The sequence below is a fragment of the Canis lupus genome, chromosome 35, assembly GCF_048164855.1.
Source record: "Canis lupus baileyi chromosome 35, mCanLup2.hap1, whole genome shotgun sequence".
Lineage (NCBI taxonomy): Eukaryota > Metazoa > Chordata > Mammalia > Carnivora > Canidae > Canis > Canis lupus.
In genome coordinates, this window is record NC_132872.1 from 9365234 (window position 1) to 10518666 (window position 1153433).

The window sequence follows — 1153433 nt, forward strand, 5'->3', positions numbered from 1 at the left end:
AAGAAGTTTTTTTTATGTCATGATGAATAGTTTGAATATTATATTGTAGATGTTTTAAGGAGTGGGTAAATAGTTTAGTTGGGTGGTAGTGTTCGATATGGATCTGAAGAGAAAAGGGATAGAAGTCAGTAGAGGCAAGTGTTCAATACTTATGTTAGAGCAATGAGAGCAAAGATGGAGGTGCTAAGAGGGCGCCTGGGTGGTGCAGTTGGTTAAGCATCCAACTCTTGGTTTCACTCAGGTCTTGATCTCAGGGTCCTGAGATCACATAAGGCTCTGTGCTCAGTGCAGAGTCTGCTTAAGAGTCTTTCTCCTCCTCCTTCTGTCCTTCCCTGCTATGCTCCATATACACATGCTCACTCTCTCTCTCTCTCTTTAAAAATTGAATGAATAAAACTTAAAAAAAAAAAAGATGGAAATGGTAGGAGTTGGATTGGTGTATTGTTTAGACGATGAAATCTGTATAATTTAATGACTAAGTTTTGTGAACCAAGGGAGGGGTTATCAAAAGTGAACTACATGTGGGAGTGACTAATACTGTATATTATAAGGAGGGAAGAGATAACTTCCTTTCAGATCCTTGGAAGGAATGTCATTTTTGTCACCTATTGAGATTCAGTTCCTTTTTTTTTTTTTTTTTTTTTTTTTAATGGAGAAAAGTTAACAACTGTCCTTTTTTAAAATATGTTTTCAGTGGTTGTTTTTGGAGTCTGCACAGGGCAAAATTGTGTGCTTGATATATTGGCCAGTATTTAACATGGAATACATCAATATTTTCAATCACAATAAATATGCTATAAAGACAAGTTCAATGCTTATCTTAATTGGCTAACAGATAATCAGACTCATGGTGCTGTTTAATCCATTAGCATTAACAAGGTAGAGGTAGGTTTTATCAATACTGGCACTTGTTCAGATCCCTAGGCCCAGGAAATTAAGAATTTACAATCACAACTAACACTTCTTCACTAACCGTGTTAACCCTTGTTCTTTGCAACTTAGATTTTGTTGTAGCATACTGTAAAACACTTCACTATGTTAGTAGTCTATGGCTCCACTAGTCACAGTGGTCTGTGGACAGTAGCATCTGTATCAACTGGAAGCTTGTTAAAAATCTAGAATACCAGGTCCCAGTGCAGAGCTACTAAATTAGAACCTGCATTTTAGCATGATTTCCAGATGATTTGTCTGGACATTGAAATTTGAGAAGCGCTTACTGAGGATGTTGGTTTGTCTAAAGGTAAAAATTAGGTGGGATACTTCCAGCTTCTGGTAAGGATGGCGGAGGATCTTAAATCAGAATAACCCTCCCACTGAAAACAATGGTAAACTTTGGAAAAGCTATTTTAAGACATTGGAGAGCAATCACTGAGAGATCTTGGGGCAGTTATGCTCCACCCAGAGCAAGATCTGCCCTGATAGAACTTGGCTTTGAAGCTGCTACCTGGTCAATGCAGTGTGCTGGCAGATCCAAGTCAAACAAAACCAGAATCCTGTTGACCTAAGGAGTCAGAGGTCAAAGTTCAGGGGTGCCATTATGGCCAAAAACTGAGAAAAAATACCACATAATAGGGAACCACAGAAGGAGAACCCCAAATCTTAATATAAACAATCCTCAAATCCTTGGCTGATTTCAAAAATGCACCCATAGCTGTTGAAATTTCAGTTAGCCAGAGGGAAAATAAATAAAAGGCTACAGAACTTGATAGAGATTTTTAAGCTGCAGACACAGCCAGGAAAACAGAATTTATTAGTAGTTCCTATTGGTTTTCATTTTCTTAATTTCCCTTATCTTTCTTATTGCCCTCCTTCTACTTACTTTGGTATTACTTTGCTCTACCTTTTTTTTTTTTTTTTTAAGACTTTATTTATTCATGAGACACAAAGAGAGAGAGAAGCAGAGACACAGGCAGAGGGAGAAGCAGGCTCCATGCAGGGAGCCCAACATGGGACTCAATCCTGAGTCTCCAGGATCACACCCTGGGCTGAAGGCGGCCCCAAACCGTGAGCCACCCAGGCTGCCCATACTTCGCTCTACTTTTGTAGCTTCTCAAGTAGGTCACTGATTTGCTACCCTTCTTCTTTTCTAATACAATCATGAAAGGTCAATAAATTCCCTGTAAGATGTCCTTTATCTGCATCCCAATAAGTTTTGGTGTGTTATAATCTCTTTATATTTAGTTTGGGCTATTTTCTAATTTGGCTGTGATTTATTCTTTGGGCCATAGATTATTCAGTTGGGTGTCATTCAATATCTGATAGTATTTCCCTATACAGAATCTTATTGCTATTGATTCCTAATTTAATATTGTCGTGGTAGTAGGCATACTCTATATGATATTGGCTCATTTAAATTTATAGAGACTTGTGCTGTGGCCCAGGATATGATCCATCTTGATAAATGTACCATGTCTACTTAAAAAGAATGTATATTTTGAAGTTGTTAATTATATTGTTGTATAAATATAAATTCAATCAAAATAATTGACAGCGTTTCCTCAATCTTCTATGTATTTATTGATATTTGTATGGTATCCCATCAGTTAATGAGAAAAGGACATTAAAATCTCCACTTATGATTGTGGAATTAACTAGTCTCCTTTTAATTCTGTCAAATTTTGATTCATGTAATTTGAAGCTGTTATTTTTTATCTCGTTTTAATTTATATTCTAGTTAGTTAACATATATGCTAAAATTGATTTCAGGTATAAAACTTAGTGATTCATCTCTTAACAATAATTTGAAGCTGTTATAAGATACATCTATATTTCTGATTATTATGTCTCCCTGATGAATTAGTTCTTTAACAGTTTTTCTTTTCTATCTCTGATAATACTATTTATCTTAAAGTCTATTTTATCTTATATAAATATAGTTACTCCAGCCTTCTTATAATTACTGTTTGTATACAGTATATATTTTTTATCCATTTTCTTTCAACCTGTCTGTGCATTATTTTTAAGTTTATCTAAAAATAGGTTTGTTTCTTGTCAATTATGTTCATTTCTGCTTTCTGATTAGAGTGAATTGTCCACTAACACTTAATATAATTAATGATTATTTTTAGGTATAGTTTTTTTTTTTTTTTAATTTCATCATGATGAGTGTGTTCTTTAATTCCCATCCCCTGTTTCACCCATCCCCCAACCCATTGGATACTAACCCTTTATCAGATTGGCATTTGCAAATATCTTTGCCCTGTGATTTTTATGCTGTTACCATTTTATTATTTGTCTCTGTTCATCTCTTTTTTTAAAATCATCCCTTTCTACATTCTTTTGGATCATTTCAACATATTTTAGAATTTCATTTTAATTTATCTATTAGCTTTTTAGCTATACTTCTGAATATTTTCTAGCATTTGCTCTGTGGGTTAAATATACATTAATTTTTTGTAGTCTATTTTATATAATACTCCATGTAAAATGTAGATACCCTGGGACTGTAGAGGTCTATTTATACCATCCCATCAAACTTTCTGCCTGTCATATGTATTATATCAATGTACTTTATAAAGTGCACACAAAATCATAATTTTTGCTTCAGTCATATATATTTTAAACAAATTAAGAGGAAAGAATATTTAATGTTTTTATATATTTACCATTTCCAGTGTTCTTCATTTCTTCTTGAACATCTGAGTTTTTATTTGGAATCATTCTCATTCAGTTTGAACAATTTCACTAAGCATTTTTTGTAATGCATGTTTGACAAATTCTCTTATTTTTTCTATTACTTGAAATTGTGGTACATTGATCTTTTTTCCAGCACTTTTAAAGATGTAATCCCATTGTCTCTAGCCTCTGTAATTTCTGATAAGTTAAGTTATGTAAATTGTTCGCCTTCTGAATAAAATGTGCCATATTCCCCTGCTGTTTTCAAGATGTTCTCTTTATCTTTGGTCTCAACAGGTTAACTATATGCTTAAGTATGGTTTTATTCGTTTTTATCTGACTTGAGGTTTCTAAACCGTCTTCAAACTATAAATTTATATCTTTTATCAAACTGGGAACATTTTGGCATTATTCTCAAATACTTTTTCTGCCTTGTTCTCCATTTCCTTTGACAATGTAATCTATTTACTTCAATTTATTGATCTATTTTCAACTTCACTGACTTTTTCCTCTTAATTTTTAGCCTGTTCTTAAGTCTATCCAGTGACTTTTTCATTCAGAAATTATATTTTTTAGTTCTGGAACTACTTTTTTCCCTTTTTCATGTTTTCTATTTCTCTGTTGGATGGTCTCTTTTTTCATTCATTGTGAACATATTCTCTAATCTCCCATTGAGTATAGTTATGAGAGCTGCTTTGAAGTCCTTGATTACTATCTCTAACATTTGGTTATCTTAACATTACCTGTTAGTAATTATTTTTTCCATTTTAAAATGGGTTGCATTTTGTTGCTTGTTAAATATCAAGTAATTTTGGATTATATCCTGGACATTGTGAATGTCATGTTATGGTGACCTGGATTCTGTTATATAACTAAAAAGGGTATGCATATTTTTGTTTTAGCAGACAGTTAACTTGATTGGACTCAAACTGAGAACTTTGACTTTTAGATAGAAAGTCATTAGAAACGACAAATACCCACCGTTTGTTTTGATGTGGATGGAACTTGAGGGTATTATGCTGAATGAAATAAGTCAATCGGAGAAGGACAAATATTATATGGTCTCATTCATTTGGGGATTATAAAAATTAATGAAAGGGAATTAAGGGAAAGGAGAGAAAATGAGTGAAAATATCAGTGAGGGTGGCAAAACATGAGAGACACCTAACTCTGGGAAATGAACAAGGGGTAATGGAAGGGGAGGTGGGTGGGGGGACAGGGTGACTGGGTGATGGGCACTGAGGGGGCACTTGGCGGGATGAGCACTGGGTGTCATGCTATATGTTGGCAAATTTTTTTACTCCAGTAAAAAAATAAAATAAAATAAAATCTAAATTAAATTATTTGATTTTTTTTATTGTTGTTGTTATTGCTGTTGTTGTTTTCTCCATTAGCTGGGTTGCTTACAGCCTGCAGTGTGTCCTGTACATGTATAATTCAGCACTCAGCCAGAGGTTTGCTCAGAGTCTGTACACAAAATATGACCCCAGGGCTCTCTGTTATTTTGTGGCTCCTACCTCCCCCCACATACCTCATGTTCTAGCAGCTGGTGTTGCCCCAAACTCTGTTCTCTCTTTTCAGGCCAGAAATGTTGTGGCTTAGACATTCTATAGCTGTCCTTCGTGGGGATGTGAGTGTCATCTGCACTGAGGCTAAAAGCCAAAATAAATAAAACTAACCCTGTGGTGATCCCTTCTGCCAAGTTTTAATTCCTCTCCAGAATCTGCCTCCTAATTTTTTTACTCTCCAAATGATTAGATAACTGTTTTTGTGTTTTGTCTCATGTTTATAATTGTTTTCTTTGGGATAGTTGATATTGTTAGGAGCTTACTGGCCCTACCAGATATAGTAGAGGAAACTGTGTTTAGGGTTAAATTCCTAAAATTCAGGCTCAACTGATGAACAATTAAATTGTCATTTTTGTCTAAGTATAACTCCTCCAATCAGTTGCATTTGTGCTGGTTGTCAATTTATTGCCTTTTTAGATAAAAATTCACCTTCAACAATATGTAATAATGAAGATTGATCTTCTTAGCATATCTCCTATACAGAGAGCAAGACATTAAGCTTTGAGAGTAGAAGGTGCTGGAGGGACACGGTGGAAGAAAGGATATTGTTTTTCTCATTCCAATGTACTTCTGTTTTTGTTTCTTCTTGTTCCTACTGCATTACTCCCAAGTTGTATGTAGGGGACATCCAGTGCCACTCTGCCCCTGTCATGTGCCCAGAACGCACAATGCCTTAAAGTATTGGCATTGGCCCAGGCATCTCACTGTGGCACTCCTGAAAATGACACTGTATTTCTAAAGCCTCTTACTACTATGCTTGCAAGGGAGTTCCCAGACTGATTCCTGCTGAGCATCTCTTCACCAGCTTTAGCCTCTGTGCACCCCAGAAGAGTGTTTCCTACTTGCCTGGAAATGGAAGACCAGTTTTGGTGGAGATAACTGAAGAAACTTCTCTACAATACAGTCAAATGCAATTTCAAATTTCAGTGACCACATATGAATCCTAGCCTTGGGAAGGAGACCTGGTTTCCAAGTTTCCCTTTTGAACACTGTTGCCTTGAACACAGGCTATTCTGTACAGCTGTCTTTATACTCATAATTAGTTTCTGTTATGGTTAATTCTTTATATTTACTATGGACTTTCATACTTTCAGATCACTTGCTCTGGAGAAAGCACATATTTTGTATTATATAATGTATTCTTATAATAAAGTAAGCTATACAAAAGAAAATGTTATTAAGAAAACCTTAAAGAAAGAGAAAATACATTTTTAATAGTATGCTGTATTTATAAAAAAAAAATCCAGGTATAAGTAAACCTATGCCTTTCAAACCCATGTTGTTCAAGTGCCAACTATAGTCCCTTTAAATCCTTTTTTTCTTTAAGTTTCTATTTAAATTCCATTTAGTTAACATATAGTGTAATATTTCAGATGTACAATCTAGTGATTCAACATTTCCACATAACAGTGCTCATCATAAAGAGTGCCCTCCTGAATCCCTATCTAACCCATCCCCCGCCCACCTCCCCTCTGGTAACCATCAGTTTGTTCTCTATAGTTAAGAGTCTGTTGTTTGATTTCTCTCTCTCTCTCTCTCTCTCTTCCCCTTTGCTCATTTAGTTTCTTAAATTCCACATATGAGTGAAATCATGTGGTATTTGTCTTTCCCTGACTTATTTGGCTTTGTATAACACTTTCTAGTTCCACCCATGTTACTGCAGATGGCAAGGTTTTATTCTTTTTATGGCTGAGTAATATTCCATTGTGTGTGTGTGTGTGCATATATACACACACACCTTTATTTATTCACCAGTCAATGGATACTTATGCTATTTCCATGTCCTTTTAATTTTGATAATGTTGGTAGTTTTTTCTACTACTTTATTCTTGATTTTTTGTAATTAGAATATTCTTTTTTTTTTTTCCCGAAATCCTGTCCTATTTGGAGTTTGCAGAACATTTTAAATGTATAAATTTTTTCAGCAAGTTCTGGACATTTTTAGATATTATTTTTTCAAATAATATTTCTGCCCCCTTTTCATCTCTGAAACACTCATGATGCACTTATTAGTACATGTTGATTGTATCTGAGAGGTACTATTCATTTTTCTTATTTATTTATTTTTTTTGCTCTGTATTCTAGACCTATCAATTGTTCTCTCTTCAAGTTTGCTGATAATTTCTTCTGCCAATTCACATCTATTCTAAATGCCTTCTAGTAAATTTTTCATTTAGTTATTGTATTTTTCAATTCCAGAACTTCTATTTGGTTCTTTTTTTATAAATTCTATTTCTTTGTTGATGTTATCTCTTATCAATAATGACAATCATTGCCACATCCTTTATATTTTTTATTTATTTTTATTTTTTTAATTAATTAATTAATTTATGATAGTCACAGAGAGAGAGAGAGAGGCAGAGGGAGAAGCAGGCTCCATGCACCGGGAGCCTGATGTGGGATTCGATCCCGGGTCTCCAGGATCGCGCCCTGGGCCAAAGGCAGGCGCTAAACCACTGCGCCACCCAGGGATCCCTGCCACATCCTTTATAAAGGGGCTCTGTATGTGGGTTAGAACATATGCAACCCTGCCTTATCCTTCACTTCCTATTTGTATAGTTTTTCAAGTTGGGCCACATCTGAAAGATTGAGGCCCTCTAAGTTCTTTTTTGAGCATGTGTATAGCCTTGTACATACATGCAGATTTCTATACCTACAAAAGTATGTCAGATTTCAAAGCTTCCTCTGGACATTTTGTTCTTCAAATCTCCCTTGTAACTCTTTTACAGGGGCTTATTTGCCTCAGTTGGTGTTGCGGACTTAAGAGGCTGCAATAATAAACAATAAACAAAAATAAACAATTTTTTTCCACAAAGGCCATGAGGTTAGAGACTTTATAACACAGTGAGCTCTGAGTCAGGTTAAATAATGACAATGTCTGATAAATCAGACTTTTTTAGATAGGTATAATAGAAATCTAATAGTGACAATACTGTGGAGAAGAAAATTTTTGGAGAACTGAAATCCTTATCTGCTCTTTCTGGTTGTTCTTTGTCTCCTGATTTGTGGTTGTGAGGCTACTTGTTTTCAAAGCTATTATAAAGCCTTTATATTAGATTTATAATGAATATCTGTGGAAAGGGGGATGGGAATATCCCAAACCAAAAGACCAAAACCCTACTTTTCTTGCAAAGGTACAGCAGTTGGGGGCACCTGGGTGACTCAGTAATTGAGCATCTGCCTTTGGCTCGGGTCATGATCCTCAAGTCCCGAGATTGAGTCCTGCATTGGGCTCCCCATGGGGAGTCTGCTTCTCCCTCTGCATGTTTCTTCCTCTCTCTCTGTGTCTCTCATGAATAAATAAATAGAATCTTTAAAAAACACACACACACACAAAACATAGGTACAGCAGTTGTTTGTTTTTGCTTTAGCAAACACTCCTCTCCTTGTCACAAAGCTGTGGTTAATTTTGAATCCTGAGAAAGTTGATTTTGACAACTTTTTTCTAGAATTTTCATTGATTTTATGTAGGAAAAGATTCACAGAGTATCTTAATGTATCTTTTGAGAAGCTCTGTTTCTCCATCTAAATTTTAAAAAAATAGAAATTAAAAATTGATTCTGAATTTCATTTACAAATGGAAAGAAATTAAGAAAGAACAAAACTGGAGGATTAACGATACCCGATTGCAAAACTTATAATAAAACAATAGTGATGAAGTCTTTGTGGAATTGGCATCAAAATAGACACATAGATTAATGAAACAGAATGGAAAATTAAGAAATAAGCCCACACACATATGGATAACTGACTTTTGGCAAAGTTGCAAAGGCAGTTCAGTACAGAAAGGATAGTTTTTCAATATTGGCTATTCGTGTGCAATTCAGACAAACAACTTTAATCCATACCTCACCCATGTTAAAAATATATTTTTAAAAAAGCTAACACAAAAAAGATCTTGAAACTAATTGTGAAACCTAAAACTTCTAAGAAAAATATCTGGGAAAACTTTTGTAATTTGGGTTTAGGGAAAGATTATTTTTATGTAATGATACCAAAAGCAAATCTATAAGAGATTGGAAAATTGAACTTCATTAACAATTAGAATCTTTTGTTGTTGAAACGTACTGTTAAAATAATAAAAAAAAGTAAGCTATATCTTATATAGCTATAAGATAAGCTATAACATATATATACATATATAAACTTTAATATACATAAACTTTGTATGTGTACTTATATATGTGTATATATATATATATATATATATCTGTACAAATGCATGTATGTACGTACTTATATCCAGAATATATAAAGAATTCTCAAAACTAATTTTTAACTCAGTAAAAATTTTTATTTGAACAGATATTTATTTCACTATTAGAAATGAAAATAAAAAGTATAATGAAATACTACATTATTAGACTTACTTTAAAGAAAAAAGACCAACTATACACTTTATTGGGAAATGTTTGAGGAAATGAAGAAACTAGAACTGTCATGCACTGCTGGTCAGAATGTACAAGAGTACAACTACTTTGGAAAATATTTAGCAGATTTTTTTTAAGTTAAATATATATCTATCATATGATCTAGTAGTCATTTCATTCCAAGGTATTTACTCAAGAGTAATGAAAGAATATGTCTTTATGTGGACTTGAACATGAATATTCATAGTAGCTTTATTTGTAATAGCCTAAAATTGGAAACAATTAAGCTTCCATCAACAGATGAAATGGATATAATATAATAGCATTCAGGAGTAAAAGGAAACTATTGTTATATGATACAAGATGTATGACTATCAAAGCAATTACATTTAAGAAAAATGCTAGACCAAAAAAGATTACATACTATATGGTTCTATTATTAAATTCTAGAAAATACAAGCTAATACATGGAAGGAAATAAGATCATTGCTTCCGTAGGATGGTGTGGAGGAAAAGTCAGTGAGAGAGGCAGGATGATGGATTATAAAGGACATGAGAAATATTTGGGGAGTGATGTATAGTTTCATTATCTTAACTTTGGTGATTGTTTCATAGGAGTACATGTCAACACTTATCAATTTGTACATTCTAAATTTGTACAATTTGTTATTTGTCAATTATCCTCCCAGTAAAGTTGTTAAAAAATAATTTCAGTCATTTTGATAAATGAAATATATATATATGTAACTAAAAAAATAATATCCTTATATTGTAAACAAGTGGACAGTATCATTAGCCATCATGGAAATGATATTTTAAGCCATGCTTCTAGGTGGGCAAATCCTGAACTCCTGGAATTGCAGCTTAGAAGTTCTATGGACACTCTCCCTAGTGAAACTGGGGAGAAATTATGGTGAAAGAATAACTGGAAAATTGCTTTTGAAAATAATTTAAAGCCTCTAGGAATTGTTCTAAAGACACAGAACAAATTTATTTAAGAAAATCTGCTAAATATCTGTAAGAAGAGCAAAAGTCTGTAGCACTTAGATACAAACTGCTTTCCCTCTCCTTCAGCTAAGTACTATGAGAGTTCCACTTTTGCAGGTTTGACCAGGTAGTTTGAGCTCTCTTTTTCTCCAGCTCCCAGTCAAGGGTCTTGGTATCTCCCTAGGAGGGGAAGATCGTCAGCATTCTCATCTATACCAGCTCTGTGTTGCAGAAGCTAAATTGTAGGCAAAGGTAACCTAGAAAGCACTCATCCTCCATTAGTAGGATAAGAGATTCTACACCAGGACACTGGACCTCAACCTGGCCTTTGACCAAGCTTTCTTCTGAGGTGGAGATTTCATGACCAGAGAGGTAAGCCATAAAGACCAGAGACCCTTGCCTTCTCCCAACACTGCATTTGTAAAATGGAAGTGTTACTCAGAGAAATGGGTCATCTGCACATCCCTGCTCTAAGCAGTAGCCCAGAGGTTTTATGTAGGGGGAGAGATCTTTCATGAGAGATCTCTGCAACTCCTCCAATGAAATGTCTTTATGTGGAACCAGAGTACACGATATCTAAGCGTAAGATACTCTCAAGAACCATGAAGATTTTTTTTAGTAAACAATTTAGAGAGACCAGTACTCCATGAGAGCCATAACAAACTGTACAATAGCTGGCTTACTAGAAAGAATCATGGAAAGAGACAGCCAAGAATATCCCTTCCAGGGTCAGAACTAACCTCAAAGAATGGCCTCAAAAATTATCCCAGTAAAGGAGTTCAAATTTAATTGGGTAAGACGGAGGAGCTTTTTTAGCCCCAGGGTGTTATTGAAAACAATAGAGCAGTCAGCTGAAAGCAGTGGAAACTAACAGCTGGGTATGACTAACCAGCAGAAGCAAATAGTTTAACCAAAATCAGGAAAAAGATAGTCAAAGAGAACTTTGTCCAAACCACTGTCATCCCAGGTTGACTGTGCATATGTCCAAGGCTGCTTCCTCTGAAGAGGAATAGATGAGAATGCTGATGATCTTTCCCTCCTAGGGAGATACCAAGGGGCTTCGTAGTACAGGAGAAACAGACTTAAATCTAGCCAAGTCACTAAACATAAAAAAAAAAAAAAAAATCAAACAGCAATAAGCCATGGGATTTTGTTGTATGCAGAGTTGCTATCACATATTATTTAAAGTGTATAATTTCAACAAGAAATTCTAAGATATGGGAATCAACAAGAAAAGACGATAAGCAGGAAAATAAAAGTAGCTAAGAAAACTGCCTATGAAAGAGCTCCGATTTGACTTCAGAGACAGAAACTTTAAAGCAGCCATTGTAAATATGTTTAAAGACCTAAGGAAATTGTGTTCAAAGAAGTGAATAAATGTATAATGACATTGTCTCACTAATAGGGGGTATCAATAAAGAGATAGAAATTATACACGAAATACTACTACGAATGAAAATTCTGGAGTTGAAAAGCATAGTAACTGATAAAAGGAAATCATCAGTGGGGATCCAAAGATTTAAAATGGCAGAATAAAAAGCAGGAAAATTTGAAGATAGATCAATAGAAATTACATAATTCAAAAACAGAAAAATAATGAACAAAAGTTAACAGAGCCTCAGAGAAATGTGGGACCCCATTAAGCACACAGACATATGTGCAATGAAGAGTATCAGGAGAAAAGAAAGAGAAAAGAGCAGAAAAAATACGTGAAGAAATAATGTCTGAAAACTTCCTGATTTTGATGATAAATATTAATTTCCACAGCCATCAGGCTCAATGAACTCCGAGTAGGATATAGATGAAAAAGATCCACATGGAGATACTTTATGGTAAAAATGTTGAAAGACTAAGACAAAGAGAAAATCCCGAAAGAGACAACTTGTGATATACACAAACCTCTAACAAGATGAACAGATTTCTTATCTGAAGTGATGGAGAAAGGAGCAGGATGACATATTCAAATACTAAAAGTGAAACAACAATGACAATAGCATCAGTGAACCCTATCAACCAAAAATATTTATATCCAGCAAAATTCTATTTCAAAAATAAAACTGAAATTAAGACATTATTAGATAAAGAAAAACAGAATTTATTTCTAACAGATTCAGATACAAGAAATACTAAAGGAATTTCTTCAAGCTGAAAGCAAGTAACCCCAGACTTTCATTTGAATCTGCACAAAAAACAAAGAACATCAATAAAGACAATTTATATAATGTGTAATTTTCTCCTTTCTTAATTCATTAAAAAGCAATTGTGTAAGACTATATATATATATATATATATATATATATAATATAAATGATTAACAATTTCACACACTATAATTTTGAGCTTATAACATTTAGAAATGATATATGTATTTTACCATAATAAAACAAAGGAGGTGAAAGGAGGGTGGGAGCCAAGCTGTAATGGAGTAAGGAAATGACACCAGATGGTAACTTGAATCTGTAGGAACAAATAAAGCAAATCAGAAAAGGCAAATAAAGTTTAATATAATAAACACTATAAATATATACTTGCTTTTCTTCCTTCTCTCAGCTTCTTTAAGAGTCATAAAATTATATAAAGTAATAATTATAACAATGTGATGTTGTGTTAGTAACTTATATTGATGTAATATGTGTAACAGTAATAGCACCAAAAAAAGGGAGAATGGAGCTATGTAGCATTATTCTTATTACTGTAATAAAGTTCATATTTGAAACTTAGTAGAGAGAATTAGCTTCAAGTATTAAATTATTTCATATACAAATACAGCCAAATCCTTAATTAGCTATTACTAAAGGAATTACATAAGAGAAGAAGAAATATGTGCTAGTTCTCTTCTTGGATGGAGGGCACCAAACCATAATACTTTTTGTGTAAGGAGAAACATTTTATACTTTCCTTTGGTAGGTGATGTTGGATTCCAAAGGTGGAGAGATAGACCATGTTTCTTTCTTTTTTTTCTTTTTGCAGTTTATTTATTCTACCAACTGACCGAAAGGATGAAGCATAAGGAAAATGTTTCACACCAGGAGCAAAGCTGAAGACACATTTACCCTGAGCTTGGCTGAAACAGGGATGGTTTAAAGCAAATTGCTGAAGGTGCTTTATTTTATTTTTTATTAAAGATTTATTTGTTTATTCATGAAAGACACACACACAGAGAGGCAGAGACACAGACAGAGGGAGAAGCAGGCTCCTCACAGGGAGCCCAATGTGGGACTCCATCCCGGATCCTGGGATCACAACCAGAGCCAAAGGCAGGTGCCTAACTGCTGAGCCACCCACGTGTCCCACTGAAGGTGCTTTAGACTCAAAGTCAAATAGGTAAGTAAATGAGTCCTTGGATTTCAGTTTGAAGGAAAATATATGACTTCCTTAAAAAGGAAGAATGAGTATAGGTCAATACATAAGGATTAGTTTACTAAAACACATATGATTTTTTCTTTAAAAATGTTTTTTATTTTGGTAAGAACACTTAACATGAGCTCTACCCCCTTAACAAACTTTTGAGTGTATAATGCACTTAAACAATAATAGTATTTTTAACTGTAGGCACAATGTTGTACAGCAGATCTCTTGAATTTATTCATCTTGCATAACCAGAACTATACACCCATTGAACAACAACTCCTTATTTTTTGGTTTGCTCTAAAATACTTCTCCAAAAGTGTCGTCTGCCTTGTTTGTTAGACATCAGTTAAGCTTCACTATTTTAACAGAGGAATCTATATTCACACCTTAAAGTAATTGGCAATCCATGACCATTAATACTTGAGGATTTGCACAATACCTTGAGAGAAGCTATATTCTAGAGAAAAACTATAGAATGTGGAGGTGCTACTACTTAGTACCATAACATGAAAATAATAAGTATGTTTTTAGAAAGTCAAATCACCACACTGACCCTGAATTTATGAAACAACAGGCCTAGACAGCAGGCATTTCTTTTCTAGACTTCGTGATAAGTTATCTTTTTTTTTTTTCATTTGTCTCCACAATTTGGTATTAGTGTTTATCTAATATTTTTTTAAGGAGAGCTACACTTTCCAATGTCATGGTTTTTCAAGCTTATAGTATTTAGATTTTCTGTATCTGGAGCAACACCTTCATCCAGGTGAGAGTGGTGATGAACTGCACCAGAATGGTGATAATAGAAAGTCGGAGAAATTTGACCTTTACATCACACAATACCCTGGTTATTCTCTTCTTTTTTGTTTCAGAGTTTCAGTGATGGGAATTTATATTCTTGCTATGCATTAAGAATTTTAATCTAATATTCATTTAATTAATAATATAAAGGAATGAAACTAAATGATTTGAACAGATTTGTTCAGTATCCCTTTATGGTTACTAGGATTGCATAAACTTTAGAGACTGATTTTACCTTTGGACATTAGAAAATTAGCTGACATTAACAGTCTTAGAAATATAGAGTCATAAAGTTTTCAAGAAGGTGTTGTCCAGTTGGGTTGACTGAAATACTTGGATTTCTGTCATTAATATCTTATTTTCAGCTTGTGTGTTGACTGGCAGCAGTGTTTGTAAGTAAATCCAGTCTACATATAAAGAGTAACCATTGCAAATCTGATTTACACACTTGGAAACATTTTATTTTAAATCATGATAGGTTTTCTCTCTTAATGCTAAAGGGCATTGAAGCTGGTATACTTCTCTCATTCTTGGCAGACAGGAGAACATCTTTCCTCAGGAAAGCATACATTTCACTCAAGTTCTTAAGTAGAAGTGGAATTGCAACATAATGTTATAGTGTGATATCATGCAGGGAGGTTTGGATTTGGGACTAGATAGTCCTTTAAAAAAGGAAAGTAACTATAGGTACAAAAATAGCTGGGTTTGATTCTTGACTGTATTATTTATGAATTGAGTTTGAGCACATTTCTTAGCATTTTAAGCCTGTTTACTCGTCTGTTAAAGTGGGTAACATTTATCTCATAGGGTCATTTTGAGGAATAAATAATATAGATATATATGAAAATTTGGCCACATGTTTAACTCTTGTATGCTAATAATGTACTCTTTTTTTAAAAAATGTGCAACTTGTTAGCATTTATTACCTTGAGAAATTATATTAACATGTCAGATACACAGTTTACTTATATGCAAAATTGTGGTAGTATTATTAAGCCTTTCTGAAAACTTTTAATTAGATAATATTTTTGTAAATGAAAAAAACAACTAGTTTTTATGAAGGAAAGAAAAGAATAATGTACAATGTGAGTAGGAGCAATAGAAAAGAATGACTAAATCATAATGGAAGAAAGAGAAAAGCTAAGCCAAAAAGAAAAAAGCTAAACCATATTGGAACAGCAGATAATTGTAATGAAATACCTTACTGACTTGTGATCTAGTTGAAAAGACAAGATGAAAACATGAAATAATTGAAGACAATATAAAATCATATTAAATATGATAGATATGGTTTTGTATATGGAGGGAAAGGGAACAAGTTAATTTTTTTAAATTTCATTTTTAAGGCTCTAAAAGGAAAGTTGCTGTTGTACAAAAAGCTCCCCCTGCCAAAAAAAAAAAAAAAAAAAAAAAAAAAGATTTAAGACACTGTTTGTTCCTCACTGAAAATGAAGGTATGAGTAATTGGAGGAGAGGGTCAAAATGACTGGTGTTTCCTTGGATATACCCAAATTTATCCTAGTGACAAAATGCTCTAACATGCAGAAGATTAAAGAAATCAAGTATTTTTAATGTAGTGTTAAAGGATAATATACTAATAATAAGCCTCTTTCTCTGAAGACTCTTTGGAAAAGATGAAAGAGGAGGACAATCTAATCCTTCCTCTTCCTCTCATCTCACCTCTATGCCATTTTTTCGTTCATATTTTAGATGCCAAATCAAATGCATACCAGTATCATATCTGAGCATATCTATAGCAGTATTTTCAATTTGAGATCTACATACCATCATCATAAACATGATGTAGAGTGCTTATTAAAAATGAAATTCTTTTTCCAGATGGCCAACAAGTACATGAAAAGGTGCTCAACAACATTAATCACCAGGGAAATGCAGATCAAAACCACAATGAGATAATACCTCACACCTCTTAGAAAGCCTATCATCAAATGACAAGAAATAACAAGTGTTGGAGAGGATGTAGGGAAAAAAGAACACTTGTGCACATTGGTGGGGTAGTAAATTGGTGCCATCAGTATGGAAATCAATATGGAGGAGATTCAAAAAATGAAATAGAACCACCACAGGATTTAGCAACCCCACTTCTAGATATGTATCCAATGAAAATGAAATCAATCAAATCATTTTTTTTCATTCAAAAAATGAAATAGAACCACCATAGGGTCTAACAACACCACTTCTAGATATGTATCCAAAGAAAATGAAAATACCAATATCTCCTCAGAATCCTGAAGAGATATTGGTATTGCCATATTCATTGCAGCATTATTCCCCATAGTCAAGTTACAGAAACAACCGAAGTGTCTATCTACAGATGAATTGATAAAATTTGGTATGTATGTATGTATAGTGTATATGTGTATATACATGCATACACACACACACACTACAATATTATTTAGATCTGAGAAAGAAGAAAATTTTACCATTTGTGACAACATGGATTGATTTTGAGGGCATTATGCTAAGTGAAATAAGTCAGAGTTAGACAAATACTGTACAATCTCACTCTTACATGAAATTACACACAACCCCCACCCCCCGAACTCACAGAAATAAAGAGTAGAATGGTGGTTTCCAGGGGCTTGAAGAATGGGGTAAATGGAGAAATATTGGTTGACAGGTACAAATTTCCAGTTATAAATAAGTTCTGGAAATCTGATATTCAGCTTGCACTTGACAATATTTTATGCTATACCTGAAAGTTGCCAAGAGAGTAGGTCTTAAATGTTCTCACCACAATAAAGGTAATTATGTGAGGTGATAAAGGTATTAACTAACTACCACAGTAATCATTTCACAATATAGAAAGGAATCAAATCATCCTATTGTGCATCTTAAACTTACACAATGTTGTATGTTAATTAAATCTCACTAAAGCTAAGAAATAAAAAGTGTGGTTTCCTGTTCACACTGCCAGGTCTCTTGAGTCACCTTAATTTCTGATAGTGAAATGTAAGAATAAATATCTTAATCACCTGAGATTCCTATTAGTAATAAATTTAAGAACTCTACTCTAGGCTTATGTAGAAGTCAAATCCCTAAAATTTTCTTTAAATAAATCAGCTGAGATATACTTACCGATAGCTATATAGGGGTTAGTTGAACTATGGCCAAAGACTAGAGGAAAGAAAAGATTTAATTTATTCAGTTTCACTCCAAAACAGCAGCTGTTATGGGGGTAAAGGACAAGGAACACAACAGGACTCTTGGCACTTTTCGTGGATGAAATGGTTCACAAGATTATGGACATTCACAAGATTTGGACTGAGTCATGAGCATCTATAGGTCTGTAAGTGGCAGCGTTTCTCCAATTCTTAACTCTGTGGTATAGGCAGCCTGTTAAGCTTCCCTCAGTTTCTTGATTTTGTGAAAGCATCCCTGCCCTGAACTATACACTAAGTTGGCTGAAATCAAGACACTATCTCTCAATTAATTCTTAGAGTATGCATGTCACCTCCTTAGGAACCACGCAGAATTCCCCTATAATTAGATACGTGATCATAAAAGTACTTGAAAAATATAGACAGTAACAGGAACATATATTGGATGCTAACTATGTGTTAGGTGTCATTCCAGGTGCATAGTCCTGTCCTCGTGGCTACCTTGTGGGGCTAATGTTATACCCATTATGCAGGTGGGGAAAGCGAGGCTAGAGAGGATAGGCACTTGTTCAAAGTCACTTAACTGGTTAGTGGCCACACAGATATAAAAATCCAAGTAGTCTAGTTCCTCAGCCAGCCCTTTGAATCAACATCCCAGACTGCCTCTTCAATAAAGTATAAATAAGTATTGTTAAAAAATTACATAAAATTGCAATGAGGAAGGGCTTTCTCTATGTGGCACCAAAGGAGGAACAATAGAAGAATACATACATAGTGTGGAAATAAATGAAGACCAACCAAATGAGAAAAACAAAGGCAATTTATTCTGAGCTGGTTATAGCAAAGGGGTCAGCAGCCACTGTCACTTGTGTTTTGCCAGAGGCTCAAAGGCAGGCAGAGAAGTGGGAAAGCTTTATGGAGAAGAAAAGAGAAGCTGAAGGTGTGTCCTCCTTGGAGGCTGTTGGCCTGGGGAAGCTGTAAGCAGGCCATGTGGAAATGGGGCATCCTATATGATTGAGTAGTAGTGCATATTTGGCTTACTCTGGTTGGTGCTAAGTTGGAAGTGGGGACAGAAATTAGAGAAGTTGTCCATTAGTCAAATCCTAACCATTTGTAGCCAATTGATACAGAGTCATTGTTTAGTTTCCTGGATTTCCACTAGAGATAGCAATGTGGCTTCCTGGAAGTCTGGCTTATAGCAAACTGACTTCCTGATTGTTTATTGTAGGTAAGGGCTGGTTTCCTGGTCAAGCTCCTGCAGGCTTTGGATGAAAAGTTTTATTTTTATAGGTGATCTGGCCGTTGTCTATCTTTATATTCGGTCTCTCAACTGATTTGAGAACATAATGCAAAAACTTCCCTATCTTTGGGGAAAAAAGAATAAACAAACTTGAGAGGAACACTAAGCTAGAAAAGATAACTACAGAATACATGGAAAAATGTATTAATATGTGTTAATATGCCTATACAAAGAGTTTTAACAAATTATGAAGAAATTGTTCAACATCTCAATGGAAAAAATAAGGTGGGCAATAACAGGTAATTCACAAAAGAAGAAAATACATTTAACTTCAAAGAACTGCAAAAAAAGAGATTTAATTTTTAGCCTATTACATTGACAAATATTAAAATGACTGACAAAATTGAGTGACAGCATGGGTCGGAATAAACAGACATTCTGATACACTGCTAATGGTAGTCTAAATTGGTCCAACTTTCCTGAAAGGCAATTTGGCAACTGTATCAAATGTCTTAAACATATGCCTTCCCTTTGGGCCAGCAGTGTTCTTCTAGGAATTCATCCTAAGAAACGAGACAAATACACAAATTTGAAGGGAAAAGGATGAATTCAAAACAACCTGTGATTCCAAAAGTAATGGATTCATTAAATAAATTATGATACATTACGTGTAGTCCTCAAAAAAAGTGATGCAGAAATATATTAGGTAATGTGGAAAGTTCTGTATTAGTTGCTAAATTTGTATAATCGATTTGAGAACACTCTGGAAGATAGCCAATAGTTGTTGTCTTTGAATGGTCATGGGTTTTGAAAATGTTTTAGTATCATAGTTTTTGTTTATCACTAATTTCTAACTTCCAACAATAAATATGAGTGTTGCTGAGGAATAGCATTAGAGCTGTTAGTGTACAGACTAAAAAAAATATATATACAGTTTATAATCTCTCTACCTGAAAAATAACGATTGACATTTAAAAAAACTAATCCATGCACATTTTTAGAATATTCAAATAATTGTTCAAAAAGTTTATAATGAGAAGCAGGTCTTTCCTCTCTGTTCCCCTCTCCCTCCCCCCAAAATTATTATTTTTAACAAAATTCTTATGGATCATTTGATTACACTTTTACAGAGGGTGAAACGTCCAAACACCAAACAAGAGAGAAAAATTAACTAATGATTCTAGCCTGGTGTTAGTTGGCTCAGGAAATAAATCCCACCTTCTGTCTCCCTTTAGCTCTTATCTGAATCCCTAAATTTCTAAATCATTGGCTTCATATGACGATGACCTAAATTATGCCTTATAATCCATTTTAGAATTTATAGCTTTTTATAAGTCTTTGAGTTCAAATACCCATCTTTCCCTTCCACTCAAAGGTGCATTTAAAAAGGCTCAGCATTTCCTATATGTTCATTTTGTTGTAGTCTTGATGCACAGTTGTATCGTTCCACAGATTATCCACGATGCTAAAAATTCTTCCCACACTTGCATTTGACACAGGAATTGAAATAGAAAACTGAACCCATTTAAACAAATTTAGAGCTGCAGTTTCAGTGCTAAAAACACGTTTTGATTTTTTTAGTGTTGTTTCCTCAAGAGAAATGATCATCTCATGTCCAAAGCACAGAGTTTCTCATAAAGAGAATTTGGAGTGGGCTCTTATTTTCATGATGAAAACATTCAGATGAGAATTACTTCATCAAAGAAGGAGATGGCTCATGTTCAGACAAACACAAAGCACCCAGAACAGTACATGGTAGATTTTCAGAAAGAAATTACTTCTCTCTATATGTGAGAGTTCTTGTATTCATATTTGATTCGTCATAGGTAAACTTGATGACTACACAAACTGATAAATAGTTACTTTGCAATGTGCATAAAGCTCCTGCTGAAAAACTTAATATTGATGTTTTTCTCCTGTTTTGGAACTAAATTAAAAAAAATTTAACTGATGGAAGATTTGGTTTAATAAAATCCCCAAATGCTCTTTACCTTAAAAGGGTGTTGCAAATATCAAAGCTAAACAGGATCCAAGAACTTCACATTTATATGAGAAAAGTTCTGTGTTCTTGCTACACAGTTGTATATGGCCTCAGGGCATGGATTCAGACTGGGGGCTTGGCCTCTTATGCTGCATTGTAAAGGGGCACCATTTCATTGACCAAATGCTCAGAGACTCATGGCGAATCCATTCAATTGTACAAAGTGCCCTGGACTTTGACTAGAAAATCTGAACTTCAGCTCTATAAAACTTTGGAACTCTTGCCATATCCTGCCATGTCTGTCATTCTGGTACCCTGGATTCTGGATACATATGCTGTCAAGAGTAAGGGAGTACTTCCCCTAGCTTACAAAGGACAGACACCTTGCACAATATACAGATAACACATTGAAGGAGGACTTATTAAGAACTGTTCCTTCTACTCCTGGGACTCCAGTTTCATAGAAATAGCCCCTTTTAGGGTTTTTTCAGGCTCAAATATGTCACCCTTATGATTGTTCCTGGTTCTGATGGTCTTCTGAGGTAGATCTGGGGTCCTGGCTTATGGAAGTCAGTCTTTTGAAGCCTATAGCCTCCTGATTATCCAGAAGATACTCCATCCACCACCACCTTTTCCTCAACAGACTACTAAGTCACCATGGTCTGGTACCAGCTTATGTCTTGATTTAGCAGCACTGCATAAGTCCTTTGCAATTGCTATGCTCGTTCTATTATTCTTTTATTGATGGGGTAGCTATTTATCCAAAGCTGGAAGCCTACTTCTCCTATACTTCCTACTAATGAAGCATCTCTCCATAATTTAGATCAGTTATAATCTTTTACTGTCTTCTCCTTGAGAATTGGCCTTTTCAAAATAGTCATGGCTGCTTTTACCATTATAAGAGCTGAGTTGCATGGAGAATAGGCTGAGCAATCCAGGGGACACCATTTGAATGGTAATATGAGTGTCACTCCTGGGGTTGAGCAATATGGTTCTCTCATTGAACACTAAGGACTGCCTCATGTAACCAAGACGTTGGTGGTCAGAGAAGGTATCCCAGAAGTAATGTAAAAGGATCCTTGTGAGAAGTCACAGTTCTGCTTAGATGTCTATCCTATCTCTGTGGTATAATTGGTTGTTTTACTTCTTTGCCTCCTCAACTATGCCATGAGGTTCAAGAAGGTAGAGATTACTCACATTCTATCATCAAGTGGATAGCGAAGCATCTAGCATATTTTAAGACTGTTGAAAAAATAGACTCAAGGACATTTAATGGTATTTAGAATAGAAAGAGAGAAAACTCTGGGGTGGGTGGGCAAATAGTAGGCATCATATAATTCTTGCCCCATCAAGTCATGTGCTAATGTCAGTATCTATAGATCTATATCTTAGAATTGCTAAAGATGAAAAAGGCCATCAAACCTCAAAGTTTCAAGTCCAGCCACCCCCTCCATGTGCATTCACCACATTTTACATAGCTCTTTCAGATGCTTAGCAACCTGTCATTCTATCTTTTAGCCATCCATCCACTCCAAAGAACCAGAAGTAGAATAATACACCATGAAAATCAATGAGAGGCACTAGTAACACTTGCCTAGTATTAGTTTAGATCTGCCAGATGGGTAGGTATATGGCAAAGGATCATGCATATGAACTTGATTTTCACATAGAAATGCACCCAGGACTGAAGAGACCTTTGCTGGGGAAATCTAGAGACACTCTACTATTGCCCTAAGAAGTGTTATTATACTCTAAGGAAGATGAAGGAGGAAGCAGTAATACACACATATTAGTAAAGTCCAACTTAAGCAAAGGAAAAATTTATACTCAAGCTATACTTTAATTCTTCAGGACCAATTTCACCTACAGCTTTAAGAATATTAAAAGAACAATACACAATGAAATTAGCTGCATATTAGTCAGCTTCAGAAATTAACCCAAACCTTGACCATTCAAATCTCTTCTTTCCCTTGGTCATGTTTTGTTTTGTTTTAAATGGTGAGAATCAAACAATCAGCCCTGAATTATCAGATCACCAATATTTTGTCTATTTTTAATAGCTTCCACTAGGATGTAAATACCACAAGTGCCAGGACTATGCTTATTAATTTTTTCATTCTCTTATTAATTCATGCAAATCTATATTGTTTAGCTTCCATATTCCAAGTATTATAGTAGACTTAAATATCCACCGCAAAATGGGCATAGTTTTCAACCACATAGAATTTATGGCCCAGTAACCCAGTAGAGAATACAGATATTGAACAAATAAATATATAGTTACAAATTTCAAGTGCTACGAAGAAAAATAATGTAGTGTCATGGATAACTACATGATTAGACTTCTATATTCAACAAAATGTCAATTCAAAAAGTAAAGACATGTTCACTAAAATAAATATGGGAAAAAATTAATCACCAGAAGACTGTCAGTTATTGAAAATTCTAGAAAATAATCTTCAGGTCCAAGGAAAGTGATCTCTAATTGAAGTGAGCATCAGAGAAAATGGTAGATGAGTGAGCAATATAAGTATGAGCACTGAGTCTATAAATTAAAAGTAATAATGTCTGTTGTAGTAAACATATAAAAAGAAAAATGACTAAAATTTCAGATAAAAAAGTCAGAACCATAATTTATAAGTAGGAATGAGCAATATTAATGGGTGTAAAAGTTCTGATATCCTAAGATTTTCAAAGAAGAGAGTAATTGAATAATTACAAACTTTAATAAGTTAACTATTCGTGTTATTTCTAATATTACCACAAGAGTGGAAACAGAGGGTTTAAATTTTATACTAAAAGTGGATGAAGATGTTATTTAAAATGTTCACTAATCCAAAATAATGAAGAGAAAAGATAAAAACAAACTACAAATTATAAAATAGTATGGTAGAAATAAATCCAAATATATTATTAATTATGCTGGGAACAAATGGACTCAATGCTCTAATTAAAAAAAAAAAAAAAAGATAAACTCAGAACAAAAAGTTCCTTATCCTGTTTATAAGGAATATACCTAAAATAAATGACTATAGAAAATGTTGAAAGCTATTGGATGGAAAAAAATATACCCTTAAGTCCTAATAAAAAAAACGTTGATATAATTATATTAATAACCAACAAAAATAGACAAGGCAAATACAATTAGTAGAATTAAAAAGAATTACTTCAAAATGATTGAAGACTCAATGAGCAGAATGATCTAGCAATTTAAAAATTATATGCATATATTAACAAAGCCTCAAATTATTCAAAGCAAAATTTGACAGAAATACAATGAGAAATTGATAGATCACCTAAGTCAGAAAGTTCAACACTTCCCTCATAGAAAAGCATTTAAAAATATGAGGATATAAAAAAAAATTGAAAAACATAATTAACAAAGTTGACTCATCAGCTGCAGAATGTACATTAATTTCAATCATGCACAGATCATTTATAAATATTTAACACATACCAGGCCATAAAACATGTCTAAACACAAATCCTTCCAGATAATTAAAGAGACTATTTCCCAAACATTTTATAAGACCAGCATTATCCAGATAGCAAAACTAGACCAACATGTTGCAAGACAAGAAAACAACAGAACAATACCTTTCATAAACATACATGTAAATATTTTCAACAAAATTTTTAGCAAATATCTAATGTTCATAAAAAAGATAATATATCATGACCAATTTGGAATAATCTCAAGAATGCAAACGTGGTGTAACGTTTAAAGATCCATGTAATTCACCTTATTAACATACTACACACACAAACACGCACAATGACCGCAACAGTGAAACACATAGATCAATAGATATAGGGAAAAAGCATTTGTCAAAACCCAACATCCATTGCTAATAGAAGTTTCCCAGAAAACAAGGAATTGAAGAGATGTACCTAATCTGATAAATGTGGTCTATGAAAAGCTTCCAGCTAACATCATTCTTAATGGTGAAAAGAAAATGAATGTTGTCTCTTAAGATTATGAACAAAGTAAGGATATCCACTCCCACCACTTCTATTTAACATTGTACTGGAGATTCCAGTCAGTCCACTAAGGTAAGAAAAAGATTAAATGACAACATTATTGGAAAAGAAGTAGTAGAATCATCTTTGTTTATAAGAACCAGAATGATTTCTGTAAAGTATCTTCTGGAATCTAAAACAAATAAGCAAATAAATCTAACATGTGAAGTTAGCAATATTGTAGGATATAAGATGAATATACAAAATCAATGGGATTTCTGTGTACTAGCAATCAGTAATTGAAATACTGAAGATACCATTTACCCTAGCATCAAAAACGTTACTTAGAGATAAATCTGAGAAAAGATATACAAGTCCTTTACACTGAAAAATAGATAATGCTGAGAGAAATTAAAGATACCCTAAGAAGATAGAGATGCCATATTTGTAGATTAGATGACTCGATGTTGTTAACTTATCATTTCTCTCTAAATTGATTTGTAGATTTAATGTAGTATCAATTAAAATCCCAGGAATTTTTTGTAGGTTTATATTTGAACAGACTTATAGTAAAATTTGTGTTGAAATGTAAAGTATCCAGGGGGGCCCCCTGGGTGGTGCAGTTGGTGAAGCATCTGACTCTTGGTTTCTGCTCAAGTCATTGTCTCAACTTCATGAGATTGAGCTCCTGCCTCAGGCTCTGAGCTCAGTGAGGAGTCTGCTGGAGTTTCTCTCTCTCTCTCCCTATGCTTGCTCTCTCTCTGTCTCTCTCTTCTCAAATAAAGAAATAAATCTTTTTTTTTTTTTTAAAGCAAAGTATCCAGAATAGACAAAGCAACATTGAAAATAAAAGAATAAAATTGGAGGACTTTATAGTACTTTTCATTAAGAACATAAATAAGCATGGGTGGCCCTGTCAGTTAAGCATCTGACTCTTGATCTCAGCTCAGGTCTTGATCTCAATGTTGTGAGTTCAAGCTCCACATTGGGCTTCACTCTAGGTGAAGCTTATATATATATACACACACACACACACATTTATATATATTTATATATATATATATATATACATTTTGAAAATTGGTATATATTATGTAGTGATGGTATAGTTGAGGAAGAAAACTAGTAAACTTGAAAAAACATACATATCCTGTGACTGAGTCTTTCCATTTCTAAGAATATTCCCTATAAATCTGCATGTTTCTATGCAACAAGCAACAAAATGAAAGAATGTTCAAAGCAGCATTTTTCACATTTTCCAAAAACTGGAAAGAGCCCTTTAATAGTAAAATGGATGAATGAATTGTCATATCAATAAACCATAGAATGTTACACAGCAATGAAAATTAATGAACTAGTTCTATGTGCAACAATATGGCTGAAACTTACAATCTTAATAGTGAATGGAAAAGAGCAAGTTATAGAAAATGTATGCAGCATAATTGCATTTATATAGTATTCTAAACAGGCAAAACTCAAGTATTTTGCTTGGGAATGCATACCCAAGAACTAAAACTAAAGAAAAAGAAGGAATTGCTTATAATCAGTGTCAAGATAATGATCACCCCAAAGGCCAGGGAATGGTGGGAGGAGCCGCATGTGGGAGTTCTGGAATGTTGATAGTATTCTTTCACCTGACTGATGTAATATTTCGAGGAGTGGTGCTTATAGCTGTTTCTGAAACTGAGAACACACTTTTTACACACTTTACTGGATGCACATGTATATTCTGTTTTATAATTGAAGAGTTTACAAAACCAACACCACAAGTCTTTGTAAAACCAAGTGAGAGGTGTTAGGGTTCCTTTCCTGGCCTGGGCCAGACCTTGTGATTTTTTGTATTAGTCTCTTATGAGGTGTCAGATGGCCAGCAGCAAAAGGGTTGGGTTGGGGGATGGCGTAGGCATTGTTAAGCACTACTCCAGCACTACTCATGTGTCGAAAGTTAGCTCTCAGAAAATCTCTGTTCCTACTGCTTGCACTCAACTATACCTGCAGCCTAAAACCTAAGGTCTCGAGACTGTGACTTGCAAGCGTTAAGAGGAAATGTAGTGCTACTTGGAGCTGGAGGTAAAGACTCATAACTTGAGTGTAACCAGTCATGATGGAACACTTCACCTACTCAGTGGAGCCTGCAGATTGTCCCTTCATCTGAGTTGACAGCACTCAGAGCACCGGGTTGGCTCAGCAGTGAAGCAGAGAAAACGGTGTCGAAGTGAAAATAATCTGATACACAAAAATTCTCTAAGTCGTTATAATGGTAGAGAAATGTTATGGTTGGTGCAAAAGTAAGTCATTACCGGAGGCAAATGACTGAACTAAAGAAATTTGATTTCCCCTGGATTTTAACTTCATGGGTGGCTGCCTGCAAGAAAACTCAATATATCTCTAAGACTTCTGCCTCTTTGCCAATTTGACTGAAATCAGCCAATAAAAGCCAAATGATTTCATTCCACAAGAAACTAGGAAAATATTGGAAGGGTCTGTTTTTAATAAAAATTCAGAATTCCTTGAAGACTATGGTTTCTTTATCAAACCTGTTCATGGGATCATAAATATTTCAGTTTCTTGTGTATACAAGGGGGAACCTTTGATCGCCAGCTGAAAGAGGTCAGTTTGAGGTACAGCTTACACAGTAAACATCACCAGATGGTGACCTACAAGAGAACTATGTCTGGTCACTTGAAAAGTGTTAAGTGTCTACAATGGCCAAACTATGGAAAGAGCCAAGCTGTCCATTGACAGATGAATGGACAGAAGATGTGGTATATATGTAATGGAATATTACTCAGCCATTGGGAAGGATGAAATCTTACCATTTACATTGACATGGATGGAACTGGAGGGTATTATGCGGAGCAAAATAAGTCAATCAAAGAAAGACACTTATCACATGATTTCACTCATGTGGAATGTGCACAGGATCATAGGGGAAGGGAGGGAAAATGGAAAGAAATCAGAGAGGGAGACAAACAATGAGAGACTCTTAACTGAGGGTTGCTGGAGGGGAGGTGGGTGGGGGATGGGTTAACTGGGTGATGGGCATTAAGGAGGGCACGTGACGTGATGAGCACTGGATGTTATATGCAATGGATGCATTACTGAACTCTGCATCTGTAGCTCATGATGCTCTATATGTTGGCCAATTGCATTTAAAGAAGAAAAGAAAAGAAAAGTGCTAGTTTCTGTGATTAGAAAAAGTGGTATTCAGGGGAAAAACTAAGAGAAGATTCCAATACCCACCCTGGCTTAAATTTCAGTTCCGGGCTGGCAAAGTCATGGGTTTGTTGGATATAGGGGAAAGGTTACATGGATCATTGGTGTCTCTGTTGGTGTGCTCTGGCTCAATATTCTAAAGACAGAGTCAATAGGCTATTAGGGAAGATCTAGACAGGACTCCCTGAGCTTTCTTCCAGTGGGCAAACAGTCCACAATTACACATTGGAAGTGAAAAGCAGGGAGAACAGCTCAATTAAAGGGTAAACTACTTGTGGCCATGGACCAGGCCTTTCTTTGATTCCTCTATTTCCCAACCCAACTTCCACTTCCTAATACACTCCCTGTGAATCATCCACTCAACAGTTATCAATTTGCTGACAAATAGTTAACTCGCTTACTGTGGGAGAAAGCAACAGTATGAGATATAAGTACTTTTTTCTTGCAGTCATTTCATCAGTCGATTCTATTTAGATCCGAGGAGATAGCATTTCCATTTCAAACCACAAAAAAAGATGTCTTGCTTACATTAGGATTTACCTTCATCTAGGAAGGTGATCATGAGGAATTATTACCATGACTGCTTCAGTTCCCCGTAAATACTGAATGGTTTTCACATCTTCCTAGAACCACTTGACCCAGGTTTAAAAGAAGCAAGAAGAAAAACAGCCTGTTGGGGGGTAAATGTGTTCTAATACTTTAGGAACATCTTGACTCAATTGAATTAAATACAAAGACCCTTACTGATTTTGCTAACTTCAATCTCAGAAGTAGGATCAGCTTGAGGAGGACCATCGGCTGGTGACTCTGCCTGTTTCTTTGCAATTTCCTGGCTGTGTCCCCTTCTAAATAATGATTATGTCTTTCTGCTGCTTCTCTTATGGAAAAAAAAAAATGCCTGTAGTGGCTTCACATCCACATGCCACAGTGTCCTGAGGAAGAATGAAACTGTGCTTATCAAAGTCTTCTAAGAGAGTGTCCCAAGATCCATCCTGACTAGGTTGTCTATATTACTTGTTCATCTCCGGGCCAGTACTTATGGATGGAGGAATGAAGTGGGTTAATAAAACAAGCTGAGAGTGCTCAGCCTTGAAGCCGGGCAGAGTCAGTTTTGCTCACAATTTCCTAAATGAGTGAGAGCAAAAGCCTGAATCAAAATTTAGATGTTTAGGAAAGAGTAACATTATTCTAGGCACACGACAGAGAGAGAGAATAAGAAAGAAAAATAGCAATAGTTCTCTACTTTGGCTGCACATTAGAATCATCTGGGGGCATTTGTAAATCCTCATGTCCAGACCAAAACCCTGGGCCAAATAATTCAGAATCTCTGGAGAGAAGGGAGAGGGCAGTAGTTCTTAAGCCTCCATGGTCGATTCCAACGTGACTCCAATAAGACCATTACATTCCATGGAAAGAGTTTATTACAGGAAGACAGAACTAGTATCTGTCAGCTTCTCTCCTCACGTGGGGATTTTGAAGAGAGATGAGTTGGTTTTATTCCCCAAGCTCTGGCAGCTTAAAGCCACCTGAGCTGACAGTTGTATTTCCCCTTACAAAGGGGCTTACACATAGTGGAATTATACTTTTCTAGCCTCACAATGAACAACACAAAGGTTACAACAGTGGCTAAATCCCACGTGGGAAGCACAGAGAAGGCCATTGTAAGCACTGCTTTTCCAGAGTGAGAGAAAATAGAGGGGAATTACAGATGGGTTTAAAATACCATTTCCTTCCCGCCACCATTAACGGTGTTTGTAGAGTGTGCAACGCTACATCCCCGGGTCCAGCATGGTCAGCTGTGGTGTGGCTTTGTTTTGTTCCCTTGTTCTCATCACTGTCTGTTCATCCATTCACAACTCATTTTCTCACTCTGTTTGCTGCTCTGGATTCTATGGCTTCCCTCCTGAGAATTTACCAGAGGAATCCGGCCGAGTTACAACAGAGAGAAACCAAAACACTCCTCAGACTCTCCTGTCTTTCTTTCTTCTTCTTTTGGGAAGGGAGGAGTTGTAAGAGGAATAAAAAAAAAAAAATAGAAAACAGATTTTGCTTGCTTGTTCGACTTCTAAAACTGCTTGAGTTTCTTTGTGGAAAGTCTTACCTTCTCTTTCAATTTTTTTCTTTAAGATTTTATTTATTTATTCATGAGAGACACAGAGAGAGGCAGAGAGAGAAGCAGGCTCCCCAATTAGAGCCTGATGCAGGACTCGATCCCAGGACCCTGGAATCATGACCTGAGCCACCCAGGTGCCCCTCTTTCAATTTGGTTTTAAAGAGAGATGACAACAAGCAAAACTTCATGAGAGAAGAAGCAATTTTCCAGAGTCACTCAAACAGTAATTTTTAAAAACCCATACTAGGACACATTGTCATGAAATTATTAGAGCCCTGGGAAAAGAGAAGACCCTCAAAACTTCCACAGAGGTAAAATATTAAGTCTCAAGCAAAAGAGAGGGAATCATTGTGGCAGTCTGAACAGCAACTTTGATAGCAAAAAGATAGTGTTCTTCCAAATACTGAATTTTTCAAAATTAGTAAATATGAGGTGTATTGTAAGCAGGTATGGGAACAAGAATATAGAAAAAGTCAAATAATTAGAAAGCAGAAAGAACACATTCAGTAGAGCCACCTTAATGGGTAAGGGAACCAGATCCTGGGGCTCCAGAAATCTTCAAAAGTAGTTTAAGGGTCTTTAATCTAGTGTTTCGCCATTAACCAAAATCAGCTGCTTCCTGGTTTTTGCTATATTCTCTCTCCTCCTCTGACTATCCATTTTCCTTTTCACCCCTTCCTTTATACTTGTTGGTTTTTCAATTTCTTTTTCTTATATGAATTGCTGGTCTTTTAAACATGCAGTGGTTCAAAATTTTGAGAGGTGAAACTTGATTTCTTCTGCTTGTCTTTTCATGCCAAGGCACATTATAGGTCGCTGAATAGCCTGCGGATTAATCAGGTTCTGACCCCTAATTATCAGCTGAAGATGGTGGGAGGTTGTAATACATTTAAAAACGTGGCAAATTTGTCTTGTGTGGCCAGGGCTATGAACAGGGCATTTCTATTTTTTGCAGTGGTTCTTTATCAGTATCATCTGGGAGCTTATTAGACATGCAGATTTGGGGGGCTTGACCCGAGATCTACTCATTCGGAAACTGCGAGGGTGGGGCACCTGGGTGGCTCAGTGGCTGTGCATCTGCCTTTGGCTCAGGTCATGATTCCAGGGTCCTGGGATCCAGTCCTGCATCAGGCTCCCCGCAGGGAGCCTGCTACTCCCTCTGCCTATATCTCTGCCTCTCTCTGTGTCTCTCATGAATCAATCAATAAATAAAATATTTTAAAAAAAGAAGAAAAACTCTGAGGGTGAGTGTCAGGCTTTTCTGTGTTTCAGCAAACCCTATGAATGATTCTGGTACATACTAACATTTGAAAACCAGAGCTATAGCATGAATATTTAGTTTACATAATCTCTCTGGATCTAAAATTTTCCAGTGTAAGAGGCAACAGTACTTCTCTTTCATTTTTCTTCTCTGAAAATGTAATGGAATTTTGTATATTATCTTTTCTTAGCTATGAGTTGTGCGTGGATGGAAGGCAGGTGTATGATTAGATGAATGCACATTCTCCAATATGACAATACTAATATACACAAAGCTTCTAGCACATTCTATAAATTCTCTAGGTAGCAATAAAGTTTCTTTGAGTATTTTCAGCCATGGGAAACTCATTGCTTTTGGTTTAATTTGACCAACTCCCCCAGTCATAGAGCCATACTCTTCCCACTAGAGCAATGCAAAATGAATTTAGATTTGACTCTCGCTACTGAGAGTCTAGTATATGTCTTGTTATCTCTTTTGGATCTCCCAATTACTCTGTGTATTAGGCATTTTTACACCCTTACTGTGTGTTAGTCCTTGGAATATTTGTAGAGACTCTTATGTATCTCTTTCCAAGGAAAACAATCCCAGCTCTGTCAGTTGCTTTTTAATATTATATGGTTTTAAAACCTTTCAAAATTCTGGTTGGTTTCCTCCGATGCTCAGTTCCTCATATTTCAATATTTAAATATTACACATGTAAGCAATGGTCTGACACATGTAGCATATTACCTCCTTTATTCTGGATGCAGTATTTCTATTAGAGAAACCTAAAATTAACCTCAATTCCCAGCCATATAACTGTGGTTCATGTAAACTGATGTCATCACAGGTCTCCCCTGACACGATTTTTTTTTAACTGAAGTATATTTTACATCTGTTCCTATTAAATATCATTTTAGTAGTTTTAGTCATCATTCCAATCTGTCATGATTTCTTTGAACTTTGATTCTATCTTCCTTTCTTTTTATTAGCTATTCCACCCATATGTCTATCATCTGCAAAGCTTATAATCATGCTTTTATGTCTTTGTTCAAGTTGTTGATAAAAATGTTGGGTGGAACAGATTTCCTTAATAATGCACATAATACTAATATTTTATATTTGCATGGTGATAAAGCAGTCATAAAACATATTCATATATATGATCTCATTTGATACTATAATCCTGGATGGTAGGAAGGGCAACCTTATTTGCTTTTCCTCTCATTATGGATAAAGAAAGGGTGCTAAGAGAACATGAGTCACACTGCTGCTTGTAGAGAGTTAGTAATATAACTTAAGTGTTTTAAAGAGGCTTTTGTTTAAGGAGGCAGTAGTAACCCAAACTTGAAGGAAAGGCTCAGGGAATCGTGGACAACTAGCAGCCAAAATGAAAGCAAAGATGCTAAACCAGAACTCAGACAACTATGTCTGTGAAATCAAGCTGAACTTACAAACAGTTCTAAGAAACTATGATCTGACTTTGCATCCTTTTGAGGTCCCACAAGAATACTTAAGAGCTTTAAATGCACCAAACTGGAACATATATTTGCAAAACCATTCCTTGCTTCCCTGGATGGTCACCAAGATGCTTGGCAAAGCATCCAAAGAGTGGGGCTGCTGCCCTTTGTGGGGTAAGCAATGAAGAGGTTAAAATTTGGAACTTGACTAAATGAAATGTATCTGTACAAGATATGAGGATTTTGTACAAATAATATGTACTCCCTTTTGTGGGACTTCTTTTTCTACTGTCGGTGATGCCAAAACTGGAAAGCAGTGGAAAAATGGACGGACCAGGCTATGGAGAAGAGGAGGAAACATTGCATACAATATTAGGAAAGACAATGTTTGCAAGAAATTGATCATCACTGGAGAGAAACTATTTTTGCCTCATGTGGACAGCAAGTAGACATTTGGGATGAACAAAGAACAAGTCCTATATATTCAATGACCTGGCGATTCAACAGTATAAATAATGTTAAATTTAACACAATTGAGACATTTTCTTGGAAAGCTGTGCTTCTGACAGGAATATAGTACTAGATGATATGAAGCACACTAGTCCTATAAAAAAGGTCATCTTAGATATGAGAACAAATGCAATTTATTGAAACCCTGTGAAAGCTTTCATTTTTACTGCAGCAAATGAAGATTAGAATGTACGTAGTTTTGATATGCGTGTACTAGACATTCCCCTAATGGTACATATGGATCATGCATCTGTGGTGCTTGATGTGGATTACTTTCCCACTGGGAAAGAGTTTGTGTCTGCTAGTTTTGATAAATCTATTTGAATCTTTTCTGTGGACAAAAGTAGAAGCAGGGAAGTCTATCACACAGAATATAACATGTTAACTGTGTAAAATGGTTTTCTGACAGCAAATGTATTATGTGTGGGTCTGATGAAATGAACATTTGTCTATGGAAAGCTAATGCTTCTGAAAAATTGGGTGTGCTTACATCATGAGAAAAAAAAAAAAAACAGCCAAAGATTATAACCGGAGGTTGAAGAAGAAATTTCAACATCATCCTCATATAAAACATGTTGCCCATCACCGACATCTACCAAAATATGCCTACAGCCAGATTTAGGAAAGAATCTCATCAATGAAAGGAATTGAATTGTCTCAAACATAGCAACCCTGGAACTGTGTTGATGGTGTCAGAGAAAACGAAAAAGGCATTTATGAAGAATACTTGGTATTCCTACCAATTCTGGTATATAATTATTTGTTACATTTAAAAAAAAGGTTTGTTTATTTATTTAAGAGAGGGAAAGAGAGAGAGAGCAGAGGGAGTATTGGGAGAAAGTTGAGCAGACTCCACATTGAGTAGAGAGCCGATGCAGGGCTTGATCCCACCACCCCAAGATCATGACCTGAGCTGAAATGAAGAGCTGCAAGCTTAATTGGCTGAGCCACCCAGGTGCCCCTTTTGTCACATTTTGATTTGCAAACTCTGCAAGTAAAAGTGCTGGGTTTAGAATAATAACAAATAGTTCAGTTACGTATGTAGAGCACTACCCTGAGAAACTACCTTGAAAGGTGGCCTGGTTGATCAAACTCTCCATTTTATCCTTGATCTTCTTTCTTTTTTTCATTGAATGATACAGTATTTGCAAACTAACATACTTTTTACTGTTAGAAATTGCAGATATACTTTGATCTATTATTGTAGATATACTATACATTTGAATTTACATTTAAGACCAGATGTCTCTTTTGTTACCTTTGATATTACTTTGGTAATTATTACAATGATTCTTTTTATGATTACACATAACATGTGGAACAATTATGTCAGAACTTTTTTCAATTCAATTAATTTTCTGTGTCCTACCTTTATTTGGCTTTTCGAGATTTTAAAGATGATCAGCCTGTGTTTATATAACTTTTATAAATAATTATAATTTATGGCCAAGTCAATATAGTAAAACATCCTTTTACTCATAAAAAAGAGAGGTTTTTGTTTATGGTTCTAATTAGTTGTAAATTTGTGTCCCTCTAATTCTATTACCATTAAATCCGTATTCATGTATCTGTAGTTAGTTTCATGAAGCAGGAAGGACTAATTCATTTTTCTGGAAGTAGTAGAGTTAAAACAGGTAAGACAGACTGAAGAAGAAAGGCCAGAAGTGATGTGGGAGGCAAATGGAAGCCAGATAGTGTCTATTTCTCCAGATGCACCATGAGCAAGATGGGCCTGGGGATGGGACATCGGGAAAGCTGATGAGGAATCTGCTTTGAGGTGGGCACAGAAACATGTGGGGGTATCTCCTCCAGTGAAATATAAGATGCCACCTATTCTTATTTTGAAGCCTACTCTGGGGACCTAAGAACGTATTTGATGAGTAATCTTGCTGATTGAAGAAGTCAACAATGTCTATAAGCATACAAGACCAGAATTGGGCAACATTTGCCCTTTGATGGCAGCTCTGACTTATCCCATTCCCACTCCTCTGAGGCATCATTCCCCAAAGAAGCACAATAGTGAGGAGCACCTATGCTTTAGTTACACACAGCATTGCAACCTGCTCTCAGAAAATAGGAAGGGGGGCAAAAAAGGGCCTAGTGTTGAAGCATAATGCCATCTTTACCAGGTTATAATCATGATGATAATCAAGGCACTGGGGAGAGTAGATCTATATTAGGTTAAATACTAGAACATTATGAATATTTGGCTCTTTCAGACCTATGACAATTTCATATGATTCAGCCAATAACTTCTAGTTATATTTTGAAAGGTTTTAAAAAGACCTGGCTGAGGAAATGTATCTGAAGTGTTCACTATCCTTTCTTCCTCTTAAAAGTCTTTTGAAAAAGAAACAGTTGTAGTGGGATTTTATTATTTCAGGTGAACAATGTATTTGTTCACAGACAGGTTACCAGATCTATCAGATCACTAATTAGTGGGAAAATATCCAACTAAATCCAAACAAACAAGTATATATTGAAGATTTTCTATGTGCTGGCATTAAAGCAGGTACTAGAGATAAAGAGGTAAGATAAAATGCCTAATTTCAGGAGTTCCTAACCAAATTGAGGCATCAGACAAAATAAATTATAGTAAAATTTTTTCAAGATAAAAATATAGAAATATATATATATATATATATATATATATATTTTTTTTTTTTCTGAGAGAACACTTATTTTGAGCCAGTAAGGGTAATGGAGAAAAGATGACAGAAGATCTGAGTTTTCTAGGATGAGCACGAGTTAGCCAGGTAGACATGAGATATAAAAGGCATTCTGGGCCAGCAGAGTAATTGTACTATGACCACAGGTATGGGGATGAGGGGAGTGTTGGAAGATGATGGAAAATTAGACAGAGACACACAATTTGGAAATGTTTTCTTTTAATGATGATATCATCCTACTTGTAATGTTAATTAACCATGTCCTAATGAAAATCTTAAATATCTTTAATTTTTTTAAGAGAAAACATTGACACTTCAATTATTTCCTTTTGACTTTTTTTTTTTTTTTGCATTTAATTTCTCTGTGTTTTAGAGTTAAGAAACTAAGATGTTAAGGGGAAAAAAGGAAAGTTGTGCCTTGATTGAGTTACCTAACTTTATTTGCATAGCTATGTACATTTTAAAATAGAGTACAATATCAAAACAATAATATCCGTGCCATGTTATGCAGAGGTATGATTACACAATTTAAAGCTCAATTTTATTGTGCATACATGAAGACTGGTTTTTGATTGCTCAGTTTTTTTTCCCCCCAAACTCATAACAATTTCATTCTTCATCTTAAAGTTCTAAGGTTCAACTATATTTGAATTATCCATAAAAGAAATCATAAGTATTTTCTCTGTATGAAAATTTCCCCCATACTTCATAACCTGAAAATGACTAAAGCAATTTATGCACTGAAAATGGGGGGAGGACTTCTTTGTTCTCAGACAAGGGCAAGGGAGTTTGAGAATCAAAGGATAATTTCTTGAAAGAAAAGGTTGAACAGGTCAAAACAGAAGGTGATACTGGATGTTGTTTTGAAATACTAACAATAGCATCCCTTCCTACTTGCCTCTGGTTACATGGTCTGAAATAAAACTGTCAGAGGCTAGCATCCCAGGGTCTCTCTGCAGACCCTCTTTAAGAGCCATAAAGACCCAGTGTTCTCCATCGACTTGCTTCTACTTTAGAGTGAGAGAAACATACACGATGAAAGGAAGGTTAAAATCTAAGGCAGACAACAAGGAAGCAGCTGAAAGGGCTTGTTCACCCTGCAGTGTAATGAAAGATGTTGGTTCTGAGGTGGAAGTTGTACTTTATTGGAGACTTCTGGTTGCCTAGAAGTTTGCAATCAAAGAGGAGCCGGAGTCTGATGTGCTGGCGAGGAAGTGGTGGTACCCGTGTTGCATCACTCCCCTGTGGTACAAGGGCTGTACCAGGCGTATGTATTGAATTGGGAACCTCTGGGAAGTCCCCCAACAGAAGGCTTCCAGTTGGGTTCTGCCAAAGCAGTCAACTCCAAAGGGACGTAGCATTCCTACTCTAGAGACGGTGTGACTGAGACTCATGGCCTTTTCCTGCCACTTCTGTTGTGTCCTTTGCCAGACAGCACCTGGCCAGCCATGTCAGTGTACACAGAAGGTTTTGCCACACTTTGAGGCAACCTCAAAGCCTAAACTGTCTATGAAGTGGATTTGGTTAAGGGTCTACAGCTCTCCTAATCATAATATATGAAACGGTCTCATCTGGAAAAGGAGCCTGCATCTAAATGGGACCTCACCTAGGTATTCATAACTGTGTAGGTGTTGAAAACCACTAACACATCCCAAAAGAAGAATGTGTGGTAAGGAAATACAGTATTAGGAAGATATGGACGCACTCCACATTAGATTTTATGCACTGAAACAGTCATAGACTCAAATCAGGTGATAAAGGGTATCATATAGCAAAGCTGAAAATAAGGACAGAAGAAAACCTGATGAAGAATCGGAGCTCATACAGTTGCTGGTTCAAGGCTTGGCATCACTTAGAATTGCTGTAGGTTCGGCATACATACAGGATCTGAGGAAATGAAATGGTACTTGAAGAAAGGAGCTTATCTTTTTATAAATTTGATGATTTATTGCTAGTAAGCTGACTGAACTGGGTTATAGTGGAGCAGCTTTCCTTAAAGTGAGAAATTTCTCTATCTCATCACCCTTTGCTTGCATGTTGACTTGAGACACTATAGGAAGAAAGCTAACATTTGTAGATGAGGTCATGGTATTGAGAAAAACTGAATAGTGACTCGATGTCCGTCAGGATCCTCTATGCAAGAATAAGAATAGTCAAACACCAAAGGGACACCAAAATATACCCTTTACCTAGATTCCCCTTTTGTTAACATTTTGCTGAATTTGGTTTATCTCTGAAAGTATGTTGAGTAGAAGAAAATTCAGATGTTACTGGATGCTTCAATGACTTTCCTGAAAATCTAAAAGAGCTGCTGCTCTACCCATTTCCATTTCTTGACTTCCTTACTTTATTCTCAAACCTGGGGAAGTCTTAACTCTCTTTGCTGCACTGGTAGGTTCTTTCCTCTGTGACCATCTAATGGAAACCACTCTCCCAGAAGCCCTCAGCATCCCACCTTTATCCAAGGTTATTTCCTAAGTTTGTCTCCCTCTTTTTCTTCTTCTTTTTTTTTTTAAGATTCTATATATTTATTCATGAGAGACACAGAGAGAGAGGTAGAGACATAGGCAGAGGGGGAAACAGGCTTCCTGTGGCAAGCCTGAGTGGGACTTGATCCCAGGACTCCAGGATCATGACCTGAGCCAAAGGCAGCTGCTCAACCACTGAGTTATCCAGGTGCCCCTTGTCTTCCTCTTTACAAGCCCAAGGCATCATTATTGAGATCTCTGCAATCTGAGTCCTGCTTCCACATTTTCTCCTTCTTTAGAGCCTTATTCTCTCCCTCATGTCTCCATATGCTTGCTCAGTTTTCACCCCCAGCCCCCACAAATCTCTCTCTACCGGCTGCCCCTCCCATCTGGAAGCAGTCCTCCCCCAGATATATTAGTATTAAAGAATATCCTCATTCAGTCCACACTTCTGTACTGCCTCATGCTCTCTCCCACTGGAAGCTGCACATTTGCATTTTATCACATCCACCCCAGCCCTGATGGGGTCACCGTTCAATCCTCAATATTTTTAGAGAAAGGGAGGATTTTGTTACAGTTCTCAATCTGATATTCATGGCTTTTCAGCTGAAAATTTGGCTTTCTGTTTTCAAGGAAAAGAAGTATTGCTCAAGATTCTAGAAGTCTATAGCCTCCTCTTTCCTTCTCTGTGTTGAAATCTTAGGTGGAGTGTGAATTTTGATGAACATGGATGAAAGGAAGTAGTTGCACCAAGAGGAAATCAGATGCAGTTTTGGCTAGACTGTAACAAATGCTACTAGCATCTTCACCACTTAAAATTCTTGGGGGACAATTGTTGGTCTCAGAGTATAAATGAATTTCTTTGACAGGATCCTTTCAAGGGGTTACTTTTTCCTTTCATCGTAAATACTTAAATGATACACTGAGAATATGGAGTGTCGTGATATGCCAGTTGAGTTGTCTGTTCATATCCTTGGAGAGCTGTTTAAATTTAGGAACTGCTGGCCATCGGTTTGCTTGCCTATGAAATGGGGACATTAGATTTGATTATTTCATAGGTCTAATTCATTCATAAATATATGCATAACCCTTCTGAGGCATGTTGGAGGGTAGGAGTTAGGAACTTTTTCCTCGGAAACTGTCAAAATGAGACTAGCAGTACTTAACCCCCCTTGTTTTTACCTGGGATTGTCCCACTGTAACAGAGAAGGCAAGTTATTATATAACACCCAAAATGACTACAGGTGCATCTGCCTTCTAAAGGAAATGGGATAAAATAATTTCTGCGTGCTGTTCCTTTCCTCTCAGGGAGAGTGGTAGAGATGATAGAAAGAAAGGAAATAAAGTTTCTTCCAGCTCATTGTGTTCTTTTGGTGGAAGTCCAAGTCTGTTGCTTGTCACTGTCCCCTAGTGAATTCTTTGGGCATGCGATAGCAGGATCTGAGCTGGATAGGCTTCTGTCCATAATAAAGTGAATGAAGGTGTCCTCTCTGGGAGGCTATAGGAAAAATCCCCAGAAAATAGTGAAGCACAGAATTCCTAGACAGCTAGGCAGTAGACCGAAGTGAACACCTGTCACATCAACACTTTAGAAAGTCTGCTCCATGCAAATGCCTTAAGTGAAGAAGGTTTGAGTAAAAAGAAAAAACCAGCTAGAGAAAGTGAGACCTGAACAAGATCGTAGTTCACTGGAAGATAGGACTCAAAACTACAGGGAATTATTTGCAAACATTTTTGACATGAGTTTTGGAAATTTGGGATAATGAGATCAAGACACATAAAGAACATGTCCTATTTACCTAATTGTCTCTAGTTTCTAAAGAAAATTACTGCCCATGGGGCACACCTTTCCCATACCTTGTGTTCTTGTGCCTCAAAGTTGTAGGAAGCCCCACATATGTGAACAAGTTTGCCTTTTAAATGAGGCATAATCAGCTGCAAGGGCTTCATGCTCCAGTTTGTAAGCTATGAGGACTAATTGGATATAATCCATTTAATACAGCATATTACAAAGGAAGACATTTAAATGTCATAACTTTTATCTACAATGTAGACTTAATCCCATTTTACCATATTACTTTTTCCCAGCTATAGTGCTGGACTCACTATAAATGTTCTTTTTTGTTTGTTTGTTTGTTTTTGTTTTGTTTTGTTTTGTTTTTCACTATAAATGTTCTAATTTATCAACACACCCTCAAACATTTTTCATTCCTTTAGAAACATGGGAGTTGTTGCAGGTGATAATCAATACCAGACAGGTATTGAATTACTTGGTATCATTAACTTTTGAAAAACATTAAATTTTATTGAAATATTCACAGTGCTTTAGTAGAGTACCTAGTATATAGTAATTGTGCAATAAGTATTAGGTATTGCCAATATTATTATTTTTGCAGTTATTATTGGACAACCAAGTATGATCCTTTTTACAACTATCATCTCACTAAAACTAAACAGTACTATAAGGTGAATATCATTATTCTAGTTTCATAGAAAAGAAGACTGAGGTTCAAATAACCTAAGTATTACTTACTTTCCTATATTTTAATAAATAGAAAATGGCAAAGTGACTATTCAAACCCAAAGCACATGTTCCTTCCATGATATACAGTTTTCAAAATTCAGGCTGCCTTCATTGGAGATGAAGTGATTATAGGTGGAACACAGAAAAACATTAAAAATATTTAATAGGCTTAGTCAATTTTAATATACATAAGAAAATATTTATGACCAAGTAGTTAGAATTTGAGGCTATAGCAGTGAGTACAAAAGCATTCTTAAGATATTGTCATTCTAAAAATGCACATTACACTTAAAAATATGTATTCATACAATTCTAGAAAAAGTCACAAAAGAGGAATTTACTGGCTGAAATGTATGTATGTACGTATGTATGTATGTATTTATTTGAGTGGCTGAAATTTCACTAACATTGCCGTGAATCACACTCCCTGGACTTCTCTCTTCAGGAAATAACTGATGGCTTGGGGACTAGAAAAATCTACCCACACACATACACAGAGCATCTTATCTTAAAATATCACTAAAAATTTTGTCTACTAAATTGTTACTGTAAAGGAAATATCCTTCTAAAAGTAAAGCTTCTTATATGCTTTAACATCACCTTTCCCTCTTTCCCCCACTAGCTATTTCCTTACACTCTTCTCTAAGCCACTGTGTCACTGGGATGACTCCAAACTGGTGAGAAAGGTGGTTGTCTGAGAACCTGAGGGGCTTGGTCCACTTTGAAATGTTAAATTTTATTTAGGCCATCTCTCTCTAGGAGGTACGTCCTGCCACAGCAGCATGGGTAAATGCCTGCCCTGCCCTTGTTTCCCTGTCTGTAGCAGGCACCCAGAGATCTCCCAGCTCCTGATACTCATGCCTCCCCTTCGGTGTAGGCTGGACCTGGTGATTTGTATCTACTGGATAAAATCTGTCAAAAGTGATAGGATGTCACTTCCACGGAATTAAATTACGAAAGACTGCGACTTCCATCTTGATGGACTCTCTCCCCTTTGACTTCTCCATTTGTACTTTGATGAAGCAAGCTGCCATGTTGGAGAGGCCCACCTGGTAAGCGATTGAGGGCAGCCTCTAGCCAAAAGCCTTCAAGGAACTGAGGCTGTCAGTCCAAAACTGAATGGTGTCCTGCCAGTAATCATAAGAGTGATCTTGGGGTGGATTCTTCTCCAGTTGAGACTTGGATTCAGTAGACACAGCCTGTACCTGGACTGCAGCCCACTGGAGGCCCTGAAGGGAAAGACCTAGCTGAACTGTGCCTAGAGTCCTGACCTACAGAAACTGAGAAAATAAATGTAGTTGTTTCAAGCTACTGGGCTTGAGAGTAGCAATAGATAACTAATATACTGCCGTACTAAATTAGATTTTAAAAAGGTCACATTGTGGACCTTCTCTGTACCCATGGCTGTATTTTACTCACTTAGGGAGAATTTGTCATCAGATACATTTTACTGACCTTTAACTTCCTACAAGATATTCCTCACTTCTAATCCCACCCACCTCACCTCCATTTATTTCTGGTAGATACCCAGGATGTTTTTTCTCTCACATTTCCTTGTGAATAAATCCTACCAGCTACAGTGAGGTTTCTGTCTTTCCTCCCTATCAGTCCGTAGCCATCTGCTGCTGAGCCCTCTGTTACCTAGAAGGCTGGGGAAGAATTTGTCAGCGCTGCCTCCAGTAGGGAACAATTCAGCTGTCCCACTCCAGGAATTTCTACCCTCTCTGGGCACTGACCTGTAGGTCCTAGAACCTTCCAGTATGTCAGGGCAATATGGGAAAGGCTCTAGAGTCCTTGATAAGTTGAAACTGTTCCAATTCCTGGGCCGAAGAGGGATGAGAGCTTATTTTCTTCTTGCTTCTCCTTTAAGCTTGCCTTCTTTTATTATATGAATATTTAAAGCTATAAGTACTCTTTTAAACCCAGCCTTAAAGACATATCACAGATTTTGAGGAGATTTTTTCTTCTCTTTTTACCTTCAGTCTCTTTTATCTTTGTGATTCAGTTTGGATAGTTTCGACTGCTATGTCTTCAAGTTCACTGTTAGTTTTTCGTCTGTCTTGTCTAATTTCAGTGAATTTTTAATTTCAGCTATGGTGTTGTTTTAGCTTTGGGAAATTATTGTTTTTCACATACCTTCTATTTTTCTCCTCATTACACTCATGTTTCCTTTCAAAGCCTTGAACATATTTATAATAGCTTTTAAAGTCATTGGCTACAAATTCCAACACTTCTGATTTTTTCTGACTCTATCTCCACTGACTGATTTCCCTCTGATTATGGGTCCATTTTCTTGCTTCTTTCATCCTAGTAATTTTTGAACGGCTACTACATAATATGGAAATCAAATTGCAGAGTTTCTGGATTCTGTTGGCTTCTTTTAAAGAGTATTGATATTTGTTTAAGCAGGCAGTTAAAATGACTTGCAAATCAACGTGTTCATTTTAAAGCTTGCTCTAAGCTTACATCTTGTTTTTTAGCCTCGACCTAGACAGAGTCGCTCTAAGGTTTATCTGCCTCTACTATGAAAGCAGGACATTGTGCTTTCAGACCTCCTATGTGTACGTTAGGATCTCTATGGAATGCTCCAATGACAACTCTCTGCCCTGCTTACTTGGAAATCAAATGCGTCCAAAGCCTGTGTGATCTTTGGCAATTGTTTAGATTACAACTCTTTACTAGCTGTTCTTTTTTCTGGTGGTTATTCTTTGCCTAGTCTAATGAAGACCTATCTATACAGGTTTAGCTTATATTCAACCAATGCCTCAAGGAATCCCTGTGCAGTTTCTGGCTAGCACCCTCCTCTCTGGTTCTCTCTCCTGCAAAGTCCAACCACCTCAGTCCCCTCAACTCTGATCACTTCAGCTCTGCAAAATCACTGTGATCTTCTTGGATTTCTGTTTTCTGTGCTTGGCTTGGCTGTCATACGGCACCCATCATTTGTTTACCTTTTCTCAAGTGTTAAAACCTAGTCTATTGTATAACGTTTGAATATAGTTGGGTTTTTTTTGTACAGTTTTATATTTTATACAATTTTTTTTAGTTGTTTTCGCAGGAGGGTAAGATTAAGGAACCATGCTGGTTCCTTAAACAGAGCTTTTCTGTGTCCTAATATCTTAGAAGAAATGAACAACAACTGCTTTGACAGTTTTCATTTCTCTTCTCCTTCAAATAAGACGTAAGTTCATTGGGATTTAGCTGGAAGACAACTCCAGATAACAGGCACAATGTTATATTCAGAATTACTTCTTTGACAACAATGCTTTACTATTAGCTCAAGCATTTTGTCTATTTTTTCCTTCCTTTAAGATGGGCCTCCACTCAGAAGTCTTTGGTATTCATGCAAATAGACACTCATCAGGCCAGGGCCACAGACTGCCAGATTAGCCCAAATATGCCTGCATCTAAGCATGGGGTATAGCTCAGGTTTAGGAGTTCCAGCCCCACTCCTGAATCTTTATCAACTTATAAGACTCTCTTTGTTTTGATCAGATGTATAAAACACTCTGGCTCCTCCTTCCTCCCTTTACATATTTGAGATAGGCAAAAGAACTTGTTTTCAATTCTTTTCTTTAGAAATTTGCCTGTAACATATGGCCAGTTTTGGTATTCACCTCCTATGTGTATGTTAGGGAAAATAGCCTTCCTATAGGAATGGTTCTGAAGAGTAACATGAGCAGTTGTCAAAGATGTATATGGGAAGTCTTTATTTTTCTAATATCAAATAAAATCTGACACCAAATCCGTCTATTTCCTAAGGCCAATGAGAAATTTATTTTCTGTCATTAATTCAGATTCTTCCCTTCAGGGTATGAAATGATTCTAAGGGTCTTACTTAGAGTGTAACTTTGGAGATAGTTCTGGTTTGGGAAACACATATATTGTTTTTAATTTTCTAAACCTGGACATGGTACCTGAAGGGAAGTGGCCCTGTGGTTTTTGCATCACACTTGGACAGAGGATCTCTGTTGCGCCTGAAAGCTGCATTCATGTGGTTTAACTTCTGGAAGAGTGACATACAAGCAGTCCACTTCCAAGATTTTCCATCTTCCCTTGGCTCTGTCAAGGAGTAGTTCAATCACTCCTGTTTTTTTCAGGGCCCTTCTCCTCTCTGGGTCTAGAAGCATGTCTTCTGTCTCTATTCTGTCTTTTTCTTCACCAAGAACTTGCCTTGCTCCCCAAAGGCATTGCATTATTTCACATCTTCCTCAGAAACAGGTATTGAAGTGGTGGTGGCAGTCCCCCTACTGCCATTAGTCCTGAGGTAAGAGGGCAGTAACATCTATTTCCTAAAAAGAAAATCGAGAATTACGAAAAGATACACACACACACACACACACACACACACACACATAGACATTCACACACACATTCACATTTGCTGAACGTCTCAGTAATTTACTACATTCTTTTTTGGTCTAAATTCAGTTAGCTTCTGGTGGTCTCATACATGGTTACTGTGCTATATTTTCTAAATAACTTTATGTATAATATCTAATATCTATTGTTTTGGAATCCATATTTGAATTTTTATAATATGTACGTTTATAGCTTCTTGAGAAAATGAATTCCATTTTCTCTCTCTTTTTTTTTAATTCCATTTTCTCAATGGGGATAGAGCTTAAAGGGGAAAGACAGACAGGGTAATTTTGTAAGAAATTGAAATGTATCCCTCTGATGATTTTGGCAAAAGAGCCAAAAGATCTCCTAATATGGCAAGTATTTTATTTCAGCAAATGTGAATTTGCAACTGCTGTGGATACAATATATAACACACTGTTTTCAGTATTAGAGACAGATTCAAAGATGGTCTCTACTTTTCAGGTGCTTGTGTTCCGACAGACCAGCATACTGCATAATGCTTGTCTCCTAGGCTTCAATTTTCATTCTTTCTCCTACTTCTCTTTCTCTGTCCCTGTCTCTCTTTCCCTCCTCTTCTGTCTATACTCTGTCCCTCCCTACTTGGGTCATCTCCTGATATCTCTGCTTCATTCTTCCTGTATGTCAAATTTTCTCTTTGTCTCATCTTAATCAGAGGGATTTTTTCCTCCTTATGACTTGCCCATAACTAGCATGATGGCCACCTAACCCTTTACTTAAAAAAAAAAAAAAAAATCGGGCTACTTTTCACTTTTTTTTTAAAGATTTTATTTATTTATTCATGATAGACACACACAGAGAGAGAAAGGCAGAGACACAGGCAGAGAGAGAGAAGCAGGCTCCATGCAGGGAGCCCGATGTGGGACTCGATCCCAGGACTCCAGGATCACGCCCTGAGTCAAAGGCAGGCCCTGAACCACTGAGCCACCCAGGGATTCCCTACTTTTCACTTTAATTCTCATTCCTAACTGCTTCCATCATTCAGATTTATAAAGTGTAACTCACTTCAGAGTACATGAACTCACGTGTTCTTCACAATGGTGTTCTGCAGCAGGCAAGACAGCTGTTATTATTTACATGGTATAGTTACATGTATTAAGGCACAAAAAGATAATGTTACAACCATAATTTAGTAGGAGAAATTGAAGAATAGAATGAAGACCTTCCAACTTTGTTCTCTGCAATGTACCACAAAGTCCTTCAAGTGTCTTATGCTCATAGTGTAGCCCTTGACCACATGCAAGGTTACGTTGTTTGGTGCCACTCAGATTGTTTAAAACACTCACCATCTTGAAGTGGGGGGGACTATGTCTTACCTCTCCTTTGCCAGGGGAGCACATTCTGAAGACTTTTAATTTTTTTGTTTTGTTTTGTTTTTTTATTTATGATAGTCACAGAGAGAGAGAGAGAGGCAGAGACACAGGCAGAGGGAGAAGCAGGCTCCATGCACCGGGAGCCCGACGTGGGATTCGATCCCGGGTCTCTAGGATCGCGCCCTGGGCCAAAGGCAGGCGCCAAACCGCTGCGCCACCCAGGGATCCCAACATTCTGAAGACTTATTAGCTGTTTGATAAACAGTTGAGGATATGATCCTAAATATACCCTGGCAAAAAGTAGTGTACTGGGGTTGGGCAAAGCAGGGAGAGCTGAGTGGGAAGGTGGCACAATGAAGGGAGATGTTTTCTTGAAGGTCTTGTCCATTGGGTTTGCATATTTTGTACACCTCTATACTGATGAAATGTGATGGATGTTGGAAATGGTAAGCCAGTATTGAATCCCTCTTTTACTTGCATGGAATTTTAGGTTGTCAGCTTCATTCAATGAAGATGGAAGTGGAGTTTCAACTGTGGGAGGGAAAATTACCATTTCCCCCCTGAAAAAGATTGATTTGACCTTTAACACTGATGTTAAAAAAAAAACACGGAGTTTCCTCCCCATCATACATAGATGCCCTGTGATTCTGGGAAGGTTATCACTTTTTCTTCAGTGACACTCCCTTGCCACTCTGCTTTATTTATGTTGCTCTTGGTGGTGTGCTACAGGGAATTTGGCTTAAAGGGAATGCTGTGCCTCATTATGTAGATCATGTAGCCATAGGCTTTATGCCTACGAGATGGTTCTTAGTTTGTCTATGCTGCTTTTTCACTTCAGAAGGAGTTCATGTATCACAGTCTCCTTGTGCAGCTTCATGACATTAACACCTGCCTTCTTGCTGCAAAGAGATGCATTGAAGATTTATGTTTATAAGAAGGATTGAACTCCTTTGAGCTAGTTGGCACCAATGGAAATGTTATTATGTCCAACTTATGCATGGAGTAAGGAGCGCAGATTGATTGTCTGATTTGTTTAGGGCTGTACATTTAACAAATACAGTTATCGAAACAAGGGATGAGTGTGTAGAAACTGTCTCCCAAGCAAACAGCAGTTTTTCATTGTTCAAGATAAGTCCAAAAAAAAAAAAAAAAGAGAAGAAAAGAAAAGAAAAAGGCTGTGTTGTGGGGAGAGTTTCCAGTTTTGTTTGGTTGGTTTAAGATTAGCAGCACCCCTGGAACATTCTCCTTTCTGTCTGTCATTGCACATAATTTTACTTTCTTTTTTAAAAAAATTTTTTTAAAGGTTTTATTTATTTATTCATGAGAGACACAGAGCGAAGACAGAGACATAGGCAGAGGGAGAAGCAGGCTCCATGCAGGGAGCCCGATGTGAGACTCGATCCCGGGACTCTAGGATCACACCGTGGGCCAACGCAGGCACTGAACCGCTGAGCTACCCAGGGATCCCCTAATTTTACTTTCCATAAAGTCCTATTCCAAACTCACCTTCCAAACTTCCCAGATGAATCTCACCTCTTCAGGTGCTAAAGAGAGAATGTCCTGGAAGAAAGAACAAGGGTGCAGAGACCCACTGTAGCCACAGTAATGACAAACTAGGAGTCCTTCTTCATCAGCAGGATAGGGATAATACAAAGTTAGTTCTTTACTTGAAAGAGCTGTAGCTAATCAGATAAGGCAAGAGAAGTATTTGTAAATTAGAAAAGACTATATAATTCTAGTTAGTATTTTTATTATCCTTCCTTTGCATTATAGATTCTGCTTGGCTTCATTATAATACTCTGTACTTTATTAATGTGTCTATTTAAAAATTACTTTCTAAGTCTTCCCAACCCCTTTTTGTGACTTACAAATTCCCCAAGAACAGAACTGTCTCTTCTGTTTCTTTAATAGCCAGTGTCTCCTGCTTTCACATTGGTGCATTGTCAACTGATATCATTTTGAACATAAAGTTCCCTGAGAAGCAAGTGATGGAAAATAACTTTGGGTCACCCACAGACTATGACACCAGCAATCTAGACCGTGTGCTACCATCAGAAGAATGAGAGAAGGAACTGGACACTGAAGTTGTGAACGACAGCAGCCTGGACATGAAGCACAGAGCAAACAGCTATTAGCATTAGCAACAGACCTTAGAGGGCAAAAGGTAGAGAAGTGAAAAAAAAAAAAAAATTACTGCCTATGGATAAAAGCAGTGTTTGCTTATTAAGTCAAAGTCAAAGCATGCAAACTTTGGGGCGGCTAAGCAAGTGGAGAGCTGAGGCCCCATTGCGAGCCCCCATCTCTCTTCTCAATGAGGTTCATCTTTCTCTGGGGCACCTCACCAGAAATCCATTGCCACTGGCTCTTCCCTAAGGGCTCTGCTCTCTCCCTTAAAATCTCAGGTCGAAATGCAGACAGATTCCCTTCAGTACAGTTAAAAACAGTAGGAAATGTCAACAAGTTTCCTAAAAGCAACAAAAGGCAAATGAAAAGAGATGCAAGACATCTCAAACCAGTGCATTTTACAAGGCATAGGTTCACATGCCCCTTTTTTTAAGGTTCGCAACTCGGTCCAGTTCTGAACAGATGTCTTTACTTTTTCCACCAAGAGTTGCTACACCTTTAAAGGCATCTTGCCTGTTTTCCTGCTCTTAGAATACCTGGCTCACTGAATATGGAGTTGCCATCATACCTCCCTCTTTGTCTCTGCTACTTGGTTACAAACTATGGGATTAAGACTAATGGAGAACCTTCTGCCTCTCCACTTACCCCCCTCCCAGGACCCTATTACTAAGTTTTTCATTTTATGAGAGCAAACTTCTCCTGTGGTCATTACCATAGCTTGTGCCTGAGATTCCACACATTTTACAAATAAGAAGTGCCTGGCTCTTTTGCATAAGGGCACCTCATCTTTTGCAATAAAACTTACATCCATACCACATGAATTATGCACATGAAAAATAAGAGCTACTATCTTCACACTGGAGAAAACTGATTTTTGGCTTCTGAAGATTCCTACAATAATTTTTAGGAAAATTCATGGATTTGAGAGTTTGGGTGTCATGTTTTCAATTTCAATTCTTACAGCCCACAATAAGGTAACTACTAGTTATTGCTTGATGGTTACTTTTGCTGAGACCTGCGGCCATTGATGGCATAGTAAATGAGTAATCATTTGCTTTCTTCCTGTAGTCTATCAGAAGTTTTTATGTATAAAAAAGTGAGTTCCTAATTGAAACTGTGATATATCTAAAGACTGAAAAAAAAAAAAAAACTGAGTCAAAAGAAGGCTTATGGAAAAACCTGGGATAGTAGTCTCTCAATGACTAGTACTTTCAAAATTATAATAATATCACAACCATGATATATAAGATTTCCCCAATTTTACTTGGACTCATGTAGATGTGCATGCATGTACTTTGTGTGTGTGTGTTTAAGTACTGTACACTTTTGCCATCTACAACAACTTGTGTCCATACCAACACAGTCAAGTTGTTGAGCTATACCACAAGGATCTCTTGTATTATCCTTTTGTAATCACACCAATCTCCCTCCTATACCCCCTCTTGCCTCTAAACCCTGGTAACCATTGATCTGTTCTCCATTTCTAAAATTTTGTTTCAAAAATGTTATAAAATGGCATCATAAAATCTGTATCTTTTTGAGATGGGTTTTTTCCACTGGGCATAATTTCCTAGAGATCCTATCTAACCTGTTGCTTTAAATAATTCATTCCTTTTTATCAATGAGTAGCATTCTATGATATATATATATATATATATATATATATATATATATATCTCCATCTCCCACAGATTGTTTAAACATTCACTTGTTGGAGAATATATGGGCTGGTTCCAGTTATTGGCTATTTGAAATAAAGCTGTTATGAGTATTTCTTTTTGTGTGATTCTTTTTGCATGAAAAGAAACTTTTCATTTATCTGGGATAGATGCCCAACAGTACAATTTCTGGGTCATATGGTAATTTCACATTTAGCTTTGTAAGAAACTGTCAGACTATTTTCCAGAGTATCATTTTAAATTCCCATAGTAAAGTGGAATGATTCAGTTTGTCGAAGAGCCTCACCACCATTTGGAGTTGTCAGTACTTTTTAGCATAACCACCCTGAGAGGTGTGTAGCAGTATCTCATTGTGGCTTTGTGTTTCTATGATGGCGAATCATATAGAATACTTTTTCATGTGTTTATTTGCCATCTGTATACCTGCTTCAGAGAAATGTCTGTTCTTGTCTTTTGCCCATTTCTAGTTGGTTCGTATAATTTCTATTTATTTGTTTACATTGTTCAATATTGAGAGTTGTTTATGTATTTTAGATAGAAGTTGTATTCAGATATGTATTTTGTGAATATTTTCTCTACAACTTGAAGAAAAACAAGTCTACAACTTGTCTTTTCATTCTTGTCACATGGGCTTCCACAGAGCATGTTTTAAATTTTGATGAAGTCCTATTTATAAATTTTCTCTTTTATGGATCCTGTTTTTGTGTCAAGTATAACAACCTTTGATTAGCTCTATATTACAAAGAATTTTATCCTATTTTTTTCTTAAATTTGTGTTTTATATTTTACATATAAGTCACTGTTTCATTTTAATTCATTATTGTACTAAGATTTTGGTAGAAGTTCTTTTTCTTTTCTTTCTTTCTTTCTCTTTCTTTCTTTCTTTCTTTCTTTCTTTCTTTCTTTCTTTCTTTCTTTCTTTCTTTCTTTTTTTTCCTATGGATATTCCATTGCTTTAACACCTTTAATTGAAAAAGCTACCCTTCTTCCACTGAATTATTTTCACCTTAAAAAATGATTTGAGGGGCAGCCCAGGTGGCTCAGAGGTTTGGTGCTGCCTTCAGCCCAGGGCCTGATCCTGGAGACCTGGAATTGAGTCCCACATCGGGCTCCCTGCATGGAGCCTGCTTCTCTCTCTGTCTTTGCCTGCTCCCCCACCCCCCGTGTCTCTCATGAATAAATAAATAAAAAATATTTTTAAAAAAATGATTTGAGCATATTTCTATGGACCTATTTCTGGGCTTGTGTGTTCGCTTGACCTACATGTCTATTTCTCCACCTATATCATACTGTCTTGAATACTGTAGCTATACAGTAAGACTTAAATTGGGTAAGGTGATTTCTATTCCTAATTTTTCTTTTACAAGCTTGTTTTAGCTATATCCTATGACTTGTACCTTAAAGCAAGATTGTTTATGTCTATAAAAATAGCTTGTTGGGATTTTGAAAGGAATTACATTTAATTTATAACTCAATTTGTGGAGAATTAACATTTTCACCAAGTAGAGACTCCTGATCCACGAACAAGGCATATCTCTCCATTTATTTAAGTCTCCTTTGTTCCTCCCATCAACATTTCATAAATTTTAACACACAAATCCTTTGCATATTTTGTTAAGTGTATCCCTAAGTATTTAATTTTCTTCAGACCAGTTATAATTGGTATTATGTTTCTATTTAGTTCCTAATGTGTTGAACTTATATCTATGACCTTGCTAAACTCATTGTTAGTTCTAATAGTTTTTGTAAACTCTGGGATTTTCTACATAGATAGTCATATCATCTGCAAATAGAGATAGTTTTATTCCTTCCTTTCTAACCTGTATGCCTCGTTAGAATTTCCAGTTCTATGTTGACTAAGACTGGTGAGAATGGATAGTGGACCTAACTAATATGTTTTAAAAGCACACTGAAAAAAATAGGGTATATTCAGAAGAACAGAACTTGTCTTGGTTCAGCTCATTGAAAGAGCCTGGATTGTTTCATGTGTATAACCATAACAAATATTAAAACCTACCTCCTAATATTTGTAAATTTAATTTAGGGGAAAAAAGTGTAACAGTTTTATGTTGCAACATGACACTGACCAAGACTTGGAAAAACCTCCAAAAAGAAAGAGTTGGGCTTATAAGAAGAAAGAATATTATAGGAGAAATACTCTCTGATATCCATGAAAGGATATATCATGAAGGTTTAGTTCTCATTTCTAGAGGTATTCAAACAGAGAAAATATTATCTTCTGTGAAGAAGGACTATGTAGAAAGTGCTTCCCCTTGAGTCCCAAGTCTACTAGGAGTTTATGATTGTTCTCCCTCTAAAAACACATTCAGTTAGTTTCATTTTTCTTTTATGTGGTTACCGAACCATACTTTTTTATTCAGGCATGACTTTGGGCACATAAAAAGTTCTCAGCTCATAAAGCTAATTAATAATGAACGGTCATGGTGGTGATAACACAAGAATCACATAGCATGGAGAAAACATAACTCTAAATAGGCTTGATGGGTAATAAGTACAGTAAGTCAGCCTCAACCACTTTTTGAATAAACTGCTTTTTTTTTCTTTTAACCACATACCTGCTATTTTTCTCTATTTGGTCTTTGCATTTTCTCCCCAGAGCAATGTGACTGATCTTTTGCACTGTGCACACAGAATGGACACTGCCTTGGACTTGGATCTCATAATTTTAATTGCCTGCCTTGTATGATTTCGGTATGGAATTAACCAAAGTGGAATAAAAAGGAGAAGAAATAGAGAAAAAGTGTGAAATCAGAACCTTTTCTTACTAGGGTAAGAAAAAGAGACACTGTGGGGTACAAATGTAAGAAGGCCATGACTCTTGAGCTCATGCAAGTGTTGCATCAGCATGCAAGATTGAGTGCCCCTTAAACATTGTGCCCTGGATACCTTGCTTATCGCACCCAGGTCCAGGCCACAGACCTCTAATTTATCTGTAAGCAGCATAGGCAGACAGATATCAGCTCAGCAGGGAATATCCCATCAATAGTTGATAGAGCATTTTATTTCTAGTTTTATCAAAATGCATGGCACTTAAAGAAAAGGATTAATTTGTAAAACATGATGTTCATATGGCTTTATTTCTTCACAGGCATTCCTTATACTGTACTTTGTCTTCTTTCATGACTTTCAACTTACTGTATTAAAGGATATAAAAATCATAACTTTTGTGGTTGAAAAAATTGAATACAGGCTATTTCATGTGGTTGGTTCAACCTGTTAATACATGGTGTAATGGAAAGTACATGAGCTAGAGATTTACATCTGTCTTCAAATTCTAGGTATGTCATTTAGCAGCAATAGCTGCTGGAAAATTATTCATCTTTTTGGTTTTTTATCTGTAAAATCATAATTACCTTTTAGTATTGTTTTGATTATTAAATGAGAAAATGCACTATACTACTGCTCTTATCTACTACACCTGATTACTGAAGAAACTCCAGGGGCAAAGTCTAAAATAGAGTTGAACAAGTATTAAGAGAGAAGTATGATGAATATTCTATGATGCTCAAGATTTGAGGTTTCAAATTTTGTCTAAGTATCAGATTCTGACAGTCTATGGTGGAGCTTGATTAACTGCATTTTTTTATTAACTGTATTTTTAATGAGTTCCACTGATGATTGAGATGTGCAGTCACATTTAAGAGGGTTCCCTAGTTAGCAACGGAGTTCCCTTCTGATTTTGTCTTATAATTGTTTATCAGACTCTGTTTTAAGAATTTTTTTTCTTTTCTGATATACACTCATGATTCCTTTACTCTGTAATTTCTTCCCAGGAAAGGCCCCAGGCTAACTTGATGTATGCCTTCCTTGTGTGCACAAGGGAAGCCTTTTGTTCTAGAATAGTTCTATGAATCTGCCAGTTTTGCTGCGCGTTTCTAGGAGAACAATTTTTTAATTAAAAAAAAGTCAAACAAGATTACTTAGTTTTCTTCTTTAAAAGGCATCATTGTCAGATTGTATTAAATCCTTTTTTCCTTTGCCTCTCTTTCTTTAAGATATTTGAGTTCAGCCACATCCTCTGTGTCAACTTCTGGATAAAAAAGATGTTTCTCAGCCTGCTTCTATTGTCCGTGACTGCCATCGTAAAACAATCCATGCCAATAGCCCAGCCTGCTGGGCTGCCACTGATAAGACCCCCCTTTCCTTGGTCTGGCATCTTGTTCAGATACTATAGCGAAAGCTCTATTACTCTCTGGGGGGCAGCTTGAGTGTCATCTTGGTGGCTTGCAGCCAGCACTCTGCCCTGTGGAAGGGGATCCTTGGGCACAATCCAGAATGTACTTAGTACAGTATTGTCTAGAGGAGCTTTCCCTGTATAGTTAAAACCTTATTTTTGACCTTCAGTTCTGACAGCCTGAGTTTTATTCCAGCAGATATAACCATCTAGATTGAATGTAGCTCATTCTAGAAGAGGAAGCTTTCAAGGAAACTGTTGGTACTTTAAGACTAAACATTAAAGATGATTTGGAGCTTCCCCGTGGGGTATAGCAGAAATATAATTTTCAAATAATTGAGGTTGTTATTTTATTCCTATAATTTTGTCATTCAAACAATAGACGCTCAGTGGCAGGGACATAGTGGAGACTTGGAAGTCATTCTAACGCCCATCTCATTCGGAATCTTTTGCTAAAACTTCCTGATAGATTGTCATCAAAGCCTCTGATTGGAAACTGATTGATTGGACTCTCATTGTATTTGAAGGTCAGCCATTCAGCTTTGAAATTTCCTATTTTTTACAAAATATTTCTAAATATCAAGCAGTCTCTCTAGTATACAACTGTTTGTTTTATTTACTCCCTAGAAAAGCACACAGAATAAATTTAATTTTTCTTCTTTATGGAATCTCTTTAAATATTTGGTGACAGTTATATCTGCTGATGTCTTCCTTTCTCCAATTAAAATAACCCTAATTTTCTACCTTTTATGTGTAATAGCATTAAAATCCATAGAATTCTGGTCACTTTCTCTATAACTTGTTTGGCTCTTTTAAGTGCTCAAATGCATGAATGGGTCTGATGAGAGCCGACAACACTGGTGTTGCAATCTTTCTCATATTAGATACTAAACCTCATTAATATAGCCTCTTATCATAGTATTTTTTTATCCCAGTTATCCTTTTGAATCATAATAAATTTTCAATTATAATAAATTTATGTGAATCACAATAAATAAAATCTCTTATGGTTTTTCACAGAAGATGATATTAATTCAAGAATTAAAAAGGTATGAAGGGAAAGGAGATTAAACTGGGTTATACTTCACTCCCAACTTTGTTACTACTTTATTTTGTGATCTTAGGCAAGTAACTGGTTCCGTTTCTTCAACTGTAAAATGGAAAGTTAGGGTTAAATTATTTTTAGGATCTCTACTAGCTCCAATATTGTATGATTCTAGGAAATTCTGTGTTTCTCATACAATTGGTCAGTTTTTTTTTTTTTTTAAAGAGAAGACACTTATGTGTTAATTAGGATTGAATCAGAGCTGCCTAATTAGGGAAGCATACACTATTCTGAGTGAATTTAAAAAAGGGGTAAGAATGGACATGATTGTGGGTATTTGTGAAGATGTTTATGGAAGGCTATTTGTAGAAGGGCTGTACATCTGGTTATGGCCCTATCATCTCTATATTTCAGTAGGACTAGCTGGCAAAAACAAAAATAAAAAAAAACGGGCAGCCCAGGTGGCTCAGCAGTTTAGTGCCTGCCTTCAGCCCAGGGCATGATCCTGGAGACCTGGGATCGAGTCCCACGTCGGGCTCCCTGCGTGGAGCCTGCTTCTCTCTGTCTCTGCCTATGTCCCTGCCTCTCTTTCTCTGTCTCTCATGAATAAATAAATAAAATCTTAAAAAAAAAAACTGAACATAAAGTGGGAAAGAATAAAGAAAGACTAGAATTTGTGAAGACAGATTGGAACCCATGTGGACAAACTGGAATCCACATCTGTTTATCAACTCCTCTAACCTTGACAATATGGGTGACCACAGAAGGAACTGGAGACCTCTCTGAGGAATCAAACATGCAACTGGCCCAGCCATTGGAGAGACTGAGGGTGAGATATGATGGGAGCTAGAAGAACTGGAGGGCAAATGCTACCCCACACCAATGAGGGAACTAGCATATTAGTAACAAATCAGCACGTGCTCTGGTGGTGACTGAGCACTACCCAGTGTACACATCACCGCCTTCCAAATCTTATGCAAGTTTCTCTGTGATCAGGCCCAACCTAGAACCACACAAGGAATTCCGAGAAATGTACTCCCAGATTAGCCATGTTAACACAGTACAAAAATGTAGCAATGATATAATTTTCTGACTACTTTACAATATTTGAAGATCTAGAAGGAGAAAATACACTCAGGCAACCCATAAAGCAAATGTGAAAACCAAAAGCACTGGTATCAATTGCTTTGATTACATAATGAAAGGTAATAATGTAATAGCTGAAAAGTATAATATAACATTTTTACTATCAAAGTACATAAGGAAACATACTCTCTGTTCAGTATAACAAAATGCATCAACAAATATAAAGAACTATATTTTAGGGGCTCCTGGGTGGCTCAGTCAGTTGAGCATCTGACTTTTGATTTTGGGTCAGGTTATGATCTCGGGATCCTGAGATGGAGCCTTGCATCCTGCTCCAAGCTCAGCAGGGAGCCTGCTTAACTTAATACTCCCTCTCTTTCTGAGAGAGAGAGAGAGAGAGAGAGAGAGAGAGAGAGAAAGAGAGAACTACATTTTAGGATAAGTGTGACCCATGCACTCAGTACATTTGAAGAGTGTGTGTGTGTGTGTTTGTGTGTGTGTGTGTGTGTGTGGGTGGGTGGGTAGGTAGGTGTGGGATTTGACTGTCTGATGATGTCTCATTCCTGTGTCAGGAATTAACTTTATGTTAGGAAGGGTCCTAGCTGTCTTCCTTCTTCTGAAGTTTCTCTGTTGATCCTTCCCTTCTTTCTCTAAATGACTCTCTTTTCTCACTTCCAGCTCTTAAACACTTTCCGATTAGTGTCCATCCCATCAAACCTCTTGATTTGTAGTTCACAATTTATTTGGTAAATGGCATTATTTTAATTTGCATTCAATATGATTTTTTATGATAGAAAGTAGCATTTGGTCTGCCATAGTCTATCATTGTGGTTTCAAACACAGAGGTATACAATTATAAGGCACCTTCATCTCGAACAGATATAATTATATGTAATGTTAAAAACAACACTGTATTTTGAATACTCAAAGTGCATTCTGGGGTCCATGAATGGTTCCAAGTGCTTTTGATTATGCCTCTAAAAACACAGAAGCTCAAGATATTCTGTTTTCTTAAAGGTCAAGGTGGGATTTAAGATAGTTTGTTCTAAACTTGGTGTTTTCCAATCATAGTAGTTCTTCACTTGCCTTCAAACAGTCCAATCAGCCAAAAGAAAAGAATTCTCTTACACACCACAAAATCATCTGGGGATAATGTGGAAGAAAGAATGGTTAGTGACTTCTTATTTGATCTACTAATGACAAAGCACATCTTTTCACATCTAAGAAACTAACATTTGTGTCCAGTATATACCCTGAAATCTTACTTTGATGCCTTATCATCTCCAGTTTATTGCTAAGTTTTTCCCTGATTATATCACACATCACTCCTGGAATACTAATTGTGATTAGTTCTGATGATTCCAAGACACCCCAGTATTTTTTGTGTATAGTAGGACAAGATATTGAGCAAGAGAATTGTTCATTGCTTTTATCTTGGATAAGAACAGTTAAAAGGGGATTAAAAAAGTTTAGGAGGCTATTAAGAGAAATGTGGTTTTGGTGGACGGTGGTAAATGAGATTTAGATGCTGGTGACTTATTTAAGGCTCAAGGAGGAACTCTTTGAGCACACTTATTTAAATGTCAGAAAATATTGGCATGTACATATTCATCATCTGTTTAGAGTAGTAGGCTTGTTTGTGCTTTGAAATACTTAACAAAACAACAACAACAAAATCAAATCATTTCTGACAGCCAAATATAAAGCATTTTGACTTTCTTTTTTTATTAATAATAAATTTATTTTTTATTGGTGTTCAATTTGCCAACATACAGAATAACACCCAGTGCTCATTCCCTCAAGTGCCCCCTTCAGTGCCCGTCACCCATTCACCCCCACCCCCGCCCTCCTCCCCTTCCACCACCCCTAGTTCGTTTCCCAGAGTTAGGAGTCTTTATGTTCTGTCTCCCTTTCTGATATTTCCTACCCATTTCTTCTCCCTTCCCTTCTATTCCCTTTCACTATTATTTATATTTGCCAAATGAATGAGGCCATATAATGTTTGTCCTTCTCCAACTGGCTTACTTCACTCAGCATAATACCCTCCAGTTCCATCCACGTTGAAGCAAATGGTGGGTCTTTGTCATTTCTAATGGCTGAATAATATTCCACTGTATACATAAACCACATCTTCTTTATCCATTCATCTTTCGATGGACACCGAGGCTCCTTCCACAGTTTGCTTATTGTGGACATTGCTGCTATAAATATTGGGGTGCAGGTGTCCCGGCGTTTCATTGCATCTGTATCTTTGGGGTAAATCCCCAGAAGTGCAATTGCTGGGTCATAGGGCAGGTCTATTTTTAACTCTTTGAGGAACCTCCACACAGTTTTCCAGAGTGGCTGCACCAGTTCCCATTCCCACCAACAGTGTAAGAGGGTTCCCTTTTCTCCACATCCTCTCCAACATTTGTGGTTTCCTGCCTTGTTAATTTTCCCCATTCTCACTGGTGTGAGGTGGTATCTCATTGTGGTTTTGATTTGTATTTCCCTGATGGCAAGTGATGCAGAGCATTTTCTCATGTGCATGTTGGCCATGTCTATGTCTTCCTCTGTGAGATTTCTGTTCATGTCTTTTGTCCATTTCATGATTGGATTGTTTGTTTCTTTGGTGTTGAGTTTAATAAGTTCTTTATAGATCTTGGAAACTAGCCCTTTATCTGATATGTCATTTGCAAATATCTTCTCCCATTCTGTAGGTTGTCTTTTAGTTTTGTTGACTGTATCCTTTGCTGTGCAAAAGCTTCTTATCTTGATGAAGTCCCAATAGTTCATTTTTGCTTTTGTTTCTTTTGCCTTCGTGGATGTATCTTGCAAGAAGTTACTATGGCCGAGTTCAAAAAGGGTGTTGCCTGTGTTCTTCTCTAGGATTTTGATGGACTCTTGTCTCACATTTAGATCTTTCATCCATTTTGAGTTTATCTTTGTGTATGGTGAAAGAGAGTGGTCTAGTTTCATTCTTCTGCATGTGGATGTCCAATTTTCCCAGCACCATTTATTGAAGAGACTGTCTTTCTTCCAATGGATAGTCTTTCCTCCTTTATCGAATATTAGTTAACCATGAAGTTCAGGGTCCACTTCTGGGTTCTCTATTCTGTTCCATTGATCTATGTGTCTGTTTTTGTGCCAGTACCACACTGTCTTGATGACCACAGGTTTGTAGTACAACCTGAAATCTGGCATTGTGATGCCCCCAGCTATGGTTTTCTTTTTTAAAATCCCCCTGGCTATTCGGGGTCTTTTCTGATTCCACACAAATCTTAAAATAATTTGAGGCCAGCATCACCTTAATTCCAAAACCTGACTTTCTTTTAAACCTCTGTGCTCTGAATAAACTTTTAGAGAAAAAAAAAAATCTCTACCCAATTAAGACCACTTAAATTTCTCCTATTAATTAAACATTAAAGTTTCCCTATAGTACAGCTAATTAATCCTTGAAATATGAAAATCACCATGAAGAAGACAGTTTGTAGTAATAATTTACATAAATTCAAGCCTATGCTATGGTGATCAAGATAAGAGATACATGAAAATCAAATACCAGTAAGAGGAGAGCTAGAATGTGTATTTTCATATATCCTTAGCACAAAATGATGGATGATCTACTGATTTTATTTTTTCTCTTAATCATTAAAATCCTTAACTTGTATGTGTCAATTTGTCAATTTAAATTTAGAACTGTGTAGTTCTATAAATATAATGATAGAATTCTTCTTAAAGGAAATCATGCTCAATATGAAGTCAAGCAGTATAGGTTTTCAAAATGTTAAACACTTTACTAAGAATAATCACACATTAACTTAACTTTTACAAAGTTCCCTTATCACTGTTTTTCAAATAAAAAGGAAAGGAAGTTAAGAAACTGATCAGACTCCACTTAGTGGTTTTCTTCATTAATGCTTGAGCCCAAAACTTGAAATGAATGCTGAAGTAGGTTGCCAAAGTGCTACTCATCAAGAGCCTTTTAGGACAGATAAATCATACTTTGTGCATTTCTCTATTTTAAGTACTGGTATTGTATGGGGGGAGCAGCCAAACACATATATTTTGTGGGTAGTATTCAAGGGGCAAATAATTTATAAAGATTGAGTGGAAGATGGATATTAATTATATTCATTTTTTAAATATATCTCTCTTTGTTCACCTGTCAAGACAGGTTCTTGAAAGTTGGTGACGGGACTTCTTGTCTGAGGTAACCACATGAAAGATAATTTCTGGCTGTTGTGAAGTCTAGGAACTGGTGGCATTGCTGTTGTTGGCTCATGTGATTTATCATCAGCAAGCTGACTGTAGAGTTGAGGCAGAATGTTAATCTGAAATCTGCTCTGTTAGAGCTAGAAACCTAATTGTAGAAAACAACACTGATGAGATTAGTATGGAAAGCAACATAAATTATATCTCACCCTCAAATCTACCCCAGCCAGCGAGAGTATCACTTGTGATATTCTACTAAGGATGGGGTGAAGATGTCAAAAAAATACCAGATGTGCCTGAAGATTTCCTGTGAATTTTTAGCCATGGCTAGGTGTTCGTACCATTTTGAGATATTACCTGCCTGCCAGCTTGTGAAACAGACCAGAATTAGAATTAGTCTTTATTGTTTATATATAATTGGTTCATGAGAAATGTGGGCCTGTTTTGTCTTTAATATAGGCTCAGGAAAAATGCTAAATCCATCACTTCCCTGTCTCAAAGTGTTCTTATAATCAGAGGGAATGCAGGGGCCAAGTAGGCATATAAGAGAGGATACCAAGAGGGAAGAGCAAAGGTGATAGTTGGGCTCAGAGAATCCCTGAAGGAACCAGAGCGAGAAAGGTGGAGATGTGAAAAGTGAGGTCTGGGAATCATGTGGGAAGAGTTTAAATAGAGCCTTGCCTTTGGTCTGGAACAATGAAGGCAGAGAGGAGATAGGACAAAAGCTCAGTAACTGAGAATGTGAATAACTCTTGGAGGCCTCAGTTGAGGTCTAAAGAGGTAAATTTAGGATAAGAACCATGCTGTGTCAGTCCGGGGCATTTGTCCTGTCTCAAAGATAGAAGGCGTCTGGAAAAAATAGGTAGAATAAGAAATAATACGTTCTCAAGGTGCTACATTGTTAATAATGCTATCTTACATCTGTGTAATTCTTAATGGCTTTCAAAGTACTTTTATATAAATTAAGTTATATGATTTTACAACCCCTATGGGATATGTAGATTGGGTATCATTTTACTGACCTTATAGGTAAGGAAATTGAAATGAGGTTTAGAAATCCTAATTATCTTATCTGTCATCACCTCAACCTGTGAAGAGTTGAACTAGTACTCAGACCCCAGCTTTCTGATTAGACCAGACCTATTATTAGTAAATATATAAACACACATATACACACATACACAAACTAAAAATTCGGGATAGCTAGCTACGTTTGACAATATATTTAAAATTTCAAAATGATATAACAGATGACAATTATGTTTGATTATTATTCTGTGAGAGGCAGAATCTTAGTCTAGAGAAAATGTGGGTCCACAGAATGTGATTTTGGGTTTTCCCACCAAGAGGCTAAAAGGGAAATAAAAGGTTAAATAGGTCAACCTGGGAAACCAGTGAAAGAAGATCACAGTCAAGCAGGAGAGCACAAATGGTGAGAGAAGTAACCTTTTGCCTTGGAGCTTTCAATCTTTTGAAACCACATCCCAGCATGATTTTGGTTCTTCAAAATCCCTGAACTCTTGGAAATGGAAATCTCAGAATTGAATAAGCTTGTTCTGAGGAATAAAGCTTTGGGGTATCTGTAGGACTTCTGAACGCAATTCAGAACTGAGACTCTGTGACGTTTTCTAACCATGGCCAAAGGCAATGTAAGCTAGTAGGTGAACATAGCAGGCTAGCACGTAGATCTAGTTTTAATATTTACTCCATGGCACTTAATCTTGTAAATACTGAAGTTTACCTGTCCATATAAAGGCAATGGTGCCATCTGCTCCATGGTGCATTTGGAAGACAAAATTATTCCCTGTTAGTAAATGTATTTTGCAAGCATCAGTTAGAAATATCCCCTATTGAGAAAAGACACCCCCCCCCTTTGAAGCATTTCTCCTTAAAGACATCTGAAGTTATTCTTACACTTTCTAGAACTTCATCACATTGAGACAAGGACAGAAACTTTAGAAAAATTTTGCGTATAACACTATTGGCTCTTTATTTTTTCCTTTTCTGTAGGCCTGCTGGATAGATTTTCTGGGCTGGACAAGATGACAGCCACGAGTGGGGAAAGGGAGGTGGAAGCAGCAGCTGCTCTTGCAGCTGCAGAAAGTTGCTGACACAAGACTCAGTTGGGAAAGCACTGAATGGAGTGCGGTAATTTGGTGGAGAAAGGCAAAGAGAAGGCTGAGCAGCACACAGTGAGGAATGACTCAGAGAGTTTTCCCTACCCAGAACTTTATTCTGCTGGAGTTCTCTTCAGCGTTTTTGTCATTGTAAATTGGAGGCTTGGAATCAGCAAGAGACAGAAAAGAGTCCCTGATGAACCTCCAGATGAAGGCGCTTTGTTCTAAAAAGTGTAGAAATAGAAAGAGAGGTGTACTAGCATATGGAAAAGAGGCAAGAGTGGATGGGCATCTGTAGACAAAAGAGGTTGTTAAGTGACTGCAGAGGAAGTAGTACCACTTAGTAGCCCTCTGGGTGATCTTAAGAAATGGTTAAGAAAAAAGGGGAAAAAAAGTAAAGACACATAAGGCAACTTTTGGAGATAATGGATGTCTTTATTATAATAGATATTTTTACCTGGATTGTGATGATGGTATCATGGATATATGCTTATGTTCAAATTCAGCAAATTGTATACATTAAATATGTGCAGTTCCTTTGTACAATAATAAAGCTGGGAGGGAGAGAGAGAGAGAGGGAGGGAGAGAGACAGAGAGAGAAGGGAATGCAAAAGGGAGAGAGAAAGAAAATAACTTTTGTTCTTATTCATATCTTTTGAGAAAGAGGCTAGAACATAGTCCTAAACACTATAAAAGACAAGAAAAATAACTTCATATCCAACATCTAAGCTTATTTCTATCCCAATAAATTCAGAGAAACAATATGAAGCTGGCTTACAAACAGTACCTGCCATATTATTGATGGGTGACAGTTCAAAGAACATATTTAAAGAATTTATACTAAAAATATTCATATTGTTCTAAACAGCTTTATTGAGATATAATTTCCATACCATAAAATTTACCAAACTAAACTGTACAGATTTATGAGTTAATCAAATGTGTACAATCATGTAAGGACCATTATAGTGACAAAACAGAACATCATGACATACTAGTTCCCATACAACCCTTTGCAGCCAATCCCTCCTTGTTCCTGGCCCCCGAATAATAATGATGGTTTATTTCTGTCACTAGAGTTTGTCCTTTTTAAGAATTTGACATAAAGGGTAGCACACAATTTATAGTCTTTTATTTTGAGATTTATCCATCATGTGTCCTGTGTTGGTTTCTTTTTATTGCTGAGTAATAGTTTTTGTATGGATATACCACATTTATCCCTTCACCAGATGAGGGACATTTGTGTTGTTTCCACTCTGGCTACTATGAGTAATTCTCCTTTGAACACTCATGTACAAGTTTTAGTAGGGATTTGTGTCTTCATTCCTCTTAGGTCAGTATTCAGAAAGGGGATTATTAAGTCTTAGGGAAGTGTATGTTTATAAGAAATTACAATTGCTTTTCAAAGTGGATATGCTGTCTTGGATTCCCACCAGCAATGTGTGAACGTTCAAGTTCAATTTCTTGACAACATTTGGAATTCTCAGTCCTTCCAGTTTGAGCCATTATAGTGGCTATACAGTAGTCCCTCATTATGGCAGTTATTTGCATATATTCAATGAGGAATGATGAGGAATATTGCCATTTATGTATCATATTTGACAAAGTAGATGTTCAAACCTTTGGCCCACTCTTTGATTTTTTGTCTCTATGATTGAATTGTAAGATGCTTTATATATTCTAGGCAAAAACATTTAATGAGATACAAGTTTTGCAAATACTTTCCCAAAAGTTTGTGTGCCTTTTTATTTTCTTAGCAGTATCTTTTGAAAACCAGAAGTTTTTAAACTTAATGAAGTACACTTTAATTTTATCATTCATCCTTTTTCTATCCTATCTAGGAAATCTTTGCCTATCCCAAAGTCACAAAGACTTTCTCTTATGTTTTCTTCCATAAGATTTATAGTTTTTAGCTCTCACACTTAGGTTTATGATTAATTTCAAATTACTTTCTAAATATGGTGTGAAGTTAAGAACAAGGTCTATGTATTTATTCAATTATTTGGCATATAGGTATTCAGTTGTACCAGCATTATTTATTGAAAAGATCAAATTCTTCGCAATATATGGTCAGTTGCTGAAAACCAACTGACCATATATGTGTATGTCTATTTCTGGACTCTGTTTTCTCTGCTGTTCACCTATATGCCACTCAACTATTATGCAGATACAATACTGCCTTGATTACCATTCTTCACCGTAATCTTGACATCAGGTGTCATGTGTTCTCCAGTTTTGTTCTTTTCAAAATTAGTTTGATTGCTCTAGGTCCTATGCATTTCCATATAAATTTCAAAATCAGCTAGTGAGTTTATTAAATGACCTACTGGGCAGCCCCAGTGGCTCAGTGGTTTAGTGCTGCCTTCAGCCTGGGGTGTGATCCTGGAGACCGGGGATTGAGTCCCACATTGGGCTCCCTGCATGGAGCCTGCTTCTCCCTCTGCCTGTGTCTCTGCCTCTCTCTCTCTCTCTGTCTCTCTCATGAATAAATAAATAAAATATAAAAAAAAATAAATGACCTACTGAAATTTTGTTTGAGATTATTTTGTATGTATAAATTCAGTATAATATTGAATTCATGAACATGATGTATCTCTCTCCCTAGTTAGATCTTCTTTAATTTATTTCAGCAATTATTGTAGCTTTATGCACACAGATTTTTGCACATATCTTGTTAATTTCATCACCAAAGATTTCATATTTTTGATACTATTGTAAATGATGTAAATATTTTAAAATCAAGTTATAATTGTTATTAGTGTGTACAAATTTGATTTTAATAGATTGACTTTACACATGTAAATTTAATTTATTGGTTTATTAATTTCTATAGGTTGTTGAATTTTTTGAAGACTTTGGGGAAGGACTGTTTACATTTGTCTGGGCATAGATAGTTTTACTTCTTTCTTTCCAAACTCCACTTACTTTAGTTTTATTTCTTGCCTTTTTACACTGGATTAGACCTGCAATACCATGTTGAATACAAGTTGCTTTGTTACTGATCATAGGGGGAAAGCATTCACCTTTGTACCATTAAGAATGGTGTTAGTTGTAGGTGTTTTATAGATATCCTTTATGAAATTGCTGTTCCTAATATGCTGAGAGCTACTATTTTTTTTCTGCTGAGAGCTATTTTCATGAATAGTTGTACATCTATTGAGATGATCATGTAACTTTTTCTCCTTTATTCTTTAGTATATTGAGGACACACTTGTATTTTTAAATATTTTTTAATATTAAAGCAACCTGGCATATATAAGACAGACTCCACTTGGTCATGGTGTATTATCCTTTTTATATATTACTGAATTTGATTTGCTTAAGATAGATTTTTCTATCTTTGATTAAGAAAGATATCAATTTGTAGGTTTTTTTGTAACTTCGCTTGGTACTAGGATGATGCTAGACTCTTAAATGAATTGAGAAGTATTTTATTTTCTAGAAGCATGTGTATAAAATTGGTATTATGTCTATCTTCAAAGTTTTGTAAAATTATCAGCAAAGCCATCTGAGCCTAGACTTTTCTTTGTGGCAAGGTATTGAACTAACTAGATACTCAATTTCTTTCAATATTATCAGACTTCTTGTTATTCTTTTAAATATTTTATTTAAACTAAAAAAATAGTTCATCCATTTTTCCATGCACTACTGCATGCCTTTGAAAACTGTTCTCTGTCTTTATGAGCTTGTTTTCATTTTTTATTTTCTTTTTAGATTTTATACATAAGTGAGATCATATAGTATTTGTCTTTCTCTGTCTGACTCATTTCATTTAGCATGATGTCCTCAAGGTTCATTCATGTTGTCAAACAGCAAGGGATTCCATTCTTTTTTATGCTTGAGTAAAATTCCTCTGTGTGTGTGTGTGTGTGTGTGGTTATGTGTCTGCGCGCACCATAGTTTCTTATGTATTCATCCATTGGTGGACATGTAGGTTGTTTCTATGTTTTGGTTATTGTAAATAATGCTGCAGTAAACATGCGGGTACTTATATGTTTTCAAGTTACTGTGTTTATTTTCTTTCAATAAATATCCAGAGGTAGAATTGTTGGATTATATGGTAATTCTATTTTTAATTTTTGGAGGAAAGTCCATATTGTTTTCTATAGTGACTGAACCAATTATGTTCCCACCAACACTGCACAAGTTTTCTCCACATTCTCACCAACCCTTGTTATTTCTTATCTTTTTGATAATAGCCATTCTAACAGATGTGAGGTAATATCTTACTGTGGCTTTGATTTGCATTTTTCTAATGATTAGTGATGTTGAGCATTTTTTCATGTACCTATTGGCTACCTGTATGTCTTCTTTGGGAAAATGTTCTATTTTTAGATTCTTCTGAATTTTTAGTAGGATTCTTTGAGTGTTTTGTTTTTTTTTTTTTTTTTTTTTTTTGCTGTTGACTTCTATGAGTCCTTTAAATATTCTGGATATTACCCCTTACCAAGTATATGGTTTACAAATATTTTCTCCCATTCAGTAGACTGTCCTTTTGTTGATTGTTCCTTATGCTGTCCAAGACTTTTAGTTTGATATAATTCCATTTGTTTATTTTTGCTTTTGTTGGTGTCAGATTACAAATGTCATTGCCAAGACCTATCTATGTCAAGGATCTTACTGCCTATGTTTTTTTCTAGGAGTTTTATGGTCTCAGGTCTTACAATCAAATCTTTAATCCATTTTGAGTTATTTTTGTGTATACTTTAAGATAGTGGTCCAGTTTCATCCTTTTATATGTGACTGTCCAATTTTCTCTATACTGTTTATTGAAGAGACGATCCTTTCCCCATTATATTCTTGGTCTTTTGTCATAAATTAATTGACCATATATGTGCAGGTTTATTTTGGGGATCTCTGTTCTGTTTCACTCATCCACGTGTCTGTTTTTTATGACAATACCATCTTTTTAAATTATTATCAATTTTTAATATAACTTAAAATTAGCATGATACCTTCAACTTTGTTCTTCTTTCTCAATATTGCTTTGGTTATTGTCTTTTGTGTTTTCATACAAATTTTAGGAGTGTCTGTTCTATATGTGTAAAATGTCATTTGAATTCTGATAGGAATTGTATTGAATCTGTATATTCCTTTGAGTAGCATGGACATTTCAACAGTATTTATTCTTATAGTCCATGGATATGGAATGTCTTTCCATTTATTTGTGTTTCCTATAATTTCTTTCATTAATGTGTTATAGATTTTAATACACGGGTATATGCATGTCTTTCACCTTCTGGGTTAAATTTATTCCTGGGTATTTTGTGTTTTTTTTACGCAATTGTAAATGAGATTCTCTTAAATTATTAAGAATTTTTAATTTCATTTTTTAATAGTTTCTTATTACTGTATAGAAATACAACAGATTTTGGGGTTAGACTTTGTTTTCTTCAACTTTGCTGAATTTGTTTATTAGTTTGAGCAGGTGTTTTTTTTTTTTTTTTTTTTTTTTAGTTTGAGCAGTTTTTTGATGGAGTCTAGGTTTTTCTATATATATCGTGTCAACTGAAAATAGTGATAGTTTTACTTCTTCTTTTCTAATTTGGATGCCTTTTATTCCTTTTTCTTGATGAATTGTTCTGGCTAAGACTGCCAATACTATGTTGAATAAAAGTGGTAAGAGTGAACATCCTTGTTCCTGATCTTAGAGGAAAAGTTTTCAGCTTATCACCAGAATATGTGCTGTGGACTTGTCATATATGACCTTTTTTGTGTTGAGATAAGTTCCCTCTATATTAGCTTTGTTGAGAATTTGTATCATAAATGCATGTTGAATTTGTCAAATGCTTCTTCTGTATCTGTTGAGATGATGATATGATTTTATCTTTCATTTTGTTAATGTACTGTATCACATTGACTGAGCAATAGATGTTGAGCCATCCTTGCATCTGCTGAATAAATTCCAATTGATCATGGTGTATGATCCTCTTCATGTATTGTTGAATTTGGTTTGCTAATATTTTTTTTTTTAAGATTTCATTTATTTATTCATGAGAGACACAAAAGAGAGAGGCAGAGATTTAGGCAGAGGGAGAAAGAGGCTCCATGCATGGAGCCTGAGGTGGAATTCAATCCCAGGACCCAGTAATCATGACCTGAGCCAAAGGCAGACACTCAATAACTGAGCCACCCAAGTGCCTCAGTTTGCTAATATTTTGTTGAGGATTTTTACACTATGTTCATCAGGAATACTGGCCTGTGATTTTCTTTTCTTGAGGCATCCTTGTTTAGTATCAGGGTAATGCTTGCCCATAAAATGAGTTTGGAGAAGTTTCCTTTTCTACTACTTTTTGGAAGGGTTTGAGAGGATTGGTATTTGTTCTTTGAAAGTTTGGTGGAATTCACCAGTGAAACCTGATCCTAGACTTCTGTTTGTTTGGAGTTTTTGATTGCTAATTAAATCTTCTTACTGATAATCAGTCTGTTCAGATTTTCTATTTTATTATGATTCAGTCTTGGCAGGTTTTATGATTTTCTATATATTTTTTCTATTTCATTAACTTTTGTCATCTTTATGATTTCTTTCTTTATATTTACTTTGTATCTACATTGCTCCCCTAGTTTTGAAAGTAGAAGCATATGTCGTCATTCATTTGAGACCACGCTTCTTTTTCCATCATAAATCTTTAATCCCAGAGGATTTTCTGACTTCCCTTGTGATTTCTTCCCTTTTCTTATGTCATTAGAGGCATGTTATTGCATCCCAAATATCTAAATGTTTGGGAATTTTCTAGATCTCTGAGTTATGAATTTCTTTTTTTAAAAGATTTATTTATTTATTCATGATAGATATATATATATAGAGAGAGAGGCAAAGACACAGGCAGAGGGAGAAGTAGGCTCCATGCTGGGAGCCCTACTTGGGACTGGATCCCAGGACTCCAGGATTGTGCCCTGGGCCAAAGGCAGGCGGCAAACCCCTGAACCACCCAAGGATCCCCATGAATTTCTAATTTCATTCTAAAGAGAGAATACACTTCAGATTACTTCAGTTCTGTTAAATATATTGACTTGTTTTATATTAGTGAATTTTCCATGTGTACTTGAAAAATAGTGTATTTTGCTATGAGTGTAACATTCTTTGAATGTTAGATAAATTGGTTGATAGTAGGGTTCAAAGCTTCTATATGCCTATTATTTTTTACCTACTTTATTAAATGTTGAAAAAGGAGTGTTGAAATTCCAACTATAATTGTGAATTTGTTTCTCCTTCCAGCTTTATCATTTCTGTGTGTCTTTTCTTCAGGTATTTTGAAGCTGTATTATAAGCTAAGCACATATAATAGAATATAATGACTTTTTGATGAATTGGTCCTTTTATCATTACAACATATTACTCTTTATCTCTGGTAATATCTATTGTTTTTAATTTACTTTTTCTAATATTAATACATAATTCCAGTTTTATTATATCCTAATTTAGGCTTATAGACATATAATTTACATATAATAAAATTTAAACTTTAATTTACAGTTCATGAGTTTTGAAAAATGTAGACCTTTGTGTAATCAGCAGCATAATCAAGATAAATATTGCCATCATCACAAAAAGTTCCCTCAGGCTCCTTTGAAGTCAATCTTCTCCCTCCATCTTTTGTCCTTGCAAACCATTCTCTACTTTATATTTCCACATGTTTGCATCCAGAGTGCAATATAATTGAAATCAAACACTATAATCTTTTGTGCCAGTAATATTAGAAATTTGCTTCTTTTTATTGCTTAGTAATATTCCATCACATTGATGTACTATTTTTTGTTTATTCATTTTGTAGTTGATGGATACTTGGGTTTTTCTGATTTAGAGCTACTTAAAATAAGCTATTAAAATAATGCTTAATATAAGCATTCAAATAGAGGTCTTTCAGTACACATATTTTCATAAAGTTCTAGGCTTTAGGATGTATGAAACAGAAATCTTCACAAAGCTCACAACAATAACAAATTGAGATGGCCAGAGAATTGAAACATGGTATAAGTAAGCTGAAGACCTCCTCAGTGAATCATAACCTAGAATAAGTTTTACCTTCTGTGAACACAATTATTGGATTATGGCTGATTGAACTAAAAAAATAGCTTAGTAAAACCATGTGAGACAGCTACCAGAATTTTAGGAGGGCTGCATAAAGAGGTACCGGATGAGTTTCTGGAGATAATAATTCACCAAACAAGCTAAAGAATGAGAATAGTATAAAATGCTGAGTTTGGGGATCCCTGGGTGGCTCAGTGGTTTAGCACCTGCCTTCAGCCCAGGGCCTGATACTGGAGACCCGGGATTGAGTCCCACATTGGGCTCCCTGCATAGAGCCTGCTTCTCCCTCTGCCTGTGTCTGCCCGTCTCTCTCTCTCTCTCTCTCTCTCTGTCTCATGAATAAATAAATATTTTTTTTAAATGCTGAGTTCTGTTACCTCATGAAGTTCTTATGACATTGCTGCCATAATCACACTTTTATTCCAGGAACTCTACCTTACAAATATTTCCAGACTCAAAGTCAGATATATCTGCCACATTTGCAAGCAAAATGAATTCCCCACGATGAACCTACACTACTCTACCTGCCCAAGTGTTTACTTTCTGAAGCTGTTCATTTCTGTCTTAAGGTTAATCTTGATGAGTAGAGCCCAGATCACCTGCCTGTGCTTTGACTTCAAAAGAGACAGGTGAGATAAGTTCTTCAGGTCCTATTTTGGAGAGGAATAATTTGAAATATTAGTTCTTCAAATTTATTAATATTTTATTAAATATTCTGATCAACTTGAAATTATGGCAAATATCTATTGTATTCTCTTTGATATTTCTTGATTAATTAAGAGGTGGGTTCAAGGTAGCATTCATGCTAATAGAGAAAGAAATAGGAAAAATTGCAGAGGATGGTAACCACAGATCTGGTCCTAACAAATTTGGAGCGATGGGCAGAAAAGGGCATAAACCAGAGGAAAACAGACCATAAACCCTTTGAAGACAGGAATTATAATTTGCTTTGTTTTGTTTTTGTATATATTACTTTTTTCCCTGGTGTCAGACCTATTTCATGGTCTTAACTATCTTCCAACATACTCCTTCTCCCCTTCGTCTTTATAGGCATTCTGTTTCCTTCAATAAATCTCTTGCTTGCTTCATACCCCTTGGTGTCCTGTCTTCTATGCCCAAAACATGAAATGACACAGTTACATTAATAAGGAATCCATTTTTTAAATTAAAAAAATAAAACAATACCAGTGGACTATTTTTTGGGTTAAAGTTTTGACACAACCATACCTAACATTAAACCTACCAAGGCCAGAAATGATATAACAGTGTCTTACTGGGCTTATCATAAATCTTAGCATCATAAATAGGAGGAAATAACCAACAGAAGGAGGTCTCATTAGCCCTGCAAGCTCATAAATAGAGTCAAATAACATATACCATTCCAGCAGTAAAAAGGTAAATGATTTATTTTATGAAAATTAGGGCCTTGCTTATTATGGGAAGTTCCTGTGAGATGTTTATGTGAGCTAGATTTCTTTTAAGAGAACAGAGTAAGGAGTGATAAGAATGGCTTGAGTCAGGGGAAACAGTCTGGAAGCTGGAGGGCTAAATTGGGCCGGAAGATCTGAATGGGTACATAGGAACTCCCTACACTTTCTGCTCAGTTTTTCTATAAAACTAAAACTTCTTTTTTTTTTTTTAAGTCCATTTTAAAAAGCTAATTATTATGAATGTCCTTAAAAAGAGCAAGCACACTTGATGGGATGAGCACTGGGTGTTATTCTATATGTTGGCAAGTTGAACACCAATAAAAAATAAATTTAAAAAAAGGAAATAATTGAATAACAGAGGTTATGGTATCAGTACACACCTTAGTCCATAGTAAGTCACCTATATTTAGGTATTAAAGAAAAAAAAAAAAGAGCAAGCACAGTTAAATTTACAGAAGCCATGCCATCTATCCATGTTACTTTACCTAAGTTTCTTCACATATTTATCAACTGGCTCTCAAGACTCAAGATATTATAATACAAAAATGAAGCAGATTGGCTGGAGCAGAAGCTTTTGGAGGAAGATGGTTACTTCAAGGCTGGATGAACTCGTTATGTAGAAATTTTGGAAGACCGTGAAAGCTAGACCAAAGAGGAAAGTTGCCATTGTGGTTGTGATTGTCTTGGTTAACAGTAGGAAGCCAAATGTTTTGAGCAGGAGGATGATATTTAAGTGCCAACAACAAACACACGCAGAAGAATAAAATATTACTAGAATTAAAAGCAAAGTTGTAAAGCAATTTTAAAATGGCCTTTAGATTTGTTATATTAAAAAAATTAGGAAAAATCATACCCCTGTAAAAGATGGATTTTACAGCATGTTTGGTGTGTCTGGGTCATAATATTCTTTAAATTCATGACCATTGGATGAACAAAGAAACAATGGAGTCATTCAAATGAAAAAAGAATTAGGCTGGTTTGTCTTAAGTTGTCTAGAAACTACTAGACATCTAGAAACATCTTCCCTCTACTGAAAACTTCCTGTTTAAAGACAAATATGTGAGCATTCCGAAGATTTCACTTTTCAATTCTGTGGTCAGTCTTCTATCTTCCAGTGTTGGAACCCATCATTAAACATTTGCTCTGGTGACTATGAAGTAAGGGGGGCTGTTCTGAGACTGTCAGGAGAGGCAGTGCGGGGATGACTTTGAGACAGACACGTATTATCTTGCCCCCAGCCACACAGACTGACATTAAATCGCTCAAGTGATGATCCAGAGGATAGCATTGTTCACTGTAGCTCCAGGTCCTACTTCTCGCTCTGTTCCTTTAAAGGTGACTAAAGATAGAGAGGGATGAAAAATCCACCAAATGAAAAAGAAGAGGAGAAAAGCAATGTGAAATATGAGGAAAGGGCAGATAGGAGATCCTCTCAAAGATGAATTTGTTATGAGATTCAGATTTATGGTTGAAGTCAGTAAAAGCCCACAAGGGGAATATGCAGTAAGAACATTGATAATAAACTCATTAGAAATGTCTCCAAAGAATGTCTGAGTAGTGATTCTAATTCTAAGGATGCAGAGGTATCATATTAGCTTCAGATGTGGGGCAATATGTAGGGCATTTGGGGAGTTACCAAGGGAAATTAGATGACAGCTACTGGAAGGAAATTGCTATAGTAAACCAAGGATTGAGAATATGCACATGCAGATCTGAGATTAAAAGTTAGCACTGCAATCTATTGTATCTGGTATGATATAGTCTCTGTAAAATAATTTCCTTTATCCTAACACCTACAGCAAGTTTCTTATCTATGAGACTGATAACCCTGTGTTGGTCACAAGTGTTTGTAGAATAGCTCGAGATTTCATGTATCCACACTAACATTTCTTTCTATGATGAGAGAGTTAATTGCATAGAGGAGTGCGAAGCTGGAAGAAAACAAGCCTATTAACTATTAACAGGGTATGATTACCATTTTTTCTAGTCTATTTAATGGACAAGACCATAATAGAAAAAGAATTCTTCAGCTATAGAGAAAAATCTCAATCCTAACTTTTATAAATTCTCTTAAGTGTCTGCCTAGGTTTAACCTCATGATTGACTTTGATTTCTCATCATTTTTTTTTTTTAGTCTTTGTTCCAATTTTTAAATCTGTCTTAAATCTTTCATGGTGTTTATATTCCACCCCACCATCAAGCATTCTTATCTCTCTACCCTGACTCTTTTTTCTTACTGCAACTTCCCTTCCAAACAAGGAATGTTTATTTATTTGGGAATACTAGTAAAAATGACTAAAAAAGGAATAGTGAAAATGCAGTTCCAGGACCACATAGTTTCCCCACTGTAATTTGCTTCACTTAATACTCTTCTGTTTTTACTAGGATCTTAGCTGCACCTGCTCTAAAATATGGTAACAGCTCTCAGAACATTTCCTTTAAACCAAGCTGCTCAAGGCAACTTGCCAAAACTCACCTTAAACTATTTGGATAATGAATGTGGAACTAACTCCCTGCCTGTTTTCACTTTCATGCCCACCACAAGGCAGTTTATGTGTGTTAGTAATCACAAGTGCTGTTTATATTGTGTCTTCGCTCCACTGAGCCAAGTACTTTGAGTGGTAGACAGAGTTCTAAAGATAGACCTCCAAGAATCCCACCCCCTAGTTATTTAAAAAATACGAATTGAGATGCTGTCGTAAAGGGGCTTTAAAGATGGAATTAAGGTTACCCATCAGCTGACCTTAAAAATAGGAAGATTATTCTGCTGAGTACCATGCAATCACATGGGCCTCAAAAGCAGACAAAACAGGCAGAGAGCTGTGGCAGGATATGAAAACAAAGGAGATAGGAGGCAAAAGGAGAAATCAGAATCAAAGCATGAGGAATATTCTACTAACTGTTGCTGGCTTTGAAGATAGAGAAAGAAGGATATGAGCTAACAACTATAGGCAGCCTCTAGAAGCTATAAATGAGCCCTGGCCAAAAGATAGCAAGTATAGGGAACCTCTGTGAACAAACACATGGGATGGAATGCAGCCAACAATTTGAATGGGTTGTAAGGGGATCCATCTCCAGAATTCCCAGAAAGAAACACTTTCATTTTGGCCTTTTGCAACTCAGAGCAACCATATTGTGCTTGGACTTCTGACCTATAGAAACTGTGAAATAATAAATTTGTGTTGTTCTAATTAAGTGTGGGGTAATTTGTTATAACAGCAAGACAAAATAAGATGAGTTAGGCAAGTAGAACATTATCACTAAATTTCTATTATATCCAAGCATTTGTGCTAGCTGCAAGGGACAGTAAAACAAAGGATGAAGATAGTCTTTGCCCTTTCTGGGCTTTTATTCTAGTGGGTGGGACTATGTATGTATCTACATATGCATGCACACCTATATTTGTATATATCATTAGCCCGTCATGTTTGGTGAGTGTTGAGGAAGAGAAAAGCTAGGAAACAGAAAAACCTGAGTGGTTGTCCTGCATCTATAGCTAGTGCAGGCCCTTCCGTGTTGCTTCCACTTTTGCCTGAGAAACATAGTACTTCTGTTTAATTTATTGGATTATGTCTAAAATGTCTTAATTAACATTGTAAATATATGCACAGAGTTTTAAATTTTTATCATAGATCAGAAAAAGGAAAGCTCTTTTTTTATTTCCTAAAGATCAGCCACACTAAGGTCTCCTGGTTAAGCAGTGCTAAAATGCTGAGTGTTTCTCTGATCAAGGTATTCACAGAAGCACTAAATTTTAGTTTATAGTTGAACTATTAGGTTCAAATTATGTTCAGTTGGTGGCACCTTCTCCTGCAATTTCTGGAATAAACCGATCTATTTTTCTTATAGATAAAAGTTTTATATATATTCATATAAATGCAAGAATACTTTCTAAAAATATATAAATTATTATAGTCATTTTCATATAGTCATTTAGTTTAGTCACTTATATGTAGTCATTATATATCGTCATTTAATTTTAATACTTCTGAAATGTAAATTTTCTGTTGAAAATTTGTTCTTCATACAGACAAAAAGATAATTTCTATTCTTTTCCCAACTCTTTTTTGGCATATATATGTATATAGTATATGGGTATATATATGACACTTATATGCACAAGCCTATGTATGTGTAAGTGCATATATATATATATATATAAATATATAGTGAGCCGTATATTATATATATATAATGCCTTTTGGGAGGACAATCATTAGTTGAAATGTATGTTAGTAATCACAAGTGCTGTTTATATTGTGTTAGTAGTCACAAGTGCTGTTTATATTGGGCCTTAAATGGGCCTCTTAAAAGGGCCTCTAATTTCAAATGTGATGATATCTTATCTAAAATATCTTTATCTAACCTTTCTGGTTTGAAGTAATGTATACTTTCTTCCTATTTTTTCCCTGAAATTGGCTCCTACTGGCAGGTTCTTATGTTCTAGATCTACTCGCCACTGGTGCCTTTGCTAGTAACATGTTCAACAACTGCAGTATTATGTGCCTTGGGGTAAAGTTAGAGATGTTGTTGATTAAAATTCAAATATTATAGAGTGAGGATAAACTTAACTGACTAAAAGCAATGATTCATTACCTGTAGTTAATATATAAGCTTGCTAATGAAATTTGGAACAGGTAAGTTTTCAAAAAAATTAATTCAACTATAATTACAAAAGCTGCACAAATCGTAAATGTAGAGGTTGACCAATCATTACATTCATATGCATCCATGTAACCAATAAAGTACAGAACCCTACCAGCATCCCAGGAAACTCCCTTATGTCCCCTTCCAGTCAGAATCCTCTAAGTCAACCACTCACCTGGTTTCAATCACAAAAATTAGTTTTGCCTCTGAATAAGTTTGAATTGAAATTGGGAGGAAGTTAATAAGAAAAATGAGGAGGACAGACTTGGGCAGAGGTTCCTAGGTACCCTGGTATGAATCTCAGGTGAAGAAAGAAAGAATAAAAAACAATTATTGCCTCTTTCTTTGCTCCAGAGTGCCATGGGAAGGCTCAAATAACAGAGGTGGAAACATTTCGCAAAGATCACATAAAAATATGTGAAAGATATAAAACATTGAAAGATATAAAACCTACATCTCCAACTAACAAATAAGTTATATCCCAAAAGCTCATTTATAAATTCATCACTGGGAACTTGGAACCTACTTTCCCATAGAAGCAATGTCATAAATGTCATAAATGATGATTGGGATCCCAGGTTACTCATATAAGCCTATATTAAGCATAATGTGTCTGAAACATTGTACATTTAAAATGAAAAATAGGTTCAAATCCACAACACACATAATTAAGCAAAACAGAAAAAATGAATAATTATTCCTATTTATCTTGATGTTGGTACTTTAGAAAATCCAGGTTTAATTAGAGGAGATATGTGACAGTAATTTATTTAGGTTTTGAAAAGATTTCAGGGGCATTTTCAAATACTTTAGATGATGTTTTTCTTTATTTTATTTTTCTATTTTTACTCTGAAAATATCACTTCTTGTTACCCTGATACAGGTGACTCTCTAACCTTAGGCCTATAGTCATCTACCATTTATGATCAATAGCAGGTGGCTTAGGCTTTCACTTTAGTAAAAGGAGAATGATATCAACATTTTGTTCCTCCTTTTCAAAATCTCTTTCCTCTCCAGAAAAAAATTTGGAAGATGTGATTGGGAATTATGCCTCAAAGATCCTCCAACTCTACAGGGCCTCATTGGTCAAAGGCCCCAATGTTGTGCTCAGGAATATACCAGTGTATTTTATTTTTTTTAAGATTCTACTTGTTTATTCATGAGAGACACACAAAGAGAGAGGCAGAGACATAGAGGGAGAAGCAGGCTCCCCATGGGGAGCCCGAAACAGGACTAGATTCCAAGATCTGGCATCATGACATGAGCCAAAGGCAGTCACTCAACCATTGAGCCACCCAGGCATCCTATACCAATGTATTTGTGTTGAGGCCATGGCCTCCACACATTACTCCCAGCTTATGACTATGCACAATTAAGGCACTTATGATTCTGGAAGAAAAATAATAGCTCTGCTCTGATGGCTGCTTTTGCTGGAGGACTCCCTAATGGCATTGGTAAACCTGCTTTTAACTGCAGAACAGAAGAGGGCCTTCTACCCATAATTCCCTCCCTCTCTCCTTCACTCAGGCTTAGAATTGCATTGTACTCTGACAACACTTTCTCATTTTTCTTTACTGTGTTTTCCCTATTTTTTTTTAATTATATCTTAACATCTGCTTCTCAGAAGACTTCCCAGACTAACATAGACATGCTCTCTATTTAAGAGTTGCACTAAGCCTGAGTTGGGGGGAAGGATGTTAAGAGAAAACAAGTTGGAAGAAGAATAATAGAAAAAAAAAATATATGTTCACTAAGGCCTTAAGAATAAAAAGTGTAAGGCAAACCATAAGATAGACTCTTACCTATAGAGAACAAAGTGACGGTTGCTGGTGCATAGGCGGGCAGGAATGGGCAAAAGGGTGATGGGTATTAAGGAGGACATTTGTGATGAACACTAAGTGTTATATGTAAGTGATGAATCACTAAATTCTACTCCCAAAACTAATATTACACTATATGTTAAGCAACTATAATTTAAATAAAAACTTGAAACAACAGCAACAGAAATAAATTGCAGATAATCTTCTCCAAAAGAAAAAGAATAAAAGATGTAAGGGATCCTGGGGTGCCTGGTGGCTCAGTTGGTTAAGCTTCCAACTCTTAATTTTGGCTCAGGTCATGATCTCAAGGTTCTGAGGTCAAGCCCTTTTTGAGCTCATGCTGGGTATGGCTTAAGATTTTCTCTCTTCCTCTCCCTCTTCCCCTTCCTCTCCCTGCTTTTTATGTTCTCTCTCTCTTAATAAAAGGATGTAGGCAGTAGAAAAAGCAAACAGAAATTAAGAGTATAAAGTTGATGGTTATATGCCCCATTGTATTATCCACCAGGAAATTAAGAAAGGCACTCCATTTTATAATTCACATTGAGTGCTACCCCTAAGTCAGTGAAAGTCAAAACATTCCTTCTTAAATATTATATTTTTCTTTAGCTTTAAATTCCAAGATTTGGGATAAAGTTCTCAGCTATGATGGGAGTATGTATGTCTCTAGACACCATGGTCTCTTTTTATTGCCACTGTAAGAACTTACCATTATAAAACAACAACAACAACAACAACAACCAAGAGATATAGCTAATAAGTCAGTAATGGAAATAAAAATAAATCCTAAAAACACCTATCAAATCTAAAGGCAATCAAGAAAAAAAGAAAAAAAAGAACAAAGAACAAATACGATAAAAAGAAAGCAAATGTCAAGAGAGTAAAATTAAACCCAACCATTTCAGTTACGTTAAATATAAATAGTCTGAATATTGCAATCAAAAGCAGAAATTGTTGAAATAAGTAAAAATCAAGATGTAATTGCAATTTAATAATCAAAACATGGGTACTTTGTAGTCAAAATATGAAAAAAATATATATACCATAGAGAACAGTCCTAAGAAAACTGGAGTGGCTCCATAGATATTAGACAAAGTTGACTTTAGGATGAAGAATATCAATAGAGATGAGAAATCTGATAAAAGGATGAATTAATCAAGAGGATTTAATAATTGAAAATGTTTATGCACCTAATTAAAGAGTTTTAAAACAAAATAGACCAAATCTGAGAAGTCTAAAAGGAAAATAAACAAACCTACAGTTAAAATTAGACATTTTTAAATTCCTCTCTTTATAGATACACTAACAGAACTAATAGAAGTACACTGAACGTCATTAAGGATATAGAAAATTTGAACAACTGCATCAAAGAAATTTAACTAGTTGACATTTTTAGAGTGTTAGTAAAAAATTCCCAAAAAACTTAAAAAGCAAAATATAAGGAATACAATGATATAATCTCAATGTAATGGGAAGATTATAGCTATATTTGTGGTGAACATAGCATAATGTATAAACTTACTATATCACAAAGTTGTACTCCTGAAACTAATATAACAATGTGTGTTGAATATACTCAAATAAAAAGAATTTAAGAATTTTTAAGAGTAAAATATTTTATGTGCTCTACTATAATGACATTAAATTACAATTTAATAAAAATAAATTATCTAGAAAATCCACCAATATTTGAAAAATCAGCAGTATACTTAAAAAATGTCAGGTGGGTCAAAAATTTAAAAGTGAAAATGAGAAAAGTTTTCTAATTGACTGATAATGAAAATGTACTATATCAAATTTGTGAGATATAGCTACTGTAGTGTTTAGAAGGAAAGTCAAAGCTTTAAATGCTAGGGTATTTTAGACATATGGGAGGTACAAAATCACTAATCTGTAATTTTCTGTAATTTTGCCTTAGAAAGTTAAAATAAAAGAGTAAACAAAAAAAGGAGGTGGAAGGGAGGAACTGATATTTAAGAAAGAAGCCAATTAAACAAAGAACAGAAAAATAGTTAATATATATATATATATATATATATATGAAACCAAAAACTTGTGTTTTGAAGAGATCAACAAAGTTAATAAAGCTTGAGTTAGCCTGATCAAGAAAAAAAGCAGGAATATACCAATTTTCAAAATTATAAATGAAAGTATATCACTAGAGACATTGCAGACATTAAATGATAATAAAGAACCATTATGAACATCCTTATTCTACAAATATTGATAATCTAGATGAGATTAAAATTTATTTAAGGACCCATTAAATTTATGAATCTGGCCCAAGAAAATGTAGAAAAATCTGAATAGTCCTACATGTATTTAAAAAACTGAATTCATAATTCAAAGTCACAAGAAAACTTCGGATAGAGATTGCTTTAATGATGAATTCTACAGACATTTAAGGAAGCAACAGTAACAATCACACATAAACTCTTGCGGAAAGTAGAGGGAGAGGCATTATTTTCCAATTCGTATCCAAAGGCCAGAGTATGCTAACACCAAATCCAAAAATCTCACAACAAAAGAATACTACGACATATCTCCCTCCATGGACTTAAAGTGTGAAAATCCATACAAAATTTTAGGAAATTATATCCAATAATATATGAAATGGAGAGCATACCTGACTGAATAGGTTTTTCCTAAAGAATGCAAGGTTGATTTAACTTCCAAAAAATCAGTCATTTTAATTTAGTACATTAATAGAATAAAGTAGTAAAAGTATATGATAATTTCAATAAATGCAGAAATCGCATTTCCAAAATTCAATACTCATTCATTTAAAAAAATTTCTAAATGTTCAACAAACAAGAATAGAAGGAAACCTTTTTAACCTGACTATGGGCATCTCTAAAGAACTTATAGCTAACATTATATTCAACAATGAAAGGCTCAATGATTTCCATTTAAGATAAGGAACCAGGAAAGGTTTTAGTCAACATTGTAGTATCGTTTCTATCCAGTGAAATTTGATAATACAAAGAAACAAAAAATCCTAAAAATGGAAAAGGAAGGAATAGAACTCTCTGAAGAGGACACGATTGTGTTCATAGAAAAATGTAATAAACTACTAATATGCTGCTTAAGGTGTTAAGTGAATATATCAAGATTGGATATGCAAAATCTGTGTATATTTTATATATTTGCTATGAATAATTAGCAAAAGAAATATAAAAAATCAACTCCAGTAAAAAAGGCACTAAAAATATTACTGAAGAATAAATTTAGAAAAATTTTATATGACCTGTATACTGACAGCTACAAAACAGTGACAAAGGGTAGAGCACTTGGGTGGCTCAGTAGGTTAAACACCTGCCTTTGGCTCAGGTCATGATCCGGGGTACTTGGATCGAGCCCTGCATTGGGCTCTCTGCTTGGTGGCAAGTATGCTTCTCCCTCTCCCTCTACCTCTGTGATTTCTCTGGCTCTCACTCTCTAAAATAAATAAAGAAAATCTTAAAAAAAAAACACAACAAAGGAAATAAAAGACATGTTTCTCAAATGCTATGCAAAAAGCATGAAATATAAAAGAAAATATGGACATGATAAAAATTTTTAAAACTTTCACTATTTGAGACTTTTTGAAGATTATTTATGTTAGGGAGAGCACAAGTGGGAGGGGCATAATTTAGAGGGAGAGAGAATCTGAAGCAGAATCTATTCTGAGTGCAGAACTCCATGCAGGGTTTGATTTTATAGCCCTGAGATAGTGACCTCAGCCAAAACCAAGAATCATATCTTTAACCAACTGCACCACCCAGGCACCCCAACTTTTGCTATTTTGAAGGCAATTAAGAAAACAAAAAATCAAGCTATATTGAATGAGAGCAAGTATTCACAAAACCTATACCTGACAATGGGCTTAAATCTAGGATATCTAAATAGTATATATTCCAACTCAATAGTAAGTTTAAAAATACCATTTAAAATGAGGAAATGGTCTAAGAAGATACTTCACAAAAGACAAATGGGCAATAAGCACATAAAAAGATGTTCAAGTCCTTAGTCGTTATAGATATGCAATTTCGATGAAAATAAGACACCAATATTTATCTATTAGGCTAAAATCAAACAGACTGACAATATCAAGTGTTATCAAGGATGTGGAACAAGTCTTTTATATCCTACTGGTGGGCATCCCAAAACAATAGTGCTGCTGTGGAAAACAACAGGACAGCATCGTATGAAGTGAAATATATGAACTACGGATGCATGCAACAATACGGGTGAATCTGAAAAATACTATGTCGAGAAGAAAAAAGCCAGAAACAAAACAATACACATGTATCCTATTTATACAAGTTCAAGAATCGGCAAAATCAACATTTGATGATGAAACTCAGAATAGCAGGGGATCCCTGGGTGGCTCAGCGGTTGAGCACCTGCCTTCAGCCCAGGGCGTGATCCTGGAGTCCCAGGATCGAGTCCCACGTTGGGCTTTTTGTATGGAGCCTGCTGCTCCCTCTGCCTGTGTCTCTGCCTCTTTCTCTCTTTGTGTTTCTTATGAATAAATAAATAAAATCTTAAAAAAAAAGAAACTCAGAATAGCATATACCTATGAAGGGTAGGGATTAACAGTAAGGGGTTGAAGGAATTTCTTGGTGTGATGAAAGTATTCTGTATCTTAATTGCGGTGATGGTTAGATCGGTGCATGCATTTGTCAAAACTCATCAAATGGTGCACTTAAATCTGGGTATTTCACTACATGTAAACTTGAACTCATTGTAAGAATCTAAACGTAGTGATGATAACAGGCACAGAAGAGATGCTCACCATCACTAATCATTAGGAAATGCAAATCGAAATCATAATAAATATCACCTTATACGTGTCAGAGTTGCTAGTTTCAAAAAGATAAGAAATAACAAGTTTTGGTGAGAATGTAGAGAAAAAGGAAGACTTAAGCCCTAATGGCGGGATTGTAAATTGGTGAAACCACTGTTGAAAACGGTATAGGGTTTCCTCAAAAAATTAAAAATAGATATACCGTATGATCTAGTAATTTCACCCCTGTGTATTTATCCAAAGAAAATGAGAATATTAATTTAAAAAGATATATGCATCTCTATGTTTATTGTAGAATTATTTACAGTAGCCAAGATATGGAAGCAACCCAAGCGTCCATTGACAGATGATGGACAAAGAAGGTGCTCCATACGTACAGTGAAATATTATTCAGCCATTAAAAATGATGAGATATTGCCATTTGTGACATAAGTAGACCTACAGGATATAGTGATATATGAAATAAGTCAGACAGAGAAAGATAAATGCCGTGTAATTTCTCTTACATCTGGAATCTAAAAAACAAAACAAAGCAGAAACAGACCCGCAAATACAGAGAACTAATTGGTGGTTGCCAGATGGGCGGGGGGGAGGAGGGGGGACTGGGGGAATGGATGAAGGGTCATGGCAGGTACAGGCTTCCAGTTATAAAGTGAATAAGTCACGTGAATGAAAGTTACATCATAGGGAATATAATCAGTGGTATTTAATAGCATTGTATGGTGACAGATGGTAGCTACACTTGTGAAGACACCATAACATAGAGAGTTGTTGAGTTGCCAAATCACTATGTTGTGTATCTGAAACTAATGTAACTTTGTGTGCCAACTATGCTTCAATTTTTTTAAAAAGACGATTGATGTCCATTTGTATTATATATGGTTCTCCGCCCCCTTTCTTTCAATATGGAGGTGTCCTTGGGTCTCAATGAGTTTTCCAGACAGCATATCAATGGGTCTTGTTTTTTTTTGTTTTTTGATTTTTGTTTTTTTGTTGTTTTTTTTTTTTTGTAATCTAACCTGATACCCTGTGTCTTTTGACTGCAGCATTTAGTCCATTCTCATTCAGAATAATTATTGAAAGATACAAATTTAGTGCCATTGTATTACCTATAAAGTCCCTGTTTCTGTAGATCATCTCTGTTCCTTTCTGGCCTTTGTTGCTTTGGGGCTCTCTCTTTGCTCAATGGATTCCCTTTAATATTTCTTGCAAGGCTGGTTTATTCTTCATGAATTCCTTTAGTTTTTGTTTGTCCGGGAAACTCTTTATCTCTCCTTTTTATTATGAATGACAGCTCTGCTGGATAAAGTATTCCTGCTTGCATATTTTTCCCAGTTAGCACATTGAATATATCGTGCCGGTACTTTCTGGCCTGCCAGGTCTCTGTGGACAGGTCTGCTACCACCTTATGTTTTACCTTGTAGGTTAAAGACCTCTTGTCCTGAGCTGTTTTCAGGATTTTCCCTTTATCTCTGAAATTTGCAAGTTTTTCTACTATATGTTGAGGTGTTGATCTATTTTTATTGATTTGGGGGGCTTCTCTGTGCTGCCTGGACTTGAATGCATCTTTCCTTTCCTATATTAGGGGAGTTCTCAGCTATAATTTGTTCAAATAAAACTTCTGCCCCTACCCTCTCTCTCCTTATCTTCTGGGACCCTTATTTTTCGAATATTATTTTGCTTTATGGTATCGCTGATTTCTTGAAGTCTCTCTCGTGATCTAGTAGTTGTATTTTCTCTTTTTCTCAGTTTCCTTACTTTCCATCATTTTGTTTTCTATATCACTGGCTCTCTCTTTGGCCTTATTTATCCTAGCAGTCAGAGCCTCCATTTTTTACTGCATCTCGTAATAGCATTTTTAATTTCAGCCTGATTAGATTTAGTTCTTTTATTTCTACACTGAGGGGTTCTCTGGTGTCATCTATGCTTTTTTTAAGCCCAGCTAGTATCTTTATAATCATTGTGTTGAATTCTAGTTTCAACATCTTACTTATTCCATATTGGTTAAATCCATGGCAGAGAGTACTACATCTTGTGCTTTCTTTTGCAGTGAATTTCTCCTTCTAGTTATTGTGTCCATAAAAGAAAAGATAAAAGAAAGAAAAAAAAAACAGCAATAACATTAGCAACAATAAAAACTTCAGGAAGTGTTTTTGGTGTATGCTGTGTGCACTCTGCTGCTGTGTTTTGGCTGCTCTCTCCCACTGGTTTGTCCTCTACAGAGCTCCTCCTTATTTGGAGTAGGGAGTGTTTTGACCTCTAAGTAAGTATGCTTTGATTTATTTGTGAAGTTAAGCCTGTAAAGGAAAAAAGAAAAGAAGAAAAAAGAAAAAGAAAAAAGCCTGATCCAAGATGAGAGAAAAGGAAATGGAAAAAAAATGGATACAAACAGACAAATAATAAACCTTAATCCTGATTCCAAAAAATAAGAAACAAGGAAGGAAAGAAGAGTAGGGAAAGAAGAACAGTAAAAAAAAAAAATAAGAAGAAGCCTGATCAGAAAAATAAGAGAAGGAAACAAATGAACCAACCAATGAACAAAAGATTATAAGCTGATACCAAAAGAGAGAGAGAGAGAGAGAGAGAAGAAAAACATATATATAAATACATACATATATATATATAAAATAAATGATAAAAATAAAAAATAAATAGAAAAATTAAAAAGTAAAAAAAAAATTAAATTAATAAAAGAGGAAAAAAAGACATTTGGATATCCAGGAAAGAAATAAGAGATGAAAAGGATATAGTTAAGATGTTTTTAATAACAAGCTATGGATAATTTACATGGATAAATTTGCTACTTTAGATCAATATTTTTAAATGTAGATCAGTGTGTGTGTATGACATGCATAAAATATCACTAAATCTGAATCTGTTTTCAAAGTAAATAAAAAATAAAAGTAGTGTAATAATGATAATAATGTTACAATAGCAGCAGCTAACATTTGCGTCCTCTCAGTGACTTTCATTATGTTTTAAGTACTTTTTATGAGTTAACTAATTTAATTCTAACTTTGACCCCATGAAATTATATTACTATTGCTACTTATTATTATTACTATGTTATAGGTTCAAAAATTGAGGATCCAAGAGATTAAATAATTTGCTCAAGGCCAAATGACTAGTAAATGATGAAATCAGAAATTGAACCCAGATGGTCTAGGTCTACAGTGTAAATTCTGAATCTGATGCTCTACTGCCTTTTGAAAGTAGTACACAATCATGGAAAAATTAAAATCAAATAGTAGAAAATCATAAAATGAAGCCTCACCTTCCTATTCATCCTACTTATTAACTACTATTAATGTTTTTTTCAGCTTTCTTAGAAATATTTTTACATATACAGATTTGTATCATATCAGATTACATTGGGCCACATAATATTATAGAAAATATTGTAGGTCACATATACTTTTACAAACATAATTTTACAAATAAAGGCCTATAACTTGCATTTCTATACTTAATATACTTGGATATTTTTTCTAATCAGTACAGGTAGACATACCGCTTTTGAGGTATTTGAAAGAATATCTGAAAGACTATAATATTGAAATGTGTGTTGGTTTCAACCCTCAGCAGCTTCCTAGTGAATTCTGAAACTGGTCTCCATACACAGAGGGCTGCGAGAGACTGAAGTAAGAGGCAGATCACTCTAGACTGGTAGGTGGTAGGTCTAATAAGCAAGGGAATTCAAATACCAGGTTTATCTTAGGAAGCCACAAGATGAGTAGATTTCTGCACCAGCCTTCCAGAATCTTAAGTTTATCTAGTGGCCTTAACCGGGTTCTATCGTGTTTACCATCCAGATCGTCTCAACAACACGTTATTTTCTCAAGTCTGCATCTTTGAAAATGGCTTCCACTGTGGGAACAGTGGGCATAATGTAGATTCCAAGGGCAGGGAGTGAATGAGAAGCCTCCAATGGCCCACATCCAGCCCTTGGGTCAACTGGTAGTTGTGCCTTCTCAGTTACCTTTAACACTCCACCCTTCATGACCAGCTCTTAGAATCTTCCACGCCCTTCTCTTCCATAATGTGCTCTCAGTGGTCAGCAAGGTATTTCATCAATAAGAAGACGACGGCTCATTCGGTGTCTGTCTGACTGCAATGGAGGCAGATATCACAACAACAATATAAGTACAAGCAAGAGAAAACTAAGATAATTATTTCCCAAACTAAGTATCATTTTTCCCCCCACCAAAAACCCCATGATCCAAACCACTGATTTACTAAGTCCCATAGGCTAGTGGTTTGATCACTCTGGGCCTTCACTTGTGTCTTCATGTGATTTCATAAGGATGATGCATTAGGAGACTGATCAGGGTATGAACAATAACACTCTGGATAATGGCACAGGTGCCTCCTTGTGAGGCAGTAATAATGTCCAAGCCCTTTCTGTTTTGGAGGACAGCTTTTCTTATTAGAGACGTTTTCGGTATTTGGTAAAGATAGCCTTTGCCAGAGGTCTCTTGTTGGGTGAATTTAGTAAGGGCTTCTATGTGTGCCACAACATCCTCCAGGCCAATGGAGGAGACAAAGACAGCATCCAAGTGATCAAACCGGTAGAAAACAGAATATGCTCCTTTGGCCTTGAAGCAAGAGAGGTTGGCGATTTTTGTTACTCTGGGGCAAATTCTCTCCTATGCCTGGAGAAAACCCATAGTGTAGTGGTTCAGCCATCCAGTGGAAGTTGCGGCCAAATATTTGTGGCACACAACTTTTGGTTCCCATCCAGGGCTATCCAATAAACATCTAGGAAGCAGAACCAGTTTGTGCCAAACCAGTCACTATCCTTTAATGCGACAGAATGACTACACAGTTCCAGTCTTGTCTATCCCATATTCCTAGTACAACTGGGAGTTTTAGGGATGGCTGGGTGCTCAAATGTCCATAACCACAGGGTAAGTCACACAAACCTATTCCAAATCTGAGTATAGCCACCAATAGCTCTATTTTGAAGACCCTTCTGATCAGCAGTCTGATGGGCTGCTTATGTAGTTTGATTGACAGAAAAAGATGCCCAGGGTTATTGGCAATATGTACCACAGGCCAGGCTCAGTATTGGTAATACCAGATGAATTAAGGGTACTAATCCTGGCTTGTTCCTTTATAATGCATTACTTTAAGCCTTTCTAATCCCCGCTCTGGAGCGATGATACCCATCATGGCAATCCTGATGAGCTAGAGAGGGACAGTTTCCCACATACCCAACAGTTGGATTGATTCCTTTGTTGGGTATATGAGTAGGCCCACTGAAGAAAGGTATTTGATGCCCATCCTGTAACCAGACACCACAGGAGCAGCAGAAGTCTAAGGTCAAAAACATATTTAGTAGGAACTTAAATGGGAAGGTCTTCCTCTTCTATAAGACTTATATTTATGGCCTGATTCTTAGCTATTAATATGGCTACAGCTTTGGAATTTGACCTTGTTGTATATACCGTATATGCTGGTTGGGGTAAACAGTACTGTCAGATGGACTAGGGGAGATGGACTAGGGGTGGCATATGTCAGACCAGGACCCCTACATTCTCCCTTCTTTCAATGGTACATGTTCCATTCCAGGTATGGTACATTTCCATTGGTCCAGCTTGCAGCAGGACAACAGGATCTCAGTGGGGTTTGCACTGGGGAGCAAAGTAACACCCATCCTGGTGGGATGTCCCCTGGCAAGCTCCAGTACATATGCCTTTCCCAGGTATGATGGGACTGGATGTTCTCAACACCATAGCATGTAGATCCATGGTGAGAATCAGGGCAATGTCTATCTCCTAAGATTTCCATACCTTTACAGAGTTAATTATCTTGGGAGGTGTCCCCAGGCTGGCATATGAGGTGACAGGCCCTAGTGGATGATCATTCACATGTGTTAAAGCCTGGAATGATACTTCAGTCTACCTGGCCAAGGTGGTTCTACTTGTTAGTAATTTAATAGCCTAATAGTTCATCCCTCCTTTTTAGCAAGCGTGCTACTTGCATGTTATAGGGGAGATGAAGCACTCATTTAATATCACATTCTTTTGTCCAATCTTGCACATCCATAACCTCTAAAATATAACCCTTGATCACTGTTTATTTGACCACAGTATCCATATACAGTACTCAGTTTCTTTAACCCCTGATGGTGGCAGCCTGCTTTGCACGGCAAAAGGGAAGCTTGGGTTAAGCCATATGCAGTGTCTACACAAACCAAGGCATATTTAGGACCATCTCTCAGAGGGAGGAGTCAATATAATCAATTTGTCAATTTTTCACCAGTTGGGATCTCCAGTGAATATCCCCAGACTCCTTTGATGGTGGTCTTGGATATTGTTTAGAACACACAGGACATGCTGTTACTGCATTAACCATCTTTCTTGGCAATCTGCCATCCCACTTGAGTACTACGGTGGCCACTCCTCCCATGCACCAAGTCTGCTGTATCTACTGAAGGGCCAGTTGCTAGGGCTCATACCTGGGCATCAGCTTCCTGGTTAGCGGGGAATGTCAGTACCTCACATATTGGGATTTGGAAGGCAGTAAAGGCTCCCTGAGGCCCTTGGAGGTGAACCTAAATGTCATTCCATATATATTTCCATGACTCCACAGGGCATAATGAGCTACCCAGGGGCTTAATGTGCATCTAATATTTTGCCTTCTCAAAGGCGGCTTGCTGCTCTGATCCTGTGTTGTACATGTGCCCCTTCTTTATGAGATGGTATAAAGGACAGAAACTCTGTGCCAGGTCGGGGATAAAAGTCCTCCAAACCTCCAAAACTCTACAAAAGTTTACACCTCTTCCTTTTTCACCTTCTTAGGGGTTGGATAGGCTTGCAACTTATCAATCACAGCTTCTGGAAAAAAATGCATCTTACACCCACACACATGCACAGCCAACATATATGCAGGTAGTGCCAGAGGGCAGAGTGTGTGGTAATATTGCTCATTTTTTCTGTCTCCTGTCTGGACAGACATCACCTCTATGTCCTACAGCCACACTAACCACGCCTGGCCTTTTGCTAGGACTTGGCAGCTGTATCAATAAGCTCAGCAGAAAGTATATTCAGTGACATTTACCATCTAGAGAGCTTCAGCAACACCTTGCTCCCTCAAGACTGCATCCTTGCAAATGGCAGGTACAATGGACAGAATGTACACTCCAAGGACAGGAGAGAAGAGCTTCTAATTACCCAAGACCAGCCACTGGCCACCTCCCCACAATGACCTTCTCCAATAATGCATGGCATCGTATACTTAGCCAGTTTTTTATAAATAAACATTGAAGTTGTTTTTCTTTTGTCATTTTTTTCACACTTGTAAACAATGCAATAATGAGCATTCTTGTGTTGATTTCCTAGGGCACTTTTGCTAGTAAATCTATAGAGAACTTTGTTCTTAGAAACGGAAATGCCGAGCTAAGGTATATATGTGCATTTGGAATTTTGATAGACATTACTAAATATCCTTCCAAAAAGGTGCTAATTAGCACTCTCCCCAATAGTGTAGGAGAATATTTCTAGCACAGACTTTTGCCAACATGATTATAATTTTTAATCATTTCAAATTTCAATCTAATAAAATAATGACTTTAAAATGGTTTATTTAAATATGAATAAGACTGTTTTTTCAAATGTGTACATTTCTATAAACTACCTCTTTGTGCTCTCTGCACATTTTTATTGTTGATTCATTTTTTCTTTTTGATATTTAATTTTTTTTTCTATTTTAAGAAAAGTTTGCCTTGGTCATAAGTACCACAAATAATTTTGCCATATTATTTCTTTCCTACAGAGATTTGTAATCTTAATGAAGTCATGTTCAGAATTTTCCCCCCACTTTTTTTTTAAGATTGTATTTATTTATTCATGAGAGACACAGAGAGAGACAAGCAGAGACATAGGCAGAGGGAGAAGCAGGCTCCATGCAGGGAGCCCAATGTGGGACTCGATCCCATGACTCCGGGATCACACCTGAGAAGAAGGAAGACACTCAACAACTGAGCCACCCAGGCGTCCCTTCCCCCCACTTGATATTAAAAAACATGGTCTCTCATGTTCTATTTCAATACTTTTATTTTATTTTTGTATTTAAATTTATTTTAGTGCAAGTACTGAACCAAGAATACCTCTGACGCCACATTACTAGTACCAATGCTAGCCAACAGTATGAAGAGAAAGTTAATAATATATATATTTTCTACCACCGTTTTGGAATACATTTCAATGTATACTAAATTTCTATATTTTAAATTTATATCTGCAGATGATAGTGTATCCTCTTGATTTGCTTAGCCCCATCCCAGTAAGAAACAGATTTTGCTAATCTTGACTTACTTCCAATTTTACTAACTTTAAATTAGCAAATGCTCTCATTTTTCCTTTTTAGAAAAATTTCTTGGGGCGCCTGGGTAGCTCAGTGGTTGAGCCTCTGCCGTTGGCTCAGGGCATGATCCTGAGGACCCGGGATTGAGTCCTGCATGGGGCTCCCTGCATGGAGCCTGCTTCTCCCTCTACCAGTACCTCTGCCTCTCTGTGTCTCTCGTTAATAAATAAATAAAAATCTAAAAACAAAAGAAAAGAAAAATTTCTTAATTATCATTCCATCCATTAAAATTTAGACTAAATTTGGTATGCCTGGGTGGCTCAGTGGTTGAGCGTCTGCCTTTGGCCTAGGACATGATCCTGAAGACCTGGGATCAAGTCCCATGTCCGGCTCCCTGCATGGAGCCTGCTTCTGTCTCTGCCTATACCTCTGCCTCTCTCTCTCTCTGGGTTTCTTATGAATAAATAAATAAAATATTTTTAAAAAAATTAGACTAAATTTAGTATCAACATTTTTCAAGGTCTAAAAACAAATATTGTTAGTGTTTTTATTGAGACAACATTGAATTTCCAGGTAAATATTTAGAAGGATGGATAGTTTTACAAATTGAGCTTTTCTATTTTTTCCTCCACAAATACAGTATATTTTTACATTTATTTAAGTCTTCCTTTATGTCCTTGAGTCATTTATTGTTTTTTCTATATCATCATTACAACTACCATGCAAGTTTATTCCTAGTTGTATGTTTTTGTGGCTAAAACTTAATGGAGTCATTCCTTACATCACATTCTGTAACAAAGAGGCCGTTGGTATTTTTACATTAATTTTGTGGCCAAGTCACCTTACTAAACTAATATTTTTCATATAGATTTTTTCAGTGACTTCTCTTCATTTTCCCAGTTGCAAAATCATGTTTATAGGAAATAATAAGGCAAAAATTTTCCTATTCATTATTTGTATTTAATTCCCCAGCATATATGTGCAGACTAATACTTCCAAAGGATTGTTAAGTAACAATATTAAGTGTAGGTATTCATATAGCTTTCCTTACTTTAAAAATGATCTTTCTGGTGTTCCACAATTTGACATAATGATGGTTGTTTACAATTTTAATTACATTTATTATGTCAAGGGATTATCTGTTTGATAATGTTTTCATCAGAAAGAAATGCTTAATTTTGTTAAATGTCCTTGCGTAAGGTAGTAAGATGGTACTTGAATTTTTTTAAAATTTTAATCTGTTAATATTGGAATCAAAATAATTCCCTTGTTTTAAAACATTCTTGCTCTTTAAACAGTGTAGGTTACAATTAGTTATTTTAATATGTGGTACACTTCTTTGTGCTAATATTTAAGAGTTCTACATACATATTTTTGAGCAAAATTGAGTTTTCTTTTTAAATGTGTTGCTTTTGTTAGGTTTGGAAGATTTACTGATATACAGGTTTTATAAAATCTACTTGAAATCTTCCCTTTTTTGGTATATGAAGATGTTCCTCCAAGCATGTTACACATGCACCATCAGTATTGCAAATGCCTAATGGTGGTTTATTATTTGTTTATTTGCTTTGTTTTTAATTATGGTGGCTATTGGTTATCTATTTTCATTTGTCCTTCAAAATATTAGCCCTTAGATTTTTTTCTTTTTTGCCTATTCTGTTTTCTATATTTAATTTGTCAATGTCCAACTTCTGTTGCTCTCTTTTTGCATTGCTAGTTTGTGATTTTTACCTCCTTGAATTGGGTACTTAATTTCTTTTCATTGTTATTTATTGATGTCATATATAAAGATGAAAATCTTCTCATGGGCACAAATTGATTTTAACCCATGAGTTTTGATATACAGTATTTTTATTACTGTTCTTGTCTAGACGTCCCATTATCTCAGTCTTGAATTCCTCTCCAAACTGGGAACGAGTAGTTAAAACTTTCATCTTTTAATAGGTGGTAATTTTGTTTTTGTTGCTATTTTTCTAATTGTATTAAAAACTCATCAGGAAATGTTATCTGCACTGTTTCAGCATTTTAGATTTGAATATGTGTTGGTATTCATAGGTTAATTATAGTAAACTTTTGTAAATGTTCTTAGAAAATATGCTGTATCACAGATTTTATATATGTAATATATTAATATAGTATCATTCAGATTAAAACATATTTTTATTATGAACTGAAAATACTGTGTTAAAATGTTCTATTACAGTTCACTGTGTTTCATTTCTCCTTGTATTTCCTGCAGTCTTGGCTTTGTGTTTTAATATTATGGTAATTTGTAGCTTAAAGAATGATGACGGCAATATGCTAGCTGTTAATTATATTCTTTATTATTGAAAATGCTCTTCTTTGTTACATCTAATACATTGATTCCTTGATTCAAACTTGTTTGAGATGGTTATGAAGATGTCAGCTTTCCTTGCATTGGTATTTGCCTAGTTTGTCTTTGTCATCTTTTTACTTTAATATTTTGACTCATTTATCTTAGAATATTTGTTGTATATGGCCTATAGTTTTGCCTTTGGTTTTGGCAAATAGAAAATGAGTATACATTTTTATAGGAGAGTTTATTTCGTTACATTTACCAATGCTATACCTTAATTGGTAATTATTTTGTGCTTTTAAGTTTTATTTTTAACATACCCTACTGTCTCTATTTTTTCTACATTCTGCTATATGACCTGTTTCCTTCCTGCCACTACCATTCCCTCTCTCAAGTTGAAAATCATATAGTATATTTTTATCACTTCTTTTGATAATTATATTTATAATATAAGTAATATACTAATGTCTTTATTTCACACATTCCAATTTAAAAGTGAAGCATTATATATTAAATTTCTCCTCGAAAAGATGAGAACTTTAGTTTATACTTCCATCTCTTCTCTATTCCCACCTTTGACTTTTATTGCAGTGCTGGAATTTTGGTCTAATTCTTATTATATAACATGATATAATTCATATTATAGTATTTAATATTCATATTATAATATTATCTAATTAATATTATGTTATTATAGTGTTATTTGTTATTATTCATCATATTATGTTGTTATTTTCATATGGTATATATTTTCTCTTAGTGTCTGTCATTTCCTTTCTTTTTTTAAAAATTTTTTTTAATTGGAGTTCAATTTGCCAACATATAGCATAATAGTGCTCATCCTGCTAAGTGCCCTCCTCAGTGCCCATTACCCAGTCACCCCAACCCCCCGCCCACCTCCCTTCCACCCCTTGTTCATTTCCCAGAGTTAGGTATCTCTCATGTTTTGTCACCCTCACTGATAATTTCACTCATTTTCTCTCCTTTCCCTTTATTCCCTTTCACTAATTTTTATATTCCCCATGTCATTTCTTTTTTTGTCTTTAAACATAACTCACACATTTGTTTTGCCCTGAGTAATTCCATAACTCATGATTATCAGTTTTTAATTCCAATCTTTCATGTTATGAGTATCTTCATTCCCAGGTTCTTCACTTAATTCAATCTTTGTTTGATTAGATCCCTCTACCAAATTGTTTCTTAAGGATTTATGTTTGCTATATTTTCTAAGTTGTTTAAGAAGGTCTATCTCTACCTTTATATGCTCTAAGTGATTTGAATGACTATAAAATCTTGATTTGTAATTTTTTCTGTTTATCCACTCAGAATTTGGAACTTATGGATAACGTTTTTTATGGCTACTTGGTAGTAAATGCTCATGCCCAAAAGTCTGAGAAAATGTTTTTACTTTTGATAAGTGAACTGATTTCTTGTTGTTTTTCCTATAAAAGTGCCATAGGAGGTTTTTTTAAAATTGAAGTCTAATGCATTAATCAGGAAATTTTCAATGAAAATGACAGAAATGAACTTCGAGCTGGCATGAACAAAAAGAGAGGGATTTGAAAGCTCACACAGACAGAAAGGGAGGAACATCATTACCATTAAGGATGATTGGAAAAAATACTCGAGTGCTGTCAGGTTTTTCTTATTTCTTTGTATTCTGTGCTTTGTGCCATGTGCTGACTTGAGTATTTCCAACTAAATACTTATGTAGTCAAGAGAGGTCTTTAGGAATATTAGGAATATGAATATAAGCAGTTCCAGAAACATTCTTAAAGCTTAGCAATAAAAAAGGAAAAGCTATTCTCTCCTAGCTCCACTTTGAAAAATATTGCAAGGTCTCTGTTGGGTCATCATCTTCCATATGATTTTGTGAGTGTAGTTAGGTTCCATGCTCTAAGTGAACTAGCTCTGTGATCTTTACTGAGCACTGAGGATGCTATGATGGAGGATCTCCAGTATAATCAATTTAGCAAAGTATATTTCAGAAGTTTGAGTGTTATTTTAATCAGGAGAAGAAATCATTTCATCCAGTAAATTCGCCAGGATATCACTTATTTGATATTCTGATTCATTTTTTAAATTAGAAAACAGTATAGCTTTGTAGCCTGCAGATATAGATATTATTTTATTTCAGGATAGCTTTCTTTTGTTATATGCCTCCACTTTTGCTTAGACTCCTGGTCTCCCTTGTGAATATATATAATTTTCTATATCAATAAACTCAACCATTTCTTCATTTATGCTCCTGTAAGACAATACAGTAGGTACTCTCTTCATTCCCAAATTTTATCAAACCTTTGTTAAGGGAGAATGCATGATTTAAATATCACCATAATAATGTTGTATTAAAAAACCCTCAAAAGTTAGTTGCATGCATTGGGGACCCCTGGGTGGCTCAGCGGTTTAGCACCTGCCTTCAGCCTAGGGCGTGATCCTGAAGTCCCAGGATCAAGTCCCACATTGGGCTCCCTGCATGGAGCCTGTGTCTCCCTCTGCCTGTGTCTCTGCCCCCTTTCTCTCTTTCTCTCTCTCTCTGTGTCTCTCATGAATAAATAAATACAATCTTTAAAAAAAACAGTTGCATACAGAAATAGATATTTTCTGCTCATGAATCTGAAGTTCAGCTGGCCTTGGTTAGGCTTGGATGGGCTTGGTTGTGCAGAAGTTCCAACTTCAGTTGGGTTCAAATAATCTCCAAGTGTCTGTCATCATTCCTGGACCCTAAACCTACCAAAGGCATACTCTTCACATGTGAAAGGCCAGGGTGCAAGAGTATAAGTGTAACAAAATTTTGTAAGCCTTTGCTGATGTCATATCCACTAACATCTTATGGTCAAAGCAAGTCATGTAATCAAGCCGAGGCAAGAATTGGTTAGTCCTGTCCTTCCATCATGACAGGAGGGCAGATGCATAATATTACTTCAGGAGGGTTAGGAATTGAGAATAATGGCTCAATCTTTCACAATTTCTTTGTTGTTCACAATTACTCACATGTAAAATATACTCACCTCTGTGCAGATATACCAAAAGTTCTACTCAATCATGGTAGCAGACTCCATCAGTGTCAGAGGATCTGCATTATATCCAGATATAGTTTCTTGTAATCAAGAAACCTATGAACCAATTAAAAGTTTACCAGAATCCAAAGTACAATGGAATAACGAGGATGGGAAAAAACACATTTTCATTCAAAGAGAGTAATAATGGAATGCACATATCAGTCAATGGTCCATAGAAGTTTCATACTTCTGCTAGACAAATATTGCCAAATCCACTTCCACTAGGGGCAGACAGTGCTATTTGATTGGCCTGTGTCTGTTCTCTGAGAATATGCTCTTCACAGCTCCTTTTCTGTCATTCAGGAGGTCTTTCCTTTTCCAAAAAATCCCTTTGGCCACTTTTGAAGAGCACATGGGAAAATATGCTTTTCTTCAGAGCAGAGGAGGTTTTTAAATCTGTTAATCTGCATGGAGAAAGTAAAAGGCTCAAAGGTCTTTTCACATCTTGAACATGTTCAGGACTCCTTTATTCCAGATTACAGAAGATTTTGCCAATACAACTCTCTGAAAAACTATAAAATTTCTATGTATTTGATTCTAGTCAATTTCATATTCTAAAAGATATGACCACAATTATTTCTGAGGCATGCCCTTCATTTTATTTGCAATTATAGTTGGCCTGGGTATATCAGATGTCTGGGAGGGGAGCATACCCTTAAGATTTCTAGGAGTCCCAACCCCTTTTGGCAGAAGAAGAGGTCTACTAGGTGTTCATTAAATTCTTTCAGACGTTTTAAGGATGATATTATAGCCACACATTGTTTTTGTCATACTCCGAGGCTGTATCATATTGGAAGTACCAAGGAATTATTCTTTCCCCTGAGGCTATATATTAATAACCATTTATTTAATATGGTGAAAACCAGTTTAACTTTCCAGTTTTGCAATGCTAGCATTTCTAGATTCTTCACATTTCCTCCCAATTCTATTTTTACCCTTGCCAGTTTGTTCCTGTCTAAGAGAACTTTATCAAATGCAGGCTGCAGCGGCCACCCCGGGATTTCAGCAGTCTCCCTCAAAAGCTCCTCAATCAATATGACGGGTTCATTACATATATTTTCTGTCCTCCCCATTATCATGAGTGACAGTTTTATCAAATATTTAGCCACTACATGCCACAGGTTGACATTTTTCCCACTTTTTATAACTCTCCTCACAATTTTTCTAGCCTCATATTACAGTGTGCTTGCCACCTGCTGCCCAGTTCCCAAACCACTGCCAACCAATTGTAGATGTTTGTTATAGCATCTCTCCTTAGTAGCAATTGTCAGAATGCTGCTACATAACCAACCACCCTAAAACTTAGTGGCTTACAACAATCAGCTTATTTCCTTATCCATGTCACAATAGGTTATCTATAATTCTATTGCTCTAGACTGGGTTAGGCTCCAAGTTTCAGATTAGATCTAGGTCTGCACAATGTGACTCTCATTCTGCATGGACCAGCTACCATCTGAGGCATGATTTTCTTATGAATAAAAACAAGAGTTCAAAAAAGCAAACTCAAGTATGTAAATACATTTCAAGCATTGGTTTATGTCACATATGCTAACATCTGATTTCCAAACAAGTCAATTGGCTAAGCTCAAAGAAAAGAAGCAAATAATTATACTCTCTCAACCACAGAAATATGACAATGATATGGATGTATATCAATATTAAAGGTACATGAGTAATTTAGAGCTGAAATTCAATTTACACAGAAAAATATTTTGTGGTTAAGAGGAATTCAATAGACAAATTCTAAAATCATATTTACTCTCTGATGCATATTAAACAGGGCTTACTTATATTCAAAATTCTTGAAAATAGAAACTTGTAAGAGTATTTTTGAATTTTTATGTTAATACTGTAGATATTTCCATTTTTCAATCTTCTCATATATTTTTCTGACTTGCCATCTCTATGACTCTGGCTTTCTTGTTTCCAATGAGGGCTAGTCAGAACCAGTTTGAGAGAAATTGTTGGGTTCCAGTATTTTATAGGATGATAACAACATTATAATTCAGGATTTCCACACATCCTCAAAAAAATCCATAGAGATCAAAAAGAACAAATTAAATCACCAGTGACTCATACCTATAGCCTAAGACATAAAGAACACCACAAACACTCTTTATCTACCAGTGGACAAGTTCTATCCAACATGACTTAAATATCCTTAAGTCATGAATAAGTAGGGCAATAAACACCCAAATGACATAGCTACAGCTCCTGAATCCATACCTGTGAAGGTAGATAAAGTTAGAAAGAAGACATGAGAACAAAGGGACCAACAGCATGGAACACAGATAAAATTACCCTCCAAAAATGAATCCTACATTTAGTTAGAAAATATTGAAGATGTGTTTGTTACCAGTAATTCAGAGGCTGGTTATTGAAGAACTGAAAGTGATTTGGTATGCAGGACTCAAGATGACAGCTCAGGAAAACACTACTCCTGGTGAAAAAGGGAAAACTTGGAAAGGGGAGCCATCAATTTTGAGACTCAGTAGTGAGAATGAAAAAAGACACAAGAGATAAATATTATAAAAGTATTATTAAGAAACTCAAGAAACGAAGTATACAAAGGAATGTGAATCCAGCAAAGCTTTTTTTAAAAATCAAACATATATAAAAACAGCTTTAGTCTACAGAAACAAACCAACAGAATCACATTAGAAAATATAATGGCCCCCTTCTAAAAGACTGTATTTCACTGTATTAAGAGAAAAGAACAAACTCAACTGCAAAATGCATTAGATATCTTAAGTCCTCCAGCAATGCCTACATACCTGCTAGTCAGAAGACATCAGAGAATGAACAAATGGTCATCCATGTCCTTGCAAAGAAAGCTACACAACAAAACAAAATAACAATAAAAAATTTGAGCTCATGAAAATTGTCCCAAAATAACTTTTCTGAAGCAGAAAGAAACCGTAACACATAATGTGCCAACCTAAATTAAATGTTGTTACATAATCATTGGCAGGTATGTAAAAACAGCTTAGATCAGAAATTCAGAAACTCAGAAAAATTGTAAAAAAAAAAATCAGAAAGCTGTGAAATAGCCCTATCATCAGAAATCAAATTGAAAAAAAGATAGAAATCAATAATAAATGTAGACAGAATAGAGAGTGCTCCAAAGAGAATAGATTAAGTTGATAATATAAAAAAGAATATTGAAAAAGGCAAGAAAATAGCCAAGATATCATAAAGACAATACAGAAAGTGATATAAAAATCGGAGTAAAAGTGATTGATAAGACAGGAAAATGAAGTTACATATAATTGGAGTCCCTAAAAGATAAAAAACAATAACAATGACATAGAGTTTTTTTAAAGTATTTTTCAGAAAAGTTTCTAGGTACAAAAGACCTAAACTTACTTATTGGAAATGCCTAGTATGTCTGGAAAAACTTGGCTTGAAAAGACAACTACAAAACATATAATAATACAATTCTTAGAAATTAATATTAAAGAGAAATCAAACAAAACTTCAGGGCTCTAGACAAAAAGACCAAGTTATATACTAATTGAAGAACATTAATATTGGCATTATTTTTTTAGCAACAATATTTAAAACAAAACAGTGGCATTTATCAGAAACTCTAGGAAAGAAAATGTGAACCAAAAGATTTTATATGCAGTCAAGATGTTATGAAATATTGAAGTGATAATAAATGTGACTTAACCTGCAAGAACTAGGGGGTAACTATTTTTAAAATCCCTTCCTGAGGAGTCAACCAGTGAACAAGTTCTATCCAAACCAAGTGATTTTTGGGGAAACTGGCAAAAAACTAATCATGATCACCATAAGACTGTGATATGAATGATGTGTTTGGTTTCAATTCTGTCCATCATTTTATGTACAGTTACAATGTAACATAGAGTGTTTCCCCATGTGTATTTTTACTTTTTTTAAAAAAAATATTTATTTATTCACAAGACACAGAGAGAGAGAGAGGCAGAGGGAGAAGCAGGCTCCATGCAGGGAGCCGGATTGGGACTCGAACCCAGGACCCAGGGATCATGACCCGAGCCTAAGGCAGACGCTCAACCACTGAGCCACCCAAGTGCCCTTGTATTTTTCCTTTAAAAGCAGAGTGACAAGAAGGAAAGTAATACAAATAGTACATATTCTGTCAATGCAGTCTTTTTATGACTTTTTGCCTGGACATAGGCCACAATCATGTTCATGCTGTATTGGGTTGTGCAAGCTTGACTAGAAGCCTAACGTGTTACTGGGCTGATAAATCAGAGGGCAGGCTCTGGGCTATCACCACAACAGAAAAGGAAAAGGAAAATTTGAAAAGGAGAGAACCTCCGATAGGAGGATCCAATGTCTGTTTATAAACTGCCCAAATCTCTGGCTAATGTATGAACTCTGAATGCACAGGGCACACTCCAAAAAGACTAAGACTGAAAGAACTGGATAGAAATTGTAGCTTCCACTTGTCATAGAGGGGTCGGGAGCTTGAATTCAGCCTAGTTAATTGCTAAAACAAAGAAAAGTTGGCATTCATCAGAAGATGATAACAATCCAGTTTCTATAATGCATCAATCACAGTATCCAGTCAATGTAATGTTTAAAATTATGAGATTTAAGAAACAGAAAAAATATGACCCACACTTAAGAGAAAAGGAGATCAATAGAAACTAAATCTGTGATGACTAAGACATTGGAGTTAACGGACAAGAATTTTAAAGCAGTCATTGTAATTATGCTCAGGGACATAAAGAATGTGTGCTCATTATGATAGAAGAAGTAGAGAAGCTCAGCAGAGGAATAAAATACGCAAAACACAAACAAACAAAAAGCTCCTGGAACTGAAAAATAGAATAACTGACACAAAAATTCAGTGAATTGACTTAACCATACAATGAAGATGACAGAAGAAAAAAAATCAGGGAATTTGGAAAAGATAAATGGAAATTATCTAATCTGAAGAATAGAAAGAAAACAATTGCAAAATAAAGAGAGCCCCAGTAATGTGGGTGAAATCAAGATTTTAACATGCATATATTCGGTGTCTGAGTAGCATAAACAAGAAAGATTGAGGCGGACACATATTTGAAAAAATGACTTAGATTTCTCCAAATGTATTGAAAGACATAAATGTAAAGAAAGAAGAAACACAGCAAATCCCAACAAGATAAATACAAAAGAAAAAGTCCTGGGTGAATGATCATCAAACCATTGAAAAGTGAAAAGAACAACACCAAAAAAATTCTTAAAAGAAGCTAGAGTGGAAAAAACCCAAAACATTAATACATGGGCACACGGTACAAATGATGCCTGACATCTTATTACAAAAAGTGGAGGGAGGATGGGGGACAGGAAGACAGTGGAAAATTATTTTTAAAGTACTAAAAGAAAAAAATCCAGTTTTTTTTAAAATGCATATGACTGTTTCCTCCCATTTTTTTCTTGTGGTGAAATGAAATTAATATTTAACATCTTAACTTTTTAAAAAAAATTGACATAAAAGCAAGGTATAATATATTAATTTCAGGTGTATAACATAATGATTTAATATTTTCACATGCGAATTTTAGCCATTTTTAAGTGTACAGTTTAGAGGTATTAAATCCATTAATAATATTGTGCAGTTGTTATCATCCATATCCACAGCTGTTTTCATCTTGTAAAACTGAAATTCTATACCATTTAAAGAATAACCTCTCCCCCAGCTCTTTGTGGCTACCATCCTACTTTCCATATCTATGATTTTGACTACTCTAGTATCTCATATAACTAGAAGACATACAGGATTTGTCCTTTTGTGACTGGCTTATTTTATTTAAACTCAACTATGTCCTCAAGTTTTATCCATGTCGCAGCATATGTCAGAATTTACTTCCATTTTTTTTACTTCCATTTTTAAGGTAAAATAATGTTCCATTTTATGTATCTACCATATTTTGCTCATCTTTTTATCTATTGATGGACACTTGGATTGCTTTCATGTTTTAGCTACTGTGAATAAAGCTGCTATGAACACAGGTATACAAGTATCTCCATGAGGGGCTGCCTCCAATTCTTTTGGGTATATGCCCAGAAGTGAAACTGCTGAATCATATGATAAGTTTATTTTTAATTTTTTGAGAAACTACCATACTGTTTCCCACAACAGTTGTATCATTTTACATTCCCACCAACAATTTACAAGGGTTCTAATTTCTCTACATCTTCCCCAGCACTTAGTATTTTCTGCACTTCTTTTTGTTCTTGCGTAGTTTCCAAGGAGCAGACATAATTCTCTTTGTTTCTCTATACGTAAGGTATTTTTCTCCTCTAGCTTCTTTGAGAATATTTTTTCTGTCTTTTATTTACTGTAATTTGAAAATAATATGCTATGGCTTCATTTTCTTGCCATTTATCCTGCTTCATGTTTTCTAAGCTTCTTGGATCTTTGGTTTGGTGTCTGATAGTAATTTGGGCAAATTCTCAGGCGTTATTGCTTCAAATATTTTTTTTTCCTTTCCTTTCTTTCTTCTCTTTCTGGTATTCCTCTTGTGTGTATATTGCAACTTTTGTAGTTATCCCGTGATCCTTGGATATTCTTTTTGGGTTTTGGGTTTTTTTTTTTTTTTTCAGTCTTTATTCTCCTGCTTTTCAGTTTTCCAGGATACTATTGATACATCCTCCAGCTTAGAGGTTTTTTTTTTTTTTTTCTCAAAGACATTCTTCATTTCTATGTTTTCATTTCTAGTACTTTTTGGTTCTTTCTTAGAGTTTCTATCTCCGTATATTGCCCTCTGTTCTTGCATGTTCTCTACTTCATCCATTAGAGTCCTTAGCATCTTAATTATTGTTGTTTCAAAATCCTAGTCCAATCATGTTTCTAACAATGTACCACGTCTCTGGTTGCTCTGTTTCTTCAAATTGTGTTGTCTTTTGTTCTGCCTTGTAATTTTTCTTGATAGCTAAGTACTGAGGAAAAGGGACTGATATAAATAACCTTTTAGTAATATGGTGATAAGGTTTGGGGGAGGGGAGACATTTTATAGACCTATGATTAGATCTCAATCTTTTAGGGAGCACATAACTCTGGCCTTTGAACTTCACAAGTGCTTCTTGGTTTTCTTCCCCACTCAGGTGGAACAGGTTGACTGGAGTGGGCTGGAGTTGGGTATTTCCTTTCCCCAGGTCAGTAGGCTCTGGTTAATTAGTTTCTCCTAAGGGCAGCCCTTGTCAGGGAGAACAGTGTCCTGGAGTATTTTAAAGTGGATCTTTACTTCCTTGCCCTACCCCAAACTGGAGGGGATATTTCTGCACTATGTATCTCTTGAAAACCCATTCTCATATATTTTGAAAATATTTTCTCTTAGTTTGTGACTTGCCTGTTTGTTTTCTTAATGATGACATTTGAAAGTAAACATTTTACATTTTTATGTCTACCTATATTTTATTGTATAATCTCTGTGTCACAGGTATTTTTTATAAAATAAAATACATAGCCAACCTATGACACAACAATGGCACTGCTAGGTATTTGTCCAAGAGAAATAAAAACATGTATACACAAAAATGTTCAAAGCTGCTCTTTCATAATAGCCAAAATTTGGAAACAATCCAAATATATATCAACAGGAGAACAGATAAACAAACTGTGGTATATTTATATAGTGGGGACAATTAGGTGCCATTAAAAAAAAGAATACTGATGCAGTTAAAAACTTTGAGGAATCTTAAATTTATGTTGAGCAAAAGAAGCTTTACACATTAGGGCATGTACTGTATAATTCTATCTAAATTTTTTTTATTATAGGCAAAAATTATAATGAAAAAATATTAACTGTCTTCCTCAGAAGTGTTGGGAATGGAAACTGACTGTAAAGATATATGAGGGATTTTTTGGGGTGATGGAAATGCTTTGTGGTTTCATAGGTGTTTGGATAGGCGTTTGGATATGCATTTGTCTAAACTCCTTGATGGTTCATATCACTGAAGGTTAATTTACTTCAAATAAAGCAAAAATAACTACCAACAAATATTGAATCCTAGTTAATGATATAAATTCTGAACTGTTTAGTGTTGGTGTATCCTGATATCTCAAACTTACTTTGAAACACTTCAAAAAGATGAATTTATGGATGAGTAGGTAAATTCATAAAGAGAGCAGTTGATAAATTGAATTTTTGGATGAGAAGATAAATGGATAGATTTGTGGTAAAGCTTATACAGAAAAATGTTGAGAATAATAAAATTTCAATGGTGGGTATATGGTTGTCTATACAATTGTTCCCATTTTTCTGTACATATAATAATGATAATAAAATGTTGGAGAAAACCAAAAAGGATCTTCTCAATGCAAATCATGAAAAATAAAGTGAAAACCACTGTTCAACATTTTTAGACAAAAGGGGAAATGAAAAGCATAAATGCAAGCAAAATATTTTAAAAATTGGTAGTGCAATTCTTAATATCAGAATCTATTCCTTGTATTTATAGCACTTTCCAGAAGAATATTCAAAACTTAAATATCTGTACCAATAAGAGTTGGTACTTAAAAACAAGTTTCTTAATTTCCCAACTTAAAACCAAAAATGTAGAAAAATCTTTAAAAAAATAACTATAGAATGACTTAAGAAAATAAAAACAAAAATTGATGAGGCAGAAATAAACATTCAAAAGTAATATTAAGTCCAAATATTGATTCTTTTTAAAAAATTAGCAAAAGTAGACATATTAGCATTTAGTCTAATAAAATGATCAGAAATATTAAAATAATTAACTACAAGAAAAAAGCTATTGTGACAGAGAAATAATAAAAATCATCCTAACAATTTGTGTAACAATGCAGATACATTGTAAACTTAGATGCTAGGTAAATTTTCCTAGGTAAGTGCAATGAAATAAAAATAATCCTGTTGCACACAGAGGTAAAATAGACTAATTTCATAGGAAAATAGTGAAAGTTTAAAAAATTCCACCCCCCAAAAAAGCACCAGACCTAGGTGGTTCCAAAGGGACATTGTATTAAATGGTTAACATCTAGATGTTCCTAATGCTACATAAATTGTTCCAGAGCTTCAAAAGTTTAGGAAACCTTCCAATTTAGTTCTTATGAGACAAACAGCACTAATTGCTGAATCTACTGGTAACAGAAAACAAAAGAGAAACAAATATTACTTTTGAGCACTGCAGCAAATAGCTTAAATAAAACATTAGCAAATGGAATTCAACAGTCTCTCAGGAAAATAATACATCATGACAAAGTGAGGTTTATTCTCGAAAGGTAAGGATGTTCAGTATTTGGAAATCTTTTAACATATTTTCATATTAATGAAGAAAATTCATTCACATTAACTGCTGAGGAGAAAAATCATAGTTTACTCAGAAGGCCTGTGACACAACTGATACTCATCTTCTCTGATAACATTTAATGGAATAAGAATGCACACACACACGCACAGAATAGAAGCATTTCTACTGAGATCAAGAACAAGGCAAAGATACTTACTTCCCCACTACTGCTTAACATCATATAGGACTATGGACCAAATTGGAAAAGAAGGAAAACTATATCTATTTGCAAGTGATTTGACAATATTCTGAGAATGCAAGAGAATAGGTTATAAAACATACTCATATAATAAACATCTTATAATGCAATAGGATGTAAAAATTAACGTAGAGAAAGCAATGGCCTTCAACTGCACAATAAATAAAAAATATAAGAAAAAAAGTCCCATTTAAACTGCAAAAAGATACATACAATTCTTAGGGAAAACACTCCTGAAAGACACAAAAATAGATTTAGACAAAAGTAAAGACAATTCTTGTTTTGGGACTCAATATCATATGCATGTCTTTTTCTTTAAATTGATATATGAAATAATGCAGTTCCAATAAAAATTTAGAATTTTAATTTGTAGCTATACAAGCTAATATGGAAAAATAGTGTGCTAGAATAAACATGTAAGAATAATGATAAAATTGTGAAGAAGAGCCATGGAGTGGGAGGACAGTGGATACTTATCAGATCCTAAAACATATTATGAAGCTTCTGTAACTGAGACAGTTACGACTGGCATATGAATGGATAGAAAGAGTGGTAGAATGGAGTAGAAAGTTCTGAAAAACATTCCATATATGTATAGAAATTTAGTATAGGATAAAAACAATAACTTAGTCATTGTAGGCTTATTAATAAATGCAATTGGCCAATTGCATAGCCATTTGGGAAAAAAGAGTATTGAATTTTTATTACTCATAGATTACATAGAAATGAACTTCAAAAAATTAAAAAATATAAATGTAAAAAAACAAAAACAGAAACAAAACAAACGAAACCAAACACATACACAAAAGAAAAATGATGAACTCTCTTCCAATCTAGAAATAGGCAAAAGCTTTCTACTTTCAAAATCCTGATATAATTAAAGATAGGACTCTTAAACTCAGGAATATAAAAAAGCAATATTTTGCAAAAAAAAAAAAATTAAAGAAATAAATTACAAACTGGAAGGAAATATTTGTTTAACATTTATTCTAAAAGTTAAATTCTGAAAAAATATAAAAATTCATAAGAAATAAATAACGAGACCTTAAAAAATAAAGGAAAGAAATCAGGAAAAATGACGTAGGAGCATAAGATATAAGAAAATGGTCTTTAAACTCTAGAAAAGACATTTATCTTCATCCATACTACAAAAATGAGATTATAACTACATTGAATTAAACAAATCTAACCTATTAGATTGGCAAAAAATTTGCCAGTTCCATAATATACTTTGCTGTTGCTCAGGCTGTGGAGAAACAGATACTCTGTTTCCATCCATACTGATGCTGGAATCGTAAAATGGGATAAACCCTGTGGAGGAAAATTTAGTGATACAGTATATAGCAAAACCACATACCCTTTAATCTAGCAATCTTAGTCCTAGAAGTTTACTTTAAAGATACACCTTTAGTAACACACTCATACAAAATGCATAATTTAGTCATTGCAATATTATTTATAAAAACAAATTATTGGAAATTTACCTATATGCCCAATAATTGGTGATTAGGCTTATTGACAATAATCTGCTCACAGAAATAATAAATAAATATTAAAAGAATTTAAAAATCTTTATAAATGATATGATTTAGGTAGAGTTATGATATACATTTTCTGTAAGAGAAAAGGGAAAGTAAAAATGGTTGTATATGTTTGTGTTCATGGAGATGCGTATTCCGGCTTACTTTTGTAAAAGAATTGCAGGAAAGATAGATTAGTGAATGATTAATTTTTACCTTCAGAAGATATGCGGAAAAAGATTAGAAAAGATAAGAGAGGAATAAGACGTTGCTGAGAATTTTTATATAGATTTGACTTTTGAACCATGTTCTTATTTTTATATTTGAGAAGTACTAATTCAACAAAGAATTATAAAAAAACTAAAATTGACCAAAATGTGAGAAAAAACCTAATTGTCTATCAAACTGATGATTACAAACACAGAAAAGAAAAGAATTAATGTAAGTAATTTTTGTATAAAATACTTTGACTTTATTTCTGGAGAGATACATCCCAGGGACAAAGGGAAATTTAAACTTTTATTTATAACATTTGTGAGTGCTGGAGTATGTGTATAGTACGTCTGAAACTTGTATGTTGTATGACTGAACAAATAAGGCCATACATGCAATTGTATCCCACTGTGGAAAAAGGGAGTTACGAGTATAGAATGAGAAGAAAGAAAGAATACTCCAGGGTTGTATTTGTTTTTGTTATTTTATTTACTTTCCAGTATAATTAATATGCAATATTATGTTAGTCTCAGGTGTACAATAGTGATTCAACACATAAACTATTTAATGCTTATCAAGATAAGTGTACTCTATTTTCTTAAGTTTTTATTTAAATTTTAGCTAACATGCAGTGTAACATTAGTTTCAGGTGTACAATTTAATAATTCAACACTTCCATACAACACCTTGCTCACCGCAAATGCCCTCCTTAATCCCAGTCACCTATTTCACCCATCCCCCACCTCCCTTTTAGTAACTATCAGTTTGTTCTCTATAGTTAAGAGTCTGTGTCTTGGTATTTGAATTGGAGTTATCAATAGGATCTAATGATTTTCAAAATACATATTTCCTAGCTCTGTTCGTGGATAAAGCTAGTAGCTTTAGTACATCAATAGCACTGAGAGTGCTTAGCACCTAGACCTTGATTTTTAAAATACAGTTCTCTAAAAGGAGTCAGAGCCCCTTGGATGACTGGCTTTGGGTGTGTGGCAGGAAAACAAGGTGAGTATCGGATATTTTGTTATGTCAGAAAGTAAGAAGTTCTCAAAAATTGGTAGGAATACATCAAGAGGACAGAAAAGCATGTTTGGAAAGGCTCCCATCAGCCAAATTTGGGAATATTTTAAGCCTTAAAAAGAAATAATGATAGAAATGGTTTATAACACATTGAATAAGAAATAAATCCATGAACCATAGTAATACTAATTTTCAAAGGGCCCAGGAGGAAGAGAATGAAGGGAAATCTCTCTCTCTCTCTCTCTCTCTTTTTTTTTTTTTTACAAAAAGCACCAATAATAAATATAGGAGGAGTAATAAAATTATAAAATCATCATCTTGCAGCCAACATTTTAGTAATTAGTTCAGGAATAAATCAGCGACAAATGCTAAAATCATTGGGTTAAAGATCACTGGGGAAGAGGATAATCACACAGTCTCAACATATGACCTCCGCAGATTAATTATTGATTAGAAAGGGGAAGAGATAATACTGTAGTATTATCTATACTGTAGTATGGAATTTTGGTGAACACTACCTTTACCAGATGATTGAACTTCATATCACCAGTAGGACAAATCAATATCATCCTTCTCCTGATATGAAGTACTGAGAATGACACAAAATTATCTATGTAATATTCTTGTTAGAAAGGTTTAACCTGAATCTAATCTTGAAGAAACAATCAAATCCACTGAGAGACATTCTGCAAACAAATGGCTCACATTTCCCAGAAAACATCAGTGCCCATGAAAGAGAAAAAAATATATTAAAAACAATGAACTATTCTGATTACATTAGACTAGAGAGTGATAGCTATTAATTTTGTTGATTGAGTCCTGGAGAGGGGGGAAAAGACTTATGGAACATACTTGGATTATATGAAAAATTAGAGAATGGGCAATATATGATAATAACAGATCAATATTAAACTATTTTAATGTAAACATTGTATTATGGTCATGTAAAAGAATATCTCAAGTCTTTGGACTTAAATGCTTTTTTATTTAGAGGTGGTAACATGTTAAAACTTAGTGAATGTAAATGACAGATACAGGGTTTTGTGGGGTTTTTTTTTTTTTTTTGGTTCCTTTTAGTAACTTTTCTAAAATAAAAAGTTGGCAGAAGAGAACAATATAGAGGCCACAGAAATTCCTAGATTGAACAATATTTGTTTGTTTTGAAAGTCAGGCAATTTATTAATCTGCCTTTGAAATTTAGAAAAAAAAATGGACTGTTTTTCTATAATATGCTGGTCCTTCAATATTAGTAAGAATCAGGATAAAGTTAAAAAGTAGATAATATGTTTATAGTTCGAAACAAAGCACTGGTGCTTTGAACTAACATTCTCTCAGACACTTGGAATATAGTTTTGAGGTGAGCTTTCCCTATTTTCAGAAGTAAACCCTCTTCCTTAAAGAAGATAGACGCCCATACATCAAGAATCAAGCAAGATCATCAAGATTAGAATGCGCTTCTATGGTGATCAGCAGTGGCAGACTTGGTGAGAGGAATGAAATGATACGAATATCCTCCCTCTGGTTTCAGTTGTTTTTCCTGCCACTGGATTAGTAAAATAGATATATCCTTCCATTCCAGAGATGCCCTCAGTTCTGGAGAACTAAGTAAAATATCAAGGCAGGAGCATTAAGTCTAGACCGTTAGAGAAAATGGTAAGGTGAGTGTGGCAGACACTGTAGGCTGGTCCAGTCAACATCCTGTTAGGCTTGGCTGTGTGACAGGCTTCTGGCTAATGAGATGCAAGTGGACATCTGCTAGTTGTGCTTTTTCCTACTTTATTTTTCTTGGCTGGATATGATATAATGTCAATAGCCTCTGAACCACCTTGCAACTATGATGGGAAGGCTGAGAGAGGTCATCCCTGACTGCTGAGTAACTAAATGTATCCTGCAATCAACTTCTGGACTTCTTACATAAGAAAAATAAGCTTATTCGTTAAGCCACTATATTGGTTTATGATATAGTCCATCTCACTGGGGTAAGACCAGGAATCTGGCAAATACCTAACATAGAACATGAAGAATTTAATTCTGCTTAAATGTCCCCTGTATCATCTCCTTCAGAAACCTACGTGACCAAATTTACTATATGGCCAGTAGAGATAAATCATTCCTTTTATAGATGTAAAATAAAAACTGCCCAAGGTAGAATTAATTGAGCTACATCAAGTGAAAAGAAGAAGCACATTAAAGACTCTGAGGAGGGAGAAAGGAAATAGTGTGGGATTTAAGTTGGAGTAGAGCTTCCTTGATGAATCATCTGGAATCTTTAAAGGTCAAGAGGGATGGGGTAAAGCAGAGTGATAACGAAGAAGTGGCCACTTATGAGTAAGGCTGAAAAGTGGTTACATAGCATAGTCAGGTATTCAGGAGGGGTGTTGTCAAGTAATTATCCCAAAATGATGCTGTTGTAGTTGAGAATTTGAAGGAAGTGAGCTTTCTTCAGACCAGTTAATAAAATATTTAGAAGTTATTATATGATAACTTGAAAAAAATAATAAATTCTGATGAGGACAGTTGATCCTGAGACCTAGCCAATATTAAAGTTCTTGCCAAAGCAGCCCTGGCATTTGGCTTCATCACAAAGGCAATCCCGTAGATGCAGAAGCATCTGCTCTCCTACTTACTGCTTATGTTAAAATGAAAGCTATTCAATAAAATATTTATAAGTATTGCTTCCACTGGTGGCTGGATGGAAATAAAATGGCGAGAAACCAAATTTCTGATAAATATATGAATAGCCACTCAGTTGACCACTTTCTGACATGAATGTCATTCATAATTCCTGATTCTTTTTCAATATGTGCTTTCTTGTCACAAAATTGAAATAAAACTGTTCTAGATCTCTTAAGTGAGCAAAATGAATGGATTTTGTCAACATAGACAATAGCAATCAATTGTTTTTTTTCTCTTTAAAAATTAGATTAATTTAATCTTTCATTAGTTAATCCATTAAACATATATTTTGTGCCAGTATTGTCGTAGATTCTCTGGACAGATAAACAAACTCGACCCTCCTAAAGCTTGCCTGTAGGTGATAAGGGGATAAAGAGGGGATTAAAAAAGAAAAAATAAACTATGGTTATTTCTTTGTCACATGCATAATGTCAGCCTACTAGGATCTTTCCTTGAAGCCAGTCTCAGCAGAGACTCATTAAAAAAAAAAAAAAAATCAAAAACAGGGGCACCTGGGTGGCTCAGTCTGTTAAAAGTCTGCCTTTGGCTTAGGTTGATCCTGGTCCTGGTATAAGCCCAGCATCTGGCCCCTGCTCAGTGGGGAGCCTGCTTCTCCCTCTCCCTCTGCTCTTCCCCTCTCCTTTTGCAGGAGAGCTCTCTTTGTCTCTCAAATAAATAAATAAACAAATACTAAAAAAAAAATTGACTATTTTAAAAAATATTTTATTTATTTATTTATTTATTTATTTATTTATTTATTTATTTATTTGAGAGAGGGTGAGTGAGAGAGCACAAGCAGGGGAGCGGCAGAGAGAGGGGGAGAAAAAGGCTCCCCCCCCAGCAGGGAGCCTGATGTGGGAGCTCCCAGGACCCTGGGATCATGACTTGAGCCGAAGGCAGCCACTTAACAGACTGAGCTACCCAGGTGCCCACAGTTTGGTGATTTAATACAGTCTCTTTCAAAAATATCAGTAGACATATCTCACTCAATTAGAACATATCACAAAATTTCTAAATTTTGCTTTCTTTGGTTCTCTATGTCAAAACCTTCCAAGAGTATTTTCTTTCACTCTGTAACTCTTAAAAAATAAACCCTCCCTTCACCCTATATATAGAGGTTCCAAATTTCTTTTTTCTTCCTCACTGCCTCAGTTCTTTGTGTCATGGATAATCTTAACCACTCTGGCTTCCTCATTTATTAGGTGGTGGATCAAACAGTGAGGTATTACACATATTTTTGTCAGCATGTCATAGGCCTCTGCAAAGAGAGACAAGGTATGTATTTATAATATTTTTACTCTTTACTGATTTCTTTAATTTTGCTTCTTAATTGAGTGACATTCATGGAGAATGATTCTACGAGTCTTTCCAAATTCAGCTTTACATTGCCCACCCAAGTCCCATCTAGAAATTCTATGAACTTAGAAAATTTAAATTTCTCACAGGAGCAAGGTTGGGGGGAAGTGTAGTGGGGCTTAGAGGTTACTTGCTCCTACTTTGATTATGGCTGCAGGAGAGAATTACAGTTAAACAAACAAAAAGCTAGGATTCAGCAACAGAAGTTTATTCGAAAGCAGTTTGAATTTTGACTAAAAATTTTATCCAAGAGTACTGAGAAGAGCACTTGATGGGATGAGCACTGGGTGTTGTACTGTATGTTGGAAAATTGAATTTGAATAAAATAATAATAATAAAATTTTTAAAAATAAAATTATTGAATTGCACACACACACACAAAAAAACTTTCCAAGAATTTTATGAAGGACATTGTAGTTACAATGCTTCCCAAAGTTCTAGAAAGCCTGTTTTCCAATGGCTTGCTTATTATTTCACTTGTTTGGCAACTGTTCACTCCCTGTGGCTTCCAAGTGTCATCTCCTCATCTCCGAGCCTGGCAAATGTCCCCTTCTTCTCAAGCCTCCATAAACTCCTTCAGGTTACCCTCATCCTCCTGTACTTTGGCATTTATTATGTAGATGATATTAGTCTTTTTGTTAATATTTTTCCTCACTTTACTCATTACTTAGATTCTTCCCAATAAAAGAAGGCCTGACCTGGCATAAAGAGGGCACTAGGAGGAGGATAGATAGATAACCCTTTTAACTTACTAACATTTCTTTCTTCCCTGTCAAGGTTGAGAAAATTATGGTAAGGGTGAGAGAAGGGGAAGTAACATTTCTGAATACCTACTGTGTATTAAAAAACATATTAGATGGTGTTTATAAATCATGTTATATAGTGGAAATTTGGCCTTTAGAAATGTTAACTGCACTGATCTCCATATTTATGGGCCAAAGTTTTTGAGAGGGCGGTAGATTTATGTTAAGGAGTCCTCATATCAATGTTCACACTAATCATGAAGTCAAGGAATCACTACTTTGAAGGAAGGTTTTCAACCTTTTATTTATTTGTTATTATTATTTTTTAGAGAGTGGGGGGAGGGGCAGAAGCAGAGGGAGAGAGAGAATCTTAAGCAGGCTCCATGCCTAGCAAGGAAGCCTGATGCAGGGGCTCGATTTCAAACCCTGAGATCATGACCTGAGCCAAAATCGAGTCAGATGCTCAACCAAATGAGCCAACCAGGTGCCCTATTTTTATTTTTCTCATCAAGATACACTTGGTGGATGATTATATGACCATCCTAAGCACTGGACATTTTACTGGTAAAGAGAAGCAGAGTAGTAATTGAGATCCTTTTTTCAGTGTGCTTTCATTAATCCCACCCTTTTCTCTTCTACTCTATAAAGTATATAAATATGTGAAGGAGATGCAGATACAAGAAAGTTTCGTAAATCTCGTCATATGTATACAAAATAAATTAAGCATTAAATGTCACACTGTTAGTGATAAATTACTTTCATCACAATTCAAAACAAATTTACTGGTTCAAAGTATGGGAGTAGCAAATGGCCAGTACAAACGCTTCTAAAATGGCCTGTGCCACATCAGAAGAAACAGCACACTTATAATGCCATTTCACAAATACTAATTGAGCAGGTGGTAAGCACTGAGAGGTTTTGTCAGTGGACCAACAGGAAAAGTATGTGCCCTTGTGGAGCAGGAAGATGTAGGTATATGATATAACATCATGTAGTAAAAAGTTGGAGAAAAAAAGCAGAGAAATAGAAAAGTGAGGGTGGGGATTGCTGCAAGATGTTATTCATAGGATGTGACCTGAGTGGACCCAAGAGCTGGACCTGAGTAATCAGAGGCTCCTCATCCCCTCCCCTGTCCCTAGAATGTATATTTTTCCCACCAGTCCCACAGTGAGAGCCATTTTGAAAGATGCAGCCTTGAGAGGGCAATTTATTGTTGGGACCATCTGGATGGTGTATATGACAAAAGCCAGTTAAGACCTCTGCATAAACTTTTAAGTTTCTGGCAGTTGGGCACAGAGATCTACTCACTTCATAGCCCCTCAAAGACAGGTCTCATATGTAAATTCCCTTGCTTGTCAAACCTGCCAGTTATCCATCTGAAATGGCCTGCCTCCCTCTTATGCCTCTCCTAGCCCTCTACGTGGGGGGTTAGCTTACAAACCAATAAGGTTATTGCTGTTTTAGAGAAGGTTTCAAGGAGGACCTCTCTGATAAAGTAGTAGTTGTGCATAGACTAGAAAGAGTTGAAGGAGTAAGCCATTGGGAAAACATTTCAGAGAGAGGAGCCCTATCAGGGAAGGCCCTGAGGCAAGCATGTTCAGAGAGAGAGGGATGAGTCTCTATCAAATGAGGTCAGAGAGATAAAGAGGGACAAGATCAGGTAAAGGGCTTTGATTTTACACTGAAGTGATGGGAAGTCATTATAGTGCTTGCAGTAAGGGTGTAGCACGATCAGATTAATGTTTTCAAAGGATCACTCTTGCTACTGTGCAGAGAATAGCTGTTGGGGACAGGAGTACAGGAGTTCAGGAAGCTATTGCCATAATCCACAAGAGAGATGTTGTGACTATAATGTCTTGGAAGTGACTTTATAAAAGTATATTCTAAGCTGCAGCTGTGAAAAAAATAAGAACCTCCTGATTTCAGGAAGGGATCCACTGGAATTAGGTGGACAGTAAACCGTAAACTGATCCTTGATATATTTGAGAATAGCTGACCACTGTGGAATGGTCTTCTGAGAGTGAGGGTGGTCATATGGTCAAATGTTCCTTAATGAAACTGTAAATTATTACATATTTAGGGAAATGTATAACTTTACTGGACTAAGCACAAATTCATCATAGAGGTCAGTAGCTATAGCAGAGAGGAAGGGTAAATAGAAGGAAGCCCCATAAAAACAATTTTGTGTATTTTCCATACTTGTTTCTAGAATCCTTCTATTCTTTTGTCTATTGTGGACATGTTCTCTTGCTTATTGTGGCCTAAACTTTCACAGTTGAGCCTTAATATTTGTCCTATAGCTCCCTAAAAACATTGGGGTTCAGAAAACTCAAGTTTACTATTATAGCACTCTTTGAAAGCAGACAGATATATAGAAAGATATGCTGGGAGACAGAGATTTAAGTGTTTGGCCAATAGTTGCAGAGAAAAGCCAAAATTCTTTAGGAAATGTTATAGGTGTAGCCCCCTTGTCCCCGTGAGTCTGAGCATTTCAGAAGTGTAAGGACTTCTACACAAGAACTCCTCCAAATGTAATTACTATTTTAAGTCACATGATTTCACATGCAAGAAGTGTTGACACTTGGTATGCCACTGAGGTTGTCAGAACCTCATTATTAGATGAAGTAAAATATAGTATCAGATGCATTGGCAAACTGGGTTCATGTCTTGAATCCAGAACCATCTTCTGAGGTGATCATGCTCAAACACAAATCACTTGATCTTTCTAAACTTCAAGTCCTTTATCTAAAAAATATTTTAAAAATATTTTCTTCCCCAGCTTTCTGTCTTTTGATTGAATACAATCTTGTGGTAGGCTTAAATCTCAAACAGTGTTTTTTCCTCTGTATTTCTACCTTCTTCTTCTACTCTAGCAGGCATTTTTTTTTTCTATCTTAGCTTCCACTAGAGTTGAAGCAAAGAGCTGCAAGAAGTTTCCAGATAGGTGTTACCTCCAAAATTCAGGTAAGACTGAATGCGATGGTGTATATGTTTGTGTGATCCCAACATTCACATATTTAAATCCTAATTCCCAACGTGATAGAATTAGAAAGTGGGGCTTTTGGGAGGTGTGTAGGTCATGAGGGTATAGAGCGCTCATAAATGAGATTGATGCCCAATATAAAGGAGGCTTTGCTTCTTCCACCTCATGAGGACAGGAGAAGTCAGTAGTCTTTCTGGAAGATATTCCTCACCTGACCATGTTGCTCCCTGATCTCAGAATTCCAGCCTCCAGAACCATGAGAAAGAATTTTCTTTTGTTTTTAAGCTACGCAGTGTGCAGTATTTTGTTTTAGCAGTCCAGTTGGGCCAAGAAACTGAGTTTGGGTGAAGAAAAAGAGGAAAAGAGAGTTATATATTGCATGGGAGAAGATATGATGGGAGGGATGGAAGGAAGCCAACTTGGGTTGGCTAACACAAACAAGAAGGTTTTGTGTTAGGCAGCAAGAGTGGAGTGGTAGAGATTCTAAATTTGAAATGTCTTCTGATATGGACTACTGCTTCTTCCACTGAGTTCATCCATCTGCTTTAGACGGTCTGCCATTCAAGCATTCTGAAAACATGCAATTCTCCCCTCTGACCTGGCCTTGAACAGCTTGAGTGAAGAGAGGAGCTGGGGGAGAACACTGTCTCCTCACCAAGGTGACACTGAACAGAATAGTTGGGAATTTCTGTCTGGTCCAGGCAGCAGAGGATACAATGTATGTTGCAATCTCTTTGTTGTTGGAAGAGAAATAGACCAGAAAGACCAGGAAAAGAACAACTTGATATAAGATATTCACATCAGTCACAAATAATTTGAAGGTTATCTTCAAAGATAGAGTAAATTGGTGGCACGGGGCTGCTTTGAAAATGGTGTGAGTCTAAGTTAACCACTCAATAATTGTATGACCTTTGCAAGTAACTTCTCTTCTTTGGACTTTCCTCTTTTATAAACACAGCATTTGTAATTAACAGTCTCTGGGATCCCTTTTGTCTGTAACAACCTCTGTTGGTATCAGTGGAATCTGGCAAGATATAGTCTATTAAGATGGGGGATGATTTAAATGTATTGCACCTGGACTCAATTCTTTCTTTTGGGTATTTTCTTCTCTCTCTCTTCTGTTTTGAAGATTTATTTACTTGAGAGAGAGTGAGAACAAGTGAGCAGGGGAGGGGCAGAGGGAGAAGGAGGAAATCTCAAGCAGACTCCCCACTGAGTGGGGAGCTCACAACCACTCCAAATGGCTGGATCCCAGGGGCCTGAGAGTCAGGCTCCTGAGCCACTCTGCAGGCACTTTTTTTTCCTCTAAGTTGAATTAAAGATGAATTCAATCCTCAGTAATGTAAAATGCTGTTACTTAAATATACTCAGTGGGTTAAAAGAAAGAGAGATAGATAATACACCAAAATGGCATACAGGTTGAATTTTGGAGTTGGGCCTATGAGATAATCTTTTTCATTTTTTTCTATTTCTTAGGACTTCCCATTTTTATTTTTATTCAACTTTTAATCCTTAAAAAAATATTTTTAACAAAAAACATCTACAACAGAAAGTTACTGATATTCTGTTTGTGTTTGTGTGTGTGTGTCTAGTATAATGAAGAATAGCTGAAATATTTTCTACAACAACGCAGCTTTTACATTTAGAGGTCAGGGACCCTACCATGAAGTTTCAGTATCTCTTTCAGACTTAGCCTTGAGCTTAATGATGTTCATGTTGAATTTTCTTGCTTCCGAAGTAGAGAAACACATTCTGTAATTTTTTATATCGTTGGTCCTAGATGAATTTTTTTTTAAATCTGATAATAGATTAGCCTTCATTTTGATCTGCTCATAGTTTATTTCTGGGAAGAAAGTAAGTGACTGGAATACAGATTTCACAAGACTCCTTTTTGCAATAGCAGAGTACTTAATGCTTATGTGGATGCATTTACCTGTACAATGACTTCCTTTTTAGATCACAGTATGCCAAAAAGTCTGCCCTCGCAATTAGCACCTTCCCTTTGGCGAGACTAAATACTGTTGGGCAGCTTTCTGTAATTCTCTGCCTTACTTTCTTGCTTTAGGCGGTCATTCTGGGTGCCAAGACCTCTAGAAGGTGTGATGTAAACTCAGGCAATGTTGTTTCCATGGCAGCATGACTCTCTAGTGCACTCATACCAACAATTGCAGCCACTCCTGCCAACTTAAACCTGATACCTTCAGAGGAGAACAGATGGCTAAGTAGTCTACTTCAACTATCAGAATGAGTCAGTCAAATCATCTTTCTTGTCTCCTTCAAAACTATCCTTGAATTCCAACTCTACTACGGCATTTTTGATTAAGTGGGAATGAGATGTGTTTAAATAACTGGTCCTTACACAACCATACAAATACCTGTCTGACCCTTATCCTTGCCGGAGATGAAAATAAACACTAGAAAATGAATGAGACAGAAAGAGATGTGGCATTAACAAACACTTTAAAAACAGACTGACTTGCTTCCTCTCTTCTAATACGGCTGTCACCTCCTTGAGAGGAAGACTCAACCAGTAATGTCTAATATATGGAAGTGTCTAGAAAATGCTAAATTAAATAAGCTGTTTTCAGGTCAAGTTACTTGTGTGCTTTGTATTGGAAACTATCGGGGCAAATCAGATGTCAAAATTTGGATCACTAAGACCACCAACTTTTTACATTTTTGGCCTGCTTGGCGGGGGGGGGAACGTTCAATTCATATTTATTCATTATTATGACCAACTGCTTTTCTTTAGCCAGGGACCCCTCCAAAGGCCCAGGCCTGAATGTCACCAGTGTAGAAATAAATCATAAATTTCTTGTACTATTATGTTAAGTTGGCCCATGATGTGTATGTGGCTTATTAAAAGATTTTGCTTTTACCTAGCAAAAGGTGCAGATTTTCTGACCAAAGAAACCCAAAAAAACTATTTACAATTTTAAAATAAATTTTTCTCAATTAGTGATACAGCTTTCTTCAATTCCTCTTTAGTGATTTTTGGAATTTTACTGGAGTTGACTCAAAGTCAAATATGTATTATCCCAGAACTGATTTCTATCAAAAAGACAAAGAGTCAGCCTCCCTGGATTTGAAGGAAGATTTTATACAGGGGATGGTCACAGTTCCTAAACCTTAAATGACATGCTGGCGAATTTCCAAGAAATATAAGAATGAGTCTAGTTGATATTAAGGGTAATTTGTAATAGTTGGGGAATAGCTTTTTTTTTTTTTAATGGTTTTGCTATTTTATATGCTTCTCTGTGTGTTAGTCTAAAAGCAGTTCAGTGATGACGGTCTAACGATCAGTTTGTAATTTTGCAATAAGAGAGTAAGAAAGAGGACCTCTCAACAACATATTACAGGAAAGTGAAATAGGATGGAGTATTTACGGTTCTTTCTTGCCTCTCTGGTTATCTATTTAGCATTTTGTAAATTGTTCCTGAAAAGAAAAATTCAAAGCCAGTGTTAATTGGCAGAGTGGCTGGAAACTGGTCTCTTGGGCAAGCAATTTGGTTTATTATTATTAGTTTACTAAAAATAATACAATAATAATGATACCTTTATATTTCTATAGAACACATATTTCCAGTCCAAGTTCCTAGACCCACCAGCAACTCATGGAGTTAGTAATTATGAAAATGTATTTATTTGATTAACAAAAGTAAGGATATATGTTAGTTATTAATAAATATATACAGTTTGATTTGGTAAAGAAACGTTTCAAACAATGAAAGTGAGTAATAGTTTTAAAAGGCATTTTTGGAGGAGCAAAAGTCATTAGAATTTTTTATAGTTAAATAATTCATTTGATTCTCATGCCACTCTGTGAAGTTAGCAGATGGATATAGTTAGCTCCATTTATTAAACCAGGGAACTGACATTTGTTACTCCTATATGTATTATCTGTCTTTTCAGGTTTCACATACTATAGATCTCTCTTTTATGGTTTCTCCATTACAAAAGTACTTTATTAAAGTCAGAACTTGTTAATGAATAACATAGTGCCAAGTCACTATAAGATTATTATACATGATGCTCTATTTTTGGTTATCATGGAACTTATAGTCTAGGTAGTAATAAAAGGTAATCCCATGAAAAGTCACAAAAAAAAAAGAAGAGGGGGAAATTCTGACTTGCTTGTTTCTCTCTTTAGAGTTTCTATGATATGAGATCGATAACTTAAAAGATCCTACTCAAATGAAAAAAATGAAAAGAATATATTATAACAAAAGGACAGTAAAAGGCAATATATGATTATGTGACTAATGAATGATGCAGACAATATGAGTTGGCAGGGGCACACCTGGGTGGTTCAGTTGGTTAAAGCGTCTGCCTTCTGCTCAGGTCATGATCTCTGGGTCCTGGGATCAAGCCGGGAGTCTGGCTTCCTGCTCAGTGGGGAGCCTACTTCCCCCTCTCCTCCTGCCCGCCTCCTCCCCGTATGCTCTCTCTTGCTCTTTCTCTTTCAAACAAATAAATAAAATCTTTAAAAAAATAATATGAATTGGCAGAAACTACCCTTACCACTATAAGAGTAGTTAGTGTTAAGGAAAGAATGTTATGCACGTTAAGTTTGGCCTGGAATGATTGGTCTTCAGTGAGGCAAAAGGAATAGAGAAAAAAAAAAATCGTATAAGGCAGGATATCTACTCTGTCACGTGCACATCCTTTCCCTGTAAGATGCTACAATTCAGTATGTTCTAATGTCATATTTTTGGTATTTAAAAATCTTTTTTAAAAAGAATGCAAAGAAAAAATTAAACTGGAAAGAAATAAGTAAATGTTCTTTAAAAGGACACATTTTATTTTACTATTTTTTTAAAGACTTTCTTTATTTATTCACAAGACACACAAAGAGAGAGAGGCAGAGACACAGGCAGAGGGAGAAGCAGGCTCCATGCAGGGAGCCCGACATGGGACTCAATCCCAGGACCCCGGGATCATGACCGGAGCCGAAGGCACATGCTTAACCACTGAGCCACCCAGGCGCCCCTAAAAGGACACATTTTAAACAGATATAGAAGGATTAAATCTTACTGTCATGACCTCTACCCTTATGCTACCAAAGGAGAGTGAAGGCAGAACTGGACCATCCACATCGCACATGTTAAACTGAAACTGGGTTTGCATCCTTAGACATCACACTCCTGTCCCCACTAGAAAGAGCAGAGACAATGAGCACCAGACAGACCTGTTAAACACGGGATAGTGAAGAACATGAGAAAGGGGCAGAGGAGACAGAAATCTAGTGAAGTGGACCATAAAAAAAAAAAAAAATAGTGGCCCTGATGCAAAATTTGGAAGAAAAAGTCCACTATGCAAAGGTCAAAAGCCAAAATTGGGATGGGATCTGCCAGTCACCAGGTAACAGGCGAATAAGGAATCTAAATCCAGTTTGCTCAGTCTATCAGCCTGGCCAGGTGTGCGAACATTCATCAAGCTTTGATAGACTACGGCACCCATCCATGAGAAATCTCATTTCTGGACATTCGGCAGTCCTTGACCTTGAAAGCAGTTCCGGACTGATAGTCAGTCTAACTTGATAAATGATGATTTCTCAAAGAGAAATGCAATTCCCCCACTCCACTATGGCTGCAAACACACATACACACAGGGCATAAAAATGTATAGCCACATCCATGGAAGGACCCGTGAATGTGTGACATACTCCTTCCACCAGCAAATCAGTGATAACAGTCATGCATTTGATGCAGTCAACATAATTACAGATACCAATGCCTGTGCCCACCCTGCTCTAAAAGCTCCCGGAGAAATCTTGGCTGTCTGACAACAAGGTGTACAAGGGAGTCCTTGCCAAGTGTAAGAATACAAACATTTATTATAAACAATACCTGGGGTACGGTTGTGTTGTATGCAGAACCACAGTGGCCTGACCAGAACATCTGGCCAAGGAATACTGAGAAGTACTGTGATTTTATTTAAATGTGTATTTTTAAAAATCTAAACAAGTATGGTAATGATACTTTCGGTATCCTCTTTTTACATTACTCTTATTGATTTATCGTCTTCTTATTCCTCCTGCTAAATTGTAAAGCTCTGTGAGGACAGTCGTCATGTGTCACCTATCTGTTTTTGTGCATCTATCACAATTCTCATTCTCTCTCTCTCTCTCTCTCTCTGAATGACATATGATCAATGACTGCTTGTGTCTTGATTTGTCTAGTCTTCATTCATTCCTGAAATAATAAGAGTAAAATGTATACGTATGACATTTCATGTTGGTAGAAGCTAACTCTTTGTACAACCAATAGTAAGCTTCGGTATATTTTATAGGTGGGCAAATATAAGCACCTGCTTGTTAACAAAATATCAAATTTCTGAATACATTTGAGGCCTGTATGTATGTGGATTCTTTTTTGTTGTTGTAATCATTCCTTGTTCCTCTATATCAAGATTCTTTGTGCATTTTGATCAAGATTCTTTGTGCATTTTGATACTATGGATATATCTAGATTTCTTTGTGTTACAGAAAAAGATCTCTTACCCAAATGGACTCATCCGCTTTACCAATGACCTATCACTCTGTTCCTCTATTCTGACTGAGGCCCACTGATCAGTAGACCTCTTTAGCATACCATACCCTTCTCCCATTAGCTAAATTATATGTCTACCAAGTGTCAAGTCTTTTTTTCCAAACATATTTATGGTAGCTTTAAATGCTATTGTAGTTACATTAGTTAATTGATTACTATTTAAAATAAGCAAATACTGGGAGCAAAAAGAAAAACTTGGTGCTTTAATGAAAACTATGTTGAATGCTTTAGACATGTTTGTTAAAGGTAAGCTGAAAAAAAATGCTGTCTAATTAGGTTGGGGGTGAGACAACTGTAAAAGTCTCAGGGGAAATTGTGAAAATCTGGGAGAAATTTCATACTCAGATTTTTCACAGGTTTCATAAGTTTTTTGGAAGAAAGATAATGGGCCTATTCAAAAGAAAGGTCTTGGGCTTACACTAAAATTGTGGTAAATAAATGTACATTTCTAAGCTTTAAGTTAAAGTGCTGAAGTTATGTACATATTTTTAGAAAAATAATGATCCTCCTTAATAGACTTTTAAAATTTGACTTATTCTAAGATGGCTCTTTATTGGCTCTTGAATTGGCTCAATTTCAAATAGTACTCATTTCTTGTTACATAGTTCGAGGTTCTCCCCAAACTTCAACTTTAATGTATTCATTCATTTATTCACTTGCTCATTTTATCATGACTACACACTTAAAACAATACTCAGGGGGACTGTGGCTGCATTCAGTGGCACGGTCTTTGCCCTTGGTAGGCTTGCCATTGGATAGGGACAGGATGCTACCTACACATATAACTATAGACAGTTACTTACAATTTGCACTAAGCAAAACAGGGGCTCACCTCCTGAAGAATAGATGAAAGACTCATTTCTTTATTCAGCAGATGTTTTTAGACATACCTCTTAAGTACCAGAACTATGCTTAGTTCCAAGGACACGATGGTGAAGAAGACAGACAATTTCTTGCCTCATGGTTGTAACTGAGAAGATGCCCCGTGAATGGAAGGTAGGATTCTCCTAAGTCGACACAGGGCTTGAAGAAAATAAATAATCAGGTAGGTGGGTAGCTTGAGCAAAAGCAGGAAAAAGCTCGATAATGTGGCTAACGGATGAGGTATCCGTGGAAGTACCAGTGAGAGATAAGGATGAAAATGTATGCAATCTCCTCTTTTCATGTAAGGACAATTTGAAAATCATCACTGTGCCTCTCTGAGTCTGTTTCCTCGTCAATGAAGTACAGGCAGTGGTCAGGCTCCATGATCATCAAGGTCTTTGGAACACAGTCAACAGCCAAAAACCTTCCTTGGAAGCTTGATTTATTCTTAGGCGCTCATCTTGGTCTGGAATTGACACTGGGACTGAGGATGAAAACATGGAATTTCTAACTACATCACTTAGTGCAGGTTGTTAGGTGCTTCTGTGGCACTCCCTTAATTGCTAAAAGTACAATATAATGGGAAGGAGCAAGAGAGAAGCAACAAGAAGCCTTTCTAACTCCATTTGGTTCCTATAATTCCTTGTTCTTAAGAGTGTGTTTTGCCCCCCTGAGTCTTACATGCAAAAGTGTCATCTAGATTTGGAATTTATAGCTTCTTCTCCTTTTATGTTATTTGCTTTTATAGTTTAAGCTTTACAAATTCTAAGACTATGTCTATATAATGCCCAGAAAGATTTATTGGGCAACAAATTTGCTTGGCCATTTGCATCCTAATGGCAAAAGCAATTTCTTCAGCCAGAATAGTTTATTTTCTTTTCAGTTGCAAATGGGGATATTTTAAGGGAAAAGAAGTTATTTTGGTTCAAAGGGGGATATTATAGCTCCTTATTTCTGACAACTGTCAACCTCCCACCTCAGCAAAAGTCCTTTATTGGTCAGGAATTAATTTCTCAACTCGAATAACCCCAGGCCGTATTATCTAGTCCTTATCTAAGATAAAATAAACTTTGGGGCTTTTCTCTAGGTTTATGAAAATGGTTTTAAAATTATACCATCTAAAGGAGAGAAAGCGCTATTTTCTGGAAGACGGTTGGTGAGGAACCTTACTTTTTTGTCATGTATTAATATAGAGTAGTATATTAGGAATCACAATGACTACATTCTACACTTTTTGTTTAGCTGTGTGACTTTGGACACATTGCTTGAGTTTGGGTAGCCTTAGTCTTTCTTGAACAATGGGAGGTAGGGGGGATGGGCTTAGGGAAAGACAGAGAGTGGGTGGTATGGTATTTGAGGCAGTGTCATGGATCAACCTCCACTGAGCACTTAATGTGTCAGGAACTTTATATATCCTATTTCAATAGATACAATTTCCTTAAGAAAAGAACGAACTAGAGCTCAAAGAAATTAGGCTATTTACCCAGGTATTGGAGAAGGTCATCAAAAGGACATGACCGCTGACTGACCCAAGAGCTGGACCCTAAGCAATTGAAACCTCCTCACTACTCCCCCTACCCCTCCCGCCCCGTCCTTGGAATGTACATTCTGTCACTGTTCACACAGTAAAAGCTATTTTTAAAGGATGCAGGCTGGAGAGAGCAAGGCATCATTGAGACCGTCTGGATCGAGTATGTGACTGAACCCTAGCGTAGGCCTTTATATGAACTTCTTAGGTTGTAGCAGGTGGGTACAGAGGGTCTACTGTCTCGTGGCTGCTCATGACAGGCCTCAGAGGTAAATTCCCTTGCTCCTTAAACCTCCCGCCCACCAACCTGGAGTGTCCTGCCCTTTCTTTTGTTTCACCTTGCCCTCTATGTGTGGGGGCCAGTTTGTGAACCCACACCAGGGGCACAGCCATTGAGTGGAGAACCCCAGGTATGTTTGGGGTCCTAGCTAGAGTTTTGTTTTACATCACACCACATTGCCTTACCTAAGTTCCCCTCAAGTCCTGAAGTTCTTTGTCTTGAAGCTCTACTCTTTGGTTTCTTGACACATCCAATTCCAGCTTTTCCTTCTCTGGTTGGATACTTTCAGGGTAAAATAAGTCAAAGGCAAGAAGACAAACTCCCACCCTCTGAAATTTTCTTCACTGTACTGTACTAACAAGCTCATGCACATGAAGTAGCTCCATGGCCATACGGTAGTATTGTAAGATGAGCGCAATTACCACTCTGGGTTTTCTGGTCTGAAGGTGGACTTGTTTCATTTCAGATGCCCACAGAAACCTGCGTTTTTGTTCTTCATTTTCTGACTCCATGTAAATTATGTAGTCATTTCCAAAATCTGTGAAAACCACTCTGGCAGGCATTGGGACAGTCAAAAGAAACCCACAGGCCAGATTGCAAAGTCTATTATAGAAGATAGTGTGCATATCACCTTCTCTTGCCTAAAGTCAAGTAGTGGGAGTATAATGCAGGCAGGCATGATGGCAGTTGTATCCTGCTACAGGATGATAGCTATCTTGTTTAAAGAGGGGAAAAACAGCTCTAGTGTAGGAAAGGTAAAATTAGGCAATCCATCTGTTAAAAAACCCAAGAAACAAAAAAAAAAAAAAAAAAGAAATCTTTCCTTTTTTGGCTCATTGTCTCAGTATAGCATCCTAAGGAGTCTCTGGACAAAATGCACTTCTACATGCATAAGCCTAATTATACTTGCAATGAAAGGTGTTTTTTGTTTGTTTGTTTTTGTTTTTTGAGGAGTTGCTAACACTTCATAGAAACCTTTGAAAAGTATTCCATTTAGAGATAGTTTTGCTGACTCAGTATGTCATGCATTTGGTATTCCTTTCTTCTATTGATTTTATTTTGGGGACATTAGTATAAAAGCTGTTTTAAAAATCTTTCTTATGATTATTCTTACAGTTTTGAAGGAATACTCCATCGTAACAGTTTAGACACAGATCGTCTAACCTAAATATTCTTACGCTCATAGGGGAAGGTAGTTGGTGCCTATTGAAACAAAATATGAAAAGCCAGCTCATGCATCTCTGCCATTCTTTTGAGAGGGAGAGGACTCTTTCTTTTCTGGTAAGGGAATTGGGGTCTGAATGACAGGAGGAGAATTGACAAAGGCATCCAGTGCTACTACCTTTTCTTGTTTTCTTTTTTTTTTCTTTTTTTTTTCCTACCCAGAAGGAGGGAACCCAGCTGAAAGCCACGGTGGAGCAAGAGAGATGGTGGGGGGTGGGGGTGGGGAACCAACTTCTAGGAATTCCTGGTTCCATGTAGAAGACAATTTTTTTTTTTATGGAATGCGAATGAATTAACAGTAATACCAGGAAGCTTCTCAGAGCAAATTACAATCCCATCACTGAGAATTAGCAATGAAAGTTGACAGGCTTTATAAACTTGGAGATTTTGTCGTAGTGGAAGGCAGCCGCAGGGAATAAGATGCCCTTAGGTAAAAAGTTTGGAAGGGCTTCTATGCTTATGATTAATTTTCGTTACGCTGTGTGTGGCTTTCATAGCCAAAATTAGCTTCTTAGAACCGTAGTGATGATGCAGAGTCATATTATTTCCACCTATTTATACAAATATGCCCATATGTGTAGGTGTGTCTTTCACCATGATATTAAGAAGGACGTTATCCACACGGTTGCATAAGTTGAGTTTCAAAGAATGTAGGTCAATTTTTGCATGCAGAAATTCCAAAAAAAAAAACCACACACATATACAAGTCTTCGAGTTCAGTGTTCAGTTCCTAGTATTTTGTGGTTCTGAGCTAATGTTTCTTAATTATTAGAAAGCACAAGTCACCTAGAGAAATCAGTTTAACAGATTACTAGACCCCAACATCCAACTATATTAATACAGTAGGTTTGGTATGTGACTGAAGCAATCTGGATTTTTAGCATATGCCCTAAGTGATTCTGTTGCATATGAGTCCTCAGATTATACTTCGACAAAGCTTTACTAAGATATACGTTGGCATTGGCGAAATCTTGGTCGATTCTTGAAAAATGATACTGTTGACATTTTAAAATTAAGTTGGTCATGAGTCATGCTCACAACCACACTTGGAGACTCATACAAGGTTTCGGTTTGCCAGAATCAAGGTAGGACTGGAATCCGCTTAGTTCTAGCTCCAAAGTCCATACTCTGGCCACTCTGCAAATTCCTCCTCCTGAGAGTAGTGCAGTCTCCCCAAGACAAATGAGCTGCAGCACAAGGCTAAAAGAAGATTGGGTAGTCTGGAAGAGAGTGTTTCCACTGGTTATAGAAAAGGAGAATGTGAATCGTTAAAGGTAAGATGAGAGTTTCAAAGGACCTTGAATTAGAAAATGAGGAATCTAAATTCAATCTGTTAGGCCAGTGTTTCACAGCACGATTTACAGATTAGAATCACCCGGGATTTTTTTTTTTTTTTTTTTTTAAATACTGATGCCTGGGCCCCACCCCAGAGATTCTGATCTAATTGGTCTGGGGTGGGGTCATGCATCAGTAGGTTTTAAGAGCTCCAGGGATTCCAGTCTATACCCAGAAGACCATAGAGAGCCACACTATAATTCATAGACAGGTGAGAGTCTTATATTTTAAAGAGGATTAAGCTGGTGGCAATGGATAGCCTAGATTAGAGCATGAGGAATGGAGGAAGGGGATCAGCTGGGAGGCTATTGAAGGAACCTGGGTGTGTCACCTAAATAAAGACCTAGACTAAGGAGACGCATTGGAAACTGCAGTGAAGAGACGCCTCCCTCAGCCCTGCTGACACTATTGTCACTGACCTGTTGTGTGCCATAGAAAAAGTCATTTAACTTTTGTCTGCGTTTCTTACTAACACAAAAGAGCTAACACCGTCCCTGAAGATACTACAGCCTTGTTATGAGATTCAAATTAGATAATTCAAAATTGGCTAATTTTGGAAAGTACAGTGCACAATACATGTCCAATATATTAGGAAAATGGTGGCAGTGGAGCTGGAAAAAGATAGAGGCATCTTAGATGTGCTCACATCGGTGAGACTGATGACCAACTGAAGTTCCAGAAGGGATGAAGGATATTCTAAAGGTATAAGCCTGTGGAATTGGAATCTAACAGAAATGGGGAAGCTGGGAATGAGGAATGATTCCTGAAGGACAACAGCAGTAGGTAGGGATCAGAGGTTCTCAGCTGCAGTTCTGTTCCTTAGAAGGCATTCGGCATTGCCTGGAGACTTCCTGGTTGTTGTGATTTGTGTGTGTGATGGGGGGGGGGGGCGGTGTGTGCTACTGTCACCCAGTAGGTAGAAACCAACGATGCTTCTAAAAATCAAACAGTGCACAAGACAGCCTTCCACAGCAAAGAATTATCTGATGCAACATGTCCATAGTGCCAAAGTTGAGAAACCCGATACAGGCACTACAGATGGAGTTGGAAAGCGCCAAAGACATCATGATCATGTAATTCAATTTTTCAACTTCACCAAAGAGTACAACAAAGTTCAGAGATTAAATGACTGGGTTAAGGCCCTCTGTGAGTGGGGGCCACTATGACAGGACTGAAATCCAGTTCTCCTGGCTGTCAGCCAGTGCTTTTTCGTAAGGACCTATGTGGCCTCGCACCCAATTGATACCTGGCTCGGGGGCCTTCAATGAGAATGCCTGGTACCCACCCACCTGGAACGTCTGAGGTGAGGGCTAAGTGGCCGTTCCGGGTGGAGAGCTCCACCTTGGAGTAATCAGTACAGCTGTGTTCGATTTTCAAATAACTTAAACATGGGGAAGAAACGAATGAAATAATTGCAGGGAACCCAGGGGTCTCTTGGAAGGGGAAGGTCAGAAGCACCAGGAGAACTGTTCTGACTCAGTGGCTTTGAATTCAAGTAAAAAGGAACGGGCCACCCTGAAACGCGGCATTGCGCCGTGTAGAATGCGGCCTTAAACACTCATTAGACTTCGGAGGTGCAGGTCAAGGTGACATCTGGAAGGGCAGCTCCATTGAGGGGTGGGGGTGGGGGTGGGGGTGGGGGGGAGAAAGGGGATCTCAAAGAGGGAGAAGGAGCAACGGGATGATGAAGCGATGTGAGTGGCACCTGCCGGGCGTTTCCTCGTGCAGAAGGGATGAGCGGGACCTCCGGGCTGCGGCAAGGTCACGTCAAGGACTCGGGGGGGCAGGGGCCTCACCTGGGCTCGCGGGGAGCCGGGGCACTTGGCGGCCTCGGGGGACGCGGCGCACCTCGCGGGCGCACGGGAGCCGCGGCGATCCCGGGATGTGCGCACTAGATGGCAGCAGCGGGGCCCTTTCGGCGGGGTTCGCGGTCCTATAAGACGCTGCTTGTTTAAGTACAGGCGCATTTAGTTGGAGCTGCAGGGGAGTGAGCGAGCGGGGCAGGAGGAGGCGGCGGCGAGCTCGCGGGAGCAGGGGGCTCGCGGCGTCTGCACCGGGCCCGGGCTCGCGCTCCTGCCGACCGGGGCGCAGCGGTGCGGGGCGCCGGGGCCGGGCGAGCCCCGCGGGGAACCCCAGGGAGGCGAGCCGCGCGCTTAGGGGAGCGAGAGGCAGAGAAGGAGGAGGAGGAGGCGGCGAGAGCGGGACGCGCGGCGGAGCCATGAGGACCTACTGGCTGCACAGCGTCTGGGTGCTGGGCTTTTTCCTGTCCCTCTTCTCGCTGCAAGGTAAGGGGGTGATGGGGGTGCGGGGGGGCTGCCCTGGAATCCTCGCCTCCTCGCCTCCTCGCCTCCGCCGGGGCTCGGAGTGAGGAGCGCTCGGAATGTGCACGGAACGCGGATTCCTGCAAGTCGTGCAGTGCGCTCCCTGCCCTCCCGGCTCTGCGCCCCGGGTCCCGAGGCAGCGTGCAGGAGCGCGTGCAGGCGGACTTGCTGCATTACCGCCGCTGGAGCCGGCGTGTGCGTGTGAGTGTGTGTGAGTGTGAGCGCGTGTGCGCCCGCGTGTGCTGGCGGGTGGGGGCTGGGGCTGCCCTCCAAGTCGGAGCGAGCGCCGCCGCGGGGTTCGCTGTCCGCGGGGCCCCGGTGCTGATACCACCGCATCCCCTCCCTTTAGAGCAGGGAATTGGCATTAAGTTTAGAGGGAGGCTGGGCATCCGCCGTGCACCTGGCACTTGGGTCTCTATGCACGATGATGCCGCTTACGGGTGATGCCCGAGGTGGGGGAGGGAAGCGGGCAGAGGGGAAGGTCCGGGGTGGGGGGTGGGGGTGGAAATGAGAGGGAGCATATGCATTTACGGGCTGAGAGCTGTGCTGCCTCGGAATGGTCAACACGTTTCTTGCTTGGAGGACTGCATGGCTGGTGCTGGGTGTTTACTTTCGGGAGGGTTTAGGTCTCTCCGTTTGGGGAGGGCTGGGAAATGAATTGGTGAAGGTTAAAGATGCAAACACACAGTGTGCATGTCCCTCGCTGGCACCCAGAGCTCACATGTAGGTTGAATGTACCTACACTACGTCAAGTAATTCTGATGTGAAAACACCTTCCTTCGAATCCACCTGCCTCACGCTCTGCCACGAGAGGAGCCTTGCTCGGTGAGCCGCGGAGTCCGGGCTGTGTTGCTTTACCACGGATGGTTCTACTACACCTTCATGTTTGGGGCGTTCTGCTGTCATTAAGACCAGCACCCGCTGGCATTTCTCATGCTCCTGCATATGTGAGTCTGTTCCTTGACACACACGTGTGCATGCACACACACACACATACACACACATACACACACACGCACGCAGACCCTCTCATGAACACACTGGCTTGAAATGACCAGGCTGACAATCCCACTCCTGGTTTCCTTCTGACAGCTGGTTGCTAATGTTACATGTGTGGGTTTCATTTTTCATTGCTGGGGGATGTTTTGTGTAGCTGTAGAACCTTCTTGCCAAATGAAAAGAGAATAGACTCCCTGCCTGTTTACTAGTTGAAGCATTGCAAGTGAAAAAAAAAAACAAAAAAAAAACAAAACACTGTGTTGAAGTTAAATTTTGGAATAAGCTTAGAGGAGCAGCTGGAACTCACCCCTAACACAATTACAAGTTACAGGTCCTAGGAACTTCTTCGTCTTAGAACTCACTGACCCATTCCTCCACTATCTAAATTGTGGGGTTTCGTAATACATGATTCCTCTCCTAAACATGCCTATATGAAAAAATAGAATCCCAGGCCAGCTCTGGCTTTTAGCATTTTATTCCTCCATATTATTTTTTTTCCTCCAAAGCTCTCCGGACTTTCTCTGTGATTTTGGATATTACTGCAATTCAGCTTTTTCATACAGAGACATTAGCATCGTGACTGTACTGTGCCAGCAGCAGAGGTTAATCCCTTCCTATTCCATTTAACTCCAGGAACTTAGCTCTTCAGATAAAATGCTAAGAATGAAGTCACTAATACAGGCTCCTGTTAGGTTTGAATAAAACTAGAAAATTCATAACACAATCATAGGGGTCACAGGAGTGAAGGGCACATCACAGTGCTGGGCTGATGTCAGATGGCACTTCTAAAGGATGGGGACAGTCTAATGAAGCACCACAGCAGATCGTTAGACTTCAGAAGATCTTCCACCTAAAAACAAAGCTCTACAGTCATCTTTAGAAGCACCAAAGTTAACTATAATGGCAACTCTTTGAAGTAGAGTAGCTGGTATTATTTGGGCAAAGGGAGTGGTTTTTCTTTCTAGAGAATATCCTTCTTTCCAAAGAGGAGTTTTTAAGAGCTTACTCAATAGAATTCAATGAATCATGGGAAGTGGCCCCAATTCTTAAGCTTTGGGGTCTCCTGATGTTTGTCATAGACAAGGAAACTGTTACTTTGACTAATAGGGTTAGAAGAGGAGGCAGTGTGGTCTGATGAAGCTAGGAAGCAGGGCCTCATTCACAGACAGTTGCCATATCCTACTCTTCTGTCTTCATCATGGCAGGTTGGACTGGCTGCCTCACAACGTGCTTCCTGTCTCTTACGCAGGTTATTCAATGTCAGAGCTGATGGCTCTTTTGATTCAGCTGCTATTCTTGACCGTGGTCTCCCTCCTGCAGCATAGTTACTTCTGTTGTTTTTCATGGCTATGTACATGGATCCACAGATGATGCTATTCTTGGTGTTCATATTTAATTAGACTCAATTTGTTCAGAAATTTCCAATGTATCTGGAGCTGTGTGGATGGATATTTAGTCCATCACTTGGGCTGGCCTTGTGAGACAGGTGCTGTCTAAGCCCTTACCCTACGGCCATGGGCAAGTCAAACATATGTTGGTGTGTTCTTGGTGGCAATTGTGTTCTGTTTCTCCGTAATGATGTAAGGCTCGTTACCATTTGGAAACAGATGATATGTTAAGACCTATTTACATATGAATAAAGTCCTATAATTTTTCTTGTACTTTTACTCCAAATAATCCTAGAGTAGTTTGCTGTAGTTTATATTCCTTCATGCCGCGTCTTTCTGATACTGGTCTGTACAATTTATAATTTTGGACCAATGAGAAAATGGTGAAAAGTTTGCATAGTTAGTGGCCTTAGCTGGGTTTTATCCTTGATACGCAGGTAAATGTACTTTATGTTAATCCTAACTCTTTAGAGAAATGCTATAGGTTCTCAGAAGAAGGTTTTCTAGTTCCTGACTACACCATAATCACATTTCCTTGTGACCCTGAGCAAGTAGAGAGAAAAGAGTTCAATTGGAATTTTTTAAAGGTAAAGGGAAGCCAGCAAACAGGAACAAAAACTCCTCAGAACTCTCCATTTTGTGCTTAATTTGAGGCCCCTGTTCCACTGGCTCAGATCTGGCTGGGTCTCCTTGTCATGTGGCATCTGTCCCTTCTCTCTCAAGCTCCAGAGCCAGGGATCAGACACTGCTTTTCACTGAGGTTGGCTCTATTCTCTCCCTTGGCATCTGGAATGGCAGTAGCTGTGTGCCCTTTGGGGATTGCGGAAGAGATGAACTCCACTTGGCCCACCCCGCCCCCATCTCTGGCTCATCAGGGCATGAAGGTCGCCTTGGCTTCTGCCTGCAGCCAGATTTGGGGCTGCTGAGTGGCCAGGAGAAGAGAGTAGCCACCCTGCATCAGAGGCAGCATGGCCAACCCCAGAGGGGAGCCTTGCAGCAGCTGCTCAGTGAGGGAGCAGCTGAAATGCCTAGGAGGTGAGCAGTCTATCCCATTGTTAGGAGGCTCCCTTTAAAGAACTTGTTTTGTGAGCTGGGCCTACATTGCTCCCAGGGACACTCTCCACCCCCTCCCCCCAACAGTTCTAATGGCAAAAACTTCAGTGGTATGTCACAGCTCCCTTTGACAAGGCCTCAAAACAAGACCCTTCAAGAAATGACTTTGAGTCCAAGTTACATGTTGTTTTAATACTAGGTAGTAGCAAGTAGTTAGGAAGTGAACATGTAAAGCTTCTAATTTCACCCAAATAACTTAAAAAGATTTAAAGCATGATGTATCAGTTCAGAGTTTCTGCTAGATGGGAATGCTGATGACAGCTACATCATTGCCACCATCAGTATCCTAGCCTAGATTCCTGGACCATGGACCTACTCTGAGGTCCCTATGAGATACAGGAGAAAGTTTTGTTTTTTGTTTTTTCCTAAAACACTTGCATTCCAAAGAAATGTCTGACTTCACATCAGGTAGGTTAAAAAAACAAAAACAAAAAACTAATACAAACACTGACATTCTGAGGAACTTCAACTCTACTCTTTTATGGAACGTTGCCTTTAGATTTGGTAGGTAGTTGGACAGACCCTGTCAAAGCTTTCAGTGATGATTATTAATTATAATACAAATCCCCTGGCTTAAATTATCATGATGACTGATGAAAAATGTATACAGTATCTTTTTTTGTAGGAGTTCCTCACAAGTAGTTGATTAATCTAGAAGAGTCTAGAAGTAAAGCAATTGACCAGAAAGTCTCAGGATTTCTTTTCTTATTTCATTTGATAACTGTCCACAGGTCAACTCCAGAAGAGGAATTCATTTTACAGGATTGTGGTCAGATCCTGAGTCCGAACATGTCTTTGAACACATAACAGTGTTTGTACCGTGAAGATCTTGTTTATCATATTTTCCTACGTAGCACATTTTCTTCATTGTGTACCTTTCTACCCTGCCTGATAAATTTGAAAGGACTAAAAATACATATATTTTTTCCTTACATGATGCTTCTCTTCATACCATGACCCCTCCACCACCCATGGATTCCTTTTATTCTCTTTCATTCTTTATTATTTAAAGACATCCGTGTTGCCAACATGAGCAGGGCTAATCTGGACATTATCAGTAGGGAAGATGGTCGAGCGAAGAGAACACTGAGATACACATTAGAAAATCTAGATTCTGATTTTGAATCCACTACTAATTTCCTGATAAAATGTAGATCATCAGCTGATCTAAGTCTCCGTTTCCTCATTTATTGAATTGGGAAAATGGTGCCCAGGGGATGACATTTGCATGCTTTGAAAGTTATAAAGCTTTAAGCAAATGCATTATTTGTTTCTGCCAGAGAAGATAAAGAGTTAAATTAAAAGGAATGATCTGGCTGCTTGCCACCAACTGAACAGAATTTGCCAGTGTTCATAGCTATCTCTTTCTCCCTGCCTCCATCCTTTCTTTCTCTGGACTTGGGTGAGAGCCATATTGAGCTCCCAGTGCTAATTTAATGCTGAGGGGAGATACCAGTATTGATAGAGGGTTGCATAAGCTGCTTCTGCCCTCTTCTCACTTTGCTCGAAGGGCTTAAGCCAAAAACACAAAGCAAAACAAAAATTGAAGGAAAACATGTGTCCACTTCTAATTCCATGCTAACCACCCTTTGTTTGTTTCCCATTTTCATAAGCCTACAACAGTCCCACTTAATATTTCAGCTTGCCATACTGAGGAATTGCTGAAGGAAGGAAGAAATGTTAGGGGATCTAGATTCCAATTAACTTTGCTACTGTGGCTGTGTAACTCTGTGTGAATCACTGTTGTTTAGTAAATGAGAGTGAGAATCTCCAAGATTAATGATCTTGCTGAGGGTGTCAGCAGACCAGAACTCTGCTGCTCAAATAACCTCCATCCCTTCTCTTTTTCTATGGTCCTCCTTTCCTAATTCAGTGTGGGGGGGGGGGGAAAGTCAGAGAAAAGGAAGTTCTGCAGGGAAATACGCTGGCATTGTTGATGTATATATTACGATTTGTCTTTCACTGAAATATCAATGATATTAAGAGATCGTCTATACGCACCATTTATAGGGCTGTTTTTATAGCTGTATTTCAAGTGCAGGGTTAGGTACACTTAAATCAACAATACAACTTAGTTTAAATGGAATGAATGCCAAATGTTTTATGAGGAAGCAAGAAGAATTTATATAAATGTCTTCCCTGATTCAGGAACCTGCCCCCTTTTCTCTCCTTGAGAAGGCAATTGTGTACTCCCAGAGGTGGCAGGGAGAGCAGGTTTACCTCTCCCCACCCCACCCCTGTGGTCCTGTCTCCTTCCTCCAGCCCAGCAGCCCCAGAAGCAGCATCCTACTCCCAGGAGAGGAGAGACGTGATTCTGTCTCTAAAGGAGAGGCAGCAAGATGCTGGGAGGAAACCCAGATTTGCTGCCCCTAACAAATTCTCAGAGGAGTTCTGGCTGGGTCAGGCTGGTCCAGGCAGCTGATGACCAGGCTTGCTTTCCACTGGGGACCCTCTGTCTAAACAGAAAAGGAGAGAAACTGATTTCTGCCTCTTGTAGCAAGAGGTAAGATGAATTCCCCTGACCTGATCCAAACCTGCGCCAGCATATCAGATGCAGGCTTGAAACTGCTCTTGGTAACAACTATGGTTTTGTTACTGAAATTTTAATTTCCTATCTTTCCCATTAGGTAATAATGTGGTTTGAGCTGAGGAGGAAGGAGGAGAGTGGGCATTCTGTGGGTTTAAAGTTATTTTTGTTTGTATGATATGTGCAGCATGAAGGATGGGTAGGCATGTCTGCCAGTTTGGGTATAAACAGAGTATAAGAAGGTGAGCAGATATGCAAGAAACAACTAATATCCCTTCTCTCTCTCTCTCTCTCTCTCTCTCTCTCCTTCCCATAAGTATTTATTAAGCCTAAGCAAACGCTCTTATAAACCTTATAGTAAAGGAGGCAGATGCTTAAAAGATAACAAATTAATTACCATTGTAAGAATCACCGAAGGAGAATTTAGGGTACCATGAGAATCTGTGGGAGACTTTTCCTTACTCTGGGGAGCAAGGAAAGCTTTCCTGAAGGAATTGACATGTAATTGGATTTGAATGACAAGTAGGAGAGCGGGGTAGAGAGAGCTCTCACGGTGAGGAGGAGTCTTGCTATGGTTTGAGTTATGAAGGAGAAGAACACCTTCCAGGAAACGAAGGAATGGGGGGGGGTGTGCAGAGACTGGAGAGGAAATTTAGCAGAGGGTAAACCTGTGTGGGGGAACTAAGCCTGCCCCGGGGGGCGGGGGGGTTGCTTAAGGAGAATTGCAAGGATATGGGATTGCGTCTAAGGATATGGGATTGCCTTCCCTACGTAAAAGTGAGGGAAGGCAATGAAGGGTTTTAAGGAAAGTGCCACGTGAGGTGTGAGTTGTTCATGGACCACTCCAGCCGCAGGACAGCGAGAGGAAGAGGATGCTGGGGAGATGCCAGTTCAGAAGCTTCTATGAGCTAAGACGAGAGCAAATGGTTTGGTCTAAGGGGTGGCCTTGGAGAGTGCACGCACAAAGAGAGGCATAATCCTCAGGGCTTGGTTGAGTCAGATTCTCTGGCACACAACAGTGTAAACGGTTTATGCAGTTTAGGCTGAGGACACACAGTGGACAATTGAAAATGGCCATGCTTATATCTTATTGTCACCTATTACCAACAACCCTGGGAGGTCGTACATGATTATTTCCACGCTACCCTGGAGGAGAGAGGCCGAAACCAAGTAGAACCGGGCTTGACTTGGAAGCCTGGGCTTCTGTCACCAAATCTAGGTTCTTTCCCTTAGGCTGCATTACTCCAAGTAGTATGGGAGTAACTTAGATAATTAAAAATTGTATTGACTAACCATCTATGTGACCTTGGGCAACTTACTCTCTGATTCTGGAAGTAATCTCAAGGCTCTCTTTGAGCTCAAAAAATAAGACAAGGCTGATTTTATTCAGACTGGGGAGAAGTATACTCTTGGCAAGATAGCTGAATAAAACATAATTTTTTAAATAATGCAGTTTTATTTCATATACATAGAAAAAACAAAAACAACCACAAAACCAAAACTAGTTTCTAATAGAATCTTTTCACGGAGCGGGTCTTGCTGACCTAATTTTAAGGCTAGGTTTTTAAAAAAAGAACCAAATTGTTTTGTAATTGGTGGTAGCACCATTTATTTATAGGTAAGTCACTCAAGTCATAATCCTGGCTCTTTTTTTTTTGGGGGGGGCACCTATAAGCCTTTATACCGATAGATATTTGAGCGTAATTCAAGATCTATTTATTGGAAGTCTAGTATTCTTAAATACTTTCCTAAAGAGGAATACCCAAAGTAAGCTAAGGTGTAAAACGGAGAGATTGAGAAAATCAAGGAAACCAGAGGATGGGAATGAGGCCATGTCAATGACCTGCCCTTATTCAGGTGCAGGGTATACTGAAGGATAGGAGGATTTATTAGGGGCAAGGGAAAAGATGGGGGAAACTTTCTCCGGGGCAAAGAATACAAGCAAAGGCATAGAGGGAAGGGATATTTTTTCTGTATTTGGATTATAGTGTGGACTTCAGGCTGAGCGGAGTTAAGGGTTCATGTTGGAAAGTATTGACAAAGAAGCCTGAAGACTCGGGGTGAACCTTGCATGCCAGGCTGAGCCATTTGTACTTAATCCTGAAAGAAATAAAGGGCCATTGATTGGTTCAGGAAGGAAGTGACATAAGGGAAATGTTGCTTCTGGAAGACTAATCTGATGCCAAGATGCCATTTGCATACATAACACAGAGTCAAATTCAAGCCTGGCTTTTGCTTGCTGCAACTTCCAAGCTATTTAGTTTTTCTTGTGTTAAATGTACAAATATGCGAGGCAAGGATTTGACTTTTAAAGTCAGGGGGGTCATGTGAGTGTGGAGATCTCTCACGTCCTTTTGTGAAGACCTACACAGATAGATGTGTGTGTGTCCTGTAGGATGACTTTGCCATATGGGGTCTATGTGGGACTTGGGCATATATGTTATTGACAAGGCAACAGGGACCTGTGTGTGTAATATATAGTGTGTAATATATGATGAGTAGGTAGTGAGGATCGCTTTTCCTAGATTGCTGGGTTTCCGATGTAGACCATCTGTTTAGTTCTGTTCTTGTATAATATATGGTGAGAAAATATTGTTAAATAAACCTTGGCAACACTGAAGGAACATTGAAGTACTTCCCATTGCATTCCAAAGCAAAGCTTGCTTATATATATATATATATATATATATATATATATATATATATATATTCTTAGAATGAGTGAAGCTACAGTTTTCCCTGATACAGCTTAAAGAATCATTTGCGTTTTTAGAAGTTTCTCATTATGAATTAAGGGGCTTATTGCAGAAAAATGAGAAAACCAAGAAAAGCACAGGAAGAAAATGAAAGATTAATCATATGCTCGATCCTAGAGAACCTTTATTAGCTCTAATTTTTGTATACCATTACAGACTCCCTCCCACCCCAGGCATATATATTCAAGTTACAAAATTAGGATCATGGTTTACAGATACCTGGTGATTTACTCTTTTCTTTTAATAGCATATCATGAAATGTTATTCTCTATTAAATATTCACCTACAACATCTTCGTTAATGGTTGCATAGTGTCCCATACCATTATTTATTCATCAGTGCCCTATCGAATATACTTTTTGGTGAGTGCTTTTATTTTTAAAATAGGAGGATATTACACGATGCCATCCACAATTAATTTGTTCTTACTTCACGAACATAGGAGTTTTTAGCAACCTTAGGTAATGCACTAGCAATTTAATCCAGTGTATTTCATTTTTTTTTCAGAAACTGTTTTATCTTCTCCAATATTTTCTCTTTGGTTGCTCGTTCAGTGATACATGCTTGTTACTAGATCTCTTCATAGGTACCTAAATGCTCACAATGATTACACCTGATATTTTTTTTTTTTTCCCACCTATGTGAACTTAACTGGGCCCCAAGAATACTCTGTGGGGAAGAAAGCAAGAATAGCACCTGCAGTGGGAGGATCGCAGGTAAAACATCCAGCCCAGTGCCTGGCACTGTAGTGAAAGCTTGAGAAATACTAGTTGCTGATGTTATTTGACAGTCGTGGTCATGTTAGCTCCGCGAAAATAACCCTATTTTATTTTTTGGTTAGGGACTATTATACTTTTAAGGATGAAGAAACTGAGATCTTAGAAGGTTCAGTAATTTGAGATCAAATGCTAGTCAACAGGAGAGCAAGCTATGATCTTCTCTCTCCTGGCCTGCACTCGCTCTTCTCCCCTGCGCCTTCTCTGACAGGGACAGAGCCTCCGTTGTTTGATACTTTTCCCTGGGATTCACTTTATTCTGAAAGGGAGTTCCCCCTGTCTCCTCCTGATGACTGGTTGTGGGGAAAATCTTTCGACCAATCTCAAATTGTCTAGAATGTGGCAGTTTAAAAGCCTATCTACATTGATCTACGATCTCAAGTTTCCACCTTTTGAATTACTTTTAGAATGTATACATGGATGCCATCCAGCAAGGATGACTCATCTACATCTGCTTTCTCGATTTGTTATCAAAGGTCACGTAAACCTGGCATCGTCCTTTGATCTGATTGTCCCTTTAAAAGGTGAAACAGGTAACACCCTTGAGATAGACTGAGGCAGAAGGTCTAGTTTCCTGGCTTTTGCCTTATTACCCTGGGTCTACTTTCTCATTCCTGTGGTCAGGTGGTTTGCATAATACCCCACTGGATCCCTTCCCTTTGCTACACTTGAAAACTTACATCGGTTCTATAGACAGCCATTCATGCTATTCTTTAGTTTCTTTCTTTGGACTCCCATAATTCCTAAGTTATACCTGAAGTACCACATTTTGCAGCCTTTTTTTTTTTCTTAAATCTATTTATATTTCATATATATTTATGTTCCTCTGCCTTTTAATATCCCTGGTAGTAAAGGACTTTTTCAAGCTCTTTTTTTTTTTTTTTTTAATTTTTTTATTCCCTTGGACCTAGGCCAAGTTTACTTGTAAACTAGGCCTAGTTTACTCTAGGCTTTATAATGTTTCTAAACTGCTTTTAAGACATCTTGTGGATTATTTTTGTTTGTAGTTTTTCTTTACTAATGATGTCATTCTGCCCCTGTTTCCCTTTCTAAAATTGTGTGATTTTCCTTGGGATTTCCCTCTACCACTAGGACATGGGGTCGAGTTTTGTTATAGGTGGCTTAGCTTCAGCTGATTCCTGAAGCTGCTTTGTATAAGGAGCCCTGTTTCCTCCCACCCCTACCACCCCCTTCCTTCCTAATCATTCTAGAACTACCTGTCCTAGGGAGCAGTTATGTGGACTATCAAAAACATCCACCCACACTCATTTTTTTAAATCCTGTGCTTTTCCTTATACTCTGCATAAATGATAAAAAAAAACAAAAACAAAAACAAAAAAACACCACTTACTGTTAATGGCTGCTTGGGTTTTGTTTTCTAAATTAATTTCATTGTCATAATAAGGTGGATTATTGTATCTCCCAGTTGCAAAGTTTTAATTACTTAGGTTTAGAATTCTCAGCTACAAATATCTAATAAGGTCAATAAGTTGAAGTTTTTTAACCCTAGAATACTTCATCTGGTTTCTTTTTTCACATGCGGTGTCTTCTGTTCATTACTTCTCCTTCAAGCACCAATATTTTTAGAATGTCTAATTCTCTATGTTCTCATAGTCACTACTCCTACGTAACTACTACTCTTTCCTGTTCTAAGGGATTGCTGCAGAACCCTACCTGGGCTGCTAGCAGTTGATTCCCTACCTATGGTCAGAGTGACCCCTAAGGTCCTTTAACTAACTCACAGGTCAGTATGGCCTTAAGAAGAAACTGAATATCGAGCTTCCAGCTTCTGCTCTGCAACACGTGTTACTTAGGAAAGCCAGTTAACATCACCGGGACTCCGTTTCATCCAATGGGAAGGGATTGGAGGAGACTTTAACCAGTTTTATCCAGTGCTGTGGTTTGTTGTGTTTTAGTGCATTTCAAATACAGCTAGATTTTATCTGTTATTTCTATAATGTTTACGTATATTGAAAGCCAGATGAAGTTTTAAATTTACAATATATAGTAATTTCAAAGAACTGACTGGTTGCTATGATGGACTTAATGATATCCCTGAAGAGTGGCGTTTAAATCCTATGAGGCCAATACAGTTATCTACAGGAAAACCTAGTCCCATTGCCACTGACTCCTGTAGTGATTTCAGGGAAGCATCCTTCAGTGTGTATGGCTGTTCACAAAAGGCATGAGCAGATGAAAATATGAATGTCTTACAAAATCTATGACCCCTTTATGACTTTTTCAAGAGGTAGTCAGAATAGTAGTAAACATTATTTTTTTTCTGGTCCTATCCAGAGTGGTCATTCCAACCCAAGGAGAACTCTACTCTTAAGGATTTCAGGCTTGCTTTGAACTCGGCCCAAGTTGTGATGGGCTCGTGGACTCGACCCGAGTTCTATGATGGGCTCATGAACACGGTGGGAGGAGGTTACACAGCCTGTTCCGTATCTGCTGTCTGTTAGAGTCTCACTACCCTTTGTTCTCCTGTGCTTAGTTCCTGTCCATGGTCTCCAGTTTACTCCTGTTGAGGCCTCTATGGTTCCATCTAATTCATGTTTGACCCAAATGTGTTCCAGTAATTTATGACCTTGATGAAATAAGCAAAAAACCTTCTACTCCCATTTGAGCCATGTTTTGTGATTAGACCAGATGCTGCTGTGGCCTTTCAATATTCTCTGTTCAAACTTTCAAAAATGCTCACTCCTTTTATTAAAGAGCTCCCTTTCCATGTGAGAAGTTGTTTTTCAGTAGGTATAGATTTCCAGTTAAGTAAGATGAGTAAGTTCTAGAGATCTCCTAGACAACATAGTGCCTGTAGTTAACAATACTATATTGTGTTTCTAAAAAAGTATTGAGAGGGTTCTAGGCTATTTTGTGTTCAGTGTCTTACCACAAAACAAAGAGACCTAAAGAGGCACAAGAAGACTTTTGGGGGTGATGGCTATGTTTATTTTCTTGATTATACTGCTGCAGAGGTGTAATGCATATGTCCAGGCTCACCACATTATATACATTAAACATGTGCAATTTTTATGCACATCAGTTATACTTCAATGAAGCATTTAAAAACAAAACAAAACAAAAATACACCTTCTCCAAACTTCCACCAACATCTCCAGTATGAGTTTAGGGAGCTGGCTTGAATAGGATTACATTCATCATCAAAATCATAGCTCCCCCACCCCCAATAGGGCTGCCCATCCCCCCCAAATCCTCATTCTTATATTTCAGTTAATCCAATTTTTGCAGTCTGAATCCTCTCTTAGTGGTAAATTTCTTGTTCTATAACTTTTCGGTTACACATGCAAATAGGCCCCTCTGGAAGTCCCATTACAGAGTGTCAAGCCTCCCTTCTCGAACATAGTAATAGAGTGTGGGATATTTCAAAAATGATGTCTGACACAAAATGAGAGCTCAGAATTTGTCTTTTCATAGATGAAAGGAGATAGTGCCATTTAAAAAAATATCATCTTTGATTTCTATTTAGAAATTCACTCTTCATCCTCATGTGAGAAAAGGGTTAGGAATGGTCTCATGGCAGTGGCCTCTTAAAATCACAGAATTCTAATAGCACAGGACCAGTTTACTTGGAATACAGTTCCTGGAATGGAATAATAGATTGTGGACAGAGGGTCTGATATCTGAAAGTCACTAAAGGCTCTGCAAACAGGGGCTGCATTATTTTGTAGTAGTAGTAGTAAATAGTGGTTTAAACCTAACTCACTTAATCTTTTAAAAAATATTTGAGAGTGAGTGCACAAGCAGGGGGAGAAGCAGGCAGAGGGAGTGGGAGGAGCAGGCCTGATGTGGAGCGGGATCCCAGGACCCTTGGATCATGACCTGAGCAGAAGGGAAATGTTTAATCAACTGAATCGCCCAGGTGCCCCTAACTCATTTATTTCTAATAAAAATATTTGCATATTATACGTGAAGAAAGTGAGCAATAGAGAAGTGTAAGTTGCCTAATGTCACACAGCTCAAAAGTAGCAGAGATGGGTTTTGAACTTGTATTGACTCTGGAGCCAGACTACCTGCTTAACCATTATGGTACAGTGCTGTGGGATAAAGCATGGCATTCATGTGGGAATAATCTTGTAAAGAAATAAGGATTACCTGTTAATCTTTTCAAGAATTCCCAGTCACGTAATCATCATCTACTAATAAGGGTTCCAAAGGGTCTTCAGATTTTCTAGATTTTCATTCATGGCTTTTGTATGTTGGGTTATTCAACATACCTGTGCCAGTGGTGACTCTGGCTTAAATGAGCTTCATTAGATGTAGAGAGATTTGCAGGGATGAGTGTGCCAGACCCAGGGTGGTGAGCTTCATTAGATGTAGAGAGATTTGCAGGGATGAGTGTGCCAGACCCAGGTGATGGTGGTGGTCATGATACCGCAGAGGCTGGTGCGGTGTAGTTGTACAGCCCCTGTGAGGCAATGCAGGCAATATTTACAGAGCAAAGCTCTGAAGAGGTAGCTTTTTAATTCAAGGACTCAGCTTTTAATACCAACTGCTATAGCAGAGAGAGTGTTTGACGTTGTGAGAGAGAGAGAGGGAGGGGAATGTTTTTGAGTAAATAGGGTCAGTCTTCCAGGTAACATTCAGCCCAGCTGATGTTCTTTCTTCTGATAGAGCCCTGGAATTGTCTGAAATTTTCCATCTCAACTAAGAAAGGACTTCAGATGATCTTGTGTGTGGAGGGGGGGCGGAGGAAGCATTCCCCCCCTTTTATATGCCGTATTAAAGAGGGCGATAGCAAAATCCACTTTCTTGGACAGTGCATAATTGAGATTAGAGCATTTGGATTAGGATGTAAAGATTTTAGAAGTGGAAAGGAGTGAAGTTGGAAACTTTGGATATCAATGCCAGAGTTTTCTCATATGCAAAAGAGGGCAAATACTGCCTGTCTCACGGGGTTGTTGTGAATATTAAATATCATTTGAAAAAACCGTGGAGCACCATATAAATTTAGGCTCTTAGCATTAAGCACAGCATTCCAGTACAGCATCCATTTAGCAGTATTCTTTTTAAATTTACAATTTGTGATTCTTTGAGGATCATTGCTGACAAGACTTCCTCTCCATTAATTGAGCTAAAGAAATTGATGTGTAACCTTTCCTTGCTTTCCCAAATAAAGACGTGCCTGGTTGTTTAGAGCCCTGTCAAAGCAGATACAACTCTGCTTCTCAGCGTCCGTGTCTCCCCAAGCCTCTGCTTTAAAAGGCTTCCCTTTCCTAGATCCTTGTAAACAAGACTTCCCAGCCTGTCGGTCTGTTTTCCCCAGCAACCCACAGCTCTGCCACCGTGTTTGAAGTTTGGCTTCAGTGGATCGTTGAAGGCCGACTTCCTCCTCTTGGCTTGCGTGGATCCCGCTCCACCTCTCAGCATAGCTGCTGCTCAGGTGTCTCGCTGTCATTCTCTGCACATGCTCTGCCTCGTACAGACGTGTGGCTGGGAGCATCTCTTCCAGACTTTACTACTGCCTTGCAGACCAGGTATCAACAAATGGGAGCAGTCTGAAAGTTGCTGCCATGGGGAGTAAGTGAGCTTTGATTTTGGAAGGTGAAGTTGTGCTTGATAGTAGAGAGATGCCTTTCACTTCTGGCTGAGGTTCTTTTTTTTTTTTTTTTTTTTTTTTTTTTTTTTTTTTTAAACAACTTTTGATGGATTCTCTGCTGGGGAATTGGCTGGCCACTTCCTCTCATGCTAGGGTGAGATTCTATTTATCCCTCCAGTAAATCTTTAATAATGATGCCTTGTTCTTCAGCATCCTAGACTGTGCTTTACAAATATTTTTTCCCATTTATTTATTTTTAAAGATTTATTTATTTATGATAGAGGCAGAGACACAGGAGGAGGGAGAAGCAGGCTCCATGCTGGGAGCCGGACGTGGGACTCGATCCCGGGTCTCTAGGATCTCACCCTGGGCCAAAGGCAGGCGCTAAACCACTAAGCCACCCGGGGATCCCTTTTTTTTCCCTTTTAATAACTCTTCTCATCTTCAAATGAATTTCCACCTTACCGTTCATTCCACAAAGAGGACTTCGTATACCTGTAAGCTAATTTTCCTCCCTCAGGATAGACTATTGGCACACAAATGCTATTTTCAACAATTTTGACAGTGAGAAGCATCCTGTTGTTAGCTAAGCAGCTGCTTTGAGATCCTGTTGTCTTCACTTCAGTATATCATCAGACATATTGCTAAGCAGGTTGTACAACTTCTAGAGGTGCTAATTGGTTATATATGACCAGCGTGTGAAAAAGTAAAGGGTAAAAATAGATCTAGGACTACCCTAGAAGCCTATGGCTATGGTTCTCACCTGGGAACCTGTTACAAATTTCTAGGCTCTACCTAAGATCTAATAAAATGAAAAACTCTCGATGAAAGACACAGTAGTCCCACTTACTTGGTTTCATAAGCCTTCAAGGTGACTTAGGTGTACTAAGGTTTGAGACCACTGCCCCATGGCATGCGGCACAATGAGGCCTTAACTAGCTCATGGTGGCAATGCTTAATGAAGACTGTCTTAGGTATGGACGCATGTATATATCTGGGGAAGAAAGTGAAAGAAAGTGTCCATCTTTCTTCTGAAGATTCCAGATGTTAGAAGTTTTCTAGCTAACAGGAATGAAGTGTTTTCCTCCATCACAGAAATTTGAGATAAAAGTAATGCTAGCTGCTGTAACAAAGGGCCGCCCTGCCCCCGGGTATTCCTGGAGGTTGAGAACAATAAGAGTCCCTGTGACATAGCCCAAGGGCCTTTCAGGTCAACCAGCAGCCTCTGATCTGCAGTTATTCAGGACTAACACTGCTGAGATTTCTGACAGCCTCAATACAGGACTTAGAAGTTGGCCCTGGAGGTTGTACGTGTTCATAACAAATAAGACTGGGTCAGCAAGGAATTATTTTATAGAGAATCTTGGAAGCACTCTATCACTTCTAGCCAGGTAGACCTAGCCCCATGGTCGTACCTCAGTGCACCTTTCAGAGGGTGCTGATTGGTTACCTATGACCAGTGTGAAAGTGAAGGGTAAAATGGTCTAGGAATAATCTAGAAGCTGGGAAATGAACACTGGGTAATGTGATGCATTCTGTAGGAACACTGAGGAAACTACTTCTGGTAAATAGCAGTCCCTGCCACAGGCACCTGTTTATTTTCCGTGTATCATCTTTGTTTTCATTCAAAGGAAAACCTTATTTTTAAGTTGTAATATTATATGAGAGGTGTGTGAAAAATAGCTCTCATTCTGTTATCTCCATAATTTTGCGAGTGACTTAGAAGCTATGGTCTTCTACAGAAACACAATGGTGATTATCAAAAGCAGCACATTTGCCGCTGAATTGGTGGTCAACTCTCTTTATACTTCTGTACTTTGGATTGCTGATACCTAAACATGAGATTGAGTTGAGATAGATATAGAGAGGTAGATGTAGACACAGATAGGTAGATCGATCGATCTATCTCACATACTGAAACTTATTTCTAGACATCAGGGACAAAATACTCAGAAACTGAAAAATGTGTAAACCCATAAGGATTGCAATCTGAGTCAGAAGACCCAGGGAGCTTTGTGCTCATCAGAAAGCACCTGACTTCTCTGAGCAGGAACTCCTTTCTCTGTAGAATAGTGGAATTAGACTAGATAATTCTGATCGCCTCCTCCAGTTCTAAAATATAGTGGGAGCTACTTCATTTCCTGTGTCTGAAATTATTTGTCAACAAACACTAAGTACCAAGTGTACCCAAGACATTGTACTGAAAGCTAGGCAAAACATTGAAACCTCTGCCCTCAAGGACCTCATGCTCTGTTGGTGAGGGAGACAAATACATTAGATAATTATTAAGCAATGTGATATCGAAGTTAATTTGTACATTTTAATACACTGATTCAATAAAATTCAGAATGCAGAAGAAATTGATGATGTCTATTACTGATAACCTCAAAATTAATTTTGTTCTTGTCCATTTTGTTCTTGTCCAAGCCTTTAAGGATTTCAAATATCCTTAAATGATTCACTCACGTAAGTTACTAGTGTGAGAACATAATCCAATGGTCTTATTTTAAAACAAAACAAAAAAACCCCCAAAAAACCCAGTATATTAATTCTTGAAGAAATTCTGCAATACCAGTTTAAAAAACAGCAATCCTAAGTTAAATGAAGCTCAGCTACTCCATTTGGGTTAATCTTAACTGGCTACAGGAGAAAAAGTTTGGAAGACACCCAAATAGGATTTATAGAGATTCCTATTGTAAGATTTTTCTGCTTTATATGGATGTTGATAAGTTCTCAGAAGAAATTTATAACCGCAATAGAAAACTGAATGAATATTGATTATTTTTTAGCTACCCAAACTAATTGACATCTAAAGCTTTGTAAATCCTTTTAGATGAGGGTGGGTATAAATTAAAAACTAATTAAAGCAGAGGCTTATAAAGACACTCTTCAATTCAGTATGTTATACATTTTTTGTGTGTATAAGAAGATACCCTTCGTCTTTCCACTCAAACTCATGCAAAACAAACCCAGACATAAAAATAATTTCAGCTGTTAAAAACTAGTTTATATATGTTGTCTTTTTTTTTTTCCCTCAAAAGTAAGTACAATTTTCTTTTAACCAAATAGGATGAAAATAAATTAACTCAAAAGTGCCATGCAGAGACAATAGGACTGATCAGCCTGCTATCTGGGACCTCCATACTTCCTGCTAACAAGCCTTCTATCTTTGAAGACACTGAACATCTGGGATCTGAGCATTGACACCTATTAGTTACAGTGGTTTCCTTTTACCTTTCTAAACAAAATGATAGATAAGCCTCCAGGAATCCCACAAAACTGGGCCCTTAATTGACCAAATGAATGACTGTCTCTCATTTTTCAATTTAAATTGCAAAGCGTGCCTCTCTGAAATGAGACCATGTATAGTAGGAAAGATCTTCCAACTGCAGCTCCACTGGTGACCATCAGTATGATCTTATAAGCTCTCCCTGATTCATTCCCTCCACAGCTACCCAAGTGATTTTTCTCAAATTTACATCTGCTTCACTCTTCCCCAATAGATGGGGTGGGGGGGGGAGGGGGGCAAAATCAATACTCTCAGGTCTGTCACAAAGGGCCCCTTCTCTTTTAGCTTCTCTCCCCACCCCCTTCTTTCTTACACCCCTTACATTATGGCAGTCAGGAAGATCTCCCATTCCAATGTGACCACCTACTTCATCATTTCAGTCCTGAGGTCCTTATGGCCCCAGCTTGTTTTGGTGAAATATTAGTCTTCAAGGCTACCTCAGTAGTACAACTGGCCTCCATGTAGCCTTTAAGTCCAACCAATCACATCATGTGTTAATTTAGCAAGCATTCGTTGAGCTGTTGCCACATGCCAGAACATGTTCTTCTCATTGGGTAGAGAAAGAGACTCTAGTTTTCTTTGTATAGCTCACCCTAAAATGTTGGGAGATCGATAACACACAAATTAACAAATGAGTAACAATTTCAGATTCTCTTCATTTTGTCTAACAGTGAGAAGTATTCCCATAGGACTTTGCCTATAAATTTGCTAGACTCCCTACATTGCACTCATCTAGAATACGACAGTCATGTGCTCTTCATCTTAGCCTTCACACCCTCCCTGCCCTAATATCAACATGGTATCCAATACATTAGCTACTCTGAATATATCTGGATAAATGAATGGTTAATACCTTTAACTATTTAGGCTTCTATTTCTTCATCCAAAAAATGAGCACTAAGAGCTTAGAACTTGAGAATTTTCAAATAAGCCACCTATACAATCACATTGATAACATTTTAAGAGGTAATTCTTTGGTATTTTAATTTTTGTTTTTAAGTATGTATCAATTTAATCTCTCAGTGAATTTTGATAATTATAATTTCTTAAGAAACTCATCCAATTTCAGATTCCAAGTGTATCCTAATGGGCTTTACAAAGTTTTTAATCTTATCAGTAGTCGTAGCTCCAATAACATTCATAATGTTAAATATTTTGTTTTCTATTTTTAATTAAAAATTCTAGACATTTGTCTATTATGTTTTTTATCCAAAGATTTTCTATATTATTTGTTTTCAGTTAATTAATTTCTGCTGTTATTTTATTATCTCTTTCCTTCTGTTTTTCACTTTGTATTCAAAATGTATAAAATATTTTAATGAAAGAATATGATTTAATGCATTTTTACAAAAGTGACATTACCCAGTTATTTCATTTTAATTGAATTTGGTTTTAAAATGAATATAAATCATTTTAATTTAAAATATGTTAAGGTTCCAATATTGCCATTATATATGAATTGCAACTTCTAGCTCATTTAGTATTTGAAAAAATAGTCCTAGAGCATTCAAAATGTTACATAAATAGTTTTTAGAAGACTGTAGGCTCCACCAGTGAATCTAGGGAAGAAATTCAGTAAAATTACAGAAAATAAAGTCTTCTGATACTTATGTGGCATCTTCTTTGAAAAAGTTATGTTTAAGATCATGTAAACTTTAGTTGTGACTTAGGACTCTGTGTAATAAATGTGAAAATAACCAGATCCTTTGAATAGTAATGAAATGGCAGATAACGTACATTTAAAATCCCAGAGGATGATTTTCTTAGGAAAGTGTAATTATCAAAGCTCAAGGATTAAATTTATGAATATTGAAAATAAAAACTTGAAAATTCAAAAAATTTTTTGAAATATCAAAAAATTATCTCTTAAAAGGTCCTTGCACTACATGGTTTTATAGGTAGTTTATTTTTTTAATTTATTTTTTATTGGTGTTCAATTTACCAACATACAGAATAACCCCCAGTGCCCGTCACCCATTCACTCCCATTCCCCGCCCTCCTCCCCTTCTACCACCCCTAGTTTGTTTCCCAGAGTTAGCAGTCTTTACGTTCTGTCTCCCTTTCTGATATTTCCCACACATTTCTTCTCCCTTCCCTTATATTCCCTTTCACTATTATTTATATTCCCCACATGAATGAGAACATATAATTTATTTGAAAATACTAAAGTAGAGTTATTTCTCATATTAACTTTTTAAAAGACCAGAAAAATTATGGGAAAAACAAATGCCTGTCTCGTGTTGCAGAGTTACATAATCATGGTACCCAAACTTGAGAAAACAGCAACAAAACTCTATAAAGATGGAAATTCAGAATAAAATAATAATAAAATCATCAGTATATATAAATAGAATATATAAAGGCAAGTTTATTCTAGGGATGCATAATTTAATTTAGAAATTTGTTTCTTGAAACCATTGTTCACCTCACTAGATCTCAAAATGATATATGATGTTATTCAAAACATCTTGTTAAACTTTAAATTTTCTTGCAAGTTAAGGAAAATCAATGAATAATGTCACTCATAACAATGAAAACCTAGAAGCATTTTTATTAAATCAGAAACGAGGTAAAGATGTTTGCTGTGAGAAATACTGTTTGCTGTATTCCAGGAAATCTTAGATAACAGGATATGAAAGAGCTACTGGATAAGGGGAGACCGAGTGATCTCTATTAAAATAAAAGATGGCAACATAGAAAATTCAAGAGAAAACGATTACCAGAAACAAACAAAAAAATCAGTTACAACTAGTAAGAAAAGTTTTTATTTGGCTACTTATATAAAATGAATATTTAAAAATCGGCACTTTTTCTACATAGCAAAAAAAGAGGTAAAAATTATAAAGAAAATATATTTTTGAGTCTGGCAACAGTCTTTAATGGAGATTAGCATTATTTACATAAAAGAATTAAAAATTGTATAAGACTTAAGTCTCTCTCTTCATAACTGGAGATATGCCCATTCCATGAATATTGTAAACATTAGTTCTTTCCAACTTAGTTTGTAAATCCTATGCCTTTCCAACAAAACTCACAAATATCTCAAACTTTCTAGTTATTCTAAAGTTAAATAGGTGGTTGAGAATAATAAATGCTAGTGAAAGCTAACACTCATAGATTGCTTAAAGTATTTTCCAAGTTTTATATATGTTAACACATTTGCTCTCAGAAATGGAAAGACTTGCACTAATCCCCTTTTGAAGTTGAAGTATTCTGTGATTTACCCAAGATTATAAAACTGGCATTACAAATCAATGGAGAAAGGAAAAAAACATCGTTCAATTTGGGGTGACCATTTGAAAACAAAACAAAACAAAACAAAACCGTTAATCTCCCATTTTATAGCAGATACTTTTCAAATGAAGCAGAGACTTAGTTAAAAAAAAATTGGGAAAAAACTTGGCTTTCATGATATGGAAAGATTTTCAAAGTGTTAAAAATCGGAAGAAAAGATTAAAGTTGAAAATAATTTATTATGATAATAAAATATTAAATCATTCAGAATTAAAAAAGAATAAAATATTTGAATATTACATATATTTAAATCTTGTAATAAGCTAAAAAAGATGAATAGATTTAAAAAACAAGAAATATAGAATAATAGCAGTCTTAAAAAATTTAAATTTTGCTATTAAAGAAAAATAAACGGACTTACCAAATCGGTAAGGATTAAAGTTAATGTTTAATTTAGTGCTCATAGCATAGTGTAGTAGTATAGCAGTTCAAGCATGGATTTTGGAGCCATCTGCCACCAATTTATTCACTTGGTAAACTTAGACAAATTCCTTGAACTTGGTTTCATTGTCCTATGGTGAACAGTATAAAATCAAAACTGTCTCTACTCCACTTCTCAGTGCTGCCACACACCCCTATCGAGACACAGCATCTAATTTGCTTTAATTTGAGGTGTAGGAGAGACATACTATTAATTGGAAGACCTGACCATAAATCCTAGTCTTTTGTTTACCGGTTGGATAGTTGGATAGAATCTCTTAACTGTGGATTAGATTAGATCAATGCTTTTCAGACACATTTTGGAAGATCTAAGGTGTTTTATTGGTGATGGCTTGGTGACTAAGAGGTTGGATCTGGGCACAAGGAAGAGGCCTGGAAAAGGTGTTCCAGGCTAATCTGCTGGTGATGCATGCCCACAGGAATTGTCCTTATCACCAATGCTGTCATGTGGAAGCATGGTATGGTGGGAGGACAGTTGACCTCAAAGAACTTGTCCTTTGATAAACTATTCTCCAGATATAGTATCTTGCACCAAATTACTTAAATCCTAAAATCCACGGTTGCTAAGAAGGCCCTTTCCCACAGCACCTTGGTCCAGTGTTGGCAGTGTGGCTGAAGGCATGTAAAAGTAGCAGCAGAGAAGAGTAGATGGAAATCTCTTCATTTGGCCCTGCTTCATTTTTCTTTCATGTCCTACATCCTGCCTTTGCTAAATATATAAGCAAAAAGCCCCCCAGAATTCACTGTTTCTAAAGGAGTGAATCTTTACTTTTCTTTCCTAAGAGCCATGTTACTCAGCTTCGTTCTTGCTTTGCATATTTTCCATCTTCTCCTAACTGATGTTTGCTCCTCCTGCCACATAGACACAAAGACCATGGAGCAATTGCCTGCAGGTTTCCCTCTGCCTTTGTTCAGATGCTGAGCTGAAGTTCAGGAATAAGAGCTTTGATGCTTTTGGAATTTCTATGCTGGGAACTCATTAATATTAATCTTAATTCTTTGAGAAACAGTGCCGACAAATAATGTTCCAGAAGCAAGATGTGCTCTACTTCTCATGGAGTTAGAGTAGCATCATTAGGGGGGTAAATTGTAAATAGTTGCTCTGCTCCATATGTGTTACATAATAGTGCACAATGCCTTGTTGCATCCTTTTAAAAAGTTTGCATACTTTGTCTTTCTAATAGCATGCTAACTGTCCTTTAGACTTTGCAGCTGAATTCAGGATTGTTTGCAATACCTGCCCCTGACAAAGTTTTTCTTTTGCTAGTTTTCGTACAGACCTCAGTGCCTCTAGGCTGAATGTCAGTGCAGATGATCTTGCAGGCTGAGCTGAGGCCCATGATCTCCTGCATATCTTAATAGTGTGGTTGCTCCTGGAGCAGAATGATTGGCAGACAGCAATTCCTGAATGACTACAACAAGGACCTTCGAACGCATTTACCATCTGTTGAACAGGGATAGTATTTCAGGACATCAGAATGTATTTAATAACTTCTTCAAGGTTCTTTCTTGATTTCCCAGGATGATCACTGAAAATATTGAATAAAATTGGTCCCTAGGTAGGGCTCCATCAATTCCATGACAACAAGCCATGTTATTCTTAGAAACTAGAGGCGGACATTCTATTAAAGCCTATGGTACTTACTTAAGAATTGATAAATCTGGTTTTAATAGTTATTTTTCTTGTTTCTATGGTAAAATAATCACAGGTGCTTTGTTTTCCCAGAAGGGGTTAACCGATTATTTTTTACATTTTCTTATTAAAAATGTAGTAGCCACGATTTCATGTATGTCAGTTTTAGTAAGGCACTCAGACATTTTATTTTTCTCTCCTCCTTTCAAAAACATTAAATACTGAAGAAGAAACATGTTGGAATGCTAATATTAGCAGGTGCTACATTTTCTTGTCCAAGCATCCCAGAAGATAAAGCAGTTTCACTCTTTTGACTCTGATCTCAATAGTAATTTCTGCAAATTAGGTGGTGCGGGGCAAGATTTTTACTTAAAACCCTATCTCCTCCTTGTCCAGATGCCAGAAAGTTAATCCCTGTGAGAGGGATATTTAAGCATCATTAATGTCTTTCCTAAGTTTCAAATCGGTCTGAAGATTATAAAAATATGTCAATCTATAGCACATTTGTGGGCTTTGTATTAAAATTGAGTATAGTGTGACCAAAGAGGTGGTACTTTGATAGATTTCTTTAGTAAACATTAACACTGGGTTTTGACATACTTGTTTTCAGAAATATATTGTAGAGGCATTTTTTATGACCTTTTGGAAAATTTTAAGCAGCTGGTTTTCAATTTTATTTAGCCGTAAGGATATCCTTACATGGTAGGCAACTCAGATATAACTGCCTCGAGCTAGTGCAGAAAGTTCCCAGGATCATCAAACGGAGAACAAGGTAGAGAAATGAGAATTAACAGAACCTCTCAAAGATTGTTGTCAGTTGTATCGATGGGCCTTGGATGTGGGGGTCCACTTTGAATTTTTAGATTAACCAGGTGTTTGTACAAATGCATGATCATGAGTATGTGGCTACTGAAACATAACCTGAAAATATGTTGAAACAGAGATCTACATTGATTTTTGTCAGTGTTAACGAGGAGGCTTCTAATCTGAAGCCTGAAATGGGATGGCCAAGTGAATCTGCATTTTATAGAGCATTTAATTTTAACCTTTATTGGGGTGATGATCCTCCCCTAAGAATGTGAATATTATTAGGACTCTAGAATAATGTGCATTTGCAATGGGAGAGACCCAGACTTCTGCAGGTTCATGGGACAGCAGATATGAAACATTTGGCCTCTTACTTATTATTATGGTGGCTAATAAGGTTTTACTTGTAACCAATTCATATGTGGCAAAGGATACAGGAGGAGGCAAAGCAGATAGAAGCTTCATTTTCTGCTGCATTCCTCTCAAGGTAATGCTCTAGGTCAACGATTAGGAGACCAGCATGGGTGGGAAGTCCTGTTACCATGAAGCATGAATTCTCTTCACTCTTGGCTTTTATTCATTATCAATTTATGAAACACATAATCTGCATCTGAATCCCCAGATGAGCATTCTATCATCCAAGTCACCTGGTATGATATCTGGAACCTAATGTAGAATTTCCAACTAAGAATCTAGGGACAGTGCAACCTAACACTTAAAAAATAGTATCAAGGTTCTGCATGGATCATAGAAGCTTTCCAGTCCAGAGGCTTTCTAAGCAGCTGTAGGCTGACCCTGGCCTATCACACATAGAATCATACACCTATTTTTACATTCAATCGAAGGAAGATCATGGAACCTCTTTAAATTTAGTGTAACTAATCCCTCCCTCTCCACCTACAGATGCCTGTGTGCTGTTTTATTGCTAGGACTGGATCCTACATTGAGACTATAGACTAGAACTTTGGGATTTATACTTTCATTTCACAAATATTAAATACAAGGTAACATTGTTTCTGAAAATACCTATATCTACCCATCTTAGAAGAGATTCGATTGAAACAGAAGGATTTTAGTTTTTCTTCTTGCTTTCAAAAACACATTCATGACCTGGAATTTCAGTCAAGTTAAAGGTTTTCCAAGACCTATATTATATAGAACCCCAAACCTCCCCCCACCACCCAAAGTCAATCATGAAACTTTTTTCTCTCAGTTGAAAAGCATGATAGCAATTCCATGTCTCGTAGGATTAATTTTTACAGCAAAGCTTTTTAGCCTTTCCAAAGTAATAGGTCTGGGTCCTAATTGTTTTCTGATCCACTAGGAGAAAAGGGATACGATCAACTGGCTGATGAAGAGAGGGAGTAGAGGCAGCAACGGCTGTGAAGGGTGGGTGAATGAGAAATAGCCTCCCCACCTACACCCCAATTAGCCTATGTGTCAGATGTGTCCTAGCTAGTCACACCTTTTCCTAAAGATTCTTTCTCACCCAGGCTCAGATAAGGATGGATTTCCTTCTGGTTCTTTTTAAAAGAAAAGTAGAAAATAAGCAGAGGATAGTGGGAGGAGGGAAGCTATCAGAAGGGAGACCATGAGTGTTTGCCCTCCCCCCAGTTTTTCCAAATCACTGCATGGTTAGCAAGGAGACTCACAGCTAAGATTTCATTTAACTGTACTTTGCCCATGCTTCTACCCAAGTGGGTGCAAGATTGCAAAAGGGGGCGATAGCTGGCTTCAAAAAGTCGATGGTTTCCTTTTATGTACACACTTCTTAGAAAGAAAGCTTGTGGTGTGTGATTGGAATCATCTACTGTATATTTGTAGTTTATCAGACAAATCCTCTTCAGTGAATTTTCTCCGCTGTATTGCATTACGAGAGAGGGAATTAGCTTCGTTCTCAACACCGGAGTGTCCCCACAATGGTAGTTATGAAAACAGTACTACTTAATATTTTCTTTGATTGAGTGATCCAAAGGGAGCCCTGGGTGCGTATTGCTTGGCTTTGTTATTTTCAGACCCTTAGGCAAGAAGCCATTTGCTTCAATGTTTGGGCAATACCATGCTAAATGTGGAGTAGAGAGTGGAAATCCCAATTTGTCAATTCAGATGGCATTCACCCAGAGAAAATATTGGAATACTTTAATCTATCTCAAGGCATTTAAGCAGGGTACGTATACTCTGGTGACACGTTATGTTTTTTTCGTTCTCTGGAAAAATTTGGGGTCCATTAAATAGATTCTGAGCAGAGATCTGAATCCCTTTTAAAGGAAAATGTACTTAGCAAGGTGGAAGTATTATACACAGAGATGGAGGGTATGCAAAAGCTGTCCCTTCCTATATGTGACTGTCCTGATCCTTCACCCTGGTTTAACTCCCTTCTTCTCCTCTTCATTGTAGTTATATGAACCTGTACATGCTCTGCCCTCTGCTTCCTGTGTACCCCCTCTCCGTTTGATAACTTCTAGACATCTTGTGGGTCTTTCTTTTTGCTTAAGTGTTCCCTGACCCTGTTCCATTCAGATGATGTTATCTGCTGTTCCCTTTCAATTCATGGTCTTTTTGTCTTTGTTTTGTTTTTGTTTTTGTTTTTTTTTTTCCTTTGTAGCACTTAGGACTGTTTGTGATTTTACCTATGTGCTTATTGGCTTAACACTTGTTTTTTAAACCAGACTGTTTGGCATTATGAATACAAGAATCCTCCCTCTATCACTATTACCATTGTATAGCACAGGCCCACCTCCTTTTTAATATTCAATATTATTTATAAGAATATACAATAATATGTATAACAAATATGTGGTATTGATAACAACTAATAGGTAATATCCCTTTATTATCCTGAGCTGAAATTAATACATAATATAACCTACCTGCACACATAATTCTTAAATAGTCATGTAATAAGCTATAATAGCGGATATAAAGGAAAAGTAATTATGGTAAAATGCCATAGATTTCAATATATAAATGCTTAGGCATGACTTTCTGAGAAAATATAATAAAGTGAGCAGATGCATACTTGTATTCATGGCATCACTTGGCCATGACTGTGGCACACACAGCACATTGTTGACTCAAGTGCCGTGGCATAGCCATTGATGATGTGATTTTCCAAAATTCTGACTACGTATTGGTAAATTCTCATCCAAATAGCGTAAAATAGATTTGTGGTTAGTATGATATTTGCACTTAGAATTCAGTATCTGTTAAAACTGTAAATCATTCTTTGTACAATGAATATAAGATGGAGATAGGTTCTAATGTCAAAGAATTACAAAACAACTTCTCACCTGTATGAACTTGCAATGGAATGTTTGAAAGTCATGCAGGGTTGGGACAGTTATTGTTTGATCAGACTGTCCTGACTCTTGCGATGTGTCAGGCGTTTCTGGATACTGATCAGTTAGTACTAGGAGCTCTGCTAGTTATTGTGACAACCAAAAACTACCGTAGCTAAATTCCGAAGTTCTCCAGGGTACCCCCAAAGCATCACCACTTATAAGAACTTCTGGCCATGTCTATTGTAGATGATTCAGATATACTGAATGAATGAACATATTCTCATGGCTTTTTGCTTTTATTTAACTTTTTTTTTCTTTTGGGACGCCTCAGTGGCTTAGTGGTTGAGCATCTGCCTTTGGCTCAGGGCATGATCCCGGAGTCCCGAGACTGAGTCCCACATCAGACTCCCTGCATGGAGCCTGCTTCTCCTCCCTCTGTCTATGTGTCTGTCTCTCTTTCTGTCTCTTGTGAATAAATAGTCTTTAAATATTTTTTGCTTTATTATTTGTCTTTTTTGAGGACTTCTGTCTCCTAGTATATACCTTGATTATGGAAAAATGCTCAACTATATATTTAATTGAACAAAAGAAGTGAGTAATGAAGGTTTCCAAGTGCTAAGGATAATTGTCAGAGTCCCTGTTTTCCCTTCCTTCCACAAAACTATACTTTTCTGCTTTCAGAACATTCTGATTTTTAATTCCCTTGACTTCCAGCAGGGGAACCAGTGAGGAGAAATGTTACCAAATTTTTGTCTGACCCACTGCTGCTGTTCTTATTCTAATCTGCCATATGCTGATGATCACCACTTTCATTAACGAACTATAGGACGAATTTTGATGAAGTATACCTGTGAGGTTTCAGACCTCCTTCATTTTTGTGTTCATCCTATAAATGACCCCCCCACCCCATATTTGACATTATTCTTTTCTATGTAATGATTTTCCTGTCAGCAGATCGAGACCCACAGTAAAAGACCTTGCCAGGCCTGAGAAAGATTGTGAATGATAGCAACAACAAAGGCAGAACCACATAAGAGAGGATTTCGTGGATTTTATTACTTATTAGGATAGTGTGTCAGGGAGTATTTGAAAGCAAAATTTTAAAAGGAATGCAGGTAGGTTTTGCTTGTGTCAAGTCTGTGGGTTGCAGTGAGAAAGGCTTTGCTTGATACTGATTCTAGGAACTGCGCTATCTCAAACCAGACAGTTAACCTATTCCTTGCAAATTATCTTTCTCTTGTGAGGTTAAATTAATGCTTGTAAACAGTGCTGAGAATGAGCTATTTCAATAGAAGATGTTTCAGAAATGCAAAGTGTTATTGTTACAATTTGTGCTTATGGAGATGCATCTTTACTTTCGGCGCTGGGCCATGATTGTTCAGGGATGGCTAAACCTCAGACTGAAAGTTTAGATAATGAGACCAGGTATTTTCACAGTTTCTTGCATTTGAGAATCTCACAATATTGAGCCCCAATGCAAATACAAATTGGGTTCATAGAAATTCAAATCAGGCAGTGTGTGTGTGTATGTCTATATACATAAATGCAAGCACGTGCGTGTGTATGTATGTGCACACACAGTCTCTTGATTTGCAGCAGGTGTCACCAGGTAGCATGTTCTATTCTCTATCAGGCCACCTGGTGAGAAGTCCCAATTCTGTAAAACTTTAAACAAGCAAAATCAAAATGACAAGTTAAATCCACTTAAATCAGGTTGATTTTATAATTTAGGTGTTTTATATCCATGAAAATAGTGAAGCTTGATTTCTTTTCTCTAATCCTCTTATAGCACCTGCTATCTTTATCTCCTGTCATTTATCACGACACTTAATCATATCTCCCTTGTGGTGTTATCCATTGTATGGATACATATTTTGTTTTTCTAATTAGATTATGAACTCCCATGAGATAATAATCATTTCCTTAAAAAAATCTTACCTTTTTAGCCTATAGTAGAAAATCCATGTGTAATTATTATGTAATACAAAGTCTAAAATAAAAATCTTATGTTGAACAGTGTTATATAGTTAAGTAAATTTTAGTGTGGAAAACCAGCATAATCATTTGAGTAGTATCTCCATATATATTCTCTTCCATTACCGTACCTTTCTCTGCAAAATATCAGATGAAATGTAGCCTTCAGAGAATAGTTGAAATCATACCCAATCACTTCAGATTATGTTAAAGTTTCCATCTTGGTGTTCTTAATTCGTTTGAGAGGTTGTTAGATTTCAGGAAAAGCATGTTGTTGGAGAAATTATTTCTCACCACCCTCCTCTTCGACATTGGACTCTGAAACACCAAAGCTGTATGTTCTATTCTCTCATCAACAGAATGCCTAGCAGAGAGAAGGTTCTCGAAGATATTTGAACTAATATAGTGTTGACTGTTTTCTAGGCCTCTAAATTGTTTGTGTTTGTATGTAACTATATATGTATGCTAATACTTTCCCCAAGTAACATAGTAAAATCAATAGAGTGTAAAAATCTAGGGCTGGGAAAAAAAACGTTTCAAAACCAGTCTCTCTCCCTTTTTGTTGCATGTGAGCCATCTATCTCAGCTTAATTATCCTTCTGACTGTGGACAGACGGAATGGACAGCAGAATATGTTTCACATTACTCTGCTTTTATAGGTATCACTATAATTATATGGCCACCACACTGTACACCAGACATCAGCAATTTCTGAAGTGTGTTTCAAACAACACTCTTTGTGTAGGAGTTTAATAGGTATTACTAGGAGAACAGCTTTGATGGTCAAAGACATTTGGAACAGTTCTGTGCTTTGGGCTAAGCTAAATGTTATTCTTAGAGGTGAAGATTCTTAAAGCCTATAATAATATTAATGTATTACTTAAAGTCCCAATAGGACCATGTATTATACAGTATTTCCCAAACTTATTAAACCATAAGAAAATTTTCCAAACCATCCTGAGGGACTGATGTTTCTTAGAACACATTTTAAGAAATATTCCAATGAATTCATTGCTTATTTTTTTTCCAATTACATTTTGCTAAATCTAACCAAATAAGTAAATACTATAAACATGGTTCTTAATTGCAAAGCAACCAGAAAACACATACTTTCATTTTAAATGGAATCGAACTGCCAACTTTAAATGACTATAGACTTTGTCCTTTTGCAGTGTGAATGATCATCTCTCTCCCTTTTAAAGAAAAAAAAAAAAACAATCCATGTTGTCATCCTTAAATGAATCTTAGTTAACATTTTTTTTTCTTATGGAGTTCTTCATAGTGAAGAGTTAGCCTTTGCTGCTGAATTTTTTTTCTTACATTTCCTGCTTTGGTAAGTACAAGAGAGTAAACCTCGTTGAATCTTTAGGCCAGAATCTTGTGGTATCTCATAGCCCATGGTGAGCATTGGTTTTCACTTTATGGGGTTGTTGCTCTAGAATGTTTGAATCTGTGTTGTCCCCTCCCCATACCGCTACCTTGAAATACATAGTTTAGATTTAAAAAGTCCTATATCAGCTCATTTTCTTGTATCTTCCTCTTTGTCATAAAAAAAAAAAAAAAACCGTGAAGAATGTAAAATGGTATAGTCTCCTGGGAAGTTGACCAAAGATGCTTTTTCCACAGATATTATCAATTTTGAAAGAAAGAAGAGAACCAACATATATTGATTACCTACTGTGTGATCATTACACATAATCTTCAGAACAAGCTTATAAGACTTCTATGATTATATTTAAGTGATACATGAGGAAGCCAATTCCCTCTGCCCCAGAATCAGAAATGAAATGTTAATTGAAGTGTGTCAGATTCCAAAGTTCAGTCTCTTTTCTTTTGATCATAATGCTTTCCAACCAAAGACTATAAACAATCATCTGAATGATAATCTACCTCCCTCACTCCAACCTTTTTTTTTTTTTTGAGTTCATTGGAATTCAACTTTAAAAATACTTTCACTGTATCTACATTTTTTTTTTGTATCTACATTGTTAATATATGTATGGTTAGGGATGTCTTCAGCTTCAAGCACAAAATAATACAGAAGCTAAAGCAAATAGGAACTGTATATTTTTAAGTTACTTAGCAAGAGTCCTGTGCTGGAAAATATTGAGGCTTACATCTCTACAGTTCTCCTAGCCTTGTCTTCATGCTATTTGTCTTCAGGTTTCCAAAAATGGCTCTGGTGTTTTCAGGCATCATCTTTGGATTCAAAGCAGATGAAAATGGTGGTGGAGGGAGGGAGTATGGTGTAACATGTCAGTGCAAATGGTTCCTATCCTTTTTACCAGCAGAAGCCTTTTTGGAGTCCACAGCAGGTACGTTTCCTTCTCTGTGTCTAGCATGATGTCATATGGTCACACGAGGGAGTTGGAAAGGAGATCTCATTTTGGCAGGCAAATAGCTGCCCTGAGTATAATCAAGGTTTTGTTAGGAGGAAAGGGAATAGACACTGGCTAGGTTACTAATAGTCTCTGTTACCATTTGCCATACTCTATCTTATCAGCTTCAATCCACATTTATGTTTCACTTTTATTAAATTTATTGATTGATTGTGATGGATCAGCTTCTAACACTTAAAAGTTGGTAGAGATGACTTGCATCTTGTCTTTTTTTTTTTTTAAAGACTTATTTGAAGAAAAAGTGTGACTTTTCTGACTTATTTGAGAGACAAAGTGTGAGTGGGGGAAGGGGGGGAGGGAGAGAGAGAATACTCAAGCAGACTCCCCACTGAGCACAGATTCCCAAGGTAAGGTGAGGCAAGAGGATGCGTGATCCCAGGATGCGAAATCATCACCTGAGCCAAAATTAAGAGTTGGACACTTAACCAACTGAGCCACCCAGGCATCCCAAGCTGGGTTCTTTCTAAATATCCTAGGAGGGTGGATTTTTTTTTTCTTTAATATTTACTGCAAACAGAATTTTAGATACAACATTTGAATTATATTTCCTGTTTTAAGAAGCTAAAATGTCCTAGATGTATTTTCAGGGTGTGTCAAAACTTTCTTATAAAATAATGTGGGAAATAGCATTTCTTATTTGTAGAGTACTTTGTTATGATTGACACCTGTGAGGTAATGGGAAATAGGGATAGAGCTTCAGAAGTTTTAAAAGACAATTTGAAAATATCTAATGAAACTTAAAATGCAAGTTTCTGTCTTAAAAAATTAAAAAAAAAACAGGATTTTATTACAACCTTAGAACATAGCTCTACAGATGAAGAGTTTATAAGGATACTGGTACTTGTATACAGGATAACCAAAAAATTGGAGGTGATTTGGATTTATCTGAATTAAATTGGAATGTGTAGATCACCTTTATCCAGTATCTCCAAACTGGACAGCAGTATTGTCCAACAGCATTTACTATATCTGCATTAGATGTTGACCACATTTTTTTCCTATAATAAGACCCTTTTTAAACTTTGGAGCAAATGGCTCTACCTCTTGAAACAAAGGCAGATGGCATCTAGGGTCCTCATGCTGTGCCACAATAAAAAATCCTGTGCCAGAAGTGAGATTTTTTTTTTTTTTTTGCCACACCAAAATCTGTTTTTAACCCCTGAAATCTTGATAAGAGTCCATTTTCATTCCACATCTTCTCCCCTTTATTTTGCCTTTCCATTGCTCTCTGCACTGCCTCACCGCAACTCCTTCCAGCTTGTCTGCTTAGGCAGAAAACCTTGTGTTTTTGTAAACAATATCCTGTGGGGTCAACCTTTTAACAGAATGTTTCTATACCTGAGTCTCCATGCTTGAATCTAGGCACTCCTTTGAGTGCCAAACTTGCCCTGTTCCCCTTACCTAAGAGTCCATAAACCATGGGTGGGGTGGGATGGATGATCTTCTGGCTCAGGTGGCAATCTCCATCCTCCTGTTTGAGGTCTTCCTTTGGGGTTCTTTTCGTTTGTCAGTGTTGCTTTGTGCCCTCTTCAGTGCTGCCATCCATGACTCTCCTAAAGCCCGCCCCCCACCACCACTTTTGAAGATGTTAGGACCAACTCACTATTTTCCTTCTCTACCTCCATTGAGGAGATAAATGCATTTTTGGACAGTCTTTATAATGAACTGATTTACCAGACCTTGATTTCTTGACTCCTACATCCTTGACTTCAGCCTCAATACAGCCGCCACTCTTAGATCTCTTTCTCAGAAATCTTGATATCCAGTATTTCCCTCTAATCATAATCTCCTTCTATCTCTTTTACTCTATTTTTTTCTCAAATTTCATCTTATAGACAAAGTTCCTCGCTATGTTCACTTTCTCATTATGTCAGCTGCCTCCTGACATTTTTAGTTCCACTTTCCAGCTCGTGCCCTTGGAATATCTGAATTACATTACCTCTAAAAGTGCTGGTACCCTTGCACCTTCTGTATACATCCAGAAAATCTCCCTTCTTTATGAATACTATAATCCACTTCTCTTTTTTTTTTTTAAGATTTTATTTATTTATTCAAAAGATACACAGAGAGAGAAGGCAGGGACATAGGCAGAGGGAGAAGCAGACTCCTTGCAGGGGCCCAATGTGGGACTCGATCCCAGAACTCCAGGATCATGCCCTGAGCCAAAGTCAGATGCTGAACCACTGAGCCACCCAGGCATCCCTATAATCCACTTCAAATACATTATATCACTTCATCCTCTTCATCACAACGTATGCAAGAGAGAGACAAATTAGAGCTTATTTTCCTTGTTTTACAGTTTAGGAACCAGAGTATCAGTAAGGTTAGGTTACTCATCTAAGAATACAGTGGTGGCACATAGCAGAGTACAAGACAAAGTACAAATCTTGGGATCCTGACTCTATTGCTTTTTCTCTGGACTAGTGATATTTTTAAGGCTCTAGTTTTTTTTTTTCTTTTTACAGATTTTTCTTTTTGTTCACAAATCGATGTCTTGCTCTATAAAGTAGATCAAAACAAAGATTTATTTATTTTTTGCAAGTAGAGTCCAAAGGGTCCAGAGTGTCCTATCTGTTCTGCTTCCTCTTTACTATTCAAGTTAGCTGTCTCCTAAGGGTTTTATGGAAAAAAAACACATTTTGGATAATTTTGTATCCCCAGGCCTCAAGTAGCTTTATTACTCATAAGAAACACATGCATGTATCAATATATAGTGATTATACAAAGCTTATTTTAACAAGGGGAAAGAAAAACATAATCTAGAGATAAATGAGAGCTCTTCCGAGTGGAGAAGCAAAAAACAGTTTGGTTTCTTAGGGATTGGCCCTGGAACCTGTCTTATTTAACATTTTCATAAATGATTTGGAAGAGGGAATGCATGGTGAATTATCCAAGTTTGCAGATGACACTAAGCTCTTCCAGGTAGTGAAATGCCAAGCAGATGGAGATAAACTACAGGGAAAACTTGCCAGCCTGCATGAGTGGGCAGAAAAGTGGTAGATGATATTCAATGTGGGCAATGAAAGGTAATTCACTTAGGAAAAAAATAATAAAATCCATGCTTATAGAAAAATAAATCTAGTTATCCATTAGTCTCATAAAAGATACATTTTTGTAGACCACTGTTTGATGTAACCCTTGAGTATATTGGCAGATCAAGAAGGGAATTGAAAATAAAAACACAGAAACATTAGTCTTAAATTAAGTGATGTATCAGAATGTGGGATATTTAGTTCATTTGTCAAACAATTCTAATTATGCGCCTAGTATGTATCAAGCTCGCTTCTGGGTATTGAAGTCTGGCTATTGCATCTCAAAACAAGATAGAGGAAAAAAAATCTATAAAATATTTAAAGAGGCCAATGATGATAGACTACAAATTAGGTAACAACTATCAAAGTTGTGTTTATAAAATTTTTTGAATATTCTAAGAATTTTCCCTTAACTCATTTGGTATTACGATTATGTATGAGGTAGAAGTGTAGGATTTTTTTTTTCTAATATGTTTACAGATGAAGACCCTGAGGACAAGGTAATTTGAATGGCTTTCCTGAGTTCATGAAATAGTGGAAGGTCAAGATTCAAGCATGGATTTTTTGACCCCCAAGTTCTAGTCTTTTTCTATAGCACCACAGACCTTTAGTTACAATAAATGAATTGAAGAAACTTGTTCCATCCAAGAGTAGAAAGATGGGAAATGTAAATAGGTTCTGAGTGGGTGGATAATGGGCTCTTATGTAAACCATGGATTAGTCTAATGAAGATACACATACCCAAAGTATTTTTTCCCATGACTGTCTTGTCTTGTGTTTTTTTCTTTTTTTCCTTTTCTTTCTGTAGTATGTGACTTTGGAAAATCATGGGTATCTAGGTATCCTCTAGGCTGTCACCAACAATATCTAGGTCAAATAGTACTTTAGGACTACATTATAATGGCAGAAACAAGAAGCACATAGCTCAGGGTGCCCCCAAATGGTGGAACACCTATCTATTCCCCGGCTAGCATGTGCATGGCTGTTGCATGGCGGAACTCTTGAAGCTCTGCATTTTGGCCATAAATGGGTGAAGGGTCTGCGAATCAGAAAAGAATGACAACAGAAAATCTCAGCAGATAAGGCAGATGGTGGTTAAGAATCTGGAGTTCAAAGGCAAATTTGGAGGAGAACCGAGAGAGACTGTGGGATCAGAAGGGTGAAGGAGTAAAAATTAATGTAAAACAAAGTAGGACTGAGGTTGTCCATCATAGTCCTCTTATTTTTTCTGCTACTGAATTCTGGGTACTTCTATCCTTAAGCTTGGGAAACTGTTACCCTGGAATAATTGAATTCTTACTGTATAACATAAATTTGTACTCAGAATTTGTTTTCTAGGGAGTAAAGAAAGAAATATAGGACATGTATATATGTTTGTCATGATCTCTGACCTTTTTCTCCATTTGAGCTTGTTTCTATTAACATTGGCTACTTGTAATACAACCTCCTCACCTATTTCTATTCCTGCCTATGGCCCCAGCTCTGGTGAACTCATGGACTACACTCCTCTGTTAGCTCTCGTTCATTAGACCCCACCCTTCCTTTGACACTGAACCCAGTCACCATAATCTGTTCATTAGCTCATTTGTCCAATTGATAGTTATTTAGTAAAAATCTGGTACATTCATGGAATTGTGCTTATCTATTCCTATATACCTATTAGAGTATGTATAGTTCATATAATTTTGCATTGGATTATTTGTGCATTGACTTGCCACAGTAAAAGTTTGTTGAGTATATTGTAAATTCCTGGAGTGGAGGGAAGGGACCATGATTTTTAATTTTCTCTACCTGTCTTGTCCATAGTGCTGAAATGTAGTAAAACCTTTTGCTTGGTTGATTGCCTCATAGATTGAAGTTGTCACTTGATAGAGAACATATATATATTATCTGCTTTGAAGTAGAGAATAACGATGCATTTTGTTTCTCTAAAGAGTCATCTCTTTTACTTTGCCAATGAAATTTCACAAATTCAAAGGACAATCCGCTCTCAAAAAAAAAAAAAAAAAGTCTTCAAATAGCCCAATGATGCTGTTTACAATTCTAAAGGAGATTTGTACCTGTTAACACCGTTTAAATATTTTTTTCCCACTTAACTATCTTTCAATTGTAGCTGTTTTTCTAGCTGTCATGCAACTCTTCCTTCTTAGGTACTCACTTTGCCATTTCATTCATTTCTTATATTCAGAACTTCCATTGGTCATTTACGAATAAGCTTGGACTCTTCGCTGGAAAAATTCTATTGTGACAAGTGGATGTAACAAAACGTGGTGTTGGTTGTTTATAATATATAACCAAGAAACCTCGATAACTGTCATTATTCTTTTACCGAGGATCATAACATTATTACAGATGATAAAAATAACAACAGTGGAGTGCGGTGCAAAGATGGCAAGCAAAGGAGCACTTAGGGAGGTTTGTGTAAAGCAAAGAGCAGGGAAAGAACAGTAGGTGTAACCTGAGATGTGATCCTACCCATCTAGCAAAAAAAAAAAAAAAAAAAAAAAAAAAAGGAAAGCTTCACTAGGCTTTGACTATATAAAAGCCATTTGAGGAAGTGTCAGTCATCTGTAGCAAATACCTTGAATGTGGAGAGGAATTTAATCCACTCTCTCAGGGGCCTGTGCTAAGTGTGAGCACATGACTTTGTCCAGCTGTTTAATGCTCAGGGGCCCATACGTCTGTGGTACAGAGCTGTGCATCCTCCACAATGCCTGACATGGTGTAGTCATTACACAGAAAAATGTTGAATTAACCTATTAACCTTCATGGCTCAGTTTAACAGCATACCTAGGTATTATTATAGCAGAAAACGGAGGTCTGGGAGAAGCAGCAGCCTGGAGGGGGAAGTTAGCTTTGGTAGCCCTGTCAGCTGGGTCGTCTAAAAAGCACTGGTTGGGACACCTGGGTGGCTCAGTGGTTGAGCATCTGCCTTTGGCTCAGGTCATGGTCCTGTGGTTCTGGGATCAAGTCCCTGCAAGGAGCCTGCTTCTCCCTCTGCCTATGTCTCTGCCTCTCTCTTTGTGGGTCTCTCATGAATAAATAAATAAGATCTTTAAATATAAATAAAGAAAAAGCACTGGTCAGCATGTTGGATCAGGAGAGGGTAGTAGATGAAGGATGAGCATGGAGAGCTGTTGTCAGGGGTCCTAGAAACCATTTTGAGTGACTTATTACACATAGGGCCAGCACTCACCGCTATTTCTTTGGGAGACTAGCTCAGTAATGCCGTTTCAAAAATGTTACCACATTCTGATTTCTCTAAGTCTTCAAATTTCACTTTCAAAAATCTATCCCAATTCCCCCTCATTTGTCCCATTGTACTATATTCAATGATTCAAGCAGGGGACTCCTTATTTGTATATGTTCGGTTCCAAGTGTTTGCGTCCCAGCCTTTCATCAATAGCTATTTTAGTTGTGTCTTCACTACTTCCTAATTGTCCACTGTTCTTCGGTTTACTGCTAAGAAATGGATTCACTGTTTTAGCCATTGTTGAGTGGTCCTTGATTTCATGTCTGCCCCATTTGTTTAAAGAATCTATTTTCTCCTAGTCTTTTTGATTCAAAATTTTACATATAGTTTTTCTTATTTTTAATCCCTTTGGCTAGTACTAATGCTTCTATTTTTTGTGGCCATTATCTGCTTTCAGCTGTGAGAAACTGATTCATACTCTACAATAAACAATGGTTTCTCATTAAATGCTAAATAATAATGCATAATGATGGTAGTGCGAGAAAAATAGAAGATGGTTTCCTGCCCCTGTAGTGGTCACAGTCTAAAAGAGGAAGGAGAGGACAAATTCACATATCTAAAATATGTCTGTCATCAATTAACTACCCAGGAAACACTAAGTATTCAAGGATCTGGAGAGGAAGGGTTGGCAGCTATCTTAGTAGGGTGATTTTTGGTGAGGAGAGGCAGGAAGGTTTACTTGGGAGTACCTTCAGCAAACAAGTGGGTCTTGATGAAAGCAACCTTCATGAAGGTAGGACAGAGGATTAGGATGATTACCTTTGCATGTTTGAAAGGGTGTAAGTACCTGGATCCTAAAGTTATCACCTAGATACTTGATCTCAGAAAGTAAGAGAAAAGGAAGTAGAGATTTGAGCCCAGAAACTCAGGACACCTCTTACTTTGGTTATTCAAAGAAATGAAAGCCATCTTCTGAAATCTTTTAATCATAAATTGATGCACAGGTTGGCCACATATATTTTGTTCACTGTAGCTGTTTTTTAGGACTGAAAGTAACGCAAAGCTGGCTATTTTTCCTATCTAGTGCCTTTGCTTATGTCAGCATGATCTCAGATTGCATCGTAGAAAACCTTGAGTAGAATGGAGATGGCAGATGTTGAATTAAGCTCTAATATGATATTATATATTATATCAAGACTAAACATTCCTACCTAAATTTTCTAAACTGGAATATAGCTGCACTAGGTCTATTCAACTATGTTTTTTATTTCCTTTTGAAGTAAGCCTGCTTTTTAGCCACTTTTCCCTGCACATACATTCATTTCCACCATTAGACTTTTCCTCTCCATCTTTGGGAGCCCTCTGCATCCTTTAGGCCTGTGTTCAAATCTTTATTCTTCAATAGCCCTTTTCTCAATATTCCGTTTCTCTGAAATTACTTGTAAGAGCTGCAACCACGTAGTTTTTACACTTAGGTATTATGTGGTTGTTCTGGTCTTCAATCATCAACTACAATATGAACTGTTTAAAGTCAAGTGCCATAGATGCTTGTACATTCCATAGTGATAAGCGGGGGTCTAAGATGTAATTGATTTCTAATAAAAGTTTGCGGATTGAACAATTGAAGAAAAGAATTCCTACATATCGTGGAGGTGAAAAGTGTCAGTGCAGAGGCAGGAGTCTCTCATTGCCTGATGGATTCTGTAGATATGGATTTTACTTACTAGCTAAATACTAAACCAAAGCCACAGTATTGCCATGGAGTCTGGACAATCAACTGTGTCTTGGTGAACATAAAATGCTACTCACTTCTAAAATCCTCTCCCCACAGTGAGGTTCTTTTGACCCTCCTGAAGGCTTATAGCATTGCTTTTTATTGATTTCCATCTGCAACGACCCAATGCTGTTCGCTTGGTATTAAATAATAGCAATGACAGCAGCAGATAACAAAGTGATCCATTCCTTTTAATGTCAGAATACTCTGAAGGGAGTTCAGTCATTTGTCTGATGGCTTACTGGTAGAGTTGACCATATCATTTATCGTTCAAGCTCAGGCACTTCTGAGAATGAAAGGGAACTTTATCAATAATTACACTGGGCCATAGATACAAACCAGAATCATCCAAGGCAAACTAAGATCATCTTATGTATCAGAATGTATTAGAATCTCAGAATTTGCTTCTAGAGTAATAAGGAAGGTGATTAGAGTGGAGTGGAGTCCATTTTGCCATTTAATTCCTTTCCCTCCTACCTCCTATTCTATCCCCTACTGGCCTTGTGATTGTTGTTAGAATTTCCAGACTTAGGAATTCCACCCAGCAGAATGGCAGCACAGGTGTATTTATTCCATTTCCCCCCACAGTGTTTTAAAAATAGAGCTTTCTAATAATTATGTACAGGACTGCTTTCTTCTTTTTCATTATAAACTTATACACAACACATTTTTATTAAACTTCCCAATGAGGAAAGTCTGACTCTTCATAACTCAGGATGTTAATGTATTGTTTATGTGTTTACCTGGTGTTGATGCCCATGAGATCTTGCACCCAGGGGTTACCTGGGCCTATGGGGCAATGACAGTTTTTATGGACCTGTGAGTATCCCCCAGGTTATTAGAATTAAGGTTACAGCCATAAATGTGTTTAAACCAGAATAATTTGTCTGAATGAAGCATTATCTAACACATTGGACTTTTTGAAGAAGTCCTATTTAGAAGTCTATTTTGAAGCCATATGTAGAAGGTATGATTTTTGTGAATCACAGGGCTTAACACCCGATAATTACAGTGGTTTAAGTCTGTCCCTTCAGCATTATTAGAATTATAATAAATCCAGTGGTTTGTATAATAACGGTGGTTTAACTATATCCCCGCATATTATAGAAAATCCATCAGAGCTGTGAATTTACAAACAAGAAGCATTATTTCAAAAGCTTCCAGAATTAGCAAATTTTATCATTTGAAATGAAATCATATTGTCTGGGTATAATTTTACAGAAACTTTTTAAAGGGATATATGAGGAATGCTCTAATTTGGAGTCTTGTCCTTGTTAAATATGCAAGGGCTTCATGGAGCCATGAATTAAATGAAAGACGGTTTCCCAGGAGTGAGGCAGAGTTTTCTGAAGTCAAGTTTAGTGTCAAGCGAGCATGGACTTTGAGAAGCCACTCTGCAGCTACATGGAGACCTTGAGACACTTTCATTCTCCTTGGTGTGTCACACGATAGGCAATACTGTACTTAGTGCATGGTGAGCACCGCATTAGACTCTCTTGACTCTGAAAGACCTTCCTTCCTCTGTGGTCCGAAGAAGGGGTGTAAGTCCTTTGCCCTGAAGACAGTCCCTCATCTTGTGAACTAGGTCACTAGCCCCAAATCTGGGGCCTTGCTAGCACCTGCTTATCTACATCCCTTTTCCCACTGTACTCCTCCCCACCTCAGCTCTTTTCTCAAATAAACCGTTATGTGGAATTATATAGTTTTCATGAACATATACATCATATTCAAAAACTCATTGTCGTCACCTAGTTTGCTTAATTAAGTAATTTGTTGACATAAACAGGATCTTTGGCCCAGCAGAAGCTGTAACAGATGGCATCTAAAACCAAAAATAATCATTAACCTGTCCTGTGGAAGGTGTGAAACAGCATGTTTAGAAACAAGCTCGACTGTAAGATGGCTCTTTACAAATGTCTGAGAAATGCATCCATCAGACATTTATAGAATAAGGAGATAGAAGGGATAAAGAGTGGGACAAAATAGGGTAATCACACCTTTTAGTATGAGTGAAGTGTTGTGATTCAAAAGTTATTTAAATTTACTTAAAATATTACAGGTCACCAGTAGATTTTAATATCATCAACATAGAACATATATTCAACATAAAGATGTTGCTTCTAGTGAATGTGATGACATATTCTAAGTTTTATAACATTTAGTAAAGTATATAAAATACTAATGTAAGTGTACAAACACAAGTGTATTTGTAAGCGTAAGTACAGCCAACGCATAACAGTGGTTGTCTTTGCCAATTCTTTCCTCTCTCAGCTTTTTCACTACTCTATTTTGTTTCTTACTTTGATGTATAAAAGTCTTTCTTTGATCCTCCTCTACCTTTACAGATTCTGTAAAAGGTAATCACATTTGTCTAATCTTAGGCTAATATTTGTATAAACAAGAAAGAAATGAAGAAAAACATGAACTCTAGGTCAAACTTTATTATGGCAACTAAACATTGTGTTATTATACGTTATTTTTGCATTTGATTTTGTAGTTTCGTACCAATGCTAAACTGTTCAAGTAGCATTTTGCTCTCTTAGCTGTTAAATATACATAATTTATTAATCCCTCTCCCCCCAAAACAATCTTCCAGGCAAGAGGCTGCTAAACATCCCTTTTAAAGGTAGCATATGGATATTGATAAGTGGTTCGGATACCTTCCAAGCAGTAAACATCCTGGCTCCTCATGGAGGCACCTGGATCCACCAAGGTTAGCATGCTTTTTTGGGCTGCTTTGTCAGTTTCTGAGAGCCTGGTGTTAGGGTGCGAAGGCAAACTTTCACTTTTAAAAACAGGCTTCCCTAAATGAACACAATTTAAGCAATAAATACAAATCGATACTGTGAAGCTCTCAGGTCAAGCTTTACAATATAGAATAGAAATAAATAGAACTGCATGTCTGTGTTGTATGCCTTCAATATTGTAGGGACTTTTCCTATTTATTTCCCATGTGGCATAACAAAATAAGCATGATTATTCTCCGTGTTACTTCAGATGAAGAAATTCAGTTTAGGTAAGTTATGGGACTTGCCCAACATTACCCAATCCCTAAGTGGTAGTAGAGCCAGGATTTAAGTTTTGGTGTGTCTGATTTCACAGCCTATTCTGCTTTGGAAAGGAGGAAAACTCGGCTCTTCCCCCACGTACACTGATGTTAAGCACGATCATTTTTATGCCAGTGGTCCCTGCATGAAAGACTTCTCACAACTGTTTAAAAACTGTTGCATCATTTGTTTAAATTTTGTGCCTAAGTGGGTTGTGTGGAACTTTGGATTTTGTTTCGCCAAGACCTACCTTTTCTTAGTGGTGGTAAAGTGATGATTTACCTGATGATGAGGCCTGGTGTTGGGATAGGATACCTCAAATTATCAAGATTGGACTGAGTGTAGTGAAACGTCTGGACCCATATGTGGGTGCTGCCAACAGCCTGCTGCCTAAGTCCATCCCTCCTTCTCTCCGATCCTCCCCTGCAACAATATGAACCTGAGGCCTTCATAGGTCCTGGATTTAATTGACCTTCTTGAACTTTCTTCTTGAATGTCATTTGACTTCCAGGAATTATTTGATTTTGATGCTATTCAAAAGGGATATCATAAGTGCTCAGCTACACATGTGGAAAATAATACCCCCACACTAGCTGTTGCCATCTTGTCTGTGTTTAGGCAGAGGGCATCCTACAATGGCTTGCTGATGACATTTGCTTAATTATTAGGCATCTATAATATTTGGTAAGCTTTTCCTAAAAAATGTGTTGATCTGCCCAGTTCCCCTGCAGTGATGTCTTTCTAGTATTTGTACATGAGAAATTGGGCTCAGAAATAATGAGTACTAATCTCTGCTAACTACAAATGGTAGAAGACCAAGTTGGCATTTAAATCCCTGGTTCCAAGAGCACCGCACCATAGTGCCTTCCACCGTGCCACCATGATTTTAGTAGACAATACTGGAATCTCCTCTATGTGAATATCGGAGACTTGCTGTGAGCATTCCCAGCACATCACGGAACATACCTTTATAATGATACCCGTAAATCTAGGTGTGACCTGGGTAACCAGAAAAAGAGCGCAGACAGAGGCAGGAACTTTTATCTCCATGCTTAAGGACTTAGGTGACAGTAATCCTGCTTTGGAATTGGGCTCAGCAATTTTTTATTTTATTAAAGGTCCAAAAGTGATAAATCAGTAATCACTGGGAATAAGAGAAGGAATGAAGAGAAGCTGCTTCTGCTTTCCATTTATCTATCCAGCAATTATTTTTATAATGAGCTTTATTTGTCAGGCATTTTTCTAAGTGCCTTGGCTAAAGCCCTGAATAAACAGTGCTAATATAATAAATTACAATTATGATAAGTGCAATGAAGGAAATGTGGTGAACATTTTCAAATATCAAAGTATGGAAAGTGAAGCTGGGTGAACATCAGAATAGGTGACCATTGAATAGTTCTAGTTGTTGTTTTGCCCTAGCCACAGCATTAAAATGGGACATTTCCTAGGCCTCAGGAAGGTAAATTTGAATATAGCTATGCAATTCTAGACTACTCTAGTGCCAGATAATCTTTTATTCATCTCAAAGGCAGAAAGTTGACTTCACTATACCTTCTTGTCTAAGCCAGAGTCAAGGTTTCATGATGCTGGGGGGTGGAAAACCTGTTCAAGTGTAAGCCAAGTTGCAAAAAGAGGACTCTCTTCTCTGGGACTATACTCAGAGCACATTGTTTAACCTAGAAGATCTGGAGGAAAGTATCCTCCCAAAGTCCCTGTCAAAAAAATTGCCCCTCTCCTAGTTTTCATTGGATGTTCTCAGGGTATGTCTAGGAATGAGGGTAGACTTGCATATCTGCTTGAGCACTGTGGTCTCTTTAAGAGGCAGTACTTTGAGAATGTAGGTTATGGGTAGTGGCCTGGGAAACCACCAAGATAAAATAATAACCCTTCTATTTAGCTTTGAGATGGTCTCTTTACCTTGTTGAGCTGATTCATATTGAGTTGAAAGTTGCTATGTTTGATTCCTTTATTCAACTTACTGCTTTCTTTGCCTTGCCAGTGAGATAGAGATTCCCTAATGACCAAAATTATTTTGAATTACATATATCAACTCTGATTAAGAAAGTCTTTAGATTTATATTATTATTTATTATTTGTCAAGTTCCTTGACAATAATCTTATTTGTGGGTTTTCTTGGAAAAAAGGTGCTCATTTCACAAGAGCCTATCTTCCCAGGGAACAGTTTCTATTTTTTTAATAAAGATATTTTTGTTAAGTAATTGCTACACCCACATGGGGCTCAAACTCAAAACCCTGAGATCAAGAGTTGGATACCCCACTGACTAAGGCAGCCAGGCACCCTGACAGTTCCTTTTAAATTACCTTTTATAGGAGAGGTTTTCCAAGCATTGTTAAGGTTTGTAGGGAGTTGCGTGGATCAGATAAGGTACATACTCTACTTCTCTGAGGAAGCAAGTAAAAAGTACACTGAAATCTAAACATTTTTGCTGACTGTACCTAGCCTTTTTCTGTTGGTGCTCCTTTTGTTGATGTTGGTCTGAAGGAATGGCTGAGGTAGAAAATGAAAAGATAGAATTGTTCTAAGAATCTTTTTTGAACAAATGAGCTGAGCATACATTTAGAAAGGGAGCCCTCGTGGCCAGCTGGTTGTAGTGTTAAGGTCACACTCATCATTTGTTCTTTGCCCAGTTGACTAGCTGTGGTAGTGGGTCCCTGTTCTCTGGACTGTAGAATCAGCCCAGCTGTGGAAGACTGTGGCTCAGATGCTATACTTGTATCATAAATTCTTTGAATTTTCTACACTTGGAATTTTTTTTTAACTTTAGATTTCTTTGGACACTTTGGTAAAGCTCTGAAATTGCCTTATCCAATTCTGATTCCCAGTATAACATATCTTTTAATCCATTTCTGGCACATCCTGTCCTCTCCTATCACAGGGATAGCAAATAGCAAGGGGTGAAGAAGTGAGGGAAGTAAAATCCTCAGACCTCGAGCAATTCACGAAGAGAAGGCAAGAAGTCAAAGTATCAGGGATTCTTTCTCTCAGGGAAGCTTTCAGACTTTGTCCTTGTTCCCCCAGTCCTTTGTGCCCTGATGTTTGCCAACTCCTATATCTAGAACAGAAGGGAACTACTTGACTCATGACTACTCATGAGTCAAGCTTCCTGGGGGCAGCAACGTAGTTAAGAGTAATGGATAAATTTCCAACAAATACAGGAAAAACCGCAGCATGGCCATTCCTCGATTATTTCTGCCTATGAACATTGTTTAGTCTCAGGTCATGTCCAACATCTATTTGAGACAGAAGCCTGGTTATCCAGAAGACTCACATAGCTTGAATCAACCTTCTGCACTGTCTGAGAAAGAGTATGCCTCTGGGGATGATGAACAGGATATAAATAAGGCTTTCTTTGCCCCAAATTGTCCCCTCTTCCACCTTACCCTGCAAGCTGATACTTATGTTATTCATCAATTTAACAGACCAATATTAATGGAGTGCTTGCTATGTGCTACTATACTAGGTACTTAGTTCATAGCGGTGAACAAAGCAGCATCTTTTGTACCTCCTGCTCCCCATTTCTTGGAACTCATGTCCTGATCAAAGAGAACATAACGAACACCGAAAAAAAATGCTATGCAGTACACTAGAAGTTAACTGTATTGAAGAAAATTAGGTAGGATATGCTGGGGTGGGGTGAGAAGGGGAAGTTTCATTCTTTTAAAGGAAGATAAGGGAAGGTGACATTTAGGCAGAGTCTTAAAGGAGGTGTGGGAAAACCATGGATCTCTCTGAAGGAAGAGTGGTCCAGGGGGGAAGGGGAAGCTATTATAAAGACACTGAGGCCAGGGCATGCCTAGAGTATCCAGGGCACAACAAGAAGCCAGGGTTGGAGGGTGCAGAATGAGCAAGGGAGTGAAGAGAAGATGAAGTTAGAGAAATGGATTGTGTAGGGTCTCGTAGCTCTTGTCAGGGCTTAAGTTTTCTAGTGGGAGGCAGAGACTTTGGAAGATTTTAAGCAGAAAAGTGGCATATTCATTTTTGGGGGCTTTAACGGATTAATTTTGCCTGTGGTGGTGAGAACCGGGGGCGAGGTGAGGATGAGAGTGGCAAAAGTAGAAGTACTGACACCCTTGGAAGACGCAGTGAGGAAGCTGTTGCAGTGACAGAGGAATGGAAGTAATGTTGAAGTGATCAGATTCTGGATGTCCGCCGAAGGTGGAGCTGATAGTGTTTCATGATGGATTAGATGTGGCGTAAAGGCAAGAAAGGCGTCAAATAGAAGTCCAAAGGTTTTGGTGTGAACAGTTCAAAGAAGGGAGCTGCTATTAACTGATTTAGGACACACCTATAGGTAGAAAGTGTTTTGGGGGAGGGGAGGCCAGAGAGGGGGGAAAGATCAGAAGATACCACCCTAAAAATCCCATGTTGTGCAAATACATGAATGAGGCTTATTCTTTCTCAGTTTTCATAAGCACTAAGGGATTTTTTTTTAAATGGGGAGAGGGAGGGATGGCAAATTAGGGACATGGTTTTAGAACCCACAAATGTATTTTTTAGCTTAGGAGGTTTGGCCTGTGAAAAGCACACCCTGTGCCCATGAGATGCTGAGGCTGCTCATGACCTTGGACAACTCACTCATTCTAAGTTTCATTGTTTTTTTTTTTTAAACTGAAAAATGAAAACTCTTAATGTGTATGATGCATTCCTCTGACATTTTCATGCCAGGAGCCCCTGTAGAGAAGTGAGCAATAGAAGCTAAAACAAACTATTTCACAATTTTGCCCTCATTTACATGCTACTGTTCCAGGATTTTACAATTTGGGGCCATTGTCTAGTTAACTAAATCAAGGCAGACAACCAAAGTGAGTAATTCAATTTTTAAAATCTACTTTGGCATCTCCATATCAAGTTTGGCCATCTGTCTTGATGAGATTAAAGCGATGACTACATCTCTTCCCTTTTTGGTGTTGAGTACATACAACTAGTGGCGCTTTTCATGTATGCGCACGCCTGAAAAAGTATCACTGGGTTTAAAGAAATGGAGCCTCTTTACATTTTGAAAAATACATTTTGTGATGTGTTGTAATTGACTTTTGAGGTTTTGTAGGATGTGGGGCAATATTTTGGGGCCAGAAGTCAGAGGAGGCATCCCATCCCCCGGTGGCACTCCCCTCCTGCGGTGCTAAGCACCTAGAATGCCGCACTGTCCCCTCCTGTGATAGGACACAGGAGATATGCTAATCGGAAGACAGGACTCCCGGCCTCCAGCCACAGTGTGCTCTGGACCTAGGAGTGTACTTGTGGTCGCTGCTGTTGTGTTTTGGAAGGTCCCGCTGTATCGTGTCTTTTGGGCTGAGGACTTTGCTTGGAAACTACTTGTTGAGCTGTAGGGCTTTCCGGAGGCACATGGGGAATCATTGTGATGCTGCAGTTGCTCTTAAACTCAACATTGCTCTGATGCTGGCATTCCAAGCACACAAGCAGTTATGCAAGAATTGATTTTTGCCATGGATGGGGTGGGGGGTCTGAGCAAGCACCTTGGTCAACAACCAGCTCTGGAGGGGATGTGAAACCCATTATTGATCCAGGGCTGAGAAATCAGTGACTGTTGTATTATATAATTATTGATGGAGCCAGAAAATGCCACGGGCGAAGCACAACTTACTATTTGTTATGCTGGATTGTCTCTCTCGCCTGTGTCAGGCCGTTGTGTTCCGCTCTCATGTTCCCATACCATGTTTATTTATACTATGTGCAGTTAGATTTTTATATTTCTCTTGTGATTCCATCTTGGAAAATGAATACTGGTTTTGTTTGGGGGCCTGTAAGAGAAATAAATTTTTTGAGACACTTCAATGGGCCCGAGCTAAATACCAAAATCCAGACAGAAGGAAGATGGGGCTCAAGAAGGTTAGTCAGAAGAGTGTGGAGAAGAAGGGCCTGTCTTGTGTGCCCCGCATGTCCCCCTTCGTTCTTCCCCCCGTATCCCCCAAGTGAGAAGGACACAGATGGTTGGTGTGACCCAGTAGTGGTGAATATTGGTACCTACTCTCTGTAAGGTCATGCAGTAGGCCCCTAAGGAGGGGTAAGAGAAGTTTGATAATGAAAGATAACACCGTTGTAGCCCAGGTTCTTGGATGAATTGCTTCTGTGTAGTACTCCATAATCCTTTGTTCGGTTTTACCCACTGCTAGCTCCCCATCTTTCTTCTTTCCCTTCTTCTCTGGGGTGCCGTTCTTTTCTTTGTACTTATCAGCAGACTTACAGCTCCTAGATAAAACACTGGCTTCCTTGATGATGAATGTGTGTCTTTGATTCCACAGCTATACATCAAGTTCATGAACACAGAACAAATGTCTGCTCCAGACAGGGGGCCTATGAAGAAATCTTGACCACTGTCTGGCTGTTTCAATTGATAGATCTCTGGGCTACAGGGATATGGGGAGGCTATGGACAGTGAAAGGCTAGCAGCACTTGTAAATGTTATATAGTTAGTTCATGGTCCCCAACTGGCTTCTGTTTGCAAGTAGTTAGGGAAAATGTTGAATTGCATTTAGGGTCTTAACCAAATGGTTCACTTAACTGAATGCTGCCAGTGAAATTAGGGAGCCTTAGTATGTTAAAAGAATCTTTTAAAAAATTAAAAAGAGACAACTTTGAGGTGAAAGGTAATTACTGAATTATCAAACAGGCTACGCTCAAAGAAAGGAAGTCAAAATGAGATATAGGGGAAATGTTTTCTGTTACTCGGATGATAGTGCTGGAATCATAATAAAAATGTGCCTTTATGGGTCTGAGCATTAAAAACCTTCACTCATAGCTGCACACGTAGAGATTCAAATTCTGTATTCAAATTCCGTAAGCTATCTGTAATAGCTTACTTGAAATTTCTTGGAAGTAAGACTTGGTGTGGATTCCTTAGTGCCAAGTTCAGCTGTTAAAATGAGTTCTATGGGATGAAAACAAGTTACCACTGCTGCCCATGTTGCTTACATATGGATACTACTATCGTGTGATTCCTGAAAAAAATCTTCATTAAAGTGTGAACGCTGCACACGTCTCTGGATGCTTCCTGGTTTTTATGGGAACTCTTTCACTTCAGAAACCATGGAGATATCTTTAATTTTTATGATGTGCATTTAACTATTTGCAAGAATTAATCTTTAGTTCTTTGGTTTGTTTTCATTTTGCTGTCCTGAATTATCATGGGAATGTTGCTTTTAAAAATACCAAGATTAATTTTGTTCCTCGAAAGTAATCTAATTTTTTTACTGTGTTATCAGAAGTATACAGTAAAATGTTAAGTCATTAAAACCTGTGTCCAAATGAATCAAAGTGGTTTTTTTCCCCCTTTCTCCTTGTAAATTGTCTGTAATAAGCGAGGCAGAGATAAAGGAAGAAGCAAATCAAATGGAATAATGACAAATTCAAGAAATTTGCTGGAGAAAACTTTTCTTAATATAGCAAACACAAATGTTTAGAACCAAAAATTCAGGCAAAATATTCCATTGTGCTTCGACTCAAAATTCAAACTCCTACCCAAAGGCACAAGTTGTTCTATTTCTAAGCCCCCTCTCCTCTCTGATGATAATCTCAATCACCAAAATATTAAATACATGAAAGCTGAATTCAATCGAGCAGTTTATTTTTTCCATTTTCTGAGCATTCCATAACCTGTGTGTGTGTATTTTAATTTGGGTATGATGCAGCATCTATCTAGACTCAAAGATGAATTTACTGCAAATGTTTAAAACATCCACAGTTGACTCATTATTAAAACTAACCTAACACTATTACAAGAAAGACATTTTTGCCCAATTTCTAAGCTTTGTCAAATGCAAAAGGAAAAAATAATCAACATCTTGCAAAAGCAATTGGTCAAAGTTATTAATGAGGCAGTTCTCTTTGCATAAGGCATCACAGAAAAACTAATGAGAGAAAATGTGACAATAAATTGCAGGCTACTTTAGATTGTGTGACATTCTTATTAATAAAAGAGTCAACTTCGGTGGAAGAGATCAACTTTCTATGCATTGCAAGTACCAATTTAATACTTTATGCATTGTATACCACCCTGTTCTTTTATCTTGAACCAGGCCAGAGTCAGTATTTGTGGACCGTGAAGCCTTTATAATTTCAGGGTCTTTCCCTAAAAAATACAAAAAAAAAAAAAATTCCTTCGAAACATTTATAAAAACTGTGAGCATGTTGTTAGGGCCTCCTGTAGGATCTTGGGTGCTGTGCTAGTGAAGGGCCCTGAAGTTCAAGCCTTATTGGCTTTTTGATTAATCTGATTCTGTCACCATTCCTTTACTTAAATAATCAGAAATCTATTTTTAATATCTGCTACTGGCCTTTAGCTGTTAGCCAGTTAATGAATTAAATTATGTGTTCACTGTATTAGTTAGGGTGATTCTATCCAATGTAGCAAACAGACACTCATCTGTCAGTGGCTTAGCACAATAAAAGTTATCGAGGGTGTTCTTGAGAGTATAGTACCTGGATGGACAGCCGTTCCCTAAAGGACATCTCTGTACCATGAAAGGGTAAACACAAATATCATGATCACTGAGAAGCTCTTTCCTATTCATCATTTTCCCCCCTTTAGAACCTCTTATGTAACAGACACTGCACTTGATACTGGGGGAAAATACTATATCTGATGTGCGTTCTATCCTCAGGGAGCCTAACGGTCTAATAAGTTGAGATACTCTGTTCACAAATGGCTGTAATGCAGGGTAGAAGAATTCGTATATTCAGAATAAAAATAATGCATTCGAAGGAGCATGATTGAAAACTTCAGTTTATTAATATTTAAGGAAATAGATTTATGTAGTCCACATATTTGGAAGTTTCTCAATTCATTGAAGAGTTTATGCTACAGGGATTTATAATTTATAATCCAAACCTACAGCTTTCTTCTAATATGAACAGATAGAATTGACAGCCAGCAATAGGAGATCTTTTCCTATTTTTTTGATTTATTTTTGCTATATCTACTTTAAAGACCTAGGAAAGAGAGTGAGGCTGGTGGGAAGAAAGGAGGAGAGAGACACCCCACAGCTCTTCCACAATTTCTAGCATCTCCTTTGCATCCTTCCTGTGGAATGTTAGAAGCATTTATGATGAGCTGTAGCAAATTATACCAAGTTATAAAGGAAACATCCTAGAATGAAGTATTGAAATACGCTTTGTAGAGGAAACATGCAAATTTTTTAAGCAAAGATTTTTCATATCCCATTTCAGTTTAGCCAGAGAAAACAGACCCTTTGACAAATAACAGAGCACTTATATAAAATCACAATCTGTTAAAGGTCCAAACTCAGCAGTTCTGCATTTCCCTTGATTCCCAATTCTCTCTCCAGTCAGACGCATTCAGCAGGCTGGCCTACAGTCCCACAGAAGTCTGGGTTTGGAGTGGTTGCCTGCCCTTACCAAGTGTGCAGAAGCTCTTTCGCCAAGGCATCCACACCTCCTGGCTTACTGAGCTCATGAACCTAGTCTCTTAGCATACCTGGCTCCGACAGATCAATCTAGAACTTGATCAGACACTAGAGAGAGACTTGCTGGGGAAGTGAGCAGTTTTAGCCACAGGGGGTAGGAAGTGAAGACAATGAAGTGTCTGCCCATTGGGTCTTATGCTCTCTAAGTCCTTAATGTGCATGCAAAATTTAAATCTTAGGTGGGTGATATTCACATAGGTGCTGCCATCTGACCTTGAAATCTGATGGACAGGGAGGCCCTGCCAGCGACTCATCCATGTAGATGGCATCTCTGCACTTTTGAGCATTTTCCTAATTATGGCCAGATTCCCTCTAAGGACTGAGATGTTATCTGTCCCATGGTTTGTTTTGGGCATGGGAGAGATGATAAATAGCGGAACTAAGTAGACTATATAGACTCAACTGAATCAACTGAGATGCAAGTAGGAGGCTGAGTCAGATGTCCAGCCCTAGTTTCCAGGCCAAAGCAAGTGGCAGGCAAAGAGTAGTGAGGCTAGAGCCTTAGAATATAGCCTTTTAGATCTTATGAATGCAAATGATTCCTGAATGGTGAGACCGAGGTGCACCATACCCCTATCCCCAGTTAGCATTACAGCCCAGAAACTAGAGTAAACCTTGGCAGACCGAAGAAATCATCAGTGGAAGATGTGGATTTGAAGAAAGAATGTAGACTGGATTCAGACACGCCTGGACTCAAATGCCTATTGTGTCACTTAATACAACTGTGTGGCAACCGACAAGTCCTTTAACTTGTTCAACATTTAGCTTCCTTTATCGTGGAATGGAATGAATGATTCTAACTTTGACAAAGATATTTTGAAGATGAAATGAACTATTATGTTTGTCCCTGATTACTAGTGATGGCTCAAAAGACAGCAACAGGTATTCTCTAATAGGGCTGTGTACAGTTCTAAGCAAGCTGAATATGGTTTAAAGGGAGACATTTTTGGTGCCATTTAATATTTTAGAATTGAGGTTCAGAGGGCTTATGCAACTAATTTCATACCATGAGAAAATGACAGAACCGATAGTCTAAATCAAAAGTGTTTGGCCTCAAACACCACTTTTATTCCACGTTATCATGTTGGCTTTGAGAGCACCAGCAATGGGGCATGTTTTAAGGCTGATGCAGGTCTTACTGAATTTCTTTAAAAAAAAAATTCTGCAAGTAACAATTTAGTGGATATTGATACCACTACTTGGATATTGATACCAACTACTGGAATTTTCCAGGTGAAGCATTTCCAAGGTCTTAGTATGTTGACAAGTAGAAAGATTGTTGAGGAAGCAAATTCTAAAATGGCTCTGTTCATGAATAGCCAGCAGAGTCCTTGGATGGCAGAGAAGCGTAGCATTCAGATGAGGCTACGCCGGAGGCCTGTCTTGCTGTGGTTCTGAGGGGCCTTTACATTAATAGTGAGGTTTCGTAAGAACTAATATTGGATAATAAGGAGCATATCTGAGTTTCCTTCCCTTGTGTCACTTGAATTTTCAGGCATGGGGGTAATTTAAAAGTCTGAGGCAATCCTATACCTACTAATTTGGATATAGATTTTTAGCTTCAACATAAATTGTGCTTCTCAAGAAAATGAAAGTTACATGAGCTACCTCGCTCCTGTCTTGGATACTCCCTCACTCTCCCTCTCTTTTATAGACATTGAACAACTTTTCTCTTCTAGTATCACTCTCTTGACTCACTATTCTTTCTGGGATGGAGAAGGGCTTCTTCTTGACCCTGAAACTGGGGAACAGCCAGTTTTGAACAGCCTTCCATCACCTTCACCAGCCCTATCGATGATTAGCGAAGCCTCCAGACAGTGTCCTATTAATTGCCATCACTTATTATTGAAGTTACAATGAAGGACCAGAGCACAAATGGCCAGAATGGTTGAAAAAGGATGAAGAAAGATCATCTCCTAAGACCTGTTACTCAGCGTGGCTTTGGGCAGAAGAAGAATGAAAATCTGTGAAATCTCTGAGTGCCCTATGAAATTGGTATAATCCACTAAAATTTGGACTTTGGTTTAGCAGTGATATCAAGGTGTTCTCTTTTGTCAGAAATGCTGTCAATGGTTTAGAGCAGAGGTCAGCCAACTTTTTATGTAGAGAGCTAGAGAGTCAGTGTTTTAGGCTTTGTGGGCACCTTGGGTTGCAAGAATCCAGCTCTGCTTTTGTAGCATGAAACCTGCCATAGACAATATGTGACTGAGTGTAGCCGTGTTCCGACTAAACTTTATTTACAAAAGCAGGTGGTGGAATGCATTTTGCCTATCACCCTTGGTTTGCTGATCCCTGGCTTACAGTCAAAGAGATGTAGAATGGGAAATTCATCCCGTCAACTTTCTCATTTTAGAGATAAGGGAACTGAAGTCCAGAGAGCAGGTAAATCACCTCATCCAGCTGGTTCATGCCAAATAGGGAATCGGAAGCCAGTTTAGTGATTCCTCTTACAACAGGGTCTTCATTATTCCACACTCTGTCTTTTTGATTTCTCTTTCCCCAGGCCTATCATCTCAGCCGCTAATCATGACGCACCGTCATTTGTGATCCTGATATCGGCACAAAACATTCTGAATCTAATTTTTAAAATCAGAGAGAAACATCTTGTTTTTGAAATATACTTTTCTTGTTGAAACTGCACAGACAAACCACTCTAAATTTGAGTGGCAGAGTCCTTACTTTAAAACATGAAATCTTGCAGGAAAATTTCAGCAGGGATTGCTCGAAAGCGCCTTTCCTCGGATGCTTTCCATTCTTTACCACACTTCCTAAATCTGATGTTTATCTTAGATTTACAACTGAGATCTACATAATTTTTAGAATGAAGTCAAGAATGACCTAGATTTGCTGAGGCTTCTGGTATGAGGGCTTTGTCATCTTTTCATCTTACAACTTGGGCCTAATTATAGTTGATTCATTTGGAGGAATAATAGGTTTGATGAAACAAAGGACCTGGACACAGGCAACATGATTACTTTCTTCAGAGAAATTCTATAATGCGTATGTGTTTAGTTCATAGAGCATTTTCATTTCACTTAACCAATAAATAAGAGATTTGGGATAACTTTCAAATCTGTTTCATTGATGGAAGATTCATCCATTTAGATTTGTACTTTATAGTTTTCTCAGTGGTGTGGGTGTTCCTATTAATCACAAAGACACAATGAAATGCTTCTTAGGCTCTGGGTGTACAACACAATGTAGAGTGCAGTTTTGGCCATTATCCAGTTTATTTGGTCAATGTAGACAGTCAATCTAGGTAATTGAGGACCTAAATTGGATTTTCTGGGCATAATTATCCCTGTTTGTCCATACACATCCATCAAATTTATCAGTTAATTGCCATATAGCTTTATTTTGTGCAGTCCTAACTCAGGTTGGTTAAAAAGGAAAGAGAATTGGCCTGAGAATGAGGAGCCGTAGGTCGGGTTTTGATTTTGTCACTAGTGTTTGTGTGACCTTTGGGCAAAGTGCTTATCATCTCTGGATTTCTTTTTATTGCTGGATCTGGACCTGTAAGGGTCCTATCTGAGGCAGCCTTCAATTTGAATGCTCTAGGACTGGATTAGGCCTCGGTTGCTATAACTGTTTGGCTTTATTTTATACATACATGCATAGATACATATTTATAATTGACACACTTAAAATAGTTACAATGGTGAGCTGTATGTCCCTTTTTCTTTTTCCTATTTTTTTTTTTTAATTAGGGAATCACAGAATCTACCCATCACTTCCATAATGATCTGATTTTTTGACCTTAGTGACTAAAAGAACTAAATGCCTCTTGTTTTGGTCCTTGAGATAACCAGATGAGATTGCCTATTGGGTATCTGCTCTATCGCTTATCACAGGACTATAGTATTTTGACAGAGGGCTAAGCAGAGCCAGCCCTGATGGCCTGGGCTCCTCCCATGTTATCCAGGATGTGCGGAGGAAGAGACCTCACCATTAAGATCCTTCACTTTTGCAACTCATAATCTGGTCCAAAACAAACCAATGTGGCTTTCCCTCCAGGCCAAAAGTTGTGAGCTGACATCTTCTATTTGCTTCTTGGAGAGGAGGAAGAGAAGTGATCGAATCAAAATGAGTTACTTCCAGATAAACACCATTCTTCTAAAAGTCAAGGGTATGAAGTAGCCCAGCGCTTCATACCAGGGAGTACCGTGAGTCATAAAGCTTAGTACAAAAATTCAAGTTCATTAAGTTACCAGCATCTTGTAAATGACCTAAACTTAGAATCTCGAGGACAAAACTTAAAATGGGATTTAAAGGAAGTGGCTTAGTTTTCTCCCTTCCTAGTCAGTGTGTGTTCTTCCCATTTTTCATTTCCCTTGGCTCCTAACCTCATCAACCCTGACTACCTTGTTATTGCTTGCCTATTTCTCTATATTCTTCACTCCCAAATCTGACTAGCTTGTCCCTGATTGTCTCATCGTGGCTCTTTACCAGCTGTCAGCTTCTGAATGAACCCTTTTCATCCTGCACTTTTCACTTGTGCAATTTTCTGCTCCAGCACTGTGAAATTCAGGATACAGTTATCTATGACTTGGAAATCATTCATTCTCTGAGAGGGTGGGACTTCTTTTTATGCCCCAGTGGTTATTCATTTGGCCAAGGGCAATTAGAAGAGAAAGATGGGAGGGAACGTCAAAGTGTCAGGAGGCCTCTACACCAGTTTTCAGCAGCTCGGAAGAATTAAAACCCCCAAGAGAAGTGAGAATATTATTCTGCTTTGTGGTTCTTCACCTTAACTCCACTGGAGACTTATAAAAACAATGACCCCCTATTTCATTATCAAGTCACACCAGACCCTCAATATTCCTGGATAGTTAATCTGGTACTCCAAAATCTTGACATGATCTTTTTTTATTCTGTTCTTTGATACAAAACTGGATAGATATGTAAAAATAAAGATATGCAGGCTTTGGCTTAGCTACATAGAAACATTAAAGCTCAGGCCTTACATGTTTGCTATTTAAAATATTTTGTTACCATTGTGACCACAATTAAACCATTGACTCCAAATTGGCTGCTCTTCTAAGAATTAATATCAATAAAATTTGTAAAAATTGTAGTAAAGAAAAGAACTACAGTATTTTAATCAACAGATACAAACAAAGACTAGAACATTATAGTTAGCTTAATTTTCCAAAGAACCTTGGGTTAAATTGAGTGCTGTGTACAAATAGCGTGGGATAAATATGCCTCTGAGTAGAATTTAGGGACATAATTTCCTCCATGATGCCCCTCATTCCAGCACAGTTTGCTAGGCTCCACCCCCAGTGTGTTGGGTTAAATAAGTGTGAGGTTGAGTCCAAGAATTTTCATTTCTAACAAGGCCCCAGGTGATGCTGATGCTGTTGGCTTGAGGACCGCACTCAGAGAACCACTGTTCTAAGGAAGTTATACTGGTATTTTCTTCTAGTAGGTGTTATTTTAATATAACAATAGACTTATAGAGCTATTTACAGATCTTTATAGTAATTTACTTAGAGGATCATGTCTTTTCCTAATACTGATCTCTGTTAAGCTAACATGCACTCTCGGGTGGCTAAGATTTCATTAAATTTAGGGAGTAAAGGTAAAGTCTAACTATTAGTTAAATTTGACCAATCATGATTAAATTTACAGGTTGACTCTGGTGATGAATAAAGTTTTCAAAGGGAACTTAACTTGCACAGAGATCATCTGACTAGCTTCTGCATCCCAGATTGCTCTGTTTTCTGCCTCTTCAATTTGATTTGTGCCTGTTTTCATCACTCCTGTTGCCTGGGTACCAGTTAAGCAGGAATTCTGTGTGCTCAGATAGTCCCTCATATTGAGAATAAAGGCACTACGGAACACAAATAAGCTGATTAGAAATAACTTTTGTGGACCGAATTAGATTGGAAATATGTACAGGGCCTGAAATGACTTATGAGAAATAGGACACTGACCTGAACTGTATTTCCCAGAAACAGCAAAAAACATAAGTGACTACAAAAATACACTCTGTGGTCATTCCTTGCTTGGACAGGCTTCTACAAATAATTTACATTAACAAACAGTATTTATTGTCATGTTGTGCTGGCAACATATCAGTTTTTGATTAAGTTAGCTCTGGTGTAATACAATAAGAACAGATGCTTCAGTAAACTTGAGATCATGGGCTTTCTGGATCCTCTGGGACATGTGATGGTTTGGAAAGGCTGCTTGCATGTTAGAGAGGCTTGAGGTGAAGGCTCAGACTTCTGGGCATGACCCAGAGATGCCTCTTATACTCCCAACATCTGTGCATGTCACTACACAGCCACCTGTTACCCTGGCAAACTTCTGAAAGGTCCACACTATCTAGATTGCTTTCTAGTAAAAATCAACCTAGATACTGTGGCTAAGACGATCTAATTTCATAAATTATTTTTCCTCATAGGATGTTATTCCTACAAGCCTGTTAGGACGAGGATAATGAACCGTGAGGGTTATCGACAATAACTTTGCCCATAGGAATAGGGGGTATGATGTGACAAACAGGCTTATTTAACATAGAAATGAAATTGATCAAGTTAATCAAATGAAAAATTCAGAAGTTTTTGCTATTCAGGCTCCTATTCATAGACTAGAATGGAAAGATGAGAGTTTCCTGTTTTCTCAATTCCCAACTCATTACCCCTTAACTTAAAATGCATTAATGAAAGAAAAAGCAACTTTCTATACCTACTGAAGATGGTATTGCAATTCAAAACCATATCAGCACTTCAGTAGTCTCTTACAAATCTATTTGCTTAAGACACTTCCATCAGTTTACTGATGTAATTTCTTTAAAATCTCATCAGCAAACACATGTTTCTTGAATGGTTCATATCATAGCCTTAAAATGTATTAGACTTTTCAGTTTTGGAGGAGAAATTGCTTTGCGTTTGTAATAAAACCAAGTCCTGGGTTGCAGTAGAGGATTGACCTAGTTATTAAAAATGATGACAAGAGATTGAGCTAATGATGTGCAGCATTACTGTCTCCCAACAACTCTCAGCAGAAAGTTGCAGAGTCCAAACTCCAAGCTAGTCTTCTGTCTTCAAATCCTGGGTGTTTTATATTTTGTCATGTGGGTGCTTTATTGCTGCCTGTAGGGATCTTACACAACAAAGGGGACAGAGAGGAAAACGCAAGTTAAAAATCAAAAGAATGATGCTAGAGAGCCACTACAGTATAAATAATATACGTATGTATGTATACATATGATGAATGTTTGTTGTGTGCGTATATGACACACCAAGGGACTTTTTTTGTTTTGTTTTTGATTGGAGTTCTTTATTTTTGTTCTTGATAAAAAATATATATATGTTCCTTCCCTTTTAAAGTTTATTGGGTACATTTTATTTCCTGGAAATCTAACATTCTTGGCCCCATTTCCGAGATCCTTGGCCTTCCTACAGTCCTCAAGAACTTGACTCTGGCCATTCAGCCTGCAGATAAACACCAATCAACAACAGATAACCAAAGTGTTTAGTAAGTTATTAGTATGTGCTAAGCCACTTTGCACAAAATTGATGGTGGGAATTAATATTTATTATTTACACATGCGAAAAGATATACATATTTATTTCCCTTTAATCCTATCACTGTTTTATAAATATTGTACTTAATCCATCAATAATAAAACATGCTTTCATTAATACCAAGAAATAATTAGAAAACATTTATGATAATGATAATATTACTTTGTACAAATATACAAACCCATTAAAGCCTTAGGGAAAATCACAGCTGGTAAGAATGTCAGATGCCCTGTCTGCTCTGAAATAGATAGTAGGCCGCTGATTTGACATTTAATGGAAAATTAAGCTAACTAAACAATGCTGTAAAAATAGACACAAATGCCTTGACCTTGTATCTTAGAACAGATTGTCTCTAATGTTGATCCTCTAAATATACACCTTATAAATTGTCTATGTTGTCCTGATTCTATAACACGTAAAAGTTTCAAATCCTTTTAAAAGTTGTGTTCTGACATTTAGATGTTGGCAGTGGTTTTCAATGATGGGTCAAGGTTTTCACTGAGCCTTTGCCTCTTGCCTTCACTGTTGGTTCATGGATCCTACCATACTAAACTACCTGACCTGATATGTATGAGAAAAGTAGTGACCCTGATTATGTCACACTGTGCTTATTGCATGTTTGCAAGTAATCAGTGTTGACCATGCAGCTACCTGTATGGATGAGCATAATGCTGACAGTTTAAAGGTTTTCACATCAATCCGCTCAAAGATGTATACTTCTACATGCCTGTTTATGTAATGTGACCTATCCTACATAATTACAGGGAGTAATGTTTAGAACCACCAACAGGATCCCTGATTTTCTATTGTGAATATGGTCTTCACCTCATGCTATACCATCGACAATGACAACTAGAGGAAGTTACCTGTTGTCAGTTTAAATATCTGGAAAAATAATACCCCATACAGAAGTTGAGAATTTGTTAAAGAGATAACTTATATGGAAGCATTTCGTACCCTGATGGTAACAGACCAGTTCCTCTATAGGCCTTAGGTGTTTTCCCTTCCATCTATCCATCCTTCCTTTTATCAGCCTGAAATCTTTCATTCTCTTTGCTTATATCTTATTTAAAGCACCGTGGCTCTATTGGTATTACGGTTACTATGTATGTATCTCTCTACCTCTTGAGGGCAAGGAACTTGGCTTGTACTGCGTTGCGGCTAACACGGTGCTTTTCAGGAAAACCTGCATGATGATTTGTTTTAATTAAACTGAATTTTTGATTGTGTCGAATTAGCATTTCAGAATTTCAGAATTTCTTTCCCAGGGAAGGCATTCTGTCCTTTTAGATTACCCAGTTAATCTTTGTAATCTTACCCCAGGTGTGCGTGTGTGTGTGCGCGTGTGTGTGTATGTAGGTGACAGAGACCACACACACCCACACATGACACAAGGGAGGTCGGAGAGAAACTGCATCGAGGCCTGTCACTGTAACAGGTGAGGAGCATGATTGGAGAATTCTTTCTACCGTGGAAGGAAACTTTTCTGAAACAGTTGGGGGAGAAATATCAATATGGGAAAGGTGGAGTAAAAGCTAGCAACTGAGATGAACCACAATACGGAGAAACAGCAGGTGCAGGTAGAAGAATGGAGAAACCTGTGAGCATATTGATCCTCGGAGGGGAGGCACTCCTGGTCTGGGATTAGGCAAAGGTTCCCATGGTGAGGGCACAAGGAGAAGGCTGCATTGACCTCAATGCTCGAAAGGAGATGGGGGTAGGACTCTGAGCCTGCGGCAGCCCTGCCCAGCGCTTCAGAGTCTTCCCTTTATTACTTCCTAACCGAGTATCTTCATACCAGGTTCTGTGTTTGTAGTGGGCTTAACAATCATGGTTTATTAATTAATCCTTACAGCTTTACTCTGGGCTACATCAGTATTATTAGCCTCATTTCATAGACAAGAAGGCTGATGACGCACAGAGGTGTTCAGTATCCATATACAGGCAGGTAGTTAAAGGCCCCAGTCAAAGCAACGGAAGCCCCCTGTACTTTGGCACGTTAAAAAAATGCAGCTGATTTAGGCTACCCTGCCTTCCCCCTTCTCAAAATACGTTTCATTTTTTTTTTTTTTTTTGTCAACTTGACTACCTCTTCAGACCCAGCATGCTAAGAATGGGTAATCCCATTTTTATTACAGTGAAAGAAAAAAAGAAGAAACGTGCTGCAAAACTGTCATGAGAATCCCATTAATCATCCAAGCAATCAAATTGTGGGACACTGAAATCAGTATTAGCGACTGATGTCCGAAACTATCCACTTAGGCCTGTCATGGATGACATCTCAGCCATCCTTTCTGTCACCCTGGGAACATCCAGGCAGTTCTTTCCAAAGTGGTGGAGGTGGAGTGGGAGGGAGGAGTCTGTGACAGCTCTGCCTGGATGCTCTGGTGGAGAGGGCTATGTAATCAGTCTAATCTCAAGGGAAGAGTGGTGAGATTTTTAAAAATTGAAAACAACAACAACAAACAAACCCACCAAATTTAAAATTCTACCCAATTTTGTGAATGGCTGCAAACATGTTTGGATTTTCTTCACTAAAATCAACCCACCTGAAATGCCTTTTGCCTCATCACTGCTCAGTATATGCTTATCTGTTCCTGAAAGACCAGCTCAGTGCCATAAAAACTTCAAGGTGTTTGTCTCCATGAATGGCCAGCCACACTGTCAACTGTGTGTGTGTGTGTGTGTGTGTGTGTGTGTGTGTGTAGCACTTTCATAAGTTGATATTGAAATCTTGCATCACTATTTTTGTAAATGTTTCTGTTTTGTCTTCCTACTTAAAAATATCCCCATTGAGGTATTATGTATTTATTTATATTGTCATTCACATGTAGCTGGTCTTGTATAACCTTAAGGCTAGCTATGAGGGTTAGAAAAGAAACCTTAATACCCTTTCTCCCTGAGTCTTTGAATTCCAGATATGAGAAAAAGGCCCCTTTCCCCCATCCTCTTGTGAGTTTTTAATCAAGGCTTATAGTGATGGGTAAACAGATTGGGAAAGGGGGAGTAAGGGTTTGAACCTGTAGAGGGAACACTATACAATATTTAATCCTTTCATTTCTTTGACAAAGGAGAGAATTTTGGACTGATAAAAGTTAAATAGACATCAGTGTCACAAAAGCGTGCCCTCCTGGTTTGTTTTTGGAACCCCTACCATTTCCTTCCATGTACACACAGGATGCAATCTAGAAGCCTGTCAGAGCCTCTCCGGAGTGACGTTTGTCACACCTGAGAAAGGAAGAACTGCTGAGCTGACCAGAAGATGTAGTAGTGGTCAGACAGCTGTCAGCCTGCCCGCCCTTGGGCCTTGGCATCAGTGCAGGTTGATGAAGATGCACACAGGAATTGAAAGAGGACCTTAAAGCTCAGCTGCTCTTTGCTATACTTTACCCTAGTCCTCTCCCCTGTCCCAACAGGGGACTGGTCAGTGGTTCATAGCCAGCCTCCCACAGTATTTTAAGTGAGACTTTATTTTTTTTCCCCTTGTGTTAGAGATTTGCCAGATTTCTGAGCTAATTAAAAGGAGTATAGACAGGTCTTGCATTTTTTCCTACTTAGTGAATTATTGGCAGGATTTCTAGTCTTTTAGGTCAGAGTTTGTAGAAACAAGTCAGAAAACACTCTGACTGACTGGCAGTTTGGATCACTACTCTGGCAGTGAGAAAGCCACAGGGTGAACTCTAACGGAGCTGCCGTTACTCAGGTGACACTGCCTCCCACCGCACGGGGGACAGGCCACTTGCTTCTGGCTTTACAATACTACATGAGGAGATCCTCTGCATTTTAGAGGTGGAGATTGTGACCTGCTTATTACTCTATCCCCTTTGCCTGACATAGGGTTTGTCCTAGAGTAAATACTTCAAAGTGCTTGAATTGAGTTGATTTTTGCTTTATGCAGAACAGATAAATTGCATCAGGAGCATCTAAGTTAACACTGCAAAATGGAAATAAGATGGACGCCTGAAATTTACTTTCCACCTTGATCTCAGTACTGCTGTATGCTATTTGATTTTACTAGGCTGGTTTCCCTTTTGGTCTTTTTCTCTTCCTGTGCTTGGTTATTGGTAATATTCCAGGCCATCTGTCTGGCTAGGCTAGTCATGTATAGTGGTGTCAGAGATTTTCCTGTGCATAGAGGTCATAGTTGCAGAATGAATAAGGTCAGCTGTTGTGGGACAAGCTCTGAGGAACTAGGGGAAACAGATCAGTATAGAATATTTTCTAGAATATAGGTACTGGGAGTGGCAAAATGGACATCGAAATTGAGCAAAAAGGAGATGAAGACATACAGTTCTACATAGATCAAAAAGGAATCTGAGTGTTTCTGTTATAGAGATGGGCAGACACCACTTTCTTAGACTCTTCTCAAGCTCTGTGCATAAGTATCTGTTGGTTTCTTTTTTCCTGGAGTTTTATTTATTTTCCTGGAGTTTTATTTTAATGAAAAGTTCCTCTGCATCAATACTTCCAATTTTTAGCCAGAATTGTATAGACTAGTATGATTTTAGGCTGCTTTTGTAAGGAAACTCTCTTTCTTTCTTTCTTTCTTTCTTTCTTTCTTTCTTTCTTTCTTTCTTTCTTTCTTTCTTTCTTTCTTTCTTTCTTTCTTTCTCTTTCTTTCTTTCTTTCTCTTTCTTTCTTTCTTTCTCTTTCTTTCTTTCTTTCTCTTTCTTTCTTTCTTTCTTTCTTTCTTTCTTTCTTTTACTTTCTTTTTCTTTTTCTTTCTTTTCTCTTTCTTTTCTCTTTCTTTCTTTCTACCTTCCTACCTTCCTACCTTCCTACCTTCCTACCTTCCTACCTTCCTACCTTCCTACCTTCCAAAACTCATTTCAAAAATGTTTTTACGAAAATTACCATCCCTCTATCACCATTTTGTTGTAGCCCTAATTTTTAGAACGGGATCCCTTTTGACACTAAACAAAGCTTTCAGTATTATTTAGTTGCATTAAGGTGTGAGTGACCTGAAGTGATACTCCCCTTAGGCATATTTTCATCTAGTAAGATGAAATACATCAGTGATTAAACCAAAGATCTAGGCTGCTAGTGGCAAAATTAATGTGTCAACTATTGATCAATGGGGTGATATTTTTATAGCCTGGGTCCCTTCATAATACTCATCAACTCTCACTACTTGAGTTTGTTTTACTAACATATGAATATGACTCAGCCTGTACATAAACCAAAAGATACAAGCACAACCAGAACAAATAATTCTAAGGTTTGGAACCATAAAAGATCCTGAGTAGACAAAGAAATATTGAGAAAGAACAAAGCTGGAGGTGGCACATGCTTCATTTCAAATTATAAAGCTGTAGTGATCAAAACAGTATGGTACTGGCACAAAAACAGACATATAGATCGGTGGAACTGACTGGAGACCCCAGAAATAAACCCATGCTTATGTATTCAGTTAATCTCTGATAAAGGGAGCACCCAACATGCAATGGGGGAAAAGAAGCACTCTTCAAAAAAGAGTTGGGAAAACTGGATAGTTACATGCCAAAAAATGAAAATGAACCATTTTCTTATACCACATACAAACATAAACTCAAAATGGATTGCAGATTTAAATGTAAGACCTGAAACCATGAAAACTTCTAGAAGAAAACATAGGCAGTAAGCTCTTAGACATTGGTCTTAGCAATGTGTTTTCTTTTTTTGTTTGTTTTTTGTTTTTTGGATCTATCTATCTATTTACTTATTTAGGTGTTTTTTTGGACCAGACCCCTCAGGCAAGGGCAATGAAAGCAAAAATAAACAAATTGATTACATCAAACTAAAAATCTTTTGCACAGTGAAGGAAACCATCAATAAAATGAAAAGGTAACCTTCTGAATGGGAGAAGATACTTGCAAATGATATATCCGGTAAGGGATTGACACCTAAAATATATAAAGAATTCTTACAATTCAATAACAAAACCTATTAAAAATGAGTACAGTATCTGAGTAGACATTTTTTCCAAAGAAGACTTACAGATGGTCAACAGGGACATGAAAACATGTTGAACATCACTTATCATCAGGGAAATGCAAATCCAAACCACAGTGAGATCTCATCTTCTACCTGTCAGAATGGGTAGGGCCAAAAAGACAAGAAATAACAAGGATTGGCAAGGATGTGGAGAAAATGGAACCCTCATGCAGTGTTGGTGGGAATGCAAATTTGTGCAGGCACTATGGAAAATGGTGTTGAAGTTTCCTCAAAAAATGTAAAAAGGAATTACCATAGAGTCTAGTAATTTTACTTCTGGGTTTTTAATTCAAAGAAAACAAAAATACTAATTCAGAAAGATAGATACAGCCCTACATTTATTGCAGTGTTATTTACAACAGTCTCGACGTAGAAACAACTGAAGTATCCATTGACAGAGGAGTTGATAAAGATGTTGTGGTACGTATATGCAATGGAATATCACTAACCCCTAAAGAAAGAAATCTTGCTGTTTGTGACAACATGGATGGACCTAGTAGGTATTATGCCAAGTGAAAGAACTCAGAGAAAGACAAAAGCTATATAATTTCATTTAACATGTAGACTCTAAAAAAACAAAGCAAAACTGAAACAGACTCATAAATAGAATAAACGGGTGGTTTACTAGGGGGAGGGTGGTGAGTTGACAGGCGAAACAGGTGAAGGGCTTTAGGAGGTGGATACTCCCCATTGTAGCTAAGTCACTGGATTTACTATACAGCATAGGGAATATAGGCCACAATTTTGTGGTAACTGTATAGTGATAGATGGTAACGGACTTACTGGTGATCATTTTGTAACATATAAAATATACTGAGTTACTACGTTGTACATCTGAAACTAATATATGTCAATTGTAATTTAATTAAAAAATTGTTTCATCTTAAACCCAGAACAACAAAAATAGAAGTACACAGATTTATGCTGAAGTGGATGGGACATGATTCTTTAAATAGTGAAAAATCAGTTCAATATGTTAATTCAAATATCAGATGAATATTCTTCCTAGTTTTATTTTCTCTCTGTCTTAACTTTCCCACCTCTGTGATAACTCTCCATAGGTAGAGCGTTGGCATAAGTTCTATTTGCAGAGCTCTATTAACTCATTTAAGTTATACCGCACCTGTACTATGTGATCTACCTTTTCTCCAGTCATAGGAAAGTGGTATATTCTACATTACTATGTTTTCCAGGTAATTAACATGGAATTTTTAAATAAAACCTATTAATTTTTAACAGCTCTTAATATGTTTTCACAAACTGCACTGTGTACGCTTAGAGCACATCAATTGCCATTCATCTTTTTAATGATCAAGGTACTCAGACCATCATTAGATGGGAACTGTACTCCCAGATGCCGTGCTAACGCCTTCAGATATTAGGTTCCTGAAGCCTGATTGTCTCCCTCCTAAATGCTTCATAAGTTATCACATCATTTTGGTTGTTTTTCTGCCTCTTTCCTCAATGTTCCTACTATTTCTTGCCATTTTCATTGTAAGTTAAGTGCGTGGACTTTGGTGCTTAGGATTTATAACCATTGTTTTGGACATTCTTAGACATTTATGTAGCTTAATTTTCAAATATTGGCAGAACTTGAACAGGTCGTGCTTTCAGCTGGGTTTCTGTTGACGACTTGAAATAAGATTAGATTGCAGGCCATTTGTTTTGTAGATAATTTCAGGAAAAAGGGGGTAATGGAGTATGGAAATATGACCAGGATGGAAGGAAGCCAGTGAAAGGTATTTATATATCACTAGGGCATAGCCCCTCTGGGAAACATTGGGGCATTGTGAGGAGCGGGTCTCAGTCTTTCCACCTAAAGGCAAGGAGAGTATTTGTTCTCCAACTACCACCTATTATTAGCTGTTCATGGATGTTAAATCCCCAGTACATCTAGCCTGTCACATGAAGGCCTTAAGTAGAGAGTCACAAAAGCTTGCAGCAGGACATGGTGGGCATTTTCTGAAATGGTATGCCCCAAGGTGAACTTGGGCAGTTCACTAACAGCATCTGCTATCAGCATGTGACATTAAGGGATATTTGACTGCATGACGGACAACTGTTTTTAATACTTCTTTTTAAAATTTTAGCACTTTCTAGGATTAGGTATTTTAAATAATTTTAATTTTAGAGAATGTGCGCAAGCGTGGAGCAGGGGGAGAGCAGAGGCAAAGCGAGAGACAGAGAATCTCAAGAAGACTCCACACTAATTGCAGAGCCTGATGTGGGGCTCGATCTCCCAACCTCAAGATCACGACCTGAGTCAAAACCAAGAGTCAGTCGCTTAACCGACTGAGCCACTCAAGCTCCCCTAATTAGATATTAACTGTCAGAAAAAGCTCTGAGGCTGACCTACATATGCTACAGCTATGTATAATCACTTTATTAATCACATTTCAGTTTGAATTTTCTTCTATCTTAATTCTGATTTACCAGGATGTTAACCCAATACATCCACACTTTCTTTCCAGTTCCAGTTTCAGTGTGCATGTATTGGGTTAATACCCTGGCAAATCAGATTTGTTCCTTTAAAGTATTAATTTGAGTCTTTTCTCTCTTCTTTTTAATAAGGCTGGCTAATGGTTTATCTATCTTATTAATTCTTTCAAAGAACCAACTCCTGGTTTTGTTGATCTGTTCCACAGTTCTTCTGATCTCGATTTTGTTGAGTTCTCGAATCTTCATTAACTCTCTTCTTCTTCTGCGTGTAGGATCTATTTGCTGTTTTTTCTCTATCTCCTTTGGGTGCAAGGTTAGCTTTTGTATTTGAGTTCTTTCCAGTTTTTGGATGGATGTTTGTATTGCGATGTATTTCCCCTCTCAGGACTGCTTTTGCTGCATCCCAAAGATTTTGAATGGCTGTATCTTCATTCTCATTAGTTTGTTCCTTTAAAGTATTCAGCTGGGTTAGCCAGTTCTCAACATGGTGCCACATTTGAGGAAGGTCTCGTTTACATCCTACAGGTGAATTGCACATGCTCTGTAAGATTCTCACAGCAACATTCAGGCTGTCATTTTGCATAGTCTCTACTGGAGAAATGTCCTATGACTTTTTGTTTGTACTCTGCCCCATTACGATTATACGTGGTAACTTTCCACTAAGCCTCTTTGCCCTCTACCCTCCAAGTATGTATTATGTGTCTTATGCAGACAAACTATCTTTTCTCGTACACAGGCAGCAGATGTGATTAGAGGGAAATCTAATTTATCTGGAGTACTCCAGAAATGGAAGGAAATTACTTCACAGCAATATTTGCAAATGCATTCATCACACACACACACCCAGACATTCCAACACCAGCAGATGATGGCTTTGTGATCTCTATGTGGTCTGTTTCAAACTGCTTTCTAATGGTCTATATAAATTCATTCCTTTTTATGCTTCTACATGGTGTTTAGAGTATAAGACAAATGTGTTGGACAAGGAGAGGCTGGTGTAGTGTGAACAGATTTCTGTTCTTTGTATCTCTAATTGTCCTCCTCATCTATGAAGTGGAGACCTCTGGACTATTTGTCTAAGTAGATTGTGTGTGTAGTAGGTTGTGTAGCAGTAGATTGTATTCCGGATAGGATATAGAATTTGATGTTTTTAGATCTCATGTTCCCTTAAATTTGTTAATTTGCACATTTATTCAAAATTCAAGACCATTTTGATTGCCTGCTCTATTTGGCATGAGGTGTCTGTTCTCTAGACATTGTTCCCTCAGTCTCCTCATGTTTGCTATATATATGTTAAGCAGGAAGAAACAAGGAGGGTGCGTGATGGCATAAGGAGGCGGCTGACAGGGTCTTAGGAAGTCTTGAAGGTGTCTTCTAGGGATAGGAAGAGGAGAAAATAGGAGATGAATTTAGATTTTAAATGCAACATAAGAGCATGTAACCAGACCTCATAAGAACTTCTTTTGGAAGGAGTAGCTGCTTTCTGGTCCAGATGCTCTGAGTTGGCAGCATGAACATGACCTTGGCCTGTTAGTTGGGATGCAGATGTGCCTCTCCTTCTAAGATGTGAGGCAAATTGCCTCTGAACCACAGTTTCCTCATCTGTGAAAGGAAATGTATACATTAGTCTTTTCCAGTTCTGCACTAACATGAGGTTACCTACTTTTTAAATAGAAATGTATTTACATTTTGCTTTCCTTCAATGAATAGTCTCCTTTTCTTCATCTCCTCTCCCTCTCCTCTGCAATAGGACAGTTCAGTCATTTTGTTAGAGTCTCATTTTTCTTAGCTGTACCTAGTTAATAGGAAATCATATAAACAAATACAATATACCAAAAAGAAGAAACATACCCATGTTCCAGGAAAAATATAATTAAACACGAAAAAAATCAGAGGACAAAGGAGAACATATTACCATTTATGAACATTGAGAGACAGGAAATAAATGTCACTGATGGAGATCTGTCTATACACATCAGAATATAACTTGGCACTATGTATTTTACTTTTGCATTTTTCCCTTTCATAGAGAAGTTTCCCAGAATGTTGTGGAAATTGGAAATAAATGAATGCCCATAAAAATAATATCTCCAGGCAATTGCAATATCTGATGTAAAGAGTATCTACAGGTTGTGAATTTTAACCACAGTTGGCTTTTTCTGAAAATGCTTATAACAAAACCCAGAGGCACTTAAATCTGATATATTCAATGGTTTGGGGACCAAGTGGATAGATGCTCTCAACTTATATTTAATTAATACATAATAGATTTAGTTGTAGTCAATTTTATTTTGGATAAGATGGAGCAAATCCAATTTTGCAATGTCTTCTTAACACTTTGGCAAACTGGCTTTGGGGAAAGAGTCAGAGAAACAAAAGATGAGAATACTAAGTGGACATGAAGAATTCTGGTGACCTTAGGTTTCTTTCCTAGTTATCGACAGACCATATTCGTGTGCTTCCTCGTCCTTTGTATCTGTTTTTTTTAAGTACGTTTTTAAACAAGAGAAGGCAGGTATCTCTACTTTGAAAACAAAATTGGGATGTGAATGGAAGAAATAATTCATGTGAAGAAACACAAAAAGGAAGGAGCTGTTTAAGGAAATGTTATTTTTTTACCAAAGAATTTCTTACACTTTTGCTTTCAGGGTACTGGATATTGAATCCGGCTAAACTAATAGAAAATGCAGACACTAGGAAATCTGTTAAATATTTATTTACTAAAAACATAATTTTTCAGGGGGCAGTCAGAGAAGACAAAGCCGTGTGTTAAATATGAGCTCCCTGTCCAAAAGAGAATATACACCGGCTCCGTTTAGCAGGGCTCCCCGGGCTGCAGATGAGGAGCTGGGACCTTACCCACATGCAATTATTAACACCCCCAATAAATCCTCAGGATCCTGATCCCGCTGATATATGTCATGGCAGAAATAGCTTAGTACACGACGCGACAAGAAATGCTGTTCCTGTCAGTGGTAGAGATACTGCCGTCCACATTAAATCAGGGGCAGATGGAGACACTGAGAGCTGTGAGTTCATAATGCCCGGGCTCCGTGTCTGCCACTGGACCAACTCTATCTTAGACACTTGTTTCCTAGCGAGGCTTTGGCAGAGGACACTGCATCTGAAACCAGGGTTGCCAAGTGATCCTATGCCACCCTGTGCACCACCCAGAAACTTGCTCTGTTCTGTTCTTGATGTAAACATTCAGCCTACTTCCATGACCTTGACCAAACCATTCCAACTGCCTTCTGTGCAGGTGTATCACTGGGGAGACGAAGAAGAGAGTGTGTGTGATATGTGAGCGTTAGGAGAATTATACAACCACGTTCTTCCCCAGTCACTAGGGAATGGAAATTTGTTTGTCAGAGGAAAAATAATCACCTTCAACATGGCTATTCTTGCACTAGGCTTATTTCTCGCCTACACATAGAATCGCTGAGCTCTTGAGAGAGGATTCTGAACAAGACCTTTGAGGACCCATTCTCTGTTATCTGTAGGAAGTGATACCTTAAGAGAAGAAGGAAAGTTGTAGGGGCTCATGAACATCCAAAGGAAGTGAGATGCTCATCTCTGGTCACCAGTGGGATGGTGACCCTCACCTAATTTTGTCTCCAGGAATGAGTGGTGCATTCAATTAGTAGACAATATTCTTTCTCTTGCCTCCTTAAATGTCCAGCCAAGGTGAAAGCCACCACTCAGCTGGTGCATATTCCCCCAAGAATAGAGTGTGGTGGCTGAAGGGGAAGAGGATGAGGGGAAGCTGTGGGAAGGCAACACATCACGTAGTTTGGTTAGCTTTCCCCGGCCAAGGGAGGGAGGCCGCAACTGGGGGATTATCGGCCACGCTCTGAGTGCTGAGCAGAATATATGATGTGCAATCAAAATCAGACCTATCAGGCAACATGCTGTTTTCAAATGTCCGAGGCAGGGTTTGCGTTATTTTATTGAAGCTAAATCTGTAAATGTCATGGAAAAAGACAGGCTTGCTTTATGAGAACCACGGGACTTCCCACTTGAGACTGTGCAAAAAAAAAAAAAAAAAAAAAAAAGAAAGCCAGGATGAAAATGACCTTTGTATGCTAGCCTGGGCCTGGCCCTTCTGGTCTTTGCGGGGCTGCAAACAGGCACACACTTCTGAAGGCAGAAAAAGAAAAAAAAAAAAATCAAGAGATGAAGATGAGGAGGATGAGCATTTTCCAAAGCAAGCGTCAGGGTATGTGGAACCGCTGGGGGTGGACCAGAGAGCAGGCTGAACAAAGGGATGAGACGGACAAAAGGGGAGAAGCAAAAGGCCGTGGCCTGGAGAAGGGCAGCCAGGCAGGTGCAGCACCGCTGTGGATGCTGTTGTGCCCGGACGGCACACGCGAGCGGCCAGGAAGCACAACCGTGATCACACTCCAGCCGTGTGCACCCCTCCGTTAGGGAGGATGCCGTTTTCATTCTTCATCACTACCCTTTTTTTTTTATTTTTTATTTCAATTTTTTTGCCAGTCAGGTATGAAAGCCCAAGGTGCTTTGGTACTAACTTAAGTGCTTTTGATTTATTGTCTGAAGCCAGGTTTTCAAGTTCCAGAGGCCCTCGCTCTCTCCCAGCCATTTACTATTTGGAATAGTAAGCTTGCTGTTGTGTGGAACTTTTTCTTTTTTTTTTTTTCCTAGTTCCAGATGAATGACTTTGACCTCTTCTCTACATTGCCAGAGAATTGGAAAATATAACCCAAAATGAAATGGGAAGAAAAAAAAGAAAAAAAGCACAGGGTATTTGGAATAATAGCTGATGAGAGGGAAATCTCTACAAGGACAGGACGCTATCGCAAGCTTGGGGCAGATGGAAGGTAGGGACAGGCTGTGGCCAAGGACACAAGACGGTCGGGCGGTCCCCTGTCCAGCCAGTTGGGGAGTCGTATCCTCGAGCTGGCACTTGAGACTCGTTGAAAAGTAATGTTGCTATTTTGAAACCGTTGAGGTTTATCATTACAAGCATTATAAGGGATTTGTTGGTGCTGCTGCTGTATTAGGAACTACCGCCTTGATGAGGACCCATGAGGGTAAATTCTCTGAGTCCTCCAAGTGTTGGAGATGAAGCTTATTTTAATCTTCTGGGTGATGTAGAACTTGAAACTGAGGACATTCTCCCATTTGCTTGGGCTTCTGGGTTATTTCAGAGCCAATGTACTGCCTAATTCACACAAAGATAGCAATATACGGCCTACTACCTTGTGTTTTCCTTTTCCTACTCCTTTTTTTGTCATCTGTTTTCTTTTGTCTAGGCATATATAAAAGAAACTTAAATTTTGGAATGAGGCTGATATAAGTAACTTGAAATTATGTCACAGGATATGAGAGGTATATGTCTAGGGTGAGAAGGGTACTCATGAGGAGGTGAGTGAGTAAGTAGACTGACCTCCCGTATAGTAAATATTTTCAGTACTCGGTCATATTAGCAGATGATCTTCCTTGAGTTCAGTCTGTGAAAGATGCCGCATTAAGCACTCTGTGGCTAAGTACTTTATTTTTATAATTTCATTTGTACTTTATTATAACCCCGTGTGTTGTAATAACAACTAGAGTACACGAAAGTACAAAGGCTGCATGTGTGAGAGCATGCATATAAAAAAAAAAATGGTCTTTGTGAGAACCGATTTCCAGCAAAAGAGACAAACAGCAATTTTCAGCACATCTGACAAAACCGACTGGGAGGTTTGCCTTTTTAATTCGAGGCCCAAAACCTAGTAAGTGGGGAACCCAAGTTCCCAGCCAGGGCAAGTCTGACTCCACAACACATTCTCTTAACTTTGGGTATAACAGGTCTGAGTTCAAATTAGTGTTCCATCATTTACTAATGATAAGACCCTGGGCCAACGACTTAATCATTCATATCTTCCCTTTCTCCAGTCCCTAAAATGGGAATAAAGATGATACTTAAATAATATCCAAAATGCTTAGAACAGTGTTTGGCGTTTAGAAACTGCTCAATAAATCAATAAATATTAGCTATTGTTACCATATTTAAAGAGTATGTCTATAGTATACATAATTAAAATTCTTTTCCCACCAGCAGAGACATTTCTTCAATATTCAATTAATCACGTCGTACAACTCTCTGCACATATGCCCGGGCAGTGACTGTTCCCAGGAGAGCCAGTGTAGGAATGCACATGTCGACGTTTCAAATGTAAGGTACTGCAAGGTCAGTGTGTCCCAGGAGAAGGCCAGCTGCCAAGAGACCTTGCAGGGTAGCATTTCCAGGGTGAATTCATCACAGCTGGCGTCCGGACCTCAGCATCGCAGGTCCCAGCATTTGGTCTGGTTAATTCCCAGAGCTGATTATTCAGAGGGGATGACTTGTAACCAACTCACAAAAGACTGAAGCATACAAATTGGAAAGCCACTGTATTAATTTACAGTGAAAAATATTACTGTTAACTGGACCAGACATTTGCATCAGTCTGACCAGTGAATTCCTGCCCTGTAGGCAAGCTACACAGGGAGCCACGTTAACAGAAGGTTGCTTGGTGAGCAGGATGCTTGTTTCAAATGCTTAGTCTCATCAGACTCTAATGGCAACATGCATCCATCTCCATCTACCTGCCAGAAAGAACAGACATTCCAAGCAGCTTGACGATGCTGAGATGTCCCTTCCCTGGACCAGAGCAGAATGTGCTTCTGTGACTTGCCTTTTCCTGTGGTGCCACGGCCGACCAGTCTCTGTTTCAGATTGTTTTTTAATGTCTTGAGGTCTGCAAATACCCACAGGAAGGTTGCTGAGGTTCAGAAACCATCTTACCTCTTACTGGTAGTCTTGGCTTATTTAATAGTTTAACTCTCAGAGGGCATCTTCATTGCTGCTGGCCATTCCCAATTCTCCTGGGTATTTCGCATGCCACGTACACAGTGTCACCACAGCCTCCTCTGCCTCAAGCTCTCTGTGGTTTTCTCATCATCTTTATAAATTCCTACTCAGTGAACCACCTACTGTCTCCTAAAACCTACCCAGAGCCTGTACTTGAGCTGCCATAACTGCTGATGTTACCAAGAAAGAGCCCCATAGCTTGTTACTAGCCTCCTTAAATATAACAAAATGGGTTTTGATTAATTAATGGGTATTATAAAGACTTGATCCTTGAACAATAATAACAACTTTTTGCAATGATTCAAGTTACTTGTACTTCACTAATGACCACAATAAGATCCCACCACAGGGACGCCTGAGTGGCTCAGTGGTTGAGCATCGGCCTTTGGCTCAGGGTGTTATCTCAGGGTCCTGGGATTGAGTCTGTCATTGGGCCCCCCACAGCCTGCTTCTCCCTCTGCCTATGTCTCTGCCTCTCTCTGTGTCTTTCATGAATAAATAAATAAAACCTTAAAAAAAATAAGATCCTATCACCGTTTTTGATCTTCCCCTTGCTTTCTGTGACATCTAGAAGAGAATTAAAAGTCGTGGAATGGCCAAGAAGAAGCTCGGTGATCTTGTCCTTGACTGCCTCTTGGAATTAACTTCCTCCCACTCATCTTCGTCTTGCTCAGCTCTGCAGGCTCCTTGATGGTTTGGGACTGTGCCAAACCTACAGCCGCATCAGTTCTTTTGCCCTTGCTGGTCCTCCGTCTGCAGTGCTCCCCCACTAAACATTTGCATCTGGTTGGCTCTTCCTTTCCTTCAGTCATGTCCACAAGTGACCTCTGCTTGAAGCCTTCTGACCACCCCATCTAGCACCCACTCACACTCTCTTCTCACCTTGCTTTCCTTTTCTCCTTTGCGGTCATCGCTTCCTAATAGAGAATTTGCATTATTTGTGTTTTTGAACAGGATACATTTCATGAGGTATGTTTCTTCGTCTTAGTCACTACTATATTGGAGCCTAAATTAATACCTGGAACAAGATGGGTGCTTAGAATAGCATTTTTTGAATGGAGGAATGAACTTGGTATTGATATCTCGCTGATTATTAGATTTTGTTATCCTTCGTGTTGCCCCCAGCAGCTCAACTAGAATGCTATCTAGGTGCTGACTTTGCCATTTTGGGGATGTTTTATTGTGGCCATATCAAAGGAAGCCAGAGTAATAGTCAGATATGCCCAGAAGCTCACCCAAGGGGAGGCATCCAAATCTTTCTCCAAATCAAGTAGTTTCCATGAATTTTTATTTAATTCCATCTCTTCTGCACCTCACTTGTCTTTATACTTCTGTGCCTCTACTCCATCCTTTAGTTGTCATCAGTTCTTCTCTGCTTTTGTCCCCGTGAATGGTGAGATGGTGAGGAGGCACTTCAGTCAATGACCACTTCCTGTAGACCTCTCCTCATCCTCAGTAGCTAGAACCCTAGTCTTCCCTTGAGGCCTTCCTGCCACCACCTCTCTTCTCACAACCCTCACCAGGTTAATTCTGTGAGTGAGATACTGCAGCATATGCTTTCATTTGACTTTGGGGGGACTTGTTATAATGTCCCATTAAGTGTTACAGTGTACATTGGTGGGACCATGAGATAATAATGTTTTTACAAAGCCATTCTCATTTTTGTATTGTTTTCTATGTTGTCCCCACCTTCCTCTCAGGAATGTTAATGTGGAGATAGTGAAATTGGAAGCCTGAAACTCTAAGTTTCATTTATCTTTACTTTCCAGGACAACTTAAGAATTTTGAAAACTATTGAAATATACAAGGTATATTTTTTTATGCTGGGAGAATCCATTTGAATTTGGTTATTGTGCAGAAAATTCTTTTTTTTTTTTTTAAGGTTTTGTTTATTTGAAAGCTCATGAGCAGGGGGAGGGTCAGAAAGAGAAGGAGGAAAAAAGGAGGGTCCCCACTGAGCAGGGAGTCCGACTTGGGGCTCTATCCCAGGACCCTAGGGTCATGACTTGAGCCAAAGGCAGATAACTGGCTGACCCACCACCCAGATGTTCCCAGAAAATTATTTCTAAGGGTACCTTTGAACACCTTTTTTTTTTTTTTTTTTTTTCTTGTGGAGGGGTGGATTTGTTGGCCTATGAAAACTTCAGTGGAACAACTCAAAGGTTCTTAACTCAGGACAATTTTATTCTCTAGATCTCTCTGTTACTGAGTGGCGTGACATTTTGCTAGACAGCAGGCACTAAAAGATATACTCATCCTTCAGATTCACTCATCCCTGGAATACCCAAGGTATGCCACTGGGATGTCTTTGAGCAGGTTCACGGATGCTGCTTAGGATAGTACACTGCATTAAATGCAAAAGGAAATGTTGAAAAGCCTTAAAAATGCCATGAACTGGGAGAGAAATGTGAACTCTGTTTTAAAGAATCATGTTTATAAATGCACTGGGACCTAAGAGGCAAAAAAGGAATTCCAAGTTTATTCTGCAGCTCTTTGTATTTAAAAAAAAAATGTCAGTTGGATGTGAGTGTGTTCCTTAGTATTTATAACTCAGCCAAGAAAGATGGGCTTGTGACTTTGTTGTTCTATGATACATGAGTAGGCTGTTCTGTGCTTTGTGACTGTAGCTCCTATATGGACGGTCTTTACTTTTACTGTTTGGTCTCTTTGCTTGGGTTTCAGACTGTACTTCTAGAAAAAGACACGTTCTCTCTGGGATTGATTTAAACCAACCCATTCTGTATGTTGCTGCTGCGGCTTCCCAACATTTCATGGTGATGTGACATTATTGAAGTTGAGTTTTAATATGTCACTATACCGTTTCCTTCCTCTGACCCTGTCTCTACTCAATCTGCCATACAGCTGCCATCCATTCTCTGTGCTTGTCCAGATGAGTGGAGCTCGGTTGTAGCACGAATTACTTCATCCTGGAAGACTTTCTACGACTTCACTGCTGATGATCCTTTCTTGCCTTTCTACATGATGTCTGGGACAATCTAAGTTGGCCTTTTTAGATGAGAGAAGGTGATTACGTGTATGGCATGATTTGAAAGATGACAGGAAAGCTTTTCTCTCCCTAAATCATTTCTGTCCAAGTATCAATGCACCTGAGATTGCATTTTCAGATGCATTTGTTCTCATGTAAAACTTGCCCAATTTTACCCTCAGAAAAAATTGAACATTTAATGCACTAATACGTTAGAGTGAGTGATGCTGCTAGCATCATTTGGAAAGATCTGCGCCTCAGTTCTGGAATCCAAAGAGGACATTTAACTATGGGGAACCATTTTCCTCCTACAGATTTTAGGTAGCAAGAGATGTTCCTCATTATGCCACAATTATTAAATCAGGTCAGAATCCCCGGAAGATGGCAGTGACATTTTAACACAATTCACCATGTTATTTTTTCCCATTTGAGTAGATGAGTTCATGTGAAGGACAGAACACTAGTTGTCATGAGCCAATAACCTAAATCAGTTTTGCACATATTGAAGAGATCATGCTACTGTTCCAAATCTTATCTGTTGATGTTTTCAGACATGCTGGGGAAGCATAGAAGTCTTCCAGTCTGTGTATGTTGCCTCAATATGTGAATCCCAAGGCAATAAGGGAAGTTAGAGCATGCCCCTATTCTCCTTGTCATCACGAAGGAAAGTAAATACAATGACCATGAGTTACTCAATATTTTCCAGCATCAGCAGTATCTCAGCCAGAGTCCACTGTAGGTACCCAGATAATCAAAATAAGCACTAGCGTTTACTGAGCAATCACTTTATGCCAACAGACTTGTGATGTATATTATTTCATGATATTACCAACGGCCTTAGGGAATCAATAATGCTATTATTCAAACCTTACTCAGTTCAGTGAAATTAAGTAATTTGCCCAAAGTTTTATACTTGATGGCTGGCAGACCAGGGACTTGAAGTTTGTCTAATTTCAAAACGTATGTTTTCAAAGATGATGATAAACTATATTCTTCATCCTGTTTGGACTGAGAAATAGAGACCAATGTAACGCATTGGTCATTACAAACAATGTGGCCTACAAATACCACACAATTAGTTACCGTCAGAAGATTTAAAACAAAACCAACAATGAAACGTAGGGAGATCCAGAGCTATTTATAGGCAAAACAAATGTACAGAATATAGATATATTATCTATATTTATCTATTATCTATTATTTATATTTATAGATATATAGATAAATATAGAAACAAATATATAAATAAGCTGACACCAAGTTTTCATATTAGTTTCCTAACTTCCCATAAAAGATCTAAGAAGTTTAAAAAAATTGAGTATAGTTGACCTACAAGGTTATTATTTTCAGGTGTATAACAGTGATTCAACTTTTCTCTAGGTTATGCTATACTCGCCACCAGCTTCTATCTGTCCTCATACATGATATTACAATATCCTCTTGCTGTACCTACTATTGCTGTGACTTATTCTGCAACTGGAATCATGTATCTCCCCTTCCTCTTCACTCATTTTGCCCATTCCCACTTCCCTCTGGCAACTATCGGTTTGTTCTGTGTACTTATAGGTCTGATTCTGCTTTTTGTTTATTCATTTCTTTTGTTTTTAAAGTTCTACATGTGCGTGAAGCCATACATAGTATTTGTCTAAGTTTAACTTATTTCACTGACCATAATACCTTCTAGGTCCATCTATGTTGTCATTAGTAGCAAAATCTCCCTGTTTTTATGCTTGCATAATATTGTGTGGGTGGATGTACACACACGTGCACACACACACCACAGCATCTTTATCTATTCATCTATTTATGGATACTTGGTTGTATCTGTATCTTGGCTATTCTAAAAAATGCTGCAACAACCATAGTAGTGCATACATCTTTTCAAATTAGTGTTTCGATCTTCTTTGGATGAATATCCAGTGGCAGAATAATTGGATCATATAGTATTTCTATTCTTATTTTTTGAGGAACTACCATACTGTTTTTCTCAAGGACTGTACCAATTTACACTCCTGCCAACAGTACACAAAGTTCCTTTTCCTCTACATCCTCTCCAACACTTATTTCTTAACTTCTGAATTTTAGCCTTTTTGACAGGTATAAAATGATATCTCATTGTGTTTTGATTTACATTTCCCTGATGATTATATTAGTGTTGAGCCATCTTTTCATGTGTCTGTTTTGCCATCTGTAGATCTTTTATGGAAAAACGTCTTTTCAGGCCCTTTGCCCATTATTTAATCAGATTGCTTTCTTGGTGTTGAGTTGTGTAAATTCTTTATATAATTTAGATATTATTTTCTTTGGGTATATTATTTGCAAAGATCTAAGAAGTAAAATTTTGAGTATGTCCCTCTGAACTCAATACTTGGATTAAAGAATTAACTAGATTAAAAGGATGGCTGGAGAATTTTGTGAGTAATGAGCATTTGGCCTCATGATTCTTAGGCTTGATATTCTGGGCTTAACATTATGACCTTTGATTGAAGTCACCGTGAGGGGCAGTCAATGGTCATTTAACTCTTCATTGTACCTTCCATTCAGTACCTAAAAATCTTACTTTTTTAAAGCCACGTCGTATTACCGAGTGCAGTACACTCACTTAGAATACTCCCTCCCGCCACACATAAACATCACATGGTATCTTGTTTGTACCTTTCGTTTAAAATATTTTCCCCAAAATGGAATTAGCACTTATTCATTACAGACAAATTGGGAAAGTAGGACTTTGTGATAAGGAAAATGAAAGCCTAGTACAAAGTTAATCACTGCTAACACATCAGTGTATGACTTTCTAGTATTTAAATGTATGTTTTAACTCGCTGAAATCATGTTGAAATACAATTTTGTTTTCTGACTTTCTTCCATGTTAACACGATAACAAAAGCATTTCCCATCGTTTTAAATCCCTTTACAAATAGCATTTTGATGGCTGCATGGCGGTATGTCTAGAAATAGTATCATTTTCTAATACTTTCTCTATTGTTGAACATTGGTGAGGAGACATAAGATATAAATATTCAGTGTTCAGCTACCAATTACTGTTGGTTCTGTAAGCCTGTGTGTTGTGCAAGTTGTTAGTAGGAGGTTTGGGCTGAAGGCAGATATGCTTTATCTCAACCCTACCTCAATTTGGATAGGATTTAAGTTAATCCCTGGCATATTTCCTGACTCCAACAGCGACACGAGGCTAGGGGTAGGGTGGGATGGGGAAAATGGAGCTGAGAAGTAGAGATTGAGGAGGGAAAGAAAGAGAGGGAGAGAAAGGGAGAGAGAGAGATGAAGAAGGGAAGAGAGGAGGCACTAGAGAGAACGACCTAGAAGGAATGGGAAGGAGGGGAAGAGGATGTGGAGTAGGATGAAGTAATCTGCCAGTTACATGTGTATGCCTTGTCAAGACAGCTGGGATGGAGTTAACCTTTCAGGATACCATGTGTTAACTAGTCATCCCCTCACCTTCACTGAAGCCCAAATCAGTTTTTTGGTACCAGCATGTGAATTTATGTGACATAGTCCACCTTCAGATATGAGCAATTGCAGCATTTCAGAAGCCAGCTTTGTTTCCAGGAATCTGTATTATGTTACAAAACTCTAAAGTTAGATTTCCTGCTGCCCTTGTACCTTCTCAACTGCCTGGTATTAGTACAGTTGTCTTTGTGATGGAAGCCCTGAGTCCTTGGCCTCAAACCGGTCCTGCTCCCCTGGGGCTCACACAGCAGTGTTCTGAAATTCCTACTTACTAGCTCCTTCAACAAGACGGATGCTGAAAGGGCTTTGCTTCTGCTTTCAGCATTCATCACATTCCTTATAAATGAAACATGAATGTAATTCATATTTCTTCTAGGGAGAGAAGTTTTAGAGGCTTCATTTATTCATTCAACAAATATTTATCGGGTCCCTTCTGCACTTAAAATACCATGGCAGACACTATGAGGGATACAGAGAAACACAAGCAGGGTGACTAGGAGTCTAGTCGACCAAGTCAGGTTAACTTTACCTCTTCAGTATCTCCTACATCTATCCATTCAGTCCATCCTAACTACCATAGCCTTAATTCGAGCAGCCATTATCTTCTTCCTATCCTCTTTTAAAAATTTGATCAAATTATATCTGTACTTAAAGCATTAATTGTCAGATTAATGCTCTAAATCCTTACCATGGCTTATAAGTTCCCAGAGGATCTGGAACGATTCAACCCTCAGATAATATCTTTTGATACCCCCCCCCATAATTTAAGCCATCTTGAATTTCTTTTAGTTCTTTTTGTATTGGTATATTTTACTACTGTGATTTTGTGTATACTGTTTCTTTTGCTTGCCCAATTCTTCCCACTTTATTTTCCTCCTCCCCTTTCCTATTTAGCTCCCATTTGCTATTCATTAGTTAGGTCTTAAATTATGTTGCTTTAACCAAGAAGATTGCCCTGTCTACTCATCCTTCTCTCCCATTTCTAGACCATAATTTATTCCTCCTCTTTGTGCTCTATGGGACCTTGTACTATTCATAGAACTCATTGTACTTCTTTATCACTTACATGTACCTCCAGTATGCTAAAGATTCTGTAAGGTCAGTATCATGTCTAGCTTATTTTCTATTGTGTTCCCATCTTATGATATAGTGCCTATTACATTTTTAAATGTGAAAATTTGTAATTGAATTATCGCGTTAAGAAACCTGTATTTTTGTTCAAGCACCCTTATATATACTAAAAATACTTCACACACCATACACATTAATACACTCCATATAGGGTAAGACTGTATATGATTAAGTGGTAGGTTTGTGGGTGATGTGATAGGTGTTAGAGATACAACAGACCACAATTAAGAACTTAAAGCATCAGAACTTGAATTTCTGTCCTTTTCTATTCCTTGCCTCTTTCCAAACTACCTGCCCACTCTGCCAATTCAAAATTATATATTTAATGGGCCACCAAAGGTAAGTTGAGAAATATTATTTCAGGTAATAATGAAAGAATTTAGCACTTGGAAATCTCTGCCTTCTAGGAATGTTCACCCAGGAATTCCACAACCAGCCCTACACAGATGATTGCCAAATGAACAGCTCAACATCCGAATTTTGGTCATCATTCACTCTTTTACTTTTCAATCCCCTCTGAAATTTTTATCAAGATACACACCAGGCTGTGATATATTATGTATCTCTGGGAGGGGACAAGCTAAGGTGACTGGTGGACAAAATCTTGGAGTAAATCTGGATGATTTCAGCTTCTGTGACATTTGTACTAGTATGTCAAGATATAGGTGGTTTTTAAATGACTTTTGCATATTAAATTTGAACAGAGCATGTTTTGCAAGGTGATCACAGACTATAGAGATAGGATTAAGAGGTGAGAGCAATAGAATATGTATGGATCTAAATGATTTAAGTAAAAGCTAATATTTACTGAGTTTCTGTCACTTTGCCAGATTTTAAACATATATTTTTAATTTTTGCAATAATATAGCAGCATACTACTCCCTGTATCAATGAGAAAATCAAAGCAGAAGTGTAATAACTTGTACAAGTTTCCACATACAGGATATGAAAAGGATGAGGTGCAATGGAGGGTGTGTGATTGCAGGATCTGAAACCTTTAGAACTCCATTGAACAGAGAGATTAAACAAGTGGTAGAGGAAGTGGAAGAGGGGCAAGAATGAAAATAGAGGTAAATGTGAACTGACAAGTATTCAGAATTGAAAGGAAGTAAGCTAGAAAGATCTGGACAGTGCAGATGAGAGATGATTACATGTAGTCATCAAGTTCCATGTTCTTAGAGAATATATTCCCCACTTGCCAGATGCCTTGAAAGCTCACAGTTCACTCCTGGGAAGCATTGCCTGGCAAATGGATGGGAGGACTTTCCATTTTGGTATGGGAAACTCAGTGCTGCCTTGTGTCAGGTGTTCACAGGGGGCTTTTTAGCTTTTTAATTTTCTCTAATATATGAGGAAGTGAAAATATGTAGACAAATGAAATGGTATCTGTAAAGCTGTGAAATTCTGTGTAAAAAGGTTATCACAGCAGAAATATTGGCAGCTGTCATTGCTGCAACTGGAATAAGAGTACCCTGAAAGTACAGTTGATAATTTCCTCAGGTCTGGTGCTTCGTTTAGTCCCTTGCTGAAACTGTGTAAGTGTCTGCCACAGAGAGAACTACACAAGGGGGAGGAGCAGCTTTCTTGGCGCCCATTGACCTAATAACATGAAAAGTGAATTCAACCCATGGTCGGTAAATCTCCCTGGCTAAAGGGAGTACCAAATGAATTTCTTGCTTGACAGAAGCACACAGCAGAAACCTTTAATATGTGTGGGGCCATTTCTGAGTAATTCCCACCTTCCTTGACATGCCACTATTGGATGCTGGTGATCCATGTTGTCGCCACACTGCATAAAGGCTGGCCTAGACTGGTTTTTAATTAAATCCCTCTAAAGGATGGTCAAATCGACCTGTCTTTGCTGAAAGAGTAGTTGTGATCCAGTGTCCTGAGAGTACATACTACCCCCTGTCCATCCCCAGAGGCTGTCTCATTGCATTTCTGATCAATGTCTTTCTCCCTGGTTTTTGAGCAAAGCGTGACGAAAACAGAGAATGAAAACACAGTGCAGTTTCCATAGCAACATTTTTAGAATGAAAGGAATGAAAGGGGGGGGGAAAGAAGTGGAACTCTACCATGATTTTGGTTCTGAACACCAGTCAATGGGTTGTCTGTTCTAAGCAGTCAGTGCTAGGGTTTATTTATGTAAAAGCAGTAGAGGTAGTATCAGAATCCTTTCAATTCCAGATTCTTCCAGCAGGGGATGGAAACAGGAATAGCACGATGTACTTTCTTGCTCTGATAGTGGTCACACTATTAAATAATATGATCAATGAATATTTATTCTGATAACCTGATACCTTTACTAAGTTTGCGGAAGATAGCATATAAAATGTTTGTTACCTGCTTCAAAGAGCTTAACATACAGAACAAACAGATACTGAATAAATTTTCCCAAGCAAAGCGATGTATAACACGCCAATAAAACACAAACTGAAAACAAATACTTTGAGTGCATCTAGATGGAGGAACTCAGCATTGAGTAGTATTCATTTGGAAGCTTTTATGGAAAGGGCACATGATCTTGTAAAAGGGGAGAAAAATGAACTGATGGTAAACAACAGTCTTGTTTATGGTTTCCTGGGTGGGGTGAAGTAGAATGAAGAAATCCTAAATTTGTAGGTGAAGAGGGTAAAGTATGTCTGGGATGGTGGGGTTAACTTGGCTTTCCCACAGTATATTATCTAGGAAAGATTAGAAAGGGGTTTAGTGAGGTAAGTGTTTAGTGAAGAGCAGAAAAATTTAAATTTAGTTTGAAAGGCCATGGGAAGTTTTCAGATGTTCTTGAGTCACTTAGGGATTTTTTTTTTAAAGACTTTATTTATTTATTCATGAGAGACAGAGAGAGGGGCAGAGACATAGGCAGAGAGAAGGGCAGGCTCCATGCAGGGAGTCCAATGTGGGACTTGATCCCGGGTATCCAGGACCCATGCCCTGGGCCCAAGGCAGGCACTACACCACTGAGCCATCCAGGGATCCCCTCACTTAGGGATCTTAAGTAGTAAGTGCTTGTTTAAAACGATATGTAGTGGTATAAAGAATAAATTACTTCCCTGGACGATAGAGACAGAATAACCCAAAGTGAATTGTACATGCATAGGCCTTTTGTATGGAAGGTGAGTCTAGTCATTTTCAGAATGGCAAGATAGGAAATAATTGAATATCTATTCTTGGGTGGATTTCGCATTTAATAATAATGGTTGCTACCCTTTCAGAGCTCATGATACAGCAGAAAAGGCAATCAGTGTATTTCATGTGTTATCATATTTGTAATCTTCAAAATAACCCACCAAGATTTTATTATGATGCCACTTTTCTAATTGGGAAACTGGGAATCTGGTAGGTTAAATGCCTACCTGAGGCTGACATTTCAACCGGACTTCGAAGCTCATGACATTTCTGTTGGAGCACATTGTGATCCGTGCAATAGGCTGTGAGAGATGACACTAAGAGACTGCCATGGCTTAACATCGAATGGGAGAAAGGTGAAGGAGAAAACCCCAAAGAAAGAGGGCCATGTCAGTGTTATCAGCAGTGATGGAGATATTTGGAAGACAGGACTCTAGTATGTCATTTTCAGTTTGGGGAGAAGTTGTCCCTGGAGTTTGCATTGATTACATTTTAATTGATAGCAGCAGGGGTAGTTCTGTGCACCTTTTGATAAGCTTTCTATAGTTTGAGAATTTCAGATATTGCATGGTGATGGGAGCACCCGAGTTAATGCACTTTCTGGACATGCTAATGTACCCCTAGGAGGTAGCAGAAGGTCAGCCTGAAAAGAGAACCACCAGCAGCTGCGGTTAGAATTGTTCTTTCTACCAGCCTTCAGCAAAATGTCCTTTTAACTTTCTCTAGCCCTCATCTTGTGAAGTTGAAGGCTTTTGGTTTAAGTTTTAATAGAACTTGAGCTAAATGTTCAATCCTAAAATCTTAATATACGTGTCTGAAATTCATCCAAGTCCTTATATAAAGGCATGTGAAAAAGAACGCATTTCATGTTCTTTTGCATATTTTCCTCAATTCTTTTCCAGAATGATAACCCTAGGGTCTAATAGTATGACTTCTGCTTCTCTACCTAATTTGCATGGTGAATACGTTATAGTATAAAATATCCATTGATAGGCAAGAAAAGAAAAAAAAAAGATAGTGACTGTTTCATGTCAACAACAGGAGGATATGGGTTTAGGTGTAGTTTAATTCTGAGCAGTGATAAGGGGGATTAACACTAAGATGCCACAGTGCTGAAGTCTATTAGCATGGTGCTGAGACTGTGGGGAGTCTAGATGCAGAGACCTAAATTCGAGTCCTAGCTTCCCTCCTATCTAGTTATGGGACTTGGGCAGCTGCTTCATGTACTTCAGCTTTTGTTTCCTGGTCCGAAAACTAGAAATAATGTCTACATCAGTTCATTAGGATAAGTAATATTGCATATCAAAAGTGTTTACAACAGAGCCTGCTTCATTATGTGATTGGAGACTGCTGGGAAGAGCAAAGATGGCTAGATGGGCAGTGAACCTAATATAGCAGGACAGTAAAAATACTCTACAACATTTCAGAGCCACAGTGAGGACCCCAAAATGGACATAGGAGATGGGGCTAGAAGAAAGCTGGAAAATGGATTTTCTCAGATACACAGGGAATGCACACAGTAGGTCATGGGAGCTGTGGGGAGCTACAGGGTATAGCAGGCAGAGAAGGGGTGTGATGGCGTATTTGTGGGGAGAGGGGTGCACACACAGATACATATTCTCCCCTCACTCCCCGATGCTGACACACGTTTGCAGGAAGAGGTTTCTTCTCTTTCCTCCTTTTTCTCAGTCTTGAATATCATTGAGAAGCAAAATAGCAGAAGGCAGGGGAGTAGTTTTTAAACATCTTCACATCCACAAAGCAAGATTTCCCAATCAAAACCCAAACTGACAACAGCAGCTATTGTTAGAATAATGGCCCCATTTACTTATAAGGGATAATGTCATCCCAGCGTGGATCCGCTTTATCATTTGGTATGATGGTTACTCTGGCAGGTTTATAGAATCTAACTCTGACAATTTCTCTAATTACTCTGGTTGTTCCTGTGAAACCACACCCAGGTTAGACTTGTTTAAATAGTACAACATCTGTGCAGAATGCAACTGCCCTTTTGTCTAGACACAAAGACTGGAAGGTGCCCTGTTTTGGAGGTAAGCAGTGGGCCACTCTAGACCCTTGCAAACATCTCAAAATCCGGTTGTCAGTGACTTCAGGCTATGCAAGTATCTAAAATTGCATCTAACTTCCAATCTGTAACCATTTCTCTCTTACGTATTTTTATTTCTGTATCTATAAACTTGGAATTAGAGTATCTCTATGGTATATCATGCTTCGGTTTTTCAAGCTAATAACTTCCTATCAAGTTTGAATCCATCCTTCACATAGGGTGAGGGGTTGATATGCTATACAATATGTTCCTTTCAGTAGCTTCTGAATAAATAATTAAATGCTAATATTGCTTTTTTTTTCTCAACAGTTGTTCTTAAGTGTTAAATCAATTGCAGATTAATTGAAACTTTCTCACCATTTCCCCTTTTCTCTCCATAAATTAGCTTTTACTTTCATTTTCTTTCATGGACCTTTCCCTCCTTCTCTTCAGGCATTCTCAGAGGGCATCTAAAGTTCTTTGGCTCTGTAGTTTTGAAGTGTGCAATTTGGAAGGAATGTGAGTCTGGAGGGAATTAAATTAACTAGAAGCTCTCTGATTTTTTATTAAATTGCCTCTTTCAAAGATATTATAGCACATTCCAGGTATTCATTTTTAAATTTTCTTCAAAAAAAAAAAAAAAAGGTAAAGGCATTAAAGTTCAGAAAATTTTGGTTCCTTTCTTGCTTCACTTTTAAGGTTTGTACTCAAAATACCTCTATCACATTTTTAGCACAAAGGCTCAAATATAAAGAAAATATATTTATTGAATTTAATTTGGTAAAGATGGAAGACAGGAAATGAAGGATGCAAAACATCCTGAAAATGAAGAGACTGTAAGAAGCACAATAGTAAGGCATGGAGAAACTATATCCTCAAGCAAAGGGTGAAGATTCCAAATGATAATGTAGGCAGTGGTCAGAAACTGGTACAATAATGTGCAGAAAGAACAAAAGGCATAACACTGCAGAGGAAATTCTGAGTATCAGACAGTAAGACAGTTTTGTGCAGCTTGAATAGAAAATTCTATAGGGGCGATAGTGGATAACAAGCAGGCCACCGGTCAGCGTACATCCCCCATCCGGACTGCTGCAAAGTAAATGTGTGATTGTGAGAAATGAATAAGAACTGCACTTTGGAAATAATCAACATGACCCAGGCCTTGACTGGGCTAATGTATCCTGTCTTGGGATTCTTACTGGAGGCGATGCCTCACAAAACACCTCAAGAGAAATGGAAAAATAGAATTAGCTGAAGACTGGTCATTGAACATCCGCACGTCGGATTGTAGTAAAAGCATGTTGTCTGGATAACTAGTTTAAGTTTTTTAGCTATTCTCTTCACTTTTAGTTTGCTTGCTTCATGTAGGCAGCCAAAGAAAGTAGGGTATCTTCAGAGAATTCGAATGATGGTTTCAGTTTAGGAAATGCCAGTCTGTTTGCTGAAACAAAACTAATCCTGCCATTGTTTTCTTAAAATACTTTAGTGCATTCTACTTGCATTAGTATGAAACCTAAATTCCTTAGGATGGCTGGAAAACTCCTCCTTCGGGGGCCTAACTACCTGGAGGGCTAGTTGTATTTACTATTTGTTCACACCATTTTCTTCCAATCATTACTGAACAATTCAAATTTTCTTGATAAACACAATATGTTCCCCCTCTGCCAGAAAGCTGTACTCCAACCATGCTCTCTGGTCCCTTCTACTTCTTTTGTCCCTTCTACTTTTAATTCAAGATTTGTCTCAGATATTAGGGCATTCAGACAAGAAGGTTCTTCTCTGGTCTTAGTACTTCCCACACAATAGTTTGAATGCTTCTTTGTTCATTTTCCCCAGTAGACTGTAAGTAGCTTTAAGGAGATGCCCTATGGTATAATCAATTTTTGCTCCCTATTACCTAGCAAAGTGCCTGTCAACTGAATCTGCTCATTATTTATTAGTTAAGTGAAGTGTCAAAGGAATTGGGATAATCTTATTAGAAGGATGAAGAGATAAATAACACTCAGGAGAATGAGGGACATAGAGAGGATTCACAAGTTACATATCTAATCACTTGATCTATAGACCTTTTTACTATTCCATGAGATGAAAAATAGCTTTCCTAGAAAGGGTAAACTACCCCACATCACTTTTATCATGCTTCTATATTATGACTTCTGAGTTGTCTTGTATAGTTAAAGTTTTATTTTTACCTCATCGTAGGCTATGGGGTGTGTGTGATTTTTCTCTGTCAGAGACTTACACTACTTCTCCCCACCCCCCCTTTTTTTTAATATCTCCCAATGTGTCTCTCAAATGGCCTGACACAATATCATGTGCTATTAGGCATTTTACAGTCTAGTGAATCAGTTTTTGGATGAAATAACTATGGAGGATAGGCTTTGTGAAACTTTTAGAATTTAATACCAAATGATGTCAAATCTATACTCTGTTCTTTCTACACACTGGTCATAATATTTCTTTAACATAGAAAAGAAACTGACATCATAGAGAACAAGGCTATTTCCCATATTTTCTTTTATCTGTCAGTGGAATTAAATATTCAATAGAAATCCATATTGTAGAGTAGACCATATCCTGTTGGGGGTATCCATACCAATGAAGTGAAATAGTTTTATAAATATGAATGTTTGATCTCAGAGATCTCAGAGAGGTCAACTCATGTTTGTTGTCTAATCCCAGATTTTAGGGATATTATTTCTTTAAATGAAGAGAGAAGATTTAGTTATAGAACCCAGGAGAAGATTGTTCTAAAAATCTGAACATAATTGAATAGACCAGTAATTTGCAAACTATAATTCTTGAACCAGAACCATAGATGTTGCCTGGGAACTCCTTAGAAATGCAAATTAGCAGGCCACTTGGTAGACTTACCAAGTCAGAAAATCTCGTGGTTGGGCAGCAATCTGTGCTTTAATAAGCCCGCCAGATGATTCTGATGCACAGTCAATCTTGGAACCCATTGGAATAAACTTTGCAGAGCACCAACTAGGAAGTGTAGATGTTGCTATGGCGGTACTGGAGAACCTCAGGATTTTCTAGCCTTGAGCATCCTCTAACTGCCAGTGCATTTCCAGGCCCCCTTTAAGTGCTGACCCCTGGTCCGTCATGTGTAGCAAAAGGCCAAAACCTACCTGACTCCATTGACTTAGTAAGTATTAGAATAAGTAAGAATATAAAACTTGTACAATAGAGTTTTCCTAAAGTTGGGGATGATTAAAAAAAGTGCATTTGCTGTTCTTCCATGCTATGTGACTACATATGCAATAATAAAACACGTTGATAACTGGCAAATTTACATGCTTGGTCATATATCAACACGTATCAACCAGACCATGGGATGAATTCTTCAGTGCCTCTGAGAGACAGTGGACACCTGTCTTTTTTTTTTTTTTTAATGTTGTGTCAACACAATTGTGTTCTTTTACTATATGATTTTCACCCTTATACTGTTTTGTTAAACTGTTTTCTTCCTGTCTTCACATCTCTCCTGATTGTCTCTTCTATTGTAAGGGAAGTTTATAGATGTCCTATATCTCCTGCATACTCTCAAAAGTGAGATGAGAGGTCTACTCATATCTTCTGCATACTCTACAATGTTGACTTGCTCACTCTTCTATTGTGGTCTCAGTATTAGCTTCAGAGTCTTATAATACTGCTTGCTGTTAGACTCCTCTGTTTGGAGTGATCAATGACAAAAGTCATTAACAAAACAACCACGGTATTTGTGGAGAATTTTATTTTGGTGGATGATCTTTGTGGTTTCTTTGCTTTTTATTTTAATGTCTGGAAGAATACAGTTTTTAAGAATACATGGAAAATAATTTCAACTCTTCAGATCAAAGAGCAGAAGCAAAAAAAAATTAAGTGCTTACGCATATTCTTATACACATCACACATGATAGAAAATGAAAAGTTATAGCTCTATTTTCTTGAATCTCTAGGAGGCTATAAAAGCACACATGTGACTCAGGTCATCTCATAAAGAAAAAATAATATGCAACATATAAAATACAGAGATGCTTAATAGGATTATAAAATCTGGACTACCTACTTATTTTGTAGTAGCAAACTTATTCATTATTGTCGCTATTAATAATAGTAATATCATTATGAATCTGTGCATATATTAAAAAAACCACTATTTGCATTATCCACAAAAGAAAATTTTCCCTATGGGATTTAACTGTGGCTTTAGAAAAAGAGAAGTGAAATCATTATGAAATGCTGAGATAGTTATACCTTTCTGCTCATGGGCCGAACACTCATTAATATTTACGTGAGGATTTTATTTTGTGGGAGAAAGGAGGGGATCAAATAGAAGATTCTGTATTGAGTTACAAGGTATGAGAACATGGCATACAGTGCAGTACTCTGACACCTGGATCAGTAGCCACTTGGTGAAGAGTAAAAAAAAAAAAAAAAAAAGTTCTTCCTTGGGCAAGAAAATAAAATACCTCCTAGGTGTGTGTGTGTGTGTGTGTGTGTGTGTGTGTGTTCTCATAAGTGAGGAATCTAATAGAAGCCCATCTCTCTCTGAAACTCAGGAGGCCCCTGGTAAACTATCTGAAGAGAGATTTGGAGATTGAGGATAACAGTGGCAAAATAGCGGGTTTCTTCTTCATCCGTTATTTGTGAATATGCTTGTTTATTGGCACAGGGTGCATCTTAGTCTTGGACTACTGGGGCATTCTCTTCTGCTTGGTTTCTGTCAGCTTAGCAGAAACTGCTGAGGACACCACAGCAGACAAACCCTTTTGAAGCGAACCACTTTAAGCTCCTTGATCTCTTTCACTGGTGCACATATCCACATGACATTGTGAGGATTTCATACTATCAAAGGTGTTTTTGTTAGCAGGTGCAGTCTAGTTATTAACAGGTGGATGGACTGGGTCAAAGGAGACATAGCCCTTAATTTCTACAGAGAACATAAGCTGCATCAAATTTCAGATTGTGTGTGTGTGTGTGTGTGTGTGTTTAATAATTGAAGACTCCCATTGTGTCACTTAAGAGATCTCATGAACTAATTTGATGAAGAATTGTCAAGACTGGGCCAAGAGATGATAAAGAGAACTGGATAGAGCTGTCTTTCATAAAAGTTGGGCACTGAGGTCCTGACATAGCATCTTGGATACTTTTCTGAGTCAGTACTGAACCATTACCTTGTTCCAGTAATAACATGGGGATAAAATAAAACATCCTCCAAGGAGGCATTTAGTGGTGAGCTAAGGCTGAGAGCCTTCAAGGACATTTATCTCCATAGTAGCAACGTTTGACTCTTTGTGGTTTCCACAAATCTTTGTAAAAGGCATTGATCGCCACTGTCAGTATGATTAGAGGAAGCACTGATGCATAGCATGTTTATGATTAAAAAAAAAAAAACACAAACAATTCATGCACTTAACACATGTCATGAGGAGGACATTACTCTCCTGGGAAAAGATGAATTTTTACCTTGTAAAGAGATGGTTTTTGTTTTTCTTTTTTTTTTCTTCTATAGCTTTGGCTTTAAGATATAACCCAGTCTGGGGACCAAGCAAGTCATACTTTCTGTGTGACCTTAAACAATTCACCTGACTTCTCTAGCTCTTATTATCCATGGCTTCAAGGGGAAATCATTGTTTCTCCACCATGTTATCCACCTCCAAAATTTATAGAATTCTATAATAGTCATCGTTCCACATAACTATTCGAATAAACGTTTCAGGATCTGCCCTAAAGAGTCAGGCATTAGAGCAATCATCAAATATTTAGCCTTTCCCCCAATACTTGTTGGAGGCCTATTATGTCTTGAGGAAAGAGATAGAGAATACAAAATGGTGTAAGACCTAGTGTTTGACCTCTGGGAATATTTGACATGTTATGTAATGCAAGAAAGTGTTATTTTTTATAAGGAGTTTGCAAAGACTATTATATACACCAAGGTTTCTCAACCTTTCACTGTTGACATTTTGAAACAGATGGATAATTCTTTGTTGTGGGGGGTTTTCCCCATGTATTTTGGTATGATTGACAACATCCGTAGTCCATTAGATGCCAGTAGCATACTTCTAGTTGTGATGACCAAAAACGTCTCTAAAGATTGCCCATTGTTTCCCGAGGCTCGTACTCAGTCTGGTTCATAACTATTACATGAGAGGAGAGCAATCACATCTGAGAAGTTTTCAGAGAAGACTCATTTAGAGAGATTTGATTTGATCTGAGTTTCAAATTATAAAGGATAGGTAAGGCTACAAATACAGATTGCAATCATATTTTGCAGGATCTTGATACTCTTGCCATTGGGAAGTACTACAAGTTTTGAGATAATGGGTAGGGAGTTATTACAAATAAGGATAGTGGTTCAGCGTGGTTATTGGAATAGGACAAAACTGGATTCAAGCCCGAATCCAAAACATTAGTAGCCATGTGACATTGGTCAGGTAATGTAATAGTTTCTGCTTGTGATGATTATTAAATGTATTGTATAAGGTCTTTAGCACTGTGTCTGTCCTCAGAGGCATGTACCATGAGTATCATGGTGACTCATGCATCAACCACAGGGTCTTGACACTCTAAAATCTGCTCATGAGTTGTGGATTTTGTTGTATCTTGCTATTCATAATGAAATACTACAGGGATATTATTTAATTTTATACTCATTAGATTTAACAATATTTCCGGTAAGGATGCTCTAACTCACTGATACTTTCTTGAGTATTAGAGGGAAAAGTGGAGTTAAAGCCAGCATATGAAAATGAGTTTAATCCTGGATGTGTTTATGAAAAGTTATCACTGACAAATGTCATTTTTTTAAAGATTTTATTTATTTATTCATGAGAGACACAGAGAGAGAGAGACATACACACATAGGCAGAGGGAGAAACAGGCTTCCATGCAGGGAGCCTGACATGGGACCCGATCCTGAATCTCCAGGATCACACCCTGGGCTGAGGGCAGCGCTAAACTGCTGGGTTACTGGGACTGCCCGACAAATGTCATTCTTAATGTACATCAGGTTTGAGATGCTACCTCTTAAGCAAGTACTCAGGCTGGGATTTATAACTGTACTTGCCCACCTGACCAAGTCTGAGAATTTTCAGTGCCATAGTGATGTTGGGAAATGGAAGTCAGCCCTTACTCTTTGGTCTTCACGCTGCTGGACGTGGAAGCTTGGAACATTCAGGTGTCTGGTTCTATGTCTTTGCTTGGGCCCTACCCACTGAAGAAGGGTAGGACTTGGAATTGGAATCTTGAATACAGTATATAAATATAAACTGATTGAGATCTAGCTGTTAATTTTTTTTCAATAAACTTGAGTTAGCTGTTCAAGTCATTTTGTCAGCACTGTCTTGATTCAAGTAATTGTAGAGATTAAAACCTATGTTTTCCAGTTTTGAAAAGTCTACTCCTTCAACTTCAGTTTCTTCAGGTCTTGAAATATATGGTCAGCTTAGAGCTAAATTAAGGAAAATTTATATCATGCTTAAAACTGACAGCAATCAGTTCCCTAAGGTCAGCATCTCTTCCAAGCATTGAATGTTTTATTCCAGTGGGGAAATATTTTGCTCCATGACCTGTTAAATTTGGGCCTTTGTGCAAGGCTGACTTTATGGCACTGCTGCTTCAAGTTGGGTGTCATAGTGGTACCAAGCCCTGCAACACGCATGTGTGACTTTTGCTAATAGGTGGCAGTTCCAGCAGTGCCTACTTAAACATCCCTGGGAGAGGCTTACCTGAGGAGAAATGTGATAAAAGTCACAATAGGAGATTAATTGCATATGTTCTGTGTGACATGACATCCCACGGGAGTTAGGAATATGTTTGTGGTTTTATAAAGCATACTGTAAATATCAGGTTCGGCTTTGGCTGTGACCCTGCCAAACACGGGGCTAATATCGTTTGTCATATTCAGACATTGCCTTTTATAAAAAACATCCTTGTTCAGGCTGCTACCAAGGTATGATGTGTTTGGCTCTGAGGAAATTGTTGTCCTTATGATAGGGGGATAGAAAGACAGCAGGAGCGGGGGAGATGGAGTGGGATATGGGCTAGAGCAAAAACATCTCACTCGAGGGAATGGAGAAATGTTGTTCTTATTAATGTGATTAATGAAAGTTGCTAGACAGATTTTCTTACATCTTCCAAGATTCTCCTCTGTTGACCTATGTTTAATGGAAAAATCTGTGAGAGCAGAGAACCCCAGAACTTCCCAGGGAGGGGGGGGTAGGTACCTCCAGTGCTTAACCATAGTGAAATATTTTGGATTTCTCATTGCAAGAGAGAAGAACAAAGTAGAGAAAAAGGGGTATATAGTGAGAAGGATTAACAGGACCATTTCACTGTTGTCCAGTTATTAGCATATTAAAGACTTCACAACCGTCTACCGTTTGGCTTAAGATTTGATCCAAGAGAGTGTATTTGAGTTAAAATTCTACCTTATATCTGTCTCGGGAGTGATCTGTTCCTAAACCCAATGCCCCTTGCTACAAAGCCTAAATCATCAGTTTGTCTTAATGACTTTCTAGCTTTGGTTAGAGCTCTTTTCAGACTGAATGGAATCAGAACATATTTTTGCTTGTAGCAGACAGAGGTTCAGAACATGAAACCCCACCCAAAAGAGGGACTGTTAGGCATTTCTATCCATCTGGCCATTGCAGTGACCAGCAGTGGCTGTAGTCCATTAAATAATTATCTTTATTTTGGATAATATTCCTTCTACCAGAGACCCTGGAGGCTTAATTCCATTAATGCCTTTGCCTGTTTCTCTCTCTGTATTTTAACACAATGTGCAGCTTCTGATGACTGATAGTTTAAATCCTTTGTTGCAATAGGGAAGGTGTGATGTTATGAAAATACTTGCAAGGGGAAATGAGGCTTATTGTCCTGTTGCTTGAGTAATTGCAGTAGCATTTATCTTAAGCTGAAGGTGAGTATGAGGATCCAATGCATGGGACTAAATTATGACATCACTGTATGAAGCTGACTCCTCAGATCTAGAAGGTAAAAATAGGTGAAAGTGTTCCATGTGATATTCTTTGTTTCTCTACCCCTTTTCTGTTTTACATGGCTTTCCCCCTAATTCTGTGTTTCCTTCTGTATTTCTTTGTTCCCAGCATCAGCTTCTTTTCTATTTTCTTGTTTTCAAGTTTACTTTCAAGTTTTGAAGGTGAGAATTATTCTGTCACTGGAAGGACAAAAATGCTTCTTAGATTCAGCCACATTGTAGGCAAAATTGTTTGCTTTTCTGTGATTGTCTTTGTTAGAAATGAGTTATCCATTCCATTAATTTTCTCATTCATTTATTCATTCTCAATGATTCTCTCTTGAACATTTACTGAGTATCAGATATTGAGCCAGGATGAGAAAGAACAGCCCTTAAGGCACTTACAAATAATTACAAGGCATTGTAGTATTATGAAGGGAATATTTGCCAAGTGCTAAGAGAATCCAGTGTAAGGAATTACTAACAGGTGGGGAGGGGAGATACTGAAGACAGTACCATACAGTGGCGATGTTTGAGATAAAACCTGATGAATTGGTAGGTGGGTAGAACCACTGCAGTCAGAGGCATGTACAGAGGCATAGAACTATAAAAGAGCCTTGCACAGTGCATCGAGTGAGGAAAGTAATTTAATTTGATCTGACTTGAACAGAAGATGAGAATGGACTGATTAGCGATGGGGCTAGATAGGCAGTTTGGCTGGGGCTTTCTATTAACTTTCTTTTAGAAAATTAGCATCAGTAGGAATGTGTCATTTGGATTCAAAGGAGGGAGAAATTCAAGGCATGGAGATGCATGTGGAAGCAATTGCAGTAATCAAGGCATAAATAGAAAATTATAGTCTGTGGAAATAATAAATATAGGTAGACAGTAATATGAAAACATTTGGACATTAGCCTTGTGCTAGAAGGTTAGAAAATATTTTTTGGATGATGAGATGCTGAGCAGGGATGTGAAGGATGGTAGGCTGAGATTAAGAAGAAAGAGAGTTTTCTAGATAAGATAGGACAGAGGTAGGATCTAGTTATCTAGATAGATAGGATTGGACAGGGTGACAGACTGAAAGCACAATTTAATTAGTCTTACCTGAATATAACATGAGATGTAGGAGAGGTGAGGCTAAAAATCATAGGTGAGACATAATCACAGTAGATCTTGTCTTCCATGGTCAAAAGCTTGGGCTTGCCTTGTAGGTGATGGGACACAATGAAAAGTGTCAGTCAAGGAAGTGAACACAGAAATATCTGTTTTTTACTCTTCCTTCAATACAGAGGATAGATCTGAAGTAGACAGAATTAGAAGGAGAGACGTGTAGAGGAGGCCTTTGGAATAGTCAAAGCAAGAGATGCAGAAAGTGTAAACCAGGATAGAAATAGTGCAGATAGGGTCTAGTCATAGTTGTCAACTCAAATCAAGTATTTGATTATGTGGTCAGATAAGATTTGATGTGTTGGTTTAGGTTTGTTTAAAATTAGAACCTGAAATAGGAATGGAAGTGGAAATAGTACAGTTGGGAGAGGGAGTAAAAGCCAACAGGGAAATGGTTAAACAGGGAAGGAAATTGGGCCAATAAAGGACACATTTTCAAATCACTGAAATTATCACTGCGGGTAACTGTGTTTCATCCTGTTGAAGAACTCTGGAAAGTTTTATGGAAGATACACGGTAAAGTTATCCACCCAAGTGAGACTCCAGACCAAGATGGGAGTAGGAGGCTCCTGAATTTCCCTTCTCTCATGGATACATTGAATATATACAGCTGTACATGAGCCAGTTTGCTCTGAGAGAAATCCCCTCTGAGACATACTCTAGACATAAACCCCACCCCTGGCACAGTGCCAAGTAATTGAGAGGGAACCTCCAACTCCCAGGAGGAGCAAAGGGTTTATACCATATATCTAGTGCCCCAACTTTGAAGGCTACCATCTGAGGGATGGGCCCTCAAATCATCTAGCTCTGTAAGCCAATGGGGCTTCCATCCCTAAGTCCCATAGGATTACAGCCAATAAGGCAGATTTTAAATGGGTGCAATAGTACCCCTCACAGCTATACACTTGGGCTCAGTGCAGAGGGAACAGGCCAAACTGCCATATCCCAGTTTCTCTCTGGAAGGGGTTTACCTTTATAAAGTCCCAGCTTCTGCTTGAGGGTCCAGCTTCTCATTAGCCTGCATCTAGATGTTGAATATGATCTTCCCAGGATCCTCAAAGTGCCAGTGGGCAGTTTCTGTATATCCTCACCACTATCTACTCCAATAGTAAAACCAAATTGTGAGCTTCTTCTTGGAAGGAACTTGTCCATACTCTAGGGCCCTAACTTTTACAGCAGGCATCTAAGGAATGGCCCTTCAAATCACCTACCTCTCTGATAGCCAACAGGATTTGTCATTCTTGAGCTCCACAGTATCTTATGCTGAACAACAACAACAAAGAAGCAGTTTTCAAATAGATGTGCAAGCGCTTCCCACAACTACCCACCCTGGGTTTCATGTAGAGGGAACAAGCAAAAACTGCATTTTCCGGTTTCTTCTTGAAATGGGTTTGACTATATACTTACCCAGCTGCTGTCTAAGTTTTCAGCTTTGAATCAGCCTACATGTGAGAGACTGGGATCCTCTTGGGAGCCTGAGAGACCTGATGGTTGTACCCGCTGTTTCCCCCTGGCTCACTTCAATAGTGAAAACAGGTCTCTAGCTTCTCCCTAGAAGGAGCTTGTTAACACATCTGTCACCCTGTTACGGCTCCCAACCAAGGAATTGGCTTCCAAATAACCTCACTCTATAATATGATGGAACTCAGCATTCAATTCTTAGGACCATATGAAACAAAATGGTGGTTTTGTTTGGGCACAGAAGCTCTCCCAGGGACTGTTCCCTTTGGCTTAGCACAGAGTGAGGAAGCAAAAATGTCCAGCTTCATATTTCTCTCTGATAGGTACTAGACTGCATATCTAATGTTCCAGTTTTCCCAGCTACTTGCCTGAAGATTGGGTTTCCAATTAGCCTGCATTGGGAAACTGAAAGAGCTAGTAATTAGTAATCCTCATGGAGAATGAACAAGTAGATAAGTATTTCATATGCCTTTGGGACAGTGATGGGTCTTGGCATGGCCCAACTACTGGGAGCCACTAAAAACAAATACAGTGGCTTAGACAATGAAAGGGGTTTGGGAAGCAACAAGGAGCTTGGGCCAGACTGACCAGGTTCATCTCATGCCTGAGATCAGTCTGTCAAGACTGAGAGAGATGACTGTTTTATCTAATGCATAGAAACCAACACAGAGTGAAGGAAAATGAAGAAACAGTATGTTCTAACAAAACGGCAAGAGAAATCTCCAGAAACTGATCTTGTTGAAGTGGAAATAAGTGACTTGCCTAGTAGGGAGTTAAAAATAATGGTGATAAAGAGGTTTATCTAGGTTAGGAGAGCAATGCAGAAATACAGTGAGGTTTCAACAAAGTGTTAGAAATATAAAGTAGTATCTTAGAGCTGCAGAATATAATACCTAAACAGAAAAATTCAGTAGCAGAAGGGTTCAATGAAAGACTTGATCAAATGGAAGAGAGGATCAATGAGCTTGAAGATAGGGTAGTGGAACTCATCCAATTAGATTAGCAAAAAGAGTGAAGAAAAAGTGAAGATAGCTTAAAGAGACTTATTATTTTAAAGATTTTATTTATTCATGAGAGACACACAGAGGCAGAGACATAGGCAGAAGGAGAATCAGGCTCCCTGTGTGGAGCCTGATATGGAACTTGATCCCAGAACCCTGGGATCATGACCTGGGCCAAAGGCAGATGCTCAACCACTGAGCCACTTAAGAGACTTATAAGGCACCATTAGATGGACCAATATACATTGTATAGAGGTCTCAGAAAGAGAAAAAGGGGCAGAAAGCTTATTTAAAAAATAATGACTGAAAACTTTCCTAACTGGCTTCCATATCTGGGAAGACCAGAACACATATAAGATGTATCAAAAAACACTCTTACTGAGACATGTTACAATTAAATCTTCAAAAATTAAAGACAAAGAGAGATTCATAAAAGCAGCAAATGAAAATCAACATGTTACATACAAGGGAACCCCTGTAAGACTTTCAGCAGATTTTTCAGCAGAAACCTTATAGGCTAGAAGGAAGCTGGATAATTTGATCAAAGTACTGAAAGGATAACTACCAACCAAGAATATCTTACCCAGCAAAATTATCCACCAGCATTGGAAGGAGAGATTTGCAGTAGCAAATCAGGCATTTCTGAAATTGTAAAGCTTTAATGAGTAAAAGCAGGGTATTATGTTCTCTGTTAACCTCTATTAAAAATTTGGATTCACTTCCAGATTTTTGGGTTGGGTCAATGGATAGATGGTAATTCCATTAACTTAGTGTAAAAAGGGAATGGGTTTAGGAAGCAAAAATTGGATTGTGTTAGACGTATTGTTTTGGAGGTGTGTACAGGATGTGCAAGTGACAGACAATATCTCCTGTTCCTGGGGGAACAGGAGGTTTAGAGTTTATCATCATATAGGTAATGTCGAAATCATGGGGACACATGAAATTGAGGGAGATTGTGCAGAGTGAGAAGAACTATAGGCTAAGGAGAGAACCTTAGAGACCATCAGCATTTCAAGCATGTCAGGAGGAAATGATACCTATGTCAGAAAAAGAGAGAAAACGGATTTGTTGTATGTGAAGAACAAGATAGTGTAGAGTCATAGGTACCAGTAGACGAGAGAGATTCAAGAAGGAAGAATTCAGTTTTAACAGCAATCAATGAGATAGAGGTTTAACAATGCACATCATTTGGTCTTTAGTGATCCTAGTAAGAATAGCTTGCAGTAGAATGGTAGATGTAAAATTGTAGGGATTTAGGAGCCTGCCTACTTTTTTTGTGAATAAGAGGGAGATTAGATGATGGATAGGGGGAGATTTAATTTCAATCCAGGGTTTATGACCTATATATAGACAAAAGTGGAAGGAATCAGAATAACACGTTGAATGCAGTGGGAGGAGAAGGAGGAAAAGTAGTGTAGGGAAGAGTAGTGTGGAAAGATTCTTCCAGAAAAGTCAGTACTAAATGGTGTAGGTGAAGTGAATGCTCAATCAGAAATAAGAATACCTCATCATAGAAGACTGAATGAAAGAAGATAAGGTTGATCATGGGTGAATTTAAGTTTGTAGAAGGTGGCAAGTGGGAATATACAGAAGAGTGTGTTTTGTAGCCTTAGTAGCCTTGACGATTCAAGAGGCCAGGTCCTCTGCTGAGACTCCATGGAGTCTAAAAGAGAATGGTTAAGGTTTGGAAAAATTGTGGAAATAGGAGAGGGAATTTTTTGAGTTCAGATAAAAGGATTGCTAGACCCTACTGATGTTTCAGATTGATGTGTAGCAGTGTGACTACCTGATTTTTTCCTAGCAGTGCTCGGCGACATGAATATGGAAACAGAAATGATTGAGTTGTAGCATTGATCTCTGTTTGAAGTTTTATAAGACAAGCAATGTCCTTAAAGCAGGGGTGCAAAGAAACCTTAGTTTAGCCTTAGAAAACAAAGGCTTCTCTGCACTCATGATATGTGTCCATTGTGATTTGGAGGATGGGGCACTCTGCACATGGTGAAAACTTCAGAATCCCGGCTGATGGAGGATCCATTTCATGATCTTCACAATCTCTACAGTCACTATGGCAGGAGGAAGGATTTTGGTAAGTCCCATACTGCTTCTTGAAGCTTCCACCCAGAAGTGATGCACATTAAAGCTGTTGACATATGTTGAACGTGTGAGATCACCTCTGATCACTCCTAATTTTGGAGTGGGAGGGAGGTACAATAAATATTATCTTATGCTCAAAAGAAGAGTCAGAATATTTGTGAACTGTTCAAATGATTACTTTTACTTGGGTTTCCATGGTAATGTACTCTACCATTCACATTGTTTTACTATATTTCTGTTCCTCCAGCCTAGCCTGTTTTCACATACTCAAATGTGGGTCTTCGCCAGTTGCTTTGCAGTTGTTTTCCTGACTACTCTCTTGTCTTGAGTGATTTCCAGATTCATGATCCAACTCTGGACCTCAATGCTTTCTCTGGTTTCATACTGTTAAAATTATCCTAAATATTTCTGCTTGCATGCGTTGTTTTCACATTAATTGGAGGATCCAAAGCAGTAGTCCCAAACTAACCTCCACTTTCCTTTTCCTATTTTTGTTGACGGTTCTTTTGGAGGTCCTGTCTCACAGCTTCAGAATCCTGTTGACATCCTTTCTTTCCCTTGAGTTCAAGTGTCTGTTTTTACTGCATTACTCATGGATATATATACAGTAAGTATTAAAAAAAATATTGGCTGAAGATCTTATTCTTCACTTTTTTTTCCTTTGTTTCAAAGAATAATACTAGAACCACTTTCTAATGAAATAGCTTTCCGCTGTACATATTTTTCACTAAGGTCAGAGTGTAATCTTTTCCTTCTCCTCGTCCTCATTATTAGTTTAAGTAAATTTTTGATGTAGAAAATAAAAACAAAAAGGTCCTAAATTATAAGTGTACACCTGTGTAGTTTCAACAAGATCAAGAAATCGAGGACTACCATTCCTCAGAGGCTATCCCATGCTCCGGCCTAGACACTAAAGCATCTCTCTGCCCTCAAGGGTAAGCATTGTCTAGCACTATAGATTTGCTTTGCCTGCTTGTGAAATTTATATGGATGGGGTCACATGCTAAGCACTTTATCTTTGGATTCTTTTGTTCAGTGTTTTGTTTGTAAAATTCATCTATATAGTTGCATGTACCATTGCTTTATAATATTATTTAAATATATCCTATTTGTTCTCTAGTGGATGTAATTTTGCATTGTTTCCAGTTTTACATTATCACTAGAGTTATGAACATTCTAGGATACGTATTCTATCGAATCTCTATATGCGTTCCCATTGGAAACTGGGATTTCTGAGCCATTGTGAACTTATATGGTGAAATTTGCTGCAAACAGCTTTTCAAAGAGATTATATTAATATTTACTCCTCCTACTACATATAAGAGTATCAACTGACCCATGTCCTTGCCAACATTTGAAGTATCTATTATTTTAGTCATTTTGGTGGATGTTTTATGGTCACCTTGTGGTTTTCATTTACATCTCTCTGATAAGAGAATTTGAGCACTTTTTCTTGTGTTATTAATGTTTGGATATCCTCCTTTGTAAAGTGATTGTTGAAGTTTCATGACTATCTTTTAACTGAGTCATCTGGCCTTATAGCTTTCCAGGAATCATTTACATGTTACAGATATGAATTCTGTGTCAGGTATACTTCACATCATATATACAAAACTCAGTTCTAGATGGATTGTAGATCTGTGTGAGGACAGAAAACTAATAGAATATCTTTAAGGCAAATGATCCTTAGGTAGAACACTAAAAGTACTAATCATAAAGACATAATTGAAAAATTGAACTGTATTAGAATGGAGAACTTCTATTCCAGTAGTCTATATTTATTTTCACTTAGGTGACTTGACATGTGTTTTGCTCTTCCCCAAAGGTTTTTATTTGCCTTGCATCTGTGGATAGATGCCTCAGTGTATCCAGAAAACAAACAGACATGCAGTTATAAAGCTTTTATTTTATTTTTAGTTTTCTTTAGGCTCACACTTGGAGAGGTTTCAATCTTATGAAAATTAGGTGGTAAGGTAAAAAATAACCTTTGGACAGTCACTAAACTTCTAACTAAACCATTTTCTAATTTAAGTACGAAAATGACAATTTTGGAATGGTTTTTATCTTTCAATGTATATATTTTGTTTAAAGAATTTCCGTTTCAGTATTGGAGTTATACAGACTCTAGAAGACAGGAACATGTTAGGTTCACATTCAATTTTCATGTTAGGTTGTTCTTGGGCATGGTTAAATCAGCAAACCTGTGTCATGCGTTTTGTTTGTTTGTTTCTTGTGGGTGTGTTTTTTTTTTTGTTTTTTTTAAGCATGCATATTGGTGGAATGAAACTCCTTTCACCCCTCCTAAATTTCCGAAATGGGATTCCATCTGATAACTTTTGAAGAAGGTAGAAAGCTAAGAGTTAACATCAGGCTTAGGGTCAATTCATCCTGTCCAGATCACAGAGTCCTAGACTGCAATTAAAAAGCCCTGAAACAGGATTCAAGAGGATCTGTTTGAAGATTTGCTCAATCACTTAAAAACTAGGTGATTTTAGACTGGGTTTGTCTTTTTTTTTTTTTTTTTGGTCTGAGCTTCCTTTTCTTATAATGAGATGATTCTACTCAGAATCAGTCTCTGAATTTTAGGTATTTTATTATGGTGAAGTAGAGTTTTAAACTTCAACAGTAAAGAGTAGGGGATCCCTGGGTGGCGCAGAGGTTTAGTGCCTGCCTTTGGCTCAGGGCGCGATCCTGGAGACCCAGGATCGAATCCCACGTCAGGCTCCCGGTGCATGGAGCCTGCTTCTCCCTCTGCCTATGTCTCTGCCTCTCTCTAGCTCTCTCTCTGTGTAACTATCGTAAATAAATAAAAATTAAAAAAAAAAACAGTAAAGAGTAAAAAAGCTGTTTGGGGGCAACCTTTCCTCTCCACTGGTAAGTCTGTTACTTTAGGTCCCAGGGCACCTGTAAAAGGGGATGGGAAAGCAGGAGCCTACTTTAATTCCCATTCAGGCTACTTTGTGAGGGCTGTATGTTCAGGGAGGGATATTCGGTCTTCAGAGGCAAAAGACAGAGGCAGTGACTGACTAGAGGAGCCTGAGAGTGGAGAGGAACTCTGTTTAAAACAGTACTCTCAATTCATAGGTGCCTCTGCCAGGAAAAGGAATTAGAGGTAAGAGTTCCTTATGGACAGAATTACAAAAAAAAAAAAAAAAAAAGAAAAAGAAAAAAAAATGAAAAAAAAATAAAGAAAAGGTTTTTTTTTTGTTTTAACTTAAGGGAGAACATTACTTAAAAACAAAACAAAAACATGCAAGAATGCAAAAAATGACAAGAGGATTTATGTATCTTTGAAGATTTTCACCTAGATAAAATAAAAAGTATTATCTATACAGGTGGGTTCCAAGGAAGGCGAAATGGAATAAATGATTACAAATGTGTAAGCATGAGGAACTGGCAAAGAAAAGGAAGATAGCCCAAAGGTGAATACAAATAAAGGAGTATCATCTTAGAGACTGTGATTTAAAGCTTAACATGAGGTGAAGATGGAGCAAATTGGAAGGAGAAAAGTGAAAGACAGTGGATTTATGAGTCACTCACCATGAACAGAGCAAATTCCTATCTCTAGGTGAGTAATGATGGAAAACTAGTGGAGAACTGGCATTGCTTATATGTTAATTTTCTTTAAAACTGTCAGGAGGAGCTTTTCTTGTTGGGATCATTTCAAAGACCCCAGGGCCACTGCAGGAAGGGAAAGGACAAGGAAACTTTAATATAGTAGGAGCGAGGAGTGAGGATTAGGAGTGGAGAAGAGCATGGGGGAGGGGGGCTGTAAATAGAGTCTCATTAGCACAGTCAAGCTTGGTGCCTGATTAATTATGGAGTACTTGATAAATAACGTCCTGAAGTCCTGGAAATCAGGAGAAAAGGTACAGATAATTGAATGGAATTGAAGAACTGGCAGTGTTGAGAGCATCATTAACATATTTTTGCTGTTGTTGTTCTTGGCATCTGCCCTTGTCACAATCGACTCTGGGCTTCAGCAGCTGCATAATGTTGGTGGAAGGGAAGGGGGAGATAGGGAAAGAGAATGGCAAGTGGAGGCTGATGTCTTTTAAGAAAAGCCCACTGGTACACTGGGGGTTAGTAACCAGTCCTGTCCCCTGTAGGAATCGGTACCTTTATCTTTTTCCCTTCTGCAGAGTTAACGTTTTCCTCCAGGACGTTCCTCCATAGAAGCCAGCCTTGGTGTGTGACAGTGGTTCTCAACATGGGTCATTTTGGATTGTGTCTAGAAACCTAACACAGAGGGCACCTGGGTGGCTCAGTGGTTGAGCGTCTGCCTTTGGCTCAGGTCATGATCCCAGGGTTCTGGGATGGAGTCCCTCATAGGGCTCCCTGCAGGGAGCCTGCTTCTCCATCTGCCTATGCCTCTGCCTCTCTCTGTGTCTCTCATGAATAAATAAATAAATCTTTAAAATAAAAGAAACCTAATATAGATCATAAGTCTTCTATGAAGATATTCTTGCTGGTGGTCATTTGCCTGCTGTGCTGGATCAGACGATGCAAGTTTCCGTTTTAGACAATGTCATAAAACTGCACAGGTTCTGAATAGCTCTTGGCTTGGCATCATACACATGTCTTTAAAAATGTGATTTTTTTTTAGTTTTAAAATGTTTCTCCTTGTAGATATATGCATTTTTTTAGGGATTTCTGTGGTTTTTAAAAATAATACACTGGTGATAAAATTTTGAGAGAAAATTTGCAATACAAATACTTTCAGATTGGTCTAGGAGCAAATTTGATGAAACAAACCAGGAAGTGATAGTAATTTCACATCTCTCCCTGGAGGAGGAAAGTGGGTCTCTACCCAGGGACTGTGTTTCACTTGTGCTTGGAGATTGAGCTGCCTCCTGAGACCAGACTATGTTCCAGATCACTGAGCTATTGACAGGCTCGGTTCTGCCTGTGGCCTGCAGCAGGGTATGTGGAGATGGGAGGCAAAAACAGAGAGTTCCAGGGTCTGAGAAGCAGCAACTGCCTTTGCTGGTTTTTTGGTGCAGATAATAAAATAGCTTGGAGAGAGTATCAGGAGAGAGAGAGAGAACTGTTCTATAGAAAATGCCAACACTTGGGATACTGCCAAGCTTTATCTATCCCGAGTGGTTTTCTACTCAGTTATTTTTTTTTCTTTTTTCTTTTTGTTAAAGAAATAGAACTAGTCCAGATTGAATAAAAATTGACCTAAACGCTCATTAGAACACAAGCTTAGTCTGTCGTAAGACTTAGTTTATTTACACAGAAACCACAATAAAACCTTCCCTCTACAAGAGCCCCAGGACATGGATACCCTTCTGGGCTGGACTCCAGAGAGTGCTCACGGGCAAATGGATAGAGACCAGAGCATGAGTTAGGAGTGTTTCTCTACAGTTTAGGGTCCTTTTCCTCAAAGTCTTTATTGCTGCATTTGTTTTGCCTCACCCAGGAACTTTCCCTTTTTTTTTTTTTTTTTTTTTACATATATTTGTTTCCTCCTCTTAGTAGTAAGTTTATTCAAAGATGATTTTTATAAAAGGCACTGTAATATTTTCCTTGGTGTTGTAATGTCTCATGATGTTTTCCCAGGCGAGTCGCATGGTTCTTCCATAGTGTAACTAGCGGACCAGCTCGAGGCTCAAGAATGATTTGTGCATGAAAATTAGTCAGGTCATGTCAAACAGCTACTAGGAGCAGGGCAACATGCTATGTTCTAAGAGATCTAATGTGACCAGATCTTGACAAAATGAGTGTGTAAAACCTCACAAATACTCAGTAACCTAGAATATTTTAGATTAGCAAACTTTTAGTACAGAAAATTGAGGCAGAGGTCTTGGGATTCACCCTCAATTATTTAGCTAATGAGACAACTTCACTGTTTTTGTTTTTGTTTTTTTGATTATTTTTATCTGGGTCTGGATGTCAGGCGTACAACAGCAATGACTACTTGCATTTTTTTGGCTGCTGTTCCTGTATTATTCAGTTCCAACCTTTCACAGCTTACCAGGATGCACAACTCAACAAAATGAAACTTTTAGATTAGTTTGATTTGTTCTTTGTTGAGCGTCACACTTGCTCCACTCATTTGGCCATGGAGCCAAATGGATATTTTTAAGATAATGCAAACTGAACTCACCACCACTTTGAAGTACTAGGGGGAAAATAAAAAACACATGAGAAATGTGCTTCCAGACCTGAGCAACATAATATTTTTTTGTAAAACTGCTTTTTCAGAAATTCTTCATGACACCAAAATTAACAAACTGGAATTTCAATGGATTACATGAAGTCATGGGAATCAAGAGGAAAAGTTCTCATTCTGTTCCCCCCCTTCTTCTTTTTTTTTTTTTTTTCCAGGAATTGTGATGAAAAATAACATTAGAATCTAAACAGTGACATTTTGGGAATATGTAGTTTTTCTTTTAATAGCTTTTTTGTCTATTGAAAGTCTTATGTATAGAAATTTTTTTCCACAGGAAAACATTTATTCACCAGTGATTTGTCAATTCATTACTAGTAGTAAAAATCCTACATCTCAGTATGCTTCTCTTTCTTACATAGATCAACAACAATGATCTCAAATCATAGATCATCATGCTTTTGTATAACTTGATATGGGAAAGACCACAATCAGACACTTGCTATAATTAAAATGTAACAGATACTGAAGGGGGTTGAGTGATTTCTTCTCACTTTCTATTTATTGTACATTACAGTGTCATTTTTATTTATAAACAATATCCCATTGTGTATATTAATTCAACTTGTGGTTACTTGTCCATTTTTGAACTTCTCTTTGACTTTAACAAACTCATTAAATAAAATTTTATTTTAAGCTCTTGTGCCTAATTCCCTCTTCTGTGGAAGAACGTAGTGTAGTAGTTTAGAGATTTAATGAGCGTACTTTGTAATTTAAGAATGTAAATGAAATTGTTGCTAGAATTGACATCTCTGAGCCAGCCACAACTCATGGATGTCTTACTAAAGTAAACATCCAGAAGAGAAGAGGAAAAGACAGACATTTAGATATTTTGTCAACATGTTGTTAAGTGTCCAGATGTTATAGAAACATCTGGTATTTGACAATTTTGTTCAATCCCATGGTTGTTTACTGTTACCTAGAAATGTCCCCTTTTTTTCAGAGATCTCAATAATCTTTTAGAACAGTGAGTTTCATATAGCATACTAGAACTTACAGTAAGAAATGTATTTTATATCATGACCTCCTGTATATGTACATATTCATGCTTACATCTACATCTCTGCCACACAGAAATGTATAAATAAAACAACAGTTTCATAAAGTAATGCATAGCCTTACTACATGTAATGACTTATTATGTATTCTGTTCCATTTTATTAAGTAATGTCTCATTTTATTATTTAATTATATAATCTACTACCTATAGAATTGGTGGATTACAACTCCCATTTCTAAAACTTCTATTATAAAGTGCCTCCGACCTGGGCTGTCCCCCTTATAGGATAGTGTAGACATTGCATAATGATATGTAACCTTCCAAAAATGTTTAGGAAATGAATGCAAATTTTATTCTTGAAAAGTATGCTGTATGTGTTTATGGTGTTATTTCTTCTGTGGCGTTCTCAGCAAGGAGAGAAAGTAAGTTTGGAGTTAGGGGACAACTTTCTTGTGTTTGATTGCTTTTCAACAGTTTTAATTGGCAACCTTAGTAAAGATTCCCTGAAGAGAAAATTAGCTGTCAGTAGTAGTAGGCATGATGCTGGTTCACTCAGGAGCTATGTGTAGCAACCATTTCCCATCCTTTATTTAAGAAGGGTGTAGGAGCCTCAGTTGTACCACATTTTGCTCTGCAGATGGGGAATGACTTACTGCCCTATCGTCAGAAGGTTCTTAAATCTTCACTTGTATGAATGCCCAGCACCTACAAATCACCTGCTTGCACTGAGCACATCACCTCCTTTATGTCTTAGTGATCTAAAGGTGAAAGTGTCAAAAGACATCTTGTTTACCTGCTAGCCCCCTATCTAAAGTATTTACAGGGCTTCTTATTCAGCTTTTGACCAGTCTTCTGACCACACTACTAGATAGACCTCAGTCAAATCTCTCCAGGACCCTCATTACCGCCAGAGATTCAGAAACACCGCAATCTTGAAGCAAGATAGTACTTATCAATTCCAGAGAAATGAAAATCTCTATTGTCTTTAATGATATTTGTGGAAGAAGAATACACTTCAGGATTCCCTAATGTACAACAATATTTTTTTCTGGAAGGTAATGGTTGTATCTCTCTTAAATCATTCTTGCTTAAATTTGAACATATTTTCTCATTTTCTCTATGGAAATGGAAAACAATTGCTCCTCACCACTTTCGTAAAAACTCAGAATTAAAAGCCTCAGGTATTTATGTATTTAACTGAAGGATGAATAAACTTAGTCTCGAGTTTTTTTTTCCTCAAATATTTTCAAAAGGTTTTATTATTATTCTTGTATCTCTGGTTTCCTAAATTATTTTAATGTCCTCACCTTCTGTCCCTCATTATGGAGACCAGAAATATAGTCATTATACTAGTCTGGCTGTGGAAGACTGAGAGTGTCAGTGTTCCTAAAATTCAGCTTTCTAATCATGCATCCCAGCTTTGTCTATATGAACTATTTATATTGACTATCCGTGTTATACTATACGTCAAGTATGTATTTCTCCAATAGATACATTTAAGTACATGGCTATTTTTTTTTTTTTTGTACATGGCTATTTGGCTAATAAATTTTGACTTTTGGATTTGTACATTTGTGTTTCTTCCCATTCTTTGTTTTATCCTTGCAACTAGTTAGTCATTTTTATTCCTAGAGCTTCCTATTTGTGCTAAGTTACTTCTCCAATTTCTTCAGGTAACTTTGAATTCTGGTGTATTTTTTTTCTATTACTCCTAAGGTTTGTGTAATCCAAAGAATTAGAAATCAACTCTCTAATCCCTTTATCCAAATAACCAGTGAAATGGTCTTACATCCACAACTGACTCATCTTGAACACCAGTTATTAAGTGTATCCAAGACAGTACCAACTGATGAATCTCTGATATATTCCTATAGTCAGCTGTGTCTGTTTGACATAAGAAACTGGTGGTTCTGTGATTCTAATACTTCTCGGTGTATGGGATTCCCGTGGCAGCTGCTCATCTACCAAAATTCATTGAAATATGTTAGGAATTACAAAAAGCTATGGCCATATGGAAAATGCATTGGCTGCCAGTTTGTTTTCAGATGGTCTGCTGTAGTCAGAATTGAATTTAAGTTGTTTCTTGTTCTTTTTATAGAATATCACATTTGGTCAGATTTAGCTCATTTAAATGTTATTGTGAAATGATCTAACACACTCCAGGTACTAACTGTACATACTAACTGAACTCTTGGATAGAAATGTTGGTTGGGAGGAATATGTTTCATGATTATGTTGGAGTCTGGGTGATGGAGACATCTGGTAATGAAAGAAGACCAGGAAGAAAATATTCTCCATGTTTTAGAGTGTTATTTAAGACTTTCACCTGCTTACAAGATGTAAGTTGAAATGTTCTAGTCAAATACAGTTTTCTACTATGTAGGAAGTCAAATATACTGTCATACTATAGAAGGCCAGGAGAGAGAGTTAATGGCCCCTGGACTGGAATGAACAGTGGAAAGAAAGGCATTTGGATACAACAGTGCTTTTTGAGTTCAAGATCTGGAGAAGTAGTGAACTCCAGAAATGACTGTGTAAATAATTCCCATAAATAGGATGGAGAATTGCATTAATTACATCTCAAACACTTCTCCAAATTTCTTAAGAATCTTGACTATTTATAATTTTTATTGATCTATGTCTTGTTTCAACATACATCTTGCACATAGGTATTTTTTTTCTTCTCTAGGAGTGATTCATTTCCAAATGTGTTATTAGCAGGAATCCATAGACTCGCTGACAATAAAGAAATAACGTAGGGATTCACTGAAATGGAACCAAATGGGGAAATACTTGGAGTTGTGTTCATCCTGTTAATATGTTTTTTTTTCTCCTTAAATCACTAAGTATCTATTGACTTTACATACTGTGTACAACTGGTAATGGAGAGGATGAAAAAGAAATATAAAATACCCAACCTGCCTTTTATAAGTTCACAGGTTATATAAGAATACAAGTCCTATTCATATGAATCACTGCATAATGATGAGAGGTGGTATGTACTTCAGGACAAAGTTAGCAATAGAGCAATATGTACTTTTGTGAGCTGGTGGAGATTAAGTCATAAAGGCCTAGAATTACCTGTCTCAAACTTCAAGCTTACCCTAGGCCAGATTTTGGGACAGTTCTCCCTCAAGGAGGGAAAATCCATGAAACCTCACTCATCTAGATGACTCAGAATCACATCAGCTTGGCTCCTGCTCTAGTTATACCCTGTGATCCACTGTCAGGGCTTGAGTCCTGTGTTTTACCTGGGAGAAAACTATAGTCATATACTCTGCTGCCAATTATTTAATCTTGTTCTCCTGTGCTTTTGTGCCTTTGATATTCAAACAAGGAATGCATAATAGAATTGCCAGGCAAAGAAATGAATCATAGTTTATATTAAGTCAGCATTCTTGTGCAGACTTTACCATCAACATTTGGGATATAACAGTTCTATGAGGGTAATACAGGGTAGCGGATGAGCAGATGGGTATCTTGAAAGGCTACGGGCCTTTGTTTGCTATTGTTTATTTCTGAAATGTTTGACTGTAGATAGAGTTAAGCCAAATAAGGCAGACTTCTACCAATGGGTTGGTAGAATAATGAGGGTTAAGAAACTGGAGGAGGAGGAAATAAGGCAGACTTATACCAATGGGTTGGTAGAATAATGAGGGTTAAGAAACTGGAGGAGGAGGATGAAAATAGCATTTTATGAGAAGGGAAAGGAGGAAGATGGAAGAATGGAAATGGAGCCCCATAGGGCAGAGGCTGTGATGTATTTTTCATTGTGCCCTGTGTAACACAGTATGTGGAACGCAACAGATAGAAAACAAAATCTGCTGAGTGACTGAGAGTATCAGATTTGAGATTTTAGATGGGGAGTAATTTCAAATAATGATAAAAGATAAGGGACGGTGCCACTTCTAATGCCAAGGTTGAAGAAATATCACATGAGAGCATCTCCTAGGCATTGAGGAATTTGAGCCAGGGTATTGCCCAGGGACAACAGGAGAAAGGAAGCCTCAAAAATAGTAAACTAGAAAGTGGGTTTTGAAGGCTGTTAGGGAGCAAAGAATGAGCAGATCTCTTAGCTCTCTGAGTTGGTGGAGATAGTAAGGTGCAGGGGAGGGATAGGTAACAAAGAAGACTAGGTAGCACGTGGTAATTTTGGTCAACGTATTTAGCAAGGGGAAGAAGTGGTCTTAATAAAAAATGTGACAGAATTTGTTCAAAACAGAATACAGATTCTAAATAAATAGGCACAGACAGAGCCAGCCTTGGAAGGAGAGCCTAGGAAGAATCAGCTGATCTAAATACGGATGAGAACACAAGAATAAGAATGAAAAGTACCAATAATAATAGGAGTTAAGATAAATGGTTATGTGAAGGGGATTGGAAAAATAAAATTTTAAATCTTAAATATAATAATTTTGCTACGGTTATTGAGTATCCAAGTGGAAATATCTAGTGAGAAGATGAATGTATTTGGATGCAATTATTTAAAATATTTTACAATGGTTTTTTATTTTCTTTTACTTTTTAATATTTTGAAAGGGAAATGGGCACTATTATAGAATATGAATAATCAATGCCAGGGAGGAGTTTAAGGTCATAAAGTAGCACTTAGTGAGCGCTTGCTATGTGTGACACATGGTTGAGAGAGCTTTAAAGCCTTCGATACATGTAATCCCCAAAAAACTCCTGTGAGGTAAATACCAGTATTGTCCCAAAGCCATGGAGTAGAAAAAAGGTTAAAAAAAAATGAGCTTGGATTTATGCACAAATTCAGTATTGGAACTGGGATGGAACCCTAAGCAAAGTTTTAAGCCACTATACTATTTTCCTTCCCAGTATCAAAATGGTTAATACTAAACCTTTTTGACAACCATCAACATTTATCCATTATCATGGTACCATCCTCTTAGCAGAGAGTATTTATTTTTCTACATTTATCAAGAACATGTAGAGAGGGTTAAACAGTAGAAGGAGTAAACATTGACAGAATAACAGAAGCCAATGTGCGAGCCTTACAGAGAGGGAGAGGATGGCATATCATAACTCAATGGGGCAATACAATGTGATGGATTTCCTAACCAGCCCATCTTTTACTGACAGGCTGGTGCCATTCTTTCTGATGCAGCTTGATTATACTGGCCTGCAAGATAGGGAATGACCATAGCCTTAGAAGCTACTGTAATGCACTATTGATCAATCACTAAAGGTGAGATGAACTGGGCTACAGATAATCCTTAACTTTCCCTAAAATTATCTGATTGGGTTGTCTCTGCTATCTTAAATTCACCCAGTATCTACAAAATCTCCTTGACTTTAAGGCCTGGGAAATGAGAGGAATATCCAGTGAGCAAGGGAGATTTGAATTCTGTAGACTGTAAGCTGCCTGAGAACTATATCAGAAACCATGCAGTCGGATCATTTTTTCTGAAGCCATGCCTAACAGATTCTCTATAAGTGTGTGTTGGATTGAATTAAATTCAATTAACAGAGCCAATAAGATATTTTATGTGATATATATAAAATTACAGACCCTTGATAGTATAAATTTAAAATGAACTTAGATCTATATTTATTGACCTAGAGTGATGTTCACAGTGTACTGTTGGGTAAAAGAAGGAATGTTCCAAAATGTAATGCACATGAAGATTCCATTTATATTCTCTAAATAGAAAACAACCCGTGAAGAGCTCTTTTTAGTTGAGCAGTCCTGAGGCCATATAGCACAGTGGGTGAGCATGTGGGCTTTGGCATCAGATCAGAATATTAATTCTAGAATGCTCCTCCTATTGTGTAACTGTGAGTGAACTACTTAATTTTCATCCTCATTCTCCAGTTTCATAACCCTCATTCTACCAGTCCATTGGCATAATTTTGCCTTACTTGGCTGAGCGCGATCTATGGTCATAGTCCTTGTGAACATTAAAAGAGATCATACATATAAAATCTTTTAATGTTTGGCTTGTGAGAAGCATGATCCTTAGAATGAGATATATGTGCAATGAAGTTTGCCAACATGTTAAGTATCTTTTGGCCTTTTCTCCTATATTATTACTTTAGGCAGGGATAATATTTTACAATTAGATAACAATAAAGTGTTTTTTTTTAATTTGAGGAATAAAATAACATAGAATCTTTGTGCTGTAAGGGGATTTAGACAGTATTTGTCCAAACGGTCTACAAGTACAGGAACCCCAATTTACCTTGCTGAGCAGATGAACATTCAATGTCTGTAGAAACACCTCACACTACCACCAAACTAGACTATACATTTTCTGAGGGCAGACTCTATGTCTTCTGTTTTTGAGCACCCCGTGGGTAAATACTGCATAAATAATGTCAGTGTGGCATGTTTAGAGAACTAGAGTCTGTCATTTTCCTCCCAAGGTATAGCCGGTCTGTCATGGGATGTTTTTAGATCCTTAATAGGACTCTCATTCTCCCTTTATGGCTGAGAGAACTTCAGTAGCATGGCCTCCTGGGGACTAAGGGAAAACACCATCCCTTATCACTCTCCTGGGTCTTCTCACAAGAAGAGCTCACATAGAGAAGAGTTTAACTTGCCTTGGCATCATTAGCCTTAACAGCTGTCTCCCAAACAGCATCCTGAGTCCTTATAAAGCAGATTAATAAGATTGCCGCACAAGGATTACAGCACTAAGGTGTCCACGAGGGAATATCTATTGGGGTTTGCTCTTGTCAGCCCTCTCACAAGTTGCTCTCCACACTATATTTCACGTGGTAGTTCCAGGAATCAGTGAGGGATCTTGGGAGTGGGAGGAGGGAAAAGAAATGTGCATGTTAGAACGCATATTCTAGGTGAACTTTCAGACCTGGGGACTTAACCTGGGATTAATAGTCCCTGGAACTGCAACTTCCAACTTCTCCTGGTAACTTTGGTTACCTGTGGCCCTTGCCATGTCCCGGGCTTTGCTTTTTTTTTTTTTTTCCTTTCCTTTTTTTTTTTTTTTTTTCCCAAGGTACTCTATCTTTGGGTAGAATTGTGTGCTGGGAACATTGAGAAAGGGAGCAACAAAATATTTGTGGAAAGAATAGAGTTAATTAGAGATTCTATGCCATATAGCTCTCAACAAACTAGACACCATATACAGGACTTAAAAATACGCATACAGTGTAAAAGATGTGATATATTCCACTTCCACTCTGATAGACGTTAAAGAGACTGGGCTCGTTTTTGCCCCTTCATAGGCTTTGTACACTTGCCAGTATGAAGGAAGCCCTGATCTTATTCAGCACGTGTTCCCACAAAGCTGCCCACATACTGTGAGAGAATAGAGCAGACTGCCTCAACACAGGCCAACTACTCTATTCACTAACAACACACTCATTAACCCTCCTGTGCCTGCCTTCCTTTCTGTGACCTCCAGGATTCTTGGCTCTGTTGCCTACTTGGAGTTAAGGCAGTCTAAGTCTCTTCCTTTAGTTGGCCTCTCTTGGCTTGCCCAGTAAAAAGATACTGTTGCTTTGCTGGGACAGTAATAGAAAAAATGCCAATATTTGAAGAATGTGTCAAAGGCCTACAAAGATGGTGATGAAATATATTTCTAATCCTCTGAAAAATTCTATCAGAGAGATGAGAGATTTTTTGGATTCTGAGGAATGTTTGTTTGCTATGTTCATTCTGAGGTACTCTGAAGACAACATAGGCTTCATTGTGGCTTTCTTTGCATAGCCAGGGTGATATCATGACCTGATAGTAAACATCTGCTTGCAGCATGAATCCTTACGTATGACCAAAGACTGCCATTAGCAGTTGAAAGCTGTTGAAATCAGTGCTTGGTCCTGCATCTGCTACTTTCTAGATCTATATATACCTCAGATTCCTCATCTATAAAATGGGGCTAGGAATTGGTCTTTTAGTGAAGATTTTTTTTTTTGTATATTTTTATTGGAGTTAAATTTGCCAACATATAGCATACACCAGATGAGTCGTCAGTCAGGTTTAGCTACTTTTGCTATTTTCCTTTTCCTATTCATTAGCTTTTTTTGTTGTTGTTCTTCAGCCATATTCTTCCTTCCTACCTACCCCTCATAATCTAATTGTTTTTCTAGCTTTTTTTTTATTTTACTAAGCCTTGTGATTTTATGCCCCTCCCCTTTATCAATTTTTCAGAACTTAGTTTACCCCTTTCCTTATTTCACATTGATTGCTAATTATCAAAATCTTTTTCACTTAAGACCTACACAAGTCTCTTATTCTTGTTGGCGAGTAGAATACTCTTCAAAGACTTTTTAAAAAGTACAGAGTGCCATCTCTTGTTCCCTTCTGAAAACTAGATTTTTTAATAATTGTAACATTTTGCATTCAGTATATGGGAGTCTATAACAGATACTATCTTAAAAATGCATTTTCACAAATGGTGATACAAATATTTCCACTGTTGTGGATTCATTTGATTCACATTATTCTTAAAATCTTACAAGGGACAGTTTTAGTATTAAATTTATATGAAGCACAAGTTAGAATCAGTGCTAGAGATAATGTTAAAACATGACGAAACTCCTGAGGGTCAATGATTTAATATTGCTCTAGCTGGCAGTCATCTGTTTCTTAAAAGAACATGAATGAGCAAGCATAAATATATGAGACTATATTAGAAATTCTCTCTTTTGAGCAATTCCATACAGCATTAAAAAAAAAAAAAACCTGCACTGAAATATTTTGCATATTTTATTCTTCCGGGTTGTCTTCATGGTATGAACATAGGGAAGACAAACATATAATGGATATTTATTTTTCTTTGAGAGGGAGGGAGTGAGTGAGCGAGTGAGCGAGAGCAAGTGCAAGCAAAAGGATGGGGGAGGGGCTGAGGGAGAGGGAAAGAATCTTAAGCGGACTCTGTACTGAGTGTGAACCCCAACTTGGGTTGGCCTCTATCTCATGACCCTGAGATCATGACCGGAGCCAAAATCAAGAGTCAGTCACTCAATGGACTGAGCCACCCAGGTGCCCCTTTGGATATTTTTTGCACAGTCATAGTAAATTAGATGGAAATGTGTGTTTTTACCCTACTTATTCTAATGTACATTAATTTGAATGAAAGGGTTTTTTGTTATATTTAAGACTTGCTATATCTGGTGAGTAGATGTTTCTTTATATTTATTATATTTATACTTTTATATCTGTTGGAATGCTAATCATCTCCTTTGAAATAAAGTTAACTGGTGAGGATCATTTGTTTATTCAAGCAATTATTGAGTTGCCCGTGCATGCCAAGCCCTCACCCAAACCCTGGAGACACAAAACTAAGAAAGACCTATCTACGTCTTCAACGAGTTTTTAGTACACTGGAAGGCAGACCTATTAGCTAACAAATATATGTCAAGACATTTTTAAGTGCCTTGATGGAATTATATAGAGGACACAGTAGTGCTTTGAGGAAGAAGTTGTCAATTACACAGAGAAGTATTGTCAAAGATGTGATTCTTCTGTTTATCAAAGTCAAGATGGCCTAAGCAACTAGGAAAAGGGAGAAAAGCAGAAATCATGACAGCAGAAACAGTTTTAAAAGCTAGAAACAGATTGAGCTATGGAATATCAGGTATAGTAAGTGATGATAAGAGATAAGGCTACAAACAAGCAGCCTAAAATATGAGGCACCATTAAAGGCTCTGATTTTGAAGAATATGATCTGATGGTTGTATTTAAAGATCCAACTTAAGGAAGATGAGGGATAAATTGGGGGTGTTACAGAAATAGTCTCATGATATAACCCAGGAGAGAAATGTAGAAGGCAGCAACTAGGCAGAGTTACTGACAGAGGGATGGATTCAAGAATTTTATAATGGAGGAAGATTACAGAGGACTGGACCTTGACTGGAGATGATGTGAAAGGGGTAGGGGGGCAAGAGGATGAGTTGGTGACACCATCGGCTGTGTGGTTTAGATAACTTAGTGGATAGTATTGCCAATAACAGGGAATACATAAGGAGTGGGAGAAATATTCAAGAGGGTTTTATTTGACTACATAACAAGATATCCCCAAATTTAGCAGCTTAAAATAATAAGCATATATAGTCTCACATTTTCTTTGAGTAAGGAATGGTGGCACAGCTTAGATGAGTAGGTATGGCTCAGGATCTTTCATGAGCTTACTTTTAGGATGTTGCATAGAGTTGCAGCTATCTGAAGGTTTGAGGCTAGAGGATCTGTTTTTATTTTATTTTAAAGATTTTATTTATTTATTCATGAGAGACACAGAGAGAAAGAGAGGCAGAGACACAGGCAGAGGGAGAAGCAGGCTCCATGCAGGGAGCCTGATGTGAGACTGGATCCTGGGTCTCCAGGATCATGCCCTAGGCTGAAGGTAGGTGCTAAACCGCTTAGCCACCTGGGCTGCCCGAGGATCTGTTTTTAAAATGACTTATTCACATGGCTCTGGCAGGAGGCTAGTTTCTTATCACATTGACTGCTTCATTGATCATCTTCAGCATCCTCATGACATGGTAGTTGCTTTTTCCAGAGCAAGTGAGCCAAGAGAATCAAGGAAGAAGCCATAATGTCTTCTACGATGTAGCCTTATAAGTCACACATACCATTTTTCCAGTATCACAGTGGTTACGTAGGTCAGCACAGTTTAATGTGAGAGAGGATAGCGAAGGGTTATGAACACAAAGAGGTATGGATCATTAGGACCATCCTGGAAGCCGGCTGTTCTATAAGGCATGTTGAGTTCAAGTGTCAGGAAGTGGTTCATTGTGTACTAAGCAGTCAGATATCTGGGTCTAGAACACAAGAGAGTTCAATCTATTAAAAAATGTTTAGAGGGATAACAGGGGCAAAAACATAAAAATTCAGGAATATCTGCTTTCAAATTTGTCAGAGGAAAAGGCATATCAAGAAAAGCTGAGAAGGAGAGATCAGGGAGTGAGGAGGGCAATCAGAAGAAAATGGTAGCCCTAAAATTAAAAATGGTAAATTTCACATTGTACCCATAAAGATTAAAATACACTGGATTTGTTACAATGAGGGAATTTTGATCTTTAACAGCGATTTGGAGAGGAGCAAAAAAATTAATGTCCTGGAATATAAAAATAAATTGAAGAAGTGGAGACAGTGATAAGCAGTAATTTTACTTTCAGGCATTTGGCTAAGATAGAAGGAGAAAGAAGGGCCGTGTCAGAGGAATCGGGACGAGTCATATATGTTTTGGGAGGATTCTAGGATAGGGGAGAGGAAGACTAAACATTTAGAAAATAGGGTCACTGAAAGAGTAGGGTCTCAGAAGAGAAAGGAGTATTTTGATAGCAAGAATCCAAGTAGAAAGCTTTAAGTTTGGATAAAATCTTCCTTTTCTTCTCAGGTGAGTTACTACAAAAATATGAAATAGGTTATGGGAGTTATTAGGGGAAAGTTGAGATGGTTCATACTGGAGAGAATCAATTTTCTTTGAAAAGTATGAGTTCTTGTGATGCTGTGATTTAGGGCAGAGGTGAGGTAAAGGACCTGAGAAAACAAGTAGTTTAGAATGGATTATAGAGAGTGGAAGTAGGTGACCACACCAGGATGGCAGAGTGTTCTAGGGGTGCCACTGAGATTGAAGATCATAAATTGGTGATGGCACTAATGGTACTTTTGAACTTTAACATATGGAATCCAAAAAACTGGGTAAAAAGAAGCCATATTGTTTGGTGATGAAAGCAGCTGGAACTAGGTTGTCTAAGTTGAAATGTAGTTCTGCCACTTAAAGTTGTGTAATCAAAGGCAAATTGATATTTCTGAGGATGTTTCCTCTTCTGTAAAATGGAGGTAATAATAGTTTTCAATAAAAAAATAGCCATTATTGTGGGGGTTATTTTGTCTATCTGAAAGGGATTTACTTCTAAATTTTGGTGGTTTGTTTTGTTTTGTTTTAATAAACAGTATATTTTAGCTTCAAGCACTTTTAGAAACAAGTTTGAAATATAATAAATGAGTTCTCTTGGAAGATTTGTAACCCGATTTTATAGATCAAGGAGTTTTGTGTAAGTGCTGAAAGGAAATGCAGTGACTAATCAATAAGTCAACAACTAAACCCACCATGTGATACAGGATAGTATAGATAACCAATAAGAAATACCCTCTCTGCCTATTTATCTGTTCCTGCTTTTTTGTAATGCTTTGTCTAGAAAAAGTCCACACTCTCAAATCATTATGACTAATTACCCTGTACCCCCTCATTTTCCTAAAATCTGTTAAAGTTATTTTTAAATCTTCTTTATGGAGAACCTTCGATTAATTCCAGGGGGTTCCAGTTTTTTAAACTAAGCATCAATATGTTCATCGGTTTAATGCTCAGAAAAATTTCTTTTTACAGTTGTCTTTCAATCCACTAGAAATTTCTGGAAAAGCTAAATGGTGCTTAAGAATTAAGTGAACTAAAGCTAGGCTTTAGCATCTCATGTCCATGTTCATCTTCATGGTTGTGGTAAGAAGGAAATCTGTGTACACTTATTTATTTTAATTTTCATGAAGTGTAGCAGTTGGCACAGATGCAGTTTAGAACATTCTAGAATGATTAGTACACTTGCAGAATGGATCGTGATTGGTTTAGGAGATAAAACACCCAATATTGGTAGAACATGATTATATCTTCTGAGTGAAATAGATTATAATTATAGCACTGTACTTCATTTTGGACTGATCTGGACATTAGATTTTGCCTTGTTGATGAATTTCTTCTCAAGCATAGAAAATGAGGAAATTAACAACTCGATTTTGGGGAGCGATTTTGAAGATCCTCTAATCAAACCCACTTTTGCAAAATAAATCAGAAATACTGAAAAGAATCATTAGCATGTGAATGTAGTTTTTATATATGAAACAACTAGATTACGTAGATAATTTTATATGTCTATCAGGTAAAATTATAGAGGACTTTGGAGATCAGGCAAATCTTAAAATTGAAAGGGTAACTTCTGTGTGGGAAAGGAGTTAAAAAGATCAAACAGGTAATTGTTGACTCAATCCAGTTTTATTATAGCATGTACATTTATGCCAAAAAGCATGCAGACATTAGTGTTTTTATGAGTCCTTTAAAAACTAAAAAACTCTGTGCATAGCCCCCTGCTGTGGCAATGTGACTGTCCAGCCTGTCCCAGTATATTGGTACATGTCTGTATTTTTGGGTGAGCATTGTGGATTTACCTGCTTTCCCATCATGTGTTGTACCTGGGTGAAGCACTGTGCTTCTAATGGCTTGCATTGATCTCTTGATTCTGTGGTTAATTAAGATGTATTTTGCAGCAACAGCCCACAGGTTCCAAGGCTCAGAGGATTAGTCGATAGTTGTTTTGTGGCTCTGCTGTTAGCAGGGCAAACCGTCTTAAAGACATGGTCTGTTTCCCATATTGTGTGTGTTTTCTTATATTTGAAGAGATTTGATGCACAGCCATAAGCAGTCAGAGATGGAGATAGACAGCTGTGATAAGGTAGCAACCTAAGGGGACTGGCATTCTAATGCTGGATCAGAGCATTTCACGTGGAGAGAACTTGGACAGACTTATTAATCTGCTTGAACCTGTGCTTTATCTAATTTAAAAACGGCATCTCTTGCTACCCATGACATAGTAGTATTTTAAGCATCAGCTGGCTCTCAGAGAAAGTACCTTGAACTCTAGGATGCATTATACATGCGCCTGGGAATAGGCACAACTTGAAAGAAATCCAGATATTACCTTAAAATACAAAGAGGAAGAGAATGAGGCACCGAACAGGAAGAGGAAGGCAGAAATGAGAAGTCGAAGGCTTGGTAGGGGAAAGATGCAGGGGTGCGAGAAGGAGAAGAAATGTGGTTTCCAAGGAGAAGGAGAACCTATACAAAGAGTCAAGGTAGTGGAGGCATGGGGTGAAACAAGGGAAGGGTGTTTACTTTTTAATATGTTTAATCCATTTGGACTACTGCTCTGCCTAAGTTCTAGCTATTTCTGTGCCAAAGGACTACTGTTGTCTGTTGATGATGTAGGTTCACAAGGATGGTGTTGATGGTGAGGCAAAAGGAATAATCCCTTACTTTTCCAGAAGCTCTTGGCACAATACAACAGACTCAAGGCCACTATCTAAATGGTCCACATAGTTCTCATGGCCATAACTGCCTTGCAAGTAGCACAGGCTCCACCGGTGGTGTTACCACCACAAACCTTCAACAAATCTGGCAAATGGTGTTTACTCTTCCCGCTTTGGTCTAGTCTTGGATTTATATACCCCTGGAAGAAGGGGCCTTTATGGTCACCAGCAGATGAACCATTGAATATAGATTAAAGAGAAAGGGCTGTGGAGTTTGAATAATTTGGAAAGAAAATATTTGGTTCCTCAAGAGCTGGCCTATGCAAAGATATAGAAGTATTTTGTTTCTTTTCAAGATGTAGGTATGAAGGAAAGAAAAGAGTGATTCACTTAATTCATTGACCACCAGAGAATGTATTTCAGTGACTTAAGGGAAATGCATACGTAACTAGCTGTGTAGGTAGACCCAAGTGTAGAGGAGGATGGATTTTCTATGTTCTTTGACCAATATATATCATTGCTTCCTAGCAGAGCTAAATCACTTAGTGAAACTTGAAAGAAAGTGGATTCTAGATTTAGTTAACTGTTGGGTAAATTTGTCCACAGTTGCTTAAAATTACATAATTTTTTAAAGAATTTATTTATGAGAGACACAGAGAAAGGCAGAGACACAGGTAGAGGGAGAAGCAGGCTCCCCGTGGGGAACCCAATGTGGGACTCGATCCCAGGACCCAGGGATCACTACCTGAGCCAAAGGCCAGAAGCTCAACCACTGAGCCACCCAGGTGCCCCCACAATGATTTTTTAAATTCATGCAGCCCGCATTTGGAAAATACAAGTTTTTTCTTCTGCCTTGAGTTCTCAAGTAAATGAATGAATCAGGTGACTTCATGAAGATGCTAATTTCTTCACTACGATTTTTACACTCATGATGGGTACAAAAGAAGCATACGATCATGATGACATTACAGGTCAACACAGCCATTGGGATTACCATATTTGCTAATATAATCTAAATTAATGCTGTAGAATCACATATGGAAAATACCAAATGTCTGTCAGCACAGTGAATGCCGAGTGGTTTATCCCTCCCTCGGGAGTTATTTATCCTGTCCCCCAGATTATTTTTCCAAAAGGACATTAAGTCTTTGTTGCCTGAGTCCCAACAGAATGCAATTCAGGGATAAACTCTGGTTAGAGAAATAGAGAAAACTAATTTATAGTATTGCACATTTCTTCTGAAGTATGGTAGATATTTAGAACATGAAGACTTAATAGTCCATGTTTTAAAGATTTGTGGATAACCCAGATGACTATTTCAAGGAATAATTTATAACATTGTCAAGTCTAGGATTTGAAGCACATGCTAGAGCTAGGTGTATGAAAACCAATCACCCACCTGTCACCCAGAAACCCCACTTCAACACGAATCCATTTATTTCCACGGACTTCAAAATTCTCACTAAGGGTCATTTTACATTTTATGGTAAAAAAATATGATATCCATGAGTTTGGAAATTAGAGAAGGTCTTAGAGGTAACTTGTGAGAATATTAAGGGTGACTTTTTCTAAAGCATAATCACTTTATTATCCTTATCTCAACTTCTCCCTCGTCCCCAATTCCCAGAGATTTCTGCATAGAACTAAAGCTGGAGCACCAAATAGATGTCAAATATAAATTTATTTAGTAAGTAAGCAGACAAGCTGTAATTTAAATCCATATCTGACTTCCCATCCCTTGGATCCTGTTACACTGTGTGACTCAATTTTGGCATATCCAGTTTTGTGTGCTGCACTTAGGAGTTCAGTTCTCTCCCAGTTACAAATTCTAAGACCCTGCTTACTCCTCTCCATTCACAGCTAGAGAGGCCTTAAAGAGTATTTAGGTACTTTGAGTATAGACTCTTCTTTCTCCCTGATAACACAATGCCCTCTTCGGATGGGACTACCTGGTGGTAAAAGGGGCAGAAAGTCAGGGACTATGGGATTCTGTTCTACTTTTATTTCTCGAAGATTACACAGTTTTCTAAACATAAGCCTTTTTTTGCTCTTGGAGAGTTCAATGTTGGCTTTCTGGAGTATTCTGAATCTTGCTGTTGTGGAAGCAGAGCCCTGGGTCATTCTTAAAAACACACTTCCTAGAGAGAAGTTGTCTATCTCTGAAATCCCACAGGCATCTCTACACTTAGGCTGAGAAAGAAGCTGCTAATGGAGTTTAAAAGGTTATGTTCATTAACTAAAGATAAATTTGAAGTGAACGGCCTTCCTTCAAAGAAGGAACAGTCAGAATGGATAATGCTAAAATTGAAATGAAAGATAGTTTAGTCTTTATGATGTTTTCCAAGTGTATTCTCTTCTGTTCATAAATGCCGGCCATCTCAGAGTCTTCTCTGGAACCTGATTAGATGTCAGGGCCTTCATAATGTTTGAAGGTGAGCTCAGATCAATTTCCTGCATCTTTTCTGCCACGGTAAATCATTTATTGGGACGAATGTTTTACAAAGCCAGGCAAGAGAAAACTCATGAAAAATAAATAGGGTAAAATACACTATGCTTTCCTGAAGCAATCTTCAAGGCTTCATCACATTTAAACTTTCCCTGGCAGTTAGAACATTTCCCCTCATTTGGTCTCACTGTGGCCAGTTGAACTCAATTAATACGTAGTGCCACTGAGGCCAAAGCACGCATTTTATTTCCTCATTTATCTTGATTTGCTCTGTTCTGTGGCCACAGATTTCTTGATCTGATCCAGGAAGCAAAATGGAAGTTAGCCATCACAAAAAGGGAGTGAGCCAAACAAGGCTGATAGATCCAAGTTTACTCATTCCTTCTGATAACAAAGTAAACAGAGAAACAAAAACAAGGAAAATACCTTACCTGGTTGCCATTAAACCTTACCAGGTGGCCATTAAATCTTAATTTTAAGAATAAAGCATACATTATATAGATTCAAATTCAAGACTTCCTTAATTATTTTTAATCAGTAGGCAAAATTAATAAGAATTGCTTTCCTAGGGGCACCTGAGTGGCTCGGTCAGTTAGGCATCTAACTCTTGATTTAGGCTGTGGTTATGATTTCAGGGTCCTGGGGTGGAGCCCCATGTCAGGCTCCCCATTCAGGGAATCTGGGATTCACTCTTTCCATTTCCCTCTGCCCTTCCCCCCCTCTAGGATAAATAAATAAATCTTAAAAAAAAAAAAAGAATTGATTTTCTAATATTCTAGTTATAGCCCCTGTGTTGATAAAGTGGCATAATAACTATTCCAAGCAACCACAAGTAAAAACTCAACAATATAGCAACAGTGACAACTTTTGTTTTAAGTCTACCTACTTTTGTTCTTGCCTTTGTTAGAAACTCCCACATTCTGGAGTCAGAAGGTAAAATGAGGGATAGAGGAAGCAATACATGTGCCCCTATTATGTATCAGGTCCATTACATAATCTCTTTTAGTTTAATCCTCATGACTATCTGTCAAAATTGGTAGAATTTTCCCTATTTTACTAATGAAGAAACCAAGACTGCACAGCATGCTTGAGGTCATACAATTAGTAAAGAGTGAAAGTGAACCAGGCTTCCAATCGGGTCTGTCTGAAATCTGCAAACTAATTTAAATGAAGTTTTGTAGACATTCCAAGTCTAGACAGAGGAAAAGAAAAAAAAGTGGAAATGTATCTAAAGTAGAAATATGTCAATCAGGTTAGGAGGCAAACAGGCAGGATCAGAGACCATCAGAGTAACAGTACAGAATGAAAGTCTCCGATTCTCACTATACCAAAAGAATATAAATTAGGAGAAGAATCTGCTAGATTTCTCTTGTGGATGACACCCTCTCATGGTTGTACCATCTTGACTGGTTCTTGATTAAATCTCTCCAGAGTTCTCCTTTGGGGAATATGTGTGGATTCTCTGATGATGTCTTTTGTCAAGAAGAGGAACTCAGAATGTTTCTGATTGTCATTTCATTCCCAGAAGCATTTAGTAGATTGAATTAATAACTCTTTTCTATACCTCGCTCCTTCACTCCACCCAGTCCATCTGCTACACTGCCATATATTAATCCAAGGAGAATTTGGCATTCATCAAATCACTACTCGATTCAAGAATATCAATGGCTCATCCATAATTTCCAGGCATTAGTTGTCCGGTCACATTTCCAACCCTTCTCCCAGCACACATAACCTTGGCTGCAGTCACATTCTCCTCGTTTTCATGAGGCACATCCCCACCTACCTAGCTTTGCTAACGTGCTTCCATTGTCTTGGAATTTTGTTCCAACTGACTATTTGGGTCAAGTTGTTTAAAAAAAAAAATTAATACAAAGAAATCATAGGGAAGTATAAAGAATTATTAAAAATGATACACATAATCTCAAAACCTAGAAAACCACTACAAGCCATTTTATGTCTTTTTGTATATCTTCTTCAATTATGCACATACAATAATATAATGAAATGGTTTTGTGTCATCTTACTAGGCATCTTTCTAGATCATTGTTTTTAAGAACAGTGTTTGGATAATATACCATCACACCTAATTTATTAAAGTATTACCTTGTTATTTGGCAGCTTTACCCCTAATTTTCCCTATCTTAACAGTCTTGTCATAAATACAATTTTGCACAAATATTTGTATCTTTGATTCTGTCCTTAGGATGGAATCTTAGGTATAAAAATACTGTTTCTAATAGAATGAATATTTTTCGCTTTATATTCACGTCGAGTGAATATAATAATGTTATCTAAACTCACCTGAGTTTGGATGGCTCAGCAATTGAGCATCTGCCTTCGGCTCAGGTCCTGATCCTGGGAACTGGGATTGAGTTCCGCATCAGGCTCTTTGTGGGGAGTCTCCTTCTCCTTCTGCCTATGTCTCTGCCTCTCTCTCTGTCTCTGTTTCTGTGTCTCATGAATAAATAAATGAAAATCTTTAAAAAAATAATACAATAAGTAAATAAACTCACCCTAAACCTAAGCATTAGTTTTTTTTCATGTTGTCAATTTGATAAGCTTACTATGGTTTTACTTTTCATTTATTTGATATTTTGCAGGGTTAAACCTTTAAAAAGCATCAATTATCTCAATTTTTCTTCAGTGATTTAATTTTGTGGTCTCTGCCTATTTTCTTGCTCTTTTTTAAAAAGATATAAAAAGAGTAAAGAAAAAAATTCAAAAGTTTTGTTTTCCTAAATTTCCTAATTTTTTTGAAATCAGAAAAAAAGGTAAACTTAAAGTCACAATTTTAATCAGCCAGTACTCTAACTACTTTTAAAAAATGAGTTTGTGCCATACATAGGGGTGGGTTGCCCAGTTTTCTGTAAGAGAGCTTGGATCTCTGAACCAGGAAGTAGGAAGTAAAGGATTAAAATGTAAGTGTTTTTCTTTTTTCCCTTTCAGGTAAGAAGACTGGTGTCTTTTTGTTTTGGTTTCATTTTTTTTTTTTTTTAAGATTTTATTTATCCATTAATGAGAGAGAGAGGCAGAGACACAGGCAGAGGGAGAAGCAGGCTCCATGCAGGGAGCCTGACGTGGGACTCGATCCCAGGACTCCAGGATCACATCCTAGGTGGAAAGCAGGCATTAAACTGCTGAGCCACCCAGGGATCCCCGTTTTTGGTTTCATTTTTAAGGAGACTCCATGCCCAGCATGGAGTCCAATGTGGGGCTTGAACTTGTGACCCTGAGATCGAAACCTGATATCTTGGGTGCTTAACCCACTAAGCTACCCCGGTGCCCCAGAAAGACTGGATTTAATGCAGAACATGAATAGCCTTCCTTATTTTTCTTCATCTTGTTCCAGACCCTGGGGGAAAATGGTATTCTTTCAATTTTAGGTGTTACTAGGAATGTGGATCTGTTATTTCTTATTGGAAGTCCAACCAAGTGCTATTCTTCATTGAAATCATTCTCGACAAAACTGAAACAGGGATTATTTGTTCTTCATTTTAATGTTTGATTCCATCCAATTCAAGTAGCTATTTCTGTGTTTTGTTTTTAATACTGTCCCCCCCCTTTCATAAGAAATTATATAAATAATAAATTCCCTAAAGGTTTATAACTTAAAAGATTCTTGAGTATTGGTAGATAACATGTTCATGATTGAGAACATGGAGTCTCAACATCAGCTAAAGTAGTCCTTGGCTATTGGAATTGGGATTGTTTTAACATTTGAGAGCCACAGTTTTCTCAACTATAACCCTTATGATAGGATGACATTATGGACATTGAGCTTTCTTCAAATCTTTCCTTTATATGAAACCTGATTCTCGAAATCCTGATTCAAATACTTTTCCAGTTGTGTGAATGAGAAACTTCTGTTTTGAGCTCTTTCTTTCCTAGAAAGCATATCTCTTTGGAAACACAGACCTAAGTTGTGAGCTAGCTTGTCAAATATCTTGACTTCCAATGAGGAAATAAATTTTTTTATTTGTATGTCTAGCGCCGAATGTGAGTTTGATCTTAAAGAGATCTTGATTCAGGCTCTGAAAGATCTAGCTTAGTGCTACCCATACTTTAAGAGGCACCTTGTAAAGCTAATGCCTAGCCACTGCCATTCAGCCCACTATCATCATGCGTGATGTTGCAAGATACATTGCTAGAAATGAAGGCTTTGTAGCTGCTTGGGAAAACTTGTTCTGATTTAGAAATGGTGATAAACTTTCCAAGTCTTCCAATTTTCTTTCAGGAGATAATGTTCACTACGTTATATACAAACCCAACGTGAAAGGGGCAGCACTTTCCTGTTCCTGTTAATTTCAGGAACATTATTTCCCCCAAAGAATTCCTTCATCTGGTGAGATTGGCACTATTTACATTTATATTTATATTTATTTTAGACTTCATGTTGAGTTTCAGTATTTTATCCTTTAACACGCGCACACACATGCATTTGCCTGTGGTATGCTGTAAAACAGATCCTGGCAATATATAATTTTATTTTTCTACACTAACCAGATCTTGTGTGTGTAGCCAAGGCATGTTACTTGTTACAAGGCATGTGCAATTTTCGCTGTACACCTGCACTATTATTTCTGTTGCCTTTTGTCTTCGGCGTCCTAACTAACTGTACAGACCTGGAGTAGTAGTAGGCCAGTACCTGTAAAAACAATACGTTCAGTGATCATGACATTAAAACATTTTGTGGTCATTCATGCAATGAATTAGCTGCTCCATATATCATTTTCATATTAGATATAAAGCTTACTCACTTCCAAAATGGTTTCTTATTTTGTGTCAATGTTTTCACAGAATTTCATAATTAGAAATTCTGAAGAGGTGGTATCTTTCCAGTCAATTACCACAGGATTTGCACAAAATTTACTGCTGCCCATGGCATGTTCTCAGAGCTGGCTGGTTCCAAGTAAGTTAATTTACAACTGATACTTGTGAGGTTTCACAAACACTGAGTTCCTTTTGCTTTCCTGTAATTTAAATACTGAAAGAATGTTGAGAGCATTGACTAGGGTATAGAAGTTGAAAACTTGATTGATGACACAAACTAATTATCTTCCTTTCCTCTATTCCTATTAATGAGATGTTTACAGCAAATTTCTAGGAGTTTGTCTCAGAAAGGAAAACAAAATCTATTAATGAGGGGTTTTTATCAATGTTTCTCTTATCAATTGTTAGTAAATCATAGCAACTAAAAGCACAGACTTGCGCATCAGATTTTTGAACATGTAAATATGCACAGTGGTGCCTGAATGACTCTGAGAATCACCTTGGCCGTAACTTTTGTTTAGGCTAATTAGTTACATTGCTTTAAATGGTAATGTCATTAAAAAGATCTTATTTCTTGGCTTACGTTTGTCACATTATGTGTAAACAATGTAAACTGATATATATTATCTCAAATAAGAGGTTCCTTTAAATTGTTCTGTGACTGCTGAATAGGTAATGCTGTTATTAATCTTTAATAAAAACACCTTAGAATACCAAGATAAATTCTCGTAAGAACATATTTTTTTTCTTCAATGATATATTACTTCCAAGAATTTCATATTTATCTCATATAGGCTGGAGAATAAGCCAAAATTTCTAACTGTGTGGTTTGATGAATTTATACAAAACTCTGATGATATTAAAATTTCCTAACTAATATATGAAAGGTATAAAACATGTTTAAATAACTTACTAACTCTTTAAAATATTTTTACTCCTCCGTATGTTCTTTAAACCCTCGTGGTGATTAAAGGGGGATAGATATTGGCATTCCCTTAATAAAGATGAGAAAACCAAGGCGGAGATGGATTAATTAGTGTAATAGTAGTTAACATTTCTTGGCTCATAGACTCCTAAGAATTTGATTATAGCTGTGGCCTTCTACCCTAGAAAATGTGTATAGAAAAATATGTAAATATTTCTTGCATTGAACTTCAGGTTAACAACCTATAGCCTAGGTAGCATAGGTATTAGAACAGCCTGGACTAAAACACAATTAACCTAGCTTGCAAATCTGTTCTTTTTCATGCTCCATGTTCTTACTATTAACTATGGCAAAGATATGCCTTTCTTCTCTCTCTACTCTTGGGTTGGGGTTTAGTATCTTAAAAAAAACAAAAAAACAAAAACAAAACAAACAAACAAAAAAGCTATTGCATATTTCCCCTCTCTTTACAATATGCTATATAAAACTGTAAATTAATTCTGCTTATTTTTCCTTCTACACAATTTCTACCGAGGTTTCTTTTTACCATGTTGCTTTCCTAATTCCCAGGGGATGTGGAGACTGCATATGCTGATATTACAGTTTCAGACTGTACAACTTGTGCTTCACACGTCGGAGAATGGGGACTTAGTAAGCTATGCCTTATTTTTCTGTTCTGCCACTAAAAGACAATATATTAATTAGGTCTCTAAATATTATTCTTATGATGACAGTGTTAATTTGTGGAACAGAGGTTATATGAGTCATGGGAATTCATTTTGTGTTTCCCTCAATTGTTTTCAAGCTTTGGGGGAAAAAAAGCAGGAAGGAGTAGGAGCAGAATGAATGTGGTGCCTAACACTGTCTAAAACAAAAACATTACACAAAAACATGGCTGTCCTTTGTTACCTATTTGCTTTCTTTCTTGTTTCTATGCATTTTTAATTTTCTGTTTGTGGGTAGTATTCTCAAACATAGGAGAGCATCTTTTTCTATGTCTTTTTCCTCTAAAATAAAGCTTCATTAAAAAATTAATCTAAGGCTTTTATTTTTTATAGTTTACTCTTTATCATTTTTATCACCAGATTTAAATGAAGGAGATTCTCTGAATTAGAAAAGCTGCAAACCCCTTTATGTTGAGTACATAAACACAATCGTTATAATTAATTTCAATACAGAGGTTGAGTTTACCATTCCTCTTGGCAATTTTCATTGAGATATGTGTAATGCCGTAGATTTGAGTGCATGTTTGTTTTATTGCGTAGTTAATTCTCTTTTCTACTTTTCTGAGGAAGCCTAGGAATATCATAGCTCTCTACTACTCACAGCCCATCATCAAGACCCTGTTTCCTCATAGGCCAGGCTAGGTGAGCAGTTCCACGTATTTCCTGCCCAATAGCAGGATTTGACCTGTGCCAAATCTGTGGTCACTATTGCATCCTCTTGGGGAAGGAAACATGCCCTTAATTTCTATGTTTTGGTTGACAATTTTCTTTTTATACTTATTTACTGTATCATTGTTGCTTCCTGTTGGCATCCTGAGGGCTTATCTGTGGTATAAGCAGTCTGAAGTTCTGAATGGTCCCAGGCAGGAGGAAACTGGAAGGGAAGTGAAGAGTGTGAGGGCACAGGGTAGATGCTTCCCATTAGGAATCAGCAGAGGGGAGAATAGCCCAGGAATGGAGTCCATGATATTTGCCTTAATCACCCTTTTTTGCAGTACCTCCAGTTTGGAATTAAAGAGTTTAGGTTTAGAGTTTGCTTCCTTTTTATTTTTCTGATCAGTTTTTCATTTTGGCTTTTGTCTTGGAATCTCCTTCTTTTTTTCCCTTCTTTTTGTCTACTGATACTTACATTGAAAGAGTTTACCCCTAATTACTAATTTGCTATGATCCATGAAACTCTTCCATGGCTAATAATTTCTATGTCCTTCAGAAGAATGTCCAGGGAAAGATAGCACATGACCTTGTGGAGCTTTGAATAGTCAACAACAAGGGATCCCTGGGTGGCGCAGCGGTTTGGCGCCTGCCTTTGGCCCAGGGCACGATCCTGGAGACCCGGGATCGAATCCCATGTTGGGCTCCCGGTGCATGGAGCCTGCTTCTCCCTCTGCTTGTGTCTCTGCCTCTCTCTCTCTCTGTGAGACTATCATAAATAAATAAAAAATTTATAAAAAATAAAAAAATGAATAGTCAACAACAAGAGTTATCTCTTTTAGTGAAAATGTGTTAAAGTCCTCACTAAAAAAAAAAGGGGGGGGGAGAAGTCACCCAAAGTTACTCTGAGTGTGTAGCAACATATTTGCAATAATAACAAAATCTGAGTTAAAAGTCATAAAGAGAAGCTTATTTCTCTTACACATTGAGTGTGGTTAGTATCTGTTATTTGTTAGCAGCTCCATAATATCAGAGTCAGTAAGTGTTTATGCAATTCTCTTGGTCCCAACAGGGATGCCTCAGCTCTAAGCATGATGTTCAAATTCAAGATAGAAGGGAATAGGGAAGGGGAATGAAGACACGCCACCCATCTGTCCCTTTTATTAGGAAAACCAAAAGTCTTCCCAGAAGTCCTCAGCAGACTTCTGCTTGCATCTCACTACTCATATCATTGTTCAGTTCTGCATCTCATGCGTATCACCCCCAGCTACAAAGGATGATTAAAACATGATTGTTTAGATTTCCCACTCTCTGAAGTTGAGGTGACATGGGAGAAGGAGCTGGAGAACATGAGTGAGTTAACTGATGAACAGTGTCTGCCATACTTCTTTACTGGAAAGTAAGGACAAAATAATTGAAGATCCCTATTTTATACTGCTATTTTGTTTGTGTGTAACTCAGGAAGAAGCTATAGTGGTCCTGGACTCATGCTCAGTACTGTGCCCATGGTGACAGTTACCTGTATATCATGTTTCCTTTATGGTGTGCTTTGAAAATCTTTACTTCCCAGCTTCTGACTTGTGTGACTATAAGCAAAAGCTTAAGGGTAGAGAAAAGCAAGTGATGAATTTGAGAAGATGAAGATTCCCAGTCTCAGTCTCAATTACCATAAATTGTTTCTAGAGATTTTGGCTCTTCTCTGATTTCCCTGGTCAACCTACCCACAAATTTCTTTCAAATGAGTCTCATTGTCTTATTAAACTTTATCTTTCTACCACTGAAGGCCTCTTTTAGGCTTTCTTATTGGTAGAGAGTGAGGAATGTGTTAATATCCACATGCTGTTTTTCCCATTTTCCTGCTCTTATGAGCAGAACTTCTGACATATTCAAGAATTCTGGTGAAACCATGACTGATAATTGCCAGTCTGAAACATGCCAGATAACTCACATGAAAGACCCACTCGTGTGATGCCTTAAACAGTTAACAGGAAATCAGGGTAGGATTGAGGCAGTTCCATGGACCCCAAAATCCATTTGTTGTTATTGAGCTAGAGGAAGAAGACTGATGGGACATGTGTCTCCCTGAGAGTAATTGCTGAGTATTGGAGAAGCATCTAAAGAGAGTTTCCTGAATCCTTATGCCCTCACTTGTTTTAGTTTGTGCCTTTCTGATTCTGTAAGGAACAAATTGATGAATTATAGGTCTTCAGCAAAGGGTAATCATTTGTTGGCTTAAGTAAGGTGCCTTGCCTGATTGCAGTGTTCAGTATTGAGTACATTCACTGCACCTCAGATCCAGTCGTTGAAATGTAAATTATGTGAAATGTTTGTGAATTTATAAAAGTCAAATACACTATTGAAAGTCTTGGGTTGTGAAGTAAAGGTAGTGGGTGTCAGTTTTAAATGAACATTTTATTTGACTTGGCAGTAGAGAAGGGACACAGCATTTTCGGATGCCTACTATGTACCAAGCAAAGTAATCGTATAAGGTAGTTATTTTCCATATTCATATTAGTAAATGAGGCAATTAAAGCTCAAGGGGCCGAGTAATTTGCCTCAGTTTACACAAGTGAAAATATTCAATAGTTTTTTCATTTGTTCTTCATTTTATCCCACAATTTAAATCTGTTCAGGTTTGTTCTTTGATATATCTGGATTATATAATTTTATAATAGGAAATATCATGGAGCTTCTATATGTCTATAACAGATGTTTCCAGATATATACCAAGGCAGTATTTTATTTCTTCCAGGACCTGCTGAGATACTCTTTTTACTCCTAAAACAATTGTATACCAAACCCTACTTCCCCTGAAGCCATCCCCCAGACCGTGATGACACTTAAGTGAAATGCTATACAAGATTCCTCTTGACTTCATAACATACAGTCTATAAACACACTTACCTTTCACTGATTATGAATTAACTGATGCTGCAGCTTGCTGTCACAGCTGATGAGAACCTAAATTTATACTGCCAGGTGTGTATTAGTAGGCACAGAGGGTAGGTACATTCTGGAGCCCTTTCCATTTCCTGGCTGTACCTTATTGAGATTAGAAAATTGGCAGCCTTGGATGGTGTAGACCTATCAGGCAAGTCCCCACAGGCTAGAGAAAGTGGAGGCAGAGTAGGAACCTGTACATGTGCTGTGCTCGATTCAAAGGATTTGGGTTTCATGTTTCATCAGGTCAGTCTTTCTGGGAATCCATTGTCCTGCCTCTAGGGCTGACATTAGATAATTTTGGTTGGTGAGCCACCATAGCACTGAACCAACTCTTGAATGTGAAGGAAACATTGTCTGGCTTTGGAAGTTTCTCAAATGTGCAAAATTAGGAGATCCAGTTATATACAGTACATCATCTTCATAAGCTTTGTATAGGAGTCACAGGGTAGCAAGCCTTTCTTTATTTAGAGTTACCCTCATGTCCCAGCAAAGTGAAGGCATTATTCTTGTTCACCTCATTTGCCTCAGCCTTAACATACAGGATTAAGTGGATTTCTCAAGATCTGAAGAATAAGCGGAAGGAAATTCTATTAAAAATGAGATTGGATATGGTGCTTGTCCTCACTGACAATGATGTTCTTGCTTTGTTGGGGGAATGGGATTATTCTGGAATGCCTCCATGTCTATTTTTCCCTTCTTTGAAATGCCCAGGGAGACAAGTGAATATGTATTTACCTAAATTAAATAAATTGTTATTATTTCATCAACACAGTTGTTCCCCTTGACATTTTCAGAGTGCCTTTTAGTAGTTGTTATTAGATGCAATGCTTATAATTCCCTAGTAAATAAGAGATTTGTACATCCTCTTCACAGGTGAGATCTTTGAAGGTACTGGGTGATTAAATATGCATAGGTGGAATAATGAGGCACCTGTCTAATATCATCTATGTAAAGAGTTTAAAGGATTGAGTTACTTTTAACTTGAACATGCATTTATTGAATGTCTGAGATATACCAGTGTTTAGGTGTTATGGATTAAAAAGTAAGATACCCTGCCCTCGGGGACCTAAAAAATTAATAGCAAGAATAATGTAAACAATTAAGAGTGTGGTGCTCTAGATACTGTAATGAGTGTATAAGCCAGGTGATAACTCCTTGTAATGAATGTGCTTCAGGGTTAGTCTGTGAACTCCATAACATCCTATGCAAAACTTTGTGTATAAACTTTTTTTCTCTTGAGAAAAAACTCATGCTTTTCATTCAAATTGTATTTCAAAGGAATATAATAGCACAGAACAAGTTAAGAACTATTGGTATAAGATATTGAGAATCAAGGTAAAATAAGATCCTATAGGCAGGGGCCTCGAAATTTATAAATATTGACTTGTCCCGATTGCTCCTTTCACATGCAATTGCCATGAGAGCTCTACTTACAAGGGACAAGATTAGACTATGGGCCCTAATGTGGAATGCAGAGCTTTCTGTTAAAGCTGCCTGGACTGTTGACTTAGGGTCAAATCCAGGCTAGGACTCTTAAGGCCTAACCCTACCACTAGCCACGCTATGAATAACGTTGGCTGAATAATGCCTTAAATCTTTTAGATCAAATTTAGCTACTCCTCAAAAAAAATCCAAAATTAGTCACTCTTATCTTTCTGTGGGAGAGAAGATTGACCAGGGAGGTTGTAAGGGATAGAAGCTTTTTAAACTATTGTTGTTAGGTTATAGGTGGGAGAGGTTCTCAGGAAAGTTGTAAACAAACTGAAATTTAATCCATAAACAAGTTTTCACTGAAGGAACAGTGGCAAAGAATGGTTTTCAAGAAAGGCTGGTGGTAAGGATTTCTATACTCTCAAAATAATTTTTTTTAATTCTATTTATTCATGAGTGACCCAGAAAGAGAGAGGCAGAGACATAGGCAGAGGGAGAAGCAGGCTCCATGCAGGGAGCCCAATGTGGGACTGGATCCTGGTACTCCAGGATCGCACCCTGAGCTGAAGGCAGACGCTCAACAGCTGAGCCACCCAGGCATCCCAAAATAATTGTTCTTCAGGTGGTATCTAAAATATTAACTTTTACTTACCTTGATAATTACCTTGCAGTTGTAATGGGGAAACAAGATGAGATGGATAGAAGAGTTACTTTGCAAGTTAGTCCTTCCGTTTGAATCTAGATATTGGATGAGGAAACCAATCATCAAACTGGTTCTGAGATGACATAGACAAGATAGGTTGTAGAGAGGGGACAAGTGTCAGTGCTGGTGAGTCAGTGGAAGACACTGAAGAATGATTTAGAGGTCATCAATACAAAAATGAATGCTTTAAAGAAAAAAAAACCCAAAAAGCAAAAATAAGTGCTTTAGGCTGCAAACAAAAAACCCAGCTCTGGGTAATCAGCAGACACCCAGCCACAGCTAGGAATGAAGGCAGACTGGGGTAGTAGGCCCAGCTGTCATGCCATAAGAAGTCTGCCTAGAATCCTACCACTGATAACTCATCACTGGAAAGCATACACATCTTCGCCTATCCACAACGCGTACTGTGAGTTTTTGTTTTCCAAGATTCCCATGTCTTCGTGTCCCTACTTTTAGATTCAAAATCCTAGGAAAGGGCCTCTTGTTGATGGAGTAACCTGGTGGCCGGAGGGGAAGGGAAGGGTAAACATCAATCTTTTTAGACCTTGTAGCATGATGACTAAAATGTGTGCATCAAGGCATATCTTTGAGAAAAGGAAAATTCAGGTACTGGTTAATCAGGAAAACGCTATAAATGTCTAGTACAGTTGGAAAGTCTTGTTTTTTCCTAAGGAAATGTGTCCCTCTCTTGTATGTTGACCAAACTCAGTAACAGTTGAGGAATCTGATATTTGTTGTGGGAATAGACTAGACTCACTGAATCTCAAGGAACTTTTGAGAGGCTTAAAGTATGGGGCCAAGTGGCAATCTTAGCAACGGAAACTGTTGGATGAGGTTATATAGTGGGTAGGCCAGATCTGCTTCTGTGATGAAGCTATGATCTTAATAAATTCACTACATTTAAATTGGACTCAATATCTTCACCAACAAAATTAAGGAGGGATTTCTAACTGCCTAGGCAATATCTTCATATAATAAATCATTTATTAAATATTTATTCTGTATCTTCTCTATGCTAGCCCATAGTCTAGGCATTAGGTAACAGTAAAAAGCACGTGTAAAAAAGTCTCTGCTTTCCTGGAGCTTGTGTTAAACTGCATAGACATTCAACTTGGGGTGGTGGTGGGTGATCAGACAGGGAGAGTGAAAATCAATAATTCTAGTTCGGATATTCTGAATTTGAAATAATTATTAAGTAACCGCATAGAAATGCCTGGATTTTCAGGGGAAAAGAAAGGACCAAAAATAGAATTTTGAGCTTTTGAAGTCTATTGTGTGGTGTTTAAAGCCATAAAATGAATGAGGTCGTCTAAGCTATGAGCAGCAATTGAGAAGAGGGCTGAGGACTTAATCCTGAAGTATTCTAATATTTAGAGCACTATTATAAGAGGGACCATTGAAATAAATGAGACTAAATAAGTAGATGAGAGAATGAGACTCTCGTAGCATCAGAGGAAATATGGAGGGGATCCCGGGGTGGTTCAGCGGTTTGGTTCCTGTCTTTGGCCCAGGGCGTGATCTTGGAGTCCTGGGATCAAGTCCCGCATTGGGCTCCCTGCATGGAGCCTGCTTCTCCCTCTGCCTGTGTCTCTGCCTCTCTCTCTCTCTCTCTCTCTCATGAATAAATAAATAAAATATTTAAAAAAAAAAAAAAGGAAATCTAGGAAGGAAGTGATTCAAGAATTAAGGAGTGGCCCTCCTTGTCAAATGCTGATCTTTCAGTCGTTTATTGTTTTTGACAAGATGTGGGCCCCTGGGGAGCTTGATAAGTGCTCCCTGTCAAGTGATAATGACTAGAACCCAATTGAAGGGGATCCAGTAGAGAATCCCTTATGAGAATATGGAGGCACAGAGGGTGCATGACCCTTTTAGGAAGTATTGTGAAACCACTAGTGCTAGAGGCTATTACCACCAGCTCAGATCTCTTTTATCATTTGTCATTGTATGATAAGGTCACAATTTCTTATCTTAGAGAAAACAATATATTAGTCCAACCAAAATCCTATGTCCCTGCTCTGAATGAGGGACAGAGAAGGTAAATTTCTAAGATGGGAGGTGTAGTCCTTGTTGCTAATAATACTCACATAATGGGAGTTGCTCCAAATTAAAACAGGTTATCCAGGTGTGTATCTCAAAATATTAACAGATGTCTACTGTTCTCTGTATTATATATCTTGTATCTAGTTTGATCTCCCACTTCAGATACAACTAACATCATTCTGACCATTTTTATCTCACGTATTGTTTTTTTTTCCCTCTTCCTCTAGCCGGTATCTGTTATGCACCACAACTGTTCAATGAATTTTATGTACAACTCTGATGATCCATCTTTTCCAAAAGGTGATAATACATTCTCCTCATTGTAGAATCAATTTCAAACTCCATAGTCTAGAATCCAAGGAACTTAAATATTAAGTCACAGTCATTTCTTGCTAGTCTTATTTTCCAACATTTTTAAAGCACTTCCTGATCTGACAAGACAAATTGTTTAATGTGTATTTTTGCCGTGCATAATGTTATTCATTGTCCTTCTTGAGATAGTCTCCATACTCCTGTCTACTCTTCTGTTTAGCCTTACAGAATTCTCCTCTAGGTAGAAATAATGCATCATTTTTCATAATGTTTATAGTGTTATCTAGCAATTTGTTAAATGAGGTGTATACATTTGTGGGGAGGGCAAAGGCGTTGTTTTCTAAGTTTCATTTTAGTTTTTATCCAGAAAACAAGGTATCCTGGCTTAAAAACTTAGTTTGTCATCTAGCTTTGTAGAAAACTGAAGCTCTTCCCCATCTCCCAATATTCCTATGAATGTCTAGGTGGCTAATATTCCTTGGTCACTTCTGCCTCTGAAATTCTCAAGACTGTCTTTTCTAAACAACATGTAATCAAATGTGAAACTTGGACCTTTCTCATTTTCTATAATATCAATCAGTTAATCCATCAAAATAAAAATGAAAGTCAACAATGACAACAGCCCATTGAACATGTGGTACCTGCATTTAAAATTGTACCAACACACAGTCTCAATTTAAGAGAATGTGTTAGGCATTCCTATACTTAAATATTCTTAGGGCTCTCCTACAAATAAAGGTTCTCAACTAATCCCTCTAATCCACCCTTCCTCTATAATTTAGCAACTGCCATTCTGTTGCCTCTGAGGAAGCCCCTTGCTGTCCTTGTTTTACTTTTCAAAGGCAATTTAATGTTTTACTTAGTTACCAAGGCTTTTAAAGCACCTATGATTTGAGATTTATCCCCTATACAAAGTGACCTATCAAGGCACATTTTCAAAAATAACTCTCTTCTCGAAAGTAACTGTTAAGGGTTAGGTGTTGAGATTTTCCTTTTCATTTTATTTATTTTTTGTAACACTCTTCTCTCTCTCTAACTATGTAGCAAATTCCTCAAGAACATAGAGACTGAAAATCTTATGTGTTCCATGGGGTCAAGCACAGTGCCTGACACATAGCAGTCATTGCATATGTGTTGAATGAGGGAATGGTTGATACTGAATGTTTCTTTCAGGTACAAAATTCTGTTTTTTGCTTTTTCTCCAAATAGTTTATTCTGAACTCCTAAAAATGCTTATGAACATTCCTATTAATTTTTTTAATATGCCTATTAATTATTGATAAGTACTGGCATAGAATATTGAATAAATATTTAAAAGGAATGAATGATCTATCTTCTTGTGGGATTATCCCCTTTATGATTATATAATGTCCTTCTTTACCTCTTTTATAGTCTTTGTTTTAAAGTCTAGATTGTCTGGTATAAGTATTCCTATCCTGGCTTTCTTTTGACATCCATTTGTGTTATAAATATTTCTCTACCCCTCACTTTCTCTTTTTTTTTTTTCTTTTCCTTTAATATTTTATTTATTTGAGAGAGACACAGAGAACAGACCAGGAAGGAGCAGAGGGATAATCTCCATCACAGAGTCTGACCTGAGGCTTGATCCCAGGACCTTGGGGTTATAATCTAAACCAAAGGCAGATGTTTAACTGACTGAACCACCTCTCCTCCCCACCATCCCGTCACTTTCAATCTATAGGTATCTTTAGGTCTAAAATGAGTCTCTTGTAGGTGGCATATGAGTGGGTCTTGTGTTTTACTAGTTTATCTGTTCTGCCCCCCTGTGTCTTTTGATTGGAACGTTTAGTTCATTTACATTCAGAGTAATGTTCTGTTGTTGTTTCTAGAGATATTCTCTGATTTTTCTAACTTCCAGTCTCTCCTTTGCCCTCAGAGTTCCCTTTAATATTTTTTATTAGGGCTGGATTAGTGGTCATGAACTCCTCTAGTTTTTGCTTGGGAATGCTGTAGACTTTTCCCATTCAGCATTATGAATGCCACTCTCTTCTGGGTTGCCAGGTTTCTGTTGAGAAATATTCACTTAGCTTTATGGGCTTTCCCTTGTAAGTTAAGGACTTATTTTGTCTTGGTGCTTTTAAGATCTTTATCACTGTATTTTGCAAACTTAATTACAGTATGTCTTACTATTGGCCTGCTTTTGTTGATTTTCATGGGAGTCCTCTGTGCTTCCTGGATCTGGATGTCTGTTTCTTTCCCTAGATTAGGGAATTTTTTTTGCTATTATTTCTTAAAATAAATTTTCTGTCCCCTTTCCTCTCTCTCTCTTTCTAGGACTCCTATAATGAAATCACATTTCCCTAAGACTATTTTCTTGCTTCATAATTCTTTTCTCTTTTGTTTAGCTTTATTATTTTCCATTATTTTGTCTTCTAGGTCACTAATTCATTCCTTTGCTTCTTCCAGCCTGCTGTCCATTGCATCAAGCCTGTTTCTAATCTTGTTTGTTCCATTCTTCATCTTGAATGATTCCTTAAGTCTTATCTTTTTGGTAAGGGTCTCACTGATAACTTCTTTCTTTTCTCAAGTACAATGAGTATCCTTATGATTGTTGCTTTAAATTCTCCATCAGGCATGTTACTTATACCTGTTTCACTTAGATCTCTGGCTTTGGCCTTATCTTTTTTCAATTGAGATGCATTTTTCAGTCTTGGCATTTTGCCAAAGTCTCTGCCACTTTCTTTATGTTAGAAAAGCCATGTGTGGGATGCCTGGGTGGCTCAGTGGTTGAGCATCTGCCTTTGGCTTGGGTCATAATCTCTGGGGTCCTGGGATTGAGTCCCACATCAGGCTCCCTGCAGGGAGCCTGCTTCTCCCTCTGCCTGTGTCTCTGCCTTCTCTCTGTGTGTCTCTTGAATGAATAAATAAAATCTTTTTTTTTTTTCTTAAAAAGAAGAAAGAAAAGAAAAGGCATGTGTCTCTTTCTCCTAAAAGTAATGGCCTTATGAAGTAGAGGTTACCTAGTACCCAGGGCCTGGGGCTTTGAGGAGTGTCGCCAGTGTATTTTGTGTACTATGCCGTTGTAAATATTTTTGCATCCAACAAGGGAGGACCCAAAAACATTAAAAAATTAGTAACAAACATGAAGGGACTAATTGAAATTAATAGGGGATTTTAACACCCTACTTACATCAATAAACAGATCATATAAACAAAATAAACAAGGAACAAATGGCTTTGAATGACACACTGAGCCAGATGAACTTACCAGATATAGTCCATCCCATCAGCAGAATACACATTTTCAAGTGCACATGGAACATTTTCCAGAATAGATCACATACTGGGTTACAAGTCAGGCCTCAACAAATACAAAAAGATTAAAATCATACCATGTACCTTTTCTGAACACAATCCTATGAAACTAGAAGTCAACCACAAGAAAATGTGGAAAGACTACAAACACATGGTGGTTAAAGAATAAATGGGTCAACCAGTAAATTAAAGAAGAAATAAAACATGGAAACAAATGAAAATAAAAACACAATGGTTGAAAAAAACCTTTGGTATGTAGCAAAAGCAGTCTTAAAAGGGAAGTATATAGCAATATAAGCTTACCTCAAGGAGCAAGAATAAAACAACCTAACTTTATGCCTAAAGGAGCTAGAAAAAACAACAGCAAATGAATCCTAAAGCCAGCAGAAGGAAAGCAATAATAAAGATAAGAGCAGAAATAAATGACAAACTAAAAAACAACAACAAAAACCCAGTAGAACAATGAATTGAAACCAAGAGCTGATTCTTTGAAAAGATTAATGAAATTGATAAAACCCAGCCATACTTATCAAAAACAAAAGAGAAAGGACCCAAATAAATAAAATCACAAAGAGAAGAAATAAAACCTAACACCAGAGAAATACAGTTATAGAATATTATGAAGAACTATATGCCAATAAGTTGGACAACCTGGAAGAAATAAATTCCTAGAAACCCATAAGTGACCAGAATTGAAAAAGGAAGAAATAGGTAATTTCAACTGATTGATAACCAGCAAAGAAATTGAATCAATAAACAAAAGTCCAGGGCCAGTGGCTTCACAGGCAAATTCTACCAAACATTTATTTTTTTTTTTAATTTTTAATTTATTTCCTACCAAACATTTAAAGAAGTGCTAATACACATTCTTCTGAAACTATTCCAAAAATTAGAAATTGGAGGAAAACTTCCAAAATCACTTTATGAGGCCAGCATTACTTTGATACTAAAACCAGATAAAGGGGTTACTGGGTGGCTCAGTGGATGGGCGTCTGCCTTTGGCTCACGTCATGATCCCAGAGTCCTGGGATCTAGTCCCACATCAGGCCCCCTGTGGGGAGTCTGCTTCTCCCTCTGCATGTGTCTCTGCCTTTCTATCTGTGTCTCTCATGAATAAATAAAATACTTTAAAAATTTATCATATAAAGACTCAACTCCTAAAAAAGAGAACTCCACCGGCTAGTATCTCTGATAAACATGGATGGAAAAATTCTCAGTAAAATACTAGCAAACTGAATCCAACTATACATTAAAAGAATCACTTAACATTATCAAGTGGGATTTATTCCTGGCTTGCAAGGGTGATTCAGTATTCACAAATCAATCAACACGATACACCACATTAATAAAAGAAAGAAGAGCCTTATGATTTTCTCAATAGATGCAGAAAAAGGTTTTGACAAAGTACAACATCCATTCATGATAATAATCCTCAACAAAATAGGTTTACAGAGAATATACTGCAACACAATAAAGGCCATATATGAACAAAACACAGCTAATATCATACTAAATAAGAAAAAAAAAAACTGAGAGCTTTTCCTCTATAGTCAGCTACAAGATAGGGATGTCTATTCTCATCACTGTTAAACATAGTACTAGAAGTCTTAGCCACAGCAATCAGACAACAAAAATAAAAGGCATCCAAATGGGCAAGGAAGAAATAAAGCTTTCACTATTTACAGATGACCTAAAACTCAATATAGAAAACCTGAACGACTCCACCAAATAACTGCTAGAACTGATGCACAAATTCAGCAGTCACAGGTTACAAAATCAACACACAGAAATCTGCATATCTATATACCAATCATGAGCAGAAAGAGAGATTAAGGGATTAGTCCCATTTAAAATTGCACCAAAAACATTAAGATACCCAGGAATAAACCTAACCAAAGAGGCCAAAGACCTGTACTCGGCAAACTATAAGACACTAATGAAGGAAATTGAAAACGACACAAAGAAATGGAAAAACATTCCATGCTCATGGGGTGGAACAACAAATATCTTTAAAATGTCCGTGTTACCTAAAACAATCTATACATTTAATACAATCCGTATCGAAATACCACCAGCATTTTCACAGAGCTAGAACAAGAAATCCTAAAATTTGTATGGAACCACAAAAGACTCTGAAAAGCCAAATAAACCTTGAAAAAGAAAAGCAAAGTTGGAAGCATTGCAATTTTAGACTTCAAATTATATTACAAGGCTGTTGTTATCAAGACAGTATGGCATCGGCGCAAAAATAAAGGCATTGATCAATAGAACAGAGTAGAAAATTCAGAAATGAGCACATAACTGTATGGTCAGTTAGTCTTTGACAAAGGAAAGAATAGGCAGTAGGAAAAAGTCTAATAAGTGGTGTTGCCAAAACTGCACAACAACTTGCAAGAGAATGAAACTGGAATACTTATACCATACACAAAAACAAAAATCAAAGTGGATTAAAGACCTAAATGTGAGACAGGCAACCATCAAAATCCTAGAGGAGGACATAGGCGGTAGTCTCTTTGGCATCAGCTGTAGCAGCTTCCTTGTAGATAAGTCTCCTCAGAGAAAGGAAACAAAGGTAAAAATAAACTATTGGTACTTCATCACAAGAAAAAGCTTCTGGGCAGTGAGGGAAATGACCAACAATACTAGGAGGCAACCTAAGGAATGGAGAAAGGTATTGGCAAATGACATATCTGATAAAGTGTTAGTATCCAAAATCTGTAAAGAACTTCTACGACGCAACAGTCAAAAAGTGAGTAATCAAAACGATGAATAGAAGACATGAATAGACAGTTTTCCAAAGAAAACTAAACAAGTGAACAAGGAAAAAAACAGACATACCAGGTAACAGACTCTTAACTATAGAGAACAAACTGATAGTTGCCAAAGGGGGAGGCCATGGGGGGGATAGGTAACATAGGTAGTGGGGTTTAAGGAGTGCATGTGTCACGAGTACCAGGTATTGCATGGAAAAGTTGAATCACTATATTGTACACCTGTACTAATATTACACTAATATTTTTTTTAATATTACACTAATATTACACATTCAAATAATTGGAATTTGAATAAAAACCTAAAAAAAAAATAAATAAAAGGAATGAATGAAGGCTCCTGATCCTAGTGGATAGGACATCAGTTTGTAGTGAAATCAGAGTCTGGGACATTGATGCTTGGCACTAATGTGATGGCAGATTTTTGCAGTAATTTATATTTGCTATTACTATCACATTTAAGTGAAAGACCATCTAAAATAGGATTTAGAATAAATAGGTTTATAGTCCACTGGTTCCCCATAGCATTTATGCAGAACTTTCTTTCACTGGCTTTTTAAATTTTTTTTATTTTTTTTAATTTTACTCCCCCAGGGCGTTTCACGTCCTCCTCATAGGAGAGTATTGCCTCCTTTGGTCAAGCGCTGCCTATGTTCTGTTTATAGCTCCACAGCACTTAGATGTTCCATAGATTTTTGCTAAAGTGAATTGATTGGAATTGGGAAGTTTCTCTGAACCTCTTGGTACTGACTCTCATCTTTCTTTCATTCTAGAAATGTCTAAATCTTTTATGTTCTCCAGAGACCAAAACATATACCCAGTGTTTCAAAACAAAGGCTTGTTTTTCTACCTTCAATATTGAAAAAATAGAAACAAAACTAAATGAAAATGAACGAAATCTATAAAGATGAAATAGTGAAGTATCCCTTTTTAGATGAATCAACAAAAATAATACTCTAAAGACCAAGATATTTAATCAAATAAATAAATCAAATGCTAAGTTAAATTGAGAGCCATCAAAGGGAAGCGGTTTTTCAGATCTTTAGCAAGTATGAAAAATTGAACCATATGTCAAAAATAGGAATGTTTTATCTTTGTATAACATAACAATGTTCTCAAAATGTGGACAGCATAAGGAAGAATCCAGGGAGGGAGAGCTATTAGGCATGAAACAAGGGTGCTATTTAGAGAGCGCTGCCTGTGATGGAGCGGCATATACTTAAAAAGTGAATATGAATGTATTGTTTTGAAATGTATTGTTTGAAAGATCCACGATGATAGAAGCCCAAGTGATTTTTAAAATAGAATTTACTTTGCTTATATTAATAGATAATCCTCCAAAGAAATAAATGTGCTTAGGATAGCTGGCATATGGGGGAAGAAACTCATGTAATTTGTTGTCAAGCAACTGGATTTGAATCCGGGATTTGCTACTGATTACCTGAGTAACATGAGGCAAAGGGCCCATGCTATCCTGCTATCCTGAAATGTAACTTCCTAATTTATGAACTAAGGAGAAGGTTGTGTTCCTTGAAAGTTTGTTGTATTATATGACATAACATGGAGATCTAGGACAGGAGTAAATGTTTTCTGTAAAGGGCCAGGTAGTAAATAATTTAGGCTTTTTGGAACAGATACACTGTGTTCTCAACTCTGCCACTGTAGTGCAGAAGCAGTCACAGGCAATATGTACACAAAATGCTGTGGCCGTGTTTCAATAAAACCTTCTGTGCAAAATCAGGCGATCACTCAGATTTGTCCTGTGGGCCGTAGTTAGCCAAGCCATGATCTCAGGCGATGGCTGTTGTGTTGGCAGTGCTCATACATAAGCTTAATATTAAAAAACCTCCCAGCACACTTCCTGTCATGTAGAAAATCTTGAATAAATGCATTGGGTCAATCAATCAATAAATCAGGGAATGAATATAGCCTGGTGAGGATCATTACCATCCCCAATCTTATCCTTTAATATGTTACTGCTTCACATGACATTTTTGGCTGTTTTTATGAGATCATTTGACAGTTCCTACTGATGTCCCAGATATAAGAAAGTAACAGTACTGCAGTCAAAAATTTTCTGTAAATGATTTTCTTAAAACATTTTTGAAACAATTGGCTGAAGATAGGATGTTCGGAAAGCTCAGTACTTAAAATTGAAGGAAATCCCCTATAGCATTTTTTCCTAAACAGTGTTCTATGGATAAGTGTGTCCTAGGAAATATTAATAGGTTTCTTCAGTAAAATATTTTTGAGAAATGCTGTGTTAAACAAAATTAAATAGATTTCTTTATTACAGACATTCTCAGAGGCTTTGATGTTAAAGAGGGTGGAGGAGTACATTCGGCACATTTTCCCAGATATTTAATTTTTTTTTTTTTCGTAGACCTATTACCATTTTCCAGTATACAGTCTTTGGAGAATACTATTTGGGAAATACTACTCTGTAACATAAATAAAGTCTTCATACATTTGAAATAAATGGTGTGAGTGGACTGCTCAGACAAGGAACTGAGTGAACCAACGGGGGAAAAAAGTACTAACAGATAACTGTTAAAGCTCCTTCGTTTTTTCATTCCATTATTTCTTCAGCCATCATTCAGTGTTTATTCTGTTCAAGGTAGAACTATATCCCTATTCCTACTCAAAAATCAGGGTTAGCTTTGTGAATAGAAAGTTTAGATACTCTAAAATAAATGGCTAAAATCTCAAGCTCTTTGTTTCACATCTATAAAAATCTTTCTGAATTTCATGGGAAGATAAACTTTTATTTCCAAAAAAGAACTTCAAAGTTCTATAAAGATAAAAGAAGAGCTCCAGTGAGTGAACTAGAGTAATATTTGGCAATAACCTGCCGGAGAGCTCATCTGAATTAGAAAGAACCGTGATAACAGATCTCTTATAGTTTAGGTCCATAGAAGCTTGAAATAGGATTGAAGCAGCCTGGTTGAAACTAATACTCTTCCGTTAGAATCATTTACAAAATTTGATAATGAATTTCATTTAAGTAGAAATGAAGGAGATGAATCATTTCTGGACAACCTTCTGTGTATTTCAGGACAATACATTTTTTTTTTCCTAGTCTCAGGGAAGCACCAGAAAACGTGAAGGAACTGTTCCAACTAAACAATGGTTATACCGTCAACATTACCAGTCACTGATCTTTCTATCGCAGGGCTTCCTTGTGCTGTTGGTGGCAGAAAGGGATGCAAGGAACACAAAGTGTTTTATAAATGTGAGGCAAAAAGATAACTATCTTTTTTTTTTGTTGTTCCTCCTCATCCTCAACACATGCACACACACGCACGCATTAACTTTTCAGAATTTCTCATAAGGATTTATTTTTTTAATAATAAATGTATTTTTTATTGGTGTTCAATTTGCCAACATACAGAATAACACCCAGTGCTCATCCCGTCAAGTGCCCCCTTCAGTGCCCGCCACCCACTCACCCACACCCCCCGCCCTCCTCTCCTTCCACCACCCCTAGTTCGTTTCCCAGAGTTAGGAGTCTTCATGTTCTGTCTCCCTTTCTGATATTTCCTACCCATTTCTTCTCCCTTCCCCTCTATTCCCTTTCACTATTATTTATATTCCCCAAATGAATGAGAACATATAATGTTTGTCCTTCTCCGACTGGCTTACTTCACTCAGCATAATACCCTCCAGTTCCATCCACGTTGAAGCAAATGGTGGGTATTTGTCGTTTCTAATAGCTGAGTAATATTCCATTGTATACATAAACCACATCTTCTTTATCCATTCATCTTTCGATGGACACCGAGGCTCCTTCCACAGTTTGGCTATCGTGGCCATTGCTGCTATAAACATCGGGGTGCAGGTGTCCCGGCGTTTCATTGCATCTGTATCTTTGGGGTAAATCCCCAACAGTGCAATTGCTGGGTCGTAGGGCAGGTCTATTTTTAACTCTTTGAGGAACCTCCACACAGTTTTCCAGAGTGGCTGCACCAGTTCACATTCCCACCAACAGTGTAAGAGGGTTCCCTTTTCTCCGCATCCTCTCCAAGATTTGTGGTTTCCTGCCTTGTTAATTTTCCCCCATTGTCACTGGTGTGAGGTGGTATCTCATTGTGGTTTTGATTTGTATTTCCCTGATGGCAAGTGATGCAGAGCATTTTCTCATGTGCATGTTGGCCATGTCTATGTCTTCCTCTGTGAGATTTCTGTTCATGTCTTTTGCCCATTTCATGATTGGATTGTTTGTTTCTTTGGTGTTGAGTTTAATAAGTTCTTTATAGATCTTGGAAACTAGCCCTTTATCTGATAGGTCATTTGCAAATATCTTCTCCCATTCTGTAGGTTGTCTTTGAGTTTTGTTGACTGTATCCTTTGCTGTGCAAAAGCTTCTTATCTTGATGAAGTCCCAATAGTTCATTTTTGCTTTTGTTTCTTTTGCCTTCCTGGATGTATCTTGCAAGAAGTTACTGTGGCCAAGTTCAAAAAAGGTGTTGCCTGTCATAAGGATTTTATCTGCAACAATCTTGTTTCTTCTTGTTGAAGATCATCTTGAAACGATGTTTTCTATAGGTCTGGTGGGACAAGAATTGGTTCTATAAAGTCATCTGATAAATCATGTTTTTAGTGACTTGATTATATTGTTACATATTATGTGTTTAATTTGTGCTTCTAAAATACTTAGTGCTAAGTGTATACAAGGCATGGGATTAATGTCTACTTTTCTTTTTTAAAAATTTGATTTGAATGATAGAGAGCAAGCACACATGCACAAGTGGGAGGGGTGGAGAGAGAAGAGAGAATCTCAAGCCAAATTGATCTCACGATCCTGAGATCACGACCTGAGCTAAAATCAAGAGTTGGACACTTAACTCACTGTGCTACCCAGGCACCCCTCAATTAATGTCTAGTTTTCATTGTAAACTGGAATTGGTGATTAACAGGACCCAACCCAACTTAACAGTGTTTATCCATTCTTGGAAAATATGACTTATAGAAAAGCAATACAGAATAAGGATATACGCCAAGTACTTAAGGATGATCTGAGTTAATTAGATGGTTACAAGCTAAGCACGATGAATATATGTAATTGCCTAATGTTACATAATATAATTTCTCAGAGATTGAGAAATAGATAGACCTCTCTTCAAATCTTAGTGAGAAAATTCTAAATTCCCTTAGATACTTGACAGGAGCTGGGTGGAGAGTGAGACTTGACATTCATGTTTGAGATTGTGGGTTCTGCAGTGTGAACTTTGTACGGTGTGGGGAGATGCTTCTTCCCCAGTTCAGTGGGTATCTTGTAATTCAAGTGAACGGTTGCAACTGAGAGAACAACTGGCCAAATCCATACAGAGGCTATTTTTGCTCTTTCTCAATTTGGTAAACAATTGGTGCCATTTTAAAATTTATCATTATCAATATTAGTATCAGATGTTAAATGAAAATGTCCAAGTCAGATCATATAGTTCTCATTTTTTTTCAGCTCACAGACCTTGAAGACTAGATAGCCATTATGGATACATTTTTCTTTGTAGGATATGGAAAAAAAGGACCAAACATCAAGAAATATCCATGAAAGAACCTAAAATGAATTGATGGAATTAATGACAGAAATATAAAGTAAATTGTGAAAAAGAATGGTAACTTAATCTTAATAAACCCAGCAGAGCCAGTATAATTAAATAGCAACTATGGTATCATTTAATTATTTTTCCCAAACAGCACCACTGTTATATATGAGCAAGAAATAAGTTTTCTGTATTTATTTGGCAAAGCAGCAAAAAATGAATTGAAACTAACATTATCAATTGCAAAAATGACATTACAGTGGATTGGAAGTAATTTGAAATTACACCTAATAGAACAAAGCACACTCCAAATTAATGTATAGTGCTACTAGGAAATAAATGAATTCTTTACTCTTAAAGTCTTTTGTTTTAAGGAGAACCTTTAGCAATGAAAGCCGAATAATTGTCCTGAAGACCATGAAATGAATCAAAGGAGCCGTAAATGGCATTTGTGATTACAAGAAAAAGATTTTTTTCTCTTTGAGTCTCTCTCTTTTTATGCAGTGTGGGCGAAGTCCAATTGTATGACATAGAGCCTCTTAGGTTGTTTTCTTGCCATAACTTTGATAAAACTATTCTCCTTTGTCTGGTTTCATCTTTTATGCTGTACTCTTTTTTTTTTTTTTTTTTTCTTCACACCCACTTTCTCAGGCTGCTCCTTGCCTGCCTGCATCCCACTGTTTGTAAGTGTGTGTATGCTATGACTTGTAAACAAGGAACTGCTATTAGCCAATTCATTAATTAGGGGCCTGTCTGAAGTTCTCCTGTGAAGGATAATAATTTGTTAGCTTAACTAAGATCTTCTTCCTTCCTGAGAAATGTCATTCTGAGAAAATATTGATTGAGGGTGGACCCCTGCTAGGTAATAAATGTACAATTTATATACTTCAGGATACTCAAGTGCATTATCTCTTTTTTGATAGCCAGTAATGACTGTAATAAACTAAAAGCACCTCATTTTAAATAAACAGATATTTTTAGTTGACAATGGAGGCATAATTCACGAATATGCTAATAATTTTTTCTGAGGTAGAAGATTTTAGCCCAAATTGGAATAGACACCTGTGAAGACACTTTATACTCCATATTATTTTACTGTTCCAAAACAAAGTATCTTTGTCTGTGCAATTTCCTAAATAAGAAATACTATTATCTCTGCTTATTCAATTTGAAATAAAAATTCAAAATGATCGTAAGTTCTATCCTTTCATAGTCTGTCTAAAAGTTATAATAAATATGTATTTATTTATTATATCTTTGGTCAAGACGTGTATGTAAAATATCTATTTGTTTCTTCCTAGCCATATTTGATTTTAAAACTGTTGCTTTTGGATGGATGGATGGATGGATGGATGGATGGATGGATGGATAAGCATGGCTTAGTCTTTGGAACTGTAAGGTGCGACTGTTAGATGATCTTTCAGGGTACTTCAAACATCAGTCTTGGTGCTACGCTCCTTTTTGAATATGCTGCGTTCTTAATGTGTAAGTCTTAGTCTTGCTTATCTTAATCATCTGGCCTCTGCTTTTTACCTTTGCTTTTAATTTAGACCTTGATTATTATGTTGCTTTCCTATTGTTAAAGTTTTACTTTTTTAATCTAGGGTTATAACCTCAGCTATGTGAAGTCCACTACAGTCCTTGGAAGAGATGTGCCAGGCCTCTCCTCTTGGCTTCTGTCATGTGGTAGAGCAAAAGACAGCTGAATTTGGAGTTAGAAGATAAGGGTTTGAGGATCATTTTTTTTTTTTTTTGTTCCTACTATTTGTGCCATTGTAGGACATAATCTACCCATGTCTGTGTTATTTTCAAGCCTGTGACTCACCTCAATATCCTATGCATGGAATCCCATTGTAAATGCAGTTTGTTGAAAATAATAAGGTTGATGTGTTTTCCTGTCATTCTAGATGTATTTTACATCCTAGTACCAGAAATGCTGGATCTCACAAGTATAGCTGGTATAAGGGAATGAAGGATCTGAGACCATGTGGGGGCAGGGGAGAGGCCTGTATGGAATATAAGAATGTTTCCTAAGGTGAGGGTTAGGGTGCATGGATATTCGGCAGTGTAATATGTCAAGAATACAAAAAGGGATAATGAACTCAAGCCAGATGCTTTGAGCCAGTGTAAGGAAGGCCAATCTTGTTGGTAGGGCATGGGAACAACGTTGAAGGCATTGTAGTAACACTTGGAGTCACATTGGTGACAGCTTGATGGTGTGGTGGTTTTTAAGGGGATCAAATATGTCTTTAAGAAGGAACCTAGTTATAAGCTGACAGAGTAGGATTTGTCTAAGGGTGAGAGAGAGTCCTTTACGTCAGCTGAGCTCCAGCCATATCTTCATTCCATAGAATGCCAAAGCGGAAATCCAAGTGTATGGATTAGGCAAGTAGGAGAGGCATGATCCAATCTTCTGGCCAAATAAGTTCACTGCCTCATCTGCATATGTGGGCCAGAGCTTCTGGATCTGAATCAAATATAAATTCCCAGCGAAACTATTATGTGGCTTCCAAGTAAGTTAGTTTCTCCTCTGTGCTCTCTCAACACCGTGTTAAAATATCTAAAATGGAATTTAACATCATAATATTTTCATTTGTCATAAGTCTGTTTTCCCTTTAGATCATGAGCTCCTAAGGGTAGGCATAAGATTACTTTCAACTAGCTACCAGCAATGCTTAGGACAATGCCTAGTGTAGAAACATAAACAACAACAACAACAACAACAAAATTATTGAATAAATGCATGAATGAATTAATGAACTAACAAAGCTCTACTTAAGGGCCAAAACATATCTCTGAGTGGTATTTAAGAATCCTGAAAATATATGCCTTTATCACATATTTAACCAGATTCAAGGTAGGGATGTTTTGATGCCTGTGGTGAATATGAGGATGAGGGAGAAATCGGGGAATCTTCTCCACTTTCCTCAGTTTTCTTCTAAAACATTTGGTTTGGACCAAATCTTGATTTCAGCTAAGAACACAATACCACACACTGGAATGCCTCTGGTTCCTTCTAATGTGATACTAGGAAAGCGATTCCAAGCATATATCCTACCAATGGGGGTAGGGGGGCCATTGGTCATTCTGCTAAAGAAGTAGATCTAGGATTCATTGTGAATGTGAATTTCCCATTGCAGGACTCCATAAAACTGATGAAGAGGAGAAAGGACTTTAAATTCCTTTTCTCAACATCCCATTTTGCCATTGAGAACTTTAGTGAGGAAATACTATAGGAATTTGGTTTACAGTTATCCTGTCGGTTGTCTAAACACCCAGCAAGCATTTTGCTGAGGGAATTGTTAGTGTCTGCTTCAGTTTGGAGGCATTTTGGATCAATCAGCCAGTTGATATCCTGAACTGTTCAGGAGGCCCAGACTTCATTACCATATAAAGAGTACTTCTCCCCTCCCACCCCCCCCCCCCCCCCGCCCTGAACTTAACTTGTAACAAAGAATAAGTTTTATCAGACTTTTTAAAATCCAAAGTTAGATACTTTGCTCATGTAGGACTTTTTTTTTTCTTAATCTTCACACCCTCCTATTTCAGAGTGCTGAATTACCAAGTAAGCCAAGAGAAGATTATACTAAAAATGGGACTCTCAGAATTGTGAACTTATTCAGCAGAGATTTTACAGGAACCTCAGGGGATTTTATTCAAAATTGAACTTGAATAATTTTTAATAATACTTTCTGGTTTTGGAAAACTCCTTAAAGTTTCTTTTTTCTTCTTTAATGTGTATAAAGATGAGTATATAGTATATATAAAAAAAAAAACAGTTCAAAGAGAATCTTGGGTATCTAAATCCTTGATGAAAGCTGTTAGTTTGAGTTTATGAAAAGATTTATAACAGTTGTTTTTGGAAAAAGTATGTTCAGGCATAGGATTCTACAAATTCATTCAACAAAAACTTATTGAGTTCATGCCCTATGCCAGGCTTTGTCAGGGTTTCCAGACACCCTTGGTTATATCAGTAGGGCCAATCCGTTCATCTTTGTGATTTTTCTCAAGCAGAACTATCAAGCCCAGTTATAGAGAAAGGTAACTGTGGAATTAACCCAAGATTGACAAAGAGGTACAGGAGAGTGAGAAAGCAATGAAGTCCAGAATGGAGCGTGTATTAAATGGCAGTAGCTATTGCCTGTCCTTTGCTGGAATGCTCTTCCTCCAGACATTGGCATGAGACTTCTTCCCATCATCCACTCTCCCAGAGAAACTTACGTAGGCAAACTGATCTAAACCATTGCCACCCTCATATTCTCCATCCTCCTGTGCAACTTCTTTTTTTATGACTACTCAGCAATATATGAATAGTTATGTTTTTGTTTACCTTTTAGCACTAACGAGTGAGTAAAGCTTCTTAAAGGCGGGGTCTTGAACAGTTTTGTTATCTTTATATTTCATGTGCTTGGATCAGTGATTGGTCATCAGTAAGAGGACCCGGTAAATACTTGCTGAGTGGAAGTATTTATTCCAAGATGAGAGGTAAGTAGTTCCAAGATCCCGGCAGAGGAGTTGAATTCCAACTAAAGGAAACAGTGAGAAAAGGGCAAGTAACAGGAAGGGAGTGAGAGTGTTTGGAGGGTAGACATAGCTTTAAAGAGGGGAGGACCTGAAAACTAGATCCCGGAGGAGAACAAGGGAGAGATCTCGATGCCTAGGCTAAGGCTGCTTGAGGTAACAGGTCATGGGAATTAATGAAGTTCAGGAGGTGTGAGACCAAGATCACAGAGGAGAACTCAGCATGTACCTTTTAAGTTAGGTGGGATTCCTGTGGTGGGTGTTGGAGGAAGAGTGTTGAAGTAGATGAGTGACTCTGAAGAAGGAAGAGGGAATCAGAATTGCTGAGAGGCTCCCTCTGATGCAGTTATTATTCAGATTTTCAGGTGAGAAATCTCATCCTCAGAGGGCCATATGCCTAGAGTTACATGACTGATAAGGAGCACACACAGGATGAAAACACAGTTCTGTGTGGCTCCAGGTTCCATACTTATTCTGCAAGATCATGTTTCCTTCTCTCTCAGAGCCTCCACTCTTCCCTGTTTCCTCCCTTCTCTTAACTTACTTGCTTTGTGCTAAGCATGAGATGATTTAAAAGCTGAATAAAACCATTCCAAGTCATTTTTCTCCCTTTTCCCCTTATTTGGAGGGAAGATTGAAGAAAGCTAAAAAGGCATATAAGGTAAACTATTTTCCAAAATCAGCAGGATATTTCACTAGTATTTTCCATGCATAAGGGGGAAGAAAGCATCTGAGACCAAATCACAATAATAAAGAGAAAATGGTGTCAGAATTTGTTTGTAAAAAAAATAAATGTACTATAACTTAAATTTCTAGAATTTGGCCAAGGAAAATTACATCTCTATTAACTTAAAATACCTTGGTTCCTAAAGATTTAGCTACTGCCTGCAAAATACCCTGCGTGACATATTTAGGAGTTAAAGGGATAATAGTTGTTAAGAAAATCTGTCGGAGATTCCAAAGGATTGAAATGATTAAGGTGTAAAATAAAATTTTATTCAAGTTTGTAGCAATATTGTAATATGTATTAAAAATTTTTTTCAACTGCCTAGAGGACAAAATGAGATTATTTTCAAGGTACATGGGGCCTGTTGCTTAGAAAGGGAAAATGAAGCAGAATGTTCTATTCTGATGATCATAGGTTTGAAATGGTGACCTATATCAGCCGACATCTGGGGATTTATTAAAGATTATGGCGATGTGGTTTGTACCTAGGTATGCTTACAGATGCTGAACTGTTTTTAAGGTCTGTAGTTACGGTTATGTGTAATGGAGACATAGTCATGACTTTTTAATTAACCTGTATAATGCCCATTGATCTCATTTACTTTACTTTTGTAAAATAAAATTTATGTTTCTCTTTTTCATTTCTGGGCTTAGTTCTATAATAGCACAACGGGAGCTTTCAATTAGAGACTTTCAAATTATTAAGTTGGGTCTCCACAGGAAAGGGGAGTGGAACTATGAACAACTAGGTGAGAAAAATTCATCTACTCATTCAAAAACATTGATCAATCAACTCGTATATATGTGGTGCTCTTCTAGGCTCTCCGAGGATACAGAAATGAAAAATGACAAAAACAACCTTGCCCTCATGGCATGCAAATCTAATTGGTGGTGGAGGTGTACTACAGACACACATGTACACACAAATACACAATACAGTTTAGATTAGATAAAGGCAATAAAAAAGAATGGGCTAAGCGGTGAGAAGTGCCAGGGGAATGAAGAGTCAGGGGGATGCTAACTTAGGTAGTCAACTGTTTCTCAGTAAAGGTTAAGTAAATATTTTAAGATTAATTTCATCAGCTATTAGGAAGTGAAGGGAAAGATATAAATTATTGGGCATTTGTTTATACAGCAAGCATTTCAGGAAATTTTTCTTCATAGGATATTGGAAGCAATACTTATCATAACAGATCAATATAAGGATCATTGCACTCATTTTAAAGCTGAGGAGTCTGATATTTAGAAAGATTGACTAATTTCCCCAAGATCATACAATTTCTAAGTGAGTCTTGGTTAAAAAGATCTGTCTGGACTTGAGTGTCCTTTTCTTTTATATTGCACGCACTCTGTGGGAAGAGATGGGAGCTGTAACCTTGAAAGGGAAGAGAAAGGAGGGAGAGCCACACTAGCAGAGGTAATAATAGTCTGTGCCTTGAAAGAGCCAGAATCAAGAAGTTCTGGGGGGCGGGTAGGGTTGTATACCAACCCTTGGTTGGTATAACAAATTAAACACAAACTGGGTGTCTTAAACTATAGACATTTATTATTTCACACTTCTGGAGACCAGAAGTCTGAAACCAGTATCATTAGATTGAAATCAACTTGTGTGCAGGTCAGCACTCCCCCTGGAGGCTCAAGGAAGGAATCCCTTTCCTCGCTTCTTCCAGCCTCTGATGGCTCTGGCATTGCTTGGCTTAGAGCAGCTTCCCTTCAAGCTCTATTTCCCTCTTCACTGTATATATACAATTTTGCTCTGCCTCTCTAGGGATATATACAGTTGCACTTAGGGCCTACCTAGATAAACCAAAATAGTCTCATCTCCAGATCCTTTCATCTGCAAAGATCTTTATTCACTCTCCCATGTAAGGTAGCATTCAGGGCTTCCAGAAATTAGGATGTTTCTTGGATATCTGTTCCAGAGTCACTTTTTACCCAACATCAAGGGTTAAAGAAAATACCATATAGAGGAAAAGACAAAGCAGATGTTTGGAGGCCTTAAATCACCAACTATAAGATTCAAATCGAGGAACCGAGAGACATGAGAAAAGACATCGAATAATACTGGCTCTGCACTGCTTTTTGGAAATACTACTAACCATTCCATCATTCATTATTTATTTAGTTGATCATCATGCTAGAAACAACATAATGGTGGGACAATAGCCATGGTCCCTATCCTTGTGGAGCTTGCAATCTAGTGTGAGGATGAGCTATAGAAGAGTCAGATGTACTATGTGATCACACATGGTAAGGAATGCTATGAATATTAATGTAAGGTGCCTTAGGGATGGGCTTAACAAAAGTTATGGGGAAGTGGTGCAAAAGAAAGTTCCAACATGTTGCATATTGATACATATTCTATATAAAGAATGTTCTTGTTTTCCTTGAAATTTTTTTGCATGATACCTTGAGAATGTGATCATTGAGCTGAGCTCTCATGGATTTACGGTAGTTAAATAGTCAAAGGTAGAAGGAACCAGAGAAGAGTATTCTTGGCAGGCATGAAGACTCTAGGATGAGAATAGTACATTAAGGGGATGGAGCAAAGACCAGTGCAGCTAGTGTGCAGAGAGGAGGGGGCACGGGTGTGAGATAGCTCTGGAAACTAGACAGAAGCCTGATATTGAGGGCCTCTCTTGGCCATGCTCAGATATTCCTGCTGCTTATATAAGCATTAGGAAGTAAAGGAAGAGAAGGTGTGTGTGTGTGTGTGTGTGTGTGTTTTCCTGCTTTTTAAACTTCACCAACAGTAAAATTCACTTTTTAAGAAATGGTTTGAGAGATAAAGTGCACATGAGGAAGAAGAGGGATAAAGAGAGAGCGAGAAGCAGACTCCCAAGTGGAACATGACATGGGGCTTGATCCCAGGACCCTGAGATCATGACCTGAGCAGAAGACAGATGCTTAACCAACTGAGCCACCCAGGCACCCCTAAATTTTACTTTTTGTTATACACTTTGACAAATGCTTTCAGTCATGGTAACTACACTCAAGATCAAGATACAGGTCCGTTCCGGTAGCTCCCCATATTACCTCTTGCCACACCTTGTAGTCAACCCCTACTCTTTTTTTCTGGCCTCTGACAAATACTGGTCAGTGAGGTCTTAAAGCTCAGTCAAAGGGATAGGACTGAAATTCAAGCGAGAAAATGAGAGCCTAATATTGTGATAGTTTAAGAAGTGGGAGGGGGCATGTGTTCAAGAGATATTTAAGATTGAGAACCTTCGTGACATAATAAGTATTTTAATTTGGAGAGGGAGAAGGGAGCATTCAAGAGGTTCTCAGTTTTCTTGCTTGGGTAACTAGAAGGAAGTGGGGCCCTTCAAGAAATGAGAAGAGCAACTATCATTAAAAGTAGGCAAGGATTAAGTTCAGTTTATGGAACCAGTGAGACATCTAAGACCATTTGTGTAGTTGGAAGAATTTTGGGTCTTGGGCTCCTGAGAGAGATTTGAACTAAAGGTTTATACTTGAGAGACTGGAGATTTTCAAAATAATCTAGCCCTTCTCTTTTTTTCAATACATAATAAAATTTTGGGAAAAATAAAAATATTCACTGTGTGCAAACTATCTTCTAGAAATCAATCTGTGTGTGTATGTATTTAATTGTGGAATTTACGGAAAGTGAAAAACATTGATTTTACAGATGAGAAACTAAGACACAGAGCAATTAGGATATATGACCAAGGGGATATCCCCTCTACATGCTAGATGGGGTGCTACCCAATTCATGAATCGCTTAATAAAGCTAGTTAGATCTTTAAAGAAAAATATATATGATCCAAGTTTCACAACTAGGAAAACTCAGTTGGTAATTATATGAGAGCTGTGTCTTAAACTCAATTGCTAAAGACTTATTCAGATGTATTTTATTAAATGGTTAAGCTAGGGATACTAACTGTAGGAAATTAATCATAATTGTCTCTGAAGCTTTTAACAATATAAATGCAGTGTGTAATCATGACCCCTTTTACCTTACCTGCCTATCAAAGCAGGGGAGCAGGGCTTGGAAGATTCTTTGAATTGTTTCTAGCTGATTCTGATGTGTCCTCCTTTCTCTTCACCATCACAAACCATCACTCTCAAAGACATAGGAGTTGACACCCCTTGTGTTGGTGGTCAGACCTGAGATTATTGATGTCATGCAGATATTAATGGATCATGGAAATATGCTACTAGCAGATGTTGGCAAACAACTATATTGTGTGACTATGTACCTGAGCACTAATGACCATGAGATAAGGGGATTCTTGCATAAAGCTGCTTTCTGTACACTGTGTATTGGCACTGATGTCCTATCATGGAGTTTATAGGCATACTCGAATGAAGAGGTAAAATTGGGATTGTTTACGGTTTAGTCTCTAGGTCATATGGACAGAATTTCAGAAATCTATCTAGGCTATAGCAGGTTACATAGATTACATGTATATCCTGATTTTTCTCGTAGACATAGTCTTGAAATTCATACTGTACTTTTATTTTCTATATTTATACTTTACAATGAAGAATGGTGTTTAAAGAAATAGTGTCTTAAAAAAACATATACTTTGACAGAATGAATAGCATTTCTAAGCCATCTATTCTGTAAATATGCATGTTCATATAATGCATCTGGATATAGTGATAGTTCTTCTTCCACATTTATGTTTATGGGAATGAACCTTCAAATCTTAATTGGGAGAAAAGTCTGGTGATGTTTCTTCTCTCATCTTGTTATATAATTCAAACAGCAAAAGGTCTTTCCCATATATCTTAAAGAGACATGAGTGAAACTTAAATATTTATTTTGAATTGATTTTCGTCACCACCAAAAACAAAAATAAAACGAAAAGCAGACAACACCAATGACAGCAAAACATGTTGACAATGTTAGTTTCTGTTGCAAGACCTACACTAAATTTAAGATAAATATATTGTTTTAACCTAAGAAATTAACCTCTTTCTCAGCATTGAAATTACCTTTTTTGTTGTGCGGAAGAAACACGGGCCTTGTTGTATTGAACCTGTTTGTTTATTCGGTATTCATCTGTGATGAGAAGCACAGATTGAATTGGTAAATAGATCATTGGAGGTGACTTTTGCAATGCAGTACTAATATAAAAATGGATTTATAATCCTCTCATATTCCAAAGATTGAATAATGATTGGGTTATAACATTCTGACCTACTGTTCACATTTAAGGGGATGGCTCAGATATCCCCTGTGGTTGTCATAGAATGGATAATGTACCCCCTCCGAGAGAGAGCTAAATGCAGTATGTCAGAGATAGGACCTCAGGAATTTTCAGTTATGTTGTTCTTCCTTTTGGCTCATTCCCTTTTTTAGCTTTTTGAAGAGGAAGGTGAAGAAAAATAGATGGTCAGCCTAATGTGACATCTCGCATAAGAGTCAAGGCCTGTAGAATCATGGCCCAGCTCCCAGGGCCCTTACGGTGTAGGAAATATTTTTTCTTCAGTAATTTCCATTGTTGTAACTACTGCTTTGGGGGTGAGGGGAGAAACAACAGAGAATGACTGAAAAAAAAAATCAAGGTTCTTTTTTGAAGGGGGTAAAGCTTGGCTGTGATTTTAGACTGTTAAATCCTATAAAGAAATAAAATGGGAAATGCTTATGATGTAACGTAAAACAAGATTTAAATGTGTGCATATATTATCCTTTCAACTGTTTTTTCAAAAGTCCCAAATCATAGGACTAGAGAGGAAAAAAAAACTGGAAGGAAATAGACAAATGTGTTAACAGTTGTCATATTTTGGCAGAGGATATATATGTTTTTTCATATTTTTCCAAATGCTGCATTTTCTGAAATTTTAAATGAGTATGGCCAACTTGTATAATATAAAAAGATACAGATTAGTGACAATAGCAGAGATTTAATTGATGATCCATGAGTCTAGTCAGGGTTCAGGGTAAAAAACATGGAAGTGAGCAACAATTTAAGCATTATCTTCAGGATGCACTGTGTTCCTTCCATTAGTACTTTCCCGCACGGCCATCCTCATCACCACCACTGTCTCCCTTACCTAGTAGTTTATCCTCAAACCTCCAAGACCTCCTTCTGTGAAAACCTTCCTAATGTTTCCATCCTTATGAACATGCAAAGTCCTTCTGAAATCTCGACTGAGAAACAACACTTTCCGTCTTCACATAGCTGCTCTCACCAGGGCATCTGCAGCCGGTATGGGAAGCTGATTCCTGTGGGTGATATTGTCATGTGCCCTTTTATCATGGTGGGAGTTGGAGATTCTACAAGAGAACTCTGGGGAAATATTTTTTTTTTGATAAGTAGAGAATTTTAGACCTAAATTTGAATTAATGGAGATCTGGATCTAAATCCTACTTGTAGAGGCTCCTGGGTGGATTGTAGGTTAAACATCCGACTCTTGGTTTGGGCTCAGGTCATGATCTCAGGGTGATGAGATCAAGCCCCATGTCTGGTTCTGCACTGGGCATGGGGCCTGCTTAAACTTCTCTCCCTCTCACTCTGCCCCTCCCCCCCTGTTCCTCTCTAAAAATAAATTAAAAAAATAAATCCTACTTCTACCACTTCAAACTTGTCTAACTGTAGACAATCTGTCTTTTCTAAACCTCAGTCTTCTCATAACTACAAGGGAGAAAATAATACCTGTTTGTGGTAAGGATTAGTAGGCATAATTCATATGAACTAAAAGAACTATATTGACTATACCTGCTATTCCTCACAATAAAGTGATGAAACAGGTATTGGAGTAACAATGGTAAAGAATATTGCCTCATTACAACCCGGCCTTTGTTTCTCTGTCTCCCAAAATAGCAGAGACCTATTGGCCTCCTCCCTTCTCCAATTTAGGGTAAATTTAAATGAATTTAATACTTATAGAACATTTACTGTACACCAGGTTGTAGTCATATACGTTCACTTTTTGTAGATTATATTTTGCCTGGTGACCAGCCAATATCTGGAAGTCAGTATTTGCTTTAAATTTGATGTGCCGAAGTACAGAGTGGTGATGAGGTCATGCCATCCTTTAAAAAACATTTCAGACTATTCATACCACCACTTGTGTGACTTCTTGTCCCTTCCCAAAGTGTGCCTCACTGGCTATGGGGCAAAGATGTTGTTAAATCAGAATCTCATTCCATACTAGCAATCACTGGAAAGGTTAAGGTTTAGAAACAATGAGAGAAATAAAAAAAAAAAAAAAAAAAAAAGAAATTACTGTGAATCTTCACTGGCCCCTAAATGTACTCCCAGAGCTCTCTACAACTTCGAGTTTATAAAGAGATGAGAGGGGAGGGCAGATAAGTATTGGTTTTCATTTTTAAATGCGTTTTTCTGAGGATCAGAGGGTTTCTTATATCTATTTCACCTTCAAAATGGCATCGCTGAGTTCCCAGTAAAGGTTACTCATGAATCTGAGGATTTGCCTTTCTGACTCAGAGTTTACTGGCATTTGCTAAATGTTTGGCTTTGTATTCGTCTTTGTCTTTAACCATGATGAAAGTAGGCATTGTCTCATTTATTAGATGGCACTTGCTGTGCTGAATTAAGGTTGAATCATTTGACATTGGCCCTCACAGTGGCTTTGGCCTTCTGAAATGTTTTGTAGCCACAACCTGTTTGCATTAGATTTTATTTTTACCCGTCCTTTCTCTAGCCTCATAGAAATGTCTAAGGCCATATGTTAGCTATTGGTGAGTAATCTTTACTTCTTCCCAAACTCATCTTCCCCCGGTAGCCTGAGGCATTCCCTTAGTGCCAGGATTCCTGAAAGCACTGATTTGCACCGTGTATCCCTACTTCTTGGCTTTGTTTCTCTAATTACCACATTTGGGTTACACAGTAAGTGGAGCTGTTCCCCCAGTTATGAACGCTAAAATATTCCTTTCTGGGTCTTTGTGGAAAAGGTCAAGAAATTAATTTTAGATGAATATCTTCACCTTCTTAGCTAGTTGCTGTATTAATGATCTCATGACGGATTGCTCCTTAAACTGGCCCCAGCACAGGTCAGAGTAGAGTGAGAAAATGCTCTATTTAATGAGGCAGGAATCAGAACCCCTAATATTTTATCGCTGGCATATAGATGGAAGGAGTCATCAAGGAATAGAGAATAGCTAAAGAAGTCTAGTGCCTGCCTTATATGGGGCTGTGTGTTCTGCTGAGAAAAACACCTTTTGCACTGGGAAGGAAAAAAAAAAAAAATGAAAGGCCTCTGAGTCTAAACTTTTTTTTTTCCCCTCAAAGTTTTTAATCCATCTTAAGAAACTAACATATACTTATTTTCTTTTACTTTTTATTTTTAATTTTTTCCAAAATACAGAACTGATAGAACTGAATAATTACTGAAATTTAGTAATCCTGTCAGTATTTTTATTGCTTTTTTCAACTAATATCTAAGCAAGTTTCCTGTATTATTTTGTGACTTTTCATCTAAGAAGGACTTCCAACTTCTTTTTTTTTTAATTCCTGACACCCTTTTTAAAGAAAATAGATCAATTTTGTTTTGAGATCTACCATATTCTTCATTTGTCTATTCTGTTTTGTTTTGTTTTTACTTGTCCCTGTCTCCTCAGTATTTCCTGTAAACTGGATTTCCAACTCAAAGCTTAATCAAATTTAGGTAAAACTTTTCAGCAAGAATACTACATAAATGGTGCTGAGTACTTCATTTTACATCCGAGTAAGAGGTGGCTAATGTCAGGTTATCCCACTTTTAGTGATACTAAATTTGGTTGAGATGGCGACTACTGGATCTCTCACTTTGATATTATCAAACAAACTTTGGGGTGATACTTGAGTACTATCGAACTTTGACCTCGTTGCCTTCATAACCTATTGATTATCCTGACTTTCCGAATCAACTGTTTCATTCATGTTCCCTGGATGATGATTTTCTAGTGTAATCATTCTTTCTACATTTATTTTCTGACATTCTTCTATAATACTGTTTTTCTTTCAACATGAGGGGAACAAACTCTGGTTCTTCCTAGAAAGGAAGGATAAATGCTTAATTCCTTCCATTCAAATACCAATTTCCAGAGTACAAAATTGATGCAAGCATCACCTCTAATTGTAACATGTGCACGTATTTTATGTTCTCTCTTTAGTATCAAAATGAACATGTTTTTTATATAGTGTCCTATACTCAGTTGTGGCCATCATTCTTTTTGATGCCCAAATTGTTTGAAATTTGGACAGTGAGAGCCTCTTCAAACCCTCCTTTGTCTTTTTCATGTGCCCCTGTTGGTCTCTAAAAAGTCCCTTGCTTTCTAGCACAAGATTCTATGCTTGCTTTGCACTTTTTCTAGTCCAGATCAGGAATTAGTCATTTTTCCAAAGATCCCTAATTTCCTTTTATTGAAGAATGATATTTAGAAGCCAAGATTTGGATGTTAGGTGTGTTGACCTAACAAGCCATTGTTTCCATAAATGGTCAGTGAACAGAAATGGGGAAAAATATGTATATTTATATCTATTATATGTAATATATTTATATATTACATATTGTAAATTATATTATATCTATTTAAATCACAAATTCATATTTAATACTTCAGATATTTGCTAAAAGACTTTTGATATTTGCTCTGTGCTCTCTATCATATTTATCTTTCAGTAAGCTGAATTTTAAATCCCTATTCTTGCACTAAGTCTCGTACATTTCTTAGTTTATGCAAAGAATATAATGATCTGAGAAATACGTCTGTTCTGCTTCTAACTCCTCTTCAAGCAAGATCTACTCTTACCCAGATATTTGCCAAGTCTTTAAAATGCCAATATTTCTAAGTGAAAAGAAAAATAGTATTAAGGTTTATTTTTCATATTCATAATTACAAGTAACTATTTGATCAACTTTCTTGTTTTGTTTTAATAAAACTGGTCATTTTATGTTGAGAAAGCTCAGTGGAAGCCCACTACAATTCCCTTGGCTGTGGGAACTACTACTATTACTCACCTCCTCTGTGCTTCAGACTTGGCCTCTGAATTTTTCTCAACTCTTCCGGCACCCACCACATATTGGCATGCTAACTCAAACTATATACCATCCCTGATCTAGTTGGAGGGATTCTTGCCCAAGAAAATAATATAGTTCAGATCAGTGATTAGTTAGACATATCAGGCCTGCAGTTTGTAATGACAAATTGTGAAACAGGCCAAACTTGAAGAAGGGTAGTAGCAGAGGGATTGGATATAGTTAGGAAATATTTAAGCCATTCTGAAGATTAGGAACCCTAACACATTTTGAGAATGATTATCTACCAGAAGAGAAATGGACAGGAATCATCTCAAACTCTCACTTCTTGATTGTGCTTCAGTAAATTAGAAATTTTTAGAGTGAGACAGACTTGAAAAGAATTTATGATGAGTCAGTGTTCTACCTAATGAACTTCTAGGGAAAATCATACCCTTAAATATGCATAAGAAAAGACCAAGCTTTGAGTAAGAATAGTAGCTGAGGTTGTTTCTATCTGTGCCATGGACTTGCTATCCTTAGGTGCTATTTTCATTGTCCAAATTGTTTTGGGTATTGGCTAAGAGGACAGAGGTTCTTCTCTTTGAAAATAGGATTTTGTCATCTCTAACATACTTTCACACTTTTCATTCTAAATCCCCATTAGGTGCTTCTTAATCTGCATAACAGCAAGGCTGTGGGGTTCTTGTAGTGTGGTGCCATTGACTCTCACATATCACCATGGGTAAAATGATTCACAGGATGTATCATCGTTAAAAACATGTGTTTGCTGTGAAGAGGGAAACTATCATCAAAATTTGAAACAGTGAACCTGAACTTGACGTACTCTTTGAATGTAGAGCAGCTGCTGGGCTGCTCCATTGCCCAGCTCTAGGGGGAGCATCATTCAACAAGAACTTTATAAGACAGAGAAGAGAGTACAAAACCTCTCCCTTTCGTGCTCTGCCAGAAATATAGAGAAGATGTGGCAATTGGACACTGGCATTGCTGTTGGCCAATTGCTTTTCTGTCTTCATGGTCCTTTGAGGAGGCTCTTCTTTTTCCAAAGTGTCCATAGCTTTACTTGAAACCATTCTTACTGCATTTCCCTCCTCTCATCCTAAGTGGTTAAATATATAGATGGTTCTATTAGTAATGTGGGGAAATCATACCGAAGGATGCAGAAAGTGTTTCATTCAGTCACCTGGGTCATTTTTTAGTTTCAGTAGTGCAATTGCATGGGCGACCATAGGGAGTCAAAGTTAAATTAGCCAAGCTTGTAAAGATATGAGTTGACTGTAGATGGTACTTTGAGCTTGGTGTATTTAACCATTTGCTAACATCAGGTCAGTTGGATTTCAATGTAGTTCTGTTAAGAATGGACAATAGTCTTGTTAGTATTTAATTATGTACAGCATTGTGTCATCTTCTAGTTTTGTTAAATTATATTGTAAGCTTTGTCAGGACAGGAGCTATATTGTGTTATTTACTCTCCACAGAACATCATACAGTACAGAACACAGAAGAGGTATCCACTGACCCCTTAAGAAGCGTGTGTAAAGTTTATTCTACTATGTCTCAGTGAGAAAGAATGTGAGGCTTAAAAAAAATATTGAAATGGTTAACTGAATGATATAGGGAGAGTCAAGTATAAACATACTTTGTTTGGGATTTTAAACATTAAAAAAGTTATGAAACAGAGTATATGATAGCAGTGAGTAGAGGGAAAAATAAGGCATTTGAAGACCGTGCAGTTTCTAGGGAGGAGATATTCAACTAGGGAAATTGATAGAAAGACAGAACATAAGAGTATATCAGAGAATGAAAAGAATGAAAGATCAGTCATGTCCCTGACTGGTATTCAGGGAAAGGGAAAAATCCAAGAACATTAGGCTGTTCATACCTTGTTTGAGCAAAAATAGTTTAAGGAGGAGGAGTACTGCAGTTGATTTTCAGAGTAAACTGTGGCTAAACTATGGGGGAAATGTATTTTGGGACAGGATTTTAATAATATGCTTATGTACCCTGTATTGCATTTGACAAAATATCTTCTAAATGAAAGTTTATATAACCAAACAGACCTTTTTTTCTTGTGGACATAAGAAATGGGGAGTTACTTGAGGAGGAGGAGCACATTGTTTAAATGATGGGATGCTAGAACAGTGGGGATTTGGAGCACGGTAATAAGCACAGGGGATCTGGAAATGTCAGGCAGATAATACAGAAAGGCAAGGAGAAGGGGAGGGAGGCAGGGAAAGCACTGCTCTAGTCACTATTGTCCCAGGTCATGAAGAGCAGAAATACTGTCATTCAAAATAAGTCCAAAAGCTCTTTATTTGATCACTGAGGAAAGACAGGCACATCCACAGAAACATATGAGCTATCCTCTCATGTGGATGGGTGGTGCCATGTAAGTGGAAGAGCGGCAGGGAGAGGAGAGGGAGGCAGGGAGGGAGAAAGAAAGAGAAACACGCATTTGGCCAAAATCAAGTGTGGAGTCCTGCAGATACACCATTATGTAGAATGTTTAAATAGAACACTGAAAGATGTCATTCATGAGAACTTTGAAAACCATAAATAATGAGGAACATATAATTTTAACATGACTAAAAATAGAAAGGATAAACTCTATGAAATAACTCATTTGAATACACATAGAAGAAATCTGGACAAACCAGATGAATAATGGGCTAACCATAGTAAGGGGATGGTTGCTCCACAAATAAAGGCTCGGATGACACATCATCTGAAATGATGGGAGGAAGAACTAAGGCATATTCTATACTTGCAAGTCTCTAATTTGCAAATCCAGTTCACAGCACAAATTAATTTGGAAGGCAGTTTGAAATTTGGAATACATTTCCCCGTAGGAATAATATTCCATATTAAGTTCCCAGGCCTGTTCACAAAATCACTTTTATACAAATATGAATCTGAAGCATAGAACCAACAGCAATATCTTACTATTTAAATAATTTGATTCTAATTAACCACAACATGTAAGATTGTCTGATAAACTGGGCAGGCTGAGGAACTTCCAGAGCCCAAATGACTTGTTTCCATAGGCACTGAAGAACATTCTCTTTTCCAGCATAATGAGTCAGGACAATGTAGTTCTTGACTTCGCCTCTTATTTCCTTAATAGAAAGTATTGATTTTTATGGCATTGGGACACAGTATATCTCGGGGTGTCGTGAAAGACAGGAGTATGTATTCATCCTTGGATCTTCAAGTGAGTTGAGAAGAAGGCCATCTCCGCATATAAGAAGCCACGTAGGGTAGGACAAAAGGGAGATTCTTTTCATCTCCGTTGGCTAATACATGTTCTTATGTAAGTAGCAAACAATTAGAAGTACCTTGCTTCTTATGGATCCGTACAACTTGAAAATAGTGAATGGATTAAACAAATAATTTTGTAGTATATAGTTGGCTGCATTTGAATATACCCATCCAGTGAAAGAACATCTTATAAAAAAAATGAGAAAATCAGATAATATTATATGAATAGAGAATCCATAATAAATTCTACATAGGTAGAATTCAATTTTCGTAAATGTCATTTTAACATCTGGTTCTGTATAACAAGACTGTTTCCAAACCCCCCTGACAGCCCTTAAATATTCTATTTTGCTGATATGGATAAAAACAATCTTTCGAAAAGAAAACTACCATAAAACAGATGTAGTCAAAAGTTCCTAAACATGAAAGTAATAAACCTTGATGACAAACAAGTTTGGGAGGGGCAGGAGCAGGGCTGCAGAGAAGTTGTAAAGCAGAGTGATAGAGAATGGAAGAGCCAGAAAAGTTCTGGGAGGAGAACGTGGTGAGAGAGGGCAGGTGGCAAACCTGAGGATAATCCTGAGGGTGAGCGCTAGCTAGGGTTCTAGGCAAGGAGAGATGATGGACTCTCTCCTGTTGCAACGTAGTCTCAGTTGCAAAGCAAATGTGTCTTGTGGCTAATCAAGGATTTGACATTTGCTGTAGTTAACTAGAACCTGGAGATTGATCCATGTCTTTGTCTTGTCCTGATCTCTAAGTCTTTGAGTCCATTTTCAAGGGCAATTGGAGTAACTTAACTTTTGTTTTGTTTGGCTTCTGTTTTTCTTGGAATTGGTAATGTAGAGTTTGTGGCACTAGTTTTGTCTGACTTAGTATACAGAAACTCCTCAGGACCCCTGACCTAGCTTATTCTGTCTAGATGCCAAGAATGGTCGACTCTATAAAGGATTCCTGTGCTTGGACCTTGATTTTTTTTCTGTATCCTCTTTATGGATCCTCTGCATTTTTTTTCTGTCCTAAATCTTTACCTGGATCTAATGACTGAAACTTTCTTGTCATTTTGGTTTCAACTCAAATACCACCTTCCCAAAGAGACCTTCTCTAACCAACTAATCAAAGCGACCTTAACACTTTTTATCCTTATCATTCTGGCTTATTGTCTTCATAGAACTTAGCAGCATTTGACAGTATTGTGTTGTCTGATTCTTCCAAAAGGATCAAGGTCCTTAATATTCAGAGTCAGTGGTGAATCCCCACTTAGAAAAATGCTGAGCACATAGGAGATCCTCAATAATTAATAGATAAAGGGAAGAATGAAAGAATGTCAGTTTCTCTGTACTTTCCCCCCAAATCTATGTAGTTATTCTCCAGCTGTCTGAAGGAATGGTATATTCCAATGTCTTCATCTATTTTTCTCTGTATGTTTCCCCCTTCCTGTCCTGAAACCTACATTATTCCCTCATCCCCTAAAAAATTAATATTTTGGGGAGTAGGGTGGGTGAGACTCGGTCTTTCTTATGCAGTCATTGACAATTAGTAACTTAAAATATGGTTTGTAGGGACACCTGATTGGCTCAGTCAGTTAAAGCATCTGCCTTCAGCTCAGGTCATGATCTCAGGATCCAGGGATCAAATCCCACATTGGGTTCTGTGCTCGGTGGAGAGAGTCCGTTGCTCCCTCTCCTTCCGCCCTTCCCCCTACTGGGACTCTCTTTGTCTTCAAATAAATAAAATCTTAGAAAACTATGGTTTATAAATAAAATTAGGGGCCTCCTCCTCTTGCATAGTGTTCATAAAGAAAGCTATAGTTAGAAAGAGACCCCATGGAGGCCATTCAGGTGCCTAGAAGAGAGGATGTGGAAAAGGGACAAGACTCAGCTACAATTTGGGAGGTACAAGGGGTCTAACAAAATGGCTGTTTTCATGTACTTTAGGATTTCATGGTGTTGGGTCTTCTCTGTGAACCTCTTTCTCTGTTTTCTGTTTTGCCCTGGTTGCTTGGGAAGAGAGGAGGAACTGAGAGGTGTGAATATTTAATATGAGATGAGAGAATAGAGGAACCTAGGAAGAAGATAGGAAGGGGATTCTATCGTTATGAGAGGTCATAGGAGAGAATAGAGACAAGTCCTCAAAGAAACATTGTTATGCAGGAGAGAGCAAGAGGACAGAGAGAAGGCATCTGCTGACCCCACACACAGCCACTATACACTTTTCTTTTATTCATAGATTGGCCTTCAATTTATTGTCTAACACAGGGTACTCTTTAGAGTGCAACAAGATACTATTAATAATTAAGTATTAATACTTAACAGGTGTCAACCAGGATGCATGAGTACTTAGAGATTGTGTCATGATCTCTTTTATAAAAGTACAAGACTTTTAACTTGTTTTAAAGAAATTAAACTCTGAGAAAAAAAGCTGGATCTAGGATGAAAGAGATAAACGGTATTATTTTAAGCACCTGAAAAAAATGCCTTATCTGCCTTTCACCCTAAACTAACATTTTCAAAACCAGATTTAAAGATGCCTGGGAATTTTTCTTGCTAAAGTGAGTTAAGCTCATCAGCCATTCCCCTAAGTATAAGTGGATTTATCAAACCCTTTTATTTTTGATAGCAAATTTTAGTATAGTTGACATACAGTGTAACATTAGTTTCCGATATAAAATATAGTGATTCAACCTCTCTATACGTTATGCTATGCTCACAAGTCTAGCTACCATTTGTCAACATGCAACGCTATTACAATACAATTGAGTATATTCCCTGTGCTGTACCTTTCATCCCAATGACTTATTCATTTCATAACTGGGAGCCTGTATCTCCCACTCTCCTTCACCCATTTTGTCCATCTTTTCGCTCCTCTTCCCTCTGGCAACTTTGTATTTATAGGTCTGTCTAATTCTGCTACTTGTTTGTTTATTCATTTGTCAAAACCTTATCTTGAATTGTGTTTTGATTGAGACTCAAAGATTCAGAAAGCCTATAAATACAAGAAAGGAGTGTGTGTGTGTGTGTGTGTGTATGTGTGTGTGTGTGAGAGAAAGAGAGAAGAGTGCACATGTGCTAGGAGATGGGGCTTAAAGAAGTCATCAAGTAAAAGGCAAAAAAAGAAGATATAGGCTTTCTTACATTAGTCACCAGCATACCCTATAGGGACTGGCTCTGATTATATCAAGGGCCTTCTAATAACTTCTACTTTTTACTACTATGGAATTTTGCTACTTTAATTCTAGTGTTGCAATTAATTTAATGAAAAAAATAATTTTATGGTTGTTTTTAAATGTTTGAGTGACAAGAGAAAAGCGAAATAAAAAAGAACATACCTGAGAAGATGAAACAGTGACTGTTAAATCCTTTGGGTTCTGTGAAGAAAGAAAATACTAGACAAATTCAAATAATTCTCAAAGGTTTCCTCTGCTCATTCAAAGTGAAATGGAAAATTCATATGGTTACATTTTAGTCCTACCAAAAAGTAACATTTTAGAGAGTCTGGGCTCAGTCCTCGAGATATGTCAGACATATGTTTTTGCCTTAATATGTCCAGATGCTGTCTCATTCCTCCATTTCATTTTACATGTGTAGACTCAGCCATCATGTATTGCAAGTGAGCTCACCTCTCCCTAAGACGTGTTCTGAGCACCTGACTCAGAATTAAACTCTTAACATTTTGTAGGTCAACTTTAAATCATTGACGGAGCAGAAAAAAGAACAGAGGATCTATTGTACATTTCTCTATGGGGGAACATGAAAAAAAATGAATGGCTAGAGAAGCTATGGTAACTAAAGCTGCTCACAGAGAAATCTGACAGTCACGGAGTGTTCCTGAAGCATTGGGCTAAACGAACAGATTTCTGATTTATGCTTGAGAGTCTGGAGATTGTGAAAATCCATTTGAGAAAGTTTAATGTGAGGAAGGCAAACACTGAAAAATTAAGTTTATAGAAATCACACTGCATATAAAATGGTCATTTACACATGAATTATGTTTAATTACTTAATTGATTAGAAAATATAGATTCATATCTATTTGTATAGTCTATAAACAGTTTATTAATATGCCACATAAGTGATTCAAACCCATTACTTACCCAAAACTCTTAACATCCACACTTAAGAGAAACAAGATGGCCAGCTTTGGAGTTTCAATGGATGGGCAAAAATGTTGCCTGTACTGGCCACACCCATCCCACCCTAACTTCCTGCGGAAGAAGAAGGAGAAAACTATCCCTGGATGACCTTAGCAATACTGATATGCCCTTTGCTTTTTTTTTTTTTTTTTTTTTTTTTCCTTTTCACTCTTACAATAACAATGAGGGAAAGAAAAAATACACTCTGGGAATTTATCCAGGGGACAAAAGAGACTAAATAATATACTCAATGAACAAAGGTGGAGAACAAGACCTAGAAATAGAGTATAGTTAGGAAAGGATAGAGTGAGGAAAGAAAAAAAAAAAGTGCCAAAATAATTAAAAGAATCAGTGTAATGGTGAAGACTGGTTTTCATCTAGAAAAAAAAAATGAGAAGAAAAATATAATTGTAAATTCTAAGTTGAAAATTGACCACTATTTTAAGGGAATAATAAAAGCTCGAAAATAAATGTACAAATAGAAATATTCATTTGAATATATGATACTCATGCTTAAAATTTAGTGTATGACTGCTTTCTCTAAATGTCATGAAGTAGCTTGATGTTTCTGAATATAAGGTATTTCAAAATATTCACATGCTTAGAATTGAATAGGTAATACATTCAGATATTTAAATGGTTTGATAATCTTTCAGATATCTGAGAATAGTATAGACACAGTGTAAAGAAAAACTGAGAACATAAGGAAACGTATAAAGAAAAATAGTATAAAAAGCAAAATATGTGTGAATAGAAACTTTTTTCATATTTAAATTTGTGCATTAATAGTATTTTTCATAAAGGATCTGAATGTGACATATCCACTTTGTGATCCCAGCTCCACCTTCATTTCATGCTGGGGTTGCCGACAGATTTGCTCATTTACTTACCTCTCCTAGCAGAGCAAGCTGTGATACATCACTGGATAAATTACGTGTGCTTTTACCCTATTTTTTTTCAAGTATTCATGTATTTGGACTGTGGGAGAAAGCTGGAGAATTACAGTATAAGAAGTTCTTAATAGATGACAGGTCTACTAATAATGTTTCTTTTGTATTGGTTCTGTTTCTGTTCTAAACTTGATCCAAAGATTAATGAGAGTACATTAAATATTTCTAAACACATTCATGTCAGCTTAGTGACTTTCTTTTGCCGGTGTAATTTTCTGTTTTTTTCCAAAGAGATCTTTTCTGGATTTTCTGAAATAAGTTGCTGTGTCCTTGTGTGCCTGGTCTAAAATATCTAGCAAGCTTTGTGACATTGAATGAGTCTTGAAAAACCACTTTGTTGATTAAAAAAATTTACTGGACAAGAGGATTTGTTTTCCCTTTCTGACTTGGGTTCAATTTTCCCCTTCATTTGCTAAAAGGTTGGCTGTCTTAAAGCATGGAATGAATCTTTGCCCTTGGCCACGGTTGGACAAAACAGACATTGAGTGTCCATGCCTGACTTGGTGCTGTCCATATAGGCACCATGTAAACCTTAAGACATGGCTATATTGAACTTGAAGCTTCACACCAGTAACAAATGCGTCTCTATAAATAACCTAAAAAATGTAAAGATACCTTATTAAGTTTAGGATTACAGTTGTTACTGTGTTTCAAGTTCCCAAAGACCTGAGAGAAATAGAAAGTTGCTTCCCATGGGTAAATGAGAAGAAAAGACAATGGTAATAATTTATGTAATAAAACCATGCTAAACATTTTAAACATACATGCTTCCATTTATACTATAAAATCATCCTCTAGCAAGCAAGGTATGCATGAAGAAACTCAAAGTCAGGGTGGTTAAATAACTCTTCAAAATTATCCAGACAATAAGTGAAAGAAATGGGATTCAAGCTACTACTGAGAATAGGTGGAAGGGAAGGAAAAACAGATACATAATGCTGTTGTCCAGGATAATCTTGATTTAGAAAGTTATGTCCCATTGTCAAAATATATATTCAAATATATTTTAAAATATGTTCTATATAAAATTTGCATGTAAAGCCTGTATATCGTATCTCTTGGACATTCCCCCCAGCTTTATTATGATATAATTGACAACTAAAAATTGTATATATTTAAGGTGTGCTACTTGATGTTTTGATGTAGGTGCACATAGGAAAATAATCACCACATTCAAGCTAATTAACACATCCATCACCTCACATAATTAGTTTTTTGTAGGGGTGTGTGGTAAGAACACTTTACAATATACCTTCCTAGGAAATGTCTAGTAGACAGTACAGTAATATTAACTATAGTCCTGTCGCTCTACATCATATCTCCAGAAATTATTCATCAGGGGAGATTTTGGTCAAAGGGAAATGGAAAGATGTTGGCCCTTTTTAGTTGTAATAAAGAGATTCTGGTTAATTCAAACACTATAAAACCTGGAATAAAATATGCTGTTTGGAATTACATTCTGGTTTTAATATGATCACATCATCTGGCTTGGGCATACAGGCAATGTGATTATAGCATCTGTTACCATACTTATCACCCGGGTTGATTCAACCATTCTGGCTGCTGGCACTAGCTGACACTTAGTCTGTGACACTTAACCTTCAGACAATGATCCCAAGTGGATGGTGACATTCTCATGAATTAACTGAACCATTTGCCCTTTATCTCAATGCTTTTATACTCTGACAGAGCCTTGATTGCTCTGCATTTACCAGATTTACTGTGTTTCTTATATTTTGGGGCTTGACAGGTAGCGCACATCAACCCAATATTACCCTGAAAACAAGCCTTAATAGAAAGTAAGTTATTTGCTGATGAAATTGGGTAATTATGATCATCAGATGTCAGATGGTCAGATGATCATCTGAGATCCAGTCAATGTTGGTATTTGCTCTGTGTTTAAGTTAAATGCTATTAACTCAGATTCACCAAAATCTTATCAAAATGAGAAATCACAGCTTTGGAGACAGTGCAATGATATAAAATGTTAGACTGAAGACTTGGGTTCAAGTTTCAGCTCCACAGTTAGCTGGCTGCATGACCTTGAGCCAGTTATTTAACCATTTTGGAGCCTGCTTGTTTAACCTGCAAAATGATTGGGAGAGAAAGGTTGGGCAAGATCCCTACTAAGGTTCATCTATTGTAGCTGGAAGTTCTCTGAAATGTTTAAGATTTAAGATTCCTCAGGGGGCACCTGAATGGCTCAGTGGTTGAGCGTCTGCCTTTGGCTCAGGTTGTGATCCCGGGGTCCTGGGATCAAGTCCCATGTCGGGCTCTCCTCACAGGGAGCCTGCTCCTCCCTCTGCCTATGTCTCTGCCTCCCCTTCTCTTTGTCTTTCATGAATAAAGAAAACCTCAAAAAAAAAAAAAAAAGATTTAAGATTCCTCAACTCTGCTAACTATCAATCCAGAAATTTTAGGCAATATTTTCTTCATTGAAGAAGCATGTTCTTTATGCTGCTTAACCATTTTGGTATACATAATTATATTATTTATATAGTGCTGTATGATAAATTACCACACATATAGCTGCTTAAGACAACAGCTATTTATCATCTCACAGTTTCTGTGCCTTAGTTGGGTCCCCTGCTCCGGATTTCACAAATCATGACACCATGTAGATTGCTGTCTTCTAGAAGCTCACCTGGGAGAGCTTGTTTATGTGATTGGCAGCATTAATTTCCTTACAACTATATGATGGAGGACCCTGCCTTTTTGTTAACTATTGACTGGAGGTTCTCTTGGGTCCAGAGGCTAACTGTGGTTCCTAGCCACATGGACTTTCCTAGCATGACCACTTACTTCATCAAGCCCATGAGAAGGGTGTTTCGCACCTGTCTCAAAAAACGGGGTCTTACGTGTTGTAATCATGGAAGTGACCCCTCTCTCTCCATCTTTGCTATATAATGTAACTGAATCTCAGGAGTCACATATTATCACCTCTGCCATATTCTGTGTTTAAGTTAAATGCTATTAGCTCAGATTCAACAAAGTCTCACCAAAATGAGAAATCACAGCTTTGGAGACAGTGCAGTGATATGAAATGTTAAAAGTTAGTCACAAGTACTGCCCAAAATTAGGAGAAGAGGGTTACACAAGGTAACACCAGCAGGTGGGGATCACTGAGGTCACCTTTGGGTCTATTCACGACAATATTAGTAATGGGAAATATTTATGAACCTTCACTTTGTGACAGCCCTTTTAATTCTTGACAAACCTGTGTGATACTATTAATATCTTTATTTTGTATGTGTGAAAAATGAGCCTCAAAGATGATCAGAAACTTGTCCAAAGTTATAAAGAATGAGATTTTTTTTTTTATCTTTATGTGTTTGGGTTTTCTAAACCTGTCCTGTGGAAATTTCATATTCTTCTACCTATTTCATATACAATTAGGCAAGCTGTGACTAAGCAGCTGAATGTATTTTGTTTACAATTTCATTGTCCAAAGAGCTAAGCTTTCCTAGATATTAAATAGATGAGAAAATAGCATATATATATATATATATATATTTAAATCATCAGTATTTAAAAAAAAGATTTTATTTATTTGATAGAGCATGCACAGAAAGAGAACATGAGCTAGGGAGGGAGGAGCAGAGGGAGGGAGAGGGAGAAGCAGACTCCCTGCTGAGCGGGTAGCCTAGCGGTGGGCTTAGGGCTTGGTCCCAGGACCCCAGGATCACGTCCTGAGCCACAGGCAGATGCTTAATTGACTGAGCTGCCCAGGTGCCCCTGTGTGTATGTATTTATATTTATATATTTATATGTAATTATTTATATACACACACACACACACACACACACACAGACATAAGGGACAGAATGACACAGGGAAACCCAGGGGTGGGGCATGTGTGCTCAGGTGCTGGTCTGTGTAGATATTTCAATGGAGAATTCTAGTGCAGTGGCAGCAAAGTGTGAGGAGAAAAGGTGCAAACTTAGAGTATTATGTCAGGCCTACTTGCCCTTGCTACAGCGTGAACATTTGGACACTTTGCTTTTGACAACCTCGGGTACCATTTTAGATACTCCTTTTGAATGAGGATTTGCTCTCCATTTCCAGTTACTCTGGAACTCTACTCGTGAGACCAACATAAGAAATATTCTTAAGTGTGTAAACATTGACAAGTTACACTTGCTTTTCCTCTGGGACTTTTTAGGCTCAATCTTTTCAGCTCCTCACATTCATGGAGAAAAGTGCCTTCAACACAAACATGCTTGTAAGATAGCATTGCCTTGCGCTCAGGAACTAGCTGGACACAGAGGAGAACTCAGAGGAGGAAGTAACAGGATTTATTCTGCTCTTCCTACCAAAGCTATCCATGAGGCTGGAATCAAGTTCATTAATACCAATGTGAAATATTGAGTTTAGTCTATTTTTCAATTCACTTAGCTTTCTTTTAAAAAATTGAGAGGTTTGTCTTTGTCACATGGTATGTCATGATTAATCAGATATATTGGATGGGCAAATGACTTAATAGTTATTGCAATTTGTCACATCAGACACGGCTTATCATGCATTATTAATACCCAAATGTAAAATTACTTAAACTGGGTCTGGCTTCTGTTCAAGACCGTTGTGTGTCAGCAGTAGTAAGTTTTAAAAAAATCCACACAGGGATGATTTAACCAGTATCAACTTATCCTTTCCATTCCAGTATAAGTGCATCTTCAAAGGATAATTAAGTTGACAAAATCTTGATTTAGCAGGAGGGAAAACAGCCATCCCTATTGAGGGGAGGAGGCTTCAGGCTTTATTAACATGGATACTCAGGAGGTCCCACAATCTAGAAAGGTGATGTTCTTTTCCTTTTCTTTTCTTTTCTTTTCTTTTCTTTTCTTTTCTTTTCTTTTCTTTTCTTTTCTTTTCTTTTCTTTTCTTTTCTTTTCTTTTCTTTTCTTTTCTTTCTTTTCTTTTTTCTTTTCTTTCTTTTCTTTCTTTTCTTTTCTTCTTTTCTTTTCTTTTCTCTTTTCTTTTCTTTTTTTCCTTTCCTTTTTTCCTTTTCCTTTTCCTTTCCTTTTTCTTTTCTTTTTTCTTTCCAAAGAAAAATGGAAGTTCAGAAACATATTTTTAATGAGTTTTTTATTTGCACACTCTAAAATGTTTTTATTTTGGTACTTGTTTTTTTACTAAATTTGATGACTGTACAGTTGTATTAAAAGCTAGGGACTCCTGGGTGGCTCAGTGGTTGAGCTTCTGCCTTCAGGTCAGGTCCTGATCCTGGGATCCTGGAATTGAGTCCCGCATCAGGCTCCCTGCAGGGAGCCTGCTTCTCCCTCTGCCTATGTCTTTGCCTCACTCTCTGTGTCATAAATAAACAAACAAACAAACCATCCATCCATCCATCCATCCTAAACAAGAAAACGTTAGTACCTTGTTTGGAACTGTATATAATTACAAAAGGACAAGGAGTCATGTATCTACACAGGAGTGACAGTTCAGTTTGAGGAATGTGAGGGAATCAGATCTTTTTGTAAATTAGTCAGGAAAGGGCCTCTGTCTCATGTATCTATTATTAGCACCCACTTTGTTGGTTTTTCAGATGTCTTAACAACCCAAAAAGGGGCCTTTCTTTCATTACAGTGCAGTTTATCTAAGGTGATTGTTGCTGCCTCATATTTGTAAGTCTCTTCTGATTCCAACTGCCTTTATACATTCTAAGGAGATGACCATCTCTAGTTAGGAAAGGTCCCAGGGATCAGTAGCCCCAAAGATGACTCAGCCTGCCACGTCTTAAACTCCAGCCCCATTCCAAGCAAACCAGCTATATACTTTTTTTTTCTGTTTCTTTTTTAACTTTTATTTATTTATGATAGTCACACAGAGAGAGAGAGAGAGGCAGAGACATAGGCAGAAGGAGAAGCAGGCTCCATGCACCGGGAGCCCGACGTGGGATTCGATCCTGCGTCTCCAGGATCGCACCCTGGGCCAGAAGCAGGCGCTAAACCGCTGCGCCACCCAGGGATCCCCAGCTATATACTTTTAATACACAGAGAAGTAGAATTTTCAGGAAATGTTATCAAAAATAGATACATTCTCTTCTAATTGTTTGGGAAAATCAGTTTCCTGGAATATTCATCATTTTATGTTCAATGACCATCCCTTCCCCCTTCTGTCTATAATGAAATCTTAGTATAGGGTTAGGGCTATCAGATTCAGTGACCTATTTAGAGGAATTATACAATGTGAGCCCAGTCTGCAGAAGAGATCACAATCTACCTGGGTAGAAAAGATGAAAATATTCAAAGAGATGGAATATAATTTAAAGCAAGTTTGGTGCACATAGATCTGTGCCCTTTAGAAATTCAGAGGAAATCAGATACGGTTGGGGTTTTCAGCTAAACCTTTTTGGAAGAGTTTGAATTTGAGTTTGGACTAGAGCATGACTGGTGTTTTAGTTTGGTGAAAAGACAAGAAAGGGAATAGTAAGCAACAGGAACCATATGAAGAAAAGTTTTGTACTAAGTAATATGGTGTGTGCCACAGAAGATAAGATGATGAACCTGACTTATTTAAAGGTAGATAGGATAAGGTCAGATGATTGAAGACTTACAAAAAGCAGTTAAATGTAATGCCACTTGATCAGAACTCCTGAAAATTCCATCTGCCTTCAGAGTTGGCACAGAGAAAGTAGGGATTCACGCAGCAGCAGTATAAGTTATCAGTTCTCAGACAAATTCACTTTTGGATTTGACATGTCCATTGTAGGATTAAGAGCAGTGACTCCTCTAAAAGAACTCCTTTATATAGAAGGGAAATCAGCATAGTTAAGTGCATCTTCTGTAGAAGGGGACATAGCATCATGATAGGTTGGTACAGTAATGACAGATTAATGGTAAATTCATCACGAGTCTTAGAGGTTTCTAGACTGCTCATTCCAGCAGAAATACCATAAGAAGAGGACAACACAATATTTTTTTTACCAAAGCCTTTGAAATTCTAAAAGGCAATATAATTACGCCATCCCATCAATGAAGCCCAGAAAGACCTTGGCCAGGATACTTTGATAATGATCATTGTTGATTGGACTTGCCTCAGTTTTTGGCCTGTTGTAAACTTTATACATTTGCATAAGCAAAAGTAAAATATCTCTGGAAGTTATGTCATCAAAATACATTTGCTATTTAATATTGTAGGTGAGCTGTTTAATATAGTTGGTTACAAAGCAAGCAATTAGAATCTCTTCTCCATAATGGATTCTCAACGTACTATGCTTTGTTTGAAGTATGATAGAAAAAATATTAGTAGCAGATAAATTTGCATTTGCAATTTACCCTTTTGGAGCCTTCGGTATATGCACCCAACCTCTCTTTTATACTAGTAGGCAAACGCACATTCAACTGTCTTCATATGAAATTGTCATAGCTGGAATTCTTCCCCTAATTAACAATGGTACTTTTCCCAGTGAGATTTTGTTTTCTATATACGCAGATTCTTTCAGTAAGAGTTTTTTTTTTTTTTTTTTCTTATCCCATCAGAAACCTACATAATTTTGGATTAAGTTCCCAAGGAAAAAGAATCTAGTAAGCCTAGCCCAATATTCTTGGGCTTATTTTAATCCCATTGAAACATTTCAGGGATATTTAAAATTTACATCACCCAGTCACTAGTCAGCAGTTATTTCTCAATTCCAGAAGAATTCTTTAAGTTATGGGAGAATCACAGAATATTAGAAAAAGCTTGAGGCTGGATTTCTCCCAAGGTTTTCTAACAGGTGGCCAGTAGCTACAAGTTGTTTGCCTTGAATTTTATATAATTCTGTTAGAGCATGTCAGCGTATTTAGGTATGGCCCAGTTTACTGAGTCCTGAATCCCCTGCTACCTTTCACTCAGCTGCTTCCTACCTGATATTACCTACTGAAGGCATTTGCTTGTGTCTCTGTATAGATTCTCCTGTTTACTTGATTGAAAATATTAGAGTAGGTGAAAGATCTTCTCCAAATAATTTCTGAAATCCAAAAATACGGAGTCTCTCCTTGACTAAAAAAAGTAGCTAGGATGACACTCTAACATCCTCTTCACCATGCTGTGATTTATTTGATATTTTTCATGTGCATAATTCATTAGTATCCATTGCCAATTTATACATAAGGAAAACTTCAGAAAGTTGCATTTTATTAGCATTGCACCTGTGATCTAAATTTAAACAAGATCTTTGAAGGTGATGCAAAATATTTGAATGACTGATTTTCTTTTGTTAATTTTTAAAAATTACTCTTTTTCAGAATTTAATTCTACTTGGGATTAGAAAAAGAAAGTGAACAATTATATTTACCTGTAATCACACCCGGGTGTGCTGGATGGAATGTTTTGAGGGGCTCCTGAGATGTCAGATGTTTGGTTGGCTTGTGTGTTTGTTTGGACCTCATTCCTTGTTGCGAAGCTTCTGATACCTGAGACTCCTTGAAAGGTCCGAACCTTTCAGAGTGTGCCCAGGACTTGTTTTTCCTCTGAATTGCCTTCTTTTAAGAAACTCTACTCCTTTTTCAAGGAGCAACTTTGAAGGATTATTTTTTGTGGCTGGTTCACACTGAAAGCACGACATAGACTGGCAGAGAGAAACAGAACCAGTGTAAAGGCAAAGAGGCTACTTGTGAGCTTCGGGAAATTCTAGCTTTGAATCCTCCTCATGTGACGTCTTCACAGAAGTGGGCATGGACCTCCGGGGTTCTGCTACCACTCCTGCACTCTCACCATCTGATACTGCTCTCTCTCCCTTCCCAGGATCATAAATCCTCTGAATGCAAAAGCACAAAAATGCTCCTCAGTGCTGAGAAAAGTCTGATGGCAAGAAGACAATGAGGCGTTGGGAAAGACATTGGTTCCAGAAATTGGATTCTAGGCATGTAGTGCCAGGATGGAGGACTTTTATTTAATTTTATAGAAAAATGTTCGGGTTATTTTACACTGAGATGTGAAATCTCATTTGCAGCTAAGCCCCGGAGGGAGTGGAAGGAACTAGGAGAGCTCATAAAGACAAGCGTAATAGGATTAATAAGAAAAAGGCCGAAGACATAAGCCTTTATTGTAGGAACTCAGTGCTAAATTTTAGCATTGATGAAGGGTGAAATGTCGATACTTATCCAAACATTTGTGCCTTCAGGGCACAACAACTGAAGGATGGTGGCTTCATAGGTCAATGCTGCTTGGCTAGGTTGTCTGCTTTTCTCAGGAGAGAGGGCCACTGTGGTAGAACAGAAAAAGAAAATCCCTGTGTGGCAGCAATTCCTGAACCCTCATCAGAGAAATGATTCTCAAAATATATTTAATATAATCGGGGTAACGATTAGGGTTGCGTAATAATCCATGGAATAAAAAATTGGAAGTTTATTTGATAATCTAAGACCTGAATGTTAAATTACTTGTTTATATATGTAGGACTTGAATGTTAAAGAAAACAAACAGAATTCTCAATCTAAAGAGCCCATTTATAGGAGTTCCAGGTTACTCATGAACATGGATTAGAGGAGAAGGTGGTAACCAAATTGTTGTCTCTCTAGCTGGTTCTTTTTCTTCTTTTATAAAGGTCAATTGCCACAAAATAATTTGGGCAGAAAATGTGGCTGTTGAAGCAATTTAAATAACTGTACCAAAGAAAAGCGTCATATAATTCTTTCAACTGCATAGTCAGACCTATTGCCAGGCTAATATTTGCGGCTCCTATTTCCTAACTGGGTAAGGGTGATGATGTGGACCTGAGGCTAAGGGAGGGTCCAAGTGCTTATGATTTCAGTCCCCAAAGGGCTTCATTCATTTTTCTAATTTATGGCATTGAATTGATTTTTTCCAGTATTACTTTCATAATAAGATCAATGTATTTTTTAAAGTATTATTTAAAAAGAAATATTAATGCTGCCAAATTGACGGTCTAAGTGATCAGAAGTTTTATACTTATTAGAGGAACCAGTTTGAGCATTATATATACTATGATGATAATGCAACTTAAACTTCAGAGTGGTGCGAGGCATGGCGGGACACCTCCCACCCACTCTTGCCATCTTTGTCTAGCCTCAAATTTCATATTTATAATAGGTGTATACTAAGATTACAGAAATATGAACTATATTTAGATAAAAATTATGGAATATGGACATGTACATTTTAATTCGGTACAAGGCAAGAACATATACTTTTTTCTTGATTTAATTTTTTTGTAATATAAACTTCTAAAAATTTGGTCATATTGATAATCTGATAATAATATCAATGCCTCTATATGTAGTAGGAACATCTCTATATGGCTTTTGTGAGGTGGTGTCAATTAGGATGGCTAGATCTTTTTTCCATGTTTAATTACTGCATTTCTGACCATTGAACTTACGTGTAAATGAGAGAACACCTGCTTTTCATGTAGGAAGGCTACCTTCCAGTAGCAGCGCCTGGTCTTAGAGTATCTATTAAAAAGGTAATTTTGCAAAGGGATCACAGATTTTGGTGGTCAGGAGATCCTGTTTCTAAGGTTTAGGGGTAGGAACTAGAGTAAAGAAAGGGGGCCACTAAATTATTTAAATCCATTTGGAGGAGTTAACTGGGGGAAGAAAGGACCCTTATCTATCCCATTTTTCCAAGTCTGCCTTTATTGTGATTGTCACTATCATGGTGATTTTTGTTGTCATCACCATTATTATTTTCAGAAATATCACCATCCTCAGACCCTGGATATCCTGATTAGAAATGATCCCCATGTGCACAGTGAAAGTTATTAGGACCAAAATACCCCGTCTGGCTGTTTCTTGTGAGGTTATTTTGGCCTCCCATGCAGATGCTGGGTCCAATGTTTTGAGTATCCACCATGTGGCTTGGTTCTGAAGATGAATCCCAGCCAATGTGAAGCACTGAATGTTCTGGCCCCACCATATTTACATGGACCCAGCCATTGTCTTAATTTTACAGCTTTACTCACTGGCTCGTATTTACTGAAGATGGTAAATAAAAATGAGATATGACCAAAAATTTGTCCATTTCTGTTTAAGTGTATCATCAATGCAGCCATACAAATGACAAGGTCCTGTAAACACAAGCCACACTGGTGACTGGGCTGCCTTAATGAATCAGTTGGAATGACTATGTCCAATTCAAATGGGGGCACAGGGCTGAGGGCTAGACTCTTGCCAAATCACGCTATTCCCAGACCTCTAATTTTGCTGCATTTTTATTTGAACTTCCTTTTCAACATTCAACCCTAATTACTCAGTGCACTCCTCCTGGAAATGCTTTCTCTCTGTCCCTTTTATGAGTAAAACAATGAAAGCCTTTGATCTTTCCTTCCTTTCCTGCTTTTTTTTTTTTTTTTTTTCCTCAACACTTCAGGACACTTGCATCAACAGTCGATTTTAGGAGAAGATTCTACTCTTATTTGAATAAAGGACTCATGAGAAATGGAGGATGGACCTGATAACAAATGAGAGAAAATGCAGTTGGGTGCCTAAAGGAAGAAGCAAATATCTGCCCTCGTCTATCACTGCTGATTAGCTGCTGTGTGTGTGAGAGGGAGAGAGACAGAGACGGAGAGAGATTGGAAATAACAAATGGATTCAGGAGAGAGGCTGGGCTTCGCTGCCTGGTTTTTCTGGCTCATCAATCATCTCCATTGTGGCTGATAGGTGGTTATGTCACTCCCTCCTCCATCCCACCCACCAGAGAATCCATAACCCTGACAGGCGGTCCCTGGTCTGTAGTCCTTTCTGCAGCAATGGTTATTCAGCCCCTGCACAAAATGTCTGAGAGTCAGTGTCTTACTGTCTGATGTGTCTATTTCAGTTTACCTTAGGAAAGTGTGTTTACAAGATTCCCATCCCTGCTTTCAGGCTGTGGCCTTGCCAGTTCCTCCTCGGGGCGACTATTGACAGCATGCCCATCATGTTCATAGTGCCAACACAACTGATAGGCTGACATTACATAAAACATTGACAGGAGGTGGGGTAGGGCTTGGGAGGGTCCATAAAAATGTTGAAGCCATCCAAGTGTGAAATGGAAAGATGAAGAAAGTGTTTTCCCAAAGCCGTTTATATCTGTCATCTGTTCTGGGTCTCACTCTCTTAATCTGTTCAGTCCCTTCCTCCCACCTTCACTGCTGAGGCTCGGATCTTCCTCTGGGAAAGCACCTCTGGGGAGGCATACCTGTTAGGAGAGCAGCATCTCTGAATAAAACTAAAGCTTCAGTAGCAAGCTTGACATTGGTTGTTCTCCAAGTGGCTATGGCATAGCATTTAGGCAAATGCGATGGTCCTGTTTTGAAGGACCATCCTGTCACTTCGAAACACTTAAAGTGATGAAACCATATCATTTAAATTTAAAATGTGGAGCCAGTCTGTTAAAGATGCTATCCCTTGTCTTCATCCTGGATCCTTGGTTCCATTTCCTTTTTTCTCTAAATTAGAGACCATAAATACCTTAATCTTGAAGATTGATAAGCATTCTCAGCCTAGGCATGCTGTTTGCATATTTTGCACTTGTCTTTGTTCCTGGAAAATTTTCCCATTGGTGAGCTTCAGTGAGCAGTAAGGGGCAGTGCTCACTCATACTGTGTGGTTGCTATTAAAGAATGACTAATAGGATTTCTACATATTTTCTTTTGATCGTTACAATGTTTGTAAGTTGGACGTTATTAGTTTTATCTTACATGTATGTAAGTGACCCCTGGACATGGACTGTAGACATAGCAAATCCTTCCCATTTTGCCTCTCCAACTGACTCATGTTTATGCAGCAATGCCTTTATTGCCGCCATCCCCTTTGGCTCATCAAGCATTGTGTCCCTACCACATTAGTACTTTAGTCATTCCTTGGGAAGACTCTCAAGGGCCAATGTCTTTGGATTCAGAAACTTTAGGTTTAACTCTCAGCCTCTCCCCAGCACAGGTAATTAGAAGACAAGACTATAGAATAATGAGATTAAGGATTATACAGGTAAACTAGAGCATACATGTAGAAATGGCTCTTATAGATTTCCAAGTCATTATTCTAATAATGCTATCCTTGCTCATTGTATGGAAATTTTTTTTTTTTTTGAGAAGGAAGGAAATTTATGAAAAGTTGACTGGGTGACGGGCACTGAGGAGGACACTTGATGGGATGAGCACTGGGTGTTATACTATATGTTGGTAAATTGAACTCCAATAAAAAATATATATAATATGTGTATATATATGTGTGTGTGTGTATATATATATATATATATAAAATAAAAATTGTGTAGGAAATGGATTCTGATCATTTTATAACCACCCTTTATTCTTGACCCAAATGGTGTTATCCTGATTGGGCACTCATGGCTTATTCAAGGCCTGATTCAAGATTACTTTTCCTTAACCTAAGAACATTCTGGATATGGAAGTCAGAAAACTCTGGGATTAATATCTTGACTCCTCCACCTACCAGTTGGGTATTCTTGGATCAGTTGGTTATTATCTCTGATTCTCAGTATTTTTTAGCTATTAGATAGGAACAGTGATAATCACTAACATTTTTAAAGAATATATAAAAGTTTCTTTAAATCAGTATCAAAAGAGAAATGTGAAATTTTCATGTGACTTTTTTTTTAAAAAAGGATATAACACATGCATAACATAAATGGGTCTGATTTGATTAAGGAAATACCAACTTGGTTAAGAATTCAATTCTATTTATAGCTTACTAGACTCAAAACATATGCTGGTTGGGCAATAAAGAGGAGTGGTTCATTAATTTCATGGTCTGTAGGTATATTTAGAGTAGGATTGTCTGGAAAATTTAACAACATGTATGTAAAGAACATGAGGATGAAAAGAAAATCCTTTTTATTGGTTTGTACATTTTAATGATTTTATATAGTCAATGTTTCTATTTTTTAATTTTTAAAATTAAAGAAAATTTAGTCCAGTGTAGTGGACTATTGTGTCTATTTCTTTTTTTTTTTTTAAGATTGTATTTATTTATTCATGAGAGACAGAGAGAGGCAGAGGGAGAAGCAGGCTTCCTGCAGGAAGCCTGATGCAGAACTCAATTCTAGGACTTGAGCCAAAGACAGATGCTCAACCACTGAACCATCCAGGTGCCCCTCAGTGTATATATTTTTAAATAGAAGATGTTTCTAGGCAAGGACCATCTCTTTCTCTGGGTGGTGCCCAGTGTGGAAGTCACTCTTGGGTGTGTTTGAATACAACTTCTATTCTGACCATGGTTTCAGATGAAACCATGTTTGCCTATGGTTTGATGCCTGGTTATTTCCGTCCTTTCAACAGCCTTCCTGGATTAATGGACAAGTAATTAATCACCCTATATTTTGTTTATTTACAATCAATTCAAGTGATTGGGATAAATCCATCCTTTGCCTACATGTTCCTTAGAGGATTGACCTCAGTTTAAGAAAACCCAGTGTATGACATTTTCATTCACAAGTAAATCAGAGACCAATGTTTGTATTCTTTTTTTTTTTTTTTTTTAAGATTTTTTTGTTTATTCATGAGAGATGCAGAGAGAGAGGCAGAGACATAAGCAGAGGGAGAAGCAGGCTCCATGCAGGGAGTCCAATGTGGGACTTGATCCCTGGACTCTGGAATCATGCCCTGAGCCAAAGGCAGACAGATGCTCAACCACTGAGCCACCCAGGCGTCCCCCAATGTTTGTATCCTAAAAAGACCCATCATAGTGTATATGTCCATATGGTATTTAAAACACACACACACACACAGTGTTGGATTGAGAACGCTTGTGTTAATAAGTACATCATCATAACAATCATCCTTGCACATATTTGTGGCACTAACTTCTAATCCTCATGCTATATTTTTAAATATATATGTTATCTATATTTTCACTTCCCATAGCATAGTTTCTCATAGAAAATTTATTTCTTTGGAGGATTCAACTAAATTTTGGTAAGCTGGCAGAGAGATGCCTTCGTAGGTTTAGGCTAGGAAAGAGGAGGTGTGTCCCTCTGGATACAGTTGTTCCGCCTGGAGCCCTGCCAGGCCTGGAGTTGTGTGTGTGTCCATAGAAAAATGCAGCAGCCACAGGCCCCAAGGGCCCCTTACTCCATTGTGCCTACTTACTTGGGGCCATCAGGGAGTTTTCCTGAGGTATCCTAACTAGAGACATAGGCAAAGTCAGTCCTCAAATCTGCGTCAACCCAGGAACCAAAAAAAAAAAAAAAAAAGGCAGTAATTGCCTAAGGTTGTGTTGGAGGTGTGTATACACAGGACTTGTTTCTTCTTTCTTTTTTTTAAATTACGTATGTGACTCATTCCTTGGCTGCATTGTATTTCCTTTGGTCAGTGCTCTTCCAGAGGCCGACCAATCTAGGATCAAATACTGCATCTGCCATTTCCTAGTGAGTTTAGTCAAAACTTCGTAACAATTGAGAACTTCAGTTTCTTACACGTACCAAAAAAGAATGACAAAATCATGTTTTATAAAGCATCGTGAGAATTGACTGAAATAAAAGAAGAACCTAATATTTTTCTGGAGAAAAGCTATCTTCTCACATCCATCCTGTGTGTGTGTGAGAGAGAGAGAGACTTTTCAGGGATAGTCAGCATGCTACCTGTTTTGTTCAGTTTTGTTTTGTTTTTAAACCTGGTCTTTCAAAGCCTTCCTTCTAAGCACAGCTTTTTCAGTCAAAAGTTATATAATTTGGGGTAACTTACATTCTATTAAGGGGATCATAACACCTCCCTTCCAGGTTTGCTATATGAATTAGAAATGATCTTTGCGAAACACCAAGCACATTGCCTAAGACAACGTCAATTCTTAATAAATGGCATATACTGTCAACATTTATGTTCTCCTCCTCGCTAGTGTCATCATCACTGAACAGAACAGCTGGAAATCCCTGTGACTGCACATATTGCCAACTGGTTGTTGTTGTTTCATTTTGTTTTGGGTTTTTGGAGCCTCACTTTCAGGGAAGCAAGTTTATTTATTTTTTATTTTTTTTTAATTTATTTTTTTTTATTAGTGTTCAATTTGCCAACCTATAGGATAACACCCAGTGCTCATTCCGTCAAGTGCCCCCCTCAGTGCCCGTCACCCCCTCACCCACCTCCCCTTCCACCACCCCTCCTAACTCTGGGAAACGAACTAGGAGAAGCAAGTTTATTTTTGCACAGCCCTAATTTGGCTATGTGTGAACCAGATGATACCTTGGAGAGGTAAAAGGAAGAAGAGTTGCGTGGGCTGAGTAACAGGCACACAGCAGGCATCTCAGTCGAAGTTGCTTCCTAGGACTTCATGTATTTTTTTTTTTTTTTTGTCCATCATTTTTAGCAAAACTAATTTTCAGCCCTTCCATGCAGGTGTGCTACTACTCTGAATTATTCTTTTCTCTTTTTTCTTTTCTGTCTCCCCTCTTAAATCTCCTTAGCTATATCCCCACGCCTCCTATTTCTCAACCTGTCCCCTTTTCCTTTGTCTCTGTCAAGTTTTCTGCTCGGCACATGGAACAAATACATTTGCCTCTGGTCCTCCAGCTAGTCAATTAAGATATCATGTTTTAAGGCTGTGCGTGTGTGTGCGCGCGTGCACGCATGTGTGTTTCCTTTATGACTGGCTATTATTTTTCTTGACACTGCCTTGGCAACTATATTTATTTGGGGGAAAAAAGTGGTATAATTTGCTTTTCTAATTTTCAGAGAGAGCTCTCCTGGTTACATGGGGGTCGGATTTTCAATGTCTGGTGCCAGAAAGCTGAGACTGCACACAGAGCTCTGTGCTAGGCAAGGAAATACTTCATTAGAGTTGTATTCCACGAAGGCACTTTTGCTTCTTAACGCCTGTGATTTTAATTAAAACCTGGAAAGTAAAGAATCCTCTGGTTGTATTAATGCTTTCATTTCCATTAGGACGGTGGAGTTTATAAACACTATCCGGGTTTATAAATTAGTTCTCATGCGAATAATAAGTGCACAATGTCGCATAGAAAGCAAAACTCTGCCGACCCATCTGTTCCTCTCCTACTTTATTCTTCCATTTTTATTTTCCTTTTCAGAAACTCTTGCAAGAGTGATTCTTGATTTCTTTTATCTCTGAATCTTTATCACCCATATCTTTTAGCTATGTTTCATTGGACTGGGTATGCTAAAACCAGACTTTACTCTCGATTGATGGAAGGGGACATTAGTAGTTCATTTGGGTGCAAATCTAAAATAACTAAGTAAACTTTTATTAAACTCACATGGAAAACAAGATTTTTCTATTTCTATAAATCTGATTTCTTAGAACATTTAAGATGTTCATAATAAAAAATTGTGTGTGCATACACACATATTTATCTTTCCAAAGCAACAAGATCCCCAGACACATGTACTTGTTTATATGCAGCGTTTGATTAATGCATTATCATTTTTCTTCATGTATGTCAATAGATATAACCAGATAAACACAGGCTCATAGATAAGGTTGTGGCACAGTACATAGAATTAGTATCATAATAAGTGTCTATGTATACAGAAGTGAATAATAAATTATCAATTTTCATAAAAACTGTCAATCAGAAAAAATGATAGAGGGCTCAAAATGAATGAGGACCTGGACTTCAGTCTCTCAAATCCCTTTTGAATGTGGAGCGATATGCATGATGAATAAATGCAGATGCGTTTAAGGGAGCAAATGTCCTATGTGGAGGAATTCCAACCCTCTGTTGATTAGAGACTGTGATGGCTTCCATTCCATAAATGCTTCGGGAACATTGCTGCTTCCAGAGCTTTGAAGAGTTGATTTTCTGGTTGTAGATACTTTGTGCAGGTATTTTCTGAGAATTCAGCCACAGGTGGGCCGTGCAACTTTTTGACTGAGAGAATTTTCTGCTGCTGTCTCATTTGAAGTCACTGGGCAACACAGAGATGTGACCCCTCTGCTGGTGTCAAGACGTCCGGGCATCCACATAGAGGACCTGTTCTGCCCACAGGGGCAGAGCTTTCTCCTCTGAATAGGTGGTTGTGTGTCCAGCTCATTTTTTTGCAGGGAGTTAAGGTCCAGGCTCATTTTGTCTGTGTCTCCCAAACATGGGAGTATCTTATGTAGGAGGGCCGTTGGCACTCCCTGTGTATGCCTGGCACAAACAGACAGACAGAACGGAATACTGCTAATAGGCACATCTTTGGTGAAATGTGCCAAAAATGAACATGTTTCCTCATAACAAAATATGCATAGCACAACAAACATATGTATGGCAGTGTGATTGTAAAACTCTACAAATTACCATAATTACAAAGTACCACATTAGTATATACCTTTATTACCAGAAAAATCATGTGGATCGTTTACTCACCATGAATAAACCTTTCAGGGGAACTTGAAAGAAACATGATCTTGTTTCAACATTTTGCCATATTTTCCATTCGGTTTTGTTCCACCAATTCTTCAGTCTCTTCCAAATGTGAGCCATTTGAAAAAAAAAAAAAAAAAAGCAAAGGAATAATACCTTCCATATTGGTATTTGATAGCACCTTACTAGTTGCAGAGTCATTTCTTTCACTTACATTATCTGTTTATCTTTCTTGGTTAGTGAGTGAATAAGCATGTGCATTTGTGTAAACATATGTGAGATATGAGATTGGGTCACTGGATCTAATACCAAGTTTGCAAAGAGTCCCTGGGAGTCCATTAGAGTGTTGTGTGGTTTATATATCTCATTCTTTCATTTGCTTGTTTGAAAAGCACTGCTTTGCGTTTCCTTATTTTCATTTTTTGGAACACAGTGATCTTGGGATGGTTTTTCTACAGTTTCTCACCCAACTGCTTATTCCCGTGTTTGTGAGTTATGGTTTTCCTCACAATAGTACAGAATTTATCCCCAAAGAATGCAAAGCCTTTTATTTATTTATTTATTTATTTATTTATTTATTTATTTATTTATTTATTTATTTATTTTTATTTTTTTTGCAAAGCCTTTTAATTCACATGGTAACAAGACTGTCGGTAGTATAATTATCTGTCTCCAAGGAGCTTCTGGTCAATAGGATTTCTCTTCTCAGACTGGGTTCAGAGCAAGGTAAAAAGAAAAGGGAAAATGGATGCCAAAATGTCATCTTAGAACTGGAATGGCTCTGTTAGCGGTCGTGGCCTTGGACCTGTTTGCCAATATTGAGTCCCTGATTAAAAAGATGAATGTCTGCAGAGCATGGCAGGACTAGGCCCTGATGGCCTGCCCCATGCAGGGAGGCTTATTCATGACTTTCTGCAAAGAAAAGCCAAGGAGGCTTTGGTCTTACTGCATAGGCCTCTTCTCAAAAGGAGAAGAGTGAATTTAACCCAAATTTAACTGTCAAGTAGCCCAGGCCACCTATCCAGGAGCAAGAAGTGAGAGAAGTCAGATGTGTGTGTAGGGAAAATCTCTTGCCTGTGGAATGAGGAACAGAGAAAAGGCATTCCTCTCTCACAATCTATTTACCTAACTGACCAGATAATCACAAACTAATCTGCAAAATTGGGGCCAAGGAAATATGACATGGCCTCACTTAAAAGAAATCTTGGTAAATATTAAACCAGATGTGCTTTACAAAGGATATGTAGTATTTGGATTTTCAGAAGATTGGTTTGGACTGGAATGGAGATGGGCCAGAGATTGATTTTTTTTTTTTTTTTTGAGTGTGAATAGAATTTTTAGCCTTTATCAAGCCCTCCCTGTGATGAGTGGATGGGACCTAATCATTTAAATACATGATTATCAATGTCATCCAGGCCGTGGCTGGCAGCTATGTGTCCTCTTTGTTAACCTGGTCAGAACCTGAAGACAAGCTCTTCTTTTCTCCAGGGCCTCGATCCTCATAGCCTCCATGTGGTCCCCCAGGATTGAAGGCTGGATGCAGAGAAGAGGGCTGATGGATTCTCCTCCAGTCCTCTCCGCTCAGCAAAGGGATGTTATTGAGATATCCTTTCAAGTACTTTAAATAGAAGTGTCTGATGGTAAAATGAAAACAAATGGAGAAGCCGGTGAGACCCACACAGGGGGCTCGGTTTCCTGCTGCCTCCAGCCCCTGTGGGAGAGGCAAGCTGGCACTTCCATCCAGAGGAATGCGTCTCAGTCAGGGGCGGAAGCTGTCAGAATTAGCAGGGAGGAGGAGGTGTTGTTCCCTGATCATTTTCGAAGCTCCCTGGGATTCTCTGATCTTGCTGAATTTGTTTGAGGCCAATATTCAGGCATCTTGAGGAGATGGCTTTTTGACCCCCAAAGGATTTCAAACTCATCAATCAGTCTAATCGAGATATCTCCCTTAGAAGCACTTTTGAGACCCCCACGAACACACCAGCTTCATCCTCGTTGCTTCCTCCGACCGTTCACATTCAAGGAGAAGCTGAAGAGAACACACAGCCTGCTGGTTCCCTTCAGAGGCTGTGCAGTGGCTTGTCTTACATCCTGTAGTTCTTGGTGCCTTGCTCTGTGCAGCCCCACCATGGTTGTCCTCTTTCCCCTTCTTCTTTTCTGCTGCTTCCTCCACATCTCTCAGAAAAAGCGACACTAGAAATTGTCTGGGAGATTCCTTCTTAACATCTCAGATTGGAGAATGGTATCAGGCTCAGAACTTCCCTTCTGTGTTGACCCTCTGCTTACTGGCCCCTAAAAATGGGCTACACCTCTATCACCGAAGGAGATGGAGGTGAGGAGGCCTGTGTTGTATCCAGCCTGCAAAGTGGGAAGCAATGGGAGAAATTATTCTGGTGAGAGAGTGTGTGTGTGTGTGTGTGTGTGTGTGTGTGTGTGTGTGTGAGAGAGAGAGAGAGAGAGAGAGAGAGAGAGACTAAGTGAAAATTAATGATAGCACCTGTCTCACCAAAGGAACAAAAAATGAACCTTTTATCAGATGAGGCTCAATGATGGGCCAGGGGCGTGTAGGGGGAGGGGCAGATAGTTTTGACCATACACAACAGACACTACACGCTTGGATGCCAGGGTTCTTGTTTAGATGCCTAAAAGCTTAGGAGTGACATTAATAAAAGCAGAAAGGCCCTTATTTCCTGCAGTTTTACCTTTCTCAGTGACTAGTAAATTGCTTGCTATTAAATTGATTAGAAAGGTTAGGAGAATAGAACTCTGGTTTTAAAGATCAGAATGGCATGTCAAGCATGTCATGGTGCCCTGACTCACACATGCAAATCTCAGTCTTCCCTGTCCTCAAATGGTAAAAGAAGAAAATGGTTTGTAAGACAAAGGCTGTGATAAAGATAAAGTGTTACTTTTCCAACTTTTCCAGGGTACTTTTGGAAGCTAAGCAAAATTTTCCACCGTAAGTTCATGAAACTGGTAGAAAATGAAAGAAAAAAACTACTTAAAACTGTTCTTGGATAGTCTTCCCTGAAAAAAAAAAAAAAGATACTAGTTATAAAGTTCTTCTGCATACACTTATCTCATTAAATTTTCACAACCAACCATGTGAAATAAGAACTAATTTATTTTTTTATTTAAAAAAATAAAGATTTTATTTATCTATTCATGAGAGACAGAGAGAGAGAGAGAGAGAGAGAGAGACGCAGAGACACAGGCAGAGGGAGAAGCAGGCTCCATGCAGGGAGCCCGACTGGGGACTCAATCCTGGGACTCCAGGATCACGCCCTGGGCGGAAGGCAGATGCTCAACCGCTGAGCCACCCAGGGATCCCAGAACTAATTTATTTTTAACTTAATCCTTCTGTGCCCTTGCTTCCATATTTGTGAAAGGAGGATAATACTATTCATTTCATAGGCTTGTCCTGAAAATGAAGTGAGATCGTGTCACCTGCTGAATATGTGTTTTTGCGTGGTCGAGGAGCAGATACCAAGATCAGATGAGATGTGCCAGCAGTGTCCTGGGGGAACACATGTGAAGGATAGAAGAGGGAACGGAGCAGGTGAAAAGCAGCCTCAGAATGCATTTAAGGCCTGACACAAGGGGATGGATGGGAGGGTTGAGTGGGATGAGCTTCGAATGCACTGCAGTTCTGAGAAAGACTCGCTACAAGCAAGAAGTCACCATCCTAGAGGAGTCTTGCACTAGGGAGAAATAGCCAGATGCCAGGAACCCCGTGGAGTCATTGCTGGTGAAGCATGACCTCAGTGCAAACATCAGTGGATTCAAGAATGTGGCACCTGGAGCCTCTGGTCACCACGGCCTCCCTGCTGCATGTTTTTTTGAAGGGAGACCTTTGTGGCCTGTTGTATGTCCCTGACCCTCACGGCACAGATGTCTGGGATATAGTAAGCACTTGAAATGTCTTAGCTGGTTCTGCTCCCATTTTACAGGTAGGGAGGCTGCGTTCCCCATGGCAGCGTGTGACTGGGCCAGGATCGCATGCCACAGAGGCAAGACTTAAACCTCTGTTTCTGCCTCTGGGTCTTCTGCTCCGTCAAGCACATCACACAGCTGCTTTTTCACAGCATGTACTTAATGAACTTCCTTTTGTGATAAAGTAGATACTGATTCCATTGGGAACAACCAAAACCTACCCTAAGCCCCTTGGGTTGTGTAGCCTTGCTGCCTTTGAGAAGGCCTTGGTTTATTTACATGGCTTCTCACACACAACATCATGCCCTTAGCTTCTGAAGTGCCCAGTTCCCAGGACTTGAGCCAAGGCAAACTGAGGCTGCCTCCCAGCAACCAGGAAGGCCATGCCATTCCTGCCTTCACCTTCCGAAGGGAAGTGTGCGGAGCTGCTTTTTACCTCTCTGGAGAAGGGCGTGAGTCTCTCCTGATGCCTTGAGATGTTGGGTATCATTCATACAATTTTCACTTAAGTCTCCTAATGATGTGTTTGATTCTTTTAAGCAACCAAATAAAGTCACCCTCCATGGCCTTTAATCTGTTTGTCAGTGAACACTTTTTATTTTCTCCTTTTTATCTAAAAAAAAAAAAATCTTTTAAGATATGTGTGTTAACAAGTCTTTGTAAATGGCGAAAAAGAGGTTTACTGGGTGCATTTTTGTTCATTTTGAGAGAGGAGAATGCAACGCAGCCATTCGTTAGTCAGTATGTGCTTAGATTACAGCAGGCTAGTTTCTAATTGTCCTAGCAGACATCCAGCTGCAGGACTGATTCTTGGGCCAAAATCACAAACAGTAGAATTTTTGTGTGTTGTCATGTTTACATAATTACAATCTCTTACTTTTAAAAATAGAATTGAGCATCCCTGAATTGGGATTTGAGACGTGTGTCCATGTATACATGTGGAGACATATACGTGCATGCTGACCTTTTTGGGGAGGAAGTGTAAATGGGGGAGACAATCTTGAGAGAAATCTAATGCATATATAATTAAGCCTTCTGATGGAGAGTTGAAGTGCCCCCTCTTTTGGAATGGACTTTTCTAGAATTAAACTAGTAAAGACTGAAGGGTATGTCCTCTTCATTACTGTGGATAGTCCTACTACTAGTGTTCTCAATGGCCCCCAAAGCTGTTTAGAAACTTGGAGTCATACTTCTCTCCAAGATCCCTGGCAAGTAGGCAAGGTATTTTCCCTTGAGCCTATTACATCTATCTACCATTGGAGCAGGCTTTCTGAGAGGGGAAGGTTGGTTTATTTGTTCCCTGGCTGTTCAGAAAAGCATACAGGAGGAAGAGATCACACTGTTAACCTGGCCAGGGAGGCCTAATGAACAGATCACTAAGCTGTGGTTCAGGTGATAATGCATGGCTCCAGGAGAAGCCCCAAAGAACAAACTAGCCCATCTGGGAATTGCATTATTATACTACGGTGGGTAGATGTGCTTCTGTTTTGCTTCAACCTGAAGAAAGGCCTTAGAACTGAGACTTTGTGGTACTGGCCATTTTTAGACACTCTTGGCCAAAGAAACATTTTTGACAGAATTGTAATAGCCTACGAAGAACCCTGGGAAAACAACCCAAACTGAACAAGCAGCCATGGTTGCTATTGGAAGTAAGGTTGCCTCAAGGGATTTGAGGATAGTGAAGATTTAATTCAAAATAAGACTGCTGTGCCAGTGGCATCTTACTTGCACCAGCTGTGGCACATCTGTATTCAGTGAGCTATGCATATCTCTCCAGCTCAGCTTGAGGAGGCTCCTGTTTGATCCAGGAAAGTCATAGAACAGGCTGAGGGATTTCTCGTTAGCCCCTTGCTTTTTCCCCTGGCACAGCTACCTTTCTATCCACCCCCATACCAAAAAAACAACACTTAAAATATTTGACCTAAGACCACAGAATTCCAGTGGCAGCAGATAACAGTAACAATGCAACAAAAATCTATCTGTGCATTAGCCATGTGGCTAACATTAAAAAGCAATATTTAGTGATAATTAAAGAGGTAGAACTTCCTTGGAGTTAACTTATAAGTATTTAACCTATATAATTTATTCATGGGATTTGTGCTTACTAATAGATTTTTTTAATCACTCTGAATTCTAATGCCCTATTCTCTTCCCCCTACCATGTCCTTACAGTTAGTCATCAGTCTTGAAAATCATCAACAATTTATTTTCCCTTGGAAGTATTTTGAATGAAAAATAGTTCAACTACAGACCATGTGACCTCGTTTAAATTACCCATGATTACCTGGAAGGTTTTTAGAGGCACCTTTAAATCTTTTAGCTCCTTAACTTTATATGCTAAAGAATCTATATTGAGCCATTTGAAATTTTCAGCATATGTAACAAATGAGCCAACAAGACTTCTGCAAAGGTGGATTTTGCAAAGTGTAGAAATGATACTTCCCATTTCCCACAAGAGGAAGACAAAGCTCAGGGAGGTTAATTCACTATTTCATGTTTACCAGATAAAAACAGATCTTAACTCCAACATCTATCTGATACTTGTGTTCACTGTAACACTGGAGTGGGTTGTCTTTATGATTCTGCCTTTGTCCCCACTGTACTACATCCTCCCTGTAAATAGCCAGAAAGATACCTTTTTAAAAGTAAACCAGATAAGGTCATTCCCATCTCAAAAAACTTCTAAAGGTTTTCCCTCTGCATGCAGAATGAAATCCTTGCCGTGACCTCACCTTAACTATTAATCTGACCTCTTCGTTTACCACCCTCCTCCACTCAACCAACTCCAGCTTTGCTACCCTTCTTTCTGTTCCTTAAACACACCAAGTTTATTCTCACCCTTACAGACTTTCAGGTCTACCCCTCCATCTGCTGTGCCTGTCTGCTGTGAGATGTTTGCATTGCTTTCTCTTTGTCTTTCAGGTCTCAGTTCAAATGTCATACATTTTTAGAGGTACATTTGTCAAATCAAGTTTCTTTATGGTACACATTACGAGAAATGATCCTTTTATTTGCTTGTGTGTCTATTTTATGCTCCCTCTGAAGAAACACAAATATAAACTCAAGAAGAGTTGGGATTTTGTCTCTTGATGTGTGTGGCGTCTCCAACATCTAGGGCAGTGCCTGAGATTCCAATACATTGTAGATGGCTTCTTTGGGAAAGCAAAAGATAAAAGCTCATTCATTTCTGCACATGCTCATAAAAATCTTTATACTCAGGTGAGGAGGTAAATATTCATTTATGCAATAAGGCTTTTATGATATAATGCTAAATAATTGTATACAAATTTATGCCCAGTACAATTGGAAATAGATATGGCAAAAAAATGCAATAAAACCAAATACAGTAATAACACTCTCTTTTGTATCTTGTTACATATTTTCTCAATTGTCTACAGTGAGATAATTGGGATAAAATAACTTTCGAAGCACAAAAAAGAAACTGTAAAGGAGAAAAGCTACCTCTCGATACCGTAAAGATTGTTTTCTAAATTTACGCAGCTTCTCACAGGGCGCTAATTACCAGTCCTGCTCTGTTCTGCAGGTCACATGGCCTCAGTTTTCCTCTGTGTGTCTGGAGAGGGGGTTCCCAGTTCCTCCCTTAAGAATGTGTTCCAGTTTATTTATATCCCTGTGGCACCCAGGATCGTGCTGGATTCTCTTAATTCTCTAAGAATGATGTAAGTGATACGGAGTAAAGTGGAATTATCTTCATCCACTTTCTGGATAATTCCTAGATATTTATTGCTGCCTAAGTTTGCATCAGATATTTTTGGCAACTCGTATCCTGGAATTAGAAACCTATCCCATTTCCCCCAGCTACTATTCCTGCACTTCCTTACCTCATGCTTGTGTATGTAATTCTGTTTGTAATCACAAATGAGACCTAACATCATATCTAAAATATATTTCATTGATTTAGCTTCATCTCATTCTTAGAGTATTAAGTTAGTTTAATCTCTGATTCTGTCACCAAGATGATGTATTAATCCTCCTTCCATCTTCATCTTATTTACAAATGTCATTTTCACATAATGGAATTATTTTTTTAAATGTGGAGTGGGTTAGGGTCAAGAACAGAGCCTAATTACAAGCTTCTAGATAGTTCTAAGACAAGAGCCTAATTACAAGCTTCTAGATAGTTCTAAGACAAGACTGATCCATTCAAAAAAAAAAACAAAAACAAAAAACGATCCATTCATCACATATACCCTATGGTTGTCATTGACCAGCTACAAATCCAGCTAATATTACAATCCAGTCCTCATATCTTGATTCTTAATGGTAAGTAGATCATGAGGGTGGTGAGAAGCGCCTCACTAAAATGCAAATAAATCATACCTTTTACATTTCTCATGTGTATAAAATCTTAATAATTGTGTGCGTGTATGGGTGGGGAAGAGTTGCAAAAACTCTCAATTAGTCTCCTCTTAGTGAATCTTTGATAACTCTTAATAAGCATTGCATTATTTTCTAAGAATCAACATCAGAATTCTTCAGCTCACATAATGCACCTTTTCTTTTCTGCAAATCAAGTACTTTACCTATCTTTGGTCTTCATCACCCTTGCACTTCTCCATTATTTCTTTAAAAACACTCTAAGTAATTAATTTATTTCAATTGTGAGGTTTATCAGTACCCCAAGGTTGTAATTTGTCTCAGCAGGAAGACTCAACATCATTTAAAGCAATTGAATTTTTTTCCCCCAATTTCTTCACCCATCTTGAGCTAGCTATACTTCCCTGTGACTGATGTTTATTTTACTCTTCCATTCTCAAGAACATCATTCTCTTTAACAGAGAAGCCATTAAAAATCAAATTTAAATAGTTCTGTTTCTTTCTATCATTCTTCAGCATTATAATCCCTATGCTTTGTAGCAGAAGTCTCATTCCCTATCCCACTTCTCTTAGCACAGATCTTAACACTTTTTGCTCACCTTGCCTCTTGTTAATCAGGCTTGAGCATATCTGTTTATTGCTACATGTAATTCTGTCTTTGACTAAATAAACATATTTAATAGAGATTTTGCTCCAACCTAAATACTTTTCTGGGTAGTGTGGGGCATGTCAAGATTAATAAAACATGGCCTTGACTTTTAAGGAACTTACAAGATTTTCAAACTAGTATAGGTTAAGGTTTGATTTATAGTCTGGCTGGTTTTACTGAAAAGGATATTAATTACCCTTCAGCAATACTTCCACATCAGAGATGATGCTCATTGTAATGTTTGTAATCACTGCCCATGTTATAAAATGTATCTGTAGGCATTATCATATTTGATTCCTTTTATCATGGAGTCACAAGGAGACACCATCTACATAGTTAGTCTGCATAGATTTATTAACCTGTTGGCTATATGTCTTAGTGATAATTTAGGGCCAATTTTACAAACATTTCCTGTTCTTCCTCTTTTTATGCATTCATTGTTTTAGAAACAGCTGGACAGGGGTGAGAAATAAGAGTAACAACAAGCTTTACATTTAAAAGCTTACATTATACTTTTAACCTTCCCTTAAAAGTATCTGTCTGAACCTCCTCCATGTCATACCTTCTGGTGACAACTTCCACTAAAGTCTGTTGCTCAAGTAAATAGGAGAGTGAAGCCCACACCTAACACAGTGTCCTGTGAAAGGGAGTCGACAGTTGATAAGTGCTGAAAATCCCTTTTTGTTTCATGAGTTTATAATATATCTTCATCTTAAAGTAATGAGGCATGGAACACATGAGTGGCACCTGAGAGTCAGTTGAGTGTCCAACTCTTGATTTCGGCTCAGGTCATGGTCTCGGTGTTGAGAGAGATGATCAGTGTGGAGTCTACTTGAGATTCTCTGTCCTTCTTCTTCTACCCCTCCCCCAACTTGTGCATGCAAGCATGCTCTCTCTCTCCTTTCTCTGTCAATTGATCAATCAATAAATAAAATATTTTTTAAAGTAATCAAGCTTATGGACAATCTTCAGTATAAAGTATTGAAATACACCCTTTCTCTTCTTTCCCCTTAAGAAAGCATATTAGATCCAAATGACTGGAGGTAGCACTGTGACAACAATAACCCTGTTTGAGTCAATTGAAACTTCTGAACTTGATTGTATTAATAAGTTATTGCAGACTTAATAATAGTCCAGTAGTCCAGTGTTTTGAGAAGTAAACCCAAGTCTACTGAAATGGACTCTTGGATAGTTTGGGCAATGGTTCCAGGATGGGAAACGGAATTAATTTGTCTTCACCACAGTTCCACAAGATCAGTTCAACTGTCCAGCAAGTGGGGATGAAGGAGTGAATAAGTGTCAAGATGCAATGGTTACAAAATTAGGGATTTTTGCAAAAAAAAAAAAAAAGTGTAGCTTGAAGAGAAAAAAATGACAACTTGTACATAGAAGTCTAGATTAATTATTTTGGCCTATTGTCAACCATGTGCCTTGATTTTTAGTTTTGAAATTTTGATTAGAATGGCTAAATGATAATCAGAAAATTAATACAGTCGAGTTATTTTAAAATGTTGATTTGATAAAGCACATATGTATATATATGGCTATATAAATACATCTCCACAATTCTAGAAACCTACCAGGGTTGAAGAAACTTGAGAAATTCTTTCCTTCTGGCCCTGTAAACCTTTGAAGAGCCTACATTTTGGATCCCAAGCATGCATGCATCTGCAAATTTCCAGAACATAATGTTAAATGTAAGCAGAGTCATTCAGAAGTTTTTATTTCAACTTACAGTATCTAGAAAACAACTTCAATCTTTTAGAAATAAAATTGAAGCTTTTGGCAACATATTTTTCTCATTTTTTCTTGTTGCCTCTGGATAAAAACATCTCAACCATTTGGCAACATCTGAGACACTGGCGGCCCGCTGGTTGAGAGCCCTGAGCTGACCCACTGCTCATGACCTGTCACGCATCACACCAGGTTCCAAATAAAGTGTTCACAAATTGATAGTAAACTGAGTAAATTTTATGGATACCAATAAAATTGGAATATGTCCTCTGGTTTCTAAGATGATCAGATTTTCTTATCTTCTGAATTTTCCTGCCAGGTAGAGTTGAATTTCCCAGCTAGCTGACTGTATTTTCACCAAGGATATACAGACATTGGCATGAAAGAAATTAAGACGGGCAGTTTGAGTCTCTGGATGCTCAGGGACATCTACTCCAGGCAACACAGCATTACACGGTCATGAGACATATTAGAAAAATAACCATTGAGAAGAAGACAACATATTTTTCAAACTCTAGGCAAGCCCAGATGCTTTCTTGGGAAAAAATTCTAAAGCTCAGACAACTGCAAATGCTTCCTTTTTCAGACTATCATCTTCTTGACACTTAAAAATATAAATACACATTAAAGGCTTACTCAAAATGCAGCTGGCTGGTATAAATCAGATGTTTGGTGATGGGCAGTACGTTATGTGGAATATTTTCTCCCATTAGGAATAACCCGTTTTATACTTTCCAGGGTTCTGTGTGTTTCTTCCACTTAAGAAAATATTTATTACCCTCCTCCTTGTAATTTATTTTTTATGCATACATATACTATATCTGCAAAGGTTTTATTTATATTGATTTATTCACCCCATTCTGTATTCACCACACACTTATTCCAGTCTCTAAAGAACTTACTATAATAATCAATGCAGTAAACATTAAGTAGCTAATCCTCAGCAATTTCCCCTAAGGTGCCATTATTCCAATTTCACAGATGATGAAACTGAGGTAGAGAAAATAAGGAATTTATAACTTCAGGATAAATAAGATTATAGTGAAGGGAAATTTGAATGTTGTTTAATACCACAACATTGTTCTTCTCGTTGCATGTTTCTAGCCTAATTTTAAACTCGAATTTAATTCCATTCATTTTGGATTTCTTCCTTTTTTCCTTCTTTCCTCCCATCCATCCATCCACCCATCCATCTCAGGCTGTGTTTACATGCTGTCAGTTAACTGATGGCTTTTAAGACACACATTTCTTTAGAGTTCTTTTAGTCCATTACTTCACCACTGTTAAATGGGGTGTATATTTAATGTATTCTATTTTTTAGGTAGTTCAGATCACCAAGTCTCCAATTCTTTGAGCCAGTATGTTTATTCCTAGATTAATGTCTGTTTTTGTGACCTCAGAAATGTAGACATCTTAAACTGACTCTCTGGGCATTTTAAGTATTATTTAAACATAAAATTCAATATTGAGCTCATCTAGTCATTGATATGTTTACTGCTCTCCTTATCAGTGTCTTTATCAACACACATATCTAATACTCCAATGGCATGTACTTTTCAAAACTGAATTGGAATCCATATGTGGTATAGTGTTCCTTAGGGACTCCTGTCAGCTAAGGCCAGAGCCCGGAGGGAGCATATATACAGCTTGCTAACAGGTACCTGGTGATTGTTTCACCAGGCATTTCCAACCATGCAGTTTTAATGGGAAAGCCATATGCATCTCTGTCTCTAGGAGTTATTCAGTGGAACTGTAAGATTTCTTCCTATCATTCCTGTATGATATTTTCTCACTCATTTTTCCAGAATTCCCTTCAAGACCAATAAGACAGTGTTTTCTCAGAAAACTACCCCACCCCCCCAAAAAAGGAACATAGGGGAATCTTATCTTCAGTGGACTTATTTTAAGTACTAGTCTAAATGGATCCAAGCTGAGTATCATGGGGGACCTGCTATTGATTAGGATGATATTTCCCCTATCTAGTTTTGCAGCAATGAGCAGAAAGGAGGAGGAATAATACACATAGTCTGGATTGGTTTCCCAAGATTAAGATATCCTGAGATATGGAGGACTATTGTTTTTGCCCAGAGAGTTTCAGAAAATCGATCTGTTGTGAGGTTGTGCTGAAGGATTTGTTTCATTCTGGACCAGAATCATAACTGGATAATTCAGATATGCTTCAAATCCTCTCTGAGTCACCAAATCAACTTTGGAGAAGTCTTCTCCAGAGATAATGGGTTGGTTATAACCCTACATTGCTGATTGGAGGAAGGAACCTTCCATACGGTACCCTTGGAGGAAACCCCGCATCCCATGTTAAAGACCATATGCATAGCCATGGATCTTCATGAGGCAGGGAGAAAATTCAATTGTTTGAAGCACTAGGGTGTGAGATTATAGTGTCTGATGGACATAGTGTGTAACTGCAGTTTATATGCCCTGCCTAAAATTCTTTAAATTGAGCAACCAATGTAAACAATAAAAGGCTTGTACTAGCCAAACAAACCTCATAGACCAGCTAGATTTTGCCTTCAAGGTAACTAAACATCATGTCATTTTGTCTAATATATGGCCTGAAAGTGATAACTCACCGGATTTCTTTTTAGCATTTGCCAGTTATAAAGGCCCCTTTTTGTGATCTCAAGGACTGCGTCTATAATTTTGTCACAACTAATTTATAATATCTGATATTTACTGAGTTGCTTCCTGTGTGCCAAGCCAAGCATTAGGTACCATCATATATACTTTTTCTTTTTTAAAGATTTTATTTATCTGACAGAGAGAGAGAGGGAGCAAGCACACAAACAGGGGGAGCAGCAGAGGTAGCGGGAGAAGCAGGCGCTCCACTGAACAGCAAGCTCAATGTGATGCTCCATCCCAGGACCCTGGGATCATAACCTGAGCTGCGGGCAGACGCTTGCTTAACTGACTGAGCCATCCATGTGCCCCTCATGCATACTTCTTATTTCATAATTTTATAAGGTGAAGAAATTAGTGTTTTAAGGAAGCCGAATGAAGGCCAGCTTACCTTCCCAATTTTATACACACAATACATTACACACAGGTACATACACACGTTATATAATTGTATCTTAAATAGTCCATTAAAATTGAACATTTTGTTATCATCAGAACACTCTCTGTGTTCCTCAAACTTGAAAGGTTCAGGAGAGGCAAGAGAGAGACTTATAAGAAACCTAAGGGGAGGATGAGATGTAAATCTCAACAATCAAATGCCAAGTTTACAACTGTGTTACACTCCTCCCCTCCGCCTCCCCCAAATCTGACAAGTCTCTTATCACATCTACTTAAAACCCTTTAATGACTTGCAGTGCATTTAGAACAAAAGGCGCATTCCTTAGCCTGGGCTACAGAGTTCCTATAAGAGTATACCCTCCCCCCCCCCCCCCCCCCAGCTTCAACATCAGCTTACATCTCTCTCCTACTGCAGCAGGAGGAAACCACGGGGCTTGAAGTCAGTGCACATGCTGTTAATCTCCATAGAATGCCCTTCTTCTCACTCTTCACCTGACTCTTACGTGTCCCTCAGGTCTGATCTTAAATGGCATTACTCAAGAATTTATCTACCCTGAGTCCAGGGTTGATAAATCCAGCTCTCTCCACTCCAGCTCTAGGCCCCTTATGGTATTTTATCGTTTGTACTCATTATATGTTTGAAATTAGTATCTCTCTCCCTCGCTGAGGACAGACACACCTGTCCTGTCCACCGTTTTTACCTGGCTCAGGATAGTCACTTTGTGGATGAATTGAACAATGAACAATTGGTCTGAGCGCTCTCGCACAGTTGAGGATGTCAAGTCTTAGAGAGCTTATTACATAACTTGCTGAAAGTCATGCCCCAGCAAGTAACAGCACTGGGATTGAACCTAGGGCCATTCAACTCCAGGGTCTGTATTTTTCCTGATTCCTTAGAAACTACCCAAGACAAATGGTCTCTCTAAAGTGCTGCACTATGAGGAAGTCCAGATCATTCTAAGATGGGCAAAGCATTTGTTTGTTGCCACATGTATTAAATGGCTGGCTGATGGACAGATTTGGGCCATCAACATTCTGCAGAAACAAAGCTGGTCTAATTTCATAGGAGAGTGGAAAGTGGATCACTTGTAATTACGTTGAGGCTAGTTATTTTAAATTGGTGTTTTTATAATACCTTGTTTTGATGGTTTTTAAAAAGTACAGGAAGAGACCTTTTTATTCATAAACCACATTATGTACAGATTTTTACTTGTATTTATTAAAAGCCTTAAGGAAAGAAAAATTGCATGGAGGTAGAAAATTAGAAAATATGGGGTCTTGTACTGCCTAAATGTCTGTGACTATTTAAATATGAAAACTTGGTCAGCTCGGGTGGCGCAGCGGTTTAGCACCACCTTCAGCCCAGGGTGTGATCCTGGAGACCCCAGATGGAGTCCCATCTCAGGCTCCCTTCATGGAGCCTGCTTCTCCCTCTGCCTGTGTCTCTGTCTCTGTCTCTCTCTGTGTGTCTGTCATGAATGGATGAATGAATGAATGAATGAATGAATGAATGAATGAATGAATGAAATCAATAAGAAAACTTTCCATCTACCTGGAGAATGATTTCTAGCTACCTGAGCATGTGGGAGGCTGTGAACTGCTGTGGAAGAAACCCAGGTGTTTCAGCCAAACAAATCTGGCCTTGAATCTTGTCGCCACTTTTAATTTGTGTGTAGATGGGAAGATGAGTTTTTCAGTGTTCTTATCTGAAAATGAGAATAAAAATAAATATTGAGTGCACAGTCTTCCTGTAAGGATTTGATCAATCAGATCTTTCAGATTCTTAGAAAAAAAGGAGCTTTTCAACAAGTGCTTATTTTCTCTTCTAGAAAATGGTTGCACTACAGCTCGTGAAATGGGCAAGAGCTTCCTGTTGCGTCTCTTAATTTTATCTATGTTCTATTTTTATTTGCAGTTTTACTTAAAAAAAATAGCCAAATATAAATATTTTTTTTAAATCCTAAATGTTTTGTACTTATTATCTTGTTTAATCTTAAAAAGAATAAACAGGAATCTAAGGTTCTCAGACAGTAAAAAACAAAACAAACTTTTCTACGATACATAGTGAGTAGCCATAAATACTTGAACTAAAAGCTTGTCCTATACTTTGATGAAATACTTTTAAAGGCTGTAAAGACTGTTGCTTACATGGTAATTACTAGCTGTCATGACAGGTACTGCTGTTCCTACTTTACAAATAGTAAACTGAGGCTTAGAAAAATTGTTGAAAGCTTTGATAATCTATCTCAATGATGCTACCAATATACTGTTTAACCTCAGGCCCGGGCATTTGCATGCACTGTGCTTCCCCACACAGAATGGGAGAGGGAAATGCTCTTCCTCCTTGCCTTGCCTTTCTGAACATCGAGACCCATCTCCGGCACTACCTTCTCCATGGGCCTCCAATCTATAGCGCTCCCCTTTTCTGCTGAATATCTATATTTTATGTCTGATACTCAATTATGGGCCATTTTACTTAATAACAAGCCTTCCCAACCATGCTGGGGATTCTGGTGGGTCAGTGAACATAAATTGGTATACAAATTAAGAAGTATTTGGGATCCCTGGGTGGCGCAGCGGTTTAGCGCCTGCCTTTGGCCCAGGGCGCGATCCTGGAGACCCGGGATTGAATCCCATGTCAGGCTCCCGGTGCATGGAGCCTGCTTCTCCCTCTGCCTCTGTCTCTGCCTCTCTCTCTCTCTCTCTCTCTCTCTGTGTGACTATCATAAATAAATAAAAATTAAAAAAAACACATTAAGAAGTATTTATCGAGTACCTGTTGCGTGAAAAAGTCTATGCTTGTTGTTACCTTAGTGTATAAAGTTAGATAAGATGTTGTCCTAGCTCTTAAGAAGCTTACATCATCACCTACTGATCACGATGGGTTTTTTAAAATCTTAAGTACTTGGGATGAATAAATAGATGGATGAATAAATGCCATTAGGAAGGTAGTTTTTCTAGACACCAAGGAGACTTTGAAATAACAAAATATATATTCTCTTCCTTCTTATGATTTACAGTCAAGTTGAAGAGAGAATACAAACACTATGCAGTGGGTAGACCCAATTACTTTTCACCACCTTAATGGGAAAATGGTGACCCTTTGGGTTCAGCACAATCCTCTGAGTGAAACCACAATATGACCTTGGATAGAAATGAATTGGCATATTTGCTTCTGACTAAAAAGCAACCAGCTCTGGCATTTGTGGGAAGCTGATGTGTAGGAACCACTAAACAGCTTCCACTTTGCATTATCACCCATTTTATATAGCAGGAAGACTCTTAAATGTTAATTCTGTAATTTGAGCATTAATATTGTGGTTTCATATCCCGTAAATTAAAGCTGTATGATGACCAAGGATCTGGCACATGGAGCGTCTGACAGCTTGCATCAGGATGCAGACAGCGCAAGATGTAGATAGGCCAAGGACAAGTGGCCTGGCCATTCCAGGGATCAGAATTACTTCCTGGAATGAATAGCCACCCCCTTCTTCCCTTTAGTTCCTTTGCCTCGATCCTCACTTTGGCATTTTTTCCCCCAGCTTTTCAGTTTGTACTTGATTAATTTACACTGCCAATATGTTTGCATTGATTGAGCAGAAGCTAGCTGTTAATACAACTTCAGAGAACTAACATAGCCTCAAAATAGTACATGTATTGACTTATGTAGGAAAAGGAAAAAAGAAGTTTTCTCAAAACCCAGCTGACCTACTACTTGCTCTAATGATGGGGCCTATTTTGATACTTTGTTGGTCCCAACCACAGTAGGCATGGTTCAGGACTTTGGAATTTCAGGGAACTGCTCTAGTGGGTATGAAAGTAGTCATTTCCTTGAGGCAAGCATTCAGAACCATGGGTTCAACTTCTCAGCCATTTTCCAGGTGAATACGTACTAAGTTGCTTATGGATTAAATCAGTGGTAAGAAGATTTGACCTTAAAATTTTAGGAATGAGAAGTATGAGTAGATTTTAAGGGTCATCAAAGTGAGGACGACTCTGTCTCTTGTTTTCTTTCCATATTTTTATTCCCTAGAAGATGGTAAACATTTGCTAATTATTTATTCACTTAATGAAAAAGAAATACCAAAAAAAAAAATACCTGAGGGTTCTTGGTGTATTTTAAAGATGTTACTGGCAATTTATGATACAAAAGAGCATGATGGCCCTTCCTGTGTGTCTCCTCAAGGAAGGATGGATACATCTCCACAGACAGAGACAGCTCTGTAGGGTCATGTGGAGGGTGGAGAATGAGAGGTAGAATAAATAATACCTGCTAAAATTTTTGTTTCTCTAGACCCAGTGTTTTTTTTTTCTCTATTACTTAGAAAAGCAGTATATCTTAACAGACTCAAGAGTAGTAAGTCACGAGTACAAATTGAAAAGACCTTCAAAATACATCTCCTTCAGAAAATGACCAAGACTTTTTATGACAGAGGTTTCACTTGTAATTCCATTTTGTGTAATTCATGTTTCACTCTTGGGATCTTCATTAGTCACAGGACTATGGCCAATCTTCTGCCAACCCCTGAGGATGTCAGAAAAGATGCCTCCCTTTATTACTTCTTGATTCGGATATGAAAGGAGCAGATTTCCTTCAGAGAGTTGATGTTTAATTCTCAACAGGCCGAGGTCTCTTAGTCTTAGAGTTTCATGCCATGACTTTTTTTTTTCCTCCACACGTAAAGTTTCTCACTTTCTATTTCTCTGTGATAAATAGTGGAGGCTTCTCAAAGGCATGTGATCTCAGTCGTAAAATTCATGTGCCCCAATGTATGGAACTGCTATGTGAGGGCCACCATTTTCACAGGGTCTATAAACCTTCAAAGAGGAAAGGCATGAAAGAATGGAGAGTAAAAGGAATGTGAGGGAGAAGTGCATATGCTTTGGCTTAGACAAAGTAGTAGACAAGAAAAGAATTAGAACCTGTCTCAGATGACCCGTTAGTACAAAGCCTGCTGGGAACCGAAATGGGTTGTCTTAAGGACGAATGTAAGGCAACAACTTGGCTTTGTAATTTCCACCTTCTGGGCAACCTCTTTGTGTTTCAAAGTATACCAGACTTGGTACTATGGGGTACTGGAGGCTGCAATAGCTAACTAAAATGGGCAAGTTTATGGGACTGTGCTTTTTGCCCTAGGTTTGCAGTTGGGAGACAGCTCAGCATTGATGCCATAATTAATTCACTCATTTTTGTTGAACAAGGACGCCATTTCTAACATCCATTTGACACTCACTTTAGGATCAGCAAGATCAGAAGGAAGGGACTGGGAATATAATGTTCTGTTTTTGCATTTAGGCTTTTAACAGGCTCTTAAAGAGTGTAGGGCCTGCAACTTGATCAGAGCAGTAACTTGTAAGGATTCTCCTTAAAGACAGGTGCCTCTAAGCAACCCCTTCTCATAGGTCAACTTGGGAAGACACTGCACCCTGCTTTGCTTGAGACCAGCATGTCTTCTTGGTGGATGGAACAGGTGGCATTCAGTGTCATCACTCAGCGTAGAGGGACTGATGGAAATTTATTTTAAAGATACAATTTTGTAGCTAATAAAAATACATACTTCAGTATTTAAATTATCCCAACAATTTCGGTATTTAAATTATCCCAACAATTTCGGTATTTAAATTATTCCAATCAGTGTTTGCTTTCACATTTCAAATACAAATGCATTTATCCAGTAGTCATCTGAAATCACTCTTCTTAAGAAAGCAGCTTAGAAGAGCTTATCCTTCTGTAGTGGTTAGTGCGGGAGAAAGAATTTGAAGATGATGGCCTTGAAGGTTGACTCAAAGGAGATGGAAGTTAATCAATTGCTATGAGAAATTTGGACAAGACTTTAAATTTTTGAATTCTGTCCTTCAAAACTGGAAGCAGAATGCAGTTTCTGAACATATCTGCATTTAGAGTGGATTAATGGAAAGTGAGTATTTTTGTTTTAAATATTAATCAGTAAGAATTTCTGAAGTGGCTACTCTGTGTAGCATTGTATAAAGTTACGGGGAAAGTTTAAGACCCAACCTCTATCCTAACCGAGCATACAGCCCAGCTGTAGGAACAAGCTGAGACTACTTGAATCAATTAGAAAGAAATACAACAATCTGTGATTAAAGGATACATGGTGTATTATACTCTCAATTACAGAGATATTCAGCTGAGGGGGATTTAAAGAAAGATGGCGTAGTCAGGAAAGCACAGGAAAAGGTGATGGTAGAAATAGGAAAATGTTACTTAACGATTAAATCCTTGATTAATGTAATTGCCCTGGAGTAACAATTATAAAACCCTTTCACAACATATAAGTCTCTTCATTATCTCTGGTCCTTGTCATCCATACAACTTTAATGTGCCCATCCAGCCCCTTTGCCCCCCATACTCCAACCATATAAAAGTATTCCCTAAGGGCACCTGCACATCCCCGATTCTATCCTTGGCTCGTTTGAGTCCTTTAACTAGAATGGCTTGTCCTTTCCTCTGTCAGTCAGTTGAAAAATTCCTTCTCATCTCTCAAGGTCCGACATCTCTATGGTCTCTTTGTTCTCCATATTTTCTGTCTCTTATGCTACCCCTGAACTTTGTTGAAAATGGCCTCATATCACATTCAATGTCTTGACAGTATTTGTTGTGATGCCTCCTCCCTTACCACTTCTGTGACAGCCCTGAGAGTAGGAAACCTGTGGTGATGCTCCTCATTCCTGGCATATAATGCTGAGAAATGTTGGTTGGATAAATCAGTGTATGAATGTAAAAGAGGATTTTTGAAAGTCACATCACCTGGGTAATTAGGACTGCTAATTAGCTGAACATTAAATAAAGTTTCGTGTTCATTTTAACCCTTGAGATAAAAATATTTGCAATAAAGAATTTGTCTGTTTTCCTGCATGACACACAATACAGTGATTCATTTTTAAGCCTTCAAGATGTTGATTTGTTTCATTTTCGACATCAACCATCTCACTCTGAATTTTCATGGTGGAAATGCCAAAGGATTGAGTTGAATCTCTACCAATATAAGCCGTACCTGAAAGTTAATCTTTTGAATAAATCCCTGACACCAGCTTCTTTTACTATGATTTATCTGGTTTTATTTTTTTCCCTAAAAGCTGAACATGAGGAAAACTTCTGTTTAATGAAAAATTCAAATCAAAATGTGACTGTCACAGGGATGAAAACACAGTGAATAATAATTACATAGAGAAGGAGAAGGGATTCACTAAGTGCAGTAGACTTCTAATAGCAGGATTATCAGTCCTCTGTTGAAAGCACTATCAACCAGTTGCATTTGACCATTTATTTCTTATTTCGGGAATTCTGCAGAAAGTAAAGTCAAAGGTTAAGCCTGTACTCAACATTAACTGCAGGAACAAAACAAGGGAGGGCCCCTGCTATTTCTCACCAATTTGCCTTTCAGACCCCTGTGTGTATTCCTTAAACACATACTCACTTTTCTCTCCCAGTCTCAAGCATCCATTTCTGGTTCAGATGAATGGGAAGATACATGAAAAGTTCGAAGGTGTTTGGTTTTGTCACATGGTCTATTTCACTATGATCAAAGAACCAAATTAATACACGGTTGTAAAGTGTCATGCCCTGTTGATATGCAGATAGGTTCCAACATTCACCTGCCCCTGGACGTATTTCAATCAGGTGATGATGAACAATCATAAAAAGACCCTTTTATTTTCTAAAAATATCTACTGATTGTGCACAATGTGTTAGGACCTTTTCTGAGTATTAGGGCCAGGTCCTATTCATCATTGTCCTCATTTGTCCTCAGTAGAAGGCGCCTAAGTGATTTTCAGTAAAATTTGTTAAATATCTAATACAACTTTGTGCATACCCTTGAGAAACTTGCAGCCTTGTGGAAAAGCACACAGCACAGGCAACCTCAGAGCAGGTGGTCATTGGCTAGGATGGGAGCCGAATTTGATGGAGGGTCTAAGCCTTTTTGGAGGGTACAGGTATGCGTCAGGGGTTGATGCCTAAGCTGGCTACAGGGTCTTAGTAGAGAAGTGCAAATACGTGTCAGGCACACAGGCCTAGGAGCAGCATTCCAGGTAAAGGTACTGCCATGGATTGATGAAAACCACTCGAGAGCCTTCCAGTAGAGTCAAGGGCCACTGGCAAGGATAGCTGTGAAATTTGGACCTTAGTGGGACGTGGTGGATTTCTCTCCACATCCAGAGGGGAAAATGAGCTAATGGAGTAAACTGGCTGCCAGAAACCCCTCGACAGGCTGAGAGTACCTCTGATGTTTCCCTATAGACCTGGCCAAAGGCTGGCCCAGCCCAGCCCCCCTACTTTAACTTTCCTTCCATCCAAATCACAGAATGAAATGGAGTTTTCTTCAAAGTGACAGCTAAATCTCAGCCCCTTGCCAGCTGCTGTACCAGTGCCGCTTAATTCTGTAATCCTTTTGCCCTCCATTCCTCGTTGTGGTTAGCAAATGCCAGGAAATGTTGGAGTGACAAGTGAGTTCTCTGTGCCTGACACCTCTGCCGGAAGACTTGATAAACTGCAAATACCATCACAGTCATTTTTCAGGTGCAGGCTCAGAAACATGCCTAGGGAGGAACCAGCCCTGGGAGGTACAGTGCTCCCCCTCCTTCCTGGCTCCCTTCCCCTGTCTTACATTTCTATGAACCTGGCATGTTGCTCAGAGCTGTTTGCAAGGGAATCCTTCTGGGAACTATTTTCCTTGACTTCTTTAAAATTGAGTGACATAACATCACACGCTTCCTTGTCCTTGCGTAGATGATACCCTCCCCCTGCCTGAAGTGGGGAGGCTGAGTTCCCAAAATAGCTAGCAGTGTTGTACCACATCCTATGGCTCTTCGTGGTGCAGACGTACATCGTGAGTGGCTATGATTTCCCTCATAGTCTACACTCTCTGGTGCAAGAGCCACATGAGTTTTCTTTTTTTGGGGAAACTTAGACGCCCATGCTCACTTAACCCACTCTCATCTGGTCTTTCATTCTGTTGAAGTGGACATCCGAGTATGTCTCTCTCTTCTCCCTTCCTTTCTCCCTCTCTGTCTCTCTCTCTCTCTCTCTGGGGGAGAGTATTAATATTCCATGGTACACTCTTAAGCAAAACCTGAGAAAGGAATTAATCTGTCACTAGGAATGAATGTACTGGACAGTGATTTATGCAGATGCTGTGCTCAAAGTGATGGTGTTCATTTCATCTGTACTTCTTACAGGCCGTCGCAGAGGCAACACACAAACTTGCATTTAAAATAATGTTGCAGCTGGGTGACTGTCTGGGCGCTCCCTGGCGCTGGGCTGCCCAGCTTTGGCCACCAGACAAGCCCAGCAGAAGGGCAGGCAGGTGGCTCACGTGGCCGTGTAGGTTCTAGAATTTCCAAATCCATGACCCCCCCCCACACACACACACACACTCCCCTCCTCCACACACTCTATTGGTCTGATGAAGAAGCTGATCCACACATTCTCTGTGGATTCTCAGCCACCCTTCCTCCTCCGAAGCCTGGCCTCAGAAACACCCCAGAGCCCCATTGGCTGTGGCCCCTCTTTTCCACAGCTCTCAGTGCTTTGAGATTCTGGTCATAACCCGGGAAAGATTCATTAGGGCTGGCATTTCTTCTGGCTGGCTGGCTTCTGCACTGTTTTCTGGCAGCAAGGGTGGGAGCCTCCCTAGAGAGCTTATTTTCCTGCAACTCCCCCTGTAGTTTTACATACATAAGTGGGCTGGATGAGGTTGTGAGAAACAGCCTTGCTTTTGAACATTAATCCGAATCAAACTTCCAGATCCCTTGAAGTTCAAGCTATCAGGAGAAGAAACCCGAAGTAAACAAGCCTCTCTTGGCCCTCCTCCCCACCAGCTCGACCTGGCTCAGAACCGGGGCTCGTCCCCAGAGCCCGGAGGCCCTTGTGTTCTGCTTGTCCACCTGCCAACAGCTGGGTGGACCGAGGGGTCCTGCTCTTTCAGGAGGGCAGGTTTCTGCAGACGTTTCTTTACTCTTGTGCTCGCCAGCATTTTTCCCACTCCCTCTGCTGCCTGGAGATCCATCTGGGATTTATCTCCATAATGAGAAAAGGGAGATAGGGAAACGCTGGGGCATTTTTCTCTGACTTAGCTTATTTGTCATTTTGATATTCATTTTAAAAGATGCTTTTCAAATATTTAAATGTATGTGAGCTCACATCACAGTTCCTCGGGATGAATTGCAGATGACACCATCACTGCTTTCTCTCTCTCATGCGCTCGGCCTCTCTCCTGAACCAGTGACAACAGTGACTTGGCCAGGGAAAAGGGTAGGTGAGAAAGACTGTGAACTCTGGTCTCCTTGAATAGCAGTTTTTCTCTTATTCCTTCAAAGTTGCAAACTCCAGAGTATTGGTTGCCTTCCCTGTCATCTCTACGATGCTGTCTGAACATGCTGGAGCTGAGCGACCAGGGGACACATCTTAAACGTCATTGATCTAAATCTCTTCTGTGTTCCTCTCCCCCATGCGGACGCACATTTCACAAAACGGGACCAGCTCTCTAAGGTTCTCTTTCCACTTTTCCAAATTCTGGTTAAAGATATTACAAATATAAAAGAGAATAAGCCCCATTTATAAGCATACTCCCACTTTATTGATAGTGGATCAACGAGAACATGTGTAGGTTTAGCTATGCAGAGAGTGAACAGAATTTGAAATGCAGAATGTTAAAAGGTCCAAGACCAATTATTCTAAGATTGGTGCTTCTGTGTGGAAGAGCATAAGAGAAGATTAAGAATCCACATTACTAAAGCACATGGGCTGATTCGGGAGTGTGTAAGCACTGGAATCTTAAAAAGGCAGTTTCATAAAAAGGAATGCCATTTCTCTTTCCTACAAATGTTTGTTGAGTGCCTACGCCGTGCCTGCACTTGTGCTGGGTGTACTGTACTGTGGTTACAGGGGAAAGTGGGACTCCGGTGTGAACAGATTTTAACTGGAGTGGAAATAGGAGATATGAAATGAGGGGGTATAGCAGATCCTGGAGCTATACGTATTTCCAGGAGCGAAAATACGTGGGTCAGCGATGAAGGGAGCCACATCCTGGCCTCCCCTGGCAATGGGACCAAAGAGAGCAGAGCAGACAATGTCAGCTCCTTTTAAACTCTAACAAAAGAAAAAGATGCACTCTCTCTCACCAGTGCATGGTGGCTCCAGAAAGGACAACCCTGATTAATCCTTTGTCATGGTACTAAAAGGGGTCAATTTGGGGCAAGATAATGGAGGTCCTGCAACCTCCGTTATTAGGGAGCCAGACTTTGAGCAGAAAATTACAGATCTCTCCCATACAAATGACATATTTCCCAGAAGAAGTCTAGCTTTCTGGAAATCAAAGAAATACCAAGATCATAGAAATTCCATAGAAATACCAATTCTCCTGTCAATTAACTTCAATAACTATTCACTTAATGCCTACTTTGTGCAAGGTGCTATGCTGAATGCTAAGGCATTGTGGTGGCTGCAAGGACTTTCAAATATCAACTACATTAGCAGTCTTTGTGGGCAACTCATCAATCTGTATCTTCATCCCTAATTTCTCATATTTCTTCTCTTCAGGTCAACAGGCAAATGTGTCTGATCAGCTGCCTGCCCAGCTCTATGTATGTCTCTGTGGAAGCCACAAGAAATAGAGACAGTGTCGTTTCTGCACTCTTGGTGGCTACCATGTGTCTTAGGAGATGAGAGAATATTAAAGAATAAAACTGCAGCATTATCAAGACAGCATATAGCTAAGTTCTGGACTGTGTAGCATTGCCTACAGTTAATTGGATGCTCAGGACCTTAAAGGTTTTCAGAGATAGGAGCATTATGAACAGAGCCACAGAAGATGGCTGATGAGGATGAGGGCATATACAAGGTATGCTCCTAACTCAATTTTGTTTCTCCATTATTCTAAATCCGGCTCATTGGATTTTCAAAACCCAGTTCAAGACTATAAGCCTTTCCTAAAAATTTTGCCCATCATTTCTCCATAAGAGTCTGAATGCTTGGAGGACAGTTGGTCCCCGGCTTTATTTTTACATCCCCTACTGTCTATTGCATGAGACTTGGCAAGTGCAGCCGTTCAGTAAATACCTGATGGACGAGTGATTTGTGTTACTGTATATACCACAAAGCAGTTGAAGAATGATTGCCTAAGAAATGCTTTCCGAATTGAATTGAAAAATCACTGGGTTACTTCCCTGAATCATGAGTTTGGGAATAGTGAAAGGGTGAGTCTTGAGTGCAGGGCTTGGGAACAGAAGACAGTCCTGACAGATCTAAGAGGGACTAGCAGAAGGGTGGTGGAGAATAAGAGAGGCGCTGCACGCTTCCCCGGCAAGGCAGTGGAGGTCAAGAAAGACAGCTTGTACTTTAGGAGTGTATCTTAGGCGATGGCAGTGCTGCTTTGGGTTCTTTGCTCAGATGTGCCGGTGTTGGGATCCCTGGGTGGCTCAGCGGTTTAGTGCCTGCCTTTGGCCTGGGGCGTGATCCTGGAGACCTGGGATCGAGTCCCACATCAGGCTCCCTGCATGGAGCCTGCTTCTCCCTCTGCCAGTGTCTCTGCCTCTCTCTCTCTCTCATGAATCAATAAATAAAATCTTAAAAAAAAAGAAAAAAGATATGCTGGTGTTTTCATTTTCAGGGAGCTACCCCATTGGTAAGTCGAGGGTGACGAGGGTTGTCTTACATCATATATTGTATATCCTGGTACCTATGTGGTGTGATGTACCACATTATATATGGAAATATATATACCACCATATATGGTTATACTGTCTAACTTTGCTTTGGAGACAGCACCCTGATTTGACTTATTAGAATTTTCAGGTTAACAATGGGGGAATCTGTATGCTTTCAATAGTCCTTTGACTATTCAGGAGTTAAGTTGTCTTGTCTAGACTTCCTTTCTTCAACCACTTATAATACCCTTGGGTGCACCAAAGAGAACACTGTGCCTACTATTTTGTATTTTGCATTTTCCAAAAACTCTTAATCTCCACTCAAGAGGAAGACGAGTCCTGGGAGCACTGTCATACTTGAAGCTTGACACAAGCTTTTCTGTTTTCCCTTGTCTGAGCTGCTAGAGTGCATAGGAACTCGGAATACTCTCAGTGATTCTCAACATGGGGGATGCTTTTGGCATGTGTTGTGGGCCAATCTTTTGTGCAAGACTGCCCCCCTCCCCGCGTTGCAGGGCATCTGGCATTTCTTGTGATTAAATACCAGTAGAAGTCCTCCGTAACTGTGATAATAAAAAATGCCCCACACATTTCCAAAGACCCCCAGCGAGTGGTACTAATTCTTGTTTAAGACACTGGGGTGACTGGGAATATTGTTGGAATGACTGGACAATGCTTCCATTCTTTCCAGTTGCTCATATTGGTGAGAGAATTCCATCCCCTAGGATGCACCATATAGTGGCTTTGCATCTACAGGTACAAAGAGTAATAGGACATTTTCAGGCTCACTGTAGACCTTCTCAGACAATTCAGAGAGGCAGGGTGGGGAGCCATGCCAACAGACACAGATGGGGAGACACGCCAGCCTTGTCATACTGATTTACCAATTACACATTGTCTTCAGTGTACCCTTTACTATATTCAATCTGGTTTCCTAACCCTCTAAGCACAGTGTTTGTTTCCCTGCCACATCTTTATTATCCTGGATTTACTCTATTCCTGGAAATGTTAAAACCTCTAAACTCCTGTGGGAAGATGCAGAACCAGGGAGATTTGTACAATTAACTGAAACAGTTTAGAATGGTCCAAAAGGCTTGACAATATTACTGTTACTGTTACTACTGATATTTATTTTATCAGGAATGTGCATTAAAATAATTGCAGCAGCTTGATATTGTGAAAAGATTGAGGCTCAGGTGTCCCAAGTCTCTTGCTCCTGAGTTCTGGGTCCTACCACCAACTAATTGGGTGACCTTCTCTGGGCTTTAATTTTCTCATGTGAAAAACTATGGGGCTGGACTTTTGGAAATTTACGTATGTAAATTATCGTTGAAATCGAAGATACATAGCATTCTGATGGATTCTGTTAAAAAAAAACTTTAAAAAATAAATTTATAGCACTAATATTGTCAGGTATTTTGAATGAATCCTATGCCTCCAAAATAAATTGCCCATCGTTTTCTTCTTCCCTTCTTTACCTCCTTAAAACCCCAGCATAAGTATGATGTGCTGTGTTGCCTGAATCTAGAGCCAAGTTTTAGATGAATGCCCATGCAGAGATCGCAGTTGTGGCTGTGTGTTGCACACTGAGGATGGCCATACTCCTAGTTCAGTCACGTCATTGGCCCTGAGGTTATTAGGAAAAAAAATCCTGTTTTGTACATTTAACATTTGTTCAATCTATTGTGTATTAGGCATCATGGATCAAAACATGATTAAGACAAAGGGATTAATAATAATCAGGGAGCTCACAGTGTGAAAAGGGGATGGGCGTGTAAAGAGAGAAGCAGGACTTGGTATGTACATTGTTGGAGCTGGATTTGAGTGTCATGGCAGCCCTGAGGAATGTGAGCCATCATCACTATGGATGGTGAAGTCCAGAAAAGCTACCCAGAAAGGGAATGTGGAAAAATGCTAGGGGTAGGGCTTTAACTGGCTTCTAACTTGGCTTCCATTTCCTTTTTGGGATTCTCTTTTTATTTGCTCACTCTTCCTCTGATAGGCCCCATGCTTGGTGACAGGATGTTAAGTGGGGGATAGCTCCTTTTCTTTCACTGCCATAAAGACGCCCTCATTAGCTTCTGTACAAAGGTGACACCAGCAGCAGCATACAGTGTGGATACAGCCAACGAGTTTTCTCGTTATAATTTGCATCAACCTGTTTAATAATTTCTTGTTATGATGCCCTTGGTCGATTTTACTGCTGCTTGTTCTTGAGTCGAAATCACTGGTTCTTTAGGTATGTTCCTATGTATGTGATTCCATAAGTATAATAATTGAAACAACTCAGTGTTTCAAAATACTTCTTGGTATCATATAGCCATATCTATCTAGCAATATCTGTCTGTCTGTCTATCTCATATAACAATATAGATAGATGTGCCATTCTTTAATAGGAAGAGGGAGGGCAAGACTCTCTGAAGATATCTATGTAGTTGGATATCCCCATTAATAAATGAACATATACATGTATACACATTCATCTCCCTATTTTGTGTTCAATTTTAGTTTCCCAAACTTCCTGAAGCTTTCCATGAATCTTAGCTTACTTGATTAAAGCCTTTAAGAAAAGAAGCTCTTGGAAGACATCTTTCCTAAGCTCATTAGAGAATGAAGTGTGTCCCTGTGGCCACCACGTTCTCTCTTCCCCCACACACCCTTGTCTCTGCCCTCAGGCAATCTGCTGCCCCTCAGCCCAGCCATCTGCTCTTAGCAATGAGAGAGCAGTGTGGTAGCCATAAATCCTGGCAGACGTTGCAGTCTGGCATTGTGAATGACAGCGTGCAGTATGGAGCCTTTGGCAAAGGTTGAAGCTGTGGCTACAAATCCAAACACTGTAAACCAGAAGATGGAGTAGAATGAAGTGCCTGGCCTTTTCTTTAACCAACGGGTGATATTTCCGGAAGCAACAATGTGTCTTTGTCAGTGACTATTGTGTGGTTATCTTCTTAGAAAAATAAGTGTAGTAGATCCTACTTCTTTCAATTTATTTTCAACATCTTATACCTCCTTCAAATTAGTTTATTATTTAACTTAAAAGGTGTTTATACAGCCCTGCAAAAATAGCTTTCCTCCTCCTTCTTCTCCTTTTTTTTGGCAAGAAAAGGAGACTCTTTTATGATCAAGTGCCCCCAAAATCATTTCAATCAACACATTCAATTCAGTGCTTTTGAATCCCAACTATATGCTCTTGAAGACTGAAAAAAAATAGCAGTTTTTTTTTAAATTTTTATTTATTTATGATAGTCACAGAGAGAGAGAGAGAGGCAGAGACACAGGCAGAGGGAGAAGCAGGCTCCATGCACCGGGAGCCCAACGTGGGATTCGATCCCGGGTCTCCAGGATCGCGCCCTGGGCCAAAGGCAGGCGCCAAACCGCTGCGCCACCCAGGGATCCCAAATAGCAGTTATTTTTAAATAACTCTTTTACTTATTTGCTTTTTCTTTTCTTTTGTTTTTTTTTTGTTGTTGTTTTGTTTTTGTTTTTGTTTTTTTTTTTTTGGTCCACTTGGTAACTAAATAAAACTGAGTAGCTGACAAACATGTGAAGCTGTTCCTGTTAGTAACATAGGTTTCTTTACTGCAGTGACTGTTTGGGTGCATCCACCCAAACAGTCACCAATAACAGAAGGTTATTGGTGAGTGACAAAGTCAAGGCTGAAGAGAAGGATGAGACTCAATCTTAAGTCGTGTTAAATACCATATATTTAAAGTATATCTTGAGGGCCACCAAGAATCAACAGTGGTCTAGTGGACACAGATTTGTCCTTAGGATAATATATACCTTATAACGAGTTTAAATTTTAATCAATACTTTAAAAGTCTTCCATGGCTCTCTGAAGAAAGATTCTATGTAAGTGCCAAACAATAACAAAAATTAGATGTTTAGGGATGCCTGAGTAACTCAGTGGTTGAGCGTCTGCCTTTGGCTCAGGGCGTGATCCCAGGGTCTGGGATGGAGTCCTACATCGGGCTCCCTGCATGGAGCCTGCTTCTCCCTCTGCCTATGTCTCTGCCTTTCTCTGTGTGTCTCTCAGGGATAAATAAAATCTTTTTTAAAAAAGAAATAAAAATTGAAGTTTACGGGCAAGCCTTAAGGTGTGGAGTAGCCAGCATGACATAGGGGCTATAGACAGCACATGATGTACATTTTATACTCCTAGAGGCCAGGCAAATTTTTGACATTTCACCAGGGGCTTTTTCTTCCTACCCTGGCCAAAGTGATTGCAGTTTTTGCCTAATCATATGTTAAATCAAGAAGCACATGGGTGGGAGTTTGCTTTATTTTCTATGTATAAAATATACTAGAGGCTGGATATAATATATATATATATATATATATATATATATATATATATATATCTGCTCTTAGCAATGAGAGAGAACAGTGTGGTAGCCATAAATCCTGTGTGTGTATAAATCCTATATGACAGGATTTATACACACACACACACACACACACAATTGAAATATCCAGATGAAAATTTGGAATATCCAAATTTGAAATGCAATTTGAAATATCCAGATGAAAATTTGAATATATAGTAAACCAGATGAATCATTACTAATATTTATGTAGTTTGTATTGCATAGGTAAATTATTTATAATATTTTCCAAATCTTTCACTTTCTAGTTGAATATTTTGCTGATATTAGAAAGATAGCATTTATCCTACTCCCAGCCAAAAAAATGTTTTAAATTCCAGAATATTTTATAACTGTGCTTAAATTTTAATTTTAGGTACATATTAGAGAATTTGCGTGCTTTAGATAAATTTAGGTTTTTTTTTTCCCCCTCCAAACTGTCTATTGAGATTTCTTCATACTTTTCTAATGGTAATAATATTATAAAGTAGTAGTTTCCTCATTAGAGTATGCTCTTTGCAAGAATCACATCTCAACTTTAATCATTCATAGTGTTTACTGAATATTTCAGGCATCGAATACACTGTTCTAGGAACTTTACAAGTATAGATTTATTTCAGGAGCAGTACGAAACACAGATACCAGCCACAGACATGGATAGCAATGAATTATGCACCATGAATCCTGGGACTCAAACCTTGGAACTGTTTCCAAACTGAGTGCTTCTAAACTTCATTTCCTAATCTGTAAAATGGAAAGATTTTGCTTTCTGTTGCTGTTGTTTCTTAAGGAACCAATAAGGTCCTATAATGAAAAACAGGATGGAAACTATTCAAGTCCTTTCTAAACTGAAGCAATATTTATATCTCATTATATATATTACTTAGAGTGTTATAATAGGGATCTGCACCGTAGTTACACATAGTTTAATAATACCTATGTAAAAGTCAAGTGAATACATGAGTTAATACCCTCCCATTTCCCTTTGATCTGCTTGCTTAACCAAGTGCTTTGAGTTTCAGTCAATATTTTAAAAGCAGTTCCCTAAAGGAGAGTTCATGTAAGTGCCAAATAATAATTATAATTAGATGCTCACACCAAGTTACTAGAATACCAGCACGTTAAAATACAGAATGGTCCCAGACATTAAAATTACTACACTGTTGACTTGTATTATTAATTGCAGGTGCTACGTTATATGCACTAAGGGAGCCAAGAGGCAAACAAGTTTTTCAGTGTTGAGGTGCAAGTTGATTTAACAAATTCCTAAGGGAAGTTGACATCTTAATGATGTGTCAGAGAGCCACAATAATAACATTGCCTTCCATCACAAACTACATTCTTCCATTTCTAGAGCACTTTGCACTTGTTTCTACACTGGTCGTGATGAAAATGTTTCCTGAAGGTATGTTTATTGTCCCCTCACGCACCCATTGGACCATAAGCACTTTGAGGGCTGTGACATTTGTAGAGTGGCTGGCACATGATAGGGGCGTGGTCAATTTACAAGCTTGTGTTTAGGCGACATTCTTTACCCTTGGCCATGTGCATTTTTGTATATGATCCCATTGCATTTTTTTTTCCCAACAACTTTGTGGGTAGCCATTTTCTCCTCAGTTAGGTGCCTTGCTCAGGGAATCTCTGTTGGTAACTGGTAACCATGACTTCTGTTTCTTAGCCCAGTGTATTGATTGCTGGTGAATCTCACCCCTGTGAATCTGCACTGTGTCAATGTTTGAGCTGTGACTGAAAGGTATTCCTGCCAGACGAGGACAGGCTCTTTTCTGTCTCCCTGTTCCTCATCAGTGTTGGGCCTCAGCCTCCACCCTTTCCTGCTCACCATGTTAGGGCCAGAATTGCTGAGATGTGAAATGAAATCTATGGCAATTTATTACTGTTTATGAGAGACCCCATGACATGGCTGAGTCGACTTGCCTTCTGCTATCCTGTGTAAGAGATCTGAGAGGATCGGCAGATAGATTAATTTAACGCAGCTTTTGCTGACACTGGTTACCTCTAAATGGATAATCATTTATCAGTAAATTACTTTTTTCTGAGCCAGGTAATTTCTGATCAACATGTTCATTCTTATTCTGTCTCCCTCCACTCCCCTCCCTCCTCACCACCCCCACACCTTTCTTTCTTTCATTCTCTTTCTCTCTCACACACACATGCACGCTCGCCAGTAATACCATGCCTTCCAAAGTAAGCCTTGGTTGAGATATCGATATATGAATCAATTTTTTTAATTTGCTAAGCCAAAGCCAAAATTGAATGTAAAAGGCATCAAAATAGGGAGAGGTTACAGTGCTGATTACAAGGAGGGGATGGGTACTAAGTAAAAATAAATTAGGCTCTGTGATATTACAGTAATGCAATAGGTTCAGGTAAACCTAAAATAGCTTTAGAACCATACTAGCACTGTAGTATTCTTGCAGACCATGAAAAATGGCTAAAACTGGATCTTGGATGTCCTCCTCAAATGGTATGCTTTATGAGTGCCTTGGTACCTACGTAATGATGAACAAGTCTGTTAAACTAACACCCCTCTAACACTCTGAGAGCTTGCCTCCTAAATGTAGGGTACAATATAGTGCGAACAGGTTTGATTTATTTACCATGAGCTCTGGGAAGGAAAAGATAGCAAAGATCCAGGGCTTTTGCAAGTCTGAAATGAAATGCTAAGCTCTGGGCTTAGAGAGGCAGGAGAAAGAAAGAAGATAAAAAATTTCGGTGGAAAAGTACATTATAGAAAGATTTAAGTGAAATTATAACTTTGGAATTTTGCTAACTCAGGGTTGCCAGAGACCAATGCCAACTTACACTTGAGGTTCTCAAAACTGAGATACCCAGTGATATGACTAGTCTCTCTAACCTTTTTGATGGATTTGTTCCCCAGGACAAGACGATCTTATTCCTGTACTGGGGCATCATAAGCATAATGTATCTCACTGTCATGAACTAATCGCCACAACTAGTGTTATTCTTTCTCCTTTTTGTTAGTTATCAAGATTGGAAAGCTCTCCCCTCAACTAAATCTTGATGTTTAGGGATGCCTGCCTTACCTGTGGATAAGTTCTAGGAGGAAGGAGGCAGGCACTCGCTGATTCACCAGGACCAGGCAGGGTAGGTGGGAAAGCTGTGCTAAGAATTGGGCAGTTCAGCTGTAGGATGGCTGAGATTTGAACAGGGAGAGGGAAAGAGCTGATAGTAGCTTTTATGCTCCTGCCTCGCACATTTGAAGTACACTTGTATTTGGGATGTGAGTAGGTATCTATTAAATGTTCATCCTGTCCCCAACATTTTACTACTCATTTAAGTCCTAGATGAAAGAAAATAAGAACACAGACCAATCATCTTCGTTCCTCCACATGTGTGAGCCTCTCATTATTATTAATGAGCGCAACATACTCTGTTACTAGACTGCAGATTCCTGGTGGGAAACGTCTGTGCACAGCCCTGGCCCCTGACCCGGTGCCTCCTACCCCCAGCAGGCCTGTTCCCCCCTGAGCCACCGAGTGGAGTGCCTGACTTCATGACGGAGGGCAGGTTCTATGCAAAGCAGCTGCGGTGCTCTTTTTAGTTCATGGGAACCCTGAAGAACGGAGTGATACACACACTCTGAGAACCAGATTGTCATTGGAAATAGACTGCGGGGATGGGGGGAAGCAAAGTGGGAATGGAATCGTAAATGAAAGCATCGCTGTGGAGGCCTGGCTTTGGAGACAGAGGGAGCTTTTGTTGATGTTCCCCATACAAGTGCATATGCTTCCAGGCAACCGGTAGTCACTCAATGTGTTTAGTGTTCAATTTTACATCCTCAGCCGTCCCCTCTTCCTCCACTGTAGGCATCTGTGCTGAGCATATTCCTTAACACCCTCCCCCCAGGCCTGCCTACTCTCTCTTTTTACCCATCAATATCTTTTCTAATACCCACTGTCAGAGCCACTAAAAACTGCGAGGTTTGTTTCTTGACAAATGTCCCATTTTCACAGGCAGTTGAACTGAACTGCAGCTTGTGCTCCGTTCAAACATGTCAATAAACATTATTGCAAAGACGTAGAAGCAATAATGGGAATGTATAAAACTCACCTTTATTGCTTCTTGCCATGAATTTACACGCTTCTCTAAGCAGCTTTCACTCCCTCAAGAAGAAGCTGCAGGGAATCTGTTTTGGGTTGTGGGGGCCAAGATGCGGATTCGGTTGCAGTCTTCCCTGGAGGTTGGAAGCAGAAGCTAGCAGTGTCCACCGACTCAAATGTATGCATGCTATTTCGTGCCAGTATGGTCTTGAATGAATAGTGCTCTTTGTCACAGGTGGGACCAGAGTCTTGCAATGGTCCCGGGACAGCAACACTCATGACAGTAAAGCACCCAAGCACCCCAAGCATGGTGATCTTCTACACCCGCTTTCCATGTGAAATCTGTAGTGAGAGTACAGTTGTATGAAGGCATAGAAATGTGGAGGAATGTAAAACAGAGTGGCCACGGCAGTGGGAGAGGGACTTCGTCCTGCTTACCCTACTCTAAAACTAGGGACTTAGGGCCTAACAGGTGTTTGGATCATTAAAGTATGTTTGAGGAAGGTACTAGACTGCGAAGTGTGTCTTTGTAGATAGTGTCGGGATGAGCATTGCTATATCTCTTGAGATGGGATGTGTCTAGGATTAGTATGTCTTGTACTAAAATGCCCCAGAAGGGTCTCCGAGTAGGGTTATAATCCTGTAGCAAAGGCTTCTACCTGGAAACAGGCCAGTCTATATTTGTAGAGATAGAAGACTGTAGTTGATAAAGTTAAGGCAAAGAGGCCCCTCAGGTCACTTGTTTTCCCTCCTCATCATGTGTGGGTTCCCTTATATGATGCTGCATGGTTTAGATGTCCTTTACTGCTTCACTGCAGGAGCTTTGAGATCATTTAAAACTAATGCCTACTCTAACGCTGCCAATTCTTTCTTCTCTCCAGTACCAATAATAGCACTTGGAATCATATTGATTTCACTTATCTGCTCTTAATATAGCAAATAATTTTTGGAATTTTGTAGTGACAGTCAAGAGGCATATGTTTTAATACGCCATGGTTGGCCACAGTTTGTTTTGAAGGGGCAAGTAATGCAGACCTTAAACAGAAAACATTTTAAAAAGAAAAGCATTATCAAAGTAATCTGTATTTCTTCTGATAAGGTTATAGTACCATTAAGGCAGAATGAATAATAGATGTAAAACTTGATTGATAATCAATACGTATCGTATATGTCTATATATCTTATATATCGATAAGGCTTACTTTCCATGTGGTATACATTTCATAGTCCCTTCAATCAACCAATATTTACTGACTTCCTGTTATGTGCAAGACCATGCCAGCTACTAGGCTGCTTTAGAAAATTAGTTAGAAGAGGGAATATTTTTTTTCCCTTCTCTCTAATTCATTATTTATTTTTAGTCTCAGTGAGCACACATTCCGAAATAAGAGGTAGAATTCAGTCACAAGGGCATTTTCAGTGATGTGCCTTTTGTTTTCTATTCATTTTTTAAAAATATTTTATTTATTTATTCATGAGAGAGAGAAAGAGAGAGAAGCAGGCTCCCTGTAAGGAGCCCGATGTGGGACTCGATCCCAGATCCTGGGATCACGCCCTGGGCCAAAGGCAGACGCTCAACCACTGAGCCACTCAGGTGTCCCTCTATTCAAAATAAGATTAAATTATAATCTGATTATTGCCTGCAGTAGCATCTTGGCACTTTGTACAGTTTATTTGGTTTCCAAAGTCCAAGCAATAGAGAACTCCTACCCAATCCTAGGAGGGATGGATTTCCAGAAGGAAATACTCAAAGAGAAGAAAAATGTGGTATATTTAAGAAACTGAATAGAGGTCGACATGGCCAGAGTACACATATGTAGAGGACCAGGCGTGGAGTGGCGGGTGATGTGAGAAGACTGTTAACTCTGGGAAGAAAGCTGGGTCTAGATCACAGAAGCCCGATCCGAGAAGCATTTTTAAAGTATGTCAATTTTTAGGGAGATGATGTCAAAGAATTTAAAGCATGCTGCTATATTAAAAATAAAATATATACATAAATGTATTAGAAAAAATTATTTTTTTCACAGTAGATATTCAGCTATGTGATTCATCACCTTCTAAGTTCTTACAGATTCTTCTTTATTCATTTTCCTTCATCCACATCAGCTATCTTTATCTCTTTCTCAGTAATCTCAACAGCCAAAGCTATGCCCACAATTGATTCTTATAAACCAGTGCAGATTGGATGGCAAGGCCGGGGATTTCCTGGTACCTCACCTCAATGCCTGTGCTGGACAAGGCCACCGGTCAAGCAACCGATGTCATTTTCATTTGCTATGATTCTGCGTAGACTGTGTAACACAGGTCCGGGATGGGTTTGACATTTGAAATAAAGTCAGCAGGGCCTGAGCCCTGCCAGGTCTTATAATATACAGAGAACCAGTTATAACAAGACTTTGGGAGATTAGATGGATAAGGTGGAAAATGATAGAATCTCTATTGATGCTATTAGTAGTGTAAAATATTTATATGGCTCTTGAAAGAAATGTTCTTGGAACTCAGGATCCTGGTTTGAAGTTCATTGTTACTATTACCATGAAGCAAACTGGACAGCAGTTGATGTTGTTCCTAAACTCTCAGAGATTTCAGAGGGGAACCGAAGAATGCAACCCTGAAGCCCTATCTCGTAAGTAATAGTTTTGTCCACTCACAAGAGATAAGTATTGTCGAGGGTAAAAGAAGAGAGAACATAGATAGAAAAGAGCCTTTAGTGCCCTAGACTGTAATCTTCTCAACTCCTCGAATATTCATTCCTGCAGTCAGGCTGGCACTTCTCTTCCTGGTCTGGACCTCTGAAGTTTGTCCATATGACTATGGTCATATCATAAAATATCTAAATTGTAGTTGGTCTGGTTCACAGCGGCTAATTTATCTAGTCACACCACACGAAGGGACTCCTGATAGATACTAGTCCAGTAATTTTGCATGGCATTAACATATTCCCCATTGGTTTGGATCAACGAAGTGTTAAGATTTCGTATACGATGATCCCACAAGGAGATCTGTTTGTAAACTTGGCCACTTTATCTTTCATATTGACTGTAGAATTTGCCAGTAATCCTCAGAGAATTGCTCTTACAAAGACCTGTACAGCCTCCAGCTCCAATGCTCTGGCTTTACGAAAGGGTGCAGCAGAAGGAACATAGATGCTGATACAAAAAGAAACTCTCCTTTTCCATCTGTAATCTTACACAAAGCATCACTCATGAGGTACATGAATAGAGTAGCTCTTATTTGGTAGGAGTGTGTGTGAGAGAGAGGAGAGAGGGAAAGGGAGAAGGTGGGAGGGAGGGAGGGAAGCTAAGTAGAGGGGAAAAGAAGGGAAGGGAGAAAAGGGAAGGGAAGCAGAAGAAAAATAAAGGGGAGGGGTGGGGAGAGGAGGAGGTTGCTTTTGGAGAATTAAAGGAGATGCTTTCCCTAATGATTGTAGAAGTGAGTTTGTTATCGTTCTGGAAAGTTCTTTCCTTTGGCTATCACATGTAACATTGTCAAGAGTAGTTTCATCTTTGTCATAGGATATACTAGAGACATCCGATTATCATGAGCAATTTTTTTTTTACATTATGAATTTAAAGGAAGAAGTAATCTGCCCTGACAGCATATAGTCTTAAAAAGGCAAATGAATATTTAAACTATAATATGCTCCAATAGTGAGAAATAATCTTACTTTTCCAACTGTGACTTTGCTATATTTGTTTTTAGTCTTGGGTTTCCTGATAGAATTTGGAGTGGAGGAGTTTGAAGTGCTGTGTCTTGTCCTCAAAGCACAGATAGCTTTATAGTAGTAAGTAGGTCAAATTGGAATAACCACAACCTGGAACTTGTGCTCGTAGAGGTTGATGTGAGTTCTGGAAAAGTGTACCCCAACTCTAGGTGATGGAGAGTAGTTCAGGCCATCAAATAAACTATGCAAGAGCATAGACTGAAAAGTGGAAGCAGGAACGTGTGTTAGGGAGAAAGGCAAAAACCAGCCTTGCCTTAGATGGTAAAGCAACCAGTGATCCCAGAGTAGGGTAATGGCATTGGGATGGGGGGACTGTCAGTGTTTGGGACACCCTACTCTCAGTTCAGGGCCAGAATACAGCTTAGAGAGGGAGATCTGAAGTTCCTACATGATAAGGAAGGAATGACAAGATAGAGGGATGCCTAGGTGGCTCAGTCGGTTAAACATGTGACTCTTGATTTCGGGTCAGGTCATGAACTCAGGGTTGTGGGACCAAGCCCCACATCAGGCTTGTGCTCAGTGTGGAGTCTGCTGGAGATTCTCTCCCTCTCTAGCCTTTTGCCCCTCCTCCTGCTCATGCTCTCTCTCTCTCTCTCTCTCTCTCTCTCTCTCTCTCTCGTGTGCTCACTGTCCCCCAACCCAAAATAAGTAAATAAAATCTTAAAAAGAAAAAGAGTTTCAGCATAAAGTCATAGAGCTGATGGCAGAGATAAAGTTCAAATCCTGACTTTCTGATTCCTTGTCCTATTCCGTTCCAGTCTTTCAGGCTGCGCTTGGCTCCTGGCAGCAGGACCCGTGGGCCCTATGGGCTTCCACTGTAGTAGCTTAGCTGTTCCCTCTGTGCGCCCTATGTGCCTGCTGCCATGATCCTTGCCCTACCGTGCTTGGCAGTCTGTATGCTGTTCTCACGCTGCCAGACGCCTCCTGGTTGGTAGCAAGCTGATGTATCCTCAGAGACCATTCTTCTCACTTGGCCCGGCTCAAATCATGTCTCTTGGCTATTGTGCACCACTCTCCTGTTTTGCTCAAATGCATTACCCTTGCCAGTTGGTGGGCTTTCATTAAACCAATACTGTGGATATCGCCCATCTCATGTTCCTCTGGATGTACTGATTCTGTCTTTGGCTCTGCTGTGACTACCCCATTGACTGGCTTGCCTTGCTGCCAATGGGCTGGCCTGACCTGATTTAGATGTTTTCTACCGAACCATACCCTGCTTGGCTGGCAATTCATCATCTGTGCCAGTGGGCAGGTTCCTTCCAAGGGGGCTACTGCCACCTTGGGCTCCATCTTCTACTTCCGCTGGCTTTTTCATTGCTGTTATCATCCTACTTGGCGAGACTTACCTCCAGCCTTCAGTTGTTTCCATATTGTGGCTGGCTTTCTCTCCCCCCACTGGCTGTCTCCTGGTAACTGCTGACTTGTCTGACCCTGCTGCCCACATCTCTCAGGTGTAATGTGTTCTTCAAAGCACATTAAGTTCAATTTTACTGACTCATGGCTGCTGAGAACATTTCACGCTATTATCTGGAATGTTCCTTATGTATGATGGTAATTGTAAAAAATTAGATTCTCACTATTATTCAAATATTATTCTCTTCAGCAATGCTATATTCATCTGTCTACTCTCAACCAGGAAATTAGTTAACTTCTATCAAGCACCTACTAATCTGCCAGGTTCTGATCTCTCCTTACTCTACAACTTGCTGGTTATGAGAGACTCTTGGAGACTCTTGGGTTGTTCAACTAAAGGAAAACATGAAAGAAAATTCCCCGTCTTGTTTACTTCACACGTGGCAACCCCACAATTATGCCAGACAAATGAGTATCTAATATCCAATGGCATTAGGATGAAGCTCTATGAAATTCATTCTGGTATTTAACAACCTTCTCTGTTAGGAATATGTCAAAACCAACGTAACGTCTTATGTTCTTTTTCACCCCTTATAGAGTCTGTTGCCTTTCAGCCATCAGTGGACGGAAATAACAGTCTGTAAAACATTTTTTTTAAATGACTCATTAAGGTAAAATAAACACTACATGTGGACCCAGACGTATTGTCTCTTATTTTATCGATACTTTATTGTTCAAATTCCTTTCTGTTTCCTCCATTAAGGATTTGATTGATTAGCTCACTAACTTGTAATTTAGAGACTGGCTTGGTTTAGGGGTGAGGGAGAAGCCCTCAACAGGCTCAGAGTGCTTAGGAAATAAAGCAAACAAAAAGCTACCAGCCAGCATAAATGTAGGGACCATCTACCTGGAAGTCTAATGTTACCATATTTGCAGTGGTTTGTGGGGGTCATGGTGCTTCTGCGGTTTCCCAGTGGATGTCCTCTGACCAAGTCATAGACACAGCCATGGAGTTCTGCAGCATGGGAATCCTGGCCCCCATCACTGGTCTCACTCTTTCCCTTCCACTCTGCTCCCATCTAACGGGCATGCTTTCAGGTCCTTGACTATCCTAAGAAATATCCCATTTTTGCCTCAAGTCTTTTGTATGCTGCTTCTTTACTTGGAACTCTATGTCCCTTCACAAAGCTGATTCTGTCTCATCTTTTAACTTTGTAGCTTGAATGCCATTTCCTCATAGGTGCCTACACGACTGGGACCCCACTTGTATTTTCTTTGTTGCGCTGCTCCCCCTACCCCTTAACTTGGTAGTTGACTTTTATTTTGTTTACATGTTAATGATGTCTTGACCCACTAGATCATGAGTTCCGTTAGGGCAGTGACCTTTATTACTAAGCCTAGTGTCTTGTACATAATAGCCATTTAATAAACAACTTACTGAGTGGATCTTAAATAGAATAATGAATTTATTGGCTGTGAAAAGAGGAGGCCCTGTGAGTTCCTGGCATTTCTATGGTATTGGAACAGTACTTTCTAAGAATCTGCTCCTACATTTGCTGCCTATCTTTCTCAGCCATGCAGAAAAGTAGAGAAGCTAGAAGCCAAGCCTGAGCTGCCAAGATTTGAAACAGCAAGCTTGTACTGGAGCTGATCGTCACTTCACATGCTTAAAACTGTAGTTAATTTAGTGCTAGTTAAGCTGACATCCTGTTTCCAGTACAAGTAAGAACAAGATAAAAAGATGCAAACAGAATAAGATAAAAGGGATAAAGGGAAAATGATAAAGAACTCAGCAATCGGTCACCTACCCTCATATATATACATATATATATGCATATGAAGGGGCTCATTCATTCATAAATCACCAAATACCTTCTTTCTGATGCTACACAAAACATCACTTCTAGTTCCATTTCTTTTTATTAACCACAGGTATAGGTCTTTAAATTCTTGCTGATTATTGCCATCTTGGCGTCCTTCTCTTGATGTAAATGTAACAGGTCTATAACCAAGTAATTTCGCTCATTTAATAATATACATTGAGGGGGTGCCTGGGTGGTGCAGCTGGTTAAGTGTCTGACTCATGATCATGTCCGGTCATGATCTCAGGGTCTTGAGATTGAGCTTCATGTTGGGCTCTATGCTCAGCAAAGAGTCTGCTTGAGATTCTCTCTCCCCTCCCCTGGCCCCTCTCACTTATGCCTGTGCTCTTGTGCTCTAAATATGAATAAACAAAAAGTAATATACTTTTTAAAGTAATACTTTAAAAAGTAATATACATTGAATCCTTCTAATGTGCTGACGTTACTTTGGGCGCTTGGGTTACAGTGATGAGCAAAAATCCATTCTAGCGTTGGGGGGGGGGATTGATAATGACCAAATGACCCTACAATAAACACGTTGTTATTAATGATCACAAATGCTTCCAAAATATAATGTGCTATGAGAAAGTGTGATAGGAAGTCCTAAACTAGTTTGGAAAGTTAGGGAATTCTTCTGTGGGGAGGTAAGATCTGAAGGATGAGTAAAAATAGACAAGAAAAGAAAGACAAAGAAAGATATGTTGGGCAGGAGGAAAGTATGTGTGAAGACCTAAAGGGGGAAAGGATGTTGTATTCAAAGAAATAAAAGAATGCTGTATGTTTGGATTGTGATCAGAGAGCAGTAAGTTGTGAGGTAGTGTCCCTTGCGTGTTTTACTTCCCATCCAAGACACCCAAATTCTCCTTGCCTGTGATTTGATCATCTACTTCATTCGCCATAGCCAGCCACCAAGCCTGCACAGATGCTCTTTGTGTCAGCAAGTCCATCACTTTTGCCAGTAAGTGCATAAATGCTGTGTACCTTATCTCTTTGAATCCAAAATATAGAACCTTTTCATTAATGGAATGCTGATTTTGAAAAAATACTAACAATTGACATTCACTGTAGGACAATACAGAAAATATAAATAAACAAAAAGGAAAAATTACCTCCCCTCTTTCAATGTGGATGTTCTTTTTGTGTCCTGGCTACCAGTCCTTTGTTGAATAAATGCCTTGTGAATACTTTCTCCCAGCCTATGGTTTGACTATTAATTTTTAAATCAAGTCTGTTCATGAACATTGTTCCCAGTGTTGATGAAACTTATCATCTTATTTTCTTTAGAAGTTATTGCCTTCTATATCCTGTTTAAAAAATCTTTGTCCATAGCCAAATATAGGACTTTATATTTACTCCTATTACATTTCTTCTTGTTGGTTTTCCAACTTGTCAAGATTATTTTGATTCTTGCTCCTGTCTTCTGCTGTATTAGATACTACTTTCAACTTTGTGTCACCTGCAAATTTGACAGCATATTGAATGTTGAATGGGAAAGAACCTTTTTCAAGTGCAGTGAAAATCATGGGTCACATTTCACCATCTTATTTTTCAAGATATCATAGGAGACAAAGTCAAATTCCCTGCTGAAATCAGTAGCACAGCAGACTGATAGTATCCTATTTTACTACCAAGATTCCTATTTCTAAGCTTCAACATTACTTTGAGTTACCTATTGACACCTGCTATTTACTGATTTCTTTTCTAATTTTTTTCTAAGCTGTCTCTCTTTAATATAAGCTCCATTAGAGTGAACATCTTGTTTCTTAGTTACCATCATGTACTTGGTAACATAGAGATATGTCAGTTAATATTTGTTGAATTCATTAACCAGCACATATCTAGAAATCTTCATTTAATTCTTTTCCCTAGAATTTTCTATTTTCTAAATTTTCTAAATTTCTATAATTTGGCCCTGAACTTAGGAAATTTACCACTTTACCTTCTTGACAGCTGGGACATTTGCCTGGCTGTAGTGTTTTGTTAACTACCTTTCTTGCTTTCTATAATCTTTATCCAGCTTTGTTGAGATATAATTGACAAATAAAATTGTAGGAATCAAAGTATACAGCTGGATGATTTAATATACATATATGTTATGAGAGGATTCTCCCCCATTGGGTTAATTAATACATCCATTGCCTCCTGCATTTACCTTTTTTTAATATTGAGAAGATGTAAGTTTTACTCTCACAAATTTTAGTTATATAATACAATATTATCAACCATAATCACCATATTATACATTAGATGCTCAGACCTTATCTATATTGTATCTGAAAATTTGTATCCTTTTACCAACTTCTACATATTTCTTCTCTGGCAACCTACTCTCCTTTTCCATGTTTCCTTCTCCCCCCAACCCTGCCCTACCCCTCGCCCAGATTCTACATATAATCGATGCCATGTGATATTTGTCTTTCTCTTTATGGCTCATTTCACTTAGCAGAATGTCTTCTGTTTATCCATGTTGTTGCAGATAATAGGATTTCCTTATTTTTTAAGGCTAAATGATAACCTCTGTGTGTGTGTGTGTGTGTGTTGTGTGTGTGTGTGTGTGTGTATGCTACATTTTCTTTATCCATTCATCCATTGATGGATACTTCAGTTGCTTCCAAACACTGGCTGTTAAAAATAATGCTGCTATGAACATGGGAATGTAGATATCTCTTAGAAATTCTTTATTTTGAATATATACCTGAAGTGGGATCATTGGATTATATAGATAGTTTCCCCCTATAATCTATTGTTATCAGTATACCGGTACTGTGTATTAAATCATCAAGTTGTACACTTTAAATCTTATAATTTTATTTGTCAACTACACTTCAGTAAAACTGTAAAAAAAATGATGAAAGCAAGAAATAAAGTTAACAGAACACCAGAACTAGGAAAATGTCCTAGTTGTCAAGAGAGTAAAGTGGTGAGTTTCCTAAATTCAGTACTGGTAATGAATACTAGATTATATAGGCAAGAATTTCTAGAGTTTGGTATGCAATTTGCCTCGATATGACAAATTGAATTTATTTGAGCGAGCTAGATTTATTGAGTCCAACCTGGATGGGTTCTGTACTAGGTGCTGGAGATACAGAGCAGAGGGTAGGGGAGAGTAGTCTCTGCACAATTAGATCACAGCTTAATAGTGTATGAGTCTATCTCTAATCATTGGACAGTTCCTGGTGTCCTTCCATACTAAGGAATACCACATGAGCAACTGAGAGCTGAGCTGGGACATCTCACTTATGTTTTCCCTGTCTATCTAGTTTATTCTCCATTCTTACAACTCTATATACAAGATGCATTTAAATGGACATGATCACTAAAAGCCCTATTTTTTTATTAAAAAATATTTTATAGCTAGTAATCTATGGGTAAACTGCTGGTTTCTCATTTAGAAGCCCAGTTCAAAATTAGGCACTATGGGTAATAAGAAACACGGAGACTCGTCTCCTCTTTTGAATGCAAAAGTTGCTGTAAGAATAGTATCTGCACAATGAACAACAAACTTAAAATTGTTAGCCCAGAGGAGTTAATTTTTTTTTTTTTTTAACAGAGAAGGCTGTCTGAATTGACGGAGACAAGGGAAGTTCATGACAGAGATTTGTTGGTTTAGAAGAAAGGATTTAGGGCATTCTAGGTGGGAGAAAGGGCTGAGTAAGGGCTCATAGGCAGGAATGAGCTTGGGAAATGACCCGACTAATGGGAGAAGAATTGATCTTCTCTGGAGGCCATGGGAGATATGAGTGCAAGACTCCAGTAGGGCATAAAGTACCAGCACAAGGACTTCATATTTGATCTGAAAAACAAACAAAAAAGATGAAGCACTATAATTTCTTATTGAGGAGAGTTACTAAATCAAAATGTTTAAAATATGTCAGTTTTGTTGATGGAGGTAACATGGAGGTGATACAGAGAAGGGGTAGCTATGGATAGTCATGAGTCACCAGCAAAAATTTAAATATAATGAGATCAGGTCATTGATATAAGACGTAAAGCATTAAAAGAAAATTTAGAGAAATAATAGCCTATTCAGATATTGGGATGCAATGGAAAATGAGACACTTAAGTTTCTCTTAAATTTTAACTCTAGTGACCTAGAAAAATTTCCCCATTGGCCAGAATGGGGTAATCTTGGGGGGCAGATTGAAGTAGTTATAAATATGAGCTTGAAATGATATTACATTCCCAAGGAAGAGCTATCCAGTGGGTTCGGGATCCTTGTGTGAGGCTGGTGCTAGACAGAAAAAAATTTAGAGGTCATTTGCCTTAGGATACAATATGAATAAAGAAAATATAAAAGCCCTTCCAGAAGAAGCAGTAAAGGGGTGTAGAGAGTCAGTGATTATACCCCAGAGAAAGTTCACAGGAGCGGTCAAGAAGAAGAACTGAAAAAAAAAAAAAAAAAAAGAAAAAAAAAGAAGAAGAACTGGAGTTCCTAAAGGGAGGAAAGAGTGATTCATGACCTCGGAGAACACCATCAGGGCAGCAACGCAAAAACCAGAGGTTGATACCATGTGACAAAACATTTAAGGAGGATGAGAAAAAGCCAGGGATGTGGTATGTAGATAATAGTGTTCTTTGTGTAAATAGGGAGACTGAAGCACCCAGACAAAGCTAAACTAACCCTTCTGCTGAGATCGTGTAAGAGTAGCATGTAGAGGAATGTTTCCAAATACAAGTTCAAGATGACATTTTCACTTGTCAATGGCAAAATAATAAAATATGAGGCCAGTGCAGTATATAGGGCAGTGTCAGATGAATTTTGTCGTGTATAAGTTCCTACAGTATCACCTGCAATCTATCATTATGAAATTATAGAAACTATCGATGATGACTAGTCTACATTTGGTTGGAAAATGAAATGCTAGCCACATGGTTTTTACTCTCCTTGTTTTTGTAAACATGAGGTCTGGTGATAGTGAGCTCATGTATCTGCTTTCCCTAGGTTTGTTCTCTAGGACCTGGAGTAGGGTATTTCTACTTGGGGACTTCCTTCTACGTTCACAAACCATTGGCAGTCAGAGGGCAAGATAAGTAATAATTTATTCCACTTGAGTTGTTGAAAGATGCTCAATACAAAAACACCAGATCCTGACAGTTTTAAAGCCCCACTGCAGGTTCAGAGCCCTGTCACTTATCTTAAGCTTCTATGGAAAATAAAGATCAAATATCTCTGAAGCAGTGTTTAGTGTCATAGCTATTTCTTCAAGAGACAGTTTTTTTTTCCACCCACTAAATCCCTTGCACTTTATTATCATCTGAGTCTCTGTCGTGTGATTTTCTTGAGGTTTTTGGATATATAAGTGCGGGCAGATTGGCGGTAGCGAAGAATAAATCTTTTTGGCTGGATCCTCAAGACATAGCTTCTAGTCATAGATTCCTTTACCTCTTCTGTGGAGTGACACTTTGCAAGTCATCTTCGGTGTCTGGGAAATAAGAATTTTCATAGTAATAATACATAAAAGAGGTAACATTCTCATTTTTTATCTCATGAAAGATTCTGTTCTAGTGTTTTACATAGATCAAATCCTTTTCTCTTATGATAACCTTATAAGTTGACTTCTATCCTATCTTTATTTAAAGATAAGTATAGGGGATGCCTGGGTGGCTCAGTGGTTTAGCACCTGCCTTGGGCCCAGGGCATGATCCTGGAGACCCGGGATCAAGTCCCACATCGGGCTCCCGGCATGGGGCCTGCTACTCCCTCTGCCTGTGTCTCTGCCCCCACCCCCACCCCGCCCCTCTCTGTGTGTCATGAATAAATAAATAAATAATCTTTTAAAAATACATAAAGATAAGTGTAATAAACCCCAGATAGGTTAAATAATTTGCTTGTCAGTAGGACTAACAAATTCCTATGGAAAGGTTTAAACTAAGAGTCCAGCTCCAAATGTGTTCTTCATTCTCAAAATGCACTGCTTCAAGGAGAAAGAACTATAAGAACCATGCATCTAGGAGCATGTGCCCTTATTCTGCTATAATATTCAAAACATCTCCAGAATTCTCTTTTTAGAATCTCCTCTAGGCACATTCATTTAAATATGTTCAGTGATGGTAAAACTCTGTTTGGGGGATAAAGTTAACATTTAGAAATGATCAATGTCAAAATCAAAGAGACTGTTAACTGGAGAGAGTCGGCTCTAACAAGGTACACTAAAAATGTGTTTGACTTTAGAAGATATTATTTGAAATGAAGGTATAATCTCATAAACCATCTTGAAAAGGGAACTGCTCACTGGATATTTTGTCCGTTGTTAGAAAATCAGTCACACTAGCTATTGGTCATGTGATGCTGGGTCCCTCCCTCCTGGTTATTAATGAAAATTCTTCTGTTCTCATGAATAGAGCCTCATGTGACCTCCAAATGGATAGGCCTTTCCTTGGTAGCAGTGCTTCTATGCAAGCAGGCTTAAAATTTCTGGCTGTACTCTAAGATGGCCTCACTAAGTAGCTGGGAAATCCAAATGGGTGCAAAAGTAATTTCTGTAAAGGAAGACTACATAGTAAGCACAATTTTCTCTAGTCTCTTTGCTAATGATGCATAAAGGTGGCTTGATAGAGCCACTCATTTTGATTACAGTAACTAGAGGTCTAGAGCAAGTGTGCCATTTAACATCTCAGTTCTTTTTCTATCAAACATTGGATGAGAAATAAGCTCTACATGATATTTCAGAGGAAATCATAATAGTTGGTGTGAATTGTCTCTTGTATGTGACAAAACAGAAACTCATCAATGAGGCAGATGAGTAACCAGTTCTTTCCATTCCGGCTACTGCAGCTCAGAGAGGTGAACTGACACTTTCAAAGACACACAGGAGATGAATGCCAGATCAGAAAATAGAAGTCAGCGCTTCAATTGTTATTCAGGCAGTGGATACAATTGAGCTCCTTTCAAATCAAAGGATGTAGGGTCACCACATTACTAGCATTTTCAGTAGACACTGTGTGAATCACCACATGCAAATATGGCCCCATCAGAAAATGTACATCACTTGTTGCTTGATGGTAGAAGATGAGAATCAATCATGTGTTTTCAGAAAAAGGGACTCCGGGAATAAGGTCCCAACCAGTTATTTTCAGGCTGATTTGAAATTACTGATGGGAAGTCGAAAGGACAGATAAATCTTCAATTCAGAGAGAGCAGGACCAACTTGTTTCTTGACCCAGATGACGAATCATTTTTCACCCTCACCTGTGACACAAACTACTCATTTACTAGCTGCTCATTTCCTCTCTCTGTATTCCATCTGCATAGTAGCACCAGCTGACATAGAAAAGAAAGGAAGAGAAAGAACAAGTTGGCAGGGAGTCAATATATTTCAGTGTTTTATTACTACAGACGCTAGTAGCATTTAGTTGGTGAGTCTGAGGAGAGAATGAGTATTTCTAAAGTGACTCAGTTATCAGTAGAAATGATTAAAGGCACAACAACAAAGAAATCTATGGATTAATTAGCAGGTCAATGGTGGTTGAGTAGCTATTACTAAATTACATGGTTTGCATGCAAGAGAAAGGATTAATCTTTGATGTTTTCCAGCTTGGGTGACTTGTGTGTTAGAATTCCATGTCAGTGAGAAGAGATTCCCATTGATTGGTTGATAGGTAATGAGATCAGAAAAGATAGTCCCTCGATTTCCTTCAATTCTACACATTCACGATTTAATCTTGTTTTCTGTCAGGGATACAACCTTCTTGCTATAGTTACTGACAGTGAGATTTGAAGACTTGATTAATAATAAATAAAGAAAACAGAGCTAACAATACTATAGGAGAGAAGAAAAATCAGGATTAGCAAAAGACAAGGATTTGGGTGCCAAGAGGGACATACGTGTTCTGGGAGAGGGAAGGGCCAGTAATAATTTATTCTTTGGAATGGATAGAATTTGATCGATTTGAAGTTTGAAGATAGAAGTAACAGAATCACCAAGAAACCCACTGTTTCATGAATTAATTTAACAAATATTTATGGAGATGTACATGTGCCCCTCCACATATATGTACCTTTTATATATTTATAATTTATATATACATTTACCTTCTATATTTATAATTTATATATACATTTACCTTCTATATGTGTGTGGGTATTTAGTCTGTTTGTAGGGAGGGCAGAAATAAAAAAAATAAATAAACTAATGGTTATAAGTGAAAAGTGCTAGGAATAAAACAAAAAGTGGAGCTAGCTAAGAGACTAAGAGTTCAAAGCAGTGGTTGGGGTCAGATGTCAGTATGAAAAGAGGCAGTCAGAGTACATATCCATGCAAGGCTTGAAGGGAATGACAGAATCTTGTCATACATATATCTAGGGAATACTGGTCCAATCAGAGGTAACAGCCAATCCAAATATCTTAAAGTGATATGTGGCTGGGGGTTAATGGCAGAGTAAGGAAGCCAGTGTGGCTGGAGTAGAATGGCCAATTTGGGGGGGGGGGTGGAAATAGAAAATGAATCAAAGGAGGTAAATTAGGTAGTTAAGGGTCCTGAATTGGCCTTTATAAGAAACTCAGTTTGGAGGACTGAGCCACAGTTGTAGGATTTTCTTCCCAATCCAGGAACAAAGAAGGAGCAAGACATTTATGATGGCTCCAATGAGAGATAATGTTGCAGTAACCTAATGTGTGGGATTAATCAGAAGGAAAAAAAAAAAAAAACTATCCTTGGGGCTTTTCACATAAATGCAATGAAAAGCAAACAACCAGGAGAGACATTTATGCAAACAGGGGAACTCTACTCTAGGAATTGGGAGCCAACTAGATTGCACTAATGTGCATAATAATCATAAACTGTCATAGTGCTTTTGCTTTAGGTCTGCATCTAGACAGGCAATGCCTAGAACGTTTTTATCTCATTTACAAATGACTTTTATGCCCATTAAAATCTTGTTTTCATTTCAATTAATAATTCAGCCAAAAATACATTTATGAAACAGAACTTTTGCTGATAGCTATTTCTAGAAGACAGTTGAAAGGCCCTAGGAGAAGAAAATGCAGGGAGGTTTTCCTGGCTAGAACTCAATGTAGTATAAGCAGATGTTTGAAGGTATCAATAATCAACTGTGTCACATAATCTCCTTCATTTCCATTTTGAATGAAAGGAAATAAGATTAGGGTATGAAGGGTTCGCATTAGAGCTGTTGTTTAGACTCCTTTTAGATCTAAATCTGGAGCAGTTGGCTAAACTGTCTTTGGGGCTTTGTTGGCCTCAAATTCATCCTCTTCTGGGGTGCCTGGCTGGTTCAGTTAGAAGAGCATGTGACTCTATCTGGGGTCATGAGTTTGAGCCCCACAATGGGTGTAGGGATTATGAAAAGAAATAAATAATATTTTTAAGAAATTAAAAAATAAATTCATCCTCTTGCACCAAACTTCCTTGCCCAGCAGGAGTTGAAACCGGCAACTAAAGCCGCTTCTTACTGTGAGGATCACATGTGTGTACTGGCAGTTTTATTTCATTTAAGCAGAATATTATTGAGGGGGATGTTTTGGTGCTGTATATGTCCATTCAAAAGATATATATGCAGCTTGGTTATACTCAGTTTTACCAAGAATGATTTTTTTTTTTTTTTTGTCTTGAATAGGTGTAGTTCCAGAAATATCTTGGAACCTCTACCATAGCTATGGTTTTGAATTGGTGCTCCACTTTTCACAGTGTAGATAATGTTGATTTCTTTGTAGGGGTCTTTTATGTTTACCAGCTTGCTATTCTTCTATGAACTCAGGCAGGATCTATAATGTACCATTTTGGACAAGAGAAAGGATAGTATTTCTCACTCAACCTCTTCACATGACTAATCAGCAATAATTACATGACCCTAAAAGCCTCTTCCTTGGGTCAACTGAATTTTTGCTGCTACAACCATAAGTATTTGCACACATGACCTGGCTGGTGAGATACTGCATTATAGGAAAGAGTTAAAGCTAGGTGAGGACATTTGCTCTTTTCTTTTTTCTCTTTTCTCCTATGCCTGGGTTCTTAAGTCTGCTATGACTTAAGAAAAGCTCCAGACTAAATTTAGGAAAAGGATCCTTTGCCTTGCTACCTGGGAACTATACTAATGCCAAAGAGATTATTAAACTACAATTGTTTCCCCACCATCTCAAGATTGAAAACTAGCTCTTTCAGCCTTGAAATCTTAGTTTTTTTCTCTTATTGCCAACCTGAAAAATATTAAAGGTATCAAATAAATGATAAGATGGAAGTGGCTACTTTTAGTCTACTGAGTCATGGAAGCTTCTCTGCAGAGCCATTTTAAATAATGTAGTCATTAGTTGTTCCTAGACCTGGGGTGCTGCCTTCATCCTCAAGAGCTGTACCTTCCCCAATGGAATATTCCTCAGCCATTAGAAACGACAAATACCCACCATTTGCTTCAACGTGGATGGAACTGCAGAGTATTATGCTGAGTGAAATAAGTCAATCAGAGAAGGACAAACATTATATAGTCTCATTCATTTGGGGAATATGAAAAATAGTGAAAGGGAATAAAGGGGAAAGGAGAAAAAATGGTGGGAAATATCAGAAAGGGAGACAGAATGAGAGACTCCTAACTCTGGGAAACGAACTAGGGGTGGTGGAAGGGGAGGTGGGCGGGGGGTGGGGTGACTGGGTGACGGGCATTGAGGGGGTCACTTGGTGGGATGAGCATTGGGTGTTAATCTATATGTTGGCAAATTAAACACCAATAAAAAATAAATTTATAAAAAAGAAAAGAGCTGTACCTTCCCTAAAGCCACCAGGGTAATTAAATGAATTAAATTAGGCATTTATCTCTTTAGATTGTAAGATTTGCTTATAAAATTGGAGGAGAGTGTGCTGGCTACCTGTACTGCCTACCAGTACCTCAAGAGAAGGTGGCACAGTAACAACCAGTCATAGTTCAATGAGATTTGCTTGTTTGTTTGTTTTGCAAAAGTTTCTAAAAGCTTAGCCTCCTTTCATATGGCAACACCCTTGCTCATACTTCTGGTTTATATTTTTTGGTAAACTGTATGTAGTTAAATATTTGCACTACTTGTCCAGTTCATAAATGGCATCTGATTTCCCATAGCCCAACACCATCAAGTTGCCATAACAACTCGTATATAATATTAAGCTGTAGGAGCAGGGCCATTCTCAGAAGACGTGGGGTAGATTAACCTGCATCAATTACAGTTTCCACCACTTTAATTGTGTTTGTTTCCAACTTTTTATCCAGAGAGTCTATGGATTTTTAATAAGCCTCGCAACGATGCACTCACCAGTCCACATTTGAAAGGCCTTTTCTGGGTCAGGACCACCTAAGTTTCTGGTGTGAAGAATATTGGTGAGCACCTCAGGGGTTCTTTATAAAAAAAAAAAAGTGAGGAATATTACCACTAAGTATCTAACTGTACTCCATTCATAAAAGCAGATTGTAATTTGTTCAAAGATCAGAGGAATTGTAGCATGTCATCAGGATAGAAAACACATTTTACAGAACAATGTGAAATGCAGGCCAAGCTAGATTTACCAGATACTCTGTCCTCACCAGTTTTGCTGCTGTTCTCTTTCCAAGCTTTTCCACACCACGTCCACATCAATGGTAGGACAGCCATCTTTTGTGTCTCCTACCCTATGGTTTTGGTTATGCCATCGCAGGAAACCAATGAACGATAAGGTGAAGGTTGGAACAAGACAAGGAGTCATATGAACTTCTCAGTTGTTTGAAATGAGTTAGGTGAGAGAGGGGGCAAGACTTTGCAATCACGCTGGGCTACAATGGAGGGAGTATGAACACCATCGATATGTCAAGTGAGAAGTAGAGTGGTTCCCCACCAATAATAATTAAATTAATAGTGATAATAACAACACCATTAATAACAACGTGGTTTTGCTGGCTCTAGTTTCCTCTGCACATTCCTCCCCCAAAGTCAGACTCATTAAGGATTTGCTTTGAGTTAAAAGAGGGGATTGGCAATAGATGCTGAAGAGAAACTTCCAAAAATAACACAATTGTGTGAATGTCTTCGAGGTTTTGTGTTAGGCATATTTTATGAATCAGTAACGCTAATAAGTCTGTTACTTCAAAGAAATTCATTTTTTTGGAATACGTTCAAAGCAACTTCTTTCTTTTCTTACTCCCCTCTGATAAATTACCTTTGTCGACTTAAGAGAAACGATGTTTTCCTGAAAAGTTGACAAAGTACCTTACCAACACTAACACTCTCTTAAAGTAATCACTACCAATACTATTAGGTTGAAAATAAATCATTTGTATAACCGAGTGCATTTCTAATGAAGTTCCTAAAATTCAACAATATTCTTGAGTGCCTCTTACATGCAAGGCATTTTGCTATGCCCTATGCAGAATTTCAAGAGAAGCAAGGTATGTCTCCCAAGTCTCAAGCAACATGTAATCAAGTAGGGGGAATCAGACAGTACACAAATAACAAATCATTTTAATGAAAAACAATAGTCTAATTGATCTCTGGCATCTAGAGACCGATGACATCACTAATTTCCTTTAAGTCACCAAACAGTGGCAGGTATAAGGTCGGTTGATTGATATTTATTTAAATGATATGCTGAAAAGTAATAAGCATGATGGTCTATTTAATTACCAATCTCTTGAGCAATTTTTCTTTTGCATTTTGGATTAATTTCCATTCTTGAATGAAAAATACCTCTCTACTCCAGTTTTTTTTTTTTTTTGAACGAATTTGTTGGGTACTTGAGCAAGTTTAATTCTACTCTAGGTTGGCTATTATGTGTGAACATATGTGCATGTGTTTGTGTGTTTATTAGAGCGCGTTCTAATGGAAACACCTCCTTGTTCTTGATTCCCTTATTGGATTGTCTGGCATTACTCAATGGTGCTACAAGCCAATCATGATACACTACTAGGAGCCATGCACTGAACTTTTTCAAAAGCAGGCCACTCGTTTTTCTAACCTTTTTTGAGAATTGTGTATGCATATATTGTGCGTATTCTGTATATGGGAAAATGCATTTTAGTAGCATTTACAGTTTACAAAGTGCTTTCACTATCATAGCTCGCTTGAATTGTACCACCTTGTGTTGATCAAGCTAGAAACATCATTATCTGCTTTATCAATAGCTCCTTTTTATACCTATATACAGCTTTTTTCCAGATTAAGTCGATTCCATCATAGAAACAATCTTCCCACTCTTCTCCATCGTCTTCGCTAACCTTCTGTAATGTCTTGCCTGGCTTAATGCCTCGACCTCTGATTGATCTGCCTACCTCTACCCCACATTCGCCCCATCAAATCCATTTCTCTCTAAGCATCTGGGATATGCCAATTTTGATTATTGATGCTCCTCTGTTTAAAACATATCCCTGCACCCCAGTTGCTCATAAAATAAATTCAAAATCCTGATCCTGGTCTGTTGAGTCCTATTTTATTTAAACCCTCCTTCTCTTTATGTTTATCTCTTCACTACAACATTCATACAGTTATGCAGGATTATTATTTCAAAACATATAAAAATGCCACTGCTGAACTATTAAAACCAAATATGTACAAACTAAAATGGGCCAGGTTTTTAATTTTTTTCTTTGCCTCCATATATACTCTTCCTTTCACCTGTATATATTTTTACTGTTTTTTACTTGGTTCACCTTCAGATTTGAGTCTGAATTTAAAATATACTTTGGGAAGGCTTATCTGATCACATCATCCTCTGTTCTGGCCTGAATTAGATATTCCTGGCTTTTAATTCTTATACAAATTAAGCTTAATGCATAACATTTTCATTCTCCCATCTTTCTATGTTCTCTTGTTGTACATAAAGTCCATGAAGGTGTGGGACTGGCTGCTTTTGATCGCAAATGTTATCTCGAGGGTTCAGTATAATATCTAGCATTTGGTAATACTTTAATAAATAAATGGTGAGGAAAGAATAATTAACCTAAAAAATACCACCAGTGTGATATTTATTTCCATCATCTCATTGATTCAACAAAGGAGGTTTCCTGATTTTGATACATACTGGAGTTGTATATGATGCCACCACTGGAGGAAGCTGGGAGAAGGCTCCAAGAGGCACAATGTACAGATTTGTATTTGGCTAGGTGCTTCTGATATTTTTTAAATAAAAAGTTAAAAATGTGATTTAGAAAGGCCAGATATGGTGACTCCCATTTACATTTGAGGAAAGCAAAGATTCCAGAGTCAGGTCATTTGAATGAAATCATTGTCAGCCACACGACATGGACACTTTTGAGTAGAGCCACTCTGATCTTCAAGCGAACCTAGCACCAAGCACCATGTTTGGTCCTTGAAAAAATTTAATGTTCTGGCCCAGAGCTTCTGTATCATTTGTGGTTTATTTCCTAACCTGAAAAGTTGAGCAAGAAGGAATAGGGCACCCCTTTAGGCCTCTCATTAAAAACCCAGATTTTGAAGTCACCCCAGGCTGTCAACTCCCTTATTTAGTTTTAAAAATTAAAAAAATATGTATTTTATTTTGCTCTGACTCAAGCTCCCTTCGCTTATTATTTATTGCATATCTTCATTCACTAGTATTTATGAAATGTTTCATATCCCAGATCATGCTCTGAAAAATGAAAAAGTGGAATATGATGCAGATTCTGTTCTCAAGGGAACTCAGATTCTAGCAAATGGCATTCAAATGAAAAGTTAACTGCAGGGCGGTGCCATAACTATTGTTCTAGCAATGAATGCATGAATGCGGGGTGCTGGGCACATGGAAGAAACACTTATTTTGACCTTGAAACATGTATAAGTGCTCGATAAAGGAGGTTATTACTAAACCCAAAGCACAAGATTGGACAGCCAGGATAGCAGGACTGAATGGCAGAAAGGGATACGGTAGCTGGGGTCTAATGAAGTGGCATCATGTAGAACGTCAAAGGCAAGGGGGAGCAAGACGAGGAGAGACCCTCAAGGTACACCTCTAACCCAAGTAGCACTGACACGTGCCTTTCCATTCTGAAAGGTATTTTCTTACTGAGACCCCTACAGACCAAGACCTAAAGGGGGTGAGGTAGGCCTTGGTATTGTCCATTGCCAAGGATAAGTGTCATGGTTCCGTTGTGTCCCCATGAACTTTGATACCAGTGCTGAGATGCTGATGACGTTCTTTCCTGAAGAGTAAAGAGAATATTAAAAGGAAGGAAAAGGGAAGCCAGGAACAAACAGGACTTTTAGATTCCAAAGAATTCTATTAAATTTCTCTCTGTCTCTTGCTTTCTTTTTCTTTCTAGGTAAGTGAAACTGATTTTTACAACAGAACTGTGATTGCCAGGCTGTGTCGGCACATGATTTTCTCCACCGAAATACCACCAGGGACATCTCAGTACTTCTCCACTTGATTTGTGAGTCTTTCCCCAGAAATGCCAAATAATAAACAATCTAGAATTAAGAAATATTTAAATGGTTGTATTCATATCTCCATATAATGTTTACTTGTACCTTTCTTGACGGTAAGTGTACCCTGTATGTGAATCATGATTGTCCGCAAGGAAGCCCTGAGGGGACTGTTATTCTCATTACAGTAATATCCGTAGTGAATTTTCATTAAGGAATATTCTTCCCTAATGTATTTTTCTTCATTTGATTTGCACGAAGTAACTTTTTGAGGGAGTCGTCAGGTAAGTGTCTTTTATTATTTGAGATACGGTTCTCTTTCTATATTGATACTTCCATTTTGTTCCTTTTTTCCCATGAAAGATTGTCTTGACGGTATGGAACTGGATGGATCTTTGGTGTGCTCAAGAGTCTAAAATATTAAACTGTGTGGCTTCTTTCCCAGTGTATTATCCAAATCTACTTGGAGGTTGGAGTTTTAGACTTGTAAAAAAGGAGCTCTTAGCACAACGTAGAGTAGGATCTACTTGGCAAGATGGGAGATAAAATAGTAAAAAGAGGGAAAAGAATACTTGGGAGTTATTAAATATTTGAACAGTGACTGCTCCTAGAAAATTGGCAGGGACTCTTCTTGGCCCCTGGCCTGGGCTTGGCCCTTCTCTTGGCTCTTCGCACTTACAATTCTTCACTTCCTTATCTGGCTTTCCAAATTTTCTGATTGGACAGCATCCGCCATGTTGTATTTGGCTATTTGCATTTACTGAGGGGCTCTTAGTTGTTCCAGTGGACTGACTTCTGTATGACTTGTGTGTAATTCAGTACGGGTACCTCTACACTCTACAGGGAGGTGACACACCTCCTTATTCATAATAATTATCCTAGCTGATGGAGCTCATCAAGCCAGCCCCTTGGCTCACTGGATGGGGACAGATTTTCTAAGGTGCTGCTGAATCTCTGTTGGAATCCTGTCATCAATATCCACGTGTGAAATTAATTACAAAGCACAATGGAATGGTCTTGCAGCAAAAAGACTGAACAGCTTCACTTGAAGGTCACTGTTGGAATTGGCCTTGTGTGAGACATTATTATAAACTAAACATTTCACTTTGTTTCATTGTTAATTGAGTGCCTCATTCAACAGTTTGCCTTTGTGTGTCAAAACGGGTCTTGCTATATATGGAAAATGTAGGATGAAAGTATCGCTGTGCATTATGCAGCTTTTAATTCCAGAAGTGGAAAGGCCTGAAACACCTCTATCTTAAGGGGGGGAAAAAAAAAGAATAATAGATTTCAATGGATATCATGGTGATGTTTTGGTGAGTTTTGATTTCATAGATAAAAATTGGTAGTTGATATTAAGATGATGATGATAGTGATTATGGTTATAGTAATGATGTTCTAGGCCTGAGCATATCAGTGTCATAGCTTCTTTTAGCCTTTGGTTTGCTGTGCCTTTACCATTTCCATGTAAATGTGGACGACAGCCTAACACATAATTTTCATTGCCAAACTCTTGATACTCCTTATAAAAACATCCAAAATAGCAAATGGTTGTATTAGTAGATATTAGTCGTAGATTCTCAGTAGAAAAGATTCAGTCCAGACCAAACTGGCTATGTCCTGATGAAGTAACTCCTGGGGTATGACCACCAGAATCTCACCTGGGCTCCTTGGTTGCCACCTTGGCAAGTAAATGAATGAATGGAAAAGGATGTGCCCAGAATGGAAGTGATGAGGCTCTTCCAGCATTCACTTCTTACCATTCTTCTACAGAGCTGTGACTTTCTTACCAAGGTTCATCTCCATATTTTCGCCATGTTCCTACCTCTTGGCAAGGATAGTAAGAACAATAATAGCTAACATTTATCTGGTGCCTTCTCTGTGTCAGGCACTGTTCTAAGTGAGTTCGAATGCATTAATTCATTTAATCTTCACAACAAATGCGTGAACTAGGTAGTAGAATTGATCTCAGTTTTTCTTCAGGAATCTAAGTCATAAAGAATTTGAGCAGTTTGTCCAAAATATTTGACTTCTCAATCTGTGCTATAAACCACTATGAAGACTTAGCACATGACTGAGTGATTTGAAATTTCCTTAGCTTTTGTTTGATTCATCTGCTTTGGAGATATAATTTTTATTATCAGTATTCTCATAATCACTATGACTTTTAACCTCCTCCTAAGCTTTATATTCCAGGTGACATATATACATTATCTTATTTAACTTCCACAACAAACAAAGACTGTATCTTTTTTCCCCCCATTTTATAGTTGAGGAAACCAACACTCACAGAAGTAACTCTACAAGTGTTGTGTGCACAGCTGGCCACATCTAGGTCCTAACCCTTATATACCATATCATACTAACTTCTACTCAACATTCCATAGAATATTCTTAGTGTATGCACTGACTACTCAGGTGGCATATGATGTTGGTGTGGGAACTTGTGTGTTTCAGAGATGTGTTCTTTGTGTGGTAGCCTAGTCTAAAGTGGTCCCTTTGGAGAATAGCTCTGTGACAGAGCCTAGATCCATGTATCCAGGGCAGTAATGAAAAGAAGGACTAGCTTTTGTGCGATTAATGACAAAACGATTATGCTGAATAAACTTCCATTTGGGTGATCATTAGCACTCTTCATTTCATTCTATATTTTAATGTCTTTGCTAAAGCCTGTATGTAATTTGCGGTCATCTTCAGCATCTCATTGCTTGCCTTCACCTATCTCTTCTCCACTGCAGTCCCAGATGGCATAGTAGCAAAGATGATTTGAAAAATATTCCCATTTTCAGTACCACCTTTATAAACCCTCACATCTCCTTTAAAATAATTTTTTTTCTACGTGTAAACCTTCAAGGAGTCCGAATTTGGATTCATAAGATATACTCTCACAAAATACTATTTTTCAGTTAATGTCTCTACCACTCTGAGCTGTATCCTGTGAATTCATAGCTTTGATACTCCAAAACCTGTGCTGGTACTTTACACATTTGTTGGAATGAGTTTTTAAAAGCATTTCTCAAAGTAGATTTTTGTCAGGTCATGGGAGGGGGTCCCGGGTGCCTGGGGAGTCAGGGGTTGTTCTACTGGAAGGAAAGGGAGAGAAGGGGACTGTATAATGAAATAGAAGGCATTTTGCCTACTACACAATTTCCCCTGAGGCCAACTCTGTATATGGTTTCTGTCATACTTTTTGTCTTTTTGAGTAAGGAGAAGGTTTCTGGTAATAATGGTCTGCTTTCAGAAAGTACATGTATGATGAAATTGTCTGCCTCGGGCTACCTGTATTGATTGTTTTCAGGAAAATATGTGATGAGCTAGGAATGCATCTTAACACACATTGTACTCTCTTTTTTTCCAAACTTATTTTTCTTTGTTTCTAAAAAGTCAGCAGACTTTTTAGAAGTCGAGGTTGGGGTGGAGATATAACAGAACACATAATAAAGTAGATGAGTATATGCATTTTCATAGTTTTAAGACAGAAAAACAAAAAGCTTCAACTAACACTATAATGTAAAACAGCTTTTAAAACCACATTGTAATATACACATATTGGTTATCTTGATGGGTTTTATCATTTCCTCTCATACTAGAGACTGAAGGAAGTCCATAGAAACCACACATACAATCATGTGGAAATACTCAACCTAAATCTGGAGTAGTTTGATGTGTGACACTCAAGGATTAAAAGAGAAAAATTCTCCAGTTGTCCTGTGTTCTTATGAAGTAGAACAATGAAAAAGCGATTGCGCATGGAAGTGTATTCTGTGAAACTATTTTATTGATCTGAACATATTCAGTTTATTTTTTGAAATACTCATTGTACATAAACACACACACACACACAAACATAAGTCTCCTCTAACATTGAAGTGATTGATACCTGAGACTTTGTTGAGGGATTGTATGTTTTATGTAATTTTCACTAATAAAATATGTCAGATATACTTCATTTAGTTGATACCCTTTAGGCTGAGCTCCAGAATCGAACCAAGTGCTCTGGACATTGTCTGGCCAGGGCAACTCAAATTTGTGAAGTGAGTAAATGACTACTTCAGGATTCAATAGCAGATTTTGTGTCTGTTCCTCAGATGAAGATATTTTAACTATACCTCAAGTTAGGTTATAGAAGATGGTGATCTAGGTTGATATGTAGATGTACATTATAGTTATATGGCCTCCATCCATATCTTGATCCTCCACTTACCAATTAGGTGACTTTGGGCAAAGCACCTCTTTATTGTGGGGTTTACGAAATTCATTCCTAGAAATCACTCAGAGTATTCTCTAGTCAATAGTAAGTGCTCAAGAAATATTAGTTCTTATAATGAGGCCTGAAGCAGGATTCTAAAAGAAATTCTCACATACTTTTCAGGGTCTTTCTTATCATCACTGTTAGCACTAATACCATCATCATTCTATAGGAAAAGTAGTTCCTCTGGGGCCTTTCTGCTTCTGACAGTGGAGATGACTCTATAGATTAATTATAGAGCTTTGCTTCTGCGAGGCACCACGTTTTTAACATTCATATTTCTTCCTGAAGGAAAAGAAATATTTTTGACTTGAGTTTTTAAACTATAATACCTAACTACTGGTTTGCACAATTAATCAAGCGTTTTCATAATCTGGTTACTGTCTTGGACTTGTAGAATTTCAGATTAGGAAGGCTAGAATTGTAAACTACTTTTGTATATCCGCAGTGGGCCATATATGTAAAGGGTAGTAAAAAATAAAGTAAATGGAATAACAGATTGCTGAAGGGAAAAAATCACACAATTCAAAATTTCTTTAATTATTTGGTTCCTTTGGGTTTAAGGTTTATTCTGAATGATTTGCCTTTGCAAATGTATATTATGCAAGGAAGAGTCTTAAACTTAAAAGATCTCAGGTCAGGGAACCTGGGTGACTCAGTTGGTTAAGCATCTGCTTTTGGTTCAGATCATGATCCAGGGGGCCCAGTGGAATCAAGCCCAGGGCTGGGCTCTATGCCCAGCAAGGGGCCTGCTTCACCACCTCTCTCTGCACTCCTTCTGCTCATGCTTGCTCATTCTCTCTCTCTCAAAATCTTAAAAAAAAAAAAAAAATCTCCAGTCATCTGAACCCAAACATAAGTGTTGTTGAACCTGCTGTGGTATCTTCATCTAGTGACCGTCCAGCCTATATTGGGACACCTTTCTCATTTCCAAATTTGTCTCTATTCCTTCTTTGGCTGAGTCCATTAGAAAATCCCTTCTTAGACAAATGTTCTCTCTTCTGGTAGTTTCCATTTTTAGTCCTTCACTTCCCATCAATCCTAGCTATAGAATTCTATCCTAAAACACTGAAGGTATTTCTCCCTTTCCTACTTTGAGGTGTTTCATGTTTACCAAATGATTTAGTGAATTTCACTGATCCTCAATATATGGTGTAATTAGTCCTGTTTTACTTGAGAATCCCAAACACCAGATAGCCCAATGCCTCTACCAGAAAAGGATGCAATCCTAGCATTTTCACAGGGACACAGGTAGACATGCTGTTTCAAGTCCCCTCGCAGCATTCTGATTCAATTTCGATAGGGCAAGGTTATCCCAAGACAAATAGATACAGATGTTGTCTTTTTCAGAAAAGTATCACAGGACTGCATTTCTTTTGAAATTAGTTTTATTTTTTGGCTTAAAGTAGTAACCTTTTTTTTCTCTTGAGAAACCTCTTCCCTGAAGAGCCTCTGGTTTGAACCTTGATTTCAAATTACAAAAACAAAAACAGAGAAAGAAAATAGAGCAAGTGAGTAAGGGAACAGAAGGAAAGAAAAAGGAGAAGGTGGCAAGGGGGAATAGGAAGGGGAAAAAGGTGAGACATATTTATGATATAGAACTGGCCTAAATCTATAACTCAGAGAGTAAAAAGATTTACACAAAGAACATCCTTGATTTATATTAATTTATACAAAGAACTTCCTTGATTTATTATTAGAATTTATAATAAAAAGGGTGAATACTATTCTAAGAGATATATTATTTATATACTACATGTGTATTACATATAATATACATTATAATAATCATACTGTATTATTCATAAACTTGCCTAGTCCTCCCTAAAACACTTTGAAGTAGGCTTATTTAATTTTTTTTTTTTTTTTAGATTTTATTTATTTGAGAGAGAGAGAGCACACATGAGTGGGGATGTGGGCAGAGGGAGAGGGATAAGTAGGCTCCCAGGACTCAAGGCTCAAGTCCAAGACCCTGGGATCATGACCTGAGCCTAAGGCAGATGTTTAACCAATGGAGCCTCCCAGGTGCTCCTGAGGTAAGTTTAATCATCCCATTTCTATTGAAATGGGAAATCTGTTGAGATACAGAGAGGTCAAGTAATTTGCTTAAAGTCACTCATCTGAGGGACACCTGGGTGGCTCAGCAGTTGAGCCTCTGCCTTCAGCCCAGGGCATGATCCTGGAATTCCCACACTGAGTCTCACATGGGGCTCCCGGCAGGGAGCCTGCTTGTCCCTCTGCCTGTGTCTCTGCCTCTCCTGTTGTCTCTGATGAATAGATAAATAAAAACTTAAAAAAAAAAAAAAGTCACTCAGCAATGTCCACAATAGCCAAACTGTGGAAGGAGCCTCGGTGTCCATCGAAAGATGAGTGGATAAAGAAGCTGTGGTCTATGTGTACAATGGGATATTCCTCAGCCATTAGAAATGACAAATACCCACCATTTGCTTCTACGTGGATGGACCCGGAGGGTATTATGCTGAGTGAAATAAGTCAATTGGAGGACAAACATTATATGGTCTCATTCATTTGGGGAATATAAAAATTAGTGAAAGGGAATAAAGGGAGAGGAGAGAAATGAGTGAAAATATCAGTGAGGGTGACAAACCATGAGAAACACCTAACTCCGGGAAATGAACAAGGGGTAGTGGAAGGGGAGGTGGGCGGGGGGTTGGGGTGACTGGGTGATGGGCACTGAGGGGGGCACTTGGCGGGATGAGCATTGGGTGTTATGCTATATGTTGGCAAATTGAACTCCAATTAAAAAAATTTTAATTAAAAAAAAGAAAAAGTCATTCATCTGAGAAATGATGGAGTTTGGAGTTGATCTCAGGAAATGCTTATTCTAGAGCCTACAGGTTTTAACAATCCCTGCCCCCCAACAACAGTGGCTAACATTTATTGATGACTTACTAAATATCAGCTACTCTTCTAAAGAACTATTTAATCTCACAAAACCTTCTGAAGAAGATCAACATATTATCCCCTCCAGAGGAAGAAACAGAGGCACAAATATCTTAAATCACTTCCTACACTCATAGGTCCAGTTAGTGGTAGCATTAGGATTTGAATGCAACTTTGGAGAGAAGAATGTCAGCCAGGCCCTTGAAGATGTGGTCTAGTGGATGGAAAGGGCACATATAGAAGTATTCAGCCTATATGGCACTCAGAAATAGATTAAGAATACTTAGCCATATGTCAGTGAGCAGAAATTATTGTAGTGCAATCTGATTGCACAAGTGCAGACAGAAGGCTGTATGGCTTATCTGATGAGGGGGGATGAGTATCTCTTAGTTTACATGGAAGACACGTGCAGCAGGCAATTGAAAAAAAAATAAGGAAGAGAAGTCTTCAAGAGCTATCATTTATCTCGTCAAGCTGCCTTAAGACGTTATGGAACTGAGGGAGTGCAGAAGTCCCAATTTCCGGTTGCACCTGAATCTGTGCAGAACCAGGACTCCTGACAGATTCTGCGCTAAGACATGCTCAGGGCACTCACCTCGGGTAATCACCTCCTTCCCCTTACATCTTCCTCTGCCCTGATATTTTGGGGGCCTTATCTCATCCCATTTAGATCTTGAGAAATGTGGTCAGAGATTCAGCAACAATGTAGGGATTTTAAATAACTGGTCTTGGGCACCTGGGTGGCTCAGTGGTTGAGCGTCTGCCTTTGGCTCAAGTCTTGATGCCGGGGTCCCGGGATCGAGTCCCACATCGGGCTCCCCGCAGGGAGCCTGCTTCTCCCTCTGCCTATGTCTCTGCCTCTTTCTATCTCTCATGAATGAATAAATAAAATCTTTAAAAAAAAAAAAAAGAAAAAAGAAAAATTAGTGACCAGTCTTTGCTGTGTGTGTCCCTCAACCCCTATTTTTCTTGACTGACGTGAGTTCCTGGTTGCCATGTGTTCACAGTCTCCCAGCATCCTGAAGGAAAGGAGGGAGCCTTTGCTATGTCTAGTCCTTACTTCATCCATTTTGCAGAGGTCCTGTTATTTATAATGTAACTTCTGCATCTAGTGCCCTTCTGCTGTTAGGCCCCTCCTGCCCCATATCTTTGAGCCAACTCTCCTCCTGAGGCCCACATGGGACCTCTCGCCCCTTGGACGTACTCTTCATTAGTTTACCTATGCCAGAAGTTTCCACACCTCTTTGGGGTTAGATTTCATGTAAGATAAAAGCGATGTGTTTTCCCTGAGTTACAATTTCTTATTTTTCCAAATATGTTCAGTAGAATGTTTCCATTTCTTATCACTATGATTTCAAGAACGTAAGACCATTTTCATTAAGAAAACATAGGAAAGACATAATCCCAAAATAAAGGGAAACCCTTTACATTGAAAAAACCTGACTTTGTGAAAATATTCAAGGTGATCTTTCGTTATCACCGTGGGCCAGAAGTAGGGAGAAGCTGAACTAATATTCCTGTAGGTGTGCTGAGATGTGCACGGCCTCCTATAACCCTTCTAACTTTCCCCATTAGCAAAAGCCATTTCTTAAGGATTTGTGGTTGTACGTGACTTTTTTGTTTTCACAGCTCAAAGCAGTGAGGTCACAGTCTTATACATCATTAGCGTGTTTGTGAGCCATTGAGATCATTAAGTCCTAGGCTCCTTTTCATATGACTTTTGGGCCATATAGTGTCTTATGTGGGTTACCTAATGGTAGTGATTTCTGAGTCTAGCTTTTATTTATTAAGTGTTTATCCCTACTCTTTGTCAGGGCCTGTGCTAGGCCTAAGGTTTACAAAGAAGTCTGAAGTGGCATCTTTGCCCTTGGATATTCACTAATTCACCTTCACACCTAGCTGTCTGCCCTTTGGATATTTTTGCTAACTGCATCTCATTGTCTCTCATAGCTGAGTTGAGACTTATTAGCAAGGTGAGACTCAGAGAACCCTTGAATCAGAAGAAAGGGTCATAAAAAAATTACTGAGCACCTGCTTAGGCTTTTTACATACCGTGTCAGTTTTTATTATCAAGCAAATCTTTTGAGTGGGCACGGAGTTCAACAATTTAGAGATGAGGCAGCTATCTAAGAGCGGCTCAGAGACTTGTCCAAGGTTTCTTTAAGGTGTCCTCAGGACTATTCCCAAGGTCTGCCTGTGTAGTTCCAAAGACCTTGATTTTTTTTTTTTTACTCCATCTGCATGCCTTCAAGGGAATGCAGAGATCGAAATTATAACACTAGTAAGGCTGAGCCAAGCTTTGTTCCCATTATGAATAATCTTTGTATTTGCATAATTATCCTTTCCCTTTACCTTCCAGATCTCTCACTTGCTACTCTGTCTACTAAAAAACTTTGCATAGCTATAAATGTTTTTTTTTGAATTACCATATATCTTTCAGCTCACATATTACTAGGGTGAAGCAGTCCCCGACCACCCTCCCTACAGTTACCTTCTTATTACACTATCCCCTTTCCATGCTGTAACATTTTAGTGCCCTCATTGCAATCTGAAATTAGGCATCTTAGATAATTGTTTATCTGTTTTCCCTCCCAAGGAATGTAAATTTTGAAAGCCGTGTACTCAATGGGTATAAACAATTATTTTCCTAAACTGTAGAATGGTATTTAACACCGAATATATCCTCAATAAAATTGTAGAGAAGTGAATGTATTTTTCAGATAACATTAGCATTTATTATTCACTCTTTATTAGAATACTACATCATCTTTGAAAATTCTAGATATCCTTATTCTAACAAAAGGTGTGTATTTCTAAAGAGTTGTGCAATTTTTCATAACTAAAAAAATAGTAATTTTCTATTATGTCAGATGTAATTATTTAGGAGACCTATAAACCTTAAGCAAAAAGAAAATCCCTATGTATAGCAAATCACCTTCTTTCAAGAATTCACCTTTACACATTCATCTTATCGTGATGTATCTCGCATATTTCAGAAATGGCATTTATTTAAGGTGGCTAGACTAATGAGGAAAATTATATATTCAGTTTCTAGTCAAGAGCAACCTGAGTGTAGTTCTCAGCTGCTGTCAGCAGGGGTCTCAAAAAGCTTTTTACCCACCAAAATGTCTATTTAAAAAAAAAATGTGGATATATATAATTTGCTTTATTGTTAACAGAATCGAACACACATACTTTTAAATTCATTAAATTAATTTTAAAGGTCTCTCTCTTAAAATGATGCATTGTGAAAAAAATAAATGATACATTGTGTGTTTTTTGTTTTTCGGAGTTTTTTTGCTTATAAGCATTGATAACTATTGTTTTAGTGTTTACCTAGCATGAAATCGGTAGGCATATCTTAAGCATCAGAAAACACGATGTAGAAAGAGCACTGATTTACTTGTGTTTCTAATTAGAGTTCACAAAATCACAGTTCTGAATGTAGTTCCTGTCTTTAAACAAGCTCAGAGAATTGCATGAAATGAACAGAAATGGTATAAATACAGCCTACAACTCTTCGGTCTGCCTCTTTCTAAATTTTTCAGTGACTTCGTGAGGGAAACAGCCGATTGCAGTCGTCTTTCAGAAGATGTTCTCCACTCAGCTGTACTCAGATGAGTCAGGCACCGTACCTGCCTCCCTCTGCCCATACAGCTCCCTGATTTCAGGAAGGGCAGCAGAGATTCCAGGAGCATTTTTACCTGTCCTCTGCTACCTCACACCACTGTTGGCATTGCCCATCTTATCTACATCCCCCAGCAAGTGCCAGAGCAGATCTCTTCAGCAGAGCACCTCTTTTCAAAGTTTTTTTCCCCTCCCAGTGCACCCACTGATGTTTGTTTGTTGTTCACACTACTCATTCTTCCCTAGGGCTGCTCTTTTTCTTTTTACTCCCATTACCAATAGGCATGCACAGTTGGAAACAATTCGTATAAAAGATAGCATCTCCAAAGCACATCTTTACATGTGCTCCCGTAAGATTTGTGATAAAGCATTCTCCCAAATTAAGTGTTGATTGCTGATGTCTTCCTGTTTCACTAGCTCTATCTAGATTGATGGATAGAAAAATGTGTAGATCGATGGATGGGTGAATGGACAGATAAATAAATCTCTAAAAATTGTGTGGATGTGGATGTGTGTGTGTATATATATATATATATATATGAATAAATATACACTACATGTGTACACAGATATGTATATATACTGTATGAGTGCACATATATGTATATATTTATGCATACTATATATTATGACTATATTTTTGTATTGATTTATCAATTTGTCCATCTAGATAGTAAAACCTGTAGATACTGTGAATTGAATTACCTTGAGAAACAACTTCTCCTTCACTGTTGACGTTGAACTGGGCAAAAAAGGTAAAACAAAAGTCAAAACAAAACAAAACAAACAAAAAAGCCTGCCTTCAAACCTGTATAATGGATGCAAGGTTATAAACCTCCGAACATGAAAACCTCAAGTACAAGTGTGACATGTACAAGCTAAATTCAGATATTCTATAAGGGGCACACAACACTGAAGGGAATGAAATCACACCATATAATTAAGGTGGGATCTAATGGAAGATATCTCCATGAAAGTGTTAGAAGCTCAAATTTTAATCCATGAGTCAATCACAGGTTGTCCTAGAAGGAGAACATCCATGTCCAGGAAGAAAGAGGATGCAGCAGGGCCTGCAGAGGGAGACAGGAAGAGAGAGTATGTGTGAGATTGCATGTAGCTTGGATTCTGAGCTTGGGTCTCCTAGACTTTCTCACCCTTGAGAGGTTAAGGGCTTAGACTAGTGACTTCCCACTTATAAAGAATGAATGAGTCAGAGAGCACTAATTGAGAAAGCATTGTCAAATCCCTTCATTCATTTATGTGTTCATTCACCCCCTCTCTCTTGCTCACTAACCTTCAGGCATACCTCAGCCTCTGATGCTGAAAACCCCTAGGGTTTTCTCACATGTTCTTCTTTCCATCTGAAATCTTTTCCCACATTTCTTCACATGATGGGTCCATTCTCCCTTTTCAAGTCTTAATTACTTTAATTCCTTAAAGTGACTTTTCTTGAGCAAATTTTGTCACAACAAACTGATGATTTCTTATAAGTTGCTTATTAATGAAGTTATCAACTTATTGTCTTTCCCAGGAGATATGAAAATCCGTGAGAGCTGAAATGATATTTGTTCCCTATACTACTATGTGCCCATGGCCCAGGATGGTTCCTGGCACATAGTAGATACTGAGTAAATATTGGTGTAGATGAATGTGTATGTGTGGTTGGCGAGGGCACAGTGAGTGTAAAGATGAAGAGATTCGAACTAAAAAAAGTCTTTTTTGCAGAATCCAAAATGAAAATCGAAGCTAGATTTAATTTAGCCATGACCTGAAGGAGAACAACAATTCCAAGTGCTTACATAGAAACCGGATTATGTCTTGAAAGCACATATGGTCTGTAGATAAATATTTAAAGTATAAAATGATACGAATATTTCCTGGGGCATGACTTCATATTTCCCAGAGGTAACAAATAACCAAAAAAAAAAAAAAAAAAAAAAAAAAAAAGATACCTGCTATAGTATTTAAAGCCTCCTGGGATATTGGAACTGATATCAGAATGTCTTTGTCTTATAAGATTAACATCGTCATCTTTAGAATACTTTCTTTCTAATGTACAAGATCTGTCATCATTGGCAGCAATATCAGCATCATGAATATTTATTAATTACTCTACAAGGAGTTGTGCAGTCTGGTTTAGAAGTAATCCCTGCCTGTATGGAAATTTGCAAGCTATAACAAATGACATTTGTATCGGTGACAAGGTGAATTTCTATGAACCAGCAAATGTCCATCAACAATTAACATATTAGTGGATTATGCCTGTGTTGACACTTCCAGTCTCAATAAATGGTTCGCCTCATTATCCAGTGGTTGTTATCGAGCCATTAGTGCTACCCTTGCATCAGAGCAATTGTTTATTGAGGCAAGTAAAGTTGTGAATTAAGTATGTGCTTCCTTTGTTCCCAAGAATAGTCTCTGTGTTCTACTATCTTCTCTTATGCGAAGGAGAACACAGGCTCCATCAGAGAAGGATATTCATCTGTCACACTCACAGCTACATCTCCATCTCCCAGCACGACTGGTTCACAATAAGTTACGAGCTCAGTAGGTGCATGTCGAACAATTGAAAAAGTTTAGATTTTTTTCCCTTAAATATTGAGTGCCTTAAATATTCCCTTAAATATTGAGTATGTCAGACACTAGGGTAGGCACTTTGCATATACAATCTCATTTAATCCCCACCACAAATCTACGATTTTGTGATTTTTATTATCCATACCTTACAAATAAGGAAACTGAGTTTTGGAAAGCTGCTCTTGCCGGTGAGTACGCATCCAGTCAGTGATGGAGAGAGAAAGGAGCCTCAGGATACTTTCTACCATCCTACTAATGCTGTTAGACCCAGAGGCAGTTGGAAATTGGTAAAACAGAATCCTGAATGACAGAGGGTTGGGTGGTTGAGGTCAGTAGGTGAAGGTAGATGTAATTCACTAATGTTCTCTGGAAATGTCCACAGAGACAAAATAAACCTTTTTATAAGTAAGTATTAGTAAAATTCTAGACTTCATGGATTATAGGTAAACACCATAAAATTTTAAATAAAACCTTATTTCAAGGAAAGAAGAACACTTTACAGGATATTAGCTGTATGATAAAAGACTGAATTGATTCCTAGTTCTCCTTTTTATAGCTTATAGCTGTGTAGCTTAATTTCTCTGTGTTTCAGTTTCCTCATCTGTAAAATGGAGATAATTGTGACAAGGAACATAGTGACTCTAATGTGTTTTCACAGAGGCTGACAAACACTCAATGATCAAAAAATGTCCGCTTACATACATGATTCATTCATTCTATTCCAGAAACAAGACATGGCACATGTTCTTCAACTCACATGGATAAAAGTCTATCTCCAACTATAAATAGTGTTTCTAGGGATGCTGTGTCCATTTCTATGTCTGTGCCTATGACTATGTAGATAATCTAGAGTTATAACAGACTTTCGGTGATGAATAATTCAGTTAGAACAATGCAATTCCTTCCTTTACTCGAGTGAAGTTACCCGATTATGTCCCTTTTGTAGGGAATATTGGGCTGGCAAAGAAAAATGTATTGCTTCGTAAACAGTACCCCAGATCAATATCTCAACCACTATACTACCACTTTTGGCTCTAAAGAGCCTAGCATCCAGCCCTCCTGTGTCATAAGTGACTCCAGCACATGAGGGGACAATGTTTTTGGCAAGGTTTTAATTAGAGTAAAATCTCCTCTAATGAAAACTCCATATCTATATTTCTCTCATCTAAACTATCACAGCAACATAAATTTTAAAATGCGGGAAAATCATCAGAATCCCATCATTCTGAGAAACAGACGCATCTTTTTCTATATTTTCCTCCAGAACTGATTATATTTATTTTTCCACTCTGAATTTTTGATTAACATTAAACCCTAAGCATCGGTCCATGTAGCTACTTATTCTTCTTAAATACTCTTTTAGTTGGTTATATGTTTGTAATTTGCTTAATCGGTCCCTCTTGATAGACATACAGATTGTTTCTTTCCCTTTTGATAAATAATATTACACAAATCTCTTCCATACGTATATATGTTTATCTTAATATGCTTTTTGTAGAATGAATTTCTGGATGTGGGATGGTCAGAGGCTTGGTCAAAGCCTTGATGAATTTTATGACACCTGTATTATAAAGTCAAATCTTCTCCCAAAGGGTTGTTACCAGTTCATCAGAAGTGATTCATGAGTGTCCCAGATTTATGATTGCCTTACTATAATTTAGTTTTTATCATCCTTTTTCATCCTTTTATTAGGATAGCCAATATCTCAGTTTAATATGGACTTCTGTGTGAGATGTCAGGTTCATCATTTCCAATAACTCAGCTGTGCTCCTTTGTGTAAATTTTTATTAGCTTTTATCCATTGAGCTATTGATACCTTGATTTTATTTATATGAATGGGACATTTATATAATAGAAACTTTAGTAATTTAATATTTCCTGTTCATTTTCCTGTCTTCCATTTTCATTGCAATTTTTCCTCCTCAGAAGTTTAATTTATGTAGAAAAATAGATGGACTTCTTCCTTTTGGTTTTGTGTCTTAGAAACTCCATAGTTCTTCCACAGATCTGATACATGTTGTAGGTTTCACTACATGTTTTTCTTTACCTAAATCAATTTATTTGGTTATATGGTATAAACTGAGTATCTCCTTTTTCAAGTGAAATGCTAAACCTTTTCCCTAGCATCATTTATTTAATTACATTTTCTCCAGGCATTGTTTCATGATGCTTGTTTTGTCATATATTATATCCTTATATGTAATTGGATCTCTTTATAGGCCTTTCAAAAACAGGATTTGACCTATATAAAGCAATGATGACTGGACATTGCTTTAGGATGTTGATTGAATGCTTCTACATGGCATCTTCTCCATGGCAGGTTGTTAACATTTGAATGTTTTATAGAAGTGAATTCTTAAAAAGATGTTGGTGAGTGCATTGGAAACCTTTTAAAATGGCTGTAATTAGCTACTCTGGGAGAGTGTTATAGGCTTTGATGGGCCCCTCAGTGGCAGTTCTAGTGGTCTATCCTATTGACTGACAAAAGATTGTAGGGGAATATTTAATGTTGTTTTAATTAACAACTCCTAAAAGAAAATGTCAATTATCTTCCATTAGCCTGAGGCCTTATCTTTCCAAAAATTTCCCTCACCCCCTTTAAAATGGTACATAGAAAATTATTTCTTTCATTCCCCCCATGGACATCCATCATCTTTTGGAAGTGAGATCAATGTTTAGTACATTCTGAGTGCAGGATGATTTTCAGTCTACAGAAAAAATATATATATACCACCTTCAAAATATCTTACTTGCCAATGATGGGGACTTAATTTTGGATATCTGTTTCTCAGTTGGTGAAACAGGAAGTTCTGGTAATCACAGAACATAATGAAACATGTACATTTGTTGCATGGAATTTAGAATGAAAACAGCCTTGGTGTCATACTTATCTCTTCACTTTGTGCGGCTTTCGACACATTTACCTTCAGTCAACAACAGAGTTAGAGGGGCTAAGCACAAGGCTCTCAACTCTGTCTATCACATGGCTCAGGGAGTGATGGCCATAGTTACCACTAGCTACATTAGATGGGCATTTTGAGGTACAGAGAGGCAGAGAAACTTAAAGGACATTTTAGGTAAAGCTGTTATTACCTCTTGCGCCGATAGCTCTGCTTGTATTGGAGGAGTAGGTAGGCATTGCAGAGAGTTAAAAAGAAAAGAGTTCCTAAATGAAGGAGTTTTAAATGTTAAGGCAGCGTTTATGAGCAGTTTTTTTCTTCTTAGGGTCATAGGAGAGAGGATGTCACTCGTTGAGAGAAAAATGCCAGCCTCCTAGTTCTCAGGCTCGCTGTTAAAACGAAATCATCCGGACTCTCTGATCACCTTGTGTTGGCCCTTGGCTCCACTCTGACAGTTTTCATACTCCCACTTAAACTTTTGTAACTCCAGGTACTTAGGAATTGGCAAACATTCCTCACTGTGGACAACAAATAATCTTTGACTTCAAAGGTCAAGAAGAAGTAGGTGCTTGGAGGCCCTAAGATGGGCATTTATGCTTTTGGCTTTTCACCCAAAGGAAGACAAGAGCTTTTCAGTTTTACCCTGGAAGTGAAAAATCACAGAATGTAAGGGACATTATTTGGTTCATTGTATAAAATGCAAATAAATTGCTTTCCTCTGTAATGATTGCTTGCACTCTACACACGTGCGATATGAGCATTTCCTATACCCCAGGTAGTGAGGGAAGAGCTTTAATAGCCCACTCTTATATTAGAACAAACCTAGATTTTTAACTCTTCTTTCTTGACAAGTTGTCTGATCGTGGTGGAATCTGAATTTGAACTCAGCAGATTGGCCCATAGTAGCTGATCTTAACCCATATTCTTCTTGTCTCTTTACATTGACTGAGGCTGAGCTCTTGAGGGAACAAAGAAAGGTTTTGGATCTAATGGGCCAAACTGATGATATTTAGGCTACCATTTTGCCCAAATTTCTCTAAACCTTTTTCTGGAATTGCTCAGCCCCTTCTGAAAGGCAGAGAAAGTCTGTTCTCTTCCACAATTAAAAAGTAGACACTATTGTCTATTCTTCAATTTCACATTTGCCCTTGTACCACCTCCCGTTACCCTTGGTCTTCCTGAACATTTCCTACCGTACACTCAAAAAAAAAAAAATTGCTGGAGGTAGTCTGATTACTGATTACTAAAATTTGAATTCCATGCTTCTTTATTCCTAGATGTTTAGGATCTGTCATCCCTGCCGTTGTAACCAGGGTCAGCTATATCGTCTACTCTGCTCATTCATTCATTTTTGTTCTCACTGCCCAGTGATCAGGTATTTATTCCAGATTAGCTGTCCACAATGAACATTGATTCATTTTTGGTGTCACAGGTAAACTGTGACCAGCATTTTGTGAGAGTCAGGAATTCCACACAGTGTGGCTGCTGTTGACTTCATCTTTAAGAAGGGTGTCAGCACAGGCTGTGAGAGAGACAAGAAAGGCCTATAGGCCAAGCTATAGGAGGAAGGAAGGAAGGGACTTGAGAAAGAGGAAGACATGCTGAAGGAGGCAATTGAGGGGCAGAGCATTATCAAATCTGCTCCTACAGATAACATGTTCCAGAGAGTTTTCACGCTGCAACATATAGTTAGATTGACTCATGAAAGTGAGAAATGTATAGAAAAGGTAAGTGTGATGAGCAATGAACATGTTGAATGAATGGTTTTTAAAAACTTCACATGATTTTATGCAAAAATCTTAAGTTACTTTGTGTTTTCCTTTCCTACATGAGGCCAATTTTGTAACAAGGCAAGATGAAAAGGTTAGTATTCTAGAAGTGTCTTTGAACTTTTCGCCCTCTAATATAGACTTAATGAGGTATTGGGTATAAAGGACTGACCCCAAAGCTTGAGTTTTATTATGTCCTATCTCATTCCAAGCCCTGACAGCTCACCTCTCTCTTCAAGCCTCAGGGAGGTGAGAGACACTGAGCTTTTTATACAGCTCCATGCTCAGGATTTTGTTAGGTTAAAGAATTTACTTCTAAGCCTTTTTGGTAAATACCTGGGGGAAACACATGCACACTCACACACACAAAAAACTGTTCTACAATACCATAGTACAGATTGCTTTTCAACTGACTACTTTCATCCTAACAGGCAGGTAAAGAATCATGGAGTGATAGAGAAATTGTTCTCCACCACTGTTAATCGGGTATTTTAGACTTTCAGGGACTAGTGGCACTGTAATTATGGATGTGTATGACGTAGTCTCCGACTGAGTTATAAACCATTACCAGACACATACCTATGTGATGATATAGGAAAAATATTATGAAGCGAAATGGTAGATATGATAATGATAAATATTGCAACACAATTGTGAAAGGAATATAAAGTAGTCATACCAGTAGTAGCTACCTTTTTTTTTTTTTTTTGAGAATCTTCCAAAAGTCAGTCCCAAGGGTAGGCATTTCTCTAATATTATTTGTTTAATTAAAACAAGGAAATTCAGAATCATAAAATTTGAGTTACTTGAGTAACTTCGCTCATTCTTTCCTTTCTTTAGCAAGCAAAGGTTTTATATCAGGTTATGTCTAGTACCAAAATCCATTTCTTCCCTCATCCCCTTCAGAGACTCTATATGGCCCACACAAAGACTCAGGAGCCTAGTGGAAGAGGATGACTCAGCTGACACTGAAACAGTACATGTCAGGTCACCTAGCTGGCTCAATCAGGAAAGCATGCAGCTCTTGATCTCAGCGTTGTGAGTTCAAGCCCCACTTTGTGTGTAGAGTTTACTTAAAAATAAAATAACCTTAAAAAATAAAGAGTGCATTCCATCAAATGTCTTAGCTACTCACTGGGTGAAATGTAATCATTCCTTGTCCAAAGATTTACAGACCTGAGAGAGCCCATCTTATTCTCTTGACTCTAGGTGCAGATCTAGGGTTAGGAAAGAACATATTCTGGGGGTGGTGCATATATGCATTTAGAAAATAGCATGGCCAGCAAACGTATTCCACAGCACATAAACCATAATGATTTCATTCTTAGAAAAAAACAACAAAAGACGAACTTGCCTCAGTTCTTTTAGTGTTATTTCTAGGCCTCAGCGGGAAAGTGTTTAGTTGAACATTGTAATAAAGAAATGTTTATCCTTCAGTGATTTCTGTTTCTCATCATTTTCCATAATGTTGAGGACAAGTGGAAGAAGCACTTACAAATAATAATGTAGCTTACTCCTTTACTGGTCTTTCCCAAATGGTAACAATGCGCCAATAATTATGTATTTTTGAAGATACCTCAGAGCTGATATTCTAACTAAGAATATTTTTGATATTTTATATAATTGTCAATATAAAGATTTGGAATGATTGTTTTACTTCCAGGAATTTCTCAGTAGTATTCAGGTAGCACAGCAGAAAATAAGTAAGTGCACTCTGTATAATTTTCATTACACTGTGTGTGTATGCATGTGTATCCTTTCCTTCCAAATCCCATCTGTAACTATATTAAAAACTAAGTTGAGGTTGATTATTTATAACTTTATATTGCTACCTTCAGTCTACCAGTGATGAGAACTTTCAGTGTACATTTACGCCACATAACAGGTTCCTAAAAAGAAAGGATAAGAGGAAAGCCTAGTTACAATCATGGCGCATTAGATCACCTTTACAAATACTTGCAAAAAAAAAAAATATATATATATACATATATATATATATGTATATATATATATAGCAACTATTAACTTGAAGAAGTGTTCTTAATTCTTAACAAAAAAGACATACTTCCTATGTGTATTTGTTAAAGGAGAATGAGAGCAGCAGATGCCCTTCTCTGGTCTACCTGGCAAGAAGGCATGGACGTGTGGGATACTGTGTTTCTTTGTGGCTGTGGCTCTCAGAAAGGGATTTTAAAATAAGAAATATGGGGGAATATTAGTGCAAATAATTTCCAGTAGAAAATGAACCTAAATCAGGAAGTGACTTAAAAGAATGCTGAGTAAAAATACAAATGGTTACATAACTTAAGGTATTGTCATTGCTTCTAATTCACTACTTATCTAATTACTTGGACTTGTATCAGTAATTCCTCTAGATTGAAAAAAAAATGGGAAATAAGTAATAAAATAATTCATAAAATATATAAATGACCTTTGTACATGAATCTGGTGATAGGGTTTTGTTATAGTGGTTGTGCACAACATAGTACTTATGTAAATTCAGGTAACAAGAAATCATTTTTATCCTGGGCACTATAAGAGGGTATTCAGTAGGACAAATATTAAGAATAGACTTTCCTGAAAAATTAATTAATTAGTTCACCAACTTGACTATGGTTGATTTTTGCCACTTGTAAGTTATAAAATACACATTGAACTGCAATCCTGATGCTCCCTTTTCCCAAAAAGAGAAAATTAGCTACAAAATATAATTTTGTAACAACCTAACGGACTCAGAGATTCTAGGAGTTCATCAATCAACTTCTAAAAATAAGGCAATTGATGGTTAAGACAGGAAGCCATATATCTTTAATCCTTTATACCCAGAGCCCAAATTATAGAGAGATTTATTTTAATTTTTTCCCCAAGAGTTGACGCATGGAAGAAGTGATCATTAACTCAGATGCTTGAGTGAATATGGAAAAACAAAGCTTTAACAATTTTCTAAATGGCTGATTTAAGAAAAAAAAAATTGTAAGTACCAGATTTTCCAATAGAGCATCAGTAATGTCATAGGAGGCGTGGTTCAAAGGCCAAGGGCAGTGCGTTTTGCAGCTACCTACTGGTGGGTGCTGCATCTGTATGGCCTAGAGGGAGAACTAGGCAAGCACATTTAGCACCGCTCTCTGGGACACCTGAACCCATGGTGCTGATGAAGAGTGATCTGGGGGTGAGTCTAGGGTTTTTTTGTTGTTGTTTGTTTCTGAGAAAGTGATGGTAAGATAAAGGCACTTAAATAAATATTTTAGCAACAGTATTCATGTAGCACTTTCTAGTCAATCCAAGACATTTAAAGATTTTAACTGTTTTCACATAGACTTGTTCAGTCTTCACAACACATTTATGATACAAATAGTGGTTTTTATCTCTTTTTAGCAGTTTAGGAACTTAAGCTCTTTGGAGACCAAGTAACTTGACAAGAGGACTTGTTAGGCACAGGTCATCAGACTCCAGCCTCAAACTTTTTCTGCTACATCACCCTGACTCTCATTATATTATTTCAGCCGTGTTGGTAAACCTGCTCCCCATCGGCAATTCACTGTGTTCCTCTTGGATCCAAAGCTGCTTATTCACATGGCAGTGATCCCAGTGGTTTGTTACTAACCCGTAACCCCATTGGGTGCATCAGCTTGTATAGGAGGATGCCCATGAGGCAGATGGGCATAGTGATTAAGAAGAAGAGAGATTAAGACTTGGGAGGCCAACTCCCTGGGGCCAGTACCCCAGTCCTACCACCTACTATGTGGCCTGGGGCATGTTTTCTTAAACTTTCTGTTTCTCAGTTTCCATGTAATACTAGAATTATAGTGGTATCCTATGATATTGTTGTAGGATTAAATGAGTTAATTAATGTAAAGTTTCTAATATCCTACCTGATAATCACTAAGGCTTGGCTATTATTTTTGTAAACCCCCTCTTCTTGGAAACATGCAGTGGGAAATGTCTCCCTCAAGTTTCTCTTCCCTTAGGTACTGCCTTTTAATTATTTTCAATGAAACCAAGAGAGTATATATTTATATTTATATTTACATATTAAATACAACTTAATAACCATGATAGTTACATGTCCATTTCTGAGGCTCAAAGTAAAACGCTACTGGTTCTGACTTTGGCTCACCCTAGGGAAGAAATTATTTTCTGATTCCATTTGCTTTTTATGCGGGGATTAAAAAAAAAAAAGTTACTGAGGAATGGCATCAAATTTACCATAACAGAAGTCTGTAGACTTTACCTTTTGCACTTATTAATTCAGATTAATACACTTGGGTGAGGAGACTCTTCTGCATTTGCACGCCACGCACGGTGGACAACTTTCTCGCCAACTTCCTCTCCACCCTCCGCAACTCACTGTTTCTGTTTTCCAATCCCGTGTTCCCAACTGAAAAACCACCTTCACTTACTGAATGAAGGGCTTGGAAGAGCGGATTCTAACTTTGGGTCTGGATAATGTGCTCTCAGCTACTAATTCATTTATATTTAGCCAATTAAGAAAGAACTTTTTTCCTCTCTGTCTAAATACTTGCATCCCCTGTGTGGCACAGAAACAACAGATTATATTTAAACCCCTTTCATTATGTCATGCCCTGGCTCACAGACTTTCAGTGGTTACTCATTACATTTGGGAGAAAGTGCAAACTCTTTAGTTCAGGGCGCTCACCGGAGTCTACCTAGGTACACTTAGTTAGTTCTAAGTAAACCAACGTCTAATTCACATTTGTGCCTTTAGCTTTCTCTTCTCACTTTGCAAATGTCCCTCTGCCTTCATCTCTGTCCTTGTAAGTTCTCTTCCATCATTAAAAGCAGCCTTATCCAGGAAGCTTTCTATGTCCATCTTAGACCGGAAGAGTCTAGTACACTGGAAGAGTTTTCTGTTGCACCACTTCCTTGTGGTGTAAGTATGGTAAGTTGCTTTAAACATCTCTGGGTCTTACCGTGTCGGAATATTGGAACGAATGTTATGTAACATTCATAGTTATGGTGAGGACTTAATGGAATAATATTGGTAAAAGTGATTGACGTAGTGCCAGAAACATAGTAGGCCAGTAACTTCAGCAACCAGTGTTACTTCCCATTTGTGCATCATGGAACTTGTTAATACTACTAATTTGATACATATCCCCCCCCCCCGGTTGTAGTTTTTATAGCTAATGTTTTATCCTTCCAAAGAGACCCAAGGTCTGTAATAGCTAGAACTATCTCTTATGCATCCTGGTATTCTCATCTTAGCAAAGGGCTTTACACATAACAGAGGCCAAGTAAATGGCTGTAGGATTAACCATAGAAACAGTTTTCCACTAGCTACTATGACCATGAAATCCACAGAACAGAAAATACCCTGTAGTCCCTGAGCAGTGTAAGGTTCAGGGACCTGAAACAGTGGTTTTTGTATGAGCCTATGTTTGGAAAAGAGAGAACACTCTTTAAGCCTTAGGAATTTTGGAGCCTATCCGGAACAGTGACTTCTTGTCCAGTGTCACCTTCATATAAGCTTGACTTGGCATTACAGTCACATTTTCCTACCTCATGAATAGATAGATCTATAAATTGCTCAAAAGCATCAAATTCTATTTGATCATACCTTCATTTGTACATTCATGTATTCATTTACTCAAATATTTCCCTCAAAACCGAGTATGTTCCAGATGTTGGGCTAGGTGTTGTGAATGCATTCATGAATCCTAGCTTTGAGGGGCTTAGATTCCGTGAGAAATATGCATATTTTCTGCATGATGACCATTTTCAGAAGAAATTATTAAAATTATAAATTGTCACTATAAGGAGAAAGTATTCTTTTATTCCGTTATTAAGAGCAAACACTGAGCAGGGATGGGGGCAGGGGGAGAGGGAGAAGCAGACTCCCTGCTGAGCGAGGAGCCTGGGACTGGGGTGGGGCTCCATCCCAGGACCCTGGGATCATGACCTGAGCCTGTGGCAGATGCTTAACCCTCTTAGCCACCCAGGCACCCCAGGGACAAGTATTCTAACATGTTAATAATGAACACAGTGCTGACCTTTTTGTAAAATTTCAGAAAATAGCAGCATTATTTTGTCTCCTTTACTGCTTGAAAGTTTGCACACGCACTATTCCTTTTGATTTTCAGGGACTTTTGAGAGTAACTGGTCTTGATGGTTCACTTTGCAGATGGGACCTCCCAGGGGAGGGAGGGACAGTCTTGGGTCATGAAGTTGGCAGGGGCAGAACGACAGTGGTCCTGACAGTGGTCCATGGCTTTTCCTTGTGATTATCTTGCCCAGTCCAGCATTTTTGGCCAGGGTCAGTCGGCTCCTCCCATTGCTCTGAAACACTGTTAGGATTTGACCTCCTGCAAACCAGCAGCTGCTTTCTCAGAGCAGCATTTGAACGCAACGCTGACCCCCAGGAGGAAATGGTTTCAGTGTGGTGTGAACTCTTCGATGCTCTCTCCACCCACACATATTTACATCTCCCACATTCTTGAAGGGAGTTACAGCCAAATGCTTCATTACAGAGGTTTAGCCAGGAGGACATGCCCTGGGGACTTGATTCACAGACAAATGTATAATTCACAAGCTTGATCTGATCATACAAAATTTGCACTATAACCATATGCCCTGAGGAAATTCCTTTCATAAGCCTAAATGATTGCATTTAAAAGAGTGGTGTGGAAGAAAAGAAAAGAAAGTCTGTGAGCTGGGAGGAGGTGGAACTATTGCTGGTGTGCAGTGGGGCAGCCCACGGAGGAACCAGTTCTGAGCCCCCTCCTCCCCTCTCCAGTCTCCAGGAAGACACTCTTCCCTCCTCTTTAAAGAGCCCTCTTTTGACAGCTTTGAAGGAGGGAATGATGAATTAAGTAGAGTTGGTGAATTATTTTAATGATGGTTTCTATGACGACGAGACAAATAACTTTCCACACACTTTGTGTTTTAAGCAAAGAAGCATTAGGCAAATAATTTTTCTGCAAAGTGGATGTGGTAAAACACACACACACAAACCTATAGATGTTTGGTTACCTTCAGGTGTGAAAGATTGGAACAAGACTGCTCCACCTGCAGATAGAAGTTGTTCTACTTGGAATGAGAGTCAACATTTTCATAGCTTAAAAGTCTCCAGCATTCCTTGACCTAAAGAATTTAACCTTAACGTGTATCTTTATATTCTTCAGACCCGGACCTTTTTTTTTTTTTTTTTTTTTTTATGTTGGTGAGGTCCAGAGTCCAAGAATTCTTGAGACGTCTTTGGTGCAAAAAGGTGATTTTATTAAAGCACAGAGGCAGGACTCCTGGGCAGAAAGTGCTGGGGTACTGGGGTTGTGAGAGGTGGCAGATTATATGCTTGGGAATTGGCGGTGGTTAAGGAAAAAGGGAGGTGTCTAGAACGACTTTCATATGCTAAAGGAGACACTAAGGATACTGGGGGCCTTGCTATTGTCAAGCTAAGGTGGTTTTTCCCTCTCACAGAGTATTAACATTAAGACAGGTGGGATTTGCCTGGAGGAATGTTATACTCCGTGTGCCTCAAGTATTCGTCAGGGGTTGTAAGGAAATTTTATTTTGTTTAAATTCCCTTCTGCCTTTGTTTCCCACATCACTACGGAGGTGAAGGCCATGTTAGGGCTCCAGGAAATGAAGTTCCTGGGTTTCTGAAAGTTAGGCTATTGATAAGAATGCTTTTTCCTTGTAAATCACTAAGTCATTTGTAAACTGATGGAGACTCCTCTTGCAGGACTGTGATCCCTATTAGTTACCTATTTGTTTTTACCTACCTTTAGTTTTAGGGCAGCCAGAGTGCCTGAGGAATGTCACATGCATCCCACCTGGGAGCGAGGGGAGAGGGGGGTGCCGGGTGTCAGCTGTGCTTCCTCCTCAGCTTGCCTTCTCCCTCATCACCAGGTTTCCCCCTGAAGTGGGTTATAGCCTTGCCCTTATAATATCTAAGGAAGATGCTTGGTTTCTCTTTTCTGGCCATTCTTACCTATGCAAGGTTCCCTGTGGTCATTCTGTAAGTCCTGCCCTGGCTCTAACTGACCAGTCTAAACTGACAGACCAGACCCACTGCATTAATGCAACATTTTTGCATTGAGGATTGGTCAGCAGAATGCTGTGCAATTGATACTTCTGCTACTTCCAACTCCAGCTCTGCAGAGAGAAACCTATCTATTATTAAAAACCCTATTAGTAGTGGTAAGATTGCACTGCTCTCTCTCACTATAGCTGCTGAGTGTTATCTAATTGGTTTTTATTACTTCGAAAACCCTGGGAGTGTGGAGCTCAAATGCACATTTGCTAACAGTTGTGTTCTTCCCTCTTGTACGCATTGGAAATGCTTTTAGATCATTTAGGTTTTGTCAACAGTGGAAAAAAAAAAGGAGGGGGGAGGAATAATAGTGTTTTGGAGAGTACCTGGAAAAGAACTACAGACCTCAGGATTAGGTCAGCTTTGACCACTCTAGGACTCAACGACATGAATGCTTGTCGCATGTGTGGCTTTTCCCATTATCTGAAGTGCAGAGAGTGTATTTGCCTTCAAAATTGTGGTATTATTTATGTCTCATGTGAATGCTATTATCTATTTTCTGTAGACTCGATCTTATTCACATTTTTAAATTGGTAACTCAGTTCTCTGTAACTACTGGTTGATTTGCTTAAATGGAACAATTCAACAATGAGTTTGTATGCTTATACTTGTCATGTCCTGGATGTCTTCTTCAGACTCATCTATGGGATATTGGAAAAGATGCATCCATTGCCTGGCCTCTGTGATTCCCATCTCCCTTGCATTTATTTTCCCTTGAGAGGTACTGTGGTTCTTGCTAGAAATTAGTAGTAGTGGTACTACTACAGCAGCAGCAGCTATAGCATTAGTATTTTCTCTGATTACATCACCCCCCCCACACACACACACACACACAGGGCTTTGCTGCCTTTCTTTAAACTCTTTGAACCAGTGTAAACATCCCAAACCATCCCCATTCTTGTGAATCCTGTCCTATGCTTCAAGGGCTTGATTTGTGAGTGCCCAGATATTTCATTTAGTTCACTATCTCCTTCCTTCTTAACTCCAGAAACCAGGCTTCCATTTTTACCCCTCACTAAAGTAAATGGCTTTCTCCAAGATCGCCTCCAGTACTTGTATTCAGTTTTCAGATTTTTTTTTTCCTTTTTCATTTCTACCTTACCTTTAATAGAATGGTCCTCAGTAAGTGATGATAACAGCAGAACTTTGTGAACACTTAATACATACCAAATGCTGTTGTAATCACTTTAAATGTATAGTCAAGTCATTGAAGTATTTTATGGACTCACTGAATTTTCACAGCACCCCACAAAGTGAAGAATATATTATACTTTCCAATTTACAGACCAGGACGTTGGGATAGAATAAAGTCACGTGTCCTAAATTTCCCAATCACTAGGGTTGCTGAGATTCCATTCCACGTGGTCTCAGAGGTCCAGGCTGCGCCGTTGGGTACCCTTCAGTGCTGTGTCTCAGAATTCCCTCTGGCTTATCATCAGTGATGTCCTTGCCTCTCACACCTCTCCTTCCCAATTCAACTGAACAAACATCGATTGAATGTCCGATAGGGACCAGCGCATGTTCTCCTTCACAGTCTCCTTTTGTCCCCTTGGCCATTTATTGTGTTCATTGGGGACAGATTAAGGCCACCATTGTGCTCTGGCTTCCAAGCTCCAAGAGCTCCTTTCCGGGTGGGGAGGACGGCTGTGTGGGGAGCCCTGAGGACCTGCACCAGTCCTGCCTCATCTCCTAATTATTAATGATTTCACTGTGATCCTCTCAATGCCCCAGTCTTATCCTCGTAAATTTATGCAATCGCTCCCTTTTCTTTGACCTCCAAATCTAATCAGTAACTAAATGTTACTGATCTTCCCCTTTAAAATTCATCTCCACAGCCATAACTCTACCCGAGGCTCTAATCGCTTTGCTTCGGAATTGCAGTAATGGTCTAAATGGCTTTTGTTCCCCCAGGTTCTGTCCATTCCAATCCAGTTACCCACATCATACGCACTGGCCCCCAAAGCACTTCCAGTTGTCTTCTGTGACCCAGATCAAATACTAACTCCTCTCTGAAGCCTTTCCAGATCACTCCACAGTTGGTCATTCCTGCATCTTTTGGGACTAGTCGAATAGCATCGTGAACCTGTTTAAATTCCTAGTAAGCTAGACTGTCTATTGTTTTTTTTTTTTTTTTTTTTTTTTGCATACAGCACACCCAGCTCTGTGTCTGGGATGCATTAACCCCTCAGCTAATGTATGAATGGATGTACAGTTGAATGTGGGAATGAATGACTGGACGAATAAATGAATGAAAGACAATGGAATGGCTGTAGAGATTTTCAGGTGTCTACCTTAGCGAGTCCAGATCTCTCAGTGTGGTCATCCAGGCCTAATGCCCTGCCTTCCTTCAACTAATCGTATCTCTAATACCTCATGGGTTGGCCCCGGTTCACTCCTCTCTTCATGTAACATTTTCTTCTCCTTATATTCAGAGCTCAAGGCATCTGCTTCTCTTGGACCATCCTTTCACACACTTCACCATTTTCCTTTTCTATAAAGTCAACCCCAGTCATCTCCAGGTCCACTCTTCATCATCCTTTTAGTCACATAAATCAGGATCACGATAGACTGATGAGGATCTGTTATTTTCATGATAGTTTATTAAAATGAAACTATCCACCAAGGAGTTGGTGCGATGTCACTTAACGTATTTAGCATCAGGTGTCTGATGACCAGGATTGCAGCCTTAAAGCTAGTATGGGACCACAATCAATGTATTCCCTGCTATGAGCCTCGGTTTACTATTTGGTAAATGGAAATAAAAACTACTAGCTACTTCACAAATTTGTTGTAGAGTGTTTTCCAACCCCAACCCCCAGTACTCTGATTCTGTAGACATCAACTGAGAGGTCCAACAATTCAATTCAGTTCTGATAGTATTTACCTGAGGTTGGCACCAGTTCCGACAAGTGAAAGGGTTCAGTCCCACAAGACTGTCCCCCCACTTCAGACAATAGTCGCAAGTCCTGGGCCTCCCATACTTCTGATCAGCTGGCTGTAATCAGGAATTCCTATGACTCCCTGCTACAGTTCAATGATTTGCTAAAACAAGTCACAAAACTCAGGCAATTTGCATACCTGTTTATTGTAAAGGATACAAATGAACAGTCAGATGAAGGAGGTTACATGGCATGAAGTCCAAAAGGTCCCAAGGTTTTTTTTTGTTTGTTTTGTTTTTTTTTTAAGATTTTATTTATTTACTCATGAGAGACACACACAGAGAGGCAGAGACACAGGCAGAGGGAGGGGCAGGCTCCATGCAGGGAGCCCAATGTGGGACCCAATCCCAGGACTCCAGGATCAGGCCCTGCGCTGAAGGCAGGTGCTAAACCGCTGAGGCACCCAGGGATCCCCAAAAGGTCCCAAGTTTAAGAGATTTTTGTCTCCAGTAGAGTTGAGGCACACCACCATTCTGACACATAGATGTGTTCACCAGTTCAGAAGCTCATCACATCTCCTTATTTTAAAGAACTTTATCTGTGGCCTCCTCCCCTTCCCAGAGGTCAGTGAATGGCTCTGAAAGTTCCAAGCCTTTAATCACTTGCTCTTGCCTGTGACCAGCCCTATCCTGAGGCTGTCTAGGGGTCCCACCCTAAGTCATATCATTTACCTAAACTCTGATGTGATCAAATGGGGCCTGTTATGAAAAACTGAAAACACTCCTATCACCCAGGAAATTCTAAGGGTTTTAGGAGCTCTGTGCCAGGAACCATTTGAGACAAAAACTGACTGTATTTCTTATTATATCACAAGATGATTAAGTGAAACTCTCTTTTCCAAATATCATTTAGTAAAATATTTTGAAAATGTTTTGCGTTGCAAGGTATAAATATATATAATAAGGTGTTATGTAACTGTGGTTGTAATACATGCTTAAAACCGCCTTTCTTCTCAAGACTCAAAAGCAAAAAGCAAAACAAAACCGCCCCTCTCATCATCACTGTATAACTATAGTTCCCATGTGTCTAAAAGGCTTTCTTTCAAAATACCCCAACTAAACTAATCTTCCCAACAAATAGCCCTTAGTGTGCTAACAAATATGCCAATTATAGAAAAACTTCATGATCGCTAAACCTTACAATGACCCTAGCTGGTCAAGAATATCATCCTCCAGGAACAGAAGAATAAACTGAGTCTCAGATCAACTCCCTTCCCCATGGGGACAAGGCTCCTAAGTCTGGAGCTGGGATTCAAAATTAAGGTCATCTCAAAGTGAAGTTCTGGCACCAGGATGGCTGTGACAGGGGGTCATTATTTTACATTATTATTTCACTGATGATCCTATTTTATATAGTAAATGCAGCATCCCCACAGTTGGCTCCTGTGATGTGAAAGGAGACAAAAGAACCACATGCCGATCTGGGTGTCTGTGCGGAGGACTGTCCTGTTGGGGTCAGCAGGTTGGCTTCTTGCCATCCAGGGATGATGCCTTTTATAATGAGGAAGTTAAAAAGATAATTATGGAAATTAATTCCCGAACTGCTGTGGCCTGTGAACTCTACCAAGCAGAACTTTGAATATGAAGGGCAGTGCTGCAATGCAGAGCAGAAGCAGAAAACTTGACCTTAGCGGTTGCTTAGGCGGTAGACTGCACTGGTTTCATACAACCCCCCACAGCCTTATTGAGCAAGCATGTGTGCACGTATGTGTGTGTGTGAGGGGGGCATGTTGTGGTATGAGCATTCCTGTCCCTGATGCATGCAGGTGTTCTATTAGCCAATTACCTCGTTGGCCTAAATAGGCTAAATCAAACTAACTGACATCGACTTGCTCTACAAGGATAGAAATACATTAGGATTAAGTGTATTCTAAATGCCAGTGAAAATGAATGGACAAAAAAGGAAAGAAGGAAAGAAAAGAGAAAGTAAAATCTAACCCATAATCTACTCATTTCTTCTCATTCCCAGAAACTGCCTAATCTACTTTTGCAGATAGATGAGAAAATATCCCGGCTTGCAAAAGCTTGTCAGCACCCCACCACATTGCACACTAAGCCGATGCCAAGCTCAAGGCATGAAGAAATTCAGGATCAATGCTGAGAAATGCATTTCCTAGGTTTTTAAATATTCTTTGGCCATAATCTGATTTCTTTTCAACCAGTCTAAACTCTTCCCAGCTCTGTGCTCCAGCTAATAGGAAGGGCAGTGAGCATACTCCAAATGTGGATTCTGAGAAGTCACTTCAGAAACCTTCTTCCTGGAATTCTGTATGGTTTAGAGGGAAATGTCCACAAGTAATATCCATGTATCACTAAAAATGGGAGAAGAAAGGGCCACATATTTCTATTTTCTGATACTGCCAAGGTGCACACCTCCTATAATTTCCAGAGACCCACACTATAATTCACTCTCTGTCCTGTGATCTGCCTCTTTTCTCTGTCTCATTAGATTTAATTCAGTAATCACACCCTTCGAGCCATTCAGGCAGAAACACCCTTGCTGATTGTAACTTTCGCCAGCCAGTCTATGAATATTGCTGTAACGTGTGTGTGTGTGTATATATGTATGTGTGTGTATCCGCATGCGAGAGAAAAGGGGGAACGTTGCCTCCATCAACAGCTGCCTTCTCTCTGTGTTGGTAATTTAGTCTTTTTACCTATTTCCCATTTCCCACTTGGTGTCCACGGGAATTGGAATGCCCTTGAGAATGCCAACACCAGTAAGAGGAGGATTTGTATGAATCCTCCTTCCTCACCAGTCACCTCTTAGTGTGAGGTTCCTTGTCCTTTCTTTTATGTATTTTTAATTACCTCACCCTTGTGGTATTCACAGGCCCTCACCCCTTCTGAAAGACTCTTGTGTCTGTGACCCTGTTACGCTTTTACAACTGAGATTGCTCCCTCAGCCTTTTCTTCTTCCACTGCCATGCGTGTGTAACGCCTGCTTTTTGTCCACATTGCTTTTTGAGTTTCTTGTTCACCCCCTAATTTGTTTCCTGTATGTGATTATCTCTTGCTTATCCCCAGGTGAACTTGCGAACATGGTTTCTTTTTGCTTCCCTTACCTCTTGTGTGGCATGACTATGTCAATTCCCACTTCCTCTGGGAGAGGTGTAAGGAGTAGCAGTTGCTGAATGGTGTGTGCGTTTTAGTTCAGAAGATGTATCTGTATCTTTCCACTGCCTTGTTTCATATCTTTATGCATGAGCAGCATCACTCAAGCCGAACTAAAGCTTAACAGCCTGCAACTGCACAATGCATATCCCATAAAAAAATGGTTCAGGTTCCCAAATGAATATGAAGCATTGATTTGTATGGTAGAGAAGTTAAAGGGTCTCAGGAAGCCAAGATTTTGTATTTTTAATATTTTTTCCTTTATGCAGGGGCCTAAAGAATCGTTGATTTACATTCTAAAGGATCAAGTAGAAGCCATAGCATTTTGTCGCTTCATATTGAGCAATGAGATTGAAGATTCTAAATGCACATTCTAAGGGAAGAGTAAGGCACCAATCTCAAAAATGGTCACATGGGGTAAAGGTAGGGCCACCCACATGACATCAATTTGCCTCATATTCCCCTGTCTAGCTCTTGCGTGTGGCCTCTGGCCATGGTCAGATCATTTCCCATTTCCTCTTTCCCAGCATTAAATGAATTTGTTCTCTTTCTGTCGTTAGATGTAATGAAAGCATGTTGAGAGATAAGAAGGAGAAACAGGACAGTAGATAATATATAGAAAACAGTTCTAGGATGTTCCAGTCTCACTTGTATATTTAATAAGATTTAATTTGCACAAATTTGGGTTAGCTGATAAGTTTACCTTGAATTTAGTGTGAATTTAGTATTTTAGTAAGGGAGGGACAAACAAAACGATACAAGAGTAAGTATATGGCCATAAATACAGATAAATCGTTTCTCCCAAAATAGAAAAATTAATTGCATAGTTAAAAAATGTGTACTATCACCCCTCAAGAATCTTAGAATGAAAAACTGTTTTATCACTTTATTAGAAGAGCTTTCTAAGAAATATAGGAAAATAGGGGATGGGGGGGAAAGGGAAATTAGTATTTACTAGCATCTACTGTGCATCTTCAAACATAAGGGAAACTCTTCATATGGAATAGCAAATCTAATTCTTTCAACAAGCCTAGAAATATATGGTGTTAGCCCTATTTTTGAAGATAAGAAAACTGGAACTTCTATAAATTAAATCATGTAACTAATCACACAAGTAAATGGTGAATAGCAGATTTGATTTCAGGTGACTTGATTTCAAAAGATATATTATTTCCTAGACTTATTTGGGGAAATTTTTTTCTAAGCATGATTAAATGTCTTGTCTCTTGATTAGGTTACTATCTGTGGCAAGAATGATTTGATGTATGATTTGTGATACTGTCTTCTCAAAGGAAATCTAATGTAAAATTCTACTCTTCCATACAATGTTTATAGAAAAGTAGAGATATCTTAGCTGAGCAGGTTTGTTGTTGTTGTTGTTGTTTTTTTTTTTTTTTTATTGTGGGCCCCACCCATTTAACTGAAGTAGATTAACAATCTTGTAAGTTTTCCCCTAGACCAGGGAAGAGGGACTCAATTCTGGGCTCCACACTTAAGTGATTTTGGTCGCTTTACAGCCACATCCCTCCTTATAGGGTGAAGAGGCAACAAACTGAAGGAATGCTTCCTGACACCCTCTAATACCCTGTGCACCTGGCATCCCAGAACTCCATGCCCAGAGAATCCCAGACCCATTTCCTAGATCTGCCTTGGCCTCTTCCTGCTTGTCCTTGAAAGGGCTGGCCCAGGGAAGTTTTCAGGGATTGTCAAAAGGCGTGATCATGAGGGAAAAGAGCCCTCTCAGAAGGATTTACTGTAGAACTGAAGACAGCACTGGATGATTAAGGAGGGGAATCCATAGGCAATAGCTGTTCCAGCTCTACCCTTCCTCAGACACAGACCATCAGGGATTTGAGGATTCTAAATTAAGATCTGGTCGTCTTGGAGAATATGATGGCCTTGCTTTGATAGGGAATGCATAGTCCTGTATTTGTATTATTGCCCTGGACCACATGTGTAATAGAAACAGCCCTGAATATCCACTACTCTGATTTATTTTAGGAGAAAAGGATCAACCTTGCTGTTCTCAACTTAAATTAGAATTTTAAACATAATTTCATATGACACTTCTTTCTCCAGCTCCCTCCAACCTTGGGAAACAGGGATAAACAAATATGATTTGGTTCTGATTTCCCAGAGGCAGACCTTCGTGAAGACCAGCATCCCCACACAGTTTCTTTCCTTGGCAGACATTCCAGGCAACTCAGAGCCTGCCCTTGGACTCTGTAAAAATGTGACTGCTTATGATTGGGAGTCTTAGCATTCTTCTTTTAATGCTGACCTTTTAGAATTGTGGTGAAAATTAAATAAATGTAAAGTGGTGCATAAAGTGTTTGGCGCAAAAATGCATGGGCTCACATAGTAGATACACAACAAGTGGTAATTTCCTTTCTGTCCCTTCCCTTCCACCAGGGCAGTCCATCCTTTCATAACAACTGGGAAACATGGGTAATTATTGTTGGTATTATTGGTTGGTATGGTATTATTGTTACCACCATAATGGTGGTCAATTGATCTTTCTCCCCCCAGGCTCTCTCCAAGCCCTGCCCCTAGCACATTTAGCATCCACCATGATGTATGAAATCAAAGATTCTAAAGAAGCCTTCCGTGCTTTTTATCAGATTCCTCACCAGTTAAACACCCAGCTCAACTCAAGAGATGCTGCTGTGTCCCATCCTGCATTTCCTGTCCTCATTCTTGGTTTCACTATTTAACCTCCTCCCTAGCCCCATGCACTCACATCTCCCAAGTGTGGTCACTCCATCTCTGTCATTGGGCTTTTAATCAGATGGATGTAAAGCACTTATCCAGGAGACCTGGCTTGAGCTGGTAAAAAAAAAAAAAAAAAAAAAAAAAAAGTCACAGACCATTTGCATAAAAAAGTAAAAGTCAAGTCATCTGCCCTGTTTATCTCTAGGTTTCCACAGAGAACAGCAGTTGCTGATGTTAATTGATTATGATATAGTGTTGCTTAGCCTAAAATCCACTACTTTTCTCACATGTGGATGCATAACTGAAACCCACCAGAGCTGTGCTGCCCATTGCTTAAAACAGAGGTGGATGGGCTTGTCTTGCCATAGATAGTTTTCCGTTTCTTGTTCTCTCCTTCTCATGCTCTCAGCATATCAAGAGGGACTTAGACTTGGGATTGAGGCTCTTCGTTTTTCAGCATTAAATCAGCATGCAGCGTGAGACATTTCAGTTTCAAATATGCAATGGCTTTGTACAGGACAATATGGGAAGGAAAGTATGCCCTGTACTACTGGTTATGTTTTGAAACAAAAAGTGATGAGAGGAGTGTGCAATCAGAGGCAAGTATTCTGAAGATACTATTATTAGGGGCATTTCTCTGTTGAGTTCTTAGCAGTCTTTGCGTTAACAAGAGTTTTAGTATTAGGGTAGCTTAATGAGGTGCTAATGAGCAAAGAAGAACTGAGCCCTATGTTAAGCCCCCCATCCTGCATTGTTTACAAGGGGTCAGATGCTCTCTGCATATTTCTACATGAGCAAAATAATTACAGTACTTCCTAATCTCATTTCAAATATTATCCAGCCAACCTGTTTTCAGCCCTTGTGCATGCGAGTGTGTGCGCGCACACACTCACACACACACATACACAATGGTTTTAGTTGGTACAGGGGAAGTGGACTAGAAGTGGATTAAAGAAAATGGAAGGAAGCTGATCCCTTCATCTCTATTCATTTCTCCTGGAGTTAACTGCTGACTTATTGACAATGAATTTGTGCCCAGCTTGAATCAGTCACATATTTCATTCAGCACCGACAGGTTACAATCTACCTATTGGCATCCCGCTGGTATCACATGTGACACACTTGTGAGAGCTGCTGCATACTGGACAGGTTTAAGATGAACGTCTTGGGAGATTTTTTTCCCAAAAACTATTAAACAGCTTTATATTAGGAAACAAGGCTTGCCTTAAGCCCAGGAGAAGGAAGAAGGTAGTGTGATTTTAGCAGCACGAAAGAGAGCCCTTTTGCACACTAGATAAAAAGACGACAACAAACAACAACAACAAAACATGGCAGTAATAGAAGAAGTTCCCAATCTACTTAATACAACTCATTTATTTAATAAAGGCCTACTGGTCCCTTGCGTAATTAGAAAGAAGACTTCATTATAAATATCACTGAAAGATACTTTGTTCAACCTAATCATTCAAATTATATTTGGGATAATTTAAATACAATTGAACAAAATATTTACTGACTGTCTACTATGTTTTATGAGAACCCATCTTTACAAGGATCTGTGTTATATGCTACTAAATATACTAAGGTTGAGCTAGGGAATTAAAAAATAAAACTATGATAATTCCTTGTGTTGGTATGGTTGGCAGTTTTCAAAATAACTGTCATAAGAGATGACACAAATATTTCAGTGGTTCAGAAGGAGCAATCACATCCAATTTGGAAATAGAGACTGTTATGAAGAAGTTGGCATTTAAACTTGGCCCAGAATGATAAAAGTCCATTCTTCAAGTGGACTCAGAAGCAGTGTTTCATAGGTAGCAAAAGTAACAGAAAAGCCATTGAGATTAAGAAAATTCTAGATCATTTTTGGGAAGGAGTCTTTAGTTCTATTAAGCTGGAATTTTGGTCATGCTGCTTCAATTCTGTGTCATGTAGGTTTTTAAGTGTCAGGTAAAGTAATTAGGATATAATTGAAAGTAGTGAGTAGCTAATGATGGTTTTTAAGCATAGGATAATAAGATGATAGCTGTATTCTAAGAAGATTAATCTGTCAGCAGTGTGTAGAAATAGGGAAGACCCAGTATTTCAGGTGAGGGACAACATGTTTCTCAATTACAGTGAGAGGAGTGTGGAAAGAAATCTGCTTCACAGATAAACTGCAGAGGCTATGGTGGCAGGATGAAGGTGGCAACACAGCGAAAGGAGGCATCTGAGGTGAGGAACTGTGTAGTTGAGAACCGATGCCTGAAATAGTGACAGCAAAATGAACAGCAAGAGATACTAAATGGAGGAAAGGAAGGAGTAAGTTAAACTTGAGGTGTTAGATGAATGGATTGTGTACCAGAGTGGTGATTTCTTTTTGCAAAAGGCATTAACCGCAGATGGAGGTGTGCAGATGAGTTGGGTTATAGTCAAAGATTTTATTCATGTGTTCCAATATGTGAGAGATAATATTTAAGTGGTGGAATTGATGAAATCACGACAGAAAAGGCTGCATGTCATGAAGAGTGGGGGCACATAGGGTATGTTGGGGGGCATATCCATTTAGGATGGAAGAAAGATACAGGCAGGTATAACCATGACAGGGGAGGAGAGTCTCAGAGGGGAATAAAAGAGCATCAGAGGCAAAGCAGGTAACAAAAGCTAAATAGAAGTTAGAATGAGAACCTCTCAAAGCAATTGCATTGGATGGTCAGAGGCTTCTTGGAGTCTTCTCAGAACACCAAGCTGGAAAATGTAGGCTTCAGACAGTAAAGTAGTAAGGAGTGAACAGTGGGAAAAGCTGAAGGAATTGTTTCTAGAATATAGCTTCCAGAGTGTGCGTTGGGGAATTGAAGGGACAGAGTGTCGTTGGGTTGTTTTGTCTGTTTGGGTCACTTCTTGGTTTGTTGTGATAAAGAACAATTGTGTCTGTGAGAAGTAGATAAGGCAAGTGGAGAAGAGAGAGGGATGAGGGAGAAGAAAGGGGGGAAAGGAATAAGGGAGGGAGGGGGAGGGAACAGGAGAGAGGCTTTGATGGATAAAGATTCCTGGAGAAACCAAAGGACTTAGATTTAAGATTCTTGGGGTATTATTTAGGTCTGAAAAGAAAATGGCCTGTTATTTTTCATGTGTGAGTACAGAGAGTGAAGGTTGTTGTAGGTAGAGAGGAATATTGAGATGGAGAGGAAATTTATTGGTCCTTTCTTCAGAAGAGTTTTTGATCTAGGAGAGAAACATGAGGACTAGTTCCCTGAAGAAAAAGGGAAAACTAGGGGAAAAACAGAGTAAGAGGAGACCTGAGCACCAAACATTTCTGACTTTTTGATTTTGCCTAGGGCCAATGAATGTGCAGAAAGCTTTAGACCATAAATAAATAAATAAATAAATTAATTAATTAATTAATAAAAATAAAGCTTTAGACCTAGTGCTCTTCCTAGCTCAACCAGGAAAATCAATGGACTATATCATATTGACAGCACTGAATATAGCAAGATTGTTTCTGCCCACGGAGGGATGTTCCTCTCACTCCAAATATGGAGAATATATTAACAAGTAAAATCAAACAAAATGTAGTATTTTATCTTTAAAATAAAACAGACTTACCCATTCTCTACAAATAAGAGCAAGGAACATAAACATTTATTCAGAAGAAGTCGGGGCGGGGAGACAAGGTTGAACTAGGAAGAAGGCCTGGAACAAAAGAGAGATAAAATGGAAACCATTTCTTTAATATTTAGGGAAAGTCTTTTTGGCAGCAAGGTCTCTAGCAAAGGCCAAAACGTTACCACTATTGTAAGTTCGTTCAAGTGGGAAACTTCTTCATGTCTACCTTAGGGAAAACTGGAAATTATATGGACGATAGGAATGTCTGTCTTAACCCTGAGATTTGAGTCACAAATGTGCTCATTGGGGCAAAGATGGTTTTGACATTTCTGGGGAAAACTGGGGAGAGAGTGATTTTGACTTACCAGAGCCAGAGTGGTTTGAAGAGGTGTGGTTTATGCAAGAACTCTGTAGTTTATGCAAGAACTTTTTTTTTTTTTTTTTTTTTTAAGATTTTATTCATTTGAGAGAGAGTGAGTGAACAGGAGGGAGAAGGGGAGAGAATCTGAAGCAGACTCCGTGCTGAGCACAGAGCCTGACTTGGGGCTTGATCCATTCTGGAGGGGATTTGATTCAACTTGTCTAACAAGTATAAGGGTGATATTGCCATGTAGCAGAAGAATAAGCAGCACCAAGGCAGTTGCTCTTTCAGAACTTTAAAGACTGGGCAACCCATTTCCCCCCCCTCAGTAATCCTTTCCCCCAAATGAGGAGTTTTTTGAAGAAACTGCATTCCAGGACTTCCTTACCTATCTAATAGCACTAGTTGCTATGTACCAGTAATGTAGAGCTGAATTTGTTGTTTCTATCAACTCCATGGGATAGACAGGAATCAGGAAATAAGCTCGTGGCTCCACTAACTCTCTACATTCTGGCTAAAATTCAAGCAACCTGGAGAGACCTGTTGGGATTGGTCTCTGTTTGTCTAGAGTCCACTTTCTGTATCTTTTATCCCAGTCAATTCTCAGGAATGGGGTTTTGTGTGTTAGCTATATTATGCACAAAAGCTTGAACCCTCTAACTGTTGAAGGCTGACAAAATGTTCTCATCTGGCATCACCACCTCCCACTCTCCTGCTCATCACTTTAAAACAACAACAACAACAACAACAACAACAACAACAACAACAATGGGCTTTAAGATGAAATGGAAGTTTCATGGGTAGGTCCATATTGGCCTTTTCTTGACAATATTATCCTATGAATCCACAAATTCACTCAAAATAACCACCTACTAATCTGGCGTAAAGGAGTCCTCTAAGCTGACTTGGGATCTCAAAATAAATTTTATGAATCAGTTGTGAGACCAAGAGACCACAACTCAAGAAGGATTGCCCCATGATCAACATTTCCATACCCTTCTGACTGGCCAAGTCCCAGGAAGGTCAAGCAAGCTCAGAGGAACATTCTATATATAGTTTAGGTCCAAGATAATATACATGTCTGGACAAAGAGAAAATGCCAAGTCAGAGGTGATAGAAGTCTTGGAAACTTCAACAGAATTTTGCCTCATTTTGGCTAAGTAGAAACAATTTATAAGCCAGGTGGGTTATGGTCAGCTGGCTGTGTCCTGTGATTTGATAGAGGGCCGGGCCAAGATTCTGCTTCGAAAGTAACTATGCCTGCCTTCTCACCATGGTGATGTCTCTCTGTTGGATTTTGGCTCATCTACTTAGGTTGAGAACACAGTTTCACAAGCCGAAGACGATCCACAGACTTAAAGTCCCCTGATGGTGGAAAACTTTATAACGGAAAATATGTGTTTGAAAGAAAGATTGCTGGTGGACTTTTAAGACCCTAAAACCATACATTGTATTTTATGAATATAATATCAAATATTGTATTTGGGTATGGGTTGCATAAAGCCCTGAACCTTCAGTGAGAACAGCATATTGTAGTTGAACATTTTAAGTATAAGTGGAGACAGATTATCATAAAAGGGCTCCACCTCTTCAAAAAAAATAGTTTTATCTAAACCAGTTGGCTGTTTATCGATAAAGCATGATGAAATATATTATATTTGTTCAATGGTATAGGAATGGAAGTATTATCTTTTTTAAGTTACTTTGCATAGAAAACATATTCGAATGCCCTAGCAAGGCCGGAAAAAAAAAATGTTTTCATTAAGGTTAGTGAGAATTAGGATTCCTTTTTTAGTTTATTAGCATAAACCTCATTTAAAAGAGAAAAAATCTTTAGTAAAATAACTAGGCCTAATGTAAGCTGGGATACCACTTAAAGAATTGAGTTTACATTTTGATTAACCAAAGAAAATAGAGTATATAATTCTTACTAAGTTGAGTTTTATCTTATTTCATTAAGAAGAAATGACCTTGAACGGCAATTTATTCATTTCTTGACTTCCATATAAGCTGTTATTAAAACCATGACATTATTTGACTGTTAAACATCTACATTATTTTCTCTCCCATGACAAATTTTGTAAAAGTTAATTAACAACATTTGTTAGGCTTTAAAACATATGGAGATTTAACTTTTATATTTTATTTTAATATCCTGAATCAAATTACGGTCAATATTTTTTGCAATGAAAAATTATTTTACATTGTAATATCACAAAATTTGGAATACAGAAATAATATTACATCTATGAAAAATACATGTTTTTTTTTCCCCCCACATAGGCAACTTAATTGTTTCATGAGACTACTCATTGGAAAGTTAAGGTCAAGAATTTTCGCAAGTATAAATAAAGACTAAGTTATATATTAATGTTCCTGCAAGTCATCTGTGAAAGAACATATAAGCTTAATAATTCTAAATATGCTTTTAAAATAAGAGTAGGTGCATCTCATTTACTTTTTAGCTCCATAGCTACCAACCGTTTGCTATGCAAAAACTATGTATTTCCAAACAAGAATTCAAAGACCTCAAGTAGGAGTGGAAATTGCATAATTGGCTTTCATGACCCTATCCATCTTTTTCCTAAGTAAAACTGCTGCACTACCTGGCCCAGGGTCTTGACTCCATAGCATTGTGGGAAGCAGGCATTAAACTACTAAATTCTAACACCATCTGTAAGACTTAAATCCTAAGAGATATATTGTCTCTGCTGCCAAGGCCAGAATCAACTTCAGTTGCCAAATGCTAGACTGAAAGAGGAATGTAAACAGCTTGATGGAGGGGTGGTTCCTGGTGCACCTGTGGTTTTGACAGCTTTTGCTACTGCTTGAGGAGGAAACAGGTTGCCTGTTTGTTCTTCAAGAGCACTTCTGGCATCCAGGTATTATGCAGGCATGCACTGCCAGCTGTGAAAGATGCTGCTTCCTTGTCACCTCGGAGATAGATGCTCCTACAGGAAGATCCCTCTTGCTATTTCATTCAGGGAAACTGAGAAAGGAAGACAAAAAGGATCAATTGCAAAGTGCAACTCACTACAGGGGCAGGGGCCTGAAGGAACTTGTGTCAAAGCCTTGCATTCAAATTCTACAGTGATACAGTAGTTAAGAATGACTTAACTGTAGTAATTTGTTAAAGTTGTGAGTCCATGAATGGATTAGCTAAAGAAGACAAGAGCAAGAAAATGCGTGTATATTTGATTTTGGCTGCCTGTATCTCTATGGATCCACTCTTCAATCTTAGTGAAGAGCAGTGTGTAGGACAACCTACCTATGTCAAGACATCACAAATGCAGAAAAATAAAATATGAAATCATTGCATTAGCTCCTGATTAAGAGGCTTAACCTGAAAGAATATGTTTCACACATACCCTAGCACTGTTACATGCATTTTTAACCTCATAACTGAATGAAACATACACCTTAAGACAGATTTCAAAAATTAAAAAAATCAAAATATACTTTTATCAATTAAAACCATTGTAGAACATCAGTACTTAAAACAATGAAGTTTAATTGATAAAATGAATCACTAGAACAGAGAGTCTAAGACTTGAGTATGAGAGAATGCCATGTATGATGGAAAAAGCTTTCCAAATCATTCTGAAAAAGGTAGATTATTTAATAAATCGTGTGGGGACAGCCAGCTAGCTATTAGGAGAAAAGGGAAGCTTGATCCCTTTCTTTCTTCTATCAGCCTAAAAACCTTATAGTAGACTAAAAGTAAACATAAATGAGTGAAATATAAAAATTAAATAGAGTTGCAAAAAATTTAGGAGAATATATAATAATTTTTAAATAAGAAAGTCCATTTTAGTAACATTATAAAATTAGAAACCATAAAGGAAAAGATTTATCTTATCATATCCACACATAAATCTAATGACAACAGAAAACCAACATAAGGTAAATTTGAAAAAGACAGTTGAAAATTAATGGAAAATATTTGCAATAGCTTCATGGATAAAACATTTATATCCTTAATATATAAAAGCTCTTAGCAATCGATAAGGGCAAAGAAAATGGTCATCTCAATGGAAAAACTGGCAAAGGATCTAAATAGGCAATAGACAAAAGATGAAATGTGAGAACCTAGTAGATATGAATGGATAGATAGATGGGTAGGGTGGAGGGTGGAATAAAGAGAGAGGAAAAGAGGGTTGGGGAGGGCAGTAGGAGAAGGGAGTGAAGCAGAGAGGCGGTGAGGGGAGAGGGCAAGAAAATACTATTGTTCACTTACCAAACCAGACAAAGACTGGGAGAGTGCGCACTCTTGTGCACTACTGTACAATATATTCCAGTGTTAATTATGCATTGGTTTGACCTAGCTGTCTCAATTCTAGAAAGTTACTGTAGCTAATATTATAGCTATAAAAATATTCACAGCAGAATGCTTTATAATAGGAATTATAATAAAGAAAACAACCTAAATATTCATCAAGTATTATTTAATTGAATGATGGCACACATTGTAATTGGATTTTATAGTTCCATTGAAATAATGATCTAGAGTTAATTTATTTGAGAAGATGTCCAGAACATATTGTTAAGTGGAGAAAAAGAGATTGCAGAACAGTATATAGGACGTTTTCTTAGTACCCTTATGTATTTATATTAACATATGTATATATGCATAAATATCTAAAAGAGTAATTATGAAATAACATCAGTGATGATAATTTCTATGTGGTGGCATTTGAGCCATCACTGTACATTTCTACATTTTGTATATTCTGTGACTTTTTCCATGAAAGTGTATCATTGTTACAACATAAATAAGTTATTTTAACAGATAAAAAGCATTTTACTAATTTTAATTTGATTTGCCTTTTTTGGATTGTGTTAATAACTTGTACTTTTTATCCTGAGTAAAATAAGATGACTGTCTATGCACTTCTCTTCTAACAACATTTTATCTGGAATTATGTTGCTTGAAGAATTAATCAAGAAGAGCTCTGTGTTCATATCTTTCTGTATTTACCGGTTGCTCACTCTTAGTGTATTTGACATTTTGTTTAATCTATAATTCAAATATACTCAGCATATCTCATAAGATTTCATGATCTAGTTTATAATTACTTTCATTGTTGTAAAATCTTAAAATTTGTTAGGTCAATAAATAGGGTTATAAATAAATGATTTTCAACCTTTTCTTTACAACAACTCCAAATGCCTCCATTTAGTTCTGAACACGTCTCAATATATCCACAAAAAGCCTCTAAACAAAATTAAGTTTAATTCACTTTAAAGGGAAGCACTTCTACAGACCATTTTAAGGAAGGGGGGAGCCAATTTAAATAAATTATCAGATACTCATTTTATACAGATGAGTGCTGCTAATTACAATCAGTCTCATCTATTCATTAAAACTAGTCCAGCAAGCTTGGATAAACTTTGTCAGCAGTTAGTCACTGCATTTATTTGAAAGCCTTAAAACAACATTTCTTCAAATATATTTTTTTAGAATTTTTACTTATTTAAGATCATTCTCAAAAAAAAAAAATCATTCTTCAGGCATCCCTAAATAGTGAGGTTTTATAATTATTCTAATTTGTGCCTGGTTCTTCTAACTCAAGATGTTTAATCTTATGAAATGTGTGGCATTTACAATACTCAATATTCTCCACGCTTTACCTTTAAACCTCCTGTTGTTTCAAGTTATCAAGCAGGTGTCTAGAACGAACTATGTTTCAGGAGAATCCTCCCATTGTTCTCATATGCAGTTCAATTTGGTGTAATTCATTTCTTATTTGATTCTCCAAGGGTGGCACCATCGAAGTTACCACATTCTCTAGTCAGTGGAATAGAGAACATGCTTGGCCCGTGATAGAAAAATCAAACAATATGTATTGGGCTTACCCACATAAAACTATACACTAGAGCATACCACTTATTTTTTTCCCCTAGGTTGATCATGGGAAATGTACTGGTTGGGTTTTGTTTTGTCTTATTGCCTGTTTTTCCTCTAAAAACTTAAAGTGTAAAGTATTGTAAGCTGAGCAAATGGTTTGCTTAAGCACGCTTCACACGCACACTTTGGGTTGACCATGTGACTTGCTGGATTGATACTTTCTTTATATAATCTGCTTGTTATTACAAGCCCACCAAGCCAGAAACCTGCTGAGGGGTTTCTAACCAGGGATCCATATGTCTTTGCCACCTTAGATAATAGCCTAACCCACACCCTCCTCCTTTTATAAATTTTGACAGCTATGTCTTGTTAGAAGATAAATGAATGTACGTGACTGTTCAATTCTTTCTTCAACTAAATATGTCAGAGGCCATTTCTGCCTGTTTACACTTCCTTCTCTGGTACCGAGCACAGTGTCTGGCACAAATATACCCAAATATCTGTTGACTGAATAGATTTATTTAATTAATTTTAATTACATTTGCCTCATTTTAATTAAATTTAATTAAGTTTTATTTATTAATTTACTAAAGATAGCCTGAAAGTGTGCGGTTATCATTCTCAGTCATGGTTTAAGTTGTAAGGACAACAACGAAGGCCAGACCTTTCCAGAGTTTTGGCTATCTGATGTTTACCAGCAGCAGCATTACAGGTTTTAAAATTTTTAGGGTTCTTTGAGAATTCTTTTATCAACTTAGCAATTAATTTAAATCTGTAATTAATTTCTGAGAAACCTGAAAAGGCTATTAGCTGGTATTTATAAACCGGCTGATACTAACTTGGGAGAGCTGGTTGGAATAAATCTGCCTATATCAGCTAGATACGATGTCCTGGCATCTGTCCAAATAGAAACAGACTATTTCCAAGTTTCAGAAAAGGTAATTAAATTCAGCTTAAAATGCATCTTAAAGTCATTGTCTGATGTACTGGCCCATGGAAATAAATAATTGCAAATTGTGTTGATAGAGTATCTACCAGGAGTTTAAGCACTATTTTAATAAACAGATATTCATAATATTCTTATGAACTACAACAGGAGGTGCATGTTTTCTATATATACTACTTACTGGGGAAAAAAAAAAATACTCCCTGGAAAGTCATTGGCAGAGCTCATGGGGTATCCATTCTCTTTTGGGTCATGATTCCATATTCTTCCCAACAGAACACACCACCCAACACCTTGTCATCAGTAAGGCAGCGACATTTTAGCTTGCTTCTTAAAAGGCAAATGGCTCCTTGCAAACAGATGGTACCACACTCCTTTCCAGCACTTTTATAACACTCCTGTTCTCAAAGGCTTAGCCTCTGATTGAGCTACAGCCATGATGTTGTCTAGCAAATCTCAGAGCTCTATTTCTTCTGAACTAAAAACACATGGCGCACACTTGCCTTCTTTCCTTCCCCCGCCCCGCCCTCCTTCATCCTCTGCTCTCTCCATCACCACACATACACCCAGGAGGGAACCTAACATGAATACACCGTTTCTGACTTTCGGATCCTTCCCTCCATCAGAGATTACAGTTTTTTTCTCCTTCTCCTTTTATGCTAACCTGCTTGTTACCTATTTGTTCTTCTGTTGCCCTTCAACAGAATAGGTCTTCAACAGAAGACCAACTTACAATCTACTTAACTACCCAGACTCATAATTACTTCTCCCTACATAAGCAAAATTTACTTGCTTCTTTGCTGCTGCTTTCCTAAATTCAAGGATATAATAGGAAGCTATACGTTTGGCTTCTCTGCCAATACCTGCTAGACAAAGAGCTCCTTGAGGGCTTTGAATCCTTAGCATAGGACGTCCTGGTCATTCTCTCTGTCTGCCTTGTCCTTTTGTCACCTGATCAAGAATGCTCTTTCTTAAAAGAGACTCTTATCTTCACTCTTAGGATTTGAAAACTTGTTACCTAAACTCCAGCATGACTCCCCAGTGGTGTAGGAACATTGTATGCCTCTGCAGCCACTCTCCGTTGCTATTATTCTCTTTTCGTAAGGAGACAGGATGCAGCTTGTTAGCAGCTGATGGAACGTAGTGAGTACAGAATTAGGTTCAAGAATACCCAACGCCTCAGGACGCCTGGGTGGCTCAGTGGTTGAGCATCTGCCTTTGGCTCAGAGTGTGATCCAGGAGTCCTGGGATCGAGTCCCACAACGGGCTCCCTGCATGGAGCCTGCTTCTCCTCCCTCTGCCTATTCTTTGGCTCTCTCTGTGTGTCTCTTATGAGTAAATAAATAAAATCTTTAAAAAAAGCCTTCTAAAATAAAAGAAAGAATACGCAATGCTTCAAAAAAAAATCACAACATATAGATCTCAGATAAAAGCAATTCGATGTCAAATGTTATATATATATCTTTTTATACCTGATCTTTCGGTGAAGTTGAAAACAGTATATCTTATATTGTAGGCAATATAATCCTAATTAGGAATCACAGCTTAAGAAAAAAACATTAAATGTAACGTTCACTTTTGTATGCCTTTTGACTTTTAACAATGTGCATGTACTACCTTTATAATAGTAAACTTGATTTTTAAAATACATAGTTGAAAATAGAAACAGAAGAAATTGAATAATTATTAAATAAGTATATTTGTCATTAGAGTTCTTTTATTTAAGCAAGTCAGATTATGAAACCATTCTTAATGTATCCATTTAATACTTGGCATGCATGAACTTCTCAGATAATTTCACCAAGGCCACAGGAAACCAAGAAAGAAGGTGATGACAAATTTGTATCAGCAAAATCTTCCATATCTAAGTGTTGGTGTGAAAATTCAGTGGTTATGTGTTTTTCTTCACCTTTCATTTTCAGAAGAGAAAAAAAAAGGAAATTTGTTTTGATGATATCAGTTTCGAATTGTGACAACCTAAAAGGTCCAGAATAAAGGAAAAGTCACTATGAATTCCAAGTGTTGCAATCAACGTGGAAAATGATGATTGGTTCTATTAATTAATTCAATTAAGACGAGACCAGCGAGGATCATCTTAGGAGAGCTTCTGAGCTCTTCACCTAAAAACTACAGTATAACCTCAGGGTTTTGCTGAAGTGGGTATTATAGGTACAGAAGATAATTTTCTGCAATTATCCTTTGCTAAATGGGCAGAACTGCAGTTCAGGTAGGAAATGTTTATGAATTCACAGTGTCTTAGAAAGAAGCCTTTTGGCCATTTGAGTGTTTTATGTAACTGTGATTCTTCTTGGAACTTGAAGAACTGATCTAAGCTGAGGAGCCATCCTAGAAAGAGAGCAGAATGTTTTGTATGCACCTTGCAATAGTCCTGACTTGTCTCTAACCTGGTTCTGGGTGTCTTCACTCTGCCTTTATGCACTTTATCCTAAAATATTTCCTTTATAAGAAGGAAGTATTAACATGTGCCAGGAACTATTCTAAAAGTTTTCATGTATTAACTCATTTAGTTTTCTTAGCAGTGAGACAAAAACATACTTACTGAGCCCGCTATGTTCTGCTATTTGTTTGTTTTAATCCAATCATAAAACTACAAACTGCTCACTGAGGACAGACAACAAATTGAATTTGATTAGCAATATATAATTCCATGGCATGCTCTCTTAAAATGGATATTATATAGTTCACTTTGGATTTTTTAAAAAACAAATTAGAAAGCAATTGTATTAGCTAGTGGAACCGCCAAGTTTAATTCTGCTAGAGAACAGATTTTGCCACTTGTTAACTATGCCAAGCTATTGATGTTGAGAGTAGGCATTTTTTACCCATCTTGGCCTATTTCATTTCTCTTAGCTTCTTTTTTTTTAAGATTTTATTTATTTATTCAGGAGAGAGAGTCAGAGACACAGACAGAGGGAGAAGCAGGCTCTATGCAGGGAGCCCGACGTGGGACTCGATCCCAGGTCTCCATCCCAGGACTCCAGGATCACACCCTGAGCTGAAGGCAGAGACTCAACCTCTGAGTGTCCCTCTCTCAGCTTCGAAATGAAAATTGGGTGTCTTGCTGAATCTTGCCCAACTAGCAATCTCCAGTCTTGGTGGCAACTCAGAATTTTTGTCTCCCCAAATATAATTCAAATGCAAGGTCAGATATCCTCTTTGAAAGCCAAGTTATGATTAACACTGGAAGCACCTGCTATGTTAAGAACACTGGGCTGGGAAGCATGGGGTCTGTGTTCTAGGCCTGGATCTATTTCCAATTAGTTATGGCAATGGAGTAATTTTCATTCACAGAATTTCAATTCCCCTGCATATGGAAAAAGGTTGGGATAAGTGGTCTAGAAGATTACTTCTAGCTCCAAGAGCCTAAGATCTAAAGAATTAATGAAAGAGTATAATGTACCTATGGTAAAAGGACAATGAGAACGTTTTCAGAGCTTTAATATTTAGATGAACAAGCACAAGAAGGATACCTTCATTTCTGATATTCTAAAACACTTTCCAGGACTTCCATACATTAAAAACAATTTTTTTAGATTTTTTATTTATTCATGAGAGACACACAGAGAGAGAGAGAGAGGCAGAGACATAGGCAGTGGGAGAAGCAGACTCCATGCAGGAAGCCCAATATGAGAATTAATCCCGGGACTCCAGGATCACGCCCTGAGCCAAAGACAGATGCTTAACCGCTGAGCCACCCAGACATCCCTAAAATGTTTTTTGAAAGCCCTTTCTTTAAAAATATCAAGAGAGGGAGAGAGAGAAGGAGAGAGAGAGAGAAAGAAGATCAAGTGTCCTTATTTATTAAGTTTCAAGAAACTAAACATTGCTTTTGGACACTCCAATAAAACAATTTTTTTTTTTTTGGCAAGAAAGTAGACATTTCTCAGCTTGTTTGTGGGAAAATATTGTAACCTCCCATGTCTCATGCAAGATTTGGGCTGTACCTGTTCATTGGAGATATGAGTATTGTTAGTGGCATCCAACAGTGGGAACGGGCTCTCTGAGCAATTGGAAAGCATTCCTGGAGTGTTCATTTTACTCACAGGTTTCAAGGAAACAGGTTGTCTCTTCTACATTAAAACAAATATAGATCACATCTATAAGAGAATAAAATCATATATGAGCATTGAGGAAACACATGAATTCACATAGATTACTGCCCCTACAGCAGATGCATTAGGTGACTACCTCCAGCCCCTAAGGTATGCATTTTCCCTCCTCTGCCTCTTCCCTCTAGGATACTTTGAGGGAAGAGTCTGAGAAGCAGTGTTCCTGAGTATGCATTTATTGACCTGGTTTGCAATAAAAGTTAAAGCTTGTGCTTTCTCATCAAATGCAATTTTGCATCGTGAGAGAGCATTATCTTTTTGGAGTCAAACAGAAGCAGAGCGGTCAGACAGGTCTGTCACTAGTTTTGCCGCCTGGGCACATTTCTTCCTGTTGTAGAAGCTCAGTTTTCTCATTTAGGAGAGAGTGATGGGGCACCTTGGTGGTTCAGTCAGTAGAGCATGCGACTCTTGATCTTGGGGTCATAAATTTGAGACTCACATTGGGTGTGGAGATTACTTAGAAGAAAGTGATGATAGCTTCATAAGGTTGTAATGAGAATTAAATTAGATAATTCAGGCAAGGTGCTTTGCTCAGCGCCTGTATAGTGTCAGTCTACAATAAACATCTTTTTTTTTTCCCTCTTTTTCCTTCTCACTTGGGACTTTAATAAGCCACTTTTAGATCCAAATTCTGACAAGTAAATGTCTTCAGAATTTATGCACTTATAAGTTTTCAAAGGAAAAATCTGAAATGTTGATTAACTGCAAAAGTGGTGTCAGAAACTTCCTGTTGAAGCAGTCATCTATTTTGGTGGATTGATTGCTTTTTGCCTACACAGCAATACTATTCATATACACCATACAAAATGCATATACCTATACCTCCCCTGCCATTCACAGCCATAAAATACAATTGCTGGAAGAAACTTAGAGATGATCAGACCCAACTATTTCAGAGTAGGTAGGTCTGTGATCCATAAAGTTTGTCCAACTTGCTTAATTATGAACTCAGATCGCCTCACCCTTTCTTACTATTGAGGTTGCTTTTCCCCCTTTCTTCCCTCCCCTTTCCTTCCACTTATTTCCTTACCAAATACTCATTAAGTACTTATTATTAGCCACCTACTCTGTTAATTACTAGAAATACAACTAGACTAGAAACCATTCTGGTCCTCAGAGATCTCATAGGTGATTGCAAAGATAAAGAGACAAACAAGAAATGATGCCACCTTAAAGTGCTAACAGAAGCATCAGTCATGGGACCACCAAGGAATAAATGGTCCCTCTCCATTCTCAAAATAAGGTCTTGATGTCCAGCCCCTTTTAGATATAAGCTATACTAGATTTTTCTCTGGTTCTAGAACTTTCTAAGTAGTTAACACCTCATTAATCTCCTGATGCCATTTATTCAAGAATCTCTTGAATTGAAAATGGTGCTGATCATTGCCATTAATGTAGAAAGCCCGTATGTGTGTGTGTGTGGAGGGGGTAGACATGCTCTATGAAGAACAGAAATTGAAGATACAGGTTGTTTGGATAAGAAAAGTTTGGGCATGCATGATTTAAAAATCAATATCAAAATAGAAGTCATTTCTCAAAAGACTGAAAGTAGAATAACCCATGGAGAGAAGAGATAAAGGAACATAATTTAACAGGGGAAGAAAACACGTTATCAGCTCTTTTATAAGAGAAAAATGCATTTTGAATAAAATCAGCAACATTGGATGAAGATTACAGATGAAAGATAATAGTTTTAATTTTGGCTTATTCAAATTGGAAACATTTGGAGCTTATGCAGTTTTTTAATCAATTTTGATTTTTATTTACTAATTAAGTGTGGTATTGCTGTTCACTTGGATTTGAGGCTCACAAAAAAGTCAGTGTCAAACCCAATCTTACTAGTTATTTTACTGGGCTTATCTACCATGCTATTTAGAATGTGTCTAAAAGTAGTGAATATTAAATATCCAGTGTGTCTGAGTGTATAAGGACTATGTAGTCATATGGTTGTGTATGTGCAAAGGCAATAATACCAAGGGGCCTTGGATCGATGACAGCTCTCACAATGACTCCTGGAGAGACTATTGTCACAGAAGAGGCTTGGTAATATCCTTGAGCAGTTTTTATGTGAACGCCAATGGGAAGCAGTTCTCATAGCAGTGATATAGGTAGAAAGTTACTCAGAAAGAAATCACACCCATTTTCACGATAATATGGTAATATGCCTTTCTTTCTTTTACCAGTTTCCAAAGATCCTCCATTAAGAGTACCCCAAAACAGTTCTAGAGTATCATCAGATCTCACACTTTGCTTTGGAAGCAATCATTCCCTTCCCCATAGACAGTACAACTGAGATATCGTCTTCTGTGACAGAAGTAAAATCTATCTTTCTTTGTACCTAGGTCTCAGCAGGAATGAGCAGGTGTTTGTTTTTGCTGCCAAGCATGGAGGGTCAGAAAGGGTACATGTTGTATTTTGAGCATTTGAAGAAGCATATTAGGATATATTTTCCCATTGAAATTTTATTAATGACTGTTGATTTATTGATTGTTCAAAATCCCATTACAGACAATTATAGTTTTAAAAATGTCATTTGTAATAGACCGACCTATGGATGTAGTTTATCTCATTTTTATATGGAAGAATTATTATTTTGCTTCTAATTCCTCTGACTTGGCTAAGTCTCTATTATGTGTGTTTTCAACATTCCTCATAATTTTTATAGTGCATACAATTTTTTAAGTTACATAGTGTTGTAAATATTTTATCGTGTTCTCATCAGATTACAAACTCCGTAAGGGCAGAGTACATGACTCTTTTACCCATCTTGTATCCTCAGCATCTGTCTCAGTGACTGGCATATAGGATACATGCTACAAATTCTAGAATATATGAAAGAACAATTGGAGGAATGGTTGCATACTATGAGTAAGGGGCTATACCAGATATTTAGGTTATATATTAAGATGAAGGCAGGGACATGTTCTGCCTTCAGAAAGGTTATAGTCTGCGTTAGGGAAAGAAAGAAGGGGAGCATAAATAAATAACTATAATATATGGCATAAATGATATGTGATAAATCACGAATAAAAATAAAGCAATATAGGAGAAGACATTGGTTATTTAAGATATAATTTACTTTTAATTTTTTTAATTGTTTATTTACTTGAGAGAGAGAGAGAGAGAGAGAGAATGAGTAGGGGAAGGAGCAGAGGGAGAGGGACAAGTAGACTCCACCCTGAGCACAGACCCTGATGCAGCGCTTGATCCCAGGACCCTGAGATCATGACCTGAGCCAAAATCAAGAGTTAACCATGTAACTGACTGAGCTACCCAGGTGCCCCTACAATGTATTTTTATGGAAAAATACACATCCCAGGTGTTAAACAAATGACTTACAAATTGAATTATATAATGTAAGTCAGGAAAAACTCATGGGTTACTTAAGTATAAACCCTGCTATATTGTTTCCTCTTTTTAAAAATCATGTTGGTACATAAAATATACTATTGAACAGAATTAGTTTAATCTCTAAATTAACATTGGAAATGAGTATTTCCATATTGCCTCAGAACAAGATAATTATTATATCTAGCCCAAGCTGAGACACAGTAAGATATTGAGTGTTGTCTTACTTTTAGGAAAAAGTTACATTGTGTTCAGTATAGGGTTAAGTGGAAATTATTCCTTTTGAATCCTTGTCGCATTGTGGAAAGGTCAATAGGTTTTGGAGCAGAATGGATTTGTGTTGGAACCCCACCTAGAGTTGTTTTGGGCAAGTTTCTAAACTCTTTTTCTTTATTTTCCTCACATAAATGGGAGCAAAGTCTTATTTTGTAGGATTGACATAGGATAAGATTTGAATATATAACAGTGCTTGCCCTAAGTGCTCAATAAATATTAGCCTTTATGATAATGATTATGATTATTTGTAAGCACCTACTATCTGCAGAGTTCTGAATTAGTCACTGTGGAGGTGTGCTAGAAAAGCACATCTGGTTTCCTGCTCTTAAAAGAGCTTATAGCCCATTTTGATAGTTTTAGAGTACTTGCAAGGAAGGGTGGGAGAGCAGTCGCAAAGTCGACATGAATATCAAAGCAATTTAATATAATGCAAAGTGTGTGATTGGAATACTTTGGAGATAATGATGGAAGATTCCATGAGGAAGGTGTTCCTTAAGCAGGATTATTCAAGGGAATGCAGAAGCCATCCCATTAATTGAAGAATGCCTAATTAGGAGAAAGATCTAAGAGTTCAGCAGAAGAATGAATCTGTTTCAGGTCTGAGAAGAATGAAGAGTGTTCTTTGCAGCCGAGGGTAGAGTTCGTTGTCTCTCCATTGTGTCTGCAAATGCCTTCTGGGAAACCACACATGGATGTTCCGTGAGTGGCTAACATGAATCTCATTTTCCTTCTCGTCCACCTCCCTACCATCTTTCTCCTCAAATAACCTCCATTTCAGTCAAGAGTGTCACCATATTCTTTAGTTTTAAACTTTAGTTTTCTTTTCCATTTCTCTCTTCTCCCTCCCCCCATATATCCTTACCTAGCTAATGTGCTCAGCTCTATTTTCTGCATTTCATATACATTCTCTGCTTTTCATTCCCATAGTTCCATTCTTGAAGAGGCCCTTACCACTCTGTCTAGGACCATTATAGCAGCTTTAAGTCCCTAGTCCTGCCACCCTCACCAGGCCCCGCTGGCCAAAATCCACGTGTGTTCATGCCAACTCCCTATTCAGACCAACTTTACAGATTTCATATAGTACACAGGAAAGGAAAATGAACCACATTTGTTTATATATTAAAGTTGTCCAAAGCTCAATTCTACTGAGTCTTCCCTTCATATTTTCCATTGCAAGGATTTATCTTCTTTCTTCTTCTTTTTGAAAATATTTTATTTACTGAGAGAGAGAGAGAGAGAGAGAGAGAGAACAAGCAGGGGGAGCAGAAGGGAGAGGGAGAAGCAGGCTCCCCGCATAGGAGGGAGCCTGATGTAGAGCTCAATCCCAGGACCCTGGGATCATGACCTGAGACAAAGGCAGATGCTTAACCCACTGAGTCACCCAGGTGTCCTTTCTTCTTTCATCTTTACTTTGCATCCTTGGATCTTAATTTTGAGTATGCCAGTTTATTCCCCAAACATACTCCACATCTCTTGCCTCTAGGCTTTGGTTTATCAAGACTGTCCAGCAGCTGTTACCTACATGTGGTATCACTGAAGGCCCCAGTTCAGAATTCACTTCTTAAGAGAAGTATTCATAGATCACCTACATCAAATGAACTAATTTAAGAGAGCTTTATTACTTGGTCATCTGCTGGGTTACCTAGAAGTTTGACTGCACATTCCTAATAGATAAGGTATGATTTTTATTCATCTGTGAACCTTTTTCAGAGCAGAGCTCAGCTAGCACATCATTGCCAGTACATAATCAAAACTGAATTGTCAGATCAAAAACTGAAAGTCTTAGTTCAATACATGATTTATGTGGTTCCTTGATTCATTATTGGACATATTTTCACATTTGGATAAGTCTGATTTTTTGTTTTCATTTAAATATTTAAAAGATGCATGTAGGGGGCTAATTTGCTTTAAGACTAATGAAACTTCATGTTTTCTCTTTCTCTCCTGTGCAGTGCCTATGCCAAAGCCCTGGGAGGGATCCTACCAATGGGTTTTCATAGTTGCATGATTCCATAAAGTTGCAGAAGCATAATCGCTAATCTGTAACAGGCTAAGACTTCTCTGTTTTTTATACCTAATTTTTAAATTTATATTTTAAAATAGGGCCTCTAAAATTGTAAAAGGAACTGTACTAGCTTCAGGCCCCACTGGAGCTAGATCTACATCCGTGTGTGTCTCATGAGGAGGCCATGGAGGCCACTGGAAGGTTCCTCACAGTAATAAGCTGCTTAGCTGGGACTGACTAGCTCTGGGCTGAATCAATCACCTCAATAGAAAGAAATCATGATGCTTTAGAGCTTGCACACACATTACTAACCCTTCATGAGCGCTCATCAACTCACTGTGTCCTCATGTTGGCAGGCCAAGAGGTTTAGATGTAGTTGAACTAGTGAGACTCCTAGTGAGTTTGTGGCTTTTCTATCTGTGGATTTGTCAGTATTTCTCAATAACCTGGCTGGGATTCATCTGAAGTTGGTAACCTGTGAGTTCACCATTTTAACTACTATGTTAGTATTATCAGATACAAAGGTACCAATTCCAGCACCTGGGCTTCCTGAGTATAATGAAGGGTGCCAAGAATGGAAGACATCATCAGGCCCTAACATGGAACTTGATCCTCATTATTCTGAATGAGCTGAAACCCTTGGAGCACCAGAATATTGCTGAAGATGAGTTGGAAGGCACTGGCATATCTTGAACAGCAAAAGCTCTAACATGGGCTATAAGAAGAAGCTTGAGGGAAACATGACTCTCACAGCCACTGGCTTTCAAAAGAAACTGGATGCTGACACAGCAAACAGCCTCTTAATGAGAGAGAAGATCCACAGTGCCTATGTGAAGCCACAGCTGATGACCTCATTGGAGTGAGGGAAGGAAACAGTATTTTCCTCCGTACCTCTAGACTAAATAAGATTGAACAGATCTTCGCTGAGGAGGTGGTTGGCATCTATAAAATGACTCCCTATTGAGCCATATCTGCCTGCACCACTGGAATCTTCAGCCTATTGGAGTGGATCTGAGACTAGTAAACATTTATACTAGTCCCAAAGGTCAGCTACCAAACTACATAGGTCTAGTAGTGTTCTCTCACTCAAGGCCACAGTGGAGGAAATCGTAATGAAGAGTCACCAGCACAAAAGGGAAAGCCCACACACTGTGGCCTCCCCACAGGACCAAGCCCCCTGCCCGAGGCTCTTCCTTGGCTTTGGTGGCTCTTAGCCTGGGATTTAGGGAAGAGAGATAAGGCCTAGTCACAACTTCTCTTGGTCACTCCTGGAACATCGAATCGCTTAAAAGACCTGTGCAGGTTTTTGTTAGGCCTGAAATTTATGCAATTGGGGTCTTTCATGTGACGATACAGTTGCTTCACGTAAATAAATAAATCGCCAAGTTTCCACTTAAAATATATTTATTCTAAGAGTTCTTTCCCTTCTCTCCCCTATTTCAACTTTTGAAGTCATGCAACATGAGCAACTCATGGAATGATCTTTTACTCTAAATGCATTTGAGAAATAATAACTTTCGACTGAAATAAACCAAAGAATGATGAGAATAAGTTTGAATGAAGAAACAGTATTGTGATATTCTGGTACTTAATATATTGAAGAGAGATCTGTATTTCACCACCTAATCATTGTAAGTTGTAAACAGTTCAGTCTCAGTGAGACAAAGAAAGTGTAGTGCTCCTGAGAGATTTGGTACACAATCTACCAAATGACCCATTTCACTGTCGCAGCCCAGGATGGGGGTAGTGCATGTGCAGGGCGTGAAGTCAGCATTTCTCCTGCTATGGGACAAAAGGGAAGCAAGATTAAGTACCCTCTTCTGCTGTTACTGCTCTGGTGGGGGATTGTAAGAGCTAACCACTTCTAACCTTATTACCCCAAAGAGGGTTTTGAGAGTAACAACCAACCATTCCATTCTGTAGTCCCACCAGGCTCTTTTTAACGATTGACCATTTCACTGGGCATAATTCAAGAGTTTATTGAATTAAGTTAAATATGTAGTTATTTTTCCCTACCTAGTGAAGAAAGTTCCCTTTGCAGAATTTGAGATCAAAGGTGCTTATTAGCTTAGAGGGTTAGCCCATGGTGTTAACAAAGTCAAAGTCATTATTACAACCTAATAATAGCTCACAATCATGTAATGCTTTGTAATTAAAAAAGCAATGCCACATTATCACACTTTTAGCCCTCATGAACATTCCAAGAAGTGGCTCTGTCAGGTAGTGGTAACTCCATTTTGTAGATTAAAAACAACAACAAAAAACTGAGGCTCAGAGAAATTTAGGAACTTGTCAGTTAATGATGACACAGTGGGAGAGTGGAGACGGAATTAGGACTTCTGACTTTTAACTAATTGGAAATTATTTCAAGACAGTCGGTGCCTTTTCATGTTTGTTTACTGATCACAAAGTAAACCCCCTTTTGGAAATGCTCGAGTGTGTCATGGCTGGATCAGAATCAACCCAACACCATTTCAGGATAAACGGTGACAAGCGTAGCTTACTAATAAGGACTAAAACAACTCTCTTCAGTCTATAACAGACTCAGGACAGATTAAAACCTAGTGGACTGTTCATTCTGATGGGGATAATCTCAGATGAATAAGAATAGTTGTGACTTTTTTTTTAGTGAGAAGGTAATACCGTCAGTAAAATATCAATTCACACCACGTTTAACCGTGGTGGTATCCCATAACTCTGTAGTACTTTAGCACTAGCTCCAGTGTCTGTTCCTGATTCTGTCAGCTTTTCTTGGAACCATGGCACTATATTTTGAGGTTATAAAAGACTCACAGACAGATGTCTTCCAGAACCCTCTGTGGACTTTAGTTAACGGCTCCAAGTCAACTCGCTTATAAAGCAAAAAAAGAATTACTCTTTGATTGAATAGGAGTATATACCATGCAGCACCAATCCGTAGACATCAGACTGGCCATTTCTTACCCTTGACTTAATGAGAGTGTTTAGAGCCCACAATATAGTGGAATATAGTTTTAAAATCATGTCTTGGGATTTCTAAACTGAACAAAATCTAGACCCTGCAGTCCACATAGACTCTACGGTACCTTTGGAAATTGTGGTTCGCTACTGAGAATAAATAGCTTGATTTTGTTTTTATTTTTTTTTATTTATTTTATTTGTTTTTAAAGATTTTATTTATTTATTCATGAGAGATACACACAGGGAGAGGTAGAGACACAGGCAGAGAGAAAAGCAGGCTCCACGCAGAAAGCCCAATGTGGGACTCGATCCCTGGACTCCAGGATCACAGCCTGAGGTGAAGGCAGACACTCAACCGCTGAGCCACCCAGACATCCCAAATAGTTTGATTTTAACATAAATGATCAAGCATTTTATTAATAACAATAGTCATCTTAAAATAGTGTTCTTATTTTTGCCATTTTAGAAAATGTTTTATTCCCCTGCCCTCCAGGAGAAGGTGTGTGTTCCAGCCACAGAGGGCTTGGAGTGGGCTCAGAGTTCTTATATGTTAAATAATGAGCAGAGGTGAGTAAGGGGGCCATCTGTCAAGGGAACAGATCAATTGGCCAATTGAAATGCCATTTCTCTACTCGCTGTAGGACATTGCCATGTCTCTTTGCTGTTTCTCTCTCTCTTTATTCTCTTGCATTGTGATTTAGATATAAAAGCTAAGACATAATTTAAACTGACAGCAGAATCAAACAGTGTGACCTTGCCACGATTGTTTTGGGCCTTCAACACAATCCACTGGGGGTAAAGCATGGACAGAGGGAGGGGTGAGTGAGAGCAAATGAGATAGCAGAGACCACAGATGGTCTCGCTGTGCACGTGTTCCTGGAGGGCTGGTCTCAGGTCCGGATGTTTCTAAACCTGTCTGACAGGAGCATAGGAGCTGGAATGAGAAGGGGAAGAGAAGGAAACAGAGGGCTGGGGTAAATGACAAAGACTGGAGCAGCAGAGTGGGGATGATAGTGTAAGGCCTTGGAGGTGGCTGTACAGAAGTTGAATGACTGGTATTTACTATTTCAGAGTTTAGTCTTGCTCACGCAGGGACAAAGAGCTACGTCTACTATGGTAATAACACAAACAGGTACTCTACTTTGCCAGATGACAAGTACTGAACGGATGGCTCGTAGGAGGGCACTTGGGGCCTTGTCTGATGGTGGGCCCCCAAAAGTTTTCTGAGCAATAGTTGCAATTTATTTATCTGGTGTGGGGAGGTGGGCACCTGAATAGGTGTGTTTGAGAGGACGACTGGAGTATAAGATTGTTTCTGGCTTCCTTTTTAAAAATAACTCAGAATGCCAATATTTTAAAATTTATTTATTTATGTGTGTAATCTCCACACCCAACATCGGGTTTGAACTCATGACCCTGAGATTAAGAGTCACATGCTCTTCTGACTGAGCCAGCCAGGAATGCCAGTATTTTAATGGGTAACATTGATAGCCTTTTCTTGTATCCAAAATACAAGTGTTGACTTCTAGGATGACTCTCTCCGGATGTCAGATAGCTTGGGAAGCCACATCAGCAGGTGGTTGGGCTGCAGGATCTTTACCCAGGCCAGGCACTGGGGAAGCGTGCATGAATCAACCTGCCCCACACTGGAGAGGACTTTCCTTGTGGCAATATTTCTTTGCCCTGGATGCTGACAGGAAAAAATCCAGCAAAGTTGCCTTTCAGAAGAAACTGATTTTCCAAAAACAAAGGAGAGTGGAAAAAGGCAGGATAGGGTGCTTATAATGAAATATTTCTCAACAGAAACAGCAGTGGAATCCATGGTGTGAGGAACGATGAAGAATGAATCTATGATTGGGGATAGGTCTAGGATGCATGTGGGCACAGACCAGATTTGTTGTTGGACACAAGAGTGAGAAAGATGGTAATAACACAAACTGTCAGAACAGCTACTCCTTAATGAGTGCTTGTTTTTTGCCTGGTGCTGTTTTCAGCACTCTGGGTGACATTTAGCCCCAGGGCACCTTCTAACTCCATGGTGCCAGCCTGCTATCATAAACCATTTGGACTGTGAATTTCCGGTCTCTCAGGACAGAGTTGTGGCCACTCCTCCCCCACCCCCATCCTTTTACTACCATCTTTCCCAAGTTGACCTCAGAATTAATCCTTCCCATTAGGTAGGTGCTCAGTCATCTCCATGAAGTCCTGTGACTTTGGAGGTGGAAGGAAATCATTAGTGCTCGGTTGACGCAGAAGATGGTTTTAATAGCTGCAGAGCACATCATCTCTAGTCTACCTCTAGAAAAAAAAAAAAAAATCACCCCTGTGAAGTTAGCATAATTTCTATGAGATGCAGCTTTAACATCCGAACGCTCAGCTTTTACAATGAAAGATAGATGTCAATAGAGCTGGCGTTCCATACGACAGAAATAAATCAGCCCTGCCTTTTTCACAGTCAGCTTGCAAGCCTGAGATGTAATATATGGCCTTCTCCTCCTCATACCTCCTGAAGGGGGAGTGGGAGGAGGCCTAGCGTTGAAAGGTGCTAGCTTCAGGCTTGTAAACATACCTTTCAGTCAAAAAGAGCTATCTGGTGTAGAGCACACTCCTCCCCAACTCTGGGTGAGTTGAGCCTCATCTTTCAGCTAACTGGAATTACCACATCATTTCACTCCACCAAGTTCCCTTGACTTGGCAGTTTTTCTGATTGTCTGGCGGTCATAGACCATCTGTCTTTTGCTGATACAGGGACCTGAGAAATGAGGGAATTGGAAATGCACAAGGCTGTTCTGGGGACCCCAGCACAGAGCTGTCCCTGAGCTGGGAGTTTCCGCTGTTGTTGCTAAAGCAGAGAAATAGAGTCATCTTCTCCCCAATCTTCCACTCAATCACTTACCTTTTGCTCTCTCCAGCTCCTCTGTTCTCTCCTTTTGAAACTTGGCAACTGTAGGCAATTGCATTGTGTGTTTGTGGGAAGTTGTCCACACATATCTTGGGCACCTCACCAAGTATGTGATGGGGCACCATCATTTCTTTCTTTTTTTTTTTTTAAGATTTTTATTTATTCATAATAGTCACACAGAGAGAGAGAGAGAGAGAGGCAGAGACACAGGCAGAGGGAGAAGCAGGCTCCATGCAGGGAGCCCGACGTGGGATTCGATCCTGGGTCTCCAGGATCGTGCCTTGGGCCAAAGGCTGGCGCTAAACCGCTGCGCCACCCAGGGATCCACCATCATTTTTTTTTGAAAACAAACACACACACACACACACACACATGCACACACAAACACAAAAACTTCTCTATGGTCAACTACAGCAGCTCAGGTCCAGAGCCTAGAGCCATTAAAAAACACGTTGACTCCATTTCAGTTCTTCAGAAACTTTTCCTAACTCCCCTTTGTCACCATAGGCTTGTCAGGGCCCAAAAGACCCTTCTTTTAACTGCAGTTTCCTGTTAAGAATTCTGGGAAGTAAAGAGAGAGTATCTAGTGAAGTCGCCTTGAAATACATAGCAACTGTTGCTACTGAAATCTCAACCCCTGCTGCGCTACTCTTGCATTGACAGTTATCCATCAATTGTTATAAAAGAAGAGAAGAGAAGGCATGCAACATTATTTTTAAAGATTTATTTATTTGAGGGAGAGAGAGAGGGAGCAAGAATGAGAGAGAACATGAGTGGAAAAGAGAGAGAATCTCACTCAGGCAGACTCCACACTGAGCATGGAGTCCTACATGGGGCTCAACCGCATGACCCTGAGATCATGACCTGAGCCAAAACTAGGAGTCAAATGCTTAACCAACTGTGCCACCCAGGTGCCCCAGGCAGGCAACATTTAAAAAACACTTTATAACTTTAAAGTTTTATTTTAGATCAGCTTTAGAGATACATAAAAACTACAAAGACAGTACAGCAACTTCTCCAGTTACCTGTTTTCTTCCGTTATTAACATCTCACGTTAGTATGGTACCTTCGTTACAGTTAATGAACCATAGTTGATACATTATTATTAACTGAAGTCTATCCTTTATCTAGATTTCTTTAGTTTTTACCTAATGTCCTTTTTCTGTTCTGAGATCCCATCTAGATATCTCATTACATTCATTCATGTCTTCTTAGGCTTCTCTAGATGGTGACAATTTCTCAGACATTCCTTGTTTCTAATGACTTTGCAGTCTTAAGGAGTACTATTCAGGTGTTTTGTAGAATGTCCCTCAATGGAAATTTCTTTCTTTCTTTTTTTTTTAATTAATTAATTTATTTATTTTTTGGAAATTTCTTTGATATTTTTCTCATAAACTGGGATTAATGGATTTTTGGGAAGAAGACCACAGAGGTAAAGTACCCTTTTCAACACATCATATCAAGAGTATATGCTATAAATATGACTTATCATCATTGATGTTGACCTTGATACTTGGCCGAGGGAGTGTTTCTCACATTTCTTCACTACAACATTGTTTTTCCCCCTTTTTGTGTTGTACTCTTTGGAAGAACGTCACTTTATAGAAGCCATACTTAAGCAGCGAGAAGTTATGTTCCATCTCCTTGAAGGTGAGGCATCTGTATCAATTATTTGCAATTTTTTAAAACATAAAATTTGTCTCTTCTCCCTCATTTATTAATACTTCAGTCACTTATATATAACAATATGAACTCATGGATGTTTATTTTATAGTTTGGATCATAATCCAATACTGCTTAATTTTGTTGCTTAAATTGTAGAGCTGTGGCTACTGAGAGGCCATTCAGTTGTCTTCTGTGCCTCTTTGATGTAACCCCATCATTGTGGGATTTGGGTTGCTTTGTTTGTGGGCATTTCCTTTCTTTCTGGAACTTTGAAATGTTCAGGTTTTTCTTGAATATTGCTTGCCTTCAGTCCTAGAATGAACCTTTTTCCCCTCCCAAAGGACCTAGGTTCCTTTGGTTAGAGAATAGTATTAGAAATCAAGATGTGGGTGCTAGGTGAGAAACATTTTTGAGCACCCAAACCTATCATTTGTGTCAGGGTCTATGAGGTGATGAATACAAATTTGATATAACCTTGTAAGATAAATGTTAGTCTTTTCTTTTTAAGATGAGAATGCTGTGTTAGAGAAGCTAAACAATCCAAGTTTACATAAGCAGTGGGTACCAGAGCAAGGATTTGAACTTTGGTTGTCCTGTTCCAGAACTATACCTCTTAATCACTTATTCCTTATTTTACACTGGTGACATCAGAAACAAGTGAAATATAAAGAATGGGTTCGCTAGATTCAAATGAACGTGGTTTTGAATATCATGTTTCTATGTCCGTGTATCTGTAAGAGGTTGATGGAGCAGAACATATGCAAAGCTTTTAGCACAATGCCTGGAATGTGGCAAATACTCGATAAATTTTAGCTTCTGCTATATCATCATCATCTTTATTGACTTCGTTATCTGCTGCCATAAGCTTGATTTCTATTTCCCATTTTTCAACTACCTATCGTGGGCATCCTGGAATGTCCCCTATCTTGATGTTATAGAAAGAATAAATTAATGAAGCAAATAATTCATCAGTGGGTCCCCAATGCCACTACACAAAATATTTGATATAGAAATGAATTCCTTTTAGCCGTGCAATTTCCTACTACCTGTTGTGGAGTAGTGAAAGGAAAGTTTGGAAAAGGCACAGGGAAGGAATATTGGAAGAAAAGAGCTGAGCCTACTTTTGATCAGTGTGACTAGATTAGTTGGCAAGCTGGCCAAAATCTCCTTTTCCTACAGCCTATTCACATTCCTTTCCCAGGAGTCTGTTCACCCCAGTCATCACAGTCTTCTGGTCCGTACCTGTAGGTGAGTGGAGTCATAGAGGAAATATATTGATGTGTGTGTGTGTGTATGTGTAAGGGGCATATATCCATCTGTATTGTACTTCCTCTCCTCTGGAAACAGAGAAAACTGCATGCTGGATGAGGAAGGGCATGCAAGGATTCATGGCAGAAACAGGGTCATGATGACTAGCAACCTTCATTAATTCTGGGGATATCCTCATTTCTTAAATATTAACCCTAGGTTATACACAACCATTATGCACAAAGCTACTTAAAATATAAATCTTCTATCATTTCTACTTTAGCTTAGCAGCATCCTGAAAGGCCTGTTCACAAGGTGTATGCTTTAAACAAGTAGATCCTGATGCTACATTGAAGGTGAGCAGGAAGGGAAAGGAAACACAATGCTTTGCTAATGAACGGAGATTAGGATTTCTTTTCTTTCAAATGTCATGTTTAGGGTTTAAGCACCTCTGATCTAGCCAAAATACCAGAAGATCTTTGAGAGAAAGAGGTTTCCTGAGGTCACCTGTTTCTACCTGAATACTTTTAATGCAGGGGAGATGATCAGGGGACAGTTGGCAGGCAATGCAGGTCTGGCTGACAGCTACATTGCTTTCCTGATAATTTGGAGATATCCTGTCCACAGTTTACCCCTGGCTAAAGTTACCTCGAGGTGGTGTCAGACAGATTACAGGGGCCCCTCAGGAATGTGAGAAGAGCTAGATTCCCATTGAGCAGGGATCCTCCCCACCACCACCCCATTTCAGTGTTAGTCCCACTCTGCCAGTGCCAAGCTCCTGGCTGCTGCTTCTGTATAACTTCTGATCTGCTTTGGCAACAAGATGTGCCTTATAGGATTTGTTTCCATAGAGCCGTGGTGAGCCCTTGACGGTGGTTGAGGCTGGCATTGAAAAGAGACAGAACAAAAGAAGAAATGAAGGAAAGAAGGGATAATGACAGATGAAAAAGGAGTGGTAAATTTTTATAATTGTTCCTGGTTAATTTCTGAATATATCAAAGGTAGGAAAAGATTGTAGGATTAAATCGATAGGTAAATCAATCTACCTGGTCGAGAGTATACTAGCTGTCCTTTCTTTTCTTTGATTCCTTCTTTACCAGAATTATAGAAATATGAAGAGCTAAAAATAATCCAGAAGATCATTCAAAACAATCTTTTTTTTTTTTTTAATAGATGAAAACTTGATTCCTGAGTAACTGAACTCAAGCCCGTATTTGTGGATTCCTACCGTACTGTCTGGGGATACCCTCCCCAGAGTCGGCTGTGTCCTTCCTTGTCTTTATCCTTCTCATTTTATCATCACTCCTAACCACATGCAGGGTTAGTCCTATATTTGTTGCTGCTTCTGCTATATTTGCAACTTAACTTACGGATGGAAACATGGAGCCTCACTGACTTCTGGCAGAGCCCTGCCTCATATGCTGATGAGCGCTCCCTGGCACTGGGCACCTGTCCAACAGCAGGTGCCTTACTCGGTGAATGGCTCTGTAGCTGTGTCTCAAAGGAAGCATGTTGAAGTCCAATACTGTCTTCCTGCTGCTTTGAGGTTATGATCTACCACCAGCATTTCTCTCATCTGGTGAAAGGAAGGGAGGTATCGTTGCCAAGGTTAGCAACACTAGACATAGGAGGTGGCCATAGGGAGCATCTGTGACAGCTTAAGGATTCTGAGCTTGATGGATGGGTAATAAAACAAGATGAGACAGTTGAGTTTGTTTACATAGAACTATTGTCCATGAACCTGAGTGAGTTGACCTTCAGGTCATGAAATGTCTATGTTTTCTCACATTGAGGGTGAACTACAAGGTGAGGCTCAGAGGACCTGAATTTACATCATTCTGGGGCTCTTTGAGAAAATTATTCTTGTTTAATAATACACATTTACTCTCTTTCATTACATACACTGTAGGGACATAGAGAACATTTGTGACAGTTTTAGAAGAGCAAATGGAAGGTAATGAAAGCAAGACTTAAAGTGTGTAAAAGGCATAATGCTTCAAAGTTAATAAAAGATTATAGGCACACAAAAGGAATGGTTGGATATACCATGAGGTAATAACATCCAAGCAGGAAAATGCAAGATGTGTGTAGAGGCAATGAAAAAAAAAATTGTTTTGGGAGAACCTAAGGATTTTGGTAGGAGTATAATAAAAAGAATGACATGCCTGGGTGAGGTTTGTTCTCCTAGATTGACAAGCAAAAGAAACTATTATTTATGAGGGCAGTGATGTGAGTAAAAATATTTAGGAATATTAATCTGGCTGTAAGCATGTAAATGATGCTTCCAAAAGACTAAAGGTGAACAGCAGTCTAATAGACAGCAGTTTCTATTAGAAAATTCTATCAATTGCACAAAGATAAGAAGTTTCAGGACCTAAATTAAGGTGGCGACATTGAGGAAGGAAAGGAAGGTTGGCTAGAAAGATGGTTGCAAGAAATACTGCACAGAAATAAAGAGGCAGAAATAAAGAGGATGAATTTACTTTGGGGAGCCACAAGGAAGGGGATGTGATGCACAAGTTAGATGTGACTGCAACATAATTCTCCCACTTGTGTCAAGGGGGGCAAGTGTGTGATATGATCAACTCAGAGGTTTTGGCCTTGGCTGATGAGGAAAATGGTGACATAATTGACAATATGAAGAAAAGCCAAAGAGTGGAGATTTATTACAGTACATGAGAGTGGATGAGCTGTAGGTAATGGGAGAATCTGAACTAGAAGCTATAGGAAATATAGGATGCGTGCTCAGAAAAGGTGGCAGATTGGAGCCAATGGCTTAAAACCATTTACATACAAGTGAAAGTCATATGGTGAGATATGAAAAGTCAAATGTGTGTTGGGTAAAAGCATAAGACCAAGAAATGAGCCTATGTTACATCTTTCTTCAAAAGTCAGGGAGGAAAAAAAAAAAGTCAGGGAGGAAAAAAAAAGAAGTTTTCAGAGACATAACAGTCTAAGATAGAGGAGGAAAATAAGAATCCCATTCTGCTAAGGATAGAATCAATAATAAAATGTTACAGAGAGAATGGGTGTAAAAATGGAGGCCACAATTGTAGGCTTATTTCAAGAGCAGAAAGCTAATTACATCCACAGTGATGCACATAAAACCTTCCTATTTGAGAATGAGACTTGGGCTGCCCTTTTATTTCATATCCTATCCCATGTTTACTTCACTTTTTCATTTGCATGCAACACTTTTTGTCTAAAATTTGACAGACAATCTGATTTGTATTATTCTGTATCCTAGGAAATAGATTGAGTGACTCCAGAGGGTCTCAGATAATTTTCTGCCTAGCAGATTTACTTCTCTGTCTGGCCCCGGGTGGCCTGATTCTTCTGGATCTTGTGAGCTAGGTCCTGCCTCTGAGCTGTGTTTGGTTTCACTGAGCTCCAGCTGCCATATGAAGCCTACCAGGCTCTCTTTTATTTTATTTTTTTTCCAGTGGGTCTTGTCTCTCTCACTGCGCATTATCTCCTGTACGTCTCCCCGGGTCTGCAAAATGGTCTCATACTTGCCTCCTTGTTCATCATTTAATAAACAAGGATATTAACATATCTCTTTTTAACATGGAAATAGTAATTCCTTGTATTTTAATAGCTTTTATAGTTTCTTAGTGCTGGTGTATGTTTATCTCATTTGGCTTTCAGGACAACCCAGATGTTGGGTCAGCCAAACAATGATGTCTGTTGCACGGATAAAGAAACTGAGGAAACTTCCTAGTGGAAGTTGTGTGATGAATGTGCATTAGAACCCAGGCTCACATTTTCACTTTCTGCCTTCTCACCTAGTGCTCTCATCTTGCACATACCTCTACCATGAAAAATCCCACTGGTCTCTCTGTCTCTAGGTCAAGTAGTCCTTAAGAGCATTGGTTCTAGAGGCACACAGACCAGGTCTGCTCTTTGGGTCTTCTTAAGGCTTCATGAGGCTTTATAAGCTCATTGAGTCTGTTTCATCACCTGTAAAATATTAGGAATAATAGTACCTTTTCATAGCGCTGCTGTAGAAATCAAAATCATGTTATACACACTAGACTGTATGGGGGCTACTCAACAACAATAAATTTATTTGTTTAGAATTTATATTGTTATTTGAGCATGAGCTACTCTTTACAAGTATTTCCCTGAAATGCATATAACCTGCCCTTGGATGCTCTTTTATGGTAAGGCGGATTTGCATTTGGAGGAGATAAATCACGTTTTCAGAGACAAGCAATTTCTGTACAGTTATTGGAACTGAAATAATAAATTCAGATAAATCAAGAAACAGTGGTACTATTGATTAAATAAGCCTTGGTTAAAACAAGTTTATTTTAGTCTAGAGGTTAGATTTTTCATTCTTGCTTTGCCTTTTTCCCTGTCATTATTCATCCTTTCATTCCTTTCAAGCCATGGCACCTTGTGGTATAGCTCTTGCCCCTCATGAGCAAAAGACTGTCGGGTCTCCCAAGCCAGCATGGACAATGGAGAGGGAGGGATGGAAATTTCACTCAAACACATATAGTTCCATTAAGTAAGAAAGGAAAATCAAAAATCACAGGAGACAAAGCAACTTGTGCTTTGAATGTTCTGTTTATTTCTCTACGATCATCACTTGACGTTCCTTTACTTCCAGGGGCAGGATGAATGGGGCAGGAGACTTAGTGGGGTTTGGCACCTTCAAGAGATACCAAACTCATAATGCTCCACTGGTTATGGGGTATAACCAGAATGTGCACCTACTCCTCATGTGTGCTCCTTCCTCAGAGAGACATGCAGATCAAAGGTTCTGGTAGAAGGGTCACTGGTAGAGACGGTCAGAAATGGCTGAGAATTTAGTCCTGAATTCTGATCAGAGAAGTACCATAATGAGTTATTTTTGCAATAAACTATGTCTTCTGAAATGAATCAGTGAGGCCTTCATTCATTCAGGGGAAAAAAAAAAAAACAACCTCTAACCTATATGAGCCACTGAATGTGTAAAGTATTAATTAATAGTGGTATCAATACTAGGAATTTTAGGTTTTTGTTTTTCATCATACCTGACATAAGCCAGCTCATGGCATATTTGTAAAGGTCTCATATCTGATAAAAAGTTTTGTTAACAATACTAGACAGATAAAAACCCCTAGGAGCTGCTGAAATCAACTCACTCTGGACTCTTACATTTCTTATTCTACATACAAATTAGCTCAAATTTTATGGATCTGACTTCCTGGGCTCCTAATGTGTCACCTACAAAGTTAGGTGCTAGCAGGACCACTTGGAAGTGCACTGAAAGGATGTGAAACAAGGCCTTAAGAGCACTGTTTAAGGAGCTTCTACAGAGCACTCAGGCACTGGCCTTTTTTTTTTTTTTTATGGAAAGGCAATCTTTATTAATCTCTTCAGGGAACTCATGTTTCCATTCAGTAGAAGATGGGAGATATGAAATATGTAGAGATGAGAGAATGAGAGAAAGTGGCCTTTAAAGTTGGCAGGAGAAAGAAAAAAGTCAGATCCCATACATGGCAAAGTGAAGTGATGTGGCTTTGTAGGTTGTTTGTGTCTTGCTCCCCTGTTCATTCACTTGGCAGCTCTGGGAGCATGGTACGCTGGGCCCTAATGGGAAATGAAAGGAACAAAGAGGGTAGCCGCCTTCGAAGAATTTTCCTGGTGCTTTTGTTGTAGAATCAAAGAGTGGTAGACCCAAAGGCAACCCGAGATAGCAGAGTTCAAACCTCTTCATTTCCCAGATGAGACTACTGAGGCACAAGAAGGTGAGATAATTTGCACCTTTTTTTTTTTTTTTTTTTTTTTTAAGCAGATCTGCTAGTTGCCAAATCAAGACTAAAATCCTGGCAGTCCTTATAATTCTGAGTTTATTGCTCTCTTTACTTACCAATCACTTCATATGTCTGAGGTATGGATAGGTTTTTCTGTTCTACCTTCCTTACAGAGTTACTTTTTTCTTCTCCCCAGGGAGGGAGCACAGCGAAAGTAAGAGCTTCTTTCTACCCAGACTTCACTACTACTAATTCAATACCTTTCATCACTTCTGTCCTACACACAAATTTTACAGTGCTTATGCTCTGGTGTTCATGGAAACTAATCTTAGAGTTGTACAGTCTGCTGGAGAAACCCTGGTGGTGGCTCTGCTTATTGGGAGGGAGCTTTAAGGATGATGTATATTTGGCTTTCCTGTTTGCTTCAGAGATCACTGCATTATCCAGGAGAGGTCCCTGACCTAGTGAATCCCCTTGGGAATCCATGTACACTTGCCGAATGCTCCTTCAGTGCCACCTAGAACATTTCTGAGGTGTATACACTCAGCATAACTCCTCCTCCTCTTTGGGACACCAGATGTGCAGGTCCTTGACCAAACATACTTTTAAGTCATAGTTTTTGTATCAGTTGAAGTTATTGCCGTTCTCCTTGTATATCCTTCCAATATTTTAGTCATTTATTAGAATTTGAATTGCTTAATTCTATTGGACATATACATTTTTCTCTTGTCAGTTATCTGTGGGACAACATATTGCAAATATACATGAGCACTCTTATATGCTACTTTGGCATTGATCCCTTAAAATTTCCAAAGCCATGATTTTGGATAGCCTTTGAAACTGGAGAGGCATGAGCTTTTATTCTTCATGAGTACACAGTGGGGTTATTTGGTAGTGATACAGTCAGTAGAGTGGTGACCGTCATTGCAACAATACATTTTTAAATTCTTTTTATCTGTTATAAATTCATTAGTCAATCTTGGACCCAGTCGGTTAAGTGTACAACAGTTTGCCATCAAAATGTTCCTAATAAACACATTCTGTAACATGATGAAATATGATTAATTCTCATTTCTGAAGTATGTTGGGAATTGAGGTATATATTCATATTCATTGTAAAGCATATTACAAAATAATAAAATAGGATATCATTTAATGTTTTCAGTCATTTTGTGATGGATCAAGAGATACAATTTTGAAGCTCAGGCATTCTTTTTTTTATTTTTATTTTTATTTTTATTTTTATTTTTTTTCCCAGGCATTCTTTATTCCCTTTCCCTGTGAGTAGCTTACTGAGATAAATCGGATATCAGATCCATGTTTGTTTGTTTGATTACCTGTGGCTTCTGGATACCCATACTATGTACTGCAATATATATGAGTTTGATGTTATTCCCTATGGTAAATATATCCAGGGTTGAGGGGCTCTACCACAGTGTTTCTATAAAGGAAAACCAATAAAAGTGGGCTGTATCCTAGGTCAAGCTTATAGAGATCATATAACAAGTTGTAGGTAAGTAAGTGGAAGACGAGAACATTGATTTAAGCCTGAGTACTGAGAAATGATCTTCTAAAGATGGTTAAACATTACTGTGTCTGGGGAAAATTTGCATAGCCTTAGACCTGGGCAAAGGCCCTTACGTGTTTTAATTGGTGCTATATTATTGCACATTGCTTATACAATTTGAGAATTTGAGAATAATCGATGGACCCTGTTTCCTTTATCTGCTTCATTTCTTGTCAACTTAGTAACAAGTGTTATGTGATTTTATGAAGTTCCACAATTATAACAGCTCATTTCAAAAGTGTGCTTCTAAGTGAATAAACATAAAAACAATAGGAGAAGGCAACCTAAACATGACCTCAAAGCTTGTTGAATGAGGGCATGAAGGGTGAGCATTTCTCATTCAGAGGATATTGTAAAAAAGCTCCAGAGCTCTTGGTGGTGGTCTTCAGACTCCAAACCCTTCTCAGGCCATTGCCTGGAACATTCGTTCCCTTCTCACACCACTCTGGTTTTAGATTTCTTGGAATGTGTCTTATATAAGTTGCTCAAAAGGAAGAGGAGGAGGAGGTACAATAGCAAGGGTAGAAGCAGGGAATGATGATAAAGGAAGTTCTGTTGAAGGAAGTCATGATGAAGGTGGTGATGAGAGGGATGATGCCAGAGAAGAAGATAAGAAGGAGGGGGAAGTAGAATATGTTCTAGGTCAAGTTGACTTAACTAGCAAGAAGAGGGGAATTATTTGTTACCATTACTGTAAAAATTCCTTTGTTCAAGTTACATGAATAAATGCAAGCACAGAGTTACAGAAGTCTGACTCATTCGGTTACCACTACGTATCCAGGCATATGCTCGTGTCTGACATCCAGGAAGTCTTGGGCTCAGAATATGGCTCTATTTTCCAGAGTAAGAGAGAAACAATATGAATTGATGTAGTTTGAAAAAAAAATGCATAGCTAAACTTTGGGAACATCTGGCAATTATTTATGTTACCAGTTTTGATAATTTACTAACTCAACAGATTCTTTTGGTACCACTTTGTGCTAGTTATTCTGTTTGTTCCCATTCTCAGTTTTTCTTTTTTTAAGATTTTATTTATTTACCCATGAGAGACACAGAGAGAGAGAGAGAGAGAGGCAGAGACACAGGCAGAGGGAGAAGCAGGCTCCATGCAGGGAGCCCGACGTAGGATTCGATCCCGGGTCTCAAGGATCACACCCTGGACCAAAGGTGGCGCTAAACCACTGAGCCACACAGGCTGCCCCCTCAGTTTTTTTTTAAAAAGGAAATATAACTATCTAAACTTCAGTAGGTGTTTCAAGAATTCTCATGTTGAAGGACACCTGGGTGGCTCAGTGGTTGAGCATCTGCCTTCGGCTCAGGTCGTTGTCCCAGGGTCCTGGAATCGAGTTCCACATCGGGCTTCCCCACAGGGAGCCTGCTTCTCCCTCTGCCTTGTGTCTCTGCCTCTCTCTCTATGTCTCTCCATGTTTAAGGTATTTTTTTAAAAAAGAATTATTTTGAAAAGAATTTCATCATTGATTCCCTATCTAAAAATAATATAAACATATAAAAGAGAAGTATAGGTGATATCACTGTGTTTATATGGGTACCCTTATTTACACTGTTGGTATTGTGAAAGAATAATAAAATATATTTTGGATAGATTTTATACTGGCTAGGTCTTGGTGCCTAGACCTATTTTTAAAATTATTATTATTATTATTATTAATTATTATTATTATTATTATATATTTTTTAATTACTAAACTTGTGGGAATGGGTTTCGGCCTAAAATAAAGCTAATTTTGGGAATAAGGTTTGACCTAAAAGTAAGCTAAATTCTGTCATTGTGAACCATATTATAGCAGAGCTCTGCAATTTGTATGAACACAAAGAGTTTAATTAAAGTTGAAGGCAGAGTGGAGTCTATCCATATATCCTCATCATCACTTAAGGCAATATGCCCTGGGCTGGCTGTTCTGGGCCAGCTGCTGTGTTCTCCTCTTAATCTTGTCCCTGGCTTCATACTAGAGTCTGAAATAAGAAAGATCAAGAGAGAGTTGGAAAAATACCTGAGAAAACTCTGGAGTTCTTACTCAGATCTCTCCTAGGCAAATACATTTCACTGTAAACTTAACAATGCCAGTTACGTTCTGTGCACTTTGGTTCCCTGTTAGCACCATGAGATGTTTCCAGTGAGTGATGTCCGTGGACCCATCCTGTGTGGGACCGCTAGCTGGTTTTCACAGTTAAAGCGACTGCTGCAAATCACTGTTGACAGCTTACAAAATACTGTGCAACTTTGTGAGACGTGAACCTCAATGGGCACTTTCTCACCATCTAAATTAGTGGATCCCATGTCTCTTGTTCACCATCACTCTCAATTACCCTCGGTAATTATGCTGGGCCTCACCTAGACTGTCACAACTTAGCAGATTCCCTGACCTTATGGTAAAGGGGCTGTCATCCAAGAACATATGCTGACCTTTATCTGCTACCTCATAGACAATATTTGTAAATAATTTTTATGTAGTTAATTTATCCACTGTCTTCGGGTGCTCTTTTACTCTGCCTTGAAATTTCTACATTGCCTTGCAGTCACTAGTAATTTTCTTGCATTCTAAAACCAATATTTAGCACAAGGAGGTTCTGCTTGGACAGCCAGCTGGATCGCTCTATGTTAGCTGATTTAGTGCAGTGATGATGGTTGGGTCAGGCCAGTAGTAGACATGAAGAAATAAACAAACAGAGGTACTAGGATGAGTGAGTTTGTTTAGCCTTAAAAATAAAATCTGTATTTCCCCCTTTCCTTGAAGACACTCAGGACACAGTGACTCACTTCCCAAGAATAGAATGTGGAGAGGGAAAATAGCAAATTTACCATAGAAAAATCTAGTGACTACTACCTTAATCAGATTAGTGGTAATTCTTGTTTATATCAGGTGGCTCTCATGTGATGTGATGAGGAGGGAGTTCAACCTGTCTGGTATTCTTCCCCCAAATCTACAATCCCAGCAGAATCCTGGGGGGTGGGGGGGGATTCAGGGATCCAATGTGAGGGTCTTCTACAAAATATCTGACCAGGACTCTTCTAAACTGTTAGAAGCATGCCAAAACAAGGAAAATCTTAAAAACAATCACAGAGATTAAGGAGACATGTGACAAGATGCAAAATTGGTAAAATCTGAGTAAAATCTGCATTTTCATCAATAATAATATACCACGTTAATTTCCTGGTTTTTGACTCATGTTGCTTTGCTGTGTAAGGTGTTAACATTATAAGAAGTTGAGGGGAAGTATACAGGAGCTGGTTATGACTTCCTAAGCTTGTGTCTGTTGTGGAAAGAATAAGTCACTTAGGCTTTATGTGCTTGTTTCGCTTTGCCAGGGCTGCCCCAACAAAGTACAACAAACTGAGTGGCTTAACCAGCAGAAATTTATTGTCTTATAGTTATGGAGGCCAGAATTCCAGGAGCAAGGTAGGGGGGGCACATTTGGTCCCTTCCCAGAGCTGGGAGAGAAGGGTCTATTGGAGGCTTCTCTCCTTGGCTCGTGGATGGCAGGCTTCTCCCCATGTCTGTACATCACCTTGTCTCTGGGCCTGTCTCTATCCAGTCAGTCCAGTAGGATTAGGGCCTAATAACCTCCTTTTAACTTGATTACTTCTGTGATGACCCTATCTCCAAATACAGTCACAATCTAAAATACTGTTAGTTAGGATTCCTACATAGCTCTTCTGGGAGGACACAGATCCCCCTGTAGCAGGGCTTCAGACTGCCTTTTCCATCCTGAAGGTACCTCCCTGTTTTGGGCCTCACATCCAATATGTAGCTGAACCACACCACTTTGACCCACCGACGTTGCTCACATCCATGTGTTTCTCTTCCTCTATGCTCTCCCCGTCCTAACTACTGCCCTAGTTCATCTGGGCTGGGGAGAAAACCTCTACACTTTGCTCCCAGATTCTATTTATGCTGCATTCCTGTCTGCTCTGCATGTTGCCAGTAGGGAAAAGTCTTTTTTTACAATGTGGATCACCTAGGCTTTACCAACCTTTTATGTCTCCCCATTATTGTAGAATAAAGACTAAAGTCTGTCTCAGGACCTCAGTTCCCTGTATGACCTACTAACCTCTGCGCCAAAGCATACACTGCTTTCTGCTTCTGTCTCTTTGCTCAGGTTGCACCAACCAACTAGCAAACGGACTTTTAATTCAGAGCATTTGTCACATTTTGGAATTTTGCATTTTTGTAGCTACTGTATTAAGAATCCATCTTCCCCACTGGATTGTAGGATGCATGCAGCAGGAGCCACATGTGTTTTCCTCTCTGTTTTATGTGTAGCACCTAGCAGAATGCTTGGCTTATGGCTGGCTCTCAAATTCTTAAATTAATTAATGTGCCTGTGGATTTATTTTCAATTGATATCACTCAGTTTGATGCTTTATTCCCTCTCCTGGTCTCTTACAGTGTTGCTATTTGATATATTTGCTAAGAATATTTAGTTCACATTATAGTTGATGCACTTAGGTCAAATCAATCATCCTTACTATGGAAAAAAAATTGAATAATCCTTTTTGTGCTTTCCAACTTAGTGATAACAGGAGAACACATTTGATTTGGTAGTCTAAATAGAAATTTAAACTTAGTAAATACCCATATTTTTAAATTAATATCTATAAAACTTATTAGAATTCCCAAAAATTTAGAGAAATAGGCCTAAAGCCGTATATCTAAGTACATTGAAAGTGTAGTTAGATTATATGTGACTAAGTACAAACTTTCTACTTATTACCAATTTTGAGTATGCTTATGAAAGATTCTTCTTCTAGCCTTTCCTTCACATCATGGAAGGAGCTGCAGGCATTTTTAGAATACTCACTAGTATTTGTAGCACCAACAAATCTCTTATGGCAAATGTGTCTGAGAGAAGTTTCCCATCCCAGGTGAAACTGGAACCAAGTATGGAGATGCTCTCCATTCAGTGGTTTATGAGTTGTGTCGCTCCAAAGATAACGGCTACTTCTCCAGACAGCTCAGAGGGCAAAAATGTTCATGAAATTTTAATTTCTATAGGACTCTAGGGTTTGATTACAGTGAGTGTTTATATTACAATACTGTGTACTTTGTGTACATACAAGATAGAGGGAAAGAGAAGCTTGGCTGCTCATGGGAGAAAAATTTACCCAAACTAAAATTCAATATGCCAGAAAGAGAATTTTACGTTAAATAAATATCCTTAGTATTTAATGTATTAATTTAATACATATGAAATGAACACAATATGCTGGTTCTGTGATTAATCAGAGGTATAAAACAATGCTTCAAGTGGACAAGTCTTCTGTTCTCATGGAGCTTATATGCTAAGGTGGCAACTCCATGTACATCAATCAAGTTTACCAGGAGTTATTTTTGGTTCAACAGTGGTTTTGGAGATATCAATGAAGTACTTTTCTCTTGCTTGAAGCTTGCATCTTTTGCTGTGTGCTTAAAATCACACCCCTACCCCCCCCACAATTGCAAGAAACTTACATGTCCAGTAGGAGACTGGCCATGTGTACTAAGGGCAGCCATGCCTATTTCGACTAGAGCGACTTGTCTTTGGGAATCTAAGCAAGAGAGGACCCTAGCAGTTGTGACTGCCTTGAGATGCTCTTACGGTGTTGCTCGCTCTTTGACAGGGTATATGGCCTTCTTTAATTGAAATGCTGTGGCATTACAGAAGCTACTCCCTTAAGGCCTCAATGAGACTATGTCCTGATGCTTGCATTGCCCACTTGTGGAGGAATTAGGGGAAAGTGGTAAACTAAACCCAAGCAAATGGCCACCTGGAAGACTGGGGAAGTGTTTGTGGGAAAAGACTGATGTTCTAACTCTCTTGCCTCTCAAATGATTATTTTTTATATACCACTTTTTTTTCTGTATAATTTTTAACCTTCCAATATGAAATGGGTTAGATGAGCTTCCTAACCTGAGGAATAACCACTTTGTAGTAAAAATAAGACTAGATGCAGAGCTTACTAGTCCTCTTTGGAGAAGGCTTATCCCCTTGCCTCCCCAACAATCGCCCACCCCTCAAGCCTCACATGAAGGCACACGGCCAGAGCTGACCTAACCCGGCATTCTCAGAGTTCTAGGCATCTGGGGTCTCCCTCACTTCTGCTCTACCCTGACCATGGCCTTCCCTCTGCACCAAATTCTACCCTCTGTTCCCATGTGTTCATGTAGTTAGGGAATCTCTTCAGGCACAACCAATCAAAGGAAATCATATGCGATGTCAAATATGCAAATATTTGTAAATCTTTTCCATCTTGTCAAAATACTCTCTTATATGTCATGCTTGATCTTTACACTTAAAAGCAGAAGACTATATTACATTCCCTGTGGTTTCTTGATACCTAGCATGGTCCTAGACATGTCACTGCTTCCACTCTTCTTGGAGGACTCCAGATGAGTATAAAGTATAACTTCTCTCAATGGTTAAAATCCAGTTGACCCCCTTATGTGTTAACCTCACGTTACAGGAGGAGTTGGTGGAAAAACTATAGATATGTTTAGAACCTACTATCCTCTTCACTCACCTCCCAAGCTTTGGCCTAAGTTTCTAAGTAGGAAACTGGAAGAACACACACAATAACCACATTTTGTTTGTCAGCCTGTGTGTTTTCTGTTTGCAAGAGGAACTTGCTGCAGAGCCCTGCATCCACCTTGACAAGCTGTAATACTTTTCGGTTGGCAGAGTATGACTAGGTGACTTCTAGAAGCAATGCTAAGTGGCAAGACACCCATTTTTGCAGAGATAAGGTAGAAAAAGAACCTTGCTTAATTTTTATTAGACACTATTTAGAGATTGCTATGTTTGCACAAGCTGTTTCTCAGGAATAATTTACTTTAACCCTAACCCTCTTCTTCAGGATGGCGTGCTCATGCATAACAGCCGAGGAATATAGGCCGTTGTCTTTGATTTCAATGACACTTAGCAGATTCCCTCCATCTGACACGTATAACAATGCTCCTCTGCTTCCTTCCTTTGACAGAAATGAATGCCGCCTAAAAAGTGGAACCGAAAATAGCAAAATAAAAATATTTTTAAAGTGGAGTGATTTCAAAACTGGGCACATGGATGAGAGATGAAAAATGAACACTGTTCAAATATGTTCTGACCTAAAACCTTTCAAATGACTTGTAGCTCTTTTCTTGGGAGGGAGGACATGATTTTTCTGGAATTTGATATAAGAGAAGGAGTTGGTAGGGAGAGGTAACCTGTTGGCCTTCAGGGCCTTGATGGATTTGCCTTGGCCGAAGCAGAGTGCTGACATCATACCCTTGAAGAGAAGGGGAATAAGCAGGGTGAGGAAAGAAAGCCCTGGCTCATTTGCAGTAAGGCCATCTCTGAGCTGCCCCACGCATTGTTAAGCTGAAAACCAAGGAACCAGTAACACAACTGACAATCATTCAGGTCTCCAGCAATCAAGGGAAAATATGAGCATTAGAACAGAGGGCAGTTTTTCCTCACCTTTGTAATCTCCAAGATGCAGATTATTTGCTGATGGGTTAGAAGAGCTAAAATCTAAGTTGCAAATGACCACTTGGGAGCCCCTGGGCACCATTTACTTCTCTGGAACTCGGTTCCCTAATCTACAAACTCTGCAGTCCTAGGGGTCAGGGAGTATAAATCAAGGTTGTGTTTCATTTGGTCCTTATTGTTTTATTTACTGAATTAAGTGCCAAGGCAAGAAAACACAATCAAATTTGTATTTAGCTTTCCTTGATGAAATCAATCACTGGTGACATCGTCTTCTGAGTGGCTGGTTGCTCTATGTTGGACCTGATGGAAAGCTGTGCTTTTCAGAATGTTTATCATTTGCCAGAGTCAACCTGCTAAGTTTTCTTCTGGCAGCTCACTTCGCTAAGTTAGATTATTACCTGCCCTTAATTGGCATTTGGGTTTTTAATACTTCATATGATTGCTAGTACCATTTCCAGCTACAACTGTTCCTTTTGATATTGATATATTTTTTCTCTGATGCAGTTACTTATAATCCCATTAATATATGTCCTCTGATATATGGTCTGTTCAGTTTGTAAACTTCTGGGTTGCAAGGACAGTGTAAATTTGTTTTGTGCAGCATGCATCATAACTCCTTCTATCAGTGCTTTTTCCATGATTTCCATGAATGTCTTTGTTTTCTTCTTGTCTTTTTTACAAGATCATCTTCAGCAGCTGTAGCAACCCTATCAGCAGCCATTTATCAGTGCTCCTCACAGGCTGTTCCCCACAGCTCAGGGTATCTAAAACCTCCTGGGGAGGAGGATTCTCAGAAATCACAATGAATACTTAGCCTAAATCTGCATGAGTGGTAGGATTTATTAAAATTTAAATTGACCAACTGATTTCATTTAATTCTACACCTTGGTTCATTTTAATCTATAGGCATATTCGCCTGTGCTAATTTGCATGGCCAATACACAGGTGCACATCCATACATATTTATTTTAAGCAATTTAGAATGTTAATTTTATAGATATGATAATGCAATTTTAAGTTTAGTAAAATCATGACATGGAAGTTTGGCAGGGTTGGGAGTCCGTAGTGTTCAGTGATGCCCATATACGATATTAACTGCTATCAAAAATCACTTTTCAATTATACAAAATATATTATTTATATTACTTTTATTATTTTAAATTATAGACTTTATTATTTCCCACATTATGATATTTCATTTAGTCTTCCCTGCAAATATAAGGAGGATGATACTTTCTAAAACTAGATAGGGGATAGTTTCAATGGGTATGTCTCTGACTTTCTTTTTTGATGTTGGACTGTGATATAGTATAAAACTGATAAAAGTATCACTTCCCCCGTGGAAGCAAAGCCTCAGCCCTTAGTATCAGGTGCTGGTCTCTTTCCCTCCTACCCACTCCAGGGGCCTAAGGCACTTCAGCAGAGTTCCAGAGCTCTTCAAAACTCAGTTTGAAACCACTTTATCAGACATTCCCTGGTGTTCCTTTAGGCCAGTACTCTGTAAATCTGGATGTCATTTGCATTTATCTAAGATTTATTTTGTGATGTACTTTAATATCAGTAAGTTTCTTTAAATATATATTAGCTGCATTTTTTTCTGATGACTAAACAAGAAGCATATTAAATTGTCATGAACTCAGGATACTTCTAAATGTTTGCTGCTACAATGAAATTTGCCATTGGTCTTTAGGTTTTTTTAGTATTATTGGGGGGGGGGCGGATAATGAAACATACAAACATGATAAATGATCCTGTATGTGCGCATGCTCCAGCTTAAGTACTGGAGTTCCTGAAGACTAGCTTTCCAAATTTGATCTGAAGGATATTATGTCTTACTTACCAGTTCTACTATTGCTTTTATACTGTCATAAAGACTTAATGATGTCCCATCAAGACACATTAACATTTCCCTTGGGCTGAGATGATATGAAACCTACCTAAATCTTTTCGCTTTTTACAATCGCTTCTCAATAACTAGTCTTATATTTTAGAGCAAGTGAGGAGACTGTTTGAAGGGTATGAATGAGCAATGTGAAGACCATACATTGACTGTACAATGCAGTATGAAAAGATGAGGGGAAAAGAGCCCTGAGGAAGGTTAGAGAAAGCACTTGGAGGATATCCAAACTAAAAATAATGACATCCCGTGTGTCTCCCTGAACCACAGTCAGATTGTCTACTGGCCCAGGGACCCATGGCATCTCTCTCCTGACTGAGTTGCAGATGCCCAAGCCATGGTGGCAGATAGGATAGAAAGCATGGAATCCACTGGAGCACACATGTATGAACACGGGTATCGATATAAGATGAAAAACATTCTAGCACACAGTCTTGTTTCTCTCTTTAAAATTGGGCATATTAATATTTTATTTTCCCCAAGCTGTGGAGAAGGTATATATTATTGATGAGATCATGTTTTGTAGAGTTTCCAAATCTCTGGCTTTTCCAGCTCTATTATTTTCCCAGTATTTTACAGTAAAGAGAGCTCAGGAGAGACCATCTTCCGTGATTCCAAGGTGCAGCAATAGTGGGAGAATGGATTGCAGCAATAGTTTTTATTGCCATCCTTCCCATCTCTGTCACCCTTTCGTCCTCGTCCTCTCTCCACCACATTTCTCCTCAGCAGCTTTTAAAGTTGGGCCAAGAGGCCAGGGAAAGGAAAAACTGCTCTGCAGAGATTTTTCAGACCTTTTGATAAAGGAGGTGCTGTGGAAGATAGCCACACTGAGAGCAGCCCTGTACCCCTCTTGGACATCCTCACCATCGTCTGAACGATGTGAAAAAAAAAAAAAAAAAAAAAAAAAAGAATGAAGAGATGAGTAGTGCTCTGATCAAGAAACAATCCCATGTCAATCTCTGTGATTTTGTCACTTATCTCTCTCATTTTTAAAAAGATTTTATTTATTTATTCATGAGAGACACACAGGCAGAGGGAGAAGGAAGCTCCTTGTGGGAGCCCAATGTGGGACTGGATCCCAGTACCCTGGGATCATGCCCTGAACCAAAGGCAGATGTGCAACTGCTGAGCCACCCAGGTGCCCCTTGTCACTTCTGTTTTGCTGAAGGAGTATGTCCTAGTGATTGCCTATCATGTATTGATAGTTTGGGGCATAACTGAAAACAAGCTCCAGGAGGTGATACTGAGTCTTAGGCACTCGGTTCATCGTGTAGCCACTTCAGTATCCTTCGTCAGTCCAACAAAGAATAAGGGAAAAGTTCCATGGCTTTCACTTTCCTTTGTGATTACATAACATAAGGTTCCAGTGCCATTTTAAGCCTATCTGTTGCACAAAATCATTTTCTCAAGGAATGTTTTCCAGCCATCATTCTGGTCCTCACTTTATTATTTCCTAGTTGCTTGGAGGTGGAATATTGGCTAGGAAGTAGAGGAATGTGACAGGTGGACTTCAAGTCGCCATCCCCCCCGCCCCCCAGTCTGGATGCCTGGTCAGACAGTGTTGGTCACAGGCGACAGGGTGACAGGCAGTTGTTGTTACCATACTCTCACCTGCATGGCGACTCCACTTCCCTTGGTCCACATGTGGTGGTCACCTTCACTCTGCAGCCATTGGAGGCTGAAGACGTTGTGGGAACCACTGCTCTGCTGACCGCATAGTTTGGGCCCCAGGTGCCCCTGTCATCAGCTGGTAGCCAGAATTGCTATAAGAAGATGGAGAACCGGGCACCTGGGTGGCTCAGTGGTTGAGGGTCTGCCTTTGGCTCGGGATGTGATCCCTGGGTCCTGGGATCAAATTCTGTATCAGGCAGGGAGCCTGTTTCTCCCTCTGCCTATGTCTCTGCCTCTCTGTGTCTCTCATGCATAAATAAAATCAATCAATGAATCAATCAATAAAAATAAGAAGAAGAAGATGAAAAACTTCTTCTCTGGAAGAAATTAGTAAGTGGGAATTTGTCATGTTTTCCTTTGGTTTCCTACCCTTAAATTGTAAGTCCCTTTGTTATCTAAATCCATGGGTTGTAGCTGTAGTCAAACATTGTGACCATATTTCCTCTGTATTGAGGGGAAGTGACAGCTTGCATCCTGAGTGTATCTTAAATTGCTCAATGTAAACAATTCCAGTGCCCAGGGTAGAGGAGTAGAGAATAATTATACATCCATCTAGTACTTTTCCACTTTCAGATTATTTTTTCTACTTGGACAAACCATCTCAACCACAGCTTACCAAATTATTAAAAATTACATAACACTGATGAGTGGTCGTCCAATCAAGTCAGGTGGTCCAAGTTTTAGGCCCCAAATATTTCCTTACTTAGATACTAACCTCACAGAGATGCGTGACTGTCCTTTTCATGACTCTGTCCTTGTTGTTAATTTAATTTACAAGGAATCCAAGATCAGCATTTGTATAAGTAAATAAATTAATTACTTAATATAATTTCTCAATCATAAATCTCACAGCCTCCACATTTTGAGATCAATAAACATTTCCCTTGAATAATACCCTCACTTTTAAAATTTGATAATTCTACAGCTGCCAGCAGTGTCCTCTTAGGGGCTTAAGGACATTAGTCAGCATGGCAGGCTTCATCCTGGCTGACACAGATTTCCCCCTCTACTTTAATCCACAGCCCCTTTTGTCCTTTTTCTCACTTTCCTCCTTATCTCTGCTACTGAAACTGTGCTAATTGCCACTAAGAGGGCTGATCCATAAAAGGGCCTTTTGGAGGTCCTGACAAACTTCTATCCCTGCAGAAAGAAACTATGGAATCATCTGGCTATGCAATAGTGGCTGACCTCTCTTCCCCCTGAAATTCATGTTCCTAGGTTAAGACTAACTCTACTGACCCACCACTGATTTTGAAGCTTAAGTTCCAGAGATGCTTATTTCCATTTGTGAATAAAGGTTTCAAAGTGAATGTTCGAATCTTGTTTTTCCCCAGTATTTTGAAGATGATAACTTCACTGAGTTATGATTTTTTTTTTTTAATTCTATTTGCTCAAGTAGAGTAGTTTAGTTTTTTGCCTCCTTCTCAAAAAATGTCATGGTGACTTCAACAAGATCCTGGATTGGGAAGCTGACCTTTTAGTCCAGTTTATAGCTTACATCATGGATAATACTGGAATTCAGGCATTGCCCACATCCATGCAGGTGGGAAGCAAATGTATTACTCATAGTCAGGAAGGGTATAGATTGGGACAGAAGCTGGCTGCTTAAGGGTAGGAGAATATGTAAGAGGTCAGAAACTTTGGTAGGCATTTGATGTCACCTTATAGGTAGGATAAAATGGGAGGGTTTAATATTAATAAAAACTGGTCAGTTGGTCAGCTCCAAAGACAGAATGGCTGTGGGCTACTACTCTATGAGAAAAGTCTAGGGAAGGGTTCTTTCGCTTCTTGTGTGCCACAAGCTACTTTGGCTGTCTGATACAGGCATCAGACCTATTTCCAGAATAGTCCTTTAGTACATAAATAAAAAAATATAATATAGGAATTCAGACTTTGGCTTTGGGAAAGATGAAGTAGATGTACTTTTCCTTCCTCCTCCACTAAGTACAACTAAACACTTTTGACATTATATATAAAAGAAACATAAATTAGTAAAGGGTGGAGGGAAGAGGGCAGACCACTCAGGCACCTTGAGATAAAAAGACCAGCATGATAGTAAGTTCCCTGGACCATAAAACAAATCTCAACAAATTTAAAGGAATTGAAATCACACAAAGTGTGCTCACTGACCACAGTGAAATCAAATTAGAAATCAATAACAGACCACAAGAAAAACTCCAAACAACTGGAGTCTAAACAGTGCACTTCTCAATAGTCTGTGGGTCGAAGAGGAAGTCCCAAGTGAAAGAAAATATGCATTAACTGAATGAAATGCATAGGCAACTTACCAAAAATTGTGGAACATAGCTAAAATAGTGCCAAGAAGGAAATTTATAGCAGTAAATGCTTATATTACAGAAGATAAAATTCTCAATAATCTGAGATCCTACCTGAAAGACATAGAAAAAGCAGAGCAAGATAAGCATAAAACAAATAGGAAGAAGGAAATCATAAAAACAAAATGAAAACAAAAACAGTAAAATTATGAAACAAAAAGCTTGTTCTCTGGCAAACATTTGCAAAACTTATCACTCCCTCATCGCTTCCCGACAAAAAAAAAAAAAGAGAGAGAGAGAGAGAGAGTGAGATTGAGAAGAGATGAATTACCAATATGAGATCAGGACTGAAACAGAGGATATCACTTCAGATGCTGCAGACATAAAGGATGGTAAGGGAAAACTATGAACAACTCTACAAACATAAATTTAACAGCTTAGATGAAATGGACCAATTTCTCAAAAAGTACAAACTACTACAATTTGCTCAATATGAAGTAGAAAATTTGATAGTCCTATAACTATTGAATTTTAATTTATAGTTTTAAAATTCTCCAACTTAAATCTCCACGATATGATGGTCTCGTGAAGTAATTCTTCCAAACATTTAGGGAAGAATTAATACCAATTTTACAAAATCTCCTTCAGAAAACGGAAGACATACTGATTGATTTTATGATTCCAGCATTTTCCAGATACCGAAACCAAACAAACAAAAAAAAATGGAATGCAATTTTTTCATTCTATAAAAACAGTAAATACATACAAATATCCCTTATGAATATAGATGCAAAATTCCTTAACAAAGTTTTTTACCAATAGAATTCAGAAACCTATAAAAAGAATTATACACTGTGATTAGGTGGAGTTTATTCCGTGGATAGAATATTAGCTCAGTATTTGAAAATCTGTCAATGTAATCTACCATGTTAAGCTAAAGAGGAAAACTCCTTGATCTTATTAATTGATATGGAAAAAGCATTTGGCCAGACTCAACACCTATTCATGATAAAAACTGGGATAACTAGGGATAGTGATGAACTTTCTCAACCTGAAAAAGAACATCTATAAAAACCCTGCAACTATTCTAGTTAATGGTAAAAGACAATACTTTTTCCCTAATAGAAGGCAAGTATATCTGTTCTTACTAATCTTATTCAGTGTAGTACTGGGAACTCTAGTTGGTATGGTAGCAAGAAAGGGAAATAAAACTATAGAGCTCTAAAGGAGAACTAGGGCTGTCTGTCTTAGAGACAGCATCATTATGTAGGTAGAAAATCATAATGATCATGTAGGAAAATTCCTAGAACTAATAAGTGAGTTAATAAAGGGCACAGGATAGAAGATAAATATTAAATCTGTATTTCTGTATACTGGCAAATATGCACCTAGTAATAAAATTAAAAATACAGTACTAATTACAGTTGTTCAAAAATTAAATCCTTAGATGCAAATTTAACTAAACCTATTCAGAATGTTTATGCTGAAAATTATAAAACTATGAAGAAAGAATTTAAAGAGTAGCCAAATAGAGAAATATGCCATGTTCATGGATGGGAAGACTCAGTATAGTAAATATGGCAACTTCTCCCAACTTGATAAACAGGTTCAATGCAATTCCTATCAAAATACCAGAAAGATTTTTAGTGGGTATAGACAAGATTATTCCAAAGTGTATATCGAGAGGCAAAGGGAAGAGAATCCTTAAAACAATTCTGAAAAAGAGAAAATATAAGAAATCTATCCACCTGTTTCCATGATCTGTTATATAGCTAAAGTAATCAAGCCTATATGGTATTGGCGGAGGGGTAGGCTCATAGAGCAATGCAACAGAATACATAACCCAGAAATATATGCATCCAAGTATGCTCAACTGAGTTTTACAAAAATGTAACAGCATTTAGGGAAGGATGGGCTTTTCCACAGATGGAACAACAATTGTACATAGACCAAAACAAACAAACAAACAAACAAAACAAAACAAAAAAAATGTTTCAATTATACTGTAACTTCAAAATAAGGGAAGGCATGGGTTATATTTTGAAAATCTACATCATCCAAAGTAATGTAACATGAAAATATCTGTTGAAGGCTGTTGAAGACAACATCACAGGTACTTTTAATACTGTCATAATTTGTTAGATATACTCATAATTGAAGGAAATGCTAAATTCAGTTATGGCCTGCTGAAAACAATGATGCAGGCTCTTTTTCTGTCCAAGTTCACAGATCCCCTGTTACAAAACCCTTGCGCAGAAGGAGTACTCAGGAGGCTGTGAAATTGCCTAGAACTGTTACTTCAGAAGTGCTATTTTCACTGTAATCTAAAGTGTTATCTTTAGAGATCTAATTCAGCTATCCCTGTCCTTCTCTAAAGTTTTGGTTGGTAAAGTGTGTGGCTGCTTTTGCCAGGTTTTATTTCCATGGAGCGAGAAATTAGCTTCACCTTAATGACTTCCTATTTTCCCAAGACCATCATCTGACACTACCTCACCCCTTCAATCTCTGACACTACAGTGAAAATTAGAGCACAATTTCTAGAATGATGATGGGTACCCCATATGTGATATTGGCATCTCCCCCTCAAGGACAGAGGCCTCTTGCAATTGGGCCTTGCTGGCAAGATCATTATGTTAGTAGATTCTAACTGTAAAAGAAGAGTTGGTGATATTGGGGGTACAGGAGAGTATTTTTTTTTGTTTATTAGTATTGTTTTTGTTGTTATTAATGAGAGAAGATTTAGGCGTATTTAAAATAAGTTGGAAGATCTAGGTAAAGGAAAGAGGTTGAATGTACATTCATAATTTAATGGGGAGATCACTGAACTCGGAAGGTAGGAGATGGGGTTCAAATCCCAGCTTCTCCACTCATATGAAGTGTGACTTTGGGCAAATTTATAACCTCCCTGCCCTCAATTTTCTCATAGGTAGAATAAGAGGATGGAGAATTTTCTGGTCTCCTTAGATCGAACTTTGTCTAATTCTACAGTTCATATTTTGGTACTAGAAATACTGCAGTTAATGGTTTTGATGCTTCACATCTGTAGCTAGTCTTTTCATCCTTTTAAGCACATAAACATTATGTCAAAAACTCCAATTTTCTTTCAGGATTTGGAGCTGGCTAATTTCTCTTTTAACACTTCAAGACTTTGGATTGTCTCCTTTCAAAAGGGTGTGACTCTACCTGTCACAGATTATACTAGTGTTCTGAGAAATAATGGCATCAATACCTTCTTTCAACACCATTATAATTGACTTATTTCCCCCACTACTCTTGTCCACATAGGGTTGGTAGATGCCTTCCCGGATGATCAGCTGGTGTTTGATCTTTGGCTATGACTTGCCTAAAGATAACTTCATGTGTGTGTGCCTTTTAAATTTTCGTTGCTATTGTTGGATTTTTTTTTTTTTTTGTGCCTTTAAATTTTTTTTTTTTTTATTGATCCATGGGGTAGGATGTGGCAGTGTTTATGTGTGGAGATTCTCTAGCATGGTTATAAGGAGAAGTGTTTTTGCATATTATTCCAGGTGTATCTCTTAGTACGCCATTTCCAAAGCATTTTCTAATTATATAAGAATTCACATGGGAATTGTCAAATTTTAGAAGTAGTAACAGATGGGAAAACCAAATCATAGAACTTCAGAAGCCAGAGGTGTCACTGCTGCCACACACGTTTTCAGCTGGATTAGCTATTTTGTCTCATTTTCAGCCTGTGTGTTCCACACTATTTGAGAGACTTTCGGTTTTGAGCAAATTCAGAGCAGTGGGAAACCCTCTTCTCAGCCAGAGCCTTGCCTGACACGGGCTTCCTTGTTTGTTCTTCTCCTATCTTATTAATGCAGCTGTGAGTACATTTTCAGCACTCTTCACCTGCCACAGTGACGAGGCATCAGGTGCCAGGTAGGGTAATCAATCTGGAGGGCTTTTAGCAGCACATCCTGCCACTGTTTGACAGCATGTCTCCGTCAAGGAGACTGTCTTCCTTAGATCGATAAATCAATCAGTTCTTTTTACATCTTATGAAGCACTCCTCACGCCCTGTGTCACTCATGCAGCACCACACACAAATGGAGAATTAGGGTTGAGGTCAACCCAAACCATCCCCATTCACATTCTATCCCATAATCGCATATCCTTCCCCAAAATCAATTCCTGGCACAGTGGTAATGGATCAAAGTCCAGTTCTTCATTCCTCTGAACTGACAAGTAAATCTGTCCAAAGTGCTGGATGTTGTAGTGTTTTTAAAACTAAATAAATCAGATCTGTAATTCAAAGGCGACTAATTGCAAGGTTTCTGATTAGAATTCTTCAAAGGAGACAGAGATAGTTTTATTAACAAAGAGTAGATTCCCTGATAGTACTCAAAGCAATCCTGGAGTTTCATTGGCTGTCAAAGTTGGGGAAGAGGCTTAGAGAAATCCTAAGGGTTCTCAGCCAGGTGTTTGTGCCTGCACACTGAGGAGACTCCTTGGAGGCATGGCATAAGATGAGAGGTGGCAGTGAATCCTGTGTCACCCAGAGAAAACCACTTATATCCATGTCCTGTATTGGGTACGGGCCAATGATGCCATTAAAAAAAAAAAAAAAAAAAAAGGATCCTACTGCTTTTGAGGGGAAAAATGAAAACCAATAATTTACATCATGTCTGGTGTCCTCACATCATATCTGTAAAGTCTGAAACCCATTTATGTTGTGTATCTTAGTCAAGATCATACAACTGGTAAGTGGAAGAGCTGGGTTGAGACAGATTCCCCCCCCCCCCCCCCACTTCCCACCAACATCCACTCATACTAAATCGCTTTAATAAAGTTGGTCGTTGGAAGTTTTCCTAAGCTGATTTGTTTACCTTTCAGAGTGTGACACAAGATGTCAGAGGCAGGTTGTTTGGGGTAGGGTAGGGTATGTGGGAGGAGAAATTTGGCTTCTATTTATTGTTATTCCACCCCTAGACATCCCATTTCTTCATTATTGGAAGGAAACTTGGCCTGATGCATGAGTTTTCAGGAATGAGAGGCATGAGTTTTGAAGCTAGACACAGATAGAAATGAAGCCTGTTCCTTCCTCTACCTCCTACGCAGAACTTCATGAGACAGGAAAGCTGAATGGTTACGCACTCCAGGGTCACACTATCAGAGCACAAGTTAGGCTCCATCGTGTTAACCTTGGCCGAGTGACATGTCTTTCTGGATATCTTTCTCCATCTCCCAGGCTATGAGGACTAGAAGAGCTAGTGTGCATAAAGGCAGCAGAGAGACATCCCTGGGGCAGACTCTGAAGAATGCTAGTTCTCATCCCCTCCTCCTTGTCGCCTGTGAGTGCGGTTGTACCCCAACACCTCCAGGTTGGTGTCTGATGCCAGGTTAGAGCTGAAGCTTTCACATCAGCTTCCCCTTGTCTTAAATACCCAAGTCATCAAGTTTCAAATTAGAAATTTTTTTTAAAAAAGTAAACCCTGTCATCTTTTTAATAATCTATAATTCAAGTGTGCCTTTCTCACAAAAAAAAAAAAAAAAAAAGGAGCTTACACCAAAAGTAGCAAGAAATAGCCAGTGAAGGGGAGGACTCTAGATAGGTTTTAATTAGGTACTGATCCACAATTCCGTCCTGGTTGCTGCTCTTTCCTTAATAGTTGTGAACCTCTCAAAGAGCTAAGGACAACTCAGCATTTTAGGGACTTAGAACTCATCACACCCTATTCCCTTTAAACGAAGCAATGGGAGTATTGCATGAAATAAATATATATATATATAGCGTTACTTGTTTAAAAATTTATTTGAAACCAATTTACTTTGGACAGTTTCCTTATACCTTTTGTAATAGATGGTGCTGTATCATAAAGATTAAAGAAAAGAGCTTCATGAGGGAGTTAGGACATGTAACTAGGTTCAAGAATCTGTCCTAGATAAAGGGCCAATTTATAGATAGAACATTTGAGGGGAAAAGGAAGAGGACATCCTATCCCTTTTAACTAAAGGAGAAAGCAGTAATAATTGGGTCTAAGATCCCAAAACAAGGCCAGGGATGATTTGGATGATAGTGTGGGCAAGATAGGGACAGAGTTCCTGTTGGGAAGAGCCAAAAGGGACTTTTCTACACAGGATGCTATCTAACCTTAAGCTAGAGGGGATTTTGGCGGAAGGGGTCATCAGAATCCTTCCCTTTCTCCCTGACCACCTTGTCCAAAGGGGAGAGACCCATGTTAGGTGTTCGAGGCAGAGTTGCAACAACTCCTGATTCTCAGCCAACAGCTCTTTTCAATGTGCTATATTACTTCTCCAAGCTGACATTTGTCCACATATCCATTAGGGTTATCCAAACCCATATTATGGTGACAGCCTGCTAAAATGAGCATCTAAACTGATAATGATAGTTCATTTCATATGGGCCATAAAGTAGCAATAACTGTCTTTAGCCTCTTGGTTGAAGCCAGACCTATAATCTCAAGATAAATGGCTTTGCGTGCTTTTACCAATCTCCCAAGCAAACCAGTCTCCCTTATTCCTCCACTCAGGAGCCAGCATATGCTTAATTTTCAGATTAATGAAATGACTTCAAGGAGCTAAATACATCTGATGTATTTAGTTGATTGTTATTAAGTGGATCCTTAAAATTCTGATGTTGTTACATATCTGCTTCTGTTTCCATTTCCTAATTACACATCCTCTTCGAAGCACGCGTGGTCAACATATTTGTATCGGGCTCCATTGTGTTCCCCCTTGAACACCATAACCACCAAACAAATCATTTCGTCAATCCTCCAAACACTTTTTAAAAAAGTAAATGATATACAAGTTTATGCACCCACTGCCTCTATAATTACAAGCCTAGAGATCACAGTCAATACTCGGAGTGCTTTGACAAATATGCTGTTGGATCTAATGTGAGACACATGTGCATGAAACAATTTTTCTCCAATTATATTACATGTAGGCTGAAGTGTTTTAGTTATAGTTTCTCCATTCGCTGTAATCTTCAGCCTAATTATTCTCTAGATCATGGTTTTTATAACTTTGTATTTTTCCTATCCCAGTGTAGTCTCAAAGAGTAACACGACGGTTCTGTATTTCTTTTTCTTTTCTTTTCTTTTTTTTTTTTTGTATTTCTTAAAGTAATGGCGATCTTCACCTTTCTGTATCTTGTTAAATATATTTTTGACATTTGACATCAAGTTTATGCTGATATTACATGTAGCATATTTTCCTATTGGTTATAAAAGCAGCTTGTGTTACAGCCACCCGGTTTTTAAAGTGCTTGCAGAGGGCAGGGTCTTGTTTTTAGCTGCCTCGATTAAAACCCAGTACATGCCTAGGATGAGTTATTTTTGAAGCCAATCAGCATGAGATACTCAAGGCTAGTGCAATCTCTGCAGTATTCCATTCTGTGAGTTCTGTGAACTGTGTGCGTGTACAAGGGGAAAATTTCAAACAAGGTCCGTGCCTTCAAAGAATTTATAATTGAATGAAAAAGACAAGTGCAACAAAAATAAAATTATTTTAAAATGTCGCAAGATAATATAGGTAAATGCTTGTAGGTGTAATACAGATAGGCCCTGCTGAAGAACATTACAAGGGTAAGTGAGAACTGAAATGGGAACATGTAATAGTGGGCTCTGAGCTGAGGGTTGCTAAATAAGCAAGGTTGGTATAAAGGAGTCGACTGGATTGTGGTTGGTAAATAGTCACTGCCCTTCCAGTCCCTGGAAGAGGATGGTTACTTGGCTCTGCTACCTGTGTGGCAATTGGCCATGTGACTTGCTCTGGCCATTGAAATGTGTGCCATTTTCTAGAGGAAACATGAAAGATCAGTGCATATTTTGTTACTATGTCCTTGCCTTTTGCTACACAAGTGAAATGTTCTAGATAAAGGCTTCCCATTGGAATAGGATCACAGCTATTTCCATATTGGACTCATAGCAAGAGAAGAAATCTACCTTTGTTGTTAGAAGACTTGGGGGTCATTTGTTACTGCAGTATAAACTATTCTAACTGCCACAGACAAGTAGAAGCAGTCTTTAAAGGCAGAGGGGAGAAATGAGAGTTGAGTAATTAGCATAGTATTTTTTGAGTCAAGTGAGAAGACCAGTCTAACTTGAGAGAGAGTGTTTCTGCAAAGTAATGATAAATAATATGTAATTGCTAGCATGGAACTAAAGATAGACGAATTTTGATCTTGAAATGAAGAGTTTATGTTGCTTAAAGACCAAGACTGTATCTTTTTATTCTTCACATTCTCATCCCCTAATTAAGGTAACTCATCACTAATTTCCAGTTGAATTTAGAGACTGAATTAAGATGACACAGTAAACTAGTGAAATTTTAGTTTCTAAAGGACTATGACAAAAAACAAAACAAAAAGATAAAACCGTGACCTAAAGAGAAGAGTGGTAACAATTTGTAGAAAGATGATTATCTTCAGGTTACAAATAGCAAGATTTTATAAGTGAATATGCTAGGATTACCATCTGGAAGACAATTTTAAGTATTACTATGGTACTTTGACCATAGACTGTAAAATGTCTACTGACAATAAAAAAAAAAAATGCTTCTTTCACTGCTAAGTGATTTATTATGTTATTAATGGAAAAATGGCACATGTAGGTATAATATAAGGATGTGTCTCTGTTATAGAATTTAAAGAGTTATCAAGGGTATTAAGAGATAATCCTAATCAAAATATGGCATGTACTTGAATGACGTTCGCCATCTGGCCAATCTGTCAGCCTTCAGTGCCAAGCCTATTGGCTCTCAGCTGTCATCTCCACTTCCTGTGGTTTATGGTCACTTCTGCTGGTTGTAAGCATGGACGGGAATCACTCGGCACCCCTCCTTCTACTCTGTTCAGATCTAATACTTCCAACTTACAGATGTAGTGAAAATTCTGCTTAATATTTGTACAACCCTAACTCTGTTTCTCTTCAATCTGTCATTTAACTTAATAAACTCTGAAGCTCTCATTCTGACCTGCATACGTTCTGAGCACACGCAAATACAATTTCCTTTATGTCCGCAGCAACATTCCTTATTATGAAGATATTAGACCCAGGGACTCATAATGTTACATTTAAATCAGCATCTGCTTCATCTCACACTGTGCCATACTGGCTGTGTCAAAAGTAAATTAATTCAATTCAGAACTCAATTCAGTAGCCAACAGCTAAGTTGCACTGAACTCCATAAGGGGCAGGAGGAAATGCCACTCCAGTGTCTCACACTGCTTCACCACAGAGCACTAATATCAAACAGCCGAACTGATTTCTTGTGTGTGCCTTTGTGCTCTTTTTGCTGTTGATTCCTTTCTTCCTTGCATTCGTTTTCCTTTCAGAGACGAGGAACAGCAAATGCCCAGAGTTCCTCAGTGAAGGATACTCTTATTAATATTGCATGTTATCCAGGTACTGATCTCAATGGAGACACGAGGGTGGAGAATAGAGAGTAAAAACTGGCCTTAGGCCCTGGAAGAGAAATGCGAGCAACCGCTTTCAGCCTGTACCTGCAGTAGTATCCGCAGGATGACTCCTGAGTGTCCCAGTAAGAAGGTCACGTGTCTGAAGAGTGGAAGCCCTGATGCTGATTGGCTGGGTAGTCCAGTGAGCTACAGAAATCGTGGCTTGGAACCCTCCTTTAGACTTGAGATATTGTGTCCTGTGCGTTCTCAGATAACTGGCAGCCAGCCATTTAATAGCAGCTAGCTAGTAGTAGTAGTAGTAGTAGTAGTAGTAGTAGTAGTAGTTGTTGTTGTTGTTTTTGCTTTCCTTTGTGCTGACCGGCTCAGAGAATGGAATGAGTATTCATAATATTCACGGAAGAGCATCTGAGACACCAGCAAGCTCTCCAGAGACTGTGGCAGTGCCCATAAACCATATTTGGGGTGTGTGCAGGACAAGAGTGGACACCTAAGAAGCTTCCCCTCTTCTCCTCTCGAACTCACATTCTGTCCCTCTTCTCTTCCTGTTCCAGCAAGTAAGATGTTCGGGGTACACTGAAAGACTGTGGGACAGTGATGAGAGAGAGGAGGAGGGGGAAATATATTTCAGACGTATGCACCCCATACCTGTTGATTGACTTCTCGGTTTCTTCACTCAGGGACTTCTTTGCTTATACGTAGAGCTTCATGTGTGGTGTCCAGGATAAAAGGAAAACAGCACAGCATTCTGTAGACCCTTGATCCTTTGAAAAGAGCAGTAGACTTCGATTCAGGCAAGCTAGGTTATAGTTTCTATTTAAGCATGCAATGGCAGTGTGACCTAGCATAATTTGTCTCTTTTGATAGCTTGATTGTGAAAATGTTATCTCTACATCTTAAAGAATTATTGTAAAGAGTATTGGCATGTTGTATAGGTCATATATGTTGCATAGATGCAATTGATGAGATGAGACCGTGGTCATTGTGGGAAGAGCAGGACCCAGTATAAACTGTCTCTTAGCACTGAAAGAGAAATGCAAGCTGCTGCGCCAGGAACATTGCAGATTGGATATTCATGTAAAACTATATGGAAGTTTCTGGATACACGATAGGTGCTCAAAGATACTAATTTTCTTCCTTCCTTTTTCTTTGCTTTTCTCTTAATCTCCCACCACAGCCTTTTTACTTCTTAAAAGCCATTTTGTTTAATCAACATTTTCCCTTCATTCACCCTAAGGAAAATAGAGGAAAAGTTCACAGTTTGGTATTTTCAAGCGAACAGTGTTGCTCCTTCATATTAAAAAGCTTCCTCCTTTAAAGAAAGCAATGGTGACTTTTAGTTTAATTTTAGATACCACAGACTGTGATTTTGACAAACGAACATGGAGCTAAAACATGCTGGTAAGTACAATACAAGATGGGATTTCATGAAGAGCATGACAAGTGAGTGGGCCGGAGAAAGGGGAGATGATGATAAAATTTAGTTGATAATTCCGTTTTTCAAAAAATTATTTTCAAAAAAAAATTTTTTTTTCTTTTCTAAGAAGTAGAAACTACAGTATTTTAATATGATTATTTTTAAAATTCCCTAGTGAGCATTTGATAATGTTTCCATATGACTTGAGAGGTGGTATGATGTAGAGAATTGGTTTTCAAAATGTGGTCCATAGGCTAGCAGCATGGGCGTCACCTGGGGATTTACACGTTCCCTGACTTCACACTAGATCACCTGAATCAGATATTCTGGGTGTAGGGCACAGAGATCTGTGTTTTAATATGTCTTTTAAATCCCTTTCAACTCTGCCACCCATCTCTTTACCTTGATTAATTTTGAGACAAGCAAGTCCTCCACGTTTTTCTCATGCAACACAGTTTAAGAACTTCTGATATAGTGAAATGTGGGTTTGGCTCTGACTTATCTTAGTTAAGTCATGTTGGGGATCTCTTTCCCCATCGGAAAATAAGCACTTTGGAGTAGTTGTTCAAACCATCATGTAGAACTCTGTGATTCTCCATGGTATGTAGATGGTTCCTGAGCAGTGAAGAGATTCCTCTGGGTTCTGAATGGTTCTTTTTTTTTTTTTAATTTTTATTTATTTATGATAGTCACACACACACACACACACAGAGAGAGAGAGAGAGAGAGAGGGAGGCAGAGACATAGGCAGAGGGAGAAGCAGGCTCCATGCAGGGAGCCCGATGTGGGATTCGATCCCGGGTCTCCAGGATCGCGCCCTGGGCCAAAGGCAGGCGCCAAACCGCTGCGCCACCCAGGGATAACCTGAATGGTTCTTTAAAACCAATGTCCACTCCTAGACAATGTCTAAAAGTTTAGAAACCATTGCAAAAAAAAAATATTCCATAGATTAAATCCTGAATATGGCAATAACGCCAACCTAAGTCCTTCCTACCAACTATACTTCTCCTTCCACCAGATGGCTTCCAAATAAAAACCTTTTCAACTACAAACGATTTAGGTACTATTTCTTTGTTTACAAGAGAGGACAATCATGCGTGTTTTTAGCTACCAGGAACACTAAAGGAAGATCGGCCAGAGACTTGATCCAGAGGCAATCACCATTGTGAGTCAGAAGCTTCTTTTAGTTCCTCCAGGGAAGCTCTAGAGAGTTGGTAGTAATTAGAAAGCTCTAGACTTCCTGGGGTTTATGGAAAATTTATGCAGATGTGACTCGAGTTTTTGGTTTCTGCACTTTTTTCTCTCTTCAGGGGAAAGTATTCTTGTGGGCAGTTTGGGTTGGTGTTAGAGGAGGAAGCAGGAGGAGTGATGGAGAGGGCTTGTTTGCTGGTAGTTGAAGTAACAATCAGGTTTAGAGAGGAAAGCACAGAGAGGAAAGGAGGTAGAAGAAAACCCAGAAAACAGGATGAGTAAAGGTGGGGAGGACTCACAGGGCAGGACCTAAGCTGAGGATAAGAAGAGTTGAGGAAGGGAATGTCAGGTGCTCTTGGCATTGCCCACATCTGAGTTCTCATATCAGCACGTGACTGGTCACTGCACGCATGAACGTTTGCAGAAGACAACTGTGCAGCCAAGATGCAATGCCCCCCCCCTTTTCTTTCTTTTTTCTTTTTTTTTTTTCTTTGTTTGAAAGATTTCTGGATTAACTACAGAATCACTCTATAGAAACTGGGTTTGTTGTAAAACCAGAGCCCTATTCTTAAACTGAAAAGTATCTATTAAAACACCTTTGGTTTGGTCCTTTCTTTGAGTCAATGGTGATGGTGAGGAAGAGGGGGAGGTGGATAGAGGAGGTATGATCAGGATGTTACTTGCAGCACCTATTTTCAGGATCAATTATGTGCCAGGCCTTGTGCCAAGAGTCTGGTAAAGTGGATAATATCTCATCCCGTCTACAGATAGAGAAACTAAGAATCAGGGACGTTAAGCATGGGCCAATGTCAAACAGCACCAGCGTCTGGCCAGAAAAAGCTACTACCAGGTTTCAAACCCAAGAACGGCGCAAGGTTTTGCTGGCACAGCATATTGTGTCGCTTGAAGAAAAGGTGCTTCCTGGATTAAAATGCCATAGTTTACACTCACTTTTGTCATTCTGGTTACAATAGAACATGAGAATAAAAGGAGACATAACAAGCACATGGGTTTCAGCTGAATGAATCGAACAGAAGTGCAGTAGTGCCATTAAGTAACATTTTTAGAAACTTTATTTCAATGAAAGAGCTCCTTAATTGAGGCAAATTCAAATCAGCATAGTCATTGTGATACAGTAGTTTGACTATATTAGTCTCTTACATGTAATTATTGTTTTTAGGGCCTTTGCCTCTCTTTCACTAAACAGACATTATTCAAGGCATCTGATCCCACACCAAGGATATTTATAGACTCCACCATCCTGGCTCCCCCACCCCTTTACGATTTATCCCAACCACCATGGGACTAGAGTAATCACTCCTGAACATACAGTTTAACCAACTCAATGTCGTAAACGCTGAGCATTTTTTTAAGTGCAAGAGACTGGTTCTACTTTTGTGACTTCCTAGTCTGCATATTTTCAGACATGGCATATATTTCCTCTTACATAGAAAGTTAAATCCTTCGCTTGGGTATCAAAATGCCCCGTACTTTCCACTGGGTCTGCTTTTCCACATTCTCAACGTGGATCCATCACTCTGGTCACACAGATTTTTAATCTGTACATGCATATAGCTCTGTCCTCTCTTTGCCTGAAAACCATCACCATACTGCACAGTGCGGTTATGCTTCTTCCCTGTAATTCTGGATGGATCTCCAGACACGGTTCCCGTTTTCCTCCACGATTTTTGGAGATCACTTTCTTGTCTAAATTCACATCATGCCATTTGTACTAACTCCTATCACTTGTTACTTCATGGTTTTCGTGTCAATATTATTTCCAAACTGGGATGTTAAGCTATCTGATGACAGTCTCCATATCTTAAAACAGAGTTCCCCAAACTTTAATGTGCCTAAGGATTGCTCTAAAAGTGCAGATTCTCATTCAGTAGGTTTGGGGTAGGGCCTGCGAATAGCCAGGTCTGCAAAGCTGCCAGGTGATACCAGGGCTGCTAAAAAGGTACGAGGGTGATACCACAGACCACGCTTTGAGTAAGAGGACACCACTTTGTATGCCTGACACAGCAAATACAAACTGTTTCATGAATAGTAGCTACTTAATAAATGATTATTGATTAAACACAAATAAGGGGTTTTATCTTAACAAATTATCCATAGATGAGAACTAGTATTTTAAGAACTAGTACTTTGAGTAATTAATGACAAGGAGCTCTAGAAATTTTCCTTTTAGAATGATTCTAGTCCCATTTGTCAATAACTGGCACAGTGACACTGAGCTGAAACAAAGTTAATAAACCTCGTGTTACTTCCCCCCTTCCAAAGACACTAAGAAGACACTTAAAAATTCACCATTGGGAAAAGCCTGCGGAAAAACTCTGAGCAACTCATGCTATTGAAATAGACCAAGTGAGAATGGATCAAGAATGTTTTCTTACTTTCTTCCTTCTGCTCCTTAGCACATCCTCTGCTATTGCTGCTTTTTTTGCTTCTTGTTTCCTGCCACTCAGCTAGCTGTGTGCTCCCTGGGACCTTTTTCAGCCCTAACTAGTCATTCTGTAAAAGAATGGGACATTTCCTCTCTCATTTTCCTCTCTCATCTTCCCAATTCTCATCTTTGAATTAGCACTAATGTTTCATGATTTTTGCCATATTCACTTGCCTTGTTCTAAGGCTAATATTTTCTTTAGGTACTATATTTTTAATGTATTTTTGTAAACATTTTATTACTACCACGAAGAGATAAAAAAAAAACAACATAAAAGGAAAATGTTAACAATAATAAGCTCAATGAAAAAATAACATTACTGGTTTTTAGCTAGATGCAATTGCCCTCGGAAGACTGAGCTTAAGAGCTGGTTTATTTGTTAAAAGAGGAGAATGGCAAGTGGAAATGGTGTTAAACACCCAATGAAACTTTCTCTTCGATTTGATCAAACAATTGAGACAATTGAAAACGGAACAGGGTACACACTGTATGATTCAATGACAGGGAAGGCTGTGAATTTGCACCCTCTCTGGTCATCTGTCTTGTACTTCTCACACTCTAGGAACCATACTTCCGAGATCACAAGAATTGGGTACTTTGTGGAATCTCTGGGAAATGCTGACTTCAAAAGAAAGAAAAGCTTGAAATTCACCAGTTAAATGGAGTTGAGACTTGTCTGTGTTTCACAGGCAAGCATGGGAAACGGTTTGGAATTTTTTTTTTGAGCCTCAGAATTATAAGTATTATGACGGAAACTTTTGTATACAGTTGAATAAACAACGAATATATTTCCTCAGAAGGTCTGATCTAGAAAAAAATCTCCTCTGGTAAACTCAGATTCAGCCAGGCTAATGGCTGATGTGGTCCAATAAAGCAATAGGTTCAACTATATTCTGTACGGTGATGCTCAGCATACCTTAGAAGTAACACATTATCAATACAGCTGTAAAATAAAAAAGATGACCCACGTCAGTTACTTGGGGAAATACAATTCAGTTGAAAAGGTAAAGCAAAAAGAATAGAAAACTGGTTCTGTAACAAGTTTTGCTTTGAAATCAGAGTCATAAACTAATATTTCCCCACAGAGAAAGGGATGCAGAGGAAAGGGAATAAATAGGATTTCAAGTTTCCTTTCTTCATCTTTCTGAAGAGGCACTCTCTCTATTCCATCCTTGCCCTGAGGAGATGTATCTATACCTATACCTGTACCTGTACCCATGGATATACGTACTCGAGGTCCCTCTTCTGCCTCTCTAGTTATCTGCATCCAGGACTTGATGAATGATTAAAACACTCAGGATTCTGCTTTTGTTTCAGTCTTGACCAACTACTTGCGGGTGACTTATTTAATGAGTCAGGCTTGTTTCCCTTTCTTCTCTTCTTTTTCCCCCTTGCAGGCATAGCCAGACAGGTTTTGAAGTACTAATGATGATTAGTTCATTTAAGTCAGCACAGACCAACAATGGATTTGAAATGTTAATCAGATGAAGGGCTTATTGCTAAACAGCCCACAGAATAGCAAATGAACCAGGAAAGGAAAGCAAGGAGAAAGAGTCTGAGTGGAGATTTGACACAAGCATTTTCAGCTGCTGGGCCTCTTTGATGTGTGAGTGGGACAGATGCGCTGCTCTTCTCCTGAGAGAACCCTCTCTGTATACAATAGTGCGCTGATTAATATCACTTCACTCTTCCCTTGAGAGGAGCAAGGCTGGCTCTTCGTCATTCTCTCATTGGGTATCATTGGACCCTCTTCTCCTTCCTGCTGGCAGGGAATTGCCATTCAGTCTCTCTTCTCTTTCTCTAAAAGCTGGGATTCACAGAAAACCCATCTTTCTCCTGTCACCACCATTCCAAGTGTGTACCTATGACGAGGTCATTTATATCCTATGTCCTTCTATATCTAAGGGATACAGTAGACAAAACCATTGATGCCATTGATACGCATGAGTATCATACTTTAGAGGCAGTGGAGAAGTGGAGAAACTGGTTACGTCAAGGCAACATCCTTCCTCCCCCTATATTACTGTTGTGTTCTAGAGCGGAGGTGTCCACCAGAACTTTCTGCAGTGATGGAAATGTTCTCTTTTGGTGCCGTCTGATACACCAGCCATTAGCCATATGTGCTAGTGAATACTTGAAATGTGGCTAGTGCTACAGAAGAAATGAAGCAGTATAATTTAATTTTAGTTCAATCCATTGTAAGTAGCTGCACGTCACTATTCGCAACCATACGGAAGGACGTACCTCAAGAAGGTCGAGAGTGCGGCCACTCATAGTGTGGCCTGAAGACCAGCAGCATTAAGATCACCTGAGATCCTGCTAGTAATGCAGAATCTTAGGCCCTGCCCTAGGCTGTCTATGTCAAATTCTGTCCTTAAGGATAATCCCTCTCAGGTGGCTTGTAAGCATATTAAATTTTGAGAAGCCTTGGTCTGGAACAGGTGTCGAAATCTGGATATACTACATCTGACAGGTTTTATGAAATGGCATAATAATGATTCCAAGCTGAATATTTGCCTCCATAAGTAAGTAAGTAAGTAAGTAAGTAAATAATAAAATAAATAAAATAAAATAAAATAAAATAAAATAAAATAAAATAAAATATAAAATAAAATAAATAATAAAATAAAATAAAATAAAATAAAATAAAATAAAATAAAATAACATAACATAACTAGCTAGGTAGCTAGCTAGCTTCCCCTAAAATATGATGGAGTTGTTCTTTGTTTCTGGGAAAACCTTGGATGGTAATTGGGGTCTGATGTCTAAGGAAGCAACTGTGTTGGCCCTCCAAATAAAACGGAAATCTGCTAGGGAAAGTATTAATGGATTTTTAGGCCCCCCTAAACCATATCACCAGCCAATTAGCATTTGTACAGTCTTTAACCATTACAAAACGCTTTCATACGTGTTATGCTACATGGATATTTTATCCCCCTTTGAGGTGTGAAAGAATGGTTTTGGAGGATTTATCACTTGAACATACTGACTGCACATAGTTATACAACTAGTGAGTGACATATTTATGGTTCAAATCCAGACTTTCTCCTTTTTGGGTCTTTTTACACAACAGTGAAATGAGGAGACCACATTTCTGTGAGAATCTTACGGTGACAGAATTTAGGAACTGGTTGGATGAGAGAATTTTAAGCATGAGTCTAAGCCATAAAAAAGAAAACAAGACTATCAAACCTTCTTTCTTCTCTCAAGCTAAAATGCCTTCTATGTTACGGCTGCTATAGACAGTTGGATTTCCTATCTCATTTGCATATAATCAATTACATGCTACTTTTCTCCCTCTTATGAGGACGGGGATGATATATTGTGAGTTTTATAAAACACGGTGGAAAATTATTTCAAAAGCCAATTGCATTTTATTCAACAGGTATTTCAAGTAGTTTCCAAATGAGAAAAACTTAAAAGGCTATAACTCGAGTTTACCAAGTTGTGAAGGGTCAGTGTTGCTGCATTCAATTTCAGGAAAATGAGAGCTGGGCAAATTTCTTAAGTCTGAAAGAGCAAATTTATAGGTCTATAAACAGAAGTACCTTTGCCAAAATTAATAAGGCTACAGAAGTTGTTACCTTAAGAGTTGGTGTAGACTGCTGTGATAGTAACAATTAAACATGTTTCACATAAACTTGTCAATAACGAGTCAGGATTTTATAAGTCTGGCGATATTTGGGTACTTGCCTCACATTGAAACGCTGATGTGACAGGGCAAGAATTCTTTTCTACAGATCATTCTGAATTTTCTCTTTCGAATTTAATTACTTGACTAAATATACCATGGATCTGACTTTGTGGTTCTTTCTTATGATCTCAGTAAAGATTGTAATGCAAATGGAGTATTTATTATTTTTTTTATATGCCAGAGAATTCTATTTATTAAGCCTGCAGAATAGTTTCTGGCTTTTATTCCTACCATCAAAACTCATATTGACAAACAGAGTTCCCAGTAATTTCCATACCCTTCAAGTCCCACGTCAGATTCAGACAGGCAGGTTGAAATTGATCAGATGTGTCATTTTTGGCTCTTCCTGGATCTCTTACCGACCTTGTGTTCTCTCCATATAACCCTGTGATTAACTTATCACTGACATTTGTAGGGGTTCCCTCACCCCAGTACAGAGAGGGTATTACCCACCAACACAGCAGGATTTCAGAGAAGCAGAATGAGACCTTAATTACAGATTTAATGAGGAGAAAGCCCGATCTTCATTTCTTGCTGATTTCCCAGCTGTAGGATGATGTCTGATTATTTCCAATACGCCAATGGTTTACTTTCCATCTGCTGCTGTCACCACCAGCACTTTTGCTGGGCAGCTCTCTGCTGGTTGTCCTGCTCCTCTTGGGCATACTGGCTCTGCGAAAGTGCAAATGTCAAGCATGGCTGTTCTTTCTACTTTTGCTAAAGAGAAATATCTTAAGAGAGATACGACTCTAGCCCCACTGAATAAGTGGGGTTAAAAATGAAATCGAATTTTGACTTTCTAAAATAACACCATGTGTATATTATTCATTTCTTTCAGAGTTTTAGCAAGAATTACGTTCTGCCTTTTTTATTATATGCCTCCGTTTTCATCTCACTGTCAGTTTTGGAAAGAGTGTCGAGGCAAAGACAATTATCATTGCCTTAATTTCTCTAGAATATAAAATTTTCAACCAAGAATTTGTTATTTAAGGTTTGAAACTGGGTTGTTTTTTTTTTTTTTTTTTTAAAGAAGCCTTATAGTTGTGCAATCCACGTGTTTACTTAACTTCTGTATGCCTCCGTTTTCTCACCTGTAAAGTGGAGACATAATATCTACCTTAATGGGTTGTTGGTAGAAATAAATACAGATAATACCTGAAAAGTGCTTAGCACAGTTCCTATCATAGAGCAAGTTGGCATTAATTTTTTTTATCATTTTAAGAGTATTGATAAATATTATTCTCTAATTACAAAGTGTTTAGTCAATGTTAGCATGAATTTTATGGCTGAGTATTCTTTGGCCACGTTTTGTTCAAAATAATCCCTAAATGACTGGAAAGAGAATCATAACTCAGCACATTCAGTTGGCGTATAATAAATCCTCGGAAACCATTTCTTACCAACTGGCTGGCTCAAGAGAAGAAGCCGAAGCTGCTCTTTCAGGCGGTATACATGGAAAATGCATTGACCTTCAAGCCAACAAATGACATTTTTTTTCCGAGATAATAATTTTATGCTAGTTATATTAGTAAATAAATAGATTAAAATGAAATAAAATCTAATATTGATTGGGGTTATTCAAGACATAAAAGTCTTAAACGAATGCTTTGGAAAGCCAATGTCTTTTGTTGTTTTTTAGTTTAATAAGGTGAGAAATATTGAATTGCCATGACTTTATATTTAATAGTCCAGGGTTTTCAAATGCTACACTTCTGAACTATTACCATTTTTGATATTCTATACACTTGAGGTCAGAGACTGAACTCTTTGTTATCTTTGCAGACAAGCCTCACGGAGCATTGAGCACACACAGACGATAGAGCACTGCGTATTGCACACATTAGGTGCTGAGTATCTATTGAATGTCAGAATGAACTTTTGCATTCATAATGTTTATTACTTAATCACCTTTCTTTCCTTATTATTGTTCATTCAGTAAACGTGTAGTTAGTCCCCTACCACATGCAATGCAGATGGCTAAGGCTTCTTTTTTTTTTTTTAATTTTTTCATTCTTCATGAAATATTACTAGAATAGATTGTACTCCACTACTGCCTCTAGTCTTGACCCTTTGTGAATCCGCCACTTTCAGCCCCCCTGGCAACTGTACCTCTGCCCACCCTTGTAGCCCATAGCATTGGTAAGAATGGAATCTGCGTGCTTTGCGACTTCTATATTCGCTCCTTTTCTCACTCCAGCACTGTCTCCTGCTAACTAAGACTTCTAGAACCAGTTCCCACAGACCACTCTGTCTTCCTCTGTTAGATTCACATCTTCAGTGAGGCCTTTCCTGGATCAATAACATACCTCCTGAGGGCCCAGGTAACTCTCGACTTCTGCTCTTTTTACAGAGCCTAATGCGTCCTGGGCACCCAACTGTTATGAACAGCAATAAAAGCGAAACTGCCAAAGCAAACAAAAATTCATCTCTTTACTTTTTGTGTAGTTCAGTTTTTCCACTTTATTTAATCGAATAATTTTACTCATCAGTTTCACTTTATTTTCAAAGAAACTTTTTATTTGGTTTTTTGTTCCCTAGTGCTATGTGGTATTATTTGCAGTCACAAAGCTAACAAAGCGGAAGAACCAATTGGTATTTAATTTAAAGATATGGAAATAGGAGGAATTTCATTATTAATGCATATGGTAAATTTTTTCAATTATTGAGCTGTTTATGAACTGGGTACTTAAAAAAAGTGTATGTTTCATTTAATTCTGATAATCCATGAACTATGTATTATTAATACTACTTTACAATTGAAGAACCCAAAGCTCATGGCAGGCATTGTTGTAGAGTTGGGATTTTAACCAAGATTTGGTTTCAAAGCTTGTCCCAGTGATCCTCAGGTTTAGACTTTGAATTTCCCAAAGTATATTTTAAGTATTTTAACTCCCAGACTCCACCCACAGGAGATGCTTATTCAAGGAGCCTAGAGTACAGTCTCAGGATTTTAATCTGAGAAACCCAAGATTTTTAGATTTTGAGTTTAAAGTTAAAACCCAAGAATTTTACTAAAGTAATTTGAGAATGCTTATCCTCTCACCTAATAATTCCTGTAGTATGTGATATTAAATATTAACTCCAAAAGCACCATGCTATTAACGGGAAAAATATGTGTTACTACCATTTTTTCCAGACTAGCAGAGGGAATCATTTTGCATGCAAGTTGCCTTAGCTCTACCCAGTTTTAAAAGAGCATTGTAAAAGTACATGCCTCTTGCCTCTACTGACTTAATTTAATATACACTGATAATGAAGGACATAGAATAACCTAGTGATGTAATATGGTAATATCAACTGCAGGCTTGGGTGAGTCCAAAGTAGCTAATTTAATATCAAGATAATTGCATAAGAGAAGAAGAGAGCTGAAAGAATGTGAGAGGTGGTAAAATCATGTTGGAAGAGGCATTTTCACCCTTAGAGAAGGAGGGACAAGAAAAGTATTTATTTACATGGGAGGCTAATGATGAATGAATGGTCCAGAGGAGAAGAAGACAAAAAGAACATGCTCTGTTAATCTGTGCCTCCCAAACTCCTAGGCGTGTGCCTCACTCATACTGAAAGCTCAGTAATGGTCAGTTGTATGAATGGATGGATGGATGGATGGATGGATGGATGGATGGATGGATCAATCATGGAAAATATTAAAATAAGAAAGAAGGCGAGAATATTAGGCAACTAAATGAAGAAGGAGCAAGAATCATGGAGAAGGTGAAGAGAATGAGTGGGAATAAAAAAAAGGAATGACCCTGAGAGCACAGTAAGCTAGAAGCCAAAGAAGTCCTGGCAGGAATGCTTCCTTTTGGGTTTGTCATGGACAGGAGGGGTTTCCATTCTACAGCGGTTCTTCATAACAGTGTTTTGCATATGAAAATCTAGTTAAACTAATGAGGTCCTTAATTAGGGCTTTTATTATCCTTTAATTCCTTGCTTAAAGGAAAATGATTACAAAGCTCATCTTTATGATTTAGGAAACTAATCTTTCATTTCTGAAGTGTTTCTTTCCTTCTCTCATCACAGATATTAGAAGAGGAACAAAACCCACAGAATGATGAAAAACTATGCAACAGTAATAAACAGGAGTAGCTAACTCTGTGTATTAGAATTGCCATGAACTACAGAAAAGTCTCCTGTATCAGACATGACCTCTTCTATGGTTCTAATTTAATAAGGATTATAGTGATTCTGTATAAAATACTACTAAAATTATCTCTGTAAACCTGGATTCTTTTGCGTTCATTCTTAAAATTTTAATTGCAGGGATGTCTATGTGCCTCTTCTCACCCTATTGAGGAGCACCCTTGTTCTCCTATACCTACGTTAGAGCGTCTGTTTTCATCCAATTGAGGATCAATCTCCATACATCCTTTGGGGCCATAAATCAGAACATAAACTCTCATGGCTCCCCTATCACCCAGCAGTATTTCTCAGATAAAAGCAAATTGAAATAAAGATCAAAGAGTGAACTATAAGGGGAAAATAATCCCGAAGCACAATAGTTAATTGATCTGAAAAAAATACAGTAACAATGGTTTGAGCATTGCTTATTAAAAAGAAGATGGACAGTTACAACCCTTTGGCTTCAGGTCAGTAGACACATAATGATCCTCTCCTAGGTATCAGTTATTCTACTAAAACTTTGTGGGCACAACTATGAGTCAAGTTTATCTGGGGGAAACAGACTATGAACAAAATATTCCCAAAGAGTATACAAATTGAACACTGTTAAGGCATTTTGGAGACTTTGAACCTTAGGGCTCAAGAAAGGTTTCTTGGGGAAGATGATACAGAAATAATAGTGCACAGGGTAGATTGGAGAGGAGTAAGACTAGAGAGGAGGAAGGCCAGGTAAGATGTCACAGTTTCCTCAGGAAGGACAGATAGGAGCCTGGAGGAAGGCTGTGACAACAAAGAGTGGAAAGAGGCTATGGTGTGAGGGACCCAGAGGTATCAGGGGCCTGAATTAGTGTGAATTGTATGCAGATATGGAGAGAGTGGAGCTCAGCAGAGATTTCAGGTATTCTGACTTGGAACACTGTATAGGCTGTAATGCAGAAGTACCCCCCCCTTTTTTTTGGGGGGGGGGTCTGGTTGTTGGTTACATGGAATTTGACACCTGCTGAAAATTTAAGTTGTGACGTTTCTGATTTGTATACTTTTCTTCATAGAAACTTAAATGAAAAAGGGGTGGGTCAGCATTCCAGGAAGAAGAGCTGTGATGATGTTAGAGGTGCCTGTGTGTGTATTGTGTGTTTTGATAGGGTTTTAGTGTTTGTGAACCTTAGATGCCTTGCCACTCCCTCCCTGAATTACTGTGCATGTATTGGTTAGTAGGGATGGGGGAAGATTGGACCTTCATTCACCACTTTTTACTGACTACTCTGAGTAGCATAATTATGTTTAATAGATTTTTTTCCTTCAAGGAACATTTGATATCGAATAAATGGTGACTCTGGAACTTGTCTAAGAGAGAGTGGACATGGATTACCAGATGGTTCTAGTTCAGCGAGATCTGCTTACAAAATCCAGTGGTGGTCCTCCATATCAGTAATAACCAGTTCAAAAGATAATCAATTAAAATGATCCATTCACAATAGAAACAAAAGCTGCAAAGCTACTAGAAAAAAATATTAAAAATCTGCACAACCTTTATGAAAAAAGTAACGAAAGTAACGTAAATATTGAAGGAGGGCATAGACCTCCTTTTTTTTTTTTATAGTGGTGTGATAAACATGTATAGAGAGGAAATCCAAATGTCTTTAAATTGTAGAAAGCTGATTTAAATTTTAAATTCAATGCAATTTTAATTGAAATCCCAAGAGGGTAGTTCTTGGACTCTGACAAATTGATTCTTAAATCTAATGATCAGGTTCTTAAAAACAAACAACAACAGAAAACAAGTGTTGATTATACTACTTGATACTTAACCACTTTTTCCTTTGTGAATAAAATATTGCATGTAAGTTGACTTGTAGTAGCAGTGTTACTGTGTAATTCCAGGAAAGTGACTTGGCTTCTTATGCTTCCATTTCGTGGTGTGTGAAATAGAGGTGAAACGGTATATCTCTCAGAATGTGGTTAAAAAGCCATGTGAGATTGTAGTTAGAACGAACTTAAAAAATAAAGCACTTAGGAAGTACTCATTAAACTGAAAAAAAAAAATAAAAGTATATTGACTCTTAAGCTTTGATTACTTAATAGAATGCAACTTCATGTTCTATTAATAATTTTGCAAAAAATATGGCAGTGAATGTGTCTTGAATCAAATCGCTAGCATCGGCTTCCACTTCATTCACAAAATCGGACATCCGTCCTATACCCCATTTCTCTTCAAGTCTTAAGTCTGGATAATTCTTTTCTTCCTTTATTATGAGCTCAATTGGCAGACTTCTGTTTTCTTAGCCCAAAGCATCTCAACTCATAATTTTCATTAGGCTCTTTGGGGATTTGGGCCATTTGCTTGGTTTCTGTCTTTGTTTAGGCTTTCGTTTTCCCATCCATGTGAAATTCCTAATGACCTGTAGGTCCCTGTCACAGATTTTCCTTAAGTAATTTCTGTTTCTTTTTACTTTCAAGTTCAGCCAGGCATTCTTTTTTTTTTAATAATAAATTTATTTTTTATTGGTGTTCAATTTGCCAACATACAGAATAACACCCAGTGCTCATCCCGTCAAGTGCCCCCCTCAGTGCCCGTCACCCATTCACCCCCACCCCCTGCCCTCCTCCCCTTCCACCACCCCTAGTTCGTTTCTCAGAGTTAGGAGTCTTTATGTTCTGTCTCCCTTTCTGATATTTCCTACCCATTTCTTCTCCCTTCCCTTCTATTCCCTTTCACTATTATTTATATTCCCCAAATGAATGAGAACATATAATATTTGTCCTTCTCCAATTGACTTATTTCACTCAGCATAATACCCTCCAGTTCCATCCACGTTGAAGCAAATGGTGGGTATTTATCATTTCTAATTCAGCCAGGCATTCTTACCTTTTGTTTTCTAGCTTGTTTATGAACTAATAATTCAAATTTGAAAGGTAAGTGCCATAGATGAGACCGTCTAGTTTTCTCCATCAGGTTTGTAATCATGCTGTGTAGGACAAGCAATGACCCGTGATTACAATGGGATTAATAAAAGTGATGCTAATGGTCCAACCACTTATATTTCACAAAACAAATATAGGTCTTACCTTAAAGTAAGAGACACTATATTTATGTCAAAATGAGATAAGTTAACAAAGCGTCCCTGTCCCTTATAGTTTGTGAGGCTCTTTCAGTTCACGCTATTACTTTTAAGGACACTTAGACAATTTTAAGTTCTGCTCAGCAATTATCAATTATCTCTTAACTTAATCAAACCCTTGGATTCCTTCCCAGGCCTAAATTACAATTTACTCTTATCTTTTTGTAGAAGCCGGGAGCCCCTGGACTAAGTCATTGACAGTGGGACATCCAAGCTAGTTCAGGTTTTCCTTGGAAAATCCCCACCAGCTGCTCTGCCTGATGTTGGGTTAATTGCCTTAATTAGCTTTTTTACAATAGCCTTCTTAATCAGTCCTGTGAAGAGATCTTAAACTCACATTGTGGTTCCTTTCTCACTATATTCTGACCTTTAAAAAATATCCACTCTGTCTTATTGCACAACTGCTCTTGAAATCTTAAAATGAAAGATATGAAAAGCAAGAGAAAAAAAAATCCCCCTGCTGTTTCTTTCTGTATTCTTCCTAAAACTGTGACCCTTAACGTCTAATCAAGACAGGTTATTCTGACTTTCCAAATTACTAACAGCTAGATATTGCTTCCTTTCTTCTCCCATGGCTCACTTAGCCTTCTTTTCTAATGAATGCTTAATTAACATTGATACACGTTCTTTCTGATGAAGCTTGCAGTTTTCACAATTTGCAGCCTGCTGCAAACTTCCTCATAAAGAGAATCAACTATTAGTTCTAAAACTTTAAAATTTGTAGGCTTTGTTGAATGCATAAAGACAATTTAAGATATTATTTCCCTTTATGGAATTTTATGCAGACCAAGAACTTGATTTTTATCAAGCAAGACCATCTCTGTCACTCCCCTACAATCTGTTATTAAGTTGTCATTCATGCAAAGTGATTAAATTGATCCCAAAAGACAAGATTTTCATAAACATGTCATTCTTGCTATTGGCCACTAATACTTTTTTGTCCTATGAGATGTGTATATTAATTGATATCTTAAAATTTATTCTAGATTTTTCTTATGCTTCAACAATATTTAAGTAATTGTGCATAAAATTAGTGCATGTGTTTTGAATATATTGTGTATGTGTTTGTGTGCAGCATTCTGAGTTTATTTTAGGTTGAACTGCAGTTTTTCAGCTTCTGGCATCATCAAATGAGTGTAAAGGAGAGAAAAAAAGAACTACATGACCTTGACAACTAACAGAGACAGACAGAGAGAGAGAGAGATCCTAGGGAACATGCACTGTTATTTTATGGGTAAATAATTATACTGGTATTAATTTCATGTGATACTTTGCTTTCATTGAAAAGTATCACTTTTGGGGGAGTCTGGGTGGCCCAGTTGGTTGACAGTCTGACTCTTGATCTTGGCTCAGGTCATGATCTCTGAATTGTGAGATCACGCCCCGTGTTGGCTCTCTGCTGGGCATGGAGCCTGCTTGAGATTCTTTCTCTTCTCTTTCTCTCCAGTGTGTGCACTCACAAAAAGGAAAAGAAAAGAAAAGCATCATTTTCACTTTTTTTTTTTTTTTGCTCATTTTGTCAGTCTCTATCACAGAACTACTCATCAATAGCCTGTCCTATTCAGCCATCCCCTACCTTTCCCCACCCCCAGTGATCTTTAAAGAAAAAGCTTAATTTGATACAGAGTGTTGCCATTCTGCACGTTCCCTAAGGCAGAGGAGCTTCCTGTACAGAGGTGTAGGAAAGATAAAGTGAGGGGATATCGTTTGCTGATAAGGTGGTGTTGAATAAATGTGATGTGCTGTGGGAAAGGAAGATTTAGATCCTTATACACATATAATGAATGATAATGAAGAAGGTAACAAGTTGAGTTTCATCCCTCTGAATGTTTCAGGGTACAGTAAGCCTTGAAAAGTGCTTACTTCATTGTAGTAGTACTGTTTCTTTATTCAGAGAATTGATTAAGATGATTATTTAAATGAAAAGATGATGATTTAAACTTTAAAGATTAAATCAGTAAGCCCTATCTGCATACTTCCTCTGAAAATTTCCTGGTATTTTAAAAATAAGAGCTTAATCATTGGTACATGTAAATAAAGGAAGAAATGAGACAAAGTCAGTGAGGAAATAGTTAAGTTAGATACTTCGCCTCATCACTATACTGCCTGTTATTTACTGTTTATTGTGTATCAGGTCAGCCCACTCTGAACTGCAAATTAAACTTCAAAAACAAGTCCTTGTACTTAGAGAGCAGAGGTTTGTTTTCATTTTGTTTTGTTTCTTCTATTTTTAAAATGTAGAGTAAGTAGTGTTGCTCTTATTCAAAAACATCCCTTCTTTCTAAAAGAAGCAAAAATAAAATCTCCCTAAGAAAAATTATGAATCGTTGCTCAGCAGTTTGGTGCCTGCCTTTGGCCCAGGGCGTGAACCTGGGGACCCGGGATCGAGTCCCACGTCAGGCTCCCTGCATGGAGCCTGCTTCTCCCTCTGCCTCTCTCTTTCTGTCTCTCTCATGAATAAATAAATAAAATCTTTAAAAAAAAGAAATTATGAATCGTGTGACTTAGTAGACTAATATGACATGCTATGTTACCTTGTGTAGACCCTATTTGGAGATCACATGCCCACACTCTTTGCGTGCCAGAATGGTTAACTGCCATTGTCTTAGGGTTCTCCTGGTTCAGTCATTGATATTAGTAGTATTATAATAATACTTGGTGACTTCAACTTAGAACTTGAAGAGACTCAATGCACCCTATGGATTGACGTTTCAGTATATTCTAATATCCTAGAAGCATAATGGAATGCAGTAGCAATATATAATGTGAAATAGGTTTCTGATATTGTCATTTCTTTTCACTCACTCTGATATGGCTACAGTGTACTGCATCCTAGTTTCCTTGTCTTTTCATCATGTTGGTTTTGTTAAGTCTTCCCCTCTGAGTGCCCCCAGGTTGAATGGGAGCCTTGTTATTAATGGCAGAGAAATCTAAACCTTGGCTTCAGCAATTATTCAGAGTTCAGATCCTTCTTTTTTTTAAAGTGTCCTTTCCAGCTATAGATGAAAAAGGGATACATTGTATCTCAGGCATGATTTCTCTTGATTTTTATGGAACCAGATATTTTCTGGCTGTTCTAGAATATTCTCTGATGCTGTGTGTTTGCAACTGCTGCCCAGAGTACGTTTTTCAGCACTGCTGCTTTCTGGTCTACCTGTGACACTCTTGCCTGTGGTTGGCCCATGAGAGAGAGAGAGAGAGATGGTATGGGATTAATCCAGTCTGCCTGTGGCGGAAAGAGCCAATTCCCAGTTGACTACAGGCTGAACAGGATTTCTCATGAGCAAAGATATTGTGTAATATCTAAAGAACAACACGGGATAGCCTTCTTATCTGTGCCTACAAGGATTCCCCCCACCAAGTTGTGTATGCTCCCCATGTACCAAATTTAGTGAATTTCCCCCTCAAATGCCCTTCAGAGCCTATTACTCTTACATGAGATGATTTGGTTAGACTTGCTTATCAGAGTTTTCAGTCCATGGCTTTTTCCTCACTGTCAGATTGCTTACTGTCAGAGCAGGAACAGGAGCTTACATTTCATCATGGTATTTGGGACCCATTTAGAGTAAGGCTAGCCATATTTACATACTGCTGAAGACCTGACTCTTACAAGGCTAGAGTCTGCAGAGCATTTCATTTCTGTGCAACACTATCTTCTCTGATGGTGTCAAGTAAGTGAGTTCCTTGAACTTAGTAATGTCTTTTACGTTATGTAGGAGTTTGCCAAGAGGATCCATTACTAAATGGATCCAGACCAGTTTTTGAAGATTCACACTAGCAATCTGAGTTGCCCATTGAGAGATACACTCCAGAAACTCCTTTGCTGGTTTTAATAGTCATCGTTTAAAGGGTGTCCCACAAGACTAGTTGTGATATTCCAGGTCAACAAAAAACTGGGACTAACATCTACCTGTCTCTATCCCCAGTCCTCCACGTATCTGATTTCCTTGGGCATATTTGCTCCTATTCATATAACTATGAAGTCTCTGTCATTCCAGGTGTCTGGAATGTCCAGGCTATTATCAAGGATCCACTCTGTTTAAGAACCTTAATGAAAGGGGATGTATGTGCCTCAGGGATTACAATAGGATCCTGTTTATGGAAACGAAGTCTAGTTATATGGGCTCAAATGTTAAAATAATGAAATTTCTATCCTTGGAGAAATAAGTAATCCCACACACCAGATAGCTCAATCAGGAGCTCTTTTAAGGAGAAGTTGTATATGAATTGTTGTATACCTCATTCAGTGTTGTCGCCTGGCGATCCCCAGTAATCCCAGGCATTGTTTCTGCTGTGACACATATGACAGATGACATTCATGTGTTCAACATACTCCCATGGGCATATCCAGAGTTTTGAGAAAACACCACAACATTTATAGTGAGGGCAGGCGCAGCAATAATTCACAGTCCACACAGTAATTAAAGTGGTGTCAGTATCCGTTGTTCCCTTTGGGCCCTTCAGAAAGTCTGGATGTTAAATATAAATAATTTCATACTAGCTGTACCTCCACCCACTTCTTATATCACTCGGGAAAGAGCATGAAATTCCAATGAGTAGGAATGATATAATCAAAGATACAATTTTAAACCATTTTAGATTGTATTTATTTTTATTTTTAGTTCACAGACTTTGATATTCTGTGATAACTACAAATTGCTTTTAACCACATATTTCACAAGTGTCAAGTCAAATTGCCATTGGTTTTGAATATTAAGTGGTGGGGCTAAGGATTCAGTTCTGGCATCTATCTACTCTGAGGGATGGCAAATTCTTAGAGGTCCGTGGCACATTTATTAAAATTGAAATAATGATCCTAGCTTTACTGAAGATTAAATGAGATACTTTATTTATTTATTTATTTATTTATTTATTTATTTATTTATTTAATACTTTAGTACCTTATCAAATACATTAATAAATATTTTTGCTACCTCATGATAGACACACACAAGTCTCCCCATTTGTTACTATTGGAACCTCTGAGATACATACACACAGTAGGTATTAATCTGATAGATAAGGAAACAAACTAAGACTATTGTACTTCATGTTAAATAATTTGCCTAACTTCCATTTCCTTCCCACTCCAGTTTGAATATGCCTGTCTTTAGCAGGATGCTTTTGTACACTAATATTCTTAAGAAATTTAAGAGAGTTTTTAGGCCATAAGAAGCTACTACTCTCTTCACATAATGAAAACTATTACAATGAATCACTATGGAGTTAGAAGAAATAGTTTGTAATAGGGAATTGGATTAGATGAAAGAAGAAGTAGGAAAAGAAAACAAGAAGTGGTAAAGGGATAGGAATATACATTTTCTGTAAGTAGAGAAAGGCTAATAATTAAGATTCACAGGAATTATTCATGGGGCCAGTTTTGACACTTTCATAAATGGTCTAGATGAAGGCTTTCACACTGAAATATCTACTAAAAGCAGACTCTGATAAATTATTGACCTGACTTGCTTGGTTGACAGTTTCATCTTTCTTAAGGTAGAAGATGTTATAGGGGGGAATTGCCACTTTAGGCTTAATTCTGATCTCAACGGAGAGCTGGCGGGAGGTGTGGTAGGGAAATCCACACACAAGCATATCTTGAATTATTTTATTTTTTAAAATTTTTATCATTATTTTCTTGTCAAGAGACCATTCTAGGGGACAAGATGAAGGTATAGGTTGGATGATAGTCAGGAAGGTATAATAATTGCTTGTTAAATCCAGTGTGTATTAATTTAAAAATTTCCATCAGCTGGTAAAAACATTCTAAAGGGCCAAACCTTAACAAGGCCTGGTCCCTAGTCCAGATTTTTATCAATGCTATTGGCTGTGTCATAGAAGTAACTTATCAGTTGTAGATGATAATGTGACAGGAGGTGAATATAAGTAATGCGTTAATGAAAGAATTAAGACCTAAAGCAATCCCGACAGCCTAAACTCAACATGGTCCAAAATCAACATGATAAAGATGTATGTCCTCAGTAATAGTATTTTTTTTTCTTAATAATATCTAGTGATGTTCAGGATGTTGCTGATGGAATTATAAATTAGTTTGATCTTTCTGGAGGGAAATGCAGACATATATAACTAAAGCTATGAAGTATTCATGACCTTTAAACTAAATATTCTACCCAGGAGAATCAGTCTAAGGAAATAATCAGGAAAATGTTTAATGGAAGAGAAGCAAAACTAACAAAAACACGAGTAGTCAATTGATCAAACATGGAGCGCTTGGGTGGCTCAGTCGGGTAAGCAGCTGCCTTCAGCTGAGGTCGTGATCCCAGGGTCCTGGGATGGAGCCCTGCATCAGGCTCCCTGCTCGGTGGGGAGTCTGCTTCTCTCTCCCCCTCTGTCCCCCGCTCTGCTCATTCGCACACATTCTCTCTCTTTTGCTCACTCTCTCTCACTCTCAAATGAATAAATAAAATCTTAAAAAACAAAAACAATTGGTCAAGCATAGCACGACCAGAATGAAATACTAAGCAGTCGTTAAAAATTATGTGGTAGACATTTACTTATTGACATGCGACTGTATTAATGATAAAGCAGATAATGATAAAGGCTATTACATACTTTATTTTTATAAAATAAAGTTTGTATACTTAGATATGCAAATATGTTAAAACCAAAAAATGTACAGAGGGATATCCAGCAATTTGTCAGTGGCTTTTGTGGTTGATAATTTTAATTATGGGATTTTCTTCCTAGGCTTATCTATGTCTTCCAGTTTTTTGTAAGATATATGTATTGATTGTGTGATAGAAACGTTATCCTAAAAAGATAAGATTAACTTGACAGCCATTTCAAGTGGAAATTTTTCTGGGTTATTTGGAGGACAAAAGTTACTACCTGTGTGATGTGACAGTTAATAAAAAAGTATAATTAGGTTGCATAAACAACAATAAATTTTAGTGGAGGGTTAGTGGGAGAGAGTTTCAAAGAGCTGTCAGCCTACATAGTTACATGATATTCCTTTAGAGAAACCACGTTTCAAAAAGAATCAGAACAATATGTGCAATTTAGTAATGGGAATTTGTCATATAAAAAGATTTGTGACTCAAAATGTTTAGCCCACGGAATGGGATAACTTGGGGATCTGAGTGGGACAAGCCAGGCTAATTGTGCTTAAATAATTGAAGAATGTCGGAAATAAAAGGCATGTTGATTATTCCTGTATACTTTTTTAAAAAAAGGACTTGAACAAATGGGCGGAAGACTCAGAGAAGAGGATTATTTAGAAGGATTTCCTAACATTTCGAAAACCATAGCAGGCTACAGTAGAAATAAATGCATTCCCCATCACGTGCCCATCATTTGGGATCCTCTCTGATGCAAATGATTGAAAACTCTGCTCAAAATGATTATAATCAAAAGGCAAATTTATTGGCTAACAAGTAGCTGGCTTTGTCTAGCCTTATTGGAGCAGAGGCCAGATGCATAAGTACTAATGATGCCCAGAGGACCCACTTCCTTGTCATTCCTGTGGTTTCTTTCTGAAAGGAGCTTGGTTTCATGATGGCAAGACGGCTACAGCCTTTTAGAACTCCCGCCCTCTGTTTTACATTTAGGGGAAAGAAATCTATCACTGGGGGTAGAATGAAAAAGTCCAGACCTGATTTTCTTTAGCAATAGCTGGCCCCTGTTCTCACCCTTGAACCAATTGCCGTAGCTGGATGGGGCTATCTAGATAGAACAGCGGTCTTCTTACAGAAACCAATCTGGGCCTCCCTTCCCCCCAGCGGAGGATGGGGTCAAACTCGGGCAAACCCCCTGGGCTGAGGATCTGGAGGTGTGGTTTCCGAAAAGTAATTCAGGCCCATCTTTTATCAGGAAAATGGATGACTAGACAATGGGCTGCAAAAATGACAGATGCCTATTAAAGCTAGGATGACAAGTGTAACTGGATGATTTCTTAGGTTCTTTCCAAAGCCAAGATTCTAGTAAGGCTGTGATTCAATTTGCAGTTGGCACCAAGATTTGCAGGGAGAGAAATATAAAAGGAAATACAAAAGGAATTGTTGATGAACTCCAGGAAGACATTACCAATCTGCAGGAGAATATAAGAAAGCAATGCTGTGGGCAGGCAAAGGTATTAAAGGGGGAAATAATTTAAAACATGGGAACTGCTTTACAGTTGTGAGCTTTTGAGTTAAAAAGAAATGAGATTCCATCAGTTAACATGTATCTCTCCCCCGAAGCATCCTCTGTCTCTAGTTAATCAAGCATGCATTTTGTGCTGCATTTTTCCTCTGTAATTTAATGCGCGTGTGCACACGTGCGTGCACACAAACACATGCAGGAGCCCACAAACACACGCTGCCTAGCAGAATGCAAAAAAGAGAGAGAAGCAGACACCTTTTCAAAACAGAAACCCCGACCCCATGCACTTATGCATATTACTGTGCTCCAAAAAAATGTGGTCAGTCGTAGATTATTTAGGTCTGAAAAATTCCTTTCAAAATTCATATGATCTCTAGAAGGGTTAAGATTCATTCACACTCAGAGTAAATTGCTTTAATCAGATAATCAGATCACCAGCTCCTTAGGGCTGCAGGCTCAGCAAAATTTCTCCTGCAAATCTGCACTTTTATTTGAGAGTGGGAGGAGAGTAGGGAGGACACGGGTTTGGGAGCAGATTGGCGATTTGGGACTACACCTTGGGTGGCCAGTAGACCACTTAAAGAAATGGAGAGGAAGGCAAAGGAAAGGGAAAGATGGAAACTGAGAAGTGCTAGGTTTAGGAAAGATGGTGACAAAGAATTTTGCCTAGAACTCTCTCACCTCTGTATGGACCAACTGGAGATAATGAACGTCTCTGCTTCCCAGAATCACACTGCAGCTCCTCTAATGTCCCCTTGCAAGGCCCCCACTCTTTTAACTCTTAAGATATAAGGAGGAAGGAAAGGATAAAGAGGCTGAGACTGGAAAGAGGAAGGTTTTATTCATGTGCCTATCTCCTCTCCCTTTGTGTTTTCCGTACTATTTCAGGTTGTAAAGCCTAGGATTTGCCTTTTTTAGGATAACTACATTGCATCCCCCAGGAACACCGAGGGCAATGCCCTCATACAAAACCTTAGATCATCTGCACTGTATGTGGTTCTGGTTGATGAACCTTAAAAGAGAGGAAATGGAGCTGGAAAAGGTCTGGAGGAGGGCAGATAAAATGATCAGAGGGATAAAAACGGGTGCTGGATGAGAGCAGATTAAAATGATCCCTTTTCTCCATGCCGCCCTCTACAAAACTATGAAGGGCACAGATAAGGTAAACACAGACGAGATGGCCAGACCCTCAGTGGCATGGCCGTGGGAAAGCCACAGGAGCTAGGGGAGAGCGAGAGGCGACTGCAAGACTAGCTCTGAACATAGCAGGGATACCTTTGTGCAACCCCTACCTGGCAGTAGTAGCATAAACTAAATATGTGTAGGTAGGGTTTGAGAAGATTGGAATTGAAAAACCCATAATGAGTTAATGAAACAAGCCCATGTGATGCTTATCAGTGTCTCTCTCTCTCTCTCTCCTTTTTTTTTTTTTTTGCTGTGGTTAAAATAGTGGTCTTCAAACCCAACTGATCATCAGACTCACCTATGGGTGCTTTTCACCTGCATGTAAATTTTTTAATTTAAAATGAGTGGGCACCTGGTTGGCTCAGTTGGTTAAGTGTCTTCTTTTGGCTCAGGTCATGATCCCAGGGTCCTGGGATCAAGCCCCTTATTGGGCTCCCTGCTCAGCAGGGAGCGTGCTTCTCCCTCTCCCTCTGCCTGCCTACTTGTCCTCACTCTCTCTCACACACACACATAAACGCATAAAAAATTAAATAAAAAAATAATAAAACATAAAGTACATGTAGATCCTATGGCCCTAGCTGAGACTTCAAAAATAAAAATCGTGGGAAATAAAACCCTCAACATTTATGGTTTAACAAGATTCCCAGCTGACTCTGATAATGATAGGAATTAGGATTACTGGCCTAAAGACTGACTGCCATCCCGGAAGATGATGAGGAGATCGCATGGCCTATGGGGTCAGCCAGACTGGGATTTAAATTCTGACCACTGCTTTTCAGGGTGTGAGTCAAAGTAGTTACCTGCCCTCTCTGAGCCTGAATCTGTCTTACAGGGTAGTATATAAAAGACCTGGTGCTGAATAAATGTTGGCCTATGCCTCCCCACCCCACCCTGCCTCCAGCCAGGCCCTGTGGATTGTCCAGCCTGGAATCCTGGGCTAGTGAGATTATGGATTCTGTAAACCCACTGATAGTTCTCATACATCCAAGTGTTTGTCCCCGAGAGGGAGAGCAGACGATGTTACAGAAAGACGTGCATGGGGACATACCATCGTTTCCTTTCTGCTCTCGCTCGTCTATATTGCCAGTTACAGGGAGAAATAATCATAGAAGGAACATATGTTTCTGATCTATCAAGTTCCACTTACTTGCAGTTCATGGTATTTTCAGATCATTTGTCAACATTTGGAGTTTTTGGTTCCTGTTGAGGTCCATACTTTTCAGCATCAGTTTATTGATACTTTTGCGAAGTTAAAACTAAAGGGAAACACAAATCAGTGGAGATCTTGGGCCGCTGGGCGCTGATGCAGCTGGTGAAGATTCTCCACAAGGTTGCAAAGATCTGGGGAAATGAACAGAGAGAAGAAAACCAAGGACTGGGAGGGAAGGAGTAAGAAGGGAGTTTCAAGAGGCAGGTTGCATGTCAGGTATGTTATGTGCAGGTGGTCCTGAGAAAAGAAAAGGAAAGCAGAATTCCAGGCTCCTGCTGAGCTACCGGACAGGAGGGCGAGGCCATCTAAGATCCTGCAGGGAGTTGGGCAATTACCCTGCTCTGGTGCCCAGCTGGTCACGGGGCCACTGCTGGGTGTGGGGACACACAGGTGTTTTCAAACCCCATTTCCTTGGATGGAAGCACAGACCTGCTGGGAGAGATCTGTGAGACCTGCCTCGTGGGGTCAGCAGGAAGGTATGTGGAGACAGTGAACCTGGGGCCCTGAGTCTTCCTAAATACCATCCCAGAGGTGGTGTGTCCATTTTCCTAACCCTCTCTCCTCATTATTGCACTTGGAGCGTCTCATGGATTCTGTTCATCAATCTCTTTGTATCTGTTTCTGTCCCAGGTCACTAGGTGGATTTGAGGAAGATTCATGCCTAACAGAATGGAAAACGAGGATTTTCCTGTTCCATTATAATTGGAGTCAGCACCCAAGGCTTAGGTCAAAGCTAACTACCTGTGTTCCAGATTCCAGGTGCCACCACCAGCAGGTGTGACTAGATACCTCCCCAAAGAACTTATGGAAGGGACCCTCTTGGAGACCATAGGTGAGGCCTGGCATTAGGAAATCCTGCACATGTTTGAAAAACAGTTTCTGATATGAACAGTAGGAACTGGGGTGAGAGAAAAGGCCTAAAGGAAAGAAGAGGGGTCCTTAAGTAGTTCACCCTTAATTTGGAAGAGAAGAATAGGATGTGCTGTCATCTGTCCTCTGTTTTGAGAAGAAGATTCCAGGCTTGTGTAGATGTGCTTTATTTTAGTTCTTTATTTTTTAAGATTTTATTTGTTTATTCATGAGAGACAAAGAGAGAGGCAGAGACATAGGCAGAGGGAGAAACAGACTCCTCGATGGGAGCCCAATGCAGGACTTGATCCCAGGACCCTGGGATCATGACCTGAGCAGAAGGCAGACACTCAACCACTGAGCCACCCAGGAGTCCCTCTTTTATTGCTTAATTGCATAAAAGATACATAGATATATTCTTAATTTAGAAATTAGAGTGTTAAAGACCAGCTACTTTTATTGGAGCCCTAGATTATATATGTATATATGTATAATTGTGTATATATGTATCTTGACTTGCAGAAATAATGTATGTATATATACAGAAATATGCATACACACATATACATATGCATGCATGTGTATAAAATAGCTAATAGATATCCATAAAGACTATGATGCGGTATGGTACTGTGTATTCCTCATGTGGCTTTTTAGTATTATTAAGTTTATCTTTTTTTATAGCAAATGATTTTTTAAATTTTTATTTATTTATTTATTTTTAAAATATTTATTTATTCATAGCGAGAAAGAGAGAGGCAGAGACACAGGCAGAGGGAGAAGCAGGCTTCATGCGGGGAGCCCGATGTGGGACTCGATCCCAGGTCTCCAGGATCATGCCCTGGGCTGAAGGTGACGCTAAACCGCTGCGCCACCAGGGCTGCCCTGTTTTTTTTTTTTTTTTTTTTTTTTTAATATCTATTAGGGGCACCTGGATGGCTCAGTTTTTTAAGTATCCAACTCCTGATTTTGGTTCCAGTCATGTTTTTTCAGGGTTGTGAGATCGAGTCCCCATTGGGCTCTGTGCTGGACATGGGGCCTGCTGAAGATTCTCACCCTCTCCTTCTGCCCACCACCCTAAAAAATATATATCTATGTAGCCCGAGATAGACCAGAGAAAGTAAACCATATTGTCAAGACCCTAGATTGTTGAGCCAAACTGCTTGGCTGTGTGACCTTACACAAGTTATTAAAGTTTCTGTTCCCCAGTTCTGTGTCTGTAAAATTGGGGCACAATAGGATATACCTCAGAAGTTTGTTGTGATAATTAAATGAGTTAATATATGTAAGCCACTTAGAATAGTGCCTGGCATGTTGTAGACACTATATCAGTATTACAAATAGATCGGGTTCATTCTTTAACAGCAAGTTCTAACATACGAATATACCATATTTTATTTAGCGATTCCCCTACTGATTGACATATTGGCTCTTTTCTAATTTTGTATTATTACAAACAATTCTGCAATAAATATTTAATCAATTTATAACATGTTTTTGGAACATGTGTTACAACTGATATGGCAAATGCTACTATTATAATGAACGCTTTTGAAGCCACATTGATGCTAAGGATTTGATGTAACTTCTTTCTGATTTACACACTTGAGATCATTTTTCCCATCTCTGAAATGACTTGAGAGAAGCTGTATCCCAAAGATTTAATGAGGTTATGTCCTTTTAACTGTCAAGAGCTCCCTATTCTTTCCACCGATATTCTTTTGAATTGTTGATAATTAATCAGGAACAGCAGTGGTGAAATGTCACATAGATATCACTCTAACCCTTCGATCTGTATCTTTAAAGGGAGGTTTTTCTCTCTGTCTGCTGGCCCTGTCATTGCCAGGCTTCTCTCTTATTAACCTTGAAGTCACATGGAACAGTCTCTCCTGTGATTTCATCATATCTCCCATCTGAAGAGATGCTATCACACTCCAAAAAAATAAATTAAAAGCACCACATTACCCCCACACAGAGGCAGGTCACAGGTTTAATTTTTTTTTCCCCCCTAGTGGAGTGTCTTGCCCCACCTGACTCAGACAAGCCTTTACAGATTCCATTGAGCCTTCTGTTGGTTTGCATAGAACATTTTAATATTTAAAATTGTTCATGAAATTCTCTTTCTTCCGATAAAGCCAATTTTCTCTGTGCTTTGTGGAAAATGAGTTATTTGCTTCTTTAAAATGTTTCAACTTCACAATGGCGATAACTTGATTAATAAAAAAAAGACAAATTTTTATGAAAGCTTTCCAATGTCTCTATAAACTAAACAAAATGGAAACGCATCTTTGTCAGGTGCATAAGAAGAGGATCCCATGTGCAGCTTCTCTTGGATTTAGCACAGTTTCCAGCTCACTCGAACAACCCTGGGCAAAGTGATGAAGGCTGGGAAGTTGGACTTTCAGCGTCCTGGCTTTCTGTTCAATATCCAAAAACCTCTTGGCTGCTTTGGGCTACAGATGTTGTTCTGTTTTCTTTTCTTTTTCTTTCTTTTTTCTTTTTTTTGTTTTTTGTTTTTTGTTGTTGTTGTTTTCAATAAACCTTTCCAGCCAAATGCCTCTGTTTTCTCCACTACTGGAGATAACAGACTAATGAGACAGTGTAAGGATTTCCAGACAAGAGCAATATTTAGGAAGACAGGAGAACGGGCCGGGGGGGCCGGGGTGGGGGATGCAAGGGCCGGAGCATGATCTCGACATGGGATAAAGGAGACTTGACTTGAATTGGTAAAGTGAAACAGTTGTCAGCCACAGTCCTTGGAGTCAATGCAGGGTACTGTTTTATTTCTGAAGTATCAGACATTGGGTTTGCACCGAGCTGAGGGTCAAAGCAGACTGAGAAACAGCCTGTAGGGTAAGTTTGCTGAAAATAAAAATTTAGAAGCTTCCAAGTTTGGGTTGGAATGGAGTATAGGGATCAAGCAAGCAGGTATTGAGCCCTCTAGGGGTAGAACTGTACAATATGTAAGGGTCTAGGCTCAGCCTAAAGACAAGGTGGATTGGTTTTGTCAAGTTGTGATGACAAATACTTTTTATTTTAGTTGGAAGGGGAAGGGGGCTTCCTCTTACTCAGTTTCATCAGATTCCTTGGTCTTAAAGGGTCCTAGAGAATTGGACACAAACCTCATCTTTTGAGCTTCCTGGTCACTGCCATGGCTAGTGAAGCTCCTTCTGCAATGCTGGCTTTCTCACCACCTCTGGCCCTATATGCAGACTGGACATTGGAAGCCTGGATACCCCTCAGAGGTGTCCTTTAGTCCTGCTGGACATACAGCCATCACTGCCCATCCTTCCAGTTCTGAAGATTCTAATTTTACCAGAACACTGACCTCTGTGCCACATGTCCATGCCTTCTTCGAGTAAAGTCGTCCGACTGTCGTATCACTGCCCTTCCCCAATCCGGGCAGCCCTCTGGGTCCCCCTCCCACTCTTGGATGACTTCTTGCATATCCCTGTCAGAGTTGAACTTTCCCAAACTAAGGTTTATACATTGACCTCCAAAGAGCTGTCAACACCACCGAGCTATGACAAAGGCTCCTGGAATTAGATCTTAGTCTTCGTGCTAAAGAGAAAACTCTTTTTCATTATTTTTGATTGCTCCACACCAGAAAGATCTCCATTAATCTGTCAAGACTTCCCTTTTATATACGTTTGCTTTTTTACTTTTTCTACTTGTGAGAGGAGATAATTCTCCCCTTTACCTGTGAAGGTTTGGAATCAAGGAGAAGATAGAAGAATTCCATCGGTTTTATTTATTTGTCTCTTTTCTGTTTGAAGTGACACCATACCTACTAGCCTAGCATGGAGAAGAAATCTGATTTAGTCATTAGGGTTCCCAGGAAAAAGTCAGGAATGAGGTTAAGTATTACACTTATTTAATATTCCTGGAGGTCCAGTCCTATGATTTGAGAGAGGAAGGGTCTTTTTCACCAGGCTTTCCAGTGTCTGTAGCCTTTTCCGCCCTATCGTGATCCTGTTCAGAAGGCCCTTCTGCCTTTTCCTGTCTTAGTTGTGTTTTATCACTCCCCTCCTTCCCCCATCCTCTTTCAACTTCCAGACGAACTGATCTTCCAACTCTCTCCCACACGTGCAGATATATATTTTGTATTTTCTAGTGGGTTTTTTTTGTATAATATTAATGAATTTTTAAATAATAGTCTGCCATCACTGACATCCAAGAACATTTGCTTTTTTTATTATTTCTGCCTTTATTTATGAAGCTCCTGACAAAAAGACAAATTAGAATTCATTTTCCACATTAATGAAGATGTCTAAACCAACTTTGATCCAAATTAAAATGAAAAGGGCTCGGGTTTCTTTGAAAACTAAAAAGGTAAGCTGTGAGGGCACCCTTGGTGAATTTAAAAATTGTGTATTAAAATATTTGTAGGATGGGTCTTGCAGGGTAGGGATCAGAAGCGGCATTTTGATCATCACCTCGGGTAATTTTGACATAGGTGGTACTTGGATCCCACTTTGGGAATCATCACGGTTTTCTATTCTCATACAGATATTATTGCCTAGATCTGCGAGTTATCTATGTTAATGTACTTCTTGGAAAGGCAGTGCAAAGGGAGTTGCAGTGTTATGCATCTCTGAGGCATAATATTCTAAAATATTCTTTTTGGTAAACTTCACAGAGGAGATTTTTGACACTATATTGAGCTAGATGTAGAAAGACACTAGACACTGGTGTCTGAAAGAACTGAGCTCTGACTTCCTGCCCTCCTAGTAATTTTGTGTGTTGCTTGGCAAGTCATTTAACTTCTTCCAGAGTCTATGTCTTCATCTGTAAAATGATGTGATAATAATAATACTTACCTTATAGAGTTGCTGAGAAGATGAAAAACATTAGTGTATGGAAATCACTTGGTATACTTTCTAACCCATGTGGGATTTTTGCAAATAGTATCTATAACTTCTATAGTATGACACAAATTTGGGTGCATATATGTAAACTTGCATGCACATACACACATACAGAAGGTTGGGGGGTTGGAGAAAGAGGGAGAGGATTGGCAGGAGGCTGGCAGGCAGACAGAAAGTCTTGCTTTTGGAAATTCTCTAGTCTCAAGAGTTATATGTCTTACCAGGCAAAAATCCTAGGTAACTATTTTAGGTCCATAAAGAATATAAATGTGTATGAGTCTAATTTGAGAGAGAAAAAAGCTAGAACTAGTTGTGAATTTCATCTCTGTAATGAACGTTTATATCTTTCAATTCACCCTCCCAGCAAGTCAAGCATTCCTTCCCATTACATCTTTTTTTTGGAGGGAGTCCTGCAACTGCCTGTACTCCATCACCAAGTTGCTCACATAGGCAGTGCAAAGCGCTTTTAAATTAAAAACAAAAAAAAAAAAAAAAAAACTAAACTAAATAACAACAACAAAAAAAATCCCAAAATCCACAAATGAGAAAATATTTTACACACCCCTAAGAATGGCACTTTGGGATTATCCAAGAATGCATTATATTTCTCTTCTTTTACTACTGGGGGAAATCTGTTTGCATCGATGCCCTTTGATGTTATTTGATCTGTAGGACTTGAGAAAGATTAAAATATAGGCGTGGAGTTGTGTTAGCAAATTTGAGGTATAAAGTGATCCTGAAAGGACCCCAGATATGCTTATGTATGTTCCTCTTTACGCTGTTTCATTTCATCAAATCGTCAAGGCAAATTTAGAAATCATGGAAGTCGGAGACTGTTGGAATCCACGTGAAAAAGAGGGCGGCGAACTGCAGAGGATCTGGGAGACTGGCCTGGGCAGACCTTTCTCCAACCCAGTGGAATTGACCGTCACCTCCTCATTAGTGACTATCATTTTCATCCTGGGGAAAAAGAAAGAAAGGAGGAGACTACCCGGCACAACCCACAATAGCTCAGAGGTGATGACACCCCAGACCTCAGAATTCAAGTTAGTGGAAAACTAACTACTGAGTTACAGTAGCCGATGACTTCTCTTGGCCTTTCTAAACAAAGATAGCTTTCCCTCATTTTCACCACCCCTCATTCTGTCCTCTTTGGTATTCTTTAATCAATTCAGGGGATTCCAGGGAGGATGCTAGACTGAAAATCCTAGGCTGCTACTTCGTTTATCTGTGGGACAGATAGAGCTGGAAAGGCCCCTGCTGTAGGCACTCTTCTCCCAGGGGCTTCAGCCTGGACCCAGGGAGGCTGAGCTATTAATGAGGAGTGTAAGTCTCCCTCGCTCCTTCAGCCCTTGTCTCTCTCCTGAGACTGCCAACCAGAGAAGCAATTAGGGCCACTTGTGGTGGTGGTTGGATGCCTTTTAAAATAGAAACCATCTCAAAATCCTTCTAAGAGCATACCTTTGCTTTCAGCTTCCTTACAGACTGCAGAGACTTTCGGTGACAGGGCTGAGTATTACCCAGATTATCCATGGAAGCCTGTAATAGTCCAATTACCAACACTTGTTTGCTGTCTTTTTGTGAACTTTCTCTGAAGTCGGGGAAGGATATGCTGCAATAGGGTTGGAGCTTGTGTGTGTGTGTGTGTGTGTGGTGGGGGAGGCTAGAGGAAACAGATCTGAGAATAAAATTGTTTTTATCAGTGACTCAAGACTTCCACAGATGGGCTGACTACCAGAGGTTCTGATGGGTTTTAATAACCTTTACCATTGTGGGAAAATGACTCTTCCATAGGCAGTGGACTATCAAGTCTGTGTTCGTTATATGTTTGCTCCATTGATTGAAGGGAAAATTGATGGGGTTTTGTCGTGTGTGGTTTTGTTTTGTTGTTTTTTGTTTTGTCTTTCAGATTCTATGTTTTCCCCTCATGAGTGAAATAATCGCAGACTTCTAGGAAACTCTAAACAAAAGCTAAAAACCAATGTGCTTATCACCTATTTTAACACTTCGAGTAGGATTTCCTTGCTTTGTTCGTAGAGGAATGATGACCCAATTCAGAATAAACTAGAAAATGAAGCAGCCCTTATTAAATTGTTTCCTGCTATTGTTAAAAGTTCCATCCTCCAGGGAAAGCAAAGAAACCAAAACTTATTTTCTCTGTGAGCAAGTTTTCCCTTGTCAATTCAAAAAAGGATTATATAGATATCTACTAAATGCTTAATTTCCATAATAAAGTAGTAAGTGATGCTTTGCCTTTTCTTCTTTTTTTGAGAAGAGCTATTAATATGCTGTTATTTGGAGTCTATGATCTTACTTACCTCTCGCTGTCTGATAATAAATCAGGAGCTATCATTCAGGGAGACAGGAGATGACTACATCACTCAGAATTCTTCTTCCCCTTTAGTTCTATCCTTCAGTTTCTGCAGTGATATAGGAACCATATGGGAGGATCTTTCCATTTTTTTCTTCTGCCAGACCCCTGTTTACATTCAAACTTCATCTTTTAAAACAATTTCTAAATATTTCTCTTTACGTATAGTCAGTATCTTTTAAATTACGGTATTAACATACATGCAGACCATCATAGCTGTATTTCTGGAGTACTGGAAATTGTGCAATTTATGTGCATAAACCATTTCCTCATCTCTTCCTTTTAAGAGCATCTGTGTTTCTCCATGACAGCTCATTTCTGTAGTTTATAATTTTCATTTTGGAGCATTCTGTACCCTAGACCATTCTACACTGGGCAATGGCAGCTGCATCTCCTCAGATAGGATTATATTGAAAATTCCTTGGTTCTGCTAGCAACTATCCTGGAAGGAAGGTATAGGGGTGTGTGTGTGTGTGTGTGTGTGTGTGTGTGTGTGTGTGTGATAGAGCAAGAGCACACGCACACGAGAGAGTGAGAGTGTACGGAGGTGTTTATGTGTTAATTAGGATATCAGCTTATATTTTTCTTAGTGTTCCCATTAGGTCTCTTGTAGTTTATTAGCTCTTCACAGGCTCAGGACCTTCTGGCCACCCTGTCACTTGCCTTTTACAGTAGAAAGACAACTGGTGGGCCTGGGTATAATTGCATTTGGATGTATTCATTGTTCAGGTAGGAGACCATTCTAGGGTTTTATAAGTTTTAGTATGCTGAACAATGACCACCCAAAGATATCAAGTTTACTCCCTGGAATTTGGAAATCTTACCTTATTTGGAAAAGGAGACTTTGCAGAAGTAATTAAGGATTGGAAATGACGGGATCACTCTGGATTATCCAGGTGGACCCTAAATGCCATCATAAGCTTCATAGCTACTTCCAAGTAACCTTATAAGATAGAGGCAAAGAACTATCTGCAGCAAAAACATGAGGAGGAAGCAATACAAAGATGGATGGAGACATTGAAGTGGTGCCACCACAAGCCCATGAGAACCATGGTAGCTGCCAGAAGCTGGAAGAGGCAAGGAAGGAAGCATTGCTTCCCTGGAGTCCCCAGAGAGGGTGGCCCTGCTGGATTTGACTTCTCCCATCCAGAGCTGTGAAAGTGTAACTATCTGTTGTGTTAAACCATGGACTCTCGAAATTTGTTACAGAATTCTCAGCAAACTATTGTGTAGGTGAGGGAAAATAACACAGGATATAATATTTCATAGATCTATGCTTTCTTGACTTATTATATTATTGGATTGTTTTAGGATTTTTTTTTTTTTTTTATCAGCACCACACTTGGGCATCATTACTCTTCTCCTCCCCCAACAGCTATGCTGTTTAGTACTGGAGCCACTAACCACATGTGGCTATTGAATAATTGAGATGTAGCTACTGGGACTAAGGAATTGAATTTTTAATTTTATTCAATTTTAATTAACTTAAATTTTTAAAACTTGCAGTTGATTCAGTTATTGGAAAGCTTTTCAGTGTGCTTGGAACAATTAGGTATGTGATTTACTTTTCAAATTTTATGAAATATAAATATACATCAAATATTCCAGTGAAAGTTCAGAATCCAAACTGAGATGTGCTTCTAGGTATAAAATATATATGATGCTTCAAAGACTTAATATGAAAAAAAATCAATATATTTTACTGCTATGTTTTATATTGATCGCATGTTGAAATGATAATATTTTGGATAGGCTAAATAAAATAAATTACTAAAATTATAATTATTTTACTAGACCTCTCAATAAATAGGCTTTCTTGTAGCTTATGGACCAAAATATTCACCCAGCTTGCCATTATCTTGGGAAGTGCCATGATGACAACATCTCCATTCTCATGGCCAGTCAATTCATTTGGCTTTTTTAAAATGAAAAGAATCAAAAAAAAAAAAAAAAAAAGGAAGAAAGAAAGAAAGAAGAAAGAAAGAAAGAAAGAAAGAAAGAAAGAAAGAAAGAAAGAAAGAGGAAAAGAAAAGAATCATATGTGGAACTAGAATTTAAAAATAAACATTTAGCACTGCCTTCACTCATACAGCAAATGAAAAAAAAATCAAGATTACGAGATGGTGTTATTGATGGTTGTGTTTTGAGGATATTTTTCAGGGTTTGGGAAGTACATACTCTGTCTTAAAGTAGGTAAGTTTCCTTTGGCAAAGGTAATCCAGTCCCATTTCCTGTAGCTCCTGATACAAAGTTCTAGGTGAAAGAGCGATATTTTTATTCTTGCTTCCTTTATTTGCCTCATGGCTCTCTTTCAAATAATTAAAAAATAACATCATTAGTTACCTATGTAAATAAATACATTTATTTTAATTAAATCGATTTAAAATGGTATTTCACTTGAGAAGCGCAATAATATTTCTTATTTCTCTACCATTACATTGGATATATTGTATGTTTTCAAGATGTACTGGTTTCAGGCAATTACCATAGTGAAAAATAACTCTGTAAAACCAGAATTGTAAGTAGAAAGATTTTTATCTACCAATCTATACTGGACTGATTGTGGAGCCTGAAACTATAAGCAATAAACAACCCTTGAGAGTAGAAAACCTCTTGTACTTGGTATTTGAGCAGTTCAATGTTGTTTTGCTTCTTTCCCTCCCTGACTCTTCAATTAATACATGTCTTCCCATGGGTCCCTCCCACATTACTGCCACACCTAACCCCAGATCCTGTTGACTCTAGAGGACATCTAAAAAGAAAATTGACAAGTGTATCATTTTCTTCCCAGAAACTACAGGAGTTAGAAAGAACTTAATGGTCCCCTCATTTCACAGATGAGGAATAGTTTAGAGTCAGCCAGGGCTAGAACAAAGGGTCTTCTGATATCAAATCTAATTATCTTTCTGCTAAATCATACTTTTCCACTACAAATGACCTGAAAATAGCCTGAATGTTATGCACTCTTACATGATATCCTAATTTCCAAAATAATCTGATCAAAAATGAAAGGCCAGACCTTTTTGAAAATTAGAAAGTGGTAGATGTTTGCTCAGACCCCAGTACAGCTGTGCATATCTGCTGAATTTGCAACGTGCTGTCGGTTCACCCACCCCTCATACTTCACCCAGAGTGTTTGGGGCTAAAATAAGGGTGAACACTCTAGACGTCAATAGTTCCTACAATTGTAGTAGCTGTGACCACTGGTATTTATGAAGTCCCATGCAAAGTTTTTAAGAGGAAACTAAATTCTTAGTCTTAATTATGCCAAGTGTTCTGGACTAGGAGATGAATATGTGTGTTCCAAGTTTTTAAAATCAAACTTATTATTTAATGTGTCATTCTAACCTTCAAAGCTTCATACTAGTTATTTGCTTTTATGCGTTCTGACATAATCACAATATGAAGGCAAATTAATACCTTAGTTCATACTGACACAGTTTAAAACACTTTTAAACTGCTACGTGTTTAATATCTAGGTTTGCTTTTCAATGTGCGAGCTCATAAACCTTAAACCTATATACTGCCCTTCTAAAAATGTTCCTTTCTTTGTATTTTATGTCTTCCTAGATTATACTTGATGTCTTATCTCTTCTAATGACCAGATTACTAGTCCACACTCAGAGATCCTCCCATAGTGGGTTTAGTAACTGGAGTCAGTAGGGTGTATGTGGTCATGGTGACGCAGTCAGGAAAAGCACACACAGCCAGAGGTAAATGTAATGGCTGTAAGCACTGATGTGCAAGATATTGCATCTACATTCTTGGATCCTTGTCTTCTATGAGCTTTATATTCCTCGTTTAGAAGACTAGAATCATTCCAGGAGTATCTGTCTCATGGAGTTGTGAGGATAATACTGAATAGTATATTCATGCACACTGTAAAATAAATGAACTGTGAAATACAAAATAACCTAATTGCATTAGGTATTCTATTCTCATAAGATACTGAAAGCAAAGGGTTGAAAAAAAAGAGGTAGGATGGAGGGAGAGAACAGTATGAACTAAAGAAATAAGTAATGGAGAAGACCATGGGCTTAGGATGAGTCAGGCTCCTAGGTGCAGTATTGATGTGTGTGTGTGTGTGTGGGGGGGGGGGGGGTGATATCCTATTTTTTCCTGAGAAACTTGGAGTTTTAGCTCACTGTGTGTGGCTGTAAAAAATATACAGAACTTTTTTACATACTCCACTAGAAGATTTTGATACATCGGACAATGGCATTAATTTTATCATTTGCATTACTTAAAAAGATTATGCATGAATGGACAGTGCTTTGAAAATTGTAAACCTGCAGTACGATTATATGAATTATCATTATTATTGTCAAATGATGTGTGTAGAAGTTTCCCTTGTTGAGCTCAGTTTGCATTCTTTGGAGAAGAGTTTTGTAGATTAAAATGGAGGGCTACCTTTGACAGTTGATTCTGGGAAGCTCCTGTTCCAATTTTTTATTTATGTTGGTGTTCCTTTAAAGTCTTTCGTTTTATGTCTAATATTATGGTAAGGGGTGGGGGAACTAGGAAGAAATAATTCCTGTAGTGAAAGAGTAGATGTCCTGTGATAAGCATTTGTAGGGATTTTTATATCTGCTTTTCTTTCTTTCTTTTTTTTCTTTTTGCATATGTGCTGCCAAAGCGAGCACTCTATCTGCTTTTTTTGAATCCATAACAGTGTAGGGGATTTTGCATGTATTTTTATATTTTTATATTTAACCATTTTTCTTCCCCCTCTTCTCTTTATAAAGTGCATATCCATTTATTCTCCATTGTAGTCAGTTCACTGTTCAGTCATTATTCTGGATGACCTCTGGAAATAGCCCTAAATGGACATGTAAACATGATATGTGAATAGAAGGAACTCTGTCTGATATTTCCTTCGTACACAAAGTTTTCTTCAAAGCAATAACTAAAGCTTTTTGCCCTTTTCAAACCCTCCAATCCTCAGGAGGTTATTTTCAGTGAAGTGGTGAGAAGGAAGAGTTCAAATAGGATTGATTTAATAGAGCTATGATGTGAAAAATCTTGCAACACGCTGTCTGCCTGAAATGGCCAATCATGGAAGCATTAAAATCAGAGTGAGGAAGGAAGCTGAGGCATCCCAAAGAGGCACCCGAATTAAAGAATGACAGCAGCTTGCCATCCCTGTGTGGAGAAATAAAAGTATTATAGGATGAGAAATAGCCAAAAGAACATTTGAAGGAGTTATCATCTTTGAGCTACAAACAGCTCAGCCATAAATTTAGTGCAAAGAAATGTCCCTCCTCTTCCCACTCCCCACCAATGACCCAAGAAATTAAAAGAAAACCTTTCTATTTCTTTTGCTCCTCTATCTACTTCATCCAAGGGAGCTATTCTCTCTTACTTACTGATAATTTATTCCTATCATCACAAAACTCTACTCTCTTTAATATTTTAATGGCGTACTTGGTTTCTTTTTCTTTTGCTATTAACTACTCTCAAACAGTATTGTTCATCTACACGTTCTTTAAAGCTGCCTATCATGGGATGACAAATCTAGCCTCAGGGCAGGGGCTTTCTAAGAGATTACTGCCTGAAAAGTATGGGAACGATGGCAGCAAGCATATGGGATTGCAGATTGCTGAAATAGGATGTGGGATAACTAGGTAAAATCTAAGAATGAGTCCTACTAGGATTGTTGGAGTGGGCAGTATTGAAATACTGAAACTTTGGGGGTGGCCTTGTCCCAAGGTCATTTAGCCTCGTAGGCAAATCTAGAAACTTGATCATCAGTGGCATGGCATGCTTTCACAGAATGTGCAGGAATTGCTTTGCAAATCAGAATTGCAGTTAAAACAATATACTTATGATTATGAATTTGTATAGGAGTGTGTGTACACATATGCAGAGAATGTCTTTAAGCATAAAGAAGATAGATACAATCCTATTACTTGGAGAGAACTACAGCTTTTATGAGGTCTAGCTTTCCAATCTATGTACACACACGTATACTTTAAAATGAGAAATCAAGTTCTTTTTCTGCCTCTGTTGAGAGGACCATATGGTTCTCGTCCTGTCTTTTATTTATGTAATATATCACATTGGTTGATTTGCGGGTGTTGAACCACCCTTGCAGCCCAGGAATAAATCCCATTTGGTTGTGATTGTGATGAATAATTCTTTTAATGTACTGTTGAATCCTATTGGCTAGTATTTTGGTGAGAATTTTTGCATCCATGTTCATCAGAGATATTGGTCTATAATTCTTTTTGGTGGGGTCTTTGTCTGTTTTGGGGATCAAGATAACGCTGGCCTCATAGAAAGAGTTTGGAAGTTTTCCTTCCATTTCTATTTCTTGAAATAGCTTCAGAAGAATAGGTGTTGAATATTTGGTGGAATTCCCCTGGGCAACCATCCAGCCCTGGACTCTTGTTTGTTGGGAGATTTCAATTTTGTAACTATTATGAATGACACTTCTATAAACATTGGTGTATAAAAAAATAAAACTTATATTCTCAGTGTCAAAAAAATTAAGTGAGGTATCACAATATGTACTTTGATTTATAACCTGCTTTGTCTACAGTACATTGAGAGGTGAAAGAAGGAGCTGGAGGAAGTATGTACACAGATCTTTTAAGAAGTTAATCTGAAAAAAAATAAATAAAAAAAAGAAGTTAATCTGCTGGGACACCTGGGTGGCTCAGCGGTTGAACACCTGCCTTTGGCCCAGGGCATGATTCTGGAGTCCTGGGATCGAGTCCCACATTGGGCTCCCTGCATGGAGCCTGCTTCTCTCTCTTCCTGTGTCTCTGCCTCTCTATCTCTGTGTCTCTCATGAATAAACAGATAAAAAATATTAAAAAAAAAAGTTCATCTGTTTTCCTTATGTTTGGAAACAAAGGGTTGCAGAAGGGGAGGTGAGTTGGGGGGGTTGGGGTAACTGAGTGAGGAGCGCTAAAGAGGGCACATGATATGATGAGTATTGGCAATTGAACTTAAAATTAAAAAAAGAAAAATGTTCATCTGTGACTGAAGCTGGGAAATCCATTGGTGGGTGGGGAAACAACTGAAGGATCTTTGAGATGGTGAGAATGAATAGAGCTACAGAAGCTGGTAACTGAGTTTGATAGAGTGGAGGCTTTGTGGTGCAGCTTTTGCAGGAATAGTTAGCTGTTTAGATGCAAGTACAGGCAAATTCAGAGACATTGAAGGTTGGGTTCCAAACCACTGCAGTAAAGCAAACATTGCAATAAAATGAGTTGAATGACTTCTTTGATTTCCCAGTTCATATAAGTTATATTTGTTTATACTATATTGTATTCCATTAAGTGTACACTAGCATTATTAAAACATAAAGTGCATATCTTAGTTAAAAAACCTTTATTACTAAAAAAAGGCTAACCATCATCTGAGCTTTCGGTGAGTCATACTCTTTTTGTTGATAGAGGGTCTTGCCTCCATGTTGATGGCTGCTGACTGATCAGGGTGGTGGTTGCTGAAGGCTGGTGGCTGTGGCAACTTCTTTTCTTCCCCCCCCCCTTTTTTTTTAAGAGTATTTATTTTAGAGAAAGCAAAAGAGAGTGCCTACGGGCCCTAGTGGGAGGAGAGAGAAAGAGAATCTGAAGTAGACTCCATGCTGAGCACGGAGCCCAGTTCAGGCTCAACCTCAGGACCCTGAGATTATGGCCTGAGCTGAAACCAACCATCAGTCATTTAACTGACTGTCCCACCCAGGCACCCCTGGCTGTGGCAATTTCTAAAATAAGACAAAATGATTCTAGAAACCAAACTTTTAAAACAGAACACTGAAAAATAAGAACAATAAAGATTGCCACATGGCCTGAGCTGAAACCAACCATCAGTCATTTAACTGACTGTCCCACCCAGGCATCCCTGGCTGTGGCAATTTCTAAAATAAGACAAAATGATTCTAGAAACCAAACTTTTAAAACAGAACCATGAAAAATAAGAACAATGAAGATTGCCACATCAGTTAACTCGTGAATGAAATCCTTGAACTACGTGCTGCTGTTTGATAACATTTTACCCACAGCAGAGGTATTTTCAAAATTAGGCTCAATCCTCTAAAACTCTGCTGCTGTTTTATCAACTAAGGTTATGTCATATTCTAAATGCATTGTTGTCATTTCGATAATCTTCACAGCATTTCCACCAAGAGTAGATTCCATCTCAAGAAACCACTTTCTTTGCTTATTCCTAAGAATAAAAGTTCTATCATGAGATTGCAGCAATTAGATGCCATCTTCAGGCACCACTTGTAATTCTTGTTTTCATGCTATTTCCCCCACACCTGCACTTACTTCCTCCTCTGAAGTCTTGAACTCTCAAAGTCTTCCATGAGAGTTGGAATCACCTTCTTCTAAACTCCTGCTAATGTTCCTATTTTGACCTCTTTCCATGAAGTATGACTGTTCTTAATGGGATCTAGAATGGTGAATCTTTCCAGAGGCTTTCAATATATTTTGCCCAGATTCATGAGCGGAATCACTATCCATGGCAGCTATGGTTTTATGAAATGTATTTCTTTAATAATAAGACTTGAAAATCCAAATGACCCCTTGATCCACGGGCTACAGAATGGATGTTGTGTTAGCAGGCACAAAACCAACACTGATTGTGTTATCCATCTCCACTAAAGCTCTTATGTCACCAGGCATATTGTCAATGAGGAGTGATATTTTGAAAGGAGTCTTTTTTTTTTTTTTTTTCCTAACCATAGCTCTCAGTAAACTATGTTGTGAACAGATGTCTTGTCATCCGGGCTTTGTTGTCCTATTTACAGAGACCAGGCAGGGTAGATTTAGCATAGTTCTTTTTTTTTTTTTTTTTTTTAATTTATTTTAGAGAGAGAGAGTACACCCACATGTGGTAGAGAAAGGAGTAGAGGGAGAGGGAAAGTGAAAATTTTAAGCAGGCTTTATACCCAGCATGGAGCCTGAAATAGGGATAAGTCTCACTACTGAGACCATGACCTGAGGTGAAATCAGGAGTCCCGCTTAACAGACTGAGCCATCTAGTGCCCCTAGCATAATTTTTAAGGGTGGTAAGATTTTCAAAATGATAAATGAGCACTGGCTTCAACTTCAAGTCACCAGGGATGCCTGGGAGGCTCAATGGTTGAGCATCTGGCTTTGGCTCAGGGCGTGATCCTGGAGACCTGGGATCAAGTCCCACATCAGGCTGCCTGCATGGAGCCTGCTTTTCCCTCTGCCTGGGTATCTGCCTCTCTCTCTGTATCTCTCGTGAATAAATAATCTTAAAAAAAAATCAACTTCAAGTCACCAGCCACATTTGTCCCAAATAAGAGGGTCAGCCTGTCCTTTGAAGCTGGGCATTGACTTCTCCTCTGTAGCTATAAAAGTCCTAAATGTCATCATCTTCCAATACAAGGCTCTATCATCTACAATGTAAATCTATTATTTAGTGTAGCCACCTTCATTAATTATCAGAGTTAAGTATTCTGGATAACTTGCTGCAGCTTTTACATCAGTATTTGCAGCTTCCCCTTATACTTTTATGTTACGACGATGGCTTCTTTCCTTAAGCCTCATGCAGCAACCTCTGCTAGCTTCCAATATTCCTTCTGTAGCTTCCTCACCTCTTTTAGCCTTCATAGGATTGAAGAGAATTAGGCCTTGCCCTGGACTAGGCTTTGCCTTAAGGGAATGTTGTGGCTGCCTTGATCTTCTATCTAGACCACTAAAATTTCCTCCAAAACAGCAATAAGGCTGTTTTGCTTTTTTTGTTTTTGTTTATCATTCATACATTCACTGGAATAGCACTTTCAATTTCCTTCAAGAACTTTCCTCTTCATTTACAGCTTGGCTGTTTGGTGCAAGAGGCCTTGCTGTTGGCCTGTCTCTGCTTTCAACATGCCTTCCTCACAAAGCCTAACAATCTCTAGCAACAATTTCTAGCTTTTAATTTTTAAATGAGAGACTCGTGACTCTTTACATGAATACTTAGAGGCCACTGTAGGGTTGGTAATTGGCCTAATTTATGTATATACAAACTTTTTGTTGTTGTTGTTTTTTTTTTTTTTTGTTGTTGTTGTTGTTTTTTTTGGTCTCTTTTTGTCTCAGAGAATAAGGGAGGCTCAGGGAGAAGAGGAGAGGTGAGGGAATGGCCAGTCAGCAGAGCAATCAGAACACATACAACATTTATCAATCCAGTTCACTATCCTATGTGGGATAGTTCATTGTGCCCCAAAATAGTTATAGTAGTAACATCAAAGACCACTAATCACCATAACAAATATAATTAAAGAGTTTGGATTATTATGAGAATCACCAAAATGTGATGCAGAGACATAAAGTGATCAAATGATGTTGGAAAATTAGTGCCAATAAATTTGCTTGACGCAGGGTTGCCACAAACCTTCACTTTGTAAAAAAAAAGAAAAAAAAATGCATTATCTGTGAAGTGGGATAAAGTGAAGCACAATAAAATGAGCTATGCCTGTACAGAAAAGGTTAATGGTATGATTCTCTCAGAGTTGGAGTTTTCCCAGGTGACTGTAATAGAGGAAGCTGAGCGCATTTGCAAGGGAGTGTAAATAATCACAGAAAAGCAAGAAAGTGGAGACAGGTGAGGATAAATGGGATGGTGTGGAAAGCAAAGAATTGTGGGAGTAGGAGTACCAGAGCAAATTAGCAGAGGGGTGATGGTAGCGGATATTAGGGAGTAGTATTCAAATGGAATGATTAAAACAGTTCCTGGTGAGCACGAGGTACACAGTGTGCCCTTGACCATGTACTTGAATTGACGGGAGGTCATGGGGGAAAATGAAGAAGGAAAAAGAGAAGCAAATTGAATGATTTATTAACGTGGATGTTGAATTCACTGTGAATAATAGCAACAGTTGTGGTAGAGAGGAGCTGTGTGGTAGTTTTTGAGGAAAGAAAGGAAGCAACAAGGAGATAAGGAGGTACAGGCAGTGAGTAGCGCAGACCGTGATTTATCAAGATGGTGTACATTTTAGAGGAGTAGTGGTTTTTGTAAGGGGAAGGGGTCTAATAGTCTGGAAGCCACAAGGGGAAGCAAGGAGGACACTAACCTCACTTTCTGGCTCTGAGGTAATAGGGTAGGTAAGACAACACAATCCTTACTTGAGAAAGTTACAGAGGAAATGTAGTTCTCAGAGAATTAGGTCTCAGCCAAGGTAAGGAGATGAAGGAAGTGTTCGGAGAAATTAATAATAGAAGGAAGCTTGGGGAGGTGAAGGGTGGGGATTAAGTCTGAATAGCAGATGAGCAGAGAAATGTGGACATGAGTCTAGGTTAAAATAAATGGCCAGAGAGATCTAGTTTTCTTTGGGAATTAAGGTGAGCAAGGAGGAACAGATGTTGGTGGGTAGTCATGATGGACCCAAAATGAGTGTTCATGGGACTGTGGCTGTCGAGGCCTTCAGGGTAATTGAACTTCTTAGGCCTTAACATCCTGAACGAAGGGAAAGGGCTGAGCCAATGCCACTTCACTTCATCTTTTTTATATATGGACTTCTTTTTTTTTTTTATATGGACTTCTTTATAAGGTTTTGTTTGAATGAAGTATTATATGGCTTTAAATTTTTTTTTAAAGATTTAATTTATTTAAAAAATTTATTTTTTATTTATTAAAAAATATTTTATTTATTTATTTACCAGAGAGTGCACATGGTAGAGGGAGGGGGAGAAACAGGTTCCCTGCTGAAAGGGGAGCCGGATGCGGGGCTCAATCCTACAACCCTGAGATCATGGCCTGAGCCAAAGGCAGACGCTTAACTGACTGAACCACCCAGGTGCCCCATGGCTTTAAAATTTTTTAAAGCTACTATTACAGGTTATCTCTCATGAAAACTAATTTAGACAAATCCCTGGGTAATCAGGGGACAGATGAGCCTTTTTTTCTTTCCATCTTCTCTTTCACTGAAATGGTACATTTGATCATAATTGGGTCTGTGGGTGAGAACTGGAACAAAGGAATCAAAAATTGTCAGGAGACAGGGCGTCATGTTGAATACGCAGAGAGCTCCAATTTTGTTTTTCTTGTCAGGCAAGATGTTGGATCTCTTGTCAGGGAATAGTATGGCAAACTGTGGACAATGCTATCCATTAGGGAAGACTTATATACATCACCTTCTATTCCGGGCTGAAAGGAGGGCTGAGAGCCAGCATAGACATGGCTTAATGGTACCGATTCACAAGTAAGTTGAAATATACCCTATTGTCCTCCCTCTCCACACTGTACAGCAGATGACAGCAGCTTCTACTAGCGAACATTTCATTCAGTGGACAAAGTTCAGGCAGTAAGACAGGGCACTTCTATTCTTCCCTAGACTAGTTATTTTCCATCGTAGAGACTGTGCTGTCAGTGATAACAGGTCTCTGAGCCACCCCCATCCTCCTCCTCCTCCTCCTCCTCCTTTTTCCCTTCAAATCTAAAGTAACAACATCTGGATAATTAGAATGATTAGCGTTCGTTTATAGCTGGAATTCTTGAACATTTATGTTGGCTGAGATAATAGAATTTACCCTCACATAATAATCCTATCTTTAGCGATGTTCAGAATTATAATTTTCATATTATGAAAACTCAGTTTTTCCTTTGGGGCAAAAATTCAAGCCATCTTAGAGCGTAGATGAAAAGCGGTGATTTCCTAAACCAACACCTGTTAGAGAAGTTTGTCCTTCAAAAGTTTTCTAAAAATCACTCTAATTATTATCACTATGCTTACTTGATCACACCATTTGCTTACCATACTATATCATATATATATTATATTTTTTTTCCTTTCTCCTTACCCTTCAATACTTTCTCAGGAAAGACTTCCATGATAACCTTTAGACCAGGTCGTGTGCTGTTATCACTTGCACCCAGAACAATCTTTTGACTTTCCCTGTTACATAGTTCCTTGTTATTGTTTATTTAGTTATTTGTATCTGTGCATATGAGGGAGGAGTGCATGTCATGTTCATTTTTACATTCCCAGTGTCTAGCATAGATCCTGTCTCAAATGTATATTTAATAAATATTGAATAAATAACATTGGCTTTTTGATTAGAAAATTCATATTTATAAGATTTCATCTTGAAATTCTTTATGAAGTTACTCAAAACTATACCATCTCACCTTCAACCAGTTAATTTATTTTATTTCCAAAGTCTAGGCTAATTTTAGTGCCAGATATTCTGATGGCACTCGGTGGTGGTTGATTGAACTGTAGGAGTTCATTGACAGTGGGCATCCAGAGTTGGGAAGGGTGAGTTCTGGAAAGGAAACCAGTGATACTGTCCTTTTGGAATTCTGCTTCTAATCCCTTGACCTCCATCCTCTTTCTTCCTCTCTTGTGTCAGCAGAAACTAGATTTTGCTCAAGAAAATGTATTTATTGTTTGTCCGCTTTCATGCAGTGCCTAGTGATTATTCCTGAGCAGATTGATTTTAATCAAGAAATGATACATTTATTTAGGAAGTGGACTTCTTTCCCAATTTCCATGAGTTATCCATTGAACTTCAAGTCAGAGTCTAGTACCCATGCTCAGGAAATGACATGTCATACCATTGTGCCAAAGAACGGATCAAAATGTGTATTCCTTACGGGTGCAAGCCAGTTGTTTTACCTACAGGACAGAGAGTGCCAGAGTGCCAGAAATGTAAGTTATGTGACAATCAAAGTTTTAAATAAAAGGACTGACGTAAAACCCAAGTAATCAGCATAAAATTAGAGTTATATGCAAATGACCCTGTGGGGATAGTATTATCAAGTAAGAAATAGGGATAGGTAAACAGATCATATTTTTATAAAGAAAAAAAGATACAAAAATCTTGCGGTCAACTGAAGGAGAGCCTTCACCTGCCTTCCTCTGCGAGATAAAGCCCATGGTTATGACCTAATCAAGTTTTGGGTAGCAATAAAGCTTGCCACACCCTGGCACTTACCATCTAATCTTTTGTCTTATAGAATCCATCCAGAGAATATACTGGATGTAATAATTCATTTAATGTGTAAGTCTAGAACAGATTTTGGTACTTCCAAAATATCACTGAGTATTTTAAATTTAATTAGGCCCATGAGTCTATATTTCAGATTTCATATCTTCTTGAGAGCTACATTACTCTTACTACTTACTGAGTATTGAGGTAGCGACTGGCTGTCATACCCTTGCACTCAAGCTTACATCCTAGTAGAATGAAAAGAGATATGTAGTCAGTAATTCAGTAATTCTTTATACACTATATAAAGAGAACATGGAGTTACAGCACTAATACCCAGTCTAGAGCCTCAGATTAGGCTGCTTGAGCATAGTACCTACCCTGACATTTTAGGAATGAGTATGGACTAGCCTTGTGTGGAAGAGGGGAAAGCTCTTCTAGGTGGAGAGAAGATTATGAACAGGTTGTGGAGGGGTGTGTGTTCATGGTGTGGGGGTGGGCGGAGGACAAAGGGGAATGTAGGTTGATTCAAAGCCTCTCCAAAGGCCATATAGAAAAGGAAATGGTGAGTTAATCAAGGCTTTAAGCATGAAAGGTCTTTTATGCTACATTAATAAATTTGGAATTTATCCTGAAACAGTGATTTAAGCATGAAGAATATGATGTCAAATCTTCATTCAGGAGACTCTGAGAAGTAGATATTTGAAGAAAACAAGACAATGCAGAATAGTAGTTTCATGAAACAATCTAGGTCACAGCTATACCTGAAGTAGAGCTTTAAAAGAGGAGGGAGGAGTATTTCTATCATCAATAATGCAATTATTCTGCCATTATTGCTCATGAGGCTTATTATAAGAGGTTTAAAAAAAAGAAAAAAAAGGAAAAAGTGTTGAAAATATTGAATGACAGATAAATGATAGGTTCTTAAAATAACTAAAGTATTTGAGGGATTAGCCATTGGGATAAAAATGAGAATCAGGCCAAGAATAAGTTGTAACCTGAACCGAGATAGATTGATTGCCTTGAATCTTTATACAAGGAAGTGGATGAAGTTGGAGTGGAGATTTTTTTTTCCCCTTTTCGTGAACTGAGTACTTTGAAGCTTCAGTTGACAGCTGTCTGCATATGAGCAGCAACAAAACAACTTCTAATATTCCTATGGTACCAGTTTATACCTATTCATGTGAGACTAACACTTCTAGCTTAGAGACTAGAATTCTAGAAGAAAGAAGTTTACTTTTTCTTTAGCACCTTAATGATGGTTTTTATATTCTCTTTCAGTATTTCTGTTAAAACTCCAGTTCTCATTCTTATAGTTGTTCGTTTGAATACAACGTGTCCTTTTTTACCCCTCTGGTAACTTTAAGTTTTTCCCTTTTTTCTTTGGTTTTTACTAGTGTTGCTATGTTCTAACCAGGTGTTATTTTCTTTGTATTTCTCCTTTTTGGAATTTGCATAGCTCCTTGAATCAGTGGCTTGATGTCTTTGATCTGATTTGAAACATTCTTTACCATTGTCTCTTCAAATATCGCTTGTTTTCATTATCTTTAGATTAAGTGTATGTTAGAGCTCCATTCTCCTGTAGTTAATCTGTTGTTAAACCATACATTGAGTTTATGATTTCATTTATTGCATTTTCTAGTCCTTGAATATCTATTTCCTCATTTCTTAAAAATTCTAGTTCACAGGTAAAACTTCACATCTTGTCATCTATTTTCTAAATAGATTAGTCATAGTTATTTTAAATCTTTGACCATTATTATTTGCTTCCATCTGTGGATCTGTTTCTATTATTTGCTTCCATCTGTGGATCTGTTTCCATTCCTTTTTTTTTTTTTTTATCCCCTTCTTGGTTTTGAACTCTTCTCACCACCTCCTGATAAATCTGGTAATTTTTAATTAAATATCAGACACTATACCTGGTAAGTTTTGGAGGTCTGGATGAAATAAGGAAAAAGTTATATCTTTCTCCAGAGAAAATTTAATTTTCCTCTGGAAGACTGTCAGATTAGCATTTCTTAACCTTTTAAAACTATTTCCTTACTAATGAGACATTTTATTTCTTAATCATCTACCCATGAAATTATAATAACACATATATACTGTGTATCTGTTTCTGAATGTCTGTATATCTGTGTTTTTTTACACAAAATGAGTTAACTATAAGGCTTTCTCTTTTTTATTCAGTCCAGGACTAAGAATGATGAAATAAAAATGTTAAGAGTTGAAATTAAAAAGTTATTAACATTTAACTATACAGATGTGTTTGCAACTTTTAATGTATTAAATTACAAATGCAAATTAGCAGTTTATATAAATATAATATTGGCAATACAATCACAGTTAAAAAATCATTTAGAACTAATATTTCCCCACTAAAACAATTGAAAACATTAAATTCTTAAAATTATTTTTAGTGAATTTAATTTTTAACCTTTTGCATGAAATGAGAAAATAACCTAAGTACCTGCCAGATATTTATTCAGATACTTTTGACATTTGTTCTTTTAAGCATTTGACATAATTAATGATGGTTGAATAACTTTTGTAGAATGAAATGAAATAGAAACAATTTTTATGTAATTTTCAAAGCTCATGTCACACACAAAAGCACTGAGGATCAAATATACACAACATGTGTAAGGTATTCATGTTTTAGGGTCCTGTAAGCCACTTTGTATAATGACTTCAGTATTGAACCATCAATCAAGAGAAAAATCCTCCAATTACAACCATCTATTCACCATAGTTTTGTAGCAGTAATTTTGCATACATTTTGTGTATCTTCTGTGAGCTCAATGTCAGTATTGCTCATAGGGTACCCAAGAAAACTAAATGACAGGATATAAATAAGGGATAAGATTTTGTTGGGTGGAGTTAACTTTTGGAGGGCAATGAGCTAACATCTAAGATTTTTTTTCTTACAACGTAAGGACCAATTTTTACTCCCTTGGAATTAATATTACCTCCACTGAGAATACATGGATTAGGGAATGATCATCCTGTTCCAATGAAGCATTGAAATGATAGGTTCGTTTTCAGTCACTGTGAGAGCCTGTCTTTGGGGAGACATGCTCATTCCTAGAGCTCCCAAAAGAAAGCCTGGGGCATTTACCACTGATCTCTCTTAACTGCCCCAGAACTAAAAGTTTTGTGTTCCCATTTTCTTGAGACTATGAAAAGCTCTGTCCAGCTTTGTAACTTCTTAGTTGCCGTTTTGTTTTTGGCTTCTGGATCGCTTGCCTAGTATAATTTAGGAATATTCCAATGTATTAGGGTAGAGGTTGCATATCAAGGATTCATTTCTCTGAAGTTCCCTTTTTTTCTTTAGTTTCAACCCCCTGATGCCCTGACTGCCTTTCTAATTCTGAACTTTATTTTCTATCTCCCTATTTTCTTGAGCCTGTCAAAAGTTTTGAGCTCCTACTTTCTGCTTTTACTCTTAATCCCGCACAGTTTACAAATTGGCAGGTACCTTGAGGGGAAAAGCAGTGGAGAAAGTTGGATTCACCTCAGTGTGTTTTCCTTCTCAAGATCTTAGATCGTTAAATTATGGCTGCATTGGTTGCCCTCTGATCCATTCATATACTTTTGTATTTTATCCAGCTTTCATAGCTGTTCACAGTGGGAGAGTTAGTCTCTTACAAGCTACTTTATCAGAGCTAGAAACAGAAGTCTCAATCCAATGGCATGGATTAGCTGAGGTTTGATTAGCTTCTGGAGGAAGAGATCAAGAGGAGCTCAAGGCTAGACAGACAGATGTATCAACAAAGGTTGAATGTCAAGGTGATGGTTATAATTTGTAAGTTTGCATTTCATCAAAAGATGAGCCTCAAGTATTTTTCATGAGGTTGTTCACATGCTGCGTTGTAATAGAGGTCGATGGGGAAGTGGAATTAATGTTAAAATGTTTCTTTATGCACACCCTTAAAAATATATTAAATATGAGAAATAAAAAAAATTTTTTTTTTCTTGGTCAGAGTGATCACTCTGTTTTCACACCTGACACTGTAAGGCTTTTCTTAAGTGGAATATTGAGAAATCGTGTGTTTTTATCTGATCTCTTTTTTCCGAATAATTGGGATTGGCTCCACACTAAAACCTTTCTAACTCTACCATTTATTAGTTGCTTTTTTCTTTTCCTTGGTGCCTCTGGTCTAGTTCTCTGTCAGCGGTCATAAATGGAAGGTTTCTCTTATTTTAGTTGTACCCACCTCTCTCCACAGCTGACATACAACCTTGAACTGCTCCTCAGGTTATTCCCAGATGCTATTATAAAGCTGTTCCATCTCTTTACTTCCTAATACTGTCTTCCTTCTTGCTTTTAAAAAAGAAGGTGATAGAATGTTTTCCTGGTCACTCATAAAGATTTAATGCTGTTGCCTCTCTTTGAGGCCTAGTTAATAGCACCAAATTCCACAGATAAAATGTGATAAAAATGTGTGTTGTTATCAAAGGCATTGAGAACAGCTTTTGCTGTTTTTTTTTTTTTGTTGTTGTTGTTGTTGTTGTTTGTAGTTTCCCACGAAAGAAGAATCCAACTTACTTTCTTCATCAATGCTTAAGTACTTTTAGTTAATGTCTATGTGTGTGTGTCTAATTAAAATGTCTTAATAGGTTTATTATTTAAATAAAGGTGGAGTTAATAGGGCTTTTCTTCAGGTCCTTTACTAAATAGATTTAGGGGTTTTTGTTGTTGTTCATCCATTCAGTGTTATAAATTAAATAGTTCCTCTGTTTTAATAGTTTCCTATCTAGTGGAGTAAACACAGTAAGAAAAGTGTTGCTCTTGAAGTTAAGGAACACTGAAGACTTATCTGGAGAAACTGGACAAAGCTACAAAAAGGAGGCAAGGTGTGTGCTACTTTGTCTTCCTTGATAAGAGACCCAGCTTAAGGAGAAATGTAGGCTGTCGAGGAATTTAACAAATGCCAAAGTGCTAGAGCCCTTTTAAAGACTTCTTTTCTCCTAGTTCTTGTAGAAAATGGAGCAGCTTCTATTCCCATCCCCTCTGCCTGCTTGGCCTCTCGGAGTATAGATTCCTGTGGGAAAATGATGAGGACTATGGACTGAAAATTTGAGTCCCCACAAAATTCAAATGTCGAAGCCCTGGTCCCCCATGTGATAGTACTTGGAGGCAAGCACTTTGGGAGGTATTGAGGTCATGAGGGTGATGCCCTCCTGAATTGGATCAGTACCCTAACAAGAAGAGAGACTTGAGAGAGATGACTTCTTTCTTGGCCACATGAGGAAATACCGAGAAGTCAGCCATTTGCAAACTAGGAATTAAATGCTCACCAGACACCAGATCTACCAGTACCTTGATCTTGGACTTCCCAGCCTCCAGAGCGCTGGGAAATGAATGTTGGTTTTTGAAGTCATCCATTCTGTGGTATTTGTTGTATTGGCCAGAGATGCCTGAGACAGTGAGCAACAGCAAAGGAGAGCCTCACAGATAGAGAAAGATCAAAGAAGACAAACAGTTGGCTCAAGGAGGTGGTTGTTACAGGATCCCTCTGAGGTTAATGGAGGTGAAATGGGCCGAAATCACCCCTCTTGTGAAATGTTCATTCCACTAAATCACAATCTTATTAAAAGGGTTTTTTGTTTGTTTGAGGAAGGTTAAGTGTGTATGCAGAGGAGATACTAGTGAAACTGGATCTAATTCTTTGTCTACAGAGACTTTACAGCTCTTATCATTGGCATTCTTTTGCTGTATCTATCTCAGCATCCACTCAGATGGTGAAATAGAAACACTGGGTTTCAACCTCAATGTTCATTTTTAGTATAGAATAGCAGCCATTTACAGAATTCTGTGACAATGTGAGAGAAGCATGGAAAAAACCCCACCCATTCCTGCTTTTTCTACTTTAATCATAACTAACAGATGATCTAAGTTTCCATATATGCAAAAAACCATCAAATTTTTTAAAAATACAAATAAGAGCCATTCAAATTAGCAGAGATGCACAAAATTTTGCTTCCTAGAGTATCAAGACACTGATAATTTCTTTTTTAAATTAATTAATTTATTTAAAAGATTTTATTTATTTATTCATGAGAGAGAGAGAGAGAGGCAGAGACTCAGGCAGAGGGAGAAGCATCCCTGTGGGGAGCCTGATGCAGGACTAGAGCCCAGGACCCTGGGATCATGACCTGAGCCACAGGCACATGCTCAACCACTGAGCTACCCAGGTGTCCTGACATTGATAGTTTCTAATTAGAATCAAGAATTTCTAACATGGAAAAAAAAAAAAAAGGGATTTCTAACATGGTGTAACTTGTGTTCTCCCTTTATTTAGATTACAAGTATCATCCACTGTCAGTGTTATCTTTGGTAGGATAATAGAAAGTGTCACAAACTTATCTTCAATTTACTTTTATTCAATGTATTTCTAAGATGGATCCCAATATTAGACCATAGAATTTATTCTAAATTAAAAAACAATTCTTTGAGAAACCTGAGTTTTGTTATTTGCTTCTTAATATCTAGCTCTCTGATATTGGCTGAAATTTCAAATACTAATAATTATTTATCAAACCGATAATTATTCATATTCATTAAGACAGAATATTTCTGAAAGACATCGGTCCTTTTAATAGCATTTTCCATTAACATATGTGAGACAAAAGCCTCCAAAAAATGTTTTTTTGTAACATTGTAGTCTCAAATAGAAGTGTTTTGTGCCACGTTTTTCTTGCCTTTCCCTAACTAAGTCTCCCCTTTATGGGAGAAATTATGCCTTCTCAAGTACCCCTCCGGTAATTTTGAAGGACTTTGATTGTAGAACCTTAACATTTATTTGTCCTTTCTTGTTTTGGAGTCTGTTTACCACTCTTGTCCCAGGTGTATGTTCTTGGCAGGCAGACAGAGACTGTGTTGCAATTTATTATGATGGTATCCAGTGGGTAGTGTGCTTGGGACTCAGTCAATCCCCTGTACATTTTCTTTCTTTTCTCCTCATTCAGAATCTTTCTTGAGCAGAGGTTTGAAGGAACCTGAACTACACAAATGGAAGTAAAATAATAACAACACATCTTTCCAGGTCAAAAGTCAATGAATAAACCATTTTTAAAAGCGGTGTTTTACATCATTCCTTTTTGATGCAGAGAAATGATGAGAATGTGAGAAGCACCACTTTGATCTTCCAGTTCTAGTAGCTTCCAATTTAGTGATCTCCACTGAGAAGCCATGCATGGCATCTCTGGGATGTTCGAAAAATGACAGAGTTTATATAAAAGACCGTGTGGTCAAGGTTTTGGGAGAGGGCTGTAGTGCCAAAAGATGTTACCTAAAAATGATAGATCCATGTAAAATGACTTCCTTAATTGATTGAGATGACTTTATTTCCTGCTTTGGAAGGAAAGCGTGATGCTCTTGGAAGGAAGTGAAATCTTGGAAGTAAGCGTAATGCTCAAGTCCCTGTTGAGCCTTCGTGACTGTTCCAGAGTTGCAGTCCCAAGCTCGACAGCTAGAGGATTTTTGTGTGGGGGAGACTTCCATTTCTCTACAAGATACTATTTGTACAACAGGAGTAATTAAAATGCTGTTCTAATTATGCAGAAATAATGAAGGACACGTTTCACGTAAGTAATCCACATGAAGCATTTCTACAGTCTTAGCAGACTGAGTAAATAAAAAGCGATATTATTTATTTATGCTAAGACATGTAAGTCTGCGCAAAGCATACAGTCTGGTGTTAAATGTAGGCCAACATCTGAACAGATCAGATCAATCTGAGACAAGGACTCTTAGGAGGAGAGTAGAAGCAGAATATTCCACGCTGACAGCACGGTCACTGGCTGTGCTTCACCCGGTTCTGAACAGGTTTCCTTCAGACCTTCCACTCTTTTCTCCTCCATTAACCATTTATTTTCCCTTCTTGCAATCGACTTCATTTTTATCAATTTTCGAATTATTCTCTGATTCCCTCGCCTCACACCTGGTTTCCTATTTCTTTATACTTGTTTCTCACTGCCTCTTCGTCTTTCTCCTTTATTCCTCTTCCCCAACCATTGAATGAATTCTGCTCTGTGGCTCCTCTGTAAGGTGGCAGATCTGAGGATTGCATCATAATCCTTGAGCACATAAAACCTCAGCGACTCCTTTTTCAGAAATCAGATAAGAAGCAGGACCCGGTGGAAAGAAATCTGGGGGGGCCCGATCCGGTGCCCTTGCTGCAGATCGCTATCCTGTGGTGGCGTGGCTCCTTCACCTCCCCGTGGAGTGTCCTCCGTTCCCAAAGTGGTGACTTAGAAAGAACGAGACTGAACTCCCTGCACATTTGCAGTGAAACTTTTTTAAAGCAGATGCAAGATATTCATCAGTGGCTTTTTCAGGACCTCTCAAACTGCATTCTGTTTCAGAATAGCTGCTTAAATATCAGCTTGGAAATGCCAGTCCTTTCCTAAGGACACAATGGTGAGAGACTCCAAAGCATAGCAAGATGGCAATACATCTTCAGTCAGGCTACTTTAAAAAAATAAATCACGCTTTATGAATCTAAACTTAGCCTTTCCACATACACGTGTCTGCTGATACTGGTGATTAATAGATGACACTGAAGCTTGGCACCACAGGGCCTGATTAATGGCAGTGACATCATGACTTTTAAATATGCTATTAATGCCGGGGCCTATGACACATGCAAATGTGACATGTGGATTTTCATGGCATTTGCATAGATGCAGAAAAAAAAAGTTGAAAAGCGACCTTTCCCCTTAGATTAATCACTGATTTGTAGGACAGCATCTGAGGACAGTGAACTCTACCTTTCCTTCCTTCTTTGGGGGAGATCTTAACCTGCTCCACCAGTGTTGGAGTGACTTTTTTTCTACACCCCTCGGCTGATTCCAATGGACAGATTTTCTGTAAGATTCCCAACCTTGGATGCTCTCCAAGAAGTTTCATATCCTAGGAATCTGAGTGCTTGTACTGAGGGAAATTAAGTCAAACTTACTAAGTATTAAGTGAAACTTACTAAGTATTTCCTTTCTTCCATACTGGCTTTCTCCAGAGAGGAACAGGGAAGTAGGGGCGATAATTATTACTTCCATATCACCAAGAGAAAAATGCTCCAACCTGTTATTCCTGAGGTTGGAGATGTAGATTCTTAATACTGTACAATTACTGGATATAAACTTAGCTTTTTTAAAAAAAAATTATTTATTTATTCATGAGAGACACACAGAGAGGGAGAGAGAGAGAGAGGCAGAGACACAGGCAGAGGGAGAAGCAGGCTCCATGCAGGGAGCCTGATGTGGGACTTGATCCTGGGTCTCCAGGATCAGGCCCTGGGCCAAACACAGGCACTAAACCACTGAGCCACCTGGGTTGCCCCCAAACTTAGCTTTTAATAGGAATGCTTACCAGGGAACCCAAGATTCCAGTTCAAGGGTTCCTTCCTCCATCAGATACATAATCATATGGGGCATCTGCAGAGTGCATGCATGTGGCTGCACACAGAAGTCACTGTCCTGCAGTTTCATTATTCCTCATTCTGGAATTGATAGGAGTCCACCCTACATAAAGTTCCAGGAAACGGCAGCAGTAAACAGTGGTAACACTTGCAAAGGGATGCTCAACAACTTTTAACTTCTCAGTGTGACCTATTAGAAGACACTATCATCAAGGAGTTTTGAGATTCCTCGCCTCAGGTTGAGGAAGATGTATTAAGCATTCAAGAAAGCTCAAGGAGGTTGGGGAACAGCTGTAGAAAACATTAGAAGTGGGACCAGATCAGAGGAGGGCTTTAAACATTACTACACGTGGAACATGATAAAGAGCACCACGTGTTAAAGTGCCCTCTGAGTACCACATGATTGACCCACATCAGCAATAAAGCCCACAGTTCCCTCCAGCTTGATACGATCATCCCCCTTTTACTTTGGACAATTTGGGATCCTGAAAGGTAGTCACATTTCCATAGGATCTAGACCTAAGAACTAGCAGAGCTGGGATTCATCTCTGGATTTGTCTGACTTTCCCAATAAGCCTTATTATTATTTTTTATTACATGCTTCCTTGCAGAATAAATGTAAGCTTTATTATTATTTTTATTACATACTTCCTTGCAGAATACATGTAAAATTGAATAACATTACTTAGGCATCTGAATTTCTGAGTCATCAGCTGGGGGTACGTCTTCTTTCCCAAGCCTCGGTCAGGGCCAAGGATATATTCCTGACACCATGATCTCTAAGATCTTGTTTAGCTCCGACGTTCTGTCGATATTCTGTAGTTCTGTGGCCATTCCTCTCAATGAATACTATATCTTGACCTTTCTCTTGCCCCATTGCCCTTGTCTTTCACCCCTGCTCAGTCTTCGACTGGCTTTCATTAGGAGAACAGCATTCTTCATTTTGACTACAGGACACACATTATTTTTAGGAAAAAATAATTGGCTTCTAACTGCAGGTGTAATAATTGGCATTCACTACAGACTTTAGCCAGTTGGGATAGTGGTGACATTATAAGCTAAAGAGGCTGACCTCTGATTCTAGAGAGGAACAAAAGAGCTGGCAAAGAGACTGTTTCTATACAAAAGTCTATGTTGTAGGGACAGAAACAGGAGATGCATTTATAAGGAAATATATGCAGCCTAAAATGCAAGGAATTGAATTTTGTCTCAAAGGATTTAGCCTTGCATATCAGATCTTCTTCCTTAAACTTCTTGAATATTAGCAGACCCCCAAGGGCACTCACCAGCACAAAATGCTAAAAATAAAAAGGACCTTAGAGGCAGTTTAATCCACCTGTGTCATTTTGGATGAACAAAACTGATGCCTAACAAAATTGCGACAAAAAAAAAAAAATCAGAGCTTTAATGACAACCATGTATTTCAGCTTTAAAGAAAATCACAAGTGAAACATAAATTTCCATATAATTTTAGCACTAAAAAGTAGTTGTGGTGAACTCATACTGCAATTCTAGTGAAATTTTATGTGTTTCTTTTCTGGCAATAATGAGTGAGAAACAATTATTTACTATTCTAATAAGACTATTGATTGAAAACACTGTCATCTCTTTCTCAGTGTCATTTTTAGGTGTTTTGTTCTAGAAGAATAGCTTGCCATCTAGACATCTGGTTCTGGGATCTCTCTTGCAGAGGCAAAATTGATGTTGTTCATCGCCAGAGAGTTTCCAAGGAACCACCTTTTCTAAATTTATTTTTTATTTTTTTATTATTATTTTTTAAGCAAGTATTAGCCAGAAAGAAATGGGCAACGTTAGGATTTCCTTTAAATATCTTCCACCTGGCTTTCATTTTTCTTCTCTTCACTTTCTGGGATATAAACAAAGATAGAAGAATGAAGAGATGAAGACGTGATCTGGGAGAAAGATTAGCAAGCCAGGTAAGACCTCTTTCCTAGAGGAAAGTGTGGCAGAAGAGTTCACAGAATTAAGAACTCAGGGGCAGTGATCAATTTGAAGGCATATAAAAACAAACCCCCAAAATGGGCTGAGAAACACGTGAATGAGTAATGCTGGGGTTTGGAGACCCGGTGTCATGACAGGGGTCATTCTGACTGCTCTTTCTTCCATACCCTGCTTTACAGTCTATTAGCAAAGGGACTTGGCTTCACCTTCCAAATACGTCATGAACCTGACTGTCTAATCACCTCTGCCACTGGCCATCTCTTGCTTTGATTTTTGCCATGCTTCGTACCGGCCTCTGCTTCTGTATTCCCCTCTATAGTCCAATCTAGGGGTTGGCAAACTTTCTGAGTAGAGCTAGAGGTTAAATATTTCAGTTTTGGTGCCATACCATCTTCATCACAGCTACTGTGTTATTGTAGCATGAAAGCAGCAATAAACAATCAGCAAATGAATGAGCATGGCTGCATTCCAAAAGAACTTCACCAAGATACTGAAATTTGAGTTTTATGTAATTTCCACATGTCACAAAATATTATTCTTCATTTGATTTTTTTTTAATTTTTATTTATTTATTTATTTATTTATTTATTTATTTATTTATTTATTATTTATTTTTGTCCACCACTTAGAAAGGTAGGAAACATTCTTGGCTTGAGGGTTGTACAAAAACAGGCAGCGGGCCAGAGGGATCTTGTTAAATAATGAAAGTTCATATTGTGCTTCGATTGAAAACAATTCCGTGGCTTCCTATCTCATTTAAAGACCAGAGTATTTATGATGGTCTGCAAGGGCGAATGTGATCTATTCCTATTAACTGTCTGACCTCATCTACCCTTCTCTTGTCCTGACCCTGCTCCAGCCAGACTGTCTCCCTGTTCTTTTCAAGCTCATCAGCCGTGCTCCCATTTAGACCTTCGTGTGCTCATTGTTGGCTCTGCTTGGAGTACTACTCCCCCAGAAATCCTCCTGGTTTGCTCCTTATCTCCTTCAAATTTTTCTCAGAAAGGCTTCTCCTAATCACCCTTATTTAGAGTTGCAAATGAAGTCTTTGAAGAGAAACATATCTAGTTCCCCTTTCTCTTTCACGTCAATCCCTTTCTAAGATATTCCAAATTTACTTGTTGCTGTATGCTTTCACCCAGAGGATTATAAGTTCAAAGGAGACAGGCATTTCCATCTACTTGCGTTTGTTTTGTTTACATATGTCTGAGTCTGGGACACGCAGAATGTGTTCAATAAATACCTGAGTAGTTGAATGGATTCTGGTAAGCGTGACCTGTTGATGAGTTCTGGATCGTGTATCTAAAGAACTTATTTATTTTTGCCTTGGGTGACAATTGCTCCTATAATTTGGTGTTGGGATGGGGAGTTCGGGTTGACTAGACATTAAGACGACCAGTATATGTAAAATAAAAGGAATGGAGATGCTGGAGTCTCAGATTTCACAGCCTGGTGTTTATAGGACTTAGACTACACACATAGTGCTTGCCCGATAGTCATTCACTGATTCATCTGAATAGGTTTAGTAGTACCCATTTGTTTGATTGCCACCTGTGCTGTATGGACATCATGTGCATAGCATACAGGAAGCTCTTCTAGTGCCAGTGAATGGGCAGATGTGCTCCCAGCCAGCCAGTCTTATGCCTCACTTATCAGGGCCCTGAGGCTCCGCAGGGTACCCCCGTTGACCTGATGTTGACGGGTGCTCATCATGTTACGGGCAAAGGGACTGGCAAACATGCATCCATCTTTGAAGGCTGATTTCAGAAATGAAGTGAATTTGATGTGGTCCATGCAGCTTCACCACATGCTATGATGTTTACCTTGTTTGTTAGTGAATATGGAAAGAAAGAACACCCCCCCACACACACACTATATGGGTCTATTTTCAAAATCTGTGAAGCATACAAACCCATACCATAAGGGTTGAGTAGGGTTTGAGACTTCCACTACCATTGATTTAATACTTTAAAAAAAAAAAATTAAGCAAAAGAAGTGTAACCTCCCATGTGATCTATTTTCTAGAAATTATTAGTACAAATGTAAAAAAATATATAGTAAAGGCTGTGGACATAGAGGTGGAAGATTTTGGTTTAAGCACCAGCTCTACTACATTTTGGCTTTATGACTTGAAAATGCTAGTTAATATTAATGGTGATGGTAATAATAAATAGTATTTATCAGAGCTGTATTATATGTCACGTTCTTGTTTTATGAATTCATCAACACTCTGAGTTCTGAACTGTTGTCCTTATTTTACAGATGAGGAAACAGTCTTAGGTTAATAAATTTGCCAAGATCACATAACTCTTAAGAGTCGGAGTATATATTCCCGCCCATGTTTACATGATGCCAGAGTTCACTCTCTTAATACTCCCCTATAGTGATACTTCAAGTATTTTTGACACTCCAAGCCATGTGCCAGGATCTATATTTAATCTTATTTATGTTAAAATTGAATTATAATCATTTATATTTGGTTATCGGCTTAATTAATATATTGAAGTGGATTTTGTTATTTGTGCACGTATGCATATATATAGGAAGTATTTATCACTTCCACTTTGTGGAGGCTGTGGACACTGATTCCATGCTACTAACCAGAGGAAAATACAAAACTCCCCTCTTCTCCATAGGGCTCTGAAACTTCCAGAATAATTTGGATTTAATAAGACCATGCTAGACAGCATAATTTTTTTTGTATTAAAAATTACCCTTCCTCACCAGGATAAAATAAACAGCAAAGGTTGGGTCTGGGGGAAAGAAAACCTTTTCCTTTATTTTTTTCAAAGCTTTTCTTTATAAAGTATTGATGCAGTACGATTTTTTTTTAAACTTTTTTATTTATTTATGATAGGCACGCAGTGAGAGACAGAGGCAGAGACACAGGCAGAGGGAGAAGCAGGCTCCATGCACCGGGAGCCCGACGTGGGATTCGATCCCGGGTCTCCAGGATCGCGCCCTGGGCCAAAGGCAGGCGCCAAACCGCTGCGCCACCCAGGGATCCCTTTTTTAAAAAAAAAAAAAAAAAAAAAAAAAAAAAAAACCTTATTTATTTATTTATTTTTTTTAACACTTCTTCTTACTTCCCAAGAGAGCCTGGGTATCTGTGTCACTTTTCAATGGGCTATTCAGTCTTAATTATTCTTAACTATATGTCATGTATCCTCAAATGACAAATGGAGGTTATATTTAGCTACCTTTTATATATATCTTGTGCAGCCCCCTCTTCAGCACACACACACACACTCAAGCATGGACACATTTATGTTCATTTTTAAACGAGAAGTACATGCAGAGAAAAATAATGTTGTAAAATGTTTTTTCTAGGAAAGCTAATTTTTAATAGCAGCAAAAGTGTGTTGTTAGTTTTAATTTGTACCCACCGCAGCCATCTTATCCATAGAATGTTTTTAAGTTTCTTTAGTTAGCTAGGGAAAAAAAAAATGTTGCCATGAACACAAGGCATAAGTCTTACCACCATGCTGTTTCTTCTACCTGTAGCTCCAATTATCCTGTCCATATTGCAGATAAGATGTCTTAAAAGTATGCCTAATAGATCATCTTTTACTAATAGGCTTATGGGGGGAGATACCAAGCAGAACCCTGATAGGCAAAATGAATCTTAGATACCATGTTCCTCTGTTGTCGTTTTGCCCAAAATCTTCTCAATTGTGACACTTTAGATTTTTTTTCTATATCACAATATAACTGTTTTCTTCCCATGTACTCAGGGTTTTACACTCTGCAGCTCTTGCTAGTTCAGTCTCCTTCATTAATCTTTTCTTCCAATATGACTGGCTAATTGAATACCTCTCAGAGAACAATGGCCTAAACTCCACCTAATATTTGTGTATTTGATGTGAGAGACCACTGAGGGTAATATCTTTGATCAGGCAAGACTTTGGGTTCTTCTCCATGAGGGGGACTGTTAATGGTCTCATCTAACTCGTATCCAGCATGGAGAAAGGGAGGGCTCATATTCTCTCTCCATTGATTAAACAGTTGTCATAATTATATGCAGAGCTCATAACGTACCAAGTTTCTTGTAAAATCCTTAGGTGGAATTTTTTATTTAATTCTCACAACCACCATTTTAGGAAGATACTCTTAGTATCATTGTCATGCAGGAAACTGAGGTTGTTGAGATTAAGAAACTTGACACAGCTGATGATGAATAAAGCCTGGGTTGATGTGAGAAGTAAATGTCTGACAAAACTGAAGTAATTGAAGCAGAAGAGCTTTTGCTTGAGTTACTGCCTTTGCCTAGAATTCTCTTCTCTCCCATACGATTCCCTTGTATCCACCTGCAAAGTTCTATCACGCATGGCCAGGTTTCTCTTCTCATTCTCCCTCCTACTAACCATATACTCATAGGACTCTATCCTTCACTATTTCAAAGTACTCACTCCCTGTGACCAGGGGATTATTTAGGCCTCCATGAGTAACAGGACTTGAGTTCCTTGTAAGGTAGAAATCAGCTTTGGCCATTTATATGCCCCCTTCACAACACCTGATATGTGGCGGATGATCTGTAAAACTGATAAGCGAAAGAAATTATACCAAAATGGATTTTTAAAAAATAGACAAAGACAATGGAATTGCCACTTATACCTAAGCCAACATGTCAGGATTAAAGGGGGTCAGATGTCATGCGACCGTTAGTGACTAGTAATGATTAGCAAAAGGCATTTTAGCAGAGAAAATGCTTTTCCTTTTATGATACATAGGATTGCAATTTCTTTTCTTCTGTGTCATTATTGATAAAATTTTATCACTCTTTATGGAAGCAATCAATCCCATTTCTATTGCTGCCCAGTTGGCTGCTGTATTTCTTAGGGTGACCTCTCACTCTTAAGGTTCTACTTTGCATTAGGACTTCTTCAGATAAACTTGCAGAGTGTCTGGTGATTAGATCAGGACACAGGTTTCAAGCATTCCATTTTTATCTCTTTTGCCTCCCTTATTGTGTCACCTTGGACAAAGCACTTAGTCCAGGTTTACATGTAAGATTTTTTACTTAAAAACTGTATCTCATGATAAATCCTCATCCAGACAGTAGAAAGCAATTTTCCTAAGTGCTTCACTTAAATGGTTTCCATCCACACATGAACCTCCAAGGCTGTACTTACATATCTCATCATGCAATATTGCCTCCATAATTCTCTGCCTTTCAGGAGGGTACATGTCTCTGGTAATTTGTTTGTGGCTGCTGAGTTCATTCACTGATGCTTATACTTTATTCTCTATACTCCATTCCTGTTAGGCAGACAGCACTGCATTGCTTATTAGGAATATGGGTTAGCCCTATAAAATAACAGTGGCAGTGTTATAAATGCTCAGTTATCTAAAATTAGTACCCAAATTTGAAACTCTGGCCAGTGGAATGCTCACTGCAGGTAGAAAACAAGATCCTTATTTGAAGTAGAAGGTGAAGGCCTTTAAAGTTGCAGACTGGGAAGATGACTTTGTTAGGGATATAGCCTCTTCCTTACTATGAGGCATAAGTGTTGATGGTGAAATATTCTCTATGGAAGGCAGAAACCTGGGAGAAAGAAATATGGAAGCAGCGGTGTGTTGTTTCTACTACCTATGTATGAGTTGATTAGTAATTTGGCTGAGTATGTCTAACGGGGTTAAGGATCTGAGGAGAGATACATCCTCAAAAATATCATAACCATAGGAAGTGAAGAGCTCTAATCTTTGTCAGTCCTATAGTTTTCCTGAAAGACTTGCCTTGCATATGAACCTTAAATTGTTTTTCCATTTGTTCAAAGAGGTTTCTTTGTATGTGTTTCCACCCAGCTGTGTAAATTCAGGGATACAGTCCATCGTCAAGGAACAGAATGAGAATGCAGATCCCTGACTTTGACTTCCTCTTCTCCAGCTCTCATAGTCAAGCGAAGGAAGTTTGTTGGCAAGGGCAGTGAATAGTAAGAGCTTTCGGAGGCAGATGGCAGAGACAGAGACATCTGGGTTGTCAGAGATATGATAGCTCATTTTGTTCATGTGGTTAGTAAATGTATGAATTCAAATAGAGCAAATAAAATGTTTATATTTCCTTTTGTTTATGAAACTATGAATTAAATGGAAATGGATGTTTTCGGGGATATTCTACTAAAATTCAGTTTGTTTCCAGAAGAGTTTAGAAAGGAGACTTTAAAAGCTCTTCAAATATGCCCCCAAAAAGAATATGGCCCAACTTTATGCTGCTATGTTTTAGTTCTCTTTTAGAAGGCAAGGGGCATTCTCACTAGATTTATAGCAATAGTAAAACTATATATACTGTTCTGTGCTTTGACATTCTTGAATGACCTTTAATATCACTTTTTTGAAAATGTTAAATATTTATCTTCTGCTCACCAGTTTTGCCTATTTAGGTCAACTAACCATATCACAAAGTATATTCTGGTTCTGAGTTCATCCTGCAACCTTCAGGGGAGCCTAATGGGGTTTTCCGGCCAGTTAGTTTGGTAGTCCCCTCGAGTGCATTGTGGTTGACTCCTTTGAAGTCCTCATTTCTGAAAGGTGATATTGGAAAGAGCTCATTGGCACTTGTCAAATGTTTGACCTTAGAGGCTGATTGATGAATCTATTCTCGTGACTAATGGAGTTATTTATTTCTGATATGTATTTAATCCTGTTCCTCTACCTGATGGATGGGCAGATACACTTATTTGAAAACTAAAGAAACTTGTGACTTTTCTGAGTTGGATAGGATAGAAATTACATTGTGCATGCTTCAAAAGGAGAGGTGATCTTGATAGCTAAAGCCAGTGAGTTATGAGTAGAATTGAACCTGTGGAATACCACTACTTAGCAGTCCTGAAATACATATGTTAATTAAATAAGTAGAACACAAATTTTGAAACTAAAATACCGTTATTAAACAAATAAAATATCTTTCTATAAAGAAATGTCTTATAAAACTTAACTTGGATGGGGTTTTAAAAGATGGTATCCCAATGTAATATACCTTTTAATTTTAACTTTTCAGTTAAACTATAAAGTATAAAAATAACGTTACTCCTATTTTACCTCAGAGGAAGTTAATTTCTACTTAAGCAAGAGTCAAACCACGTGTTCATCCTAAATTCATATAATGGTTACTGTAATAAGTGGTAATGTGGGTTATAATACTGAAGGAAGAAACAATACCTGCATTTAATGAAAAAAATAGTTTAATGAGTACACAGAAATTAGAATTGATGTGAGAAGTCATAAATGCTATGAGAGAGTCATTTTGAGGGATCAAAAGATTTATTCTGACACCTCAGGGGTGTCAAACACCTCAGGGGTGTTTTAAGAAAAGGTCGATTTTGAACTAGACCTTGGAAGAATATAATTTGAACCAGTAGATAGAAAAATAATCCAGAAGGATAGCTCAAATTGGATCTCAGAATATTCTTTAACAGACCAAAGGGTTTGAAATCTAGCTGGTAGACATTAACAAGTTGGTGGAGGTCTTTGAGAATAATATGACAAGAGCTCTGGTCAAGGAAATTTATCTGAAAGTCTTACATAGGTTGAATTAAAAACCAAGGAGATCTTGGAAGTAGAAGAGTAGTTATTGAATAATTAAAATAATCTACGTGACAGTTCATGAGGCCTGAATTTGGGGATAGACTTGACATGGTGAATTGCAAGGCACTACAGGTGGGTCGGAACATGACAACTGATGGAATCGGGGAAGCAAAGGGCAGAAGTCAAGGACAACCCCGTGTCTGTGATGCTGAGTAATGGGTGATTAGTAATAGCGAACTTCTCATAGCAAAGCTGCGAGAAGTAATTGGTTTTTACTTTGGTCTACCCTATGCAATTGGGCATCATAATCATTCAGGTGCTCCCAGAGACCTGATAGGTAGATATTATTTGAAGTGAAAATAATAATTCTTTAAAAACAAAACAAAACAAAACAAAACAAAAACAAAAAACTTCTGTAAAACCTGTGGCAGTTAGAACTTCTCTCCAATTTTTTTGAGATTATTTATTTATTTATTTATTTATTTATTTATTTATGAGAACATGAGAGAGAGAGAGAGAGAGAGAGAGACATAGAGAGAGGCAGAGACACAGGCAGAGGGAGAAGCAGGCTCCATGCAGGGAGCCCAAGGTGGGATTTGATCCAAGGTCTCCAGGATCACGCCCTGGGCTGAAGGCGGCTCTAAACTGCTGAGCCACCTGGTTGCCCCCTCTCTCCAAATTTAAACAAATAGCCTCTGATATAAAATCTTACAGAAGTGTTTTCCAAAGTCTGTTATATATTTTCCTTCTGAACAATTTACAACAATGTTTTTTAAGGTTTTTTTTTTTTTTTTCCTAAAGATAGGTTTAAGTAAGTTTCGTGATAGGAATATGTAGAGTTCTTAAAAGCCTGGAGGGAAAGTGAGAAATCACCTAATTTAAAGCTTCATTTTGAAGTTGTGGGAACTGAGGCCTAGAGAGTAAAAGAAAGTAAATGCCTACAATCACTCAGTGACAGAAACTGGCTGATGGCTCCTCACTTCAAGTCTTGTGCTCTTTCCACAGTACAGTGCATATACTGGATTTAACCACATACAATTGCAATTTTTATAGGTCACAAATTTTAGAATATCAGAAATTACAATCTAATAACAAAACACGTAATGCTGGGTAAAATATGTGACTACTTATACAACAGGTTAAAATTTCTGTAATAAGAACTCCTTCATCCATATATTTTCTTAGGGAGCAATTTCAGTGACAAGTGGCAGGCACAGATTAAACTCTTTATTAGAAATCTGCAAAAGCAAAAAAAAAAATCTGCAAAAGCAATAAATAACATTGATGGCACATTTATTTGGAGGACATTGAGCAAGAAGGTGTTACAAACACGTTGAAGTTTGAGAAAGCAGAAATTGTTTAGGCTCATAGACCCAAAAAAGTCAAATTGAAAAAAACAAAAAAAAACAATGCCTTTGGAAAACATAATGCAAAACATAGACTCTTTAGTCAGGAGACACAGGAAAATTATCTGTTCTAGAAAAAAAGCAAAACATACAGTGCTGTATAAATGTACTAAGACTGATACTCCATAGGCCATGGGGTGGGTACCCAAATCACTAAGGTGGTTAGAAATATCTTATTGGGGAGACTACTAAGCCAAAGAAATGGGAAGAATCAGTAGACTCTGACACCAAAACCAAAAGCAAGGGCCAAAGGCTGGAGAATAAAGGAGCCAAATAATTGTGGCTTGATAGTAAAGACTTGAGCAGTTTTATATTTCCCTAGTGAAATATTTATGCTCTTGACGAATGGAAGTAGTACTTGCCTCTGGATAGACATATGTTTCCATGGGTATACCTGAGAGAGAGAGAGAGAGGGGGGGGAGGGGGAGAGGAATTGATTGACAGAGTTTGAGAAAAACAATAAGAGAATATGATTTAGGATGAACATGTGAGAGAGAAGTTTGGCTTTCTTACATATGCCTATAAATACATATTAAAAAAGAAAACACCAGTGAATCTGTATCATGCACTTTGGTTGTACATTGTCATCTCATTTAATCCTGAATACAAATGAAACTGAACAAAACAAAAAATCGGAAAACTACGTAGCTGATATTATAGATCAGGAAAACAAACTCCAGAAAGGGGTAAGAAAAAGGTACAGTTTCGTAGGCCAGTCAGGGGCAGAGCCTTGCTTTCATAATTCCTTTTCACGGAGTCATGTCTCAAATGGAGTGCTCAGATTTTTCAAAGAGAATAGAATATGTTGCAGTCAAACCCTGTGTAATCCACTGAGGGAGTCATGGGGTGAAAGGAGCATAGCCTGGGGCTGGTTAAAGACAATAATCATGTAGGGATTATCACAAGGGCCTTCGAACAGTCCTTTCCTGATAGAACTTTGCATCTTAATAGCAAAGGAGAGCTCCCCTAAGCAGACAAGGAGATGGATGCTACTTTCATTCCTCCAGGAAGTAAGGATTTCTCTTATAACTGTACATGGTTCAGGAGCACAAGAGCTAACACTGGGTGGAGATAAGAAGACCAGGGTCTTAGTCCCGGCTCTACCATTAATCAGCTAGGCAACCCCGCATATATCTCTTTTACTTTTTGAGCCTTGGTTTCTTTAACAAGGAGATTGGACCGAAGAAGTGTTAAGGTCCCTGTTAAATCTAGCATGCTGAGTTCAGGAACAAGAATGCTCTTACTTGGTTAAGTCTTTTCAAATCTCAAGAAATTGTTGCTGACTGGATAAAAAGATGCTGGTAGTGAGCGCTTATCATCCTCTGTGACTGCCCAGTGTCTGCGCATCCATGTGTTATGTAGACAGATTTCCACCCCCTCCTAACACATCTCTGTGTCTCCATGAGGGGTAGACTACCTCCCCCTCCCACTTCCTTTTCTTTGGAAAGAAATCTAATGTAAGCTGGCTCTCCCAGCTGCTTCTGGGGCTGGGGTATAAGCCTAGGACATATACTTTGACTATCAAATGTCTTAGAGCCACTGGCTTTGCTTTTTTGGATTAGCCACTTCAGGAAGCAAGTGGTACAAGTTCTTTCTCTCTCTCTGGAGTTAGGTGTTTTTTGTGTGTATGTGTGTTTTTGTTGTTGTTTTGTTTGTTTGTTTGTTTGTTTTTAATCAGAACCAATTCTGAGATGTGGCTTGGGGCATTTTTTTCCGGGCAACCTTGAATCTTATTCTCCAGCCCTATTATCAATTCTTTTTTTTTTTTTTAATTTTTTAAAAATTTTTTATTTATTTATGATAGTCACACACAGAGAGAGAGAGAGAGGCAGAGACACAGGCAGAGGGAGAAGCAGGCTCCATGCACCGGGAGCCCGATGTGGGATTCGATCCCGGGCCTCCAGGATCGCGCCCTGGGCCAAAGGCAGGCGCTAAACCGCTGCGCCACCCAGGGATCCCCCTATTATCAATTCTTATGAGCTGCTGAGTATTTTTAATGAATCACCAGATCTTGTCCTTCTATCTTGTCCTTCAAGGCTTTCTTTAAGTTTTGTCACCTACTTACTTCTTTTAGATCACCTGAACATTTACATCCTTGGAATGCGTATAATCTCTCTCTCTCTCACTTTTTTTTTTGCCAATCATATTGCTAATATTTAATTTTATCCTTTTATTGTGATTTAAATATGGAATTAGACTTCTAGCTCTAGGATAAATCACTTCCAGTGGTATTTCTTACAATGATTTTTATTCATTTTTGCCTCAAATGTTAGAGAGCACTCGTATCACTTATTGATCAGAATAACGAAAATACATCTTCAATCAGGGAACGGAAGGCAACAGAGGTGAATTTCCTGAGTGTGCTTTTTGAACTTATGGATGTCTTTGTTGTAGGCTTTAAATTTTCCAAACTGCCCTCAGCTCTTGTTACCACATTTTGCTTTTTTTTGCCTTTAAATCTTAGCTGTTTCCTATGAAATAGGAAAGACTGGGCAATAAAACTAATTATGATGGTACTTGATAGAGAAAGCCCTCAAATAAATATCACCATGGGGGGTCTTGTGAAGAATTACAGATTTTTAAACATAAACTGTTGCAGATGAATTAATCAGAGAAAAAAGAAATCATGGAAAAATGGGAAAAAAGTTTTCCAGGGACCCTATTAAAGCAAATACATTTATATAAGTTGACCCATTAAGAAGGGTAGTTGGGTTAGATTTTCCAAATAGGTATAAACAGTTAAAATGCTCCAATGGAATAAAGTAATTATTTTACCCCGCACAAGAGGGCAGAGTTAGATTCTTAAAAAGAAGATAAAATGTCTTCAATGCAACAGCCAATGGATTAGGGTGGAATCTTTCCAGAACCTGAAAGAATAGGGGGAGAGAGTAGTGTGACACTATCTTTCTCTTAGGAACTGCCCCCATCGTCAGAATTCCTAGGACACCTCATAAAGAAATGGCCTCTGATCCTGATTTGTAGCAAGAGAGTCTGAGGCACATAGAGACTGTTATCAGACTAAATTTATCTCAGAGTAGATCCAAGATTTCCTCACCAAAGTTCACCGTTTATCCGCAAGAATTTCCCTTTCTCAGATGAGTATCTAGAGACAACGTATGGTGTAGCCATGATCCCTGCCCTAGAGGAGTTAGCAACCTAATGTGAAAGGCAAGACCAACATACAAAAATGTCTCTCTTATTCATACCAGGGAGACAGAGCTAAGCTGGCACACAAAGAAGAAACTCTAGGACCATTTTGACATCTGTGTCTCACATGTGCATGTTCATGTATTTAACACACTCATACAAATACCCCGACTAATGGGATTAGTCTGGACTGCTTTCAAAAAAGAAATTAACTTTGAACATAATTTTAGAAGATAGTGAGAGACACAGTGGGATCAGAACCAAATTCTGCTCCAGAAATGGAGGAGCAGAATAGTTTTGAGCTGGGCATTTCGTCCCACATCATTTTATCCCCCAGTCTCCCCATCACTTCTCTGGCAGAGCTGAGGGGGTAGGAAGCTTACCCACACCCCTGACTATGCCCTTGTGTTTACTAAGGAACATCATTCCATATCTCTGTTCCACCTCTCCCTGTTGTTTATGTGTGCCTGAATGTGATGATTTATTAATTTCAGATAGAGAGAAGACTGGATTCTTTGTGCCCCAACATACAGAGCTTTAGTGCTTGCATTCTAAGGAGGCCAGCAGCGACACTCCAATCCCTCGAAGCATGTCCACTGATAGATGATGCACTTTGTTATAAAATGTGGTTTCTGTGGACATTTTTCAAGCCCTGAAGACAACCTAAGAGCATCTACTGGGACATAGCAGCTAACTTGCTTTACTCCCTTTTGATGTGGGGTCGAGTTTAAATTGAGCTACAGACAGTAATGCTGGAATGCAACAGCATTTTATTGCAAAATGGATTGTTTGGGATGGTTCACAGTGCTTCACAGGAGCCATAGGAGAAAATGAAATGGATCGTGTCATCCATGAGAGACCGTGGGTCATTCTCCACCCACAGAGAGGTGCCCTAGGCCTCCTCCCAATCTAACTCTAATTCCTCCTCTCGTCCCCTCCTCTCCACACTCATCTACCCAAGGAGGCAGGCTTTAAGAACTTGAGGAGGAGTCAGTGCCTGTGTCCAACGGATCAAGTGGTCATTCCACAAAGTGCTGCCAAGTGTTGGGCCTTTGTGACTGAGAAGCACTGTGAGCATCAGCTGTATGAAAAATGGACAGAATTGCTGTACATGCTATGGAAGATCTTGGAAAATGAGGGAGGGAGAGGAAATGAGACTTTCCTGTTTTCTAGGATCAGCATTTTCCCAAATGGAACCCAAGATATGAATAAAATGACTCATGCATTTTAAAATCAGTGTTAGGATTTTGATGAGAGGCATGTGGGTGTAGTGGCATGCTAGTCTCGAAATGCAGTTCAGAATGAGGAGAGAAAGTTACGTGCACATTTTGTCAGCCGGTGGCAGAGAGCCAGCATGAACCGGAGTGAGGGGGCAAGGTGTGAAGTAGCTAATCTTTACTGAATTATCTCAGAATCATCCTAGATTTCATGCGTCTGTGATGACTCACTTTCTGCTCCAGTGCCAAGGGGCAGCTTTGAGAGATAAATTATAAATGTTGGGATTGTTCATAAAAGCCAAGACAATGGCACTCTGACGTTGGCGGAGGTGTAAGGGGAACAGTACAAACTAAAGTTGAGAGAGGAGCAAAGCATTCTTAAGAATCCTTGGTTGTATCAATATCAAAGCAATGAGTTAAAAAAGAAATAAAAAGGCAGGAGGCAGAGATCACTGTGTCCACAGGGAGTGAAAATAGAGAGTCGAGATGTACGTACTTTTGTTCTATCAAAACCTGACAAATTATAATGTCTTTGGAGATCGAAGCTTTGTCTGTCTTGTCAACTTTATATCCTCAACCCTCAGAGCAATCCCTTGTGTCCATTCAGGTCATTCTAGAAACAGATGCCAGGACGGATGGAACTGGAAGTGCAAGAGATTTAGGTGGGAACAGTCTGAGTGCCTAATGAGAAAGAAAAAAAAAGGAAGGAGAAGAAGAAAATAGTTTCAAGTCTGTACTGCTGAAAGGAGAGAGGACAGAAAGGATTTTGTAGGTGGAGCCCTAGACTACACAGTACAGTTCTGAGAAAGATCTCGGCCAGGCTGATAGAACAGCAAAGGCTGCCTGTTAGGGAAGTCCAACAGTAATGTTCCAGAATCAGTGCCACGGCTTTGTCCGTGCATCATCTAGGAACAGCCCGGGGGAAATGTGGCCTTAGCAAGAAGGAGGTGGTTGATCCAAAGGGGAGCAGCCAGGGCTGGCAGTCAATCCTGCTCTCCTAAAAAGTTCCCTAGAAGGGCATCTGAGTGACAGATTTCAATGACTCCCAAACAAGTGCTTCTTTTACTTTGGTTGAAAAAATAAAGCTATTTAAAGCCAATGTTCTTAGAAGAGACCTTTGACATACACACACTCCTCGTGTCATTTTACATCATCCATTCCTTTAAAATGCTGCTATCAGTTATGGGGTTTCAGTAACACACATTGGTAGTAGAAAGGTTGTGATTTAATTCAAGACTGGAACCTGCCCTTGAGGTGACCTTGTCGACTAGGAGAGGGCCTCATGTTCTCCTGACTTTCTAAGACGTTGGTTCAGGTTTTTTCTCACTTCTGCATAGAATTTTTTTTAGAAGTGGTTCTTTTTTTCTTCTTATAAATATACTCGGGTATTCTTTATATTGTTAAAAAAAAAAATCCCCCAGCCCATTGAGTTTCTATGTTGCATCAGTATTTTTTTCTCCCTTAAATTTTGGGGTTATCCTCAGATCAGTCTTGACACCCTTCTCTTCTCTGGTTATATGTTAATATATCTAAATTTTCTATCTCATGTCAGGAATTCTTTGCTGAACTTCAGGCCTTTATATCCAATTTCCAACTGAACAACTCCATTTTAATAGCTCACAGAAAGCAAAATCAAGATGGCTTAAATGGGATTCATCCCTCCATACACCAAACCTTCCCTTCTAATAAAAAATTAAACCTAGTTTTTTGGTCTTCCTCATATCTGTTCCATGGTCTTTGCTCCATTCCTCCTGATTCTGACTTGGTTCAGTCCCTCCTAATATCCACCAGGGTTATCCTGATCGGCTTCTCGCTTTCCTCCCTCATATGAGCAGTGTGTTTATTCTGCATGTAGCCACCAAAGTAACCTTTTTAAACAAAGTATGTTCATGTTACCCCCTTGCTAAAGTCATCTGAAAGCTCAGGATAAATTCTCATACCTTAACATGGCACACAGGTTGCTACCACCCTCCAGATACACTGTACTCCTATTTTGATGGAAATGTTTGAAATTCTATACATGATAGTATTTGGACACCTATCTTCTCTTATGAGCTCCCACCAGAGCTGCGTTATGTTGGATCATATCTCACACTTTGTCTTTAAAACTGTATCACTAATGAGATCAGTTCTCTAGATCAGGGCAGGGATGGCTACTTGAGGAGACTTAAGAAATATCAACTGGGAATGAGAAGTTGGTGGCTGGGTATGTGAGTTTGGTCAATCAAGATGTAGATTCATGGGATCCCTGGGTGGCTCAGCAGTTTAGTGTCTGCCTTAGGCCCAGGGCATGATCCTGGAGCTCTGGGATCGAGTCCCACATCAGGCTCCCTGCATGGAGCTTGCTTCTCCCTCTGCCTGTGTCTCTGCCTCTCTCTCTCTTTCTCTCTCATGAGTAAATAAATAAAATCTTTTAAAAAAAATGTAGATTCAAATATAGGAAACATTTATTAAAGTATTACTATTAGCCAGGTGAGAACTAAGCTATTTTATATATAGTGCTTTGTCCATATAATGAGAAACATTCTAACATAGATTCAAGTAAGAGTCTTAATATCAAAGCAGAAAGGAAAATCCTTCAGTTAACCAGAAGTAATTCAGGTTTTGCTCTCCTGTCTTCCATCACTAGGGATTTGAACTAACAGTTTCTTAAAGGTAGAGTGTTTTTTTTGTTTTTTTGTTTTTGTTTTTGTTTTAGTTTTCTTTAGGTAGAGTGGTTTGACTCATAAGGTATCTCATGTAGATTTTCCTTTCAGTTCTGGTTCAATGGTTCAATGGTTCTCAAACTTAAATGTACTAAAATTATTATTCAAGGTAGTATACATGAAAAAAAATGTATGCTACATTTTATGGTGGGAAATTGGGGTAGTTTGACACAATCTAAGATTTGACTCTAATGGATTTCCTCTGCACCATTCGTGCATATTCCCCTTCTCTGCCTAAATAACTTTTTTTTCCAAATGTCACTCTCTTTGGAAAATCTTACTTGACTATTCCTTCCCCTTCTCCTGCTAGCCAAAATGCATTAGCTGCCCACCCTTACCCTTTATTCTCATGGAGGAAATCCTGTGGCTATCTGTTAAATATTTTTGCCTGTCTATCTCATTGGTTGTAATCGTTAGTTTTCTTATTTTTTCTCCCCAAATGGGCTATGAATTCTTTGAGGGTTGAGATTATGAGTCTAGACTATTCCCCGGCATATAGGGTGTGGCTTGTCGTGTGGTAGTTCTCAGTTAAGATTTGTTGAGTGAATGCTAAATAAAAATCAATTTAAGAAGAATATTGTTTGCTGATAGTGAGGAATGAAGAAATTGATTGAAACAGAACAATCATTTCCCTGAGAGTAAATTCCATAGGTAACATAATTTATCTAAATGGCAAGGTTGAGTAATGCTGGCGGCAAATTATCATGCCTCACATTTTGCCTTGTAGTCTCCTAGGAAATAAGTTACCAGTAGAAAGTGGAAAAGATAGAAATCTGTTCCTATTTGGACAGAATATCACTTCGTTGAGAACCCTTTGCTTTTCTCATTTAATAAAGGAGATTATATGTAGTTGAGGAAACTATCAAAAATAAGAACCCTTGACATAGCTAAAAGTTATTAAGGCTCAAGGTTACTCATTAAGATCTGAAATAAAATGTGTGAAGGGGTCATAAACATTCACTGAGCATGAAAATCTGTATTCCTACAGTGAAAGGAGAGGTCACGTGGTTTTGTTAATTCATTGTCAGTATTTGTTTACACAAAGTACACTGAATTTGCAAATCAAAGTAATTCTGGAGGTGGGTTAGAACAAACAGGAGTATTTTCTTGAACTCAAAGAAGTGATACCCCGGAGAACAAATTGCCCTTCAGCGGTGACTGTATTTGATTATGATATAAGATATTCTTAATCAAGACAGATGTTTTTCTACATATTAAACAAGGTTTATTAGTTTGGTTTTTGTTGTTTTTAAGACTTTGAAGCATTCCAGGTTTGACTCTAGTACCAGGAACAAAGACTTGAGTTGGAATACATCCTTTTAATGAAATGACAGCACAGATGTGCAAATGAGAGGAAATTGGAGCTGGAGATGTGACCACTGGATGTACAGGAGAAAGTCACCGGATAGCATTTGACTAGTTGTAAAATCTTCTTTCAAGCCCCTTAGGCAAGGGGGAAGATGAGAGGAGAGGCAGCAAGCCCCTCTTACCACCAAAGTAATAAAGTTATATAATTTCCATCCTCCTCCCCTCCTCTTCTTCCCTCCCCCATTGGGACTTCCTGCTGTGTTTAGAGGTGATAGGGTCTAACTCAGAGAAAAGAATTTCACATCCTCTGGACCCTGGTGGTTCAGGGAATTAGACACTAAGGCCTGAGGCTAAAAGAATAGATAAGTGGTGGCTTTTTTGTTTGTTTAGTTTTCTTTATGTTTGGTGGTCTTGGGAGGCAGCTTAATGAAGACATCCTCATTCTCTCCATGGTGTGTGTGTGTGTGTGTGTGTGTGTGTCTTTTTTTTTTTTTTTTTTTTTTTGGTCTTTTGTCTCTTAACTCTTTCCTTATTGTTTATAAACAACCCTAACCTGATAAACAGAGAATGATGGTTAAGTGTGTGCAGAAGGGAAAGCCCAAGGAGTCTGGAGAAGGTTGTATTCTCTCTTAAGACTGAATATCATCTGTCTCTTTAATCTTTAGTGAGTAAAAGGAGCCCTTCACACTGAGTCCGTTGTCCTTTCTCCATATCAATCCAAAACTTTGCATTTGCCTAAGTATGAGATGTCTGAAGACTACTACACGCTTTCTGATAGGAACTGCTCCTGATCCTTTTTCTGGTTCTCAACCCTGGTTATACATTAGAATCGTTTGAGGAGCTTAAAAAAATTCTAATCTCCAAGCCACTCCTAAGATTAATTAAATCGGAAACTTTATGTATAGGGCCCAGGTATTAGATTTTTCAGTATCTCAAGTGATTCCAAGATGTACTTACAGTGGAGAACCACTGCTTAGGGTCAGAGTTTATGTTCAGCTCAAGAAACAGGCATATAATACCCTAAGGCAGGAATCAAATATATACCTTCCTTGCCCTATTTGCCTTCTTAGCAGTATAAAAATATGAAAAATATGTCACACTGTACTTTAAACACTTAGCATTGTATAGGTATGAATATGAAGATACAGTACATAAATACCAAAATGATATTAAACAGATTGATGCCTTATTGAACAAACACGAATAAAAATATTTTTAAACAAAGGGTTTAAATTATTTGTGTCCAGATGAATATAGTGTGGGCTGACATGGACCAATATGTTTTCATATTCAACTGAATACAAATTACTATTTATCAAATCAACTTCTGTTATGGCACTATGTATGGATATGAAAAATACTCTCATCTGGCATTTCTGCAGGGATCATGCTGAAAACCCCACCCACATAAGAAATAACTGAGACAGGAGGTGAGGTCTAAGTAGAGATATTTGGGGAATTACGTTGCCTTTTTTCTGACAAGTGATGAAAAGAATTTGATTTTTTAAACTAGTGGTTTGTTTCCAGTTTGGTATAACTCCACTCTATCAATAAACCTAGGACTCAGATGTCCCATGCTAATGACAGACTTATACTCTGTTATCTAAGTTTCCTCATTTACGTATTCTATATACATACTTACTTTCCTTGAGTTTATCACTGTCAATACAAATAGCTTAGAGCTTTTTCATCAGGCTTCTCACAATGTAAGTCATTGTTTCTCAAAATATGGTCAGAATTACTTGGGGACCTGTGGAGATGTTGATTCCCCTGACTCCATAGATAAATGTTTGGAGTAGAATCCAGGAATTTTCATCTTAAAGGAATCCTCCATGGAGTCAGCAGGAAGATACATAATATAAAAGATTTGGAAATGATGTAGGTGTTCATCCAATGTAGTACCTTCCAAGTTCTCTGTGGTGAGGAACCCATTTTTTCTTTTCTTTTTAAATTTCCAATGCATAATAGACTACATAAAATCTGATTAAAAAAAAAAAACTTCTAAGAATATAGGCAATGAAGGCAGAACAGAAGATATAATACCTAATCTTTATTATTAGATTCAACAGACAAATTATTCTGTCAAATTGGTGTGAAAAATTTTTTAAATGCCTACTCTCAATTTTTGTACTTACTTTGTCATAGACACTAAATAATTTGCACTGATCTTCAAACCAAATAGAGAGTAGCAGCATTTCCCATTTTTGTTCAGAATAGCACTAACTCTGCGTGATACTAATAGGATAGAAACCAAAGGAAAAGCGTCCATGGTCCATTAAGTTTGGGGAATAGTGGGAGAAATAAAATTTCCTTATGGTAAAACATGTCAAAATGTCTACTATACCAATGTGTTTCTGAATGTAAGAGAAGGAAATACCATGCACCTTTCCAAAAGTTACTCACCCATGACTTTCTTTTCGAGGGCATTGATTAACAACTCTAGTAAATTAGATTTTATTTGAACACAATTAAGGAAATGCTGATCTAAGTAAGTTTCCTCATTTTACAGTTGAGGAAACAGAAACCTAGAGATGTCAAGTGACTTGGCTTATAATCAGACAAATATTTCATTTACTACTTAACTTAATAATTAGTTAATTAATTAAACAAAAATTTAATGAGTGTTTACTATGTGTCAGGCAATCCACCAGGTATCTTCCAAATTGATAGAATCGTTTGGAGTTATGAAATGGCTAATCATCTACCTAGGGAAGCCTTGGTTCTTACCTCTCTATAGACACTTATGTCACTAATATCTCTGTGTTCTTTATTTTATGTTTCTATTCCTCTTCCTAAGGCTTTCTTGCTACTAATAACTGAGGACATTTTCCCGAATAGTGTTGACCCAATCTTGGCCGACTTTGTTAAAATTGAATAGTCATGCAGTCTGGTGAAAAGATTAATATAGAGAGGGATGCCTGAGTGGCTTATCGTCCCTCTCTTATTTCAGCTCTTGTCATGATCTTAGGGTCCAGGGATTGAACTCCACCTTCTGAGTCTGCTCTTGGCCAAGAGTCCGCTTGAGATTTTGTCTCCCTTCTTCTGTCCCTCCCCCCACTCCTGTGCATTCTCTTTCAAATAGATAGATAAATCTTTTTCTTTCTTTCTTTTTTTTTTTTTTAAAGAAAATTAGTACAGGGTATTTGTTTCATCATTCAGAGAGTGTCTTCATGGCAGTTATTGTGGGCCAAAGAATGATCTAAGCATTTTATATACTTTAATTGATTAAAGCCTTATATCAAGGGTTTGAGATCTGTATTTTTATGCCAATTTTAGAGATAAAGAAACTAAGGCATAGAAATGTTAAGTGCCCTGCCCAAGGTCACAGAACTTAGATGCAGTAGACCTAGCATTCAAACCTAAGCAGACTGGTTCCAGAGTCCATATTATACCAAGTAGAAGTTTATATCTATTTAATGAGAGTAACCATTATGCTGGTTTGAGGTAAGAGGAAATTACAAAAGTAAATGAGAATTATTCTGAAGAATTCAGGGTGGTGATTGAAAAGGATATTAGATGTTTAGAGAAATGGTTTTCTCCCCCATCACTCATCTGGGTGAGAGACTATTTTCCTCAAGGAGATTTGATAAAGGGGCTTTTCAAAGACAGTTAATAAAAGTTGAATAAACATTATTTTAGAGCAGGATGATCCTTAAAGATTACCATAATACAGTTCTTGATTGTGTTCTGAGAGTTGAACCAACTGTGGATTTTCTATAATAAAATAATGGTTTTATTAACGATAAGGCATGGGAGTGGGGGTGGGGTTAAGTCTAACAAATAGAATTAACCATTTAAAACTTTTCTCTTGTTTCCCCCACCCCCTTTCCTATGCCATATACCAAGAAAGGTGCTGTGGCTATAACATTGACTAAAACACATTCTCTCCCTATTCGTATCAAAGTCTACTGAGAGAGAAGGCTTTAGAACAAAAACAAATGTGCTGCGCATTACCATTTATCTACACTGTAATTTATCATGAGGCAGCATATGATGGCATATTCTTCAGCATAATAGTGTTTTGTGATATTCCCCCCAAAGCATCATGACTTCTAAGATTGACAGTCACCAGGTTGGTACTTGCCTTAATTTTATGGATTAGGGTAATGGATCCTCTGGAATTTATGACTCCTTGTCGTAAAGATGTAGTGAAATGAGGGGTGGGGGTGGGGACAGCCCTCATGTCAACAGGTTCAAAATCCATGGTTCTTTTTAGATTTCTGACGCAAGAAGTGATTTTTATTTCTTCTTTTTATTCATCCATACCTGACCTAACAGAAGATAGCTAGTACTGTCTTTTTATTTCATACAAAAAGAAAGAAGTTTTAATTTAAGGATGTTTATCACAGGTCAACTTTTAGTTTTTGGCATTCTACCCTCTATAATATAATAGATGGGCAATTTATTTTTTGCCTTTCAAATGTATCGAGATTCAGCATCTTTAAGATTAATTCTCGTGACTAAACTGTCTTTGAAAAAAAGAAATGAAAAAGCACAGATAAAAATAAAACATATCAAATATGTTTGACCTTCAGCTTCATTCCTGCTCCCCCTCTACCTTTCTAGATATAGCCACTGATTTCAGTTTGAGTCCTCACAATTTTCTCTATATTTATATGCCTCTATTGTAACTGTATGCTAGAAAATATACTGCAATTTTAAGATATATGGTTTGTATTGAAATTATCTTTCAGCTATTTGATTTTTTTAATTCAACAGTAGGGTGTTAATTTATCTATTAGACTTAGATCTACATTGTTCTTCCTAACTGTTGCGTAGTATTTCATAGTTTGGCTATAATGTGATTTATTTAGTTATTTAAACAATTCCCTCTTAAAAACAATGCCATAGTTAGTATCTTAATGGGACCTCTTTATGCCCTGGAGAAATTTCCCCAGATGTCAACCGTAAGCTTAATAGGAAGAAAGCAGTGGTCTTTCTAACAAGGAGTTAGTATCTAACCCCTGATTATCAAGGTAAAAATTACCTGCTACCTTTCATGGGTCAGCATGACAGAGGTAGTATGCAATGTTAGGATTATAGAATAAGAAAGGAGATAGTCATACATTGAATGAAAAAATATTGTAATTTAGTCAGTTAATCAATCAATCAATATTTATTGAGGACCTGCCTACCTGAGGCCAGGCCCTGTGTTATGTAGCAGGTGAAAGAGACACAGTTTCTTTTTTATTTTAAGATTGATTGATTGATTGATTGATTGATTGATTGATTGATTTAAGAGAGTTAGAGAGAAAGCATGAACGGGAGGGGCAGAGGGAGAGGGAGAGAGACTCTCAAGCGATTCCTGACTGAGCAGAGACCCATGTGGGACTCAATCCTGACTCTGAGATCACAACCTTGAGATCACCGCCTGAACCGAAATCAGGAGTTGGATGTCTAAAAGTGCCACCCAAGTGTCCCAAGAGACAGTTTCTTCTTTCAAGGAGCTCACAATTCTAAAGAATAGAGAAATAAACAATAATATCTATTTTGTCACCTAAGTCTTCTTGTAGGGATACACATAATAGAGCAGCGTGCAAACACATTGGGAGACCTACTAAAAGGGTGGGAATGTCTACTACAGATTTTCAAGGTGTGGCTTCTAACTAGAGATCTGAAGAAGTAGAAATTGTCACCATATTCTGGGGTTAGAATAGGAAAGGCATTCCAGGAAAAGAAAGTTGCATGTCCAAACACATAGAAGAAAGAACTTACTTATCAATGGGAGTAGAAGTAGCTTAGTGTTCCTAGAATGTGAATCTCTATGAAATATGAGAGACTACTAGTGAGAGACTACATATTTACTAGTGTGCAGTCTTTATTTTTAAGGCTATAATTATGATTGGCATCAAACAAAAAAAGACTTTTTTCTCTTTTTTAGTACTTTAGTACATAATGTTGCAAGTACAGCATTGCCACATTGGTCATTTGTTTAACATTCAACAAATATTTTTTGAGTCACAACCTAGTGCAATATAACTTCTTGAATGTTAAATTCACATTTCACTCAAGGGGGAAAATATTTCTTTTTTTTTAATTTTTGTTTATTTATGATAGTCACACACACACACAGAGAGGCAGAGACACAGGCAGAGGGAGAAGCAGGCTCCATGCACTGGGAGCCCGATGTGGGATTCGATCCTGGGTCTCCAGGATCGCGCCCTGGGCCAAAGGCAGGTGCTGAACTGCTGCGCCACCCAGGGATCCCTATATTTCTAATTAAGTATAATTTAACACAGTTTGAAATGGAGAGGAAGCAAGAAAAAGAAGATAATGCAGATGTAAAATCAGGGGCCAAATTCAAAAAGTCTTTTTCAGGATGAAAATTAAACATTTTAAGGTGATTTATAACATGTATGTTGGTAATATTTCAGAAGGAATATTATTATTAGCGAAAAAGATACTGCCACTAGTATTATAGACCAAAAAATTTAAATGGGAATATTATCTGCAGTGGAATTTTTAAAATACCATTAGTTCCTTCATATTATGTGACAACTCAAATCATAGGTATCAACTTATTCAAGCAACTTGAAAATATGCACTTTATCATATTTATTTCTTCCTCGACACCTTCCAATCCTTTAAGGCTATCTCATTATGTTATGTCTTAATGATTCTTTAATTTAAATTTGGTCAAATAAAATATGAAACAACTCTATCACAACAGCCACTTCAGTAATCAAGATGATAATGAAATAATGAAATGTTAAAATATTGTTTCATTTAAAATAAAAGTAATTTAAAATATCATGTCATCTACTCCAGATTGTTTCCAGACACCCAGTTGGACATATAATTGGAAAGCATCTCAGTGAATATTATGGAAAATATTAGGGGGAAAAAAAAAGGTTAGAACAGCAGGAGAAAAGCTTAGTGGATTTGAGCTTTCAGTTTGTTCATTAGTGTATTTGAAGTGGTATAGAATATACCTATAAATGTCGAGAGGGAATTCATTCATTCCACAAATATTTATTTAGTAAGTGACTACTTAATAAATGGTGGTACCTGCCACCATTCTAGGCACCTGTGATTATTCCTTCATTGACTGATTTAGTAGTAGTTGTAAGTTTCTTTTGCATTTGTGAATGATTGTCAGTAGACATTCCCTGGACATCTTTATTTTGTAGATTTTCTTGCCGTTGAGGGCAAACCTGTGATCTTGAGCTCAGTAGAAAGAAATGACATTTGACTGATTGACAATTATAATTTATACTTAATATTTCATATCCCCAAAGCTTAAATGCATTAAATTTTAACTGTAATGCTGCCAATCATACTTAAAGTTCTGCTTGGTTTGGGATATTTTGTTTTATTCATTTATTTTTTTATTTATATTTCTAACTTTTTACATGGATGAAAGTTGTATTGTGCGCAGAGATAATTTAGTTTCTGTTTTCCATGTTGGTTTATTTTACTAAAATTGCAAAAATTTTAATAGATATTGGATTTTAATCTTAAACTCTTCTCAGTGAAAGACTACAGTAGCTTACTACAATTTTGTGAGAAAGCTGAGCAGAATTTTAAGGCCTGACTTCCTACCACCTTCTCTCTATTTTTATTGGCGATATCATTTCTCTTCAAACTTCATATGATGGGGAAGAAAAAGAAAAAGAAAAAAAAAACCAAAGGGAGAAAGTGGATTAGTAGGAAGCTTAAGGAAAAGAAAGGTGTCAAGATCCTTCAGGCATAAAATCAAATTTGAAACACTTGACACTCGTAAGAGGGTATGAAGGTAGCTAGATAAGGTTGCATACAGAAAAGATATAATCCATAAGAAGTTGTAAATGGTAAGAAACATAATGGCATGAGTGGAGGAAAAATAAACTCTTGCCCATAATATGATCTAGTAGAAACTTAGTAGGGAATTATCTCTTTAAGAAGTTCTCTCTCTCTCTCTCTCTCTCATACACACACACACACACACACACACACACACACAGCCCACCCCACGAAGATGTTCAGTGGTAAGTGTGTTTGCTTAGTTATGTATTTCCCTCCTTCCATCCTTCTGTCCCTTTCTTCTATATTCTTCCTTTTCCTCCCCAAAATTTACTTATTTGAGAGAGAGAGAGAGAACACAAGTGGGGGAAGGGTAGAAGAAGAGAGAAGGACTTTCCAGCAGATTCCTTGCTGAGCCCAGAGCCAGATGTGAGCCTAGATCTCACAAACCTGAGACGACGACCTGAGCCTAAGTCAAGAGTTGGTCCCTTAACCACCTGAGCCATTCAGGCACCCCCTCCTACATCCTTTCTTGTAGTATTGTTATGGTGTCCTGGTGCACTTGCCCAATCCTAATTGCTTAATAATAAGCTACATTGGGATAAAAGCGAGGAAAAGACTGTGTCTATACATTCTCTATTCTTATGGAAATTAGTATGTTATCTTAAATGTGTATGGTAAACTGATGCAAAATATTTTTGTTGAACAAAGAAATGTGTGAATGGGTGACTGAGGTGTGTGAATGGATTAGTTAATTTTAAAAAATGAGTAAGGTATGATGTTTTGGAAACAATGCAGTTTAAACTCAGAATCTTGGAAACACTTTTGTAAGTCTAGTTTCCTAAGAAGCAGACTCTGAGACAAAGATCAAGGTTGATTAGATATGCTCTGCGAGATCAACACCTGTGGGGAGAGGAGGACACGTGCTTGGGCAGAAGGACGGATTGAACTGCAAGTCATTTGCAAGAGTAGCCTCAGCTGACCCCATTCCTGGCCAGGCCTCTATGGCCCTGCACAGACTAGTCATTGCACAAAGGCTGTCCTCAGAGAAAGGTCATGAATGCGGAGAGAGATTCAATTGATACTGCAGTGAGAAAGACTCAGTAGCAAGGGGATGACTGTTTTTATACTGGGGCTAGAGGATCTAGAAATGATCTACAAACAACATTAAAACAAATGATCTTTATTATTTCTTTAGAAGGCAAATCTAGGGCCAGTTAATAGAAGGGGGAAAGATTTCAGCTTGTCATAAGGAAATATATTTACATAATTTTCATAATTTTAAAAGTCCTCAGAATAGAAATATCCCAACAGAGCCTGGATAGTCTTTTGATTCTATTGCATAAGTATTAAACATCAGATGGCAAAGGGAAGAGGTTTATGGTAATTCCTGACTCAGGAAGTCTGATTTTACATATACATATATGTATGCATTTGTTATGTGTAGCTCACACTCACACTCAGTGAAATTTAGGAATTTTATACTATTATTTTTATCATAAGATTAATTCATCAGAATTCCAGGAAGAACCTATGAATATTACCAATTAGAATATTAGGATATGTAGAGGCATGTGTGAATAACATTCATATTCACAGGCATGTGTGAATATTTTTCCCAAAGGTAGTGACCATCTAAGGTGGGGATATAGGAGATTTAGAAGACTGGGAGAGATAATAGGGCATTGAACACTGAGTTTAATTCAGCTAAATTTTTCTATGAGATAGCAACTAGGTGCTCTCACATGAGGAAAGGAAATTAGGAATTGTGAAACCCAGGCTCAGTGCCAGGACCTGGGCTATATGCTTTATCTATATTATCAGTGTAAGAATAACAGGATGTTATAGAACATTAACAGGGTACCAGACACTCTTCGAAGCTCTCATGTATATTAACGCATGTATTGTAACAAAAACATTTGAGGTAGGTATGCTAATATTATTCTCATGTTATAGATAGGGAAACTGAGGCACAGAGAGTTTCAGTAACCGTCTAAGGTCATGGAACTAGGAGGTGGCAGAGCTGAGATTTGAACCCAGGGTAATATGAAATACTACCTCTCATCTTTTGTTTTTTAAATATTTTATTTTTTATTTATTTGAGAGAGAGACAGAGAGGGCACACAAGCTGGGGAAGAGGCAGGGGGAGAGAGAGCAGCAGACTGCCCGCTGAGCAGGGAGCCTGATGTGGAGCTCAATCCCAGGACCCAGGATCATGACCTGAGCCGAAGGCAGCCGTTTAACCGACTGAGCCACCCAGGTGCCCCTGAAATACTGCTTCTCATCTTATTTAGAAGATTGGTCTTCATTGTTGGCCGCAAAATGATGTGAAGTATATTGAATTGAGAAATAACTCGAAAGTACTGAGATAAGATTGCCAATCAAAATAAAAGTAGTTCAAAATGAAATGAAAAATTCCCCTTAACAAGGCTTTTCTGGAGGAAGTTTGACACATCTCCACTGTAATAAATCACTCCATGTGTTTTTTGAATATGCAGCTTGCATCCTGATAGATTGTGTGTATGAAACCTGCCCACTTAAGGATCCTCAGTGTGTAAACCACATTCTTCAGGGCTGAACAGGGGCTTCCGGTGTTTTCTGCTGTCTCCAATATAAGAAAAACGGTTAAAAAGTTAAAATGATGTGTTCTAAGATGAAGCGTTGTATAGTGGAGTCGGTAAGATGAGGTTTTACTTCAATTTTATCATCCACTATCTATGAAAATTTAGTTAAATTACTTAAACTTTCTAAGCCTAGTTTTTCTTGCCTGTTGAGGCAAGACAGATATCATGGATTATGATATCTATCTTCAAAAAAAAAAAAAGAGTCAAAAATGGCAAAATGGATGAAGGACTGGGAGATGCAGGCTTCCAGCTATGGAATGAATAAGTCACAGGGATAAAAGGCACAGCACAGGGAATATAGTCAATGATATTTTAATAGTCTTGAATGGTGACAGATGGTAGCTATACTTGTGAGCACAGCATAACATCTAGAGAAGTAGATTCACTCCTGCACACCTGAAACTAATGGAACATTGTGTGTCAACTACACTAAACATAGATTTAAAAAAAAAACTAAAAAATAATATAAAATGTCATAAAATAGTCAATGAGGTAGCATATCCAGAGCTCCTGGCACATTGCAGAGGCTGGATACACACTCTGGTAATTCTCCTTCATCTCCAGGTCCTGTGACTGCCCCGATCATTAATTCATAGAAGGCAACAGATAGATTCCTTCAAAATTCTAATTTAATAGTCTGAAATGTACTAACTCATCATTATTTCTCCAAACTGTAACCTATCTTCCTTACTGTATGTCTTGTTCATTTCAAAGAGTATTATTTTTTTTCTCCGAAGGCTACCCATGAAAGACAAGAGAAAAATGAAACTTAATCTGTTTTTTTTTCTTTTATTAATTTTTTTAGGTATATCCAAAGCTGCCATCATCAAAGACCAAAGTGGAAATTCTAAGAAAGTTACAACCATTAGCTAATGTAAAGCCTGGGCTTTTTCTGTAGATTTATTTATAGCATTTCTGCCCTCCCAACCACAATAAATAAGAAATGGTTGAGGTTATGTTCAGCAAGACAAGTAGATATATTTTTTGGGCAGCTTGATGATGGGCCAGGAAGACTTTGCATGGAAGTTCCACACTTTTATGGTTATTTAGTTATTTTTTGACAATAATAGGGAAAACTGATGAAGCCACTGCTTTCCTGTTAGTGAGCTATTCTAGGCTGCAGTGAGTTTATAATTAATCAGTTGACATTGGATGAATGATAACCTTTGTTTTTAACATTTGACTTTTAGGGCATATTTCCATGTCATCAAATTACCTATTCTGAATGTTATAATTTTTATTACAGACCTATGCATTTTTTTTTGTTAACCAGTAATTTATACATACAATCAACTCTCATATTTGCAGAAGCCAATTATTCAGTCTAATAATTACCCAGGCTCTCTGGTTCCAGCGTTCCCCCTTGCTTGCCCTCTATTGGCCATTCATCAACAGTTCTATGCCAGGGACCAGGGTGGAGGTAGGTTGCTTAGGTGAGTCTCATATGAGACGGTTGAACTTTGGGGCTTGAAAAGGTTGAATGGTAACGAAACGAAATACAGGCTAAAGCGAGATTGCATTTTCAGTGGAGCTTCCATCTCTTTTGGTGTCGAAAAATAATATGCAATCTCTTGCTTTTAGTATTCATTTTTTTTATTTATTTTTATTTTTTGCTTTTAGTATTTAAAGCCAAATTGGTAGTTACAACAAGAAAACCTGACAGACTGTGTGTTTGTGTGTGTGTGTTTATGTGAGAATCTATTTTGTCAGCACTTTGTCTCCTTCACTGAATCCCTCTAGCACTGAAGCTACATCATTCTAATGTCACTTATCAAAGATATGTTATTTGTAAACGTAGCTCATGTGTGCACCGTTGGCAGGGTCGTTGCATCTTCCTCATCTCTGCATCTCCATTGCCTAGAATGTGTCCTGTCATCTTTAGAACTAGTGTGGCTGCTCAATGAGTAAATGAATAAATGACAAGGGGATTTTTAAGGAACAAAACTGGAGCACAATTTAAATACCTCTCCCTATCTTATATGGGGGGCCATATTTCTGGTCAGTATTCCAAGCTGAGAAATGGAATCCATGGTATTGCTCCCACTAACCCTGGCAAACAAACCATGAGAGTAGCAACCCTCCGCAGAAGTGCTCTGTGTCATTCAACAATGCCTGCTCTCTGTTGACGACTGCCTGTGTGTTGGCTCCCGATGCAGAGTCCTGGCATCGTCAGGAAGCAGACAAAGAATCCATCAAAAGACTGGAGACAAGTTTGATATATGCAGTTCATTCCTCATCTTGCAAGATCACTGCCAGTCATGTCCTCGCAGCTGTGGGGGATTTTGTTCATTTTGTAGCACCTACAACCTTACTACATAAGCTTTCATAATCTGACTGTCAGAAATATCTCAGGGTGAGTATTGTACCTGGGAAAGATTGGCATAGCGTGGCCAGGGACACAGCAAGTGATGCATGAGAAACAACGGTCAGGCCTTTCTTGGGCATCGTTTTTTTTTGTTCTTCTTCCTCTGTATAATCGGGTCCAGGAAAATGTGTGTATGAGCCAGACTCAATTACTGATGCTGGCCCTTTATACTGTGATCTGATTCTGGCTCTACTTGCCCCATCAAGGCATTTAAAAACAAAGAAAAGGGTTTTTGTTTTGTTGTGTTGTGTTTTGTTGTGTTGTGTTTTGTTTTGTTTTGTTTTGTTTCCAAAGAAGGTGATGAAAAATAACTGGGAAAATTTGGGGATGCTAACCATCTTAACTATTTTCATGGTTGTATCTCGGAGCTTAGTCTTAGGGCAGGACAGGAACCCGAACACATATGCATATGCACACTTCACTTTATATTCATTCCTGTATGTTTATGGAATCCTGGTCTTCCATGAGCACAGGAGGGCGACACATGGACATGGAGGTGCTCCCCTGTAATATCCCTACTGAGAAAGCAGGTTGATGCTGATTCTGATTCTTTTACCCCAGGGGGGCTGGCTAGAGGGAGGGGCCCAGGATCTTCCCTGTGTTGAGATTCTGGACCTTTTCCATAGGCCTGTGGACGCTTGGCTGTAGAGCTGAGGTGGAGATGGGGTAAATGCCAGCATGCTGGGCACAGCCATCCTGTGTCCCCACCTAGGGCTCTGCTCCCCCTGAGTCACCACCGGATACTGGAGGGGCTTTGATACTAGGCCGGCATCGGCGCAATAACAAACCCTGCCTCATTCCACTATGATGAATGAAGAGTTTTAATGAAACTGGCCCAAACTGCTCTGGCAAGCTGCCTTATTTTTGTGTTTTAAATGGAAGTGATCCATCAGCCACACGCAGCGCCTCTGTCTCCACACCCCTCCCTGATGCACCTTGCCTGGCCTCCCCACCCGGTGCTCCCACCCCTCTGCTGCTCTTGCCCCCCCACCCCCAGTCTTCCTTGCCTGACCCTGCACCCACCGCCTCCACTGTAGAGCACTAACCACAGCTGATGCCCTGGGTGCACCGTCGCCCAGCCCCGTTCCTTCCTATCCCAGAACACAGCATGCTAATGTGGCACAGTGGCTGTCGGGTATTAATTATGCTTGCTGGCTGCTCCCTCATTAGAGTTGCCCATCTCCCCCGAGAGCCGTTGTAAATCAAACTATGATTCATGGCTTTTAAAAAATGGGAAAAAGTACACAAACACCAAAAGGAGAAAAAGTCTCCCAAAAATAATAAATATAAACAAAGAGGAGGGATGACACCTTGATCAAGCTAGCTGGTAGCAGGGAGCAGCTCAGCATTTCGCTAGCGTGGAAACAGGAGTTTTGTTAGATGGCTCTTTCTCCTTGTGATCTGTTTCATCATTAAAAAAAAAAAAAAAAAGGAAAGCACAGACTGATTTCTCTTTCTTTTGGGGGGTTGTTTAACACCGAGTATATGATGAAAAATGTTAAGTGCAATCTGCATAGTTGTGTGAGTGATCACGGTGAGGCTGGAATTTTCATCAACCAGGAGTTGAAATGAAGAGGGGGAAAATAAAGGAAGAACAGCCCCCCCCCCAAAAAAAAAAAACTTTGAAAGGTTTGCAAGTTCCTATCTGAGGAGAATTTTTTGTAAAATGCCATCTCTGGAGAACCATAGGCTGGAAATGCACTCTTGGAGCTTTTTTAGACTATCACTTCATCCCAAACCATTAGTGCTCATGTAAGAATATTCATCTCTCGGGGTTGCGGTGGGATTCCATGACATACAAATGAAAATATTGTGCATACTCTAAAGTCATTATTCACCTGCTAGTGTATGATTTGGGGGACAGAGCCATCCATCAAAATTATCAGAACTGTTCCTGTTATTTCAGGAAGTAAACCTGCATTGCTTATTGCTCAGCAGCATAGCATAAGCTGGGAAGTGTACCTTTGAAATGGGAAAGAATTTTAGCTGTCTTTATTAAGTTTTACTATTTAGGAGGAAAGTCCACTGAGGCTGAGTGATGCGTAGGGTCAACAAATCCCACCAGAATGCAGAGATTAATATGGATTGTTTTGGTTGGGAAAGGTTTTGTGTAAAAGGTGAGGCTGACTGCCCCTGGGGGATAAAGGTTACACAATGCACAAATCAAATGGAGAAAAGACTTTAGTGTGTTTGGGGAACAGCGTGGGCAGTCCTTTGGGTAGAAGGATCGTGTGAAGTAGAAGATGAGTGGAAAATTGCTGACCACTCTGTTGAGGATTGATGAAGGATAGTGTTCAAAGAAAGGCCAACCAGTATAGGTATTCCAGGTGACTTATCCATCATCTTTGTTTTGTTGTATTTTGTTTGCCTATTAGAATGACCATATCATGTTATTAGGGACGTAGGGAGTAGAAGGGGGAGATTCTGGGCTTCTCTACTTTTTTAAAAAAATATTTTATTTCTTTATTTAAGAAAGAGAGAGAGCGCTCAAGCATGAGCAGGGGAGGGGCAGAGGAAGAAGCAGACTTTCCACTGAGCAGGGAGCTGGATGCAGGGCTTGATCCCAGGATCCCAGGATCCCAGGACCATGATCTGAGTAGAAGGCAGATGCTTAACTGACTGAGCCACCCAAGAGCCCCTGGGCTCACTTACTAATTTACTATTAAATTTTGGTTCTATATCATAGCACTAGAGGTAATTATTGCTAGGCCATGGTTTTTTTTTTTTTTTTAATTTTTTATTTATTTATGACAGTCACAGAGAGAGAGAGAGAGAGGCAGAGACACAGGCAGAGGGAGAAGCGGGCTCCATGCACCGGGAGCCCGACGTGGGATTTGATCCCGGGTCTCCAGGATCGCGCCCTGGGCCAAAGGCAGGCGCTAAACCGCTGCGCCACCCAGGGATCCCTAGGCCATGGTTTTAAGAGCCACTTGGGACTTGGGAGATTGGCGATATTACCCAGTACTCAGTTTGTCATTAGCCTTCCATCTCTGTCTTCAATGTCTTGGAGGACAGATAGCCAAGGAACCCCGGGAAGGGTTAAACCATTCAAACTGGTCTGTACTCTGAAAGATTGTAAGGGGGCAGCCCAGGTGGCTCAGCGGTTTAGCGCCTGCCTTCAGCCCAGGGCCTGATCCTGGAGACCTGGGATCGAGTCCCACATTGGGCTCCCTGCATGGAGCCTGCTTCTCCCTCTGCTTCTCTCTCTCTCTCTCTCGCTCTGTCTCTCATGAATAAATAAATAAAATCTTAAGAAAAAAAATAAAAAGAAGAAAGATTGTAAGGGGAGAGGGGTTTAACAGTTGGGTTGATTACTTTGCTAGAGTTGCCATAACAGAATACCAAAACTGGTTTAAACAGTAGAAATTTATTATCTCACCATTCTGACAGCTTCAAGTCCAAATCAGGGTGTGGCAGGATTGGTTTCTTCTGGGGGCTGTGAGAGAGAATCTGTTTCATATTTCTCTCTTAACTTCTGATGGTTTGCTGGCAGCCTGTGGTATTCTTTGGCTTGGAGATGTATCCCTCCAATCTCTGTCTTCGTGGATACATGGCATTCACCTAATGTGTGTGTGTGTGTGTGTGTGTGTGTGTGTGTGTGTGTGCACGCGCGCGCGCGTGTGTATTTGGGCTTCTCCTTTTTGTAAAGACACCAGTCATACTGGATTAGAAGCCCACACTATTCCAATATCACCTCATCTTAAGTAATTACATCCACAATGACCCTATTGTCAAATAAGTTCATATTCTCATATACTCCACACTCACAGCAAAGGATAAGCAATAAGGAGAAGTCACTCTCCATTTACTCTAAAGATGATGCTTTTTTCCCTTTCTCTACAAAATGTATACTTGTAGATTCAATGATTAATTCGATTGGTTTTTCAGTAATTACTTAAGCAGGAGGCCAAGAAGATCTCACAACAAATGACTGTCTTATTAAGGCTCTATGGCAGGGACCTTTTTTTCTGGCAAGGGACATACCTTAATCTTGAAAATAACTGATATCCTCACCGTAGTCTGTTGTCTCACCCACTCAGGCTTTCCAGGAATTTTATTTGTACCAGCCGGAAAGAAAGAAGTCGGGGAGGGAGGAAGTTGGAGGGAGAGAAAGAGAGAGGGAAAGAGGGAGAAAGAGAAAGAAGTGAAGGAAGAAAAAGAAGCAAATAAAGAACTGAGGGAAGGGATGGAAGGGTCTCCCTCAACGCACTTGTGAGAATGCAATACCTTGGGCCCTTCCCCAATCCTCCTGCTCCATGGGGACTGCGCAACAGCATCTCCAACTGCTTCTCTGCAGCATCTAAGACAAGGGAGCATATTCTAAATATCGTGGTGATGATTAGAAAGAAGTAAAGGGATTTTTGAAAACATTAACTTTGGAAAAATGGCTCAGGGTGTGCTTTGTGTAAAAATAATATTTTCAAAACACATCTGCCTATTGAATTTAACAGTCAAAACACGTGGCAAACATTTTCACAATTTTCCACCAGGGGGTGCTCCCCCCAATAGAAAGAAACAAGAAAACTTGAAAACATTTGACTGTCTGAACAGCCCCAAAGAAAACATTGGTTTCTGCCCAAATCCTGGAAACAAACATTATTTTTCTTTGAGAAACAAGCATATTAGTTCATGAAATGAATTTTGGAAAAAAGAAGTTTCTGTAGCATACATTTTAAACTTGCCTCAAGGAAGATAAAACGCAGAGTTGGCTGATGATAGGTTTGATTATTTAGAAACGAAGAAATAGAGTTCCAGAGAGATTTCTCAGACCATTTCCAGGGTAAGAACTTTTAGAATGTTAAGTGCAAACAGGGAAAGAGAAACCAATTCTCCTGGCTCCTGTGAAGCTCTTAAAAATGTGCATTTCATATAACGTATACAGTCAAACCCCTTAGAAGCTATGTAGGAATTACTACGAACAAGCAAGCATTCTAGGATCTGATGCTACCCAGCGTTTCACAAGTGCCAGCTTGATATGTCATAGAGCTGAGACCCTACTCTTGAGGGGTTTTTATGCAGGTCACCAACATCCTACTTTAAGAACTTAGTCTTAAAATTTAAGATGAAGAATTTAGTCCTAGGGTATGGAGCTCAAGGAAGAATTTATCTGAAGCTCTAGTACTTTAGATTTTTTTTTCCTTTGAAATCAACGTAAAATTCACATTATGATTATGAGCCTATTTTTATAATAAGTTTTTTTTTTCCCCCCAAGGAATAAGTTAATATTTTCTGGGGAAAGTACTAGAGTCCACCTCCCCCAACCCTCCACCAAAGAAGAAAATAGGGTTCGTCAAGCTTAAATTAATTGCATGAAAGTCCCTGAAATATCTAAAGCAGATGTGGGAAGAAGAAAAGCTGATTCTCATAGGCCAGCACTCGGCCCCCACCCCCTCTCCACTGTGCAGGCACAGGCTGCCGTTCTTGCCTACTGCAGCAGCTCTGGGGAAGGAAGAGGAAGAAGGCCAGGAGGATGCTTCTATGGCTAGAGTTCAAGTTTCCTTCCCTCCTTATAGCAAACTATATTGATCATTCCCCCTCCCAATGCATAGAGCTGATGCATTTCATCCTACACCCCTTTGATTAAAGAAAAGTAAAGCCGTGCCTACTTTTGCAAAGGTTTACTTTACAATTTCCAGAAAATTCACAGCAGCCATAATGCCACAGCGAATCGCCTCAAGGAGCAAGGCCGATTTCTGTTTTTGGTACACTCTTCCGGGAAACAGCTCTGGGTTCTCACTAGCAAGGTAGCTTTCTTCCACAGAACCATTTATATCATTACGTGGGAAATTAGGACCCTAAAAAATTTCCCAAACCTGTTACTTTATTGGATTCTGCTTCCTAAAAATAAGGGCAAATAAATAGGTGCGCGAGAGAATTAGAGGAGGGAGAAGGTGAGGCTCTCTTCCATATCGCACGTGTGATGCTCTGCTTTTTATAGCTCCTGCTTAAATAGGCTTGAAAATAAAGCCATGGATCGATGGCCTGAGATGTATCATTACTGAGAATGTAACCCTGGGATTAACTTAACCAGTCATTTTCCCACTCAGCGCACAAAACTTGTCTTGGGGATCTCAGACATATGTTGTGGCTTGGGGTGGCCCTTTCATGCTGCTTGCACCTATCCCACCGACTTCATCACCACATGTTAGTAGAAAGGGGGGATGGCTGAAACCTCAGGAAAGTAGGGAGAAAAATAGGGACTAACGGTTTTAGATGGTGCTTCACAGTCAGCTAATTTTAATAACCAACAACTAATAAGTTACTAATTGACAACTAATACTTTGAATAATTCTCTTTGAGTGACTGCCATGTACCATACCTTGGTTTTTGGCCTTCACGTTATCTTTTTCAGCATTTACTCCATTTTCAGAAATGGAGAAAAAATAACGTCCGGCCTCAAAGAAGTTAAACATGTCCAGAAATCATACAGCTCATATGTGGCTGAATTTTCACTGGAGCCCGGTCCCCTCTGCCTTCCAAGCCCATTGTCTTTCTTCGATGTCAGATGCCTGCTATGTGACACCATCATGGAATTTTATATTCTTGAGCAAGGGCAGCATTTCATGAAGTGACTCAGTCACTTATTCTTTGTGTGACTCTGGGCAAGTCACTTAACCTCTCTTGATGTCTGATCCTTATTTGTAAAATGGGGATGATAACGCTACCTAGAGTCATGACAAGGGTTACTGGGTAGATAAACATACGTGAGGCAGTTTGGGGAGTGCGTTGGCTGCAAGAAGCAATATATAGAAGTTAGTTATTATGTTAATGCGGTGGTTGAATTTGAACATGAGTGGAAAGAGGTTTCCTGAGGATACTTCAGGAAGGAGTAATACCTCCGAATTAGAAGCTCTCAGAGGTGGGCCCTGTCCTTATATGGTGAAGAGAGTGCAAAGGACCTCAGTCTACACCATTTTGTTGAAAAGGGTAGTTAACTGGGGATCAAGGTAAAAAGAAATTTGGGGAATGAAACTGATCTTCCGGGCACTTGGCCTGTGTGCTCTGAGGTTTATTAAATATTCCACTAACATCACAGCTCCTGCCTTTGCTTCCGGCAGGATTTACCACATAGGCCAAATCTTTTATTTTGAACCTGGACAGCCAGAGGAGAGAAACAGCATGGCAGGAGGTGGAGGAGTCAGACTGAAGTCTCATGGTGAGCCACCAGGGAAGGAAGAAAAAACAAAAGCATTAGTACAATATCATTTATTTATAACAGAAGTTTTGAGAAACTTCACACAATTTGTGTTGGGAGACAAATTCTCTCACCCTCTGATTTTTCCTTCTTTGCTGCCATCCTGGCTCCCTGAACCCTGATTCTTTGTTTCCGCAGAAGACAGCCAGTTTGACCAGCTTTTCTGATGTTTTCTTTTGAAAATAATAAAAAAAAAAAAAAAGGAAAAGGCACGCTCCCACAGAGATGTAAAGATATGTCACTTACACACGTCTTCCTTTTTCTCTGCGGTTTGAATGGTGATGCTCATGAGGTGAGGGACTGTCTGTGGTGCCAGGAGGGAGCCTGCCCTCATGTCTCCTCCCCACTCCAGCCAGCCCTGCTCAGAAAGCCTCTCCCAGGAGCCTCCTCCCCACTCACAAGTCCTCACCTTTCCAGGACACACAGGTCATCCCTATTCTGCAGCAGCTGTAGCTTTCTGGAAACCTCACACTTGTCCCTGCAGTAGTTCTTGTTATGCCGTGAGGTGACCACACACAGGCCTGTGTCTCAGATGCTCTAAATCTTACCCAAACAATCCAGTCTTGATTCTATCCTGACAGGCCCATAGCCTTGCAAGCGCAGATTAAAAACATAGACTGTCACAACTGAAAGGATGTCTTGGTATCATCTTGTCTACGAGCTTTGATTTTCAGCAGAGGCAACGGATGCCCGCACCACTGTTAGAGGCCGACCCCAAACCAGGATCCAGACTTGCTGAAGCCCATGTACTATTTCCTCTTTGTGTCACATGACATGACTCCAGGTTAATACTAGGATTTGTTTGGATATTAATGGCACATGTTGCTGTCTGAAGTATCTCACTTTTTACTCCACATCACCACTGATTTTTTTTTTTTACATCCCTCTCTCATCTCAGTATACCTGTAAGTAGACATGATAGGTGGCAGTTTATATGGTATAATTAAAGAAATTCCTGTTGTATATATTATTATGGACTGGCTGGCTAATTCTTGGGACTCCAAAAAAAAAAAAAAAAAAAAGCAAAGGCAATTTCCCTAATTGGTAGTTTCTGTCTGTATAAAATATGGAACTTTTGAGGATTTACAGTCAGAAAAAATAGATTAAGTATTCAATAATTTTTATTTAAAAAAATTCTTTTGGTCAGCCCAGGTGGCTCAGCAGTTTAGTGCCGCCTTCAGTCCAGGGTGTGATCCTGGAGACCCAGGTTTGAGTCCCGCGACAGGCTCCCTGCCTGGGGCCTGCTTCTCCCTCTACCTGTGTCTCTGCCTTCTCTCTCTCTCTCTCTGTGTCTCTCATGAATAAATAAATAAAATCTTTAAAAAATAATTTAAAAAAATTTAAAAAGTATTTATTTTTTTATTAAAGAATTTTAAATGCATAAGTAATATCCCCTGTAAATTTTTAGATTTGCCAAGAAACTGTGACTGCAGTAATTTTGTTCAGGTTCACTGAGGAGGGAACAGAGACATGGGTGCTTCTGGGAGATGTATATCCGTTTCTTTGTCTCTAAATAGATAATAATATGGCCGTGTATCTTATACATAATGTATGCATTTTAAACAGAATAATTTTTTAAAAAGCACAATAGCTTCAAGAGGTGATTTTCATCATACATTTCATTCATAGGAATGGCTGTAAAGATGTTTACTTTGAGATTCCTTTTCCCTGGTCACAGCTGCTAAATCATTAGTGCTGGCGGTAGGGCCCTGAACTGTGCATTTTAAGTAACTATTACTGTTGATTCTGCTACATTAGAACCTCACTTTGATGAAATCTTATTTGAAGATTTGTTTTCCCAATGGCAAAGCTTTTCAAATAACACTATATTCATATATTTAACCAGACTTGCATAACTTATCAATAACTCTTGAAGATTTTTGCTTTTAAAAATGCTGAGAATACTATTTAAGTTCCTACTTAAAGGCCCTTCTAAAAATGTTGTTGGTCAAAAGGTATAGATTAAACATTGAAGAGTTGGGGCTCCCAGGATGACCATCCATTGCCACTGGAGTCTCAAATGTGGGCTGTGGAAGAAATGACGTGTCTAGGACAGTCTGGCAGAGGGGATTGAGAGACTTCCTTCCTTGGTCTCCTGTGCTCCCCTTAAGGTCTAGGCTCATGAATCTGCTAGCAAATGCCTATCTGCATATTTCCTCCCTCATCCTGCTGCTGCCCAGAGGTGCCAGAGCTGGGGGAAGGCAACAGAGAGGACTGTACTGTGCTCATCCTGTTACAGGTGAATTCCAGCAGTGCTAAAGCCTAAGTACTTCCATCCCAATGCTGGCCAGTTGGAGTATGATGGAGTTCACATATGCTATTTAAAATTTTTCTAGCAGTCATCTTTCTAAAAAGGAAGAAATAAATAGGTGAAATTAATTTTATGATATATTTTATTTGAATATTTATAGAAACAATTACCAACATACAATCAACACAAAAATAGTACTGAGATGTGTCACATTTTTTATAACAAGTCCTCAGAACCTCCTTTTACACTTATAGTTACAGTTTTACACCTATAAAATCCCATTTTACACTTACAGTACAACTTCGTTTGGTTTAGTCCTATTTCAAGTGCTAACTGGCCCCTTGTGACCAGTAGCTACTATATTGGATAGTAAAGTTCCCAAGGATTAGAAATTTTTAATGATTATTTTAGAAACATTGAATAAGTTGGTATCAAATGTCACTTTGGGGCATTGAGAAAGATAACCAGATAACTTATTAATCACCAATGTATAAAATACTTTGAGAAAATACTGAAATTATTGGTGGTGGTTCCCAATTTTGCTTTCATTTTATTGGCACAAATTGTGTAAAATATATGTTGGAGTGCCTGAGTGGCTCAGTTAAGCATTCAACTCTTTTTTTTTTTTTTTTTTTAAGATTTTATTTATTTACTCATGAGAGTCATGAGAGACACACAGAGAAAGAGGCAGAGACACAGGCAGAGGGAGAGGCAGGCTCCATGCAGGGAGCCCAATGTGGAACTCGATCCTGGGTCTCCAGGATCACACCCTATACTGAAGGCAGCGCTAAACGGCTGAGCCATCTAGGCTGCCCAAGCATCCAACTCTTGATGGATGATCATGATCAGGTCATGATCTCAGGGTTGTGAGATAGAGCCCTGCATCCAGCTCTGTACTTGGTGGGAAGTCTGCTTGAGATTCTTTCTCTCCCTCTGCCCCTTCTTCCATCTCCTCTAAAATAAATCAACCTTAAAAAAAATAAATAAATAAAAATAAATAAATAAATAATAAATAAATAAATAAATAAATAAAAAATGTATGTATGCTAACAGGCTAAGGAGGGAGAGAGGGATGAAGGAAAAGGGAAGAGAAATAATTTATAATAGCTTGTAAATGTCAAAAGGGAATTCTCACTTTGGGTGTGATAGCTAGAAAAGGCAAGAAGCCCCTATCAGGTTCAGTAGTTCTTTTTGAAAATCTTTGGTGCCTTTACTTATTCAAAGCCATCAGAAGAATCCCATGGGAAATGGTTGAAAAAAAATCACAGTGGAGTCTGAACAGAACAGCAAGATGCTGTTTCCAAGAAGAGGGTGCTGAGATAGGAAGGAAGGGCTATTTCTATAGATCAGATTGCTAGAGAGCTAATCAGACTTTCCACAGGCAGTGACAATGGGCAATTTATTGTGATGCTTCTCAGCTCCTGGGAACCAGCAGGGTGTGACAAGAATGGTTTGCCTCAGACATACACATCATGGTTTCCTTTAGGATTTTTAAAATAATAGTAATGTTTATTTTCACAGAAAAGGGCAAACTCAAATATTTTAGAACATTGACCTGGACACACACTACCACCAATTGGGTTCTCCCCTGGACTGGTCTTAAGAAAAAGCCAAGGAGTCACTTCAAATCTCCTTTTGGCTGTTGTTCTAACAAAGGTGGCATGCCAGGATTCGTTCTGCGGAGGAAAAATATGTTTGTTTGTTTTTTTTTAATTTTCTCTTTAAAATTGTAGGAAAAGAAGGGGCTGGAAATACAGTGAGTAAATACAATATTGAGACACTCCCAAGAGTGCTTTAGCTGTTCTCTTTGTTGCTTCACATCCTAGGGAGAAGTGGATCTCTAAGAAATCGGACTCTAAACCGTTAGCTGTCTTACAAATTAAAACCATCATGGTAATTGAGCCAATGAGAAGTTCATTACAGCCTAGAGAGTGCAGGGTGTTTCCTTGGGTCCATTACCTCTGATAAAATGTTATCGGCAGAACCCTCAATGGAAAAAGGACCCTAAAACTCTCTCCTTCATTTGCAAAGGTTTTGGCAGTAAAGAAATCCATCTCTTCCAGGAAGGTTTCCTATCATTCCCATCTCATTCAACTTGCCTTTTCTTGTTGTTCTATGATTCTTCAATGTTAATTCCACCCAAAATGGATTACTTTGTGATTGTTAGTGTCTAGCCTTTGAAGGAGCCTGAACCACACAAAACAACAATAAAATGAATACCACAGAGAACAAAACAATGTAATAGACCACGGATGTAGCAGATGTGGGAAGTAAATAAGCCTATTTATGAATAGCTTTAGTACATATTATATACCAGGCATGATGCTAAATACCTGAATTCAACACTGAATATGACAAGTAGGACATCTGCCCTCAAAAGGCTTACTGTCTAGAGGGAGAGACAAGCATTAAACAATATACTACAAACGTATTCATTTTAACTGTGAAAAACTACAAAGAAAATCATATCAAATTTGCAAATGAGGATTCCAATAGATAAGTAACTCCCCCCCCAAAAAATGTGATATGAAAAAATGCCTCAAGTCACCAGTAAACCAAATGGAAATTAAGCAATGAGATTAAATATCATTTTCACCTATTGGAAATAATTAAGTACTCTTGAGATTTGTCTATCATATATTTCCGGAGGCTTTGTCAACCTGTACCCCACTGGCAAGCAATTTCACAACGTGTGCAAAATACCATAAAGATGTTCAGCTTCTCTGACAACTCACTTCCAAGATTGTGTTCCAAAGGAATAAGTCTAACTATGGAAGAAAAAATATACACATGAAGTTGTTCACCAGTTTTATACTGGCTGGAGCTTAGAAATACTCTAAGTGTCAAAAAAGGATGAATTGCTGAGTAAATGTGGAAAATAGGAATTATAAGGGTACAAGGTAGATTCAGGTACAAGGTAGATTCAGATTAAATCTGAATTTAAAATTCAGATTGAATTTTTAAAATTTTAAATTTTAAATTTTAAAAAAATTAAAAAAAAAACGTTTCCTTACCAGGGCGCTTGGGTGGCTCAGTCAGTTAAGTATTAGACTCTTGGTTTCAGCTCAAGTCATGATCTTCAGGGTCCTGGGATCAGCCCTGTGTTGAGCTCCCCACTTAGTGGGAGTCTGTCTCCCCGTCGCCCTCTCTGCCCCATTCTTGCTCTCATTCTCTCTTTGAAATTAAAAAATTAAAAAGCTTTTTCTGTCTATGGAGATAATTTGTAAACTACTTATGAAAAAAGTGATACATTTAGAAAGTCACTTAGTAGGAAAAATGTGCCCTCCCTCCTCCCTCAAACTAAAATCTGTTCTTTCAGAGAAGCCATGAAGTACTGGATTTTACTTTCCCTTGGGACATCTAAAGCATAGAGGTCAGAGATCAGTATTTATCTTGAACCTGTATGTTTTCATTCCTGTTTTTAGTTTATTTTGTTCCATGCAAAGACGGTATTCTTAAATTTGTGTTAGCATAACCTATATACTGCACTAAATACAAATGGAAAATGTCACTCCTAATGAAAGCTTCCCCTAGCCTTTTCCACAGAGAGCAATGCATGCACTGACATTTAGGTGAGAGGTAGCTGAAATCTGAAATCATTGCAAATCATTTTCTTGTCTTTGGCCCTGTTTGGATGACCGTCATCATGGTGGAGCAAACACTGAAAGAGAACTTAGCACTTTATATACAAATTTGACTCTTCCATGCCTTCCTTGAAGTACTCTTTCATCCAGTATTTTGCATTCCTGGTTGCATATCAAGATGACTTGGGGAAATTTTTAAAGAAATGCCTCCATCCCTCCACCTGCCCCACTCCACCCACCCGCCACTTCAGCCTGCAGAGATTCTGATTTCATTGGCCTGGCATCCGATCTGGGCATTAGACTTTCTTTAAGGATTCCCTAAGGATTCTAACGCAACCACATGACAGAGGTACCTTTGCCCCAAGACTCATGAGTGAAGGGGCAGCAAAAGTTTTTTTCAGTAGTGAATGTTGGAAAAACTGTATGGCCCCTTTCCTCCTGTTGTTCCTAACCAAGGGAGTAAAAGACAGGCAATAATTAGCTTGTTTCTACATTTCTGCTCACCCAGGCTCTCTAGGCTCTCAAGATTCATGACAGACTTTTTTTTTTCTTTTTTGAAGTATCATGCATCATTTTTCTGTTTGTATCTCAGTGAGATGAATTCTGCAATCCATGACACACTTTCCCCATTCTTGTCAGATACTTTAGCCTGCAACATTTTCTTTTGTTCTTCTGTCTTCACAGGCATTTCGGCATTAGCTCATCATCTTCTGGAGGACATGAAAATGTTTTGAATTCTAATTCCCTCCCAGATATGAGATGCTGTCATTAAGTGCTGCAAACCATTTTCCAGAATTTATGACAATTTATCCACGCATTTTTTGCTTATTTGTAGATAAAAGATATTTGATGTTTCTAATATTTTGAGCATACTTTTTCAGCAATTTAGCACACTGATTAAACAAGCCAGTTATATCTGACTGGCTCTTAGGATATACTCTGCTGCTTTGTACAAAGAGGATTTTATTATCTTAGGACTAAACAGAGTGGAAAAAAAAGAAAATTTTTTTTTTTTTTCCAGGAGCAGAAAGTTTCTCCTCACTGAGAAAAGTCATTCAGTCAAATATCCATCCAGTGAAGGCTACAATGTGCTGAGTCCTGTTCTAGATGCTGTGGATACAGCTGGAAAAAAAGGATAGAAAAAACACCTATTTTTCATGATACTTAGGCTTTAGTGATTATTTCCTTAGGCCATATTCCTAGAAGAGATCACATAAAAATAATTGACTATAAATGGTTAAAACTATTTCCAGTAGATATATAGGTGATAAAGCAAATCTAATAAAAATTAATTTTAGAATGTAGGTTGTAGGTATCAATTGTTCATTATATAATTTTTTCAACTTTTCTGAAATTTAATAATACACTGTTCAAAAATATTTTCAAGAAAAGAATGTATCTATCAAAACAGAAATTAATATTTAAACAAAATTTAAAGGCAGTTATTGGTCTGGGAAAACTTGTCTAGCCAAGGTAGTAAGTAATTTCTTTTTAAAAATTTTTAATTGAAATTCGATTTAGTAGGGCAGCCTGGGTGGCTCAGTGGTTGAGTGTCTGCTTTCCGCTCAGGGCGTGATCCCAGGATCTGGGATCAAGTCCCACATCGGGCTTCTTGCAGGGAACCTACTTCTCCCTCTGCCTGTGTCTCTGCCTCTCTCTGTGTCTCTCATGAATAAATAAATAAAATCTTAAAAAAAATTCAATTTAGTTAACATAGAGTGTATTATTAGTTTCAGGTGTAGAGTTTAGTGACTCGTCAGTTGTATATAACACCCAGTGCTCATTACATCAAGATCCCCCCTTAATGCCCATCACCCAGTTACCCCATCTCCCCACCCACCTCCCCTCCAGCAACCGTCAGTTTGTTTCTTATATTTAAGAGTCTCTTACGATTTGCCTCCTATTCTGTTTTCATTTTATTTAATTTTTCCTTCTCTTCCCTTATGTTCATCTGTTTTGTTTCTTAAATCCCACGTATGAATAAACATAATGGTTTATTTTCAAAATATGCAGTGTGACTATAAGTCACTGGAAATAAATATTGGTGCAGCATTGGAAAAGGGAGCAAAAGCAATATACAGAAAAAATAAAATGGATGATGAGTACATGGAACAGAAGTAACCTTAATAGTAATAAAAAATATGCAAATGTAAAAGGAATTTCCTTAGCATTTGTTCTCTGGGCAAATATTTAATTAAATAATTATTAAGACTGGTGCTACATACTCTGAGATTCCTTCTTGGGTAGGAGGGAGGATGAAGTTGAAATGCACAATATTTCCTTTTTTTTTTTTTTTTTTTTTTATAAGATTTTACTTACATGAGAGAATGAGAGAGCACAAGCAGGAAAGGGGGCAGAGGGAGAGGGACAAGCTGACTTGAGTAGGGACTCCCCACAGTGGGCCCAATGCAGGTTTTGATCCCAGGTCTGCCAGATCATAATCTGACCCCAAGTCAGATGCTTAGCTGACTGACCCATCCAGGCGCCCCTAAATGAGCAACATTTCTGGAAAGCCGTTGGCAGAGATACATGTCATGAGATTTAAAAATCTTCCTTCCCTTTGACGCAGTAATCTCACTCCTAGAAACGGCTTCTAGCATAATAATTAAAGATGAAATCAGAAATCTATGTACAAAATATTCATTTAAAAACTTCTTGTAATAGCAAAATAAGAAACTAAATGTTCGATAATAAGGTACTCAAGTATTGGAACTGTTATAGTAAGACATATCATACAGTTATTAAACCATCATTTTTTAAAGAATATTTGAACAAATGTGAAAATGTGCATGATACATTAAATGAAAAATACTGTAAAATCATATTAAAAAAGAAAACAATGTGTATTTCTAGGAAAAACAGAAATACTTAAAATCAGTAACAATTACTTTCATTGGATGGTTTTAAATTTAGCTTTCCTAGCTTTTTTTTTTTTTTTTCTCAGTGAGCATTTGCTGTGGTTATTATCTTCAGCAGAGATAAAGGGTAGAAATCCCAGACCCTTAATTCAGACCCAGCCCACAGAAGTGACCCGGCAGCTTCCTGAGGAAGAGAGGTCTTCTCTCTGCCTGATGCAGGGAGGAACCATGATCTCAACAAGGGATCTTGCGTCCTACCCCATGCACCCTCTGTGCTTTCCTCATTTTGCTAGAACTCTGGAATCGTGGGTAAGTCATGCTCTGTGGCTCACCTTGCATTCTGCTCCGTATATTAACTTGCAAGTTAGGTTATTGTGAGCCTCCTTCCATTTTTTTAAAAAAGAGGAAGCTGATTCTTCTTGAGATTAAGTGACTTCCCCATGTCCACTAGTCCATAAATGCCAAAGGTAGGGCTGGCTACTACAAATTCCACTAGCTTTACACTGTGCCAGGTTAGCTACAGGGCTATTATCTCAGTCAGGGGGAAATAATTTAGAAAATGAATGTAGTATTCTTTGGTCTACATTTCTCCAACTATGAAGGTTTTAAATAATGGAAGTGATTATAATTAAAGCAAAATGTTGAGAAAATAATTATTGTATTACATTATTCTGTAAAAATGTGCCTTTATCTATTTAAGAAAGCACTGTTAATAGTTTAGAGGAAGTTTCACTGCCTTAAATTATGGTTAAAATTATCTGATGGGGCAAGGATAAGGATGAAAAAGGCTTATGAAAAATACCTAATCTCAGCCCACTGCTCCTGAGATCCCCCTTCCTTTGGAAGGTCTAACAGAGCTCTGGAATGTGTGATTTTTACAATGGCTTCAAATAATTCTTACACGTTGGCATCTTAGGGAAAATATGTCTCTAGGCCAACTGATTTCAATTGTAGTGTGCACCTGTATCTTCCGGTAGTTTAAAAAGCAAATCTGGTTTAGCAAGTCTGGGTGGGAGGGGTGGTCCAGGAATGTGCAGAGGAAGTATGTTCTTCAGGTAATTCCATTGTGGTTGCTACATAGAACCCTCTTTGACCTGTTTATTTTGATTTTCATCAAAAGTGTCTACTGTAGATGGTATCAGGGAACCATATATGTGTACCTTGTATATAGGAGGATATAGAGAATATAGGGGAGAGGAAATAAAAGAACAATAACATTTGTAAAAGTGAATAGAAAACAAAGCATGGAAATGGAATTTATGCAGGAAGAACCTGGGTAGTTGGAGACATCTCTAAAGAAGACACACCGTTAGTCTCTGGTTATTTAAGAACATATGTGGTTAAGGAGAGAGATACAAGGCTTCCAGACTGCGGAGATCAGGAAGATGAAAGGAAGTAGAAAAGAGCAAGGCACCAGAACTAGGGGAAAAATAAAAATATATATATATGGAGAGGGAACAAGGGCCCTGAGGATAATGTGGTCTCTGGGCTTCTCAGCTTAAAACCTTGAAGGGACAAGCAATGGGAGTCACTTGACAGGACATGATGGATGGCACCTTCCCATGATATATTGCAATATATACATTGACCTTTCAAAGGTTTAGAAACCTTTTAAATTAGGGTTGACATATACTAGATAGACTGGTTGTTGAGTATTTGTCCGCCCCAACTTCTAACCGCCTCAGTTGATGGATTAGAGCTTTGCCTTGCCTTTCCAAACTGCTGCCTTCAACATCAGGCTCTTAATCATCTATGAAGGAACAGAAGAGAAGCTACAGCTTACCGATTTCTTGGGGTATAGACTAAAATTCAGATTTTAGAACCCTACGCCAGACCTGTAGATTTTTCAGAAATCTTCAGATGACATCTGCAGACATATCTTGTATACCCTACAGATGAATATTGGCTCGTGGACTAAGGTTATTATGTTAACTTATGAACCTTTCTCCCAACGACACATGCACACATGTAGGCGAACACAGAAATTCATAGACATTATAAACCAGGCCTTGGGGTCATTACAATGAGGAACTCCTTCAAGGATCTCAGTTCTTCAGGATACTTTTCTGCTTCAGAATATTTCAGGTGTTTTGATAGAAAAATTCTCTAAGCCTTTGCATGCCCCCCCTGTCACACCCCTGAATTCATTTGCTAAACACTTTTTAAGATTGTGACACAGAAGGAACATTCACTAGACTGGACCAGTAGTCATTTACCCTCCGGCGATGGCCAGTGTTCCTGCTTATTGAAGGACAATAAGGTTTTATCCTGACCTGTGCTGAGAGGCTACAAAACTGATTATCTTTATGATGTTCACTATGTGTAATGGCCTTGCTCATATAAACAGATACAGATAATTAGCCATGACTGTATTAATTAATCTTTCAGAGAGAGATGAACTCAAGCACATACAACTGTGGATTAAAAAAATCTGTGTGTTGATTGTGGCTGAATGGGTCAAATAAGTATGTGTAAAGGGAAGAAACATTTCTGAGCAAAGGTCTTCTATAAGCTGAAGACTCACTTTTTACTTGGAGGCTCAAATATTGGTGTGTGTGTGTATGTGTGAGAGAGAGAGAGAGAGAGAAGGAGGGAGGGAGAAAAGGAGAGACAGATTAGACAACTGAAGACTTAGTTATAAGACTTTTTGTATATCAGATATTAATCATTATTCGCTACCTTATTGAGAGGTTTTGCTGAATAACTAATGAAAATGCAGAAGAATTTGTTAAAAATAAATCTAACATAAATGAAATGAAACTGCTAAATAACAAGGGCATCATAAATATTACTCTGGCACTAAGGAAAGTGAATCCTCAAATGAAAGGAGAGGAAGATTTGCTGGACCAAGTTTTTACCTTTATAATTTCAACCTGTAGACAGTTGTCATCAGGACTCCTATCTCTAATTCAAATGTGCTGGGAGATTGCAGTATAAATCTCTGCCACAACAAGCAGGAGGGGAGGACGAGAGGTCTGCATAACATTGCATTTTGTAAGATAGATGTATTCAGATTGGAATTGGAATGTTCAAGCAGACTAAATCAGCACACATTTATGCTTCCCTTTGAATCATTATCAGATAAATGGCAGGTGATGACCACAGAGAGAAAAGAGGAAAGTTGTTCAGAAAATGATGTTTATGAATTAAAATTTTCTTGGACAAGAATGTGAAACATCTCTTGAAATCTGTCCCTTACTGGTTTGGCATAAAAAATTACTTGTCTGGCAGTTAAGACAGTATATATGAAAATGTTGGGACCTGAAATGCCTCTAAAAGCTTTCCTGACTTGTGAGGATGTAATTTGTTGTCCAGAACCTATACAAAACAACAAAGCCTCATCCCGATGTAAGACCTGCTACATGTTCATAATGAACTATACAGGACCTGTGGGGCTTTTAGGCAATGCAAACACAACTGTTTGCAGTGCTTATTTCTGAACCACTATTTTTGTGTTTATTTACCCAGCACAGATGTTATGGCTCATTGAGAACCAAATGGTTTGTGTATGTGGCCATGTTTTCATGGTCAAAACAGCTCATGCAGAGATATGTGTGTTCGCTCTACTGATGCTCTCACCCTAGGAATAATAATACATAGGAACAGAGTTTAATTCAGCACATATTGAGTACCTATAATGAATAAGTGAGAGGTATTAGGAAAAGACGGATCCTGGTCTCATTTGAAGTGAGGAAACGGGTAGTGTAGTTGTTCAAATTGTCTAATGGTGGGGGGGGGGGGAGGATGTTCTCTCCAGCAAAATAGTGGTCTTGCTCCTTAGAGCCAGACCATTTCCTTATTGCTATAATCCATAGTCCTTTCTCAGGCTAGGCTGAAAGATATGATCAGGAATGGAACTCCCCTAGAACTTGCATATTTATAGAATTTATAGGCATGGGTAGCTAGAGGAAGTTTTGGCTTTCTAACTGTAGGCCGTAGTAGAAATTGATAACATTTTCATATTATTCCTGACTTAATAAGGGTTCCAACCACTTCTCGATTTTACTCAGACCCTTCAACAACTGGGAAGGATGTTGAACCTTGAAAGAAAGCAAAGGTCATGAGAAGAGCAGGAACCTTATGTCAACAGTTAGAACCTCCTGGTTGATCTCACGATTGATGCGAAAACCAAGATTTGAGAGGGAAGAAGAGGTGCATTTTCCACATGGCACCAAAATACGCTTCATGTCTTGATGAATCATCCAAGTAACCCTGGACGTGGATAATCAATAGGGCTTGCCACTGTAGTCCTATTTAAATTACTAAGGACATCTCTGGTGTTAGATTGTCTCTAGATGTCATAGGCCTCTATTATTTTTATGTATTTTATGTAATACAACTCAGTCGGTTGGGGCTGCTATTACAAAATAGCATAGACTGAGTAGCTTAGACAACATATATTTATTTCTCATAGTCTGGAGGCTGGGCAGTCCACGATCAAGGTGCTGGCAGATTTGGATCCTGAGAAGAGCCCTTTCCTGGCTTGCTGATGGCTACCTTTTCACTGTGTCCTCCTCTGATGTAGAAAGAAAGAGAGATGAAGCAAGCTCTCTGGTGTCTCTTTTTATAAGGACACTGATCCCACCATGAAGGCTTCACTCATGGCTTCATCTTAAACTTGATAGCTCTGAAAGGCCCCAGTCTCCAAATATCATCACACTGGAGGTTAGGGCTTCAGCCTATGAATTTGTGGGGGACACAATTCAGCCAGTAGCGGATGGTGGCTGAAACTGGGTCATCATTTCAGAAAGCACCATCACAGGTGTTTTGCTTGGTGTGAAGCCACAGGCTGAGGATCAAAGGAAGGATGTTCAGTTCTATCTCTTAAGGGTTTAGTCATTCCCAAACCTTCAGCTGTTCTACTAGCAGATTATCTCTTTCTTTGGTTTAGACCATGCGATGGGTATCAAGTTGTTTGTAGGATTTCTTCCTCAGCAGTGGTCAAGGAGACTTTTGGTGTAAGAAAGAGTATGAAATGGTAGAGTACTGCTCTGGGACTTGGACTGACTCTCTTCTGGATCGCCTACTGGCTGAAAGGGAAATGTTGGAAGTCTTAAACAGAGGTTATCTTCTATATCCGCTCCGCATTCTTGCTAGCAGTTTATATCTCTTAAACTAGGCACATCTTTCCTCAGAAGACTTTAATGATACCCACCAATTGTATACTCTTCTAGGGTTTTATAACTGTAATACATTTTCATCCTCGATCACTGTTGACAGTATAATTCCAACTTTTAAAAATTCTTTCACAGTACCCTTTTTTTTCTATTAAGAAGTGCTCTTTAGGTGGGTATCACATAGGCTATTTCACTGTGCGCATTAGGGTAGACACTCTAGTTTTATTTTATTTATTTATTTTTTTGATACTCTAGTTTTAGAACTGAGTTGAGGCCTCCTTGTTCAAGGTTGCTTCAGTAATAGCACAAAAGGTAAGTTAAGACAAATCTACCCTAGAAGCTCATAATTATCGAGGAAGCTATTTTTCCAGAAGCCCACATCCAAGCTTTGTAATACTTGTCTTGTTCAAAATTGGTTTTGTCCTTATCTCATTCTCTCTCTCTCTCTCTTCTTTTTTTTTTTTTTTAAAGAACTTACCTCACTGTAGAATCTATGATGCATTAGTCACTACCTTCACATCATTCTTGCAATGTCTAATTTATTTAGCAAATGGGATATTTCTCTGTCTGGAATGCTATTCCCAATTTCTCTTTATTGGAACCTTCATAATATTCAAATTTCTGCTTGCTGATTCCAACCTTCAGACAGGTCTTCCTCCACTGCCCTTGCAGTTCAGGTCTCTCCTCGTTGTTCTCTATTCCAGCACCCTCTTGTTATCCATCCTATATAACACTCATATGTGTTTTATTACTCATTTAAAAATTTTATTTTACATTTTTCTATGTATTCCTCTTGTCTGTTTCACTCCCCACTCCATGCCTGGCACAGAGTAGCTGCTTATATACTTTGTTTAGTGAAAAAAAAAAATGAATGAATGAACCAATTTGTGGACCTTTGTCTCTCTTTTACTGATCTCTAATCCTAACTAGCATTTTTAGCCTTGGAAGAATAGAATTTGAGGGATGGAAAATGGGTATTACTTATTCTGACCCCTTTGTGAGTTACAGTAAAAATAATCATGGGGATGAAGACCAACACTTATTAAGCATTTACTGTGTGCCTTTATGTACTACTTATTTCGTTCAGTCTCCATTATTATTATTATTATTATTATTTTTATATATATAGAAGTAACAGTTTTGAAGCCTAATCTTCATGGTCCTCACATGTACCACCTCTTTCCCAAGACCCAGGCTGAGGTCTAACTGTGTGTATTTTGTGTGTATCCTTTGGTCATAAAGAGACACCTTTCCCACAATTATATAAACCTCAGGCCCTATAATACCTAAATCTGTTCCAGAAACTTGGGGAGATACTTAGCATCCCTATTGTACAAATGAAGAAACTGAAGCATGATCCAAGGTAAAAAGAACTAAGCACAGATGGAACAGGCCCCTGAACTCTGGTAATGTAACTACAGAACTCGGCTTCCTAACCATGAGGTGGTGTAGAAGGCAGCAAGCAAGTAAACACACATGAGTCAAATATAGGGCCTGAGAATAGCATGTATTGCTATCGTGACTATTATTTTAAAATTAAAAGCTATTTGTTTTATGGTAGAGTGAATTTTTAATACCTGGAAGTGAGGATCTGTGTGCCTTCATTATGTCAGCCCTTCATTGGCCTCAATTTCCTTACGCCTCTTGCTCAGAACTTTGACTTGCAGTCTACATTTTGCCCTCATTTCATTTAACACCAAGTCAGCTCCTTGGTGATTTTCCTAAGCTTCTGAGAAGGGTACATATCCTTGCTTACTATTGCCTTATTCTTCAATTTCTTCAAAGCACTATAAATCAAGGTGGCAATATTGCATGCTGGAGTTCTGTTGTGTAACAGCCTTTATGAGTTGACTGTCAGACTGCATTGTAGGGAGAAACAAAAACAAACCAAAATCCAAAACAAACAGATAAAACTCATATCTCAAGCTGTCCTCCAAAGAATGTTTTATCTTTTTTGTTTTTTTTTGCCAGTAATAAAATGGGGCTAATAATATCCACCTCATTAGTTGTTTTTAGATAAACAACACAATAATTATAAAGGCATCCTGAAATTAGAAGTGTTATAGGAATGCAGGAATCATTGTATCACCAGTAAGTAGTTGAAAGCTATTTAGAAATATCAGCATCTTTCCCAAGACAATAGATGTTGGCTGCAGTGAATGAACTTAGCTGGGTATTCAAACTGATTTTGAAAAGGTATTAGCGAAAGTAAAAAACTAGATTTCAGTAAAGTCAGTTTAGGTTAATAAAGAGTCATGTTATATTTATCTTATGAAAATTTAATGTCTCCTAATAAAATATAGCAGCCCCCCAAAAAAAAACCCCTCTTAAATATGCTGATGGTGATCACAACAGTTGGCAAGAATTTGCATATGGTATGTTCACCCACCAAGCCTCCCTTCTGTCAAAATGACCCAGAGGCTCATTCTTTCATTTATTCAAGAATCATTTTTTTCATTTATTCAAGAATAAATGAATATTCAAGAATAAATTCAAGAATAAATGAACATTTTATTCAATAAATCATTTATTCAAGAAACATTATCCAAGAAACATTTTTTAGGAGCTAGAGTTATGTGCCGGACTTTCTCCTATGTCCCAGGTATATAAGTGAGCAAAGTGAGCCCGGCTCTCTTCCATAATGAAAATTATAGTCTAAGAGGAAAACAGACGTTAATCAAATAATCACATTAATGAATTCATTATTTCAAATTGAGTTAAGTGCTCTAAAGAAGAGGAATGTAGTACTGTAAGAATTGATAGCAAAGTATATTACTGAGGGGTCAGGAAAGGTTTGTCTAAGGAGACCATGATCCTGATGAGCAGCACTTGACTCAGAGAAGGAGGTTGGTGGGCACTGCCTAAGCAGCACAACGTGGCACGTTTCTGCACTAGAGGAGTGTCCAGCGTGCCTGATATGAGAGCCATAGAGGTGTGCAGGCTAAGATAAGAATGAAGGGGGAGGCAGAGACAGAAGGAGACTTCTAGGTTACTCCAAAGATTTCATTCTTTATCATAGGAGTCATGGGAAGCCATTGAGTGATTTAAAGGTGTGATGGTAAGGTGAGAGATTAATGATTTCATCTGTAATTGAAAATATCTCTCTGATTTAGTGTGAAAATGATGGGGTGGTGCTAGCGTGGATATAAGGAGACCAAATAGATGACTATTATAGCTACGAGATGACAGTAACTTGTACTTCAGGTGTTGGCAGACCATAGAGAAGTTGCTAGGTTGAAGGTTTACCTATGACTTGACACTGAATGAGGTATGGGAGATGAGGAGAGGCAAGGATTAGGATGTCTCCAAGACCTCAAACACCTGAAGTCCACTTGAGGCACTTACATAATAGTGTTGTACAAAGAGTAAACATTTCTTAACGTACCTGATTTCTTCACTATGCTTCTTTATTGATTTAATAAAAATGAGAGCGCTCTCTCTGCGCCAGTGTTTATGCCAGTTGAATAAATAAGATCCTAACCCTCAAAGAACTCAGTTTCATTGAAATCATCTTCAAAGTATCCACAGCTATGCCTTAGGGATGGTGGACCTAATTCTGTTTTGCATGCACAAGACAACCATTTCTTCCCCTGGTGGAGCATTTCATTTCAGAGCAAGCCTAGTATCAGTTGTGCTTTTTACCAAAAGAACTAAAAATGTTCTGATTTCGTAGAAAATTCAGCTACCATTATTGTCTTGAGAAAAGTGCTCAATTTTTGTGGTTTATTTCATGGAAAGGCATGGCCTGATTTAAGAAATGATTATAGAGGTGTAATGTACCTACTATTAAATTCCAGGCCCAAGCAGTAACAAGACACCCACAAAGCAGTAGGACTTCTTTATCACTAAACCTGACAAGGAAGCAAATTTCTATTTAGGTCTAAAAATTCAGGTTTCCCTTGCCTGGTTTTGATTATTTCAAGAAACATTCACAACTGTATTTACTGGGGTGTTTTCATGCTTTTCTGTTCTTTGCCAGTTATTTGTGCTGACAACTGAAGATATACAGTTGGGCATTTTTACTGAACAATTTCTTGTGAAGACTATCCATTGTGGATACCCAACATGAAGTTACTAAGTACAAACTAACCATAGACTCCAATAACAGTGAGCTAAACTGTCAGACAAGAGTGTATTTCATCTTTCCTTAGGAATTACAAGTACTTTTTTAAGGGAAAATAATGTTTTTATTTACATACCTGGGCATGTGTGATGATTATGGAAGACAGCTGTATGTGCCCCACAAAAATGCAGCTGAAATATGCTGAAATAAATGTCAAAAGACATTATTTTATTGCTCTTTAAGCACACATACATGTTTTTTTTTTTTTATTTGGCAAACCTAACCTTCCACTGTAAATGGAAGATGGTGTGATTCCAGACATTTGTTAGTTTCAATTCAACAAGAACTCAACATTATTTATAATGTTTTTCAGGGAAGGAAATTTAGAAAAGCAACTTAAAAGAAATTAGACTTCTGTCCTAAAGGACGTATAATCTTTTTTTTTTTTTAAAGAAACATGGAAGAATTTTTTTTTTTAATTTTTATTTATTTATGGTAGTCACACACAGAGAGAGAGAGAGAGAGAGGCAGAGACACAGGCAGAGGGAGAAGCAGGCTCCATGCACCGGGAGCCTGACGTGGGACTCGATCCCGGGTCTCCAGGATTGTGCCCTGGGCCAAAGGCAGGCGCCAAACCGCTGCGCCACCCAGGGTTCCCAAGGACATATAATCTAAGTGAAAACCAGTTAGGTAACGGGGAAATATTAAGGACAGACTTCACTTTTCTGGCTCTGAAAATGAAATATTATCAGAAATAACAATAGATAAACAACTCAAATTCCTGAGAAATACTTTATTTCCCTGTGAATCTTTTTTAAAAAATACTTTAGAATTAAATGTGTGTTTGCTATGGTCACAGTTAATCGAGCTAGTACAAACTCTCATTTTAAAGAGTATGCTTCAACAACTGATTCAATATCGCACTATCTAATACCCAAGGTAATTTATAGCATTTGGTGCTTGCTATTATTACCTATCAGAAATGGGTATAATAAAATCTTTTAGATTGAACCCATTTTATAACATATATCCATAAGTCACTATATGCTTAGCAATTATCTTTTATTTGAAGATCTGTACAATATTGAATATTCCCAATTAAATTTGACTTTTGCTTAATGTCATTTTGGTGACATTCTGATATTTTGCTTCATCTGTTTCTATCTATTGACATCCCCTTCCTAAAAGAAAAAAATCTATTTTTTTTAATCCTTATCAAAAGTTTTGATAAGATGGTCAGGACTGATCTTTAAATATTCACTCCTGTTAATGGAATATGTATTAATTTTCTTGCATAGCGTGATTTGATGCAGTCAGTTAAACATGCCAATGCATGAGTGGAATGAGTAATTGGCTACAAAACTAGAACAAAGTTTTTATCACCAAAAATAAATGGCCTAATAATGAAAATGTTTTATCGGTTCTGATAGTAGATGGTTAATAATGAAACATACTTCATCAGCATACCGCCAGTTAATAATAAAAAAAAAAAAAAATTTTCCAAATAGAAAATAAATCTTTAATTTAAATGGAAAACAGAAGAGCTGAATATGAGATAGTAAATGCTCTATTGAATCTGTTTTCTCTTGAGCTCAAAAAAGAAAAAAAATCCAGAAAGGGTACAGTGATTTTCTACTTTTTACACGATTAGAATTTCTTTCTGAATATTTCACAATATTTCCTTTCCTAGGATGCCTTCTACTTGTATTCAAATTAAAAATAATGTTTAATAATAAATTATTAGCATTGGCTCAGATAAGGAAATTATACAATTATCTTTGCCTTCAAGCAATTTATAAAACCATGGAGTAGATTTTTCTTGTCAACAGAATAAAAATGGTCATTTAATGTTTTGTTTGTCTAAGTTAGGAGACAGAAAATACCTTCTAATTCCCAACACACTTGAAAATCGAAGCAAAAGCCAAATAAAATGGTAATACCTATTTATCATTGAACAGAATTATGTGAGAAATAAGTCTGTATTTGCAAACAAGTTTATTGCTGAAAATCCCAATGATGTATTTTTATAAATTAAATATGACCTTAAATTTTAAGGGTGTTTTTTTGGTTGTTTGGCTTGGTTTGTCCCCATGAGACTCAACATGAAGTAGCTGAGATGCTTAGTTTTTATTTTTTGTTTGCTTTGTTTTTTTCCTGGTGTTTTTAACTTAGCAGTTGAAACTCTTAAATCTGACTCGTAAACTAAAAGGCCCTCATATGTGGACAAGGCTGACTCTGCCTTTTAATGTGGCCCTTCTAACTTCTCATGAAGCTGTTACTCTAACTGAATCTACCTGTATGCAAAGGATCCTAGTCTTCAACCTAACATGGATTACTCTTTATCCTTTCAGTTAATGCGCCCCCCCACCCCCACCCTGACAATCCTGTCGCATAATAAATGCATGGTGTCAAAAGAAACATTTTTGGCATTTGCAGTAGGTATTTACTGCATTGATCTGTTCCTTTTTTAAGGTTTACGAAGATATTTGTAACAGCTTGGGGCCCTTAACAAACTGTCTCGCATACATTACTGAAAAAGAAAATAAGCCAATCAACCAGGCAAACAAAAATCTCTCACTGACAAGAATCTGTGTTGAAGAGGGGAAAGAAGGAAAGACAGAACTATGGAAAAAGTGGTGCAAACAGAAAAACAGAATTAAAATCAAATCTCAGTGCCATCAGATGTCTTTAAATGAAGAGCTATTTTTAATCCCAGAAAAAAATACTATAGTCTACTTAGTGGAAACCTATTTTAACATGTTTAAGTGAAAATTATCAATACGAGGAAGTTTGTATCTGCTTTGCATTTTTAAAGATTTACCATATTACTGATGAGAAAAAAAAAAAAAAACTTTGTGCAGTAAGAAAAGAAATCATTGGTGGAAGTGTTTAAACAACAACAACAAAAAAAGGGAAATGATTCTTTTATTTATATTTATTTACTTAATTCCAGTATAATTAGCCTACAATGTTCTTTTAGCTTAGTCATTCACAATTCTGTATATCACTCAGTGTTCACAATAAGTGCACCTTTAATCCCCTTCACTGATTTTATTTATCTCCCCCCCCCCACCTCCCCTCTGGCAGCCACCAATTTGTTCTCTGTATTTAAGAGGGGTTCTTTTGGTCTCTTTCTTCTTTGTTCATTTGTTTTGTTTCATAAATTCCATATATGAGTGAAACAATTTTGTCTTCCTCTGACTTATTTCACTTAGCATTGTACCCCCTGTATCCATCTATGTTGAAAATGGCAAAATTTCATTCTTTTTATGGCTGAGTAATATGCCATGTATATATATAAAATCTTCTTTATCCATTCATCTATTGATGGATATTTGGGTTGCTTACATATCTTATATACTGTAAATAATGCTGCAATAAACATAAGGGCGCAGGTATTTTTTCAAATTACTGTTCTCATATTCTTTGGATAATACCCAGTTGTGGAGTTACTGGATCATATAGTATTTCTGTTTTTAATTTTTTTTTGAGGAACCTCCATACTGTTTTCCACAGTGGCTGCACCAGCATGCATTGCTACCAACAGTGCTCAAGGGTTCCTTTTTCTCCACATCCTCATCAGCGTTAGTTATTTCTTGGTAGCTCTTTGGGTTTCTGAATTGCATTGTCCTGAGATTAGTGATGCTGAACATCTTTTCGTGTGTTCATTGGTCATATGTATGTCTTCTTTAAAAAACTTTCCATTCAGGTTCTCTGCCCATTTTTAATTGGATGATTTGTGTGTTTTTTTGACATTGAGTTGTATAATTTCTTTATATATTTTGGATATTAACCTCTTATCAGATATGCCATTTGTATATATCTTTTCCCATTCCACAGGTTGCCTTTTTGTTTTCTTGATGGTTTCCTTTGTTGTATAAAAACTTTTAATATTAGTATTGTCCCAATAGTTTTTTTTTTTTCCCCACCAAAAAAAAGACATAATTAGAAAAATGCTGCTAAGGCTGATGTTGAATAAATGACTACCTTTGTTTTCTTCTACGAATTTTATGGCTTCAGGTCATGCATTTAGATCTTTAATCCATTTTGAGTTTATTTTTGTGGATTGTATAAGAAGGTGGTCCTGTTACACTCTTTTGCAAATAACTGTCTAGTTTTCCCAACATCATTTGTTGAAGAGACCTTTTCCCATAGCATATTCTTGCCCCCTTTGTCATTTATCAATTGACCACATAATTGTGGGTTTATTTCTGGGCTCTCTATTCTGTTCCATTGATCTATGTATATTTTGGTGCCAGTACCATACTATTTGGATTTCAATAGCTCTGTAGCAAATGTCAATTCTAGGATTGTGATACCTCTAGTTTTGTTCTTCTATTTCAAGATTGCTTTGGCTATTCAAGGTCTTTTGTAGTTCCATTCAAATTTTAGAATTATTTGTTCTAGTTCTGTGAAGTGCTGTTGGTATTTTGATAGTAATTGCATCAAATCTATAGATTGATTTGAGTAGTATAGACATTTAAACATTTGTTCTCCCAATCTACAAGCATGAAGTATATTTCCATTTGTTTGTGTCATCCTCAGTTGCTTTCATTACAGCTTTTTGCTGTCAGAATATAGCTCTTTCACCTCCTTGATTAAGCTGATTCCCAGGTATTTTATTATTTTTGGTTAATGGGATTGTTTTCTTAATTTCCCTTTTGGCTACTTCATTATTAGTGTATAGGAATGCAAATATTTATGTATATTGATTTTGTGTCCTGCTACTTTACTGACTTCACTTATCAGTTCTAGTAATTTTTTGGTGGAGTCTTCAAGGTTTTCTATATATAATATGTCATCTGCAAGTAGTGAAATTTCACCTCTTCCTTACAATTTGCGTGCCTTTTATAATCTTTTTCTTGTCTGATTACTGTGGCTAGGACTTCCATTACTAAGTTGAATGAAAGAGTGAGAATGGACATATTTGTCTTATTCCTGATCTTAGAGGGAATGCTACCAGTTTTTCTGCATTGAGTATGATGGTAGCTGTGGGTTTTTCATATATGACCTTTACTACGTGAAGCACGTTCTCTCTAAACCTTTGTTGAGAGTTTTTATCTCAATTGGATATTGTACTTTGCCAAATGCTTTTTCTGCATCCCTTAAGCAGATCATATGCTTTTTTATCCTTTCTCTTGTTGATGTGGTATATCACATTGATTGATTTGCAAATATTGAACCATCCTACAAATAAATCCCACCTGATTATGGTAAATGATATGGTTTTGGTTTGCTAATATTGAGGATTTTACATCTATGTTTGTCAGAGGTACTAGCCTGTAGTTTTCATTTTTTAGAGTGTCTCTCTGATTTTGGTGTCAGGATAATGCTGGCCTTATAGAATGGATTTGAAAGCATTTCTTCCTCTTAAAAGGGAAATTATTCCTTTATTTCCCTTCTGTTGTGCTTTTTGGTTTTTGATTTTCTCATTTCATGTATACACTTCTCTCACATGTTTTAGGAATAGCACCATCCCCAGCTGCAAAGGCTGTATGTATCTGCCCATAGCTTGCATTTAAGCCTCAAGAGACCTATCCTTGCAGAGCTGCCCTCTTCTCAGACATTCGGCCTAAACCACCCAACTTCTGCATGGTGTAGGATTTCACTTTTCAGCATCAGCCTACTTATCAAGTGCCTTGGCAGTGTTCTTAAACTCAGGAGGGTCTTCCATCAAGATGTATACATGTAACAAAATCAGAACTCATAACTCAACCTTCAAAATTGGTCTACTAGAAAGTAGCTATATTTAACAGATAACTTTCTCACCTGTTTATTGGAAATCAAACCTTTGATACATTCTCTTTCCCCAATAATGTGTTCAGGAGAAGGATGAAGTATGTGTATATTGAAGGAAAGTCCACTGTTAGGCAACTGTCCTAGAATAGCAAGTTCATTTATTCTTACCATTTATTTTAAAATTACCTAAATTTCCCCAAAGTAATAAAATTCTAACATCGTTATCCATCATTTGTTCTTGTCCCTTATAATTTGATCCACATATCCTTTTTCTTAGAAATAGATAATGTTTATATTAACCTTATGAACAAGCCCATTTTGCAAAACAGGTCTGGGTACCCATTCCCTGAGGCAGTTGAATTCAGTTTTCACCAGTTAAAGAACATATGTGCAGTTTGGGTTTGAAAATATTGAGGCTGAGTTGCTGATGTGGGCAAGTCACACAGTCAGCTCATACAGCCTTAATTAAATAAACATTGTGCTTTCTTAATTCTGGTATAGTAAAATCTACAGCATCCCTGAGGAACATTTAAAATACCCAACAGAGCCTTAGCACCTCATTTAGCAACCATTGACTTAGGCCAGTGATTTGGATGGATAGTGTTGGGATTCAATTACTTTGAAATAAGGGAACAAATAGAAGTCAAGTTAATTATCATATTGCCTTAGTTGGGATGCTTTCTTTAATTTAGAAAAAGTGGTGGGAGAACAACCTATGATCAACTCTATTCAGTAGGCTCTCAGATACCAGAGCTTTCATAGTAAACAATGCTTTTATTGCTGGTGTCGTCTGTGTTCCCTGGGAGCAATGGCCTCATCATTCCTAGCACCAGTGTCATTCCTCTAAAAGACTTCCCGGAGTGAAGACACTGCCATGGTTTTCATAGAAGCCTGTCCAGTAATAGCAGAGAGATTGAAGTACCTGTTGATGTAACAAGCTTTTGTAAATGAATTGATTGCCTTATTTACTAGTGTACTGGAATGCTTGATTGTGAGATCAAACAGACTAGTTCAAGTTCCAGCTCTACCCCTTCCTATTTATAAGCTGAAAAAATTACTGGATATCTATATCCTTCTGAGTTTCTTTCTGTAAATTGGGTTAGTCAGACCCTAAAGATATTTTTTATAATGATTAATATAATGAAAACAATCTTGGCAATATAGTTGGCATTCAATAAATCATAGCTTTTGAGGTTAGAAGAGTAAGGAGGAAGAGGGAGAGATTTTAAATCCTATTGTAACTTGCCAAACACATGCACACACACACACATTCAGCTGTGTACTCAGAGTTGATGAGATAAAGCAAGAAATGTGCTAATCATTTACACAGTTAACAACTTGGGAATCATGTGCCATAGGAGGCAAATTGGAGGTTAGTATTGCAAACAACCATCCTGATAAATAGGACATGGGGCTGAAATCAATAAAAAGGGATTCAATAAAAAAACAAATGTAAACTACACAAACAACTGTTCCATGGGGATGGAGATGTAGGCTATAATGAATGATAAACTGAGTATAAGTCAACAATATGATGGTGCCATATAAAATCCTAGACACTGCTTTGGGGTATATTAATAGGGAGAGCATGGATGAAATGAGAGGTAATTATTTTGCTCTACCAGCAGTCTTTAGGCCTCAATTGGATAACTGTGTTCAGTATTTGTTCCTTAGTTGAAAGAGAATCATAGATAAATTTGAATGAGTTCAGAAGAGAGCAACAAAAATGATAAAAGACTTGGAAAATGAGATCTGTATGGAAACATTAAGGGAACTGGGCATGTTCAGACTAGGAGAAAGATAACAGAGAAGCAGAGTAACTACTAACACACAGGAAAGATACTGTAAATGAGAGAAGGGATCACTTATTCCCATTCCCGCCAGTCACTCACAGTTAAGTAAGGGTTGGGCTGCAGTAGATAAAACTTAGTTTAAATATTACAGACAATTTTGTGAGTAAAGAGCAGTTTAGCGTGGAAACAAGGTGCCCTTAGTGACTATGAAACTTACTTATTAAATAATTTCAAAGTGTCAAACTTGGAATTATCCCTGGTAATTTTGATACAATGAAAAGAGCATGACTCAGCTTATCCCCAACCCTCTTTTATATCTACAAATATGCCCTATCGCATGATGCCTCTTGCTGACATAATTACAGATACAACCAATCTGATTTTTTATTTTATTATTTTTATTTGTATTTGTTTTTTTTTTCCAATCTGATTTTTTAAAGGGGTTCTTTATTATTCAAACATTTTACTTTGCTGGATGTAAAGTCTACACGTATGCCCTATCGCATGATGCCTCTTGCTGACATAATTACAGATACAACCAATCTGATTTTTTATTTTATTATTTTTATTTTTATTTATTTATTTTTTTTCCAATCTGATTTTTTAAAGGGGTTCTTTATTATTCAAACATTTTACTTTGCAGGATGTTTTTACTTAAGTTAGGTATTAGAAGTGATCTTTTTTTTTTTTTCCTTTAATATTTTCCCATTGCTTCCTCTTCTTCATACTCTTCCTTTTATTAGATTCAGTTTCTGATAAAACTGTGATGATACTTCAGGACGTGAGCAAATGTTCTGAGTCAGAAACTGTATGACGGGGCTTGCTTTATAACTTCCTGGCTGAGCAGGGTCAGTAAAGTAAGGTAAGTAAAGTACTCATTAGGGGCAGGTTGTGGGCTTCCAAATGCAAGACAATTAGGCCTTTTGTAGCAGCCTTAGATATACTTAGGATTAATGTAGGATTAATGTAGAATTAAATGAGATGAGCACCACCATATATGATGTGAACTTAGGATTTCAGCAAGTTGAGATTCAGTTGCCTTTTTTTTTGTAAAAGGAGAATTTAACGAGACTATTCAGAGTTCCTGGCATAGAGTAGGGATTTAGTAAACAACTATTCTTTCTACTTAGCCTTTAAAAACATTTTGAGAGTCACTTCTCTGTACACACTCAGTAGTGGCCTCTGCCTACCACGTAAATTTAAGTCTCATTGGAGCTGCTTTCAAGGCCTTCTGTAACCTGACTCTGCTTTTCCTTTCCAGTCTTTGTTTACTTGCTTCTTAGTTGAGTAGTTCTGTTGTCGATATAGAGGCCATATTTGAAACAGTCAAAACCTAGAACTGTCTGGAGAGCAGGTTATTGAAGAATGGCCAATAGGATAAAATAGAGTTAGGCAGACAGATGGTACATAGGAAGCTTAAACACAGGACTTAGGGGGCGTTTTCAGGTCTCTTGCTTATTTTTTCCCTCGCCCTCCTTATGCACATTACTCTTAAAGACATCAACTTCAACATCCCACTTAGCTCCTTCACTGGGTACAGCAAGCAGGAGCAGTGGGAAATGCCCATTTCTGATCTTAAGCTTTGTAAGATTTAAGTACCGACTCTGAAATTGGTGTTTGGACTTTCTTATATTCCAGTTTTGTTTTCCAGCAAATGTTGACTGGCTGCCTCAGTTGGCTCTTGGTTTCTCGTATTGTTTACAAAGGAAATTCCCCTTTCTTATTATGACCCTTAAGAATCATACCTGGCCTTTCGACACTCTGCTAACAGTATGTGGTTGGTCCTACTCACCCCAAAGGGTTGATTCAAACACCGGGAAGTTGAATAAGTTCTTTGAATGTTGAGGCTCAGTCTTCAAGAAAGGATAAGAATCTTTAAAGGAAGAGAGAGGGGAGGAGAGGGAAAGAGGAGAATTAGAAGCCAGGTGGAAAATACACCACTTGCTGGCTTGATTATTTGCAGTAACCTGGACTGTTTGCTGGTCACCCTGCTTACATTTTAGCCAACTATAGTCAGTTCTTTGTGAAACATCCAGAAAGATTAGTCTTTTCTTCTGTTTAAAAGATTAGTCTTGGGATCCCTGGGTGGCGCAGCAGTTTAGCGCCTGCCTTTGGCCCAGGGCGCGATCCTGGAGACCCGGGATCGAGTCCCACGTCGGGCTCCCGGTGCATGGAGCCTGCTTCTCCCTCTGCCTGTGTCTGCCTCTCTCTCTCTCTCTCTCTCTCTCTGTGTGTGACTATCATAAATAAATAAAAATTAAAAAAAAAAGATTTAAAAAAAAAAAAAGATTAGTCTTTTCTTCTGTTTAAAACCTTTCAGTAGCTTCCTTAAAAAGAAAACAGAACAACAACAACAATAAAAAAAAAACTTCCTCTTGAAAAAAAAAAAATCTGAATTCTTGACCATAGCATAAAATCCCTTCATCATTTGCATCTTATGTAGCCAAACTTAGGTAAAACCACTCTCCCCTTTGGTGCCAAAGGACTACACATATTGTCCAACCTTAAGTCCTTCAAACATAGGTAGCTCTTCCCTTCTTGGGGTCTGACATGTGCTTTCTTACTTTTTGTCTGAGATGCTCTCTTACGGCTTTTGTGTGCTCTCCTTTTATTCATTTAAGATTCAGATTAGAGATTTGTCTCTCAGAGTGTTCTTTTTTATCTCTAGCTTTGGATGTGTTTTTATTAATTTTTAACACAGCACAAAAATGTTCACTTTCATTTTAATACCTTTTAGTGAGTATGTTCAATATTTACTGATTGGATTACCTTTTTGTTATTTGCCTCTCCTACTAGTCTGAAACTCTATAGGGAAGAGGTCTCTCTCTCTCTTTCCATTGCAAATTGTATGCAGAGAGCCTTGAACAGTATCTGGTTATTAGTAAGAATATACAAAATATATGTCTTGATGACTGAAGAATTCTGAAACTTAGCCTCACAAACAGTCCTTCGTCTCTAGCCTATTCGGTGTACTTAAACCATTATTAATTGGCTGCTAAGGATTGTTTTATTCTTTGTTCACACTGGGCTTCTTCATTTCTGATTTCACTGGAGTCTTTCTCCAACAGAGTTGACTCAAACCAAGAGTAAGAAACTCTATGTCTTACCTTGTTTCAAAAATCCTTCACTCACTTATTAAGTTCTTATCTGTTTACTATAGAGCTTTTGACTTAGTTGTAAAGTGGAAGTGACTTACATAACCTAGATTCAGTAAATTATTTAACTCCTCCAAACTTTTTTTTTTTTTTTTTTAATTACAACTCATGTTACTAGCCTCATTAGTTGTTCAGGCTCTTTCTGATGGCTCATAATTCACAAATTGCAGTAAGTATAAGTGATGCAATTTCTTCTGTGATAAGACATTCTCACTAGAAACCCCCAAGTTTAGCTGCAGTTGTAAAACAGTTTAGTATCAATGCTAATAATAATATCAATGCCATAGGAACTTCTTTATCACTTCAGGAGAATTATAAAATTTAAAAGACAGAATTTGCAAGCCACCCCCCCCCCATTTTCCCATTTCATACATACTCTCTTCTTATGCTTATGTCATTCACTTTAAATAGAAAACTATAGCGTTGGGGTGCCTGGTTGGCTCAGTCAGTTAAGCATCTGCTTTTGGCTCAGGTCATGATCCCAGGGTCCTGGGTTCGAGCCCTGCAACCAGCTCTCTGCTCAGCAGGGAGCTGGCTTCTCCCTTTCACTCTGCAGCTCCCCCTGCATATGCTGTCTGTCAAATAAATAAATAAAATCTTAAAACACACATGAGCAAAAAAACTATAGTGTAAACGTAAAAGAAGACCACTAAAGTGCTCTGATAATTCCTGATATAAGAGGTGATGTGAAATAGGCAGTAGTGAATATAGGCATATTTGACTCTAACTCAGCTACTGAGAACTAAAATGCAGATAATGAAACTATTTGTTAAATAAATAAAGTGACATGTGATTTATGAAGGTCTAAATTTATGCATGTAGCAGAAATTTAACTTGTACTTTAGTAAATATCTGAATAATATTTGTTCTGTAGAATGTAATTGTGGATTTTAATGGAATTTTTATATGCTAAGATTTTAATATGGTTTTAGATCCAGCCTAAATTCCCCTAGCCTGGAGGAGTGTGTCCATTTAAATTATGGTTTTTTATCTTCTTATGAAGGATAATTATTTTATTGATCCCCTGCGATGTCCTATTCCACATTCAGTATGAAAGAATAAATATTATTTTTGTGATCAAAGTATTCCATTACTTTTAGAAAACCATGATTTCATTCTGTAATTCACTTCTGACATCAAAACCTGGCATATTAAATCAGTGCTTTTGTTTAAACATGATAAGAGCTTATTGGAATCCTTAACTCTAGTGTCTGTGTAGATAATTGTGCATTTTTTTAGCCTAGAGTTTAGTAAGCTTTTGATGAAAAGTACAGCATGTAATTCATCAAAACATTATATAGTGGTGATTTTCACCCCAAACAATAGTGATAGGAATATTAACTTGTATCTGTGTACATTATATATTTTACATATTAATTATACACACACATACACGCAAATGTCTTGACCTTGTTAAATATTCTCTGAGCTTGACAGATAGAGGAACAGAGTTCCTAAGTAATTCTCCCAATTTACACAGCAATATAGTAAAAGAGGTTACATTAGAATTTTTTCTTCCATGAACTATGGTCTCTTCTCTGGCATGAAGACAATTCGGTGCCTATTATTTAACAAACTTTCTTTGATACAAACTGTGTTACAAAAATTTGATGGTAAGTTGGCTATAAGACATAATACCTGATACATACTCTTTTCATACATCATAGTTTGCAGCTGAACTAGGACTGTGCTTTTTTTTAGGATAATAGGTTAAACTGTGTAGATTGTGCTCTCACGGAAGAGAACACAAATGCACTTGTCATATAGTAAGCCTACCTTATTCAAATGTAAAATAAAATAGAAAAACAGAACCAATTTATTAAAAAGGGATGATGCTCTCTCTATAAACTAGCTAATTGGACATGGAAAGTTATCATTTGTTTAGAAATGCTAGAAATAGGCTTACTTTCTATTCTCTTTTAGATTCATTGGATTCGGGGGAGGGGGCAGTTGTCAGCAAAACTAGCGTTTGTGTGAGAAAAAAAAAAACAACAGAAATTGATAATGCTGGCCAGTGACTACTGTCACTAGCAGTACTTTCATTTACCATTTTTGTAGCACTCTGAGCAAAATGCTTTACAGTTACAACTCCTTTTACCTATAAGAGATTATAAAAGTTTTGCAGTTCCAGCCTTAGTCTGTGAGGCAGTGGTAGTCATAGCTATGGCTAGTATCTGTTTGATAGGCCAATAGTTGAGGAAGAGGGTTAAAAAATAATAGGAAGAGGAGGAACTGGAAAAACAAAAATAAGACTTGTTTAAACATGAAAGCAGAACATTTGCAGAATAAAGCAACTCAAATGAGAACAAAATCCCATCAAAGATACATATCTAGTGAAGAAATGTAATAAACTTGTTGACATACAAAAAAAAAAAAACAATCCTGTGAAATATATTTGTAGAGTAAGTCACATGACACATAGTACTTTTAAAAGATCATTTATTTTAGAGAGAGTGTATGCAGGAGTTGGGAGAGGGGCAGAGGGAGACAATCTTCAAGCAGACTCCCCTTTGAGCATGAAGCCCATACTAGCTAACCTCCCAGCCCATGAGATAATGACCTGAGTCCAAACAAAGAGACGCTTAACCAACTGAGCCACCCACATGCCCCACGTAATATTTTAAAGTAGGACACCTGGGTGGCTCAGTGGTTGAAGAGTGCCTTTGGCTCAGGTCATGATCCTGGGGTCCTGGGATGGAGCCCCGTATTGGACTCCCCACGGGGAGCCTGCTTCTCCCTCTGCCTGTGTCTCTGCCTCTCTCTGTGTCTCTCATGAATAAATAAATAAAATCTTAAAAATATATTTTAAAGTAGATATCCTTCTAAGGATGGCTAAAAAGTTATTACTTATTTGAGTTTAAATTATCAGATATCTAATTATCATTAGAAGGATCAGGAGAATCATTTTTTTTAAGATTTTATTTATTTATTAGAGAGAGAGAGAGAGAGAGAGAGAGAGAACACAAGCATGAGCTGAGGGGAGGGCAGAAGGAGAGGGAGAAGCAAGCTCCCCACTATGCGGGGCTAGAATCCAGGACCCCGGGATCATGACCTGAACCAAAGGCAGACACTTAACCAACTGAGGCACCCAGGTACCCCTCACAGAGTTCTTGAGTGGATGGATCATGATCAGTTCACTCTCATGGTCATGGAGCTAACTTCGTCTCTGATCCCCGCGGGGCTGGAGTTCTCACTTCCTTCCTAGCTCTGTTACATGGCAGATGGCAGATGACAAGGGGAACTGCTCGGCGTGGATGCCCCACAGACCTTGTCCCTCTGGCCATCTCTCCCCAGCCTCCATGGTCACATTGCCAGTACCCTCCAACCCCTGGTGCCTCACCCCCCTTTCCCAGTAGAGAGAGTTTTCCCACCATGAATGTCCCAGCATTCCAACATGGTCCTTGTTACAGACTGAACTGTGTCCCTCCAAAATCTCTAGGCTGAAGTCCTAACCCTGAATGTGACCGTATTTGAAAACAGGGCTTCTAGGTTCTAATTTCAGTGAAATGAAGTCATAGGAGTGGGATTCTAATCTGTTAAGACTAGTGTCCCTGTAAGAAGAGGAAGTGACATCAGAACTCTCTTGTGAAGAGTCCCTTATTCCAACACAAGGTTTAAAAATTTTATAGTTATGTTTGACTTTTTGTTTTCTACATGGGGCCTCTGTTTTGAGACTTTACCTATTCTTGGGTAGTAATAAAGGTCTAAAAGTGCATGAAATTAACTGCTCCCATCATGAGTAAATAAAACAGGATCATCTGGGGGAAGTAAACAGGATTTGCATTGAGAACAGTTGGGTTGGGTTTCAGTTCTGTTTGAGTCACTTCTTATCTCCATGACCATCAGTAAGACTCACAACAGACCTTACACTCTTAGATCTCAGTTTGCCTATCTTTGAAGCAGATGGCCTCTAGGATTTTCCTTTTGCTCTGATAGGACTTTTTTCCAAACTCTCGTATACCACTGATAACCACTCTTGTGTTTAGTTATGAATAACCTCTTTGTCTCTCCAGTTTACATCCTGTACATTCAATACAATGAGTAAATGTTTTAAATACATGTACACGTGGACATGTAAAAGTTCAAATACTTGGTGTGCGTCTCAGTCCATTGGGGCTGCTGTAACAGAAATACCATAGACTGGGTGGCTTAAACAACAAACACTTCTCACAGTTCTGGGAGTTGTGCACGTTCAGAGCAGTGGCGGATTTGATGTCTGATGAGGGCCTGCTTCTTGATGCACAGATGGATCTTCTTCTTGTAGTGTCCTCACATGGTGGGAAGGATGAGGGAGCTCTCTCGGGTCTTTTTCATAAGGACATCAGTCTCATTCATGAGATTTGCACCTTCATGACCTAATCACCTTCCAAAGGCCCAAGCTTTTAATACCATTACACTGGCAATTAGGTTTCAACATATGGATTTTCAGGGGAAATTGCAATCTGTTGCAGTGGACTACTCCATCTTTTCCCCAAGTGGCCTGTGACAATGCTGTGACAGTAGCTCTGAACCATATGATGAAAGAGTTATTCTCTTTTCATGTCTCTTCAACTATTTGTTTTTGGGTTTTTTATTTTTTATTTTATTTATTTACTCATGAGAGACACAAAGAGAGAGGCAGAGACAGTGGTAGGGAGCCCAATGCAGGACTCAATCCCAGAACCCTGGGATCACGCCCTGAGCCAAAGGCTGATGCTCAATCAATGAGCCACCTGGGGGTCCCTTTTCATCTATTTGATTATTCTTGGTTTGGTGCTAAGAAGGCCTTAACATCATTATAAACACTTAGGAGATTTCTCTTTTAAAAATAAAAAGTAAAACAACAAATGCAACATAGGCCTTAAACTCAGAGCTTTCAACAGAAACTAAGCAGATGATGGGCAGCCCGGGTGGCTCAGTGGTTTAGCGCTGCCTTCAGCCCAGGGCCTGATCCTGGAGACCCGGGATTGAGTCCCATGTCGGGGTCCCTGCATGAAGCCTGCTTCTCCCTCTGCCTGTGTCTCTGCCTCTCTCTCTGTGTCTCTCGTGAATAAATGAATAAAATCTTAAAAAAAAAAAAAAAAAGAAAGAAAGAAACTAAGCAGATGATAATACCATTATTTTATTTTGTCTTTGGAGAATTTTAATTTTTGTTTGTGTTTAACAAGTGAAACTTATCTTCCATGCATAATAATAATATTTTCCAATTAAAATAAATACAGTTAAGTAAAAATATATGTATTTAAAAGAAAATATTAAATAATAGTCCAGATGGTATGTGGATATTGCAAGAATTGTGGAAAATGAGGACTAAATTTGAGAAAAACTGGGCTACTCTATATGTTCTCAAAATAGCCCGTTGTGTTACTCCTTGGCAAACATGTTGGACATTTTGAAATCCTGCTCGATAAATTTAACGAGGATATTCTTTCAGAATCTGAAGTGTTTTAACTCACTTTGGCTGTGAAATCATTGAGTCAGTGTTAAATAAGCTAAGTTTCTTGGAGCTCATGAAATTTGTAATCTTATTCTGATGACAACCATTTACATTCTGAAATCTATAACTGTATTTCAAACTGTGACAGCTTTACACCACACAATTTCGGCATACACTGTCTCTTCCTTATAATTTCAAAAGCCTTTACAGCCTAGAAAGTTGATGTCTGTAAATTATAATCAATGGGTTCTGGTAGACATGGGAGAAATAAGTAAATTAATAGACTAATAGTAAACTCCAAGGGCTTACGTATTTTTGCTTGTAGGAGTTAACTGTTTTTAGAAATGGACTTAAAAAAAAAAAAAGAAATGGACTTGCTTTAAATCTATATTTTACTTATCATATTTAAATGATACCTTAAGTCAACTTTTTCTTATTTTGGCCTCAAACTTTTCACTAGAAATTCTTACGGCCAAGGTGGGATTAAGCAAGACTGAAGTATTTATTCAACTATTAATTCGTTTAAAGACAGATTCTAGGATATAGGTGTGATCAATATGTGGTCCTTGTTGTCGTAAGGGCTTACTGTGAAGTTAAGGAGCCAGATAAAAGTGATAAAAATAGTGAAATAAATGCTTAGGAGCACATGATGGGGATACCCAAGTTTATCCATGAATAATGAGGTCCTGAAATACTTTTGATGTACTAAATATTTATGCTAGGTCAGGCTCAAGCTTGTAAAAACATAATGAACTGATAGACCCAGGCAAAATTTAGCTTTCTGAAGGATTCTGGTGAAGCCTGGTAGGACACTCTGCAGCATTTATCCTCTACCATTTGGGATAGGAAAGGAGATTATAGTATTATAGAATGTTACCTTGCTACATTACTTTTAGCTTCTTTAATATACTTGAGAGTTTATAACATGCTCCCATGTGTGTTATTCATTTCATCCTTGTAATGAATATATGGCTGAGTGAAAGAGATGTCACCCCCATTTCTGGTTTTACAAATGATGAAGCCAAAGGCAGCAAAGCTAGGTAACTTGACCACTATTCCATGCAAACTGACAACAGCTGCACTTGAATCTAGGGCTTTCCACTATGCTCATGTTGATTCTATTTCTGCAGAATTTCAAAACTTAGATTAGCCAGTGAATTTTCCCTTTATTTTATAAATGAGGAAAGTCATATCGAGAAAAGATGAGAGATTCATCCAAAGCCACCTTTCTGAGTATTGGAGAAGACACATGTATTTAAAAAAGGAAGACTTATCCTAAAATGTCCTGATATGTTATGATTAATGTGAGAGGAGTTACCTGAACTGCTAATTCAATAACTGAATAGAAAAATCACTGGATGGGATGTCAAAAGGCCTGAATTCTAGTCATGCCATATTGTAATAAACTATCTGTGGAAACTTTGGACACAATTATTGCTTTCACTTTTATAGGATCCCTAGGAATTCACTTGCTCGAAGAGAGGAAGGGATACCAAGTGGTGATAGGTAGCTTCCCCTGTAAGAGCAGGATTGCAGAGCTACCTTCCACAAGGTCCCACATACAGGGATGAAGGGTTATGGATGGTTCCATGACATCTAGTATCCAAAAGGAGACCACAGTGCAGGAATGAACAAATGGAGTGTATTCAGAAATTGCTGGAACATTTGTGCACCTCAGTAACTGTTAGTTTCCTTACCCAGGTCTTATTCTGAGTGGATATTGGCAGTGAAATAGTTAAGTATAAAAAGGAATTAATTTATATTTTGAAGACATTAAGAAGAAATGGAGCTTTCTGTACTTCTTAAGATTAACTTTGCCCTTTTCTTAACTTTTCCCAATTGAGTTGCCTTAATTTTCCTGGTAATGCACTGTGTTAGTTTTCTAGGGCTGCTGTGAGAAAGTACCATAAGCCAAGTGGCCAAGCAACAGAGTTTTTTGTCTCATAGCCCTAGAGGCTCGTGGTATAAGATCAAGGTATGTACAGGATTGCTTCCTTCAGAAAGCAGTGAAAGAATTTCTTCCATGCCTCTCACCAACCTTCTTGTGGTTTGCTGGCAATCTTGGGCATTCCTTGGCTTGCAAAACATCTCTCTGATCTCTGCCTTCTTCTTCACGTGGCATTCTCCTTGTGTGCATGTCTGTGTCCAAACTTCCCGTTTTTATAAGGACACCAGTTGTCTCAGATGAGGGCTTCATCTTAACAAAAATTATATTTGTAATGACCCTATTTCTGAATGAGGTCTCATTCTGAGGTATGGGGGTTAGGAGGTCAGTATATGAATTTGGGGGAGGGGTTATAATTCAACCTGAATTCAACCTGTATAAGCCCACTTAAGGGGCAAGTCATTGCACGTGTACTTGATAAGTCTAATAGGGTTATGGTAGAGAAACCAGAACCAGTAGGGTGTGTATGGGTGTATATGCACATGCACACACAGATCAAAGGGGAGGGGAAAGGTTGGCTGATTGGAAGGAATGGTAATAGAGTTATAAGAACTTTCTGTAAGTCTGAAATCCATGGGGCAGGCCATGGAGGGGGTGGGCAGTTTGGAAACCAATGCTGTAGTCTCTAGGGGATTGATTTGCCAGGAAAACCTCAATTGTGCTCTTCAGGCCTTCAACTGAGTGAGTCAGGCCCACCTGGATTATCCAAGATAATCTCCTCTGCGTACAGCCAACTGATTGTAGATATTGATGACTTCCACAAAATACTTGCACACAAAACATGGTTGACACAAAAACTGCCCATCAGAGTAAGTAACAGGGAGGGAGGCAAGAGGCAACTACTTTATTCCTCAGACCAAAATGATCTGGGGTTAATAATCTTGGATATGGTGTCCAATAATGGTGGACTGACTAGTCCCTGTTTGGGAGGTGGGGTGTACACAAGGTCTGTGTGCTATTTTGTCACAGTCTAGGACGGTTGGTGCATTTTTTCCTTTCTACCACAGCCTCAAAACAACCTCCTCTCTTCCAGTGTATATCATGAAGCTGTAGCTTCATTCTTCCAATTCAATCTTGTGTTCTCTGAAGAAAAAAATGCCCAAAGCAATTTTCACCCCATCACACACTGGTAATCATTTTATTTTTCTGATTATGTTTCCTTCTCTCTTTCAGCCCTTTGGTAAATTACGCAGGGACCCTTTATTCTCATTCTCTCTTTTTCTGTCTCTCTGTGTCTCTATGCTAAGTGCCAGCTGTCATTGCTTGGCAGATAATTACCATTTTACAAACAGTATTTAGGGAAATGACATCAGTTTCTGAATGTACGGCTGTCATGGCTTATTCACAGGGCTTTCCTCTGTTAACCACCTTCTCTGTGCACAGGCTGAGTGGAAGCAGTGGGGATTAAGGGGAGGGGGAAAGGGAAGACCCCTTGGCTCCAACCTTGTGGAGAACAATTGCATCCCATTTGTCACTGTTAGTCTGACAACACTCATTTCACTCCTCCCAAATTCCCCCTGCCATATTCTGCTTTTAGTGGATAAATAAATGATTGCTTATACAAGTTCAGTGGACTGGCTCCCCATTTGCAGTTTTTTTATAGTTTGAAGAAGCAGGTGGATTGAAAGGCAGAAAGTACCACCTCCTATTCTGGATGATAGTATCTGCTGAGCAATGCAGGTCTCTCTCTCTCATTTCATGTTCTTGATCATGCTGTTGGATGAAAAAAAAATCCTAAAATATTATGAAATGTAAAGTGTGTTTGTTTAAATCTCTTAAATTATTAGTTCAGTAATCTCCCTCCCAGCAATGTTGGTTTAAAGATTCTGTCAAGTGTATAACATTGAATAAGAGATAGACTAAGAAAATGAACAGCATTGATTAGCTTCGGTTTGGGGGTCAACTGGTGTCATGAAAAGAACACTATATTTCAAGTTAGGTAATCTGCATCCCATTCTGGACTCTTGGTTAAGAAAGGTAAGCCATTTGGTCTATACAGCCCTTGCTTTACCACTGTAAATAATAACAGTAGTGATAGCAAACTTTGTGTTCGGCACTATTCCAAGTACTTTATTTACTTTATTTATGTTTATTATTGAACCTCTTAATAACCTTATGGATATATTGCATTGTACGTATTCCCAAATGAGTAAATGGAGGCACAGAGTTGTTTCATTACTTGTTAACTGGATTTGAACGTGGTTCTAGAGATAGACTCCTGGCTACTGCAGGGGATGATGATCTCAGTGTTTTCAGCAAGTGTAGAGGTAGGAGAGGAGGTGGTGGCAGAGAGCTTGCATGCCAATTATTCGAAGACTTTCAAATTATGTAGTCCCCTATTTTTCCCACTGTCTACCTCTGTGATCAAGGTTGTGATATTCTTCTCAAAGAGCAATATTGCTAAAGGGGAGGGCTGCATAATTTGGAAAAGCTTACTCCCTCCAGGTGGATGACTATTGTAGCAGAGAGTTCCTAGTCCTTCCCAGGCCTGAGGGAAAGGATTGTAAGGTGGCAGCAAATTGGGCTGAATAGCTGACTCTTTGTAGATTTGAATTACAATTTTTATTGAGTCGGAATTGATCAGAATACACAAGTTTAGTGAGTTCAAGCCTATGGCAAATCATTTGGTGCCTTCTTACAGTAGGAAATAGAAGCAGTTTCCATTTCATGAATTGCCAATTTACCTATAAAGATCTCTTTAATAAGAACAGTTCCTAAGTTCCCAAGTCCCACTAGACTGGTTGCTTCCCATCAGAGCAGAGTATGTTCTCATTTTTGATTCTACTGCAGTTCCGCATTGGCTTTCCTCTCCACCACAGTTCTCCCCTTCCCACCTCCCTCTGTCCCTTCCTTCTCTGCGATGTAAGTGCAGCCAGAGTTGTACCAAAGGTAGATGTGTTTCTCTGCTTCACCTAGAATAGAAAAGGAGTTTAATATACAATAAATATCATAAAATTGGCTTTAGAGTTTCTGCTTCCATGAACATTGTAACTTAGCAATATGACAAGAGGGGGGCTAAATCAGATTCTGTGGGTAGAACTGCAACCCCAAGAAAGCCTCTGGTTCGATAGACAAGATATAAACTGGGGACCTAGGAAGATTCCTCTCAAATTCTGATCCTGCCAGTGTTCGGCCTTACAGCCTTGCAGAAGTCATTAAACATTAGCTTTTCTCATCTGTAACATGGAGATAATTTCCATGCAGTATTGTTATGACAAAAAGAGGTAATATGCCTTGTGTATGTTGGAACTCAGTGGAGATTAACCATTGTTATCAATCATGCTTTTATAAGGCTACTTCTATGGGGAACTATAGAGACACTTGCCAAGTAAACAATGTCCATCACGGTATTTATAAGAATTCTTTTACAAACTGGGGATCATTCATGCATTGTTGCAAAACATTCCCCTTTATTTAGTTTCCTTGTGCATCTGTGTGTGTGTGTGTGTGTGTGTGTGTGTGTGTTAAAGATAGATGAAGCAATAAATGACTCTGGTCCTAGCCACTGAGTGACAGGTCATGATTCTGAGTTCTTGTACATCCTACACAAAATTATTCACATTTGACATTGAGGTGGACGTTTGGTGAAATGACCACATGCACACACGCACGCACACACACACACTGTCACACAGACTCCCAAATGCTCCGATTTCTGACCTATCCTCATGTAACCTTTCCTTGTGGTTATCATTTAGCCTCACTTCTCTGTTAATGAAGAAAATGGCTCCATAACAAATAAACACTGTTGAAGTATCCTTTGGCCCCTAGGACCTAGAAAGACAGAGAGCCCAGAAATGGGCTTTTCTAGACTTTTTCCATTAACACCTAAACAGGTGTGAATTTATCAGATTAGGCCAGTTATATGGAGGTGTTGAAATGTGAAGCACAAGAAAAAAATGGGAATTGGGCGTTGGGAAAACTAGTGTTCACGCAGGAGACAAACCGCCTCTCAAACTTACATCTGCGGTGGTGAGACTGTGAGCCTCACCTAATGCTTTAGGCATTCGTTATCCACAGATTCAAATTTTCTGTTTCTAACATTTCATGTTATTAATATATGACTCAATGACAAAAGGTCATAAGGTGTTTTGGCTTAAAAAAATCCCTCTGATAAAACAGGTTGTTCTGATGAAATATTTCACTGGGTAGATAGTTTTTACATTAATGCTGTGACTATAGGGGGGAAATGAGATACAAAAATAAAGTTATTATTTATTTACGCTCCATCTTGTTTCAGGGAAGATTTAGAGTGGAAACTAAGGTAATTATCTGATTATGCAAGCAAAAACAGCAGAAAAGTAAACAATCCAGGTTTTAAGAAAAGAAGACATATGCGTGTTTATATAATGTGTGTTTGTATGTGTATATTATATCCTAGATTTAGATTTTACCTTTGTATTGCATATACTTAAGTATAGAGAAACAAAATTGGATGAATAAGAATTGCAAATGACATGGTAAATTGTCTTCTGCTGTGACGTGAAGTAGGTCATCTCGTGTAAAGTGAAGAGAAGACAAGGTTATGGTAGGGTGAGGAACTTTTAGGGAGGAAGAAAAGTTTATTCCTCTTTCCTCTTCCTCTGAAGATCCAGAGACCATATGTCCTCACATACTCCATCTGTGCTGCCCAATCCAGTAGCCACCTGCCACATGTGGCTACTAAGCACATGAAATACAGCTAGTCTAAGATGTGTGGTAACTTTAAAGCACTCCAGATTTCTAAGATTTCCTATGAAAATTTAAACTATCTCATTGATATTTTTGTATTCATTATATTTGAAATAATACTTTATATGTATTAGGTTAAATAAAATGGGCTGCTGAAAATTAACTGCTTATTTTTACTTTGACTGTTGTCACTACAGAATTTAAAATTATGTATCTGCCCCTCGTTTGTTAGTAGATACATATTTCTGTTTGAGAGTACTGGGCTAGACACAAAGTTCAAGCATAGAACCCCATGGAAAGTTGTAAGTAAGTGACGGTGTTAAAAAGTCAGAACATTTCTGTTGTGGATTTGGTGGGGGTCAGGCTTCCAGCTTGGCGGGAGAGGGCAAAGGAATTTCTTCACCATTATAACACAGTTCTAATTAGCCGAGATATACTTTGGCCAAGTTCAGAGCCCATGGGTATTAGCTGCGTCGAGGAGAATGGAGATGGGCAATGTGGAGCTTTGCACATTTTCTATTGCACAAGAATGTATCTGTGAGGTGAAAGGAAAATTAAGCAAATAATTTCAGTGTGGGATTTCTATTTCTTTCTCCAGACAGAATTCATTTTGTCTAAATATTAGTTTATTTGTTATTGTTGACTTTTCCATTCTAGATGGGGGTTGCCATTCTACTGGATCAGTATTCCTCAAAGAAATTGTGGCTGCAGAAAAGAAATGGTACTTCTTTTGCATTTGCAACACAACTGTTTCATTCGGTGGGGAAGCTGAGATCATTTATTTTGTGTCCCAGGTGTGCCCTCTCTTGATGGCTTAGTTACTTAACTTCCCTCAGCCTTGTTTCCTCATGTGTTCCAAACTCTAATATTTGATAATGCTGTGCAACACACTGGAACACCTTTGTGCCCATTTGTAATTCACCTCTGCCTTGTTCAGTAAAAAACAAAACAAAACAAAAACACATACATGCAAATCTGCTCACCCACCTATCTTCTGCTTGTTCTACATCTTAAAACCACAAAAAACAGTGGGAGCCTAATTCTCTCAGAGGTTTTATGGTTACGGAAAGCATGTCTCGGTGGTCTCTTATTCACCCCTCATCCCCATTCTCTAAATTGGGTCTGAACTGGTTACTATGGCAACACAAGCCCTAGAAACTTGATATGTCTTCTTTAATACATCCTACTTTGAGAAACCTATAAAAACAATATTTCTGTAGGGTGCCAGGGTCCAATTCATTTTAATTTAAGACTGATGCCAGTTAGAAAAGAAAGATCCCTCAAAATAAAATTTAAAATACATATGTAATACCTAACCCTTTAGGAAACTAGGCCCTCGGTACAGTAAGGAGTGAGAAAGGAACTGCTGCATTAGAAAGATACCCGCGGGGCTGTCAATCGACAAGTGTTTGGCAGTGGGAAATTTCCTTGGAAAAGAGAAAAATCTCTAAGAGATTTAAAGATCCTATTGAAATTCACACTGCGAATTGCCATTCCCCACAAAGGCCCTTTAAGCTGAGACAGTGAATGAACACAAGTCTCCCTAACTGGGCCAGTGCTGACAGCCTTGGCACCACTCTTCATATTCCAGCAGCCTCTCCTGTCAGCTGCAGAGCCTGTGGAACCATCAGAGGCCCAGGGAGAGGCAGGCAGAAGGTTTTCTCAGGGCCTTGTGAACTCCTGGCTGGGCTACAAGCTAAGATGTCTGTTCAATCAGATTCCCTCTGTGCTTAAAAAAAAAGAAAAGAAGAAAGAAAGAAGAAAGAGAAAGAAAGAAAGAAAGAAAGAAAGAAAGAAAGAAAGAAAGAAAGAAAGAAAGAAAGAAAGAAAAGAAAAATAGCTGATTTCAAATTCACTTTTGGATTTAAAATCTATTATGTCCTCCACTTGAGTTCTTTGCACACCTGAAACTCCCTTTAATCATCTTCTACTAGCATTCAAGTACCACTGGTGGATTGACCAGCTAGATTGTTCTTTATGGCTAATGCCACCTGAGAGCGTCTTGCTTTTATTGCTTTCCTCATCAAGTCTTTCTATTTTCAGTTCTCATCCAACTCCCTTCACACACACACACACCCCCTTTCAAGTTTCATCCCATTGGCCCTGGCGTATGTCTTTATACTCCTTATTTCGTCGTTCAAAATGTATGTCAAAGCATTAGATTGGGTGCCCAGAGATCTGAGTTCAGTTCTGGATTTTCTGCATTCTCTATCGATGACATGGAAAGGGAACACTTTGTTCTTCTTTTCTTCCGGCCAGGAACTGGTAAAAAATCATTGTGATTTAATTGATCACATGCGGGATGACAGTAAAATTGAGTAGGACTGAGCCCTTGCAGAGAGCACTCCGCTAGGGATTAGGAGATCTGATTACTCATGCTAGTCCCTGAACTGAACACAAATGTGAAGCAAAAAATGGAAGACACAGTAATAGTTGGGCTAATATGGGAATAAATAGGCAGATTTTACCCTCACAATCAAGATTAAATGTAAGGCAGACTTTTAAATTTAAAAAAAATATATTTATTTATTTTTATGTATGTAATTTGTGTAGGTTTCTACACATGCATGATCTCATTTTTAATGCTTTGACAATTATTGCTAGAAAGTCATTTTTTTTGAAAGTTTAGTCCCATTTCAAAGCCTCTCACCTGGCTGGCCAGAGTTCCTTCATTGAGGCTGCAGACTGGCAAGTATAATAATCCATGGTCCCAGGGAAAGGCAGATGTGGCAAGTATCAGGGCTCTGGAGATCATTAGCCACTTAGTGAGATATTCCATGCAAACCTCTAAACCAGTCTCCATTACAGATTTCTAAGCAGCGCTCCCCAGCTACATATTACGAATGACATCCCTAGGGACGAGCAGGTCTAATAGGGTATAGATATGTCAAGATGTCTGTAGCCCACCTAACAGTCGCTGCAGGGAGCGCCAGCCACCCTCCTGCATAAGAACAAATTACTAACACTCTGGAGGCTTTTTTTTTTTCTTTTTTCCTGTCATGCTTACTGGAGAGAAAGCAACATCCTCTTCAATACAAATGGCTCTGTGCAAAATCTCGCTCTTTTGAAGTCATTTTGGAAGTATAGAACTTAAGTTTGTGTGTATAGCAGACCTAATTATTTCCTTTTGCACTGTGATTGTTGAAGCATCTCATTTTTGGAATAGATATGACTCTAAACAGTTGTCTGTAAAGTGAGTTTTGCCAATTCTATATATGAAATATTATTTTCTCCATTATGTATCATTTAAATTAAGTTTAATTCAGCAAACATTTTCTGAGGGCCTATTACATGCCCAGCACTGTGCTGAATGTATGGGCTTCAGAGATGAATGAGATGCAGCTGTTGCCTTCAAGAAGCTAGCAATCTAGCTGGAGAATCAGACCTCTCAGAAATTAACTCTGGCAGAAGGCACCGTGTGCTAGAATGGCTGTATGCAAAAAATTACTATAGAAGTGAAAGGGAGGGAGTAATTAATTCCACCCAGATGGGTCAGGGAAACCTTCACGGAAATGAAAGTGGAGCTGGACTTCTAAGGATGTTTTAAGATTTTTCCAAGAGCAGGAGGAGGGCAGTCCAGGCAAAAAGACTGTGAGTGGAAGGCACAAAGACAAATTGCAGGAGCATTGATGCAATGGGGGACAAAAAAAAAAAAAAACTCAGAAAAGTGCTGTCACTGCAATGAATGGCAGAGGATTAACAGGGGATTCTGAGCTTTCTTCTCTGTGTCCCATCACGTGGCCGCCAATGAATCTCTTAAGACAGGGGACACCATATTAGATTGCTTTTATAAACATAACTCTGATGGCATATGGAGAAAACCAGACTGAGGGAAAGGACTGAAACCAGAGAAGTTAATCTGTAGAGATGTGGATCTGAAAGAAGGAAATGATAGTAAGGATGAAGACAGGAGGATAAAAGGTCAGAGACATTTGTGGAATCATGTGGAGAGACGTGGTCACTGAATGGATTGGTATGAAAGAGGCACGCCTGGGGTCACTTCTCCCAGATTTCCTGGCTGGGATACTTGGGTGCATGCAGATGTTTCTGACGGCAATTTAAGACACTTGAGGAAGGAATACTCACGTTTGGAGAGAAAAGATTTTTAATTTAGCTGTGGATATTTGTAGTTTGAGGTGTTTGTGAAATATCCAAGTAAGAGGTCCAGTAGGAAAGTGCAGAAGTCAGGAGAAAGGCAGGATCAGATGCACAAATGTTGGGAATCATCAGCTAATAGGTAGCAGTTGCAATTCTGGTAGAAAGTGGCATTACCAACAGTGACCTTCCCATGAGGTGAAAATTGCTAAGGACTCAGAACTCTGGTATATGCCAGTATTTGAGGGGCAAGAGGGGGAGGGGGAGGGGACTATGATGTCATACAAAAAATCAAACATAGAAGAAAAGCTCAGAAAGTAGGATGCTTGAAGCCAGTTAAGGAGAACATATTGCAAAACTAGAATATAAGGGAAGTGGGGTTTGCTTTTTGTTACATCAGCTTAGATAAGGGGGCAGTGTGGATTCAGAAGAGGGAACTGGCTCAGAAGCAGACCGACCTGGATTCTGTTTCTCACCTTACCACTTGTTCTCTGTAGGATCTTGGAAAATCATCTCCAAGCCTGTTACCTCATCTGCGAAGAAGAGTTTATCATGGGGATGACTTGAAAAAATGTGTATAAACCACCAGGGATAGGTGACATACCGAGTAGGCAATTGGTAATGGTGGTTCCTTCTAGCACCAGGTAGACAGCAGAGGTTGTGGTGAGAAGTAAGTGGGTCTGAACATTAAGATGAAGGGAGAACTGAAATAAGAATCTTGGTGAAGGAGACCTACGCCCTCAGGGCTTTAGGAAGAGGCCCAGTAAGCCAGAAGGGTCATTGCTTCTGCTTTTAGCTTCAGAGGGCACCTCTGTGGTCATTCTGTGTCTCACAGTCTAGGATAGTTGTTGACCATATGAGCCACAGTCCCTAGCCATGTCGGTACCCACAGAAAGTGTTCAAATATAATGAGTAATCAGGTATAACTGAAATGCTTCTTGAGGGCCCAGTACTGGGCTAGGCTCTAAAGGAACCAGAGATTTTAAGGTGGTTCCTGTCCTTGAACTTAGAAACTAGTGAGAGAAAAGATGGACCTATAGACAATATACTTAAGAAATTATACCAGGCGCAGGGGTTTGTATATAATAGTGAATTAGGAATGAGGGGGAAGAGGGGGGGACTGAAGGCTCCCTTAGACTTGAGGAAGTTAATTTCTAGAAGTTCAGAGAAGTTCATATGTGTCTCTAGGTCAGAGACATTAAAATGGTAGACTAAATAGGAGAGTCCAAAGTTCATATTCTAGCTCCAAGATCACAAATATGGTAAAGCCAAAAGTGAAGACTTAAAAGGACATCAAAACAGCAGCTCCAGTCTGCCAAAGGAGCTACCTGACATTGCCTTCCTTTGTCCTGATACTAAGGTCAAGCTGCTTATGCTCCTCCTCCCTACTCCCCTCCCATCTGTGTCCATCATTTCCGATTTTCTCTGCTTCTTTTAATGACAGTGCTTCCTTCTCAATTCAAAGAAACTTAAAACAAAAACAAAAACAAAAACAAAAGGAGGAACTAAAAAGGGGGGAAAAAGAACATCCAAAGCTCAAGGGAAGAGCCTGATGAGGAGCCATTTGCAGAAATACTGAGGCACCAAAGCCTCAGAGGCCGTGAGCTGCTTGTGACTCTGAAGTGAGACTGTGTGGGTGCAGCTGAGGGAAATTAGTGTCTCCTGATGCACTTCATAGCACTTTGAGAACAGGCAGGCTATTTACATAAAATGGGAAGATGCCCCTTATCCGGCATGGGGACTCAGGCACAAAGGAAGCAGAATATTCCTGAGGCTTGCTGTCTACAGAGTCTTGGGGCTACATGGGGGTAAATTTAACCCCCATGCCATGACACAAATATCTTAGGGGTGAATACCCAGAATTTATGAGCCTACGGGTGTAAGTTTATATAAATACCCCCCAGAGTTATATAAATACGGTGGTAGGACAAGCTCTGGTTAAATCCTTGCTTGCAGCCTACTAGCTCTGTTTAGAAAACATAGCCTCACCTTTCCAAGACCCCATTTTGTCATTTCTTATGCAAAGCTTTGTCACAGGGTTTGTTTGAGGATTCTGTGAGATAATATATTGGAAGGTGCCTAGCACGGAAATTGGCTTATAGTAGATGCTTGATAAATATTTATCAATAAAATACAAAATAACTCTTCTGAGATCTTTCATGCTGACATTTGCTGTCTGGCTCATGTGTCCCATCTAATGGCCAATGAATCCTAAATTACAATCCCCCATCTAGACTTCTTTCTGAAGTCTTTCTGAAGTCCAAATTTATGTATTTCACTACCTATGTAATATCCTGCTAGAATGTCTAATGAATACCTCGAAGTTAAAATACTCAAACCTGAACTACTCCTCTTCTTCTTAGACCTTCTCCTTCCATATGGCTCTGTATCTTAGGAGGTGGTAAATCCCTTCCAGTTGTATAACCCAATATTTAGGATCTCTTACCCTCCTCTCACACATGGGAGAGATACCACTATATCTTGTGGCTCTGTCTTCAAAGTATATCCAGAATGCGACCATCTTTCTTCCCTATTACTGCTGTCGTCTTTACGTGAGCTACTATCAATACTTGTCTATAGTATGCAAGGCCCTCCTAATGGAGTTCTCCGTTTTAACTCTGGACTCCCTACAGTTACTCTCAACAGAGCAGTCAGTGATCCAATTCAACACAGAAGAATATACATTAATCATTTTAGCTCCAAATGCAAGCTCATAATAGATATCTGCTTGACTTCCCCTCCCCCCTTTGGTTCGTTCTTTTGTGAAGGTCAAGAACGAGTGAACAGAGAGATATGCAGAAAACCAAGGTCCTAAAGATTTTCATGAGAAGATCTAAAGAAGGAGGCAACATAAATTCGATGGTGCCCCCCAAAATATATTAAGGAGTATGGAAGCTAAGGAAGGATCGTTGAATTTGGCTACTGTGGAAATACCAATAACTGAAAAATGCAGACTCAAGGGAGAAGTGAACAGACACAAGTTTACGAAGGTTTACAGATTACATGACAAAATTAAAAGAGAACTATCTGTAAGTTGTTTTTTCTTAAGTTTGGCAATAAAGCACGGCAGAAATGAAATGGCCGTTCAAATACACACTACCTACGTTTGGACCAGTAGTATCTTCAAAAAAAGAAATGTGTCTATGGAGACTTGCCAGCGGGTTCAGAATTCTCTGAGCTTCCCTTCCTACCCTAAGGTCCAGAGCGTTTTATCCTTTTTCATGCTGTCCTCTTTTCATGCTTTTATGCTTTAGTGGTGGTTCACTAGTCCCTTTTAGTGGTGGTTCACTAGTCCCTTTGTCCCCAGACATGGTTTTCCGCATGTGGTTCACTAATCCCTTTGTCCCCAGAATCACCTTGGCCCCATTCCGTACAGCCTGTGTACTACCCACCCACCATTCCCCATCCTGCTCCACCCTTCAGCACCCTTACAAGTTCAGGCACCCAAGACCTCAGCCCTGTCCACTGCCTTAGCCTCCTGCTTGTGGAAGATTTCAGCCAGCTGTGAGTTGAGGGGATAACTTGTATTATGTCTTTGGAGATGAGTGAATCCTGCAGGCAGAAGGAAGTAGCTGTCATAACCCCAGAGACTAACAATGCAAGAGGGAGAAAGTTACCGATAGAAGGTGACACAGTAAATGGGACATGGGATCAGGAATGCAGGTGGAAGCTGCGCATGACTCCCCGGCCAGAAATTCAGTGCATTTTATTATTTGTGAGTTTGAACTACAGGAGGGTAGGTAGCTATTTAAGACTCTTAACCAAATCTCCAGAGTCTCTCCAGACACCAGCTCCATCCCAAGGACCAATCATTCACTGCTTTGACCTCTCTCCTCTTTCGCTGCCTGTCCTCCTTCCTACTACCTGACTCAAGCTTAACTGGCTGGACTGGGGCTCAGCTTGTTCTTCTAATTAGAAGCAGGAGGTTAGCAAAGTCCCAGGTTCAGTAACACTGATGCTTTTTTCAGTTTCTGTTTGCCATGCCATTAGTGGCAGCTTCAAGCTGAGCTGAAGACATTCTAAAGAGTCATTGTTCTTCTCCTGGATATATTTTAAACGTGGGCAGAGGTGAGATGGTATCTTTTTTCCCCTGTCCCCAGACCAGCGTCTTTCCTTTTCACATAAGCTGAGCTTCTAAAAACTAAACAAAGAGCAATAACAGTTTCCCTTTGCTGCTACTTCTGGACCATTTTATGGCCAGGACATTACCTAAAAGCCTTCTGTGATTATGAAATACATTTCAAGTTGGATATCTTTTTTTTTTTTTCTTTTTTTTTCCATTTTCGAGTCCCTTCATTAGCTGATTGTTGCTGCCAATGCAATTTCATCCTGGACACAGTTTCACAGAAGACTCTTGAGCTTCCTTTTCCTCTCTTCTCAATGAGCACTTCCAGTAAATGCCATAATTAAAATGCACAAATTAGCTTCATCAGAAATCATCACATCTCAAGATTGAAGTTCAGAAGTGTCATGCTTTAGAATTAGAAATTGTTTCCCTACTGTTATACATTTTTCAATCATATTTTGGTAAGAACTACAATTTACACCAAAATATAAACCTCACCATTCTGTAAGCAACAGTGAATGAGGTTGACTTTTGGGCTGTTGTCTGTCCATGGTATTTTATATACAGTAAATTTCCAGGAATCGGATTGAAGTTTTCACCCACAGGAAATATTTACTTCTCTTTGAAATCCCCTCAAGTCATTAGCTGTCCCATTGATAAAACTGATTTTTTTGTACTACCCCCTTGAAGTCTAGTAACCCCAGGGATGTAACTATTTTATTCTTTCTCTGCACTGCTGTGCTTAATGGGTATGGAAGGCTTACTAATGTCATTGACAAAGGTACCCCATACGTCCAAGTTCTTCATTAGCTACATGAAGTTGGGCATTTTGTTGCTGTCTGTTGAGAGGCGATACCATTGGTGTGAAATCTCAATGCAGAATTGAATCAATATAAGCTTTCTGCATTTGCTGAATTTATAGTGTCAGTTGCGTGTTTGTGATAATAATGACACTCAGCTCTTGGAAATACTTTAGACTCTTGAATCTGTTCTAATAGTTGTGAGGTGGATGATTACTGGCATAGACTCATTTTTCATCTTCTCTGTGAAAATATAATAGGGGAAGGATGATTTTATGGAGATTTGCTATAGAATAAATGCAGGAAATATCAAAGGCAATTAAGGCAGCAGGATATATACAAAGTGTGGCAAGGTGAAGAGTAGGAAATGGAGGGAGATTCTACAGAAATAGTCACAGAAGTCTCAGTGGAGTCCAGACATTTATATAAGGTGAATCTGGGGGATCAAGAGGCTTTTTGTTTCATAAAATTCCCCAAACTTCATAAAGATACAGAGAAAACCTACAATGTTTGCTAAATGCATTTCTTACATTTCATTAATTCAGTTCTAGTTTGAAATTTGTGATCAAAGCATTTTTTTTAAAAAGATTTATTTAGAAAATACTGTAAACAAGATTATCATGGGACCTTATAAGTTTTTGAAGATAATAGTTTTTAAGAATTTTTAGCATATTCATAATATTCATAATATGGATATTCAATTCTTGGTTATACATGAGCTTGCCTTATATAATAAACTAAATTAAAGCAGCATCTCTGCTTAGAAATGCTTTGTTGGTCATTAAATTGAGTTATTATGACTTCTTATAGACCAAAGCTGCTTTTAATTTTTAAGGGCATATCTAATTTAGACACTAACTGATTCTGATGGGCTTCCTCTTCTGAGGTTGACATCATGATTCTTAACTATTTTTTTATTAGCACCAACAACTTAATTATCAATTAATATTTATCAATTTCACTAATATCCATGTCATTGCTCATTTATTTAGCAAAGAAAACTTGATATGGCTTATCACACTTAAAACTCATTTCATAATGTTTACAGATATTAATTAAAGTCTTTTAATTGGTGTTGAGTATTGAATCTTGTTGTTGGTTTTTGTTTTTTTTTTTTTTTTTTTAATGTGGTTTGATTGAAAGGAGTTGCATTTGTGGTTTCTCCCTAACCCTCTTGTGTTTAAAAATGGGATTTTAGTTTTTAAAACATTTGTGTATTTGCATTATATTCAGGCATTTAGGTCCCCTTCAAAAAGTCTGGGGCCCTTTTTGACAAATATGTAAATTTATGATGTATCTTTTAATAAATTGGGTTATATTTACACTATAGAATACTATGCAGCACTGAGGATGATCTAGAACTACATGTAATAATATGAATAAATTTTGCAGCATAATAGTGAACAAAAAACCCCCATATTCCATTTATTTTAATATATAAAAGACAAAATTAAATATGCTGTTTGAAATCAGAGGTGGAACATAATGACTAGAAGGAAACATGAGATACTAAGTAAGGGTGGTGTTTTTTCCAGATCTGATAGTATTTACATAGGTGTATCAAATTTATAAAAATGCAGGAGGCTGTACAACTATGATCTCTGGAGCATTTGTGTACAATATACTGTAATGAAAACTTTTAAAACATGATTTTAGTACAAATATAAAAATTTTTTACTTTATTCATGTCAGCTTTCTTAGAACTTTGTTCAGATGCCATTAGGCTTCAGGAACATAAGGAATAAAATGTCGTTTTTAAATGCCCTTTTTTTCATGTGTCTGGAGACTTGTTAGAGAAAATAGTTTATACATCTAACAGATACGGTGTAGCAAAAATAGAAATATATGCCACATGTCTCTTGCCATCAGAGCTTGATTATTTTGACCTCTCCTATCTGAAATGAGGTTATATCCCCCCAAATGTGCATTTTCCCTATTAAAATATATTCACCAAGTAATTATTGGATTTAATTAATATTACCTCATTGTTTTTGAAGAATTGAGACACTTAACTCTTTTGAAAAGAAAAAGGTACCTTACATAAATAAAATTAACATAGTGATGTATACATAGGTTTTTGACTTATAATCATGTTTCTTATATCTGTAACCTGTTATATATCAAACGTGCTGAATTCCAGTCTTGGTTTGGTATTTGTTTTTAATCCTGAGCATCATAAATTATTCTTTTATATGACCACATTTCTTGAGTGCTCTTTACTTAAGTGAAAAGGCTTGGTTGGACAGTTTGCAGACCAGAGTCTTGATTTAGAACCACATGAAGGACAACAGAGAAAATAGAAAAATTGCAAATGTCACATGTCTACCTCCACTCTTGCTGGATCATGTAAGAGTCTCATTGAAGAAAGGCCTACTTACGTTTGTTAGAAATAAGCTTTCCTCACAAGAGCAGAATTGGCAGTCGCTTCTGGTTGCTAACCTTTGAGTTTACTTTAAATCCCCAGTAGGACACAGAATACTGAAGTTGATTTTCTCCAGATACTCCATTCTCAGCCATGCTCATTCAGGGGGACTCTGGGCAGATAGCTTCCAGAGAAACTGTCTCCAGATTTGCCCCACGCTGTAGCCACAGGGTCTTTAAAAAAGGCTCTGGGCATATTTCCACCTATGCTTAAAGAGGATCAGTTATGAAATCAGCCAAATAATCTATAATCCATTTATAATTACTATATGCAGTACACAAATAATCTATAATCAATCTAGAATTACTACTTGCAATACACCTACACCTGTGATCGCTACAAGATTTGAAATGCCTTCTTTTCTAGAGTAGTGCGTTAATTTCGTTGGTTGGTTGGTTTTGTTTTGCATGAAGTCACCATCTCAACAAATGTCTAACAAATAAAATGATTATGTTTTAGTTAAATGGCAGTGAGTTGGAAAACTCGGAAACAAGTCTAAAATCTTGTAAACTCATGAGGATGTCTTCTTGGGGGGAAAAATTCTACAACTTTAAATATATTGATCTTGGTTTGTTGTTGTTGTTAAATGGTTTTAAATTTTAGCCATTCTCCTAATAGAAATAAATAAATGTACGTGAGACATTTGGCTTCCCAGCCCTATTTCATAAATTATAGAGGTTGAGTCTTGTCTTTTGTCCTAAACTTTCACTCATCAGCTATCTTGCATTTACAGCGGTCTGTAATTAGGCCCTGTCCAAGGCTGTGATAGAATGTAAGTCTTCTCTCTTATGCAAGTGAATCTTCATTACATGTTCACTGGTGTTGTTAATAATCTAAAAGAAAAGCAAAATGAAGACTAAGGGAGGAAAAGACAGCTGTTGATGAAATTATTTCTTACTTGTTAGTTTAGCATCTAGACCCATCTTGGAAAGGATTTTGAAGTAGACCTAGCCCCCTGTAGGTCCAATTCTTCTGTCATCACATGGCCTTCATTCTTGGGTCTAAGTTGGTCCTCCAGAACTCCCACTTAGGACTTAAACAGTATCCCAAAATTTTCCACATCTCCTACTTGAGAAAAGCATTATGCGGCATGAGACGTTAATAATGAAACATATTAGCTACGAAGGTGCTACCTCTTTAATAGTAGTCCCCCTTTACCCATGAGGGGATACATTACAACACCCCCAGCACATGCCTGAAATTATAGATGGTACTGAACCCTATATATATTATGTCTTTTCCTATGCATCCATGCCTATGATAAAGCTTAATTTATAAATTAGGCATAGAAAGAGATTAACAACCATAACTTACAATAAAATAAAACAATTATAAGAATATACTATAATAAATGTAATAATGTGTGATTATGTGAATGTGGTCTCTCTCTCTCTCTAATATCTTGTTGTACCATATTCACCCTTCTTGTGAAGATGTGAGATGATGAAATGCCTATGTAATGAGATGAGGTGAAGTGAATGACATAGGCATTATGATGTGGTGTTGGACCACTGTTGACCTTCTGGCGATATGTTAGAATGATCATCAGCTTCTGGGCCATGGTCGACTGTGGATAACTAAAACTGTGAAAAGCAAAACCGAGGACATGAGGGCTACTGTACAGTCTCCCTGATGGATATTTTAATGTGACTTTATGAAACTGATCCTTTAAAGCAATAACTCTAAGTAAAATTTTGGGTACGTTAGTATCTAATAGGAGAACATTTTTAACACAGGAACCTTTTCAGGCAAGTACATCACTGGGCTAAGCCTAGGCTAGAGCCAATCCAGTTTATTAAAAATTTAATCCTGATTTCATTCATCATCATTAACTCCAGCAATTGGCCAACATATTTAAATGAAGCAAATTTTGAAGATTTAGGAAGCAACTAGCAGTTCTTTCAGGACACCAAGAATAATATCCACAGTTTAAGGAAATTTGTGTCGACCCAATTTACAGGGAATAAAAATGTCATAAATCACATCACTTTGTGTAAAGCACTTTGTGTCATCCTCAACCCAAAGTCTGGTATCGCTTAATGGTAAAAAGGAATTAAGATTTATCATCAATAAATGAAAGCGTTTTCTCAATCACTTAAATGACTCCTTCACACAAATTGAGATTTCCACGAGACTCCATATTTAATAATAGAAAATACATCTTTAAAATACTCCCCTTTGGAATGTTTTTGACACGCATTCTGAGTACGCTGATTGCTGGAGTAATGTCTCCGTGCTTGTGTGTGAAGAACAGCATGTGTTTCACATGTTTATTTCTCCGAGATTTCCATTTTGACTCTATCGCTTATGCTCCAGTTAATGGGTACTTAAAATAAAGTGGTACCCATTTTGCTTTATTACTTTAATTTCTTTAAAAGTGAGTTCTTTTCCTCCTCTATTTCCAGTTCAAAGGCAGCATGGAGTCTTAATAAACTTCGAATGTACTTGGATAGCTGATAAATTTAATGATCTCATCAACTTAAAAAATACCAAGTAAAAAGTAAGTGATCTTGAGAATAATTAACAAGGCAATGATGGGAGAGGAGAGTATTAGACAAAATAAATGGAGGTGCCCTTATTTCTGCCATGAGTTCCATGGAGAGAATGTAGTCGTATTTTGCCTTTGTTATTTGTAACTTAAAACGTACTCTGCATATCAGTACATTGCATCGTAGCGGTGGAAAATAATACACAGAGACAACATTGCTGTATCTATCCTCTTTATGTCTTTGTAACCCAAGAAGTAGATGTTCGCACCTAGAGTTGGCAGTGAGAGAAACTAAAGCCAAAGATGAGTGTACAGCAGTTGAGGGATAGCTGGGGGATAACCCCTAGGAAAGGGATCGTGCATGTCTAAATGAGATCGATGCTGAAACTATTCTTTCTACGAATATCTATGGTTTTACACCCAAATGTGTTAATACGATAAATTAACAGGCATATGTATTTCCTTTGTCTAATTCATTTTAATTCTTAGCATATTCTTACCATAAGGCTTCAGTGTTGTACTGAGAGAAAGAGGTTGGAATCTTCTGCCCCTGAGACAGGAGTATCTTGGGGGCGGGGGGGTGCTTTGTTGAGTATTGCCAAGCACATGGTTAGAATGAAGAGGAGAATGACTTGTAGTTAAATTTATTAGGTTTTCCAGTTCCTTATATCTGTGAAGTTTATCTTACCTCCTTATTGCTTGCACTGGAGGAGCCCCCACCATGCTGTCCTCAGCCCGTCACTAACAAGGCGAACATTGCTTGAGGCACAGAATAAGCTTGTGAGAAAGTGACTTTTTTCCCTGTTTTACAGATGCCAACACTGAGGTGGAAAATGGTAATTTTTCACGACACCTCGTAACGTGTAGGTGGTGAAAACCAGCGTTCTGATGCCAGACTCCACTCTCTGTGCTACATTTATACTGTCCACGTAAGCGTATAAGGTGTTCACACTGAGTTGTAGCTATTTGATCATGGTCAGCTAGTGTGAGTCGTATTTTCCATTTTCCTTCTGAATTGATAGTATGCTAGAGCTGGACTCGATTGTCAAAGTGGAGGCAAATGACAAATCCTAGTACGTTAGTGTAAATTTGTACATTGGGTTTGGCTAATCTTTTGATCAGTCTGTCATATTTTTTAAATGCCATTCAATGAGATCCCTAACTCCTTTCTAGATCCCCAGCACAGTATAACTGTGGACTCCCTCACTCTTCGTTAGTATAGTTAGTGGGGTAGTTCGTATAATCAAATTCTTCTGTCAGGTGAGGTCAGATTGTCTTCAAGTTTGAAATTACCCAACAAATACTCAGTGTTACTGACAAGTAGGCATTTTATTGGGTAGAGAATTGCCATTCACTTGCAAGGGTTCTCAACTTGTCTTCTGAATCCGGCTTTAGGGCACATACAGGGGAAGCAAAATAGTTTGTTTGAGCTTATGGTATATAGTAATTACACAGGTGTATTCAACTCTAATCGGAGTCTTTTCATTACCTGTGCAGCTATTACTGCAACTGGAAGGACTATTGCTGAGGACATTTTGTGACAGGCTTAGTTTACTGAGCCATAAATCTGGTCCTGAGGCAATTGTCTTAGATTTGTGTGTAATATAAGAATAGCAGGAGTTTTAGAATTGTCATTTTCCACTACAAACTTGGTTTCCGCCAACTCATGTCTGTGCTACCATGTACCATTTTACATAATTTTGGCTGCTGTTTTTGCATTTGTGCCATCATTATCAACATCATTTCTATGTTCTTTAAATTTATTTCTAATTTTTCTTTATATTGCATGTCTTAAGATGTCTTGAAAATATTTTTATAAAGATTTTATTTATTTGAGAGAGAGAACACTAGTGGGGGTGGGAGCAGAGAGAAAGGGAGAAGCAGACTCCTTGCTGAGCAGGAAGCCTGAGGATGAGGCACTCGATCCCAGGACCCTTGGATCATGACAGACACTTAACCAACTGAGCCACCCAGGCACCCCTTGAAAATCTAAAATTAAGAATATATATGCTTTAAGTAAGTTGTGAATTCCTGGTTTAGTCGATTATATGAATACTTAAGTGTTAAAGTTAGGGATTGACATTCAAATAGATATTAATTCATGAATTTAGCATTTATCATACATTTCCTGTGATTCAGGTAATATATTAGGTGTTAGAAGTACAAAACCAAAAATAGAGTATTTTCACAGAGCTCGTGGAGAATAAAGTGGAGAGAGATCAGTAAACAGAAAATAAATGTGGCATGATAGATACTATAGTAGAGTCAAATAATGGATAGTTTCCTGGATACTAGGACATGAGTTGAAAATGGTATCCTGGGTTATCTTTTGATATTATAACCATGTGAGAAATAGAAAGGCCAACTCGGATTTATCCATTTGGTATGTTCTCATGTTCTCTTGCTACAAAGCCACCTACAGAGTCCTCATAGCCTTACCTCTAGCCAAGTCTAAAGCTTGAGTGAGCAGAAGAACTCATGTATTCTCTCTGAACTCCTGATGCACTGGAACCCATGCTTTCCATTGTTTAGAAGCTGAGCCCTGGGAGAGAGGTGGGCCAAAGTATGGTAGGGATGTAATGGGAAGGTTCGCCAAAGAGAGAGGAGGCAAGGGGATCTTCAAATGGTCTGGCCAGTATGTGGAAGAACAGATACTGTACAATATCACCAGTGTCTACACTCGTGTTTCCTTCCTTCTCTGTAGAAAGGGTAGATAGACTGTTGGCTTTAGCAACCTAGGAGTTGAATGAAAGCCTTTTTCTTCTATATGCGTAACACTCAGACAAGTATTCCTCTTTCTTTTTTTTTTTTTTCCCTAAATGATATCTGCTTCCTGCCTACAAGTAATACTTAAAATCATCTTTACCTGTGGGGCAGACACTATGCAACACTTGGAGCCAAAGGCCGTTGGACCATTAAGATGGCTGCCATCATTGCTTCCCTAAGCACTTTCTTCTGCTGACAATGTTTTTTTTTTTTTTTTTCCCTCTGAATTTTTATCTCATCAGCAGGACTTGTCTGGGATTGTTTATGACAAAGACTACTTGTATCGCATCCTTTCTACATCAATTTTGGCCCCTGGGGGCAAAAAGAGGCTACCTGAAATCTCTTTGTAAGTATTAGAATTCTGGTTAATCCTACAAATCTCAATAAGTTTTGTTTGTTTGTTTTTTATAGCTTGGATGTCCCAAAGTCTATTTTAGTTAGTGTACAGTCTGCTTTTTTTTTTTTTTTAAAGAACTTTAGTACTGAGATCATACCTTTTTTCAGATGTTGTGAGCACCTGCTCCTTCTATTTCTTTACCAGCGCTACAATAAAATAGGTAAGAAAAATGAGATTTCAGCTTGGTCCTTGATGGCAAACATAATCAGTTTCTAAAATGATCCAGATGTTCTAATGATGCTCCACTGTCCATTTCTGCTTGGATTATAAGCATAGATCAGGTTTTATACCTCAAACCTATGTTTTGTTACCTTACTTTAACTTAAATTTCTTGACATTTCATTATATGAAGTATTTTTTTTTTTGTCACCACAATTCCATTTCACAGTATTGGAATTCTAAACAACTAGGAGAAAAGAGATATATCACCATGACAGTAGGCCATAAATAGGTTTGTGTTCATGGTGAACTATTACAAAAAGCAATTGTATAGATGTATGACCAATATCGCTGGAGTCATAGTGTAACCAACCCTCCTAATCTTCAATTTGAAATGATTTTTTTCTTTCCCTAATCCCAAGTCTTGCTGATATCAAGCTTATATAATATCTTCTTCCCTAATGCTGAGTATTGATTGTCTTAAAATTTTAACTGGATACTAAGTCACTGTACCTTTGTAGCAGGTGGTAGGTATGCAACATACAAGCTTTGCATGTTTAATACCTGACGGATATTACCGCCTTGGACATGTAGCTATTTTAGAGAAGCAGCTGTGCACAGGTTGCCAGCAGAGGATGCCCTGTGAACAAACCAGGGATATCAGAGTAAGAAACCACACAGTGACTCCAGAAATATGGGTCACCTCAGAGCATGATGTGAATGTATTACAAAGTGAGATGAATTTCCTTTTTTCATTTTTCAGTCACTACAGAATATTGATTTCTTCCCCTGCAGTTCTTCCCCATATCCTCTAATTTCCCCACAGCTCCTAACAACCTCTGATATTTAAGGAGAGAAAAGGGGACATTTGTTTCTATATGTATGGATGAATGTACCTACACATATTACATAAAATATATATAGTTTTAATATTCATGGTTATACACACAGAGACATTTGCATATTCTTTGCTGAAGCCTCTGTTAAACATTCTGGCTTATTTCAAAATCCAGTTGATGTGGTTCAGTATTACTTATCATGCAGCAGGAATCTCAGCAGGTTGTTGGGAAATATTTGCTTAAAATGTTTTCCTTCTAGACGGGCTGACGTACTGTTCTTTAGGCCATTCCACACGATGCCGTTCTTTCAGATTCTCCCAGTAGTACCCATTGGGTCAGTGTAGACACACAGATGAGTGCTGGAAAATAATTGTAATTTTACCATCTTCTCCTAACAGAGTACACCCTCAGGCCAAGTGGTAAAATACCACCTCCGCCAGCCCCGACATCCATCACTGTAATGAGCTACAAAATCAATCTGTAATTGACAAAAGCATTTTTAATCAAAGTATGAGGCATTTAGAGTCTCCAGATACTGCCTTTTTGTCTTACGTCAGTATTTACTTTATAGCAGGATGGGCGATGTTTGATTTTGTTCAAGAGCGTGAGTTATTTCTGCAAAGGAACAAAAGATAGGCCTTTTAGAAACTCCCCTCACCCACCCCCACCCCAAAAAAGTAAAATGACATAATCCCTGAGGTCTGTCATAAAACATCAAGTCAGGAAGATCATGCTCTACTATTTTAGGAAGGGAAGGAGGAGAATTATTGTTGTAAATGATTGCTGTTGCTTTCTCTCACTTGCCTCTCCTCTATGAAATTACTGCCCTTTGCCTCAAACTACCACCATATATATGGAAACTAATCCAAAAGGCTATTTCCTTTTTTGCATCTACCTTCTAGTTACTTAGATCTGTTCTTAGGAGTTTGCAGGCATCACACAACAATCCTCTTATTAGTACTGTTCTTTCTTGATCAAGTTACACTCCCCAAAGTGTAATGGCAGGTGGACACATCAGCTGACTACCCATTAAAAGTTTTAATGTGTTTCCAAGTAGGGGGAGTTATAGCCAAAGACAAATATTTATTTATAGGTACCATCAATGACTTTCTGGGCCTGAGTTCTTATATTTTTATGGAATGTGCTGCAGATATTTAATATCAGCTCTTCAATTTGGAGGCCATCTTAGTATCATCTGTTGGAAAACAAGGTTTTTGCAGACTGATCATGCCCAGAGACTTTGGCCTTGGTGTTTATGTGTGCGAGAGAAGCTCTGTTACTGTCTGGCGCTGGGAGCAGAGTACTTTGAAAGGAAATTACCTAAAGGTTGCAAGAATAACTGAACACAGTCTACATAATATGATGTTCTCGTTTGTAGATTTCATAATTAGTTATTTTGTGCACGTGTGTGTCTATAGGTGCTTTAAAAACCTGAGCTGGTTTTGCATGTATCAACGTAAAACCTTGCAGTTCTTATCGAAATGATTTTAACATTTCCAGAACCTTAAGTTATTAACTACTTTGAACTTTTCTTCACTGCTCACTTGTTTAGAATATGTGATCTGTATGTAAATAAGCGAATATCACTGACAATGTAATATTTAAGGAGTACTTCAGATTAAATGCTACGCTAAGTACTTCATATATTTCATCACATATAATTTTCTCAATTCTGTGTGTTAGATCCTATCATTACTCCCACTTTATAGGTGTGGAAATGGAGGGTTGGTGGAGTGATGTAATCTGACCAAAGTCAAGTAGCTTATAAATATTGGAAATGTGATTGAACACAGTTCATCTAACTCCCAGGCCCAAACTCTTAATCCCTTAGGTTGATGAAGCACTAGTACACGTATCAACCTATGTTATTTATCATGTTACACTTTATTACTAGTTTCAAGCAAGCCCATTCTCAGTTATATATTTTCTTGACTTTTGCCCAAGAAAGCACTATTCATTTTATTTAAATTTGTTTTTTAGGACATCAATAAAGAAACCATATTACATCCTTGGTTTTAGTTGGGTTTTACAATCTAGCTGAGTAGATATTAATTATTAAAATTGAAACTATGTTGCCAGTGCAAGTAAGTATACTAATGGTGCTGCTTTGGGTCTCTTGATGCTTTTGCTAAGAAGAAGAAAAATCACGTTAATAAAAATTACATTAGCCTAAGAAAGCTTAACTTTTTTCTTAGAACAAAGCAGCTGTTAAAGGGGATAGATAGGATCCTAGAGTTGAAATAAATACCTTGCTTCTGATAGCTAGCCCTTAACTTGTCTGGGGCAGTTTGGTGAGTTTTTAAATGAAAAAGAAGAGTCAGAATTTCCTTGTCTATGAGATGATGTGCTTAATGGCAAAGCTAGCTGGGAGTTGTTTTAGAAAACCTTGTTCTCAAAAAGAAAGAAATGTACTAAGCAACCCAAATACTTATAAGTTCTTTTTTTTTTTAATTTTTATTTATTTATGATAGTCACACACACAGAGAGAGAGAGGCAGAGACATAGGCAGAGGGAGAAGCAGGCTCCATGCACCAGGAGCCTGACGTGGGATTCGATCCCGGGTCTCCAGGATCACGCCCTGGGCCAAAGGCAGGCGCTAAACCGCTGCGCCACCCAGGGATCCCTAAGTTCTAATTACTATTTTAAAGACTGAGTTTTTTAAAAAAAATAAATTGAAGTTGGGATTGTTTCTCCTCTTTATGAGTTTTTAATCGGCAGAGTGGATGACATCAAACTATAGATTGTTACCATTTGAACATATTTTAAAGGTCAGTAGTCCTTCCTCCTCCAGAAAATCTGCCTTGTGCTTCTTTCAGAAATATATAATTTAATGGCATCTTCTTATGTTATATTCCTAGTTATGTCATCTTAAAATATATTGGAATTATTACATATATTTTCTTTTATAAAGGCTTCTTGTTTATCTTAATGTTTTTCATTTTAAATTTCAGTGCACTTAATGTATAGTGTTATATTAGTTTCAGGTGTTGCTTATTTTTTTTTATTTTTTTTTGTTGCTTATTTTAATTTTGAAGATTCCATCAGAATGATATTCTCACCTTCTGACACTTAATCATTCTTTGATCGTCTAGTTCTGTAGATGCTGGTCAATTTTCAGACAGATATAAATGCGTAATAGAGTTACTGTATCTGAAAGTAGCAATAGTTTTTAAGGGCCATGAGTACAATTCCCTTAGCCTATATCCAGGTCCAAACTATTCCTCAGCCTTTCCTGACATGTATACCTACCTGCTGCACAAGTACATACATAGGATGACGCAGAAGATTAAAGGGAGGCGTCAAAATAATAAGGGAAATAATAAGGGAAAATAATAAGGGAAAAATCCATATTTTCATTCCAGTAGAGATAAGTAGTATGTGGTCCCTATCTGAAACCCTTATTGGAATTGACAGGAGTTAGAATTCATAGCCACCTATTGATGTGAACTAGACTCTCCTAGTGACATTCAGATCAGAATAACAATAAGAGTAAAGGGCACAGACCTCCTCAGTCAGTTCCAATGAAGCCAGCACTAACTGGGATATACATTACCCTTCTCTCTTAATATTCATCAGAGTTGATATGGCACATTATGGTTCCCAACACCTTTGGCTGCTAATGAATTAATCACAAGTCCTCTGGGAATTGGTGAGTGTTTCACAGGCAATTCTTAATTATTCAAGTTGATGGAGGAAAGCTATCAAAGCAAAGTACAGCATTTTGAAAATCCTTACATAGCTTTATAATTTTCTCATGTCTCCCATCTCTCTCTTCCTTCAACTATCCCGTCATTCCCAAGAACAGCTTGCAGTCAAACTGATTGATGATGAAACTGATTTCCAAAAAAACAAAATATAGATTGAGAATGAAGTTAGAGGAGTCCAGTGATCCAATCCCAGCCTCACTGCTGACAACATTGTTGGGCCTCTGCTTTAATAGTTGCCAAATGGGTAAAACCGCTTCCCCTGTGAGTATCAGTGGTATGTTGGAAAGTAAACAGCACATTAACCAAACTCTTTAGACATGTCAGGCACTTTGAAGACTTTGTTTCAAGGTAAAAATAAGTCAAATATATTATTTCATGTCTCTCATTATCATGCAGTTTTGATGAGTGTGATTCTCTAAAAATCAAAAAGAATTAGCTGAGATCATCTTAGGTTTTAGAAGATGGTCTCTGGATCTAAACTGTCCTGTTATACTCTGGGATGTATTTTTGAGATCTTATTTATTTATTCATGAGAGAAACAGAGAAAGGCAGAGACATAGGCAGAGGAAGAAGCAGGCTCCTGTGAGGAGCCTGATGGGGAACTCGATCCCAGGACCCTGGGATTATGACCTGAGCCAAAGGCAGACGCTCAACCACTGAGCCACCCAGGAGCCCCAACACTCTGGGGTCTTTTTGTGAAGTCTAGCTAGTATGGTGCTGTTGCAGAAAGAACATGGATTTGGCATTTATAAGATCTGAGTTCTTGGGATCCCGGTGGCTCAGCGGTTCAGCACCTTCCTTTGGCCCAGGGCGTGATCCTGGACTCCGGGATCGAGTCCCACATCGGGCTCCTTGCATGGAGCCTGCTTCTCCCTCAGCCTGTGTCTCTGCCTCTGTGTGTGTGTGTGTGTGTGTGTCTCATGAATAAATAAATAATCTAAAAAAAATTTAAAAAAAGATCTGGGTTCTTATGCCACATAAGTTACTAACTGGCCATATGATCTTTGACAGGTGTCTCTATTTATTTCAGTCTGCTTCTCTATTTATATAATTTGGCAATTTGATTAAATGGAGCTCTGGCATATTCAATCCAGTAACTTATTTTATTTATTCCCATGGACTTTATTTGGAAATATTTGGTTTATCAAATTGCAGTGAGTAATTCACTTTCCTACTTTTATTCATTGATGATTTTTTAATAGAATGTATATTGAAAACAGTAGGAAAAACCATACACAAAAAAGATAGGATGACTGCTATTTTGGTGATTCTATGGGGCATATGAAGATAAATGCTTAATTTCTACCAGCCTTTGAAATATTAGAAATAGGTCTGTGACTCTCTTTCCGACCTTAGTAGACCTTTGACTAGATATGGGTCAATGAAGGCTGTGTACCATCGGACTGGGACTATCTTTAAGGCCTCTTCTAGTTCACATTACCCGCGATCCTAAATGTCAAGCTTTAGGCATCCACCAGGTGTTTTAGTTCTGTGCTAGTTTTCTTCTGTCTTTTGAGTGACCAGAGGTGGATGTTTGGATATTCTAAACCCAGTTCCATAGCATCAGCAATCTTCCCATTTGGTGGCTGAGTGTTCCTGTGTATTTTAGAATCACAGACTCATTCATCCCACTGATAATAATGAAAAGATGCTGAGGTAGATGGTGAAATTTGCTAAATGATCGGGATGGAAATAAATACTAATCACAGCTCAAGGTACTTTCTATAGCCACTGTTACTGTCATTAGACAATGTTCCTGAAAAATAAAATTCTAGCAATAAATGTTTAAGCTGATGAAGTCTTCCTGGCAAGGCAGTAGGGGAAACCAGCATTCAGATGTTTTCACTTGCACTATCATGTAAACTGCCTTAGCTTTGGGTTGTCTAATTTAGAGAGTGGATTATCTTCCTGCACTTCCAGGTCCAAGAAATGTTAGGGTCTTATCCCATCAGATCTCGTCTCATATTTGCCTTTTATTCTTTCCACATTGGATTCTCAGACCAAACTAAATAGCCTCAAAAAGTACCAAGGACCTTCTTGCTCACACTATTGCCTAAACCTAGACATAACTCGTATCCAAATTCAACGCACTCTTCAAAATCCTGCCCTAAAAATTAGTTCCCCCGTAAGGCCTTACTTTTTCTCTCATAATATCATATTGCACCATGTAATACCACGTTCCAAATCCATAGCACTTTCTTGTAATTCTTCATTCATTCCAATTGACATTTCACTCTTATCCCCTGCATCTGTGAGGCTTTCTCTTTCTCTTTCCTACCAGGTTCCTATCTCCCCTCGTACAAAAGCTAAATCATATTCATCTTCATATTCTTATAATATCTAGTGCTGTGAGTCACACAATTAATATTTGGTGAATAACTAAATGAATGTCATTCAACCAGAAGGAGTTAACTGATTATGGTTAGAATTATTTAGAAAGGAATCACTCCAGAACTGTGTGTACACTCATTTTTTTCTCTGACGATAATTAAAGAAGACCCATCAATTCTCCTTCCTGTTAATCCTATTCCCCACTTGGGTAGTTTTGTTAACAAGAATTTGCCAACGAAGCAACAGAGCAAATTTGAGAGATTAAGAAAAAAACACATCAGACGTATAGCACTTGGAAAAAAGAAAAAGATGTTATCATTCATCCTCCAGTCTCTTGTTCTGCTTGCCAATTTGGTATAAGGACAAGTCTCTTCTATCCGTCCTATACTAACACACCATACTATTTTCTTTGTAAATGAAAGGAGAAAGGAGGGAAGGAGTTCACACTTAAAAGATAGTTTTAGAAATGCAGTGATATATTCACAGTTATAATATAATCCATAAAGATAATGCCAAGCACATAGCTGAAAGGCCATGCTGGGTAGTCTGTTCTGACATTTTTTTCTATCTGAACAATTTCCAATTTTTCTTTCTTTTTGTGATTAGAAAGTGTGACTGAAAATCATACATGCACAGCTTTAAAATCATCTTAATGAAGTAACTGAAGGCTACACAAACCTAATAACTCATTTAAGTAATAAAACCAATCCATCCATTTTTTGGATCACCAAGGTATATGGGGGTGGGGGGGAGGACCAAAAAATGTATTACATTATCAGTTGAGGAATGGCTTCTCTATAACTTCTGGGGGAGTGGTTTTCTCACCACACGTCTCTGTCAATCTTTGTGCTTAAACAAATACCCACCAATGATCAGAAAGGCAAAGAAAACAGTACTACCCACTGCTCTGCTCTTATTGTACTGCTCTCCCTTCAACCACTTTTATTCTCCTTCAGATAGACTTAGCGCAATCAGCACTGTTGCATACAGCATGGTAGTGGCTAAAAGCATGGACTCTAGAGTCAGACCGCCTGTGTTTGAGTCCCATTTCCACCACCTGTGGGTTGGTCACGATAGTTCTTCAACAACCTCTTTAAACCTTAGGGCTCCCCTCTGTAAAATGCAGCTAGTGCCAGCCTCTGCCTGGTAGGGGGATATTTGCGGACAAAATGAGATGATAGGTATATCCGCAGCATTGGCAAGTGCTCACCACCTCACTGAGCTGCAGTTCCTCATGCCAATCTTCCCCTTCACTGATCTCCCACTGCCTGAGTCTATATTTGTTAGTGTCCCTCACCAAGGTGACAAGCACCTTATTTGCCTCTCTCCCTGATTGGATTCATCAGATAACAGACATGGCAGCCCTCTGCATAGTCTAGTCCCCCCTTCTGATGCCACTCTTCCTGTCTATATTTTATTACATTATCTGTCTGGGGGTGATTCCTCCGTAACTTATCAAGGGAATGCTGCCCTTCTCACTTGTGCTTTTCTGTCTATCATTTGAGGTTGGCTTCACTAGTTGTTTCCCTATTACATTCTTAAGAGCCCATGCACCAAAATAAGTCTCAAGTTTCATCACACCTTATAGAGGGAAACTTGATTTGGCTGTCACCATCAAGGCCTTGACCAGTCCCATCCAGCTCAGCAGTCCCCAGACAACTCAGGACTGAGACCACAGTCATCTTCAGAAAGTTTCATCAGGAAAGGCCTAGCTGACTGGGAGTGGGTTACGCTTAGCACAGGGAACAAAGTGGCAATGAAGAGAGAGGGGAGAGATGGAGCAAGAAAGCACTGGTGAACTGGAGGGAGAGGAGGGTATAGGGGATCGAGAGATGGGACGATAAGAGGAAAGAGGCAGGCATTCTTAAGTAGAAATTTGGGGAGGTGTCACTTTCCAGGTAGTCATGTGGGGGCTACAGAGTGGTAAGATGTGAGAATGTTTTAGAAAGCCACTGATAGACAAATATGAGAGCTACAGAACACACTAAACAGAGGAAGACTAATGTGAAGAGAGGTGTAAGCGTAAAATGTATGAGAAAAGGGAAGGTAAGGAAGAGTCAGAAGTTTATAACTCATGATGTTTTGCTCCACCGGAGTTCTGTGAAATGCCTAGTTTGGAAAGCTCCCATGGGGACAAAAATCAGAGTGACATAGCTGTAAGAACACTAGTACCACAGGAATATCTTTTCATTTTTCAGAGTTTCTGCAGGCAAAAAAGCTTAGGACTCAATTAGCATATCAAGAAAGTATCAAGCAGATATCAAGGAAAACTGTATGGACTTTTGAAGGGACAATATAAGTGGGTAATTTGAAAACAGCAAATTCTTTTATCCTGAAGGAAATGGATTAGATATACTGAGGTGTTTCATGAGAAAACCAAAATACTATTGCAGTGGGCAGTAGACTCGCTCCCGAAGGGGATTGATATGATTAGTATTGTTGTTGTAACCTTTGCTGTTGTTTTTATTACTGTTATTGCTATTCTAGAAGTTATCTGGTACTTTGCCATTATTGTTTCAGGCTTTCTGAATGTAGATGTCTCTGTCTCCTGGAGTGGTATCCCAAATTATTCATGATCTCCTCAGTGTCAGTCGTTGAAATAAGGTGATAAAATATTTCCCTAAAATTGTGAGTCACTTATGTTTTCAAACCTAGCTTTGTGGGTTGACAGTGTGCTCAACTTCCAAGTTGTTGACACACAAGAGGTAGACATTCACATGGCGTGATAAGCATAGGATCACATTTGGGAATGCGTCCATATTCTGAAAACATGGTAAGAGACCCGAAGGAGAAAGCCACTTAGAATGAAATAATGCTTGGTGACACTTTATATGGGACTATAAGTGAGAAGCTAGATTTGGGCAGCTCTGTTGGGGACTTCTCAGTCCTCGATGCCTATTTAGCCTCATTCAGGTTTTTGATAAATATCATTTGAAAGAATCTTCAATTATTTGTTCTTTATTATTTCTAGGTAAGAGAGGGTACCTTGAATCTCTGCCTCCTTTATACCCTCATAACCTTCACTGTATAACCTACATAAAAAGGAATAAATTCCTTTTCTATGAAGCCAACTCTTAGTTTCCTTTTTGGGATCCCCCTGTGCCCTCAAACTCATTAGAGTTGAAAGGGACTTCTAAGAGCAAGCAATGCTAGGAAGAGATGCCCCCAAAGTCTCAGGAAGTTCCAAAGTTCCAAGTGCTAAATCTTCCTTGTGGGAGAAATTCAAAAAAAAAAAAAAAAAAAAAAGGTATACATACAAAGCCATAGTCCCTCAAAGTTTTGAAACCTTCCACACTTCCTACCAAAATTTATCACTTTTCCACAAAGCAGTCCACCCTAACAGTAAATGGGAGGAAATATTGTTCCTAGTTCTTGTCAGACCTTTTCTATCTATATTATTGGATTGTTTTCAATTTTTATGGCAACCTCTACTTTCTGTGACAAAAGTATGGTTGACTAACTTAGCTAGAAAGACCGTGAAATTTGTAATTTTTGGCTCAATATTTCAGTCCCTTTGTGTATTAGTTCCCATTGTTAACATCCCTCTGTCTTCTCTTGACCAATTGCCTCAAAATAAACTTTATGGATCACAGAGTACCAGAAAACATAATGTGCTTGAATTAATACACTTGTAATACATAACACACCTAGACAAAAATAACCCTTCTTATAACAGCGTTTGGAATGGTTACTCTTGTCTCATTTTGCATAGTATGAATAGCAAAATTTTGCCTCTGATAGAATATGACTAATCATTCCAGTTATTTGTATGTAGAAAATGCTAAGACAGATATTCATCTTGAAACTCCATGAAAATCTCAAAATAGTTTGTTGGGGGATGACTGTTCGAAGAATTTGAAACACTATTTACTCTGAAACTGTGTATACAACATCAGAGACAGAAAAGCCTTGGACTCTGACACTGTCTAGTTTTCCCTTTCAGAAAGAAGTGGAAAAGGACAACCAGATGAGACATGAGAATTTTCTCTCACTTGATCTAGATCCTTGTTGGTGTGCTTTTTGATCATATTCTTGTGTTCAAGTGCAGATTCTCAGGCAGTCCGTTGATGTACCATGATGCTTGTCTTCCCTTGAGGTTCCATATTAAGTTCAAACCTTTTATTATTCACTTTTTCAAAATTTGTCTTTAGTATTGGGCTATACAAGCTCATTCATACAGAAAAGCTATATAAAGCCATGTAAGGCTTTTTGGCCCATCCTCTCATCTGTGGGGTCCAAAGCCTTTCTTTTTGTTCTCACTGATAATTGCATTCTGTATTCAGATAATGATACTGAAAGGTTATTTTTCAAGCCTTTTTGGTGGAATGACTCTTCCCACTCAGATCTGAACTGAAAAATGGAGTCCCTGTTTTTTTAGTGCCTTGTCTCTTCCTAAGTAACACCATTAAATATTGCCCTGTTGGCAATAGCTGGGAATGCTTCCATTCAATCACTTCATATTGAATATAAAATAGATTAAACACATCTATGACTACTGCACTAAAGACAATTTAAAACATTGGTTCACCTTTTATCAGCAGTATTTTTGTATGAGAAGCATTATTATTAGGGCAAAATGGGCCGAATAAAACCACCCATAATCCCACCACCTAATGATATTCCAGCATTAATAATATTTTGTTTTATTTTTCAGTCTCTTTGATAAATATATAAACTTTTTTTACAGAAATGGAATCCTTCTACATATATATTTGGTAGCTTGCTTTTTATAAGGACCGATTCTATGAAGAACATTTTTCCAACTCATTATATATTCTGCAACACCCTTTTTAAAAACTTTTCATGTACTCTGACTTAAATACGGTTCTTCAAAAAAAAAGTAATAAGTAAAAGTCAAAATTGGAGGAGAAACTGAAGTCTACATACGTGAAAACTTTGTACATTGATTTAATGACCAGATTACCAGTTTAGGCAGGACATTACTTTACCTAATCCCAGGAGACTATTACAAATTGATTCCCCAATTAGGCCAACCAGTAGCTGAATAGAAAAGGCCACTTCTTCACCAATGTGTAAGGTGCTAGAAACAAAAGAGAAAGTGTTAAAAAGAATGGGTTAGTAATTTTAATCTGAATGTAGGATTTTTTACAAAGATTTTTCTTTATTTATTTGAGAGAGAGAGCTTGAGCCCATGTGAGCAGTGGGGAGAGAGAGAAGGAGAAGCAGACTCCCTGCTGAGCAGGGAGCCTGACCCCTCTGGAGGGAGGTGGGGTCCCAAGACCCCTGGATCTGGATCTTGACCTGAGCCAAAGGCAGACACTTAACTGACTGAGCCACCCAGGTACTCTGGAATGTAGGATTATATATATATATACATATATATATATATATATGTATATATATATATATATAATTTTGATCCAAATTCAGTTGCAGAGAATAGAATCCACTCTAGCTTTTTTAAACAGGAAGTACTTTATCATAGGAAAATAAAAATTTACAGAACCCATGGATGGGTTACAGATCTAGGTTTTAGACAAGATTAACATGACGAACCCCCCTCCCCCCCAAGACTTAATATTGAACCATCATCCCAAAGGAAGCAGTGCTACTTTTAGGCTCCAAAACTACTCACATTAAGGAAGTTTCCAGTACTGCTGACTGCTCCATGATAGTCTGACAGAAGAGTGTCTCAATGAGAGAATGTTCTTTACCCTGCTTCACGGCACCCATGACCTCTGCTAACACTGCTGCTAAGTAACCCAATGCCTTGAGCCTCCTTTCCTTTCCCTGACTGAAATGTTCCAGCTGGACAATATAAATAACATCTGAACATAGAGCTACAAAGAAGTCTGGGAAATACAGTTTTTGGCTTTTGCATCTTGGTGTTACAGGAAGGTATGCTACAAAGAACATAAAATACAATTTGAACATTAATTCATGATATTCACAAAAAATACTGTACTTTAGAAAGATTTTTTTCATTTGTCTTTTTTTTAGATTGCTCTTCAACTTGCTTGATAAGAAATTCATAGGCCAGTTTTATAAAATACTCCAAAAAATCAACACAGTGGTTTTAAGACAGTTGTGTAAGACTATCAGGATCCATAAACACTGTGTCTAATTCGTACCTAGTTGTTAAAAGGATATAATTCCAGTGACCTATTATTGATAATCCTTGTGGTGTTTGAGTTGTTTTTCTGTTATTGAGTAGTTGTAGATTCATTGATCTACCCACTCACCCTCACGTAGTCTCCCTTAAAAACTTCCAAGAGGCTGCAATTAGGTCTACATGTTTTGAGAGTAAGAGAGAATCAAGCTGACTCCCCTTGCAGCCTCATGAGCCAACTCCTTGGACACTAACCAGACAGTCACCCTAGGTAGAAGAAAACTAGCCTTGTCTTGCATTGCTGTGGGTCTGAGTATTGTGTAATGATCAAGGCTAAGTGAACATACTCTGAAGCTTGGCTGAAGGGAATGGGGGATTTCTAAAGGTTACATTTTAGGGTTTCTTCAGCCACTAAGAATCTTTTCACCTGTTCTCATCAAGAGATGCCTGAGATAACAATTTTGAGGCTTATATATTGAGTTACTTCAGAAGTACTACTGTGAGCATTTATTTGAGAATACTCTGGTTAGGTGTCTCTTAAAAAATATGATTGTTAATAACCATCGGGCCCCACTAACTTTAAATGTTGTATCTGAGGGTGGCTCAAAATAAAGGAAGAAAAGGGGAAATAAGAGAGTTTATTCTCCACTCCTTACAGAGCCTGGGAGAAGAGAAGCTCTTGAATTATTTCCTGCTTCCCTTTAACGGATACCCGCTCCCGTCTCACACGCAAATAGTTCAGTCCTTTGCTTCTTTCCCTATGCCATGTGTCTCCCTGTATGTCCATATGATAATTAAAACATCAGCCATGTGATTATGTGAAACAAAGTGCAAATATCTAGTGTCTTTTGTTACTTCAGCATTCTTTTAGAGATTAATTTTTTTGAAGAAAAGGAAAATAGTTAATCATTTAAAGATAGGGGGTAATGAAACAAAGTTCTTAGGTTGAAATATTCCACTTTTAAAATCGTAAGTTTAATTGAAATTTCAAAGATGATTAGTTCATAATATAGGTTAATTATGACTAGTAATGAGATTTGTCCCCCAAAGCTTGAATACTTGAACTTTAGAAGCATAATTCACAATACTATTTATTAAAATGTAGATTAACAGTTGGAATCATTTTTGACTTTCTAGGGTTCTTCTGTTCCTTTCTTATAAAACAACTTTCCAGGCTAACCTGGATATGAATTATTTGCAACCTAGAATCACATATGCACATGGACTAAAATGGGAGTATTCCGTTTAGTCCTTGGGGATATTGAGCAAAGCCAGGCTATTTTTCATTGTTTTTCCTTCATCAGCCAGAGTTTCAGATACTAATTTAGTGATGCTACCAACCTCTTTGCAAAGCACACCAGATCAAGAAATTTTGATTAGGAAGGTCAAAAGAAAATTCTTCCTGTTGATTACATTGCACACTGATGTGAGGGATTATGCTATTTGGGTTCTCCTCAGTGATGTGTTGTTGACCTTGAATTTTTCTTCTGTAACTCTCCTCTCATGGATTCATGATGATGCATCCTCCTTTCTCCTGTGGTCTCTTTGTCTCTCTCTTTAAATGATTTTTCATTTGCTAATTCCTCATTTTCTTTTTCTCCTTCCTCATAGATACACTTCTGGGGTACTATGAAATTCTCTTTTCCTACATGTTCTTCTTCTGTTGACCTTTCTTTATATCTTATTAAGGTTTCATTCTTATGCATATGGCCCATTAGAATTTTGACATTCAATGATCTTCTACAAGTCAAGATTTCTAATGTTAAACTCTAACTGAAATCCAATCAGACCTTCTCTATTTATTTAACAAATATTAAGTGTTCAGCACAGTGTGAGGTATTCAGAACACATCTGAATGCAAAAACAAATATCATTCCTTTCTTTTTTTTTTTTTCATAGATCTCAGCTTGACTAATGTTTCCTTTCTCTGCTCTTCCAGATAGTCTTATATGCAGCTCCTATAGCTGTTTGTCTTCAGAGGGAAATAAATAGGTATTTCTCCATAGGAAAGAGCATGGAGAGACCTATGAAGGAAAGAAAAAGAGTGATCCTGGAGGAAGGAGCAAAAGTGAAGAAAGAGAGTACATTGAAAAATGAGAAAGAAAAACAAAAGGGGCAGGGACTGTTTTGAACGGATTCAAGCAAATGCCAGGATGCATGGAGCTTTGGGAAGAGAGATGTGGGTAAGGAGGGATTTTAAGAAATCTTTGCTGTGTATGTTTTTGTCAGTATAATCTATTCTTTCTTGTTCCCTCAATAAAAATTTCAGTATAGAGATATAGTACTAGTCAGAGTTCTGGAAGCAGATTTGTGGATTGGTGTTTAGTTTGAATGTGTCCTGAGTTGATTCGGCATTTGGGATTGTGGGGTTACTGAGCCCTATTTTATTAAGGTTATTTCTATGATGAAAGTACACTTCTGTACTGCACACGTGTATCTCTTGTACCCGTGGTAAATTTATCATGTTGTGTTTTATATGGCTGACCTTTGGGAGTCGTAAACTAAGATTCAACCCCAACGTCAGAGGAGGGAGGCAGGTTAAATATCACTGAAGGGAATGTATATTCCCCAGCCCAATCATCTGCAGATGAAAATGGGCCTTAACCAGCCAGAGAAAGAGTTCCTTCTTACATCTCTCAAGTCTCTTTTTCTCTCCTGGGTTTGAGGCTTGAGGAATCTAGATATGTTGGAGGAGTTTCTCCATGGCAGTGCGAAATCATGTGTATTTATGGAGAAATTCAGTAGATTCTCAAAACTACCCAAAGAGGTTAACATATCATTGACCTAATTATATGTTGTATGCTTTGTGTTAATTTCCATTTTGTTGCTCTGAGCCTTTCGCCACTGGGGAATATACCAGCCTGATCTCAACTTTGAATTGGAAAATTAAGAGAAGGGAGAGGCTGAGGCAAGGATGTTAAAGCAAGGATGTGCCCCACTCCAAGCCAATGCAGTAGTGGCACTATTCACTTAAGATAAACCTCCAAGGGGGAGATGAATCACAGGAACAGGTGTCAAGGATGAGAGATTAACCATTTTCCACCCTCCAACCTATTATAGAGACTGACCACATTGCTTACCTTGAAGAATTCAGTTTTTATCTGATCTGGAAACCAGCAGTTTTCCTCGTATTGCTTGCTAGATATTTCCCCTTCTGAATCCATCACCACAAACTCAGTATGTTCAAAAGCAAGTTAATAGTCAACCCACCATGTCCCCATATAATATAGCACTGTGTCCCCCAGAGTTCTCTATTTCTCTGAATTTTCCAAATCATTTAGGCTCATAACAATTTTTGCTTTTTCTGCTTCGCCTCAGTATTTCCCACATTCTGGCCATTATTCACACGGTTACCTTTCTCCATCTACTCTTCTCGCTGATCTTTAACACCGTCACCCTTGAGCATCCAAGTAAGGGATTTCTCATTCAGGCAACAGCTCAAACCTCTACAGTACACCAAAATGGCTTGAAGGTTTGTGTTTTTTTCCTTCAACTGCTAGAAGTGTGTCTTATTTTCTAACGTGGAAGAATGGTGTTTATTTGCCAACATTTTAACGTTTCCAAATAAGCATCTGTAAAAGCAAACTAAACTAGATTAGCATGAGCAATTATAATTCTCTCAAAAAAAACATGAAAAAAATATATTCTTTTTTTTTAAAGATTTTTTATTTATTTATTCATGAGAGACAGAGAGAGAGAAAGAGAGGCAGAGACACAGGCAGAGGGAGCAGCAGGCTCCATGCAGAGAGCCCGACATGGACTCCATCCTGGGTCTCCAGAATCACACCCTGGGCCAAAGGCAGGCACTAAACCGCTGAGCCACCCGAGCTGCCCGATATATTCCTTTACAACAGGAGTTCGGCTTTTTGAAATGTTTCCTTCTAATGCTTATTTTTCTCATTTACCTTGAAGACTGCTCAAAAGTTTAAGAATTAGCACCTGTCCTTACACTGGAGTTTAGAAACCAACCCACTGACCTATACCATTCAATATGCATGAAGGCTAAGAGTTTATGCCCTGGAGTCAATCCCATTTGGGTGTCACATACTGGCCCTGAGACCTTTGTCAAGTTGCTTTTCCTTGCTAATCCTAATCTGTTTTGATATGAAATAGCATAATTTGAGAGTATGAGAAGTATTTGCCTTATAGAACTAAAGTTTAGATAACTGAGTTAATAAATGTTAATTACTTGGGATGCCTGGGTGGCTCAGTGGATGAGCATCTGCCCTTGGCTCAGGGTGTGATCCCGGTGTCCTGGGATTGAGTCCCACATCAGGCTCCCCTGCAGTGAGCCTGCTTCTTCCTCTACCTGTGTCTCTGCCTGTCTCTGTGTCTCTCATGAATAGATGAGTTAAAAAAATAAAATAAATGTAAATTACTCAGCAGAAGACTTGACACACAGTAACCTACCAATAAGTTGAAGATATAATAATTACTGTTACTGTTTTTAAGCTCATATTATTGAATTTTTTAGGAGTGCCAAGCTTTGTTTTGTTTTGTTTTTCCTGAACTATATGTGTTGATTATTTAAACAAAGCCAGCCTCTTGGAAACCTAGTTTATCTTGTGGGGGATCACTAGTTCATTAATTCTTCTATTGAGAAACTATTGCTATGTTTCATATATTTAGGGTGAGACACTCTTCCAGAAAAAAAATGTGGTTTTGTTGAATGTTACTATTCTTATGATTAGAATTTTAACTATGTGACTATTTTCAGAAAATTGACTTCAATTTGGCCTTGCTGTGACCAAAAATAAATGAGATTTTACTGTCTGATCCAGGTTTAACAAAATAACCTAAAAGAATCCCCTTTGGGCAAGACTGCAGATGGGTTTTCTGCACCACTGAATCCCACATTTCCTTATAATTAAAAGGGTGGGTAAAGCCCTCCTTACTTACATCTTAAACCCAAGAATGTTTATCTATGCACATCCAAAAGAATACCGCCTTCTTCCAACATAGAGAAATAGTGATTTATTAATAACATCCTTTAGAGTGATAAAAGATTATAAAAACAAAGACCCATTACAGCTGAAAACCTTTGGCTTTCACAGCAGATACTGAGACAGAATGGGTGAACAGTGTCTAACTGTTTTGGGGAAGCAAACACAGCTGAGTGAAGGGCTATGTAAATAGTAAAACCAAATGTATATGAAATAGTAAATTTACTCCTTGAAACTCATTGAATAAAAAAGGCTTATTTCATTAAAGGAGAATTATCCTGCTGCATACAAGCATAAATCTTTATTTAATTGGGGGTGTGAAAGGGAATAATTAGTGCTCCCTGTTGCATAATTAATTTTCTCATCGGGATAAAAAGAGAACATAGAAGGGATAATTATGTATGTCTTAACTCATACCACACATCTAGGCACAGAGGAGCTGAAATATTAGTGAGTTGGACAGTATCACGGGATGAGCAGAGATTGGAATGTTGAGTTTCAGGTCTGATTCGAGCCTTGAACTCAACCAGCTTTGACACATTTGAGCTTTAATTTCTTCATCTGTAAAAACAGATTAGGAATAGTATTTTTAAAGGATCTGGCATAAGGTGTTTCATCAGAATCGTAGCTATAATTAGTAGAACAGATCCTAAGTATAATGAAGTGAACTTTGTAAATGGAATCTAAATATCACACACCTGTGTGTCCATGCACACACATATAACTCCTTGAAGTACCCGTCAGGATGGAGCATTTGCATTGGAGCAGAGTGTATTCTAGGCACTGGTGGTAATATAATTTGGGACACTGAACTTATGGTGCTTTTGAGCTGTTGGCTAAAACTAGATCACTAGATGTGGTTTCTTAATATGCTTTATTACGTTAATTAATGTGTATATGAATCTATGTAAATTTTTTCACAGCACTTAAGCTAATGACTTAACTCGCATTTTCTTAACTGAGCGCTTTCACCTTTTCCAAAAGTTCAAGTCAGCAATGCAAGTTTCACACAGACCTAGGACAAAGCATGACTCCCCTGGGACTACACATAAGAGGTTAATGAAAGTAAATAAATCAGATTAGGGTATGTACCGTGTTCAAAAATATATGTGAGATCTAATTCATCTGTCTCTAGAAATAAGGCGATATTAAAACCATTCCATGAACATGATTATCTTTTTGCGAAGAAATATTTTCACCTGGAGTATTAATAAATCTCAAACTATAGTACATTCTATAACTATTCTGTACGGGCTCCAACTTGAGAAGCCACTGCATTTCTTCTTTCAATTAAAATAGGTAGTATGGGGGACAAGGAAACAGTGGCCTTGCCTTGTAAATCAGAATATGCCAAATTCTCATTATATTACTAAAGATAATATTAATATCTAGCATTTATTAAGCATATACATGAGTCAGGCACTGTGATAAGAGCTTCAGGAGGAGTAATTCGCTGGTTTCTATCCGTAACCTTACAAGGCAGGCAACAGCGTAAAGGTTTTGTCTGTATAAGGAAACTGAGGCTTAGCCAGTTTTAGTTGCCTGGTCTAGTCCCACAGCTTATAAATAGCTATGACCCAATTATGAGCCCAGGCCAGCTATCTTCAGAGCCTGCCCCTTTAACCACTACTCTTAAACTGCTTCTCATGAGTCTAAGGTCTTTGCTGGAAACCAAGGTATCTTTCATACCAGGTGTTCTTTAAACTTCACTGTATTTATTTCTACTTTTCTTATAACCTCTATAATCATCCACTTATTGAGTTGCAGCTCACAGTATGTGTGTGGGAGGTTGCAGATAACATACCAGCAGTTTGTGCTCTTACTCACGCTTGCCAGCTGTTCTGGAACAATATTTATTTGCTCCATAAATCCTAGACTGTTCATTTTTATAAAAAAATCTGTCAATTGACAGTTCATCTTATTTTTCTACTGAAAACACTAGAGCATGAGGTATCCTTGACTTCAGGTTCAGAGTCTCCAAATAAATGGAATTCTGGGCATAAAGCCTGACAGCATGGAAGTATGACACAGCAGTTTTTGGTCTACTCACAAAAATTCCATCAAGTCTAAAATCAAGGCCCCATCCCCACCCCCCCCCCAAATTGTAAATAACTCTTTACACCTTCATTAACATAGGTAGGGGCTAATGAAAGTCAAATTATTCTAATTTGGTTGTACACATGCCAACTCAGTGTTTGAGCTGTGTGACAGGTGTCAGGCATGTATACTTCATCCAAAAGGCCCACACAGTGGCTTCCCAGTCACTGGCATCATTTTGTATCAGCTAATGCCATATGGTAGAAAAGCCATTCACCTGATGGAAGAGACTAGAATTTCTTTCTTCCTTTTTCTGTCACTTTTCCTCTACTCGGGACAAGGCTGTGATAGAGTTGTTCTTGGGTTATTTGCGTGATGCGTGATAATGTGATAATCAGAATTACAGCTTTGTCCCTCAAAGTTTAGCCCTTGAAACACAGTGCTTTGAGTTTCTAGGAAAAACATTTTGATACATCCATTTTGCCTTGGAAGCCATTCTATCTTTCCCTTGATTTATGGAATGATTATGGCTCCCTTGTTAGTTCATTAACTTTTCTTTTCCATTAAGCGGTCTGTCTTTCTTGACATCACCTTCTGGCAACTCAAATGCTAAATGCAAAACAATTTGGGATTAAGGGGAGTCTTGTGCAGTAGTGAACAACTATAGCAAAGTGGACTTCTCTCTTTAGGACGGAATTTATTTAAAGATTTTATTTATTTACTCATGAGAGATACAGAGAGAGAGGCAGAGACATAGGCAGAGGGAGAAGCAGGCTCCGATGTGGGCCTCAATCCCAGGACCCCGGGATCACAACCTGAGCCAAAGGCAGATGCTCTACCACTGAGCCACCCAGGAGGCCCTAATTCGATCCTAAATGGAATATGTATGGTATTTCCATATTGTTCTTGCATTTCTGAGGAAGTTCCTCAAATATATCAGGGCTCATAATTCTCTAGAGATTATTCCAAGAATGGAACAGAGAAATAGTTGTTGTGGAGGAATAAGATATTGGTTACCCTTTTCCGGTAACTGAAATAACTAATGTTTCTGTTATTTATGTGCCTCTAAGCTTGCTCTCAGATTCTCTTGCATGTGCCAAACATTTTTATAGCCCTACCTTAGCCTCCAGGTATTTTTCATATGTTTATATAATAGGAAAACTGTTGAAAGTCGATATGATAGATGGAGGTATACCTGTACCCTATTTCCGTGTTGGGTGAATTTTATGTTCAACATTTTAAGGAGGCACGTAATATTTAGCGGAAAAAGGTTTTAATTATGTTCTGTTTTCAACACCTATTGGGCAAACATGAAAGTTTTTGAAATTGGATATTGCTTTACAGTATACATATATCAGCAAATTGAAGCCAAAAATATACACTGTTTTATTCTATTTTTGTAACTCTGTTCATGTACTAATGCCTAGGGGCACCATCATTTCTGACCATTTCCTTCTAAGCTGCAAATTGCAGATTCAATTGAGTGGCATTTTTAAGTTTAATGGATATTTACAGTAATCTTCATCTTTAGTGCGCTATGGAAACCTATTTCCTGTGGACACTATGGTAATACTGAGGCTTTCTTTTTTAATTTTAGGATTTCTGAGTATTTGGGAAAAATACTATATTATGTGTATAATTATATGTATTATGTGTATACCCACACACATATATATATGATTTTATTTATTTAAGAGAATGAGATCTCGAACACGTGTAAGGGGGCAGGGGCAGAAGAGAGAAGTTGACCCCTACCTCCACCCCGCTCAATAGGGACCCTGACATAGGGGCTCTATCCCAGGAACCTGGAGATCATGACCGGAGCTGAAGGCAGATGCTTAACTGACTGAGCCACCCAGGTGCCCCAATATATTTATATTTTTACAGTTACGTGAACCTGTATGAGTAAAGCTACTTGAACCTGGATATGTATATATATATATATATATCTCACACATCAAAGTATATATCCATAAAATGTACTATTGGGAATATTTCCTAACAGCATTTAAAATAATATGTTCTAAAAAAATAATAAAATAAAATTAAATTAAATTAAATAATGTGTTCTAAACATATTAATCTGATGGAAAGTTAGTAGCAGTCAGTTTCCATTTGTCACATTTAGAAGTTGTCATGGTCCCTTCAATCCTTACATATGTCCATTCCATTCTGGGACTTAAAGATCCTTGTGTTTCACCCTTTCCTAAAATATCGTGATGAAAACAAAAAATTAATACTGAAGCATTTCACACTGCTGGATAACATCTGAGTTAGTAACTTTAGCCATATCTTATTTTGATAGAAGCAATGACCCAGTGGAAGAGATATAAAGGAGGATGGACATTCTACAGAACACACTCAGAATAGTGGAACATGGAGACTATTTGAAAGCATTAAGAAAGGTTCAACTCAGAAGAGAAGATTAAGGAAAAGCACACAGAGGCACTGTGGCTGCCTTCATTTAATCAAAGAGCTGCCCAGTAAGACATTTGATTTGGTTCTGAACCAAGAAAACAGAATTGGTACAATGGCGTGGCAGTCATAAGAAAGATTGTCCTGCCTCAGCACAGAAAACTTTCTACAAAATGACCCACTTTTAGATGGGTCTGTTGCCTCGTGTTAGAGAGATGTCCCTTTCTGGCTCAATTCTATGAAACCCTATGGGATTCTGTAGAGGAAAATCTTACTTTGGGTTATGCTAGATAATATCTGTATTAATGTGCGAGGGCACCATAATAAGATGACAGATCTTGTGGCTTAATTACCCACAACTTAGTTTCTCACAATTCTGGAGACCAGAAGCCCAAAATCAGGGTATCAGCAAGTTTGGATTCTTCTAAGGCCTCTCTCCTTGGCTTGTGGCTGGATACCCTCTTCCTGTGTCCCCACGTGGTCATTCCAACATGCATGCGACCTTGGTATCTGTGTGTCCAAATTCCTTCTTTTAAAGAAACTAGTTTTGGGTCACAGCTCACTCCAATGACCTCTTTAAAGACTCTGTCTCCAATGACAGCTGTATTCTGAGGTATGGGAGGTAGGGCTTCAACATATGAATTTGGATACAGGGGGGGACAATAGATAGCAATATCTAAGTCCACTTCGCATCTCCTAGAGCTTTTCTTGAGAAAAGATGGAAAAATTCAGGCCACACAAACACCTGCTCCCTGGAAGAGGGAAAGTACCTCGACCAAATGAAGGATTGAGTAACTCTGTCAGTACCCTTCTCCCAATTAATTCTCACCACTACAGAAGTCTCTTGTCATCTCTCAGCAAATGCGGGTTTAGCCACAAACTGTGCTCTTTGGCTTCTGGTTGAATGTGGAGAAGATTAAATTAATTATAATATTAAATAGATCAGGTGGTGGAATTAGTTCTCAGCAGAGAGCGGCTGCTGGCTGCAGCGGTGCTATGACAGGCTCCGCCAATTACGCAATGCAAATATAATCCTCTGACTTCCACCAGGCCTTGACGAGCCCCCACCAGTTTGTTGCGCATTTTCTTCTCATCTGGTCCCATGTGTGTTAACTTGGCAGTGACTATCTTAGAGGCCAAAGCACGTCTTTGATGGTCATTCAAGACTAATGCTAGAACTAGAGAGCTTTGGACCTCGAGTGATTGAAAGAGAACTATCCAAGCACATGTGTTCATTTTGCTCTTATTAATACAGTTGATATTGATTTAGCCACTAGTGATGATGCCTACTTTTTACTTAGAGCAGCAAAATGAAGCTGGGGCACAGATACCTTAGCATCCACTCTATTATTAAGGAGGTATAATTTTGCTGACTTGGTGCATGTATGATTTTGTAACAATATATTGGTTGAAAGGACCGTGATGCAATTTATATGGCAGAAAGTACTGGGAAAATGACTCTTCGGTTTTGTTGGATTGGATAGATCTAGTTAGGTTGAAATTACTTAATTGGGAGCTAAAGTGAAGCCTGACCAAGTTGAGCGGATGAAAATGGAGCCTCACATAGAGTTTTGGACACGTTTAAATGTTAATGAGTATATGAGAGGAATTCTTTAATCTGGAGAGGAACGTTTAGATGCTCAATCTGCTTGTAAACTTGACCATTTAGGGAGACGAGGTACAAGACAGGAAGATTATGTTTACTGACATTACCAGTAAATGCAAGTAAAAGAATCTGTTATCCAAATTCCTTTGTCATTGAAAACCTAGGCTGCAGAATTACAGACTTTTGTAATGAGAGAAGGTTTCAGTGGAAAATGATCATAATATCAGGGCAAAGCAATGCCATTAGAGAACCTTTCTTCCTATATGAAAATGAGTTTGGTTATATGTGTGTGTGTGTGCGCGCACACGCACACCTCTATGTGCTTTCCCTGGGGTTAGATTTCTTCCAGGAAGGTTATCTTCTACTATCATATTGGTATCTCATGAGAGAATTAGAAAAATAAAAACAAAGACAGATGGTGTATGCAAAGTCTGAATCTCTGATTCAAAGCAGGTTTGGTAGGCAGCTTCAGAATTGGAAGGCAGCATTTTCTCTATTATCCTCATATTGAAAAGAATCTGCTATACTCTAACCACTTGATGAGTTAGCATTTTGATGAAGATGAAGGTGGTCTGCTCTAATGTATTAATGAGAAAAATGCATTGGTTCAATATTTACATTCTCCCAAGTAAAATATGTACATTTTGTAAAAGGCCTTCCGATGACACAGTTTTCTCCTTCCTCCAGTCCACTGTACATACACATTCTCAGTTGTTTCAAATGTGGAACGATTGTGATAGGCACTTCCAAGAGTGAAGAACAAGCTTGAGCTGGGTGTCTAGGTTTAGGATCCTTAGGGCTACCCCATGGAGGTGAATGTTCATTTGTGCTTGTAGGCTTCTGTACTGATGGATGTTTGATCATGAGCATTGCAGGTTGCATTCTAAAGCTTCCTTTGCAAACTTGTCATCTGGAATTTGAAATAAATTCCCGGGCAGCCCAGGTAGCTCAGCGGTTTAGTGCCACCTTCAGCCCAGGGCCTGATCCTGGAGACCCGGGATCGAGTCCCACATGGGGCTCCCTGCATGGAGCCTGCTTCTCCCTCTGCCTCTCTCTCTCTCTCTCTCTCTCTGTATCTCTCATGAATAAATAAATAAAATCTTTAAAAAAAAAAGAAATTCCCACATAAAGACTGTTTGGTTTTTTTTCTGTCGCCAGGAGTTTCATTTAACCTTAATAATACCAATTCAGAATTCATCCCTATCTTCATACTGAACCCACTTGAGCCCCACTGTTTTTGTTTTCTATTTGCCCCACTTACTGACAGTTGTGTTTCCTTCACAATGTATAGTAGTACTTATATGGGAGTTTCTTCTTGTTCATTCTTTGATTCATGCTAGAATGTATTTATTGAGCATCTCTTATATACCAGATACTTAAGGAGGGCCTAGGAATATAGAGATGAATGTGACTTGATTCCATTTTGAGGGGAGATCCAGGCAAACTGAAGCTTATGGTAGAATGTGACTTGTATTTTGATGGGGCATTTGCAGATTCTAGGGACCCAGAAAAGAGCATATATCCAGAGCATGGATGTTTCTGGGCACCAATCTGTCCATTTATTAGGAGTGGGACACATTTACAAATATGCTCTCTTTTGCTTAACAATTCCCAAAAGGTAAACCTGTTTTCCTTCTCTTTATAGAGGTCATCACCTTGCACAGCCACATCAGGGTTATGTAAACACCCTGTCCAAAAATCCCTATTTGTCACACCTGGCTTCAAAGTAGGATGAGTTGTCCTTAGCACAGCTTCCCTGGCTGATCCTTTGAAGGAATTCACTGCTAATAATCTATCAGAAAACAGATAAAATCCTGGAGGTGATAACAAGAGTCTCATAAATTCATGAAAGTTGTCAGAGGTGAATGGAGATAAAAGGACTCCAGGAAGGTGATGTCCTAGGCAGAAGAAAGAGAGAACAGACATGGAAGTGTAGTGATGAGAGAGAATTTAGTGTTTTGTCTGGACTATATGACCATCAAGAGCATAGAGTGCCCCCCTTCAATAAGAGGGCTGTGCTTCTGAGATTTCCGGTTTACCAACACATTTGCAAATATATGTTTCTCTTATTTAAAGATGTTCTGTTGATGTCCTGGAAATCAATTTAGAACTTGTCACTTTCCCCTCTCCCCTATAGACAAAATTGAAATAAGTAAAGTGATAATAATAACTCTTCCTAGACATTATCTCCTATGTAACTCCTACTCTCCCAACCCCCACCTTTCTCTCAAAGTCAGTCTTAAACACTCAATCTCAGAACTTTCAGGGAAAGATAATTGGGAACCAGAAGCCAATGGCATATTTTTACTAGCCCATGTTCAAGATGAATTTGACCTACATTTTAATGAAAGACCTAAGCTAAAGAATCTTTTAAAAACTTCATCCAAAGAACTAGGGTAAAGGGACAGGAGTTGAAAGGAGAGAAGGATATGGCCTAGGAAGAAACACAAAAATAGCCAAGAGGCTGGAGAGAGTTTGTCCATCAAGTTTTGGGGGTATAAGTTGATGGTTACTTGCCTTGTCACTTTCCTGTCTTCTATACCAGCCTTGTAGACATGATGCCCACAAAGGACTGGTCTTGGAGTGAGACCAAAAGCAGGAAAATATGGAAGTGATGGGACAGGCATCTTATTCAGACATTCAACTGGTGTTTGTTTACGGCCTATGCTGGGGAGGCATGGAGAAAATGTACCAATCTCTCTAAATGGCTTTATTACATTTCCATCTTTAATGAAATAAAAGCCATTGCAAATAAGCTTCTAAGACAATAGTATATGCAAATGGTGGGAAAGGACAGGCATTGGAGCAAATTAGATCCATAATTAGACCCCATCGATAAATTTGGCAGATTATTTAACATCTCTGAGTCTCAGACTTTGATGAATAAATGGTGCCAGTAGTACTTGCTTCATAGCAACAGTGTAGGATTAGCTACTGCTTGATAAAAAGAGGCATCCAAAATGGTACAGATCATTTTGTATAATAGAAAACATTGTGGCATAATAGGTATGATGATGAGGTATGATGTTATGACATGTGTTGTTATGACACATGTGCACACATGTGTAGTTTCTGCCCTTGGCAGTATCTCAGTTTCAATCTACTATGTCTACCTTCTGAGTATATTATTTTGCAATCCATGTACCATCTATCTTCATTCTTACTTAACAGACCTGAAGCCATTCAGGTCTGGTGGTGGGTTCTGGGGGTAAATGTGAATACACTGTGTGTATATATGTGTACATAGGTCATGATCTCAAACTCAAGAGATTGTCCTCTTATGACACAAGACGAATGGTGCTTTGTTGCACCATAAGCAACAAAGGTTTTATGACTATAAGGTTTTATGACTGTTTCAATGAAAGCTTCCCCTTTCATTAGGATTTATCTTGAAGAACTCCTAGATATTACATGATTTATCAAATCTGGGTGCATTTTATTATTTTCTTCATGGAGAACCACTATCAGGATTGAACAAACTCGTGATATGCAGCAGAACAAACATATAAAATTGCACCTTGTGAAAACCATAAGAAAAAAGATGGAGGCGGAGAAAAGACACAAAAAATTAGAACTCTGAATTGCCGGGGAAGAATATGACAGTGAAAACCAGAGATGCAATTTTATTGTTTTTTTTCCCCTTTTCCTTGACCCCTAGAGAATACACAAATAAAATCAATTAATGGGCCTTGAAGAAGAATCACTTTAAACTGTTCAATTAAACCCCGCAATGCAGAGAACAGAAGGGAGAAAAAAAAAAAACAATAAATACGTCTTAAAAAATGGACTTGTCAGAGGCGCCAGGGTCCCGACATGCACCATTACTGACGGATCGAATCGCACTTCCATTAACACCATAATCTTATAGACTCCACAGGCTGTAAAAAAGGGATTTACTTTAATCAGGTTTGGTTAGGACTGAATTTGAAAAGGGCTACAAGTGAAATAAAACATGACCTCCACCTCTTTGATTTTTCTCCAGCATTGGTTCCCCAGTATGTAATTTGCTGTCCACTGATGGGTCATTTTTAATGACCATGATCTGCTGGTACATTTCTCTCTCTTGTGGTGGAAATCATTAATACAAACCTGCAATATTCCTTCTTAACTATTTTGCTTCATCTAGTCATTGGATTTAACGATCGTTACCGAGTTTCAAATTCCAAAATAGTTCTCCTGGATGAGATCTTCTAGGTCACTGCCTGGCCTGTGCTTTCTGAAGCTTTCAGAGAACTATTCTCATTTTTGCCTAAAGTGAGAATGCCATGGACTTTGGTAAATGCTGAGTGGAACAAAACTGAGCAGCTTTCTGTCTGGTAGGACTTACCAGTGCTTGTACTGCACCAGTGGACTCTGCAGAGGTGTTAGGGTTTGTAGTGTTGACCACACTTACGGTCTATGGGACGTTTTTAGAGCTTCTCCTGAGACTTAAGTTCCAGAGAAAGCACTACGAGCAACACTGGCTTAGGCAGCTTTTATTTATCTCACTCAGTAAATTCCCTGCAATAATTTGATTTCTGCCTTCTAGGTAATAAGCACTCACCCAGCAGGTACCTAGAGTGCCTGTGGCAAGCCAGGTGAGATAGATGGCCATTAAGGAGCCTGGGAAATCTATAAATCCAAACGGTGTCAGAATAATCTTTTCTCACTGCTTTTCGCTTCATACTTGGGCCTTCCCAATTTATCAAAAGATACCAACTCAGTATCAAGTTGGATATCTCCTCCCTATCTTCCTAGACCAGAAGCTCTGAGAAGACATTCTGCACTAGTGTCATTTGTTACTCGAGTGTGTATGTTTTTCAATATTAAGATGAAATATGACTTATTCAGTATAAAGTTTTCATTCGGAACACTATAAAGGCCATGGAGCCACTCTGTTTTATTGGGCCACATAATGCTGCATGGATTTGCTTGACTTATTGTAACTGAGGACTAGTTACACAAGGGTGGGATGACAATTCTGGGTCACTTCTTCTTAATGTAAATCCTAACCTTCATTATAATGCTGTGTTTTATATGTTTATATTTACTATGTGTTCCTATTAAGATTTGATTACGACTGTTTACCAAATGAAGTCAAATTTCTTAGTTATCTTGATGTTCTTCTCTTATCAACTAAACTAAAAAGAGCCACAGGCATAAGAGAGGAGGAGGCTTGTGAGAAAGGGGTAGATGGCATTCAGTTGTGCCTTGGAAAATTTTGTCACAGGGGAAGGAAAGTGACTCCATCCCACCAACTGGAAAGTTCTGAATCATCTGCCTGGTTATCTAATTAGGATCATCTGTGTCCAAGTTACAAAAGACCAAAAGCTACTTTGAGGGGAGAGAACTAAAAGTGTATTTGATGAAGGAAAAAAGAAAAGGTAGGAAGGAAGGAAGGAAAAGAAACAAGAAATACTGGCAGAAAGATAAAGAGGTTAGAGCAAGAAATACTTAGAGTGTATAAAGCATTGAGAAAACAAGGTAAGAAAATATGACAATACTAGCATAACAAAGACCTAAATTAATGGATCTGATGGAAGATTTGGTCATAGGATTTCACGATTGATTCTAGAAGCACTTTTAAAAGCCCCAAAAAGCATAAAATTCACTTTTAAAAAGCTCCAATTTTAAAAGCTCCCTAGAGGCACTGTAATAGAAAAGGGCTTTTAAATGCTATTTCTATTTTTTCCCTGTTTTCCTTGGGGGCTGTCTCAGAGGGATGATTTATTGTCTATTATATTTAAAGTGACAGGGCCAATTTTGAAGGCCTGCTGCAGTGGTGCTAGCATCAAAGTACATGGGATTGCAGAATGTACCTCGTGCAACGGCCAATCAGTACCTGACTTCTGTTTGGTTTGGGGCAGCATGACTGACAGAAATGGAATGAGAAGCACATGGACCTCTCTTATTGTGAATAGAAGTATATCCTGTTGTTCACATGCACGTGAGGTAATTGGTAGAGAAAAATATATTTTTTTTCATCAAGGAAAGTTTTGACTGCGTTTTTTTTTTTTCCTGAAAAGGTAAATGCACACAGCTTTTTCATATAGGAGACCCGTAATCCTATATTTTCAAGCCAATATGAAAAGTCTCACTTAAAAAAAAAAGTCTCACTTATATTAGTTAACAAATACAGCACGGGCTCTGAATTCTGGAGCCAATTGCTTTGCAGAGAAGTAAATAATATTGCACTGTGGGGGAAAAAGAGAGAGTTGGGGTTAGGAGTAGAGAGGGAAAGAGAAATAGACATAGACAACAGACATGAGAAAACAGCGAATCTCCTGTCCCGTGATTTTCCTAAAGAGTTTCAGTGTGAAGGCAGGAGTTTGTGTGAGTTAGAGTCTAGATTCCACACGTGGCAGCTGTGAGCTTGAGTGAGTCATTAGAACTCTTTGAGTAAGTGAAGCATTAATACACAGCCTGCTTACCATGGACAGTGCCACAAGAATCAGTTCAACTCAAGACAATTTGTGCAACACGTTGAAAAGCTCCATAATGATTGTCGGATTTGCTGTCAGCTATTTTTTCTAAAATTTTTAGTGATTTGTGGAATTAGGGGTGTTCGGGTCAATATCAGAACTCAGGATCATCCTAAATACACTGATCTCAGCTTGTCATAAAGTGAAATAGTAAATTATTTTGCCTACACATATTCTCTAATAGAACTTTCTTAGTTGGAATAATATGAAAGTTAACTCATGTTTTCTCCCTTCACATTTTTCCCCCATATCTTTATTTTTTCCCCAAATAATGTGATATTCATTAGACGAAATTAGAAAGCACAGAACAATTAAAAGCAAAAGAAGGACCACTGGTAATCTTATTGCCAAGATTTAAGTAATCCTCAAATTACGGAGGTGCCTGGTTTAGCACAGTAGGGTAAGTGTCTGACTCTTGGTTCTGACTCAGGTTGTGATCTCAGGGTAGTGAGATCAAGCCCCAGTTGGGCTCTGCGCTCAGGGTGGAGTCTACTTGAATTTCTCTCTCCCTCTGCGCCTTGGTCTCCTCTCTTTCTCTCTCTCTAAAATAAATAGATAAATCTCTAAAAAAAAATTAACATCATCACATATTTTCTTCCAGGCTTTTAAAATATTATATCTGTATGTCTAAGTATGATTTTTCAGTATAATTTTAAGCAGAATTTATTTGTAGTTGCTTTTTCCACTCAGCATTATTCTTTTAAATGAAATAATTCCCGTAAATATATACAGGTTGGAACTCCATGAATTTCATTAGTTCATGATTTCCTTTGGTTGGAGATATTTCCATAAAATATTTTTACAATTTTAATGCTGCAGTGATTATATTTATATATTTTCTTAGACATAATAGCTTTCTACAAACAAAGTTTCTTATTTTAAATTAGTTTTACCTATTTAAGGCCATTTGTAAAGATTTGCCAAATCCTTTAATGGATTTTTTCACCATCATCAAGCCACTTCCAGACTGCTTTTCTTTCCACACCTATAACACCAGTGAGCATCCTTTGTTTATTATCTGTATACCAGTTTAAATAATTTCAATGTATATTTCACATAAAATATAAAATATGTTTTATTTTTGTGACATATAAATTATAGTCACATTGTAATTTTGAAAATAACCTGTTCTCTGGGTCACAATAAAAATAATTGAATTAGCTTTTAACATGATATTTATGCAATATTTATTTTTTCTAAAGATTTTATTTATTTATTCATGGAAGACACACACACACACAGAGAGAGAGAGAGAGAGAGGCAGAGACACAGGTAGAGAGAGAAGCAGGCTCCATGCAGGGAGCCCTATGTGGGACTCAATCCCGGGACTCCAGGACCACACCCTGGGCTGAAGGTAGACGCTCAACCCCTGGGCCACCCAGGTGTCCCGTATGCAATATTTATATTAGGAAAAAAGGTATTCAAAAAAGTATGGATAAAGATAAATAAACATAACCTGAGTTTTCCAGAAGCCAAAGCAAAACAAAACAAACCAAAAAAAGAAGTCTATTTTTTCATTAACTTATAGAAGAAAAAAAAAAAAATACTAGCTCTCCAAAAAAGACAAACATTTTGGGGGGTAATACATGCTAAAATACATTTATTTTATGGGATCTTGAAGAAAAGTTACTTAATATCATATTGGATAATGTCTTTAATCATGTTATAGCAAATCCCTAAAACATACTTTGTTGTGAAGTTTCTTATTTCTGTCCTCAGTAAATTATTAAATTATATACCATGAAGTTAGTTCTGTGGGAGACTATGCGATGTTTGTCCAAAATTAGTAACTTTTGAGTGACTGACCCATTTTGATATAAAGACAATTAAGAATACCTGTGTGGTTATGTTAACGCTCTTAAAGTCTACCTGTATTCTTCACAACACCTGATGAGGTATTTGCTAATGTCTCCATCTTACAGATAAGAATACTGAGACTTGGAGGAGATAAGAAATTTTCTCAAGGTCATACAGCTAGATTACATCTGAACTAGAACATTAACCAAAGGTCATATTCTCAGTGTCACCAGGCAATGCTACTTCCTAATTTCTAGAAGCAGAATTGTTTAGCGAAATATTATTAGCATTTCCATTAAAGACAGTGAAGAAAAAAAAAAAAAGAGGAGACATCAATGAGTGGCTTTTTTTTTTTTTTTTTTTTTAATCAAGCCTATGACAGAGTCTTTTCTGAAGGGCAAAAGAAAAATAAAAGCTTTGGTTCGTTGTCTAAAGAAAGATGCAGGATTTTTTCCTGTGGAATTTATTTAAGTGTGTCATCTTTTCTCATATCTCTTATTTGCTATTGACTGTGTTTCAGTTTGGACAGACAAAAAGAAAAGTGGACATCTTGGTTTTTTAAATCAAGAAAATATTTGTTAGAATTCCCATATTGTGGACAACTGTGAGATACTCTGCCAATTTCCATCATATTAACTAGTAATTTAATGAATTGATGCTGCATGTTTCATAATGTGCGTTGTTGATGTTGTTCGTTTAAATATTTTGACTTTTACAGCTTATTTTCATCTCATCAAATCACCCAGTTTGAATGTTGTTATTTTAAAAATACACTTATCCATTTTTAGTTAACCTGTAATTTATACATATAATCAACTCCCATTTATGCAGGAGTCAATTATACAATTTAATAATTAGATGAGCTGCCTTGTGACTTTCCATCTTTTGGCCATTCATTGACACCACTACCTTAGGGTACAGCAAGATAAAAAAGAGATGTGAATGAATTTTACTTCAAGTTGTTAGATTCCAGCTTTTGCAAAAATTAGATAATAGCTAAAATTAGTGTGGACTTAACTTTTCTGTGCTATATCTTCTTTCATCAGTAATGACAATGATAACAACAGGCCGAAAATGACGTTTTGGTGCATAGCCATTCTAGAAGGCTAATACCAAATACATAAATTCAATAGTGAAATCAAATATCGGTCTATGTTGTTTGTTTGTATAATGCACAGGAAATTTGAAAGCACATCCACCTTCGTTTGAATACTTCTGGGTTTTCTAAAAAAATTTTAAACAGTTGTTATACTAGCTGGCACTCCCATAGCCCTTACTGTGTTTCAGCAACTGCTCTAAAAGCTTTATATACATTAACTCATTTAATTATGCAGTAACCCTGTGAGGTGGGTATATTATTCTCATTTTACAGATAAAGAAGCTGTTGAGAAGTGGCATGCCCAAGGTTATATACATAGCAAATGACAGAGCCAGGATTTGAATGAGCACACCCAATCTGGAACTTATACTCTTTTTTTTTTTTTTTTTATTGGAGTTCGATTTGCCAACATATAGCATAACACCCAGTGCTCATCCCGCCAAGTGCCCCCCTCAAGTCCCGTCACCCAGTCACCCCATCCCCCTGCCCACCTCCCTTTCCACCACCCCTTGTTCGTTTCCCAGAGTTAGGAGTCTCTCACTGGAACTTATACTCTTAAACATCACTCTCTGTAACTGTATCACATAAAATATTTTCATAGCAGTCAGGATTTAATTCCTTCTTTAAAGAAAGACTCTACTATGGGCTATTCTTAAATTGTATTCATGCTACCATATACTCATCAAATCTATTCACATTGGACTCTATTCTATTTCCCATCAATATAGTTAACTGAGGGATTTATGTATCTCAAGACTTAGCATGTTTCCTCTAGATATGCAATAAATAGTCATAGAATTCTCCTATTGTGCTGGAATCAAGGAATTGTACAGTTGGACGTAATCTCATAAGTCATTTAGTCCAGATGCTTAATTGGCTCATGAATCTCTTTTACACTGTAGTTTCTTTTGAGCTCCTTCTGTCAGAAGACTTGGTAGTTATTAGGAAGTTTCTACTTGTTAAAAGATCTCTTCATTTGAGTCAAAGTTCATGTCTTTGAAATGTCTATCCATTGATTTTACCTGTGGACCCATTGAGAATAAGTCTAAATCTTTTCTCCACTAAGAAGCCTTTTCCCATACAAAAAGCCCCATTATCTCATCATTGTTGCCCTCAGACACATTCTCCTTTGAATCACATCACTTCCTTTAGTTTTTCTTTGACAGTGTTCCAACTCTTCCCTCCCATCCTAGGTGCTCTTCTCGTACCAAAAATTTGTCAACATTTTTAAGTGTGGTGGCCAGTTACAATGTGTACTTTCTCTATACAATGACAGTTGTGGAATACAGCAGACCTATGACCGTCCTTGCTCAAACCACTGTACTTATATTAAGCCTAAGAATGCATAGACATTGTTGGCAGCATCAACACATTGTGGAATCATGATGAGACATATAGTCTCAGTTACAGTGACTAAGGTGTGCAATTGTACTCACTGGTTGGTAGTTTGGATGAAGTGGCGAGCCCATGTAAAGAGGTTTTTACTTGTCCATGTAGGATTTTCTTTTGTTGACTGGTTCAGAGTAATCTAGACTTCATTTTGTACCTTTCTTCTATTATACCTTAGCTTTACTTCTTAAATTTGGGGAAATGGATGGATAATCTTGCCAAACACAAGACATACATAAAGATTTGTTTTAGCCAAGTCATAATAAATATGCTGAATAGGATAGCACCCACAGTGCAATCTTTGCTAGGTTGTCAGTCTTCCCCTCAGAGTGCTAGAAATCTCTGTATTAATACTCTTAAACAGTTATTCTATCAATTAAGAACATACCTAAGTAGTTTGGATTCAGCCTATGTTTTTTATTATTTTTAACGACCGAAACATTTGCTATGTTCCTCTTTCAATCATAAGCATTTGTTCTTCAAATATCAATTCTTACCCTCTCAAGGTTTAGGTAAATTACTGGGAACTAATGCTAAATCAGATCTTTTCAGAGTGGAAAACAGAAGGACTAATATTCTATGGCATTTTAAGTCTGTAACCACATCCTGGAAATCATAGCTGCTTTTTCACATAATGTCACTTTAAAATTAGTCTTGTTGCCTCCTATGATTATTATTATGCATTGATATAGATCTTTCTTTTCTAAGATGGTATACAATCATTTTTATTAGCTTTTCTCTTCAATAGTTATATGAGGGACTTCAGTATTCATAAAAAAATTTTGGCTGTCATCACTTGAGTCAAAACATTCTCTTGAGCTGTTAGGTCAAGTTTGATTTTGTATTTGTGAGACTACAAGGTGTCCCACCACCTCCCTCAGCATCCTTGAAAACGGGGAAGTGACAGGCAAGGAAAAAGGCATTTGGCAGCAAAGAAACCAACAAACCATTAGCAGAGGTAGGGCTAGAACTCAGAGTTCCTAAGTATTTTCTTTACTGCATAGTTATGAGTGTGCTATACGGTTTTTACGTTGTCTTCCTCTAGCTTGTATGTTTTCCTGTCCCATTTGTTTATTTTAAACAATCTCTTCAACTTATATAAATTGTACTCTCCGAGTTAAATACCACTTTATTTCCTGTTTTTAATTTTATGATGTTTCATCAAAAGTGGTTTATTAATTGAACAGTCTGGAAGGTAAGATGGGAATTGGATGATAGGGGACTTAATTTCGTGCCAGCTTTAGATCCCCTATGCAATTCTCCAGAACTTATTTCTAAATAATGGGAAGCTGCGTCTTACATCCAGTTTGCCTGATTAGTGCTCTGAGAGCTGAGGTTCAGCATCTCTCCCTTGACCATCCTGGCAGTACCGGGCACCACCTTTGTCTGCTTGGCTCCATTTAAGCCAAGCTCAGTGGGCTGCTTTGCGTGTTCTAAATGCTGTGTGATGCTTCCTCCTGTAATCAGGCCGAGCATCACTGCTTCCCCCAATCACCCTCTGCACTTAATTGACCAATAGATCTAGACATATGGAGGATAGAATCACAAACCCAAATCAGCAGTTGTCAGAAGAGATTAATTCAAACAGGAGGCAGCAACACACTTGTTTTTTTTTCCCCTTCTCACTCTGTGCTCATTTTCAGTGGTCTGATGAGAGAAATGATTATTAATATCTCCAGCTGTGCCCTCAGGCAGATGCCAGGAACTTCAGTGAACTGCTTTCCACTTCCCTAGATCCCTGAAGTCTTTCTTCTGGAGATGCTTTCTGGTCCTTTGGTTAACCAGGTGGCCCAGGGGTGAGTCTGGCAAGACAGGTTTACATCTATGCGTCAAGTTCAATCTGTACAATACTGTTGGGAGAGTCTCCCCTATGAGCCATGCTGAGAGCACTTTCCTTCCCTGGCTCCTACTCAGAGGCAGAACTGGAAAAAGATGAGCAGGGCATTCTTACTGTCTGATTTATCCTACGCATAATTCTCAACCTGTCAAGGTGTTCTGTCAATATCTGCTCAATATTTTTAAGTGGCTTCAGCCCTTTTCTAGGCACTATGAAAAATGGGGAAATGACATATAATTATTGCTCTTGAAAAATCATATAAGGAAAAATGAAAACTAATGTTGATTGAATACCTAATATGTGCAAGATATTGGGTTACACATTAGAAACTTAGAGCTTTGTCAGCTGCTGAGTTGCTCTCTCATTGCATTCTTATATTTTATGAAGTGATAGTAAAGAATTCAACCTGGCTCACAGTTGCAGGCACAGCTGAATCCAGACGATCGTCAGATGCAGGACCTCTCCATCTCTGGCTTACCACTTGAGGAGTCGAGATGGTTACAAAGTTCCAGTTGCATCCTATTCTTCCCGCAGCTTTTTTGGGGAAAAGAAAGAGCTACTTTCTCCTAGTAGTTTCTAGAAGAGTCCTGAACCAAACTCTTACTGGCCTAAAACTGTGGCTTTGGGGTCTGGAAGTTACTTCATTTCTCTATGTCTCTGTTTTATTACCTGTCAAGAGAGGGAGGGATCTAGTCACACCTGTACTGAGGATTTCATGGGTTAACTCATAGTAAATTCTAAGAATAATGTTTAGAGCTTTATTTGTTATTCTTTACATTCAGGATGTGTGACATCCAGTTGGAATTCTATTTTACATGGGAAATTGGACTAAATGACCTCAAATGCTATCCAACTAAACAACTGTATGGTTTCATTAATGGTATTAGAATAGGAAATTCTTAGATTTGGGGGGATAACCCAAACTTAAGCCAGAAAATATGCCACCAGCTGTTTCCATCAGACCCTTTTCTGGACCAGGAACTTCCTTCTCATCACCGAGAACGGTATGCAGTATACTTCATTTCTCACTGTGACGGCACACTGCCCTCCGTGGGAGAGGTGCTTACCCTGCTGGCTTGTACAGCAAAATGAAGACGGAATCTGATTGCAAAAATCCCCAGCCAGTGCCATAGCCTTGTCCTCCAGGAGAGTGATGGATATGAAAGGCAATCTTGAAAGAGATGCCCTGTTGGGCTTGGACAGTCAACATCTAGTCAGCATGACTCTATCAGTTGTGTGTTTCATGTGAGCTGGACAGGAAAAGGCAGCAGAAGGCACTAGAGCATAATATAGCAAACTATGAGGAAGGAGTAGTTGAGGCAAAGACATTATGTTGGTAGGAAGGACATAAAAGGGCATTGGTAGTAGAAGAACCCCAAAGAAGGGCATGACCACAGTGGGTGATGAGTTGGGTTTGTTGAATGAGTTGTTTCCCCCTTAGAATCCTCTCCTTTATATTTGATCCCCCCCCACCCCCCAGTGTTAGCCAACAAAGAGCCTTAAATGCTAGACGTGATTGGGAGAGGCTGTGTGTTCCCACAGCAACTAGTAGCTAGTGATGGTGATTCTGTTACCTGGTGCTCAGAATGAAGTTAGTACATGGACAGTGACTAAGGTATACCATTAGAAAAGTGGGATGCAGGGGCTCTGTGGAATATTTCTCTTCCTAAAAATTTGATCTATACCATCTATACGTATCACCACCAGCCAATTTGCAGTATTAGAGAAAAGGTAGTATTAGCAAAGAGAGATTTTATTAGTTACCACTGAGGAAATAATTTCTGACATCACTTTTATTTACCATATTCTTGTATAACTTACCTTCAAATTTTACCTTCAAATTTTAATGGTCAAAGGTTCTTATAGTGCAGACTTTTATTGCTTCCTCCCCATGCATGCTAAAAGTTGGGAAAGAGGCACAGGCTTATCCTCACTATTTATCACTGAAAAGACCCTTAAAGCAGGTGCATGGGCATCTTCTACCCTCGTGCTTCTCCCCTTTCTTTTCTGCCCTCGTATTAGCCTATTTATTGTCCATAAATATCTCCCCAGTCCTACCTGTGCATCATGTTTCATCTTAGGATACATATAAAGCAGTGTCTCTCAAAGCATGCTTCAGTGACCATCTCCATCAGAAGTATCCAGTTTTTTTGTTGAAAATGCAAATTTCTTTGGTGATTGAAATCAGAATTGCTGAGAGCCCAGGCATATGCATTTTTTTCCAGCTCCTTGGATGACATTTATAAACATAGTATAAGTGTATGCATAAGAACTACTAAGAACCATTGCTTCAGAGCAGGGCTGCTCAAAAGAAAGACAGTAGGAGTCACATAATACTTTTTAATCTTCTAGTAGACAAGTTAGAGGAAATAAAAAGAAATAAGTAAAATTAATTTCAATACTGTGCTTTATCCAATAGATCCAATATATCACAATTTCAACCTGTGATCAATATAAAATTATTACTAATATATTTTACATTCTTTCTTACATACTAAGTCTTCAAAAATTCAGCGTGTGTTTTATACTTATAATACATTTCAATTTTGAGCAGCTAAATTTCAGTTGTTCAGTAGACGTGTGTGGCTTAGGGCTACCATATTGAACAGTGCAGATCTAGACAGGAGGGACTATTTTTAACATAAACATCTGATATAGTCCGAGTTTTTTCATGCCACATGGCTTTTATTTATCATATAACATACAATTCTTCTGGTTTGCAAAATGACTAAAATGAATGGCCACAAAAATCTCACATTCTGTTAGCCATATAGCTATGAAATTCCAGCTAGTGGCTTTTGATTACATAACAAATGTGTTAATTGTTTGAAGTTTTATTTTTTTCTCATTTAGGAGGTACTTCACTTCCCTCTGTCACCAAGAAGATGATTTATTCTGAGAAAATATGTAGCAACAACAAATGTTCTTTCAATGACTATAGTAAAGCCCTGAGAAATGGGTTTTCTATGGCAGTAATAACAATGCCAGTGTTTATCAAGCACTTGATGCGTGCCAAGTATCTCATGATACTCTTCATGTATTGCATGTAATTTGTTTCTTATGACCTCACTAAATCCACATAATTATCCTCATTTAACAAACTAGGAAATGGAAATTCAGAAAAGTTAAATGACTTGCCAAAGGTCGCATGGTTATTAAGATTCTTTCTGTCATGCATCACATTAAAATTGTGCACTTTTCATGTAATCAGAGTTCCCAGAATTATTAAAGAACATTTTATTAAAAGGTACTAGATTTTATGTTCAGTGTTTTAGCTCTCCTACTAGCCACCTATCTTAATCAGAAAATGTTTCAACAAATGATTCCATCCATATGTAAACTGTGAAGTGTCTCCATGACTTTGTGAATTACTGTATTCATGTCTGACAGTTGTCAGCAAGGAAAGGCGGCAACTCTTCTCATTTTCTCCTTCCTGGTCTCCGAATCTCTTAGAACGTGGATTCTTCCGATTGACTCTCTGTCTCCAACATTCACCCTTTTGCATAGTTATGGTGAAGCTTGAGCAATCTGAATGGCATTATGCTTTTTATCTCTGCTGCCTTTAAGGGCCATGTAAATGGAGATAAATGAAATCCTAACAAAAGCACAGAACCAGTGAGAGAATCTGGCTGCATCCTCTAGGGAACGTGGGGAAGTGAGCACATGTGAGGGGAGGATTGAGAAAGGAGGTTGAGGAGATGGAAACAGCTGTCTGGCAAAGCCGCGCAGGTGTAGGGGGTACTCATTAGGTTCCCATAGGCTCTGTCATTAAGGCTGTGGCAGATGTTCTCGAATGTGACTGGCATAGTCACAGGGGAGACAGTAAACTCGGCTTAATGTTCAGAGCATTGGTGTGGCACCGCTGGGCAGAAGGTTGGCACGTTTCACCTCCTTGCCAGAGTGGCAGCTGCTCTTATCTCCTTAGCTGTGGAGTCTCTGTTGAATTTCTCTTTGACAGCCTTATCATATCTCACAGGCTCAACTCTGCTCCCTTATAACTGGACTTTAGTTATTAGGAAAAGAAAGTCCCACATAAACAGGGGCAACATAAACAAAATCCTTGATACTTAGAGGCTATAAGGTAGTCCTTGGTCCAGAATCCTGTGAGAGTGTACCTAATATCAACCCAGCTCTAGGAAGTCCTTAAAAAAAAAAAATTGAAGCAGGGAGAAAGTTTCATGGGCTGGAGCGTAAGGCCCAGAGCAATCTTAAAAATTGCATTTGAGGCCCTGACATTTTCTCAACTATACTACATAGGGGATGGTATATCAAAAGTCATTTGTTTTTCCTGAAAGTGGAAAAATGGCTATTTAATTCTAAATCTGCCATAGAAATACATCATTGTTTTTGTCTTCCTTTAAAAAAAAAAATACTTCTCAAATTTCTAGGAATAGAGATTGTTGCATTCTCTGTTCATTGACAGAAATAAGGGGAAATGTTAGTTACTGGACATGCAGCACTGTGGCCCTCTAACTGTGAAAGTGAGTACTAATTTAGCATATTGATGGGTTTATTTGAAGTAGGAATTTGGTATGGCTGAACTGAAAATCACCTACTCCTTTGTTTATTGTTTTGGGTACGTTCATTCAAGTCTTGGGCTCCAGGAGTTGCCAAAATCTTTAAGCACAGCAAATCTTAGTGAGTGATAAATCTTGTTCAAAAACAACCTTTCTGCTATTCTAACTATCTCTAAGATAAGCTATTCCTTTTTATTTTTCCCCCTCCTCTCCCATTGGGAAATTCCAAGCCACTTGGCATCTGGGAAAATCTTGGTTGTCAGTTACTGACATTTGAAAGAAGATAGAAGTTTTCAGGAGATGACTTTTTGGCGTTTGCCTAAAGACCTTATCATTAGTATACATTTAGTGAATTTATCAAGGTTCTGGGGCTAGCTTTCAGCCTCAATGGTCCAAATGCCAATCTTATCGGTGTCCAGATTTGATTGGATTTAGAGAGCTGACTAATAATATTAAAACTCACAAAACACTAAACTAGGAACCAACATGCCAAGTCATGAATTTAAAGTGATACAAGGATCAGAATAGTATCAGTCTGCATAGCACATCCCTACTCACAGGCCAATCCGTCAAGTTGCTCAGTACCTATGAACCTAAAACAGAGATAATTAGTTGTCTGAGTCACACATACATTGACATAAATCCTATATCCATTTCCAAGGTGATAATTATAAACATTTATTGAGGACTAACTACTGGCCAGGCACTGTCCCATATGCTTGACCTATATTAAGTCAGTTATTTTCACACCAACCCTGATGGTGGTTCCTATCATTATACTCATTTACAGAGGATAACACTGGGTTACAAAGGTGCAAATACGTTCCCCAAGGTTTAAAAAATGCTAATGAATCAGATCCCAGGTAATCTGGTGTCAGACTCCAGTGTTTAAACACTCTGCAATAATGTATGTAAGGGCCATGGAAATTGGGCAAGTTGCAGGCACGGGGACTAATTCTTAGGCAGGGTTAGATAGTCCAGCAACTTCTAGCCTTTCGGTTTCCCCTTTCTACAGCCCAAGCTAATCTTTCTCGCTTTGTTCAGCTTTTCTCTGGACAAGATGCCCAATAATTGCTTGGAGTCCAGCTTATTAAATTTCAATCAAACTGCTGCTTTGCTTTCCCTAGTTCACCTTGATGGAAGTTCTGTAGAAAGCTCAAACCTCTTTGTTCAGATGTTTATAAATATCATGACCTGTTTTCTTTTTCTTTCTTTCTTTTTTTTTTTTTTTTAATTTTTGCTAGAAGTGGCCACTGCACACACATTATCTCCGGATCCAACTAGTTTTGTTCTCAAAGGTCGACTTCCTAGTCTTCAGTGGATTCTGTACAATTTATACCTTGGAACCACCCACATGTGTGACATCGAAAATTCTTGGAATTTCTTCAAACTCTACTCCTGTTCAACTTGTTAAATAAAAACTTCTCCCATGACTGTTCAAACCCTAGGGTTAACTGCTATCCAGATATTTTTTTTTTTTTTTTTTTTTTTTTACTTTCCAGGGAGTTCCTGAAAAGGATCTAACTGAAGGAGTCTCTAGCCTGGGGTTCAGGAATGCAAAGTCAAATTTTTTGACCAGTGATTTTTTTTTTTTTTTTTTTTTTGGAAACAAAAAAGAGATGGTGAAGTCCTCACTGACGTCTTCTACGATATTCTGCTTCTAGCTGGGAATATCAAGGGAAGAGCAATTTCTTAGCTCAATTTGATTGGTTATACTGCAGTGCAAGTGTCCTTTTAAATGTCCTAGATTTAATTTCTAAAGCAGATAGTTTATCCTTGTCCATTCACCTCTATTCTGGGCATATCACAAATTGCTTATTGTACCTGGAGTGGGTTCTCCTTTTAAGTCAATAGAAATGTCATATAATCAAGGGCTTCTTGGAGTATGGAGGGAATCAGATGCAAACAAATTATTACTAAAAGGGCAGTTGTTTTGTTGTGTTTTCCTTTTGGCTAACAAATTTAATATATTTTTTCAGAGTTTTATGTTTATATTGTTTTTAAGATTAAATGAACCTGTAAGAAGCGTTGCATCACACAGATATCTCATGACCCACTTTACAAAAACATTCCCTGTTTTAACTTTTATATCAATACAAATGGAAAAACAGCACCATTTTCAAGGGAATAGCAGAATTTTCCTTTTAGTATCTTAAATCTGATCTGCAAGCATCAGCTGAAATCTGGAGCAAAAAAAAAAGCACTAATAAGAGTCAGTGAGGTCAGCAGTCTCTGTGGGAGAATTGGAAGAAAACTATTTGTCATCAGAAAGGTATAAAAACCAAAGCCCAAAGCTGGAAGTAAGTTTGTCCATAGTCTCAAAACTGATGTACCTTTTTTTTAAAGATTTTATTTATTTATTCAGGAGAGACACAGAGAGAGAGAGAGAGAGAAGCAGAGACACAGGCAGAGGGAGAAGCAGGCTCCATGCCGGGAGCCCAACGCGGGACTCGATTCTGGGTCTCCAGGATCAGGCCTTGGGCCGAAGGTGGCACTAAACCACTGAGCCACCCGGGCTGCCCTGATGTTCTTTTTATATACCGATTCTGTATTTGCCAGTTTCCATAGATTCTGGATCACTTTTTTGTATTTAGGATGCATGATTGACTAGGATAATGTAAATATCATAACAGATAATCAACATATTGCTTGCTGTAGATATGTGTAGTTCAGTATATTAATTATATTTTGTGATTGGGCATATGTGGCCATTTCCACTTAAATTTATATCAATTAACACCCAAAAATTCAGTCCCTTAGTCACACTAGCCACATTCCAAGTGCTTAATAGCCACATGCTAGAATCAGCATAGGTTGGGATGTTTTCTCTATTACCCAGTGCTGGAACCTTTTCCATAAGAGCTCTTACAGATCTTTTTTTCTGATACTTCTTGACTGTAGCCTGATGAGAAACATACTAGTCCCACTAGTCCGTAAGACAGCAATTCCTCAGTAGGATGCCTTAAAAAAAAAAAAAAAAAGTTCTCCCTTAAATAAAAGAAAAAAATGTAACCCCCTTTTAAGTAAGTTTTATCCATTAGCCCCAACTAAACAGAAAAGAGTCTGATGTAATCCACTGAGTCGAATTATTGGGCTGGTACTCAACCAGGACATTAATATTCCCTTACCCATGTGAACCTGTTTACAGAAGCAAAGGAGAAAATCAAGCATATTATGAGTCCTTTGACCCTTCATACGACTATTAAAATACAACCACAATTCTCTTTCGTGTGGCTCTCAGTTCATACTGATTTTGCAATCTGCAAAGAACCATTTTACTGCTGACATCTCTCATGCATGACTAGAAGGATGCATTTCACAAGCACCTGTGTCAGATTCCCTCATCTCTCCAAATAAGCAAATGGACTATGGAACATTTATGTACTCACACAATGCTGGATCCATAGCACAGCATGTTCCAAATAATGGGACATAAACCATCAACACATTGTGAACAGCATTATTTTTTAAGTAAAATAGAACATAACAGATAGGATAGCATAGAAAATCTAAGAATGCACTGAACATAGTACAACTGTTTTTTGGTTTATTTTGTGTAAGCAATGGGTCATGATATATTTCTTGCTGAGTGTCACAATCAAAGTTTGAGGGCTGCTATATGAATATGTCTCTTTGGGGTATTATCCATAGGGTACAACTTTGACTAGGCACATTTTGGTGATGATTTTGAGGGAGAAAACCTTAGAAATCTAATCTGAATTCATGTGCTTATTTCCCAGTTTACTCTTGGCCCTGAGTAGATTTGACACTATGTGAAAGTTAAATCCATTAGGTCATTTTATTTACTAGATAACAGATGGTCATAGCCCATCACATTGTAGTTTGGTCTGTGTTTGGAAAGATGTTCAAACGAGGGTAGTGATGGGATTTCCATTTCATCCTGGACATATTTATTCAGTACCTATAGGATATCCTGCTCTGTGTCAGTCTGTGTGGTTAGGAACTATGATGTGCAGGGTAGGGAGCAGTGTCACTAGTTGGATGGCACTTTTCATTGGTCTTAAAATGTGGCTAATTTTTTGACAGACCCAAACTCCATGTAGGGAAGGACACCAAGAACGGGAATGTATCTTCTGCTTTTCTTTTTTTTTTTTTTTTTTGGGGGGGGGGGAGGAAAAAGGTATTGAGGGGATGAACACCTAGATTTGTATGAGTTTGGAAACACTTAACATTATTTACTCCACATCTTAACCTCATGACTAGTGTTAATCTTTATTACTACAGAGATGTTAAGTGACTTGCCCAGGATCACACATTTAGTTAGTGGATCTAGAACATAGATTTTTTTTTTTTTTTTTTTTTTTTTTTTGCTATAAATGCCTTTCGCCAGGCATTCATGGGCATGTGAAAAAGGGCCTCGGACGAGGAAAACAAACAGATTAATATGTAAGTCTTAAAAATTATTTGCTAAAAATGAACTCTTTTATATCTCTTCCACAATTTTATCAGCTCCTGTAATTTTGCCAATTTATCCAAAATTTACTAAGAAATGTAGCATTTCATTCTTGTTATAGTCGCTATATTTTTTCCCCTTATTACAGAGAAACATTACTGCAGAGAGGCACGGCTTACTGAATTTCTCTTAGCCCTGCCATCTGATATGTTTTAGGCCTTGGGCATATGAGCTCATAGTAATTTGCATGGTAATTAAACTCATTTAGACAATACACTGCTTAATAGGGGATGGGACAGCTTCTCACCTAACACTTCATTAAGCTACCTGTGCTAAGGCCTTCCTAGATGACAGGGTCAAGTCCACATCGCAATATTAAATATGTTGTACATTTGTTAAAAAAAAATTAGTCAACTAGGTAACACTGATATTGGATTCAGAAATAAATGTTCTCTTCCAAACCTGCCTTCTCCTCTGCATACTTAAATATGTTTCCCTGGTTTTTCTCTTAGTATCCATTTTTCAAATTAATACACATGTATTAGAAACCAGTTATGTCCAGTTACTTTCACTGGGAGGACTAAAGAGATGAGTAAGACAGCCCTCGCCTTCATGAGCTCACAACTCAACGTGTATGACAGAGAAGAGAGGATGCAATTTGCAAAGAGCTGCAGACAGCAGAAGATATAGTGTTGTCAGGGAGTAACAGAGGTTAGATTAATTTGCTGGGGGATTTGCCAAAGAGGAAACAATTATAAGTTTATCAGAGAAGGCTTTCCGGACGTCTGTTTTCTTTTTGTTTTAGCTCATTTGTGTTAAATACTATTTAATTCTAATCAAGCATCAAATATTCCTCAAACCTGAATCATTACAATAATCCAATAAGGTCAGAATTCTCATTATTTTCATGTGACGTGTGGGGAAACGGAAACACAGGTGGTTAAATATCTCATCCAGCGTTACTCCACTTTAGGTGATGGAGCTGGGATTTGAACCCAGTCTGGCTTGGACCCCACATTCTGTGCAATGTAGTTCTGCTGACCTTGAAAGATCAAAAACTGTTTTGACAGGTGATGAATGAAGTTGAGGACAAGTGATGATGGAGAATCATGAAGAAGGGCACAGGCATGGAGATACATGTGTCTGTGTTGCTGCCAGCCACCTGGTTTATAATCGCTGGTGTGTAGGGCTGGTGGTAAGATGTTTGGGGAACGAACCTGCTAGAAGAGAGGCCTGGGGAGAAGTTGTGGCTTCCTGGGTAAGGATGCAAACAAGAAGGGGCTAAAGACGAAGCCCTGAGGATTGCTGACATTTACCAACCAGGTAGCAGATGGTGAAAGTGTTAGATAGAAAAATGCCTCTTCTATATCTTTCATAGGAAAGTAATGGGAAATAATTAAAGAAACAAATACGAACCACGAAGGACATGCCCATCAAATATTTATAGAAAAGCTTCCCTTGACCTAGTGCTCTGCTATCACTCTGCAGAATTCATTCACAGCAGATTGGTATAGTAGGAAGGTTAAAAATCCTCTGGTGAAGCATTCCAGTAGAGCATACGATACCTACTCAGCTTGGGCTTCCAAGATTATAACACATAATCCGCCCCCTCCCCCCAAAAAAATACTAGAAATCACTACCACAATGGTGTGTGCAAGTGGCAAGAAATGAAACAAGTAGTGCTCCTAAAGAACACTATCAGTATGCATTCACCCCAAAAGGAAAAAAAATCAAAATTAAACCAAGTAAGTAGCTCTTTAGTTATTGGAGAGAAGGAGATGGAGAGAGTTATTTTGTTTTCACTTACAAGACTTCCAAGTTTGTTTTTTTTTTTTTTTTTTTTTATGATAGTCACAGAGAGAGAGAGAGAGAGAGAGAGGCAGAGACACAGGCAGAGGGAGAAGCAGGCTCCATGCACCGGGAGCCCGACGTGGGATTCGATCCCAAGTCTCCAGGATCGCGCCCTGGGCCAAAGGCAGGCGCCAAACCACTGCGCCACCCAGGGATCCCCAAGACTTCCAAGTTTTTAATATGCCGATGGGCACAGTGACACACAAGGAAGGACGTGGGTTATGGTGCACTTCCCAGTGTAGTGGCCCCCAGGCAGGATCCTCTCTGATGGAGCATCTTGCAAGATCACTAATGGAACACACTCTGGGAAATGCAGCTCTGCCAACCCGTTTACTAAGTCTTGTGTCCCCTGTTTAGGGTCCATGTTTGTCCCATGAGAGCAACAGAGATAGATACCCATACCCGTAATCAAAGTCTACCCTTGAAAGTAGCATTTCCTAAATTGTTCCTCAGCTCAAATGTCATATTTCTTTCTTTCTTCTAAATTTCTGCACCACTTTGTACCAGTCTTGCAACTTTCATCTACTATTTTCTCCTGTTTTGCTAAAACCTCTTGATCACAAAGATTGCCTCTTCAGCTTTTGAGCAAATGTATTTGCTAAATGAAGTTAAAGCAACTCTTGGATATATGACAGCACTAAAATAGCATATGGGGAAGGAATGTTTCTGAGAAACCTACTTTAAAAAAAAAAGATTTTATTTATTTATTCATGAGAGACACAGAGAGAGGCAGAGACACAGGCAGAGGGAGAAGCAGACTCCCTGTGGGGAGTCCCCACGGGACTCAGTCCCAGGACCCCAGGATCACACCCTGAGTTAAAGGCAGACGCTCAACCGCTGAGCCACCCAGGTGGCCCAGGAAGCCTACTTTCTTGCCAATTGTTTTAACTATATGGAAGGAGGGGCGGGTAAAATCATAGAGTCCAAGAAAGGAGGCTCGGTACCACTGGGTATAAATTCATTTCATTTGTTCTTCAGTTACTATTACAAAATAAGAGGTGAGTCAGAGGGTCACGATGCTTACCTTGACATGTTAGCCTGCACCAGAGGAGGCTGAGGGCACCGTCACGGAGAAGGGGAGGTCTGGGTGCAGTGCGGGCAGCAGAAACTGTGGTTTCCTGCTAAAAGCTGAGAGACTCTGAAAGCTGCCTCTGGAGATTGATTAGATGATGCAGGAAACACTGTACCTTGTTCTCTGCCCAGCCACTAACCTAGGTGGAGCAATTGCTTTGGCAGCGGTCATCAGCAGCGGCAGGTGCCAACTGGACCACAGCTCCTGGGGAAGAAGGCCCATAGCACCTGGAGAGAGACGGTGGCAGTCTCTCAGAGGCACACATATTAAAAAACCTAACAAATTCATTGTAATTTTACTCTAAATTGCTATTTTGTTTTTAGAACCCTTTTGAGGTGTATGCTCATTTATATACATGCTCTTGTGTTGTTTCTTCGACTTCCTATTACTTAGGGAGGAGGTGTGTGTACTATGTGATCATCTCTGGAGCTACAAAGAGGAAGCTTAGCTGTTACATAGTGGGATTTAATTAGTCAACAGTGGCATGCAGAATCCTGACCCGCAAGACCCCGGTTGCCTTCATCGGGCTGTCAAGATTGCTTTGGCAGTTACAGTTATATAAAGTTGCCCAAGCCACACACTAGGATAATGCATGTTTTTTATGTTTTTTTTTTTTAAAACTTCCTATGTACCTGAGACAAAACCAGACCAAGGATGTCATGACAGAGAATGTCTCTAAGCTACCTATAGTGCTACCGGGTGTGGGTGATGGTGAGCAGAACCCTACTGGTCATTCAATTTGAACATCCGTTGCTGTCAGGCCACTCACAGAGATCTCCAGTTTGTACCTTTCCATTTAAACTTTTATCAAACCTCTTCTGGTTACCAAGGGATATGGGTGCCCGCTCTTGGTTCAGTACAGAAATTGCCTTTGAAAGCCATCCAACCTGGAGTGAGGAATACTTCATTGCATCCCACTCATGGAAATTCCTCAGTACAGGAAAATCATCCAAGACAGAGTTATTTCTGTCCCCCTCTCTGTTGTTTTTGATTTGCTCCAATTGGCAAGACTCTTTCGTTTTCATTTTCTCTACAAATCTTCTACTTTTGTATTTTCATTTGCTGTTTTATCTTCCTTTTCTGCTCAGAGCCATTATTTAAGGCTTGTTTTTCTTCTTCTGTGTCACTATATTCCCCATTTATATATATTTATTTTATTTATTTTTTTAAGGATTTTATTTTTTTATTCATTAGAGACACACACACACACAGAGACAGAGGCAGAGACATAGAAGGAGAAGCAGGCTTTCTGCAGGGAGACGGGTGTGGGACTTGATCCCAGGACCCTGGGATCACAACCTGAGCCAAAAGCAGATGCTCAACCACTGAGCCACCCAGGTGCTCCATATTCCCTGTTTAGGTAACAAACTTGGTTTTTCTTAGATGATTTTCCTTAATAAAAACACCAGAAAAATAATTACTATATCTTTAACTTTATTCTGCAACTTCATTAGTCCAGTTTCAACCATGTGGTAAGGACCCTACTTTGTAGAGAAGGTATCTCACAAATCACTTAGTGAGTCTGTACATGGCCAATCCATTAGATTTCTAGGAGAAATATCTCTGACCTGTTCCTATCTCCTGGGCTGGTGATATGCTAATTGTAATATGTAAAGTGTAACATTTTCCTTTAATTCAAGGTGACTCTGGGAAATAAATGTATTTTCTAAGTAATGGGAGAAGTGTGAGAAAAGAGGTTGTTGTAGGGAACATCGTATGGCTGAGTTGGGGAGGATTCTATTGGGCTCTAAGTAAAAAATAATCTGGTCGTCTGCCCTTTATCCAAATTAAATCAATTCTACCTCCTATTGAAGGAGAATATGAGGAGGAGTGTGGGGGAAGGTAGGAGAGAGAGAAGAGAACAGGAAGGAGAAAAAGAGGAGGAGAGGAAAAGAAAAGGGAGGGAGAGACTAACTTAAGGTACTGTGGGAAAATGAGAGTAAAAGAGGAAGACTAAGGAACCCTAAATAGTACTTCCTGCAGTTTCCCTGGACCCTGAAGATTTACCTTCACCTCCAGAGACTGTGTGTCTAGGGCCATGGTCCCAGCTCCAGTCACCATCAGCATCCTCGCTACTGTCTCATCTCATTCCATAGCAGCCCCCCCGGGGACCTCCCTTCAGAGAGTCCCGCAGAAGAGAAGGAAATGTAAAAAGCAGAAATGTAAAAAGTAGAGAAACTTCATGAGAGCTGCTATGGGAGAAAGGGAAGGCCCCGCTCTCTGTTGAGGGCCTCACGAGCCCCACACACTTCTGCAGTTTCTTTCTTTCTTTTCTTTCTTTCCTTTTCTTTATTTAAATTCAATTTGCCAACATATAGTATAACTCCCAGAGCTTGCTTATCCCATCAAGTGCCCTCCTCATTGCCCATCACCCAGTTGCCCCATCCCCCTCACCCACTTCCCCTTCTGTAACCCTTTGTTTCCCAGAGTTAGGAGTCTCTTGTGATTTGTCTCCCGCTCTAATGTTTCCAGTTTCTCTCTCGGTCCTGGGGCAGCTCACTCTTTAACCCAGGGTCACCATGTTTTGCTCCAACCTTGATGCCTTGCACCAAGACCTCAAGCTGAGAGGGAAAGGAAGCTATTTAGCGCCTGTTAGTTGCCAGATACTTCCTAATACATTGCTATTTAATTCTCACTACATTGTGGTGTAAATACTATTATCTGTAAATTACACTTGTAGAAAATAAGACTTGCAATTGCTGTAAGTTTTCCAAGTTCTCACAGGAGTAAGGGGCAGGTCAGGACTGGACCCAGGTCATTATGGCTTCAAAGCGCATGCTCTTAACAAGGTGTCAAATGTGCAGCCACGTTGTGCTTCAATGGGGGGTTGTTTTTGTTTTTGTTTTCATTCTGATTAGAACTGCTAAATGAAGGTAGACTTTTGCTGTGGGTATTTCCCTCTCCAGATACACAAAGCTTTATGGTTCTATAGGGCCAGGTACTTTAGCAGGGAGAAAGAAAATGTTACTTTTGTGGCTTCTTTCCAGACTAAATTCTAGAGAATTTTATTTTTAGCATTTGTTTATTTTTTATAAATAGTATGTACTTACTATAGAAATATTAGGAAATGTATGTGAACAAAAGAGGAACCAACAGAGTCTGATTCTACGACCCAGAGATAACTAGTATGAAAATTATGGTGTGTATTCTTGTATGTTTTGTGGTTATTCATAAATTATGATAAAATTATCATATGCATAATTCTATAAATGACATTTCCTATTTAATATTGTATCATCAACATAATTGCATGTGAATAGATATACTTCTATTGTCCTATTCTTAATGACTACCAAGAACCATGTTGTAAGGATTTCTATAACAATTTATTTCATAATTTCCCTATTGTTTGTTTTTTTTTAATTTTTATTTATTTATGATAGTCACAGAGAGAGAGAGAGAGAGAGGCAGAGACATAGGCAGAGGGAGAAGCAGGCTCCATGCACCGGGAGCCCGACGTGGGACTTGATCCCGGGTCTCCAGGATCGCGCCCTGGGCCAAAGGCAGTCGCTAAACCGCTGCACCACCCAGGGATCCCAAATTCCCTATTGTTTGACATTTAGGTTGGGGTTTTTCTCCTCACATTATAGACAAAATCCAAAGAGCACCTCTACAACTAGTTATTTGTGAATTAGTTGCTTCTTTTATTATTTATAATTAATTTAACTAATTATAAATTCTTGACAATATAGAAATTGCTCTTTCAAATCATCACACCTATTTTTAAAAATATTTTGTTAAATATTGCCACATTTGCCCCCAGAAAGTTTGTACCAGTTAAAAACTCCAGCAACACCCCCACCAACATTAGAAAAACCACTTGCTTTTATCTTCATTAATTTAATGGCAAAAATGGTCATTTTATTCTAATTTATATTTCTTGACAGTTAATTTGCGTTGGTAATATATATTTTTCTTAAAAATAGTCTGTTCATGCAACTGTTTTTTCAACTGTATTTTACTTTTATGAGAGCTTACATATTCTGTATTTAAATCTATTACTATTTCCCATTTTTCCTTCATGTTTTATGACCTTGGTGTGAGTCTCAGGAAATTCATTCTCATACTAAAATTATGCAAGTACATAACTCTGTATTCTTACTCGTAGATCCCCCCTGTAAAGACATCTTGGCCCGGTCAAGTTGTGAACTATAGACTCCAGATTGAGGCTCTGTGACTCTTTTAAATCAGAGAGGACATAGAAGAAACCATCCCATCACCCATTTAAAAAATATACAGAACATGGTATAGGGTACAAATTTGCCTTCCTCTGGTCATGGTTAGCTGAACAGCTTCATGGGAATAACAGATAACAGGAGGGAGGGGCTGTTGCTTTCCACCTAAGGAACTGGCCCCCAAAATGAAATTCTCTTTCAGCCCGTGGAACTTAGAGCTCTGGGCTTCCTTTTACATAGGCCTCTGTGCGGCTTGCACAAGCCATGACATCAAGCTTCTTCCATCAAGGTCCTGCCCAGCGTGGCCTCTAGTGGTACTGCAGGACCTAGCAATTGCAGTGAGTCTGGAGAAGGTCCTCTACCACAGCTTGGTGAAGCCAAAGGGAGCTTGAACTTACAGGAGGATGTCAGACAGGTTCTAGTAGAAGGGCAAATTTGCATTCATCCCTGCTTCTAGATAAGCTTCAATCACCTTCACGTGTGCACTAGGCTGAAAGAAAGTTCCCTTTAAAAACTCCCAATGCTCAATTTTCATATTTTATGAGGCCTGTTCAAATTGTTTATTTTCCTTCAGCAAGAACAACTTTTTGTTGCTCTTGACTGACTACTGCATACATCAGCAAATATTGAACCCCTAATGTTGACATAATGTTCTGCCTTAGGGGAAAAAAAACCCTCTGATGTAACACATCTCTGATGATAGTTCCCAAGTTCAGGCTAACTCAGTAGTCACAGTCACTACCTCATCATACCAGAGAAAATGTGAGTCAGCTAGGCAGTGCCTGGATTCTTCACACGTCTACCGAATATGATGAATGCCTAGCTTATTTTTTAGGATACCATAGAGTGGCTTCCAAGCCATGAAAATAGGAAAGAGAACAGATTTTGGAAATGGATGGAGATGAATCATAGCTAACAGATTTCCAAGATTAACCTCAACTTCCCCATTTGTAAAAATGGAAGCAATATCATTTCTGTCATATGGTCATTGTAAGGATTAAAGGATATAATGACATAAACGTGAGCACCTGGCATCACAGAGCCTCAACTATACTAGGAGATGTACAAGGACTTTAATTAATAATTTTTGTTTATTTCTGGAAGTCATGCTTGTCAGGTATCCTTTTCATGAAAAAGGTGTCTTAGTCAGAGACCACGTTTTTTCTCAACGCAGCTCCTCTGTACTCTCTTTCCCTTTGGTGTAGAACCCTCGGTATTTAATCCCTTCTAAACCCAATCCTCTTTAACCAAACTCTCTTTCTAAACTCCCAAAGCCCCTTAAGAAAAAAAAGAACTTTTTTTTTTCCCTAACTTGTTCCAGTCCTGCAATTTGTCAAACAGTTTTTCTCACTAGTCCCTACACCAGAACAGACAGAGCTTGGCAAAAGCAGGGGAAGGGTTGGGATATCTCAAAGAGGTATAGGATACTATGTTTTGTGTTTCTTTGTTTGCTTATTTTGATTTTATTTATTTTTTGCCTAAGGATTTGATTGGAAGGAACTGTCCCTGCCTTTTAAATGTGAATTGGATCACAACTTCTCTCATGGTTGTGTCCTTCACAAAACTCCTATTCTTAGATTAGGCATTGGACCCCCTAGAGCCCATTCCAAGAATTCAGTAAAGTTTTCTGAAATGTGAGCTCTTTGAAAGCAAGAAATTCTCTTGTCATCTTTTATCCCTAGTGATTAGCACAAGGCTGGGCATATTGGTCCCAGTATGCTGTCGAGTGTAGAATATAAATGGGGGTTGCCCCATTTATTTAAAGAAAATGAGCTCTTTGTGTGTGAACCAGGACATGGCAGAGAGGTAGTCTTGTTGTTGATGATTTTTTTTTTTTTTGAGAAACAACAGAAGAAAGCTATCTTATTCCCATAGTATACATGTGTATTAACTCCAAATGTTTTTCTGTAAATATCATATCCAAGGAGAAGGGAATGATTTTTAGACTCAAATCAAATAATAATATCATTGGCAGGAACATGTGGAAACCAATGATGAAGGAGCCCAGTGTGTAGACAAATACTGAAGAATTTCGAATTTTCAAGGACTCAAGCTACCTGACTCCATTTATACCAGTGACTACAGTATAAATGGAGTCAGGTAGTTTGAGTAAAGACTAGGGTAAGAATGCAATTCATTACAACAGGGTAGCTGTTAACCATTGATTGATCAAAAGCAGTATTAGGCAGTTAAGAATTAAGAAGAAGTGCGAGACAGCTCCTGCTTCCACTCTTATGAGAACATAAATGAAATTATTTTATATTATTATTTTTTTTAATTTATGAAAGCTACTTGCGTTTTTGTCAGGGATACCAGGCCTCTGGCCTAGTGGAGCAGCTGAGTCCTCTCCTCTCTTGCCTTTCATTCTCCTCTGCTCATCAATTGGCAGAAATCCTTATATAGGATCGGGGAAGTCTATGTAGACAAACCTTGTCTAGTACAGTAGTAAGACTACCCCACTGAGAAAGGTAGATCCTTAGACCTTTAGGTGATAAAGTATAAAAATGCATCTTAACTTGCTTTTTATTCCAGGAATTTCATAACTAATTAGGAACCGTGGCACTTAGCATTTTCTGATATCAATTACAATAGTTATCTCCATATATTTCTCATTAGAAAATAAGCACTTTATTACTATTCACTGTGCATTATTTGCTGGGTGATTTATTATTCCTTTTCTTCCGTATACTTTTGTCCTTGTATCTGTGGCCTGTAGATAGAAGTTGGCTTGAGGAGAGAGGGACGTAAAGGGAGAAACACATGGATATCATCCTACTTGTTAGCTTGTCTTATTGGAAAAATTTGTCAATAGCTCTCTTGAAAGAATGAATGGGTTTCTATACGTCCATCTTAAAAATGAAAACCGTCCTAGAGCTTGAACAAAGTGCTTCATTTTACCTCTAAATGAAAGCCAAGGAAAGCCAAGGGCCAGACTTTGCAGAAGTGATTTGACCAGGCAGAGAGAGCAAATGAGCAATTGGTTCCTTGAGCTAAGAGTCTCATCAACACATCTGGCTCTTAGGGACTCAGCACAACCACCCATGCCTCATATTTGGTACTGAAAGTCTCATCAGGAAAGGTGCTCACTTCATTCTCACGGTGGATGTAGACCTCTCTGCAAAGGATCACTTACTATGTAGTGATTCAAAATAAAGAATTCAAGCATATAAATATCATATATGTATGCTATATTTGAGATACTGTGCTAGGTTCTAGGACTGGCTTTTTGAAAAAGATATAATCTCTGCTGTCAAGGACCTGAAAAGGAGAGGAACAGATGGACGTTTATAGAGATCGCTATACCAAGAAGCAAATTGTGTTAATCAAGGATGGAGATATATATACATATAGACACACACACACACACACACACACACACATATAAAACCCAAATGGTTGTATAAAAGTAAAGATGATATCTGAAGAAATTCAGATATCATCAGTGCCTTTATCAAGCTTAAATGCCAATGGGGGAAAAGATACAAATCAACATATGGAAATATAGAAATACTTTGTCAATTAAAAAAAAAAAACATTAAATTGACCTCGATGGGCACACAGCTGTTTGCATGAGGGTGCACAAGACGTGTGTATATGTGTGTGTGTTATGGTATATTGAGGGTGTCTCAAAGCTAATCTGCATCTGTGGAAAAGTGAGGGCAGTAAAATAAGCTGTTACTTATACCTAAAGGTAGTTGAAACCCTTAGCAGATTTATTTTTTTTAATTTATTTTTTATTGGTGTTCAATTTACTAACATACAGAATAACCCCCAGTGCCCGTCACCCATTCACTCCCACCTCCCGCCCTCCTCCCCTTCTACCACCCCTAGTTCGTTTCCCAGAGTTAGCAGTCTTTACGTTCTGTCTCCCTTTCTGATATTTCCCACACATTTCTTCCCCTTAGCAGATTTATAAAGATATGGCCATTGCATTCCCTTTGCATTCCCTTTGATAATGGCAAGAAGAGGCTATGCTGTTTCCCATTTTATTCTATTACCCCAAATAAGAGGTTATTATGACAGCTTAATAGCTGTGAGCTGAAGCGATGCTATAGCAGCCTTCTGGGTGTCTAGGCTGCTCCTTCATCAATATGGAGCAGCTAGTTAGGGGAAAGGGGTATTATAGGTACACCATTCTCTCATGTAATCACTAGGTCATAAAGTTAGCTTTGTGATTAAAAAAAAACAACAACAACATTATTTTAAGTACCTTAAAGTTTTGTGTCGATAATGGGAAACATCCCTATATAAAAATAAGTCTGCATTAACAAACTGCCTCTCATGACAACAAACAGTTGTATTATCCAAGTTTAACAGCAAAGAAAACTAGACCAACATAAGTTAATGGATGTCTGGCCCAGGTTACCCAAAAAAAAAAAAAAAAATTATATACAAAGCTTTTCTTTGCCTCAGTTCTATGCCATATTCCCATCATTCTTAGAATAACTCCAAAAATGTCTTTTCCTTATGTGAATACTTAATATTCTTTGTACAGATTTTTTCCCTCTATGATCCTATTTATCCTGTCCAAGGAAATAGACATTTTTGTTAGTAAAAATTCTAGAGAAAGTTCATAGGATGTATGCTAAACGCAATGTCTCACTTTTACAGAAATGGACTAAAAGTAGTCATACAGAAATGTCTTCTTCTTGGTATTAAATCTACTGGTAAAGCCTGCTTAGTGAAACTGCATATCATCTAAGCACTCCCGGAACCTTAGGAGCAAACAAACCTTGTTCTGCTTGATTGTCCTTAATAACAGCTCTATTTGGGGTAGGGCCCAGCTCCTTTTGGGACAAGGCGAATTCATCAGTGTGCAGGCAGCATTTTATTTCCTTGCTGGGAGCCTTCTTAGATGGGACCTTGAGATGTGAATATCCAAAATCCTTGCTCTTTTTACCGTCAGAAATGAACTCCTGTGCCACAGGATCTCATTGTCCTTCAGATAGAGATGTATTTTAATTCATCATTTGTCTGTAACCTGATGTTGGCTCTGGCTCTGAAATGCAAATGCCCTTCCCCATGCTCCTGTAGCCTCCTCGGAGGTGACTTAGGTGACTTAAAGGAGCACAGAGACAATACCTTTGACAAGCTCTGCTTTCAAGAGATCTGAAAGGTGAGGGTTTTCCTAACGTATGCTTTCAATTCTGTTGCCATAGACCGCTCTGACTTTCACAAGACACATATAGGACAGGGTACATTAAATTTGATTAAAACTGTGGATTTTGTTTACACGTAGGAGAAAATTTTGAGCTCACTTAACAGATGCCTTCACAACTCTGATACCAATCAGTGGAAAGTGCAGGGTATGCTGCAAAAAATCAATACACCATTCGCTTTGGACATTTCAAAAGAAAGATAGAGTTTCTGAAGTTAGAAATATGTTTGTCCCCAAATAATTCATCTTAACTCTATTTCCAGAGCTCTCTTTCTAACTTTTTCCGTTTTTGTTTGTTTGTTAGTTTGTTTTTCCCACCACGTTGATTAAAGCAAGCATTAGCAAAATGAAATTCCTAGATACTGCACCAAGCCTGGAGCAGAATATTAAATGAATGAGAACACCATTTTTATCTTCTTCTGTGATATGGGTCATATAATCCAGCAGTGAAGAAAAACACTAATTGCGGGCATTTTTTCACCAACTACTACATTATTTCTATCTAGGAAAGTACATTTTTTTTTTTCAGTAACTGTGTCTTCTGATCCATATGCATAAAGATATTTCAGTTGTAAATGGTGTGATCACTGAAGTGTGGAAAGAAGTCTGATTCGGTATTGAGAACACAAATAAACAAAAAACGGTTAGGTAAAAAGCAATAAGATCAAAACAATTGAGTAATACAAGTAACACCTTTTTTGTTAGTGCAAGGTAAGTGCATTTTAATATTCAGTAACTCACTGCCGTCCCGTATATATGCCCATTTTTGTTGTTTGTTAGCTTTTGCTATCGTAAAAGCTTTGAAACACAATTGTTTTCACCTTTGGAAAGATTTTATCTTCCGGTTTATTGCAATACCTCCCAAACAGAACTGATTCTGGATTTTTTTCTAGGCAATATGAGTCAGAAATAAACTAAACTCTAAAAACATTTGTATTTAAAAACCACTTCTCAGGGGGCACCTGGGTGGCACACTTAGTTAAGCACCCACTCTTGGTTTTGGCTCAGTCGTGACCGAGGGGTCGTGGGATCAAGTCCCAGTAGAACTCTGTGCTCAGCGGAAGTTTGCTTGAGGTTCTCTCTCCCTCTGCCCCTCTCACTCGTGCTTTCTCTCTGTGCATCTCTAAAATCAATCAATCAATCAATCAATTAATCAGACAACAACAACAAAAAACACACTTCTCAGGAAAAGTTTATTCCATTGCTTTGAATTCTCCAGATCGGTGTATTAATCACTGCTGTTCCACAGTCAGCTCATGCACTACATCATCCTGTCCTTAAATAAGCAAGAGTACCATTTTTGTAAGAATTGAGTACCATTCTACGATAATTAAATATATACACAAAAAAGATATTGAGAATATATTTTAAATAGGATATATATACATATATACATATATACATACATATTTATGATACCATCTTATCTTTTCTAAAGATTTTATTTATTTATTCATGAGCAACACAGAGAGAGAGAGAGAGAGAGAGAGAGGCAGAGACGCAGGCAGAGGGAGAAGCAGGCTCCATGCAGGGAGCCCGACGTGGGACTCAATCCCAGGTCTCCAAGATCACGCCCTGGGCCGAAGGCAGCGCTAAACCGCTGAGCCACCCAGGCTGCCCCCTTTTCTTTTTGTATTTTTGTTTTTTTTCTTCCAATACTTTATAAGGAGTTTATTGTTTTCTTTTTTTAATTTATTTTTTATTGGTGTTCAATCTACTAACATACAGAATAACACCCAGTGCCCGTCACCCATTCACTCCCACCCCCCGCCCTCCTCCCCTTCTACCACCCCTAGTTCGTTTCCCAGAGTTAGCAGTCTTTACGTTCTGTCTCCCTTTCTGATATTTCCTACCCATTTCTTCTCCCTTCCCTTATTTTCCCTTTCACTATTATTTATATTCCCCAAATGAATGAGAACATATAATGTTTGTCCTTCTCCGACTGACTTACTTCACTCAGCATAATACCCTCCAGTTCCATCCACGTTGAAGCAAATGGTGGGTATTTGTCATTTCTAATAGCTGAGTAATATTCCATTGTATACATAAACCACAGCTTCTTTATCCATTCATCTTTCGTTGGACACCGAGGCTCCTTCCACAGTTTGGCTATCGTGGCCATTGCTGCTAGAAACATCGGGGTGCAGGTGTCCCGGCGTTTCATTGCACCTGTATCTTTGGGGTAAATCCCCAGCAGTGCAATTGCTGGGTCGTAGGGCAGGTCTATTTTTAACTGTTTGAGGAACCTCCACACAGTTTTCCAGAGTGGCTGCACCAGTTCACATTCCCACCAACAGTGTAAGAGGGTTCCCTTTTCTCCGCATCCTCTCCAACATTTGTTGTGTCCTGCCTTGTTAATTTTCCCCATTCTCACTGGTGTGAGGTGGTATCTCATTGTGGTTTTGATTTGTATTTCCCTGATGGCAAGTGATGCAGAGCATTTTCTCATGTGCATGTTGGCCATGTCTATGTCTTCCTCTGTGAGATTTCTGTTCATGTCTTTTGCCCATTTCATGATTGGATTGTTTGTTTCTTTGGTGTTGAGTTGAATAAGTTCTTTATAGATCTTGGAAACTAGCCCTTTATCTGATATGTCATTTGCAAATATCTTCTCCCATTCTGTAGGTTGTCTTTGAGTTTTGTTGACTGTATCCTTTGCTGTGCAAAAGCTTCTTATCTTGATGAAGTCCCAATAGTTCATTTTTGCTTTTGTTTCTTTTGCCTTCGTGGATGTATCTTGCAAGAAGTTACTGTGGCTGAGTTCAAACAGGGTGTTGCCTGTGTTCTCCTCTAGGATTTTGATGGAATCTTGTCTCACATTTAGATCTTTCATCCATTTTGAGTTTATCTTTGTGTATGGTGAAAGAGAGTGGTCTAGTTTCATTCTTCTGCATGTGGATGTCCAATTTTCCCAGCACCATTTATTGAAGAGACTGTCTTTCTTCCAATGGATAGTCTTTCCTCCTTTATCGAATATTAGTTGCCCATAAAGTTCAGGGTCCACTTCTGGATTCTCTATTCTGTTCCACTGATCTATGTGTCTGTTTTTGTGCCAGTACCACACTGTCTTGATGACCACAGCTTTGTAGTACAACCTGAAATCTGGCATTGTGATGCCCCCAGATAGGGTTTTCTTTTTCAAAATTCCCCTGGCTATTCGGGGTCTTTTCTGATTCCACACAAATCTTAAAATAATTTGTTCTAACTCTCTGAAGAAAGTCCATGGTATTTTGATAGAGATTGCATTAAACATGTACATTGCCCTGGGTAACATTGACATTTTCACAATATTAATTCTGCCAATCCATGAGCATGGAATATTTTTCCATCTCTTTGTGTCTTCCTCAATTTCTTTCAGAAGTGTTCTATAGTTTTGAGGGTATAGATCCTTTACATCTTTGGTTAGGTTTATTCCTAGGTATCTTATGCTTTTGGGTGCAATTGTAAATGGGATTGACTCCTTAATTTCTCTTTCTTCAGTCTCATTGTTAGTGTATAGAAATGCCATTGACTTCTGGGCATTGATTTTGTATCCTGCCACGCTACCGAATTGCTGTATGAGTTCTAGCAATCTTGGGGTGGAGACTTTTGGGTTTTCTATGTAAAGTATCATGTCATCGGCGAAGAGGGAGAGTTTGACTTCTTTTTGTTAAGAATGTTTGCGGAACCACTTTCAGAATAGAAGCAATTATTACAATGACCTTATCAGCAGTTAATTTGAATAGTAGGACAGCTGTGTGTCTTCAGATTCTTTCTTCCAGCCATATAGTATGTGAAATTGCTGATAATTTTAGGCAAAATAAAGACTCTTGTGCAAGAGGGAATTTTGGGGCCATAATATCCTGATGGGCTATTTGGTTTGATTTCACCATACATAATTTGTCAAATCTTCATTTATCTTGCTTGCTTATATAAATCCAAATGACACAGGTGCCTCCTAGTAGAAATAGGTGTGGATTAAAAAAAAAAAAAATTCCCAATCCTCTGGTTGATTAGACAGGGCAAATATTTTCAGTCTTAAATAGGCTTGCAGTGGAAATCCTACTCTGACATGAATCCCTCCTTACAGAAATTCCATTCAGCAAACACATCCTCTGTGTGTACAGCATGTTGCGTGCTCTGCATGAGACACCACACAAAGAAATCCAGGACATGAGCACTCTCATTAAATTTCTGAGAATTCAATGGCTGGTAAATATTTCAATTCCTATATTCTAGGTGGGAAAATATAATTTAACTTGTCAAAAATTTTATGTAGTTCAGCAGATGAAATTGCAAGGGAATGTGCCATAAGATCCAATCATGCTATTAAAAATAACATTTTGAGGTATCAGGCTTTTGATAAGTAAGCCCGATGAAAACCTTGTGCCAAGAAAAATGTTTTCTTGATGTTTCTCTCAGGACCTGTGAATGGGCTACCGTTCAGTTAGGTTTACCTAACTTTTAATTAATAAGTAAATAAATGTCTACATAAATAAAATAGTCTCCACTATGGATTTTATTATTGTCTCTATTTCCAAAAACTGACCTAGATATTATTGGGAGGGGTAGTTGGCAAATTAAATCTCCTTTTGCACATACTCTATAATAGTCAACATTGATCCTCGCTACTAGCAGCAAGAAAAGATAAATTTGATGACTTAGTTTTTCCTCCCACCTAATGGTTAACCTGCACTATGTCACTGCTGCTTTGCGGGTCTCCCTCAAACGTGTTCGTATTGCACATTTATAGAATAGACTCGATGAGACCTAGGTTATATGAGAAATATATATTTGAATAAATATATATACGAGTTAAAGAGAATCCATAATTCTCATACAAATGAGAATTAAATGCATATTGGAATAAATGAATAAATACATATTTGTGTTTCTGAGAGAGAGAATGGAAAAAGAAGGAAGATGTCCTTTTTTGCCTTTATTTTTCTAATGACAATTTACATCTAGAGGCAGGTAAATATAAATGATATCTTATAATTAGATTTTTTTTTTAATTAGACTGTTTTAACACTGACTTTTAATGTGCTGTAGATCGCAGTGGTGAAAAGAATGAGCTTTGGTATCACATAGGCTTGAGTTCAAATTCTATCCCTCCTTAACAATGCTTATCCCCTCAGTAATACCTAATACGGACAAATTCATTATTTTTTATTTTTTTATTATTATTTTTTAAAATACATTTATTTTTTATTGGTGTTCAACTTGCCAACATACAGAATAACACCCAGTGCTCATCCCGTCAAGTGTCCCCCTCAGTGCCCGTCACCCATTCACCCCCACCCCGCTCCCTCCTCCCCTTCCACCACCCCTAGTTCGTTTCCCAGAGGTAGGAGTCTTTGTGTTCTGTCCCCCTTTCTGATATTTCCCACACATTTCTTCTCCCTTCCCTTCTATTCCCTTTCACTAACTTCACTAACTCTCTGTGCCCTTATATGTAAAGTAGGCTAATGAAAGTATTTCATTACAGGTTTGTCGTATTAAGTAAATGAGGGTCGGCAAAGCATAGAAAACAGTCACCTCACAACAGTTTCCTTATTATCAGCAGTAGTACTGGGGAAAGTATTGCCAATGTTGACGGAAGTGAAGAATTTTATGTTTCCTTTACTAAGACCCCAATGAAATGCAATTGCTGAAGGGATTCAGAGTCACACAGAGGTGTTGGAAGAGGTGTGCCCCACCCTGACGACCTAGGCATCGTGCATCCCTGCACCAGGTTAAGTGAGTGTTAGTTGTGCATCTACTATGTGCCGGGCCAGGCTCATTGCTAGTACTAGGGATGAGAGTGGAAATGTGAGAAAAGATGATCCCTGACTTAAGGAGTTCACAGTTTAATTGGGAAGAGATGCATTTTCAATCAAGGGATAGATAAAATAATTAGAAGCATTGGTAAATACTGTGAAGAACAAACAATTCTGGGAGAGAATAGAGAAAAATGTCCTTTAGTCAGGGGAATCAGGGAAGGCCTCCCTGAGAAGGCGGCCTCAAAGCTGAGACCCAGTGGGAGAGAAAGAGCCCACCGTGCTCAGGGTGGAGGTGCTCAGACCATGCGCTAGGGCTCTGAAGGGGGGGGAATGCACGCGTTGTACTTCATCATCATTCCTAGTACTAGTAGCAAATTGTCCTGCTGCAAATCACGAGTTGTAATTTTGGGAAGTTCAGGTTTGTTTAGATTATTTTTGCTACCGAACTAATTGGCCTCTCAAGAAATTATAAGCAACAGTTTTGAAAACAGATGCCGTTGGTTTAATTAAAAACAAACAAGAAAACAAAACAAGAACAACAAAACTCTTTGGTTTCTTATTTTGCGAGTTAATGTGATAAAACCAAATGTGTATCCCACCCTGTGGTCATTACTCCTTGTAAAGGGAGAAGCGGGACCTAAAAATAATAAAACTATAAGTAGATACTAGGTTAGGAAACTGTGAATAGACATTATAGGCCCCACTGTAATATATTCTCTCCATTTTATATTATACCATATCTGGGTCATCATAAAATACCTAGAATAAAATTTTTGTCTTTGGAGAGCCACATTTAGGTCGGCCTCTTTCCGCTGGGATGCTAGATTGCTCCTGGGAGCAGATACACCACGGCAGGATAAAGACCAGAGTGCGTTTGGAAATAGAAGGCGACAAAAGAATTGGTCAGAGATAATACCCTCAGCCTAACTTAAAATATGAAAAGTTCAATAACTCCACAGAAATCTCCTCAAACCTAATAGCACTTCTAATAGCTCTTCTGAAATACCCTCCCTCCCCTCAGGACCTAGCAATCTTGCCAAAGTTATGTGAAATACGTTTTCAAAAAGCATTGTCTAGACCATTGCTTTTTCTACCTTTTCATTTCCGCACCACACCTGTAAAATTGTTTCAGTTTTATAGCCCGGGCCTCGTAAATACATTCAACTCTCAATTACCTTCACCAATGAAGGGGGGCGTTAGTGCAGATAATTGAAATTGGTGAATAATCTGCTCCATTGGGCTGTAACCAGCTCCTCCTACCCGTGCTAGAAAGTGTGTGTGTGTGTGTGTGTGTGTGCGTGTGTGTGTGTGTGTGAGTGATGGGAGGAGACAGGGCCAGTGCTCTGAGAAAGAGCCTCTACTGAAAAAGAATCTTGCCTCCCACCCCTGTGACTGGATTATGATCGGGTCTACAGACTTGTAAAGAAGGGCCACGTGTCCCTCTGCTGCAAACACCTTCATCTGGATTGGAAACTGGGCATTGCAGCATCTAAAACGTGTTGTCCAAGACCCCGAGAGGATGGCGCAAGTGAGCATCCCCTAGACACGCCCATGTCTACGTAGTGCTTAGTGGAGCCATGACTTAGTTGAACTTGCTCAGCGATGGGGACGCAGTCCCACATGCCTCCTCGGGCCTACTTGTCTTATTTCTCTACTGTGGGGTACCAAGGAGCAGCTGGCGGTATGTAGGCCATTTCTCTCCTTGGGGGATGTTAACAGAGACTGTCCAAGTTTCAATATATTCATTAAAAAATAATATCACAAAAGTGGTCAAGACAGAAGAGGCTCTTGTGTGAGCAGTTCTGGGTGGTGATGACTCCCTGGAGCCAACATAGCTGTGGGGGAGGGATCAGCTGGAGAATCAGGATTTGGCTACGTGACACCGCCAGCGGCCTAGTCGTGGAGACCAGAATTGAGCCCAATGCAAAGATCATCAGGACCTGAGGCTGAGCTCCTGCAGACTGTGATGATGGATCAGCGAGAGAGGGTCTCCTTCCCCCCACCTGCCCTGAGCCTCCCACTGGGCAGCCTCTCTCCTTTCCCATCTCCATCCAGCGTCACCTGGCTTTGCCACACCTTTCCTTGCTCCTCCTGAGAGTCCCCTCTGGTCACCTCCCTGATTTCTACTTCCTGTCCCTGCTTTTTCTTTTGGAAAAGTTCTCACCTCCTTAAGTCGCCTCCCAAATATTCTTAACACCTCCCTTAGCTCCCCACCCCAATATTTGCACTTTCCTCCCTCCCCTCCGGCCTAGCCTCCTGCATTCTGATTAGACGCCATACGTATAACAAGGTAGACAGATGCTTTGCTGTTAAACTAAAGGGCTTTTTAATCTACCAGAACCGAAACCACAAGCTTTCTTTTTGTTTGGGGACATCAGCAATTCATGGCAAAGGGTTTAGGAATACAAATGAGGATGTTTTCTTCAAGCCGCATGGAGTCTCAGCATGTCTCTCGTACTCTCTCCTTATTGTACTTGATCTGCAAAGGAAAAACCTGCACATGTGATGGATTCATAAATACCACTAATGACACGGAGATCTCTCTATGCACAGTGCTTTTCGCCAGTGGGGGCAGCTGGCATATGTCCGTGACTGTCAATGCAGTTTACCTATTTAGTTTTTCTACATTTTTTTTTTTTAAATCTATTACCATTGACAGCGTTTATTTTGCTGGGTTTCTCAAGTTACAATTACTCAGATCTTTATCCAAATTGAAAGCGTTTTTGTTTTGTTTCTGGCACTCTCTTTGTGATCGGGCATGTCTTTGGAGTAGACGGGGAAGCCACACAGACAGCCTGTCGGACCGCATCGCTAGGTAGGTCATGCCCACGGTGCCGTTTCTGACAGCCACTACCCTGTGGGGATCACCCAGTGCTAGCCTGGGTCCGAAAGAGAAAAACGCAAGGACAGGAGCCAGCAGTCTGGGGACAAGGCCACCCAGATAAAGAAGGCTGTGACCCCTGCGTGTGTCTGGAGCGGAGCCCTTGCAGCAAAAGTCAGCTTCCATCTCTCTCTGGGGTAGGATGGCTCATCTGCTCCAGCGATGGGGCCCTACTCTACTTGGCCAGTGGTTAATGGCATAGGGTGAAGGGTGAGGCTGCTATGGAGGCGGGGTGCTCACGCCACACCCCAAGCCCTTCACGGGAGTAGGGATCCCCACATCACAAGGAGCTATAAGGGGGATTCAACTAAGATAACATTTCAGAGGCTCTCACACCTTTTGTGTGTATGACTTCAGTGAAGATGCTTGAGGATTTCATCTTCTCTTATGATCCTTTTATGATCTTGCCCTAATGGCAAGTGTCTGGTAGGTCCATACCCCTCCCTTCCCTCTGCCACACTAGTGTACCTCTTTACTCTACTAACCTTACTCACTAGCAGTGCTGGAACATCAGCCTTCTCCACCCACTCTGGAGAAGAAGCTGGCGTCAAAGAACCGCATGGCCCGCCAGCACCCGAATGACCACAGTGGCCCCTCTTTGCAGATTCCTCTGCTCACTGTAAGGAAGGCAAGTGTCGGGATCCCTGGGTGGCGCAGCGGTTTGGCGCCTGCCTTTGGCCCAGGGCACGATCCTGGAGATCCGGGATCGAATCCCACATTGGGCTCCCGGTGCATGGAGCCTGCTTCTCCCTCTGCCTGTGTCTCTGTGCCTCTCTCTCTCTGTGACTATCATAAATAAATAAAAATAAAATAAAGATTTAAAAAAAAAAAAAAAAAAAAAAAAAAAAAAGGAAGGCAAGTGTCATCCCGGGGGTGACTCCCGAGTTTTTCCAACCCGTGCAAAATTGCCATCCCATCAGAAAACACAGTCCTACAATACTTGTGACTGCCCAGCGGGGCAGGTTCTCACCAGATAATCCACAGCCATGGGTTTCTTTAAACCTAGCCGCATGTTTCTCCCCTGTGCTTTAGTCCCTGCACACACTTTTCACTGGACTTTGCAACTTGGCACTTTACATTCACAGCGTGAATGTCTGGTTTGGGTTTTTGCGCCTGCATGGCTTGCCCTGAAAACCCCATGAAGGGAAATAAAAGAACTAGTCTCCATATTTTGGAAACTGAGGAATAGAGAACAGCAGAGACGTACAAAGAAATGATTACAATTGATCAGTCATAATACCTTTTTCTGGTCCTTCCAGGGAGAAAAAAAAAAAAAAAGTTTATCTTTTCTGCGTGGACCAGGAGCTGTGGGACCGAGCTGGCGAGGGCTTACCTGTTGCAGAGGTTACGGAGGTCGGGAGATCATTCTCCGCTGTTCAAACAAATAAGCTTCAACCCCACAGGTGATTTCTGTGGGTGTTTTGTGTTGGGAGCCCCCTGCTGTGCGGCCAGGCCTGTCACCCCATTTTAACTGAGCAGACCTGGCCTTTTTTTCCGCCTCTGCCTTTTTGGGCTTGTTCTCCCTACGGTGGCTAATTAACACTGTGATGTCAGTTAATGCCCCCCACGGAAGCCAAAGTCCCCTGGCGCCCAGGGGCTGTGCTTGAACTCCCAGGTGGGGAGCAACCCCGAGGCCCGAGGCCGGCCAGCGGCCTGCAGACTTAGCAGGCACCGTGGCCCTCCCGCAAGCCGGGGGACACGCCGCACACGGGGACGCATAGCTATGGGCCTCGTGCAAAGCATCATCTCTGGTCAGTGAGGAGGCCCAGGAAATTGCTCCCTCAGCTTTTTAGGAACCGGGGAGTATGTGACATGGAAATGCCTGGCCGTCTGGGCCTAGTCCTCCGTGCACCGCAAGGAGTCCTGTCAAGTCCCCGGGAGGACCCATCTGGGAGCCCAGGGAGACGCAGGCCCCCTCCCCCGGGAGCCAGCTGTCTCCCCACGCTGCAGAACCCCCAAGTCACAGGACCCGCCGCTCACGAAGCTATTCTGGTCACTTTGAGTTAGCCTCCTCTTCCCGGCCCTCTCTGAGGCAGCGTCTTCCACCCCCACGCTCCTCAGAACTTCTGTTCACTTTCAGGTTTCCTTTTTTTGTTCTTTTGTTAAGATCCTTTCTCTTCAAGCCATTCAAAGCTTCTTTGAGGATTCTCAGAGACGCAGAGCCTTTCTTTTGGATTATCTCGAGGAGGTGGCAGAGGAGGAGGTGGGCGCGTGTCTGGGCACAGGCCTGCGTCAGGGGCGCGGTGCAGCTGCTGGCCTGCAAGGGGACCGGGCTGGGCAGCCGCACCACTGATTGACGGAGGGCACAAAGCTTGTGGGGTCGAAGGGAAGGTAGGTTTGCATTCTTACGCTGCGCCTGTGTGTCCCCCTAACCTTGCAGTCGCTCTACCTCCAGTCTTCTCCGGGAGGTCAACACAGGGCATCCCTTACCTAGCTTCCCTGGTCCACAGGTAAATGGGATCCGTGGCTTATTATGCACATTCTGATATTGCCTGACGTGCAAATACACCATGTGTGCATACGGGGTGCTTGGACACACACTCCTTGGGACCCTTGGGATCCTCAGCACGCCCTCTTCAGTGTAGAAGTCTGCTCCTTAGGAAGACAGCAAGCGCGGTGCTCCAGAGCCTCATTTCTAGAATCCCAGTTCTACCGCTTCCTAGCTGTGCTCCCTGTTTCCTCTGATGAAATGGACGATATGGGACTGTTGGCTGCCTCGGGCCCGCAGGAGATTTAATGAGCAGATGTGGAAAGAGCCTTTCACACAGCGTCTGGCATCTTAGTGCAGCCTCGAAAAGTCGAGTAGCGATGTTCCTGCTCTTTAGACAACTGAGATGTAGCCTCACAGGGCTCTTCAGTTCTTCTCCCACACCAAGGACTTTGCTGCTTTAAGGTACCAAAGTCCTTTTACCTGCTGTTCCCTCACTCCCCAGCCCTGCTCCAAAAGCCACTGCCCGTTTGACTTTACCTCAGTTGCAAGCTCACCCACAAGAAGGCCTTTTGTGACCTTTGACTCTAAATGTCTTCTCTCCTGATGTGATCGATCTCAGTATCTCTTCTGTTGTTTATAGCGCTTATCAGGCTCTATAATTATTGCTTATTTATCTCCTGAAGTGCATGTGACCTCTCCCAGTAGATGGTGATATTCTTGTGGGTGATAACGATGCCCACCGTTGACCGTTGAATTCCGTCTCGCTTTATTCATCCAACTTGTATTCATCAAGGGTTTGCATCATGCCAAGCACTTTCCTGAACGCTCGAGATAGACCAGTGAAACAAACAAACAAATCCCTGCCTTCATGCAGCTTATAGTTTGGTTAGAAACCTAAAAAGTAAATAAATAAAATATATAGCGTGGGAGATATTGATAATTATTAAGGAAAATAATAAAGCGAGAAGAGGGGTCATGGGGGAAGGGTTGCAATCTTCCACAGGATGACCAGGTGGGGTGTCACTAGGGGATGGATGCAGGAAAAGTACCTATCTTGGGGCACATGAGGAGGAGACTAAGCGGAAATGAGTCCGAGAGTAAAAAAAACTTGTGCTTTTACTCTGAGTGGTCTGAGGAGCCTTGGAGGAGAAGAGGAGTGCATGACTTAGATTTTAAAAGGATCATTGTAAATGCTGAGTTCAGAATAGATTGAAGGAGAGCTAGAGCAGAAGCAGAGAGACCAATTAGGAGACTATTCCAAGAATCCAGGGATAATGGAAACTCAATAACTACTTGCAAATAAATGAATAAATAAAGATGTTTGCACACACTTTTGGAAGACTGAGCGTCTAGGTGGTTAGTTTCGGTGTTGGCACACTGAGGTTCTGAGATCGGGCTTCTTGTCCAGCCCTGTGTTTCTTTGTGTTCAGTTAATGATATCTTCCCCATCCCCATCCACCTTAAAGCTGCGGAAGACGAAATGTTGATGATGATGGATAAAGCCAGTGAGATTTATGATACAGACTCCTAGGCCAGTGTTGCTCTAAAGCAATGCCTTGCTTTTGATCTGTGAAGCAGGCATTTCTTTCTCCTTCATCACCTACCAGCAAAATGAGCATCATTTTTAATACAGAGGGGAAAATAGGAAGACAAAAAGAAATGGGCATTAGAGAACAAGAAAGTGCTGTCAGCATATGGAGTGTCAGCAAGTCCGTCAGTAGGGTTCTGACTCAGATGAACTTGTCTTTGTACTTTCTTATCCTTGAAACAAAGGAGAAACCTCTTAGGGTTTTCAGCCCTTATGAATGCCTTTGGTGTTTTGGCTTCATAATAATTTGCTTAATATTTAGCAGCCTAATGACAGTAGCTTCGAGAATAAATAGGTCTTTGAGATTTCTAGACCATAATCCATTAAAAAAAAATCAGTAATTGGAGAGAGGTTCCGTTTAGGTAAGAATATTTCTGATTATTTGATGTCACTAAAGTTCTTAACAGTTTCATAAAATCCAATCACTTGATAATTCAATTCAAAAGAACAATAATAATAAATGATGGGGGAAAGATAACTGAGTGCTATTTTTGAATTTATGACAACAGGTCTGTGGTTGCATTAATAAAACATGCTCAGATCATTGTATATAGACTTCCTCACCTCCCGTTTTTTTTTTTGTTTTTTTTTTGTTTGTTTGTTTTTTTTGTTTTTTTGTTTTTTTGTCCAGATTTAGGAGAAGAACATTCGAGGGAAGTATGTTGGGGAGGTGAGGAAAAAAGGAGCGGGTGTGCAAAGTAGCTTTCTGCATTGGTTGCCAAAGAGCAAGTTGAATCTAATCTTGGCTCCTGTTTTTCATAGCACAGAAATTTCGCCTTTGGTTTAGAGCGAATCTTTCAGGGTCGAGAATCATATTCCTTAAGTAAAGAATAAGATCTAAAACAGTGGTTCCTGCCAACAGTAGGAGAAAAAAAAAAATCAAAAAAGGCAAAGTTGAGCTTTTAAGACCTGCATATCAGAAAAGATTTCCTTCCCTCCAGTACGCTCACATAGTTACAGAATGAGCATTGCAAAGATGATGGTTTGGTGGCATATTGTGACACAAAAATAGCCGATCTTACCCCAATAATTTGACTATTTTTATTAATCCAGTCCTACACGGAAGACTTGGAAACATTTCCTAAAGTTTTCCTTTACCCATTTATTTTCCATCAGAGTCACTGCCCATTTTCTAGAGGACGCTGATAGGTTGTAAGAATGTTCTCTGTGGGGATGATTGAGCACTACTCCAAAGTTGATGATGTTTCTGCCAAACCCCCCATATGTCTTAAGTTTCCCAAATGGACATATAAAACATAATATATTGTTGTTTCTTTCAAAAGCCTGAACTTGCAGAATATTTCTGGTAGTAAGCATCACAGGCCAGTATTCAGTTACATCCTGACTACTCTAAGATATTTAAAGATCTGAAATAGCAGATAAGTGGAGGGATATAATGCTTCAGAGAAGGAAGCATAGCAAAGAAGAGAGGAGAATGAAATAGACGTGAATAAAATAGATGAGAATGAGCAGTCAGCGAGAAATGAGAGGAAAGTAATAGAGGGTTTTTTTTAATTTGCTTTTTCTTCACTCAGTATTTCTGAAAGCACTAGAATACTGTGCCCGTGTCTGAACTCCTTCTGCCAGAAATCAAAGAGGGAAAAAAAAATATCTATAAACTATAAAATAAAGGTGAAGAAAAGAAAAGCAGAGACAGGACAAAGTAGCAGTTTGTAAGGTAGTAAAATTGAAAGATGCAGGTGATTTAAGGGAGAGAGGGATATATGGTGAGAGGCTGGAAATCAAGGAAGGAGAAAGAGGGAGCTCCGAATGAAACAACCCTCAAAAGAATAAAAGAAGGACAGAGGTACTTAGGACGGTTGGGAGCAGCTTGGGAAAGGTCACAGATGCCTTCTGGGCTCCCAGCTATGGAAGAGCTGCGGCGGACTGTCCGGGCAGGTAAACAAGGGAGAGGGAGATTGAATAGGGTTTACAATTTGCTTGTCATCGGGGAAGGGAGCAGAGAGGAATTGCATGTCCTCTCAGGTTGTCAGGACTCAGAGGGGGACAGACCTTGGCCTCATTCACAAACAACAGGTAGGGAAGGACACTCCATATCCAGCCTTCCCCGAGACTGAGGCCCTCGCTGTGTTGGCTGCATTCTGGTGTGAGGGCCTTGCCTCCCCACAGCGGAGGAGCTTGACCATGGTTCTGGTCAACCATGAGTATGTGGCAGCAGCATCCTTTGAAAGTAGGGAGTTTGCGAGCTCAACTACTTGGTGCTTCGGATTATCAAAGACAAACACAATGTCATTTGACTGTGTGTGGACTTTCGGGGGGAGGTAACTCCCATCAAATGGATTCCTACGCTATGAAAATATAAAAGGCAGTGAGCAAGAGAACTTTGGTGATGGATTTTCCTCACCAGAAACTAGCACATTTGAATGAGGTCTTGGGTAAGGAAAGAACAACGCACAGATGCGTGGAAACGAACAACAGAGGGTGACATTCAACATAGCTCAGATACTCAGTGCCTTTCTGGTCCTCACACTTTGTAGAAAAACCATAATTCTCATCTTGGGAGGGAACCATGAATTTCCCAGATGGGAGGGCTGGGTGTGTCGGTGGGAATGCCTCTCCCAGCCTAGACTCTTCTTAAGAGAAATATAATTTAGCTCTGTACATTGCAAACTTGGTCACATCTCTGGCGGTATGCCTGGTGCCATAGCTTTAGTTCAGACCACCGATATTTGATGGGATATCCATATCCTGTTTAAAAGCCTGTGAAATACTGCCCATTGTCCTGAAAAGGGATAATGGACTGGCAAGAGACGTTAATTGTTTCTCAGAGCTAATGCTCTTGAATTTCTCAGAATCCGAGTAACAGAATGGCCATCCAAGTGTGAGGAGATACGATAAAATTCTTTTCCATGTTGGTTCTTTGCTTTGTGGAAGGTGGGAGTGGGAGGGGGCTGGAGGAGCTGATCTGACTGTGAGGCTTGGGATAGACATTAGGGGGAAATCTGGAGTCGTGTATCTTATTCCAGCAATGATCTGGAGGTTTCAGAACTCTCATGCTATCTAAATGACACCAAGAAGCAGGAAACTAGGTCCAGCAAGGCTGCCCTCTTCATCCCTTTGCCCTAGGGACATCCTAAGTGCCTGCTATTTCTGGTTGCACACCATCCAGACCTCCCTGTGGAGCAGTGGGGGTGCCGGGGCAGCCAGCATCATCAGTCTTGTGGAGCTCTAACATTACACTGGTGGTTCATCGTGGTCAACATTATCTCTGTGGGCTCTCAGGTCAGTGATAGCCCAGTATGTTGGACTCAGAAAAATCAAATCAGTCCCACTTTACCCTTTCTGAGCATGCCAGTATTTCACTAGTACTTCTGTGCTTGGAAAAAAGTGTAACTCTGCACATACAAACACACAGGTGGTGCCAGGATAGGTACCAGGGGATATGGGTGGGATGTAAAGATATTCTCTGTCGAGCATTTACGATGAGATTGAAGGAAAAAGCAAACAGCCCACTCCCTCCAAAATCATGTGAATCCTTTACTTGAGTGTTTACAGACCAGGAAACAAAAAAAAAAACAAAAAAACAAAACAAAACAACAACAACAACAAAAACCTGCAAGTTACACACAAGATAGTGCTTCTATCAACAGAGCATCTGACATCTTAAGGAAATTGGTTTAAAAAGAAATTTGAAAGTGACTCCATCACATGATCCAGGGGGTGAGCAATGCTCTAAATACACACTCATTGGATCTCCCATTAGCTTTCAGCTTTTATCAATGGTGTGTCATTCTTGGGACGTGTGTGTGATTCTATATGTAGGTGAAGCACAACTAAAATTGCCCCTTTTTTATTATTGCTAAGATGGTATTTGTTAATAGTCAAAAGGGGCTTCTGGGATCCTCTAATTTTCAGGACTGTGAATAAACTGGCTAGAGTTGTGATGATAAACCTGGAATGCCCACCTGTCGGCTGGGATGAGACAGACTGGCCGCCACACTTCATTTCATAGAGGGTGGGACCTGCCTAATTGCCTTTACCAGAGAGGTATCTAAGATCACTCCTCATGAGAACCCCTCGTTCAGTGTTCAACGCTCCCATTTAAATGATACGTGAACCAGCACAGCTTCCCTTAGAACCTTACGCTTTTTGAACGAGTTCCTTATAAGTCTGCAGAAATGGAGACACGGGCCCCACTGAGGCAAGCTTGAGTTTTGTTTTCCTGTGACTTTGAAACGTGCCAGTTTCATGTTCTTTTTGCTTTTCTAAAAACTTACAAGTTAGTGGAGAGATGGGCATGGGAAGGTAAGTGCAGAGAGCAAAAAAAAAAAAAAAAAAAAAAAAACTGTAGACAGGAGGGAAAGACAAGGGTTTGGTGACAAGAGGAGGCAGCAGCATAGAGAAAATGGGAAAAGAGCTACAGATGCAACAAGAAAGAAGAGGAGCGAACCAACGGGACTGCTGTAAAAATAGAAATGGATGGAGAGGGGCCCAAAGAAGGTGGGAAGACAATGGAGAAATAAAACACAAATTGAGGCAAGTGCATGAGCCCAGGAGAGACACAGATTGAGGGACAGTGGGGAGTGCAGGAGGCAAAAGCTGCTCTAAGCAATACCCCTGAAGAGGGGCCCAGGGAGTCTACAAATACATCAAAATAGCTGCCCATAAAGAGCCCCAGTGTAACAGAGGTGACCTCCTCTGTTCATCCCTACTCGATTCCATCTCCTAGTCTCTTCCAACATGTGGAAGACATCTTCTGATTTCTTCTTTCTTTGGTACATTAAAATTTCATTTTTTTGTGGAAAAGAAAGAAATAGCAATGTTTAGAAACATCCATCTACCATCGGGAAACACAATTTCAGCTTCTATTTAAAACATCACAAGTGTAAGCTCTCTTGACAGTTACTTAACCTATGATGACAGGTTACAAACTTCAAAAAAAGGAAACAACGGCTGCAGGTTTATTTATCCTACATGCCACATATTCTTCATAAATAAATAAGTATTTACGGAAACTCATTCCTTTGCTATTGTTTACCTGTCACTCAAGCTTGTCTTTCTGTAATAGGCTGTAATGTTAAAAAGCCATAGCTTTATTAATTTGATGCTACTTGATTTAGTGGAGGAAGGCTGGAAAGGGAGGAAGTTGTTATGTACAGCCTCGAACCTGGAAAGCCTATCCTTCTTATCCTGAGAAGCCTTTGGCTCCGCAGGCCGAACCCTGGCTTTTATGGGTGTCAGGAGTACACTCGCTAGTTTCTAGTCAGCACCAGATGAACACTCAGAGGTGACCAGCATCTTTGCTACTCTGGGGACTGGTAGTTCCAGCTCACTAGCCAGACTGAGACATCAGACAGGGAAGAGAGCCCAGCCCTGGATTACGAACTGTTGTATGGAATTGTGTCTTACTTCCATTGGTCCTCCAAGCCAGGGTGGCGGTAGCTGGGCTCTCTGGAGCTACTCCAATCTTTCTTTTTCCTTGGGGTGTAAATCACCACTGTCTCCATGAAACATTTTTATTTGTAACTAAGATATCTAAGAAAATATACAATAATCTGGTTCTGCTCAGAAATATATAGACAAAAGAGTTCTGTGTAATATTTTATCTACTATATTAGCCCACCCATCTCATCAAAATTTTGTTCTCTGCTAGGAGACTGTGGATGTGTATGAGTGCCAGAGGCATTCTGAAAAAGGCCAGGGCACTAGACCTATTTGTGAAACTTAGGCATAATAATCTGTTCAGAATGCCTCTGGCTGGTCCTTTCCCTGCTCCACTCCTACTCAAGCAACTCCCTCCCATTTAATGTTTTCAACTTGTCAATGATGGTAAAAGAAGAGCACAGGGACCCCAAAATAAGGCGTATAGACCCCCATACACTCTCATTGCATTTAAGCCTGACACACATCAAAGAAACAACCTTAGTCATGTGAGGCAAAAGAGGAGGAGAGAAATCATTGGCAGCATTCTTAAAATAGTGGGTTTTGTTGTTGTTGTTGTTTGTTTGTTTGTTTTTAGGAATACAGGAATGAGGGTCTATTACCAAATGAAACTTTTGAAGGACATTATGAAATGGAAGAACAAATGAATAAACAGTAGTGGGAGGGAAAAGGCTTAGATTGGCTGAGACAAAAAGAGGGAAGAAATTTCTAAAGATAGTCAAGAAAGGAAACTAAATCACAGAAGGCTATAAGGATGCCGCAGGCTTGGGTCAGGACTCCAGCCAAAATTTAATGCAAATACACAGGCAGTTCTTAATAGAATTGGATCCAAAATTTTCTTATAACTGAAATTTTATGTGTGTGCATATATACTGTGTACTAACTTTACAGATTAGAAGGTTGGTTTGAGAAGAATATTGATATATGATGTGTTGTCATGATGCAAGATGTCCCCCATCTATTCACTCAAAGTCACCCAGTGCTCATCCTGAAGGCCATCTTGAATGATCCCTAGGGGATTTGGGTACCAGTCTTGAGCTATTGTACCTGTTGTGTGACCTTGTGGAAATCTCAGTTTGTCTCAGCTTCCTCGCTGATAAGAGTGTGATTGATGGCAATGTCTGTCATCACGCAGTGATAACGTGTGAACTAAATGCATAATACAGTGGGCTAAATTTGAAGATGTGAAGTGATCATGCAAAGCATACAGAGCCTTCAGAGATAGACATCCTATAAACTTCACATAGGCACGGAAGCTTGTCTTCTCCCTTGTTCCTTGTAATTTATTCTTTACACTCTCCTATATTATAGAAGTCTATAAAGTGTTTGGAGGATATACAATTTGTATGAAAGAGGCCATAGAAAAGAAAGATGATTCATTCTAAACATATATAACCAGGAAACCCTTTCCCCCCCCAGTATGTTGCAAAGGAGGAACGTGTGCTTTACCTGATATACAGTATTGGACTTAAAAGTCAATGGAAATGGTTCATAGGGATCAGCAGTCAATTTATGTTTCATAGTTTGTGTATTAATTTGAAAAATATTTTCGGGTAGTTTATGGTGAGCAGTCTCAAATCAATTGCAATACCATTATTATTGGAAAAAACGAAAGACTTGAACTCTGTTTCTTGTGAAGGTTAAATTGTAAAGACACCTGCTTGTTTCCTTTTTAGCTGGGCCTTTTCTAAAATGTTAAAGGGTGAACCTAAAAGGCAAACAGAGGAGAGGAGGCAGTGAGCAAATCTCGCTTCCTCCCCAAGGTCACATTCCAGCATAATGACTCTTTTCCTTTAGGTTCCAGTATGGAGTGCTGGTGTGAAATGGTCTCAGTGTGGTCTGAACTTGGAACTCTCACTAATTAAATTTTGAAGTGTTTAGTGTGTTTTCATTTTGGTTTTCTAATTTGATAGGTCTCATTTGTGTCATTACTATGGATTTCTTAAACCCTTGCTTCGGTTATTAATTTCTCAATTGTCCCAGGCCAAGTCATTATGCTTTGATCTACACATAACAGGGAGGAGAACTGGAGAAAATATCCAGAGAATTGAGGTCCAACTAGCATGATTGTCTGAAAAAGCCTCCTTTTGAGATAAAATGTATGCTTAACATAAATTACTTGGGTGATGCAATGACCCTCCACTTCTCTGAAGACAGTCACACCCTTAAACTTTGGGGAATTGACTCTCATTCAATGAGGAGATTAAATCTCACGATTTAAGGGAAATCTGGGAGTAAGGGGTTTGTAGCTTCAAGATTGTGATTTCTTTCAGCATGAAAAAAATACACGTCATGTCAGGGAGGTCAGTCATATGTCTTGAGCAGTTCCCTAGATAAACCAAAAGAAACTGTCATTAGCCCAGTTCCCATTTAGTAATATCTCTCAGGATCCTACTTTGTGGGGGGAAAGGAGCAGATGAATTTCCCTGCTGATTTAAATCTTCAGAGGGCTCCTCTACATAACTTATGACAAATAGGATCCTAGATCCATGGGCCAGAAAATTGGACTGACTATTGCTTATGAATTTCTGTCTGATATGGTAGGTTTTAAATTCATTTGAATTAAATTTTCCAGAGAGTTCGAAAAGGTCAGTTGAACAGACATTATAGCAGAGTTTTCACAGAAACCTGGAAAACTGGTCCATTCCTTATCTCATGGTGTCTCTGGGTCAATGTGTTCTTGGTTTGAGTTGAAGGCACCAGGAACAGTGCTGACTGTAGAAGCCTTGATGAGGAAACGATATTCTATCTTTCTTATAGGAATTTGCTTATCGATCTGGGAGTGAGTCTCCCATCTCCACCAATCTGCCCTCCTCCCACGACCTCTTTGGTAGAACTGATGCTCTGTGAGTTGTTGGAAGAAGGACTAATAACAGGTCTAGGATAAAGAATAGTTTTCCTGATTGAGTTGTGTGTCTTAAGGTGGCTTGAGGAGCTAGGAAAGAGAACTCTCTGGAAATACATCTTAAAGTAGCCAGAGGCTGGGAACAGGGATAAGAACTTGGAGCTAACAATCAATGTATGCTTGTTATTTGGTAGTTATCACTGGAGAACATACAGACACGTTAAACTTCTTTGATAATGACAGACACATGTATATTAACTCAATAATGCTCAAGCTGTAGAAGAATCAAAAAATTGTTCATATATTATAAAGAAGAATTCTATAGGAAGAAATAGTAAACATATCTTTCAGGTTCACCCAGAAAGGTAGAAGAAAATGTCACATTAAGATATTTTGGGGTATTGATTTCAATAGTGAAGTTGTACTTCCTATACTTTATTAACTTACATAATTTTTTGAAAGGGGTCACACGTCCTTTATAGAATTTGTATGTTATATAATGTTAATACTTTAAATTGCTACGTTACCAACAATCCCCCTACCCTCAATGCAGCTGGCATGGGTCAAAAAACAATTAAGATTAGCTGATGGTAGGTTGGCAGGACCCGTAACGCTCCCTCTTGAGTACTAGAAAGTTAACTGGATAACACCACTGCATTTGTCAGAGGCTTTCAGCACAAAATACACAGCACATTTGCAAATGGGGAGCTTTCCTATTTCTCTTCCTCCAAATGGCTGTAGAAATTTGATCCAAAAAGTTGGATGCTAATAATAGGCAGTAGGTCCCTACAGTTGCCCCCAAGCACTACGCTGGATGTTGGGACTGTAAACAGGATGAAGACATGGGATCTACCTTTTGTAGAGAAGCAGTCATGAAAAACATCAGGGTATTAAGTAGTAAGTTCCATAGTAGAGGAGGGTTCAAGTTACAGTTGGAACCCGGTATGACGGTCTACTTCCAAACCTAACATGAGAGGTAGAAGAAGTAGAGGGAGAAGTGAGGGAAGTCTTCGTAAGAGGACACTTCTGAGAGATGAGTAACAGCTCAACCTATTGTCATGGGTGCAGTAGCAAATGGGAGGTGAAGAAGTGAAGATTGAACTAAAGGATATTCAAGTAGCTTTTCCATGAAAGGAGAAAGAGAAAGGACAGGAGAAGGTGGAAATGAGGGTGGATTCTTTTTCAAGATAGAAGATGTTGAACATATTTATAGCCTGAAAGGATGAAAACAACAGAGAGGGAGAGTCTGAAGGTAGAGGAAAGGGAGAAAAGAGGTGGTGCCAATAGACCTACGGGGTGTCAGACAGAGAGGAGTTGGAGTGTAGGAGGGAGGATTAGCTTTTGACATATCTGACAGCCCCAACTCCCAAGACCAAACAAGGAAAAAAGGGTTGCAGCCCTGTTCATACATATCCGCCAAACACTGTATAGACTGAAAATCCCTTTTATGATAGTGATTTCACACCACTGTTATTAATGTAACCTAGAAACCAGAGTCCGTAGGAAGGTACCTCCATTTGTTTCTTGCTCTACAACTGTGTCAAAATTATGTCACTATCTCTGCCAGAATAAAGAAAGTAATCACGGTTAAGCTATGGATTTAGATTTATTGATATTCTTGGATAATGTTCATGGTGACACGGCAGGCTGCAAGGTTCCACACTGAGGGCTTAAACATAGGTTAAGGGGGGAAATAAAGACTCCCATATGATACCCATTCCAGCAATCAGAAGCAATTACTGCAGGCACATATAGAACAAAAAGGAAGTTTAACAGGAGAAGAGACATGCACCTTTTAAGGAAGGATACTGTCACACTGTTCAGAATGTTGTGCCCTAGCTGTGAAATGTATTCTAGGGAAAAATATCTGAATTTATTCAAACTCGGAGTGCACAGCTTATTTTATAAAATGCCAGTTTGCTGGATGAAGAGAGTAGATATAATTTCCTTTAAAACAGCATGTACCATTTGGAAGCTAGATTATAAACTCTGTACTGAAAGCTGTCATTTTTAGGTTTGGAGAATTAACTCTGTGTGGGTCAGGCACAGTGTTAACTCTTGGAGATACAAGGACAGGCAAATGCTGAGTCCTCTAGAAACTTCCAACCTGGGGCAGGGTTTCTCAAAGTGCATTACATGCGATCGTGACACACTGCTCTGCTTTAAAATGTTGGCAGGCATTCAATCAGAAAAGATATGTTATGGTGCAGCACAATATTCCCTAAGAAATTTATTTTAATAAATTATTTCATTTGCTACAAGATTTCCCAAAGCCTTCATAATGAAAACTGGTCATGAGGAATCATCAAGAGGAGGATTTCCTTTATAGAGCACCTCTAAATTTATTAAACACAGAATTTTATCCTCAAAACTACAAGCGATATTTTATAAAACATACAGATCCTTGCCAATGTAATCCTGCCCCCTATTAGCTACTTCATCATAAAAGGGCACGGCCTAAAAAATTTTTGTTCTACGAATATGATAATATCTGGCTAAACCAAATAATTCACAAAATGGCCATTGTTCTTTCAACTAAAGGAAATCAATGTAGTAAAATGGAATACATCACTGGCTTAGTGAATTTTTCTAAAATAAATATCTAATTCAAACGATTCAGGCTATTGTTAAGAATTTTTTTTTTTTCCTCCATGACTGATTTTAAAGTGAATCATGCAAATTATAGTCCTAATTTTCACTTGACTCAGAAAGAGATGATATTTTTCCTTGCCTTTTTGATCAGGGACCACAGATAAAAGAGGAGTAGTGAAAGCAAATACAGCCAAAAGGAAGAGCAAACAAGTGGAATCTCAGGTTGTCAGCAACTGGTCTACCAGTGTTTGTTCATCCCTTCCTTGTACTGATGTCCTGAAGAGACTGCTGCCTAACAGAGTCTTGTTTTAATTCAGTTCCTTCCTGTTGCCCCAGTAAACCCACTTGATAATGTGGAAATCTGGCTTTAAGTGGGTAAGTGAAATGCTTTAAGGAAAATATTCAGGACCTGACCTTTTTTTTTTTTTTTTCTTCTTCTTCTTCTTTTTATATTCCTGAGCCTCAAGCTTTCATGTTTAGCAATCAAATTAAAAAATGAAATGGTAAATTCGACACACCAGATTAATCAGTTAAGTGCTGCTCAAAATATTAAAGTTTGTCTCCAGTAGTTTTCTTTATTTTTTCCTTTTTTTTCCTTCCAAGCAGCGTATGCCCATTAAAACTCAGGAACTGTTCTACCAAAACGAACCAATGGCCCACTCAGTCTAGAATCCACCTTCCGATAGCAGCTAATAGCCAATGCTTCAAAGGAAGATGGAAACATTTGATAATGATCTGTATCTAGTGGAAAAACCTCTCCCTCCTACAGAATCAGTACTTACAGATGGTATTGAAAAGTGGAATGAATCGGATTTAGGTTTTCTAACTAAAGACTGGTAGCCCCAAGTCTTTAGTTAATGCCCTATATTATTTCGAAATGTATTTTTGTTCAATTCAATACAGAACCAGTGGTGCAAACCTGATCCTAAAAAGAACCAAGCTATCAACCAAAAGTTAGATGTGAATTTACTGATTATTTTGCAGGAAATTTGTTTCCCTTTCGGACTTATGGCAACAGTTATTCAGTCTTGCTTGTCTTTGCATTTTTATCTCCTAACACAGTTAGGAGAACCAAGATGTATTTGTAGAATGATGTCAAAAACGATTTGCCCTTATAAATGGAACTACCCAGGGCAGCCCAGGTGGCTCAGTGGTTTAGCACCGCCTTCAGTCCAGGGCCTGATCCTGGAGACCTGGGATCGAGTCCCATGTTGGGCTCCCTGTGCGGAGCCTGCTTTTCTCTCTGCCTGTCTCTCTCTTTCTGTCTCTGTCTCTCATGAATAAATGAATAAAATCTTTAAAAAAAAAATGGAACTATCCATTGATAGAGGTTTTCATATCATGTCTGCATGTGTGAATGTGTGTATAGAAAGTCAATATATGTATGTAAACATCGAGATTGTATATATACATGTAAATGCATATACACATACATGCCCATAGTGTTTTAGTAGTTTCAACATCAACCTGAGGCTTAAACATAAATTTATTCGTGTCTTCTATGGCCTCGTGTGAGTCAAGAGGCTCGCAGATGGAGGAGAAGAAAAGGAAAAGTTGTTTCTATTCATAAGTGCAGCATATAGGACATTATAGTTCAAGGAAGTTGTGATATAGCTCTTTGATTTCGACCATGAAATGTGTTCACATTATTGTACATCTCTGGGACCAGACAGTCCAATTACTTCAAAACCCATGCATTGGGTCTGACAGACCCAATGGTCTTATTTGGGATAAATGTTGAAAATGCCAACTTCATAATATGGCAAAACCTGATTTCTCTCTATTAAAGGCGGCACAAACCATTTATTGATTTAAAAAAAAAAAAAAGAAAAGAAAAATAAGAATCATGTACCAATTGAATAGGAAGTCAGACAATCCAATTACAGTTATGAGACTGAAGCATTGGGGCTGACAGGACCACTGATTGCAAACGACTGCCAGAAAATGCAAGAGAATAGTTGCCCACCTGCACATACATATACCCAAGGATGTGTCTCCCAGAGCAATGAGGTAGCGAAAACGAATAGTCATAGAAGGCCAAAGGCCACAATTTTATTACCTATTTATGGTAGTCATATTGAACTGTATTATACATTTGAAAGTTCACCAATGGTCAGTGGCTGCCGAGGGAATTTTGTTTCGATTATGCTCTACTGTTGAATGATCTTGACCATCCGAAATCTGTACGTAAAATGAAATTATTATTTATTGTGCCGGATAAAAACTGACCTCTTTCAGCTTGGCAGCAGAGTCTTTACTCTGTGGCTTAAACTTTATCCATCATCATCCAATATTTATTGATTGTCCATTTGATTCATAACATTATATAAAGGTGCTGCCAGAAAAGCTTGTTGAAATAAATCACAGAAAGATTTGATCCCTAGACTCGGAGAGGGGTGGGGGCTTTGTTAGGCAGATAACCTAGAAGTGACCATATATGAGAGAAAACAGATTTTTTCTGAAATATGTATGTGACAAGATTTAACCATTCCCTTTAGCTCTCCCGCGTCCCGCTAACCAATGCCCTCCCCCCGCATTGTGATGGGAGGGCCATGAGACCCCTCACAAAGACTCCCTCTCTCTGGATGGTGGGAGAATTGAGGGTTGGCATCCTCTGAAGCCATCATTAGAGGTGAGCTTTGCTTTCTTAAAACAACCTGTTCCCTCCCCCTGTAAGATGTGTGAGTTGCTTGGGTAGGAGCAGAAGAACCTCCCTTAGATTGCTTACATTTAGGTTCTTTGGGCTTCATTTACAAAGTAAGAAGTCAAGCCTGTCTCATAGCTCTTGTCTCTCTGTGGTGGCAGGAAGTTTGTAAGGGCCTCTGATAAGAAATAAATAAACGGAAGTTCAGCTTCTAACCCCATCTGAGTTTAGGGCTCTGTTTTCCCATTAATACGGAGAAGCTGCTGCTGCCATGAGATATAGACAGGGAAGAGGACCTGTTCAGAGTTCAGCTGGGTCCTTTAGATCCAGGGCCCAATGTCTCTACATAAAATTAAATGCAATCCCCTGCCGCTCTTGGGGTCACTGCAATCATGGGCTATTTCTACACTCCCTATCTGTAGCGTCCAAGGAACTGTGAAGCATTAACTCTTTGACCCTAGTTCCTAACACTGCCTTGTAGACATCTCAGATACTCTGAGAACCTAGAAAGTAAAAACCATGCTTCCTCAATCTTGTAACCTGGGTTCAGAGATACATTATCCGATTATTCTAACCATAGCTTTTCTTTGACCCCTAGTGACCCACACCGCTGCCTAGCAGAATTTTACCTTTTGTAGATGCACTGCCCTAGTCACTAACTGTTAGCTCCATTCCTCCAGTGTCCAACGACGGAAGCCCAAGACACATTTTCTTCTAGAAAAGCTATAACCGATCAGCACCAGCGATTGTCTCCACTGTAAGGAATTCATTCAAAAAGACTTAGGTAAAAAAAAAAAAAAAAGACTTAGGTAATAGAACAGTACATCCACAATCTAGGTATCACTCAAAACATGAAATAATCAGAGATTAAATATATATATATATACCATAGAAGGTTTTTAATAATCCTTGTGATTGCCTGAAGATATGTGTGTGTTCTTCAACTCAAAATTGGGGGATAGGAGAAGGTATTGAGGAAGAGAGCTCATTCAAGTCCTTATTCTGGGAGAAATGGTTTCCATAACAACTGGCTTTATTTCTTTATTCATGTTCCCATGTTATCTTTTCTTGTCACTCTTACAACATTCTCTGCCATAACAACAAATAACATGCAAAAGGCAGCCAGATCTTGTTGGTAAGTCACAGCATCTTTTGCTTTGCAAGCAAATGTGTTATTCTTTCAAAAGATTAAAAAAAAAAAAAGGAATGACGTTTGGCTAGGTAACATTTCACTAAATATCTGTGGAGATATTCATTTCTTCATTTAAGATCAATATTTTAAATTGCTTCCTCAGAAATGGTAAGAGTAAATAGTAGTCCATAAAGTTAGAGATTCATCAGTGAGAAGAGCTCAGTTTATGGTTTTTATGGCTCAGTGCTGCATGGCAGCTTCTATTATGCTAATGATTGTTGACCCCACACAGCTCTATCAATCTGTCTCTCATCTTAGTTGAGGTGGGGAGAAAGGAAGCCAGCATGATGCTGGATGAGCTACAAAGTCTCCACTTCTTCAAAAATGTAATGATGTCGCCATTTTGCATGAGAAAATTAACATGCAGAAAGAGTAAGCCACAGCAAAATGCCATTAAAGGGAGAAATCAGATTTTGAATCGAATTGTTTAGGTTCCAAAGCCTGATTCTTTCTAGACCACCTCCCCAAAAGCCGTATAATTCTCCTTCTCTTGTAACTAACGCCCTCCCAGATGTATTGCTTTTTACCACTGGCTTAATTAAGTCATTAAAGTTTATGGTATTTTCACTTGTGAGCATTTGGAAGCTATAATTTCTAAGGTGAAAGTTGGTATACAAATATCTCTGTCATTAGTTTCTTTTCTTTGCCTCTGAGTCAGGAGAGCTGATGAATCAACAAACAAAGGTCAGAGTTACCCATGTAACGTGACCCCATTTAAGAATGTCACCACATAGGTGAAAAAGCTTAGGTTGTAGAAGTAAACACAAAGTGAAAAAAACATTCAGACATGAAATAGATTTCTGTTCAGATCATATGTAGTTTGAAGAACTGATCATATCAGTTTAACTTATTGGGTCATAAACTTCTAAAGGAAATATGGTATCAGAGTGAATTCCTTAAGCACCAGGACTATGCCTGCCTCTTAATCCGTCTTGCTTAGCATATCACAAAAGAGGACACAAAGAGATGGAAAACTTTACTCATAGTCATGGGCAATTCATGTACTTGTAAGGCATTTCTGGTTCTATTTAAACTATTTATTTAGTTAGCGGTCAATCATCCAGTCTGTTGGAACTGGGGAAAGGAAATGAAAAGATTTGTTCTTGATCCTCAAGGAGAATACCCTCTTGTGTGAAAACGTACAGACAACCACACTATGACCTCATATATACAAATTGCAGTAGATGCAAACATGCTTAGGTACTCACAAAAGAAATAATTCCTAAAAAAAAAAAGAAAGAAAAAAAAAGAAATAATTCCTGTATGTGGAAGATGCTTAGTACATGTGTGTAGAATGAATGACTATAAGAATATATGGTTTAATCCTTATTTTGTCTTCACACTAATTTACACGTAAGTAGAATTATCTGAAGATTATCGCTGCCGTGGGGACAGTAAGGCCCTGCATGATAATGGCCAGAATTCCAGATATAAGCATCATATCATGTTTTTGTTTAGGGGTTTGTTTTATTTTATAAGTCCGGCGTTCTCTTTAACTGTGGCAAATCTCAAAAGTGGAGTTGTTTTGGTTTTTTTTAGGTAGAAATTTTGATAGTATAAATCCTCTCTTTTCTTCATCAGACTGATTATGCTGTATATCTTCAGCTGAATATCCTGCAACGTTTTCACAACTCTCTCTGTTCATTGCTTAACTTTATTGCATTTTGTTATGAAATTTTAATTCTCTGCTGGCAAAAATTGCCTTGAATTCATGGGGAAAAGAAAAATTTTAATTTTTCTATTTTTTATTACTTGAAGATTTATTTTATCTTTAGGATACAGGCAATGATACTTATACTTTTGGCAAAACAATACTTATAGTTCAGACCAGATAACAGATAGTGACTAAATGGCCAAATCAGTCCTGATGTCAATTGGCTTATTGTTGGTCACTTTCAGAGACAAGTCAGAGATTGATTGAACTATAAAAAACAACAATAATAACAACTTCATATCTAGGGTAATTTCTCCTTACTTATATATCTAATGCAGAATTATACAATGGGATGTAAAGAGTTCAGATGATGCTGTAATAGGAAGGCACATGGATCCAAATTTCATCTTTGTTTTATTTTAAGCAATAGAATATTTTTTGTTTTAAAGATTTTGTTTATTTGACACACACACACAGAGAGAGAGAGAGAGAGAGAACACAAGTAGGGGGATCTGCAGAGAGGAAGGAGAAGCAGACTCACCACTGCTGAACAGGGAACAGGGAGCCCAACATGGAGCTTGATCCCAAAACCCCGGGACCATGACCCAAGCTGAAGTCAGACACTTAACAGAGCCACCAAGGCACCCCCAAGCAACAGGATATTTAGACTGTAGATAGCTGCTGAAGAGCATGATTTTAAAAAGGGAGTAGAAGTAGCAGGAGAAATGGTAAAAAGTGGAAAAGTTTCCGTGAGGAAGAGAAGCCTAGACAATGCCTAGTCCGCTTAAACAAAGAACAGCTATGAAGAGTATGCAGATCAATTGTACTATATGTCTGATGAGAACATAGTCTGTTAGGCCTATAGCCTCATTGATATAAAAGTGATTATAATAGCAGGCTACCAAGAGATATTTGAATCATAATCTTAAAACTTCTTAAAATAAGATGGAAACTGTGGTCAGCTTAGGCCTCCATATTTTTAATCACAAAAACAAAATTTTCTTTTTTTTTATTATGAAATATAATTGACATACAGTGTTACATTAGTTACAAATGTACAATATAATAATTAGACAAATATACACTATGCTATGCTCACCACAAAGGCAGCTCTCATCTGTCTCCATACAAGACTATGATAATACCATTGACTATATTCCCTATGCTGTGCCTTTTATCCCCATGACTTACTCATTCCATAACTGGAAGCCCGTATCTTCCACTCCCCTTCACCCATTTTGCCCATCTTCCTACCCATTTCCCTCTTGGCAACTATCAGTTTATTCTCTATATTTATAATGTATTTACATTGTATTTATTCTCTGTACTTAGTCTTATTTCTACTTTTTGTTTATTCATTTGTTTGGACTTTGAATTCCATATATCAGTAAAATCATATGGCATTTGTCTTTTTTGTCTGACTTATTTCACTTAGGGTAATACCTGTTAGGTCCATCCATGTTGTTGCAAAAGCCAAGATCTCATTTTTTATGGCTCAGTAATATTCCATTGTATGTATGGAATGTATGTATACACACCCCTTCTGTATCCAGTCATCTATTGATGGATACTAGGATCGCTTTCATATCTTGTCTTTGTGAATAATGCTGCATAAGACATATGAGTGCCAATATTTTTCAAATTAGTGTTTTTATTTTCCTTGGGTAATTCTCAGTAGTGGAATTGATCATATGGTCTTTCTATTTTTATTTTTTTTTCTATTTTTAATTTTTTGATGGGTCTTTCTATTTTTAATATTTTTTTCTATTTTTAATTTTTTGACGAACCTCCATACTGTTTTCCATAGTGGCTGCACTTGCTTTTATTCCCACCCACAGTACATTAGGGTTCCTTATCTTCCACATCTGGCTAACACTTGTTATTTCTTATCTTTTTTTATTCTAGCCATTCTGATAGGTGTATGGTGATAGCTCTTTGTGTCTTTGATTTGCATTTCCCTGAGATTAGTGATTTGAACATCTTTCCATATGTCTGTTGGCCATCCTTTAGGAAACTGTCTCTTCAGATTCTCTGCCCGTTTTTAATTGGATTATCTGCTTTTTGGCACTGAGTTATATCAATTCTTTATATTTTTTGAGTATTAACACCTAATTGGATATATAATTCGCAAATATCTTCTCCCATTCCTTAGGTTTCTGTTTTGTTGTTGGTTTCCTTTGTTGTGTAAAACTTTTTGGTATAGTCTCAATAGTTTATTTTTGCTTTTCTTTCTTCACAAAGAAGATGTATCTAGGAAAATGCTGCTAAGGTTGATGTCAGAGAAATTACTGCCTATGTTTCCTTCCAGGAATTCTATGGTTTCAGGTCTTACATTTAGATCTTTAATCCATTTTGAGTTTATTTTTGTGTATGGTGTAAGAACGTGGTCCAGTTTCATTTCTTTGCATTTAGCTATCCGGTTTTCCAGCACCATTTACTGAAGAGATTGTCTTTTCCCCATTGTATATTCTTGCCTCTGTGGCCATTGATTAATTCGCTGTAAAGTTGTGGGATTATTTCTGGGCTCTCTAATCTGTTCCATTGTCTAATGTGTCTATTTTTATTCTGGTACCACATTGTTTTGATTCCTACAGCTTTGTAGTATTAAACAGTGCTCTTTTAAACATTGAGATTTCTGGGTGTGTGGTTACCTTTTTTTCTCTGTAGCAAATATCCTAGAAGAAGTCAGAAAGTGCTGCCACTCCTGCATTTATGTCCCCAACCCTCCGAAATGCTAGCAATTTACCTTGAGCTGAAAAAATCGTGGCAACCAGTTTGAACATTACTAGTATATTCCCACCTATTACTTTCAGCTGTTATTAATCAATATATACCTGAGTACCTTGATGTCTCTCCCAGTTGTATATTTCTGCAATGCTGTAATAAAGAAGCATCTATTGTTTCTCCATTTGAGATAGAAGACCAACATGCTTTTTAAAGAAATTATTTCCATTTGTGGTAGATAATCATACAAACATGAGAGACAATAGGGATATATGAAGATAAATGGAATATAAGGAAAAAAATGAATTACAAGGTAAATATTTGAAACAGAACTCTGAAAAGAAAGAGTAGTTTAGAATTGCTTACAAAAGAAAAAAAATAGCTTTTTAGAAGATACATTCTGAATAACCTGCCACAAAATTGTCTTGTGTGTTCTACATAGACAGTATTAGAAAAATGGGCAGAGGTATGCTATAAATGTGTGAAGAAGTAATCGTGGTATGGGTAGATTAAGTTATGGTACAAAAATAACAGTTCTTCCTTCAAGATCCCTAAACCCCAAGTTCCTGAATCAGTTCAGAAATAGATTGATCTCTGGGAGGAGAGTAGATGATGTAACAATCTGGATTGAAGAATTCTGTTCCATATTGCTCCAAGGTGTGGTTCCAGAAGAAGGTAATTAACCTTGAGAGTGTACCCTGATCCCAGGGCTATAGTATACCCTAGTAATAGCTTGATGTGTATCATGGGAGTCAGCAGCCATAAGGAAGTAGAAAGAGTTTGTGATTTTTTTCAAGAAAGCATAAGTTCCTTTTGTGACATATTGAACTTTAATGTGACAGTGATAAATGTTTATAAATGACCAATTAGGAGACAATAAATTGTGCGTGTGTGTGTGTGTGTGTGTGTAAATTTAGATGGAGGGAAAGAGGAAAGAAAATTTAGAATGAGAGTAATAGAGAAAAAGAGGGGAAAAAACATATTGAAACTGGTCATTTGAATAGTTTTATGATTAACTTTTATATGAGATTTATTCCTTTGTCCTTTATGTAATGGTAAATGTAAGAGGAAAAGTAACTATTCAAAAAATGATGATTAAATCATAGCTGTTTGATTTGACACGTTAAATGAGAGAATTAAAAATGAGTCTACTTTTCCAGGAATAAAACCTTGAATACTTGAATTTATATTGGGCTTCATACATTTAATGCCCTTTTCATTTATCTCCAGAGCAACCCCACAAGATAAGATCCTTAGCACAGGACCTGACACCCTGTCTAAGCATCGATACTTCAGACGACAGCAATGATGGTGATGGGGAAGCCAGACTGGGAAGGGTCTCACCAATTAAAAAGCTTAAAAAAAAAAAGTGGTACTTTATAGACCCATGGGAGTCACGGATGCCTTTAAAATTAATATCATCAACCAGAAACCTAAATGTAGATTGTGGAGAAAAGCCAAGGGTAGGATTACTCAGGGATAGAGGAATGAGACCCTCTTACCTCGAGAAGCTGAGAATGGAAACTATTCTCTCCTAGCAGGAATACAGTTTTCATGGTTAGAACCTGCAGAGTGAAAAGGAGAGATTGATTAAATGTGTTGCTTCCCACCCCAGCCATCCACAATTTATCATTTTTAGCTACTGTGATTATTTTGCATTCAGCACAAAGATGGGAATCTGGCAGGTTTGTGAGCCTTGAGACTCCAACAGATTGAGGCTGAATTCTTGCTTGTTTGTCAAGGCAACAGAGCACGCTCCCGTCAGTCAATATGACTTTTCTTGCCTTGTCGAAACCATTTCTACTCTATGCCAGTGTCAGTTGCATTTCGCAGATATGGTTCCAAAATACCATTACAAAAGTTACTATTTAATTTGAAGTTGTTTTGGCAGGTGAGCTCTACTATTGTAAATTGTGATTCTAAATCAATAATTTGCAGAGGAACAAGGCCTTGTTGAAATGTGAATGCTATTTAACTTCTATAAAATGCAAAGAGCTCTTCAGTCGGTGCTTTAATAAGTCTAATGACATTATTTCTTGACTACCTAGACAATGAAACCATAACTGGTGCTTGGGGGAAAATACAGAAGAACCATTGTTGGTTCATCCCTCAAAGAAATTTCTCCATTTCGGAAAGCAGAATGTATCCAAATAATTAAGGACATTTTCAACGTTAACTGATTTTTGTAAGACAAGACAAGACAGTGAATACAAAATACCAGAATGTGGTTCACCCTTAAATAAAGATAGAGCTTGGTGAGTTAAGGCCAAGGACATTGTATAATGAGATGACAAGAGTTTCGGTATTAAGTTTCCATGTTATATGACACAACTTATGGGTTTCCCAAATACTAAGATTGAATGAGTGTGAATAAATACATCTTCCTCTTACAATTAAATAAAATGATACATATTCCAAGTAGTTACTCTCCTTAAGCACTTTGGATCAGTAAGCATGTGTCTGCCAGGATGCTTGGCTGAATGCACCGGTTGGCATAGTAAAAAAAGCAGAGATAGAAAGTTCCCAGCAAAGTAAAGATTTGCTTACTTTATGGTACAACAGTGAAGATGTGATAGTTTTCCACTGTGTTTCACATCCTTGTGGAACACTGACCACCAACGCTCTGAATGTAGGCAGAGTAGATAACAGAGACCATGTATAAATTGCTCCCATCAGCCTCAATTGTCCTATGATAGAGATTAGAGTTAGGATTCTAGAAGGCAGCCTATATCTGGCATGAGTATCTCAGAAATGAAGCTTTAGCGTTAGATAGGCATGAAGACAAGAGATACAGAAGAAAGAAAGAGGAAATGGCTGTGTTGTGGCCCCTCTCAGAGTATTGACTAATAATCTTGAAACCTTCGCATGAATCCTTCCAGTGTGGTAGATGTTCTTCAGGCCTGTTCACCATTCTTATTTGTTTTCCAAGAGCACCTTTCTCACCCTTGTCCACTTAGATCTTTTTTTCCTCTATGTGTCCTGCTTTTCAGTACAACTCTTCGGTCTTTCTTTTTATTTGATCATTCTCTGTGATGGAAAGACAGTGAGTTTTTTCAAGCTTTTGAGTCTTTTCTGAAGTCAGGATCTAAAATGGATAGTTACTGGGAGCAGGTTATCTCAAATATCAACTGGAACCAACAGATGAGGACTGTTGGCTGAGAGGGGGTGAATATCTGGGATTGCTCCCAACCCCAGAAAAATGGGTCTAACTTGGCCCTCTTTGAAATCACCAGGGCTTCGGAGGATGTTTGACTGTAATATGATTAGAAAAGTTAACCTGGTTTAAGAATTCTTCATTGAAGTTGGGACCATGAGAGGATGGTATGTATTTTAGTGCTGTCAAAATTCTAGTGGTTGTCTTCAGTATTTTCTTTTTGATACCATGTGATAGGTGATGTGTTGTCTTACATTAATATACATATTTCCATTTAGAAAATACCATCAGATACATAATCTGTTTATTTTAATTCCTATCACACCCCTACACGATACATAAGGTAAGCATTATTATCCTTATATTTTAGTACAGGGTACTAGCTTGAGAGAAATTGTCTAGGTGAGTTATATTCAGAATCATATTCAACTGTTATTTGCTGAGCATATAATAAGTATTAGGAAGTTTTGCTACGTGCCAGTACCTGTATTAGCTTCCTGTCATTGTTCATAACAATCCAGTGGAAGTGATGGCATCACTTGCATTGAGCTGGTAAGTTTGAGAGCATGTAAGCCACTCTTGAGAATCATACCACTTTTAAGGAATAGAGCTGAGATTTAAATTCAGGTATAGTGAATCCAAGTCCACTAAATTTTATACTTAGGTTAAATGTAGCACTCTAAGCTGTCATTGTGGTATAATATTTGGGTCACACTACCAGTCTTTCAAATTATGTCCTATTCATACTGATTTCCTTTTAGATCCATGTCCTAAAATTATTTTCTCATCATGCCAGCCAGGCAGCAGGAAGCACAGACATGGGCATGATAATTGTGTTAAGAACAAAAGCTGGCACTTACTGGACATCTACCAGGTGCACTATGCTAAATTCTTTATATGCTTCAATAGTCTGCCTGCATTTTTGATGTTTGATTGCCAACAGCTTTCAAGCCCTACCACTCCCCTGTACCCTCTGTCTCACATCTTGACAAGCTGTTATGAAAGCCTTGGGTGCTCCCTCCTTTGACACCAGCAGGATATTCAAACCATGCAAGGCTTAGCCTGTGCAAGGGAAGGGAACCCTCACTTCAGCCCCACTCCCTAACGTTCAGAAAACCCTCTGTTCTCTGAAACCACTTTGAACCTGCTTAGGAGCCTATTCTGTTCTCTCCAGAATGCCACATTAAGTGAAAAGTAAACCCTTTCATACTTCCTTGCTGTACGTGTGGCATCATCTGTCTTACCATCTAACCCAAATTTAGAGCGGGAAGTCCATCCTATTTGTTGGAGCTCCCAACACATACATTACTACTAATCCTGCAACCATATACTTTATTATTATCTACATTTTACAGATGATGAACTTGGAACACATATGGAGAACTCTGTGTGTTTTTGTGTGTACATATGTGTGCACGCGTGTGTGTGTGCGTGTGTGTCTATAGGGTGATAGAAGTTGGCTAGGTGGCTAGCAGAAGAAATTGGAAAGGAATTTGTTTTTATAAGTTTAATAAAATCATTAGCCTTCCCTGAGAAATGTTGACTTGAAAGATTGAATTACCAGATGACTGATAATTCAGTTAGATAATGTTTTATAAAGTTTTATGAGATCCTTGGTAGGTGTTTCAGAGACAGGTATAATGAAAATGGATACTCTACAAGTTCCTGCCTGTTCATAATCAAATTGCATCCTTCAGATATATAAAAGCTCACCCTCAGAAATAGTTTCTAGGTATATTCCCTGAAGAAATAGACTGGAAAATAAAATACTGGCCAAATGTTCTCCCTTTGTTGATTTGTAGAAAGCTTAATTAAAATGTGAGAGCTTCTAGAATCCCTCATTAGAGTTTCAGTGAAACTAGAATGGGCTTTTCAGAGCCTTCCTTCTGCTCGTCCTTTCTGGCCTTCCCCTACACCCAGACTTTATCAGAGCACTGGACTGAGCTCTTGCTCTCACTGATAACTCTGGTCCCATTGGTTATCTGGAAGAAGCATGCATAAATAGTGAGAACTCCAGGTCTAAGAAGGAGACATGAGTTCCACTTTTCGTCAAGATGAGGACATCCTCTGAGTTTTTTGGCCCTACCCAGTCAGAGGGATCTGCCATGGACAGCATGGGGGATGTCATTCATAACAGATTTATCAGAACTCAAGCCAGAGTTCATGATATGCTACTTACTCTTCAAATTTTTCCACAAAAAAAAAAAAAAAAAAGATTCCACAAGTATTTCATTAAAAGATCATGAAAACTTTTTTTGAGTGTAACTTATTCTACTTTATACTATATCAATTGGTACTCTTAAAACACAGCTTCATTTTCTAGATACCAATACTGTTTCAAAGTATTAAATTCCTTTAGTGGTGCACATTTCTTTGTAATTGTTTTCTTACACAAACATCGTTTGCTACAGTCATAGGTATTTTTTTTCTTGACCTTAACGATAAACAACTTATGTCCTCTAGTTTTTGCATTTGTCTGCACACTTTTATGCTACAAACTCATTTCCAGCCTTTTCTTTTCACATACTCCTAACATGTCAAGTACAAGGGAATCTCTCTTGGGCATTGGCCCTTTGTGATGAAAGAGAAGCTCTTTGTAGGGGGTTGCTATGATGTTAGGGGAGCTCAGAAAACATATCAGAGTGGTGTACAGTGGATGTTTGACTATTGCTGATAACAGACGATGGAAGGCAAATAGGGCCAGAAGAACTTCCAAGAAATTTGAAAATAATAGTTTCTGCTTCCAATGAAGTGAAAATGGAGATACCTATTAAAAGCTACATTGTGACATTAAATAATGCAAAGAAAACCATTGCACTGTACTTGTGGTTGCCTACCTGTAGTGTCTGCTGTGTTATTCAAGATTTCCATGCACTTCCAGCAGGAGAACAAGCATCGTGACCTGCCTGTACATGCAGTAAACTAAAGAGGACATTATGTAGGAAAGGGAATGCAAGAGGAGGTGAAATAAAGAGCATGGTCTTCTGACAATCTGGAAAGCATTTACTGAGAACTTCTTGGAGATCCCTGGAGATTTTAGAGAATCATAACTGATGCTCTTCTACTGATTTGAGAAAGTCTCCTTAAAAAGACCATGGAACATGGACTTGAGAACTTGAGAGCATTTTATGCTCTTTATATTAAAGCATTTTATGTTGTATTTTTTCTTTTGATCAAATACAGGTCAAATGATTTTCGTTATTCTGCTCTCCAGCTAATTTTGTGTTTGTGTGGATACGTGTTCATTTTCAGAGTTGAAATCAGGGTATTCGGGTTCATATTTGGTCTCTTTATTTAGTCTTTGAATAGTTAAGCAAGTTATTTAAAACTCCTCTGAATCACAATTTTCTCATCTTTAAAATGTATATATTATACCCTATCTTATAAAAGTACTATAAAAATTGAGTGAGATAATACTTGGAGATTATGACCTCTACACAAATTATAATTGTTATTTTTTTCCCACCACCCCCCTCCCGCCCCTGCTGTGCCCTGTGAGTGTAGACTATTAGAAATGGAACCAGCTTTCTATAACTTGGGTGTTCATTTTATTGCATGCAGCTTATTTGATTTGATGGTGAAGGTATTGGAAATGATGGTGTTTTAAAGCATGCTTCTTATGAAATTCAACTAAGCAACTAATTTCTCCTTTTCTCACTTTGCTCATATGTTGTGGACTAGAATGGATCACAGAGACAAATGTCATGGACTAGGAAAAACAAAACAGCCAAAAAAATAAATCCTAGGCTGCATGCTTTAACGTAAAACCAGAAGGCACCTTCTTTATAAAGTTGTGCCAGGATTAATTAAAACAAAACTTAATGAGCTGGAAAAGACTAGGTACCCTGTGGACATAAACACTGAACATCCCACCCCAAGCTATTAGTATTTAGAATTCCTCATGATTTCAAAATTATTATCGAAAATTTGTGGAATTCCAAATGTGCCGTAGAGGTATGTAGCTTTGCGAAATGAGGGCAGAGGGAATGGATTGGGTAAAAGAGCTTTCGTAACACAATAAAAACTGAAACACCTTACAAATCAATTTTTTTTTGACATTTGGAATCGAAGTGTTATAGATCCAAATCAGCTTTGCTTGGAAGGAACGAAACATCCAAAGCAGAATAATAAATTAATTGATCAATTAATTAAACTCAAGGGAGTTGGTATAAATTCATGGAGTATGCTATACTATATGCTATATTACTATAGAGAGGGGCAAAAAGCACACTTAGAAGTATTAGGTAAATATCTCTTTTTCCAGGTGAAGTTTGAAATATACGACTTCTAGGCCTCATTCCTTTATCTAATTTTGTCTGAGGCTTTTAGGGACACAGGGTATAATTATCACCCTGTGGATGAAGCAACACTGTATAGAGGTATAAAGTGGCTTTGCCACGGAGGCATACCAAGTTCTAGAACTAAGTTTCTGGAATTCAAGTTTTCCTACTCTGAGTAAAGTAATTCCTCTCCACATTGGCAGATTTTTAAGTAACAGAGACATAGCTGCTTTTATTGACTAATTTCAGTAATAGCCTTTTCAGAAAAATAGGGACATATCCTCTTGGGAGATTCAGGTTAATTTACCCCAGGGGATAATGAGACATTTGTCGGCTGATTTGCATCTGTGACCTGACCAGGAATAAATGCAGCTCTCTCAATGTGAAGGACTTGCCCTCTGCCTGGTGATTTGGCATCCATGAAATCCACCATGGAGTGTCAAGCCCTACTTTCAAAATGCCTGTGATTCAAGTCCCAGTGGATGACCTGCTAGGACTCCCAGCACTCCATGGGTAAACCAGAGGCACTTTCATGGGTTTATAATCTTTACATAATCTCATTCAGAAAAAAAAAAAAAAAATCAAGACATAATTTTAGTACTATTATTTCCATTGCTAAACAAATTATACATGCAATAGTTTTTTTGAATGAAAGCATTTTTAACCAGCCTCTGTAGATTTAACATTTTTTACTGCACCTCAGTGGATCCCAGACAGTATGTATATGTAGGCATTTATATTAGATTTTTTTCTCTATTAAAATATATTAGATTTATTTTTCTAATACCTTATTTTGAGAAACCAAATGGACCATTTGAAAAGTGTACTGGTTTCTTTATTTAAATATTAAAAAAATGAGTTATTACTAAAAATCCTATTATAAAGAAAAGTGAAAATCAACAAGAAAAATGACATATGCAATGTTATGAAAAACAGAAAGAATGTGTGATCTTTAACTAATTGATTGATCAAGCAAAAAGATAGAGCTCCATCCCATATTTGAATCCAGTAGTAGACTTCTGGATCAATTTTAGAAGTTCCAAGTTTTTATCTTCTCCTTTGCTCTTTTTCTTTTTCTTTTTTTCTTTCTTTTTTTTTTTTTTTTTTTTTTTTTTTTTTCAGTTTGTACTGACCTAGAGAAAGCCAGGGATGATGAATAAGACCAACTGCCCAGTTTGGGGTAAAAATATACCCTTCATACTTTTTCAAGAGGTTGTTACACAGGGTAAAGGAACCTAAAGACAACAACCACTAATAGTGTAGGCTTTATAGTACCCTGAATCTCTATCTTCTCTAATGAAGATAAATTTAGGGAGGGGTTATTATTATTTTTTTTTTTTTTTGTAATTCTAACATCCTGAGCCAATTCTGTGTGTTGGACACATTACACAACTAGAAGCCAATAGAAATAGACCTCAAGGCAGATGGGGTAAGTGGCATGATAGTATAGTAGAAAGACCAGCTTTGGAGCTTGAATGAGCTGTCAAACGGTGACTGTCCAGCTCTCTTGCTAAATGATCTTGTGCACATGTTACTTAACCTCTGAGAGGCTTAGTCTCCTTCTTTATAAACAGGGCCAATAATGTTATTTTTCTGAGTAATTACTATGGCTAAGTGATACTTGACTTATTCGTTCAGTACCCATTCACTATTACTATTCATGAGTCTGAGACTTGGTCTTCCTTTTAAAACTGTAGCATTGCAAATCAACTCCAACAGTGACCACAGGAAAGGAAAACACCCATCTATCACTCTTTTGGAATGTGAAAGGACGACTGACAGCTTCCACGAAGTTAGAATTTTTAGAGTATATTGTTCAAATCAAAGTGATGAAAACACTGGCATAGTTATTTTCTTTTTTCACATGAAAACAACACCACTCAGGTTTAATTTTTTCAAGCTGCCATTCTAAAATGGCAGGATTATTAATTCATATGCCCAGATAAGGCATGATCAAGAATTAGTTCACTCTTGATGTAGGTACTTGTGGCACATCGAGGCAAGTGCCACGATATCAAGTTTCAAACATCAAACCCTTATATTTTGAGTTCCCTCTCCAAACTGTCCTAAGAAACATAATCCCAAACCAAAAGGTCCTTTTCCCACTTGAAAATGGCCTGGACAAACCTTCTCTAATAGAAGTCAGACCCAAGGCTCCTGAGAAGGAACATACCAACTTTCTATCCTCCCTGGCTCCTTCCTGTCTCCCTCACTCCCACCTTCCTCACTCCCTCCTCCCTCACTCCCACCTTCCTCTCTCCATCACACAGGTACCTCACCGAAGCATCCTGCCACTTGGAATTCAGAGCAAAAGTGGTGGCTGTGCAAAGAGGGCAATAAACATAAATGATACCTGTGGGTAATAGGTTTGAAATTACTGTGTTCCTTGGTAACTGGATATAATTACAAGTACCCTAGATTCCACGGGGCTACGGTGCAATTAGCACTCTCATTTCCAGAATAAAAGGGAAGGATTACAACGGTGTTGCCACAATTCAGTAATGTGAGAAAAGGGAACTTACCAGAAAGATGTCAGTAGTTCTGCATATATTTCTCCGTGTTCATTTCACATTGGGAGCCTGCGTATTTGTAAGTCTAAAAAGCACACAAATCTATGTGATTAAGCCCATATAAGTTATAATACATCACCATTATAGTAAGGCTACTGCAGGGGTCCTTAGTAAGTTAAAAAAAAAAAAAAAAGGAAAGGGTGGGAAAGTAATGAGTGATGTGACTACACTGTAGGCAGTGGGCAGGTTACCATATATTTTGGAGGTAATTAAAGACGATTGAGTGATACTTCCCAGGCTAATGAGTGATTCCGCCACTGCCTCGCAGCGGGGAGGCCCCTGTGTGTTACTGCACATTTCCACAGTATTTACTGGGGTAATGAGTGTTATTGCTGTGGTGTAACAGCAGGGTGTACTGCTCACTGTGTTTCCCCGAGAGCTCTGCCATCATTACAAGGCAAAGTGTGATTGCTGTTTTGCTAGACACCACTCTTGATCTATTCCTATATTGTTCCATAGTAATTACCAAATGGGACACACCCTATTTACCAGGGTGTGTCCTTTAGACAATCAAGAAAGAGTTTGTTTGTCTGTCTGCTGCTGTGGCTTAACCACAGCGTTCCTGATTTGGTTATGGTATATATAATTGTGGGATTGTTACTGACTTGCAATCACTGGCTCATATACCACGTTTGCTCTTGCTTCTCCTGGGCCTTGGAAGGGAGGTTTCCACTGCCGTCTGGCGTTGTTCAAGCTACACCGTGCGAGCAGGAGGGAGGGTCTGGCAGAGAGGAGAGAGGAGGCCTTCACACTTTAACAGTTATATTTTGAATATTCTGCGTCTACATTCCCTTCTACGATTCTAAGAATAGTACCAGTATATCAATCAAGAGGACATATAGTCAGCAGAACAAAGACTCAAATCAGTCAATATTTTGATTTCACTTTACAGGATGTAGGTACGGAGAACTGTCTTCGCTTAGCATATTTTGACTTACTGGCCAATCATTGGCTAAAATATTCCATAGGTTCTTATGTTTTCACTTTGGAGTCTGTCACTGTCTCCCCTCCCTTAATTTTCATTTGGAAAAACGTCACCATGTGTGCGACTAGGAAAAGTGCTTTGGTAGCAGGATCAGAGTCCTCAATTCTCGTCTGACTCTACCCTTATGGAGACCTCACCTGGCCATCAAGAGTGATGGTAAAGGGAATGAGCCGTGGTGTTGGACTGCCTGAGGTCAAGTCTCAACTTTACCATGGGTAAATGTCCTAATGTCCCTGAGCCTCTTTCCTCGCTTGTGAAAGGGGGAAAAAATAGTACCTGCTCCTACATTTATTACAAATTTTAATGAAAGAATTAGGTCAGATGTTTCTTAAAATGCCTGTACCGAGTACATTGTTATTAAATGTTAGCTATGATTACTTAACTTGTCGAGTTGTAATAGGAAAGACTTATTATTTGCTCCCTAAGTTGCTTTCTATCTCCTGAAACTTGGATTCCCTGATGTTTTATATTTGTGGCTATGTCAAAAGAAAGCAGAGAACAGATGTACATGCACAATTAGGCCTACTTCATGACCTGAAATATCTTGTTGAGTCAGTTTCCAGTTTACACATGGGTTCGTCAATAAATCTGAATTCTAGCTACAGCAGAAATAAGAGGAAGGAGCCTCAGACTGATCAAATAGGAAGACAAATCCATCTACCATTAACGCTGGTATTTACAGCGCTCCATGAGGAATTAGAAATATCAGCCATAGAGACACCTGAGTGGCTCAGTGGTTGAGCATCTGCCTTTGGCTCAGGGTGTGATCACGGGGTCCTGGGATCGAGTCCCTTATTGGGCTCCCTGCATGGATCCTGCTTCTCCCTCAGCCTATGTCTCTGCCCCCCCCCCTTTCTCTTTCTCATGAATAGATAAATAAAAATCTTAAAAAAAATAAAAGAGAGAAGTATCAGCCAAATGAGGAAAGCTGTTGTGAGATAAAATCAGTGAGGTATACAGACTACTCTTCCTCGAAGTCTGTGTGAGGAGTGTCGAGATTTTAGGTCTTCTCTAATGAAAGACCTAAAAGACATCGCCCACCTATCCATTTTCACCCACGTGCTATTTAGTTTCCGTGTATGTTTCTTCAACCTGAAATTGCTTTATACCATCAGAGTTCCTGGGGCTAAAGGAATCTCTCCTGTCACAACATAACCCAGAGAGACTTGGACGTGAATCTCTCAATAGATAGACTAGAACTGTAGTCAGTTCCTGGGAATACAGTGCTGTAGTTAGTGTTGTGGGAAGTGAGAATAGGAGAGTGAACCTTCTGGGTTAGTGCTTCCATGCAATGCTAGACATTTGATGGAAACTTCACCCTTATATTAAACTAGAACACTTAAAGAATGCCTCGATTTTCCTGCAACTGGTGCTCAAGCTCCCTAAACATGGAAGCCCATGCTGACAGCAAATAGCATGGGAACTGAATGTCAAGGGATCCACCAAAGACATAAACTGGATAGATCAGAAAGTTAGTAGGACTCAGAGTATCCTCAAACCACAGCCACATATCTGTGGGTTTCTGCAACCCATACTGTAGAGTATCACAGTGTTACATATATAAGAGCGCATGTAGTAATTATTGAGTAAATCCGATGTGTTCATCATTCTAGCTAGTGGGTTCTTTCCTAGAGTGTGAGTTAACCCTTTTATTGTCTTCGTTAGGTCCTGGGTAGAAAAGTCAATGGAACAGATCAAGATGATAATTGCACACAAGATTTCTTACATGCCAAGATGCCAGGCTTGGTGGGTGGTACCCCTGTAGAACTGTTCCTCCACACATATTGTTTCTGGTCCAGGTCGGCTCCGCGGCACATGTGGCCCTGCAAATCTATTCCCTGCTAATGCTGTGTCCTCCATCATTTCGCCACGGCATGTCTGTCCATCTTTGTGAGCACAATTTTTTATTAATCAGCGGAACGTTTGGGCCTTTGAAATTGAAATGGATTTCAGTCTTCTTTATATATTAATTATTGATAAATGGAGCCTGGGAGACAAGGAAGAAGGCAGGCATGATTATAGACAGATAGTTTTTAATTTTATGTCTCTTGCAGTGACAGAGAAATTTAGTTTAATAGGAGTAATTTTTCAAAGGAGATGCAATCATGAGGGAGGGGGTGTAGAAAATGAGCTAAGCATACTAAAAAAGAAAGAACTTGTAGGAGACATAGCATGTTTCCATACCTAAAAATTTCCTAGAAGGCCTTATATCAAGAAGTAGAGATAGAAATCCTTCCAAAATTGTTTTTGTACTTTGCAGGTAGGAACTGCAACCCTGAAACCAGATACTATTACTTTCAAAAGGCCTACATTCCCAACTTAGACAATTTTGTGTCTTTTACATTATCTCAAACTCTCCTAAATTATAGAAAGTCTCAAACAGCCTTAATTATGTACTGCCCCAAACATCATGTAGAAAGGCCATGAGGTGTAGTAGGAATGGTGTTAGGCACACAGACTACTGAGTTCTAGCCCAGCTCCATCATTTTTTTAGCTTGCCATGAGGTCTTCACGTAGAGTCTTCTAGAGTCTTAGTTTCTCCATATGGAAAATGGTGATACTCTTCTTTCCACTAGGTCCATAGGTAGTATCTGAGGATAAATGAAGAAATTACCATGAATAAGTTTCTGAGGCCTTTCTTCTATCAAAAAATCTGAGATTTTCTGATAAAAGAAAAATAATTCTTTTTATGGGTCCATCAGTTACTAATTATTCCATGCAAGCATAGCTATTTTTTATTCTCCACGTCTATGACTAATCCAATTCGACACCACAAAAATATTTGAGCCCTATGATGCTTTTCCAGCATCTGTCCTGGGATCTGGAGATTAAAAAAGAAAAAAAAAAAAAAAGAAAAAGAAACCTAGGCTGCACCCCTAAGGATACCTCATTCCTCAGATCTCATTTCTTGTTGAAATATCTGCATTTTTTATGGGCTCCTATAAACTCGATAGGATCTCTCTGCCTTGCTGCCAGTTTAGCACAGTGAGCCATCCACTGTGATACTTAGAAGAAAGAGTCAATGAGGAAGGGGAAAGCGTTGCATTAGGACGGCTAACACAGGAAGAAGGAAGGAGAAAGAGCAACGATTTGTTTTCGTAGAGATGTGGGAGAAGAGCACTGGGCAGAGGCTCTGCTTTCACTCTATACACTTCAGACTTGACTGTCCGATGGATAGGGGAGAAAAAAAAAATCCCTGGACACCACCCTGCCTATTGTAGTGATTATTGCTTAACTGGCATTCCATATTAGTCTTCTAAAACCTTTTCATTTTATTCTTACCCCGCTCAGAGCCATCGATGGCTCTCACTGGCATGGCACTAAATCCATCTTTCTCCATTTCTTTCCTCCTTACAATCTCTTTCCCTCTTCAGTTCATTTTATGTTTGGATGTGGCTCCTATCAACTCATAATATTGCGGTCTTCTGTAGAATGAAGCCTGTTTTACACAGTTATCCCCCTGTGACCTTAGGTAGAGGAAGGAATGCCTCCATGTTTCTGGATGCTTATAACCCTGTAATTTAGCACTTGCTTTTGCAGTTTTATGTCCTATTCTAATTGTTTTCACAATGGATTATAATTGTTTTTAAATAATAATGTTGTCTTGAACTTTTTAGGACCCATCAGCATTAGATTTTGAAGAGGTCTTTGTTAATTGCTTGATACCAAGACGGAAGTTGTGTTGGCAAAAAAAAAAAAAAGCTGTTTTTTTTTGTTTTGTTTTGTTTTGTTTTGTTTTGTTTTCTAGTGAACTTTTCAGAAAGAATTGTCACAGGACATCCTTTCCCGGTCTGTCTACCCCTTCCTTTCCTCTAGTAGCTCAACCTGCGTGTGTACACACAAGAACACACAAACCTCTCAGGAATAATTACTGTCAAAGCTGCATTCTGCAGGAGGTGTTACAGCCCATTTGTCTGCTCTGGGCTCCAGAATCTCTACTGTGATTGATAGAGCTCCACCCAGCACACATATCTGTCTGTAACACCTCAAAGCCCATTTTAAGGGCTTTAGGACCCTACATATATAGGAGGTGAGAAAGACTGAACTTCTGTATGTGATGAGAAGTGCATACCATTTATCACAAATCACTTAAACATGCTACTAATTACAGACATTGCTTAACATGCATAAAAACGGGCAAAAGATTAATTGTCCTTGTGTCCATTCTCTATTCTTCTTTCTGTTATTTAGTTTCTGCACATTTTCTTTGGTGTAGTCCACTTCTTCTTTTCCCTTGCCATATGTGCTTGGATTGGTCAGGTCTTTGTATCGAGGTCTTATTACTATTTTCAGAAAATTCTAATTCTTTATCACAGTTTTACCAACGAGGCTTTGCTTCCCTCCAATGAGCTTTGTATAATGCTGGCTGCCAGCCTTACTTATTAGGCCAGAAATGACTGTGCTGTGCCCCCGCTCACCCTTTTTCTAATCTGAGGATTCTGGGTTCTGGCCAACAGCATCTAGGCTCTGCTTCTCTCTCTCTCTCTCTCTTTTTCTTTTTTTCTTTTTTCTTTTTTTTTTTTTTTCCTTAAATTAGGTTGGGGTTAGTTGAAATGTGAGCTGAAGACACATCTTACCACTACATAAATAGATACACACTTGCCCCATCAATGTGTTCAACAACCTCTGTGCCTCAACTGTGTGGTGGTAAGGGGGGGTGGGTATGAATGGGAGGATACTGTGTAATTATCGCTTGTGGTATTGGATGCACATGTATTGAAAATAAGTTCTCTGTGAATTACCAAGTTAAGTTGGTTTCCAAGGACTCTCAGACTTCGAATATAGACAAAGCACTTCTCATTACCCTGAATACCGCTCCTGAGGCTGAATAAAGAAACACAGACCTAAAAGACACTCAAATTTACAACGAGGAATGTAGGACATTTGGCTCATTGGTAGTCACAGGTTTAGTTTTAAAATGCAGATGAAAGATACCCCAGGTCCAAATGACACTTTGTAAGCTAAACCACAGTATAAATTGTGAGCTGTGTCATTTGCTAGCACATTAACCTATATATAATGCAACATTTGTATGGAGCCCAGTGAAAGATTGGATCTGACTCAGTAATTTCAAACACAATTGGCCTCTTTCATTCTTTAATTATCCTCACCAATTTCAAGAATTAACCTTAACTTTAAATTATGTAGGCTTCCTCCTTTGGATTTGTGTTACAATTGTAGGCTTATCTAAATGTTAGATGGTAGGAGTTTTTTGTTTTGCTTTGTTTTGTTTTTCTCTTTTTGCTGAATAGAGACATTTGTTCCCAGTTATTATCATCATAATGACCCTGCCAAAAAATAATAATATTAGAGGCCGAGAGGGTCTCCAGCCAGGCTATTGTGGGACCCCTGATGCCAGAGCTAGATTGCCTGGCTGAAAATCATATCTCAACATAATTGGCTGCAGTGACAAAAAGAGAGAGTGAGAAATAAAGAAAGAGAAAGTCAGCAGGTCTGATAGGAAGGTTGCAGGCATTTATATCTAAATGGTCTCCCAATGTAACATTTTGCTCCTAATGACACAGGATTAGGAAGGGAATATAATGAGGTTTTATCAAATGTTCAAATAAATAGCCTGACCCCCCCCCTTCTCAGTACCCCTCTTTCTCCCTTATATATGATTTAAGTGTAATAGAGTCTAAGGATTAAGAAAGGCAAATTTAGCAGAAGGCTGAACGTCTTTTTTTTTTTTTTTTTTTTTTAGCCTTTTTCTCCCACCTTCTCCACTCATATCATAATTAACCCTTTGTCTGCCTTGTGATGCTGGTTCCATTACTCTTCTTTTTCCCATTGCTTACTGTTCTGATGTCAGAGCTTGAGTGAGTATCTTACAAAGAATGAGAGATTTCTAGAAATTGTACGAATTTATCTGGGAATGTCAGTCTCCTTTTGAGGCAAGATAGCAATATTTGAGCGTAACAAAAAAGGACACATGAACATTTGCAAAAGGAGGTTCAAGGGCTAGTATTGAAAAGCAATGTTTTTCCCCTGCCTTTCTCTCCACCAGCCAGACTCTGCTCCTCCCCTTCCTCTCGTGTTCCTTCCAGCCAAATACTCCCTTTGCTCTTCTTCAACTTACCTTGTCTCTACTGCATCTGCATTTTCCTTTCTCCTCACCTCTCTGTCCATCTAGGTCTACACGGTTTTCCCACTCACAGAGCAACATGACCCGGGCTCACAAGCCCTTCAGGGGGCAAAACAGCAATTTCCAGGCATTTGTTTTAGCATTTGAAGTGAATTAACACTCAATGCCTAAACATATGATTCAGATTCCTTGGCAGTGCTAGGTCAAAGAGATAGTCTCTTCCTTCATTTTATATATACACTTTGCACGCACACACATACCCATTCCGTATGGCATATTCTGCTAGGTACCATGGGAATTCGTAAGATGAATTAGATGTGTTGCCTTTCCTCACAATTATGATTTAGTAGTTTCTTGCACCATCTGCATAAAAGTGATTGTTAGAGCCGTGAAGTGGATGATGTCCTAGTGGGAAAATAATATGGAAAAAGCAGAAGGCAGAGGTTGAAGCCACAGGGGTCAGTCCATGTTTAAAATGCAAAATAAGGGGGGAAAGCCAGTGAGAGAGACAGATAAAACCTGGCTGAAAGGACAGAAAGGAGATCACAATAATGTAGTGCCAGAAAGATCTGAGAAGAACTTTGCAAGAAGGAGGTAGACATAACAACATGTCAGAGAGTCCAAAGAAAATCACAGCCAAGCAAAGGCTGTTGCATTTGACGATTAGGATGACCTTCGAGGAAAGTGGTTTTTATAGATCGTGGGAATGCAGCTGAGTTGCATGGGGTTGAGGGCGTTTGGTGGGGAAATAGACCTGGCAAGTTGGTTGTTTTGAGAAGTTGGATGCTAGGGGAGAAAAAGAGGAGGAATTAATGAGAAAGTAAAGTAGAATGCATGCTTTGCTGTGTAGTGTGGTGTGGGTGGGCAGTGTGGTTGCAGTGTAAATATGGCCTGAAGGCACCAGTGTACTGTTCCTTTGTGTGAGTAAACAAGGGGGGGATGGAGCAGGGAGGGAAAGTAAGAAAGAGAGAGAATACAAAGGACCATGAAGTGATTGATGGAGCCAGATCCTGGCAGAAATTCAGGCATATATACCGAAGTGGGAGATTTTTATATATTTTGACTATTAGATTTGGAATGAAATGATTTTTTTTTTTTTTCATTGAGAAAGAAAAACTCAGGAAAGGACAGTGACATTTGGAGGGATGGCAAGGCAGCCAGGCAGTGCCTCGCTGTCCGGAACTCCTGGGCTGACAGGTTTGAATCACGTTCTGAGCGTCCACGGATGAGGAGTGCACACTGCATTTAAGAAGCCTGCAGTATGCATTGCAACAGGCAGTTGGCACGGAAGGGTCCTAGGTTAAGGGATGGCTGTAAGTATCTGCTCAAGTCCTAGAGTAAGAATTTTCAAAGGGTTCAGCACAGTGTCATACCTCTTTGCCTCAAAATACTAGGTGACCAGAAGTTGTGTGTATGCAGCCAGGGGATGAGCAAACCCAGAGTTCTTGAGTAGTATTTAATAAATAGGTATTCTCAGTACCTGTAATATATTCCAGACACTGCAGTGAGCTCTGTGATTTTCTTATGGCGGCCACAGTAGGTAACATTAATCCTGTTGGATCAATAGGAAATTTGACCTAGAGAGGTATGGTAACTTGCCTCAGATTATGCATCTGGTAGAGAACAGAGGCCAAATAGCATAAAATCTTAGACTTTGGAATCTAATTACCTAGGTTTGAATCCCAGTTCTGTTATGTAAATTCCTTAATCTCTCAGAATACCAGTTTCTGTATCTGTAGTATGGAACTAATAATATTACTTCATTTGCTCCAATGAGATTAAATGCATCAATATATGCCAATCACTTACAGCAGCACTTGGCTTATTTTAATATTAGCTATTAATAATTTAATATTAGGTATTACTATTGTCATAATTCTGATTTTCTAAAGTCAAAATTCAGTTTTGTTGTTTTTTACTTTATTGTAATTTCCCAAGCTGTGTCTACAAACCATAAATTAACTAAGATGTTATCAGGTAAAAGAGAACACCATAGCTACAAAAACTTGCAAAATAGATGTTAGATCAAATTTATCAACCTTCTTTACTACAAATGACTTAGAAACTCTAATAGGTTAATACATACTCGGGACTTCTAACCTGGAATATAACAAAACCACTAGTTACATAAAATCTATAGAGAACTTATTTTTCCTTTCAAAACACTTACCAACATTTTGAGAATTATTTTTCTATAGAACATGCTGCAAAAAAAAAAAAAAATTATTCTGCACTTTGGCCACTAAACAGAAACGTTTTGAAAAGACCGATCTCTTCTTGGCCTAAATTGGGTTTACAGGAAAAGCAAAATCAGAGAAGGACTGATGATCTTTTGAGTATTGTCACAATTTGGTAGATTTAGGTACAAAATGGGGGCAAGAAGTAGATTTGAGAGATGGTAAATAAAGAGTAGGAGAGGGATGTGAGAAGGTCGGTAAAGAGATAAAGGACAATGTCAAGACCTTAGAGGCAGACCCATTCTTTATAATGACAAGACCCCTGTGTGAATTTTTGTATGTCTCTCAATTTTAAAGGAGGTAAAAGTTGGAATTGAAAAGGCCGAGAAAGTATGAAATCAAAGCTCTAGATGGTTCATCATATGGATATTGATACATTATGTACAACTACTGTTTAATATTTTTATAAGAGAAAGCATGAGAGATATATATGGGAGAAAGGTGGAGAAGAGGGGGTTGGCTGTACAAATATAAAAAATAGTATTTGAATGTGATTGATTACTATAATGGAGATATAATAAAACATCTTCCTCTTATATTCAACTTTTTCTTTTCATTAATCAGTTGCTTTGTTTTTGATTCTAGAGTCTTTTTTTTTTTTTAATTGAAGAGCTGTGTTTAAAGCATCTTGTGTCAAGAACCAAAATAAATTATTTTGTTATTTGTATGACACTGTATGATACAAAACAAAGATATTGGTAGTTTTGTGGAGAGTTTGGAATGTAGATATTAAAAATAAACTATTCTTCATTATCTGAGATTATTTTAATAAATAGAGTAAGGGATGAAACTGAAAAGAGTTACCTTATTTTTAGGTAAATCTATTATTAATACAGGGAGGGTTTGAGAGCCAGAGACAACAGGACAACTTTATTACATTTTAATCATTGAAACTGCACTCACTCTAGAAACCTCAAGCAATGTTTCAGATGTTTGCATTGTTTTGGTGCATATTGACCAGTTTTGCTATTAACACATTTAGTAGGAAAGCAGATAATCTAGCATGAATGTAATCTTCAAAAGCTATAGAATTTAGAAATGACAGATATTTACTGAGGTATACCAAAGGTGAAAGTTCCACTAGCCACAATTACCCTTACTTTCCTTTCTTCCAATACTTTACTCATCTTATATCAACTTTGGGCCAAATCCTGGACTGGACACTGAAGATTGCAGGATGCATACGATAGAGCTCCTCCTCTTAAGGAACTCAAAATCTGATGGGGATTTAAGTCTGATTTAATTATCTCTATATTTATTGAATGCTCTCTATGTAGCAGGCATGTTCTAGGAATCTGAAATACTAGTCACTAGTACTGATTATAAAATATTGTAAAGGTTAAACTTGAGGTGTTAAAGACTAAGGGACGATAGAGAACAAATGGCTAAATTAACCTTGGAAAATCAAAAAGTTTTAGAGTTGCAAAAAGGATTTAAATAAGAATACAGAGAGATCAAAAAGCACGATATATTTAGGGAACTTCATGTAGTTATGTGAACCTGAACAAAGGCAGATATGATAGGAAGTGATAAGAGATGGTTGAACGGGTGGCTAACATCTATTGGGAACTGGCCAAAGCATGATATCTTTAGAGAAGAAGGATAAGTAAGAAGTGAATTGAAAATGAGTCAAAGGGATGTGGAAAGGCTAAAGAGAAAGGGAAGCACACTGAGAACCACTTGAAGAGAAGAGGCGCTACAGAAATAGGATGGTTCTCTAAGTGTGTAAATTAACCTGTGTGAAATGGGAGGTCTAGAGCAGAAACAGGAGAGATGGATGCATTTAAGGGTCATAGACAAGGGCAAAGACAGGCCTTGAAATCCAGAGTAGAGGTTTTGCATCGTGAAGTGGGTGGCAAGGAACCATTAGTGTCACAAGAAGACGTACAATGGCCCTGAAGTGGCGTACTCAATGAGCTACTAAGATTCTTTCTGTCCCATGAATACTTCATGGCAGCCCAAGTGTCAGGCGGACACCTAACTGGTGCCTAAGGAATTTGAATGATCAGATATAACTCAAATAATCTCTGGGATGAACCCAGATAAACCCCAGGGTCTTTAAGGATGCTATTCTTTAAATAACATTAAAATCGGTTTGTGTCAACTAGGGAATTAATGAGCAGTTAAGGTATCCACTCTGAAACAATTGGTCATTTATAATGATTAGTATGTTATGCACTGTAATGCACCAAAATATTGGATTTTCAGCACTAAAATATTCAGGACAGCAGTAGCCAATGAAATAAATCTTCCACCAAAAAAAAAAAAGAAAAAAAAATTACCTGGAATTATCCATTTCTCTAATGTTCTTAGCAAATGTTTTAACCCCGGCTTGAACATAAGCTTTTCCCCTACTGGCTTAAGATGAATAATTATTTATTTACCCCGATTGCATGGAAATAAACTCCTGATATTTTGTGCTTTTTTTGGGGGGGTTTTGTTTTGTTTTAAGGATTTATTTAAAGAAGGAGAACACATGCATGGGGGAAGGGGCAGAGGGAGAGGGAAAGAGAGAATCTCAAGCAGACTTCCTGCTAAGCATGGAACCCAATGCAGGGTTTGATCCCAGGACCCTGAAATCATAACTTGAGCCAAAAATCAAGAGTCAGACATTCAACCACCTGAGCCATGCAGGTGTCCCTCTGTGCTTTTTTAAATAATAGAAAAGAGAAGAATGATCCTCATCCTCCGCCCACCAAATAAATATGTGGGCCTCTCTATGTATAGACACAACATATACATACATATATATACGCATGCGTTCCAAGGCTAGGATAACATTCAAACAACCATTGCTTTTCAGCTTCAGGCTTATGTAGACACACAGTAAATAAAGTAATTTATTTCTGTGAACGAAAAAGGAAATAGCTACCCATGGTTCTGAGTTAGGCTTCTGCTTATGATCTAGCCATTTCTCAGCAGGTGAAGCCCTTGCTAACCAACAGAAAAACCACATGATATTGTCAGTAATACAATGGGCTTTCGGTATTTTAGATGAAAAAAGGAGTCATTGGTTAATGGTCTCATAGAGAGAGAATTATGGTAATAGAGGTAGTATAGTGCACCTCCCAGTTACTAACCTGAAGCACTGATACCTATCACTGTATAAGGACTATTTCATGAAACACAGATTTCTGTAGCCAGTCTTTAGAAGGTGGTAAGGGTCCCTGAAGGCATGCCCTACAGATTTACCGTAGAACAATGGTGACATGACTCACATGATTCACTTTGACTTAAAAAAAAAAAAGTATCTATTAAAATTTATGTAGTAGGAGCAAAATTAATGCCAAAATACTTCAGAACACATTCTTCAAAATTAACATCACAAAATAGATAGGATTAAAAGAAAGGTACTCATGTGCGTGTGTGTTCAATTATTATACAATTAGATATCCAAAGTCCTAGATGCTATCTTAGCCCTGCCACACATTCATTTACACAGTACATTTTGCTGTGTTTGAAGCTTTTATTAAAAATTAGTCATATATATCTTTCTTAAAATTGAAAAAAAAAAAAAACATGTTTGGGGATTTAGTCCTTATGTAGAACTCACTAGATGCTAGTTCAGGTTAAGAGGCTCCATGGGGGAGGGTGGAGGTGAGGAGTGGAATGTGTTAGTTATTTGCTTCCGTTACTATGTTAAATACAAAATGATTTGAGAGATGAGCATCTTTATGTGTCCTCGGTGCCTAGAAATTTAGGCCATTTTAAAGAATCAAGGAAAACGTAGCCTGTCTGCGTTACCATTCTGTCTGCTTTTCTGATTCTTCTCTTACCTCTTTGTCCAGTGTAAGAGGGAATTAAGGACAAGGCAAGTCTTTCTAGAAAGAGGGAATGGAAGAGAACATAGAAACTTACTATCTACCTGGTATTTTGCTAGGCTGCCTCAGTCTCCCTGCAAAAGATGAGACAAGTTAGCAACAACTGTCTCATTGGCTAGAAAATTGCACAAAAGCTTTTATTGGTAACACTTGCTTAAACTGGCCTTGTATCATATATCTCAAGAGAGAAAACTCAGTTCTTTGTTCTTTTTGCTTCCTCCCTCCACTCTGGAGAAATGGGATCTGCTCTGAGCAGGTTGCAGGTGCACACTTGTCTGGCCTGTTTCAGTGGTGGGAGACCAGACACACTTGATTTCAGATGCAATAAGAACTAGAATAACCACTGCAAGCTTTCAGAGAGCGGGTTTCTTTCACTGCCATCTGCATGTTGGCCGAGTTTTAAAAGCAATTGATAATATTCGTGGCTAATGCTAACGACATCAGTATTTTAAGGATTTAAGAACCTATGATGTTATTTACTCTTTTAGATTTCTCAGAGACTAAAGGGTAGCCTTGAAATAAAACTATGAACGTTACAAATTCCACGTTTGTTAAACCTGTTTCGTGCCCTCTGTGAAAATCAATAGAGGGGCAAAAACTATTTTAAATATCAACAAAATGAAAAGGTGTGACATGCTGAATCCCAATAAGGTCTTCTGAGGACCATATTGCCCAGGTCATTTGAACATAGAAAATTCTTTAAGGAAACAGAGTCTATTTAGGATTCTGTTCCTGAGTCCATTGAAGGTGCTTAGTTCCTGCATTTATTACTGTGAATTACATCTTCCTCTTAGAAAGGATATAAAGGCCCCATTTTCAGTTTCATGGAGGATTTTGCAAATATGGAGGGCTTTTACACATATTGCATAAAATAAACACCTCATTTCTTACGTTTTCTTCTTGCATTGGATAAAGACAAGAACAGCTAAAAGAAATTTATTTCCTCCCTCTCTTCTTTACTGACTTTTTGTCATCTTAGAATGTATTAAAAATGTCTTCACTATTACCCTCTCTTATTTATTGCTTTAATCTCTCTTTTTCTTTTTCTTTCCTCCAGGTAAGTCCTGCTGCTTTCTAAATCTTACCAGAATGTCCTTTAGAAAAATGGTAAGTACGTCTCTCCAGTAATATGGTTTCATTTTCCAGGGTACAAAGAGATTATCTTTTTTTTTTTTTTTTCCTTAAAGCTGCATTTGGTATCAGCCTATTTCTTGGCTTTTATCCATTAACACTAAAAAACACTTGGTCATGAGTGAGGCGGCAATTTTCTGTTTGATACATTGATGGACCCTTGTTACTTTGGGTTTTCAGAGTATTGTTCCTACGACTTCCTAGAAAATTGACAGTCTGCTAGTGCATGTTGTGCATTAGAGAGAGGCTGCCCAGCTTCTAGGAAACATTAAATGTTGGGTGGTCAGAGATTACAGATGGTCTGTGTTTGGTTCAGAGAATTAAAGGACTTGCATTTATGAGCATCAGATTTTAGAACCCAGCAGGTAAATATTGGTCCAGTGACGTTAAATGACAAAACCTTTTCATAAAACATTCCACGCCAAAGCTACCAAAGGAAATGTGACAGTGAAAATGAGAAGCAAAGGTTCACAAAACCTGGCTAATTGGTTTAGTGCTTCCAAAGGAAGAATATTGGCACTGCAGTCTTCATCTGCTGGAATTAGCTTCATGGTCCATTAAAAGAAATACAAATTTAGCTTTGTATATCGCAGTCCTTCATATTCAGAGATGATGCAAGTTGCAAGGAATTTTGATTCATATTTCCTTAAGATGAGAGTGTGGATAGTATAACAAACTGAAATTATGACTTCTTACTGTTGTTGGCTATTTTATTTTGTGTCCTTGGTTTCACCGTTGTATTATACGTAATTATACTTATACTAGAATCATATTCTGTGCTGTTCCAGGAGACCATTTCAAAACCTTTTTTCATAAGACTGAACGCTTGTTTGATAACACTAAAATGAAATAACAAGCACGTGAAAGGAGATTTAGTCAAGACCATGAGAAACAGAATAAGAGTTTCAATTTTCAAGCTTTTAGCTAGACTTGTCTTTAAAAAACAAATAATGAAAAAAAGAAAAAATCTTAACATTTAAGTGCTAGGACATGGTATTTATATTACATGTTATTCTGTTATCAAGTCACATATATTTTATAATAACTGCTTCTGGTAATTCAATTAAAGAAAAGTCACCAGACGGTGTGTGGACAACTCGGCATGCAACTCTCTAAAATAGCTTTGAATAGGAAACTCTAGAATTAACTGGAATATGTGCTCTGTTTTTTTCAGTCTCTTGAATTCTTAAGCAATCATCTTGCTTACACCCACCATAAGATCATCTCTTTCCCTTAAAATTTTCTTTCAGTATCATGTTGGCCTTTTTCTGTTGCAAGGAAAATTCAGTGCAACTGGTTCAAGCAAAAAGGAAATTTGTGAGATTATGTAACAACAACAACAACAACAACAACAAAAACCTAGAGATAGATCTTGCTGGGCACAGCCATTAACAAATGTTTAAAGAACCTCCCTAGGATCTGATTACTTTGTTTCACTATCTCAAATGCATTATTTCTGTTGGCTTCTTGGTTTTTATGAACTCAGTTTGAAATCCCATGGAGAAAACAGAGTAACTCTGTGGGTAGTCACAGCCGGAGACCCACTGCATCTCATTGACTCTGATTTTTGTCTTGAACATGTCTCTGATGGGAATGCAGTGAACAAACTGACTTAGGTCTAAGTTATGTGCTTCATCCCTCGCACTGGGGGTTAGGTGGAGCCTTATCTAAAATCAGGAACAAAATGAAAAACGGATGGATTTCCAAACTGCTGATATCTTCACTAAGGTGAATAGATGCTGAGAAGCCATGAAACAAATCAATAAATATCCATTTCATCTTCTTTATTACTATTTTTTTTTTCCTTCAGCAAATGATTCTCTTTCTCCTTTTTGAAATGGTAGAGTGAACTTGACTAGCCCTGCTCTATCAAAACTGCCCTGCAGCCTGGCCAGCAAACAAGTGTACATGGAGTCGTGAGATGAGGCTGTGGCAGCTTCCAGGATTTCTTCTGTTTGATGCAAAGTACCTGAGCCAACAAACCTGGGCCAAGAAATGCTAGATAAAAGCATTATATTTTAATCAAGTTTACCTCTCTCTTCCGCCCTTCTTTGTATGTTTTATTTGCACTAAGCACAGTGAAAACACAATGTTGAGACTTGGTTGTACTACTGATGTATTTCTGGTTTTAAAGATAAAGTCATTAGATACAAGAGCATTGCACATGGGGATAGAGCATCTAAAGGTAATTTATTTCACATATGAAAGCTCACTTAAAAGAATAGCTTTCTCTGTACAACAGTAGTTATTAACTCCTGAATTGTCTACTTTAACACACTTAGGTCATTATCACTTTCCTTTCCCTCCCTGCTTATATTAACAGTTTACAACCAGGAACTTTGGCTTGATGGAAATAGTTGTTGTTGCTGTTTCTTCAACGTAAAGGAGAAATCTAATATCTTAAATTTCTTTGGAATCTTATGGAGGATACAGATTGTGGTTAGTGCCCTCTAGAGTTGTACAGCACCAAAATCTTGGAGCCAATCAATGATCGGGATTGCAGATTTTAATCTCATAATGCCCAGGTTGCCACTAAGAAAAAAAGATTATTGTTTTGATAAAAATATATTCTATCGCTGCTTGGAGAATTTAAGTTGTGAACAAATTCCTGAAAATGTTATAAACCTTGATAGAGAACAGTCTGTCTAGATTTTGGGAGCCTAGTTGATGAAATTAGACACTTCTTAAAGTCTTTATTTATTTGAGAGAGACAAGGTGTGTGTGTGTGTGTGTGTGTGAGAGAGAGAGAGAGAGAGAGAGAGACAGCAAGAGTGGGGAAGGGGGAGGAGCAAGAGAGAGGGAGATGGAGAAGCAGACTCTCCACTGAGCAGGGGGCCTAATGCTGGACTCAATTCCAGGACCCTGGGATCATGACCTGAGCTGAAGGCAGATGCTTAACTGACTGAGCCACCCAAGTACCCCCAAATTAGATTTCTTTATATCATTTTTGAACATTTTTAATCTAAATGAAGCCAAACTATTCAGCACAAGCTTTAGTCAAGTACTTTCTGAAAGACAATTTACTTGCTTGCTTAGAAGTAGATTATTCAATTTCTGTTTAATTTTTGTTTTTCTTTTTTTTAAATTCAATGTTTATTTTGAATGTAGGAAAACAGTACCAAGAATAATAATGTAACTGTTATGATAATAGATAAAACTCATTTACTGCATTAGTATTTCTCCCACTTTAGGTACTAACAGTGTATTTTTCAAAAGAAAGATAAATTCGTAAAACCAAAGATACATGCTTTACAATTTCTTATTAGATATGAAATTATTAAAATATATCAGCAGTAATGATCCTACTTGAAAGCTATTTATCTTTCCATCCCCCAAAGCACCTTAAACCAAGCTTTACACATAGCAGATACTCTGTATTCTTAATTGATGAGTAAAGTAATAAAAAATGAATGAATAAATAAATGACTTTTTGCAAGACTTATTTTTCATACATAAATCTAATATAAAATGTAAGAAACCTTGAAAATATAAAATAAAATTATATGTATATGTGTGGCTTTCTCATCATAAAATAACATATATTCAAATGATAAGATTCAACAGCAGCTCTTCTTGAAATATACTAACTTAGAATATGAGAACAAAGTAATTAGAAAAACTATAAAAATAGCTGATAAAATGAAAAGCAGCTAAGAAAAATCAGAGATCTAAACCCTATTAAATGCATGTTTTCCACCTAGCATAGCATGTATTGGTCATAAGCGCCCACCATTCTCTGGTTTCAAGGGCCCCTTTTTTTCCCTTGCCTACTTCACATTCAATTTCTAAATACATTTGTAAGAGTTGGTAGGAGTGCCACAGTGTTTATAATATGCTTTAGAAAATAACAAAATTTCCTGAAACACAGACTAGAATTTTGCATGAATCTCACCTAGTAGCTTTTCAAGGTGACTGGCACATGTTTATTGTTATCTTTTTTCTTTAAGAATAAATGTTTAAATAAGGGGCTTATCAGTAGTCTGTAGAGTATATGAATTTACAGAAGTTTTAACATATATATCATGATTTTATTTGTCATTTGGGTTGTGAGTTCTTTTTCTGGGCATCTTTTGCTTGGCAGAAGCCCAGCATAACTCAAGTTCCTGGAGAGTTTGACAGTCCTTTTCTGCCAGTTTGCCAGTCTACATAAGGGTTTAGTGCTTAGATATCAGATTAAGTATTGATAATACTCAAAAGATCTGGGGATTATGTTACTAAGTTGATAAATTTAAATGTCATGAAATATTTAAATATAACATTTAAAAATGTTAAAAGAGGAAAGCCTGGGTGGCTCAGCGGTAAGCGTCTGCCTTTGGCTCAGGGTGTGATTCTGGGATCCAGGATCGAATCCTGAATGGGGCTCCCTGTGAGGAGCCTGCTTCTCCCTCTGCCTATGCCTTTGCCTTTCTCTGTGTGTCTCTCATGAATAAATAAATAAAATCTTTAAAAAAGAAAAGAAAAGAAAATGTTAGAAGAAAGAAAAAAAAAAAAAAAGGAACACCGACCTAGAATTCTACATTCAGTAAAAATATCCATTAAATGTGAAGAAGTATTTTTTTTTCAGACAAACAAAAACCGAGTGAACTCATCACCAATCGACCTTTTTGCAAGAACTGTTAAATAATTTTCTTTAGGTAGAAGGAAAATGATGCAGGTCAGAAACTTAGATCTATGTAGCAAAAGGTAGACTGTTAGAGAAGGAATAAATCAAAGTAAAATGAAATGTTTTCTTTTTCTTATTTTTAATTGATCTAAAAAATAACTATGTATTTAAAGTCATAATAGCAACAACACATTGAGTGATTAGCATATGTATAAGTAAAAAGTCTGATGGCAATGCCACAAAAGATAAGAGGGAGAAAATGGATGTGCAAGTGGAATAGTACTATTTGAAGGTATAGTTGGTCAAAAATATATGTGTAAAATATAGAGAAACCTTACTTTTAAGTATAATTCAAATTAAAACTAGAGAAGTTTAAGAGGCAGAGTAGAAAGAGGCTCTGACAATGAATAGAAAACAAAATCACAGTTGACATTAATCCAAATATATCAAAAATCACTTTAAATGTGGATGGTCTACATATAGCAATTAAATGATAAATATTTCCATATTGGATAAGTAAACAAGAGACAGCTACATGTTATCTGCAAGAAACTCACTATAAAAATAAAGATTCTTATAGGTTAAAAGCAAAGAAAGATACCATGCTACCACTGATTAAAAGAAAGCTGGACTGGTTACATTAATTTCAGACAAAGCAGGCTTCAAATCAAGGAAAACTATCAAGGGTAAAGAGAGGTATTAGTAATGATAAAGGGATCAATTCTCAAAGAAGGCATATTAACCTTAAATATGTATGCATCCCAAAATGACATTAAAGTATGAGACACGTAAACTGATAGAACTGAGAAGAGAAATAGACAAATCCACTCACTATACTATTTGGAGACTTCAGCATGTACCCGTCAGTAATTGCTAGATTAAGCAGTGAGTCAGTAAGAATATAATTGACCTGTAAGAATATAGTTGACCTCAACAGCATTATAATCAACTCTACCTAATTGACATTTATAGTATATTTTGTTCAACCATAATAGAATTCATATCCTCCTCATGCTTTCATCCTTATTCCAACCTTCCATGCAACATTCACCAAGATAGACCACATTCTGGGTCATAAAACATACCTTAACAAATTTTTTAAAAAATCACACAAAGTGTGTTCTCAGACCACAATGGATTAAACTAAAATTAATTGAATATCTCCAAATATGTGGAAATTGAACATTATCCATATAAATATTACATAGGCCAAATAAGAAATCTCAAGAGAAATTAAAATAGTTTTTTGAAATAAAGTTAAAATACGAATTGTAGAAAATTGTGAGATGCAGCAAGAGGGAAATTTAGAGCTTGAGATACATGTATTAGAAAAGAACAAAGACATGAAATCAATAGTCTAAACTTCTAACTTAGGAAAGTAGAAAAAGAAGAACAACTTAAGCCTATAGAAAGCAGAAGAAAACAAAAAACCAAAAACAAAAACAGAATTTAATCAATACATTGAAACAGGAAAATAATGGGACACCTGAGTGGCTTAGCAGTTGAGTGTCTGTCTTCAGCTCAGAGAGTGATCCTGGGTCCATGGATCGAGTCCCACATCAGGCTCCCTGTGAGGAGCCTGCTTCTCCCTCTGCCTGTATCCCTGCTTCTCTCTCTGCATCTCTCATGGATAAATAAATAAAATCTTAAAAAAAAGAAAATAGGAAAATAATAGAGAAAATAGAGGTTAAAGCTGTTTATATATTTATTTATTTATTTATTTATAGATTTTATTTATTCATGAGAGACACACAGAGAAAAATAGAAGCAGAGACATAGGCAGAGGGAGAAGCAGGGCCCCTGTGGGGAGCCCGATGCAGGACTCGATTCAGGACTTGATCCCAGGACCTCAGGATCATGCCCTGAGCCAACGGTAGATGCTCAACCTCTAACCCACCAAGATACCTCAAAAGCTAAATGTTAGAATCTTCTAACTAATCTAACCAAGAAAAAATATGTATTGGTAATACAAATTATTAATATCAGGATCCAGAGAGGAATCATCACTACTCATACTGTGGGCATCAAAAGGAATATAAAGCAATACTATGGGCAATTCTATGTCTAGGAATTTGGCTAAGTTAGATGAATGGGCCAATTACTGGGAACACATAAACTAACAAAAGTCACACAAGGAGAAATAAATAACCTGAATAGCCCTATTAAATAAATTAAATTAATAATTACTGACCTTCCAAAAATGAAATCCCCAAGTCCAGATGGTTTCACTAGTGAATTTTGCCAGACAATTAAGGAGGAAATTATACCAATTGTCTACAATCTCCTACAGAAAATAGAGGAGGGAACACTTCTGAACTCCTCTATGAGGCCAGCATTAGTTTAATACTTAAACCATATAAAGACATGGCAAGAAAGGTAAACTATAGATCAATATCTGTCACTAACAGAGACACAAAACCCTCAATGAAATATTAGCAAATTGAGTCCAACACTGTGTAAAAGGAATTATATAACCTAACTGAATTGGTTTCTTAAGGCTGCCATAATAAATTATCACACAGTGGGTGCCTTGAAACAACAAATAATGATTCTATTATAGTTCTGGAGTTTAGAAGCCCAAACCATGGTGTTGACAGGGCCATCAATCAATCAACAAATATAAAATATATAATTTACATGTAAAACTTATTATAAAAGACATATGGGGTAATATACAAATCACTTTGGATTGATGATAGTTCTTTTTTTAATATAACACTACTGATACAATCCTTGAAAGAAAAAAATGTGATAACTTTGAATTTATTAAAGTTAAAAAAAAAAAATACTTGGGCTCTGAGAAAGACCCTGTTAAGAGAATTAAAATACAAGCCACAGACCAAGATAAAATATTTATAAAACATGTTACCTGATAAAGAAATTGTATTCAAAATTATAAGAACATTCTTAGCATTTAATGTTAAAAAGACAGGCCAATTTTAAAAATGAGCCAGAGATCAGAACAGATACCTAACCAAATATGATGTGTAGATGGAAATAATATGAAAAGATGCTCAGTATCATTTGTCATAAGAGAATTGCAAATTAAAATGACAACGAGATACCACTCTATACCTATTAGAATGGCTAAAATCCAAAATATATAATACTGCCTGCTGTGAAGATGTGGAGCAACAGGAGCTCTTATTCATTGTTGGTAGAAATTCAAAATGGCGCAGCCACTTTGAAAGACAGTTTGGCAGTGTCTTATGAAATAGAAAGATGGTCTTATAATATGATGTGTTAAGTATTTATTTAATTGATTCAAAAACGTATGTTCATGCAAAACTTACACGTGAATATTTGTAGCAGCTTTATGCACAAATGCACAATAACCAAAAACTGAAAGCAACCAAAATGCTCTTCAAAGATGAATGGATAAAAAAAAAAAAAAAGAAAGAAAAGATGAATGGATAAACAAACTGATACATTCATAGGATGGAATATTATTGAGCTATTAACAGAAATGAGCTATCAAGCCACAAGTAGAATAGACAAATCTTAAATGCAAATTGCTAAGTAAAATAAGGCTCCATACTATATGATCTTGACTTTATGGCATTCTGGAAATGTCAAAATTATTTAGATGGTAAACAGATCAGTGGTTGTCAGGGGTTAGGGTAGTTGGGGAGAGGATGTTAAATAGGTGAAGCATAGGATTTTTTTAGAGTGAGTTATTCTATATGGTAGAAGAGAAGCATTTATCAAAACCTATACACCTTTACAGCCCAAAAAATGAACCTTATTTTTTTTTTAGGGCTTAATAAAATCGTTTAGGGGTTAGTAAATCCCAGAATGGAAGGTAGAATATGATAAAACAATCTAAATACATTATAATATATAAAAAACACCTAGTTGAAGGGGCTGAGAGAATAAGGGGAAGGAGGCTGTAATGATCCATGTAATAATGAATCAGAATTGGAGACAGTAGTATGAACTTATGTTTAGCTCAGTGTAGATACAGATGGTCTACAAGTAAATGAGCAGATGGATTTCAGGGTGGGCAAGAGCATGGCAAAGCAGTAATTTGAGAGAAAAAACAATCTGAGCTATTCTTCTATCATGGATCTTATCATTATGCAAAGCAAACAAATAATAACAGGAACAAACCCTGGTGGGTACCCACCCTATCTTTAACACAAATCCTCTTCAGCAAGAAATCCAACTGAGGAGAATTACATTTATAAATGAGCTTCATTCCGATGAACTTTATAGAAGGAAATGCTTCGAAGCTCAGTACTATTTGTTCTATAAAGATGAATATATTTGAACTGTATAAAATTTATTAATAATGCTAAGTTTGACATAGAGATATTTATCAAATTCCAGAGGCACACTATTCTTCATGTTTGAGAATAGAACGTTGGGGGTCTCAAAAAACACATGAAATTAATTAGTGGAAATTATAGTAGACAGATGCTCAAAATTCATTGAATGACAGACTTCCAACAGATTAAAGAGTGAAGTTATTTTGAGTGTTCTGTTGTGGAGAAAAATGGTGCTTAAAAAAATATTTATGTGAGAGGAAGAGAAGGAGAGAAGGAAAGAGAGGGACCACGCACATGTAGGGAGAAGGGCAGAGGGAGAGAAATCTCAAGCTCACTCCCTGCTGAGCAGTGGGCTCTTCACATGGGGCTCTATCTCACAACTCTGAGATTGTGACCTGAGCCAACATAAAGAGTCAGATGCTTAACCAACTGAGGCACCCAGGTGCCCCAATAGTGCTCTTTTTATTTTATTTTATTTTATTTTATTTTATTTTATTTTATTTTTATTTTTTTATTATTTTTTTTAATTTTTATTTATTTATGATAGTCACACAGAGAGAGAGAGAGAGAGAGAGAGAGAGGCAGAGACACAGGCAGAGGGAGAAAGCAGGCTCCATGCAGGAACCCGACGTGGGATTCCATCCCGGGTCTCCAGGATCGCGCCCTGGGCCAAAGGCAGGCGCCAAACCGCTGAGCCCCCCAGGGATCCCCTATTATTTATTATTTATTTATTTATTTATTTATTTATTTATTTATTTATTTATTTATTTATTTATTTTTCCCCAATAGTGCTCTTGTAGAAAATACCACTTGGCTCCCTTGGCAAAGATACGCATGACCTAGTAGAGAGTTCATTTCTCAACAGTTTATTACAGTTGGAGGCTACATCAGAGTAAAGCAGCTCATCAGCAAAGCTTTGTATAACCATCTGTGATAATATAGGTTCCAGGACACCCTTCCATTCTGTCTAGGACTGACTTCTCATGAGACTTAAGAAGGGATAGAAGAGGATGGTATAGAAAATGAGATAGCTCTGAGAACACCTAAGTTTTCAGAGGGAGAGATTGTTTTTTTGTTTGTTTTTTAAAGATTTTATTTATTTATTCAGGAGAGACACACAGAGAGAGTGAGGCAGAGACACAGGCAGAGGGAGAAGCAGGCTCCATATAGGGAGCCTGATGTGGGACTCGATCCCGGGTCTCCAGGATCACACCATGGGCCGAAGGCAGGTGCTAAATCGCTGAGACACCCAGGTGTCCCACTGTTCAAAGAGAAATAAAAACCTGAAATGCAACATTTTCTTGTAATTTCTTAGAAGAAAGGTATATAGAAACCTTTGTATCAAAAGTAATAGTGCCCTAACATAAACATATTTTTGTTTAGTTTTCTAGCAGTATTGATGGACATTTACTAACTTATGGGCACTATTACACTTGATTTTTGGGGATTAATCAGTCACGTTTATAGGTAGCTAACCATATAAAGTCCATAATGGAGTAGTTCACAGAAGGACTTATAACATGTGATCTTTGCCTCATTAGTGTGACATTTTAATCCTTTGTAATCTGTGCGAAACTTTGCACCTCTTTGTCATGCTTACAGCTAATGATCTGCACTTTAATACAATTCTTAAAAGTGGAGTTAGAGTTGTGTCAGTATCTTTAAGGATGTGTCTTTGAAATTTCAAACAGAAGTGGAACATACTTCCATTTTACTCTCAGACCAGTTGTGAATCTTACAGATCTTTTTATAGTGTAGTTTACTCCAAAAAGAGAGGATGAAAACTGTACTTTAAGCTGTTAAAAATAGAGGCTGAAATTTTAAAAGAGTGAGGTTAAGGAAATATGCAATTCACCTGCTAACTTTCTTACCGTGATTGGATAACGTACTTACCCTACGAGTCCTAGAAATAGAGATCGTAAAAGCCAATGCGATCAATGGATTATGAAGTTCATGTTATTAACAAAAGATAACAATGACAGCTCTTCAGGAGAAGCAATGGTTTCCTCTGGATTTGGAAAGACATTTTTCATGTTGGTTATTGGAAAACGCAGAAACTATTGCCTTTATCAGTGATTTTGTAGTGGAGTGGGAGTGATTTTGTAGTGGATTGGGGGAATTTGTAGTGGAGTGGGAGTGGGAGTGATTTTGTAGTGGAGTGGGGGAATGGCTATTTTATGCATTGACCCTTGATTGGACAAAGTCTTTAGGAGTAACTCACTGATGGTGTTCTGCATGGGTGTGAGCCACTGAGCTCAGGTCACGTTGCTTTATAAGGCCCTAACTTGTTACAGATTTGGAGATGATGGCTAGCATACCCTTTAAACCATCCTTCTGGCACAAGGTTTTATTAGACCTGAAGAGAGTTGGGTCAAGATGCCTCTCTGGTTAGCAGAAGGAGATGCCTCTCTGGTGACCTTTTTGTGATGCTGATTATTTTCCATAGCTTAAGGAATTGTTTAGAAAGCCTAGGAAAGGGCAGCCTGGGTGGCTCATCGGTTTAGTGTTGCCTTTGGCCCAGGGCGTGATCCTGGAGACCTGGCATCAAGTCCCATATCGGGCTCCCTTCATGGAGCCTGCTTCTCCCTCCGCCTGTGTCTCTGCCTCTCTCTCTCTCTCTCTCTCTCTCTCTCTCTCTCATGAATAAATAAATAAAATCTTAAAAGAAAAAAATAGAAAGAAAGCCTAGGAAGCGTAGAGTCCTCTCTCAGAATTAGAGACAAAGTCCTCTCATTGTGTTATGTTTTTTTTTTTAAACTTTTACAACATATTCATTTTAAACATAACACATATCTCAAAATTCCTGGGTTTTCTTTTGAGAAGGAAGGAATTGATGACAAAAAGAGTCGGTGAGTTTTTGCAAAGTTCATTTTTAGGGAATTGAGGAATGTGGTAAGGGTCATTTGACTGGCAGTTCATTAACTTTCAGATTCTTCTATGTTCCTGATGATGAGAATTAACGTGGAACAATGAGTAACACCTCTGACCTCAATTATCTTCACCTATGTGTTTCTCTGTTCCTGTATTATTTTTTCAGGAACCGATTTCTGTCTGAAATAAGTTTGAGGAAGAGGATTTCCCAATTCAAATGTAAAGTCATACGTCTTTTGACACAAAGGAGTTTTCGTGGGACTTTAAATAATGAAGAGCAGGAAATGGATTTAGTTGCGGCTCTTCTTGTGTCATATTCCACTCCATCCCAGACTCTCTCATTTCTCTTTTATAGCCCTAATGTCTTTTTGTTAAAATAATTATTTTTTTTCTCCATGCGAGTTTCTGTCATTAGATGAAAGGTCATGGTTATACTATGAATCCTGGATAATAAATACAGTGCAAAATGGATTGAAATGCATAGAACAAAAAAGACTTTCCAATTAAAAAACACTTTGCCAAGCCTGCACCAAATAACCATATAGACTCTGCTTTCTCTTCACTTATAATTAGCTGCCACTGAAAGTTAATTACTTTCAGGATCAAAGGAAACAAAACTAGAAATAAAATGGAAGGATTCCTTTTAGATTTAAAGTTTAAATAAATGTTTGCCTTAGGAGCAGACCATATGCTGAATCCATCCCAGAGGGAAAATGTTCTTAAGAATCTTCAATACATATAGACCGACTTTAAAGTTCATTGAAGGTGGGCAAAGAAATAAGTCAGATTTTATTTCCTTTGGGAGTATCAACTGGCAGATTTTACAAGGGAGTAGCAAAGACTCTTTACATATCCTCATTTTTGTTTCATCAGCAGAACAGAAAAATATTGTACCATTTGGAAGATTTATTCTCGAAATGCTTTCTTCTAAGAAGACTGCTAAAAACTCTGATTTGATTTCTGATTTCTCTGAATGACAAGGCTGCCTTATTAAAAAGGCTAATTGATTATGGCTCTAATCATGTGCTTACCTACTTAAAACCACTCTTCGTTCAGTCATGGCAGACATTTTTATGGCTTTACTTCCTAAACTTATTGCACCATTTCTCTTCCCCCAGAATGATTAAAAAAAGAAAGAAAGAAAAAAAAGAGGAAAGAAAGAAAAAGAAAGAAAGAAAGAAAGAAAGAAAGAAAGAAAGAAAGAAAGAAAGAAAGAAAGAAAGAAAGAAAGAAATTCAAATGTAGAACACCAGTGGGGAGTCTGTAATCATTCTTTTTTCCAGTTTGTTTCTAAAAACAGGCTATGATTTTTTGCAAAACTCATTTCAGAATAGAATGATCAGGTTCTGGGCTGTTTTTGTAAAAGTTAAGAGAATGTTCGCCTAAGGTAGTTCAGGATTGTGGATAGAAAAGTGTAGATGACTCAGGGGCAGTACGGCTTTGCTCTCTACTCTGGAGTCACCTTAAGGTGTTCATCCCAAGGTCTGGGCATGACAGTAATGTGGATATAACTGTTCCTCAAATATTCACCCACAAATCTCCACCAACAATGAGAGTTCTCAGGAAGCCACGAGTCTCATCCCCAATCCTGCAGTTAGACTTCCTGTTCTTGACCTGCTGGTCATACCATTATACTGCTACCAATGAATGGCCTAACACTGAGCTCAATATTTCACACTTATCTTAATGTTTCTTATGATAGTTATATAAGGTAGGAATAGTTATTATCCAGCTATTACCAAATAGGAAGTCTGCCTGAGAGATTAGGTCACTTGCTGAGCCCACATAGCTAGTATGAGACGACAGCCAACCATAAGCCCAGCTTAATTGGAATCCAAAGCCTGTGCTCATTACCAATATGTTAATGTTCCCTTCTTGTAACATTTTCTTTATTGTGGTAAAAAAATAATAAAATTTGCTATCTTAGTTATTTTTAAATATACTGTATGGTGGTGTTGACTATATGCGTATTGTGATGCAACTGATTTTAAGACCTGTTTCATCTCAAAAACTGAAAATCTATATCCATTGAACAACAGCATTTTCATTCTTCCTCCTCCTCAGCCTTGGTAACCTGACATCCTCTTCTCCGTTTCTAAATGTTTGACTACTTTAGATTCTTCCTCTAATTAGAATTGTGCAGTATTTGTATTAAAAAATATTTTAAAAAGTTAAGTATTAAAAAATAAATACTTTTAAAAATTAATACTTTTTAAAAAATTAAAAGTATTAAAAATGCCACACTTTTTTATCCATTCTTCCATCTATGAACATTAAGGTTATTTCCATCTCTTGGTTTTTGTGACTAATGCTGCAGTGAGTATGGGATCCAGATATCCCTTCGAGATCCTATGCTCAGTTCTTTTGGATCTATACCAAGAAGTGATATTCTTGAATCAAAGGATGAATCTAATTTGATTTTTTGAGAAAATTTTCATACAGTCCTTTGCCTATTGTTTAATTGGGTGTGTGTTTTTATCGTTGTGAAGTTGTAGGAATTCTTTATATACACTGGATATTAACCCCTTACCAGACATATGTTTTGCATATATTTTCGTCCATTTTGTAAATTGTCTTTTCACTCCTTTGATTGTTTCCTTTGGTATGCAGAAGTTTTTAATTTTTCTGTAATCCCATTTATGTGTACTTTGGTTGTTTGTGCTTTTACTGTCATATCCAAGAAATCCTTACCAAATCTATTATCTTAAAGCTTTTTCCCTATGTTTTCTTCCAGGAATTTTGTAGTTTCAGGTGTTGTGCTTAGGTGTTTAATCCATCTTGAGTTAATTTTTGTTTATTGTGTAAGGTAAGGATCCAGCTTCATTCTTTTGTATGTCATATCCTTTCCTTTTTTAAAATATTTTATGTATTTATTCATGAGAGACACAGAGAGAGGCAGAGACCTAGGCAGAGGGAGACACAGGCTCCATACAGGGAGCCCAATGCAGGACTTGATCCCAGGACTCCAGGATCATGCCCTGAGCCAAAGGCAGATGCTCAGCCACTGAGCCACCCAGGCGTTCCTGTCATATCCTTTTCAACATCATTTGTTGAAAAGACAATCCTCTCTCCATGTGTAGCCTTGGTGTCCTTGTTGATGATCATTTGACCATATACATGAGGGTTTATTTCTGGGCTCTCTGTCCTGTTCCATGGATCTATATGTCTGTCTTATGCTAAGTAAAATACCGTTTTGATCACTGTCTCTTTGTAATATGTTTTGGTATCAGGAATTGTAAGACCTCCACCTTTGTTTTTCTTTCTCACAGGGTTGTTTGGTCCTGTGTGATTTCATACAATTTTTAGAATTTTTTTTTCTGTTTTTATAAAAAACCTGATCAGAATTTTGGTAGAGATTGCATGGAATCTATAGATCACTTTGCATAGCATTGACATTTGAACAGTATTAACTCTTCCTATGTAGGAACACAGATTGTCTTTTCAATTATTGGTGTTCAGTTTATCAGTTTTATGATTTTGATTTATAAGTCTTTTGCTTCTGTGGGTAAGTGTATTCCTAAGTATCTTATTCTTTCTGATGCTATTGTGAATGAGAATGTTTCCTTGGTTTTCTTTTTAGGTAGTTCATTGTAGTTGTATAGAAACAGACTGATTTCATGTGATGGTTTTGCATGTTGCAGTTTTGCTGAATTCATCTATCTGTCCTGAGAGGGCTTATTTTTATATTTTTCAAGAATATTTCAAGTTTTCTGCATATAACGTCATGCTCTCTGCAAACATAATTTCACTCCCTCCTTTTGAATGTGGATGCCTTTTATTTATTTTTGTTTGATTTCCAGTACTATAATGAATAGAAGTGGTAAGGATAGTCATCCTTACCTGGTTGCTGGTCTTAATGGAGAAACTTCCAGTTTTTGCATTGAGTACAATATGATATTATCTATGGTCTTTCCATATATGTACTTTATTTTGTTGAGGTAGTTTTCTTCTATTCCTAATTTGTTGAGTGTTTTTATTGTTAAAGGGTGTTGAATTTTGGCAAATGCTTTTTTGGCATCAATTGAGATGATAATTTGATTTTTATGTTTTGTTATATTAATGTGATATATCATAATGATTTTTATATGTTGAACCATCCTTGAATTCTAGGGATAAATTACACATGATCATGCTACGTGATCCTTTCAATATGCTGTTGAATTTGGTTTGCTAGAATTTTATTGAGGATTTTGCATAAATATCAGAGACCTTGGTGTATAGTTTTCTCAGTTTTTTTGTCTGGCTTTTGTATCAGATAATATTGACTCCATAAAATAAGTTTGAAAGTGTTCTCTTTAATTTTTGGAAGTTTGTGAAGGATTGGTGTTAATTTCTTTAAAAAATATTTGGTAGAATATGTCTGTAAAGCCATCTGGTTCTGTTCTCCCTGTGGAGAGCCCAATGCAGGACTCAGTCCCAGAACCCCGGGATCACGCCCCAAGCCAAAGGCAGACATTCAATCACTGAGCCACCCAGGTGTCCCATAAATAAAATCTTAAATAAAAATAAAAAGCATCTCTTGTAGACAGCCTAGAACTGGTTTTCTTTTAATCCATTCAGCTAGTCTATGTCTTTAAGGGAGTTTAATCTTTTTTTTTTTTTTAATGATTCAAGGATTTATTAAGTCATACATGCAAAACATACTGCTAATTGCATTAGCAAAAGATCAATGTAAAAACACTCCACGATTCTGCAACTGTCGATTTAAAAAATGTTGTTCTATTTTATTGGTTGAGAGGTCCAACCTTGTATTCTTGCCAGTGGGTAAGTCGTACAGAACTTCGTTAGCACAAGCACGGGCTTACAGAATGTCACAGACCCAAGGGAACATGGTCAGGCAGCGCAACGGGAAGCGTGTGTCCGGGGGGTGAGGCAGAGGAGGGCCAGCGTTAGTCAGGGGACAGTATTGGTGATCTGGCAAGACAGTGATGTTAAGAAAGTTCATAGTTTAGGACTATCTAAAATATTTAGGAAGGAGTAATTTAAAGTAATTACTCATAGGGAAGAACTTATTATTGGCACTTGTTATTTGCTTTCTATATGTCTTCTAACTATCTTACTTGCTATCTTATTTTGGATTTCATTAATTTTTTTTCCCTACTGCCACGATTTGATTCCTTTCTCTTTTACTTTTGAGTATGTTTCATAGGTTTGTGTATGTGTGCACATGGTTAACATAAAGATTACATAAAACATCTAAACATCTTATAGGTAAAGCAATCTATGTTAAGTTGATAACAACTTAATTCCAATTTCATACAAAATCTTTGTTCTTTCACATCATCTCTTACTTTCTGTTCTTGATGTCACAAATTACATTTTTTGTACTGTTCATCTATGGACTTGCTTATATGGATAGAGTGATTTTTAATGCTTTTATCTTCAGTTCGAAATCAGAGTTAAACATGATTTACAAGCCACAATTTCAGTCCTTAGTATTTTGTGTTTATCTATATGTTTCCCTTTACCAGAGAGATATACAATTTGGTGTGTCTTCATGGTGCCATCTAGCATCCTTTTGTTTCAACTTGAAGGACTCCCTTTACCATTTCTTATAAGGCAGGTCTTGGTGGTAATAATTTCCTTCAGATTTTGTTCATCTTGGAAAGTCCTTATTTCTTATTTATTTATTGACATAAACAACATAAATTTATTTTCTCACAATTTTAGAAGCTAGAAATCCTAGATCAAGGTGTCAGCAGGGTTTGTTTCTTTTGAGGCTTCTCTCCTAGCATTGTAGATAGCCATGTTTTCCTTGTATCTTCACATGGTCTTCCTTCCCTGCATGTCTGTGTCCAGATGTCCTCCTTTTATTTATTTTTTTTTCATTTAAGTTCAATTAGCCAACATATAGTATATCATTTGTTTCAGATATAGAGTTCATCATTTGCATATAACACCCAGTGGTCATCACATCATGCGCCCTCCTTCCAATTACCCCATCCACCCCTCCAATAAGACTACTAGATATTTACCTCAAAGATGCAAATGTAATGATCTAAAGAGGCATATGCACACCAATGTCCAAAATAGCCAAACTATGAAAAAACCAAGATGTCTGTTGACAGATGAATGGATAAAAAAGATGTGATACATATATACAATGGAATATTACTCAGCCATTAGAAAACATAAATACCATTTCCACCAACATGGATGGAACTGGAAGGTATTATGCTAAGTGAAATAAATCAATCAGAGAAAAAAAATGACCATATGATTTCATTCATATGTGGGCTATAAGAATCAGTGCAGAGGATCATAGGGGAAGGGAGGGAAAAATGTAATGGAAAATAATCAGAGAGGGAGACAAACCATGACAGACTTTTAACAATAGGAATCACCTTCATTTTAGAAGGATTGTTTTCCAGATGGAATATTCTTGGTCAGCAAAGTTTTGTGCTTGTTTGTTTTTTGTTTTTTGTTTTTCATTTCTTTTAGCACTTTGACTATATCATCCCATCCCTTTCTGGCCTGTAAGATTCCTATTGTGAAATTTGTTATAATCCTATTGGAGGTCCCTTGTATATGATGAATTTCTTTTCTCTTGCTGTTACTAAGATTTCTCTTTGTTTTTGACTTTTGACAGATGGATTACTATATGTCTCAAAGTGGGCTTCCCTTGGTTTATTCCTGTTGGAATCTATTGAGTTTCTTGAATTCAGATGTTTGTTTCCTTCCTATAATTTGGAAAGTTTCCATCCATTAGTTCTTTTTTCTTTTATTTATTTTTTTAAGATTTTATTTTTAAGTAATCTCCACACCCAACATGGAGCCTGAAATTACAATCTCAAGATCAAGAGTCATGTGCCCTACTGACTAAGCTAGGCAGGCACCACTATTATTTCTTCAATTATGTACTCTTGGTTCTTTTTGTACTGTCATAATATGTATTTTGGTCCTCTTGATGGTTTCCCATAAATCCATTAGGTTTTCTTTTTCTCTAACAATCATTTCAGTGGTCTCCTTTTAAAATTGCTGATTCTTTTTTTTTTTCACCTGATCAAGTCTGTGTTTGAACCACTCAATTTTTTTTTTTTATTATTTAGTTATGGTATTCTTCAGGCTCCAGAATTTGATTCTTTCTTATGCTCTTTCTTTGTGGATATACTCATTCTGTTCATGTATTTCTTTTTCTTTTTAAGATTTTAATTTATTTATTCATGAGAGACAGAGAGAGAGAGGCAGAGACACAGGCAGAGGGAGAAGCAGGCTCTCTTCAGGGAGTCTGATGTGGGACTCGATCCTGGGACCCCAGGATCATGCCCTCAGCCAAAGGCAGACGCTCAACCAGGGAGCCATGGTCCCATGTTCATGTGTTTCTTTTATGATTTCATTTAATTACTTATGTACATTGTTTAAGATTATTTATTTTCAAGATAGTTATTTTCAAGTCTCCGTCAGGTAATTCATACATCTCTTTTTCTTTAAGGCTGATTTCTGGAAATTTATTTTCTTCTTTTGTGTGGGTCATGTTTTCTGGTTTCTTAACATACATTGCATTATTTTCCCCCTGCAACTTGGGCATTTGAAAAAAAGAGCCACCTCTATCAGTCTTTACAGACTGCCTTTGTATAGGGAAGACTGTCATCAATTAGCCTGCCTAGAGATTCTGTTGTTCTCTCAAACTTCTAATGGTGATGTATCTTCTGTAGGCTGTGCGGGCATAATTTCCCAATCAGAGAGATTTGCTAGTTTCTTTTTTTGGATACATGTAATCTCTTCCTCTCCCTGGCCTCAGTCTGTGGTACTGCAGGTTCCTTGGTGCTGCAGCAAGATGCTTAGCTTTCTTTTGTTCTCAGAGATGCTCAGACATCCACATATTCCAGGTGTGTCAGGACTCCCAGTGAGATGAGACAGAAACCAGTCCCTTGGACAGTCTTCCAAAAAGCAAGAATATTAAACACATTCTACCCTCTTCTCTTTGCCTTCCTGAAGGCGAAGCTTCAGTTTGGGTATTTTCTCCCAGTCATGCTGAACTGTGCCAACTTGGGGGAGGGCAATCACAGGTAGAATGAAATGCCCTTTCTTACCAGTTTCTATGTGACTGTTCTCAACTGTATGTGTACTTGGTGAACTTGCGACTTCTTCACTGGTTTCTGCAGTCCTTTAAAGGCATTTCAGTCTTTTATTATTTATTTTTTTAAGCTTTTATTGTAATTCTAGTTAGTTAACAGTGTTATGTTAGTTCCAGATATATAATATAATGATTGAACAATTCCTTACTTCAGCCATGCTCATCATGTACTCCTTAAATCCCGTCAAGTATTTAAGCTATCCCACCACCTACCTCCCCTCTGTAACAATCAGTTTGTTCTCTACAATTAAGAGTCTGTTTCTTGGTTTGTCTCTATCTTCCTCTTTTTCCCCCATTGCTCATTTGTTTTATTTCTTAAATTTTACATATAAGTGAAAACATACAGTATTTGTCTTTCTCTGACTGACTTATTTTGCTTAACATTATAGTCTCTGGCTCCATCCATGTTGCTGCAAATGGCAAAATTTCATTTTTTTATGATTGAATAATATTCCATTATATATATATGTATTATTCATATAATGGAATATATATATTGTATATAATGGAATCACATCTTCTTTATCCATTCATCAATTCACATCACATCTATCACATCTTCTTTATCCATTCATCAATTGATAGACACTTGGGCTGCTTCCATAGCTTGGCTTTTGTAAATAATGCTGCTAGAAACATAGGGGTGCCTGCATCCCTTTGAATTAGTGTTTTTTTATTCTTAGGGGAAATACCCAGTAGTGCAATTGCTAGGCAGTAGGTTAGTTCTATTTTTAACCTATGAGGAGCCTCCATACTGTTTTCAACATTGACTGTGCCTATTTGTATTCCCACCAACTGTGCAAGAAGATTCTTTTTTCTCCACATCCTCACCAACACCTGTTGCTTCCTGTGTTGTTAATTTTAGCCATTCTGACAGGTGTGAGGCCATAGCTCATTGTAGTTTTGATTTGCATTTCCCCAATGGTTTGTCATGATGAACATCTTTTCATGTGTCCATTGGCCATCTGTATGTCTTCTTTGGAGAAATGTCTTTTCATGTCTTCTTCCCATTTTTAATTGGATTATTTGGTTTTGAGGTGTTGAGTTATATCAGCTCTATATATTTTGGATACTAATCTTTTATTGAATATGCCATTTGCCAATACTTCTCCCATTCTGCAGGTTGCATTTTAGCTTCGTTGATTATTTCCTTCACTGTGTAAAAGGGACGTTTTGGTCTTTGTATTATTGTGGAGTTGGGTTTCCATGAAGGGAACTCTACCAAGGGTTTCCTAGTCTGCCTTCCTACTAACATTGCACTCCCCTCCCGTAATATTTTGGGTATCACAGCAGGATAGTCTTGTTTTGAAACACTAAATCAGTCTGATGTAAAAGTGGTCCTTCAGGCTCATGGATACATTAAACATGTTACTGAGGATTTGCCTTAAGCCCAGGAGTTTAAAGGCAAAGATAGAGAAGCTTGGATTTTTTTCAGTGACTAAGCAAAGACTTTGCAAAACAACAGGAGATCTTGATATAGTAAGCAATTAATGTTTTTAAATTACTTGATGTCATCAAGAAAAACCTAGCATGACTTAATAAGGAATTCATTACTGACAAATATTTAGGCCTGTGAGAGAACATAATGCTTTTGAAATTTTCCAGGTAACTCCTGAATGGCTTATAAGAGTGCTATGAGTTTTCTGAACATTTTTTATTAAATATAGTCTATTTCAGTCTTGTTCTAGTTTCAATTATTCATGAGGCTGGGGATGTATTAGAAAGATAGAAAATGCGTAGTAGATACAGATTCCAATTTAGCAGTAGTGGCAACAGCCACGAAGGGTCTGTTGACCAACACTGCTAAAACTAATGAGGTAACAGTGATAAGAGTAAGAAAGTTAGCACAGTGAAGAGAGTTCATAGCAGTAGTTGATATTTAAATTCTAGACTCAACATCATATTCCAGTTTGTCTTCCCTTTGTGTCTCTTCAACTCCTTGGGTATACCTTGACTTAGATAATATTTTTATCTCAGTTCATGAAAAATAAGCTTTGACTCCTCTTGCCCTGACTGTGGTGTAACCCAGGGTTATTCTGGATTTAAAGAATTATTTTCAATAGATTTAGCAGTTTCATCTGGGTCCCTTAGATACCCAGTCACCTTTTATATTCTGCTTATCCTTAATATGGTCTTTATTGTGTTTTAATCAGGAGCCGTCATGGGAATAATCTGAGACAAGGTTAGAATTTTATGTAAAATAATGAGAAAGGGCATGAGAGGAATAGAGACTGATGAAAATAAAGAATTGAAAAATAGTAAAATTCAATTTAATAACATTAAAATTAAAGCACCTGGATATTCATTCTCCTGAAAATCCACTGGCTTTTTCACACCCAGTCATGTGAGCCAAATGCTAGGTTAATGATAGTCTTACTAATCTGTCATCAGACTATTAAAAGACCGTATGGGGCAATGACCTTTGTAATTATGCTAATAGAAGATCTTTCTTTATATCAGAAAATACTTGAGGTCTGTGAGAAAAAGCCTCCTTCCTTAGATTGGCTCCATATAAACTCTTCATTTTAAATTAAATACATGCACAGGAAGATTTGGATTTCTTCCCACCCACTCCACCTCCCCCCCCCTAATATATTATCATTCTATAATATTTCTTTATGCCCACACAGCTATTTATCACTGCAAGGCAGGGAGAGGTCATTTTTACTACTATTGCAAAACTTAACACTTGACCCGACGGACACAAATATTAACATTCTTGCTAAAGGACCCCAGTGAACTGAGTAAATAATAACAAATGCTAAGAGTTTGGTAATCTTGGGATGTTTGGATTCTAGGCTTAATGCTGCTACTTATTGTCTATGTACCTTGAGGTAAATTATCTAAGATTACTGTGACTTTCTTTTTTAAGTAATCTCAGCATCCAATGGGGAGCTCAAACTCAAGACCCCAAGATCAAGTGTCACATGCTCTACCAACTGAGCCAGCCAGATACCCCAATTACTCTGACTTTCTATATCTAAAACATAGACAAAGTTTAATAGTAAAATAATTAATTTCACCATTGAAAAATGATAAACAAAAACAAATATATGTCATCGTAAATCCCTCCACCAAGGGGCAAGAACTATTAATAACACGGTGTATTTCCTTCTGCTTTTAGTATATACGTACACACACATGGGCCCAGACACATACACACAATAGAATTATGGCATATCTATATTTTTATGAGCAACTATTTTCTCTTACTATCAGATGGTGACTCTGATTCCATATACATAATCACCATCATTTAATGCATGTAAATCATTCCTTTTTAAAATTTGTTTTCAAAATTTATTTAGACAGTCTCCATTTATTGAATGTTTAGCTTATTAACTGTATTTTTCTCTTACAAATAGCTTTAATTAATGCCTTTAGGCATAGTTTAAAAATTTGTCTCCCTTTGGTGAGTTATTAGAATTGTTGTGCCAAAAGGTATTCACAATTTTTAGACATTTGCCATAAATTGCAAACAGTCAAAATGAAAACTGGGTAAAAATACATGAACCAGCACTTCAAAAAAGAGGAAACACTATGGACAATATATACGTAGAATAATTAATGATTGAAGAAAAGCAAATGAAGACACTGATGTTTACCACTTTATACCTATTTGGTTGGTGAACCTTTAAAAGTGTGATAATAGCAGGTACTTAATATGTTCCAATGGATCCTTTTAGATATTGCCATTGGGAGTTTAAAGTCATGTAATCACTTTGGAAAAAATTTCATATCCTAAGATTGAACATTTATCTATCTGATAATTCAGCAACTTCCCTCCCAAGTACCTAAGAGAATTCTTGTACATGTACAACAGGATACATACAAAAGAATGTTCATGATAATATAAATTTGGAAACATCTAAGTATCAATTATCTCGAGAGTTAATAAAGAAACTGTTACAGCCTCCCAGTGAAATATTATTATGTGGCAGTCATTATGAATGAACATTGTCAATGATCATTTTTTTTAAGATTTTATTTATTTATTCATTAAATACAGAGAGAGAGGCAGAGACGTAGGGAGAGGGAGAAGCAGTCTCCCCACTCCCAATGTGGAACTCAATCCTAGCACTCCAGGATCACATCCTGAGCTGAAGGCAGACACTCAATCGCCGAGCCACCCAGGCATCCCAATATCAATGATTATTAGCAATAAAACATTATATAATGCTCCACATATCTACAGAACAAAATAACAGAAATTAATGTGTCTTCTCTCTCTCTCTCTCATGTGTTGTGTGCATACTCTGCATATATGCATATATATGTACATGTATATATGTGTACATGTATGCATGTGTATACTTATATATGTGCACTTACATGATGTATAAATAGGTAATATTTTAAAAGAAAAAAGTGAATGATTAATATGGGATTCAGATGTGGGGAAATAGGAGGATGAACTGCAAAACAAACACACACACACACACACACACACACACCCCCCATATGAAGAAACAAAGAAACAAAAAGCAATCTATACCAAAAGAATCACACCAGCAATAATATTAAGAATACTTGTTTCACAAAGCTGTAGGACTCCATAGGGATTATAATTATTTTCCTCATATTTTCCAATCTGATAATTTCAAGGAAATAATTCGCTGGTATTTTTATTTGCCTTTGGTTATCACTAGCTACTTAGTTTGCACAGTTTTTCAAGTGTTCATTTGAGCAAGCCAGGAAGGCTGTTGACAAGACACTGAGCACTGATATGGGGCAAAAACTTCACTCATACTTTGTGTGTATTACTGTTCCAAAAATTGTAGGAATGGAGTTGTTCTCATTTTACAAATAATAAAACTCCGAGAGTGAAATCGCTAATAGAGCTGCACCAGGACTCTTTGTCACACTCCAGAATGTGAACACTAATAAGGGGCTGTGCTGCCTCGACATTTCTACGGTTTTATCTCACTTTTACTATGTAAGAGTAATGGAAATTATTGAATTTGAAATTATTATCATAGGGTTATCATGTCATGAAAGCCTTGGAGGCTAATAACAGTGTTTCATAAATAAAATAAAGGGAATTAAGGTAGTTAGGAGGGACAGGAGTGGCAGAGAGCAATTTAAGTTAGCATAATTTATTTCTAGTAGGCCATTATGCATTTTGAAGGATTTAATTGTGTGGAATCACAGGGAAATATAAAAGTATCTGAAAACACGCTTACAATAAGGAGGTAGTGACTTCTATAACAAATGAAAGCATCTGAAAAATGATTTGCAGACATAGAAAAAAAAAGACTTTTGGAAATAGCTGCCTGGTAAAATAGTTCAAAAGACACACTGACCTTCTGAGCCACAGCCTTATGGTGGTATTTTCCAAGTTGGGGGTTAGGACCCAATAATGACCCATGAATCTGAAGAGTTAGTGGTGCCTGCAAGATAAATTGTGGGTTTTATTGTGTGAAAGGAAGAACCAACAGAACCAGAAAGGGCCATGAGAATCTTGGACATGGTGAATGGGAAAAAAATCATGCTCTAACATGTCTCTCAGGGCCTCCATTTCTCCGTCTATAAAGAAAGGTAGGTTTCTGCACAGTCCCCTTCTGGACCTTGAATTCTGTGATCTGCATGCTTCCTTCTATCCTGCAGGAAATAACATTTTTTTTTGACATTTATAGAAGCATCCTCTAGCCATTAAAATAAATAAGCAATTGTCATAACCACAATTTCAAGTAGAAAACTAGGGTTACTTAAGTAGCTACAGCAAATATCTGAAGCTTTGCAGATGTTTTACCAAATGAACATCCTCTTTCACTGATGCGAATCTGCAGAGTGGCAGGCATTGTCACTTACCTGCAACCACCCTGGAATCCATAGCCCCAGAGCAATCACCCATGTCAGTCTTCATCACCCTCCTCTATTCCTGACCAACCTGCAATTTAAAGCAACTCAAAAAAGATTACAGATACGCAGGGAGAGATGAGCATCCATGGACTTTTTTTTTATGAACACTTTCAGAAGAAATAATCATGAAGGGGAAAATTCAGCAATTGAGGGAAAAAAAGAAAACATCAACAAGGATTAAAGTCTCTGTTTACCCTACTCTGGTTTCCCAAGTAGCAGGTTTGTGGTCAAGTCCAGTCTATAAATGGGCAATTTAAAGGACACTCCCTATTCTGAGAAGATAGTGTACATTTGAGGGGCAGAGAGAAAACGACAGGAACCAGGTACTGGTTGTTGGGAGTGGATGAGGTATATACTAACTCTGTAAGCTATCTTTGGACTTGAGTCTTAGAGTCTGAGGGAATGTAAGGGTGAAGATGTAATGAATCTCATGCCCCAAAAGGTCTTTAATGCCTTTCATTGGAAGAAGGGAGATCCCAGGTAGTTATATTCACCCTGATGACACTGAGGTCATTGGCTGCTTATCATTTAAGCAGTGTTTAGAGAGAGGGAGTTTGGCTGTTTGTGTTTGAGGATCTAGATTCTGGAACATATCGGATGATATCACTTACTTTTGTTTCAATTGGTGGAAATAACTCACAGAATAGAAGAGGGGAGTCCCTTAATCATTGTAGAGGGAAGTCTTTGTTTTTCTTCCCTTTGTCAAGCTGAATAGAACCTAGATTCTGTCAGGCATTCTTCTTCATATCACAGACTTGACAAGATCTGTCCATATCTGGATGGATGGCATGAGAGAAGCACTCCTTCTCTCAGTGCTAACCCTTTCCAGTTTGAATTCCTGCTCATACACCTGCCTTATTTCTCCCAACATTTATCCCAAGAAGACCCTTACTAATGATCCAGAGAATTATTGACTAGATCCCAGGAGAGATTTTTGTGTTAGCTGAAGGTCTAAGGATAGCATAGTGAGGTAATGGAAAATCTAATTCCTTGGAGGGAAAGCCTATGACTTCTGTGATGCCTCAGGTGGATCTTGTCATGTCTGGATTCATAGAAAAAGAAAAAAAAAATCAATAATAGAGATATGACTGAAGAATTTGTCAACAGATTATGAACAGATATATTCCATTCTTAGGCTACTATAATAGAGAGGATTGTAAGTTCCTAGACCATGGTGGAAAGCAGTACTATGGTGGTGTTGAGTATCCATTAGATATTGGTAGAACACATGGATGATACAGAAGAAAAGAAGGACTCCAAGTGGGTTCAACAGAAGAAAATTAAGTAAAAACTTAAGCAGTCACAAAATCCCATGCATGTTTGTGTTTTACCAAGGGAGGTTAAGAAGTGTTGAAGAGATAAAAATGGGGAGAAGCTGGAGAGGCAGACGGATTAAATAGGGCAAGATTCTCCTGTTGACCTGAACTTAAATCTGTTTAAAAACCTACAAGGGATAAGGATGAGCAAGTGCAGGAGCAGAGTGGTGGCAACAACCAAATCCTACAAAACAAAACAAAAAAAAAATAGACAATATTAATAATTTTGAGTGTTCTAGAGAAAATATGTTGAATTGTAATGGAAGATGCTTGACAAATAGTATGCATGCTGTTGAGGTTTTAAAAGCTGAGGTTGAGAGTTCTGGAGTTAATATGCAATAGGATATACAATCTGTTCTTATCTTTCTGATGAGGGCCTTGATAACATGGAGCTGAAGAAGCTTGCTCCAGAAGTTACTTATTTGAAGGAGAATGTGAGAATGTTATGGTAATATAAGGTGAGATCCAGGGAGAAAGTGAAAATCCAAAAATGTCTGCAAAAATTACTGAGTCAAGGAGCTACTCATAGGCTTTTGCCTATCAGAGCAGTTGATGGAAGTTTGTAATAATTTTGAATTTTTGTGGGTAATTTTTGGAGACTTATGTGTTATTACCTTACTCAGATCAATAAAGCAAAGAAGGGAGACCCAATAACCCTTAAACCACAATATGCAGTATGATAGGCAATGACATCATCTAAAATGATTTTCGTGAGTCTGGCTCCAATTCAGACATCTCAAATAGGAATGTAGGCTTTAAAGCTTTAACTTTCTAACGAAAGCTTTAAAAAACTGTCCCACTTGTCATTATATCCATAATACCTTTCCTATTTTCATTCTCCCTTTTTCTCTGCATTTCCAACAGTATATAATTCTAGATTGGTCTCGGTAAAATAAATAATAGAAAATGAAATTTATGATGACTTATTATTTTCATTTGTCTAGCTTTTATTTGTTTTATATATGATTCATGAGTATCAAAATTGAATTATATCCCAAGTTGGGTCTACTTAACTTTACTGAATTAATATCAATTATAATTTACTTGTCTGACAGACTGCAAAAGGAATGTAAAATGGGAGGCCTAACCTTAGGATAAGAATCTTCCCATCTCACTACAGAGTATTTTGTATGTTTATTTAATTTTGTTCAATTGTTATTATTTCTGTTTATTAAAACCAATTACTCAAAGATGAGTTTATGTCAGAGTATCCTAAAGAGTCAAACCTCACATACCACTAGTTCTTGTTTTGTTTTTGTTTTTTTTTTCAATGAGTTCTCTTAAAAATTACTCTTTTGAGCCAAAGTCTCTAGCTGCTTTTGTAAGGAAAAGAATGTCCATTTAAACCAACATGTACCAGAGTGTACTCTGCCATTTCTAAAATAGAAATAGCCTTCTTTGTGTTGGGCCTCATATTATGTATTTTAACTTGTGACTTATTATCTTAGTCATGTCAGAATGAAAAATGGATCTCTCTAGGGACTTCCATTATGTCAGATTGAAAAATCATCTCTCTTGACTGCTTGGGGCAACTTCATGTTCAAAGCCCTTTTGCCTCATTTCTCATAGTGCTCTGTGTGGCTATGCCATCTTCCTCTTTTCGGACCCATTTCCAGTGCTGATGATGAATCTCACACTCAGGAATCAGGCCAGTTCCACATGTACATGATAATCCCCAAATAATTTGCAGTGATTTATTCATAAGTTTGCTTTATTTAAAATATTTCCATTACATAAAGCTGTCTACTCCCTGAAATGTGATATATGTTTATATATGTACATGTAGATAGATAGATAGATAGATAGATAGATAGATAGATAAAAAGAATAGCAGTAGAGGTACAATTGTAGAGTAGAAGCTACATCTAGAAAATAATTTTACTTCACTGAAGTAGAAGCAGTGAAGTAAAATTAATTTCTAGACATAGATACACACACAGTGGATTGGGGCAAAAGTTATATAGGGAAAGAAAGGTGTTCTTAAAGAAAATATTGCCAATTTAAGGAAACACTGCCTGAGTTTTCTAATCTGTGCATTACTTATTCTTAGCCTTATGAGACTGTCGAACTATTCTTTGGAGGACTGTAAATGTTCTTCCTGGTTCTGTCCCTAGGGTCTAGGTCAGACCCTGCTGAACCCATCACCAAGATCTTATGAACTTGCCACCTGGTGATCTTACTTCCTCTGCCCCATCACCATCCCAACACTCTTATTCCTTTGACCACTCATGGTGGACATGAGAGGCAGAGGACAGGATGTATATGGGCATCTTTCTCATCTACCTTTTCCGTTTCTCCCTTTCATACCGTCTAAGGCACCATCAATGGTGTGTGCTTTAGGTGGCTGGGCCTACCTCCTGGTATCCCTTCCCTTCCACTGAGGCTCGCCTCACATTTTCCTCTTCTTTAACACCTTTCTGATCAGTCCAGCCAGAAGGGACCTCTTCGTCCTGGCCCTGTGATAGTACTACCTTTGCATCACTCATGTAGCCCTGGAACCATTCTATGTTGTAATGTGGCCATTTGCCTGCAGATCTTGTTGGTTTTTCTAAGCCATCACCTCTTTGAGAGCTTGTGCATCTACATACCCTGAATAATACCTACATTAGAGCTCTGTAGCCATTGCGGTTTGTTTTCACCTAGCTCTTCACTGAATGAATACATCAGGGGAGGTCGGGAAAGCAAAGATAAATTAATGAGACTCTTAAAGAGGAAAATTTAACTACAACATCCGGTGTGATGGAATGCTCATCAAAGTGTAATGATTCATTCTTGAATTTGAAATAAAGGAGGCGTATATATTGAAAGGGCATTTTAGCTGGTAAAAAGTCACTGAGGCATTAAACATTATTATAGTGACCATTATTACTGAAAATTGGCATTTCTGTTTAAATGGCACTCTATAAAATTAGATTTTTCAATAACATATTAGGTGAACACACTATTCTGTAAGTTAAATTTGATATTCTTTAGAAAGGAAAATAGTAGAACAAAGTATAAAATTCCAAACTAAAAATATAACAATTGATTTGACATTCAGTTTAATGACAAATGAGAAACTGAGTGCTATGAGCAAAGAAATAATAAAATAATTCTGTTTTCTTCTTGAGTTGCTCCTATAGATTTAATTTTATTTTTGATTAATACTTGAAGTTCATCTAATCTGAATATCTTATTTTATGTTTGGAAAAAATATTTGAGGCTAAGAGATGTTGAATGGCCAGGATGCTAAGATATGAGAGGCAGAAGAATGGGAAGATGTGTGGGAAGGAGGTTTTCTATGACATAAATAGGGAACAGAGGACACAAAACATAACTTTTTTCCACCTACACATTTTTAAAAGATTTTGTTTATTTGAGAGACAGAGAGAAAGAGAGGGGGTAAAGGGAATAGGCAGGGAGAGAAGCAGGCTTCCTGCTGAGCAGGGAGCCCCTCATAGGCCTTAATCTCAGGATCCCGAGATCAGGACCTGATCCAAAGTCAGATGCTTAGCCAACTGAGCCACCCAGGTGTCCCTCTACCTAGATTTTTGACTAAATAAATTTATATTGTGTTCTATATGACCATTATATGAGCAAAAGCAAACAAATAACTAGCAAAACAAAATAAAATTCCATTTCTAAGTACCCTTTTATTAGGGCACCTCATTTTTATTTTTTTTTTTTATTATTTATTTGTTTACTTACTCAGAGAGTGAGAGAATGAAAGCAGGGAGAGGTACAGAGAGAGAAAGAGAGAGAGAATCTCAAGCAGACTCTGTGCTGAGCATGGACCTGATGTGGGCCTCAATCCCATGACCATGAGATCATGACCTGAGCCAAAATCAAGAGCCAAGCACTCAACCAATTGAGCGAGCCACTGAAGCACCTACGACACCTCATTTTTAATATAAAACTATACTGGAGTTTCATTTCCATCAGAATTAGCTGGCCATATGCGGCGAAGCCACCTGTAGAACACAGTAGAGTTACAGAGCATCTGCTGAAGCATTGAAAATCCCCCAGGGGCTATCATGGTTAGTTAGTTTGCTTGGACACAGAAGATGTTTGTTGCTGAAGTTTATATTAGTAATTAGGAGATTTTTTTTTCTTAAGATTTTATTAATTTATTCATGAAAGACACAGAGAGAGGCAGAGGGAGAAGCAGACTCCCTGTGGGGATCTCGATGCAGGACTCAATCTCAGGATCCCAAGACCATGACCTGACCCAAAGGCAGGTGCTCAACCACTGAGCCACCCAGGTGCCCCAGTAATTAGGATAATTTTTTAAGGATGTCTTTATCTGTTTCATTTATTTATTTATTCCAAAAACCTTTTTTGAGTGGCATTGGCCAGAGTAGACAAAAATCCCTGTCTTATTAAGCTTGCATTCCTGGTGGAGAAGGCACAGGAAGCAAGAAACAATAAACAAAGGACAGGAAGTACAGCAACAGGATCAGGGTGTGCTATTTGAGAAAAAAGTGATCATGCAAGACCTACCTGATAAGATAAGGACCACAGTAGTATTCACAGGAATGTTCTACACCATTCTTGATTAGGAGATATCATTACCCTTTAGAAAGGAAGGCTCAAATGAAGTGGAAAATTGGGAAATGTAAACCACTAATGATTTGACCAAGAGACCCCAGAGGTAAAGGAGATAGGGCTTTGGGGTACATGCGTTCACTCCTGTCACCAAACCTGCCCCAGGACATCGTGCATAGGGTGTCAGATCTTGGAATGGGAGACAAGGTGCATTGGTAGAGTGATATCTCAGTAACCTGTGCAGGTACTTTCTAGCCAATTTTATCCTTTCCAAGATAAGAATAATCTTATCTATAAAAAGGAAGCAGATTCTAGAATGGTACACTGCCTAGAGTTTAAACCTTTTAAGATCTCAATTTAGAAACATATTTGAAATGGAAAACAAAGCACATGACCTTCACAAATCAGTGGCCTCAACATGTTTGTGCCATCAGTGGGTGAAAAAAAAAAACACCCCAAAGTTCCTCTTTCTCCTTCTTCTTTCTTCTACAGTATGTTCTTTTCTCATCCATGGCACAGAGTACGTTCCTATATAGTTTTTTCTTAATTTAATAAAACTCAGAGACAAGCTTTTATGCATATTCATGGACACTTGATTAATAATTGATGAGAAGGCCTGGGGCAGGTGGTTGAGAATAAAAAACATTTAGCAAGGAGCAGTGTGAAAGAGGGAGATCTCACACTAGCCTCAGTCCCCGAGGGGAAATAGAAGCAGGGAGAAAAAGGAGGAGGAGGTAGGGGCAGACCCAATGTGGAATGTCATCAGTGCAGTGTAATTTCCTTGATTTACATATTTAATTGCTTCCTGTCTTTAGCAGTTGGGCTCTAGGATTCTGACACACTTTCTGAGAAATTCATCTGAGGGCTGGATGTATTGTGTGGGAGGGAAAAGATGAGCCTAAGCCTTACTAGTTATCCTCACGAGCTGGAGAAGGGGCAGTGCCCCTTAGTTCTTGCAATATCAGGGCCTCTGTCAACCGACTTACTCCCAAGACATGGTTCTCACAGAAAAGCTGTTGTTGGGATATTAAAGGATAGGCCTGCATTTTAGAGACCATGAATTTCATAATTGACTAAAAAGATATTTACCCTAATGTCTTATTAAGTCATAATTCCTTGCATTTATATGGCCATTTATGGTTTACAAAACACTTTCACTTAATCCTCCTAACAAGTCTCTGATGTAGACATTATCATTTCTATTTCTCACATGAGGGAACTCAAATATAAAGAGGTTAAGTGCCCAAATCTGTAAGATACGAGACAAGTTTTGAGCCCAGTTTCTTTGGATTCCTGTCAAGGATTGTTTCTACCATATATAAGGCTCACAGTGTCAGGTTTCAGGCTACACTAAACACCTTCACCTCTGTTTGGAAATATCTAAAACTCTTGGCTTGAATTCCCAGTGACATCACATCATAATGTGAAGTATTGTGCTTTTATTAAATTAGGTGAAATATGAAACTTGAAAGTGCTATGTGAATATTCATAACTAATAGTAGTAGTTACATTATTTTAAAACCCCAAATCAAAACCTATGAACTCGGGATGCTTGGGTAGCTCAGTGGTTGAGCATCTGCCTTCAGCTCAGGGTGTAGTCCTGGGTCCAGGGATCACGTCCCACATCAGGGTCCCTGCGAGGAGCCTGCTTCTCCCTCTGCCTATGTCTCTGTCTCTCTCTCTCTCTCTGTGTTTCTCATAAATAAATAAATAAAATCTTAAAAAAAAAACAAAAACAATGAACTCTTACAGATTGAATTAACAATAAAGGGAAGATAAGCATCTTAGTTCTCGACACCATTAAAAAAATCCAGATTTTCACAAAGAAAATGCTCTTTCATTTTTTTTTATAAATTTATTTTTTATTGGTGTTCAATATGCCAACATACAGAATAACCCCCAGTGCTCATCCCGTCGAGTGCCCCGCTCAGTGCCCGTCACACAGTCACCCCCACCCCACCCCCGCCCTCCTCCCCTTCCACCACCCCTAGTTCCTTTCCCAGAGTTAGGAGTCTTTATGTTCTGTCTTCCTTTCTGATATTTCCTACCCATTTCTTCTCCCTTCTCTTCTATTCCCTTTCACTATTATTTATATTCCCCAAATGAATGAGACCATATAATGTTTGTCCTTCTCCGATTGACTCATTTTCAAAAATGTGTTTGACCAACTGCTAGCATGGTCAACTTATTGACTATACCACAGAAAGACAGAGGAGGTATAAACTGACCATGGTAAAATGTCTGTGCCTGAGAAGTGGCAGGAGAATTTGAGGGATCAGGGCATTTATTTTCATTTTTATGATCTTAGTCCCAGGGAATACATGCACTCTGTGTTTTTCCTAAATACAGAGGCTGATTTTTGAAGCTTAGTTCCTGTGGAGTGCACAAGTAGGCCAGGCCAATGTTAATTTATCATCATGATTTTTCCAACACAGAAGATAATTGTTTATTTATGATTTGGGCAGTCAAAATCAAAGTTATATTTAAAAAACAATGGCAATTCTGGCCACTTGGTCTCATTTTCTGTTATGGAGGCAATGATAAATAATAAACGAGCAGTTGATGCATATTTTAACAGGCATGAATCATTGCATAAATGTTAAGTACTTATTTATTAATACTTAACTACTGTATATAGTACTTAATGACAACGACTAAAACAAGTGATTTTTTTTCTTTCTTCCTTTGACGCGCTCAAAGAAGCAAAGAAAGTTCACCCATATTTCCCAGTTGTTACTACTCTACATGATTCTTTTGAGCATCATTTCATGACGCTTTTATTTGAATGTTTGCCATTGGGTAATTAGTTGAATATATTCTTATAATCTAAAGGATGTATATGGATGTCAGGGTAGCAAATTCCAGATTTTATGGAATCCCTTCTCATTACAAGTATCATTTTTTAAATGACTTCATCAAATCCATGGTTTTAGATTTGTTTGATACCCAGGTGTTAATAATTCATCTCAGTCCCGAGGAACTTTGTCCCATTTCAAATGTTCTTAAAATACATTTGTTTCTGTATTCCCCTAGTCCAACTGTCCAAGTATATTTTTTTTTCAGTAATGATTTCATTACTGATTTTCCATTTTCTCCTAATGGCTGTGGAACTTGCTGATTTTTGCCATTCTGGTTGGAGCTGGCTCTTCTACTAGTACTTTTTATTAGGATCTTCAAGTGGGGTTATTTCTTATTTTCCAATATATTATACTCACATAATGTGAATGGAGGCTTTGCTTTAAAATTGATAATTTTAGCAGTGAGGAAATTCCAGCAAGAATCGTCTTCCTTTGAGGACAGCATGTTTCAAGAAGAGTTGACTGGTCCCAGGGACCTGGTTTGGAGTTTTACTGTAAAGTGTTACTTTAAGCCCTTGGAAAGCATTTCTTCAAGCTTCTGTGGTCCAGTGGCTTGTGTTTTGATGACAGCAAAGCTCACCATAGCGGCCCTTCCTCCTTCATATGTGCTTACTTAGCTTTTCCAGAGATAACACATTAAGCTATAATCAGCTATTAAAATCTCCAGTTGGGATTTTAGTATCAATGAGTATCTCCTAACTTTGTTAGCATGCTCTTAATGTAAGTTGTAAGTTTTCATTGTAAGAAAAAATAAATATTTGCCCAGGATAATCTGAACACAATTTTTCTTTCTTCTTGGCCATACCTCTCTTTTCCTTAAACACCAGTTTTTCACAGGTAACTTCCACCTTCCTAGAGTTTTTGTCTTTCCCAATCCATCTGGGCTGCTGCTGTTCCTGGCTATAGATATCCGACAGACAAATCACAGAGTCACAAGAATTCTATGAACTAGAGTTTGCTAAATATGACTGTGCATTAAAGAATTACATTAAATGCCTTTTAAAAGGGAGATTGCTTATGAAGTCCCTCTGAATTTCAGATTCAGTGTATCTAAAACTGAGGTCTAAGTATGTCTAATTTTATATAGCTCTTAGGTGATTATGAGATATAAATAAATTTCAGAACCACTGTCCTAAATGGCTATTTTGTGCTTTCACACATAATGACTTAGATTCTATTACAAGTCTAATCCTTTGTGATTTAGTTTACAAAATATTCTCAATTCCCTCTAGTTTTTAATTTATCTGAAGATATTTCTTTTTTTACTTATTTTATGTTTGAACAGTGGATTTACAGGATTTGGGGCTAACAGAAATAAACACTATTGGACCTACCTATGCCTTCAGACCTATTCAGAATATTTATAATCACTGACAAGGAGGGGAATCTTTATATTTTAATTTAATTTAGTTAACAAATATAAGTGCCAGAACCAATATTATTGAAGCAGTGGAACAAAATGGGCCAGTGAAAAACTGAAAGGCTAGGAAGAACTAGAACTGGCTGTCCCTATAACACTGGCAGGAAACAAGTTTGGAAAGATAATGAAATGGCCAAAGACATTGGTATGAAAATCATCATCATGCCCTATCTGATAGACTTTCCTAAGTCAACAGAGGAAATTCTAAGATTTATTAGTGTTGGGCATGCATCTTCAGATGAACCAAAGACCTTCAACTTTCACTTCCACTACAACCATGCCTTCATTTTCGGGTATTAGAACAAAAAATGAGTTTCCATGCATACTACAGAAGTTGCTAATTATAAAGTAAAATGAAGAGTGCATGCATTTCATCAGGATCATCCTACAAAAAGAAGTTCAGCTTTCCACAATCAATACATGCTAACCAAAGTTTCTAAAGAGAGGTATTTTTGGTTTTGGTTTTGGTTTTAATCTCTGAGTAGGAATGAAAATAAGATCAGATGTAACTGTACTGAGCCTACAGAGAGAACAAATCAGGGGTACTTCTTTGGGGATAAGATACATGCAGTGAAGCTAAGTAACATACTAGCATTTCTGAAAATACTGGCTAAACTGTGAAAAAGGCCCCTCAAGCATGTAATCTAAGCAATCAGATGGCAACATCCATAGAACTGCATGGCACTATATATAGTAATTAAACTTAGGCGTCATTTGCATTTTGGTCTAACTAGTTGGACAGACAGTGTACACACTTTATCATCTGCACAGCAGTCCTAAGAATCCCATATAGCATATGCAAGCCAACAGAGTTCATAATAAATGCTTTCTTGAAATGTCTGTGTAGGGATCACTGAGGTTGGGATTAGAAGAGAGTAGCAAATGAAAATGCAATGCGGTGGGGCTAATCCAGGATTAGAGGGAGTGGACAGGTAACCTAGGAACAGTGGGATACTAGTTGCCTTGTGCTACTCATATTTTGCCCTGCTCTTCTTTGGTTTACCCTACATCTTTGCTGTCCTCTCACTTCACACTTCTGGTAGGGTGTCTACAAATCTCCTCCAGTATCCTGTGCTTTTACCATGATACCATCCCCATTTGTTTTATCTCACAAAAGTCTTATTATATAGTGAGATTGTCTTTTTTTGGCATCTCCATCTTTATAAGATGACAAAATGTGCCTTTAGTGTGTAAACGTAAACTAGATAGGTCCCCTTTCACACATTAATTTGTTAATCTAGTAGAGGTGATGCGTTTAACCAAGCTATCCATACTTCCTTGCTCCAATACTCTTTTTATTTATTTAACAAATGTATACATATGTATTTTGTATTTTCCAGGCTGTTGCCCTTGTGAGCAAGAGGCATATCCAATAACTAGTCTAGTGTGGTCACACACCTGTTTCAGAGGGGAACATCTGAGGACAGTATCACTTATATTCATAGGAAACAAATGAGTTCTCAGATATTTCAAACATGAGTGCAAAAGAAGATCTTTCTGTGGGAGCAGTGACAGGCAAAGGAGACATCTAGAATACCACAACTCATCCCAAAAGGCCAATGCCTATTCCACTTTAACAATGATCTAATGGTGGGATAATGAGCCAAGTACAGTTGAACTTATGTAACATATCGATTTCTATTTGTCTTAATTAGCACACTGTTCTAACTGAGCTAACTGAATTAGCCCGAATTATGAGGTCTATAATACAGCATCTCTAGAAACCCTAAACATTTTAATGGGTAATATGGTTCCAGAGTCCACTTCCCTGGGTCTACATCCTGTCTCCAACACCTGCTATATATGCGACCTTCCTGTAGAGAGGTCAGTTCCTGTCTATTTCCTCATAGATAAAATTGGAATAATAGCAGTACAGACATCATTAAGATTTTGTGAGAATTAAATTCAAGTAAAACATCTAGAACAGTGCATGTAAAATAGAGTCATCTTAAATCTGAACTCAGGGTTTGAACTAGACCACTTATTTCATATGAACAAGCAGCGTGTTTTACTTCTTCAGATTCCTCACAGGTGGCGGTTGCTTGGAAGATGTTTGAGAATTTAGCAGATCCCGGTTCATAGATTTGAAAGACACTGGGTTGTGCCTCCTTCTTTGAAAATCTGTCATATGGTTGAAGCTTTTCATTTCTAATATGACTTAGGACCTTTTCTTTCTGCTCTGCATGCTGTGTAACAAGGCCTATCAGAAGCTATGAGAAAATAAAGTGAAAAGCAAGCGTTGTGTGGGTCATGCATGCCACTTCCCCATTCTTTAATAATGAAGACAATAAATAATACTTGTTTGAAGTTAGGCTTGACAGAGTTCTCTAACTAGTTGTGTATTTGTAATATTATGTCAAATTAAATATATGAAAATGTGCCCATAGCAATGTGTGACATAAAAAGAGTTGTGACCTTTTATAGAAAAGGATAATGAAGTGAGATTAGCATTGGTGGAAGGTGCTAGTTTGACTGCCCTAGAGGCTGAAATTCTTTATCTGGAAAGTAAAAATAGTATGGCAGCCACAGCAGCTGCGGAAACTTTGCCAACAAATTGCCTCCCCGGCAGAGGGGAAAAGTGAGAGATAAATGAATTTTCTGAAAGTTGAAGATTCTGTTCAGATAAACACTCACATATTTCAGACGTATAAATGTTTGGTACGGATTAGATTTTAAGCGAATTTGACTTGACTGTGCCATTTTATGTTTTTAACAAATTACCTGTTATTTTATTATCATCGGACACATTAAGCGATACTGTTTATTGGATACTAATGTTGTCAGGGCAACATTTTAGGAATCACGGATCATTTTCCTCTCCCCATTCCAGGAATGTTTGAGCTAAAGGAAAGATTTATACATGTTTTATTCCATTTATACTGGTTGGGGAGGGGGTTTTATGTTTGTGTTTATGTGTACCTTTTATCACAGAGGAGTGTGATTTGTTGTGTGTTTGGGATGATAAGGAATCTACACTTTATTTCTTAACAAGGGAGGTTCAGGGGAGGAGGTACAATTGAGTACACACTTTGATGAAAAATAATAAAGGCTTAATAGGTTTGACATGTGATGGGAGATGGCCTCAAAAAGAAACATGCAAGGAGCAGATTTTTACTGCTAAGGGAAAAAAAAAATCAAATGATATAAATAGGCTTAAGATAGCAGGAGGCTAAGAGAAGGAGGAAGGAATCCACAAGTATTTTCTGATAGCTCCAAGTACAGCAGTATAAACTATAATTTCTACTCAAGAGACTTACAAGGGTAACATGCATGAGCTATGATAACTATACAGAGCAGCATGTGATAAGTGCATTAAAAATACAAATCTACAGTTCTTATTCAAGTAGCTACAGATAGGGGGTATGAGGTTGAATAAACCTATGGTAGATTAGGAGTGGACTTTCAAACTGGTTTTGATATCACACATTTAAATCATGTAATCTCAGAGTAAGAAAAGACCATCAGGGTCATGCACTGAAACTTCATCCTATTTGTGAAATATTATTCGTTCTCATAACGCGATCAGGAAGCGAGGAAAAGGGTAAAGTGGGAGGAATATGTGCCATGTTCTATGTATGCATAATCTGATAGAAAAGGGTGGAGGGGGAAGGAGAGGTATTAGGACTGTGAGGAAGGCTTAGTCATCTGTGTTCTCCAAACAAAATAGAATATAGGGATATAGATGTAGGGCATAATGATGGAGAAGAGGATAGAAAGGAGACCTGCAGTCTTGACTAGGGAAACTCTTCTGACCAGAAGAGAAAGAGAGGAGGGAAATATTCTCTACTGGAACTGAAGTAAATGCCCAAGAAATGAGGAAAAAAACTAAAAGGAAGAGATTCATAAGCCTCCATCAATTCCAGCATGATAGACCAAGTGAGACCTTAGGTTTAATTAATCCAACTGTATATTAAATGCTACACTCCGATACATCTTTAGCATCCTTGAAATGCCTTTTGTTCCAAATGATATTCTTAAATTGTGCTCAAAATCCTCTTTCCTTTAGCTTCTACATAACTTACTTGGAGCTTTGGGAACATGAAGTGTATCTATAAATGTTTAGATCTGGAAAAAACACTAGGAATTACTCTAAAATGTAGGACAGTAACAGCCCTTTACAACTATTCTTGAAAATCAGTAAAGATAAAAATTAAAGATAGAAAATGTCTTGATATTTAATAGGCTGCTTAAGTAATTCTAACTATACCTAAATAGCATTATAAATTATTTCGTTGGTTGAAAGCCAACTCACTGAAACACTGAAGATTATCAATATCTAGAGGTGACTCTTCAGTTAGAGAGACTGCTGGGAAAGAGAAGGTGAGGAAATGTTGGGAAGGAAACTATGGTAAAAATTTTGCAAAAACTGTCAGATTCAGGTATGTCAAGCCTAATATTCTGATTTCAATGTAATATAGAGGTATGATTTATGGTACACGACAATTACTCTTCTACAAATACTAGGTATTTACCAAGTCCTCCAGCTTAGTCTTTTAAACAACGTGGTTTATATCTATTATCTATATAGTCCATGTACTTATTTGAGACATTTATATACCTATTTTGTTTCTATCATCTTATGGAACCTTTGAGATAGAGAGAGGCAATGTGAAGTATTAGAAAATCACAGTACTAGGAATCAGAATATTTAAGTTCAAGTCACATCATGGCTACTCACAGCATTTTTGGGTTACCACATATCACTTTTATCTATAAATGAGAGCATGGGATTAGATAATATTTAAATTCTTTCTTAGGTCTATAAGGCTAGGATGTTTACATTTAGCACTTATTGGGTACATGATAGGGTTAAAAATATATTCTAAAGCAATACTTTTTATGATCCCTAAATCTAAGATATTGTATCTATTTCTGCATTTTTCTTAGTTATTATCCTTTTTTTTTCTTTTTTCTTTCTTTCTTTTTTTTTTTTTTTTTTTACAAATGGTCCCCTGTATAGGTACTTAAACACCACGGCGGTATGAGGGCCATATGCCTGCAATGGATCACTTCCAGTGATTGCCTAGGTGTTTTTGTCAAGGGTTGTCTTCTTACACTTAGATCTGTTCTTCAAGTGAAAGCTCTTTGCAGAGAGAGGATGACTGCTGTTGGTATGCAAGCCACACTACCTGTCCATGTTTGGGAACATTTATGTTATCTCATCTCCTGTCTGTTCATTTCCTTTGTCTGTTTTGTGTTACGGTAACCAAAGCTGGATAGCTCCACTGATAGAAAAACTAAAATGGATTTAATAGCAAGTACAAACAATGATTTTATTGAGTCTTCTTACTTTAGTCAGAATCACATTGGGCTGATGACTCTAGAAAATAATCTGCAATATTATTTGTGCCCTTTTCCTTGACTTTCAACCTGGATTTAGTCTATGCAGCTTGAGGGATCCCTGGGTGGCAAGCGGTTTGGCGCCTGCCTTTGGCCCAGGACGTGATCCTGGAGACCCGGGATCGAATCCCACGTCGGGCTCCCGGTGCATGGAGCCTGCTTCTCCCTCAGCCTGTGTCTCTGCCTCTCTCTCTCTCTCTGCGTGTGTGTGACTATCATAAATAAATAAAAATTAAAAAAAAAAACAAAGTATATAGTCTATGCAGCTTGAAATACTTTTTCTAAATGTGTTACTTACTATACATCCACCTGCACTAAAACCTGTTTGACACCACATTGTGAGTTCTTGCTACAGTTTGCTGATTTCCCTGTCCAAGGGGCATACTGATAGCAGATTGTGAATCAACTGTCAAGGCTTATGTATACATAGAAGTGATTGGAGACTCCTAGAAATGTTTTCAGTGAAGTCATTTATATAGAGTCAGATTGGAGACAGAGAATTCATCTCTCCCTAGGAAGAACTGGAGCTTCATTGTTGTTGCTGCTCTAGTTTTACATGGTCTTATTAGTGATTAATTGCCACCAACTACCAAGTTTTCTTTCTGTCAATTTCTCTTTTTAAAGAGAAATAGATTAACTCCATCAATTACCTTTCTCCATTAAACTACAGACAATGCTGTCTTTAAAAAGATCCTCAACTGAATATCAGTTTTTACTATTCCAATCCCTTATGAGAAGAGTAACGTTGATACTCTAGTGCACCAACGTGAGCTGTTCCTATAATATCAGTGGCTACTTGTGGAAGAGTATGTCCTACTTCCAAATTCTCTGTAGATATGCCCATCTTTACCATTGCAAAAGGAATATGTGCACTCTGTGCCCACTGAGAGCTATCCATTATTTGAATTTATTAGCAATTAATTTGTTTTTGTTCCCAATGCTATTGCATTTTTTTATGGATGAGGGTTAACTTGGAACTTTATGTAATTACATAATTTTGAATTATACTATGAACAACTCAGTATAGTTCAGCCATTCAACCGGAACTCTCCAGAAAACCCCAAATTCATTTCTCATACATTTTTTTTTCCAGGACAATTGTTTTTCTTACTCCTCCAATTTTATCCTTACCACATCATATGTCTCCTGGATATACTCTAAGCCTATAGCTGGAAGGAATCATTAGAGTATGTATTCATAGAGATTTCATAAATTGTGTTTTGATTTTCCATTGTTAGAATATTATGCCATCTAGATTTCTCTTTAAATTTCCAGTTTGAGCTTTCACAAAACCTCAGTGTAGCATTCAACTTATTTTCTAAGTTTTACTTGGTTTTTATATTAAACCTGAGACAAACTAATTTCCTTTGAAATTGTCAGAAACTTTTATTTTCCAGAAAGTTTTGTGACATTTGAAAGTATTCTACAAAAATGTCAGAGTTTGCCTGGTTACAGTTTTATCAGGAAATTCGGGTCTATTCTAATATAGCCTGACCCCAGGTAGAGAGAGTTTTATAAATGAGTTAGTGTAACGTGTAGCATACCACACAGAAATAAGCCTTGTTAAAATAGAATTTTGTAAAGGGAGCCACTTTTTTCTTATTGCCTATTCAGGACACTTGAACCGACCAGAACAGGGCACTCTCTACTCACCCAATAAGTCTGTGGGTGTGGGTGTGGGTTTGTGCCTGTGTGGGAAATACTCTGGAAAATGTATTAAGGTTTTATAAAGATAACAAATGGATCTGTTAAAAATTACTGAGTCCACACTCTTTTTTAAGAATGGTGCCTACTTTATAATATATATTTTACATGTTGAACTTCTAAAGAATCAGTGATAACTCTTACTTGTAGCTGAGTAGAGTTCTAGTCTTTGGTTCTGAGTTATTGGCTCCTCAGTTTTCTTTCATAAATATCTACAAATGTCTTTTCTTCTATATGTGTAGTATAGACACATACACATACACTATTTTATAAAGGGCAAGTGGTAAAATTTGCTCTTAGTTACTCTTAAACAACAGTGAAATTAAGCTATGCATATAATCCATGAGGCTCATAGATCCTCCTTTCTCTCCTCCCCATCCTGTTCATTATTGTCTCTCAATAGGAAAAAGAATTCGCTAACTTGGTTTTCTGGGTTTAAACTCCCAAGTTTGTGTAATGGTTTCCCGTTCTATTTTTGAAAGTCATTATTTGTTAAAAGAATAAGCATGAAAAGAAAAAGAAAAAAAGTGACATTCGATCCAAGACAATTCCTGGTCAAGTTAAACAAGATATAATTAGGATGATCTTGCCACATCTGGTTCTTCATTCAGAGCCTCATCTGTGCGTTTATGAACCTCTAGGGGAAAATGGAGACCAACTGATCTCTAATTGTGCTTTGTTAATGTCATCATTTAAATATTTCTTTTTCTAACACATTATTTTCAATAGCTATTATATCTTTTTATGATCTGGTATAACTTGTTCTTTTTTTTTTTTTTTTTTTCTTTCTGCCTTAGGAAGGGATGTTGAGATTTCAGCAAGGCAAATGTAAACGTATTGGTTTAAGGAAATTCTGAATAATGTGGCACATTGTCCACCAAACTTTAAACCACACATTTGACAGGGCCAGTGCTGGACATTTGGGTGGACCAGTAATGATGCTGAGACAGGAAGCCACCTCAGTGACACTGAATGCCAGTGCTTGTCTGGAGCTCTTAAGGGTTTAAAGGGGAGGCGGGTAAGAGAGAGATCAATTATGTCCATTGGGGCAGAGACACATTCCTGATGGAACTGGTTTTTCTTCCATTCATTTGGATTCAGAAGCATGGTCTAGACAGTTATCTTTGAGTAAATCAAAGGGACAAAATGTTTCTGCCTGAATATTCACTTATATTCTCCTCCTCTACCTCTCCTTCCTCCTCCACGCCTTTTTTCCTCCCCATATCCTCCCTTCCTGCCCATTTCCACCTTTCTTAGTCTTCTGTCTCCCCATGACTCCATTCTCTTTTTGCTCTCCTTTTCTCATCTTCTAGTAACTCTTTTTCTATATTTTATAGGGGGATGGGAGATACCACAGATGACAAAAAGATTTGTGACAGATTAACAAATTGGTTAGAGATCACCCTGGGCAGCTTACTTTTAAGCAACAGTAATGAAGTCTACCTTTGCCCATAGTAGTCATTATGGAATTTTCTCAGACACGGCAACTGAAAGAATGCTTCCTGTATATCCAGGTATTATACATCTATACATATAATACACTTGCTTCATTTTGATGGGCAGAAGAAACGAGGCACTTGTTGAGATGCTATCATCACTAATTGTAACAGCATTAATTATAATGTTTTTAGAAACAAGCTAGTTATCTCTAAAGGAGATAATAATTATCGAGGAGTAGATTGACCAGGAGTGGCTCTCCACTCCAGCTGTATATTAGAAAAACTTAGGGAGCTTTTTAAATACTGATGATTGCATCCCAACTCAGGCCAATTAAATTAGAATATATGATGGGGGCTGGCATTATATTTTTAGACAATTCTCAGGTGATTGTAATGTTTAACCAGGGTTTGAATCTCTGGTTTGGAGGAATTTCTTAAGTGAGAAAAGATAAATTTCGTTAATTACACAATTTTGAAGTAATCCAAATTCATACACCTTCTATTTCAGTAGGGATGGATTTTGTGTAAATATAATTAGAGGCTTTATCTGGTTCCTGCCATGTGCCCCACTCACCCCCACTGTTCCTTTTTGAGACTTTTGAATTTGGCTTCGAAACTACAGATTCAAATACAGTGAATGAGTAAGCATGTTCTTCATTTTTGGTTGCTTTTGCCTCCCGGATGGAAGCACACTGATGGAGTCTCAGCAGATTACTGTGCCAAATATAAGCAGATCCAGGCTGGCCAAAGAAAATCTGCAGAGATAATGACTGTAGCTCCTCAGTTTTGGGGAAAAAAATGTTAGGGCTTAAAATGAAGTGAAGAGGAGGCAGTGTTAGTGTTACCAGATAAAATGCTCAGTCAATTTCAATTCTAGTTGAACAGTGAGTAGTTTTTAGTGTAAGCATATCCCCTACATTATTTGGGGTATACTAAAAAATTTTTGTGTGTATCTGAAATTCAAAGTTAACTGGGTATCGTATTTTCATATTTGCTAGATATGACAATCCTGGGCAGAACCTTGGAAAAAAGAAAGAAAGACAACATGGTCTACAAATGCTCAGATCCTGACAGTAATAAAGAATACAAACTAAAAGATGGAATAAAAGCAAGGATTAGACAAGGCTGGAAAAGAGGGAATTATTCATTAGTTTAACTTCTTTCTTTGCTAACTCGATACCTGTATTTCCCTGATGGAAAGAGGGGCAGGCTTACATTTTATCTTCTTATTTCAGGGTTATACTGTATTCCCTGTCCCTTTCCTTTAGCAGCAGAAGGCCACAGAGAAAAGCTTCCAAGGAAGGCTCTTGTTTTGCCCAATTTTGGCCCATGAGATCCCTGCAAAGACAGGGGCTTTGTGTTCAACCTGCAGTCGGAGCCCACCGCGTCCCTCTCCTCCAAGTGCTCTGTGCCGGGGTCTGTGCTGATTCATAAAGCAGCTGCAGCAAGTAGGAAGAGTCTTTATCCACAGCAGATGCCCTACTATAGGATAACATCAACTATCTCATCACCCTTAGACCAGAGAAGTATGCAGTAATCAAAAACCAGTGTTGGATTTTTAAACAGGAAGATTGGCCTAGAATTGTGCCTTTTTATCAATTTCCCTGTGAGTAAGATTGAGCAGTTCCCAACATCTTGTTTATAAATTAGTTAACTAACTGTTTTAATCTATTTTCTGATACCCCCCAGTGATTTCTAGTCAAATACCATCCTTGGATGAAATCCATAGTGTCAATCACTTGAACATATTTAAGCAGAAATCTATATTATTGTGGTTGCTGCAAGAACCATGGTAAGGCCAGGACTCATACTAATAAGCACATTCAAGAAAACAATTCTCTGCTCCCTTTGTGGGATCCTGCTATACTGTTGTCCCTTCTAGAGTAATTATTTGATCAAAAGCCAAAGATATACCGTGACAATTTTATGTGGTTTTAGTGTTCTCTTCTCTAGAATGGACATATGACTGCAGACTAGGAAAAGTCAATGTATTAAAAGAATCGGCATTTCCCTTCCAACTCAGTGTCTCAGGCAATAAGTACTTGATACATATATTTGCTAACTTGTATTGATTGCTTTCAGCTAGCATTAGGGGTAAATGATCAAACATGTGGCCATCAGCCACAAGCTGTCTTGGGTAAATCATGCTTGAGGTAGATTCTAAGAGGAAGTTAGAGCTGGCTGGATGATCATGGGCAAATCCTCATCTGTGAAATGGGGATGAGAATGTTTCTTCCACTAACTCAGTGAGGAACCCACCTCTGAAAAATGATAAATGATAAATTCAAGTGGAGGTTCTTGGTGAATGATGAATTGCCTCCTAAATATAATATATTGCTATCACCTCAGTGGTGAAAGGAAGGAAAGGGAACAGGGGAATATGACATCCATACATACTAATGATGAGAAAGGCAAATGCCTAAGTGACATGTAGTTTTAGTTCAGGTCTCCAGTTAAATTCCTGATACAGCCAGATGATATATCTTCTCATATACTGCCAGCTGTGATTAATCAGGATTTATGGGTTGTTACGGTCTAACTTTTGAAAAAAAAAAAAAAAAAAAACTTATAGCCAATGTTCAATCCAGAAATTTTAACAAACAAAAGTATTTAGAAATTTAAAACAGGATGTTAATATTTTTCTACACATTCATTCTCACTCTTTTTATCCTATGCATATACAAACACATAAATATATGTATTTAGTTAATATTTATAGCATTCAATGTGTGTTTCCTTCATTTTTTAATGGGTGAATGTGTGTGTGTGTGTGTGTGTGTGTGTGTGTGTGTGTGTGTGTGTTTAGGTAACTTGTAGCCTGGGTTTTATTTCACATTATCAGGGAAGTTTTATTTTCAAGAAAAATATTTAATAACATGTTCTATTTCTTTGTTATTCTAATGATTTATGATTCCCACTACAATAGAGTTGATACCTTATTGAAACTTCAGAAAACAAATCTACAAACTTATTTTGAAGTTTCTCTATATTGATACAACACAGCATACAAAATGTGACAAGTATTTACTCAGATGTCCCTATTGGTGTCCTTGTGAAGCATAACTCTACGCTGACTTATTGAATGTTACTTTCACCATCTCAGATGTTACAGGATTAGTAATAAATAGGACTTCCTAATATTCTAAAAGAATATGAGGGACATATATCTGTGGGATGTATTGAGCTTCTACTATGCCTCCAGATCACCAGGCCAGAAGAGATCATCAAAGGGAAAAGACAGAATTTGAGTTTGTTATATTCAATGAGATGATTCGTTTTAAGTAGCTCCCTGGGAAGAGGCATTTGAAATAGGTTCAGAAAAAAAAAAGAAAAAGAAAAAGAAAAAGAAAAAGAAAAAGATGATGTTAAGAGAGGAAATAACCCTCATTTGATGGGAAGCAGTATCTCTGTCTCTATCTCTGTCTCTTTATGCTATCTAAATCAAAATGCTATCTGAATTTAAAGGAAAATTGTTAGATGGAATACTTTAATTATTTCTACTTTTTTACAATATAGATGGATAACATGAGATATATAGATGGATAACATGAGATATGTGAGAGCATAGGATTTTATAATTCAAAAAGGATGTGCATCGTGAAGTAAGGACAGGCCTGTCAAGCCACTCAAATGGTGATTGCCAATCTTAAAATACAGAAACAAAATATAAACTTATATAAATGTATATGTATATATATATATGTGTGTGTGTGTGTGTGTATACATATATAACCCAAACCTTAAATGATATATTTATTTTTAAACTACCTGCAATGTGAGCCAAAAGATACATTTTAAACTAATACCTGTGCTCTATTGTAACTGACATTTTAGCTATTCCATCTGACAACTTTCTCTAAATTTTTGGTCACTGAAAATAAACCAATATAGAATTTGATTCCCGAGACAGAAAGTAAAAAAGAATGAGTAATTCAGGGTGTAAAAAAAGCTGAGATTTAAATTCAAGTTGATGTTAGCTTAACACAGACACACATATATATACACACACGTACACACACACACACACCCTGGCCCATGGTTTCTTTATTTAAAATTTTTGTAGAAAGACTGACACTTTCAGTATCTACAGTGAAGAATAAAATTGACTTACAAGGAAGATAAAATTAGAAAGCAAGGATGAGGGTAAGATTCACCCACACAGTAATAACCAAGGTTGAGGTTTTCCTGTGTGCTAAGACAATAATGGACCTCGTTTAGGAGAGACTAGTCACAGCAGTCTCCCTGGAGCAGGTAACTTTATTGAGTCTCAGAGGATGAGAAGGATCAAAGTACTCTTCCATTCTTCTTTACTTGAGTTGCTTGTGTGTTTTCTTAATAGCATTTAACCACAGATTATGAATATTATGATTATTTGCCTCAGCATTTTTCCCCCCTCTCCCCACTTCAGAATGTAAACTCTTGGCAGATAGGCACTATTGACCTGAGTATGGGGAGGATAGTAAAGGTGCAGGTGATAGAGTGATCCGAGACAAGATCCCTGCTGTAGGGATTTAGGTGAGATCATGGTTTTCCAGACCAAGTAGACAGCACTGGGAACTGAGAGATGTAGGCCTTCAGTATGCTATTTTGGAGCTAAAAAACAAAAGAAATTATTGATAAATTGCATGTGACAGATAAGAGAGAAGGGAAGAGAAAAGGCATCTCTTTTTGTGTTTTTGTTTTGTTTTGTTTTTACCTTAACTAACTCAGTAGGTGAAGATGCCTCCTTCTGAGGTGAGTAAATTCAGAGTGAGGGACTGGTTTGGGGGTGTTATCAAGCATTCCATTTTGGGCACTTTAATTAAATATATCTATGAGTCAACCAAGTGAAGATGTCAAAAATGCAGTTGGATATGTTACCCTTGAGTGTCAAGTTAGACTTTACCTTGCAGTTCGTTTCCACAGATATTTATTAAGCACCTACCATGCTTCAAAAAACAATTAACTCACTTCCAACATTACGGAGCTTAACTATCAGAGGGACAAAGGAACATTAGAGACCTAAAGAAAAAGTAGAAGATACTGCATGGAACGGGATGTTCTGGGGTCCTGGGAATAGATTAGAGAGGGGGTGGGGTCTTTGGACGTAAATAAGAGGGGTATGTGCCTTTTGTGAACTGGAAAACTACTTTTACAGATATGATGTTGGAGTCAGGAGTCATTCCACTTCTGGGTGTCAGTGTAGGATTGGAAGAAAGGACACAGCATAGGAGGATTTTATACCGTGAGGCCCTGCCTGCTGGATGATTCCTGTTCTCATCTCGATTTAAAACTGGTCATGGTCTCTCCCTGACCTTCCCTCTGATTCTCCAGCCAAACGAAACATGCCCTTTCTGGGCTACCTCACATTTTGCAGGGCAGCTAGCACCAAGGTTCTTCCTGTACAGAGTGGAGGGCTCCAAAATAAGAGTAAAGCTGGTGATCCTTCTAGTCCTCTCTTTTTCTCTCTGCAACCAGAGAGCCATCTTGTGTTTATGGATATGAAGAGCTGGTGTAAACACGTTGCTCTGAGTGTGGGGTACTGGTTTTAGACAGATGCTCAGTGACTCCTCACCTTATCCTGTTTCTTTGAACCGGAGGAGGAAAGTTAATCAAACGACAAGGCAACAAATTTTGACTGGACGAAGCTCGTGCTCTTTTATGTGGGGAATAATTAACCTATGAAAATCACTGATGCTGGACAGTATTAAGAAGGTAATTTGGGAAGACTCTAAAAGGGGATTGAACATTTATATGCATATAATTAACAAAGGCAGTTTTAGAATCTAGAATAGCAGCCTGTACATTCCTTCGTCTTGATTTAGAGAATAAGCAGCTTAACTCCCAGAGGAGAGCCAATCCATGTTGCCCATACTCACTATAGAAGGTAAGCATCTTATATAATAAGCCCTTATATACGAAGCAACCTTTAGGAAGGGTGAGCAGAAATGGGATGTTCTGTTTATGAGAATATTCCTCTTAACCGGTGAATCAATATGACCATTTATTCACAAATTGCCCTCTCTCAAAAATGTGAAGTTGTTATCACATAAACATCTATTGGCCTTTAACAGGTTGATGAAGAAAAGACTTACTAAATTGGGGGATTACAAAATTCTAGAGTGATAAACATTATTATAACATGCATCATGTTCCTAGAGCTGATCACAAACTAGAATGCCCAGCATCCTGAATAAAATTTTTTTTTTTGTTTTGTTTTTTTTCTGGAAAGGCAGTTTAGGCGGTTATCTCCAAAAGAAACTAAAACTGTTACACAGGGATCTCATTAAAAACACAGATACATTGATGTGAAAAAAGGAAAAAAAAAAGGATTTAAGGGCCACAACATTTATTAAAAGCACATTCTCTTGGAATATATTTTGCTGTGTGGGGACAGGGCATATAGTTGTAGTCATTCGGCCTGACCATATTTAAGCTGAGTCATTAAAGATGCTATTGCCTCATCCAGCTGTTTTAGGACAATTAGCCATGTGACAGCCAGACGGGAGAGTAAGATGGCAACAGCCATTTCAGCGCAGACATATGTCTCTTCTTCGTTACAAAAAAGAAGGGGGAAGAAAAGGCCGAGTGAATAACACTGCTAGAATTTATTAAGTTGCCTCCTTTCAGAGTGGTTTGTCAGCTTGGCTGGAATCTGAATCCTCCTCCATCAGACAAGAGTGTGACAGGCCTTGACTGTTTTAATATTGTTTAAAGGTTGATTAATTGAGTGGCCCAGGTAATTTGAATTTAAATTTAGCAAAAGTAATGATCCTTAATTTCTAAAGTTCCTAATGAATCACAAACTCCTGTTAGCTTTAAAATTAGAGCTGAAGGTTAAAAGTATTTTAAAAACTGCTCAATAAATATCATTTCCTTAAAAAGGAAAGCTACCATTCAAATGTTGTATATCCGAAGACATCACGTGGACAGATGCACGTATTTGTAGTAGTTTCGTGTGGTGAAAGGTGCACAAAACAGACTCTGTGAAGAACAAGAATATGGTGGGTCCCTAACCCCTTGTCGTCGTTCCAGCTTGCGTCTCTCCACACTGGTCCTGCCTTAGGACTTCTTATCCTCTGACTTTTAGGGATTGTAGGCTACCAGAGCAGAAGCTCTCTGAAAGTTTTCTCTGTAGCCCCACGAGCACTTTATAATGGATGTGGAGAGGCAGCAGCCCATCTCACTAGACATCAACAAGGCAGTAAATAAATTTTCCACTCTGGGCCTCTGCCAAAAGCAGTCATCATTCTGCAGTCCCTGCTCTCCTGGCCAAGAAAGTCACACAGAGCATTAGTCTCAGTCTCCAGATTATTGTACAAGGAGGGTGAAGAAAGTTGAATACGAAGGGAGTAACCTTGAGCCTGGAAAGTCATCCCTGAAGGGTGTGGAAGGAAGGTTAGATAGAAAGATAGAAATGATTCTCTACCTCTAGCAACTGTGTGTGAGACTCTGCACTTCCAAATCCTCAAACTCAAGCCTTTCTAACTCTCTATCTTATTATTTGTCTTTATATGTTTCAGTTTACTCTGCATTGTAGATCTTACCCCGACTTCTGTATCTCACTTATAAATTGTTGCTCAAGGCTTCTGTGAAGATCTGATTTCCTCTTCCAGCCTGAACCTCCAATTTGTTTCTTTTTTCTTTCTTTCCGCCCCCCCCCCCCCCCCCCCCGGGTATTTCCCTCAATATGTAAATAATCCAGTCTTGCTTTCTGAGTCTGGGAGGAGCCAGCTTGTAAAACATTCAGTCTCAGTGTATGAAGCCAATGGCATTTTTATCCTCAATTCAAAGCAGCTTCAGTGATCCTGCAATATATAATATGGCTATAGCACTCCTAATGCATGGAGACATTAATGTCAGTGATGGCCTCATCAGGCACAGAACAGTCGAAATCCTCTGCCCTGGATGTTGCCTTGTATGCCATGGGTGAAGGGCTTCTCTTGCCTCTGCCAGAGCCAAGTTTTATAGAGGATGGATATGGATCATCAAATGAGATTTTTACAGTACAGTAAAGTGTGAATCTAATTGCAGCCAGAGCCCCCAAAAAAAATTGTAGCAGAGAGGCAGTTTGAAGCAAGAAATAAAAGAGCCAACCTGGGTCTGTTCATGTGAAGTGCAAGCCATGAGACCATGAGGATCAGGGAGCCGCAGGGGCATCACAGTTGTACAGAGACACTCAGGTGATGCCCAAGGGCATTTAATTACATTATTCTCATTTGTATTATTAATGGCAATATTAAAGCACAGGCAGACAGTTGGGTGGAAATTTTAGAAGAATCAAAGATGGCATAAATATTCATTTCCTCCCATCTTCTTATTTTACAAAAACACATAGAACCAGCCATTCACTCAGACATAGGCCCACATCCTAATCATCACTAAACACAGATAGAGCAATATGCCCTCAGGAACAGTGCTCCGTGGATATCTGCATTTTGGCATCACCACGTTCTTCCCTGTGGAGCAGTTACTCTGCCAAATTGAGAATATTGCCCCTGATGTTTAGTGTCTTTTAAAATCAAGCCTATCCATATAAGCGGGGTGAAGGATAAAGGAGAAGGGTACACCTGTGTTTTGCTCTATCTTCCTTAGTGCTTGGAGAGAATCTTGATATATACTAGAAAGAATACATTTTGAATAAATGCGTGGGTGAGTTATAAAGTCCTTTGTTGGAGGAATTTTTTTTTTTTTCTAACCACTTTACGTAATTCTCAGATGGATAAATATCAGCCAGGGTACTCACCAAAAGGTAGAGTTCAGTAGAGCTCTTCGTTTTCAACCAGAATGCCTGAATTGGATCATTGGTCATTACGCCGAAGGTCCAGAGAAACAGCGAGTCAAAAAATATATATAATAATAACTTCTGAGATGTGATTGTTCAGTCACATGTTTTTAATGAGATACAGATAGAGAGTCTGAAGTTAAAACAAGTATTTTATGCTTTCATTTAAAAAAAAAAAAAAGGGTATTTCTTGCAAAATTTGAACAGGGAGGAAAAAGGGTGGGAGATAAACCTGTGAGAGAAGGGAAAGAGTTCTCATCTCCCTGGCTGATTTCCATATAGAGACTGCTTCATGGCACCATGACTGGATAACTACCTCTGCTTTATTTGAGGATAGAAGACTTAACGTTTTTTAATGATCCTAATAAGAACTTAGTATTTATACTTTCCAAGAAAGAATGGCCATTACGAGATATCATGAAAATTAAATTCACTAAAGTAGTTGAGCTCATGCTTGATTTTCTGCCTACAAACAGGTTTTAAAGTGACAAAAGGAGGAAGAAAGGAGGAATATTAGAGAGTTAAAACAAGGGTGTGCAAAGAAGGGTAAAGTCGAAAGGGAAAATAGCAGAAGGATTAAGAGCAAATCGGAGGGATGGTCTGTTACTGCTGTTTAAAAGGGTAAGGCTGGAAAGGTATGGACGGGATAATGTGAAAGAGATAAGGCTACTTTTATTACAGAAACTGTAACAAGTGAAGATGAGTGAAAAAGAATAAGCAGATTAATGTGTGAGGGCAGACAGAAGGGAGAAAATAACAACAAAATGATCATTCTCTAATGCTTACGGTGGACCGGGTACCACAGTCTCCACGGATAGGTAACACTCAAAACAAGCCCATTCTAATGGTGACAGGTCTTAGGTGATAGATCATCCCAATTTTTTAGATAAGGAAGCCGAGATGAGCAAAGTTAACCAACTTGCCATCATCACAAATTGGAGGAAAGGCTAGGTTCCCAGCAGAGTCTGGTTTCAGAGCTTGTGACATGTACCACAAGGACTCACAAGATATGTAAGAAGGGGACCCAGAGAAAAGAACAAAACGAGGATAGTCTGAGGGACTTTATGGTGCTCAATGTTTGGTTTGGGTGGAAAAGTGTTTTAGGTGTGAAATGTGTGCCATCAGCCCTCAGCAGCCTTGCAGCAGAGAGCAGAGGCTGGGTCTGTTATGGGAGTGAGGGAAATGGATAAATAATTGATTAGGCACAGCACGCTTTGTGTGTGCAGATCTATAGGGAGGATTGCGGTCCAAGAGGCAGAGCCAGATGGCGAGCTGTAATGTGCCCATATTAATAGATGTCTTCATTAGATGACATACTCACAGGAGGCCAGGGCAAGTGCCTTTCAGCCATTGCCAGGGACAGACAAGGTCTGGAGATGAAGGTGACACTTACCTAGAAGGCACTGGAGTGGGGCAGTTTGGTTGCAAGTAGAGTTATAGAGGTTTCCTCCCTCCGTGTAAGAGAAATAACTCATGTTTCAAAAACAGTCATTACCGTCTTTGTGAGTCCATCTCCAAATATGTGAAATAACCAGGCTCTCCTATCCACCACTTCCATCTGCATCCCTGATACATCCCTTTCTTTACTGCATTGTTGTGAACACCACTTTCCACTGTTTTCCCCCAATTACAGCTTCTCCTTCATCCCTCCTCTCATTGATTTCCATCAAACGCCCTCACCAGGTCTCTTCCTGGACATTTACTCCCAGGCCACAACCTCTTGCACTTTCTTTGCTAATATTATTGCACTCTCTCACAACTGCCAGTAGACTGGTCCTGTATTAGTGGACAGTTAATGGTCAACTCAAAACTATTAAGCAAATGTTGAGGCTGAAACTTTTATATTATATGTGAATTAATATTGGTGACATTAAGCTTAAATACCCTTGAAATGTTGGCTGAGCAGATGTTGAATGTTTCAAGGACTTTGGCTGTCTGTACTTTTATATATGCAGAGACACACACACACATATTACTCCTCCAGAGATTAAATATTTTGTCATAATTGGAATTCTATATAGGCCAAACCAGAGCAAAATTTGAGTAGAATGATGTTTGATTTGTACAGCTATTATCAGTAACAAAGAATGATGTACTCAGCTACTGCTCTATATTACCCCACCCCACCCACCCAGAAAAAAAAAAAAAAAGTCCTTAGGAACACAGTGTCAAAGTTTTAGAGTATTGATGGTAGCACATAATTTACTGAGCACCTACAAAGTATGGTGTTGGTGCTGGGTGTCATGGAATTTAGAAAATTATGTCAAGGAGCCTAAGCTATAGAAGAAAATGTGCTGTGTCATAAAAACTAAATCATAAAAACTTTGGATCAGCAGCCTACGTCCAACATAGAGTGATATTTCCATCGCAGGGGAAGTGTAAAAATACTTGCCTAAACTTCAGTTAGTTTCTGATTCTTTTTCTAGCTCATCCAGAGTTCCCTAAACTCAAATTGCCAACATAGCCAGAGCTAAATATTCTGAGTTGGTGTGGAGGTGAGCAGGACCTATACATGGCTTCTTCATAGGGGAAGGCATTATGGTTTGGGTTCAGGATTGTTGGCTCCCTGACAAGGATAGTGCTTTCCTATCCTTCCCTATCCTATCCTTTTCCTATCCTTTCCTATCCTTTCCTATCCTAGCCCTAGCCTTTCCCTAAGGGCAGGGCTCATCACACTCTTGGGTTAGAGGGGAGAGACATTTATCAACAGAGGGAAGTTGAATTTTACTCAACCAAAGTTTTAAGTGTGTATGAGATTTTGCTTGATTTCTACTAATTATTCCAAACGTAGTTTGGTAAAATGCTTTGTCTTGATGACAATAGATCTCAAAATTCCCTAACAAGGTTGACCTAAATATAAGTAACTGGGAAGAGATTTATGTCTGTATTTTATACCTTGTTCAGCCTAAATTTTCAGTGAGTCTCGCTGTACTATTTTAATTTTGTTTGCAGAGTGATTTATAAAATATAGCTAGATAAGTTTTACAGCCATCAATAATTTTCTAAATGAGGGATGATTTTTGGCTATGCTTAAAATGTTCACTTCTGAATAACTGCTTTCAACATGTCATCTATAAACTGCATTTTCCCCTCAATTTCTCTTTTGAGCCCCCCAAACTATTTATATACAACCTGTGGCAGTTACCGCCGGGCTCTGCTATTTCTCTCTTCCCTTGAGGCTGTTCATTTCTACTTTTAGATTGAGATACAAGATGCATTCCTATTCAGAAACCAGTTCTGGCCTGAAAATAAAAATAAAAATAAAAAACTATAAAAAAAAAAAAAAAACAACAACAACAAACTTTCAAGACATTGGGTGGTAAATACCAAACTTCGTCTTTCTACAAATATTTTGTGCCTATTATCAGACCCTTTGTCCACATCCTGCCCTCCTCTTCCTTCATAGGCTAGATAGAAGTTGTGTGGTGGTCATGAAAGGAAGAAAACAGTGCTTGAGAGTGCTGGTTTTAGAGTTGAGAGTACCTAGGTTAAAATCTCAGCTCTGCTACTTTCTAGTTCTGGACTTAACTAACTTGTGTGAGCCCCAGTTTCCTATCTGTAAAGTAGGGTGAATAATACTACCTCTTCTTACAGGTAGGCACTGTGAGGGTTAAATGTAATAATGCATGTGAACTACTTGCCTGAACCGTTATGTTCTGACATCCATTGAACAAATGTTTCTTGAATACCTACTATGTGACTAGCCCACCACAAGCTCCGGACTGGTCTTCTTGATGTGGATATATTTTAATTTTGAATAACTTAAAAATAATAATTGCAATACTTTTATAGTTTCTGTTTGATAAAGTTTGGTGTAAAATTACTTTCTTCTCATTCCTGGAAGGTTTCACAGAAGACCTCAAGAGATACCAGGGCTAACACACTTAGACATTTATTCTGAGATGCTCTTCGCCAAGGTCATTGTCTTGATATTTTACAAAAGAACAAGATATTTAGACTAAAAGCTGGGTTCTTTCCTGTTTATTATAATTAAAAGAGAGTCAAAGAAGGGGCTAATCACTGGATGCTAATGTACCTTTAACTCACAGCAATGAACATAGCTCTGTAATTATGTTAAGTGAATAAGAAATGATTTCTGTAAACATGCTAATTGGCTGAAATTTTGAGGTCAGAGCCAACTCTGTAAGAAATTACTGAACTATGAAATCATTGTCGGGCAAATATTTTAGTGGCATATAAAAAATGCATCTCCAGTAAATATTTTATCAATATGCTATAGTTTGTGTGTGACAATATTATATACAAATATTTACCTGTCAAAATACCTGACAGATAAATATTAACATGTGTGAATATCTGTAAGCTAGCATTGACAAAAAGAGAGAGGGGGGAAGAAGAAGAAAAAAACACAAGGAACAGCTTTTAAAAATATCAACATGTAGAATTTTTAAAGAAGTTATCATGAGAAATGGGACAATAATGTAACCCACCTAATAAGTCATTTGGAGACTATGGGGAGTGCTTAAATTAAAAAATGGCAAGTAGGCAAAGGGAGCTATAATAATAAATCCAGGAGACTGGAGAATAAAAAGTATGATACCAATTATTAGTATCTGGTGAATAAATACTTCTATAGTCGACTCTAATATAAAGAAAGGGGTGATAAAACCATGTATACATTTCTTCTGGATGTGATGAAAATATCTTAATAAAGCAAAATTCAACTGAGTAAGTTTTAAAGCTCTCATTGGCTTATTCAACGATTTGTGAATCGGAGAGCATCCCATCTAGCATAGAAAAGTACTCCAAAGGGCTGTACAAAATGGAAGACTTTCACAGGCAGAAAAGGGCAGGACCAGGAAATTACTATCAAAGAGTGGACTGTTTGCGGCAAGGTCACCTTCCTTCAGCAGATGGAAGGGGTCTACAGGTAGACTACCTCACTAGTGCCAGCCATGTAATTCCAGGTTCACTTGCTAAAGATTCCACTCCTGGGAGAGATTAAAACTATAATTAAGTTAGGCAGTAAATCTCAGGTCTCAGTTTGGGGATGTGGACTTAACACAAGTGACTCCATTTGGGGCCCAATTTTATCCAACCGGTCTAAACATGTGGGATAATTTCTTTGTAAAGAAGTTCTTCTAGAAATCGATATAGGCAATATTATGCCTCTCTCTCATCTTAGAGTTAAAAAGGCTATGTCACAATCTTTAATTTTTAAATTAATTCATATTTGTTTAAATATTAAGATGGGGTTAGAAACCAATTGAGACAGAATGGACACAGTTTGAAACGAGGGCCTGGCAGTGTGACACAGGGTTCGTTGGCAGTGTCGTTAAGATGATTTATCTGTCGATGATTTATGTGATGCAGAACAAGCAATGCAAGACAGCACAATCCCTGATTTAGAGGTTTTCAATCTAGGTTGGAGAAAAACAACTGCAGCATAAAATTTATCAGCTGATAAGATGTCAACTCAGAAATGCAAAGCTCATTGGCATTTATGCCTCTGGGATTTGGGGGTAGCAGTGAAAAACTGGTGCATGAGAGAAGCCCTTGGGCAATGGGTCAAAGAAGCAAGGTGGTAAGGCGGAGGAGGTCGGAGAAGGTAGCAGGAAGAAGCGTGCAAGGTGCAAACAAGGTCAGCTCCCAGCACCAAAGCAGCACCTCTCCACCTCTTGTTCCCTGCTTTTCCTGGCTCTGGAGAAAGATGCTGAGAAATTCACACTCCGTAAACAAGGTAACTGATGGCCTGAAAACTGTAACACAAAGTCCGCTTGCCCTGGTGAATGATAGGTACACATTAATAAGCTTTATGAGAAAGACAATGAAAGAAGTTTGTTTACTTTTCAGGGGTGCCACTGTGATGTTGGCAAATCAACCTTAAAATAATCATGGAAAAGAGTCAACCTAGCATAGAACTAACAGAAGATATTTATGGAACATTTAATGCAGGCCAGACATGGAGTGAATTCCCTATCACACCTTGCATCCTTGCAACAAGGTCTGACAGAGACAAGATTTTTTTTTTTAAGATTTTGTTTATTTGAGAGAGAGAGAGAGCATGATCTGGGGGAGGGGCAGAGGGAGAGGGAGAAGCAGACTCCCCGCTGGGAGGGGAGCGGACATGGAGTTAGATCCCAGGACCCTAAGGTCATGACCTGAGCTGAAGGCAGATGCTTGACCCACTGAACCATCCAGGTGCCCCAGAGACAAGATTATTGTCACCACGTTGCACATGAAGAAACTGAGGCACAGAAAGGCTGAGTGATTTCCCCTTTTGTGCCGTATTTGAATCCTGGTGGTTCCAGGGCAAAGGTAAGATTCATAAAAATCAGGCTCTGATTTAAAAGTGTGCCAGGACCTGGATGAAGCTCCAAGTTTCTCCTCTTATAATATTTCTCTCTCTCTCTCTTTTTTTGTTTTTTCTGTCAAGCTGTCTTTCCAGTTTGAGACGTTTCTTATTCGATGAGAGTAAAATTTTAAACTTAAATGCAAAACAAAGCTGAAACATAAAATGGGCCAAATGAAGCAAAGCATCAGTGATAGGAACCGCATTCAATGCCCATTGGAATTTCTGGAGGTAGATTTTGTTTTTCCTGGGCATTCTGGAAACAGAGCTGTTTACCAAAGCCCACTGCATAGGAACGCTTTTCCAACCTAGCAAGGCTGACCCAGGATGTAGGCTGTACCACCTCCACCTGATGAAATGCTCCTACTCCTTGTCTGTAGGGCCCATTTGCTTGCTTTCAGTCACAGAGGCAAAGAAACATTAACTGAGTCACTCAGAGACATTCATTAAACTAGCATGGAAACAATACAGATAGAAATAAATGGTGCTTTTAGGGCATGAGCAAACTAAAGGAGGAATTGTACTCAGATGCCTACAAAGGAAGCAAGTGATATTCATATTACATTTGTGTGGCTTTCTCTCCTAAAGGAATTCTCTCTTCTTCATTGCTATATTCCCAGTGTTTAATACAGTGAGTGGCAGTGGAGGAATTTGATATATATATGAATATATACATCACACTAGACTGCAAAGGGTCAGAGAAAAAAGTTGTATACTTAGCAAAAGACATAAGCAGTGGAGAGACTATGAAATAGACGTGTTCTGCAGAAAGCTTCCTGGGGATTTTCCAGGGTGGATGTATACATATGTACAAGAAAAATCACAAATGGCCTAAGGAATATGGGGGAGGACAACTTTATCCTTCTTTTCTTCTGGTTTCTCTGGCTGGCATAATAATTAAATCGACATACGGCAACTTAATGTGAGAAAAACAAATTTAATTACATATGTACCGAAGCCCCCCAAAGACCTGAGAGTCTCCTCACCAGTCAGGTGATTGAGGCTTATCTGCCATCCTGAGCAAAAGGTTCCTTACTGCAAAGGGGAGGAAGACAGGAAGATGGGAAGAGCCAGTTGTTGGTAAGCAATATTTGCCATTTTAGAAGTCTTTATGTAAAAGAAAAAGAAAAAAAAAAAAAAAAAGAACATTAGCTTTGGTATGAGCTCTCTTCCTGTTACAGGCTCCCTATCTAAATTCTTTAAGGCAGTGAGGGCGGAGGCAGAAAGCTCCTCCTGAATCTGTTGGGCCTAGATCATCCTTAGCTTGAAATAATCCACAGGCCAAAGTGGCATGCTCTGTGGCTGCCTGCCCTGAACCCCATCAGGAATTATATAAAAGAAAACCAGATATAAAATTAAAGAGACAAATTAGGAATATTGATGAGGAAGGCTAAAAAGCAACCTCTCTTACGGATCTCTGAACTGATGAGGACTTATCTCAAGATCCTGGGGAGACATCTGGAGATATAAGGCTGAAAAAAAAAAAAAAAAAGGAAAAGATGGCACATTCTTAGTGTGATGTGGCACCCAAAAGGCTAATGTTATTTTTGGATGCACTCAATTTAGAGCTTTTCATCATGGAATAGAGGGTGACAGTTCCACTCTCAATGACATTCATGAGACCTATTCCAGAAAGCTTCATTCGGTTTGGTTGTCTGACTACCAAAAATAAGTAGACATGTTGGAAGAGATCCAAAGAAGAGTCTCACAATTGATTAGGGGAAAGAAGCTGACTTATGGGAAAAGTATGAAAGAATTATGTCTGTACAACTTGGCTAAGGAAGGTATGTACGTACGTGTTTCAAAGCCATAAACACTTAATGGAGGGAGAAATAATTTACTCTGATAAAACGGATACAGGTAGAACTCTACAGTGAAATGGGTTGTGAAAAGAGAACCTAACTTACTTATTGAATGAAAATTGGGTGGTGGCTAATGACATTTAGTCTGTGGGTAGAATAATTTGGAGGTGACATTGGCTTGGAAGTACTGAGTGTCCTGGAGTCAAATGCTGAAACCTCTCTTCCAAGCACACTCAAGAGAGTAGTAGGAGGTAAGGTAAGAGGTGAGAGGATTTCATGGCACTCTAGATGCCTTCCATCTCAAATCACTCGTAGTTCACGTTGTAGTTATGTGTATCATGAGCATGTATTATGTTTAATCCAGGTTTAGGCTCCTTTAATCCCAGATGTATTAAAATACTTTACCTTTTTCCTCCTCTTTTGAAAAACTTTTGGGGGAAATTAAAGTGGTTGTAAAACTGTTTACAGATATTTGTAAATACTATGCAAAAATATTCACTATTGTTAAAACAGATGTGAAAATAACTCAGATATGTAATATATCCAAAGTAACATTGGCTGAGGAGTCAGTAATGTTAAGACTTGCTTTTGTAGTGTAATTCATGTGCAGGTGTGGCATAAGGATTTTGCAAAATGCCTTTGCATGTATTTCTTAGTTATGAAATTCGGGCACCCCCTTTCTTTTGTTAGATGGCCTCATCAGCAGCTTATATTGGGCCTCCATTTCTCAATACTGAGATCTCTAAAAGAAGTGCATTCAAATTCAGCAAGGGAGGCACATGACCTAAGGTGCAGGTAAATGAAGAAATGAAAAGATGAACAAAATGGCAGTAAAATTGGAGCATTGGTGGTTGGTTCATGTGATGAAGTTCATAATAACTTTTATGTGTTAAAGACAGCAGTGCTCTTAAAGTCCTTTACACACCCATCTTCGACAGCTATAGATCATATAGAAATCATACTTTGTATTCTAGAAAATTTTCCAGGTTTCTTTCTTTACATGATCTAATTCAAAAAAAAACAAAAACAAAAACAAAAAACAAAAAACAAAACAACAACAACAACAACAACAAAACTCAATTTTGTCCGAGAATTAACAGTTGTAATAAAAATGCTTCATTGCTTTGTTTTCTCTTCTGGGCATACAATCAAACTGCCATCTTTTTTTCCCATATTTTCCATTGCACTTTGCTAACATATGCTTTCTTTTTTTTCTTTTTTTTTAATTTTATTTATTTATTTTTTTTTTTTAAAGATTTTATTTTTTTTAATTTTTATTTATTTATGATAGTCACAGAGAGAGAGAGAGAGAGAGAGAGAGAGAGAGGCAGAGACATAGGCAGAGGGAGAAGCAGGCTCCATGCACCGGGAGCCCGACGTGGGATTCGATCCCGGGTCTCCAGGATCGTGCCCTGGGCCAAAGGCAGGCGCCAAACCGCTGTGCCACCCAGGGATCCCCATATGCTTTCTGTATATAGTAATATTACTAATTTCCACAGGAAAATTAAGAGTCCCCCCAAAAAAAAACACAGGGTTCTATCAGCAGAGCCTCAGAATGTTCGTACTGAGTAAGAAGGGGACATGAGGGATGAATATTCTGTTCTGTTTGCAGACCCCTGTGGAAATTACAGTAGCCTGGGGGGCAGGAGGAGGAGGCAGGAATAATTCTGACTTTAGAGCCACCATTCTATCTTGAACTTCTGATAAGGATACACATATATATCTTATTTCAAAGTATTAATAATCCTAAAAGAATTCTAGGCTAATATTAGTTTTGTCTACCTCTGTTCAGTTATCATTTATTCATCCCTTTTTAAATTTCTCTTATAGACTCGGCACTTACTCAGGTGTCACAGGGATACCTGAAGGTAGACTTGCTTTCTGTCCTTCATTAATTACACTTGGGAAGAAAAGTTGAAACAATTAGAGAAGAGAGTCAAAGGTATTTTACTGCAGCAGAAACTGCTAATGGAAAATGCAATATTCAGGAGCCTTTCAGTTTCTTCCTGAAAGTCTCCAGGAAAATAGAGTTTATTGGCATACTTTAAGGTGGGAAAGTAGGAATAAAGACGTGATGGTGACAAACCCTTGGGGAAATGAAGAGACAGTGCCGGCCAGAGGAAGTTCCATTTTGGGAAATAACACTATATCCTCTTACTCTGCAGCAGGACCTCATTATTGTGTATTCTTCCCTAAATAGCTCTTGTCCCTTTCTTGACAACAAATATTCTCATCAACTCCCATTGGTTACTTTCCACTCCTAACTTCTTACTGGAGAAAATGGAAATAGGAAATAATTCCAACTGTCATGAAAGCCAATCCATGCACACCCAAGGCTCCAAATCCTCTGAATAGAGACATCAAATGTGTCCAGTGGATTGGATAGAGTATTGTAGTTTTAGGTTATCTCTTATTCTCACCCTTAGAGATAGTATCTCCCTATCAATGGCAGTAACACCAATCTCCTCTCAGCATCGATTTAGGTAGTTACTTGTTTGGTATTGCCATTTAACTGATTTATGAGGATTTTTTTTTAATTATTCAATTGAAAGTTTTTGAGGTCTGGAATAAGTCTGACATAAGTCTAAGTCCATAGTAGATATGGACTATGTTGAATTTAATGGAATTAAGGGATTACGGTTTGTTTTCTTTTCCCCCCTTTTTGGGGGAAGGGGACAAAATTCTCACCTCTCAAAGTAATATGGGTAGGACAGATTTCATCTCATTTCACACACATGCAATTGATTCAGCCATGCATTGATCTACTTCATTTACATTTTTGTTATGATGCCTTTGACTTTGCCCTGACACCCTATGAAACCAGGTCTGTGGAATCTGGGGATGAGGTGCCTTATGTCCTTTGTAGAAAGTAACAAAAAGTGTAGCTGGCACACTGCTTTGCATATAAGGCGTGTTCACCAAATGGAAAGAGTGATGATAATAATCTCTTCCTATCTCAGGAAAGAAATCAAAGAAAATAAGCCTTTGTTGATTATGCTATCTTTAATGCTTTTATAGATTTTGCTCCTTTCAATCCCTCTGTCATCTTCTGATGCATTGTTTAGATATACTCTTTGAAGCAGCTTGTTCATGGACATATGGGAAATTACCTTGTGCCTTCAATATTGTTATGATAAATATTTCATTTTTCTCTAGCTTCAAGTTCCTTTTGGCATAGAAAGGTTTTCCTTTTCCTGAGTCATAATATTGTTACAGATTCAAGAAACATCTGTACATACTCCTCTTCATCTCTTCACATATCTGTAATAAAACCCAGCTTTTATCTCAGCTGCCAAGAGCCCCTGTGACCCTGGATCAGCTTTATACAATATAAAGTTCATCGGGTTTAAAATTGAAGCTTCTCCTCTTTCCCTCCCTACGTACATTCCTTCTATCACATCTCCCAGAGATTAGGTTAAAATCTTCCTACCCCTCCCAAGAAACAATATTACTTTTGCAACTGTGTATAGAGAGGCCATGTTATACCTCTTGGGCATTCTGAAAATACAATCTCAAGGCTATGAGAGGAATAGAAAACCCTGATAAAGCTGAGCCCTTGTTTTATTGTTCCATGTCCCCATGTTTCGGGACAGTAGCATTCCAGCTCTTGCTTCTGTTCCACTGTTGATTCTCCATTCTCAGACTCAGAAAAGCTAACCCGGGGTCCCTGGGTGGCTCAGTGGTTTAGCACCCGCCTTCAACCCAGGGCATGATCCTGGAGTCCCGGGATCGAGTCCCGCATCAGGCTCCCTGTATGGAGCCTGCTTCTCCCTCTGCCTGTGTCTCTGCTTCTCTTTCTCTCTCTCATAAATAAATAAATAAAATCTTAAAAAAAAAAAAAAGAAAGAAAAGAAAAGCTAACCAGTCATCTCTAAAGCAATTCCATATCTAGCTACAACCTCAGGCATAGGACGCGTGACATTTGCCCACTGCAATGTAATGGCAACACCAACTTTGACTTCGGTGCTCTTGAGCCTGGACAATTTGTCTCAATGAACCATGAGAAGATTTGAATATTTATTACAAAGTAGGGTCAACCTAAAAATACACTATGCTACATACAGGAATAGATGGATAAAAGAACATAATTTGAGAGAAAAGAAATAAAATATTTTTGTACTCGAAGAAAAAGAATATAATTTCAGTGACATTGTTGCTATTCCAGTGTTCACCTTGTGCCTTGACTGACAGATGAAACAGTCTTGTGTCAATTTGAAGTGACTTCTCATCTCTGAAACTTTCCCTTTGCAGTGAAATCTCTGGCAGGTCCCTTCAGCTCCCTCAGTGGGAAAGAAGCAAGAAAGATTACAGAGAGTCAGGAATACCTTCTCTTCCTTCAGCTCTTCACTTTGGTTGTTTTTCTTTTATTTTCTTTTGTTCTCTTTGGTAGTGTTGATACTTTTTTTTTTTTTTTTTGGACTGCTAAGGTTTATTCAGTTTCTGGAAAATAGCTAAAATGAGTCCATCACACAAATATGTTTATATAAAGGGAATAATGCTGGAATGAGGGTTACACACTGAGGAGATATTTTTCTTTAACATAAATGATGCCCTTCTTGTAAATGGGACTTATTTTGAGTATTTGTCTTTATATTTATGACCATAAAGTGTTGCCATTCTGAATGGTTACTCGGTCAAATGGTATCCTACAAAATTTCTACAAGGAGACACTTTGGAGTGGCAATGTCATGAAGAGAAGAAGGTGGGATGAAGGGACTGGCTTGAAGTTTAAATGTGCATGGGGCTTTGCAGGATTTTGTACCTAGATTCCTTTTATAGAGAAATGATTTGGATGTAGGTCTGATAGAGAATCAAAGTCATTGTAAGAGTTTAAAATTACCAGATTCTTTCCGTCGGGTTACACGTATCTCAAAAATACAAGGGGCAGGGAACATTGGCCTCCTAAAATAAATGAAAGTTATGTTAACTAACATTTAGGGCGAGATTGTTACTTTTTAGTTACTAATTTGGCATACATTAAAAATTCACTGGGAGCTCAATGGTTTTATTACAACTACCTGGTTAGAAATAAATGAAAGAAATATATAGTTGTCCTGAACTGATCCAACAGTCTCTGCCATTTAATAGATACCCAAAACAGTCTGTTGAGACCCAGCCAGATAGCTCTTTGTAGCATGGGCTTCAAAAATGTAGAAATATATAGGGCACCTGGGTGGCTCAGTGGTTGAGCGTCTGCCTTTGCCTCAGGTCGTGATCCCAGGGTCCTGGGATCAAGTCCCTCATCAGGCTCCCCGCAGGGAGCCTGCTTCTCCCTCTGCCTGTGTCTCTGCCTCTCTCTGTGTCTCTCATGAATAAGTAAATAAAAATCTTAAAAAAAAAAAAAAACAGAAATATAGAAATGGCCCAAAGTCTTATTGTAACCAGGAAAATGCTATGAAAAGAAAAAAATGTGGGTCTTTTCTAGAACGTCATTAACAGATACTGGTAAATAACAGAGTGCCAGTGAAACTGCACCTGGTGAGCTTAATTCAATATTGGGAGACTTAATGCACTTTTTTTTTTTATTCCTTTATCATCATTGCAGTACACACAGATCATATTTTTCTCCTGAGAACTGCTTGCCAGGCTCATTTGCTTGTACTGCTATACTGCTTTTTTGATCCCTAACATAGGAACTGCTTAATGTACATAATAAAACTTATAGCATCTTCCTGACTTTATCTCATTAATCTTCTTAACTAAACAAAACCAATTTGCCTTCTTGCTTCACCTTTATCCTTCAATTAAGAGTTCGTTTTCTTACCTTCGGTTCTTTTCCCTCCGTTCAGCTTCAGTTGAGTCAATTGTCTCTCCTCATTTTCTTACATTTTCTTTCTGTCTCAGCCATCAGTTGTTTTGTTGAAGAACAGACTTCCTACCTTTTCACTGACCAATAAAAAGCTAGCCTCTTGCGTTATGAAATTTGGCAGATGTTGGATTAGAAACATGTCATCAAGGGCACCTGGGTGCCTCAGTTGGTTAAGCATTTGCCTTCAGCTCAGGTCATGATCCTGGGGTCCTGGGGCTCACTGCTCAGCTGCGTGTCTGCTTCTCCCTCTCCCTCTGCTCCTCTGCTCCACTCATTAGAGCACTTGCTCTCTCTCTCTCTCTCTCTCTCAAATAAATAAATAAAATATTTAAAAAAGAGAAACATGTCATCAGTGCCCATGGTAGATTATTAACGTTAATGTTAATCCTTATTTAAAAATGCTGACATGGCTTAATTCTGCACAGGAGAAAGGAATATTACCAAGCACGACTCCAAGATTCCTGTCGTGAGCTGTCCTTACTTTCAGACAGTATCAGATGCTGAAAGCAAAATGATGAAATTGTGAAAATGTCAGAAATCTGGGAAGCAGATATTTGAGAAAAGTCCCAAGAGTGAATGAAGATGGACATTGCTAGTCCCCATTTCAATTCTTCACATCATACCAGTGGAAAAGCAAAGCACTATGATTTTTCTTGATGATTGCTCATGCTCCATGGCCACATTTGTTTTCAAAGGAAGAGCCAAGAACTGGATCAAACTTCGAAGCCTTCATTTTATCTCTTTCATTCTTTTTAACATTTATTCTCTCCCACCCAAATACATCATTTTAACCCTTAAAGGATCATTAGAACAGAACTGAAGACACCCTTAGGAAAATCACAGTCATTATATTTCCCATCTACTTAATCTTTTCTCCTCATGCCCTACTCTGGCCATAATTGGTGGAATGTGACTTTTACTTAGAAAACAGAGAAATGGGCAGCCTGGGTGGCTCAGCAGTTTAGCGCTGCCTTCAGCCCAGGGTGTGATCCTGGAGACCCAAGATCAAGTCCCACATCGGGCTGCATGGAACCTGCTTCTCCTTCTGCCTGTGTCTCTGCCTCTCTCTTTCTCTCTCTCTCTCTTTCTCTGTGTGTGTGTCTCATGAATAAATAAATAAAATCTTAAAGAAAAAAGAAAACAGAGAAATGAAAAATCATGTTAGAGAGGAAGCTATACCCCATGAAGTGACAAAATTTTGTTGAAAAAGCAAATAAACCAAGGGTCTGTGGAAAAGATAAAGAGAAGTGGGACCAAAAATTGAGGAAATTTACCCAAAGAAAATACATTAAATATTTACTAGGACTCATATGGATTCTTCCTGCATTTCAGCAACAGGGACCATTTTATTCTTTTTTTCCTCTTTTTTTTTTTCAATTGTATCTATGTATTTATTTAATTTCTTTAAGTTTTTATTTTAATTCCAGTTAGTCAACATACAATGTTATAATACAGTGATTCAACGATTCTATACATTACCTGGTGCTCATCATAGCCACATTAATCCCTGTGGTCCATTTCACACATCCCTTTCGCCATCACTCACCTCCTCTAGGAACCATCGGTTTGTTCTCCATAGATGAGGATCTGTTTCTTGGTTTGTCCCTCTCTTTTTTCCCTTTGCTCATTTGTTTTTTTCTTGAATTCCACATATGAATGAAATCATATGGTATTTGTCTTTCTCTGACTGACTTATTTTGCTTAATATTACACTCTCTAACTCCATCTATGCCATTGCAAGTGGCAAGATTTCATTCTTTTTTTATGGCTGAATACCACATCTTCTTTATCCATTCATCAATCAATAGACACTTGAGCTGCTTCCATATATTGGCTATTTTAAATAGCATAGCTATAAACACAGGAGTGCATGCATCCCTTTGAATAAGTGTTTTGTATTCTTTGGGTAAATACTCAGTGCAATTGCTGGATCCTAGGGTAGTTCAATTTTTAACTTCTTTAGGAACCCCCGTACTGTTTTTCAGTGACTGCACCAATTTCCATTCCCACCAACAGTGCAAGAGAATTCCTTTTTTTCCACATCCTTGCCAACACCTGTTGTTTCTTGTGTTGTTGACTTTAGTCATCCTGAGAGGTATGAGGAGATATTTCACTGTACTTTTGATTTGCATGAGTTGCATTTCCCTGATGGTGAGTCATGATGAACATCTTTGCATGTATCTGTGGCCTTCTGTGTGTCTTCTTTCAAGAAATGTCTGTTCATGTTTTCTGCCCATTTTTTAATTGAATTATTTATTTTTTGGGTGTTGAGTTATATCAGTTCTCTATACATTTTGGATACTAACCCTTTATTGGATATGTCATTTGCAAATATCTTTTCCCATTCTTTAGGTTTCTTTTTAGTTTTGTTGATTGTTTCCTTTGCTGTACAGAAACTTTTTGTTTTGATGCAGTCCCAGAAGTTTATTTTTACCCTTGCTTTAGGAGACATACCTAGGAAAATGTTACTAAAGCCGATGTCAAAGAAGTTACTGCCCTGTGTTATCTTCTAGGATTTTTATAGTTTCAGTTCTCAGATTTAGGTCTTTAATCCATTTTGAACTTATTTTTGAGTATACTGTAAGAAAGCGGTCCCATGTGGCTGTCCAGTTTTCCCAACACCATTTGTTGAAAAGACTATCCTTTTTTCCCACTGGATATTCTCTCCTCTTTTGTTGAAGATTAATTGACCATATAGTTGTGGGTTTATTTCTGTGTTTTCTATTTGTTCCAATGTTCTACGTGTCAGTACCATACTGTCTTGATCATGACAGGTTTGTTATAGAACTCGAAGTTTGGAATTGTCATGCCTCTAGCTTTGCTTTGCTTTTTCAAGATTGGTTTGTCATTTGGAGTCTTTGTGGTTCTGCACAAATTTGAGAATTGTTTGTCCTAGTTCTATGAGAAATGCTGCTGGTATTTTGATAGGAATTGCATTAAATGTGTATATTGCTTTGGGTAGTATAGACATTTTAACGACATTTGTTCTTCCAATGCTTGAGTATGAATGTCTTTCCATTTCTTTGTGTCATCTTGAATTTCTTCCATTTGCGTTTTATGGTTTTCAGAGTACAGGTCTTTCAATTCCTTAATAGTATCCATTTTATTCTGAGCACATCTAAACAGGACAAGCATTCCTTTTCTCCATTGTTAGAATTTCTGTGTTCCTTCCATTGGCCTACTGAACTCAATATTCCATTTATGATATTATTCCTTATCCTATGTCTCTAAATTCCTTGCTACACAGAGGCAACACTTGATTTGCAATTCTTATTTTTGTTTCCTAGTTAGTCCTGCTTATACTACTGATTATCTTAACATAAAGTAAACCCTTTCAGGACCCCTACCCTCAGTTAATCACTAATCTATCAGACTGTTTTGTTTCTTTGATAATACTTTTAAAAATGTGAATTATTGTTTTCCCCCTTGAAGTAATATTCTCTGTTTCTTAAAAGAAAATAAACTTCAATCAGAAAGGGAGACAGAACGTAAAGACTGCTAACTCTGGGAAACGAACTAGGGGTGGTAGAAGGGGAGGAGGGCGGGGGGTGGGAGTGAATGGGTGACGGGCACTGGGGGTTATTCTGTATGTTAGTAAATTGAACACCAATAAAAAATTAAAAAAAAAAAAAAAGAAAATAAACTTCATAAGGGCATGAAGTTTGATGCTCTTTTTACCACTCCCACACTGTGCCAAATGAGTGCTGGCATCTAATAGGCATTCTGTACTTGAATGATGAATGAATCCATCATTTAATTAACTAATTATTATATAGTTAGATCTTTGTGGTCTTTCAGAAAAATGATAATTTGTATAATATTCTGGGAAATTTGCAAATATAATAGTCACAGTTCCCAGTTTATTTTCTTTTTATACCTTTTATGTAATTTTTTTCAATTAAGAAAATTGGATTTTAGGTAGGTTTGGTTAATTCACATAATTAGAAATTATGAATATATGAACTATTAGTCTTGTCTCTATTTGTCCCTATCTTTACTTATCCTTATATGGTGTATAAGTTTTGTTTTGTTTTTTGCATTTTACCACTCAGTAATGACTTGGCTCCATTTTACCTTATTGCTTCTATAAGTTTCAGTATTCAATCTAATAAAAGCTTTATATCATTCTGTTATCTTTCACTGGAAAACAGTATTTGAAAGATGCTTTGTAGAAGTGAATTAAATTTAAACCTTTGATAAAAATGTTCCATGACTATATGCACATAATTTCCCTAAATATAATGCTAAAAAGATATTCATTTGAAATAATATTTCCTTAGCCCCCAATTAAAAAACTCTGTGAACTTTTCCTATATTAAAAAAAAAAGGACTATTTAAGAATTCCAATGCTATCTTGATGTGTATTGGCTTTCAAACAGTAAATATTTACTTTTGAAGCTATTCCTCTTGGTCTATGTGAGATTTGACTGAACCAATTCACCTCAATTTTGTTAAGTCCTTGAGGTATGCAGAAATCTAGTTTCTATCACTCTGTCCTGCTCATAAGCAATCATATTCTGTATCTGTATCCAGTGGCTGTAGGTATGTACTCGTTTTCCTAGCCTCATGGAAAGGACTTAACACAAAATTTGTCATTTCTCTTTAAACCAATTTTATTTCCATATTGTCACAGTGAATGTAGATAGCTTGGGTAAATTTAATTTACAGAAAGTAAAACAGAAAGGTCATGTTGGCCACTGGTACACTGTCCTTGTTTTCAATCTCTCTCTCTTTATTTTTTTTTTAAACCAGAGTAAAGAAATCAGTTTGTATATTTTTTTCTTTTAATTTTCCTATGTAAACCATGTGGAGATTTTAATAAAGAATAAAATATATTTAAATCTAAAAATTAGAAAAAAAAATAGAGCAAGAAAATCAAATGGCCAAGGTAATAAATACGCTAAAACCAATCAGTTCATAATTGAAAATTGTCTGTCCTTTAAATAAGACAGGGATAAACATAACTTGCTTAAAAGGCACTGAATTGTATGTGATTCATTGTTGAGAATTTTATGTAAATTTTGAAACTGTCTATGAGGATCCTACCATTTAAAGTACTCCCGCTAATAAGATAAACTCGTTGCTGGGATCCCTGGGTGGCGCAGCGGTTTGGCGCCTGCCTTTGGCCCAGGGCACGATCCTGGGAGACCTGGGATCGAATCCCACGTTGGGCTCCCTGCATGGAGCCTGCTCCTCCCTCAGCCTGTGTCTCTGCCTCTCTCTCTGTGACTATCATAAATAAATAATTTTTTTTAAATCGTTGCTAAGTAGAAAGTATTGTATTTAACAAGAGGATGTTATTCAGAATTCCCCCATCCCTCAATTTAAAAATACTGGTCCTGATTTCTACCACTCTACCCCAGATGTCTTCTATCATATACCCAGGATATAAAACACACATACGCAGTTGGAATGGAAGTCAGGGCCATCCCAACCTCTAAATAATTCAAGAAAAGTTGGAGTGGAGAAAATTTGTCATTAGGTCTTCAATAAGTGTTTTCTCCTCTTGGTGTATAACTTTCCTCAAATAGAAAAAAGAAGTGGGTAGACCAGAAGGCCTCTAAATTTCTTTCTTGTTCATACATCCTACGTAGGAAGCAGAATGAGGTCATGTAGGAGTAAGTTGAATGGAATGTTGCCAGGCAATTTGCTTAAGTAATTTTTTTTCTTTACTATTTCTAAAAATGATTGTGAATCAAATAGAGTAAAATGTGACTTACTTAGCATTCTATTACCTGGATATTTCTATTAGCTAGGATGGAGGGCAAAAACCTCTTAGTTGCATATTTTGAACTCCATGTAGAAGAAACAAGTACTGAATAAATATACTAATATTGACAATATTATAAGCAACTTGGAGGCTGTGACAAAAAAAAAAAACAAAAACGGATTCAACTTGATTTGATACTCCTTCTATTGACATAATATGGAGATACTGCAAAGTGCTAAATGACATTCTAAGTCAAATATTAAAATATATTTAGTGTGCTTGTAATGGCAAACATTTCAAATTCTATTTTCTTGAAATATTTATAAACAGTATATGCAATGTTATAGATACTAATCTAACTATTTGTATAATCTACCCCTACTACGTAAAACTCTTATTTTCATTTTGGGTTTCAAGATACAGAATCTAAAGCAGTAGATAATGAAGTCACGAGGTAGAACTCCAAGACTTGGGATTCGTCCCATGTGTACAGTGATCCCAGAAGCCCAATAACACAATAAGAACTGAGCCAGATTTTTTTTTCTTTCTCTGAGACAGATTTTTATTCCTGGCCTTCTTAACTGTTGCTCTACAGGTGATGATTTGATGGGCAAATAATATAATTTCTCTAAACATTAGTCTGCCCATGCAAAAAAATGAAGGTAACAATGCCTGCTTCACAGGGAGTTCAGATGATTAAATGAAAAACAAATGAATGTAAAAAATTGTGTTAGTGAATAAACTATTAAGTATCATTGAAGATGTAAGGCAGCATTATTTCTAAATGGACTCATTATATTTAAGCTCTAATTACTGAAGTCACATATTTACAATTCCTTTCTTTAAAGGGTAATTAAATTTCTTCATCAAAAAATATAGAATGAATTTATGCATCAATACTTCCATCTCATATTTGTGGAAAGGAAGCTTTCTGTTTAGAGTATTATGAATATAAAAGTAAACTTTAGTGAACAGCAAGTGCTTTTCTGCCCCCCCAACCCCCACCCAAGACATTTCTAATAGATTAATAGATTGCAGGTTTTAGGTAGGAAGGATATCTTTCTCATTCCCTTTTGTCTGCATTTTTTTTTTCTTTTGAGAAAGAGTGCATGTGCTCAGTGGGGAGGGGTAGAGAAAGAGGAAGAGAGAACATCTTAAGCAGACTCCACCCATGGCATAGAGCCCAACATGGGGCTCAATCTCATGACCCTGAGGTCGTGACTTAAGATGAAATCAGGAGTCAGTCATTTAACCAACTGAGCCACCCAGATGCCTCTCTTCTGTAGTTCTGAACCCAGAGCCAGGTACTCAATAAATGTTTGTTGATATGGAATTTGAGAGTGAACCAGAGGCCAAAGAAACTGAAATCCCTCACAGCCCCATCAGCACCTTCTATGTCTTAACAGACAAATCAGTCAGATCATCTTGCAATTATTTTTTTTCAAAATGAGAGAACCATGATTGTTGATATCTAACTTCTGGGCCACATTCCAGGGTATTACCATCTTCTGAGAGATATCTTATTATACTGACACCTTCACTGAAAACAATTCTCAGAAATTTATTTTTTATGGTTAATTTGTTTTTCTATATATCAAAATAAAAACAAACTAACCAAAGGAAGTAAATTTTTAATATCTATGCACATACTTTACTATTTAGTTATAAGTAGGAATCGAGTTTTCTCCCTCTAAGAAAGTACAGTTAACTGACAACTGTCTGATATTTGCCTTCACTGTTTGATGTTGATTTTGTTGATGTCTTTGGAAAATTTGTCACTGGGAAGGGTATTGTCTTTTCTGCTTATGGGAGAGTTTTGTTATCACATGCACAAAATATGAGTAACTGGTATTTCTCATTAAGAGTGTACAATGGGACTGCTTCTGTCTGTGACTCTATTAAAACATAAAATTATTTATTTATTCATGAAAAACACAGAGAGAGTCAGAGACATAGAAAGAAGGAGAAGCAGGCTCCTTGCTGGAAGCCCGATTAGGGACTCCATCCCAGGACCCTGGGATCACAACCTGAGCCAAAGGCAGATGGTCAACCGCTGAACTACCCAGGTGCCCTTTTATCTGTGACTCAACCTAACTAAAAAATAAAGGATCAGAGGTTGTAGGGATGAGCCTGTTAAATAATTCTATAAAATGAGCAAGATGAATATGAAAGATAAAAGTGGTTTTACTTCAAAAGTCTATTTTTAACAGGTGTATGTGTTTTCATTTATTTCTTCTCTTTGTCTCTTGACTATTCAGACTTGAATTTATTGTTTCATCTGTATTAGGATTTCTATTCTACCTTGGCATGTAGAGTTGATGAATTGGCTTTATTTTAAAATGTTTAGGTCAGACTAACACCTGATGAGCTAAAATCATATGCTTCAAGTCATCATACTTGTGTAATGAAGATATATTCAAAATTGAAAGGCCTCAGAGATTCACTTACATTAGCATGATCATTCTCAGACAAAATCTGTATGTGTGTATCCTAGTTATTCAATAAATGGCAACTACTATTACTCTGTCATGCCTTTTGTAAAACATTTATACGTTATTGTGGAGTAAGTCCTGGAAGTATTATTGTCCTCCAATATTAGAGAGGTTGACCATCTGGACGAAGGTCACAGAGTAGTGAGTGACAGTTCTAGGATTTGAACTCAGGTCAGGCCCCAAAGTCCATGTTCCTAACTTATGCATTTTTTTTTTTTTTTTTTTTTTTTTTTTTTTTACCTTTATACTCAGGAAGTTGCTCCTGTGGGATGATAGCATGGGCACTGAAAAATCCTCCTGCAGCCTTAATAGTTTCCTCAATTTTATTAAAAAGTGAATATTTACCTTAGGAAGACTTTTACTGAATTTAAAGTGTTAATCTCATACATATGCCTATAGTTCCAGTTGGGAAGGAATTTTACCTCCATTAAGATGTGCATTCCTTACGTTTCACTGCATTCCGTTTTTGTGTAATGGCTTTCACATAAACTTGCTTTTTCTAATTAATTAGCTGGTCATTCAACTACTATTCAATGAGAATATTAAATGGCAAACATTGCAGATATTCTAAGAAGAATAAGATAGGACTCATATTCCAAAGGACTTGAAATGAGTTACATTGATTCACCTATAATAACAAGTCATAATGCAGTGAACAATAGACAAGTGCAGCAACCCAGAGCACACAGGGAGCCCTGGATTCACGAGCACTGAAGCACTGAAGGCTTCAGGGATGTAAGAGGCATGGAGGGATGTGTTGGGCTACTTGATAAAAGAGAGAAGGGAATTCCTAAATGGAAAATTAGCATAATCATAGCACAGCATCCTCAATGTGCATAGCACATATTTGGAGAATGGCAGATGACTCAGTGTACTGAAAACATAGCACTCGTGGTCAGTTGTGGGACAGCTAGAGAGAGACCAGGTCATGGAGGTCTTGACCGCAGCAGCGGGGTTTTGCACTTGTTCCTGTGAGATATAGAGGTGTTTGATGGTGATAGAAAACGTCTACTCCATATTTTAGGAAAATGAAATCCTTTGGAAGGGGATTAAGGAAATGAAAAATGAAAGGTTTTTGCTATGTTCTGAAAAGAACAACAAAAAAGCTTACAGTGGCAGAAAGAATGAAAAGGGAGGGACAGAAGGGAAATTGTAAAAATAAAACTCTGTGAAGGGTCTCTGGCCATAGTGCCTTCAGAGGTCTGGCCATAGTCAAGTGTGAAGTGAGGAAAATCGTTCTTTCTGCATCTTTCTGCTGTCTGTCATTTGCACATTGTTTTGCGCCCTGCCCCCTCTAGCAGCCACCAGGCAGCCCAGCCTGGCTTGGGCTTTCCAATTGTCAGAGGGAGGGGCTCCAGCATCATAGCACCATTTGATAGCAGTTGGAATGGTGACCCTTCCCAAAGGGAAAGTTTGTAATGCTGGGACTATACAAAAGGTTTTCTGGATAGGGTGGGATCTGATTGATCTTTAGCTTGGGTTTTCTTCCCCATGTCCCCTATTTCACATAATTAGTGTACCCTTAGTTCAGCATATTCTTTCCTTAGGTCAGAGACAAAAGGGAGCACAAGGGGCAACAGTTTGGAACCCCTGGCAATATCCATGTGCTCTCCTCGGCCCTTGACAGAATTTGAAAGCCATACTGAGAAGGCTCTTTTTCTCTAGGGTTTCTGCATTACACAACTCCAGGGATCTCGTCCATGGAATGATGCAACAGCATAATGTAGAACTTTCTGTACTGTCTCCTGCTTTTTTCAGTCCTTGAAATCTTCACCAACCCAGGCTTCTTCTACTATCTCTGCTCCTCTCCCTCAAGGGTTCATCTTACTCTCCCCTTTCCACACCAGAGACCCTGGTAAAACCTGAAATAACTTGTAAGTCAAACAAAAGTAGTGGTTGTTTTTGATTAAGCATTCTGCACGGTATGGTCTACTTTAAAAGTCCTGATTCCATTTACTTCCTCCATCTTTGTTTGTTTGTTGTGATCAAAGCATCTGCTGTCCAGGACTAATTCTAACGGTAATCTTCGTAGTAAATAATTCAGGATAGCCAGGCCCCACCAAAGAGAGGATGCAACATGAAATCTTTTAAAAGAAGAAAGAATTAAGTGTAGGGAAAGCAAAGATTGGCCATTTTTAAGAGCAGATACATGTTTCCACATGGCTTCAATTACCATAAACAACATCTTTCTGGAACAGTTGGTTAATATCATGGGCTTTTCCACTAGGGTTCAGCTTCACAATTTTAAGTAACAAACACAAGGGTAAGGTGAGGTGGAGTGGGTGCTAAACTAGAAGAGAATCCTTGATTTCTTGCTAAACAAATGCAACATTCTTTCTTCTTCTTCTTCTTTCTTTCTTCCTTGTCCCTCTCTTCCATATTCTAAGACCAGGAAGATAAATAACAGCAGGTTTAATGCTATTGACAGAAGCCTTTCTGCTATGTAAACCTGCTTTCTCTGCAAATGCATCATGGCCATAGGGGACAGTGAGAGCAAGATTGAAGATTCATTAATATATCCCCATAAGCAAAGAGCAAATGAATCTCATTCTTGTCTCTCAGAATATGTGGAATGACTCACTCAACCAGCTGTCTAGATCCCTTCTGGCTGGAAATATCAGAACTCGAATTGAATTATCTCATATTAAAAGATGAAGAAAAAATACAAATCTCCTGTATGTGTTTATATTGTAGGGTGTCATTATATCTAATTGCAGATATACTATAAAATATTCACTCCATTTAGATTATTATATGATTAAACATAAGTTCTTTGTGGAAATATATTTTTTCCAACTGAAGTTTTTGGTTGTGAAAGTTACAGAAGATTTTGATAAGGGGTGACACTTCTATTGCTTCTTTATTTCTAAATGCAATATAAGTGAATGACGGCAGCCATAGAAATGGTCTGAGTTATTGTTCCTCCAGCACCTTGCCCTTAGACTAAACTCACATACATTTTTGTGCTTCTTCTCTGTTTTAGTGAGGAAAATCCTACATATGACAGGACAGAAGAACTGCCATCTGGTCCTGGTGATTTTTCTACATCTTGTTTATCTATTAGGTGTAGAACATCTTGTACATTAACCACTATTTGATCTAATAATTCTCATCTGTTTCTCTTGCCTGTTTCCAAAGACATTTAGTTAATGAGACTCCCTCAAACATATATCTTTCCTTAAGAAAAAAATAAAAGATTTTATGCATTTATTTGACAGAGAGAGAGAGAGAGAGTGTGCGAACATGCACAAGCCAGGGAAGTGGCAGGCAGAGGGAGGAGAAGCAGGTTCCCCATTGAACAAGGAGCCCAACTCAGGAGGACTCGATCCCAGGACCCTGGGATTGTGGCCTGAGCTGAAGGCAGATGCTGTAATCTACTGAGCCACCCAGGTGCCCTCAAACCTATACCTTAAAAAAGAGAAACAAAGAATTCATTGAATGTCTTAGCTTACCATCTCCCCTCATAAAAACCAAGGAATGAAGGCATGTTCTCATTCTTTATACGCTACAGCACCTAATAACCTGTCAGCTGAGTCCCCAGTCCTACCCTATAGTTCTTCCATTTTTGCCTTGCCTTATTTGGGAATAAAGAAAGTAACATATTTTTATGATGAAGAAATTGTGTTTTATTAAATGTAAAAAAAAAAAAAAGCTGAATAGATATTTGATGAAACTGGTAATAATATTCTTTTTTATTCTTTTTTCTAATTTTCTAAAATTATCACATATCATTTTTAATGTTTAGTTTTAGTACTTCTTATTTATTCTTTTTTTGTATTAGAAATGACACTCATTTTGAAATATGTATTTAATCACTCAACAACTAGCCTTGGATGCCTATTATGTGCCAGGCTCTGTGCTATGCAATGAGAACACAGTGTTAAGAAAACAGGTAAAATTTATCTCACATGCAGAGAATATAATCTACAATATAATAAAAAAATATATATATTCTAGAGGGAAAACTAGAAATAGGTTAAAAATATCACACTTAATCATATAATTGCACTGATGGTTAAATGTTGTGAGGGAGAAGTATTAATGCTATGGGATGAGAGCAGAGATAGTTTTCTATGGAGAGGAGCAAAAATTCAATTAAAATACAGTGGTCTTTTTTGGAATGAATTGTGTATGTTGAAAGTATTTCTGCTATAAACATATTTTGTGCAACCGTTGATTAACAGCATGAACCTTCCCAATTAGGATTCAACTTCAAATTAGGAATAACAGCTAAAAAGAAAAAAAAATCACAAAAGACTGCTGTTTTTTTGTTTTTGTCTTTCTGCTAAACAATATAAGGTCTGTAAAAGGGTTGCCACACTAGTCTAGAAGAGCAGGAAGAGAGTCCCTGGAGAAATGACTTTGGATTTTAGATCAAAAGACTGAATGGAAGAGAATGTTCCAATATAAGGAAGATCAGTTTGAAGAGCCTGAGACAGGAAAAAAAAGATTTTGCATTTGTGAAAAATAAAAGGACAGTTAGTTGAAATCCAGTGAACAATGGTGCAAAGAGACTCTAAAAGAGGCAGGAGCCAGGTCCTGCTGGGCTTTGCATCCCATGGTGAGTGTTTTGGTATTTATCTTGAGTGATGTGGTGCCCTGAGGGGTATTAAAGTGGACAGTTGTCTTGCAACCAAGGATATCAAACATGCTGGGACAGCATTTGGGGGTTTAACCCCAAATTTAACTCCTGAAGACAGACTCAGTAGGAGGTGCACTTGTAGTCTAGAATACAGAGGTGTACCAAGTCCAGATACTACTTCAGGAGGAATCCTACCCCTGATGTGTAGGAGTTTGAAGCTGTGTGATTAGTGAAGAACTATGTGAACAAGGGCAAAAAAATGTTCACTTTGTGAGTGTGGTTTGATCAGAGCATAGGGTTCCCTGTGGCAAATAAGTAGTAGAATTCTCCAAATTACTGTCCATGTTTGGGGAAGCAGAGGCCCCTCCTTTGGCATCAGAGCGTCCTGGAGTTCAAGCCTTCTGATTGACCACCATTGATTGTCTTAAGCTCAGGGTCTTACCTAATTTCCATGGATCTTTGCAGAAGCTCAGGGAATCGCTCTGGGACAAGTTAACCCTTGCCTCTCAGCAAATACTTGCTTAATGTTGTATTTTAAAATAATTACTCTGGGTGCAGTTTGAAGTCAGATTGGAGATGGCAAGAATGAATAAGGAACATGTGACCATTGTAATAATCAGGCAGGAGGTTGGAGCAGTTTAAATTGGTGGTAATATGAACATAGAGGTAAGTGGGATTTAGGATATTGATTTAGAAGTAAAATTGGTCCAATTTTGTGATGAACTTGTTTTTGGGGATTAGGAAAAGAAAAGTGAGAAGACGGACTCCCAGATTTCGGACTTGAACTGGTTGGAGGAGGGGCTTGTTTCCCTGAAGTAGAGAACCACTGTGTGTTCACAGTATCTGTTTGGTCTCTTAAAATTGGCTAAAGTACTTGCCTTCATGGCTGACATTTATCTTCCAAGTTTCAGTCTTGAAGTGTGTCAGTATAGAAAGCATCCTATAAATCCTTTAGGTTACTCTTGTATTATGCACATGTAGATTTTAAGTAAGACCAAGAATCACAGTTAGCAGTTTCACTGAAGATGTCATTTTTGTCCAAGATACTGATGACTCTTCTCTGTCCATTGACAGGATTCCATGAATTTGAAAGCATAAAATTTTTGGAAGCATAAAAGCTGCCCTTTGCCCTGTTCATCCCTGATCTCTCTCCTCTTCTGTCCTGCCACACCCTCCATCACTGCCCACTGACCCCAAATCTGGAAGTTTAATTGCCTCTAGGGAATGAGTGTCATGGGCAATATGTCCTCAACTGTGCCTTTGTGGTCTCTGTAGTTCTCTGGATGAATTAGGTGATGGAGGGGTGTATGTACAAAACTGTGGTGAATGTGTATTATTATAATTTGTTTTCTAAGTGGAAAGATTACTCTTCTATAGCACAGTTCTCAAAATTTTAATATATTGTTTCATTCCTTAATGATAATCCCATCTAAGGCTCTTTAAGCTTTAAGAGCACTTGAATAGACCGTTTGAGATATTTATTTTCTCTGTACACTGTTGAAAGACTTGATTGATTGTGGTAAGATGGGTTTTGAAATGGATATTTCAGTAACTGGTGGTAGATGTCAAAGTACTTACATACATGTATATTGTGCAAGTGTCTCCTGAATTTAATAGGAATTAACATTTTTAGTGAAAAATATTTAAATTATCTTATAGCACTGAGTATGGGCTTATAGGCTTATTTTTTAAGTGCTATATATAATTATTTAAGCAATGGTTGAGTTAGTGACCTATTAAGAAATATGACGTGGTTTAGTTGTTATGGAAAAAAAAAAGAGGTCATCAATTAAAAACTTAAATTTGTCTTTAAATTATTTCATGTTCCACATCAGAAAATGAGCTAAACTGTAGGCAAAAACTATATCTTAAATATTGTTATCTCTTTTATTTCTAGTTTCTTTCCCTTGTGTAGCATAGGTTAGTGTCAGAATAAGTTGCCAGTCATACATCATCTTCTACTCATCTTAACTAATGCATAAAAAGACAGGTAAGATCAGGACGAAAGAACATTTATTCTTAAATGATGTGTGGTCACTTGCTTGGTTCAGGTGAACAGGTCTTAATTAGCAGAAATCCCTAAGTACTATCAATAAAGATGCTCTTGCCTCTCCCCAATCCAGCAGACGGCATGTGAAGTTCAAAGGAAAGAGTTTTAACAACCTCAGCTCTTCAATTTTGAAAGAGGATTCAGAGAGAACTCTAAGTTGACTGATTAGACCCCGCCTTTAGGAAGAGAGAACAGACAGTAAGAACATACAGATATCTTCTGCATATAAGATTTTTTTTTCCTTTACTATGATTGCTCCAAAAGAGAATTAATTTTATTCTTGAAATTGAGAATTGTGTAAGCGTGTCTTGATAATTAAGCCAGCATAGATAAAACATGCTAATGATTTGCTGTGTGGAAGGTAAGTAGGTGCCTATGCATTCTAGATATGTAGAGCTCAAGACTGGCCTACGTGTCTGGTGCTCTCTAGCAGCCCACTACTCAAACCTTAGACTCTAGGTCCCTGGGGGTGAGAAAAAGTACTTGGGGGCATGTCAAGGCTTAAATCCAAAAAGTAGGGTAGCATTATCTACATTCTATGAAAAGAAACAAACTAATAATTTTCTAATAATCACTGAATGTGAAAAAGACATTTTAGACCATGAATGGTGAATCTTCTTGATAATTTGTTTTCTAAGTGGAAATATTACTCTTCTATAACACAGTTCTCAAAATTTTAATATATTGTTTCATTCCTTAATGATAATCCCATCTAAGGCTCTTTAAGCTTTAAGGGCACTTGAATAGACGTTTGATGTATCAAAAATTTAGTTTTCAGGCAGGTCAAATCATATTCCACATATGCATCTTATTGCATGGGGCACCTTTGTCATTATAATGTGATGCCATCCTTATTCTAATTAAACGAGTATTAGAATAGGAACCTCTGATATACATTATGAAGTTGTATGGTCTTTTCGCAGGTTTTAAAAGGGTAATATTTGCCTTTACTTTATTTGTATAGATTTTGTAATCAAAGTCAGATTAAGATCTCTGAGGACTGTATATATTGAAAGAATTATAGTACTTCCGTCCACATCCCAATCCTAAGTATTAACATTAGTCAATGGTTATAAATACCTTAGGAAGTACAAAAAACATCTTTCCCAATAATGTCTGCGTTGACACTTTTATATTGAAATTCCAGGTATTCTTAAACGATTATTATTAATAATCAGCATCCTTATTATTGGCTATCCTGTGCTTTGCTGATATTCTAGATAATTGCTCATCTTATTTTTGAGTTATCTAGCAGAAGATTTGCCTATTGCACTATATGTTTTATTTGGTATCTTTTCCTATCAATTAAGAAAGGAAATCTCTGCAAGTGTGGGAGACAGCCAGCTGCACAGCTGCAGCATCAACAAGTCTCCCCTAATCTACTTCCTTTATTCCCACCCTTATTATTGCTTCAAAGTTAAACCTTAATGTTATTTTTTTGCACATTTCTTCTCATGAGTAGTTTTCACACTGGCTTACTTTTTATTCCATCTTGACTTTTAACTTTTTGTTATATCAGCATTAATACATCTAGTTGTTTTATAAGCAATCAACAATGTAACTGTAGTGTCAATAAAAGTCACAACAGTTTATGCAAAGTTAATTATTTGACCAAAAATAAATAATAAATTGAAAAAAAAAAATCAGTGCCACAGGAACTTATCCCAAACTATGCTTTGCAGTCTTTTGAATATGAAGTCATCATAAGTTCTATTTCTGGGATAAGAATTTGGGCTGATCTAAGATACTTCTATATCATTCCAGACTAAAAATAGAATTTAAAAAAATTTTAAAAATCTATTCTTCATTCTTTTCCAGGACTTGATATTTGGTCACTTCTCTAGATCTAGTCTGTATAGTATGGTGCAAATGGTGCGCTGGAATCTGCTCTAAAATTTAAGGAAACTAAACAAGAATAGAGGGAAAGGCTGGTGTCTTTGGACACATGGGTCTAATAGTCATGTCACCATCGCTACTCAGTTTCCTCTCCTGCCTTTCTTATCTCCTTCTCTATTGGCTGCCCAACCCTCCTTCTCTTTTTCTTCTTCCTCCTCCTATTCCTTCTCCTTCTCCTATTTCTTCTCTTCCCACCACCCTCTACCTTCTCACATATGCTTTCTCTTACTTTCTTCTTTCTCTTCCCATTCCCTCTGCTTTCCCCACTCCTATGGGTTTGTAGCTCCTTTTTGACAGCCCTGGCCCACATATGGATATCATTCCCTTTTCTTGATTATTCTTGACACAAGATAGTTTATAATTTTCCAATACATTTCACTAAACACAAAGGAAACACAAGAGCAAGGATACTGAGACATAAAAAATGTTCTGCTTATAAAGTACCGGCTTTGGTTCCTTATAATAGAAAACTTACTCATGGAGTCTGTTTTATTTTAAACATTACTCTGGATGCTACAAGATGCCCAGACTTGATTTCCAAGGGGATGATACAGGTCAGCAGGAAGCTTGATTGAATTATTTTCTTAACTATCAATCTCCACATGAAGGACACCCTATTGACCAAGAGTTCTCTTTTGCACATTTGGTAACTTTATGGTTTTATTCTCCAAATACTAACTGAAGTAGTTCTGTTCATTGAAATATAGATAATTGTCTAGAAACCTCTTTCTAGGGGACATTCCAGTGCCTTCCCCAAATAGGCATAAATTCCTGAGAGCTTGTGATTTGATAGCCACATCTCACTCCAACTTTCTGCCTCTAATGAATTAATTCAACTTGTAGACATCTCACTCTCCAGCATCACTTGTTTTTGTCCCACATGTTGAGTTTAGAAATAGAGTTTATTCTTGATTTACCCCAAATTTAAAAGTACACAAACAAACCTCACACAAGATATCTGGATCCTACCTTGTGGAAACAGTGAGATTTACGTCTTATTGTGCAAAAAATTAAATAGCATATTAGACACCTTTGTTCCTAAATATTTCTTCAATTATTTATATAAATATGAGATCTATTCTCCCAATCTCCTCAAAGTTTCTACTTTTGTCTCATTTTGCTTCTTTTCCCTTCTATTTTATTCTCTATCTACCCTCTCTCAAGTAGAAATCCAAATTCATACCATTGTTAATACAGAAAGTATTCCATTTTTTCTACTTCCTGCCTCCAGATACTCTTCTGGGATGTTCTTGCTTACTGTTTTTTTTTTTGCTGAAGTGTTAAAATTATCTCTTAGAAAGACCTTCCGTAACCTATTTCAGGTTCTGTTGTTTTCTTTTGTTGCTTTCTATCCAAATGCCTCACCCAGAATAGTAAAGGTTATTTAAGATCTTTCTAGTGAGATGTGTTCCCTAAACTCCTAGAGTTTCATTTTGTCCTTATAGATCTGACATTTTTAACATTTCTAAATAGAACATAATACCAGTTAATTAATAATTATACATACACAGTAATTGAGGGCTAACTTGATTTAAGTCCCATTAGTAAGATCATATACTGACCCAGCTTTTGGCATTTGTGAATAAGAAGTTCCTTACCAACCTTCTTCCCCAGTTTTTAGTTGCCGTAAATAAAGCCCCATCTAATAAAGCCCCAGCCAGACTTTATGGGCTATCTTTGTTGGATGCTTAAAATAAAAGTAATGATCCAAACCAATTCTCTTTCAGAAGAGAACAGGGGATTTATCTAATGTTAACGAAATTACAAACATCTAATTTACCAATCCTGTAGTGATGTTCCCAAATATACCAATCCATACTGTAGTGTGGCATGTAGCAAGATTTACTCTGCCATCAGCTCTGAGGAACTGCCCCAGAGTTCTCTCCAATTCTCTGAAAAGGTTTTTCTAGGGTCTGGCAACTCACAATCTCTCATCCCAGTGAGAAAACCTGAATTTTCTTTATGTGGCTCAGTTTTTATTATTGTTTGGGTAACAGACCGTGACAACATTTATTGGTTCCAAGTGCTGCCTTGGACAACACCACAAATGAGGAACATCAAACAGAAGTGAATGGAGACAGATCTTTTGAGTAAATGGAATTCTTGATTGGTTACATCAATTAAAGGAAATGATAAGAGCAAAATTCATAAGGACATTTCTAAAAGGAATCATCCCGGGTTAAGCCTTTCCCCTGGAAATCTTTCTTCTTATTTTTGGTGCAAAAGCCTGAAATAAATTTTCTTGGATACAAAGAGATCCTTCTATTACCAGTATCATCAATAAATTCAAGTGCAGCAAGCCATATATGGAGAAAAAAAAAAAAGATTCTCCCAGAATGGATTAATACAAAATAAATTCAAATATACATGTTATCACTTCCCTTTGCAGATATCCCATTGGAAAAATTTTTCTAGGAAACATAAGAGACCATAATCCTTAATCCATAAATAACTGCCTTGTATAATAGTAGTATCCCTGTAAGGATGCTCTGACCACCCTCATTTTGTAAATGAGGAAACAAATTCTAACAGGTATTTCTTTGTTTATCTAAAATGATCTAGGTACTAAGTGGCAGAACTGGTATTTGAATTAAAATCTGACTAAATTCTTGGCTTTCTCCTCAAAATCACATGGAGACAGATCTAGAGATCAGGTCAAGGAGAGTATAGAAATTAAATATATATATATATATATATATATATATCTTTTCTGTACTAACTCACAATGGTTTCTAGTTTCCTCATAATCTTAATGTATAATTATCCTACTTATGCTATTATTGCTATTTTCAATATCTGCCAATGTTGGCACCCCAAGAGTAGAAAACTCTCTTTACCTACTTCTAAATACATTATTGATTCTAAAGCTTTGTTGATTATTTTTCTATGTGTTTAGAAAAGTCCATCAGTATCTACCAAATATAAAACCATCTAGTGTTTTATTCAGAGAGGGGGAAAAAAGGAGAGGAATATAAATCATCATGAAAAGTACCCATTTGAGTTTTTAGGTGTTTTATTTTGATTCAGATTCACCTTTCTGTTTGGTAATATGTATACTGAGAGAAGGTAGGAGTGGAAAGTAAGGAAATAAGAAATGTGAGAAGGAAGAGAAGTACTCAGGATCAAGACCCTTGGCTGGAACTGAGTGGGGGAAAAAAAAAACCACACACAAAACTTAGTTTCTGCTTCATTCTCTCCCTCTTTGTGGTCCACATCTCTCTGCTAATGGAGAAACCCACAGTTCCAGAACTAATATTCTTACTCTCCTCCCATGAATCCTAATTGACTCCAAGAGGGCTCCCACTGCTGTCCCATCTCCAGTGTGGCATTACCATCTGCCCCCCGGGGGACTTGAGGCAATTCTCACGCTGCCGTTGTTGCTGGCCATGCATACAGAGGACAGGGAAGACACTGAAGGGGAGAAAGGAGGTAATGATGGAAGAAAATAAAGAATCTGAGCAAGAATCATTTGTGGAGAAAACTGTGCCCTGGAAAGAGAGGTAATATGGGAGAAATTAAGGTAGTCGGGGCATTAGGTTTGGTCAGGCAGTGAGGGTCTACGGATCTATGGAAATATTATGGAAACTTTATTTCCATGGTATTTGTTTAGCAGCTTTCTGTGTGTATTTTCCAGAAGTATGCTTAATGTGTCCTTGGCAAAGCAACCTGATATCAGTGACAATCTCAACATTACCTCTAAGATATGAATAAAGCTTGAATTGGGGATTAAATTGAGGGCTTGGAAAATGAAGACGAAGAGCAAGGGACAGATGCATGCTCCCTGGTAAGAGTGAGTCACCATTCTTGATTTAAGCAGAGAAAGTTGATGAAGAAAGACTTCAAAGTCAACTCCCAAGTGAAAGAGTGACAGCATTCACGCGTCAACAGTCAACAGCGAAAGAGGATTTGTTTATCTGAAGTGACTACCCAGACAGATTGTGGAGGACAGGCTGCCCAGGGAAAGAAGGGCCAGATCAGGGGATACCTTTGAGACACCTTGAGGCCTGCCCTTTTCTGGGATTAGCTGCTCTTCCTCTAAACTCTCCTCCTCATCTCCCTTCTAAAGTCATTGATTTCAGTAACAGTCGTCTATGTATATCTTTTCATTGCCTTCCCTTTGGCTGCCAACCATTTATTGTGCACCCATGACTCTAAGTCAGTCTCACATTTCTGGGTTCGGGTGTATCATTGCTATGATCTGAATGTTTATGTCACCTCAGAATTCCTGTTTGAAATTCTAATGCCCAATGTACCAACACATGAGGCCTTTGGGAGGTACTTCAGGCATGAGGGTAGAGTCTTCGTGAATTAGATTAGTAGACCCCACAGAGCTCCCTAGCCCCTTGCACCATGTGAGGATACAGTGAGAAATCTGCAACCTTCCAGAGGGCGCCCATATCACCATATTGGCACTCTGATCTCAGACTTCGTAGTCCCTAGAGCTGTGAGAAATAAATTTCTATTGTTCACAAGTCATCCAGTATATACTTGGGTATAGCAGCCTGAACTAAGAATATCATTGTACCCCCCCACAACATCTTTTGTAAGACTATCTTTGGGCCACTTGAAAACAGACCCTACAGTGTCAAATCTGTAAGACAGGACTCTTTTTTTCTGCTAGTATCGAGTTTGTCAACAGACTTGGCACAAAAGAGTTAAGGATTGAGTCAACTTTAGTTCATCAATTAAGCTCTTTCACAATTTGTTAGAAAGCTGACTTCAGAGCCTTGAGTTGATAATGCATTAGGGAAGAGAGAAAAGGAAAGGAAAGAAGGGAAGAGAACAGAAGCGGACAGAATGGCAGTGACAGAGACAGGGGAAGCAGCAGAAAGGCAAATCAAGTGAACACCTTTAGAGCGATCTGAATGATCAGTGTGTCTCTTCTCAGCGTCTCAATAATAGCGAAATTCAGAACAATACTAAAAGGCAAATGTGACTCTCACAAAGAAAAGACTGCCTTCCATACCTATCCTGCCCAGCTCTCTCTTATGAGGATGCATCACACAACATACAGGGCAACACTGAGGTCGCTTCACTCCCACTATCATTAGCAGGATACCACAATCGAAGCAGATGGGAAGAAGAATTATTCTGATGAATAACATTAATGTCTGTATCACGAACCTCACAAGCATGGGGTGGGAGGAGGTGTGGAGAGGGCCAGCACAATTGAGACTTTTATTGGATTGGTAGGCTTTTAGCCAGGCCCTGATGCTTTGAAAGCAAACAGCGTCTCCCTACTTGTAGAGGTAATGGAGCTGTTAGGGCACTATTCAGGACAAAGAAAAGACCGGAACTTATCATACCCACAACAATGGACTACCTCTTAACCTAGTTACAAGGTAAGATACAGCCGCCTCCCCCACCTGCCCTGGCTTCTAATACTGTTTTCCCAGGATGCAGTAGTGAGCTAATGAAGTCAGGCTGCATAAATCTCCGGGGAAGCAAAGAAGAGGCAGAGATAGAGGGGAAGCAATGGAACTGCAACAAAATAGAAAGAAGAATGGACAAGAGTAAGTTTAAGACAATAAAGAAGCGGAAATGCCAGAAGAAATAAGGACCCACCAGGCAACGTTTTTGTGCGAGGGGAATAAGAACAGAAAGATTTAAAAGAAAGGAGAGGGAAGTCAGGTTGGTCTGAGATCATCTCTGCTAAGGACAATGGCCCTGCTTCAGCCTCGCTGTTGACTGGCTGAGTGTCATGCTTTCCATCTTTGCCCTTTGTAACATGGACAGACCATGGAATCACCTGTCTTTCAACAAAGCTGACTGTCACACATGGGGATACCTCAGACCTGGGCTCAACGTGTCCCTTTGGAAACGGTCGAGGGTACAAAGGACATTGCCTTTTAATGAACAATGATTTCAAATATTGGAAGAAAAATGGCGTCCTTTCTTGGAATTGGGGAGGAAAGGGCTTGACAAGGTTAGAGAGATGCTTTAATAGCTCAGGGTATATTTCTGTACTCTTTTCACCACCCTCAAGGATCCCCAGGTGAAGAAGAATTTATAAGAACAGAGAGGTATATTAGGTCAGCCACAGGTAGAGATGGATGGCCTTGGCCTGAATTTGGGCTTCCGTGTGGTGCAAGATTGCAGACACCTTCCCTGCTGGTCATTAGAAGAGCCCAGTGCTGTCCCTGCTTCTCTCTCCACACCCATAATCTGCAGTGTGGCAGCACTTTTGAGTTGTTGTACCCTGCTGTGTTGTCTTTTGGGGGCTAAACCTAGAGAAAGAGAAAGGGCAGAGGACAGGAGGAGAAGAGGGAACAAAAAGGAAGAACCTAGGGAGAACATCTCTAAATATTGCTCTACGCTGGCCACCGACCACAACTCCACATGTCTATCTTCATTCCGGATACAGTCCCCCAATTGCTTTGCTCTGTCTTGTGTTGCACCCTTTCCTTTGTCTCCAGTTTCTTGTATCTCCCTCATATTTTGTTTTCTTTCTTTCTCTATTATTGCATTTTTATGGGACTTTAGTTTTTATTTTAGCTTCTGCACAACACACTGTGAAGGATACAAAGAAATGTCTGGCAGGAGCTCTGACTTCTAGGCACTCACAGTCAGGCTAGTGAAACAAAACTAATAAACATGACCCATTTAACAAACAATAGTCTGATGCTAAGATGTGTGAGGGAAATATGAAGCAAAAACTGCAGTTGTATTGTTCTTCATGCTTCTGGCTATGAATGCAACTGCCCATGTTCCCAAACTGCTAAGCGGCTCTGGGCCAAGGTTTAAATCCATTTCACTCAGCCTGTGAAGGACCACTCAGAGTTTAATGCATCAGCAGAGAAGAGAAAACTTGGCACATATCCTCTCAAACATATTGTCAGGGCCAGGCAGAGCTTTGGAACTCACTTTGAGCCTACAGGTTTGACTAATGGATGATCTTATATTATTAGAGACGAAAGTATTTCCATTTCTTATGTATTCCTCTCTCTTTTCTATCAATTAAAAGAGGAGAGAGGAGGGACATATTGCAATGAGCAGACGAAACGTTTACACACATACACACTCGTGTTTACTATTGGGTGGCCTTTTTCTTCTTTTTTTCATCTCCTTGGTTAGCAGATAGATTAGCAAGAATATGTGTCATGATATCCTCTACCTGGTGTTGTGTTGCCTTCAGAGTTACTGACCAAAGCAAAGGCAGGAAATCCATATTTTCCATAGGACACAAGGAAATCAGTTCTCTAGTTGAGCCAGAGAAAAACCGAGATCAAGCAGATTCCCATCATCTTCTTTGGCCATGGTTCTCAAGTATGGCAGGGGGGATCGAGACATACATTTAGGTGTCTAATATCTGCACTATCCTGGCCTGAATTTTGCCCCATCCCTTTTCTAAACATACTTTGAACCTTGGACAAGACCGTCAAATTTGAATAGATGGTAAGGGCAGGAGACAGAACAGATTTTGCTGGTGACTACGTGCTAGGGTGGTAGGATGCTGTTTTCCAGCCTCATGCTAAATCTCTGTGGCAGTCTAAAGGATCCCCTAAAGCTGCTACTATTTCCAATGATAAAAGTATCATGAGATTAATGATTTTCAGCAAACAAGCTCAAATCTTCGGCATTAAGTACAATCTACTAAAAAGCATAAAACATCAAACTTCTGCAATCTCAACTTTTCGAACTCGGACAGTTATTTTTCGGTACAACTTCATGAGCATTTCACTTGACTGGATTTGCATCAGCTAGTGACCTAATTTTGTCATGCTGGGTATTGTATATGTATACTGCAGATTTAGAGTTGAAATGGTTCAAAGAAATTCAGTTTTCCCTGATCCTGAAACAGAACTCAAGATCATTTGGGGAAGTTAAAAACATCTGAGCAACTATCTGTCTCCCCAGTTCGTTATGCATATACCCTTAAACAATTCCCAAATTTGACTCTTTCAAGAAGGGGGCCTTTCATAAACCCTCTTAAATAAGAACCAGTGTTTTCTTTCTAATGAATGTTTATAACCAGGGCTGTCTAGCCCTAGGAGGTTTGGTTTCCTTAAACCTATAGTATTTTTCCAAATCCAACGAAGAGCTTTGATAATGAGACTGGAAGTTTGTTCTCAGTAGCTGGGCTTATCCATACATTTTGCAGTTCACCTATCAAATCCAGTAGAGCAATCCAAGCCTAGGAAACTAAGCATCTGCACTCTCCTCTAAGAAGGGGCCTCACTATGTTCTCTAGAAGGTCTACGGGTCAAGCAGCTAAGAGAGATCAGAATCAACATAATTGGACCCAGAAGGATGTGAGAAAACAAATGCTTTGCTTTCCCAAGAGTAAGAGCAGAAAAGGAAAGAGAAAAGAGAGGTTAAGAGAACTCTAGCAAAAATACGTCAGGAAAAATCACTCTTTTCCCCTTGTCCAAAATATCCACCTTTATCAAAGCCCCAGAGATGGCACCTCTAGATAATATCCTTAGCCTCCAAGCTAATCTCCCTGCCTCTTATCCAAATGATAGTTTGATTTTAAGGTACTAGATAGAACCATATGAAGTTGCCGTTTTGGTAGGTCAAAAACTGTCAAATACTGGCAATTTCGTGTGGCTCAATTGGATTCTTCACTTAATTCAGTATCTCTGCTTTGTGAAAAACTGTAATGTCTCACTAATATCTTATGGATTAAAACCAAAAGTCCGAAATGTGGAACCCGGGAGTTCCCCTTACGTAGCAGATGTTATTCCTCCCTGCCCCTTAGCCAGTCAAGACTTCTCCACGGCACCATCAGTATGCTACAGACTCTGCCTCTAAATGGTTTATTTTTTCTCTTCCTTTTCTCTTGTAATTCTCCATCCCTTCTACATACTCTACAAATTCCAAGTTTCCGTCAAGTTCTTGTGCACAGTCTGTATTAAGGAAGAAGTTTCACTGAAAAAATTCAGCCTTCCATTCCAAAAATATCCCCTGGAAGATAGGATTATAGTTGGCCCCGTAATACCATATGCAGAGATTTATACTGTTTTGCTAGACATTAGTATTTCAATTGTGAGTGCCTTTTGCATGCTTGAGTAAACCTTAAGCAACTAGGATAAAAATCTGAACTGTTTATTTATTTATTTATTTATTTACTTACTTACTTACTTACCCCATCTACCCCGAGTACCTGGAATAGTTCTGAGACACCAAAGCAGACCACACTAGTTAAATTGACCTGTCTCCAACAGTTTATTTCTGTGTAGTAACCACAAAATGCCAATCTAGACCCTGTGAGCAGCCTTTAAATAGCAACTTCCCTCCCAACTCTCTGGGATGGCAATTTGTGAATACATATTGCTCCAGTAAGTACTGGTTATGGGTCATAAAAGAAAGAAAAATAACATAACAGCAATCAGCCAGACTCTCCTTCCCAAACCTGCCTCTAGTGCTGATTGTTCCAAATCATTACTTACGGGATCCGTCTGTTAGTGAAGTGGCTAGCTAAAGACACACGCCAGGCACACAGGAAATTACTACTATTGGAGATAATGAAGCATCATCATCATCATAATGGCCAAAAGTCATTGAATGCTCTACTGTATGCCAGGCGCCATAGTAAGCCCTTCAGAAGTCTTGTCTCAGTGAATGGCCACCAACCCCTCCCTACGAAGTCTGTGTACTTTCACAGTTGAAGAAGTTAAGGCAGAGGTGGCTGAGCAGCTTGCCCAAGCTCATTCACTAGGAAGTTATAGAATCTAAACTATATACCAGAGCTGCCTTCTCTAGAATGCTCTTCTGGAGATTAGAGGATCTTTATAATCACAGAGTCCCAGTCCAAGCTAAATGACGTGCCTAAGATCACAGCGCTACTCACCAGCCGTGATAGGACCAGCTGCTTTGCTTCTGGTTGACTTTTAACCCAATGCTGTTCTAACTAAGCCCCATCATTGTGGCTCATAGACTGGATAACAGTGAAGTTCAGGAAGAAGAGGAGTTCTGTTTTGACTTCTTAGATAAGCCTTTCATCAATTTGAAAACTTACTCCTAAGCCATTGCTTGCCCGCCCTCCCTTCCTTTCCTTCCTTCCTTCCTTCCTTCCTTCCTTCCTTCCTTCCTTCCTTTCCTTTCCTTTCCTTTCCTTTCCTTTCCTTTCCTTTCCTTTCCTTTCCAAAATATTCATTTATATTAAGGAGTGGAATGGTCCAAGAGTACATAAAAACTTAAGCATAAAGGTCCTTGATTCCCTACTACGCACATTAATTTAGTAAAAGGAGATTAAGTAATATTAAAGAGAATGAAAGAAATGAATGTGAATATATCCAGGGTAGTCCAATCCTCTAATTCACCAAAGGATGAATTGAAATTGTTGGCCCAATTCACACTTATGTGAAAGTCTACAGAAATTACATTCCCTGTGTGAAAAGGGCTGTCTACTGACAACATTTCTATTACAAGACAGCAATCTTTTACTTAATTTTTTCTTGTCTAAAACTATGCATGGAGATTAATCTCTTTTTTCATACATTAGGATAAATCTAATATCACTATTCCAAACTGGTAGTATTTACAAAAATGAACCTTTGCTTTAGAGCCATTATTTTCTTTAGATGATAGGGGAAATGTTGCTTTCAACTAGGAAAAATAGGGGTGCCTGCGTGGCTCAGTGGTTGAGCATCTGCCTTTGGCTTAGGTCATGATCCCAGAGTCCAGGGATCCAGTCCCACATCAGACTCCCCACAGGGAGCCTGCTGCTCCCTCTGCCTATGTCTCTGCCTCTCTCTGTGTCTCTTACGAATAAATAAAACCTTCTTAAAAATAAAATAAGATAGGAAAAGTAGAAAAGTGGGAAATATGAGGACTCATTCTATACCAGACCTTGCCTTTTCTTTGGAGCTATTGTAGGTTATAACTATGTACTATTCAAATGTAATTTTTCCGTTGGGTGTGGGTTTCCAAGAGCCTTTCAGGGAGTGGTGAGACTGCCCCAAATTGGAATTTCTTCAAGTGTAATGACAATTCAACCTTCAAATGATTTCTGTTTCCAGAGAAGTAGAAAAAGTAGAAATGCTTTTAAGACAGATGCTGAACAGACAACAAAGTTGAGTAGTCCTGTTATGTAGCTTAGTGAGATTTTAGTAGTCAAATAGAAAACAAAAATACAAAAATCATTAAAAGAAAGAACAGACACCCATCATAGTGCTGGCTTGGGTTGCTGTTTTGGGTCTTGATTGCTTGTGAACTACTCTAATTCAGACTCTTTTCTGTTTCTGGGCCTCAGAAATTGAACTGACCCTGCTGACTTTCCCTTTGAGAGAAGGGTTGAAACTCCTATAAAGAAAAACACACTTCTCCTGTGTGTCTCCTTTCCTCTCACGTCTACAACAACACAGCCTCATTTCTGACACCAGATGTGTAGCTTTTCCACACATCAACAATTCTGTGATACCAGCTGGATGTCCTACAATTTAACTCCAGCCTGACACCATCTACCTGGAGTTAGCATCAGATCACACAGGTTAAGGGCTCAGTCCCACAGGTCTCTCAACCCTGTTCAACCCTCACTTCGGACTCAGGCTCCAATCACAAGTCAGGTTGTCACCTGTGTTTCTGACCCCCCACATATAGATTGAGGTTCCCATGGCCCCCTGCTCAGGTTTGATTAATTGGTAGGGCTCACAGGACTCGGTTTACTCACTAGATTAATGGTGTATAATAAAAGGATATAACTCAGCAATAACCAAATAGGACAATGTGTGCAGAAAGGGGCGTGGAGCTTTCGTGCCCTCTCCCTAAATTTCCATGTGTTCATCAACCCTGAAGCTGCCTGATCTCTGGCCCTTTGGGTTTTTATGGAAGCTTCCTTACATAAGTGTGATTGATTAATTTCTTGGAGATTGAGCTCAATCACCAGTCCCTCCCCCTTCCCGAGGATGGGGGCAAAGCTGAGAGTCCCTACCTTCTAATCACATGGTTGATTCCTTGATAACCAGCAAACATCCTTGGGGGTTCCCTGAAAGGTATATTAACATAAGCTCAGGGTGGGCTGAAAGCGCCTTGTTCTGAATGATAAAACACCTTTGTCTCTCTTATCACTTAGGAAATTCCAAGGCTTTTAGAATCTCTGTGCCAGAAACAGGGACTAAGACCAAATATCTATTGGATCCTATAAACCACTGCTCCCATGCCTTCTCCCTCAGCCTCCTCCTGTCCCACAATGCTCTGCTCAGTGCTCCTGGTGTTGAGCTCTCCAAACGTGCATCATTGGTCTGTTTCATTCTTTGGCTTGCTCTCTATCCCTTTTTCCTCATTTAATGTTCTCGTCTGTTCTCTGCTTTCCAGTCTGAGTTCAAACCCCTAGTGACAAGAAACCGCAAAAATACAAGCACAGAGTTTCCAAGTGTTTCAGGGAGTTAACTTTGCTTCCTGAGCTGTATATTCTATTCCTAATTTGTACAATAGATCAGATCCCATGGAAAGCCAGTAGATAGCACTTCATTTTCTTCTTCCATAAAGTGGGGTCACAGTGCTGGCCTTTGTCTTAAAAGATCACTGTGATGTGTTCCACCCTAGAGAACAAAGCTCATGCTAGTGAAGAGCTGCATTACTTACACTTGGTGCCTGAGCTGAGCTGGTGGGCAGTGGGCTGAAGTAAGAGCATGAGGTAATGAGGCCCTGCCTGGCTGTGATGACCAGTGTCCTAATGAGATTTCCTGCAATGAACACACATCCAGCATTTTGTTTTATTTCATTTTAATTGAAAGCTTAGGAAACGCTTCATGCTTCATAAACGTTCTGTTATTTTCAGATCAATCTACTATACTGGAAAACTTAATAAACAAATAGATAATGGTCCTGCTGAGTTGTTCAGCATCTCTTATTCGCATCTCACCAGCTTCAGGCTTTGCCCGCAGAATCTTGACTCCTGTTTTTTGTTGTTGTTTATTTTTTTCAGACATTAATGATTTTAGGAGAAATGCTCTGCTGCAGGAAACAGTGGCAAAGACTACAACTTGCTTTTGAACTACTTTCCATTTGGCTGGTTTTTTGAATCATTTGTAATGTCCCCTGATTAACACCTTTTCTTCCTCCCTCCACCCCTTACATTCCTGACAAAATAAGTAACCAGGAAAGATTGGTTTCTCTATTCAGTTGTGTTTGGGGTTTTTTGTTGTTTTGTTGTTGTTATTGTTTGGGTTTGTTTTTGGTTCTGGTTTTTAATGAAAGCAATGCACATATTCTTGGAAATATTGGCCTCCAGGGATGTGTGTGATATGTCGTTCTGATTGGTCATATTCAACTGGCCCAGTGTGGGTGGCATGTGAGCTGTGACTAGGAGGAGAACTGCTGGGTATGGTAGGGTGCTGCCATGGTGTGCACCCTACCTTGCTGCCTCTATGTCTCCTGTCTTGAAATTTTGAAAATAAAAGGAAATGGATTAAATGCACAAAAAATGGCTTGGCGGTGAGAAGTTTGACTATAGGGTAGAAGATTTCAAATAATTGTGCTTTCATTCCAATTGGAGAGACTTAGTGATGAAACCTAGCAATTTTTTAAAATATCAGATTCCCTGGTAGGGAAATTCCTAGGCATGGGAAAAACAGTAAGTATTCCTTGGGTGTAGGAACTACTTTTTTCGTTGTTGTTTTTCTCATATTTCTTAAAAGTAAAGAACTTGGAATGGCATCTGGTGCACAGTAAATACTCAAAACCTACAATAATGGTGATGAAGATGCATATCCCTGGCATCCAGTCCAGAGGTGGCACATAGCAACTACTTGTTAAAAAATGATTGCGTTGTTGAAAACGAGTAAATGAGTAATATTTTCTTCTGAAAGTCCCATAAAAATGGTAAACAGTTTCCAGTGTTCTGTCCTCTTCTCTACATAAACCTTTTCGAGCCCCATACTTTGGAGCTTGATCCGTTAGATCCACATTCAAGACACTGACAGATGCTAAGGACTCAGGACAAGGAGGTCTTTGCCCCAGTGGCATACTTAAATCCAATGGCCCTGACTCTTATGTGTGATAAACCAAAACCAGACACAGTCCTCAGAGCTCCTTGTCTGAAGTCCTAAGGTCATGCTTAAATGGCTACAATTTGACATTTTCAACATAACATGAGCAAGAAAAATTTCAAAGGCAGAAAAAAGACAAATAAATGGGAAAAACAGACCAATAGAGAATGTTCATCATTTGTTATAGGTAGAGGATCAGAATCCTCTTATACCCAGTCTTTGTCCAACAGTTGTTTGCTTAAGCCATAAGGTCTTGGAGAACTGAGACCATAGATGATGTAGCTCTAATCTTGTAGGACGTTGGTAAGCTGTCTGGATTGATAGGTAAGAAAACTCAGGTGAGAGGATCCTAAATGTAAAGGAAAACTTGAATTACATTTTAAAAAGTAAAATTAGAAGTGGCTAGAGTTGAAAACACTACCTACAAAGCAGAGAGCCTTGGTCTCCCTTCGTAGTTATCAGTGAATGACAAACACTTTGGGTCCTCATTTTATTATGTATAATAAGCTACTATGATGACTTGGTTGGGCAGATCGTACCACTCTAAGTCTGTGACCACGTGCGTCATCACCACCTCCAGTGCTACTACTTGCCTTCCTAACTTACCCTTTCTTTAGGTTAGCATGGCAAATGCTAATGCAATGAGACCATCCCTTTGTCTTCCAGGATTATTAGGACTCTTATGCAGAAGGATCAAAGTTAAGGAAGTATTGGTTGGGCGAGGACATGGACACATAGACTATGCCATGATTCATGACTTACATGTGTTACCTATTTTCATTTGAAAAGTTATGGGGTAGAGTCACAGAAAGGGAGATATATTACACTTGCCATGCTATTTCTCCCTATTCTCTTTTTATTCAAGAATAAGTTAGTAGAGAAGAGATGAACAAGAGGAACAGATGAGATTGTGCCATTATTTTTACATGTTCCTAAAAAGTGACTTTGGTTTGTCCTCCATAATAAAACTCCGTTCGGCCACCTGAGATGTATTTGGAAACAGGGTTCTAGGTGCATTATTTCTGCTTAGTGTCTCAACTATAGCACCTACAGAAAAAGGAAATTTTTGCTAGAGCCATGGGTAAATGTATCCACCTCTCTGAGAAACACAGCTCAAGCAAGTACACTCAAGGAGAATGAATAGGGAAAGAGAAACATAAGATGGAGGGACAGGCAAGTTCTGGGCCCTCTAAATGTGCTTGAGCTTAAATGAAAGCGTGAAGTGAGCAAGCATGTGTGTTGAAGCTCAAGGTATGCATGAGGAGGGATGGAAGGTTAAAGATCGCCTGGGCCTTGAGCTGCTATGCTTGTTAAGACGTGCGGCTAGGTATAGGTGCTTTGTCAGTACGCAGGGTCACAGGAACTGATCTGAAAGGAAATGAATGAGAGAGGTGAATAAGGTTCTGCCTTTACTTGTATTTCTGCACTAATTAAGTACCAAAATGCTCTCAACCGTGTATCAGCAGTCATGGTATGGGTCTCACCAGGGAAAGATGCTTTGCAATTTTCATGAAAGCCAAGTAAGGAAGGTGGGCGGGGAGAAACTTAAGAGTAAATCTCCTCATTAATGAAAATCTGTTTTTAAGGCGATTTGCTTTGGTTCACGGCTTATTTTCAAGATCAGGATTAATATTAATTGTAAATTTATGGAAAGTGGATATACTTAAGAGACAGCAGGTTTCCTTTGCATAACTGCGTGTGTCCTCTGGGAACACATGACTTGGAAGGATGTGGCTTGCGTGGCAGGTTACATAACGGGCATGATTATGGGCTGTGCATGCATTCTTGACGTCCGGAACAGCTGCATGCTTGTAAAGGTTTGCATCTTAAAGTTGAGATGAAGTCCCCTGGGCACTGTGAAGATTTGCACAGGGAGTTCAAGATGCCTCACATATTCATGTACTCTGTAATCATAGTAACAGCTATATTAATAGTAAATACATTTTAGCCACTTAATATGTGCAAAGCGCAGTTTCATTTATTTAATCCTCACAATAATCCTGTGAGTTAGTTCTTATTCTTATCTGTGCTTTAAAGAAGAGGAATATGATCCACCAAAATGTTAAAAAAAAAAAAAAAAAAAAAAAAAAACTTTCCAAAGGTCATAAAACTATTAAGTGGTAGAGATATATCTTGAACCCAGAAAGGGTGATTCCAGAGACTAAATGATCAACCACTGTCTGTGCACACACACTAGAACTGGAATTGTATGAAAGGTAGATGAGTAGTCAGTTGTGTAAATTACATCCATGCCAAGAGTACTTAGTCAATATAGCATGCTAGGAGAGCTACCTAACACATACCGTATTTTCGTCAATTCTGAGACACACATTTTATTCACAAAGTAGTAGTAGTGTCAAAATCAAATTATGTCTTTGAGTTGATGATAAGAAGGCATTATATTATAATTTAATTATATGCTATATGTTCCTTTTTTGGTGACTCATAACACTAGGTCTTAAAATCAGTGCCATCTTATTATCAATAAAATAAAGAAGGTAGTTTTTAATGCCTGAGTACAGTAAATTAAGAGGTGATATATAAATGCACATAAAGGAATTTTGGTAGATGTGTATATGTTTGCCTATGGCTGCAGTTTGACACATCTGCCCTGACTAAAAAAAGCAGAAGTTCATTACATTCAGAAAATACAATGAACTAAAGATCATGCTGTTCTATTTTCCAGGACTTGAATTGGAATAAAGAATTGATGCCTCAGCTTTATTATTTTTACTGGTCTTTAGAGTCAAACAAGATCTTAGAGATATAATACCTAGCATTCATCTGCATAGTTTTGCTGGCAGATAATTGGACCTGAGTACTTGAACTATTTGAGGCTGAATGACCACTATGACCAGTGCCAGAGATACTGTAGACAGATTGTGTCTTGGTGATAGCTGTAGATCAACTAGCGCTTTACCATGCATGCAAAGGGTAAATACAAAATACATATTTAATGACTTAATAATTTTCTCAGTTCAGTTAAATTTTGTGTCCAGTTACCTATTTGGAAGTTTATTCTAAATCTGGTATTCTATGTTAGATCTAAATCTAATCTCTATATAAATATGTTTTTTTGTAAAAATGTAAAACTATATGTTTTTCAAACTATCTTATCTCTTGGTGTTACAGAAATATGGTGTGATATAAAGCTATAACACCTGGTTTCTAACCCCAACTGCACTGCCTTTGTATTGTGTAACTTTGGGCAGGTGATTAAGTTGACTGAGTTCTAGAAGCTGGGTCTGTAAAACAGAAATGATAATGCCTACTTCTGAAATCTGTTATGAAGATTAAATAAACTCAAACGGCATGTAATAGGAATTCAGCAAATGCTGCTTCCTGTAGTATTTTCTCTAATTCAATCAGAAAATCTTAAGTTCTCTGCCTCTTACTTATGTATAATCTGGGCACAGCTAGATGGTAAGGATTTTTTTTTTTTTTTTTAAGGAAAGCAAAAATGTTAAGCCACCATTTAATTAAACCCTGCTGTATTATAGTCTGCAGTTGGTTCCTAAATCCTGTGTTACAGGTCTAGTTTATGAAATGCATCCTGGTAATATGGGAGAAGCATTGTGTGATGCTGTTCATCTTTACGGCACTCTGACAGAAATTATCTCTTGTTGTTCTGAGTGCAAAAGGTCAGGCATACAACCAATCAGGCATACAACTCATAGTCCCAGTTGATTACGGACTATCTTATTTCATTCCATGTAATTCTGTGGCCATAACAGAATGCCACAGATTGGGTACCTTATAAGCAACAGAAATTTATTTCTCATAGCTGTGGAGGCTGTGGAGTCTAAAATCAAGGCAATGGCAGATTCAGTGTCTGGTGAGAACCCACTTCCTGGCTCATCCGCAGCCGACCTCTCACTGTGTCCTCACGTGGTGAAGCTTTCTGGGGTCTCTTTGATAAGGGTGCTAATCTCAATTGTAGGGTCATCACCATCATCACCTGGTCTCCTCCCAAAGGCCTCACATCCTGATACCATTATATTGGGGCTTAGGATTTAACATAGGGATTTGAAGGAGGGATACAAATATTCAGTTTACAGCACAGAAAGACTTTTTACATGTTAGTCTTGTTTAAAAAAAAAAAAAAAACTTTTGCTGGGAATTACAGAGGCAAATAAAAGTGTGATTTTTTTTCTAGGAAGCAGAGATAGTTAATTAAATCCTTTCAATATTAATGAAATATTCATTAGAAAGTAGGGGGTAGAAGCCTGCCTTGTAACGAAGACAAATATTCTTGATCCTGGAGAGTATCAGGGGATAAATCCACCTACTCTCTTTAGACAGAATAGTTTTGAACACGGGTGCCTAGGTGGCTCAGTCAGTTAAGCATCTCAGGTCATGATCCTGGAGTCCTGGGATCTTGCCCTGTGTCAGGTTCCCTGCTCAGTGAGGAGCCTGCTTCTCCCTCTCCTGTCCCCTGTGCTTGTGCACTCTCACTCTCCCTTTCTCTGTCAAATAAATAAATAAATAAATAAATAAATAAATAAATAAATAAAATCTTTAAAAAAATATATTTTTGAACAAGAAAAATACACAATGGAAAGAACAGAGTCCAAAAAAATTCTGCCCTTCCCTTTCAGGTTCCCGGGGAAAATGTTCTTTAGGGCTCAAAAGGAACACAAATGGAATATTCTCAAAAGGAATATCCCCAAGATACTCATTGACATATTAATGGCAGTCCACAGTTTTCAAGGAGGTATTTGCTGTTACCCCCACTTTACAAAAAAAAAAAAAAAAAAAAAAATGGGACCTAAAGTCAAACAAGAAATTGCCTGGAGTTGGCATTCAATCCAGACCTTTCGATTACAGGTCCACAGCAATTCACTCTATAACTCAGACCCAATAATGGCTTACATGATAAAATTAAAAATTTAAGAAAGAAAAACAAAAGCCAACACTCCTTCATTCAGCCAATCTTTCAACAAATATTTAAGGAGTGCCTGTTATGTACTCTGTGAAGGTTGAGGAGCTTATTAAAAATCTCTTCTAGAGGATCTCTGTCATGAAGGCCAGATGCATTATTGATCAATATTGATCACTCACTGGCAAGGTCATTGACTTGAAAAGATCCAGAGTAAATTAGAAACACAAAATTCTGTTAGGAAGTGATTGATAACAAGCAAAATTAAAATTGAAAAAAGGTACTGTTGCCTTTATTCACTTTAAATCTTGATATGTATTTAATCTTTATGTTTGTTTCTGATAGATACTCCAATCATTCATATAGAAAGGTCTATATATAGATCTCTCTCTATATATATACATATTTAATTTAATTACAATTAATTAATATACATAGAGGTAGACATACGTATATCCATACATATGATGTATGAATATATATGAAATTTCATAATATACATAAACATATATACACATGTGGATTATATAGATAATGAAATATTATTCAGAGTTAAAATTGAATTTAAACTTTGAAAATATAAGTGGGACAAGTCGTCCCTAGGGTCTGAGCAAATATAAGTTGCTAAATGTTTGGAGAGGACCAATACGTGACCTGATGTATTCCAAATCCTTGATGTCCTGCCAAAGACCTATGAGGTTGCCGATGGGATGTTGGGAGCGTGTGGAAAGCTGGACATGATGTTCACCTCCTCTGGCTTCCTTTCAACCCAAGTATCTTTTTCTGTCCTGAGGGTGATATTTTATTTGACAAAAGGGTCACTGCTTATTAGAAGGTTTGAAAATGACAGTTGTAGGGGATATACTAAGAAATCAAATCCAAGTGTCAGAAGTGTCACCATCGAAAACTAACAAGCATTTCCCTGACTTGTGTATATGAATAATCATCCTGTGTGCACAAGGCCCAAGGCAAGTTTTATTTTAGGAACCCTTCATATCTCATCTCTTCTCTTCCTGCCCACTCTATTCTGGACATAGAATATTTCACAGATATGCCCTTAATTGTCACATGGGTCGCAGAAAATGTTATTTTTGTTCTGTAAACGATTACAAGCCTGTTTTCAAATCTTAAAGTATTTAAGCAATTACATGCCTCCTAAATCCATACCGTCAGCAGTCTCGTGCTTTCCAGTGCAATGATTCTTTGCCTTCTACAAGGATTTGGGAAGATATTTGATTCCAACTTCCGTTCACCTCTATATTTCCTCTGTTCCCACTGCAGGTTTTCTGTCTGTCCAGGATGTTCTATTTTGTCTAAATACCCAGGAAAAGCATGATGAGATCCATATGCTTTCGTCCTCTATGCGCCTTTTCACCATCCCTTTGCAACTTTCCTCATTTCTGTTTTCCCCTTCTAATTCCATTTGCCCGGTCTGGATGCTTCATGATCTTGGACCTCCTCTTTTAGAAAGATATTTTCTGGTTGCCCAAACGCCATTAGGTTACCCCAGCCAGCATTCTCTGCTCTTTCTGGACAATGCCTTGCATAATCCTTCTCTCTGTCTCCCACCCAACAATTGCAACTGTTACCCACTGGCTTATTTATTCACCCATAATTAAATTAAACTGTTTGCCTAAAGAGAGTCAAGCCAGGAAAACTGGATAAAATAGTGGGCTAAAAAGACACGGTCTTGTCCTCAAAGAGATTTGAGTAGAGTGGGAAAGACTTTCAAGTAAACCCACCATGGCCATGCAAGTCTTATTAATAGGGTAGGAGGAAGGTGCTGTAGGGTTGGTCCTATAGCAGAGGCTCTTAGACATTGGGCATCTAGGAAGACTTCCCTGGAGGGATGCATAAGAATATAGTAAGTGAAGAAGAGAATTGCCTTGGGGGAAGGCAAAGTGTTTTAGGAAGAGGGAACATGGGAGAGAGAAAGAAAGCATCCTGTTGGAGGCACAAATAGATATTTGGTGTGTTTAGAGCTAGAGCTTAGGCAGTGATAAAACATGAAGCTATGGCCAGATCTAGGAGAATCGTGTAAAGGGTTTTAAGAGTTTGTACATTGCCTACTGTACAACAACAGGGACTATCTAAGGATTTGTTCAAACGGAGAGAAATGATGATTTGAAGTCTCAGAAAGATGACTGTGACTCTAGTGTGGAGGATTAAGTAGTGTAAGCAGGATTGGGGGCAAGTCTGAAATACATGTACATTCTCTCTCTCTCTCTCTGTCTCTGTCTCACTGTGTCTCCCCCCAACCCAGCACACAAACACACATTTTTTTTTTGTAGCACCAAAACAGATTAGCTTTTTTTAAAAAAATATTTTTTTAACAGATTAGATTTGAGCTACAAGTTTTTAATCAAAATCTTATCACTTTAGGCAGCCCAGGTGGCTCAGCGGTTTAGCGCTGCCTTCAGCCCAGGGTGTGATCCTGGAGACCTGGGATCGAGTCCCATGTCAGGCTCCCTGCATGGAGCCTGCTCTTCTCCCTCTGCCTGTGTCTCTGCCTCTCTCTCTCTCTCTCTCTCTCTGTCTCTCATGAATAAAAAAATAAAATCTTAAAAAAAAATCTTTTTACTTTGATCTGGGGTAGTTATTATCTATATCCCTATATAGAAATAGATCAACTAAAGACTTGATTCCCATAAGGAATAGTGCTCTGTTGCTTTATTACTTGTCTCAACCCTGACTACTTAGAATGTGGTCCATGAACCAGCATAATTAGCATCTCATGGGAGAATTTTAGAAATGTGAATAGCACTTCCCACCTCAGACCTACTGAATCCAAATCTGCATTTTTAACAAGTTTCCCTAATTGATTCATATGCACATTGGAGTTTGAGAAGCCTGTTCTAGAAATCTACCTCAGACTCCCCAGCCCTTAGTTCTAGCTCGATGTCTTAGAGACAGATATAAATTAGTAAGATTGAACTTAGGCACACGAGTAAACATTAAACTAACTTTTCACTTTGTATCTTTAAATTCAAGCAGTGCCCCCAAATGATATTTCCACATCAGTTTCCATCCCAAGGTGGAGTGACTGCAAGTTTTGGGAGGTGGATTTATCACAAGTTATATGAGTTGTGACGGAGGGTTTCACAAAGAAGGACTCTCCTCCAAATTATCTTTAGGATATTATTGGACTTCTCCCTTCCAATATTTCAACTGTCAGGCCAACTTGCACTATGATAGCCTGACATTGCCCAAATTTAAGCCTCTGGGTCGTTGCCTTCAGTAATAGGTAAGGGACCTCCTTTTAGTCATATTGTCTTAAAATGTTATCTTAGGCATCTATTTCATTTCTAAATTTCCGTCTAAAGTTTCTGCAGCGCCCACAAAGGGGAATCACTTTCTTTTACGTATCTTACACAATGACAGTTTAGGAGAAAGAATCACATGATAAATAAACAAGTGATGATCAATAGTCTGTTCCAGACAGCATGTTTGGGGGTTATGTTAAGCAGGCAGAGAGTCAGCCCTCTCTCCTATGTTTACGATTTCTATCCTTTAGCCTAGTCCAGAGAAAAGGGATAGCAGTAATGATGACTTCCAAGGCACTTAAGATTCTCAACCGTCAAAAAGTATTCAAGACCAGTAAGAGTTCTGGAACCATCTGGGGAGGAAAAGTAAACCTGGACCTGAAAGTGAGGAGATCTGAGTTCCGATCGTGGCCACATTACCAATTAGCTGTGACTTCACACGCATTTTTCCTAACTGGCCCTAAACGTCCTCATCTATAAAATGGAAGCAGTAGACCAGACAATCTGAATATTTTAAGATTCTACATGCATTTCATTTATCTGAAAATTGGTAATCCATATGTGCTGCATAATGATGGAAACACTTGGGAAAGCATAATGTCCAATTAACCAGCACATTGCTATTTCCCAGACATCCTGAATTAGTGGCAATGCACACTCCTGCATGCAAGCCGCCTCTCTCAATCACGCTCCTCGAAGTGGCAATTTTTTGCCAACTCTAACCACCAGTTTCTTTGACTTGTTGCTGTTTATTTTTCCCTCCAAGCTAACTAAAAGATTATACCTTTCCTGAAGCTTATGCCAGATGCTTTCATCCCTGTCATAAAATCATGAAGAAAATGTCTCTTGGAGTCAAAGTCATTGACTCCATCAGCCACATTTCCACAATACCATCCTTATGCAGGCGCTTGCTGATGTCTTTCTCTTTTAACTGCAGTCCTGAAAATGAAGCAAACTCAAAATGGCTCATTTGCCTTGTCCTCCTCTCCTCCGAGATTCCAAGGAAGGCTCCCCCTTCTTACAGGCTTATTCTTCCCGCTCCCCAACCCTGGGCCCCCAGAGAAAGACCCAAGCAGTGCACTGGCATCAAAGACTACCTTAGTCTTTCCTCTCCCTGTCACTACATCCCTTACTAATATTTCTTCTTGCTCACAATGACCCTACTTTAAATAATACTATGGAGATATAACAAAAGTCAGATTTGTTTTAGACTTGAAGTTGAGTAGAGTGGCACCGTGATTAACAAGGAGAAATCCATTTTGACGGATTCCTCTGCCCAATCTGAAACCAGAGCAATGCTATCATCTTCTTTTTTATGTATATATAAATTTATTTTTATTGGTGTTCAATTTGCCAACATATAGAATAACACCAAGTGCTTATCCCCTCAAGTGTCCCCCTCAGTGCCCGTCACCCAGTCACCCCACCCCCCTTCCACCTCCCCTTCCACCACCCCTAGTTCGTTTCCCAGAGTTAGGAGTCTCTCATGTTCTGTCTCCCTTTCTGATATTTCCCACTCATTTTTTTTTCCTTTCCCCTTTATTCCCTTTCACTATTTTTTATATTCCCCAAATGAATGAGACCATATAATGTTTGTCCTTCTCCGATTGACTTATTTCACTCCATCTTCTAAACATCTATGGCAATCATGGCCTCAAGAGCTTTCACTGACGCAAATTTACATTGTCCCGCATGCTTTGCATGAGTGAGCCCTCTCGTTCTATCCCTAGAATTCCATGGGAGGGTATATTTATCCTTGTGGTACAGTAAGGAAACTGAGGCTGAAGAGAACGTACTATTATTTGCTTAGGGTTACCCGGCTGGTGATGGCTGAGCAGGGGCTCTGAATCTGAATTATTCTTACTTCAAGCTTCTCATCTTCCACATCAGATCTCTCCTAACATCGGTTGGTTTCTGGGGAGAAAAGCCAAATGGTGAGCCATCTAAAAGGAGCAAGTTCCCGGAGACTTGGAGTTTATCATTTAGTCTCCTGTCCCTGATTGTTCTTTTTGGGTTTCTCTCTTCATCTGTTCCTATCTATGGGCTTTAGGAGTTGAGTACATTTTATTACCTCACTCATCTTCTAGGGCAGGGTTTCCCAAATTTTGAAGTATTTACATATCTTCTGGGAAACGGGAGGCTGAGTAGCTAAGGTAGGGCTCAGTAATCTGCATTTTTTTTAAGTCACCTACATTTTAAAAGCACTTCCTCTCTCCATAGAGAAATGTTATGAAAAACACAAGAATATTCAGTCTTTTTCTGGTCTAAGTGAAGGGTAGAAAAATCCCAAGTATTGGAAAATAAACCATGGGTGAGTTTTTGTCCCCTTTTCCACGCAGCCTCTAATCTAAAATATTACCATGGATGAAGTGTTTTCCTAGACTGTCTCTTGCTCTAGAATGTTTAGGTTATCCTCTGTGACCCTGGACTCTTCTTCATTTCCCTCTGGGCTTTTCTGAAGTTAATGATGAATCTTGTCTAGTCCAGCCAGGATTGTTTCTTCTGGGTTTCAATACATTATCCTGCAGAAAGTAAATAGATATTTTGTTCTTCCCATTTTGAGTATTTCTCTAGCTTACGCAAAATGACTCTCTATATTTTATTTCCAACACTTGCTCACTGTGTGACTTGGGAAAATTATGCATTCTCTAATAGTTTCTGTGACCAGTTTACATCACAGTACAAATGAAAGACTCCCTCTAAACTTGTGCAGTGCACACCCTGTGCAACTGTCTGCGGGGGGGGGCGGGGGGGGACCTAAATTGAACTAGTATTTTTAAATGGTTTAGCCAAACTGTTGATATTTCCATCCTAAATATTACCTGTTCTTTAATGTTTATCCTCACCTTTGACTTTTTCTGCTTGATTTTTTTTTAAATTCTTGAAATATGTTTACTAGTCATTTGTAAAGGTTAATTCTACTTGCTGACCAAGCTTGACTCCTTCATTATGGCTCTAAGATAATGAAGCTAGTTACGAGAATGACCCTAATATTATCTAAATTGTGGATTTGCCCGAATGCATTCCTTTTCTCTTACCACAGTCTGCTTGTAACCAGTGACGTAACTTTATAGTATGGCCGGTTGAGGTTAAGGGTGCAGTCTATAGCTATGAAACCATTTTTTTTTTCCACTGCAAAATACTAACTAGCCTGTCCAGAAATGGAACCAACTACCTTGACCTCATTAGCACTACACTCCAAGCAGCTGAGCATTTTGCTTTCATTATTTCAATAATGTGATGATGATTATAAGATACAGCATGAGCAGTACTGAATCTAGAAATTTCATTATTCCCATTAGTCATGCAAATCAAAGGAAGTATGTAGAAGAGAGGGTGAATTCGAGTACTCACATGGAAATCATAGATTAGGAAAATAGATGTGAGCTTGGATGTGTGACATATGTATGTATGCGGTGTGGGATGAAGAGAAAGGATGGGGAAAGAGAGAAAGAGAAGCTCTGCTTTCTTTAGGCAGGAGTGAGATGTACTAAAACAGGTAATTGCAGGTGTGGAAAGATAATGGGGTAAACTACATAATTCACTTCCCTTGCTTTTTTTGCATTTTTATATCCTTTAAATACCAGTAAAGTGAATGATTTAGGAACAGCTTGACAAGAGAGGAAGAAACATTTAATCTGTTACATATTGTGTCAACTTTATTTTTTTATCTTTTTTGGACTGAAAATTTGTCAGAAACTATTGCACAGATAATTGGATGTGTGTGTGTGTGTGTGTGTGTGTGTGTGTAAGAGAGAGGGAGAGAGAGACAGAGAGAGAGAAATTCAACTTTTATGGGGAAGGCACAGATCAGGGAACCAGAAGCATAAAATGGAATAATCTGGACAAGATCCTTGCCCTCTGAAGATTCATTCTAAAGGGAGGAGTTAGACACAACATACCTAAGTAGGTGAATGCATCAATAATGCATCAAAATATCATGTCTTAATAAAACCTATGGAGCAAATTAAAAATGTAAATGCTTAGAAATGGGGGAAGAGAGGAGAAAGGTGCCAACACATAGGTCATTGTGCATTTAGGCCAGATGGTAAACTTTTCATAGGATATCATAATTTGAGAAATTACCCCAGTTTTGGAGCACATCGCAGGGCTGGCTCTAAGATTGTGGAGAAGGTATCTGTGCCCTCATGTATCTAAAAGGGATTTGAAGCTCCTTACACAAAACCAGACACCTCTAGAGCCACCCCCTGACCCGCCCACAGGCTCATCTTTCACAAGGCAAGATTTGATTACCCTTTTCCCACCCCCCACGTGGCTGGCAGCTTGCTGACCTGTCTCTGCCCAGGATGGCCCTGTTAGCTCTGTTTACAGGTGGTAGTGAGCAGGACACGCATCCCCAGAGATCGTCCACCCCCAGCGATGATTCTGGCCTCTCTTACTCCCCTCCAAGTTCCTTACCACTAGACTTGGGACTGTCTGTGTGATGTTAAGACTTCACAGTTGCCAGTTCAAGACTCTTCAAAAACCTGAGCTTCCTTCTGCCTCCATCCCCTCAACTCCAGTGACTTGTTTCCTTTCCAACTTGAGTCACCCAGCAACCCAGCTGCACATCAAGACCAGCATCAGACATGTTTCCTCTGGGACTCATTCACTCTGACTTTCATTTCCTAGCTCCTCTGATTTTCCCCGCTATCTCTACACCCTTGACCATTTCCAGTTCTCAGAATCCATGAGATTCTTTGTCTCTTTACTTAACATGGTCCCTACTGTCAGGCACTTCAGTTCTTCTTAAGCTTGTGTTCCCATGTTTTCCAATTTTTGTACCTCTGGGATCTTGTACTTGCTCCTCTGTTCTCACTGAGCACTGCAGAGAGGGTAAGGATATTGTTAGGTCTGCTAACCTTGTGTCTTAGCTCAGGCTGCTGTAACAAGATGCCATAAACCAGATGGCTTCTAAACAATAGAAATTTACTTCTCACAGTTTGGGAGGCTGGGGAGATCAAGATACCAGAAGATTCGGTGTCTAGCAAACACCTGTTTCTTGACTCATAGATGGCTGTCCTCTTGCCGTGGCTTCAGTGCTGAAAGGGGCAAGAGAGCTCTCTGGGGTCTGTTTTATAAGGGCCCTAATCCCACTCCTGAGGACTCTGCCCTCATGACTTCATTACCTCCCAAAGGCATCACCTCCCAGTAGCATCACACTGAGGAATGGGTTTCAACATATGAATTTTGGGAGGACACAAACATTCGGTCTATAACAATTCACATTATCTATCTCTAAAGATCACTGTAATCCATTTTTATATTATTCTTTTCCCTTTGATCACAGTGGCAGGGAAATTTTTTCCTCTTCTTTTTATTTTTTTCTTTTATTCTGTTTGAGAGCACAAAGCTGTTGGATTCTGAACTATTCAGTGGCCTTCCACTCCCCCCTACCCTTAAAATCTTTATGTCCTCACTGATCTTTTCTTTTCCTCTTGCTTTGGAGGCAAATTATTTTTTTCCCATTTCCAAAGTAAAATTCAACCTGTGCTCTTGGTCTAACCTTCCTGCACCCCCGACACACAAACACACAGTGCTATATTAATTTTCATTATTCTCATGAGCCCAGAAGTATGATATATTTTCCCTTATGTATAAAAACAGATTTTTTTTTAAGATTTTGTTTATTTACTTGGGAGAGAGAAAGAGAGAAGGAGAACACAAGCAGGGGAGAGGGAGAAGCAGACCCCCCGCTGAGCAGGGAGCCTGATGCAGGGCTCAGTCCCAGGACCCTGGAATCATGACCTGAGCTGAAGGTAGATGCTTAACCGACTGAGCCTCCCAGGTGCCCCTAAAAACAGATTCTATCCAATAAATAGTCTATATTAATAAGACTACAACCCTCTCTCTTCTTTCTCTCATGGACAGAATTTGTGAGATATTAGTTGCACTCTCGTTTCTTTTCTTCTCCACAGTGGCATTCAGCAACCTCTTGAAATCGCTAGTTTATCTTATGAAATTTCACCAGGCTTGAAAGCATCCTATTTATTTGTTTGACCGTCCTATTTAAATATTAGGCAAGTTGCCAGGGTCCAGGTACCATTTTAGGTGCTAAGTTCATACAACCAGTACTGAGCAATCGTCACACTTATGTCCACACGGATTGGCCCAGAGTCCAAATCCCAAGAAATTGAACCAGAAGGGACAAGAAGAGAGTGAGATTAAGAGAAACGGTATAAAATGAGACTGAATTCAGCTGTGCCTGAAGATCTGCTCAAGACTTTTTAGTTAACCGAATCAATACATTTCCTTCTTATGTGAGTGACTTTGTGTTTGGATTCTATCATTTGCAACTGAAAGAGTCCTGAATAAAATAATATGGTTATTTGCATATATATACATATATATATATACGTATATAAAATCTTCCCCTATGCAATCATAAGCTATTTGAGGAAAAACATTGTTATTCGCTTGGTATCCTCCAGGATGCTTTGCACCTTGTAAGTGTCCAATAAATATTTATTGAATGAATAAATCAATTTATCAAAGAGCTTAAATTTAGATTGATACAGTCTTCAGACTTCTTTGGAATGAGCTGGATAATGAACAGCATCACATGACGGAATTCTTAAAGACATTCCCCACCTCCAAATGGAAGGACTTAGCTCTCATCCAACCCTCCACTCTTCCCCCATTGTCACTTTGTCCGCATCCCCATTCAGCTTTTGCTCAGAGAATATACCTGGATGGCTGTGCCCCTATTGTCAGCAGTGAGAATCTCAGGCTCTGGATATAACGTGACTGAAGCGGAAAAAAAAAAAAAAATATTGGCCCTTTGGTTTTCTTTCTTTCTTTCTTTCTTTCTTTCTTTCTTTCTTTCTTTCTTTCTTTCTTTCTTTCTTTTTTCTTTTCTTTTCTTTTCTTTTCTTTTCTTTTCTTTTCTTTTCTTTTCTTTTCTTTTCTTTCTTTTTTTTTTTCATTCTTTCTTGATCCAGGTATAAGCTTCTCTTTGTAAAGAAAGTGCCGAGATACTCCACTTTAGACACATCCTAATAAACTGTGATAAGAACAAGGCATTGGGGGACATTGATTTTTAATCTGCCCCCGCCATGCACACACACCAAAGACATACCTCAAAGATGAAGAATCGAAAAGAAACACAACAGATTCGCAGGATACACATCTGCAAAGGAAGCTCACCCTGACTCACATAGTTACAGCTCTCTCTTTCTGTAACTATGAAGACAAGTGTATACAGAGGCAAATCTTTTCATCTAGGAAAAAGGTCCCCTGTGCACATCTCAAGTCAGGGAAGTCAAAAGGACCAAGAGCTCTTCCCTGAAACAGACAGAATGTGGGTGGAGGCAAATAGAATGATATATTTAAACGCTTAACAGGATGGAAATCTTAGAGAGTCAAAGCAATATCCTTATTAATTGCCAATTTTCGAGGCATTGTAGCATGGAACCACTTTCTCCTGTCTTGTTATTTGTTGAAAATATAAGAGGATTAGGATGGGGCTGGAGTGAGGGGTGTGGGGGGCAAGAAAGTCATCTATTTTTCTCTGAATGTGCATGTGTGTTTTAATTATCCCTCTTGAGATACGTCTTTGCATGGTTGTGCCTTCAATCTGTTGCTTGCAGTTTTGTTTTTGACAGCAGAGTTTATATTATCAGGGGTCGCCAGGTTTGTTTTGTGTTTTGTCTTTGGAGGGGGTGGGGGCAATTAACACGGTCATCAAGCTGTCCACATACTGTTCGCCATTTGGAAAAGGCCAAACTGCTTGCCCTTTTAAGGAGCCTAAAGTGCATGAGTTTTTCCTACTCCTGCTTCATGGGGGCAGAGCCGATGCTGCCGAGGCTAGATTGCAGGGCTCCTCTGTGATGACCACCCAGCAATTTGATATTCATAGATTTCTACTTTAAAAAAGTAACCAAGTTATAACTCCAACAAGTAACTAAGCCAGTTGAATGGCAGAGTGCACTCTTAACAAGCATTCAGCTTCCTACATCACATATATAAGTAGCAATTCTCTCTCTAATAACAAATGCTAAATATTCAACCTTCTGCATCTGCCTGTGGAGACAGAGATCTTTTTAAAACGTTGATGCACAGAAATTCCCCCAAACTCCTGCTGTGTTAAAAATTTAAATCATCCTCGATTCAAAACAGGGTGTGTTCTTAAAAAAAGCAGTGCTTTCATTCTAACATATTTCCTTGGTAATGTGGTGGAAGCAGGAAAGTGAGTTCTGTGAAATAATGCACATTATTAAATGAAAATATGTAAAAGCTTATTCAAATGTAGTTTGCTTCACTGGCAATCGCTCAAGTGTTCGTAGGATGCCAGACACATAAGATGTACAATGTCACAGAGTTGCAATGATGCAGACAAGAGAGTAAACTCATATAATAGGAAGAGTTAGGATTTAGAGATATTAGCCTGTAATGTGAAATTTTTAAGTACACATAAGTTGTGTTTTTGTTTTGCTTTTGTTCTGATTATGAAATAAGAGAAAAAAACATCCTAGAACAAAGAGGTTGGAAAACAACCCTTCAGCCCACCAACCGTCTATTACCCTTCTAAATGTGTTGGAGGATTTCATTCTAGTGTTTTTTGCTTGGACTTTTACATTCATAAGTGCATCAAATACTTGAGATTGAATCAAGTGCTAGTTTTTTTTTTTTTTTTTTTTTTTTTTTAAGAGTGTTTGTTTGTTCGTTTGTTTATGAGACAGAGAGAGAGAGAGGCTACCCATGGAAAACCTGATGCAGGACTCCATCCCAGACCACTGGGATCATAAAACTAAGCCAAAGGCAGAAGCTCAACCACTTACCCACCCAGGTGCCCCTAACTGTGACATGCCACACATTTCTGTGTCTTCCTTAAACTCTTAGCTGTTCAACCTGTTCAGCTAGAGTCTGACACCAGGTCCTCCTGTTTTTCATCCCGTTGATCCTCTAGATCAACTATTTAGAAAATACAGTGTAATGAATAACAGAACCTCATCATATCGAGGCAAGGGGGGCAGACACTTTCAGGGGAATGAAACCAGCCATCTGTGATCTCTGCCCACAGCTTTTCCTTAGTTACTTGGGTCCAAACAGAGATGGCCAAGGACCACACGGGGCCCAGTATCTCCCACAGATGGTCACAGATAATAGATGATGACACCTGGGCTGTCTTAGTATTTGTGCCACTTGGTGTTACTTCCCATCAGGCTGGGTTCTTCGAGCCTTCACTTTCATCTTCCTCTGCTCATGGTCTGGCTTAGAGACTTTCTCCGCAGGACCTCCATATGCCTATATTTGTTTGCTCAGGCTGCCATAACCAAATACCATAGACTGGGTGGCTTAAACAACAGAAATGTATTTTCTCAGTTCTGGAGGCTAGAAACCTAGATTAAAGTGCCAGCTGATTTGGTTCCTGATGAGAGCTCTTTCCCTGGCTTATAGACGGATGCCTTCTTGCTATGTCCTCACATGGCCTGTCTTTGGTGCATATGTACAGAGAGAACGAGAGAACACTCTGTTACCTCTTCTTATAAGGTAGTGTTAAGGTTCTCCAGAGAAACAGAACCAACAGGAAGTATATCCATATTTATGTTTATTCAACATTTATATCTATATCCACATCTATGTATTTATATTCAGTCCATAACAATATCTTTCCCATAGTATTATATTCTTCCCTGATTTAAGGAGATGGATTTGGGGAAAGTATGTGGGAGCATTGGACAAGCGGGCAGGGAAAATATAGCAAGAGAACAAGTAAAGAGCTAATTTCATAAATGATGGAAGATGAATTACCAGTGACTAAAGAGATAAGAGGCAATAAATTGAAGAAACTTTGTTTGCTAGCCATATGGTGTGAGCTGTGGAACCAGTAAGATGAATAAGTAGCACAGTCAATAACTACAAAGACAGAAACTACATTAAAAAAAAATCAATTTCTAGTGATCTAGACTTCGTTTGCAATGGCCTATGGCTTGAGTGTAAAATAGTTGATGATAATATTAGGTGGGACACATTGAACCATTAGACAGTAGAGAGCAATTGTTAGAAAAGTTATTCTTGTTGTATTAACAATGGAAAATTGGCCTTGATAAAGTTGAAGGTATTTGCTGGAGAGATATTGTAGGGATTAATTAAGGATAAATGGCCACATGAAGAAAGGAAAGTTTATAGTGATTAAAACTGCTTTTTCTCAGGAAGACAGTTTGATGTATAAATTTTATAACTTAAACTTGCTCAATAGAGACTATGAGGTGGAATTATAGGTACAGAGGTGAGAAAAGATTAGGAGTCTAGGGGCCATTTCCAGCGCCTATGATCACACCTCACCTGTAATCTCTTCTTGCACTTACAGCTTCTTAAGCTATATTTGGCTAGACCATTTGAAAATGTCAACCAAAACAGGGCATGGCTATATTAGCTGGTTTGAAAGATTGCTTTAGACACAATAAAAACTCTCTCAGAAGGATTTTACAAAAAAAGATTTCTCCTCAGAAATTACAAGTATTTTTCCCATGGGGAAATCCGGATCTCAAAAATAAGTTTATATTAGAAACTTTCCTAACTAAAATATATAACTGTGAAGTTGTATGAACATTTTCTAACACAAGGCTATTAAAAGATAAAATGAAATGTTTGACACACTAAAGGATTAAAATAAGTTTCTTTGTTAGTTTATATGGGATCTGGTTATCAGACTCTAGTAGGATGAAATGACCTCAACACTGAAACTGTGGCAGAGCCTGCTAGCTGTCCTCAATTTCTCTTCCCTCTATCCTTAGTATTAAAATCTTTGCCTTTAGCATTATTCCATTTTGTAACCACACCTTCTCCACAAGGCTGTCATGACCCAGCAACTAAATATGATCAGTAAAAGGTAAGCCAGAAAGTCATAGCGACCTGTGGCCATCCCTTAAAAGGCAGCTTGTGCGTTTTCCTTTGGCCTGTGACCCTTCCTTTAGATCCCCTTTCCTCCTTCCTGTGGATTGGAATGTGAGTTCATCGGATGGTAGTGACCGTATTGGACTATGATGAAACCTTGAAAATGGACCACACACAATTGAGCGGTAGGATAGAAGGACCTTAGACAGGATCTTGGGGATCAGTTTCCTTACCAGCCTAAAGTACCTCCACACTCTTATATGACAAGGAAATAAGCTTCTATTCTATTTATATCTTTTTGACTCAGCATGGAGACCAGTACTAACTGACACACCAGGCTCCATCAAAAAACTGAGCTATCATTTTCTCCATCTTCTAAAACTATAAGACTGATAGAGTTGAGAGCTTATCACAAATCAGTGATGAGCTAGAAACAGAAGGCTACTGCCCACCTGAACCTGGATAGAAAAACAAAACAAAACAACAACAACAACAACAAAATGTAACTTTTGTTATCTGCCCCCTGGATCAGAAATAGTTTGTATCAGACAACTAAGTAGTTCCTGGAAATAAACAGATGCTAGTTCAGGCAGCTAAATGCTCTCCTTTTCTCTTAGGACTTTATATCTGTCCCTCCTGCTGCATCCAGTTTGAGACTGTATCTTCCAGGAAATAAACATATGAGGTCCCTTAGAAGACAAGCTGTAATGCACTGTATTTTTGGATATGTAGTTACCTCAAGTAAAGTGCTAGGTTTGAGAGTGGTGCAGAGGCAAGGAAAGAAAAAGAAAGGGAGGGAGGAAGGAAGGAAGGGAGGAAGGAAGGAAAGAAGGAAGGAAGGAAGGAAGGAAGGAAGGAAGGAAGGAAGGAAGGAAGGAAGGAAGGAAAGAAAGAAGGGAGGGAGGGAGGGAGGAAGGGAAGAAGGAAGGAGAAAAAAGAAAAGAAAAAAGAAAAGAAAGAGGAAGGAAGGAAGGAAGGAAGGAAGGAAGGAAGGAAGGAAGGAAGGAAGGAAGGAAAGAAAGAAGGGAGGGAGGGAGGGAGGAAGGGAAGAAGGAAGGAGAAAAAAGAAAAGAAAAAAGAAAAGAAAGAGGAAGGAAGGAAGGAAGGAAGGACGGAAGGAAGGAAGGAAGGAAGGAAGGAAGGAAGGAAGGAAGGAAGGAAGGAAGGAAGAATGGATCAGCAGATGCTGGGGACTCTAGTTTTGCCATGTACTTCATCTGTTCTTTGTATCAGATAATCAGACACTTGAGATAAGATACTATCCTGTTTCAATCCGGTAGAGCTACATAAAAAAAAAAAAGGATTAAAAGACATCAGGAATGAGACTAAGGGTCATGGATATCAACTTACTACCTGTCAATGAAACTAAAAAGATTTGACCAGCACCCAAGAGAACAGAGAGTAAGGACAAGGGCAATCTACACACCATATGTGTTAATAAACACTAAACCTGAATCAATTTCCCCTCCATCTGAGGTTGACTAAATAGACATACAAAGAGATTAAAGAAAAGAAGACACAGTCTAGGGAATAATAGAAACTTGAGGGAGAAAATATTAGCTTGAGACAAAAGAAGAGTAGACCTGTAATAGCCACTAATGATAGGCACAGAGTCAACTTGAGAAAATTACTTGTTCCTTCAATAGTACACAAGAGCATGTTGTCTTTGGTGGGAGTGGGGGGAGGCAATTTGAAGAGAATAGGTTGAGAGAAAAAGGCTATTTGAGAAAAATTGATGGAGAACTTGAGGATTGATTGTAGAGAAACTTACAAAAGTTGGAATAAAAAATCTGAACTGGGTATTTGAAATAAGTTAGTAAAAGGTCAAGTTAATAATATGGTAATTTAACTTGAGAAACTCTCATGTAATGTACTTAACAAAGTAGAAGAAACAGAAATTTGGGGTGGGGGAAGGAAATGTGTCAAAGATCCAAAGATAAAGACAGCAGAGTATGCTATCTCTTACCTAGACTAATAATTAAGTGTGTTCATTAGGAAAAAACAAAACAAAAAACTAAAAAAAGTTTGAACAGAGGCAATGATTAAAGACATAATTAGGATAAACTTTTGTCTTATTTGAAATAAATAAGACACACAAAATAACTTTCCTTTGAAAGGAAACCTTAAAAATAACTTGAGAAAACAGATCCAAAGTGATTGCCATGATACATCAAAATCAGTCAAAAGGTATTCTTGTCTAGAAATATACTGAAAAGATTGGTAAGTTACAAAACTAAGAAAAAATACATTTTATGAATGGCCAGATAGCAGGAGTGCTGATTGCTAACTGCCTACCCTACAACACCAAAGGCCAGGCCAATAGACAACAAAACGATGTCCACAACAGAACTAGTGGGAAATAACATTTTGGGATGTATTTATTCCTTCACAGATTTTTTTTTTCCTTGTGAAGAATTCTTAAAAAGGTATTCTTAAATATTCAATGGCTTATAAAATATAATGTCTACATATCAATTTAAACCACTTTAAAATATATAATAGCTGATCAAGAGATACAATAAAATTAAGAAATCCATTATGGGGAAGTCACATGTAAAATAGACTGGTAGAGAACACCAAAAACATTTCAAGACAGAGTTAGATAATTACACTAAATTATGCTGCAAAACTGAAATCAAACATCAAAAATAATTATTGAATTAAAAGGAGTGTGATATAAAATCATAGTTTAATAAAACACAGTATTCCACATCTAAAACTTGGAGTTATAGAAAGAACAAGAAATAGAATGGCACAGAGCAAATTTTGAAATGCCTAATTTTACAATACAGTGATTCCAGAACATTATTTTAATGTTAACCTATTAACATAGATAATTTGAGAAATATGGATTACTGTAATGAATGTATAAAAACATGCATGGAACTAATGCAACTTCAGGATAGTAGGATAGTAGTACTCTTTGGAGTGTGCACTTGGGCTTTGGTTTATCTATAATGTTTTATTTCTTTAAGAGAAAGATCTGAAACAAGAAACTGTTAACGTCTATCAAATTTATAACATTGGTGTCTATTGTTGGTTATATTATTTTCTGTAGTTTTCTATGTTGGCAATATTGTACATTTTAAGAGATTACTTTGGGCTGCTTAAAGGTAACCACTAAGGAGAACTTAAAATGTGTACTGGTACATCAACCACAGAAGAGAAGAACAAATTATGTATGTGCAAGGATGTTTAATGTGGGAAAATACAGAAAATACGGAATGAATCAGAAAAATACTCAAAATGTCAAAAGTAAGACTATGGATCCATTGTGAGGGCTGCTATAAATTGTTTCAACCTTTCTACTAAATAACCAATAATAATGATAATGATATAGAATATGTATTCTTAGTATGTGCCTGGCACTATGCTGTATGCGATCCTACATTCCTTAAATGTTTTATGCCCATTAATCCTCATGACAACTTTATGAATCAAGTATTATTATCTGAAAGTCTCATAGATTGAATTGGTAAAAATAGCTCAACCAAAAGACATCATGTTAAAAAGACAAAAAACGTAAAGATGTTCAGTGTTTTTGTCTTACAAACCACAAGAAAAAGAAAACCCAGATCATTAAATGTTAACATTAGACAAGATAGAATTAAAGACAAAAATCATTAAGTGCTATCTAGAGATTAATTTTATATTCAAAAAGGGAGATTCCATAATGTATATATAAGAATTTTAAGACTTTATATAAGCAAATAGGCTAACATTTAAGTAGTTGAACAAAATTATTAGAAGTGCAAGGGAAATTACTTTCAAATGCAGTGTCTTCATACATTTCTGGATCAAGGAGATAAAAAGAAAATAATGACGTAGAGAAATATTGATCAACTTACAATTTATAAATGAGATTATTGTGTCCTCAGAAATCCTTGGAAATTATGCAAACTATTGCATGTATGTATATGTGACTGAATATTATATATATATATAATATATGTGAAGTAATGTGGTACTTTCATCAAATCCTCAAAGGAGATCCATAACTCTCCCAGAATGTGTTTGTGTATATGTGCATATCTTTGTCCTCTATAATAGGAGACCACACTGAAAAAAATAATTCATGAAATATTGAATGAAAATTGTTATAAAGTCCTAAGTGAAAAATGTCTAGAGTTATTCATGAAATTACTTTTGTGATATCTGGCTCTTACTGGGTTTCACATCCTATGATAATAGTGGTCAGAAATGTCTTACTTTGTGATACTCCACTCAATACAATAGATGGCATATAGATTAGGCTCAGTAAATATCAATTGAATTGATTGACCAAGTAAACCATTACCTTCGAGAAGTTAATGTTTTGTCAATGAATTAGCTCCCCAAATAGTTCTAGATCCAGACAGTTTTATAGGTAAATTCTAACAAACTTCAATGATCAGTTGCTTATAAACTTTGAACTTTTTCATAGTATGGAAAAACAACTAAAACAAGAAATGAAACTTCTCAGCTTCAAAAATATTAAACTCAGAAACTGAGACTTGAGCAAAACAGCTATAAAAATATAATACACTTACGTCACCTATATGTGTGTGTATGTGTGTGTACATATATACATATCTAATAGACATGAATGCTATCCAATTGATTCAGTAATGTATGAAAAGTATACCATAACAATATAACAAGATTTAGAACATTTATATATAAGATTTAATTCAGGAATTCAACTGTGGTTTGATATGAAAAGCTCTACTCAATTATCTTCCATTTTTCTCTTCCATTCTTTTTCCATTATTAGGAAATATCAATGCATCAAACAAAAAGCATGATCCTTTTGGTAGATGCCAAAAGCATAATTTGATTAAAATTTTATATGCATAATATGGGCAATATTAAAATCTTAGTATATTAGTAAAAGAAAGATGTTCTTTCAACCTGATAAAGAATAAGCATCCAAAACCTGCATCAGTGTATTTCATATTTAAAAGGTTTAACACAAAAAAAAATAAAAATAAAAATAAAAAAATAAAAGGTTTAACACTAGAAATGCCAGGAGTATATCCATTAAAATCAAGATCAAGTCAGGAACTCTATATCTATTGAAAGTAAGCTAGATTGGCTATTGACATACACACTTGGAAACAAGAAGAATTTCAACAAGACAAAAAGTTATATGTTAGAGATAAAAGAAGTTTTAAAAAACTCTGGATCGGGATGGGGTACCCAAGTGGCTGAGTTGGTTGAACATCTGAGCCTGAATATCAGCTCAGGTCATGATCTCATGGTCCTGGGATAGAGCCCTGCTTCACATTCTCTCTCTCTCCCTCTCCGTCTGTGCCTTCCTGCACTTGTGGGCACACTCTTCCCCAACTCTCCCTCTCTGAAATAAATATATAAATCTTTTAAAATATTCTAGATCAGGGCAAAAAACAAGTTTAATTTCATATGACAGTTCTGCAGTAAAGCTGTAACAATAAGCCTTATGCACTAAATATCAAAAACTGCAAGAAGTCAACAAGTTACTAGATACAAAAATGAATAGACAAAACTTAATAGATTTTCAATTAACCTGTCAAAGATTGTAAGAGGGAATAGATCCAATAAAGAATAAAAATATATAAACTATCTAGACTAAGAAATCTGTGAGACAGAACTGAAGACAAATAGAAATTCAGAATATAAATTTCTTTCCGTATTATTTTATAGGCTTAATATAATTTCAAGTAAATGGGCAGTTACATTTGAATGTGGTGCCCTTTAAACCTCTCATTCCTTTTGAGAAATGCATTCTAATAAAATAATCACAACTATAGTAGAGGATTCAGAAAACAGATTATTTATCTTTTATTCACTCCTTAAAAAGAGTTATAAACAACCAAATTCCCCACAATAGCAATATAGAGAAAATGTGCACAATCATATGGCAAAATATACAGAGCCCTGTTTATGAAGAACAGAAAGCAAGACAGTGCTCAAAAGCTATTTAAAATAGAAAGGAGTGCATCACCCTTTATATTCTATTTTAATTCTAGAAATTTTTAAAAGATAGGGTTTTTTAAAAGATTTTATTTTTGAGGAATCTTTATACCCAATTTAGGGCCCAAACTCAGAACCCCGAGATTAGATAGCTTGCTTCACCTACTGAGCCAGCCAGGCACCCCTAAAAGATATTGGTTTTTATATATTTACATAATTGTGTGAAATATAAGCCAAGATTCATTAATATGTGAGAGATGCATATCTAAGAGGTTAAATAATACACCGAATTTACTTTCTGTATACACTGATTTTTGTTTGGTCTTGGTTTTTTTGTTTGCTTTTTAAACACTAGATATACATTTCACATTTGGGAAAAAGATAATGGATTCATATATTGTAGTTGAAATTTATTTGGTACCTTTGCCATGTGATTTTCCCCCCACTTTGGGCCAGGTTTAAATAGAGATCTCTAATATATTTTTAAAAGATTTTTGGAAGGCAGACTAGAAATTGAAGATAGGTTTAGAAGTGATTCTTATAAGAGGGACAAATTGACATGGTCTTTTTATCAACAAAGAATAAGAAGCAGAAACAAAAAAAAATGAAGACTAGCTTCAACAAAGGAAAAAGAACAGTCAGTGTCTTATTTAAAAACCTGAAAAATTTGAAAGCATAATTGTCTCCATAAGAGTTCAGATGCTGATATTATACATTAAAGCAATTTAGGAATGTTTATACCAATATTCGCCAGGCTTATAAACCAATTTAGCATTGTCTTATATTCAGATTGCATGGAAAATAAGTTTTCCATCTTTAAGAATATAAAAACTAGGGCGAGTAATAGATTGAGAGTTTTATGCTTATGAGCATAAACTGTGATTGTTTACTGTGCTTTAACAATGATGAAATCACTAAAGGCTTCATAGCAAGACCCAAAACCCTGGGGAAGCCATTAAGAATTCAATATTAACAGTTCATGGAGGAAAATGGATTCCACTTACTAAAATGATTTTAAAATGTTTTCTATAAAATGCAAATATTGCAGCTCTGTGAAGTTGGACATTTTAAATAGGTTTTATTTGAATCTTTGTTCTTACATAAGGGCTATGTGTTCTTCTCAGTGGAATCCAAAGATTATAATGTCTAGTTAATGGTAGGCATGGAATAAAGTTTGGATAAGTATAGAAAGAAGGAGTTTCTTAAAGCTGAAAGGAGGCAGGCCATCAAAGCCACTTCCAGACATCCTAGAATTGCCTGATAGTTTCTGGCACCAAAAAGTATGCAACAGATAGTGCTTTGGTCCAAATTGGAACATCTCTGATTCTCCACCCAGCACCATATCTCCTTCAATGTTTTATTCTGTCCAGATATTGTAATGCCCCCAGGCAAACAGAAGTTAGTTTAACCTTGACTGAGCCCAATTTTTGCATTTATCCTCCAGAATTCTCTACGTGTACCCTCAGGGGGTGGGGAAACAAAGGAACAAACAAGAAAGGTGGAAAACTAACAAGTGATAAAAGGAAAGACGGGCACTTTCATCTGGGAATAATTAATCCATGCTTAGAAAAGACCAGCAAATGTTGCTTTGCTTCATTTGATTTTTATTCACTTCATAACGACAGTTAAGCGAGGAAAGTGCCAGGTCCTGAAATTGCTCTCGGCTTAGGTTTTGGGGAGCGTTCCTTTTTTTTTTTTTTTTTTTCTTTTTTTTTTTTTTTTTTTTTTTGCGAACAGCTTGTCAGAGCAGCACAGAAATGGAGAGCTTGGTTTTCGGGGATGGGGAAAAAAGCAGCATTCAGGCACAGACTGGTGATTTCTGGGCTGGTGTGCATTGCTGTCTTTGTGTTTGTATTCATTCTTAACTAAAGCTAAGTGGAGATCTGTCTGGAAAATAGTCCCCTTTTCCCTTTGGTTTTGAATTTTGTCCATTATCCAGAATTTTCTAGTTCTTGCTTAGAGTAAACATAATGTTGGACAACCTGGAAAAGCCTCTACTGTGCAGCAGTTTACCGAGGGATAAACAGGAAAGAAATAAGGGGTCATTCTGTTTCCTCTCTGGCTGTGCCTCTCTCAGTTTGTCCGTGTGTCTGTCTTTCTGCTTAGTTCAATGTGCTGGTGGGCAGGTGTGCATCTGTCTTTGTCTTTCATCCTGGTGTCTTTTTCTCCAGAAACCCCCACTCCCATCACTTGCCCCCTGATGAAGGTAGAAAGGTGGATTTACATCAGATTCCAGATTCCCTGCATTATGCCTGGCTTGTATCCGCTCTGGAAGCCTCCCTCACAGTTGGTGAATGAGACCCCACACAGACCTGGAATAACCTGACATTCTGACCCCATAGATTCCCTCAGGCACCTTGAGCCTTGCTGCAGAGCTTAGTGTTCCAGAACATTACATTCCACAGGACAGACAGGACAGGCCAAGGACATGAGCATTGATTTTCAATGGTAACATGCCAGTGCAGTCACCTCTGTGTTATCCTGTGTCCTATTCTGTGTCAGGGCCAGAGAAGAAAAAGAAGAAAAAAAAAAAAAATTGGACTTGGCGTGGTGGGTGGGGAGGAGTAGATGGGTGGGAGTTTAAAAGCTTTTCTCTTTTAATTTAACCCCTGGGAAGGAAAAATAAATTATGTAGACTTATGTCACATCAAAAAAGAAACAAGATTAAAATAATCTGGTATGAATATTCATACGTGGTTTGACAGAGGGCTGGAGCGAGAGGCGTGAGGGCTGCTTATTGCTAACAGAGATCTCTTTCGGAGAATTGCATTTTAAAGGAATTTGCGATTAGATCTGTTGGCCAAAACTGTGGGAGACTTTTTGTTGTTGTTTCTCTTTTTCTTTAATCTTGGCATTTTGGCTGCCCAGCCTCCTGCAGACATGCATTTCTCTCTAATCACAACAATCCCAGGTGGTTTGCCTCTCTCACACCAGGCCCTTAGAGGCTGGCTCACTGCAGAGGGGGAAGCAACCCATCGTCCTGACAACCAATTATCCTTTGTGTGGCAGCCTCTCGGTCCACACGGTGAAAATGATGCTGCACCTATTATTAATTATGCCTCCATCTCTAGTGTTTAAAGAAGAACCATGGCATTCTGTTGGGCCACATCATTTTCCCCACTGCAAGAATGCTTTCGTCCCTAAAACTCTCCCACTTTCACCTTCTAAAAGCCCCGTCCAGCTGAATTCTCTGAGATGATAGAATGTTCCCTATCTTCCCTGTCCAGCATACAGATGGCTAATGGCCACTAGATCACATTCAGAAAGCTGAGTGTGACCCCCTGATGATGTTGGCAGGGAGTTCCAAAGTACAGAACTGTTCCAGAACCCAAAACTGTCAAGCAACTTGTGTGTGTAAACCTGCACACATAGACACACATGCTTTTATTCTGTAAGAACACTTTCCTTTAGCTTTTCGAATCATTCTAACGGATTCATCATCATTTGTCATTAAATCTCAGCCTCTCTCATCAGCCATTAGAGTTGCAGAGGACTCAGGAAGATATTATTTTTAACTTCACCCTACTGTTCTCCAAATAGCTAGCGCTCAGGTACCGGGAAGCAGAATTACACTTCATAGCAAAATGATGTGCATGAACAGGAACAGTCATTTCTGATGTGAATTTTTCATGGGGATATTTAATAAGCCTGAGCCAACCACCTTTCTATTCTTTAGCTACTATTACCAACGTTTAAAATGAAGTTAAGCCGATAAAATTGCCATCGTTGCTTACATAGAAGTCAATCTATGCGTAATGAAAAGGGTTAAGGTATTCTTAGGCTGTATAACACAGAAAGAAATCATTCAAGTCAGCCTGATTGGTGAAATGAAGCTAAGTTGCTCCTTCAAGTTTAGTTTATTGTAATAAAATAATGGCAATTATTATCATTACTGCTACTACTACTTATTGAGTATCTGTCATAGCCGGGGGAGGCCTTAAGAGTTTAACTTCATATATGTTCCTCACAGTAAGCCTAAGAGAGGAGTACAATTGTTATACCCATTATATATACAAAGGAGGCACAGAGAAGTTAAGTAACTTCCCCAAAGTTGACCAAAGTTGGCGTTCAGACGTAGACAGGCTAACCACAGGGCCTGAGCTCATAATTAGCATTTAGTCCATTCTATGCGTGGAAAAAGCAACAAACCAGATCACTAAAATGTTCAGGTTTCAACTGCAGATAAACAGCAGCTTCAGCAGAAAAATTTTGGGGACATGGTTATATTAGTTTTTACTGTATTAATGGCTTCAAACAATTAAGACCCACACTTGCAACTACAATAGTACACTTACTAACCAGAGTAATGAGTTGGCTGGAAGCAGCAGTCAAAGAAATTCTGTAAGGTAAACCGGTCTTCTCTTGATAATAGTTATGTTAGTATTCATCCAAGATTTTTAAAGTATATGTCGAGAAAAAATTGCATTGTATTTCTGCATTTCTGTAATACTATTACAAAGAATGCACCAACTTCCCTGTCCTCTGGCATTGGTATTCCGTTGACTTGGAAAGTGTTGCGGTAAGAACATTTAATATCACATCTACCTTTGCAGTCGATTTTTTAAAAAATATATTTATTTATTTGAGAGAGTAAACATGAGCAGGGTGGGAGGTAGGAGCAGAGGGAGAGGGAGAAACAGACATTCCGCTGAGCAGGGAGCCCAGCATGGGGCTCGATCCCAGGACCCTCAGATCATGACCTGAGCCAAAGGCAGACACTTGGCCAACTTAGCCATCCAGGTGCCCCTGTAATAGATTTTTAGGTACACAATGCAGTATTGTTAACTCACAGTGTTATACAGTGGGTGTCTAGAACTTAATTATCTTGCAGAGTTGAAACTTTACACCCTTTGAACAGCAGCAGCTCTCTGTTGTGCCCAAGATTGTGAATCCAAGAAACCACCAAGGAGCTGACACCGATGCAAGTGCATGAGGGTTTATTAGCAAGCTCGAGCTTAGGTCCAACTATACCCGGCACAGCGGAGCAGGGATTTGGACCCCGAAGTGGGTTACAGCTGTTTTTTTTTTTATAGGCTGGTCTAGGGGATTTGCAGAAGGGGTGGAGGAATTTCTCAAGTTCTGATTACATTCTGATGTGGGGCTTTCAAGAGCATTGAGCTCTGTTCTCATTCTAATATGGGAATTTCTACCAGATTTCTACCAGAATTTCTACAGAGCTGGGCTCTGTTGTCTTTCTGATATGGGATTCCCTGCCAGAACATTGAGGACAGTCTGCAGTATTTCCCGTAAAGTTCAGCTCTTATTCACAGGGGCCTAAGATGGCTGTACTTGTGCTAATGCTAAACTTTAGGTGGGATGGCCTTAATTTTTCTTGGCCTCCACACTCTCCATTTCCCTCTCACAACAGCCCCTGGCACCACGGCAGGGTTTCTTTCTTTTTTAAAGCTGCATAATATTCTATTGTATGTATGCACCACATTTTCTTTATCATCTTTTTCATCTCTCAATGGACATTTGGATTGTTTCCATATCTTAGCTATTATAAGTACTACAGTGGTCACAGGAAGTCTTTGACTGACTAATCTGTTTCCCTCTTTTCCTTTTCATTGAACCTTCTTTCCTATAACATTTCCTGCAACTGCCTAACAATTTGTATGACCTGGTTAAAATGGCCACTTCTGACCCCAAGCTCAGAGGTTGCCTTTTTCAGCTAACATGGTGGGTGCTCTTTTGACTCTGGTTTGTATCTTCTCTACCCTCTGTTCATCCCACCTATCCTGGGTAGGCCTTTGAAGAGAGGCTGCCGGAATGAACTTGTTATTGGAAAACTTAGATTATATGCAGTTAAAGGGTATGGCACTGGGAGTGATTCAGGGTAACAATTTCAATTCTTCCTTTTCCAGCCTAAAACAGGGAAATATCAGAGTTTAATTGACCTCAAGGATCATCCTGAATTTCTTTTGCCAGGATTAGTCAGCTGTTTAAACGCTTTCGAAGACAGAGAAAACTTGATACCGCATTAAGATGACTTTGTATTTCATCGACACTCATCATTAGAATGCTCTTTCTTAAATAAAATATTAATTTTTTAACTATTACAAGTTGAATCTAATTCTGACCTTTAGGGACGCTTGGGTGGCTCAGCGATCGAGTGTCTGCCTTCGGCTCAGGTCGTGATCCCAAGGTCCAGGACTGAGTCCCACATCAGGCTCCCTGCATGGAACCTGAGTCTCACTCTGCCTACATCTCTGCTTCTCTCTCTCTGTGTCACTCATGAATAAATAAATACAATCTTTAAAAAAAAAATTCTGATCTTTAAGGTTAAATGTAAGTCTAATATGTTTCTTACATGACAGTTTATCAAATACTTGCAAACAGTTCTGGTATATCCCTTCGTTCTTCTCTATGCTTATTTTTTTTTTCTTATCAGATGTTCCTCATCTTCAGGATGTCTGTTCACTTCACTTTCTTAAACTATCTCTCCTGACTTAACTCAGATGATAAATGTTTCATTTGCTGCCTAGAAACAAATGTACGATGCAGCAACATTTGATTAGCCAGAGTAGAGAGGGAAGACTTTTTCTTCTGTCCTGAATGTTATCTCTAATAATGAGTCTTCAGATCAACTGTATGAGCATTCATATGACTTTTGGAAATCCTCCTGAGTGTCTCTATCAGTTCCCCCATCATTAAAATTCTGATAGCCATCTGGGTGTCAGAAAACTAAAAATACCATTAGTGGCGGTGTTTCTTTTGTTATCATCAACGTTCCTAAAGTTTCTCAGTCTTTGACTATTGGCTCCTTATTGAGGTCTAAATATTTTATTGACATGGGTTACAGTCTTTTTGTGTTCTGGTTCAGAGGAGAAGTCCTAGAACCAGCTCTACCATTTCCTGGTTAAGTGAATAAGCAAGTCGCTTAAGCTCTTTAAGTTTCTGTTTTTTTCATCTGCAAAGTAGGGTAGTGATTACATCTACTTTATAAGGTTGTTAGAATCAAATGAAATAGTATTTGGAGTACCCAGTGCAGTGCTCATGTTAGCAATCATTAAGCTGTGAACTCATTTGAAGTCCTCATAGAAGAAGCACGAGTCAGATATCTAATCACTGCAATTTGTATTATGACTTTACTTTTTGCGCAAAATGAGATCCAAAGAATTGAAACAAAACAAAACACAGTTGAGGAATTCTTTGAGGCCCATGTTGTAGCTAATAGCTTATCATGGTGTGTGCAGCCAAAAAAGGTCTTCTGCAAGACCAGTATAAGGACTATCAGAAGACAGTATCCTTGTCTTTGAGTTGACTTCATGGCCCTTTGTCTAATACCTCAGTTACCACTTTCCCTGTCCCGGTTTTCCAAGAAAGGAAATTAGCCCCACATGCCAAATTCCAGCTACGGTAATAAGGTCCCATACCAGGTGGGATCACTGGGGGTTAGGAGTGAGCCTTGGCCAGGTCCCTCAGCATAGAAAATGGCTACACAGAGTAAGAGCTGTGTACGGAACAGCTGTCCTTAGAATGATGGGGGAGGAGGGATTTAGGTAGTGATTGATTTGTCTAGTGCTGTGGTTTCCTTTTCTACCTTCCGGAAAATGATTCTAAAACTTAAATCATTTTGGTGATTTCAACAACGATTACTGATATGATGGGGGAAAGTTTAATAACCACATTCTGGAGGGAAGGAGACAATGCTGATTTCTAGTATTTGCTGACTTCTGTAGTATAAATATCTCCATAGTGGCTGATTTCACGCTATCAGGGTGAAGTCATTGAATGTGAGGTCACTGAACACAAAGTTGTAAAAAGATGCACAGCATCACATTATTCTATCATTTATTGTCAACATAAAAATACAGATTTTAATAACCCTAAGTAATGATAAAATATAGTGAAGTAATTAAGGAGTAATGGGTTCTGAATATTTATTACCTTTACTTTTAATGTAATTTATCTAATTGTAAGTCCATATATTTTTATTTTTTATAACAGCTGACAGAATTTTCTGAAAATTTAAAAATTGGCTCTTATAAGCTTGTACAAGCTGGTTCTAGCACATCACTGCTGCCAAGATGAGACCATTCAACACTTGGCCTCTTGCTTTACAAACGAATTGGGAAAATTGTGTTTTTATATGTGAACTAATTAGAGGATAATGCAAGACATCACATACTTAAATATTAAATAGGTAAGTGTAAGTGAAATATATTTTATGTTTTTAAGAGAAGGTAGATCTCAGGTGCACCAAAACCAAGAATACTCTTTGTACTTTTAGTATCACTGCTCTGTTTATCCTGAGTCTTCCAAGATATACTCTAGAGTGCTTAAACATAAATACAAATCAAATTCTTACAGGGTAAAATGAAATAATGTTCTTCACTGTAGTGTCATCTGAAGATCTCTAATTGTGAGTTGTAACATGATCAGAAGATTATTTAGGGGAGCTGAACTGAGAATTACCAGATCCCATAGATCAGGTTAATAATTTATAAAGTCTGCACTTGAAGAGAATTATTTGCAGAATGGATTGATAGACTATCAGAAATAGTCGATGACTGTTCTTGGGAGACCTTGAGAAAAGTGATTGGGAAAAGTGGCACTTGGGTTTAATAAACTTGAAGCTGTTTGGATACATTTCCTAACTAATGGATTGCGACATATGTAGCCTGGGCTTTGACCAGCAGTGATACCCGGTGCTGTAATTGTCTTGCATATAGAGTTTTCGTTTCCAAAGAAAGTTGTTGCTGTGTTGAGAGAGTAATTACAAAGCTGCCAGAAGGAAGAGCAGTCCCCCCACCAAGCTCACCATGATTTATTGGGTGTATTTGTACTCTTAAACAGATCTGTCTTTTTCTTCCTGGAATGTTTTCACACTTCAATATGAATCTCTCTTCCTCTGAGCTCACCTCATTTGTGTCTGAAATATTGATCTGGTTGACAAAGGACAGAGCAGTGTAAGTGTGTGTGTGTGTGTGTGTGTGTGTGTGAAAGAGAGAGAGCATGTGCACATGTATACTGTATTCATGATTCTGTCTTTCCTATGATTTTTATGATCTAGGGAGATTTGGCACAGAGACAGCCCTTTTGCCTTGAAAATTCTGCTGATCATTTCTGCCTTTGAGAAGCAAACTCCATTGTGAGACTGAAAAAGACCTTCAGTCTTCTCTGTGGCATATGCCCATGGAGTCTGCAATAGAAATGATTTACGAAGTCCAACAATGCAAGAAAATCATAATCTTTTTGACAGATTCCTTCACTTCCATTGCATATCAGCAGTTTTAGGAAGGTGGTCTCCATGGTATCCTAAATGCTAAAAGTCTTCCATCACACAAATGCACATTGCTAAAGTTGAGAAGAACCTTGGAAGTTTTTAGTTACCCCTATCCCCCTTGGAGAAGTAATCAAAAGTTGTGTTTAGTCAACTTAGGCATTTTATCTCCCTGGAAAAATGCCTTCACCTTTCCGGACTTATAGACATCAAGGAGCAGTGAAAGAGATTGGTTCACACCAAATCGTTGCTACAAGGATCTACTTTGCATCTGCCCCTGATGTTTTTCTCTCTTATCACAAAGGGAGAACAGTTGTGTTTCTCTTCACTTTTTGTCAAAATTTTCAACAGCCTTAGAAAATTAAGATGGAAAAAGATGGAAAAAGATGCTTGAACTCTATTTGCTAAAAGGCCAAGTGGATCAAATTATCAAAAATTTTATGCCAAATTCAAGGTTATAGCTCAGGCTGTTGGGTTCAGCAAACTTCTTCTGCCAGAAGGAGCTTGTTGACAAATCTTTCTTGTTGTTAATCAGCACAGGAGAATAAAATCTGCAGAAAAAAAAAAATGAAACTATGGTATACACTGTAGATTCCTTATTTTCTAAGGAATGCAGAAGATAACCATTATTTCAGAAAAAGTTAGTGGTATTGCTGTCCCCAGGACAAAGGAATTAAATAAGTGACCTCTCTTGGCCCTTTCTACCCTCTACAGTAGCAGATATTGGGTAATTATCTCAATTTTGAAATTATTTTTTCTTTTTATAAATCCTGTGTAAGGCTCAATCATTCACATTAAAGTAACCTAAATTCCAGCATAGGCTGTGGGTATACTAGCCAAATAAGCTCAATGGGGACTTGGAAATCAAGAGACATAGCTTTTAATTCTGGAAAATCAGTTCCATAAGATGGTGAGCATAGTCTCTTTAAGAAAAAAAAAATATGTTCAACTAATCCACTATTTTTCTTGAGGCATTTTATAAGTACAAGAACATTAGATATACTATGATGAAGATATTTCCATAAGATTTGTCACTCTCACTCATCAGAGGATTGAGAGAAAAATGGAATAAGCTGAGAAATAGAAAGCTAAGTTTAGAGAAAAAAAAATGATTTTCCTTGAATGGAGAAAGGATAATAGTGGTATTCCCAGGAAAAAAGTTTTGAGATTAGTTGGACTTAATACTTGATAAATGATTTACTGCTCGAGCAGTCTTTTAAAGGAAAACTGCCAGGTTTGCAGAGGGATGTTTCAAACCAATAAGTAAACTTAACAAAGAACTTAAAAAGTCTGTTTTTTTTTCAGTATTTTTTGAATACCAACCAAGTGTCAGGAATTGTGGGGGATACAAATACATATTTCCTACTTTTAAGTGGCTTATAGTCTAGTATATGATTAAAATGTCACTTTAAAAGCAGGAGAGTAAGCAGAATGTATTACCTGTCCCACCAGAGGAGTATGTAGATAAAAAAGTATTTTCAGAGAACAAAGCATTTACTTCCAGCTCCAGAAGAGAGTCAAATTTTCATGAAGGTGATAACATTTAACATCTGACCTTCAGACCTCTAATCTGCATAATAAAGTACCAGGGCTTTCTAAGGACAGGGAACCACATAGTAAAGGTAGAGTAGAAAGGGGCAGGCACAAATTACATAGATGAACAGTAAGGAATTTAAGTTTTTGTTGTCATTGCTGTTTTCTTGTTAGCACAGAGTAGGAGATAAAGAGAAGTAGAAAACACATTTTGGGCCAAATTGTGAAGAGCTATGAAATACCAAGTTAGAGATTTTGGCCTTGATCCTAGAGACTTAAGAATTCTCTACATTTTTCTTCTTCAGCACACAGACAGAGGACATTATAGTGTGCAGCATGTGGTCATAGCAGAAGTTATATACAAATAAGTATAACTTCTCAGGAAATCATATCGGATAAGTGGATAAGAGTGATTTTTGAAGATAAGGATGGTCATGAATCTGTTCTGATTTTTAAATATAAGTCATTTTCAAACACTAGTATTTTAATTTTCAAATGATAGCAAATTACGTTTGACATCCAGCAAAATAGATAGCACTCCGGTATGTTGAGGTAACGAACTTAAGGTTCACTGCTACCGGCCATGGAAATATTCTGTTTTAAGCATGAATCTGTCATAATTAGAACAAATTTTCAGAACTACAATGCAATTATTAGAAGGCAAATGAATTTGCCTATGATAGAAACACAGAGTACAAGAAAGCAATGAGATACTATTACAATACCTAGTAGAGGGATAATGGGGACCTGCACTTGGGCAGCAGCAGTGCGAGTAGACAGGAGCCTGGAGGTGTGAGTTATTACAGGTCGATGCCTCTCGTGACCTAATTGGATCAGATACAACATGGGACTTATCGTAGGTGGCAGAAGTCACAAGAACAGTCACAACTTAAGTAAAGATTCAATTGGGAATTTGAGTGGGAAGAAGGTGTCATTAAAAGAAATTAAAAATTCAAGAGGAAGAACAAGTTTCAGAAGTAATAAATCAAGTTCGGTTTGGTATAAAATGAATTTGTGGAGCTTAATGTACAACAAAAATTCAACAGGCAAATTGAAGTAGAAAACTAGCAATCCAGAAAGTAACACAAACCAAAAATTGTGATTTGGTAGTCATCACGATGGGTGACAATTAAAGCCTTGAGACTGAATAACATGACCTTTTTTTTTTTTTTTTTTAACCTCTTAAATTACCTCCCTTGATAAGTAGTTTCTTGGTGTATCATTTACACCTAGAGTTCCAGAGAGGAAATGAATTTACAAAAAGTTCAGTGATAGAGTTGGTGGGAAAACAAACAAACAGACCAGGGACGCTTGGGTGGCTCAGTGGTTGAGCATCTGCCTTCTGCTCAGGCTGTGATCCCAGAGTCTTGGATCGAGTCCCACATGGGGCTCCCTGCATGGAGCCTGCTTCTCCCTCTGCCTATGTCTCTGCCTCTCTCTCATGAATAAATAAATAAGACTAAAAAGGAACAAGAAACAAACAAACAAAACCCAAAACTGAACAGACTGAATTTTTACAAAAGCTAAGAGACTAGAGGAATTCAATCAAGCTGGAGTGATCCAGTATATCAAATGCTATGTGAAGCTTGAAATAATATAAGAGTAGAGAAAGTATCTATTGAATTTGGAGAAATCATTAGTTCGAAAAAGCTGTTAATATAGAAGCTAGATAATGGTGCTTTGTTAATGGGCAGGTAAACGGCAAGTATAGGCATTTATTTCAAGAAGTTCAATAATGATTTGAAATAGTGAGAAAATGCTCCTAAACATATATCAGTGTGGCGAGACCTATTTTATGATTTTGAGTTTGAAAAAAAATTGGAGTGAAGATAACAGAAAGTCAGTAGTAGAACATAAGAGGGGAAAGAATGTAAAGAACATGCATGAGTCTGGTGTAAGAGCCATCAAAGAGTGTGACATGCTCAGGGAAAAGAAGGGATTTGGATGGTTGTATTGGTTTGGGTCCTCCAAGAAGCAGATAAATGGATTTAGATGTATAGGAGATCTATTGTGGAGATATCTTCAAAGGATAAAGGAAAGAGACCTGAATAGATTTAAAAAAAAAAAGAAAAGAAAAAGTAAAACCTTGACATTAGAGTGTAGGTATGACATCTGTGAAAGGAAAGAATGAAGAGAGATAGATGGGCTAGGAAGAGTCTCAGAGTATGGCACAGTTCTAAAAAAGTTTTGGCTAATCTGATCTGTATTCCTTGGTACATCACCATTCATCTGCGGAGTCCCACATCCCTCAAAAGGGCACTTGAATTAATGTCATCGTCATGTTCCATCTTTGGCTGAAAGCAACCAAGAGAAAGGACGGCTTTGGTATAAATGGGGTGGTGGATCCAGAGGTCAGCATCTAGGACTATTAGTCAACTCGACTACAGCAGGAAATCTAAGCAGCACATTTTCATGGTCCTCATGTTAGTACAAGTGCATGTGGTTAATTTCAGAAGGATCGGTCAGGCCAGTGGTTGGTCTTGGTGGTAAATAGCAGGGAAAAAACATTCTAACCAACATGCCCATCTGATCCTCTGAGAGATTGAGAGAAAAGGAGCAGATGCTACTGTAGAGGGTTTTATTAAGCAGATGGCCTTGGAGCATCACAACTCAGATTGTTTAAGAAGTCTGCTTTTTAGTCTTAGGGAAATATATTTAAAGTACGGTAGAATGGAAGACTGCCATTTATGCCTCAAATATCTCCACTAAGATGGAAAGGGCAGAGGCTGCTGATTCTTTCTGCAACGGAGAATACTCTTGTAGTTCACATCGCAGCTTGGCCACTTGGTTGTTTCTATCACATTGGATGTGTTGCTTAGTTTTCCTGCTCTCCATTTTCTTAATCCACAAAGCGGGAATACCCTGATTTAGAGAATTATTGTTATACACTTTACTGCCTAAGAGTTGGTTAAGCTACTGACCCTTTTTTTTTTTCTTTTTTTTAAGCTACCAACTCTTGATTTCAGCTCAGACTGTGGTCTCCAGGTTGTGAGATCAAGCCCCACATTGGGCTCTGTGCTCTCAGACTGTGTAGAGTCTGCTTAGGAGTCTCTCTCTCTCTCTTTCCCTCTACCACTCTCCCCTTCTCTCTCTCTCAAATAATTTTTTTTAATGTCATTTCCCTTCTACCACTAAAATGTTAGTTTTGGGCTTTGGATTCTTTCTCCCTCAGTAACTGAACTACCAACATATGATTTCCAACTCAGTCCCTCACTGTTCTCTCCCATCTGTCTGTAGTATTACCGCCACCAAATCTACCATTTTTTTTCTTCTGCTCTACTACCATTATCTGTTTTCTGTATACTTTCATTAGCTTATAGATCATTTTAGGGCAAATTGCTATGATAGGACAACCCTGATGCTAAATTTCATTTATGCCAAGCCTAGTTCTCCTATAGAAGAACTATTTCAGGAAAAGATTGAAGACCAAGATAATTGTTCCAATAGATAAGGGATTCCACAATGCACAATGGAAAGGGGGAAAAAAGGAACAGTTAAGCATAGTTTATTCTAAGGGGTAAAGAATTAGAGTCCAAGAAAAAAAGAGTAAAGTTTAGATTTGTCAATATGGTAGTAAATTTCAGTAATAAGGATTGAGGGAGAAAGCAAGAAAGTACCTGGAAGACTGATTTCCTTAACTTCTATTAAATGTGGAGTTTATATCTTAAATTTCGCATATAGTTCACATTTCTACTCTGCAAGAAATATATATGCTATAGAAAAGAAAAGTACAGACGAAAGAGAATTGTTTGAGAAATCCAATAAAAATGATCAATGAAAATAAGGAATATGCCTCTGAGCATAATTGAAGATAGTTATTTCTCTTTAGCTTGGAAATATAAGGATTGAAAGATAAGACAAATTAAAATCATGAAACATTATTTATGTATTTGTTTATTCCCATTATATTAAAATTAGAAACTAGTTTTTTAAGATTTTATTTTCTTATTTGTGAGAGAGAGAGAGCCAAGTAGAAGGGAAAGGAGAGGAAGAGGGAAAGGGAGAAAAGGCTTGCTGCTAAACTCCCTATATGGGCTCCATCCCAGGACCCTGGGTTCATGACCTGAGCCGAAGGCAGATGCTGAGCCACCCAGGTGCCCAAATTAGAAACTATTTTTAATATATTAATATTTTTTAATACAAACAAAAATTAGTCCTACTTGGGAAGAAGAAAGCTTATAAAATAGTTAGTGATATAATACTTCCTAAAGGAAGCTATGGAGGCAGGAAAGAAAACTAATATATGTGTCAATTAAATTTCAGGCACTGTGATTTGGGCAGTGTACTTGTGTCCTCTCAGTTCTGCCCATAAACAGATGCAAGAGGTATTAACAAAACCATTTTATATCTGAGGAATGTACGGTCCAGCCTGAGGTCAGTTAGCTAGCAGTATGTGACAGAACTAAAATCCAGTTCTGACTGATTTGAAAATAATGTTTTCATATGCCAAACTACGAGGTTAATTTTTTTTTTCATTATTTGGAACTATAACTTTTTCATTATTTGGAACTATAAGCTAAGTGTGTTTGAAGTTTTGGTCAATTTTGAATCATGGGGCTTAGAAGGCCTGTTCACACAGCCCTTTTGGATTCCATCTTAGAGATCAGTTATAGCACTGAGGGGACCAGGGAACTAATGAAGTATCACATTTTTTTTCTGTTGTAACACTCACTGTATGAAACTGGACCCTCTCACCAGGTTAGGGCAAGAATCATACAACGTATACAATATTCACTCTGTAAATATTTGTTATAGATGCTGAAGATGATACAGGAGAAACTAAGTTGTAAATTAGGCAGAACTAGATAGCGTATCAGAGCATTTGACACCTCTCTGGCAATAAGGACAGACAACTTAAAGTATTGATGTATATGTTCATATCCATACAAACACCATTTACCCCCTGGATGAGACCAGTATAGTTTGATTCCAAACACATCTGAAGTTATCTTGACATTTCAAAAACATTCTTGACAAAATCGTCCATATTTATTTGTATGTTAAGCAGTTTTCCCATCTGTACCAACCAAGTACTCACTACAAATGATTTCAAGAAAAGGGAAAAATTTGGATGAAAAAAATTAACAAAACTATTTTAAAAGATACTCAATAAAGACCTTTCTCTCTTCCTCTTAGGCAAGGCCAGTCTCTGTAAGTCCTTTTTCGCCCAGTCTATGAATTGCTATTGACTTCAGAAATGGAATTTCATAAATTAAAAAAAATGACAGAAATTACCTTACTACTATACGATGAATCAATAAATTCCAAATTTTGACTTCTAAGAATGTTGTTCAGGGACATGTTATTTACTCTATGGAGGACTAAGGCGTTCTGGATGAAACAAATATCCTGTAATTTGAATCACTTCTGTTATTGAGTTTTTCTAGGGTAAAGAAATGAGTGGTTTTTTTTTTTTGTTTTGTTTTGTTTTGTTTTGTTTTTTTAACTCCATCACTGGAGAAATTTTGTTCTTTTACCAAAACTCCAAAAATTTGCTGGAAATGTAGTAATCACTAGTAAATATGCTATAAGGCTGAAAAAATTTTAAATACAATTTGAAGACTGCATCACCATTTATAACGTATAATATATATATTTTAAGATGTATTACTTAGAGAGAGAGAGAGAGCAAGGGGGTAGGAGGGGCAGAGGGAGAAAGAGAATCTCAAGTGGACTTCCCACTAAGTGCAGAGCCCAATGAGGGGCTTGATCCCTCACCCTGAGATCATTACCTGGGCTGAAATTAAGAGTTGGATGCTTAACCAACTGAGCCACCCAGGCGCCCCTGTAATACATTTCTATACCATATGGACTTCCACCTCTTATCTCTAGTATGCCCTTTCCTTGCAGTGATTTCTTTCATTAAGCAACATTAAGTTTGAAATCATTGATAGAATCTGTAATCAAACAGTTCAGCTTTGTCATAGCACAGTTCTAGAATCTTCTAGAATCTTTATGCAAAATGCACCTGGGATCAGCTAAATACGTTGGATCAGGACTTTGCTAAAAGGCCATTTACTTTCATATCAAAAAATGGCCTTAGCTATGGTCGGGATATTTGTGTTATGGTATATAATTTGATGTGTCTGTCATTGTTTATAGAAATGTTCCTGAGTTCTTTGCTGGGGTTTGTACTTTGAAGATAGTGCTTCGTGCATTATTAACTAGAAGAAATAGATTTGTCATAGAAATTCCATGTCTTGGATTTAGTTATTCTTGCTGCCTGAGCTTCCTCCAAAGTTCCTGAGGCTAGCCCAGACCAAAATTAGCTCACCAAAGTTGCTTCAGTTTGGTATATCCTTGTGATATCTCATCTGGTCCCAAATTAGCTCTTGCTTATAAGACCTCCCTAGAGTACTGTAAGGACTTGTATATGTCTTCCTTCACTAATGGAGGAATTGCTGAATGTTGTGGAATTCTCAGGTGTGCCATAGGACTAACCACTCTCTAGAACAATTTTACATTTCAAATGAATCTAAATCAGATTGTATCTGCCGCAGTGTAAACTAGTTGGGTATGGCCTACCAGAGCAGAAAACAGGATATAATCTTGAATAGCCGTGTAACCTCATGGGAATCCCATACGACTAGAAAGTCATTTTATAGTAGTAGGGTAATTTATGTCATCTTTTTTATTTAAAGATTTTGTTCTATCACATTTATTTAAATATGACACCAATGTTTTGATGACTTAGATGAATTCTGGTTCAAAAAGATGTAAATTTCTAACTATGAATTCTGTTAAATAAATGTCCCTTTTGTGAGTTTTTTTTAAATAATCTTTGATGTTACTTAATAAAATAGGAACAATGTATATTAATAAATTTGCAAAAGCCTCTCCTTTTTTAATTTTTTATCTGAAACATAGAGACCTAGGTCTTAGGAAATGATGCAAGAGCTCTCTCTTTGCTAGTACCATAGACTAAGCAAATGTATTCCTTTTCTATTGCTCCTCTAACAAGTTGCCATTAATTTAAGGGCTTAAGACAAGAAATATTTATTATCCTCCAGTACGGCAGAAATCTGATGCCAGTCACAGTGGGCTAAAGTCAAGATGCTGTCCAGGCTGCATTTCTTCCTGGAAGCTCTAGGAGAGAGTCCATTTCTTTGCCTTTCCTGGCTTAGGGCCTCAATTCTCCATCTTCAAAGTCAGCAATAGGGGATTGAAGCCTCTTCACATTCCATTACCCACACCTTCCCTCCTGTAGTCAGATATCCTTCTGTTTCTCCCTTCCACTCCTACGGCCCCTTATGCTAATATTACACCCACCCACATAATTCAAAACAATATCCCCACCTTAAGATCTTTTTTTTTTTTTTTTAAGATTTATTTATTTATTTGAGAGAGCATGTGCACAAGTCAGGGGAGGGGCGGAGGGAGAGACTCTTTAAGCAGACTCCTTGCTGAGCTTGGAGTCCAAGGAGAGGCTGGATCTCACAACCCTGAGATCATGAACTGAGTTAAAACCAAGAGTCTGACCTTTAACTGACTGTGCCACCCAGCCTCCCCACCCCCTTCTTGAGACCTTTAACTTAATCACGTACAAAGTCCCTTTTGCCAGGTGAAGTAACATATCCATAGGTTCTAGTGATTAAGTCCTGGACACCCTTGGGAGGCCATTATTCTGCCTACTATTGCAAGGAAGGTAGACTTAATACCAATCATAGAGAGCACTTCCCTAAATAATCCCTCCTCTCCAGTTGATCAATCTGTTTCTCCATCAAGAGTGAGGTGTTGTGTCCTGAACATACTATCACTGTACCTTCAAATATGCTATTGTATAACTGTTGTCATCTACCTTTAGGAATGATTTTTTTTTCTCTCTCATCCATCTATGAAAGCACAAGTCTACAAGTTCAATACTTTTTTTTTTTATTAATGAACTTAATTTCAAATGAGGGTTGTCTCCTTAATCTCTCTTGTTCTTTTGTTCTCAGGCTAAAAGTATATTACTTGCTGAGTCCGAGATGAAGATATAGAATGGGCTAGACAGACATAGAGGAAGATTTATGGAACAATTTAGAGAGGGTTCACTTAAACAGGAGTTATATTTGAATTTTACTGCACTTTATTTGTGCTTCTCTTAATACCTAGTGTGCTTTCCATGTATGTAATCTTAGGATCTTATTTTAAATTTGATACTAATCTCCTTGGAAACAGAATCATTTAGCCAAACTTATCTAACATATTTCTTTTTGTTGTTAGAGTTTCCAAAATAGCCTACTCTTATCCATTTAAGTTTTCAGGGCACTATGATGCATTGTCCAGACCACTAGTCTTTTCTAGAGTTTTGAGAGATGACAAACTTGTGCTTGTCCTCTTCCTTAAGGGAAGTGCAAAATGCACAGGCCTGGCCACTGTTAATCTAGTCCATAAATGTGCATCTCACCGACTATCTGGTCAAGGTCAATTGCCAAGTTTACTTTCCTTGTTGAAAGATGAATGCTTATTGGGATGCCTGGGTGGCTCAGCTGTTGAGCATTTGACTTTGGCCCAGGGTGTGATCCTGGAGTCCCAGATCAAGTCCCACATTGGGCTCCCTGTAAGGAGCCTGCTTCTCCCTCTGCCTGTGTTTCTGCCTCTCTCTCTGTATGTCTCTCATGAATAAGTAAATAAAATTAAAACAAAAAACAAAACAAAAAAAAAAAAAACAGATGAATGCCTACAAAGTTTGCTCTCCTTACTGAGGTTGGATGATAGGAAAGCAGTTCCAATCTGCTCTTTCTCTCAACCTTCCCTTTCAAGGCCTCTGCTTCTGGGGAAATCTCAGAGATAGGAATGCAATGGAGCATGAGAAGGACTACCACTGACTCAGATTTCTCAAAGCCTTGGTAGGAAAATTCTGTTGAGCTCTGCTAGGCCAGACCGAATGACTGTTGTTGACAAAGCTTTCAGCATCTCAGAAAAAGAAAACTTCAAAATTAATATTTTTACTCCTCTGCATGGTGCCAATGTGAATAAAAATAAGTTAAAATGCGGAAGCATGAATTGAGGTGCTTTGAATGGTACACTTAAAGGAAGCCTGGGTGTGAGTGATTTAGAGCACAGAAAACACTTGGGAAACTTGCCAAGATACTGATTCTGATTCAGTAGGTCTGGGGTGGGATCTAAGATTCTATATTTCTAAGAAGCCTCAGACAATGTAAATTCTGCTATTTCTGAGATCATACCAGCAAAGATTTAGAGCAATATATACTCCATTTTGTGGTGATAATAGGACCACCAGTATACAAGGAGATATGGTGAACAGGGACCTTTAAACTTTGCTATGACCTCAATATTACAGGATTAGGAAAAACATGGATATGGTTGCATATGGAGAGTATAGTTGAGTTTCCCCCGAGACTATTCAGAAGTAGTATGTCTTAATGGCTATAATACAGGATTGAGAGCAAGTGCCAGCTGAGCCCCTGATTCATTAGAGAAGCCCTATACAAGTCACTTCATCTTCCTTTTTTTTTTTTTAATTTCCAGAATAAGGATTCAGATACTTGTCCTAGGCTTCTCTCACAGATTGTATAAGTATTAACAAAGGACTACTTTTAAGAAAGAGTAGATACAAATAGAAGACATTATTCTACTTGCTGTTATCTCTTTTCTACTTACCATCTAATTCCCTTCTTACCACTTACACATGATTTATCTTTAGCCCATGTTCTATTTTCTTGGTATTCTTCTCATGTGACCATGTGATGTATTATTGAAATCCCCCAACTTCTTTTATTGCTAATTATATATTAACCAGGTTCTGACTTCATTCTTCTCTGTATTGAATCCTGGTCCAGGCATGACACTGACAAAAAGGATTCCTGGAGCTCAGAGGAAATTTTGGCAAATGACAGTTCTCTTTTAGGGCTGTTAGTCTTAATGGAATATTTGATAAGATGGTAATAACCCCTGAGTTCCTTTTATAGCCAACCCAGAGGCGAAATATATATATTTTTTAACAGTCTCAATGACTTTTATTTATTCATTTAAGTTTTTCGTGAGGTCAGTTCTTGAAGGCATTTCACAATGACCGTTTCTTCAAACATGCTAAACATGTATGGTCCTAACTGTCTTTCTCTATTGATATGTATAGACAGTTTTTCTCCATATGTATGATTCAGTGGCAGTTTAAAGCTCATTTCCTCAGTTCCCATTTTGAAGTGAAAAACTACTCACCATCCTCTAAGATATCCTCTCTGATAGTTTGTAGAATCAGCACTTCGGTTCCCCAGACATATTCTTACCCATGTATCATCTATTTACACCCTCCATCTTGATCTCCCATCTCAAAGACTGCTTGTGCTTCCATTCCAATATCTGCTGGTTAAAATATGAGTATTTTCACTGGGTGGTGGTGGGGAGGAGGAAGAGAGATGCTCATTGTCCTTGTCAGCTATGTACAACATGATACAATTATTCATCTGTTTCAAACATAAGTCCAGTGTTTAACAATATGAATGGACAGGCAACATAAACACCATGGGGATGATAATAATAACAATGATGTGTGTTAACATTTATTGAGCCCTTTACTGTTCTAGACATCGTGCAAAATGCTTAATGTAGGAGTTCTGATTTAATTCTCACAACAATTGTAGAAAGGAATTAATATCCTCATTTTGCATATGTTGACACCAAGGTTTAGAAGTGCTAAGTAACACTGCTTAAGGTCATACAGAAATAAGTAACGGAAACTCTGCAAAAAAAAAATAAATAAATAAAATAGAACGTTTTCTCATTTTTAAAGCCTGTGCACACTTAATCATCACTCTAAATTATTTTGGCAAAAGTTTACTAACTCTGGCTTTGAATATTGCCACTGTCCAAACAGCAAAAACATTTCAGTCTTAGGTGCAGTGAACTTGAATGCGCAAAGTGTCATTTTGAGACCTTTATTCGAGCGAAATTGTTCCAGGTTCCACCTATGTAACGTGTGAAATTAACAGTAAACCTGTTTCATTACACCATCAAATTTAATTAATGTGTTTATAATAATAACTTGGAATTTATTTAACCAAAATAATAATGTCATTTAACATAACGACTTGATGCACAGGCAGCACTCAATTGCAGCATTCCCGCTGCTATTTCCAGGACATTTACCATGTAGCTAGTGGGAAATCACCTTTCTGATCCTGCAACACCTGTTCATGCCTAGTTTCACCCCTGAAGCCTGATCTCTTTATGTGAAGTTAGGCAGCTATGGTGAGTTAAATAGGGGCCAAGTGAATTATTAATTATTTTAATAGCATTGTGATGGTTGCTTTGTTATTAAAATTTTTTGCAGTACTGCAATAAGAGTTTCAGAAAGCACATCCTTCGTAACCTTTATAAAGCGTTTTGAGGCGTCAAAGGAACAGTGGCGAGTCTGGCATAGGCCAGACAGACTCTTGACGTGTTGATGCTAAGGGAGATCCTTTTTAACTTCAAGCTTTCTCCTCTCTGGACCCATTAGGAATTGTTGGGAGGTAGAGAAAAATAAATAATCCTCTAACTTTAGCCCTTAATTTCATTTTCCATGCTTTATCAGTAAAATAAGAACTATCCAGATTCTTAACAAGTCAGTCAGAAGACTAAAGGAATGTCTTTAAAAACATCCCTCAACAGAGTACCTTTGTGAGGAAACTATCAGAGATCAAATCTCCTTATGGAGAGTTAAAAAACAATCTCTTACCCTTAATTGAGGTGAAACAGCTGACGTAAGTCAACTGATTGATAAGATGGCAAATGTAGTAGAGTCCACCCTTTGTGCACTAAACTCCTTCCTCCTTTATGAGAGGACTGGATACATGGTTGCTCATTTAGAGCCTATTATTTCCCCTCCTTCCTTTCCACAGGTAATTCCCTGCCAGTAGAATGAGTGGAGGTGATAAGTGCCATCCCTTAGTCTAGGTTATGAGACGTCAGTTGTGTTTTTCTTCATGTTCTCTCCACTTTCTTCTCACAAGCAAAACATGGAAGTGTCAATGACCTCATGCCAACTTAACGGCAAACTAACAAAATGGAAGGAACTTGAATCTTTGTTGTAGGTATTTTTTTCAAGGTTTATTGATCTATTTGAGAGAGAAAGAGAGCAAGCCCAAGTGAGGGGGTGGATGGGGGGTGGGGAGAGGCAGAAGGAGAGGGAGAGAGAAACCCAAGCAGATTCCATGCTGAGCACAGAGCCCAAGTGGGGCTCTATCTCACGACCCTGAGATCATGACCTAAGCTGAAACCAAGAGTCAGACACTTAACTGCACCACCCAGGTGCCCCAGGAACTTGAATCTTTGAAGGATTGCAAGGAGTAAAGCTGCCCACCAACCTGGACCACTTACCTCACTGTTCTGTGAACAATGAACGAACCTTTTTTTTTAAGCTACTATTTAAGCTTTTTAATTTTTTTAACAGCACCTTTTACCTTCACCTTAACTAATACAAGCTTGACTAAAATAACCCACGCTACTCATTCAAATTAATTGAATCTGATAGATGTTCACAGCCTGAGTCTTATGGGAAACAAATTTACTTAAAGAAATTTCATGAAAATACCAAGAGATTTTAAGGGAAACTATAGCTAGAATGAAAGAAGGTGTTTCTCTGATGTATTGCATAAACTGCTTTCAAGGAGTGAGGCATTATAGCATATCTTAGAAAGTACAATTAGCAATTTAAAAAATCCTGTTCTATTACAGAAATGCATAAAACTTATTTTTGATGTATGGACCATAGCCTCATCTTGTTAAAAAGAAAATATTTAACGTTACCTTGCTTCTGCAATTACAAAGCTCACTAGTTATTTAAATAATATTTAATGAGCAATTATTAATGTTAAAGTTGTCTTAATGTTGTTAATCCCTGAAGTCATCTGTTTTATATTCAATTAAATGACCTTGCCAAGCTTAACATAGCCCAAATAATTTATGGTAAAACAAAATATCAACGTGGTACATAGATGATATCCAAGGTTCCAATTATTGTTGAAAATGGTATTTTTATAAAGTAGAATAAGAACACCTCTCATCTTCTATGTTCATTTTTGTCGATAATAAGTGTTACTAGGGAACATGTATAAGCATGTTGGAATGATTTGTAAAAGTAGAATAAAACTACATAGGAAATATAATTGAAAAAAAAATTCTTTCTGGAGAAAGGGGTTGTTGAACATGTTATGTTCCCTTAAGTCCAAAAAGGCAGTGACATCAAACGCCAGGTTGGTTCTTGTGCCAATTATTGATGACCAGCATAAAAAATGTCTGCACTCCATTGGCACATGGAAAGAGGAAATCATTTCAAAAATCACTGAATCACAGGTTTAAAAGGGTAGAAATCTCAAGATGGTGATCTTTTTTACCCCTTTTCCACAAATGCTATGCTGAGCTTAAATGGGCAAATTGAATGCATGAAACTGTATATGAACATAACCCTGAAGAAAAAGTGAAGCAGAGAGTTCCAGGAATATTAAATGAATGAATTTGAAAAGTGTGAATAGCAGTTGAAATTATTGCGAACCTTTCTTAAGTGTACTAAAGCCATTGATTCTCTAGAGCTTAATATATCAGTGCTAGATCCTCTATCAATAGGGAATCTTATTAACGGATTATCAAAAATCTCTTTAGATAAGTGAATAATCCATAATATTCTTATTTAAATTCACCACCAATTGTTTTAGAAGATCCCCTTCTACGAATAATCCTGCTCAGTATATATTATTTTCCCAATAATGAATGTAAGCAGAGGTCACAGTAGCTCCTCTGAATCAGCCTTATTAGATTTCTGAAATTCCAAAAATAGAAATAACAGTAATAATTACCATCTTGGTATGTGTTTTACCGTGTTGAGTCTGTACCAAACTGAGTCCATTACAATTCTCTAAAAAATCAAAAAGGTTGTCCAAGAGGAGACTTGGAGTCCAAACATAGTATTGCAGGAAATGCTAACGTATTTACATAAATAATCTTCAAAGACATTCAGAAGAAATAGAATGTCTCTCCTCATTTAGAAAGAGAAAAATGGGCTATATGTTGTGATCAGTACTCTTATTTACATACAGAAGAATCCAGTCTACTTTTTTTTTAAGCATGAAAGAATTTATTAGAAGATAAATACAGCTCAGAATAGTTGAGAACCCTGAAGAAACAAATTCCAGTCTAAACTCCCAAGAAAGATTTCTGAAATCACACCATAGAGCTAGGTCATCAAGTGAATGGCGGTCTTTGCTATGATCTTGATTCTGGAGAGCTGCTGAATCAGGAAGCTACCTACCCAATTAGGAAGCTGTTATCACAGCTGCGAGCACCAGAATTGCCCCCACTCTGCTTTGATCAGAAGTAGTGATTTCAGGAAGCTGCCACTAAAATTATTAGTTCTAAAACCATGCTTCCCTCCCCCACTTTTGCCAGGATCCTTACCATATGAATACTTTATGCCTTACCACTTCAATGTTTTTCAGTCTCTAATCAAAGTGTTACAAGTGTTCATGTGATTGTTGATACGGCAACAAGAGATAGCTGTAACAAGTCATCCATTGTATGTGCTACAAAACTTTAAGACAAGGATTTTAGCATAGATATTCTTATTTCCTCTTCAAGTTTCAGTGGGCTTTATCATACAAATGGCAAGTAGATCCCAGAAGGAGGGATGTGAAACAAGATTAGGGGTAGGAGTGAGTGTCCCAGGAACTGAATGCTCAAGAGTATCATTCTTGATGATTCTGGTTGGGAATTTAATACTAGACTACATGTTGAGTCCTTCTATCATCTTGATAATTTTAAAACTTGGCTGATATTCAGTTTATTCAGTCTTAGCAGAGACTGAAATGTTCACAGATTCCCATGAAACATATTTTTAAAAATTTTATGGAAAATGGTGAGATTTAGGACAATGAATAACAGCATATATTTTTTCCCAAATGAATTGAGGCCTATGTTAATTGTCAGGCACTATGGAAGCACTAGGGAGAAAGATAATGTGCCCTCGATGAAGGAAAGCACAACCTTAGTTGGACAGATTCCAGTTATAGGACCTCATAGTAAAGTAGAAACAAGATGAAGAATACTGTTTCCTGAAATCCTGGTAAAACTGCAAATATCCTCCAGTGCCAAGCTTCTACTGAGGAGGCCCTCTGTGCCCTTAGGGGAAGTGAACTGTTTTCACTACTGCAGTCTCCACTGTGCTATCTAAGAGATTATAACATAGCCCTGGCTCTAAACATGGGCAGAAAGCTATTAATTACTTTAGTTATTAAAAATGTGCCATTATACAGTATGCCAAACTTAGTAGAATGTTCGTCTCATACTTCCAGCCATTAAAAGACTCCCTTTTGGATTCATGAGTAATTGGAAAACATGGTGTAATGAGTCCATATACACATTGTCCCTTCACTCATATGCAGGGTTTAAGGTAATGCTATTTTGCTTTGGTTGTTTTCAAGAATTTATGAGTTGTGCTCAGCCAAACATGGTGAATTGTCATCAGTTCTCAATGTTTGAGGAATGTAATGTTTGTTACGCCTGTCATAACTGCTTTATCCGATTCCTTTTTTTCCAGTGCATTGGTATCCTAACATATGGTCATTAGCATTTCAGCTCATTGCTTTGCATCTAGGAGTTCAGTAAAAATATATTTCAGTAATATTTTTAGAACAATTATTTCTTGCTATTGAGTGCTATGCAGGGTTGGTTTGACCTCAGGTGGTTGGGTGTGAGGGTCAGGAGTTACAGAGCCTCTCATGACCTTTAGTGAGATCGGTATGAAGACTCTCCTGGTAATCAGCACTTATGGAGTACTGATATATATCATCCTCATATATCATATTTTCTGTAACTGTCCCTAAGTGCAATGCTCCACTTCCTTTCGCGCCCACAAGCATTGTGTCTCAATATCCATTTGATGCATTGTGACTGTAATTATTATTTCTTTTTGACTCAGCTAATTATGTTTGCAGCTTTTTCCTCTTTTTTGCTCTGCAAAAAGTCCCTCCGATGGTGTTTAACAAGAGTGCATGTAACAAGAAACAAATTGTTCTGGGGAGTACTATTTACCTTTTTTTTTTTTTTTTTTTTTTTTTTTTTCTGCTTTGTTAGCAATGACACAGAGTTTCATTAGCAAGAAACAAATGAATTGCAAAGACAGCTTATCCTGCGCGCACACACACACACATGCACACACACACAGAGGAGAATACAACCTAACCATCTTCTCATGAGACAGAATAAAGGGATGAGAGGTACCTTTGGGGTAATGGAGCTTATTGTTGCATCATTATTTGAATAGATTGTATTCCAAGTAATTTGTGGCCCAATCACATAATGGAGTTCTATATTTTTCCCTGTGAAGAAATGGAGCCAAACTTGCAGTACCTCACAAATATGACAAGATTGGGCCCCACAGCATTCTAACTGTCTCAAAAAGCCAATGCATTCCCATCAGAGGAATATCTTGGATTTTGAGTAGCAGATAAGCACAAATAAATATTGGATTAAGAAAATTAATCTCTGGGGTGCCTGAGTGGCTCAGTCAGTTAAGCATCTGCCTTCAGCTCAGGTCATGATTCCAGGGTCCTGGGATTGAGCCCCTTTTCAGACTCCCTGCTTATCCAGGAGTCTGCTTCTCCCTCTGCCCCTCCACCCCACTCATGTGTGCTGTCTTTCTCTCTCTCTCTCTCTTTCTCTCTCTCTAAAATAAATAAATAAAATCTTTAAAGAGAGAGAGAAAATTAATCTCTGCAAATTTTGAAGATAAAGACAGAAAAACTCTGAAATCTACATGCAAAGATTAAGGCTCTCTGAGAGATTGTTCAGTGTTTAAATGCATACCTGCCAGTCAATGCTGAATTGATTTCCCAGAGAACATTAAAAGAGAAATGTAGTACATCCCAAAAATCTCAGCTGAAAGGAGAGGAAAAAATGTAGTATCATACAAGTGAAAAAAAAATATATAGAATTTCTGGTATTAGGTGATCTTGAGAGTCCCTCTCTACTAGCACCCATTCTAGTCATTAGGAATATAACTCTGAATTACTCATAGTATTTCTCCCAAACATTTGAAGGGTCAATCCCATGAAGGGTAGAGAAAGAATTTTAAATGTAGTAGATAATTTCATAGTAAGAAATTCAATAAGCTAGTATACAGAAGAGATAATAAAATCAAAACTATTGACTCCTAGCCATGATGATTCCTAATAGAAGTTGCAACAAAGAAGATTTTAGTTCATTATAAGGAAAAAATATGATAAAAATTAAAATGCTCTTCAATAATGAGATGAATTTTCTTACAAAGTGAGGAGCTCTTCATCGCTATAAAGATAAATCAAAGACTAGATGACTATTAAGTATCCATTCATTGATTTATTCAGTCAAGCATTTATTTAACAAATACTTATTGAGTTTTTGCTTATGTGTCAGGGATATTAAGCTAGATATATCAAGGATATAGTCAACTCAAAATTCTTTATAGAAGTTCTGAGTCTAGGGCAAGAATTGGAAAGGCAGGAATCAATCAATGAAGTTGGAAGCAATTCTAACTGTATGTGTATTAAATACCTGAATTGTTTATATTTGTAAAACTCAGATGATTTTCAACCAGTCCATGTATTAAAGCAAAATTCTATGCAATGTTCCCAATCTTCTCTCTCATGGCTTCCTCTTCCTCTTTAGCCCCATTGTTTCGTAGTTACTTTTTTAGACAAATTGAGTCAAGAACATTGCTTTGGTGTTCTCGTTTACATGGGAAGTTGTCAGGCCTGATCTGACCTGCCTTTCCATCAGGATTATAAAGGTGACGGATAGTCAATTTCAAGGATTCATGATCCATTTTACCACAGCGCTTCACCTTGCAGCTAAGTAATACAGCTGTGATAAAATCAGCCATAATCACTGCATCTTACTCAGCCCTGCCTTGGCTATAAATACTAGTTTCATAACAACAAAAAAAAAAAGCAAATGAAACGAGAAGGGAGATTGAAGAAAGATGAAGGCAAATGTGAAGGCTTATTCATAGTGACTAATGGGAGAATGTGTTTATGGTATTTGCCCTGTTCGGTTTTTTTGTAGAGAGAATGAGAACATAGATCACACAATGAAGAAGTTTGCTTGTAGTTGATTCATCAAAATCAATTATAAGCATTTTATTAAGCATTTATATGCTTTTAGAAAAATTATTCTTAGCACTATACACTTGGAACAGACAGTTAAACAAATCCCAGTCAGAAAGACCTTATCATTTAATGTAGATATATGCATATGTGCATATACATATAACGTCTTTTGGGGGGACAGCTAGAGAGACAATGGCATAAATACAAAATATGGGGAGAATTAAAGAGAGTGATAAAGAAGTTTTGTAGCCGAAATTATCTACTCATTCATTGTTGAGCTACACACTGTTCTAGATGTGAAAGGAAAAGCAGTGATACAGAGAAAAAGCAAGCCCTCAAAGAACTTACAGTTTAGGGAAGAGAGGCAGAAAACAAAATAGCTACAACAAATTAAACTATACAGTATGTTAGGAATAATAAAAGAAAAAAAAGGAAATAAACAGAGGGGAAAGACAGAAATAATTAGGTATGGGAGATTTTTCAGATACCTTAGCTGATACTTTAGGCACCTCCCTGATAGGGTAAAAGTTGAGTAAAAGACTTGAAATAAGTTAAAAAGAAGTCATCTAGGTGTTGGGGGGTGGGTAACATATCAAGTTTCAAAAAACTAGGGCCTGGTATGTGTGAAGTCCCTATGGAGGCTGTTGTGGCCACTGTGGCCTGAGTAAGGGGTGGGGAAGGACCAGGGGGGCAACAACAGTTGAAATGGGAAAGGACCCCTAAGACTCTTCATGAGGTCTTGAGCTTTTGCTGTCAGTGAGATGGTAAGGCACTGGAGTCTTGAACCTATCAAAAGGGAGATGTCAAAGAAGGAATTAGTTCTATGGGGTTGGAGGGAAGGGTCTAGGTGGGGGGTTCAAATTTAGGAGTCATCGGCATATTAAAGCCACAAGACTGGAGGAGATAACCTAGCTCAAGACTGAGCATGAAGCGCACCAACACTTAGAGATGCCCTTTTGGAATTTGTAATTGGCCAGCTTTGTATCACCAGACCCTGTGATTCTTAATTGCCTCTTTCCTTGGATGAGCTCTAACATATAAGCATATTGGAGGGGGAAAAAAGTGTGGGAGTAGAATGTACCACCTAGATGTGGTAACATTAATACTAGTAGTAGCATGATTAGCACCAACAAAACAATTTGATTGACAATTTACTACACGTCAGGCACTGAGCTCAGCATTCTATGTGTACCTGCTTTCATAACCATTCCAGTCCTGCAGAAGTAGTGGAATCATTCCTATTATTATTATTATCATCATCATCATCATCATTCTGCCAGTGTGGAAGTAGAGGTTTTGAAAGTTGAAGACTTCCTCAAGACCATACGTTGTGCAAGATTGATCAGCTTTCAAAGCTGGGTCTCTTTGATCAGCCACAACATGCCTGTCATGATGTTCCTTCCCATTAGATAACACTCGTAGTCCTTCCAGTGATCCTCTCTTGTTTTTGTCAACAATAATTATTTCTGCACTTCCACTCCATCCCCACCCACACACATGTAGAACTAGGAAAGAGCTTCGCATTGGGATTGCATGATGTGGGTTGTTAAGCGGGGAGGGCAAAGGGAATTTAATGTGCAAGCAGACTTAGATTTGAATCTACTTACTAGCTGTGTGTTTTGGGGGAACTTACTTAACCTCTCTAGTGCCTCTAATTCCTTATCTGCGAAATGGGAATTATGTCACCTGCCTAAGTGGTACTTAACCATAGGATAATGCAAGGGTGAAATAAGAGCATGCATGTAAAGAACCTGGTATAGTGCCTGAAACAGAGTAGACTCATAATAAAAATTGCCGGTGTGCTCTTATCCTCATCATTATTATTTGTACTTCCTTCTATCTATTCACCATTGTCCCCGAAAGCTGTGCCCCACCTGGCTGTACTTTGTTATGTAAAGCTGGGTTTGTACCTTCCACAGCCTTCTAGAAATCTGCCACACACACCCCTCTCCACCTCAGGCAGTTTCCAGATCTCGGTCTTTATGCAACTCACACTTTTGTTTCCCATTATGCCTTATATTATGGCATCCTTCATCTTGCAAGGAATTCTAAGTGTATTATAAATCCTTGTAACAAAACCATGAGGCAGATTGACTTGGTTATGGAACACATTACAGGGAGAAGCAAGGTCTTTATCATTATTTTTTTCAATATTGAATATTTACTGAATTTATGTTATGTATTGGGTACTCCAAAAACATAACACATAGCGGCAACATTACCGCTGCCCTCTATAAGCATTTATTTTAAACACAAGCCTCCTAAGTCTCACATCACTGAGCTGAGTGTCCCTTCCTTGCCACTACACCTACACACTCAATAAAATAAATTCATAAAAAAAAATCTGAATTGGGTAAATAATTTCCAGAAAATTTACTTTATAACTATTTATTTATCCCCAGTTCATGTTGAATTATTTTTATTAGGCAGAACGTATATGAAATTAATGCAACTATTGCTGAATTGTGAAATTAGACTTCCCAGACTGCAGTTCCCTTTCATCTTTCAACGTTCCCCAGGTTGCTAAAGTGTGTTCCACTCTTCCATTCTTTGCTAACTTTGAGGGTTAACTCTCAGTTTCCCTAGGCTTCTCCCTATTCCATTTGCTTCCTTTATTCTTTTTTTTTTTTTTTCATATACTCTCTCATAGTCTATTTGTTTTGAAATGTATCATTGCCCTCTGCCTTTGTCCTCTCCATTTCCTTCAGGTTTCCATTTCAAGTTCCAGTGACAGGAAATAAGGGGTAAAGAGGAAAAGGTACACCTTTGGGACTGGCCGAAGAATTGCTTCTACATTCAGTGACTAGGTAGGAGCAATGCAACCTCTCCAAATTTTCAAGTTGGTGGATATAGATTTCAGGAAGGCTGCAAAAGTATTTGTGTATGAACTTAAAAGTAGCTTTTGGGCACCAAAATGGTCTCCTTAAGATAATTGATGGAAAGAAAAATATAAATGTGAAACACCAGTAAATAAGTTGAGTTCTAAACCTCTCCTGCTGAAGCAGGAGGAATTGGAAAGTAATTGTAAATCAATAGTGTGAACCCAGTGTGTTTTTAGAGCTAAAAAAGACAAATGATGGGCATTATTAGAAAAGTTATAAGAAACCAAACTGAAATGCTTCTAAGCAGATCTTGTTGCCAAAACACAAAATATGCAGGAACGAGCTAGTGAGATTTAGCTCTCCTAAATTTAGCCAAAGAGTAAAGAAACAGCCAGATGAAAACAGATTTTTTTTTTTTCAGTTTAGAAAGGCAAACACTGAGACGGATTGCAGTATGAGCATATGAGATCAATAAGTGTGTATTTTCTACACAGTGTGTTTCATGGAATATTAGTCACACTAGTGGCTATAACTAATTTGTGAAGCTAAGAATTGAGAATTGTTTGGATTCTAATGGGACTTGTCAGAGAGTTTGATATTCCAATATTTATTTTTAATTTACAAGAAACATATGGTGGTCTTGGTGTCCCAACATATCTGACCATGGAGTCCCTTTCTTGTGTGTGGAACATCTTACAAGACTGGAGTTCAACTGACCATCTTTAAGAATATTTTTTCCCATGTTAGAGAGACCCCTTACAGTAGGAAGAACAAGGGTCTAGACTTGCTGACACCCTGAAGTGATGAAAGCTGAAAATAAATATAATTAAGTTCAATAAGCATTTATTAAGTGTTTGTTTATATGATCATATTTCATAAGGAAATCTAAAATGCTGAGGTACATATTAACCTGTTGCAAATGGAAACTTGGAAACTTCTACATCAGCTGGCCATTCAAATAACACTCTTGGCAATTCAGAAAAACTAGTAAGGTGAGTTTATTATGATCCACTATATAAATATTTATCTTCTTTTATTTTTACTTAAATGAATTATCTAACTGGGCCTCTCAAACTGGTGATTTACATAATTCAAGGACATAGTGCACAATTTTTTTCTCTGTTAGGGAGCTATCTAAATGTTATTTTTATTATAAAACAAAGTCAAATGTATCCTGGAAAAAATGAAATATTTACAGTTATTTTATTTTATTTTATTTTATTTTATTTTATTTTATTTTATTTTATTTTATGGATTTTATTTATTTACTTGAGAGAGAGAGAGAGAGCGAGCATGAGGGGGTTGAATGGGGGGAGCTGCAGAGGAAGAAGCCAGCTCCTGGCTGAACAGGGAGCCCAACACAGGTCCCTGGGATCATAACCTGAGCCCAAGGCAGATGCTTAACCAACTGAGCCACCCAGGTGCCCCAATTTACAGTGATTTTAAAGATGAAATACCAGATGTTAGAAGTTAAAGTTTTAGTAGATTGTGCACCCAGATCCCTGAGGGAGCACTGTGTTCCTCATATGTCATAGATACTCTTTGGTGCTAAAATTTGAGACACCATGGCTTAGAATAGCAAAATAACACCTGGGAATGCTAAGAGCTATTTTAATACATTTTGAATAAAAGATATAGAAAAAATAGATTATTTTAATAAATTCCAAAGATGAAGACGTATCTCTGCCTTGTTGGTAAGACCGAAGTGTCAAGTTTGATGGAGATACACTAGCCGTGGTCTCTAGTCGAAAACTGCTTCTTCCGTGAACTTGAACTGAACTTCATTGATTCACACGATCACAGGATCTGTTCTAAATATTAGAAAAAAGAATGAGATGCTGTGCTTGATATTATCATGTCTTCAATGTGAACTTAATTCAGATTTAATGCAATTACTCTGTGTTGATTAAATCTCAAGCTGTTATTAAAAAACTGAATTATTGAGGTTTACCACTTATATAACAACTTTGGCCTTCTACATTGCACCATAAACCTTAATCATTATGTTGGCAATAATCGCTTTGTGGTTATTTAACATAAATAATTACTTCAGCTACTAAAATGAGATGATGCAGCATTACGTTGTCCCTACAACTTGTAGGGATAGCATTACTATTTCTACTTGAATTATTTAACTCTTAGCATGCAGTCCTTTTCATTGTTCCTGTCTACTGAATACTAAATAGAATAATATTATGGCCCCAGCCATGGAGTTTCTAACTCTCTGCCACATCTTAATGTTACTAGGCCATATTTGAAGACTGTCATCCAGCTCTTAAGGCTCTCTTCTTTTTTTTTTTTTTTTTTTTTTTTTTTTTTTTTTTTTTTTTTTTTTTTTTTAAGGCTCTCTTCTTTATCATGGCATAGGAGCTTCTCAACACAGATGGACTTTTTAATGGTAAAGCTTCAGAATTTGGAAACCAGCTATTTTCTTTGTCATCTTAATCATAAATTATCTGCTCTATTCCCCATGTTTTAATGAGGAATTAAGAAAAATAAGCATCCTGCCACTGTATTCTTTCTGATTTTTGTCCCTTTTTTTTCTTCAGCTGAATGTATACCTAGGTAATAAGCGTTTATGCAGGGATTTTTAAGGAATTGTGCTAGGTCTCAACTGTGGTGAGGAGGGGAGGAAAAAATGGGAATACGCTTTCTTGGCCTCATGGAGTATGCCACCTAGTTGGGAAGGTTGTAGACACCAGTTCTCCTATCTCTTGAAATCATACTGTAGAACTAGGAAGAAACAATATCTATTTTTGCTTATCTCATCCTAGGTCATAAATCATAATTATAACTCTTGAGGATGTTTTAGTTAAGATTAATATAAAGATTTATATATGACCCTCTACTTGGGATCTGAAGATCATATTTTATACCTGAGCTCAGGTCTCTCCGCTTGACTCCCCCTTGTCCCTTACCAAATAGAGTCTCCTTCCGATATGCAGTAGGGTCCCTGGATGTGTAGTTCTTGCTCTTATTGGTTTTGGTCCAGAATGATCCAGAGTTTAAGTTGTGTCTCTGCCATTCATCTATTTTTTGACTTTGGAAAGGCACTCAAGTGTGTTGAGTCCCATTTTCTCCACTGCAAAATGTGTATAGTAATGCCTACTTTCCAGAGTTGGTGGAAAGAGTTGAGACAAGGCACATAAACCACCATGCACATGGCTGGCATGTTGTTCTTGTTCAGTAAATGGCAGCTGTATTATCTGTTATTGATGAAGGATTTACTCTACAGGCAACCTATGGGGATAAAATGATTCCTGTACACAAACAACTTGTCAGGATATGCATTTGGCATCCATTTGTCTTACAATATTGCATGAGAAATTATTGAAAAGTGGCCCACGTGCTACCACCTCACCATCCTCTACCCACTGCAGGCATTTTCAATCAATCATAGTAAGCCCAAACATAGCCTTACAATTTTTCTCAAGACTATGTTCCAGGCAGCTACTACTACTCAATCACTATTGACATGAAAGATAAATCCTATTTGCCATCTAATAGCAAAAGAGTATGGGTAGGCAGATAAGACAGTGGTTTTAAGAAATTAGGAGCAATGAGAAGACATTTTGTGTAGAGGTACAGAAGACTGATTAAGAACCTTCCCAGAGAATGTGAAATGGTGGCTTGAAGAGTCTGAAGCTCAGCATAACAGAGCATGAGGATAAGTGGGTAGAGGTCTGACACGTTTTCCAGTATGTAAGTGATTTTTCACTCTAGGTATTGTGCAAATGCCAGCCACAGCCAGCTCACTTCAAAGGGCAGTGATGTACACAGCAATTTGTCTGTCACTGATTTATCTCTGTTGGGCAACCTATCTCATAGCAAAACAAAAAACAAACAAAAAGGCAGTTTAATTTCTTCAAAGGCATTGTTCAGATAGACCTACTGTTGATTTAAAGTGTGAGTCGGTGCTGATTCATCGTCCCTAATTCCCAGATTCCAGCATACCCAGACCCTAGGTTGTGCCCCTGGCACAGCTCTCACAGAACTGGGAAAGTTAACATGAGATAATCCTCCTACAGAGGACTGGGGAGATTTATGACACCTTTTTAGGTTTGATAAAGTCACACTTTTTTCTCTAAGGAGAAGTCCTCTTGTCTTAACTATGAACTCACACACAATGAATTTTAAGCCCAAACACATAGCCATTTAAAGGATGCTGTAGGAGATCAAAAGAGCAACGTTTCACAAAAGAATGGAAAGCCCTTGCTGCTCTGGTGATGTCTAAGCCTCTCAGACCCAATCAAATATTCATTTCCTTGCATTTGGTCAGATAGCAGGAGTTAAGGTTCACGAGCATGCCAAGTAGAATATCAGAACAGAACACCTCACTGGCTGCTCTGAAAACCAGTGAGCTTTTACTGTGGAATTTCAGGGTGGACTGTGCACCGTGTCCCTCAACCTTGTAATGGATCAGCGGGTGGATTGCCTCACCCTAACATGTATGATGACCCCAGACTTTGAGGACCAAAATATTCTGAGGGAGCTTGATCACGCTTAAGACTCAAGGAACTTGTGGCATGATGGCTATAACAAGTCAGACCTAGGCTCTGACCAATGTAAAATAAGGATCCTGACTGTTCCATCAAGGACTGAGTTGTTTTATTTTGGATGAAATGGCAGGCATGACATCATCCATTATAATAGATTTCAGTTGTATGTAAGAAGGGAATGGTATGTGTAGCTCTAATTAACCTTAAAATAGTAAGGCTTTTATAGATGCTTAAATTTTAAAGCAAAAAGAGTTCATTCTCTTTTGATTTCGGTGGTTTCAAGTTTAGGCCAACTTGAGATCATGAGTTTCACAAAATATGATAGTGGGTTTTATTTGTTTTTAATTTGTTTTACAAATAAGCACTGCATCCTTTAATCACTTAGACCACATCTGAAGTCAGGAATGGTAAATGGGACCCGTCAAAATTGTGCAGCGTCTCCCTTATGATGAATATTGAAAAGAATGGAAATATTTACCTTAGAGAAGACTATGGGAAGATACCTATTTAAAGTACTAGAAGTTATACCATATGAGAAAAGATATATCTTGTATAGAAGAACTATTGTCTACAGGTGATAGTTATTAGAAATCACATTTTGTCTAGGAGCAAGGAAGACTATTTTGGTTAGTCAAACTAAGAATAAGATGAAGCTTGCGACCTTGCAAGGCAGTGAATTTGTTTTCAGTTGAAGTGAGCAAGTAGAGATTTCCTGACCACCCATCAAAGAGACACTCCAAAATGCCACTTTTTCCTAGTAACAAGAGGTGTCTTAGACCATATAAATGCGATTTAAGAATTCAGTAGATGTAAATAAATCCCCATCCTATCTTTGATCCACAAACAGGATAATGTGAAGGAGGCTTACATTGAATACTGCATATGATGAAGTACATAGGGAACTTGGTGCTGGTGAACCGAAAGCATAGAGTTAAAGTTGAGCTGAAGGTATGAGCAGAGTGGAAAGAAAGAATTTTAAAAAATAGCCTCTTGGCTATTTTCCAAAGTTGGCGGTGAATGATAGAACATCCTGCCAGTCAGCAGGAAGTTGCTGCCAGCTGGCAGAGCCAAAGGATTGGATCAGAATGGTGGAATGGTCCAACAGGAGAAGGAATCCTGAAGTTTCTTTCTGGGTTCTGGGAGTGTGTGTGTGTGCATGTGTGTGTGTGTAAGAGAATGAATGTAGTTTTTAAGAAAGGAGAAGAAAAGGGAATGGCCTCAGAAGATAATTCAAAACTAAGAAGAGGGGGGATCAACAGTGGAAATGGAGGCCAAAAAAAAAAAAAAAAAAAAAGATAAGAACATGAATCTAAAAGAAATGAACAGAGTCCACATGGAAAAGCAAAGTGATCAGGAAGCCAGATCTACCCTGGCTCAAGTGGCAAAGGAAAAATTCAATTTGTGAATGGAGTCAGCCGTGCCACCTCTTCCAGCCAGTGAGCTCAGTGGATTCACTCAGCAGGTTCACTCTAGGCTTTTTTATTATCCCGGTCTTAACAAAATTAGGAAGTAAGGTGCTTGACGTTGCCCCTCCACTCCTCTCTTGATAGGTCATTTGCAGCTAGAAACAGGCTCCATCAAGAACCCTTTGAGTAGGGCCTGCCCTTTTTGAGACCACAAACCACCCTTTCCTCCAGATGGTGCCCCTTTCTCTGTGGCCATTCTTGCCTTGGGATCCACAGTGGAAGAGTGCCAGAGAAATGTCTTATTCTTAGTAAGCAGACACTTTATCTTCTAAATGAAATAATGGTAAATAATCTGTGGTCTTTGCTGATGAGACTAAGTTAGGTGAGTCTTCTAGTTATTTCTTTCCCAGCCGGGCAGCGTGCAATCGGATAAGGATTTTCCATATAAGTATGCCCCGTCTTTTGTTGTCCAAATCAGAGTGTCTGCTCTAGCCATGGATATCAAACTTAGTCAAAATGAAGTTTGGTAGGGTTTTGAAGAGGTGTGTGTGAGTTTCTGTCACAATCGGATCTCATAAATCGACATCTTTCTTCCTAAATACACTTCATCTAGTTTGAGTAATATAATCTACCTAAGCATTGGATTATACTTCTAAGTGGAGTTTTTTTGTGCAACAACAGAGAATTATGGAAAGGCCATTAAAGGTCTAACACTTTGAGTTTTCAGGTCTCCTTCTGTGTCATGTACATTCTGGAGCATGACTTAATTTTAAAATGGGAGAAAAAGGAAAAATTATTGCTGGCATTATGATGTTGAATAAGGTTTATAATAGCAATAATCCCCCATGAAAACAGTTGTTATCATAGTTAATGCCCATTTTGTCAGTGTGTTAACCTTCCCTGGCTCTGCCTCGGGCCATTAAACGGCCAGCCATTTGTTAAGCACCCCGGAGCAAGCAATTTCAGAGGGAATATTGCTGAGCTCATTTACTAAGTAAAGCACCTGAGAAGACAGTGATAAACTCTACACAGGTACATGTACGCACACATCTCTACATATACCTTTCCTAAGTCCTTCCTTGAAGAATATCATATTCTATTATTAGTTCCGGAATAGTCAGAGCAGTTCCACAGGCCCACGGTGTCCATTACTAACACAGGCTATCCCAAACTTAGGCTTTTGGGCACCTGCCCTAGCTGTCTCCTGCCGTTCTTCCCATGTCCAACTGGTATCACTGTTTAGAGTATTTGATAATTTTAACTCTGACCCTCAAGAGTAGGCCATGCCTTTAAGATGCTCAAAGATATGGGATGCCTGAGTGGCTCAGTGGTTGAGCACCTGCCTTTGGCTCAGGGCATGATCCCAGATTCCCGGGTTCAAGTCCCACATTGGGATCCCTGCATGGAGCCTCTTTCTCCCTCTGCCTGTATTTCTGCCTCTCTCTGTGTGTGTCTCTCATGAATGGATGAATAAAATCTTTTAAAAAAATGCTCAAAGATATAACTAAAGACAGAGTAAAAGTGATGTTACTTGCAGCCAGGAGCAAAATAAGAAAAGGAAGGAATAAGATGCTTCTACCATCCAGGAACATCTGTCCCTTCAATGGACAGAACTTTGTGGTAAATTTCTTCTTTTGGTTCTGTTTTTTATTTCCCCAATAAGTTATTTCTATTGCTAATTTAGTCAGTTATTAGATACATCCAATGTTATCTCTTTTAATGAGAGTAACATATTCACTCTTTCAGTCCTAATAACATCTTTATGAGGTTTGCAACTGATGGGCACAGAACAGAATTTGAACACAGGCTTTTTGACTTCTGTCCCAAGCTTTTCATCACCACTATATCATGCATCAATCTCCATTTCAAAATAGAACAGGCAAGATTCCTAGTAAGTGGCTGCCTCTGATCTCGTTGGCGTCGCATGCCAGTTCTGTACCAGACCAGGTATCAGTTATCACTGTGGTTACCGGTGTTTGTTCCGGTCAGCTATTAGTTATTGTCCAGGGAGGCTGCATTCAATGCATCTTTCCTATGTGTGAGCTGGTTTTCAAAGTCACAACAAAGCAGAGTTCAAATCCTGATCAAGAACATTATAATGGACTTTGTTAAAATTTGCTTATTCTTTTACTCTGGAAATAATTCCATACTCTGTTACTCTAGTTGCTCATTTGGTCCAGATTTATAGAACTCTAATTTTGAAAAGGATTTACCTAATTAGTTAAAGGTAGCTGCAACTATTCTCAACTACTTTGCTTCAGGGGAGAGCTATTTTAACCCAATGTCATTTCAAAGAAGAATAATACAGGTATGTTACATAAGTTTTGACATAATTAGTCATTCCATTAATGAAATAATTGGACCTCCTTAATCAAAGGTGGAACCTCTTCCTTAAAGCTTAGTTTGAGGAATCAAATGGGCGTAACAGTAGGAGGTACAAAGATTGTTTCAGAAGAGACAGAGAAAATTTTAATGAGAGAGAAATCTTTTCTCATTAAACTTCTAATTTGGAAAGGCTTTGTTCTATTTTTAATTTTTACTTCCCATCATCATTTTCACCATAGTTAACATTGTTAACTGCTAATGTTGGATGAGTATCATGTATGATGCATGCAAAACAATCACAGAGGACAAGCAGGAAACCATAGATTGTTTGTCAGAATATGGTGAGTCCTTGATTTCTTATATTGACCGAATGAAGTCTGAGAGCAATTTCTATAAAATCAGAGATGATCCTACACTCTCTATTAGTCGTTGTCTTTAATTGTCTCAGCAGCCCAATACTTACAGATTAAGAGAGCCCAGTTAGTATTTAAAAACAAAGAATCCCCCCCCCCAGACATCTTAAATTTACACAAGAACTGATGTAGAGTTATGAGTATATCTCAAACTCATGCTTTTCCAAGCACTTGAAACGTAGTAATATTATGTTAGTTCGTTAGTGTATGCTTATCAGTTATTTGCATAAGTGGTCTTTTTTGTCATCACTTTGCTGTCCAGGGTTTTCACTTGGTGTTCCATCTGGCAGAAAGCCATAGAAATCTTGGTGTTTCTCAGACTAAGTAAAGTTTCTTACTTCTTCAGTCCTTGATGTTCTATAGAATTGAGGTGTTAAAAAGCAAAAAAAAAAAAAAAAAAAATTACAGACAGGTGTCCTGTATGAGGATGAGTAAAACTGAGTTGTGGGATTTCTGCAAATCTAGTAACATAAACATACACTATAGCCTTGTAGACAAGGGTGTTGCTGCAAGTCGTTCATTCATGCTAATTTTTAAAGAATACGTCAAGATCAGTTGTAAGATGTCTCTAAATGATACGGTCTAATGATAAAATGTGAAAGCTTGCAAACAAAGTTTTTACTAATTTAGGACAGATTCAAGGTAATCCCTATAATAATGTCATTTTTTATTCCTTAACATTATGATCCATTTCCTTAAGTGGGAAAGTGGTAGAAAAGCCTACAATTTAAAAAAATGTGTAGAATCCTTGGTATGTTCTTTGAAATGCATCCTGTGTGTTGATGCCACACCATCTACCTTGCATAGCCAGATTGAAAAATGTTAACATTTGCTTTAAGGGGGACCAAGGGAGAGAGATTCTCATACAGTGTCAGGACCAGTGGAATCCTGGCATAATAAGCAACCATACCCAGAGTTAGGGTGTTCAGCAGGAGGAAGAGCAGAGTAGGGTTCCCTGATTTGTCCCTCTCTTGCTGTTTTTTAATAGCTGCTCTGAGATAATTTTGGATGAAATGCCCTCATTGTGGCAGTGTAAATTTGAAGTGGCAAAGTCTGACTTAAAACTGAACTCTGGGGGATCCCTGGGTGGCTTGGCAGTTTGGTGCCTGCCTTTGGCCCAGGGCGTGATCCTGGGGCCCCGGGATCGAGTCCCGCATCGGGCTCCCGGCGTGGAGCCTGCTTCTCCCTCTGCCTGTGTCTCTGCCTCTCTTTCTCTCTCTGTGTCTATCATGAATAAATAAATAAAATCTTAAAAAAAAAATAAAACTGAACTCTGCACCTGGTACGCAAAAGAGATGTTACCTGAAGTAAGCATGCATTGGAAGGAAGATACCAGTTGCCCCAGGGAGAGGAGATCATTAATACTTTTTGGAATCTCAGGGCCCTGTGAGAAAGACAGAGTCTGAGCCCAAGTAAAACATCTTCAGGGTGTCAGGGCACCAGACTGAATGAGGCAGGGCCCGAGCCGCAGGTGAATGTGTTTGTATGACCTGAGTCTGCTTTTTCTGCCCAGGAAGGGAGGCTATCGGGGGTTGTGACTCTTCAGCTCTGTGCTAAGAATCAGCAGAGTGGGCTGTATTGAAAACAGTTTTTGATTTGAGCATATGGGCATATTTCTCTTGTTCCCACTTCCCTTTTGTAACTCTCCCAGCTGCCTGGAGCTTTTCCGCACAGCTTTCTTACATTCATTGCACATTGAGTTTTAGAGACATGGCTTTTTAAAAGTATAATTTAATAAAAACCCGGAACAGCAACAGCTGTTGCTCATCCCCTTTGTCCTGTTTCTTATCAAATTCTCAGTTAGTTAGAGTAGCATTGGCATGGAAGACTAGAAACCTTAAACAATACCAAAGGGATCTAGCCTCAGTTTTTTTTTTCCCCCAACCATAGTAGAGCTGCATGGACAGCACCTCTTTTTACTTGCAAGCTCCTTTATATACATATACACACAGGGACTCATATTATCATCTTGACTAGTGCCTTGAATCAGAGTAAGGATACTTTGATTTGAACCCAGGTGTCGCTGACTCCAAAGACCAAGCTCTTTCCTTTAGTGTACTGTCTTCTGGGAGTGGATGGGGAGGAAGGCACCTCCTCCACCATTCCCTGCGATGTAGGTATTAGACCTCAATATTTGGGAAAATATTAGTGCTCCAGAAAAAAAAAAAATAATTAAAAAAATTTCAAAGTCATCTATGCATGAATGAACAAGAGTTTGTTTTGGGGACAGCAAAAACCCTGGAGCCCTGCCCACTCTGAGCTACTGTCCCCGACCATTGGTTGCAAGGAAAGAAGCAAGAACTGGTCTATCAATCTGAGTGATTTGTTGTTTAATCAAAAATCTATACACTTGTTAAAAGATCATTATCTATTTTTCATTATCCACTTGATCTTTCTAGTTCATAGATTTAGAAAAGAAGAAATATGCATTTCTCTCTTCCAGATGTATAACAAAGTCGTCCAGCATGGATGCACTCTATATTAGAAATGAATCAGGCATCTTAACTGCTGTTACTTTGAGGTCCATAACTGATGAGAATTTGTAAACTCTAACTTCCCTGTTTAAGGAAAAGAAAAAAAAAAAAAAAGGAAGGAAGAAAAAAAGAGAAAGATTATTACTGGCTGATACAAGTTTGAGAGGTTAAAGGAAAAAAAAAACCTGTTTATACATTTTGTTTTTAAAATTCAAAGCATTATAAAGCATTATGGCCAAGGCTGCCTCTACATTCTAAAAGGTTTTTTTTTTTTTTTTTTTCCAAAGGAGGTCTTTATGAAGGTGCATTAGCATGTGTAAATTAAGATTCTACATATACTATGGAATAAAAGCAAGCATTCAGAGACAGCCCAAAGGCTAATTAAATACATATCTTCATGTGGGCTGCAGCAGATAGTCTCGCATTTAACAGCATTCCCTTGCTTATTGCTTTCTCTGTTTGGAAGGGTTCTTGTCTTTCATTTTGATAACTACCAATCCTTGGGTAAAGCAACTATTACCTAAGACAGTTCATTAGAAAATGATTTTCTTCCACATGTGCACAGTCAACATCATTTTAATTAACGTATTTATGAGATATTTTCCTTATTCTTGTAGATTATTCTTTAATAAATCAATAACCTAGTGTTTTAATGACTCCACACCCCAGTCAAAATAAAGATAGGCAAAGCCGGTTTTTAGTGTATGTTGGCCATTGTGTTTCACATGGGGCAAAAGCAAGGATGTGTGGAAGGGTCTAGAAAACGTGTCCTCACCGCAGGATATAAGGCAGAGCCCAGGTGTGATTCCCCTGCCCCCAGCACCAATACCACACGCTCGGACACACTAGCTGTAATTATTTACGTGGCTGAGTAATGGGCTTTACAGTCAGAACCTTCGAGTTGACATGATTCTGTTGTTAGTATCCTCCTCCATACCCCCACAGTCTCACCCCCCCCCACCCCGCAAAGAAGCCCCAGGAAAATAAATGTAAATTGATTCAATAAAAGCTCTTTCTTCACTAATATGCAAATTAAGAGAGAGCCATTTGAGAGTGAAGATTGATACACAAAGATAATAGACATATAGTCACAGACACTTCTCAGAAGACAGAATTTGATGTATTGTGATTGTTCAGCTTTTTTCTCTCCAGGAGGTCATCCCCTCCCTATTGTGTAGTCCTTTTCATTAACGTAGCCAAGAAAACAAACGCACTGCTCTTTTTTCCCCAGATTGGTCTAGACGTTCTGTATCAGACTTGTTAGTGGCACCAGTAATACTCATTTCTCATCATATCTTCAGGTTACACATAAATATATTGATCATATTTACAGTACAAGTATAAGGCAGTGGTGCTTGGTATTATTACATATTTGAAAAAAATATAAGAATGAATCAAAGAATATATACATCATTAATGTAGAACATCCAAATTTGTCTCCAGGTCCCTGTTCTACAGATGAAGAATTAAAGAGAAATAAGGCTGTGTTTTGTCTGAGGCTACACCAATTTTGTGAATAAAATAAGGAATGATTACTGGACCAAAGAATACTTTAACAAGCTTCATTCTCTCCTCAAACCGCAGCTCAGCTGTTCCTTTTTCTCCCAAACACTATTACCCATCTCCACAGGATGAACAGGTTGCTGCTTCTTTGTTCTCTCACATTACCCTATGTGTGCACTCAGCATACGATATTGACATTTGATATTAATGCATCTCTCCTTTACACTAAACTCTAAGATTTTTGATGACAAGAACCAAGTCATATTAATCTGTACAACCATATCTAGTTCAATGCCTGCAATGAAATCAATTCTTAGTAAAAGTTGTTGAATTAGATGGAACCACTTTAAATAGCCAACTCTCACAGTGCATTTATATGTGATTGATATTCCCCCAAAATATTTACTCATAACTTTCGGGAATATATTATGGAAAGTGACATATAACATTAATGACTTTTTTTTAGAGGCTAAATCTTGGCAAGCTTGAGGTGCAAGACATTAATTCATTTTGTGCAAAATAAGCACTTTTAATACTATGGTTTTACTTTCAACAGTTCTATAGAAATTAATATAATGACTGAGTATCAATGATGAGCTTCTCTAAAACCGGGCAAGAAGATAAGTGATAACTAATCCATATCAAGACATCCTGAGGGTTGCCAAGAGTTATGAAAAATCATTTACCTTCTGATTTTCTTTAGAATGCCTACCATCTTATGCCAAGAATAGTTTGCTATCAAGACTCATTGATTAAGGGTGCATCTGCTGAGATGGTGTCTATAATTAGGCCAGAAAATAGTCCCAGATCCTTAATTTTCTCCTCCATGGCCATCACTGATACTTAACTCCTGTCCTTAGAGCTACCTTTTCCCCCATAAGAGTATCTACACACTTCAGAGAAGATAGAATTCCATTTCTACTCTTCTTTATGTGTTTTGTCTTCTATGAAAAGCCATCCAGTCATCTGACAACGCTGCCCTTCATGCTGACATAGACCACTTTCCCTCAAGTCAGTGCCATATGGACAATTGAAAGTTAATTTCTGGCACCTCCTGAGCATCATTGTGTATAAATATGCCTGGACTTGTTTCAGGAAGGACAACTCACATCAATTATCTTTTCATATCTTTTAATATTTATAGTGAAAAAAACCCACACATTTTATACTGGTGATGACCCAAACAGCATGAATCATATCCCATCTAAAGCAAAAAAAAAACATCTGAAGATTCTAAGATAAAGTTAAAGAAGCTTTTATTTTTTATTTTTATTTTTTTTTAACATTTCAGTGGACCAGAGACAAGAATGTGCTTCATTAAGATAGAATCATAAGCTGCTTGAGGGTAAGGGACATTTCATTATTTGGCTCTACCTTCCATAGCTCCTTACATGACATTAAGGATCTACATTGTTTAAAATAAATATTTGCTCATTTATTAAGTATCAGACTGGTTATTACAGACGGAAAGCCACAGCATGAGGTTCTTCTATGCACAGTTCTTATTTATTTATTCTTCTTTCTTCATTTCTAGAATTGCTCCTGGGACATATGCATGATCACACTCCCTTGTGTTCCTAGGTGGCCTCAAGTTGCCTGCCACACTGCTGATCACACACTGCGTGAAAATCACACAGCCTCTTAATGTGACAGCTCCAGGGGCTGAGATGAAGCCAGGGAGAAGGCATGGCTTTGTCAGTCAAATAGCTTTGAAAACTGATTTCTCTAAAGGTTGTGATTTTTCTGAGATCTCTCAGATTTCTCTGATGTGATTTCTCTAGAATTCTTCTGTTTCGGAAACAGTGGAATCTACAGAAGACATTGATCTGAGACTTAGGAGCTCAGGTTTTTGTTTGTTTCTGCTTTTGTGTTATCACTGCAACTCAATTAGGGGCCTTGAAGAAGATCTTGAATATTCCACTTTGTGATTTGGAAGATAAATAAAATTATATAGCTTAAGTCCTTAATTCCATATAAGCAATAGAGCTGGAACCCTATGGTAATATTTAGAGCACTGCAGCTGAACCCATTAAGAAGCTGAAAAAATGGTGAGCACGGTCAATCCTTCAGAAGTTAAAACACAAGACCCCTGTTGTGCAAAGTTTCAGGTATTCTAACTGTAACCCTGAACTCACTCAAGACTTGGTAAATATTTCTCTATTCTCAGGTCAACACTTAAAGAAACAGACGTCTGTCATTAATCTCTCTCTCTCTCTCTCTCTCTCTCTTTGACATCTTATTGAGCATTAAAACAGAGTAGTGTTTTACCTTGATTCTTCCTGTATAATCACAAAGCAAAATTACTCCTTCTGCATGACTTCACAAAGCACCTAGCTAGAACACGTAGATTAGTAGCTTCAGGTATTGAATTATTAGTGGCATCTAAATAGGACTTTTGTAGAAACTTATCACCTGTGTCCTCAGAAATTTCAGGCTAATGGGATACACTTTAGGATTTGGAAAGATGCAGAGCCCCTTATATTACTCGTTAGAAAAAAAGCATCGGTCAACCATTAATATCTGTCTTTTGTCCCTCGCTCCTAGACTCCAGCAATCTGGCTCTGACCTCTGCTAGAAGAAAAGTAAATAAATCAAGCAATGACAACATTTAGGGAAATCATTTAAAAAGTATTTGTTGATTTGATTTTAATGTACACATTATTTTAAGAAAAAATACGACGATTTGCTCCTTCACGTGTGACTTCCAGCTGATTCCTGCATGTGGCTATGAGTCTTAGTCTGAATCTAGTGTAAATCACTCACAGTGACAGAAATATTTTCTTTGTTTTTCCATTCATTCACACCTGGTTGTGAAATATTTCCCAGTTGCATTTCCATTCATCTTCACCCCAGCAGGGTGTCTGTGTTTTAGTGGTCCCGCTAGGTTTGTCCCGCTTTGCCAAAGCTTCAGGACTAAACCTGCTGTGCTCATGACGGCTTGGGAAGGGGAGTACCTTATCTGAAAGGAGAGGTATCTTGTAGGATTACTCAGTCTCTGAACAGATAAGGTAAACAAGACCATTTTGGAATGAAACCTGCAATATCTAAGAGACACGGCCCTGTCCCAATGCTTCATCCTGCCCCTACCCTGTTCTGTTTCTCTGTTTCTTCCTTTGAGGGCCCATTCTCCCCTGGCTTGCTCAAAATTGCCTTATTCTTTCATTTTCCCAGATCAGCTCTGCTATTCCTGGGTCTTTCTTCATCCTTTGGTTTCCAGGTGACCTATTTGCTCTTTGTATACTTGCTTTCTCCTGGGGCCATCACATGTGAACAGATGAAGATATTTTCCTTGCCGTAGTAAGGTCAGACACTGGCAGCAAAAGAACCTGGCTATTGCTTATTTACCTTTGAGGCTCGGCTCGAATGAATCTTCTTTAGGTTAAATGGCCCCTCCTCTGTCTTTCCATAGCTCTGGCCCATCCTTCTGATGTAAAACTTGTATTATGGCTACATCATGTTGATTTCTTCCCCTTTCTTCCTCTATCACCTCCCTATCTTCCTGAGGTAGGGCCTTGACCTTTGAATATTTAATGCTTAGAATGATGCAAACTATGTGATAGGTGTTGAAGAAGTTATTACAAAGTGCATTAGCCTTCATAGGTCATATCATTAAATAGTGATTATCCAAGTTTGTGACTTTATCTCTTTCCATAACTGCAAGCCAAGGGCTTTAAAGGATGGGGGAGACCTGATTGATCGTCTGCTGGAATGGTGGGAACCAGGTCAGGCTTTTTTCATCTCTGTAGGTTTGAAATAGAAAACATTAGCAGGGGTGAAATGCTTTAAATAGGATAAGTGGGCTGGATCAGATAAGATAGAAAGTACCACATACTACAAAATTCCACATGGCAAATGATATATTTTTTTTCTGGTTTAAAAAATTATAAAAAAAAAAACAACAAATAAACAAAATACCTGATTATTCTTTCTAGCCTATGGCTTATTCACTGTGCCTGACTTTGCTGGCTCTGACTAGAAGTGTGCTCTGTCTAAGGGTATTTCTGGGCCAGCTTAGTTTTTTTCCAGCATATAAAAGTCTCCATGGGGTCCTGTATAAGGAATTTATCCTCAGTTCCGGTCAGGGTTACAGGAGGGGAAAAATGAGACCTACCAACTACTTTCCTTTGAAGGACAGAGAAAATGTACATTGAAAGATGAATTATATCCTGGACCTTGTTTCATTACCACCTCCTGCCAATTATGTGGTGGGAGAAAGGATGATGTTTCATAGAATTTAATAGATTTCTGAGCTAGAAGGCGCCTCAGAAATCATCCAACACAATTCCCTTATTTTATAAATGAGGAAACTGAGGTTAGGAGAGGTTAAGTGACATGTGCAGGAGGGTAGGAAATGGCAGAGCGGGGCTGGAATCCAATTTCCCTAACCACCAGTCGGCCCTCCTCACCGCCTTCATGCGACCTGGAGAAACAAAGAGCTCGGTGGGGCTCCTCTCCCTCCGCAGTGCTTTCTTTTGCTCCTCTAGCTGTCTTCTCACTATTCAGGGACTTCTAACTCCCATAAGTCTCTCTTCATCTTTCAAAATTCATTTTCAGGAAAGTGACTCACACCGTATTTTTATGTAACTATTAAACCTTAATATTAGGGCATTTTTAAACCAGACTTATAAGGATGTTGAAATAAAGGACTAAATAAAGAAGAGGGTTTCTCCATGATGTCAGAGTCCAGCTCACCTTAGTTGACATGACGGCTTTCAAAAATAAAAGCAATATCTGCATGAAGTTAGAAATTCAAAAAACCCAGAAAGGTAAACTCTAAGATTCCTTTTCCCATAGTCACTGGCTCTAGTGGAAGTTGCTATTAACAGATTTTATCTACAGCTCAGCAAAATTTTGAATGCTTTATGCATAAACCAGCATAGCTAGTTGAGGATAGATGGACAGGCCATCCAAAAGATAAGCAGAGGGATCCCTGGGTGGCGCAGCGGTTTGGCGCCTGCCTTTGGCCCAGGGCGCGATCCTGGAGACCCGGGATCGAATCCCACGTCGGGCTCCCGGTGCATGGAGCCTGCTTCTCCCTCTGCCTGTGTCTCTGCCTCTCTCTCTCTGTGACTATCATAAATAAATAAAAATTAAAAAAAAAAAAAAAAAAAAAAAAGATAAGCAGATAGGTAGTAAATAAAATTTTTGACAAAGAGTTTAGCCTACACAAGTAGGATTTCTTTTAATAAAATAACAGATTGTTTTTTAAATCAGTGTGTATGATGACTTTTTAAATAGCTGCATATTATTCAACTCTACGGATGACTAGTAACTTATTTAATAGTCCCTAAGATTTTTCCAGGTTTTGCAATTATAGGTAGAATAATCATGTTTGTGTGTCGGGCTGTGGATGCATGTCCACATATACTACACACACTTCTGCAAACAGAACTATAACAGTGGAATTGTTGGATTAAAGTATATGATCACTTGAAAATATGATTTTTTGAAATAGGGCATTTAAATGTCTAAAGAAGAAGAAAACTTAAAGAAGTCTCTTTTTAAGATTTTATTTATTTATTCATGAGAGACACAGAGTGAGAGGCAGAGACACAGGGGAAGAAGCAGGCTCCTTGCAGGGAGCCCCATGCGAGACTTGATTCCAGGATACCGGGATCATGGCTTGAGCCAAAGGCATCAGATGCTCAACCACTGAGCCACTCAAATACCCTAAAAAGTCTTCAGTTATAGCTTTTCCTGCCATCTCTCTAAGGCACCAGAAAAGATGCCAAAGAGTGAGTAGCTGGAGAGAATTCCCAGCATAGCAGCCTTTAGTATCAAAAGAAGGGTGTTAATTCAGAGCCTGGAGACTGTGATCATAGATTGGGGGCAAAAATTAAATACGATGGTAAAGAATCTGGTTCAAAATGGCTACATAGGGTTTAAAAGGGATGTTTAGCAAAGCAGCTCAACCACGAATACAGTGTGGAACAAAGAATGGGCCTCCACCTATGCAGATTTCCTCTTCCAGGGAGTCTTCACTGCCTGGTGGGTGGACCACAGACCTCTGTGAGGTAATGGTGCTTGACCAGACAAACTAAAGTTCCTAGCAGGAAAGCAGGTAGCATTTCTTAAAGGTTCCAAGATGGAGACTGTGGGGTTGTTATCTACTTGCTTTTAAAGAGGAGCTAGGCTCTCCTCAGTCTTCTTTTACTAGCTTATTAGTTACTAGCGCAGCACCAGCAAGCTAAGAGCAGCAGCCAAACCCTAATCAATAATGTATCCGTCTGTATCCGAATCAAAGGCACCATGGTAAGGAAAGCATAGAGTACGTGCAATCACAATGCACAGCAGCAGGAGCCAGACAGCTGAGGGGGACCTGAGTTAGATCACAGAGAAGAGAGAAGCTGAGCAGGGGGCAGAAAGCTGGGGAGAAAGACCCAATTGTTAAAAACAATACAGTCCTTAATGTGAAAGGTTGACGCTTCAAAGGACAAAGGAGGCTCAGAGCTTTGGAAAATCAGAATCACAAACACACACACACACACACACACACACACTCACACACATACATCTATATGTGTACGTATGCGTATGTATGTTTTCTGCTTCAGAAGGACAGGGGTCAAAGGAAGTGAAAGTCCTGGGCAGTTTTTTGGATAATTCAAACAGAATCTCTGCATCACTTGAAATTTTCCAATGTCTCTTTGGCCTCTGTTTTCTAGACAAGGCATCAGGCCTCTAACCGAGAGTCAAGGATTCAGAGTTCACATACTGAGTCCTATCATTTGAACCTGTAAACCACGAAGCATGTCTCCCAAGCAGTGCATCTGAGCTATACTTCTACTATTTAATGCCAAAAATTTTTTTTTAAAAATTAAAAAAAATAAAAGTTTGGGGTGTTAAGTTGAAAATAGAAATAGAAATGTGAGAGCTGGGAGGAATCTTACAGGTCATTTAGCCCAAACCTTTAATTTTGTAGACGTGGAAACCAAGCCTTCAGAAGTAGCTACTTTAACTAACATCACATAATTAGGACTAGATCTCAGACCTCTTTGATTACCACCTCAGTTATCCTTCTGCTGCTCTACCACTAGGCACTGTATTCAGCATTTCTATTTTTGTTCATGGGAGAAAATTAACAGGCAACCAATGTTTCATTATTGCCTGGGGGGAAAAAGATGCATTTATATCTTTCTACAAATGGATTAACATTCAGTAAAGAAAACAGTGAACTGAAATATCTAAGATGATATGGTTTTTCTTATTTCACATACTTTGGAGTCCATCACTCTTTCAACGAATAGACTTTACTTGGGGGTGGGGGGTAGAAAAAGAAGCATGTGTGCATGTTGGGAAAGGGGGCAGGATGAAGAGATACTTTATCCTATGGTCAAATGTAAATTATTTGTATCACCACCACTTTTAATCTTTTATTGTGAACCTGAGCTATGAGGAGTTCTATATAGGCTTAACATGTTATGATCATATATGCCCCCAATGTCTCTGGGGCTTGTTTATTTATTGTCTTTTTCCATTTGTGTGTAAGACCAAGAGGGCACAGAGCAAGTCTGTTATTTATACTTATGTTATTTAAGGTGCTGCTGTGATGTAGACGTTTGTTTCTAGTTCATCTCTGATCTAAAACCAATGTTCTTATTGCTCTCCTCCAAGTGAGGATTCTGTATCCCTCTTCAGGTGGTTTTCCCACCTTCACCGCAACGTCCAAGGTCACTGTGGCAGGTGAAAGGTTGTGGAAAATCACACATGGCAAGAGCAGAGGTAACACTTTCTCTTGTAGTTCATTGGCTAGTACTGAGTCATACCTATAAACCTAACCACAAAGAATTCTGGGAAATGTAGTCAAGTCATGTTTGTCTGGAAAACATGGGTTCAAGGATCAACCAGGAGCCTTTGCCACACTACTGTACACCCAGAGCCTAGAAGAGTGTTTGGTTCATAATAGGTGCTTAAAAAATAACTACTGAAGGAAACTTTGAATGAATGAGTAGAGTCTATCTAACTCTCTTATAATCCTATAGGGTAAGTCATTAAGTGTGAACTACTTATCCAAATAGAAATGAGAATTCATTATGATTCCATTTTTAAAGAAGGTCTTAGTAACTTTCAGCTCATTTGATTTTTCTTTCTTGTCTGCAAGGATCCTTACCTGAAAATAACTTCCTTTTCATGAAAAGCTGTTTCCACAAAAGTAAGGCTAAGTGGAGCTGTCTGATGCCCCCTTTCTCTTCCTCTCAGTTCTCATAGAAGAGACAGGATGGGAACAGTGTGGTAAGAAATCCTCTCACCACCATGGCACAAGCAGATCACTTTACAGTCTATGCCCAGAGAATGTAGATTATCTGCACTCCACATGGACAGTTTATTTTTTTTTATTTTTATTTTTTCACATGGACAGTTTAGAGGATGCTTGCTTTATTTTATATTTAAAAATATAAGCCAGGAAACATACAGAGCTTGTATAAATTGGATAGGAATCTATCCCTGCATGTGAATATCCAGAGCAGGCCATTGGACAAGCTCCTCTGATTCTTAACCAACGTCACGTGAAACGGTTTCTTCAGTTCTTCTACCCATGCTCTCTGACTGCATGTCAAACCTGATCCTTTGCTTTTTATCTTCAGCTGTGCCAAGAGAACAGCAGGTACATGTCCCCAGAATAAAAACTGTATAGCAGAACAGCTGCCTGGGGCCTGGCTCCCTGCCTTCAACACCCTAAAGGCTTAGGGTTGTAGCTACAGCCTTTGAAACACAGTTCTTTGCAAGCTTTGTATCCTCCTCCCACCTTGCCCTCTGCAAATCCCCTCTGTCTGCCTCATGTCAACAATATAGACTTAGGTTGGCTGGAAGATTATTCTTTTTTTTTTTTTTTTTTTTACTGCAGGCGGTGCAAATGAGGAACATACAAACTACTGATTTAGGGTAGTCGCAGATTCGTGGAGTAGTAAAAAGTAGAAACCTGAGCCAATGACTGTCTCTAAACTTCAGTGTTCTCCTCAGTAGAATGGGTTGAAGGTATCTTTCTGTTGAGTAAGTGTTAGAAAATGGATATCAGGTGCCTCCTCTCCAAATATTTATTTTTCTTCTCGTCATTCCACTCTACACTATCCCCTATAGTGGATAACTATATTATATTCACCTCACTCCTAGCTTATGAAAGTTTTATCCTTCTCCAGCTATCAGTATATAAATGTCTATACCCTGAGTACCCCATTCTGAAATTATTTCATTTTAATGCAAAATCCATTTGACTACCTTCTTTGTCCAAGGCTTCTTTAAGCCGCTAGAGCCACACTGTCCAGTACAGTAACCTCTAGCCACATTTTACTATTGAGAATGTGAAATGTGACTTCTCTAAATAAGTATGTTCTTTAAGTATAAAATACATACCAGACCTCATTAAGACTTCATATACAAAAGGAGCGTGAAGTATCTCATTAATGTTTTGTGTTGCTCTGTCTTGAAATGGTAATCCTTCAGATACATTGGATTACATAAAAAAGATTGTGAAACTTGATTTCACCTGTTTGTTTTTTTATTTATCATACATGGCTATCAAGAAATTTAAAATTAAGTATGAGCTTATATCCATGGCTTGCACCATATTTCTGTCAAACGGCATTGCAGCGGAACTTTTCCCTTACCCAAAGTCCGTATTCCAAATTTCTCCTGCAACAAAATCCTCTCCCTTCAACCCGGGAGTCCTCCTTACTCCTCCACCATTCGAAGGCAGATATGTTCTTCCTTCTTCTCCAGCATGGATAATATCCAGGATCTTTTAAAGCAAGAGGATTGAATTGGCATTTTAATGTTTCTAAAAAAATGTGTATATCATGCATGATTTAAAAAAAAAAAAAGTGGTTATGTGACCTGACCCCATTGCTACTTAGCCGGAAGAAAGAGGTGGACTGTGAGTTCTTCTTCTGACCTCTTGATAGTCTTGGGAATAGCAATTTGGCAGAAGAGGGGAACATCTGGTTCTGAATTTGGGTTTCATAGATTCAAATCCTTGCACTGCATTAACTTGAATCTGTAACCCTAGGTAAGTCTCTTGAGCTCCTGGAGTTGCTTTCTGCAATGATAAATATGTCTTTGTGAAAGTTAGATTTAAATTATGTAAAGCATCTGACATATAACAAGTCTTTAATGAGTGGTCCAAGTATTATTTCACATGACAAATCATACTACTAAATAATTCATTGGGACATTGGGACAGGGACCATGGGATGCGGTGGACACTGGAGACATGTAAATTCCACAAGTCTGTTACAAAACATCTACTACACCTCCATTATTTCTGTTTCCATTAGATTTTTATTGTGGGTCTGATTTTCAACAGGTGCAAATTAAAAATATCCATAAAACTTTGAGGGTGATATCAAGATGTAAAGAACATTAAAGATATGATCTTAATGGTTAAAAGAATACTTTTACCACATACTTTATATCAAAGATTACATTTAATCACAGAAGGCAACTGGTTCCATGGTCTCAGAAAAAAAATGAGAAACAAAATTTTTCAGCCAACGTGGGGATTCTTTACATTCTTCATACTCAGTGATACATATGAATAGATTGAGCTTCTCCAAAATTTATATGGCTACAGTTTAAGAAACACAGAATAACTTCCAAAAAGTAGGAAAGAAATTCTTTGCTAATTTTCTTAACTCCAGAGATTGAGAGGTGAGAAAGGTTCTATTCTTCAAAGTGCCTTAGTAGTCATTTTTACCACACTAAGGAATTTTTTTTTTTTACTTTAAATATAATATTCAACTTTTCAGGATTTCTATATATATTAGAATTAGAGCTGATCCTTGGATGACCAAAGTAGGGGTGATAGAAACTAAGGCAGGACTCTTAACTGGCTCAAATGGGCCAAAGAAATCCAAGACCTGCCTCTTAGATCTTGGATTCATGGTTGCTAATTGAGTTTTGGGATCAAGGCCTCCCGGAGAGGCTGCCATTGACTGGTGATTTCCAAGCACAGGGAGGCCAGATTCCCTTAGGTTCTTTCTACTCACCATGTATATTCCAACATTCAGTGCTTCCCTGTCATGATTATCTGAGGCAAAGTAGACTATGAGAAAAGATGGTGAGACCAGGTCAATAATATCAAATCTCCTAATTTGGACCTAATGTGATCCTGCTGAGATAAAGGCCCAAAGAAGGCAGATTCAATTGTGTGTGAACACTGCATATTGGAATCATATATCTGTATGTATATATATATATATATATATATATTTTCCCAGATTAATCTTTTCTGGTGGATTAAATATTGGTTGTGAGAGATGACATGCATAAACCCACTGTAAGTCAGATTAAGTTACCAATTAATTGGCCAGAAATCAGAATTCCACAAAGCTGGAGAAATTGCAACCTACTGAGCATATCTGCACCTGAACAGGTGTCACACAGCTTCTGGTGTCACCTGGCTTCACGAGGGCTTACATGGTAATCAGGTAACACTGCCACAAATAATCTTTTTTACTAAGGCTTCCATTGTTCAAAATTGGACATTCCCATTCCTTATGCCAGACAAGTGGGAGTAGAGTCATATCTTCATGGGGGAGGAAAGTTGTATGGATGCCCGGGCAGCCTAAGCTCTCATTCATCTCTGTCCCCTGCTCTGCAGCTCTCAGAAAGCCCATTTGCCTGCACCAGCACAATTTCTCGGTTGTCATCCTATAGTTGTCATTCTGTAAAAAATTGTTGATACACACACACACACACACACACACACACACACAAGAAGGAGTGAGAAAGAGGAAGGGAAATTAGCTCATAGAGTCGGTGCTCTTATTCACACAAAGAAGAAAGCAGATGAATCTCAGCGAGGTCAAGTAACATGCTTAGGATCTCACAGCTAGTCAATGAAAGAACTAGGCTCTTTAACCCTATGTGGTCTAGCCACAAAGCCTGGAAATTTTCCAACACGTCCTGCTTTTCATCAGCCATGAGTTTAATAATAGAAATAATCTATTCAGTGCTTTTCCTATCCAAAAAAAAAAAAAAAAAAAAGTCAACGTATTTTCCTTTCTACTTTCCATTTACACTTTTTCTTTCTCCTTTGGTTGTTCTTTTTTTTTCTTTTATCCTAGCCTTTTGTTTTCCTTTTTTTCTCCCCCTTTTCCTGCTCACTCATCTCTTCCTTCTTCCTCATTCTTTATTTCTTTTCCACTCTCTCTTTTCCAATTCCATTAATGAAAGTAGATAATAACTTGTGAATTCAAGTGGAACTTCATTTCTGAAACTGCACACTCATGCTGGAACCCATTAAGCTCGATAGCGAGAAATGAGAGAAATCATAATTATCAGGCCACTAAAATACATGAAACATAAAATTTGTCAGGGAAAGTAATTGAAATTATTGGAGCAGTTGGGCCTGGTGCTGAGCAGACCCTCAGTGATAATGGAAAGGTTACGGGTGATGTTTAGCAATGCTGATGAGGTCCAAGGTGACTCCACACTACCACAGTCAGCAAATTTATGCTCAGTTTATATTATTTTGCTAATCCATCTCTGGGTATTTGGAGAAATGTGGGGTTCGGGGAGCCCCTTCATCTGTCCAGCGAAGCCGGTAGAGGTCTTATTCTTTTTATCACACCATTAGTGAGTTTTTTCCTTTTCTCGTTTTGTTGTCTTTTCTCTCCTTGAATTTCATCTTTTCATTTCACTTCTTCCCACTATTCTTTATTATTTTAGCTTTTTTCTCTGCCCTTTCCCATTCTCAATGCTACTGTTTAATTCCATCTAAAATTATTTGACGATTTGTCTGATTGGTGTGTAAAGTGTCTTTTCACCCAGTGGCAACTCTGTGACCTAGGATCAAAGTTTTTCTTCCCTTGATCCAGGCTGCCTGCCACTGAGCTTAGGCCACAGTCCCAATCTGCACGTACAGGCGTTTCTGCTGCTATCATGGCTAAACAAATGTCACTGCGCATGTTCTGCTGTTATCTGAGCACATACGAAGATGCAGGAATGAAAGAGGCTGATTCTCCTACAACCAGCCTTAAAATTCTGAATGTGTCTCTGATCTCAGCAACTTAAGAATTTTAAGTAGTCAAGGCTACTTATATACTGTGATTATGGCAATAAGGGCTGAGACACAGAAAATATCGTCCAGAAAGGGATACTAGTTCATACAAGGTTAACCATATATTCAGACCATGAGACTAAGACATTTTTGAGAAAGATACCTGAATCATACTGGAAAATATTTACAAAAGTCACCATAGCTGATAATAGTTACGGGCTGAATAAGCATCCGCATATATAAATATGCATGACATTGATGATTTCCTCATAACTTTGTATCTCTTTCCTATCTCCGTGGTAATATACATACACACAGATATGTATTTTAAGATTTTATTTCTTAAAAATAATCTCTGCATACAACATGGGACTTGAACTTACAACCCCAAGATCAAGAGTCACAAACCCCACCAACCTGAGCCAGCCAGGTGCATGGCAATTTACATTTACAACACATTCTAACCCTTTCCAAACTTTTATTTGATCTTCACCTATCAAAACTATGGAAGCTATTATTATCCCCATCCTAAAGCTGAAGAAACTCAGACTCTGAAAGATGAAATGATATAGACACTGTCACTTGATCAGTGAGTAACGGATGTTATGTTTCCTATCCTTTTAGCCTACATGCTTTTCGCAGTGCCTTGTATCCCTACTATCAGAAAATTTTTGATTTGGGCCTGAATAGCATCTTGGTTATTTGAAAAAGTTCAATGACCTCATTTGGATGACTCTATACTGTAGTCACTGTATCTCAATACGTGGCTGACCAAAGCATACTTACGCTGGTATCAATGCTGACAACTCACCAGTATCTAATCTTTCTCAGAGGTGTGAATTCTAGTTCCCAAATTTCCACCAAGTGGTAGCTTAGTCTCGGCTTCAACAGTTTTACAAAGGAATGACTTTAGAGCTAGCCCATTCCATTGTTGGATAACTCTAGTTGTTTTTTTGTTTTTTTTTTATTTTATTTATTTATTTATTTGCTTTGTTTTGTTTTATTTTTCTGTTGAGACAAAGGCCATTGCCAATTCAGTGAGATTCCAGCCTTTAGAATACTCTGAACAAGTCATAGAGAGTTACTGAGCTTAAAATATATGCCAGCTTTAGACTTAAATGCTGGAAATAATCTCTTCTTCTACAGTTGCAGCCCTAGTCAGAATCTCTGTATTGATAGCTGAGAGTATGGCCTCTTGGGTCAGACTATCTGGTTTGAAACCCAAATCCACCTTATGTTGTTCAAGGTTGTGCGGGTTCCCTAATTTCTGTGTGACTCAGATTTTCCATGTGCAAAATGAGGATGGCAATAATACCACCAGATTGGGTTTTGGCCGGGAATAAATGACTTGATATATATGAGAAACTTGAAAGATAGCATGGCACTTACTGAGCGATAAATAAAGATTAGCTATTATTATGGTAAGGACAGTAGTTCAGAAAAAAAAAAAAAAAAGAAAAAAAAAAGGACAGTAGTTCAGGATATCTAGACCCCTCTCATGTACCTCTCTGAGTCCTCTTCTCTAGATTAAAACCCTAGGTTCAGTAGGTGGGTCATTCACTCATCCCAAATGAACTGAGTGACTGGTAAGGGCCAAGGGTGTGATGAGCTCTAGAGGTGAGCCAGGAACAAACAATCCGAGGGCTAAAGGAGATCATTGTCTATCTGTTTAGGAGATGTGGATCTTCACAGAGATAACTGTGATTCAGAGAGACGAGGGCTGAGATTTTCATACGTACAAAACGAGGACACGGTGTAAGACACACACAGATAGACACACACCTTTTTCCCCAGCTGAGCTGGTGGTGGGCTGTAGGGCAAGACTTAGACTTTTCTGGGAGGAAGCCCTGATTCAAGGCTTGAAGGACAAGTTAGAGGTAGCTGGGAGAAAAGAGAGGAAGAGGAGGATGGCGTTGAAAATAGGACATGTGCATGTACAAAGGCCTGGGAACGAGGCATTTGATGGGCACTCTAAGTGGTTTAGTACGGATGGAGTATAAGCTGCCTGTCAGAGAGAGGAGACTGCGGAGATGGCTGGAGAGAGCCAGGCTCTTACAGGCTCTGCTTAAAAAAAAATAAAGAAAGAAAGAAGGTTGACTTTTACCTTGATCTCTTCTTGGCAGCCTCATTACACTGGAATAAATTAAATTCTAAAGTCTTCTTTTACATGTGCTGCTATTAAAGAGAGTTTGTTTGAACAACAAACAAAAAGCAGTGCTTTCAAGGCCCAGAATACAGGCTCAATCAGTAAGGATGCTGGGAAGAAACCAGGGCCAACAGGAGGGCGCAGACCACCTGAGGGGAAAATTGGGGCATTCTTTCAAATTGTCTCATATAGCAGATTCTTATATAGGAAGCTCTGGAAAATAATCATATAAAATGGAAAGTTTTAAAGATTTTTCTGATGAAAACAATGAGAGAGAGGTTCTGAAAAGCCAGGTGATTCATACCTTAGAGATTCTTAGAATGACATGATTGGGGCACCCAGGTGGCTGAGTGGTTGAACGTCTGCCTTTGGCTCAGGTCGTGATCCTGAGGTCCTGGGATCGAGTCCTGCATCAGGCTTCCCGCAGGGAGCCTGCTTCTCCCTCTGCCTGTGTCTCTGCCTCTCTCTCTCTGTGTCACTCATGAATAAATAAATAAAATCTTTAAAAAAGAAAAAGGAAGAAAGAAATGATCAATTATGAGGGAGTCCACTAAAATTCTTTTTACTGCTCTTTGAATTCCTGATGGCTGTTAGAACACTTTGGGGGTGAAGATCTCCTTGGTGTCACATAAGGACTGTCTGTGATCACTTTTGTGACGTTTTCTATAATTCCATGTCCGTCCATCCCTGTACTCTGAAAAGTGTCTTCACTATTCCATTGAAAAGAGAAAATTACTGCATATGTAGCATTCATGGTCAAGTACTAGATAATAGGGTCCTGAAAATAAAGAAGTTTTACTTTGTAATGGGGCATAGGAATAAAAATAGGCTTGAACATATAAATCTTTTAGATTCTGTGCAGCATGTATGCACAAACACTACATTCCACAGGGGGAGAAATATTAATTCTAAGCTCCAGGCATTGAATTGTCATCCAGCGTTCCCAAATTGCCAAGATGATGGTATTATTTCAAACCTGAAATCATCTAATGAAAGTACCCGCTGGGCTGTTGTTTAATAGGTGTTTGTCATGTTTATTTTACTATTTCTATAGTAAACTTCATTTTGTCAACGTATGCGGACATTTGTCCTAAATTACCTCAACTATAGCTAATGGGTACCAAACTCAGTATTCCGGAGTATTCCTTACAAGGCATTTATATGGATGCATCATCCATAAAGACATATTTGTATGAATAATGTCGAGTGCATATTTGTATACATTAACTTCTGGTGCATAGAGCTAGAAAGCACAAAAGTACCTTATTTTAGAAACATCAGTGAGAAAGGACACTTGTTGTTCTAACTAATACAAGAAGAAAATTTAGAGTTTTATACAGTGGTATGAATAAAAGGAAAGTCCAATTAAGGACAATTTGATTTTTTCCCTGGTCCCACTTTATGCCACCAGGAAGGTACTGATCTTTAGTGGAAAACTGGAAAGTATCCTTGGAACATCTATTGTAACTTTTAATCAATAAGGGATCCACGTCCCAGTGACGATGGCTCATTTGTCAAAGTGTTACAGTTAATTAATACAAAGTGAGAATTTGAACTCAGCTCTTCAGATCCCTGATTTATGCATTTCCCACTTCAACATTGCCATTTCTGCCCTTTGCTATTTCTCTGCAGATCGCCTTCCTTTTAGAGGTTTTGTGAGAGTTAACATCTTCAAGTGTGCTCTTGTGTATTCCATCCAGCAGACGAGAAATAATAGTGAGAACCTAGCCTCGTGCATTAATTTAAAGTTGCTTTATTAAAAGGATTCATTTCATTTAAAAACATGCCACAAATAATATGAATAAAAATATGTTCTGAGTTTAATAGTGCAAAATTTCTATCTTGTTAGTGCTCCCACACTGAGAACACCATATAAATGTGGAAAACAGGCACTTTCAACAGAATTTCTGAAATCTGATGATGCTCAGTAACTATGTCAATTAGGAAGAAAACATATCTCGGAGTCATTCCTTTGAGCACTAGAAGCTCTTTTATGTTTGGATGCTGCTGGCAAAAATATTCCTGGACACAGCAGCTTTAAAGCTTTTGAGCAACAATGAAATTTCACAGGAAGAAAGGTTAGAGCTGGGACCATACCAGAGAACTAATTGCTACGAGAGCTGCCTGTATATACACACTGCAGTAATTCCTAGAGACACCATTTACAAACAGTTCTGTTCTGTAGATGCCTTGTCCCCCAGAATAGGGACGAAAAAGAGGGTTTCTCCTGGCTGTGGGGGTTTGACGAAAGGCCCAGCTGTGGATTCATTTAGGGCATCATGTGGGCAGTCTGTCATGGGGGAGACGGGGACTCCTCAAGCTTTATAATTCACACAAAGTATCATTCTTTCTCCAGTGGCCTTCCCAGTTTTGGCAAAGAAAGCCTAGTTTTCTTTTTTTTTTTTCTTATTTATTTCTTAAAATAAAGTTTATTGAAGTATAATTAATATACAACAAACTGCACTTTCTTAAAGTCTATAATTTATTACATTTTTTTAATTGACTAAATTTTGACATGTTTACTGACCTGTGAAACCATAACATGATCAGGTTAATGAACACAGACATCACCCCCCACCCCAGTGTTTCCTCATGCCTCTTTATAACCCACCCCCTACTCCCACCTTCTCCGCTTTCTCCTATCTCCCAGCAACCATTCCTCTGTTTTCTTTTCCTATAGATTAGTCTGAATTTTCTAGAATTTCATATAAATTAAATCTCACAGTAGGTACTCTTTTGGTCTGGCTTCTTTCAGTGTAATTATGTTGAGATGGATCCATGTGATTGCACATTTCGAGACCCCATTCCTTTTCATTGCTGAGTCCTGTTCTACTATATGGATATAGATCACATATTGTTGACCCGCTCATCTATTTACAGACATTTGGATTGTTTCCAGTTTGAGACTATTACAAAGAAAGTTGATATACATATTTATGGACAAGTGTTTACGTGAAAGGCTGATGCTTTTTCTTTTCTCTTAGGTAAGTACCTAGGAGAAAAACAAATGGATCATATAGTAGGTTTATGTTTAGCTTTAGACTTCTTTACCATGGGGGAAAGGGGCAGTATTGCTGCTTCAGCTGAAATAACACGTTTCAGCAAGTTTTATGAGAGGACTTGACTCAAAGTTGGGGCACTCAGAGCTATTTGTTCCAAGCTTCACGTTCTTTTTAATTACAACTCCTATAAAATTGAAAAAAAAATGGGGTAACTTACAATCTGGGAAGCACATATATGGTCAGAGAATTAAAAATATAATTTCAGAAAGACCTGGGCACCCTGAGTCTTATCCATGGACTCCCTAGTGCTCAAGAGACCACTTTTTCCATGCATATCATGCAGCATAAAGGAGAGACTTTAACTCATCCTCACAAAGGAAATATGAAGCTTCCAAAATGAGTGACTTATAACTGGATAGTTTTTCAAAAGCATAATACAGACATCAGTTTTCACACTAAGTATTTGTGTCAGGCTAATTCACATACTTTCACATTCTTCGTATACTAATGTGAAATATTCGTAGTTTTCACATAACTCACATAGGATCTTTTATGTACTTTTTCTCATTTTAGTCATAGTATCTCTGACAGGGAGTCAGAAGACATTTAATTTCCCCATGTTTTCAGTAGTAGAATGTGGAGCTCGCCAAAGTTTAGACAACATAGCAGAGGGAATACTGAAACTAGGGGTCAGGAGTACAGGGTTGTCGTCATGTCTTCATAATTCAAGTACTAGGAGACCACGAACAGATCGTTTTATTTAATCCTCCTGGGCTTCAGTTTTCATCTTGGTAAGGTAAAAAGTTTGGTGAGATCAGGCCTGTCAAATTGTATTAGAAATACAATAATATAGTATTTTGTATAATATATATATATATATATATGTATATATATATATATTATACTAAAGGCTCTGAGAATTCTAGTAAAGAGCCCTGTTTGACTTTGGGTCACCTAGCATTTCCCAAAGTTTTTTGCTTCAGAATTCTTTTGCATGTTGATCTTTTAGTACTTCCTGACACCTTGTGAAATGCTAAAAACACAGTAAGAAATCCTGAAATAAATAATCTCTTAAACTCCTAGCATCTTCCCCATTCTCTCTCCTTTGATAGATGTCATTCTCGCCTGTTCAAAAAAGAAAAGCATGGAGGAAGGGAAATGAGAAGCTAGGTTTCTGAACTCCTTGTCCATTGCTTTTCCATGCTACCAAGACTAGTTTGCTTTTCTTGTGCTGCTTTATGGTGACAAGTCTAAAGCTCCCACCACAGGCTGAGGGGGGAAGAGGCTCTAGTACAACAAAGTCCCTTGGCCTAATTCTGACCAGGAAAGAATGTACCAGAATTTGTTGTTTCTTCTTCCAGGTACATTTCCTTTAAAGACTGTGTTTACATGACTGAGGGTTCTTTAAAAAAAAAAAAAAAAAAAAAATATATATATATATATATATATATATATATATATATATATATTCATGAGAGACGCACAGAGAGAGGCAGAGACACAAGCAGAAGGAGAGGCAGGCTCCCTGAGGGGATCTTGATTGCAGGACTCTATCCCAGGACCTGGGATCACAACCTGAGCCAAAGGCAGATGCTCAACCACTGAGCCACCCAGGCGCCCCACATGACTGAGGGATCCATACAAAGCCCCGAATAGCAGTGAAGGTCAATAGAGGAATCTGCTTCACACTTCCTGGGAGCTGTATGTAAACTAAAAACTTTATTTGGAAATAGCAAGACTTGTTCCACTCAGACAAAATAAAGCATGGGAATACCGAATTGCCAGCCAATTTCTTTTTTCAGTCTTTGTTTCAGGCCAAGACGGTTCTGCTCCCCAAATCAGCAGGTGGAGACGGTTTCTATGAAGCCTGTCTCAGACTCCCTCATTTAGAAATTTTCATGGCACCAGAAAACAGCATCTAGAGAATCCCAAAGAACAAATGAGGGGAAGCGATCCCCTTATTTCTCACCCCCTGTTCTGTCACTAGGACAGCAGGGTCCTGGTCTCACACAGAGGTAGTCACACAACTCTATTTTCAAGGAAAAGCAAAGTCAGTAATTTTCTCACTAGTGCTTCCAGTTTTACCTTTAATTTCTCCAGGACAATGAAAAATAATGACATTCTGAACAATATAAAGATTGAGCTTTTTTCTAAATATCTGTATTACACGACTAAACAATAAAACTCTTTCAGCATCAATATTTCAAGAAATGTGCCGGCAAGTGCATTAAATATATTTAAGCATGTATATATGTTAGGAATTTTAAAGGAGAAAAACAGGTGAAAGATGCAAGCATATGAAATATGCAACTTAGATTGGTCTAAAAAACAAGTTTGAAATGGCTGAAATCCAGCCATTAAGGTGTTCAAACTTAAAGCTTACTAACCTAACCTCTGAAATGTGCTCTCAAAGATAGCTCTGCTGGCAAATGTAAATCCCCTTCTCCCTTCTCAAATGAGGTTGCTAAGATCCACATATTGACTGATACTCAATCTATATAAGATTCAGAACTGGATTTTTTAAGAACTCCACTGACAGCCTCATGTTCTTATTATCAGTTTTTCTTTTCTAAAAATGTAGGGCATATGCCCATTTATTTTCCAAATGAACTCTATAAGATTCTTAATAATAAATGGTTTGAAATAATGGGTATCATTTGGAATTCCTTATCAAAGGAAGCAGAATTCTTCCCCTGGATCATTCTTATTTTGTTCATAATAATGGAAAGCAAGTAAAGTGTGAGGGTAGGGTTGAGGGAGGCTAGTCTGTTATCTCTTTGTGATATTCTAGGCGATTTTCAACTATTAAACTTGCATGTATTTTATTTAATGTAAAATAAATAATAACACCTCTCCTTCCCTCATTCACTTTTTTTTTCCCCATCTTAAAAAGCTCTTGTTTCTAGTTGCCATGGTGATGGCGCCACTCTGATATTTGTTTAAGTGAAACACTTTCATGTCACTGACTTGAGGACAGGTACTAGAAGGACCAGAAAAAATAATTGACAGTCTACCCTGCTAGCTGGAAGAGAGGGCCTTGTTCTATGGCCAAAGGGCAGCTTTGATCAGAGAAATTATCCTCATAAGAGTAATGAAGGGACAACTTAGCTCACTGTGTGGTTTATTTTATTTTCTACTTCCATTGTATTTTGTTTTGTTTTGGAAAAGAGTAAGATATCATGTTGGGAGTAAATAGGCACTGTTTAAAACTGAGGTTGTTTGTAGATAAATTTGCTATTGGGATTTTAGGAGATCTTTGGAGATGAAGAGAGACAGGAGACCTTAAAGGGAAAGGCCCTTTTTGCTCATAAGAAATGAAGCAGAGAAGCGTCCCCATTTAGAATCAAAGAGGCAGTCCCTAAAATGGTAACTTACGGTCAGTCCCCTGAAATGGGTTTTGAATTTGTGGCTGCAGGAAATACCATGAAGTCATTCAGAAAAATCAACACGTTTCCAATTGCCACACAACTTATGGGTTCTCTGTTGTGTGCAACTCGAACGCGGGGACTCTAGCATGTAAAATTCATAATGAGAATCATTTTCGATGAATGTCAGTTCCCAAAGGTACTGCCTCTCATTACAGGCACATCTAACTATGAAACTGGAGTTCTAGGAGATAGCTTATGCTTGGATCTGCACTTTATTTCTCAGCACTGCTATTGTTAGTATCACCTTTGCAGAACAGCACAGAGGTTGAAGAATAGCATTTGGAATCAAATAGGCTGTAGTCCCAAATCCCACCCCTTGCTTTCTGTGTGAACTTGGGCAAATGCATGAACATTCCTGACCAAAGTGCGCAAACTCATGGTCTTAACGTGGAACGCTGGGCCTAATTGGGCTGGTTACAGTGAATGTCTCTTTTGTAAAAATATCCTTTCCGTTTTAATGACAGTGGGGAATGTGCTCTTGGGTTTTGATTAATTTGAAACATGAACTTTTCCTTTAAAATTAGTAGGTGAACTATCAGAGTTAAAAATATTTATCCAAACAAGTCTGAAGTGGTGGTGGTTTTTGTAGAACTGGCCTAATAGCGATTAGAGTTGGCATGCCATTGAAATCAGTGTGAATTTGGTCAGGTGCTTTCACTTTCTAAGACGCAGTGTCCTCATTGACTAGATAAGGAAGTTAGATGACATCTGAGGTCCTTTACCTCTCTGGACTCTATGAGTCTTCCTCTGTTGGGCATGGTGGTAGGGTACCACAAGGATCCCCCGTAAGGAAGCTTAGGAATCAGCTCAGCCTCAAATTGCCAGAATCAGAGTGGAATGGTGGTTGCCAGGGGCTGGGAGGAGGAGGGTGGAGAGGAATAGGGAGTTCTGATCAACCCGCATAGAATTTCGGGTAAGCTCATGAATAAGCTCTAGAGATCTGGTTCACCGGATTGGATTCAGTGTCCACAATAATGGACTGCCCACTTAAACATGTATTACATGGTTAGATCTCATGTTACATGTTCTCATCTGGTAAAATAAAATAAAGAGAAAATTGAGACACAATTTTTAAAGGGTTAAAAATTTTAGTTTGGGAGGCTGTGAGAGCTAGAGAGCTGATCTGAGGGACATGGTGAGGAATTTCTTGTTTGGTGGAATATGTGCTCCAGCATCTATTTGGGGTTCATCCGTTACCTGGTTCATGAAGTTTTGTTGTGACAAGTAGTGAAAAAGAAATCTATCTCTCAAACCTAAACAAACAAATGTAATAAAACAAGTGGAGGAGGACTTTTCCCAAGCCATTTTTGATCTGATGCCAGAAGTAGCTATAATGATTCATAAATCACACCGAGTATGATGGAAGTGGCTGGATTTACAAGCATCTCCTTCTCTCAGACTTTTAATTGTATCTGCATTCCTCTTTATTGCTAGTCTTCCAAGAAAGGTCATCCCTGTTTACTGTTGCTATCTGTATATTTTGTGTGTCTATTTTTCCTTTGAATATGAGAAAACAAAACATCAAAAACTTTACACCCTAGATGACTGGAAGATATTTTATTTTCTGATTTTAAAATCCTCAGTCTCAGAACATCTTTACTCTTTTTACTCTTCCTTCTTCACTAATGTACCTTTCAGAGGCATAAAAGATTTACACAGGCAGTTTTTCTCTTCATCTCTTTGGCTTTCACCTACCTCAAAATAGATAAGAGTATCTTAGCACATATCCACAGTCATTATATGCTCCAGGGATACCAATCAAATAGTTTAAGGTTTTAATGAAGTAAAAAAGTAGCAAACACTATGCAAAGAAAAGCACCAAAGAAAGCTAGGAAGTGACTTATCTGCAGGTGTTGACTGAAGCAGGCAAGCAGGGACCATGCACCTTCTCTATACAGTACTTGGTGTTCTGGAAAGTTGCATATAAATCGTATCTTTAAAAATTGATTTAGATATTTGGTTCACTGGAATAGCATTAGAAATTTGACCATACGTTTTCTGTGCATCTGAAAGCTAAAGTAGGGATTGTGACTCTTACTTTATTCCTCCTGTTTCTGTAAATATCTTTGATTTTAAGACTTGAGCATAAAAATCACTCAAGTTTTTATTTTTCTTTTTCCCAAGTGTCATTTTCTTTCTCTCTTTTTAAATAATGGAATAGTTTTTAAGAAAAAATAGCATGCCAATATTTTAGTCTGCCTTTAGCAGTAAATACATTCTAGGTTCAATGGCTTTGAAGTATTTTTGACCATGATCTGTAATAAATATATTATTATTTATATATATAATATATATATTACTTAGTAGCCAGATACACAGAAACCTTTGTACACAAACACACATATACACATTTTAAAGTTTCACAAAGCAATGTTGACCCTTCTATGCATGACATATTCTATTCTTCCTTTCTCTCCCATTTTTTAAAAAAAATTATGAAACCTGCTAAATTGATTTTATAAGCTACTAGTATGCCACAATACATGGTTTGAAATAGAGAGATGTGTGTAAATAGTAGTAAGTCAAGATAAAGCATGGAGAAATTGCATAAATAAGTGACAGAAGTTGAGATTTGGAATATTAAAGCCCCAAACCAGGCAAGCCGTTCAAGTAAATATGAAAAATCAGAGAGAGATAAGAGAGCATATGTTCCTATGAGAATTCTCTTTAGCTAAATTAAGTCAGAGCTGTGTCCATGACAAGCACTCAACTATTTGTTAGAAGATTGCATCTCCTAGTTACACACTGATTGCCCATTTACCTGAGACTTGGAAGTGGGAGGGGTATGTCAGTGCTAAGTCTTCAAAAGACTATCTAGTAAGGAAAGAAAAGAACAGGGCTAGCTGTTAAAAAAAAATAAAAGTGGGGTGATGTGCAAGTCCTTCTTAGCCGGGAACATGATGGGAAGTCACTTGGGACTTGCCATCTTAGCTAGGTGAGGAAGGTAGGATCTATGGCTGGATTCATATGGACACGGTAACCAGACCTCCACAACACTGTGGGAAAGGAGTAGACATGGAGACAAGGGAGTTTTGTTCTACTCTTTCCCTAACACCAGTTTCAGAGTTACTCGAGGATAAGTCACTAGACTTGTCTAGTCCATATTCTCATCAGTTTGACTCTTAAATTCTTAACCACAGTAACCATTGTGTGGTCTTAAAATCCAAGATGTAAGTTCAAGTGTAGACCACACCGAGTTCAGGCTGTTTCCCTGGGAGACCAGAGACTGGAGACCTGGGACCAGGTGTCTACCTAGGGAAGGAAGGCAGCAGCAGAAATAAACAGACTTTGAGTTTCTAGGGAGAAGGGGTCAGAATATGGGCAGTGATTCTTGACCAAGACCAAGAAAACAGAGTTCAAATTGCATCTGTTCTTGAGCCATCTCTTCTGAGATTGAAGTTCTTTATGCGTACATTCCCAGGACCTGGGTCCCTTGTCAGGATGTTGGTGAGACTGAGCCATCAGTCAGAGAGAGCCCTGCAGATGCAGTACGCCTCTAGGGTTAGAGAAGAGGAGTGAAATTCATATTGTTTCTATCTGAAGTGGCCGAGGACGGAAGGATATTTTCTCTGAATAAAATGGCCCATTCTCCACGAAAACTTTGAAACACCAAAATTTGGACTACCCAACAATCAATTCAAACAATCTGTGGCCCGACTCCTTTTTAAAAGCACTCTTTTGTAGCATCTTGCAAATTTACTGCTTAAGTTACAAATGTAGTATTTTTTAATAGGTCTGCGTAAAGCATATGCAGTGTGGGCTATCTATAATGGCAATTAAGCCAACAGTGTGATCGAGGAGTTCATTTATTTGTTTATTCACCAAATATTAATAGAGCACCTGTGATTTTCTGGGGGTACTATATTAGCCTGGAGGCCAGAAAGATGAGTAATGCTGAGTCTCCGTCGTCAAGGATTTCATGGTTTAGTAGAAGAAATAGATGTATAAATAGATAAATTGCAATACAATGTGATAAGTACTTTAATAAAGATAAGAAATGATTAATATAAATGAAAACCAAATTAAGCACATTAAGCTCTTCTCAAAAGAAGGGAAATTTGTTCATGTAAAATATTATTATTAAAGTGTATTATTCTTCAATTCCCTAAATGATATTTGAAGATAATGTCTTGCTCTTTTCTCTTCTAGCCCCATTAGTTTTCATTTTTACTCCACTGGGGTGGTTCCGCACCACCAGACACATGCATAGGTGGGCTTTGTTTTGTCACTTTGCCTCTATTTCCCATTAAAGTGTCAATAATTTTTACAATTAAAATAAGAACTATAATTAAGAGACACATATCTTAAGACATCAGAGTATTTTCTTTTTCTTTTCTTTTCTTTCTTTCTTTTTTTTTTTTTTTTTTTTTCTGCCTATCAGCCCTAGTCCTCTTTTGGGCACTTAGAAGATACTAATAGAAAAAACAAACAAACAAAACAAAACAACACACCTCCCCCCAGACAAATCAGGGAATAGAAATGTGAAAGGAAGGAAAAGATGACAGCAATAATGACAATATTTATTGAGTTTTTACTATGTCCTAGAGACTGTTGTACATCATTACATATCTTAATTCTCTAAGTCCTAATAACAACAGCCCCAATGAGGTAGATCCATTATTATTTCTGTCATGTCAGGAAGCTGAGGCAAATGGAGGTCAATTTCCGTGCCTAATGCCACACAACCAGGAAATTCAGAGCCACTAGTTGAACCTAGCCGACTCCAGAATTCATTCAGATTTAGCAACTGCAGTAGGCTATGTTGAAAGATGTTACTTACTTCTCACCTTTTTTTCTTAAAAACTCCTGAAGTGATATTCATATGAAATATATATTAATAGAATGGAATACAGCTAGCAGAAGAAGGAAATGAAAGAATGAGTGCTCTGTAACATCTCACTTCCTCCTCTGTATTTTTCATTTGTTGCTTTATCTTGTAGATGGCATAAATCATGACTGTAGGAAGGATTAGAATTTTCAAGAACAGTAAATGTCTACTTGGTATCTATGCTTCAGATTTTTTTTTTTTAGTAGAAATCTTCCTATCTGCCACAAAAGCCAAGTGTAATAGGGACAATGGCTTTCTACTTTTATATTTGTGAGAACAATACAGTTAATTGAGAATAGGGTCACCTTAAAAAGAAATACCATAATGCTGATTGCATCTCATTTGTTCAAGACCACTTTCTTCATCATTATAGCTATTAATTAAAGGACTGTATCATTCCCACTCTTTTCATAAGGAAGACTGAGGCACCAGGCTGTGAAATGAATGACCTCCATCACATGGAGGTGGTTGTCAATTCCAGGTGGAAGGGGAGTGAAATAGGTGGGCCCTAACTACTGTCTTATTGCCCTAGTTCAGACTGTTCTTCCCTTTAACTAGTAGTCAAGGAGTTCAGAAAATGGTTACACATGTGCCCATCTGAGATCCTTGTGGATTCTTTCTGTGTTACCAGCTTTTTCTGGTAACAATATGCAGCTTAGTTCTGCCCTGGTTCTTCTGCTCTTGATTTCTTATTGACATGTACAGATAGTTGTGCCTTGACTCCCAAGCCCTGATGCTCCTTTGTTAGTTTTTAGTGGTGGCCTGATTGATGCCTATAATGCCACATTGTCCTGTGCCCTGAGCCTAACAAATCTTGTATTTTTGAACTGAGAAAAAGCCTAGAGATCATCCAATCACCTCTTCCCCCGTTTTATCAATAAAGAGGCTGAGGTTGGAAATTCTGACTCCTCGAGTAAGTCTTTTTTTTTTTTTTTTTTTTTTTTTTCTGACCCCTTCAAGGGCTAGCAGTAATTACATGAAGACTTTCAGGCTATTAGGGAAACTATTTAGGGAAACTCCCTTTTCCTTTGCATATTCTTCTCTCTAATACCAAATGGCATGAGGACATTCACTACCCACAAGAGCCTGCTAATGAAAAACCCTGCCGGCTCATGATAATGATTTCCTTGCCATTTCCCTGTTTTAGATTTAAAACAAACAAACAAACAAAAGTAGAATCCCAAACCTGCTCATGACATCATGCTGTGTGATGCTGGGTATTTGGTTAATCTCTGTGATTTCTAGTGCCCTCATCTGTAGAGTCCCAAACACACAGGATTGCTGCGAGGACTTAATGAAATGATAGACTATGTTATTTTTCTCTGCTCAAAGTCTCCCATTTACTTTTTCCTTTCCTTATGATATAGATCCAAGTCCTTAGTAGGGCTGCCCCAATGTCCTTACATGATTTCTCTTGCCTGCCTTGTCCTTGTTCTCTTGGTTCTATGTGTTCTAGAATTCTTTCAATTCTTCTTACAAGCCAGAGGCCCATATTCTCTCTTGTCAGGGCGAGTCTCTTGTTTTCTCTGCCTGAAGTTCTCTCCCTCACCCAGCTAACTCAGATGTTGGGAGTCAGCAAATGTGTGTCATTTCCTTAGATGTCTCAGGCTTGGTAGGGTTACCCACTCTCTGTTCTCAAGGTCTCATACTGCTTTTTGTTGTGTCCATCATTCTCATGAGCATTTGTTTAATACCTGTCTTCTCTTAATTGTAGTATCATGGAATTAGAATCCATGATGTGCATCTTGGAAACCTCTATATCCCCAGCACCTAGTGAAGTATCTGGCACCAAGTATCAGGATGTCTGTTGGTTCTTTGATTATCCGTGTATACCTGCACCATATAAATGTTTTATCAAGTTTATGAGTATACCTCTAGAGAAGGGCTGAATAAATAGGATTTATCTACCAAGCTCTTGGCAGCTCTGTAGCAGCTCTTGGTAACCACTGTCCTGGCTATAGCAACAATAAAGCATACAAGGCATCATTGCCTTACCTTTCCATGCCAAGCAAATAAAGTATAGCTTAGACTTTTCAAACTTTCCTTCTGGTCTTTGTACTAATGAGTTGGACTCATTCTGCTGTAATATCCTCCATCTGAAGAAAACCTCATGTGGTTGCATTGTCAGCCAACCAAGAGGGTCCCAGCTCATACCCTCTTTAAACTAGTGACTTCCAAGTAAGAGAAAGGTGCATCAGTGTAAGCTCCAGCCATAGGTGCAAGTCACTTTCCAGCAATTTTGTCTTTCCATCACTTCATTTTATGTCTGGCATAAGTTTGTGTCATTAGCAATCTACATTGTGGTTCTTTCATTGGACATAATTTCATTCACTAAGACTCATTTTATTTTTTTAAGATTTATTTGTTTATTTTAGATAGAAGGAGAGCACAAACAGGAGAGACAGAGGAAGAGAGAGAGAGAGAGAGAGAGAGAGAGAGAGAGAGAGAGAAACTCAGACTCCTCACAGAGCCTGGAGCCTGATGCAAGGCTTGATCTCATGACCCTGAGGTCATGACCCAAGCTAAAACCAAGAGGATGACACTTAACCAACTGTGCTTCCAGGTGCCCCCAGTAAGACTAATTTTAACTATACCACACATGGCCCAAGAATGATCATCCCATTCTTTTGCTACCGCTAGTTAATTATCTGAGTAGCTTTTATTTATTTTAGAATTGAATCTCATCTTGAGAAATTAAAAAAAACTAATGATAAAGAGTAGATATTTATGTAAATATTTTACTTCTCCAAAACTATTTACGTGGGCTTAGTATGATCCCGATTTACTGACATTTAACACAAATTGAGCAGGTGTTAGTGCTTTGGAGTCCATTTCCCAGTCACACACATGAATTGCAGTTAAACAAATGAAGTAAAGTTTATTTAAACAGACTGGATTGTTTGTATCCCAAAAAGGCTCACCTGGACTAATTTGGTTTACATGAGAATCGGGTAAGTCGTTGCTCTATGCTGAATCGCAGTAGTATCCCCTACTTCCTCACCATTTTGCCTGGACTATAGATTGATCCTAAACTTACCTGTTACTACTGCAGTCAACTGCTATGTTACCCTGGCAACTTGGGATACTCTACTTTCAAAGAAAAAGCAGAAAGCTTTCAAAGAAAAATGAGACAGTTAAAAAATAAGTATGGAGACTCTTTTCATCTGAATAGCCGTGTCTTTGAGAGCTCTTCCTGAAAAGCAGCCTGTTGTTAGCTGATGTGACCAGATTATTGAGAACTAAATCCATGTTTCTGGAGGAGTGTGGTTCTGCACTTGGATTTCTTAAATTGATCATTCAGGTACTATGATTTATCTGTCTCTCTATAATTTTAGATCATCTTCCCTGGTTGTTTGAAACTCAATTTTTTTTGAACTTACTGAAAAGCAAAATGTAGTTCTGCAAAATATATTTTTTTCCTTTAATTCTGAGACTTTTTGTTTACTGCATAATTTTATAAACTTATTTTTTTGGAAGGAATATTTCCTTCCCCTAATGAGGGTTGTGTTCACCTAAGATAAAACCCAAATGGTAAACGTTAGGAAAAAGGAGGGAAATATTTAAAAGTAAAAGAAAAGATTCATTTTATTGTTGAGGCATTTTTATAAGACCTGTTTAATAGAAAATATTTTCATAGAAAAAGAACTGCATTCTCTTTTTTGTTTTGTGTTTTGTTTTTGTTTTTTTTTCTTTTTGTGGTGCTAGGAAGATGAGAAGGTGTTTTCAGCCAAGCGAGATTTTCTCTTTATTGGAAGGTATAAAATGTTCTATAATCACATTGCTGCACCTAGGTATTTTCTATGGAAAACTAGGGTCAGAAAGGCTAAGAAAGCACCTCAAGGGCTTCCCTTTATTCTCTCCCTAACCCAGGCACCGTATTTCTATTAATTTTGAGATAGTTAGGATCCTTTTTAAAGTCTCAGGCAAAATAAACTATTGGTCATTTTTGAGACTTTCTCAACTTTGACCACTGGGCTTTTTCCATGTAAGCTTTCCTCACACCAGCTTTCTTTTCATGTTTTGTTTTGGTATTTTATTTTATTTTATTTTTTATTTTTAACACTGCCTGGCTGGACACTCACTTCCTTAGTGATGCCATTGCAGTCATCATTTGCTCCTTCCACCCCGGGCAGGGAGGGCATTCCTCTTCTGGGCTCCCACAGCATCTCTTCTCCTCTGTTATGTCACTTAAGGCTGTGAACCTGTGTTTTTGGTTTTGTTTTGTTTTTAATTATTTTGGGGAATCTGTTTTCATACTCTATCTCTTGACTTTGAGGATCTTGAGTGCTAGAACTGTTTTTGTTTGTTTGTTTGTTTTAATCTTTATATTCACGTGCATCTGACTGTGAGTGGTACCCTTTTGGGCTTTCAGATTAAGAGTCCTGATATGTATAATAATAAATGAAAAAAAAATGATTTCTCATTTTAGAATCACTTTGAATTCTGATTCTGTCATCCATTCTAGTTTGGTGTTCACTACAAATTTCCTAAGATTCTTTCTGTTTACATCCACGTCATTGATGGACATAGAATAGGTGAAACAGAGGTAGGTATATATATTTACATATCTATATATTTACACATCTGTGGCACATCTTGGGAAACATACCTGCAGTCTACATTTTACCATCGTCAACATAACACTTGAGGAAGAGAAGGTCATTAAATATTTCGAATAATTTGACAACTCTGAGTCAATCAAGTGAAGTAATATCCAGACTATAATTTCTTTATATTTTCGATGTGCTTTTTCATATACCTGGCTGAATATAGCTAAAAAGGATCAAAAGACTTCTCCTGTGTGCTGCTTTATGGAAAACAGAAATAAATTTAGTTCCATATAACTAGTAATAAGTACTCATAACTAATCTGTTGCCCAATTCATTCTAGAATTTTGCTAGAAATCAACATTAAGTTCACCAGTCCATAATTTTCCCCATTTCTTAAAATTGGGATTTTGTCCCACTTTAATCTCTATGATTTAGTGCCCATTCTTTTACATTCTTGCAATAAAATCTTTCTAGGCCTGGAAATTTGAAGACATTTAAATGGCCCAGGTAATAATTTACTGCCACCTCATCTGCCAGAACTTTAATTCGTTTTTACAATGTTTATCCTACCTCTCCTACAGGGAAGATTTAGTTTCCTGCTCGAAAAGATGGATGAAACACAGGAGTTGAAAATCCTGGTTTCCCTCTTCCATTTGTTTCTAGGTCGCTATCTTCCTTAAGCCACAAGCTTTTCTGAATAAACCTCACAAATATAGACATATTTCTTTTTGCTTTCGGGATATTTCATGAACCTGAAGCTCATTCTGGCCAGAAGCCTTCTTGACACTATGTATACATGTTCATAGCACGTATAATATCTATCTTTTAGGTCTCTCTTTTCATCTTTTATTGCATGGCTTTCACAGTATGAACAGAAGATTCTTTTGTGCTTATATTAATTTAGTCACATCCGTGTTTTTTTTTTTTTTTCTGAAAATGGTGATGCAAACCATTTCTACAAATTATCATCTTCCTGAGATGCAATTATTTTAAGCAATTTTGATTTCGGTTGGAGGGGGGACTCTATGCTAAATCTCTGTACAAAATTACTTCCTTGGGGCACTTTGGTTTTCTGTGAGTCTGGCTTTATTTACCTCTGATAGAGACATGTCAGTAGTTATTCGAGACCCTGCCTTGTTAGGTTTTTGAATTTTTACAGAACATCAATCCTACTCCCAACTGCCCTACTTGTGACATCCAATACACCACATACGCATATGGGAACAGAAACATGCTTCCCTCCAGGAACTTTTTATGGAATATAAATTCAAACTTATTGTCCCTGGATGGTTTTTAAAGACTGAACAGAGAGAAATAATCATTTTGCCATGGATTGAACTTCAAAATATTTATTTAACTGAATCTCATTTTGATAAAATATCATGACCTATAAGGTATATCACAAAACAAACAAACAAAAAAAAAAACCATTCCTATGGAATTCATTGCTTTACTTACTCACAGGGCATCACTGAGGCTCTTGTCATATTTCTATGTCCCTACTACAAGCTACTTCTGTATTATGTACTAGACGAGTTATAATTTTCCTGTGATTCTTTTGACTGATTTTGCTTTCCTCTTCAAGGAAGTTAAGATCCAAATTTGTGACTCTCATTAAAAGTGTGCAGTATAGGAATTCATGCCTTGTATTTTAGTACTAACTTCATTTTGAGCTCATGCCTACTGTTATTCGCTATGTTGAATTTTTGTGAATCACCACAAATTCTTTTTGTAATGGGGTAAGATAAAAATTAAACAAAATGTCATTTATTTTTTCTTCTATTACAAAGTCACAATGGCACTTTCTCCAAAGGGTCCTATGACTTCCTCCAGTCTAAACCTGTCTCTTATTGGTCATCATTAAAACCAACCATTATATACATTTTATGTGAATTCATTGAGTACATTGAATATTCTTATGTCTGGTCTAAACTTATTAACACATAAAGCTATCCAGTGGGCATTAGGATCGAATGCAATCAGGGTACTTTACACACTTTTCTTTATTCTAGCCTTGTCAAAAATTTATCAGATGCTCCATATTTATTACAATATTTTCTGCAGAAGTACAAGTAATTGAATTTTTTCATCATTACTGTATTATACCCCTGTGCTAGTCCTATCATATGTATTAGGAGGACAGCGAACATACCTCCTTATTTGTGGAACTCCCGTAACAATATCACTTGTCTTTTTCTTTCTTTCTTTCTTTCTTTCTTTCTTTCTTTCTTTCTTTCTTTCTTTCTTTCTTTCTTTCTTTCTTTCAGTTCATTATATCATGTGGATTATTGTGAAACTGAAAAGGAGACAAAACTATTTATTTACTTGAAATGTACATTTTGTGTTTTTTGATGTTGGTTTGGGGGAGAAATCTGAAAGTTATTCTCAGGAAGCATATTCTATGAGACGTGTTAATAAATAAACACCATGTTTATTATTTTTTCCCAATAATCCAAATGGTTTGTCAGTTTTTATATAGTCACATTAGATTTAACTTGACCTCATTTCTCTCATTAAATTTAGGCAACTTTTTTCATAGATAGTCCAAACTCTCTCTTTCCTATTTCTGAGGAATGTTATTGGCAGTCTTTGATTTTGATGATTTGTATTAGATGCAAATTAATTTCCCTGGTACTTTCTGCTTCGAGGCAGCCTCTCGTCAGCACTTCCTTGAAAATTCACAACTTCCCTCAGTTTTGACAGGAGAAAGAAGAAAGGCCCAGAAAGAAGCACAGAAAGAGCAAATCAAGGGAGTGTGTCTGGGTGCAATCACTTCACATTGATAGCCTTATCTGTTCAGAAGCCAACTCTGAAGACAGTTCCCAATAGGAAGCTCAAAAATGCTTTGTATTCCGAGGAAACATTATTGAGCCACCCAAGGAGACTGAGAGTCAATGATCATTAGGGTGAAAATGTCTCATAAACGTATTTTTAAATGTATAAAAGTATAAAATGTATCTGCATCAGTACTTTTATAAACCTAAGAAATTTGCCTACAAAAGTATAGCCATTTCTACTAATTGCCACTTCTATTGTTGTAGGGCGAAATGTGTGAAATGAAATGTGTTGTAGGGCGAAATGTGTGGCTGAAATGGGAAGGTTTTTGATTTTTGTGGTTTCAGGATCAAACTCGGCACTGGGTACCTTTGAGTTTGGACATTCAAGCCAAACCTTTCAAGCTTTTTGACATTGTAAAGTAACAATCTTATGAGAAATCAAAGGGTAAAAAATTCTGTGCAAGTGAAAGTTGGCTCATGCATTTTAAAGGCAGGTTTGACTTGAATATATTAGGGTGCAGGGTGAAGCTGCTGGTGCAGATAAGATGGCTACTCAAGAAATAAAAAAGAGAGACATTCTGTTTTCAAACCCAGGAGGAAGACAAGAACTTGATCTCTAATATCTATTCCTGCTGCAGGGGAATTTACAGTGAGAAATGAGGTCAACAAAATATCTCTCTGAATTATTTTATCCAAATTACATAAAATGATCCAAATTCTTCTCTAAAATGGCTTTCAAAATCCCCAGACATGTTTCTCCAAATGCTAATAATTTGATAGAGATGATATTTAAATATCCTTATTTCCTAATTTGTTGGCAAAAAAAAAAAAAGCAGAAGTCATAAGAAATGTTAGTATGTTTCCCTTGTAACATTCTAACTGAGCTTGTTTATGATTTATTAAAATGCTAACCTGTACAATTCAAATATGAACAATAACTTTATGGAGACTTTACTGAACTTTTCTAAAATAGGCATTTTGGTATAATATATATGTTCCTGGGTACGTTTGCTACATCAGTCTTGAAATTTTCCTCATCAGAGTTCATTAATTCTTTTTGCCTAAGGAAAAGTTTTAACTTTGTTGTGGAGACACAGTTTCTAGAATGGCTATTGCTGCTGTTTAAGGAAATTATTATTTTTTATCTAGTGCATTCACTGTAGTTAATACAGCATGATTGGATCCATGCTGATGAAGAGCTTATAAAAGGGCCATATATTATTAAATTCAACATCTCATGTTGATGCAAGGTCAAAGTTGAGAAATTAAGCACTCATAAGCCAAAAAGAAAAAAAAAAAAAACTTTAGTGTTACAAGCTCTGAAACAAAATGCATTATGCATTTTAAAACTAAATGCCATATATTATGATAAGCATTTATGAGGAAAGGGAAAGAGTATGCAAGATATAAATTTATATAGGTAGGATTCTGCAAGAATAGAAAAATCACCATATTAATAACGTAGGAAAAAAGTGTTTTGGCATGCTAAATGCTCAGTTTTAATGCTGCTTGAATACTATATTCAGTATTTTTATTATTCTACTTAGATAAAGTCAGTGTGCAATTGAAAAGGAAATATAAAAAGGAAAGAGTATACAAGGCCACAGGATAGAAAACACATTTTATTATACTGTTCCCCAGATTAATTCAGGACTTACTTCCCATCAGCCATCATGATTTGGGGACAGCTTTCAATTAATTGCAATCATCACATTGTATTATAATTACATATATCCTTGTTTTACTCCTTGTATCCAGTGAGCCCTCTATGTGAAGGGTGTGCTTACATCTACATCCCAGCACCTAATCTCTACACTATTCAGTATCTGACACATCCTCAGTAGTCGTTATAAGGTTATTTGATCAAGGAACAAATATATGGGTATGTGGATATGGGATGAAACATGGACCTGGCTGGATGTGGTGCTCTGGGCAGAACTATAAATCTGAATTACTTTTAGATGATGTGGAATTCGGGTACTAAAAATACTCACCTCCAGATGTGGTCTAACTCTGAGGGCAAGAGTACACTTCCGTCATCCCTCTATGCAGAGGCTGTTCTATCAAATGGACCATTTCTTAATGTTATCATCTTCAGGGGAGACCCCTCCATTCTGACCATGCTAATTAATCTGGATCTTGTCCAGCTCCGGGCTGTATCTTGGAATGTGATGTGCACCCATGTGTTGTTACACTAGGTTTTGTTTTATTTTGCTTTGTTTCCAGTACAAGGATGGGTAGTGCTTTTGGTTCCGTTTATACAGAACTCCAGAGGAAGCAGAGTATTTCATTGGTCTCTTGGCCCAGGCGGCATTTTCAGCCACTGTGTTCGGTGGATAATGCACTTGTAGTTTTCAGGATTGTCAGTGATACCTTGGAGCCTATAATCTTGTAGTTTGGACTATTTCCCCCAAAACTTATTACCTTACATCTACTCTCACTGAATGAAGCTCATATGCTGATACGCCACTTTCATGCCCACTTACCCAGACTCGCAGGAGTCCTCCTGAATGCCATCCTGTCACCTCAGCGTTTCCTTACCCACTAGAGCTTGCTGTCATGTGAGCATCTGGAGATTTCACTACATATAACCTCTTCAACTTGATTAAAAAAATACTGTCAGTAATATTTGGTTTCAGAGCAGATATGTTGGATGGTGGGTGTGGGGTACAGGAGAGAGGATTTCTGGCATAATTTTGACCCAAAGTTTCAGAGAAATTAGTATTTTTTTCTTTTTCTCTTTTTCTTCTTTTTTCTTCCTCATCTGTCAGAACCAACAGACATTTCTTCAGATACATTGGTCTATTTTTTTTTTTTTTTTTCATCTGTGGGCTTTGGGCTGCCTACATTCTTGGGTGAGCTTGTTTGTCAGAGGATGGATATGCACTTGTAAATGCAGGGACCTTGACCTTGCTAAATCTTTTTTTTTTTTTTTTTTTTTGACCTTGCTAAATCTTTTGACTGGCTTTTTTTTTTTTTCTTTCACCAGCTTTACTGATGTATGATTGACAAATAAAAACTGTATGTATCTATGGTGTACTGTACGATGTTTTGATATCCATATACAACGTGAAATGATTACTTTTGAGCTGGCTGCTTAAAGTGTGGTATCAGGAAAGGGGGTCTGACTGTAGCAATAGATAGTTCCGTAGACCCTGCCTGTCACCTTCTATTTGCACAGGTATGAGTGATTTAATTGGGATTTCTTCCTGCATCTGCAGAGGGAATTTTACTGTCTAATACAGTGTTTGGCAGTTTGCATGAGAAAGCCCATTGCATATCAGAGTGTTTCATATTTTATATCATTACGTGTCACAGTCTTTAGGATACTTTATTTCCTTCTTTCTCTCATGTCTTAGAGCTGCTTCTCCTTTAATCTGGACCTCATTATTTTCCCCTCTGCCCTCATGAATGACCTGCTCCCTTTTATTATGCCCATCTGACCTCCTGTCCTGATTTTCCTGATTCTGACATCTACCAGGTGACTTCTGTCCAGTGTAGCTAATCTCTGACTAAACGTCTCCCTCACTAGGCAGCTTTGAAAAGAAAACAACCTCACAAATACATTTTAGAAATTCTTCGATTTTCTATAAATCATGCTTGCCTATTTATTTTCCCAGAGCATGCATATCAATTATTTGGGATGTAATTTCCCCTTCCATTATCACCAGTATATATTTAACAAAATACTCCCTCCCAGATGCAGGTGTCTTGGGAATATAGCATCACGGTGATCTTTGAAGCGTTACCTGCATGGAGAATTTGGGACGGTTCTGATTTGGGCTGGAGTGTTCCCCATAAAGGCCAGAGTTGGAAATAATCTGAAGGGCAAATTGCTATTTTGGTGGAGGAGAGGAGGAACAAACTGAAATTCTCTGCCAGGAGAATAATCTATACTTAGAAGAGTCTAGTGAAAGGCAAGGTGACAAAGATACCATGTCCAGGTTGGCAGGCTGAGCATAAAGTAAGATAAGGTAATAAGGTTAAACTGAACCATTCTAGGGTCTTAGAGAGATCCCTTTTAGTGAATACATAATCCAGTGGCAGGGTTAAAGGACGTAATCAGGGTTTTAAAGGAGCAGCATGAAGTGAAATGCAGCACTCCACGCTTGGTTCCAGAATGTATACAGTATACATGAGGACACTTGGAAACACAAAAAAATGTAAAACAGCAAGTTACTGAGCTTCTGGGGGCTTTACATACATGGGCTTAAATTCTCAAAACAAAAATTGTTCTTAAGATAATAAAGATGGCTTAGTTTGCATTGTTCCCAAATAAGACTCCAAGAAAAATCTTTGGGTGCAAGCCATTAAAGAGTCCACTAATGAATATGTGATGAGAGTAAGCAGTCCTCCTGGAGACCCTCTGAGTGTCTATGTAGAATGTATCTCAGAGCTGTCCCTCTGAGAGGCAAGGACAGTGAAGTATTTATCCACAAACACCCATGTTTCCTTGGTTGGGGGTCACTTCTGGACCTACGAACTTCCCTGTACTATCGTTCTGCTCTCTCTGTAGGAAAAGCCTTGCAAAGGCTAACGAAATGAGAAATGTGGGTGCCAGGGGTTAGGGACTTGTCCATGGCCGCTAAGGAGCTTCTGGGCAGGGCAGTGACAATGTCCGCTATGGAAGGAAAGTATAATTGCATGTAGCCTGTTGCATAGAGGGAGGGGCTCTATTCAAAACCACTTCTATCAAAATATGATTTTGTCAGATTTCAGTGACTCAGATCCAGAACTGTAGTTAAATTGGGTCCATGCATTTTTTTTCTCACTAAAATGAATATTATATCAAGACCAGGAACTAGCATTTACTTTGCCCCTTTATCACCAGCACAGTACTTTCCTGAAATGAACTGAATTCAATTCCAGTGAAATTAGAAAACAGATGCTCCGTAAGATCCCCTTTTCCCTCAAAAAATCAGAGCATTTGATAATGGTAACCTGCTTCCCTATGCCTATTTTCGTAATGCTGCTTACCCTAGAGGATCCAAAGACCCAGAAATATCAATTACCGTACGGCACATTTAGCGTACTTAGGAGCCTCTTTGCCCACCACTGGAATGCGGCCACAGGGATAGAGCACAGCAGCTGTGCAGGAGCTCCAATAACACAGCATAAAAATGTGAGATGAATAACCTGACTGGATGTGTCTCCCATATAACAGGTCACATATTTGTGATCCCAGAGTGTCCTCTGCATTACATTTGAACTTCCAGTATCAAGAGTAGATAATAATATTCTTAAAGTAATTATTTTTAGGAAGATAAAAGCAATTCATACTATCCTTTAATCTTGCCCATTAGAATAGAACGTGAGAGCAGGAGTCCACAAAGGGCCTATGTCTCTGTGACAAAACCGAATGCCCAAAAAGCAGAAGCCTGTGTCTTGGGAGGAATGTACGTTGCACCATGTAGGGTGACGATGGTGGCGTCACAGACACCTAGGTAGTTATTCATAGTTACACGCCTCTTGGACATAGGGCACTAAAATAATCCTCATAGAACACCCACTTTGCAGATGAGGATGTGAAGACCGACCCGAAGAAAAGATGCAGTTCACACAGAATCACAAAATAGTAGCAAGAAAAGTGCAACCTTCAACGCTGTTTGTAAGTTGAGAGTTCTCTGGACTCAAAAATGCACTAAACCAGGCATCAAGAGATCATTCTAAAAAAAAAAAAAAAAAAGAGATCATTCTTCTGGTCCTGGCACTTCTGCTTCCTGCTGTATGATCTTGGATTAGTCACTTTATAGACCTGAGTCTCAGGTTCCTCTCTTTAACATTATGAATTTTGGTTGCTTCCATGATATGTTCCTACTTTTACATCAAAGACTATAGAAGTTTAAAATGCTATATAAAAGGCAGGTAATCACCAGCCATTAAGGACCAGACATTACGCAGAGTTTTTTTTTTTTTTTGGTATATTTTGCATTTCATTGACTTTTCATACAGTTAGAGGGTGTGTGATGAAACCCATTTTAGAGGAGGAAAAATTAAAGCTCAGTGAGTTCCAGTTTCTCGCCAGAGATCACAAGGCTTCTAAGTGGGAACAGTATTCAAACTCAAGTCTATCTGATTTTGAGTCCTTTGCTATCTTTAGTATATCTGAGACAAATCCCAGGGTCTCCCCAGTCAGGTTACGGAACAGGAATGTTTAACAGAACCTGTATTAGCAGAGCATCAGTGAAAGTAGAATGTCTGAAAGTGTTCAATCAGAAGTTCTACTTCCCATGTTAAGGTTAGCCAGTGTGAGTTTTAGACACCAACAGGCCTGCTGCACCTCCCTGACCATGGGGTTCCTTCTGTCCTCCCCATTCTCTTGACTCAGCTGGTTAATGCTTTAATCTCACCTTCACCGCTGATTAGAACCTGAACTAGACACTAGGGAAGAAAGAGTTCTTGCCCTTGAGAAGAGGCAACAAGCAAATAGGCAGGTACGAAACCACATGCTCATTATGTACCTCAAGAGAGGTAAGCTTGGGAAGGTGCTAATGGAGACAGTCTGGAGACTCAGAGAGCAGCTCCCCTCCCCACCAGTGAAAATAATTCACTAACTCTTATTCATAATAAGATGCAAGCATGTGACTGATAGGGTTGGAAATGTTACTTTCCTCAGGAGTATTTCCAAACTTGTATTAAATTTTTTTTAACAACCTGAGTATTTGAGGACTAACCAATCAGAGTAGAGACAGCTACTTTTCAGAACTCCGAGACTTCATGCCTGTGTTAATTTAGCTGCTGGAACACAGGAAGGTCCAGGAGGTCTTAGAGGGGGGCTGTGGTGGCCACAGGTGAGGCATAGGAATGGGGCAGAGGCATAGAAGGTCAAGACGGTGGCTTGATTTGTGCAACCTTCAATGCTGTTTGTAAGTTGAGAGTTCTCTGGACTCAAAAATGCACTAAACCAGGCATCAAGAGATCATTCTTCTGGTCCTGGCACTTCTGCTTCCTGCTGTATGATCTTGGATTAGTCACTTTATAGACCTGAGTCTCAGGTTCCTCTCTTTAACATTATGAATTTTGGTTGCTTCTATGATACGTTTCTACTTTTACAACAAAGACTGTAGAAGTTTAAAATGCTATATAAAAGGCAGGTAATCACCAGCCATTAAGAACCAGACATTACTCAGAGTTTTTTTTTTTTTTTTGTATATTTTGCATTTCATTGACTTTTCATACAGTTAGAGGGTGTGTGATGAAACCCATTTGACATGAAGACTGAGAGAAACCTTAGGCAAATTGCTCCAAGTTAAGACTTGATCAAAGGAGAATGGATAGGCATCTTGTGAACACTCCTTGTTTAATGTTAGTGAGATAATAATAAATATAACTATTAAAAAGCTTTTACATTCTACCATTGACAAAGCACTTTCATATGTGCCATGTCGCTTCCTTTTCACTGCAATCTTGTGGACTGAGCAGGGCTAATCATCATTATCCCCAATTAGCAGATGAGGGAATGGTGACACAGGAAGCATAACTGAGTTAAGCAGTGAGTGAGTAGATGACAGGATTTGGTGACTACTGAGGAGGTGAAAGTGCACTTGTGGGTCTGACAGCCTAGAATTGACACCTGGCTTGAACTCCATTGCTGGATGACTTTAAGCAAGGTCTCCTTGAAGCACATTAGCCTCAGCTCCTCTTTTGTAAATTGGGGAAGTATCAGTTATCTACTCTTGGAGTTGTCTTGAGGTTTCAATGAGGTAATGTTGGGAAGACACACAGTGCTGGGCACACAGGAAGCACCTGATAGTGGTGGCTCCGCCTGTTAGAAAGCTGCTCATCCGACTCCTGACCCAGTGTCCTCTTCACTACACACCACCTCTTTTACACCTACTCATGAGGCACTCAAAAACTCAACTTCAGGGATCCCTGGGTGGCACAGTGGTTTGGCGCCTGCCTTTGGCCCAGGGCGTGATCCTGGAGACCCGGGATCGAATCCCACGTTGGGCTCCCGGTGCATGGAGCCTGCTTCTCCCTCTGCCTATGTCTCTGCCTCTCTCTCTCTCTCTCTCTGACTATCATAAATAAATAAAAATTTAAAAAAAAATTAAAAAAAAACTCCATATCATAAAATCAAAACAGAATCCTGAGTAATTTCGAATACCAACTGTTATAAGTGTATTCTTTTAGTACCAAGTGCTGAGTGATAATATTTACATATTTTAGTGCCAATGACATAATACTAAGAAACACATAAGCAAATATAAATACTTTCTGTTCGATTTCTAATATATGAATCTCTCCATTCTACAGAATATCACAATTCTCCAAACACAGAACTTGAAGCTCCTTATCATAGTAGGATATTGATTAATTTTATAGCTGTAAATAGTGGGGCTGGTAAAGTTCTAGAGAATGGCAATGCACATATCACATCCAGAAAGATTGGTTTTCTTAAATCTGTCTTGTGCAATAAACCATTCTATGCAATTTTTCCATTGGGTTTTCCAAGCTGTCGACCTGTGGACTTCAACTCCTCACCTTTTGTTTTAGGAGTGGAGTGAGGGAGTGTACATTGGGCAAAAAGATGAGTTTTCCATAGTCTCCTAAGCCTAATAAGATTTGTGTTATCTTTAGAAGGTGCAAATTTCACAGTCTAGGAAGGAAAATATTTCATTAGAAAACCTTTTCTGAGATGATTGAAAAAATTGCCAAAAACAATTCAAAAATGGTTTAAAAGACAGAGTGTGGGTTAAAATAGGGATGTAATTCTTATCTTTGCATTTATTTGAGGCAATATCTTCCTTACTCTATATGTCAGTAAGCATTTTACTTTACTCTGAATTTGAAAATGCATACAAATCCCTAGACACCGAAATTTTCCTAAAGTTCTTAGACACAAAACTACTGGTCACCACGTCTAAAAATTCACTGCCACCGTGGGGTTCAGCACTAATCATTGAATAAGAACCGTTTTAAAGGACATGATTTACCACACCCCTGCTCTCAGGAGCTCCACGAGTCTGGATTTCTCGGCCCGCTGCAACCACACCTGTCACTCGTTAGCTCTCTCAAGCTTACAAAATCATAGGGTCAGATGCATAACCTAATTGCTCCCTGGTGTATGAAAATACGGGGCAGCTGAAAATCTCAGTGAGTGGCATTATATGAAAATACTTCCCAAAGCAGAACATTTGCTCTCTGAAATATTTTGGGATTTCCAAAAAGTGTAAAATGCTCCTCTCTTTTTCCGAAGGAAGGTGTAGGGGCCAAGTCAAATTTGCACAAGTATTGTCATCTTTACCATTACTTGATCCGATCCTCATATGTGAAAAAGTGTTGATCTCTACAGTTAGCATCTTCCAATGTGCAAGTAGTCCCGAGAGAGAGGGGATCTCTGAACCTCTCGCCTTCATTTTCATCTTAGTCTTGACTGTGCTCCTCCCTATATTGGAGAATGCTTTTATCCCTTTTAGTTATTTAAATCCTAGACATTCGTTCAAGCCCAGATCAAGCTTTTATTACCTGCTACAGTCCTAGCTTCCTCTTCCTTTCTCTGAGCAATTACTGCATTCACCCATCAGCTTCACCATAAAGCATGTGAATATATAGCTACAATGGGTAGAATTAAAGATGGAGAGGTAGATGCTACTAAGAAAGTTAATGTAAATAAATTTTCATTCAGAGCAGCCAAAAGGGGAAAATAGGTTGGCTTATGAGGTAATAACATCTCTGACACAAGGGGTAGCTAAGAGTTGGCTGAACAGTGGATTGGGGATCCCATCCTAGATGGGACTCATCTATTAGATGTGCCATTTCAATGACTCTGGTTCTTAAGATCAAATCATTTTATGATATTAATAGCATGTAGACTCTTTGAGAATACAGCCTTTCCTGTCTGCTGCTTCTGTATCTTAAAAAGCAAGGTATGTAAGCAGGAACCAATTAATTCAAAAATGATTGATTGTATTTTTTTTTTTTTACTAGTTAGTTTCCTCTTATATCAAGAGGTATAGGGCAACAAGGAAAAGACTTAGAAGGAGAAGAAGCTTATGAGAAATGTCACACAACTTGCAGCTATAAAATACCCCTAATTTATAGCTCTTTCCTTCATGTGATAACTTTCATTACTTTTACTAATAAGGACATATGGTCCAGGCCTTCTGATTAAGGTGATGCAAGATCTGGTCACGTGCAAAAAAATAAAAATCTGAAAAATACATTTATGATTTGATACTACTCTGAAGGAATAGTGCTCTTCTATTCTGAATTTGTAAATCAATCTCATTGGTTTCTTGCCTTCTCTTAAGGATGGTATGATAAAAAGCATTGTGCCTTATGAAACTTTTCTGTTGTTGTTGCTTTAGAGAGCTCACACCCTTCCTTATTTAATCCTCAGTAGTGTCTTATGTAGAAGTTATTGGTAAAAGTAATACCTTGTCAATTTTCCAGAGGAAACCAAGGTTCAAAGAGGTTAAGTGACTCTTTCAAGATCATGCAGCCATTGATGAGACATAATCCCAATCTTTACTCTTAAACCCACTGGTTTAAAACTATAATAACACTAGCAGCATAATGTAATGTATTTATACACTGCAACTGGCAAAGGCTGATAAGTGAGCTTAATGTAAGCAAAAGAAACTTAAAATGCAAATACTTTAATATGTAATATATGATTATTTTCTGTAGTTAAATGTTGTTAGGGTGTGGTATGTACATGTTTATGCATCTGAAAGAGCTTCATTGCATATACTGACTTCAAGGATTACAGAGAAAATAGAAAGAGCCATGCTAATATTTAAAAAAATCACAGAGCTGGGGCACCTGGGTGGCTCAGTAGGTTAAGCATCCAACTCTTGATTTTCAGCTCATGTCATCATCTCAGGGTCATGGGATGAGCCCCACATCGAGCTCCACGTTGGATGTGGAGCCTGCTTAAGATTCTCCCTCTCTCCCTGACCCTGCCACCCCCTCCCCCAAACAAAAACATACGGATAGGTTTTGGATATAAGAAATGTCACACGGACTTTTGTCGAAAATGTCAACATGCTGAAACCCAAACATCTAGAAAAATTAGTAGAGGAAACAAAGAACAAAGGATTAATTAAGAATGAAGCAAAATTATGAATTAGATTGAATGAATGAATATAAACATACAGAGATTTTAAACTGTAGTCTCCAATACAGAAACTTGGAAGTCACTTTCTCTTATTTGTGTCCAGGGATAGGATTCTACACACTTGACGGAGAGCACACACCAGGGTGGAAGGGATCCACTACTTAGTGCTTGACCACTCTTTACCCTCAACCACCCACATGTCATAGGAAACAGGCAGCAGTGCTCCCAAGAGCAGGTATATAACCTCACTGGTGCTTCTTAAGTGGCCATAAAGAAGTTGGCTGAGCATGAAATTTCGTCATTAAAGTTTATGCTTTTAGTTGGGAGGAGGGGAGAAGAAACAAAAATCAAGACTAGGAAAAAGAGGAGGAGGAGAAATTGTTAACAGCTTGTGTGAGAGAATGTGATGTCGTTCCTAGGAGATAGTTAAATTTAGGGGAGGGGGCAGTGGGGAAAGACACTTGTGATTCTGAATCCAGTGTGCGCTGATAGCTCTGACCCTTCCTGTCATCCAGAATGGAAGTCACAGGGCGACTGTGAAGAGGCTCTGCTTGTTGATACTTGAACATGATGTGACAGCTGGTGTTTTGCTTGGTTGTGAGGAGGGAATGGGACAGCCTTCTCTAATCATGAGGGCATTGGGGTTCTGTTCAGGGACCACAAGGATAGATGTGCTACTTAAGAGGAGAGTTTTCATTTCTGTAGAAGTACCATTCAGTGGAATTGATTTGGAAATATACACACTATTATTCAAATAACAAGAGGTGCAATTGCTCTAATATTTCTCTCAGTCTTCTTTGTCCTTGGCACCCTGGGGTGGGGCAGGACCAATGGGAGGATATGTTAAACGATTAAGAGTTTCTTTGTCCCCTCAGGTTTAAATAGTCTATTTTGGATATCCAAGTGTCTTTTAGATAAATACAGATCTTCAACTTATGGTGGGATTATGTCCTGATAAACCCATCACAAATTGAAAATATCCAAAGTCAACAATGCGTTTATTACACCTAACCTACTGAACACTGCAGCTCAGCTAGTCCACCCACCTAAAATGTGCTCAGGATGCTTCCATTGGCTTATGGTTGAGCAAAAGCTCTTGCACAAAGCCTATCTTATAATAACATGTTGGATATCTCGTGTAATCTATTGAATACTGTACTGGACACGAACAACAGAATGGTTGTAAGTGCGTTGGTTGTTCCTCCTTTTAATCATGGGGCTGCCCCTGTCAGCATCATGAGAAAGTATCATACCAGATCTCTCTAGCCCCGGAAAATATCACAATTCAAAATTCTGAGTACAGTTTCTGCTGAATGTATTGCTTTTGCACCATCGTCAAGTGGGAAAACTGTTAAATTGAATCTTTGTTAAGTCAGGGACCATCTGTAGTGCCATTCACAATCACACTGCTTTCTCCTGTGGTGGCATCTGGCTGCTAGGTGAGAGCCACAAAATATTTTGGAATGGGTCCTGAATGTCAACAGTGGGGCTCATTTCTGCAGTGGCCGCTGTGGCCTGGGCTTTGGACTGCCGACCACAGTATGAGTCTATTATAGAGGTATAACCCTCTGATCTTGATTGGCCTTTGGGAGTGATGTGCCGACAGGGACCGCTGGCCCTGGTTTTCAACTTCTCTGCTTCTTTGTTCTAATTCTGGGCCTCTGGTGATTGATCTGTCCTCTCTGCACCCTCATGTCAATGCAACAGAACCTGCACAAATGTCTGGACCCCTTGTGTGCCACATATAAGAGACAGGGATCCAGGAGTATGGCCTCAGAATCATCTCTCTGGTCAGTTTTCTCCAAAAGACCATGATCACCCCCTCCGAATTGGCTGAAGCCATCTAGTGCAACTCTCTTTTCCCAAACTAAAAAACAAAGAAAAGGGGTGATTGATCTACTGAGTTTAGATTTCTCTTCAACCTTTTCAATACAACAAAGTGGCAAAAGTCACTTCTCTAACTTGCCTGATTTATATTCTCCTTCTGCAATCCACTACCCAAAAGAGATCGTGTCTTCTTTTCCTTTTTCCCCCTGGAGAGAACTTGCCCAAATTTTATCTCCCGGTTTCCCAGAGACGCTAAACTTCAGGACTTAGTTATAATGGTAAATGGGGAGCAAGGGAAGAAATCTGCTTACCAAGAAGAGAGCCCATAGCAAGGGATATTTATAAATTATTATCCTCATCATATTTATACCTCATCATAAATTTGAGTCAATTATAGTGGTATAAAATTCAAGGATTACTAACCATTGTTAGAAGCCTGGGATAGAATGGACTGTTTAGCAAAAACAATATGTGTTTATTCTATAAGGACATTTTTTGAAATATAATGCCAGGGAAACTCTGATGGCTTTACATGAGGCAAAACATTTTTGCTAAATGAAAGTAAAAGAAAGAATCAAATACTTGATTAAAACACACACACACACACACACACACACACACACACATTAAACAGTACAGTGATGATAGTAAATGTTTAGTATCTGAATAGAAGTGTCTTATTTCAATCCCAAAGGAGGCATTTTCTCAGTGTATCACTCCTACTGCCACTCAGGCAACTACACACACACACACACACACACACACACACACATTTTAAATCACTATTCTTCAGGACTGTAAAGCTTTACTTTGAGACTGGCCTCATTTTATTTAGTTCAGAAGTGGCTGCACGATTTACCTAGTTCTGCCTTTGGGAATCATTAAGAATGGGTAGACAACTCTTTGTACTGTTTAGTTAAAATATTTTCCTGAAATAATTGACTAACATAATACCAAGAAGTTGATCCTAATGATGCAACTCCCGGATATCCCTTAAGTTTGAGAAAGACTTCATAAGAACAGAAAGAAATAATTCTTATCTGCTGAAGCTTCCACCAAAGATGGGCTGCTTTGCTGCTTTCATTAAAATATTTATTGAATGTTCACAGTAGTTCAGGCACCTTGATTGGCCCTACTATACAAAATAGTAAGATACTGTTCTAATCTTCAGGGAGCTCAAATTCAATTCTACTTAACAAGCTGTTCGATTTCATGATTCTTTCTATCTTTTTCATTCTGCTCCTAAAAAAAAATAAATTAAAATTAACACACATATGCAATTTTAGCTAATGTTCTTTTTCACCTTGGATATCTCACTGTTGTGTGCTACGTGTTCAAAAATGCGTCACATATGCCTGTATGTCATTTTGTACATGGTCTCCCAGTGATTATAATTTTTGCTTTCTTGTTCCTTTGGCAGCTATAAATTATTAAGAATTTAAGATAATAGATATGGTTGTGAGTCTTTGGTATATCACTATGTGATATTTGTTTTAAAAAAAAAAAGAAAAAAATGACTGACGTTTCAGGATCTCATTTTTAAACATAATCTGAATAAACATGCCTGTGAACTATTTTCTCTTCCAACTTTTTCTATTTTTGTTAGGACAAAACTTCCATAAGACTATTTGCCAGTATCTATCATTAAAATACTGCTTTGTATGTATTGTTTTAAATCCTAAATGAGTGCAAATAAACACACCCAACATTAGTAGACAATTGTTCTTTTATACTGTTTAAGGGAGAACCAGAAATGCTTTTTCCCCTGCCTGAGATTTTAATTGCAAAAATCCCTTAATGGGTTTACATTGCATATCTGAGATCCTGTAAACCCTTGTCTCCATTCTATATTCTGCTGGCCTCCTCCTTGTGCATTTCAAAATCAGAACAAAGAGCCAGTCAAGGAAAGAAAATCCTTACAAAGTGCTGTTCTAATACAGCTGCCTACTACTCTTCTTCAACCTAATGTTTATTAGCTTTTTGGTTTTGTAATGAATTGATAAGGAGTTTATAGAGATTAAAAGTCCTCACAAGAGTCATCATCTACCAAAGCAAATTCCACTGGCTTTGTAGGTGAAATGTGGTAATAAATGAAAGATGGATAAAAGGAGTGGAACAATGATAGCCGTATGATCCTATTGCAGAGAAAGTGAAAAAAAAAAGTGGTATTTAATTCCTTCAATGTCTTGAGAATCTATCACTCAGACAGAACCCTTAACAGAAATCTAATTCTCCAGTTGCTGGACAAAGTTAATTAATTTGCAAATATATTTCATCTTCTAAGTGACAGCCTTGTCTACTGTAGGCAGTGAGGAAATAGGCTGAAACTAGAGCATGAAGTGCTGGCGGGCTCACATGACACGACTCTAACCCTGGAGAATCGAGGTGACACCAGCTCGTTACATCTCCTCTAAATGAGCTCCTCGTAAAAGGGAAATATTTTGATTAAGGTAGTGAGGGGGGCACTTGCAATGCTCTCCATGTGCCGCTTCTAATTGCTTTGCCATACACTTAAGCTTTTTCAAAGGAATGATGCCTGCAGGGACAGGGAGCCCTCCTGATTTTTGTCATCAGCCCCAAGGTGGGTGGGGAGATATTTACTTTTGTTTCCTGATTCTCCAGTCACTGCCTTAATCTCTAGGGCCTTCATTTTGGATCTACTCATCCTGTGTGGGAGTCTCTCTAATTACTTTAGTTAGAGACTTTTACTGCCAACTTTCTAGCCCAAGATTCTAGCTCGGGACATTTCTATGTATAGATTTCCAACTATGAGGATCCTTTCCCCATGTTCAAAAAACTTCATAGTCTTGTCTACCTCTGTGGCATTGGCAGAATGATTACAAAGTCAACACTGACAAGAGAAGGGGAAATAAAAGTCTTTGTTCATACTGGAGTCAGGCTCTGCCTCTTTCCCAACCTAAGAAGTTCTTTGGTTTATAAGATTGGACTCGTTGGCCCCATATGCCGAATTTGTAATTACATCCCAGATGCTAGCACACAAAGCGGGAGAACAGCATAGTGAGCAAGGAGAAAGTGGTTAAGAACAAAGTTGGAGATTCATAAAGGGAAAAGATGATGCAGTGTTTGTGTTGTATGAGGGACTATGGCTTGCATCACAAGTGCAACGAGAAGTCAATGAAGATATTTAAAGAGAGAGATTAAATGACTTGAACTTATGTGTCTAAAAGAATACTTTGGATATTGTTTGGAGGATGGGTCAGCAGGAAAAAAAAATTAGAATCAAGGTTGCTGATCAGAGGCCTTGTCAGTGAAGGTGGTGGGTTGGAAATGTTGATAGACTGAACACTTAAACTGGAGGTTGAACACGCCTTGCTAAAGGACTGAATGTAGAAGATGAGGGAATTGAAGGGCACATGGGGGAATCAAAGAAAGCTATGTTTTTGGTTTTGAGCAATTGAGTAGACATAAACACCAGAGTGCTTGGCCTTTTTAGAACATGGGCCTTGACATGATCGATTCTGTGTCTGTCCAAAGGGTGGAAGCATGGCCCCTGAAACTCAGTTTGGTGATCAGACTCTTAAAACAAACTTTCCTGGTACTGTCTTTCTCTCTGTATTTAGCCCTTGAAATATTATTGCTCTTTTCGGCAACCGCATTGACTAGGACCGCCCCTGCTATTTGCTTCTGCATATCCTCATACGTACACTGAGACGTGAACTGTCCCCACATCCCTAATGGAAAAACTCTGTTGTTTTTGCACGGACACTCCCATCCATCATCTGTTGTTGGACGTTCCAGTCCCATGTCCAGCGCTTGAACTGCCTTTGTGGTGGGTATGGTTTTAGAGTCTAGCTCCTTTCATCTTAAGTCTATTTCATTCTGATATACTGAGCCTTTTCCTGCTTAGTTTTGAAAAAAAGAAAGGTAAATACAGTGATACCAAAATCTGGAACAAGTTTTTACAAAAACTTTAGCATTGTTCTGAGTCCAGTGTCCCCAGAAGAAATTACTCTGAAAAGCGTTCCTCCCCTTTGGCTGTCCCTAAGCACCACTAGCATTATAGAAATATCAATTGGGTGATCTAAAGCACTCAGTTCATTATGTGTTCACAACGGTCAAACATAATAACCCAAGGCAACACTCTGGAAATAATTATGCAATTATAAGGAACTATAATTGAAGGAGTTCCTGAGAAAAAGAAGAAATAAAAATTTATTAAAAAGAGAAAAGGGGAATAAAGAGAGAGAACAGTGTGTGTTCCTTTCCAAAGACCAGAGCTATTCCAAGTCTTGTTAGTGGGCATCCATTTGGAAACTAAGATATACATCTCATTTACTATCTTGCAAAGTAGAAAAACAAAAGTACTGTTTCTCTTCATTTAGCAACCATAGATTTATTTCTAGGACAGCTTTGCAATATACCAATCAAACGAGTTGTAGCTAAATGTTCATTTTATTCAGATGCTATAGGTCTGGTGAACTAATGAACAAGAGAACTATTTGCCTCATTCACAAATGTAGAATTCTTCTATCCAAAAAAATAAAATTAAAAAAAAATCAGGGTCGGGGGAAGAAAGGAAAAGGAGAAAAAAAACCACTTTTTTCAAAAATGGTGTTAAGAGAATCCGTAAGCCAGTTTTTAAAAAATGATCAATCACCTCCTGCAATCTAAAAATGGGAATATAAAGCAATTTTTATAATTCCAGATAGCACTAAAAAGCTTGAAATTGCTTCATTCTTTTCAAAGAAAACATTATTCTAGCTAAACTTTCCACCCAGTTGTCATGGCAACCTTGCCGTTTTCTACCATGTAGAGACAATTAGATATTAACCTGGGCATTTAGAGAAAGACACTTCTAACTTAGAGAAAGACTTGTTGATTTGTGTTTGGCTGAGTGGACCAAGGAATGACTATCATAATTTTTCCCGGAGTTGATATTCTTTGAGCCTTCTGGGCCGTTATCATAGAAAGAAGCAACTCTGATTTTTACAGATAACGTAAACACGGTCAAGAGGAGGAGGATATAAAGGAGATTGTTAACTAGTATGCTACCAAGTGGAAAACTAGGGAAAGCCATTTTTTTTTTGTCTTTTTGACATCAATCTTTAATATAGTGACGGCCATCACTGTAGATCTCTACAAAATGAAAGAATAATTTGCCCGAGATTTAATTGGAAAAGGAAGTGGCAGGGAACTGTATCTCTGTGCTTTAACAAACAAGAGTTATTAAATCTGTCGCCCTAACTCTTTCATTTACTTATATATCTTGTGAGAGACAGCAAGGAAAGCAATGAGTTGGAAACCACCTGAGAATGCAGGAATTAATCCTTTCTTTATTAGAGTTTTTGTCTAACTGGAACTCTTCCTTTTTCAATTCAGATAATAAAAATTTTTTTTCATTATCTTCCTTGCTATTAAAGTTTTTTTTTTTTTTTTTTTTTTTTTTTTTCCTTACCTAATACTGCCAGAGTGCGAGAGGGTTGGGGGTATATGGTTCGGAAGGAAGAGTTATTTTAGATTAAACAGACTCTTCAAATGGATCTGAGGCATTGTTGTCATAGAGCATTTGTTTAACTCAAATACCATGCTATTTCCCTCGTGAATGTAGATGTTTACATAGACTAGAGCTATCGCCAAAACATGTACTGTACAGATGAAGAGCAAGGTAAAATGTGTTTAAAAATGTGACTCTAAAATAACAATAATTTTTGTTTGAAAAAAATTTTGGGCTTTGCTCTTCAATGTACTAACCCAAGAAAGCAATGTTTTCTAATTATCCTGTCATTGTTCAAAATATTTAGGGAGTTCTTCTCCTGGAAATTGTTCCTAGAGTCTCCTGTATGTGATTTCAATTGTCCTAAGAAAAGCAAATCTATATTCTTTGAGAGTATTCCAAGTTTGTTCAAAGATGGATATTCACGTTTGGCAAAACCATTTTTATTTGGTGTTGCTTTTTCTTTTTTCCATTTTTTTTAAGTGCATGAGGGAGGGGACACCCATGGCTGTATCAGTTTTCTAGGGCTGCCGTTACAAAATAGCACAGACTGGGTGGCTTAAACTATACAAAAAAAAAAAAAAAAAGTTATTTCCTAACAGTTCTGGAGGCTAGAAGTCCTAGGTCAAGGTGCTCACTGACAGGGTTGGTTTCTTCTGAGGGCCATGAACAGAAAAATCTGTTCCAGGCCTCTCTCCTTGGCTTGTCATGACTTTTTTTTTCTGTGGGTCTTCCCAGAGTCCTTTGTCCATGTCTGAATTCAAATCTCCTCCTCTTATCAGACACCAGTCTCATTGGATTAGCGCTTACTCTAATGACACCATTTTATCTTTATTACCGATTTAAAGACTGTGGCTCCAAATGGAGTCACATTCCGAGCTACTGGGATTAGAATTTCCGCCTATAAATTCGGGGTGGGAGGGACACAATTCATTCCATAACAGTGAGTATGGCTCCTTAATAGGATCTGATGGCAATTCCTACAGAGAAGTTTCTGTGAAGGAAAACACTCCTTGAATGTGACATCAGTTATCTTTTGTTACATAACAACCCATCCCAAGATTTAGTAGCTTTAAAATAATCAGTTTATTATTCTCACAGTTCTGTGGGATGGTTAGATGATTCTTTTGCTAGCTCACCCAGGCTTACTCATATGGTTGAATTCAGAAGTTAAGTCTTCTGGATTGGAAGATACACGGTGGACTCATTGACACATGTGGTGGTCCTAGAGGAAGAATAACAAATTCTCCTCAGAGGAGCTCTCATTCTCCTGTAAGCGAGACCTGCTTTCCTATACACTAGTCTCAGAGCAGTGCTCTAAGACGTACTGGAAAATCTGTAAGGTGTCTTAAGTCCCAAACTCTGGAACTCAAGTGTTTTCATTCTAGTGAAACCAGGAAGTCATGGAAATGTAATGTACAGCATGGTGACTCTGGTTCATAATACTGTCTTGTATATTTGAAAGTTGCTTAAGACAATTGATCTGAAAAGTTCTTGGTACAAGAAAAAAAAAAAGCTGTAACTATGTATGGCAATGGATATTAACTAGATTGTGATGATGAGTTCACACTATATACAAATATTGGATCATTCATTATGTTATACGCCTGAAACTAATATAATGTTATATGTCAAGGACGCCTCAATTAAAAAAAAATGGGTTTTCCTTTGGTGAGCAGTCATAGGCTAACCTAAATTCAAAGTTTTGGGAACATATTTTACCTCTTAATGGGAGGAAATACAAATAAATATGTCTGTATTCAGTCTATCACATATTTATAAATTCCAGCATATTTGTTAAAAAAGACTAGTCTTTCATTTTGTGTCATGTTTTTTTAATTCTATTAATCTTTTTGAGGGAAACAGTGGCACACACCAATTGAAACAGAATTTTTCTAAATTCCCAATATTTAGCTTTTTGAAACATTTTTATTCCTGCTTTATTTTTAAATCGTACTAATTTTGATTAAGTATTTCATAAATCTTTAATAAAGGCAGTTTGCATTCTTCAAGCACACACTGGCCAGATGATGAAAGAGACTACCTAAGAAGTTGCTAAAGAGTAGAAAACAAAAGCTTTTAGATAGAGTAGCCTAGATTATTTCATGTTCCAAGGAACAGAAAAATATCATTACTCAAGGGATAAAGCCTTATTGTAAAGAAACACGAACAAGTAAAGGAACACTGAAAACTCTTGCTGAGGTCCAACCAGGCTACCTAGAATACTATTAGCACATCACAGTAGGTGCCTGATATGGGGCATGGCAACTGCATTCATTTCTTGAGACTTCTATAAGAAATTACTACAAATTTTGGTGGCTTTTAAAGCAACAGATACTTATTCTGTCACAATTCTGGAGGCCAAAATCCAAAGTCCAAGTAAGGCTATACTTCCTCCAGGAAGTCTAGGAGAGAATCTTTCCTTACCTCTTCCAGCCTCTGGCGGCTGCCCCAGAATTCCTGGATTGTGGTTGGATCACTAGTCTCTACCTCCATTTATCTACTGCCTTTTCCTCCTCTGTGTGTCTGTGTCATGTCCGGATGCCTTTCTCTTACAAAGACATTTTTAATGGCATTTAGGATCTACCTACATAATTCAGTGTAATTGCTCATGTCAAAGTCCTTAATCACATCTACAAAGATTTTTTTTTCCCCCAAATAAAATAATTTACCAATTGTAGGGATTAGGGCTTGATATCTTTAGGTGGCCATTGTTATATTATCTGCTACAGCAATCACCAACATTAAGCTTCCTCCAGCCTCTTACACTGACCTGTTGTGAAAGACAAATAGAATGTAACAAAGCAAGAAATGTGTGGATATTCAGCTCTGCCAGCCCAGCAAAGTTCACTCTCATCTCTAGCCCCAGAACAACAGTCCTCCATTCAACCATATTCTGTTTAAGTATGTGTGACTCACTGTCATCGGGGATGCCTATCATTTAGAATTCAGAGGCTCTTCTCAGTTGCACTGAATAGAAGGTAGGATATGATCCTAACTTGTGTGTGTGTGTGTGTGTGTGTGTGTGTGTGTAAACCCCCTTGTGTTAGAACAACTACATTAATTCTCTTGAATCTTGGCTTGGAAAAGGCAGCAAAACTCAGCAGAAAGGAGATCTCAACCTTTATCTGAGTTTTGAAGGAGACACAGAAATGTCCCTGATGTCTCAATAGATGACAACCAGACCAGAGAAGTCTAACTCTGGACTCTTTTATCCCAGAGACAATCTAGAAGGGCAAGAATGGCTCCATGGATTCTGGAGACCAACTGATACCATTTTTGATCCATTGAAGTGTTTGGCCCAGCTTTTAACTCTCATAAAAGCACATATGCATAATATTTCACTTATAAGTTGGGGAGGGATAGTAATTGCAAGTGTAGCATAAGATAGATTGCACATTTTACAAGAGCAGGAATCTCAAAATGTTTGTAGTTCCAGTGCCTAGAACACAACCAGGTATACCTTAAGTCTTGTAAAAACCTTGCTTTAGGAGGCTTTAGTGGAGACAAGAGTTTTAATAATAGTTTTTCCCTGCAGCACATTCTCTGAAACATGGCTAATGATTTCAGGTTTATGGCTACCAGTTACCACATATGAGCATACTTACTGAAAGCTGAAGCCATTCCAGTACTTTCTTTCAAACACTTTAAGTAATCTATTTGCAGCAGAGTCATTGTATATAAGTCAGGGGAGATTTGGTAAGACAATCTCTAAAGGCTGTGAAATATCCATATGTCTAAGAATCATCTGGATGGTTTGTTTAAAATACTGCTTCCTAAGCCAACCACACCAGAAATTGCAATTCAGTAGAGATATACTACACAGGTGATTCAGACTGAGGTAGTAAAGGAGTGCATTTTGGGAAACGCTGTCTTTGGCAAACTTCCAGAACTTCCAACCTTTGATATGCCATGTTCTAGCAAAGCCAACATAGGACAGCTATTCATTAGGTGGCATAGGTGAGATGGGATGCCCCGAACAGTGCATTTCTAATTTGTTTCCATTCCTTTAAGTTGGAAGCACCTCTTCTGGCCATAATAAGAAGATACTGTTTATTACAACAAAGTACCTAGATTTGAGCCTTCATCAAAGAAGAAAATTTCTTTGTCTTACAAGAAAAAGAAATGGAGCTCTATCTTCCTTGATGTTTGGTTCACTCCTAGACATCTGTCATTTCAGGATCCATGTCATATTTTTCAGCTCCACTTTGTAATCCTTTATCAAAGAGCAAGCTGGCAGTTTTTGAAAAGATTTGAGACACACAACCACACAAAAGGACCCAGAGAGAAAACTGCTTTTATTGATGGAAATGAGCTGTCTGTGTGATCTTCATGTTTCCATCTCTATATCTGGAGAGCAGTTCTCCATTATAGACAGTTATGATACTTTAATGAAACTCCATGGTCACATCCCATTTATATCATCTGTCTTTATCCAAGTTAACTATGTCAAAAAATAAAACAAAGTAAATACCAGGGGAAAGTGTTGAATCTATATTTGAACTACCTTTTTTTTTTTTTTTTTCTTCATGGGGATTTCAGAGGCAAGGTCATGCTTTAAAAATTTAGAGTAATGGGTTATTTGGTAAGATTGTAATGAACAGAATATCCTCAGGCAAACCAGTAGAAAAAGGCCCATGCTTAGCAAACCCTACCCTCTAGCAGAGAGCCTCAAGAGCCATAGGAAAAGTGGCTGTTCTGGCTTTTTCTTCTTTGCATTGAGGGTTATCAGTTACCAACCTGTAGTTGCTTCCTGAGATGACTATTTCTGGATTTGTCTTTGACAAAGTATCCAGAAACCTGAAAAAATAATACTAATTAAAAATTGCCACTGTGGTCTCAGTACACACATATAAGTGACAGCCCTTTAGATAGTTCATATTTCAGAAGATGCATAATTGAATACAGATGTAAATTATCCTTTTTTTAAATGTAGTTTTTAGTCACATTCCTCTCAGCTGTGTTTGATGATGTAGTTGTTTTCTTCTAATAAATCATAATTATAATAAAGCACTAGGGAATTTAAATAATATAATTAAATAAATAATACAATTGCTCTAATAGGCATATATCAAACTGGTTCTGGAAATAGAGAACAGAATGTATTTTTAATCAAATATACAATATTTACAAAAATTAACCCTATGTTAGCTTCAAAGAAAATCCTCAATGAATTTGAAACTAAAAAGAAATAACAGATTTTTTTTTTAACAAAACTATAATTATGTTACCATTGGCAAAAAAAGAATCTGGCATACCCAATGACATGAGAATTAAACAAAATAAGCAAAATATATATTTTAAACAACTCCTGTCTAAATAGAAGTATAGAATGCCTAAAAAATAGTGATTGTATTAAATGTTTGTAACTTATATTAATGATGCATTTGGATGAAAATGCTACTAAAAATACTACATTACTAAACAATAATACAGGGGAAGTATTCAACTGAAAGGATAGAAAAAAGGGCAACAGAAAAAAAATCTAAAGAAATTGAACTTTTAAAATTTAACTGATTAAAAATGAATGACACATATAGGCTATGATTTTTTTTTCAAGGAAAAGGAAAGGTATCATTATAATAAAGAAGGAACAAGATCAGAAATAAGAATAGAGTGAACAGACCTTGAGAAAAAAAGAATTTAGAATAATAATAAATATATATTTTTCTAAACTTCTTTCAAAAATACTTCGAAAACATGAATGAAAAGAAACACTTTTTTAGGAAATTGGAAATTATCTAAATTTGAGTGAGAATATGTATAATAGCTAATCAGATAAATTATGGAGAAGAAACATTGAGAAAGTTATCAAAAGGCAAATATCAAGAAAGAAGCAGGACTGGAAATTTGCTTAGGTGCTTTCTTTCCAGTCTTCAATGAAGATACTTCTAATGCTATACACCAGAAGGAAACCACTTCTTTTCTTTGTAAAAATAAGTCTTAAAACAATCATTCAAACAAACAAAAAAAATCACTATACCGTATGAATATTGATACTACCTTAATAAAGGAAATATTACCAAAATGAATTCAGGACTAAATAAATATAATGTTACACTCTGATTAAGTAGATTCGATTTAAAAAATGCATGGATGGTTCAATAACAAGAAATCTGTTAAAATATTTTAACTTTATGAAAAAGTTAATAGAAAATGTTTATCTTGATAAAGGCCAAAAGAAAATTAAGAATAAATTCAACTTCTATTTCAAACTTTAAAGCAATTTATAAATCTATGTATAAGTTGAAAGTGTGAGATGTTCCTGACATGACATAAGTACATTCTGTGTATTCAAAACCAGGGGGCCTTGATTAATGGTAAAATGCTCATTACTGCTTTGAAAAAAAAAATAATAAGATTTGAGAATTTGAAAGAAAACAGGATTACCAAAATTACTAAAATTATTTTTAATGTCATAGATATTGAAGTTTCACAAAATAATGAGATATGTTATAAATATTGGAAAGTGAAAAATATATGTAAATTATATGACTATATGTCTAGTGATCCATATACGTCAACCAAAACCATTTAGAAATAATAAGTATACCTAAAACGGTGATTGATTAGCATATTAATATATGTAACAATTAAAAACAAATTGAAAATTAATGCAATAAAATTTCAATTCACTGAAACAGTCAAAACATAATATTTTAAGAGCAAATTTGATAAGCACTGTGTAGGTCTAATATGAAGAACATGTATCGCTTCTTGGCATTTTGGCTAAGATCAAGTGGAGAATATGTTACAACTCGACTGAGGAACCAAAATGTCTGGGATAAATGGGAATGCACACTGTTTTAAAATAGAAGACACACTTTTATAAAAATTAAATTATGACTAAAATCTCAGAAAATCAGGATTTTGAGAAACTTGAGAACACTTAAAAAATAAATAAATAAATAAATAAATAAATAATAATAAATAAATAAAATCTATCCAAGGGAAAAAAACCTAAAATAATTTGAGAAGGTGAAGAGGCTTTTAGATGGTAAAGCATATTTTTAAACCTAAGTACTAAAAATCAGTTTGATATTGCCATAAAAATAGGCAAAGTAATGGAAGCGAATAGAGGACATGAATAGACTAACATTTATATGAGAACTTATATTTTAAGCATGAGGGGTTAACTGGATTCAGTAAATAGTGTTGGAAAACTGGCTGGCAACTGGAAAAAAAAATCTGGATTGATACCAGATTTCTATATTATAATAAATCAGATAAATCTAAGATTTAAATGTTACATGAAACCCTAAAAAGCCAGAAAAATGTAAGAATGTACTTTTCCTTTAGTTTTAAAGTGAGGAAATCTAACTAAAGAGGAAAAAATATAAAAACAGTTATACATTAAAATAATTTATTTGGAACATAAAAATACTAAATAACTGGTAAAAAACAAATCAGTCAAAAGATCACAAAATGTGATAAACTTGAGCATGGTTTATCACAAAATAAGACAAAGAGCTAATATCTATAATACAAAGAAGCTCTTAAAATAAAAAAAAGATAGTACATAGATAACAGGCATGAATAGGAGTTACACAAAAAGGGAAATATAAATAAATATTTGATCATTCTCAACTTGTAATCAAAGAAATGCAAATTTAGACAATAATTATATATCAGTAAGATTGGCAAGATTAGAATTTTATATAATACCCCAAATTCATGGGAGAATGTGGAAGTGTGCGCTAACATATTCTTGTGATAGGAATATAAATTGGCAATACCTTTGAAGAGAAATTTGGCAATATCTAGCAAAATATTAAGCCTACATACTCATTGAGCCAACAGTTCCACCTCTAAGGTTTTTCTCCCGTAGACTTATTGTACCTGTGAACAAAGTTAGAGCCCAATGATTATCACAGCAAAATTATTTTTAATAGCAAGAAAGTTGAAAACCTAAATATATATAGAAACTGGCTACACTATTACATTCATGTGCTGGAATGAAGGAGTGCTATATATTCTAATATAAAAAGGTGATCATAAGCTATTGATAAGTAAATGGAGTAACTATGATTCCATTTGTATAAAAAAATACTAGAAGAAAATATACCAACAAAAGAAACCAAAAAACTGAAGTAGAGTTTTTATTTTGCTTTTTAATTTTTTTTTAAAAGATTATTTATTCGTGAGAGACACAGAGAGAAAGGCAAATACATAGGCAGAGGGAGAGGCAGGGTCCTCACAGGGAGCCCGATGTGGGACTCGATCCCGAGATCAGGATCACGCCCCAGGCAGAAGGCAGGTGCTCAACCACTGAGCCACCCAGACATCGGGAGGTTTTATTTTGGAAATGAAAATGAGTCAGAGTATTAAGGGAGCAAAACTTTATTCTCCCTTTTTATAACCTCTGGCTTGTTGTTTGTCCAACATGTATTAACTTAGTAGCTATAATAATTAATAATAATAAAAACAATAATAATAATAAGTATTTTTAAGCTATGAATAAGGAGGGAGACATGAGCTGGCAGCAAAAATGGCAAGTCATACTCCTTTTGGACTTGATAATGTTATCAAGAAGTATCTCACATGTATTAGCATAAAGGCAGTACTTTTAGTGACTATGAAACCGTAATATTCAATATCAAATCTCAACCACTGAGTAACTATATATCAAATAAGGAAGTATATTCTCTGTTTTTATCACAGAGGCATTTGGGCAAAGAAAACTCCTTTGAGGTCTTGTTGCAAAATATAATGGACACAGGCAGGGTATCTAAACAGAGATCCTGGTTTTTATATTCACTGGTTGTGCTTCTACAGATATTTAATCCCTTGGTTTTCCCATCTGTCAGATGAGGATAATAATCTCTAACAAATCAAAGAGAGTCATTAAATGAGACTTCATGGTTAGACAGTGTGCTGGAAAACAAATAGAAGTTTGGTTTGGTTTAGTTTCAGAGGAGGTACATCCTACTTTCATTTCAGATCTTTCTGTACCTCTGTCAGAGCAGATAGTAGTAATCAACATGGGTTCTAAGTCAGTTGGGGTAAAAAAGGATGGGTATTCCAGAATTTTCACAGCCCTAAATCTGGGATAGATTTGTATATACTGAAAGAAGGAGAGAGAGAGAGAGAGAGAGAGAGAGAGAGAGAGAGAGAGATCTGAATGGTTAGGTTCTCATTTCACCGGCATCACGAGTCAAATGTTAACCCTACACATCTTCCCTTTCTTGTCCTATTTTTTCTTGCATCTGTCATTTCCTATTATTTGCTCTTTTACTAGGCTAAAACATTTTCTTTCTCTCTGTTTATTGGAATTTCTGAACATCAATTGTAGGTGTGATCTATTCAATCATTTTCTGAGCAATGAGGTATCAAATTCATTAAAACCAGACTAAAAAAATAAAAAATAAAAAATAAAATACAACCAGAGACTAACTTGCAAATGAAAGATGAACATAAAATTAACTCTAGAAAACCACTGTTAAATTTTTGCTAATGGTAATGCTTTTTGCTTACAGTGGAGATGGGGTTAACCTTTATGTCACTGATGATTTAATTGTTGTGCTGATATATCCAACTTAACTAGCTTATAGGAACGCAAACTTCTCTACATAAAGCAAAAAAAAAAAAAAAAAAAAAAAAAAAAAAAAAATCTTCCAACATCTGGCAGGATTATTCCTTCCAAACCTGATTTTTCATTTCCCATAATTAACCTTCCTGCATATATATATGGTCATCTAATATGCCTTCTTAATTTGCCTTCTTCATTTCTCTCCCAGAATCTTTGTTCATGAAAGACTCCCTACCATACTCAGACCTTAATGATCTCTTTCTTCTTCCTGTTTCCATGCGACCCTGTGTCACTCATCGTGGGTCAATTTACCTTCAACTCAGTGACATTTCATGTCACCATATTACTTTGACCTTGAAGCGACTTAGTCTCTCTGGATTTCACTTTCCTTATCTTATAAAATTAAGCAGCTGAAGGAATTCAACTGTATTCAACAAGTATTTTTTTTGTTTTTTGTTTTTTTTTTTTTTTTTTTACTAATGACCACTTTATGCAAGCCTCTTTTTTACGTGCTGGGGACCTAACAATTAAAAACAGGGACACTTGCTTTCTCACTTGCAGTTTCATTCCTGAGGGGACAGAACACAATATTAGCATGGTAAATACATGTGCTATATAATGAGTTAAATAGTAAGTGCTATGCAGACAATAGGTAAGGGGAAAAGGGATCATAGTACAGGGTGTAGGTCAGCAGTTGGGTTCCAACTGTACATGAAGACAAACTTCCAACTCTAATGCTCTGAGTTTCTATGTATGTATTTATGTATTTCTCTCAGGAAGATAAGTTCCAGGATAGTAGGAAATGCATCATCAGGATCTATTGTTTAATGCTGGGAAGAATATGGTAAGAATGAATCAGAGTTAAGGTTTTGAAGTCAGAAAGATTTGGATGGTAATTCCAGGTCTGCAACTCACTTACTCTTTGGCCAAACAAGTTTTTGAATCTCTCTGAGCCCTGTTCCTTTCTCTATAAAATAATATCTGGTCTTATAAGATTGTTGTGAGCATGAAATTAGGACATTCATATGAAGACATCAGCATAATTCCTGACTTACTGTAAGCACCCAACAAATGGGAGCCATATCATTTATTCTTTATAAGTAGTTGTTACCCAATACTTTTTTTTTATTGAATTAAAAGGTACTGAATGTGTTCTATACTAAAATGAAAGGTATTCTCACATGCAAACGCTCTGGGACTTTTCACTTTCTCAGAAGTCCTTTATCCTTATAGGGCCACATACAATAGGATCTTAGGTATTCAAAAAGTAGTCCTTGGAACAAGAGGCAAAATCTAAGTAAAGATTGTAAATTATATGATATTACTGTATTAATGTTAGTTTTCTAACTTTGGTCATTATATTGTAGCTGTGTAGAAAAATGTCCTTGAATTTAGGACTTTCACACTGAGATAGTTATGGGTAAAGGGGGATAACATCAGCAGCTTATTTTCATATTGTTCGGGATGTGCATCTTTGGGTGTGTGTGTGGGTGTTTCTGTACACATTTGGGTACCTGAGTAAAGGTAGTATGAAAAATCTCGCAACTTGTTTGTAAGTATGATATTATGTCACAATAAAAAGTTACAATTAAAAATATATTTAAGTGGCTAAATGAGGGAATGTGAACATGGATCAATCCAAATATCATCAGGAATCAGAATAAAATAACTTAGACATCTGGTATACTTGGTTCCCTCTCCAGCTCATGTAAGAATTCTTAAAGGACACTAAAACATGGCATTTTTGTAAGCCTAATAATACAGGGAAAGAAATAAGTTTTCAGGTGTCTCATGTTTAGGTGCCATGTCACTGAAATGGAAATCTTGGGTATATGATAAAGATTTTAGCAGGTGTTCAAAAAAACAGTCTCAATGAATGTTGCAAACTGCCCTCATGTAGCATTGCATTCATGTTATGAGGTTATATAGGAAAAATCGAAGTCATGCTGCAAATGATAAAGCAATGTCCTCATATTTTTATGCCTTCAACAGAGGGCAAAGGCATGTGTAAACCTTGTGCGTGCTTTGCCTAATTCAGCTTTATGTGTAGTTGATGTGACTTACCGAAGATTCACAAATACAGCCATTGAACTACCCCAAGTATTTCATTATGAGATTTTGTTACAATCTTTAAGGAAAAATAAAAATAAAAAAATAAAAGGCTTTTAGCCTCCTAGCCGCTTACTTTGGGTTTTACCAACTCATTAAAATTTTATAGTCTATTCTAATTAAATGCAGAACTTCTCAGTGTGGCAGATATTCTAAGAAACTGTAGAGATGGAGTAATTAAATTTAAAAAAGTCCAAGGAAATACCTGTGCTTTTGTATATTTTCTTAAAATGTTCTATCCAATGAGTTCTCAGTCTATACATGTATCTGTTTTGATATGTCAAGAGCTCTTGTTTTTCTCTTTTCTTGTTTCCTTAAAAAGTCATCCAATCAGAATCAAATGCATATATATGTGTATATATATATATATGTATTAATATACACACACACATACACGCACACATATTTTTTCTATCTAGAAAGACCCCTTTTCAAAGAAAGAAAAAAAGATATGCCTAAATAGAAGCCCCTTTAATCAGTTAGAAGAGTGCTGTACCAATTACTTCCCTACAGGGTGACCTTTTCATCTTTTAATGGCATTTTGGAATAAAATCGCCCTAACACGTTGGGAGTGTTATGTGTGTCACATTTCCAATTCTATTTTTTCTCTTGTTGGCACTGAATAAGGCCTAATGTATTCATGACCTAATTAGAGTAATTTTTGAATAATAATGACCTCCTGGGGGAGACTTTTTTCTTAGTACTATTCAGACACATTAACTAGAACAAGTGTTTCTTAATTTTTAAGTGTTTCTCTGGTTATTGGAAGTATTTTTGCTTCATTTAAAATGGAAATTATGTAACAGGAGTCCCTAGAGGAAATGTGAAGCACTTTGTTTTAGTTTTCGTGATGCTTTCTTCTCTTGAAAATGCAGTATTCCTGTTATGTTATTGTTACTGCGTTAGTCGGTTCTTTCATTCTCATGGACGGGACTGCATCCTAGAAAGACATATCACAACACTTAGGAAAAAATCTTAACTGATTTAGACAGCCCTTTTCTGCAGCTGTAATCTCTGGTTTTCAAAATCAATTGCACAATGACTTTTATTCCAACCATTTCTTCTTTTACTACCTTATCCTTTTCTTGGATGGAAATAAATTATAAGAGATACAAAAACAAACATATGATACGTTTTGGAAACATACGGATTTTTCCCAATTCATGAACTACTAAGCGGTTTTATTTTGAGTAAAACTCACACTGTGTGTCTGTGTGCCCACTTTCCTCCCAGACCAACAGAACTGATGACATGTCTCTCATCCGCATCAGACTGGAAGTTGGTGCTGTCCATTCATCCATCTCTCTACATGGATCTTCCCATTCCCTAATCTCATTTGACTTAGCATTCACTTCCACAGGGTCCCAAAATACCCCTCTAACAATCTGTCATCATTAAAATACCCTATATCACTGAACTCCCCTTCTACCTCTTTACTTTAGTGGAAACTACATTACTACTTGAGGATACTTCCGATACTGCTGAGTCTGTCTTAACATGATGACTTTTTCCTCTGTATTTCCCACCTAAAACAGACCCTTATGGTTGAATTAAGGTACCTGCTTTTCTTCCCCCCTCTTTCAAAACCCTTAGCTCCTCCACAGCTTCTCATCAGACTATATCATCTGGCACTACTCTTTATTTAAATCGTATAACAACCTTCTATTTTCCAGATTCTAGGAACTGACTCACTTTATTTTGTTAGATAAGCAGTACAAAGCCTATGATAGCACATAAAATTGCTTTATACAAATTAGAAAAGATGTCACCTCTGGGTAAATCTTAAAATATTTCCCCCTAAATAAATTACACAGATGGCCTCCTGTGCGTGGACAAAGGGGACATTTTCATATTGCAGTTGTGAATCTTTCCATCCTGTGTTCCCAAGGATGAGCAGTTTGGCAAGCAGGAGCACATACAGAATTTCATTCCTCCCCCTTGGCTGGATGTTCTTGTGTAGGGCAGCATATACATCCATAAGCAAGACCCTAGCAGCGTGAGCCTGTTATTTATGGATCTGTTAAGATAAGATAGGAATATTCAAGGTAAATCCTAACCTATTTAAGCAGATACCTCAAAGGATAATTAATTGCTTCCTCAGTGCTTGGTGTAACTATCAGAGATAGAATAGTGTCTGCCTAGAACAATTTCATTTAGAGTGGCATTCTTATACTGTTAAAAGCACTGGGGTTAATTTTTCAATTAAAACCATAGCTTTCAATGAAAAAAAAAAAAGGAAATTCTTTTCCATGAAATTACCCTGGAACAAGTGGATAGATGTATGTGGAAAAAAATGAAACTCAACCTGTACCTCATGATATAAAAATTCATTCAGGAAGGATCATAGACCTAAACATAAAAGCCAAAACCATAAAGTTTCTCAAAAGAAAACATAGGAGAATATAGTGAGATCACAGGATATGCAAAGATTTCTCACATAGGACAGAGAAAGCACTAACCATAAAGAAAACGAATATTTGGGCTTCATCACAATTTAAAACATTTGCTCATCCAATGACACCATTAAAAAAAATAAATAAGCAAACCATAGACTGAGGGGAAAAAAAAAAAGTTGGCATATCTATATCTAACAAAGGGCTAGTATCCAAAATATTTAAAGAATTCCTGCAATTGAAAACTATAGACGTAAGCAACCAAATGAAACTAATGAGTCAAAGCCTTGAACGGCACTTCACAAAGAAAGGTGTGGATATAATAGGTTCTTAAGAAAGCAGTTGCCATCAGTCATCAGAAAAATTAAAACTAAATTCATGAGATACCATTTCCCACTTAATAGAATGGAAAAACTGTTAACGATGAAAAATGTGAAGCAACCAGAATTCTATTGTTGCTGGTGGGTGTATTTAAAATGATATTATCATTTAAGAACACTTTTTGGCGGTTCCTTATAAGATTAAACATTTACATACCCAATGACCCCTTTCTAAAGAAATAAAAAAAATATCAAAATACATTAATTATAATAACAGTAACTCTGATCAAGAATGTTCACGGCAGCTTTATTCATAATGACCCCAAACTGGAAAAGCCCAAATGTCCATCAAGAACGGGAGTAAATAAATTTTGATATATTCCTACAATGGAAAACTACTCAGCATAAGAAAGAACAAACAGCAACAAGATAGATAATTTTCAGAACTATTTGAACAAAAGAAGCCAGACACCAAAGAGTAAGTACTATTGGATTCTGTATAAATGAGATCCTAGAACAAGGAAACAACTCTTCAGTGATGGAAAAACAGAGCAGTGGTTGTCTCTGAATTAGATGAGGGATTGACAGGGAATGAGCACAAGGAAACATTTTCGGTAATAGAAATATTCTACATCTCAATGAGATGTGATGTATTCAAGTCTCTGCCTGTATAAAACTCATCAAATTGTCCATTTAAGATCTATATACTTTACTATATATATAAATTACACCTGCATATGAATGAATGAATGAATGAATGAATGAAAATATAGCAAATGTGTCTTCACCCAGATACTTAAAGGTCATTTTCTCTCCTGTCACAGGGTTCTAATATTTAATTTTTTATTTTTTATTTTTTTTTAATTTTTATTTATTTATGATAGTCACAGAGAGAGAGAGAGAGAGAGAGAGAGAGAGGCGCAGAGACATAGGCAGAGGGAGAAGCAGGCTCCATGCACCGGGAGCCTGATGTGGGATTCGATCCCGGGTCTCCAGGATCGTGCCCTGGGCCAAAGGCAGGCGCCAAACCACTGCGCCACCCAGGGATCCCTAATTTTTTATTTTTAAAAATATTTTATTTATTTATTCATGACAGAGAGAGATAGAAAAAAATGGGGGGAGGCAGAGACACATGCAGAGGGAGAAGCAGGCTCCACACAAACAGCCTGATGTGGGACTCGATCCCCACACTCTGGGATCATGCCCCTGAGCTGAAGGCAGACCCTCAAATGCTGAGCTACCCGGGTGTCCCAAGGTTCTAATACTTATAGCTAGATGCTCATCCACCTTAAGTTACATTAGACCAGTTGACTAATAAGGTTTTTACACCTTCCATCTTATTGGCAAACTGTTTGAAAGATCTAGGTTTGAGCCTTAAGCCAATTCCAACCCCAAGAACTTCTAGCAGGCTCATGATTTTTGCCTTGAAAAACTGTTTATTTTATATCCTAAAAACAGCACAAAATCACTTTGGCTACAGTCAGCCTAGAGAGGAAAGTGCATGTTGCAGTTCTAGCCTGGAAGTTCTAGAATGTTCACATGTAAGTAATAGGCAGACTTTTGAAAGTTCAAGACTAACGTGGTTCTGTGTGACCCTTAGTTCTGAGTTTCTAGTATATTTCTGCTTCCCAGACACAGATTTTCTTCGAGGCCAGTCTTCATGCTAGGCTTGATCCTGCCTTGAATTCAGAGTTCCCTCCTTGATGGCTCAGAAGAGAATTTAAAATAAATTTGTATAAATAAATCCATTATTATTCAATAAGTACTTGAGTTTCTGGTATGTGAAAGACACTGTACTAAACCCTATAAAAATGCCAACTCTTCTCCTGCCATGGTATTTTCTATCCATCTTGACCTTTCGTGTAAGTACCAAGGCTGTGACATAGAAGTCTTACGAAGAGATAAAGGAATCCTATGACCATTTGAGATATTTTAATTGCTATTGAACTATACAACTCAGTGCTCTTTTCTGTGTGAAATCCTAGTTTTATTAAACTGACTTAATCAACAGCAGTATACTTTCAGAGGGGCTGTAATACAGTCCTGGGGGATGGGAACAATATGCTCCCTTTATCCTTCACAGTGATTTCTGATGACTGAGTGATCAGGGCCGTCTGGCTGTGGCGATCATAACAAATCTACCAAGAGATCTTGCAGCATTGGTTATGAATGCACAGAGCAACTACTCATTAGTGTCAGGAATGCCCTAAATGACTTCGTTATTCCCCCCACAGAACTTGGCATTTAGTTCCTACTATGAATCCTATAAAACAGAAATAATTCTTACTACCTCACTCCCATAAAGTAAGTTCGTTCTAAAAGGTGATGAAGACAGTTTCCCAGTGCAAGTATTTTTCACTGACCAACCCTATGCAGTTCTTGAATTTGGATAAAAATAGTTTCCATATCATATTCAGGTAGCTAGGGATTTAATTTCACCGGCATCTATTCAGTTTGTTTTTCTGTTCTATGTAGGAAGCTCAGAAAGCAAGGCATATTTTATAAATATATCAAGCTCTTCTCTATCCTGATTTTGGATAGCGAGAGTGTGTACAACTAGAGGCGAAAGGGTTTGTGGCTTCCTGCTATATTTTAGTTTTACTTTAAGGCATTTCAAAACACAAACCAGCCTCAATGTCTCACCAGGTGTATAGCTATAAGGGCCTGAGTATTTATGATGGAGTCTGAAATTGCAATCATCTCTTTAGCTCATAGTTTAATTGCGCTGGAAAATTCACTGTCTTAATAGAGTTATAAGCAGTGCACATGGATTATGAATTTATGTATATGGATTATGGTTTTATGCATTTGAGGAAGAAAAAGGCACAGATGGTTGGGCTCCATAAAATACTTCATTGGTGAATCAAATAAGCACAGGTACAATTTAGGCAGGTGGAAGTGAGAGAAAAGAAAAGGAGAAGAAAAGATGTGCAGATAAATTCATTGGATTCTGACACTGCAGTAGGAAATTAGTTTTTGAACTTATTTTTCCCCCTTGTTATGTCGTAGAAATAAAGGCATATCTTTCCTCTTCCGATTCTTTCCCAGATGAATTACATGCAAGCCAGGGGTCAGTGAATAAGAACCTCAGTGGAAGTACTTGTAAGCACACATTGAGAACACAGATATTCTTGAAGTTCACTGCAAATGTGTACTATTTCAAGTTCATGAGGCACTTATGTTGTCCTAAGACTTTCTCTTGGCCTAAATGTGTATGATACTGACCTCATGAACTAGGGTAAAAGCCACCTATTAGAAAAAGAGAAAGAAATTTCCTCGTTCATAGCTAGGAAGACTGGGGCAAAAGAAGCTCAGAATGGTATAAAAGAAACCCACAAACTTTGGTAGAGTCAAACTGTGAATGAACTTTACCATACCCTTGGCTAAAAAGAGAACACTGTCTGAGAACTGATTAAATCCAGCTTATACAAGTTGCCCAGGGTTGTTCATTTATAGAAAGAGCCTGGTCAGAGAAGTAGAGATGCCTACTCTTAAAATATCACTCAAAGTAAAAGGTTCACTAATTACTGAGAAGGGTAGTCTCTTTGTTGCTTGGTTTCCCCTGTGGCAATCTGCATGTTTTGTAATTTGTGAATTGAAAGATTGTGTGATTTTAGGTAAAGGGAACTATTAGGGAAACAGCAGCAGAGTATTAGGCCTAGCCTGAGTTCCTGAGGACTCAGAGGTCAAACTGAAGCCCAAAATTTCATCAGGGTTCTGGGCTGCTGTTGTGGGGGTCTTAGTGCCTCTTGAATTAGTCTTAAAACTAAAGCAGGGAAGGTTCATGGAGAAAGCCCACTTTCATAGCAACTGGTTCCTTCCTTCACAAGGTACATGTCAGTTTTGTTGTTGTTGTTGTTTTGTTTTGTTGTTTGTTTGGTACATGTCAGTTTTACGTGAAAATACATAGCAGAGTCTGGCATTCATTTATGTCATCTACACGTGTCCTTTTTGTTTTCACTGTCTGTGGACTCTGGGCTGTGCTATAGGTCCCAGAGATATAACAGCAAGAGATGGCTCTTGTGGAACTTGCATCTTAGTTGGGGAAACAGAAAATTATCAAGCCAAATAATATAGGTAGAATGCAATTTTAAGTAGAAATCAGTACTGAAAGGAAAACGGAAGCAGGAGAAAGGGTTCTGACAGGTGAAAGGTTTGGCAGGGAAGATCTATTAATGAGTTGACACAAGCAGAGGGAAGTAAGGGGTTGGACCATATAAAGATCTGGGATAAGAACATTCCAGACAGGAGAAGCAACATGTGCAAGCACCTTAAGATGAGAATAAGCCTGGTGTATTTGAGAACAGTAGCAGGCCATTTTTGTAGATGTGGATGAATGAAAGGTTCATTAGCAGCAAATGAGTTTGAAGAAGTAAGTAGAAGACAGATGACACAGGGTCTTGTTCATGATATAGATTCCAATAATTTTTTTAATTGGGAAAGAATGCCATTATCCAGATGACCAAAGGAGTAAAAAACAAGTGACTTCTGGGTTCACTTAAGTATGGATTCTTTGTCAGCAAAAATGGAAAAAAAAAAAGCCAAGATGAGTTAGTGGGTTCCTAAGTAGTTTGAGTAAAAGGCTACATGGCCACTTTGATAGAAGTGAGAGCTGTGAAGATGGCAAGATGTGATAAAAATGCCATGTCATTAGAAAGGCAAGACAACAATGCTTGTTGTAAGATAGGATATAGTTTGTGAGAGAATAAAGAGGAATCTGTAATGGCTTGTAAACTCGGAGCCAATATATGCATCAATGTGGTATAGTAATGCCATTGCTAAGATTGAGGACACAAGGGAGGAGTCAGTTTAACACAGAGGGATATCAAGCGTTCTCTTTTGGACATGTTAATTGTTATAACTTTATAACTCTTGGAGATCCACGCAGAAGTGTTGAATAACAAATTGAATATATGTATCTGTAACTAGGAAGATACTGGGACTAGATATATAAGTGACATCATACCATGCATGTCTTTAGCTGACTTATCTCACTTAGGGTAATATACTAAAAAAAAACCTTAATAATAGCAACCATTAAAAAAATCATCATGTAATGTGATAGAGGTATTAACCTTCTCTACAATGGCAATCATATTATGCTATATAAGCATATCAAATTAATATATTGTACACATTAAATTTGTAAAATATTATATGTCAAATACATTTTAATTAATCAATCAATCCTGGAGGAAAAGCAGAAATGAGAAGATAGATAAGGTTTGAGTCTTACAATATTACAAACTTTAGAGGTCAGGGAAAGAATCCAGCAAAGAAGACCATGAAGGAGCTGCCAGTAAAGTAGGAAGGAAACCAGGAAATGTGAGAGTCAAGTAAAAGTTGTAATTCAGTTGTGTCAAATGCTGCTGAGAGGTAGAATAAGATAGGCACAAATAATTGACTATTGGATTTAGCAAAGGGGGAATTATTGTTCATTTGACAAAAATGGTTTCCCTGAAATGATCAGGACCAAGTCCTGATTGGAATAGGCTGAAAAGAGAATGGCAGACGAAGTTTAGACGCAAATATAAATAAATATTTTAAGGTGATTTGTTGAGAGGAGGAACAGAGAAAAGGGCAGAAGCTAGAAGGAAATATTGGGTCAAAGGGGAATTTTATTTTTATATCATGGAAGATATTACTACATGTTAATATGCTGATAGAAATGATCTGCTACAGAGGAGAAAGTTGATGATGTAGGAGAGAAAGAGGACAAGTGCAAAGTAAAATCCATTAGTAGGTGAAAGGAAATGGCCTCCAGAGCACAAGTGCAGGGGTTGGCCTTAGATAGAGTGGCGACAGTTCATCAATTTTAACAGGAGGAAAGGCAGAGTATATTGATCCAAATGCAAGCAGGTTGGTAAATTTGATGGAAGACAAGTGAGGATTATTTTATTCAGAATGCTTCTATTTTCTCAAATAAATATTGAGATCATTGGTTGATAATGAAGTGGGGTTAGATCTTACTGGACATTTCAGGAGAGAGGAAAAGGGCTAAATATTCCTCCTAAAAAATGAAATAGTAAACTGACTTTGGAGAAAGTATAGACTTTCTGGCAGTGCTTAAGTCCCATTTTAAATATATAGTCAAATGTTAGGGGAGGTCCGGTCATCAGAGTTTGGTGTTTTTCTCACTTATTTACACTTCCCATATACAGTAATGGAAGAGAAAATCCAGATTTTACTAACTAGGGTTTTGACATGAAGAAAAACCAGGTTTGAGTTGATTCAGGTGTTTGCAAGAGATTACTCTTGTAGTGATGAATCATGCCATCTAAGCTTTGTAGAAAAAATAAATGAAAAGGAAGAGAAAATCTGAAAACATGGTGATTAATGGGTCACCAATTTCACTGGGGCCAAAAAGTTAGAGCAACTGGAACGGAGGCCAGAATGATTGGCTTTAGAGAAAAGGAAGAAGGAACAGAGACTGGATTGATTAAAATGAGGATTTTTGGAGTTGATGATAACAATATGCAATAACCACCACAGGAGTGGTTAACTGAGATTGCGGAAAAGATCACTGGAAGTTGAAAAGAATAAGAAATTGACAAACTATTGGATTATTTACCTATGTGGTCAACAAAGCAATAATTCAAGTCTTTTCAAAGACAGTAAGTGGGTTCTAAAGATTTTTAATGAAAAAGAGATAGCCAGCGGGTCAGAAGATGATTCAAATAAGAAACAATAGTAGATGTTGCGCGATGGTGACAGGCTTCAAAGTTGTTTGAGTTATTGAGAAAGGAAGAAGGAGAAATTGGTATGGCAATGAAGATCATGAAAAAAGCTCACCCCACCTCCAGGACATGTTTTCAGGGGTGAGGCTAGACTACAGAGGAGCCGTCCACTGAGAGATCTACAAGGGCATCTGTGACCTCAAGGAATATGTACATTACAGTTCAGGCAAGTACAAGAAGAACATGTTGAGGGTAAAGGAGATTTTGCTGATGAGAGACTGGCTACTTTAGAAGACAGTTGAAGGGTCTAGGGAGAGAGCTAAAAGATGGAGAAGTTTAGGTCAGATTATGGGTGGCACAGAGTTCCATGAGACTGAGTGCATGCCCTGGTAGATGATCGGGAGGCTTATACTTGTGGTGGTGATTAGTGTAAGCAGGGATGAGAGCATCATGAGCCTATTGAATGCTGTTGTCTTATTATTATGGGTAGTTAGCTAATCACTGGTTCCTTTCTTCCCAGAATCAGCCTCTAAAGAGTTTCTAGTGGTAAAATCCTGGTTTCATAACTAGGCCAATATGGCTTTACCATAATGGGATGGTGTTCACTCAATTTAAAGAGAAGACTGTACAAGTATTTTATAGACTACACCAGACACTGTCATGCGAAGGAGAGGGAAATCTTTAGCAGAAGTAGATGGTCAAAAAATGGTTCCTTCCTTACCCTTTCCTTTGTCTTTCTTTGCCATCACAAATAAATAGAAGTGGAGGCATGATATAAAACTCAGGAAATGGAAATATGGTATATAAGTCACAGAGTCCCTGAATTAATCATACTTTGTTAAAACAGCACAATTTAGGAGCATGGAGCCTGCTTCTCCCTCTGCCTGTGTCTCTGCCTCTCTCTCTCTCTCTGTGTGACTATCATAAATAAATAAAAATTAAAAAAAAAAAAAAAAAAAAGGGATCCCTGGGTGGCGCAGCGATTTGGCGCCTGCCTTTGGCCCAGGGCGCGATCCTGGAGACCCGGGATCGAATCCCACGTCGGGCTCCCGGTGCATGGAGCCTGCTTCTCCCTCTGCCTGTGTCTCTGCCTCTCTCTCTCTGTGTGACTATCATAAATAAATAAAAATTAAAAAAAAAAAAACAGCACAATTTAAAACAGCTTTTCTCAAACTTAACACAGCAAAAGAAGCAACTTGGAAACTTAATGCAAATACAAATTTCTGAGGCTCAACCCCAAAAATGCTACCAGTCCGGGATGTATAGGGTCACCCTGTATTCTGTGTTGCCCAGGGCAGTATGCTTGTTAGCCTGGGATGATTATTTACAGCAATCCCTTTCACTCTCAAAAATGTCCAGGTCTGAACAATAAAGTATATAGTCACCCTAGAAATAGGATCTTGGAATCTTCATTTTAAACAAATGTTTCAGGTCATTCTGATTCAAGTGGCCTAATTTCCATGCTCTGAGAAACACCATTTTAAGGAATGGTAGTTTGTTTTGTCAATTCTGGGCCTCATATCTTTTCTGAATTAGGTATGATTGCTCCCGCCCCAGCCTAAGCCCCTGTTTAGAATTATCTGCAAGAACCATGGCTTTATAAGAAAGGTAAACTGATTTATTCAGAATTGACTGATTCCTACTCTGAAGTGACAGCTATTTGCAGTGTATTATGCCATTTTGAGCACTCACAGACACACCACACACACAGTACACACATGCACACGCAGGCTCATGCTGCCTAAAGCTGTTTGCCATGTCCTGAACACTCATTTAAGCACTTTGCATGTATTAACTTAGGTAACCCTAAAAACACACACACACACACATCAAATTTGCATGCCTATTATTTCTATTTTGTGAAACAATACAACTTATCTAAGATCACATAGCTAATAAGTGGCAGAAGTGTATTCAAAAACAGACACTCAGATTCCCTAGCCTATGCTCTGGACCCTTCTGCAATATTACCTCACAAACTCCTATTCTGGAGAAATGCCAAACTACTTCTTCCTGCCTAAGATCCTGGTGATAATCCTTCACCAGATTACCCACTTGTCACCTTATGTCTATCCATCTTTCTATGTGTCCCACTGAGTTCTAACCCATGTTTTATTTTGAGTGACATTCGGGATCTTTATTATTTGCTGACAACCCTTGTCTTTTCAAAAATTCACCAAGATCTACCAAAATTACAGGTTTTTGTCACTCTCTTTGTGACCAGAGTAAGGGAAAGGGAATTAACATTCATTGACTTACTATCAACTACCTTGTTAATTTTTTTTTTTACATAATTTTCTTATTCAGTCTTCATAATTCTGAGAGGTGGTTTTTTAATCCCGCTTTTTTTTCAAATAAAGGAAAAATGGAGTTTAGAGGGATAATTCACTTTTCCTGGGGAAATAGAAAGTAGTAGAACCAAGATTTGAACTCAGGGCTATCGCCTGCAGAGAGAGACTGTACACTGTGCTTTATTTTAACACCAGGAATGAGTTTATTTTTCTATTTGGTTGGCCCTGGTGCTTTCTCTCCAGCATGTGTTAATTATAGCAAAAGGAAGGATCTTATTCTATTCTCCTTGGTGAAGAGAGCCACTGCTTCCCTGAAGTCTAAGATGAAGTAACAATATTAAAGATACCCTTTTCAGCAATCAGGGTGGTTTTGCTGTTTAACCGTTTCACAGTCAGTGTGGTAAGAAATTCTAGGTCGTCCTCCTCACTCAAAAAAATTACTTACTTTCTGACAATTACTCATCTATATGTGGGTCTATCCATTAGCAAAGGGGATTTTTGAAGTAGCCAGATGGCTGAGAATTAAATTGGGGGGAAAAAAAAAAAAGAAGAAAGAAACCTCTTCCACTCCTTGGTGGATATCTGTTGGGAGGAGCATGGCGAAGGACAACACTAAAAACAATGCTCTGTATAGAACTCTTGTTTATCTATCAGGTTATAAAATACTTATTCAAATAAGGATACATTCATCAGCACCTTCAAAAAAAAAACCCTCAATACTGAGTTATAATAAGAAATATTGTCACAATCAAGACATATAGTATACTAAGGAAAAAAAACAATGAAGGAAAAAAGCTGAACAAAAATGACTATAGCAGCCAAGGACACAAAACAAGGCCCCTGACAGTGATTGACCCTGACATAGCCTGAGTCTCTATAAGATTTTTAGGAAGGCTGAGTAACTGGATATAACTCCTCAAAGCAATGTGACAACCTATACCATCTCGTGTCTATAAAATACCTATTTTTTCATTCCCTAACTCCATGCAGAGTCATATTTTCCTCATTGGGGAAGCCCAGCACAGAAGTGGTTTTTATTCTCAAAAGGAACAAAAAGATTGAGTAGACCAAATATTCTTGTTGTTTGCCAAAAAATGGGACGGTCGTTGAGTTTTACTGTTGGGCAAGACCCCAACGTCCCTACAGAGGATATGCAGTTTGTCAGCATTTCCTTAGACATTTCACCTGTCAGCACTGAGGCTGCCCTGGTCGAAGGTGAAGGCTTCAGGATGCTGGGAAGCCCTGTGTGTTTCCTGCCTGGGCCCATCACAGCACTAGGCACACACTGCACACTCATTCATGGTTTTGACTACCTCCGGGTCTGACAGATGTATTGCTCACATGTTGGAAGTCCACGGTCTAAAAAACGTTCATGATTGTAAAACATGAAGGATTTGTGTCAGTCTCTCTAGTTTATTGTTGCCTATTTACGGTGAGAAATTGACTTGGTAGATAGATGGATGGAGAGATTGATCGACATACCTAAGTATGTACGTACACAGAAGTATAGATATGTTTTAAATTATACATTTGTAAAAAAAAATTATACATTTATAAAAACTATTAGTATATAATAAAATTAGGTAGGCCCTAACAAATAACATTTAATTAAAATTTGAACTCTGTGTGTGTGTGTGCATGTGTGTGTAATAACTAGAGATTTTATGAACCAATGCAGAAATTTCCTTTCCCATCTTCTTGGACCACCTGGGATTAATTTCCTCAGGTTTAGCCCATGGAAGAAAAAAAAAATCTGTTTACTGATCTTGAAATAAGTTTCTTATCCAACATCTAATTTTTTTTTATCTTGAAAATAGTCAGATGTGGATATATATGAATTCTAAAACATCTATGTTCGTGTACACACATAAATTCTGTTATATGTACCTATATGCAAATTCGGATATATATATATGTGGGTATGTATGTTTATAACCCTCAGTTTCTGTTTATGCAAGTTAAAATCCATCCCTACCTATTTGTATTTTCATGAACACAAACTACATGTGCTGTTCCCTCTACATGCTACAAGGATTTGAAGGTAAGCTGGCTAGAGTTCTCCATTCAGCATTCAGTCCACACTTGATGTCTTAGTAAAGTTTTGTTGATTGAAGCAAGAGCAGAGGTTAATGGAGTTTTAGTACCATTATATTATACATCCAATGATGATTTCAAAACCCTACAGAGATTTTTCTCAGGTTTCAACGGCAGTTCCCACTTATTTATATTTGGCACAAGGGAGAAAATAATCATTTCATGACAATTCATGTCACAGTTCTATTTTAAGCACCAGGATGCAATCTAGAGTGATCGTCCTTTTATTGTTTTCAGAATGAGACCGAGGCTGCTTCCCGTTAATCTGTCTATAAAATTTGCAACAATAAGTATGCTCTAAGTTAGATTCCCAGCTTTGCCATTTACCTACGGCATGACCTTGGACATGTTCTGTAACCATTATACATCTCAGATCTCCTACTTAAAAGAGGTAGGAGGACAATAATACAATAATACATAATTTGTAGGGATGATGCCAGGATTAAGGGAAATGAAGCCTGTGAAATAATTTCACACAATCTGTGACCCTCCCCTGCTCTTTCACAAACTTCCCAGGGCAGATGGAGAAGAGGATTTGTAAGCTTAAGGGTCTCAGGAATCCATTTAGTCCGCTCACTCATCTCACAGATATGAAGTGAAGACTGTGGGGGAAGGGTGGGGAAGTGACTCACCCAGCTGCCAGCTGCAAGGCCATGACAGATGTGCTGCATGGGGACACCTGATTCCCTGATGACAGAGATTCCCAAGCACCAGCTTATGCACAAAATCAAAGTGGTAACCTCAAATTTACTGTAGTTCTTTCTGAATACCTGAGTTTTCGAATGTGGCGAACTAGGCATGCCTTGGCAGTAATGTGGCTTACAGGATTGAAGGTGGCTTCTGAACTTGTTACTAAGTAGTTCTACAGCCTTCATTTCCCATGGGCACAACAGGTGGCTCCATTCCTAGCCTCATGGCTAGATCTCTGCCCTTTATTGCTTACCCCCTTAAGCACCCCCAAGTAGCCGTACTCAATTCCTCAAGCAGTTATTGAACACCTTCCATATGCCAGATGCAACTCCAGGTTGAGCCTGCTGTGGGTCTCTGAAAAACCGAGGTCTTAGTTGGATCTTCTTAGCTCTACAGGTCTCAGCAAACCAACATATTGTTCTCTCAGACTCTTGTAAGATAAATTCTTTAAAGCCTTCCTTCTCTGGTTTTAGGAGCAGAGCATCCTTCTTGTGACTGCGAGCAATAACATATCTTGGAGGAAAACTAGTTTTCAATGATCTTATCCTACAAAAATCCTGAACAGACTCTTGTCAGGTAGAAGAAATAGGGTAAAATGGGAAAAAGGGAAAAATACCACTAACTAATAATTCCACGCCTCACTCCTGTTTGCATAAGAACCTGGCTGTTTTCTTTCCTGTTTCCCAGAAATCACTGAAGTAGAGCATCTAGGGATTGTGCTGCTGACTAATTGCAACGAGCCAGAGTAGAGACCATAACCCAGGGACCGAGTTGATGTCACTTTTAGTCAGAGGACAGGAAAAGTATATCCCAGAGATGTGCTGTTATGTGCTGCTGAGATTAAGGAAACCTCAGGTTCTAAAAATTCGTGATGAAAGATGATTTTTAATGAGGGTCTTTTTGTTTATTTTCATTAGTGATTGTTTACTGACCCAGTTAATAAGAAGCCAGAACTTCGGTTGCAGAGGAAAATGTAAAAGCAAAAGCATAACACTATAAAATATTATGTAAAATCACCTGGAGGAAAAATATTGTTTAATCCTGGGATCAAAACTGTATTAATTGTCTATATTTTTAATTAAAATCAAACATTTGATAATGTCTTATAACTTGTGCCCATATAGATACCTGCATACACGTGCTTATTTTAGTTGGTTCCTTATTATTGATGCACAGAGGAAGAACCAATGGTGTGGGAGGCAGGAATCACAGGACCGCTTGTCTTTGCTCTCTCACTGTCCAGCTCTGGGAACCTCTACAGTTCCTCTCCAGTGCTCCACATTTCTCAAATAAACACATTATCCTGAAAACCCACTAGTGTTCGGTATATTTCAACTCCACATGGGTAGCAATGTGCCTATATTGAAATAGATGCCCCTTTACTATGATCAGACTTTTCCCCCTTGCCCAAGTGTAATTGGAAATTGAATGATACAAATTTATTTAGAGTTTCTTCTCTTCTCTCTTCCAGACTACTTTTTAAATATAGAAACTTTATTGCTGGAGAAACAACCTATAGGTATCTGAAGTTTGCTTGTCCTGGTTGCTTTGTTGTCTGGGGAATGCATTTAGCATCAAAATTAAAAAGTGCTGGAAAAGGATGGATTGATATAAAAATTAAAGGTCATAGAGCTGTGGAAGAGGAGCTAGATTAGGATGGGCAGGGGTGGACCACTAAAACTGAGCAGCTGGAGCTGGAGGCTGGGGTGTGGAGGAAGAGACGGGCACATTTGCAAGTTTGATGATTTTGGGAAACTCCTTAGAAGGCTTCGGGAAATTGGATGGGACTTCTTACCCTGAAAAGGATTTCCTACCGATCTTTTGGATTTTCTCTTGTCAACACTTGAAATATCTTAATGATAACTGAAATGTCTTTTTAATGTTTCTTAGCTATTATTGGACTTTAGCCTCCTGTTGAAAGGGACATGAGGCAGCACAGGTTCTTAGGGTGTGTTAAAGATACGATGCATAATGACTAATTTCTTATTCCCCATATAAATCTTGTTCGGTTCCCTAATGACCAGCCAGAAAATTTGTGACGGGACTTTATCCTTTCTTTAATGACATCACACCGCACTTCCAGTGACAAATCTGCTCTTAGTCTCTCCTACTTCTCATTTCAGTTTCTTCCATGCCTTTACCGTGTGGGGGATTGTATGGGTCTCACTGATGCACTAAAGCTGGAAGATGACAGCTCCAGGATAGAGAATACCACAAAGCTGAATGTATTCCGTTTCACAATAGGGTCTAGGAAATCTGCTGAGGAAGCTATGCAGGTTTCTTGCAACAATAGCTGCAATAATCTTTCCCAGGCATGCACATATTCCTGGCATATGTTTTATTCTATTCAGCCTTTCTTTAAATAAAAGGATCTCAGATGTCACCATGGAGAAGGTGACTTGTACAGAGATAGAATGGGGTCAACTATCCTATAGACTAGGTGTTCTATGTGTCTGTTTTTATAGCACTTTACACTTTCCAATACTCTCACATATTGTTGTATTTGATCCTCTTTGCAACCCTGCGAAGCAGGCAAGGGAAGAGCTGTGGCCCCACATGAAGAGTCAAGCTTAGAAAGGTTAAGTTAGTTGCCAAAGCCAAATAACCTCTGTGAAAGAGTCCATAGTAGGACTCTGGACTTTGGGTTTGAGTCCATTTCTCTATCAACTGCAAGATGTTCTCTCTGGGTAAGTCTGGCAGAGGTCAGAACCACTGCTTTGTGTTTCATGAGGCTTTGTAGTCAATGGTCACATAGGGTCATTTGATCTCTTTGCTAGGTTTTGTTGTTTTCAAGTTCATAGCCCTTTTATCAAGGGCCAATTCTAGAAAATTCTGAAACAAGGGAAAACGAGAAGCTTCTTTAAGAACTTCCTTACCTGAAATAGATACCACTTAATTGCAGCATATTAGAGGATTTTGTTTATATAGATTGCAACTAATTAATGAATAATAATGACTGCAAATCCCCTAGATTGCAAATGGGGAAAATGAGGCACAGAATATTGCCTGACTCTTTTATTACTCATTTCTTCTTTTTCTATTCTAATCATTTCCGTCACATTCTTCAGATTGTTGTGATCTGTCTTGGGGAGACAGATACACTGATTCAATGGAAAATATGGTGTAGCCAGTTGAGCCTGTGATGAAATTCATTGCTGTTCAAAATGTAGGCCTTGGACCTGTGGTTTGGTTAGAAAATTTGAAGATGTATTAATTTCTTATTTTGAAAAGAAACTAAATAATCTGTTACTTCAGTGACTTCTTAAAAATGATTTATTAGGGAGTAAAACTTCAGTTTGGGAAAACTCAGTTTTAGAATTTTCTTGTCTCTTGTTTGAACTTATTAAGAACTATGAGACAGTAAATTCAAAATATGTTTGGTAGAAGGTAATTCTTCTGTAAGTTTGTCAAAAAGTTTCTTACCCAGCTATGGCTGATTATTTGTCCTTTTTCTGTACTCTTTATCTCTAATTATTTTTAATTAATTTTTAATTAAATCTATGCTTGCTGAGGTCCATGTTATTCTGCATCCAGAAGCCCAGGAGATAGTATACTCAAGCTCTAGAGTAGCAAGCCTTAGGTTAAGAAACAAGAAAATTGAGGTGTCTGTCTTTGAGTCCTAGCCAACCACTAGGTTGTTAAGGATTCTCTACCACTAATTTGACAATTCTTATTTCCTTTTTATGAAATAACAATGAGATTCTTCTTGAGGAAGAGTCATAAAGATAAGCAATTCAGCCTGCTTTAGGACTGTAAGTTCATGGCAAGGAAGTGATTTAAAAAGATATTAGTTTCACAACGTTTGAACAAATAAATATCATAAAAATTCCTGTTTAAAGAATAAACTTCTCAAGAGGCAATATATGTTATTTATTTTTCCTCCTTTCTTAGAATATGATGTGTATGGAATTATGATAAGGATTCCAGGAAAATTTTTTCCCAAAAATCCCCCTTGAGTGTTTGAACTGTTAAATATTACAGGGCTGTGCTGCCTCCCCTATCTTGTTATTCATGAATGGTAGTTCTTGTTCTCTTCTGAGAGGCTCAGGGAGATCGTCCCCTGTGAAATGCTTCTGCATCCAGAGAAACCCACCTCAAGGTAAAAGTGTGACTTTAGTGGTAGTAAAAGGCTATGCGGCAAAGTAGACAGCAACTGTAGAGTCAGAGTACTAATTTATAATTTCAGCTTTAGTCCTTAATTTTGTCACATTGGTCAATTCATGTAATCCTCAGAACTCAATTTCTTTACCTGCAGTATGAGATAATAAGGTCTATCTCCCTGTTCTGTTGTGACAGTTAAGCAAGGTTGTATTTGAAAGAACTTTTCACATGGGAGATACTCAGTAAGGATGTATGGAATGAGCTAGAATAGTAGTTGCTGTGACAAGTTCTGTCTAAGGGCTACCAGGGAATTTTCAAAATCATAAAGGTGAATTTTCCAAACTCTATTCTGTGGGATGTGATCATTAGTTAATAGGCTTTACATAAAAATAAAGAATTTCATAGTCAAATAAGTTTGATGGGATCCTATGGTAGAGTTACAAAAATGCACATTAGTATGCTAAAGTCATTAAAAATCCTGTGATTTTCTTAAAAGATTTTATTAATTTATTCATGTGAGAGAGAGAGAGAGAGAGACAGAGAGAGAGAGACAGAGACACAGGCAAAGGGAGAAGCAGGCTCCATGCAGGGAGCCCGACGTGGGACTCCATCCAGGATCATGCCCTGGGCTGAAGGCAGTGCTAAACCGCTGAGCAACCCGGGTTGCCCTGATTTTTTTTCAAATCCTTTTAATCCAAATTTTTAGCAAACTTCTTCTTTTTTTTTTTTTTTTTTTTTAAGATTTTATTTATTTATTCATGAGAGAGAGGGGGGTAGTTGGCAGAGGGAGAAGCAGGCTCCATGCAGGGAACCTGATGTGGGACTTGATCCCAGGTCTCCAAGATCACACCCTGGGCCGAAGGCAGGTACTAAACCGCTGAGCCACCTGGGAATCCCTGCAAACTTCTTTTTTGATAAACACATTCTCATAGAACATTTACTTCCAGAACATATTTTGGATGATGCTACCACTGAGCCTTAGAACTTTAAGAGGTGATAGAAGTTGAAACACTGCTCCATTTTTTTCTTATTGTTGAGTATATTGGAATTCATAAAGTTTTAGGAATTTATCTAGATCTTACCACTATTTAATGGCAGACTCAAGATCATAATATATCAGTGCTCCTTTCATTGTACTACCTGCTATGGATCTAGATTATCTGTCCCTTGGCTCACCATAAACCAGTCATCAAGGGGCTTTAGAACAATGATCTATATCCCTTTTCCTCCATGTAAATCCTCTACCCTTCCTTAATGAGATCCTCAACATTTGAGCCCAATGATCCCTACCCCCACCTTTTCCATTTTCATGTGTAGAGTCTAGGGCATGCCTGTGTTGAGTGGAGAAATGGCTAATTTAAACACCAGTTCATTCAGTTAAATTCATTTTATCTCAACTGTCAAGTGTCTATTGAGCCCCTAGTAATATAGTAGTGCTATATGAGATCCAAAACTGAGAAAGATCTAGTCCATATGAGATCTTAACCAAAAAGCCATGTTTAGAGGTCTTCAGACAGTTTTAGGAGTGATATGTAACAAAACTGTTAGGCTTAAGAAATGAATATTTCTTGTATATATGTGGATGGAGATTAATATCTATAAATAATGCCGTAAAATATCCCCTGTAGCAAAATACACAAAAATACTACAGTTTTAGGCTAAATATCTTTCCTTATGGTAATTATCACATTCTGCCTCCTTGCTCTGATTCTTTTGTCCTCTATCTTCTCAAAGAGAATTTAGCAACTTCTTGAGATTAGGGGCTCTGTCTAAACACACCATCACATAAAGAGGTTTAAGATATACTTGCTTTTATATTATGCAGAGTTCAAGTGCATTGTTAAACTCATATTTGCATGGGTAGAAGAGAAAGGAAAGGCTTCAAGCTGAAAACTGGCACCACTCATAAGAAAAATGGATTAATTAAACCCAATGTAGGTGTCTCCTCTTCGAAACACACTTCATGACCCTTTGAATGACAACTCTCAGCACATTCGTTGTTTGGATTAACAATATAAGACTTAGATCTGAATAAATGCCTTGCTGTTATCCAAATGACATTTTTTACTATTTTATTCTAATTTTTATACAAAAATAATTTCTGAAGTAGTATGCTTTTCTGATACAGAAGTAAAAGCTGTTTTCGTATGACAAATGCACTTACCTTTGCTAAGAAGTTGCCACATGCTGGAACAGTGATTCATTGTTTGAAATAAAAGGAAGTTTTGTAGCACTCAGCTCCTGATGTAAGTATGGAATAATATATCTAGAGCCGGATATACAATCAACTGTTCTACTACACATATAAGCAAATGATTTCATGGGTAACCTCATCATTACTTACTGTAGAAGACTATAATGGCTCCCAATCCTCATCCATCCAATTCCTTAAGTCCTCTCTCCTTAGCCTGCCCATCAATCCGCTAAAAAGCATTTATTTGATTGTCTATGGGGAGAATTTTTCTGGGAGAAAGGTTATTTTTAACTTAAAACCAATGTGTTTCACACTGATGATTAAATATGTATTTTGTGATTATTGGGACCATCAAAAACGTCTAGTTATTGGGTCATACTGAGGCAATTATCCAATAAGTAGGGCAGGTAACTTAAAACAGTAGAAGTCAACTAAGAGAAGGAAGGGAACAGAGAGAGAACTGCTCCAGAAAATATTAGAATTAAGAAAAGGTTGCTCTGAAAATATAAAGAATCCTGCCAATGAATATGAAAAAGGTTGGTAAGACATTGTGCCTCTTAGGAACTAGAACATTTGTAAGTATTCAAATTCTGTATCAGTACCTCTTCTACCTCTTACATTTTTGCTCTAAACTCATCTTCTCTGACGTCAAAAATCATAGCTAAGTTTGTTGACCTAAGTATGTGTTCCTTAAAAGCATTTTTCTCATTCTATTATACATTCTTTAAATTCAAACATAAGCCTTATGCTCTTTTGTATTTATGGCAACATTTACTCTACTACTGGTATCCAGCAGATCCTTAACAATTTTTTCATCTTATTTTTCATCTCAACTATTTTTTAAAAAATATTTTATTTAAAAAAATTATTTATTTATTCATGAGAGATACACAGAGAGAGGCAGAGGCATAGGCAGAGTGAGAAGCAGGCTCACTCCCTGAGGGGAGCCTGATGTAGGACTCGATCCCTGGACCCTGAGCCAAAGGTAGACACTCAACCACTGAGCCACCAAGGTTCCCTTCATCTCAACTATTAAACTAAAAACTAAATAAACATCTGACTTAATTTGCTATGGGTTGAATTGTTTTATCTCCCCCTACTCCAATTCACATGTCAAAGTCCTAATCTGCAGTATAGTATTTAGAGCTGGGGCCTGTGGGAGGTAATTGGTTTAGGTGAGGTCATGAGAATGAAGACCCATTTAATGAGATTAACACCCTTAGAAAAAGAGGAAGAGACACTAGATTTCCCCCTCTCCACCATATAAACATACACCTAAAAGGAAGCCACATACAAATCAGAAAGTATTTCTCACCAGATTGAATCTGCCAGCATCTCAATCTTAGCCTTTAGATTGGTGAGAAATAAGCATTTTTTTGTTTGTTTGTTTAAGCTAACCATTTTATGATATTGTAGCAACCAGAACTGACTGAAACAGTAATACTGTCCTTAAGTCTTGGATTTCCTATATTAAAGAGCTAGATTTCTTAGCAGCCAGGCTCATTGAAACAACCTACATTCCTTTCTTAGTTATAGTGTTCCCTGAAACATCATCATTTTGTGTTTTCTACTCTGTTCTATAGAATTCTGGAATTCCTAAGATAGTGTGGCTTATGCCATTAAATCATATCTATGTTAAATAGTCAAACAATCCTTCATTAGAACCCCAAAATATTATACACAACATTTTGAGGGTGATTATGAATTGTCAAGCTTATGAGTTTTCAAGAGGTACCCTTATGAGATAAGTTTAATTAAGCAAGGCATTCTATTAATCATTTCTAATTACTCATGCAAATCACAGACGCTCTGGCCTGTGGTTTAATAGCCTGATTTGATCCCAAACGCAGCCGATGTCTGTGGCCCAATGGGTATTTCAATGAACGTGTCTTCACTGATCTTGTTACTCTATCTAGATATGATAATTGTCAAAAAAAACTACAGCTTGATTTGTTGTAATTGCTGAATTAAAGAGACAGAGGTAAAAGAATGCAGGAAAAGTTGTGTTTGTGTCAGCAATGCACATGCATATCCCTCTGGCTACATGTGTACCACCCAGGCTATTGATCCAGAGACCTTACACAATTTATTTTATGATAAGAAATATCATATATTTGATAAGAAATATCAAATATATGATAAGAAATATCACCCCAAATATGATACTGATGAAAAGATATTATCCTGACTTTAGCCTCATCATTTATATAAGTAAATAAGACACATAGAAGTAAACCAAATTTGTTCAATTTGACCCCAGATTTCTTCTTTATACCAATGGTTTATAATTTAAATATAATGTTAAAAGTTGGAGCCTCTTCACCCATCCTCACTCCAAATTGCTGGAGAAAATACATAATGGCAAAAATACTATGAATTTATTTACACACAAATTTATAATTTATAAATTTTGAGAACTAGGGAGTGGACTTACTATTTATTCACTTTAAAGATGATGGTAGAGGGACGCCTGGAGGGCTCAGCGGTTAAGCGTCTGCCTTCAGCCCAGGGCGTGATCCTGGAATCCCTGGATCGAGTCCCACATCGGGCTCCTGGCATGGAGCCTGCTTCTCCCTCTGCCTATATCTCTGCTTCTCTCTCTCTCTGTCTCTCATGAGTAAATAAATAAAATCTAAAAAATATATATATATATGATGGTTGAGGGGCATCTGAGTGGCTCAGTTGGTTGAACATCTGGCTCTTGGTTTTAGCCCCCGTCATGATCTCCTGTTCAGGAGTTCAAGCCCTGCTCAGCGGGAAGTCTGCTTTCCCCTCTGCACTCCCCCACCCCCAACCCCGCTCATGCACTCTCTCTCTCTCTCTCAATTAAGTAAATAATTTTTTATTCTTTTTTTTAAAGTGATGATTGGAGAACATATAGATTCAAAGCTTGCTTTGTAATGACTCCACAACCTCCTAGAATGTTTATCCCATAGTTTGAAATCTTTGTACCCTCTCTGATCTATGGCAAATTTTGGTCTTTTTTTTTTTTTTTTTTTTTTTTTTAACATTCTTACTCTCATGTAGAAATACTGAAACCTCTAGTACACACACACACACACAAACACACATGTATCTGTCCCTCCTCCTCCCACACAAACCGCAACTTCTTCTCAATCTATGAGCCAGTTCAGACAAACCTGAGATGCCAGTCACAACCTCAATCTCCCTTCCTCCACCCCTTCTCTCTTCTGAATGCTTCTACTTTATAATCTGTCTCAATGTCTCCTCTGGACACCCTCACCATCAAAATCTGCTGTCACAAAAAGTCTTGCTAAATCAATTTGTACTAAAGTATAAAGGACAGGTAAGGTTATATTTGCATTTGAATAGAGATCGTTGTGTTTCACTAAAGGGATTAAGCTCTGACCTGGAATTTTAGGCATCAGCAAATATATGATAAGTGTGCCCATTCAAGGAAATTGAGCCTTCCTGGTACCCAGGAACTCACACTAACTGTGTAATCACTTATTCACCCATCAGAGAAACCGTGTGACCTAGTGGTTAAGGGCCTAGATTCTGGGGCCAGACTGCTAGATTTTAAATGTGGTCTCAGGCACGTTCTTCCCTGTGTGACTTTTGGCATGTTTTTCCCTGTGCCTTAGCTACTTCATCTATAAAAAGGGGATAAGATAATAGGATCTACCTTGTACAGTTGTAGGTTGTGAAAATCCATGTGCATGGGTAGTGCTTAGAAAGTGCCACCTAGGGCCACCTGGGTGGCTCAGTGGTTGAGCATCTGCTTTTGGCTCAGGTCATGATCCTGGGTTCCTGGGACTGAGTCCCACATTGGGCTCCCCTGATAGGAAGTCTGCTTCTTCCTCTGCCTATGTCTCTGCCTTTCTCTCTGTGTCTCTCATGAATAAATAAATAAAATCTTAAAATTAAAAAAAATGAATGAATGAAAGAAAATGTCACATATGTTATTAGGGTTCTGCATGTATTTGATTAAAAAAAAATTACTAGGAAAGTTGGCTTTGGATCTTTGTGGTGTTTCTATCAGCAACAAAACATAAGTCCCTGAAGATGTCTTAGTTATTGCTGGGGACTAGATTGTACAGTAGTATAAGTGGTTAGGGTAGATTAGGCAAACAAGTTAGAATGATACTCTTTAAAGTATGCCCCAATTGGAAATACATCCAAAACGGAAGGGCAAATGTTATGTAAGAGGATAGAGTTTTCCTGAAATATGATTTAAAACAGTATCTTAAATTATAGTCCTTTCTGACCATGAAAGAATACTGCCGAACAGTTCAATGGATGTTAATATTAATATTGTACCCTCTAAACTTATAGTTTCTGCCTTCTTGTCTTTTTATTTTCCCATTCTCAACCTGCATCCCTGGCTTATTTCCTTTTTGTACTCATTCCACAAATATTATTTGGACAACAAGAGTAGGAACAAGTTGGTTGGGAATGGATAGTAGATAAAGAGCTCAGTTTCAGACACTTGGGTTGGAGTTGCCAGTTAAACAGCTACTTGAGTATGTTCAGCCAGTGTGGAATTCAAGGATCTGAGCCCAAGAGTGGATATATGTTTCAAGATAGAAAAGATATTCATCGGTATGTAAATGGGAATTAAAGATAGGCTGCCCCATTAGAAGAAATGGAGATTGAAGGAAAGGTCAACGGAAGATGATAGAAAAATGCTAGGGAAGGTAGAAGAGGAAACAATGAAGAAAAGTAAAGTAAGATTTTTTAAAAGTAGGCTAAGACAGGAACCCAGCATGTCTGTTTCATGGAAAGCAAAGAACTGTATTTCTGAAAGAAATGTAAAGGTTGAAGTTTCTTTCTGCTAAGACAAGGACTACACAGTCTTCGGGATTTTCACTGAAGTAGACTTGATGACTTTTGCCAAAATAGTTTCAAGAAAGTGGTGGAAATGAAAGCCAGATTTTAGTGAACTAAGGAGTGGATTGCAGCTTAGGAAGTAGAGAGGGAGAGCTCTGCTGAGAAAGAGAAAAGCAGAGAGCTTGAAAGCCTTAATAGTGCGGGTGAATATGGCATTAAAGGCCTACACTGTTGTGTTTTTATTCTTCTAAAGGTCTGCTTCTTCTCTTTTCTAAGGCTAAAATTCCAGCAGTCTGACTCCACTTTCCCCGGTCTTAGTTCCATGAACATTTTCCTCCAAGAAAGATTTAAAGAGAGACAAGTAGTATGAAACAATTGCCTGCTCTGTCGAGGCCAATTTTACCTGTGAATAAGGATGTCCAGGAGAAGAGAGTCAGCAAGGTCAAGTCTCAGTCTTAGGAGTAGGATCTGATAGGACATATGTAGATAGATGTCATCAAAAGAGAATAAATAATTGAGGTGGAAAGAGGAAATGGGTAGCTTAGAGAGTAGACAGGAGAGGAAAAACATACAGATCTTTGTAGAAGGCTCCACATTTGGTGGGGATGAGAGGAGAGCCAAATACAGAGATGGGGCGGGACCAATCCAAGAGACAGGAGGACTAGAATAAGATAAGAGCACAACAGAAGCCTGCAGAGGGGAGTGACTCAAACAAACACATAAGGGATGAAGGACTCACAGAAAACAGCAGCCAGCTCAAGGAGAGATGCATTAGAAAATCCATTTGTTTTCATGTTTTTGTTTTTTTTTTTAATCTCTCTCTTTCTCTTTCTCTCTCACCTTCTATTACCTCCCTTTTCTCTGTGCTCTGTGTATGTATATATGCATTATATGTGTATATCAACTTTATTGGGATATAATTCAATAGCATAGATCAGAAAGTTCACCCATTTAAACTGCATGATTCAGTGGGTTTGAGTATATAGAGAGAGTTGTGCAACCATCATCAGTCTGTTTGTATGTGAGATTGTTGCTGCTGACCTTTGGAAAAGCAATTTTAGAAGAATAAGTAGGGGTAGGGCAGTTATCAAAGAATTAAGAAACGGTTAAGGCCATAGAGGGAAAAATTATTTGCAAAAGATACATTTGATAAAAAGTCATTATTCAAAGTAAACAGAGAATTCTTAGAACTCAACAATAAGAAAACAAACTGATTTAAAAAAAAGAAATTGGCAAAATATCCAAATAGACACTTCACCAAAGAAGATATGCAGGTGCCAAATAAGCCAAATGACATGAAAAGAGGCTCAATATCATATGTCATTAGGTAATTGCAGATTAAAGCAACAATTCTACATACCTGTTAGAATGGTTTAATTTAAAAAATTAAGTCAAAACACTGACAACACTAAATACTGGTCTTCACCAGTATGGAGCAACAAGAACTCTTAATTTTTTCCGGTGGGAATGCAAAGTGTTACAGCCACTTTGGAAGACAGTTTGGTAATTTTTTATAAAAATCTTATGGTAAACATACTCTTAACCATCCAACCTAACAATTATGTCCCTTGGTATTTATTCAATTGAGTTGAAAACTTACATCCACACAAAGACCAGCATGTGGTTATTAAGAACAGCTTCATTTATATTGGCCAACACTTTGGAAGCAATCAAGACCCCCTTTCGTGTGTGATGGATGAATAAACTTAGTACACCCAGATGATGGAAAATTACTTAGCCCTGAAAAGAAATGAGCCACCAAGCCATGGAAAGACATGCAGATGCATATGAGTAAGGGAAGGAAGCCAGTCTGAAAAGTCTACATACTGTGATTCCAACCATATCACGTTCTAGAAAAACTATAGTGATGGAGACATTAAAGAGATCAGGGGTTTCCAGGGGCTAAAAGAGGTGAGAGACGTGAATAGATAGAACATAGAGGTTTTCAGGGCAATGAAAGTATTCTGTGGTTACCTCTCATTATGCATTTGCCAAACTCAGTGTGACACATCAGGAGAGAACCCTAACTTCAACTGTAGACTTTGGGTGATAATGACATGTCAGTGCAGGTTCATCAGTTGGCGTGGGATGCTGATGGTGTTGATAGGTCCACATCTGAGAGGCAGGGAGTGTCTAGGAAATCTCTGGACCCTCCATTTGATTTTTCTGTAAATCTAAAACAGCTATGGGATTGTCTGAGCTCCTGTTTGTGTTAAAAAGGGAGACCAAGGAAGCCAGGCGTACTTCTCATTGTAGAATGTGAGTCTGGAGTTTTACAAGATGGCATTTGGTGGAATAAGGCAACCAGAAAATCAGGCAGAGGAGAGGGAAGGAAAACTCTCCTCCTCTGAGACAGATGCGAGGAAAGAGAGAACTGGTAAAAAGAAACAAATAAATGAACAAGCAAACAAACAAGAAATACCCAAACACTTGGCTACTTAGAAGTTACGAGAAGGATATGGCTGCGGAGATATTTTGAGGAAAAGAGGAAGAAAGCGAGGAAGTTCATACTTTGTGACTTTGATTTCTCAGTAGAGCCAAGCCACGAAATGCCCCGGGCTAGAGTAAATATTTGATGGAGAGGTTTTTTTTAACTTCAGAGAGTTTGCTTCTCTAGTTAGCTTACTTGGGTGGGGTGTGGAGGGGGAATAAGTGTAGTGTCTACAATGGTTTCTTTTATTATTATCCCCTGAAGTTCTTCTATACCTATACTGACACATGTGGCTATTGAGCCCTTGAAATGGGGCTAGTCCAAGCTAAGGTGTTCTGTAAAAGCTTTGAAATCTAATATGGGCGATTCATGGGCCACCTTGGTATTGGCAAACTAAATTTTGTATGCTGCAACAGAGAATAGATAATCCCAGCAACACTTTTGTAGTTCTCATCAGACATTGACAATGTGACTTCTGAATGGTGAGAAGAGACAGCCAAGCTGGAAGCAAAGTGTGGGATAAAGGTGACAGCAACTACTCAGTAAGAACCTACACTTGGCTAGGATTGTGCTGTTTACACACATTTAAAAACATACACAAGGGGCACCTGGGTTGCTCAGTAGTTGAGCATCTGCCTTTGGCTCAGGTTGTGATCCTGGAGTCCCAGGGTCGAGTCCTGCATCGGGCTCCCTGCAGGGAGCCTGCTTCTCCCTCTGCTTATGTCTCTGCCTCTCTCTGTGTGTCTCTTGTGAATAAATAAATAAAATCTTAAAAGAAACCAACAAAAATACACAGTGAATGAGTTTCTAAGTTGGGGCCCTGGGACCTCTCTGAAAGCCAATATTTCACCTGTAAAGTGCAGCCTAAATTAACACTAACCAAGTATCTCTAAATCTAAAAGGCATCAAGCATCTTAGATATGGATAGATGTGCTAGCTTGTACTGCTTAAGGTTCAAAACATCGTAGTTTACCTTCGAAGTGCTTCTCTGAGACCAGTTGTCCAAGTGATGCAATTCATTAGGTGCTCAGCGTGACTCAGTGTCCATCTTCTTTCCACAAGGCTACACCGTGAAGGTCAACGGTCCCTCTTCTACGTAATTATCTTGAGGACTAAGTAAAGTTGGGGTAGATAATGCCTAGAATTGTACCCGATTCTCTCCTTGCTCATTTCCCATCTCTGGAGCATGGACAGTGCTCTTCTGTTCTCTCTTCCTCTCTTTGTGTCTCTACCTTTCTAAATGTTTGGTCTGTCTTTTCCCCCTCAACCCCCACGCTGTTCACTTTCCCTCTCATTCAAGTTCCTCTTTTATGCTTCTCTGTTTCTGTTCTCTCCTCTGGGTATTCCCATTCTCCTCCAATATGACCTTGTATCTGGGCCCGGTTCTTTCCAGCTGTCCTCAAATTTTCCTTAGTCGTAGGTGTAAGAGGTGCCTGCAGTATTTCTTATAAACATTTCTGAGCAAAACCAAATGCCAGTTGGAAGCAGGAGAGAAACTTGAATTAAACAAAAGACTTGGCAAACATTTTTTTTTTCAGAGTTAATTTAAATTATTTAGGATGTCTTCCAGGGAAAGTGGCATTTTGTCAACATGTTTAAAAATATATATTCAGGGATGTTCTTGTGTATTGGGACTAATATATTCTCTGTATCATGCATTTTTACAGCATTTATTTGAACATTTCCATAGATAATATTTCCATCCGTTCTTTCTTTCACTTAAGAAATTGGGAAAAAGCTATTTTAAAAATAGTCGCTTTTAGATTTAATCATACTCCAGACACATCTTGGTTGTTTTGATGGAATTGTGACATTGTATATTACAAAGCCAACCACTTTGTAAATTATCTTCATTTATATTTTACAGTTCTGTGAACTTGATTATTAGTGCAAAGGGTTTACTCCTTTAAAAGCAAAAGTTTCCTGGGTCTACACTCGAACAAAGAAGTGAGATTTTTGCAAATACTTTTTTTAAAGAAAAGTATTTTACAGTCTCTGAGCTGTGAAATATGGGGCTCTCATTAGCTGCACAGAGAGTTCCCTGTTACCGCTCCAGCTGTTGACTATTTACTACGGAAGCTGGTGCTAGTGGTAGGCAGAGAAAAATGCTCATTTAGTTAGAGCTTTCCAGGTGAAGATTTCTTTGAGGTTGATTTGAACATTTGCCTATTATGAGAAAAAGCTATGCATTATTCAGACCATAAAAAAAAAACTACAAGAATTCCCCCAAATTGTTCAGTGTTTTCTCAAATAAAATGAGTGCTAGTATTTAGAGGAAAATTTCATTACACTAATTAACTTTTAAACATTCATTAGCTAACACATTTTTTTTGCTTTAAATGGTAGATACAAGGAAATCCCAAATCTGATTGTTTACGGATACATTTTAGTACATTAATTCCTGAATATTTCACTTGTGGCCAAACGAGGTTGTTCCTTCCGGTTGTAGTTATTACATAATCTACTTTTTAATATCTCCAGATCTTAAGTTATCTTAAAAACAGTTGTCTATACTCCAGTGGCCTCTGGGGACATATATTTTCATAACTAGAGGTGGTAAGCTGTAGTGGTGGAAGCCCCAGCTGTCAGCTCTAAATAAAGCAAACCTAGATTCAAATCCTCACTTGAGCACTTAAGGGCTAAATAACCTTAGCAAGTGGTCCAGCCTTTCTTAGTCTGTTTTTTTTTTTTTTTTCCACTCGTTATCCAAACACGAAGATCCCAGTAGATGGGTTGATTGAGTACTGTTAAGCACCTGGGTCATTAAATAATAACTTTATTCAGAAGTGGCACATCCATGTAAACTGTGTGGGTATTTTTTCTTTTTCACATTTTCTTTCTTTCTTTTTTTTTTTTTTAATTTGGGCAGATATTGCTTTCTTAATCGATAAAAATATAGATGATACAATACATTTGCAAAGAGGCAATAGACACTAAGGGATTCTTTTGTAAAGCCAGATAAAATAGTGAAAGGATATCAGGGGAAAGAAGTATCTAGTCTGTGCCTATTCACCGCCATCCTCCTTGCCTTCCAGACTGAAGCCTCTGGAAACAAATTCTGCTATCCTCAGGCAAACTCCTGGGTTTTCCACTTGCATAGCCAAGAAGTGCAAGAGCCATGTTGTGAGATTTTCAATTTGATCGTCTCACACGAGGGTACCAGTGTTTTCAGACTGGAAACAGCATGTTACTACACTTTGGCAATAATGCATTAAATACAGATGGGTTTGTTTTTAGCCAAATATGTATCATACAGCCAACAGCTGTTTAGCTATTGCCAACGGTCTGTTTAGTACACAGAGAATCTGTGAGTTTCTTTTTTGCTCAAGAAACTCTGGTGGATCAATGTAAAAGCCCCACAAAGGTGTCCAGCCTGCCACAAAACAGGAGACAGAAATTGCCAGCACACTGACAAAGGCTTGCGATATTTTTTCTCCCAAATTATAATACCTAATTTGTTACAATCGGTAAGATCAGCAGGATTTTTAATATAGCCAAGTTTTAATATAATTCTAGGTTTTTCAATGGATAAAGACACATTATAACCTCAGCAATGATGCAATCAATAAGAATATGTGATATTTTATGGGGTGCCTGGGTGGCACGGTCCATTGAGTGTCCAACTTGTGGTTTTGGCTCAGGGCATGATCTCATGGTTGTGAGGTTGAAACTCACGTTGGGCTGCAGGCTCAGTGTGGAGTCAGCTTGAGATTCTCTCTCCCTCTGCCCACCCTCTGCCCCCCTCCTGCGCTCTCACTCTCAAATTAAAGAAAAAGAAAAAAGAATATGTGGTATTTTTCATATTTTCTTGAAAAGCATGAAGCACTGGGGTGCCTGGGTGGCTCAGTCAGTTAAGCCTTCAACTCTTGGCTTCAGCTCAGGTCATAATCTCGTGGATTATGGGTCATGAGATGGACTCCATGCCAGGCTCTGTGTTCAGTACGGAGTCTGCTTGAGAGTCGCTCTTCCTCTGCCTCTGCCCCTCCAGGCACTGGCATGTGTTCTCTCTTTCTCTCTCTCAAATACATAAATAAATCTTAAAAAATAAAAATAAAAATAAAAGCATGAAGCACTGAAGAGTGTGCACAGCCTAAGGAACACAGGTCCTCCCTGCCCCCTCCCTCAAGTTGTGGAGAATTCATGGACATCATGTATACTATTTCTCATTATCTAGATCTTATTTTAGTCTCTGTTAAAAAGCATCCAGATACTTAACAAAAAGGCCAGTTCTATTACCTGAAAAGCAAAACTAACAACAGGATTCTAGTCTATCAAATTCATGATTGTTATAATAGAAGACTGTCACAATATAAACAAGTAAAACATGATTTTTTTGTTATTATATTTATAAGATGTATATGCGTGTGTATATATGTATATGTACACATATGATATATGTATATATAACATATTTTATATATATCCTTCCCTTTATAGGCATTGCTTTGACACTCAAAGCAAATAAAATTATTTACATTTTATATTTTAGGGCTACTGCCACCAGGTGGTAGTAAGGAAACATCACACTATAAGCTTCAATTTTTTTTTTTTTTAAACCCATGTAACTGTATTTCTACATCTTCATACAGGTAGTTCTTTCATTGAAATGGATAAACCTGAAATATCTTAAGCAGTTATCAAAAGTGGACTATCTTAAATCAGTTTAAACTCAGAATTAACTTTTATAATACATGAAGAAGTGATCCGGATTTTGTCAGTCCAGAAGTTTATTAACTGGGAGGAGCTCTTAAGAATACAAAATTTCCCATACAAAATTCTTTATGAAATGGAATATTTATCTAAAATTGGAAGCCAAATAACCACAATTTGTCTAAGGTTTGGAGATCCACCTATGTCTCTTTTTTTTTTTTTTTCACCTATGTCTCTTATTTCTGAAATTTCTATAGGAATTTCCCCAAAAAGTTCCTTGAAAAATAACCTATTTGCAATTTTGCCTCCTTACACCTCTCCACTCATTTGAAAGCACTGCACAATTCCCAGAACTCATTGGGGTTTGTGTAAGGGAGGAATTAGAAGCTGATTTTTTTTTCATTTTTTTAAAGATTTTATTTATTTATTCATGAGAGACACACAGAGAGAGGCAGAGACACAGGCAGAGGGAGAAGCAGGCTCCATGCAGGGAGCCCGATGTGGGACTCGATCCCTGGACCCTGGGATCACACCCTGAGCTGAAGGCAGGCGCTCCACTGCTGAGCCACCCAGGTGTCCCAGAAGCTGATGTTTTATTAGCTTTATGAAACATCAATCAAAAGATAAGATTTGGGTATTTCTCAGCGCTGGTTTGCAGCTGTGAGGTTGATCTATAAATGAGAACGGGCGACTCAGCAATTCTTTACAACTCCAAAATACTATTGTTACTTTCTAGCTAACCCTTACGCATTACTGTAATTACGTATAGTTGTCCCATATTTTCATGATGTCGAAGGTCCTCTGGTAATTATTCCTTTGTTCCTGAGCTCTGGACATTTCAGTACCTCTTACTGGACAGTGCCCTTATTGATTCCTCCCTTCCTTTTGCTTTCTTGCCGGAAAGGATGCCTTCTGTTTTCAGAACAATGGGTTATCAACTAAATTGCCTGGTTCTTGCCTGAGAACTAAGGAAAGCTTCTGAAAGGACATTGAGTGGGATAAGGGGTATTGAAGAGGGAAGAACGGTTAGAAACCATAGCCCAGAATTTTCTGGAAAATCTAAGTTTGCACTTGTTTCTGATTAATGATGTTTTTTCCTTCTGTCGAAAATCTTAAATGAAGACTATATTTTGTTGGTATTAAGCCACTTATGTGATCTTGGCAAATGTTCTCAACTCTGGTCTATGATATGGTATTCCTTATACATGCATAGACACTTAGAAATGCCCCAGTGGAAGAAAAACTGGAAACAAATTACTGATTTAAACATGGGGTTTTAAAATCATTGATTTTGTTATTAGACCTTTTTTCCCTCCTGTTCTTCCTTTCTTTGGCTTCTTCCTGTCCCAGTCTACCCTTTGTATAGATGCTCTCTTGGGATTATTTAGTGGGACCCCTCCTAAGATATGTGTATATCTAACATATGAATTTGGAGTAGGTGCTTATCTTTTCAGGACCTCACTGTAAACAGAAAGTAGACAATAAAAACCCATTTTATTGACGTCAGTCAGCACAGATTTCTAGAAGGCACAGAGAGGGCTAAAAGTGCCAAACAAAAGCCCAACATATGCTTTTCTACTTATAATTAATATTAAATATTTGAATTTTTGAAGTAGGAATTAGGAAAATAATAAATTTCCAAATTTTTTTCACTTAAAGGCAAGGTTAGCAAATACAATTTGCATTTTGTAAATCAACATTTACCTGACACATGCACTTCTCATGGCTTGTATAAACTATGACATGAAAATGATGAAAGACATAGGATGCGTATAAAACTCTTTAAAAGATAATTGGCAGACACTTGCAATTAAAATTTTATTTTTATTATTTTATTTTTTTATGATAGTCACACAGAAAGAGAGAGAGAGGCAGAGACATATGCAGGCTCCATGCACCAGGAGCCCGATGTGGGATTTGATCCCAGGTCTCCAGGGCCACGCCTGGGGCCAAAGGCAGGCGCTAAACCGCTGCGCCACCCAGGGATCCCCTGACACTTGCAATTAATATTTATTAAACAAATAAATGTCCTTTTCTAGTTTTATGTCGCTGTGATTCCTGCTTCATCTCTGTCTTCTTCCTACTTTCTCATTAAATATGACTTTTCTTTTATGATGGTATTCAGACCACATTCTGATGGCAGAAGAGGGAGGACGAAAGAGCCTGAGGAAAGAGGCTAGATTTTTTTTGTTGTTCTTTTTGTTTTTATTTGTTTACCTATGTATCTTTGGTAAGATAATTTTTGAAGCTGTAGAAAAGTCTGGGACAAAGCTGAATGCCTGAAAAATTGAAAAGGAGAGAAGAACATGAATTAGGAGATGAGCTAACATTAGATTGGCTTTGCTGCTACTCACCTCTACCACCTTTTAAATTATCCCCGTGTTGTTTATTTTCCTACTGTTCCTTAAATTCTAACAGCCCCTCTCTTCGAATGTTGCGCAAAGACTATTATATCAAGAGAGAAATTAGGCCTTAAGTTTCACAAGCCTCTTCAATGTACTTGAGGTGAAGGAGAAAACCAAGTTTAAGGGCACCTTTTTGTTCCATGGCTTTTTATTAATGGGTGCTATCTGGTTGACCTGATGGATGTTGTCCAATCATAACACTTCAATAACTCACTGAATTGTAAGCTTCAACAAAATCCTACGAGCCCTTGCAAAGTTGCCTTGAAAAAAAAAAAAAAAACTGTTTTTTTTGTTTTGTTTTGTTTTGGTCTCTAACTCATTACCTTTATACATTCTTTTCCCCCCTTTCCTGTTCCATTAGCTGTCTTTTATCATGACATTACTTTCCATCACTAACCCAAGTCACAGATTTAAAAAAAAAATGCTCTTTTATTTTTAATAATGACTTTTGATAGATTCTTTTAAGCAGAGTTATTCTAAAATTAAAATCTCACCTCTTCATGAAGTCTTTTCAACTATTACATAGGGAAAGAAGTCCCTATCAACAAAAATTTCATCATGCCAAATACACATATTATATCTTTCTCATCTCAATCATCATAAAATTAAACATAAATGAAATATAATTTCTACATGTAATGAATAACCCACTGTCAATACAGACAGCACTGTTGCTTATCAACTTTAATTGGCAGACACTTGCAATAAATATTCTAAAACCTTTGTTGTTTCAACAATCAGCACAGCATCCACATCAGTGGTAGATTCCATCTCAAGAAACTACTTTCTTTGCTCATTCATAAGAAGTAACCCCTCTTCCATTGAAGTTTTATCATGGGATTGCAGCAATCCAGTCCAATCTTCAGACTCCACTTGTGATTCTAGTTCTCTTTCTTTTTCTACAACTTCCAGTTATTCCCTCCACTCAAGCCTTGAACTCTCAAAGTCATCCATGAAGGTTGGAATCAACTTCTTCCAAACTCCTCTTAATGTTGATATTTTGACCTCTTTCTACAAATCATTGTTCTTACTGAGATCTAAAATGGTGAATCCTCTCTAGAGAGTTTTCAATTGAGTTTGACCAAATCAAGAGAGGAATCACTGTCTATGGCACTTACCGACTTAAGAAAGTCTTAAATAATAAGACTTAAAAATTGAAATTACTCCTCCATCCATAGACTACAGAATGGATGTTACATTGAAAACACTAATCTCATTTGATGACTCCATCAGAGCTTTTGGATGATCACGTTGTCAATGAACAGTAATATTTTGGAAGGAATCGTGTTTTCTGAATGGTGGGTATCAACAGTAGGCTTAAAATATTCAGTAAACTATATTGTAAACAGATGAGCTGTGCTCTGGATTTTGTTCTATATATAAAGCATATGCAGAATAGATGTAGCATAATTCTTAAGGGTCAGGATGTCAGAATTGTCAAAATGGTCAGTGAGCACTGGCTTTCACTTCGAGTCATCAGCCGCTTTAGCCCCTAAAAGGAGAATCAGCCTATCCTTGAAAGTTTTGAAGCCAGATATTGACTTCTCTTCTCTAGCTGTGAAAGCTCTAGATGCCATCTTATTCCAATAAAAGGATATTTTGTCTGTATTGAAAATCTGTCATTTAGTGTAGCTACCTTCATGAATTATCTGAGTTAGGTTTTCTGGATAATTTGCTACAGCTTCTACATCAGCACCTCCTGCCTCACCTTATACTTTTATGTTTGGGAAACAGTCTCTTCCCTTAAACCTCAGGAACCAACCTCTGTTAGCCTTCAACTTTTCTCCTGCAGCTTCCTCACCTCTCTTAGCCTTTGCAGAATTAAAGAGAGTTAGGGCCCTGGTCTGGATTAGGCTTTGATTTAAGGGAATGTTGTTGCTGGTTTGATCTCTCCAGACCACTGAAATTTTCTCAGTATCAGCAATAGGCTGTTTCACTTTCTTATCATTTGTGTGTTCACTGGAGTAGCACTTTAATTTCCTTCAAGAATTTTTCCTTTGCATTCACAACTGGGCTGTTTGGCTCAAGGCCTACCTTTCACCCTATCTCAGCTTTCGACATGCCTTCCTCATGAAGCTTAATCATTTCCAGCTTTTTATCAAAAGCGATGGACATGTAACTCTTTCTCTCACTTGAACACTTAGAGGCTATTGTAGGGTTATTAAGTGACCTAATTTCAGTATTATTGTGTCTCAGGGAATAGGGTGTCCTGAGGAGAGGGACAGAGACGGAGTAATGCTAGTCAGTGGGACAATCAGAACACACACAGCATCTATTGATTAAGTTTTCTATCTTATAATGACGTGATTCCTGATACCACCAAACAATTAGAATAAGTAGCAGCCAAGATCGCTGATCACAGATCACCATAACAAATGTAATAACAATTTTAAAAGTTTGAAACATAGTGAGAATTAGTAAAATGTGACACAGAGAAATGAAGTGAGTAAATGCTTTTGGAAAAGTGGCGCCAAAAGACTCGCTCGACGCAGGATTACCACAAACCTTCTTTTTTCAAAAATTACGGTATCTGCAAAGTGCAGTAAAATGAGGTACGCCTGTATCCAAGAAGGCATCTATGCAACGGAGAGCAAAGTTTTTAAAGATGCACTACTTTATGATTTCATATTTCATATCAATTTTTAAAAAGGCATATGGTACATTTTAAATGAACCGAAATATATTATGAATTGAAACCATTCAGGCTTCTCTGGAGATCCTTGGAAATGCACTGAAATATCATAGAAATAAGGCTGTAAATCCTTGGTCTGCACGTGTAGAAGAAGACTGTTCTAAATGGTTCAAGATGCACCGTCCACGTGGCACCTGGTATGTTGAAGTGCCAGCCACGTAAAGAATCTCAACTGTGCTCATTTGATCTAACACAATGGCTTCAATACTTCAAAACAATGACTTCAGTGCTACTTGGAAGTGGTCAGCTGCCATGTGAGTAATTAAATTTCACTCTTCATGTCAGACTGGCTTGTTTCAGACCCATACAAATCCCAAAAGGTCTGTGTTGATCTCATTTGGAAGTACCACCTACTGAGTCTCAGTGTGCTTTAATGAGGTATTTACAAGGGACCCCTACCCCTTCCCAGTCTTAAAGTACACACTTCTTACAAATAGAGTCCATTTCAATTGCCACTGGAATGTTTACCTTTAATATCTCTATAAGGATTAAAACAAACATTCCTGATTAATGTTAACTTACTTTAGGCATTTACTGCAGGCATATCAGACATCCCCATTATGGTTTGTATGTGAACAGTACTTAATGTGGAAATTACTTTTTAAAAAATTGACAAGGAGATGGAATAACTCATTTCAACATTTCCACAGGTCTCACCTTTTGGAAAGCTTATTACTGAATCAGGGAATGTGAAATTATATGTTCAAAACGCTAAGCTGCCAAAAATACAGTGTTGCACTTTAGAATACTAAGAGATTTCACTCACTTTATAAAGTATTGCATAATTTATAAAATGTAAATTAAAGTCCATTGAAAATGGCATTGTAAAAGGATGCTATCAAGTAATTCTTAATAGATTTCCCACCATTCCACAGTATCACTGGACACTTGAACAATAAGTGTCACCAGCAGCTGAATCTTAACATTTTCAGCAAACTTTAATTTGTTTCTATTGTATTTCTTTTAAACTCCTGGCTTGCAGTGCATTGGCTTTATTTAGTTTGGGTGTAGATTCATTAACTCAGGTGGTGTGAAAGAGGGCAAGTTAACAAGCCCCATAATTCCAAAAGCCAGTTATGTGTGCCAAGTCTCTTGGTTCCGTGTCTTCTAAGAGCTTCTCCCTGTGTCTACTTCCATCTGTTCCATTGCCACACCTACTTCAGGCCACCTTCCTCTCTGAAATGAGCTACTATAACTGAAACCCAATTGGCTTCTCTGCACTTGGTCTTTCTCTCTCCATCTGTTTTCCACACTTTAGACAGAGTGATTATTTAAAAGCCAATATGATCATCTTGTTATTCCCCTCTTCAGAACCCTTCACAGTTATCTCCTCTTTACTCTAAGATCCTAACTTCCTATTATTACTGGAGCATGTTATTTTTTTTTTTAAAGCTTATCCCTTTCATTGTATATACATGTCCCTTAGTCATGTGACTATTACGCTTTTCATCAGTAAGTGGGGTGTATTTCTGTATACCTTGAATCTGAGCAAAATGTGTGAGATCCTTTGAGCAAAGAATGTGGTAGGATGGTGTTGTGGGCCATCTGAGCCTACACATCAAGAGGCCTTAATGTTTTTGTTTTTACTCTCTTGGGAATCTGCCCAGAAACCACTATGTGAAGAAACCTAGTCTGGCCTGCCTGAAGAAGGGGAGGCCATATGAAGCAGAGACAAGCCTTCCCAGCTGAATCTCCCTACACCAACCAGCTAACAGCCAGCACCAACTGCTTTGTTAAGAATAGTGTGCATAGTATTCATTTTACCATAACTTAAAAAATGAGGAAACCAAGGGAGGTTACAGACAACCAGCCCAAGATCAGATATCAAGTGTTAGAGCCAAGATTTCAAATCCAGACACCTTTACCCGCTTCACCAATTCGTGCCCTCTATGCTACATATTCATTTTAAATCTCTACATACCACATTGCAAACTGTCTTTCCTCTACTTAATTCTCTCTGTGTGAGTTTTGTGTATTGATATTTAACCCAACTATATCAAAGTGATCTCAAGGCCTAAGAAACATAATAGTTCATATATCTACATCACTTACCAACATGGTTCCCAGACATTTAAGTGCTGAATAATATCTATTATTGCAATGTAGATAGTGAATCTGCATACTTTGAGAATGAATTTAATTTTTCCAAATAGTCAAAAGTCATTTCAGAACTAAGAAGAGAAAACTTTAATTCCATTTGACCTCAGTAACACGATATACAGGTAAAACAAGAAAACTGCTTTTTTCATGTGTCTCAGGACCTAGATTTGTAAGTCATTCTCCACAGATTTTGAGAGCAGTATCCCCAACAAAGTGTAAGTAAATACACACAAAATGAAAAACTCACTTAGAAGTATAAGTTCAGGCATATTTGTGAAAATATCAGGCTTTTTTTATAGTCAAACCTCACACACAAATTTATATGAACTTTATATAATAAACTAACAAAAATACAAATGATAACTATGGTTTTTGGTATTTTGTATATTGATAAGTGCATAAGGTGTCCAGGGGTTGGGTGAATGCAGCTGTCCTACTACTCAGGAGTCATTCAAAGGTGAAGCAGGTTGAAAGTCAAAAGATCTTTACATCTTCAGATTCTAACATTTCCTTTTGAACTTCTGCCCAGAAGGCCCAGACTTCTCCATGAAGGGTAGTTATAATTTGCTATCTGTGAGGTGGTGACCAGTAAAGAGTATTTTTTTTTCTTTGTTTATTTTACATATGAGGGGAGAAATCTTTATATTTCTGAAATGATGTTTCTTTACAGAACAAAACCCAAAGTCCTTGATTTGGCATTCAAAGCCTTTGTGATTGATTTCCAGGCTACTGTCTGAATATCTTCCTAATATACTTTTTTTACTTTGATGGTTTTTCTGTACCTGGAATGTACATTTCACATTCTGATTCTCCTCAACTTGTATATTCTTTTTTTTTTTAAATTAAGGTTTATGTCTTTATTTTAGAGAGAGAGCATGGGCACACATGTGTGTGAAAGCATGAGTAGGGGGAGGGGCAGAAAGAGAGAGAGAGAATCTTAAGTAGACTCCTCGGTGCTCACAGAGCCATTGAGGGGCTCAATCTCAGGATGCTGAAATGATGACCTGAGGCTAAGCCAAGAGTTGGATGCTCAACCGACTAAGCCACCCAGGTGCTTCTCTTCTTTTTGAAAATTGTTGACATCCATCAATCATATGATATCCTCCCTAGGAATCCTATACAGCATCCTTAGTAAAAAAAACAAACGTTCTCTTAGGTTTTCCAAGAAAACTGTGTTATGTGAGGATCTGTGGATCAAAATATAACAGTCTGTCTTAACAGAAGTTAGAGAAAATAATAGGAACTACTTCATAGACGTGTTTGAGGAAGTGAGTTATTCTACCTAAAACACTTGAAGACTTGTAGATACATAATAAACATAACCACTATATAAATGTTGGCTATTGTATTTACAGTTGCTAAAAAATAATATATAGGTAGTTGTAGGGATGATTGTATAATTTAATAAGTAGAGTCTGACAATGGCATTGAGCTATGAGTAACTCTATGTAGATAAGAAGTAAAAAGAAAGAGAGAGCGGTAGAGAGTGATTGCACACTAGATTTGCATGTATATTCAGTTGCCTAAAAGCAAGGTCTAAGACAACCAGATTAATGAAGTATATCTAACCAGGAATATAATGGAGCCACCAAAACTCAGCTGACTTTATAGGATTGTCACCTCAGGTTAAGAAAAAAAAAAAATTTACCCTGAAGGATGGGGAAAAATTAGCTTACCTCCTAGGCCTTCATCTTGTCAGCTAATCAGTTAAATTATCAGATTAGCTGATTAAAATCTCTCTTCTCAAATCAAAGTCAATCCAGAAATCAACTTTGTTAAGTAAGAACTGATGATTAAAAAAAGAAAGAAAAAAGAGCCCTCCACCTCCAGCCCCAACATACTGGAACTATTGCTCAGACTCACGTTGAGGGCGATGTCTGGGTTTCCTCTGTGCAGCAGCATCACCCTCACCACCTCACTGTGACCCCTCTGGGCCACGATCCACAGTGGAGCTGTCAGGTCCTGACTCGGGAGAGGACACGCTTACTCTCACCGGGCCACATAGCAACCATAGAACAGCAAGGAAGGGAATTGAATATGCAAAGTTTATACTTTCTTTCTTTTTTTTTTTTTAAGATTTTTTTTTTTTATTTGTTCATGAAAGACACACAGAGAGAGGCAAAGACACAGACAGGGGGAGAAAGAAACAGACTCCCTGTGGGAAGCCTCATGTGGGACTCGCTCCCAGGACCCTCGGATCACCACCTAAGCCAAAGGCAGATGCTCAACCACTGAGCCACCCAGGTGCCCCTGGAGTTTGTACTTTTGGTAAAGATAGAACTTGGACTAGTCTGACCTGGCTAGACAACCTTTCATTATCAGCTCAGGGCAGGCTCCGATGCACTTGGACATCTAAAGAGAGAAGCCTGGGGTGGAGAGCAGACCAGGCTTGCCCAGGTGAACATAAAGGCATTCTCATATCAGGTTACATTATTGTGGGAACATGCCTGGGTGTCATTTACTGAGGCAAAAGGGTTCAAAGAAACTCAGAGCTGATCGGTTGTCTTAGGTGCTACTGCAGGACAGCAGGTCCTCCCTGCCTTGCTGCTCTGAGCAGGTGGACATTACCTGCACTGGTTGGTTGACTTTTGCTCCTGAAGATAACAATAATGAGATTACATCCAAGTAGCCCCCTTGAGCAGCTAGGAAGAGTACAGTGGTTCCATCCCGAGAGATGTCAAATTTGAAGTGTTAAAGTCATCTTTCATGCTTATTTTAGAAGAAATTAGATCAAAAATACATACATTTAATGCAATTTTCCATTTCTATCCCCCACTTTGTTTTTATATTCATGGTTAGTGTTTTATTCTCTGAAGAACAGTTCTAAAATATCACAGTAAGTCAGGTTGAAAGGTAAAGCTTCAAATAGTCTTATAAGGATAAGTTATAACAAATGGAATGACTGTTCCCTCTACAAAATCTTGATCACAGAGCTTATGATCTGCCCACTTGGTGGTAGCACCCAGGTTGTCCAAATAGCCAGTCATCATTTATCTCTTGTCTGCACAGACTTCTCATTAGCTGCCTTTTGCTTTTGTTCTCTGATCTCAGGGTTTACCCCCTTTTTAATTGGTTTAAAAATACATACATTTAATACAATTTTAAACTCCAATTTCTTTTTGTCAAGAACTAAATGTTATTTAAAAACATACAAAAAATAAAGCCTATTTAAAAAGAAAGAAAAGAAAGAAAGAAAGAAAGAAAAGAAAGAAAGAAAGAAAGAAAGAAAGAAAGAAAGAAAGAAAGAAAGAAAGAAAGAAAGAAGGAAGGAAGGAAGAAAAGGGACCTGGGACAGTCAGAGAGGCTAGAATGGCTGAGGATCTGAGACTTGTAAGTAGAATTTCTTTGGGAGTTTTCATCTGCACTGATATCAAGGTGATATCAAGGTGAAAGAACCACCATCTTCACTTTGGCTGAGGTAAACCCTCTAAATATTTAACTATGAATTATCTGTATAGGAATATATGTGTATATGAATTTATGATTAATTTATTTCCCTGGGCAGTTGTACTTTGTAATAAGCCTAAAGCCTCAAAATTTAAGGAGAAAATATCTTCCCATCCTATGATCTGTAATAAATTACAGATTCTAAGTGGCGGCTGTGTTTTATCTATTGCCACCCCATAACCATTACCATGCCTTATCCATAGTAGGGCCCAGATAATTACAGGAAGGGTACAGTAGGACCATTCTATCCCTTGATCATGCAGACCTTAAGCCCTCCTACACAGACTTTCCGTTTCTCAGAGACTGTCGCAGCACTATGCACATGACATACAGTACATTTGGTGGATTTAGTGATTATACCAATGTATTCCAAGAAGACAGAAGGATTTTTTTTTTTTCCCAACAGTATTGAAAGACACTATGTAGGAGAGTAGAGTACTATTACTTACTTTTTGTTATGTAGTCCACAAAATCAGGGTGGTTTTTTTTTTTTTTTTTTTTTTGTCCTACGGGACAAAAAAAAAAAAATTCTAATTAAGTTTTAATTCCAGTAAAACATACAGTGTTATATTAGTTTCGGGTATACAACATAGTGATTCAACACTTCCAGACATCACCCAGGGTTCATCACAAGTACGCCCCTTCTTCCCCATCAGCTATTTCCCCTGTCCCCCTACCTACCTCCCCTCTGGCAACCATCAATTGTTCTCTACAGTTAGGAGTCTGTTTCTTGGTTTGTCTCTCTCTTTTTTTCCTCTGCTTCTTAGTTTTATTTCTTAAACTCCACATATGAGTGAAATCTCATGGTATTTCTCTTTCTCTGACTTACTTCACTTAGCAGAATACTGTGTACCTCCATCAATGTTGCAAATGAGATTTGATTCTTTTTTTCTGGCTAAATGATAGTCTATTGCATATATATATATGTCTATTGTGTATATATAAATATATATATATATATATATTTATATATATATATATATGCCACATCTTCTTTATCCATTTATCCATTGATGAATGCTTGGACTGCTTTCATAACTTGGATATTGTTTATAATGTTGCTATAAACATAGAGGTGCATATATCCCTTTGAATTGGCATTTTTGTATTCTTTGAGTAATTGCCCAGTAGTGTGATTACTGGATCAGATCATGTGGTAGTTCTATTTTTAATTTTCTTTTTTAGGAACCTCCATATTGTCTTCCACATTGGTTGCTGCAATTTGCATTCCCACTAATCGTGCAGGAGAGTTCCTTTTCCTCCACATCCTTGCCAACACTTGTTGCTTGTGTTGTTGATTTTAGCCATTCTAGGTGTGAGGTGTGAGGTGTGAGGTGACAGCTCATTGTGGTTTTGGTTTGTATTTTCCTGATGATCAATGATGTTGAACGTTTTTCCATGTGTCTGTTGGCCATCTGTATGTCTTCTTTGGAGGAATGTCTTTTCATGTCTTCTGCCCATTTTTTATTGGATTATTTGTTTTTTGGGTGATGAGTTGCATTAGTTTTTCATATATTTTGGATACTAACCCTTTATTGGATATGCCATTTGCAAATATCTTCTCCCATTCAGTAGTTTGCCTTTGAGTTTTGTTGATTGCTTCCAATCAACTTGTGCAGAAGCTTTTTATTTTTATGTAGCCCCAATAGTTTATTTTTGTTTTTATATCCCTTGCCTCAGGAGACATATCTAGAAAAATCTTGCTAGGGCTGATGTTAGAGAGATTACTGCCTTTGATCTCCTCTAAGATTTTTATGGATTTAGGTCTCATATTTAGGTCCTTAATCAGTTTTGAGTTTATTCTTATGCATTATGTAAGAAAGTGGTCCAGTTTCATTCTTTTGCATGTAGCTCTCCACTTTTCCCAACACCATTTGTTGAAGAGACTGTCTTTTTCCCATTGCATATTGTTTCCTTTTTTGTCAAAGATTAGTTTGCTATATGATTGCGAGTTTATTTCTGGGTTTTCTATTCTGTTCTATTGATCTATGTGTCCATTTTTGCACCAGTATTGCACTGTTTTGATAACGTCAGCTTTGTAGTGTAACTTGAAGTCTGGAATTGTGATATTTCCAGTTTTATTTTCCTTTGTTAAGATTGCTTTGGCTATTTGGGGTCTTTTGTAGATACATACAAATTTTAGGATTGTCTGTTCTGGTTCTGTGAAAAATACTGCTGATATTTTGAAAATGATAGCATTAAATCTGTAGATGCTTTGGGTAGTAGACATTTTAACAATATGTGTTCTTCCAATTCATAAGCATGAAGTGTTTTTCCATTTCTTTGTGTCTTCTTCAATTTCTTTCATCAATGTTTTACAGTTTTCAGAGTATGTGTTTTTTACCTCTTTGGTTAAGTCTTTCCCAGGAACTTTGTTATTTTTGGTGTAATTTTAAATGGAATCATTTTCTTAATTTATTTTCCCATTGGTTCAGTATTAGTATTTAGAAATTCAATAGATTTCTGTATGTTGATTTTCTATCCTGTGACTTTACTGAATTCATTTATCAATTCTAGCAACTTTTTGGTGGAGTCTTATATTTTACATACTATACATAATACACGTAATATATGTATATATAGATATGATATATATTATGTATATATCATATATATATTTAATATAAATAGTACTATGTCACCTAGGAAAATATATTAAATCAGGTTTTCCCATATGTCTTAAACTTCAAGGCAGGATTGTTCATTAATCTGTAAGTCACATCTCATTATTTTCCCCCATTTTTCAGGCTGTCAAAATCTTCTTGAATCCTCCATGAAGGTTTTCCTCTTCTATCATATGTGATTTATAAATGTGATTAGCCTTGTTTCTGTACTTTGGCCTAAAATATTAATTAAATGTACAAAAGTGTGGACAATATATGAACCCAAGATGCACATTCCTGGAGCTCTTACTCTATGCTGACACAAGGAAGGCAATAAAAAGAATGCATGGCTTATTCTTTTTGGGAAACTGGCAAAGCATGCGCCACTAATTATATCAGGGACCTATTCTTCCTATTTGAAGCCCTGTATATCACTCTCCTATCTTACCAATTTTGTACACAGCCTGAGGTTTGCAAATAAATAGCTTTACTTTAAACTTAAATTGTCTTTAGCAAACAAGTTTTCTAGAATACATATTTGTCATGAAAACAAACAAAAAGGTCTGGTGTGGAAATAAAAAGATAATTGGATTTAATTGGACATAATTGAATGATATTAATATATTAAACTTGTATAGCACTTGTAAACACAAATCATTTCTTAGAATTATCTGGAAGGTTCATGTGTACTTTGTTCAGATTTATGAATTTTAGAGCCACCTTTTCTTTATAAGTAATGGGCATTTGTGTATTACTAGTCCCACATCTTCCTTTTCCTTTTTTTTAATGCTATGCTTTTAAGTGTTGATAAACCTTTTCCTCTTACAGAGACAGACTGTTTATCTTTTTAAAAGTTTATTCTTTTCACCCCTAGATGACACAAGTAATAAGAGCAGCTTTTCTTTGTTTGGGATATATTACATATCAAGCACTTTACATCACTTTTGCTCAGTTAATCCTCCAACAAACTAAACCTCTGAAGTAGGTACTGAGAGCAAGAAAAGTTAGCAAGTTTTCCCAGAATAAGAACCATGTAAATAGTAAAGCTGATTTTCGTTTCAGGCTCAGTTCACCCCATGTAGCAGGCTTTTACTATAAATTTCCCATATCCACAGATGCATTCATGTTCACATAAAATTTTTCCAGAATTTTGGAAAAATTACATTGAATGATCAAATGTCATCCTGTTTGTCACTTGATCCACTAACCTACCAAACTAAGTTTTCTTTTTCAAGTACTGTGCCCTGTGCTTACCACCAACCCCCTGTATTTCTCTTCTGGTCAATCTTACCCCATGTCTGCAGCTTTAGCCAGCTACTCTGTAAAATAAACATATGGCCCAAGTACATCTACTAATTTCCATTCTCAGTGCCAATATTCAATACTATGCTACTCTTTCTTTTTTTTTTTTTCTTTTTTAAGATTTTATTTATTTATTCATGAGAGACACCGAGAGAGAGGTGGAGACATAGGCAGAGGGAGAAGCAGGCTCCCTGCAGGGAGCCCAATGGACTTGATCCCTGGATCCCAGGATCACACCCTGAGCTGAAGTCAGACGCTCAACCGCTCAACCGCTGGCCACCCAAGCATCTCTATGCTGCTCTGGCTTGTTTGTTCCACCCACTTGGATCATTCAAATCTGTGGTAGGCTAGGTGATTATCAAAAATGAAAATCTGATCTGACTCTTCTGTTTAAAATCTTCTGTTGCTTCCCATTGACCTTAACAATTTAGGATATGATATTAACCACTTAATTAGTAATATAGGGATACCCCTTTGGCATTTGAACCATGTTTATCTTTGACTCTCTTATCTGACTACACCTATCCTGCAGAGCAAGCACCAGGCAGGGTTAGTCTGCCACCATCTACCCTAAACCATGTTCAAGTCACTTATACCCTCCCCCACCTCTCTTGTTTGCCAACATCAGAAATAGGGGTCCGGGATTTGTTTAAAGGCTCAACAGTTACATCAAGAACTCAGGTTTTATGGTAAATAAGGCAAATGGTCTTCCTTCAAAGTACCTGCAGTGCTGCGGTAGGGCATCCATTCCACAAACAGCTTCTAGCTATCAGCTCCTTCAGGGTCAACTTCAGGGGCAGGGAGCTGCCTCAACCTTGGCACATTCTGCCCAGGGAAGCTTGCCTCTAGAGACAGAGCAAGCCTGAGGCTGGAGGTTGAAGTTATGGCCCACAGGCCCACATGTAGAACATTCTGATTGGCTATCCTTTCTTTAAAGCTCACTGCATTTTATTTTATTTTTTTTTTAAGATTTTATTTATTTATTCATGAGAGACACAGAGAGAGAAAGAGGCAGAGGGAGAAGCAGGCTCCATGCAGGGAGTCCAATGCAGGACTCAATCCCGGGTCTCCAGGATCACACCCCGGACTGAAGGCGGTGCTAAACTGCTGAGCCACCCGGGCTGCCCTAAGCTTACTGTATTTTAACTGAGAGTTTGTTGAGGCTCCATTTGAGTCTGGTTTTTTCCTCTTCCCAATCTGGCTTGTTCCAATTTCCTTTCACAAACGTTGATTCCCTATACACTGTCTTAGTTCTGCTTTTGCAGAGCACAACTTCCACTTTTTTCCATCATCCTTAGATGATGTCTCTCCCCTTTACACAGGATGGCTGCAGCAGCTTCTAGAAACATGTCCTAGTATGATACTAGACAAAAGTCCTGCAGGCGGGTAGCAATCACAGCATCAAGGAAGTACTTTCTCTCATTTTATAATGAACCAATATCTGGTTCTTTAAGTTAGCTTAAAGGTCAATATTGGGTCACATGACAAACCCTGGATGTAAGAGAAGCTAAGAGAGTGAATGGATTCATCCTTAAATTTCTGTTCTGACATACTTACTCAAACAGTAGGGAGGAAGGGCCAGGTATTGGGAAAAGAATTTCTCTATGGCAAATTTTCAAGCTTTCATGCTCTGTATCCCTAAAAGGAATTTGGAAAAGGACCTATTTTTTGCACATTATTAATTTCTCATCAAAACCTAGTTTGTTGAAAATTTAAATAATTTTGTAGAGTGTGTGGTATCCAAAATTTTAAAGATGGTGTATTATTCTTTAGATGCCTCCAATGGAATCTGAATGCAACAGGTTTTTTTTTTTTTTTTAATGGGAATTTTCAGACGTATACAAAATCAGAATGGTATAATGGATCTCACATATCCTCTAATTTAAAATCAACATTTTGCCATTCTTGCTGCTTATATGCCCTCTTGATATATTTTTTTTCTATTTCTTGGAATATTTCAAAGCAAATCACAGATATCATATCATTTCATGCACAGATATTTAAAAATGTGTACCTGATACATAAAAGCCACAACACTATTATGCTACATGCAGCACATTTTACAGTAATCTCTTCACAGTGTCTAATACTCAGTATGTACTTAATTTTCCATGCTTGTTTAAAAATTATTATTTTTGTTTGTTTGAATCAGTCCACACATTGCCTTTAGTTGATTGCTTTTGACTCTTTCAAAATCTATAACATTTTCTTTTTTTTTTTAATTTTTTATTGGAGCTCAATTTGCACATTTTCTTTTTAAACATTTTTAGTATTTATTTTTTATTTAGTAATTTTATTTTTAAATTTTCCAGGCCACTTATTTATTGAGGAAATAGTAACTTTTGTCTTATAGAAGTTCCCATATTCTGGGTACAATGCATCTTCATGGTATTGTTTAACATGTTCCTCTGTGGTTTCCTATAAAGAAGACCTGTTCCTTATCAATTCTCTGGTTAGTCTGAAAAGTAGCAAGACTTGATCTTTCCTTTAATCACTTTTCATAATAATGAGACACTGCCCTATCAACCTTCAAGGGTTATGAATGAGGATTTTTTTTTTAATCATTATGGGCTTCTGGACTTTTTAATATGTATTTCAATCTATTTCAGTCATTACTACTACTATTCCTACTACTATTACTATTATTATTACTAATGCTCAGAATTTCTTATTTTTTGGTCATGGAAGCCTCTGTAAGCGTGCTTTTGTGTTGTTTTGATATGATCCTAGTAGTCTTTGACATTGTCTTTCTGTCAGTCATGGCAAGGCTCATATTATAAATGTCCTGCTCCACATATGAAATCGGTCATTGTTCTGAAAGACCAGTTTTTTGGTTCCTGTTTTGTTTTGCTTTTTAGTCAAAATGCAACTGATAATTTAGAAAAGGCAATCCAGATACACCATCGAGTTTTGATAGCCGGCATTACTCTAAAAAGGGTAAAAAATAACTAAACAAACCTTTAACAACCATTTGACATTATTTCTTTCACTCTTTGAAATTTAATTCTCATTCCCCATCTCTTGCAGTTTTATTTTAATGCAATGGTTTTTTTTTTTTACGCTGGACAGTATGCTGTTGGTCATCCTATCATAACTCTCTGCAACAAAAAGTATTGCATAAATTAAAATGTGAATTTTTTCCTTGTCCCATGCAGTCATATGTCTGTAAGTCTTAAAAGCTTTAGTATACTACATAAATTTTTCACAAAAGTTAGTAAAAATGTTTCTTGTAAAGATCTACATAAATAGTTAACACATATAGAACACCTCTAATATAAGATTTTTTCTTAAAAATGTAAGGTAAATCTGTGAGAAGTAAAGGTGGAACCTTTTCCTTCCTTTTCTTGAAATCATGCAAAATATGAAGCCGAGGCAGAGAACTATGCAGGGCGAATGAAGGTTTTTCCCTAGGCCTTTCTCATAACGGAATAATAAAAAGGTAGAGGGGGAGCCTTTCATAACAGATTAATATTATACAGCCTACTACTCACATATTTTGAATGTTATAATTGTAAAACGGGTAGATTAGGCACAGAGGAGTCTTTCTCTTAGTGCTCTATTTACCTGGATGAAATAATGTACCATCACCTTTCTTAGGTGTGCTTCATTAGCTTCTTTATCCCTTAAAACTCTTCGTCAGACCCCAAGCTTTCTTTGACAGTAATCAGGGGTGGCAAAAATGAGATCATAAGAGGAGGCTATGTCACTCCTCTGTTGTTGCACCCTTTGATATATTTGATTTTAGAACATCCCAGCACTGGCCAAAATACCCTGCTTCTAATTTAACAGAACATTCTGCAGATTTCATGTTGTCCCTGTGTTTGAATCAAGGATTCAGATTTTGAATCCTGGGGCAATATCACAGAGTAAGACTCTGGATGAGGAGGAGGTAGGTGTTTCTTCTTAAACTGGGGAAAAAGCAATTATCAACAAAGTATTGGGGAAAATATTGGCATGTGAATTAAATACTACAAGAAATTTGAGGATCAGAAAAATGAATTCCTTAAAATCATTTGTGCTTGCATACCTCTCTGTATAGTTTTTGTGTCCCTCCAGAGGTATCTCACTTGGAAGACTGCTATGCTAAGTATATATCCAGTGGTGGGATTGAAGTTTCCTTGGTTCAATACCCATAATCATACTAAAGCCTGTTACACTGCTCTTTAGTTTGGCTTAACCATTTTACACAGTCCCACCAATAAAATCCTATTTCCTTTCAATCTTGGCAACACTTGTTATAATCCAACTTTTATTTTATTTTATTTTATCTTATTCTTGCCAATGTGGAAGGTGTAAATTGGTATCTCAAGGCAGTTTTAACTTGTATTTTTCTACTTATTTGTATTCAGTTTATGCATATGGCTTTTTCCTTCTGAAAATTTTATTTTTTCAATCTCCTGCCTATTTTCTGTGGAATGCTTTGCCTTGGTCTCATGGACTTACAATTTCTTACATGTACTTGATATTAATCTTTATTTATTTATTTATTTATTTATTTATTTATTTATTTATTTAATGTTTTATTTGTTTATTCATGAGAGACAGAGAGAGAGAGGCAGAGTCATAGGCAGAGGGAGAAGCAGGCTCCTCACAGGGAGCCCGATGTGGAACCCTGGGATCACACCCTGAGCTAAGGACATACCCTCAACTACTGAATCACCCAGGTGTCCTGATATTAAGGATATTTTAGGTTTTAAAATATCTTCTTGAATGTCATCTAAAAGTACATCACCTTTCAGTTTTATCAATAGTAGCCCACAGTGAACACAAATACTTAATTTTCAGTATACATTAAGGCAATGATTATGTTATTTGCCTTATCATTTGTGCTTCCTGCATCTTGTTTGAAACTTATGTTCCCACTTGCAAGGTAATATATATAGTCCCTTAATTTCTTGTATTAGCATTATTTTTTAACTTTTCACATGTAGATTGTAAATCTGTTTGGATTTCATCTTTCTGTGTAAGTATAAGGTAGACATTCAACTTCATTGTTCTCCATTTAATGAACCTATTTTCCCCAATATCTTTTATGTATTTACTCTTTTATAGATTCATATTACTATGTTATCATGTATATAGTTCCTGTATATGCGTAGATCTGTTTTGAAGCTCTTATTCTGCATCATTTGGCCTATTTAGTTTATTTCTGTGGCAATTTTATGTTTTTATTACTATGCCTTTATAATGTGTCTTGATGCTTTTCAGGTTTTCTGTGCTCTATTGCTTGAAAGTGGATTTAGTGATCTATGACTTTTATTTGTTCGTATATATATTTTAGAATAAATTTGTCAAATTTCTTTAAAATACTCCTGCTGGCATGCCAGTATTTTTCTTTTTGATATGCCAGTATTTTTTGAGGGCAGATTATATTTAATTTCTAGTTTAATGTATGGATAATACACATCTTTACCAAGTTATCTCATCCATGAATGAGGTGTCAATCATTGTTTGAGTTTATTCTTATAATGGAGTTTAATTTTTTTTTTCTCTATGAAGATTTTATATACTTTTGAGAAAGATAATTTCTAGATACTTTCTATCTTCTTGTTATTATGAATAGCACTTAATTTCTATTATATCTTTAAGTTGGCTATTTCTGGTGTTAGATGAATATATTGGTTTGTGCAGAATAGATGAATGCTTTCAGTTTGTGCAAGTTGATCTTGTAAGTATGTCAGAAGTTTATTTGGAATTTTAATGGTTTATATGAAAAGTCTTGATACTTTTTAATGTAAATGATCATACCATCTGCAAATGGTTAGTTTTATCTATTTTTTTTCAATTCTTGTAACTCTTCTTTTTCATGTACTTTTACATCAGCAAAAACCACTAGTACTACAATGAGTGGCAAAAGTAATGCACATTTTTGTCCTTTTTTTCAGATTTGTAAGGGAGTGGTTTTTTTATAGGATGCCTACAGTAGATTTGGTATAAAATCCTGATATAAAGTTCCAGAAGTGCTTTACTATTCCAAGTATTCTGAGAGATATTTTGTTTACCTGTTAGTTTTGCTTTGTGAATACTTATATACATAGTCATGTATATAAATAAACTTTAACAAAAGTTTATTTTTCTACATCTAGAAAAATAGATGACTTTTTTCCTTTTCTCTATAGGTCACTAATGGGTTGCCTTTTGTTGATAGATTTTTCTGACTTTAAATAATCCTTTGGCTTAGTAAATTTATTTTTTTTAGTAGTGTCTTGGATTTGGTTATATAATTTTTATTATGATTGTCTCATGTATATTTCATAAAAGAAATTATTAATGTCTTTGTACTATACTTATCTAGTTATCTTTAGAATGGCAGGATTTTTTGTTTTTGTTTTTTCTATCAAAAAATTTGCATAAGATAGGAATTATCTTTAAAATGTTGATTTTCCTGCAAAAATCTTTGGCCCTGGGACTTGTGCAAGATGCTTTAAATCACCATTTTAAGTTTTTGAGTGGTTATTGACCAGTTTCTTAATTTTTGTGCCAAGTTTGGCAGTTGTTTCAATTACTTTAGCTGCGTAACAGATTATCTCAAGACTTAGTGGTGAAAACAAAAATGTTTTATCCTCACAGATTCCTAGGGTCAGGAATTCAGACAGAACTATAGTGGGATGGCTTGTGGCTCAGTGGGGATATCCCTCAGCTGGAAGAATCGTAGATTAGGGCAGAAATCACTTGAAGGCTCATTTATTCATATACCTGACTGTTGATGCCAGCTATCAGCTCAGATCCCAGTTCTTTTCCATGTGGGCCTCTCATTCTGGTCTCATTGTGTTGTCTTCCCATGTCAGCTAATTTGGGCTTTGAGTTTGGCAACTGGCTTTCCCCGAGAAAGGGAAACAAATCTTATGGAGAGTCATGTAACTACTCAGCCATACTGTACTGGTCAGAGTAACCTCACACGTACCTGGATTCAAAGGGAGGAGAAATGGACTTCATCTCTGATAAAGGAGTGGGAAAATACTAGAAGCACATGTAGATGTTTATGAAAAACAAAATCTCCCACAGTCATTTGTATGTTTTTTTCAGGTGGATTTCTCATCTGTTTCCTTATGTATTAGTGAATATTCGGTTGTGATATTCTTTTTGTGAGTTGCTGTTTTGTCTTTAATTTCTTTTACTTCTAACAAATCTTATCAGAGGGTTGTCTGGTCTTAACAGAGCTGGCTTTATTTTTAAATTTTATTTATTTTTTTAAACCTGGCTTTAGATTTGAGCAGTATTTATTATTGTATTCCGTTTTTCTTGATGTTTGCCTTTGTCTTTAATAATTATCTCCTATTCCAATTTGGTCTGTTCTTCTTTTCCAGTGAATCAAGCAGAATCATGGCTCATTTTATTTCAATCTTTATTTTTCTTCTTTTCTGCTGTTTTTAAAACTATACATTTTCCTCAAGTTCCGCTTTAGTTGTGCCCTGCCAGCTGTCATATGTGGTGATATCACTGTAGCTCAATCCAAAGTATTTCATACTGATGATTTCCGTGTTAGCCTGAGGGTAATTTAAGAACAAGCATTTTAGTCTCAAGACATAGGGGATATCTTTGGCTTATTTTTATTATGACTTTTCTAATCTTCTTTGCAATATGGTTAGAGAACATAGTTGGATGTTGATTCCGTAGAATTGATTGAGCCTTGATCTCTGAACTGGTACAAATTTAGTTTTTGTGAGTATTCTATGTAAGTTGAAAAAGAATCTGCTTCTGCTATCTGATTTTTTACCCTAATGAGGCTTTAGCAGCTGCCAGTTCTGACCAGTGATCCCAGGGCCAACACACAGTTGTCAGGAAAGGATCTAGCCTTCAAAGGGAAAGAAGAGGCCTCCCTTGGCATCCCAGCATGTCCCTAGTCCAGGGCACTCTTTTACTCACAGGCGAGAAAAATCTTTCTCTTTCTCAGGGTTATCTTTCACCCATAAGCCCATTTCTCATTTCAGGGCATCTTCAGGGTTGGCTTCTGGGAAGGGAGCAAGTAGCCTCTGTTAATTCTCCAGCTTATCAGTGTCCATAGCTGTATCAATTAAACTGTGTGGTTTTCCTTGGAGTGAAGAATCTCAAGCTATAAACTATGCACACATTAGGACTTCCAAATGCTTTCCCCAAAAGGAAGAAAGCCAGATATACATGTTTGATGCTATGAACTCTGCAAATAATAAGGGAAAGAAAAGGTGGGATTAATGGTTTGAGAAAGGCCTGGAAATAGGAGTGAGACAGGCCTGTTGGTTTACATGTAACTTAATTTGGAAGCTGGGTTGATAATTGCTATCAGCCTTTAATTCTGAACTGAGGAATGCACTCTTCACTTCATAAAAATAAAGAATTTGGGCAGCCCGGGTGGCTCAGCGGTTTAGCGCCGCCTTCAGCCCAGGGCCTGATCCTGGGGACCGGGATTGAGTCCCCAATCGGGCTCCCTGCATGGAGCCTGCTTCTCCCTCTGCCTGTGTCTCTGCCTCTCTCTCTGTGTCTCTCATGAATAAATAAATAAAATCTTTAAAAGAAAATAAAGAATTTTAAGGGTCTCTAATCAGTAATTAAACACTAAACGGCGATGGAAGAGATTCAAGCTGAAGTTTAGTAGGGGAGAGCCAAGGAGCCCAATTAAGGGGCGCTTCCAGAATTTAGCTAAATGTTAATAGGGACTTGAAATGGCAACCAAAGGAGACAGTAAGGACCAAGACGAACTTTCTCATAAAAGAATAAACATGACATGGAGACTGGGTAAGCAGAGGGACAGGAGAGCCAAGTCATAGGGGTCAAACAAAGTTGACCAAAATTCCAACCAGTGTGTAAGGCAAGGCGATGAGAGAGATGTTCATATTCAGAAGTGTGTTTGAGTTGTGACCACAAAACCAGAGGCAGATGTTCAGAAGGAGCCTGGAGAAGCAGAGGTGAGACCACACCGACAGCTCTTCATGTCCTTATAACCGCCTTCTGCTATTCTGCTAGAGTGAAACAAGTTTCCCTGGGGGGTCCATTTCCTGCAACCCATATTTCCAAATCTAACAGTCTTCTCAGACATGTATTTTCATGTAAATGAAGCCCAATAATACTGAGTTGACTCTGTCCTTCCAGTTTTCCATTCTACACTGGATTTCTGGGCAGAAGATGGCCTACTCCATGTTTCAAGGACTCCTGCGATCTCATTTTCTCTGTGTTCCCACTACTGTACACTGCCAAGTTGCAATTCAGTCGGTTGGAAATACTGGCTGGTTAACTCTCCGTAGACTGAAATTTAATTCTTTCATCCTGAGTGAGAGTGGGTCTAGACTAAGTTTGTCCTCACATTTTATATCCTTCTTCCTTTGTGTCTTCTAAATGCTGAACCTCACCTCCCTTTCCTCCCCTGAATTTCCAAAAATATGTTTTGATTTCTTCCACTGTAGAAGGTATATAAAAGGGATGTGCTGTGTATCCCCCCTGCTTGATATGCAGGATCCTAACCTATTTCAGATGCAGGATCTTTGTGCATTTAAACCCCAAGGAGAGGAAGGCAGACTCCTTCCCCCTCTGCCCCTCCCCTGGGCTGTCTCTCAGCTTTCTCCAGAAGAACCTGTCTCCAGCAGCCCATTTCCTCTGTGACAGCTCTCAGGCCTCCCAGCTGTGTCTGTCCTTGGCTGTCTTCCTCTGCCTGCAGCCTGCAGGATGCTTCAGCAACTCCAGCCCAAGGGCTTACATTTCTGCTCAGACAGTAGGTTAGAAGTGTTTGGGTTTTTTCTTCTCCTTCTCTCTTATTTTGTTTTGTTTGTGTTTTTTGTTGTTATTATTCAATTTACACATTCTAGAACTGTCATGCTGGACCACCCCCACAACCTCTGTCAGAGCCCCCCCCCCCATGAAGACAGTCAGAGCAAACAAGAAACAAACAATATATGAAGAGAAATTTCAAAGTGTATTCAGAGAAACGTGTTACTTCAAAGGCAGTAGCGAGGTCCCCCTGGAGCTCATTACTGTAGTTGGTGAGATAAGGCAGGGGGGAGCTGCTCAGTTCGCTCCCAGGGGATGGAGAGAACGGGAAAGGAAAAAAAAAAAAGTAAAAAGCCCACAAGAAGTGCAGTTTAGCTGTTTTTTTAAACTATCAACTGTATATCCGTCAGAAATGATGAAATAAACTTTGCCCCTTCTGTGGTCCCCAGAAGCTGTTCGTAGCCCACCAACACCTTGGAAACCATGAGCTCTTTGGGAGGGGAAGTCTTTTCTGCTCTGAAACTCTGTTCTTTGGCTGGAAGGAAAAAGGGGACAGTGGCAGCTGAATAGCAGCAGTTGAGGTGACAGAGCAGAAGGGAGGGGAGGAGTCCCCAGCACCCTTCAGACTGGTCCTGTACTTCAGAATGGAAAGCAACCATGGGCCCCCATGCAAACCCCAGGATGAGCCCCTTTCACTTTTGGGGAGCTGGGTTTGTTTTCAGTCACAGAAGTTATGGGTGTGAGGATACATTTCCAGCAAAAGTAACCAGGAAGGGGAAATCTGTTCCAGTAATAATAGATTTGTTTTCTCATATTATACATCGTACATACCTCTTCTCTAAGCTACTGAGCTCTTTCTGTTGTCCCAACAAGCTTGTTTTGCTCATTAGATCATGACATTTAAGGTCGAGGAAAGGGATTTTTGTATTTCGGTTATGTTTTGTTTGTTTTTCCATCTCTGAACTCCTCATGGAGTCCAAAAAATAAAATATGGCAAATTTTCAAATATGCTTTTGAACTTGGAATACCTTATTGCCATCTTTTTTTCTCATTTATCTTTCAATATATATGTGGTGAAATCCAGTCCTTTTGGTGTACAGTTCTATGTGTTTTGACAAATGCAGAGTTGTATGGCACCACAATCAAAATACAGAATGGTTCCATTGCTTTCACCCCCCCACAACCCCCAACACCCACAAGTACTTGTACATGTCCTTTGTAGTTAACACTTCCCTACTCTGCCCCTGGCAATGACTAACCTGGTCTCAGTCCCTATAGTTAGCCTTTGCAAGAATGCCACAGAGATGGAATCAAAGTATGTGGTCTTTGAGTCTGGCTTCTTTAATTTTGCACAATGCATTTGAGATCCATCCATGTTATAGCATGTAGCAGGACTGTGTTAATTTTTATTACTGAATCTTCCATTATATGGTTATGCTACTGTTTGTTTATGCATTCCCCAAGAGAAGGACATTTGGGGATGTTTCCTGTTTTGGGGAGTTACAGATGAGGTGCTCTAAACATCAGGGTAAAACTTTTTGTGTGAACATAGGTTTTCCTTTCGCTTGGATACATACCTTGGGGAGGCCCACATACATTTTTGTTGAGTGAATTAATGAAGGTATTAGTCAATGTGATTTTTTTATAAGCCACTCTCAGTTTCTTTACACCATCAATGTAAAAAAAAGCTGATATTTCCAATGCCTTTTTTGCATATAAATCTAGTTTCAAGCATCATTAATATAGTATTTTTACCTGAAACTTCACTTCAAATGTGAGCATGATTTGATGAGGGGTTTAATTTTTATTTACAGAACCTCAAGGACATAGCGTTCTTAATCCCCTGTCTTGTTCATCTGGGCCTACCAGGTCTGATTTCCAAATGGTAAAAAGGTGAGGAACTGACAAGCTTCAGTGTATTTCACCTCCAAAGTTTCTTTCTAGGATGTGGCTACGTAATGCTGTCAATTTATAAATCCTGGAGTCATCTTATACCACACTGCATTCATTAACAAGGCAAGAATAGCCTATAAATCTCTTGCCCCTATGTATACAAAGAGAATAAAGGATTATTTGGGCATATTATACAAAAAAGGATATCACTGAGCTATTGGTATGATCAACTCTAAATCAGATACCATTGTGAATGAGTTCAAGTCCCCTCTGAATCATGTACGTAGCGCTGCACTAAGCAAAGATGACTAAAAATAATTGCTAATTTTTATTCTTTTGAAACAGTTTTTTCACCAAGCAGTCCCATAAAGATGTATTTTATTGCTGTGTGAGTGCATCAAAACACTTTATATTGAATATAATTTAGAACATATTAATTTGAAGTGGAACATACACTATAAATTAAATCTTACACTGGTCTCTTCTTCTGAGTAATCTCAATTCCTTTTTTATCATGTTGAGACAAGCCAAACTTTAAAATGTACCATCAAATTATCCTCAGTGATAATAGTCTTCATTTGTGTCCATCATGATTGTGATCATCATGAAATCAAATGAGCTATGAGAAGCAGCCTAATGTTAATACTCATATAAAGAACAAATTTTAGAAATTTTATCACCATTACCTTCAAATAGCTCAGTTGCACTTACCTATTTTTAGGTTATAGACCCCTTTGAAAATCTGATGAAAATTATTTTCAGAAAAAAAATACACTTACACATGTGCAAACAAAATTTTATTTATGGTTTCAGGAAGGCAATAGAGTAAGTGAAATCTGCGTATAAGGTTCTTAATGATACATGTTCAGGTTGTGAACTCACAAAATAAATAAATAAAATGAAAACTTTTCTTGCGTACATATACCTGTTTGACTTGTAGGAAGAGGTTATACTTAAGAGTAGATGGATGGGCCTAGGAGAGAGGATTTTATTCTAGCATTTGACGAGAAGGATTCATTTATATTATGTGTAGTATTGGAGTAGTAGCAATAATAATAATAATAATAATAATAATAATAATAATAATAATAAATTGTTCAGGAAAGCAGTAGAAATGCAAGCCCCATGGGAAGTATAGGTCTAGAAGTACTCTTTTTCCCTGTGCCTACCACAGTGCCCATAGAAGAGGCTCAATAAATATTTGAGAAAAGAAGTGAAAAAAGAAGAAAGGAAAGAAAGGAGGGTTGGAAGGGAAGGAGGGAGGAAGGGAGAGAAAAAGGAAGAAAGACATCATGCAGGCAGGGCATGTATGGTAGAAGGGAAAGAGGTAACTACAATAGCATACTCCAAAAGAGACCAGGGCATGGATTATGATTCTTGATATAAATATAGAAAGAACATTCCAATGAATGCTAAAAAGATAAAAAGGTTTCCTGAACACAGCAAGCTGATGTTGAATACAAATCTAGCCTTGAGGTCAATGTCACCATATGGGCAAATGGCATGCCTGCTGCTGCTGTCAATAGTGGTTTGGGGGGTGGAGGGCAGCTCGTTCTTTTCCACCCTGGTTCTAGTTGTAGATCAGGCTTGGTCTAGTCAGAAGCACACTTTTGATATTGGCTTCTTCTTCCACAGAGCAGCTTTCACCAATTTCTCAATAGCATTGTCTATTTTGCTAGGCTGGCATTTCCCTCGTACTTAACCTGAGCTCATATCAATGAACATGGAGGAAAAGAATTAATGTGGAGAACCCTGCCTCAGTTGTCCCCTTTATGTCTTCCTACCCCATGTCAAACTCCACATACCTAGATCCCTCCATTTCAGTTCTTTGGGAAAGAGTATATATTAACTACAGAGAACTAGTCTGAGTATCAATCTTGGTTCTGTCACTAACTGGACCACCCTAAGTAAAGCTCTTAACTTCTTTGAGACTTTTAGGAATTTTAGGATTGTGGAAGTGGCTCTACATGAGTCTAATGGGTATATTAGTTCAGAAATTATAAGGCCTAGGGGCACCTGGGTGGTTCAGTGGTTGAGCATCTGCCTTTGGCTCAGAGCATGACCCCAGGGTCCTGGGATCAAGTTCCACATCAGGCTCCCTACAGGGAGCCTGCTTCTCCCTCTGCCTATGCCTTTGCCTCTCTCTCTCTCTCTCTCTCTCTCTCTGTCTGTCATGAATAAATAAATAAAATCTTTGAAGAAAAAGAAATTGTGAGGGCTCTTCATGTGAGTATACAGTCATAAGCTTTTACCCTTGGCTAGAGCCAAAAGGAAGGGAGATGGATAAGGGAAGCAGTGGAGAAGAGAAAGACAAGGTAGCAAGTTACTGGAAGGTGACGGGTACCTGGCAGAGTCAGAGTCCAGGAACTCTACTAGAAGAGGGAAATTCAGACTCAAATACCAGTGTCTCTAGTCCAGATGAAACATCATTCATGCTGCCCACTCCAGTTTTGTCTCTAGGAAATATATCAATATGAGAATATGGCTTCGTAACCTGCACTATTGGCAACCTTTTCTTTCCATTCTCTCTCTCTTTCTCTCCTCTGTCTCCTTTTTAAAGTTTTTCCCTCTGATTTTAAATATCCTTAAGTCCCTGGTTGTTCTTTGGGTAGGAGTAACTACTTCATATTTTTCTAATATATATAATCCATGTTGTTATTTGCTCCATAAGGCCCTATTTACTTGGAATACTTTTATGTTCTAATCTTTGGAATATAAATTTAGGCATTGGTATGCTACAAAGAAATCCCCCTGGTGGCTTAATGCCTTTCAACTGTATGTATTTATGCTCCTGCATCCATTTAGGTTCCAGCAAAACATACATTTATAAAGTGCTTTGCTGTTTACATGGTATTTTCATGTGATTTTTCACATCAGGGCATCATAGAAGTAGGTTCAGAAAGTGTTAGTGGCTTGACCAAAGTCAAAAGACAGTGGGATGTCAAATTAAAATGTATGTTAGGTAGCCCCATTGCCACGTACAAACTAATTTTGTACCTTTGATAAGTTAAAAAAAAAACAAACAAAAAAAACGTTACCTATATATGTGAACTAATTATATATGTGTATATGTATAATTATATATAAAATCGCATATATGTATCTCTGTAAGCATTTTCCTATTTTTCAACATTTCATTAGTTCCCTCTTTATGAGTTTGATTAGCATTTTTAATTTTATAAACAGGAAAACTTGGACATGGTGAAGTGTTCAGTGAACTGAATATTTCTGTATCTTGGAAAAATCTTTGGAATACGAAGGGCCAAATTCCTTAAGCATACAATTCTGGAGCTAGTAACCTCTCAAAAACAATCTCACATATCAGTAACTTTCTTTTAAATCATAAACAGAAAAGTGTTTATATAATTGATTTGCTGCTGTTTTGTTTCCATATGGCAAATTAAGTGGCACATCACAAAGAAAGCGTGAGTACTCATCACCTCCTTCAAGCAGGTACTGTTCTAGGACCAGGACACACACTATCTTTATGAAAACACAAAATGTCACAGGCTCAAAATGAAACAGCCTCCTCTTACTTACAAATATATATGAACTAGATTCAGAAATAGTTTTCTTTGTGTTTAGTAAAGCACGTCCAATCAACTTCAATAATGCTATGTATAGAAGTGCTAGTAGCTTGTTTCTACATCTTTCATTTAAGTATCAGACCTACAACTGAGATGCTCAGAAATACAAACTCTCACTAAATGAGAGATCTTCACTGGCCACATATCTCTCTTTAAGGGAGCGCTTTGCCTCTGTAGTACGTGGGTCCAGCTGCAGGGCCCTCTTGCCTTTGTCACAGAAGCTGATCCTGGGGACCACCAACGCTGGAATCTAGTTTCTTCTCTAGGGTAATATGCATCTGGAGGAAGACAGAAAGGGGGGAAAAAAACTCTAGGGAAGACTAGTCACAAGATTGAGGGAGAATATGATTGTCTAAAGTGAGAATAAACCTGCCCTTAGACACTTCGCTGGGAACGAGCCCAGCCAGAAACCTCAACACCCAAAAGATGGAGCAGGTTGGGTGGGCCAAGGCTGTTAGAATTGCAAAAGGGATTTTCCTTCACTTGGATCCTGAGTCACCTGTCTTACAAAACTTTGTCGATGGTGCCATCCTCCAACAGGACTCTACCTGTGTTTGTTCTGCAGATGGCCTGTAGGATAGCCTTTCCTCCAGCGGACCTGGGGTGTTTTAAATTTCCCCTGCCTGATTAGATGTCACTGAGTCCCCTTCCCCTCTAGGGGCTCAGACCTATTGGGAATTAGTAACTGCTCCACCTGACCAACCTGTGCAAACATGGCTTGACTCTAGTTTCTGCCTTACTGTTCATCATGCTTGTGAAATTGAACAGTCCCTTGGCCTGACCACATCGAGATTTTCTTTTTGTGCCGCTTTCTTTTACCCTTTGCCGGCTACAGTGACATATCCCATCCCCTTGCTGCCCCCATCCCAGCTCTGCAGATCCCATCTCAGTATATCCCTCCTTCAGCACCCGTATCATTAGTCCTTCCCTGGGTTTCCAGAACTCTTGCCTTTTCCACTATATATAACATGTATTTTTTCCCTCTCCTACACCTATTATTTTCTTCCCTCTAAAAATCCTTCATGCTACTGTTTCTTCCCTCTTAAGACTCCTATCCCTAAACCTCTAATCTGAGCTTCTTTCTTTCCTCCCTAATGTTGGGGACTCCAAACTAGTTATTTATGTTTCTTATTCTACCCTGAACAAGAATCACTGAGCACCCCCCACAAAATGACATCCATCCCTCTCATTTCCACCCACAGTCCTCATCCTTACTGGGCCTTGAAGCTATCTAAATGGAATAGAAATGGAGATGTCCTCAATTCTAGTCAAGGAGTAAGAAGAGAGGAGAATTTTCCACTCAAGTTAACAAAAGAACAGGGGAATGAGGAACATAGGAAAATATGGTATTGGGTCTTTCCTGTGAAGATATTATCAAATGTGGAATTCACTCACTCATTCATTTCTTTCAGTAGATGTTTTTTGAAAACCTAGTTTACACCAAGCCTTATATCAGTTCCTAGATGCTAGAGCATGAGGCATTCATGTGTGCCAAGCAATGTGCTACTTTGCAACCACATTCTCATTTAAGCCTCAAAATAACCCAAAGGAGTAGGTATGATTGTTATCCTCCCATTAAAGAGGTATGGTCATTGAAGTTAAATAACTTGCTGAAGTTCACATAGCTAATAAAGTATCTCCACTATATTCTTTATCTTCTCAATTAGGATTAAGTATATTGTGAATTAAGGATTGAATGTGCTGTGTATTATGGCAATGATTAAGTGCCATTAGGAGATTGTTATTTCTAAGGGAGGGCAGATAGACTTCCAAACAGCCAATATGCAAACTGCCTCATGGTAAATTAGAAATCCACTCTAGCCTACTTGTCTTAGGGATATTGTTGTTAATTTAGATGTCACAGACCCATTTTTATTTAAATATTGTATTTGAAACCCAGAATTGTGTGTGTGGTGTGGTGTGGTGTGGTGTGTGTACGCCACATGCAATCGTTTAGATTAGAGCAACTACACCCCCAAATTGAAAGAGTTCTAAAAGGGGCTATCGTGGAAAGTGTCAAATTAAAAATAGAAGAAATGGGTTAGGTAGAGAAAGCAAGCCAGTTGTAAAATATGTCCATCTTAAATGTTCTAATTTGTGTAGCCACGGAGTGATCTTTTCAGTTGCTCACCCTACGGCAACGTACAACGGTGAGAAATAGCCTCATCCCACAGACAGGCACAAACAGCATGAAAATCCCTAGAATGCATCTGGGGGATTGGCCACGTCTACTTTTCCATCCTCCAGTCAGCGACACCTGGCTGCTTCTTCGGACAAATGAAAGGGGATACTTTCAAAGACACTCTCAAGCTGCAGGACAGAAATTCTAAATGAATTCAGTTAACCAGAGAGCCTTCAACTGTATTCTGGCTCCCCCTAGCCGCCCGGAAGCAGATTCTCATCACCTAAGCAGTTGAGCTGGATGCTTCCCTCAGAACACTGTGGGGAAGAGCAAAGATTTGATCTCCTCTCTGTCTCTCTTGTTTGCTCTTCTGAATCCACCCTTGTTATTGCATTCAGCTGCAGAGACCGGGTGCAAATAAAGCAGCCATGGTCAGAAGAGGGTACTCAAGGTAGAGAATGAAAAGGCAAATGTTACTGTGGGGATTGTTTTTTGGAGATGCTTTATGAATGTCTTACAAAGATAACATCAATTCCCCTTGTCAATATCTTTATTGGTTTTTACCCCAAAGGGACTGGGCTGAGTGTGCTTACTTATTAAAGCACCTGGGCCTCCCATCTAACCTCTGTTATTTTTACATGTAATGTCAATTCATCCTTATGTAACCCGGCAGGCAGAGGGGATGGGGGGGCAGTCTGGTGGGAGGCACATCAGACACAGCAAAAGCCTGGCACCTGGCAGCCGTGGAGAGAGAGGTCCCAAAGGCCTTCCCATACATCGAGAGCTCTGCCAAGCAAGAGAAGCTTTAGGAATGGGAAAATTAGAGATGCTTTTGCTTTCTTTCCCTTACCAAAGCCTACTGTTACTGTTTCTGTTGAAAGACAACAGAAGACATCCCCAAGCGGCTTCTAGCACCGTCAGAGCTCTGCCTTTGGGGCGCTGACATTTCAGTGTGTTTCTTCCTCTCTTGTAGTCTACCATTGCACGGAGGGAATTAGAAAGTGCCAAACAGATGTAGTATAATGTACTGGTTAAAGCGATCGTACTCTTACCCGTGGTGCACCGCTGAATAGGTAGAATGAAGTCACTGATTATTTCTTTGAATAAAATTCAATGGAGTCTTGGAGTCTGCAGATATCAGTTTGGCACCTGGTAAGTGCAAGGCAGTATTCAGGAAATCCGGACATCCAAAGTCATTCAGTCGACTTCTTTGCCCTTAAGGACGTCCATGGCTATTAGAGGGAGACAGGCTCCTCCTACACACCAAGGGGATAGTGGGGTAGAGTGGGGCATGGCAGGTAGGGTAAACAAGGTGCTGTGGAGGTATTGGTGAGAAGCAAACCTTTTGCTGGTGATGGAGACTGGCTCCGAGGAGAGGTGCCAGGGACAATTTGAGAGGCTCAAGAACATTTGAGCAAGAAGCTGGCAAAATGGACAAGGTCTTGAGAGGCTCACAAAAGGGACCATAGAACATGATGAGAAGAGCAAACTTTATGAAGAGGGAAATAAAGGTGAGAAAGTTAATAGAGCCCTGAGTGGTCTTCCATGGCTCCAGGAGAGATGCATGGACGGGGAGCTCCAGAAGGGCCGGTGGGAGATAGGGGTGGAGGTGTGTGACCTAATTGTGAAAGGCCTGAACGCCATGTGAAGGAGTTTCCATGTTTTGTGAAGTCATTGAATTCCACACAGGCGTGTCTGAGTGAAGAATGGCCATCACTAGATTGATGTTGCAGGGAAAGTAGGAAGCCTCTGGAGACCGGAGGAAAGGGGAATGGACTGAAAACAGCTCGGGAGGATGGATGATGCAGCAGTTCCCCCCTGAAAGAGAGGAATGGGTCTGAACTAAGGCAGTGGTGCTAGGACCTGGGAGGGAGCCGCCGGGCTGTTCAGGCTGGGAGTGTTCCAACAGCCTGGATTATCCTTGGGCTGCCCCAGAGGTGGGTTTTACCCACACTGTGCTGCACTGTATTTAATAGTTGATACCTGCCCCCCTCTCTGGTTTTATGCTAGCTTTCTTTCAGCAAAGCTCCACATAAATCCAGTTTTCTATTAGTTTCTACTCCTAGCACACTCATAATCCTCTTTCCTACTCTTAACATAACTCTATTTTATGCCGAATGATATAGTTACCCACGGCAAACTGGCTCATTTTCTAGATTCAGAAATGTTAAACAAATAAACCAAAAAACCAAAAATAAAATAAATAAATGAAAAAATACAGAATAAAGTTCCCCAGGTGACCAGTGTTAGAATAAAAAAAATAGACACAGGTGTTCTGAGACTCAGCACTTAACCCTCAACTACTTTTGCCTCCCAGGACTCTCAACCTACTAATGTCACACATGAGTTAACAATATGCAAAACCTCTCTGTCCTTCTACGTTGTATAAAGTACTTTCGTGCTATAGTGCAAGCAACATTTAGATAATTAATGCATGTCTGCTGTCATAATGCAGTGATTTTGCCAGAATATATGTGGGAGAATGTAGATGGATTAAACACATTTATATCTCCAGAAAAATTGAGAGGCCTATGTCAAAATAAAACATCACTGTGAATAGTTTACCTTTTTTTTAATTTTTTCTCTAATTATTAGACACATTTCAAGCTGAGCTATATGTCTGAATTTGAGACAGATTAGGGTTATTTATTTTTACCTAATTCCAATTAGAATACACAAGATTGTCATTTCTAAAATAAATATGATTCTGTACCAACATTACCATAGATTTAAAATTACACAAAATACTTTCTTCCGGGCCCACTTAAATAGTGCAGTAAGTGAAAATGAGTTTAAGAGTCCAAAGAGTATTTTTGGATGTCAGTGTCTGATTGCAGCAGCCCTTCTCTAGGAAGCAGCAAGGTCACTCCACCACCAGAGAGACTGGGAAGATGCTCTCCGTGGCCACTGTTCCCATCTTTCATTTTGGAACATGCAGAAAGAGAGCAGTTCTCATGGGAAAGACTTAATGCTTTCTAAGGCCTCTTTCTGCTCTGGGATTCCAGGTGGCTCCTGCAGGATCCTGGACTGAGACCAGCAATGCCACCTGGGGCAGGTGAAAGCCCTGACCTGATGTGTTCACAAAAACACAGAAGGGGAAGTTTAGCAGCAGGGCTGGTGAGAGAAGTAAAATGGAGGCATTGTTACTCAGCTTTTTGTGAGCAATATTGTTTTATGAAACCTCTACCACTTTAAAGATTGCTTCTGTGGGTTAGAGAAATGCTGCCTCTTTGCCCATTTTGGTCTGGGTAATTGCTCTCAGATCATCTGATGAGCACCCTTCCCAGGGAGGCATCCACTCTGCTATAGGAGTTCTCTTTTTTCCGCGTTCCGGGTAGAGTTCAGAAGATCTAGTCTAACCCCACCAATTACTTCTTAAGGTGAGAGAGGTACAGGTCCAGCATGGATACAAGGTCCAAGTCCCTAATCAACAAAGAAGGCTCAGCTGAAGTGGAATATAGGCACAGGGTAGGACAGAGGGAAAGCTGTGTCATGCTTGCTTTCCAGTTTTCCCAACTCTAGAAGCTACTTTTTGATTTCTTCAGAGTAGCAGCAGCAAATTACCATAATGACATTATGCAGACACCTTTGCAGTTGTTTTTCTTTCAAAGGTCATCGTGACTGAGGAATGTAGAGAAACTCTACATTATGTAGAGAATGTAGTGGATTAGGAAAAATACACCGACATTGACATAGTTTATGGATCAGAGGAATATATTCTTTCCTGCTGGAAAGAATAGTTTGTGTGTGTTGGGGGAGGGGGGTGGTAAAGAGAAACAGGGGATGTAGATGATGAACTATAGTAGTTATGGAGGTGATGTAGCTGCTAACAGGGTAACTCCCACAGCAGCACCTCCGTCTCTCATGGGTGGCAGCGAATGAAGCCAGGTTAGTTACCTATAAAATCTGGGTGTGATCAGAATAACATTTCAGCAAAATTAAACTTGGGACAGCTCCTAGATAATAGATACATGGATGTGTGAGAAAAGACCTTGATCATAGGGCCTGATCTGTGGCACGTGCAAAATCCGTATCGCTGGTGGAGAACACCAGGGACAAGCACACGAATTGCCTTCAGTCTATTACACACATACCAATTGCTATAATATTGAAGAAAATATTCATAAATCCCGTTTCCTTTCAGTGCTTTATGCTTCACCGCCTTTTCTCCATTTGTGGTTTATAGATGGAATGAGGAAAAAAATGTAGAAGGCAAATGCCATGAACTGAGGATGTTTCCTAGAGACAGAATGGCAGAGTGGTCAAGAGGCAGGTCTTTCACAACAGGCAATGGAGTTAATTCCTGTCTCAGCCTTTTCTTAGCTGTGTGACCTCAGTAAAGTTTCTTAATTCCTTTTAGCTTCATCTATAGAATAGCAATGTTTTAAATGATGATGGAGAAAGAATAGAAACAAGTTCAATTGCCACGAAGAGGATGAGAGTCAACCTAAATAGTTTGGGGCGAGTTCGCTGAGGATAGGATGATGGAATTTAGAATAATCAGAATTGGATACATCTTTATGTAAATCATGTTAGTAGATATTATATATAGGCAAAAGCAGGACAAAAGTTTTAATAAATTTCATTATTGATATAGTTTAAATCCTTGACATTAACTTTCATGCTTATTTTTGGTTTGTCCCAGAATACTAAAGAGCCAGAAATAGAAATATGTATAATGCAGCAAAAGATTAGGAGTTTGTCATCTGATCCTTTGGGGGACTTAATGAAAAAAAATACACATATAAATAATATGAGGGAATTAGAACAAAGGAATAATTCCACTAAGTCAATTAGAGGAACTTGAGAAGGAAAATCAGTATGAAGAAAACACAGCAGGTGGAATAAAGGGTGGGGAAAGTTTTCCAAGACTATTTTTTTTTTTTCATAACTGGCCAACCAAATGCTTTTTCCCTGTGGTTTCATCCTTTAATTTTTGGAGAAAAAGTTATGAAGACATTTTTAGGTAAAGACGTATAACCTAGCAAATGCATGTCAACCTCGATGGGTAAATTTCATAGGTTGCTAGTAGAGAAAGTGAAGGTCAGTGACAAGAACACAGGTCAAGTCCTGGCTTTGCCTATCCCGTGATTCTTCAGTGAAGATGATTTTCCATTTATATTCTGGAAATGGACCAAAAAACTGTAAAAGACAGATAAGGAATGAGAATGTTTCCTAGACACAATATATCACACATGATTGACTTGTGGATCAAATGAGATACATTGTAAAAAAAAAATGTAAATTATAAAGTGTCATTTAAGCATAAGTCCACCCTTATTATACTTAGAGTTTCCTACAGTATTTAAATGTATTAATCTTATTCATCTGTTTGTTCCCGTATTTTCAGTTACACAAATTCCTAATCTGCCAATGTGGATGCTGGCTGAGAACAGAATTAGTGTAGTAGCATTGTCCCTTAGGTTAACAATATTCATGTAGGCAATAAGAGTCCATTTATGTAGATAATATAGGCCAAATTCTGTCTTTCATAGCATTTCTGTAGAATTTCTTTGATAAAAATTTATAATTACATCTCAACAGCTCAACTGATAAAATCTTCATTGTTGGTTGTTTCTTTTTTCTTCCAAGTCAAAAAATTACATCTACTTATAAGCAATGGACTTTTTGGATAAATAATTAATGGTTATTTAACAAGAGTTTAGAACTCTCCTGCCATTGTTTTGATTACATTAAGTTCACAAGGTGACTTTTTCAGGAAATGTGAATGGCATTTACCCGAGGTAGCAGTGATTGATTTTTGTCTTTTTTTAGAAGAGCTTTTGTTTCATTATCATGAAGTAAAAAATGGAGCCTGAAGAAAATCAAAACAAATCTAATTTCAGAATACCTGAAGCTTTGATTAAACTATCCTAGGGATACTAGGTCCATTTAGTACTTACATAATATTATTTATTTATGATTTTGATTTATGTGGAACTTCTAGTGGGAGCTCTCCTGTGAAAACCATCTTTACAGGGATGGTATTCATAAGCCAGCAATGAACTGCCTGCTTTTTACACTTTAGTCTTGGGTTCCTATACCTTTATCCTTTCAGAGAAGACTTAAAATCAAAGGCTTGATCATGGGCAGTGGTTGAAGATCCAATGACACTTTTATGCAAGTGACAGGGTTAGTTTCAGTGCCTGACCAAATTCCAATTTTGGTGCATTCTTCTTCATATCCCTGAGGTTCCTTGGAGAAGACTTTCTGAGTTAAATTGTCTTATTCTTGCTTAGCTGCAACTGTTGAAAGCAGCTGCCTCATTATGCTCTCCACGTGGTAAAATTTCCGTTGAAAACAGAGAGAATTACAACGTCAGAAGGGGGCAAAGAACAAAACAATGACAACAATGAGAGAGGCAGTAGGGATGCAATTAGAGTGTGTGGTAGTGAGTCTTTTAATTCTGATGTTCGGTATACACTTGGAAGGCAATAATGATCCTGGTTATTCTTAGAAAATCTTATTTTCCTCTCCCTTGTGGATGTTACCCAAGACTACATGGGGCAGTATGACTCTTAGCTGTGGGTAAGAAGGATCCCTCCGTGAACCTTATGCTTTAGAGCACCCCCCACCCCAACGAACTACACCCCTCCTCAGAGGGTGAGGATTCTTTGGGGCTCAAAGAAATAAACCCACCCAGGGACTGCATCATCCCATTTGGTCTATGATAAAGGTTCCAGGGGACTCCAAAATTCCCTTCCCAAGTAGCCCTGTGTCTGCTTCCAGGGTCTATAAGGAACTCTTCTCTGAATGTCTTCTGGGGCCACATTATACTGCTAATATGCACATGTCTAGGGGAGGAAGGTAGCCTACTTGCTGCCTGTGCCTGGATGTGTAGCCTGGGGGAGTCAAAAAGAATGAGAATCTCCTTATGATGCTAAGCCAGAAGTGGGAAGAAATGAGAAGCTCATGGGTTAGGTGTCAGGGTCGGGGCCAAGACTCCTTGTGACACCATAATCTGGCATGGCATTCCAAGCAACCTTAAAATTTTAAATTTTAACCTGGCCTTATGAGTCGTTATGAAAATATATTGTCAAAGTGGGAGGATAAACTATATTTCATTATCAATTTGTTATCTTGATTTATAATCGCCAACTATTTAGGTATATGGCATACAGGCCCTCAATTTTTATTTTTATTTTTGCCCCAGGCTCTAGAAACAAAGGCTGACTTGCCTTCTGGTCACATTTTCTCCTAACACTTTCTTCTCTTTCTGTTGAAAATAATGTAGGCACTGCAACGCTATTAAAATTTCATCATTTTATTCCAGTGACAACCTGAAGGAAAAAAAAAAAAAAAAGTTCAGGTTACTTCCTGGCCAAAGTACTGTGTTCAAAGTTTTACTAATCTTCTTCAGCAATACTAAAACTCAAAACGCTGTCCCTGCTTTGTGAGCTAAGATATTCTACGCAAGTTTCTACCCGTACTTTCCTCCCTGCCCTCACTGCATCCCTGTTCCAAGCTTATCATAGGAATCCATTGAGAGCATGCCTGTGAAATATTCAGGAAACAGTAAAAACCAGACAGTTGTAATGTGTCCTTCTTATTTTCATCTCTTGGTATCATCTCCCATCCTCAGCAACTTCCTTAAGCCATCGCCAAATAGACTACAAGTCAGCCCATTCTCTACCCTGCTATAAAGTAAAACTTTTGTATACGTAGTCCCTTCTTCCTTTCCTACCTCAAATCCACCTTCCCCATAGCAAACCAAAGAAGCTGCCCCTGAGATTATCCAAGAGAAAGTAAGACTAATTAGCTAACATGTACTGGGCTCTTATAAACAGACATTGGCTGCACTACCATGATGTAGGTATGGAAATTGTTTCCATATTGCTGATGAAGAAGTTGAGGTTTATATAGTCTAAGTAATGTATCAAAGCTGATAAGATGCAGAGTGGGTTTCAAACCCATGAGTTCTAACTCTGAAGTCTACTCATTTAATCACTTTGCAATACTGCCTCTGAAACATTGGATTGCTTCTCCTTCCAATCAACAAAATCACCTTCAGCGGCCTCTTTCTGCCATTTTTAAAAGCTATTATTGGCCCCAGGAGAACCTGAAGCCTTGCAAATGCTAAAGCAGCCATCAAGCTTCATTACTATTATTTTTTCCTTTACAGACTAAATTAAAACATACTGGCCTCTAGTTCACTATGCATCAGATGGTCAGTGTTTGGGCCAAAAAATACAATTATGGTGGATTAGGCTTGGGTATCACAGAGTATGTCTGATTGCTTTACTTAATCTCCAGATTTTGGACTAAGAAAAGCCAATATTCAAAAACATAAGTAGCCCCACAAGCGTTCAGCATCTCATTTCTTTTCCTCACAAGTCTGAGTGTGGAAATTTATAATATGTTCTAATACTAGTATGTAAGTTTAGATATGCACACCTTTTCTTTTTTTTTTTTAAATTTTTTATTTATTTATGATAGTCACACAGAGAGAGAGAGAAGCAGAGACATAGGCAGAGGGAGAAGCAGGCTCCATGCACCGGGAGCCCGACGTGGGATTTGATCCCGGGTCTCCAGGATCACGCCCCGGGCCAAAGGCAGGCGCTAAACCGCTGTGCCACCCAGGGATCCCATGCACACCTTTTCTAATAGGGTAACCCCTATATAGAAGTTGAAGTTCATCCATTGATTTTTGGGACCATGAAGACAAGTATAGTAGTGTTTGGAAAAACACTTTGTATTTTCATAGTGTTTTAGAGCTTTCTTAAGACATACCCATATTTAATAAACTAGGGATATTATAGAGAAATCTCACTATTTGATACCTTCCAGGACTTGCATTTTAAAAAATGCTTTACTTCAAAATCAAATGAATCAATAAACACCTTGAAATGCCTAATTGAAGTAGATGCATATCTTCCACTCAAATCAAGTAGACCGTAAGGATTCAAAAAAGTTGTCCTTGCTGTCCTAGCTGATTTCCTAAATGCAGTCACCCCAGTCACCCTGAATGAGTCATCTCATTGACCAACTCCATCCCACCATTTTCACTTACTATAGCACATTGGCTGAGCTCCTGAGAAACAACAGCTACACACAGCACGACAAGGCAGGAGCTCATCTCCCAACCCTCTGTATCTTCTATTATATGTCGATAACAGCTTCATTTGTCACATGCCCACTGAAAGGAACTCATTCCTTGTTCTCAGATTGGGTGGGATGAAAGCCAAGAGTTTCCAATGCTCTGAATGGATGTTAAGATAGAATATAAATCGCCAGCTTCCAATGGCAGATAGGAAATGCCAGAGTGTAAATCCCCAAAGGGACCAATACAACTTTCATCTAAAGCAGAAAATGATTTTTTTTTTTTTTTTTTAGTCTCAGGACTGAATCCACCCTCTTTGGCTCATCTGCTTTATAGCATAAAAGGCATAAGAACCACTGGTAATTGGAAGTCAGTAACAGAGCAGTAAACATTTTCATGCTGAGGAAAGGGGCATCAACATTCAGTCAAACCTAGGATTTTTGAATCTCAGGACACCATGAGCAGTGTCAGAGGGAAAGGCCATCTTCAATGGTGCTGATGCTAGGGGACTGCCAGGAGCTGGATATGGGCATCTATTTTGTAACAGTACAAGTTCCTCCTGGTGATTTAACTACTGTTAACTCACTGCCAAGATGCTGTTAACTACTATGTCCCTGAGTTTCCCCATTCTGTCCTGGTCCATGTTTCCTCTGAGTAGGAATCATGTCTTTGTGCTAAAGTTGCAAACCAAGCATAAATTAAGGGCCAAAGAAAGATAAGTATGCCCAGAGACCAAGGGGTAGGTTACTTCTGAGTCTAGTCCTGATTGACAGATATGCAGTTTACCTGTAAGAATGATTAGACGCAGTAAAGGTGAAGATGAGTATCTTGATCACCTCCAGGCCTAGCAAAATGCCACCTCCAGGCTGGCACACAATAAGGTCAATGTGTATTTGTTGAATAAATAGAAGAATGTAAAACTGTTGAAATGATTAAATACACAAAGAGACCCAGTGATATCCACCTTCTGCATTAGACTGAGACATGGTTTCTTGTAGCATGAGGAAATCTGCTCTGTGCAAGACATTGAAATGCTTTTATCAGGAATGATGATCAACCAACTACCAAATTTTCAAAAATAATCTAAATCTGTAATGTCAGGACAAGGGAAAAGCAGGATTTGATTTATAAAACTTCAATGCGCATACAACATTTTAGAAACATGTCTATTATATAACACAAGCTTTTAAAATTAAGACTGTAAAAACAAATTCACCATGAAATGATGTTTAAATGCTTTTTTGTTGTTGTTTTTTTCTTTCAGGTAAGTGAAAATATCTTCTGAAGTGTTCTGCAGAAACTGTGCAGGTGGCAGCGTTCTCTTAGAAGAAAAGGAAGGCAGGGATCCTTGAAATGGTAATATTTCAGCTGTTCTATACACACAGGGAAGTGTCTCACATGGCCAATAAGGCTGTAGTTTTCTCTTGTGTGGTTACACCTGTTTATTTCACTATAACTTGATGTGGCTTAAACCTCAAGGTCTAGGGGAATTGTATGTTTTTATGTATTTGCATTTGAGAGCCATTCATATCCTAATCTAAAGCTTCTGCAGCCCCACCCTCAGCAGAAAGCTCATTATAAATGAAATGCTTCAAATTGAAATGTCATTCTAAACCAATCTGACAATAGCAGATACACAATTTAGTCTAAATAGTGCATGAAATATATATATATGTAAATGTATATTTGTGACTGTTTTTATTAGTCTCTTCCTCTTAAAATGAAGTGCTTTATTTTTTTATGTTTATGGCAGCATTATCTGTTTAAAATATGCGGTGGCCTGTTACATTTGCAGTCTAATTGAGATGACAGTTGAAATGTACTACGGATTTAGTGGTGATATAATCCAGGTTACCAAACTAGTTCCTTGAGAACTGGAGACTGACAAAAAAAAAAAAAAAAAATTTGATTTACAAAATTTCAATGCATCTACAACTCCAATTTATAGTATAAGGTCTGAAAACACTTCACATGAGAGAAGAAACAAGGGAAGTAGCTACATCTAAATATTAAGTGCAAGGTTTATAAGATTATGTTATTACAGAAGATTTTAGAAGCATAATTTGCTAAATTTGCCCAATTGGTTCAAGGAGTCAATTTATATTGCCAAACTAAGACATTCTTTCTGTTTTCAATAGTGAAATCCACTTTGATGAGTTGTTAGTATTTGAGAATTCCCTCCAGAATTTTATTCTTAAAATTACCTTTCTTTTTCTATCTAAAATAAATCACTCATTTGCTAAGTATTTACGGCTGGCTTCTTAGGAAACATTAAAATATTTCTTAAAGCTTCCTGTGGAGTTAGCAATACAAGGCTTAGTAATTTTTAATATTCTAATACATGACCAAGTTTCTACATGCTGATGAGAACATAAATATGTATAATGAAATGTAAGTCGCCTACTATCGAAAGTGTATTTACCAAGTGTTGATAATAAGATAAAGATAATTCAAAGCTAATAAGAAACGGACCCTGCTCTCAAGAGTTCAGTATTTTAGCGAGAGGCAAGATATAATAGCTTCAAAATGGAAGAGTTTTTAAAGTATTATTTTTTTTACATGGGGAATATATGCAAGAAATTAAAGACTTAAACCATCATTCAAATTTGAGAAACTAATTTTTTAAAATTACAATCCAAAGTGGAAAATATATAATTTAGTAAATTATTTAGTTATTTTTTTGGCAAACTGGGTAACATGAGCCCCAGCTACTAAAGGTATTCTTTCTATGGTGTGGTGTGAACAGAGCCCAGCAGTGTGAAACCAAGTCCCTCTCTACCTGTACTCGCCTCCCTCTATCTTAAGGAGTGTCTGGTAACTTTTATGGACATGAGCTGATAGAGACATCAGTGAATGAATCCGAGGGGGTTTTCTTCCTCATGCTTGTCCCTGGAGCTTGGCCCAGCTTAGTGGGAGGATGGAAGGGAAAATGATGGTGAACATCCAATGATGCTGAAGAGGAGAGGAGTCAGAAAACCTGGCTCATCAGGAGCTTTTTATCTCTATTTGAAATTTCTTTCCACTTTCCAACCCTGATTCATAGTCCAAAGATGCCTCAAGATTTGTCTCTCATTTTCTCAGTCTATGAGCATCACCTACTCTCTATGTTTCTCTCTGTTACACAGAGGCAAAGGAGTATCTTTTGATAACTTAGGATTCTGATGAGAAACCACCTAATATATGAGAAGCACATTTAAGCTCCTAAGTTAATGTAATTAAGCATTTATTTATACCCTGTCTCATCTTCCATCTATTCAAGGGGTGCAAATGGTGTGCTAAACAGTGATCCTGCCTTTTTCCCATTATGATTGAAACGTTGAACATAATGCCAATACCATAGCTTTAGTTGATTTGAAGAACTTCTGCTCTGACCATGGTGATCAGTTATGTAATCCAGTAAAATTTATTCGATTCAAAAAATTTTTTCAAACACTTGCACAGCCATGTGCATGATATGTTGAACAGAAAGATAAGATAGTAAAAAATAACTCCTGCCTTCAAGGTCTTTATAGCTTATGACTCCTTACTGACTTCGTTTGCTTGATGTCTGGGGGTTCCAACTTTAGTCACTTAACTGATAACCACAGTTATCACTTAGTCATATAACTGATAACTACATTTCATGCCTCTTTCACAGAATAAAAAATAAAGGTCACTTCTTTAGCACGGGAGTCTTTCCTCTGAAGGTCAGGTGGAACTGGATTTGATTGAACTGAAGAGACTTTTATGTGATCATTGTAGCTGTATACAGTATTTTAGCTTCTTCACTAGCTTGGATAATCAGGATGTGACAATTACAGTACTTGTTTCATGAGGTATGATAATCATGTCATGACATTTTTATGCCTCATTCATTGTTATGATTTGAACACAAGTATACAGAGTTTTTCTACTGCGTCATGGAATTATGAAAACAAGATAGAGTGACACAATTATATGTAGAGTTTGAAATGTTACAGTCATATATTGATTATTATCATGACATCTACAAAAGACTGTGTAATTATAAGATTACAAAATCAAGAAAGTCATTTCTTGGGTGAACATTGGGTCATTAACATTGGGTGACAGTTGACATGGATTAGACACTGAGTTTTCGAATGGAGAAAAATTTTTAAAAAAGTTTCTTCAATTTCTTCAATTGAGTATGTGTATTGGAGAACTGCGTGATCTTGCTTTTCCTTTGTTGCCCAAATTCCTGATTTCCCAGTATACTCCTTCATTTATTTTCTGTTTAAGGTTTGTCTGATAGTCTTATTTCAGGCACTTCTTACACTGAAAGTGGGATTGCTATTAGAGCTTACCACATGTAGTCATGATTCTAAAATTAAGAAAGCATTGCTTCAAGACTGCATGGAATTCCACAGAAGTTGTGGCAATATACTTCATGTATCTGAAACTGGGTATTTTAAATATGACACATACTAATTTAGGAATTCACAGCACCGATACATGAACATTTTCTAGTCTTCAATTTATGCCTCTGAAAACTATAGCCTCCTTCTCAAGGAAAAAAAGAAAACAATAACCTCTTCTGGAAAGTGAAGGAAAAGCAAAACCAAGTTGATATAGTTTAAAGGCTGTGTGCAGCATCTACTTCAGATACAATTTTCAAAGAATGAATTTTAATGCACACAGCCCTATTAGCACAGGATCAGATTCCTAACAAATTGATTGGACATGCAAAAAGAGTCTGTGTCCTAGATTTAAAGTCATTACACAGTCTTAAACACAGCTGTGCAGCAAGCTTTTCATTCTAGATGGACAAGAACAAATTGAATGATTCTGAAGGTGATTGGCTGTTAGATTTCTTACAGTACAATTTTCAATAATGACAAATGTAATGAAATCACTATTGTATTATTTAGCAAGATAATGTGTGTCCTATTTTGTATGACCATCAATGACACTTAAGTGTGTGCAAGGGTATGAATGCAAAGATATTTAAATAGATCCGGAAGCACCCATAATTCTTTGGTTGAAAGGAAGTATATGCACCCAGTTCTGCCATTATCCTTAGCCAACCAAGGGTGAAAATAATCCTGCACTTTGCTTTGTAACCTTACCCAATTTTCTTCCTATCATTCCTGCATTCTGGCTTGCTGTCTCTAATCTTTTGCTTTCTTAGAAATGCCCATTTCAGTTGAATATATGATACATTTCTATTTTAAGTTTAAATGTTTTCCTTCCTGTATCCAGGAATATATGCTCACATAAACATTACACATTCAAGAATATTGGATATGTAAAATACCAAGCATGTGTCATTGCTTCACATAGACTATGCAGATGTCAAGGAGGAAAACATAGTACTTCAATTCATGCAAGGGTTGGGACAGAAAAATATGCATGGTTTGTCAAATGAAAATCTGAGCAATAATAGAATATTAGAAAAAATTGGTTGTAGAAGTGAAGAAAGATAATTTCCTGTGAAATTCAGTCCTCGCACTCTTGTGTCTTTACAGCAAAACAGCATTATAAACTATTCAATTTTGTTGTATAGCTTTATATTTTTTACTTATGATTTATGTGGAATATAAATAAGAAATGTGTGTGGGATATATAATATAAAATCTGTGTGCTTAGAAATGATCAAATTGCCAATCATCTTGTGAAATTAGCCAAGCAGTCTGTGTTCTTAGGGAAATCTGCACAAATCCCTGAGTAAAAGAGTTTGGGAGGTAAAGGTTATCCCTGCAATAGTAGAAAGTTTTCTTGATTGAACCAAAGAATTAGGTAAACAAAGTGGAAAAACAGAAACACCTGTTTTACAGTTTGTTGTAATTGTACCAGGGGAGTATACATCCTTTCCCTTTTTAGTAAGGAGATTTTATTCTGAGTAATGAATACTATTAGTTAATAAATAACTCCAGCTTTACGCCTTAAGAATAGCCTCAGGGCAATTGTAATAGCAAGCAGTTAGAAAAGACCCCAGCATTCCTTCAGAGGGCCGTACTGAGAGCTTACTAGCAGAAACAGATCCTTAGAAGTTGTTATAAATCTAAGTCAACACCAGATAGCTTGTTTACAAAATATGGTAGGAAGTTAAGAGCTTTTGCAGAGGATTGTGTAGAATGTATCTGAAGATAAGCAGATATTTATTGGTTTTATGTCATTAGAAATTATCTATAAAATGTTATGGGTAATATAAATGTGGTCAGGAAAATTACAGAGTAGGTGTTGAACTTCTTGCAAAGTGAATTAAAATTTAAGATGTATTAACATGATCAAGAAGAAAAACAATTTAGTCTACTTCAATAAACATTTATTGAGCTCCTAATATATGCCAACTACTCTCTCGGGATGTAAAGATGACTATGGTCCTTGTCTTTGAGGAACTTATGTTCTGGGAAGCTTTCACAAACAGGTAAACGAGGTAATTTTAGTGTTTGATAAAGTGCAGCCACAGCAGAGGACAGAGACTCAATGCGAGCACAGTAGAGGAGAGGTCTTGGACAAGCCTATATGGCTGGGAAGGCTTCTCGGCTGTTGGAAACAGTCCTGAGGTTCATCAGGCAGGGAAAGCAGGAAAAGATGTTTTCAGCAGAGAAAAGAACATTATCTGCATGAATTTAATTGTCCAATCATGTTATATGTCATAAATAAAATCCAAAAAAAAATGACTGGGATATCCTACCCCGTTGTTGTTATTTTTTTTCTTTTGTTTTGTTTTGTTTTCTTTTTTTCTTTTCTTTTCTTTTCTTTTTTTTTTTTTTTTTTAAACACTCCTGCTTCTCTTATTGTCCTTGACCTTCAGTATTCCTTTTGGGTTTTAGAAAAAGAGAACAATGGAAATGAGGTAGAAAATTAAAAAGAGTGACTTGCTAGTTCTTGGTTGCAGTATTCACCCTTGTAGTATTCGGTTTCCTTATCCTTTCAGAAATAATAGGGATAGTACAAAAGCTGTTGGTTCAAATTGTCTGTGTCCATATAAATTAATCCCCCCCTCAACACACACACACACACACACACACACACACACACACACACAAGCTTTCAAAAGGCAGGAAAGTCTATGCTTAAATCTCCTAAATCTTTCCCTCCCTTTTACTGGTTTTATTTTAACCTCAGGAAGAAAACCATAATAACATTAATAACTTTTGCTGTTTAATGACATATGTGTGTGCTGAGCACAGTGCCATACACTTTCCGTGGAATGGGGTCTATAATCCTTACAATAGCCTAAGAATCATATACTACTTTCCTTGTTTACCTGGGAAAAGAGAGGCACAGAGAAGTTACAATTCCTCTGAATGTTTCACCTAATATGTTGTGTAGTCAGTGTTTGAGCCCATGCAATAAGATTCAGGGATCATACTCAAACTTACTCTATACCCTTGTCTGATATCCATACCAAAAATATTTAATATAGCTACTGTATAAGACATTCTGGGATTTTTTTGTGACTTATGGAATTTTATAGAATTTAGTGTGTATCATTATTTCATGTTGATCTTCAATACAGTTCTATTAGATGGGCCAGTTCTATTACATAGCAAAAACCTCATAGTGAGAAAACCAAAATGCCAATGTTTTGAGTTGATCAGTGTTATACACTTGTGAAATGACGAGCCTCAAACCTGAATCTTTCAATCCTAGGTTACACTACTTTTTAGACCAGTAAAATGGATAACTCTGGGACTATCCTTAACTACCAAGGTATATAAAATCTGTTGTCTACCCTATAACAGATGTTTGATTAATGGTATGCCATTATTATTATCACTGGACATAATCTGTGCTCAATAATTATTTGATTGTATATAATACTCTATTCAGGAATTCAAAGTACTTTTATTTTACAATAGGTATGGTTCATTGTTAGAAGCCACAGTTTACTTTTGGAAAAGTACTCCTTTACCTTTTGGAAAGGTACTCCTTTCCTTCTTCTTTGAGTAAGACCTTTAACTTCTTGGAATCTCAGTATTCTCATGTGAGATGAGAATGACAACCTTGGTGGTGGTTTATGACTATTGGGAAACTTGAATGAAATGAGGTGAAAAAAAAATTATGCAGCACAGTGCATGGCTTCTGGTAGACTTTTGGTGTAGATTCATGACTTTTCTTCTTACCTTCTTAATACCACACTCTGTTCCTTGATCCTGCTAACCAAACCATAACACAGGCCCTATAATCACAGCAGTGGCTAAATGAGTACCACCTCAAGGTAGAGTCATATAGTCTGTAGGGCAAGAGGAGACTTTCACAATAGTTAAGGATTAAAGATATGGAGCCAGGCTTTTGGTTACCCTCTGCTTAGACTCCATACTCTAGTCATAGCCAATGACTCATCTTTCACCCCTCTTTCAAGTCACTAAAGTACTGAATTATGATGTTCCCTCTTCTCAAAATAAATGCTTCATTTTTTTATCTTTCTAGTGATTTCCTTCTCATTATTAAGAGTCTTCTTAAATGCTGTCTACTTTGAGAAAGCATTGCCAAATACACACACAACACACACACCCACACACAAACACACACACACAATCATATGCATCACTCAGTTTTACAGCTACTTGAACTTAACCACATTTGAGGGCAATCATTCTAAAATGCATGACTTCACCGGAAAATTCCAAGCATCATTAACATCATTTAGCTCTTTCTTCATGTTCCAGGGCAATTGTTATGGCCCAGGATTTTTGGACAGTGTGGTAAAAGGTTGTCAGCCATCACCTCTGTTCATACTTTACCTGTTTCAGACAGCTTCTGACCTTTTCTGGTTTGCTTCTACTAATCTATCAGAGGCTGAGAAGACAGATAACTGAGCTTTAAAAGAATTGCATATTTAAAAAGTCAATAAAGTTCCACATGAATCCCTAAGAGCCTTAATGCAGGGCTTTGGGGTAGATATTTCTGGCTTCCCCAAAGCCTTTATCAGAGACTTCTGACAAGCTGGACCTTCTGGATAAGTGAGGAGTTACTGTATTTTAATTCCTTAATGTCTACTTTATGGAAACACGGAATAAAAAATGTAGATATAAACAGAATTTAAATTAGAAAATAAGTGCAAACTCACCTAGGCTATTTAAAATATAATTTAATATAAAAACACTCAGTTTGTAGCCAGCTTTTCCATTATGAAGTTAAGAGGTAAAGGGCCCAGCAGATAAGAATAATAAACAAATTGCTAGATTATCCTCTGCTTACACTTCAAATAAACCAGCTAATTGTTTATTTATTTACCTAGCAGTTGCCACCTTGATTATAGGCCATTAGTGACCATTAATAAATGAAATTGTGTTTTCATTTCCCAAAGCAATTTTGAATTCCATAAATCTTGCATTTCTCATTAAAGTTTCACATAGGCTTGATCAACAATGATGATCAGGACCTACAGTGCATCTTTAAAAATAGGGTGGAACAAAAACAATAAAAGAATGAACTTAAAAACAAAAGATTTCATTTACTTATTTAAGAGAGAGAGAGAAAGAGGGAGAGAGAGCAACGAGAACGGCAGAAGGACAAGAGGGAGAATCCTAAGCAGACTCAATGCTGAGTGCAGAGCCCAGCATAGAGTTTGATCCCAGGACCCTGAAATCATGACCTGAGCCAAAACCAAGAGTCAGCGACCCAACTGACTGAGGCACCCAGGTGTCCCAGACGTTTTTGTTTTTGTTTTTGTTTTTGTTTTTAATTTATTTATGATAGTCACAGAGAGAGAGAGAGAGGCAGAGACTCAGGCAGAGGGAGAAGCAGGCTCCATGCACCGGGAGCCCGACGTGGGACTCGATCCTGGGTCTCCAGGATCTCACCCTGGGCCAAAGGCAGGCACCAAACCGCTGCGCCACCCAGGGATTCCCCCCAGATGTTTTTTTAATGGTTTTCCCTGATGGCAATATATTTATCTTTTTTATATTTAACTTACATATACTGCATTATTAGTTTCAGAGGCAGCATTCAGTGATTCATCAGTCTTTTATAACACTCAGTGCTCATACATCATGTACCCTCCTTAATGTCCATCACCCACCCTTTTCTCACCAGCAACCCTCAGTTTGCTTCCTATGATTAAGAGTCTCTTATGGTTTGTCTGTCTCTCTGATTTCATCTTGTTTTATTTTTTCCTCTCTTCCCCTATGCTCCTCTATTTTGTTTCTTAAATTCCACATATAAATGAAATCATTTGATAATTGTCTTTCTCCAATTGACTTATTCTGCTTAGCATCATACCCTCCAGTTCTATCCACATCGTTGCAAATGGCAAGATTTTATTTTGTATGGCTGAGTAATGTTCCATTATATATGTATACTACATTTTCTTTATCCATTCATCTGTCAATGGACATTTGGGTTTTTTCCATAGTTTGGCTGTCGTGGATATTGGTGCTATAAACATTGGGGTGCAGGTGCTCCCTTGGATCACTAAATTTGTATCTTTGTGGTAGGTACCTAGGAGTGCAATTGCTGGTGGTAGGGTAGCTCTATTTTCAACTTTTTGAGGAACGTCTATACTGTTTTCCTTAGTGGCTGAACTAGTTCACATTCCTACTAACAGTATAAAAGGTCCCCCTTTCTCCATATCCTCACTAACATCTGTTCCTTTCTGATTTATTAATTTTAGCCATTCTGACCAGTTTGAAGTGGTAGCTCAGTTTGAAGTGGGTTTGATTTTATTTCCCTGATGCCAAGTGATGTTGAGGATTTTTCCACGTGTCTGTTGGCCATTTGTATATCTTCTTTGAAGAAATGTCTGTTCATGTTTCTGCCCATTTCTTGATAGGATTATTTGTTCTTTGGGTGTTGAGTTTGATAAGTTCTTTATAGATTTTGGATACTAGCCCTTTTTCTGATAAAACATTTGCAATTATGTGATAGGATACCGTGATTGATATTCTGAGTCTTAATTCTATCTCCTGTTGAAAACAGAACTAGTAATGTATTGTTTTAGTTATCTTGAGAACTAACTAAAGACATTGTAAGCAAAGTGCTGGGCATATATATAGATGCCCATTTGTTATGATTTCTTTTACTTTCTTTTTTTTTTTTTTTTTTTTTATTGGTGTTCAATTTACTAACATACAGAATAACACCCAGTGCCCGTCACCCATTCACTCCCACCCCCCGCCCTCCTCCCCTTCTACCACCCCTAGTTCGTTTCCCAGAGTTAGCTCCATTAAAACATATCTTCTTGAGATGCCTGAGTGCCTCAGTGGTTTAGCACCTGCCTTTGGCCCAGGGCCTGATCCTGGAGTCCCGGGATCGAGTCCCACGTCGGGCTCCCTGCATGGAGCCTGCTTCTCCCTCTGCCTGTGTCTCTGCCTCTCTCTTTCTGTGTCTCTCATGAATAAATAAATAAAATCTTTAAAAGAAACATATATTCTTCTCTTATAAAAATTCTAACATTTGTAAAAGAAGACAAGGCATTAGACTTGAAGTCTAATGCCCTGATGAAATTCAGAAAATCCACATTGTAGAAATATGTTGAGCTTGTAGTAAAAGTAAAGTAAAGTAAAATATACTTCAGTAAATGAATATCTTAGATTTGGAAAGACAATTTACTATAAGTTATTTGGATCAATGCTAATTAACTTTGTGCCAAGTATGTATCAGGTGACAAAACTATTTTTACTGTTCATAGTAATTTACAGAAATATAGTATGTGAAATGAAAATAGAACTCTAGTGGGAGTCAGAAGGCCTTGGTTCTAGCCAAAGGCCATATCACTAACTATGTGATGTTAAACAAGTTACTCAGGTCTTCATTTTATATGTAACTTGCAAAAGTTGAAATAAACAATATCTAAGGCCTTTTTTAGACATTTGGAGATGAAATTCTCAAGCTGTATTCTACAGGGCATAAGTTAGATGAGATATTAGAATTTGTTTTTCAAAAAGCTAATGCTCCAACAAATCCAAGGAACACTGTATAGTATCACCTTCCTTAGATAATTCACAATCCATAGTGATATATTAAAGGCTCTGAAATGTCCTGTACTAAAGTCATTCTGATTAACAACTCTAGAAATAATTAGAGTTATCATTAATTCATTAAGGTCAGCATTCCCTGATCTATTTGAGCCATAGAACTTCTTTTGGGGGATGGCAGGATTATGGTTAAGAACTGCAAAAAACATAATCTTTCAGAGAGTAGTTATCAGTAGGACAGATAGCCTACTATTTAAAAAATATTGACTTTTATAATTTTCCCGAGTTTTCTTTTTGTTTTTTAAAGATTTTATTTATTCATGAAAGACACAGAGAGAGAGAAAGGCAGAGACGTAGGCAGAGAAAGAAGCAGGCTCCAGGCAGGAAGCCTGATGTGGGACTTGATCTTGAGACTGTAGGATCACGCGCTGAGCCAGAGGCAGGCACTCAACCGCTGAGCCACCCAGGCATCCTTTTCCTGAGTTTTCTAAAAGCAAAACCACACTTTGAAATATAATTAAAATATAAGCTTGTCTATGTAGAAAAATTCACCCAAGTGGGCTTAACTATATGCACATGAGTAGATTTGGGCTTCCATTTCTCCTAGTCTCCTACTCCACAGTCAAGAGAATTCTGAAATTATTTGGAAGGATGAGTAAGTACTTCTTAAATCTGACACAATCTGCTTCAAAGAATTTCTTCATTTAGAGTAGTGGATAACTTGGATAATGGAGCAGACTTTGGCTGAGGACATTTAGCCTTGAGTCATGTCTGTCCTTTGATCCTTTGTAATCTTCGGCAAGTTGCTTCTTGGAGTGTATATTCCCTCATTTATAAAATGGAGATATAATTACCTATCTCGCAGATTCATTGTGGATGTTAATTGAGTATGGAATTTAAAAAATAAACTTATAAAAGCATAAATGGAAATGGAAAAAGTTATTAATATAGTCTGTGTTCAATATATCTCTAAAAATAATAAATATAAAAAAAATAATAATAAATATATTTTGTAGAGTAACAAGCCTGAGAAAACAAGAATTGCCAGAGAATTATAGGACTGGAAGGACAACAGTAGATTATCCCCATGGCTTAAGTTTTCAACTAAAATATGGAGGCACAGGGACACCTGGGTGGCTCAGTGGTTGAGCATCTGCCTTTGGCTCAGTGTGTGGTCCCGTGGTCCTGGGATTGAGTCCCACATTGGGCTCCCTGAATGGAACCTGCTTCTGCCTCTGCCTCTCTCTCTCTCTCTCTCTCTATTTGTGTGTGTCTCTCTCTCTATGAATGTTTCTCATGAATAAATAAATAAGATTTTTTAAAAAGTATGGAGACACAGAGAAACTGAGTGTCTTCATGCCACCCAGCTGAGAGAGAGCCACTGCTCTGGCTGATTCCTCTAAGTTCATTTCTTCCCAGTACAAACATATTAGCTCAGTATACCTTCCCTTTCATCATGCTCATATTGAGTCAAATAATTCAACTCTTTAAAAAAATCCGTATTCTAAGAAAGTCAAACCGATTATTGCTCTTGAAATTTACTGCTTTATTTTATTTTAAAATTTAGTTTTCTTGTCTTTGCTATTAAAAATTTTTTTTTCTCATTTATGTCATCTCCTTTAGAAAAAAAAAATCTTGACCAGCTCTTTCTTTTATTTTCTGTTATTTCTCTACTCTTTTTGGTGCTAAGCTACGATTTTATACTCTGCACATGTTTATTTATTACATTTTTTTTCAATTTATGATAAAGCCAGAATGTGATGGCCTCTGAAACTAGAATCTATCTGGGCTATTTTTTTTTTTAATCTGAGCTATTTATCAACTGTGCATATTGTGTTTTCCTAATCTAGTTAGCTCTTTGGAATATAAGATGAACAACTTGTAGCCAGTAGATAATTTGGTTATAAATAAGTCATATAGAATTTCCATTTTGTAACTGTAATTCAAAGAATGCCCTGATAATATCTCAGGATTATTCTGGACCACTACAAAGAATAGAAGATGTTGCAATGTACATAAATTGAATCTCAAAAGAGTTGGGGTGATTTTAGAATATTTACCTGATGGTGAGGCTGTGATACTGAAATATGTTAGTATCAGAAATTCTTTCTTCTAGAATCTAAATAAAAAGTCTTCTTGATTTTTTGAAATATTTTTATTTCCATGGAAATGTGGAATCAGAGGGGTTCTCCCATCTCTTTTTTTTTTTTTGTGACCTATTTAAAGTGGATTTGAAGATGAATCCTTCCATTTCTCTTACCCAGCAAAAGTTAACCAAATTACAGCTCTCCTTTTCCCATGTGGAAATATGAGCATCATATAATGCTATTCTGAGAAGCACACACAGTATTTTAGCAAATAGCTTTTTAGAAATAGGTGGGATATCCCCATTAAAGTCATCTATTTTATTTAGACTTTAATAGGTTTCAAAGACTTAGAAGGGTAACATATTAATAGAAAGAAACACTGTACTAAATATTGCTAGATCCATTTTCTGATTGCTTCTTCAGCGCTAACCTAGCTATACAGTTTAAGCAAGGCAACTAATCTCTTTCAATTTCACATTTATAATGTACAAACTGAGGCATTATCACTTGCTTGAAGCGCTCTGGTAGGCTATACGTGTATGTGGGGTCCATACTAAGACCTAATTCTATGACTTTCTAAGTCATGACAGAGACAATGAGTCACTTCAATAGAATGTAAGTAAAATCATTTCTGTCTTCAAATTATTGCTAACCCACCCTTGAGCAAAAAGAAAAATTCTTATTTCAAGAAAGAAGTAATACTATTTTACTGAATTTTCAGATGTGGAAAAAATAACCACTGATATTCATGTTCTCTTCTGAAGGTAATTACTTTCATCAAAGGGGAAGTCCTAGACCTTATCACCTACCTTAGATTGAATTACCTGGGAAACAGACTATGAGACAGTAAATTGTTTGCAGGAGTTTTATTGGACAGCATCATCTCTGACGGATGAGGAAAATAGGATTGGGAAGAGGGAGAAGCTAAACTATAAAGTAGTTCAGCCCATTCTGTAGGGAGCTCAGGAGCTGAGAGGGCACTTCAAGCTTATCCCAACTGAGGCAAAAGGCAGAAAAGGCCCACTGTAACCAAATTCTACCAAGTGACCTGTTGCTGTCTTTGAGGCATGGTGACATCTCACCAACTCAGCATTGGTGTCTCTGGCTGGCAGTCTGGACATTCGGCAGTAACAATATCTGGATCTGACTTGGTGAGTGATCCAGATATTGGACTTGGACTCATACATAACCTCCATTTCTGCCACCACGGCGACTCCATTCATGTATGCATTGTGATGATGACAGAGGGTAGCAGATGTCAAATGACGGCCTTAATCTCTGTTTGATTTTTATTGGTGCCTCTTCCTTGGTAATTGCCCTTCAGGTAGTGTCAATATGTGTTTCAAAGTTTTTAAATTTCATGAACTTCCAGAAGCCCATCCTCAAGCTTCTTTTCTATATACCCTTTAACACAGTCTCTCATTAATTTTCCTTGTGGGTCCTTGGATAACCAGCTAAGGCATTCCCTGGTGTCTTTGTATCCCAATATATTTTCATCTCAGGATAGGTATAGTTTGCAAAAAATACATATAATCAAGCATACCACTCACATCTCTGCCCAGTGAGAGAATTTTCCCTCAGCACTTGAATGGGACCGTAAGGGAGCAGCAGTCCCTCTTTAGCTTCTTTACGTGTATTGCAGTGTCCCCTCCATGAGCCAAACTGAGGCCTTTTCCTTCTCTGTCAGCTGGATATAAGAGACTCTCCTTCTGCCCCATCCCCACAGATCAGATTTATCCATAGGTATAAACTGAGGAAGAAGTGCTGATGCAACATATTAAATGGTTGAACTTCCTGTTCATGCAGCCTCTTTGTACTCCTGGCCTTGTTTATGTCTGATCCTAGATTTCTCACATCTAGCTTATGATGAGGTACCTCTGTCTTATGACCTAGTGGTTCAGACAGACCTCAACTTACCATGGCATTGTGGTCATTTGATTTTCCTAGCAGATTAGAAGTTCTTTTTTCCATGGTGTGTGATTCTTTGCAGTAGACATCGTGGGTTTGCTTTACAACCCGAGGTGTCTATTTTCTACTCCTATTGGGCTTGTCATAACTGCAGAAGCTCTTTTCTCATGACCAATCCCTGTAATAGCATAGAGTCTGTGAGTCACATGGTCCAAGTGGCAGAGCCCCAAGGACTGTAGCCTAGACCTGCTACAGAGCTCTTTCTTACTCCAGGCTCCTCTCGTAGCTGTCAGCTTTCCATATCATTCAGTAAATGGGACAGAACAAACTTTTCAAGTGTAAAATATTCTTCTGCCTGAAACCAAAGAGGCTTAGCTGGCATTATGCCTCATGGCAAGGGATTTAAGATGCTAAAATGTCTCTTTTCCTTTGGAGAGCATGTCCTGGCATGGTCAACATGATAAGACCCCTAAAAAGTCACTGATATGGCACTTTCCTGAATTTTTGTAGCTCACATGTTTTGCCAAATCTTCTTAACAATTTTTGTTTATTGAGTCCATTTTAAATAATGTTCTCAAAATAGGGGACAAATGTGATCCATGGAATGTCTGAATGATCCAAATCCTTTTGGAGTATATTATGATGGAGGGTGTAAGATTTAACCAGCCCTTTGGCAAGATTATAATACTCTATTTTTTTTTCCTAAATGAATGTGAACTACTTCTGGTTCTCCTTCCTGGTAGAGACGAAAAAGAACACATATACTAGGCCAATGTCTATGTATCATGTACCTGAGACTATATTAATGTGTTCTAACGAAGATACCACATCTGGCCCAACAGCTGCAATTGGGTATCACTAGGTTGTTTTGATGATTCACTGTCATACTTCAGAATCCTTCTGGTTTGGGGGCTGGGGACTGGGAAATAAATGAAGATATGATGGCAACCATCACCTCTCTGTACTTTAGGAGGGGCTCTAAGTCTATTATTCTTCCATGAATGGCACGCCCCCACTATTATAGCTCCTAACTTTAGGTCAGGAACCTATGTGGAGATGTTGTCAGCTACCAAGTATGTACATTTCAAACACACAGTGAACCCAACACGGGTTGACCTGGATCAGGACTCTCACTGATATCTAGCTCACATGTGGCCTTCATTCTACCATGAGGACCACTATGAAATATTACGTCAATGGGTAGTATTGCCAACTTGAATCTTTGTCCAAAAAAGCCTTAAAATCCCTGTGTATCCTCATTTCCTAAGGCTATGATTATTTAAATTAATGACTATGAGCCATAGATAGGACCAAGGCTGCAGGATCCTTCCAACCTCTTTTTTAGTCAGAGAGCTCCAGGTCTGAGAACGAGATAAAATCTGAAATTTGGACTTGAGATAGGGACTTTTATTTAAGCATTTGCTCTCAGACTCTTGATCATAGATCCTTGGTTTGTTTTTTCGGTTTTGATTTTTGGCTGTATAAATTTATTGACTACCCACTTATGTTGATCATGGAAAAATTATATTCTTTTAACTATTTTCATAAATTTCTATGGGTTAGTCCCACTTGCCTCCCATGCCACCATCTCCTGGTTTGGCTGCTACTCTGACAATGGCATTCATTACAAAAATTGCACATACTACTTTGCTCCTAATGCTTAAGTACTTCTATATGCCTCTATTATTCTGGAATCCAAACATCTTTATTGCTGTTGGAATGATGAGTCCTTTAATATCATCTTTCAGTATCATCCTGGCCTTCAGAAAATGACCACCACTGTGATTATTGGTTCTACTGTCTTTCTAACCAAAAAACTCCATATTACTTTGTTAAAGAAACTATCTTCATGGAATAGAGGCATCTGGTAGAATTTATGACTTCTGGTAGGATATCCACTCTAGTACTATGCCCATTTCTCTGAGCCTTTCCATCATTTTCTGTGAAAGATTTAACACTGCTACTCAGTGGTTATGGGCCATCACTTTATTCAGGCTTCCAGAGTTGTCCTGAGAGCATTATCTCCCAGTGTCCTTTCTAGAGTGTTAAGTCTTGTATTATGGGAGAATACTGATGTATTAATAAACTCTTTCTTATATAACTTCATATTTCTTTGCTATTGATCTATTTCCTTAGGATCCAGTTCCATATATATTATTTCATAGGATCCAGGCCCATATATACAAGCCCAGCTCTCGGCAGTTCATGTTAGTTAGATCCAGAAGCTCCTCCATAGTATTATCTCTTTGTTTCCTTTAATAGGTTCAATACTTCTCTGGCCAGGTTATATTAAAACTTGATCATAGTTACTTGGCTAATATCTAGAAGGAGAAGTGATGGTGAGTCTCAGAAGGCTTGTTGTCTTGCGATATAGACTCCTCTGTATTATCTTCAAAGAACGAGCACTACCTTTTTGCAGGTAAAAGAAGGATTCTTTTGCAGTCTGAGATGCTTAGGGGATCCTGCAGGTTCATAATATTTGAAACTTCAACGCAGATGTCCCCATTCTCAGTTTCTGAGTCCCATTTTTTATCTTGGTAATCAACTTGCTAGGGTTGGAAATTTGACTCTCTGTGGAGCTCTACTCTTATAATTTAAGTCCTGGGTCTGATCTTCAGGGGTTTTTGCCCTCTGCCTGTTAGAGAAGAGAGTCTACATGTTGTCAAGAAAGTCTTCTGGAACTTACACTTTGCCTATGCTGGTGATTAATCACCTTTAGCCTTTTTTTTTTTTTTTGTCTTTATTCAAGGCATTAATGTTCCTCAGCAATAGTTAGCAGATTCTGCAGCCATTATTATTTCCCCTAGACTTCTTGAACATTTGAGATATCGCATCTGCACTGATAAAAGTAATGATAATTATGCTACAACCACAGTTCTGGAGCTATCAGTACTCCACCTGTCACTAGAGATGCCAGCAGCAAGCTGGTAAGTAATATAGCTCAGTATACTATTTTAAAGCCATCCATAGGCTCATTTCTGGTATCAACACTCTTAGATCCAGCTTCTTGAGAAAGAGACTCTGGGACAGAGAATCACTTACAGGGGTTTTGGGGAGCACTCTTAGAAGCATCACCAGTGAGGAGTAGGGACACAGGATTGGACAGATGATAAAGTTGAATGGCAAAGCAGTTACAACAAGGGCCTCAGGCAATACTATAGAGAGCTCTGAAGCCAGGAGAACCCCCACATCCCAACTGAAGCAAGGGGACCAGGCCTTTGTATCACCACATTGATAAGATATTGGATGCAGGTTGTCACCAGAAAAAGAATGTAACCTTAGATGAAGCACATTATCTAACTGCAGTTATTGGCAAGGGACCCCGCTATGAGCCTTGGGCAGCCAAAACTCCAGACAACCGGGATAATGAGTGACGGAAGGGTCATGTAGAAAATGTATTGCAGTGTCCCTTACATCATACCTTATGTGTTACTTTATGTATTTTTATCTGCTATTGAATGTATTTTTATATATGTTTCATAATACCTAATTAGTAACCAAGCCAAGGAACTACTAAAAATAGACACATTTCTAAATAAAACCACTCATTCTGCCCTGCCCAACACATACGTGTGTACTTTTTTTTTTTTTTTTTTAACCTATTACAGCTTTTCAGTCATTTCCCTAGCGTTTTGACATTACCCAAATAACAGTCTCCGGGAATTAAACAGCGTGGCTCAAAGAGAATGAATGTAGTTGTGCACTGTAGGAATTTTGCTGGCTTGCAGCTCCCTGATGGTTCAGAAGTGCTTTAGTGCACTACTGCGCTACAAAATATTGACTCTAAAACACCTCTGTCCTGGAATAGATCCACCCAGGAAAAAAGCTTTTGAATTTGTTCTTCCTTAACAACTGAACAGATGTTATACTATTAAGAGTTTTTGTTTTGTTGATTGTGTTTGTTGGGGTGCATTCAAGGAGGTGATGCATAGGAGTAATATTTAAGGAGAAAATAAAATACTTTCAGAATGAAGGAAAATTCGATAGAAAAAGCATTTCTCTAATGTTCAATTGGTAAAAGTATGAAACTATTGTAAGGAATATTTGTAGGACTCCTGGGGTGCCTGGGTGGCAACCAACAAGAGTTGGTTAAGCAGCTCTTGTTTTCAGCTCAGGTCATGATTTCAAGGTCCTGGGATTGAGCCCTGTGTTGGGCTTTGCACTGAGTGTGGAGTCTGCTTGAAGATCCTCTCTCTCTCTCCCTGTGCCTTTGCTCCTTCCCTCTACTCACACACTCGCTCTCTCTCAAATAACATAAATGAATCTTAAAAAAAAAAAAAAGAAATGTTTGTAGGAAACCTGCTTTATCACATAACATTATGTGGAAATGGAAATGGTATCACGTTAATCAGCAATTTTTAGATTCTAGTCAAAATTTCCTTCTTCTCATACGGACCAGGTAACACAAACAAACAAATCCCCACATACTCAATTCTAAGGGTTTAGTCTGAAATGGACAGTGAGTTCTCTTTTCTGATGTCTCTACATTTTTGTGCATAATTTATTAAAGTTATTAACAGAAAATATGGGTCAACTTTTCTAATTGGAGTCCCCTTGCTCTAATCTCCCTTACCACTCAACAAGTAATTGAACAAACCAGGTCCAAGCCTTCAGTATTTGTTCATTTGCTATAGATTACCATCTAAATCCTCAGAGCTAAAATGAAGGAGCCTAAAAGTCACACTCAGAACTTGGTGTTTGCCTCTGGTCCATGTTCCCTCTAGACTTTTTCTTCCTTCACTATGCTAGATGACTATTCCTCATAAACAGTATATCATGACTCTTGAATATGTGTAAAGAATGTTCTGCTGTTATAATCAAATACTATAACATACATAATATGAAATTTTCAAATATAATGAGTTATTGTTCTGCAAAATTATGTTTTTACACTTTTTATCTGTCATTCTGAAGTTAACATTGGTGTGAAAATTACCCAGTGCCATGTGTGATTTATTATACACACATTAAATAACCGAGGAACTGAATGATATTCTAAACATTTAGGGTTTGCAGACCTTCCCCTCTCCTCTCCTTTCTACACTATGCTGTTTGGCCGAAGTCCACTCTCTTCCTTGATATCCATTCACATGCTATTTTTTTACATCCCTTGTCTCCCTACTTTCCCCTCATTCATGCTGACTTATCTAAGAACAAGGTCCTTAACAATGACTTCTTGTCCTGTCCTCCACAATGAGGTATCCTGGAATCTGGAGGCTTGAGCTAATTCAGTCTTCTAATTTGCCAACTGTAAATAAGAGCCTAGAGATCCTGTCATTCCCTTGCAGGAGTAGAAGGAGTAGTGTGAGGGAGGGTGGTGCAGAGAAAGGATAGCTTGATGGGAATGATTCCCAAATTAGAAATAGTAAGGTCATGCTTTTATGTACCCTTTTACTCCAAAAATACAGCATTATCAGACAGATATGACACAAATAACATACTTGCACCTAAAAATTAGATAAATATTTCTGGAGGGAAAATTCAGGAAGTAAAGCAGTATAACAGATGAAGTTCCTGAGAACAGGTAGAGCGTTTCTAAGAGAGCTTCACCTGAGGTTAGGGAGTCATATCTTGACACAGGGTTGGGCTCCTGGACTTGCCAAAGAAGGAAGTAGGAGCTAACTATTGCATGAAGACACGAAGACATGGTTCATCTAAAACTGCTTGCCCAGGGGGCCAAGAGAACATAGGAAATCTCTCAACACCTAAATGAGGGTCTTTACCAAAGAAGTGCAAAAATCATACTGAAACTTGAGAAACATTTTCTTTAAAACGATGAAAAGAATGAAGCTACACACTATTTGCCACTTTTATTCAGCATGGTTCCAGAGGTTAGTTAGACAGTAAGGCGAGAAAAAAAAAAAATTGAAGCTCTAAAAATTGCAGGGTTAATTTAATACAACAAAACAAAAAACTCTGACATTTTACATGCGCCTATATAGAAAAAAATAGAATTGGTAAGAAAGTTCAGTAAGTGTCCTAAATAGAAAAATCAATATAAAAAAATCAACAGCATTCCTGTACAGACACAGAAAATGCAATGATTTTTAAGACAATATTTATAATAATAGTAAAATATAAATTACCTGGAGAAAAAAATCAGACAAAGGTTGTGTAAACCATTATGGAAAAAAATTTTAATTTAAAAAAATCCTAAATACTTGTTGAAAGGCAGGAGAGAAGCATAAATAAATGGAGCTGTACAGTGTATCCATTAATAGAAAGGCTGAATAATATAAATATGACGAACTAAGATCAATACAATCCTTATCAAATCCCGAGGTTTTTACAATATTTAAAAATAGATATATTTCTAAAATGTATCTTAAAGTCCAAAGGTCCAAGAATCACTGATACAATTTTGAAAAAGAATAAAATGACATTTTGGGGGAAAGAGTTTGCTTTTCCAAATGTCAAGGTTTATTATAAAGTTGTAGTTATTACGATAGAGTGGCAATGCCTCAGTGGTAGACAAATAGGTGACTGGATTAGTATTTTTAAGAGATACTCAACTGTATGTAGAAATTTAGTAGATGAGGTGGTATTTAGTAGATTAGGTAGTAATCAGAGAAGTAATGAGGATTTTAATAAATGGTGTGGAAACAATCGGCTACATAGAAAATGGTAAAATTAGACCTTTCTGTATCATACAGTAAAATAAATTCCAGATGGTTAAAGGACAAGATCTAAAAGGCTATATTTAAAAGCTTTTAGAAAAAAAAAAGGTGTATTTTTATTCTGATATAGGAAAAGATTTCTGAAACGGGACACACCAATTCCAAACCATAAAGATATTTTTTATTACATTTTATTATCCTCAGTCTAGAAATACCATTCACAAAGTTAAATTACAAGTCACAACCTTTGGGATTTTTGTAGTTGATTGCCAGAGTATATAAATAAATCAGACAAATTAGAAAACAAACAAAAATGCTAAATGAATCCAACTAAAAATGAGCAACTGTTATAATTAGACAATGTTGGGGCAAGAAGCTGGAATGTTTAATAAACATGAAAAGATGGTCAAACTTAAACATAATCAGAGAAATTCAAGGTAAATATTGAGATATGTATCATTTTGTATCCATCGTATTAGAAAAATCACTTAAAAGTCTAATAATACCAAGTCTTGATGAGGATGTAAAGAAGCAGAAACAATATATTGCAGAGAGGAGGGTTTTTGGTTACAGTCACCTTGGATCTTGATTTGACAAGATCTGAAACTATGGAAGTTAGCTTCTGCTATCAAACAGAGGAATTTACTTCTAGTTAGAGCTGTATAGGTAGAGCAACACTCTCAGGTGTGCACAAGGAAACGTGTAGATCATGTTCATTTCAAACATGGCTTTCTTTAGCAGAGATTTGAGCCTGATAAAAATATCCACCAGAAAGGGAGTGGATTAATCAGTTGTGTCACAAGAATGCAATGGAATCCTGTGCATCTGTTAAAATAAGTGAACTAGATAAACATTTATCAACATAGGGAAAAAAGAAATGAAGGTGGTTATATTAGTGTGCCAGGATGATCATATCAAAGTGCCGGAGTTCAGGTGGCTTGACAACAGACATTTACTTTCTCACAGTTGTGGAGGAAGTCCAGAATCAAAGTGCTGGCAGGTTTGGTTTCTTCTGAAGCCTCCCTCCTTGGCTTGCAGAAGGCCACTTTCTCTGTGTCCTCATCTGATTTTTTTTTTCTCAGTTTACTTCCCTGGTACTTCCCTTTTCTTATAGGGTCATCGGTCAGATTGGATTAAGGCACATCATAATAGTCTCTTGATTTTAATCACCTCTAAGTGCCCTATCTTCAAGCATAGTCACATTCGAAGGTCCTGGAATTGCTTCCACATAGGACTTGGGGTGAGACTGGAGGGCACAATTTAGCTCATAACAGGAGTAATATCACTTATAAAGTTAAAAACGTGAAAAAATCAGCTACAGGTTACTTACTAGTAAAAGCACTTTACCAATAGTAAAACTTTCCTGCCTTAGGATGGAGGAGAAGAAATACCACCTGTACCCGTAACATTTTCTTTCTTCAAAGAAAAAAAGATCAGGAGCTAATGTGGCAAAACATTAAGATAAGTAAAACCACACGAAACCTGATGTATTTCTAATGCTATTATCTGTGTTTTTGTAGCTTTAAATTTTTTCATTAAGAAACTAAAAGTGACCAGTGAGATCCCCAGATTAAAATAATGGAGTTATGGCTGAAATGAGAAAGGGGAAAAAAAATCCAGTTAGACCCCTCACTGACTTCCTGATGCTACTCACCAGTGCCTGTGTGCAGTTCCAGACATCAGTAAAGCAATTTTGCAGTGAGGGTCCACAGGCAGCCTCTTGGGGACAAGTGGTGACATTTCTTCACTTTCTCCCATCTTGAATCCCCATCTTCCAACGAAAGTGGGATGGTGATTTGACAAGATCTTCAACTAGTAAACTTCTGTGTGTTCTGAACCTTATAAAACAGAAAAAAAAAAGATACATTAAAATTTTCTTATTTTTAATGAGAAATAAAAATATTTCCTATCCCCCCCCCCCTTTTTTAAAGGAGGTGTAGACATGTCGATACATAAGATTTAAACTCTAATGTGATGGAAAGTTGCTCCAAGTTTAAAAGTTGAAATCAGTGTTTTTGTATTATGGTCAGGTGAGGGAGGACATTGAAAAACAGGAAGGCATGTTGTGTCTATCGGTAAACAAGATTGAAAGTGTTGCACGTGGAAAGAGGGACAAAAAGGGAAGACTGGAGACATGGAAGTTAAACGATCCACTTCGCAAGCATTGCCAGTTCCTCTGTTTATATGAACCTGTACCTGGGAAAACAGACACTGTGTGCAAATGTTTTTTATGTCCAGCACAGTTACATAAGCAAATAGCTTCTAGGGGAACCTGACTCAGGGCTGACCTGAACCCTTGACAAACTGTGCCCTCTGGTCGGCTACCGCAGAGAGTAGTCTTCAAGGTCATCCTGGGCCCGTCCTGAGCCCTGGGGAAAACCCCAGGCCAACACAGTTAATTACACTAACAGCCCAGGAAATTATATTGGCCCACTGTGGCCTAGTAAGATGAATATTTCTCTTCCTTAGTCACAGGGGGACGTTAATGGTATTTTTATTAACTTGTGACCTGTTGAGTGCTATTAGAATATAGATTGTGTGCATAAACCAGGTCGGATATTACAGATACGATTATGGAACAATTACGTGGCTCCTAATCAGTGATGGCAAAGAGAATTTGCAAGACTTGAAACTGCTTTTTGGAGTTCTACAAGAAGAAACACTTGGGGGCAGAGTTTATATTGTCTCTTTGTGTCTTCTTGAAATTGCAATTTGTCATTTTGATGATGAGACTGCAAACAAAGGCAGACTTTAAAAGAAGAAAACTAGAAAGGATAGACAATAATTAGAGTAGTCTTAGATTTTGGAAGCTCAAGGTTGCAGACTTTCTTTGCTGAAATTGTTTTCATTAAAAAATACATGCAGTTTGCTCGCAACTATTTGTGCAGGTATTCCCTGACAATCGTGACCAGATTGTATTCCGATCTATTATTTTAGTGATGTGAAAATTCACTTCTGTAGTTTTGTGCCATGTGATGAAACACAGCGTTAAGTACCTTAGTCATCCTCTTTAGAGTCACATATTAATGGTGATGCCATCAAGGTTGCCAAAATGTCTTCAGAGTCGATATCTAAGGATGCTGATTTATATTCCGCAAAGTGCATTATTTATTCTGCAAAGTGCATTATTTATTCTGCAAAGTGCATTATTTATAATCACAAACCTTCCCCCCCGCCTTCATTGGAGCAGAGTTTATGCAACCCCTTTTAAACTGCTGCCTCTGCATGTGGAGTGAGATCAGAAGGGACAAATGGTACCATTAACACGGTAAATTACAGTATTAACTGACTGGACTGGAAGTAGAAAATACTATATCTAAAATCTCACCATCGTAATTTAGAAGTCATAAGTGGTTTCGATAAAAAAGAAAAAATAATAATAATAATCTGCCCTTCCAGGTTCTTAGCTCAACTAAATGTTTGAACTCTCTGAGCTAGAGTCAGTTCTACGTGAACTTTCGACAGTCTGCTTTCAACAGGACTATTCAGGAGCAGAGAGAAAGGAGGCATTGAAAGCAGAATGGGATTGCAGTCGAGTCCCTGGGGTTCTGGGCAAGGAGAACTCACAATGCGTACAATTGATCTTCTGTCCCAGGAATGACACTTCCACTGATCTCTCCATGATCACCATTGTAACCTTTCCTCTTCTGTACACTGCATTTGAAACAGCATCATCTCAGAGATAAAGCCACTTATTTGGAGTAGTTTGCATTAGAGATGAAGCTATATTCTTTTAGTAGTATCTTGCCGGGTTAACTTTTTCAAGTTTTTACAATAAAATATTGATTTTATTTTCAGGAAAGTTTATTTTCATGACAGCATAAAATACAACACAAAAAAATGGAATAATGTCGGGTAATAATGCACATACATTTTTCAGTTAAGTGTATGGGTGACCTCATGGGCTTTTGAATCAGAAACCAGGTTACAGTTCTAACTTTGCTACCTATTAACAACACAGGGTGCATTATTTAACCTTTCTGAGGCTCAGTAAAAAGTATCCTTCTCCTATAAAATTATCCTGAACATTAAATAAACGATACCTGACATAGAATCCACCTGACATAGTTTCTAGGACACAGGATACCCTCAACTGTGTAAATATTCTTTCCCTTCCCTCTTGCTAAACTTTAAAGCTTTAGGTGCATCGGATGGCACATTTTAAGTGACTACTGCAGATTAGAATGAGGTCAAATGGATTTCGGCAGGATTTTTCAGATGCAGTAGAAAAACACATTTGCAGGTTAGAAACAATAATTCAAGTTTAACCCTTTAACACCATCTTTTTCTATCTGATTATTTTCTCCTTTCTCTAATTTCACCACAAAAAGTTATTCCCATCTCTCGAACATTTCTTATAATAGGGACAGAGATAGTGCAGGTGTCTGCACTATTTAAAAAAAAAAAATCCTAATATTTGAATAAATATTTCCCTGACTGCTCTGGCTTCACTTCCTTTACTTCACTTTGGTGCCTACTATCAAGCAAAAAACATGGTCATAAAGAAGAGGCCAGCCTGGGTGGCTGAGTCAGTTAAACTTCTGACTTTTGATTTCAGCTCAGATCATGATCTCAAGGTCATCAGATCAAGTCCTTTGTTGGGCTCCACGCTAAGCATGGAGCCTGCTTGGGAATCACTTCCCACTTGCTCCCTTACTCTCTCTCTCAAAAGAAGAAGGAAAAGGAGAAGAAGGAGAAGAAGAAGAGGAAGAGGAAGAAGAAGAAGAAGAAGAAGAGGAAGAAGAAGAAGAAGAAGAAGCAACAGCTGCTGCCAGAGGACATACAGCCCTCTAATATACAGATTCCAGGAAGCCCTAGAAGAGGAAAGTAAATTTTATACCAAAATTGTGGCATGAATAGGAACAGTCATCTCATAATTATTTTAGAGTCTCTATTAACATAGTTAAGTAGGATATGATATCATTTACAGACACAGTTTACTCTCTCATGCTTATTTTTATTTACCCAGCTTGTCTACAGCCCTGCAGGAAGCCTCTTAAAACAAAACAGTCAATTAATTCCCTCAGTATTGGGAAGGTGAAAATGAGGAGGGCTCGCACATCTCTGGTAGGTTTTCTTCATCAAACTGTGAAGGGATACAAATGAGATTAAAGAATTAGCAAGGATGTGATTGGGCAAAGAATCCAATTTGTTTCAGCTTTCATAGGGCAGATCTTTCTTCAGGGGTTGTGTTCTGTGTGTTATGTTTATATTGTGTTAGCAAAATATCAAACATACCAAAATTCTAAGTATATCAATATTTTCTATGAATTGGGGTTTGTCTATGCCATTACTCCCTTCTATCAGTGTGGATATCTGCATTGAAATGCATAGGGGATCCCTGGGTGGCGCAGCGGTTTAGCGCCTGCCTTTGGCCCAGGACGTGATACTGGAGACCGGGGATCGAGTCCCACATCAGGCTCCCTGCGTGGAGCCTGCTTCTCCCTCTGCCTGTGTCTCTGCCTCTCTCTCTCTCTCTGTGACTATCATAAATAAATGGAAAAAAAAAAAAGAAATGCATATTGTATTGAATTGAAAATATCATGATCTGGCTAGTGATTCATAGTAAGGGACCCTTCTGATTCAGCAGAAATCGCTTTCCCATTCCAGAAAAAAATAGATTAGTGCCATAGCACTTTAATCATACCCTGGATGTCAAGCCTGTTGTATTAATGGTTTTTGCATTTAAATAGTCAAAGTGGATTCAATATAGGGAAAATGAGTAGCAGCTAACCCAGAAGAATGGCATCTTCTATCCACAATGAAGGTGTGACATTCCCTGGAGTGAAAACTTGCTGCAAGTCTGTCCTTTCAGTCTTGAGGGACCTGCCTTTGAGGGAGTTATCCATTGTAACAAGAAGAAACTTAATTCCTTTTTGTGACTGTTAGTCTTTGGTTTCTGCTGAAAATTCAGATACACTGATGCACGTAAAGGGCAATCTATTTGGACTCATCTCTCAGACCCTGTCCACCAAGAATCAGCTCAAGGGTGACAGTTCATTAGCATCGATTCCAAATAGTCTGCAAATAACAAATCAGAGCCAAGGCTAAAGAAACATAATGAATCTGTAGTTCAATTTAAAGCTCTAATATTTCATTGTGATTCAAACTGCTCCTATGTCTGTCAAATTTTATTAAAATTTTTAGTTTTATTCCTTTTACCTTTACTTGTTAAATACGTTTACCCCCGGATCATTATCATGTGAATGCAGTTATACTTGACATATAAAACAAGGCCTGACTGGACTTCAGGGCTCTGAATCATCAACTATCCAGCAAGGCTTATGTAGTTTGTTTTAATAACCAAATTAATAACCATTATGTTTATCTGTAATGAAAATGACAATAGCATAACATGACAGCACATAGTTTAACAAAGCAAATGTTTGGAATGTTTGCCATCAGACTGTCGGTTTCTTTGTCCCTCTTTGAGACCCCCACCCCGGAGAAAGACATAACAAAAACAAAAACTTGCTGAAATAGCTAGGAAACCTAATTCGATGCATGATGTTCATGCTATGTTACAAATTACCCCATAAGTAAATGTGTGTGAGAGAGAGCAGAAGGTAATTCTACATTTCTTATTCATCCTATCCATCTTCCAGAGTGATTTCTGGTTCTCATAAGGTTGAAGTGCCAGATGTTTGGCCACACCACACTATCCTAAATGAGATAGAGACTTTTAGAATGGCTAAACATCTTGAAGACTTCACTTCCGGTTTACATCTGCATCATCTGTACCTGTCTCTATCCCATCCCCCCCCCCTTTTTTTTTTTAACTTGGCAAACCTTTTTGTTAGAGTATAAAAATAAAAAAATGTGCAAATCACAAGTGGACACCGTGATGAATTTTCACAAGAGTATCCCCATGTGACTACCACTCAGACCAAGACAAATTACTCACAGCACTTCAGGAACCTTTTCTTGACCTTCGAATTATCACCACTCACCCTCCCCACAAACTACTACTATTCTGGTTTCTGACACACTAGATTAGTTTGGCCTGTTTTTTATCTTTATTTGACTAGAATAATACATAGTGTGTTCTTTTGTGTCCAGCTTCTTTTGGTTAGTGTTGTGTGTAGTGGCAGTTCATTCACATCCATTGCTCTATAGTATTCCATTGTGGAGTATACCACAACCTATCCATTTCTTATTTATCCATTTTCTTATTTTTGCCCAATTGTGTTGCATAAAAACAATGAAACATAAGTGCTGTGAACACTCTAATATCATGTTTTCACTTTAGGTATAGATTTGGAGGGGGTGCATACCAAGGAGAGATGTTGTTGGGTATAAGTATATTCAGATTTATTAGGTAACCGGTTTTCAGAATGGTGTTACCAACTTATACCTCCACAGTCAATGTTTGAAAATTCTAGTTTCTCACCCCAAATTGGCACAAATCATTTGCAGGCCATTTTTTCCTTTCTTCTTAATAAATAAAAGCAAATGCAAGTTCACATGGCTGGTTCATTCCGTTAAGCATCCATCTCCTGATTTCAGCTCAGGCCCTGAACTCAGAGCCGTGGGATCGAGTGTGGAGTCTAGCATTGGGCTCTTCGCTTAGTGCAAAGTCAGCTTGGGAGTGTCTCTCTCCCACTCCCTTTTCCCTCTCCACACTCACTCTGTCTCTCTCACTCTCTTAAATTAGTAAGTAAATAAATAGATCTTTAAAAAATGTTGATTTGTTCAGTTTCCACTATAACATAGTAGTTCCACAGATTACTATATAGAAACACCTACTATCTCTCAGCAGCATGGTCCCTTCATTTCACGCTGTTGATATTTAGTAATCTCCAACTTTTTCTCCTCACTTTCTGTCTTTTCCCCTCTAATTCAAATAACAACACATTTTCACCCAATTTGTATTTCTAACATGCATTTCTCAACATACTAATCTCTTCTTCAAAATCCTTAAGGTTTCCAGTTATCTTCAAATAATAACACTATGATATTACCAACTCCATCCCACACAACTCATTGCCCTATTTCAGTCAAATGCAACCACCTCGCAAGCGTGCCAAAAACTTTCCCATAGCCAATTGTATGTACTATCAATCTTTTTATCGAGTCCTTTCCTTTCCCCAATTCCCATTTTACCTCAAATGCCACTTCTTTCAGAAAATAGACGTGCTTTCTTTCCTTCATGTAATCCTTCTGGCATTGTGTTCTGATGCCACTTATTTCACCCTCTTTCAAGTTATCTTTCTTTAGGTATTAAGTTCTGGGGCTGTCCTATTAGATTGTAGGTAGCTTCATTCCTGGAAGAAAGAGGCAAAACTTAGCACAATGCTTTGCATTTAGAAGAAGCCTGCTAATATTTGTGTAATTGAAATGAGCATGCAAAGTGTATATATATATATTTTTTTTAACTGAAATTCATGGATTGTTGGAACATACATTTATTTGGTTGAAGAGTGCCAGATTTTTCTGAGCCAAATAATGACAGCAGTCTCTGGGTGTGAGAGATGAAACAAAGTTCGCCAAAGAATCTGTTCAAAATCTGTTTAAGCGACACAATCCACTCTGTCCCAGATTGCTGCTGTTTATTGCACCTAAGGGATTCGTATTTTCTATGTAAGTTGGTTTCTGCAAGGAGGGAGAAGGATTTGGTTCAATTTACCAATTTGTACTCATCTAAAATAATACTGATTTGTGTTGGATTATCTTGAAAATTCCCTTGGCACGAATAGTCTTCATCAGACAATGTCAACCAAATGACTATTAATATACTTAGGAGCCCTATAGTTTTAGGAAGTAAGTGCAGTGTGATTGGTCAGACTCTGAGGCATTGTTAGGGGCAGTGTGGTGTGGTAGGAGTAGGAGTTTAAGAATCTGATAGACATGGATTGAAATATTAATTATGCCTCGTATGAGCAGTTTAAACTAATTACTTCATCTTTCTAACTCTCAGTTTTAGCACTTACAAAATGGGGGTAATAGTACGTAATTGTCAAAACTGATGTGAGAATAAAATAAGATCATATGCCCAAAGTAGTTAACAAATCCATGAGAGAGACTCATGGATTCCAGAGACTCTTCCCTAACCTTCCAAATGTGTTAGGTCCCCCTATATTCTGCTTTCATGTATTTTTACTGTATTTTTTTTTGTATTTTTACTTCAATACCTTTATTGTAGTTAGTTTATACAGTTGTTGCTGTAATTGTTTGTTCTCCATAAGTGTGAGAGTGCTCTCGTGGTAAACAACCATCCGCTATATTTTCATATAAATCAACCATCCGCTATATTTTGCATATTTTCATATGCATATACCATAATGCATGACACACAGCTCATGATCCAAAAATATTTATCAAAAAATGAATACATTAGCAAGTGAATGGCACTTTCCTTTCTTTCACCTGTATACACCGTGAGAATATAAGGTAGCATGGCTGAGTCTTTCTTTTTTTAAACACAAAACAAAATTTATATATTCTAATGAGTTCTACCCTTTCAAGGAAGTTATGTTTGGAAGCTCTATACATATTTCTGTGGTTCTGAAATAGCTCAAACAATTGGTAAACAGTCTCTTAGGGTCATACCATAGCACCACAATCCCCATTAAACCTATACCGTCAAAAGTGGTAAATCTTTCTTTTAGGAGTTTCCTTTTTGAGAACAGTTAAGTATCATTTGAAATCGACTGTGGTAAATTATAGAGTTTGTTTTGTTTTTCACAAGAAACAAAGTTTGATGAAGCATTAATAAAACTGCTTTTCTTCTGTGACCATAAACTTAAAGACTCATTCCAAAAAATGACTTCCACAGATGAGGAAGGAAAGACTCTGTGATTTCTCAAAATGTATGTTGAGAAGGGAAATGTTCATTAAAATGAGTATTTGGTTTATTTGTGAAATATGCACACACACAGATAAATACACAGTTAGTCAAGCACACACACAAATAGACACACACAACAACAACAATGCTTCTGCCTCCTCTGAAAATTACATTTCTTTAAAGTCATGCCTGATATAAATTCCATTTAAAACTCATTTCCCACAGGTTCTTCTAAGGAGTATGACGAGAATAGTAAACATCCCCCACTGAATAAGGCACAATACGCATTTAATAACATTATAGTTAGCATCGCCCACCCTCCTGCTGGTCCTATGTAGCTTCCCGAAGAAGTGAATTTTCCACAATATTGTTATTATAGGGATTTTATGTTAGAAATGATCTAAACAGCCTTTAGCCTCAAATTAATTCTGTTTAAGCATATAATAAGAAAAAGGAAATACTAGGGAAAATCATCTAACCAATACCAATATAAATATAATTTTTATAGTCTCTAACATTGAATTCCTGTGATACTGTGTTATTAGGATTATAATTTATATTTTGAAGATGGCTGCCATAAATTGAAAGTCAAAGAAATGTCAACAGTATATCTGGAGCCTCTTGAGTATTTTTGTTTTGTATGTCGATTAGGAACGTTTCTATGGTACAAATGCACTGTGTTCTCGGTTCAGTTACTTCACGGACTACAAAGGTACCAACTCTGAACAAAACAAAGTGTGCTAAAAGGGTGAGATCAAAGACAAAGAAAGTGGAAGAAAGAAGCTGGCAATTGGGGGCTAATGGGAGAATTGTGTGCAGCCTGACATAAAGTTCTTTATTCTTCTCAAATAAGCCTATTTACTTGATAAAGACATTGTCAACACCTGGGACTATTGGGTTTTATCTGAAAAGTGACTTCCAAGTAATTGAGTGTCCCACTCAGTTGAACGTCTTGGCAACTGGTGTTAGGGTGAGGGCTGAACTATTACTTGTGGTAGTCAATCCTCAAAAGAAGAAATCACTGAAAAAGGTAATTTGTGCATTTGAGCAGTTAACCGCGATCCTTGAAAGAACCATAAGTTTCGCCTATGCTTCCTCCACCAGGTGAAGTCTGGAGAAAAATTGCATTCTACTTGGTTTTCTTTCTTTTTTGTTTACCTGAACTTATTTATTTTACTTTTTTTTTTTTTTTTAAGAGACTGCATTGGCTCAGACATTTGAAATACAAAATGGTAATTAAGAGTTTTTGAGGCAGCTCCAGCTGGCTTTGGAATAGCTCCCAATAGGTAGGCTGACATTTCCACCCTCTAAGAATCCCTGCTTGGATGCAGTTTAGAGCAGCCAACCTTGATTCCACCCACCATTTGATTAAACAACAGAGAAACTGCAAATAGGAAAAGTCACTTCTCTGGGGCCAGCTTAAAGTGACAGAAAATGCAAGAAAAGAGAGTGATGGAAAAGGAGATTATGTGTTAGTATCAAATGTCACTCTTCAAAGTGAGCATCTAATTGGTCAATGAGCCTTCTAAATGTAGAAATAGCATCAGCAACTCCATAGCAGAGTATCTTCTGGACTATTTGAAACAGTTTAATTTGCATTTAGAATCACACCCAGCTCAGGATTGAGATAAACAACTACTGTCTGTCCAGCTTTAGGTAGGTACAGTTTACATGGTGACTGTAAGCCTGTGAGGTTGATGTGGCAAGATGACAAAAATCTATGTAAGACATAGTTCCTGTCCCCAAGGAGCTTATATGTAATTAAGGAGACGAAAGTTGTTCTTCTGGAGCAACCCCGTAAAAATGCCAGGTGATGTATGATTAAATATCAAAACATATAATATGTATCAAAATGAGTACACATACACAAACACACATGCCATCGCATATCAGTGTTGGGAAATAAATGAGAGGAATTGGATCATAATCAGGGGAGAAATATTTTGTTAATTTTGCCACTAGTCAGCAAAGTGTAGGGCAAATAGCAACTTCCGGAATCCGGGTTTTTTTTTTTTTCTATGTGGTGATTGGTTGGCTTGTTCTGTGAGTCATCAGGTCCATGTCAGGTCTTCTACTTTATGTTATCAGGCATGTGAACCATTACATTTGGGGCTGAGAGGTTGTTAGTGAATTTGAAGAGGTCATTGGGAAAGTGTGTAGATTGTACGGGGTAAAGGAGAATGATCTCTACTGGATATTTACCTTGGATTAGGGATCAAGAGTGCTGAGATTTATCTCCAGTTTTCCGTCAAGATGGTCTAATGACGATAGAATATCATTTTCCCTCTCTGGATTTCAGTTTCCCATTTGAAAAGTGTGGGTGTTCGTTGGACTAGGCAATCTCTTACATGTGTTCCATTTTCCAGGAGGCTTTGACTATGCATCAGTTCCCATTTATTGCATCTGCACACCCTCCAATACAGAGGAAGACTCTAGCAGTGACTGCTGTTCACTAGATTTGACCAGGATAACACCAGTTTCAGGGACCTTTATCGCATAGGAAGTTTTCCAGGCATCAAGAGCCAGTCTTGTCCATTCCTCATCACCTAGTGATTTATCACCTGTCCTCTATTTCCCATTGCCAACACTTATCTTTCCTTCTTGTTATTTCTCTATAATTAATCTCATCTCCGTTAGACCTATTTTTCTTACATACTATTTTTTACCTCTAAAATATTCCCAAGGGACTAAATGATATACAAAAATATTTTAAAATATTAATTAGAAGGCTCTATGATGATAGTAACTTCTTTTTCATCTTTTTTTTTTCATTTTGGAAAATATCTTAATGTGCATTGCTGAATGCTGTACATTAGATGTAAACTACTAGAAAAATATTCCCCCACTCCCATGAACAACCTTTCTAACTGTGCCAAGCAAAGGTCAATATTTAAAAATACTACATGGTATTTAATTAACTTGTATATGAAATTGGCACATTCCATAAAAACTTGGCTATCTTCGAACAGATGCTTAGGGAGGTTTGTGCTAGTTATATTGCATGCTTATGAAGGCTAAAGTGACTGAAACCTTTGCCTTTACATTTAATATCCTTCCTTTGTTACATGATAATTATACTCTACTTATGTAGAAAATAAAGTTTGGTCTTACTGTTCTTTCCATTGTGGAGAGGAACTTAACCATTTTAGGTTAAACTATAACTTTTATGTTGGCAGTTCCCAAATCCTCATTTTAATCCTTGGATCTTCCCTTCTCCAGAAGATGTAATTACTGAGAAGCTTCTCTAGTTTTTAAATCTAAATGTGCCATAAACCATTTTTTTTCCCATTTTAAGAAATTAATCAGGTACTGATTGCACAATATTTTTTAAAAAAAGGATTTGAGATGGTTTTCAGAAACATATGCAATACCATTGTAGTTGCCTTTGGGAGCATAAATTGGTCAACCTGAAAGGAAAGTAATTTGGTAATATCTATCAAAACAGCAAAACCAGCAAGTGCACATGTCTATCAGTCATAAATACCACTTCTAGGAATCTGTTCTATGAATATATTTGCACACATGCTAAATGATGTAGGAATAAGTGCACTCATTGAGGTATTGTTTATAATTGACTTTGTTTTGTTTATAATTACAAACATTGAAAACATACATTAGTAGGGGATTGGTTATACTTTTTTTTTCATTAGAAATGAAGTATTGAGGCACCTGAGTGGCTCAATGGTTGAACATCTGCCTTTGGCTCAGGTCGTGATCCTGGGGTCCTGGGATCGAGTTCCGCATCAGGCTCCCCACAGGGAGCCTGCTTCTCCCTTTGCCTATGTTTCTGCCTCTCTCTGTGTCTCTCATGAATAAATAAATAAAACCTTTAAAAAACAATGAAGTTATCAGTCAGCCATAGAAAATATTGAATAAGCCATATACTGATATGGAATAGCCTTCTACATAGATTAAGTGAATATATAATCATATATAAACAGTAGTTTTGGAGAAGGTGAAAATGGCTACCTGATTAGGTAGATATATCATAAATAATTTTAAGATATAAAAGTTTACCTTTATGTATCCTGAGATATCATAAATCTCTGTAAGCATACACAGGAGAATAATTATATTGGTTGATTCCAAAAAGGGGGCCTGGATGGCTGCTAGGCAGAGATGAGAGGGAGACTTTTTACTATACACCCTCTGAACCTGTTAGATTTTGAACCATGAAGATATAGCATCTCCTCAAAACTAACATGAAAAAATAAATGAATTACCTATGATACAATGGAAATAAAATAAGGAAAAAATTGGGACAAAAGAAAATAAGTCAATAAAAAATATTAAGATAAAAGCAGTGGGGAAAAAAAGATAAAAGCAGTGGAAAGGCCAATACACAAAATGTCTACCTTTTTTCTTATTTTTGCTTTATTATCTCTTAGGAAGGTTAGATATTTTTATTTTAATGCCTTGTGCAATCCATAGTTTCTGTTAAAGAGAAAGAACAAGTAAGGTTTAGACATACAAGTCCTCTTATAAATGAGCCCTCAAAGAATCCCTCAAACTCTCAAAAAATGCCTACAATTCTAAATTTCACAAGGCTGATTCTAATAAAGCCTCTCAAAGTAGTCCAAAATCATAATGCCTACGTTCAATTCAATAAAAACAAATCTTTGAGATGCAGACAGTAGGATACAGACTCATAGCTCTGTAAGAGTCTTGATTAGCCCAAGGAGAAATCTGGAAATGTTTTTGAAACTGTGGATTGACACCCATTAGTGAGTCATAAAGTCAATTTAGTGAGTCACAACCAGCATTAAAAAGAAAGAAGAAAGAAAAAGAAAGAAGAAAGAAAGAAAGAAAGAAAGAGAAAGAAGGAAGGAAGGAAGGAAGGAAGGAAGGAAGGAAGGAAGGAAGGAAGGAAGGAAGGAAGGAAGGAGAAAGAAGAATACAATATAAGAGAATATCAGTTTTTATGGCATTTAATAAGGGTTATTTTCATGAAATGTGTGCGTACATGTACACATACATGATCGTTTCATATGGTTATTTCTCATTGTGAGCTACAAAATCATTTGAAAGTGACTGAATTCTCAGAAGGAAGTGTAGATGGTGTATTTTCCAGGCTTTTGTATGTAGAAGTAATAGAGAATTTGAGGTTATGGTATGCTAATAATAGCTGACATGTATTAAACACATATTATCTTAATCAGGCCTTATGTTATGCCTTTTATATGCAATATCTGATTTAATTTTTACAACAGTATGATGGAATAAGAAACAATTAATGATAACAGCTATTTTCCAGTTAGACAACTCAGGATAAGATAAGCTCAGTAACTTGCTAAAGATCTTACAGTTTAGGGATCCCTGGGTGGCGCAGCGGTTTGGCACCTGCCTTTGGCCCAGGGCGCGATCCTGGAGACCTGGGATCGAATCCCACATTGGGCTCCCGGTGCCTGGAGCCTGCTTCTCTGCCTATGTCTCTGCCTCTCTCTCTCTCTCTGTCTCTGTCTCTGTCTCTGTGACTATCATAAATAAATAAATAAATAAATAAATAAATAAATAAATAAATAAAATGAAAAAAAAAAGATCTTACAGTTTACACTTGCAAAGGTAAAAACTCTCAAGCCTAGGTAAACTGACTTCTAAACCTGTGTTTTTACCTATTATACTCCAAAATTTTTAGCTCAAACATATTCTGTATGTTGCGATAAGGACCAGTTTATAAGCTTTAACTGTTGCCTACCCTACTGATTTCTGCTCTGCAATGCTCAGATCTCCCCTTCCAACACAATTCAGAACAGTCATGTAATGTTTAAGCTACCAGAACATCCTTTTCTCAAGCCTCTCTCTTTTTAATCTAGCCCAGCTTGACAACAGAGTGTCTTCCTCTAGAGTCATTGTAATGTTGTCATTCTGTGGTAATAGCATTGGACTGCCTCCTCTATCAAATCAAAGTGCCATGGGAAAGTTACTTAATTTCCCTGAATGCAGTCTGCTCATCTATAAATAAGGATACCACTATATCACAGTGGTGAAATGGTCAAAAGAGATAATATATGCAAAACACCACACTGCCCAGGAGGTGGTATTGACCCAGTAAACAGGAACTGGTTTTACGCCGAATCAAATAGAATGTATATTTAATAATAGTTTATTCAACAAGTATTCAATAGGTATTTTGAATACCTATTATGAGTGATTTATTAGCAGAATTAAGCTTCAAGGCAAGCCCTCTACTAATTTCTCCTTCTTTTTACCTCTTTTGGTTTTCATTGCCAAATCTGTTGACCCCCAAATCTGTCATTCTTGACTTTGACCTTTGACAAGTCTAATTCCTCCAGTTTGGCATGTTCTCTTCACTGTGGCATGTTCAACCTTCACAAAAACTTCGTAGTTAATAACAATTTCTCCAGTGATTTTAGTAATTCTACTGCATCTGGACTTAGGTCTAATTATATCCCCGTATGCATGAGAAATGTTTTAAATGGTATAAAATTAGCCTAAAGTATGTCCAGGTCCTATGGTAGATTTGAAGTTCCCTGATAAATGGTTATGTTAATTGGTTAGTTATACCTTTCATGAGATTCTATCCAGTTTTGTGAACATTAGAGCTATCCCTCCTAATCTTAAGCCCTTTGGTATTTTTGTAGTGTTCCTTCTGGAGAAGAATATAACTGGTATCGTAAAATCCCATATACCTTAATGACCACCAACAAAGACTCTGATTTCATTCTTAGAGAGTGTATTCTTATATTCTTCCTTGAACTCCTTTATCTCTTTACCATCCTAAAAGTCATGCTCATGTCCCCTTCTTCAGCAAGGGAATGATGTATAAAATGGCATGGCATTTTCATCGATTGTATTGATATTATCGATTGTATTGTCTTATTTCATTATTAGGTATTTTGTGATTATTTTAAGAAGCCGTGTCAACAGGTAGTATGGGTAGCATGAATCTCAAGTGTTTTAGTAATATTATCTTGGCTCAGAAATAATATCATGTTTATTGACTATCTCTCTAAGCAATAGAAGCTCTTTATTGAATACTAAGTACTATCAATGTTGCATTTCATATTTATAGGATTAAAAAGGTTATATGCAAAATAAATCTGGCAATATCAGCTTGGTTAGGTCCCATTCCATAAACCTCAGCTCATGTAAAGCTACAAGATTGATTTCTCAATATTCAATTTCTTAGTGGAGCAAATAGTCAAGACACGCATTAGACTCTGCTCTTTTTTAAAAAGGCATCAGCATTTGCTCCTTCATGCATAATGATATTGGTAAGATCCTCAATTTGCTTTGGATTTTTCCCCATCTTTTCCATGTCCTGCATGATCTCCAAAGTCAATGAGAGTTTAGTGCATGGAAGAGTCACAGTGGTCTAGAACAGAACACAAATGTATTTGATTAAAAAAAAAAAGTCCAAGGCACTTTATAAAATATGAGGCTTAATTTTACCACCTTCTCTCAGGCAACACTCCCATTGAGATCCGTGGGAGGCTGGCTCAATTGGAGAGAGTAAAATCCAATCTAACCAGCATCTAGAAATAACTTTACCTGTAATCCCTGCACTAACACTGAAATCTAGCTACTTCTGACTTGGACGAAGACACATCCAATACGGCACAACAGGTGAAGGGAAAAACAAAACAAAACAAAACACAATACTATTTTCAGTGGTTTTCTGGTATGTTTTGTACTTTGGGCTATAAAGTGCCCAGAGAGGTTTGTTCTGTCTCCACACAATATAAAATCAGAAATAAACACTTCAGAATGCAATTTGCTAAAGGCAAAATGCACTGTTAGAACACATTATTCTAGTATTATCATTTATATGTAGCTTATATGTAATACCTTCAACTATTTTAGGTACAGCTTATTTGCACATTTAAGTTCAGAAGCAATCATTGTTCTCTGTTAAAGATTAAGAAACTGGGCATTTTGGGCATTAACTACTGATGACTTCACTATTTTTGTATATTTGTAAATATATATGTATATTTGTATTTATATTTTAAAGGGGCTGTAGCCTTACAGTGAGAGAACACCCCAGCAGGCAGGAAGGATCCAGTGATCACAGCTGTCTTGTCACTCCTCTAGGGGTTTCACCTCTCTGTCTGTTTCAGCCTCTGCTTCATCAGCTGCCAGGGAAGGAGAAGGAGGGGAGGGGATGTTATCCAGCTGAGATGGCAGCTGCCACCACCTCGCCTGTGCCCTCCAGCTTTCTCATCACAAGGTGGAAAATTTTCAAGGAGAAGTTTACTAGAAAAGTAAAAGGAAAACAAAACAAAGACTCCAGTGAAAGAAACAAACATAACAAAGCAGCTACATTTCCAGAGAATGGCTCTTTTAAGTCTTGAAATCTGTCCACAGTCTGGCACAGCTGGCAGTGATTTGGGTGCCGCAATCTCCACTGGCTTAGGCACCAAAGCTTCTATCTGACCAAGCTAGATAGCCCTTAGCTTTTTTTTTTTTTTTAATTTTATTTATTTATGATAGTCACACAGAGAGAGAGAGAGAGAGAGAGAGAGAGGCAGAGACACAGGCAGAGGGAGAAGCAGGCTCCATGCACCGGGAGCCCAACGTGGGATTCGATCCCAGGTCTCCAGGATCGCGCCCTGGGCCAAAGGCAGGCGCCAAACCGCTGTGCCACCCAGGGATCCCTAGCCCTTAGCTTTGAATCCATTTGCTTTGGCCTCAGTATTTAGTCTGGAATTATTTTCAGCACCTTCCTTATTTTATGCTCCCTGCCCCCTACTCCTACACAGGGACTTGGACTGTTCTCCCTTAACACAGAGAATCATTGCTCTATTAAATTTGTTTTCACGTTCTATTTAGACTTCCACACTTTTCTGGGTCCTGGCCCAGGAAGAGGAGAGAGTGGCCCCGTCTAGCCTACAGTGTGTTCTTTCTAGGCCCTGGAACTGAGTGTGGCACCAGCCTTTATTTTGGCAGATAATCTCAAAGTGTCTAAAATCCCTGTTCTGTTTTTGACCCATTTAGGATTTCCTGTCCAGCTCTTTTTTTTTTTATATACAAATTTATTTTTTATTGGTGTTCAATTTGCCAACCTATACAATAACACCCAGTGCTCATCCCCTCAAGTGCCCCTGTCAGTGTCTGTCACCCAGTCACCCCCACCCCCCGCCCACCTCCCCTTCCACCACCCCTACTTCGTTTCCCAGAGTTAGGAGTCTCTCATGTTCTGTCTCCCTTTCTGATATTTCCCACTCATTTTTTCTCCTTTCCCCTTTATTCCTTGTCACTATTTTTTATATTCCCCAAATGAATGAGACCATATAATGTTTGTCCTTCTCCGATTGACTTACTTCACTCAGCATAATACCCTCCAGGTCCATCCACGTCGAAGCAAATGGTGGGTATTTGTCGTTTCTAATGGCTGAGGAATATTCCATTGTACACATAGACCACAGCTTCTTTATCCATTCTTCTTTCGATGGACACCGAGGCTCCTTCCACAGTTTGGCTATTGTCTGTCCAGTTCTTCTGAAGCAAATTAATAATCCAGTAGGCAAACTGGGTTAGATTATAGCTTAGATTGGCTTTCTTCATCTGGACTTGTTAGCAGTCACCCAGACTTGTCAGAAATCACATTCCCAGCTTCTACAATAGCTTCTCCCTGTATCAGATTTTGTACCAAATGTTGGACCATCAATGAAGGTCTTTATTCTTGCCTGAGAAAAGCTTCTAACTGTGACCATTTCTGCATGTTCTCTCAGGTGACCCATTTATGCCTCTCTACTATATTTGACTTAGCATAATTCATAGCTTTGAAAAAATAATGAAAATTCTCCCCCTCAAAATCATTTTCTCTTTTCAGATTTAATTGTAACCTGGTGGGATATGAGATTTAGAAAGTAGAACACTCAGGACACCTGGGTGGCTCAGCGGTTGAGCCTCTGCCTCTGGCTCAGGGTGTGATCCTGGGGACCTGGGATCAAGTCCCTCATTGGACTCCCTGCATGGAGCCTGCTTCTCTCTCTACCTGTGTCTCTGCCTTCTCTCTGTGTGTGTCACTCATGATTAAATAAATAAAATCTTAAAAAAAAAAAAAGAACACTCAATGCAAGTGCAAACTCGTAAAGATTTCATAACAGAATTAGTTACAGACAGAGACAAACTTTAATTTAGGATAGAATTTCACCTTTAGTATATGGATCCTTCATCTGTAAGATTGATTCATTGTTTTACTTCTAGAATGAGTCCTTGTCTCAACTCCTTATTTTTGTCCACATATAAAGTTGGGCAAAAGTTAGACTTGACCTGGGAATGGTATTTGAATTAATCCAGTTCTTCATAATCTATATCCAATCACTCATGAATTTTTTATTATCATGTTGACATCATCATCATCATCATCATCATCATTCTTCTTCTTAAAGTCTTTCTTTATTGGGATGCCTGGGTGGCTCAGTTGGTTAAGTGTCTGCCTTCGGCTCAGGTCATGATCTCAGGGTCCTAGGATTGTCCCCTCATGGGGCTCCCTGCTTGGCAGAAGTCTGCTTCACCCCATCTCCCTCTCCTTCTCCCTCCCACTTGTGTCCTCTCTCTCTCAACTAAATACATAAAAATCTTTAAAAAATTATTCCTTTTTCAATCCTTTTAACTTCAGTCCACCCATCATAACATTATTCCTAGTGTTCCTGGATGGTGCCTGGACATTTGTCCTGACTTCACTTTATCCCTCATTTTATTCCTTACAAGTCTCTAGTGAAAGCTTTAAAATCACCATTTTAGTATTGTTTCTCTAGTTATCTCCATACCATAAAGAATTGTTTCCCAATTATTTTTACTGAATTTCACCTTCTATTCTTTGCTTTCATTATGCTTCTCAATATACAACATAATGTCCACGTATTGGTGTCTGTGACTACACACAACCTCAAACCAAATACCTTTCCAATTTTATTTCCTAAGTTTCTTTCATCAGATACCTTCTATATTTGTTTCCACAATCACCATTCCTCATTCATACTATGAATTTTTCTACTTTTGCTACCATTTTTCCTCCTAAGATAAATGTCATCCCCATTCTCAGCATACATAAATCCTACCCCAGCTAAAAGTAAACTCTTTATCTTCAGATGGTAAGGATAAAGATCTTGTTTTACTCTTTGTATTCCAAGTGCTTACCAGGGTGTATACATATGACAGATTTTCAGAATAAGAGTAAAAGAATGCATGAACAAACAAATTCATATGAGTATTATGCTGGTTCCTTAACTGATCCCTGAAAATACCACTTTTGTCCCTCCATCTTTTCTCAGTTTCTCATTTTACTCCCTAAAAGCGGAACCTCCCTTTTCCTCTGTTGACCTTAAAGGTTAACTCAAGACCCATTACTTTATAAAGCTTTTCCTCACTGTGGGTCATCATAGTCCTTCCCTGCTTTGTCAAACTGACTGAGCCATATCACACAGTCTGGCCCTTGATTATGTACTGCCTTTATGGTTCCTTAACTGTTTCCAAGTATGTAAATCTCTTCTTCCCAAATTGACAACTCTATACCTTCTCAAGGGCAAAGACTGTGTCTCCTGTATGCCACACAAATCTATCACAGTACTAGGGCTTCAGAGGCAAACAGTTGTTGAGATGACCCTCCAGCTGAATGAAGTCAACCTTCACAACTTTTAAAAATAGAATGTTGACCTTGCCAACTGAGAGCGGGGTAGCCAAGGCATATGGATCCTCCTCTCCTCAGCAAGAGAAGAGCAGCACTTCAGGCTCTGGTGAGAGTGCGTCCTTGAAGTGACTGCTATTTGCCACATTCCAAAACTAGTTGAGTGATATCATACTCAGAGAAGAAAAGTCTAAGGAAACTGTTCCCTGCTTTGGACTTTATTCTAGCTATATCAAATCACTTGGAGAACCTTTTAAATGCAAATTCCATGCCTGTATTGGCTCATGAGCAAGTTTCTCACCATGACCTCTGATTCCTGGAAACCAGACTTTCCTGAATTACTTCTTAAATGGACTTCCCTAGGTTTTTATTGCTGGACCAGTAGTGGCACAGTTGTATGATGGTCAAGAGTGTTGCCTCTGGATTCCCACCACCAATTCAGCTTTCATTTCCTTCACTTAATAACTGTATTCCTTTGGTCCAATTACCAAACTATTAAGCTTGTTTGTGTGAAGGGGATATTAAGTGCCTCTTTGTTGTGTAGATACAATTTAGAAAAACACTTAACACTGCCTGGCTCGTGGTGAGACTTAAATACATATTAGCTACTTTGATTCCCTAAAATGGGCAAATGGCTATTTTAGGCAGTCAAAATAGCTTAATATATATTTAATATGGACTGTGCCCCTGCATATTCTGTAGAATGATTGCTGAAATTATTACAGGATAATTTTTCAAAGACAAAGAAGGGCCTTCTTAAAATTTTATCAAAATAATGTTTCCATCTCTAGAAAATATAGTAGTAGAGTATCAAATTGTAGTAGAGCACGAAAAAAATATGATAGGCTATGCTTTACCAGATGGTAAGAATTGCATAACTTGATTTTTTTTCACTTTTTATTTGATTACTTGAAAATTCAGAATTTAATTCATGATTACTCACTTTATCCACATTTACTGGACAGGTTGATATATTTAACTTCTTATCCACCTACATGGATTTATGGTTTTATTATTTTTAATATAACAATCTTACTGTTTTCAAGCTTTTTAAAAATAGGCTGAAATTAGCAAAAAGGAAATAGTTGTTGAATCTTTTCAGCTTATCAGAAACTGCTCATTTAATTAATTTTTTACATTTATTTTTTAATTTTTTTTTAATTTTTTTTTTTTATTTATGATAGTCACAGAGAAAAAGAGAGGCAGAGACACAGGCAGAGGGAGAAGCAGGCTCCATGCACCGGGAGCCCGATGTGGGACCCGATCCCGGGTCTCCAGGATCGCGCCCTGGGCCAAAGGCAGGTGCCAAACCGCTGCGCCACCCAGGGATCCCTACATTTATTTTTGAAAAAGTGATCAGAGTTTACAGATCCATGTGATTAAACAAAATTAAAGTAATACGATAAAATAAGCTCCTCTCCATCCCTGTCCCACTTGCCCATTTGTTCTTACCCAATCACATACAATTTCTATTAGCTTGTGTATATATGCACAATTTTAAATGTTCTTTATGTATACAAAAATAAACATGAATGCATATTATTTGATAAATTTTACATAAAAAATAGAATATTCTACTCTTCTGTATAATGATTTACATTTTGCTTTTTTATCTAAAAGATTTTCTAGAGATCAATGCATGTAAGGCTACAGCCTTCATCTTTACAGCTACATATTACTTATTATTTCATATAGCTATATGGATTTCCATATTTTACTTAGCCAGTCCATTTAGGTTGTTAACAATTTTGTGTTATTTTAAACAACAATATAGTGAATAATCTCATACATAAGCATTTTTGTATACGCATGAATATCTATAGGATAAATCCTCTCAATTAGGATTGGTGTATCAAAGAATATATTCTTCTATAATTTCGATAAGTACTATCAAGGAGTCCTCAATGGAAGAACATGCAAGAATGTATGAGAATGTCTATTTACATAGCCCCACCAAGGTACCACTATTAAACTTTTGGATTTTGCCAATTTGAGAATCTTCTTAAAAAGTGAGGTTTGGCATCTTTTTATATTTTATATTTAAATGTGATTTATACTTCCTATTTTTTTATGTGTATGTGGCCTTTGCCCATTTTTCTGTTGGGTTGTGAGCTCTTTTCTTGACACTGTCTTGGGGCCCTTTATTATTAGAGAGCTTAACCTTTTGTGATGAATTTCAGTTATTTTTTTTTCCTCTGGTTTGTCATTTGTCTTTGGAGAAATGTTTATTTTAAAAAGTTTTGAAAGTTGGTTTTCTTGGCTACCATACATGTAGGAATTGTTCAAATAAATTTAGTTAAAGGCAGTATATTCGGTAGCAGCAAATGTTTATGTAAGTTGTGTGAAGCCTCAGGGTTCCACAAGGCATGTCTATGGAGCTTCTTGAAATAAGTATGATAATGGTTTAAATGTCAAACACATATGCATTCCATCTCCATCAGACGTGCCACAAAGCTATATATCTTAGTGGTGGAATATCAAGACATAAAGATATATAGATATTTACATTAGTTGAAAAACCATCAATCTTGTAAATAAACCTCTGAACTACTGGAAGAAGGATTTCAGATTTGTTTCATTTCAAATCCTCTACTTCTGTATTTGAATATTCCTCTAGAACAGGAGTGAGCTTGCTTTCTTTTCTTTCTTTCTTTCTTTCTTTCTTTCTTTCTTTCTTTTTTTTTTTTTTTTTTTTTTTTGTATTTGAGCTTTTTTATTCCATAATGGGAAATCTATGCAGAGCCCTAAAGGGGAGCTAAAGGGATTCAAAGCAGGATGTAAGGCAACAGTAGACTCTAACTTCTCTGCTTCCCCCTTATGCATACTCTTTCTCTTTTCCTTCATCTTCCCATGCCTAGAAGCAACTGACTCACTCAGAAGGACCCTAGGATGCCACTGATGCAGTTTCAAAGTCAAGGCTCAGTCTATCTCATAATCCTAATAAAAATAATGTAATGACAACTGTTTTTTTTTTAAGTATCAATAACTTTTTTTGCTTGCAAATCCATAAGCCTGTCTATTCTTGCTTAATGGAAGTATAACCTAAATCACACATTCTCTATAATTATCTTTTTTTTTTCCAGGAATGTAAATGATATCTTTATAGTAATCAGATTCATAGCATTTCTGGAGGTTTAGTGGTCAGAAGAATCTCTAAGACCACCATGTAAAGATCCCATCAAATGGGGTTGCCTGGGTGACTCTGTGGTTGTGTGTCTGCCTTTGGTTCAGAGTGTGGTCCCGTGGTCTTGGGATTGAGTCCCACATTGGACTCTCTGCACGGAGCCTACTTCTCCCTCCTCTGCCTATGTCTCTGCCTCTCTCTGTGTCTCTCATGAATAAATAAATAAAATCTTTAAAAAAAAAAAAAAGATCCCACCAAATGGAGGAACTGCCTCTTCAGTATCTCTAGCTCACAGTCACATAGTCTAATCATATAGAATTAATTGCCCCACAAGTAGCTGTTTCCATTTTTCCCACATTCTTATTGTTGGAAAGTTTCTTTTCATATTGAATTCTTGTTCCTTCCACTCATTAATATACCTTGGTTCTCTGCAGCTACACATGATAATATCTAACTTTATTCAATAAAGACAAATATTTAAAGACAGTTATCATATCCCCTTCTCTATCCTCTTCTCCAACTTTCTGTTCCCTAAAGTAAAGTTGTGTTGTTACTTCCCCTATATTTCAAATTGGGAAGACTCTCACATTCTTGGTTACTGTTCTTTAGGCTCACGTCAAGGTCCTTTACAAAGCAGCAGTGCCTGGGGTGCCTGGGTTGCTCAGTCAGTTAAGCCACCAACTCTTGGTTTTGGCTCAGGTCATGATCTTCAGTCATGAGGGCAGGACAAGCCCCGTGTTGGACTCTGCATTCAGCATGCAGTCAGCTTGAGATTGTCTCCCTCTGCCCCTCCCCCTGCTTGTGGTCTCTCTCTCTCTCTCTCTCTCTTTAAAATAAAAATTAAAAAGAAAATGAAAAAGAATCAGTGCCTAAGGAACACAATTCTGTATGTGGGGACTAGCCAGTACAGAGATCATGTGGCCTAGATAGTACCTTTTTTGTTCTTTGCTGTTTCATCCTTTCTGAATCTTTAATTTGCCTCGAAATCTGAATCCTCTAAATTTATCAAAGAGCAGTATGTATGTGCTTATGTATACATAAAGTTTAGTCCATATGGCCTTAAGGCTTTCCCAGCCTTTGAAACTAGAAGGGCACCTAGTGATCATTTTGTCCAACTGGTTCACTTTACAGATGGAGGAAAAGGTTGAGAGGACATATATAGTAGGAGAGCTTTCTGAAAAGCTCAGATCTTCTTTAATGGCTACATAATGGAGCTTTCAGACCTACAGCCATGTGTTTTAACTGTAATAGGCCAGTCATCCAATGCCATATGCGGTAGGTAGAATAATGACCTCCTAAAGGTGTCTATGTCCTAAATTTTAGAATTTGTGAATATGTTACTTTACATGGGAAAAGGAACTTTATGGATGTAACTAAAGTTCAAAATCTTGAGACAGATCGCTTATCCTAGATTATCCAGGTGTGCCCAGTCTAACCACATGAGTCACTAAAAGGGGAGAACCTTTCCTGGCTGCAGTCAGAGAACAAAAGGAGAAGCATCAGAGTTCTGCAACATTGTTTGCTCTGAGGTGCAGCAAGGGGACCAGGAGCCAAGGAATGAGGACTAACATCTACAGGTTAAAAAAAAGGCAAGGAAATAGATTTTTCCCTGGAGTTCCCATTAAGGTATGCAGCCCTATCAACAACTTCATCTTAAACCAGTCAGACCCATGTTAAACTTCTGACTTACAGAACCCCAAGGTAATAAATGCTTGTTGTACTAAGCCACCAAGCTTGCAATAATTCGTTACAGCAATAATAGAAAACTAATATACCAGAAAAGCCCAAATACTAAGCCAAATGCATTCACAGTTTTTTAAGCCCCAAGCATTAAAGACACGCAGTATGTGCAAAGTATTATGAAGCCAAATTTGCTTTGTTTGATAGCCATATTCTCATAACGAGCTAGGCCTTTTTAGAAATTGCATTAATAACTCAGGGTACCATTTAGTCATTATTGCTTCACTGTGTTAGCCGTTATCCTTTTGATGAGAACCTAAATCTCCTGAGTCACAGGGAATGGCTCCTGTACTGGGAAAAGTACCAGTGTAGATGAATCTTTCATATTATCATTTTTAGAAGCGTGTTTGTAGGGTATTTGGGAGCTCTGTCCTGTTTTACACCTGGGTTCACATGGCATTCACTTCCATAATGAAGGCCAACTTATACTAAGTAAATATGTTTCTACACCAAGTTAGAATTCTGTTAATTTAGTAAATGCTTGGAGAGACCATGATTTTTTTTCTGAGAAGTTGAGAACAATGAAGACTGCTTGGGGCCTTTTGTTAAACCCTTGGCTTCAGAAATGCACTGCCACCTGAGTACTCACTCCTCCATGAGCAGGGATGTGGTTATATTTCATGACCTTGAGGTACCTTTCAAAGAAGAAAATACTTCTTAGCACATATTGAATAATTATTTTCTACTAGGTAATGGGCTGGTCTCCTCCTTCCACATTCTTTAGAACATGGTGGGAATTCAGCAAAGTTTATTGAATGAATTAGTAATTAATTGTAATTAATGTAATTAATTCATTAGTAATGAATTGAATGAATTAGTAAATTCCTAAAGCACAGAAAGAAACAATTAAAAAAAAAAAAAAAACTTGTGCTTAGATCTTCACAACAGCATCTGGGAAAGTTGGGGTTTAAGTGGAGTCATTATGAAGATCAAATCAAGCCAAAGGAGAACTAAAGCAACACCCCCTCAAACTTTATGTAATACATATATTTTTTTTGCATGTGGTTTTTAATACCTAAATTTTACTCTGTCTTCTCAAGTCCTGTAAACACACATGCATGTGCATACACACATAGGAATCTGTTTTAAAGTGCCGTGTATTCCTCTGTAAGATGGCCAATTCTTTGTATTGTATGTATTCTGTTCAGAATACATAAATAAGAAGTTTCCTACGACAAGACAGAGAAAATCTGTGCTATAGAATGGATAGGATTTAGCATTGACTTTGGAGTAGTCCTTGACACAATGCTGAAACATTAAGCTGCTGTAAATTTTGTGTGACAGGTAAGCTTTGGAAATGTTAAAGAAAAAAGTCCCTGGACTGAACTTACTTAATGCTACAGTTTTCAAAATGTTTATTTCTTTGACTGATTTTTATTAGCAGAAAACTCTTCTTTTTAGACAGTCTATTCAGATTATATTCTATATAACCTACTTATATAAAACGGATAAAAGAGGAGGAACTGCTTTGAATGCAGTGCAGATGAGGGACACAGGCCTCCCATGCTCAATTCTAATGCCCAAGTCACCCCTACTGAAGTCTGAGTCCTATGAAAATTCTAATGTAAAACTGCTATACTAAGAATTTCATTCTTTTGCAGAGTTCTTCAAACTGCAGTGAATAGTTAGAAAGTATTGGGCAGAATTTGCTATAGCCTGGCTTTTATAATTTGAATTGTATAAATGTACATATATTGTACTAGGATCAATGTTTGATATTTCTAATGTTGTTTATTTTATTAAAATATATACATTTTTTTTTCTGGGCATCTCAGGAATCAAATTAAGATTGGCTGCTCACAAGTAGCTGCATTCTAGTACACACGGAGAGTTTTAGAATTGAGTTCTCTTCTTTATGTAGTATGTCGAATGCTTAGAACGGGTGAGCACACAGGAGAAGGGATCCTATCAGTTTGTCTCATAAGCAGGAAGTTCTCATTGCCGATTTGTTGGATGGATGGTTGAAGTTAGACTCATTTTCATTGTAGAATGAAAAACATCAAGAATCAAGGTCCATGGTGAGTAAATGTCTATAAGAAATTATAATTAACATGGTTTTCCACCCCCTTCATTATTTGTTCAGTATTGAAATAAAATGATAGGGTTTAAGGTAGATTTTTAGCTATAGCTTTTAGGGATATTGGCTGAATACTAAAAATATGAGACAGCTTTTAGCTAATTTCAAATACTATTTATTGAGCAGTTGCTAAATGTCAAAGAACCATGCAAAGGCTTATTAGGCATTATATCACTTGGGCGTCACAATAACCTTCATAGGAATCATAATCATCATTCCCATTTAGAGAAGAGAAAAGAAGTTAAGTAACATATCCAAAGTCACCAAGTTTATAAATGTTGAGGCTGGGATTTGAGGTCAATTCTTCTTGGCTCTGGAACCTTATGTTCTACAGCTTCCCTGCTGAGTTAATGCATAATTTGTAAAGAATTCAGTGTTCTATTTTGACTTGAGCCTGCTTGGAATTACAATTATGCCAAACAACAGTGAAAGCAAACTCCAGTCAGCTCAAGGAATTCATCTAGTCCTTTGTTACAATGCAAACTTTTTCTGCATTTTTCCAACCATGGGGAAAGACCTACATCTTGGTAAGCCAATTGCTCTTACCTTTTCTCTCTCGGACATTACACATTCTTTCTAGAACCCAGAACTGTTTTCCCTGGATTTTAATGCAAATTCTGACACTTCTTTATGACCTCAAAATTAGACTACTTAACAAAGGACATGGTTTGAAAACCTCATTCTATCACTTGGGTTCACTTCCACTTTTATTTAATCCCATCGCAGGTAGGAAATCTAGGACATGTTTTTAGCAGTCTTCCTGCTGTTTCCATGATGAAACTGCCCCCAAATTGTGCAGAAACACAGAAAACTCTGTAACTACTGTTGCAGCAGGACTATGATGGCAGTGGAGCGCACTTTCAGGAGACGGTTGTGTGTGCAGAAGAGAAATGGCAGCACTACAAAAGAGGTCCCTAAAGTGGCAGCTGCCTGTTGTGCTCTCTGATGCCTGCATCGAAGGTCAGGGGAACATTATTTAAACAAGTGAACTCAGGAGACTAGTACATTCCCACTGCCTTACATCATTGTGGAAGTAAACTGTGCCCGCTGGAGCCAAACAAAGCCAGATAAAGCCTTTCAGATTTCATGTTGATACTTAATACCGTGAAATTGGGGCAAAGTTTATCAAGCTAATCGAATAATGAGAATGGTGCCGTTCACATTATTTAAAACTATCACACTCACAGAGCCATCAAACAAAGGAAAGAGAAACCGTACGTGTGTACAAGCTAATCCCAGTAGGCATGGCCTTCTTATTTTTCCCTCCTCTTCACCTCTGCAAGAGTCACCCACATCTCTCTCCTCTGCCTTCACGTATTGAAGAAAGCGTGGGTGGTGAGCAATCTGTTGTGGTGCCCAAGGACTGAAGCTGCATCAGATCGGACCATGAGAGTAGTGGGAAGAGGCCACAATTGGAGATGTGGCAGGAGCATTTCATAGGCTGTTTGAAGTCTTGAGCTTTTATTGTCCTTTGCAAAAAGAATGAAAGGTTTCATCTCTGCAGGTACATTGAGCTGTCCTCACATAAAATCTAAATCCAAGTTTGAACGCAAACTCTCCTTGTCTCTCTCCTGCCCCAACCTATCCTCCGTTTTATTTTGCCACGCTTTATAAAATCTCTTGTTCATCTTGTTTTATAGACTTCCTCCTAACCACAGACATTGAACCAAACAAATATTTCCAGTGCTTCACCAATTCAGCCGCCCGGCCTGGCTCTGAGCAACACAAACACTGCCTGTAGCTATTGTAAGCTTCCTGGATCCCTGGCTTCTCACTCATGCCAAGATGAAGAGACAGGGTAGAAAGAGCTCCTTTTAAATAAAAATTATTTATTTGAGATGGAGAAAGACAAAGCATGAGCAGGGGCAGGGGCAGGGGCAGAGAAGGAGAAAAACCCCCAAGCAGACTCACTGAGTGTGGAGTCTGATGTGGGGATGGATCCCAGGACCCTGAAATCATGACCTGAACTGAAATCAAGAGTCAGACACTTAAGCAACTGAGCCACTCAGGTACCCCAGAAAGAGTTCCTTTAACTGAGAAACCTGCCATGCTAAAAATAAAGCAACTAATATGTACTGACATTCTCCACGGACATCTGCAACAGGCTGAGGATGGACAGCCTGTTTTCATGTTATTTTTTTTTTTTAACTTTGTGTTTTCCAATCCCTGAAATTGTTGCACCTTTTGAAAATTAGTCTATACTCTGTCCTTGCTAGGGCCTAGCAGACGTGTTGCTTGAGGCCCTGGAGTTATATGGAATCACATTTTCAACATGGTTTTAAAAAGAAAATGAAACAGAAGACAAAGGAGAGATAAACTCTCTTAAGATACAATGCATGCTTTGGTTCTTTAGAAAAATCACTTTAGCAATGATTAGGACAGAAATTACTAGAATTACATGAATAGCAAGCAAGAGGCACTTACCTATTTTGGGATTCATGAAAACAAAACAGAACAAAACAAAACAAAAAACATCATGGGAACACCTGTCCTGGCATATCCTTTTAAGAAGCCTCATTTTAAATGTAGCTTTATAAGTAACTATGAAATTCCTCAAATAATCAATTCTTTAATAATTATTAAGATGTGGACATTGGCATAGAGTCTCTATAGAAAACAGTTGTGTTTTTGAAGCAGACCATCTTAAATCACAAAAAGAAGAGGTCAAGAAAATAGAACCATGGCAAGAATTGAAAAGAACCCACTTTTTGTTCTTTGCCAGAGATATCCGGAGAGTAAAAAAGAAAACAAAAACAACCCCCTCATAAAAACCACAAAACAAAGAAAAAAAGAAAGAAAAAAATTAAAAAAGAAAGAAAAAAAAAACCAAAAACAAAACATTAACAAACAATAAAGTAAGTAGAACAAACAAAAACACTAGAAGAGGCAAAGATAATGGACACTAATCCTTTTTCTACTACTTTTGTTTGTTCCAACACTAAAATAATATCAGCTGGTAGAAGGAGACCGCTCTACTGAGACATGGTGATGTAGCAAAGGTAGTTTATTGCTTTGACTGGATGCACTTACAGTGTTGGATTGGTGAAGTGTCTTTTTAAATTATTTTAATTTAATAATCATTTAATTTATAATTAGTTAAGATCATTCTTATACTCTTTTCAGGTTCCTGAATCTTTCAGATTTGGGGACCTATCTGTTTTTGAAGGGAAAAAAAGGATTTATGTGAAGAGAATAATGATGACCCAGTCGTTCACTCTGCAGAGAAGGGTCCAGGTTCCCTGCAATATGGTATTAAGGGACAGCTTGTTGGTAAAAAGAGGAATTAGACACTGGTGCAGGTGACTGATGAAGGCAATCATGGGACCTTTCTCCATGGAGTTCGTTACCAATAGGAACAAGAAGAAAACTGCTAGGACACCCGATGATGTCAGCTCCCTGCTGACTAGAGCACCTTTTGACTCTCAGGCCGGGTGCTGGTCAGGTGTTCTCTTGGTGGGGTGGACTGACCAGAGGTCCCTCCTCTTGTGTACTGATTGAACATCCGATTGAAGATCTTCAAAGAGAAAATATTTCTGGAACTAACGTGTGTCCTTTATAGTTCTATTTTTGCTTTTCTTCAGTAAAGGAGAGTGAATTTCTGGGCCACCATTATTTACCTGGTAACTTTGCATATCTTTGCTAAAGGGGAGCTGGGAAAGGCTGGCTTTCTGAAGGGCTTTCAATCAACCATTGAATGGATGCATTCTGCTACTGTGTATACCCTCTAGCACTTGGCTTTTAATTTTTACATCTGAATTATGAAATGATACCTCTACCAGCTACTGCCAGGAGCTGGGAGCATTAATATCGATGTCCAGAAAGGTTGGAAGCACAGCCACAAGATGTTTTATAGATGAGAATTATCAGAAATAGTATCAGAGTAAATAAATCCACTATCCAATGTGCCTACCTTTTCACCCCAAATTTTGAAAGGGGTTATTTTTTAAAGGAGCAAAATCAACATATGATCTGAGCCTACTAAGTCTAACATAGAAATGTTTCCCTCTTCTCTTCCCACCCACACTCATCTCTCATTATAAACATGGTGATTGACCCAGGGCTGACCACAGCAAGGTGTGTCTTAGAGCAGCAGTTGATAGAAAATATAGAGGAAAGAGAGAGGGAGGGAAGGGCAGATTTGGACAGTAAGTGAATTCCCTTGCAGTTTTGTACTCCGTTATAACCACATCAATGTACAGAAGGCAAACTGATGCCTGTGATGTTTGGGAACCATCTGCTGAGCCTAAGGCAAATTTCACATTAAAACCCAATTTCAGTTGTGACCTAAAAATGAGGAGAAACGCTATGGTTCTGAGTGAATTCCACTTTGAAAGTCTCATCTCTACTCCTAGCACTGTGAAGTGAAACTCATAAGGTGAGAACCTAAATGAAACAAAGGCCTTGGGAAGCGAACACTGAGCTCCTAGTCCCCCGTTGCCGCTCCAGGATTTACACAGCTGTGGTCATGTCCACAAACCAGGCTCAAGTGCTGATGTGAGGAGTGATTGCAAATCTGCTTGACCAGCTTCTGCGCAGTGGAACAAAGAGTTGCTTCTTTTCCATTTGCAACCATGACACCACTTCACATAGTTTTATTTTCTATCAGGAGCAAAGGTTAGGAATCTTCATGCAATTATGGGAAATCCAAGAATACTTCCCCCTCCCCCCACCAAAAAAAACAAAAACAAACACCAAGAAATGAAGGCCAATGTGCACTTGGTTCTAAATTCTCTTTTAATCCTTATTTTTCTTTAGGCCACTTCTCTGCTCCTTTCGGGACAAAATAAAGGTAGATTACAATGTTCCTGACTTGGAAGCATTTTATCAAGAGAAAGTTAAGGCTTGGAAGAATCATAAGATATAGCAATTTTTGCTCTGTAGCTAAAACAATACTCTTCCAAAGGATATCCAGACTTATCATAGATATTGATCCTATGTAACTCCAACTTGGATTTTCTGTTATTATGCTTTGATGAGCTGCGTTTGCATTTACAAGATCAATGAGAGTGGTATTAAGGGGGCGGTGGGGGGGGGGTGAGGAAGATGTGGAATGTTTACTGCCTGAGGAGGACAAGAGCTCCCTGCTGAGAAGTCCATGAACCCAAGAGAATGTTCCTGTGAGTACTGTCATGATGTGGGCCTCTATAGACCTTGTGAGTGTCAAGGAGATAAACACAAAGCAATGGAAACTATATAAACATACTGTAACATTATAGCATGAATTGGTGCTTAGATGTAAACATGCAAAAGTCTTGAAAACAAGTTGAATCAGAAATACCTTCCTAGAGAAGATGGGCATTTTGTTGTTGTTTTTTTCTTTGTGGGGGAGGGGCAAAGGGAGAGGGAAACAGAATCTTAAGCAGGCTCCGTGCCCAGTGCAGAGCCTGATGCAGGGCTTGATCTCACAACCCTGAGATCATGACCTGAGCTAAAATCAAAGGGCAAGACACTTAGCTTCCTGAGCCACCCAGGCACCCCAAGAAAGTGAGCATCTTAAAGAACGCAATGGACATGATTTAATGACATATAATGGAATACTTGATTGTCATGTGTGAATCCACCATCCTTACCAAAACTTCTTGACACTTGCATCACGGCAGTGCATGAAAGAAGGTTACAGAGCCCGTAGCTCAGTCTCATTCACCTAGATTGCAGACCAGCAGCAGCAGCAGCAGCAAAATCAGGTGGTTGAAATGATCGTAGATCTTCCTGTTAGTAGCTCATTGCAAACTACTTTAGTACCTGCAGGAAGAAGCTTGCCAGATCCCCCTGTAAATCATCATTTTCCAAACTTGACTGACTGCAAATCATGGGGGAATCATGTTAAAAAGCAGCTTCTAGGGGATCCCTGGGTGGCTCAGCGGTTTCGCGCCTGCCTTTGGCCCAGGGCACGATCCTGGAGTCCCAGGATTGAGTCCCGCATCAGGCTCCCTACATGGAGCCTGCTTCTCCCTCTGCCTGTGTCTCTGCCTCTCTCTCTCTGTCTATCATAAATAAATAAATAAAAATAAATCTTTAAAAAAAAAAAAAGCAGCTTCTAATTCAATAAATTTGGGGTAGCAGCTGAGCATCTGTAATTCCAATAAGCTGCCAGGTGATACTGATACTGGTCTATAGACCACACTTTGAAAAGCAAAAGTATAGAACAGTGAACCCTTTTTGATAGCTCTGAAAATTTCCACATCAAAGTGAGGTGTGTTCTGTGTGTTCGTGTGCGCACGCATGTGTATATGCATGTGTTAATCTGGTGACGGTGATGGGAGTATTAAAATTGTTGAGCCAGATGTCTTCTGAAAATATGATCTGGCTTGGGAGCACTGTACATAGAGTCTATAGCATTTGGCATCCCACTTCCCCTATTAAACAATGTCATTTCGTTTTGGTCAAAGCCTAGAAGTCTTCTATAGGGGTATCTGTGACACTTTCATTATTATTTCCCCCTAAAATCTCAGTAGAGAAAAGCTGGGATTGCATTATTAGATGAATTATGACTAAGAATTCTATTTCCTCTTCTATAGAAATAAAAATGTGTTCAAAACCCCTTCAGAATTCACTGCTGTGTGTTTGGTGTAGTTTCCACAAAGTTACTTCAGGGTCTTTCACAAATCTATATAGGCCTAATCGCGAGGGATTCTATTTTAACAGCTCTTTCAGTCTGGCTGCTAAGCTTTTATAGTTTATTTCACAGTATGGCATTTTTGTTGCTTTTCTACTGGTTCAGCATTCCGAGGTCAAACAAGACTTTTTGAACACCTGTTTTGTGCAAAAAAGCTCCTAGGGACTAGAAAGATGCGTAAAACCTCGTCAGGCAGCCCCAGGTTCACATTCCAGCTCGATCACGTACAAACCACGTGAGTTTGGGTGCATTAATAGAGCCTAAGCCTCAATGGCCTCATCTGTAAAGTGGGGATAATAATGCTGATTTTGAATGGAGGTTGCATTAAATAGGAGATGGAGATTAAAGAGCACGCTTGCGATGAGCACAGAGTAATGGCCAGAACTATTGACTTCCAGTATTGTACACCTGAAACTAATCTAATGTTTGTTAACTAACTGGATTTAAGAACTTCAAAAAAGAAAAAAATAATGATGCTATTTATTTATAAGAATCACACACAATAATTTATATAAAGTCTTTAGCTTGGGATCTGTAAGAACTAAAAAACAAAAATAGTGGTAGTGACAATGATGTTATGTACCCACACTGAAGAATATCAAAATAGCACTAGATCCTGAATTCTATCAGTGTTCTCATTGTATAAAACATATTCTGAGATGTAAATAATCTGCTTCATAGAGTGTATGTGTGTGTGTTTTCTATGGTCTATAGAAACTGAGTCATCGGGTTACAACTTTGGTTAATATGCAGAATAATTTACTTCAGAAGAAAAAGGATGGGAAAGAATCAGGCTTAGATTTAGGAAATAATGTGCTTAAAAGAGCTTCTAGAAACTTGGAACACAAATTACTGTAGTCTTACCTCATTCTTTTTTTTTTTTTTTTCATTCCATAACCAGACCAAAAAAATTGTTGCTATTCAAGTAGTAAATATTTATTTTGGTCTTATTAACTTAAACTAATTAAAGGAAAGCAAATTCCCAAGGTGAGGTGTGAAACCCGGTGAACCAGCCTAAAAGAACAGGGACCGTGTTGTTTGTTCAGCCTTATTATCCCTAACATCTAGCATATGGCGCCAGAACCGTATTTATTGAAATGAGTTAAACTAGATTTTTCGCTCATGGTTAAAACATTTATTTTATGTGTGTGTGTGGAGGAGAGAGAGGGTGCCTGTATTTCTCCATATAACCTTCAAAATGATTTAAAGCTTGAATAAATCTTAAGACCCAGTTGAGAAAGCTTACTTGGGCTTTATGACATACCAGCATGTTTTCCAAGGGAGAGATGGATTAAAATGGGGCAAATGAGTGGACCAGGGCTGTTTGAAACTGCTTTTTATGATTACAGCATGAAAGAACATTTGTGCACTAAATGAGCACGGTCAGAAACTGCTTATGAGACAAAAGCAATAATATAGTCTTCTAGAAATGCTCCTCCACTGGATGGGTGCACTGGGACAAACTAGTTCACCTTTGCAGCCTTCAGTTTTTCTATGTATCAAATGAGAAGATTGTATTAAAATATATACAATTTGGGGCACCAGGGTGACTCGGTTGAGCATCTGATTCCTGATTTGGGCTCAGGTCATGATCTCAGAGTCGTGAGATGGAGCTCTGCTTTGGGTTCCACATCGAGTGGGAAGTCTGCTTGAGATTTTTGCTTCCCCTCTCCCTCTCCCTCCACAACAAATAATGAAATAAAGTATATGCAATTTAATTCTATCTCTACCATTATCTCCTATCGAGCAAGGCAATTTGATGCTTAAAGTTTCTGTCCTTGATACAGAAAGGGCGACAGAACATGAGAGACTCCTAACTCTGGGAAACGAACTAGGGGTGGTGGAAGGGAAGGTGGGTGGGGGGTGGGGGTGACTGGGTGACAGGCGCTGATGGGGGCACTTGACGGGATGAGCACTGGATGTTATTCTATATGTCGGCAAATTGAACACCAATAAAAAATAAATTTATAAAAATTAAAAAATAAAATTTCTGTCCTTGAACTATTTTTTTTGAACCTTAAATGTAATACCTGTTAAAGATAGTTAAGGACACGTGTGGATACTATTATTTTTTTTTAAAATTTTGCAGAGGAGGAAACACAAATAGATAAGGTAAATTGTCCAAGATCATATATGTATAAAGAGATGAAGTCAAACTTTGAAAACTTTAGACACTATGTTTTGAATCTGTGTGCAGAGTTACCTTCTAAGTTTTTCATGGTGATGAGTGGACAAGCCAAGACATGAAAACATGCTTTAGTCCAATGTGTTCCAGAGATGCCAAGTAGATCCATTTGGTCTCCATGCAATAGAGGTGTTAGGACATAAGAAGCAATGGTAGAGTGTTGCCAAAGAGAATGATGACAACTACTAGAGTGAGAACATGATGGGAAGAGTCAAAGTTTATCATGAGGCAGAACTGAGCTCTAAATACTAGCTTTGCTCCTTCCCAGATGTTGGGTCTTGCAATGGTCATTTAACTGCATCTCAGTTCTTAATCTGTAAGATAATCATAATATTATAAACTTCTCAGGATTCTCACGAGGGTTAAATGAGATTTTAGACAAGTAGTGTCTAGTGCCTCTACACTGGGGACAGAGAGAGGTCATGGGAGAATCATGAAAATTCATGAGGGTAGAAATTAGATGTTTGAAATAGTTATTACCACAGTATCTTGGAACACATTTGTTGTTGTTATTCTTCGGATGAGTGACCTAAGAGAGCTTCCTCTCCCCATCTTTATTATAAACCTCTTGAAGACAAAGGCAGGTCTTTCATGGTCTGTATCCCCACAAAAGCCAGGTGGTACCAGGTGCGAGGGAGCAAGAACTTCACGAATGCTTCGTGACTGATATTTGGAGGGCATCCTCATAGCTCTGTGTATCAGAATAGAATGGAGAGAGAGAGGGAAAAGGGAGATTAGCTGGGAGGCTGCTGGGAACGAAAGAAACATTTCCATTTAAAACCTACCAAGTCAGCAGTTCGCAGTGTGTATTGATTTGCTTTTTAAAAAAGAATATTAATTTCCCTTTTAAAATGTGGGTGAAAGACTAAACAAATTGGGCCTTGGATTTATTTACTAAGATGCAGTCCCTGATTATTCTTCCCTTTAAATCATCCTACTGCCATACTGCAGGCCCTCCAAACATTAATGTTGCCTTGCTTCTGGTAGAGGCTGGCCAATGTGGCATTTCATAATTCAGAGGTAGAAAGGTTCTCACAACTTCAACTCCAGTGTCTGCACTGTGCCAAGAGAAGGAAAGGAAAATTGGAGTATACAACAGGATTTGAAAATTAATGTTTTTAAGATGATTAATCTCCTGTGAGAATGTTCTAGATTTCTACCTGTCAAAAGGATGCTCGATGCTCAGTTTCAGTTCTGATCACACTTGTTACGTGTGGACTTACCAGTTTTGGTTGAATGTATCCTTTTGTTCATTCATTCAACAAATATTTATTGAGTGCCTGGTATTTACCAAACTGAAGATAGTCATGAACCCCTGTCCTTGGGGACAATTTAGAATCTATTTCTCTCAGTCCCATAGAAACCAGGAATACAAGGTCAAACTGTAATTAATTCATCCAACTAATGATTGTTGAGCATCGACATAAATCAGTTACCATGCTGAGTGCCAGAATTATCTGCCAATGAACGACACTGGATCTGCCTGAGGGACCTATCAGTCTCGTGGAGTCAGTAGATACACAAAAAGAACAGAGAGGGTGACAGAGAGTGTACTGGAGAGGATCAGCAGTTAGCTAGGGCAATGGAAGGGAAGGGTAGGAAAGGGAAGGGCTGATGGGAGAGGAAAGAGAGTGTAGAGAGTGCCAACAGAATGAAAATAGAAATGATTGTAGGAGTCTGAGAATGGGATGTGAAAGCCAAAGACAAATGATGCAGGAGGTTGGAAAGATGAGCAAGATTCTGGAATGTGCAAACCTGGTATGCCACATCAAGAGACTTGGTCTTGATCCCTAACTGCACGATGAGGTCCTCCTTGAGTGCAGATGGAGGGGTCAAGCTCATCCTGCTTTCTTTCTGTATCCTCAGTGCTCAGTGGAGACTAAATAAGTACTCAGGGAGGGAATGGATAAGCGGGCTTGGGAGGGAGTGGGATGCTGAGGACCTGAGCTGGTTTTTCATTCAGAAAAAGTACTCTGTCTGGCTCATAGGGAACAAGGCTGGGGTCAGTGAGCTTGTTAGTGGACCAGGGCATTAATCCCAACAAGAAAATATGGTGGTGTGAGCTAGGATGCTGGCAGTGAGAATGGGATTTTCTGCCAGTTGGGAAGAGGAAAACTTTTTTTGTAAGCTTCTGTGTAGTTCTCATATTTTTAGATTTTGTTTGTTTTGATTTTTGTTTGCTTGTTGGTTCGTTGGTCTTTTGTATTTCTTTTTTTTTTTTTTTCCTCCTTTCTCCACAAAGAGCTCCCCCCACCTCCAAAATGTACTTGCTTTGTCCCAATATTGATGCCAGGCACCCAGTGTACAAGTTGAGTTTTAGTAATTGAGCATTATCTTGAAGTGTTTACTATTCAATTCCACAGACATTCCCCTCTTAATGTATCTCGTTTAGGTAATCACTATTAGCTCGATATTGAGTGTGTTTCAGAAGTACTTGCTAACACTACGATCTTTAAGTCCAAATCTATATGAGCAAAACTCTTCATTAGGCCCTGCTTTTCTCCGATATGGTCTGTTTCCTAGCTGCAGAACCAATTGAGTGGCAGGACACCTCCCTACATTCCTAATGTCCTGCCTCTGTCTGCTTTTGTTGACTTATTTCCCATCAATAAAATCAGGATTCTTGATACTCTCAAGTAACGGCAGGGGAGTTTCAAACCCCTTGCAATGGGAAGTATTTCCAAGCTGACAAACGATTTCAACATCTCAGATCACCATGAAGTTTCCTATGTGAACCTATTACAAAATGTTCCTAGGGGCACCTGCATGGCTCAGTAGGTTAAGCTTCTGCCTTAGGCTCAGGTCATGATCTCAGGGTCCTGAGATGGAGCCCTACTTCTGGCTTCCTGCTCAGAGGGGAGTCTGCTTCTCCCTCTCCCTCTCCTCTGCCCCTCCTTGTGCTCTCTCTCTCCCTCACTCTCACTCTCACTCTAGCTCTCTTTCTCTCAAATAATTTTAAAAAAAATTTCTTGGAGGCAGTTGAAACAAACTATTAGTGCCATAAAGGGGGAAAAAATTCTATAGGGGCTTAAAGGAGAGTCTTAAAGTATCTCCCTCAAATAACTTTTAATCTCTCCCCAAAATGAAATGTTTATGCAGATGTGTCTCTAATGAGACCATGGTAGTTCGGGCTGTGAGCTTATAAGCATTCTTTAGCATGGAGAGAGGTCTTAAGACACCACAAAGTAGTGTTTCTTTCTTCCCTCAGCAGTTGCTCTAGAGGTCTGACCAATTCCCTCTCCCATTGTCATTGGATGGCTTCCCAAGATGAAAGGCCAGGTCTGTGTCTGGGTTATAGGCAGAAGGAGGGCGGAAGAGATGGGAAAGACTGAGGATGAGAGCAGGACCAGTGAGCAGTGCCACTCAGCCTATTGAGATGCCATCCACCTTGTCACTGGGTGGCAGAGGCCAACAATTTGCACCACATGATTAGTACAAGAAAGCAAATTAAGCAGTTATTAAAGGGAGGCAATGAATTGGTACCTGGCAGTAGGCTGTGAGAAGATCTGTCAGTCTTCCTTATTAATTGAAAAAAATGCCTTCAGAGAAGCCCTTTCCAAGCATGTTTACTTAGTTACACTGAAGGCCCAGTGTCTTAGCAAACAACCTATCATTATTATTAGTGGTAACTTAATAATAAGATTAATAGCAAATATTATTTTCTCTGGAATGGTAAATCTTGGAAGGTATTATTATTATTACTATTATTGCTATTAGTGGGAGAAATGTGTCTCTCTAAGGCTAGGCTCTAATTACCATTTTTATGAGTACTATATATTCTTATACATAGGCAAACAGGTTTGTTTATGAAGGGCCTTTCTCCCTCCCTGCATCACTACTCCAAAGCTTAACCGTTTATGAGGCAAGCACACCAGACTGAGAAGAAGGTGATACATGTCATCAGTGGAGTTTTACATTCTCAAATAATGAGCAAGGTAGCTGCAATGTCACTGAATGCTCAGTAGCACGTAAGCATGGACTTTGAGTTTTCTTTCATGGATTTCATCCAAGCATAAGCTGGACAGTGATTAGCTGTATAGTGGCAGGCGTGTCAGTGTCAGGTAAGAAAATGGACTGTCCTGTATGGTTCATTCTAGTCCTGAAAATCAACAATTCTGTTGGATGATGCCACATGAAGAATGCCCAAATGATCAAGAGAAACAGGTGCCACTTCTGGGAAAATGGCACTGCTGGATTCCAGCTTCAAATAATTATAAGGAGAACTTCTTTTACTGAGCTTCGTAACCCTTGGTCAGTGAGGGAAGTATCAGGAGCACTTTATCAAGCCTAATGTTTAGGTTAATGAAAGTTAAGGATTATTTTCTTACTCCTTAGGACGTTCTGGGAATATTCCAGGTAGAATATAGACATGAGATATGCCCATTAGTCAACTAAGAGTAACTCCTAGTAGCTGAGGTCCAGAGTAGACTGAAAAGTCAGGGTTGTTCCTTGTGTCTGTCTTTTTATATCATCTCCTTTTTCTCTTTTATGCACATGCAGATGTCTTTCTTTTCTATGCTTTTCTCCCTATTTGTTCCCAAGGGAGAGTCTCTTGACCCCCTAATTTGTACACCACTTCCTTTGTTGCCCTTTGTCAATAGAAGGAAGCATCTACAAGGCCATTGCTTCTCAGTTTTATTTCAACATTAGTGTGTCTGTGAATCGCTGGGGGTTTTGCTAAAATGCAGGTTCTAATGCAATACATCTTGAGTGGGACTTGACATTGTGAATTTCTAGCAAACCCTTAGGTGATGGAGATGTTGTATCAGTGGAGCGCATTTGGAGTAGGAATGCTCTAAACCAGCCTACTTGTATTCTTTACTTTGTCCTTTCTAAAAAGTGACTAAGGAATAACATAATCTTTTTCCTCTCTCTCCTGGCCTCCACCAGAAGTGGAGTAAGAGGAGCAGCTACATGGGTGAGTATAAATGATGCACAATGGACCAAGGCAACAGTGAACTAGGGCACTCTCTTCTCTTGCCCGAGAGGTTCACTGACTTGCATTGTCCAGAGGCAGAGAATGATTCAGAACAATTTGGTCCAGTAACCAAAACTGCTGGTGAAAGTAGATTAAAGCTCTAAAGATTTTAGGTCCTATAAAGCCACATCCCTAAAAAGCTATATTGCTAAAAGATCTCAAAGCATATGTTTCCTTATGTAATTAAGAAGCAATCCAATCCTTTGTAAAACCCTTACTACCAGCTTATAGGAACTTCGACAGTGATTGGTATGTTCTGCCCTATAATTTTATTTTTATATCATCTTAAAGTTCTTCTTTGGAAGGCACAGTAAAGAACTATGCAAAAAGAAGAAAGAAAGATGGAAAGAGAGGAGAAAAATTGTGCCACTTTGATTTAAATGACCACTCTCAGTGTTGAGAAGGAGGGGTGATGAGTACAGTGTTAGACTCCAGAAACTCAGGGATGGCAGTTCTATGGTTTAGAGTGAAAATCTATGAAGGGGTAACTCGGGAAAAAGAAGATGGAAATAAGGAACATGGAAGGTTGAAGAAAGTTCAGAGAGGTAGAATTAGAGGCATATTCTAAGGGGATGATGGGGAAGGGAGCAATCCAAAGGAGAGTACCAGGTGCTTTGCCTGATGGTGGTCAACTTGATTGACTCATTTCTGGCTAAAGAAATGAGTTTCTATTTTGAATGGTATCTTTCTACACTTGAAATTCTGTTTGGGTAAAATATGTTGAGGGCGAGAACTTCATCTTATATTTATCTCTGAGTCTTTCTCTCTGACTTTAAGAGACAGAGCCTACCATGGTACTAGAGCCTAGTGTGGTACTTAACATGTAAATGAATGCTGAATCAATGTTTCTTCAATGTAAGGAGGGATAAATGAAGGTAAGATATCATTAAAATTCTTAGCTATGATCAAATCTCAATGTATTGAGTATTATTTAAAAGAGACAGATTTTGAGCTGGTACTTACTGGTATTTAGATAGATGATAGATAGATGATAGATAGATAGAGAGATAGATAGAGAGATAGAATTACTCTATATAATGCAAGATAAATTAATCTATACCTTGACTTAATAAGAGTGATGTGGTTTAAAGAAAACATATTCATATTTTCATATTAAATGTTCCTACACAAACAGCAACAACAATGATGAAACAGTCAGCAGGAAGCTTTGGGAGGTGATGGGCATTTTATTACCTTAATTGTGGTAATGATTTTACAGGTATATGCATATCTCCAAACTCCTCACATTGTATACATTAAATATACATGATTTTTTTCATATATCAACTATACTTCAATAAAGCTTTAAAAAATGATAATAAGAAGAGACATGTCTGAAGAATTTAAACCAGGAAAATGAAGAGTACCCGTCTTTCCCCCACCAAAAGAAACTCCCCAAAACTAATCCCTTTAATAGCAGTACTTTAGGAATGACCACACCATCGAGGAAGTAAAAAAAGACGATTCTTATGTTCCTATGGAAATAGCAAGGAAGGGGGCAACATTTGGCTGTCAACTTCTCCATTTTCAAAGAAGATGAAACTGTAGTTATCTACTATTCAGCCCTTCAAAGACCATTTGACATTCTAAGATCCTGACATAGGATTGTGGGACAGGGAAATTTCATGAACGTTGTTTGAATTAAGGTGGAGAAATCAGTCCAGAAAGCAAAGATTCTTGCTAACTGTGTCTCTCCTGTCCATCCTCCCATCCCAAATAAGAACAAGGAGGCACCAAAGGCACCACTCAATGAAGAACAGGTGGACAAAGCTCATCAGTGTATCCCTATTCACTGGGAACCCTCATTGCCCCCTTGCATTTCAGCCACAAAAATACAATGCACTTCTGCATAAACCTGTAATGGAGATCAATCGTTATCAGCCAAATAACAGCTGTGAGAGGGACTGAGGGAGGGGGCTGAGGGAGATATTCCAGATCTCCCTTGACACATTAAATTTGGGTTTTTATCCTGAAAGAAGTTGTAGGTGCTTTTCTTTATGACCGAAATAATCTTTGTAGTATTCCACGTGCTATTATCTTTATCTAAGTTTCTATTTGTTCATATTCCTTTGCATCTCATACTAAGAAAATTTATTGAATACCATTTTAATAATCCCTCCAACAACCTCTGTCCAATTAGGAAGGTACATAAAGATATTTTTGAGAAGAAAGCCCAGATCTTCCTGACTGCCGCCCTTCCTACATCAACGTTAGAGCAGTATAGGTCATCAACACAGTGCCCCCTCTGAGGTGGCTTTGCATGAGGTCTCAGCAAACACATTGCACAAGGGAACGGGGTTAATTGCCAAACTCGATGCTTGCACACAGAGACAGACAAGCGTGCCTTGCCAGCTTACAAATACATGAAAATCAGATTACCAGCTAAACAGTTAGATGTGGCTTGGGTTTGTATCCTCCTTTTCTAATGCACACCCACAGATGGAAGGGTTAAAGATGTGACAGTTGGCTCACACTGAACGTATCCTCTTTGATTCTGTAAAATTTGTTGTTTATTTCATTTTCTTTGTTTGCAGGCTTGGGAAATTAGTCATTTTCTCAGAGAAAATCAGATAATGAACATAAATCATTTGATCTCTAGGTCATTCATTTTAACCATCTCAAGGTTCTCACTTCCCAAAGTTCTTATCGCCTACCAACTGAGGAAAGAATAGATGGCTAAATTCTTCTTGCAGATAGACAGTTATTCACATAATTTAAAACCCTACCAGACAAGTAATTATACATCATCTCCCCCTTGATGCCTTCTACCAAGAAGGCAGAGACACAGGATGTTTCAGATAAGATGGTGAAAGGGACCAGAGTCCTACACTGAGGGCTGTGTCCTGCTTTCTTTACCTATAAAGGAAAAAAAAAAGTGTTTTTATCAGAGATTTTACCTAGTAAATGGGCAGTATATATGAACAGAAGGGATAAATAATATATTCATTTCTCCTTAAAACACAGTTCTAACAAAGTGGCAAAAAGCATAAAATAGTAGGAATGTACATCAACTACCTGAAAAATTGTAATTTAGATTACCATGGCATCTACTAAAGTCACATAACCTCTTTAGGCCAAATATTAAGTCTTTTGCATTAGTAGGGTGGAGAAAATAATAATTCTGTTCTCCAAGTTTGATGTTTTGTTTTGTTTTGTTTTTGAGGCAGGGGGAATTAAATGAAATTAGCTCAGTGAATTGAATGTAGCAAGTACTTGCTAACTCCTTAATCATTGTTTTATTTTTGTAAAGTTTTGAACGAGTTTAGAACGAGATTTAACCTTTCATTACCAAGTATTTGTGTTGTTGTTGTTGTGTTGTTTTGTTTTGTTTTGTTTTTTACGGTTATATTTATTTATTCATGAGATACAGAGAGATAGAGAGAGAGAGAGAGAGAGAGAAGCAGAGACACAGGCAGAGGGAGAAGCAAACTCCATGCAGGGATCCGATGTGAGACTCGATCCTGGGACTCCAGGATCACGTCCTGAGCTGAAGGCAGATGCTTAACCAGTGAGCCACCCAGGTGTCCCTGTTGTTTTTTAATTGAGGCTTGATGTTTGGGGCTATTTTCATACTAGACATACTATACTAGTCAAGTAATAATTAAATTGCCTCCTATTTTTAACTATTTGAAGACAGAGCTATAAATTACAGCTTCCGATGTTTGTGATAATGAGTATTGATAATGTGATATGAGTTTATATTCCAATTCAAAGTAAAGGGGATGATATTTTAATTAAAACATGTTAAACTATGTAGTCTCATCTTAGATGAACATGAACTTATTAGTAAAATGTGTGTGTGTGTGTGTGTGTGTGTGTGTGTGTTTGTGTGTGTGTGTTTAGAGTCCCTGGTCAAGAACACATGTCTGCAAAGTCATTTTATAACTAAAGCTCTATGATCCTGTATTTGAAGATTCCTTGCTGCTATGTAGAGCCAAGCTAAAGATACATGATGTAATTTCAAGAACTTTGGAGAGTTTTTATACCCCGTCCAAAATCCCATCAATTGAAAGACACCTGGATTTTAGCTATGATTTCAGAAATAGGATCACAATTAATGCAAGAATAATAGAAGAAGTGATATTTTAATCGGCTATTCAGTTAACATTTATTGTAGGTCAACTATGTGCATCCATTAACATGTACTTTAAATGAAATATTTGAGATAGGGCAGAAAAATATGAGGGGAAAGATCTTTGGGCAGTACATGCCTGAGTGATAAAGGACAATGAAGAAAGACAGAAAATGAGAATGGCAAACTGAACCAATTTCCTTGCAAGTGACCAAGTTTCAAGACCTAGAGATCATAATCAGGGATTTGAGAGTAGAAATTTGTACCTGGGGCTGATTTTGTCAAAATGTCTTTTTCTAATCTGTGTAGATAGGACATTTTAAGAAGAGTCCTCATCTGCTACTTCAACATAACCAGGCCACCTAGGTGCAGCAGAGTTCCTGTAACCAGTTGATGGGACAGGGTGATGTGACTGACTCCAGCCATCTTCTCTACTTCAAAAATGCAAAAGGTCTAGAGATAATGCAGCTCTGTAGCACTGGGAATATAAGCAAAGAGGAAGTACCCCTAATTCTTGTCTCTGTTCACAGCAGGAGCGATGAGTAGATTGATGGGACACAGAGTTTATTCTTTCACTGTCACTGATGGCAGGGACAGCTCTTCTTGTGTCTTAGGTGCCTACCGTAGGAGGAAAAGGTGAGCCTTAAACCCCAACTCCTATGCAGTGGAGCTATCAGCAGGGCTGGTACACAAGATGATGGATCAAGAGTTTTAAGTCTAGTCAAAATATGTTCTTGAAAGAGTCCAGACACATAGATAACCTGTGTTTGAGAGCAAAAACTTCCATACACCTATCTATCTATTATGCTTTTTGTAGGTTCTCAAGGACAGGTTTGTGTGTTTCTGGTTTTTGCTTTTAAAAAATCAATCCTTCCTTCCTTCCAGCTATTGAGTGCTTTATTTCCAAGCATACAGAAAACACTTCAAAGCTCTGTGCATGGAGTTAAATGTGGGTGATGGAGGCAAGAATAAGGATGCAAGCCCGCCTTTCAGCACTTCTCTGCTTTCACCATTCCCTGGGAGAAATACACGTGCATCAGCATACGATTAGACCAATGTGAAGCACTCCAATAAGCTATGTGCAAAGTACAGAGGAAGAGAGGAGTATTACATCTACCAGAGGGGGCCAGTGGTCAGGAACTATGTCAGAGAGGAGGTGATCTCTGAAAAGAGGCTGAGCAGAAATTCTAAGGAAGATGAAGAGAGGTGGCAAAGGTAGAGGATCTAGATGCATGGAGTATTTGCAGAACTTCTAGTAATCTGATGTGTTTCCACTGTCTGCTGGTTATACTGAGACTTCCGAAGGCAAATTCTATAAAAGAGGTGGAGATCTGGTTAGGAAAGACTCTGTATACAGTGTTGTCTAATTGTGTCATCCAAATGATAAAGTTGGACAGGTACAGGCTTAAATGTGTCCCCCCCCCCCCCAACTTCTACTTTGAAGCCTTAACCCCCAGTACCTCAGAATGTGACTGTAATTGGGGTGAATGAATGGAAATGAAGTGAATAAGTAGAAATGAGGTGAATAAGTGGAAATGAGGCTGTTAGGGTGCATCCTAATCCAATCCAACTGGTAATCTTATGAGAAAAGGAAGTCAGAATACCCAAGGAGACTCCAGAAATGTGTGTGCACAAAAGAAGGACCATACGAAGACACAGGGAGAAGGCAATGGGCTGCAAGTCCAGGATAGAGGCCCCAGAAGAAATCAGACCTTTGTCCTAGACTTGTATCCTCCAGGACTTGAGGAAGTGACTCTGTTAAGTCACCCAGTCTGTGTGTGACTATAGTTTGGCTCTTACAGCCCTAGAGAATTCATAAAGGGCCTTCATCAGCAAGACAGGCATTTTCAAAAAGAGGATCGGTGTGTTCAAATAGAGCCTATAGAAGTCTAAATATGTTGCTCCTGCAATCCTTTAATTATCTTAATAATCTGAAGTTGTTTTGTTTAACAATGTCTCTTTTGGACTGGCACAAGAAACTTATTTTGCTACTTTAACCAAGAAATCAAGGGGTCCAGAAACTGAAACCCAGCATACTCAAACCAGTTAGAGCCACATTTATTCATTAGATCACGCAATATTCCCAAAGGGGGAGAGATGTGATTTTCCTCTGGTAAGAGGAATAGAACTATCAAATCTGTAATAAATAGAAATCCTTTTACCTTTCACACATTTTCATAATTTCCCCTGCTGCTTCAGCTAATTAATTATCAATGCTATTTGTGTTTAGACAAGAGGGTTTGTCTCCTTCACAGCCCATCTGCTTCCTGGTAACCTTGCTGTGAAGTCATTGCAAAGCAGAGTTGCTGATAAAGCTATCATCTCCATGGCAACCTGCTGCTATGTCACAAACACAGGAGTGTGACCTCACTGAAGTTAAAAGGAGAAATCAAACCGGTGTCTGTTGTGTGAAGCGATAAGAGGTTTTAATCAGACACACAGTTAGTTATTTATTTATTTTCCAGAAATGCGGGAGAGAAGGATCCTTCTAGAGGAATGTACCTGCAATAACCTTGCTGCCAATTACTAATATTAAATAAGTGCTTTAATAGTAGAAGCACAATATAAATGTGCAGCTGCTTATACTTGGGTGGAATGCTCTACCTAAATATGATACTGATTCATAGAGGTCTTTTCTGGTCCCTAAAATACAGATTTCTCCTTTCTCCAGTTGCCTTAGCACTTATTTCTATCGGGTTCTTAATAATGGCAACAACTAACATTCACTGTTTACAACTTGCCTGATCCAACAACCCATGAGATAGGGGCCACTGTCTCCATTTTATACATGATGGACCTGAGGTTAGCAAGGTGGAGGGATCTGTCCAAGGGCCTACACCCAGATGGAGTGGATATAGGTGTGGAGCCCCGAACTATGCCTGCTAAGTCAGGCTCTTCCCCATTGTGCTGGATGCCTGGCAGGACTTTTACCCAAAGCGACTCAAGGATTATCTGATGGTGCTTTGATCATTTTGACTAAAAGTTATAAGCTTTTCAAGTGAACGTCTGTGTCCATCCCCCTGTCTCTAGCATGTGGAAATGACTGTGGTAGTGCCAAGGAGTGGCTACTTGGGCTCTCCATCAGAATGTTTCCCAACAGGACACCCCAAATGCCAAACAAGGGCGCTTGTTTTCAGAAATCTGCGAGATTAAAACCTCAGTTCTAACCAGATGGCCTCTTGAAATCCCTTTCTATTTAGACAATCTGGAGCCTGCAACAGGAAAAGCAAGGCAAATAACAAAAGACCAGCAGCAGAAAAGTATAGATGTGGTTTTAAGGATCAGTTTTGTGATTCCCTTTACTTCCTTGATATAGGAATTTACAAGGAGTCAGAGTTCCTTAAAAAAATCAACTTGAACTTTTTCCTTACGGAAAAATAGTACTTCATCTGTTTTGCTAACTGGGGCTAACTGAGTATAAATTAAATTAAGTATGGGCCTAATTCAGTGATTTTTATTGTGTTAACCTCCATGGCTCTAAACAGGTTAGTTTCTCTAACATCCAACTAATGAGACCTTTATTTATCCAGCAAACGTCCTATGACTGTTTTGTTATACCAGAGATGACACTCCTTGTATGATATTTACCAAGTTGAGAAAGTAAGCAGCCTCTTCCTTGCTTACTGCTTCCATTTGTAGCACAGCCCGTATCCTGAAAGGGAATTATGACATGTATCCACAGAGTGAATCTCCTAAGAGAAAGAGCTAACACACTAGTGAGAAGGTGAATCCTGAAATCGACCCACAGGAACTGTTACCATAAGTTCTGATCAGCCTGTTATTTTCTTCCTTGGATGGCTGGTTAACTAGGTCCTCAGTTGTGTAACGTAGGCAGTAAATATCGTAACCTCGAAGTGCTGCATCTCTCCAGCTGTCAGAGAGCTAAAGCAACAACATTCGTTGGGCATTTTGCGTGTGTGCATGTACTAAACACGGGTAAGGAGAAACCAGGAGAAGAGTGTGGACAGCCAGTACATTGTAATTTCTTACAATATTATGGGAGATAAGCAGGACCCACAGAATCCTAACAGCGCAAAGGGGCACAGAGTCAAAGATTATGCCAACTGGTATTTTTTGGTGTTGATATAAGTGCCAGGTGTAGTAATAAAAGATAGCAAGCAAACCCTGTATTAGGTAGTAATTGTTAAACAGATGATTGGTGGTGGTGGTGAGGGGGTGCTGGGTGGCTCAGTTTGTTAAGCATCCAATTCTATTTTTTTTTTTTTGAAGCATCCAATTCTTGCTTTTAGCTAAGAATCTTGGGGTCCTGGGACATAGCCATGGTCGGTGGGGAGTCTGCTTGAGATTCTCTCTCTCTCTCTCTCTCATCTCTCTGCCCCTCCCCCCATGCTCTTACTCTCTCTCAAATGAATAAATGAATCTTTAAAAAAAATAAACATGATTGGAAAGAACAAATATTTAAAAATAACATATTCTGAGCATTTAGTACAGGTGACCACACTAAGCATGTTACATTCTTCTATCATTTAATCCCTTTGACAAACTTAGGACATAGGCTGTACAGTTTACCCATGAGAGGATTGAGGTTTGAGGGGTTAGGTGACTTGTGCAGACCAGTAGGCAACAAACTGGTGAATTTCAGAACCTGTGTATTTCAGAACCTACAAGTTTATGACAAATTTATGTCTCCTGGAAAGATCCAATAGGAAAATGGCAAAGATACGGCCCAGAGATGAGTATAAGTAGCATCTTATGGAGGACGCTTCAAAACCCTTTAGTTCTCCCCATTTGGATTGACCTAGACATAGTAGGATGGACTGACCACTACAGCTTTCCCATGATTCTTTCTTTCTCCCTTGTAACACTAGAGAAAGATGCCAGCACAGGTTGCTTGGAAGTATTATCTCTCTTGGAATCTTTCACCTTTGACACATTTGCCTTTTAGGAATTAACTGAGCTGTATAGAAAAACTCAGCAGGATTACTATATTGATGGAATTGATAGATTTTTATTTTTTACCTACATACTTGGGTACTTAAGGCTGCAGATATTTATAAGCTGTTGTTTAGACAGCTTTGCTATTATATAACATCTATCGATCTCCAACACTCATGTTTTCTGATATAAAAAATTCACTCAGTCTACTTGCTTGTACTATTGTGTTCTCACTTATCTCTGGCAACATTAAAGAAGGAAGTAAAAAAAAAAAAAAAGAAAAGAAAAGACAGTTAGGAGATTTCAATCAGGTATCCCTGTAGCAGAGTAAGTTAGATTTGGAAAAATGGGAGTAGAAATTACTGGTTAGCCTTAAAGTTTAGATTATAAATTGGAGGCAACTGGAGGTTCCCAAACATTACTTATCAAGGATATTATATGAGCTAAAAGAAGTGGTGTTTAGCTTTCCTTTAACTGCACGAACTCATAAATAGTTTCTAAGAGAAAAAAGGAGAAATGGATTGAAATATATATATATATATATATATATATATATATATACAGTATTATGTAATTTGGTATTTTTCACACAACACTGAAACTAAGACATTGAGTATACATTATAAATAAATTTTTTTCATTCATTTTAATCATAGCATAGTGATTTATTCGCTTTATTTTTATGGATATAGATTGTTTCTAGGTTTTGTTTTCCTTTGTTGATATGGTTTGTTTTGTTTTGCTACTGTAAACAATATTACAATGGACCTCTATATACATATATTTTGCCAAATTTGTGAATACCTCTGGAGAATAAATATCTAGAAGTCCAATTGTCAGGTCAAAGGATAGATGTTTTCGAAAGCTATACAAAGTATATCAATTTAAACCTTCACTGAGATGTACTTAGTGTTTCAATATATTTCTCTTCAATATTTTAAATTCAAGGTTTTAAATTTTTACCGTTTTGATGCATAAAAAAAGCCAAGCATTTAGGTTAAATTTCTTTAATTGTGAGTGAGTGTGAACACTTTTTTATGTTATTTGAGCATCGGTGTTTTATGTTTCTGTGCAGTTTGTTCGTGTCATTTTCTCATTTTCCTGTCAAATAGTTTGAAGATTTTATCTCTACAATTGTGTTAATGTCAAAATATTAGTCCTGAGAATATCATATAGGTTAGTTGTAGCTTTCCCAATTATCATTTGTCCTTTGACTTGCGTTAAGACAGTTTGGGGAGTGGGTAGCAGTTTAAAATTTTTATAGAAATTTATCATGTTTAAAATTTTTTTTTATTTTAATTTTCAACCTCAGGAATCTAAGGCAAAAAAAATCACATATTTTCCTTTTGTCCTTATTTAATATCATTCTTCTTCTGTTTATATATTTATTAATCCTTCTATTTGGGATTTATTTTCATGTGAAATATAAAAAGGTGATCTAACTTTTTTTTTTAAGACACTAGCCAGTTGTTCCAACAACATTGCTATATAATTTACCTTTTGTTCTCCTTTATCATGTACTAAAACCATAGGTACTTATCTCTGCATATAATTTCTCTTTGCATTGTTCTTCTGATAATCTGGGCCTGTACAAACTATTTTAAATATTATAGCTTAATATGTTTTATTATTTAGTACTGTCAGTTTCCCTTCATTGTTATTTTTCATAGTTATCCTAACATTTCTAGATGTTTTCATTTCCCATAGAAAATCTGAGATCATCTTGGTACTTAGTTTGAGATTGTGCTAATTTTATAGATTAATTCAGTGGGAGATGCTAACATTTCAGTGTTGAATCTTTACATAATTATATATTTCCATTTATTCATCTTTAATTGTGTGAGGTAATTAAATACTCTTTTTAATATATTCCTTTCCTATTGTCTTCAGAACATCTTAGAGAAAACTATGTTGTTCACCGAATGTCTAACATGTTTGCTTTTCATTACTCATTCCATCTTCCTGATATCCATGTTTTATCTTCTCATTTAACCTTGGAAATTTCAAAACTTCCAGGGGTGAATTAATTCTTCCTAATTCTGGAGACTAGCCTTTTAGCTGTGGAAGGTGAATGGCACCGTATTTGAATAATGGCTAATATTATAAACAGTGTAGAGCAGCTGCCTCTTATTGCTTTTTACTAGTGTACAATCATTACTAGTGCAGGATTGAGTGATTTGGGTGAAGTTTACTTAAGGATCACTGTCATTATATATTTATGAATAACTGCAAACACTATTTAGGATAAGCCATTCCCTGAGAATTGACATGCCACATCAGGGACTGGATGATGGAATTCCTGGGCCTGTGTTTATGGCACTAACAATCTGTTTCATAAGCCAGCTTGTGCAAGCTAATGATCACAGTCACTAACCATTCTATTCTCATTTTAATAAAAATTGCAAAGAGAGGAAAGAATAATAAGAGAAAAAAAGTGATGGATGTACTATGTAGGCTATCTGTAAACAAATAAAACCCATTTTGCCTTGTTTGGAGGAACAGAAAAAAACCTCTAGTAGTAGCAGCAAGACATTGCCATTTATACTCATATGGTCCCCTGTTTTCTAGCCCTTTTTTTTTCCCAAAAGAGGCAAAAGGGTATCCTTGCACAGAATAACCAAATCCTCTATTTTTGCAGTGGAGTGGTGTTGTGTTTGAAGGAGGAGGGTGGGGTGTGGATATGGGAGAGCTTGGTTCTTATCCCACTTAGTCGAAGAATGAATCTCAGGGACAATGGAGAGTGAGTAAAGCCACAGAAGTTTATTAAGCAAAGATAAATACAGAGAAAGCTCTCAGAAGTGAGAGGGGTCCCGACAAGGTTGCCTCCGAGGGCCGGTTGTGGCAGTCTTTTATTGAGAGCTGACTGGGAAGCTTGTGGCCTTGAGATTCTTGTGCTGTCCTGGTTTGAGTTAGGACTGGTGATAACATCTTTAATGGCTTACTTCTTCTTTAGGATCTGGTTATTCTTTGTTGGTCATAGATGACTGTCATAAAAAGACACCCTCCCCGCCTACACCTAGGGCAGGGTGGTCTGGCTTGCTCCCTTATCTCTGGTTTCCTTACACCTTAGCATTTTGGGGGTTTTTGTGAGCCTGCTTCCATGACTCCCTAAATAGCCCCACCTAGCCCCTTTGGTCCCTAACTCATAATCACTACAGCCTTCTGAAGCTATACAAATAGTCTAGTGTTCTTTTCCATTATGAGACTGTTTATCTTGTCAGGTAACAATTTTAGTTACAGTGGAAGGTACTCTGATTTTGTGGGGCACAAAGAGAAACAAAGGACTAACTTAAAACTATTGTCATTGGCCAGGCCATATAGCTTTCTAAGGGTCGGAAACCGACAATCTATCTGGTCTCCTGACCCCATCTTACTCTTCCTCAATCTTATCTTCTCTTCCTGTTCCTTTTCCCTACTATCAAGTTCAGCTTTGCCAACCTGGGCGTGTTACAGTATTGTGATTTATAAGAAATATATATTTGGTCATTATGACCAAATATGTATTTCTCTTACATATATGATCCTTTCCAAGGTTCCTAGCCCACAGCTCCTAAAATCCTTGGAATTTCCTGTGATCAGGGCACTAAAGGTATTTTTGATATGTTAATGAAGGTGGCTTTTGGGCCCACTCAAGTGCTAAGGCTGGTTGCCAGGAGGACCAATAGCATGATTAAAGGGTCTGAGATGGGCTGGAGGTTGAATTAGCCAATGGCCAATGACTTGTCAGTTTTGACTCTACAATGAAACCTCCATAAAGCCCCAAGTACTGGGCATGGAGAACTTCTGGGTATGGTGAACTTGGGAGATTACAGAGGGGCTTGGCCTTTTCCTGTTACCTATGTATCTCTTCTGACTATTCAATTCATATCCTTTATCCTGTGCTTTAATAAGCTGATAAACCCAAGTGGTTTCCTGAGTTATAAAAGCCACTCTAGCAAATTAAAAGAATCTAAGGAGGAGGTTGTTGGAACCTCAGATCTATAACCACTTGGTCAGAGGCACAAGTAACAATCTGAGACTTGCAACTGGCATCTGTAGTTGAGGTAGGGAGCTGAACCCTTAACATTTGGAATCTGATGCTATGTCCAACTAGATAGTGTCAGATTTGAGTTGAATTCTGGGACACCAGAAGGGTGTCCAAGAATTGCTTGGTGTTGTTTGAGGAGTGAGGGCACACATTTGGATTGGATCTGAGAACCCTTAAAAGACAGGCCAATAAGTGGGTTTAGTCACAGAACAAGGTGAAAGTAATTCTTTTTGGATATTTACTGGGAGTCTGATGTGTCTTAAATATATTTCCACTAAACAAAGCCAGAGCTGGTTAAAAGTCTGGTGACTTTTATTATCTGAAACGTTATGCTGTTATATTGCCTACTAAATGGTTCTGTTGGTGTTGTTTAGGAAGCAGGGATTGGGAAGCCTGAAGAGATAAATATCAATGGATATGTCTCATCCAGGCCTTCCTTATTTTACTAATTTTGGATCACCACAATATTAGGGTGGGAGGAAGGTGTGGGGCCAAGGACACTGATAAGATTTTCTGCTTAATAACACTACATGAGAACAATGGCATTCTAAACCAGAGTGTTTGCAGGCTTTCTGGTGCTCAATGTGGTAAGGAATCATTTCTTAAATGATGGCTATGTGGTTGTCAGATGCTAGTTAGCAGGAATGGGAATCTCTCATGGAATTTGTATAGGAATAAAGAACAGACATGCATTTAATTAAAAATGGGAGAAAATACAGATCTATCAAAGGGCCCAGGATGAATTATCAGAATGATTTGGGAGTTTCCAGTTCTCTCTGTTGGACATATGGGCAGATATTATCAAATTTTATCAAAGAATGCTTCTGGAGAACTTACAGCTGTCTTTCCTCTCACCTGGCAGAGCTGTGAGTCTGCCTTCTCAGAATTTTGTAGGACCTAAGACTGTCCTTCAGGTGTCTAAGTCTAAATCTAGTTCAATGAAGAAATAATGCAGAAATAAACAATCAGAACAATAGCTTCTGATTGCCCCAGTACTGTCTCAGCTAAGTCCCATGATAATATTCTACAGAAATGAAACATTCAAAGAAAGTTAGGTTTAGCAGTCCAGAGCAGAATTTAGAATGACAATAAAGCTATTACATTACTTTTTAATTCTCCACACAGACTGACTCTAGACAAATATGCTTCATCTCTTTCCTTTCTCACATGAAAGGTGATTGGTAAGTAAATCTAATCATGTTCCTAAGGGGTCCCATCCATGATTTTCTTGGCTCTTAGTATAATGGAACTTCTTCTTCTTCATTTTTTTTTTTTTTTTAAATAATGGAACTTCTTAACTGGGCCAAAGGAGTCTTGCATTGTCAGGTCTCATCAGTACCTGCGATCTTATCTCCTACAGGCTCTTTTTTACTTTTTAGTATCCAGCCACACTTGCCTTCTTTAGCTTCATAAATCCATGCTACTTCTTGTTATCACAAGGCATTTTCATGTGACATGTCCTTTACCTTTCTTTCTTTTGCTTTTTACTCTAAGACACCATTTAGATCTTGGGCTAAGCACTGATTTTTGGGAAAGGTCCCTAATGTGGCTGAACAAGTCAAATAACATTTGAAGCACCAAATACTTTTCTATGGTGGCACTTCTCACTGTTGCATTTTCCCATTTATTTGTGTGATTTGATCCTTGTCTACTTACCCCTAGACTATAAACAAACTTGAGAAGGGAAAATATGGTGTGTTAGTCACTGTTGTATCCTTAGTGTCTATGATGGTTGATAGAAAGTAGTAGGTGTCTCCAAAAAGGTGTCAAATGAACATTTACTTTAAACTCGTGTCTGTATCTCCATCAAAAATGCTTAAGGTATTTAGGAAAAAGAAAAAAAAATCCTGCATAAATGTTTCACTGGCTTGGCTACAGAGATAATATAGTATGTGGGTGTTCCCTGTTGCCCTTCATGTACACATCCCCTGTGCTGAATGAGAGATGCTGAATTCGAGTGGTGACTTTGCACAAAATGAAGCAATATAATCTAACAATTGCTTAGATAACACTTGAAAATCATCAAGAAAAGAGCAACAATATAAACTTATCAAAGAATCACAGAATGTTAAATGTGGAAGGAATGTTCAGTATTATTTAAGACTAGTCTGCCTCTTTTAAGGAGAAAGCAGAAGCCTAGCAGTGGAGAATTAGGACAAGAATCAAAGGTTCTTTACATGTAATACATACTTTCTTTGTCACACCACTCTTTTTTCTAAAAAAAATAGTCACTCTGTGAGATACTTAATCTTTAAAAAAGAAATTGGGGGAAAAAAGTCAATGGAATTCATACTCTGTAAAAAGATAATCTGTAGCCCTGTTTTTCTCTTGCCATACAAATGCAAAAAATAATAATAATAACTGAATATTATCTCTGAAACATATTATGTGGAGAATGACAGTATGGCAGTCACCCAAAAAAGCTTTTACTGTTTCTGGAGTATTTGTTTGGATACATTAAAACTATTTTTTTTTTAATATAAAAGGCAGTTCCTCTTCCTGCTGCCTTTAAATGAGAGAGGATGAATGACAGGGATGGAAATTATAAATCAGGACCCCATTCAGAAGCCAGCCAGTCACATAGTCAGGGATTCCCTGGGCCTTATGGAAAGTTTCAGTTTTGCAGCAAGCCAGTTTCAGGAGTTGATTTCTGCCAAGGTTTTCAGCATATCACTATATCTAGATATAGTTCTTGAAGCTATAATGACCTGATGTCCCAAACTTTAAAGCTGTATTGTTTCCATAATAAAGCCCAAAATATTAACATTGAACTTGATTATAGAATAAAGTTCCTCCTAGAACACCAAAAATAATTTTAAATACATATGTAAACAATATAAAGAGAGAGAAAGAGAAGAAAAAAAATCAACCACCTAAATCTTCTATAAGAATAAGGCAACGGCTGATAAAGTCACTGTGTTACGTATACAATATGGATGATTTGGGTTAAATGGACCCTTCACACACACATGCAAACACACATCTTTGAGAAAGACTAGAAGGAAAAACAGTAGCATGATTCTTGTGGATGTTCTTTCTATCTCTGTATTCTCCAAATTTATTTCTTATTAATTATTTATAATTAAAATTACTTTTTTTCAATATGTCATTTAACATGGCAAAATAAACTAGAATAAAATCTCTTTCCCATATCAAACTTTCCATTGCAAATCTACTAATCCAGTTTTGACAAATTTGTTCTTAGCTAAACCCCAATTCAACCAGGGAAGTTACAGTAAGATATTTCAGGGATAATGCCCAGAAAAAATATTCAAAAAGCAAAGTATGTTTGTCATAAATTACTCTTAACCAGAGGTGGATTTATCGTTAGAGTAAGGATGCATAAGCTCCTCATTTTCATGAGCTTCTTCCTACCCCCTGGAAGGGATGTTAGTAATGTTGTATTCCTAATATAGAATTAATTTACCAAAGGAGCCTCTTCCCCCCCACCATGTATAAGTGTTATGTTTCACAAAATTGCATTCTGATCTTTTAATCAAGGAAAGAAACATAGGAGACTCCATCCGGTAATTCCTTTCGGCCATTAACATGAATCTTAATGAATGAATGTCCTCTGTCTCATACTTTTGACACATTCAGTTTTGAATATCTTGAACAAAGTCCATATCTGAGTGTTCTTTTAGGTTATCTGTTAAGCACCATCCACATCTGGTCCAAACAGTGATAGATTACGCGGTAATGAATTGATTTAGCCATAAAAATATCTTTCTTGGACTTTCACTTATTTCTCCCAAGTAGTTGATATGTTTATGTCTCATATTTTAAGGTAAAATGTATTAGTTCTTGCTTATGTTTACCTACAAAGGTATGTTCTCTTTCCACATCTATGGCTTCTGGCTTTAAACAATCATCTGCTCAATTTACCAATGCTGCCCTCAGTGATAATAAATCTGAGGACAATATCTCAGTATGAAAGGGAGTGGGTAACCTCTCTACCCTCATGTTTCATAATGGCTTTCCAGAAGACAAAATAAAAAAAATCAATTTCTGACTCCTAATGGGAGGTCCTTTTATCTTTCTCTTGTCCTCATTCTCTGTTTCTTTTGTCAAAGCTTAAGAGGGGTAGCAGCAGATGAGGAGAAGTTCTGTATTACATTGAATCTCTGGCTCTGTCTTAGGTCAACTTCAAAGGTGCCATATCTCTAGGGAAACATGAAAAGAATTTTCTATTTATAAAAAAAAAAAAAAGAGAGAGAGAGAGAGAGAGAGAGAGACCTTTACAAAGGCAGCCTTTAGCGGAGATGGCAAATGGTCCTTGGAAGAGTCTCCAAAGGTTAATTCTTAAATTGAACTTGACATCGACTTGACACTGAAAGATGAAAATGGAGCTAGTGAGACACTTTCTTGCCAGGGAGATGCCACTGCCTTGGCACAGCTTCTAATGAGAGGCCACATTTAAAGCAGAAATTTCTGTCTATACTAACTGGCAAGACAAAATGGTTCATGTAGCAACGTGGCCAGTGGAAGCCATTCTCCCAAGGGAGCCAGACCTCTCTCTCCAAGGGGCTAGAAATTAGTAGGATGCGTTTTTTGAATACATTCTTCCTTTATTGTTATTCCCTAAATCCAAAGAGAAAGGACTTGAAGTTCTTTATTATTCTGAATCTTCCTATACTTTCCTGCCAGGCATAGTAATTCTGCAATAATAGTTCAACATAAATGGATCTAACAACAAAGCTACTCTCTGATAAAGGTATGTATTAGATCTTGAATACTTATTATGTGTCTCTGGTCCTGTTTCTGTGGAGATTATATATATATATATATATATATATATATATATATATATATATATAATCTCCATTTACTTTTCACACTAACTCCATGAGGCAATTATTGTCCTTTACAATTTTTCCAGCTGAAGAAACTGAAGCTTAGGGAAGTTATGCAACTTATTTAAGATTTATTTAGAAAGTGGTAGATCTGGGATCAAAATATGACTCAAGCACATGTCCCATGATGCAAGTGAGATCTGTTTTTTTTGTCATCAAATACTACCAATTTTCAGAGTATGACTATTGGTAGAGAAAATAATGTCATATTATGTCCATACTACACTCACAGAAATCACTTAACAGAAGTAAACCATGACAGTGATGCAAGACTGTATGAGAACCATGCTGGAGAACTGGACACTCCAAATGTTAGTGCAGTGTTAGCACACAGAAAGATCGAAGTTCATAATTAGAGCGCTCCTATGCAAAGAAGCCATCTTCTCATTGCAACCAATATCTACCTTTGCTATTGAGAATTTCTGTTATTGCTAATGGAAGTAATTTATAGGGCTTCTGAAAGAAAAGGAGAGGGAAGGAGAGAGATGGGATATTCTATCTAGATTCAAAACCAGAGTGGAAAACAGAGTGGACTGTGGCAGGAATTGACCTGAAGGCATTGTACCAGTTAGTGACAATAAGTAAGAGTGACTAGGGACAAAGTTAAAGCCCACTAGGTTGCATTTTACATGCTGTGTGGGGAACCTAAGAAAGACAGGTATGAGCAAATTATGGCTGGCTCAGCAGGTTCTTAGAAGATGGTAGATTCAGAAAACTTTCAGACTTGCAGTTATGCCTTGAGCTGTATCTAATGAACACTGCATTTGCAGTCTTTGGGCTGAGCAGATAAAAAACTGTGGGTGTTAGATATGGGCTCAGTATTTGCTTTCATGCCTCATTGCATAGCTCTTAACCTGTTGCAGATCATGTTTGAAAATGAAGGACAAAAGTGTAACAGCAGCTTCCTAACAGATGAGAATATTTGTTTCTGTATGCATTTTCAACTCCAAGTTCATTTCTCTGACAAATTCCCTAAAATGCAGTAAATAATTTACAGTGTTAGTATCACAGCAACAGCAGGTCTGTGTGGGCTGGTTGTCGATTTGTATCTAAAATAAATGGCATCTTTCAGAATGAAGGATGGGTGCGGCAAGATGTGTGATTCCACGTGCTCAGTGTTATCAGGCTGTGTTTCTGTGCCAGCGTGTCTGTGCAGGCACACCTGACTGTGCCTACAGCTAGCACAATATGTGTCCGTGCCTGGTCTCTTCATGAAATCATTTAAAAAGAGTGCATGCAATGTAACCTTATTCACCACACAAACCTACTCACATCTCACAGAAAAGTAGGAAAGACTTATTTCAGGTTAACATTTCTAGAATATAAATCCTCTGTTCTATCTCTTTCAGAGAATAAGCCGGCTGTTTGTCTTCTTTTGTTCTTGTTTGTTGTTGCTGTTTTTGTTGGGGGGAGAGGGGGCGGTGTACAGGCATTCCCTAAACATAACTGGGGAGGGAATTGGAAGTTATAGCTACTTCTTAAACAGCAATTTTTAAAAATTCTCGTTTCAGTTCTATTTTTTGCCTCCCTTCTTGTGGATCCCAAATACTGAGTCCTTGAAGCAAGGGGGCTTTGTTTCTACAGGACAAGTTTGGGGTCACTTAGATTTCTGTTCTTTTAGTTAGAATTTGGCTTTCTCAGCTCAGTTTGTATCAATTACCGCTAGACATTCTGCTTTACAGTTTCCAAAGTTTTGCTAAACTCATTGCCTCTTTTATATTTTGTGACCTTTATGTCTTTATTTGTGATTTTTAAAAATATTGTATTTATTTATTCGAGAGAGAGAAAGAGAGCATGCGAGGATGTGTAAAAGCCAGTTGGGGGAGGTGATGGTGGGCAGAGGACAAGCAGATTCCCCTCTGGGCAGGGATCCTGACATGGGGTTCCCAATCCCAGGACTCTGAGATCATGACCTGAGCCCAAGTCAGTTGCTTTACCAACTAAGCCACCAGGTGCCCCACCTTCATGCCTTTAAAGTATTTTTTTTTTTATCCTTGTATCATTTTAGTGAAGTTTTGGACATAGCAGAGGTAATCAACTCACCATATTTAACAATCAGGAGTGTGCTTTATTCTTTAGCTTGTATTTCTTAAATCTTAATTTTTTAGGAAGACCCTCCTATTGCACTATAATAAAAAGTGCCCTAAATTTTGGTGATACAGAGAGAGAAAGATTAGACAAGTCTTTAAAAATGCATTTAATTCCTCACTGGCCAGCTAGGTATAGCCACTGAAAAGCTGCTGATGAAATAGAAACTGCTGATTACCTTACCCTTCGATAGACCAAAATTTCTGGAGCTACATCTGGGACTAGGAATTATCTTTAGTCTCAAAAATATATGCATCCTTTGTTACTAGGCTAGGAAATGTAGTAGCTCATTTTAAAAATGATTGTTCTCATTCAATTTGCTACCCATGTCTTCAACTGAAAGAAAGTATTGATGTCATTGCTTTGATCCTAAGGATAGTTTAATTGTATAGTATGCCTAGATCTTTTGCTTGTTATATAAAGAACACTTGTTGGTAAATTTAAAGAAGTACAGCTGACTCCCCAAAAATTAAAGTTGTAGAAATAATGTAAACCAAATTAGACATAGTAGAGTTTGTGATAGACACTGACTCTTATGGGAGGACTGAAAACTGCAAAAAAATGGATCTGAGAAAAATTAGGCATATGAGAAACAAATGGAACAAAATATAACTGAGGGCAGCTAAAACTGCATATAGTAATATCTCTTATTGACTAAAAATTGATAGAAAAATAAAATATGCTTGACAAAATTTAGATCTGCAAAGATGACAAAAAATTGGATTTGGTAGAATTAATAAACACATGTCCAACACAAAAACGATACATGTAAAATGCAGAAACTATAATTGATGAAATTCAATATGAACCAAAGACCTTGATCTTTCAATTATTCATTGTACAATTTACACAGAAAAACATTGATCACAATAAACACAATCTTAACAAAGTGAAAATGAGAATGAAAAAAGATGGAAAAGTTTTAAAGGCATCATATAAAATATTGATCAAAAAACATAATTGGTAAATGGAGTTTTGTTCAGAAAATACTACCTCTATAAAAAGTCAAGTGTTCATAGAGTCTCGATTTGAAATGTTTGTTTGTATAACAAGGTTTTAAATGTCCTTCTTATCAAAATCTCACTTGTCCTTAACACATTCTTAAGCTTGCATTCATGGCTAGAATATTTTTTTTCTGTAAATAATGTGGTATAAAGGCACAAGTAGAAAAATATAAGAGTATGTGGTCAAATTCAGTGCCTGGCATGGAAGCTCACCATAGGCAAGACATCGTGCCAGGTCCAGCCAAGATCCTGGCTCTCTCAGCAAATCTGACTCCGTTTGAGAGAGACATGGCTGAGATAATGTTTGGCATACAAGAGGACTTCAGTAGTGTTTGTTGAATTATGTTTTACTGAATTATCTCGATAGAGTATGTTCAGTACTTGAGCACAGTTTGTTTGTGGCCAAGATCATTGTTCTCTGTTTCTTGACATGTTTATTCCCAGTTCTAATTACTTCTACCCTCAGCCTATGCTGACGTTCCTTCCCCTGTGATCTGACCCATGGATATCTCCTGATTCCCAGCAGAACCCTAGACCAGATGAAGTCTGTCCCCTTTAAGTCCCTTGTTTAACTTGTTCAACAAATATGCCTCAAGGCTTGTTTTACTTTTTATCTTTTTTTTTTTTTTTTTTCCCGTCCATCAGCCATTGTATAGTATCCAACTTTGTGCTAGAATCTAGACAGGCTAAGAGTTGCATGCAAATATATGATGAGATAAATCCTAAATATATAAGTAAATATAAATAAAATAAAAGCAATTTCATAGTCCTAAAGGGAAATTAAGAGGTGAATATTGTCAGAGCAAATCACAGTGAGAGATGTGTTGTCTATGCTCAAGAGTGAAATGGCCTGCACGAAGTCCATGTTGGGCAGTGAAACCAAGTTTCTTGGGCCAGCTTTCAACTTGGCTTCACTTTTTGTTTGAGATACAATCCCGAGACACAAAGGACACCTGTGTGCAAAAGCAATATAAACATATTCTATGCCAAATATCAGTTATTTGAATGCTGTCATTGTGGATTATACTCATTGCTCTGTCCTTCCATTCATGTGAATCTTTGAAGATTGGGCTCTTTTTAAAACATCTTTAATCTTGGAGTAAATAGGTACATATTATGGAAAGAGAAGGCATTCCTAATATGGATATTTATGACTGCTTTGTAAAGAAGTGTGGTTAAAAAAAAAAAAAAAAAGAAAAGAAAAGTTGTTTGTGAGAATGTTTCCACTGTGCTGTTAGCAGAAGGAAGTTAAAAAAAAAAAACCTGCAATATTTTTAAACAGTCAGTTCACAGTTCAAGAATAATACAATACATAAAATAAATTAAAAAGCACTACATTCTATCAGATAGAGATACTTATAAGAAAACAGAACTTATGACTTAAAAGAACATGAGAAATCATTTAGAATAATTTTCCTATGTTAAAATGAACAAATTGAGACCCAAATAGGCAAGAGGGCTTACTCAAGCCTAGGAAGCTAATACATAGTTGTATATTTTCTGGGACAAATATGTTGTACATAATAATCATTTTCACTTAAAATAAATGTTATTGGTAATTTACCTTCTGTTACCTATAGCAACGCAAAGTATATGGTTGATGAATCATCTCGGGAGCTGGATGAATTAGGAAGACAAGGGAAGGCAGGCAATCAAATTGAATGAGCGTATAATATATGCTAGGCACTTCCATGTCTTCGGAGCCACTGGAAGGACTTTTGCTTTACAAACAACTTTGGAAGCTAGAGTTAGTATCTCTTTAAACAAAGAGACAGTCAAAGATAGTAAAGTCCCCCAACCTTCCCTAGGGAATATTTGCTTACTTTCAAGTGGGAAAAATCAAAACAAAACAAAACAAAACCAACAAAACCTAGTATTTCTCTCCAGAGGGAAGATGGGCAGGTTTGCCAACATCCCCTTCTAAGATTAGCAATTTCCTGAACTCAGTGTTTCTAGGCTGTGAAACAGCCCTGAGTGTGCAATACCTGCCTGGGATCTTTCCACATATTCCCCAGGGAACGTGGTGGGGCAAGGGAAACTGATGTGAACATACTGTGTCATGAGTAAGAAATTGTCCGAATTCATGTTAGTTCATTGTTTTCTTACCAAATTTATGGAAATGTAGTGAGCAAATTTTAGGAGTTGCTTGACCACTTGATACACACTACTCTAAACCATAAATCTGCCTGCCAAATTTGAGTATAAAGATTTCATTTATTACTTGACAAAGTCTGCTCACACAGACAAATCATTTAATTGTAAAAAAAAAAAAAAAAATAGGGCATTTCTTAGACCCATTGGTTATAGCTTAGATTCCATGAAACTCATTAAAAGCCAAGGGAGACAAAATAACAAGCATTAATGAGATACACTAACAAGAGAACAGCAGTTATTTGCTAATTTAATTTAGTTAATTTGCAATTTAGTTAATTTCTAAAAAGCTCTAATTTTCTTTATGATTTGGTGTCATTTGTTATCATATAAGAAATTATTTCTTAAGCATTTCTCTTATGCTCCCAATCAGGAAGGTGGCTACCATTTCTAATCAAGTGCCCACTTTTTGCCAACTTTGTTTTCTTATGCTACTACTTTCTAGCATTCTTCACACACACACACACACACACACACACACACATTCCACTTCTATTTATATTTTCAATTATTGGTAAAGTGTAGTTGTCTCTACTACATGACCCAGCTGACGGCTAGCTAAGATTAATATATTAAAAATTATTTAATCTTTCCTCATTAACAAAATAATTCCATTTTCATAATTGTTATAGTTGTCTTGGTGAATTCCTTTTTACTGAATGGAATCTTCCAGCATTACAGCCTCTAAATCTGAAAATATAAATAATAGAAGCATTGTCACATTAACATGGTCCCCAACTAAACTGTGAAATGATGAATACATATGCTGCTCAGAGTAAGCCTTGGCCCTTTTGGCTGCCAGCTCACATGGTTCTATTGAGCGCTGTCTGTTCCTCTCCATGAGTATGTGTCTACTCTGCCCAAACCTGTCACTCCCCCGCTGCTACCTGGATCTGATGAGTATGTGCCCCCCACTTGTTTGACCTGTCCTTGGTCAGCTGTACCCTCTGGAGCAATGGTTTTTGAGGAGAATGGAGAGAAAAGACATATGTTTAAACAGCTGAGTGAAATGCATTTCTCCAGTCTTTTCAGTAACAACTTTGATAAAAGTAAGATGAATATGAGGGGCAGGGAGAACTGTTTATGTGTGAACAAGATTCTGTGGTTAATTTTTGTCTCATTGATAAAGTCTCTGACATGAATCAGAGCATGGCAAACTGAAGCACTCTATTTCTACTCTGTGTCAAGATAAGCAACTAGTTTTTCATTGTGGTGAAATTAAAACAAAACAAAAAGTCAAGACCTGGGCAATGAAACAGCCAGTTATTCTTTCTTTGTACTCTGTTTATGCCTTTATGCCAAGGGGAAGCAAATTAAATATATTAGGTTCTTGATGTCCATGGTATCTTTGCAAGGGATGACAATGGGAATTATTTATTTGTTTGTTTCTTTGTTTGCTTATTTATTTATTGTTTATTTATTGTGTGTGTGAGAGAAGGAGAACCCTCACGTGACGGGGGCAGAGGGTGAGGGAGAAAGAGAATCTTAAGTAGACCCCACACCTAGCACAGAGCTTGATGTGGAGCTTGATTTCATGACCCTGAGATCATGACCTGAGCCAAAATCAAGAGTTGAACACCTAACCAACTGAGCCACCCAGATGCCCTGGAAACTTATTATTTTATAGATTTCGTTGGGGAGGAAAATTGTTCTCTATCCTTTAAGTTTCTCTGGCTGGTCTAAGAATTAAATTGACATGGGACAGACTAATTGGAGAAAATAAAACTTAATTTCTTGTCCAAAATGAAGTGTATTGTCATCTTGAACTAAGAAAAGGGTAAAAATAAGGGACTTCAAAGGGGAGGGAAGCAATTCACAGGAAGATGAAAAAAACAGTCAATGTTTGGTAAACAAGTGTTTGCTGAGCCATACAGAAACAATGGCATATAAGGAAGAATTTTAACAAACAGACTTTGCTAAAGTTCCTCCCTGTGTACCCTAACTAGTTCAAATTATCCTATAGTTATCTATGGGATTAACTCCTTCCTGGATGGAACAGGTCATCTATCTAAATTACTTTAGGCAGTTAAAGGGAAAGTCAAAGTTTCTTCCTCACTCTTTTGGGACTGGATTGAGTGAATAGCTCAAAATAATCTATATACCAAAATAATCTATAATTATAGATTATAGGTAGGTAAGTGATAAAATAGCTCAAAATAATCTATATACCAAAATAATCATCATCATCATCATCATCATCATCATCATCATCATCATCTATATACCAAAGGTGCACATCTTGGGACAACTTGTTCTGAACCCCTACAATATTGAGAGAAGTTAAAACACCTCTCTGTAGCTTGTTTAATTCAATGGTAATGGAGCCCCGAACCTCAATTTAATTTTACAATTTTTCATAGGTTTAGGTCAAGTCTTCTAGAAAATCCACTTCAAGAAGGGAGCATATCATTCAGCACCTTTTGAGGCATTGGTGTTTTTTTGGTGTTTTGCAATCCTTTCTTGTTTTTACCAAGATTTCCAAAGAGACATGGCAAGTTTTAAGCAAACAAACAAAGCAAAACAAAAAAGTACTCACTAGAATAAATGCTATTGTCAGTGCCTGATATTTTCAAGTTTTTAGAAATATCACAGAAAATATCCTTTCCAAACCCATCAGTTTCTTGTTTGATAAAGTGGAAAAGTGCCCTGCAGTGCCTATTAGAACTATCAAGCTTGTCAATCACCTCACCAAATTCTGTGAATCCTCTCCTAAAATCTTCCTTGGAATGCAGTTCCCTGTCGGGATCAGGGGAGAGAAGAGGCAAGGAAATTGGACATAAAGCTGTAAATAAAACTAAGAATCATGCTAGGTGATTTTACAATTATGGAAGTGAATTTTTAATTTTACTCCATAGAGTTCCAGAAATAGAAAGGTGCACAGTACAGCAGGATACATCAAGTAAATCTCAAAGAGCCTATCAGTGGATACAACAGTTGACGTTAAGCAATATGCCAAAAATAAATTTAAAAAAATCATCTTTCCCTTCCAAAGATAAAATGGTCAGAAGAATTGAAGAATTAAAGTGGAAAAACAACAACAAACAAAAAAAAAAAAAAACTTGAGCCAAAAATACTAAAGGAAGTCTTAGTTCTAGTATTGCTGTCTACTATGCTTTGATGTAGTCTGGGCATGTATACTAGAACTCCTTCTGGGTCAAACACACACACACACACACACACATACACAGTATATATATAAAATTCTGTCCTTGCCAAGTTCACCCAAAAAGTACATGGAAAAACATCTGGTTATGAGCACATGAAACCTTCTTATGTTGGCGCATTCATCAGGCCCTGCATCAGGGCTAGCAGAGTAAGTCAGCAGCAAGACCTCAGGTAATGAGAACTGGAGAGTAGAAAACCCTTGGCACCAAGGGCTCAATAATTAATCAAAGCAAAAAATTCTGAAGAAGGCTATAGCCATAGCAGAACACAAAAGAAGCATTTATGGAGCTAGGTTAAATGTAAGACAGAAAGGAAAGAGGAAAGAAGATCAGAAGCCATATTGTCTGTGAATGAGAATGTCAGATGGCTAAATATTTGACTTTTCAAGGGTCCTGAGAGTTCAGTGGAGCAGAGATTCATGCTACACATGAACTATGTTAACCTTCTCTTCTCTTCAATACACATATAGAGAGAGCTTAGGTGTGTGATGTGGTGGGGATTTAATGCTCCATGCTCCCAAGGCCTAGATGCTTTAATGAGAGCTGGCGTGACAGCCCAGCCAAGAGCCAGCCTAAGGTGGGCTTTTTATCACTTACCTCCTGTCACCTAGTGATTCTCGGTTTTCTATGTAACCATACAAACAAGGCACAGGTGTATTTATATTGTAATCGTATATTACTCATTTATTAATAATTATTGAGCAACTATTATGTGTGAAACCAAGGCCAGCATTGTATAGACAAGAGATATTAGTGTACATCAGAGTCTCAGCTCCTAAAGAAGACATATATTAGATTAAGTTTAATGCCATGAGAGAATTGGACACAGAGTGACATGGAAATTCAGAAGAAGACAAAATCAATTCTTGTTCAGGAGAAACCAAAAAAAGTCTCAAGGGAGGATGTGGCATTGAAGTTGAAGCTCAAAGAATGTTTGGAATTCTCTAAGGAAGCTCTGATAACCTCAACAAAACACAACAGAAAAAAAGAGGAGTTAAGCATGGTTGTGTTGTCTTCAGTCATGTGAGGCTGTTCTCCTCTAATTTATCTATTCCGTAGAGCCACATTTATTCTCCACAGCATTGTAAAATAATCTGAAGCCACAGAACAACTAACAGTGCATGAACTGAATATTTCAACTGAGAATGACTGCTGGGAAAAGCAAATGGGAAAACTGGGGAGCACTTCTATTTATTTTGTTAGAGTGTTTTTTGGCTAACTCTGAGTTTGTCACTGAGCAGGCAAAGAAGCGGAAGACCCCTTTTGATGGACGTGTAGTTATTTAAATGGCCCCAAACCCCTTGAACCATCTTTGGGGGAGCTATCCTGAACTGCAATTCTTCACAGATGACATAAAATAATAATCTGTCCTCTAGAAGAGCTTGCATCTTGAGGGAACACATCTATGTATACCTATCTATCTACTGATAGATCTAGATCTAGAGATCTAGATAGATATATAGATATATATAGATCTAGATATATCTAGATCTAGATCTAGATAGTCATTTGTGTAAATGTATATTCACATATAAATTGACACCAAATATATTCAACTGGTGGATATCACTTTATAGTTTGTAAAGGGTTTTCACAACATCTTATTCAAGTCTCGTAATAGTTCTATGAAATAGACTGGGCTAATATTACCACTATCTTTATTTTACATAAGGTCAGGCAGCTAGAAATGTGACCACTCCAAATATATTCATATTGGTTTGGGGTGTTTTTAGCAATAACCAGTACGAGTTATCCAGCTTTCATTTCATTTCAGCATATATTTCCAACCATGTGATCTAACCATTTCAAAGTGTCTGTCTTTGACCAGATCTTGGCATGGCTGATGTGTACAATAAGATCTACTTTCTGATTAGGCAGTGGTTGCTTTTCCGTTTTTTTCCTCAAAAGTCTTAATAATGCTTCACACCCAGATATGCTTTCTAGAGGTGGCAAATGAATTCTTCCATGGTAACAGGATCTACATAGCCCAAAGGCTTCCTTTCCAACTTTTTATCCCCGCCCAGTCAGGGCTGTAGAAGAAACAATTTGAGATGTCCATAGGGGGCTTTTGGAAGATATTGCACACATACATTAAAGTGTTGGCTGTTTTGTGTGTCCAGACCATACTTTAACCTGCTAGTATGTATTCCAGTTATCTTTAGCATGTAGCCTGAGAAAGAAATCAAACCAGAGTGTCTTCACCGCCACTTCCATCAAAGTCCCCTTGAAGTTATTGGTGACACTTGTGTATCCTTGGTCTTGGATTCTCAAAACCCATGCAGAATGTGTAACCACATGTACTTTCAGGGCGTACTGACTTACAGTAGCCAACACACGTTCAACAGAACCTCTGGCTCTGTATTGTGAAAATCTATCTGTTGGGGGTATATCTAAATTGCCACAGGCATGTTATGATGCTCTCTGATGTGGCTTTTCTTCTCTAGTTGTGAAGAGACAGACAGATGTCCTTTCCCCACCCCCACCCCCCACACCCCATGGCTGCCTCCATTTCTTCCAGAGGCCCAGGGAAGTTCCAAAGGCCTTTGAGGACCTGCAGAGGTTCTGGGGTGAAAGCTTAGTGAGTGCTTTTCCTTTCATGAACTAATCAGAGGGTAAAGGGCTGGCATGGGTCTCTCTCCCTGGGCTGGGTGCCTGTGGGGATTTATTCTAGCAGTAGGATCACCCAGAGGGCAGTTCAGCCAGTCATTTTTCTTGGGCTATTGAGTGGGTTGGTAGCTGCAAAAGTGCAACCCATGAGAGTAACAATTTCTGAAGAGGAAAAGAAAAATGTGTTTCTCAGGAACCTTGAAAAAGATTTTGAATCCTATCCCAATCCTAGAAAAAAACCCTCCCACTTTCAACACATGCTGTGAAAATTTAGCAGAAGTTAGGGTCACAGGAATCATTTGAATGGTTATGCAAAACTTCTCTAAGAAAACATTTAAAAGGTTGCAGAGAGGGGTTTCCTTCCTGCTAAGAATGATAAACCTACTCTCCAATTATGAAAATCACACATCCTTCTCTACCCTATCACAAAGGATTAGTCTCAAACTGGAGAAGGATTAAAAAACAATAACAACAATAACAAAAACAAAACATTTTTCTCTCCATTAGTCAGCCTCTTCCACATATTTATTTATTTATTTTTTCCTAACACGAGATCAAATTTTGAACCTGGGGTATGCCTTGTGAGGTAATGGAGCCTCCCTACAGGGTGCAATTGGGGACCCATCTCACTGCCCTGCTGTCTTCCATTTTCCTTTCCTGGTCATCTCTAGACTATGGATTACACATCAGAGATCATTTATCATAATAAAATTTTCTCTAGGGCAGCTTATCTTTTACCCCTTTCCCTTAAAATTCTATGGTTGATTGTGCTTCTGATGGAAAATATTCAAGCTGTTAGCTTTTCAAAAGATGAATTTAAGAGATTAAATTAGAAAGAGGAGGAAGGAAGATACAGTGTAATTGATAATTAGGTGAACTTCACTCTAGCTTCCTCAGGATAACTCTCTGGGCTTTGAGGTAGATTTTGGAGTGTAATGAGTTTTTATCCGAAACCCACTTTGTAGCCAGTCGGAGGCCTGTTCTCTCCTCTCAGTGTGAGGTGTCTTTGGTAAAAGGCTTAGCAGTGGTAATGGGCCAGCCATTCACCCCTACTCCCCACACCGCTGCTGTCTGCTGACCCAGGCCATGCACTGCCATTGAATAATGAGGCACAGATCAAATAGAATCTGGTCTCATCAACCCACATAAAGCCAAGAATGGGAATATTTTCACAAATTATTCACGGACATCACCTGAATTGCTGTCAGCTAACTGGATAAATTAGGGGAAGGAGAAGGATAATGTCCCCTCCCTTCAATTATTTAGGTGGTCTCCTCTCGTCTTAACTCCTTTCATAGAGATAGAGCCTAAAATCCTATATAATCTTAATTAAATGTACGATAATACTTTGGCTTATTTTGAATGCAGAGCAGGGATTCTCTTGATTATATCATTACACAATCAGGCCACATCTCCTGTGGCCAAATACAGTGAGTGAGAGATGACAACCTTAAGGACCTTGGAGCCATATAAGGAAAGATCTTAAGTGTTGTTTTACCATTTTGACCATGATTTTCCTTGAATCACAACGACATCCATGACTACATAGATTTCAACAATGACATGACCTGCTATTTAGCCAGTATTTTAAAAGCATAGGTTCCGTAGCTAGATCATTTGGCCTCAAAAGCTGCCCTGACCATTTTTGGCTAAGTAATAACAAGTTACTTTACCTCTTAGAGCTTCAGTTCTCTCATTTGCAAAATGAACATAATAATAATAATAATACTTCCTTAGGTTGGTTAATGTGAGATGGAATGAAATAGGACTGAAGTGGCCAGATCTGGTTCACTCACTAGATTTTGCTGTCAATATGTTTTTTAATTAAAGAGTCATGCATGGCCTTGTGTTCCGTTGCCAAGTACTTGATTGAAAATTTCACAGCACAAACTTACTGATACTAAAAGTGTCATTCCTCGTTAAGGCAGAGTGATTTTTTTTTTTTTATTCCAAGGGTGCATCACAGGAAGTGGGCATCATGTGCTTTTGCTATTAATATAAACATCAGTTATATAGATTTCAATTCAAGACTGGGATGTGTCTCTAGGTAGCAGTTCTGGGGAAACTTTCAGCGAGGAAACACTAGGACCACTGAGCTCTTGAGTAGAAGATAGGGAAAACTGCTCACATTAATGCATTCTTTAGTGGCTCTCTTGTACTACGCTAATAGTATCTTCTAAGTCCCAGTACTCTTAGGATTCATAATCATTAGTACTGAATCCCTTACTCTGAGCCATACTGAAATCAAATTCCTTCCCTATTTCTGCTCATCCTCATCTCTTGAGATCCAGGATTTACTTTCACATCCCCACTTCCCCCCATCTCTCAGACTTCCATAGATAGGAATAACTTTTTTTTTCCCCAAATGCTCTATAAAATCTCTTTGTAGAGTCACTATCTTAAACACAATTCATACACTAATTATTCACATCTGGCCTAAACCCTGGAACACCATGCCGCAATATTTTTCTATGTGAACATTATTTATTTTGAGTTTGCCCTGACACCCTTAAGCATATAATACTTAACGTTGTTATAGGTGTAGCAAGCCCTTTGTGGAAGTCTCTTTGTGCCACGCCTACCTCAGGTCAACTGAATTGAAGTGCCTGCTTCTTGTTCATTCGTGTTCTTATAGGGCAACTCATTGTTTGCTTGCCTGCTTATTTGTGGGAGAGTGGCTTCTCTTGCAGCTTGGTTCCTCTAAGTATCCCAACGTTAATACTTGTATCAGTTATGAGAAAGTAGGCTATCCTATATTAACAAATGACTCCCTCAAAAAAAAAAAAAAAAACAAAAAAAACAAAAACAAAAAAAAAAAACAAATGACTCCCTCAATCCTAATTTGATAGAGTAATAAATGTACTACTTCAACTCACTCAGCATGTCTAATGTGAGTTTGTGGTGATTCAGTTCCACATCACCCTCGCCTTAGGACTTTGGCTGATGGAAGAGCCTCTCTCTGGAACATTGCCAACTCTTGGTTGAGAAAACCAAATCATGTGGCCATGTCTTCCTTTAACAAGAAGGGGGTGTACAATCCCCTCACAAAGCGGGGGCATTGTAGACAGGTCACCAAAGATGAATGAGCAGTAATGTGAGTTGCCACTGTACTGAAGCAGGTTGCTGTAACTATAGGAAAGACTCTCCTGCAGACTTGAAATTCTATACATTCCTAACACTGGAAGCTCAAATTCTGGCTTTCTGGATTTCCAAATGACACAAAAAATGGCAAAATCCAGTGATACATAAATTATAGTCTTTAGGTTAATAGTGAAGTAAGCTTACACTTTATTTTTAAAAGAATCTTTATTTTAGAATTTCCTTGAAAAAGGATAGTCACTATTAGAGGAAAATTATACACAATTATCCCTCATTTTACCTTCTGCTTCATCCAACTACAAAAGATTAGAAAAAGCAAATCAAGGTCATTCTCCAAATTGTGGATCTTTTTGATATTATATGAAAAACGGATGTAAATACACCATCAAAAGCTGAGCTTGGTAATAAAGAGAAAGCACATATCCAATGAATTTATTCAGATCAAATGAGTCTGGTGAAAGCTTTAAATAAATAACTGATAAGAAGGAAATACCTTGTAATAAAGTAGCTAAAACAATGAGAGTAAAATCGCATGTGAACCCATGGGAAATATAATGATATAGTAGGAGAGCCGACAACAAAATTAAACTAATAAATGAGAAGTACATAGTATATCAATTCAGTAACTGCACTGAATGTACTACTTTACTTTTGCAATAAAGTGGCTTATGTGTTATCATTTTTTTAATAAATAGGAATAAATATTGAGATTTTTAAGAGCCAGAGCTTTTTCAAATCTTTTTGAAGAAATGAGAATGTAACTGACTTTTCAGGGACCATAGAATATTTGTTTATTTTAGGTTTTATAGAAATGAAGGTGCTCCCAGCCTAGATACTGGCTTAGTTTCTGTGAACTGCAAGAACACCGAATAATTTGGGCCTTGGTGAGACAAGACTGTATTCCAGTGAGAAAGAAAAATAATCAATTTCTATCTCCAAACCTCTTTAGACATTCAAAGACTTTGTTATTATGTCATATTTTTAGTTTAGTATGCATGAGAGATTAGTACTTAGTGTATAATTTGCCATTGCAAATAAAATAAGATATAATAAATAGTTCACAAATTGTGGCAGTCAATGGCAAATGGTTTACATAAGGAATCACAAGTCTCTGAGTTCAAGTAGTAGACAAGGGAAGTAGGAAAATCATCAGAATAGATGATGGGATGTGTGAATTCACTTGCATTTGTGCTTTACCCTTGCCCAGCAAGGTGAAATGCCCCCTCTAACTAATTATCCATCAAATATTCCTAGGAGCAAGTTGCTATGACAGATGTTTCTAAAACTCTATTTTGCATAGGGGGAAAATGAAGAAGTAAGTTAGGAAGAAGTGAAGATATAAAAAGAGGTTGACTAACAAAAAGTCTATAAACCTCATCTCTTTAACTCTGGCATAATCCACGCAGCAGTCAAAATTCACCTCCATTAAACATAAACCAAGTGTGACTTGTAAAGTCTACCCTTACTTATCTACAGTCTCCAAACTCAATCATCTTAATAATGCAATTGGTGATGGAGGATTAACACCCTAAATCTCTTGAAGTTGGTGAGCTGTCATGTGGCAAAAGGCTAATTAGAAGGGCCTTGATAGACTTCAGAGGGAAATATGGCCACACTTCTAATACCTCTGTGGCAGATCTTGAGTTCCAAGTACCTTAGAGATATTCTGAAATGTTTTGCCATTTGGGAAATTAAAATTTACAGTGACAAAATTGCATATGTTAAAAAAAAAGCAAAACAAAACCAAAAGAATGACTTCAATTAATGGGTCAGCCTAGGGAAATGGATTTTTTATTTGTTAAGAACCAAGGGACTGAAAAAAGATCCATCAATATACAGTACCAGGTAATTCTAATTAACTACTGTAAGCAAGGAGTTTGTTTCACTTAGTTTAGGAGTCACATGGGAAAATAGCACTTCCTTCTTAATGCACAGGCATTATCTAACATTCTGCGAAGGAGAGAATCTTGTCTTCCCTGGAAATCTTTGGTTGTTCTTCTCCAGCTAATATTTTCATTTATCAGTATTTGAGTAGGTATTTTCATTTTCAAAGTACTTTGTAATCTTAGATTTCATTAAAAAAACTTTCTTGATCATTATCACTTAAAAAGCATGAAAAACATAAAAGGGAAAAAAAATATAGAAGGAAGCCAGAACTTGGGAGGGTAAAGGAGTTGGCATGAGATCAATTTGGAGCTTCACATTGTGTGGGAATGAAAAAAAAAAAAAAAAAAACCTGTATGACCTGATGGTCAGTTTCATCTACCTCCTTTGTATCTTTTTGCCAGCTTTGGGTCTTTTTATTGAATTGGAAATTAATTGAAAGCTAAGTTTTAAAAATCTAATAAATTAATCATTTAATTAAGTTTAAAAACTGTCCTCTAGGGGATCCTTGGGTGGCTCAACAGTTTAGTGCCTGCCTTCGGCCCAGGGCGTGATCCTGGAGACCCTGGATCAAGTCCCACATCAGGCTTCCTGCATGGAGCCTGCTTCTCCCTCTGCCTGTGTCTCTGCCTCTCTCTCTGTGTGTGTGTGTGTGTGTGTGTGTGTGTGTGTGTGTGTGTGGTGTGTCTCTCATGAATAAATAAAATCTGTAAAAAAATAAAAATAAATAAAAACTGCCCTCTACATTTCATTCCTAGACATATTTTACATACCCCAAAAGAAGACTGTTAGCATCTGTTTTGTAAGCTTCACTTAACATACCGAATATTTTACCATTTGTCTAAATACTGATTCATTTATTGGCTAAGTCACATTTTGTTGTGTTAACAGGCTGTAATTTATTGAACTCTTAATTAGTGTGAAATACTCAGTTTCTAGTTTATTTTTCTTTTCAGTATTATCAATAACACAGCATCGGCCATCTTTCTTTGCATGCTAAATTACTTCCTTAAAATACATTCTAGGAGAGAAATTATTGAGTCAGAATATATGACTGTCCCTGTAGCCCCTGTAGTATTTTGCTACATATTTTGATTTTTTTAATATAAGAATTGACCAATTTATAATGCCAATGACAATGAATTAATGTATCATCATCACCAAAACCTTGCTAACAATGGGAGTTCTGTCAAAAACGTGATACTTCCTTAAATGAAATGTAATGTTTCAAGTTCACTTAAATTTCCATTTCTCTGGCAATTAAAGAGTGATAGTGATAGTAAAGCTAATTAAAGTCACTGGAATCATTAGAGCTGTATGGGTCATCATTGAGTTTTGATTCTTAAAGTTTAAATTCTAGTTATAGATGGATGAGTATAAAATTTAGTTTCAGGAAATCCACAAATAAAACTTGTTATACAGTGACATATCACTAAATAAAATTATTTATAAGGTTGAACTGCCTCAGTCTCATATAAAAAGTACCAAAAGAACCTTGTTAAAAGAATGATCTCATTTTAAAGAGGCTTGAAATGAATCCATTATAACAAGGCATAGACCCCGAGGGCATGACTGCAGTATTTTAAATTTTATTTGCCTTTGATTGAAAACTTGATTTATTAATAGCATTTCGCTGATTATTTTATCCATGTGCATGGGGTAATTCATTTTCATTTTTCTTTCCAAAAGGCCACTGGAATAAAAGCTTGTTTATTTGTTTGATTTTTCCCTGGTTTCAGAAACTATTATTGGTCTTTATATAAGAAATTAAAGAAAAAAATTACATACTAGGTTAACTCTGTTACAGGCACTTCAGGCAGAGCATGAAACTAAGAGTTGGGTCACTTATTTTCTACCAGTGATGTTTCACAGTTTTAAGGGGCCCGTTAGATCATTAATGAGACCGAGGATTGAATCTCCTCTGAAGTATTTTTGCTCAGTGATCACAGAACCCATGCAGAAACATCTCTGTTAAGTAGAGCTCACTGTCCTTTGGTAGTTTTTACCTATTTATTCTTTGCACATTCAACTTCCCTTCATCTATCCAATCACTCTCATTTAAAAAAAATAAATGATAGTGGAAATGTGCATAACCACACCACAGATATGTATTCATATTAACATGTTTTTTTGTAATATCTGACCCCTAATGCCTAATCAGTTGAATCTATGTTATATTGCTTTTTGTCTTTGACAGCATAGGTTACAAATTAAAACGTGCTTTCTCATGACAAATTCTCATTTATTGAAGACACCCATGCTGTCTCCCATGAACCTCATCACCTGTAAGGTGAAATGTTACCATACCATACTGCCTCATCTGACATTTTTTCAGATTTCTTTTCCACCCTGATTTCACATCAGTTTGCTAATTTTCCTTTTAAGTAATATATAATATAATAATAGCAGGTTTACTAATTGCAAACTATGTGGAGTGCTAAATGGTTTCCTATGCTAAATATTTTATATACATTTTACAGACTAAGAAACGAGGTATAAGGATTTAAAACACACAATATTACAGAACCAGGAATTGATGGGTGTGGGATTCTGGCCTGGGTCTATCTAGTTTCAAAGCTCAAGTGTTTACTGTCTATTTTGAAAATTTGGGATCTGGTGTTAGCATTGCAGAGTAAAGTGAGTCAATCAACGTTTCATTCTTGGTCCTACTATTGTATTGTGCCATCCAAAATTTCCTTCAGAATTTTTTACACTTCCATTATTTGTAGGTTCATGTTAGGCTTACTATTGCCTGAATTTGCCAAATCCTATTTGTTTGGTGTTATTTTCTACATTTTTTTCCATTTAACTAAATTATCTACACTTGATATCTAATATAAGGGAAAGATTTCTCCTTTATGTCATTTTCTATATGAGGGTATCTAGGATTAATACAATTAGAGACACCCAGAGCATTTCACTAAGCTTGGAATCAGATGCAAAAATCTCCGGACACTCCTGTCATGGAGGGGATGAGCAGTTTTAAATATGTTCTCCAGTAAATTGAAATTCTTGGCTAAAATCAAAGGATGAATAAATAAATATGCATTTTCCCTTATCAGCAATTGAAACTGATTAGTTGACTACTTTCTTAGATACGGTGATGATGGGTATTGAAAAATAGAGTATTAAACAGAGGATTTTATAGTATAAAAGTACAAATCAAAATTTTAAGATGATGCTTTATGTATATTAAGGAAGATCTGGTGTTTATAAATGGCCTCAGTTTTATTAATTGTTCAAAATTTTGCTTTGTGTGCTTGGGTCTTTCCTTCACCTTACATTTTTCTAAATCATTTGATAGCAATAGTAATGTAATGTTTCTCATGTGCAACTCCTTCACAAGTTGGGAGGATAAATGAAACAGTTTGTCATATACCAGCATAAACACCAGTGTCAGTACTAGTTCAGTAATACTACAAGAAGTAGTAATAGTAGTGAGTATCTTGTGACTCCATTGGTAATTCACAGCAGTTCTGGTTCATACCTTTCAAGAGTCCCGAAGCAGAAGATCCTGTCACTACATTTACCATCTTGTCATCTCTCCCTTAACCTTTGGGCCAAAGCATTTTTTTTTAAAACCACAGCACCTTAATTCTATATGTAAATGAGTTTATATTGCCTTGTTTTTATGTATGTTTGTGTTTATTTTGTAAGATTTTTGCTGAGAGTGAGAAGGGTATGAGTTGGATTTGAGGTAAACAAAAGCTATGAAAAAATTTTAAAATGCACTAGGGTATGTCAATCAGGGTTGTATAGTATAATTGGGAATTAACAACAGATTACAGTTTATACTGAAAGCCAAAATACACAGTGGCACACATCTGTATGGCAACATAGTTTTCTCTAGCAGGATTTAGCAGTCCTGGTGTAGAAATTGAATATGTTTTTGTGGAATTGGTATATAAAAAATAATTTACGTAGAAGTAAAAACTGGGGGGCAAGGCATATACAATGCTCTAAAGGAATGAATCCAGGTAGTAGAAGGGATTGAAATTGAGAGAAAGCCGACAGCAAGAAAATTGAGGTGTCAAAAGATAAGAAGTCTCAGTGAGATCAAATAGTAGATTTAGAGAGGCTAAGGGAAAGACTGGGGAGGAAGGGGTAAAGAACAGAAGCATGTGATTGGAGCAAGACAGTGAGATGTGTAGCTTTGAAGTGGAGTAAGAGAATGGATGGAGATCATGAGAAAGCCCAGAGTAAAGCCCTGAGAGTATTTTGTTAAGAGGACTGGAAGACAATAAGAGACCACAGAGGTCATGCATGCTATTGAACAAAATGGGAAGTAGAGTGTTGCCTGAGTAGGGAATGACATACTCTAAATTAGAAGGTGGGGAAATGAAAGGATTTGGGGATGGCCAGAAAACAGAAGACACATATATTAACTTAATGGGAACAGACAGCTTTTATAAATAAATTTTGTACAATCCTATCCTCCTCATCTTCCTTCCTCCTCCTCCTTTCTCTTTTCTTCTGAATCTTTTGATTGTAAATTGTATGAAAAAATAGCACTTCTGATTTTAAGGCTAGATAAGGCTCATGAATTTACAACACAGCTTCCTAAACAAAGGCAAGGCAGATTAAAATACAGGGCTGAGTATTGCTATTATTGCTCAAAAAATGACATTGTGTGATTGGTTATTCAATTGTATACAGTCCCCAAAGTCACTTTGTACAGAGATTACTTAATGGAAAAATGATTCCCACTTTCAAAGAATAGCTTATCAATTACCTTTCTTCCCATTTGGTCAATATAGTAGAGTTCAAGAATCATAATTTTATTATCTTATAAAGAAAATTATTATAATTTCTAATATGCTAATATAATAAGCTCTTCCCATGATGTTTCTGAATGAATATAAACTTATCAAGTGACAACTGATATTTGTTCTCCATGGACACAGAAAAGAACAACATTTAGAGAATTCTCCAGATACCCTTTCTTGTTTTATTCTCATATCTATACATTTG

The 1153433-nt window shown here is 37.9% G+C and overlaps 4 long non-coding RNA genes and 1 pseudogene across 10 annotated transcripts; 2 read left to right on the plus strand and 3 right to left on the minus strand.

The window, feature by feature from the left end:
* Positions 1–32954: 32954 nt before the first annotated feature.
* LOC140624773 (DDB1- and CUL4-associated factor 13 pseudogene) lies at positions 32955–63322 on the plus strand (annotated as a pseudogene).
* A 239496-nt stretch (positions 63323–302818) lies between these two features.
* On the plus strand, positions 302819–913106 carry LOC140624808 (uncharacterized). Of its 3 annotated transcripts, XR_012024249.1 has the most exons (6): positions 302819–303054; positions 383275–383385; positions 745942–745991; positions 900091–900189; positions 901085–901196; positions 912765–913106. It is a non-coding gene; the product is annotated as an uncharacterized lncRNA (long non-coding RNA). The 3 variants fall into 3 exon arrangements; XR_012024247.1 differs by lacking the exons at positions 302819–303054; positions 383275–383385; positions 745942–745991 and adding exons at positions 722409–722427; positions 724986–725073 and having other exon boundaries at positions 912765–912881; XR_012024248.1 differs by lacking the exons at positions 302819–303054; positions 383275–383385; positions 745942–745991 and adding an exon at positions 722385–722427 and having other exon boundaries at positions 912765–912881.
* On the minus strand, positions 633250–644955 carry LOC140625142 (uncharacterized). The gene is made up of 3 exons (XR_012024522.1): positions 644813–644955; positions 644166–644257; positions 633250–633537 (listed from the first exon to the last, which is right to left on the minus strand). It is a non-coding gene; the product is annotated as an uncharacterized lncRNA (long non-coding RNA).
* Positions 913107–922320: 9214 nt separating the features above from the next.
* LOC140625027 (uncharacterized) lies at positions 922321–929253 on the minus strand. Its single transcript, XR_012024424.1, has 3 exons — positions 928272–929253; positions 922661–922857; positions 922321–922560 (listed from the first exon to the last, which is right to left on the minus strand). It is a non-coding gene; the product is annotated as an uncharacterized lncRNA (long non-coding RNA).
* Positions 929254–1100529: 171276 nt separating this feature from the next.
* On the minus strand, positions 1100530–1121017 carry LOC140624732 (uncharacterized). 5 transcript variants are annotated; one of them, XR_012024213.1, is made up of 6 exons: positions 1120852–1121017; positions 1116997–1117473; positions 1110123–1110330; positions 1109658–1109953; positions 1102057–1102307; positions 1100530–1100791 (listed from the first exon to the last, which is right to left on the minus strand). It is a non-coding gene; the product is annotated as an uncharacterized lncRNA (long non-coding RNA). The 5 variants fall into 5 exon arrangements; XR_012024215.1 differs by lacking the exon at positions 1102057–1102307 and having other exon boundaries at positions 1120852–1121016; XR_012024212.1 differs by lacking the exons at positions 1100530–1100791; positions 1102057–1102307 and adding an exon at positions 1108350–1108946 and having other exon boundaries at positions 1120852–1121016.
* Between the last annotated feature and the right edge of the window lie 32416 nt (positions 1121018–1153433).